This window comes from Schistocerca serialis, chromosome 7 (assembly GCF_023864345.2).
Source record: "Schistocerca serialis cubense isolate TAMUIC-IGC-003099 chromosome 7, iqSchSeri2.2, whole genome shotgun sequence".
NCBI lineage: Eukaryota > Metazoa > Arthropoda > Insecta > Orthoptera > Acrididae > Schistocerca > Schistocerca serialis.
This window is the reverse complement of record NC_064644.1, coordinates 585,946,189-587,099,621: the sequence shown is the minus strand read 5'-3', so window position 1 is coordinate 587,099,621 and position 1,153,433 is coordinate 585,946,189. Positions and strand designations below refer to the sequence as shown.

General features: G+C 43.4%; 1 protein-coding gene, 1 non-coding gene and 1 pseudogene across 4 annotated transcripts; 1 reads left to right on the top strand and 2 right to left on the bottom strand.

Annotated features, from left to right (window-relative positions):
• Nucleotides 1–233,822: 233,822 nt before the first annotated feature.
• Nucleotides 233,823–817,134, bottom strand: LOC126412042 (phospholipid-transporting ATPase ID). Of its 3 annotated transcripts, none has more exons than XM_050081421.1 (23): nucleotides 817,066–817,134; nucleotides 578,431–578,489; nucleotides 437,305–437,517; nucleotides 426,319–426,524; nucleotides 422,348–422,503; nucleotides 422,022–422,196; nucleotides 419,367–419,578; nucleotides 407,785–407,947; nucleotides 400,693–400,785; nucleotides 366,430–366,592; nucleotides 353,955–354,064; nucleotides 337,339–337,530; nucleotides 335,351–335,522; nucleotides 333,847–333,951; nucleotides 324,356–324,632; nucleotides 291,950–292,104; nucleotides 283,239–283,367; nucleotides 278,706–278,929; nucleotides 271,029–271,254; nucleotides 264,669–264,772; nucleotides 264,124–264,255; nucleotides 254,985–255,133; nucleotides 233,823–237,238 (listed from the first exon to the last, which is right to left on the bottom strand). In XM_050081421.1, the coding sequence occupies exons 1-23, from the start codon at nucleotides 817,079–817,081 to the stop codon at nucleotides 237,010–237,012; spliced, it is 3,660 nt and encodes a 1,219-aa protein (XP_049937378.1). In that variant the 5' UTR covers nucleotides 817,082–817,134; the 3' UTR covers nucleotides 233,823–237,009. The 3 variants fall into 3 exon arrangements, with proteins under 3 accessions (XP_049937378.1, XP_049937375.1, XP_049937376.1); XM_050081418.1 differs by lacking the exon at nucleotides 817,066–817,134 and adding an exon at nucleotides 778,684–780,220; XM_050081419.1 differs by lacking the exon at nucleotides 817,066–817,134 and adding an exon at nucleotides 778,684–780,219 and having other exon boundaries at nucleotides 324,371–324,632.
• On the bottom strand, nucleotides 293,335–293,416 carry Trnae-cuc (transfer RNA glutamic acid (anticodon CUC)). The gene has a single exon. It is a non-coding gene; the product is annotated as a tRNA-Glu (tRNA).
• Nucleotides 695,792–695,909, top strand: LOC126413425 (5S ribosomal RNA; annotated as a pseudogene).
• Nucleotides 817,135–1,153,433: the final 336,299 nt, after the last annotated feature.

Below are 1,153,433 nucleotides of genomic sequence, written 5' to 3'. Positions count from 1 at the left end.
CAGCTGTTGTACAGACGTTCCCCTGAGGGTCAAGCTGCAGGTTTCGGATGCACCAGTGACAATTTACTGTATCTCTCAAACCCTCGTAATGACAATTGAACAAAGAAATTGCGACGCGATTCAATTCTACAGTCCTTAACGACTTGTCTCCAAGTGACTAACGTGGCTACGGCTATTGTTCAGATGTCCCTCTGAGAGTCAGGTTTCAGGTTTCCGATGCACCAGTGACAATTTACTGTATCCCTCAAACCCCCTAATGGCAATGGAACAAAGAATGTTCGTCGCGATTCAAATCTACAGTCCCTAGGCTACTTGTCTCCAAGTGACTAACGTGGCTACAGCTGTTGTACAGACGTTCCCCTGAGAGTCAGGCTCCTGGTTTCCGATGCACCATTGACAATTTACTGTATCCCTCAAACCCCCTAATGGCAATGGAACAAACAATGTTCGTCGCGACTCAAATCTACAGTCCCTAGGCGACTTGTCTCCTAGTGACTAACGTGGCTACATCTATTTTTTTTATTTTTTTATTTATTTATTATTCCGTGGGACCACATTTAGGAGAAGTCTCCATGGTCATGGAACGAGTCAATACATGAATTTATAGCACGATTGTAGAAACAGATAAAATGAAATATAAGACACATATTCAGGCGACAAGTCGTTAATTTAAATAAAGAAAATCAAGAATGTAACACTGGAATTTGCTTAATTTTTTACCTCTTCCAGGAGCTCCTCGACAGAATAGAAGGAGTGAGCCATGAGGAAACTCTTCAGTTTAGACTTAAAAGTGTTTGGGCTACTGCTAAGATTTTTGAGTTCTTGTGGTAGCTTATTGAAAATGGATGCAGCAGAATACTGCACTCCTTTCTGCACAAGAGTCAAGGAAGTGCATTCCACATGCAGATTTGATTTCTGCCTAGTATTAACTGAGTGAATGCTGCTAACTCTTGGGAATAAGCTAATATTGCTAACATCAAACGACATTAAAGAAAATATATACTGTGGGGGCAATGTCAGAATTCCCAGACTACTGAATAGGGTTCGACAAGAGGTTCTCGAACTTACACCATATATAGCTCCAACAGCCCGTTTTTGAGCCAAAAATACCCTTTTTGAATAAGAAGAATTACCCCAAAAAATAATACCATATGACATAAGCGTATGAAAATATGCGAAGTTTACTACTTTTCGTGTTGAAATGTCACTTATTTCAGATACTGTTCTAATGGTAAATAAAGCGGCATTTAGTTTCTGAACAAGATCCTGATCATGGCCTTTCCACAACAGCTTACTATCTATCCGTACGCCTAGGAACTTGAACTGTTCCGTCTCGCTTATAACATGCCCATTCAGTCTGACTAAAATGTCAGTTCTTGTTGAATTGTGGGTTAGAAACTGTAAAAACTGAGTCTTACTGTGATTCAGCATTAAATTATTTTCCACAAGCCGCGAACTTATATCATGAACTACATTATTTGATAATGTTTCAATATTACACACAAGATTCTTCACTACCAAGGTGGTGTCATCAGCAAACAGAAATATTTTTGAATCACCTGTAATACTAGAAGGCATATCATTTACATAAATAAGAAACAGCAGTGGCCCCGGCACTGACCCTTGGGGAACGCCCCATTTAACAGTGCCCCATTGGGACTGAACATCATTACCACTCTCAATATTGCGGAGGATTACCTTCTGCTTTCTGTTCTTAAAGTAGAAGGCGAACCAATTGTAAGCTACTCCCTTTACTCCATAATGTTCCAACTTCTGCAGTAATATTTTGTGGTCAACACAGTCAAAAGCCTTCGTTAAATCAAAGAAAACACCTAACGTTCGCAACCTTTTATTTAATCCGTCCAAAACCTCACAGAGAAAAGAGACTATAGCATTTTCAGTTGTTAAGCCATTTCTAAAACCAAACTGTACATTTGACAGCAAATTATGTGAATTTAAATGCTGCAGCAACCTTGTATATACAACCCTCTCGATAACTTTAGCAAACACCGATGGCATAGAAATAGGTCTATAATTGTCAACATTATCCCTGTCTCCCTTTTTATAAAGTGGCTTCACTACCGAGTACTTTAATCGGACAGGAAACCGACCACTCCTAAAGGAAAAGCTACAGATATGGCTAAGTACTGAGCTAACATACGTGGAACAATACTTCAGTATTCTGCTAGATACCCCGTCCATGAGAGTTCTTGGTCTTTAGTGATTTAATTATTAACTCAATCTCCCTCTTGTCAGTATCATGGAGGAGCATTTCAGGTAACAGTGTCGGAAGACTTTTTTCTGAGAGCTAGTCCCAGTTCGGACTAGGTTTCTATTTAGTTCACCTGCTATATATTCAGAAAGTGATTATTAAGTACCGTACATATTTGCGACTTATCAGTAACTCGGACATCCCCACTACGCACTACTATTGTTCAGACGTTCCCCTGAGAGTCAGGCTGCAGGTTTCGGATGCACCAGTGACAATTTACTGTATCCCTCAAACCCCCTAATGGCAATGGAACAAAGAATGTCCTTCGCGATTCAAATCTACAGTCCCTGTACGACTTGTCTCCAAGTGACTAACGTGGCTACGGCTATTGTACAGACGTCCCCCAGAGAGTCAGGCTGCAGGTTTCCGATGCACCAGTGACAATTTACTGTATCCCTCAAACCCCTAATGGCAATGGAACAAAGAAAGTTCGTCGCGATTCAATTCTACAGTCCCTAGGCGACTTGTCTCCAAGTGACTAACGTGGCTATGGCTATTGTACAGACGTTCCCCTGAGAGTCAGGTTGCAGGTTTCCAGTGCACCAGTGACAATTTACAGTATCCCGCAAATCCTCGTAATGACAGTGGAACAAAGAAATCGCGTCGTGATTCATTTCTTCATCCCCTAACGACTTGTCTCCTAGTGACTAACGTGGCTACGGCTATTGTACAGACGTTCCCCTGAGAGTAAGGCTGCAGTTTTCCGATGAACCAGTGACTATTTACTGTATCCCTCAAATCCTCGTAATGACAGTGGAACAAAGAAATTGCGTCGTGATTCATATCTACAGTCCCTAACGACTTGTCTCCTAGTGACTAACGTGGCTACGGCTACTGTACAGACGTTCCCCTGACAGTCAGGCTGCAGGTTTCGGATGCACCAGTGACAATTTACTGTATCCCTCAAACCCTCTAATGGCAATGGAACAAAGAAAGTTCGTCGCGATTCAAATCTACAGTCCCTAGGCGACTTGTCTCCAAGTGACTATAGTGGCTATGGCTATTGTACAGACGTTCCCCTGAAAGTCATGCTGCAGGTTTCCGATGCACCAGTGACAATATACTGTATCCCTCAAACCCCCTAATGGCAATGGAACAAAGAATGTTCGTCGCGATTCAAATCTACAGTCCCTAGGCGACTTGTCTCCAAGTGACTAACGTGGCTACGGCTATTGTACAGACGTTCCCCTGAGAGTCAGGCTGCAGGTTTCCGATGCACCAGTGACAATTTACTGTATCCCTCAAACCCTCTAATGGCAATAGAACACAGAAAGTTCGTCGCGATTCAAATCTACAGTCCCTAGGCGACTTGTCTCCAAGTGACTAACGTGCCTACGGCTATTGTACAGACGTTCCCCTGAGAGTCAGGCTGCAGGTTTCCGATCCACCAGTGACAATTTACTGTATCCCTCAAACCCCCTAATGGCAATGGAACAAAGAATGTTCGTCGCAATTCAAATCTACAGTCCCTAGGCGACTTGTCTCCAAGTGACTAACGTGGCTACGGCTACTGTACAGACGTTCCCCTGAGAGTCAGGCTGCAGGTTTCGGATGCACCAGTGACAATTTACTGTATCCCTCAAACCCTCTAATGGCAATAGAACACAGAAAGTTCGTCGCGATTCAAATCTACAATCCCTAGGCGACTTGTCTCCTAGTGACTAACGTGGCTACGGCTATTGTACAGACATTCCCCTGAGAGTCAGGCTGCAGGTTTCCGATGCACCAGTGACAATTTACAGTATCCCTCAAATCCTCGTAATGACAGTGGAACAAAGAAATTGCGTCGTGATTCATTTCTACAGTCCCTAACGACTTGTCTCCTAGTGACTAACGTGGCTACGGCTATTGTACAGACGTTCCCCTGAGAGTCAGGCTGCAGGTTTCCGATGCACCAGTGACAATTTACAGTATCCCTCAAATCCTCGTAATGACAGTGGAACAAAGAAATTGCGTCGTGATTCATTTCTACAGTCCCTAACGACTTGTCTCCTAGTGACTAACGTGGCTACGGCTATTGTACAGACGTCCCCCGGAGACTCAGGCTGCAGGTTTCCGATGCATCAGTGACAATTTACAGTATCCCTCAAATCCTCATAATGACAGTGGAACAGAGCAATTGCGACGTGATTCATTTCTACAGTCCCTAACGACTTGTCTCCTAGTGACTAACGTGGCTACGGCTATTGTACAGACATTCCCCTGAGAGTCAGGCTGCAGGTTTCCGATGCACCAGTGACAATTTACTGTATCCCTTACACCCTCTAATGGCAGTAGAACACAGAAAGTTCGTCAAGATTCAAATCTACAGTCCCTAGGCGACTTGTCTCCAAGTGACTAACGTGGCTACGGCTATTGTACAGACGTTCCCCTGAGAGTCAGGCTGCAGGTTTCCGATGCACCAACGGCAATTTACAGTATCCCTCAAATCCTCGTAATGACAGTTGAACAAAGAAATTGCGTCGTCATTCATTTCTACAGTCCCTAACGACTTGTCTCCTAGTGACTAACGTAGCTACGGCTATTGTACAGACGTTCCTCTGAGAGTTAGGCTGCAGGTTTCCGATGCACCAGTGACAATTTACAGTATCCCTCAAATCCTCGTACTGACAGTGGAACAAAGAAATTGCGTCGTGATTCATTTCTACAGTCCCTAGGCGACTTGTCTCCTAGTGACTAACGTGGCTACGGCTATTGTACAGACGTTCCCCTGAGAGTCAGGCTGCAGGTTTCAGATGCACCAGTGACAATTTACAGTATCCCTCAAATCCTCGTAATGACAGTGGAACAAAGAAATTGCGTCGTGATTCATTTCTACAGTCCCTAACGACTTGTCTCCTAGTGACTAACGTGGCTACGGCTATTGCACAGACGTTCCCCTGAGAGTCAGGCTGCAGGTTTCCGATGCACCAGTGACAATTTACAGTATCCCTCAAATCCTCGTAATGACAGTGGAACAAAGAAATTGCGTCGTGATTCATTTCTACAGTCCCTAACGACTTGTCTCCTAGTGACTAACGTGGCTACGTCTATTGTACAGACGTTCCCCTGAGAGTCAGGCTGCAGTTTTCCGATGCACCAGTGACAATTTACTGTATTCCTCAAACCCTCTAATGGCAATAGAACACAGAAAGTTCGTCGCGATTCAAATCTACAGTCCCTAGGCGACTTATCTCCAAGTGACTAACGTGGCTACGGCTATTGTACAGACGTTCCCCTGAGAGTGAGGCTGCAGGTTTCCGATGCACCAGTGACAATTTACAGTATCCCTCAAATCCTCCTAATGACATTGGAACAAAGAAATTGCATCGTGATTCATTTCTACAGTCCCTAACGACTTGTCTCCTAGTGACTAACGTGGCTACGGCTATTGTACAGACGTTCCCCTGAGAGTCAGGCTGCAGGTTTCGGATGCACCAGTGACAATTTACTGTATCCCTCAAAGCCTCTAATGGCAATAGAACACAGAAAGTTCGTCGCGATTCAAATCTACAGTCCCTAAGCGACTTGTCACCATGTGACTAACGTGGCTACGGCTGTTCTACAGACGTTCCCCTGAGAGTCAGGCTGCAGGTTTCCTATGCACCAGTGACAATTTACTGTATCCCTCAAACCCTCTAATGGCAATTGAACACAGAAAGTTCGTCGCGATTCAAATCTACAGTCCGTAGGCGACATGTCTCCTAGTGACTAGGCTATTGTACAAACGTTCCCCTGAGAGTCAGGCTGCAGGTTTCCGATGCACCAGTGACAATTTACAGTATCCCTCAAATCCTCGTAATGACAGTGGAACAAAGAAATTGCGTCGTCATTCATTTCTACAGTCCCTAACGACTTGTCTCCTAGAGACTAACGTAGCTACGGCTATTGTACAGACTTTCCTCTGAGAGTCAGGCTGCAGGTTTCCGATGCACCAGTGACAATTTACAGTATCCCTCAAATCCTCGTAATGACAGTGGAACAAAGAAATTGCGTCGTGATTCATTTCTACAGACCCTAACGACTTGTCTCCTAGTGACTAGCGTGGCTACGGCTATTGTACAGACTATCCCCTGAGAGTCAGGCTGCAGGTTTCCGACGCACCAGTGACAGTTTACAGTATCCCTCAAATCCCCGTAATGACAGTGGAACTAAGAAATTGCGTCGTGATTCATTTCTACAGTCCCTAACGACTTGTTTCCTAGTGACTAACGTGGCTACGGCTATTGTACAGACATTACCCTGAGAGTCAGGCTGCAGGTTTCCGATGCACCAGTGACAATTTACAGTATCCCTCAAATCCTCGTAATGACAGTGGAACAAAGAAATTGCGTCGTCATTCATTTCTACAGTCCCTAACGACTTGTCTCCTAGCGACTAACGTAGCTACGGCTATTGTACAGACGTTCCTCTGAGAGTCAAGCTGCAGGTTTCGGATGCACCAGTGACAATTTACTGTATCTCTCAAACCCTCTAATGGCAATTGAACACAGAAAGTTCGTCGCGATTCAAATCTACAGACCGTAGGCGACTTGTCTCCTAGTGACTAGGCTATTGTACAGACGTTCCCCTGAGAGTCAGGCTGCAGGTTTCCGATGCACCAGTGACAATTTACAGTATCCCTCACATCCTCGTAATGACAGTGGAACAAAGAAATTGATTCGTGATTCATTTCTACAGCCCCTAACGACTTGTCTCCTAGTGACTAACGTGGCTACGGCTATTGTACAGACGTTCCCCTGAGAGTCAGGCTGCAGGTTTCCGATGCACCAGTGACAATTTACAGTATCCCTCAAATCCTCGTAATGACAGTGGAACAAAGAAATTGCGTCGTAATTCATTTCTACAGTCCCTAACGACTTGTCTCCTAGTGACTAACGTGGCTATGGCTATTGTTCAGACGTTCCCCTGAGAGTCAGGCTACAGGTTTGCGATGCACCAGTGACAGTTTACAGTATCCCTCAATTCCCCGTACTGACAGTGGAACTAAGAAATTGCGTCGTGATTCGTTTCTACAGTCCCTAACGACTTGTCTCCTAGTCACTAACGTGGCTACGGCTATTGTACAGACGTTCCCCTGAGAGTCAGGCTGCAGTTTTCCGATGCACCAGTGACTATTTACTGTATCCCTCAAATCCTCGTAATGACAGTGGAACAAAGAAATTGCGTCGTGATTCATTTCTACAGTCCCTAACGACTTGTCTCCAAGTGACTAACGTCGCTACGGCTATTGTACAGACGTTCCCCTGAGAGTCAGGCTGCAGGTTTCGGATGCACCAGTGACAATTTACTGTATTCCTCAAACCCTCTAATGGCAATAGAACACAGAAAGTTCGTCGCGATTCAAATCTACAGTCCCTAGGCGACTTATCTCCAAGTGACTAACGTGGCTACGGCTATTGTACAGACGTTCCCCTGAGAGTGAGGCTGCAGGTTTCCGATGCACCAGTGACAATTTACAGTATCCCTCAAATCCTCCTAATGACATTGGAACAAAGAAATTGCATCGTGATTCATTTCTACAGTCCCTAACGACTTGTCTCCTAGTGACTAACGTGGCTACGGCTATTGTAAAGACGTTCCCCTGAGAGTCAGGCTGCAGGTTTCGGATGCACCAGTGACAATTTACTGTATCCCTCAAACCCTCTAATGGCAATAGAACACAGAAAGTTCGTCGCGATTCAAATCCACAGTCCCTAAGCGACTTGTCACCATGTGACTAACGTGGCTACGGCTGTTCTACAGACGTTCCCCTGAGAGTCAGGCTGCAGGTTTCCTATGCACCAGTGACAATTTACAGTATCCCTCAAATCCTCGTAATAACATTGGAACAAAGAAATTCCGTCGTGATTCATTTCTACAGTCCCTAACGACTTGTCTCCTAGTGACTAACGTGGCTATGGCTGTTGTACAGACGTTCCCCTGAGAGTCAGACTGCAGGTTTCGGATGCACCAGTGACAATTTACAGTATCCCTCAAATCCTCGTAATGGCATTGGAACAAAGAAATTGCGTCGTGATTCATTTCTACAGTCACTAACGACTTGTCTCCTAGTGACTAACGTGGCTACGGCTATTGTACAGATGTTCCCCTCAGAGTCGGGCTGCAGGTTTCCGATGCACCAGTGACAATTTACAGTATCCCTCAAATCCTCGTAATGACAGTGGAACAAAGAAATTGCGTCGTGATTCATTTCTACAGTCCCTAACGACTTGTCTCCAAGTGACTAACGTCGCTACGGCTATTGTACAGACGTTCCCCTGAGAGTCAGGCTGCAGGTTTCGGATGCACCAGTGACAATTTACTGTATTCCTCAAACCCTCTAATGGCAATAGAACACAGAAAGTTCGTCGCGATTCAAATCTACAGTCCCTAGGCGACTTATCTCCAAGTGACTAACGTGGCTACGGCTATTGTACAGACGTTCCCCTGAGAGTGAGGCTGCAGGTTTCCGATGCACCAGTGACAATTTACAGTATCCTTCAAATCCTCCTAATGACATTGGAACAAAGAAATTGCATCGTGATTCATTTCTACAGTCCCTAACGACTTGTCTCCTAGTGACTAACGTGGCTACGGCTATTGTAAAGACGTTCCCCTGAGAGTCAGGCTGCAGGTTTCGGATGCACCAGTGACTATTTACTGTATCCCTCAAACCCTCTAATGGCAATAGAACACAGAAAGTTCGTCGCGATTCAAATCTACAGTCCCTAAGCGACTTGTCACCATGTGACTAACGTGGCTACGGCTGTTCTACAGACGTTCCCCTGAGAGTCAGGCTGCAGGTTTCCTATGCACCAGTGACAATTTACAGTATCCCTCAAATCCTCGTAATAACATTGGAACAAAGAAATTCCGTCGTGATTCATTTCTACAGTCCCTAACGACTTGTCTCCTAGTGACTAACGTGGCTATGGCTGTTGTACAGACGTTCCCCTGAGAGTCAGACTGCAGGTTTCGGATGCACCAGTGACAATTTACAGTATCCCTCAAATCCTCGTAATGGCATTGGAACAAAGAAATTGCGTCTTGATTCATTTCTACAGTCACTAACGACTTGTCTCCTAGTGACTAACGTGGCTACGGCTATTGTACAGATGTTCCCCTCAGAGTCGGGCTGCAGGTTTCCGATGCACCAGTGACAATTTACAGTATCCCTCAAATCCTCGTAATGACAGTGGAACAAAGAAATTACGTCGCGATTCATTTCTACAGTCCCTAACGACTTGTCTCCTAGTGACTAACGTGGCTACGGCTATTGTACAGACGTTCCCCTGAGAGTCAGGCTGCAGTTTTCCGATGCACCAGTGACTATTTACTGTATCCCTCAAATCCTCGTAATGACAGTGGAACAAAGAAATTGCGTCGTCATTCATTTCAACAGTCCCTAACGACTTGTCTCCTAGTGACTAACGTGGCTACGGCTAATGTACAGACGTTCCCCTGAGAGTCTGGCTGCAGGTTTCCGATGCACCAGTGACAATTTACACTATCCCTCAAATCCTCGTAATGGCAGTGGAACAAAGAAATTGCGTCGTGATTCATTTCTACAGTCCCTAACGACTTGTCTCCTAGTGACTAACGTGGCTACGGCTATTGTACAGACGTTCCCCTGAGAGTCAGGCTGCAGGTTTCCTATGCACCAGTGACAAATACAGTATCCCTTAAATCCTCGTAATGACATTGGAACAAAGAAATTCCGTCGTGATTCATTTCTACAGTCCCTAACGACTTGTCTCCTAGTGACTAACGTGGCTATGGCTCTTGTACAGACGTTCCCCTGAGAGTCAGGCTGCAGGTTTCCGATGCACCAGTGACAAATAACTGTATCCCTCAAACCCCCTAATGGCAATGCAACAAAGAATGTTCGTCGCGATTCAAATCTACAGACCCTAGGCGACTTGTCTCCAAGTGACTAACGTGGCTACGGCTATTGTACAGACGTTCCCCTGAGAGTCAGGCTGCAGTTTTCCGATGCACCAGTGACTATTTACTGTATCCCTCAAATCCTCGTAATGACAGTGGAACAAAGAAATTGCGTCGCGATTCATTTCTACAGTCCCTAACGACTTGTCTCCTAGTGACTAACATGGCTACGGCTATTGTACAGACGTTCCCCTGATTCATTTCTACAGTCCCTAACGACTTGTCTCCTAGTGACTAACGTGGCTACGGCTATTGTACAGACGTTCCCCTGAGGGTCAGGCTGCAGTTTTCCGATGCACCAGTGACTATTTACTGTATCCCTCAAATACTCGTAATGACAGTGGAACAAAGAAATTGCGTCGTGATTCATTTCTACAGTCCCTAACGACTTGTCTCCTAGTGACTAACGTGGCTACGGCTAATGTACAGACGTTCCCCTGAGAGTCAGGCTGCAGGTTTCCGATGCACCAGTGACAATTTACAGTATCCCTCAAATCCTCGTAATGGCAGTGGAACAAAGAAATTGCGTCGTGATTCATTTCTACAGTCCCTAACGACTTGTCTCCTAGTGACTAACGTGGCTACGGCTATTGTACAGACGTTCCCCTGAGAGTCAGGCTGCAGGTTTCCTATGCACCAGTGACAAATACAGTATCCCTCAAATCCTCGTAATGACATTGGAACAAAGAAATTCCGTCGTGATTCATTTCTACAGTCCCTAACGACTTGTCTCCTAGTGACTAACGTGGCTATGGCTCTTGTACAGACGTTCCCCTGAGAGTCAGGCTGCAGGTTTTCGATGCACCAGTGACAATTTACTGTATCCCTCAAACCCCCTAATGGCAATGCAACAAAGAATGTTCGTCGCGATTCAAATCTACAGACCCTAGGCGACTTGTCTCCAAGTGACTAACGTGGCTACGGCTATTGTACAGACGTTCCCCTGAGAGTCAGGCTGCAGTTTTTCGATGCACCAGTGACTATTTACTGTATCCCTCAAATCCTCGTAATGACAGTGGAACAAAGAAATTGCGTCGCGATTCATTTCTACAGTCCCTAACGACTTGTCTCCTAGTGACTAACATGGCTACGGCTATTGTACAGACGTTCCCCTGATTCATTTCTACAGTCCCTAACGACTTGTCTCCTAGTGACTAACGTGGCTACAGCTGTTGTACAGACGTTCCCCTGAGAGTCAGGCTGCAGGTTTCCGATGCACCAGTGACATGTTACTGTATCCTTCAAACCCTCTAATGGCAATAGAACACAGAAAGTTCGTCGCGATTGAAATCTACAGTCCCTATACGACTTGTCTCCAAGTGACTAACGTGGCTAAGGCCATTGTACAGACGTTCCCCTGAGAGTCAGGCTGCTGGTTTCCTATGCACCAGTGACAATTTACTGTATCCCTCAAACCCTCTAATGGCAATAGAACACAGAAAGTTCGTCGCGGTTCAATCTACAGTCCCTAGGCGACTTGTCTCAAAGTGACTAACGTGGCTACGGCTATTGTAAAGACGTTCCCCTGAGAGTCAGGCTGCAGTTTTCCGATGCACCAGTGACTATTTACTGTATCCCTCCAATCCTCGTAATGACAGTGGAACAAAGAAATTGCGTCGTGATTCATTTCTACAGTCCCTAACGACTTGTCTCCTAGTGACTAACGTGGCTACGGCTATTGTACCGACGTTCCCCAGAGAGTCAGGCTGCAGGTTTCCGATGCACCAGTGACAATTTACTGTATCCCTCAAACCCTCTAATGGCAGTAGAACACAGAAAGTTCGTCGCGATTCAAGTCTGCAGTCCCTAGGCGACTTGTCTCCAAGTGACTACCGTGGCTACGGCTATTGTACAGACCTTCCCCTGAGAGTCAGGCTGCAGGATTCCGATGCACCAGTGACAATTTACAGTATCCCTCAAATCCTCGTAATGACAGTGGAACAAAGAAATTGCGTCGTCATTCATTTCTACTGTCCCTAACGACTTCTCTCCTTGAGACTAACGTAGCTACGGCTATTGTACAGACTTTCCTCTGAGAGTCAGGCTGCAGGTTTCCGATGCACCAGTGACAATTTACAGTCTCCCTCAAATCCTCGTAATGACAGTGGAACAAAGAAATTGCGTCGTTATTCATTTCTACAGTCCCTAACGACTTGTCTCCTAGTGACTAACGTGGCTACGGCTATTGTACAGACTATCCCCTGAGAGTCAGGCTGCAGGTTTCTGACGCACCAGTGACAGTTTACAGTATCCCTCAAATCCCCGTAATGACAGTGGAACTAAGGAATTGCGTCGTGATTCATTTCTACAGTCCCTAACGACTTGTCTCCTAGTGACTAACGTGGCTACGTCTATTGTACAGACGTTCCCCTGAGAGTCAGGCTGCAGTTTTCCGATGCACCAGTGACTATTTACTGTATCCCTCAAATCCTCATAATGACAGTGGAACAAAGAAATTGCGTCGTGATTCATTTCTACAGTCCCTAACGACTTGTCCCCTAGTGACTAACGTGGCTACGACTACTGTACAGACGCTCCCCTGAGAGTCAGGCTGCAGGTTTCGGATGCACCAGTGACAATTTACTGTATCCCTCAAACCCTCTAATGGCAATTGAACACAGAAAGTTCGTCGCGATTCAAATCTACAGTCCGTAGGCGACTTGTCTCCTAGTGACTAGGCTATTGTACAGACGTTCCCCTGAGAGTCAGGCTGCAGGTTTCCGATGCACCAGAGACAATTTACAGTATCCCTCACATCCTCGTAATGACAGTGGAACAAAGAAATTGCGTCGTGATTCATTTCTACAGTCCCTAACGACTTGTCTCCTAATGACTAACGTGGCTACGCTATTGTACAGTCGTTCCCCTGAGAGTCAGGCTGTAGGTTTCCGATGCACCAGTGACAATTTACTGTATCCCTCAAACCCCCTAATGGCAATGGAACAAAGAATGTTCGTCGCGATTCAAATCTACAGTCCCTAGGCGACTTATCTCCAAGTGACTAACGTGGCTACGGCTATTGTACAGACGTTCCCCTGAGAGTCAGGCTGCAGGTTTCCGATGCACCAGTGACAATTTACTGTATCATTCAAACCCTCTAATGGCAATAGAACACAGAAAGTTCGTCGCGATTCAAATCTGCAGTCCCTAGGCGACTTGTCTCCAAGTGACTAACGTGCCTACGGCTATTGTACAGACGTTCCCCTGAGAGTCAGGCTGCAGGTTTCCGATGCACCAGTGACAATTTACTGTATCCCTCAAACCCCCTAATGGCAATGGAACAAAGAATGTTCGTCGCGATTCAAATCTACAGTCCCTAGGCGACTTGTCTCCAAGTGACTAACGTGGCTACGGCTATTGCACAGACGTTAACCTGAGAGTCAGGTTGCAGGTTTCCGATGCACCAGTGACAATTTACAGTATCCCGCAAATCCTCGTAATGACAGTGGAACAAAGAAATCGCGTCGTGATTCATTTCTTCAGTTCCTAACGACTTGTCTCCTAGTGACTAACGTGGCTACGGCTATTGTACAGACGTTCCCCTGAGAGTCAGGCTGCAGTTTTCCGATGAACCAGTGACTATTTACTATTACCCTCAAATCCTCGTAATGACAGTGGAACAAAGAAATTGCGTCGTGATTCATTTCTACAGTCCCTAATGACTTGTCTCCTAGTGACTAACGTGGCTACGGCTACTGTACAGACGTTCCCCTGAGACTCAGGCTGCAGGTTTCGGATGCACCAGTGACAATTTACTGTATCCCTCAAACCCTCTAATGGCAATAGAACACAGAAAGTTCGTCGCGATTCAAATCTACAATCCCTAGGCGACTTGTCTCCTAGTGACTAACGTGGCTACGGCTATTGTACAGACATTCCCCTCAGAGTCAGGCTGCAGGTTTCCGATGCACCAGTGACAATTTACAGTATCCCTCAAATCCTCATAATGACAGTGGAACAAAGAAATTGCGTCGTGATTCATTTCTACAGTCCCTAACGACTTGTCTCCTAGTGACTAACGTGGCTACGGCTATTGTACAGACGTTCCCCTGAGAGTCAGGCTGCAGGTTTCCGATGCACCAGTGACAATTTACAGTATCCCTCAAATCCTCGTAATGACAGTGGAACAAAGAAATTGCGTCGTGATTCATTTCTACAGTCCCTAACGACTTGTCTCCTAGTGACTAACGTGGCTACGGCTATTGTACAGACGTCCCCCGGAGGCTCAGGCTGCAAGTTTCCGATGCATCAGTGACAATTTACAGTATCCCTCAAATACTCGTAATGACAGTGGAACAAAGCAATTGCGACGTGATTCATTTCTACAGTCCCTAACGACTTGTCTCCTAGTGACTAACGTGGCTACGGCTATTGTACAGACATTCCCCTGAGAGTCAGGCTGCAGGTTTCCGATGCACCAGTGACAATTTACTGTATCCTTTAAACCCTCTAATGGCAGTAGAACACAGAAAGTTTGTCAAGATTCAAATCTACAGTCCCTAGGCGACTTGTCTCCAAGTGACTAACGTGGCTACGGCTATTGTACAGACGTTCCCCTGAGAGTCAGGCTGCAGGTTTCCGATGCACCAGTGACAATTTACAGTATCCCTCAAATCCTCGTAATGACAGTGCAACAAAGAAATTGCGTCGTCATTCATTTCTACAGTCCCTAACGACTTGTCTCCTAGTGACTAACGTAGCTACGGCTATTGTACAGACGTTCCTCTGAGAGTCAGGCTGCAGGTTTCCGATGCACCAGTGACAATTTACAGTATCCCTCAAATCCTCGTAATGACAGTGGAACGAAGAAATTGCGTCGTGATTCATTTCTACAATCCCTAACGACTTGTCTCCTAGTGACTAACGTGGCTACGGCTATTTATTTATTTTTATTTATTTATTTATTTATTGTTCCGTGGGACCACATTTAGGAGAAGTCTCCATGGTCATGGAACGAGTCAATACATGAAATTATAACACGATTGTAGAAACAGATAAAATGAAATATAAGAAACATATTCAGGCGACAAGTCGTTAGTTTAAATAAAGAAAATCAAAAATGTACACTGGAATTTGCTTAATTATGTATCTCTTCCAGGAGCTCCTCGACAGAATAGAAGGAGTGAACCATGAGGAAACTCTTCAGTTTAGACTTAAAAGTGTTTGGGCTACTGCTAAGATTTTTGAGTTCTTGTGGTAGCTTATTGAAAATGGATGCAGCAGAATACTGCACTCCTTTCTGCACAAGAGTCAAGGAAGTGCATTCCACATGCAGATTTGATTTCTGCCGAGTATTAACTGAGTGAAAGCTGCTAACTCTTGGGAATAAGCTAATATTGCTAACAACAAACGACATTAAAGAAAATACATACTGTGAGGGCAATGTCAAAATTCCCAGACTATTGAATAGGGGTCGACAAGAGGTTTTCGAACTTACACCATACATAGCTCGAACAGCCCGTTTTTGAGCCAAAAATACCCTTTTTGAATCAGAAGAATTACCCCAAAAAATAATACCATATGACATAAGCGTATGAAAATATGCGAAGTATACTACTTTTCGTGTTGAAATGTCACTTATTTCAGATACTGTTCTAATGGTAAATAAAGCGGCATTTAGTTTCTGAACAAGATCCTGAACATGGGCTTTCCACAACAGCTTACTATCTATCTGTACGCCTAGGAACTTGAACTGTTCCGTCTCGCTTATAACATGCCCATCCTGTCTGATTAAAATGTCAGTTCTTGTTGAATTGTGGGTTAGAAACTGTAAAAACTGAGTCTTACTGTGATTTAGCATCAAATTATTTTCCACAAGCCACGAACTTATATCATGAACTACATTATTTGATAATGTTTCAATATTACACACAAGATCCTTCACTACCAAGGTGGTGTCATCAGCAAACAGAAATATTTTTGAATCACCTGTAATACTAGAAGGCATATCATTTACATAAATAAGGAACAGCAGTGGCCCCAGCACCGACCCTTGGGGAACGCCCCATTTAACAGTGCCCCATTGGGACTGAACATCATTACCACTCTCAATATTGCGGAGGATTACCTTCTGCTTTCTGTTCTTAAAGTAGGAGGCGAACCAATTGTAAGCTACTCCCCTTACTCCATAATGTTCCAACTTCTGCAGTAATATTTTGTGGTCAACACAGTCAAAAGCCTTCGTTAAATCAAAGAAAACACCTAACGTTCGCAACCTTTTATTTAATCCGTCCAAAACCTCACAGAGAAAAGAGAATATAGCATTTTCAGTTGTTAAACCGTTTCTAAAACCAAACTGTACATTTGACAGCAAATTATGTGAATTTAAATGCTGCAGTAACCTTGTATATACAACCCTCTCAATAACTTTAGCAAACACTGATGGCATAGAAATAGGTCTATAATTGTCAACATTATCCCTGTCTCCCTTTTTATAAAGTGGCTTCACTACCGAGTACTTTAATCGGTCAGGAAACCGACCACTCCTAAAGGAAAAGTTACAGATATGGCTAAGTACTGAGCTAACATACGTGGAACAATACTTCAGTATTCTGCTAGATACCCCGTCATATCCATGAGAGTTCTTGGTCTTTAGTGATTTAATTATTAACTCAATCTCCCTCTTGTCGGTATCATGGAGGAGCATTTCAGGTAACAGTCTCGGAACACTTTTTTCTAAGAGCGCTATATGATTCCCTGTTGGGACTAGGTTTCTATTTAGTTCACCTGCTATATTCAGAAAGTGATTATTAAGTACTGTACATATATGCGACTTATCAGTAACACGGACATCCCCACTACGCACTGATTCTATATTCTCGACCTGTCTCTGCAGACCAGCCACTTCCTTTACGACTGACCATATGGTTTTAATTTTATCCTGAGACTTAGCTATTCTATCTGCATACCACATACTTTTTGCCTTCCTAATAACTTTTTTAAGCACCTTACAATACTGTTTGTAATGGGCTGCTGCATTTAGATTTTGACTGATTCTAACGTTTTGATATAATTGCCACTTTGTTCTACAGGATATTCTTATCCCTTTAGTCAGCCACCCAGGCTGCCTGTTTGTGCTAGTACCCTGTTTTGAACGTTCTAACGGAAAGCAACTTTCAAAGAGCACGAGAAAAGTCTTGAGGAAAGCATTATATTTATCGTCTACTGTATCAGCACTATAAACATCTTGCCACTCTTGTTCCTTGATAAGGTTTACAAAAGTCTGTACAGCAACTGGATCAGCTTTCCTAAAACGTTGGTAACTATATTTAACATGTGTTGCAGCACAAAAAACTTTTAGACTTAAAATTTGTGCATCATGATCTGAAAGGCCATTCACCTTTTTGCTAACAGAATGCCCTTCTAATAATGACGAATGAACAAAAATATTGTCTATGGTTGTTCTACTGTTCCCTTGCACTCTCGTTGGAAAGAATACGGTTTGCATAAGATTATATGAATTAAGGTGGTCTACCAGCATCCTTTTCCTTGCACAATCACTTATACAATTAATATTGAAGTCGCCACATATAACTAACTTTTTGTATTTCCTATAAAGTGAACCAAGAACCTCCTCTAGCTTTAGCAAAAATGTTGTGAAATCAGAGTCTGGGGATCTATAAATAACAACAGTAACAAGTTTAGCTCCACTAAATTTAACCACACCTGCACAACATTCAAACACCTTTTCAGTGCAGTACTTTGAAACATCAATTGACTCATATGGGATACCGTTTTTCACATACATGGCTACTCCCCCACACCGCAAAGAGCTCCTAGAAAAGCTGCCAGCCAACCTGTATCCTGGTAAAGGAAGCCTCTGAATTATCTCCTTATTTAAGAAGTGTTCAGATATACCAATAATTTCAGAGTCAACATCTATAAGCAGTTCACTAACTTTATCTCTAATACCTTGTATATTTTGATGAAATATACTAATTCCCTCATTAATCGGATACCCAAGCTTTGTAGAGAGTGGTTTCTTTGTTAGAGAGACTTCCCTTAAGCAGGAATACCTATCAGCTGACTTCAATCTAAAAAAGGTACAGCTCTAACACCCACAACTACCGGAATTTTCCCATGAGTGATCCCACCACCCCCACCTATGCTGTCACCTATAAGTTTTGCCAACCTCCCCTTCCCATACCTGTTGAGGTGCAGGCCATGTCTAGTGAAACCCGTCCTACTGATAGACTCCACCGACACCACTGAAATGTGACTCATGCCTTCCGTCATCAGCGCACCCCCAAGTCTCATGTTATTACGCCTGACGGCTGTATTAAGATGAGGCCGATCGTGACGCTGAAACAGTTCCACGAAATGCACATTCGTGTTGCCAGTCTGAGTGGCTATCTTTTCCAGGTCACCATCTATGTCATACTCCCCATCCCTATCAATACTATTACCAGCCCCACCCACAATCACTACCTGATCCTCTTTAGTAAAATCCCTACATAACCCCCCTATGTTAAAAGTCACCTGAGCCAATCCTGCATTAGGCTTCACAATGCTGGTGACCTGGTACTCACTCCCCAAAACTTCCTGCAACTGCTGGCCTACACCTCTACCATGAGAACTACCTAACAGCAGAACCTTCTTCTTTCTCTTAGACTTTGCAACTGTCCTAGCCACCGTAACTGCTGAGGTCTGCTGCATACTTCCTACATCTACAGCTACTAGAGATTCCTCTCCACTAGACTCTGACAGTTGGTCATATCTATTACAAACACCAATAGTAAAACTATCTGAAAATCTCCTTATCCTAGCAGATCTCTTGCCAACAGCCAGCTCCCATTCCCCAACCCCCTTCTCCCTCCTCATCCTATCTAGCTCCTCCTGTGCGTTTTTCAACTGCACCTGAAGGGCACAGATCTTACGCTCCTGCTCCTCTATCAACTTACTCTTGCTACATAGCCTGCAGTTCCAGGAGAGGATCTCACCAGAATGCCCACTGGCTTCCCCACTGCATTCCCCCCAGTGAAAATACTTCGAACAAGTCTCACACCGCAATCCACTACTCACGAACCTACGGCAAAGCCCACACTTCTCACTCATGGTAAAATTTTACAATTATTGAAACAAGAAAACAACTTTACCTAAGTTCCGCTACTACAATAAGAAGATGTTAAAAACTGACTACAATAATGACAAACTTGCTCTACAAGGGAAGTAACTACTATTATTGACAGTATTAATCAACAACAAATGAGAATATAACAAAATACTAACACAGAAAGAAAATCAAACGTCTAATGACAGTAACGAAACTGAAAGCAGTTCGCAAAAATTTCTTCTGAAGTTATTTCACCGGAAAACACCAAGAACACCGGTTGAAGACTACTAAAGTTCCTAAATAAACTACTATACACAAACAATTAATTAGTACTTAGCTTTCGATGCGCCGCTACAGCTGCAACTGGTCAGCGCGGAATGTAAACACGGGTAAGAGGTCAAGTTGCTCGATACGAAACACTCACAAATATCAGGCCACAACACAAGAAATGCAGAGGTGAATGAAGAAACCACTAATAAGTCACTTATATAGTAAATATTATCACAAAAACAGTTAAAATATATATCTGAAACCTAAAAATAGATGAAAACTTAGAGAGCGATCTCACACGCAGTCACGCGCTTATGACGTCACACCAAAGACGTTCCCCTGAGAGTCAGGCTGCAGGTTTCCGATGCACCAGTGACAGTTTACAGTATCCCTCAAATCCCCGTAATGACAGTGGAACAAAGAAATTGCGTCGTGATTCATTTCTACAGTCCCTAACGACTTGTCTCCTAGTGACTAACGTGGCTACGGCTATTGTACAGACGTCCCCCGGAGACTCAGGCTGCAGGTTTCCGATGCACCAGTGACAATTTACAGTATCCCTCAAATCCTCGCAATGACAGTGGAACAAAGAAATTGCGTCGTGATTCATTTCTACAGTCCCTAACAACTTGTCTCCTAGTGACTAACGTAGCTACGGCTATTGTACAGACGTCCCCCGGAGACTCAGGCTGCAGGTTTCCGATGCACCAGTGACAGTTTACAGTATCCCTCAAATCCTCGTAATGACAGTGGAACAAAGAAATTGCGACGTGATTCATTTCTACAGTCCCTAACGACTTGTCTCCTAGTGACTAACGTGGCTACGGCTATTGTACAGACATTCCCCTGAGAGTCAGGCTGCAGGTTTCCGATGCACCAGTGACAATTTACTGTATCCCTTAAACCGTCTAATGGCAGTAGAACACAGAAAGTTCGTCAAGATTCAAATCTACAGTCCCTAGGCGACTTGTCTCCAAGTGACTAACGTGGCTACGGCTAATGTACAGACGTTCCCCTGAGAGTCAGGCTGCATGTTTCCGATGCACCAGTGACAATTTACAGTATCCCTCAAATCCTCGTAATGACAGTGGAATAAAGAAATTGCGTCGTCATTCATTTCTACAGTCCCTAACGACTTGTCTCCTAGTGACTAACGTAGCTACGGCTATTGTACAGACGTTCCTCTGAGAGTCAGGCTGCAGGTTTCCGATGCACCAGTGACAGTTTACAGTATCCCTCAAATCCTCGTAATGACAGTGGAACAAAGAAACTGCGTCGTGATTTATTTCTACAGTCCCTAGGCGACTTGTCTCCTAGTGACTAACGTGGCTACGGCTATTGTACAGACGTTCCCCTGAGAGTCAGTCTGCAGGTTTCAGATGCACCAGTGACAATTTACAGTATCCCTCAAATCCTCGTAATGACAGTGGAACAAAGAAATTGCGTCGTGATTCATTACTACAGTCCCTAACGACTTGTCTCCTAGTGACTAACGTGGCTACGGCTATTGTACAGACGTTCCCCTGAGAGTCAGGCTGCAGGTTTCCGATGCACCAGTGACAATTTACAGTATCCCTCAAATCCTCGTAATGACAGTGGAACAAAGAAATTGCGTCGTGATTCATTTCTACAGTTCCTAACGACTTGTCTCCTAGTGACTAACGTGGCTACGTCTATTGTACAAACGTTCCCCTGAGAGTCAGGCTGCAGTTTTCCGATGCACCAGTGACAATTTACTGTATTCCTCAACCCCTCTAATGGCAATAGAACACAGAAAGTTCGTCGCGATTCAAATCTACAATCCCTAGGCGACTTGTCTCCTAGTGACTAACGTGGCTACGGCTATTGTACAGACATTCCCCTGAGAGTCAGGCTGCAGGTTTCGGATGCACCAGTCACAATTTACTGTATCCCTCAAACCCTCTAATGGCAATAGAACACAGAAAGTTCGTCGCGATTCAAATCTACAATCCCTAGGCGACTTGTCTCCTAGTGACTAACGTGGCTACGGCTATTGTACAGACATTCCCCTCAGAGTCAGGCTGCAGGTTTCCGATGCACCAGTGACAATTTACAGTATCCCTCAAATCCTCATTATGACAGTGGAACAAAGAAATTGCGTCGTGATTCATTTCTACAGTCCCTAACGACTTGTCTCCTAGTGACTAACGTGGCTACGGCTATTGTACAGACGTTCCCCTGAGAGTCAGGCTGCAGGTTTCCGATGCACCAGTGACAATGTACAGTATCCCTCAAATCCTCGTAATGACAGTGGAACAAAGAAATTGCGTCGTGATTCATTTCTACAGTCCCTAACGACTTGTCTCCTAGTGACTAACGTGGCTACGGCTATTGTACAGACGTCCCCCGGAGACTCAGGCTGCAAGTTTCCGATGCATCAGTGACAATTTACAGTATCCCTCAAATACTCGAAATGACAGTGGAACAAAGCAATTGCGACGTGATTCATTTCTACAGTCCCTAACGACTTGTCTCCTAGTGACTAACGTGGCTACGGCTATTCTACAGACATTCCCCTGAGAGTCAGGCTGCAGGTTTCCGATGCACCAGTGACAATTTACTGTATCCTTTAAACCCTCTAATGGCAGTAGAACACAGAAAGTTTGTCAAGATTCAAATCTACAGTCCCTAGGCGACTTGTCTCCAAGTGACTAACGTGGCTACGGCTATTGTACAGACGTTCCCCTGAGAGTCAGGCTGCAGGTTTCCGATGCACCAGTGACAATTTACAGTATCCCTCAAATCCTCGTAATGACAGTGGAACAAAGAAATTGCGTCGTCATTCATTTCTACAGTCCCTAACGACTTGTCTCCTAGTGACTAACGTAACTACGGCTATTGTACAGACGTTCCTCTGAGAGTCAGGCTGCAGGTTTCCGATGCACCAGTGACAATTTACAGTATCCCTCAAATCCTCGTAATGACAGTGGAACAAAGAAATTGCGTCGTGATTCATTTCTACAGTCCCTAACGACTTGTCTCCTAGTGACTAACGTGGCTACGGCTATTGTACAGACGTTCCCCTGAGAGTGAGTCTGCAGTTTTCCGATGCACCAGTGACTATTTACTGTATCCCTCAAATCCTCGTAATGACAGTGGAACAAAGATATTGCGTCGTGATTCATTTCTACATTCCCTAACGACTTGTCTCCTAGTGACTAACGTGGCTACGGCTGTTCTACAGACGTTCCCCTGAGAGTCAGGCTGCAGGTTTCCGATGCACCAGTGACAATTTACAGTATCCCTCAAATCCTCGTAATGACAGTGGAATAAAGAAATTGCGTCGTCATTCATTTCTACAGTCCCTAACGACTTGTCTCCTAGTGACTAACGTAGCTACGGCTATTGTACAGACGTTCCTCTGAGAGTCAGGCTGCAGGTTTCCGATGCACCAGTGACAGTTTACAGTATCCCTCAAATCCTCGTAATGACAGTGGAACAAAGAAACTGCGTCGTGGTTCATTTCTACAGTCCCTAGGCGACTTGTCTCCTAGTGACTAACGTGGCTACGGCTATTGTACAGACGTTCCCCTGAGAGTCAGGCTGCAGGTTTCCGATGCACCAGTGACAATTTACAGTATCCCTCAAATCCTCGTAATGACAGTGGAGCAAAGAAATTGCGTCGTGATTCATTTCTACAGTCCCTAACGACTTGTCTTCTAGTGACTAACGTGGCTACGGCTATTGTACAGACGTTCCCCTGAGAGTCAGGCTGCAGGTTTCCGATGCACCAGTCACAATTTACTGTATCCCTCAAACCCTCTAATGGCAATAGAACACAGGGAGTTCGTCGCGATTCAAATCTACAGTCCCTAAGCGACTTGTCACCATGTGACTAACGTGGCTACGGCTGTTCTACAGACGTTCCCCTCAGAGTCAGGCTGCAGGTTTCCTATGCACCAGTGACAATTTACTGTATCCCTCAAACCCTCTAATGGCAATTGAACACAGAAAGTTCGTCGCGATTCAAATCTACAGTCCGTAGGCGACTTGTCTCCTAGTGACTAGGCTATTGTACAAACGTTCCCCTGAGAGTCAGGCTGTAGGTTTCCGATGCACCAGTGACAATTTACAGTATCCCTCAAATCCTCGTAATGACAGTGCAACAAAGAAATTGCGTCGTAATTCATTTCTACAGTCCCTAACGACTTGTCTCCTAGTGACTAACGTGGCTACGGCTATTGTACAGACGTTCCCCTGAGAGTCAGGCTGCAGGTTTGCGATGCACCAGTGACAGTTTACAGTATCCCTCAATTCCCCGTACTGACAGTGGAACTAAGAAATTGCGTCGTGATTCGTTTCTACAGTCCCTAACGACTTGTCTCCTAGTGACTAACGTGGCTACGGCTATTGTACGGACGTTCCCCTGAGAGTCAGTCTGCAGTTTTCCGATGCATCAGTGACTATTTACTGTATCCCTCAAATCCTCGTAATGACAGTGAAACAAAGAAATTGCGTCGTGATTCATTTCTACAGTGCCTAACGACTTGTCTCCAAGTGACTAACGTCGCTACGGCTATTGTACAGACGTTCCCCTGAGAGTCAGGCTGCAGGTTTCGGATGCACCAGTGACAATTTAATGTATTCCTCAAACCCTCTAATGGCAATAGAACACAGAAAGTTCGTCGCGATTCAAATCTACAGTCCCTAGGCGACTTATCTCCAAGTGACTAACGTGGCTACGGCTATTGTACAGACGTTCCCTTGAGAGTGAGGCTGCAGGTTTCCGATGCACCAGTGACAATTTACAGTATCCCTCAAATCCTCCTAATGACATTGGAACAAAGAAATTGCATCGTGATTCATTTCTACAGTCCCTAACGACTTGTCTCCTAGTGCCTAACGTGGCTACGGCTATTGTACAGACGTTCCCCTGAGAGTCAGGCTGCAGGTTTCGGATGCACCAGTGACAATTTACTGTATCCCTCAAACCCTCTAATGGCAATAGAACACAGAATGTTCGTCGCGATTCAAATCTACAGACCCTAAGCGACTTGTCTCCTAGTGACTAACGTGGCTACGGCTATTGTACAGACGTTCCCCTGAGAGTCAGGCTACAGGTTTCCTATGCACCAGTGACAAATACAGTATCCCTCAAATCCTCGTAATGACATTGGAACAAAGAAATTCAGTCGTGATTCATTTCTACAGTCCCTAACGACTTGTCTCCTAGTGACTAACGTGGCTATGGCTCTTGTACAGACGTTCCCCTGAGAGTCAGGCTGCAGGTTTCCGATGCACCAGTGACAATTTACTGTATCCCTCAAACCCCCTAATGGCAATGCAACAAAGAATGTTCGTCGCGATTCAAATCTACAGACCCTAGGCGACTTGTCTCCAAGTGACTCACGTGGCTACGGCTATTGTACAGACGTTCCCCTGAGAGTCAGGCTGTAGGTTTCCGATGCACCAGTGACAATTTACAGTATCCCTCAAATCCTCGTAATGACAGTGCAACAAAGAAATTGCGTCGTAATTCATTTCTACAGTCCCTAACGACTTGTCTCCTAGTGACTAACGTGGCTACGGCTATTGTACAGACGTTCCCCTGAGAGTCAGGCTGCAGTTTTCCGATGCACCAGTGACTATTTACTGTATCCCTCAAATCCTCGTAATGACAGTGGAACAAAGAAATTGCGTCGCGATTCATTTCTACAGTCCCTAACGACTTGTCTCCTAGTGACTAACATGGCTACGGCTATTATACAGACGTTCCCCTGATTCATTTCTACAGTCCCTAACGACTTGTCTCCTACTGACTAACGTGGCTACGGCTCTTGTACAGACGTTCCCCTGAGAGTCAGGCTGCTGGTTTCCTATGCACCAGTGACAATTTACTGTATCCCTCAAACCCTCTAATGGCAATAGAACACAGAAAGTTCGTCGCGGTTCAATCTACAGTCCCTAGGCGACTTGTCTCAAAGTGACTAATGTGGCTACGGCTATTGTACAGACGTTCCCCTGAGAGTCAGGCTGCAGTTTTCCGATGCACCAGTGACTATTTACTGTATCCCTCAAATCCTCGTAATGACAGTGGAACAAAGAAATTGCGTCGTGATTCATTTCTACAATCTCTAACGACTTGTCTCCTAGTGACTAACGTGGCTACGGCTATTGTACAGACGTTCCCCAGAGAGTCAGGCTGCAGGTTTCCGATGCACCAGTGACAATTTACAGTATCCCTCAAATCCTCGTAATGACAGTGGAACAAAGAAATTGCGACGTGATTCATTTCTACAGTCCCTAACGACTTGTCTCCTAGTGACTAACGTGGCTACGGCTATTGTACAAACGTTCCCCTGAGAGTCAGGCTGCAGGTTTCCGATGCACCAGTGACAATTTACTGTATCCCTCAAACCCTCTAATGGCAGTAGAACACAGAAAGTTCGTCGCGATTCAAATCTGCAGTCCCTAGGCGACTTGTCTCCAAGTGACTAGCGTGGCTACGGCTATTGTACAGACCTTCCCCTGAGAGTCAGGCTGCAGGTTTCCGATGCACCAGTGACAATTTACAGTATCCCTCAAATCCTCGTAATGACAGTGGAACAAAGAAATTGCGTCGTCATTCATTTCTACAGTTCCTAACGACTTGTCTCCTAGAGATTAACGTAGCTACGGCTATTGTACAGACTTTCCTCTGAGAGTCAGGCTGCAGGTTTCCGATGCACCAGTGACAATTTACAGTATCCCTCAAATCCTCGTAATGACAGTAGAACAAAGATATTGCGTCGTGATTCATTTCTACAGTCCCTAACGACTTGTCTCCTAGTGACTAACGTGGCTACGGCTATTGTACAGACTATCCCCTGAGAGTCAGGCTGCAGGTTTCCGACGCACCAGTGACAGTTTACAGTATCCCTCAAATCCTAATAATGACAGTGGAACTAAGAAATTGCGTCGTGATTCATTTCTACAGTCCCTAACGACTTGTCTCCTAGTGACTAATGTGGCTACGTCTATTGTACAGACGTTCCCCTGAGAGTCAGGCTGCAGTTTTCCGATGCACCAGTGACTATTTACTGTATCCCTCAAATCCTCGTAATGACAGTGGAACAAAGAAATTGCGTCGTGATTCATTTCTACAGTCCCTAACGACTTGTCTCCTAGTGACTAACGTGGCTACGACTACTGTACAGACGCTCCCCTGAGAGTCAGGCTGCAAGTTTCGGATGCACCAGTGACAATTTACTGTATCCCTCAAACCCTCTAATGGCAATTGAACACAGAAAGTTCGTCGCGATTCAAATCTACAGTCCGTAGGCGACTTGTCTCCTAGTGACTAGGCTATTGTACAGACGTTCCCCTGAGAGTCAGGCTGCAGGTTACCGATGCACCAGTGACAATTTACAGTATCCCTCACATCCTCGTAATGACATTGGAACAAAGAAATTGCGTCGTGATTCATTTCTACAGTCCCTAACGACTTGTCTCCTAGTGACTTACGTGGCTACGGCTATTGTACAGACGTTCCCCTGAGAGTCAGGCTGCAGGTTTCCGATGCACCAGTAACAATTTACAGTATCTCTCAAATCCTCGTAATGACAGTGGAACAAAGAAATTGCGTCGTGATTCATTTCTACAGTCCCTAACGACTTGTCTCCTAGTGACTAACGTGGCTACGGCTATTGTACAGACGTTCCCCTGAGAGTCAGGCTGCAGGTTTCCGATGCACCAGTGACAATTTACAGTATCCCTCAAATCCTCGTAATGACAGTGGAACAAAGAAATTGCGTCGTGATTCATTTCTACAGTCCCTAACGACTTTTCTCCTAGTGAGTAACGTGGCTACGGCTATTGTACAGACGTTCCCCTGAGAGTCAGGCTGCAGTTTTCCGATGCACCAGTGACTATTTACTGTATCCCTCACATCCTCGTAATGACAGTGGAACAAAGAAATTGCGTCGTGATTCATTTCTACAGTCCCTAACGACTTGTCTCATAGTGACTAACGTGGCTACGACTACTGTACAGACGCTCCCCTGAGAGTCAGGCTGCAAGTTTCGGATGCACCAGTGACAATTTACTGTATCCCTCAAACCCTCTAATGGCAATTGAACACAGAAAGTTCGTCGCGATTCAAATCTACAGTCCGTAGGCGACTTGTCTCCTAGTGACTAGGCTATTGTACAGACGTTCCCCTGAGAGTCAGGCTGCAGGTTTCCGATGCACCAGTGACAATTTACAGTATCCCTCAAATCCTCGTAATGACATTGGAACAAAGAAATTGCGTCGTGATTCATTTCTACAGTCCCTAACGACTTGTCTCCTAGTGACTAACGTGGCTACGGCTATTGTACAGACGTTCCCCTGAGAGTCAGGCTGCAGGTTTCCGATGCACCAGTGACAATTTACAGTATCCCTCAAATCCTCGTAATGACAGTGGAACAAAGAAATTGCGTCGTGATTCATTTCCACAGTCCCTAACGACTTGTCTCCTAGTGACTAACATGGCTACGGCTATTGTACAGACGTTCCCCTGAGAGTCAGGCTGCAGGTTTCCGATGCACCAGTGACAATTTACAGTATCCCTCAAATCCTCGTAATGACAGTGGAACAAAGAAATTGCGTCGTGATTCATTTCTACAGTCCCTAACGACTTGTCTCCTAGTGACTAACGTGGCTACGGCTATTGTACAGACGTTCCCCTGAGAGTCAGGCTGCAGGTTTCCGATGCACCAGTGACAATTTACAGTATCCCTCAAATCCTCGTAATGACAGTGGAACAAAGAAATTGCGTCGTCATTCATTTCTACAGTCCCTAACGACTTGTCTCCTAGTGACTAACGTGGCTACGGCTATTGTAAAGACGTTCCCCTGAGAGTCAGGCTGCAGGTTTCCGATGCACCAGTGACAATTTACAGTATCCCTCAAATCCTCGTAATGACAGTGGAACAAAGAAATTGCGTCGTGATTCATTTCTACAGTCCCTAACGAGTTGTCTCCTAGTGACTAACGTGGCTACGGCTATTGTACAGACGTTCCCCTGAGAGTCAGGCTGCAGGTTTCCGATGCACCAGTGACAATTTACAGTATCCCTCAAATCCTCGTAATGACAGTGGAACAAAGAAATTGCGTCGTGATTCATTTCTACAGTCCCTAACGACTTGTCTCCTAGTGACTTACGTGGCTACGGCTATTGTACAGACGTTCCCCTGAGAGTCAGGCTGCAGGTTTGCGATGCACCAGTGACAGTTTACAGTATCCCTCAATTCCCCGTAATGACAGTGGAACTAAGAAATTGCGTCGTGATTCATTTCTACAGGCGCTAACGACTTGTCTCCTAGTGACTAACGTGGCTACGGCTATTGTACGGACGTTCCCCTGAGAGTGAGTCTGCAGTTTTCCGATGCAACAGTGACTATTTACTGTATCCCTCAAATCCTCGTAATGACAGTGGAACATAGAAATTGCGTCGTGATTCATTTCTACATTCCCTAACGACTTGTCTCCTAGTGACTAACGTGGCTACGGCTGTTCTACAGACGTTCCCCTGAGAGTCAGGCTGCAGGTTTCCGATGCACCAGTGACAATTTACAGTATCCCTCAAATCCTCGTAATGACATTGGAACAAAGAAATTGCGTCGTGATTCATTTCTACAGTCCCTAACGACTTGTCTCCTAGTGACTAACGTGGCTACGGCTATTGTACAGACGTTCCCCTGAGAGTCAGACTGCAGGTTTCGGATGCACCAGTCACAATTTACAGTATCCCTCAAATCCTCGTAATGGCATTGGAACAAAGAAATTGCGTCGTGATTCATTTCTACTGTCACTTACGACTTGTCTCCTAGTGACTAACGTGGCTACGGCTATGGTACAGATGTTCCCCTCACAGTCGGGCTGCAGGTTTCCGATGCACCAGTGACAATTTACAGTATCCCTCAAATCCTCGTAATGACAGTGGAACAAAGAAATTACGTCGCGATTCATTTCTACAGTCCCTAACGACTTGTCTCCTAGTGACTAACGTGGCTACGGCTATTGTACAGACGTTCCCCTGAGAGTCAGGCTGCAGGTTTCCTATGCACCAGTGACAAATACCGTATCCCTCAAATCCTCGTAATGACATTGGAACAAAGAAATTCCGTCGTGATTCATTTCTACAGTCCCTAACGACTTGTCTCCTAGAGACTAACGTGGCTATGGCTCTTGTACAGACGTTCCCCTGAGAGTCAGGCTGCTGGTTTCCGATGCACCAGTGACAATTGACAGTATCCCTCAAATCCTCGTAATGACAGTGGAACAAAGAAATTGCGTCGTGATTCATTTCTACAGTCCCTAACGACTTGTCTCCTAGTGACTAACGTGGCTACGGCTATTGTACAGACGTTCCCCTGAGAGTCAGGCTGCAGTTTTCCGATGCACCAGTGACAATTTACAGTATCCCTCAAATCCTCGTAATGACATTGGAACAAAGAAATTGCGTCGTGATTCATTTCTACAGTCCCTAACGACTTGTCTCCTAGTGACTAACGTGGCTACGGCTATTGTACAGACGTTCCCCTGAGAGTCAGACTGCAGGTTTCGGATGCACCAGTCACAATTTACAGTATCCCTCAAATCCTCGTAATGGCATTGGAACAAAGAAATTGCGTCGTGATTCATTTCTACTGTCACTAACGACTTGTCTCCTAGTGACTTATGTGGCTACGGCTATTGTACAGACGTTCCCCTGAGAGTCAGGCTGCAGGTTTCCGATGCACCAGTGACAATTTACAGTATCCCTCAAATCCTCGTAATGACAGTGGAACAAAGAAATTGCGTCGTGATTCATTTCTACAGTCCCTAACGACTTGTCTCCTAGTGACTAACGTGGCTACGGCTATTGTACAGACGTTCCCCTGAGAGTCAGGCTGCAGGTTTCCGATGCACCAGTGACAATTTACAGTATCCCTCAAATCCTCGTAATGGCATTGGAACAAAGAAATTGCGTCGTGATTCATTTCTACTGTCACTAACGACTTGTCTCCTAGTGACTAACGTGGCTACGGCTATGGTACAGATGTTCCCCTCACAGTCGGGCTGCAGGTTTCCGATGCACCAGTGACAATTTACAGTATCCCTCAAATCCTCGTAATGACAGTGGAACAAAGAAATTACGTCGCGATTCATTTCTACAGTCCCTAACGACTTGTCTCCTAGTGACTAACGTGGCTACGGCTATTGTACAGACATTCCCCTGAGAGTCAGGCTGCAGGTTTCCTATGCACCAGTGACAAATACCGTATCCCTCAAATCCTCGTAATGACATTGGAACAAAGAAATTCCGTCGTGATTCATTTCTACAGTCCCTAACGACTTGTCTCCTAGAGACTAACGTGGCTATGGCTCTTGTACAGACGTTCCCCTGAGAGTCAGGCTGCAGGTTTCCGATGCACCAGTGACAATTTACAGTATCCCTCAAATCCTCGTAATGACAGTGGAACAAAGAAATTGCGTCGTGATTCATTTCTACAGTCCCTAACGACTTGTCTCCTAGTGACTAACGTGGCTACGGCTATTGTACAGACGTTCCCCTGAGAGTCAGGCTGCAGTTTTCCGATGCACCAGTGACAATTTATAGTATCCCTCAAATCCTCGTAATGACATTGGAACAAAGAAATTGCGTCGTGATTCATTTCTACAGTCCCTAACGACTTGTCTCCTAGTGACTAACGTGGCTACGGCTATTGTACAGACGTTCCCCTGAGAGTCAGACTGCAGGTTTCGGATGCACCAGTCACAATTTACAGTATCCCTCAAATCCTCGTAATGGCATTGGAACAAAGAAATTGCGTCGTGATTCATTTCTACTGTCACTAACGACTTGTCTCCTAGTGACTAACGTGGCTACGGCTATGGTACAGATGTTCCCCTCACAGTCGGGCTGCAGGTTTCCGATGCACCAGTGACAATTTACAGTATCCCTCAAATCCTCGTAATGACAGTGGAACAAAGAAATTACGTCGCGATTCATTTCTACAGTCCCTAACGACTTGTCTCCTAGTGACTAACGTGGCTACGGCTATTGTACAGACGTTCCCCTGAGAGTCAGGCTGCAGGTTTCCGATGCACCAGTGACAAATACCGTATCCCTCAAATCTTCGTAATGACATTGGAACAAAGAAATTCCGTCGTGATTCATTTCTACAGTCCCTAACGACTTGTCTCCTAGAGACTAACGTGGCTATGGCTCTTGTACAGACGTTCCCCTGAGAGTCAGGCTGCAGGTTTCCGATGCACCAGTGACAATTTACAGTATCCCTCAAATCCTCGTAATGACAGTGGAACAAAGAAATTGCGTCGTGATTCATTTCTACAGTCCCTAACGACTTGTCTCCTAGTGACTAACGTGGCTACGGCTATTGTACAGACGTTCCCCTGAGAGTCAGGCTGCAGTTTTCCGATGCACCAGTGACTATTTACTGTATCCCTCAAATCCTCGTAATGACAGTGGAACAAAGAAATTGCGTCGTGATTCATTTCTACAGTCCCTAACGAGTTGTCTCCTAGTGACTAACGTGGCTACGACTACTGTACAGACGCTCCCCTGAGAGTCAGGCTGCAAGTTTCGGATGCACCAGTGACAATTTACTGTATCCCTCAAACCCTCTAATGGCAATTGAACACAGAAAGTTCGTCGCGATTCAAATCTACAGTCCGTAGGCGACTTGTCTCCTAGTGACTAGGCTATTGTACAGACGTTCCCCTGAGAGTCAGGCTGCAGGTTTCCGATGCACCAGTGACAATTCACAGTATCCCTCACATCCTCGTAATGACATTGGAACAATGAAATTGCGTCGTGATTCATTTCTACAGTCCCTAACGACTTGTCTCCTAGTGACTTACGTGGCTACGGCTATTGTACAGACGTTCCCCTGAGAGTCAGGCTGCAGGTTTCCGATGCACCAGTGACAATTTACAGTATCCTTCAAATCCTCGTAATGACAGTGGAACAAAGAAATTGCGTCGTGATTCATTTCTACAGTCCCTAACGACTTGTCTCCTAGTGACTAACGTGGCTACGGCTATTGTACAGACGTTCCCCTGAGAGTCAGGCTGCAGGTTTCCGATGCACCAGTGACAATTTACTGTATCCCTCAAATCCTCGTAATGACAGTGGAACAAAGAAATTGCGTCGTGATTCATTTCTACAGTCCCTAACGACTTTTCTCCTAGTGAGTAACGTGGCTACGGCTATTGTACAGACGTTCCCCTGAGAGTCAGGCTGCAGTTTTCCGATGCACCAGTGACTATTTACTGTATCCCTCAAATCCTCGTAATGACAGTGGAACAAAGAAATTGCGTCGTGATTCATTTCTACAGTCCCTAACGACTTGTCTCCTAGTGACTAACGTGGCTACGACTACTGTACAGACGCTCCCCTGAGAGTCAGGCTGCAAGTTTCGGATGCACCAGTGACAATTTACTGTATCCCTCAAACCCTCTAATGGCAATTGAACACAGAAAGTTCGTCGCGATTCAAATCTACAGTCCGTAGGCGACTTGTCTCCTAGTGACTAGGCTATTGTACAGACGTTCCCCTGAGAGTCAGGCTGCAGGTTTCCGATGCACCAGTGACAATTTACAGTATCCCTCACATCCTCGTAATGACATTGGAACAAAGAAATTGCATCGTGATTCATTTCTACAGTCCCTAACGACTTGTCTCCTAGTGACTAACGTGGCTACGGCTATTGTACAGACGTTCCTCTGAGAGTCAGGCTGCAGGTTTCCGATGCACCAGTGACAATTTACAGTATCCCTCAAATCCTCGTAATGACAGTGGAACAAAGAAATTGCGTCGTGATTCATTTCTACAGTCCCTAACGACTTGTCTCCTAGTGACTAACGTGGCTACGGCTATTGTACAGACGTTCCCCTGAGAGTCAGGCTGCAGGTTTCCGATGCACCAGTGACAATTTACAGTATCCCTCAAATCCTCGTAATGACAGTGGAACAAAGAAATTGCGTCGTGATTCATTTCTACAGGCCCTAACGACTTGTCTCCTAGTGACTAACGTGGCTACGGCTATTGTACGGACGTTCCCCTGAGAGTGAGTCTGCAGTTTTCCGATGCACCAGTGACTATTTACTGTATCCCTCAAATCCTCGTAATGACAGTGGAACAAAGAAATTGCGTCGTGATTCATTTCTACATTCCCTAACGACTTGTCTCCTAGTGACTAACGTGGCTACGGCTGTTCTACAGACGTTCCACTGAGAGTCAGGCTGCAGGTTTCCGATGCACCAGTGACTATTTACAGTATCCCTCAAATCCTCGTAATGACAGTGGAACAAAGAAATTGCGTCGTGATTCATTTCTACAGTCCCTAACGACTTGTCTCCTAGTGACTTACGTGGCTACGGCTATTGTACAGACGTTCCCCTGAGAGTCAGGCTGCAGGTTTGCGATGCACCAGTGACAGTTTACAGTATCCCTCAATTCCCCGTAATGACAGTGGAACTAAGAAATTGCGTCGTGATTCATTTCTACAGGCCCGAACGACTTGTCTCCTAGTGACTAACGTGGCTACGGCTATTGTACGGACGTTCCCCTGAGAGTGAGTCTGCAGTTTTCCGATGCACCAGTGACTATTTACTGTATCCCTCAAATCCTCGTAATGACAGTGGAACAAAGAAATTGCGTCGTGATTCATTTCTACATTCCCTAACGACTTGTCTCCTAGTGACTAACGTGGCTACGGCTGTTCTACAGACGTTCCCCTGAGAGTCAGGCTGCAGGTTTCCGATGCACCAGTGACAATTTACAGTATCCCTCAAATCCTCGTAATGACATTGGAACAAAGAAATTGCGTCGTGATTCATTTCTACAGTCCCTAACGACATGTCTCCTAGTGACTAACGTGGCTACGGCTATTGTACAGACGTTCCCCTGAGAGTCAGACTGCAGGTTTCGGATGCACCAGTCACAATTTAAAGTATCCCTCAAATCCTCGTAATGGCATTGGAACAAAGAAATTGCGTCGTGATTCATTTCTACAGTCCCTAACGACTTGTCTCCTAGTGACTAACGTGGCTACGGCTATTGTACAGACGTTCCCCTGAGAGTCAGGCTGCAGGTTTCCGATGCACCAGTGACAATTTACAGTATCCCTCAAATCCTCGTAATGACAGTGGAACAAAGAAATTGCGTCGTGATTCATTTCTACAGTCCCTAACGACTTGTCTCCTAGTGACTAACGTGGCTACGGCTATTGTAAAGACGTTCCCCTGAGAGTCAGGCTGCAGGTTTCCGATGCACCAGTGACAATTTACAGTATCCCTCAAATCCTCGTAATGACAGTGGAACAAAGAAATTGCGTCGTGATTCATTTCTACAGTCCCTAACGAGTTGTCTCCTAGTGACTAACGTGGCTACGGCTATTGTACAGACGTTCCCCTGAGAGTCAGGCTGCAGGTTTCCGATGCACCAGTGACAATTTACAGTATCCCTCAAATCCTCGTAATGACAGTGGAACAAAGAAATTGCGTCGTGATTCATTTCTACAGGCCCTAACGACTTGTCTCCTAGTGACTAACGTGGCTACGGCTATTGTACGGACGTTCCCCTGAGAGTGAGTCTGCAGTTTTCCGATGCACCAGTGACTATTTACTGTATCCCTCAAATCCTCGTAATGACAGTGGAATAAAGAAATTGCGTCGTGATTCATTTCTACATTCCCTAACGACTTGTCTCCTAGTGACTAACGTGGCTACGGCTGTTCTACAGACGTTCCCCTGAGAGTCAGGCTGCAGGTTTCCGATCCACCAGTGACTATTTACAGTATCCCTCAAATCCTCGTAATGACATTGGAACAAAGAAATTGCGTCGTGATTCATTTCTACAGTCCCTAACGACTTGTCTCCTAGTGACTAACGTGGCTACGGCTATTGTACAGACGTTCCCCTGAGAGTCAGACTGCAGGTTTCGGATGCACCAGTGACAATTTACAGTATCCCTCAAATCCTCGTAATGGCATTGGAACAAAGAAATTGCGTCGTGATTCATTTCTACTGTCACTAACGACTTGTCTCCTAGTGACTAACGTGGCTACGGCTATTGTACAGACGTTCCCCTGAGAGTCAGGCTGCAGGTTTCCGATGCACCAGTGACAATTTACAGTATCCCTCAAATCCTCGTAATGACAGTGGAACAAAGAAATTACGTCGCGATTCATTTCTACAGTCCCTAACGACTTGTCTCCTAGTGACTAACGTGGCTACGGCTATTGTACAGACGTTCCCCTGAGAGTCAGGCTGCAGGTTTCCTATGCACCAGTGACAAATACCGTATCCCTCAAATCCTCGTAATGACATTGGAACAAAGAAATTCCGTCGTGATTCATTTCTACAGTCCCTAACGACTTGTCTCCTAGAGACTAACGTGGCTATGGCTGTTGTACAGACGTTCCCCTGAGAGTCAGGCTGCAGGTTTCCGATGCACCAGTGACAATTTACTGTATATCTCAAACCCCCTAATGGCAATAGAACACATAAAGTTCGTCGCGATTCAAATCTACAGTCCCTAGGCGACTTGTCTCCAAGTGACTAACGTGGCTGCGGCTATTGTACAGACGTTTCCCTGAGAGTCAGGCTGCAGGTTTCCGATGCACCAGCGACAATTTACTGTATCCCTCAAACCCTCTAATGGCAATAGAACACAGAAAGTTCGTCGCGATTCAAATCTACAGTCCCTAGGCGACTTGTCTCCTAGTGACTAACGTGGCTACGGCTGTTGTACAGACGTTCCCCTGGGAGTCAGGCTGCAGGTTTCCTATGCACCAGTGACAATTTACAGTATCCCTCAAATCCTCGTAATGACATTGGAACAAAGATATTCCGTCGTGATTCATTTCTACAGTCCCTAACGACTTGTCTCCTAGTGACTAACGTGGCTACGGCTATTGTACAGACGTACCCCTGAGAGTCAGGCTGCAGTTTTCCGATGCACCAGTGACTATTTACTGTATCCCTCAAATCCTCGTAATGACAGTGGAACAAAGAAATTGCGTCGTGATTCATTTCTACAGTCCCTAACGACTTGTCTCCTAGTGACTAACGTGGCTACGGCTATTGTACTTACGTTCCCCTGAGAGTCAGGCTGCAGGTTTCCGATGCACCAGTGACAATTTACAGTATCCCTCAAATCCTCGTAATGACAGTGGAACAAAGAAATTGCGTCGTGATTCATTTCTACAGTCCCTAACGACTTGTCTCCTAGTGACTAACGTGGCTACGGCTATTATACAGACGTTCCCCTGAGAGTCAGGCTGCAGTTTTCCGATGCACCAGTGACTATTAACTGTATCCCTCAGATCCTCGTAATAACAGTGGAACAAAGAAATTGCGTTGTGATTCATTTCTACAGTCCCTAACGACTTGTCTCCTAGTGACTAACGTGGCTACGACTATTGTACAGACGTTCCCCTGAGAGTCAGGCTGCAGGTTTCCGATGCACCAGTGACAATTTACTGTATCCCTCAAACCCTCGTAATGACAGTGGAACAAAGAAATTGCGTCGTGATTCATTTCTACAGTCCCTAACGACTTGTCTCCTAGTGACTAATGTAGCTACGGCTATTGTACAGACGTTCCCCTGAGAGTCAGGCTGCAGGTTTCCGATGCCCCAGTGACAGTTTACAGTATCCCTCAAATCCTCGTAATGACAGTGGAACAAAGATATTGCGTCGTGATTCATTTCTACAGTCCCTAACGACTTGTCTCCTAGTGACTAACGTGGCTACGGCTATTGTACAGACGTTCCCCTGAGAGTCAGGCTGCAGTTTTCCGATGCACCAGTGACTATTTACTGTATCCCTCAAATCCTCGTAATGACAGTGGAACAAAGAAATTGCGTCGTGATTCATTTCTACAGTCCCTAACGACTTGTCTCCTAGTGACTAACGTGGCTACGGCTATTGTACAGACGTTCCCCTGAGACTCAGGCTGCAGGTTTCCGATGCACCAGTGACAATTTACAGTATCCCTCAAATCCTCGTAATGACAGTGGAACAAAGAAATTGCGTCGTGATTCATTTCTACAGTCCCTAACGACTTGTCTCCTAGTGACTAACGTGGTTACGGCTATTGTACAGACGTTCCCCTGACAGTCAGGCTGCAGTTTTCCGATGCACCAGTCACTATTTACTGTATCCCTCAGATCCTCGTAATGACAGTGGAACAAAGAAATTGCGTTGTGATTCATTTCTACAGTCCCTAACGACTTGTCTCCTAGTGACTAACGTGGCTACGACTATTGTACAGACGTTCCCCTGAGAGTCAGGCTGCAGGTTTCCGATGCACCAGTGACAATTTACTGTATCCCTCAAACCATCTAATGGCAATAGAACACATAAAGTTCGTCGCGAATCAAATCTTCAGTCCCTAGGCAACTTGTCTCCAAGTGACTAACGTGGCTACGGCTATTGTACAGACGTTCCCCTGAGTGTCAGGCTGCAGGTTTCCGATGCACCAGTGACAATTTACAGTATCCCTCAAATCCTCGTAATGACTGTGGAACAAAGAAATTGCGTCGTGATTCATTTCTACAGTCCCTAACGACTTGTCTCCTAGTGACCAATGTGGCTACGGCTATTGTAGAGACGTTCCCCTGAGAGTCAGGCTGCAGGTTTCCGATGCACCAGTGACAATTTACTGTATCCCTCAAACCCTCTAATGGCAATAGAACACATAAAGTTATCCCGATTCAAATCTACAGTCCCTAGGCGACTTGTCTCCAAGTGACTAACGTGGCTACGGCTATTGTACAGACGTTCCCCTGAGAGTCAGGCTGCAGGTTTCCGATGCACCAGTGACAATTTACAGTAGCCCTCAAATCCTCGTAATGACAGTGGAACAAAGAAATTGCGTCGTGATTCATTTCTACAGTCCCTAACGACTTGTCTCCTAGTGACTAACGTGGCTACGGCTATTGTACAGACGTTCCCCTGAGAGTCAGGCTGCAGGTTTCCGATGCACCAGTGACAATTTACAGTATCCCTCAAACCCTCGTAATGACAGTGGAACAAAGAAATTGCGTCGTGATTCATTCCTACAGTCCCTAACGACCTGTCTCCTAGTGACTAATGTGGCTACGGCTATTGTACAGACGTTCCCCTGAGAGTCAGGCTGCAGGTTTCCGAAGCACCAGTGACAATTTACAGTATCCATCAAACCCTCGTAATGACAGTGGATCAAAGAAATTGCGTCGTGATTCATTTCTACAGTCCCTAACGACTTGTCTCCTAGTGACTAATGTGGCTACGGCTATTGTACAGACGTTCGCCTGAGAGTCAGGCTGCAGGCTTCCGATGCACCAGTGACAATTTACTGTATCCCTCAAACCCTCTAATGGCAATAGAACACATAAAGTTCGTCGCGATTCAAATCTACAGTCCCTAGGCGACTTGTCTCCAAGTGACTAACGTGGCTACGGCTATTGTACAGACGTTCCCCTGAGAGTCAGGCTGCAGGTTTCCGATGCACCAGTGACAATTTACAGTAGCCCTCAAATCCTCGTAATGACAGTGGAACAAAGAAATTGCGTCGTGATTCATTTCTACAGTCCCTAACGACTTGTCTCCTAGTGACTAACGTGGCTACGACTATTGCACAGACGTTCCCCTGAGAGTCAGGCTGCAGGTTTCCGATGCACCAGTGACAATTTACTGTATCCCTCAAACCCTCGTAATGACAGTGGAACAAAGAAATTGCGTCGTGATTCATTTCTACAGTCCCTAACGACTTGTCTCCTAGTGACTAATGTGGCTACGGCTATTGTACAGACGTTCCCCTGAGAGTCAGGCTGCAGGTTTCCGATGCACCAGTGACAATTGACAGTATCCCTCAAATCCACGTAATGACAGTGGAACAAAGAAATTGCGTCGTGATTCATTTCTACAGTCCCTAACGACTTGTCTCCTAGTGACTAACGTGGCTACGGCTATTGTACAGACGTTCCCCTGAGAGTCAGGCTGCAGTTTTCCGATGCACCAGTGACTATTTACTGTATCCCTCAAATCCTCGTAATGACAGTGGAACAAAGAAATTGCGTCGTGATTCATTTCTACAGTCCCTAATGACTTGTCTCCTAGCGACTAACGTGGCTCCGGCTATTGTACTTACGTTCCCCTGAGAGTCAGGCTGCAGGTTTCCGATGCACCAGTGACAATTTACAGTATCCCTCAAATCCTCGTAATGACAGTGGAACAAAGAAATTGCGTCGTGATTCATTTCTACAGTCCCTAACGACTTGTCTCCTAGTGACTAACGTGGCTACGGCTATTGTACAGACGTTCCCCTGAGAGTCAGGCTGCGGTTTTCCGATGCACCTGTGACTATTTACTGTATCCCTCAGATCCTCGTAATGACAGTGGAACAAAGAAATTGCGTTGTAATTCATTTCTACAGTCCCTAACGACTTGTCTCCTAGTGACTAACGTGGCTACGTCTATTGTACAGACGTTCCCCTGAGAGTCAGGCTGCAGGTTTCCGATGCACCAGTGACAATTTAACGTATCCCTCAAACCCTCTAATGGCAATAGAACACATAAAGTTCGTCGCGATTCAAATCTACAGTCCCTAGGCGACTTGTCTCCAAGTGACTAACGTGGCTACGGCTATTGTACAGACGTTCCCCTGAGAGTCAGGCTGCAGGTTTCCGATGCACCAGTGACAATTTACAGTATCCCTCAAATCCTCGTAATGACAGTGGAACAAAGAAATTGCGTCGTGATTCATTTCTACAGTCACTAACAACTTGTCTCCTAGTGACTAATGTGGCTACTGCTATTGTACAGACTATCCCCTGAGAGTCAGGCTGCAGGTTTCCGATGCACCAGTGACAATTTACTGTATCCCTCAAACCCTCTAATGGCAATAGAACACATAAAGTTCGTCGCGATTCAAATCTACAGTCCCTAGGCGACTTGTCTCCAAGTGACTAACGTGGCTACGGCTATTGTACAGACGTTCCCCTGAGAGTCAGGCTGCAGTTTTCCGATGCACCAGTGACTATTTACTGTATCCCTCAAATCCTCGTAATGACAGTGGAACAAAGAAATTGCGTCGTGATTCATTTCTACAGTCCCTAACGACATGTCTCCTAGTGACTATTGTGGCTACGGCTATTGTACAGACGTTCCCCTGAGAGTCAGGCTGCAGGTTTCCGATGCACCAGTGACAATTTACTGTATCCTTCAAACCCTCTAATGGCAATAGAACACATAAAGTTCGTCGCGATTCAAATCTACAGTCCCTAGGCGACTTGTCTCCAAGTGACTAACGTGGCTACGGCTATTGTACAGACGTTCCCCTGAGAGTCAGGCTGCAGGTTTCCGATGCACCAGTGACAATTTACAGTAGCTCTCAAATCCTCGTAATGACAGTGGAACAAAGAAATTGCGTCGTGATTCATTTCCACAGTCCCTAACGGCTTGTCTCCTAGTGACTAACGTGGCTACGGCTATTGTACAGACGTTCTCCTGAGAGTCAGCCTGCAGTTTTCCGATGCACCAGTGACTATTTACTGTATCCCTCAAATCCTCGTAATGACAGTGGAACAAAGAAATTGCGTCGTGATTCATTTCTACAGTCCCTAACGACTTGTCTCCTAGTGACTAATGTGGCTACGGCTATTGTACAGACGTTCCCCTGAGAGTCAGGCTGCAGGTTTCCGATGCACCAGTGACAATTTACTGTATTTCTCAAACCCTCTAATGGCAATACAACACATAAAGTTCGTCGCGATTCAAATCTACAGTCCCTAGGCGACTTGTCTCCAAGTGACTAACGTGGCTACTGCTATTGTACAGACGTTCCCCTGAGAGTCAGGCTGCAGGTTTCCGATGCACCAGTGACAATTTACAGTATCCCTCAAATCCTCGTAATGACAGTGGAACAAAGAAATTGCGTCGTGATTCATTTCCACAGTCCCTAACGACTTGTCTCCTAGTGACTAACGTGGCTACGACTATTGTACAGACGTTCCCCTGAGAGTCAGGCTGCAGGTTTCCGATGCACCAGTGACAATTTATTGTATCCCTCAAACCCTCTAATGGCAATAGAACACATAAAGTACGTCGTGATTCAAATCTACAGTCCCTAGGCGACTTGTCTCCAAGTGACTAACGTGGCTACGGCTATTGTACAGTCGTTCCCCTGAGAGTCAGGCTGCAGGTTTCCGATGCACCAGTGACAATTTACAATAGCCCTCAAATCCTCGTAATGACAGTGGAACAAAGAAATTGCGTCGTGATTCATTTCCACAGTCCCTAACGACTTGTCTCCTAGTGACTAACGTGGCTACGGCTATTGTACAGACGTTCTCCTGAGAGTCAGCCTGCAGTTTTCCGATGCACCAGTGACTATTTACTGTATCCCTCAAATCTTCGTAATGACAGTGGAACAAAGAAATTGCGTCGTGATTCATTTCTACAGTCCCTAACGACTTGTCTCCTAGTGACTAACGTGGCTACGGCTATTGTACAGACGTTCCCCTGAGAGTCAGGCTGCAGGTTTCCGATGCACCAGTGACAATTTACAGTATCCCTCAAATCCTCGTAATGACAGTGGAACAAAGAAATTGCGTCGTGATTCATTTCTACAGTCCCTAACGCATTGTCTCCTACTGACTAACGTTGCTAAGGCTATTGTACAGACGTTCCCCTGAGAGTCAGGCTGCAGGTTTCCGATGCACCAGTGACAATTTACTGTATCCCTCAAACCCTCTAATGGCAATAGAACACAGAAAGTTCGTCGCGATTCAAATCTACAGTCCCTAGAAGACTTGTCTCCAAGTGACTAACGTGGCTACGGCTATTGTACAGACGTTCCCCCGAGAGTCAGGCTGCAGGTTTCCGATGCACCAGTGACAATTTACAGTATCCCTCAAATCCTCGTAATGACAGTGGAACAAAGAAATTCCGTCGTGATTCATTTCTACAGTCCCTAACGCATTGTCTCCTACTGACTAACGTTGCTACGGCTATTGTACAGACGTTCCCCTGAGAGTCAGGCTGCAGGTTTCCGATGCTCCACTGACAATTTACTGTATCCCTCAAACCCGCTAATGGCAATAGAACACAGAAAGTTCGTCGCGATTCAAATCTACAGTCCCTAGGCGACTTGTCTCCAAGTGACTAACGTGGCTACGGCTATTGTACAGACGTTCCCCTGAGACTCAGGCTGCAGGTTTCCGATGCACCAGTGACAATTTACAGTAGCCCTCAAATCCTCGTATTGACAGTGGAACAAAGAAATTGCGTCGTGATTCATTTCCACAGTCCCTAACGACTTGTCTCCTAGTGACTAACGTGGCTACGGCTATTGTACAGACGTTCTCCTGAGAGTCAGCCTGCAGTTTTCCGATGCACCAGTGACTATTTACTGTATCCCTCAAATCCTCGTAATGACAGTGGAACAACGAAATTGCGTCGTGATTCATTGCTACAGTCCCTAACGACTTGTCTCCTATTGGCTAACGTGGCTACGGCTATTGTACAGACGTACCCCTGAGAGTCAGGCTGCAGGTTTCCGATACACCAGTGACAATTTAGTGTATCCCTCAGACCCTCTAATGGCAATAGAACACAGAAAGTTCGTCGCCATTCAAATCTACAGTCCCTAGGCGACTTGTCTCCAAGTGACTAACGTGGCTAGGGCTATTGTACAGACGTTCTTCTGAGAGTCAGGCTGCAGGTTTCCGATGCACCAGTGACAATTTACAGTATCCCTCAAATCCTCGTAATGACAGTGGAACAAAGAAATTGCGTCGTGATTCATTTCTACAGTCCCTAACGACTTGTCTCCTTGTGACTAACGTGGCTACGGCTATTGTACAGACGTTCCCCTGAGAGTCAGGCTGCAGGTTTCCGATGCACCAGTGACAATTTACTGTATCCCTCAATCCCTCTAATGGCAATAGAACACAGAAAGTCCGTCGCAATTCAAATCTACAGTCCCTAGGCGACTTGTCTCCAAGTGACTAACGTAGCTACGGCTATTGTACAGACGTTCCCCTGAGAGTCAGGCTGCAGGTTTCCGATGCACCAGTGACAATTTACAATAACCCTCAAATCCTCGTAATGACAGTGGAACAAAGAAATTGCGTCGTGATTCATTTCCACAGTCCCTAACGACTTGTCTCCTAGTGACTAACGTGGCTACGGCTATTGTACAGACGTTCCCCTGAGAGTCAGGCTGCAGGTTTCCGATGCACCAGTGACAATTTACAGTATCCCTCAAATCCTCGTAATGACAGTGGAACAAAGAAATTGCGTCGTGATTCATTTCTACAGTCCCTAACGACTTGTCTCCTAGTGACTTACGTGGCTACGGCTATTGTACAGACGTTCCCCTGAGAGTGAGTCTGCAGTTTTCCGATGCACCAGTGACTATTTACTGTATCCCTCAAATCCTCGTAATGACAGTGGAACAAAGAAATTGCGTCGTGATTCATTTCTACATTCCCTAACGACTTGTCTCCTAGTGACTAACGTGGCTACGGCTGTTCTACAGACGTTCCCCTGAGAGTCAGGCTGCAGGTTTCGGATGCACCAGTGACAATTTACAGTATCCCTCAAATCCTCGTAATGGCATTGGAACAAAGAAATTGCGTCGTGATTCATTTCTACTGTCACTAACGACTTGTCTCCTAGTGACTAACGTGGCTACGGCTATTGTACAGACGTTCCCCTGAGAGTCAGGCTGCAGGTTTCCTATGCACCAGTGACAAATACCGTATCCCTCAAATCCTCGTAATGACATTGGAACAAAGAAATTCCGTCGTGATTCATTTCTACAGTCCCTAACGACTTGTCTCCTAGAGACTAACGTGGCTATGGCTCTTGTACAGACGTTCCCCTGAGAGTCAGGCTGCAGGTTTCCGATGCACCAGTGACAATTTACTGTATCCCTCAAACCCCCTAATGGCAATAGAACACATAAAGTTCGTCGCGATTCAAATCTACAGTCCCTAGGCGACTTGTCTCCAAGTGACTAATGTGGCTACGGCTATTGTACAGACGTTCCCCTGAGAGTCAGGCTGCAGGTTTCCGATGCACCAGTGACAATTAACTGTATACCTCAAACCCTCTAATGGCAATAGAACACAAAAAGTTCGTCGCGATTCAAATCTACAGTCCCTAGGCGACTTGTCTCCTAGTGACTAACGTGGCTACGGCTGTTGTACAGACGTTCCCCTGAGAGTCAGGCTGCAGGTTTCCTATGCACCAGTGACAATTTACAGTATCCCTCAAATCCTCGTAATGACATTGGAACAAAGAAATTCCGTCGTGATTCATTTCTACAGTCCCTAACGACTTGTCTCCTAGTGACTAACGTGGCTACGGCTATTGTACAGATGTTCCCCTGAGAGTCAGACTGCAGGTTTCGGATACACCATTGACAATTTACAGTATCCCTCAAATCCTCGTAATGGCATTGGAACAAAGAAATTGCGTCGTGATTCATTTCCACAGTCCCTAACGACTTGTCTCCTAGTGACTAACGTGGCTACGGCTGTTGTACAGACGTTCCCCTGAGAGTCAGGCTGCAGGTTTCCTATGCACCAGTGACAATTTACAGTATCCCTCAAATCCTCGTAATGACATTGGAACAAAGAAATTCCGTCGTGATTCATTTCTACAGTCCCTAACGACTTGTCTCCTAGTGACTAACGTGGCTACGGCTATTGTACAGATGTTCCCCTGAGAGTCAGACTGCAGGTTTCGGATACACCATTGACAATTTACAGTATCCCTCAAATCCTCGTAATGACAGTGGAACAAAGAAATTACGTCGCGATTCATTTCTACAGTCCCTATCGACTTGTCTCCTAGTGACTAACGTGGCTACGGCTATTGTACAGACGTTCCCCTGAGAGTCAGGCTGCAGGTTTCCTATGCACCAGTGACAAATACCGTATCCCTCAAATCCTCGTAATGACATTGGAACAAAGAAATTCCGTCGTGATTCATTTCTACAGTCCTTAACGACTTGTCTCCTAGAGACTAACGTGGCTATGGCTGTTGTACAGACGTTCCCCTGAGAGTCAGGCTGCAGGTTTCCGATGCACCAGTGACAATTTACTGTATCCCTCAAACCCCCTAATGGCAATAGAACACATAAAGTTCGTCGCGATTCAAATCTACAGTCCCTAGGCGACTTGTCTCCAAGTGACTAACGTGGCTGCGGCTATTGTACAGACGTTTCCCTGAGAGTCAGGCTGCAGGTTTCCGATGCACCAGCGACAATTTACTGTATCCCTCAAACCCTCTAATGGCAATAGAACACAGAAAGTTCGTCGCGATTCAAATCTACAGTCCCTAGGCGACTTGTCTCCTAGTGACTAACGTGGCTACGGCTGTTGTACAGACGTTCCCCTGAGAGTCAGGCTGCAGGTTTCCTATGCACCAGTGACAATTTACAGTATCCCTCAAATCCTCGTAATGACATTGGAACAAAGAAATTCCGTCGTGATTCATTTGTACAGTCCCTAACGACTTGTCTCCTAGTGACTAACGTGGCTACGGCTATTGTACAGGCGTACCCCTGAGAGTCAGGCTGCAGTTTTCCGATGCACCAGTGACTATTTACTGTATCCCTCAAATCCTCGTAATGACAGTGGAACAAAGAAATTGCGTCGTGATTCATTTCTACAGTCCCTAACGACTTGTCTCCTAGTGACTAACGTGGCTACGGCTATTGTACTTACGTTCCCCTGAGAGTCAGGCTGCAGGTTTCCGATGCACCAGTGACAATTTACAGTATCCCTCAAATCCTCGTAATGACAGTGGAACAAAGAAATTGCGTCGTGATTCATTTCTACAGTCCCTAACGACTTGTCTCCTAGTGACTAACGTGGCTACGGCTATTATACAGACGTTCCCCTGAGAGTCAGGCTGCAGTTTTCCGATGCACCAGTGACTATTAACTGTATCCCTCAGATCCTCGTAATGACAGTGGAACAAAGAAATTGCGTTGTGATTCATTTCTACAGTCCCTAACGACTTGTCTCCTAGTGACTAACGTGGCTACGACTATTGTACAGACGTTCCCCTGAGAGTCAGGCTGCAGGTTTCCGATGCACCAGTGACAATTTACTGTACCCCTCAAACCATCTAATGGCAATAGAACACATAAAGTTCGTCGCGATTCAAATCTACAGTCCCTAGGCGACTTGTCTCCAAGTGACTAACGTGGCTACGGCTATTGTACAGACGTTCCCCTGAGAGTCAGGCTGCAGGTTTCCTATGCACCAGTGACAAATACCGTATCCCTCAAATCCTCGTAATGACATTGGAACAAAGAAATTCCGTCGTGATTCATTTCTACAGTCCCTAACGACTTGTCTCCTAGAGACTAACGTGGCTATGGCTCTTGTACAGACGTTCCCCTGAGAGTCAGGCTGCAGGTTTCCGATGCACCAGTGACAATTTACTGTATCCCTCAAACCCCCTAATGGCAATAGAACACATAAAGTTCGTCGCGATTCAAATCTACAGTCCCTAGGCGACTTGTCTCCAAGTGACTAATGTGGCTACGGCTATTGTACAGACGTTCCCCTGAGAGTCAGGCTGCAGGTTTCCGATGCACCAGTGACAATTAACTGTATACCTCAAACCCTCTAATGGCAATAGAACACAAAAAGTTCGTCGCGATTCAAATCTACAGTCCCTAGGCGACTTGTCTCCTAGTGACTAACGTGGCTACGGCTGTTGTACAGACGTTCCCCTGAGAGTCAGGCTGCAGGTTTGCTATGCACCAGTGACAATTTACAGTATCCCTCAAATCCTCGTAATGACATTGGAACAAAGAAATTCCGTCGTGATTCATTTCTACAGTCCCTAACGACTTGTCTCCTAGTGACTAACGTGGCTACGGCTATTGTACAGATGTTCCCCTGAGAGTCAGACTGCAGGTTTCGGATACACCATTGACAATTTACAGTATCCCTCAAATCCTCGTAATGGCATTGGAACAAAGAAATTGCGTCGTGATTCATTTCTACAGTCACTAACGACTTGTCTCCTAGTGACTAACGTGGCTACGGCTATGGTACAGATGTTCCCCTCACAATCGGGCTGCAGCTTTCCGATGCACCAGTGACAATTTACAGTATCCCTCAAATCCTCGTAATGACAGTGGAACAAAGAAATTACGTCGCGATTCATTTCTACAGTCCCTAACGACTTGTCTCCTAGTGACTAACGTGGCTACCGCTATTGTACAGACGTTCCCCTGAGAGTCAGGCTGCAGGTTTCCTATGCACCAGTGACAAATACCGTATCCCTCAAATCCTCGTAATGACATTGGAACAAAGAAATTCCGTCGTGATTCATTTCTACAGTCCCTAACGACTTGTCTCCTAGAGACTAACGTGGCTATGGCTGTTGTACAGACGTTCCCCTGAGAGTCAGGCTGCAGGTTTCCGATGCACCAGTGACAATTTACTGTATCCCTCAAACCCCCTAATGGCAATAGAACACATAAAGTTCGTCGCGATTCAAATCTACAGTCCCTAGGCGACTTGTCTCCAAGTGACTAACGTGGCTGCGGCTATTGTACAGACGTTTCCCTGAGAGTCAGGCTGCAGGTTTCCGATGCACCAGCGACAATTTACTGTATCCCTCAAACCCTCTAATGGCAATAGAACACAGAAAGTTCGTCGCGATTCAAATCTACAGTCCCTAGGCGACTTGTCTCCTAGTGACTAACGTGGCTACGGCTGTTGTACAGACGTTCCCCTGAGAGTCAGGCTGCAGGTTTCCTATGCACCAGTGACAATTTACAGTATCCCTCAAATCCTCGTAATGACATTGGAACAAAGAAATTCCGTCGTGATTCATTTCTACAGTCCCTAACGACTTGTCTCCTAGTGACTAACGTGGCTACGGCTATTGTACAGGCGTACCCCTGAGAGTCAGGCTGCAGTTTTCCGATGCACCAGTGACTATTTACTGTATCCCTCAAATCCTCGTAATGACAGTGGAACAAAGAAATTGCGTCGTGATTCATTTCTACAGTCCCTAACGACTTGTCTCCTAGTGACTAACGTGGCTACGGCTATTGTACTTACGTTCCCCTGAGAGTCAGGCTGCAGGTTTCCGATGCACCAGTGACAATTTACAGTATCCCTCAAATCCTCGTAATGACAGTGGAACAAAGAAATTGCGTCGTGATTCATTTCTGCAGTCCCTAACGACTTGTCTCCTAGTGACTAACGTGGCTACGGCTATTATACAGACGTTCCCCTGAGAGTCAGGCTGCAGTTTTCCGATGCACCAGTGACTATTAACTGTATCCCTCAGATCCTCGTAATGACAGTGGAACAAAGAAATTGCGTTGTGATTCATTTCTACAGTCCCTAACGACTTGTCTCCTAGTGACTAACGTGGCTACGACTATTGTACAGACGTTCCCCTGAGAGTCAGGCTGCAGGTTTCCGATGCACCAGTGACAATTTACTGTATCCCTCAAACCATCTAATGGCAATAGAACACATAAAGTTCGTCGCGATTCAAATCTACAGTCCCTAGGCGACTTGTCTCCAAGTGACTAACGTGGCTACGGCTATTGTACATACGTTCCCCTGAGAGTCAGGCTGCGGGTTTCCGATGCACCAGTGACAATTTACAGTATCCCTCAAATCCTCGTAATGACTGTGGAACAAAGAAATTGCGTCGTGATTCTTTTCTACAGTCCCTAACGACTTGTCTCCTAGTGACCAATGTGGCTACGGCTATTGTACAGACGTTCCCCTGAGAGTCAGGCTGCAGGTTTCCGATGCACCAGTGACAATTTACTGTATCCCTCAAACCCTCTAATGGCAATAGAACACATAAAGTTATCCCGATTCAAATCTACAGTCCCTAGGCGACTTGTCTCCAAGTGACTAACGTGGCTACGGCTATTGTACAGACGTTCCCCTGAGAGTCAGGCTGCAGGTTTCCGATGCACCAGTGACAATTTACAGTAGCCCTCAAATCCTCGTAATGACAGTGGAACAAAGAAATTGCGTCGTGATTCATTTCTACAGTCCCTAACGACTTGTCTCCTAGTGACTGATGTGGCTACGGCTATTGTAGAGACGTCCCCCGAGAGTCAGGCTGCAGGTTTCCGATGCACCAGTGACAATTTACAGTATCCCTCAAACCCTCGTAATGACAGTGGAACAAAGAAATTGCGTCGTGATTCATTCCTACAGTCCCTAACGACTTGTCTCCTAGTGACTAATGTGGCTACGGCTAATGTACAGACGTTCCCCTGAGAGTCAGGCTGCAGGTTTCCGAAGCACCAGTGACAATTTACAGTATCCATCAAACCCTCGTAATGACAGTGGATCAAAGAAATTGCGTCGTGATTCATTTCTACAGTCCCTAACGACTTGTCTCCTAGTGCCTAATGTGGCTACGGCTATTGTACAGACGTTCGCCTGAGAGTCAGGCTGCAGGTTTCCGATGCACCAGTGACAATTTACTGTATCCCTCAAACCCTCTAATGGCAATAGAACACATAAAGTTCGTCGCGATTCAAATCTACAGTCCCTAGGCGACTTGTCTCCAAGTGACTAACGTGGCTACGGCTATTGTACAGACGTTCCCCTGAGAGTCAGGCTGCAGGTTTCCGATGCACCAGTGACAATTTACAGTAGCCCTCAAATCCTCGTAATGACAGTGGAACAAAGAAATTGCGTCGTGATTCATTTCTACAGTCCCTAACGACTTGTCTCCTAGTGACTAACGTGGCTACGACTATTGCACAGACGTTCCCCTGAGAGTCAGGCTGCAGGTTTCCGATGCACCAGTGACAATTTACTGTATCCCTCAAACCCTCGTAATGACAGTGGAGCAAAGAAATTGCGTCGTGATTCATTTCTACAGTCCCTAACGACTTGTCTCCTAGTGACTAATGTGGCTACGGCTATTGTACAGACGTTCCCCTGAGAGTCAGGCTGCAGGTTTCCGATGCACCAGTGACAATTGACAGTATCCCTCAAATCCTCGTAATGACAGTGGAACAAAGAAATTGCGTCGTGATTCATTTCTACAGTCCCTAACGACTTGTCTCCTAGTGACTAACGTGGCTACGGCTATTGTACAGACGTTCCCCTGAGAGTCAGGCTGCAGTTTTCCGATGCACCAGTGACTATTTACTGTATCCCTCAAATCCTCGTAATGACAGTGGAACAAAGAAATTGCATCGTGATTCATTTCTACAGTCCCTAATGACTTGTCTCCTAGTGACTAACGTGGCTACGGCTATTGTACTTACGTTCCCCTGAGAGTCAGGCTGCAGGTTTCCGATGCACCAGTGACAATTTACAGTATCCCTCAAATCCTCGTAATGACAGTGGAACAAAGAAATTGCGTCGTGATTCATTTCTACAGTCCCTAAAGACTTGTCTCCTAGTGACTAACGTGGCTACGGCTATTGTACAGACGTTCCCCTGAGAGTCAGGCTGCGGTTTTCCGATGCACCAGTGACTATTTACTGTATCCCTCAGATCCTCGTAATGACAGTGGAACAAAGAAATTGCGTTGTAATTCATTTCTACAGTCCCTAACGACTTGTCTCCTAGTGACTAACGTGGCTACGACTATTGTACAGACGTTCCCCTGAGAGTCAGGCTGCAGGTTTCCGATGCACCAGTGACAATTTAACGTATCCCTCAAACCCTCTAATGGCAATAGAACACATAAAGTTGGTCGCGATTCAAATCTACAGTCCCTAGGCGACTTGTCTCCAAGTGACTAACGTGGCTACGGCTATTGTACAGACGTTCCCCTGAGAGTCAGGCTGCAGGTTTCCGATGCACCAGTGACAATTTACAGTATCCCTCAAATCCTCGTAATGACAGTGGAACAAAGAAATTGCGTCGTGATTCATTTCTACAGTCCCTAACGACTTGTCTCCTAGTGACTAATGTGGCTACGGCTATTGTACAGACTATCCCCTGAGAGTCAGGCTGCAGGTTTCCGATGCACCAGTGACAATTTACTGTATCCCTCAAACCCTCTAATGGCAATAGAACACATAAAGTTCGTCGCGATTCAAATCTACAGTCCCTAGGCGACTTGTCTCCAAGTGACTAACGTGGCTACGGCTATTGTACAGACGTTCCCCTGAGAGTCAGGCTGCAGTTTTCCGATGCACCAGTGACTATTTACTGTATCCCTCAAATCCTCGTAATGACAGTGGAACAAAGAAATTGCGTCGTGATTCATTTCTACAGTCCCTAACGACTTGTCTCCTAGTGACTAATGTGGCTACGGCTATTGTACAGACGTTCCCCTGAGAGTCAGGCTGCAGGTTTCCGATGCACCAGTGACAATTTACAGTATCCCTCAAATCCTCGTAATGACAGTGGAACAAAGAAATTGCGTCGTGATTCATTTCCACAGTCCCTAACGACTTGTCTCCTAGTGACTAACGTGGCTACGACTATTGTACAGACGTTCGCCTGAGAGTCAGGCTGCAGGTTTCCGATGCACCAGTGACAATTTATTGTATCCCTCAAACCCTCTAATGGCAATAGAACACATAAAGTTCGTCGTGATTCAAATCTACAGTCCCTAGGCGACTTGTCTCCAAGTGACTAACGTGGCTACGGCTATTGTACAGACGTTCCCCTGAGAGTCAGGCTGCAGGTTTCCGATGCACCAGTGTCAATTTACAGTAGCCCTCAAATCCTCGTAATGACAGTGGAACAAAGAAATTGCGTCGTGATTCATTTCTACAGTCCCTAACGACTTGTCTCCTAGTGACTGATGTGGCTACGGCTATTGTAGAGACGTCCCCCGAGAGTCAGGCTGCAGGTTTCCGATGCACCAGTGACAATTTACAGTATCCCTCAAACCCTCGTAATGACAGTGGAACAAAGAAATTGCGTCGTGATTCATTCCTACAGTCCCTAACGACTTGTCTCCTAGTGACTAATGTGGCTACGGCTAATGTACAGACGTTCCCCTGAGAGTCAGGCTGCAGGTTTCCGAAGCACCAGTGACAATTTACAGTATCCATCAAACCCTCGTAATGACAGTGGATCAAAGAAATTGCGTCGTGATTCATTTCTACAGTCCCTAACGACTTGTCTCCTAGTGCCTAATGTGGCTACGGCTATTGTACAGACGTTCGCCTGAGAGTCAGGCTGCAGGTTTCCGATGCACCAGTGACAATTTACTGTATCCCTCAAACCCTCTAATGGCAATAGAACACATAAAGTTCGTCGCGATTCAAATCTACAGTCCCTAGGCGACTTGTCTCCAAGTGACTAACGTGGCTACGGCTATTGTACAGACGTTCCCCTGAGAGTCAGGCTGCAGGTTTCCGATGCACCAGTGACAATTTACAGTAGCCCTCAAATCCTCGTAATGACAGTGGAACAAAGAAATTGCGTCGTGATTCATTTCTACAGTCCCTAACGACTTGTCTCCTAGTGACTAACGTGGCTACGACTATTGCACAGACGTTCCCCTGAGAGTCAGGCTGCAGGTTTCCGATGCACCAGTGACAATTTACTGTATCCCTCAAACCCTCGTAATGACAGTGGAGCAAAGAAATTGCGTCGTGATTCATTTCTACAGTCCCTAACGACTTGTCTCCTAGTGACTAATGTGGCTACGGCTATTGTACAGACGTTCCCCTGAGAGTCAGGCTGCAGGTTTCCGATGCACCAGTGACAATTGACAGTATCCCTCAAATCCTCGTAATGACAGTGGAACAAAGAAATTGCGTCGTGATTCATTTCTACAGTCCCTAACGACTTGTCTCCTAGTGACTAACGTGGCTACGGCTATTGTACAGACGTTCCCCTGAGAGTCAGGCTGCAGTTTTCCGATGCACCAGTGACTATTTACTGTATCCCTCAAATCCTCGTAATGACAGTGGAACAAAGAAATTGCATCGTGATTCATTTCTACAGTCCCTAATGACTTGTCTCCTAGTGACTAACGTGGCTACGGCTATTGTACTTACGTTCCCCTGAGAGTCAGGCTGCAGGTTTCCGATGCACCAGTGACAATTTACAGTATCCCTCAAATCCTCGTAATGACAGTGGAACAAAGAAATTGCGTCGTGATTCATTTCTACAGTCCCTAAAGACTTGTCTCCTAGTGACTAACGTGGCTACGGCTATTGTACAGACGTTCCCCTGAGAGTCAGGCTGCGGTTTTCCGATGCACCAGTGACTATTTACTGTATCCCTCAGATCCTCGTAATGACAGTGGAACAAAGAAATTGCGTTGTAATTCATTTCTACAGTCCCTAACGACTTGTCTCCTAGTGACTAACGTGGCTATGACTATTGTACAGACGTTTCCCTGAGAGTCAGGCTGCAGGTTTCCGATGCACCAGTGACAATTTAACGTATCCCTCAAACCCTCTAATGGCAATAGAACACATAAAGTTCGTCGCGATTCAAATCTACAGTCCCTAGGCGACTTGTCTCCAAGTGACTAACGTGGCTACGGCTATTGTACAGACGTTCCCCTGAGAGTCAGGCTGCAGGTTTCCGATGCACCAGTGACAATTTACAGTATCCCTCAAATCCTCGTAATGACAGTGGAACAAAGAAATTGCGTCGTGATTCATTTCTACAGTCCCTAACGACTTGTCTCCTAGTGACTAATGTGGCTACGGCTATTGTACAGACTATCCCCTGAGAGTCAGGCTGCAGGTTTCCGATGCACCAGTGACAATTTACTGTATCCCTCAAACCCTCTAATGGCAATAGAACACATAAAGTTCGTCGCGATTCAAATCTACAGTCCCTAGGCGACTTGTCTCCAAGTGACTAACGTGGCTACGGCTATTGTACAGACGTTCCCCTGAGAGTCAGGCTGCAGTTTTCCGATGCACCAGTGACTATTTACTGTATCCCTCAAATCCTCGTAATGACAGTGGAACAAAGAAATTGCGTCGTGATTCATTTCTACAGTCCCTAACGACATGTCTCCTAGTGACTAATGTGGCTACGGCTATTGGTCAGACGTTCCCCTGAGAGTCAGGCTGCAGGTTTCCGATGCACCAGTGACAATTTACTGTATCCTTCAAACCCTCTAATGGCAATAGAACACATAAAGTTCGTCGCGATTCAAATCTACAGTCCCTAGGCGACTTGTCTCCAAGTGACTAACGTGGCTACGGCTATTGTACAGACGTTCCCCTGAGAGTCAGGCTGCAGGTTTCCGATGCACCAGTGACAATTTTCAGTAGCTCTCAAATCCTCGTAATGACAGTGGAACAAAGAAATTGCGTCGTGATTCATTTCCACAGTCCCTAACGGCTTGTCTCCTAGTGACTAACGTGGCTACGGCTATTGTACAGACGTTCTCCTGAGAGTCAGCCTGCAGTTTTCCGATGCACCAGTGACTATTTACTGTATCCCTCAAATCCTCGTAATGACAGTGGAACAAAGAAATTGCGTCGTGATTCATTTCTACAGTCCCTAAGGACTTGTCTCCTAGTGACTAATGTGGCTACGGCTATTGTACAGACGTTCCCCTGAGAGTCAGGCTGCAGGTTTCCGATGCACCAGTGACAATTTACAGTATCCCTCAAATCCTCGTAATGACAGTGGAACAAAGAAATTGCGTCGTGATTCATTTCCACAGTCCCTAACGACTTGTCTCCTAGTGACTAACGTGGCTACGACTATTGTACAGACGTTCCCCTGAGAGTCAGGCTGCAGGTTTCCGATGCACCAGTGACAATTTATTGTATCCCTCAAACCCTCTAATGGCAATAGAACACATAAAGTTCGTCGTGATTCAAATCTACAGTCCCTAGGCGACTTGTCTCCAAGTGACTAACGTGGCTACGGCTATTGTACAGTCGTTCCCCTGAGAGTCAGGCTGCAGGTTTCCGATGCACCAGTGACAATTTACAATAGCCCTCAAATCCTCGTAATGACAGTGGAACAAAGAAATTGCGTCGTGATTCATTTCCACAGTCCCTAACGACTTGTCTCCTAGTGACTAACGTGGCTACGGCTATTGTACAGACGTTCTCCTGAGAGTCAGCCTGCAGTTTTCCGATGCACCAGTGACTACTTACTGTATCCCTCAAATCCTCGTAATGACAGTGGAACAAAGAAATTGCGTCGTGATTCATTTCTACAGTCCCTAACGACTTGTCTCCTAGTGACTAACGTGGCTACGGCTATTGTACAGACGTTCCCCTGAGAGTCAGGCTGCAGGTTTCCGATGCACCAGTGACAATTTACAGTATCCCTCAAATCCTCGTAATGACAGTGGAACAAAGAAATTGCGTCGTGATTCATTTCTACAGTCCCTAACGCATTGTCTCCTACTGACTAACGTTGCTAAGGCTATTGTACAGACGTTCCCCTGAGAGTCAGGCTGCAGGTTTCCGATGCACCAGTGACAATTTACAGTATCCCTCAAACCCTCTAATGGCAATAGAACACAGAAAGTTCGTCGCGATTCAAATCTACAGTCCCTAGAAGACTTGTCTCCAAGTGACTAACGTTCCTACGGCTATTGTACAGACGTTCCCCTGAGAGTCAGGCTGCAGGTTTCCGATGCACCAGTGACAATTTACGGTATCCCTCAAATCCTCGTAATGACAGTGGAACAAAGAAATTGCGTCGTGATTCATTTCTACAGTCCCTAACGCATTGTCTCCTACTGACTAACGTTGCTACGGCTATTGTACAGACGTTCCCCTGAGAGTCAGGCTGCAGGTTTCCGATGCACCACTGACAATTTACTGTATCCCTCAAACCCGCTAATGGCAATAGAACACAGAAAGTTCGTCGCGATTCAAATCTACAGTCCCTAGGCGACTTGTCTCCAAGTGACTAACGTGGCTACGGCTATTGTACAGACGTTCCCCTGAGACTCAGGCTGCAGGTTTCCGATGCACCAGTGACAATTTACAGTAGCCCTCAAATCCTCGTATAGACAGTGGAACAAAGAAATTGCGTCGTGATTCATTTCCACAGTCCCTAACGACTTGTCTCCTAGTGACTAACGTAGCTACGGCTATTGTACAGACGTTCTCCTGAGAGTCAGCCTGCAGTTTTCCGATGCACCAGTGACTATTTACTGTATCCCTCAAATCCTCGTAATGACAGTGGAACAACGAAATTGCGGTGTGATTCATTCCTACAGTCCCTAACGACTTGTCTCCTATTGACTAACGTGGCTACGGCTATTGTACAGACGTACCCCTGAGAGTCAGGCTGCAGGTTTCCGATACACCAGTGACAATTTAGTGTATCCCTCAGACCCTCTAATGGCAATAGAACACAGAAAGTTCGTCGCGATTCAAATCTGCAGTCCCTAGGCGACTTGTCTCCAAGTGACTAACGTGGCTAGGGCTATTATACAGACGTTCTTCTGAGAGTCAGGCTGCAGGTTTCCGATGCACCAGTGACAATTTACAGTATCCCTCAAATCCTCGTAATGACAGTGGAACAAAGAAATTGGGTCGTGATTCATTTCTATAGTCCCTAACGACTTGTCTCCTTGTGACTAACGTGGCTACGGCTATTGTACAGACGTTCCCCTGAGAGTCAGGCTGCAGGTTTCCGATGCACCAGTGACAATTTACTGTATCCCTCAATCCCTCTAATGGCAATAGAACACAGAAAGTCCGTCGCAATTCAAATCTACAGTCCCTAGGCGACTTGACTCCAAGTGACTAACGTAGCTACGGCTATTGTACAGACGTTCCGCTGAGAGTCAGGCTGCAGGTTTCCGATGCACCAGTGACAATTTACAATAGCCCTCAAATCCTCGTAATGACAGTGGAACAAAGAAATTGCGTCGTGATTCATTTCCACAGTCCCTAACGACTTGTCTCCTAGTGACTAACGTGGCTACGGCTATTGTACAGACGTTCTCCTGAGAGTCAGCCTGCAGTTTTCCGATACACCAGTGACTATTTACTGTATCCCTCAAATCCTCGTAATGACAGTGGAACAAAGAAATTGCGTCGTGATTCATTTCTACAGTCCCTAACGACTTGTCTCCTATTGACTAACGTGGCTACGGCTATTGTACAGACGTTCCCCTGAGAGTCACGCTGCAGGTTTCCGATACACCAGTGACAATTTAGTGTATCCCTCAGACCCTCTAATGGCAATAGAACACAGAAAGTTCGTCGCGATTCAAATCTACAGTCCCTAGGCGACTTGTCTCCAAGTGACTAACGTGGCTACGGCTATTGTACAGACGTTCTCCTGAGAGTCAGGCTGCAGGTTTCCGATGCACCAGTGATAATTTACAGTATCCCTCAAATCCTCGTAATGACAGTGGAACAAAGAAATTGCGTCGTGATTCATTTCTACAGTCCCTAACGACTTGTCTTCTAGTGACTAATGTGGCTACGGCTATTGTACAGACGTTCCCATGAGAGTCAGGCTGCAGTTTTCCGATGCACCAGTGACCATTTACTGTATCCCTCAAATCCTCGTAATGACAGTGGAACAAAGAAATTGCGTCGTGATTCATTTCTACAGTCCCTAACGACTTGTCTCCTAGTGACTAACGTGGCTACGGCTATTGTACAGACGTTCCCCTGAGAGTCAGGCTGCAAGGTTTCCGATGCACCAGTGACAATTTACAGTATCCCTCAAATCCTCGTAATGACAGTGGAACAAAGAAATTGCGTCGTGATTCATTTCTACAGTCCCTAACGCATTGTCTCCTACTGACTAACGTTGCTACGGCTATTGTACAGACGTTCCCCTGAGAGTCAGGCTGCAGGTTTCCGATGCACCAGTGACAATTTACTGTATCCCTCAAACCCTCTAATGGCAATAGAGCACAGAAAGTTCGTCGCGATTCAAATCTACAGTCCCTAGGCGACTTGTCTCCAAGTGACTAACGTGGCTACGGCTATTGTACAGACGTTCCCCTGAGAGTCAGGCTGCAGGTTTCCAATGCACCAGTGACAATTTACAGTATCCCTCAAATCCTCGTAATGACAGTGGAACAAAGAAATTGCGTCGTGATTCATTTCTACAGTCCCTAACGCATTGTCTCCTACTGACTAACGTTGCTACGGCTATTGTACAGACGTTCCCTTGAGAGTCAGGCTGCAGGTTTCCGATGCACCACTGACAATTTACTGTATCCCTCAAACCCTCTAATGGCAATAGAACACAGAAAGTTCGTCGCGATTCAGATCCACAGCCCCTAGGCGACTTGTCTCCAAATGACTAACGTGGCTACGGCTATTGTACAGACGATCCCCTGAGACTCAGGCTGCAGGTATCCGATGCACCAGTGACAATTTACAGTAGCCCTCAGATCCTCGTAATGACAGTGGAACAAAGAAATTGCGTCGTGATTCATTTCCACAGTCCCTAACGACTTGTCTCCTAGTGACTAACGTGGCTACGGCTATTGTACAGACGTTCTCCTGAGAGTCAGCATGCAGTTTTCCGATGCCCCAGTGACTATTTACTGTATCCCTCAAATCCTCGTAATGACAGTGGAACAAAGAAATTGCGTCGTGATTCATTGCTACAGTCCCTAACGTCTTGTCTCCTATTGACTAACGTGGCTACGGCTATTGTACAGACGTACCCCTGAGAGTCAGGCTGCAGGTTTCCGATACACCAGTGACAATTTAGTGTATCTCTCAGACCCTCTAATGGCAATAGAACACAGAAAGTTCGTCGCGATTCAAATCTACAGTCCCTAGGCGACTTGTCTCCAAGTGACTAACGTGGCTACGGCTATTGTACAGACGTTCTTCTGAGAGTCAGGATGCAGGTTTCCGATGCACCAGTGACAATTTACAGTATCCCTCAAATCCTCGTAATGACAGTGGAACAAAGAAATTGCGTTGTGATTCATTTCTACAGTCCCTAACGACTTGTCTCCTAGTGACTAACGTGGCTACGGCTATTGTACTGACGTTCCCCTGAGATTCAGGCTGCAGGTTTCCGATGCACCAGTGACAATTTACTGTATCCCTCAAACCCTCTAATGGCAATAGAACACAGAAAGTTCGTCGCGATTCAAATCTACAGTCCCTAGGCGACTTGTCTCCAAGTGATTAACGTGGCTACGGCTATTGTACAGACGTTCCCCTGAGAGTCAGGCTGCAGGTTTCCGATGCACCAGTGACAATTTGCAGTATCCCTCAAATCCTCGTAATGACAGTGGAACAAAGAAATTGCGTCGTGATTCATTTCTACAGTCCCTAACGCATTGTCTCCTACTGACTATGGTTGCTACGGCTATTGTACAGACGTTCCCCTGAGAGTCAGGCTGCAGGTTTCCGATGCACCAGTGACAATTTACTGTATCCCTCAAACCCTCTAATGGCAATAGAACACAGAAAGTTCGTCGCGATTCAAATCTACAGTCCCTAGGCGTCTTGTCTCCAAGTCACTAACGTGGCTACGGCTATTGTACAGACGTTCCCCTGAGAGTCAGGCTGCAGGTTTCCGATGAACCAGTGACAATTTACTGTATCCCTCAAACCCCCTAATGGCAATGGAACAAAGAATGTTCGTCGCGATTCAAATCTACAGTCCCTAGGCGACTTGTCTCCAAGTGACTAACGTGGCTACGGCTATTGTACAGACGTTCCCCTGAGAGTCAGGCTGCAGTTTTCCGATGCACCAGTGACTATTTACTGTATCCCTCAAACCCTCTAATAGCAATAGAACACAGAAAGTTCGTCGCGATTCAAATCTACAGTCCCTAGGCACCTTGTCTCCAAGTGACTAACGTGGCTACGGCTATTGTACAGACGTTCCCCTGAGAGTCAGGCTGCAGTTTTCCGATGCACCAGTGACAATTTCCTGTATCCCTCAAACCCTCTAAAGGCAATAGAACACAGAAAGTTCGTCGCGATTCAAATCTACAGTCCCTAGACGACTTGTCTCCAAGTGACTAACGTAGCTACGGCTATTGTACAGACGTTCCCCTGAGAGTCAGGCTGCAGGTTTCCGATGCACCAGTGACAATTTACAGTATCCCTCAAATCCTCGTAATGACAGTGGAACAAAGAAATTGCGTCGTGATTCATTTCTACAGTCCCTAACGACTTGTCTTCTAGTGACTAATGTGGCTACGGCTATTGTACAGACGTTCCCCTGAGAGTCAGGCTGCAGTTTTCCGATGCACCAGTGACTATTTACTGTATCCCTCAAATCCTCGTAATGACAGTGGAACAAAGAAATTGCGTCGTGATTCATTTCTACAGTCCCTAACGACTTGTCTCCTAGTGACTAACGTGGCTACGGCTATTGTACTGACGTTCCCCTGAGAGTCAGGCTGCAGGTTTCCGATGCACCAGTGACAATTTACTGTATCCCTCAAACCCTCTAATGGCAATAGAACACAGAAAGTTCGTCGCGATTCAAATCTACAGTCCCTAGGCGACTTGTCTCCAAGTGACTAACGTAGCTACGGCTATTGTACAGACGTTCCCCTGAGAGTCAGGCTGCAGGTTTCCGATGCACCAGTGACAATTTACTGTATCCCTCAAACCCTCTAATGGCAATAGAACACAGAAAGTCCGTCGCAATTCAAATCTACAGTCCCTAGGCGACTTGTCTCCAAGTGACTAACGTAGCTACGGCTATTGTACAGACGTTCCCCTGAGAGTCAGGCTGCAGGTTTCGGATGCACCAGTGACTATTTACTGTATCCCTCAAACCCTCTAATGGCAATAGAACTCAGAAAGTTCGTCGCGATTCAAATCTACAGTCCCTAGGCGACTTGTCTCCAAGTGAGTAACGTGGCTACGGCTATTGTACAGACGTTCCCCTGAGAGTCAGGCTGCAGGTTTCTGATGCACCAGTGACAATTTACTGTATCCCTCAAACCCCCTAATGGCAATGGAACAAAGAATGTTCGTCGCGATTCAAATCTACAGTCCCTAGGCGACTTGTCTCCAAGTGACTAACGTGGCTACGGCTATTGTACAGACGTTCCCCTGAGAGTCAGATTGCAGGTTTCGGATGCACCAGTGACAATTTACTGTATCCCTCAAACCCCCTAATGGCAATGGAACAAAGAATGTTCGTCGCGATTCAAATCTACAGTCCCTAGGCGACTTGTCTCCAAGTGACTAACGTGGCTACGGCTATTGTACAGACGTTCCCCTGAGAGTCAGGCTGCAGGTTTGGGATGCACCAGTGACAATTTACTGTATCTCTCAAACCCTCTAATGGCAATAGAACACAGAAAGTTCGTCGCGATTCAAATCTACAGTCCCTAGGCGACTTGTCTCCAAGTGACTAACGTGGCTATGACTATTGTACAGACGTTCCCCTGAGAGTCAGGCTGCAGGTTTTCGATGCACCAGTGACAATTTACTGTATCCCTCAAACCCTCTAATGGCAATAGAACACAGAAAGTCCGTCGCAATTCAAATCTACAGTCCCTAGGCGACTTGTCTCCAAGTGACTAACGTAGCTACGGCTATTGTACAGACGTTCCCCTGAGAGTCAGGCTGCAGGTTTCCGATGCACCAGTGACAATTTACTGTGTCCCTCAAACCCTCTAATGGCAATAGAACACAGAAAGTTCGTCGCGATTCAAATCTACAGTCCCTAGGTGACTTGTCTCCAAGTGACTAACGTGGCTACGGCTATTGTACAGACGTTCCCCTGAGAGTCAGGCTGCAGGTTTCGGATGCACCAGTGACAATTTACTGTATCCCTCAAGCCGGCCGAAGTGGCCGTGCGGTTAAAGGCGCTGCAGTCTGGAACCGCAAGACCGCTACGGTCGCAGGTTCGAATCCTGCCTCGGGCATGGATGTTTGTGATGTCCTTAGGTTAGTTAGGTTTAACTAGTTCTAAGTTCTAGGGGACTGATGACGTCAGCAGTTCAGTCCCATAGTGCTCCGAGCCATTTTGTATCTTCAAACCCCCTAATGGCAATGGAACAAAGAATGTTCGTCGCGATTCAAATCTACAGTCCCTAGGCGACTTGTCTCCAAGTGACTAACGTGGCTAAGGCTATTGTACAGACGTTCCCCTGAGAGTCAGGCTGCAGTTTTCCGATGCACCAGTGACTATTTACTGTATCCCTCAAATCCTCGTAATGACAGTGGAACAAAGAAATTGCGTCGTGATTAATTTCTACAGTCCCTAACGACTTGTCTCCTAGTGACTAACGTGGCTATGGCTATTGTACTGACGTTCCCCTGAGAGTCAGGCTGCAGGTTTCCGATGCACCAGTGACAATTTACAGTATCCCTCAAACCCCCTAATGGCAATGGAACAAAGAATGTTCGTCGCGATTCAAATCTACAGTCCCTAGGCGACTTGTCTCCAAGTGACTAACGTGGCTATGGCTATTGTACTGACGTTCCCCTGAGAGTCAGGCTGCAGGTTTCCGATGCACCAGTGACAATTTCAGTATCCCTCAAATCCTCGTAATGACAGTGGAACAAAGAAATTGCGTCGTGATTCATTTCTACAGTCCCTAACGACTTCTCTCCAAGTGACTAACGTGGCTACAGCTGTTGTACAGACGTTCCCCTGAGGGTCGGCCTGCAGGTTTCGGATGCATCAGTGACAATTTACTATATCCCTCAAACCTTCGTAATGACAGTGGAACAAAGAAATTGCGTCGTGATTCATTTCTACAGTCCCTAACGACTTGTCTCCTAGTGACTAACGTGGCTTCGGCTATTGTACAGACGTTCGCCTGAGAGTCAGGTTGCAGGTTTCCGATGCACCAGTGACAATTTACTGTAACCCTCAAACCCTCGTATTGACAATGGAACAAAGAAATTGCGTCGCGATTCAAATCTACAGTCTCTAACGACTTGTCTAAAAGTGACTAACGTGGCTGTGACTATTGTAGAGACGCTCCTCTGAGAGTCAGGGTGCAGGTTTCCTATTCACCAGTGACAGTGTACTGTATCCATCAAACCCGTTTGTAGACGATGTAAATCAGAAATTGCGTAACGATTTAATTCTACAGTCCCTATGCGACATCCCTCCAAGTGTCTAACATGGTTACGGGCATTGTACGGACGTTACCTTGTGAGCCAGTCTTCATGTTTCCGATACACCAGTGACAGTTTACGGTATCCCTCAAACCCTTGAGTTGATGATGGAAAATAGAAATTGTGTCTGTTTCAGTTCTACAGTCCCTAGTCGTTCCTTCTCCAAGTGACTAACGTAGCTACAGGCATTGTATAAGATGATCCAATGAGCGTCAGACTGCATGTTTCCGATAGACCAGTGACAGTTTATTGTATCCCTGGAATCTTTTCGTTGACGATGGAAAACACAAAATGCCTCGCGATTCATGCTACAATCCCTAAGCGACTTCTCTCCAAGTGAATAACATGGCTACAGGGATTGCACAGAAGTTCACTTTTGAGCCAGGCTGCAGGTTATCGATCCACCAGTGACATTTTACTGTAACCCTCAAACCCTCATAATGACAATGGAACCAAGAAATTGTGTCTTGATTCAATTCAACAGTATCTAGTTGACTTCCCTCCAAGTGACTAATGTGGCTACGGGATTTGTATAGACGTTCCCCTGAGAGACAGGCAGCATGTTTCCGATCCACCAATGAGAGTTTACTGTATCCCTCAAACCTGTGTGTTGACGATAGAAAACAGAAGTGCCGTCGTGTGGACAATGGAACACTAAAATTGCGTCTCGATTCAATACAACAGTCTCCAGCTGACTTGTCTGCAAGCGACTAACTTGGCTGTAGGCATTGTACAGACGTTCCCCTTAGAGTCAGGCTGAATGTTTCCGATGCACCTCTTACAGTTTACTGTATCCCTCAAACTCTCGTATTGATGAAGGAACACACAAAATGCGTCGTTATTCAATGCAAGAGTCTCCAGCTGACTTGTCTCCAAGCGACTACCAAGGCTATGTGCATTGTACAGACGGCCCTCTGAGAGTCAGGTTGTGTGTTTCCGATGCACCTGTTACTGTTTACTGTATCCCTCAAACCATTGTATTGACGATGGAACACACAAATTGCGTCACGATTCAATACTACACTCTCCAGCTGATTTGTTTCCAAGCGGCTAACATGCCTACGGGCATTGTACAGACGTTACCCTTGAAGTCAGGCTGCATGTTTCCGATGCATCTGTCAGAGTTTACTCTAACCCTCACACTCTCGTATTGACAATGGAACACTCAAATTGCGTCGCGATTCAATACTACAGTCTCCAGCTGACTTGTCTCCAAGAGACCAACGTGGCTACAGGCATTGTGCAAAGGCTCCCCTGGGAGTCAATCTCCATGTTTCCGATGCACCGGTGACAGTTTATTGTATCCGTCATACCCTCGTGTTGACGATGAAACACACAATGTAGGCCGAAATTCAATAAAACCATCTCCAGCTGACTTGTTCCCTAGGCAACTTCTCTCCAAGTGACTAAGTGGCTACGGGCATTGTACAGACGTTCCCCTGACTTGTTCTCCAAGTGACTAAAATGGCTACAGGCATCATACAGACGTTCCCCTCAGAGTCAGGCTGCATGTCTCCGATGCATCTGTTACAGTTTACTGTATCCTTCAAACCCTAGTATTGAAGATGGAACACAGAAATTGCTTCGCGATTCAATATAAGTTGTAAGTAGGCTGTTTAGGTTTTTATATTGGTAACGCCACGAAGCGCTCTGTATGAAAATCACTGGCTGTGCTGTGTGCAGTCAAATCAGAGAAACACAGCAACAGTTAGACACAGTGGAACAAAATTAGAGACAAACACAGCAAAAGCTTCAAACGTTAGACACAATGGAACAAAATCAGAGACAAACACAGCAAAAGCTTCAAAAGTTAGACACAATGGAACAAAATCTTTGGAAGTTAGACATAATGGAACAAAATCTTCAAAAGTTAGACACCACACTTGAACAAACACGTGAAGATTTAACTACTGAGTTACATAACATTGAATCGAAATGTCAAAAAGTCTGTAAATTACGTGAAAACACAAATTTGTGAGCATTTTCAACCTATTTTTTCGCGGCATGAAAATGCATTATAGAATCGCGAAGCAGCCATAAGAGAACTGCAAACCATTGTTAATGAAAATCATGTGAACTTGTGGGCTAAAATTGACTCAGTTGCATCTACCGATTCGGTTACGCTACTTGCAAAAACTCAGGAAAACTTAAAGGACACAGTAGATACTCTGAAAATTGGTTCAGAAAGACACATGGAGAAAATTAGTTCATTATCAGAGAAAGTAGTCGAACTTTCGGATCAGCTAAATAATTTATCTACGAAGGTAGATGATAATCTGAATGACGCAAGACCGGTAGTCTTTAATGACACAGAAGAGTACGAACAAATTAGGAAATTCAAACAAAATCAGAATCAAATTAATACGTAACAGCAAAGAGAAATCCGGGAAGTACAAGATCAGTTGGCACAAGTAATACAAGAATTATATATTTCAGAGGACACTCGCGCTCCAACATGGGAAGAGGGACTTAGAAATACGGAAAAGCCTCAAAATAATAACACAGGGCATTTCGGAAATCATGAAAGAAATTGGCAAGGTACACCGAATTTTGAGATGGAACCGCCGAAACGAAGTAACAATGACCGATATGCGACTTGCCGATATGATGATTTTGACTATAAGCTGTTTATTACTACACGTAAATTCAAAACATTTAAGAATTCTGGCAACGACATTCATCCACAAGCGTGGCTTGATCAATTCTCTCATTGTTTTTCTCCCAACTGGTCATTAGAGCACAGATTAGAATTTATGTGTGGCTCCTTAGAGAATGAACCAGCTGTAAGAATGCGATCGGTCATTCACGATTGTCACAGTGAAGGAGAATTTTATCATGCTTTCCTCTTAGCTTATTGGTCTCAAGCTACACAAGACCGAGTAAAACATAGCATCATAATGATGAAACATTTCGAACAGTCGGAATTTTCTAGTCTTGTCAAATATTTCGAAGACATGTTACATAAGAATCAGTATTTGTCAAACCCTTACAGCCCCTCACAACTCATCCGCATTTGCTTAATCAAATTGCCTGAACATTTACGACACATTATTTTGGCAGGACGTTGCAAAGACGACATTGAAGCTTTTCAGGGACTGTTACAAGAATTGGAAATTGACACTGACAATCGCGGAACGCGAAAACAGGAGCAGAAATACAATCTATGCTTGACGAGGGCATTATTGAGCCTGCAGTAAGCTGATACAACAATCCATTACACGTTGTTGAGAAGAAAAATGGATCGATCAGGCTTGTCTTAGATTCGAGACAAATCAATACTATCATCATTCCTGAAACAGACAGGCCGCAAACGTTGGAAGAACTTCTTCAAAATTTTAATGGTGTAAAAGTGTTGTCTTCTATTGATCTCAGATCCAGCTTTTATCAGATCGAACTTCATCCAGAATGCAGAAAATACACAGCTTTTCTTTGTTTCGGCGTTTGTTATCAATTTCGGAAACTTCCTTTTGACTTGAAAATTTCTTCGGCAGCTTTCATTCGCGGGCTAAATTCCATATTACCTGATTTCTTAAAACGTCACATCACCTTATATGTGGCTGATATTCTAATAGCAGAAGCCTCATGGGAACAACGTAATCGCATCCTCAACAGTTTGTTACGTATTTTTGCAGAATCTGGAATTACAGTTAACTTGGGAAAGTCTGAATTGGGTAAGTCAAAGGTGAGGTTTTTGGGACATATTATTTCTTCTGAAGGCATTCAGCCAGATCCTCAAAAGTTAGAAGCAATCAGAGCCATTCCAGTTCCATCCACAAAAAAACAAGTCCGCAGTTTTCTAGGTCTCGTAAATTTTTACCATCGTTTAGAGTGAACGTGAAGGACACACACCAAGCCCCTCCTCTACCCTTGTGAATGGAATTGTAGAACGCCAGCCAAAGCGGCTACAACCAAGTGTGTAAAAATGAAATTGTCATGATTTGTGAAATTTTCTTTCAGGTTTAGAAAAGACTGCTGAGATATAATTATCCGTTTATGTATCTTGAATAACTGTGTTATTTTCTTTGAATTTGTGTATGTAAAAATATTTACAGACAATTTAATGGATTTAAAATTTTCATAATTTTACATATTTTTATGTGTTTGTCTGTCTAAGGCAATATGTATGCCAAAATGTTTCATTAATTTTGCTTAATTTTGAGTGATAATGTTGCTTAAGAGGCAGTGAACATGCCAGCAATTTAAATAATTGAAGTAGGTAATAAGTTTTCTTTCAATATTTCTATATGTTTACATTTCAATTTTAATTTTCATAGGGAGTTAAGCTGTACTCTTGCTTCGCTTTTTGTAATTATTTTTTTTTCATTTACATTTTAAAAAAATAAGTAGAGGGTGATGTTGGGAAGCAGCCTACTCACGCCTTATAAAATTCACATTAGTCTTTCCATTGTGTGCCAGCCAGTCCGCTGTAACTAGCTCTGACGTCATAAATATTGCGCAATACTTTAAAATGAAGTAAATAACCTGAAACGTTTCTAGCATGTCAGGAGTAATACAAAATCAATATGTGTTGGATATCAATTCAAGGATTAGGGAGATGAGAAATTTGTGGCACAACTTGACTAGAAGAAGGGATCGGTTGGTAGGACATGTTCTGAGACATCAAGGGATCATCAATATAGTGTTGGAGGGCAGTGTGGAGGGTAAAAATCGTAGAGGGAGACCAAGAGATGAATACACCAAGCAGATTCAGAAGGATGTAGGTTGCAGTAGGTACTGGGAGATGAAGAAGCTTGCACAGGATAGAGTAGCATGGAGAGCTGCATTAAAACAGTCTCAGGACTGAAGACCACAACAACAACAACAACTTTAACCATTTTCGAAATTTGGACGTTCTTCTGTAAAAATCACTGGCGCAACATAAAAGAGCTAGAAAGTTAAAAATTTATGTTTAGATTTCTTTTGCATAATAATTTAGTAAAAACAGTATTCTGGATCTCACAAATTAAAATTTTAGTTGAAATTCATGATTTTTTGGTTTTTGTCTTAGAAATTAAGAAAGCAAGATAGATTAAGTAGGCGAATAAATAAAGCTAGGATGTTTAAATTTAAGTAGAAGGGAGATCCGCTATAATCATAAAAATGTGAGAAGTTTCAACAGAATAACTATAAAACTATAGCTATAGCGTATCTCCAAAGAGCAAGTTCAGAGCTCATCTACAGTGTGTAGTGTAATTAAATTAATTCTCTCGCCCAAAATATTTGACTTAGCCACGTCAGACTTTTATTATGATTACTTACTTGTGTGCTGATTGCACAATTAAATTGAAAGCTTCATCGGCCATCAGCAAAGGAAGCAATGATTTATTCGATAACTTAAAGTGGTGCATTACTAGCCCAGCGGCTATTCGGGAGAGCAGATTTGATCAGGCGTTCCCTTAGCCATCCGCATCGCAGCTTTATATGTAAGAACGCTGCGCGAGAGAAGGAAGGCCCCAGTTCTCTCCAGACGCTGATAAGCGCACCACCTGTGCCAGGAGTCGCGTCGCGTCGGTATCACTGTTATAAACAGCCTCGGATGCAGTAATAAGTTACTCCGGATACGCATAACCATGAAATCGTTTTCGAGTGAAGTGTTAATTTTGGGATGACGTTAATGATCTATCTTTAGTTTGCGTATGTAGTATTTTCACGTGCCGCCGCAGGACGGACGTTCTACCATTATTAGCGTGGCGTTTGATGAACATTATCATCAAATTATGGCGAGCATTCACTTAAACATTTAATTTGAACAGTTATAGTTGCATCAGCGCATTAGACTCTGAACTGCTCTGGTAGTTGGATTGTGTGGATTCTTTTTGGTCTGTGACTTTCAGAATATAGTGAATATTTTAGAGAGAATGGTTTTTGATTATGAATCCCAGACAATCTCCTATTTCCTCAGAGCTATAAGCTGTAGCTATAAATGTATTTCTCAGATAAAGTGGATACTAGGAATTCTAATTACAGGCTTCATGTTTTGCTAATCACTTTCTGGTTGCCAGTATTGTAGTTAGAGAGCCAGTGTTGAGAATGGCAAACAGCAGCATTAAATAAATAATAGGAACATTTAACAATTATTCCACCCGCCGCCCCACAACTGGAATAAATATTATTTGGAACTGGGATGAACAAGCACAGTTGGAATTCAATTCTTTGAAAGAATCGCTACTTAACGCGCCAATACTAGCTCATCCAGATCTGTCACAAGATTTCTGCCTTAGCACGGATTCTTCTAAAGTCGGTCTTGGTGCCCATTTATTTCAAGAAGCCATAGAAAATGACACTACTGTTCAGAAAACCATTGCTTTTGCTAGCCGAGTGCTAACAAAATCTGAAAAAAGTTATTCCGTTACCGAATTAGAAGCTTTAGCCATCGTTTGGGCATTTAACAAATTCCGTTTCTCTCTTTCTGGCAAGCACGTAAAAGTATACAGTGATCATCGTGCATTACAATTTCTTATGTCTTCAAAATTAAATCATGACAGGTTAAAACGTTGGGCATTGTTTCTGCAAGAATTCCACTTCACAATAGTCTACATTCCCGGCAAGGAGAACATTGTTGCGGACGCACTGTCACGCGCACCGGCTGGGCTTGAGAAAAGTAACACAGAAGGCAACCTCGAGAAAAATTTCAGTATTCTTTACATTCAGAAAGTCGCCTTTGAAAACTTCATCACCACATCTTTAAAGGACATTGCTCATGAACAAGATAAAGATCCGATTTGGAAAGACATCAAAAGTAAATGGCATGAAAAGACGCACACTCAGATTCGGCGTTATTATCTGGTTAGAAACGACATACTCTTCAATCGCTGCACTGTTGATGACAAGCTATGGGTACTTTGTATTCCAGACGATTTTGTTAACAAGCTCATTTGGTACATTCATTTCAGCTACGCACATTTTGGTCCACGAAAATGTTATCATCTTCTTCGGACGACTTGTTATTTTAACAATATGGAAAAGAGAATTCGAAGAGTCTTGCCTATTTGTAAACTTTGTCAAAAGGCTAAACTATCTACTGTCTCACATTTTGCTCCGTTGTTTCCTATCATTCCTTCTAAATTAAAAGAAATTGCTGCTGTTGATCTCTTGGGACCCCTTGCCAGAACATCAAATGGATTTTCGTACGTTCTAGTCGCTGTTGAACTTACTTCAAAATTTGTTTCTTTCACTCCGTTACGTAAAGCCAGTGGATGGTCTGTATCCAACGCCTTTGCTAAAAATTTCTTACGTGAAGTTGGACACGTTAGTAAAGTCATTTCAGATAACGGACCGCAATTCAGATCTGGTGTTTGGTCACGCATGCTTCGGAACCGTAAAATCAAACTTGTTTCTATTTCATTGTACTCACCACATTGTAACCCATCTGAACGGATTATGAAAGAAATCAATAAGTTTTGCAGACTTTATTGTCACAGAAAGCATCAGCATTGGGACAGATATTTACACTTATTTCAAAACGTGCTGAATGAAATGCCTCATGACTCCACTGCTTTACCACCTATTCTTGTACTGAAGAATGAAGAACCTCCAAACAGAATCAGAGAGCTTGTACCTTTTCCAAATGCACGTAAACTTCAACACAAAGACATAATTAATTGATTTGGCTATTAAAAATATAAAATCTGCAGCAGACAAAAGGAGAAAACTACACGGTAAAGCAAATACAAAGAAATTATATATTAGTGAGAAAGTTCTCATTAAAGCTCATTCATTGTCACATAAGAAGAAACACTTGAGTCACACCACATGATAATTGCGTTGAAGTTGAAACTCTGCGTACTAGTAAGAGTAAAGGATTGCACCACATTTCACATGTAAAACCGTTTATTGAGAGATAATCTGTTTTTTTAACTTAGTCTTTGCTATAAAATTTTTCACTTTACATTACTAGTATGCTTTGTCAGACTTATCATCTGTTAACATGCAACAAAGTTTGAAGTTAAACATCCAGTCAAGAACCAAGAGAACTTATTTAAACAGAAATTATGAATGCATTGTTATAGTGAACAGAGGACACAGTGTTATTGTGTGTGTACATTCTTGCTTGTTAGTTGCACGATTACGTAATGACTATAAGCCTTACATACTTAGAACACATACTGGTACTGCTAATGAGATTTTAATGCAACATTTTGGTTTACTTGAAAATACATTCTTTATTTGAAGTACTTTCTGTGAGATTAAAGATGACTTAGTATTTGGTTTCTTTGACAGCTACACGATTATATCACGACGCTACTAATGTGTGAGACAATTTACATTGTTGCTTTTGCGGTGTATCTGTTTTATATCTGTACAGTTTTTATGTATTATTCTGGAAAGTAAAACATGTTTTAGTAGTAACTTTTGTGGTATAGCTACAATGAGACAGCCTTTTCTGTAGCACAACAATACGTTACAGTACAGTACTTTCTTCATCACGACAATAAGCATAATAACTACGGTCTATACGCAAAGCATTTCACTTTTGTTTATGATGAGGTGAGTACATTGACTTCAGCAGAACTTTGATTACAGAGGACGATAACTACGACACTTCCACAAGATTGTCTTACAGCAAGACGCACATTTAGCGCTACAGGACACGCATTTGAGTGATTAATTTTGTACTTAAAACATTCATTTTTAAAGATTATTGAATTACAAAGAAAGTTTTCTGTGATACATTTCATTCCATTGCTGTAATCTGTAACACCTGAGGGTATAATTACATTAATCCTCAGGGTGGTACACGCTTACTTTGTGTACCATGTGTTTGGAAAGCACAAGGAGCCCTAGCTAATATGGTATATGCTTATACAACTTTACACATCGGCACCATATTTCTCTAACACAGAATTACACAGCTATCTGATTATTTAACAGAGAAACAAACTTTTTTTTTTGTTACATCAGTGACACATGTTTACGCAATTACACAGTTGGATAACTTCACACTTATGAAATTGTATTTTGTCTTGAACTGTTTGTGGTGTCACCGCCAGACACCACACTTGCTAGGTGGTAGCTTTTAAATCGGCCGCGGTCCGCTAGTATACGACGGACCCGCGTGTCGCCACTATCAGTGATTGCAGACCGAGCGCCACCACACGGCAGGTCTAGAGAGACTTACTAGCACTCGCCCCAGTTGTACAGCCGACTTTGCTAGGAAAGGTTCACTGAGAATTACGCTCTCATTTGCCGAGATGATAGTTAGCATAGCCTTCAGCTAAGTCATTTGCTACGACCTAGCAAGGCGCCAATTATCCTTTGCTATGTATCTAAAGAAGCATGTACAGTAACAAGACCAATGTCACCAATTGTGGATTAAAGTTAAGTATTCCAGCAGCTACGTACTTTTCTTTATAGCATTCATTACGTATCCTGTTCCAGACCTCACGCCAGCCCGCGTGAGTTTAAGCGCGTGCCTTTCGGCTACCCGTCACTGTGGATTGGCTGTCTTGCCAGTCCACAACACTGTTCATATTTTTTTCAGGAACCATTGTGATACTATGAGAGCTTTGAATGATATATTTGGTATGGGATCACGATTTTTAAAGTATGATTGAGGTAGATGACACTATTGAAATGAGCAGAGAATTTTTTTATGTTTTGAAATTATTGCAGAAAGCTACGACGTTTTTGAGATTTGGCTGAGTTTTTATGACGTTATTATTACGATGACAATGTGTATTATGCTGTTGAGGTATGTTTATGATCAATAAGCCGATGCTATATGAGGAATTTGATTATGCTACCTATTTATTACGATGAAATATTGAAGAAGTGTCGATGAATATGTATATGTGTAATAAGGTAAGGAATAATGAGTAGTGGTTAGGGACTCTGACTTATCAAAAAGGATGTTGTAAACCAAGAATCGTACTTTAATAGTTATGAAATGTGTGTAAATGCGCGAATGTATCACAATGCCGACGAATATTTTTTGGACACTGTTATATTTATAGGATTTTGTTTCTACAGATTTGCAACGCAAATTCTCGACCTGTGAGACTGTCACTGTAGTGCAAACTGGTGTCATAAATATTTCGGTAAGAAAGTTAAGTGACCACCTTCACGTAATGCGTCGTGGGCACCCAGTTGCGCAACAGTCGCCTGGAAAAAAGCCATTAGTGTGTGCCTATCAGAGTTACAGGTGGAGAAAAAAGGAGGCCATTACCCTTGCTATTGACATTTCTTTGTAGAAAGCATCGCAAATACGACACACTGTGGAGCACTTAATTTAGGATATTTACTAAAATGCCTAATGAAATGATGAGAAACATTTTATTTCTGTTGTCTTTCTAGTTGAGGGATTACTCATTTTGTTTAATATCTAGTTTCTAGCTGCACTGCAGCATTGGTTAGAATAAAATTTAATGGATGTACTAATATAGATATTTTATGCCTACAGATCCAGTAAATAATAATTTTAGGACCCACTTAAAAAAAACCGAAGGACCACAAAAAGACATTTCCCTTCACAGGAATTGCATAAATAATTTTTTTAATGACTTGGTAACTTACTTGCAGAGTAAGTTTTTGTATTGCATCACTCTAGTGTTAAGATGTGACATAGGTATTAGACATGGCCATCTTTACTGTATATTTTTTCTGCTGGAGCCTTGTCATGATTAGATATAAGTTATTGCATTTGCTGCTGCTGCTTGCCAGGCATAGTGCTATTAAATTTCACTTTGTATTACTCTGTTAAGCCAGTTTTACTACTGATTTATTTTTCTTATTTGCTGCACATTGCCTTATATTAGTTGTAATGTTGCATTTGCTTTGCTAATTTAGATATATACTGCTGCTTGCTTTGCCAATTTCCATTTTTTTGTCATTGCTGTTTGTGTTAATTGTTTTGTGCTGCTGCATTGCCTCGTCCCTTAGTTTAGCATCTGAGCTCAGTAGATTTAAGTTAGCATAAGATGTGGTAGGCTATATAAGAGAACGAGTTGTGATGAATTGGAAGAAATGCTTTGAGAAGCTATAAGAAAATGGTTTGGTCAAAAACTTATTTTGAAAGAGGATATGAACAAAAAAGTAGGGTTTAGAGACAACAGGTTTAGGAAGGATTTTCTTGGAAATAAATGATGAGGTAAGATAATGGAAAATAAATAATGAGGTAAGAAATATGTGAACACATAAATACAGAAAGCATGCTTGGATTGGATTTTTTTGGTGGAAACAAATGTTGAAATAAGACGAAAGATCTATGGAATGAAGTTTTGAGTTGGACTGCAGTACCAAATGTTACACTGAAAACAAACCCTGCCCTTTCCTCTTGTGCTATTCTGCTATGTGTTTGTGTACCCTTGTGTATTTGTGTTTTTCCTGTCTTTATGTGTTTAGCTGATGAGAGTAATGTTGTAGAATTTTTCTAATACTATGTTATTTACTTTGTAAAGATGTTTAGACATTATTAATTCTGTTCTGTTTCAATGCTCATGTGTGAAATTAATGTTTCGAAAACTATTCTCATTATTTTATGTATTTCCTTATGTCATAATTCCTGTAACACTGATGTATATGTTATTTCTATTCTTTTGTAAAGCCTGTATTACTACAAATGTTATCTATATTGTTATGTTTTTTAATGATGTATTTTGTACCTTTGTTATCGTATTCTCATGTTATAAAATTGTAATTGACACCAGTTCATCAAATTAAGTAGCTTGTGAGCATTCATTTCACTGCACATATTTCTGTTGGTCATAGTATATGCACAATATGTGAAAAAAAGTGGACTGTTAGTGTTTGGACGTGTGTTAATAATTCAGCAAGGGACTGGTTAATAGCATTGCTGGTTCTAAGGACAATTACAAAAACTTTGTGAGTGCAAAAGTGGTGGTTTATGGACTTGCTATATTCTCCGCAAGACTCTTCGATGGTGATTGTGCATCTGCACAGTCGCAACAGACGGCTGCTGGCCGTCTCTACAAGGACTACAGTGGGTCTGAATCTTTGATGGCCCACCAGTACCATTATTTCTACAAGGACTGCACTGGGTCTGCACCTCTGGTGGCCCACCAATACCATAATCTCTACCAGGACTACAGTGGGTCTACTCTGTGATGACCGACCTACCAATATTCTTCAAAACTTCGACTGACTCTGCTGTGGGTTTGCTCTGTTGTGGCCCATTACCTGTCTGCATGTCAAGAGTCAGCACTGTCTTTCCATTGGAAGGACAACACTACTTCTTCAAGACTGCATGGAAATCCACTATTCCGTGTGCATTTTCTTTTACTGCTCAGACTTTGAGAAAAAAAAACACTGTAATTAATACTATGATGAACTATCAGGACTGTCTTTATGGACTGTTAGAAAATTTTAGCTTTTGACCAACATTGTATTGATAAGGGTGTGCATTTGATTTCTTTGTTATTGTAATTATGAAAAATTTTTTCAAATCTGTATTGGCCACTGCCCAAAACAATTTGTACATTTTTTGTGGGGAGCATGGGGGCTATGTAAGTAGGCTGTTTAGGTTTTTATATTCGTAACGCCACGTAGCGCTCTGTATGAAAATCACTGGCTGTGCTGTGTGCAGTCTGTGGCTGGTTTGCATTGTTGTTCGCCATTGCAGTGTTGGGTAGCTGGACATTAACAGTGCATGGCGCTACGCAGTTGGAGGTGAGCCGCCAGCAGTGGTGGATGTGAGAAGAGAGGTGGTGGAATTTTGAGAGCAGATGATCTGGACGTGTGTCCATCAGAAACAGTACATTTGTAATAATGTATGTCATGAACTACCATATATATATTATAACTTTTGAACACTATTAAGGTAAATACATTGTTTGTTCTCTAACAAAATCTTTCATTTGCTAACTATGCCTATCAGTAGTTAGTGCCTTCAGTAGTTCGAATCTTTTATTTAGCTGGCAATAGTGGCGCTCGCTGTATTGCAGTAGCTCGAGTAATTAAGATTTTTGTGAGGTAAGTGATTTGTTAAATGTATAGGTTAATGCAGTCAGGCCCATTCTCTTGTAGGGGTTATTGAAAATCAGATTGCGTTGCGCTAAAAAAATATTGTGTATCAGTTTAAGCACAGTCTGTTGTGGCGTAGCAAAACAGCCACGCCACGGAAGTAGCCGAAAAGCACGCGTTTAGATCACGCAGGCAAGAGATAGGTCTGTAACAGGATACGTAATGAATCCTATAAAGAAAAGTACGTAGCTTCTGGAATACTTAACTTTAATCCATCCTTGGTACATCGCTATTGACGATATAAGTGAGACTCCATAGATACATGCAATGTTACTAATGGCACCTCGCTAGGTCGTAGCCATTGACTTAGCTGAAGGCTATTCTAACTATCTGCTCTGCAAATGAGCAAGGCTTCGTCAGTGTGCATCGTAGCTACGTCGTCCGTACAACTGGGGCGAGTGCTAGTCCATATCTCGAGACCTGCCTTGTGGTGGCGCTCGGTCTGCGATCCCTTACAGTGGCGACACGCGGGTCCGACATGTACTAATGGACCGCGGCCGATTTAAAGCTACCACCTAGCAAGTGTGGTGTCTGGTGGTAACACCACATTCCTCCCCCGCAAATCGGCGAACGGTCATGTTATAAGGCTTCCGCCCGCCGTGGGGAGGACCCCATGTTGACGTATGCGATGAGGTGGGGAGCCTAACAACAGGCGAGGCTGTGCCACCCGCACCCGGCCATTCGGTCCGAGGGGAGCTAGGAAACGCCTGAAAACCTAGTCCAGGGTGCACGTCAACATGCGGTGTATGCGCCCGTAAAGAGACAGGAGGGGCCGAAGGGTCGACCTCCATTGCGTCGGGGTAGCCGACGCGCGAAGACGCCATGTGGTCCGGAGCGGGCAATAGTTCCATGGCGGAGGACGGCTGGTCACGGGAAGCGATCGGCGGCGCGGGACCCAGGGAGGCGCTGGGCCGCTGCAGCGAAGCGTCGAATGCGGGCGGCGCCGGCGGGAGAACAGGCGGCGGCGGCGGCGGCTGCGGCGGCGCGTCGCCATGGGGCAAAATGGAAGGCATCGTCGGTAACACCTGGGGATGAGGCGAGCCAGTAGATGGGTCCCCAGGGCGCTGACCGGACGGCACCGTCGCTGAAAGCAGACGGGGAGCGGCAGAACCCGTGCGACGACAGAGGCGCAGCTGATTGAGATGCCGACGCACCTCACCAGAGGCCCCCAAAACCAAATACAACGCGCGGCCGAGGCAGCGAAGAATGCGCCCTGCGAGCCAACGCCGTGAACCTCGATAGTTGCGATAGAATACAACGTCGCCTGGAGCAAAAGCAGAAGTCTGCCACTGCACAGGAACCTGATGCGGCGGATGCAGCAAAGACATCAAGGTTCGATGAGGACGACCATGGAGCAACTCAGCCGGCGAGCGACCATCTCGGGGCTGAGAGCGATACGATGACAAAAAGAGCAACAACGCGTCCTCCTGAGAATGCGACTCTTTCAACTTCAACATCTGTGACTTGAAAGTCCGGACCAATCGTTCAGCGGCACCGTTTGACTGAGGCGAAAATGGCGCGGATGTCAGATGTTGAATACCATTGGCCTGGCAGAATGACTGAAATTCTGCGGACCTGAATTGTGGGCCATTGTCGGAAACAATAGTCTGCGGAAGACCTTCAATGCAAAAGATAGCAGACAACGCTTGGATGGTGGCAGTTGACGTCGTGGAAGACATCCGGACAACAAAAGAAAAATTACTGAAGGTATCTATCAGAACCAACCATCGAGCATTCCAGAATGGACCAGCAAAATCGATGTGCAAGCGTTGCCAAGGGGAAGTGGCTTTTGGCCATGCAAAGACTTTCCGCAGCGGTGCGGATTGTTGTTCGGCACACGCCATGCATGAAGAACACATATTCGTAATCGCAGCATCGATTCCGAACCAAGTACAGTGCTGACGAGCAAGTTGTTTCGTTCGCACAATACCCCAATGTCCTTGGTGAAGAAGCCGTAAAACAGAGGACTGTAATGAACGTGGGACCACGACTCTGGACTGATCATTATCAGAACGCAACAACAAAACACCACGTCGAACAAAAAGTCTCTCCTTGTGAGCAAAAATTCGGCGAACCAACGGATCCTCGATCCGAGACTTTGACAAAGGCCATTGCGTAGCAACAAAACGCAAAACGGTAGCAAGGACAGGGTCAGCAGCTGTGGCTGTAGCTACACGACGAAAATCAATCGGAAACGATTCGACTGCTTCATCGGTTTCCGAATCAATGAACATGCAAGCAAGTTCGGAAGAATCGAATGCTCTATCCTCAGCAACAGGCAAACGGGACAACGCATCGGCGTTTCCGTGCTTAGCAGTGGACCGATACAAGGTATCGTAGCGGTACTGCGATAGGAAAATAGACCAGCGAATGAATTTCCGCGCTGTACGCGGAGGTACAGGCTTGTTCGGATGAAAAAGCGATGTCAAAGGTTTGTGGTCTGTGATGATGGTAAAGTGACGACCATACAAGAAATCATGGAACTGAGTAACACCAAACACGAGAGCCAAAGCTTCTTTCTCTATCTGTGAATAATTTCTTTGTGCAGACGAGAGCAATTTGGACGCAAAGGCAATAGGGCGATCATGCGACCCACCTCTGTGCGCAAGCACAGCACCGATCCCGAAATCCGATGCATCTACCATCAACAAAAGGGGTTTCTGGGGATCGAATGGCGTAGGCAAGTATTTGAAAGCAACGCCGATTTCAACTGGCGAAAAGCCTGTACGGCGTAAGCGATGAAGCGGAGCTGAAATGGAAGAGGCATTGCGCACATTCACTCACACCTTGTGATTCTAAATCATGTAATGTTCTTGTGACCTCATCACGCAATGCGTGGGGAACATTGCGCGCTCGGAAAAATTTCGGTTGCGCGTTTACTTTCAGTTCCAAATATGCTTCATAGTTCTTAGCGCAACCAAGGCCCGGTGCAAAAATGTCTGCAAATTCTTCACATAGCCGAGAAACACTGGCGGAAGGCACAGTCTGATTCACTGATAGGACCTGAGTTACTATAGACATGTTAAACAACTGAAATAAATCTAAACCAAACAAATTCACTGCAGAAGAAGAACGAAGAACGTAAAATGACACAAGTTTTGATTGTCCCTTATATGTTGCAAGAAGGCTGCACTGTCCTAACACAGGGATATTCTGACCTGAATAACTGTTTAACTTAACATTTGCGGCACGCAACGGAGGTTTGCCCAGTTGTTTGTACGTGTCGTGATTGATCAATGAAACAGCAGCTCCGGTATCGAGCTGGAATGCTATCACGTGGCCATGAATGTCCAAATCGACAAAAAGTTTATTGTCCTGCTGACGACAAGAGCGACTGTCTCGTGCAAGTTGAACTGACACTGGTACAGAAGCACTTGCGACTTGACACGATTTCCTGCGACGTCGACGCACAGTATTTGTGGGACGAACACAGCCACTGTTAGAGACAGTGGCACTGGACGAAGTGGAATTAACTACATGAATGTCCATGGGTGAAGGTCCACGAGCCTGAGTGTCCTTGGTTCGATTCCGGCGCGAAGCAAAGGGCCTGGAATGATTAAGAGTGTCTGATCTGAGCTTTTTCTGGCAAACACTTTGAACATGTCCTTTTTTATTACAGTAAAAACAAAAAGCTTGGCGTGATGGGCAATTGTCACGCGAATGTCTAGTTGCACACTGCATTTGCATGCTTGCGCGGCACACGTGGAGAGCTAGGCAGCAGCTGCGCGAACGAGCGCGAGGGCTGTTTACCGGTCCGTGCAGCGCGCCCGGCGGGCCGGTTAATGTTACACACGGCTGGCGAAGTTGCAAATGATTCCTGAGCAAAGTCAAGCGTCTCTTGTCTATCCAATATGTCTATCACTTGTTGAAGGGAGGGATTAACTAGTTTCAAAATCTGTTCCCGTATGCGAACATCAGAAACGTTCTGTATCTGAATAAGGGAGTCCACATTCACACTCAAAAGCACAATCCCTTGTAAGGCCTTGCAATGTTGCAACCCACTCCCTATTAGTTTGACCGGCCGTACGTTTTGTACGAAAGAAAGTATACCTTTTTGCAACGACATTGACTGTTTCTTTGAAATAGGCGTCCAATGCCGACAAAATTTCTTCGTAGGACAGAGTTGCTACATCGCGTCGGGGAAACAATTTCACTATCACACGGTAGGTGGACACACCGACACAGGATAATAAGTGAGGCTGCCGCTCATTACCTTGAATTCTGTAGGCGGCGAGATGAAATCCACTGGCGTGACCACTCCGTCCACGTTTCCACGTCTGCGTGAAAATTACGGAATAGGGGTGCAACTGCATGTTGTGGCTGCGGTAGCGATGAAGCGGCGGCGGCCGCATCGTTTTGCAGTGCACGTTGACCCTGGACGAGCTGTCCAAGGGCATCCAATAACGCCTGCGTCTGCTGATTCTGCAAGCGATAAAATTCGGACAGTACATCCGGCGAAGCCATGACACAAGTAAATGTAAGCAAGTAGAAAGAACAAGACCCTTTTTTGACTCTTCGCCAACTGTTGTGGCGTAGCAAGACAGCCACGCCACGGAGGTAGCCGAAAGGCACGCGTTTAGATCACGCAGGCAAAAGATAGGTCTGTAACAGGATACGTAATGAACGCTATAAAGAAAATACGTAGCTTCTGGAATACTTAACTTTAATCCATCCTTGGTACATCGCTATTGACGATATGAGTGAGACTCCATAGATACATGCAATGTTACTAAGGGCGCCTCGCTAGGTCGTAGCCATTGACTTAGCTGAAGGCTATTCTAACTATCTGCTCTGCAAATGAGCGAGGCTTCGTCAGTGTGCATCGCTAGCTACGTCGTCCGTACAACTGGGGCGAGTGCTAGTCCGTATCTCGAGACCTGCCTTGTGGTGGCGCTCGGTCTGCGATCCCTTACAGTGGCGACACGCGGGTCCGACATGTACTAATGGACCGCGGCCGATTTAAAGCTACCACCTAGCAAGTGTGGTGTCTGGCGGTGACACCACACAGTCATGTATAATTTTCCTGAGGGGACGTTGCAAAGCCTCCAGCTGACTTGTCTCCAAGCGACTAACGTGGCTGTGGGTGTAATATAGACGTTCTCCTGAGAGTCAGGCTGCATGCTCCCGATTCACATGTTACAGTTTAGTCTATCCCGCAAACCATGGTACTGACGATGTAACACACAAATTAACCCGCGATTCTATACAACAGTCACCAGCTGACTAGTCTCCAAGCGACTAACGTGCACCTGTTACAGTTTTTCGGTATCCCACCAACCTTCGTACTGACGATGTAAGACACAAGTTGCGTCGCGATGCCATACAACCATCTCCAGCTGACTTGCCTCCAAGCGACAAACGTGGCTTTTGGCATTGTACAGACATTCACATGAGAGTCAGACTGCATGATTCCGATGCACCTGTTACAGTTTACTGTATCCCTCAAACCCTCGTATTGACGATCCAACACACAACTTGCGTCGCGATTCAACACTACAGTTGCCAGCTGTCATGTCTCCAAGCAACTAACGTGCCTGAGGGCATTGTCCAGACGTTCCCCTGAGAGTAAGTCAGCATGTTTACGATGCACCTGTTACAGTTTACTGTATCCCTCACACACCCCTATTGACGATGGAACACATAAATTGCGTCGCGATTGAACACAGCAGTCTCCAGTTGATTTTTCCCCAAGCGACAAACGTGGCTACGGGCATTGTACAGACGTTCCCCTGAGAGTCAGACTTCATGTTTAAGATGGATTTGTTACAGTTTACTGTATCCCTCAAACCCTGGTATTGACGTGGGAACACACAAATTGCGTTGCGATTCAATACAACAGTCAAGAGCCGACTTCTCTCCAAGAGCCTAACATGGCTACGTGCATTGTACAGACGTTCCCCTGAGAGTCAGCCTGCATGTTTCCGATGCACCTGTTATTGTTTACTGTATACTCCAAACCCTCGTATTGACGATGGAACACACAAATTGCGTCGCGATTCAATACAACAGTGTGCAGCTGATTTGTCTCCAAGCGACTAACGTGGCTATGGGCATTGTACAGACGTTCCCCTGAGGGTCTGGCTGCATGTTTCCGATGGACCTGTTACAGTTTACTGTATTCCTCAAAACCTCGTATTGACGATGGAACACACAAATTGCGCCGCGATTCTATAGAACAGTCTCCAGCTGACTCGTCTCCAAGCAACTAACGTGGCTGTGGGCGTTGTACAGACGTTCCCCTGAGAGTCAGGCTGCATGTTTCCGATACACCTGTTACAGTTTATCGCACCCTCAAACCCTCCTATTGGAGATGGAATACTCAAATTCCGTCGAGATTCAATACAACAGACTCGAGCTGATTCGTCTCCAAGGCACTAACGTGGCTGTGGGCATTGTACAGAAGTTCCCCTGAGAGTCAGGCTGCATGTATCCCATGCACCTGCTACAGTTTACTATATCCTTGAAAACCTCGTATTGACGATGGAACACACAAATTGCGTCGCGATTCAATACAACAGTCTTCAGCTGACTTGCCACCAAGTGACTAACATGCCTGTAGGCATTGTACAGACGTTCTCCTGAGAGTCAGGCTGCATGTTTCCGAGGCACCTGTTACAGTTTACTGCACCCTCGAACCCTCCTATTGTAGATGGAAAACACAAATTCCGTCGCGATTCAAAACAACAATCTCCAACTGACTTGTCTCCTAGCGAACAATGTGGCAACAGTCATTGTACAAAGGTTCCCTGGGAGTCAGGCTGCATGTTTCCGATGCACCAGTGACAGTTTACTGTACCGCACAAACCCTCATACTGACGATGGTGGGGGGTGCCTGGGTGGAGAAGAATTTGTACCTCTTTAATTCAGACGATTCTTGCATGAGAGCGAGACATGCACTTGGCCCCCTTCCTTATCTACCAGCTAATTAATTATGCGCACAACGGTAACGAAAGGAAATGATGGTGGACCCTGCAAGTTGGTGAAATAAGGAGTGCACACTCGTAATAAGTTAATAAAAACTGTAATCTACTCAAAAAAAGAGAACTTTATCATAATAAACAACATGGAAGTAGGATTCTGTCTGTATCTACTAAATGATATGTGGATTAAATATTACAATGAGATTTATTATGCATCAGAACATAAAGGCACATGATTGTCGACATACACAGTAGGTTGAAGGATAGGGTAAACTGGAATACTATGAGAATAAGTGTTGGCTCAAGAACAATAGATTGACGATAGTGACTGGTGGTCCTAATGAAACAAATATTAATCTCCCGCCTATATAGCAGTATCGCAGTTAGTAGTGAGAGCTCAAATGGTTTCACATGGAGAAACAAGCAAGGTGGACTTGTAACAAAGCGAACGCGCGTGCTGCTGAGGGACTGAGTATAAAATTGATAAGGTCCTACAATGCCGGAGCCGCAAAACTGGCCAAACTGGCTGGAGCGGACGAGCGGCACTGCTCAAAGGCAGGGCAGAGGGGTGCGGAAGTTTACAACCGACCATTACGAGTCGGCATGCGAAAGCGCCCCCTGGGGGAGACGCGCCACCGGAGCAGATAGGCACCCATTGCGCGGGCAACACAGGCAGGGCTTCGAGGGACGGCGCCTCGTTGGCGCTGGACGTTACGCCGACGCCACTATGTCGAGATGAGCTGGGACGCCTAAGGGAGCATTCCCACGAATCTTAACGTTTTCTGGGGCTTTCTAAGAAACGCGGTTAAGCTGGTGCAATGACCTTTTCCCGCGCGAGGGCGAACAGAGAGACACGATTGGTGGTTTCAATTTTGAACGGAGTTTCAGTTTATTCCAGAACATTCTAGGCTCAGTAAGGAGCAGAATGTTTTAATTGGCTGGAAGAAGCCAGGAAATAATAGTGGGAGCGAACTGTGCTGGTCTGGAGCCACGGAATTGGCCAGCTCGAAAAATACCGTGAGGGTGCTGATGTTTGCAGAGGGAAGCTTTTGGGGCTGTTATCGAGAGAAGCGTCTTAGCTCCTGTAGCGAGCGGACGTCGTGCTTTCGGCTTTGCTGTAGGAGAGTAAATTATTTTCAATGTGCTGTGCAGAACTTTGAATAAGTCTGCCAGCTGCAACTGAAACTAGTATTCAGTTAGGGGTACTGCCATGTTTTACTGTCAGTGACAGGCTGATTCCGCTAATTAATGTCACACAGGAAGCAGACAGGAGCAGAGCAATTTCCTTGAGCTACACTTTATTAAAGACGTTACTGGATTCCGCCTTTGGGCTGGTGAGGCCCCTCTTAACGAGTGCGAGACGATTGGAAAGGAAGCAAAATTAGCTTTTGAATAGGAGTTTACGAACAGGAGGCCTGTTCGCGAAAATAAATTCATTTTGTTGCAATTGAGGCTGCTCGACGACGCAGACGCCATCGGCAGCTTGCTGACCTGTCCACGACGCTGCATTTGGTAACGTGATGCTCAGCTTCGGCATTTAATCCGATATTGCGCACGCCTGTGATTACCAGAGCTCAGTTTTCCAGCCACGCTATTACTCAAAATTTGGGAATTGAAGTAAGTTTGTCTGACGTATTTTATGCCGTCTGACAAGGTGAGAGAGTAGAAAATAACAAGTACAGATGCGTTATCCGACCTTAAGAGTTAGTTCTGGAATTTAAGGGTCATTGCCATTACTAGCTTCATGTTATCAATTATAAAGGTATGTCTTTGTTCACTTTGATGTTAGGAAGATTATTGTTAAATAAATGTGTTCAATGCTATCCTTGTTTGTTTAGTAGTGATCAGTTCCCTGAACACTATTTAATTATTAAATATTAATCAAAATTAGTAAAGGAGCAGTTTGAATTACCAGGTTGGGTCTCATAACAGGCCTTCAGCCAGGGCCAGTGACCCGATACAGTAGGCAAAGTGAACAAGTAAAAGCATTCTTGTTAAAACCCCGACATTTGACTGACCTGCCTAGGGTCCCTAATCAGCATTTTACTGAAAGAAACCCCTTCCACGTGGCTGACCCTGCCTAGGATGTGTAGACAGCTGTAATCTTCTGATCAGTAATCACGGCGGCAGTTATTTGTGCGCGGTAAATTCTTTATATTTGTGTTTGTGTATTTATGCTCTGTATTTGTTTCATTGTTTCTATGTATTGCTGGCGCGTCGTTAATTTGTTGTTGTTGGGATTACTGTGTAAGTAGGCTGTTTAGGTTTTTTTATTGGTAACGCCACGTAGCGCTCTGTATGAAAATCATTGGCTGTGCTGTGTGCAGTCTGTGGCTGGTTTGCATTGTTGTTGGCCATTGTAGTTCTGGGCAGCTGGTTGTTAACAGCGCGTAGCGTTGCGCAGTTGGAGGTGAGCCGCCAGCAGTGGTGGATGTGGGGAGAGAAATGGCGGAGTTTTGAGAGCGGATGATCTGGACGTGTGTCCATCAGAGACAGTAAATTTGTAAGACTGGATGTCATGAACTGCTATACATATTATGACTTTTGAACACTACTAAGGTAAATACATTGTTTGTTCTCTATCAGAATCTTTCATTTGCTAACTATGCCTATCAGTAGTTAGTGCCTTCAGTAGTTTAAATTATTTAGCTGGCAGTAGTGGCGCTTGTTGTATTGCAGTAGTTCGAGTAAAGAAGATTTTTGTGAGTAAGTGATTTGTGAAAGGTATAGGTTAATGTTAGTCAGGGCCGGCCAGGGTGGCCGAGCGGTTCTAGGCGCTACAGTCTGGAAGCGCACAACCACTACGGTCGCAGGTTCGAATCCTGCCTCGGGCATGGATGTGTGTGATGTCCTTAGGTTAGTTAGGTTTAAGTAGTTCTAAGTTCTAGGGGACTGATGACCTCAGAAGTTAAGTCCCTTAGTGCTCAGAGCCATTTGAACCATTTGTTAGTCAGGGCCATTTTTTTTGTAGGGATTACTGAAAGTCAGATTGCGTTACGCTCAAAATATTGTGTCTCACTTTAGTGAATGTCTAAGTACGTTCAGTTTTGCTCAGTTGTTTGAAAAGCAAATAATGTAAGAGGTTTATCAGCACAGTAATTCATTAATTTTTCTAAGGGGACGTTACAACTGTGTTGTTTCGTGTTCTCTGTTTTGTCACAGATTGAATAAATATTTTGGATTAGGGAAATAATGAGAGTAATTGGTTAGGAATAGGATCCGCAGAGATCGGGAAGATTTGTGGGATTTGTTGGGTAACCTGTTTGTGAATATTGTAGAGATATTGGGGGTTAATGATTATAACGTGTATTTTGTGTGTAAAGTTTTGTTAGTGTATAACGTTAGTGGGTAACGAAACATAGATGATTACGAGGGCTAAGGCGCGCTTAATAGAGACAGTTCAGGGCGCAACAGGGGTTGACAGAATGGCAGTCATGAGAGGAAGCAGCGACAGCGTACACGAATTAGCGGCAGCGGAATTCGAAAGAGAAAACAGCTATTTTCGGGAACGAACAGAGCGCATGGCGTCACCGGACAACATGGAGCATGATGCAGGGATTGGTGGGCCATTGGCGAGTTCAAGAGGTGCAATCAGGCCCATTGAACTGGTGGTACTCACGCGCGAGTTCGGCAGTGTGTCACCGCGGGGGCAAACGTCGCCCACCAGAAGCATGAATGGGTTACGTACAGGAGGATCGGAACTGAATAGTCCGACACTGTCGTGCCGAGCAGGGTTTGGACCTTACTCGACAGGAGACGAAAGAATGAGCAGGGGATCACCTGCAAGTCATGACAGTAGTTATCATGCGGAAAGGGGAGACTTGGCGGTAGACGGTTCAGGTGCCGCTGGATTCTTGGAGCGTGTGATGCAGAAGATAGACGCTAGTACGAAAGTGATGCAGGAAAGAATTGAAACGTGTAGAAAAGAGAGGCAAGCTAGTCTGGAAAGAATCAGCGAAGAAACACAGAGCAGCACACACGAGTGTAGAAAGGAAACCCGGGCGCAGCTTGCCATCACAAAGCGTGAAACATGCGGTGTGAAGGATGAAGTAAAAGCGTTGCGCGAGAAGTTAGAGCGACAGATAGCCGAAGCGAAAAGAACCGCCAATGAGGCGAAATTAATTGCGCGGAGAGCCAAGAGAATAGCGAGAGAAACGAAGGAGCTCAAAGAGAACACGACCAAGGTCGGCAAAACTCTTATAAATAAGCTGCAGACACGAATGAAAAAGATTGAAGAAACCGTGTCGAGCAGGAAGGAGGAAGCCGGAGAGGTACCACTGATGGCAGAATTTGCCGAATTTAAACGACAAATCGAGAGCAGGGTAGAGGCACTGTCAGTCGACAGAACTTCTACAAATACAGGACAAACTGGAGCCGATATTCAGACGGTATCCAAGGAAGACGTAACCTCGGAAGTACGGCAACGGGACACAGTATCTGTCACAGGAGTCGTGAACCGACGTGATAATGAAGCACGCATGCTGGAAACCAGACCGTTACAACATCAGGGCAGCTATGAACCGCGAGTCACACGTACGGAGGTACCGCGTGTAATAAGTGATTTGCCGGAGGCGGAGCTCAGTAGCAGAACAACTGGCGCAAGCAACTGCTACCCGCTTAGGCGATCCACCTCGCACTTGCAAGAGCCACAGGATATCGAGGAGGCGCACACGGAGGTAGTTTATGAAAACATCGAAACGCCACCGCAGAAAGATGAAACTAGGTAGTTTGATTATAAACACTTTCTGTCGGTACGCAAGTTCCAGCAGTATAAGAATGATAATAATACGTTACATCCAAAAACGTTCATTGGACAGTTTGATCTAACGTTACCACCACAGTGTCCGTTAATGTACAAACTTGACTTTGTGTGTGCGCACTTGGAAGATGCATCAGCGGAAAGTATGCGTAGTGTTGCTAAAGGTTGCAGAACATAGCAAGAGTTCCGCGACACATTTACTCTTATGAGCAGATACTGGTCAAAGGAGACCCAAAACAGTATTAAACAGGAAATCCTTACGACACGCGACTTCGAGAGCTCAGGTTTCCGAAGTGTTGCGAAATTTTTTGAGAACATGCTGAAAAAGAATCAGTATCTGGACGAACCGTGCAGCCCTGGGGAGATTATACGCGTATGCTATATGAAGTTGCCACTTACATATCAGCAGACGCTAGCTGGCAGATGCGGAAATGACGTAGAAGCATTTAAGGGCATTCTTAGGGAACTGAAGTTTGCCTATAAAAAGTAGCAGGTGCGTGAGAAGAAGAAGCAAAGGGAACCGCATGAGGAAGGCCAAGACGCGAATATAGAGAGAAACAGAAACCAGATGAGGAATAACTATGCCGGTAACGGTAACAATAGGGGAAACAACCCACAGTGACGCGATAATAGAAGACAAAATTTTCCGCCACAGGAACGTAGGTGGAACCAGGGTAATAATAACTGGAACCCAGCCAATCAAAATGGAAGGGACCAACCAGTGCAGAACTGGAGAGCGAGTGAAGACCGCAACCAGAACCTGTACAAATAATCGAAATACGTCCGGCGAACCCTGGCCGTACGTAAACTGCCCAAAACAGACAAGAATGACTAGGGCGGCACACTCGGCAGCGGAAGAACGCGGCCGGGAACAAAGTAGTGTATAATTAGATTAGATTTTTGTGATTTGTTGGCGATGTTTATTTGTATTAGTATAGGCAGTGTTTTATTTGTGTTTTGTGATTATTTGTTTTATGTTGTGTGTATTTATTTCGCTATTTTTCATGTGCTTGTCTTATTTTGGTATGGATTGTGTCTATATTATGTGTTTGATGTTAAATTTTGTTGTATGGGGACCACTGGGTCGCTTAGTATAGAAAATTTGCTTCAGCTATGACACAAACAATATTTAGAAGTATTAGATTAATTATAGAAGGGGTTATCTTATGTAGATAACTTCCTATACAAAATTTTATGGCAAGGCTATTGGACAGGAGAACTTTCAGGACAAAATCTGGATCTATGGTGGATGGATTTGGGGTGTGTTGAGCGTGTTGTGATGTGGTAGGTGGATATTGCGTCCCACCGAATGTGTTGCGTTTCTTGAGACGATTGCAGGGTGTGATGTCCGACGCGGTAGTGTTCAGGACCCACCCGTTGCGTTATTAGCGTATGGCGATTGTGGGTGTTTCGGGTGATAATTATGAAGTGGTCTGTCCGACGCAGTAGTGTTCGAGACGCACCTGTTATCTCAATTGTGTTGCTAGTGTGAGTACGGTGATCAAAACGATTATCCGGTGGCCAGTCAATCGAAATTAGGCGATAGGTACGCACCAAACATGGATAATTCGTAATGGGAACGATGAGGATGTTCTGTGAAAAGGCGAGTTTTGAGCCGTCATAGAAAGACGTAAATCAGGTGGCTGGTCGCACGCAATAGCGTGATCGACAGAGCTTATTGATGATTTGGGCCGTAGGAGTGTTGTAGAGACGTATTAGCGACGCTAGCTGAGTCTGGGCTTAACTATTTGAGTTAAGCAGAGACGCTAAAACAACACGCCAGTCAGTTTAAATTTAAAGGAAGATAATGAAGGTCACCACAAAAGATAGATGCTCTCAAGTCCAGCCATGAACCTTGACCACTATCACTGATTTTTATTTGTTGTAACGTGTAAAACTAACTCTTGTTTTGTTCAACAGATAAGCATGACGTTGTATTGAGCCTACCGTTACAGACAGAAGCAGGCTAGGAGCGGAAGACCAATGCCATAACCAGTCAAACAAGCACAACATCAAAGGGGTATCGGAGAAATTCGGAGTTACAGTAACCTACAATAATGTGCAACAAATGTTTTTAATTGTTCACAGATAATAGCAGCAACTGAGCGACGCCAGGGAAAGGAGTTTACTATAAAAGGTCACGGCATGTAGTAGTAGCATGTTGACGTCAACTGTAGAAAGTAGAAATGGAGAAATTAGTAGTTAGAGACCAAGTGGTGATGGGATGACTAAATTAATAAACGTTTATTTTATCCACAGGAAAAGGCCATCATGATTGTTTTTATAATTTTGTTTTGAAAATTTTGTTTAAGAAATGTATTTCTGTAAAATAATTGTAATGTATTGATGACGTAAGAGGAAGTGGCTTAGGCAATAAGTAATCATGTATAAAATATCGTATCCTTAGTGAGTGCATTTGCACTTTGTGGCGGTGACTGGCCAGCTGATGACGAGCGGGACAGCAGACGAGAACCACAAGGGAACTTCGTCCAGATAAGCATGTTTGCTGCTACTGTTGCCACTGGCGGATCGTGGACGCTTCATTTTTGCACGTTTAATTACGAAGACGTGACAAGTACTGGACGAACGAAGTATACGAGCAGTGTGAGAGTGAGGTGCACCGTGCACTGATTTGTATAGGTCCTGCCTAGCGCGTGTATGTAGGCGCGGGGGTGTGACATAGAGAGAGATGACGTTATCTCTCTCTCTCGCACCGCGCCACGCCACTTGACACGCACCACGTGGTGGATACACTGGGTGCGACCTTGTTGTTGTTGAATAACGGTGCTTTGGAATGGTGGCGGTGTTATGAAAATATTTACGAAAGGCTATGCGTAGCGCGTATTTGTAGGCCGGGGGGGGGGGGGGGGAGGGGTTGTCTCAGACGTCATGGCCGCCATAATGGATAACGGTACTTTTGAATGGTACCGGCATTGGAATGGTACTGGCTTTGTTCCAATACTGAGGCGTTCCCCTGCGAGACAAGCTGCAAGTTTCCAATGCACCAGTGATAGTTTACTGTAACCCTCAGTCCCTCTAATTGACGATGGGACACACAAATTGCGTCTCGATTCAATACTACAGTCTCCAGCCGACTTCTTTCCAAGCAACAAATGCGGCTACGGGCATCCTACAGACGTTCCCCTGGGAGACAAGCTGCATGTTTCTGATTCACCAGTGATAGTTTACTGTAACCCTAATATTGAGGATGGGACACACAAATTGCGTCGCGATTCGATATTACAGTCTACAATCAACTTCTGGTGAGTCAAGCTGCCTGTTTCCGATGCACCAGCGACAGCATTCTGTATCCTTCCACCCTTGTGATGACGATGTAATACACAAATTGCGTCTCGATTCAGTACTATTTTCTCCACACTATTTCTACCCAAGCGCCTCACATGGCTACGGTCTCCGTATCTACGTTCTCCTAGGAGTCAAAATGCTAGTTTCCGATGCACCACTAACAGTTTACTGTAACTGTCGCACCCTTGTATTGACGATGGAATACACAAATTGCGTCGCAATCCAATCCTACCACTCCAGCCGACTTCTCTCAAAGTAACTAACGGTGCTTCGGCCACGGAATGGACGTTCTTCTGAGATTCAGTTCCTTGTTTCAGATGCACCAACATCAGTTTACAGTAGCACTTGCATCCTCTTGTTGACGATGTAACACAGTAATTGCGTCGCGATTCAATTCTACAGTCTCCAGTCGACTTCTCTAAAAGCCACAAACGTGGCTACGATCCTTATATGGACGTTCTCCTGGGAGTCAAGTTGCTTGTTTAGGATGCACCACTCACACTTTACATTAACACTCGCACCCACGTATTGACGATGGAACACACTAACTGCGTCGCGACTGAATACTACAGTCTACAGACCACTTCCCTCCAAGCGACCTAACGCGGCTACAGTCACCATATGAACGTTCTTCGGGAAGTTTAGTTGATTGTTTCCGTAACCCTCGCACCTACACATTGACAATGGAACACACAAATTGCGTCACGTTTCAGTACCACAGTCTCCAGCTGACAACTCTGTAAGCGACTATCGCGGCAATGGACAGCTTATGAACGTTCTCCTGTAACTCAAATTGCTTATTTCCGGTGCGCTACTGACAGTTTACTATAACCCTCGTACCCACACATACACTAGGGACCACACAAACTGCGTAGCTATTCAATACTACAAGCTCCAGCCCAATTCTCTCCAAAAGGCTTACACAGCTATGGTCACCATATGCATGGTCTCCTGGGTGTCAAGTTACTTGTTTCTGATGCACCATTGAAAGTTTACTGTACCCCTCGCAGCCTCGAATTTATGATGAAGCACAAAAATTGCGTCGCAGTTCAATACTAGTCTCTAGTCACACGAACGATGGAACACACAAATTGCGTCTCGATTCAATACTAGTCTCCAGCAAGCGTCTCTCGAAGGGACTCACTTGGCTACGGTCACACTATGGACGTTCGTCTGGGAGTCTACATGATTGTTTCCGATGCACCACCGCCAGTTTCTGTAACCCTCGCAGCCTCGTACTGACTATAGTATACACAAATTGCGTCTCGATTCAATACTAGTCTCCAGCCAAATTCTCACGAAGGGACTCACCTGGCTATGGTCTTCTGATGGACGTTCTTCTGGGAACCTAGTTGAATGTTTCCGATACACCACTGCCACTTTCTGTAACCCTCGCACCATTACATTGACGATGGAACCCACAAATTGCGTCGCGATTCAAAATTACAGTCTGCAGCCGAATTCTCTCCAAGCGACAAACGCAGCTATGGTCACCGTATGGACAGTCTCCTCGGTGTCAAGTTGCTTGTTTCCAGTGCACCACTCACAGTTTACTGCACACCTCGCAGCCTCATATTAATGATGGAGCACACAAATTGTGTCGCGTTTCAATAGTAGTCTCCAGCTGATTTCTCTCCAAGGACTAACTTGGCTACGGTCACTTCATTGACGTTGTTCAGGGAGTCTAGTTGATTGTTTCCGATGCACTACTACCAGTTTCGGTAACCCTCGAAGCCTCACATTGACGATGGAACACACAAATTGCGTCACGATTCAGTACTACACTCTCCAGCCGAATTCTCTCCAAGCATCTAACGCAGTTATGATCACCATATGGAAGGTCTACCCCCATGAACCATGGACCTTGCCGTTGGTGGGGAGGCTTGCGTGCCTCAGCGATACAGATGGCCATACTGTAGGTGCAACCACAACGGAGGGGCATCTGTTCAGAGGCCAGACAAACGTGTGGTTCCTGAAGAGGGGCAGCAGCATTTTCAGTAGTTGCAGGGGCAACAGTCTGGATGATTGACTGATCTGGCCTTGCAACACTAACCAAAATGGCCTTGCTGTGCTGGTACTGCGAACGGCTGAAAGCAAGGGGAAACTACAGCCATAATTTTTCCCGAGGGCATGCAGCTTTACTGTATGTTTAAATGATGATGGCGTCCTCTTGGGTAAAATATTCCGGAGCTAAAATAGTCCCCCATACGGATCTCCGGGCGGGGACTACTCAAGAGGACGTCGTTATCAGGAGAAAGAAAACTGGCATTCTACGGATCGGAGGGTGGAATGTCAGATCCCTTAATCGGGCAGGTAGGTTAGAACATTTAAAAAGGCAAATGGATAGGTTGAAGTTAGATATAGTGGGAATTACTGATGTTCGGTGGCAGTAGGAACAAGACTTTTGGTCAGGTGAATACAGGGTTATAAATACAAAATCAAATAGGGGTAATGCAGGAGTGGGTTTAATAATGAATAAAAAAATAGGAGTGCGGATAAGCTACTACCAACAACATAGTGAACGCATTATTGTGGCCAAGATAGACACGAAGCCCATGCCTACTACAGTAGTACAAGTTTATATGCCAACTAGCTCTGCAGATGATGAAGAAATTGATGAAATGTATGATGAGATAAAAGAAATTATTCAGGTAGTGAAGGGAGACGATAATTTAATAGTCATGAGTGACTGGAATTCGAGAGTAGGAAAAGGGAGAGAAGGAAACATAGTGGGGGAATATGGATTGGGGGAGAGAAATGAAAGAGGAAGCCGTCTGATAGAATTTTGCACAGAGCACAACTTAATCATAGCTAACACTTGGTTCAAGAATCATAAAAGAAGGTTGTATACATGGAAGAATCCTGGAAATACTAGAAGGTATCAGATCGATTATATAATGGTAAGACAGAGATTTAGGAACCAGATTTTAAATTGTAAGACATTTCCAGGGGCAGATGTGGACTCTGACCGCAATCGATTGGTTATGAACTGTAGATTAAAACTGAAGAAACTGCAAAAAGGTGGGAATTTAAAGAGATGGGACCTGGATAAACTGAATAAACCAAAGGTTGTACAGAGTTTCAGGGAGAGCATAAGGGAACAATTGACAGGAATGGGGAAAGAAATACAGTAGAAGAAGAATGGTTAGCTCTGAGGGATGAAGTAGTGAAGGCAGCAGAGGATCAAGTAGGTAAAAAGACGAGGGCTAGTAGAAATCCTTGGGTAACAGAAGAAATATTGAATCTAATTGATGAAAAGAGAAAATATAAAAACGCAGTAAATGAAGCAGGCAAAAGGGAATACAAACGTCTCAAAAATGAGATCGACAGGAAGTACAAAATGGCTAAGCAGGGATGGCTAGAGGACAAATGTAAGAATGTAGAGGCTTATCTCACTAGGGGTAAGATAGATACTGCCTACAGGAAAATTAAAGAGACCTTCGGAGAAAAGAAAGCCACTTGTATGAATATCAAGAGCTCAGATGGAAACCCAGTTCTAAGCAAAGAAGGGAAAGCAGAAAGGTGGAAGGAGTATATAGAGGGTCTATACAAGGGCGATGTACTTGAGGACAATATTATGAAAATGGAAGAGGATGTAGATGAAGATGAAATGGGAGATACGATACTGCGTGAAGAGTTTGACAGAGCACTGAAAGGCCTGAGTCGAAACAAGGCCCCGGGAGTAGACAACATTCCATTGGAACTATGACGGCCTTGGGAGAGCCAGTCCTGACAAAACTCTACCATCTTGTGAGCAAGATGTATGAAACAGGCTAAATACCCTCAGACTTCAAGAAGAATATAATAATTCCAATCCCAAAGAAAGCAGGCATTAACATGTGAAAATTACCGAACTGTCAGTTTAATAAGCCACAGCTGCAAAATACTAACGTGAATTCTTTACAGACGAATGGAAAAGCTGACAGAAGCCGACCTCGGCGAAGATCAGTTTGGATTCCGCAGAAATGTTGGAACACGTGAGCCAATACTGCCCCTACGACTTATCTTAGAAAATAGATTAAGGAAAGGCAAACCTACATTTCTAGCATTTGTAGACTTAGAGAAAGCTTTTCAAATTCTAAAGGTAACAGGGGTAAAATACAGGGAGCGAAAGGCTATTTACAATTTGTACAGAAACAAGATGGCAGTTATACGAGTCAAGGGGCATGAAAGGGAAGCAGCGGTTGGGAAGGGAGTGAGACAGGGTTGTAGCCTGTCCCCGATGTTATTCAATCTGTATATTCAGCAAGCTGTAAATGAAACAAAAGAAAAATTCGGAGTAGGTATTAAAGTACATGGAGAAGAAATAAAAACGTTGAGGTTCGCCGATGACATTGTAATTCTGTCAGAGACAGCAAAGGACTTGGAAGAGCAGTTGAACGGAATGGATAGTGTCTTGAAAGGAGGGTATAAGATGAACATCAACAAAAGCAAAACGAGGACAATGGAATGTAGTCGAATTAAGTCGGATGATGCTGAGGGAATTAGATTAGAAAATGAGACACTTAAAGTAGTAAAGGAGTTTTGCTATTTTGGGGAGCAAAATAACTAATGATGGTCGAAGTAGAGAGGATATAAAATGTAGACTGGCAATGGCAAGGAAAGCGTTTCTGAAGAGGAGAAATTTGTTAACATTGAGTATAGATTTAAGTGTCAGGAAGTCGTTTCTGAAAGTATTTGTATGGAGTGTAGCCATGTATGGAAGTGAAACATGGACGATAAATAGTTTGGACGAGAAGAGAATAGATGCTTTCGAAATGTGGTGCTACAGGAGAATGCTGAAGATTAGATGGGTAGATCACATAACTAATGAGGAGGTATTGAACAGAGTTGGGGAGAAAAGGAGTTTGTGGCACAACTTGACAAGAAGAAGGGACCGGTTGGTAGGACATGTTCTGAGGCATCAGGGGATCACCAATTTAGTATTGGAGGGCAGCGTGGAGGGTAAAAATTGTAGAGGGAGACGAAGAGATGAATACACTAAGCAGATTCAGAAGGATGTAGGTTGCAGTAAGTACTGGGAGATGAAGAAGCTTGCACAGGATAGAGTAGCATGGAGAGCTGCATCAAACCAGTCTCAGGACTGAAGACAACAACAACAACAAAAACAACAACATGGACGGTCTCCTGGGTGTCAAGTTTCTTGTTTCTGATGCACCACTGCGAGTTTCTGTAACCTTCGATGCCTCGTTTTGACGATGGAACACTCAAAGTGCGTCTCGATTCAATACTGGTCTCCAGCCAAATTCACTCTAAGGGCTCACTTGGCTACGGTCAACTTATAGACGTTCTTGTGGGAGTCTACTAGATTGTTTCCGATGCACCAATGCCAGTTTCTGTAATCCTCGCAGCAGCGTATTGACGATTGAACACCCAAATTTTGTCGCGATTCAATACTAGTCTCCAGTCAAATTCTCTCGAAGGAACTTACGTGGCTACGGTCACCTTATGGACATTCTTCTAGGAACCTAGTTGTATGTTTCTGATGCACCACTACCACTTTATGTTGCACTCGCACAGTCACATTGACGATGGAACACACAAATTCGGTCGTTATTCATTACTCTTCTCCAGCCAACGTCTCTCGAAGGAACTCACTTGGTCAGTGTCACATTATGGACGTTCTCCTGGGAGTCTCCTTGATTGTTTCCGTTACATCACTGCCAGTTTCTGTAACCCTAGCGGCCTCGTATTGATGACGGAACACACAAATTGCGTTGCGATTCAGTACTAATCTCCAACCGAATTCTCTCAAAGGAACTCATGTGGCTACGGTTACTTTATGGACGTTCTTCTGGGATTCTACTTGATTGTTTCCGATGCACCACTGCTAGATTCTGTAATTCTTGCTGACTCGTACTGACAATGGAACGCACAAATTGCGTCGCGATTCAAAACTAGTGTCCCTCTAAATTCTCTCGGAGGGACTCACGCGCCTATGGTCACATTATGGACGTTCTTCTCAGGGTCTACTTGATTGTTTGTGATGCAACACTGTCAGTTTCTGTAACCGGACAGCCTCGTGTTGATAATGGAACACACAAATTTCATCACGATGCAATACTAGTCTCCAGCCATATTCTCTCGAAGGGACTCAGGTGGTTACATACACTTTATGGACTTTCTCCTTGAGACTACTTGATTGTTTCCGATTCGATGCACCAGTTTCTATAACCCTCGCCTCCTCCTATTGACGATGGAATACTCAAATTGCGTCGCTATTCAATACTGATCTCCAGCCAAATTCACTCTAAGGGACTCACTTGGCTATGGTCAACTTAGAGACGCTCTTCTGGGAGTCTACTTGATTGTTTCCGATGCACTACTGCCAGTTTCTGTAATTCTCGCAGCAGCGTATTGACGATTGAACACCCAAATTTTGTTGCGATTCAATGCTAGTCTCCAAATTCTCTCGAATGGACTTACCTGGCTACGGTCACCTTATGGACATTCTTCTAGGAACCTAGTTGTATGTTTCTGATGCACCACTACCACTTTCTGTTGCACTCGCACAGTCACATTGACGATGGAACACACAAATACGGTCTCAATTCATTACTAGTCTCCAGCCAACATCTCTCGAAGGAACTCACTTGGTCAGTGTCACATTATGGACGTTCTCCCGGGAGTCTCCTTGATTGTTTGTGATACACCACTGCCAGTTTCTGTAACCGTCGCATCCTCGTATTGATAACGGAACACACAAATTGCGTTGCGTTTCAGTACTAGTCTCCAACCAAATTCTCTCAAAGGGACTCACGTGGCTACTGTCACTCTACGGACGTTCTTCTGGGATTCGACTTGATTGTTTCCGATGCACCACTGCTAGATTCTGTAACCCTTGCCGACTCGTACTGACAATGGAACAGACAAATTGCGTCGCGATTCAAAAAGAGTGTCCCTCTAAATTCTCTCGGAGGGACTCACGCGCCTATGGTCACCTTATGGACGTTCTTCTCAGGGTCTACTTGATTGCTTGTGATGCAACACTGTCAGTTTGTGTAAGCCGGACAGCCTCGTGTTGATGATGGAACACACAAATTTCATCACGATGCAATACTAGTCTCCAGCCATATTCTCTCGAAGGGACTCAGGTGGTTACATACACTTTATGGACTTTCTCCTTGAGACTACTTGATTGTTTCCGATGTGATGCACCACTACCAGTTTCTGTAAACCTCGCCTCCTCGTTTTGACGATGGGACACACAAATTGCGTCTCTATTCAATAGTGATCTCCAGCCAAATTCACTCTAAGGGACTCACTTGGCTATGGTCAACTTAGAGACGCTCTTCTGGGAGTCTACTTGATTGTTTCCGATGCACTACTGCCAGTTTCTGTAATCCTCGCAGCAGCGTATTGACGATTGAACACCCAAATTTTGTTGCGATTCAATGCTAGTCTCCAGTCAAATTCTCTCGAATGGACTTACCTGGCTACGGTCACCTTATGGACATTCTTCTAGGAACCTAGTTGTATGTTTCTGATGCACCACTACCACTTTCTGTTGCACTCGCACAGTCACATTGACGATGGAACACACAAATACGGTCTCAATTCATTACTAGTCTCCAGCCAACGTCTCTCGAAGGAACTCACTTGGTCAGTGTCACATTATGGACGTTCTCCTGGGAGTCTCCTTGATTGTTTGTGATACACCACTGCCAGTTTCTGTAACCCTCGCATCCTCGTAGTGATGACGGAATACACAAATTGCGTTGCGATTCAGTACTAGTCTCCAACCAAATTCTCTCAAAGGGACTCACGTGGCTACTGTCACTCTACGGACGTTCTTCTGGGATTCGACTTGATTGTTTCCGATGCACCACTGCTAGATTCTGTAACCCTTGCCGACTCGTACTGACAATGGAACACACAAATTGCGTCGCGATTCAAAACTAGTGTCCCTCTAAATTCTCTCGGAGTGACTCACGTGACTATGGTCACCTTATGGACGTTGTTCTCGGGGTCTACTTGATTGTTTGTGATGCAACACTGTCAGTTTCTGTAAGCCGGACAGCCTCGTGTTGATGATGGAACACACAAATTTCATCACAATTCTATACTAGTCTCCAGCGGAATTCTCTCCAAGGGACTAACGTGGCTATGGTCACATCATGGACGTTTTTCTGGGAGTCTAGTTGATTGTTTTCGATGCACCACTTACTGTTTAGTTTACTGTAGCCCTCGCGCCGTCGTATTGACGGTGGAACACATAAATTACTTCGTGATTCAGTACTTCAGCCTCATCCCTCCTGAATCAGCCTCTATATACAGAAAATTTGAATTTTTTTCTGAGACAATGACTACGTTCTTCCAGAAATACATTAAGATACGCTGGCTGACGAAAAGAAAAAGAAAATTAAGTTCTAAGAAGGAGCAGAGGAAATGAATTGCTTCACGGTTTGAGAGTTGAGCCGCGCTGGCTCGCGTCAGTCAGTCGATCGCTAGGTCACGGCAGGAGGGCACGATTTTCGGTGGTTCTCCTCGCGAGGAGCTTTGACTGGCACAAATGATAGGAGTTAGAATTTGTGGGCCGAATTGGAAGGAACAGTTGCGGGGCACTACCGTATACTACACGTTAAGGACGCCGTTTTATAGAAATAGCTGGTTGGCTCTAAGCAGCCATCTTGTAGTGCGACATGGTCGCTCGCATGCAGGACACCCAAGCTTTCCGCCCGAAGCTGCTGCTTGTCACTGGTCTGTCGTGTATCCAGACGTCACTGGCTGTCGCTCGCTTCTGTCGCTCACGTAGGACACTGCCTAAGCTGTTTCATTTTTGTCTGAAAACTAATTTTCCACTTAAATCATTAAAATCTTAAAAACTGCGTTTTGAAATTGTTATTTCTGCTGGCATATAATTAAATAAAGTGGATCAGTTTTGTGGTGTGCATACTGTAAGACCTTCAGTACACACACCATCAGATTATTTGACTTGTCGCTCTAACGAAGTAGGCGAGTGTCAGCAATATGTCTCGTGGTCTTATCGTGGCGTATTTATCTTCTGCCGTTAGATCAGACGATAGAAATGCCACTTGTACGCTTAGAGTAGCAGATTGACGGTGACCAACTTTAAACAGAACTTGATTAATTTTCACACACATGTATTAAAATAATAAAAAACATAGACATTACGTAACTTGATTCTGAATGCTGTTTACAATTGACAATCTGAAGTTCCTTTGGTCTTGGTACATTAATCTTATTCTCACATATCTCAGATTCTTGACAAAGTGTCTATACATTTCTCTTCATGGCTATGTACAGGAATATGGCAATCTTATTAGGCGCAGACTGAAACTTGACTATAGACTAATGCAGACTGACTAATGGGAGGTCTGTACACTCGTTATAATACCTCGCGCCTTCAGGTATCACTGCGCGAGTGTGATCTGCGAGGAGGAATGGTTCTACATTAGCAGCAATCTCATTGGCTGCGTTATATATTAATACGCGGATCGGCGGAAGCAGAATTTGGTTCGTCTCTAAGACAGCGCCATCTCGTAGTGCGGAGACGGACGAGCGCTGCGCCTGCGCTGTTGTGCTTAGTGGGCCGCACTCTAGTGGGAAAGTTGTGTACGCGCTGACTACGCGGAACTATGTACACAACAAGTTTCATTGTCTTTGTGACTGTGCAGATCATATCCTCAATCTCAGTATACACAGACCATGAGAATACTTGGCTTTTCCTCTCTGTGGCGTTGAACAAATAGAGATTGTTGGAATTGGAACTACTAATATTTTGAAACGTCTCGCTGCCAAAATTGGTAGTGAAACGATGCTCTGCACATTATACCCGACTATACAGTGGTCGTTTCTTAAACCTGTTTTTATGATAAACGATTTACAGCAATAAGTGTCACTTGTACACGACGTCTTATGACCTTGTGTGCCTGGCCTAACACATCAGTAGTCAGATCGGTGACGAATGCATTTAAGTCCCCACGACCAATATGTAGCTGGGAATCTCAGCAGCAAAATTACCTACAACTGTCATCGAACACAAGGTGTTTAGCAATAAATTTAACCACATTTTGAACGCCGCTGTGTCAGAAGTTCTGTTATGGAAAATTTCTGCTATGTTTAGCAGCAGTGATTTGGAACGCTGCTCTTGGGACCTAATCTATCCTCTAAGGAACGGTTCTGACATAAATTATCTGCTACTTACCTAATAAAAGACTTATTGAAAGTGTCTACTATTTTAGAGTGACCTTTAGTCAGTTCATTATTAACCTTAATGCTCCCCGTTATCTTTATCCATTTTCCTCGCCTCAGTTTTATTCTGTTCCAAATAGTTCTGATCGTATTACTGAAAAATTGTTCATATTTTTTTATATTTTTGAAAATATATGTAGTGCCAACACTTCGGACTCCTATTTCGGTGGCTGGTGGTTCAGACCACCTTCGGGTCATCCAGACCTCACGCGTATCATCGTTCCCGCCATTCTCAGCGTCGCAAGTTGTACCAGCTTCGCCTTGACTCTGCGGACGGCCGTCTGGCGTTCTGGTGTAGGTGGTTGAGCTAACAGTTCCCGGAGAGCCGTAAAGTAAAACTCAGTGGTCGTGCGCTGCCACTGAGAACCCTCCTTCCCGTAACCTATTAACGTCCTCCGTAAAGCTGGCTTCGCGCACTCGATCCACCACTGCAGGACAGAACCGTAAGAAACTAGTAAGAGATACGGACTGCGCGCCGAAGTCGGCAGTCGGCGTTAAGAGCTCTTCCTGTCTTGTTCGATGGTAGCCATGCTCTCGGTTACGAGTAGTTTGTGACATGAGTGTTTTATTATTGATCTAATAGGAATAAAAATGATATTACGGCATTCTGAATGTTAATTTCGAGTAGATACCCCAAAGATGATCGACAGCAATTTCAGATAATTAGCTTCCACCGACAGAGACATCCAATGCGCCAATGAAGAATCTACACGGGACGACATTTACGAGAGCTGCACCACGCACAGGTAGGAGGAAATCCGACGACACGAACCACCAAGGCGGATCAAGGAAAGTCCGACTTACACTCGCAAATTCGTATTACTGAAAAATTATTCATATTTTTTTATATTTTTGAAAATATATGTAGTGCCAACACTTTGGACTCCTATTTCGGTGGCTGGTGGTTCAGACCACCTTCGGGTCATCCAGACCTAGCTTTGGCGTAATTTTCCTAAATCGCTTAAGGTGATTTATTTCTGTTTCTGCTTTGCTTTTACTTATTTTTTTAACCTTTCATTCCCTTCTGCACCACGGGGACCTTTCCGTGGGAGCCGCGGGCCTTCGACCCGGTTGCCCAGCCTAACTGGGCCCCTGATTTGAACCTACTTATTATAGTCAGGCCTTGGCCTCCCTCTACAACTTTAACTCCAACATTTTCTTCTATTACCAAACCCATGATTCCTTGATTACATAAAATGTGGCATTAGACAATCCGAGGAAGGTGGTGCCTAAACGAATTGTTGTTTTGCACATGTCAGCTGCAGCATTCAAAATTCGTTAATAAAGTCAGCAGATGATGGTTGAAGAGACCGCTACAGCAAAAATCTACTTATACCAGTATTGCCGGCCCCTGGTTTGATCACAACTGAGGTAGAATCTTTCCACACGTCGGTCATAGGCCTGAAGATGGCGTAGTAAAACGCTGAAACTTGTTGCCAAATAAAATAAGGTTGGAAATTAGACGCCTGAATGGGCTTTAATTTGGCATTCTTATACTGATGAAGATCTAAATGTATTAGGCAAGTTGGAGATGGGTGATAGCCCGAGACATGTCCATGCAAAAATAAATCCATGAAAAAAGTGGCTGGTTGTTATATTTCTTCAGTCAAGTCTAGAAAGAAAATTATTTATTATTTTTTGCTTAGCTATATTACTAAACGGCTGTTGTCTCCCATTTCCAGTTGCGTAGGATAACGGTTTCCAGAGGCAACAGAAATTTGATTTTCAGTGCGTCATGTAATTAAACTGGGGGGAAAATGGTCCTGTCGGAACACAGAAAAGGCGAATATGTTCATCTTTAAAAGACACTGACATAAAAGTGGGGAACTTCCTACTTCATTCCGCTTTCCTCACCAAAACTTTTGTGGACTGTGCGGCTGGTCCCGGCGGAGGTTCGAGTCCTCCCTCGGGCGTGGTTGTGTGTGTTTGTCCTTAGGATAATTTAGGTTAAGTAGTGTGTAAGCTTAGGGACTGATGACCTTAGCAGTTAAGTCCCATAAGATTTCACACACATGTGAACATTTTGAACCAAAACTTTTGGCATTCGAAAAAAAAAATCACACTCTTTTAACACAGAACAAACCAAATACTTCCACCTAGTCTCTCTCCCTAGTGAAGCCTCCATACTCAACCTCTCCCTCTCGCTGCCACTGTTCATATATGTCTCCCTCTCCCGTTGATTTACAGTTTACCGCACTGCCAGAGTCTCCTTGCCAACTGCATTGCCTCCTTTTGTCTTTCATCCTCACTGCCACTGTCTCCACCATAGCTCGGAGCTCAAAAATTCCCGGTCGTCCAACTTATTTTGCCCCTATACCAGCGTGTTTAAAATTTCGATCCAAAATGCGCCCTCCCTATAACCTACGCGTTAAAGTTCGCCCACCCAAGCTTTTGTAAGGTCTGCAGTCATCTGTATTTTTCATTTGCATTGTCTTCTCTCTCTTTTGCTCCCATTGCTTCTATCCCCATCCACCATCTTGCTCTTTTACTACCGGTACCATTGTTTCTCACTGACCATCACTATCCGCTCTCTCTTCTGCTCCTGCTCTTATTGTCTTCACTCACTTCGCCTCATCTTTAAGTGCCACTTTCTCTCTCCTGTCATCACTGTCTACTGGTCTACTCTCTCTTTCTCTCCCACAGGCTCTGCGTCCTCTCTCTTCCGCCGCCGCTGTCTCTCTGCTACTCTCTTTCAGTACAAGAAAGCGGGAACATTTTCGCATTCCAAAATTTTGGGCGAGGAAGGCAGAATGAGGATTGAGGGAGCTGGTTTCCTACTTTCCTGTCAGTCTTTCGAAGAGCAACATATTCGTCTTTTTTGTTCTCCGACAGGAGCATTTTTCCTCAGTTTCTCATCGTTTCCCTGCTACAGCAGGGTGTGTGCTGCTTATATGAAACGAATTCAGTAGGTCAGTGAAGTTTTTCCAGTTTATTTATTAAGACCCTCCTTAGCACATTTTTGTCACTTTGGCACAATCTTGCGTATAGAGTGTATATTAGAGAAACCGCGCGGCATGAAGTTTTGTGGGTGAGAAAACGCTATGCTCCTATAGAACTTGCCATATGTTCTCTACGCCGGTTAAAACTACATGAACACATCGATGGACATCTCCATAATTCGTACTTTTGGTATGGAAAAATCATGTTTTTTTTGGATGTGTCTCTCTGACGGATTTTTCGAAAACGGAAAAATGGCGTTTCTAGGTGAATGTGTAAAGAATGTACGGTTGCAATTTGCGGCCCACAGTGCAAAATTGTTTCTACTGAATTTTATTGATGAAAGGAGAAAATACAAAAATGCAGTAAGTGAAGCAGGCAAAAAGGAATACAAACATTTCAAAAATGAGATCGACAGGAAGTGCAAAATGGCTAAGCAGGGATGGCTAGAGGACAAATGTAAGGATGTAGAGGCTTATCTAATGAGGGGTAAGATAGATACTGTCCACAGGAAAATTAAAGAGACCTTTGGAGAAAAGAGAACCACTTGAATGAATATCAAGAGCTCAGATGGAAACCCAGTTCTAAGCAAAGAAGGGAAAGCAGAAAGGTGGTAGGAGTATACAGAGGGTCTATACAGGGGCGATGTTCTTGAGGACAATATTGTGGAAATGGAAGAAGAGGTAGATGAAGATGGAATTGGAGATACTGCGCGAAGAGTTTGACAGAGCACTGAAAGACCTGAGTCGAAACAAGGCCCTGGGAGTGGACAACATTCCATTAGAACAACTGACGGCCTTGGGAGAGCCAGGCCTAACAAAACTCTACCATCTGGTGAGCAAGATGTATGAGACAGGCGACATTCCCTCATACTTCAAGAAGAATATTCCTTACATTTTCGCTGAGTAAAACTCAGTAAAACTTAAGTATCAGGTATGGCGTTTTAATTTATCACTTCTTTACTACTAACTGTAATGACAACACACATTGTAAACAGTATCCAAATATACCGCAGAATGTACGTGCGAAATAATATCGTTGTATCACACATAGACCAGGAGATATGACGTCATAAACGTGGGAGTTGAATTCTGCAAGGGATCAGGTGGGGGGGGGGGGGGGGGGGAGAGAGAGTTTGCCGTTCTATGAACGAGGTATTTGTTTTCAGTCATTTGGATTTATAGCATAAGGGTGGTTCCAAGCTATATGTCAAAATTGTAACGGGAAGTAGAGGGGACCGAAACAAACACATGTCGTATGGGAATGTGTGTGCGGTAATTCCGCCTTGACCCGGTAGAGAGCGCTGATGGCGCCGTATAAAAGCGCTTCGCTAGCTGGATTCGCGGATCTCGAGCAGCATGCATCGGTTCACCAATACAGAGCTGGCGGACATGCATTTCATGTATGGGGCTGCTCAAGGAAATGGGTTAGCTGCTCGAAGGATGTACAGGGAGCGATTCCCGGATAGGAACCAGCCGGATCGCCGAACATTAGAGCGTCTTCATCGAGAGTTACACGCGAGTGGATCGTTTTATCCTTCCAGGCGTGGAACTGGCAGTGGAAGATATCGCAGAACCCCTACAGTGGAAGAAAGCATACTAAATACCGTAAAGGATAATACATCGACAATTCCGAGGGCTGTAGGACGTGAGCTGCATGTGAGCCATCAAAGTGTTTTGAACACTTTACATGAAGACGGAAGGCATCCGTAACATTACCATTTATAGCGAGGCCAAGCAATGACCCCTAGCGCCGGCCGAAGTGGCCGTGCGGTTAAAGGCGCTGCAGTCTGGGACCGCAAGACCGCTACGGTAGCAGGTTCGAATCCTGCCTCGGGCATGGATGTTTGTGATGTCCTTAGGTTAGTTAGGTTTAACTAGTTCTAAGTTCTAGGGGACTAATGACCTCAGCAGTTGAGTCCCATAGTGCTCAGAGCCATTTGAACCATTTTTTGACCCCTAGCGATCATCTTCCAGTCTCAACTTTGCTCCTTAGTACCTACAGCAGACTGCAGCCTATGAAACCTTCCCTGCAGATGTTTTCTTTACTGATGAGGCGACCTCTACGCTGTCGGGTACGTTGAACATCCATAATTCTCACCTGTGGGCTCATGGTAAGCTACGTGGCACAATAGCACACACCTACCGAGAAAGATTTTCCATTAATGTTTGGGCGGGCATTGTGCACAGTAACAAAGTAGGGTCGTACATTCCACCTAATCGTTTAACTGGCCACATATACATCTTCCTACAGGAGGTCTTACTTTAAATTCTGGTCGATGTTCCTCTAGTTGTCTGCAGACGAATGTCCTTCCAGCACGATGGTGCCCCAGCTCACTTCAGTCGAAACGTCAGGAATTACCAGTACGTTGTCTACGGCCAGCAGTGGGTAGGACCGGACGGTCTAGTTCCGCGGCCACCGCGTTCTCCCGATTTAACCTACATGGAGTTTGTCTTGTGGGGTCACATGAAAAGTCTAGTGCACAGGATCCTGTCACATCTGAAGAAAATCTAGTTCCCCACGTGTCTGTTGCTGCTGGACATGTGGCCGTCATGCCTGACGTTTCTTCTAATGTACGCCAATCCTTGCTCCGTCGCTGTGAATCGTGTATTGATGTTGGTGGCCGCTCTTCCTAGTACCTCGTGCAAACTATTAATACACTACTGGCCATTAAAATTGCTACACCACGAAGATGACGTGCTACAGACGCGAAATTTAACCGATAGGAAGAAATGCTGTGATATGCAAATGATTAGCTTTTCAGAGCATTCACACAAGAATGGCGCCGGTGAAGACACCTACAACGTGTTGACATGAGGAAAGTTTCCAACCGATTTCTCATACACAAATAGCAGTTGATCGGCGTTGCCTGGTGAAACGTTGTTGTGATGCCTCGTGTAAGGAGAATAAATTCGTACCATCACGTTTCCGACTTTGATAAAGGTCGGATTGTAGCCTATCGCGATTGCGGTTTATCGTATCGCGACATTACTGCTCGCATTGGTCGAGATCCAATGGCTGTTAGCAGAATATGGAATCGGTGGGTTCAGGAGAGTAATACGGAACGCCGTGCTGGTTCCCAACGGCCTCGTATCACTAGCAGTCGAGATGACAGGCATCTTATCCGCATGGCTGTAACGGATCGTGCAGCCACGTCTCGATCCCTGAGTCAACAGATGGGGACGTTTGCAAGACAACAACCACCTGCACGAACAGTTCGACGACGTTTGCAGCAGCATGGACTATCTTCAGCTCGGAGACCGTGGCTGCGGTTACCCTTGACGCTGCATCACAGACAGGAACGCCTGCGATAGTGTACTCGACAACGAACCTGGGTGCACGAATGGCAAAACGTTATTTTTTCGGATGAATCCAGGTTCTGTTTACAGCATCATGATGGTCGCATCCGTGTTTGGCGACATCGCGGTGAACGCACATTGGAAGCGTGTATTGGTCATCGCCATACTGGCGTATCACCCGGCGTGATGGTATGGGGTGCCATTGGTTACACATCTCTGTCACTTCTTGTTCGCATTGACGGCGCTTTGAACAGTGGACGTTACATTTCAGATGTGTTACGACCCGTGGCTCTACCCTTCATTCGATCCCTGCGAAACCCTACATTTCAGCAGGATAATGCACGACCGCATGTTGCAGGTCCTGTACGGGCCTTTCTGGATACAGAAAATGTTCGACTGCTGCCCTGGCCAGCACATTCTCCACATCTCTCCCCAACTGAAAACGTCTGGTCAATGTTGGCCGAACAACTGGCTCGTCACAATACGCCAGTCACTACTCTTGATGAACTGTGGTATCGTGTCGAAGCTGCGTGGGCAGCTGTACCTGTACACGCTATCAAAGCTCTGTTTGACTCAATGCCCAGGCGTCTCAAGGCCGTTATTACGGCCAGAGGTGGTTGTTCTGGGTACTGATTTCTCAGGGTCTATGCACTCAAATTGCTTGAAAATGTAATCACATGTCAGTTCTAGCACAATATATTTGTCCAATGAATACCCGTTTATCATCTGCATTTCTTCTTGGTGTAGAAATTTTAATGGCCAGTAGAGTAATTTTCTGACGTCATTTGCCTCTACATGCCTTTTCGCTTTCCAGTTGTAACGTATCGAGTCAATACGCAATAGCATTTTATTGCAGTAAGCTACTTTGCAGTACGGCTCGTAGCTTTGGAGCCGTTGGCGGTGATAGAAACAGCCTCTTGTATCTTAGCGTGACTCATTCGCACCTGTCGCTAGCCTAGCCGTGGGAAGCGGTACCTGTGTCAATTCGAGCGACGGAACATTCAAGCCCCATAAGAATCTAAATAAACGATATTAAATATTATTCAATTTACTTAAAAGTCAATATACTGCCCTTTGTTATTAAGAAGAAGATTGTGTAAAATTTCAGCTTCCTATCTGTCATACTTTCAGAGTTAGAGAAAATTAAATAAAACACCCCAAACCGACACTTGTAAGATTAAAGGCATTTAGGATTCATCATAACTGTTTGTCTTTTAGTATCATTTGGAATCATTACTGAAGCAAAATATTAGGTCAATGTGTTTGAATTTTCATAATTAAAAACGTTAACTATTTTTCATTTTCGTAATATAAAATTCAGAAAAGATCAATATTTATTTAATGTGTTGTTATGTGAGTAAATGAGAATGAGTGAGTGTGTATGTGGGACATACGGACAAAATCAATATTATCTCATGTTAAACATTACATAACTATGTCATGGGAAAGTGTTAAGCAAGTTGCAATGAAAAATGTAATTTCCCCACCGTCCTGATGACATATGTCCAAGGGTACTTGCTTTTGTAAGAAGGCAGCCAGAATAGCAATTTACAGAGTAATAGTTTTCTAAAGTTATTTCAAGATTAGTTTTCTTTTCGTTTGGTTTTGTTAAACATTTTATTAATATTTGCTTGATGAAGTGACGTAAATGCATCTGTGAATGTTGATTGACATAAGACAGTTTTAGCACGAAAAAGAAGTCGAAGGATTATTTTGATTGGCGGGTCATTTTGAACAACCAATCAGAGTTAAGCATTTCCCGCGCGTTGCAAGTAGTTATAGGCCCTGGAAGGAACGGCAGTGAGTGAGTCACTAGTCAGCTGTCGGACGTGCAGGTCATGTTGGACTCTTCCGTCTTTATTATGTGTAAAAAGAAGAAATATTTGGCTTCTCGCGTCCAGATTGTGTGGCCATAATAGCAGTTGTATTTACAGACAGATTTGTGAAGTTTGGCAGTATTTGGATTGTTTTGTTGGAAAGAGAACCGCGCGTGAACTTCCGGCCTTCCGTGGCATGTTTCATATTCGTCTATGGAATATTTGCCGAGCAATTTCTTTGTTAGATATCCACTGAAAACGGACCGAATGTGAAAGTCGTATATTGTAGCAGAGTAATGACTGTAAATCGCGTGATAATTCGGGTCAGACTTAAGTACATTTCTGGATGCCTTGTGTGTGTACTGGGTTGTCTAACCTGTGAGCTGATGACAGTGATATTATTCGTTAATTAAATACAGGCTGATGGCAAGTTTTATTTTGAACCTGAAGAAATAAAAGAAATTGTTGCAGGATTTTGACATTTTTCTAAGGAGATGAAGCAATCGCCCTCCACCCGAAAACTGTTATAAGACATTACAGGATAGTTTGCTACCAGATTTTACGCGGACTTTGCAAACGTAAGTATTGACGGTGTTTTTTTTTTTTTTTTTTTTTCAACGCTGCTTTTAACACAGTCTGAACAGTATCTACGTACGCAGAGAAACGGGCTGGTGGTCAGACAGCGTACTGAGGTAGGTGGAACAACTTTTGTAGTGCACGGTACGACGAGAGACAGTGAACAAACTTTACGCACAAATTGCAAACCCGCCCCACTGCACAGTAATTCATAGCGCTGGATAAGCTAGTGCTATAATCTGCTTATTTAGGTCCCCTCTACCCGCCTTTACCTTTCTGGCATATCGTTTAGGCCCACCCTGTATATCTAAATCCACATACACCGAAATATAATTATTTGGTTAACTACAAATGTTTTATCAATTTTTTCTTTTGTAAAACGTTTAAAGTGCCTGCAGTAATTAATGTAACGTATTTGGCTAAAAGGCAAAAGCAAATTTCATTTGCCAAAAATTAGCTGTACTTATTATTACCTACACGATAAGTTCAAATGGCTCTGAGCACTATGGGACTCAACTGCTGTGGTCATAAGTCCCCTAGAACTTAAGAACTACTTAAACCTAACTAACCTAACGACATCACACACATCCATGCCCGAGGCAGGATTCGAACCTGCGACCGTAGCGGTCGTGCGGTTCCAGACTGCAGCGCCTTTAAGCGCTCGGCCACTCCGGCCGGCCTACACGATAAGTCACAGGAGCATTTTTAACTTAAAAATATAGTTTTTCGTTCCGAAGCTGGAGAGTTTCTCCTTGCGCTCGAGCGTAACCGTGAAACACGACAAAAGTTGGTCACGATACGAAGGAATATGTGGAAAGGTCACCTTTCTAGTAGAAGCCGAGGAAGTGAAACTTATTTGAGAGTTGGGTTTAAACAGTTCACCCTTCGACGTGCCCATAACGTGAAACAATAGTTCTTTATCTGTTTCTGTGTTTGTGACAGTGTCATGCGCCTCTTAGATAACACCTGTGTTAGATACGGTATCATCTTCCTCTCGCATGCAGACGTTTCGGCTCTTAAGAGATCATGCAGTCACTTGCCATCAGGTAAAATCTTCAAAGTTCGTTATGAGGAAAAAAATTCATGCACAACATCCAACAGACCTTCATGAGCTCTTCAAAATAGCTCGTCGAATTAGGAAGGAACTGACATTTGACACTGCGGACTGCCCATGATGACGTACCAGCAATGTGCACAGAACCTGCCACACATGGTCTGCTGCGACGTGAAGAAGCTGATCCACTGTCTCGGCGACCGATCTCCGTCGTCATTTCTCTGTAACAACAAAATGGTTGTGTTGGGAGAGTCTTAGATCGCTAGCTCAGATTTCCGACACTGACGACGTCACTTTTTCGCCGTGTTGCGATGAATATCTATATTTCCTCAAACTGTCCTCAGACTTCTTTGGTACAACTCCCGCCCCTAGGGGCTATTACTCTCTTCTATTACACCGTCGACCAACTGTTGATTAATAAACTCTTCTAAAATTGGCTACAGAGACCGTGGTATTCTGTACAGCCTCCGGTGCACCGGCGTTTCGTTTCTTGTGAGAATGCTGTTGAGGCACGGGTGTTGTACACAACGGCTCACATGGCAAAAACAAATCCTGAAACTCTAACAACGGCTCTTACATCTGTGACCTCGCTGTTCGTTACAAATGCTTCACTTTTCCACGAACGCAGTCTTAGCAGCGTCCTGTGCTCTCTTATAGTCTACACCTTCTGTGCAGTAATCTTCCATTTCAGTAATTTCTAACACGAGAGCGATGTTCTCTTTAACAACTTAACCTCTACGGCGCCAAAATTTTCCACATTGAAAGGTTCTACCTTACCTCCGTCCCTTTGCTGTACGTGTACGATACTGAACAATACGCTGCACCTAATAAATCGCTATCTTCCAGCGGTTCCATTACACACAGCACATCTACTGATACGTCAGGCTCCTTCCCGGTGCCACTCGATACAAAGGCATATAAAATAAGCCTTAATGTTACAGCTCGCGGTTCAACTAGATTGCCTTGTTCAACAGACGCTCTTCGCGATGGATCAACATTTCAACGTTGGCGATAGCTTCCCCTAGCTGGAATGTTTTTCCGCTAAGCCCCATCACACGCCGTTGACTGTCTGTTATGGCATGATTCTGATACACAAACTCCTAGGATCATGCACTAGTCCTCGCTTACATGAGACACCATATCCACACATTGCCTAAATTTGGTTGCCTCCAATTGCAGATTTAACATTATCGGTCCTAGAGGTCGTGTATCACTATCCCCTACCCCACACTGCTTATAACGTGATGGTTCCACTGCCTCTTACCCATTAACTCTCTCGAAGCTACCGTCAACTGCGTCCAACAACTCTTTACTACCTGTTACATCTTCTGTGGCACACCCCACCTCTGATTTCGTTTTCACTGCATTTACTTTTATTGGGAACGACTTTCGGAGGGTCTGGGGTTCCCTATTACATTTAACGGGTGCTTATTACTACCCAGACCATCGTTACTATCATTCCTGTTATATTTTTGCTATGGTATACCATCCCTACTGCTATTCCCTCCAAACCGTTGATATTTCGTACTTCCCTATTATTACATGGCAGGCGGCATTGCCTCTGCACATGCAACGTACGTCCACAATTAGAACATCTTCTATTTGCTGTCAATACACTTCGATGATCTCTATCTCTGTAAGTCTCCTAAAAATAAAACGATAATCTAACTGCTGCACGGGGATATGCAGGTGCACTTGTGCGCGGTCATGGGTGTCTTGTCACGGTTCGCGCGGCTTCCCCCGTCGGAGGTTCAAGTCCTCCCTCGGGCATGGATGTGTGTTGTCCTTAGCGTAAGTTAGGTTAAGATAGATTAATTAGTGTGTAAGCCTAGGGACCGATGACATCAGCAGTTTGGACCCATAGTACTTACCACAAATTTCCAAAAAAAAATATCCTAGACCTCTCTGATGCCAAAAAAATGGTTCAAATGGCTCTGAGCACTATGGGACTTAGCATCTGAGGTCATCAGTCCCCTAGAACTTAGAACTACTTAAACCTAACTAACCTAAGGACATCAAACACAACCATGCCTGAGGCAGGATTCGAACCCGCGACTGTGGCGGTCGCGTGATTCCAGACTGAAGCCCCTAGAACCGCTCGGCCACCTCGGCTGGCGTCTGATGCCAAACCCCTCGTGAAAACATTGAGTACTCTTTGTTCGGTTTCCTGTAGTAACACCTTGTAACCTCCTCCTCACTTATCGACCTAAATGACAGTGAAAAATTAAACCGCGTGCACCTAATGGAAATTTGGGAAAAGCAATCGTCACCGAAGTTAATCTGTCGGTAAAAAGGGAGGAAAGGGTTACATCTAAATGAAAGGAAAAATGCAAATGAAACTGGTGGAAATTAATTTTGAAAAGGGGTAAAGTTAACAAAGAAGGTAAATGTGCGATCGTCACGTTAACAATTAATTGGCGTTAAGCCGGCCGCGGTGGTCTAGCGGTTCTAGGCGCTCAGTCCGGAACCGCGCGACTGCTACGGTCGCAGGTTCGAATCCTGCCTCGTGCATGGATGTGTGTGATGTCCTTAGGTTAGTTAGGTTTAAGTAGTTCTAAGTTCTAGGAGACTGATGACCACAGATGTTAAGTCCCACAGTGCTCAGAGCCATTTGAACCATTTTAACTGGCGTTAATTAGATATTTGAGATTTGGGGAAAATTACGGTCGCCAGTTCTATGGACAACTACTATAATAACTGAAAAAGAAAGGTTATTGCGCATATAATTAGCACTAAAAGCGTGGCAACTGAAAGTTTGTCAGAAGTAATAAATTTCGCTACACTCTGACTTAATTTAGCAAAAGAATTAATAAAACCGAAAAATTGAAAGTTAATTTAGTGACTGAAATTAATAGTGAGATTTGTTTCTAAAGCACTACGAAATTCAGTAAAATAAGGTTAGTCTTGGGCTACCTCAACAATCATTTCAAAAGCTAATTGAATCTACGCAATTTAGAAATAAGAGATTTAACTTTGAACTTGAATTAAATGATTCTGGATAATTAACAATAGTAACATTTAGTACGTACCAAGCTGAGCTGCAGTCACAGGTAAGCTAAAATATGCTAACAAAACTCGCACTCTTAATTTATGCTTGTGTAATCTAAATATTGTAGCCAGCTACGAATGCCTTAACTGAACTTTGAAATTAAAGCAGTGAAATGGAATGATATTATTTTAATGCTGGCGTCTGAATTTCAACGACACTCGGGTTCATTTCGGAAAAGGAAGGGACCCTGCTTGGTAATGCAATTGGGACAATGAGCAAGAAACGTTCATGCTAAGTTGCTGTAATTTTGTGATGCAACAATTTTAAAAGTTGAGGTCTGCCATACAGTTCTAAAACTTTACGTGCTTCCAGTCTTCCTTGTTGGTTGATTGAAGGCTTGAAGCCGTCGATCGAGGAGGTGGCGACAGTCACTCATTGTCGGCCGTCGCTGTTGCAGAAGCTGGATGTTGGTGCGCCTTCTTCTCGACACGGTCTCCAGCCGAAACGGGCTCTTGATGTGTGCCAGCTAACGCTTCACGTCCGCGACACCATGTCAGAAACTAACATAGCAAGTCGAGCTCAATTACATGCTGCCAAACCCCGAAAGCGCGGCAACTCGCGGGAGCGTCACTCAACACACCTGCTCCACCGATCTACTCCAACCAGGCTCTCTCTGCCCGCGCTCCATGCACCAGAGTTAACCCTACCCAAGATCCTAAACACTTTGGTTCTCCACACGACCTATCGATGTAATCGTTCGATAGCATAGTTTTCCCTAGGCAAGACCCAGCGTAAAAATGCAAATAATATTTACGAAACAAACCAATTATACATCGACCTAAATGCATATCCAAATAGTAAAACAGTTACAATATATAAAGACACAGAAATGTCATATCTTCAAGTAACAAAATAAGGAAAAAATTTATAGTACAATAGATGGAAATAGGAGGATATGCATTTCCGGCGTCACAACTTTATTTACCTTCTCACTACCTTTGAACTCATTCATGTAGGTTAAGTTTTCCAATTCTATCCGCAGAATCCTCCGTGGGTTCGTTAGGCTTCTTAGAAATACCATTCATTTTTTCACGGAAGAACCGTGCTCTGTTTTATGTCCTGTATCTCCGTACCAATCCCAACTTGAGTTGCTCAAAATTTCTGCTGTGTCGAGCGCCTCCGTGCAACGTACGAATGACTTCACTTCCCCTGATAGGCGCAGTCTTGCTATCTGTACAACTGTTTGTCTGCTCAACCTCCTATGTCAGCAGATACACGAGATCCTCTAAAATGATAACACATCCTCAGACGACGTCCCAGAAAAGGCAGACACAACATCTGTATCTACCCCCACCCCCACCTCTGTGTTTTCAACAATCCTTATTCTTCACCGTTCTCTGCTATTTTATTATTCACAGACTTATTCTCTGTCTTCAGCTGCGCTAACTGATTAATTTACGGTTGAATAATCTGCTCTCCACTGACAAATTGTGTCTCTGATTTCGCCATTGCATCATTGTTACTCATTCTTACAACTGAGAAATAACAACTCGAAATAATACGAACAGCACTCTTGTCAGCTAGTAACATTACCCTGCTCATTTCCTCTGTCTAATCATGAGGCACCTGTACTCCCTATACTGCCTAAACATATGACCAAAACAGCGACACGACTGCCACAGCCTCGGCACAAGAGGCAGAACGCCAAAGTAATTTACAGTGCGCGCTTCGCACAGACTCTAGCCATTCGTGCCTGGAGTTACATTTCAACTGAGAGATATCCACTGACTCTTCTGGCCTCACAAAAGTAACTCTACAGTTATTGCAACCCTTATCTCTTGATCCCATGATCGTCACCACACACTGTTGTTGTTGTTGTTGTTGTTGTGGTCTTCAGTCCTGAGACTGATTTGATGCAGCTCTGCATGCTACTCTATCCTGTGCAAGCTTCTTCATCTCCCAGTACCTAGTGCAGCCCACATCCTACTCAATCTGCTTAGTGTATTCATCTCTTGGTCTCCCTCTACGATTTTTACCCTCCACGCTGCCCTCCAGTACTAAATTGGTGATCCCTTGATGCCTCAGAACATGTCCTACCAACCGATCCCGTCTTCTAGTCAAGTTGTGCCACAAACTCCTCTTCTCCCCAATCCTATTCAATACCTCCTCATTAGTTATGTGATCCACCCACCTTATCTTCAGCATTCTTCTGTAGCACCACATTTCGAAAGCTTCTATTCTCTTCTTGTCCAAACTATTTATCGTCCATGTTTCACTTCCATACATGGCTACACTCCACACAAATACTTTCAGAAATGACTTCCTAACACTTAAATCCATACTCGATGTTAACAAATTTCTCTTCTTCAGAAACGCTTTCCTTGCCATTGTCAGTCTACATTTTATATCATCTCTACTTCGACCATCATCAGTTATTTTGCTCCCCAAATAGCAAAACTCCTTTACTACTTTAAGTGTCTCATTTCATAATCTAATTCCCTCAGCATCATCCGACTTAATTCGACTACATTCCATTGTCCTCGTTTTGCTTTTGTTGATGTTCATCTTATACCCTCCTTTCAAGACACTGTCCATTCCGTTCAACTGCTCTTCCAAGTCCTTTGCTGTTTCTGACAGAATTACAATGTCATCGGCGAATCTCAACGTTTTTATTTCTTCTGCATGGATTTTAGAACCTACTCCGAACTTTTCTTTTGTTTCCTTTACTGCTTGCGCAATTTACAGATTGAATAGCATCGGGGAGAGGCTACAACCCTGTCTCACTCCCTTCCCAGCCGCTGCTTCCCTTTCATGCCCCTCGACTCTTATAACTGCCATCTGGTTTCTGTACAAATTGTAAATAGCCTTTTGCTCCCTGTATTTTACGCCTGCCACCTTCAGAATTTGGAAGAGAGTGTTCCAGTCAACATTGTCAAAAGCTTTCTCTAAGTCTACAAATGCAAGAAACGTAGGTTCACCACACACTAAGTCTGCTGATATTTTTAAAAACGTCGAGAATCCGATATGTCGATATTTAAAGAATATTTTTATCGGTCCAGGGTCAATCAATCAACATCGATATATCCATGAAAAAATATCGACATACCAGCCTATAAAAATACTAGCTGCGCATAGTAAATATACAGACGGTTTTAGAGCTCTATATTTAAATATTGATTTGTTATTAGACACTGAATACATTAACAAGCTAGCAGCCTGCTAATCCTCCTTAGAGCAAGAACTGAAAGGAAAATGATGCACATTAACGGTTAGTGATAACTACTCCGCTGACGATGGTAACTGCATGTAAGTGGCGCAGTACAAGATGTCCGATGGGTCCGTCGTTCGCTTTCGTCACATATCGGATTTGTCCCGAACACTTCATGTCGACTTCCCCGAGTTTTCATTTCTGCAAAGGCCAGCAACCTAGCAGGCGTAGTGTCAAAACTGCGTGGTGAAGTTAAGCATTGCAGTTTCTGTTGGTAGCGGCGAGAGCCGATTACGTCAGCTTTTCCCCTCACACGTCTCCATCCAGCGCAAAGACCAATATTATAAATTAGATTTTTTTCATCGTTTTCAGCAGCCGTTTCTTAAAAATGCGATGTGAAGAAATAAAAAAACTGTCTTTTAACGCAATTGGTGTGCAATTTCTTCACATCGTATATCTTGTTATTCCATTCACATCGCCTCCCCCCCTCCCCAGTGCAATTGGACTACTTCTTTTGCGTCATCTATATCTATACTTGCTTCACAAAGACAAAGAGAAACACTGGACGTGATGAAAGCTCAAAATGTAGTAAGATTCCTTCACACAGTGGAAGTAAAATTATGTTTTACTACAATTTGAGAAAAACAATTTGAAATATTTGCCAAAAATTGCGAAAAAATATAATATAAAATGAAAATATCGGCACTCGATATTTAAATTTCGATATCGATGGTCCTCAGCTCGTGGTCTAGGAGCTAGCGTTGCTGTCTCTGGATCACGGAATCCCGGGTTCGATTTCCGGCTGGGTTGGGGACTTTCTCTGCCAAGGACTGGGTGTTTGTGTTGTCTTCGTCATTTCATGATCATCATCATCGTTCGTGACAGTGGCTAGATTGGATTGTGTAAAAACTGGACTGAGTAAAAATTGAGACTTTGTACGGGCACTGATGGCGGCGCAGTTGAGCACCCCACAAACCCAACATCATCAGCATCATCTAAATGGTGGGCTCCATGTGGTTCCCAAGTTGTGCAGCGACCGTAAACCACAAATTACCAAATAAGCAGCAACCAGTCGCAAAATCATATTTTCTTTATTTACTTTTTCAAATCGATTTCAACTGATTAACAGCCATCATCGGTGCTTTCAACGAATATGTGCACTGAGAAGTAACACTGTCTTAAGCAGAGGTCAAGCATAACATATGTTTGACCATGAATAGTAACATAGTCTTAAGCAGAGGTCAAACATAACATATGTTTGACCATGAATAGTAACATAGTCTTAAGCAGAGGTCAAGCATAACATATGTTTGACCATGAATAGTAACATAGTCTTAAGCAGAGGTCAAACATAACATATGTTTGACCATGAATAGTAACATAGTCTTAAGCAGAGGTCAAGCATAACATATGTTTGACCATGAATAGTAACATAGTCTTAAGCAGAGGTCAAGCATAACATATGTTTGACCATGAATAGTAACATAGTCTTAAGCAGAGGTCAAACATAACATATGTTTGACCATGAATAGTAACATAGTCTTAAGCAGAGGTCAAGCATAACATATGTTTGACGTCTGCTTAAGACAGTGTTACTTCTCAGTGCACATATTCGTTGAAAGCACCGATGATGGCTGTTAATCAGTTGAAATGGATTTGCAAAAGTAAATAAAGAAAACATGATTTTGCGACTGGTTGCTGCTTATTTGGCAATAATACCATCATCACCATCATCGTCGTTCACGTCAGTATCGATATATAGCGACAAGTAACATCGCTGATGTCTACCGTCATTTCATGGACAAAATATCGACGTACCGTCCCATCGATGCCTTGTCAGCAGCCCTACCACACACCCTTCGCCGTTCACTGCGGCGACGTCATCTCTCTGACATCCTTGACGTCACTGATGAGTGCCAGAAGATGTGACGAGTTGGTGGCGCCTAGCAGATACAGTGATGACCAATAAACAATACTTTCTTAGCTTCAGATATACTTTACGTTGTTGGCGACGCGAGGCAGACATACCAGTCTACAGCGACCCAGTCTGGCGACGCTCACAGGTGGCGGCTTCCACCCTGGCGAGAAGGCACAGCGTCAGCGCCCTGCGATACTGAAGTCAGCCGTAGGGAGGACATCCAATGGCCTAACAGTGGGCCACGGCTTCGACGTCAGCGGCGCTCTGTGTTGTAGTGCCACAACGTTCTGCAGTCGCGGACGCCTGCTCTAAGGCGGCTGAGATCCGGCAGTATCTATCGCGTAGGTAAAAGAAGACTGCAGTGTGAGGGACACGACCAGCCGCCCACTGACAGGAGTCAGATGGCAGGTCAGCGGCACTGTGAAACAAGCAACCGCCACACACTCCGTATAGCGAGTTAGCGTTTCCTGTCTATAATTACATTTAAATTGAGGGATATCCTCTAGCTCTTATGGCCTCAAAACTCTACATTTATCACGACCCTTACCTCCTGAGTGGTAGAAGCCGACCTTGGGGAAGATCAGTTTGGATTCCGTAGAAATGTTGGAACACGTGAGGCAATACTCACGCTACAACTTATCTTAGTAAATAGATTAAGGAAAGGCAAACCTACGTTTCTACCATTTGTAGACTTAGAGAAAGCTTTTGACAACGTTGACTACAATACTCTCTTTCAAATTCTGAAGGTGGCAGGGGTAAAATACAGGGACCGAATGGCTATTTACAATTTGTACAGAAACCAGATGGCAGTTATAAGAGTCGAGGGGCATGAGAGGGAAGCAGTGGTTTGGAATTGAGTGAGACAGGGTTGTAGCCTATCCCCGATGTTATTCAATCTATATATTGAGCAAGGAGTAAAGGAAACAAAGAAAAATTCGGAGTAGAAATTAAAATCCATGGAGAAGAAATAAAAACTTTGAGGTTCGCCGATGACATTGTATTTCTGTCAGAGACAGCAAAGGACCTGGAAGAGCAGCTGAACGGAATGGACAGTGTCTTGAAAGGAGGATATAAGATGAGCATCAACAGAAGCAAAACGAGGATAATGGAGTGTAGTCGAATTAAATCGGATGATGCTGCGGGAATTAGATTAGGAAATGAGAGGCTGAAAGTAGCAAAGGAGTTTTGCTATCTGGGGAGCAAAATAACTGATGATGGTCGAAGTAGAGAGGATATAAAATGTAGACTGACAATGGCAAGGAAAGCGTTTCTGAAGAAGAGAAATTTGTTTACATCGAGTATAGATTTAAGTGTCAGGAAGTCGTTTCTGAAATTATTTGTGTGGAGTGTAGCCATGCATGGAAGTGAAACGTGGACGACAAATAGTTTAGACAAGAAGAGAATAGAAGCTTTCGAAGTGTGGTGCTACAGAAGAATGCTGAAGATTAGATGGGTAGATCACATAACTTATGAGGAGGTATTGAATAGAATTGGAGAGAAGAGAACTTTGTGGCACAACTTGACTAGAAGAAGGGATCGGTTGGTAGGACATATTCCGAGGCATCAAGGGATTACCAATTTAGTATTGGAGGGCAGCACGGAGGGTAAAAATCATAGAGGGAGACCAAGAGATGAATACACTAAACAGATTCAGGAGGATGTAGGTTGCAGTAGGTACTGGGAGATGAAGAAGTTTGCACAGGATAGAGTGGCATGGAGAGCTGCATCAAACCAGTCTCTGGACTGAATACCACAACAACAACAACAACAACTTCTTGATCCAGTCCCGCAAGGCGATTCAGCGTAGGAGCTGGCTGGCCCGACTCGGTCTCCAACCCGTGGCTGCTCGGTCGTCTCGCCGTCTGGCGTGGCCCCAGTCTCGTAATGCTGCTGGAGGACTACGAATGCCTCTGCCTCAAAATCCACTACTGTTTATATGGACTCGGTGTGCAGCTGTTACACTAAAACCCCACACCCAGTCCCGTAGCTCGTAACAAAACTCTTACGCTGGTGTGCTGACACCGCCCTACCCACTCCGGCTATTACCGCTGACCGGTGCAGTTTTCCCACTGAGTGTGGCCACTCCATCTCGCAGACCTTTTGGTCCACGTTGTTGTGACCCATACGTCGCCACACTGTGCTCACCGACCAGTGGTTGCTTCTGCATTATTTCGCGGCGGCTTCCTCCAAGTTCTGTTAAAAGTAAATAGTGACACTACAACAACAACAAATCGGGAAACTTCAAGTACAGTCCGGAGGTGACAGCTCCTTTCTGCCATTCTGTCACACCTTCGGGTCAGAGATGTAACTACAGTCACGAATTCCCCGAGCAGTTTCCTAAATTCTATTCACCCAGTTCTCAGGTCAACATAACATCGCCCTTACGTCATCCATCAGAGCACGTTCTTGCGAGATGTAACGTGTCCTGCCAGTTAAGATATTTCAACATTTCTCTTACGCTCGCTAACCATTCACACAATCCTGTGACCGTGTGCACTGCCTTTGTCCTATTCAGACAACCTTTTCTTACTGAATGTAGAACGAAGTATTTTAAATTTTTTAAAAGACGTCATCTTTCCACTGTTGATTGTATCGAAAAATAAATCATTACAGTAAACGATCGAAGATGATGTCCTGCTTTTCCAGCAGCTGTAGATTCTTTTAGATACATCAGGAGGGCTGTACTTACGTAAGGGTAGATAGATATCAGCTCTGTTAAGTCTTGCTATGCTGTATTGTTTTCTTAATTATGCAGTGATTATTTACTGCACGTCTTGAGTCGGAAACTATGTATACCGACGTGACGCAGTTCGCAACAATACAAGATCCCCTGCTGCAGCCCATTCCGTTGCTTGGCATCAGTTTGAATCGCGACAGCAGCGAGTAACACGAATGTTTCCGTCCTCAGTCATCAAAATAAGGAAAACGTGAAATGTATGAAGAGCACGCCGCAACGATAGCAATCAGAAGGTAAGCCGTCTACAAGCATCTGATTTCTGCCAATCCGTTGCAACAAAAACACAGGCGTACAGTCGATTGCACATTACTGCAGACGCTCAACATAAATTAGCGCAGGCGTATATGTGTAATGAATATGCAGATTTTGAGTCAACTGAAGAATGGGATACAACCCGTCGGCTTCGACCAGTGACGTCTTAGTTTACTCATAGATATTAATGTCTTTATTTTCGAGTCATAGATATTTCCGTTATCTTCTGTGGATAAGCGCCATCATTTAAATTTAAAAAAATGAATGTATTATTGAAAGAAAGAGCTAGACATTGTGTAACATTTTTGTCGTTCGTATTCATTTAAATCATTTGTTCTTTCCAATTCACTCGGTACTTATTTCCGTTCTTAGTGAGTTTAAATATCCCGTATTGCAGTTAACCTATACAGACCAACTAAAGTTCGTGATATAATTTATATATATGTCAACTAATTAATTCCGTGTTACTTATTTTTTGCAGGAGTATCCCGTTTTCAGGTCAGCTATATAGGTCAGCTGAAGAATAGGATATTAGGACTCAAACCAGCGATACACTTTATATTAATTCGCAATATTAATGGACGTGATAAATTTCTATCATCTGTTTTCTCTGCCCTGCATTCCTTTGTTTCTGAACACTCGTCTTTGCTGTTACGTCTGTGTAATACATCATATCTGGTCAATTCTGACGTCATTGGTCAAAGCCGACGTGTTGTATCCCACTCTTCAGTAGTGCCCAGATTTTCGACAAGGAAATTTTATTATGGGTAATTTGATACTGCAAACCAGTCATACAGAATGGTTATCATGGCCTGTCTGAAGCAGTCTATCTTCGAAAAACCTGAATTTTGAAAACCTTGTAATTATACGAAATTCAGAATGCTACACGTTACTCGTTCTACTATGAAGTTTCCCTGCCAAGTATAGTTCTGTGTTAGCTCGTAAAAAGACTTTTCGACTAGATGAGTGTATCACTATCATGGATTACCTCGAAGAAAAAAAAAATGGTTCAAATGGCTCTGAGCACTATGGGACTTAACATCTGAGGTCATCAGTCCCCTGGAACTTAGAACTACTTAAACCTAACTAACCTAAGGACATCACACACATCCATGCCCGAGGCAGGATTCGAACTTGCGACCGTAGCGGTCACGCGGTTCCAGACTGAAGCGCCTAGAGCCGCACGGCCACACTGGCCGGCTTACCTCGAAAAAAACGGTCTACTGACACACAGTGAAGATGGGTTTAGAAAACATCGTTCCTGTGAAACACAACTGGCTCTTTATCCACATGAAGTGTTGAGTGCTTTTGACAAGGGATTTCAGATCGATTCCATATTTCTGGATTTCCGGAAGGCTTTTGACACTGTACCACACAAGCGGCTCGTAGTGAAATTGCGTGCTTATGGAATATCGTCTCAGTTAAGTGACTGGATTTGTGATTTCCTGTCAGGGAGGTCACAGTTCGTAGAAACTGACGGAAAGTCCTCGAGTAAAACAGAAGTGATTTCTGGCGTTCCCCAAGGTAGTGTTATAGGCCCTTTGCTGTTCCTTCTCTATATAAACGATTTGAGGGACAATCTGAGCAGCCAACGTATTTTTATAAAACTGTCTAACCCATTGTAGATGGATTTCATGCATTAAGCTCTATTTCTCTCAAAAAATAATTTGCCTTTTAAATTAAAGATGGCTTGAAAAGTCTGGCTGTTAACGAAATGAAATGTGATTTGAAACTGATGCTTCTGCCCACAAATAATTAAATCTATCGTCTTTGTACCACTGCAGTCTCTGTACTCACTGACCGTACAGTGTGCAAATATGTTGTTGGTTTCTCGTCTCCCTAGTGCTGATCGCTAGAGGTTGCTGGAACTTGCTATAACAGGGGGTGGACAAAAACATGGAAAAAAAACAGAAATACAACACATTACCATGCATAATACAGTTCAGGAAACCTCTTGGCTTTCAAAACGGGTTCCAGTCGTCTCAAAATAAATACGAGTCCTGTATAGTTTTCAGGGACTCTAATTCTTCCTGCAAAGTAATGGAAAGTGGTGGTAACATTGATGGAGGTGGATAGCGATCACGCACCCTTCTCTGCAAAGTAGATCACACAGAGTCAATAATATTGAGATCTGGGACTGTGATGGCCAGGGGAAATGCAACAATTAATGCGCATGAAATCAATCCCGGGTAGATCGGGCTGTGTGAACATGGACCCTGTCATGGAACACGGCATCATTAGGGAGCAAACATTGTACCATGGGCTGGATGTGAACAGCCAAAATGGTTACATGTCCCTAGGCAGTAATGCGACCTTGGAGAGTAGCCATGGGGCTCATGGAATACCACGATACGGCAGCCCAAATCATTCCGGAACCCCGTCATGTTTCACTCTTGGGACGTAAATTCGGCGGGAATCTTAGCAAATGAAATTCTTCCATTTGTCGTGTCCTGACACAGGTGGGAGAGGGAAAAAGGGTTTGCTGATCAGTCTGCGCTCCGGAGCGGTACAGAGCAGAAGGCAGAAGGACAATTCACAGTGAAGGCAATTAATTGTTTTCTTCTATCTGAGCCAACACTGGTACAGGCATTTACTAGAAATTCCGGTGGTGAGACTCGGTAGGGAACTCGTTGTAGAGACTCTAGGACAAACAGGGTTTCGAAATAGTTGCTTATTCCAGACGGGACTAACTAATACACTGGAGGCTAGTTCCAGGGTTAGAAAAAGCATAAATAATGCTGTTACAACAGAAGCCAGTGCAGAAGTCCCAGGAGTGGATCCTAGCCACAGTAGCAAACACTAGCAGCATCTTAAGGCAACAATTTAGCTGCAAAGCAAAAAATAATGAACGTGACACTGTTCACTGAGGCACTCCAAGTGAGAGAGAGCAGACTGGAGCTGGACCGAGGCTGAAGTCGACGGACGCGGATTCGGCACCCAGATCGTCTGACTGAGATCTCTGCCAAAATGCGGAATCTAGGGGATTTAAAGAGTCGTGTGGGGGCACTGTTTTTTCCACTTAAAGCCATCCAGCCAATCCCGTAGGTCTCTTGCAGGTGCCTGCCAATCATGGTTTAGTTAGGTCCCCTCTACTGCTCCTAAGGCGTGGATGTTAAGTCCGTATTTGGTATCAACATTGTTCAGCTGAAAGCTAAGCGTAACTGCTCTGCCAAATAAGGCTTGCAACATTATTGTTATACCTCATTTAGCCCCGCCCCTCGAGCTCCCCGGAGTAGGGACTGCTGGGTCAACAGTTTTTGGCGTTTTCGCCCTCTTTCTAACCCTTTTGAGTCTACTGACGTTGCTGTTCTCAGGGCTGGTATCAAGCTTGCCTTATACACTAGTACGTGCCTGTTGGTTACAAAGTTCTACGGTGGCAACCTACTATACAGCGTCTAGACGACATATGAAGTTAAATGTTAATTCCTTGAAAAGTAACTAATGCCCTGGGACCGTGTCTGGGGGCGTCTGCATTTTAGCAAGGCTCTCCCTTTGCTGTTTACTTCATATAACAATATCTCTCATAGTTTCGTCTGCCCTCAGCATCTTCTCTGCTTCCGCGCCTTGGAACGCCTGTCCCGCTTTCTCACAGCTTCAAGATAACACTACAGTAGCAACGAATAATCAATATATTACACATTGCACCACAGACCAGATTTGTATGACATCGACACCACGTTCTTCTGTTACGGGCATTTACATCACTGATGAGCGGTTTTGGAATTCTAGCTCGCTCTGCAATTAGCATGCATTTTATCGTAGTGTGTCCAAATTTCGTCCAACCCCCGTTTTTTGATTCCCATCGCTGACAACTCTGGGAATCACACAAAACTGCGTAAAATAGACGTGATACGGTAGGCATTATTACTTAGTGCTGTGCCTCATCTCAACGGTAAGAGATTTGTAACAGTAAATATAATTTTACATGATCTCTTAAGCCGTTGTGTGCTTTGTCTGGTACATCAAATAGTCCCATCGATGATGTGTTCATTATGGGCCTCACACACGAGAAATATATCGCTGGCAATATCGGGAGCAATTTCGCTTGCCTTTGGCCGCTCTCATACGATTTACCAACCAATTTCAACCACCACATCGAAAGCCACTACACCAGCAAATTCCGTCATGTTATGTAGAACCGGCACTTCATCTGCGTTAAGTCAACCAATATTAGGACGGAAAAAATTAACAGGAATCTCTTGAGGAATCGATTTTACTAACTTTTCGAATTCGCCCCTCCATTTTAACTTTCCTTATTCTTTTCTTCCTCTGTTTGCTTCGGGCTGCAGAAGGTCCGTTGTTCCCCCGCCCTCTCACCCTCTGTAATTCGTGTCGAGCCGCGCAGGGTGCCCGATCGGTCTGAGGCACCTTGTCACGGTTCGTGCGGCTCCCCCCGTCGGAGGTTCGAGTCCATCCTCGGGCATGTGTGTGTATGTTGTCCTTAGCGTAAGTTAGGTAAGTTAGATTAAGAAGTGTGTAAGCCTAGGGACCGATGACCTTAGCAGTTTGATCCCGTAGAACTTACCTCAAATTTCCAATTCGTGTCGACTTATCTTATTACGCCGATTTCATACAACCGACTGTTACGTACACATCATTTCATCGCCATGACTTAAGTCAGCGATGGAGACTCACATGACGGCCACGTGGGACTACGAGTTCCACACCAGCTACAGCGTTTCAAAGCGACCAGTGCTCTCTTTTAAGGGGATGACTAATGTTTTGTTTGGTGTTCTAAAATCTAAATTAACAGTTGGTTTTACTAGCCGCGACTTTTTTCATTTTTCATTCTTTACCCATTAAGGCGTAGTTGGTTACTGTGCAATTTGTCCCATTTCAGCCAAATCTCAGCAAGATGGCAGTGGAGCAAAGGGACTTTCAGTCGGATATATTTGAAATTTCCAGTTCTGGCATTCAGCGAGGGAAGTGTTCCGGAAAACTTGTTCAGATCCGGGAAATTTGAACTATTTTCAATATCAAACTAAAAAATATGTGAAAGTTCATGTGATGTTCGTGTGCTGGAAAATGAATGAGAGTTGCTTCTCATGAGCAGCCACTCACCACCCGCCCTTTGTACGGCTCAGTGACTCAGCAGAGAGATGGCAGCCTGGAAGGCAATGGCTCATTGTGTCGCGCTGTTGTCCCTGCAGCTATTTGTTACGATACATAGACAGTTGATAGACACGCGTTTCATACACATTGCTCATTCATCACCCTGTACCCACTGAAATGTGCATTGTTCGGTTCAGAATCATCTACTGTCTCCCTAATTTTGATCCTAAACGTCTGAGAACGTGTCACAACTGTAAAGAAATGTAGAAGTTAGAGGAGTCGCGATGAGTGTTACGGAGGAAAGAGAATATTACTTTATGCTACTTCATACAAACATTTAGTAAATGAACGAAAACTCTCGCCAGTAAATAAAAAACTGGAACTTCCCTGAGCATCCGTGTGTATGCGTCTGTCTGTGGCGTGTGCGTCATACGATGCCACAGTTGATCGCTGATTGGGATTGACAGATACAGATGGTCACTTTTTCTGCCAGCAACCTCATCGATCAAGTCATAGGTCCGAGACGTATCAACAGAATAGTAGTAAAAGTAGAGAATGTGATTGTTTTTCGGAACAAAAGTCTCTTCCGCACTGTGATAACTGTCGATGACTTGCAGTTCAGGCTGTAGAAGAATGGTTATCGTTATGTAATGAGGGCGTTAACTTCAAAGGAACTTGGTACTGGACTATCCAACAGCTCATACCACATACCCCGCGGTTTCTTCATTCTTGTCTCAAGCAGGACATCTAACACATTAAGCGCAGGCCAACAAAGCGAAACATCGCAAACAGTTAACACCCTCTCCAAATTACGATTCCTGTACAGAGGAAGAGAATCCTGCGTTTTTTATTGCAGCGTATAAAATATAAAGAAAACAAAAGAAGCAAACACTATACGAAGAACTCAATATTGCTCAGTATTTCTCACACCAAATACTTATAATTTTGGCCGAGTGGTTCTAGGCGCTACAGTCTGGAACCGCGCGACCGCTACGGTCGCAGGTTCGAATCCTGCCTCAGGCATGGATGTGTGTCATGTCCTTAGGTTAGTTAGGTTTAAGTAGTTTTAAGTTCTAGGGGAGTGATGACCTCAGAAGTTAAGTCCCATAGTGCTCAGAGCCATTTGAACCTTTTGGACTTATAATTTGAAATCTCCTGGCAAATCAAAACTGTATGCTGGACCCGGATCAAACACAGAACTTCCCCTTTTGTAGGCAATATTTTTACCCACAGAGCTATTAAGTTAATTTAAATTATAAAACATGGTTTAAATGGGTACAATTTTACAATCAAAAAGTTAGGATTTCAGAGTGCGGCAATGAGTTGGCAGTTGACGCGCCGCTTACGCATACGTTTGTATGGTGACTGGCACTGGGATCTGTGTTTTAATGTGGAATTTTTACTTTTATTGACAGGTAATGTATACACAGTCTTCTTGCTAGCCGTTATTCCGTATGTTCACGTCTAATAGTGAGTGTGGAAAAACGTTCCTTTTCGTTGCAAGAAGTACACTGCTGGCCATTAAAATTGCTACACCACGAAGATGACGTGCTACAGACGCGAAATTTAACCGACAGGAAGAAGATGCTGTGATATACAAATGATTAGCTTGCCAGAGCATTCACACAAGGTTGCCGTCGGTGGCAGCACCTACAACGTGCTGACATGAGGAAAGTTTCCCACCGGCGTACCATCACGTTCCCGACTTTGATAAAGGTCGGATTGTAGCCTATCGCGATTGTGGTTTATCGTATCGTGACACTGCTGCGCGCGTTGGTCGAGATCCAATGACTGTTAGCAGATGGAATCGATGGGTTCAGGAGGGTAATACGGAACGCCGAGCTGGATCCTAACGGCCTCGTATCACTAGCAGTCGAGATGACAGGCATCTTATCCGCGTGGCTGTAACGGATCGTGCAGCCACGTCTCGATCCCTGAGTCGACAGATAGGGACGTTTGCAACACCACAACCATCCGCACGAACAGTTCGACGACGTTTGCAGCAGCATGGACTATCAGCTCGGAGACCATGGCTGCGGTTACCCTTGACGCTGCATCACAGACAGGAGCGCCTGCGATGGTGTACTCAACGACGAACCTGGGTGCACGAATGGCGAAACGTCAATTTTTCGGATGAATCCAGGTTCTGTTTACAGCATTATGATGGTCGCATACGTGTTTGGCGACAACGCGGTGAACGCACATTGGAAGCGTTTGTCATCGCCATACTGGCGTATCACCCGGCGTGATGGTATGGGGTGCAATTGGTTACACGTCTCGGTCACCTCTTGTTCGTATTGACGGCACTTTGAACAGTGGACGTTACACCTCATATGTGTTACGAACCGTGGCTCTACCCTTCATTCGATCACTGCGAAACCCTACATTTCAACAGGATAATGCACGACCGCATGTTGAAGGTCCCGTACGGGCCTTTCTGGATACAGAAAATGTTCGACTGCTGCCCTGGCTAGCACATTCTCCAGATCTCTCAACTGAAAACGTCTGGTCATTGGTGCCCGAGCAGCTGGGTCGTCACAATACGCCAGTCACTACTCTTGATGAACTGTGGTATCGTGTTGAAGCTGTGTGTACCTGTACACGCCATCCAAGCTCTGTTTGACTCAATGCTCAGGCGTATCAAGGCCGTTATTATGGCCAGAGATGGTTGTTCTGGGTACTGATTTCTCAGGATCTATGCACCCAAACTGAGTGAAAATGTAATCACATGTCAGTTCTGGTATAATATATTTGTCCAATGAATACCCGTTTATCATCTGCATTTCTTCTTGGTGTAGCAATTTTAATGGCCAGTAGTGTTAATTATTTGGGTCTCATAATTAGTAAGGATGGTGTGAAAACTGATCTGTGATTGATATAGGCGGTGAGAGATTTTTCCAGTACCGGAAATGAACAAGGATACAGTCTTTTTTTGATCTCACAAAGTTCATGAGAGGATTTGTACTTATAGCATGGCCACTTACACAGTATAAATTATGTGTCCTTTGGAAGTCAGATCTGGAAGCTGAAGAGATGTGGAGAGATTGAAAAGAGTCCCTAACCGCTCTTTCCACCAACCTGTCGTCTTCTAAAGTTGTGTCCCCAGCGCAGAAGACAGCTTGTCGGTCGTGTGATCTTGTTCGGCGGAGGCTGCTATGCTGTCATCTCAAGTCTGTGATTGTGCATTTTATGGGATGCAACTTTCCCAGGTTAGTCTCTGTATCTACAGAGGGCAAGATCTGTAGTACTGACAATGATGGTAGTCGACACTTCTCATTAATGTATCCTGTTTGGTTATTATTAAAAATTAACACTGCCTTTTACAACACTCGACATAGCTTTCTTAATTCTACGGTAACTTTTCCATCCGACTTCTGATTAGAGTACGACATGTGCGTCCCTCCAGAACTCCCGAAACAGAGTTACGCGTCTGGCTCTGAAGAACACCCGAAACAGAGCGAAGTACCTCGTCTCCCAGGGGCGCCAAAGCGCCCCTAAGGTGTCCGAAGCACTTCGGTTGCAATATCGTTATTCTTACGTTTCTCAAAACCAGTGAAATTTAATGAACAAAAACGATAGGCTCGTAGGGTAACCATGAGAGATTGTCATACTAAAAACGGTGTTAAATACAATAAGAAGTAAATAAATAATTAACAAGAGAAGTTAGGCGTTTTGGCGCCTAACACCAGAATGTGCCGACCAATCAGAAGGAAGTTCAGTACAATTGGCAGACTCTCCCACGGGTCTGGTACATACTGTACCATCGGTCACTTGTACCTCACCCCACTTCTGTACCATATGCTGCTTCAGGTCTATCAAGCTGCATCAAGAGGGGCTTCTAGCAAAATAAAATACTGGCGGCCACAGCCAGGAATACCACAACAGTTATTAAGGAAAGGTATCTAGCTTGTGTTGTCTGAAGAGTGTCCGTCGAGTCCAATGGTAGTGTTCCCAAATTTTCATAACGAGTTTATATTATCATGGCATGCATCAAACTATGCTCTCGGGTGTATTCTGAGGCAGGAGATCGATTAGAGGAACACCCTATTACTTCTATGTCAAGACACTTCATGCTTCATGGAGCGGAGCGAATTTATTCTATGATAGAGAGAGAGATGCTTAGTCTGATGTAGGGAGTAACATGCTTCGGTGTTACCTGATCGGGAAGAGGTGTAAAGTAATGATGGACCATGCTACTTTGAAGTGGTTACCAGGACTGCAGGACCTATCTAGTAAACAGCCAAGTCGGGCATTAAATTTAAGTGAATTTGAGTATGAAGTAATCCATAAACCAGGAAGTAGCATGGAAATGCAGATGCGCTAAGCAGGAAGATAGCAGTGTTCAAAAAAATGTTTGTCAAATCTTATGGGACTTAACTGCTAAGGTTATCAGTCCCTAGGCTTACACATTACTTAACCTAAATTATCCTAAGGACAAACACACACACCCATGCCCGAGGGAGGACTCGAACCTCCGCCGTGACCAGCCGCACAGTCTATGACTGCAGCGCCTAAGACCGCTCGGCTAATCCCGGGCGGCGAAGATAGCAGTGGTCCAAGCATTAGGTCAAGACCTTGCTGAGTGGCAAGTAGTACAGAACGTCGACAGAGAATATAAGCAGCATAGCCAGCAATAGCATTTTAGCGGGTATTCTGCAGAGAGACGAAATTAAGGAGCAAGTGTGGTTGTACCAGCAAAGCTGCGAGAAGAAGTATGAGGAAAAATGCATGATCACGTTTTATCTGACCAAGGAGGGTGCAGAATGACGATTCGGAGGGTGGTGGAGAAGTACTGGGGGAGAGTTTGAAAAAATGAGGTCAATCAGCATGTCAGGAATTGTGTGCAGTATGTACAGCGTAAAGATTTCAGTCGGAAACAAGTGCTACTGCATAGGTTGCCAGAAGCAATGGAACCTTTTAATTTTATTGCGGTGGGTGTGTTAGGAGTGTTCAATCGATTGCCAGCAGGAAATCGTTTTGTGTTAACGATCATAGATAATTTTTCTCGTTGTTTCGAGATGATGCTGATGTTTGATGTGGGACCAGCAGGTAGTCACCGCCAAGCAAGAATTGCTGAATACATGGATACTGAAGTTTGGAGTGCCAGTAACAATAACAGCTGATCAAGGAAGGAACAACATGTCAAACCTGATAAAGGAATTGCGTCTGTTGTCGTAGGTGAAGATATTAGGGATCATTCAACTTCATCTTCTGTCAAACAGAAGGACGGAGTGAGTTCATCGGCGACCAGGGAAGTGCTTAGTTGTAACGTGAACCTCCACCATGCAGAGTGATACACACATTTATCTTTTTTGGTGACGACGTATAATTCAAAAGTACTCGCTAGCACAGAGTTGTCGCCATTCGATATGATTAAGCAGAAAGGGAGCAGGAATGGAGAGTCAGTACGGGAATTTGCATGAACAATGAGAGAGGTTTGTAAGAAGAGCATTGTAAAGGCAAGAGGAGGTACTGAAACTTAAGGGGTTTCACCTCAGTAGTGCTGTCAAGCCTGTGTACTCCAAAAGGAAAGACAAAGAAGTCTGTGACACGGTACCAGGGTCCGTGCTAAGTGATTGAAATGACGTCACCTGTGAATGTGAAGCTGCAGTTGCTGACGAGGTCAACAGTTGTACATGTCTGGCGTCTGCGACCGTTCAAAGGTGCGCCAGAAGCAATCTTGTTATTGTTATTTGTGGAACGAAAGAAGAAAACGAGAAAGGAGCGGAAGAATGAGCAACAGGAGAAGAAGGTCCACATACCTCGTACGTTGTATGTATTGAAGTCAAGGAAGTAGTTAATAAGTGGTTATGTTTGTAATGATTCTTGCTCAATTTTTGTTATTTTGTTCGTCTGTGTTATAGACTGTTAGAATAGTTATGGGTAGGGTTACATGTACCGAGTGATCAAAAAGTCAGTATAAATTTGAAAACTGAATAAATCACGGAATAATGTAGATAGAGAGGTACAAATTGACACACATGCTTGGAATGACACGGGGTTTTATTAGAACCAAAAAAATACAAAAGTTCAAAAAATGTCCGACAGATGGCGCTTCATCTGATCAGAATAGCAGTAATTAGCATAACAAAGTAAGACAAAGCAAAGATGAAGTTCTTTACAGGAAATGCTCAATATGTCCACCATCATTCCTCAACAATAGCTGTAGTCGAGGAATAATGTTGTGAACAGCACTGTAAAGCATGTCCGGAGCTATGGTGAGGCATTGGCGTCGGATGTTGTCTTTCAGCATCCCTAGAGATTTCGGTCGATCACGATACAATTGCGACTTCAGGTAACCCCAAAGCCAATAATCGCACGGACTGAGGTCTGGGGACCTGGGAGGCCAAGCATGACGAAAGTGGCGGCTCAGCACACGATCATCACCAAACGACGCTCGCGAGAGATCTTTGAAGCGTCTAGCAGTACTTTGTTGTTGTTTTTTCTTTTTTTGTTCTAATAAAACCCCATCTCATTCCAAGCATGTGTGTCAATTTTTACCTCTCTATCTACATTATTCCGTGGTTTATTAAGTTTTCAAATTTATACTGACGTTTTGATCACCCGGTATATGTTAGGGTAGGAATTATATGTAGCAATTGCATGAAGGATGCTGGTCGGAAACAGCAGGCTCCTGAGGGGAGGAGAGGTTATGAGGGTCCGCGTCCTCAGGTTTCTGGTCGGTGGACGCGAGGAAGGAAGGATATTGCTGTTATGGCGCTGCACCTCTTCACCTGGGATGGAGTAGGGGAACTGCTGAATCACCGTGTTGATGAAGGAGTTTTGTTTTCCAGGCAGCAGGCTGTGATAATACTTAGCCACAAACGGAAATTAAGCTTAGTCTTCAATGTATGGGAGCTAAGGAATGAAATAAGGAGGCTGGGGGAAGTTCAAAAATGGTTCAAATGGCTCTGAGCACTATGGTACTTAACATCTTAGGTCACCAGTCCCCTAGAACTTAGAACTAGTTAAACCTAACTAACCTAAGGACATCACACACATCCATGCCCGAGGCAGGATTCGAACCTGCGACCGTAGCAGTCGCGCGGTTCCGGACTGCGCGCCTAGAACCGCGAGACGACCGCGGCCGGCTGCTGGGGGAAGTGTTTACAGAGGTCCAGAGCCAGAGCGGGAAGGTTACTATATGTCCTATTCGCGAGATTCAGATATTTCTGGAGCAAGGAAAAGGGTCGTCCATGCCAAAAGCAGGTGATACCACCGAAACCATACTTATAGCGAGCAGGACTACATTGACTGTATCCAGTGTATTACAAAATAGTAATGAATGAGAATTCTATGAGTAAGGGGCCACACATTTAGAATTACGAGGCAGTGGTTTGTTGATAAACTATGTGTGACATCACAGGGCTAACTTTTCATTTACCAGCTACAATAATGGGAGTTACTCTGTTAAAAGTGACACAATTGCAGCTGTATTGGCCAGACCGTCCTTTGTGATATTTCCTAAGAAAAACCTTACAATGTTTTAACAATACCTGGCAACCAGCCCTTGCCCATGCGCTAAGCAGATGACAACTGCGCAGAAGGGACGGATCACTGTGGAGCAGCTAATGCACCACATGGAACAGTATCAGGAAGACGGATGTGACCTAAAGTGTCGCAATTCCTAGCGCCACGGTGACTCTGATTTTGTTCTGCATAGCTTTCATTTATCTGAGACGACGAGCCGCACAGAAATGTGATCTGTGAGAGCTACAGGTTCCGGTAGACTGGATCCCAAGAGCAAAAGATGGAGAGTGAATTTGTGGAGTGAAGAAGATAGGAGGCATCCATAAAATTTATTTTAAGACGGTAAAAGTGTGTAGCTTGGTATAAAGATGGAAGTGATCACAGTGGGGGACCAGTCATAAGCAAGATCTGAGGGACCGGGTCTTCACCGTGGAAGGGGGTAGTGTAGTGTGACTATCTAGTTTTGCAGAACCCAGAGTAATTTGGAATACACCTCAGGGAAATACTGCAGTGGCAACTTCTGGTCGGTAAGTGCAGTGCGGCGACATGTGGGACGCACACACGTACGCAAAAGGATTGCGAGGTGGGCTAGCCGTACTCATTGGAAATCTGCACCGCGCAGCAGTAATAGCCAGGATGGTGTCACCATACCATGGTAAGTGTCTTGCTATGAGCTATGTAATTGAGTGCAGGGTTTTAGCTTATCAAGTGCACTCCGGGGCCACGCCAGATGATGAGACGATTGGGCATTGTCAGCTGAGGTCACGGGTTTGAGACAGCGTCGGGCTAGCCACCTCCTGTGCCGATCTCGTTCCGGGATATGGTCCCACAGCACTGCTGACCTGCTGTCCTTGACTACGCCCGTCCGACTCCGTCCAGGGGCCAACGGGTCGTGTCCCATGCACGGCAGTCTCTCTTCGCCGTCATTGCCGGACCTGAGCAGCCTAAGTGCAGGCGTCTGACACGGCGGAGCACCTTCACAGCACAACACGGAGCACCGCTGACGTCAAAGCCGTGGCCCACAGCCAGGCCATCGGTCGTCGCTCTGTTTGATGTGTGAACCGCGAGGCGCTGACACTGTTCCTTCTCACCACGGTAGAAACCGACGCCTGTGAGCCTTCGCCAGCCTGGGTCGCTGTAGTGGGGCGTATCTGCTCCACGTTGCTTATGACGTAATGTGTATCTGAAGCTAACAAAGTATTGTTTCTCCGTCATCAGTGTATCTACTGGGGCCGCACTGGCCCGTCACCGCCACCACTCACCCTACCGAGTGCCGCAGGCCTCATCAGTGTATGAACAGGGCCGGTCCAAAGTGTCCACAGTAAATCGTGTACCACTCACAGCTATGTAACACAGAGTAAGAGTAGTGGTCGTAAGAGGATTCTAACTGACAGCGACTAGTGACAGCCAGCCGGGGTGGCCGAGCGGTTCTAGGCGCTACAGTCTGGAACCGCGAGACCGCTACGGTCACAGGTTCGAATCCTGCCTCGGGCATGGATGTGTGTGATGTCCTTAGGTTTGTTAGGTTTAAGGGGCTCCGGAACGCCCTATACTTGCAATGTTAAAATAACGCTTATAAATTACATCTTTCCTCACAAAGTATTTGAGGTAGGAAGTTGAACTTTTTACAGATTATTTATTGGAATATGGGCTACAACTTAACACAAGGATTTTACAAAATTTTAGTTCAGTTATTAAAGATGATTTTTTTTTCAATTGTAATGAAAATTCACAACATTTTTTTGCAATTTTTTATTTATATATTCAAAAATGTACAGTTTTTTGGAAAAAGGCTGTGTTAAATTATGCAGAAGGTACTGTGTAACATTTACTGAAAGTTTGAAACAAATATGTTTGGAAGATCCTTAGAGAACATGTAATTAGTATGAGAAAATAAAAGTTTTGGGAATCGAGCGACAAAGATTGGATTAACTTTTTAGTGCATTCCAGGTCCATAGGATGGATTATCTTCATCCTCTGCAAACTCCTCCTCCAGCTTCCTCTTGTTCCTCCTCCTGTTTACTCTTGCTTGTATTTCTAGACTCTTTACAGCCCTGTCTGCAGCCCGAAGGCGTTCCTTGTCTAAAGCAAGCATCGCTCGTTGTTGTGTTCGTAGATTTTGCTACCATTTTCTTCAGTTGCAGTTACTGCAACACTGTTCCAAAAGGTGGTCATGTATGAACACTTATCACATTTCAGTTGTATTTCACTAGCAAGTCCTACGTGCTTTATTATGGAGAGTTCCAGACCAACTTCACTACAATGAATACATCTTACACAGTTTGAAAAAATTCCTTTGAGAACCGACATATCAAATATTTCATTCACATCCGATTCGCCCATAAAACATTCATAGTTTTCACTCATTGAACCAAGCTTCTTCTGTGAAGTATTTTCTTTCCCACTTTGACTGATATGGGCAGGTGTACTTGAGAGGTTAGGTTCACGCACTTGGTTATCGTCTTTATTGTTTACTGTAATAACACTTACCTTTGGCTTTCCAACATTTCTCCTTTTCTTAAAAGCCTTCAGAGGATTTCTAATAACTTTACTTTTACTCATTATTATACTTCAACAAAACAGAGACTCAAGAAACAGAATTAATTACGAATATTTTCGAGATAACGACAGAGTAAATAAACATGAAACAATCGACAATCACACCAGCGATATATATTGAACCATCACAGGTTAGCCACAACACATACTTTATCTCACATCACTAAAATGTACCTGATGAACACGGACGTTAATAATAACACCATTTGACAGCAGTTTAACAGCGCCACAGTGGGTCACGCCCATGTAGAACACATTTCAAAAAAAATTTAAAAATAGTTGTAGTCTTCGGAATTGAATAAATTATATATCTATTAAAAGGTAATAGTCTGCAGATTCAGAAAACGCCAAAAAGTAAAAATTGAACTTTTCATGATTTTGAGCCTTTCCGGAGCCCCTTAAGTAGTTCTAAGTTCTAGGGGACTGATGTCCTCAGAAGTTAAGTCCCATTGTGCTCAGAGCCATTTGAACCATTTTTTGACTAGTGACAGATACCACAGGATATCAATAATGGCCGGCCGTTGTGGCCGAGCGGTTCTAGGCGATTCACTCTGGAACCGCGCGCCCGCTATGGTCGCAGGTTCGAATACTGCCTCGGGCATGGATGTGTGATGTCCTTAGGTTAGTTAGCTTTAAGTAATTCTAAGTTCAAGGGGACTAATGACCTCAGATGTTAAGTCCCATATTGCTCAGAGCCATTTGAACCATTTTTTTGTCAGTAATGAATGGCTTCAAACACAACAGGAGCTGCTGCTATCAGTGAATGCAGGTTTATCTCAACTAGTTTCCGAGTGAACATTGCGAAGGGAACAGCGTCCAATGGAAATTTGAAGTCAAGTACCTTGCAGAAGGCCGTTTCCCACAGCACATAACGGTGCACACCTCCAACGAGCCAAGCAACACAGAAGCTGGACAGTGACTGACTCGAGAGGTGTGTGGTCCAACGAGTCGCTAGCTTCTCCTTTACCTGCTGATGCAAGGTGTCGAGTGCACCGTCGTCCCAATGAGGCGCTTAGCCTGTAGTCTGAGAAGGATGTGGTTCAGGCTGGTCATGGTTTTTGTACTACGACTTTTTTCTTCTCATTCATGTTACTGCGGACCTTAGACCGGTTATTAATTTCAACATTCTTCGTGATCTAGTATTCCTCTTTGTTCTACATATTCATGATGTATGCAGTGGGCACTCCCATCGTACCCGCCTCGACAGCTCAGTGGTCAGAGCGGTGGAATGCTGTGAAAAGGGTCCCGGGTTCGATTACCGGCTGGGTCGGAGATTGTCTCCGCTCAGGGACTGGGTTTTGCGTTGTCTTCATCATCATCTCATCCCCATCGACGCGCAAGTAGCCGAAGTGGCGTCAACTAAAAACATTTGCACTAGGCGATCGGTCTCCCCGACGGGAGGTCCTCGCCACACGACATTAATTAACTCCTATCATTCAAGATGACAGCAGCTGTGTTCGCAGGGTTGCAAACGCACGTTCCTCGTTTGACGCCTGCTGAGGTGCACCACAGCGCCTCAACCGGATCGCTAAAGGAACCGACCTTAATCCCATAGAAAATGTCTGGGACAATTTCGAACAGCGGGTGGAAAATATCGATTGACGTCCATGTAATCTGATAACGCTGTGGGATATAATCGTCAACAGTAAGTTCAGCTGAATAGGACATTCCTGAAAAAAATGGGCTTTTTCCTCACGGAACTGAAGCCATTATTCGCAGTTGATGGAATTTAGGGGTGACAAAGTTTCCCCAACCCTCATCGGGCCAAAATCTTTATATTGAACATCAATGTATATAGCAGTACTGCATGTTTAATTTTATTCTGGAAAAAGTTGGTCGTAATCGGCAGTAGTAGTAAATCCTCGGTATGGTTGACTGTTGTCATTCATTTATTAGCGTTTTGTGTATTACGAGACTTCAGTTACCCAAATTCATTTTATCGTTCGTTACCTCTTTCAGACACAGTTGTCATTTCTTGAGTTTAATTTCCAGCATTGCACGGATGATGTTATCCATCCTCGCAGCCCGTTATGAGGATACTTTCCCCTCTCTTTGACAGAGTCGAAGAAAATCTTTCTTATGGGATTTCTCATAAAAACATCCAAGACAAAGAAGTTTTAGGTAGCACAGTTTATTGATCTGAACTGCATGGTACTCACAGGAACGGAGCTATAAAGAGGCGTACAAACAAAAATTCCTCACATGAAGTTGACAGTCCACTTACTTCACTTTCCAACGTGCACGGAACTGATGAGAACTAAATGTCATTGACATCAACAGCATATGCTATGTGATTCATTTTTATCTTGAGCACTCCAAATACATTTGTCCAGAAGTTAAATAAAAATTATCATACAAATGTTGTTTAGCTACCGGGGGGGGGGGGGGGGACATTAACCAGTATGACAGCCTTTCTTGTAACTACTCGTTACAAATATATGAAGAGCAGTACCATACGTGTTTTTGTAAATAGGAACATACAATTTTTGTTCGGTAATCGCTTTCTCTTTTTAAGATCTATTCGGAAAAATATCACTGTGTGACATTCGTGTCAATATTATGTTATTAACACAACACAACATTTTCTTTGACTGTCCTGTAGTAGCACACAGGGCAGTTACCCGGGTTGACGTAACTCGTTCACTTGCTGGAGTTCACAGTAAACAAACGCAAACACACTGAAAATGGATATAGATTATTCAATAAACCGTCTTCAGCTGAAGGTTTGTGTGGGTACAGAGTGCACCAACGTCGAAATGGTAGAATTCCTGTTCACCTGTGGAGAAGGTAAGTCACCAGAACACTATCTGCAGTAATGTTCCCTCATTTAGAGTAGGGGTTTATTCAGTATGGTACTATGTACTTTTAAACGAAATGTGGTGTACAGTGAAGTGAAGGTATACACACAGTGTACATTAATTCAAGTTTTAATTCGTTGACTAAATCTTCAGGTATACATAAGACCAAACAGTCGCTGTGGGGATGTGTACATCGAAAGAGAATATTGTTACGTACTAAATTGTGATGTCTGATTGTAGAATCGGTCTTGTCATGCCAAAGATGCTTCATATTTTTCCAGATTCTGTCCTTATCCTGTTCTTTGTAAATGTCTTCAAGAGATGAAGAAATAAAGTTTTCAAATGGTGCTTGCTGTATGTACGAAATACTGTAATTAGCATTGGCAAAATTGTGTCGCAATGTCTTGTTGTCTGGAAGTAAGAGAACGGAACAAAGTATCAGCTACCACGTTATGAAAATCGGGAATATGATTGCAGTAAAGTCAAATTCATATAAATATGACTTCCATCTTCCAAGACGGTCGTGAGAAAATTTTCCGCAAAACAGAAATTCTATAGCATAGTGGTCAGTATAAACAGTGGTATGCCGTCCACACAAAAAGTGTCTAAATTTAATAGAGGTCCTAACGACAAATAAGGCTTCCAACTCTGTAATCGGATAGTCGAGTTCAGTAGCGGACAGAAAGCGACTCTCGAATGCAATGGTTTTAATAACAATGATGCCACTTCTTCTCTCTAGGAAAATATATACGCCGAGGGCTGTTTTGGAACTATCAGTGGCGATCGAAAAGTTCTTAGTGGCATCAGGGTGTGATGGTACCGGTGCCACAGCATGCTCTCGATCCATTATATCCCATTATACCAACTAAATTACGTCACATGACCGCCTTGGATATCTATGGACCAATTCCCAGAAGCAAAAGAGGATTTTCTTACATTTTCTTAGCAGTAGAACTAACTTCTAAATTCGTAACATTCATGTTGTTGTTGTTGTGGTCTTCAGTCCTGAGACTGGTTTGATGCAGCTCTCCATGCTACTCTATCCTGTGCAAGCTTTTTCATCTCCCAGTGCCTACTGCAACCTACATCCTTCTGAATCTGCTTAGTGTATTCATCTCTTGGTCTCCCTCTACGATTTTTACCCTCCACGCTGCCCTCCAATACTAAATTGGTGATCCCTTGATGCCTCAGAACATGTCCTACCAATCGATCCCTTCTTCTGGTCAAGTTGTGCCACAAACTTCTCTTCTCCCCAATCCTATTCAATACTTCCTCATTAGTTATGTGATCTACCCATCTAATCTTCAGCATTCTTCTGTAGCACCACATTTCGAAAGCTTCTATTCTCTTCTTGTCCAAACTATTTATCGTCCATGTTTCACTTCCATACATGGCTACACTCCATACGAATACTTTCAGAAATGACTTCCTGACACTTAAATCTATACTGGATGTTAACAAATTTCTCTTCTTCAGAAACGCTTTCTTTGCCATTGCCAGCCTACATTTTATATCCTCTCTACTTCGACCATCATCAGTTATTTTGCTCCCCAAATAGCAAAACTCCTTTACTACTTTAAGTGCCTCATTTCCTAATCTAATTCCCTCAGCATCACCCGACTTAATTAGACTACATTCCATTATCCTTGTTTTGCTTTTGTTGATGTTCATCTTATATCCTCCTTTCAAGACACTGTCCATTCCATTCAACTGCTCTTCCAAGTCCTTTGCTGTCTCTGACAGAATTACAATGTCATCGGCGAACCTCAAAGTTTTTATTTTTTCTCCATGAATTTTAATACCTACTCCGAATTTTTCTTTTGTTTCCTTTACTGCTTGCTCAATATACAGATTGAACAACATCGGGGAGAGGCTACAACCCTGTCTTACTCCCTTCCCAACCACTGCTTCCCTTTCATGTCCCTCGACTCTTATAACTGCCATCTGGTTTCTGTACAAATTGTAAATAGCCTTTCGCTCCCTGTATTTTACCCCTGACACCTTTAGAATTTGAAAGAGAGTATTCCAATCAACATTGTCAAAAGCTTTCTCTAAGTCTACAAATGCTAGAAACGTAGGTTTGCCTTTCCTTAATCTTTCTTCTAAGATAAGTCGTAAGGTCAGTATTGCCTCACGTGTTCCAGTGTTTCTACGGAATCCAAACTGATCTTCCCCGAGGTTGGCTTCTACTAGTTTTTCCATTCGTCTGTAAAGAATTCGTGTTAGTATTTTGCAGCTGTGACTTATTAAGCTGATAGTTCGGTAATTTTCACATCTGTCAACACCTGCTTTCTTTGGGATTGGAATTATTATATTCTTCTTGAAGTCTGAGGGTATTTCGCCTGTTTCATACGTCTTGCTCACCAGATGGTAGAGTTTTGTCAGGACTGGCTCTCCCACGGCCGTCAGTAGTTCCAATGGAATATTGTCTACTCCGGGGGCCTTGTTTCGACTCAGGTCTTTCAGTGCTCTGTCAAACTCTTCACGCAGTATCATATCTCCCATTTCATCTTCATCTACATCCTCTTCCATTTCCATAATATCGTCCTCAAGTACATCGCCCTTGTATAGACCCCCTATATACTCCTTCCACCTTTCTGCTTTCCCTTCTTTGCTTAGAACTGGGTTTCCATCTGAGATCTTGATATTCATACAAGTCGTTCTCTTATCTCCAAAGGTCTCTTTAATTTTCCTGTAGGCGGTATCTATCTTACCCCTAGTGAGATAGGCCTCTACATCCTTACATTTGTCCTCTAGCCATCCCTGCTTAGCCATTTTGCACTTCCTGTCGATCTCATTTTTGAGACGTTTGTATTCCTTTTTGCCTGTTTCTCTTACTGCATTTTTATATTTTCTCCTTTCATCAATTAAATTCAATATTTCTTCTGTTACCCAAGGATTTCTACTAGCCCTCGTCTTTTTACCTACTTGATCCTCTGCTGCCTTCACTACTTCATCCCTCAAAGCTACCCATTCTTCTTCTACTGTATTTATTTCCCCCATTCCTGTCAATTGCTCTCTTATGCTCTCCCTGAATCTCTGTACAACCTCTGGTTCTTTTAGTTTATCCAGGTCCCATCTCCTTAAATTCCCACCTTTTTGCAGTTTCTTCAGTTTTAATCTACAGTTCATAACCAATAGATTGCGGTCAGAGTCCACATCTGCCCCTGGAAATGTCTTACAATTTAAAACCTGGTTCCTAAATCTCTGTCTTACCATTATATAATCTATCTGATACCTTTTAGTATCTCCAGGGTTCTTCCATGTATACAACCTTCTTTCATGATTCTTAAACCAAGTGTTAGTTATGATTATGTTGTGCTCTATGCAAAATTCGACTAGGCGGCTACCTCTTTCATTTCTGTCCCCCAATCCATATTCACCTACTATGTTTCCTTCTCTCCCTTTTCCTACACTCGAATTCCAGTCACCCATGACTATTAAATTTTCGTCTCCCTTCACAATCTGAATAATTTCTTTTATTTCATCATATATTTCTTCAATTTCTTCGTCATCTGCGGAGCTAGTTGGCATATAAACTTGTACTACTGTAGTAGGCGTGGGCTTCGTATCTATCTTGGCCACAATAATGCGTTCACTATGCTGTTTGTAGTAGCTTACCCGCATTCCTATTTTCCTATTCATTATTAAACCTACTCCTGCATTACCCCTATTTGATTTTGTGTTTATAACCCTGTAGTCACCTGACCAGAAGTCTTGTTCCTCCTGCCACCGAACTTCACTAATTCCCACTATATCTAACTTCAACCTATCCATTTCCCTTTTTAAATTTTCTAACCTACCTGCCCGATTAAGGGATCTGACATTCCACGCTCCGATCCGTAGAACGCCAGTTTTCTTTCTCCTGATAACGACATCCTCTTGAGTAGTCCCCGCCCGGAGATCCGAATGGGGGACTATTTTACCTCCGGAATATTTTACCCAAGAGGACGCCATCATCATGTAATCATACAGTAAAGCTGCATGCCCTCGGGAAAAATTACGGCTGTAGTTTCCCCTTGCTTTCAGCCGTTCGCAGTACCAGCACAGCAAGGCCGTTTTGGTTATTGTTACAAGGCCAGATCAGTCAATCATCCAGACTGTTGCCCTTGCAACTACTGAAAAGGCTGCTGCCCCTCTTCAGGAACCACACGTTTGTCTGGCCTCTCAACAGATACCCCTCCGTTGTGGTTGCACCTACGGTACGGCTATCTGTATCGCTGAGGCACGCAAGCCTCCCCACCAAAGGCAAGGTCCATGGTTCATTCATACCGTACAGTAAAGCTACAGCCAAAACTGTTTCAGCAGCTTTTACAAAACATTTCTTACCGATTATGGCCGCGTACAAAAAGTTATTTCTGATACTGGACCACAATTCGGATCAGCTATATGGACATGTACTCTGAAAGCTAGGAAGATTGCACCTATATACATGTCCAGTTACCATGCTCCATCAAACCCATCTGACGCATTATGAAAGGAACTGGTAAGCTTTGTCGTCTATACTGTCCTAAGGATACCGACTGGGATAAATACGTCTAAACGTTTCAAGAAATTATTAACTCCATTCCAAATGATTTTACATTGTTGCCTCCGTACATGGTACTAAAGAACTTTGAACCGCGGCACAAAATTAAGGAATTAGTAGCATTTCCTGCTTCACGACGACTACGTCACCATGAAGTCATCGACATTGCTGTCAACAAAATTAAGCGTGCAGCTGAAGGAAGAAAGAAACAACAGAGACAGTTCAGTCATCTCCGCGAATTTAAAATCGGTCAAAAAGTGTTAGCATGTACTCATAATCTTTCCAACAAACCCAAAAATAGGTGCAACAAGTTAGAGTTGCTGTGAAGTAGTCCGTACAGAATAAGACATATTCCGCATCCAAATGTTGTTCACGTTGAAACTTTGCGTACGAAAACGCCACGAGGGAACCATCATATCAGTAATGTAAAACATTTTATTGAATGAAACCATTTTTCTCCTGACTGACACGATATTTGATACTACACTGTCACAGCGTGACTTGACAATTCCTTTTGCATTTTTCTCTAGTTTTAGCACTTTTATTTCCGCTTTCTACTATTTATTTGTTATTTGTCTTGTAACTCGGTACCATTGCAGGCACTATTATGTTTTTACAGATAACCACCTTTTAGCTAGAGACAGGATTTCACATGTTTACTGTATATTATGATTACTATTAACTCATCATGCTCATTCACTGTTTCAGAACAAGCTGTTACCATGTAAAGTAAAATAAAAACAAGTAAACACATACACATTTTGAAGCATCTAGGACATGCAGCACGTTAATGCGGAAAATAAATGAAACAAGAGCAACAAAGGTCATCCTTCGTCATATACGAATTTTTTTTTCTTGCATGTTTTACAGGAAACAACAAAGTATGAACTTGAGGGTAACATCTGTATACTACAAACTCATTTATATGCTGTCACTAATCAGTTCTTTTTCAGCGTACAACATGAGTATTAGGTTTTACGTAACGAGTATTACGTTATATTTTATACTCTTGATATTGCTACACTATGCTTTGTGTAACAATGCCTATGATTAGTCATAACTATGGAAATGAGCGCTATAAATGGACATTTGATCTCACAAATTAGTGCACGTAAGTACTACATTTCTTAACAAATTTGTAAATACTGAGGATGTAATAATTCCCATGTACTTTGTAAAGAGCGAGTTGCTCATACTATTGTATTTTTCTTAGTTATTAGGCTGCATTTTAAAGTTTCATAGTGCACATGAGCGCTATCATACCTGACTATTTATACATTCATAATTCCTAACCACAGATGTTAGATGGTTAAAGAAAATGCTTCAAAATTAACCGTGATACTTGTATGTTATTCAAAGAGCCAGATGCTCACAAAGATTTGTATTTCTTTATTAATTATTTCTTTTATGTTACATTCCCGAACTTTTATCAGCCTTTGCTTATGTAACATTAAGAATCTGTTGTGTTATTATGGCCAATTGCCATAACGACCTTGCCAAATTCCTCAAAAGGAGGCAGCAGGGTTATGAAAGGTGTATACACAGGGTAAATTAATCCAAGTTTTCTAAGAAAATAGTATACTGAACCAGAGATGGTCAAATGTGGTGTCGATTGTGTAGTAGTGTTGCTGCTCAACAGCGATCGCTGATTCAAGGCGTTATGGGTAATGTGTTAGAGTAACTTTATATCGAGTGATGTAGAGGAGTCTAGAGTGTAAAAACGTTTTGTATCTGATGTGTGCTGGATATATACTTATTCGCTATGGGCAGTAATGATTTTTTATTTGCAAGAAACTATGATATTTGTTAACTGTTGTTTTGTTACGAATGCAATGCGCATATTCATAAGTGATGATTGAGACAATGTATAGCACTCACATCCAACGATTTTGTCAAGATAATTGTTAATGTACGCACAGCAAAAAAGGTTTGCATCACCCCGTTTGCCAGAACTCCTGAAGATAGACGCTGACTGTGGATATTATATCACAGACACAGTCGCTTTGACTGTTCAGAGATGTCACTAACCCGCCCAAAGATGTACACAACCATGGATGAGCAGCGGCTGTTAGGCGGAGGGGGTCCGCAGCCGATCATTTCCAGTTATTCCACCAGCTACATGGTTCGTGTTGTTTGTAGATCAACCATGTCTAGACGATCAATAGCTCCGCATTGTTACTTGGTGCCAGGAGGGGCTCTCAGCAAGGCGTCTCAAAGTGAACCAAAGCGATATTGTTCGGACGTGGAGGAAATACAGAGTGATGGGAACTGTCGATGACATGCTTCGCTCATGCGCCCAACTGCATTGTATGACCGCTACTACGGATTATGGCTCGGAGGAACCCGCACAGCAACGCCACCAAGATGCATAATGTTTTTTGTGTAACCACAGGGCGTCGTGTTACGACTCAAACTGTGTGCAATAGGTTAGCATGATGCGCAATTTCACTCCCAACGCCTATGGTGAGGTCCATCTTTGCAACCACGACATCATGCAGCGCGGTACAGATGGGTCCAACAACATGCCGAATGGACCGCTCAGGATTGGCATCTTTCTCTTCACTGATGAGTGTCGCATATGCCTTCAGCCATACAAGCATCGGAGACGTGTTTGGAGGCAACCCAGTCAGGCTGAACGCCTTAGACACATTGTCCAGCGAATGCAGCAAGGTTGAGGTTCCCTGCTGTTTCGGGGTGGCATTATGTGGGGCCGACATACGCCGCTGGTGGTAATGGAAGGCGCCGTAACGGTTGTACGATACGTGAATTCCATCCTCCGACCGATAGTGAAACCGTATTTGCAGCATATTGGCAAGGCACTCGTCTTCATGGGCGACAATTCGCGCCCCCATCGTTCACATCTTGTGAATGAGTGGCCAGCATGTTTTCCAGGCTTGAACCCTATCGAACATGCCTGGGATAGATTGAAAAGGGCTGTTTATGGACGACGTGACCCACCAACCACTCTGAGGGATCTACTCCGAATCGCCGTTGAGGAGTGGGACAATCTGGACCAACAGTGCCTTGATGAACTTGTAGATAGTATGCCAAGACGAATACAGGCATGCATCAATGCAAGAGGACGTGCTACTGGGTATTAGAGGTACCTGTGTGTACAGCGAACTGGACCACCACCTCTGAAGGTCTGGAAGTATGGTGGTACGACATGCGATCTGTGGTTTTCATGAGAAATAAAAAAAGCGGAAATGATGTTTATGCTGATCCCTATTCCAATTTTCTGTACAGGTTCCGGAACTCTCGAAACTGAGGTGATGCAAAACTTTTTTTGATGTGTGTATAATATGTTTACTGAGTGTGTTAATTGTGAGCATTATCAATTTTCAAAGAGTCAAAATACAAGTTTTAAAGCTAGTGCCATATTGTTACTTGCCCCAAGTCAATGCCGGTTCCCAGATCCATGTCATATTTGATTAACTATTTTTCTCAGGAAGTTATTTTCTCACTCATATTTGATTTAATTAAAATTTATGCTAAGCAACAGCCTTACACAACAGCTGTTTGATAACTATGCGATTTAAAGTTCTAACAGAGAGCAGTGCAAAGAGCATTACCATTGGACAGATAAAGGTAAGAAAATTTATTATTTCAGGGGTAGCATTCATTAAGCACATTGACCATTATTTTCAAATTGATCAAGTTTTGTTTTATTACCAGGGCCAATTTAAAATCTACAGTGTCGCATCAGATACAGTTTTTGTGTTGCGTAAATTCATACGGTTTTGGTTTGGTTTAAAGTTATTGACAATTTACATTTTCGCAGCAAAATTAAATTTACATTCTCGCAGTCAGAAAAGTTCAGTACAGGGCAAAGCGCAAAAGCGACGAGGTAAAATCCACGCTCACATGCCATTCCCATTCTAACACTTGTGTTTCAGACTACTGTCAGTTACGTGATTTGAAGTGTATTTCAAACATACATGTTTCAAAGTAAGTCCTCGATTAACGACATTATCATTACTTTTGCTTTATAGTGGTTGAAGTTAGGCGTAGTGCTACTCAGACCGTGGAACCCTACAGAGAGCAGTATCCTAACAGGAACCCAACACCGCGAAAGACGTTCTCTCGTCTTGTTGTGACACTTAAGGAAACGGCAAGTTTCAACTCAAGGCAACGCAATCATTCTAGAACTCGCACAGACAAAGCAGCCGAAGTTACTGTTCTCGCTTCTGTTGCAGTGAATCCGCATGTGAGCACACGCTAGCCTGAACAGGAGGTTAGCATTCCTAAAACCAATGCACATCGCATACTAACACACCACCAGTTCCATCCTTGTAGTATTGTCTTAGACACTGTACTTACACAAACGTTTCACTGAGGACGGTCGACTGAATGACCAGTGTGCATATTCCATGGGTTTCCATTTGTTTACTGTTAACTGCAGAAAGTGCTACAGTTAAGTTACCTGATCTGCGTGCTAGAACAGGACAGTCAGTCGAGTATTGTGTTGCGTCATTGACGTGAAACGTAAACTGTGATACTTTTTTGAACAGGTCTTCAGAAGAAAAAATAGATTACCGAATAAAAAATATAGGATGCTATTTATAAAAAAAAAAAATACTGCTGTTCATGTCTTAATAATTAACAAAGGCAGTCGCGCTGGTTGACGCCTCCTGGTAGCTAAACAACACTGACATACATTTTTTATTTTGATTCTGAAAAAAAAGTTATTTGGATGGTCAAGATAAATTGGTGGACACCTTGCATTTACAAACCTCACCGGGAACCGTCCACCGTGCCCTAGTACTGGGCGTGGAGTTCGTGCTTCGACTACATCTGTAACACTCGTTGATTCGTAGAATCCGGTGAGTGACTTAACCTTGGATGTGGAGGAGCAAAACAACTAAAGTCCACGAGTGAAAAGCTGTATCGTCACCAGCGCAGCGCTTCGGTTGCGATCGGGGCAAAGTTACAGGGGGCGAGGATTCGCATCTCCCCGTCTGCTCGTGACGCAAGCGACAGGTCAAATGGTGCCAAACGCGTCTGCGGCCGCTGAATTGGAGCGGTTGACTCGGCGCTGGCAGCGTCGGCAGGAAACACGTAGTTTGTACTGAATGGCGCACTTCTTGAATAGCGAGAATTATGTTACAACACCATGCAAACAAATGTAGTATATTATCTTTAATTAACGTTATCAGTCAATGGCTCTCCCAGCTAGCTAATTAGTTCACGATGCAACACGAGGCCGGTATCTATCAAACCCGCGCGCGGTATCCATCTACGGAACAGGAAACAAAAAAGCTGATCAGAATTCCACGCTCGCACGAGTGAATCCACAAGTGCATTCATTATTGTACGCTCCCTGTAATGTCTCCCGTCCGTCGGCCGTCGTAATTTAATATATTATTTGTTGGTAATGTTGATTGTTGCCGACTTACGTGGTGAGCCCTAATCGAAATGATATTTCATTCAATTCTGATTTACAATTAAATGCTTTTGTGAAGTTCTCTTTTTTAACAATATTAATGTTCAATGGAATTAGACTCGCAGAATCTTAAAACATGAGCATATAAGTTGAACAATGGAATAAACTTTTCATATTAATTTCCTCGGCTAGTCAGTTCACTTTAAAGCAAAAAAAATCTTTAGTTATTAATTACAATTGTGGCCCACACAAGTGCGAGAGTATTTTTTCTTACCTCCTTTAACCACTGCATTGTAGTCGGAGTCCTGGCTCTGGCTCTCGGCTGTTGTACTGAAAACCCCTAAGAATCTTAAAGCTACGTATTTTCTGCAACATCGGGCGGCTGTGGAGAAAAATGTATATTATGTTAATAGCGGGCGAGTTTTTCGCTTCTGCTAATTTTTATAAGTTAATATCGCCACGTAATGGCGTCGTTGGCTGCATCGGCCTCTGCGATTGTTGGACTGTAAATTGCTCGAATGCAGGTTAATTCAAGGAAGGCGGACATGAAATCGGGATCACCTCTTACAAATTAAAAGTGCACAATAATATTAAATCAATATATTACTTGCTTAATTAGTACAAATATGCTTACATTTGCCAGCACTCGCAAGATGTCCGTCTACACGCAACCAAGACAAGAGAAGAAGTGAAAACGACTAAAAAAATTAACAAAAGAGCGTACCTTGTCGTCTCTTCAGATCATTTTGTTATATTTCTTTGCCCTCGAAACTTACGCAGAAAAATTATTATAATACAGATACATGAGAAAAATGTATATTATTCAATTTTTAAATGTCTCTTCTTTATAAATACTGTTTTTTAAGTCTTTTCTTATTATTTCTCTGGGGACGCTATAACTGGAATAATAATTTTTCCGATTACTGTGGGTTACTAACTTCCGGCACCGAAAACCAGCAACACGTTCAAACAATTCCTGCGCGCCAGACGTCCCACGACTCGATTCGTTCTCTGGGGACGGGTGCATGTGCCGAACGACTGCCGGGTATCGTGGCTACGAGTCAACTCCCCAGATTGTGGCCCCATCGGTTTTCCATGCGTGACTGTGCTTTCGGTTGTGTCAGCTGTATTGTTGATTGTTTTCGACTATCGGCGCTTTGAACTATTGTCCTATTTCATCTTGGTGGAGATTTCTGTGGCAGTAGCAGTTAATCAGACGGGGTTGGTGCATTGGCTGTTTACGGTATATGTTTTCCAATTTTGTAGTTTGAGTTTGGAATCTTTCAGAGAGTACTTACATTGCTACTGTTCTTATTTCATAGGTGCAGTTGTGGTAGCTGCTTTAACCTTGTCTCGTGGGTCAAACACACGCTGTTGGCCCTCTACAAACTCATTAGGATATGTATATAATCTTCACACAGCTCCTCCTCACGGTGGTTTTGTTAAACTCATTCCGAGCCTCAAAGTTTGTCATTTGTGAATTTCAAACTTCAGAGCACGTACTGGTCTCTGCTGAGATCTGCCAAACCTCAAACATGAAACATGGTGTTGGTTTATTGGAAGTCACTCGTTTCAGCCAACTAAATGGAAACGTAACGATGTGCAAAAAGGTATAAACTCAGCTGGGAGACACCTATGGCGTCGTGATTACGCACCGGGTGCGTGGTGCAGTATTTGAAACGACTGAGAAACATCTTTCTCGTCTCGAGTTTAATACGGGAGCGTTGTCTTTTCTGTCCTCTGGCTAGCGTTCGAGAATAGACACCAGGACAGCCTGGCTATAGGGTTAGGTGGGTCAGTCTCAGGGAGCACGCGAGTGGAGAAAGACGTGCTTAGTGCGCTCGCGTGTTATAAATAGCACTGATTTTAACTGTGTTGTATTTCAACTTTGTAGAAAGATTTATATTCTCACAAAACTAGACAAAAAAGCAGTAGGGTCATATCTCAACGAGGAACTTGAAATTTTTAGCTCAAGACAGGTGCATGTAGAGGAACTAAGGCTCAAGATTAAAGGAGTATACGTCACTCCGCACTGGATGGATGTGCAGCCCATAGAACAGTCCATGGCAGGACGGACCCTCCGTGGTATACAGTCACTGTAAATGAACTTCTAAATAAACAGAGAATACTGCGCAGTATGTGTAAAATGGAGATAGGGCTACAGTGAGAGAGATGCTAAATGAAACGCAATTGCCAGTCAAGAGAGTAACCCGAGAAACCCTCAGTGACTACCGTAGCAGAATATTACCGAACGATCATTTACAAGCACCAAGCCGGCCGGTGTGGACGTGCGGTTCTAGGCGCTTCAGTCTAGAACCGCGTGACCGCTACGATCGCAGGTTCGAATCCTGCCTCGGGCATGGATGTGTGTGTGGTCCTTAGGTTAGTTAGTTTTAAGTAGTTCTAAGTTCTAGGGGACTGATGACCATAGATGTTAAGTCCCATAGTGCTCAGAGCCATTTGAACCACTTGAAGAAGCACCAAAGAAATTGTATGTAATGGCAGTTAGTGAGGCCAAATTTAGTGTCCAGTCAGGAGAGACAGGAACCGAAATCGAGGGTAACAAAGCAGATATGACTAACTCTGTCTTCAAATTAGATGGTAACACCCGAAAATATTGCCCCAATTTACACTACTGGCCATCAAAATTGCTACACCAAGAAAAAATGCAGATGATAAACGGGTATTCATTGGACAAATATATTATACTAGAACTGACATGTGATTACATTTTCACGCAATTTGTGTGCATAGATCCTGAGAAATCAGTACCCAGAACAACCACCTATGGCCGTAATAACGGCCTTGATACGCCTGGGCATTGAGTCAAACAGAGCTTGGATGGCGTGTACAGGTACAGCTACCCATGCAGCTTCTACACGATACCACAGTTCATCAAGAGTAGTGACTGGCGTATTGTGACGAGCCAGTTGCTCGGCCACCATTGACCAGACGATTTCAATTGGTGAGAGATCTGAAGTATGTGCTGGGCAGGGCAGCAGTCGAAAATTTTCTGTATCCAGAAAGACCCGTAAAGGACCTGCAACATGCGGTCGTGCATTATTCTGCTGAAATGTAGGGTTTCGCAGGGATCGAATGAAGGGTAGAGCCACGGGCCATAACACATCTGAAATGTAACGTCACTATTCAAAGTGCCGTCAATGCGAACAAGAGGTGACCGAGACGTGCAACCAATGGCACCCCAAACCATCACGCCGGATGATACGCTAGTATGACGATAACGAATACACGCTTCCAATGTGCGTTCACCGCGAAGTCGCCAAACACGGATGCGACCATCATGATGCTGTAAACAGAACCTGGATTCATCCGAAAAAATGACGTTTTGCCATTCGTGCACCCAGGTTCGTCGTTGAGTGCACCATCGCAGGCGCTCCTGTCTGTGATACAGCGTCAAGGCTAACCGCAGCCATGGTCTTCGAGCTGATAGTTCATGCTGCTGCAAACGTCGTCGAACTGTTCGTGGAAATGGTTGTTGTCTTGCAAACGTCCCCATCTGTTGACTCAGGGATCGAGACGTGGCTGCACGATCCGTTACAGCCATGCAGATAAGATGCCTGTCATCTCGACTGCTAGTGATACGAGGCCGTTGAGATCCAGCACGGCGTTCCGTATTACCCTCCTGAACCCTTCGATTCCATATTCTGCTAACATTAGATCTCGACCAACGCGAGCAGCAATTTCGTGATAGGATAAACCGCAACCGAGACAGGCTACAATCCGTCCTTTATGAAATTCGGAACGCATTTCTCCTCCCTACACGAGGCATCGCAAAAACGTTTCACCAGGCAACGCCGGTCAACTGTTGTTTGTTTATGAGAAATCGGTTAGAAACTTTCCTTATGTCAGCACGTTGTAGGTGTCGTCACCGGCGCCAACCTTGTGTGAATGCTCTGAAAAGCTAATCATTTGCATATCACAGCATCTTCTTCCTGTCGGTTAAATTTCGCGTCCGTAGCACGTCATCTTCGTGGTGTAGCAATTTTAATGGCCAGTAGTGTAATTCTCGTGCTCAAAGAAAGATGAGTGAAATAGATATTGGTGTCAGTGCCCTTGAGAAACAGCTGAAACGTTAAAACTGAACAGAGTTCCAGGGCCCGACGCAATCTCTGTCAGATTATCTACCGAATTTGTGGCTGTGTTAGCCTATCTTTTAACTGTATTGTACCGTAGGACCCTCTAACAAAAAAACCGCCTCCATTAGTCGGAAGGAAGCACAGGTCACATCCGTCTACAGGAAGGGTAGCATAGGAGAGCCACAAAAATGCCGTCCAATATCTTTGAGTACTTTTGTTGCAGGCTCTTAGAAAATATTATGAGCTCAAACGTAATGAGATATCTCGAACAGAATGGCCTCCTTCATGCCAACCAGCATGAATTCCGAAAAGAAATCGTTCAAATGGCTCTGAGACTATGGCACTTACTTATGAGGTCATCAGTCCCCTAGAACTTAGAACTACTTAAACCTAACCAACCTAAGGACATCACACACAGCCATGCCCGAGGCAGGATTCGAACCTGCGACTGTAGCGGTCGTGTGGTTCCAGACTGTAGCGCCTAGAACCGCTCGGCCACTCCAGCCGGCTTCCAAAAATATAGATCGTGTTTTACTCAACTTGCACTTTTTTCATATGACATTCTGAAAGCCGTGGCTCAAGGCAGTCAGGTAGATGCAGTATTTCTCGATTTGCAGAAGCATTTGACTGTGTTCTACATCTATACTTATTATCAAAAGTACGCTAGTATGCGGTATCAAGGGAACTTTGTGACTGGATTGAGGACTTTTTGGTAGGGTGGACGCAGCAAGTTATGTTGAATGGAGAGACATCGACAGGCGTAGAAGTAATCTCGAATATGTCCCAGGGAAGTGTGTTGGGATCGTTGCTGTTCATATTGTATATTAATGAGCCTATAGACAACATTAGTAGTAACCTCAGACTTTTCGCAGATGATACAGTTATCCATAATGAGGTATCATCAGAAAAAAGATGCACAAATATTCAGACTATTTTGGTAAGATTTCAAATGGTTGTAAAGATTGACCTCTTGATTTAAATGTTCAGAAATGTAAAATTGTCCACTGTACAAAACTGCTGTCGTATAGCTCTACTATCAGTGAGTCACAGTTGTAATCAGTAGTAGTAGTTGTTGTTGTTGTGGTCTTCAGTCCTGAGACTGGTTTAATGCCGCTCTCCATGCTAATCTATCCTGTGCAAGCTCCTTCGTCTCCCAGTACCTACTGCAACCTACATCCTTCTGATTCTGCTTAGTGTATTCATCTCTTGGTCTCCCTCTACGATTTTTACCCTCCATGCTGCCCTCCAATGCTACATTAGTGATCCTTTGATGCCTCAGAACATGTCCTACCAACCGATCCCTTCTTCTAGTCAAGTTGTGCCACAAACTTCTCTTCTCCCCAATCCTATTCAATACCTCCTCATTAGTTACGTGATCTACCCACCTAATCTTCAACATTCTTCTTGAGTGTAACTTTTTGTAGGTATATGAAATTGGATGACGACACCGTCTCAGTCGTAGGTAAAGCAGATGACATAGCGGGTCATTGTTTGAGTGCTAGACAACTGCAGTAAGTCTACAAAAAAGACTGCGTACAATGCACTTGTCGGTACCAAACAGGAGTAGCAGAGGATAATGACAAGGTTCAAAGAAGGGCAGCATGAATTGTCACTCGTGGTAGAGTGTCGCGGAGATGCTGGAAGAACTGAACTAGTATTCGCGTGAATAGACACCGTGTGGTGTCGTCAGAAGAACGAGGCACCATGACAGAGTTGATATCTGACGACGGGACCACAAGTAGGCGCAGTCGCCGTCAGTCGCAGCGACGAATGAAAGACGTCAGCGTAAACACGCCGTCAGGAGTTCCCATAGGCCGCCGATGCTGGAGGCTGGCTTACGTCGCAGCGGTGTGCAGATCAGTCCGCTCTCCAGTCATCGCCGAAGATGAAAGCATCGTCCCACTACAGAGCCAGCAGCCAGAGAGGTTTAATACAGATATGTAGCGAAGTTTATAGTCAATTCCACATTGAGAGAAGAGACTGTTATTCTGTACTGTAACAAGGTAACAAGTGATATTTTAGTTTTCAGCGACGGCAGCAAATATACGTAAACGGTCCTGTGGATAGGGATTATTTCAAAGTAGGTACTTCATCTCGTTAAAATTATAATAAAGTGATTTAATATTCTATATTTGTTGTATTATCCATTCGGGCTCCTCCAGTGGTGCACAAATTCTCCTTCCAGCCGCCCAACCCCTATGTCCGCCGCAAACATTAAAGCAACAGAAACACAAGAGTACATGTGTACTGAAGCACAGTGGTTTAACAGGGCCTGGCAACCTTCACGGGACCCGTTCAGCCTGCTGCACCTAAGGCCGGTATTACACTATCAAATTTCTTTGTCAAATATCTTTGTCAAAAATCTTTTTCAAAGGTATTTGATGGTGTAATAGTGAACTTTGTCAAATGTCGTCCAATATTTGATCAAATCTTGGGCCTCGCTGTAGATTTGATCAAAGAAGTCGCTTGTCTTCTATTCACTGCAATGTGACAAGTTACCACATGGAGCGCTACCATCGCTGCAGCGTTCTGTCGTCTGTAGTGTTTTTATAAACATTGCCGGTAAATACAATTGGTGTGTGCCGACAACTACAAAATTAATAGAGATGTATGAAGCTGATGAGGCGCTTTACAACGTGAGGTACCCAGAATACAAAAATTGAGAAGATTGGAGACATGACCTGACCTGACCTAACCTAACCTAACCTAACCTAACCTAACCCTCTCCTGTAGTAACGAATCGGAGTTTTACAGTGAGCCTGTCTTCTGCAGATATAGTGGTTCGTAAGTGAATATTGTGCTTTGTGATATGAGGATACACTTCACTGAGCTCATACAGAAATGTATGCTCATCCATTCTTAAGTAATTGATGTACGACTTGACGTCCTCCACTATAAGCTCACGTAACAAGTTTTGTTGAATGTTTTTATCGTGTTGTCGTAAAACCCATGGCTTCACCCGGGTATGTTTCCTTTTTTCCCCCACTTCTCTTCCGCATGTGCACACAGTGCAGTTGTGGTACATGCAACTGCTGCGGCTAATAACAAGTCATTGTTGTCAGCCATCTTGAACTTTGACGAAAAATATGATGACAGTGTAATATCCCTTCTAGCGCTATGTCAAAGATCTTTGTCAAATATATTTGACGAATATTTGATCACATCTTTGATCAAATCTTTGACAAAGAAATTTGATAGTGTAATACTGGCCTAACCAACAGGTTCCGCTGTCAATCCAACGTGACTACAGAGCAGCCAGGTATATGTTTGCGTAGGTAGTTTCACTGCAGGTCATTTATCGCAACGGTGGGAGCAGCAAAATGAACAAGCCAAACTTGAAGGAGATTGAGAAGAATTTAAGAATTGGGACATTTCTACCAGTCACGAAACAGAGCCCACGGCCAGCAGGGGAAAAGTTTTCGTTGTTTATGAGGCAGCTACAGGTAAATCGGTAGGTATCTCCAGGGCAAACTGCGTAAAAAGTTACTACACAGTCATTCGAGAACGTCGAATATGTTGTGGCAGGTTTGTAAATGTGACCACCAGTTTCGTCACTACATGAACATTTTGAAACAGAACAAAGACTTAGAGACTGCATACTTTCTCGAAATATATGCTAAGGACGTGACGCAATTTAGTAGAATATATGCTTTCTAAATTTAGAGCAAACATTGATTGAAATAGGAAAAATATGTGGCTCAGTGGATATTAAAAACCACATACCCATGGTATGTAACGTAGTGCGAAGAAAGCATAGCATGAAATAAAAGCTTCTTTTTTTCGTAAATGTACTTTTTAGATTAATATAATATGAAAGACGAACTTCGTGTCTGCTAGAACATATGTGGGGAATTTAGAATTAGCTGTTCGGGCACTAAGACCAAATTCAGCGAACGCGCAATACACAGCCTGGAAAAAGAACTTAAAAGTGGTTTAACTAGGCCATATTTGCCTGAAACAGACTAAGGTTACAGAAGCTAGACTTCCAAAACTTCTTTAGTTGCTGTTGCACTATAATAGACACTTTCAGGTTGTTGTTGTTGCGGTCTTCAGTCCTGAGACTGGTTTGATGCAGCTCTCCATGCTACTCTATCCTGTGCAAGCTTCTTCATCTCCCAGTACTTACTGCAACCTACATCCTTCTGAATCTGCTTAGTGTATTCATCTCTTGGTCTCCCTCTACAATTTTTACCCTCCACGCTGCCCTCCAATACTAAATTGGTGATCCCTTGATGCCTCAGAACATGTCCTACCAACCGATCCCTTCTTCTGGTCAAGTTGTGCCACAAACTCCTCTTCTCCGCAGTTCTATTCAATACTTCCTCATTAGTTATGTGATCTACCCATCTGATCTTCAGCATTCTTCTGTAGCACCACATTTCGAAAGCTTCTATTCTCTTCTTGTCCAAACTATTTATCGTCCATGTTTCACTTCCACACATGGCTACACTCCATACAAATACTTTCAGAAACGACTTCCTGACACTTAAAGCTATACTCGATGTTAACAATATTCTCTTCTTCAGAAACGCTTTCCTTGCCATTGCCAGTCTATATTTTATTTTTATATCCTCTCTACTTCGACTGTCATCAGTTATTTTGCTCCCCAAATAGCAAAACTCCTTTACTACTTGAAGTGTCTCATTTCCTAATCTAATTCCCTCAGCATCACCCGACTTAATTCGACTACATTCCATTATCCTCGTTTTGCTTTTGTTGATATTCTTCTTATACCCTCCTTTCAAGACACTGTCCATTCCGTTCAACTGCTCTTCCAAGTCCTACGTTGTCTCTGACAGAATTACAATGTCATCGGCGAACCTCAAAGTTTTTATTTCTTCTCCATGGATTTTAATACCTACTCCGAATTTTTCTTTTGTTTCCTTTACTGCTTGCTCAATATACAGATTGAATAGCATCGGGGAGAGGTTACAACCCTGTCTCACTCCCTTCCCAACCACTGCTTCCCTTTCATGTCCCTCGACTCTTATAACTGCCATCTGGTTTCTGTACAAATTGTAAATAGCCTTTCGCTCCCTGTATTTTACCCCTGCCACCTTCAGAATTTGAAAGAGAGTATTCCACTCAACATTGTCAAAAGCTTTCTCTAAGTCTATAAATGCTAGAAACGTAGGTTTGCCTTTCCTTAATCTTTCTTCTAAGATAAGTCGTAGGGTCAGTATTGCCTCACGAGTTACAACATTTCTACGGAATCCAAACTGGTCTTCCCCGAGGTCGGCTTCTACCAGTTTTTCCATTCGTCTGTAAAGAATTCGCGTTAGTATTTTGCAGCTGTGACTTATTAAACTGATTGTTCGGTAATTTTCACATCTGTCAACACATGCTTTCAGGTTATCAGATGAAAAGGATCTCGATTTTCAAATATGGTTGTTCTTTGTACAGAAAACATGTATCAGAGTTGACCTGATGATGATTCGAAATGAGAGTAGTCAGTACTCCTCGAAAGAGGGAGAAGTTGCAGAGAAAACCGTTAATGTCGAATTAAATAAATAAACCCGAAATACGCCGAAAGGAAAAAAAGGATAAATAAAATCCACAATATTCTAGTCTACAGAGACACAAAATGGATACATATTTGTTTGAGTCTCTCCTTGTGATAGCCGGCCGGTGTGGCCGAGCGGTTCTAGGCGCGTCAGTCTGGTAACCGCGCGACCGCTACGGTCGCAGGTTCGAATCCTGCCTCGGGCATGGATGTGTGTGATGTCCTTAGGTTAGGTTGGTTTAAGTAGTTCAAAGTTCTAGGGGACTGGTCACCTCAGTCGTTAAATCCCATAGTGCTCAGAGCCATTTTCTTCTTCTGCTCATAACACTACGATGAAAGCGTACAGAATAAATAGCCTCGAAGCGTACCACAGCTGGCAAGCAGGCAAGCAAGACTCCACCAGCCTGCTTGGTTGGGCGTAGTCTGGCTTGGATGGGAGTAAAGGAGCCTGCCCATTTTGCTCTCAAAGTGCGGCAGTTTGCGTAACTGGCTAGCACGCGAGCACGGACAGCTTAAAAGCGCAATGTCTATACCTCAGGCGTCTTCCAGAAGTAAATCTTAAGATCCGTAGTACTGCCGACAGGCGTTGTTTCTTCCTGCACAACACGCCCGTACTGTCAGTGAAAACCTACAAACAAAGCTTCTAGGGAAAACTTTAAATGATGGATATAGGAATATAGAATCGCCAAGACGAGAGGCAATCAAGTAATCATCTTTCTCACACTCCGTACTTGAGTGGAATGGGAAGAAGCCCTGGTAACGGGTACAATGGGACGTACTTTCTGCCGTGTACTTCACATTAGTTTGCAGAGTACATATATAGATGTAGATATTGGATTTTTTAAGGGCAGTTAGAACGGCAAATTTTTTTTAACATTTTCGGATTTTCATATTGTTGTGTTGGCAGAAGAGCCAACACCGTGTTACTAGTGAAGGCCGAAATGCACCCGTTTTAGCTCACGCAGGCCGGCGTGAGGTGGGAAGAACTATACTGACGTGAGGTCTGGAACATGACAAGGAATTAGAATTCAGAAAGCGGACGTAATTAGTTTGATACTTAACTTCAATCCATTAATGATGAACGTCGCTCTTGACGGTACATGATTCACAATATTATCTGTTCAGAATACATTCATAGTAACTGAATATGGCGCCTTGCTAGGTCGTAGCAAATGACGTAGCTGAAGGCTATGCTAAACTGTCGTCTCTGCAAATGAGAGCGTATGTAGACAGTGAACCATCGCTAGCAAAGTCGGCTGTACAACTGGGGCGAGTGCCAGGGAGTCTCTCTAGACTAGACCTGCCGTGTGGCGGCTCTCGGTCTGCAATCACTGATAGTGGCGACACGCGGGTCCGACGTATACTAACGGACCGCGGCCGATTTAAAGGATTCCACCTAGCAAGTGTGGTGTCTGGCGGTGACACCACACATATCATATTTTCTGAATAAAATTATATATATATATATATATATATATATATATATCATCACTTTTAAACTCACATGGGAAGTATTTTATCTTATTTTTTTAAAAATATAATATACACTGGTTGAAAATGTTAAAATTTTTATGTGCATAACTTCAAGAACTTATTAAATTCGTAAATTTTTATGTAGAAGGCTGTGGATTTGCGTGTTACAAAGGTTAACAGTGTTGGTCATATCCAGAAGAGTATGGGCAACAGGTTGAGGAAGTTGAAAGAAAGTTTGAGAGACAAGAAACTTCCTGATGGAAAACCATAAGAGGCAGGCTGACAGACAAAATGAAACCTGAACTACAGCAGTATTATGGGATGGCCATTAGAAATGAAGAGGATTTGTTGCAAATGAAGCAGGCAGTATTCTTCCACACACTGTCAACTAATGAAAAACCTTTGCCCTCCTGGACCTGATGCATGGTGCAATTACCACAGTGCCCGGTACTCAAACCGTTCATACAGCCATAAACATTCCATCCCAGCAGCAGTCATGGATATCACAAAACCTATTTACAGAGACCTGGCAAATCATGAATTACTGAAGAGGGGTCTGCATGGTGAGACTCAAAATCCCAGTGAGTCGTTCAATGATCTTAAATGGACTCGCTTACCAAAAAATGTTTTTGTTGGAATGAAGACACTAAAGTTGGGGTCAGTGATGATGTTATTGCTTTTAATGATGGCAACATTGGTAGGGTGAAAGTGCTACAGCATATGGGAATTAATGCTGGAGCATTTTAGGATAGACTTGATCGTGACCGTTATGAATAACAATAGCAAAGACGAATTGCTGTAACCAGTGAAATGTTCCTACTCTCGAACCGCACGTAATTCAAAGTTGTTCAGGCTTTCGTGATCACTTGTTGACGTGTCACCTGTTGGCTTGTGTTTCAGGTTCTTTGGCTGACGTTTGTTTGACGGTGTTTCTGACGTTTCGCCACCACGAGTGACTCACATTGTCAAAGCTTCACCCTCTATTGCTAGTAGCGGACTGGAGTCCAGCTCGCGGCCAATGATAATACGTACCTTTCAGGCCAACATCTGGAGGGTTCTTCCCTGGCCATTGCCGCTGTGATTCTCCCGTTGCTACGAGGAACTCTCGTTCGCTGCAGGACGAGAATCCAGGATCTGTTCACCCTTTCCCGTCAAATCTGTTGCCATGCTTGGGGGTATTTCTATGGCTTCCCTCAACAAGCGGGCGAGCTAGCTCTTTTCCACAGCGAGAACTTCCGTGTCAGCGAATTTTATTATGTTTTCGGTCTCACACAATGCATTCTCTACTTGTCACAACCTGTAGTATCATTCATGTTCGGTGACCAAGATGCTGATGGATCATCCCAACACAGACATTTCCATACGCACAAGTTATGTGGTATATTCTTGACATTTTAAGGGAATCCCTTTTACCGTTTTCCGATTTTGAAACACTCTTTGACCGCCTTGGTCTGTTTGTAGACAGTCCTTTCACCGTATCTCGGCAATATGCAGCCGATTCTGTCTGTCGCCCTGGTGATGTATGGCAGAAAGGCAGTATCCTACAGTTCTTATTCCGACGTGTCAATTCGTCGAGTATGATATTTCGTGACACTTCTTATGCGACAGGGGGGGGGGGGCATCCGTTGCTCTCCAGAACGCTTTCCAGGTGTTGAATCTCGCGTCTGAGGTGCTGCGGCTCACCTACTCGTCTTGTGAGCGTTTCGTGCGCGTTAATCATCCATCTTTTCTGCCTCAGGTGATGACTTCACAGATGTCAAGGTATGGATCCATGATTCTGAACCTATTAGATCCGACGATGCACCGAAAGCATGGCGCAGATCCGATATTACGGGTTACATGGACTACAAACCCAAACCGGTTGTGTCGTCTCTCTCGGCAGATATACAGTGGAACAGAAACATTACCACCTAGGCTGTATGGATTACCAAAACATCGATGAAGATGGTGCACCACTAAGACCAACGGTGATCACACTGGTGTATAAACTAGCAAAACACTTGCTGTCTCTGCTTCAGCCACACAGACTGATACAGACATAAAGGACTCAGGACATTTCACTGACAAGGGAACATCCCCATCGCACCCCCCTCAGATTTAGTTATAAGTTGGCACAGTGGATAGGCCTTGAAAAACTGAACACAGATCGATCGAGAAAACAGGAAGAAGTTGTGTGGAACTATGAAAAAATAAGCAAAATATACAAACTGGGTCGTCCACGTCTAATATAGGCACTATTAAGGGCAGTATGACACTAGGAGCGCTGTGGTCCCGTGGTTAGTGTAAACAGCTGCAGCATGAGAGATCTTCAGTTCAAATCTTCCCTCGACCGAAAATTTTAACTTTTTATTTTCATTTTAGGTGAAAAACTCTTATGTTTTCATCACTTTTTTTGGAGTGATTATTACATCCACAAGAAAACCTAAATCGGGCAAGGTAGAAGAATCTTTTCACCCATTCGCCAAGTGTACTAGTTAGGTGGGTCGACAACATATTCCTGTCATGTGACGCACATGCTGTCACCAGTGTCGTATACAAAATATCAGACGTGTTTTCCTGTGGAGGAATCGGTTGACCTATGACCTTGCGATCAAATGTTTTCGGTTCGGTTTTCGCCAGCATAAAATTTGCTATGGACGTAGAAAAGGACCAATAGCTACCGTTTCTATATGTTCTGGTTACGTGGAATGGTGAGAACCTGGTAACACAGCACGTACCGAAACCTGACAAACGTTGACGGATGCCAACACAAACCGTCAAATCATCACCTGAGCCAGAAAAAGAGCAATGATTAACACACTCGTAAAGCGCACAAGACGAATATGCGACCATGTTTTCGTCAACTAATCACACGGTTTTGCGGTGCGGCCGCAAAACACAGACACTAAACTTATTACAGTGAACAGAGACGTCAATGAACGAACGGACAGATCATAACTTTGCGAAAATAAAGAAAGCAAAACTTTCTGTCGAGAACAGATTTGAACCAAGGACCTCTCGTTCCGCAGCTGTCCACGCTAACCACGGGACCACGGCGCTCCTCGCCTAACATTACCCTTAATATTGCCTATGTTACGCATGGACGACCCAGTTTGTATATTTTGCTTATTTTTTCATAGTTCCACACAACTTCTTCCTGTTTTCTCGATTGATCTGTGTTCAGTTTTTCAAGGCCTATCCACTGTGCCAACTTATAACTAAATCTGAGGGGGGTGTGATGGGGATGTTCCCTTGTGAGTAGCTTGGACCAAACAACATTTGGCCAGCTTTGATGTTGATTCTATGTTTACTGAACTATCACTCACTGATTCTCTGGAGCCATTGGTTCCATTTTCCCTCATAACTCTTTCACGGATGACTTACCTTGAGCTATTTCATGTGGAATGTCGATTTCTATGAACAGCTGGAAGGCATTGCCGTGGGTGTCCACTTAGTACAGTGGCGGCCAATTTCTTCATGGAGCATTTTGAAACAAAGGCATTATACTTGCGATCTTGGAAACCAAAGGCGTGATACAGGCACACCGACGACACCTTTGTCATGTGGAGCCACGATGAGGAACTGCTCGGTTACTTCCTAAGACATCTGAACAATCTTTACGCCAACATAAAATTTGCTATGGACGTAGAAAAGGACCAATAGCTACCGTTTCTATATGTTCTGGTTACGTGGAATGGTGAGAACCTGGTAACACAGCACGTACCGAAACCTGACAAACGTTGACGGATGCCAACACAAACCGTCAAATCATCACCTGAGCCAGAAAAAGAGCAATGATTAACACACTCGTAAAGCGCACAAGACGAATATGCGACCAAGCAACACCTCGAGCGCGGGACGCAACACCTGGAAAGCGTTCTGAAGAACAATGGGTACTTCACCAATTGCATAAGAGGTGTCACGAAATATAACGCTCAGTGAAGTGACATGTCCGAATAACAAATATAGGCTATGGTCTTTCCGAAAAACATCCAAAGGGTGACGGACAGAATCGGCTGCATATTGCCCAAAGAACTGTCTACTAACCGATCAGAAGGACCAAAGAGTGTCTCAAATTGGAAAAGGACAAAAGAGGCCCACTTAAGGGGAGTCGTACCGCCCTATGTCGACAATGTTAAATTTGCTATATAAATGCCCCATTTTCCCAGGAACTGTTGAGTATATAAATGTGGTGTTTTTATCACTCCTCCTCCCATGTGTTCTGACTGTATTGCTCTACAATCACTTTAAAATAACAACTGGAAAAAGTTATTTTTTTCCCTAAACATATAATTTTTTGGTGTAAATTTTCACAATTTTAATTTCTTGGATTTTAACTATTACAGCAAATACTACTAAAGTAAAGCTACAACATCATTGTACTATCTATGTAATGTGGTAAATAATAGACTGATGTTGATTCAGAAGTTTCTGAGAAAAAGGGGCTTTTATACTGGAAAATGTCATGTTGAGAAACTTGCGTTTAAAGAAAAAATTTTAATATACAGCCAACTGACACATAAAAAATATGTTAGAATCCTCCTGGATGGTAGCCCTCATCTCCTCCTACATCTTCCTCATCCAGTGCCGCCCTCCTTCTCTTGGATCTGGCTTCTTTTGACATATTGTTTGTTGCAATCTCTGCCTCCATGATTCGCAGTTGGTCCAAATCCATCACACTTTTAGTGGTGTTGTAACCTTTATGAATGGCAAGATATTCCAAAACCTGTAGTCTTCCAGAACAGCCATCATTAAAAGTAAGAACAACATCCAAAACACCAAGTTCAAAGACTGATCTTCCAACAAACACATTTTTTGGTATCCTTAACCATACAACATTTTTAAATGATTCATTCGCATTTTGTGTTTTGCCCTTGAGGCATTTATTCAACAGCTCTGGTTGGGAAAGATCCTGAAACACAGGTTTCATGGCAAGCATAACAGCATTTGGTATAGCAATTTTGTGCGAGAAAGTGTCTACTTTACCTTCCTCTTTTGCCTTCAAGTATTTACACCATTCAGTGGAACACAGGTTGTGTATTGGTTCAGCATCTGTAGACAGCTTGTAAAAATAAATTGCCCAGACAGCTCTCTTCATACCGTCTAAATTATCTCCGTTACTTCTAATACCCATACCATAATACAGGGTGATTCAAAAAAAATACCACAAATTTAAAAATGTGTATTTAATGAAAGAAACATAATATAACCTTCTGTTATACATAATTACAAAGAGTATTTAAAAAGGTTTTTTTTCACTCAAAAACAAGTTCAGAGATGTTCAATATGGCCCCCTCCAGACACTTGAGCAATATCAACCCGATACTCCAACTCGTTCCACACTCTCTGTAGCATATCAGGTATAACAGTTTGGATAGCTGCTGTTATTTCTCGTTTCAAATCATCAGTGGTGGCTGGGAGAGGTGGCCGAAACACCATATCCTTAACATACCCCCATAAGAAAAAATCGCAGGGGGTAAGATCAGGGCTTCTTGGAGGCCAGTGATGAAGTGCTCTGTCACGGGCTGCCTGGCGGCCGATCCATCGCCTCGGGTAGTTGACGTTCAGACGATAACCTTTTTCGTAGGACTCTCCATACAGTTGATTGTGGAATTTGCAGCTCTCTGCTAGCTCTGCGAGTCGATTTTCCTGGGCTGCGAACAAATGCTTGCTGGATGCGTGCTACATTTTCATCACTCGTTCTCGGCCGTCCAGAACTTTTCCCTTTGCACAAACACTCATTCTCTGTAAACCGTTTATACCAAAGTTTAATACACCACCTATCAGGAGGTTTAACACCATACTTCGTTCGAAATGCACGCTGAACAACTGTCGTCGATTCACTTCTGCCGTACTCAATAACACAAAAAGCTTTCTGTTGAGCGGTCGCCATCTTAGCATCAACTGACGCTGACGCCTAGTCAACAGCGCCTCAAGCGAACAAATATACAACTAAATGAAACTTTATAGCTCCCTTAATTCGCCGACAGATAGTGCTTAGCTCTGCCTTTTGTCGTTGCAGAGTTTTAAATTCCTAAAGTTGTGGTATTCTTTTTGAATCATCCTGTATTGTGTAATCTGATCAGTTTGTTTATCACTCAGTCGACGTCTTATACTTAGATCATCAGATATCTTGGTACATCCCAACTGCTGTTTGAGTCTCTGTAGTCTCGTGCCCATCCTCTTTTGCACATGATTAATGCACTCTATTTTTGTAACTGACAAATCACCACAGGGTTTACTCTCCACCACTGCTTTATACGATCGTGAGTCTCCATCCCCAAGAAAAATGTAGCAAATAGCACGGTCATACTTGGAGCGTTGGAACATTTTCACTGCAGAAGCAACCTCCATCCCTCCACTGGCTCCTTCATAGTTTCTCTGACAATTCATTTCACGCTTAGTTTGCTTTTCAGTACTCTTGCCTGCTCACCTACAACCCTGACAGTACATGGTCAACACATCAACATCCAACACTTCCCATTGTCGATGCTGATAACAGATGCACATGAATTCTTTGACTTAAAACCTCTTTTTTGCCAGGATCTGTCGAATGATATTGCTATGTCAGAACACCCATTTTCTACTACAGCCTGCTCTGCTGCTGTAGTCATTGACTCCACAGCACACGCCTTGACACTACTTCTTACTATGGAGTTGTATTTGATAGATTTTGTAGGGGGGCTAGGGAGGTTCAGCAAGCCACAAACAACTTTACCAGCGTAATGGCCTTTTCCTGTGCATCTAAGTCCATGAAAGTATCTTAGATTAGCGTCAAAAAGTCCATTCTTTACACTTACTTCTGAAGTCTTGAAAGTCTTTTCGCTTTCACAGTTCAAACATTATTTGTAAAGTGCACACCACACCATTGCGTTGAGATAGATTTTCAGAAATTTCAATTTCCCCTCCATGTACACGACAACACATTGTTTCACACAAAGCTGAAATAAGTATATGGAGATTAATAATGATATTGCAGTTTGTTTCACTGTCTGAAGCTGCTTTGTATTTTACATCATTACCCAACAGTTTTTTTTATTGGAAGCACTCGGAGGAGTAGAAGGACTGTCACTATTTACAACCAAATTATCACGCCCTTCGGCGCTAACCACTCTTTTTACTGCTGCTATATTTGTTCTGTAGTATCTGTTTCCCTTGTTTCGTATTTTTTAAACACTCCTTTTGGTTTAGTCATGACGAAAACTATCACAGGAAACACAGAAACCAAAACTCAGCTAGTGGATAACTGTTGTTGTCAAACACAAACAAATGTACAGTTCAAAGAGTTTACTGCGGAGAACCACCAGTGTAGGCAACTTATGACGGTCAGTTCTCTACAAAACAAAAGGAGCCACAGCCTTCTAGACTATATAGTTCCAGAGAAAAATGCCAATACGCGAAATGATGGAAAACAAAATTCTCGGAAATGTCATTGAATGATTATTTTCAAATATTTATTTAAAACAGTAAATAATGGAATACTTCAATAAAACCAACACCAAATTAAGCATAAACATCCATATCTTCATGATTTGCATAAAAGTAAAAATGTCAAATGTTGTCATTTTGGGCGGTACGACTCCCCTTAAAATATCGGGAATATACTGCATACCCTGTACATATGGAAAAGTTTGTGTCGGGATGACTGGATGAGCCATAAACGCTGGGATCACCGAGCATAACGGTATTGCAGGTTGCAGAAATGGACCGTGGCTGTGCACGCTCTGTGTGAGGCTAACAGCATAATAAAATTGCTGGCAAACGAAAGTTCTCGCTGTGGAGAAGAGTTATCAAGCCCACTTTTTCAGGGAAGCCATAGAAATCCACAAACATGACAATAATTCCAACAAGCCAACAAGAAAGAGGAAAGCCCCAAGGTGAAAAGAACTTGGACTCCCATGCTGCAGCAGACGACTGTTTCAGATGGGAAGGTGAGGTCGACGGTGGTAATCATCAGGAAAAAGCCCTCCGACTTTGGACTGACGGGTAAATGTAATCTGCGACCGCAATCTCGGCTCCAGTCCGCCACCAGCAATGGCAGGTGAAGCTTCAGCAGTATCTGCCACTCGTGACGGCGTAACATCAGAAAAATCCTCAAACAAATGTCAGCCGAAGAACCCTAAATGGAAGCCAAGAGACAATTTATCTGCACGCAAATCCATTTTTTTGTATTTTGAATTATACTAACACTGGCAAGTAATTAGATGAAGTTTGTCGGAGCAAAAAACATTTCGTTAAAAAATTGATGCTTAAGTTATTGAACTTGTTCAACTGGAGTCGTACATCACTGTTGACCAATTTAACATACTATTTTCGTACACTGCACACAGTATTGAGGTGACTCTGTGGTGTCACCGCCAGACACCACACTTGCTAGGTGGTAGCTTAAATCGGCCGCGGTCCATTTAGTACATGTCGGACCCGCGTGTCGCCACTGTGTGATCGCAGACCTAGCGCCACCACAAGGCAGGTCTCGAGAGACGATATAGGACTCGCCCCAGTTGTACGAGGAGATTGCTAGCGACCATACGGACGAAGCCTTCCTCTCATTTGCCGAGAGCCAGTTAGAATAGCCTTCTGCTAAGTCCATGGCTACGACCTAGCAAGGCGCCATTAGCCTTACCTACTTTGAGAGTTATAGTATAAATGTCTCAAGAAGAATGCTGTAGTCATCAACTAATAAAGTTAAGTATAAAGCAGTTACGTACTTTTCTTGCTACCATTCAATAGTTATCCTGTTCCAGAATTGACGCCCGTCGGCGTGTGTGTGTACGCGTGCCTTCCTTTCTTTCGGCTACCCGTCACTGTGGACTGGCTGCCTTGTCAGTCCACTTCAGACTCTCTTGGAAATATTTTGTGTTGTTATGACATACCGAATGACTTTCCCACAACTAATGTTGTTTTTCAGCATTCATTATTTATATGTAGCTTCTTCATAACAAAATTTTTCATTAATGTATCTGAATCGAACTCATCGAAATCTCAGCTGCAAGCTGTCACTTTCAAAATTTGCAGCTGCATTCCCCTATGTTTACAGCTGCTGTTGCTTATAAACTGAAGAGCCAAAGAAACTGGTACACCTGCCTAATGCCGTGTAGGGCCCCCGCGAGCACGCAGAAGTGCCGCAACACTACGTGCCATGCACTCCACTAATATCTGAAGTAGTGCTGGAGGGAATTGACACCATGAATCCTGCAGGGCTGTCCATAAATCTGTAAGAGTACGAGGGGGTGGAGATCTCTTCTGAACAGCACGTTACAAGGCATCCCACATATGCTCAATAATGTTCATGTCAGGGAGTTTGGTGGTCAGCGGAAGTGTTTAAAATCAGAAGAGTGTTGCTGGAGCCACTCTGTAGCGATTCTGCACGCGTGGGATTTCGCACTGTCCTGCTAGAATTGCCCGAGTCCGTCGGAATGCACGATGGACATGAATGAACGCAGGTGTTCAGACAGGATGCTTACGTATGCGTCACCAGTCAGAGTATCAGGAGACCCATGTCACTCCAACTGCAAACGTCCCACACCATTACAGAGCCACCACCATCTTGAACAGTCCCCTCCTGACAGCAGGTTCCATGATTCATAAGGCTGTCTCCAGAACCGTAAACATTCATCTCCGCTCGATACAATTTGAAACGAGAATCGACCGACCAGGCAGAGTGTTTCCTGTCATCAACAGTCCAATGTCGGTGTTGACGGGCCCAGGTGAGGCGTATGGCTTTATGTCGTACAGTCATCAAGGGTACACGAGTGGGCCTTGGGCTCCGAAGACCCATATCCATGATGTTTCATTGAATGGTTCGCATGCTGACACTTGTTGATGGCCCAGCATTGAAACCTGCTGCAGTTTGCGAAACCATTGTACTTCTGTCACGTTGAACGATGCTCTTCAGTCGTTGTTGGTCCCGTTCTTGCAGGATCTTTTTCCGACCGCACCGATTTCGGAGATTTGACGTTTACCGAATTCCTGATATGCACGGTACACTCTTGAAATTGTCGTACGGGAGGATCCCCACTTCATCGCTTCCTCGGAGATGGTGTGTCCCACCGCTCGTGCGCCGACTATAACACCACGTTCAAACTCACTTGAACCTTGATAACCTGCCATTATAGCAGCTGTAAGCGATCTGACACTTGTCTTATATAGGTGTTGCCGACCGCAGCGCCGTATTCTGCTTGTTTACATATCTCTGTATTTGAATACACATGCCTATTCCAGTTTCTTTGACGCTTCAGTGTATAACATACCGACAATTTGAGGTATTTTAGGATTTACATTATCTGTAGATTTCAGTGAAAAAAGATTAATATAAATAATTTCACTTGTGACAGAAAGGTTAGCACATAACAAAGACATCTTTTTAATAAATTGTTTTGTAAAATACAGGGCCTTTGAATGCTAAATGTAACCTAATGAGTCTTTTTAACAATTAATATTATTGGATTGGTGCATAAGTTCATAGAATGTTCCCATAAGTCTACTATACACAAGAGATATTTCTAACAGAGATTTTAGTCATCAATAATATATTCTTCTTCACTATTTACAACAGACTGCTAACGCTGGGGTAACTTTTCTATTAATCAACTGTAGAAATCACGTGGTTTTGAGGAAAAGAACTCATCAAGCCTTTTTTGGAATGCATTTTTATCCACAAAGGAAATTTCTTGAAAGCTGTTCGATAGAGAGCGGAAGAGATGAAAATCTAATGGTACAAGATCACGTGAATAAGTTGGGTGCAGAATGACTCCCCAACTCAGCTCCTGTATAGTGTGGGTCTTTATCATCTAGCAGAATGTGGGTGGGCGTTGTAATATCCACGCCTATATTTTAGTCAAAATAATATTCACAGCAGCGTTGTATGTCTAATGTGACTGAACTTTGACCGTATTCTCGTGATACTGATAAAAGCGACTGCATCGTTAATAAAATAAAAAAAATTATTGTCAATTACATAATTTAATATTTTGTAAAAAATTATATCGCAGACAATACATATGTAAAACGATAATAAAAATCTCAACCTTTTGTTATCTATAATTTTTGTAGAAAAATCCTTCTTGTTGTTCGAACTCTTGTACTGATAGGATGTGATTGATGTCTCGTAACACTGAGTTCAGTATAAAACTGTACTGAAGTATTGTTATGTTGCTATCTCATATTTGGAAATAGAGTTTATGTGTTGTTGAAATGAATCTTCGATGTTTGGAGTTTTATTTCATCGTAATTCTCGTCCTATATAAATGTTAAGTTTTCTGCTAAGCTATCAAAGAGCGTAGCCATTAGCGCTATTGATCTGCAGCGTAGTTTATTGGTATTTAGTGAATATTAATGTATCATGAAACATTAAGAAATATTTTAGAATATTAATACATACAGAGAAGGTGAGAAAAGATTGAATATATATTAAATATTACGAATAAAATACAGCCTGGGGCAGAATAGGTAAGTGATTGTAAGTGATCGTAGCGAAATATTACAGCGGCAGTTTTAAACTGATTCTCTGTACAGACTTAAATGTTGTTGGTTATAATTGCAATAATAATTGTGTACTAGTGGCCGAGGACCCACTCTGAGCAGATAAATTCCGGTTAGACTGTGAACATATCGAACTTCTATGAATGCAAACAGCATCTTACGTGATATAAATTCTTGTCTGCTGATGTATGAAGCCTGGTAATTTCGTAACAACTTTTATGAAATATTTCGACAGGAAAATACATTACTGTTGTGTACGTGTGGTATTGTGTGACAAAACTGTTCGTTTTGCTTAAAGAAACGTGCTGCCATCTCGAGATAACAGTAGCGTTAATTTTGATAAATGATCTGCAACTAGAGAAGAGTCTTTTAAAAAACAGCACTGAAATTATTAAAAATCAGTACTCTTGTTTAGTTCAGATTACTCATCATACATTTAGCTTGTTTGTAGGTTATAAATGATTACATTTGTGAATGAACTTAGTGACATTTACACTGCTTCAGAGACAACATTACTACACGTTCCCAGGTGGAGATTTCTTCAACAAAATAACGTTCAATAGCGGAGAAAAGCTGTGATTAAATAGAATAAATAAAATCTCAAGTTAACATTTTCCCAGGTGGAGATTTCTTCAACAAAATAACGTTCAATAGCGGAGAAAAGCTGTGATTAAATAGAATAAATAAAATCTCAAGTTAACATTAATCATAAGTAACTAATTTTATTGTAATCTTGCTGAACTTGTACAACACAATACACGCACAAGTACAGCACACGTCATTGTTCTTGGATTGCATCTGCAAGGCGTCTGTCTCAGTTGTTGACAGTAAATGTCTGCAGCGATGGTTATAGTGATGGGGAGCTCGTGAATGAGTCGTTCAAATGAACGCTTCACTTCCGTGAAGTGTGAACTAACCACTCAATTTCAATGAACTGGTACTTCAAACTCTTCACAGATAGCACACTCCACACTTTTTTCTAGTTCACTCATTCTCTTCCCCTCTCCCTCTCTCACTACATCGGCGCTACGTCACTCATCCTCCCTTCACTTCAGTCCTCCCTCCGCTGCCTGTCGGCGAATCGCGCGGGGTTTGTGGGGAACGATAGGTTTACGATGGGTTGTGGATGTGAGGGGGCGAGGGGGAGGCAGCGTCAGCTGCTACGTGCAGTGCTGACATCATAACCCGTGACTATTTGTGCAGTTATACTTCGCGTCTACGGGTAGCCTACCGTTGGCAGCGCTTGCAGACAAATGAATATTAAAGATATAAACAAAGGGGCTGGCTGTGTGAGCACGTACAGCCAACATGAAAATAAAAGGTTTGTTAATAACACTGAAGGAGGGATTTTACCTGAAATCGTACCAATGACTACCGGTGACAGTTTACGTTTTGAATCTGGAGGGTTATTATTCTCAACAAAAATAAAATCTACAGGAAAACTTCTGAATAATTACTTAACGTAGGTATATAGACTGTGACAGTGGTAAACATACTCATTCTATTTTTGATTAAATTTTACAAGGAACATAAAATTGGACTGCATTTCGTTGGTAGCCCTATTTTTCAGTTCATGAATACAACAAATAATATTTCATTTGGCAGATAAAGACTTTTTTGGACGCTTCATGAGAAAATTTCGAGCAAGATTAAATGTAATACCTTCTTTATATGTGACAGGCTTCTCTGTTTATCTTTCTTTTGTCCCCTTCGACCATGCTCTATTTAAGTTAACTCAGACGCTGTAAGAGCGTAAAACGTTGCGTGCACGTTACTGCATACTTCGGCCATCTGTTGGTAAAATTATGAAGTATTAAGAAGCTTCACTGTACGAGCGAGGCGAAGCGAGCGTAGCAGCGGCTGAGCGGCGAACTGGGCAACTTCGACAGGCTTCCGTACTTCACGAATAAACTACTTCATTTGAACGCTTCACGGCAAAGAGTGAAATGAATGAAGTAGTTCACTGGAATGAACGAGTTCGACCCATCTCTAGATGGTTAGACACCGCGCAGGATACAACAGCCAATGCGCATGCGCAGTGATCAGTTTTCATCAAAAATGCTGGGCGAGTTCATTCGTTTGGAAGGGGAGGCCGACGTTGCTCACTTTAGGCCGGTCGACTATGCATTGCGATAACAGAATCGAGGCGCATGCCCTGCAATCTTTCTCAAGCGATTTTACAGAAACTGTTCGGAAAAGAAATGTCATTTTTGCGCTACTTATGCTTTTATTTGTCGGTTTCATGATGCTGTGCCCATTATTCGTTAATGGTCATAGTTATTGTGATATTTCCATTTGAGTAAGACACTGCGCGGAATTCGAAAAGTTGGTAATGAAAACTAGGGGTCGCTATGATTTTGTGTTTGCTGCATATTACATAATATTTTGGTGCATACGAAATTGAATTTCTCCTTGGACTTGGGTTGAGGTTTCTGTCAACAGTCTCGAGAAAAGTGATCAGATGTTGCACACTAATTTGCGGTCGCGCATGCCAGCAACAAAGCCAGAATGAAATATCCGCAACATTCCTCGTATTTAACAAGCTGTTTCAGATACTGAAATGAGATTTCGGCAAGTGATAGCACACAAAAAGGAGAATATTTTGCATATGGTTATGACGCAAAACTTCATTATCTATCATGTTATTCCACTAACTACAGACTTTTTCGATGAAAAAATGGGTTGCTTAAGGGCCATCGATAGCTGGTGAAACGAGAAATACCGTGGGTTATGGAACAGCGTAAGTGAAGACATTAAACGATTATTCTTATACTGAGAATATGCTTTTTCTCATCAGCTATTGACCTTATTTTCCCTCAGATCCTCACTTAATAAATTTAATAAACCGCAGTTTAGAGTTTGATTGCAATTGTTTTGTACAACATGTTAGTGAGATGACATCGTGTAAACTCCGCTGTGTTATGGCAAAAGAAGCAAATTGTAATATGGCAATAAGAAAAATGTGGCTTTTACTCGAAATTCTGCACACATGACACTTCTCTAAGAGCTACAAATTGTTAAACATCCAGACTAAACTAAGTCGTTGCCCCTGTTGCTTTTTCAGCGGAATTCTTTCGAGATATTAACCAAATCAGAGGTGACAGCAGATTTTTTCGAATGGTCACCATGCAAGTGTGGATGTGGAAAGGCTGCACTTAATATTTACAAAAAATATGAGAGTAGGCTTCAGTTTAGAACAGCAATTCCCCTCCGGCTCAGCATTTCCCCTACAGTGCCTGCCCGTAACCCCCATCACTAACGAGCAAGCAGAAATGCGTGTGTCACCTGCTGATTTTTGTGGTTTTGGCTTAGAACATAAGGTACATGTGGGAGCAAGTTGCTCTGGCATATGGTGTTTTGGTGTGTGTTAATGAGCGTTTTGACATCGATAAGGTTGGCTTCCTCTGACGTCACAAGAGACAAAAGAAGATAGTCTTGTTTTAGTGAGTTGCAAATGAATCGTTGCCTAAGTAACACGCCTATTCATGTCTTATAAAATTACATAATAAAGAAGTTATGAGTTCTTATTTGTGCGTTCTAGTATGATAAAAAAAATTATTATTACTATTAAATATATTTCAATTCTTTCAATTTAGATCGGTATTTCATACTAGAATGTCGTGTTCCCAGTTTGGCACAGCTTTGCCACAGGAGACACGAAAGCGGTCGAAGACGTCCGTCTTCTGGTCGGCTCCTGATCGTTGTCAGAAGGAGGCTAGTTTTTGATTACGCAAAGACTTCTATTACTTGGAAAAGAACAACCCGGATTTCTTTACGTAATCAGTATGATTTTTAAATTACCTAAGGGACCTTTAACAATGAACAGTAAGAAAAAATGCATTTGCAAATGAAATCATTCATAAATGGGGCTGCTATGAGTTGTATAGAAGATAAGGGGCGGCCTTCTGTACACGACCAGGATGCCGCAGTATTCTCTGCTGTAGTAAAAGCTGTTTGACATTCATAAAAATAATATGGCATGGAGATAAAAAAAGTATAAAGAAAAAAAAAACAGAATAAGAAGTCTGGTAAACACTAAATATATTCAAACAATTCTCACTAGCAAATTAGGGCTTATTTATAAACAATACAACTTACATAATTACTTTTCTAACAGTATGGTGCGATCAGATTTCAGCCTGTCCTGTGCTGTTTCCCATGTTCGCGTTTTTTGTCACAAATTACAGTCACTTTTCTCCTTCGTTGAAGACAATTCTTGCACTGTTCAACACCTCCGATAACAATAGCTTGCCGAGTTACAGTTTCGAACATAAATTACTTGAATGTTATTAATTAATAATGTTGTCTGCGCGCTGGCAAGACCGCTCACTTTTTTAGCTTAAAGTCGACCTTCTTCACGCTTTCACACCACAAGCAGAAGTACATTAAAATCTGAAGATCTACAAACGTTTTCTACCGTCATCTTTTATTTAGATCGAAGCGGAACGACAGTTCAGCTTCTGTTAAAATGTTTCTTTGACTGCGCAATCGATGTATTAGCGTCCGCGCTAGATGCGCATCTTTACAGTTACGTAAATTATACAAAACAAATGTCTTTCAAAGAATACTCAAAGCTTTCGTAGTACGGAAATACCAATAATATTACAGCGTGTTTACCTTAGTAGCCGGCCGTTGTGGCCGAGCGGTTCTAGGCGCGTCAGTCTGGAACCCGACAGCTACGGTCGCAGGTTCGAATCCTGCCTCGGGCATGGATGTGTGTGATGTCCTTAGGTCGGTTAGGTTTAAGTAGTTCTAAGTTCTAGGGGACTGATGACCTCAGATGTTAAGTCCCATAGCGCTCAGAGCCCTTTGAACCATTTTTTTACCTTAGTAAACACCAATAAGTGGTGACCCCGACGTGATCGGCGAGGAAACAAAAAAAAAACCTGCAACGTAATTATCGGCGAATTGTTCAACGCGGAATATGCTGGAATTCGTCGCAGACGGTGTTTAATAAAAATACTCAGAATGCCGACAGGAAGTGGACTTGACGAGGGCAATCCTGTGAGTACTCTGGAAATCAATAAGGTAAGCAAAAAGCTTCCTCCCTTTTGGTTAGAAAAGCCCGATATTTTGTTTTGCTAAGCCGAAGCTCAGTTTACAGTCGCTGCTATAGCAACAGAAGCAACTAAGTTCACTTGCTGGCCCAGCTTGAAACGAAATATGTCGGAAACATCTGGGATCTGGTAACCCGTGATGAAAATAATAAATATTCGCTGGCAAAAGAACGACTCTTAACAATTTTCAAGGAAAGTGAAGAGCGAAAAATAAAAAATAAAAAACTGAAAGAACTGGGCGTTATGAAACCTAGCCACTTATTACGAAAAATGCGAAACTATGCTGGGACCAACTTGTCAGAAAACGCTTTAAAAACATTGTGGCTCGATATACTTCCTAGTAGTAGTCGAAGTATATTAGTGATATCGGAAGAAACGACGGACAAAATCGTGCAGATGGCCAATCGTATAGTGGAGATGCAATATGCTGAGGATCTTCCAAATTACCTCAGCCCAATCAGTTCCCTCCTCATCCTTATCAGTCCAAGATCTTCTTGTAGAAATTAAAGACTTAGAAAATGAAGTTTAGACGCTCCGAGAATCAAGTAGATGCAGATCGCGCAACAGAGGTAGAAACAGAACACAGTTCAAAACAAATGGTAAATATTGTTATTATCTCATCAAATTTGGCTCACGGTGTGAACCTGAAAGGTGTGTACCGCCTTGCCAATGGAGAAATAAGGAAAACAAGGAAGGGTAGAGCCAAAAGCGGCTGAGTGTTCTTCCCCAGTTCCTACAGTAAGCCGCCAATATCAATTATTTGTTAAAGACAGAACTTGTGGACGATCTTATCTGGTAGATAGCGCTGCAGATTTGTCTGTTATAACTGTGTCAAAAACTAAAAAACTTGAACCCTCTGACTTTAGTCTCTATGCCGAAAATTGTTCTGAAATAAAAACTTACGGGTCAAAGCTGTTAACCATTGATTTAGGTCTTAAACGTAAGTCTGAATGGCCATTTATAGTAGCAAATGTATCAAAAGGAATATTGGGCGGGGATTTTCTACATCATTTTGTTTTACTCGTAGATCTGAAAAACAAAAAGCTGATAGATAACACTACTAAGTTAAAAATATCCGCAGAGGTAACCACTGTGAATGCTAACGATTCAGTAAGCTCACTCATGCTTTTATGTCAGTATTCAAAGCTGTTAGAGAAATTTCCTGGGCTAACAAAACCATCTATAGTACCAAAGGTGTTAAATCATAAAATACAGCATTATATCACTACTCCTAGTGGGCCATCGGTGTATAGTAAATCTCGTAGGTTGGACCCACATAAATTGCAAATAGCTAAGAAATAATTTCAGTTTTTGTTGAATAATGGTATTATACGTCCCTCACAATTACAATGGGCCAGTCCACTGTACCTTGTTATGAAGTCAAATGGTCAGTGGCGAGTTTGTGGCGATTATCGTCGTCTTAGTGATAGGAGTCTCCCTGACCGGTATCCAGTCCCTCGAGTAGATGACGTAAATTTTATGCCCCAGAATAAGAAGATATTCTCCAAGATTGACCTAGTAAAAGCGTATTACCCAATTCCGTTAGCTGAAGAAGACAAACCAAAGTCAGCGGTTATTACTCCTTTTGATCTGTATGAATTTAATTATATGCCCTTCGGACTTCGAAATGCACCTAGCACATTTCAGAGGCTTATACACGAAGTTGAGAGAGAGCAGGATTTCTGCTTTCCATATCTGAATGATATTTTAATAGCATCAGAATCTCCAGAACAACATATTGAGCATCTAAATTTACTCTTTAAACCATTGAATCAGTATGGTCTGGTAATAAATGTTGGAATACCCGTATATGGAGTGCAAGAAGTAACATTCTTATGACAATTAATCACACCTGCAGGAACGAAGCCGGATCGAGAAAAATAGTCTGCGCTGATGAACTACAAGCGACCTGAAACTGTTCGCGAACTTCGAAAAATTTTAGGAATCATCAGTTTTTATCGTAGGCATTTAGAACATGTTGCAGAAAACCAAGCCTTGATGAATGATTACCTAAAAGGAACAACTAAAAATGACCGAAGACATATTGACTGGGCAGAAGAAGCAATTGCTCAGCTGCAAAAATGTAAAAAAGATCTCGCGAATGCAACGCTTTTAACATTTCCGGGTATGCACAGCCAACTGGCATTATTTGTGGATGCATCAGGTTTTGCAGCTGGTGCTGTGTTGCAACAGTGGCGAAATGAACAATGGAAACCTATTGGATTCTTTTCAAAAAAAGTTCGCGATGGCACAGAAGAAGTATTCCACATATGACAGAGAACTACTTAGTATATATATGGCTGTCAAGAATTACAAGTATCTGTTAGAAGATAGAGACTTTGTTATTTATACTGATCGTACTCCTCTAACATATGAATTCAAGCAGAAGAATGAGGAAGCAAAGTCAACCCAATTACGTTATCTCCAATACATTTCACAGTTTACAACAGATTTGCGACATATTTCTGGTAAAGCAAATGTTGTGGCTGATAGCTTTTCAAGGTTTGAAGAATTGGTTCCAATTAATTTTTAAGAGATAGCCCATGCACAAGAAAAGGACGAAGAGCTTCATCAACTGCGATCTGGCAGTAATACTTCGCTTGAATTAAAATACTATTTGACTCAGACAGGAAAGCAGTTGTGGTGTGATGTCTCGACACAGAGTATTCGACCTTATATTCCTGAACAATTCCGTTATGCTATTTTTCAACATTATCATAATTTGGCTCATCCAGGTATCAAGACAACTGTAAAAATCCTTTCTTTCAGCAGTGCTAGTCCTGCAGGAGAGTTTCTGTAAAGTTTGGAAGGTAGGAGACGAGGTACTGGCGGAAGTAAAGCTGTGAGGACGGGGCGTGAGTCGTGCTTGGGTAGCTCAGTTGGTAGACCACTTGCCATTAAAGGCAAAGGTCCCGAGTTCGAGTCTCGGTCCGGCATACAGTTTTAATCTGCCAGGAAGTTTCCATTATAAAAATGATTACATCAAAATGTGTCTGGATGAATACGAAAAAGGATATTGTAAATTGGTCACGAGCATGTAATGCTTGTAAAAAAAAAAGGCATCACGACATGTTCATTCACCAATAGAACACTTTTCCGACACTCATTAACGTTTTAAAGTAATTCATCTGGATTTGACAGGGCCAGTGCCTCCTTCTGATGAATATACGTATTGCTTAACATGTGTAAGTAGGCTGTTTAGGTTTTTATGTTGGTAACGCCATGTAGCGCTCTATATGAAAATCACTGACTGTACTGTGTGCAGTCTGTGGCTGGTTTGCATTGTTGGAATAGTCGCTATTGTAGTGTTGGGCAGTTGGCTGTTAACAGCGCGTAGCGTTGCAGTTGGAGGTGAGCCGCCAGCAGTGGTGGATGTGGGGAGAGAGATGGCGGAGTTTTGAGAGCGGATGATCTGGACGTGTGTCCATCAGAGACAGTAAATTTGTAAGACTGGATGTCATGAACTGATATATATATATATATATATATATATATATATATATATATATATATTTGAACACTATTAAGGTAAATACATTGTTTGTTCTTTATCAAAATCTTTCATTTGTTAACTATGCCTATCTGTAGTTAGTGCCTTCAGTAGTTAGAATCTTTTACTTAGCTGGCAGTATTGGCGCTCACTGTATTGCAGTAGTTCAAATAACGAAGATTTTTGTGAGGTAAGTGATTCATGAAAGCTATAGGTTATTGTTAGTCAGGGCCATTCTTTTATAGGGATTGTTGAAAGTCAGATTGCGTTGCGGTAAAAATATCGTGTGTAAGTTTAGTGTTGATCAGAATAAGCAGAGAGAGAAATGTCTGAGTACGTTCAGTTCTGCTCAGCTGTTTGAAAATCAAATAATGTTAGAGGTTTATCAGCACAGTCATTCATAAATTTTTCAAATGGGACATTTCACATGCATTGATAGAGTTACGACTTGGACATACAACCAGAAGCTGTAGCTCAAGCTTTCTTTAATTGTTGGATTACTAGATTTGGCACACGTTATCAAATAATAACCGATCGCGAAAGACAATTCCATTATGAGCTATTTCAAGCACTATCAAAAATATGTGGTTGTAATCAGACTCAAACTACTGCATATCATCCTCAATCCAATGGAAAAATAGAAAGATTTCATTGCACGCTTAAAGCAGCAATCCGTTCACACTCAACTACGAAATGGGCTCAAACAATACCTGTAATCCTTCTTCGTTGCTCAATCAGAGAAAACACGAATGCTGCGATAGCAGAAATGGTTTATGGTTCACACATCAGGACACCTGATGATTTTTTTCAAGGACATGGAACAAAAAGGGATTGAGACTTACCCCAATTTGTTTCACAACTAAAACAATATATGAACCGGCTGAAACCTGTGCAAATAGCTCACAAAGTAAAACAGGCACCATTTATATACAAGTACCTCAGCACGTCAACACACATATTTGTAAGGATTGACAGAGTCAAAAAGTCGTTAGAACCTCCATATGTAGGCCCATACGAAGTCTTGGAAGTAACACCAAAATTTTTTGGACTCAAAATGAAAAACCAAGTAAAAAACATTCCCATCGACCGATTGAAACCTGCATATTTGCTAAACGAACACGTTAAATTGCCGGAAGATACTCCAGTTTCACCACCACCCCAGGACAAACAACCTGAAGATAAAAAAACCACGAACATCAAAATCGGGTCGCGTAATTCGATTTCCCGCAAGACTAGTGGAAGTGGTACAGTGAATTGCGACCGTCTTACTGAGAAGGGGCTGATGTGGGAGCAGGTTGCTCTGCCTTATGGTGTTGTGGTGTGTGTTAGTAACCGTTTTGACATCGATAAGGTTTGCTTCAGAAATATATGCGCCGTGACGTCACAAGAGACAAAAGAAGATTGTCTTGTTTTAGAGAGTTGTAAATGTATTGTAATAAGCCGTTCATGTCTTATAAAATTATATAGTAAAGAAGTTATGAGTTCTTATTTGTGTGTGTTTACCATAGTTAGACACCACCAGTATACCCATACACCCTACTTTTGAACCTCCCCCATCGCATGCAAATGGTGCACGATGGTGGAATGATCACAGCCCATCCATATTTGTCGGTTCTCGAGTACAGTGAGTGGATTATTACGGATTAATGTGCTTAAATGACTGTCATCAAACCCCAAAGGTCTTCCTGAACATAGAGAGTCATTAATGTCAAAACGATCCACCTTGAACCTAGAAAACGATTCCTGACCGCGCTCTGACCGTTGGCATTATTCCTATGCAAGGCGCAAATGTTTGTAGCCGCCTCCATTGCTGTTATCCCTTTACTGAACTGAAATACAAGAATATGTCGGAAATGTTCCGATTCCTCCACTTGTCATTCTAGTGTCCACTGCTCCACTCACTATCTCTAAATAACAAAATGACGATATGCAAACTCAAATACCAACAGTGAACTACAAATAAAAAGTGACAGTCGCTAAATAAAGGTCCCGGCGGAGGTTCGGGTCCTCCCTCGGGCATGGGTGTGTGTTTGTCCTTAGGATAATTTAGGTTAAGTAGTGTGTAAGCTTTGTAAGCTTAGGGACTGATGACCTTAATAATTAAGTCCCATAAGATTTCACACACATTTCATTTCATTCTCGCTAAATAAACCCATAGCAACCGGAATACCTACATGCAAAATAAAAACGCTACGAACTTACGCACCAACCTAATACAACATGGAAATTTTGATTGCAATTAAATAAATATTTCATTTGCTTGCAAACATGGTAGTTCCTTTTATCGTGCCTAATTAATCCATATAAAATATACTATCCCATCTTATATTGAAAACTAGTCATTAAGATATGAGTACTTCTTGAACAACAATGTTTGAACAGAATTGTATTTAAGTATTTTCTATATTGCCTCATATGTCATTAATCAATAATTAAGAAGTTGAAAATAAAGACATGACCAAATATATATGTAACAATGAAATAATACTACAGTGTATCATGTCCTTTATTAATCAGATTTATTATAGACTATAGTAACTGAATATCCATCCTTTACACCACACCAGTCTTATTTATTGTATTGTACTGTCCACATCTCGTTTCAAAGGTTTATAACCTCCATTCTCAGCCAAATTTATGAGGCGCAGATGTACTGTGAGGAATACTTGTAGTTTCAAATGAATAGTTTTTGTATTAACGTATTAACGTTCCATTCCTCATTACCATAAACAAACACTGGTAATACTCATTGTCTTTTCTTGGTGCTTCAGAAGCTTAGGTTTGAAACTCATATTTGATTTTGCAAAAAGCACTCCAGGCCTATTTTCCTCTCCTCCTTTTTTATCTTCAGCTGTGCGAATTACAAAGACTGGAGACCTGTATCTATGACTTAATTATTAGATTGTACTGTTTTTTTTCCAGTGATCTGGCTGTACATTAATTTAATGTTAATGTGAGTGATTTTCAAGCCTACTTTCAAACCTTCTCTGTTCCAGTTCTGCATTCCTTGTCAAATTGTATCTGCACTCGAGGCGAATAGATGAATACTTGGCACATTACAGAGAGCCTCTCCCACGGCACACTGCCTTATCGAAGGCACCTTCAGGGTTTGTGTGCTTCGATGAAGTGGTGCCGGTGGTAGTGTAGCTAATGGCAGCGTCACCAAGGCCGAAGTGGTCTTGACTGAGGAACCAGACAAAGTGTGTCCCACAACTCAGGGCGTGGTGAAGACAGCTTCCCTTAGGGAGACGACCTCGACAGAAAATCAGGCAGGTCGCGATCTAGAGGTAGCAGCCCCATCATGTGACTCAACCTGCACATCGCTCCTAACACAGCCAGAGGGTTATAAAATTACTGGCAAACTCACAAACAGCCTCGAATACAACACTGGATCAATTGGTGACTACAGCAAGATCTTCAAGGACAAACGATGATGATGTTTGGTTTGTGGGGCGCTCAACTGCGCGGTCACCAGCGCCTGTACGAAGTCCCAATTTCTTACACAGTGTGTTATAATAAAAAATATAATAACAGTACATTATGAATGGAAAGAAAATTAATTTAAATTATATTACAACTTCATTATTAGAAATGTTGTGCTTGTACGATTTTTGGCTAATCGGACTTCCTCTCTTACATTTCAATTGTAGATGCAGGCAGCAGACTTCAAGGAAACCAGTGCGTGTCCTTACTTGGTTCCACTTCACTTCAATAAAGAAAACTTAATACTGATATCAAAACTTCTCTTATTTCAAACCATATATGATACAAAACACTCGTAGCCCGTCATACTCCGAGCCGTACTTGTTAACAGAAACTTCTACATACGAGAGAGTCAGAAATAAAATCATGTACAAGGGAAAAAATGAATGAAGGTTTTTATTTTTTGTTTGTCTGAGCCTTACCGATCGTTCATAATTAACGTCTTTGCCAACGCATATGGTCGATCGGTGTTTCATTTTTTGTTTTTAATAAATTCATTTGCCGATAGGCGTCGATGCTCTTTATTCGTCGGCTTCTCTCTTATTTAATGGAATGGGTATGCCAGCTTATCCAACGTATGTTAGAATTCTACAAGAAATTAAAAGATTATGTACATAATATGATAGTTCAATTTATATTTGAATTTACCGCGCTGACAATAATGTACAGTTTGATTCGGTGTGACATCGTCTCGTCAATTCTAAACATTGTGTCGTTAAGGTTATTCCGCTGTGCAGCGTCGCTATCATTTGCCACACCTGCGACACTCATCTCTGACCCACTTCAACTTTCTGCAGCAGTCATGCATGGCGCCTGAACTTCAGTTGTTCGATCGCGCAATTCTACGCCATCTTGGCTGATACCGTTTTCGCTATTTCTCTCAACAATTGACATATATTTTTCTGCCATGATGCATGAATATGCAAAAATAAAAATTTCACAAAAATGTTAAAATTTCATATGCTAATTACTACACGTGATAATTGTAATTTACGTGATGTCAAAGCCTGTTTTATGTCTATTATGATAAGCAAAGTATTGGTCGCAATTCTTTATGTTTTACACATCACGCGTATCACAGTAAAAAATTCCTGTAAATTTTCCACCATAAAATTCAAGGAAGGGAATAATGAGGGAAAGGTTTCTATGTACACCAAAAGAGGCGCTACCAAGCGTAACCATGCAAGCGACTTGAGTAGCCATCCTACCTTTGCTGCGCCGAACAAAACTGCTTACTATGGAAAATTTTACGTAACTTGTGTCCAATTCTTATTCCTTTCCAAAATTTTCTCCTCAATTTTTGCTTTACTTTCTCCACGTTGTGGTTCATGCAAACAGAAAATACCGACAATTAGTTTTATGACTAATAACAATTTCTTGCTACGAGGGTCACTCCAAAAGAAATGCACACTATTTTTTAAAAAATCCATCTTTTATTCTACATATTTGAAAGTTCTACAGTGTGTAGATACATCCTTTAGGAACAATATTTTCATTTCTCCACATGATTTCCATCCCTCTCAACTGCCTTACGCCATCTTGGAACCAGCGCCTGTATACCTGCAGGGTAAAATACTGGACCAACCTGTTGGAGCCACTGCTTGGCAGCGTGTATAAGAAAGTCGTCATCTTCAAACCTTGTTCCACATAGTGAGTCTTTCAGTTTCCCAAAGAGATGATAGTCACATGGAGCCAGGTCAGGACTGTAAGGCGTGTGTTTCAGAGTTGTCCATCCGAGTTTTGTGATCTCTTCCGTGGTTTTCTGACTGAAATGTGGCAGTGCATTGTCGTGCAACAGCAAAACATTCTGCTTTTGCCGATGTGTTCGAACACGACTCAGTCGAGCTTGAAGTTTCTTCAGTGTCGTCACATACGCATCAGAATTTATAGTGGTTCCACTTGGCATGATGTCCACAAGCAAGAGTCCTTCGGTATCGAAAAACACCGTAGCCATAACTTTTCCAGTAGAGGGTGTGGTTTTGATTTCTTTTTTTTTTTTTTCTTGGGTGAATTTGCATGATGCCACTCCATTGATTGCCTCTTCGTCTCTGGCGAAAAATGATGGAGCCATGTTTCATCACTTCTCACAATTTTTCCAAGAAATTCATCTCTACCATTCTTGTACTGTTCCAAAAGTTCGCTACATACCATTTTTCTTGTTTCTTTGTGAGCCACTGTCAACATCCTGGGAACCCATCTGGCACAAACCTTTTTTAACGCCAACACTTTCAGTATTCTGCAACCACTTCCTTCCCCTAGCCCAACGTAGCGTGGTAATTCGTTCACTGTGATGCGTCTGTCAGCAGTCACCAATTCGTTAACTCTGTGCACATTGTCTGGAGTGTGTGCAGTACGAGGCCTGCCGCTGCGAGGACAATCCTCAATATTGCCGTGCCCGCTTTCATCACGTAACCTGCTCGCCCACCGACTAACTGTTCTGCGATCGACAGCAGCATCTCCGTACATCTTTTTACACCTCTTGTGGATGTTTCGAACTGTCTCGTTTTCACAGCACAGGAATTCTATGACAGCACGTTGTTTCTGACGAACGTCAAGTGTAGCAGCCATCTTGAAGACATGCTGTGACGGCGCCACTCGATGGAACAGGTTGAACTAAGTTTGAAAACAAGCGGGAAGGTTGTATCTACACACTGTATAATTTTCACACATGCGGAATGAAAACTGTATTTTTACAAAAATAGTGTGCATTTCTTTTGGAGTGTCCCTCGTATAACAATAGTTAACAAACCCTACTCACTGGCGGTGCCCTGAAGTCATGGCACTCAGGTCGCCAGTTGTGTTATAATAAAAAAATAATAATAATACATATATGAATGGAAATAAAAATTAATTTAAAGTATATTACAACTGCCTTATTACAAATGTTGTGCTTGTACGATTTTTAGCTAAAAGTTTAACAAATTTTAACTTCACAATATCCTGGGGGTCTTTAACCATTTACCTACACAACAGTCCATTTTTTTTTTTACACAGTTCAGTCTGTCCACTGTCACCAACGATGACGATGGTGATGATGATGGAATCATGAGTACAACACAAACACCCAGTCCCCGGGCAGAGAAAATCCCCATTCCGGTCGGGAATCGACGCCGGGACCCCATGATGCAGAGGTAGTGTGGTGTGCGTACTGTAAGACCTTCGGTACACACACCATCAGATTATCTGACTTGTCGCTCTAGCGAAGTAGGCGAGTGTCAGCAATATGTCTCGTGGTCTTATCGTGGCGTGTTTATCTTCTGCCGTTTGGTCAGACGATAGAAATGCCACTTGCACGCTTAGAGTAGCAGATTGACGGTGGCCAACTTTAAACAGAACTTGATTAATTTTCACACACATTTATTAAAATAATAACAAGCATAAAAATAACTTAACTTGGTTCTGGATGCTATTTACAAATGACAATCTGAAGTTCCTTTGGTCTTGGTATGTTAATCTTATTCTCACATATCCCTGATACTTTACAAAGTGTCTATACATTTCTCTTCATGGCTATGTACAGGAATATGATAATCTTATTAGGCGCAGACTGAAACTTGACTATAGACTGGTACAGACTAATGTAGACCGGTACAGACAGGTGCAGATAAATGCAGACTAACTAATCGGAGGTCTGTACACTCGTTATAATACCTCGAGCGTTCAGGTATCACTGCGCGAGTGTGATCCGCGAGGAGAAAAGATTCTACGTTAGCAGCAATCTCATTGGCTGCGTGACATATTAATACGCGGATCGGCGGAAGCAGAATTTTCGTCCGTTTCTGAGACAGCACCATCTCGTAGTGCGGAGACGGACGAGCGCTGCGCCTGCGCTGTTGTGCTTAGCGGGGCGCGCTCTAGTGGGAAAGTTGTGTACGCGCTGACTACGCGGAACTATGTACACAACAGGTAGCAACGCTAGCCAGTAGACCACGAAGGACAAAAAAATGGTTCAAATGGCTCTGAGCACTATGGGACTCAACTGCTGTGGTCATCAGTCCCCTAGAACTTAGAACTACTTAAACCTAACTAACCTAAAGACATCACACACATCCATGCCCGAGGCAGGATTCGAACCTGCGACCGTAGCAGTCGCATGGTCCCGGACTGCGCGCCTAGAACCGCGAGACCACCGCGGCCGGCTCCCACGAAGGACAAACGATTTCCCATTACTGATTATACAGGGTGACTTTCTCCACCGAGTACAAACTCCAGGGATTGATCTATGAGAGGATATCGAACAAAAAAGGTCTAATGAACTTATGTCCGGAAATGCATGGTTTCCATGTTAGATATCATTTTTTCAATCACACTTTGTTACAGAGACTGCGGTCTAATACGCGCTGTACCATGCAGCCACAGTTACAGTATGTTTTGAAAATGGTTTCCATGTGTCTCAACGCATGTGTGCACGCGCCGTTGCATGTTCTGTCTCACACGTTCACATTGATCAGACTGCATCCGAAGAGTGTCAAAGATAGCACGAATAAGCCGCTCCAGTTTCTCGACATCTGGTATGGGCTCTGCATACACAGTACTTTTGAGATATCCCCACAACCAGAAATCACACTGGTTGAGATCCGGTGAACGAGCAGGCCATGTAATTGGATCCCCTCGTCCAATCCATCAGCCAGAGAAGACACGATTGAGATGCGTCCGGATGTTAACGGCGAAGTGGGCTGGAGCACGATCATGTAGCAGCCACATAACCCTTCGAATCATCAATGGCACTTCTTCCAGGAGGGTGGGCAAAGTCACGCTCAAGAAATGCCAACAGTTCCGGCCTATTTGGTGATGTGGAAGGAAGACTGGTTCCAAAATACGCTCACCAATTATCCCAGCACACACCTTCCAGCTACACCGATTCTGATGATTCGCTGTCACCATTCCACGGGGGATCTGCGTACTATCCCACAGATGACTGTTATGATAGCTGAAGATACCACTCCGAGTAAAGGTGGTCTCATCTATGAACAGGATGGATGACACAAATCTCGGAATCGTGGTCCCTGGTGAAGAAACCAGTTACCAAGTTACCAGAGATAATCTACCGTCAGTAATGATCAGATTAATTTGGTAAACCGTCTTTCACATTCACTAGATGACAGTGGATTTGTCTTGGTAGCTGTCAACTAACGTCTTGGGCTCGTGCTTCCCCAAAACTAGTGTAACGAAAAATGTTCCACTGCTTAGACATTTTCAGACCAGTTTACTTTTGACGCCCAGATACCCAACTTTTCTGCAAACCACATGGCCCAATTTTTCGCTATGTACAGTAACCCAATTGTATTTTTTTTAACAAAATTTGTTCTTTTGCTCAAAAATCTGGCCACTGTTTATCACCTTTTCTGACGTCCTCAATAGAAGAAGATAAAGTGACGCTGGATGAAGCGTGTAAAGGTGACTCTGTTTGAACTTTTTCCCCTGGCAGCGTCGGGCATTTTTCAGCTTCTTCGTCTAGTTTTTTCTAATGTTCCTTCAGAAATAACTAGTTATTTTATCCATTGTACATGGCGAGCAAAAATTTTTTCACACTGATTTTAGAACGTTACTCGAGAGAACTAAGTAGGCTCTAAGCAGAACGGAACAGTGAAAGGCGAATCGAATCAAATAAACTGATTGAAAAGATATAAGGCAGTTGGCAGTGGTGTAGCACGTGCAGAGTGGTGGGCCAGGCTTGGCGGGGGAAGATGGGTATGTCTGGATAGAGTACAGTCTAATCTCACACCAAATAGGCATATTTTTACGTTGTTTCAGCCACAGCAAAAGTTCTATTGTACCACATCTCAAACTCTGCAATTCTGATATATATAATTTATTATTTTCGATTATTCCCAATTAAGAGAGCGTTTGAACTTGAATTCCTTTATGATGATTGTTTATGTTTTTTCTGAGCCCAAATTTTCTTCATGTGTTCACTGTGTTGTTTCTTTCGCTCCACTGTCCATTTGCATCCTGGTCTCTTCTGTGTTGTGGTGTCAAATTTATGTTTTTTGATGATGTTCCTGAATTCAGTTCTATTTTCAGCATAGTTTACTGTTATGTGTGCTTGTCTGAGGTCCTCTTCAACTTCTTTTATCCATTTTGTTTTTCCCCCGCCTGAGTTGCTGACTTTAAGAATTCGCTTTGAAATTCTGTTTTCATTCATCCTGTGGATATGTCCGTAGAACTGCATTCTTCTTTTCCTTATTGTATCCGTAATCTTGTCTGTGTATTTATATAATTCTGATGTTGGACTCTTCTTCCAGATTCCTTGCTCTTGTACCGGGCCAAAAATTTTCCTGAGAATTTTCCTTTCTTGTTTCTCTCTTTCTTTGATTTTAGTTTGCCCACCTATTTGTATTGTTTCAGATGATTACAGCGCCTCCGGAAGTACGACAGAGTTGCAGTGCCTCAATTTTGCGTTAATGGATATGGACTTTTTGTTATAATAGTTCCACGTGAGTTTATATGCTTTCTGTAGTTTTTTTATTCTTTCCTCATTGGCCTTTAGGTTGATCCCTGATGGCTGGATGATTTCTCCCAGGTACTTAAAATGTGGTACTTGTACGATTTTCCCATGGGTTGTCACAATAGGCAATTTGTCTTGTGGCACTCTTTCTATGTACTGGGTTTTCTCATATGAGATTTGCAGGCCAGTTCTTTGTGCAATTTCGTGTAACTTCTCTATGGCGTTAGTGGCTTCTTTTCTACTATTTGTGAGGATTGCAAGGTCATCCGCAAAAGCTAAACACTTCACATTGAATCTATTATCTTTTCTAATGCCAATTTGGATTCCTTTGACTTCTTTTTCCCATGTCCTGATAATTTTTTCAAAAATTATATTAAAGAGTAATGGTGAAAGTCCGTCGCTCTGTCGCACTCCAGTTTGGATTTCAAATGGTTCCGAGATAACCCCCATAAATTTAACCTTGGAGACTGTGTCAGTTAATGTTTCCCGAATGATTGCTGTTGTCTTTCTGTCAATGCTGAATTCTTCCAGCGTCTTGCAGAGCGCTACTCTGTCTATTGAGACGTAGGCCTTTTTAAAATCTACAAAAGTGACCACTGTGTTTCGGGTGTTTCTCATCTGGAGAATCATTTTCAGATTCCAGATCTGCTCTATGCATGATCGTCCCTTGCGAAAACCAGCCTGGTATTCTCCTATTTGTGGGTCAGCTTGTTCTTCTAATCTATTCATGAGAACTTTTGATAGGATTTTATATGTGACCGGTACAAGTGAGATACCCCTGTAATTATTTGGTTCAGTTTTGTCCCCTTTTTTGTGGAGTGGATGGATGAGTGCGCATTTCCATTCCGAAGGGATCTGTTCTGTTTCCCAAATGTTTAATATGATTTTGTGAATTTTTCCTGTTAATCTTTCATCATTTAGTTTCCATAGTTCTGCAATAATTCCATCGTCTCCTGGGGCTCTATTATTTTTCAGTGTCTTGATAATTTCTACTATTTCTTTGATGGTTGGCGGTTTAGCGTCAGGATTTGGTGTAGACGCCTCGTAGTGAATATCCTCTGTAGGTCTTTCGCAGTTGAGAAGTTTGTTGAAATAGTCTGCGAGGATTTGGCAGTTATTCTTCGTGTTAGTTTCTAGTGAACCATCCGGTTTCTTGAAACAAAGATTGGGTGGCTGGTATCCTGCAATATGTTCTTTAAACGTCTTATAAAAATTCCTGGTGTTGTTCTTCTTAAAATCTTGTTCATCTCATCTAGTCGCCGTTTGTCATAATTTCTTTTTTCCCTCCAAATAGTTTTCGATGTTTGTTTTCGGATTACTAGAAATTGTTGCCATTTTTCTGATGTTTTGTGACTATTGAAGTTTTTCCAGGTATTGGTCCTTTCTTTTATTGCTTGGTCACGTATTATATTCCACCACCTGTGTTTTCTCCTTCTCGGGGGTTGACCCAATTTCATTGTGGATTTGAGGACATCCACAAGTTCTGTCCAGTTTGTGGTGTTCGTCTGACTAATTTCCTGTAATATGTTTTCCTTGTTGAGTTTTATGTATTCAGGGTCTGGTCTCAGCACTTTGTTTAGTTTTGGCTTTTTTCTATTGGGTTGTAATCTGGTCTTTATCTGTAGAAGATGGTGGTCTGAGTCAAAAAATCATCTTCTCGTTTTCACATTCAGAATTTCTGCTGTGTTACTCTTGGAGATGGCCACATGGTCCATCTGGAATTCACCCAACATTGTGTTGGGCGACTTCCAAGTATACAGTTTCTTGTTGGGTTTTTTGAATTGTGTTGACATAATTACGAGGCCAAAATTTTCGCAAAAGCTTATCAATCTTTCCCCATTCTTGTTAGTTCTCTTGTGAGCTGTATGGATTCCAGTGATTTTCCTGTATTTTTTCTCTTTACCTAATTGTGCGTTAAAGTCGCCTGACAAGATTATTACATGGTGTTTGGCAATTTTGTTTGTCGTCTCTTCAAGGTCATTCCAGAAGTCATCCACTTTATGGCAGTTCTTCTTGTTATAGGTATTTGTGGGTGCGTGTGCGTTGATCGTGGTATATGCTTTGTTGGCCGATTTGACGGAGAGCGTTGATATGCGTTCTGAGGCAGACTGGAAGTCAATGACAGAGTCGCTGATAGATTTGTGGACTGCAAATACTGTGCCAAACAGTTTGAGTCCTTTCTCGTTAGTGTTAACTGCTGGTTTCCCTTTGTAGATCCTGTAGTTGTCTGTATCAAAATGGTTTTCGTCCGTAAATCGTGTTTCCTGGATTGCAAGAATTTTGATCTGGAACTTTTGCAGCACGTCTGTAAGTAGTTTGATCTTGCCCAGTTTGAAAAGAGTATTAGTATTAAGTGTACCGATGAAGTGTCTTTGTTTTGTGTGTAATAATTTGGACGTCGTCTGGTTCTCAACCTTGGGCGTAACATGATGCTCCTGGTCCCCCGGAATCCGATGACCAGGTAAAGCCAGCCTTGCGACTGGTGCCCGGGGTAGTGGATTCATTCCTTGTGTTATCATCATGTTCGGTTTTCAAGTTGAAAACTAACTTGGTGGTGGTCCTTCCGAGGAAACATCACGAGGAATACGACTTGATTGTTGAGATCAAGAAGGCTGCTGCAGCCGCACCATCTAGGCGAACGGACGCTGACCCCTAACCCCTGGATACCAGGCAGACGTTAGTGGATTTCGGTTGATAGTTTTGGTCCACCCCGGGTATTTTATTTCCCCGGTACCCTCCATATCTGGAGAGCATTCCCCCATCCGCCACCTGGGGAGGCGCTCGATGAGAGACTATCAACTCCAAAAGGGGATATATATATATATATATATATATATATATATATATATATATATATATATATACATATATATATGTGTGGGGGGGGGGATGTAAGGATACGGGGTACTTCTGTATACTGTCAGAAGTCAAGAATTCCACTGAACAGTTGCAACGATGCACAGTGGCGGATTTACACACGGGCCAGCTAGGCGCAGGACTAGGGGGGGCACGTTAAGGGGGGCGGCATTTTTTGCTCTGTACTCATTTTCACCTTTTGCGTTTTAAAAGAACTGCGCTTACAAACGACAAAATTTTTTAATATTGATAAACAAATTGCTAGTTTAAATAAGCCATAAGAATGAAATTCGACAATACAAGCTTGGAAATATACATAGTTTACTTGGTGACTGAATGGAAATTTACCACTGGGTTTCCGTCTGGTATTATCTTCAATGGAAAAACTGGTAGAAGCCGACCTCGGGGAAGATCAGTTTGGATTCCGTAGAAATGTTGGAACACTGACCCTTCCACTTACCTTAGAAGCTAAATTAAGGAAAGGCAAACCTACGTTTCTAGCATTTGTAGACTTAGAAAAAGTTTTTGACAATGTTGACTGGAATACTCTCTTTCAAATTCTAAAGGTGGCAGGGGTAAAATACAGGGAGCGAAAGGCTATTTACAATTTGTACAGAAACAAGATGGCAGTTATAAGAGTCGAGGGGCATGAAAGGGAAGCAGTGGTTGGGAAGGGAGCGAGACAGGGTTGTAGCCTCTCCCCGATGTTATTCAATCTGTATATTGAGCAAGCAGTAAAGGAAACAAAAGAAAAATTCGGACTCGGAATTAAAATCCATGGAGAAGAAATAAAAACTTCCAGGTTCGCCGATGACATTGTATTTCTGTCAGGGACAGCAAAGGACCTGGAAGAGTAGCTGAACGGAATGGACAGTGTCGTGAAAGGAGGGTATAAGATGAGCATCAACAGAAGCAAAATGAGGATAATGGAATGTAGTCGAATTAAATCGGGTGATGCTGCGGGAATTAGATTAGGAAATGAGAGGCTTAAAGTGGTAAATGAGTTTTGCTATCTGGGGAGCAAAATAACTGATAATGGTCTAAGTAGAAAGGATATAAAATGTAGACTGGCAACGGAAAGGAAAGCGTTTCTGAAGAAGAGACATTTGTTAACATCGAGTATAGATTTAAGTGTCAGGAAGTCGTTTCTGAAAGTATTTGTGTGGAGTGTAGCCATGTATGGAAGTGAAACGCAGACGATAAATAGTTTAGACAAGAAGAGAATAGAAGCTTTCGAAATGTGGTGCTACAGAAGAATGTTGAAGATTAGATGGCTAGATCACATAAATAATGAGGAGGTATTGAATAGAATTAGAGAGAAGAGAACTTTGTGGCACAATTTGACTAGAAGAAGGGATCGGTTGGTCGGGCATATTCTGAGGCATCAAGGGATCACCAATTTAGTATTGGAGGGCAGTGTGGAGGGTAAAAATCGTAGAGGGAGACCAAGAGATGAATACACTAAACAGATTCAGAAGGTTGTAGGTTGCAGTAGGTACTGGGAGACGAAGAAGCTTTCACAGGATAGAGTAGCATGTAGAGCTGCATCAAACCAGTCTCTGGACTGAAGACCACAACAACAACATCATCTTCATGACTGTTCAAATATTTTGAAGTAAGCTGTAAGGACAGCAGTCTACAATGCAATGGTTGAAACGTTATTATTCCGTGAAAGTTGTCGGCTTCTACTTAATCCTACCATATTTCCCCCATGAAAATGCCGGGACCCCTGAAAAGCTGTGATAAACTAATCAGCAGTTTCTTCAACACTGTAACATGTGTAGACCTCAGTACGTAAAACCCGACTCTACTTACATTTCTTATAAAAACTACGGGGAAGTATCAAGTCAGCCCTCCATTACTGTAATTGATGTGAAAGCTCTGTGATCTTCAGTATCTGAGCTTTGATTTAATGAGACCAGTTTAACAAAACATGTTGATCCTGGGAATGTTTTACATGTTGAAACACATGTTTATACGAAAAGAACATAAGCAGAATATCTAATAATGTGTGAAATACACTTCGCAACAACTTAAAAATTTTATTTATTTATTTACATAGTTACTTTTTTTGCAAAAAAAGAAGAAGAAACAATCTTTCGTTTGTCTCATTTATTGTGCGGCAGCCTGCACGATATCAAAGTTCCCACGCTCTGCAATCGAATAGTACGTGGCATTGCAAATTTTGTATTAAACTTTTTAACTAAGCTTTTTTTCTTCGAAGAAAGATTATTTTTATTTTATGTTGGAACAAATGGTGCATTTACGTGTAGACATAACAGCAGCGTCCACACAAATGACAACACACCACATCAACTGCCAACAAGACTAATTAAACCTTGTAGTCTGTCTTCCCTGGGCACAGAAACCGCTAAAACGTTGTAAGAATAAGTGGGATAAGAGTCGATCCAGACAGCTCACTGCAAGAAATTGCAAAAATTATTTGCTTTTGAAATTAGAAAGTGTGTCAAGAATATTCAGAACATATTTGCGTCCCAGCTAAAATCCAGTGATACGGGAAACAGAGGCCAAAAAAGGGACTGTCCAGTTTTCTTTACGAGACGACTTCCAGCCAGCAGGTGTGCTGCTACTGTTCACTGACAACAGAGAAACAGGCGGCAATGAAATTAAATTATTCGGCATTGTTCTTCTTTCATAGAACAGCTATGTCGAGTAATCCGAGTTAGTCAGTTCTTCACTCCATGTTTAAAGAAAAAATCTTTGTGCTCGTGTGCCGTGTTTAAAGTAAAAAGCTTCGTGCTCGTGTGCGGTGTAGTACGATTGGAACTGGATACAGTCTTTCTTTCCTTCCTTCCTTTTACAAATTTTTTTCTTTTGTTTTGACTGTTGGTTGGCAATTTTGTAAGTGCCTTAAATGAGTAACAGTGAAAACAGCAAACGTGAAAAATTAAGTGAGGCTGCATTTCGGAAATTAGCGAAGGAAAGGCGAGAACGAGAAGTCAATGTTCTAAAAACGCTTGGCTGAGTAGACAAATTTTTCGCAAAAAAATGTTCCTGGTTCGACTTCGAGTTCCAGTAGTACGGATGATATTTTTGGCACTGCTGCTGTTGTAAAAGAAGTAAATACAGACGAAACAAAAGTTAAAAATGAAAAGCAAATTGTTCCTGATTTCGAGCTTCACGAAAAACTGTGTCGAGTCAGACATTACAAAAAGAAATAACCTCGTTAGTGATGATCCTGCTGAATGGTGAATCAACAATCGACATGTTCTTACAACGTGGCATTAATCAAAATTGTAATGGTGATTTTTCTAATTCAAGAAGATCAATAGGCGATAAAACCAGATATTTGAACAAAAATGTATTTTACCGTAAACTTTTAAATTATGAATCAACTTTGCGTGATTTTCTAGTATACTCCTGTAGCACCGGTGCTGTTTTTTGTGCACCATGTAAATTGTTCGGAGGTAAGGCCGTGATTTGCTACTAGTTGTATTGCAGATTGGAAAAATATTTCTGATATTTTATCTCATCATGGGAATTAACTTGAATACAACAATTCTGAGTTATCTCTCTCAACAAGAAAAAAGTCACTTGGAACAACAGATAACCATTTCGAGTCATATGTTGAGACAGAAAAAATGTACTGGCGCAGTGTGTTGAAAAGGGTGTTTGCTGTAGTGAAGAAGCTAACAAGTCGTGGACTTCCCCTACGTGGACACGTTGAAAGCTTCCATTCCTTACATAATGGCCAATTTATGATGTCTCTTGAACTTATAGCCGAGTTTGATCCTTTTCTCACAGAGCACATTGAATGACATGGAAATCCAGAGCAGGGACATACAAGTTATATTTCTTCAACCATCTGTGATGAAATAATAGAGCTTTTTTCTGAGTGTTAAAAGAAAAGAAAAAATTCCTTGACGTCTCTATTTATGTGCTGCTCCATGACTCTGCTGTCAATATCTTTATTCTTGGCTTGTGTGTAGCTTCTGTGTGTTTTTTTCTTACAGTAAATGTGTTTTGTTTTTTCGTATCCAGGGTGTAATTACAAAGCTAATAAAATGTTTTCTTGCCTTTAAATAATATTTTTCATCAGGTTATGGGCCCAGTACACGTGTAAAGGCAAACAACACAGTTTAATTAAAACAATATTTGAAATGAGCGTATGTCTGTAAAGAAACATGACTGCTAGCGGCGATTATAAGGTCAGCATTGATAAGCTTGAAGGACCTGACGACTGGGCCAAATGGAAATGGCATATTTCTATGGTGCTACGTGCATATGGACTAGAAGATATTATTAACGGTACACGTGAACGTGTAGAGTTGCCGCAAGATGCGACAAGTGAACAAAAAGAAGCGTATGTGGAATGGCTCAAGGACGACGCAAAGGCAGCAAGTCTTATAGCAAGTGCGCTAAGTAAACCTGTTGCAGAACTCGTCTTAACGTGCAAGAATGCTAAAGAAATCTGGGACAACTTACGCGCCCGATTTGAACGTAGCAGTACTCAGCGTTTGAATATGTTGATTGAAACATTTTTCCGTGTTAAACGTGATGAATCGGAAGATATTAGTGCACATGTGGCCAAACTGCAAAAGTTATTTGTGGACCTGAACGATGAATTATCAAAACATGAAGAAAATACGCTATCTGAAAGAATCGTAAATGGTCGAATTTTGTCTACACTGGGAAAAGACTACGACAATTTTAAGGATCTCTGGGATACGATACCGACAGAAAAGCAAAGCTTGAATTTATTGATTGAAAAACTCTGTACTATTGAACTGCGTGAACAAGACGTTAATGGAAGTGCAGCTTTTGTCGTTTCTAAAACAAGAAAACGGCAAACAAGTAATCAGCAAGTAAAGATGACGAAGTCACAATTAAAACATAAGTTTCCGTGTAATAAATGCAAACAATTAGGTCACTGGGCAGCAGAGTGTCCACAGAACACTCGTGACAGCAATAAAAGAAAAGAGAAGAAGCGAGACAGTGAACACGCTGCATTTACTTCATACGCTATGGGTGTGTGTACCAGTAATCACAGTGACCCAAATAAATGGTATTGCGACAGTGGCGCTACAAATCATATCACTCCCAACAAACAGTATTTTGTTTCGTATAGTGAATTTGATGTTCCTAAAGTAATTTCATTGGGAAAACAAGATGTGAAAATGTGTGCGTACGGTCAAGGAACAGTTTACATCCAAATCCGACGAAACAATAAATGGTACAATGCTAGAATGGACAATGTTTTATACGTCCCTGATGCAAGTGCTAATCTGTTCTCTGTGAGAGCCATTGCCTGCAGAGGCTACAGTACTAATTTTAGATATAATAATGTCTGTGTTCGAAAACAAGTCAGTGGCAATATTGTTATGACAGGTTATGTGAAAAATGGACTTTATGTGTTGAACATGCGTGTTGTTAGAAATGCAAAAATGAATCGTATGAGCTTGATGACTTCATCCGAAACATTGCAAGTGTACCATGAAAGGTTTGGTCATCAGAATAAACAACATGTGAAGAATATTTTAAAAGGAATGAACATTAATGTGGAAGATGCCAAGAGTGAATTTTGTGACGGCTGTGCGGTTGGAAAGATGCATAGGCTGTCATTCAAAACACGAACAATACGCGCTACCAGTACTGGTGAATTAATCCACGCGGATGTAAATGGACCAATGAGCACGAAATCTTTTGGAGGCAAGCATTATTATGTATGTTTCAAAGACGATTTTAGTAAATTTCGTCGAATTTTCTTTTTAAGACACAAAAGTGAAGTGTGTACTGTGCTTAAGCAGTTTTTAAATGAAGCACGAACTAATGGACATGTTGTCAAACAATTTAGATGTGATGGTGGCAAAGAATTTAACAATAAGAATGTCAGTGAACTGCTTGCAGACAGGGGAATAGAGCTACTGATTCCTCCTCCTTACACTCCTGAACAAAATGGTGTGGCTGAACGGGAAAATAGAACCATTGTTGAAGCTGCCCGGTCAATGCTAAATCCGAGTAAATTACCTAAAGGGTTGTGGGCAGAGGCATGTAACACAGCAGTCTACCTAATAAATCGTACTGGAAAATCTTCAGTTGAAAATAAAACCCCTTATGAACTATGGTTTAATCGACCAGTAGGACGACTTGATCATCTCAGAATTTTTGGTACAGGCTGCTATGTTCACGTTAACAAACAATTCCGTTCCAAGTTTGATGATAAGGCAGTGTTTGGATGACTTGTTGGATATGTTAATGACAAAGAAGGGTTCAGAGTTTGGATTCCATCTAAAAGAAAAGTGGTGTTGAGTCACGATGTAAAATTTAAGCCAGAAATTGTTTGTGATTTACATAGTGATCATGTTGAATTTGAAGTCCCTCGGGAAGAATTTAATGATCCGAATTCATCTAAAGATGACCAATGTAAATCTCCTAGGCTGTACACTTCTGGAGGAAGCCAAACTCAAGAAAAAATTGGCACTCTCGATTCTAGAGAAAGTCAAGAGTCGAGTGAATCTGAAGAAAATAAAGAATTAACAGAATTTCTAAAAGCAGAAGCTGCTGAATCTTCTAACGAAGAGAAACAGAAGAATAAAAGACAACGAAGAAAACCAACCTGGATGGAAAGTGGTGAATTTTGTATGGCAACAAAAGTTCATGCACTTGGATACAAAGATCCAAACTGTTTTTCAGAAATATTGCAGTCAAACGAGAAGGAAGAATGGATGCAAGCTATTAGTGAAGAACTTCAATCACTTAAGGAAAACAATACCTGGGTGCTGGTTGACCGTCCGAAGAATGCCAAAGTATTGCAAAACCGCTGGGTTCTACGGCGAAAGGTCGCAGTCAATGGAGGTACTCGCTTTAAAGCCAGATTGGTTGCAAAAGGCTGTATTCAGAAAGCAGGAATTGATTATGACGACGCCTTTAGCCCTGTGGCACGTTATGACACCATACGAACTCTGTTGGCTGTAGCTGCTTCAAAGAAAATGCTGCTAAAACAATTCGATGTAAAGACAGCTTTTTTGAATGGAATACTTGAAGATGAAGTATATATGGAACAACCAGAAGGTTTCGAAGATGGTACAGGCCGAGTATGTTTCTTAAAAAAAGGTCTTTATGGGTTGAAGCAAGCGCCACGTTGCTGGAACAAACGTTTTGTTGAGTTCATGAAGAAAGCTGGTTTTTCAGTGATGCAGACCCATGCCTATTTTATCGTAGACAAAATGGAAATAGCCTTTATGTGGCAATCTACGTTGATGATGGCCTGATTGTCGGCAGTAACAAGAAAGAAATTGCTGTTTTTATGGATGTTTTGCAACATGAATTCGAAATAACAACTGGCAGTCTTGACAATTTTCTTGGCATAAAAATAAAGCAATATGAAGATGGAGCAATAATGATAAGTCAAGAGAAATACGCAGAAGAAATTCTGCAAAGATTTCGAATGGCAGAATGCAATACAATCGCAACTCCTATTGGACGTGAGGACAATAATCAAAACGAAGAAGTTTCGTCATCTGTACCCTACCGTGAAGCAATTGGTTGTCTCATGTACCTTTCAACAGTAACTCTTCCAGACATCACTTTTGCAGTCAATAAAGCTGCTCGAGCTATGGAGAAACCAACCACTGAAGACTGGAATAGAGTAAAGCGCATTTTCCGGTATTTGAAAGGGACCTTAAATTTTGGAATTGTATATAATAAAAAAGAAGATTTAAAGATTTACGCTGATGCAGATTTCGCAGGTGATAACCGGACAAGGCGCTCAACAACTGGAATTCTTGCAAAGTACTCAGGTGGTGCAGTGTCATGGACAAGTCAGTTGCAGAAAGTAGTGGCCACATCCACAACCGAGGCGGAAATAATTGCAGCTAGTGAAGGAGCAAAAGAGTTAGTTTGGTTACGTCGTCTGCTATCAGAATTAGTGGAAATGTCAGGGCAGCCTCCAGTTCTTTACATTGACAATGCTAGTGCATTGAAGTTGGCAAAAAATCCAGAATATCATCGACGTTCTAAACATATAGAGGTCCGACATTTCTATGTTCGTGATAGATATCTGAACGGTGAGATTTTCTTGGAACACATTGATGGACACAATCAGTTGGCAGATATTTTGACGAAACCTCTTGAACGAGTTCGATTTAATTTTCTATGTTCAGAAATTGGCATGCAAGAGACAAAGCAATAATTTCATGATTTTTTCTTTTGGAGGAAGTGTTAAAAGAAAAGAAAAAATTCCTTGACGTCTCTATTTATGTGCTGCTCCATGACTCTGCTGTCAATATCTTTATTCTTGGCTTGTGTGTAACTTCTGTGTGTTTTTTTCTTACAGTAAATGTGTTTTGTTTTTTTCGTATCCAGGGTGTAATTACAAAGCTAATAAAATGTTTTCTTGCCTTTAAATAATATTTTTCATCACTGAGCAAATAAAAAGAATTATCATAAGTGAAATAAAACAGGCCAAATATTTCTCTATAATAGTAGATTCTACCGCGGACATTTCAGATATTGATCAATTATCTTTCATATTAAGATATGTGAACGAGAATGGTGAACCTGTTAAACGTTTCTTTCTGTTTTTACCAAACATGGGACGCAAGTCCGAAAACTTAGCTGAGGCCTTACTAAAAGTCGTGTCTACAAATTCCATTGATATAACTGACTGTAGAGGCCAGTCATATGACAACGCAAGCTGCCTTGTGCAGCATATTGTTTGAATTTTGCCGGCACTAGTGCTGCAATCTGTTGTCGGGAAGCATGTTCATTTTTCAATGTAGTGCAAAGCCTTTATAATTTTTTCTCTGCTTCTACACAGCGCTGGTATAAACTTCTTTCTTTCATGAAACCAGGAAACAAAATGGTAAAAGGTTTATCAAAAACACGTTGATCAGCAAGTGAGGAAGCGTATGTAAGTCTATATGAAAACTAGGAGGGCGTTATCAATACCCTCACACATACTGCCAATAATACGTTTGAAAAACCACTTGTGCGAAATGAGGCTTCAGCTTTATTGAATCAACTGAGGAGACTAGAAATAGTATTCCTGATGACGGTATGGAATGACATACTCCAGAGATGTAATAGTGTGAATCTGAAATTGCAAATGTAAATATTGATGTTAAAATAGTCCATGAATTATATGAATCACTTGTAGGATTTATTGCATCTATTCGTGGCATGTTCGACTGCTATGAAAATAAATCCAAGGAGATTGTGGCTGATATAAACTATGATTGTACCTATAAAAGATCACAAAAACGCAAACTTCAAAAGTCAGGAGGAAGAAAAGCTATAGAATACTGCTGGACTCCACTGTTTTCAGTAACCTTATGAATGGTTCACCTGACGATATTACTGAACATGCAGCAAAACTCGAAGCGTCATATGACACAGATTTAGAGCCTTCCTTCCCTAGTGAATGTGTACATTTCGCGGAACTTTTGAACTCTTCTGAGATTAGTGATACAAGAGTCGAAATGAGCAAATTTTTACGAATAGAGAGGTTACAGTCCATGTTTTCGAATGTTGACATTGCTCTTCGAATATTTCTATGTATGGCAATTACAAATTGTTCAGCAGAACGCTCGTTTTCGGCTCTTAAAAGACTTAAATCGTAGCTACGTTCTACGTTGTCTGAGGAGAGATTGAGCGCCTTGTCCACTCTTCACATCGAAGCCGACCTCCTAACTGATAACCGTCTGAACTATGAAGATACGATCAACGAGTTTTCTGCCGTCAAAGCCAAACGCAAACTTTGCTGACTAGTGAGTTTGTTTATTTATTCATATTAGTTTTAAGAACTGAAGATTATAATGTGATTTTTATAACAACTTAGAGCACATTCATTGGATTTACAAACTACGTATTACCTGTTTGTTTTACAAATCGCGGAACTAAACCTTGTTTACGTGCAAACGTGACTCAAGGCGGCCGACAATACTAAACAATACCCGAGTGACCCAGGCCGCTCTGCGCTGTACACTCAAGTCATACTGATGCTGTAGTATATTAGAACTGATGCGTAGTTCTGGCGTCTGCTGAAATGTATAGCTATCGCGGAAATATACGTTATCGGAGTGTTCGCTCAGATGAAAAAGTGTTAATAAATAACGTAGTTCAGTTCTGTCGATAAATACGTAAAAGCTTTGTTAATACCGTTAGAAAGAGCTGTGCTGAGAGCAATAGCTGCAGTACAAAACTGTTCAGCCCTTACATGGATTAAAGGTATTGTGTACACTTATTATGCAGCATCTAGCTACACAGACCCTAATGCTTTACACGTTAACTATTAGATTAAAAAACAAATTTGATTTTTCCACACTAGTCTGTAAAATTATGTAATAGGAAATTCAGTTCTGTGTTTGTTTGTCTTTATTTAGTCATAAGTTCGTGCACCGAAATCTCTATTTCATTTTCATTTCTTATGCTTTCCTGTAGATTCACGTATCAATACCGAATGTGTTTTTTTTTCTGCTACACATTCAAGTTATTAGATCGTAAAACGACAGTTAAATTTTAATTTTGAACGCATCTCTGTAAAAGTACGTATTAATTTCTAACATATGACACGCTTGCTTCAATTTTTAGATCGTAACACAACATTTTTATTTTCATTTTTAACGACTTCGTGTAAAAGAACATATTAAAAGCGAATGTATAGTGGAAAGTACCCATAAGTGCACCCCCATTTTGTTTTTATTTAGTTTAAATATTTAATGTTGAAATTTACGCTGTATGAGCACTCTATATATACTTCATTTAGTTGTTAACTTGTTTAAGTGAAATTTTAAGTCTGAAATAATTTTCTTACTCTAAAAAAATTACAAAAAAGCTAACATTTTTTCTTTTTGAAAAATTGGTGCCCAATTCAGACCCCCTTCTAAAATATTTTAAATAGCAATGAAAATGAGTCACAGTGAAATACAACACAATTAAGGTTAGAAGTGTTGCTTTAATGAAACCAAGAACGTATTTTGAAGTAGAAAAAATTACAAAATGAAACAAAAATCGAACAATTTATGAATATGAAACTTCCTGGCAGATTAAAACTGTGTGCCCGACCGAGACTCGAACTCGGGACCTTTGCCTTTCGCGGGCAAGTGCTCTAGCAAGGTTCGCAGGAGAGCTTCTGTAAAGTTTGGAAAGTAGGAGACGAGGTACTGGCAGAAGTAAAGCTGTGAGTACCAGGCGTGAGTCGTGCTTCAGTAGCTCAGATGGTAGAGCACTTGCCCGCGAAAGGCAAAGGTCCCGAGTTCGAGTCTCGGTCGGACACACAGTTTTAATCTGCCAGGAAGTTTCATATCAGCGCACACTCCGCTGCAGAGTGAAAATCTCATTCTGGAATTTATGAATACATTGCCTTTAGCGGCAGAAGTCGCAAATGTAATTCTTTTTCAGCCTCTGCACACTCTGTATGTGCCCACAAGCTACACATGAGGCACCTGACCCACAACTCTCCTTTTGTGTCCTCTGAAAACTTCCCAGAAAAGAAGATGCACTCAGTGTCTTCATCTTCTTGGGCAAGCGTAGCTCCTGGAACGACTTCTAATTTAAACGTTCCACTAGTGATGCTGGCATGTTCATCTTCATTGCTGTATTTATCGTCTTCTTCCTTGAAATGAAGTCGCTTTTTTACTGGTGCTTTTCCTTTTCCTGAAGACCTGACTGATGCGGAACCGTGACCGCAACCACGTCTGCCCTTTTGTCCTTGACCACGTCTCTCTTGCTTTGTAGCTTCTTTTTCTTCTTTAGCTTTCTGAGTTTCAAACAGTTGTGTTTTGTAGGACGAGGACGTGATCACAGTAGAACTACAACCTTTTCGTCCCCTAGTAGAGGTCCGCTTTTTGATATGCGGTACCGGAAATAAGTCGAATGGACTTTTTTTTTGGTAGACGAGCTAAATTCTGGTAATGCACCACATAGTGGCGGAGTTAACCCCTGATCTGCCAAAGATGTTGATGGCTTGTTTGGACTGAATGGCTATGGCTGAGCTGCTGAAGATGTCGATGGCTTGTTTAGATTGAATGGCTCTGCCTGGTTTGCCAAACATGTTGATGGGTTGTCTGATATCAACGGTTGTCTCTTAGCGGTTTCATAAAAAGAGGTTGTTTGCTTTTTATTTGCTTTGTCAATGTATTCTGCATCTGAGAAAAGTGTCTTGTTCAAGGGATATATCCCTGTAACTTTAAAACCATTGATAGCAATTCGAGCAGTTTGACATAACCTTCGCCAAGTAGCTCCATGATGTCGTGAGCACAGAGAGCCCATTGATTTTTGTCTCAGCCACAGCCTGACTTCTTCACTGTAGTAGACTTTCAAAGGGCTCATAAACGTCCTATCCAATGGCTGCTATTTATACGAGCTATGAGGACGCAATGACACTATGCTAACATGGTTTGCTCTCGCCAGATCAATTAAGTCAATGTTCTGTGTACCAGTATGGCTAAAGTGCCCATCCAAGATCAGTAGCACAGGCTTTTGCTTTGTAGGATTAGTGTTTCAATGATGTGCTGGAACCGTTGAGTGAATAGATTGGTTTGGATGCAACCAGAAGGATGCACTGCAAATATTGTGCCTGGCGGTGCCCCTTTCTTCAATCGGTCATTCATATTTTTGCGCGGAAAAATTACCAGAGGAGGTAGGCCTACAAATGAACCAACAGCATTCATACGCTAGATTATAGTTATATAAGAGTTCCTCTTTCTGCTGATGTTACAGCTGTTTTTTCCCCTTAAGGCCGATTACTTTTGCAACTTTGGACTGTACAACACTGATCCCGATTTCGTCCACAGTATAGATTTTGTCTGGGGTGAACTTTCCTTTATCGCAAACTTCCTCTTGAAGTTTGTAGACCTTCTGTGTATTTTCTTTGGTGAAACCAAAGGCCCTGCTGTGAGACGTACCAGTAGGTTTTCTTTCTGATAATTTAGGGTGATGACGTTTTAAAAAAGTCTAACCCACTTTCTTCCAGCGATGTCATTATTGAAAGGATGTTCAAGGCCATTGTTTTCTGCCAACTGGACAACCATTCTCCTCACGTCACTACGAGTAACCCAAAAAACACAAAGCCTCCATTGCAAGACAATAATTGACAAGCTCATCTTCAAAGGTACTGCCTAAAACTCTACGTCTGCAGCTTTTAACATTCGCTGCTTCCTCTTGAGTGCCGTATTTCATTTTAGATAATCTCATTAGTGTAGTTTTCGGAACATTATACTGCTTACTTGCTTTTTTTCAGCCCATCTTTTTACTTCTAATAGCACCTATAGCCTCTTTCATTTTGGCTGCACTCCACCCCTTCTGTTTCGTTTCCACCATTTTATTCCCTTGGATTCTGGAACAGAAATCCAAAAGAATACCGGTACATTAAAAACCAAGGGGGTCCGATTTGGGAACCAGAAGGGGGGTTCGATTTGAGGCACCTGTACTATCAGATGTATAATTAAAATACCTTTTTAGATAAACATGACCTCCCATCCTCCCCATTAAAGAATGGGTACAGATATTCTTACTCACCTTCCAGTATCCTAATGAAAAGTATCAATAAGTAGCACTGTCTCTAAACTTTGATTTCACGAAAAACACGTGTTCGTGTTGTCATCGGAGCAAGCGGCAGCTTGAGCAGATGATGTGAGCGCTCCACTGCATAGTGGCACAAGCCTAAATTAATGTTTAGAGGGATTTCCACCAGAATTCAGCACAATGCAGAGTCTGGAGCCCTAAGGGTCCGCTTTGGGGCCAATGTCCGGATTTAGATACTTTCCTCTTACAAAAATCCGTTCTCTCCTACACGTTCTGCAGAATTTTTAAGCGATAAAAGAAAATTTATTTTCCTTGTGTTCGTTTCTGTTGTCTTTCGACAGAAGACTGTGTTAACACAGTGCAGTTATAAGTTTGTTTCATCCGATGCCGTACACCAAGTACAGTTCAGGAACCATATTACATTTTGATTGAGAGCGACTAGACCGCTGACGCGTCCTTTAGAACAACGAATAGCAGAGTACGGAAACAGCTTACAGCACTCCCACCCAAAGCAGCAATTGTGAAGTGATCGGATAATAGTTATTATTTACAACATGTTTTCTTTTTATCTGGGAGGGGGGGGGGGGGGGTGGTCATATAATATGGTGTGCCGAGGGGCGCAAAATTTTTAAATCCGCCACTGATGATGCACCATCAAATGAGGCAACGAGGTCAGGATTGGATCGAAACACGATAGTTCCTTTCTGCCATCCTGGCACACCTCCACATTGATCCATCTTACTGTGTTGATTTGACAGAATGCACTGGCACTTACACACCACGTCACTGCCATGACAGGTCGGCAGTGGGCAAGGGTACCCATGCCCGCCCCCCCCCCCCCCCCCCCCCCCCCCGCCGTTAGCTCTCAGGGAAAGGAGAAAATATAGTGTATTCAGATGTTTTTCTTCCATGAGAACGATTTATTACTGGGTTTTTAACAGGGTCGTACGTGAAAATTTTTTGTGGCTTCTTACAGGTCACTATTCGTCTTCCAAAATATTAAAAATACACCATAACCCCAGGTTTATACACTGCTGTATAGGTGCTTTTGGCGGTGGATGATCACATGATCATCTGGTAGTAGCTCTACACTATGTCCAGAGCACCAAAGTGGCCAATCTGCTCTTTTAAGGTGGTAAATAATATTTTCTCCAGTGGGGCAATATAAGTATATAAGAACATTTAGTAGCAGATATTAGCTAGGCTATGTTTCTATGCAGGCTCTCGATTACATCGGAGATCATGAAGATGATATGTGACAGTAACAGCACATTTACTCTGTTAGTCTATAATAAGCAATATAAGCACAGTTCCAAGAGCAGACATATTTGCATAGAAAATGTGAGGATTAAGAAATGATCTACAGAGTTCATTTACATGGCCTACAATCTTTAATTTTGTTATATTTTTCTGGATTCCTTATCATCAATTTTAACTGGGAATGCTTAGGCCGAGTGCCATTTGGATGTCGGGTGACTGTTCTGTTTCAATGGCCTATTGTTACATAAGCTATATTTTTCATGTGAAGAGGTGATTACAACATAGCAAAACTGGTCACTTATAATCTTGGAATCCACTAGTTAAAGCAATTTCTGAAAGTTTTTATAGACGCTTTTAACAAAATTTCGAAAGAACATTTTTTATTAGGATTAAGAGGCTGAAATAGCAGCAGTTCTTTCCACAATGAAATGTGAATGAACAACATTATGTTCAAATGCAGCATGATTAGTATCAGACTGATACATTTGTTGCCTCCACACAAGATGAGAAAGCAGAATATTATCAGTGCCTTGTGTACACAATCTTAAAAGGATTAAAGTGGTATATCATTCTGTATGAGATTAACTCTATGGGTTCAAAGCCCTGAAGATTATTCAGACAAATGCAAATTTCTGAAGACCAAAGACTTTTCTGGAAAAGCGAATTCATGAAATCAAACTATTGGTGATATTCATGAGAAAACATGAATAACAAATCTATAAGAACAAAAGCTACTAGCTCTTCTACAGTTAACGGGCTTTTTAATGGTGCCAATATGTCACCTGTTTACAATTCAAACTCTATCTCTAATGGTAATCAAGTCATAACTACTTGGTATTGAGTGTGGCTATGCCAGATATAAATAAACAGATGGAAACATCCCAACAGCAGATTGGCAGGCAACAAAAATTCTGCAGTAACTTTCAGACATTTGCTCCATAATACTTAAGATGTCTATTGTGGCAGAGCTCTTTAATGCCAGGCACATGAAATTATGTGTATTCTGCAGCTCTGTTATGATGTAGCATTTCCAATCAAACTTATGTCATCATCATCATACACATGCAAAATGTCTAGTAATAAAGAGCTAATATCAGGAATACAAACTTCTTGCAGAAATATAAGATTGCACTATGCTTGTATAAAATTAATGACATCAAATTATTGCATAAAAAATTCTGAACTAAGTTATCCATAAAGCTAATAAAATGTACTATTTTCAGTTTAAAGTCACTTTAAGGAATAAATTAAAATTGGTGTGGCAATGTTTCAGTGAGACAGTTGATACAAAAGGCAAAACATAGATTAAGAATGGAGATAGTTTTCCCTCTTGCCCCAAATAATTGCGAACTAAACTTTAATCTGTTCTACTGCACCCACTCAGTGTGCAGATATGGTGGCACTTCCAAGAGCAGTGTCTTCCTCCAGTCATACCCAGTGATATTTGAAGTATTATATCACAGAAACCAAACAAACATCCCAGTGGTTTTGATGGTGAACCTGATTACCTCCTAGAACAAAACTGCCGTCATGTGTCTGATCCCTGCCATCTGCAAAAGTGATGCGTGGTTGACAAGATAAAGGCCTTTGTGAGATTAAGGAATAAGCATGCTGTATGTTTTCTTTGACTGATTGCACTAGATTTCATTAAAAATGAATACAGGGACCCATTTATTGATCACCCTTTCCAAAACTGACTGATGCAGACTCCCGAAACAACTGCTTTCCAGGAAATTGATAGTATGGTCATACGTTGCATCCCTGAGAAAATTTTGGTGTGCTTGAAAGAATAAAGATGGGCCTCTAGTTACTGATATTAATCCTCTCATTTTAATGTTATCCATTTTTTGTACTTGAGGTAACAGTTGTACTTCATCAGTAATAATTATTTGCTATATTATATTTAGTGAAAATGATTCATTTCAACTGCTTGTTTCATAAGACAATGTATCTTTTATTTTATTTAATGAATGCCACAAACTGAAAGTCAACAACCTAATGGTGAGAGCATTGTCTCTTGAAATTAGTAGTTGAATTGTCTCATGTACTGCTAAAGTGATTGAATGCAAATAATTATTACTGAATCCACATCCTTTTTAAACAAAGGAAAAACTTTTGTGGCTTTGATAATTTGGGGAAGTGACTACAGTAGTACAAAATTAGAGGAAAGTATGAATGGTTGATTTGCGTCTTTTGGACACAGCCTAAAAAGGGGTAATCATCTTAAAAAAATGGTAAAAGTGTTGTGTCTAAGGAGCAGGTAGTAAGACAAGGCATTCCAAAGGTTTCATGCATCTGTTTATGATATGCCCTAAAATAACAAAAGAAAATTCACATCAACTCAAAACTACGAATGCTGATATAAACTCCAGGATGGTAAATTGGTTAAATATAAACAAGTCACTACTCAAAAGACAATAATCTATACATACGTTTTGCCTCATTACGAGAGGCCATGTCAGTAATAGGTTATGTCAATAATCGAAAACTTCTTTAGTGTGTGGAGACAGAAAGCTCTACAGTGGTAAATAGATAAACAGAAGTTATTAAGCAGACTGAGCCAGTGGTCGTCAACCTTCTTTGCCCAAGAGCCAAAACTGCCACTGAGGAGTGGCACCTCGGGCCACACTTGTGCCAATCTTGTTAGCAATTGGTAACCCACATACATCACTATGCTATGAGCTTCCAACATACTAGCTGTAGGAATAGCGTGGTAAGTTGGCTGCCAGCCCCCAAATACTGACTGTTAAAATTCGGCACCATTTGGAACGCTGTGTGTCGACTGCTCTCTGTTTCAGATTGCTGCCACCTTTAGTGACCTCCAAGTGGTGACACTGCAGTGCTTGTATCATATCTGCGAGTGGATGATAATTTCATAATAACAAAAATTGTACTTAGATTCAACAAAAATTGTACTTAGATTCAAATGCTTTTTGCAGTATGAGACACAATCGCAAATGTTTACTAAACGTTTTGAATGTCACTTTTCTTCTACTCAATCCTCTATATTGCTACAGCCTTAGTTTAACTCTATATCCGTTGCTACAGACAAGTACCACATTTTAAGATGATCATCTCTGTAAAGCACATTCAAGAATTCTTGTTACTTCTGTGTCAAAATTTATGCTACAGCAGCTGATCGGTAAGAGTTGCACACACCCACGAGTTGTCAGTGCTGAGAAGACAAATGATAAAACGTTCCCCCTCTCACATCCTCTAAACCCACAGTGGCTGTGCAACATCCCTCTTTGGCCCTTTGGCAGCTAGTTTTACTTAGCTCACATCCGAATTTACCAACATTTTACAATCGCATCTTAAAAAATATTACTGTCCTGTATGATGAGATAAAAGAAATTATTCGGGTGGTGAAGGGAGACGAAAATTTAATAGTCATGGGTGACTGGAATTCAAGAGTAGGAAAAGGGAGAGAAGGAAACATAGTGGGGGAATATGGGTTGGGGGAGAGAAATGATAGAGGAAGCCGTCTGGTAGAATTTTGCACAGAGCATACCTTAATCATAGCTAACACTTGGTTCAAGAATCATAAAAGAAGGTTGTATACATGGAAGAATCCTGGAGATACTATGAGGTATCAGATAGATTATATAATGGTAAGACAGAGATTTAGGAACCAGGTTTTAAATTGTAAGACATTTCCAGGGGCAGATGTCGACTCTGACCACAATCTATTGGTTATGAGCTGTAGATTAAAACTGAAGAAACTGCAAAAAGGTGGGAATTTAAGGAGATGGGACCTGGATAAACTGACTAAACCAGAGGTTGTACAGAGTTTCAGGGAGAGCATAAGGGAACAATTGACAGGAATGGGGGAAAAAAATACAGTAGAAGAAGAATGGGTAGCTCTGAGGGATGAAGTAGTGAAAGCAGCAGAGGATCAAGTAGGTAAAAAGACAAGGGCTAGAAGAAATCCTTGGGTAACAGAAGAAATATTGAATTTAGTTGATGAAAGGAGAAAATATAAAAATGCAGTAAATGAAGCAGGCAAAAGGGAATACAAACATCTCAAAAATGAGATCAACAGGAAGTGAAAATGGCTAAGCAGGGATGGCTAGAGGACAAATGCAAGGATGTAGAGGGTTATCTCACTAGGGGTAAGATAGATACTGCCTACAGTAAAATTAAAGAGACCTTTGGAGAAAAGAGAGCCACTTGTATGAATATCAAGAGCTCAGATGGAAACCCAGTTCTAAGCAAAGCAGGGAAAGCAGAAAGGTGGAAGGAGTATGTATAGGGTCTATACAAGGGCGATGTACTTGAGGACAATATTATGGAAATAGAAGAGGATGTTGATGAAGATGAAATGGGAGAGATGATACTGTGTGAAGAGTTTGACAGAGCACTGAACGACCTGAGTTGAAACAAGACCCCGGGATTTGACAACATTCCATTAGAACTACTGACAGCCTTGGGAGAGCCAGTCCTGGCAAAGCTCTACCATCTGGTGAGAAAGATGTATGAGACAGGCGAAATACCCTCAGACTTCAAGAAGAATATAATAATTACAATCCCAAAAAAAGCAGGTGTTGACAGATGTGAAAATTACCGAACTATCAGTTTAATAAGTCACAGCTGCAAAATACTAACGCGAATTCTTTACAGACAAATGGAAAAACTGGTAGAAGCCGACCTCGGCGAAGATCAGTTTGGATTCCTCAGAAATGTTGGAACACGTGAGGGAATACTGACCCTACGACTTATCTTACAAAATAGATTAAGGAAAGGCAAACCTACATTTCTAGCATTTGTAGACTTAGAGAAAGCTTTTGACAATGTTGACTGGAATACTCTCTTTCAAATTCTAAAGGTGGCAGGGGTAAAAATACAGGGAGCAAAAGGCTATTTACAATTTGTACAGAAACCAGATGGCAGCTATAAGAGTCGAGGGGCATGAAAGGGAAGCAGCGGTTGGGAAGGGAGTGAGACAGGGTTGTAGCGTGTCCCCGATGTTATTCAATCTGTATATTGAGCAAGCAGCAAAGGAAACAAAAGAAAATTCGGAGTAGGTATTGAAGTCCATAGAGAAGAAATAAAAACGTTGAGGTTCGCCGATGACATTGTAGTCAGAGACAGCAAAGGACTTGGAAGAGCAGTTGAACGGAATGGACAGTGTCTTGAAAAGAGGATATAAGATGAAAATCAACAAAAGCAAAACAAGGATAATGGAATGTAGTCAAATTAAGTTGGGTGCTGCTGAGGGAATTAGATTAGGAAATGAGACACTTAAAGTAGTAAAGGAGTTTTGCTATTTGGGGAGCAATATAACTGATGATGGTCGAAGTAGAGAGGATATGAAATGTAGACTGGCAATGGCAAGGAAAGCGTTTCTGAAGAAGAGAAATTTGTTAACATCCAGTATTGATTTAAGTATCAGTAAGTCGTTTCTGAAAGTATTTGTGTGGAGTGTAGCCATGTATGGAAGTGAAACATGGACAATAAATAGTTTGGACAAGAAGAGAATAGAAGCTTTCGAAATGTGGTGCTACAGAAGAATGCTGAAGATTAGATGGGTAGATCACATAACTAATGAGGAGGTATTGAATAAAATTGGGGAGAAGAGAAGTTTGTGGCACAACTTGACAAGAAGAAGGGACCGGTTGGCAGGACATGTTCTGAGGCATCAAGGGATCACAAATTTAGCATTGGAGGGCAGCGTGGAGGGTAAAAATCGTAGAGGGAGACCAAGAGATGAATACAATAAGCAGATTCAGAAGGATATAGGTTGCAGTAAGTACTGGGAGATGAAGAAGGTTGCACAGGATAGAGTAGCATGGAGAGCTGCATCAAACCAGTCTCAGGACTGAAGACGACAACAACAGCAATTGTCTTGTAAATATCTTTGTTACTGAGCAGAAATTCTTAACATTAGGTGACATGTTTAGATTTAGCTGTTAGTTGCAATGTGTGTGTGTGTGTGTGTGTGTGTGTGTGATACAAGAACACTAAAATGTGCCTACTTTGCACTTGTATATCACATACTGAATTCCATTTTGGCACATCTTTCATAAAAAAGTATTTATTATACAGAAGCTGGTAATTAAGTAAACCAAGGACATAGCCATAGGCCAAATGGGGAAAAGGGGGGTGGGGTGGGGTGGGGGGGGGGGGGGTTGACCAGGGGTCCATAGCTGCCTATCACCTTAATGAAATTACATGTGACCTAGGTAATGTGTAAAAAAATTGGAAGGTATATGCGACAATATATAGTGTCTCAGGGTGCTGCTGCAGTGTATATGGAACATAGCATAACTTCATTGCAGGATATATAAGCACAAACATGTAGGCAAGGGATTAGTCATGGCATTTGTGTCTTTCCAAAATGCGTGCAGTAAATGTGGAAATGTGGACAGTAGTGACATTATTACCAAATGTGTTCAAACACAACCCATGTACTGTTATTCTATTCTTGGCTGCTGAACAAAACATACTGGTAGACATCCATCAGAGAATGACGAATGCGTGTGGAGCAGCAGGTCTGTTGAAAAGCACCATTGTGGAATGGTGCGATCAGAGGTGCTGTTGATTCATGATAACACACACCCCATATCACAATTGGCATAACAAAGAAGTTATGCCGACTTGAGTGGGAGACACTCGAGCACCTATCCTATAGCCCTGACCTCTCCTCGCGCAATTATCACGACTTCAATCCTTAAAACAGGTCTCAAAGGGTCGACGATTCCTGTCGGATGAGGATTTGCAGCAGGCAGTTACAGAGTTCTTCACACAGCAGAGTTTTACCAAAAGGGTATCTTCAACTTGGTGCATCACTGGGTTGATTGCCTCAATATCCGTGGCAATTTCACCTGAGTGCATACCGATCCCAGACTGTACGGCCATTGGACAGAAACTTTTTGATCGCCCCTTACATTTTGATTTTCAATCATACGATGAAAAAGAGATAAGCACTATCAACAGGCAGCAAAGCCATCAATAGACTTAAACTATTGTTATATCGATAGCCCTACCAGCTTTCGCTTAAGCCTGCTTTAACCAAGACCAACTACTATACATTGTTGGCCTTACCAGTTCAGTTTTTGTTTTGTTAATCAGTTCATTTCTTACTTGCAGATTAATTTAACTTATGTGCTACCATCTGTGATTTGCACGCTGTGTGCTGTGTCCATATTTGCTGATTATGGGTAAGTTTGTAACAAGAAATAAGAAAAATGTGTTTGATTTGTCCACTAGCGTCCTGATAAGTTAAAATTATGTATTCACTACTACAATAGTCTAATTACCCAACTGTAACAGTTTAATGTTGTCACTGGAATTGTTATTTGCAGACTGGTAGAAATTACAGGTTAAAATATTTCAGTATTTCCCAAAGCAGCAATCTGGTAAACATCATTGCATTTATACTCTTATTTATATGCGCATACACATGTTCACTCATACTGTGCTTCAAAACCATTATCCACTACCAGATGCAGTAAGTTATCTTTCGATTTGTCTTAGTTTTGTAAACTCATATTCACAATGTGCCACTTTGTAATATACTGCTGGCCGGCATGGCCAAGCAGTTCTAGGTGCTTCAGTCCGGAACTGCGCAACTGCTATGGTCGCAGGTTCAAATCCTGCCTCGGGCATGGATGTGTGTGATGTCCTTAGATTCGTTAGGTTTAAGTAGGTCTAAGTTCTAGGGGACTGATGACCTCAGATGTTAAGTCCCATAGTGCTCAGAGCCATTTGAACCATTTGATTTGTAACATACTGTTGTTATCTTACCAGAACCAGAATAAATCTAAATCTGGCAAAAGAAAGAAAACTGATATAGACAGTTAATTGAAGATGAACCCCCAGGACTCAAAATGCCTCGTGCATGGACATAAAATCACAATCGTGCCTGAAGACAGTTATTCTTTACTTCACGAAAGAAATATTAATTGCTCATTTGGGTATTCCTTAATATGTCTTATCAAACAATGGAAAATGCAGGCTGGAATGTAACAGTATTATGAAAAGGAGAGTTGCTACTCACCATAACACCAGAGTCCCACTAATCCAAACCCCGATAATCCAAACATCCGGTTAATCCGAACACGAAAAATGTTAGTCTAAGTATGGAAAACTGTGCAGTAAACAGCTATACATAACGCAATTTTAATTTACACTGTACAGTAAACATATATTAGAAACATTATATTAGAAACATATATTAGAAACATTGGCAAGAAAACATTAGGTTTAAACAATGTATAACGATGAAAGAAAAGCTGTCAAACTCACTAAAATACAGTGGACATTTTATCCCTACTTTTTAGATGACAAAAACTCTGTCTTTTTTCTTTTTGGCATAATGAAGACAGTCTGTTATATGACGCATAGTTCCACCATCATCTCAAAAAACATCAAATCAGCAAGTGTAGCAGTGTGCTGATGATGATGAGCGTTTGGCGTCATTGGCCGGGAGGCCCCTCGCGGGGCAGGTCCGGCCGCCATATCGCAGGTCTTATTACATTCGGCGCCACATTGGGCGACCTGCACGCCGGATGGGGATGAAATGATGATGAACACAACACAACACCCAGTCCCTGAGCGGAGAAAATCTCCGACCCAGCCGGGAATCGAACCCGGGCCCAGAGGACGGCAATCCGTCACGCTGACCACTCAGCTACTGGGGCGGACAGCAGTGTGCTGTTGCTCCATATAACATAGCACGAGGTCAAGGGCTTCTGTTGTGTCACTGTGTGGCACCAGCTCTCCTTTGTCGCTTTCAGGCTCATTGTCACTTCCATCACAGCTGTCCACTTCTTCCTGATCTTGAGTCACATCAGCAACTAAATCAGCGTCAGTAAGGTTCTCCACACATGCCCCATCTGCTCCCATCCACTCATTTACGCCTCCTTCACTAGCTGCTTCAAATCCAGGGATTGTCTGTATCATTTGTAGTAAATTTTCCTCTTCATTTTCGATTAGGTTGTCCTGAAATTCAGGAGGTGTCCACAGTTTTTTCCACAATTTTCTCAGAGTAAACATGCCGCAGTGGCCCAACAAACAACATCCTTTACATTGGTCTTTTTTATTTTGTCCACTAAAAGAATGCTATCATCTTGGATCAGCATTCTTAAAATTTGTTTTCCATAAATCAGTTTTAATGTTTGTAGTACACCCTAATCCATCTGCTGTAGAAGTGGTGAAACATTCGGCAGCAAAAACTTCGTCACAATTTCTCCATCACATAATTCCTCAGTGCTGGGGTGATATGGCGCATTATCAATCAAAAGGATTGCATGGGGAGGCAAATGATTTTCCTTAGAAAAGAACAGCTTACCATTCATCCACGCTTTTTTCTGGTTGTGATAATATACAGGCAGCAACTTCATGTTGCGGTTTTTAAAAGCTCTGGGCCCCACAGATTTGCCAATCAGCATTAAAGGCAGCTTGTAATTACCAGCAGCATTGCTGCACACTAATAAAGTCACACGATCTTTGCACATTTTAAAACAAGTAGCATGGTCTTCTGCTTTTGATGCCAGGCTTTTTGTTGGCAATGCCCTAAAATTAAGGCCTGTCTTGTCAGCATTATAAATTTATTGGGGAGAATACTTTCCCTCTATTATCATTTTTTCAAACTCACCCAAGTATTTTTTCACTGCATCATGGTTAGAAAAAAGCTTCTCTCCAGTTATTGTTAGCTGACGGATTCCATGTCATTTTTTGAATCTATCCAACCAACCTGTATTCACACTAAAAGATTCATCACTATTCATTAACTTGTTCAGGTAAACAGCCTTCTGAACCATTGCTCCACTCAAAGGAATTCCCCTTTCTCTTTCCTGCATAAACCAAAGGAAAAGAGCTTCATCCACTTTATCGTTCTGGGACTGTTTGAAAGACTGCCGAATTAGGAGTGTTTCTCCCGAAGAGGCTGCACAGGACTGTTCAAGCTTCACTCAGTTCTTCTTCCAATCACAAATGGTTGCTTTTCCAACACCTAGTGCCTTTGCCAGTTTAGATACATTCTCACCATTGTCTATCCATTTCAAACCATTCAGTTTTTCTTCGAGAGTTAACGTTGTATGTTTCTGTTTACTCATGACGAAAATATGTATGTCACTACACCTGAACGAATACAATACAACTGTTACGCATGTCAGCGATCAATAACTAACATAATCAAGCATTTTGCGAGCCAACTGGCAGTGCACTGACCTCGGACAGTACAAAAGTCTCAACAGTGCACAACAGCAAGGGCAGGGAGTGAGAGTGAGCCATTGTCCCACACTTGTTACCATGGTGTATCTACTTCTCTACTTAGTGCCTATCTGCAACTCAGCATCTCTGCTATATGGTAAGTAGCAGCTATCCTTTTCACATTATTAATATGTTTTATACTTGTTTAAAGAAAGCTTTTCCTGCATGATTTTAAAGACCAAATACTATTTGTATGAATGCCTCCTGAAAACAAATTGTGTAACATAAAATAAGTAGATAAATAAGTTTTCAAAATAGAACGAAAAACATGAGGCTTCCTAAGGTTCTCTTTAACAAATTTGACCCCTCGATGATCAACCATGAAATCCAAGTTTTCTCACATCCTGCCTAACTGTATAGTACTTGCAGTGAATCCTGATGCAGTTTGGAATTCCTGTGTGATGGTCTGGATAGATGTCTGCCTATTACACATTACAACCCTCTTCAATTGTCAGTGGTCTCTGTCAGTCAACAGACGAGATCGGCCTGTATGCTTTTGTGCTGTACATGTCCCTTCTCGTTTCCACTTCACTATCACATCAGAAAGAGTGGACCTAGGGGTGTTTAGGAGTGTGGAAATCTCAAACACAAGTGACCCCAATTGCCTGACCACGTTTGAAGTCCATAAGTTCTGCAAAGTGCTTCATTCTACTCGCTAGCAATGTTTAATGACAACTGAGGTCACTGACGTGGAATACCAGGCAGTAGATGCCCCTAATATGAAAAATGTATGTTTTTGGGGGTGTCCAGATACTTTTAATCACATAGTGTATATATAATGGTTTTTTAATCTTTATCTTATTTATTGGTTTTATGTGATATGTTTATATGTAGTGTAAGTGAGGTGACATCAACTTTCCTCATAATTGTTTAAATTTAGCTGGCACAGCATTAATCATAATTGTGGCAGGTTATTGTTAATACAGTATAGGCCTACACATTTTCTATGATATATCTTTTTTTCGTGTACATCTTGACTTGCTTCACAACGTCGAGGGTTCTCGTTCTTGATGGGGTCTATGGAAGTTAGTGAATGAACATGTAACTGCTGGGTTTTTATTATAACTTATTTACAAATGTAACAACCTAGCAGAATTAGTACACATGTATTTTGTTTTGTTTCAGGGTGCAAAAACAACTGGGGTCATACGTATCTAGAACACGAAGACAGAGAGGAGTTAAAAAACAACTAAACATCAATCCCAATTACCATAAGAGCAGACAACTAAAAGCAGGGTCATAGAGGAAGGGCTACAAAAGACACCATACAGAAACAGAGTTTGAAAACTAAAAATTAAATGGCCTCTGCCATATTGCTTTGACGGATAAAAAGTAAAACACAGTCGACAGTCCACGCATCATTTTCTAAAATGGCCGATAACTTAGATGGCAAACCCAAGTGGGAACGTAAAGGTTAAAAAGTGGACTCCTTAACATCCCTAGGTCCATTCTTTTTGATGTGATAGTGAAGTGGAAACGAAAAGGACACATACAGCACAAAAGCATACAGGCCAATCTCGTCTGTTGACTGACAGTTAAAACTTGGGTGGGGGTGGGGGGTGGGGGGGGTGGGGCGGGGGGGAGTGCCACTTATCAAATGATGGTGGCTAAAACGGCAGTGCCCAGTACGTAACCTAGTTAAAATGTTCTCGCAGGAGGAGGGCCGAGAGGAGGTCGTCCAAGCTCCTGGGAGAGGCTTAATAATCCTGATCGTACTCCCATGAAGGGATGACCAATGGCCATGCCAAAGGGACACCACCTGCTGACAGACAGCAACACAGGGAATACAGGAACTAGTGGGCTTAGGTACGAGGACTGCAGCCTTGACAGCAGCGTCAGCAGCTTCCTTTCCTGGCAGACCGATATGACCAAGAACCCACATAAAATTCACGGTGGCTCCACCAAGAGTGAGCAAGTGATAGTTCTCCTGGACCCGTTGCACTAAGGGATGGGTGGTGCACAGTGCACATAGACTTTGAAGGGTACTGAGAGAGTCTGAGCAGATGACACAATTGAAAAGTCTGTGTCACCGGATGTACTCAGTAGCCTGTTACAAGGTGAAGAGCTCGGTTGTAAATACTGAGCAGTGTGCCGGAAGCCGATATCGAAAGACATAGGTGCCTATGAAGAAGGTACACCCGACACTGTGGTCAGTCCGAGAACCATCAGTATACACAAAGGTATTATTGTGAAATTCCATGCGAAGGTCGTGAAACTGAATGCAGTAGAGCGAGTCTGGGGTAGTATCCTTAGGAAGCGAATGAAGGCCACTACACGACGCCAAGGTGATGAAGGGCTCACACCCACTGGGAAAGGCGCAGGTAGTGTGAAGTTAAGCTGCCGGTGCAAGTGCCGAAAGCGGACTCCCAGAGTTAACAGAGAAGAGGTATGCCCCCCATACTGGCGATCAAAGGAATTGTCGAAGAAGGAGGCATTGGATGGGTGGCAGCACATGGCCAACAAACGGCATGCATACCTGCTGAGGAGAAAGTCACAGCTGTAGGACAGTGGTGGTTCAGCAGCTTCAGCTAGTGTAAAAGACACCAGTGGCCAAACGGATGCCACGATGGTGGATAGTGTTGAGACAGTATAAGAGGTATCGATGTGCAAACACATAAACAAAGCACCCATAGTCTAGTTTCGAATGGACAACGGACCGTTACAAACGGAGGAGGGTGGTTCAATTGCCAACCCAGGAAGTACCATTGAGGACACATAGGACATTTAGGGACTGCATACAGCAGGCTGCCAGGTAAGACACATGGAAGGACCAAGAGAATTTCATATCGAGCATGAGCCCCAGGAATTTCGTAGTTTCAACAAATGGAAGGGCAACAGGCTCAAGACGTAAAAATGGTGAAGAAACCGTATGCACTGCCGGAAATTCATACAGACAGTTTTGTCAGTGGAAAAGTGAAAGCCATCGTCGATGCTCCAGGAGTAAAGATGGTCAAGACATCGCTGAAGACACTGCTCAGTGAGACAGGTCCATGGAGAACTGCTATAGATGGCAGAATTGTCAACAAAAAGGGGGCCAGAGATGCCTGGCAGGAGACAGGCCTTTATAGCGTTAATGGCAATAGCAAAGAGGGCGACAGTCGGGATGAAACTGTGAGGCACACCATTTTGCTGAATAAAGGTGTATGACAAGGTAGAACCAACACACACCTTGAAAACTCGTTTTAAAAATTCCCGAAGGAAACAGGGCAGGCGGCCATGGAAGCCCCACGTGTAAAGAGTACAGAGGATACCAGTTCTCCATAAGTGTCGTAGGCCATCTCCAAAACAAAATACATGGCCACAGTCTGGGTTTTCCACAGAAAACCATTCATGACATGGGCGGACAAAGTAACTAGATGTTCAACTGTAGAACGGCGTGCTCGAAATCCTCTTTGTGCAGTGGTTAGTAAATTGTGAGACTCGAGCCACCATACCAGCTGAGTATGAATCATACATTCCATCACTTTGCAAACTCAGCTGGTGAGAGAGACAGGGTGATAGCTAGAAGGAAGGTTTTTCTCCTTACCAGGCTTAGGTATGGGTACGACAGTGGTTTCAGACCAACGTCTGGAAAATGTGCCCTCTGCCCAGATGCAGTTGTACGTATTAAGCAGAAAGTGCTTGCCTGCAAGAGAAAGGTGCAGCAACATCTGAATGTGGACAGCGTCTGGCCCTGGGGTGGAGGAGTGGGATGAACTGAGAGCATGATCTAGCTCCCTCATAATAAAGGCAGCATTGCAGCACTCAAGATTCTGAGAAGAGAAGGGTATTGCCCGAGCCTCCTCTGTTTGTTTCTGATGGAGGAAGGCAGGGTGATAATGGGAAGAGCTCGAAATTTCTGCAAAATGGCGGCCAAAGGCGTTGGAGCCAGTAACAGCATACACAATAACATTGTTTGCTACTGTCGGGCTGGAAATTGGCGAATGGATCTTGGTCCCAGGGAGCCATCGGGAGTTGGCCCACACAACAGAGGAAGGGGTGGAACTGTTAAAAGAACTAGTGAATGAAATCCAGCTAGCTTTTTTGCTATCCCAAAGAATGCATCTGTTTATAATGAATGCAGTTTGCTACCATAGGATGACAGTAAAAAACACGGAGAGCACGTCTTCATGTGCGAGCTGCATTGCAGCATGCCTCAGTCCACTAAGTCCACTAATGGAATGGGACACAGCATGGTAAAGAGGAAGTGTGCGGAATGGAATGTTCTGCTGCAGTAAGGTTTAATGTTTGTGAGATATTCCATCTGGTAATCACAACTGGGGAAATCTTGTTGTTCGAAGGTCGCCAGGGAAGAGTAAAACCACCAGTCATTCTTAGCAAGCTGCCATTTGAGAGTGCACACAGGTGGGGTAGGAGTCAGGAAATGGATAGCACATGGGAAATGGTCGCTTGAGTAGGCCTCAGAAAGAACGGACGACTCAAGACAACAGGCAAGCTGGGCGGTCCAGAAGGATAGGTCTAAATGGGAATAGGTGTGTGAGGAGTTGGAAAGGAATGTTGCTCCAGTGTTAAGGCAGAAGAGGTTGAGCTGATTAAGAAGATCAGTCAAGAGGGCACCTCTCTGACAGGTTCTGGGAGAACCCCAAAGGGGATGATGTACATTAAAGTCACCAAGTAGCAGAGATGGGGGAGGTAGCTGTGCATTAAGCTGAAGGAAGTCTGCATGGTGACATTGAATGATGGACGGACATAAACGATACAGAGGGAGAAGGTGAACTACAACAGTTTGAAGGTGGGTAGTTAAGGAGATGGGTTGACTGTGAACGTCATCCCATATAAGCAGCATGACACCCGCCATGAGGCAGAATGCCGACATAAGGGAGAAGGTCAAAATGAACTGGGAAGAAATGTGAAAGCTCAAAGCGGTCATGAGGAGGCAATTTTGTTTCCTGAAGGCAGAGTACAAGGGGATGCTGCGATGCTAAAAGCAGTTGTAAATCCTCTTTGTGGGACTGAAGGTTGCGAACATTCCGTTGGAGGAGGAGAGTAATGATGAGGAGGAGATGAAGGGGTGTCACCTTAGCAGCTGCCGAGTGACAGCCTGCGAAGACTCGCTGCTACAAGGCACAAAAGCAGGAGGATCCTGCTCCACGAGGTCCACAGAAGCATCGGCTTGCTTGTGCTTTCAGCCTGTGGTGCCCAGCACTAAAAAACGGTTGGCAGTGTACACCAGCAACACGGAGGCTGGCTGGGCTAAGGTATCACACGGCAACACCGTTGAAGAGGATCTTCGAGTCAGTGAAGGAGAAGACCTTTTGCCTTTGGCGGACTTCATCAAGCCTTTCTGATAAGTAGAGGAACACTCAGGTGTTGTTTGGCTGGAGGGACACAGGACATCTTCATGGGAGTACTTCTGTTCTCTCCAGCCTACTGGTTGTGTAGCTGGTGGCTTCACCCTTTGAGCCAAGAGTTTGATGGCTTGTTGCATGGCTGGATGGGGGGATGGCGATGCTACCTTGACATTGGACAATTTCACAACTTCAGAAATGAATCTGAGGTCACATCTGCCTGGCTATGTCCTTCACAGAGCGAGGGGTAACAAGAACCAAACTATAGGTGCCAGACAGGAGAATGCAGGGTTAGCCGCTTGGCTGGGTGTTGACAAGACGTTCTTGGGTGTTTGAAATGATGAGACTGGTAGAAGCGTATTGGCTTCGGAATGCACGGTCAGACTGTGATAATTTCATAGCGTACTTCGATCTTGGACTGAAGCACCAATCTATCAAAGGTGAGAAAAAGAGTGCGGGTGGGCCCTAAGGAGGAATCTACCTTTTTTATCACCCAATGGATGGCAATGACACCCTGATCAGAGAGGTAAGATTAGATTTCGGCCTCGGTCAGACCGTCAAGAAGCCTAGTGTATATAATACCACGAGAAGAATTCAGAGTTGTCTAGGCCTCAGCACAAACAGGGTAGCTGTGGAAAAGCGAGGCAGCAAGCAGTAGTTGTGCTTGAGAATCAGAAGTAGTCTCCAATCTTCAGCACATGAGACCACGAGGAACCGTGATGCAGGTGCAAGGGTCTTTGAATCATTAGCTTCATTCCATTTATGTTTTGTAGATATTAATTATGAATATGATTGGCTCATTGCAAAAAAAATCGCCCACAGTTTTCAGTATCTCCAATGGCGTGCTCCTTCCAACTGGGGGCCCCCTTCACAGAGGGGTGCACACGCCTTAGGTAATTGTTTACACCTCAGGTCACACCTTCTGAACACCTTGACAGAGGGACTAATCAGCAATTTAGGAATGTAGGAGCTCAGGCAATCATCCCTTCCTGGGCCCAGCCTGTACCCTACCTGTCGACCTGGGTCTGAAAAATATGCATTAACCTGTCACCTGCTGTGTGTCAGACGCGTGGGCCAGCCTGGAGTGCACAGGGAGGAAGAAGAAAAAGAGGAGCCTGAAATGCCAAAGTGGAGGAACAAGAGGAGAAGGGAAACAAATAAAGGAAAAGGGAATGAAAAACAGTGGTGACCGTTCTTATATTGGTGACAGACAATGCAGAACATTCCTAACAACACCCTAGACACGTTCCCCAAGGGAGAGGAAAAAGAATAGCAAGAGGATAGACACACAGCACGGAAGGGAAAAGACGCTGCAAAGAGTGGCGAGCCCTCTGATGGTGGGGGGCGGGGGGGGGGGGGGGGGTTACAAATGAATATGTGTGTGTGTGTGTGTGTGTGTGTGTGTGTGTGTGTGTGTGTGTCACATTGTAACTGTCTATCACTCGACAGATCCATGTAAAAAACATAAGTTAATAGTGCATAAATAAAAAAGTGCATACGTTTATAACTTGAATGTATACAACTCTCCTGTGACTTGTCCCTTATCTATGTGTAAGGACATAATGCAAGATTTCTAGATGAATAAAAATAAAACCATGCAGCTAATTTAGTATGTAAATTGAAGGCAGAGGTGGTGTGGGGGAGGGGGTAAGGGAGAGGGGGAGGGGGGGTGGAGGATAGGAAAGGAAAGGAAAGGATAGGAAAGGAAAGGAAAGGAAAGGAAAAGAAAGGAAAGGATGGGTCTGATAGCATCAGCTGCATCGGGTCTTTATATGGAATTTGCGGTGAAGACAGAAAAAGTGTGCTGGACTGGGACTTGAAACCAAGGTCTTCTGCCCCCTAGGCAGTTATGTTAACCAATGCACCATCCAGATCCAATATTAATTGCAGATGTACAGACTATCTCAGTGCACTCCTCAGCTGACCCACATTTCCACGTAATGCCACTTATCCACAGCTCCCGTCAGTGTCCTCCATGCTCGCTAATTCTAGATTCCCACTGGAGGTCAACTGTAATTGTGCATCTGCTCTAATGGTGGTGGATTCATGATCCATGCAAGTGTATCAGTTGTGTGAATGCACGATGTCTGTTCTTTCAGATATCCAAAAGAGCAGACACTGTGCATTCACACAACTGATACACCTCCATGGGTCATGAATCCACCACCCTCAATGCAGATGCACAACTACAGTTGACCTCCATTGGGAATCTAGAATTAGCGAGCATGGAGGACACAAGCAGTGATTCTGGATAAGTGGTGGTGCTAGATGGGAATGTGGATCAGTCGAGGAGCATGCTGAAATAGTCTGTGCTTTTGCGATTAACATTGTGTCCACGTGGTGCCGAGACTAATGTAACTGCCTAGTAGGCGGGAGATCCCAGATTCCAGTCTAATCCGGAGCACATTTACACTTGTCGCCACTGATTCCACATAAAGTCCTGATGTAGCCAATATCATCAAATCCTTCCCTTCCCTTTCTTTTCTCCCCCCCTTCTTCAATTTAAATAATACGTATCACAGTTATGGATTCAGCACGGTGTATGTTCTTTTGGTCATGTCCAAAAGAACAGACATCAAGTATTCATGTAGTAGTAGTAGTAGTAGTAGTAGTACTTATACTTTCACTTGTCCACGGATCATATTTTGTAACAACATGCAAACATCAATAGTGAATTGCATAAATTTGCATGAGATATAGAAACTGTGTTTAGATTCAGGGAGCTGTATTTATAAATGAAAACTCAAAAGCATCAACTTTTAATAAGCACACGTTCTTCTGAGATTGTAAACAAATCCCAAAATCTATACATATAGTTAAAAATCACTGAAATTCCATGTTCCCTGGAAATAATCAGTCATCATTTTCAATAGCAAAACGCCACTAACTGCCACATGTATTAGTTGTTATAAGTGGATTCAAGAGCTGTGCATACATGGTGAGGCCCTATAGTCTTACAGAAGAGTGATAAAACCTAAAAGAGAGAATTTCTGAATACCTGAGCTATTTCTGTATGTATTGATATGACAATGGGCACTGGGATCAACATTGTTCACACATTACGAATTTAGAAGCTGTAGTGGATGAACTAAAGAAACTAAAACAACCTATATTTCCTGTGCATTAGGTGCTGCCATAATAAAGGTTATTATTTTAATTTGGGAAGGTAAATTGCACAAAACGTAACAAGAAACACTTAGTATCCATTTATGGCATCCACACTTTAACAGCTGACAAGGGTTTTCAGCTTTTCATATTTGCAAACTGTCCAAGTGAGGCTTTTAGAATCAACCATCAGCAGCAAATTGACACATGCTATGTCAGATATAGGAAGTTAGTTAAGATTCACCCATCAAGCTTTGCATCTTTCTGTCTAACAAATCATAACTTTGGAAGTAATAAACTGTGAGTCAGCTGTGAATTCACCCTCCACACAAGAGACAGTATGTTTTAACATGAAATGTGCTCTACTATCACTCAAGTAGTGATAACAGCCTTGATTCATAATACATGCGCCCATCAACCAATAGCTCTTGAAGTTATGACAGAAGAAACAACATTAGCATATCAACAAGAGGAACTGAAGATCTTACTATTCTTATACTTCATCGAATTGTTCACTATTGGAAGATCATAGCTATTGCACTACAATTTACGGTACGGCCTTCATTCACATAAAATCAGCATTAAGCTCACACTTTCCATGAACAGTACGGGTGTAGCTACTATTACTGTTCTACTAACCATGCAGTACTGTGATACCCATTTTGTGTGTGTGATAATGATGATGATTTTTTGTTTGTGCATCATCAGCGCCACGTACAATGTCCCAGTCTTTACACAGTCGAATTGTAGCCACATTCACGAATGACGATGATGATGATGACGATGATGATGATGATGATGATGATGATGATGGGGACAAGACAAACACCCAGTCCCTGGGCAGAGAAAATCCCCAACCCAGCCGGGAATCGAACCCGGGGCCCCGTGATCAAGGGACAGCAACACTAGCCACTGGACCATGAGCTGCGGACCCATTTTACGTGTAACACTTTGACTGCTGACTGGAGTCATGTTATTAGCACATGCAAGCAATGCTTCTTTAAAATCGGCAGTCCATAGAGTTAATTGGTCTCCTTGGGTGTTACCCTGTTTCTCTTGCCTGTTGCAACAGTTTTGCCTGTTGCAACAGTTTTTGAAACATAATATGAGTTGGATGTCTCCTAAATGGGTGTATGGGCTAACACATAGGGTGATTATAAAGTTTTCATTACCACACTGAAAAAATAAAGTTTGTTTGTATGTACTTAACTGCAGTCCTGGCAGTGGTATACTTTGAAATTCCTGTCCACAGCACTGTAGCACAACACTACAGGATCTAAATCAGAATGACACAGCTCGCTGATAAAGTAGATTATCGTGCAGTTTTTCGTTTTCTGCATTAGAAAGACAAACAATGGTATACCGATCTGTGCCAAACTGGTGCAAGAATATAGCTGCAATGCAACAGCCTAGGACATAGTGGTTAGGTGGGACAGATGCATCCAAAGTGGTCAGATATATCCGAATAGTGAAGAATGAAATGCTCTACCACCTTTATGTATAGAACTGGGAATTGCAAGAGTAGTAATGACTCCGGCATTTCATAATCGAGGCAACAGCAGAAAAATTTGAGGGGATAGCAGAAAAAGTGAAAATCACATGCAGATCAATTTCAAATATCTTAACAACATTTTTAACATGACGAAAGTCTGCACACACTTGGTTCTGCAACTATGCATACTGATTCAGAAAGCACACTGAACTGTGACAAAAGTTGGAGTACTGCAGCTCACAGGTCAGTCCAAATAACTTCTTTAAGCAACCAATCATTGTGGACAAGTACTAGGTGGATTACTAAGACCCCAAAACAAAGGAGCAAAGTCATCAGTGGAAATATGTGGATTCACCACTGCCAAAGCAACTGTGAAGAAGAAAAGTCTCAGGTAGTGCCGAATGAGATGTGTGTGTGTTTCATGGCAGTGCCCCATAACATTCCGCAAAGGATGGTGCTTCTGTGGGCTATTGAATTTTGCCCCCTCCCGCAACCCAATTGGCTCCTGACGATTATGTCTTCACTCCTTGGGAACCATTACATGGCAGGCATTTCCAGAATGACAATGAGCTGATTTTAAACATGGGAGGTTCCTTAAACAGTTAAAACTTAGACTTCTACAACTAAGGTCTTTGCCAATTCGTCTATCACTGGGAAAAAATGTCACACACTGAAGAGTGAATATGTAGAGAAGGATTAATACCATCACCAAATTTAACAGTCACAATTTGACTATTAAAACATCATTACTAGTACAGTACAACCTTCGCCTTCCCTAGAGTTACCATTTGATAGTCTGTGCACCCTATTATGTCAGCAATTCCAAATGTAACAAATTAATTTATTACAACAAACAAATGATGATTTACGGAATATTTTATTTCATTGGGATACTTATTTCCAAGTACATTTTGCATTGTAGCCTTGAAAACAGTCATTTCTGAACCAGCAGGATCCATTATCTCAAATTAATTCATTTGCCCTTTCCAATCAGTGCTGAAAGTCAGTATCACCACTATGGAAATCTACATCGATACTCTGCAAGTCACCATATGGTGTGTGGCAGAGGGTACCCTGTACCACTACTCGTCATTTCCTTTCCCGTTCCACTCGCAAATAGAGCAAGGGAAAAAAGGACACACTGTATGCCTTCGTATGAGCCCTAATTTCTCATATCTTTTCACGGTCCTTAAGCGCAGTGTATGTTGGCAGCAGTAGAATCGTTTGGCAATCGGCTTCAAATGCTGGTTCTCTAAATTTTCTCAATAGTGTTTTACAAAAAGAACATTATCTTCTCTCCAGGGATTCCCATTCGAGTTCCCAAAGCATCTCTATAACACTTATTCAAATCCACTGGTAACAAATCCTGCAGCCCACCTCTGAATTGCTTCGATGTCTTCCTTCAGTCCGACCTGGTACGGATCCCAAACACTCGAGCAGTACTCAAGAATAGGTTGCACAAGTGCCCTATATGCAATCTCCTTTATAGGTGAACCACTCTTTCCTAAATTTCTACCAATAAACCGAAGTAGACCATTCGCTTTCTCTACGACAGCTGTCACATGCTCATTCCACCTTGTGTGTCTCTACATTATTATGCCCACATATTTAAACGACTTGACTGTGTCAAGCAGGACAATAGTAATACTGTACCTGAACATTACATGTTTGATCTTCTCACCCTGTATACTGTCCACATGTTAATTAAACTATTACTTACACAGGTACGAATGCTGCTTAAGACGACACAGAATGAAGAAGTATCAGTGTGTATCATTGTGGTTCATTGAGATTCCTGTGGTTAGACGGTACCCAATAACTGTTGATTTTTCCATTTACCTCACATGGTACTGTGCTGGTGTTTGCCACACATCTTCACTTTATGGTGTGGCAAATTTTAGCAACAATTAACTTCCTAAACTGAAACAGAATCCTACAACACAACGCTGTTTGAAACTAAGAATTCCATTAACTGTACCCAATATGACACACGTGCATATTTCAAATAACACAATCAACTTTATGCTTCTTTTAAGTTTCCTGACAATCTTCAATGAAACACTGTTGAAATATCCAAAGATGGTCAATCTTTTCCAACCGTGATTTCTTCTGGGTGCTCCCTCTAATTTATGGATGCAGACTGAAGCGCTCACCAAATCTGTGTTTATAGTATTTATTCTGATGAAAAATGTCCTGTAAATGACTAATCTCATATTGTAAGGTTTTCAAATTTGAAGTGGCACTACATAGTTGGTTAGGACCACTATTACGTTATTTTCTATGAAACTAAAAGAAGCCTTGGTCAGTAGATATGCCTACTGGGAAAATTGGAAAAATTAATGAGCACCTAAGGGGAACTGATCAAGAGACATTCTCAATAAAACTGAAAATTTTAAACCATAATGGAAAAAGGATTCAAACACACTTCATGAGGGGAAGTGTCAAAAATAGTATAACGGACAGTGAAATGAAAATAAGACAGATGGAAAAATGTAAGTAAACTGTTTATTATTTCATAAGTAATCACCTTAACTGTTAAAACATTTATCCCACTGTCAGGCAAGGTAGTCGATGTCTCCATGGAAAAATATTTGTGGTTGTCTACAGAACCATGATGGTACCCCGGCATGTACCTCTTCATCCAAAGTGAATTGATGGCCACAAATGTCTTTCTTCAGGGCTCCAAAAATATGGAAATTTTATGGAGAGAGATTGGGACTGCATGGAGCATGTGTGAGGGCTGCCAAGCAAAACATGTGCAGTATAGTCTACACAATTTTGGCAATATGTGGGCCCACTCACATCCTCCATACAGTCCCAATCTCTCCCCATGCAATTTCCATATTGTGGCAGTTGATTTGCTCTTAATTAAGAGGTACACACATTGGTACAATCACAGTTCTGTAGGCAACCACCAACTTTTTACAGTGAAGGTATTGACCGCCTTATCTCACAGTGTGATAAATGTACAAGCAGTTAAGGCAATTACTTTTGAAATGATAAACAGTTTACTTATTTACAAAAAATCTTTCCTCTCTCTCCTCTGAAAATCAGAATACCTGGATCCATAAACATGAGATACAACTGAGCTTTCCTACAGAGTTCTCACCCTGCTCACATTTGAAAAGGACCTATCTACTTTTGGTTGAAGCTCTTCAAAGAAATGAGGATTTAACAATAGGTAAAATAAGGGAAAGGCAAGACTTCTGCTGTGGCCACAGGCGGGTGCATTTGGGAGTGGTTGTTTTGTGTGTGTGTGTGTGTGTGTGTGTGTGTGTGTGTGTGTGTGTGTGTACTTTTGCTAGGAAAAACAACTACACTTTGACAGCTAATGTGAAAGCCGTTTTCTTACATGTTTCTGTGCCCAATCCATCGATCTGCTATGGGTGGTTGGTTACCTTTCCCTTAAGTACTGCTCATCCAGGAATCTCCATTATTGTTATGATCTAACAAAAAAGTGGAAAAGACTGAAGTAACCGCAACTGCTCAGAGATTAAGAGTAGTAGTCTCCCATGAGAGCAAGACGGTTAGCTTTCTACTTCATCGGCAACTCAATTCAGCTGTCAGTGACCAAGAAAATGGGTACATACAAGTAATACCTTTAGTAGCTATATAATTCAAAGAGAATGATCTGTAAAACAACCTACTACACTACACAACCTGAACTCATAACTTTCCAGTTGGAAAATTTCTCTGCATTTGCTCATTTCTCATCTCCAATTGTCCTTAACTTCTGTCAATGCCCCTGTTGCCGTTTTCTTCCTTATTGATTCTCACATCTGGTTTCTTCATCATTTTCATACTCTTATATGACTGCTCTCTGCCCTCCCCCTTTCCTGGTGTTTTCTTCACTACTTGCTTGTTTTTCTTTTATATCAGTCTGTCCAGCCTTATATCTGAATAGCTGACACACCCTTCTGCTTTTCTTCAATTTCTCAGAACTACTAAAGCCTCTTGACCCACCCCCAAGATGGCGAAGAGAGAGAAACTTTCAATTCCCTCAGATATTACGGCTATGCAATTCATTACCAATCCTTTTGAATTTCTATTTAGTTGGCTCCTTTGTCACACATCTGTACCAGACCAACAAAACTGATATGAGTGGCAGTAAATACTGTGAATAAGCATGTGAGCATACTGTCAAGTTGTACCTCAGAATTTATGGACTTTTAATCAAAACTGCCTACTGAGCCAATGAAGCTGTACAAGTATGCTGCAACTATTGTTGGGATACTTTAAAGAGTGGAAGTCAGGACTGAGGGATAAAAGTGCTATACATGAATGTGTGTATGAATTGCATGGTACAACTGTTCTCATTAAGTGAGAATGGAATTCCAAGGGTCAAGAAACACTTATATTACATCAAATTGTGCTCAACCAATATTAGTTTCACATGCGATGATGAAAATGTGTGTAAATTGTCAGTGAAAAACGAGTGAAGCAGACGGTAATCTTGTAGAATTTGGCTATCATGTTAAATGAGTTATGTTGCATTAATTACTAAATAACTATAAACTGTGCAATTGGATATTTGTGACATTATTGTGAACAAAAGTAACTGCTGCCAATGGCTCATTGTGATTGCTTCTGTAGTCAGTTATTTGCAGCAATGATGACATTTAATAAACAGCAGCAGCAACTATCTAGCTGAATTATTGTAGGAAAGGAAAGTATGCAACAGTAAGATGCACAGTCTTCTAGAAGTTGATTAACCAGGTTCCATTACACAGCATGTGGTCCTGCGCGTTTACCTGTCATGTTTTCAAGGTGCTAGTGCCATAGTGTCATTTGTTGTCAAAAACAGTACCAGCAACACTATTTCAGGTTTTTATGTCGCATATCACTCAAATGACATAACTTCCAAATCGGGGCATAAGAGTTGTACAATGCGAATGAAGACATATCAAATTCCACCACATTTTACTGTTAACATAAAAATTATAGTAACTGTTTATTTTACAGCACAGAATGGGCAAAACAACTTTAAGCACCACTTGGACATACATTCACATACATTACTGATAGAGTGTCTCTCTGTGCCATCTTTAGATTTTTACAATGCTGCTACTATTTTTTTTTTTTTCATTTTTTACACATTACATACAAGAATATATCAACTAAGTACATTTATCTGATACATCCAATACTGATGAAAAAACAACAATAATGTATCACACGCAGCCTTCAATGATAGTCGCACTTTCATTTCACAATATAGTATTTAAAACAAAAATAGTTTTTCTCGTAATAACAAGAGATGGCAGTTTAATGTGCACTTAAATTGTGTTTCAGTACTGTTGTGAACATAATACTAACTAGAGATTGGAGTACAAAAATCATTAAACTATTTTTTTATAAAACTTATAAATAGCTTTGTGATTTTTGTTGACATTTTTATAAATTATTAAATTCACATTCTTAGAAAATAAATTTATTCTGTAGCTTATTTTCAATCACATCAACAACATTTTTATACAGCAGATGACAAATTCAACATTCAGACACATCATTTATCACTATGCCATATAAATCTTCCACAAATCAATAAGGCATTTTTTAGAAAATCATATTCATATCACAAATACATCAAATGATGATTCAAAATTAAATGAATGAAATATGACCAAAAATATAGTTTTCACCAATTCTCATTTATAGCCTCATATTTACTTGTTTCAGAGATATGGCTATCAAAAGAAGTTTAATTTGATAAAAAAAAAGCTCAGACAGAGAATACTTTGAAGTGATGACAAAACATGTACTCAAGAAAAACTTTTAAGAAATATGAGGAAGTATGTATGTGGACAGACAACAATTATATACAGCTAACCAGAATTTTATTTTGGAATCTTTTCATATGAAACTAGAACTTTAATCTAACACTGTTCTGGATGCTAATAGAAACTCTGCAATTTGTGTCACACAAAAGCCACACAAGCAAAATGCTTGCATCTCAGTCATCTTCATTACATTAGCTGACTTGTGTATCTTTAAGAAATAGAGGTTTAGGAAGAAATTAGGGTGAGAGTGGGTTGAGATGCATTATGATTTGAATAATCTTTGTAACATTAATGTAACTGAGTCTAGTCCAAGTAATGAGGACAGCACTTTGCATAGATCTTATATTGGGAGATAATGGATTCTAATATACAAAGCACTGCTAACATGAAGCTTCAGTCTTTGGTTTCAATAGTTTTACGAGTTTGTTACTCAGTTAAGAAATCATTTTACAGAATCAGCTTGCATTAGGCAACACTGCAGCATACTAATATATCCATTGTGTTTAGTTATGGTCCCCAACAGAGCACCCAAACCCATGCCAGCCACAGCATTATAAATCTTTCTTACATAATATGACAAAAATCTGTATACCCATTACATACTTTTTGCAACAACCACAAATTATCTACCACATCTCCCACACTCCCGTATATAGTTAAGTAAATTACAGGAATGGCCATAGCCCTTTAGACAGCAAAATATTTGAGAGGTGACTTACGAGCCTGACAACATTAATAGTTCTCCTTAAATTTTTTTCTTCTACAAAAATATTTGTTTCACTTACAGCATATCTCTTACTTAAAAGAGAAAGACAAGGTTATATGTTTGAAAACAAAGATTGTCTCTCATATTTTCCATTGTATGGTCTCTCACATTCACTCCAACATAAAGGCAAACGAATTATTATATTGTAACTCTGATTTAATTTTATTAAGACAGCAGTTATATAATGCCCAGCATATTGTCTCTTCAGAATAGCTGAACACACAGCCAATGATGTAGGACTAAAAACATTATATATACATTTATTAATTTTTTTCAGGACACACTTCAAAATTAAAACTGTGTGCAAGTTTCTGAACTCACAAGGAAGGGGGGAAACAAAATTACCTACATTTTCTGCAAGACTCATCTGAACAGTGACTGTGGTGCATAAGTGGTATGAAATAACCAAAGTCTACACCTTCTTCATTGAAGTTTTCAGCACGATTTGTGATAATGCACTCATTAACATGTAAGTATACAACATCTCATCTTATTGTACCACACTGTGTTTTGTGCATAAAAGTATTTGTAGAGCTACAGACAGATTTGTAGCAACACTTAAAGAAACAACTGAATTATTTTGAGAGTATGTACCTCAGCATTATTACACAACTCCCATCATAATCAAATGGCAAATAAATAAAAAAATAAGAAATGCAGCAGAAATATTTACAATACCCTTCCACAAAAGTGGCAAAAACATACATTAATACTGTTTACAAAGTGAAAGCCAACAAGCATCATAGATATACATATAATTATATACATATTTTATAAAAGTTATGACGTCACTTAAGAGGTCTCTCCAATACATTAAGCTGTGCAGCGAAAAAAAAAAAAACACAGTTCCAACATGAGACTGAACCCAGCACCACACTACTTCCAGCAGCTTTCAGTAGTGACTCATGAGGCAGTCAATAAAATTATCATCTTAAAAAAATGATACATTTTTAAAAAAATAAAGAGGGAGGATTATTTTCTTTGGTCACTTCACATCCAGCACATACCCCTGCTAGAACATCAGCAGAATAGCAGTATGACACTTTCATTTGTCAAGAACAAAAGAATCCTCCTCTCTGAGATCTCTTTTATTTCTAATTTTTTTTAAAAGCAAAAATTTTTTGTGGAAGATTGACACATTTTACATTTTATGGATCCAGTATGGCTAAAACATTTAATAGGAATTTTTACTACTGGTATAGACACAGACAATCATGTGTCTTACAGGGGATAGTTTACAATAATTTTAATAGCTCCTGTTCATCAAATACTGTAGTATAAAATTAGACAATATAAATTTATTTTAGTATAGCTCCTCACAATTTCAAAATAAACGTCAGTTCCTACTTAGCGTCCTCTTTCCAACCAACGCCAGTTGTTTAATATCCACTCACAAACTACACAACACGGACGAGATTGTTCAACTGACTGGAATGAATTGGAGACTGACAATCTGGCACAATTTAGAGGTAGTGAAATGCACTTAACAACAGAGGCAGCATATGGGAACTGCCAACAAAATCTGAGGCACTGTAACACTGCAATCACAAATGTGGTTGCATGTCCACAGAATTTGACGGTCCTCCCAACGAATGGTTGCTGAAGGATGGAAAGAAGAATTCTCCATTGGGCCTCGGTAACTTGCGCATTATCTTGCCTGATGTTATGAGACGTCCAAAACCCTCCTGGTGAGCAAAAGCATAGCCTGAGCGAATGGAACGACGCGTTCTTCGAGCAGATGGTGTCCGTAAAACATCTTGTGACTGTCGTGACCTGGAAATTCAGAAGTTCAATATGAATTATGGGTGAACTGCATGCAGCTTGTGGATTACATGACGTATTATTATTATTATTATTATTATTATTATTCTGCACAATGACAAATGGGTATTTTGGAGTAAAATATTTCTATAAGCCTTACTTGCAAATCAGGCACCTACACGACTGCCTGCTCAAAATTATTACTCAGTATTAATGTATATTGATACAACACTAAGATCGACAAATTTAATTAAAGATGATAGCTGAACACAATATCCTTCTCATATGAGTACACATAACAGCTCATGAAGGAAAGTAAACAGATTCGTTCGCAGTTTGTATCTCAAAAAATTAACAGCAATTTCTGGAACCCATATATGGCATGGAAAGAGATGGAACAGGTAGCTACTGCACGATGAGCAGTCTGGTGTGCATTTTGTCCACTGAGTTCTATACCATGTTCAATGTGTAAAACTAGGTGCAAGATCAATGTGGCATAGGGGCGAAGGAGGGTGATTGACCTCACTGATACTAAAGGTCTCTCTGTGATGAAGTGGTGGATTTCACAGGACTACTGTGGGCTCTGTTCATTGGGTTCAATGGCAGTTGCAGAAATTGTTGCCAGGATTCAGCATTACAGCTGAAAGATGATTATAACAGATCAGTGTTGTCAGCATACGTCCCAACTTGGTGAGGTTTACAGTTTACTGATGGTGAATGGCAGAGTTCAAGTGTGAATACAGCAAGAGTGGGAGAGAAAATCAGCTGCCTCTTTCTCAAATGGATCATTCATGGCATTCACCTCACTAGATTTATGGACAGTGGAGCAAACCAAAACCTGTATGGCTCAGTGGAGACGTGAGCACCCGTCTTTACAAATGAGTCACTGCCTGAAACCCCTGCATCCTACTGGCCATCAGTCTTTTCAGTTACAATGGGCAAAGGGACATAAACAGTGGATAACAGATGTCCAATATGTGTTATATGGGCTAGAAAAATATTGCTCCAGCTTGTATAGGAATTACATGTTATGTTCATCATAAATTACAGGAAGCATTCTGGAACTATTGATGAGTAGGTGTTATTCAATGTCTAGACCACTCTGTCGCATTCTGGGGATGTTTTAACTACAGTACATAAAAATGGGTCCTATGGGTAAGGTAACAGGTGCGTTAAGATTAACAGCAACAATGAACTGCGACACAAAATGTTTTGTTATTTTAAATGTTACCACCCTTGCCTTTCAGTAATACTAATCCCTCATTCTTTAGATTAAACTGTTTGTTTATAAAAAGTTCACCATCCCAACTACAAACCTGGACACATCCACGAAGTTGGAACAGAGACCCCATAGAATTCATAACCTCAGTTACGCTACTTCACTTCTTGATTAGATGATTTTTCAATCAACTGCACAATTCTGAAGACTTGTTACCCTCCTGCACATATAATTTTTCAATGTGTATTTCCATAAAATTGTTTAATGGCATATTACTAGCCTCAGGTCATCCAAATTGTATCTTAACTGGCTTTGACTTTTTAGAAACTCATTACTAATGATTGTAATATGATGCACAGTAACTCATCAAAAGGATGCATACAGCACTTTTTATCAAAGTGCTGGTCAATTATATGCAGGAACACTGCAATTTGTACAGTGATTTATCTGAAGTTCATGGAAATGGTTCTATTAATAGTGATCTTCCAGCTACAACTATCTCTCACCTTTCACATACATTAATCTTACAATTACTTTCATTTACATAGGCATAAATGAGTAACTGTTATAGGTGTAAAATCTAAACAGATCAGGAAGTTAGCACCCTGTATTCCATTTATTTAATTTGTTATATTTGTCCAGGGATTACTGAAATAAAATTTATCAATGAAAATGACAGATTTAGATGCAATATAAATTGTCAAAGGGTTCAGTACACAGGCTGGAACAAAATATTAATGATATATCATCTATGGGTATGAAAATGGTAGTCAGGAACACTGCTTCAGTACCTCAGGTAACTGGCTAACATGGAAGACTGACAATGGCAATAACTGTCAAAACACACTCCACTTCACAAGGTTCATTGCGAAAATTAACTCTGGAACAAGTAACTAGTTAAACTAAACTCAAACTCCTGAGTAGAAACCAGCAGATTACCATTTTGGTCAATGTAGTTTGTATAAAAAATTGATAAATAAATCTTCAAAATCAGATTAATGTAAAAGGCCTGGGAAAAATACGCATACACCATGCAAAGAATGAAATTTACTGTCTACTTTCATTTGTGCCTTTCAGTGGCAGTGAGGAAGACCTACATTTACTCTGAACTGCATAAAGACCAGTACAATATGATGGTCAATAGTGTATCATATCATACCATACCATACCATACCATACTATACTTTAAAAAGTAAATTAACACACAGAGTACAGTGGAGTTTGGCCTATGGGCCTGATGACACCACTGAAGAATTTTTAAGATTTGTAGACAAATTGGACTTAGCATGGGAAAGAACCATACCATACAATAAAAATTGTCTTCGTTTATAGAAAAGATGAAAGAAGTGAAGAATGGATACGAGTATCTGTAGCAGCCAGTTGTACGACTCCAGATATTATTCTTCTGCTAAAAGGCACCTCCAGAGGCATGCCAAGTGTGCACTGTGACACAGACCTGATCGCCCAAAACATCCACACAATTCTTGACAGTGATCCAACCTTGCTGTCTGATGTTGGTCTACCGCACTAGCATGTTACAGTTACCCACATAATTACAGCATATCCACTACAATTCAGCTTGGCACGAGAAGGTACTAATAACATACACTATGACAGAAAAGAATTACAGAGACTGGCTGCAAGTGGGCATTGATTTAAATCAATCGGGAAGGTTGAAAATGTATGCCAGACTGTGATTCAAACCTGGATCTCTTGCTCACTAGGCAGATGTGCTGCCAACTGCACCATTACTCAAAAGTCATGAGAATTAAGGGGTAAGGAGCACTATCTTCACAGTTGAGGAACTGGGTCTGACTCGAGGCTGCTAGGGTAATCCACGCAGTTGCAGTGACAACTGTGTATATATGGTGCAGGGGTCAGCACATATACCTAGTAAGCACAAATCTTTAAACTTCCCCATTGATTCAAATCAATGCCCACTTGCAGCCAATGTTTGTAATTCCTTTGTGTCTTAGTTTATAGTGGCTGCTGGGCCAATATGATGTCTGTTCTTTCGGATATGTCCATTCCTTTATATTTTACGTAGAACAAACACATACTTTCCCTGTCGTAAATGGATTATCTGACCATGACGCACAGCTGATTAACTTACAAAACCCAACAGGGTGTACACTTCAGAAACCATTAAGTAAAAGTGTGAGGGTGCTCAATCCGGTATCTATAGATCACTTCAGAGGAAATTTAGAAAATGCAAACTGTGAAGATGTATATAATGAGCCAAATCCTGATGATAAATGCAGCATATTTCTTGACAAATTTATATCCCTTTTTGAACATTGTTTTCCAAAGAAAATTACTAAATGTAGCACCACAAACTTTTAAAAGAAACCTTGGATTCTACAGGTATTAAAATGTCTTCAGAAAGAAAAAGGAAACTGTATCAGACAGCAAAAACTAGTAAAGATCCAGAAGTAGTTTTACACTATAAAAATTATTGTAACATACTGAGAAAAGTTGTAAGGAAATTAAGAAATATGTATGTTAGAGAAGAAATTAATAACTCCAGCAATAAAATAAAATCAGTATGGAATGTCGTTACAAGGGAGACAGGAAAAGTAACCACTGGGTTAGGTAGTATTACTGTTAAAGAGAATGAGACTATCTTAACTAACAGTACACAGATAACCAATGTATTTAACAATCACTTCTTAAGTGTAGGAGAAAAAATTGGTGAGAATAGTTCAAAAGAAAAAACCAGGCAGTACATGGAAGAGTCAGTTTTGAAAAATTTTAGTCAGATTAAGTTTCATCTAACAACCTCTTGTGAAATAAGGAACATCATTAAATCTTTGAAAAATAAATGTTCTGTTGGAGTAGATGACATCTCTAACAAGTTATTAAAACAGTGTGGAGCAATTACAACTGATGTTCTGAGTCACATATGTAATGCATCACTGACTAAGGGTATTTTTCCAGACAGGTTAAAATATGCCATTGTCAGGCCTCTCTTCAAAAAGGGGGAAACCACAGATGTCAATAATTACCGGCTAGTATCCTTGCTTACAGCATTTTCAAAAATCTTTGAGAAAGTAATGTACTCAAGAGTGGTTAGCCTTCTCAACAGTAATGGGATACTTAGTAAATCACAGTTCGGATTTCAGAAATGCTGTTCCACTGAGACAGCAATATACAATTTCCCTGTCCACATAATAGAGCCTTTAAATAGTAAAATGTCACCAGTAGGAATATTCTGTGACTTATCTAAAGCATCTGATTGTGTGAACCATGACATTATGTTAGAGAAATTACAATTCTATGGTATAAATGGAACAGCATATCAGTGGTTTAAGTCATATCTACAGAACAGGAAGCAAAAAGTCGCTTTATATGCTTCAAACGATTCAAAGGAGTTTGCCACTTCATCTAACTGGGGTGAAATTACATTATGTGTTCCACAAGGTTCAATCATGGGTCCCCTCCTGTTCTTCATATATGTGAATGACCTCCCTTCTTATGTGAAACAAGATGCTAAACTGACACTGTTCGCTGATGATACAAGCATAATTATTAATCCAGTAAAAGAAAGTCCAATAGAAAATGATACAAATAAGGTATTTGGAAAAGTTATTAATTGGTTTTCTGCGAATGGGCTTGCTCTGAACTCTGAAAAAACACAGTACATCCAATTTTCTGCTGCAAAAAGTATAATTCCTTCAATAAACATAACACATCAAAAGAAGTCAATAGCCAGGGTAGAGCATACTAAGTTTTTGAGTGTACATATAGATGAGAATCTTAATTGGAAAATTCATATTTTGGATCTCCTAAAGCGACTAGGTTCAGCAACTTTTGCAATCAGAATAATTGTCAATTTTGAGGATGCAGAAATTAGTAAGCTAACATACTTTGCATACTTCCACTCTCTGATGTCAAATGGAATAATATTCTGGGGCAACTCAACACTTAGGTAAAAGGTATTCACCGCTCAAAAGAAAGTAGTTAGAATAATGTGAGGGGTTCATAGCCGCACAATCTTGTAGTCATCTGTTTAAATGGTTAGGAATTCTTACAACTGCTTCACAGTACATTTACTCAGTAATGAAATTTTTTCTCAACAACATGGACCAGTTTAAAATCAACAGCGACATTCATGATTACAATACCAGAAAAAAGAAAGACCTATCTTTGGCATAGAAAGGGGTAAAATATGCTGCTATAAAACTTTTTGATAAATTAAAAGATGAAATAAAATGTCTGACAGACAGCAGTAATAGTTTCAAAAAAAAATTGAAATTATACCTCCTTGACAACTCCTTCTATACCATAAATGAATTCTTGAATATGAGTAAATAAATCTGGAGATATAATATATGCATTTTGTGCCATTTAAGGGAATGGGATGGATAATAGAAATATTTAGGTATAACACTATAATGAAAAAAGAAAAAGAAACTTCTTTCCTGTGCACATTTCTTGAGCATTTGACACGTTCCACATCATAATGGTTTTTTCGTCCTATTGATCAATGGAACACGTAACTAACTAACTAACTCACTAACTTAATTCTTAGTGACTGTTGGCTCAAAATGGTGTCTGTTCTTTCGGATTTGTAGAAAATAATCACTTCTGTTGGAAAAAGAATGAGTGATAAATCCTCAGACAGCTTTCAGCTGGATAGCAGTCAATTATTTGCAAGTGTTAATGCACTCTCTCTCGATTTCATCTTTCAAATGACTTTAAAATTGCAGCTGTTCAAGACAAATAGTAATTCTATCCCCCCCCATGAACCCTGGACCTTGCCGTTGGTGGGGAGGCTTGCGTGCCTCAGCGATACAGATAGCCGTACCGTAGGTGCAACCACACGGAGGGGTATCTGTTGAGAGGCCAGACAAACGTGTGGTTCCTGAAGAGGGGCAGCAGCCTTTTCAGTAGTTGCAAGGGCAACAGTCTGGATGATTGACTGATCTGGCCTTGTAACAATAACCAAAACAGCCTTGCTGTGCTGGTACTGCGAACGGCTGAAAGCAAGGGGAAACTACAGCCGTAATTTTTCCCGAGGGCATGCAGCTTTACTGTATGATTACATGATGATGGCGTCCTCTTGGGTAAAATATTCCGGAGGTAAAATAGTCCCCCATTCGGATCTCCGGGCGGGGACTACTCAAGAGGATGTCGTTATCAGGAGAAAGAAAACTGGCGTTCTACGGATCGGAGCGTGGAATGTCAGATCCCTTAATCGGGCAGGTAGGTTAGAAAATTTAAAAAGGGAAATGGATAGGTTAAAGTTAGATATAGTGGGAATTAGTGAAGTTCGGTGGCAGGAGGAACAAGACTTCTGGTCAGGTGACTACAGGGTTATAAACACAAAATCAAATAGGGGTAATGCAGGAGTAGGTTTAATAATGAATAGGAAAATAGGAATGCGGGTAAGCTACTACAAACAGCATAGTGAACGCATTATTGTGGCCAAGATAGATACGAAGCCCACGCCTACTACAGTAGTACAAGTTTATATGCCAACTAGCTCTGCAGATGACGAAGAAATTGAAGAAATGTATGATGAAATAAAAGAAATTATTCAGATTGTGAAGGGAGACGAAAATTTAATAGTCATGGGTGACTGGAATTCGAGTGTAGGAAAAGGGAGAGAAGGAAACGTAGTAGGTGAATATGGATTGGGGGACAGAAATGAAAGAGGAAGCCGCCTGGTCGAATTTTGCACAGAGCACAACATAATCATAACTAACACTTGGTTTAAGAATCATGAAAGAAGGTTGTATACATGGAAGAACCCTGGAGATACTAAAAGGTATCAGATAGATTATATAATGGTAAGACAGAGATTTAGGAACCAGGTTTTAAATTGTAAGACATTTCCAGGGGCAGATGTGGACTCTGACCACAATCTATTGGTTATGACCTGTAGATTAAAACTGAAGAAACTGCAAAAAGGTGGGAATTTAAGGAGATGGGACCTGGATAAACTAAAAGAACCAGAGGTTGTACAGAGATTCAGGGAGAGCATAAGGGAGCAATTGACAGGAATGGGGGAAATAAATACAGTAGAAGAAGAATGGGTAGCTTTGAGGGATGAAGTAGTGAAGGCAGCAGAGGATCAAGTAGGTAAAAAGACTAGGGCTAGTAGAAATCCTTGGGTAACAGAAGAAATATTGAATTTAATTGATGAAAGGAGAAAATATAAAAATGCAGTAAGTGAAACAGGCAAAAAGGAATACAAACGTCTCAAAAATGAGATCGACAGGAAGTGCAAAATGGCTAAGCAGGGATGGCTAGAGGACAAATGTAAGGATGTAGAGGCCTATCTCACTAGGGGTAAGATAGATACCGCCTACAGGAAAATTAAAGAGACCTTTGGAGATAAGAGAACGACTTGTATGAAAATCAAGAGCTCAGATGGAAACCCAGTTCTAAGCAAAGAAGGGAAAGCAGAAAGGTGGAAGGAGTATATAGAGGGTCTATACAAGGGCGATGTACTTGAGGACAATATTATGGAAATGGAAGAGGATGTAGATGAAGATGAAATGGGAGATATGATACTGCGTGAAGAGTTTGACAGAGCACTGAAAGACCTGAGTCGAAACAAGGCCCCCGGAGTAGACAATATTCCATTGGAACTACTGACGGCCGTGGGAGAGCCAGTCCTGACAAAACTCTACCATCTGGTGAGCAAGATGTATGAAACAGGCGAAATACCCTCAGACTTCAAGAAGAATGTAATAATTCCAATCCCAAAGAAAGCAGGTGTTGACAGATGTGAAAATTACCGAACTATCAGCTTAATAAGTCACAGCTGCAAAATACTAACACGAATTCTTTACAGACGAATGGAAAAACTAGTAGAAGCCAACCTCGGGGAAGATCAGTTTGGATTCCGTAGAAACACTGGAACACGTGAGGCAATACTGACCTTACGACTTATCTTAGAAGAAAGATTAAGGAAAGGCAAACCTACGTTTCTAGCATTTGTAGACTTAGAGAAAGCTTTTGACAATGTTGACTGGAATACTCTCTTTCAAATTCTAAAGGTGGCAGGGGTAAAATACAGGGAGCGAAAGGCTATTTACAATTTGTACAGAAACCAGATGGCAGTTATAAGAGTCGAGGGACATGAAAGGGAAGCAGTGGTTGGGAAGGGAGTAAGACAGGGTTGTAGCCTCTCCCCGATGTTGTTCAATCTGTATATTGAGCAAGCAGTAAAGGAAACAAAAGAAAAATTCGGAGTAGGTATTAAAATTCATGGAGAAGAAATAAAAACTTTGAGGTTCGCCGATGACATTGTAATTCTGTCAGAGACAGCAAAGGACTTGGAAGAGCAGTTGAATGGAATGGACAGTGTCTTGAAAGGAGGATATAAGATGAACATCAACAAAAGCAAAACAAGGATAATGGAATGTAGTCTAATTAAGTCGGGTGATGCTGAGGGAATTAGATTAGGAAATGAGGCACTTAAAGTAGTAAAGGAGTTTTGCTATTTGGGGAGCAAAATAACTAATGATGGTCGAAGTAGAGAGGATATAAAATGTAGGCTGGCAATGGCAAGGAAAGTGTTTCTGAAGAAGAGAAATTTGTTAACATCCAGTATTGATTTAAGTGTCAGGAAGTCATTTCTGAAAGTATTCGTATGGAGTGTAGCCATGTATGGAAGTGATACATGGACGATAAATAGTTTGGACAAGAAGAGAATAGAAGCTTTCGAAATGTGGTGCTACAGAAGAATGCTGAAGATTAGATGGGTAGATCACATAACTAATGAGGAAGTATTGAATAGGATTGGGGAGAAGAGAAGTTTGTGGCACAACTTGACCAGAAGAAGGGATCGGTTGGTAGGACATGTTCTGAGGCATCAAGGGATCACCAATTTAGTATTGGAGGGCAGCGTGGAGGGTAAAAATCGTAGAGGGAGACCAAGAGATGAATACACTAAGCAGATTCAGAAGGATGTAGGTTGCAGTAGGTACTGGGAGATGAAAAAGCTTGCACAGGATAGAGTAGCATGGAGAGCTGCATCAAACCAGTCTCACGACTGAAGACCACAACAACAACAACAACAACATCTCCTCTTCATTACAGTAATGAATCTTAGTCATGCCTTAAATAATAAAAAATGAATAAGTTATGTCTGCGAGGATCTCTGCAGAATAATTTCACGAAAAGATTGATGATTTGACAGAGACATCAAGTTTGTCTGCACACATATTCATTCAAGAGAAAAGTGAGTTGTTGGCAATTCAGAGAATGGGCAGCTACAAGATTCCACTGTGAAGGGAAAAAAATCATGATGGCATGTTTAAATGTCCCAGAGTTTCTCTTGATGAGGAAATTGACAACAGACACTATACTCATAGGTTCCACATTGTTGCTATTGGTCTTTTAACAAAAAAGCATCATCAAAGTATAAACAGAGCATCACTCTCAATCACCTCTTAATTTCGACCTGTGGGTAATAAACATTCCCTTGCAACACTTTTTTTTTAATATTTCAGCTAAATTCTGTCTCAGTGCCTCACTTAGCTTGGACCATTGCCTTCAATCATATTTTTTTGCAACTTTTGTTCCAGATTTAACATATATCAACACGTGTTGGTTACAGTAATTCGCAATGTGCCTAATAATATGGTCTCTCTTTACACAGATGCTCCAGCTGATAGTTGTTTCCATACATCCTGTTCAAACTATCTGACTATGATGTCGTACATTCCAACATTTTCTCAGTGAGCAAATAACTAAACACTTTCTGTTTAGATGAATGGTTTGTGTTAACATTCAATACAGTTAATCAGTTTCAGTTTGATGGTAAAATGGTTTTCATTGTCTATCAGCAAATGTTATTTGCTTGAGAGGTAAGTTTAGCTTTGTTTAATTTAGCTATGTGTGTGATGAATCATTTGTACAATATGCAGAATTGATGTGGAATCAGTTTACAGGCTGTGAATCTTCAAGCATTCACAGTGTATTACTTGACCCATAAAAATGTGGTAATTCAATTATAACCAAACCGTCTAGCACTAATATTTTGGAAATTGGTGGTAAGTTCCTATGTGACCAAACTGCTGAGGTCATCGGTCCTTAGGCTTACACACTACTTAATTCAACTTAAACTACGTTACGCGATAACACACACACACACACACACACACACACACACACACACACACACACACACACACACACACACACACACACACACACCTGATGGAGGATTCGAACCTCTGACGTGGGGAGCCGTGTGAACCATGGCAAAATGCCTCAGACTGCGCATCTACCCTGCATGGCCCTGCACTAGTATTTCAGCAGTAAACCAACCAGCAATCTTCCCAGCAAGCTGTAAAGATTGGCGGTAAAGCACTCCTGTACATGTTACGTACCAGTAGGATGAGCCAACTGTGCATGTGTTCACAAAAAATTTGTGACAATATCCTTCACAGAAGGCATCATGGTGGCATACATCTACCCGCCTGCGTGGTTTTTCTTCCACTATGATTTTCTGTTTATGCTTATGCAGTTGGCCTGCCCTACCATTATACAGGAGCATTTTACTATCTGACTTTAGAGCTCACTCCAAAGCTGGCTCAATGGTTTATGGCCAAAACATTAGCAGAAGACAGTTTTGTTACAGCTGAGATCCCACAATTTTATGGACCAGTTTACACACTGTTAAATGCAACTTATTTTAAACAAAGCTGCTTCCCAGCCAATTACAGATAACAGAAGAAAAAATTAATTCCTTTATATATCAGGCTGCATTTTTTTTGTTCTTCTGTGGAATACAAGGAGCTGCCCAGAAGAAACTTATTACCCTCTGGCATGTTTTAACAGTATTTGAATTAAAAAAAAAAAATAAAATAAAATAAAAAAGAAATAAAGAAAGAAAGATTGCATTAATTGCTCATTCTATGCTGAAGGCTTGAGTACCAGATCAGGTTACCCTTAGCACTATCATCCACATTTGTGGTCCATTTTCTTTTGATGAGACCCAGTCCAGAGGCTGATTATTTGTCTATATTTAATCTCACTCAAAAGCTCATTCCAAGACCACCACTCACGTGTAAGTAACATCAAACCATTTCCTGGCAGAAAAAAAAAGCTTCCATTATACTATTCTCAGGATGTTTGTGGCTCTCGCATTGCAAAGAGCACTGAAACTGCCTGCTGATATTCCTTCATTTTACAAAGTAGTGTGTTGAAGTATTATGGAACAGAATATCACTGTTTGATTAATATTAGAGGTCATTTACGAGGGGTGTTTTTAAGTAAGTACAGTTTTGAAATTAAAAGACGTGCTAAGATATCTCAATAATTTTATTTTACATGAAAGCCTGTACCTTAATCTACTTTTCTACATAATTTCAGTCAAAACTGAGGCACTTGTCATAACGTTGTACCAGGTTTTTAATACCCTCCTCATAGAAGTATGCCACTTGATTTGTTAACCACTGCACCACCACTGTTTTGACTTTGTCATCGTCTTGAAAACGCTGACTGCCCAGGTGTTTCTTCAAGTGCAGGAATAGATGGTAGTCACTGGGTGCAAGATCGGGGCTGTACAGAGGATGATCTAGAGTTTCCCATCGAAAAGATATGACGAGATCTTTGGTCTGATTCCCCACATGCGGACAGGCATTGTCTTGCAGCAAAACGATGCCCTTGATCAACTTGCCACGTCTTTAGTTCTGAATTGAACAGTGCAAATTGTGCACTGTCTTACACTAAGTTACTGCATTGATTGTCTCATTATGAGGCAGAAATTTCACAAGCAATACTCCTTTTCTGTCCCAAAAAAACTGTGCACACGATTTTCTGGGCAGAAATTGTTTGCTGAAACTTCACTTTTCTGGGCGAATCTGAATGCCGCCATTCCATGGACTGTTGCTTTGATGCTGGTGTGACGTAGGCCACCCATGTTTCATTGCCCGTAACAATTTGGCAAGAAATCATCACCATCATTGTGGTACCGCTCGATGAAAGTCAATGCACTGTCTAAACATTTGGTTTTGTGCACATCCGTCAACATTTTTGGTACCCAACATGCACACAATTTTCGGTAATTCAAGTGCTTGGTCACAATGCCATACAAAACACTAAGAGAAAAATTAGGAAAGTCATCCCGCAAGGAGGAAATCATAAAGTGTCTGTTTTCTCTCATGTTGTAATCCACTTCCTGCACCAAACTTTCATTTACGACCGAAGGACTTCCACTCCATTGTTCATCATGCACATTTGTGTGGCCATCCATCTTTAAGTGCTCTCACCCACTTTCTTAGCATTCCATCACTCACAATGTTTTCTCCATAAACTGCACAGATCTCACAATGAATATCGATCGCCTTTAGGCCTTTAGCAGTAAGAAATCTTATAACAGCTCAGACTTCACAGTCAGTGGGCCTCACGGTTATCGGAGGCATCTTAAACACTCAGTACACAACGTAAACAAGGAAGAATCAGACTGTAATGGCATCAGTGTGTCGACAACAGATGTAAGTACCCAGTGTGCATACGCAGAATGCCGACCACAGCGCTGCAGCTGTGGTGTGGCAAAACTGCACTTACTTAAAAAACACGCCTCACATATCAAACAAGAGTAGAAGAGGATCCAATCGCAATCGCAAAAATCCAATTGCGAAAGCCCTGGCAAAACCAGGATGATCTGTTATTTACAGGATACAACTGATGAACATACCCAACATGTTTTGCTTCCACTTACTTAAATGTGGACTAGATCAGTTTACCAAACGAAAGTACTGGCATGTTGACACACACACACACACACACACACACACACACACACACACACACACACACACACACACACAAAAGTTTGGTAAGTTACATCATTTTTGTTTGTAGATATATTTTTCCCACGTGGAAAAATATATATATATATAATCTCTCAAAAAACAAAGATGATGTGACTTACCAAACGAAAGTGCTGGCAGGTCGAAAGACACACAAACAAACACAAACACACACACAAAATTCAAGCTTTCGCAACAAACTGTTGCCTCATCAGGAAAGAGGGAAGGAGAGGGAAAGATTAAAGGATGTGGGTTTTAAGGGAGAGGGAAAGGAGTCATTCCAATCCCGGGAGCGGAAAGACTTACCTTAGAGGGAAAAAAGGACAGGTATACACTCGCACACACACACATAATCCATCCACACATATACAGACACAAGCAGACATATTTAAAGACAAAGAGTTTGGGCAGAGATGTCAGTCAAGGCGGAAGTGCAGAGGCAAAGATGTTGTTGAATGACAGGTGAAGTATGAGTGGCGGCAACTTGAAATTAGCGGAGATTGAGGCCTGGTGGGTAACGGGAAGAGAGGATATATTGAAGTGCAAGTTCCCATCTTCGGAGTTCAGATAGGTTGGTGTTGGTGGGAAGTATCCAGATAACCTGGACGGTGTAACACTGTGCCAAGATGTGCTGGCCGTGCACCAAGGCATGTTTAGCCACAGGGTGATCGTCATTACCAACAAACACTGTCTGCCTGTGTCCATTCATGCGAATGGACAGCTTGTTGCTGGTCATTCCCACATAGAACACATCCCAGTGTAGGCAGGTCAGTTGGTAAATCACATGGGTGCTTTCACACGTGGCTCTGCCTTTGATAGTGTACACCTTCCGAGTTACAGGACTGGAGTAGGTGGTGGTGGGAGGGTGCATGGGACAGGTTTTACACCGGGGGCGGTTACAAGGATAGGAGCCAGAGGGTAGGGAAGGTGGTTTGGGGATTTCATAGGGATGAACTAACAGGTTACGAAGGTTAAGTGGACGGCGGAAAGACACTCTTGGTGGAGTGGGGATGATTTCATGAAGGATGGATCTCATTTCAGGGCAGGATTTGAGGAAGTCGTATCCCTGCTGGAGAGCCACATTCAGAGTCTGGTCCAGTCCCGGAAAGTATCCTGTCACAAGTGGGGCACTTTTGAGGTTCTTCTGTGGGAGGTTCTGAGTTTGAGAGGATGAGGAAGTGGCTCTGGTTATTTGCTTCTGTACCAGGTCGGGAGGGTAGTTACGGGATGCGATTTTTCAGGTTGTTGGTGTAATGGTTCAGGGATTCTGGACTGGAGCAGATTCATTTGCCACAAAGACCTAGGCTGTAGGGAAGGGACCGTTTGATGTGGAATGGGTGGCAGCTGTCATAATGCAGGTACTGTTGCTTGTTGGTGGGTTTGATGTGGACGGACGTGTGAAGCTGGCCATTGGACAGATGGAGGTCAATGTCAAGGAAAGTGGCGTGGGATTTGGAGTAGGACCAGGTGAATCTGATGGAACCAAAGTAGTTGAGGTTGGAGAGGAAATTCTGGAGTTCTTCTTCACTGTGAGTCCAGATCATGAAGGTGTCATCTATAAATCTGTACCAAACTTTGGGTTGGCAGGCATGGGTAACCAAGAAGGCTTCCTCTAGGCGACCCATGAATAGGTTGGCATACGAGGGGGCCATCCTGGTACCCATGGCTGTTCCCTTTAATTGTTGGTATGTCTGGCCTTCAAAAGTGAAGAAGTTGTGGGTCAGGATGAAGCTGGCTAAGGTAATGAGGAAAGAGGTTTTAGGTAGGGTGGCAGGTGATCGGCGTGAAAGGAAATGCTCCATCGCAGCGAGGCCCTGGACGTGCAGAATATTTGTGTATAAGGAAGTGGCATCGATGGTTACAAGGGTGGTTTCCGGGGGTAACAGATTGGGTAAGGATTCCAGGCGTTCGAGAAAGTGGTTGGTGTCTTTGATGAAGGATGGGAGACTGCATGTAATGGGTTGAAGGTGTTGATCTACGTAGGCAGAGATACGTTCGGTGGGGGCTTGGTAACCAGCTACAATGGGGCGGCCGGGATGACTGGGTTTGCGAGTTTTAGGAAGAAGGTAGAAGGTAGGGGTGCGGGGTGTCGGTGGGGTCAGGAGGTTGATGGAGTCAGGTGAAAGGTTTTGCAGGGGGCCTAAGGTTCTGAGGATTCCTTGAAGCTTGTAACCATCGATGCCACTTCCTTATACACAAATATTCCGCACGTCCAGGGCCTCGCTGCGATGGAGCATTTCCTTTCACGCCGATCACCTGCCACCCTACCTAAAACCTCTTTCCTCATTACCTTAGCCAGCTTCATCCTGACCCACAACTTCTTCACTTTTGAAAGCCAGACATACCAAGAATTAAAGGGAACAGCCATGGGTACCAGGATGGCCCCCTCGTATGCCAACCTATTCATGGGTCGCCTAGAGGAAGCCTTCTTGGTTACCCATGCCTGCCAACCCAAAGTTTGGTACAGATTTATTGATGACTTCTTCATGATCTGGACTCACAGTGAAGAAGAACTCCAGAATTTCCTCTCCAACCTCAACTCCTTTGGTTCCATCAGATTCACCTGGTCCTACTCCAAATCCCACGCCACTTTCCTTGACATTGACCTCCATCTGTCCAATGGCCAGCTTCACACGTCCGTCCACATCAAACCCACCAACAAGCAACAGTACCTGCATTATGACAGCTGCCACCCATTCCACATCAAACGGTCCCTTCCCTACAGCCTAGGTCTTCGTGGCAAATGAATCTGCTCCAGTCCAGAATCCCTGAACCATTACACCAACAACCTGACAACAGCTTTCGCATCCCGTAACTACCCTCCCGACCTGGTACAGAAGCAAATAACCAGAGCCACTTCCTCATCCCCTCAAACCCAGAACCTCCTACAGAAGAACCACAAAAGTGCCCCACTTGTGACAGGATACTTTCCGGGACTGGACCAGACTCTGAATGTGGCTCTCCAGCAGGGATACGACTTCCTCAAATCCTGCCCTGAAATGAGATCCATCCTTCATGAAATCATCCCCACTCCACCAAGAGTGTCTTTCCGCCGTCCACTTAACCTTCGTAACCTGTTTGTTCATCCCTATGAAATCCCCAAACCACCTTCCCTACCCTCTGGCTCCTATCCTTGTAACCGCTCCCGGTGTAAAACCTGTCCCACGCACCCTCCCACCACCACCTACTCCAGTCCTGTAACCCGGAAGGTGTACACGATCAAAGGCAGAGCCACGTGTGAAAGCACCCACGTGATTTACCAACTGACCTGCCTACACTGGGATGCGTTCTATGTGGGAATGACCAGCAACAAACTGTCCATTCGCATGAATGGACACAGGCAGACAGTGTTTGTTGGTAATGACGATCACCCTGTGGCTAAACATGCCTTGGTGCATGGCCAGCACATCTTGGCACAGTGTTACACCGTCCGCGTTATCTGGATACTTCCCACCAACACCAACCTATCCGAACTCCGGAGATAGAAACTTGCTCTTCAATATATCCTCTCTTCCCGTTACCCACCAGGCCTCAATCTCCACTAATTTCAAGTTGCCGCCACTCATACCTCACCTGTCATTCAACAACATCTTTGCCTCTGCACTTCCGCCTCGACTGACATCTCTGCCCAAACTCCAAACTCTTTGCCTTTTTTTTGGTAAGTATCATCATCTTTGTTATATATAAAGTATTCTATTATTTAGTAGTTGAACTGATAGATAAAGCAAATTCTCAATTATGTGCAGGCCTGTTACTGCATGGACAACTGAAAATGACAGATAATTAAAAATATACATGTTTTAATGAGAAACTACTAATTGCTGTATTTACAAAACATCCTACATGTCATATGTGAAAGCTCGCTGGATTGCTTGCACATTACGTGCCAGAAACAATGGACTGGAAATCATTGCACTTCAGCTCTGAGGGAAAAGTCCATGCCCGCATAAAGACAGAAAATTGGCCCTGAATATGTTAAGAGGGTAGATTCCTCACTTTTATGTTGTGATGAAATTAGAAACAATGGAAAAATATTTCAGAGATGTCCAGCAGTGGGACTGGGTCCTGCATCATCTGCCGGAAGCAGAATATTCTCACCAAATTATAACTGAATACCCTCTGTGTGTGTGTGTGTGTGTGTGTGTGTGTGTGTGTGTGTGTGTGTGTGTGTGTGTGTTTCCGTATCTCCTCCTAAACCACAGGAGCAATTTCAACCAAACTTGGTACACATGTCCCCTACTGTCAGGCAACAATCACTGTGGAGGCAAGACCAACCCACCACCATAGTTCGGGAGACATGATGCCACAAACAATTAGATGCATGATAAACTGCCATATCATGCATGATGTTTCAGTGTATTACTTCTGTGCTACTAACTGTATCCACAATAAATTTCGTAGGCAGTATCGATATATACCACTAAATGCACCTACAAAAGTACCATATTTCATGGTACCACACATAGATCAGGAGATATGACATATTAAACACTGAGATAAGTACAAAATGCCACATCATGCATGATGTTTTAGTACATATATTATTTACCGCTGAGGCACTCCTACAATCAGGCCAACTTAAGGAAACCCCTAACATCTGGCAAAACTTTTGACAGTTTCCTACTATGAAGTGCAAACAACTGTAGGTGGAAACGAAAACTGCCTATAGAGCTATGAAGAGACGTTGCCATGGAGACATCTACAAAATCACATTGTAGATACGCGAAACAGCTGTGCCTAGCTTGTAAAAAGTGCAAGAACTAACCTTAGCTGTGCAAGGCGTTGCTTCAAGCGTACCCTGTCAGAGAGAGTTGGACGGACGTTCACAAAGTAGAACCTCCAGGCCAGCACAGGAACCATTAATACAGTTACTGTCAGCACCGTAGTGAACCAGAATGTCGCTTCACTCATTGCCTGCAGCAAGGAACAGTTACTTGTAGATTACTACCTCTAAATGTTGAAACAATGTTAATACTAAATGAGAAAGTGCATTATGTACAGAAATAAAAACTCTTTGATTTTTAAAAATTTTCCATTAAGCAAAATAACATAAGAATCAGTGCAGCTAAGCTAGAAGAAAAGCTATACAAGGAAGGTGGTACATTATTAATACAAGAACAGTGTGTATTACTTGGCTACAATATTTCTCCTCAGGTTTTCCTATTTCGTTTGAAGCTGTACCTTCTGGTTTTGTACATATTTGTCTTTAAGCACAAGTAACAGTTGTATGGAAAGACAAGAATTAACTTTTAATATACATACTAGAAATTCAAAGCACAAAGTCCTCTGTATATGTCTTGAACAAGAAATAAATAATTGTCTGATTGTAAGGTGTCATTACGTCTGGTCAGTTCTTACCTTCAGGAAGCACAATACTAAGTACAACCAATAAACATCACCTATTACTTCCTTCCTCAGGGAGGCAAGCGGGAGAGATTGGTGAAAGGTTACTACGGAAGGGCAGGTAACTCAAGATCGTGGAATGAGTAACCTACCTTGGAGGATGAAGGTCTCTCCTCCCTTTTGCTTACAAAGAAAGCTAACTTTTAATCCTCATCTAAAAATAATGTTATACAATTAATTTTTTGCCATTTTGTCAAAAATTGACATTCTGACACTGTGGCAGTGCACAAAATACAAGTTACTTCTAGCAAGGAAGATAACAGCAACCACTCACTGTCATTAATGCTATATATTTACACAAATCACACAGTTACCAGTTTGACAGATTCAACTTCAGACAGCTGTTCATATTTACACACATCAAAAAATGTTTTGCAACACCTCGGTTCCCAGAACTCCTGAAGATAGACATTGACTGTGGATATTGTATCACAGACACGATCCCTTTGACTGTTCAGAGACGTAACTAAACCTGCCCCCAAAACCTGTAAACAACCATGCATAAGCAGCACTTATTAGATGGAGGGGGTCTGACAGCTGAACAGCTCCAGTCATTCCACCAGGAAGGAGGTACAGGAATGGTTCTCGACCAGGGAAGTATCCAGGCATATCAGAGCGAACCAAACCGATGTTATTCGGACATGCAAAGAGATACAGAGAGACAGGTACTGTCAATGACATACTTCGCTCAGGCCGCCCGATGGTTACTACTGCAGTGGATGACCGCTACCTACGGATTATGGCTCGGAAGAACTCTGACAGCAACGCATCATGTTGAATAATGCTTTTTGTGCAGCCACAGGACGTCATGTTATGACTCAAACTGTGCGCAATAGGCTGCATGATGCACAACTTCACTCCCGACGTCCATGGCAACGTTCATCTTTGCAACCTCGGCACCATGTAGCGTGGTACAGATGGGCGCAACAACAAGCCGAATGTACCACTCAGGATTGGCATCACGTTCTCTTCACTGATGAGTGTCGCATATGCCTTCACCCAGACAATCATTGGAGACGTGTTTGGAGGCAACCCTGTCAAGCTGAACGCCTTAAACACACTATCCAGCGAGGGCAGCAAGGTGGAGGTTCCCTGCTGTTTTGGGGAGGCATTATGTGGGGCTGACGTACGTCACTGGTGGACATGGAAGGCGCCGTAATGGCTGTACAATACGTGAATGTCATCCTCCGACCAATAGTGCAACCATATCGGCAGCATATTGGCGAGGCATTCATCTTCATAGATGTCAATTCGTGCCCCCATTGTGCACATCTTGTGAATGACTTCCTTCAGGAAAATGACATTGCTTGACTAGAGTGAACCCAATCGAACATGCCTGGGATAGATTGAAAAGGGCTGTTTGTGGATGACGTGACCCACCAACAACTCTGAGGGATCTAAGCCAAATCGCCCTCTGAAGGTCTCACTGTATGGTGGTACAACAAGCAATGTGTGGTTTTCATGAGTAATAAAAAGAGTGGAAATGTTGTTTACCTTGATCTCTATCCCAATTTTCTGTACAGATTCCGGAACTCTCGGAACTGAGGTGATGCAAAACTTTTTTTTTATGTCTATAGATTCCACTTGTTTCTGTTTACATTAATTGTACACTGTTTTTTCCTCCTTAATGGCAAAAGTTCCTTGGAATGGTGGTGCCGTCATATTTCCCACATATCATTATGTTGCACTGATAACTGATTGGGCAAAAAAAATTATAAAACTTTTTCGATGTATAAATATGCAATGTGTTTTATATACTTTTTACCATTACATGAACACAGGCTGCCAACAATGCAACATAATGATGCAGGAATTTCTATGCCACCACAACTACCATCACCACAACCTCAAGGAACTTTCGCCGCAAGTGGTGGTGGTGGCGGGACAGACAACAACAAATGTAATTTAAATGTGAACAGCTGTTTAAAGACAAACCTATCTGCTCAAAATTGGTAATGGCACTATTTGTTTAAATAAATAATGCCATTAACAGTGGCTGGTTGTTGGTTTCTTCTCTGCAAGAATCAACTATTAACTATTTCTTTCTTTTTTCCTAGGTACACGACTGCAATCCTGGTATGCACTGAAATCCTGAGCCCACAATATACAGGAGCCCATTGATAAAATGGAGTGTAGTAGATAAATCACTAGGTCCGGATGGAATTCCAGTCGATTTTACAAAGAGTATTCTACAGCATTGGTTCCTTTCCTAGCTTGCAGTTATCATGCAACTCTCGTCCAGCACAAAATCCCAACTGGAAAAAGGCACAGTTGACTCCAAGATATAAGAAGGGTAAAAGATCGGACCTGCAAAATTACAGACCAATATCCCTAACTTTTGTTTGCTGCAGAATCCTTGAACAAATTCTCAGTTCGAATATAATAAATTTTCTTGAGGCTGAAATGCTTATAACCATGAATCAGCATGGTTTTAGGAAGCATCGCTTGTGCGAAACTCAGCTTGCCCTTTTCCTACTTGATATACTCTGAACTATGGATGAAAGGCAACAGCCTTAGCCAATATTTCTAGATTTCCAGAAAGCATTTGACATGGCACCCCACTGCAGGCTGTTAACGAACGTACAAAGAATAAGTTAACAGATGTGTGTGTGGGTCAGAGACTTCTTAAATAATAGAACCCAGTATGTTGTTCTTGACAGTGAGCATTCATCAGGGACAAGGGTATCAACAGGAGTATCCCAGGGAAGTGTGATAGGACTGCATTTGTTCTCTATGTACTTAAATGATTTGGTGGACAGAGTGGGTAGCAATCTGCAGTTGTTTGCTGATGATGCCATGGTGTCAGTAAGGTGTTGAAGATGAGTGACTGTAGGAAGATACAAGATGCTTTAGACAAAACTTCCAGTTGGTATGATGAATGGCAGCTAGCCCTAAATGTGTAAAAAATTTAAGTTAATGCGGATGAGTAGGAAGAACAAACTTGTGAGGTTCGGATACAGTGTTGCTAATGTCCTGCCTGACACAGTGAAGTAGTTTCAGTATCTGGGAATAATGTTGCAAAGTGATATGAGATGGAACAAGCATGTGATAACTGTGGTGGGTAAGGCTAATGGTCGACTCTGGTTTATTGGGATAATTTTAGGAAAGAGTACCTGTAAAGTAAACCACATATAGGATGCTGAATAATGCTCGAGTATTTGGAATCCCTACAAGTTCAGATTGAAGGAAGACATCAAAGCAATCCAGAGGCAGGCTGCTAGATCTGTTATCAGTAGGTTCGAACAACATATAAGCATTATAGATATGCTTCGGGAACTCAAATGGGAATCCCTCGAGGGAAGGCGACGGATATGAGAAATTAGGGCTCACCTAGAGGCATATACAGAGTCATTTTTCCTTTGCTCTGTCTGCAAGTGGAACTGGAAAAGAAATGACTAGTAGTGGCACAGGGCACCCTCCTACCATGCACCACATGTGACTTGCAGAGTATCTATGTAGATGTAGAAGTAGATGTAGATGCATTGTGCATTAACACATTTTCTGCATTTGAAGGGGTACAACACAGCAGCAATCCATGCTGTGATGGTGGAAGTGTACAACAACAATGCACCATCATATATCAAGTGTCAATTGCAAAGAATGAATAGTCAGTTTATCTCTCCCTGAAGAAATGTGAGACCTAGCACTCAAAGACCAGCATATCGCAGTCGAGGCAATAGTGGAAGAAATGAAAATCAGTTGGAGATCAGTTTTCAATAAGTTTCATAATATTTTGAAACTACAATGGTTACCACTCACTGGGTTCTGCAACTGCTCACACCCATTCAACTCATTCAACACGACTGTTGAATTGAGGTAACGTTGCAACTGCATGACGCCAATTAAGATTACTTCTTTAATCACTGTGGATGAGTGGTGTGTGGTATTACTATGAACCCGAGACAAAGGAGTAAAATAAGCAATGGAACTGTGGATATCTGATCACAAAAAAAAAAAGTGTACCAACAGATTACGCTCATAAGGGACAAAACATCACAGGAGTGTACTGCAAAAATCTCCTGGCGAGGTTATGGGAAGCTGTCCTGACAAACTGTCATGGCAAACTGACTGAGGGCATGTTTTTACTCTACAACAATCCCCCAGCTTATCGTGCACAGGACACTGGCTGCTTCTTTGGGTTATCAAACTCCTAAATTCTCCTGACATGATATCCAGTCACCCCTTCCTGTTTCCTCAAGTAGAAAAACCATTGTGTGTTGGGCATTTCCAGAATGACAAACAGGTGATTTTTGGGGTAAAAGGTTTCCTGAATAGCCAAAATTCAGAGTTCTGCAACTAAGGCTCAGCCAAGTCATACATTGTTGGGGAAAAAATTTAACATTGTAGGCTGGAATATGTAGACAAGGATTGATACCATCAGCACATTTCATTGGATGCAACTTTATAGTTCCAACGTCATAATTAATGCTTTATGAATACTCCTTGTATCTATCAGCAGTACTTTAATTTCGCCTCCAGAAGGTGAACACTGGCCAGGCATCTTGTCTCCATATAATTTCATCACTCTCAAGTTAGTTTTCCTTCTGAAGAAAAAAAATGTAGACTCAGTGGAGTCTGCATTTTATTTGACACATTAGACTTTAAGGCTGGAATCAGTCACAGCACACAGAAACGTAACACTACGAGAAAGACTACCGTGCTGTAAGAATGCTTAGAAGTAAATTTTAGTATCACACTAATATCATCACTGAACTCTGTTCTAGAAATGCACACTAATCTCGCTGAAGTTACAGTGAAGCTCCTATTAAATAAATTTATTCTAAGTTATTTTGTTTCGTTTCATTCTTGTATATTTTCTGGTTATTTCCAGAATCAGAAGTCTTAAAAAAAAGTTTGCAATACACAGTGTAAATGATAACTGTTTACAATGAATCACAGTGATGTAGGTAAAGCTGAGGGTAACAATTTTATACAGGGCACTTATGGTCCATCAAGTCAGTAAAGTAGCTCAAACTGCTCTACAAAAACTACCTAATTGACGGCACAAATGCTTCACCTGAGACTTTCATATTCTCTCACTCTCTACGTAAAAACTATTTGTACTAGAGAAAACATGAATAGGACCTTTTTTACAGGTAATTTAATTTTGTACTGGGATATGTTTCCACAAGAGTCTGCTGTTTTCGAGTTATTCAAGAAAAGCATATGAAAGTTTGCCACACTTATACGTAATGTTGAGTACAATCAAATGAAAACAATCAATTCAGTTGCTTGTTGGAAAACTACTGACTCATTTGGTTGTAGCATTACATATTGGTTGAATTATTCATTCATCCATTTGAGTGAAACCAGTCTGTGGGAGCAACCGAATGAAAACAGTCGATGCAATATGTTGGTGTTTTGCATACTGATGGTTCTTCATTCTCTCTTTTCAAGTGAAACTGGTCTTTAGTTTTATGTCAGTTGAAGCATGTATTCATTCATTCATTCATTCATTCAACTGAGACCACTGTTCAGTGGTTTAGTTGACTGAATTATCCAGCTATTATTGTGAAGAAACCAGTCTGTAGTGCTTTCATTAGATGAATTACAGCAGTGGTGTACAATACAAACTAGGGATACATACACCCCCCAGACGTAAGCTGCAACCCTAGGTATATGTGAAGACAACTCAGTGGTTATGCCGAAGTTAAAATAAGCAATAACTCATTTAATTGTGTATTCAAAGACTAATTCTCCTTTTCACCATTTGAAACTGATACATAAACTGTTGTGCATTAAACTTTCCCAGGTGCAATTAAAAACATCACATAACTAATAAAGCTTCGCTGCGAGTACAAAGTTGAGCTAGAATACATGAAGAGGAAAGGGTACACGCCAGATTTTTTGCAACTGTTTGGATTCCGTTTTACTGAAAAGATGCAATGATGTCCATTAGTTAAATCTACCTATCGAGCTAGCCCTTGAACATCCCGCACACCCCATGTCAGCATCTTGCCAGGGCCAGGCTTACAGCTGGCATGAGGACGTGGCACAGTGGACAGTCGCCACAAGTGTAAGTCCCGGCAGTGTCACACTGCATTCGCACCAGCCACCACTCCACCTCCTCGCGACAGCTGCAATCGTGACCCTGGCAGCAGCAGGAGGAGTAGGAGGTGGCTATGGTGGCAGCACTACATGCCTGCCCCAATGACCATCGACCCCCACGGAAAAGGGTAAGTGAAATCGATCAAATGCAGAGACGGAGCAAAAACATTCAGATAACAACCGCAGTCGACCCAGATTTGTGTGAGTCAGCTGTCTTGCATTGAATGGCACTCCTGAAACCCAGTGAGTAAGTGAAAACATTCATATACCTGACATGGCTGCAGAGACTAGTTTCATTCGGTTGTTCCATTCAACTGAAAAAACCAACTGAAGAAAAAACGAATCCACTGACTAGTTGGTTGTTGGAAACAGTCAGTTGTCCCAACATTATTCATACCCAGCCCTTCCCTCCCTTCCCCCACCTCCACCACTCACGATTTTTAGTATATTTTTCATGGAACTCCCTCCTACCACTGTACAAAAATTTGAGGTTACATGAATTATTCACATATTTGACCTCCTCTGGCCTTCACTGACTGGGCTTAATTACATCACTTCCTTAGTCATGCACTTACAAACTGTAAAATTTATGTTCGTGTAAATTTTACCCCACAAATTTATGAATGTTGAAGTGTAAAGTTAACAATTAAATTGTTTTATTTGCCTGCCTTTCTGAGTATAAATTAATGCACTTTGCATTGAATTGTCAACACAATTTGTCATTTTCAAGTGATCTGGTGGAGACTGACAAAGACTTACTCCATTTAACAATGTACAGCAAGCTGCAGCATGTTGTGAGCATGTGTCAAAATTAAGTTGACAGACAGACCACACTTTCTAGCAACAGCGCACTCACTGGTGGAACCATGGAACTTAGCTGTCCTCAGAATTACCACTTACTGCTGCCATTGGTACACACTGTCATCTTTGATTAAAACAAATGGGAACAGAGAAAGCTGGATGCCTGCCTATCTTGGATGTCTTGGTTAGATGAAAGAATGATTTCTCTCTGGGGCTTTCAGTTTATCGTAAGCCTATTCATACAGATTCGTATTTGCAAGCATCAAATTATCGAACATTTTATCACCATCTTGAAAAAAGAAGTTAAGCTACATAAGTTTCCAGGTACATGGCTGCAGTACTAGAACACTACAAAATTCCTGTGACACAGTACCAGAGCATGCTGCAACATGAGCGAAAGCACAACAGCACAGCCCATTGACGAAGTGGAGCGTCATGCAGTTTTTCCCCCCTTTGTAGCGTCAGAAATGTTGGAGCTGTGTGAATCCAACCCACATAGTGAGAGAAGTTGCCAGGATTCGCCTTACATAGCTAAAACATTTCCATTGCTGTTGAAAACTAATCATCACATGATCTACTATGTCGACAGGCCTGTGCTATTTCATTTTGGCTCAGTTATCAAAAAGTGAAGATACGGTAGTGTAAGGATTCCAATGTGTACCAGTAGTGCAGAAGTGTACCTGCAAACGAACAAAAAATTAGTTATATAACTTTATGCATGTCAGGTGATAATTAAAACTTTATGACTACCTCTGTTACAGTTTATGCTCTTTCTCGATTCATAGTCTACAGTCCCTAGCAGTGCTAGCTCTCATCACAATGATTAAAAGATTCTTTTTCGTTTTTTGCATCAATTTTGTTGGGGCAGTATTCAAATCAAAGTTATGTAAGCTTCTACAGCTGCTGGAATGTTCTCCAAGGTGACTGGCACATCTGATGAAGATGTGTATGCAGCAGGCATAAGCTGGCCTCATTCATTTTAGAACGCATATTTACATCCGTATCTACACTCTGCAGACTGCTATGAAGTGCATGACAGAGGGTACTTTCCACTGTACCACATATTAACGTTTCTTTCCACTCTATGTGCTTATGGAGGATGGGAAGAGTGACTGCTTATGTGTGTCTATACATGGTGTTATTTGTCTAATATGGCCTTCACTCCACAGTGTAGGACTGAAACAGCAGTATCTTCTTAATATGTAAAAGTTGAATCATCACTACTTACCTCAAGCTGGCAGCACAGGAGAAAGGAGACTTCTATTACGCTAGGGTATGCTTCCTTATGGGGGCAAGGCAAAAAATTCTGTCTAACATAAAGATTGCTACAGTGTGACATGTTGCACATGTGGTTCAACTGCTCACTGGATAAGTCTCAGATTAAAAACCAAATGGTCAAGGTTGCAAACCAAGTCAGATTGTTTTTCTCCAAATTTATTTGTACATAAGGAGACTAGGACAAAAAAATAAGTCCATTTTTCATCCAAATAACAGTCTTTCTTTGCCACACCAAGAGCTCCTCACTTTGCTCTTGCACTGTTATTACACAGTCAATGTGAATGACCACTGAATATTTTTTATTCGTTTCTTAATAACTCTCATGAAAAATTATTTTTACTGGCTAAGCACAATTACTGAGAATTATACTGTACCATAGTGAGAGATCCAACGTAGCTCCCACCAATGACGTAATTGTAAAAGTATTGTAAAATGAAGTACCACACCAGGGATCCCCACACCATGATGTGGTTGAACACTGTCCAGTAAGCAGTATCTAAGGCAATCTGAAAAGGAAAGGGAGCACACAGTCACACTTTTTAAGGAACCATCAATGAGCTGAATTTAAAATCCCAGGACTACAGCCACGAAAAAAAGTAATAAAATTAATGAGCTATAGAAATCTGAATTACTGGAGGCTGCACAAGTGTCCTAGGTTGTTGGAGCTCCAATTCTGCTGTAATGACACAGTAATATGTATTCCAACAATGAAAAGTCCAGACTGGAATAACAACTACCCTATTCATGATATTGTTGTAATACATGTTATATGTCCACCACTCATCATTAAGTAATTCACATTTAAGTAGTATTCCATTATCTTCTTAAATGTAAATAGCTTTGAAAATTACCTTCACTATCCAATAAATGTGTATAAATCGATTTTGAAAGATAAACTATTATATTACTCTCAACTCACCTGTGCTGTGACTACAATAACAAGGTCTGTGGCAACAACACTCCCAAGGAGCATGTGATCTGACAGTACATAACCATTTGGTGAAACACCATCTTTGTATGTACCTGAAACAAAGCACAAAATCAAGTTCAGCACTGAAACTGACTTCTTATAAGAAAATGACACTTTCTTCCACGTTTGATCAAGCATTCTTCTCATATGAACGTAACCATTTTTCTTACAGGTTTGATCAATGGATTAAACTGTTAATTCGTAACAAGGAGCACACACTCAACTCACTATAATTTTAACAGAGAGAATTAATGAACTTGAACTTGTTGACTGAAGTCTAACTAAAAAAGCTATACCTGCACACCTGATTCCAATGATAAAAAGGAACAAAGTCAATCTTATCTCAAATTGCATGGTCTCCTAGTTTCGCTCAGGTTATCATAAATTTAAGATATTTCAGATTTAGTCAAATATTGCGAAACATTCTATTAAAACGGAAGTACATACCATGTATGAACCAGTCAGCATGGTAGCACATTTACAACTTCTCCCTAAAATTTTAAGGAACAAGTTTCACATTTCACAGAATCATAAAATCCACACCATGTTTGTCTCATAAAGATTTAAAACAGAGACACCAAACAGAGTGAGTGCTTGATGTACCTAGATCTTGTGGACACGATCAAAGAAAACAACAGAGCAACCATGGGAGACCCCCTGTTAAGACCCATCTGTGTTGTTGTTGTTGTTGTTTGCTGCTGCTGCTGCTAGGTGAAAGTACCTGGCACATTAGGTGAGCAGCAACATTCAGTTCTCTGTTTCCAACTTTTTTGGTTTGTAGCTGAGCTGTAATTTTCTTTCTATTCTTTGCACCAACTTCCCTAGTTGTCTTATCAGGGTTTGAGCACTGGTTTCATTGTGGACTGCTTGGACTTATACCAAATTCTAGCTATGGCTTCCTACACCTTTATGGAAGGGTGGGGGAGGGAGTGGAGTCAGCAGGAATTAAAAACCAGTACAAAAGCTATGCAAAAACATGAATACATGGAGGAGAATAGTGGAAGACAACATCATAAAAAAAGTCTAATAGCTACTTATCTATGAGCAGACAGAGAGATTGCTTAAGTTGTTTGGAAAATCAATCAATCAAAGTGAGCGCAGCTTAAGCTGCCCCTGTTGTTAAACTACACACCACTCTAGTTTTGACAATCTCCTTTATTACACTGTCCTAGAAATTCATCACCTGCATCATGATGCTAGCTGGAAAAACATTGTAAAAACAACGTTTGCAGCCCCACCAATTCCTTGTCAAAATGTGGCTCTTGAGTGACATATATTATAGTTAATTTTGATACGGTTTCTCTCTTCACTGCAATCCAAGTATAAAAGTCACAATGGAAATAGAACAAGATGGTTTCTAGGGGACAGTGTCTACATGAGGCCCACCCATATCAACCACTTATCTTCAGGCCATGAGTCATCCACACCCATCACAGAGAAGCTCCATACTTAGCACACTGGTCCACTGAACATGTACGCTCTCTGACGAGTGCCCTGCGAATGAACATAAGACTTCTGACAGAAGTTTTTAAAACTAATGTGTACTCAAAATATTATATTGAACATGTCCTACAATGCAAACTGACACTGCCAACAAAAGGAGATGATACCAATGAACAAACTGCAATAATCTTATGGTACCTTTTCCAGGAAGATAATGAAAATACTTTGAAAATATGGTTCAAATTTATATATCATTTATTCAAACAAAACTAAAAATTCTACTGTGTTATGTGAAAGATAATGTAGGACTCCAAGAACTAGGAAAATACCACAAACTGTGTGAACGTGGTAGATCGTACATTGAAAAAAATATAAGAACTTTTGAACAAAGACATTAAGCACAAAAGGGTTAGTTCCACCTTGAGCAACCAACTATATTAGTTGTCGCTAAACACTGCCTGACCTGTGTGGATAACATGAAATCTGAAAATACCAACATTGTTGTGCAGTTGACAAATTTGTGGGACCATTTAACAAAATACGCAATTGACCTTTGAGTGGCCTGTAATTTAATCAACAAGAATAAGGTGTAATATAATCAACAAGAATAAGGCTGTGGCTTAAGCAAAACATGGTATCTAGCACACAATGTGCTTCAATCAGATAAGGAAACATTTCAATGTTCTCTTGCCATCTGTTTTGAGTTTCTGTGAGTCTGTTTTATTGTTTAATCATGCCATCAAACATTCCCAAGGGCAGTGTTTGGTTTGCATAAAAAAAGTGAGCAACAAAATCAACTCTTGATGCCTGATGAGAACAACTTGGGCTGTTGTTCAAATATTGTGGAAAGGGCAAATAACCTGACTGCAAGTCCAAAAAACTTTTTTAAGTCATGAGTTCTGCTGAAGAAGGATCACACTCAACTTCTTGTTTATGTGCATATCCAAGGTTCAACAACTCCTCTAGAAACTGTCTTTGCTCATCTCATTGTTTATTATTAATGATGTGTGTATGAAAATGTATGGAGCCATGAAAAGGCAGGCAGAATATCAATAAACTGCTTGGCTACCAGACAGAAATCACCACCTCAAAGGTGACATTCAACTCCACTGGCACAATACTATTAGATAGGCTTTGAACATCATGGAGCACCTCAGAGTTAGATTTGTTCCAAACATTCACAGTGAGGAGACCCTCAATGATGTATAACTTGTCATAAAACAACAATATATAATACGTATTTAAAAAGGAGGGGGATGTGCTACTGACCTTTCCACATATCCTAACTGAAATGGTCCTCATTCAAACTCCCACGGCTTGGCACCTCTTCTGCTTGGTGAGTAATGATCTGCTCTCATACATGTATTTTATCTCATACATGCATTTAACCTGGATTTTCCTTGTGTGTTTACTAATGTAAAGAAAAAACACTATACCAGAATAGAGGCCACCATCTTCCAACACAAATATGTTCTGAACTAGCTGAGTACTTGGGTACCGTATTTACTCGAATCTAAGCCGCACTCAAATCTAAGCCGCACCTGAAAAATGAGATTCGAAATAAAGGAAAAAAAAAAATTTCCCGACTAAGCCGCACCTGAAATTTGAGACTCGAAATTCAAGGGGAGAGAAAAGTTTTTGGCCGCACCTCCAAATCGAAACAAAGTTGGTCCATTGTAATATAGACACAATTTAGGTTGAGTGAATGACGATACAGCTACAGTAGTTTGGTTCGAGTCGTAAGCTAAGCAGTTAAGCTTTACCAGGTAGCCATTGCTATGCGTCAGGCGCTCCGTCCGTATTTATATGGGTACCCTTCCTTTTTCACATGCTTCGTCTGGTTTGAATCGATTGCTTATTTTGCTTTGATCTGATAAGTGCCTTTTCTTTATTATAGGTGTTTACGTCACTCTAAGATGAAAATGCATTACTGTACTGTGTCATGCATTGTTTGTCGCATTCTGATAGTGCATGTTTACAGCCTGTCGCCACTCGCGGCACGGCTTGCTTTTGTGCGCGCTACCGCCGCTTACAATTTTAAAAAAGAGAGAGGAATCGTCTCATTAGCGAAACAATGGCAAGAGACTGCTATTTGTTGTTACTTACACTGCTGCTTTCTTTGATAATGATCAACAAGAACCAAATAATAGACTGCATATGATAGAACATGGTCTGAACAAGAGTTAGGTGAAAATTTTTTTCTGTTTGAAAATCTCTGCGGCCGCTTCTTTAGTACATCAAATTCTGCACAGAAATTAGAGTCATCTTACATTTAAAAATCTAGTCAGTTGCAGTGTTTCATTTCTAACTGTATCACTATTAGGCATCAGAATAATACGAATATAAACATGACACGATACGTATATTCTTCCGCATTTGCTGTTGTGTCACTCTTGTTTCGTAGTTTATTAGGCAGACAGGATTTAAACGAGATAGCAGCAAACACGAAAGAATACATGGCAAAATGTTTATATTCGTATTAGTCTTATGGTGAAGAGAATACTACATGTGATTCACATTTCATCAGGTTCCTATTAGCAACAATCTCTTCTCACAGGCAGAAAAAATTTAGAACGTAGAGTTGGCCATATTGACAAACATCCCAAACAGTCTTGCCAGTCAGATTTTTGTAGTATATTGAAATTCTGCTACATTCCAAGATGAACAATACGGAATTTGTATTTACTTCATTGGATAATGAATGAAAATGCAGTGGTCGAAACTCGGGGCGGAGAAAAAAAGCTTGTCTTCCACTTTCTTTTTAAAATTTATTTACTGACGCAGAGGTTTCGGTGCCAGTATTTATCTTCGTGCCTATAAAGCATGCTTGTGTAGTGCTACATGTATTCGACGGCAGAAGTTAGGTGTGGCGGCACCTGCCAACATTTTTCAGAACTTCCACTTGCTTTGCACTCGATTCTAAGCCGCAGGTGGTTTTTTGGATTACAAAATCCGGAAAAAAAGTGCGGCTTAGATTCAAGTAAATATGGTATATATTTATTACAGTTCTATTGGTCCACTTCCTCCTTTCCCCCTGTCTATCTCCTCCTCCCTATTCTCTGTACCCATCTCCTCTGCCCCCTCCCCACCCACTCTGTCATCTCCTCCTGACCCTCTCTCCATCCATCTACTACCCCCTTCCTCTCTTTGTCTATCTGCTCTATCCATCTCCTTGCATCCCTCTGTGTCCTATCTCCTCCTCTTTCCTTCCTCTGTCCATCTCCTCCTCCTCCTCCTCCCCCCCCCCCCCCCCAACCAACAGGACGTTTCTGGTTCTTAACCCCCCTCCCCCCCAACACAAACACAAACACAAACACAAACCACAAACACAAACACAAACCACAAACACAAACACAAACACAAACACACACACACACACACACACACACACACTACTTCTTTCTTTCCAGTCAGTAACATGTGTACCAAGTTTGGTTGAAACTGGTCCAGTGGTTTAAGAGGGAGACGTGGAGCATACGTATATACACTCATTTTTATAATATGTACGAATTAATGTGATGAATTAATGTAGATACGTAAATACTCTTGGATGTGATGCAGTAAGACAGCTTATAGTTCACTGTCAAGTACTGGTTATAATTACTTCACTTTCTTACTTCTTTCTTAAGTAATGAGTAATAATACATCTCAGCTCTTGCCGGAGAAATAGCTTAGCATTCACCCAAATTACTGTACAGAAATCAGAAATATCTAGAGAGTGAGAGAGAGAGAGAGAGAGAGAAGGAGGAAGGGGAGGAGGAGAAGAGGAAGAAAATTCTCTGAATAGTCAAAATACCAAATTTCAGTTATTTAAAGGAGGGGTTGTCCATCAAAAACACTATTTATAAAATGCACCAAATTCACAATTTTGTAGATACGGCAATGAAATTTTGTACCATGCTTTACTTGAAATTAACATATTTACTGCATTGCATTATGTATATTTAACTTTTTTCATGGAATTAAAAATTTTATTTTCACAAATAATATATGTGACTAATAATTCTAGCCTTTGTAGAGTCTGAGAAAAAGGAACATCAACATTAAAAAACATAATTTTCAGGAAATGCTGTTTAAAGTTCAACCTAATGTTTTCTCTTATGTCACCTCTTCAGAAGGCCCCAGACTTGTACTCAGAGTCCTCTTTTCCTTCAAGGCTTTTCTTCTGGTTCGTTGTTTTCTCCCTTCTTCCTTTACATACTGTTCAACTAACTTTTCAGTTGCAGAGAGGTGTTGTAAATCTATTTCTTTCAAGATGTCTGGAGTGAAATTTCCTACCTTAACGCCCATTCTCCCTAATACCACCAGGCTCCCTACATTCCCATCTTAAAATACAAGAACAGCATTGTAAGTTGCAATTCTGACAAACTTTGCGCTCAAAATTTTCTTTCAGGGCATCGTTTCAATGTAAGTGAATTCAGAGACTCATCTGGATTCTGCGTTTTGCTGTGAATACAGTTTTTAAAAGTTCAGGATCATCCAGAGACATGCAAGTGAGCTTGGCAACATCCAGGATACAACTGGAAGTCTCTCCTTGTGAATGTAATTAATAAAATTGTTGTTCAATGAGATAGTATTGAAATGTTGCTTTAAAAAGTGGGCACGGCAGTAATGTTGCCTCAAACGTTTCATTATTTTCCAGGCACTTCAGATGTGATTTCATCACTGAAATTTTGGGAACCAGTTGTTCACGTGTTCTACCAATAAATAAAACATAAATTTAAAATTGACATTCTAGGTCAATTACTTGCTTCAAAAAGACCTGCCACCCACTCACTACCTTGATACACATAATTTATATTTAAAGCAACATGCAATAATAATTTGTTTCATAATCAAAGCATCACATTTGGACATACAACTTACCATATGGGATAAGAAACAGAACACATGATGTAAATATTCCATGTAATGCACTCCGAAAGAATTCCATCTTATTGAAGAGCAGGTTTGTATGTCCAGGAGTGTACAGTTTTGGGTACAATATGCTGTTACGATCATTGACATCCTGGTCAAAGATCCCCAGCGCCAGCACTGGTAGCGAAGTGTAGAAAAGGTTATAAACTGAGATGAACATAGGGTCGAAAACAGTCTGTAAAAGCACAAATCTCTATTAACAGTAATCTTCTAATGGCAGGTACCATTCAACAACAACTTATAAAAAATACAAAAATGATTAGGGATACCCTTAAGTAAGCTGAAATAAGTCATTTAACTTTAAACAATAAAAATTTTATCTCCTTTAAAATAATTTACTTCTACTTTACCACATTCCTGCCACATAATTCACTATGGTTGGCAGGTAGCATTAAATGTCAAAGTGACAAGTTATACATGTTCTACACATATGATAGAAGAAACAGCTTCAAAAAATGGATCAGAGATATGAAGGCAGTGGGTAATGTAACTATCCCCCTTTCTATTATTTAAAATTTCTCTTCCATCATTGATTTCTCTAGTTTTCAAATCTCACCTGCTAATAATGCTTCAACACTAATTTTCCTCACAGCCTATCCACATTCTCTTGTGTGGAACAGTCTTTTTTTGACTTGTACACTCAAATTTCTGAAAGCTTTGTTTTAATGCACTTCTTGTTTGTGGCCAATGACTGGACCTCTCTACTAAAAACTAGCAACTTATGTACCATTTGCACATCTCCCTTGCTTGTAGTAAATGTATAATGAACTTAAGAGTGAGTAGTGGCTCAGTGTAAATAATGATATAGTGTTGCAGCTGTCAACAGATACAGAGGCAAGCTTCATCTCATTTTTATTTAATATACTATCAAAATTAGTAGCATCATTCAGTGCCAACTGGTCCATCTTCCCCATCTCAGATTAGGTTGAAATTAACACTCACCAACATAGTTCCACAACTTTTTAATCCTGGTATGCAATATCTGAGTCACTGAATTTGTTCAGGATGTCTTAAGTGATAGTCCAAATTTTCTGTAATTTCTGAAAAAAGATTATACAGTAGTTGTGAGCAGTCTCCCTGAGAAACTTGCTGCATCAACTCCCTGGTAAGTGTAATAACCAGCTTACAAATTGAAAGATTCAAGATTGACAAGTCTCGTTACTGTGGCCACTCAAAGTTGAGAACAAATTTGTCAGACTCAGTATTTACTGAAGGTTGGTCATTATGCTTCCCTAAAGAAAAAGCTTTGGGAAGGCCTCCTTGAGTAATTATGTAAAGTTCTTCCTAACCAGGAAAATCACAAACATCTATGCATTACACTCACTCAGTTTCACAGACATTTTAAGATAAAATGGTTCTAAAAAATTTTGTTCTGAATTTCACTCCTTTCTTTGAAATTCCTATATTCCTATAAGAGATGGGGAGGTACTCACAGAGAGACTAGGGATATGTGGAAAATACTGAGGAGGAGTAGGAGGAGGAGGAGGAGGAGGAGGAGAAGAAGAAGAAGAAGAAGAAGAAGGGACAAGATGACAGGACTTGCATTAATGAATGTATACAACAAATAACTGAACACATTGTGTGCAAGTGCTACTCTGAGATGGAGAGGTTGGCTTCAGAGAGGAACTCTTACTGGGTCACTCAAACCTGTCAGAAGACAGATAAAAAACAAAGAGGAGGGGGTAAGGGGTCAGGAGGAGGTGGGGGTGGGATTAGAAAGGAAAGTTACCAAGCGTTTTCAAAGAAATAGCCCCAGGGAGAGGGGGGGGGGGGGGGGGGGGAGATCGTACCTCCTGATTTTTTATCTTTAATAACCAGAAGTGAGTTGATATTTTCCACCAATCTCCAACACTAGTAAAACATGCCATGAAAAATGCACTCTGACAACTCAGACTTATGCCACCACCATCTAATGGTAACCCAGCACTATCAGTGCAGGTAAAACCGGCTCCTCCCTAAGCATATCATCCTAAAGAAGAACAGATACCATGCCTGTCTGCCTCCACTGTGGCTGCTCTGGACACATTGCATGCTTCTACAGAGAAAATAAATGAGTGTTTGAAAAGTATTACACAGCAAGACATCAATCATCACAACAGTCCCATTCACGCCAGTCAAATGCAGACAATTACTGTCTACCTGTGGGATGAAGCCCATCCCAGTAGTCCAGACACGGTTATTCCCAAACACGTTGTAGCTGTTCCCTGTATACAGGTATGAGCTGCTCACCTAGCTGCCAAATTCAAGGAAACTAAGCAAGGCAACCCTCTATGGAGGCTAGGCTGCCACAGATGAAAATCCTCCATGGACAACAGTCACTAAGACGTCAGGAAATCTCGCTGATGTCATTATTAACAGTCAACCTGTCCAGGCACTAGTCATCTCAATGGCTACCTTTTCTGTCATACTGAATGCTTACCATTGACAACTAAAGAAAGTGACTGTACTGAAAGTTGCTAATGGGAAACGCATCTATCCAACAGGAACACGTGTAGCAAGGATAACTATCAGTGACAGAACCAAACCCTTTGAATTTGTCATCTTAGCAGAACGTGATCAGCAATGTCATTCTCAGATGTGATTTCTTTTGCAGACACTACAAAGAATCTTAGACTGCAGGAGATCAGATCTCCAGACTTACAAAGCTACTTCAACAAGCAAACATAACAAAAATTGCCCTGCGTGTTGTCTTCCACTGGAGACATTGCTATCCCACTGTCACCAGCGAGACGAGTTCCAGTCATCAATTGAAGTGTTCAGTTAAACTGTAAAGCTTTTGTTGATTGAAGAAAGCTACTTGGGCTCACAAAGGAAATCTACACGCCAGCAGTAATCATAAACATTGTAGCTAGTCAAGGAGAACTTTGGATCAGTAAATGTCATGAGCAGTCACAACTCCTCCCTAAAGATATGTGCATAGGGCTTGCTGAACTAGTGCACGAAGTGCAGTTTAGTGTGACCAAAAAAGAAGAGACAATGCACAAGAGGAAGCTACTATCGAACTGCCAATAGCGTCTGGCCTGACAGAGCAACAACAATGGCGAGTGTCAGCAGTTCAGTACCAATTTTTGGATGTTTTCAATTCCAGAGTGGAGGAAATAAATATCAAGCACTCCATGGTAAAATATCATATCAACACTGAGGATCATCCACCAATTAACCAGCACTCATGTAAGGTGTTGCTGGAAGAATAATGGATAACCCAGCAGGAAGTGAAGAAAATACTGCAAGCTGACATCATTGAAACTTTCAGAACGTCCTTGGTCCCCTCCTATGATCTGTGTGAAGGAGGATGGCAAATGTTTCTGCATCGACTACTGACAACTGACCAAAATCATGAAAAAGGTTGTCGATTCATTACTGCGTACTGGTGACACCCTCCTCCACTTGAAACAGGGAAAGTATTTCTCAACTATGGAAATTCAGACAGGCTACAGGTAAACTGAAACTGATGAGGCTGACAGGGAAAAGGTTGCCTTTGAACACCAGCAGGGCTTCCTGAATTTGACATTATGCCCCCTTGAACATTCTAGCCACCTTCAACACATTAGTTAGATGACATATGTTTGCTATCTGGATGACATTGTTGTTTTTTGAAGACATCTTAGGAACAGAGTAACATTCAACATGCTTAACGACTGTGTTTAAGTGTATTCAAGCTGCAGGTCTCAACGTGAACCTGAAACAAGTGCCTCTTCATCACCAAAGAAATAAAAATCATCGAGCCCCTTGTGAATGACGAAGTATGACTCAATCTAGAGAAAATAAAAGCAGTCCGTCACAGATTTCCTGATTCCTTGGTGCACTGGTGATAAGAGATATTTCATCAGAATATGCTCGTGCTACCAGCTACTCATATAGGACTTGTGTACCAAGGCACAACCCTTGCAAGAACTATTACAGGAAGATGCAAAATTTTCCTCAAATGAGAGGCAAGAAAGATCTTTCTTTCTTTCTCCCTGACTAAGTGCTATCATCATCTCCAGTTCTAATACTGAGTCACAATAATGCCAAAACAGAACTTCACACCAATGCTAGTGTGCAAGTTAGGTGCAACTGCAGTACCAATTTCAGGAAGTGCTGAAAAGGAGGGAGCTTATGTTTCATGATTATTCTTGAAGTCCGAGATGATCTACTCTACAGCTGAGAAAGAGTGCCTTGCAGTTGTTTGGACTGTCAACAAGTACCAGCCACATTCATTTGGCAAATCTTTGTGCTGATCCACCATTCTTTTTGCTGACTGAGTAACCTGAAAGATTTGTCTGGTTGACTGGTGAGACACATTCGATGTAGCTCCAAATAACTAAGTAAGATGTGCCACTTGCTTTCACATCAACAAGAACATTTATTTACATCAAAGTCAAAAAGAACATTTATGAAGATGTATTTCTACTTAACGCACAGCCCTATCCTCCTAACCCTGGACAACCTCCAACAGTATAAGAAAGATCCTTTATCATTTAGCTACAATATAGCAGGTCAGCAACTGGAAGCAGTTAATTCCATAAATTATCTGGGAATAAGCATTAGGAGTGATATAAAATGGAATGATCATTTAAAGTTGATCATCAGTAAAGCAGATGCCAGACTGAGATTCATTGGAGGAATCCTAAGGAAATGCAATCCGAAAACAAAGGAAGTAGGTTACAGTACACTTGTCTGCCCACTGCTTGAATATTGCTCACCAGTGTGGGATCCGTACCAGATAGGGTTGATAGAAGAGATAGAGAAGATCCAATGGAGAGCAGCACGCTTCGTTACAGGATCATTTAGTAATCGCGAAAGCATTACGGAGATGATAGATAAACTCCAGTGGAAGACTCTGCAGGAGAGACACTCAGCAGCTCGGTACAGGCTTTTGTTGAAGTTTCGAGAACATACCTTCACCGAGGAGTCAAGCAGTATATTGCTCCCTCCTACGTATATCTCGTGAAGAGACAATGAGAATAAAATCAGAGAGATTACAGCCCACATAGAGGTATACCGACAATCTTTCTTTAACCGAACAATACGAGACTGGAATAGAAGGGAGAACCGATAGAGGTACTCAAAGTACCCTCCGCCACACCCCATCAGGTGGCTTGCGGAGTATGGATGTAGATGTAGATATAAACAGTTTGACTGACCTGGTAATCTTTATCCAAATGTGGGACCACTCTTAGGGAATGACGATGTTGCCAATTCCAATTTCTAGCTTCTAATTCTAGTGACAGTCTGAACTTTATGAAAACTCCTCAGTAGTAGTAAATAGTTTATACTAGATCTTTAATTCTTCTACTAAATCAGCTGACTTTGAGGACTCGCTACCTCTTATTAAAGTAGTAAGTCTCCCCCCTTCAAGGAAGTATGCTGGCATGGACACACTGTCATCGGTCAGGGAGATGTGTCTCAAACTGAGTGTGGCTACAGTGCTTACAAGAACAGTTTGAAGTTTCTGCTCATTCAGACTGCTTCACTCATGTACTTTATTAAGGCATCATTTTACTGAACCAACTATTTTTTCTCAAAAGTTTCCCCACCAAACTGCAAACGGGGCGATGGACTTCTACATGATTCTCCTTCGGGCAACATACTGATGTGCTCAATAGGATGGAAGGATTGTCCATAGTTCCAACATTTCTCAGTTAGCTGCCTGAAAGGTCTTAGCATTGTAACTGTAAATTTTATGCAGGATACCTCACTTTGAATGGCTAACAATAATTTATCTGCCATGGCAGCAGTAACAAGCTAAAGGTGGATAGCTCTGTTTACAAAGCTTCCAGTTTTAGAGAATAAAGGTCCTGCGAAATCAATTCCAGGGACTTTGAGGGATTTGAGTGGTATCACCCCGTCCGTACGAAGTGAGGCCTCTTATTTCTTAACCTGCAATGCAATGAGCTATTTTGCTTGTAGACAGTGATGGAAGGCACATGTTATATAACACAAGAGACATGTAAAATCCAAAACAATGGTCTAAGTTCAAGATGTTCAATTCGAAGGGGAGATTATATATATAATTACACCAAACTGATAACAATCCCTGTAGTGTTTCTGTAGAGACTCCTCACAAAAAGATAATCAGGATATTATACCCAATGAAGGATGATCAACTTGACCATCCTTTGCTGGCCAATGTCCCCACTCAGATGGTGATGTGCATGTTTGAATTTCAGTAACACTTTTACAAATAAATGCTTCAAGGTGTTGGGTTCCGATTGTACCCATGGTGGGTCTACAGAGCAGTCAGTCGAAAGTGTTGCTTCGACGAAGCCACAGTTGGTAACATTGCAGTAAATATGCTGCAGCTTGAAATTTGAGATGTGGTATTGCCACTCTCTTGAATTTGCTAAATAGTTTTTATTGCACATCAGGTGCATATAAGTACAGCACACTACCAATTATTTGGTATAGTATGGAGGAGAAGATGCATGAATAATCAAGAAATTTTCAAACATGTATTCTTAGCTTAAACGTTTACAAAGTTCTGTGCATAGCTGTCATAGGCTTGTTTATTTCTTAAAATGGTCTGCAATGTTTCTCCGTTCCTGAGAGGAGGTGACGTTTTTTCCGCACAGCATTTTGAATTTTTCTTGCAGCAATAATGTCACTATACTGAAACACCCTCTGGCTCATATAATCTAGAAGGGAATCAACAGACTGCAATGCAGTATGACAACTGACTAGGTCACTGACTTTATCCCCACTTTCACATTCACTGTCCTCTTCCTTGTTTTGTTGTGAAGTAGCAGTCACAATTTAGGCATCACTCATGTGAGGGGTTGATATCCTTCAAACTTCAGCTACTCATTCAAGTTTTACCAGCCAAAATGGTTAGCACACTAGACTTGCATTCGGGAGGACGACAGTTCAAACCCACATCTGGCCATCCAAATTTAGGTTTTATACAATTTCCCTAGATCGCTTCAGGCAACAAATTCTGGGATGGTTCATGTGAAAGGGTACTTCCTTTCCCATCCTTCCCTAATCCAATGGGACCGATGACCTCGCTGTTTGGTATTCACCATTAAGTGAGCTTGCCCCATCATCTGTGAAGAGCAGCCTGGGTATTTGTTCCTTGTTTCTCTAGCAAAGATATATGCAATGAATACTGTGTGAGCATAGCATCCTTCCATAATCATACAGCTTGATCATTTTCTTTTCATAAAAGAACGCTATTTCAGTTCACAACAGGCATTACGTCCCACAGCTTGTCATCAAATTCCTCACAAACTACAACTTTGTGTTCTGAATTAATATCATGAGCATAGAGATGAAAGGAGGAAGTCACTGCACATTTAAGAGATCCTTCTGAACTACTTCAAGTCTTCCCTGTATATTTCATTCAGAGATATCAGTTGGTTACTATTCTGATTCTGTCCTTAATTTCTTTTTTATTTTCCAATTGTACCATGTATAAAAAATACAGAGATTCAAAACAGTGCTTCTGTGTTAGGATTATCTTTTCAACTTAAATGAATAAATTAATAAATAACACAAACACAGTATTTCTTCACACAGTCTAGTGGTATGACAGATAATCAATGTAACCATAGCACGGAAACTGCAATGTTTCTAAAGTATATGAGCAGTATATATTGGGGGGAGGGGGATATATATATATATATATATATATCATAATTTTCTTACCTGTGCACTAAATCCACAGAAGAAGGCGAACCAAAAATGGCACAATGTGAATGCAAAGTTCTTATAAAAAAAGTATCGAAGAAACTTGCACATGCGGTAATAGGACCATCGGCCATGAACTAGTAACAGTCGCTCAAGGAACCTGAACTGTGCTATGGAGTAGTCCGACGCCAACACAGCCTGCATTCCTTCTTGGCCACTTATGCCAACACCAATGTGTGCAGCTACAAGAAAATATTTGTACAATTACGTCTATGAAACATTCATTCTGACAAGTGAAAATTTCAGTTATAAAGCTAATAAAATAAGTAATAAATTTGATTTAAAACTTGAAATGCTTTATTTTTCCTACGAAATAATATGTTAGTCCCCATGCAATAATGCTTTAACCACTAGGATGCAGAATCAAACACTGAAAGTCCTGGACAGAACAACAACAAATTTGAAATAGTAGATCGCTACTTACCACATAAGAGGAGGTGCTGAGTCCTGAAAGCTGAAATATTTCTAGTATTCTTTTTCATTGTGCTTGTTCATGGTTCAATGCCTCCTCTTAAAGGACGCAGAGTGTCACATTACTAAATCCAGGAAGAGTACAAAACCAAGCATCATCTTCAGAATGGGGAATAACCACTATATATGTACCAAAGAACAGATACTGGGCACACTCATGTTCTTGTTATACACTAATGATCTGCCATCATACATCCAAGAAGCAGAAAGAGTTATCTTTCTGATGATGCAAGTATTATAATCAAGCCTAACAGAGACAGTTCTACATATAAAAAAGTAAATAAAACTTTCCAGAAAGTTAATATTGGGATCTCTGCAAATGGAAGGTCACTGAAAAAACAAGTTCAATTCTTCACTGCTAAAGAAATAATTGGTAAGAGTAAATAACTAAATGAACCAGATTACTGTAAACTTATTCGAGTTTGTAACCTACTCTTCCTGTTTTCATTCACAGATGCTTTATGAAATTATAATGTGGGTAACTCACTCCTGAAGACTCTAGAACCACTGGCAAACAGCTTTTAAACAGTTGGGTGTACTGACAATAGCTTCACAGTAAATTCATTTTCTTACTGGGTTTGTTGTTAACAATCAGTCATGGTTTGAAAAAACCAGTTACGTTTATAGATACAGTGTGTAAATGATATAAGCTGCCAAAATGATACAGACAGTACATCTCAGTCTGCTTTACAAAAAGGTCTAGTGAAACGTCATATCACAGTCTGTATTTCTTTATTTCTAAAAGACAGATACTTGTAGGACTGATAGTAGACACATCTCTGTTTACATTGTCAGTTGCAGCACACGATGTTGCTTGCATATTACTGACATCAACGTGGCGGTCTGAGAAAGTAACAGACGAACCAGAACAATGTAAACATTGGACGTGCACAACGACACGGTGCGGCAGCTATGTATTTCAATGTAAACGGTCACTGGGTTGTCAAGAACATGTAATTCATTTTACATAAACAATGAATTAAGTACAACCAGACTTTTCTCTTTTAAAACATTACCATAAAGGAGGTCATGGCAGTTAAAATAAAATGTGTACTTTACTGTGTGTTAATTACAATCAACTGCTTCCTCTTTTTACAACAGTACTACAACAAAAATTAAATTCAGATTATTTTCCTTTTCTACAACAGTATGATAACAAAAATGAAACCTAAATTACTTTGTTTCCTGTTACACCAATACTACAATAAGTGTTAAAAATGCCCAACATTTGATTCAATACATGCTTCATTATGGCAAACCTAGTTTTGTCACACTCATTCATACACCGAATATTTGCCTTTACGGTACTGGCAACATCGAAAATCCTCTGCCCAATTTCATCCACATTATTTATTTGCTGAGAAGAAATAAGTTCCTTCATATGGCCTGAAATGTAAAAATCTAGTGGATTTAAACCAGCACTGTGTGCTGGCCATCAACATGGACCAAAATGTCCTATCCATTATCCTGGAAATTGTCTGTTGAAAAATCATCGAACTCTGTGAGCAATGGGGGGGTGGAGCGCCATCTTGGAGGAATCATGTGTTATGATGTACAGCTGCAAGAATATTTTCTAATAAAGACAGTAGCAATGTTTCCTCTACAAAAAAGGTTCGGTAATTGTTACCAGTCAATTGTGCAGATAAAACGTAAGGCCCAATACTGTTATCATCGATTGTACCTGCCCATACACTTATGAAAGAGTGATGCTGAAAATATGTTGCTACTACTTAGCACAGATTCTGTACACGCTTGGTATGTGCGAGTGTGTGTGAGGGGGTGGGGCCACATGCGCACAGCCGTGCACGTTTTCTACTTTAGTAAGAGACCTCTTTGCTGAACTCTCTAATGTATAGCTGTCCTTTTGTTGTGCCCTTCAGCAACTCAATGGCTCCTCTACATGGTGTTTATTCCGTTCTGGAGTTTCTATTTTTCCCACAGAAAGGAGTGAGGTGTTTATAGCGAAAGGTTGTAATTATGATCTGTTGAACGTGCAAACAACTAAACTAAAACTAATCATGTTGTGCTTGTACAGTGCCAGCCTAATCGTACTAATGATCAGAAGTGCGTTTTTGAAGTTAATGGAGGTTGACCAGAATATAAAAGCTTGTTTGACAATAAAGAACATGTCGAAGAATTCATTCATTAATTCCTTCCACAAATTGAGTCATGGCTGGGAGGTCTCAAGGCTTTAGAACAAGTCGCATACATTACTGCAGAGATGCAAAATCAGAAAATTAGATTCATATCTGACTACAAGTTTCACCATCGCTGCAAGTGACACAGGACATGTAATACTGTATAAATTATTGTATATACAATCGACACAGCAAGCAACAAATTTATACTATGACCTGTCTCTTGTAGCACCATCAATAACATGCTTTATCTGTCAAACTTTTGCATTTAATATTTGAAAATATATATATTGAACTACTTTCATAAAGAGCATAAGGTATTAAAAGTGACAAGCAACAATGCCAATTACATTTAGACTTTTATATTCAGTAAGATAATGGAGGCATTTTGACACCAAAATAAAAACCAGAGTCACTGAAACAGGAATAGGACCAACACACAAATATTAAAACTGTTCACTTCACAGTTTTTTTAATACATGTTCCTACACATGTTAAGAAAAAGGAGAAAGATACAAGGGATAGTTATTGTATATACACAAATAATCTGCACCATTGAAGAATCTGTGCACCTAATTTTAAGGGAGGGCAGTGGTGGCATCAGGAAGGGCACTTGGGCACCTGGCCACCAACTGTCACTAACATTGCCCTAACCCATATAACAATGCCAGCCCCACAGAGAAATGGGAAAAAAGAATCAGCGGAGAACGAGGAGGTGGTCTATCGGCATTGTCACTATCAAATGACATACTTTTGCAAGTGTGTGATAATCAGAAGCTAGGACTATGGCTTAATCTTCTTCAAGTAGCAATTTCATAATGCTGAATTCCTTCTTTTATCATCTTCTATTTTAGTTCCTCCATCATTAGTGTGGGTAGGCCAGATAACCAATACAAAGGTACTGAACTGAACTGAGGAAAAAGAATTTACAGATCAACTTTACTAAAAGAAGCGATCGGTTGATAGGATATGTCCTGCAGCTTCAAGGCATCATCAATTTGGTAGGGGGAGGGGGGGAGGGAGGGAGAGGGGGGAGAGGGAGAGGGGGGAGAGGGAGAGGGGGGAGAGGGAGAGGGGGGAGAGGGAGAGGGGGGAGAGGGAGAGGGGGGAGAGGGAGAGGGTGGAGAGGGAGAGGGGGGAGGGGGAGAGGGGGGAGGGGGAGAGGGAGAGGGTGGAGAGGGAGAGGGGGGAGGGGGAGAGGGGGGAGAGGGAGAGGGGGGAGAGGGAGAGGGGGGAGAGGGAGAGGGGGGAGAGGGAGAGGGGGAGAGGGGGAGGGGAGAGAGGGGGAGGGGGAGAGGGGGAGGGGAGAGAGGGGGAGGGGGAGAGGGGGAGGGGGAGAGGGGGAGGGGGAGGGGGAGAGGGGGAGAGAGAGAGAGAGATATTGGCCTTGTTCACCACCAAAAGATCTAGGATATTACCACTTCAGGCAGATAGACTCGCTGCCCCAGATAACATAATAAAATAAAATAAATATGTTTCCTTAATGACTGGACTTCCCAGTCAACAACAACTACCGCAGATTACTGTGGGACATTCAAAAACTTAAAACTGTGATAACGGGGAGAGGGAGTATTAACAGTTCAATAAATCCATACAATAATTTATGGTGTCTTAGAATACAGTGTCTACACATACAAGGGGCGATCAAAAACCTTCCATTTGAGGGCGCTGCTGTAGCATTTATGCAATGTATTACAACTTCAACCAGCAGGACACAGGTCTCTTCAACATGGCGCATATGTGTGATGATCACATCAATTCTCACTGTGATTTTGCCAGATGGGAATACTGATTCTGAACTACACAGTCTTTAAAAGAAACGTTTAGATCGCCCCTTACAGTAACATCTCCTTAGAAATCTTCATAAGAATTGTATTTTTACCTTTTATCATAGATACATCATTGGCACCATCACCAATAGCGAGAGTCACGGCACTTTTGCTTTTCTTTATTAACTCTACCACCATTGCCTTTTGGAGTGGAGTCACTCGACAACAGATGACAGATTTACCTACAAGAAACAAGAAGTAATGACAAACTTAATTGTTTATCAGTTAAAACTGTGCAAATAAAGGTAATCATTCATAATATGCTCTGGTATAAAAATGTCTTTAATAGTAAACCTGAAGCCAATCACAAATTATGCATATAATATTATTCTAAAATAGTACAGGGTGTCCCACATAAAACCAGTACATCTCACATACTGGTCAATCATCTCTAGTTGAATTGCTCGTGAAGTGGCAAAATTTTATTAAAAGTTAGCTACATTGCATTTTATCAGAAATCTGAGTGCAGCTGCGTGTTCGTGCATTAGTTGTTGTGAGAAGCTCATACTGTTGTTACAGAAATGGGGCAGTCTGCTTTAGAACAGTGAATTGATATTGTGAAGTATTACATAAAGGCAGGTTCCATAGGAGTGTAAAGAAATGTTTCAAGCAAAGCATCCTGGTAGGAAACTGCACACGACCAGTACTATTCAAGACCTCTACAAGTAATTGAGGGCTGCAGGATCCATTCAGAACATGCAGAGGAATAGACAAACGGCAGTGAGGTCCCCTGAAACTACAGATAGAATTGCCACGGACATTACTGGCTGTTAACATCAATATTACTAATGTTTACTTGGACTCCTTTTATTTTATAAGGCAACTCTCATATTCTGCACATAGAGCCTCTCCACTCGTAGAAGTTAGGTGTTTGGTGCGCATTGTCCAGCATGTGCATTATTGGTTCCATATTTTTAAATTACACCTTAAACAGTGTCACATAACTACATATCTTTGGCTATTTATATGCACAATTAACATATGCAGAGAAGCCATATGCAGTATTCCAACAAGAGAGGCCAACAGCTCACACATCCAACCGAAGTACGGCCCTCACCACCAACATCTTCTCTGAAGCCAAACTTTCCAGTAGAGGCCTCTTTTTCCAAAGCCCGAGACTTAACATCATGTGATTTTCCCTTATGGGGCACACTAAAAATCAAATTATATGCTGACAATATTCACATAATAGACAATCTTAAACATAACAGAATTACAGATCGTTGATGGTAACGTCGTCTCACAAAGTCAGCGATACCTGGATGCCCATGGCCACCACTTCCAGCTTCTTTCATAAACAGTAACTACATTTTTTTAATGTTACTACTGTCTAGTCTTTTGAGTTAGTTCATTGTTACTTAATCTTGGGCATGTGGCATACCAGTTTTATTTTGGACACCCTGCATATAAGGTGCAGTCGAATGGGAAAAAAGTAAGTGAACTGCTAATTATTTCAATAGTAATCATCATAACTGTTAACAGATTTATCCATCTGCAAGATAAGACAGTCAGCTATCTATTTGTTAGATAAGACAGTCAATGCATTAATGAAAAAATGTTTGCAGTTGCCTACAGAAGCACGATTGTACCCAGGTGTGCAGCTCTTCATTCAGAGCAAATTGATGTCCACAAAGGACTTTCTTCAGTTCTCCAAAAATATGGAAATCGCATGGAGAGAGATCGGGACTGTAGGGAGGACGTGTAAGGACTTCCCAGCAAACCTTCTGCAGCATAATCCAAACATCCAGGAATGTTGACAGAAGACGGCATTCTGTCTCAGGATAATGCCCGCACACATGTTGTCCAGGTTTTTGCAAATACACTACAGAAGCTTTGCTGGGCAGCTCTTACATATCCTCCATACAGTCCCAATCTCTCTCCATGCGATTTCCATATTTTTGGAGCCCTGAAGAAAGACATTCATGGCTGAGAATTTGCTTCAGATGAAGAGGTGCACACCTGGTAACAATCATGGTTCTGTAGCCAACCACAGGTATTTTTCCGTAAAGGCACTGATCGTCTTGCATGTTAATTGGATAAATGCATTAACAGTTATGGTGATTACTTTTTAAATAATAAACAGTTACCTAATTTTTTCCATCTGCTTCATTTTTATTTGACTGTCCCTTATATTATCAAGCCCAAACTCTTTCGGAAAAAATAATCCTTGTCCTTCAGATCTGCGTATCTCTTTCACAAACCTAACAGCATCTTCCTTTTATGCCCGTACCTTAACTTTTTCTTGCATTTATTCATTCTGTAAGACACAGTTATCAAAAGTGTCATATTCACTAAGTCAAGATGATAAAAGTCAATGTAAATTGAACTATAAGCAAAAGTCTATTGTAGGTTCTGCATTCTCGGAATAACTTTTTCTATTATCAGCTCATTACAAAAGACAATCAGTTCTTCCTGAACAGACTTAGAACCACACAAAGTCTAACTTTAGGCACAAGATTTAGTTACAGTACACATGCAAGAAAAACCAATCTCATACTACAGTCAAGTGAGACAGTTGAAAATGAGCTATGTATCTATCATACATACTGTTTTCAGCAGATTCTACAATTAATAAGAGTTATAGCTAAGTATTTTTACCTATGCTTTCTATTGTTATTTTCACCATCATGCACACTATTAGAATATTTTTATGGAAAACATTAATTGTTGTACACGTTTATTATTTAAATGCACGAAAATTATTCCATTATCAGTTTTCTAAATCAGTATCACTCAGAAGCACAACTGATTCTTTTGCATTAGCTGTCTCAAGGTATTTTGTGGTTTTAGTTCCTTTAAATTGTCTAGGCTGTTCCACCTGCTTTCTGTTTAAAATCTTTTATTTCAACTAGTACTTCAGTATATTAAGTCTTGATCACTATCAATCACCTGAGTAACTCTCTGTGGTCCTTAAATTCTTTAATGAATCTCAGGTGTACCAAAATAGACAACTGATATCTTCTTTGCTCCCCTGGTGCCTTGACGTATACTTTTTTTTCAGGAGGCTTGCAAAATGTGTATTCCCAACAAACAAACAAAAAAACACAAGCTATGCACACTGCACAGAAACTTTATTTAAATTTGTAAAAAAATTCCCGGAGAATGATTTTCATGAAATAACAATTGTTTCACAAACAAACACATTACTGGTTCATTTCACAGATAAAAAACTGCTGAACACAGCTAAGTATTTATTATGAAAATTGTTAATGCTGTGTTTTCAAATGTATCCCATTTTCTTTCAATTAGGAACTGACAAAAAATAGATCATCGTGAGATAGTTGCACACAACAGGCAAGCAAATATAGTACACAAAAAGTAAGTCTTACGCTGGACAGAAGTGGCAACAGCTTAATAGTAATAACATGAGCCTTCTCAGTGTGGAGTACAGTAAATATTGTCACTACACAGTTGTTAATTAGAAAGCTCACCACAAATTATTTCCTGGAACACATACCTACCACAAACACATACCTACCACAACAGACAACAAAATCAGTATTTTCTCTCTCTCTCTCTCTCTCTCTCTCTCTCTCTCTCTCTCTCTCTCTCTCACACACACACACACACACACACACACACACACACACACACACACACACAATTACTTGTAGTTGGCTCTGTAGGCAGTGAATCAAGTACAAGTTTACAACTGTTCTGTATTCATATTATGTGCACACAGAGCAGGTTTCAACATTCTGGGCATGAAAATGGAAATAGCAGTGGGATACATTAGACGTCACATGCAGTTCGCCAAACAGTTATCATCTAAATCTTAAAACTGTTGCAGTCATTTTTGTAAATAATGAAAGATAGGATTTGATGATGGAAGACATGAGTTCTATGGGCCTTTGTATTCAGTTTGTACATCTGAAATGGAAGAATGTACTGAACAATACACTGCACAAAGTTCCAGGATGGTGGACAACCCGCATGAAGTAAATCAGTGGACTCTATTTATTACCCTACATGAAAGTCGATGCAATCTTGGCCATCCTTTGCAATATGTGTACAGTGATTGTTAGGAGCATGTGGTTTTTATAGACAGCTCTTGCAAGAAATCACCACTTTCCTTTGGTTTTCTATCTCGACATTCTTCACTGATGAATTAACCTCTGACTGGGATGGCCGTGTCACCTACGTATCATCATCTGCAAGCTGCAGAAAATACTGTACACAAGAATATTTTACATCTACATCTACTCTGCAAACCACCGTGAGGTCCATGGCAGAGGGCACATCCCATTGTACCTGTTATTAGGGTTTCCTCCCTTTCCATTCATGTATGAAGTGTGGGAAGAATGACTGATTGAATGCCTCTGTGCATGCAGTAATTATTCTAATCTTATCCTCAGAATCCTTATGTGAGCAATATGTAGGGGATAGTAGCATATTTCTCGAGTAATCATTTAAAGCCAGTTCTTGAAACTTTGTTAATAGACTTTCTCAGGATAGTTATATCTATCTTAAAGAGTCTTCCAGTTCAGTTCCTTCAGCATCTCCGTAACACTCCCCTATTTGTGCTGCCCTTCTCTGTATACATTCAATATCCCCATTAGTCCTGGTTAGTACTATCTGGTACGGCTCCCACACACTTCAGAAATACTCTAGAACCAGTGGCACATGTGATTTGTAAGCAATCTACTAATAAACTGAAGTCGACCACCTGCTTTACCCCAACTGAACCTATGTGACCATTCCATTTCGCATCAGTACAAATTGTATTTGTATGAATCAGCTGATTCCAACAGTGACTCACTGACATTAGTCATAGAATACTTTGTTTTTTGTTTTGTGAAGTGCACAAATTTACATTCTGAACATTTAAAGCAAGTTGCCAATTTTTCATCACTTTGAAATCTTATCATGATCTGACAGCTTCTTTCAGATAGTACTTCATTACAGATAACTGCATCTTCTGATATTTCTATTAATATTGTCTGCAAGATCATTAATATACAACATGAACAGCAAGGGTCCCAACACACTTCCCTGGGACACACCCAAAGTTACTTCTACATCTGATGATGACACTATCAGAGATAACATGCTGCTTCCTCCCCCAAAAAGTACTCAATCCAGTCATAAATTTCACCTGATACTCCACATGATCATACTTTTGACAATAAGTGTAGATGTGGTACTGAGTCAAATGCTTTTTGCATGTCAAGGAATAGAGCATCTCCCTGGCTTCCTTCATCCAAAGCTTTCACTACGTTGTGTCATGTTTAGTGACAATATTTGGGCAGGTATTACACTTAACAGCAAAAATGCATTTGTTACTCTTGTACAGCAAATTGCATTTTGGGTACAAGAGCATAACACAGAAGGCACAGTAGAGATCAAACCTACTTGTCTCATTACTAACAATTGTGGTTGTAAACAAACCTTTCAATTTTTAATTTCAAAATAAATTACTAAAATATGAGGCCGATAGTAAATTTTGAATAAAAGCATGATGAAGAGAAACACTTAGCTAGCAAAATGTACACTCTTTATGTGAGTATTAAGCAAACAACTTTCTCTCTCCAATGTGGTAGAGAGGGTGAGTGGCAAATGGCGAAGGTGGAAAGTTGAAGATAAGAGTTCTGGAGTCCCCATGTAAAGTGATACAAGCTGGAGAGAGGATACTGTATAGTTTCTCTGCCTGGATGCCCACTAGAGAGCACAAGGCCACCGTTCAGTCACAAAAAATTCCACCTTTTACATTTTGTTGATGCATTTGGGAAGCAATGTATTGCTGGGACTGGAGCAAATGGCATCTCTAAGAAGCAGATTTAGGACAAGTAATGAAATATAGGCAACTACATATAGAAAGGAATGTGAAGTAAACAAAATCTGAAGGATGCAAGATAAGCCCCTACCAGTGCACCAGGTAGGGAGAACAAAGCTCTTGGTGCGAGTTGCTGTTCCACCGTTGCCACGGAAGCTGCTCCATCTTCAGGTGATGTGAAAGCAAAACGCAGCTGGAGCCTGTTGCAGCTGCTGACTTCACTGCTAATGGGTGAATAATTGCTTTTGCACTCTAATTCCCTAGGCATCATGCTTTACATAGCTGCTCGATTGCTGAATGGCTATAACAAAATACCTTAAATTGCATGCCTAGGTAGGTGCTGAATAATGTATATTTAATTTTTTATTGCAAAGAAATTTTCCCTGAATCTGCCAGTCAATGAAAACACTGAAGAAGACCTGTGTACTACGTACTGGTAACTGACAGCCCATAGTCCACTGTGACAATCTATATACTAGGACACCATAATTACAAGTCCTAAAAAGGAGATTGCAAGAACTTTACTTCTAGGGCATGTAATTCATATCAAAAAATTGAGCACTTACATAGTATATCAACTCAATGGTATTTCTCTTCTCTTTGTACTATCACCATTCACTGCCTGTACCTACTGAGAACTATGGCAGTGATCGCAATTTTCTGCTGGTGCCCGGTACTTCCAGAAGATCAAGCTCAAAGCAGCAGTTGTGTGCAGTACGGGTAATATTGCAGCTCCCCATACTTTTCAGTATTACAGCATTAGTCTTACAGGCATGCAAAGCTCACCTTAGATACCTGCAATTTGACAAGTGTGTTGCAGATGTAACATGATCAATGTTTGGTTCTCTGCAAGCACTCTTCCCTATTACTGTTCGCCAAAATATGGAAAATATCATCCCCCCGAAGATACAGACATTGAGAAGGAACTGTTGCACAGCCTAGCAAATTGCCATATTGATATCTCCTTCACTACTGTTTGTGAGGCATACGAAAAGCCTTCATATACTGAACCAGTTTTTAATACAAGACATGTTCAGAAACTTATGTAGTAGATTTTTATATATCTTTAGAAAAATGTACATGGAAAAAATTATGGGTAAGTGTTGATACACTTGTTGACTATTTTTCCACATCACCACCATCCTGTACTATGCATGTGATGAGCTGTGGCACAAGCTTCTTTGCGCCCTCCTTGAAGAATTCTCCTGCCAGCTCCTTCTCCCATTTCAGAACCTTTCTGCATCTGCCTATCTGGTGACAGTTTAATTCCAGTAATGCATGCCTTCAGGGAGAAGAAAAGATGATAATCTGGAGGCACCAAAGTCAGGGGGATACAGGGGCAGCACATGCTATAAAGTTCCTACCAGCTAACGATGTTATTGTATTCAGCGGGGCAGTGTTGAGTGTGTGCTCTGAGACGGTAAACGAGTCACAGCTGTCAGACAGCTTCTGTGCCAGCCACCAGGGGTTCTATGTTTTGTAATACATTTTTACATTCTCTTATATTTTTTATTCTTTAGCATATGTATTTTTATATGATTTTGTATGTTCCATGCTTTTACGTTCTGTGATTATGTCTGTCAATCTGGGATACAGTGTCGGCGACCATTTTTGACTCGATCCTTCCTTAGTTATATGCATATTCAGAACGTTTCACCTGCTAGTTAACTTTTCGATTCAGACTTGACTTGGGGAGTAACTGCTTGTCCAATCTGTTCAGCAGATGCAGTTACCATAATAAAACAATTTTGTTCTATTGAAACCACCAGACCCAGTTTTGTTCGTGCGAAGCAAACACTCAAATACAGGCATTCTGTTCATAGCACCTTTACTACAAATCATTCTAATTAGCAAAAAAAATTCAGTAGGTGTTATTCCTTCCGCAAGCTGGTAGCCGATTGCCACACATGGCTTTCTTAGTGGGATTTCTTACTGGCATCTTTCATGCACCTCGACACTATAAATGAATTTATGTACTACAGTGTTCCTGAAATACTTGCTTTGGTTAGGAACTCACCCATTACCACTCAGTGCTGCCAACCGTCAAATAAACAAAAAGCCACAGCCCATTATGAACACAGTAACTCACTTTCTGAACATGCTTCATACACATTCATGTTCCAATACATACATGTAACCCACAACATTATTCAGGAACTGAATGGAATATTCAAAGTTGGGGGACAGAAAAGGGAAGAAGAGTGAGGAAGGGAATGGGGGTAAGATCCACATATGCTTGTACTACATCACACGCTGACATGAAGATCGTTTCAAATAAGTACTGTAAAGTTATCAGCATTAATTCCAACATATTTTTCTATAATAAAGACTCAATTTTAGACCCACAGCCCACTTCTGGAAGAAAGCTGAAATTAACTTACATGTACCTTTTCTTATTGATAACACTTTTCTGGAATTCCTCACTACCATTTTAATTCACCTTGTACAATAAGAAAATACAGTGATGTAATAGCATCAAAATACAGCTAAGATAGAGAACAAATAATTGATAATACTAATAACATGATAAAATAGCAGTAGCAAATTATAAGCGAATTCTCATACATTACTATTCTTTATGCAGACAGCACAGTCATACAAAATTTGACTGTGACTAATTTATTCTCTAACACTGGTACTCACTGATTACAGCTAATGGCAGAAATGTTGCCAATTCATTTGTCTGCTTTTTGAGTATGGCATTACCTCCACTGCAGTGTATGGTACATTTTATTTTTTATATTCTTATGACTCATTCTGATGGAATTCACATAATACAGTTTTGTGTTTGTTCAGATTTCTAAATTGTTCATTATCCTCCTGCCCTAAAGCAACACTTACCTCCGAAACACAAATAATTCACTGAATCACTCATACTTTCATCACCGGACTATTAATTCAGTGACTGATGTGCCAATGAGTGACCTAACGGTTTCATTAATGCAAAAATCAAATTTTAAGTCAAAATTTTTAGTATAACAAAATACTTACAAGCACTTGCTACTTCTAAGAACAGTGCCTCCATTTGTGGATGCAGAGCATGTACCAATGAGTGGCCATTGATGACAAGTGCAAACGAACTAGTTGGGTCCATCTCGTCATTACTGAGACCACCCGCACTTGTCCCTCGCTGGTATTCCGATTCACTATTGGAATGCATAAAATTTAAAATTTAGTATGACAAATTGCTAGAGCCATAATTCAAATCAGAATATAATCTATTCTACAAGTACTAAATGGAACAATTCCCTTTATATGTAAGTGTGGAAATTTTTGGCCATACTACATCAACACTTTTCCTGCATTCCAAACAAAGAAGTAGGGACGCAGAAGCATGGAGGAGGGGGGGGGGGGGGGGGCAGGAAGATGACAATGAATTATCATATTGGAGTGGTTTGAAAGATCCTTATCAATAGGGAAAACTGGTGATGTTTTCAAGTGGCAGAATATCAGGGTAGCAAAAATAAGAGGCTGAGGTCAAAGCTCAGTCACAACAGTTTAAGCTTAGCAAACTAAAAATGTCACGAAGACAATCTTACAGCTGAAATACATTTTATTTTTGCATTCCAAACGAAAATCTTGATGGTCTGCTTTACATGGAACAAGTACAGATGGGATGCTTACCAACCTGCACTGTTGACAGCCTACCAACAAAACGTACTACATGCGATAACAAAAACAGACTGCCAGTTACATGATGCTACCGACTGGAGATCACCAGGCTCTGCTGGTATGTGATCAGCAGGCGAACTCATTATGTTGATTCCAGGCTCTGACACTGAGAAGCACTCAAGTCTTGGCAGAGAATGGTGTGACTGCAGCTCTGCTCAGGTTAGCACTGATCTCCTGTATCCCTGAATCCCTAGGACCCTAGCTGACTAGCAGAGGCCCTACTAATGGTGCAAGTTTCTAAGACATTCATATTCTGGCCCATATCAAAGAAAATTGGGAGTTACAGACTGTGGGAGCTCCAGGCAAAGACTTTAGGCCATGGGGCTCATTTTTTGCATGGACCTTGGAAATTCAACTGCTTCAACTACTTTTTTGAGCCTGTAAAATGAGGAACTCAATGGACGCACGAAGGTTAGTGGAATTATGCAATATCAAAATGGGGTATAGAATGTTTAGCAAAAATGTTATGAAAATCAAAATTAAAATCAGGTCAGTATGTAAAATTAGGAAAAGGCAACCACTCAGCCATAGGAGGTGGTGGTGGTTAGTGTTTAACGTCCCGTCGCCAACGAGGTCATTAGAGACGGAGCGCAAGCTCGGGTTAGGGAAGGATTGGGAAGGAAATCGGCCGTGCCCTTTCAAAGGAACCAACCCGGCATTTGCCTGAAACGATTTAGGGAAATCACGGAAAACCTAAATCAGGATGGCTGGAGACGGGATTGAACCGTCGTCCTCCCGAATGAGAGTCCAGTGTGCTAACCACTGCACCACCTCGCTCGGTCAGCCATAGGAGATCAACACTTTGAGTATAGGACCACATAACAGGAAACAACATTCACACTAGCTTTCGAGCACTACCTCTTTTTCCAGAAAAAGTACACACACACACACACACACACACACACACACACACACACACACACACACACACACACACACACTGCAAACTCATGTGCCCACAGCTTGACTTTACTACAGGTGAACAGAGCATGGTGCAATCTCACACACAGATATATTGTGAACAAGAAGATTAAACACAATGTTACAGACATAGAAAGAATCTCTGACAACAGCCTAACTGTTTTAAAAATCAATAAAAGATACGGCACAGGAATCATTAAAGCCCATACTGACAGAATGTAAAAAAAAACCTCTATGAGAATCTACAGAAACTGATAAACGACAGCAATTTCCTCTACAAGTTGTCAATTGGGAATTTTAATGTGAAAATAATGCTTCTTCAGTAAGAACTCTTTTCAGTATGACAGCAAAAATTGACAAATGTCACATGTTAGTCAAATTTGGTGATGATAACATTTTGTCTTTAACATATTCTTCTGGAAGATACCAAACAGCAATTAGATTTGGCAAGAATGCAATGGAATTAAAAATGAAATTTACTTAATTTCGGCAAATAATAAATCAATGGTATAGGATGTGATAGTCATACTCCAGTTTTTAACTAAATATGTATGCAAAACTGGATACCACCCACGTCAAAAGGTAGGAAGCCAGAAATGCAGATTATAAGAATTTATTTAAAAATGGAAATACCTGATTAAATTATCATCACAAACAAAGAGAACAAAAGAAAAGAAACTCTCACATGTAACAAAGTCACTACAAAAGTGAAGGTGCAGATTCTGAGCAAACAATAAGGGGATCAAAATAACACATGCAAATATTTCTTAAAGAGGACATGAGAACATATAATTAAATCTCAGCGAGAAAAACAATGGGAAACAACAGTAACATGAAGAAAACAGAAGAGAAAAAACATTTGTTGGGTAGTCATCCCACATGATCAGTTAAAATGGTTGGTGTCTCAATATTTAAGAATAAATGGTTACATTGGGAAACAGGAAAGAATACATGTTAATAAAACATATCTGAACAACCTTCATTTTGCAGACATTATACTGGTTGGCCCTTATGCAGATGAGATTCCACGATGACTGGAAGAACTTAACACAGCAAGGTTGAAAGGAGACCTATAAATCGGTTACCATTAGACTAAAGTCATCCATAACCTATCTACTGATATGCAAATGGCACAAGCTAACAAAAAGGTGATAGAACCAGTTGACAATTTTTAGTAATTAAGGAAGCTGACGACAATGACTAAATGAACAGTAAGAAATAAACAGAAAAATAAATATGGCCCTTAGATAGGGTTTTCACAACCAATCTTCCAATGTTCCTGAGAAAGTGCGTATCACTCTTCACTTGTGGCAGCAAGACATGTGAAAAGTATCCAAAACAGGGGAGTTACTCTGTAAGCAATGGAGAAATGAAGGCCGAGAATAGTTGGGAGAGACGGGAAAACAAACAAACTTACCAGAGAACACATTGGAGTTGAAGACGCATTACAACTGTAATGAAAATGAATTGAAGATGGGCAAGACACAGAGCCCAACAAATTGATGGTAAATGAACCGAAGATGGTCTTTGCTAGATTTCAAGAGACAGGGAAAGATCAAGGATACAATCTAATGGAAGCTGGATAAGTGAGTTTACAGGACAAGGAAGACCAACTTCAATGCATACAAATGGAAAGCATTATGCACAGAAACTTCTGGAGGAGATCTTTATCCAGAATTGGTGGCAAGACAATGTGGTGGCAAGAAGTGATAGATATAAAATACACAGTAGTGTAATGACATACAAAAAAAATCCTTGAAAAGCCACTCTCTAACTAAAAAGTTACAGGCACCCAAGTGATTTGGAGGTAAAGTACATTGATCTCTTACAATATCTGTCCCCTACATCGAAGTTAATGATACAAAGATAAAATAAGAAATTTTTTAAAAAGTTGTATCGGCTGATAATCCACCTTTGCAATAGTTCAGGTTACAACCATCTGATCTGATTTTCCAAACTATTAAATACAAATAAATATCTACAGCTACACAAAATTCTTTTTGTATTATAAGAAACCAATTATAACAGCCGATCACCCTAGCAATCTGATTCAAGCAATTACAAGAAGAAAATATAAAATTTTGAAGTATAAGCTTAACCCAACATCAGTACATTCAAAAAACACATCTCAGTCCAGTCTAATTTATTTCAGACCCTCATTCATTCATTCATGTAAGTGAAGATCTTTGCCTTAAGGCAAAATAAAAAATCAGATGTGCAACCACAGCAAGCAATCACATGTTCTGTTTGTTATCTAAGTATGAAGAGTACCTTTTTTTTTTAATAAACTGTGCTATCATGAAGTTAGGAAATTTACTTACTAAATGGCAACAGACATAGGCATACATAGAAAGTGGCACAAAAGCCAGCTTTCAAGACTACGGGTTCTTGAAAACAGAAATGTAAAGGTATTGGTTCAAAGAATAAAAAATATTCAGGAATTAAGTGAGAAAATGCCAGACACCACATATGAAGGACAGTTTAACAGATCCTCAGTCTGTCTTGCACCTATCCTCCTCTGTCCACTATCTGGAAGACTTTTGTTACTGAATTCTTGAATAAACTTCATTCCCTCAATCTTTTTCTTCCTTCAAATGGATGGAGGAACATTTTGTTCCAAAACTTACTTGTCAGTGCTTCTGATACCTTTTTGTGTGCATCTACTGCCAGTCAGTAAGCAGAAGTTTATATCTTTAATGAGAACAAATTTGTCTGCCTTAACATGTCCTATCACATGTAAAAAATTTCCACACAAACTTAAAGTAATTCATACCATATTACATTCAATTTACAGAAGGAAAAGATATATAATATATATTTTTCACCTGACAGGAAATAATGAAATTATGTTACCTGAAAATAGTTAGTGTAGCTGTATGGGTTTCTCTAATGAACATTAAGATGAATGCAACATCTACTCGTCTGAAATATTGCAGCAGATTAAAAGTCACATTAAATAGTAAACATTCTCAAATTTTGTGAATTATGAGGTTCCTTCATATTGTTCTGTTTCTGCAGTATCTCTGAATCTAGAGTAATCTTGATAAATTTACATGCCCCCTTGCTTTTCCTGTGGTCAATCAAACCTCTTGATTCCTAAAACATGAGAGCCATTCACTTTTCCATCAGTGACTGCTAATAAGCTGCTGGTTTCCAAGCTGTTAGATGTTTTTACTATTTTTGTTCTCTAGCTATATGTTACTTCGTCAAAAACTGATCCCACAATGACATTACAATTAAAAAAGAAGGAAGTATAAGAAAACTGCTAGAGTTCACAACCATATCAACAACACACAACCTCTAGTGTGACATTATTTGTTTAAAATAATGTTGAAATTTTGAAAAACAGGAGAAAGCAGTGAACACTGATGAGCTGAAAAATGTATATTCACTGGAGGCAAGATGAGATCACAATGTAGGCAGCAGGTACCATTAAAAATAGGCACTGAGCACAATAAGAGATTACAGATATGGCGCTGTGCAACAGGTTGGTGTTTGGACATAACTAAAATGGCAACAGATCCATTGTTATCTCGTATTAGGAGGAGGAAGGTGAAGTCACAAAGGAAATTGTAGAACACTACTGGTTTGCCTCCTTTGTTTGAAAACTATCTCTCTTTTCTCTCTTCGTAGACTGACAGGAGAAATAATTTAATAACCACACTGACGTTTGCAACTGCTTAGCAACTTGTCTACCCTGATGTTACTTGTTTTAGGAATAGGGACTGTAGTTATTTTATTTCTGTGACCAGATGTCATTTCTACCATCACATTATTATTATTATTATTATTATTATTATTACACTGCACTTGAGAGTGTATTGTGTGTGTGTTTTGTTTCCCAGGTTTAGAAGTAGAATGGAATTTAGGATTAAGCTGGTCCTTTGCCAGTGGGATATGCCTCCCCAATTAAAAATGCCCACTCGAGCTGACTAGGTCATGGGAATGTAAATGATAATCAGATGACTGACTGGATCCAATAAATGTCTGGCTCATATCAGTATTTTTCAAAGTTAGCATGCTTCATGTTGAGTTATATTAAGCAGGATTGTAAGGCCTTCTTTCCACACAGTACACTTATGTAGCCCATTTTTGGGTGTATTACTCTCAAATCTTACACTAGAAAAGACTGAACATCAAAACCGACCATTATATTCTGTCAGGTTACTCTGCAGCACACATTTAACAAATTCATATAAAACAAAAGATTTGGAAAAGTAAAAATATGCAAAATCATTTGGGCAGGGGAAGAAAAGGGGAAGGGAGGGCAGCGAGAATATGCACACCAGCAATTTCCATCAGCTGTGCAGGATACTTAATTCACAAATCTGCTCATCATCATTCTTTTTAATATTCCAACAATTCCGTAACTTTCTTTTAAGTTGTGTGTTGCTGAATAGTTGAGAATTAATTTTAAAGTTAAAAAGAATTTTAAGTTAAACAAGAAGAAAACTTTGAAGATTTATTTTAAAAAGCTCAGAAGCATCTACATATTGCACTTATGGAACATGTTACACACTACACTACACATCAGAAAGCAAGCACAAGTCCAGTCCAGTAACCACGACAGAGAGATCAGGCTCAAGATGACATTTCACAATCAGAGAAACACGAAATAGACAGAAACTCACAGTTCCTTACATGTCAATGTTTACATACATTGTGTTCAGCACCCATTTGTGCATTGTTAGTGCATTTCATCTGCAGATGAACTAAAAGAAAAAACAGATTATGTAATAGTGTATAACATTAAGACAGGCAAGAAACTCAAAGCATGCTAGTTTTATCAAACTGTGCAGATATGCTCTAATAAAACCTCCTCCCCCATTGTCGGCTACAGTGATTTATACAAAACTGCAGAAATAAAGGTACAAGTTGAATGATTCATAATTACTCTTCCAAAAGACACAGTAAAATACTTACATGATCTGTCAATTACCGATATCAAACATGCTCTATCTGTTATAAAATGAACTTAAGTTTATATCAATTGTCAGACAACAGTTACAATACTGCAAGCTGCTGAAACTAAATACTCCTTCCTCAGAAAACAAAATATCATGAAACCAAAATGTCCCTTGAGAGTGATTTGCACATATCCTCTTTTTTATCGCACATCCCCATAAACTTGTCAGGAAGATTCTTCAACTTAAAACAGCTGTGAAATGTATTAGGTGTCACAACCAGTTCAGCAATCATTAGAAATTTTCACGTAGCACAAATGTAAGTGCTGAGTGAAATATATTGATTTTTCAGTACACAAACAAAAAGGAAAGTTATAATTTCATGTTTCAGCAGATTTCACAGAATGGTTGGCGAAATAGAATATCTTCACATTACTTTACCAAACACCATACTTCACATAAGGCAAGTGATATAATTTTCACATGCTTTCATTCTAGAATGATGATATAAAATACATACCCAGAGATTTTTTTTTTTTTTTACAAATATTAATTTGAATAAATAACTGATTGAAACAATAATCAGAGTCTACAATAAATTTAAACTCTTTCTCGTTTTTACGTTGTGCACACTGCATTCATCAAAAATTATTTAGATTCACTATCTGTTGCTTCTGAGAAATCTCTCCAGGACAAAGTACACTTTCCTGACTAATGATGCCTCAATTATCCAACACGAATAAAATCAGAGATATACAGCAAGCATGGCAATATTATCCAGAGACCACTGTCTATAGTCAGGTATGATCAATTCCCAAATTTGTAATTACCGATTATATACTACCAAACAACTGTATGAAATGCAGTGGATCCCATTTCGAAAATAAAACACTCTTCAATCTCTTCTGCTGTGAGTTGTATGATCAACTCATGTTAACCTCAATGTTAACTGTGTGTAATTATCCCACCAGCCTAGTTCAAATGTAGATTTCCAGGCCATTACATCTAAACTTGGTATTGCTGATCCAACTTCTGAGAACCGTAGTACTACACTGGTCTTAAATGTATTGATCAGCTACTGTGACAGAACTATAACTTCCTCAAATCATGCCCTGAAATGAGGTCCATTCTGTTGGATATATTGCCCCCCCCCCCCCCCCAACCAGAATAGCTTTTAGTCACTCTCCCCATCTTCACAATATCCTCGTCAGACCCCTTCCTCCCTCTGCAACCATTTCTCTACCCTACGACTCAACCTGTGACTGTTGTCATTGTAAGACTATCCCGATGCACCCCACCTTAAAGTTCTTAGGTTTCCATATCTTGTCTGGTGCAGATAACAAAAATTTGTCTTTTCTTCTCATCCTGTCCACTGCGCCTGTCCTGATCTGCAGATCTGTGAGACTTTTCTGTAACTCTTCCCATTTTTTAACCTCACCAGTCCTTTTCCTTCATCCCTCTGCCTTCCGGTTCTATTTTTCTGCCAGAAGAAGAAGCCACTGATTCCAAAAGCTCAATCTTTTATGTTTTTTCTCCTGCAGCCAATTTTTGAGTAGATTTTTTATCTATTCACATCATGTATCCATATAATTTCTGGTTTTACTCAACTCATTACACACACAAACACACACACACACACACACACACACACACACACTAAATCACACATACGTGTGTCCCTATAGATGACATATTGGCAGCTCCACACATTAACGTCATAATTCAAAACTGTCAGCAAAAGAAGTTTAAAAGTATAAATCCAAATTTACTTCAATTTTTTTGAAACTTCACAGATAAACAGATACAGATGAAGGGAATTAAACATCCCATTCTAGAACACACTACCAGTTTCAAAAATATACTTTGGGGCCTTAACAATGTTTATCTCCAAAAAACATTGTAACATAACTTACGATTCTTTTCACTGGTGAAAGATTTCCTTTGACAACTTATGGTATTCTGAAGATTGGTATTGCTGCTGAAGTTCCGGTGCTACAGATATGATTTTTATACAGGGGAAAAACAGCATAGTAACAATTCTAGTGAACATTATAACTAATGATGTTAATACTTAGGAGCCATCACTAAGTAAAATGTCAAAATTTGAAAATTTCCCCTCTTGTGGTTGTGGCTACGGCTTTGTATGTATGTATTTATGTATGTACATACAAGGTTGGTGGAAATAAGGCTTAATAAAACTGCATAAAAAATTATAAATCATCCTATACTTGGATGAACTTCATATTTCTTGCTTCTATATTATTATTATTATTATTATTATTATTATTATTATTATTATTATTATTATTATCTTATTGTTATAAAATAATCTGTAAGTCTTTATATGATTCTGTTATATTTCAAAATATTTTCTTTTGAAAAGAATAATGCATAATTTTAATACCTGATGACAGAATATGTATTACACATATGAGGAAGAAAAAGCCCAATTTTGTCTACAAGAACTAACTGGCACACGAAAGCAGCAGTAGTTCATTCTGAAATTAGTGTCCCGCATTCAGAAGCAAACAAAAACAGGTGCTACAAAATAAGGAAAATGTCAAACATAAAAGCTATCAAAACAACAGAATATAAAACAATAGGAACGTGAAGACTATAAACTAAACTGCGACATATAAGAAGACCAATCAAAACTTGTATCTAGGAAAGATCCTGCAACTGAAATTGAGAAATCATGATTTATAAAAGTGCAATAAAGCACACATATTCAATCAAAAATTAAAACAAAAAACTTTTTCCAACTAAAAAGAAACAAGAAAAGCAAAACTTATTTTTTAAGCAATAAAGCTAATTTTATCAAATGGAAAGTACCAACTTTTTATTACAGTATCACAATTTAAAATTCACTGTAAATACAGATTTACATCCCAGCTATAGGGATGAATAACATGAATCCCAAGGCTTTAATTTAGATTACTTATAGTGTCACCAACACAGTGCATTGAAGTCCTTCAAGAGAGTTCCCTACGAAAAGCTAACTGAACTACTACAGAAAGTATGATGCATTGCAGGCTGCCACACATTGGTATTTATGTGTTACTAAATACACGAAAAGACCAACTGATGGCACTACATCTGGCCAGTTAACTGAGTGTAAATTCCCACAATGTATCATTGCTGTTCCACACACAAGTAAAAACACAAGAAAACTGTTTGTAAAACATATCATAAAAAGAAGTTTACACTGGACTTAGTACAGGTCATTCTCATAATAACAGATACAGAAGATGTTCTGTTACTTGTGATACAAACAAGAAGATTGCACATTATTGTGTAAGCTGAAAACATCTCTCACTGGCACATATGGGCACAGGTGTATTTTTTTAAGAGAAACAAAGACATTGGCTGCAATTGGGCATTGATATAAATTTAACAGTGACAAGTGAAAAATTATGCTGGACTGGAACTTAAACCCATGTTTCCCACTTGATGCAAGTGGACATGTCTGACGGAACAGACACCACACATATACATAGTAATATCTATGAGCACAGGAAGCACACGGTAATTTAGCGCGGATAAACACTGCATCAAAAATCTCGAGTAGCATTTGCATAAATGTTCGCGCACGCGCGTGTGTGTGTGATGCCTAATTCAGAAGAAGACCTTTTGACCGAAAGCTTACATGTTTAGCAGGTTTTTTTTGTTGGGCCTGTCTGTGTCTCAACATTTCCACTATATGGCGAATAGCAATTCATCCTTTTCACAATACTGTCATTATTCCATCCTGGATTTTCCATGGTTTGTTTTAATCTGACACTGATATCAACATGATAGCACACTGGTGCCTATTCACTGCCCAATAGCTCTCAAGTACAGAGATACCAGTCTCATGCAACTGTGTTTCATGAGCTTTTCAGCACAGCTTGTAAAGTTATTTCCAGACTTCTAATTATAAACCATTGCAGACCACATGATGAACTCACTTTCCGTGTGCCCAGAAAACCAGGACATGACCCAACAACTGGTGTGGATAACTGAACTATCCTGAAGTTTGATCTATCAAAATTCATAATATCAACCCCTCCCCCGCCTGCCACTCCCAAATTGGTTGTTGTTTCTGTGACATGCTTTATGCTCATGCAGTACCCCTCTTATAGAGCACAAGAAACTCATCTTTCAGATCAAAATGGATTCTGTACACAACTGTCTTGTGAAAATTGGTCACTCGCCATTCAAGAGATTCAGAGTGAAGTAAATGAGAGCACCCAAGATTATGCCATATTCTGCTTACGGAAGGCATTCGATACAGTTCCACGCTGTTGCCTTGTGAGCAAATTATGAGCTGACAAATATCAGAGCACCTTTGCAAATGGATTCAGGACTTTTTAGCAAATTGAACTCAACATGTCATTCTTAATGGGGTGAAAACATTAGTATACACAATATATGTCAATAACTAGCAAGCAAACCTGGCAATGCTTCACAACTGCTAAATATGTATGGGAATCAGATGTTTGTCCTAATCTCCATCTCCACCCTCTCTCTCTCTCTCTCTCTCTCTCTCTCTCTCTCTCTCTCTCTCTCTCTCTCTCTCTCCCCCCCCCTCCCCCAATCTCCTCCCAGCCCCTCTTTTGCCCATCTTCTCCTCCCCCCCCCTTCTCTGTGCATCACCTCCTGCTCCCCCTCTCAGTCATTTTCCTCTTCTCCCTCTCCTTGTCCATCTCCTATCTCCTCCCTCCCCTTCTCCATGTTTGTCCCCCCCCCCCCCTGCCCACTTCCTCTTCCTCCCCCTCCCTCTGACGTTTGAGCCTTGTTTACTGTTGTTGCAAAATAAACCTTGATTGGAAATTTGAAGTCACTTAAAATGAATGGGTAAATCTGTTAGGATCATTGGTATACGGGGCATGAGAGAGACCTACCCAGGTGCTGGATCTGTACAGATAGTAACTTCAGTGACAATACTTTGCACGGTTTTAATCTACGAATGTGTATGATCACAAATTTTCGGAAGTTTGATTTTCTGCAGCAGTATTCTAATAATAAGCAAATAAGCCATCAACACAACCTTCCTATTTTACTGAAACCGACTGTGTGGAATAAAATGAAACAGCACATTGTTGTGCAAGGGTTGAAACTTAAATAGTGGCAACTATTTATTCACAACCGATACAAAAGAGTTACATGTTTGCACCTTCGAAGTAGTCACCAGTGTTGTGTAGAACCTGATGCCAGTGATGTGGAAGGTGTAGTATACTGTTAGCAGGGCCTGTTCTGTTGATGGCGCGAATGGAGCTGTCTATTGCATGTCAAATCTCTGGAACAGTTCTGAAGCGAATGCCACGAAGTGGTTCCTTCATCTTTGGAATCAAATAAAAGTCACAAGGACTTAAGTCTGGGGAGTATGGTGGGTGGTACAGTACTCCCCAGTCCCACCGACCCAACAGAGCAGCCACAGCTTGCGCTGTATGCACCCGCACATTTTCATGCAAATGATGGGTGGTTTACGCAGAAAGTGTCACCGCTTCTTTTGCAAAGCTGGTTGCAGGTGATGCTCCAAAAATGAACAGTAATATTGTGCAATGATGGAATGCCACGGAGGAACGTAATGCGTTAGGATAACACCGTCACAGTCGTACATGAGAATAACCATACTGGGGCTCTGATGCACTTTAGACTTTCGCGGCGACCCACAGTGACACGATTCGTAGGATTGACACTCCAATTTTGGCTCGTACGATGTGGCCCATCTCTCATCCAGTGTTACGATATGGTGTAAGAAAGCCTATCCTTTGCACTCATAGCGCTTCACGTGTGTGCGAGCAGCATCGTAACGCATCCATTTCTGCATTTCTGTCAAGTCACGCAGAACCCATCGTGATGCAATTTTTCCCATGCCCAGGGGTTCCTTCAGGATGCGAAGCACAGTCATAAATGCTACTCCGGTTTCATGGGCGAGCTCACGAACGGTATGGCGTCGATCACTGTCCACTAACGCGCCAACAGCATGCACTTCTTCAGGGACACTAGGATGACCTGCCTGATGCATGTCTGCCACAGTTTGCTGATCTTCGTTGAAGGCTTTTACCCAATGTGCCACTGTTCTGTACAGCAATGCCGATTCCCCACACACGTCTTGAAGACCTTGATGACACTGTCGCACGATAGTGTCATCAAGGTCTTCAAGAGGTGTGCGGGGAATCAGCATTGCTGTACAGAACAGCGGCACATTGGGTAAAAGCCTACAACGAAGGTCAGCAAACTGTGTGTATGACCTCTGGCACATTCAATCTTGATCCAACTCCGCTGTTCCTGTTTTGAAAATGCAGTGACACCATTACATTAAACCGCTCACTCACAAGTGACTGTATTTCCCTCGATTGTGCGTACGCCGGTGACGTGGGACGGGTGAGTCCATTTGCTCGGAGGTAAGGTAGGTATGTCAATAACGTGTGCTATCAGCAACAATAGCAAATTCCAATGCGTAGTGTCCCAACAGCAGTGTTGCCACTATTTAAGTTCAAACCTACGTATATACAAAGTTTATATCTAAAAACAAAGATGATGTGACTTACCAAATGAAAGTGCTGGCAGGTCGACAGACACACAAATAAACACAAACATACACACAAAATTCAAGCTTTCGCAACAAACTGTTGCCTCATCAGGAAAGAGGGAAGGAGAGGGAAAGACGGAAGGATGTGGGTTTTAAGGGAGAGGGTAAGGAGTCATTCCAATCCCGGGAGCGGAAAGACTTACCTTAGGGGGGGAAAAAAGGACGGGTATACACTCGCGCACACACACACATATCCATCCACACATATACCCACTATTCATGGGTCGCCTAGAGGAAGCCTTCTTGGTTACCCAGGCCTGCCAACCCAAAGTTTGGTACAGATTTATTGATGACATCTTCATGATCTGGACTCACAGTGAAGAAGAACTCCAGAATTTCCTCTCCTACCTCAACTCCTTTGGTTCCATGAGATTCACCTGGTCCTACTCCAAATCCCATGCCACTTTCCTTGATGTTGACCTCCACCTGTCCAATGGCCAACTTCACACGTCCGTCCACATCAAACCCACCAACAAGCAACAGTACCTGCATTATGACAGCTGCCACCCATTCCACATCAAACGGTCCCTTCCCTACAGCCTAGGTCTTCGTGGCAAACGAATCTGCTCCAGTCCGGAATCCCTGAAGCATTACACCAACAACCTGACAACAGCTTTCACATCCCGCAACTACCCTGCCGACCTGGTACAGAAGCAAATAACCAGAGCCACTTCCTCATCCTCTCAAACCCAGAACCTCCCACACAAGAACCACAAAAGTGCCCCACTTGTGACAGTATACTTTCCGGGACTGGATCAGATTCTGAATGTGGCTCTCCAGCAGGGATACAACTTCCTCAAATCCTGCCCTGAAATGAGATCCATCCTTCATGAAATCCTCCCCACTCCACCAAGAGTGTCTTTCCGCCGTCCACCGAACCTTCGTAACCTCTTAGTTCATCCCTATGAAATCCCCAAGCCACCTTCCCTACCCTCTGGCTCCTACCCTTGTAACCGCCCCCGGTGTAAAACCTGTCCCATGCACCCTCCCACCACCACCTACTCCAGTCCTGTAACCCGGAAGGTGTACACGATCAAAGGCAGAGCCACGTGTGAAAGCACCCACGTGATCTACCAACTGACCTGCCTACACTGTGACGCATTCTATGTGGGAATGACCAGCAACAAACTGTCCATTCGCATGAATGGACACAGGCAGACAGTGTTTGTTGGTAATGAGGATCACCCTGTGGCTAAACATGCCTTGGAGCACGGCCAGCACATCTTGGCACAGTGTTACACCATCCGGGTTATCTGGATACTTCCCACCAACACCAACCTATCCGAACTCCGGAGATGGGAACTTGCTCTTCAATATATCCTCTCTTCCCGTTATCCACCAGGCCTCAATCTCCGCTAATTTCAAGTTGCCGCCACTCGTACCTCACCTGTCATTCAACAACATCTTTGCCTCTGCACTTCTGCCTCGACTGATATCTCTGCTCAAACTCTCTGTCTTTAAATATGTCTGCTTGTGTTTGTATATGTGTGGATAGATATTTGTGTGTGTGCGAGTGTATACCCGTCCTTTTTCCCCCCCTAAGGTAAGTCTTTCCGCTCCCGGGATTGGAATAACTCCTTACCCTCTCCCTTAAAACACACATCCTTTCGTCTTTCCCTCTCCTTCCCTCTTTCCTGATGAGGCAACAGTTTGTTGCGAAAGCTTGAATTTTGTGTGTATGTTTGTGTTTGTTTGTGTGTCTGTCGACCTGCCAGCACTTTCATTTGGTAAGTCACATCATCTTTGTTTTTAGATATATTTTTCCTACGTGGAATGTTTCCCTTTATTATAACCATATATACAAAGTTTGTTTGAAATTATACGTAATTAGAAAGAATATAGAAGAAACAATTTGTATAGTGGTTTAAATGTCTTTATGTCATAGCTAAAATTGACTGTGAGAAACAAAACTAAACCACACATTTTCACAGCACAGCATTTTTCTTTCTTGCAGTCAGTTTTAACAGAAACCTGTACATTACTGTTTAGAGGGGGAAAAAAAACTTATATCCGTCTCAATGTTTATTACAGTATTGTGCCAAAGTTTGAAATAAATTGCTGATGAACTTTTAGGGATGTCTGCTAACAATGTTTCTCTTATTTTATGAAATGTGCAGCCGATGTCTGTCCAACATTTATTATAGTAACATGTAAAAATCTAAACTAAATTGGTCAAGAATCTTTTCAAGATTTTTTGTAACAATATTTAAGTATGAATTGTCTTTATTCAGTATTAAAGATAATTATTTGCGGGACATGTTACAAGCTCTTTGGGGCTGCTTACAGGCACTGTTTTTATATTCAGAAATGTTGGAACCTAGGAAAATTTCAGTGGAATGCCAGAAGACCTGCGGAGAACTAATGCTTGGTGCAGGGATTGTCTGTTTATGCTCAACAGAAACAAATATAGCACAATTCATGTTAAAAGGCAGAAGGTCCCTTATTGTTTTTGTTATACAATGGGCAACGAATGATAGTAACCTATATAGTTCAGACACTATAACGTGGCAGTCAACTCTGAGAGTAAACAAATGAGAACTTAGACTGTTTTAGGGCAAACGAAGGTTAGAAGAAGACAGACCACCTCCCTGTCACAAATCTTGCTGCCTACCCTCATGTTATGTAGAACATGCAGAAAATCTTCAATTTTCATGGTCACAGTTTGATTTTTTTTCCCCGAGGTGTTAATTAAAACTTTATGACTACTCTTTGTACGTATTGCAACGTTCATATGAAGAGGGTTTCAAGCCTTACCTCACAGAATAAACCTTAATGTGGAAACAAATGTCCAGCTACGCAGAGTGTGATCAGTTTTCGCAGTATGTTCTTGATCAAACTAGGGCTTTATAAGTAACACACACACTGCCTGACAAAAAAAGTGAAGTAGCCAGATGACATAGCAGCTGCCAATGTAACTTCATTCAAGTACGCACTGTCAGTGGGCATGTAAATGATTAGAGTTGCAATTCTCTGCGAGAGGTAGAACAGCTAACAGAATGCATTAGTGTTGTTTGTGTTTTTTATGGTTACCAGCATTGGTAGGGTATACAAGGGGCATGAACAGCATCAGATGTTGAGTGATCACTGAAGGACATGGGATCCACATACTTGTGCGAATAGCAATATCAGCATCTGAGAGACTTTGAAAATGGCCTCATTGCGGGTCTCCATTTGACCAGCTGGTTGAATTTTGCAGTTTCCAGATTTGAGAGATATTCGGAGATGGCAGAGGCCTGATGCTAGACTGCTTGGGAACCTGAGGGCAGACATACTTGTCATTAAGGATCCAATCTACCATGTCTGACTATCACAAGGTAGATTCACCACACTGAGTGCCAAGTGCATCATAACCCCTTCAACACCTGTGTCTGCCATCTGAGAATAAGTAATGTACTCCCTACAACATTCTGCATCGTGTCACACTATTATTGGAGACTATCAGCAGCAGCACTGAGGGATTAGCATTCTATGTGTACGCTACCATTAACAATACAGCACAAAGGGTACATTTGGGTTGGTGCTGTAACAAGGAAACATGGACTGTTGATGAATGGTGTTGCACTGTGTTCAGTGATGACCAGCAGTGCAACACTACCACAGATGACCACCGTCATCATGTACGGTAGCAACCAACTCCAATGCTTGGAGAGGCACAGCAGCGTTACTCCTAGTGTCATGTTTTGGGAAACAATCAGGTATGACTTCAGGTCACAGCTGGTAGTGACTGAGGGAACTCTGATGGTACAATAACCTTAGGCCCTCATGTGTAACCTCTCTTACGAGAATGTGAAGGTTCCTTTTTGAAACAGGACAATTCTTGTCTACACAAGGCACATGTTTCTACGCACTGCCTGCATGGTGTTTGAGCTACTCCTGTGACCAGAAAGATTCGTATATCTGTTCCAATAGAAAGTGTGGGATCAGCTTGGATCTCAACTCTGACCCAGTGACGATATCAAGGATCAACTACAACTATTTTGTGAGCCTGTTTGCTGCAGGAGTGGATACAGCAGCCTTATGACACCCTTCTCAACTGAATCAGTGCATGCATCCAAGCTATGTCATACTGATAAGTGGGCTCATACCACCAAGTTCTTTCTAAATGTGAATCGATTTTATAATCAGTGAAATAACATCACACAGCTTCTCAATCTGTGATGTTTCATGCTGTTTCCTCCTCCCCATCTGGGTGTTTCCACAGAGCGGCTAAAAGTGGGCAGTCCAGCAAGATGTGGATGACACTCGTATGTGAGCCACGGTGACACCGATGCGGGTCCTCGCGACAGAGGAGACAGCCATGTGTTAGCCACGTATGGCCAATGCGGAGCTGGCAGAGAACCACATAGTCCCTGCGAGAGGCCGTATGGAGGTCTTCCACACATTCATAGTCTCTTCAAGGGCAGCAGTTTGCTGTGCGTACTGCGATTATGCCATTCCATCTCCCACAGCCGAAAAACCTTGCAGCCTTAATAATGATCGCAGGTCAGTTGTGGGGATGCCGATCTGCAGAAGCGGTTTCCGTGTAGCCTGCACGGACAGCCTGTCGGCAAGTTCATTTCCTGGGATTCCGACCTGGCCTGGGGTCCACACAAACACCACAGAATGGCAGGACTGTTCCAGGGCATAAATGGACTGCTGAATAGACACTACCAGAGGGTGACGAGGGTAGCACTGTTTGATAGCTTCTAGGCTGCTCAATGAGTCAGTACACAGGAGAAATGACTCGTCAGTGCGTGAGTGGGTGTACTCAAGAGCACAAGATATGGCTGCCAGCTCTGCAGTGAAAACACTGAAGCAAACTGCCAAGGAATGCTGTTCAAAAAGTCCCCCATGAACACCCGTGAAGCCTATGTGACCATCAGCCATTGAGCCATCAGCGTAAACCACTTCAGATCCCTGGAACACATCAAGAATCGAGAGGAATTGACAGCGGAGAGCGGCGGGGTTAACGGAGTCCTTAGGGCCATGCAAAAGGTCCAGACGAAGCTGTGGCTGAGGTGTACACCACAGAGGCATACGTGAATGTGCCGCCAGTAGAGGTGGTAAAGGGAAGGACTCCAGTTTGGAGAGAAGGGACTGCACACAAACCGCAATTGTTAGCCCCGATCAGGGCCGCCGATGTGGGAGATGGACTGCCACGGGTGGGTAAAGCAGACGCAGACGGTTATTCGGATGCACAGGGAAACTATGAGTGTGTGCTGTGTAACTGGCGAACAGTCGCACACGTCTGATCTGTAGTTGAGGGACACCAGCCTCCACCAGTATGCTGGTCACCAGATTCATCCTAAAAGCTCCTGTCGCCAATTGAACCCCACACTGGTGCAGAGGGTCGAGTAAATGCAATGCTGAAGGCACCGCGGAACCATAAACAACACTCGCATAATCAATTTGGGATTGGACAAGGGCTCTGTAGAGCTGCAGCAGCGTGCAGCGATCTGTACCCCAATTGATGTTGCTCAGGCAATGGAGGGCATTGAGGTGCTGCCAGCACTTCTGCTTAAGCTGACGAAGATGAGGGAGCCAAGTCAATCGAGTGTCGAAAACCAGTCCTATGAATTTTTGTGTCTCCACTACAGAGAGTGGATCATCATTAAGGTAAAGTGTGGGTTCGGGATGAACCGTACGACGCCGACAAAAGTGCATGACACACGACTTTGGGGCTGAAAACTGGAAGCTGTGGGCTAGAGCCCATGATTGCACCTTGTGGATGGCTCCCTGGAGGTGCTGCTCAGCAACAACAGTATTGGAGCAGCAGTACGAAATGCAGAGGTTGTCTGCACACAGAGAAAGTGAGACGGAGAGCCCAACAGCCACTGCTAGACCGTTAATGGCCACTAAAAGGGACACACACTCAATACAGAGCCCTGCGGGACTCCATTCTCCTGGATATGGATGGAACTATGGGAGTAACCAATTTGGACATGGAAAGTACGGAGCGACAGGAAGTTTTGGATAAAAATCGGGAGTGGTCCCCAGATACCTCACTCACACAAAGTGGCAAGGATATAATGTCACCAAGTCATGTTGTATGCTCTACATAAGTAAAAAAAGACCGCAATCAGATGTTGCCATCTCGAAAAGGCTATTCGGACTCGATGGAGACCCTGGCAGAAGCCACCCTGACATGGAGCCATCAAGCCGCGTGACTCCAGGACCCGACCCAACCCAACTGCCGACATACCACACGTTCCAACAACTTACAAAGAACGTCGGGGAGGCTGATGGGCTGATAGCTATCCACATCAAGTGGATTTTTACCGGGTTTGAGCACTGGAATGATGGTGCTCTCCCGCCATTGTGATGGAAAGACTGATTACGAATGGCAATCTATAGTTCGTCCTTTTAAGGTCCATTTGGTGCCCCTTGACCATTCTATGTAGTATATGAAGCTCTATTGGGATATCATGGAGCAGCTGGCCAGCATCCTTTATGTGTGAGCTACTGCTGATTGAGTACAATTGTTTCCGTGATAGAAATTTGTGTTCATTGTATCACTCCCGGACGCCATCACACCAGATCTGGTTGAAGATGACGAGAAGATGTCACTTGTAGTCAGATGAGAGACGTTTTATCATCTGGCTGTGGATGTGATCAGGTCCAGGAGCTGTGTCAGGGCAATGTGCAAGGGCACTGAGGAGCTCCCACTCTGTAAATGGGGCGCTATAGGATTCACTGAACCGTGTAGTGAATGAGAGGGCGTTCCGTTCTAGCCACGTTTGAGTGTGTGAAAGGCTGGGGGGGGGGGGGGGGGGGGGGTGAAAGGCTGGGGGGAGTGGCGGTAATTGTCCGACGCAGGGGCTCAAGCAATGTGCTCAGCAATCATGTTTGTGTCTGTACATAACTCGCCATTTATGGTAACACTGGGGACAGCTGTTGGGTGGGGCCTGGTACCAGAAAAGACGTTTGATCTTTGCCCAAACTTGGGAAGGTGAAGTGTGGCACCCCCAATGGTGGAGACGTACCTCTCCCAACACTCTTCCTTCCATTGTTTGATAAGGTAGCGAGCATGGGCATGGAGCCATTTAAAGGCTATGAGGTGCTCCAGGGAAGGGTGCCACTTATGCTGCTGCAGAGCTTGACGATGCTCCTTAATTGTTTCAGCAATTTCCGGCGACCACCTACGGACTGCATTACGCCTTGGGCACCCTAAAGAGAGAGGGATCGCATTTTCTGCAGCATAAACAACTGTGCTAGTCACTTGCTCAACCATCACATCAATTTTACCTTGTGGGGGAGATTCAGCGGTGACAGCAGAAGTGAAAGTTCCCCAGTCCGCCTTGTTCAAAGCCCATCTGGACACACGTGTGTGTGCCTGACGTTGGGGCAGTGACAGGAAGATGGGGAAGTGGTCACTACCACACAGGTCGTCATGTGCTCTCCAGTGGATAGATGGGAGAAGTCCTGGGCTGCAAATTGATAAATCAATGGGCGAGTAACTACCATGAGTCACATTGAAATGTGTGGCAGCCCCAGTATTTAAGAGGCAGAGGTCCAATTGCGTCAGTAAAGTTTCGACATCTCAGCCTCGGCCAGTAAGCATGGTACCACCCAACAAGGGGTTATGGGCATTAAAATCTCTCAGAAGTAGGAAAGGTTTAGGGAGTTGATCAATCAGTGCAGCTAATACATTCAGGGGTACTACACCATCTGGGGGAAGATACACATTGCAGACAGTTATTCCGTGTGTCGTCCTTATTCTGATAGCCATAGCTTCAAGAGGGGTTTGAAGGGGCACGTGTTCACTACAGACCAAGTTTAGGACATAAACGCAAACTTCACCTGACACACTATTATAGTTGCTACGGTTCCTGTAATATCCCTTATAGCCATGGAGGGCAGGGGTCCGCATTGCTGGGAACCAGGTTTCCTTGAGGGCAATGCAGATAGCAGGTGTAAAACTTAACAGCTGCCACAGCTCAGCCAGACGGTGGAAAAAACCACCGCAATTCCACTGGAGGATCACACCGTGAGACTGGGAAGGCATGAAACATTCAATGAGGCAGTTTACACCTCACAGTCACCTGCTGCCACCGATTTACTGCTTGAGCAGTCTATATCCATTGTGTCTGAGGGTCAGGTGAGATCTAGGGCATCAGCGGACGCCAAAATCTCCACCCCGTCCTCAGCCACAGAGCTTGTAGGTAACGGTGGTGTGGGTGCCACTGGAATTTCCTTAGTCTTGGGGGTTTTCTTTTTGGATTTCTCTCGCTGCTCCTTGGGTTTCCCTGGCTGGGAGGACTTCCCTGGGTCAGTCTCTGGGACTGAGGATGAACGTGAAGCCGTATGACCAGCTGCTTTTGGGCTCTTCAGCCACTGGCGGGTGTCTTCTTTCCCACTAGAAGAAACCTGGGAAGTGAGTGACCCAAAGGACCCCTTCCTAGCGAGAGAAGCTGAAGAAGACTTACGCTTCTCCAACTTAGAAGTGGGGACGGATTTCCCCGATGGTTGGGGGGTGTTGCTCCTGAAGTAGGTGGTGTAGGAGCAACAGGGAAGGAAATGCCCCCCACCATCAAAGGTGCAGCTGTAGTCCTCCAGCTCTGAGAGGTGACCTGGGTTGGTGGAGCTGATGGTGCCACAACTGTTGTTGCAGCAGCGTACGATGATGTCATACGCACAGGGTGCCAGCGTTCAAATTTTCTCTTAGCCTCAGTGTAGGTCAGTCTGTCCAGAGTCTTGTACTCCATTATTTTCCTTTCTTTCTGGAGAATCCTGCAGTCAGGCGAGCAAGGCTCTCCACAGTTGACATAGATGGGAGGCGGGGCAATTGAGTATTGGGATGTGATGGGTACCCACAAACTCGGCATGTGACGCTGGAAGTACAACAGGAAGACATATGGCCGAACTCCCAGCACTTAAAGCACCGCATCGGGGGAGGGATATAGGGCTTTACATCACACCAGTAGACCATCACCTTGACCTTCTCGGGCAATTTATCACCCTCAGAGGCCAAGATGAAGGCACCGGTGGCAACCTGATTATCCTTCAAACCCCGGTGGACACGCCGGACGAAATGTACACCTCGCTGCTCTAAATTGGCACGCAGCTCATCTTCGGACTGCAAAAGGACGGGTGGTAGGGACAGAGGGACAGAGCATCGACTGACATTATACTGAGTGCACAATCCAAAATTTACCTCGAGCAATTAAACAGAGAACCAACTCATGGAGATAACATTTTGGACCTACTGATAACAAACAGGCCCGAACTTTTCGACTCTGTAAGTGCAGAACAGGGAATCAGTGATCATAAGGCCGTTGCAGCATCCCTGAATATGGAAGTTAATAGGAATATAAAAAAAAGGGAGGAAGGTTTATCTGTTTAGCAAGAGTAATAGAAGGCAGATTTCAGACTACCTAACAGATCAAAACGAAAATTTCTGTTCCGACACTGACAATGTTGAGTGTTTATGGAAAAAGTTCAAGGCAATCGTAAAATGCGTTTTAGAAAGGTACGTGCCGAGTAAAACTGTGAGGGATGAGAAAAACCCACTGTGGTTCAACAACAAAGTTAGGAAACTACTGCGAAAGCAAGGAGAGCTTCACTCCAAGTTTAAACGCAGCCAAAACCTCTCAGACAAACAGAAGCTAAACGAAGTCCAAGTTAGCGTAAGGAGGGCTATGCATGAAGCGTTCAGTGAATTCGAAAGGAAAATTCTATGTACCGACTTGACAGAAAATCCTAGGAAGTTCTGGTCTTACGTTAAATCAGTAAGTGGCTCGAAATAGCATATCCAGACACTCCGGGGTGATGATGGCATTGAAACAGAGGATGACACGCGTAAAGCTGAAATACTAAACACCTTTTTCAAAAGCTGTTTCACAGAGGAAGACTGCACGGCAGTTCCTTCTCTAAATCCTCGCACAAACGAAAAAATGGCTGACATCGAAATAAGTGTCCAAGGAATAGAAAAGCAACTGGAATCACTCAACAGAGAAAAGCCCACTGGAACTGATGGGATACCAATTCGATTCTACGCTGAGTACGCAAAAGAACTTGCCCCCCTTCTAACAGCCGTGTACCGCAAATTTCTAGAGGAACGGAAGGTTCCAAATGATTGGAAAAGAGCACAGGTAGTCCCAGTCTTCAAGAAGGGTCGTCGAGCAGATGCGCAAAACTATAGACCTATATCTCTGACGTCGATCTGTTGTAGAATTTTAGAACATGTTTTTTGCTCGAGTATCATGTCATTTTAGGAAACCCAGAATCTACTCTGTAGGAATCAACATGGATTCCGGAAACAGCGATCGTGTGAGACCCAAATTGCTTTATTTGCTCATGAGACCCAGAAAATATTAGATACAGGCTCCCACGTAGATGCTATTTTCCTTGACTTCCAGAAGGCATTTGATACAGTTCCGCACTGTCGCCTGATAAACAAAGTAAGAGCCTACGGAATATCAGACAAGCTGTGTGGCTGGATTGAAGAGTTTTTAGCAAACAGATCACAACATGTTGTTATCAATGGAGAGACATCTACAGACATTAAGGTAACCTCTGGCGTGCCACAGGGGAGTGCTATGGGACCATTGCTATTCACAATATATATAAATGACCTAGTAGATAGTGTCGGAAGTTCCATGCAGCTTTTCGCGGATGATGCTGTAGTATACAGAGAAGTTGCAGCATTAGAAAATTGTAGCGAAATGCAGGAAGATCTGCAGCAGATAGGCACTTGGTGCAGGGAGTGGCAATTGACCCTTTAACATAGACAAATGTAATGTATTGCGAATACATAGAAAGAAGGATCCTTTATTGTATGATTATATGATAGCGGAACAAACACTGGTAGCAGTTACTTCTGTAAAATATCTGGGAGTATGCGTGCGGAACGATTTGAAGTGGAATGATCACATAAAATTAATTTTTGGTAAGGTGGGTACCAGGTTGAGATTCATTGGGAGAGTCCTTAGAAAATGTAGTCCATCAACAAAGGAGGTGGCTTACAAAACACTCGTTCGACCTATACTTGAGTATTGCTCATCAGTGTGGGATCCGTACCAGATCGGGTTGACGGAGGAGATTGAGAAGATCCAAAGAAGAGCGGCGCATTTCGTTACAGGGTTATTTGGTAAGCGCGATAGCGTTACGGAGATGTTTAGCAAACTCAAGTAGCAGACTCTGCAAGAGAGGCGCTCTGCATCGCGGCGTAGCTTGCTCACCGGGTTTCGAGAGGGTGCGTTTCTGGATGAGATATTGAATATATTGCTTCGCCCTACTTAAACCTCCGGAGGAGATCATGAATGTAAAATTAGAGAGATTCGAGCGCGCACGGAGGCTTTCAGACAGTCGTTCTTCCCGCGAACCATACGCGACTGGAACAGAAAAGGGAGGTAATGACAGTGGCACGTAAAGTGCCCTCTGCCACACACCGTTGGGTGGCTTGCGGAGTATAAATGTAGATGTAGATGCAGAACGAGGTCTCTATGAAATAAGATACCTTGGAACATGGTGTGGCCATGGAGAAGAACAATTCGGGGTCGTACTTCTGTGCATTGAATTGAGCTTGTGATCGCTTATGAGACTGCTGGTGTTTCACCACCAGCAAGAGATGATGGCCTACGCTTCATCACATGTCATCCACCCTGATGCCACCCACTCTGACCAGTGGCCCTCCCCATGGATGCCACCCAGCCACAGTAAAGGTCACCTGGCAGGATGGCCTCTGCCAGGAGTCCTGATGCCCCAGGGGGGTGGTCATCTACCCCTTGGCGTATGTGGGGAGTTAACGGCGCAGGCATCAGCAGAGCGATCCCTGTGTGGTCAGGGAGCTACAGCCAACAGGGTACATGGCAGCTCCACCACAATGGACTGGCTACCGTGCTGGGTATCAGTGCAAAGAAGTCCACGGTCATCGTCGACGCAGAAACCGACACTGCATAGTGCATGCACGATAAAGCACCCAGGAAGGTGTTCTCGCCCAAGAGATGGAGAATGGGCAGGACTGCAATGGGACGATGAGAAAGTGGGCTAAAGATCTCAATACACGATAGACACGATGCACCTTGTAAGGTGCCCTTCCCCAATTGTCTCGCTCTTCGGGAAAATTTTGAAGAATGGAGGTCAAACCCTAAAGGGGACTGTCACATAAAGGCTGGAACGACAGGCAGGAATACCTCAGACCTATTCTAACCCCCTGACCCGCAGAGGGAGGGTCTCACACAGAGCGTGCTCTGCCATGACTGAATTCTCAGCCTGAAATATCGTTTGTGTTCTGTGATTTTGGTGTTGATTGATCATCCAGTCATTTCAACATGAACTTTTCTGCATGTGCATGGTATGCGGTATATTCCCCACATTGCAAGTGGGTCCCTTATTTCCTTTCTCGATCTGAGCACACTTTGATCATCTCTGGCAATTTGTAAATAGTCTTTACGCCGTGTCTGCACAACATACTACCAATTCTGTCCACACCTGAGATTTCTTTTTCTTATGTGTCACTTTGCCGAGTGTCTGACTCTGTTATACTTCTAATATAACTTGCAGAGTACCCATTGCTCCTCAGAACACTTTCCAGGTGTTGCATTTCGTGTCTCAGGTGCTGCGGCTCTCATATTTGTCTTGCTCATGTTGTTAGCATATTAATCATGCCTATATTCTGGCTCGTGTGATGGTTTTATAGTTTGTGCAGTTATCTGTCCATGTGCGTCAGTTTTCGATACACAGTGTGTCCCAGGTTTTCACCATCCCTTGTGACCAACACATCTACAGGGGTAGTTTTTTGTCTTTTTATATTTCCATGGTAAATTTTATGTCGGCATGGAGGCTGTTGAAATTTCTTAGGAAGTCTTCAAGCTGTACCTCACCATGGCTCCAAACAACAAAGGTACCATTGACATATCTGCACCACACCTTAGGCTTATGAACGCCGAGTCCAGTGCATGTGCTTCAAAATGTTCCATGAAGAAGTTGGCTACCCCTGGTGACACCTTCCAGCTGTTTGTAGAAGTTGCTGTTCCATGTGAAATAGCTTGTGGTGAGACAGGCATGGAAGAGCTTTGTGATGTCTCGTGGGAAAATGGAACTGATGTGCTCCATAGTGTCACTGAGTGGCACTTCAGTAAACAAACAACAACACAGCTGACCAGGATGTTGTTTGAGGCAAGTTTTAGTTTCTTCAGCTTCTCAAATGTCCTAAGTCCTTTACGAATGTGTAAGTCTTCCTTGCATGCGGCTGGAGCAGAGAGGCAAAGTGTTTTGCCAGTTTATTTGTCGGTGAGCCAGGAACGCTAACACTTGGTCTTAGTGGAACATTACGCTTATGGAACTTAGGTATTCCCTACAGCCAAGGTGGTAGGGCTTATGTGTTGCACAGGTTCCTCTGTACGTCTGCCAACTGAGGAGACATGATGCAAAGACTATTTACAAATTAACAAAGAAGGCCAAAGAGGGTCTGTGATTGGCAAAAGAGAAAATGGACCCACTTGTAATGTTGGGAATACACCACGTATCGTGCACATGTGGAAAAGTTTGTGTTGGAATGACTAAACAATCAATCAACACCAGGATCACAGAATATATGGAAGTTCTGGCTGTAGAGAAGAGCTATCATACCTGCTTGTTCAGAGAAGCTACAGAAATACACAAACATGAGAAAAGCTTCAACAATAAAGAAGAAAGCCTCAAGGTAAATGGCTCCTGGCTTCTTGTGCTACAGCGAACAACTGTTGCAGGTAGCAAGAGGAGAACCACGCTGGAAATAACTGCGGAGAAGCCAGGTACATACAATCTGTGGCTGTGAGCTCTGCTCCAGTCCATCACTAGCCATGGAAGGTGAAACTTTGACAGTGCCAGCCACTCGTGGTGACGAAACATCAGAAAAATCATCATATGAACATCAGCCAAAGAACCTGAGACAGAAGACAACAGACAGTTTGTCAAAAACTTGCCAAGAAAACAATTTTTTGTATTATGGCACCACAGGGAGAAGATTTGCAGACTGTACTGATGTCTTGATCAACAATGGAAGAAGAATGCGTGACTGATGTCCTCTTGCCTTTCTGTTGCGGTGCCGGGATGAAGGTGCTGCACCGTAGTTCTTTAAATGTAAGCTTGTTTGCCACCACCCAAGCACTTCATATCTGTGACAGAAATGAATGCATTTTTCTTCACGAGTGAATTCATGCAACACAGAGATACTTGGCAAGAACAGATGAGGAACTTTTGGATATTTTCTAATAACTAAGTGGCGGAATGCTTCGAGACACCTGGGAAAAGATCAACAGTATCACTCACAAAAGCATGCAGGATGGATTTGAGCACTGCACTGAGTGACAGAAGAAAAAGTTCGCAAGATTCCGGATGCAGACTGTAACGGAAATTCCCGATGTGTCATGCACAGTGGTCAACCTCACAGACTGACTATTGACTGAACAGGAAAAGTCTGTCATTCAAAAAGGAGGGAATTTAGTTATCATCCCCAGAACTATACCTATGGAGGACATCATTACTAATACTGAAGTGGTCATTTGGAGCCTTCCTTGTGGAAAAACTGAAGAAATATGCACTGAAACAGCGGGATACTGTGCAGAGCAAAATCACAAGCTTGCAACCTGAAGAAAGAAGAAGTACAAGCTATTACGAATCTTAATGTACATTAGTACAGTCCACTGATAAAGGAAATGCGACTGTCATAATGAGATTATGATCAGAAAATCATGGACCTATTAGATTCAATGACATACCAAAACCTAAGTGCTGATCCAACGCAGTGTACCACATGGAATATGAATCAGCTAGGCAAGGCATCTTTTCTGCAGGTGAACATACAGAGGAACCTGCACAACACACAAGCCCTACCACCTTGGCTGTATGGATGACCTAAGATCCATAAGAATAATGTTCCACTAAGACCAAGTGTTAGCACTCCTGGCTCACCGACACACAAACTGACAGAACACTAAGCTCTGTGCTCCAGCTGCATAAGGGACATTCATAAAGGACTCGGGACATTTTGTTGGGAAGCTGAAGAAACTAAAACTTGCACCAAATGACATCCTGCTCAGCTCTGATGATGTTTCTTCGTTTACTGAAGTGCCACTCAATGACATTCTGGAGCACATCGGTTCCATTTTCCCCGTAAGACATCACAAAGCTCTTTCATGCCTGTCTCACCACGAACTATTTTACATGGAGTGGCAACTTCCACAAACAGATAGAAGGCATCACCATAGGTAGTCCTCCTAGTCCAGTGGTGGGCAACTTTTTTTATGGAACATTCTGAAGCACAGGCACTTTACTTGGCACCTCATAAGCCTAAGATGTGATACACGATACATCGATGGTACCTTCATTGTGTGGAGTCATGGTGAGGAACAGCTCGGAGACTTCTTAAGACACTTGAACAGCCTCCATGGCAACATAAAATTCATCATTGAAGTAGAAAAGGACAAAAACCTACCCTTTCTAGATGTGCTGGTCACAAGGGATGGTGAAAACCCGGGACACACCAAGTATCAAAAACTGACAAATATTGAAATACCTGCACAAACTATCAAACCATCACCTGATCCAGAGAAGAGGCACGCAAAGTAACACTTGAGAAAAAGGAATGTCAGGTACGGCATTTTTGCCATACATTCTCAGAGTGATGGACAGAATCGGCCATATATTGCGCAAACATGGAATAAAGACTATTTACAAACCAACGAAGATGATCAGAGAGTGTCTTAGATCGGCAAATGAGAAAAGGACCCCACTTGCAATGTCGGGAATATACTGCATACCATGCACAAACAGAAAAGTTATGTTTTAATGGCATGCCAGGTATATATAGTCTGCAGTGGAATGTGAATGGATAATCAATCAATGCTGCCAGGATCAAAGAATACAAGCAACACTGCAAGTTGGGGCAGATGGAGAAATCAGCTGTCGCAGAGCACAAACTGTGCGAGACCACCCACATAGTAAAGTTTACTGACATGGGAGTTCTGGCTGTAGAGAAGTGTTATCACACCTGCTTGTTCAGAGAAGCTATAGAAATAAACATGAGAACAGCTTCAACAAGAAAAAGAAAGCCTCAAGGTAAATGGATCCTGGCTTGCCATGTTTCAGTGAATGACCATGACCGTTGCAGGTAGCAAGAGGAGAACCACACTGGAAATGACCGCAGAGAAGCCTGTGGACATTGGCATGCCAGGTATATATAGTCTGCAGTGGAATGTGAAACTCTGACAATGCCAGCCACTTTTGCTGGTGAAACGTCACAAAAATCATCAGACGAACGTCGACCGAACAACCCGAGAAAGAAGCCAACAGGCAATTTGTCAGTTTTTATGTTATCTATTATCTGTATACATCTTCATAGTTGAGGTTGCTATTGCATGCCTATGAAGTCTAGCTACACACTGATGTAAGCCAGTTCTAATCCCAATGGTGAAAAATTTTCACTTCCAGTATCTGGACAGCAAGGGGTTGAGAGGTGGTTACATAAAGTTCCCAATCAACAGTCTTTGTGCAAGGTCGTGGATTAAATTCTAAACTTCTCCACAGTGCCTCATGAAATGTGAGTATGTGGCACTGATAGTGAATCACCCATCAGATGAGGTCATTTAGCTCGGCGGCCACCTTTGAGATATTTGAGAGGAGCAGGATATGTGCCGGCACTTGATTTCACCCTCTCCCTTACCTTAATCCAAAACGACATAAACCCAACACTACACTATACAAGCACTTATCAGTCACACATTCAAGACAGACACACACGACACTTCACTTCACAACAAGTCACAAGAAGGCAACGGTAAAACACTATGACCTTGTCTAGTATGGTGATGTACGATTCCCACATCTGCTCCCTATACTCAGTCCCCGAGTATGAGGCTAGTCTGACTGATTATCTGTGTATTATTCATGGGTCTAGTCTGATTGTTTATCTGTTATTATTCAAACTATTTATTTTATTATGTCTGCAAAGAAGTCCATCTATAAATTAATTTCTACTACAGAAAAATCCCAGTATATCAGCTGTTAACTGCTATATATGAGGTCTGTTCAAAAATATGCTACATTTTTATAAACAACACTTTTATTTTACTTGCTAATGTTTACTGCTTCAAGGTACCGCAATACTCTAATCACAGTTGTCATTAATATTACTGGTGGTGTCTAAACAGCACCTTTTCTGCACTCATATTAACTCTGGAAACAACAAAGTCACAAGTAGTAGAGTGATTAGAGGACAGCCATCTGATTTCTGGTAAAAAATTTGCAAACTATGAAATCTAAGTGGTGGAGGCATGTTGTCACTGTCAAGGAACAAGGAGCTGTTATGCAACAACTGTAGTCTTCTTTTACATATTTTCTCACACAACCTTTTCAAAATGTTTGCACGGTAATGATGGTCAACTGACTGACTTTGAGATAGAGCTTCATAAGGCACAATTCCATTGCATTCTAGTCTGATGTGTAGTTTCAATACAGGCACAACAGTTTGCTGATGTAGCTACAAAAATCTGAAGATGATCCAGGAAGATCGAAATTAGTCATATCATACAAAAATGTGCAAATGGGACTGAAAAATCATGATATTTTGAAACTGTTCTAAATATCACTACAGTTGCCGATTTCTCTCATGATGAATACGTCAGCTTCAGTAAATTCTGTTGAGTGAGGAAAGATAATCCACACTATCATGATCACCACATACAAGACAACTTTACTTTTTCAGTAAAGCATATTTAAATATATCTGCAGAAACTATATTAGGGCCACGATACACAACTGGATGCAGAATAAATCCTTCAAAATGTTACTAAACTTCATTAAAATATACTGTTGCACAAGGCTCAACATTAAATGAACATTTAAATTTTAATTTTATTTCTGGTTAGCTGTTATTTCTCATTGGACATATACCACACAGGTTCCAAAATTATAATGAAAGTAAATGCTAACCTATCCTGTTTTCCTGCAACACAGAATTAATGGCCAGTTAAAGGTGAACAAGTTACTTCAATGAAATAGGGCAATACCAAAAATGTCATTAAAGTATTACTGATAATAGTCATTACGGAATGACAAAGACGAAGTAAGAAGTTACTCACTGAAAATGGCTTATCAAAGCAGTGCTATGAACCAAATGACAGGAAGGAAGGAAGATTAGGATTTAACACGCTGTCAACATTGATGTCATTATAGATAGAGCATAAGCTCTAAATGCTGCAAGGCTGGAGAAGGGAATCGGCCAAGCCCTTTCATAGGAACCACTCCAGCATTTGCCCTGAGAGATTTACGGAATTGTGGAAAACCAAAATATGGGTGACCACATGTGGATCTGAACCACTGTCATCCTTAATGCAAGTCCAATGTGCTAACCACAGTGTCACATTGTTCCCTGAAAGACCACAAATCTCTAGCTTTTCAATACGACCGTTTCTCTCTCATGGGCAAAAGCCATAAACAAAAAAAAAAAGACCGCAAACAGCACAGAGACAGCAAGACAAAGTTTGTAGTGATTATGAAGTCCCACTATGGAAGTGATAGACAGGGTTAAGCCTCTCAGTACAGATGCCCACTGATTTGCTCATGATGAAGAATCTACAAATTCAAACGTAACGAAACCTCTGTTTTTTCACTTATCCCTAATTCTACAATTGATCGAAGTGCAGGACTCAGTAAATAAGTACTCTAATATCATTCTCTTCCTTTTTTTCATTCTGTAATTTGTTATTTTGCTGAATATCCTTGCAAAGTGAAATGAATAAAAACACAACACACTCAACAGTGATCAAAACATAAATGAATATCCCCCTCCCCTTATCATTTTAAAGTTTGTCATGAAACTCTTGTTACCTCTTGATGATTATCTTCGCCCTTCACTGCAAATATCAAAATAATGTTTATGAATAGCTTTTTCTCATTCTCATGGCAATATTTCTAACTTGCTCAGTTCTGTTCCTCATATATTGCCAGTTCCACTGAATGTCACACAGCTAATTTTCTTATGCAAAGGAAGAACTGTAACACTGTAACTAGCTACTAAGATATAGTGTGCTGTTAATTTACTATTCTGCTCATAACATGCTTTTTGCAACATGAGTTAACATGCTGAAACTATTAAGACAAATTTTCCTGAAACTAACAAACAAAACATGCATAGGAAGAGAGATATAATCCAGCTTGTGCAGTTAAATTGCCATTAAAAAGCAGATAACAAGAAGCAGTGCTGATATACACTGATACGGACACAGTTTCCACGAGATCTCACAAACAGACACTAATTCGGCAGCCATATGCACAGTCAAGCAGTGACATGATTTCTGAACGTCGAATCAACTTTTCCGAGTTCCATCGAGGCCTAGTCTCTCTGTCGTCAATTACGCTAACCTGTGACGGTCCCACCTGAAAGTGACCACGCTGACTGCACTATCAGGTTGACGATGACGATTGCCTAACGCCAATGTTTGATTCTGCAGCTGCACCCCATCTGGTGCATGATGGTTGCTGTTATCACCAGCTATAAGGTTGGTACTGCTTTGCACAGTATCTTTGAATTTCAAAAGCTGTGTCTCCACTTCATCATAGATATGGGCATCCACAATGAAGGTATCTGCCATCTCATCTGTCAATAACTGACACGAGTAGCCGATGTTTATTGCAGTCTCTGTAAATGAAAAATAAATCATTCAGATGTATACACTTAACTCTTAATCATAACAGAGAGAACTACACAGTTCATTTGCTCAACCAACTTTGTGCATGTCATAAATGAAGAAACATTAAAAATGAAGTTATTAAAATAAATAAATGTCGCCCATTCAGTGACAGAATTTCTAAAAGAACAATAATCTCATTACAATATGTACAATGCTTTATGACATGATCTGCTTACAAGAAAGGGTGGGAGGAAGGAAGGCAGAAAGATCAGGGTGTAATTTCCCATGCACGACGAGATTATCAGAGATGGAATGTAAGCTCAGAATGGAGAAGGGAATCAAATGTGCCCTTTCAAACAGACCACCACAGCATTTGCCTTAAGCGATTTAGGGAAATTATGTAAGACCTAGATCAGGATCACCAGACAGGGTTTGAACTATCGCCCTCCAGAATACAAGTATGCCACCTTTGCCAGTAGGCAGGAGGGAGAGAGGGAGTTTAATGTATCATAACATGAAGGCTGCTAGTGAAAGAACACCCTCTTAGTTCGTTAAAGGTGATGTCTTGTTGTAGGAACAACCCAGCATTTATCTGAAGTGATTTATATAAATAACAGAAAACTTTGCTCAGGAACTTTGCTTTATCCAAATACTGGTCCAGCGATTTAAGTACAACATCTTACTCTGTTTCTACTTCAGGTGATATTGTACAATGTCTGTTCAAAAGATAAATGACTTTTTAATAACATTTGACATACAACATTTTAATTCTTGTTTCCATCAAAGTACTCCTCTTAATTCCCTCCTCTATCCATGCACATACAGTCATGGAAGGTTCTTTGGATCCTTCCGTGCATATTACTTCTGATAAATGTCATCACTAGTGGCAAAACAGTGATCTTTCAGCACAGATTTCTATTTTGGAAGCAAGAGAAAGTCACATGGAATGAGGTGCAATGAGCCAGGTGGCTCAGAAAGGAAAGGCATCTATCTTTTTTATACAGAACACAAGAAATGATTAAGTTCAATCAGCAGGCAGAAAAAGAATCAAGAGTAGTCTTGTTGCAACTGCAGTCTCTTTTATCCAATTTTCTCACATCATGTTTTGAAAGTGAACCGACTAAGAAACAAGTCTCTTCTTTAAGTTCTCTAAGAGTTTAATGACATTGCACTGGATCATGAATTTTTATGATTGTGAATGTTACCAGTTGAAGTCTAGGGCCTTCTTGATCAAGGGTCACCTTCAACTGATTGACAACTACTTTTTAATTGGGTGAATCCTTCATTTTAAATGGGTGAATCATTCACAACACTATGCTCAATCCAGGGCATTACCTCCTAAAGCTTCTTAGAAAACATCAAAAGTTGTCACAAATGTTGCACCAAGTTTCTGTATTTTCATCTTTATACAAATGGTTGTAGGACCTGGGCTGATCAGTACAGACTATCAAATCAAAACATCTAGATGATTGTAGGAATGCTGGCCTCTATTTTGACTCGGCCAGAGCTGGCCGTCTTCCTGCACATTGGGAATGGGGCCTGAAGATGTCATAATATATTGCCAAAATTGGTTGCTCAATAAACTAACAATCTGGATATTTAGACAGCTGAAAGGTGTTTTGATTTGACTTTCTGAAATGTTGCACCAGTTCCCATGAAATTGATTGGAGACTCCATGTTGTCTTGTGCACTACGACCAGATAACAGGTATACTTGAAAAACGAGACAGCATTGGTCGTATATTTTTTACTATTGGAAAATCGATTTTCTGTCACTGAGTGACCACCTTCAGTGCTATATTGTATAACTTAAATTGGGATGCACTGTTGTCACTAAGCTTACGGCAATCACATAGACTCTATGTCTATGTCTATGTGATTGCCGTAAGCTTAGTGACAACAGTGCATCCCAATTTAAGTTATACAATATAGCACTGCAGATGGTCATTCAGTGACAGAAAATCGATTTTGCAATAGTAAAAAATATACGACCAATGCTGTCTCGTTTTTCAAGTTCCCATGAAAATTTCACATGTAAATCAGACACTGCTAAAACCTCTAAGAACACTGTACCACATATCACTCAAATAAAAATTTTGTGGGTACTACATGTGGTATCAGCTAGGTAAAACACTGCTGTTGCTTTGCGAGCCGAGATGGATAGTGTTGTCATTTGCTTTGCTGTTTCATGTTGTGCAAAAAATGTTCAATTACCTTTTCAATCAACTTTGCAAATAATGTGTGTCACTGCCAACAACTGATCCACAGCTTTGAAGAGGAAATGACATTCATTCCAATTATGAGTAGCAACTCATCTCAGGGTGGTGTGATTTACACATAACTGTTAAATTTGTACTGGAAGATCCATGATGGACACATATGTATCCCAGTGATGACTAATATTACAGTGAGCAGAAATGGCTTGTTGTCCAAACTAAGATTCATTATCAGTCAGACAACAAATCTCATTCCAAACTTAATAATAAAACTTCTTAAAATGCTAAATTGACCTACCCAATTTATGTGATAATCTAAACACTTAAAATTAACTGCACGAGTCAGACATCCAGTAATTTCAATAAAATCTCTTCCCAAACAACCAAACATTAAAAAACACACTCGTTCTTAGGTCAGATTAAAATGTTATCCGACAATGGCCCTGTTTTCAAAAAGTGTACTGTAAATAAATGTATCTTCTAATAGCATTGTAAAATGAGGCTGTGGCACATATGTAAGCAAATCAAAAGAATTTAATATAATTGTAACTACAACTTGACAAAAACCATTGACACATCTGTTGAGTACCAACTGTGGCTTGTTCTTGCTCACTACGTCATCCTTCTTTCCAATGACACAGCTTCTAAGCTAGCAGTGTTGTAATGACATGCAGTGGATTGCATATTCTCACTCCACATTCAGTATATAGGACTTCTTTCCACTGAACATGTGACTGAGAATACTACTTATTACAAGGCCACAAGTTTTTAATGTCTTGTTGGAGATGATACCAACTTCAAATGAAGTTTTTTTTTTTTTTCAATTTTGTTTTTGAAAGTTGTTACAATATTCCTTATTTTGAATGAGAAACTGTGAAACATTTCAGTTCACTATTTTCTCTGTATTGCTTCTTCAGTACACTATACTCTACAGGATACTTTCTCTTCTGAACTTCTTGGCCAATTTTCTAACCTATTTTTTAAAAATTAGTTATTAAAAATATCTGCTTCACATGAACTTCTAGTCTCTCTAACAGAAATAGTTCCATCTACGACTGTTTCTTTCCCTGCTTCTCTCTTAACAACATTCCATAATTATTTGATTTTGTCACATTTGTCGCTTACTGACATAATTTTTACAACTTTTCCTAAAACACTACAGTTCAACAAGTACAGCAGACTGTGCCTGCACAATGTATGCGACATTATGTGCTATGTGGTCAGACTTAATGTTAAGCCGATGCAAAAGGAAGGGATAGATTACTGTAAATTTTTGGCTTTATTAAGTGCTTTCTTTGATGAAGAATCTGTGTAGGCATCTTATTATTTGAGTGTATTTTGCTTGAGATGTTAATTTAGATGTTATAATGTGCATTTATTTGAACTGTATCTGGTGCATAGTAATTTTGGGAATTTGTTTCTTCTCTGACGATGTGGGGTCATGGGTTGTTGTTGTTTTTTTCTTTTTTTTTTCCTTCTGTGTCAGATAAATGCAGGGTAACTAAGTATAGCTCCAAGTATTTTCTGATTGTAGATTTAGAAGAAAGATTAGGAGTGGGTGTAGCTCACAGTCGACACATGGTGTGGCATTAAAAAAGTTATGTGGCCAAAACTGTCACACAAGCATGTGAGATAGAGTTGATTCCAGGGGGACCAGTGTGGAAGGAAGCCAATGGGACATCCTCGCAATAAGACCCCATTTCCAGAAGACAGTACCTCACTGGGTATTAACTGAGTTGCTGTCATTATCACTTGATATTGATATGAGGAGGGGTCTTCAAAGCTACAAACAGTGGGATACTGCTGGATGGGTCAAAGTGCAATATGCTGGGGTTGACCTTTTGGCTTCTAGCAACAACAACTGGGGCTATGGCTCTGAACCTGACATATCCACTTCTGCAAGCATCCATCAATCCCCTCGAAATACTGCCATCTAGGAACCAGACATGCCTGAACAATCCATTGGATTCCAACATACTCTTTCTCTCACAAGCTTACAGCCACATACAAGTGGTGCATCTGTAAGTGTTCAGACATACTCAGCAGTACCACAACAGGAACCAGCACAGGAATCTCATCTCTGGGTACCATCTCGATCCTGTACTTCACTTGCGTAACCTATGTCTATCAACGGTGAAGAACCATCTGCTCTTCCAAACTTCCAGCCCATTACATACAGACCCAGTAAGCAACCCCTAAGATCTGAACAGTGTACCACTTCCTATACAACTTGTGACAGAATGAGCAAGGAAGAAAAGAAAGCCAATATGGAAATTGTAAATAAGAGTGTAAAACAGTGCAAACAGTACTATGTCATTTTAAGCAATTCATACATATAGCAGCAGCCAGTAATTTCGGGGACCAAATCTTCCTTCCTGGCTTCACTACCCGTGGCGAAGCGGGCAAGCTAGCTACCTGAGTGCCTCAGTGCTGTCTTGGTCTCCTAAGTGATTGAAGGTGGGCCTCTGTTGCATAAAGTTGGGCAGTGCCTCTCTGAATACTCCCCACTCAGACCCCAGCAGTACCTTTTCTTCAACTGTTGCCAATGTCGAGAAATATTCCACATTAGCCATCAGTCCACTGTGGGCCAGCTCTGTCTATGTCTAGCCGCATTGCCCACTAACTGGTGGTCTGTGAGCCACTGCTAGATCTGACTATTTCAGGACTCGAGCCAGCGCCACCAAAATGGGACCACTTCCAGGGTGACTTTGTCCACTCTCTGGACATCTCCACGAGAACCTGGGTACCAGGCCTGTACACCAGTGTGCCACAAGCCTGAATGAGTGCCAGAGCTGCTGGCTGCCTAGAGCACGTGTCTGCTGCCTGCTGACATCAGTCTCATGTTTGCAACATCACCAGCTGCTGCTACTTTGCTGAAGCAGCTCTCTTGCCCAGCATCCACATGCTACTGCAGCCAAACGTGCTGCCGTACATCACAGTACGCTAGCAGCTGCTGCCTGGGTGTCTTGTACACAGCACTGAGTCACCACTATCAGTGACTGTACAAGCGTCTTATTGAATAAATGATGATACTACACTCCTGGAAATGGAAAAAAGAACACATTGACACCGGTGTGTCAGACCCACCATACTTGCTCCGGACACTGCGAGAGGGCTGTACAAGCAATGATCACACGCACGGCACAGCGGACACACCTGGAACCGCGGTGTTGGCCGTCGAATGGCGCTAGCTGCGCAGCATTTGTGCACCGCCGCCGTCAGTGTCAGCCAGTTTGCCGTGGCATACGGAGCTCCATCGCAGTCTTTAACACTGGTAGCATGCCGTGACAGCGTGGACGTGAACCGTATGTGCAGTTGACGGACTTTGAGCGAGGGCGTATAGTGGGCATGCGGGAGGCCGGGTGGACGTACCGCCGAATTGCTCAACACGTGGGGCGTGAGGTCTCCACAGTACATCGATGTTGTCGCCAGTGGTCGGCGGAAGGTGCACGTGCCCGTCGACCTGGGACCGGACCGCAGCGACGCACGGATGCACGCCAAGACCGTAGGATCCTACGCAGTGCCGTAGGGGACCGCACCGCCACTTCCCAGCAAATTAGGGACACTGTTGCTCCTGGGGTATCGGCGAGGACCATTCGCAACCGTCTCCATGAAGCTGGGCTACGGTCCCGCACACTGTTAGCCCGTCTTCCGCTCACGCCCCAACATCGTGCAGCCCGCCTCCAGTGGTGTCGCGACAGGCGTGAATGGAGGGACGAATGGAGACGTGTCGTCTTCAGCGATGAGAGTCGCTTCTGCCTTGGTGCCAATGATGGTCGTATGCGTGTTTGGCGCCGTGCAGGTGAGCGCCACAATCAGGACTGCATACGACCGAGGCACACAGGGCCAACACCCAGCATCATGGTGTGGGGAGCGATCTCCTACACTGGCCGTACACCACTGGTGATCATCGAGGGGACACTGAATAGTGCACGGTACATCCAAACCGTCATCGAACCCATCGTTCTACCATTCCTAGACCGGCAAGGGAACTTGCTGTTCCAACAGGACAATGCACGTCCGCATGTATCCCGCGCCACCCAACGTGCTCTAGAAGGTGTAAGTCAACTACCCTGGCCAGCAAGATCTCCGGATCTGTCCCCCATTGAGCATGCTTGGGACTGGATGAAGCGTCGTCTCACGCGGTCTGCACGTCCAGCACGAACGCTGGTCCAACTGAGGCGCCAGGTGGAAATGGCATGGCAAGCCGTTCCACAGGACTACATCCAGCATCTCTACGATCGTCTCCATGGGAGAATAGCAGCCTGCATTGCTGCGAAAGGTGGATATACACTGTACTAGTGCCGACATTGTGCATGCTCTGTTGCCTGTGTCTATGTGCCTGTGGTTCTGTCAGTGTGATCATGTGATGTATCTGACCCCAGGAATGTGTCAATAAAGTTTTCCCTTCCTGGGACAACGAATTCACGGTGTTCTTATTTCAATTTCCAGGAGTGTATTAACTGAACCCTTCTGATTCTGTGACCACTGGGGAGCTGGTAATATGCAACCCATAAACCTGCACACGTCAACCAGAGATGACCATCTTGGCATAAATGGTGCCCACCCCTTGACCCCATTGTAATATGCAAATAATTTATAAGCACTTAGTTTCAAGATTCTCTTTCCCAGTGGTTATATGAGGCTCAGGCAGACAAATAACCAATTTCTTGCCAATTACTAAGATTTTCAAAATGAACTAAAATCTCAGGTCACTTACTTTATTTTTAACACTCCCACTTTTTTTATGACATTTAACCTAAAACAGTTCCGTCACCTGATCCCAGCCATCAGAGGGATTTGTCTTTATGTGCTGGTGTACCTCTTATCCTTTTTTCTAACAGATCTGCTAACATGTCTTTAAACCAAAGGTCTGAATGTGGCACTTATGCACACGCAGAATGCTTATTGTATCTAATTCTGTGAAAGTCTAGTACATACCAATGCAGTTGCTTTGGATCCTGTGGGTTGTTGAATTTGACTTCATTCATGCTCACTGAAGTGTGTCATCCTCAAATGGCCAACCCATGTAATTGCCTGCTGCAGGATCATAGTATGTAAATATAAGTGGGGAGGGGTGGGCGGGAGAGGGAAGATTCTAAAGAATATGTCCCTAGTGTGAAAGGCACTGTTTGGGACAGCTTTTCGTTAGTGACTTTTTATGATGGAAATCATGTTGATTATGCGTGCAGTTGTTTTGTCCTAGCATAGGACAAAGGGGGGAAAGTGAGGATTACAGGTCAGTCTGCAATTTCGACGACATTCGAAGAAATTTCAAAAAGACAAACTTCCAGTGATGGCAGGTTGAGTGCTTGGATCAGTGACAAGCACACTTACAGGGTAATATTGAGAGGCGCAGATTTTGGAACTCTGTAGGGTACGTGCACGTGACTCTAGGGACTCAGTGTCTGAATAAACTTATTTATTTCCTTCAGAGAAACTGCTACATTGCAAGCTAATTCTAAGCACTAGAAAAGCAAATGAAGTGAATGGCTGCACAACAGATGTCAGTATTGAGTCCCTGGGGGCGAGAGCTAACAGAAGTAGCAATCACTAGTTGCACTGTAAAATATTGGAGTTTACCAGAAGCTGGTGACAAGTGACACACCGTGGGCACCTAACAATCTGAGTGAGAACTCCCTCGAATACGAAAATCCAGGGTTTTTAAAAGGATTGTGGCTGTGCCCTGTTTCTCTCTCTGCGGTGGTGGTGGTTTTGGGGAAGGAGACCAGACAGCGAGGTCATCGGTCTCATCGGATTAGGGAAGGACGGGGAAGGAAATCGGCCGTGCCCTTTGAGAGGAACCATCCAGGCATTTGCCTGGAGCGACTTAGGGAAATCACGGAAAACCTAAATCAGGAAGGCCGGACGCGGGATTGAACCGTCGGCCTCCCGAATGCGAGTCCAGTGTCTAACCACTGCGCCACCTCGCTCGGTTCTCTCTCTGTAGTCAGCAGCAAACCCAGCAGTATTTTACAGGCATCAGCCAATATGATGTGCAACTCTTCACCTCCAGAGTTATCCTGGTTGACCACATTCAGATGGCTTCCCTTCCCCTACTCTGTAGTCAGAGATGTTCCTGGCTTTTACACTAAAACTCCAAATTTGATAGCACCATAACCTGGCTGGAAGCTTAATGTCACTGCTTTTCCTGCTGTGGCTAGCAACAACAGTCTCTGACATCACTTCATCCAACCCTGAGGTCTCTCATGAGTTGGGACCACTGTTTGCGCAGTTCTACTCATTACTGTTTGCCTCTGGTAACCTAAGCTAACACTTCTGCTAGCTCTCTGCATTGTGACTTCCTACCTTGGAGTCTCCTTGCTGGCTTTCAGCAGCCTTAAGCTTAACAATCTACAAGTCAAAAAGCAGTCAGTACATGACACTGTGACAGGTGCTCTGCTTCTATCTCATTCAGCTCCACTACAATGGATTTGAAGGAAGAGGTCTGCAGAAATTAAGTTCAAATTTGCTAATGAAATATTCAGCTATCTGCTCTTGCTTGTGACAATTTGCCAGGGAATTCTACCGCCCACCACCATCCCAATCTACTGCTGTTTTGTATATTGTAGAATAGTTGGTGAAGTACTCAATTAAAGTTGTCACTTTGATTGACTAACACTATACAAACTTCTGTCAGGTGATTGAGTGCAATACCATTAGGAATATGTCTGTAGTAAGTGGAAGAAAAAATTAATAAATATTACAGTTTAATTTTCTGCCAATAGAGGAGGCAAGAGAGAAAGAGCAGAAGCTCGGTTTAGACAAGCATAAAGAAAGCCATTTCCTGCGTCCTTTCCAGAAGGATCAATCCTACTGTTTCCCTTGAGTGACTTGGAGAAACCCTGGAAAACCTAACTCAGAATGGTTATAAAGCAGTTTGAACCTTCTCCTTCCAAATACAAATCCATTGCCTTAACTACTGTGTCATCTATCTCATTAACGCATTTGTAAAATCCAGTTCTGTTACAATTACAATAATATAAAATCTGCAACTGATATATTACCTTGTTTATCACCTGTCAACACCCAAATCTTTATACCAGCCAGTCCCAAATTGGCAATAGTTTGTGGAACTCCATCTTGAAGTTTGTCTTCAATAGCTGTCGCTCCTGTAGACATCAAAACCAGAAATTGTTGTATTACCAAATTGGGGATTACTTCCACATCTGAATTGCCATCAAAGTTTTACAGACAGAGGCATTAAAAATGTCTAACAAGGGAACCTCCCCATCGCACCCCTCTCAGATTTAGTTATAAGTTGGCACAGTGGATAGGCCTTGAAAAACGGAACACAGATCAATCGAGAAAACAGGAAGAAGTTGTGTGGAACTATGAAAAAAATAAGCAAAATATACAAACTGAGTAGTCCATGCGCAAGACAGGCAACATCAAGGGAAATGCGAGTTCAGGAGTGCCGTGGTCCCGTGGTTAGCGTGAGCAGCTGTGGATCGAGAGGTCCTCGGTTCAAGTCTTCCCTCGAGTGAAAAGTTTAATTTTTTATTTTCAGACAATTATTATCTGTCTGTCCATAATGTTTTCATCACTTTTTTGGGAGTGATTATCACATCCACAAGAAAACCTAAATCGAGCAAGGTAGAAGAATCTTTTTACCTATTCGCCAAGTGCACAAGTTAGGTGGATAGACAACATATTCCTGTCATGTGACGTATAGAATATATCAGCCGTGGTTTCCTGTGGAGGAATCGGTTGACCTATGACCTTACGATCAAATGTTTTCAGTTCCCATTGGAGAGGCACGTCCTTTTGTCTACTAATTGCACGGTTTTGCGGTGCGGTCGCAAAACACAGACACTAAACTTATTACAGTGAACAGAGACATCAATAAACGAACGGACAGATCATAACTCTGCGAAAATAAAGTAAACAAAATTTTCACTCGAAGGAAGACTTGAACCAAGGACCTCTCGTTCCGCAGCTGCTCACACTAACCACGGGACCACGGTGCTCGTGAGCTTAAACTGTCCTTGATGTTGCTTATCTTGTACATGGACTACTCAGTTTGTATATTTTGCTTATTTTTTTCATAGTTCCACACAACTTCTTCCTGTTTTCTCGATTGATCTGTGTTCCGTTTTTCAAGGCCTATCCACTGTGCCCACTTATGACTAAATCTGAGGAGGGTGCAATGGGGAAGTTCCCTTGTAAGCAAAAAAAATAAAAAACAGGAAGGGAATCTCACCTGCAGAAGACTGAAGGGTGGCACCTAGACACACCTGATAATTTAACACCCCCCCCCCCCACCCCCCCACCCCTCTCTCTCTCTCTCTCTCTCTCTCTCTCTCTCTCTCTCTCGAGCAGTATAGGTAACACAGCTACACAGACTAAACCAGACCAGTACCCTCCCTAAATTTGTTATATGTCTATTCATTGAATGTAAGTGGTTCCCTTTCCTCATTTTTGTTTCTTATTTCTGTCAAAGAGTTTGCATTATCATGAGATACATACGCTATCTTTCAAATACAAAACAGCTCCGAGACCAATATTTACCTAATAAAGTCATGTCTTTCTCAATTTCTTCATAAATTGCATCTAATTTTTCATCCCGATTATCCATAGACACAGCTGCTTCCTGGTGACGTTGTTTCCAATTGTTGAAAAACACCTCATCCAGGTCACGAATAGCAAGGCACAAAGTACGCAGGCCCTCTCCTGCAAATTTCTGAAAGTGGTATTCTACATTATTACAAGGTTTTCACTTTAAAATGAAGTGTTACAGTGGCTAATGTATATAACATCCACAGAAAGTGAATTAATTAATTAATTAAATAGTCAATCCAATTCTTCAGATACTACACTCACCATAGTCCAATGCTGAACACTTCATACTGACACTAATATCAACCCACTTTTTTTACGCTCACTGCAGTTCTCATGTAGATATAGCATGCAAAAATAATTTATATGAAATTTCACTGAACCTCTTTTATACAAAGCCCCATTAATTGAAGCATGTAATTACATTGCAGAAATCCCTTACAAACAAAAATAATATTACTACAGGCATCTGATGAGCATAAAGAGCTTTCAGCATTGGAGATAAGTAACATTATTGACTTGGTACACATATGTACCGTGTATTTGTAAAAATTTCCATGGGGTCTTGCCGATGCAGGTGTTGATTTTAGCATTTGACTATGCCTATTTAGGGAAGCTGTTTTATATTTGTTCTGAAGAAGGCATGGTTACCCACACTGAAACCTAGGTAAACACCAGGTAGTTTGTGCAATCGAGGTGGATTTTTCATAATTATTTAATGAGCATCAACATTATCCTACACAGAATAATGAGCCACAATTGATAATTATATGATGTCAGAAACCACATATTAAATGACATAACACAGACCAGTTTCGTCCCGTCAGTAACTGGCCAGTCTGATTTATCTCGTTTTGGAATATTACCATCATATGGACATGTTGGAATGTGCTACAGCCTCACAAGTGCATGCAGGAAGTCACATGTATGTACCATTATAAATGAGGGAATCTCTGTTTTGATTCAGTGTCACAACTTAAAAGATGTACACACACAATTAATGGAAGTGTCATGCCAGTCATAAGAATATGAACGACAGCAGCACTATTTTTCCCAACTCAGGAAAATACTTCACAGCCAATTGTGCGTAACAGTAAACTGTCTCAGAATTGCATACTGTTTATATCAATCTTCCTCATTCATAATGACAATTACTACTGGACTGAAATCTCAGTGTGATAGAGACAGAAAAAATGTTCTTTTTGCCAAGAAGCACACGCAGCACAAACAGTAAAAGGGGTGATACAAACATGAGATATCAAAACCAATGCATCATAACCACTGCAAATTTGCATTTGACAGGCAGTAATAACTGTACAAAGTCATCCAAAATAAACAATTTATCACTCCTAACAACTGTGTTTATCTTATTATTAATCATGTCTTGTAACATGACAACCTCCTAACAATTACTGAATGACTTTTTGTCTGACGCAATTTCTTCATCCTTCTTGCAGGCCTGAAGTGTGCGCGCCATTCGTTTCACATCTCTTATCATTTCTTGCTACTTAATGGTGTTATTGGAAGTATATAAATGTTAATGTGATTGTGTTATAAAACATACACAAATTGGTGACAATCTGTCTTATCAAATGCTACATGTCTATGAAATAATTCCATTTCTGTACAGAAGGCAATAAACTTCTATATATTTTCCTAACTTGTATAGGCACCAAAAACAAAAATTTTAAATTTTTCATTTTTTTCTGTAATGAGTATATTTCTGTAACAACAGAAACCAAAAACTTTAAACATAAAAAGTGAAATATGAATTAAGAGTGCACTAAAACAATTTTATTGTTGCTATGAGTGTGAAAACAAATAGGAGTTACAATCATCATCTCATTTAAAAACCTTTGTCTTATTAACAATCAAACCTACGGGAAATGATTCAATGCATTGGAAACTGGTTAACAGAGAGTAGTATTGTAACAACTTACGTTTAAATGTTCTTGCGTTTTTGTTTTTATATCGATGTCACCATCTTTTAATCGCTCATAGATCACATTGTCAGCTCCTTTGCAGTACAGCCTTAATTGTCCATTTTTTCTAAGTATTACTGACATCCGTTTACGAACATTATTAAAATCCAGAATGCACAGGAGCTCATAGACTTCACTCTTACCATTCACCTAGAAAATTAAACAAGATTTATCTGCTACAGTTACTCCAGTTAATCAAACAATGGAAAATCCAGTTACTCAGAGAAAAATATTCTAGTTTTTTCACTAGAGTAATTCACTACACATGACACTGACAATAACACACACTTTAAAATTAAAGAAAATAAGTTGGAGGAATAGCATTCCGGATACCAGAATGTCTAAACAACAAGAATTTTCACATTAAAATAAATGCCCAGAGAAGCCATCAGGAACTGGGCATATTGTTTAAGTTGGAAGAAATCTTCCTGGTGTGTTGAAATATACCGAAGTCAGACCTCTGTTCAAGAAAGTGTATTCCGTTTGTGTATGAAGCTGCAATGGGATAGCCTCCTCTAGCATTACTTTTCCTCAACAGTAATTGTTGATACAAGTATTACTTTTCGAATTTTGGAGAGGTCAGTATTATCTCAGTTTCTTTTCTGTAAACTTTCATATAATTTTAGAGAAAGTATGTTATATTTCAAGCTAAAATTAATGAAAAGGAATTACCTTATAAAATATTTTAGTTTCGATGTTATAATCGATAAGTACTAGTTCTGAATGTACAGTTAAAATTATTTTTTTCAGGAACATTTGAAATTGCAAATTACTCATACACTCAAAATTTCTGTAATTAATTACACAATCCTGTACTGTTCACTATGTTTATTTCTGGATTCGTTTATGAAATAATAATCGAAATTAATAATGGAACAGAAACTAGTAGAAATCCATTTGTTAAGAAAAATTGTAAGCCCTTTGGAACATCGTTATTTCTGCAGAGTGTGAGAGTCTTAAGCATGCCTCTGATGTGATCAGGTGTATTTTTGTGCAAACAGTGTAATTGCAGCTTCATTAATGTGAAAAATCAAAAGACTGTATGATGTACTAAAATATATTTATATAAAAACAAAAACTCTGCAACAACACTCCTGAAATTTATTTTGTTCAATCCAACCGTGGGGACCTAATGTGCTGATTTGAATTTTCAGCTTCAAGAATCAGACCCCTAGACAAGAAGAACTGGAGCCAACTCAACATGACAAGCTGAGTAAACTAGAAAGTTTACTGTAATCTTCACTCAACTCAGATCTTCATATGAGACTTTGCTTATTGCTCAATGTGGACAATACATGGAAGTAGCAAGGAGGGGGGAGATTACAAAGTGGAGGAAAATTGACAACTTAAATGCCTCTGGATGTTCTGTATTAACTTTTTTAAGTAGGCTTTCTCAGGATAGTATGCATCTATCTTCAAGTGTCTCCTAGTTTAGATTTTTCGACATTTCCAGGTCTCTCTTCACGGGGCCGACATACTTGGAACCATTCATGCTGCCCTTCTTTGAGTATGATCAATATTCTCTGTTGGTCCTATTTGTATTGGTCCCACATATTTGAGCAGTATTCTAGGATGGGTCACATGAGTGTTTAGTAGCACTCCATAGTCTTATTGCATTTCTCAGATCCTACAAATGAACCTGCTTTACTTATGGAGCAGCCAACGTGATCATTCAACTTCATATTCCCACAAATTGTTACACCTAAGCTTTTGTCTAACTTGCCTGAGTCCAACTGTGATTTGTGAATATTCAAGTTATAGGATACTATGTTTCTGCATTTTGTGAAGTTCACAATTTTACATTTGTGGAGAATTAGACCAAACTGTCAATATTTTCCCTTTGAAATTCAAGCAAGAGCTTTTTTCAATGACTCAAAGATAACATGTTGCATCCTCTCTACCGAGAAGATACTCAATTGAGTAGCAAATTTCATTTGATATCCCTCACATGACCATAGTTTCATTAGTAAGTGTTGGTGTGGTATTCAGTCAAACGCTTTTTTAAAGTCAAGGAATACTGCATCTATATAATTGCCTTTCTGCATTGTTTCAGGATGATATGGGAGGAGGGCAAGTGTTGGGTTTCCCCATGAGTGATGTTTATGGAATCTATGCTGGTTGGCCTGGAGGTGGCAGTCATTTCATGTGCCAATAATTTTTTCGATCACTTCTGCAAATTCTTGTAGAGACTGGTGTGACCTGTGCTTTCTTCCAATTACTGGGTACAGTCTGTCTGACAGTGGGATCTGTGATATATTTTCATCTCACTGCTATAGTTCAAACAGAATAATAACTTTATATCAAAGAACGATATACATAAAAGATGAATATCTAACACTATTTTTGCTATCAGCTGCAAAATACTAACACGAATTCTTTACAGACGAATGGAAAAACTAGTAGAAGCCAACCTCGGGGAAGATCAGTTTGGATTCCATAGAAACACTGGAACACGTGAGGCAATCCTGACCTTACGACTTATCTTAGAAGAAAGATTAAGGAAAGGCAAACCCACGTTTCTAGCATTTTTAGACTTAGAGAAAGCTTTCCACAATGTTGACTGGAATACTCTCTTTCAAATTCTAAAGGTGGCAGGGGTAAAATACAGGGAGCGAAAGGCTATTTACAATTTGTACAGAAACCAGATGGCAGTTATAAGAGTCGAGGGACATGAAAGGGAAGCAGTGGTTGGGAAGGGAGTAAGACAGGGTTGTAGCCTCTCCCCGATGTTGTTCAATCTGTATATTGAGCAAGCAGTAAAGGAAACAAAAGAAAAATTCGGAGTAGGTATTAAAATTCATGGAGAAGAAATAAAAACTTTGAGGTTCGCCGATGACATTGTAATTCTGTCAGAGACAGCAAAGGACTTGCAAAAGCAGTTGAATGGAATGGACAGTGTCTTGAAAGGAGGATATAAGATGAACATCAACAAAAGCAAAACAAGGATAATGGAATGTAGTCTAATTAAGTCAGGTGATGCTGAGGGAATTAGATTAGGAAATGAGGCACTTAAAGTAGTAAAGGAGTTTTGCTATTTGGGGAGTAAAATAACTGATGATGGTCGAAGTAGAGAGGATATAAAATGTAGGCTGGCAATGGCAAGGAAAGCGTTTCTGAAGAAGAGAAATTTGTTAACATCCAGTATAGATTTAAGTGTCAGGAAGTCATTTCTGAAAGTATTCGTATGGAGTGTAGCCATGTATGGAAGTGAAACATGGACGATAAATAGTTTGGACAAGAAGAGAATAGAAGCTTTCAAAATGTGGTGCTACAGAAGAATGCTGAAGATTAGATGGGTAGATCACATAACTAATGAGGAAGAAATATATAATTTTTCCCACGTGGAATGTTTCCTTCCATTATATTGAACTAATGAGGAAGTATTGAATAGGATTGGGGAGAAGAGAAGTTTGTGGCACAACTTGACTAGAAGAAGGGATCGGTTGGTAGGACATGTTCTGAGACATCAAGGGATCACCAATTTAGTATTGGAGAGCAGCGTGGAGGGTAAAAATCGTAGAGGGAGACCAAGAGATGAATACACTAAGCAGATTCAGAAGGATGTAGGTTGCAGTAGGTACTGGGAGATGAAAAAGCTTGCACAGGATAGAGTAGCATGGAGAGCTGCATCAAACCAGTCTCAGGACTGAAGACCACAACAACAACAACATTTTTGCTATATCTGCTAGGTAAACATTCAAATAAAAACGTTCCACAATGATAAGACCCTGACATGATCCACAATGCGTTCAAAAGCACATATTCTGAAAAAGGTCAGTTTTATTAATTACCGAACATTAATGTGTGACTATAGTCGAATTTCCTGAAAATTCTTCATACTGCGTTGGAACAATGAAAAAAAATATTGTTTGTCTTAATAAGGATAGTTTCTTCCTATAGTGATTTGCCTGCATCCTTCTGAATCTGCTTAGTGCATTCATCTCTTGAGCTCCCTGTACGATTTTTACCCTCCACGCTGCCCTCCAATGCTAAATTTGTGATCCCTTGATGCCTCAGAACATGTCCTACCAACTGGTCACTACTACTTGTCAAGTTGTGCCACAAACTCTTCTCCCCAATTCTATTCACTACCTCCTCATTAGTTATGTGATCTACCCATCTAATCTTCAGCATTCTTCTCTAGCACCACATTCTGAAAGCTTCTATTCTCTTCTTGCCCAAACTGGTACTGCATTGGTATGTTTATGTGCGATAGGGCAGGCTGCAAGGTCAATTCACAAAAATCTGGCATCTGTCCACCACTTCTCTTGCTGAATATGGCCATGGACTTAGGTAGAGCAGAAATCTGTTATTTGACTCATCAAAGCAACAAGCTACTGGATAACTGAGGGAAGTAGCACATGTTTCTACCAATAATTTCTGGATCCCAGTAATTGGACACCCTAGTTCCAAAGGCCCATGTGCAAATTTGTGGGATCTCTGGTAAAGACAGGTCTAAGTAACAGGGGCGGGGAGGGGGGAGGGGGATGTTTGAGCTTCACCTTAAGCTACGTATATAAACAGGGGAGAGGGGGGGGGGTGGGGGGGGGATGTTTGAGCTTCACCTTAAGCTACGTATATAAACAGTCTCTGGACAGGATTTTCTTATCACGAGAGATTTGCCTTCGCATTTTTAAGTCAAGCTGGTCACAGAGACTGCACGCCCGATTCATGAAGGACAGCCAAATGGCACCCCTACAAAAACCAAAGACACAATGTACAATAGCACGTCTACTACCAGTTATTTCAGTGTCACTCTCACAAGTTACACAGGAAACTACTGCATGTAAATAAAATTGCATCTTAACTGAGTTCCAAAAATAAAATATTTGATAATTTAATCAAACAGGAGGTACTCACACAGGAAGCTTCCCCACACAATTGCTGTTGTTGTGGTCTTCAGTTCTGAGACTGGTTTGATGCAGCTCTCCATCCTACTCTATCCTGTGCAAGTTGCTTGATCTCCCAGTAACTACTGCAACCTACATCCTTCTGAATCTGCTTGGTGTATTCATCTCTTGGTCGCCCCCTCTACGATTTTTACCCTCCACGCTGCCCTCCAATACTAAATTTGTGATCCCTTGATGTCTCAGAACATGTCCTACCAACTGATCCCTTCTTCTAGTCAAGTTGTGCCACAAACTCTTCTCCCCAATCCTATTCAACACCTCCTCATCAGTTATGTGATCTACACATCTAGTCTTCAGCATTCTTCTGTAGCACCACATTTCAAAAGCTTCTATTCTCTTCTTGTCTAAACTATTTATCGTCCATGTTTCACTTTCATACATGGCTACACTCCATACAAATACTTTCAGAAACGACTTCCTGACACTTAAATCTATACTCGATGCTAACAAATTTCTCTTCTTCAGAAACGCTTTCCTTGCAATTACCAGACTACATTTTATATCCTCTCTACTTCGACCATCATCAGGTATTTTGCTCCCCAAAAAGCAAAACTCATCTACTACTTTCAGTGTCTCATTACCTAATCTAATTCCCTCAGCATCACCCAACTTAATTCGACTACATTCCATTATCCTTGTTTTGCTTTTGTTGATGTTCATCTTATATCCTCCTTTCAAGACACTATCCATTCCATTCAACTGCTCTTCCAAGTCCTTTGCTGTCTCTGACAGAATTACAATGTCATCGGTGAACCTTAAAGTTTTTATTTCTTCTCCACGGATTTTAATACCTACTCTGAATTTTTCTTTTGTTTCCTTCACTGCTTGCTCAATATACAGATTGAACAACATCAGGGAGAGGCTACAACCCTGTCTCACTCCCTTCCCAACCAGTGCTTCCCTTTTGTGTGCCTTGACTCTTATAACTGTCATCTGGTTTCTGTACAAATTGTAAATAGCCTTTCGCTTCCTGTATTTTACCCCTGCCACCTTCAGAATTTGAAAGAGAGTATTCCAGTCAACATTGTCAAAAGCTTTCTCGAAGTCTACAAATGCTAGAAATGTAGGTTTGCCTTTCCTTAATCTAGCTTCTAAGTCGTAGGGTCAGTATTGCCGCACGTGTTCCAATATTTCTACGGAATCCAAACTGATCTTCCCCAAGGTCAGCTTCTACCAGTTTTTCCATTCGTCTGTAAAGAATTCGCGTAAGTATTTTGCAGCCGTGACTTATTAAACTGATAGGTCAGTAATTTTCACATCTGTCAACACCTGCTTTCTTTGGGATTGGAATTATTATATTCTTCTTGAAGTCTGAGGGTATTTCGCCTGTCTCATATATCTTGCCCACCAGACGGTAGAGTTTTGTCAGGACTGGCTCTCCCAAGGCCGTCAGTAGTTCTAATGGAATGTTGTCTACTCCCGGGTTTCAACTCAGGTCTTTCAGTGCTCTATCAAACTCTTCAAGCAGTATCATTTCTCCAATTTCATCTTCATCTGCATCCTCTTCCATTTCCATAATATTGTCCTCAAGCACATCACGCTTGTGCAAACCCTCTGTATACTCCTCCCTCCTTTCTGCTTACCCTTCTTTGCTTAGAACTGGGTTTCCAACTGAGCTCTTGATATTCATACAAGTGGTTCCTTTTTCTCCAAAGGTCTCTCTAATTTTCCTGTAGGCAGTATCTATCTTACCCCTAGTGATATATGCCTCTACATTTGTCCTCTAGCCATGTGTGCTTAGCCATTTTGCACTTCCTGTCGATTTCATTTTTGAGACGTTTGTGTTCCTTTTTGCCTACTTGATTTACTGATTTTTTTATATTTTCTCCTTTCATCAAATAGATTCAATATCTCTTCTGTTACCCAAGGATTTCTAGTAGCCCTCGTCTTTTTACCTACTTTATCCTCTGCTGCCTTCACTATTTCATCCCTCAAAGCTAACCATTCTTCTTCTACTGTATTTCTTTCCCCCATTCGTGTCAGTTGTTCCCTCATACTCTCCCTGAAACTCTGTACAACCTCTGGTCTAGTCAGTTTATCCATGTCCCATCTCCTTAAATTTCCACCCAACCCCCCCCCCCCTTTTTTTTCTTATTCTGACACACCTCTGGTACTATATAGTACAAACAGCCAGGTTTACAGCTGCTGTGAAAGTTTGCATATTTGCTTTAAAATCTTCCTTTTATAGTAGGTAATCTCTAATTGAACAGGGGACATACTCTCACAAAATTTGGTGAAAGAGACTGGTAGCCTCCAGCTGTATCTACACACCGTGTAAATGATATGGTGAAGGGTACAGAGGAAAATTTTTTGTCTATTGATAATTTTATGATTTACAGATCTTCCTACAGTTTCAAAACTGCAACTTCTCAATTATAACTATTATTTCCAAGAGTGGAGGAATGGCAAGAAATGTTTTTACATTTTCTACAGAAAAAAACAGTATTTGCCCATTTTAGCCATGTCTGTAGTAACCTTACTGTAACACTTGGTTTTTTTTTTTTAATAACGTCACTCTCCACATTAATGGTTCAGTGAGGTTCCTGTGCCTTATATTTAATGAAAGGCTGAAACAGGCATCAGAGCTGTCAAACCTTAAGGTAAGAATACTACTAGAAACTCCGACATTTTAATGGTCTTCAACAGTTAGATCAGAAATGCAGACAGATCCAGCCAACAAAAGTTTATGTCTCATCCAAAAATGATTGTGGGGCATCATTTAAGGTCGATTTACTTTGGCGATCAATTGTTACAGGGTACCATGGTAGCATCTTGTCAAACGATGGTGTGCTCACACAGTACATAGAATATCATCATGATGTATCACAATGAAAAGCACTGAAAGGGGACAGCAGGGTACAGAGAGACCATATAACTCACAAAAATTCAGGATCGGGAACTAACATTGGCAATAGTTGAATTTATTAAAGTCCAAAGCAGAATTCATAATTTATATTCTAGACAAATGTCATCTGCTAAATTCCACACAATGCTGGGAAAAGATAGAAAAGGTTTTGCACAGAAATTTTAATGTTCTCCATTTAGCTACCTTTTTCAGCTTTAGGAAGGAAACATTGACAAAGATGAGATTCTTGGAATTTGTTTATGGGAGGTCAAACTAATAGTTGAACACGACACATGCCAATCGAGATTCTTCTGATGCAGGTTTGCTTAGTTTCTATTCAAAGAGAATTAGATTACTCCAAGAACAGTTTAAAGAAAATTCTGCTCAACAGTTTGTCAGTTAGCATAGCAATTTCTAATAGGGAAGGACACTGATGATACTGAGTAAGTGTCCTGTCAGATGCTGTCATAGGCAGCTGTCCCGTATAAGAAAGCACATGTGTAAATCTTCATCTTCCTCAAATTTCTTTTTATTACCATTTTTTTTATTTGAGTTGCTATTCCATGAAACTGTCCACAACAGTCTTCCAGGTCCCAAAACAGATTTTTTTTTTTTTTTAAACGAAAATACTAGTTCACGATTCATTTTTTGGGGAAAGAAGTGGAGAGGGGGGTGGGAAGGATTCTAATTTGGTAATATCTCAGTATCTCAGTTGTAGAGTCACAGGTTGTTATGTGGCTTGGTTGAGCACTTTATATAGTATATTTTCTTTTTAATGTTTGAGAATGTATATGCAGGACAGAGAACCTGTATTTTGGTCAATCCTTCACCTCGAAAGGTTGTTTGTCAACAGAAAATTCACTGAGCTGTTTACTGCCAAGATTCCGACAACTGCCACAGTATCTGCAGTTGCAAGCCACAATGATACGTAGGTACCAGTCGTGATAATCAGTGCTGCAGTCGCTGACACTTATTTGAGTACACAAAGTCCATGTGAAGGCACATCTTTATTTCTCTGCTGATGGGTACTTAGGTTACCTCTCAGTCCCTAGACAGCCATTCCTGTTCCAGGCTAACAGCAACCTACATTTTGGATCATCACATCTGCACTGCTGTAGTTCCTCGCGCCTTTGCCAGGATCATCAGCCGCTGGACATTCATCAGCCACTCCTACACTTTGAGCTGCGTCTCGACAGCCCAGGAGCTCACGGCTTCATGATACAGTGCCACCAATCATCCACGGTTTCTCCCAGCTCATCACCACTTCTGACAATCATTGTGCCACTGTGGGCACCAGCTACACATCATCAAGCTGTGCTTTTCAGCTGTACTCAAGCATGGATCGTCATTCTCTGATGCTGCGAAGTGTTTAGTTGCAGGTTAATAAAACAAACAAGTAGAGTTGTATTTCAACAGGTGAATTCAACCTCTACCAGTTGCACCACTCAGCTAAGGATATACCACTGGCGATGAGGCCGACTCTCCCAGGTGTGAAACTCTTGGATCATGTGGATTTTCAATATGTGGCCTGTTCACAATTCACAAACTCAAGCACCTGGTAAAGGTTTGCTGACTGCAGCTCCAGCTCTCATTTGCCTCTAGCTGCCAATCTCCTGCACATGTAGTCCCGATGCTGCCACAGCCAGCCCTCTTCCCGAGCGTGGCACTGCCCAGACACAACAGGGATGATGAGGCTGCTGCTTCATATATGTTTCAGTGATGTGTCTTTCTTCATTTCTGCTGGAGCTTGATTTCATTCTTTCTCAATTCTTCTTGTGTTTTCCCAACAAACGCATTTTTGTTTATGTGCCAGTTCAGCTTCATGTTATTGTGTTGAGACAGTTTGCATTCGAATCTACCTCAGTGCGAGTGACCAATTGTGTATAGGACATGGACTGTTCCATTTTGGGTTACATATATGTGTTCATTTGTGTGGTTGTCTCACTTTCAATAGGAGTTCATTTTGCAGTTACTGTATACATTTCTCCGTAGAAGAAAGTAATGGGCAATGTTCTCTCTTCAGCACAGTTCAGACACTCCATTTGTGCAGATTCTAATGGTAATACCCTTGCACGATGTTGTTGGTCTGTATTGTTTCCAGTAGTTCCAAGGTGTATTTTTCCTCTTTCTGTGTACCACGTCTGATCAATTGCAGGAGCTGTCATTGCCTAAGGCACTTCCATTCCAGTGTCAGGCAATTCTGGGCCTGCTGCAGAATCTCTCTCTGCTTACTCAGGATCTACAGTCACTCTCACAGTGTCCGAGTGGGCTCGATAAGGACCAGCTTCCAGACAGAGTGCTCAGGAGTTTATGTACAACAAGCTGGTCCAGCTTCTGTCGAGTCTGTTGCATTGTTATCATACTGTGCAGCATTCTGTTTATTGTTCAGAATTCTCTGGCATCCCAGCCCTTGCGCATAACAATACTGGAAACAGTTCAGTCGTCACCAGCCTGATTACTGCTGCCCCTCCAGTCGCCTCGGGCCCTATCACAGCCTGCCCTCACCACCATTGCCTCTGCGGCCGGCCCAAACATCTCCGCTGGCACCACCGTGGCCGTCTGTGCAGCCACTTCTGCAGTTACCACTAGCCTTGTCACAGTCGGCCCTCTCAGCACCACCCCTAGCCACTGTTGTCCTCCCTGCTGGTATCGCCAATCCCACCGTGCAATCCAATCCTGTCATGCATTCTTCCAGGCCTTGGGCTGACACTTCGTGGAAACTCTTGGCCAGCTCTACCTCTGCTATATTTTCTTTTCACTGTTTAAAATGTATATGCAGGGCTGGTTTGTTGCACTTCACCATCACATGCACAGAGGTACGCCCCTGCTTTACCTCGGAAGGGGGGCCCGAGGGGAGGGGGACGGGGGGGGGGGGGAGGGGGGAGGGGGGGGAGGTTGTTTGTCAATAGTAGATTAAATGGACTGTTTACCCCAAAGACTCTGGCAGCCACCACAGAGCCAGGGGTGCAAGCCATGCTGTTATGTGGCATTCAGGTCGCAGTAATCAGCATTGCAGTCGCAGGCACCTACTTGTGTCCTTGCCATAATATGTCCATGTGTTGCTGCACCTGTATTCCTCCACTAACTGGTACTTAGGTCGCCAATCAGTCCCTAAGCAGTGCATTCTGCCCTGGGCTCCAGGCTGAATGATAGCCATCACGAGTGTATACTTCAAACCACTATGCCAGCCACTTCTCCTATCCACAAGATGGCGCCATCTTGTGCCTTCACTGGCATCGTCAGCCACTGGACGTCAGTCAACTACTCCCACAAACAGACCTGTGTCTTGATAGCCCACGAGCCCACAGCCTCGTGGTATAGTGCTCCTGATTATCCATGGCTCCTCCCATCTCATCACCACTTCCAATGATCACAGATCTTGCCACAGTGGGCACCTGCTACACATCATCAAAATGGGCTTCTCAGTTGTGGACTGTGATCCTATGAAGCTGTACTGAGTTTATGTTTTTGTACATCCATCCTTTTAGCAGGACGTCTCTGGGACAACGGCCATTTACTATCGTGACAAAAAATAAAAACACCTACAGCCGTCCTTATGATTTGATTTTATTTTGTCACTACCAGTTTTGATGCTTCACTGCATCATCTTCAGGCTGTTTTGATGCGGTACAGGTTGATACGATCCCCACCCATCACCGATCAGTTGCCAGCACTACTGGATTCGCAGATAATGTTGATGGTTGGAGTGCTGACACATTATCTGCGAATCCAGTAATGCTGGTAACTGATGGGTTATGCATGGGGATCGTATCAACCTGTACAGCATGAAAACAGCCTGAAGATGATGCAATGAAGCGTCGAAACTGGTAGCGACAAAATAAAATAATATTTTTTGTCACGGTACTGAGTTTAGTTCAAAATTAATAAACTAACAGTTTTTACTGCAACGGGTGAATTTAGTCCTTCCCAGTCACACTACTCATCACAGTGGGCACCTGCTACACATCATCAAAATGGGCTTCTCAGTTGTGCTCAACCTTACAAAATTGAACATTTTTTAAAATGGTCATAAAATACAGCATAACACTTTATGAAACTGGATAATAATTTTAGTTAATCTTATACTCAGCAACTAATTTCTTTCTCATGTTTTGGTGATTAGTTATGAAGTGTCAAGGTATGATGTGTTTGTATAGGAACATTACAAACAGCAGGAAAAAAATGTTTAAAAACAAAAATTCCACCTCCAGTTCAATGTCTCTTTCTTAAAATAAGAGTAACACAATATGATATTTATAGTTACAAATAATTATTGACTCTTTATTCTGCTTAATAACCATGTTAAACTGATTGATGCACATCAATTACTGATAGTATAATACAGGATCAGGTCTATTCTGTGTCTCTTCATCCATTTGCATTTAGCATTCCTTGACCAAAAGACCTTGGCCTCATTTTAGAGATGTTACTAAAGTAATATTACCCAGTAGGAATGTAGAACGTATATAGATAGAAACTGATGTACATTATGAGCTGCGTGATAACAGGTGTATCGAATATAAAAAGGCTAACATACATCTTTGTGATTGCACACAGAAATCAGTGATAAAAAATAAAGTAAATAAGAATATTCATTGGTTGGCCTGTTGGATTGCCAAGTCATAAGAGCACATGTCAGATGAATTCACTATTAAGTGCGTGGCAGACAGTTCATTAAACCACCTTTTAGCTATTTCTCTACTGTTCCACTTTCAAACAATACATGCAAATCTTTTTGTGTGAGCTCTGTTTTCTCTTATTTTATTACAATACTCAGGACCATCTCTTTCTATGTAAGGGGCACCAAAAAGATATTTTCTGGAAAGATCTTGCAACAACAACAAAAAAAAGTCTTTGTTCTAATAAATATCATCCCAACTCATTTATCATGTCTGTGACACTCTCTCCCTCCTATTTCACAATAGTACAAAAAACTGCCTTCTTTGAACTGTTTCAACAGCCTCCGTCTGTCCCATCTAATGCAGACCCCATATCACACAGCAGTACTCCAGAAGAGGATGGACATGCGTAGTGTAAGCAATCTCTTTAGTAGACCTCTTGCACCTTCTCCATGCTCTGCCAGTAAAATGCAGTCTTTAGTTCACTTCCTCCACAATATTAACCATGTGATCATTCCAGTTTCAATTATTCATAATTGTAATCCATAAGTATTTAGTTGAATTCACAGTCTTCATATTTGTATGATTTATCAAAATGTTTCCAATGTGATTATGGATGCACAATGGGAATTCACAAACTTTGGATGAGGATTGAGGAAGAATTGGATCTAGATCCATGGGACATTCTATTAAAGAACTCATTAGGGGATTCAATATTCCAAAATCCACAGTGTCAAAGAGTGTGCTGAGAATGCCAAATTTTTGGCATTACCTCTCACCACAGGTAATGCAGTTCCTGATGGCCTTCACATAACAACAGAGAGCAGTGACGCGTGTGTTGAGTTGTAAATGCTTACAGACAAGCAAAAACACATGAAATAACTGCAGAAATCAATGTGAGATGTACGACAAATGTATCAGTTAGGGCAGTACGGTGTTAATGGGCTACGGCGGCGTATGACTGACTTAAGTGCCTTTGCTGACAGTGGATCATTTCCTGCAGTGCCTCTCCTAGGCTTGTAACCATATCGGTTGGACCCTAGATGATTGGTAAACTGTGGCCTGGTCACAGGTGTCCCAGTTTCAGTTGGTAAGAGCTGATGGTAGGGTTTGAGTATGATGCAGAACCCACAAAGCCATGGACCCAGGTTGCCAACAAGGCACTGTGCAAGCCGGTGCTGGCCCCACAATGGTGTGGGCTGTGTCTACATGGAATGGACTGGGTCCTGTGGTCCAAATGAACCAATAATTGACTGGAAAATATTGTGTTTGGCTAGTTGGAGACCATTTGTAGCCATTCATGGGCTTCACGTTGCCAAACTGCATTGGAATTATTATGGATGGCGATGTGCCATGTCAGAACATTCTGGATAATTTGAGTGAATGATTTGGCCACCCAGATCCCCGACATGGATCCCATCGAACTTCTATGTGACACAATTGAGAGGACAGTTGATACACAAAATACTGCACTGGCAACACTTTCACAATTATGAATGACTACAGAGGCAGCATGGCTCAATATTTCTGCAAGAGACTTCCAACAACTTGTTGAGTCCATGCCGCACATAGTTGCTGCACTATGCCTGTAAAAAGGAGATACCTCCTGGCTTGTCACCTCAGTGTATTTAGGGTCAAACTGCCACATTTCACACCATACAGACATCTTGTCTAAATCATTTTGCAACTTGTTTTGATCATCTGGTGACTTTATTAGATGGTAAATAAAAGCACTGTCTGCAAACAATTTAAGAAGGCCTCTTGGATTGTCTCCTAAAGTATTTATATGGATTAGGAGCAGCAGAGGGCTCTTAATACTTCCTTGTGCAATGCCAGATATCATTTCTGTTTCACTCTTCAACTTTCCATCAATTACAATGAACTGTGACCTTTCTGACAGGTAATCAGGAGTCCAGTCTCACATTTGAGACAATACTCTCTCACTCTCTCTCTCTCTCTAGATCCTTTGTAAAAAGTTTTGCTGTACTTATCTCTGGTTTCAACTGCTTACATTATCTTTCACTATTGAGCTTCAGTGCTTTCTATTAGCACTTAGCACTTGGTGCTCTGGTTTTTCTCCCAACACAGCTACAATTTACAATACCACCTCTTGCTATGTCTGTTCTCGTCCTGCATTTCCGCTGCACCCTTTTGCACTGATGCCCTTCCTGTAATTGCCTGAGACACTGTAACCTAAAAAACAGCACAGTCCCCCCCTCCACAGCCCCTGCTACCAGTGTGTATGTAAGTATTATTTTTGTGTTTGTCAACACTAGCCTTTCCCTTTTAAATTTAACCATCTCTCTTTTCTGTATGAAATAAAATCTAAAAGATCCACAAAGACATTCTGAACTCATAAGAAATGTGTGATTATTATACTATTCTACAGGACAGGTTTTCATCTTTATAAGAGGAAAGATAATAATCATAATTCTAATATTAACAACAACATTCTGTTTCCACTAACAATGAACTTCTATAAGTAACACAGGACATCAGCACTCAAATTCAAATTTTCAGCTTTTACTCCACTGTATTGTGTGCAGTGCTCACATTTATTCCAATCTCTTCAAGAAATCTTCAAAACTCATAACTGATCCAATTCCACAAAAAGAAAATAGCAACATTACAGCATCAACTAAACATAAAAAATTATATTATACATTACAGAATCATAGACAGCTAAAATGGAACTATATGAGGTATAGTTGGTGGAGCATACAAGAAATCAAAGAAGAATTTCAAGCCTCAAAAAGCTGATTTCCAAACAAACAATACTAAAACAACAAGATGTACATCAGAATTATCCAGCATCTTGTCAGCAATTCATTCTCACTCTTATTTCCAAATCTCCAGCATTACTTTATTGATACTTAAACTTAATCTTTCTTTGGCAAGACTTGTTCTCTCTCTCTCTCTCTCTCTCTCTCTCTCTCTCTCTCTCTCTCTCTCTCTCTCTTCCCCCCCCCCCCCCCCCCCCACACACACACACACACACACACACACACAGCTAAACGGGTTGAATCTAAACATATCATCCAAAACTCACGTGATGCAGTTCAAAACCAAACAGTCAAAATGTGAGCAGATTAAGATTGTAAACCAAGGTATAGAAGAAGTTGACTCAATCAAATTCTTAGGTTTAAATGTAGATATAAAAATCTGAGCTGGCAGGCACACATTGAATACCTGGCAAACAAACTGAGCAGCTTTGCATTTGCAATGCAAATATTATCAACTGCAACTGACATGGACACACGAAAAGTAGCATATACAAGCTACTTCAAATCCATTATCAAGTACGGTATTGTTTTTTGGGGTAACTCAACATACATAGTGTGGATACTAAAAAAAATTAAAAAAATAAATAAAAAAATTAAAAAAAAAATAAAAAAAATAAAAATGAAATATGGGCACTGCAAATCACAAAAAACCATTTCGGCCATTATTTAGGAAACTTAAAATATTAACTCTGCCATCCTTATACATATATGAGATTATTATATTTTTGTACACCAGACATGAATTATTTGAGGGAAACCATTTTGTCCATTCTCATGATACCAGAAACAAAGAAAATTTTATGCTCCCCATCCTCCACCTCAGACTGTACACCCAGGGACCTCAATACATGGGAATGAAAATTTGCAATAAATTAAAAGGGAACAAGCTGATGCAGATGAATTTAGGTTCACTTAAAAGAAAGCTATATGAGGTACTGACACTGAAGTGTTATTACTCAGGGATGAATTCATGCGGGACAAACTGGAAATTTGAGATGGGTACAATGTGTTACACGTTCCAAGAAATACCCTTATAGTGTTGTTATTTATTATAGTTCTATTATTTATTAATGTAAAAATCATTATAATTGTTTTATAAATTTTTGACACGTCTCCTGTATGCAAACCAAACGGATTGCAAATGTACGTCACGAGATGAATAAAACGCAATTCACAACACACACAACACGTCTGATTGGCATTATGTATTTACAAGTACCATTTTAGATCTTCTATATTTGTATTGATATTAATGCAAAGCTCATATTCGTAGTATTAAAATTTAGTAACATAACCAAGACTTTTTCAGTGTTTCGGAAAAAACAAAGTGACAGACTAATACTAATACATTTACTAAGGTTTGAACTCCACAGTTCCAAAAATACCTGACAAAAAAAATTAAAATGAATATATTTACCTCAATTGTAATGCTGTTTGGACTTCTCTCTCTGAAGACAAAACCAAAATTTCTAGCAGCAGATACGAGTGCTGCTTCATCTGGAGACTGGGCTTGGTACTCTAATCTCCCTGCAAATAAATAAGCAAACAACTTAATTCTAATTTTCTGTTGCCTATGTAGGACAGTGTCCACAGATCCCAACTTTTACTTGCCTTTGGCAACTGGTAAGATGTGTAGGCTGCAGTTCAGAATCACAGAAGATAGTAACATGGGTTAAAGGGCACACATTACAAATTAAAATCAACAAAATGTACACAAGGAAGGCGGTGGAGGAGAGGACAAAATAAACAAAGCAATTACTAGATTCCTAAGAAATTTTGCCCTTTTCTCTATGCCTCCATCATAGAGTCATAATTATTTGTTCCAAAGGAATAATTAACTTGTGGAAGCTATAAAATTAAAAAAGACAAAATTGCTTCACAATACTTACCTCCAGAACGTGAAATTTTAAGTACCATCAACAGACAGATGTAAAAATAGCTTAGCTTTGAGAACTCTCCTTTCCTTCCTCTGGGAGGAGACATTGGTATGATGGGATAAATTAGCAATAGGGGTCAAGTCACTCAGACAGCTGGATAAGATGAATTGACGTGTTGCGAGTACATGAGGAAACTAAGGTGATAGAAGGACATACAGAAAAGAAGATAGATAAACAGGAAAGAAATGAGAATCAAATTTATACTGCCAGTGAGAATTAGGAGGAAAGCAGAACAAGAAATGGAGAAAAATGAAACAGGAAGGTTAGGGTAGGGGAGAAGAGGGAGGGAGGAACGTAGAACCAATTCAAAAAGAGAGAAAACAACTGAGTTGATAAATGAATTAATTGGAGTGCATGTTAACAGAGTTTAAGTCCACAAGAGAGACAGGATGTGAGGATATGTTGGAGAAAAATGTGACATCTCTGAAGTTCAAAAACAGCTAGTACCAGATGAGAGGATCCAGAGTTCATGTTGGGCAGCAAGCACTCAGGTCCCTCGACTCACGCTATAGAGCATGCTCAGCAACTGAGTACTTAGCATTCCAAATATGGGCAGTAGTTTTATGCCCATTCAGTGACTCTCAAGTGAATACGAAAGGCAGAGAAACATCTGAAACTAAATATGTTGTTTACAAAGTAACATTCATTCACTGCATGGAATTTTACATAGGAATCATCAACATTAACTGGCTGAGTGCTTGAACAGATATAGAAGAACTGCCTACCTTCAGAACACTCAAGACTTAGTTCTGCTCATGTTGCACAACATGACTCGAGGGACATGGGTGCCTGTTACTTAATACAGACTATTTAAATCTTCCCACCCAATATTAGTTTCCCTGAACCCCAGTGATGGCAACTCATATGCCAACGTATCTTCACATCTCACCACTCCATTGATACGTACCTATCCTTTATTTATTTTCTCTATTATCTTGTAATTCTCTCTCTCTCTCTCTCTCTCTCTCTCTCTCTCTCTCTCTCTCTCTCTCTCTCTCTCTCTCTCTCCTACCATCTCTGGACTGAAACTGACTCAGAGCTTACCAAAGTACTATCTTTGATCTTCTTCCATCTCTGAAACCCCACACTTCATTTTTGTCTCCCTTCATATAGAGTGTAGACATGTCCCTCTCATCAACGGGTGCGAGTAAGCTGCTGCTCTTTTCTAATCTCTGCAAACCTAATCCTCTTTCCTCCCTGATGAAGGAACCAACATTTCTTAAAGGTAGGGCAGTTTTCCTGCTGTTACAGTTATGTTTATTCGAAAGACATTCTAAAAATTTTTAGAAGAACTAAACTTATACATTTTGAATATTTTTGAACACTATGATCCTATATTAAATCAACTATAGAACAAACAGCTGTACCCAATCACTTACTGAAATATTTACTTGTTTCTGTTACTAGTTTACTATTCTTCAACTTCACAGGAAGTATCCAGAATACTTACATTACAGTTATTAAAGCATTGTGACGGGCACTCGATATTGTTTCATAATGTTAAAAGATGTAACATATTTAATATAGTACTTTACATGGCTTTTTTTTTTTTTTTTGCATATCACGTTGAAAGCAGAATTTATGTACTTAAAAATAACTGATAACCTTCACATTAGTATGAGGAAAACAGATATTAAATTTCCACATGTCAGTCCTCAACGGCAAGATAGAGACAGAAGTTTAAGCTACTGCAGCATCCCCACAAATTTTATAATGATCGGCTAGTAATAGCTTTCTCCACAAGACCTGTAGCACAAAAATGCCACCATGCCCAAAGCTTTGTTTAAAAATACTGGTTCTTTAATGCTAATTATGAATTCAATTCTTTACCCTTCACAACTCTTCCCTCTTACAAAAACACTGCCTTAGTCTCTGTATTACTTCTACTTCCACGAGTATAGTGGACAATCGCTGAAATGACTCTTCTGCAAATCACTATATCTGAATTGTCAATGTCATGAGGTGTAACTCTCTGTGATACAGATATTCTGTGCAAAGAAAGTAAATTGGGTCGATGTTCAAACTTTGCATTATAATCGTTTCCCAACATTTTTGGTGCTGAAACCCAGGAGGCAGCACACAGGTGGGAACTTTCAGAATCACGAGGATGTCAATAACAAGTAAAGTGAGTGCACACTGATTCCAAACGACTACACAGTGACTCCACGGCGGGATATCTTTGCACGTAATGTGAAATGTGCACCTCCAGCTAAGTCAGTCACACATTGTGGTCTTCCGTTTACCTGTATTCACTACCAAAACATGCTACATTACTGCCTGCATGCTTGTAATTGAAGTAATAATTGAGTAGAATGTAGGAGGATAATTTGTTGTTACGAAACATAGTCGACCCCTAGTGAGAAGGTCAACACAGAATCTTGCAGAGTACTACCATACATCATGGCCACGAATACTGAAACAGTAGACTGTCTCTCCAAGCTAAAACTTAGATGAGGAATGCATTGTTCCAATGTTGCTCGCTTCAACAGACAAATTCATTTCATGACTTAAAGCATAGAAATGAGGTGGAAAATGTTTGTATCTTATATTTTTTTAAGGAGCATCAGTCAGAAATTTGATGATTTTTAATTTACTACTGCTTCAGATACTTCATAAACAGGTGCACCAACTGATATTAAAAGGGCTCCTGTTCACCAGTTAGTGTGTATTTTGTGAGATACTGAAAAACAGTTATTTTTATAGTGGCATCAATGAATGATTCCTGCCCTTTTAAAAAAGAAGAATCATGAGTTTTGACTCGCGCTCCCTTGGAAATGAAACTTTGGTGGCAGCACAAACTGATGCTGCAAATTTGCAATGCTTTCTAATCACACCACTAGATGGTGTCATTGGCAGTGTTGACAAACAATATGCTGCAACTGTGGGGATTTGATTGTTGTCCTTGTTTTCCATACCATTAAATGTGCATTGTATTATATGTTGCCTTTAGCATCTACCGATTATTTTACCATACAATGTGTGCTTCCAAAAGTGACAATAATATTGGAGAGTAAGGCTATAATTCGAAAAAAGTGAAAGAAAGTTAATCAACCAGAATGTAATAAAGCCAATAAAATAAAATCTGCAATGATGTGAGGTGAAACATATGTGAATCACAGAGGGGAAAGTATTCCAGCAAAAAAGCCTGGATTCACTTGCAAATAAGTAGCTACTTTTTTATTGTCTTAACAAATGAATAATATGAGGATTGCCCAGAAAGTAATGCATCACATTTCTTTCTTTAACAATTCTTTATTGAACATAATGAGAACTACACACACGAAAGAATGGTGATTTATCTACATGTGATCTCCATCCCATTCTATGGTCTTCCTCCAGCACAAAACAAGGGCATGTATGGTTTCTCGGTACCAATCCCTGTCCCGGTGGTGGAGCCAGGGCTTCACTACGTGAATTACTTCCTCATCGTCCTCAAAATGTCTTCCAATAATGGCATCCTTTAATGGCCCAAACAAGTGGAAGTCAGAAGGGGCTAGCTCAGGTGTGTCAGCCGTGGATGGTCTCCTCTACTGCTGCAAATCATGGAGCTCTGCCCAACTGCCTTCCAATGACCTCACCCTCTGTGCCCAGCAAATAACTGTACTTCTGTCAACAGCAGATGCTCCATAGACTTTGTAGAAGTGTTTGTGAATGTTCCCCACACTTTCTTTCTCTGCATTGAGAAATTCAATGACGGCACATTGCTTGTAATGTACATCACCTACAGATGCCATTTTGAAACTGTCCTGCAGCTACGCTATCAGTCAGAAGTGACAGAAACTTGGCGGGCTCACTCAGGACACTTCATATAATACATACGTTGCATTTTGCATTCATAGCATTGTTTTTGGCTGAGCAAAAAAATGTGGTGCGTTACTTTCTGGGCAACCCTCATATTATGCCACCTATATCCTAGCCATAACTTCTAACGTTTCTACAATCTTATTTTGTAACCGCATCACATGATACCAATATTGTTTGATGAATGTTTGCTCACTGAAAAGCACACTGTGTACAGAGAATGTGAATGATTTAATGTTTCTTTGTTATCGGCATGTGTCGTTTATTTTTGTGTGTACTATGTTTTTATTTAGATGACATGGATGTTCAATGTACAACAAATTTTTTAAGTTCCACTCTTCTGCACTGGGTCTGCTATTGTAAATTCAGACCATTTTTAACCAGTAGTGTTTAGTCCAACAAATCTCAGTAATATTGTGTTACAGGAGTATTCTACACAACAAAGCACTTCCAGATAATGAAAATCTGTTACATTGCTAGCAGAAAACCTGAAGACAAGAGAGGAAGGCATATTTCCCACAGCCTACTAACAGCGGTGGATGATTTGCTGCAAGATAATATATCACCCTTTCTGTGGAAAGAATCCCGTTATGTAGGTAGGTCAACAAGATACTGCTGAAGTGCCAACCTCAGCATCAAGTGATTTCCCTAAATCACTCCAGGCAAATGCCGGGATGGTTCCTCTGAAAGGGCACGGCCGACTTCCTTCCCAATCCTTCCCTAATCCGATGAGACCGATGACCACGCTGTCTGGTCTCCTTCCCCAAACCAACCAACCAACCAACCAATCAGCATCAAGGTGATATGGAAATTATTCCTTGAAAAACACCCTCGAGAAAATGTAAATTATAATTTTTACTGGACATCTTCCAGGGACAATTTTAATTATAAATTTGAGAGGCCAAAGATAGACTTGTTGCATATGTGAGAAGCTAAATGTAAGTCTCCGCGATTAAATGATACAGCAAGGGCAGAGCTGTGATTGAGCTGGTTCTTCATAAGCAGAGGAGCAGAAAATTTTACATTCCTATTCAACATGAGAAATCTGAAGCAGAGATATTAGAAGACAAAATTCTTTCTTTGTCTGACAATTTTGTGCAGAAAGTCTTCCTACCAAAACTTCTAGTGTAAGATGCATTTTACTTAAGGCAACTTACTGTTAATGTATTTTGCATACACAATGTAAAGACTGACAAAAGCACAATGTAAGTCTACCATGAAGGTAAAGGAAAGGAAAGTCCTAATGAAGTGTCCTCATAAGGTTACATAAGGGATATACCACAAGAATACATCGAACATCTCTGGGAGATTCAACAAAATTCAACAATACTTTCCAGTGAGGGAGCACAGTTTTCTGCCTGAGATAGAGGTTTTGGCATTATAAAAAAGAACCAAGGACAGACTGTTACTGTGCACAATGTACAGAGGTGGTTCTTACAAGTCTTATTAAAGAGACTGGTACTACTGAGATATTAGACTTAAAGTCATGGTGGTCACTGTGTAACAGAACGACCAGAATTTCTGAAGAAACTAAGAGTGGGAGACAAGGAAAGGTAACTTACCAGCACTTTTTCACATTTTAATTTTGATGGTACCAGATCAGGTTGTGTTAGAGCTTCTACAATGATCAAAGGACTTATTAGTCACACTTTTCTTCTGGAACTCCTTCATGGTCCACTGACTGCGCTAAATAAACTAGGTTACTCATCAGAAAAGGTTCAGAGTACGTTCAGTAAAATAAAAGACTTGGAAAAATTGCAATGTTATCTGCCTGAAGAACACAATTTTCTATGAAGAAATTCCGAAGCTGTATGTCACAAACAACAACCAAGACAAAGAGTAAATGGACTATGAAATATCAAATTTTGTTGTAGAATTGTGCATAACAATTATAAAATGTGGTACTGTAAATTTTATATTGTTTGGTTTAATGGTAACGATAACATGTATAAGTAGTATATAATTTCTGATTTTTTTTAAGGCATCAATTTCCAACTTTTAACAAAATTACTTTACTTTAATATTACACTAGCTATCCAATCTTTCATCAAACAATCACATTTGCATCATATTAAATAAAGGAATAATGAAATATGCCAATAAGTAGTTATTTTAGGATTTAAACAGATTTTTTTATTTCCCACAAATATGTGTTAGTTGATTCAAGCCTATTTACAAAACATATGATTTGTTTGTAGTCATCTGCAGGAGACTTAAGTTATTTGATGACCTTGGATTACATTATTCAAGACTTACTTGCAGGAGTAGAGTATGAAGGTGGTGCTTCAGCACTAGAGCGGTACACAAACTTGATGAAAAGAGCAATCCTAAAAGCAAAACACAATATTGAGGAAAGAATTTCTGACATCACGGCTGTCAGGATGACTTTGGGGTTTTCTATGTAGTCATGTAACAGAGTTCGATTACCACGGATTAAGCTAGGACCAGTCTCTAGTAACATTGAGCATTAGGCTCACTTCTGGGAACAATCTGAATCTTCCACTGACGTAGACCCAAACTTGTCAATTGTCAATATACACAAGTTTCTTAGAGCCTATCTTGAACAGGAATTCAAGAGTTTGGTAGAAGCAACTGCTGTCACTGCAGTTTCCTTCGAGTGATGGTGACAAAGGCCGAATTATTGAGACGCATTTTATCTGGAAGCCATTCTGCATCTATCATCTGATTCCCCAGAGCTTACAACTTAGCATTTATTGGATGTAAAACGCACATCCAGGCTGTACAGATGCTAGTGGAGAAAGTAGAACCTAATAGTAGAGTGTTAGTTCCTAAAATATTTTGTGCTTTCCCAGAGGACATAATTATGTCGGTGCTGGATAATCTATACCAAAAGAGTACTATTGTCAGAAGGAAACATTCTGAAACTAATGTAAGTCTTGTCAGAACATGTAGATGGGTGCTGACAACACAAAGTATTCAAGGGGAAGCTCTTACATTAACTAGCATTGTACCGCCTACAGTAGCCTTCAGTGTTTGCTCTAAGCCAGGACAAAAGTACATAAGTCAGTACAGAAGGCACTACTCTCCTGTGTGTCCTGTAAGCACCGTGCTCATTGGGCTCAAGATTGTGAGACAGTAAAGAATGTTCATGATCACCTCAAGATTTTGAGATCGAATAATAGATGGTTTCTTTGCCTTAACACTTTCAGCACTATGCCCATACATCATGCAGGCATTCACATTTCGGCCATGCAGATGTCGTCTGCATCTTGTATGGGTGCAGCCTTTCCATTCGCTGAAACTTGTTTTCCCCACATGCTACACGACTGCAAGCTATAGGATAGAAATAATAGATAGCCTGCTAGATCCAGCAGGAGTTGATCTACAAGTGTGCATTTACTGAGCATGTTGTAGGAATATCAGAAGACATTCGCGATCAGAACTGTCATCAGGAGCAGAAAGGGCCTACCAACAAGCTAGCTCTCTCTATTTTCAAAAAGAGGTATAACATGAACAATAAAGCTAAACATTACTATAATCTAACGTGAACAAGACTGGTGAAGACTGTGTTGGCCAGCTAACCGGCTACTACCCATTTGCAAGAAAAGCAATGAATTGGTGGAAAACACTTTTCTTTCACATTTCCCTAATGTCTACTGTGAATAGTTTTATTTTGCACAAGGATGTCACCAAGCAAAATATATCTTGTGGAATTTATAAAAAAAAATGTTAGCATGGACTAGGTAGCTGCAGCTGACAAAGGAAAGAAAGAAACTAACAAGTAGGTCAGGAAAGAAAGCAGACGGTGGTACGAAGACCACAGTGTTCAACTTCACATACCCACAAACACCCAACTATTAGGTTCTACATTCTCCCCTAGCATCTGTACAGCCTGGATATGCTTTTTGCATCCAATAAATGTTAAGTTGTAAGCTCTGGGGAATCGGATGATAGATGCAGGATGGCTTCCAGATAATCAAGATGTGCCTCAATAATTCGGCCTTTGTCACCATCACTCAAAGGAAGCTGCAGTTACAGCAGTTCCTTCTACCGTTTGAAGAAATAAATTATGTGTAAATTACATGTAATCATTTTTTTGTCATAAAATATGAAATACATATACCAGTGCTGATGTGAAGATATGCAAGCTTATTCCCTAATCGGTAACGTATGGGGTTTAAAATGACGCCCAATATGTGCCGCTAAGATGCTTCACTGTTGTGTAATTATTCTTTAAATTTATCGAAAATTGTCAGTTCACCTACACAACTGAAGACAAGGGATAAGAGTGTAGAATGTGTTAACCAAGACCATACAGCAAAAGACTGATGGAAGAAAGGAAAAGCATTTTGCCTCTTTTGCAAATAACTGTAATCGTAAGTCAGTTTGCACAAATTTGGAACATTCTACTGTATCAGTTCCTCTTGTTGAACACAGTTCCGTCAGCAATGCGAACAATGAGCATGTAAGACACACATCTTTAGACAGCCCACACATATGCAATAGAGCCCACTGGAGGAGTAAAAAGACTCTCACACTGCTTTCTATACCATGGCAGCAAGTCTAGTTTTATCAGAACATCACTGATCGATAAGTTAAAACTATAATTCACTGCACAACCCATCCACTGAAAATCAATTCATTTGAGTCTTCATTCACTACAACACACTCTCGACATCTGGTCTGACTGGCATTGAGAAGTGCATGGAGCCGTGCTGATTTAAGGTTACTGCATTTGAGAGTTTTCATTCCATTTTAAGACACCTGCAGGTACCTAAAGAATTCAAAATGAAACACATTACTAATCTGCAAATGGTTGACCTAGCAGAAGGATACAATGATCTTTCCATCGAGTTACTAATCAGAGCAGATCATTAGTGGAGAACTGTTAAGGACACAGCACCAATATATGTCTCTCAATCACTGGCCTTACTGCCTTTGAAATACGGATGGATTCTTGGTGCAAACTGCTTAAGAATTTCTGCAGACTGAAGTGTCATTAACCTCATCACCCTGCTGTGTAATCAAGCATCTGACAGTGCAGTCATGATTTTTGGGATTTATAGGCAGTAGGGATATGTGACGATCAAGATCTTGCAAAGAGTATAAAAGATTCAGAATGTTGAGGAATTTCACACTTCCTACTCTGTCAAGGATCAACAAAGAGTAGTTTATCTTCCACAAACATTGGGAGTCATTCTTCCAAATATTCTCAGTAATGGTGAATAATTTTCACTTATGTTGCAGAGACATCTGGATAAAAATGATGCCCTTCGTGTCATGTACGAGATTCAGGTGTCGAAACGACATCCAAAACGAACAAGTTGAACTAGCCCCACCCCAGAATTTGACCAACTCCTTTCATTTGCCTCATTGAATAGTAAGGAGGGAAAAACATGGAAGCACAAAACAGCGAATCGTATTCAACGCACCTTCACATGAAAAGGGCTCTCCTTCACTTAATGATGTATTAGAAAATAGACCTAACCTGCTTTTCGAAGTAAACGCAGTGCTCATTGCTCTTGCTCTATCAAATGTGACATTTTGCCACTGTCACAGATATTACCCGAGCATTTTTACAGTTAGTCCTCCACCCAGATGACAAAGAGCTGGCCATATTCTTCTGGTAAAGTGACAATAAACATGGCATACATGAAACATATGGCAACTGAAGGACAGCTATGTATTAATTTAAAAGACTTCCCTTTTGGCTGAAATGTAGTCTGTTCTTATGTTCAGTTGCTCTGAGAGACGGCAAATATGTATGCATCACAATTTCCTACCACAAGTTCCTTGTTAGACCACAATACTTGCATGCAAACATTTTCAGGAGGTGCTGCAGATGAAAATGGACTGATAACTCTTATTACAAACTGACCATACTCATGAATCAAATTAAACTGTGGGCAACAAACTCCCAGCAGTTATTTGCAATTTTAAATCTGAAGGACGACAGATCACAAAAACTTCATACGTGTTGGGAGTTTACTCGAACACAGCAGACAATAAGTTCTGTATGGGCCAACACCAAGTTATTGGCAAAATACCTCTGACTGTGGCCATCAAAATGAGCTTACTACAAGCAACCACTAGTTGCTATGACCCTCTGGGCTTAGTAACACTATAACCATAATATTAAAGATATCAACTCTTGCCTCAGCATCTTGCCGTTTGTTGGCATACTTGGATTTCAATGGCTTACTTCAATCTCAGAACTTCCAAAACTATCACATATTTACGTAAAAAGATGGGTATAAGATTCCAGGACCGCAGTCACTGATTCAGAGAGAGCATACAACGTAGTCTTGTATATTAGGACAACTGCTAGTAGTAAGTCCCCTGTTCAATTAAGGTGTAGTAAAAGTAGACAACACCCATAAAAAGGATTATGTTGCCACAACTGGAACTATACACAGTATTGATAGGAACATGACTTCTACATTACTACTGCAAGGCAATTCTTTGGATTGACTCCATGGTAACACACTTGCATGGATAAACGGTAATCCTAGAACATAGAAAACCTTTGCATGTAACAAGGTAATGAAAAGTCAAAAGTACACCTCGCCATTCCAGTGGTAGCATTGCCCAGGTAAAGATAATCCTGTGGATCATCTATCTAGTTGAATCACAACTCAGACTCCAGGTACAACAGACATATGGTGACACGGCCCACCATAGCTATTGCAAAGGTACTGTCTCTGTCCAAATGAGTATCTTGCACCAGCGAAAGATAATTCATTGAAGTCTCCCGTGTAAAATAGCACACAGTGTCACCAGTCAAGAAACAGAAGTTACACTGCCAGTCAACCAGATGACACTTTATTTTGCAGGACTGCTATACACCAAAGTAAGAAATACCAGTGCTAAAAGGTATGTTGCACTATTTACTTCCACTGTGATTGGAGCCATCCACTCAGAGGTAGTCCACAGTGTATCACAAAAATGTACTGGTCGACACTGCATTCCACGCACCATCTATGGCAACAATGCGCAAATATTCTATGTAGCCATGAAAGAAATATTGCATCTGTGGTCGACAATATCTGCTGATAAGACTCACAAACACTTCATTCAACAAGGCGTAACTTGTAAATTTATATCTCCGCATGTGGCTTGATGGGGAGGGTTCTGGGAAAGAATGGTCAACTCAAAGAAAAGGTATCTCAGGAGAGTATTCAGACACAACTATAAACCAAGAAGGGCTACATACTGTGCTTATAAATACTGAAGCTGCCCTGAACTCAAGACCCATTTTCAGTATTGAGGATGTAGTACTAACTCCAGCGCATTTGCTTGAGGGGGAGAGACTTATGTCACTGTCAACCAGATCTGAGCCACTGATGACAGCAGACTTGACAAGAGAATTCAAACTCCATCAGAAAACAGCAGAATATTTCTGGGAGTGCTGGGGTAAGGAGCACCTCAAGCTCTTGTGAAACATTCATTATGGTAAATGCCTGAATGGAGTAGCAGTGAGAATCCAAATTGGTGACGTTCTACTTCTACAAGTAAGAGTTGTTTCACAACATCTGTGGAAGAGGGCAAGAGTACAGGAACTGAAAGAAGGCAAAGACAGAATCCAGTGCACAACCGTCCTTGTGACTGCTGATGGGACGTACATCACTAGACCTGTTCAGTAGCTGGTGATACCTCTGGAGGTAGAACAGCATGGGGAGGATGTGGAGAACCGCAGAAACAACACACTCACAATGCATTCTATCTGCGAATTGTCGGTGACATGTTATGTAATCTCTTTGTGATACAGATGCTCTGTGCAAATAAAGTTAATTGTGTCTGACATTCAAACTTCACATTCTACTTGTTCCCCAATGTGTAATGGACAGTCTTCTCAACACAGTCAAAAATAAATGTTACTACTGGATCATGGAATATAAATATACAAATAAGGCCATCACTACTAGATGAAAAGCTAAAACACAATTAAATAAAATGATCAACTAATAATGCAATAAGACAATCCATAAGCACTTGAAAATGAGGAATAACTTCATAATAATGAGTGTCACATTTGCCTACATCAACCTACTCTTCAGGTAGCTCATTGATATTTACTGCATCAGTTTCTTTCTTGCTAAAATTTAGGTTTATAAAAGTATCTTAACTTAATACATTGCTTCACCTAAGATTTTGTATAAGGTTAACCATGTTGCTAAGTAAGAAATTACTCACCATTTCTTTCTTCGGGCATTACAGTGTGACAAAGAGCTAGCAAACGAAAAAAGTTGTGTGCATTCTGGTCCCCTTGTCTGACAGCATCCAAGAGGCTGCCATCATAAAACTTAAATTCTGGTTCATAGTCAGGATTTGCAGAAAAGTCCACTGTTGGTGTGCTCTGTATTATGAGTGGGAAGGAAAAGTATTAATTTCTACGGTGTGAAAGGCTTCTAAATAGAATGACAGGCAAAACACAAGTGGTCAATTAAACACATATCTCAAGATTTACTGCATATGAGAAAATTTAAGAATGAATTGTCTGAAGTATATACTACTTTTGTGAAGTTAGCATGTGATTACAAGAATACAAATGTAACATATATGCAAGCCTATTTCTAAGAGATGTCACACACTGGTGATGTGTAATTCTGGAAGTATAGTGGAAGGTCAAATGTGAGACATAAATTACATGCATTCCTGATGTTTTACAAAGAGCAATACATTACAAACTGCCTATTACTGTCAGTTTGCTGAAAGTAGTATGCAACACACAAAAAAGGTCAAGTGCTAAACTCAATAACATACAATTACAACTTTTCAGTGCATTTATTATGCCCTCTTATTTCACAATGAAATCAGTTTTTGCTGTCACTTGAGATATACCCTCAAACCAAACTGTATCTAAGAAGACAGAAGTGACAAACAATTACATAGCAACTAGCCAAAGAGTTATTTCTGAGCTCTTGAACATCTGATGAGCTTTTGCAGTTAAGTCTGGTGTGTGTGTGTGTGTGTGTGTGTGTGTGTGTGTGTGTGTGTGTGTGTGTGCGAGCGAGACATGTACAGCAGCTAAACTTCATACTACAAATGGAAAGGTCTGCAGTTCAATCTTAGTCAGTCCTACAATACTGTTTCTATTATTTATCGCTTCTTTCACCTCTGGCAATCATTAAAATAATTAAAATATGCCATGTTGCAAAATCTTTCAGAGTTAGTTTTAAACAATACATAACCATCTATGCAGGTCAATTCGAAAGTTGGAGTGCAAGGCAATACCATGCCACCTCCAATAGGATCATGCCTAGTACAGCATTGTAGTGGTTAACCCAATCTTCAGATTAAAGATGGCTTTGCACATGCACCACTAGTCTGTTGTTTAATTTCTGATTCTCTTCTCAATTTCCCTTTCACATAACAGAAGTGAGTATCCCCCAACATTACCACACACATCAGATTTTCACAATAATACACGCACAACAGAAAAATTGTGGTTATCACCAATGAAAGGGGCTTAACAAAATGCTAGTGTTGCAAGGCTTATATGTTGAGTGAAATGAGGAGCTTGTGAGTAATTTAGACATGCACTTGTTCCCTTATATGCATGTATGTCATAACAAACCTGTGAACAGGTGCAGTGTGAATATTCCAATTTTATCATTCAATGTAATTGGAAAAGTGACACTTTACAAGGGCAAGCAATGGACTTGCGAGGGAAGATGTGTGTATGCTACTTTGTGATCCCATAAATTTGTTTAAAATAAATTTCTGAATGATTATGAATATTAACTTAGTGCATTGTAACTCAAGAGTCATTTATGACAGATGGAATATGAACTTATGCTGTTGTATTCCACAAGTCTTAGAATAAATTCATTTCATTAAGAAATATTTTATAATAAAAAATCTTTTGTCCAAATTGTGTTAAAATTATCATTGCAAGAAATTATGACACTGAAAGTGAATATTTGTCTGAGCAAATGAAATTATTGACAGGCAATAGATGTGCAAGTAAATGTATCAGTAAGAACTTTAATTTTACATTTTACTACTTTAAAATGCCAGACATTCACCATGATACTAGCAGTTCCAGTTTCTTTAGTAAACAATCATTTATAAGTGAATTTTACAGCCACAATTACTGCCTGGTTTCAAACTTTCTTATAAAACCAAAACAGAACTAAAAAAAGTAACCTGACTTTTGTCCAAACTATTTATGAATTATCAGACATTAATCAAAATTGTTGTCGTAGTTTTCAGGCTACCTGTGCAATTTCTCATATTAAATGAGAATTAGAGCTGGAAACACAACAACATCAAAGCAAGCCACCTGCATTACACAATGTGATTATAAGAAACTGGGTACATTACAAACATTTATATTCATAAGAAACTAGCACAATAAATTAAAATATTCTTCATTACTTTTATTACAAAATCAGATAACAAATCAAAATGAAAGAAAATCTATAGTGTAGAACATTGTGGTGCTGTGTTCCACATAGTGTATAGTTTCCCATAATAATGATAAAGTTGTAATAAAACTGGGTGATTTTTATCCAAAATTTTGTAAAATGGTTTCTAGAATAAAAAAGAAGCCCCGCTAAACAAAGTTACATATACTACTGTGAATAAAATATCACGGAATTGTAAAATACTATGTCCTTATCAGTATTCACAAATAAATATTTCCAAATTGTTGCCTTGATCTAAAAAGCAGAGTTGTCATGTAATGATATTTTAATTGTATACACAAAGTCATTGACTAAATACAAAATTATCAACACTGAGTTTTTGTTGAGATGGGAAATTGGGAGCTGATGGTAGCTATAACGTACATTAAGTATAATGGACACCCAAAATACCAAAGAAGCTGCAGATTTGGTGAATGAGGTGCAAGTGCTTGATGGTGCTATGCATATGATCAGTGTACTGATAAAGGCTCAGTCATTATTGCCAGAACAGACTATCTTGACTTGCGCAAACACACTTACGCAGCAAACCAAAGTCTTGCTTAGCAATAGAAGATTGCAGGACAACATTAATGACAATGTGGAAGGAAAACCCGAGCCTCAGGAAGATGAAGGACAGGATATGAGGGGAGGGAGTTTATGAAGGTGGAAGATATCCCTGGGTAATTAATACAATGTGACCGGGGCACATAGCATTGAACACATTTCTTATCATCATAAAGATGGTAGATACAAAATATTTATCATATGACATTTGGGAAATTATGATACTAACTGGGAGTCAAAGCGCTGCTTGGAAATTGTTAGCTGCTCATCCAATGACAATATACATTTACGTGGTTCAGATAATCTAACTCGTGTAACCTGTGCTGATAATCAATGGCTTTAACGTAGTCTCCGAAGAGACAGATATACATTAAAACATTTAAGAACTGAGAAATAAACAGATCGTCATGAAGATGAGGGACCAAATATACAGAAAACACACTACACAGATAACCCTTAACACTGTGTGTGTGTGTGTGTGTGTGTGTGTGTGTGTGTGTGTTTTTTCAGATGTGGGTGTGTGTGCACACAATTGCACCAAATCATAAGAAATGTCACTGAATATGGCAAAGCACCATTAGGATGCAGCTGCAACTGTCCGACATCTCTTTTTATGAATGGGGAGGGGACAATACATAACATTTTGGTATATTCCCTATACCATCACTTCATGGACAGGAGGGCAGTATGCAATTCAGCTCCACATATTCATTACACGAATGACATGGAAGTACACTTCACCACTCATTATGATAATTGTTCCAATCTCATCGCCGTCATTGTCGTCGTCATCATCATCATCCCTTTTACAGATTATGCCAATTTCTCCTTTCTGCCCCATCTTTCTACCAAATGTTTGCCAACCGACTAGCAAAGGTACTGTTGTTTGCATACTCTTCTGCATATGCTGTCTGCTCCTGCACTGTTCTGTAATGAGCAAGGCAGAGCAATGGTGAAGACATGGTGCCACATTTGAGAGGACAGTGGTTTAAGTTCCCTCATCCAGTGATCCATGTTTATACTTTCCAAAGTTTATTCCATTAACTTAAGGCATATGCCGTGATGGTTCCTCTTAAGAAGACATACCCATTTCCTTCCTCATTGCCGGCCGTGGTGGTCTAGCGGTTCAGGTGCTCAGTCCGGAACCGCGCGACTGCTACGGTCGCCGGTTCAAATCCTGCCTCGGGCATGGATGTGCGTGATGTCCTTAGGTTAGTTAGGTTTAAGTAGTTCTAAGTTCTAGGGGACTGATGACCACAGATGTTAAGTCCCATAGTGCTCAGAGCCATTTGAACCATTTGAACCTTCCTCATCCTTTGCCAATCCAAGCTTGTGCTCCATTTCTCATGGCCTCATTGTTGACAGTTTGTTAAATCTTAGTCTTCTTTATGATTTGGTAGGTATGGATGTTCAATTTAAACTGCAAACAGCATGAACAAATTATTTTGTCATTTTTAGTCCAATAATTGTTTCAGCAGGAAATATCATTGCCCTCCATGTTTTCTAGTAGCCTCAGTTGTTACTCACGCTGAGTTGCTGCCACTTTGGTAAAAATGCCATGTTTGGAAGTACTACATCAATCTGAACACAGTTCTCCAATTGTGAATGTCTTCACACCAACCACGTGCAAAATACTTCCCATTTTTGAAGTACAGATCAACAACATAAATTCCGCAGTGCAGCAATTGTTCAGAATGAAGCCAGACTTCTGTGTAATTACATACCGCTTGCATCATATTATCCATTTCAAAAATAAGTGACAACCTTGGGACACTGTTATTAGTAAATGAAGATCTCCACAAAATTATGGCCCCGAAAATAAATTTGCAGTGAAATGTAAGAACTGTAAGCAAGTTATTACCATTATAATAGCTCATACTTCATAATAAATGTAAAGTAATTATCCCTTAATAGATGAAGAGTGGTCTGGGTGGAAGAAATACAACCTGCTATAGGCTATACAAACTGCCCTCCTTTGTACCATGAGATGGTTTGTTGAAGGTCCTTAATATCCAGTTTTTTTTCACATGTTCCCACTACGCCCATTAGTCCAGGAAGTCCAACTGCTCAAAATGGAAGCATCATCTAATTATTTTGGTCAATACAATGTGCCGTGCTGACACTAAACAACTAATAACACTGTAAATAAATTCTCATTAAAATGTTCATATTATGTCTAAATTTCAGTGTGCAAACATAGTGCTACTTTCTACACACAGGCTTCTAGTGTACTGCACACTATACAATGATGTGCACAGAACTTTAGAAGTGCGTGCACACACACAGTAACTGCACAAACCACTGAAAACTTACTGGGAGCTGCAATCAAGAAAGAAGAGGTGAAAAAAAGAACAGACAAGGATTAGATTCTAGACTACAGAAAATCTAATTTACATGTAGCATTTAATACCATAATATAAAATACATCTGAAATTCATTTATGGCATGACAGGCACCAACTAAGACTACATTTACTCCTCGTACTGCAAAAAAAAAAAATGCTTATTTACATATTACATAACAGTAACTGTACTTTCTAGTGCAAGCTCTAAGTTAATTATCAGCATTTAAAGCCAAATATGAAGGCTACTAACTGTATTTAGAGAGATGAAAGCACCTACTAGCCAGTTCTTCGACTAACATAAAAATTTTTCCAGATTTATTTTCTCTAGATTGCTGGGCTTAGGGTATGTTCTACCAATAGGTCACCTCTTTCTACATGGATCTTCTACATATTGTTACTTACGTAATCCATGTGTCACTTCTACATTTCACACTACGGTCAGGTTGCGCCAGTAGGATAACAAAATCATCTTTATTGCCCACACTGCTTGTGTCCGACACAAAATTTTCCAGTATAATATTAATATGATTAATTTTTGTACATTTAATTTTATACAACTTTCAAATATGTATTTTGCTAGTTTTCTTCATTTTTCTACTTATTTTCACTTTTATAGCTACTTTCTCCCACTGTATACTTCTCATGTCTCTTCTGGTCTGCTAATTTTAAGTGTGTTCACTCATTTGCCCTTTGCCACCACTACTCCCCTTCACCTCACACTACATAAACAGTTGTTCTGCAAGCAGAAGATATGTCACATTTTATTACAATACATTTTGCTGTAGTCCTTACCACAGCCCCAGGTGCTTTTCATCTATCTTGCTACAGGTTTCTCAAATTAACACAATTTTTAAAAGTATCCAAAATGTTCTTGGCATAGTTAAATGACTCTTCATATATTAGCTGCTAGAAATTCACCTGAAAGTTATATAGCAGTAAAGCTTTAATCAATATTTCAACATCAGATGTGCTGTAATTTTATCCTTTGCATTCCAAAACATACCAGTATACGAAATACAGCTAGCAATAAGTTGAGTGCTTATATGACATGTTTTCTTCAAGGTGAACTTCCAAGTTCAGTCAACTACAATGTAATACCAAATTAAAAATAACAAATCCCATTTGCTTCACAATCTAATAAGAAAATGTTGTACTGAAAGCACACAAACACATTTAAAAATGAATTTTTCTTCTCAGGTATCACATAGTTGACTGACAGCAGAAAAGAAAAATCTACATCTATTTGACGGTGTGCTGAGTGATTTTTCTTTTTTTTTTTTAACCATATGATAAAACAGCTGACTGCACAACTGTATCTGAAGAACTGTAGTTTCTGGATCAGTATGTGATTAAACAAAATTGGCTTCTCCACATAAATTTATCTTTTAACTTATACTAGTTAGTGTGATATATATATAATGTTAAGACAGGACTAATATTTTGCTACTAGTGCTCTGTCTATAATTACATATTCCAGCTTAGCTGTAATAAGCAAAAGCAACCAGAGGGAATGGAGTGGAGTTTGGAGGTAGGAAAAACAAAATGAAAGAATTAAGTTTGAAGAACATTATGAAATAGTTTCTATGAATATTACCAAACAGGTAATGGGAAAATGGAAAACAGAAGATTCAAGATCAGTGGGACATGCAAGGAACTTCTAAAACTCAGCAGAATCTAGAATGCATTACAGTACCTCAGTAGAGTTTCATGCAACCTGATTAACTGTGAGTGCTAAGCTTTTTGTAGGCAAAAATCAGCAATTATGAAGCAGTCCTAAGAAGTTGTGCAGTTTTATCCCTACCAAATTCTTTACGTAGTCAGTGTTCATGGGCTACTGTTAACATACACTTGCTTTTGCACATGTTTCTGTCTTCCCTCGATTATTTTTTGTTAATAGTAACAGTCCCACGCAGTAATGGTTGATAGTTTTGTGTCAACAAACAATCAGAAAATTAATCATGTTCAGTCAATAGTTACTTTTCCTGCAAGTGTGCAATCCAAATCTTTGCAGCATTCATTGGCTGAAGCAAACTTTGTGCCATGATTGACTAGCCATGAATCACTTGATCTCACAAAACATTGTGTGACAGATGTAAGTGATTTCTAATTAAAAAATAAAAATTGTGTGTGTTAAAGCTTAATGATGTCCAGAATATGGACAATATTTATGTGGAAGTGGAACTGATTAAATCATTTTGAGACACATTCCGTGTATGTGCATAAAATTTCTCTGACTATTCTGCTTTCATGATCACATGTTAAACTGAAACTAAGACAAACATAATGGAATGCTGCTTCTGCTGCATCTCATGTTCTGTGCTCTATATTCCACAAAATAATGAATGTTCCTCATGCATCACAATTCAATTTATTTTTTCTAAGCACAACAAGTAAGTATCCCAGGTGATAAATGACAAAAACAGACTTGCTAGTACATCAAACACAGACTTAGCAGTACATCAATAGATACTACAAACTTGCATCTCATTTTAACAAATATAAACTGTACATTTAGTACAGATAACAAATAAGATGAGGACTAAGGTTGACATTAAAGGTTTCACATTGATGTTAATGGTGGTGATGTTCTTGTTTTTGCTGACGTTTTCAGTCCAAAGAATTTACTGCTGTCAGTCATGATTCTGTTTGTGTAATTTATCTTGCATACGTTTCGGGTAGTAATTCATGTTGCAGCTTACCAACAAATAGCATCACATTCACGTCACAAATAATGATGGGTTTGAAGCAGCTTTCCAAACTATCCCATGAAAACCCATCTCTGCACAGCTGTTGTAACCCATATCCAACTGAATCATTTTACTCTACTTAAGCTTTTACCCTCATTTACAATAATAACTATTCAACCATGCCTTAGGACATGTCCTATCCACTTATTCCTGCTTTATTTCTTCCTCGATTTGATTCATCATTTATACAATCTATCCATCTAATCTCCAGCATTCTTCTGCAGTACCACACTTCCAAAACTTTTATCTTCTTCTTGTCCGTAGTGTTTATCATCCACATTTCACTTCTGTACAAGACCAAACACCAGACAAATGCATCCAGAAAAAGACTTCCCAAAATTAAATTTATATTACAATGGCAAAAGAGATAGTCTTTGCCCCACCCCTCTTTCTTTCTTCTTCTTCTTCTTCTTCTTCTTCTTCTTCTAGCCAAATTACACCTGCAAATGCGAAGTCAATATATCCATTCCCACCCTTGGACCTTTCTCGGTTCATGCCAGCCTTAACTGCCGGTAGTTCCGCCACATGGCGCAGCTGTCAGTTGTCAAAAATGGCAAATGCACTCCACACGTCCACGGTGTTAGAGCAACCAAGTGTGATTCACTTTCCACGGAGCAAGGAATGAACACACAGAGATCTACAGGGAAGTGCAACCCATCTCTGGGGAAAACTGTCAACCCACATCTGGGGAAAACTCTCTCTCTTCGACAATTGTGAGGTTGTGGTGTTGAGAGTTCAGCAAAGGCCATGAAGTCTTGCACGACAATGAGCAGTTGGGGAGGACACACTCGTCACTGACAACATTTCCCACATGGGTGCAATGGTGAAAGCAGATCAGCCTGTGCACATCACGGCCATATCCTGGAAGACTGGCATATTGTAGGGGAGTGCTTACATTGTTCAGGGTACTTAGGGTACCAGAAGGCACCATGTTGGTGGGTGCCTAAGCAGTTGGATGACATTCTGAAAGACAAGCAAATGATGTCTTCATTGAATCATCCAGAATGATACTCCGAGGAGGGTGAAGCTTTCCTGGAGAGCATTGTTACTGACAATGAAACATGGATACTGCATTTCATGCCAGAATCCAAACAGCAGAGCATGGTGTGGAAACATTTGCGTTGATCTTGACAATCTTCTTGGATAGCCAGGGACTGCTCTAGCTGGATTTCATGCCACAAAATGTTACCATCAATGGCGACAGTTATTGTTCTGCACAGTCATGTCCAAGAGCTGCCATCAGGCAGAGGCATCATTGGATTCTCAATGTGGACATCCCGATTCTGCTCCACGTCAATGCACAACCACATGTGGCAATCAGAACTGCCGAAAAGTGCTGAGCATTTCACTGGGAGATTCTGGACCACCCACCATACAGTCAAAACATTGCCCCTAACGATTTCCACATTTTCGGGATGCTGAAGAAGTCCCTGGCAGGACAGTGATTCACAAGTAATGACGACGCCAAGACAGCAGCTCAACAGTTGTTCCGTAGTCAGCCGGATGAATTCTACTGCACAGGCATCTCAAATTTAGTGCTGCAATGGGACATATATGTGAACTGGTGTCTCTAATAGACCTAGATGCAAGACCTGTCCCATACATCCTTCCATCACCACCTACTCCAGTCTGGTCACAAATATCACCCATACCATCCAAGGCAAGGCTACCTGTGAAAACAGTCATGTAATCTACAAGCTAAGCTGCAACCACTGTGTTGCATTCTATGTGGGCATGACAACCAACAGGATGTCTGTCTGCATGGATAGCCACCGACAAACTGTAGCCAAGAAACAAGTCGATGACCCTGATGTCTAGCACGCTGCCCAACACGACATCCTTCATTTCAATTACTGCTTCACAGCCTGTGCCATGTGGATGCTTCCCACCAACATAAGTGTATGGTACGTAGAGTAGCATGTATATTTATAATTTCCTGTACGTACCTTACTTTGGCTAGTAAAAAATAGGAGCAAAAAATTATCTGACTTTTCCTCGTATAACAAATTTATCTTTTTCAGATAAACTTTTCTTGTTATAGCCAGTCCGTATTTTATATATTCTATAATTCTACCTGATTTAGTTAGTTTGATGCCCAAGAAGCACAGCTTCTCAACTACCTTCAGTTTCCCATTTACTAAACCCTCAGCACCATCTTATTTAATCTGACTCATGCTCCATTCTCCTTGTTTTCATTCGTTTACATTCATCTTATAAATTCTCCTCAGATAACTATTCATTCCATTCAACTCCTCTCCCAAGTATAGTAGTGCTTCTGAAGGAACTGCAACGCCACAGCCAAACATAAATGTTTCTAACTCTTCTCCTTAATCTTAAACTCCTTTTCCAAGAAAATGGATATTCAGACACTAAGAATATTTTTTTTTAATTACTAGGTTCTTCTCCCAAATATAGCATGTAAATAAAAAATGTTAATATCAACATGTAAAGTTGTGTAGCAGACCATGACACAAACCTTTATATCAGAATTTCTTGGGCACTGTTAAACCTATACTAGTGATGGGAGAAACTACACGATAATGACCATGCCAGTCATTTTAAGTTTTACATGATGGTTGTATTATTAATCATTTCTTTCTTTCATAGGAAGTCAGGCTGCGGAAGCAACAAGTCAAACCAGTCTATTATTTCTCTGCTAGTTGAAATATATGTTCGTTTTTTCAAGTGAAATTACTCTTTAGTGTTTTAGTTGACTGAGCTGTCTGTTTATTCTTCTGAATAAAAGCTTGAATCATTCCACCACCTATTATTCTGCACCTTTTAAATTACTATTTATTTTCCCCTCCATCTTCATCTAAACTCACTTATACAAATCACGTACAAGTGATGTGCACCTAAATCTGCGAAAATGCTATTAATACAATGCTTTATGTAACTTTATTATTCAAACAGTGATTTTCAATATGATAATTATAGTGATGTATTTAATTTTGCTTGAAACCATGTACGTAGAGCTACCGATAATAGTAATTATTAAAACAGCATGAAGTATGAAAATCAGTGCAAGCTAACCAGCAGTTCAGAAAGAATTGCCACCACTTATTAGAAAGCCCTCGTTTCATTCTTTCCAGCAACTTGTTCCAATTTTACAAAGACTAACGAGCTTAAAAGCTACCTGCAATCAAAGATGGTCACACTCTAATTTAATTTTGCCATTTGAGTCACTGTACATGGTAAAATTTAATTCTAAAGATCACAAAATATCATTATACCAATCTTTATGTACCACCACATCCCAAAAATCTTCAGTCAGCATCAAGTTCAGACACTGTTAACATTTTTCAATGACAGTGATTAAGACATACGTAAAATTTGCACAGGCTGCAATCCCTGTGCTAACATCTCTGCATCACTCACTTATTAATCAGCGTGTATCATTTCTCTTTGTGAATGTCTTTGGAAAAAAAAAAAAAAAAAAAAATCACCCTACGAGTATCTTTCATTCCATTTGTGAAAAAGAAAGTTACTCACCATATAGCGGAGATGCTGAGTCACAGATAGGCACAACAAAAAGACTGTCACAATATGAGCTTTCGGCCATCAAAGTCTTTCTTGCAAATAGCACTCTCTCTCTCTCTCTCTCTCTCTCTCTCTCTCTCTCTCTCTCTCTCACTCACTCACTCACTCTCACAATCTCTCTCTCTCTCACACACACACACACACACACACACACACACACACACACACACACACACACACACACACACACACTGACTGACTGACTGACTGACTGCAGCCTCTGGCAGCTGAAGCCACACTGCGAGCAACAGTGGCAGTGCATGATGTGGGTGGCGACTGGGTGGGGTAAAGTGGAGGCTGGGGGCGGGGATGGGGAGGGATAGCAGGGTAGGGGTGGGGGACAGTGACTTGCTGCTGGGGAGCACAGTAGGATGAGGTGGAGAGATGCTAGGGCAGCTAGGTGCAGTCGGGAGGTTAGACGGACGGCAGAGGAGAGGTGGGGGGAAAGGGTTGCAGGAAAGGAGAGAAGTAAAAAGACTGGGTGCGTTGGTGGAATGAGGGCTGTGTAGTGCTGGAACGGGAGCAGGGAAGGGGCTGGATGGGTGAGATAAATGACTAACGAAGGTTGAGGCCAGGAGGGTTACAGCAACGTAGGATATATTGCAGGGAGAGTTCCCACCTGCACAATTCATAAAAGCTGGTGTGGGTGGGAAGGATCCATATGGCACAGGCTGTGAAGCAGTCATTGAAATGAAGGATCTAATGTTGGGCAGCGTGTTCAGCAACAGGGTGGTCCACTTGTTTCTTCGCTACGGTTTTTCGGTGGCCATCCATGCAGACCGACAGCTTGTTGGTTATCATTCCACATAGAATGGTCTGTGAAGGCCTCAGACAGTAATTAGCCTCCCAACCTTGTACAGAAACAAATCTCCCATGCCTTATCTTTCTAGTCTCCCACAACCTCTCAAAGTCTCACTGTCTGGCCTTGCAGGACCATTCCACTCTTAACTCACTACCACCCAGGACTGGAGCAACTGAATTACATTCTCCACCAGGGTTTCAAGTACCTCTCGCCGTGCCCTGAGATGAGAAATTTTCCTGTCCACTATCCTTCTCACCACTCCCACAATGGTGGTGGACCTCCGTCCACCAAACCTACACAATATACTCATCCAAACCTACACAATATACTCATCCATCCCTACACAACCCCGCTCCCAACCCCTTACCTCATGGCCCATATCCCTCTAATAGACCTAGTCTAATAGACCTGTCCCATACATCCTTCCATCACCACCTACTCCAGTCTGGTCACAAATATCACCCATCCCATCAAAGGTAAGGCCACCTGTGAAACCAGTCATGTAATCTACAAGCTAAGCTACAACCACTGTGTTGCATTCTATGTGGACATGACAACCAACAGGCTGTCTGCATGGATAGCCACCGACAAACTGTAGCCAAGAAACAAGTCAACCACCCTGTTGTCGAGCACGCTGCCCAATACGACATCCTTCATTTCAATGACTGCTTCACAGCCAGTGCCATGTGGATCCTTCCCACCAACACCAGCTTTTCTGAATTGTGCAGGAGGGAAGTCTCCCTGCAATATATCCTGGCCTCAACCTTCGTTAGTCATTTTTCTCATCCATCGAGCCCCTTCCCTGTTCCCATTCCAGTACTATGCAGCCCTCATTCCACCAACGCACCCAGTCTTTTCGCTTCTCTCCTTTTCTGTAACCCCCTTCCCCCACCTCTCCCCTGCTCACTGTCTAGCCTCCCAACAGCACCTAGCTGACCTAGCTGCCCTACCTTCTCTCCACCTCGTCCTCCCATGCTCCCCAGCAGCAAAGCAGCAATTCACTGGCCCCCCCCTTTACCCTGCTATCTCCCCCCTCCGCGCCCCAGCCTCCACCTTACCCCCACCCAGCTGCCACTCCCATCATGCACTGACGCTGTTATTGACAGTGTGGCTTCAGCTGCTAGAACTGAAGTCATGTTTGTGTCAGTTTGTTTGTGTGTGTGTGTGTGTGTGTGTGTGTGTGTGTGTGTGTGTGTGTGTGTGTGTTTTTGTGTGTGTGTGTGTGTGTGTGTGTGTGTGTGTGTTCTATTAGCAACAAAGGCTTTGATGGCCAAAAGCTTATACTGTGACAGTCTTTTTGTTGTGCCTATCTGCAACTCAGCAACCACTACATGCGAGTAGCAACTTTCCCTTTTCATAATATTGTTACATTCCATCTTGGATTTTCCATTGTTTGATTTCATTCCATTTGTTTTTTCATGTCAACAACATGGGGATCTTGGAGTTTCTATCTGTGATCATAGTGTTTACCATGTTCAATGACAGGGTAATCAAAAATTATGCACTATGTGGATGTGCCTGTAAGTATTTTGCCATTCTCATGCTCATTTGCAGATTATTGCAAGTGTCTGCCTACAATTAACATGTTAGGTGAGTTCTGAGACTCGTCATTGTTTTGCTGTAAGTTTCAATAAATGGGAAAATGAGCCAAATTAACTAGATATTGTGTTGAATACATTATTGGAGAATTTCCCACAAAACTAAAATTTCTGAATACGACAAACTTCTGACAAAAACCTTTTGAGTGCAAATAAGAAATCACTACAGGTAAGGCAGGATTCAAGTGGTACACAACCAGTGTACACGTACCTGAGAGGGTAGCCCTACCGCAAGGGACAGGCGAAGATGTTAAAGTTAAAAATAAACATGACACCAGGTAGTTACTATTCAACTGATGGTGTTCCGAGTGCTGCCGTGTGGGATGAGCACATCACAGGACACAATCATTGTAGGCATATTTATTAATCTGAAGACTAGCAGAGTATGCTAGAAAAAAAGAAACTGTTCCAGTTTCCCGCCATCAGGTGAAAATATAGCACTGTACACAGTCTGAATATGAAATATTTCCTGTTTTGATGTCACTATGTTTCCTGCTGCTTCGCAACACATATTGATTTCTTTTGTGAAGTGACAGTTGATGCACAGCATTAAGAAGGTTGAAGTTTAACTACAATGTAGGAAAAGATGAGATTGCTACTCACTGTAAAGATAACACACGAAGTTGCAAACTGGCACAATTAAAAGACACTTACACATAAGCTTTCAGCTACAGCCTTCATCAGAAGACGAGGAACACACACCATTCATTGCTGTAACTATAGCCAACCATGCATCACAAGCCTGGTCAACAGTTCAAAAGATTCTGCAGTGCATTTTACACTGGTATCCCCACAAGATTCAGAGAGTGAAATAAGTGAAGCCCTAAGATAGGCTATACCTCCCAACAGCGTTGATGGCCTCTCGTCAGACGATGCGCAGTAGACGGCTGCGCAGTAGACGGCTGCGCAGCTGGCCAATGAGCGCTCATTCGATTTCTGCACCTCGTGCTGTCTGAAGCTCTGTCATATTTCAGAGTTCTACAGCGTTTTACGTGCGGAACAGTGCAGTTGGCCAATTTCTGTTGTACACAGGGTCTTCTCTGAGTTTTGTCATAATGGCTGAAACACCTAAACGTCGTCAAGTGTTTCACAAACAGGCAAGAGACCTTATTTTTAGAGTGTACTCTTTTTTCAAGCATGAGGCAGTTTCAGGCGAGCTGATCTGCGAGGTTGCCAAGGTGCAGGCGTGCACTGCAGTGGCCTGTGGCGATATTGGTGTACGAACTGTCAGGCGAGTTATACAGGAGGCAAAGCTGTCAGAGCAGGCAGATGGCAATGTGGTGTTTCGGTCTCCAGGGAAGAAACATAGCGTTCCAAAGAGGTTAACAGGAATCGACAATTTGATCAAAATGTGTTACGTCGCAAGGCTTTCGAATTTTATGAAAGAGGCGAGTTCCCCCACAGCAGCAAAATTGTGCACTGTTATGCACAAAGCTACTGGTTTTGATGGAAGTGCAAGATCAATGCAAAGAATGTTGAAGAACATCAGATTTAAATATGTAAAGTCCAATGATGGGCACAAATTTTTAATGGAGTGTAATGATATTGCTGCTGCTAGGATTATGTTTCTAAGAAAAATGCATGACATCAGATCAAAAGGAACATCAACTGTCTATTACTTGGATGAGACTTGAGTGAATCAAAACCATACTAGAAATTTTATTTGGCAAACAACAGATGGACAAGGCGATTTGAAAGTTCCAGTGGGAAAAGGAGGGCGTCTTGTAATATGTCACGCTGGTTCTGCTGCTACCGGGTTTGTGCCTGAAAGTAAACTTATTTTCAAATCAAAATCAAAAACCACATCTGACTACCATACCGAAATGAATGGAGAAACATTTTGAGAATGGTTTCAGTATCAGCTGTTGCCTTATTTGCATCCAGACTCCGTCATTGTTATGGACAATCCAAGCTATCACTGCGTCGTTCTCAACAGGCCTCCCACTACAAGCCCAAGGAAAAGTGATATTGTTTCTTGGTTGTGAAATAATAATGTAACGCACAGTGAAACACAAACACAAGCAGAGCTTTTGGAACTGGCGAAGATGTCAAAGACCAGCGTTAAAAACTACGAAATTGACTCCATAGCTAAGCAACATGGACACAGAGCGATACGAGTACCTCCTTATCAGTGCCATTATAACCCCATTGAACTGGTGTGGGCACTGGTGAAGAAATATGTAGCAGACAAATATACTACATTTAAAATAGCTGACACTGAAAGACTCACCCATGAAGCAATAGAGAAAATCGCCATTGCTGATTGGGAAGCTTGCGTGCGTCACACTGACAAACTGCAAGAAGAAGATTACCAGAAAGAAGTTGTCAGAGACGAAATAATGGATTCGTTAGTTGTCAGTCTAGCTCTCACATCCAGTGACTCCAGTTCCGGAGGCAGCGACAATGAAAGGTCCAAGTAAAAAGATATGTGAATGGAATGTAAACTTACTCTGTAATTATCATGAACATTTACTTTCTTCTCAACCCGTCTGTGCGGTAGAAAGTAGTTCAAGTGGAATATCTATTCTGTAATGACAATTTTATTTTACTTCATTTTCTTCTTTAAATTAAACGCCTTTTCATGCTGCAATCTGTTTTATTAATTCAGACACATTTAGAATTTTATTTTAAGGCATTATCTGTGGATATCATCTGAAATAGTACACTGTGGCTATATGCCATCACTGTAGGTTTAAGAACAGTTCACGCCCTTATTTTTTCATAAATAAATTATTACTTATGATTATATGCAAAAATATGGGCGTGAACTGTTCTTAAACCTACAGTGATGGCATATAGCCACAGTGTACTATTTCAGATGATATCCACAGATAATGCCTTAAAATAAAATGTGGAATGCATCTGGATTAATAAGAGATTGCAGCTAGAAAAAGGCGTTTACTTCAAAAAACAATTATTTATACACTAGCTGCGGTAATGGTCATTCAAACAAATTTGTATATTTCACTTCTCTCTCTATTCTGTCTACGATATAACATAGATTAAAATGCTGTTTGCCCTGGGGACTGGGGTGGGTATTTTAGATTTGATTCTTTCGTCTTTTTATTTATAAAGCAAGAGGAACAGAAGGCGTAATCTTTCTGTAATGTGCAATTTATTATAGAATCCATTCTGCAGTGAGAGAGTATGTATCACTATTTCGTAATGTAATTATGACTGGGAAAGATTGAACAGACATTCCATTCTGTTATGTGTATGTTACAGTTATTAGGTACATTTAATAAATTTATCACAGAATGGGGAGTAGAGAGCCACGAACCTGACAGTAGTGAGATAGGTGAAACATTGGCTAAAGCATCTGTCCGTAGTATAGCTGCCGTCAATTCACCCAGCGCCGAGTTGGCAACGCAGCACTCCTTGGAAGCTGTGCGGCGACGGGCCATTAACGCTGTCGTGGACTATACAATGCTGTGACTGTCTTTCATTTGCTGGCACACATGGAAATTGATGATATGGCCGAGGAATATTCCTTTGATGGACAAGGCATGTTTTACTCCACATGGTGCCAGGAATGCACAGATCTGTCGTATGTATGGTTCTACTGTATCACATGTTGTCCAAAACATCCACAGCAATCAGCTTATGTGACTGTGTGGTGATGCTTCACAAGCTCCTTCACACTCAGTCCGTTTTTCTTTGAAGACATTACATCTCATGGGCCTGTCAGTTGTACAATGACATCTGCACGTTACAATGACCTTGTGAAACATGAGACCCCAGCTTTGCAACAACACAGTTGTGTCCCAACTACTATTTTCATGCAAGATGGGGTAACTACACATGTTGCTTGCCATGCAACTTCAAGATGTGTGGCCTTCCAAGTCAACTGACCTAAACCCATGTGATTCTAGTTGTGGGGATATATGAAAGATTGTGTCTATCAGGTATAAGCTGAAGGACAGCATATGATGAGAAATCATTCTGATCACACAGGACATGCTGTGAGCAACCGTTGACCATGCTACGTTATGGATGCAGAACATCGATGAGTCGGGAGACCATAATGAACACACATTGTAACTTGGGACCCTATCCTAACAAAAGTGGCAGAAACACTATTAGAAAGTGTCTGAGCATTCCTCTCCTTTTCCTGCACTACTTCATATTCTGACTGCTTACAGCACCATAGTTTCACCTAGTGGGAGAACGTATCTTTTTCAGCATCCTCCGCGAGTGTACCAATTACTGAACATACTTACAACATTCCAGCAACTTACAATGTATACAGCCCACACAGCAGCACTTTGAAGATCATCAATTTAATTATCACCACCTAGTACATAGTCATTTAATTATGTAATCAACAGACTAACTCTTCTGTTCATTATTTAAAATTGATTAATACGAAGATGTTCCACTGCAAAGCAATGCTCCGAACTTTTTTTTTATTTTTTTGTGAAAACACTTAAGTTTTTTAAATAGAACAAATGTTATTAACATTCTATATCTTTATTCTTCATATCATCATATTTGCAGCCCTCTACAGTTACAGTGAGGCAATACTGACCTTACGACTTATCTTATAAGAAAGATTAAGGAAAGGCAAACCTACGTTTCTAGCATTAGTAGACTTAGAGAAAGCTTTTGACAATGTTGACTGGAATACTCTCTTTCAAATTCTACAGGTGGCAGGGGTAAAATACATGGAGCAAAAGGCTATTTACAATTTGTACAGAAACCAGATGGCAGTCATAAGAGTCGAGGGACATGAAAGGGAAGCAGTGGTTGGGAAGGGAGTGAGACAGGGTTGTAGCCTCTCCCCGATGCTATTCAATCTGTATACTGAGCAAGCAGTAAAGAAAACAAAAGAAAAGTTCGGAGTAGGCATTAAAATCCGTGGAGAAGAAATAAAAACTTTGAGGTTTGCCAATGACATTGTAATTCTGTCAGAGACAGCAAAGGACTTGCAAGAGCAGTTGAACGGAATGGACAGTGTCTTGAAAAGAGGATATAAGATGAACATCAACAAAAGCAAAATGAGGATAATGGAATGCAGTCACATTAAGTAGTGCGATGCTGAGGGAATTAGATTAGAAAATTAGACTAGAAAATGAGACACTTAAAGTATTAAAGGAGTTTCGCTATTTGGGGAGCAAAATAACTGATGACAGTCGAAGTAGAGAGGATATAAAAATAAAATGTAGACTGGCAATGGCAAGGAAAGCGTTTCTGAAGAAGAGAATATTGTTAACATCGAGTATAGATTTAACTGTGAGGAAGTCGTTTCTGAAAGTATTTGTGTGGAGTGTAGCCATGTATGGAAGTGAAACATGGACGATAAATAGTTTGGACAGGAAGAGAATAGAAGCTTTCGAAATGTGGTGCTACAGAAGAATGCTGAAGATTAGATGAGTAGATCACATAACTAACGAGGAGGTGTTGAATAGAATTGGGGAGAAGAGTTTGTGGCACAACTTGACTAGGAGAAGGGATCAGTTGGTACGACATGTTCTGAGGCATCAAGGAATCACCAATTTAGTATTGGAGGGCAGCGTGGAGGGTAAAAATCGTACAGTGAGACCAAGAAATGAATACACTAAACAGATTCAGATGGATGTGGGTTGCAGTAGGTACTGGGAGATGAAGAAGCTTGCGCATGATAGGGTAGCATGGAGAGCTGCATCAAACCAGTTTCAGGACTGAAGACCAGAACACAACAGTTACAGAGCTCCGAATTGCAGTAAGTGGTGTGTATAGGTGGACAAGGGAGAAACAATTCCTGGATTTTTCCTGGATTTCCTGATTAAAAGTACACCTTTTCCTGGGTGAAGATATACTTTTTCTGTGTTAAGCAATAGTACATTTTCCTTGGAACTGTAAAACCTATCAATCCTTTGAATGGTTAATGTTTTATACACTGGTGTAGAACTCCCTGGCGCTTTAGATAACAAAACCCACAAAAAAAGGCATTTTTGAAAGAACATTGATGTACAACAACACGTACGCTGCACATTTTCTTGTTACAACATGCTGCATATTTTTGTATTATCAAAGTATATATTCGAATTCCACCAAACACAGCACATTAGTTTCTGAAGCAATGAATTCGAAATTGCAATGCGCTTTTGCAAGCCAATCACAGCTGATGTCAGGTGATCTTGCCAGCTGATGATAGCAGATATTCAGAGCATAAGACACATGGTGTAGCCAGCCAATAGCAACGCGACTGTTATGCAGCGTGAACACATGAATAGGAAAAGTTAATGGTTTAAATTAATATACATAGTGTGGCTATGAGAAAAGCTAAGCTTTAACATGTAATCTTGGTCTTTTTTTGTATGTGTAACACTTTAAGATACATCAATCAAATTTGCCAGTAAAATTTCAAATAATGACATAAATGTCTGGTCTTCTGGGTCCAAAATTCTTCGAAGTCACTTGCCCTCGAAGTGTTAAGTATTAAATGAGAATCAAACGCTCTGTGATTTAAGAAATCAATTAGCACATTCTCACATATAATTCTTTTGCGTAATCTGAAATTTATTTTGAAAGTAACGCTTTTCAAACCACCATTGTCAATAACTTACTGCAACCTGTTAGAATTTGTTTCAACAGTTGTCAGAGTGTGCCAGAAGAGAGGCATTACTGCGCTTGCACAGCTATGATGATGTAGCAAGCCCCTATGTTCATAAGTATATAGTATTAAGAGATCTTCCAAACACCATAAATGAAACAGGACATCAGAGGATACTCCAAGAGCATTGGAAATTCGTAAGCCATACTAAATGTATAATTTGGCTTAAAGTGCACATTCATGTATCTAGATTCACAAAGCAATAGGCCTCACCAGATATTAAACTTTTCAGTGTGGTTTTCAGAATGCAAATTTTCTTGGGGTACCAGTACTTTATTATCTAATGTTTGGTGCTTTATTATAGCACAATGCCATACATGCCAGAAGATGAAAATGTGCACTTGAAATTCAGCAAACAGTTGTAACTAGCCACTAGCGTGGAATGAGACAATTTGTATCGAATAAATTGACTGCATCTGTGGAATACATTAATAAAAGCCAAATTTCTTTACCAAATCGACAAAAATAACTTCATTGTTCTGCAATGTGATTGATGCTTCACTGCCAAAAGCACATAAATAAAATAAAACTGACGCTAATAATATATTTTAGCCTTTCGTAATTATGTGAATGTATTTTAATTCACTGATAGGTCTTGGCCACAGAAATCCATTTTCTTTTCATTTGTCATGAGAACTATAAACAAGAGGAAACAGAAAAATCACTAAACGTAAACATGTATCACATGGAGACTAGTCCCCTCCCCACTATAACTCTGACTGCTTTGCACTTGCTCGAATCTGGCGGCTTTAAGTAGCCGGATGGTACTGCTCTATGAGCAACTGAACTGCACATGCCCATGAGCCCACTGCTGATTTCCCAATTGTCCCGGGGCATATGCACCCTGAGTAATATGGCAGTAAATATGTCGTTGCATGAGAAACCGTGAGCTGTAACAAAGTTTCGAATTGGAGAGTTCGTCCACAGTTGGAGTACTCCCCCTCCTTCAGCATGACAGTGCCATACCACAAATGAGCCCTGCGACATCTTCAGCAATCTGACACCTTGGGTTCACTACCATCATACAGTCCTGACATGACACCACTTGATTTTCACCTGTTTCCAAAATTTGAACACCTTTGAAGACTTCACTTTGACAGTGATGAAATACTGCAAGCAAAGGTGAGCTTGTGGGTCCATCAAGAAAGTCATATGTTCTACAGAGAAGGTATCAACAAACTGGTCTCTCATTGGGAGAAATGTGTTCATCACAAGGATAATAAGTTGACAAGTAAGTATAAAGACGTGAAGAATGAAGATGTAGGATGTCAATAAAGTTTGTTTCATTTAAAGGGTTTTCACAGAAAAAATTCTGAGGCATTACTTTCCAGCCTGCCCTTGTACATTTCTGTGGATTAAGTGGTTCCAGATGCAATTAGTAAGTAACTGATTAAACTGATGTATCACTTCGCAATGAAGCTGAGCAAAAAAGTTCCATTATGGGAATATGAACAAGAAAGGAAACTTTCCAAATTTCAGCAACTATTTGCATTCCATTTTACTGAAAAATGTGATCATGTCCATTAATTAAAAACACTTTACAGCTTATATGGCCTTTTATGTGTGTGGCAGATGAATACACTGTGCAGAAAATTATGTTACTGGTTAAGTACGTACAAATCGTACTTCTGCACGCAAAGCCGTTTACACTTTGAAGCTTTTGAAAATTAGGAGGTGTAGTATTTCACAGGCACAAATAAGTACTTTTTTTCACATCTATATATTGGTACTTCAGTTTCACAGTTAAGCTAACACTGTAAAGTCTGATGCCACATTCTTCGCACCCCTCTGGACAGTTTGAAGCAGCATGTTACTTGTTGCGCTGACACCCCAAGGCAGCAGATGCTGTGGAGAGGAGGAGCATATCGTCTGCTGGCTACAGCTGCCCATTACCAGCAGGCACTCACTACTTCCTGCACTTGGGAGCTCTCCTGACAAACCAGGAGGCTGGCTATGCTCCGTTCTGTCACATAGGTATGAAAATTGCCAGAGGAGGAGTGGGAAAGGTTTGGGTGGTGGGTGTTGGGTAGGTGGAAGGGTTGTTAATGTAAGCAGGAACCTTCCGCTCATGTGAAGCAGCTCTCAGCACATTTGTTGGCATTCACAGCCCATACAATATCCAGTAATGGTCTGTCAAGAGTTCATGAATGTGAAACATACAAAACCAATAACTCTACAAATATATTCTTTACTCGCACCATGTTCAAATAAGATTCATTATTTGTCTCTAAAAATGTTGGCAACCCTCGTCAGCATTCTTGCATAGCTGTACAGGCTGAAAAAGTATGTAACAGAATCAGTCAGATCCAGAGAGTGAGTGAAAAACATTTGTATAGTTGGTGCAGACACAGAGGCTAGTTTAATTCAACTGAACAAACAAACAGTAGACTGGCTTATCAGTTGTTAAAACTAGTCACTTAGTTCAAATAAAATAACCAATTTAATATTACAAGAGCCCACAAATTAACACCAGTTTAGTATATACTGTTAGCTAATGGAAGTTAGTGTCATTTTTATGTTTGTCACTGTCACAAACAGAAACATGGACATGAACATCTCTCCTTTATGTCTGTCCCAAATTTTGTTCAAAAGATTCAGAATCTTTTGAAAGACATTAATTCTTTTTATTTTAACAGCGCTTCATGTCTTGTTAAAACAGCATTCTAATAATTCAGAGAAAAATAAATGCAGACGCAATACTATCAACTGCCTTGATAGCTTCACAGCAGTATTGTCATCCACAAAGTAAATAACTTGGCTGTCTACAAGCAACACTAAAAGATACACACACTCAGAATGGCAGTGTTGCAAATAAACCATATAAATTATATTGAAGGCTATTTCAAATTCAGAAAAAGCATTTAAAACAGCCTAGAAATTAAAAATGCTGCCAAATGAACAGGGACAGAACATTAGCATCAGTCCATTATCACAATTTTCAGCATCGCGGAATTATCTTGTCACATCACTCAACACACCAAGCAACCTACAAGGTTATTCATACTGGAGTGTGGCCTACATTTGGCCTTGTCGTGCCAGGATCAGAAATACCCCTCCGATATATGACCACGGATTTAGAGGAGCTCGAAGGACGCACGAAACGAGTCCAATCTTTGATCGCCGTGCGGTATGTAGCAGTAACCTGTGCCTACAAATCAGGGACACAACAAGACACATACATGCACAAAATGGGATGACTCAGGAAGTGCTGTGGGGAGACAAATAGTGGAACAGTCACACACACCTCAAAACAAAATGTGATGACTTTTTCAGTGTTTTTATACCATTTGCTGTCTCTATAAAAGAAGAGAGTGCTGTTCAATTATGTCTCAAGAGTTCTTGTAATAGGATTCTGTTCTGGATTCTGAAGGCACTGAATATTCTATTAAATGGATCAATATTATGGAACACTTTTAGCCTTCTCCAACTCCTGTACAAAATAGGCCCCAATAGCAAAGGTCGTTGACTGCCACTATTGTGGCCCATGTCTCACTTACCCATTCTCTGTCCTCTACGCTTCATTTTCCCTTTCTTTCTTCTCACTGTATACCACATTAAATTTGAAGGATCTCTTCCCTCTCCTAACATTACATTCCATTCTGTTAGCTGCTATTACACTCAGATCGGTCTAGACAAAATCATATGACTTGCGTAACTTTTTGTCAAACAGTTTTCCAATTAACATTCCAAAAAGACTGACACTTAACTTATAACTCATTCACACATTGTAACCCAGAAAAAAACCTGATTTTTCAATAGATTTTAGTTTTTAAGTGCCATTTTGTTAAATTAAGATACTACACAGGTTGCCAATGCGGAAAAAATAATGCGCCATCTACATCTATAACCAATGGTGATTGATATCAACAATGTGTGCCAACTCCTTTCACACTATACTCACAGACACACACCACTCCCTTGGCCACAGCACTCGGGGACCCAGCAGTTAAATCCTGATTCTCCAAAACATTTCAAGCACAAGATTTTCTGCAGTCCTGAGTTACCACCTCAGATCTCTTTGTGCAAATCAAGTGGTGTAACCTCATTAAATATAATCACCGTAACTACAGAGTAATTTAAAAGATTTTATTCTGTAGTTGTAATGAATTTTTCAACCAGAAACATGCGGTTCATTAAAGTGCGAGTCTTGAGTGATGTGTGATTACAGAAATTACTTCCTTTACTGGCAAACATATGTATTTAAAACAACAGACTTTTTTTAAGATTTAGTATCCACTGTTCATTCTATTTGTCTCCACACTGCTTATTGATACAGAAATGCATTACTGACTTCAAGTGCAAAAATGACACATACACACAAATACTGGATGCATAAACAAATGCAAGTGAGTAACAGGGGATATCAGGCAATAATTCATGCTATTAGATAACTAATTAAGGCATATATCATGTATTTTTGAAATTGATCTGAAGAGCATATAACTAATAGACCAAGTTCTTTATTTATTAAACTCATTAATGTTCTTCAGAGTCCATTTCATGTTGTTTTTTGCTGTGTGGATGTGTTCAGAAAAATGAATGTTCAACTTCAAGAATTCACAAAATTGTTTGCAAGCTGGATGAGACTTTTGCATTTGTCACTTTCCAGTGAAGAAAACATGGTCAGTTGAGAAACTGCTATTAGTTCGGTCAGTTGAGAAACTGCTATTAGTTCAGAGAGAGAATACATTTCAGTAAAGCAGTTATCAACAGAAGATTGTGTTAAGTACCACTTGTTTTAACAGGCAAAGTCCCATTGGAGGAAGTATTTTCATATTTTGCTTTGACTTGTAAACCAACTCACTCAGCATATTTAATGTGAAATACAAAACATGCTGTGATTCAGTATGTTTCACATTCAGAAAATTTTTCCAGAGGTTAAAGTCACATTAGCAAAAATTCAAGGCTCCATCAGGAACCAAACGCTGAATTCGGTTCCAAGTACATACATTAAAAATTGAAGTAATAGGATTCAAAAGTTATGTTGTGTGCTTTGCTCAAGAAGAGCTACTTCTCATTGTCACCTTTTCTACAGCATAATGAGACATCCCTTTATATACACTGTACATGTCACAATATCACTTCCTCTTGTATACTATTGGAGCAATAACTAAAAATTTAATGTTGTTGCAAAATTTTCTGCTTAACCATTCACCAGCTGTGTATCATCTGAACGTATACATAAATATGTGTTGGTGAAAAAAAAATTTCTTAAAGGTGGTAGGATTAATCAGAATCCATATTAATAAATACTTCCCTCACTCTTTGGTGAAACAGTTTCATATTTGAGAAAGAAGAAACTCAATTTTGACTGCTGTGTTGTATTTCTGTTGCTTGCTAGTTTTTCGCTTACACATGCATCATCAGATACAGCCACCAAATGGCCTTGTAAGCCAAAAACTGTCAGGAATAATAATTAATAGAAAATAACATTCTATGCAGTAACAGTACTACAAGTTGTGAAATTCATGTGGGATTTTGATGAGTAAGGTATCATCAAATCAACAACTATGTATATGTCAAAATAATCTCTCATCCACATGTCCACACAGATACTATGCATGAATAAAACAGGTGCAATGTCGAAAGATATTTGCTCACTTTGCACGTTTCCGTATCTTATGTGTTCATTACATTTTTGTCATTTAAATCAAATCCTAAATTTATGAATTTTTTCTTTATTTCCACAATGAAACTAAGAAATAATTACTTACACTGACTAAACAACAGTGCATATCCAATAACACTTGCATAAAAAAGAGAAGAGTTCACTACAATCATTACAAGCAAGAATGAGGGAATATGTGAAGAGACTCTTCTGTTCCTCATTATTCTCTGTCACTTGCAGTTAAGCATGAAAATTCATCACATTAAGACATTTCCAAAAACACAAAGCTTGGCAGAAGATGGTTAAAAAGAAATAGCAATGAAGTGGACATAGCTGAATAAAAACTAACTTTGAATTTCACTCTGTAGAAGGCTTCAATTGATCATTTGTTACGATTGCAAATAGTATTAAATGTAGAAATGAGAGAATAAACAAAACTGTCTAGGTATGGTACATATATGGTGTGAAGTCAAAGCCATGATTTATGCCTTTTTGTGTGGTGCTGTGCTTGCATGCACCAGACAGCTAGAACTTACTGACTCAGAGGTTTGTCGGTATAAGAATACACTATTAAAACCAACTATAAACTATGAGTTCATCAGTATATTTAAGTAACTCCAGAACTGTATTCTTCATATTCATCCTGAAACTTCCCATCTGCTACTACTTTCATCTGATACAATTCTAACAAGCTCCTAAGTATTTTAACAGTCACTTTTGCTAATATTTTGCAGTAAGGTCGCACAGTAGAAGCTATCACTTGCCACCCAAAAACACACATAGAAAATGTTGCATAGAAACCACGAGCTCACAGATGCTATATTCTAAACAGTCAAGAGCAGCAGGTAAAAACTGCAACAAGAAGTGCATTACACTTCGCTACGACTTAAGTATAGTAGTTCATTTTCTTCCAGTATTATCCCGCTTCATTGGGTGTGCACTTGATAGCTCTGCTCTCATCAAGCATCTCACACTTGTTTCTGTGGTTATATTCCCTTTTTAATAAAAGTATGTCTATATTTTTTTAAGAGTATCAGTTATTGTCATACTTTCTCTCATTGTTTTCAGTATATTCTAAGAAAGGTTTTTGCCTGAAAGCAGCTACAAAAAAAAATCCCAGTATCATTTGACTAAGCAAATAATTATCAGTTACTACAAAGATACACACATTTTTAAACTGAACTAAAAAGAACAAAAATTTCTCCAAGCTCCATACAGACTTCTGACACCATGCAGATAGACCTGGAAATTTGTGACTATGGATCTTTAATAGCTATCAAAATACTTTGAATACTTACAACAAGCAACGTGGGGTGCATGCAACAGATATTACTTATGAAGTGAACTATTCATGTATCACTTCTGTATTGCATGCTCTACACACTGTTCATTATAAATCTTGCACAAGTATTTTCACTGTTATTAAAAATTCACAATTACAAATTTTCAGAACAACTTTTATAGGTTTAGGAATTTGTATGGAGTTAGGAGAAATTGTTTCATACTTTTTAGTTCAGTTTGAAACTTGTTATGTTAAAAACTGATATTTACTTAATTATTTTTTCTGCTTTTCAGTCTTGTGTGTGTGTGGACTTTTTTAATCAATTTCAAATATTTTTATGAGCTTACCACAGAAACTTGTGGTATATTTTGGATTTATTTCAGCTTCTCTTCACCTGAGTCAACCTATCTATTGCTGCTTCTTATGCATTTCTTGCAAATAGAAAGTAAAAATTAGAGAGATTCAAGTTCACACATAAGACTACCAGTAACCATTCTTTTTGTGAAAAAAAAGAGGGGGGGGGGGAGGGGAGGAACAACAGTGGTACACAAACTACCAGCCACACACTGCTCAAGAAAGCAAGTTAATATTGGTCTGTCATCCAGTTCTGAGCCACGTTCAAAGTTTCTAGTCTCCACCAGTGGAAAAGGAAGCACATGCAAAATTTCCCAATTTAGCCTTGGAAATGGATTGGATCAAAACAAAGACAACAGGTACAAAGAAGAACAATGAGAATTGCAACATGGAATATAAAATGAATTTCCATTAAGAAACATGAAGTCTTTAAAGAAATAAAATGAAGGGAAAGGGCATGGTACAGAAGAGAGAGATAATTACACACACATTTGTAGTGGTGTACCAAAAGAACAACAAGTCCAAGTGAAGTTGTCAGTGCCATAAAAAACAACTTGAAACAGCTAATCAGCTGGGAATACATCAGAAACAGAATTCTGCAAATACATATGAAGCTAAAGGATCACTTTGTCACGATTATCATATTCACCAAATGACGAAAGAAGCCTTATTCCACACCCAGTTGACAAAATTCCTTGAAAATATAGGGAATCGCAAGGAAAAAGTTTTACTATAAGACAAACACAAGAACAGGTTGGAAAGCCAACAATGATATAGTGGTGCAACATAATGAAAACCCAATAAAATAGTAATGGTGAAAGTTTGATAGAATTCTGTCTGCAAAATGACCAAAGAATTCAAAATATCTGTTTCAAACACAAGGATGTCCATAAGTGTAACTGGATGAAAACCAAGCATTAACCTTAAATCCATTATAGACTTTCTCACAATCAAGTGAACAATAAAGCTAGTAGTACAAGATATGGAGGCTATGAGAGAGAGTGCTGATCACAGATTGTATCAGATCACTTTTTGCTAATATTTACGAAGTCTTAGCCATAATACCACCCCCGTTTTGTACCAGCTAAGGCTAGCGGAAAAACTTGCCGCTGTTGAAGAAATTTCTACAGATAAGATGTATGAAATGATTAAAGAAGCAATTCATAAGCCAGCTATGAAGCACTGGGAAACAAAGAAATCCAAGAGATATGGAAAATTTGAGGAGTGGTGGAATGACACAGTGCCAGAACAAGTAGAAAATAAGAAAGCTTATAATAAATGGTGAAACCAGAAAGCATACAGTGGTTGGTGGGAATACAGAAATACAAAAAAGGATACACAGAAAACAGTGATTAAGACTAAGTATGAAGCTTGGCAGAAAACCACCAAAGAGAGAGGAAAAAATAATGGAGGACACATGAGCAAATAAAACCTGGGAGGTAAAAATAAAGCACACATCAACCTAATTATTATGCAAGAATGGGTACAACACCACTAAGAATTACTGAGAACAGGGCAAAACACACACACACACACACACACACACACACACACACACACACACACACACACACACACACACAAATGAGGTTATACATATGCAAGCTTTTGGAGCCAGTGGCTCCTCCTACTGGGAGAAGGGTGGAAGGCAAAAGGAGACACATGAAGCAAAAGCACTGGAGAGGTTCAGGAAAAGAGGTAGATTTTGGGAAAGCCACCAAGAACTGTGAGTCAGGAGAGACTTAACTGACGGGATGAGAAGCACAGACTGATTGTTGGGGACTGCACCGGACAGAAATATCATCCGGTGCAGTCCCCAACAGTCTTTCCTTCTCATCCCGTCTGGTAAGTCTCCCAAAACTGACAGTTCTGTGGGACTTTTCCTGAAATCTACCCCTTTTCCTAAACCTCTCCAGTCCTTTTCCTTCACTCCTCTTCCTTCCCCTTCAATCTTTCTGCTGGAAGAAGGAGCCACTGCCTCCTAAAGCTTGCATATTAACCTCAATTTTTGTGTGTGGGTGGGTGTTCTCCTGCCGCTGCTTGGTGAACAGATTTTTATATCTACCCAAGTCAATTATATAGTCAAAAAATGATTATTTTCATTGTTATAACTGAGAAAAGAGTACCATTCACTGGGAACCCAATGGAAACTGTAATTAATAATGATAATATCCCACATACAACTCCTGAAGAGGTTCAACATGTCACCAATGCCACAAAAAATGAAAGAGCATAGGTCCTGGAGTAATTTACATAGAACTGATTAAAGCAACACCATTGAAACTTTGAGAAATTGGCAGTGGTCTTTGACCAAAAAAATTTTAGAGGTAACAAATTTCCAAAGGAGTGAAAAAAGGCTATGATCATGTACATATTTGAGGAGGAAATAGGGCGAGATTGTGCCAACTATTGTTTGATTTTAGTGTGATGCCATCCACGACGACAGTCTACGGTCGTATCCCAAGAGAAGAGGACAGAAAAAGATAGAACTGAATCTGAAGAACAAAATGGATTCAGATCTGGTCACACCAGTACTGATAAGAGTCATTGTCTTCAAAAAGTCTCATTGGGGAAAGGACAGCTTACCATCCACCCACCTTGTCTTTATACACCTCCAAGAAGTTTATGACACAATTTTACAAAATAAGTTTAGACATGTCCTATTGATAATGGAGTGCCCTCAAGCTGCATGACAACTGTCAGATTGTACTACAAAGACTGTACGGCAATGGTAAAAGTGAGACATCAGCATTTCAAGAGTCTGATGTGACAAAGGGCCTACACCAGGGATGCACACTCACCCCCTACACTGTTTAAATTCTACTCGGAGGAGGTGTTGAAATCTTGGAAAAGGAAATGTAGAAAATTTGGTATTCCCTTAGAAAATGCGATCTAGTTCACCTTATTTTTTGCTGACAACCAAGTGATAGTAGATGGGGACGAGGAAGGTAATAACCACATGCTTTGCAAATTAAAAGAATAATATGAAAAATGGGGACATATTATATCTGAAACAGGATATATGAAGGCAGGAGAAAATACTGTTAATGATATGCAAGTGCATGCCGATTTTGTTAAAGGGTATCATAACATTAAATACTTCGGAGTGACACAGTAATCAAAAACAGAAGTATGAATGATATAATAAATAAAACCCCCCATGAACCATGGACCTCGTCGTTGGTGGGGAGGCTTGCGTGCCTCAACAATACAGATAGCCGTAACGTAGGTGCAACCACAATTGAGGGGTATCTGTTGAGAGGCCAGACAAACATGTGGTTCCTGAATAGGGGCAGCAGCCTTTTCAGCAGTTGCAGGGGCAACAGTCTGGATGATTGACAGATCTGGCCTTCTAACACTGACCAAAACGGCCTTGCTGTTGTGGTACTGCGATCGGCTGGAAGCAAGGGGAAACTACAGCCGTAATTTTTCCTGAGGGCATGCAGCTTTACTGTATGATTAAATGATAATTGCATCCTATTGGGTAAAATATTCCAGAGGTAAAATAGTCCCCCATTCGGATCTCCGAGCAGGGACTACTCAAGAGGACGTCATTATCAGGAGAAAGAAACTGGCAGGTAGGTTAGAAAATTTTAAAAGGGAAATGGATAGGTTAAAGTTAAATATAGTGGGAATTTGTGAAGTTCAGTGGCAGGAGGAACACGACTTCTGGTCAGGTGAATACAGGGTTATAAATACAAAATCAAATAGGGGTAATGCAGGAATAGGTTTAATAACAAATAAAAAAAATAGGAGTGTGGGTAAGCATAGTGAACGCATTATTGTGGCCAAGATAGACATGAAGCCCATGCCAACTACAGTAGTACAAGTTTATATGCCAATTAGCTCTGCAGATGATGAAGAAATTGATGAAATGTATGATGAGATAAAAGAAATTATTCAGGTAGTGAAGAGAGAAGAAAATTTAATAGTCATGGGTGACTGGAATTCAACAGTAGGAAAAGGAAGAGAAGGAAACATAGTAGGAGAATACGGATTAGGGCTAAGAAATTAAAGAGGAAGCAGCCTGGTAGAATTTTGCACAGAGCATAACTTAATCATAGCTAACACTTGGTTCAAGAATCATGAAAGAAGGTTGTATACCTGGAAGAATCCTGGAGATACTAAAAGGTATCAGATAGATTATATAACGGTAAGACAGAGATTTAGGAACCAGGTTTTAAATTGTAAGACACTTCCAGGGGCAGATGTGGACTCTGACCACAATCTATTGGTTATGAACTGTAGATTAAAACTGAAGAAACTGCAAAAAGGTGGAAATTTAAGGAGATGAGACCTGGATAAACTGACTAAACCAGAGGTTGTACAGAGTTTCAGGGAGAGCATTAGGGAACAATTGACAGGAATGGGGGAAAGAAATACAGTAGAAGAAGAATGGGTAGCTTTGAGGGATGAAATAGTGAAGGCAGCAGAGGATCAAGTAGGTAAAAAGACGAGGGCTAGTAGAAATCCTTGGGTACCAGAAGAGATACTGAATTTAATTGATAAAAGGAGAAAATACAAAAATGCAGTAAATGAAGCAGGCAAAAAGGAATACAAATGTCTCAAAAATGAGATCGACAGGAAGTGCAAAATGGCTAAGCAGGGATGGCTAGAGGATAAATGTTAGGAGGTAGAGGCTTATCTCACGAGGGGTAAGATAGATACTGCCTACAGGAAAATTAAAGAGACCTTTGAAAAGAAGAGAACCACTTGCATGAATATCAAGAGCTCAGATGGAAACCCAGTTCTAAGCAAAGAAGGAAAAGCAGAAAGGTGGAAGGAGTATGTATAGGGTCTACACAGGGGCGATGTTCTTGAGGACAATATTATGGAAATGGAAGAGTATGTAGATGAAGATGAAATGGGAGATATGATACTGCGTGAAGAGTTTGACAGAGCACTGTCTTGAGAGGAGGGTATAAGATAAACATCAACAAAAGCAAAACGAGGATAATGGAATGTAGTCGAATTAAGTCGGGTGATGCTGAGGGAATTATATTAGGAAATGAGACACTTAAAATAGTAAAGGAGTTTTGTTATTTGGGGAACAAAATAACTGACGATGGTCGAAGTAGAGAGGGTATAAAATGTTGACTGGCAATGGCAAGGAAAGCATTTCTGAAGAAGAGAATTTGTTAACATCGAGTATAGATTTAAGTGTCAGGAAGTTGTTTCTGAAAGTATTTGTATGGAGTGTAGCCATGTACAGAAGTGAAACATGGATGATAAATAGTTTGAACAAGAAGAGAATAGAAGCTTTCGAAATATGGTGCTACAGAAGAATGCTGAAGATTAGATGGGTAGATCACATAACTAATGAGGTTGTATTGAATAGCATTGGAGAGAAGAGGAGTTAGTGGCACAACTTGACTAGAAGAAGGGATCGTTGCTAGGGCATGTTCTGAGGCATCAAGGGATCACCAATTTAGTACTGGAGAGCAGTGTGGAGGGTAAAAATCGTAGAGGGAGACCAAGAGATGAATACACTAAGCAGATTCAAAAGGATGTAGGCTGCAGTAGGTACTGGGAGATGAACAAGCTTGCATAGGATAAGAGTAGCATGGACAGCTGCATCGAACCAGTCTCAGGACTGAAGACAACAACAACAACAACAACAACAACAACAACAACAACAACAACAAGAAACAAAACTGGCCATGGCAAGCGACTCATAAAACAAATAAATGGCATCCTTTGGATTAACAATGTAACGCAAAACAGAACATATCATCTGTCATTTCATTATTGAAATTATCACATGTGGTGCAGCGTTGTGGGAACTATCTCAGAGACAGATTGACTGACTGCCAAGATGGATTTTTGGAGACAGAGTTACGGATTTTCCGCCCTTACTCATGTTAGATATTACAGAATCAGGGAGATCATGGATGTCAATAGCACAGTTCTAGGGCCTACTCGGGTATGGACACACATGCAGACACAAGATGGCTAGAAAGCATGGCAGACCTTCAAGGTGCTGGAAAGATGTCACACAAGCAAGTGCAGTGAGAAGCCTTAAGAAAGAAGACTGGAACACCTGAAAATGTTGGAATCTGGGATGCGAGAGGTGGTGCGAGTCTTAGAAAACTTTGTGATGTATACAAACAACTTCCTCAAACTGAAAGTAGGCACCGGAAAAAATGAAATAAAAGAAACTCAATATCATTATGATACTGTGGCCAATGACACATTTTCCTTATTCCTCACTCTCCACAAAAAATTTTCACTTTAAGCTTATGGTAAATGGACTTAACAAAATGATTCACTCTTCAAATACTACCCCTCTGTATTTTTTCTTCCTCATCATTTTAACTCTGATATTTCATTTCTCACTAACTCCAGTTGAAAGCTGCCAGAACCAATGCATATTGGCTACATTTTCATCTACTGACATATTTAACACAATACTATTCTAATTCTGTGTTTACATCAGTAACTAATGTACGTGTTAACCAAATGATAAGCATTCCCAAATGTTTAAGCAGGCATTTATAATCAAATAATTCTCATACTGACAAACTGTCTGAACCAGCAAGTTATCACTACCTAAATCCTACATAAGGTGAGATGCTGAATAAGATCACAAATAAATGTCTTTCCATGCACTTACCTCAGTGATTTCTATAAGTTCATTAGTTTGTTCATCAAATATGTCCCCATAACATTTTCCAGCAATTGTACATTTGTTAAACGTCATTATATTCTGAAACAGAATTATTAAATTAAGAATTCTCTCTCTCTCTCTCTCTCTCTCTCTCTCTCTCTCTCTCTCTCTCTCTCTCTCTCTCACACACACACACACACACACACACACACACACACACACACACACACAGGAATGAAAAAGAGATGGGATAGAGTACACTTCTAAAATCTGTTTCTTATAAGCAAAATAATAACTCTCATAGATCCCCAACTCAAAACAGAATATTATTGTTACATAAATAATACAAAATCATTTTTGTATCATTACATAGTTAAAATTACAGTATCATTTATTCTAAGATATAAACAGTGAACAAAAAAGAGAAAAGACAAATATACACTTGCATCTATGACCACACTTCAATCAGCTACAGGTGTGAATAGCTGTCTCTTTCCTTTCCTTTGTTCTCAGATATGTCAAATAGGTATCACTGTTACAGTTAGCACATTATCAAAAAATTTTATCTGGTTAAATTAACCGAATCTGATATGTCTATTGTCCTTCAGGCAAAATTAGTACACATGTAATCTGAACTATAACACTCCAAGGAGGAAAGAGATGGGGTTCTGGGGAAAAGTGGCCAAGAATCAGTGGACAGGCAAATATTTTTTTGTCAAACTCAAAACAAAGTTAACCAATAGATACTGCTCACTACTGGGATTAGAGGGGGGAAAACCTTATACAAATATATATGGATGTACGCTGCCCCAGAACAATACTGGGAATCTTACAAATAAGTTGGGAGAAAAAAAGAATGAGAGCAGCAAGGGGGTGGAGGTGGGGGGAGTTAGTTTCAGCCAGTTAACAGACAACTTGGAAGGAACATTAAGGATTTTAGCAGAGCATCACTTGTGACATTTGAGGCAGCTGAAAACAGCCTGGATAAAAACATAAATCACAGCAGTGTGTGGGTTTTGTGGAGGTCCTGTGGTGCCACGACCAACCACAACTTCGAGTAAACTTGGAGCTGGGTGGACTCTTCGGCACGGCTGCAAGATCTCATATTGTTGCTGTTCCAGCAGATGCTATTGAGGATTGGGCTGTACTTGTCCTGGTCTACACTTGAATAGAGAGGTAAAGACAAGATAGCTAATCTCCTAGAACAAAGTCTAAAGCAAGCCACCAACAAACACAGGTGCACACGTGTGTACGTAAATAGTTGAGCCGAAACATTGTAAACATCTGTTTTGTAGCAAGTTTGTCCACCTCTGGAACCCAACACAGCCGTGATTCCCCATCATGTAGGTTTGAAAAGACCTCAGTAGGTTTCCGGAGGTACATGGCACCAAATGTCTAAGCATACGACTCGCAGTTCCCAAAATTACATGCTGGTGATTTGTGGGCCAGAGATGGCATCCAGTAGTGTCCCGAATGTATTCCCTTGGGTTCAGATTATGCAAGTTTGGTGGTCAGGGTACAAGTTCACTGTTATGTTCTTCAAAGTTGATTTCTGTGTGAATGCACCCGTGTTAGTGGAAATTTTATTAATATAATGTTACACGGCTTAGAAGAATTATTTGTTATTATCATATTATATTATATTATATATTATATTATATTATATATTATATTATATTATATTATATATTATAATATATTATATATTATATATTATATTATATTATATTATATTATATTATATTATATTATATTATATTATATTATATTATTATTTCTTTCTTGTCTCAGACGTTATGTCTGGTTAAAAATGGAAGGTGACGCAGACCTTGATCAAGCGTGACTTCCTTTTAACTGTACGGTATATGTTACATTGCATTTACGAACTTTCAGGTAATTGAACAAGTGTCAATAATTACAGATTTCTGTAGTTGTATATATAAGTTTGGATGTAGCTGTATTGCATTGATGTACTGGTGGATATTGTGTGGTATGACTTCTGTAGTTGATAGTATAATTGGTATAATGTCAACTTTATCCTGATGCCACATGTCCTTGACTTCCTCAGCCAGTTGGATGTATTTTTCAATTTTTTCTCCTGTTTTCTTTTGTATATTTGTTGTATTGGGTATGGATATTTCAATTAGTTGTGTTAATTTCTTCTTTTTATTGGTGAGTATGATGTCAGGTTTGTTATGTGGTGTTGTTTTATCTGTTATAATGGTTCTGTTCCAGTATAATTTGTATTCATCGTTCTCTAGTACATTTTGTGGTGCATACTTGTATGTGGGAACATGTTGTTTTATAAGTTTATGTTGTAAGGCAAGCTGTTGATGCATTATTTTTGCTACATTGTCATGTCTTCTGGGGTATTCTATATTTGCTAGTATTGTACATCCGCTTGTGATGTGATCTACTGTTTCTATTTGTTGTTTGCAAAGTCTGCATTTATCTGTTGTGGTATTGGGATCTTAAATAATATGCTTGCTGTAATATCTGGTGTTTATTGTTTGATCCTGTGTTAGATGATACGGGTGCTTGCCATGTAGTGTTTTCTTTTTCCAATTTACTTTCTTCATATCTGTTGATGTTATGTGATCTAAAGGGTTGTAGAAGTGGTTATGAAATTGCAGTGGTGTAGCCGATGTATTTATATGAGTGATTGCTTTGTGTATTTTGCTAGTTTCTGCTCATTCTATAAAGAATTTTCTTAAATTGTCTACCTGTCCATAATGTAGGTTTTTTATGTCGATAAATCCCCTTCCTCCTTCCTTTCTGCTTAATGTGAAGCTTTCTGTTGCTGAATGTATGTGATGTATTCTATATGTGTGGCATTGTGATCGTGTAAGTGTATTGAGTGCTTCTAGGTCTGTGTTACTCTATTTCACTATTCCAAATGAATAGGTCAATATTGGTATAGCATAAGTATTTATAGCTTTTGTCTTGTTTCTTGCTGTCAATTCTGTTTTCAGTATTTTTGTTAGTCTTTGTCTATATTTTTCTTTTAGTTCTTCTTTAATATTTGTATTATCTATTCCCATTTTTTGTCTATCCCAGATATTTATAGGCATCTGTTTTTTCCATCGCTTCTATGCAGTCGCTGTGGTTATCCAATATGTAATCTTCTTGTTTACTGTGTTTTCCGTTGATTATGCTATTTTTCTTACATTTGTCTGTTCCAAAAGCCACATTTATATCATTGCTGAATACTTCTGTTATCTTTAGTAATTGGTTGAGTTGTTGATTTGTTGCTGCCAGTAGTTTTAGATCATCCATGTATAGCAGATGTGTGATTTTGTGTGAGTATGTTCCAGTAATATTGTATCCATAATTTGTATTATTTAGCATGTTGGATAGTGGGTTGAGAGCAAGGCAGAACCAGAAAGGACTTAATGAGTCTCCTTGGTATATTCCACGCTTAATCTGTATTGGCTGTGATGTGATATTATTTGAATTTGTTTGGATATTAAGTGTGGTTTTCCAATTTTTCATTACTATGTTTAGGAACTGTATCAATTTAGGATCTACTTTGTATATTTCCAATATTTGTAGTAACCATGAGTGGGGTACACTATCAAAAGCTTTTTGGTAATCAATGTATGCGTAGTGTAGCGACCTTTGTTTAGTTTTAGCTTGATATGTCACCTCTGCGTCAGTTGCTCTTTACATCCTCGTGCTCCTTTGCAACAGACTTTTTGTTCTTCATTTATAATTTTGTTCTGTGTTGTATGTGTCATTAATTTCTGTGTAATGACTGAAGTTAATATTTTGTATATTGTTGGTAGGCATGTTATGGGGTGATATTTAGCTGGGTTTGCTGTGTCTGCTTGATCTTTAGGTTTCAGATAAGTTATTCCACGTGTAAGTGTATCAGGGAATGTGTATGGATCTGCAATGTAACTGTTAAATAATTTAGTTAGATGTGAATGTGTTGAGGTGAATTTCTTTAGCCAGAAATTTGCTATTTTATCTTTTCCAGGGGCTTTCCAATTGTGAGTAGAATTAATTGCTTGGATGACTTCATGTTGCAAAATTATCACTTCAGGCATTTGTGGTGTCATCCTGTATGTATCTGTTTCTGCTTGTATCCACCGTGCATGCCTGTTATGTTGTACCGGGTTTGACCATATGTTGCTCCAGAAGTGTTCTATGACTGTTATGTTTGGTGGGTTGTCTATTTTAATGTGTGTGTTATCTATTGTCTGGTAAAATTTCTTTTGGTTTGTGTTGAATGTTTGGTTTTGTTTCCTCCTATTTTCACTTTTTTTGTATTTTCTAAGTCGTTTGGCCAATGCTTGTAATTTCTGCTTCTTTTCATCTAATTGCTCTATCGCTTCTTGTTGTTAGATTTTACCTAACCTTTTTCATTTTTTGTCTGATATTTCATTTCTTATAAATTGTGTTAGCTGTCCAATGTCTTTTCTCAGTTTTTCTATTCTGATCTGTAGCCTGTGTTTCCATGCTGGTTTTGTGGGTTTCTTCTGTGTGTTGGTTGGTTCTGATCTCTGCCTAGTGTGTATATTTAGTGTAGTGAGTGCTCCTATATAAACCAGTAGTTGTAACTCTTCCATAGTTGTATTTTCATTTATTTTTCATTTATTTTGTTGTATATGGTTGTGTTGCTAGTTGTTATTGTTGTTTCGACTTGTGGGTTATTTGGCAGTCTATGCAAGAATGGTCTAATGTCTGTATTTGTGTCTTTGTATTCTATATATGTCAGCTGAAATTTCTCTTCTATATCTAACATGTGTGTCACTTCGTGTTCTATTTGTGCTTGTTCTGGTGGCTGTCTTTAAGATTTCGTTTTCCTCTGACTGTTTAATTGATGCGTGTTGTTCTTTGTTTGTTTGCTCTGGAATGTTTGAGTCCATTACCGTATTTTCTTCTTCTTCTGATTGCACATTATTTTGTTCCAGTATTTGTTGTACTTGTTGTTTGATGTTTTCTAATTCTGACTGGGGTATCCTGTTATTTTTGATTATTACACGGATCTGATCAGCTAGTCGTTGTTCTGTTAAAAATTTTAATTCTGGGTATCTGGTAATAAATGTTGTGTATGCTTGAGATCTGTTTCCAGTTGTGTTGGTTCCTAGGTTTGTTGCTTGGTAATAACAGAACATGAGGTGTCGATTAACTTCATCTGACCATCTCATCTTCTGTCTTTGTTTTCCTTCTAGGGTGGTTGCTGAAAGCATATCCTGCAAAACACCTCTATTTGGATTTGAATCATTTTCCAGTTGGCTAGCAGTGTCGTTACCATTGTGGGCGGGCATAGGGTTCAAGCGTCATCCCCGACCATGACGGCGCTTGTCCGAGGCTTCTTTAGTTCTGTCCTGAACCAACTAATCACACTAAAAGGGGTGTTAGCCCTATTAGTGGTTTGTTCTTTTCGTCGCCTTTTACGACTGGCAGAACATACTGGAGGCCTATTCCTTTCCCGGGCCTCCACGGGAATAACAATAATTATAATTATAATAATAATATTATTATTATAAAATTATATAATTAAATAATAATAGTAATAATATTGTTATTATTATTATTAATTATATTACATGCTTGGTAAAGAAGCCCACTCCTATGTGCTGGCTCTCAGGCTCCTCAATTGGCATCTAATTCTTAAAGCAACTAGCAACTGGCCAGCCAGTTAAATTTATGTGCTCCTACTATAATTTTGTATTCTTGAGCCACATTTTGGGTGAGCTGGACCCTTTGTGATACTGCCACCATTTTCTGTTATTATCCATTATTCTGCATATTTCTGCTGCCTCAGTGAGCACAAATTAATTTAAGGATTTCGACTTGCTATTTCTGGCTGTTCAATGGCACGAACTGCTAATTTTTAAAAACTGATTATCAATAATTTAATTTTAGTTTTAAAAAATTTTAATTTGTTTGTTGGCATAAGACATTTTACCTGATTTATTAATCTGATACCAGAAAAACGTTTTAAGTCAATATTTAGGTTGTAAGAACCCGTTAGTGACATGTATTTGCTACTCCATTAAGATGCTTCTTCTAAGCCTTATTGTAAGTAGCTGCGGATGGTGGTTCCTTTTGGTTAAAGCAACAAAAGTTAATCTTTGCTAGTACCGTCATGAAGATGTTTTCAGTCTCTAACTTGTAACCAGCCATAGCCGGCAAATACTGACTTAAATACTTTTTTGAGGTGCCCCACTTACTGTGAACTTTTAATTGGCTGTTGGCTGTAAATATTTTTTTAAAAAATTATCATTTATTTATTTGCCAGAACGCCTTTATCATTCTTAAAATTTTGGAATTCTATGTTGTTTTTTATATACTGTCATGAGGCTTTTCCATTGTTATTAAGCTTGTATTTGTCTGTGGTGCTAAACGAACAGTAACCAACTGTCTTTCTACATTTGCTTGTCAGTGGAGAACTGTAACACATATTTATTTATTTGCCTTACAAGGCACTTTCTCCAGAACCATAAGAGCTTGCAAATTAAGTGTTCACTGTTTGTTTATTTAGTGACTCTTAATGTTAATAAATTATTGTTAAGATTCTATATGCTTTTATTTGCTCAGCACATTGCCACTCCCCAAGAGACACTACACCTTGCATTCTAGTATTTCCGTCAGAGTCCATTAGAATGTGAATGCCAAAAGGTAGCATATCTTTCCGACATCATCTTTAATATATTTTTTCCTTTTTTCATTCAGGGAAATAACATTACTTAAAATTTCAATTTCCCTGCATCACTTGCGCATGTAATAATGGCACAGTGTTTTTGAGGCCACGGGCACAAAATATATGAATGAAATCTTAATGCCAATATAATTTTAATTATTTTATAGTGCCTGTATGTCGATGACCTTTCTGTTATTTCTATAAATTTAAGGAAACAACTGTTGCAGTTCTTGCTGGTGGCAGTGGTGGTAGTGTTTAGCATGCACAGGAATAGGATCAGAAATGAGATGAGTCATATTCTGCATATTGTAGAATATACAAAATAGGTTGAAGAATGGCTGATTCCAATCGTCACTCATAGTTCCACAATGTATTCACTGTGCAGTGAATTGTTAAATGAATGTTCACTTTCTTGGATTACTACCAATAACCGGCATAAAACTTACCTGAGTAAGGGTTCCCGTTTTATCCGAGAAGATATATTCAATCTGTCCCAGTTCTTCATTTAGAGTGGTTGTACGAGCTTTTGCTGATGTATTTGTTTTCTCATAATGCATTTTTTCATCCCAATTTATTAAAAAACTCTGGGCAAATCTTATCACTTCCACACTACAAAAGAATTTGTTATGTTAAAAGCAATTGTGGATTTCGATAAAAATACAGTACTTAAAGTTTTATATGTAATGAGTATTATGTAGTGTTAACAAAAATTTCAAAAAACATTAATACACATTACTCAGCATTCACTAATCCACACACAGCACTGTATAAAAACTTTCATGAAGGAGAGCCTTCAGGTATGTTGAATGAATGTGTGTGTCTTGAAGGAGAGGGATTAAAGGGGTACACAGGGGCAGAGGGTGATGGATTAAAGGGGTCCACAGGGGCAGAGGGTGATGGATTAAAGGGGTCCACAGGGGCAGAGGGTGATGGATTAAAGGGGTCCACAGGGGCAGAGGGTGATGGATTAAAGGGGTCCACAGGGGCAGAAGGTGATGGATTAAAGGGGTCCACAGGTGCAGAGGGTGTTTTTTTTTTTTTTTTTTTTTTTTTTAGGGCGCAAAACTGCTATGGTCATTAGCGCCCGGTCCGTGACTTAGGAAACAGTAAAAACCCGAAAATGGAAACCAGCAGCAATGGGAAGGAAACTCAAAAAACTGGAGAAACTAAAAGCAGAAGGAAGGCTTAAAAATCCACTACAGAAAGGGGTTGGTTGTCCCCAAAAAAAGCTTCAAATGACTGACGTCATTTCACTGGCACTAATAAACTCGAGAACACGATCGGCCGAGCGCGTGTCATCTGCTAAAATTGACGATATATCTGGCAACAGCTGTAGACGGGCGCGTAACGGAGTAAAATGGGGGCACTCAATTAAAAGGTGTCTTACCGTCCAAAGCTGAGAGCAGTGGGGAGAGAGTGGGGGAGGATCGCCGCTTAAAAGATGTCGATGGCTAAAACGACAGTGCCCTATCTGGGGTCAAGTTAAAATTACCTCCTCCCGACGACGCGTTCGGGAGGAAGAGGTCCAAGCACAAGGAAGAGCTTCCACGTCCCGCAATTTATTATGGGGAAGTGTCGACCAATGTGCGTGCCATAAAAGAACAACACGACAACATAAAACGCTCCGTAGATCGGCGAAGGGAATCGATTGAATAGCTGGCCGAAGAAGAGAGACTGCAGCCTTGGCCGCCATATCGGCCGCCTCATTTCCACGTATACCAATGTGTCCCGGGAGCCAGAGGAACGCCACCGAGACGTCCCCCAGGTGGAGCAAGCGCAGACAGTCCTGAATCCCGTGGGCCAGAGGGTGGACAGGGTAAAGAGCTTGGAGACTGAAGAGAGAGCTGAGAGAATCTGAGCAGATAACATACTGTATCCGCTGATGGCGGCAGATGTAGTGGACAGCCTGGAGAACAACGTATAGCTCCGCAGTATACATCGAACACTGGTCAGGAAGCCGAAATTGATTTGGGGTGTCGCCAACAATATAGGCACTCCCTACACCTAACGATGTTTTTGAGCCATCAGTGTAAATAAATGTGGCTTCTGTCATTTGTGCACATAGAGCAGAAAATGCCCGACGATAAACAAGTGAAGGGGTACCATCCTTGGGAAACTGACAAAGGTCACGGAGCAGGCAGATCCGGGGATGGAGCCAAGGCGGTGCTGTACCCCAAGTTGTCAAGAAGGTTTTAGGAAAACGGAAGGAAAGAGAATGGATCAGTTGACGGAAGCGGACTCCCGGTGGTAGTAGGGAGGAGGGGCGGCCTGCATACCCTACATCAAAGGAGGCGTCGAAAAAAATGTCATGGGCTGGATTAGCAGGCATGGAAGACAGATGGCTAGCACAACGACTCATAAGGACTGCTTGCCGATTGGACAGCGGAGGTTCAGCAGTCTCAGCAGAAAGGCTTTCCACAGGGCTGGTGTAAAAAGCTCCAGACACTAAACGTAATCCACGGTGGTGGATAGAGTCGGGACGACGAAGAATAGATGGCCGAGCAGAGGAGTAAACTATGCTTCCATACTCCAATTCTGAGCGCACTAAGGCGCGATAGAGGCGGAGAAGAACCACTCGGTCCGCTCCCCAGGAGGTACCATTCAGGACACGGAGGGTGTTGAGGGATTGCAGACAGCGAGCCGAAAGATAGGAAACGTGGGAGGACCAGCACAGTTTTCTGTCAAACATAAGACCCAAGAATTTAGCGACGTCTGAAAACAGAATGTTGACAGGACCTAGATGTAAGGAGGGCGGAAGAAACTCCTTATGTCGCCAACAATTAACACAAACGGTCTTACTGGGAGAAAAAACTGAAGCCGGTTTCGATGCTCCACGAGTGGAGGCGATCGAGACATCCTTGAAGACGTCGTTCAAGAAGGCTGGTCCGTTGAGAGCTGTAGTAGATTGCAAAATCGTCCACAAAGAGGGAGCCCGAGACATCAGGAAGGAGACAATCCATAATTGGATTTATGGCAATGGCAAACAGTACAACACTCAGCACGGAGCCCTGGGGTACCCCGTTTTCTTGGGAGAAAGTACGGGAGAGAGTAGTGTTCACCCGCACTCTAAATGTGCGCTCTGCCATAAATTCGCGAAGAAAAAGGGGCAGCTGACCTCGAAAGCCCCAAGAGAACAGTGTGCGGAGGATGCCAGTCCTCCAACAGGTATCGTATGCTCTCTCCAGATCAAAAAATATTGCTACTGTTTGGCATTTCCGGAGAAAATTGTTCATGATATAAGTGGAGAGAGAAACAAGATGGTCAACTGCAGAACGATGCTTTCGGAATCCGCATTGGGCAGGTGTTAAAAGACTTTGGGACTCCAGCCACCAAGCTAAACGGCAATTCACCACATGCTCCAAAACCTTACATACACTACTCGTGAGAGAAATGGGGTGATAGCTAGAGGGGAGATGTTTGTCCTTTCCAGGTTTCGGAACAGGAACAACAATAGCTTCCCGCCATCCTCTGGGAAAAGTACTGTCAGTCCAAATTAGATTATAAAGGCGAAGGGGGTAACGCAGACTATGGGTTGGTAAATGCAGCAACATTTGGACGTGGATACCATCCAGTCCTGGGGCAGAGGAGCGAGAAGAAGAGAGTGCATGTTGGAGTTCCCGCATGGAGAAAACAGTATTGTAGCTATCGCGATTTTGAGAGGAGAAAGCAAGAGGTCGCACTTCCGCTGCACGTTTCTTCGGGAGAAATGCTGGCAGTTAATTTGAAGAGCTCGAAATCTCAGCAAAGTGCTGACCCAATGAGTTAGAATTTGCGACGGGGTCCATTGATGTATCATGCGCGACAGTGAGCCCAGAGACCGGGGAGAAACTAGGCGTGCCTGATAACCGTCGAAGCCGACTCCAAACTTCCGAGGAGGGAGTGAAGGTGTTAAATGAGCTAATAAAGAATTTCCAGCTTGCCTTCTTGCTATCGTGGATGACGCGACGGCATTGCGCACGGAACTGCTTGTAGCGGATACAGTTGGCCAAAGTAGGATGGTGGCGGAAAACGCGAAGAGCACGTCGCCGTTCACGTATTGCGTCACGGCACGCCTCATTCCACCAAGGAACTGGGGGGCGCCGGGGCAATTCGGAGGTGCGTGGTATTGAATGTTCCGCAGCTGTAAGAATAACGTCGGTAAGATGTGTGACCTCATCGTCGACGCTGGGAAAGTGACGGTCATCAAATGTCGCTAGAGACGAAAAAAGTGCCCAATCGACTTGGGCAAACTTCCAGCGTCGCGGGCACATATATGGCAGTTGAGGCTGCAGTCTAAGGACACATGGAAAGTGGTCAGTCGAGTGTGTACCGTCAAGGGCGAACCATTCGAAGCGCCGAGCTAGCGGAACAGTACCGACCGAAAGATCCAAGTGAGAGAAATTTGTCGTGAAGGCAGACAAAAATGTAGGGACCCCAGTGTTGAGGCAAACTAGATCCGCTTCGTGGAAGACATCTAGCAATAGTGAGCCACGTGGACAAGGATGTGGAGATACCCAAAGTGGTGGGCATTGAAGTCCCCAACCAGCAAATAGGGGGGTGGAAGCTCACCAAGAAGATGAAGGAGATCAGCTCGTGCCATTAGTGTGGACGATGGAATGTATACAGCACAAAGAGAAAAGGTATATCCAGAAAGGGAAAGACGGACAGCGACAGCTTGGAAGGAAGTGTTTAAGTGGATTGGGTGATAATGGAGAGTATTATGGAGAAGAATCATGAGTCCTCCATGGGCTGGAGTGCCTTCAACAGAAGGGAGATCAAATCGGACGGACTGAAAATGGGGGAGAACAAAGCGGTCATGGGGACGCAGCTTAGTTTCCTGAAGACAGAAGATGACCGGCGAGTAGGAACATAAGAGGATCGACAATTCAACCCGATTGGCTCGAATGCCGTGGATATTCCAGTGCATAATGGACATAGGGTGAACAGAAAATGGAGGAATGTGATCAAGGTTGCTGTCAACTCATCGACTGCTCAGAGCTTGCGACCGACAGCATGGAATGGCATTCAGCCGAAGGCAGAAGATCCTGATCCATAGGTTGTTCTGGAGCAGCTCCTGCCACCAGCGATCGGCTGGTTGATCGGCCGCCAGCAGTGCGCCTCGGCGACACAGAAGACGGCCGAGGGCGATTTCCGCCAGACGGTACTTCAAATGGTTCAAATGGCTCTGAGCACTATGGGACTTAACAGCTGTGGTCATCAGTCCCCTAGAACTTAGAACTACTTAAACCTAACTAACCTAAGGACATCACACACATCCATGCCCGAAGCAGGATTCGAACCTGCGACCGTAGCAGTCGCGCGGTTCCGGACTGCGCGCCTAGAACACACCTTGGCGGAGAAGGAGATGAACTGGGTTTCTTAGTAGCCTTCTTGGAAATATGATGTTAAGAAGGAGGTGGAACCGATGGTTGTGAAGTTGGGGTACGTAAAAAATCTTCACAAGTATGCTCTCTTTTCGAAATCTTGGTGTCTGACTTTTGGGCTCAAGATTTAGCAGAACCCGATGAAGGGTGAGCCATAGAGTGGGCAGGCAAAAGTGGTGAGGTTGAATGGGCGATCTTTGCGCTGGCCGATCTGACGACCGTGGTACTAAATGTGAGGTCGCAAGTCTGCGTGGCCGCCTCCTTTGTTGGCCGAGGAGAAGCAAGGACAGTGCTGTATTTTCCTTTCTGAACATGGTGGGCTGTCGACTGGCGAATAATTTTCGAGCAGCAAAGGCCGACACCTTTTCCTTCACTCTGATTTCCTGGATGAGCTTTTCGTCTTTAAAAACGAGGCAATATCGAGAGGAAGCAGCGTGGTCACCCATACAGTTGATACAGCGCGGGGATGGAGGTGGACGAGCACCCTCATTGGCATCCTTGTCACACAACACATTTGGCCGGATTGGAACAGGACTGGCTGGTGTGATTGAACCGCTGACACCGATAGCAACGCGTAGGGTTTGGGACGTAAGGGCGAACGGAAATTACCTCACAGCCTGCTTTGATTTTCGATGGGAGTTGAACTTCATCAAATGTCAAGAAGACAGTGCGGGACAGGGCGGAGATAAGGGGCGAGGGTGGGGGTGGCGGCGGAGATAAGGGGCGAGGGTGGGGGTGGGGGCGGAGATAAGGGGAGAGGGTGGGGGTGGGGGCGGAGATAAGGGGAGAGGGTGGGGGTGGGGGGCGGAGATAAGGGGAGAGGGTGGGGGTGGGGGCGGAGATAAGGGGAGAGGGTGGGGGTGGGGGGCGGAGATAAGGGGAGAGGGTGGGGGTGGGGGCGGAGATAAGGGGAGAGGGTGGGGGTGGGGGCGGAGATAAGGGGAGAGGGTGGGGGTGGGGGTGGGGGCGGAGATAAGGGGAGAGTGTGGGGGTGGGGTGGAGAAAAGGGGAGAGGGTGAGGGTGGAGAAAAGGAGAGAGGGTGGAGGTGGGATGGAGAAAACGGGAGAGGGTGGGGGTGGAAAAAATGGGAGAGGGTGGGGGTGGCAGGTGGGGGTGGAGAAAACGGGAGAGGGTGGGGGTGGAGAAAACGGGAGAGGGTGGGGGTGGAGAAAACGGGAGAGGGTGGGGGTGGAGAAAACGGGAGAGGGTGGGGGTGGAGAAAACGGGAGAGGGTGGGGGTGGAAAAAATGGGAGAGGGTGGGGGTGGCAGGTGGGGGTGGAGAAAAGGGGAGAGGGTGGGGGTGGCAGGTGGGGGTGGAGAAAAGGGGAGAGGGTGGGGGTGGTGGTGGTGGTGGAGAAAAGGGGAGAGGGTGGGGGTGGTGGTGGTGGTGGAGAAAAGGGGAGAGGGTGGGGGTGGTGGTGGTGGTGGAGAAAAGGGGAGAGGGTGGGTGTGGTGGTGGAGAAAAGGGGAGAGGGTGGGGGTGGGGGGTGGAGAAAAGGGGAGAGGGTGGGGGTGGGGGGGTGGAGAAAAGGGGAGAGGGTGGGGGTGGGGGGTGGAGAAAAGGGGAGGGTGAGGGGTGGAGAAAAGGGGAGGGGGTGGGGGTGGAGAAAAGGGGAGGGGGTGGGGGTGGAGAAAAGGGGAGGGTGGGGGTGGAGAAAAGGGGAGATGATGGGGGTGGAGAAAAGGGGAGGGTGAGGGGTGGAGAAAAGGGGAGGGGGTGGGGGTGGAGAAAAGGGGAGAGGGTGGGGGGTGGAGAAAAGGGGAGAGGGTGGGGGTGGAGAAAAGGGGAGAGGGTGGGGGGTGGAGAAAAGGGGAGAGGGTGGGGGGTGGAGAAAAGGGGAGAGGGTGGGGGGTGGAGAAAAGGGGAGAGGGTGGGGGGTGGAGAAAAGGGGAGAGGGTGGGGGGTGGAGAAAAGGGGAGAGGGTGGGGGGTGGAGAAAAGGGGAGAGGGTGGGGGTGGAGAAAAGGGTAGACAGTGGGGGGTGGAGAAATGGGGAGAGGGTGGGGGGTGGAGAAAAGGGTAGACAGTGGGGGGTGGAGAAAAGGGTAGACAGTGGGGGGTGGAGAAAAGGGTAGACAGTGGGGGGTGGAGAAAAGGGGAGAGGGTGGGGGGTGGAGAAAAGGGTAGACAGTGGGGGGTGGAGAAAAGGGGAGAGGGTGGGGGTGGAGAAAAGGGGAGAGGATGGGGGGATGGAGAAAAGGGGGGTGGATGGATAGAGAGGTTGGTATGGGTGCATGACGGCAAGTTCTTCAGGGCCCGCTCAAAAACAGATCGAGATCTGTGTTTAGATTCTCAGCAATTGGCCAACACTGGAACCTATGCAGAGCTGCACACCTGGTCCTAATTGCAGAGCGGCATTCGGCACACCACCCAGGGATGGGTTGACTCTTCTGGTGGCCCATGGACTGTGGAATGGATGTTGCAGCGGCGAGGCGGACCATTTTGGTAATATGATCCACCCGTGCCTCGACATGCACAATGTTCGAACTGTCCAGTTGGCTCTACTGAGCACCCATTGCAGCAGTTTCCATTTGGAGCCCATGCCATCTGGCAGGTGAAACCAGATCGGGAAGTGATCACTGCTGTGCAAGAGCTGGACAGCAAAGTGAGAGGTCAATGGCACAGAACGATCCAGTTGCTGTGCAGAAGTGACTGCTCTGTCCCACATTTTGCAAGTATGCACATGATGATAGGAGAAGCCTCTCAATTGCTCTACCCCTGGGACAGGTAACTGCAGAGCCTCAAAGCACATTCTGGGCATTAAAATCATCACAGCTGATGAATGGCTGGGGAAGGTGAGTAATAAGGTCAGTGAGCGCCTCTTCATTAACTGCATCATGTGGGGGCAAGTAAAGGGGACATACAGTCAATGGATAATACATGTTCACAGACACATCAACAGCTTATTAAAGTCGTCATAAGTGAGAGAGGCGAGGAGTGGTTATCCATCCTGACGAAAATACCTACGCCTTCTCTAGCTCCCTCTCCATGCAGGTCACCCTTTTTGCGGAGTGTATAGCCTCGTAGCTCAGGGGAGTACGATTGATGGAAACAAATCTCCTGGAGACACAGACACAGTGGTCTACCCTGAGAGAACCCCTGCAAGTTATACTGAAGTACGGGAGCCATCTATGACAGGGGTAGCACCTTCATCCTATCTTTTTGACAGGGTGGGGAGACTGTAGCAGGTGGAGGGGCAGTCGTGGGGTGAGATGATTGCCCCACACATCCATCATACTCATCCAGCTCTGGGGAAGAGTCAGATGAAGCATCACATAAAATGACATTTACATGGTCAGACAGTTTATCACATGATTTGACCTGCTGTTGCTGCTTTATAGGAGCTTTTGCAGTGTGGTGGGCTATGGTGGTTGCCAACGTGGGAGTGGTAATGGCCATATGGGGCTTCTGAACAGTCTCAGGTGTTGGAGGCACCAGGGGCTGGCCCAAGTGGGCAACTGTACCTTTGTCTGCTATTTGAGTAGGGGCTACAGGCTCTGAAACACTTGCTGCCTTGCAAGTGCACTGACATCTGCAGGTGTTAGTGCCAACACTCGCCACCTCCGTCTGTGTAGAGGCAACCACTTTTGGAGTAGGCCTCTGAACCATTGACACAAAAGCTGTAGCAAATGTGGGAGGCTGCATCGACTTACACCTCTTTTTGGCCTCATCGTGGGGGACACACTTGGTGGTTTTCATTTCCTGCACATTGCATTCCTCTAAAAAGATTCGACAGTCCCTACTCCAAACAGGGTGGTTTCCAGAGCAATTGAAACATTTGGCTGGAGACTAGCAACCAACTAGTGGCCTTACCACTGTTGCCCCAAGTCACTTCGTCTTTATACCCTAAGGTGGTATGGCCAAAACACTGACAATTACAACAGCGCATTGGGGTCAGGAAATAAGGCTTCACACTAAGGCGAAGGAAGCCAGCCTTAACACGCTCAAAAAGTTTTGTGCTACTGAAGATCAGAATAAAGGAGTCGGATTTGATAAGATTATCATCAAGCCTCTTCACGATATGTTTCACGTCAACTATACCTTCCGCAGCCCACTCGCGTTGCAGTTCCTCCTTGGGAATGTTGACTAGATCCCGGTATGTCAACACCTTTGCTATAATTCGAGGTGCGGTGCAGTTCAGTGTCTACGGCATATTACCCAAGGCATTTAGCAGTTTCGAGGTTAGCTGCCTGCTGGGAATTCGAAGTTTCCACTATCAAGGTCCCATTGCGCAAGCACCTCACCAATTTTAAGGCGCCACAGATTCCCTCCAAAGCCTTTTGTATATAGAAGGGCAACACCTTCTCGAAACTACTCTCCTTCCATTTCACTATGAGAAACACATTCTGAGGACCTGAATGCATTCTGTTGTTAAAGACTGGACTTGTCAAAGAAGCGACGGAGTCAGGGGCCTGACTATGCAAGCCCTCTTGATAGATTTTGGGTGTTGGAACCTTCCGGTGGCCCACCCTTTCCACTGGGAGGAGGAAAAAGAGGGTTTCGGAGGATCCATTTCGGTCCCACGAGCAGCTAGGGAAGTAAGGATCCACTCAGAAAGAGCCCTGCATGCCTGAGTAAGGCATATACAACTGAGATGCGGCAGGTTCCCCAGAGGTTGCCCGCTAACAACTGGTCCCCCTCAACAGCCATGCATCTCATCAGCATGCAGCATATCTATCTCTATCTCTATCTCTCTCTCTCTCTCTCTCTCTCTCTCTTTTTTTTTTTTTTAAATACAGACATTTGTTCCATCCTCACGATCTGTGTGGTCAAGCCAAGTTTCCCATTTCCTCAGACACACAACATTCCACTGCTGTGCAGCACAGCGATCGCTGAAGCATGCCCAGAACTTATGGTGAGGGCACTGGCAGCGCGTACCAGCCCCAGCTCAGAAAACCTGGGGTCGCCAAGACTGTACCCAGCATATGAATGCTGTGACCTTTGGGGCAGAAGGAAAGAGGAGAGGGAGGAGGAAAGGGAAGGGATGCAATCTGGGAGAGCATAAGTAAGAAGATGGACAGCCAAGGAGAAGAATGATGAAGAATGAGAAAAAGGGGGAGAGGGGGCAGCGACAGAGAGGAGGGGGGAGCGAGTGAGAGGAGGGGGGAGCGACAGAGAGGAGGGGGGAGCGACAGAGAGGAGGGGGGAGCGACAGAGAGGAGGGGGGAGCGACAGAGAGGAGGGGGGAGCGACAGAGAGGAGGGGGGAGCGACAGAGAGGAGGGGGGAGCGACAGAGAGGAGGGGGGAGCGACAGAGAGGAGGGGGGAGCGACAGAGAGGAGGGGGGAGCGACAGAGAGGAGGGGGGAGCGACAGAGAGGAGGGGGGAGCGACAGAGAGGAGGGGGGAGCGACAGAGAGGAGGGGGGAGCGACAGAGAGGAGGGGGGAGCGACAGAGAGGAGGGGGGAGCGACAGAGAGGAGGGGGGAGCGACAGAGAGGAGGGGGGAGCGACAGAGAAGAGGGGGGAGCGACAGAGAAGAGGGGGGAGCGACAGAGAGGAGGGGGGAGCGACAGAGAGGAGGGGGGAGCGAGGGGGAGAGGGGGGAGAGGTGGGGGAGAGGGGGGGAGAGGGGGGAGGGGGGAACGAGAGAGAGGGGGGGAGCGAGAGAGAGGGGGGAGAGCGAGAGGGGGGGAGCGAGAGAGAGGGGGGAGAGCGAGAGAGAGGGGGGAGAGCGAGAGAGAGGGGGGAGAGCGAGAGAGGGGGGGGAGAGCGAGAGAGAGGGGGGAGAGCGAGAGAGAGGGGGGGAGAGCGAGAGAGAGGGGGGAGAGCGAGAGAGAGGGGGGGAGAGCGAGAGAGAGAGGGGAGCGAGAGAGAGGGGGGAGCGAGAGAGAGGGGGGAGCGAGAGAGAGGGGGGAGCGAGAGAGAGGGGGAGCGAGAGAGAGGGGGGAGCGAGAGAGAGGGGGGAGCGAGAGAGAGGGGGGAGCGAGAGAGGGGGGGAGCGAGAGAGGGGGGGAGCGAGAGAGAGGGGGGAGCGAGAGAGGGGGGAGCGAGAGAGAGGGGGAGCGAGAGAGGGGGGAGCGAGAGAGGGGGGAGCGAGAGAGAGGGGGAGCGAGAGAGAGGGGGAGCGAGAGAGAGGGTGAGCGAGAGAGAGGGGGAGCGAGAGAGAGGGGGAGCGAGAGAGAGGAGGGAGGGGTAGGGTGGGAGGGAGGGAGGGGGCGATAGTGGGGAGGGGGAGAGAGGGGGAGGGGAGAGAGGAGAGGAGAGAGGGGAGTGAGAGATGGGGAGAGGGGTTGGAGAGGGGGATTGGGGGTGAGGGGGAGGGGGGTGTGAGGGGGAGAGAGGGAGGGAGAGAGAGAGTGGGGGGGAAGGGTGGAGAGAGAGAGGAAAAGGGTGAAAGAGAAGAGAGAGAGAGAGAGAGAGAGAGAGAGAGAGAGAGAGAGAGAGAGAGAGAGAATGGGGGAGAAGAAAATGCTGAGGGAAGGAAAAGGTGATGGGGCAATTGAGGGGGGAGGGGGGGGGGAAGGAGTGAAGAAGAGGTAGAATTGTTTTCTAGAACTGGAGATGCATTATTGTACTAGACCAGACCAAAATTATGGTTTTAAACTATAAATTTACACTGGTAGAATATCAATCTTATTCATATTACTCTAAAAATAAATTAAATTCATTACAGTGTTCTCTCCACTGAACATACATATTACCAGAATTATTACAAACATACCTGACATACAAAGAAATAGGCACGACGGTGTTGAGCACAATGGCATACGAGAAAAACACCAGTAGTGCAATAACAGTAGCACCCTCTAGAGGCTCAGAAGGAACCAGTTGGTCCCAAGGCAGGTATACTTGGAAATAACGACCTACCATTGTCTCCCAAATGCCACAAGCAATCATACAAAAGAGGCACATGGACAGTAGAAAAAATACAATCTGCAAAATAAAACATACAAAACATTAAGTGAGATTTCACAAATATTAATATTACAGCAGATGTTAGCATGTTTCTCTGTAATGAAGTATGTCTGTATAAAACAATGGAAACTGCACATAGGAATGGCAACACTGCAGAAAAAGAGAGATTGCTACTATCCGTAAAAAATACATTTCTATTTGTGACATGCACAATGTTGGTCTTTTAATTGAGACTTTCTGCAACTTCGCATGTCTTATGGTAAGTACCAATCTGTCTTTTCTTACCTAAGTCTTTAGTCTCATCTCAGTGATAGGTTTTGAGCTGGAATCAAACAAGCAAAATATCTGTGATATGGAAACCATATGTTTTCTAGATGCAAAGAAGTTATGAGAGGTGTGAGTATAATGCAGGTGGGATGCAAAGAGCAAACTGCAGAGTGATTTTGTTTCCCTATAAAATTTATTATTTTAGTGATGCAAAGCTATATCCTCTCCTGAAGTTGATTCTTCCATTAATATTTTAACTTCTGTGAAACAACTGAAAATCATGGTTTCTGGATTCCTGTGTTTCCATGACTATGATATTTTCTTCAGAAATTTTATGGACGCTATTCAGTAAAGCAGCTAATACTTCCACTGTAGTCCAACAGTGCAAGATTACATTTAACTGTCAGACTTTTTGTTACACTACGTGATCAAAAGTGTCCGGACACCCGCAGAAACATACATTTTTCATATTAGGTGCATTTTGCTGCCACCTTCTGCCAGGTACTCCATATCAGCGACCTCAATAGTCATTAGACATCACGAGAGAGCAGAAGGGGGCGCTCCACGGAATTCAAGGACTTCGAACGTGATCAGGGGATTGGGTGTCATTTGTATCATACATCTGTAAGAGATTTCCACACTCCTAAACATTCCTAGGTCCACTGTTTCAGATGTGATAGTGAAGTGGAAACGTGAAGGGACACATACGCACAAAAGCGTACAGGCCGACCTTGTTTGTTGACTGACAGAGATCACCGACAGTTGAAGAGGGTTGTAATGTTTAACAGGCAGACATCCATCCAGACCATCACACAGGAATTTCAAACTGCATCAGCATCCACTGCAAGTACTATGACAGATAGGCGGGAGGTGAGAAAACTTGGATTTCATGGTCGAGAGGCTGCTCATTGGCACCTCTTCTGGCGTAAGGAGCATAAACATGGGACAATTTAACAGTGGAAAAACGTTGTGTGGAGTGACGAGTCACGGAACATAATGTGGCGATCCGATGGCAGAGTGTGAATATGGCAAATGCCCGGTGAACGTCATCTGCCAGCATGTGTAGTGCCAACAATAAAATTCAGATGCAGTGGTGTTACGGTATGGTCGTGTTTTTCATGGAGGGGGCTTGCACCCCTTGGTGTTTTGCGTGGCACTATCACATCACAGGCCTTCAGTAACGTTTGAAGCATCTTCTTGCTTCCCATTGTTGAAGAGCAATTTTGGGACGGCAATTGCATCTTTTAACACGATTGAGCACCTGTTCATAATGCAAGGCCTGTGGCGGAGTGGTTACACGACAACATCCCTGTAATGGACTGCCCTACACAGAGTACTGACCTGAATCCTATAGAACACCTTTGGGATGTTTTGGAATGCCTACTTCATGCCAGGACTCACTGACCGTCATCGATACCTCTCATCAGTGCAGCACTCCATGAAGAATGGGCTCCCTTTCCACAAGAAACCTTCCAGCACCTGATTGAACGCATACCTGCGAGAGTGGAAGCTGTCATCAAAGCTAAGGGTGAGCCAAAACCATAAATTCCAGCATTATCGATGGAAGGCACCACAAACTTTTAAGTCATTTTCAGTCAGGTGTCCAGATACTTTTGACCACATAGTGTATTATTCATAGTTACAGTGATGATGTAGAATTAAATAAGCAACAGCATCTAACTGAAATAATTTGCATTGGAAGATACTTACACTAGATGATTCATATTAGATTCACATACAATGCTGATCCAAAAGATTATCACTATATGAAAATAGATGTTAAAGGTCGAAGGAGACTATGCATGCGTAGGAACAAGCAGAGAACAATTTAAATACTTATTAGTTTATGACTTCAATGCTTTGTAAAATTTCCTTTCCCTAATAACACAGAAAAAAAGAATATTCAGCCCTACTGTTTTGGTACCCTTCTAAAGTGATTACCTGTTATGTATTCATTCAAAGTGTACAGTGTTGTGTCCAAATTCCAGAATCATACAAAACACATGTATCAAAAACCAGAAAAATGTGTTTTATAATGAAGCACTTTATATTTCAATAAAGCGACAGACTGTATTGGATTGTTTATGTATTCTGACCAGTACAATGCAACAGTGGTGAGAAACAAGTAGCATCCTGCCATAATTCAATTAATCAACTTCCTGAAAGTTCTACAAATTAAAAAAGTTTTACTTACCCCAATAATAATGAAATTCAATAACCTATCAATGCTTGTGCGTTTGAATTTGGTTTTTCCAGAATTCATCATCAACTTTGTGTCTTTACCAGCAAATATAACAACTCCATAGCACCACTGTGTATTCCTGAGAACACATCCTCTCAAGACAACTTTGTCATTATCAAGAGGATACCTGAAACACACACAACGTAAATTAGCTTTAGATTAAATGAGACTACTCACCTATAAATTTTAAAAAAACTTTCCTACAACACACGCACACACTAATGCACATTTAATTTATTTTATTTTTGTTGTTGATGTTTGTATGCTACATACAATACCTTTTGCCTTTCCATGAAAGTGTTCCTTCAAATTTGTTAAGCAAATTATTCGGTGTTTCACAAACAATTTCCCCATCAAAGGCTCCAATCAATGCATCATCCTGACCCATTTCTGCTGTTTCTGGCAGACACTGCCTGCATTTTAAATTTGTCTCCCTGAAAATATAATTCAATTAATGCACCAAAGACATAAACGAAAAAAAGTTCTTACATTCACTTTACTCTTTACTACAGCTCTTCTACTGAATATGACTGCTGAGCGCGCTTCACCTCTTTTACGAAAAAAAAATGGGGAGGGCTCTCTGAAAAGCTCCTCAGGCGCTACTTTGGACATTATAAGGTTGTAAGACAGTTGTCTGATGTTACTTATGAAGTTGAAGATTTCAACCTGAACACAAGACGACGAAAGATCTGAGATATGGTCCACGTCCTTAGAATGAAGCCCTATAAGGATCCTGCAACTCAGGGTAAATTCGAAGCTCCAGTGACAGGCAACAAGCGGAAAGGTGACGAAGAGTGTAGTGGAAAAAGAAGTTCTAGGAAGATCACCACCAAGGCAAGAATCAGTCATCGGGAGTCTGAGTATGCGGGACCGATGACGCATTCCCGGACTAGAAGGATGTAACATCGAGACGCTGTTCTCTTAAGGAGGGAGCAATGTCGCAGAAGAAGCCGAGTAGCACCTAAACTGTTGCATGGAATGTCATGAGTTCAAAACTCACATGGACTGTACAATTTTAATTTCTATATTCGGTTCGAGTACATTCTAGAAGTATCCACAAATGTCAGCAATCATTCTACTGGAATGGTCAGTAGCGGTATATATACTGTATGTGTTCTGGCCGGAGGCAGTTCGCTCCGCGCTCTCGTAAGTGCGAATACTGAATAAACCTTCATGAAGTGAAGTTAGTGTCCGTCATTCATCTAATTACACCTTCTTCTATGTGACAATAGGAATTTCATCTGGTGCATCTGGATTAACATGAAACTAGAACGGTAAAAAAAGGAAAGAAAGAAAGAAAGAGAGGAAGACAGATTACTCACATACAGAGGAAGCTAACTCATTAAACATTCATTCTCTTGTGCTTCAGAGACTGTGGCAACAAATTTTAACAGATTCAGCACCTGACATAAGGGACAGTTTTTGAGCGTATGTATCATATCAATAGACAAACCCGTACTCCTACTAATATCGTTACTGGAACACCCAAGCCCAAAAGCTTTTACATTCTGATACCTAGGAGGGTGTGCTGAAAACTAATGCCTCTGAATTTCTTATGTGGAAATTCTTAAAGCTATTTGAATAAAACAAACCTTATTAACATTCTGCATCTTTATTCTTCAAGTCTACACGTTTACTTTTCAACATAATCACCCTATCACCAAACACATTTCTCCCAATGAGAGACCAGTTTGTCGATATCATCACTGGACAATGTCTGACTTTGTTGACACAGCCACAACCTCACTTCTGTTTGCAACACTTCATCACTATCAATGTGAACTCCTCGAAGGTTTTTCTTTAAGTTTGGGAAACAGATCAAAATACGATGGTGCGAAGTTAGGGCTGTATGGAGGATGATCGATGACAGTGAACCGAATGTGTCACATTGCTTAATACGTTGCAGCCCTGTGTGTGGTCTGGCATTGTCATGCTGAAGTAGAGGGAGCTCCACATGTGGACGAATTCTTTGAACTCGAGTCGATTACAGCATGCTCTTTCTCACTCATCGACATGGTAAAATTACACATTACCATGTTACATCCTACAATTTGGAGCCCTCTAGAGGCAGAGCGGTAAAAATATGTTGACGTGAAGGATAAAGACATAGACATGAAGGATGAAGATGTAGAACGTTATAATGGTTGCTTAATTTAAAAAATTTGGAGGCATGCAGAGACTGGCCTGCAAACCGTGTGTCTCTCAGTGGTTACTGGATTACTTTTCTTAGGTTGTGTGCCCACTGACAACATTTCTTACAACAGTATACTCATGAGAATGACATCCATGTCAATTTGTGTGCTTGAAAATGAGTCAAAGCTCATAAGTAGCCAGTAACGTACTTATTCTAACCTAACAGTGTGGTGACAATTATATCATACCTCGAAACACGAGCCTACATTTACGTCATTTGCATATTTACAAAAAGCTTTCTATGTTGGTTGGAATACGCTCATTAATGTTATGAAGTTAGCAGCAAGTCTTTAAGAGGGGGGGGGGGGGGGGGGGGGGGGGGGGGGGGAGGGAGGGAGAGTTAGTCTTTGCTAAGCTTTTGATACATTATAATAGCCATATATGGCACCTAAAAAAACTTTCTACAATTAAAGTGCTCATCACATCAGGAAATTTACTTGTGAATGAGATGATAAAGAAATTGTGACCTTACATTCAGATGTTACATCAGTTGATATTGGACTCAAGAATCAATACCCCCACTGATGCTGTCAGTTTCAACAATAAGCAAGTTCCAGTATCCATTCAAAAAATGTGCCTGCCACCTGCCACCTTATAAAGGAGAACTGTTAGCCACAGAAACAGCTCTAAGATACAGTATGACAATCCAAGCTGACCATACCGTAATAACAACAGAGTCCCTCTACACGTCAAAAAACACTATTATCAATTGGTAATGGTAAAACGAGCTTCTATTGGGCGTATCAAACAGCTGATGTACCAAAAGCACAATGATACACTGGAAAGTGTGATACGAAGCATAACTCCACTGGGAAAGGGAACAAGAGAGAATTCATAATGATGAGATTTAATTGTGCCTGCTTTCAACACAACCTCAATAGAATTTACAGCATCTCATACCACTAACATCTAGGGGACATTCACGGCATCAACGATATCCACTTTGCCTGATCTAATAACAGAAAGAATCAGACTGGCTATTTACGGAGCTGGCTGAAATGAAACAATAGGTTACCTCCAATGTGTCAATAGTCTTGAGAACAGTGAATATAAATATTTATAAATTGTTCATGGAATTCCTGAGAACATGACAATTTGAGGAAAGGCAGCCACTATATGTCTGAACTGGTTGTATTTATGTGCTCACAGGCAAATGAAATAAAGTGAAATATAAAACAAATTACAAGTTCAGTTTTCTTCTTCTTTTTCTCCAGGCAGGGGGGGGGGGGGCGGGGGGGGGGGGGGGAGGGGTGGAGACAGGACTGACTGACTGACTGGAGACTGGGAGGCAGGAGGGCATCAAAATACGTAGAGCAACCCCTGTGGTGGAGTATTCCCAAGGGGTAAATATGTCTCAGTAATAATAAATAGCTACAAAATATGGAGAAAGGAAAACATCACTTCATGTGAAATGTATTCAAATACTTATTTTTCAAATTTGAATCATAAACACTTCACTGTTTTGTACATTTACATGTCTTGTGAGAAGTTATTAAATGTTAAATTAAATAAAGGGGAGTAGTCAATCACCTTGTATATTCGAAGGCACCATTTGCTCATAACAAGTAATTTCACATGTACTGATAGTTCTTTGTATCTCCTAGATACATGGTTTTGTCTTACTGTATTTATGTTCATTTCTTTGTATTTATAAACACGTAACAACCCAAAATCTGCTTCTTCCACCGACACCTTCAAAAGTTTTTTTTTATATTTTTATTTTATATATATATTTTTTTACCATTTCTGCACCCATGGGGACCACTTTACTTCTGATCTGTGGAAGGGACATTAACATATTTATTTTTTGTGAATATGTATTATTTATTTTTTATGACCTGTCCTACATGCTTGAGGCACTCCTCACTATGAATGTATGGAACAAAAAGTACATCTAAAATATTATAATCTAATCCCCATGTATTTTGTAATTTCTACACACACCAAATTTTTTAAAATGACAAAGTTTGGGTGGCAATAGATCTAATGCAAACTTGTGTAATATTATCAATTAATGTGGTTTAGTAAATGCAAGAGTAAAGGTGAGTAATAGTACCCATCCAGCTCGGCAGTCTCGATGAAGCAGAGCCCGTTCGGCTCACTGGTGGTGAGCAGCAGCACGTCTGCAGCCACGAACTGGTCATTCTCCATGCGGATGACGTCGCCCACTTGCACTTGTGCCCAGCGCTCCTCCACCAACTTGCCCTCACGCAGTGCCTTTGAACGCCGCTTGTTCACCTGCCAGTCGCTCATGTGCCGTTGCTGCACTCCCAAACAACACAACATAAGTCAGCACTTGGTAACAGAAGGAATCACATAAGGTGGACAAAGTGAAAAGTTGCCAAAGCTACAGCCATTCACAATTGGATGGTGGCAAAGACCATAGGATTGCCATTTTTTATATGACAGAGTTTGAGAGTTTGTTGGATGTGTGTCATGCCACAAGAAAAATTTTATACGAGGTACAGAAAAAACATTATATCTCAGAGGCTCCAGGATGTTACCGATTCCCACAATGTGTGTGGCCCTGTGCTCAAACCACAACGTCCCAAAAAGCCGCACATGTTAAATGAAAAATAAAGTGTGAGAAAGTTTGGATGGTGCCACATTAATTGACTGCTGACAGAAACAAAATGTAAAAAGAAATCTCTCAGTAACATTTGGAACAATTTAAACAGACTCAACCTGATTTAGAGTGCCAATTTATTAATGTTGATGAGAAGAGGGTCCATCACTTCCCTCCACAAGCCAAACAGAAATCAAAGCTGGTGGCCCTATGTTTTCTGTGATGCAAAAAGGAGTCCTCCAATTCACTTTCTATCAAAGGTCGAAACAAAAACTGGTTAATACTTCTAAACCACCTAGTTGATAAAAACTGAACTAAGGATCTGGACTGAGAAAGAAAGAAACATCTTTCATCCAGAGAATGTAGCCAAGCGATTCTGTGTGCCATCTCAAGACACAAAAAGGAAACTGTGTGTGCTGCTTGCATAGGAAATCCTGTTGAATTGCCACCTGCAGCAGGGTCAGGTAACCATCAATGGAATAATATTTTTTTGAAACCCAACTGGAAGTGATTAACAAGCTTTCTTTATTCGGGAACAGAGACAAGTCAGTGGTTCACCATTTGATATTTTCCTCCCTATACAGCCCATGAACGCCAGATTACTATTTATTTGGGCAAGTATCATCCTTCTCTGGTTTTAAAAAAGGGACTGAGGTGCTCTCCTTTCCCATGTTGTGGAATTACCCCATCTCTCAGATTCAGCTGAATGCTACAAGGAAGACTACTGTGAGATTCTACCCAAACAGTGTGAGTAGTTTCATGGGAGAAATGGCACTTACTGGGAACAGAATAGTTACTCCCAGGGTGGAAACAACGTGGTCGGTATCCTAAAACTCTCTCTTCAAAGGGAAAAGGGAAGCCAGTTTGAAACAATGGCCGGAGGAAGATGGTCCCTGCACAGGGCATCCGTAATCTTTAGGGTCAAAGTTATACAGATATTAGAATATCCTAAACTGAGAAGCTACTTGAAATTAACGGTCAGAAACAAATATTTTATTTTTTGTAGTGTAAACATTTTCTATCTTATAACAATTCAGCAAGTTATGACATGTTCGTCGATTAAAACAGCAATAAAGGAAGTGTGGAATGAATTTCTTTTATTTCTACTAATGATCACAAAACTTTTGGTCCTTAGACTACCAGTTTCAGTCAGCAGTGACAGATCTGAAGGTGGTCGCTGTTGACTGAACCCGGTAGTCTAAGGACCAAAAGCTTTGTGATATTTGGCAGAAATAAAACAAATTCATAATAATTTAGGCACACAGCAATTGTTCAAAATATTGGCTGCATGTCTCAATCCAGGCATTACTGACTATACAATCCATGGACAGAGATGAACGTTGGGCTCAAACACACGTGGCCCCAGAGCTTGCACATACTGTACACAATAGGGGTGTAACCGATACTATTAGTAATCTCTACACCAAGCTGTTCTAGAGCAACCGGCATAGACAGGCACACACGGGCAGGAGTGACCAAAAGGCTGATGTACGGGCAGTCAGGCAGGAGCCTATGTGACAGTTCTGCACCAGCTGAGTGCACACGGGCAGGATTTGCCACATGGTTAGCCTATGCGCACAATGTGTGTAACAACATCACCTGGTGGGTAGCCTATGATGTCTGTGGCTAGCACTGAGAGAGCTGACGGCAGCCCAGCAGTACCCGGAACCTAGTGGCAGCATTTGTTTTGTGCGCTATACACTGTACTGTTAGAAGTATGAATCACCAGAGAATTCATCAACCGACCACGGCATAACAGCCCGGATAATTATAATGGACATGATATTTCCGGCCGTGAAAGTTTACATTTTAGTGTTAGAAGTATGTAATTTACGTGCAAGTTCACTGGTGTGTGGTGACGGATGAACCTTCTCGCACACAATCCAACACAAAACCTCAAATTCCACTGTGGTAACACTCCAATGTCAAGGATTCTGAATAGCTATCTGTGGCTTAACATGACCCATTACCCCTACGAATATTCCAGATTTATGTAAGGTTTTACCCACTACGATGTACTGCTACTGATTAGGATGGTATCTATTCTGAAACCCATCTTTGGTACATTCATCCAGTTTTACAGGTACACCAACCTCCAGCACCATTAAATACATATGTATTTACAAGTGCATCTAGCAACTAATACACTACATTTTCAATAGTCTTTTTTTTTTTTTGCCCATCCCTCTTCTGACTAGTATAATGCAGGCTGCCATGACCCCTGTTGTACCTCTCTCACAGGATAGCACTTGTACCCAACATCTTTGATTATTTGTTGGATATATTTGTCTCTCTCTTCCCTTCCAGTTTTTGCCCTCTACAGCTCACTCCAGCACCACTGAAGTTATCAGCTTATGTCTTAACTGGTTTTGTGTTTCTTATACTTAATATTATGTCACACAAAAGAGAAAGTTATTAGCTAATAGACAATAAGGAGTGCAAATTTTCTGGAAAGTTCTTATACTCCCAGTTACAAATGATCCCACCCAACATTAATTGAGCAGAATGTCAAACCAGCTGACTGGGAGCAGGAAAGGAGTATACGAGTTTGAATTCCACAGAGTGAAATACAGTGACATATGACAGAAGAATGCTGTGTGAAGAGGTGTGGCACTGCACTTTGGCACACTTAAGATAAAAAAACATGTATTACATTTCCTCAAACATATATGTTTTATATATCAAACTATTCAGAAAGATGTGCACTACAAAATGAACATATTTTTGAAAAATCAAGTTTTTGAAAAAAAATTTTTGTCCTACCTCAAACGCTCAAGGGGGACGGTTTTTGCCCTAGTTCAGGAATATTGTAGACCTGGGGCTACAGTTCTTTCACTTACAATGTAGTCCACAATTTTGCTATGTATATCACCAATCTAATTTCTAATACTCCTCACTACTACCGTCTTTCTTTGATTTACTCTCAGTCAGTATCCTATTCTTATTAGACTCTTCATTCCATTCAACAGGTCCTGTAGGCCTAATTCTTCTTCACCTTCACTGAGGATAGTCCAATGTCATTAGCAAATCTTATCACTGGTGACTTACACTCTGAATTTTTAGCACACTTCCAAACCCTTCTTTCATTTCTTTAATTGCTTCTTCGAGGTATAGGTTGAACAACAGTGCAGAAACAAAGGGAGTAAGACAGGAATGCAGTCTATGTCAAGAACTACTTCTTGGTCTTCCATTCTTATTGTCCCCTTTTTGTTTCTTGTGTATATTGTATATTACCATCCTCATCTATAGAACTCTAAGCATCATACAACATTTTATGTTGTCGAAGGCTTATTGCTGGTTGATGAATCCGATAAAGTGGTCAAGTGGTCTTTATTTTCATTAAAGTCTTGCTTCCATTGTCAAGTGCAACATCAGAACTGCCTCTCTGGTGTTTTTCCATTTCCTAAAGCCAAATTTATCATCTAACAGATCCTCATTTTCCTTTCCATTCATCAGCATATTATTGTTGTCAGTAAATCGATGCCTTAGCTATTAAGCCACCTGTCCCATACACCTTGCATTTATCCACCCTTGCTGTCTTTGTAATTTCCTACAATGATATACAGACTGTAGTATGTGGCAAACTCCACTATGGAATCATCAAAGATAACTGTGTATAGATTTTCAAGGTAGTGTCACCAATGTCTGTGCAGCAGGTAGTTGCTTGCAATGAAATAAAACCAATTCTCAAACACAGTCCTCACATAAATTGTTCATTCAAGACGACAGGCCACCAGAAGTATTAATTTCCAACCCATGATCTCAAAATACTCTCTTTTACAATCCTCTACAGGGAATATAATGTTGATCCTAAACCCCTGGGCGCCTTATTAGCAAACTGACAACGAATATTGAACCATGGTGAGTCATCTATGTGCTAAGCCCTTTCCTGGCAAGGGCAAAGGAGATAGATCTATTGATTTTTTTCAATATTTCTCATGACATTCACATGATCCTACATAACACAAGGCTGTTCCTGTGTAATTTCTGTGTAAGTCAGTGGCCAGACACTTTGGGAAGCTTTTTCAGTAAGTATTGATTTATTGTCAAGAAAAACTGTAAGCAACTGAAAATTAAATTAAATATCATTTTACAATAAACAACTGAATATATACTGTTACAGATGAAGAATTCTTACGGACTACAGTAAAAAACAAATAGTACAGTGTTCTTAGCATGCAAATACACATTGCCTGTTACAGCATAATGCATTGTTCTGGTGAAACCTATGTTTCACATACATATCAGTAAACACCCAAGTTCACAATAAGAAACTGTAAGAAGGAATGACTTTCACAGAGAACTACACAGCAATGTCCTAAATCATAAAACATGTTACACCTACCTAAAGTGATCTTCAACAGACTGTTCACCGAAATAAAAACATGAAAACATTACATTTGTTAAAAAAGAGTTTAATAGCATGCTATTATCAAATAATAAACTTCCACAGCAGTATAGAAAATATTGACACTGACATAGGTCTCCCAATTTTTCTATAATGTTTGTCACGTGATGTAAACGTCTTACGCATAAAGAGTATTTCCACCACTTCTTCTTCTTCTTCTTCTTCTTCTTCTTTGTTTAGTTTGTTTCAGTGTAACTAGGTAACTAACAAGCTGTCAAAATGAGCCTAATGAGGAGCAATAATATACCGAGGGTGTGAATACGCAAAATCCTAATTGTGTTGGTTTTTAGCGTTCTAGACTTTAATTGGTAAAAACGGAATCCTTATAGGATCATTTTGTTGTCCGTCTGTCTGTCTGTCTACCTGTCTGTTTGTCTGTCTGTCTGTCTGTCTGTCTACCCGATGGTTAAAAACCCTTTTCTCTCCAGAATGAGTGAATGTATCAAGTTGAAAATTACGACACACATTAAGATCTACAGTCCCCGGTGGTCTAATAAAAATAAGGTTCTATGTCAATGCAGTTAAAAAGACAAGGCCATTTATGTCAAATATTTTGATACTCATAACCTCATTCGTCAAAATGTATAGGGTATGTGCTGTTGACATATAACCCTGAAATACGGCAAGAAGTGAGGTTACACAGTACCAGTACAACTAAAGGAGAAACATCCGAAGATTGTCAACATGTAACTGTAACAAACGAAAAATAACTTTTTTGTCATTTGTTATCCTACTGCCTGTCTGTCCTGTAAAGACTCCCCTTTCCCAGGAATGGGTAAACATATATCTTGCTTATATCGATATCATTAACAGGCGGAAACTTTTGAGGTTCTCAACTCTCGATATACATAATTAAGTTTGTACCAAACCCTAAGTACACGAGTTCTATTTGCACTTATGCGGATTTTATTAGTATGGAGGAGTACAGTCTTCATAATTTGTGCTCTGTTTTAAGGAAAGGCAGTTTTTCACGCATCTTGATATTTACGACATCGTATCCCTGAACTGTGTGGCATATAACGATACTATTTTGCATGAACCCTCAGTGTTCTATGCGGACACTGCCTACAAAATGTGTTGCAAATAGACTTAGTAGTAAAGAAGTAATAAATCAAACTGTCATGCCTCATGTTTAAATGTTACTGCACGAACAAAGAAAATCTAGCTTTCATTATTTTATGGGGTGTGACTGTGAGAAAAAGTTTCGAATAGGTTACATTATGTGCAAAGTTTGTTGGAAGATACTAAGTGCTCTCATTCTGAAACACTGGAGGAATGGTATGCACTGATGAGCCAAAACATTATGACCACCTCTTCTTTGTCCATCTTTAGAATGAAATACGTCACTGATTCTGCATATCAAGGATCCGACAGTTTGTTGGTAGGTTTGTGGAGGTATGTGGCATTAGCTGTCAACACACAGGTCAAGTAATTCTCGTAAATAATGGGCTGCCGGTTTGCATACTTGGTGACGGCGCCCGATAGCTACCCAGATGGATTCCACAGGAATCAGGAGAGTTTGGTAGCCGACCCAACAACGTGAGTTCACTATAAGGCTTCTCAAAGCACTGTCGCATGGTTCTGGCTCCAAGATATGGACAGTTACTGCTGAAAGATGACATCACTATCGGAGAAGACATCAAGCACGAAGAGATGCAGGTGGCACAGAGCGGGCAGCGTGTCTTCGGTAACTACCACTGGTGCCATGCAAGTGCAGAAGAATGTCTCCCATAACATAACACTACTCTCACCAGCCTGCGTCCATGGCGCCGCACGTTTCAAGCCAATGTTCACCTCGATCACGGCGTTTTGGAGACGACCATCGACCTAGTGTATCAAAAATGTGATTCACCCGCAAAGCTGACGTGTTTCCATTGATTGGAGGTCAAATCCCGATGGTCCCGTGCCCACTGAAATTGGATTAAAATGTGATCACGTAGGGGTGGTCTGCTGTGGAGTTCAACACTGTACTTTGAACAGTGTGCTCCGAAACACTTGTGCGAGTATCAGCTTTGAGTTCTTTCAACAGAGATGCCACACATCACCATCTGTCCTACTTTACAGTACATACAAGACCCCGAACCCCATGCTATGTGAAGAGTCGTGGACGTCCAACCATTTAGCGCCTAGTGGTAGCTTCACTGTCGTCCTACCTCTTTCCGTAGGTCCGCTGTTCCCGAGTTCCTGAAGCGTTTCTGTAACACACGCGTGATGATAAAACCTACCAGTAACAAATCTAGCAGCCCGCCTCTGAATTGCTTGTATGTCCGTCCCAAACGCTCGAGCAGTACTCAAGAATAGATCATATTAGAGTTTTATAAGCGGTCTCCTTTACAGATGAACCACATCTTCCCAAAATTCTACCAAGGAACCAAAGACGACTATCTGCCTTCCCCAAAACTGCCATTACATGCTTGTCCCACATCATATCGCTCTGCAATGTTACTCCCAAATATTTAATCGACATTACTGTGTCAAGGGCTAAACTACTAATGGAGTATTCAAACATTACAGCATTCTTTTTCCTATTCATCTGCATTAATTTACATTTATCTATATTTAGAGTCAGCTGCCACTCTTTACACCAATTCTTTTCGTGAATCACTACTGAGTAAATTTAGAGAACCAGCATTTGAGGATGACTGCAGTACAATTTTACTGCCGCCAAGCTTTTGACAATGTTGACTGGAATACTCTCTTTCAAATTCTGAAGGTGGCAAGGGTAAAATACATGGAGCGAAAGGCTATTTTCAATTTGTACAGAAACCAGATGGCAGTTATAAGAGTCGAGGGACATGAAAGGGAAGCAGTGGTTGGGAAGGGAGTGAGACAGGGTTGTAGCCTCTCCCTGATGCTATTCAATCTGTATAATGAGCAAGCAGTAAATAAAAGAAAAATTCGGAGTAGGTATTAAAATCAAAGGAGAAGAAATAAAACCTTTGAGGTTCGCCGATGACATTGTAATTCTGTCAGAGAAAGCAAAGAACTTGGAAGAGCAGTTGAACGGAATGGACAGTGTCTTGAAAGGAGGGTAATAGAAGATGAACATCAACAAAAGTAAAACGAGGATAACGGAATGTAGTCGAATTAAGTCGAGTGATGCTGAGGGAATTAGATTAGGAAATGAGACACTTAAAGTAGTAAAGGAGTTTTGCTATTTGGGGAGCAAAATGACTGATGATGGTCGAAGTAGAGAGGATATAAAATGTAGACTGGCAATGGCAAGGAAAGCGTTTCTGAAGAAGACAAATTTGTTAACATCGAGTATTGATTTAAGTGTCAGGAAGTCGTTTCTGAAAGTATTTGTATGGAGTGTAGCCATGTATGGAAGTGAAACGTGGACGATAAATAGTTTGGACAAGAAGAGAATAGAAGCTTTCGAAATGTGGCGCTACAGAAGAATGTCCAAGATTAGATGGGTAGATCACATAACTAATGAGGAGGTATTGAATAGAATTGGGGAGAAGAGGTGTTTGTGGCACAACTTGACTAGAAGAAGGGATCGGTTGGTAGGTCATATTCTGAGGCATCAAGGAATTACCAATTTAGTATTGGAGGGCAGCATGGAGGGTAAAAATCGTAGAGGGAGACCAAGAGATGAATACACCAAGCAGATTCAGAAGGATGTAGGTTGCAGTAAGTACTGGGAGATGAAGAAGCTTGCACAGGATAGAGTAGCATGGAGAGCTGCATCAAACCAGTCTCAGGACTGAAGACCACAACAACTTAGATTTCGTGGAAAGGCCACAAAGATAAGAGAGATTAGCGCTCGTACAGAGGCATATAGGCAGTCATTTTTCCCTCGTTCTGTTTGTGAGTGGAACAGGGAGAGAAGATGCTAGTTGTGGTACGAGGTACCCTCCGCCACGCACCGTATGGTGGATTGCTGAGTATGTATATAGATGTAGATGTAGATACTGATGACAGTAGCAGGTGAACAGTCGACCAGCTTCGTCGTTTGCGAGATATTCGTTCATGGGTTCTGAGTAATACCGCAATAACCAAAGTCCCTTATATCAATGCAGCCCACGTCTTCGCTAAGGCGTTCCCCCGTCCGCTTACGTACTTTAGCTACCGCGTCACGTGCCCCCAACGCAATCGCGTCATCCAACGTCGCGGCAGGCAGTTGTCATAAAGTTTTGGGTGTTCTGCTCACGACGAGTTACGCTTTCTCAAAACATACAACAGGTTTCTCCAATACTCGTCTTACTGTATTACAAAGTTACATAACAGTATCAATGAGCGGATTATGACAACATTTTGTTGTTGTTGTTATTGCTGTCTTCAGTCCTCAGACTGGTTTGATGCAGCTCTCCATGCTACTCTATCCTGTGCAAGCTTCTTCATCTCCCAGTACTTACTGCAACCTACATCCTTCTGAATCTGTTAGTGTATTCATCTCTTGGTCTCCCTCTACGATTTTTACCCTCCACGCTGAACTCCAATGCTAAATTTGTGATCCCTTGATGCCTGAGAACATGTCCTACCAACCGGTCCCTTCTTCTTGTCAATTTGTGCCACAAACTCCTCTTCTCCCCAATTCTGTTCAATACCTCCTCATCAGTTATGTGATCTACCCATCTAATCTTCAGCATTCTTCTGTAACACCACATTTCGAAAGCTTCTATTCTCTTCTTGTCCAAACTATTTATCGTCCATGTTTCACTTCCATACATGGCTACACTCCATACAAATACCCTCAGAAACGACTTCTTGACGCTTAACTCTATACTCGATGTTAACAAATTTGTCTTCTTCAGAAACGCTTTCCATGCCATTGCCAGTCTACATTTTATATCCTCTCTACTTCGACCATCATCAGTTATTTTGCTCCCCAAATAGCAGAACTCCTTTACTACTTTAAGTGTCTCATTTCCTAATCTAATTCCCGCAGCATCACCCGACTTAATTCGACTCCATTCCATTATCCCCGTTTTGCTTTTGTTGATATACATATTATACCCTCCTTTCAAGACACTGTCCATTCCGTTCAACTGCTCTTCCAAGTCCTTTGCTGTCTCTGACAGTATTACAATGCCATCAGCAAACCTCAAAGTTTTTATTTCTTGTCCATGGAGTTTAATACCTACTCCGAATTTTTCTTTTGTTTCCTTTACTGCGTGCTCAATATACAGATTGAATAACATCGGGGACGGGCTACAACCCTCTCTCACTCCCTTCCCAACCACTGCTTCCCTTTCATGTCCCTCGACTCTTATAACTGACATCTGGTTTCTGTACAAATTGTAAATAGCCTTTCGCTCCCTGTATTTTACCCCTGCCACCTTCAGAATTTGAAAGAGAGTGTTCCAGTCAATATTGTCGAAAGCTTTCTCTAAGTCTACAAATGCTAGAAACGTAGGTTTGCCTTTCCTTAATCTATTTTCTAAGATAAGTCGTAGGGTCAGTATTGCCTCACGTGTTGCAACATTTCTGCGGAATCCAAACTGATCTTCCCCGAGGTCAGCTTGCCTGTGTCATACATCTTGCTCACCAGATGGTAGAGTTTTGTCAGGACTGGCTCTCCCAAGGCCGTCAGTAGTTCTAATGGAATGTTGTCCACTCCCGGGGCCTTGTTTCGACTCAGGTCTTTCAGTGCTCTGTCAAACTCTTCGCGCAGTATCTCCAATTTCATCTTCATCTACCTCCTCTTCCATTTCCACAATATTGTCCTCAAGAACATCGCTCCTGTATAGACCCTCTGTATACTCCTTCCACCTTTCTGCTTTCCCTTCTTTGCTTAGAACTGGGTTTCCATCTGAGCTCTTGATATTCATACAAGTAGTTCTCTTTTCTCCAAAGGTCTCTTTAATTTTCCTGTAGGGAGTATCTATCTTACCCCCTTACATTCGTCCTCTATCCATCCCTGCTTAACCATTTTGCACTTCCTATCGATAAATTTTTAAAATCGATCAATAAATATAAGACTTACGGGAAAGCTTTTTTTTTTTGCCCTGGATGTTGTTAAATATGCAACCTGTGACTGGGACTGGGTGAGTGTTTTAACCGTAGCTCGCCTCTACTGCTACATGCTACCCTGTGTGCCTCTCCATGCTGCGAGCACTCACATAATCGTCGTAGGCGTCCTTGATGGCGGTGAGGGCGAGCACGCCGAGCAGCGGCACCGCCGTCGTGATGGGCGTCAGCGACGAGATGGCGGGGATCATCTGCAGCACGAGCAGGCACAGGAAGTAGAAGTTGGCGAGTCGCTGGAACTGCTCGAACAGGTTCAGCGGCAGGAACGTCAGCACGCTGTACTTGGACGTCTTGATGTAGTTGTTCTGCAACACAAATACACCCTCGGTTAACCTCCCTCGGGATCGGAGACTCGGAGGCCAAAAGTTTAATCCTGGAACCCACGCCGGTTTTATAGATCCTGAAAAAGCTTTCGATCGAGCAGATCGGAATAAATTGTGCGTAATAATGAATGGTTCCCATTACTGTTCTACATCCACATCTACATTTATACTCCGCAAGCCACCCAACGGTGTGTGGCGGAGGGCACTTAACGTGCCACTGTCATTATCTCCCTTTTCTGTTCCAGTCGCGTATGGTTCGCGGGAAGAACGAATGTCGGAAAGCCTCCGTGCGCGCTCGAATCTCTCTAATTTTACATTCGTGATCTCCTCGGGAGGTATAAGTTGGGGGAAGCAATATATTCGATACCTCATCCAGAAAAGCACCCTCTCGAAACCTGGACAGCAAGCTTCACCGCGATGCAGAGCGCCTCTCTTGCAGAATCTGCCACTTGAGTTTGTTAAACATCTCCGTAACACTATCACGGTTACCAAATAACCCTGTAACGAAACGCGCCGCTCTTCTTTGGATCTTCTCAATCTCCTCCGTCAACCCGACCTGGTACGGATCCCACACTGATGAGCAATACTCAAGTATAGGTCGAACGAGTGTTTTGTAAGCCACCTCCTTTGTTGATGGACTAAATTTTCTAAGGACTCTCCCAATGAATCTCAACCTGGTACCCGCCTTACCAACAATTAATTTTATGTGATCATTCCACTTCAAATCGTTCCGACACGCATACTCCCAGATATTTTACAGAAGTAACTGCTACCAGTGTTTGCTCTGCTAACATATAATCATACAATAAAGGATCCTTCTTTCTATCTGTTGACTAAGTCGTTAAAATTGGAAACCAGTTAATTATACAAGAATTAAACAAACATAATGACCAAACTGCACTGTTAAGTGGGGCGTTCCCCAAGGGTCGGTGCTGGGGCCGCTGCTGTTTCTTATTTATATAAATGATATGCCTTCTAGTATTACAGGTCATTCAAAAATATTTCTGTTTGCTGATGACACCAGCTTGGTAGTGAAGGATCTTGTGTGTAATATTGAAACATTATCAAATAATGTAGTTCAAGAAATAAGTTCGTGGCTTGTGGAAAATAATAATTTGATGCTGAATCACAGTAAGACCCAGTTCTTACAGTTTCTAACTCACAATTCAACAAGAACTGATATTTTGATCAGACAGAATGGGCATATTATAAGCGAGACGGAACAGTTCAAGTTCCTAGGCGTTCGAATAGACAGTAAGCTGTTGTGGAAAGCCCACGTCCAGGATCTTGTTCAGAAACTAAATGCTGCTTTATATACCACTAGAACAGTATCTGAAATAAGTGACACTTCAACACGAAACGTAGTCTACTTCGCATATTTTCATACGCTTATGTCATATGGTATTATTTTTTGGGGTAATTCTTCTGATTCAAAAAGGGTATTTTTGTCTCAAAAACGGGCTGTTCGAGCTATATGTGGTGTAAGTTCGAGAACCTCTTGTCGACCCATATTCAATAGTCTGGGAATTCTGACATTGCCCTCACAGTATATATTTTCTTTAATGTCGCTTGATGTTAGCAATATTAGCCTAATTCCCAAGAGTTAGCAGCTTTCACTCAGTTAATACTAGGCAGAAACCAAATCTGCATGTAGAATGCATTTCCTTGAATCTTGTGCAGAAAGGAGTGCAGTATTCTGCTGCATACATTTTCAATAAGCTACCACAAGAACTCAAAAATCTTAGCAGTAGCCCAACTCTTTTAAGTCTAAACTGAAGAGTTTCCTCATGGCTCATTACTCCTATTCTGTCGAGGAGCTCCTGGAAGAGCTAAAAAATTAAGCAAATTCCAGTGTTACATAGCTGATTTTCTTTATTTAAACTTAAGACGTATCGCCTGAATATGTTTTTTATATTTTATTTTATCTGTTTCTACTATCGTGTTATAATTCCATGTATTGATTCGTTCCATGACCATGGAGACTTCTCCTTAATTTGGTCCCACGGAACAGTAAATAAAAAAATAAAAAATAAGTAATAATACAAGATGTACGACCTGATTTCACAACTCGTTTTTTATTGATAAAAACATTCTACAAACATGGAATCGATTGCAAAATACTCACAAAATCTTTTAAGTTTTAGCTATGCTATTACAAATGCCCTGTGAGTCCACCAGCAACAGCACGAACACCATGTAGACGAACGGCTAAATTCGTGATAAACTTTATAGAATGTATCTGGTTTTACGTAAGTTATAGAGGCTGTTATTCTGTTCTTCACTTCTGCATCACGAGGTAAAGGGAAAACGAACATGATTTTCTTTACATATCCCCACAAAAGAAAAAAATCTCATTGGATGATGTCTGATGATCTTGGAGACCAAGAACGTAGGGCAGTGTCTCGGGGTCCCGTGAGCCCATTCCAGCGGTGAGGCACTGTGTTACTGAGAAACTGACGTATGTTGAAACTTCCTGGCAGATTAAAACTGTGTGCCGGACCGAGACTCGAACTCGGGACCTTTGCCTTTCGCGGGCAAGTGCTCTACCAACTGAGCTACCCAAGCACGACTCACGCCCCGTCCTCACATCTTTACTTCCGCCAGTACTTCGTCTCCTACCTTCCAAACTTTACAGAAGCTCTTCTGCGAACCTTGCAGAACTAGCACTCCTGGAAGAAAGGATATTGCGGAGGCATGGCTTAGCCACAGCCTGGGGGATGTTTCCAGAATGAGATTTTCACTCTGCAGCGGAGTCCCGAGTTCGTGTCTCGGTCCGGCACACAGTTTTAATCTGCCAGGGAGTTGCGTATCAGCGCACACTCCGCTGCAGAGTGAAAATCTCATCCTGACGTATGTTGTTGTGCTAGTGTATCGAGACCCATCCTGTTGGAAAATGAAGTCATCGGTGTCCTTCTGAAGTTGTGGAAAAGCCAATTCTCCAGCATTTGAAGATCATTCCAGCCCCTGTCTTCCTAAAAAAAAAAAGAAAAAGAAGAAGGAACCGACTTTTTCACGAGAAACGTTCACTTTAGCTGCGTCTCTTCTGTGCTCAGCAATGTACGCGGCGAACAAAACAGATTACACGAATCTACTGAACTTTCTGAAAGAAAGGAAGGTAGAGCATTTCATGTACAGAACTGTATTGGAAAAAACGGGAGGGATAGATGCTCGAAACCCTAACGACACAGTACTCACCGCACTAGGCTGCGAATGCGTTAGCGGAAATCGAATGAGTGAGTTCGGCACGGTTAGACTTTCGCTCAACTACGCGTTTGCGCTGGCAGACACGGTCAAATCACACGACCTGCTGAAGATGAAGTTATTTCATATGGTCGTAATTACAGAGATATAAAAACGCCGCGCACCCCCCAAAAATGGCACTACAGCCAGCGCTTTGCGCACGCGGGTATTCGATACGGTCTTCCTCCCTGCTGCCGCATATGCGCTGGCCACGTAACAGTGCAAACCCCTCAAACAGCACCACGCAAATACGCCAAATGTGGTGGGGCCCATCAGGCCAACTACAGGGGTGTGTTGCCAACAAGGAGGCTCTGAGGCATAAAATAGCAAAACACGCCAAACCTATCGCCGTCACAACTCCCAGTAAGGAGTGGAATATCCTTTGAAGGAGTGACAGCTGGCACCCCCAGCAACGCGCGGCAGGCAGAGGAACCTCACAGCAGCGCACCTACACAGCAAACTCCCCCAGCAACACACACACACACACACACACACACACACACACACACACACACACACACAGAGAGAGCCAAGTCAGACAACAACAAACACCACATCGGTCACACCACAAGACACAAACAAGACGGCCCTGCCCCCCCCGAGACCACAGATTGCAGCCCACAACAGGTCACAGAAAATACACTCACACAGGGACAGTCACAGCCACAGCCACAGAGAAGGTGGAGGAAGAGAAACAACCGGAACAAAGGGAATACGACGACACTACAACAATAACAGAGACAATAAGACACCAACACGCAGCTACACAACACAGACACCAACCTAACCACCCGCAGCATACATCCACTCCCTGCAGAAAGCACATAGGCGCCCACAACCCCACAAACAGCTGACTCACAAGCCAGACCAAAAAGGACGCCAACACAACTACCAGCGGCTGCCAACACCGCCGATAACCCACAGGACGACATTCCCAACATTGACCGCCCCCGGTAGCTGAGTGGTCAGCACGACAGAATGTTAAACCTAAGGGCCCAGGTTCAATTCCCGATTGAGTCGGAGATTTTCTCCGCTCAGGGACTGGGTGTTGTGTTGTCCTAATCATCATCATTTCATCCCCATCGACACGCAAGTCGCCGAAGTGGCGTCAGATCGAAAGACTTGCACCTAGCGAACGGTCTACCCGACGGGAGGCCCTAGCGACACGACTCCCAACATCAACACAATATTTCAAAGAATGATGGAAACATTATTCCTCGGACTCACGGCCAACGAGACAGTCATGAAGATTACGGTGAATGCCACACAATTCTTCGCATAGTTCATGTTTACACCAATTCATGGGTAACACCACCAGCCCTGTAACGCAAACGTCAACAATAACTCACAGATCCTGTTGTGGAATGCCAACGGCATCTTATTGAAATGAACCGAATTGGTTCGTTCATGGAGCGAAGGAGAGTATCAATCGCTCTTGCGAACGAGACACTGCTTACGACTCACATTCTGGAAACATCCCATAGGCTGTGGCTAAGCCATGTCTCCGCAATGTCCTTTCTTTCAGGAGTGCTAGTTCTGCAAGGTTCGCAGGAGAGCTTCTGTAAAGTTTGGAAGGTAGGAGACGAGGTACTGGCAGAAGTCAAGCTGTGAGGACGGGGCGTGAGTCGTGCTTGGGTAGCTCATTTGGTAGAGCACTTGCCCGCGAAAGGCAAAGGTCCCGAGTTCGAGTCTCGGTCCGGCACACAGTTTTAATCTGCCAGGAAGTTTCATCCCAGGTTACTGCGTCTACGGTATCGACCGAGCGGACGGCAGGAACAGGAGCGGCACAGATATCACCACACACAAAGACAGAGAACACAGGAACATCGAACTCCCTGCACTTGAGAGACTAGATGTTGCGGCCGTCAGGGTCAAGTTCAACGGAGCTAACACCGCACTGTTATCGGTATCGCTTTATAACCCACCTAAGAACACAGTAACATGCGATATCTGCACGGTTAGCAGCATAGCAACGCGGATAATCGCCGCTGGAGATTTAAACGCACAACACCCCGACTGTCATTCACGAATACGTGCCTCCAACGGCAAGAAACTATACGAACATGCACTAGGCCGAAACTACATTATACTAGGGCCGGACGTGCCAAAATATGTGCCCGCACAGACCCGACTCAAGCCTGACGTGTTAGACACAGCGTTGAAAAACGATCTAGACTCAGACCACAAGCCTGTGATACTTCCACACGGAAGAAACACTGCAGGACACGGAACCACACAGTATATTGAACTACCTGTAGAAGAGCGCAAACTCGACCCTGTTCAAGGAGATGCTTGATAGTAGTATTCCGAGACTTAAAAATTATCAACACACAACAAATTGATGAGACGATGGGGATTCTTACTGTTGCTCTCCAAGACGCCATTCCACATACACCACAAGAACATTCGACGTGGTGGCCGTGCGGTTCTAGGCGCTGCAGTCCGGAGCCGCGTTGCTGCTACGGTCGCAGGTTCGAATCCTGCCTCGGGCATGGGTATGTGTGATGTCCTTAGGTTAGTTAGGTTTAAGTAGTTCTAAGTTCTAGGGGACTGATGACCACAGCAGTTGAGTCCCATAGGGCTCATAGCCATTTGAACCATTTGAACATTCGACGGCCCTGCCCAGGAAATCGTGGGTCTTATCTCAATGAAGAATTGACGATGTATCAGGCGTCCGTTCTATAAACTGCACCTTAAGAGACTCCAGGTACTAATACGGGAGAAAATACAAACATTTAGAAACGAACAGTGGGGGCAGAAACTCTCAGGGCTAGATGCCACACGTCCTGGCGTGTGAAATCTAGCCAGACGCTTCACCAGGGAGAAACACTACATTCCTACTCTACAAGGCCCGGTAGGCCCTGCATATTCTGCGAAGGAGAAGGCAGAGCTTATGGCCATTAACAGTTACAGCGTTTTTCATGCCGAATCTGATTCCTTCAGACCCAGTATTCACACTTGAAACGAACCTGGAGGTTGCATGGCTTGTAGCTCAGTCCACGCGCAACGAGTTCAGACGCTCGCTAGAAAAGCCCCTGATTCCGATGGCATTAAAAACCGTGTCCCCCAGGAGTTCAGGGATATAGCCACAGAATACCTTACACACATATCGAATACCTTCTTAACACCACCAACACTTCCCTGACTTTAGGAAGGCGGCCAAGGTCCTGATATTTAGGAAGACAGGAAAAGACCACTACCTCCCAAAAAATTACCGACCCATCAGTCTGCTGTACTCGCTCAGCAAGATTTTCCAGAAGGTAATACTAACAAGCATCACTAGGCACTGCATCGCCAATTTGGCTTTCGAAATCACCACTCACCAACACCGCGTAGTTGAACATGTAACACACAGCTAAAACACGAAAAAAGCCACAGGGTCTGTGTTCCTCGACATCGAAAACGCTTTCGACCGTCTCTGGCATCACAGCCTCATGTGCAAACTCATCTGTCACCAACAGATGAGTCCGCAGCTCGTGGTCGTGCGGTAGACTTCTCGCTTCCCGCGCCCGGGTTCGCTTCCCGGCGGGGTCAGGGATTTTCTCTGCCTCGTGATGACTGGGTGTTGTGTGATGTCCTTAGGTTAGTCAGGTTTAAGTAGTTCTAAGTTCTAGGGGACTGATGACCTCAGATGTTAAGTCCCATAGTGATCAGAGCCATTTTTGAACCAACAGATGTTTCAATACCAACTTGCAAGGCAAACAATCGACAACACGGTATTCAAGCTGGAGTATCCCAGGAAAGCATACTGGGACCCATCTTGGGCAACCTTTACATTAGCGATCTCCCAGCAACACAAAAAACGACGTTGACCATCTACGCGAATGAGACAGCCATCCTTACGCAATACCGGAAACCGCCAAACAAAAATTGACGACTACATACAGTATTCAGAACTGCTGAGCCTTTGTTCCAACCATGGTGTATTAACGTAAACGTCAACAAGTGCGCAGCAGTTGTGTCCACACGTTGACTGAAACTACTGTGCGAACATCAACACTTTAAACAGGTAACACCAAAGGTTGCGACGCTACGTGTTTTCTTTGATTTAACGAAGGCTTTTGATTGTGTTGACCACAAAATATTACTGCAGAAGTTGGACCATTATGGAGTAAGGGGAGTAGCTTACTTTAAGAATAAAAAGCAGAAGGTAATTCTCCGCAATATTGAGAGTGGTAGTGATGTTCAGTCCCAATGGGGCACTGTTAAGTGGGGCATTCCCCAAGGGTCGGTGCTGGGGCCACTGCTGTTTCTTATTTATATAAATGATATGACTTCTAGTATTACAGGTGATTCAAAAATATTTCTGTTTGCTGATGACACCAGCTTGGTAGTGAAGGATCTTGTGTGTAATACTGAAACATTATCAAATAATGTAGTTCAAGAAATAAGTTCGTGGCTTGTGGAAAATAATTTGATGCTAAATCACAGTAAGACTCAGTTCTTACAGTTTCTAACTCACAATTCAACAAGAACCGATATTTTGATCAGACAGAATGAGCATATTATAAGCGAGACGGAACAGTTCAAGTTCCTAGGCGTTCGGATAGATAGTAAGCTGTTGTGGAAAGCCCACGTCCAGGATCTTGTTCAGAAACTAAATGCTGCTTTATATACCATTAGAACAATATCTGAAATAAGTGACAGTTCAACACGAAACGTAGTCTACTTCGCATATTCTCATACGCTTATGTCATATGGTATTATTTTTTGGGGTAATTCTTCTGATTCAAAAAGGATATTTTTGGCTCAAAAACGGGCTGTTCGAGCTATATATGGTGTAAGTTCGAGAACCTCTTGTCGACTCCTATTCAGTAGTCTGGGAATTCTGACATTGCCCTCACAGTATATATTTTCTTTAATGTCGTTTGATGTTAGCAATATTAGCTTATTCCCAAGAGTTAGCAGCTTTCACTCAGTTAATACTATGCAGAAAGCAAATCTGCATTCTGACATTGCCCTCACAGTATATATTTTCTTTAATGTCGTTTCATGTTAGCAATATTAGCTTATTCCCAAGAGTTAGCAGCTTTCACTCAGTTAATACTATGCAGAAATCAAATCTGCATGTGGAATGCACCTCCTTGACTATTGTGTAGAAAGGAGTGCACTATTCTGCTGCATCCATTTTCAATAACCTACCACAAGAACTCAAAAATCTCAGCAGCAGCCCAAACGCTTTTAAGTCCAAACTGAAGAGTTTCCTCATGGCTCACTACTATTCTGTCGACGAGCTGCTGGAAGAGCTGGAAAATTAAGCAAATTCCAGTGTTACATTGTTGATTTTCTTTATTTTAAACTTACGAATTGTCGGTTCCTACTATCGTGTTATAATTTCATGTATTGACTCGTTCCATGACCATGGAGACTTCTCCCTAATTTGGTCCCACGAAACAATAAATAAATAAATAAATAAATAAATAAATAAATAAATAAATAGAACATGCACGCCTGATACTTTTCCACGAGAGAGTTAAGATACCTTACCTCGGTGTCTGGCTGGTCAGGAAACTTCCACGGAGGAACCACACAGAATACGTTGCCAACAGAGCACACGTGAGGCTCAAACATCTCTACCCAACGCTCCATAGGGAAAGCACACCAAACAATAGGGCATCGAGGTCCTCTGATGACGTACGCAGCTCCTGTCGGAGGATATGCAGCTCTTACACGCCTACAGGTCGAACAGAAAAAAGTGCTATGTATCATTAGCAACGCTCCACGCTACACTAGCACCGCGGCTCTTCACAATGAACACCGCCTTGAAACACTCAAGGAAGTTTCCAGAATGATATTTTCACTCTGCAGCGGAGTGTGCGCTGAAGGTTCGCAGGAGAGCTTCCGTAAAGCTTGGAAGGTAGGAGACGAGATACTGGCAGAAGTCAAGCTGTGAGGACCGGGCGTGACTCGTGCTTCGGTAGCTCAGATGGTAGAGCACTTGCCCGCGAAAGGCAAAGGTCCCGAGTTCGAGGCTCGGTCGGGTACACAGTTTTAATCTGCCAGGAAGTTTCACTCATGGAAGTATTCAAAAAACTCGCCACCCGACGATACTGGAACTCGAGACACTAACAATGGAACTCTGCGGAACTACGATCACAACCGTAAGTGGAAGCATAAGCGGCCAAAGAGGCTGCTAGCTAGGGCATAACCACCTACGGCGAGCTAACACACACTCAGAGGCGACATCGACATCAGCGATCCCCTGCACATCAGCCGTACTGACTGGATACGCCAGCTGCTCACAGCCGACCGACAGGAAACAGCAGGGAAGGAGATAAACCCTCACACTAACGCACAAACAAACCGCCAACACTACCATACACTCTGCCCTTCAAATCGCTACCCTTCGTTAAATTTTCGATCCAATCTGTCTACACACGAGCGCGTATTAATGGTTAATCATAACCAGACGTACGCTAACATAGCAGTACCCACATCCTGCGAAGATCTCACTCAGTGAGAACTAACCACTATGCAGAGATGGCAGTAGATCTGTTGTGTTGACCATCATGCCGGTGTGGGCATGGAGGAGCTCTACCCTGTACAAAAATGTGATCGAACATTATGAATTACCTCGAAGAATTCGATCTATTGACACACAGCCAACATGGGTTTAGAAAACATTGTTCCTGTGAAACACATCTAGCTCTTTATTCACATGAAGTGTTGAGTGCTATTGACAACGGATTTCAGATCGATATCGTATTTTTGGATTTCCGGAAGGCTTTTGACACTGTACCACAAAACCGGCTCGTAGTGAAATTGCGTGCTTATGAAATATCGTTTCAGTTATGTGACTGGATTTGTGATTTCCTGTCAGAGAGGTCACAGTTCGTAGTAATTGACGGAAAGTCATCGAGTAAAACAGAAGTGATTTCTGGCGTTCACCAAGGTAGTGTTAGAGGCCCTTTGCTGTTCCTTATCTATATAAGCGATTTGGGAGACAATCTGAGCAGCCGTCTTCGGTTGTTTGCAGATGACGTTGTCGTTTATCGACTAATAGAATCATCAGAAGATCAAAACAAACTGCAAAACGATTTAGAAGAAATATCGGAATGGTGCAAAAAGTGGCAGTTGACCCTAAATAACGAAAAGTGTGAGGTCATCCACATGAGTGCTAAAAGGAACTCAAACTGCTGTTACACGATAAATCAGTATTATCTAAAAGCCGTAAATTCAACTAAATACTTAGGTATTACAATTACGAACTACTTAAACTGGAAGGAACACACAGAAAATGTTGTGGCAAAGGCTAACCAAAGACTGCGTTTTATTGGCAGGACACTTAGAAAATGTAATAGACCTACTAAGGAGACTGCCTACACTACGCTTGTCCGTTCTCTTTCAGAATACTGCTGCGCGGTGTGGGATCCTTACCAGAAAGGACTTACGGAGTACATCGAAAAAGTTCAAAGAAAGGCAGCAAGTTTTGTATTATCGCGAAATATGGGTGAGAGTGTCACAAAAAGGATACAGGATTTGGGCTGGAAATCATTAAAAGAAGGCTTTTTCGTTGTGACGGAATCTTCTAACGAAATTCCAATCACCAACTTTTCATCCGAATGCGAAAATATTTTGTTGGCACCGACCTACATAGGGACGAACGATCAATACGATAAAATAAGGGAAACCAGAGCTCGTACGGAAAGATATAGGTGTTCATTCTTTCCGCGCGCTATACGAGATTGGAGTAATAGAGAATTGTGAAGGTGGTTCGATGAACCCTCTGCCAGGCACCTAAATGTGACCATGTAGATGTAAAGCCTGCCTCTGCGCATACGTCTCCGTGCCAATATCTGGTAGAAAGTTAACGATGTGAACTAGCAATCTCCAGATAAAAACACTCACCTGAAAATGAGTGAATGGTTATCAGCCGAAATATCGTGCCAAGAGTCAGTCTCCTTGAATGAATTTTCATTCTGCAGCGAGCGTGCGCTGACTTGAAACTTCCTGGCAGATTAAGACTGTGTTTCAAATCAGCGCAATACGCTTCACGGTGAAAAGTCATTCTGTAAACAATTCCCCAGGCCGTGGCTGAGCCACGCTTCAGCAATATGCTTTCCTCTAGGTGTTCTAATCTCCCAAAGAATGCGGGATAACTTCAGTGAAGTCTGAAAGGTAGGAGATGAGGTACTGACGGAAGGAGGACTGTGATGGCGAGACGTAAGTCGTGTTTGGATACTCAATCTATACAGCACTTCCGTGCGAAAGACAAAGGTCCCAGATACTTGTCACTGTCCGCCACACGGTTTTGATCTGCTAGGAAGTGGCAACCCACCCTGTAATATGCAGACGCGAGAAATTGACCTTAAGCAGATCAAACAAGAGGAAATCACAAACCGCCGAGATGAGACATTTTTAATATCTTCGGTAGGCTGTATACTCTAAGGTAAAAACGTGTAATGATACGCTGAAGAAACTGAACATTTTCAATACAAGTAACAAAATACTGTAAAGCAAGCTAATACAGTTGTTTAAACAAACGTTGAAAATTACAGCCACATCCTATACATTCACAGACAATTATCGGCGGCTCATCTTGAACAGATGTCATCTTTAGTGACTTGTGCCGGCCGGAGTGGCCGTGCGGTTCTAGGCGCTACAGTCTGGAGCCGAGCGACCGCTCCGGTCGCAGGTTCGAATCCTGCCTCGGGCATGGATGTGTGTAATGTCCTTAGGTTAGTTAGGTTTAATTATTTCTAAGTTCTAGGCGACTGATGACCTCAGAAGTTAATTCGCATAGTGCTCAGAGCCATTTGAACCATTTTAGTGACTTGTTGGTTGACAAAATTTACGATAAGACGAGATGGAGAACAACAAATACAACGCTGACAAGGCGTTGAAAGGCAACGGAACAAAAAAATCCTAAAATAATGGTGCCACATATTCTGAAATGGGACTGAGTAGTTGGGTCTCCTTACAAAGAGGCTAACGATATTCAGATAGCGGAAATGAGATTTCCAAGAAAAGCGACAGACTGCTCTAGGTTGGATACTATAAGTTCAAAATGGTTCAAATGGCTCTGAGCACTATGGGACTTAACATCTGAGTTCCTCAGCCCCCTAGAACTTAAAACTACTTAAATCTAACTAAGCACACACATCCACGCCCGAGGCAGGATTTGAACCTGCGACCGTAGCAGTCGCGCGGTTCCGGACTGAAGCACCTAGAACCGCTCAGTCACAGTGGCCGGCGATTCTATAAGTAATATGAGATAGGAACATAATAAAACATTATGAAAACTGGAACGAAACAGAGTGGAATGAGATAAAATTGAAATCTCATACTAACAGAGTGAACAAGAGAAGATTTTGAAACGGAACGAGTCACCTGTGGTGTGATACGTGTACGACCCTAAATTGATAAATCGATAGCGAAGGGTGATCGACAGCAGAGAATGGAAGACGGCAGTCGATGAACCTTTCGGCTTGAGACAGTAGATATGACTGTAATAGCAGTTATTAATAGAAATGTCTGCAGCCGCAGGTGCAGTTACATTTTTTTTCTGGTGGCTTGTTGTCGATAAACAGTTAATTGGAGAAAAATACTTGCGAAGTGAATGAAACTGAATGGACGAGTGCAGTAATGAACGGTTCCAATTCAGTGTAGGAAACAGTAATCAGGTTAAGTAAGTGGACAGTTAACGCACGTCTGATGAGAAAAACAGAGGAATTTTCAGTGTCTTACATTCGGCAGAAAATACTGCAGTACAGTTCATAACCGTTGTCTTTCCCTCAGCTGTCAGAGTTCTGCTTGAACTGAAGCGTAATAATCAAGACACTATTTTAAATCTAATTTTTAAGAAGAGTTGCAGCAGGTTATCCTATAATTTTCCTGCACCTAAACTCCATTGAAGTCTGGAGGACTTACGTTTAATGAGGACAGTCCTGCTCATTAACGCTCGTGTCATCTCCAGATGCTTATGAGCACAAAACTATAATTATTAATGTTCTTGGCGGTGCGGATAACAGGATTCAAATAAATAGCATTTCAGGTGTGCATGCTGATCGTTACTACGAGGGTTCGGGGTTGTTTTGGGGGAAGAGACCAAACAGCGAGGTCATCGGTCTCATCGGATTAGGGAAGGATGGGGAAGGAAATCGGCCGTGCCCGTCAAAGGAACCATCCCGGCATTTGCCTGAAGCGATTTAGGGAAATCACAGAAAACCTAAATCAGGATGGCCGGACGCGGGATTGAACCGTCGTCCTCCCGAATGCGAGTGCAGTGTGCTAACCACTGCGCCACCTCCCTCGGTTTACTACGAGGGTTGGAACTTTAATAGTGGCAGCTACTTATTTACAGCTCGTGCAAAATAGATACGTATTTCAAATTTTTACCGGTCTTCATCGTAGTCACCAGCATTGTGTACAACCCGTTGCCAGCGATGTTGAAGTCGTAGGGTACTCCTAGCAGTTCCAGTTGTGTTGACAGTTTGAGCGGCGCCGTCTGTTGGCCGATGAATTTGTAGCAGTTCTGAAACGAATGCCGTGAAATCGAGTTGAACTCACGAGGGCTTAAGCCAGGGGAGTGCAGTAGGTGGTATAGCACTTAGCAGCCCCAACAGTCAGAAAAATCAGTAACAGCTTGCACTGTACGTGCTTGAGCATTGTCCTACAAAATTATGGTCAGGTCCTGCAGAAAGTGTCATCACTTCTGTCTCTAAGCTGCTCGTAGGCTGTGATCCAAAAGTGAACAGCATGTACACGAACAAAAGAATAACAGTAACTAGTAACTTTTTTGTATACGATTGTTCGTTTTTGTGCTGCAATTATGGCTGTTTATTATTGCGTAGACTTGTGAATCAAAGGCTGTATGATTACATCACGGAGAGTAAGATTTTGTCAATAAATATCTACCAGATATCGGCAATGGGGTTGGGAGCGGTTAGTATCGCGAAGTTCAACTGAACTGTGTACCAATTTGCAACTTCCTCTGCTAATATGAGATTAAAAGCCTACATACAGAATTCGGAGTTTACAATTCTGTGAATAAGCGCTTCATAGGTTTAGTGTTAGGACGCCGCAATAGATATTTACCTTAGACACATTTGACGTAAAAAAAAGATGACCACCACCTTCACCATCGCTGCACTGGCAGCTTGGAAGGTCGGTGTTGCACACGTGTTCGCTTTAGTAATCTTGCGAAATGAACTCAGCAAAAGCAGCAACAAGTGGGCCCACACTACAGGGCGATCAACACAAGAGCACGTATCGAGAAGTCGCAAACTCACACGGCCGCTTGACTGGCAAGCACTATGGCACCCCACGATCAGACGGGTGAAAATCATCCACGGTTGTCAGTTTACCTTCTCGATAACTCCCCCCCCCCCTCTCACTCTCTCTCTCTCTCTCTCTCTCTCTCTCTCTCTCTCTCTCTCTCTCTCTCTCTCTCTATCGCTGACGAAATTTACTAAATATAGTAGCAGCTTTTGAAAGGATGTCAGCATATTTACTAGCTGTACGCCGACGGTAAAAAAAAAGCACTTTCCTTTTCTTGTCTTTTTTGTCGTTACATGCTTCGTTGTGTGGCGCGACGTCATAGTGGCGCAGTGGGTCGAGTCTGTAGACTGGGTATTCAATATCTTGCGACGCTCTCTTGTGTTGGATGTATATGTCCTGAAGCATGTTTTGTTAGGTAGGTAATATAGTCAGTCATTTAACGTTGAGAGTTGAGTGTGTCAGTTTGTTATTTCAAAAGTTCGTGCCGGTTTGCTTGTGACGTACTTTGATTTTGTGTATTGTGGCTGATGTACGAGGGCTATTCAGACAGTATGGACTGTTTCCGTCTGACGCCGCTAGGCGCGCGCCGATCACGTATAGACACGGGTTCACGGGTAGATGCCGTGTTTCTTGACTTCCGCAAGGCGTTCGATACAGTTCCCCACAGTCGTTTAATGAACAAAGTAAGAGCATATGGACTATCAGACCAATTGTGTGATTGGATTGAGGAGTTCCTAGATAACAGGACGCAGCATGTCATTCTCAATGGAGAGAAGTCTTCCGAAGTAAGAGTGATTTCAGGTGTGCCGCAGGGGAGTGTCATAGGACCGTTGCTATTCACAATATACATAAATGACCTTGTGGATGACATCGGAAGTTCACTGAGGCTTTTTGCAGATGATGCTGTGGCGTATCGAGACGTTGTAACAATGGAAAATTGTACTGAAATGCAGGAGGATCTGCAGCGAATTGACGCATGGTGCAGGGAATGGCAATTGAATCTCAATGTAGACAAGTGTAATGTGCTGCGAATACACAGAAAGATAGATCCTTTATCATTTAGCTACAAAATAGCAGGTCAGCAACTGGAAGCAGTTAATACCATAAATTATCTGGGAGTACGCATTAGGAGTGATTTAAAATGGAATGATCATATAAAGTTGATCGCCGGTAAATAAGATGCCAGACTGAGATTCATTGGAAGAATCCTAAGGAAATGCAATCCGAAAACAAAGGAAGTAGGTTACAGTACGCTTGTTCGCCCACTGCTTGAATACTGCTCAGCAGTGTGGGATCCGTACCAGATAGGGTTGATAGAAGATATAGAGAAGATCCAACGGAGAGCAGCGCGCTTCGTTACAGGATCATTTAGTAATCGCGAAAGCGTTACGGAGATGATAGATAAACTCCAGTGGAAGACTCTGCAGGAGAGACGCTCAGTAGCTCGGTACGGGCTTTTGTCAAAGTTTCGAGAACATACCTTCACCGAAGAGTCAAGCAGTATATTGCTCCCTCCTACGTATATCTCGCGAAGAGACCATGAGGATAAAATCAGAGAGATTAGAGCCCACACAGAGGCATACCGACAATCCTTCTTTCCACGAACAATACGAGACTGGAATAGCAGGGAGAACCGATAGAGGTACTCAAGGTACCCTCCGCCACACACCGTCAGTGGCTTGCGGAGTATGGATGTGGATGTAGATGTAGATGTAGATATTTTGGTATGTGCGTGCTCGGGAGCTCAGTCGGCATCCATCCGTGATAGCGGGAACGTCTTTGCGTGTCTGGTTTTTTCGATGTTCGAAACTGAAATGTGCGCTGCAATCGAAAATCCCGCCAGTTGTGAGACGCAGTTTATGATATGGTTTTTCTCGGCAAAAAACATAAAACCTATAGAAATTTATCGTGAACTGTGCGAAGTGTACGGAAACAACCGTAATGAGTGAATGTTCCGTCCAGAAATGGTGCATTCAGTTTAAAAATGGCCGAGCCAACGTTCATGATGAAGAGAGGAGTGGACGCCCAAGCATTGTGAATGACAATCTTGTCGCTAGAGTTAATGAAATGATTCGTGAAAACCGTCGCTTCACAATAACGGAGCTTTCGCTTTCTTTTCCACAAGTTTCACGGCCTTTCTTGTTTGAAATTGTCACTCAAAAGTTAGCCTACCCCAAATTTTGTGCATGATGGGTGTTCAAAATGCTTACAGAGTTCCATAAAGAAGAGCTAATGGGGGCAACGTTGACATTTCTGGGAGCCTACCACAAACATGCTGATTCATTACTGGACCGAATCGCAACCGGTGACGAGACAGGTGAAACACGTCCATTGCGAGACAAAATTTCAGTTCATAGAGTAAGGGACACAAGGTCCCCCTAAAAGCCAAAAAAATGTATGCAAACCTCGTCAGCAAGGAATTTGATGGCGACAGTGTTTTGAGATAGGCAAGGTGTGCTGCTTATTGATTTTCTCGAACGTGGAGCAACCATAAATTCTGCCCGGTACTGACAAACTTTACACAGTCTTAGAAGAGCAGCTCAAATCAAACGCCGAGGAGAGCTGACGTCCAATATTTTGTTTTTGCACGACAATGCCCGACCTCACACGGCAAACTGCACTAAAGAACTCCTTAATTCATTAAAATGGGCAATTTTCCCTCATCCGTCCTACAGCCCCGATCTTGCATCAAGCGACTTTCACTTGTTTCCCAAGATGAAGAACTGGCTTGCAACGCAGCGCTTTGATGACGTCGCGGAACTCCAGGCCGGCGTGACTCGCTGGCTGAAGTTTCAGGCGGCAGAATTTTACGACGAAGGTCTTTCAAAGCTTGTCCACTGCTATGATAATTGCCTCAATGTGTTTGGTGACTGTGGAAAAGTAGTATGTCAGTCGCTCTTTCAGATGTATATAATAAAGTGTTTTTCTTGTACTTAGCTTTTTAAATGCCAAAACGTTGCCTACTTTCAGAATAGCTCTTGTATTCGCGTTTTTGGTTGGATTGTGGATGATAGATACCGTGGATATTGGTTTATCAACGTTGGTTACGTTACGTTTGTGATACTTACCAATGAAGAGGTACTGACAAGAGTACAGGAAACTAAATCTCTGTTGAGGCACATCCAAACAAGAAGAGAGAACCTCTTAGAACACATTTTACGACAACAGCATCACTGGAACAATGAGGGAAGGAATCGCCACAGACGACCAAGTCTTACATGCAGCAGATTATGTGTGACGTGGGATGCTCTACATATGTGGAAATGAAGAGGAAGGCAGATAGAATTGGAGAATGGCGTACTGCTGCAAAACTAAACAGAGAAGAGAGAGAGGCTGAGGAAAGGTTTGGATAACTGATGTGACGATTTGAGTGCCTCCCTCCCCCTGTGGGGTTCGTTTTAGCTGCCGAATAGGTCATCTGAAATTTGCGGTATTGGGTTCTCGAATTGTATATTTGTTTCTCAGTAACGAGCGCTTAATTTCAGCTATATAAATCAAGTGAAATTTACGATACCCATGGTTTACGTTTTTTGCATTTCTTGGTTGTGGGGAATGTTGGAAATTTTGTGTTCTTGATTTTTGGGTTAGTATCTGTTTTTGAATGGTGTCGTTATTCTTACTGCCGTACATTTAGTTTGTACCTACCCAAAACTACTACTTCCCAAAATTATTCCGTTTGTTCAATTCTACAAGGGTGATTTGATAAGTCCGGTAAAGTTCCACGTAAGAATGGAACATTTCTGTTGCGCCTTCATGGTTGGTAAGCTTGATTACTCCAAGGATCGTGTAAAGAATTTCAACAATGTATGTAGAATGTACAGTTCATTGTTGACAGCCAACTGGTCAATGTGTCGACTGTGACTGAAAATGGAGAAACCGAGTTTCGTGCTGTTATTAAAAATTTTCATTTGAAGGATTGGATAGCCGCCAAGACAAAACATAACTGGATGAAGATTTATTTTGGATTTATGAACTGTGAATGTGGTCGGACAAGCACTGAAGACGAAGTGCACTCCGGCCGTTCAATTGAGGTCACCACAACGAAAACCATTGACTAAATCCATGATATGGTAATAAAAGACTGCCGAATAAAAGTTTGTGAGATTGCTGAGACTGTAGGCATCTCAAGTGAGCGAGTGCACAGTCTCCTGCACGAAGGATTGGCTTGGAAGTAACTGTATGAGAGGTGGGTGCTGTGATTGTTCACAATCGACCAAAATCGCATCCGGCACTACATTTCCACACAATGTCTGGCGATATTTAATCGCAATCCTCAAGATCTTTTGCGCTGGTCCGGACTGTTGAGAAACCAGGATCCAGAGTCAAAATGGTAGTCAAAACAATGAGCAAAGGCTGGTGAAAGCGCACTGAAGAAGGCGAAGACTATTTCGTCAGCTGGTTAAGGTGATGGGCACTGTCTCTGGGGATTTTTCAAGGAATAATCTTCATAGATTACCGGGGAAAAGGTAGAACAGTAACTGGACCTTATTATGCTTCAGTGTTGGATCATTTTACACTTGCATTAGCTGGAAAAAGACCAAGGTTTGGACGCAAAAATGTGTTCTTTCACCAGGATATTGCACAATCCCATACATCAGCAGCAATAACAATGGCATGAATTGGGCTTTCAATTGGTTCCTCTTCCACCTTATTCACCCGACTTAGCCATAAGTGACTTCATACAGTTCTCTACATTGAAACTTTGGATTGCTGGGAAGACAGGCAGTGATAGTTTCAATCAACGAGTGTTTTGCAGGGTTTGACGACCTATTTTTCCGATGGAATGAAAAAACCGGAAGAGACAATGCATATCCCTCAAAGGAGAAATGTCGAGACATAAGGTGCGTTGTGTACGAAACGTTTTTCCTTGTGAACAACCTTTTTTCCTTGCTTTTCTACTAGACTCATCAAACCTCTGTCATATTGTTGGGGTTAAGTATTTCGTGTGTTATTTAGGTTTGTTCTTATTTTATTTTATTTTATCACAATAGTCGTTTTTACCTATATAGATGACCGTAAACAAAATATTTTGGCTTCTGGAAAAGGTGGTGACAGTAATTTCGTGGAAAGATCTCGCGGCAATGAAAAGTCATTGATTTTATGATTGCCACACCAACTCGCTTATCGTATCCATGATATACACGCCTGTATTTCGTGATGACACAAAACGAGCTCCATATCTTCAAACGTCTTCAATGTCCTCCGTGAATCCTATCGGCAAGGACTCCATGCCGCACATCGGTACTCCAGGGACGACGGACAAGCATAGTGTAGGCAGTCTCATTAGTAGGCCTGTTGCACCTGGCAAGTGTTCTGACAGTAAAGCAGGCGTTCTGTTGAAACCACGGGCTTTAAATTTGTGTCACTTGTCGTTTAGCTGAAATTTAATTTTTTTTGTTAAGTGCTCATGTGGAGGACGTCACACTTTCGATTGTTTAGAGTCAGTTACCATAAATAAAAACTACAGCGACCTCTCATTTTATTGGTAGGGGATAAATGGCGAGACCGGTCAAAATGTTTTACTTCCGTGTTCATGGGAATAGTGGCTATAGTAGCGTCGTGCACCGTCAGATCCAGGAAATCGCATTTTGAAGTCACATTCTTCATTTCTTTTCCAGTTTCATCCTCCATCACCAGCACCACTAAGTAAAAAGTAAGTTATCTAACGACGCTATATGAGAATGGAAAGGCTAATTTGATGGAGATATTCAAACACCCTTTTTTATTCGTTGGACAGACGTCGTGAATATTATCTACCACGATCGAGATTGGTTGCAACGAAGATGCGGTACGCTGAACTGAAACGGCGGTACAGACATATAACCTAACCTTCTTATGTGTTTGGAGCTGAGTCGGAACACGCACATTTGGTCTGTCACCCGACGTATGGTGTGTTAATTTACCTTTAATTTAATTAAAATGGTTCAAATGGCTCTGAGCACTATGGGACTTAACATCTGAGGTCATCAGTCCCCTAGGACTTTGAACTACTTAAACCTAACTAACCTAAGGACATCACACACATCCATACCCGAGGCAGGATTCGAACCTGCGACCGTAGCGGTCGCGCGGCTCCAGACTGTAGCGCCTAGAACCGCTCGGCTACCCCGGCCGGCTAATGCAATTATTTCGCCGTTATGTGGAGGTCCTCCAAAGCAGTATCTCCGTAGAACCGTGCGTAGCTCTGGCAAGACGAAACTCTTCGTCTTTGCAGCTGTTACTCGTGGAAGGAAAAACGATGTGTACTCTAATCACGAAATGACTTCAAAATTCCATCATTGACTACCTTGTATTTGTTTAAATATGTGCACAGATCACAATTACTACGTAACTTGGAGCAGACAGAACATAAACTGAATAGAACATCCGCCTTGAAACACTACAGAAGAAGAAGAAGAAGAAGAAGAAGAAGAACTACTACTACTACTACTACTACTACTACTACTACTATTATAATTATGGCACTTCATCGTGGCACTTTGAGGGGGGAGGGGGGGGGGGGGAGGGGAGCTATGGCTGCATAACGTACCACTACACGTCTGGCAACCTCAACGAGCATTCGCGCCTCAGGCGTCACCAAATGCTTTGTGTACTCAGTTTTTCTTTAGGTTGCCTGATGTTTTCTCGAAATGACTGAAGAGACTAATCCTGGTCCATCACAGTGTTCGAGGTCGGGTGTCACAACGTCCTGCACACGGGTGTAAATTACCAGCGCTGCGACAGGGAGGCGGGGCTTACTAGTGACCCCCTTACAGATGTAAGTCCCGCGGAAACACGTAACGAGAATGAATTCCCGAAACACGCCAACAAAGAATAAGTGCGATAACTTCGCTCTTTTGAATCTAAACGAAACAGCTGCAGATCGCCATCAGCATAATTTCTGATAGAAATAATCAAGTCGGGAAATATTTAAGCGTAGCGTTACTGTGATTACTCCAGATCCGCGGTGACAAATCTGGTGTAACGGCGCGCTGCCGACTGGTGACAGTGCAGCTGCTTAGACAAGTCCAGGCCGATCCCGACCTCGGCGCGACTAAGTCGCCTGAATGGGTCGACAAGCAGGAAGGCCAACATACAGGAACGCTGCCTCCCGAACAGATTATCTTCCAACTTTAATCCACCTCCGGCCCCGTTATAAGCTACTGCAAGATACAGTCAACTATGTTTTCGCTAACAGTAAAAAAATAAATAATCTTAGAACCATTTGAAAAACCGAAGATGGCTTATACACTACACCACTGTTGCTATGTAACATTAAACTGCTTTCGACAGACAGTACTGTTAAGATATTGAAACCTGTGTCGTCTTCTTCCCGTTAATGACAATGAAGCGAAACATTTAATTATTTGCGTTAAATATACAATGACTAATTGCAGAAGCATCGTCAAACGTATTATTACATGAACGGACTCTCTTATTATTAGGCTGCTCTCAAACACCGATGATCAACCGCTTTTCATTTTATCATCGAGATATTAATATCAACATGTAGTCCCGGGGGTAGAGTGAACTCAGCACGTTCCAGTACAAACTAGCGCAGTAATCACTAGTAGTCGCTGATTTGTAAATAAAATACGCCTACATACAGTGTATTTGCATTTAGGCATCCATTCACGAAGAAATTTGGATGTTGCGACGCTCCTGCTCTATCTGAACATAAACTTCGAGACAAAGAGTACATGCGTCACTAGCGTAGTCTTCTTCTTCTTCAGTCTGGAGACTGATTTGATGCGGCTATCCACGCCAGTCTAACCTCTGCAGTAATCTTCACCTCAGCGTAACTATTGCATTCTACAGAGATTTCAACCTGCTCAGTGTAGTCACGCCTCGATCTCCCGCTTCTATAATTTTTACCTCTACACTTTCCGCCATTACCAAAACTGGCGATTTCTTGATGTCTCCTGTATGGTATCAATCGATCCTTTCTTTCAGTCGAGTTGTGCTATGAGATTCTTTTTTCCCCCAATTCGATTCAGCACCTCATTAGTTACCTCATCTCCCCAACTAATCTTTACTATTCTTCTGTAGCATCACGTTTCAAAAGCTTCTATTCTCTTCTTGTCAGCCCATGTTTCATTTTTGTACAAGCTTACATTCCCGATAAATACCATCAAAAAAGACTTCTCGACATTTATATTCGACGAGTCAGCATTTTACATTCTTTCTACTTGGGATCTCATCGATTATTCTGTTGCACAAACAGCACAACTCACTCATCTACTAATATTAGTGTATCATTTCCTGATCTTATTCCTCAGCATTGACTACATTCCATTTACCTTGCTTTACTTTTGTTGCTGTCCATCTTATAAGTTTATCTATTGATTGAATAACATGCGGGATACGTTATAAGCCAGTCTCATCCCCTTTGTGGCCACTACTTCCCATTCATTGCTTTCGACTCTTGTAACTGCAGTCTGGTTTCTGTATCTGTTGTAAACAGCTATTCGCCCCTTTATTTTATCACTGTAACTTCAGAACTTCGAAGAGTGTAGTTCAGTAAGCATAGTCAAAGTCTTTGTCTAGATCTGCGTATGCTGTTAATGTAGGTTTGCCTTTTTTCATCTTCGGCGAGAACTCTTAGGGTTATTATTGCCTCGTGAATTTTTACGTTTCTCCGGAACCCAAACTGATATTACCCGTGGTTCGTTGCCATCAGTTTTCTCCATTCCTCTTTAAGTAATTCGCGCCAATATTTTACAATCATTACTTCATTACCTGGCAGATCACTAATATTGACCTGTCAGCACCTGCTGCCTTTGGAATCGACACGATGTAAATTGTTTATTTCAATGAAAAACTAAATTCTCCTTTTTGACCAATAATTCCTCATCTGTAGTACCCGGGTCAGGATATATTAGCATCTATACAAATTTCACCCTGTATTACCTTCGTTTTCTCGTGATTTGACGCTGAGATTTACAGTTCTAGTTAACTATATTTCTCTATACGTAATAACATGAGACAGAACAATCTGACGGGAGTTGCTCAACATCCGGACTGTGTCATGCCACGGGTTCTGAACAGAGCGTTTCTGCAGTACTGCCCACTACATTATACACACTTTGTAGTAAATGTGAAGGAAGCGAAATCAAAGTTTCTGAGAGGCTGTGGTGCCCACCAGGAACAAAATGATCGATGTACTGCCGCGCCTGGCTTTGGACGAAGTACAGACATATCAACGCATGAAGATTAAAATGACCGTGCACTACGTCGTCAATGCTACGCACAATTAAGCACGGCATGTTATTTTTGAATGACGAAAAATGGTTCAAATGGCTCTGAGCACTATGGGACTTAACATCTGAGGTCCCCTAGAACTTAGAACTACTTAAACCTAACTAACCTAAGGACATCACACACACCCATGCCCGAGGCAGGATTCGAACCTGCGGCCGTAGCGGTCGCGTGGTTCCAGACTGTGGCGCCTAGAGCCGCTCGGCCACTCCGGCCTGCTTTGAATGACGAGATGAGGATGATGCATCATCATCTCTTACAGAGGCATTTGAAAATGGGGCATGCTCAAAAACAGTAGTTCTGAATAAAGTGCAGTTTTAAAATACTGGCGGGCTGTATGGAATAATGCCTTTCTTTGTAATTCAAATTTACTTTAAAAATGAGAAACTTGAGGAATATGCATATATGCAGACAGAAGCGACGACTGAAAATTTGTACAAAGGCCCGGATTCGATGCCGGGTTTCCTGCTCACTTGGCAGGTGTGCTAACCACTGCGCCAGCCTGGAACAGCGGCCTTCTACAACTGCATGGAGTACCCTACCATGCCTCCCTCCTCAAACCAAATGCCCATTCACGCTTCAGCCAGCGTTTTTTCGCAGTACTGATCTTAATTATCATCACAAAACTCTGATGACCAACTGACTTTGTCAATTACCCCTTCATATATTGACGCTTACCCACAATCATACGGATGATAAGTGGTATAGTCGCGTTCTACTGGCTCGTGTGCCACACCGAATGTACAAACTATGTGATACCGTATCAAAATTTTCGACTAGTATTATTGTTCAAAACTTGTTAAGCTAATTTTCTAAAAGTAGGCCTACATTGTCACACTTCTTTTTCGACTTACGTAGATTCACCAACCCCGCTCTCTCAAATATCTTATCGCGTTACTATTAAAAACATCAAAGATGAAATCAATAATAATTCTCTATGAAAGTCAATCGATGAAACACGACTGCGCTGAAGTTCACGGCAAGTATTGTAATATGATCAGTAAACAAACACTAACTGTCTGCGCTGAATCTCTTAAAATTTGGAAATTTGTGGTAAGTTCGCCCGAGGACGGGTGGAAGCAGCCCGAACCGTGACAAGACGCGTCAGAATGTGCGGCTATCTCTCGCGGCGGATCTGTTAAACTGTTTAAGACCACCAATTAGCTCTACAGTATCATCATTTTTTAGTCATCTCATTATTTAACTATGACCGGTACTCAGTACGATTGCTTGTTGCTCTCAAAATTAATTTGAAACAAGACACATCCGAGTTAACATGTACATGTACTACATCGCGTGGCGGGCACTATTCGCCTAGATTCCGAAAATGTTCAAATGTGTATGAAATCTTATGGGACTTAACTGCTAAGGTCATCAGTCCCTAAGCTTACACGCTACTTAATCTAAATTATCCTAAGGACAAACACATACACCCATGCCCGAGGGAGGACTCGAACCTCCACCAGGACCAGCCGCACAGTCAATGACTGCAGCGCCTCAGACCGCTCGGCTAATTCCGCGCGGCTCCTAGATTCCGAGCCTGACGGTAAAGTGGTTTTCTCTGTTGGGATAGTGCTTTGAACGTTTGTTTTCTGTTTGGTGTGTTAAGAAACACCAACATTTAACATTCCGCAACCGTCTCAATGGTAAGCCACATGACAGTGTGCAATAATTTACTGTAGTGACACTGGGAAACTCTTAATATATTACACTTTCAACCTGTACCTTGATTTCAAACTTGTCAAGATATCTCAAGATCGAATTTCTCAAGTCGACGTTAATCAAGCCAATATCAGTTGCATTTTCACAGTTGTGAATAAGATCCTTGACTCTGTGTGTTTACCTCTGGTTCGCTTGCTCGCCTGGGGAATTCTTATTTGAGGCATAGCAGTGACCTGTTGAGTTTTTAAGAGGAGATTTGATATTTATGCATCTGACAAATTATATGGAATACTTTACTATGGAGATGAAGATTGATTCATAAACATATGTTATTAATTCTTCTACTGAGGAATAAGATTTTTGGAGGAATTTTTCAATGTAGCGAATACATGCGCAAGAATGAATTTTTTTTTTTTTTTGTCAGAATTATTAATTGAAGGAAATCGTCCCCCATAGCTAATAACATTCACATCTATTGTCAATCTCATCTCTTACTCTCCATTACGTCAGCAATAATGCAACGGGCTGGAATGTCTAATTTTTGACTTTCTTGAAAGTGAAACCCTCCTCCATCATTCTTTGTAAGGTTTTAAATATTCTGTCGTCTGTGCATTGCCAAGTGAAGCCACAGATTCATTCTGACAAGCAAAAGAAAAAAAATTATTTTTTCCTTTACCTGCTGATTTCTGCTTGCTTTCGAGATCGTCAGTATACCAGACACAAAACAACATGTTGAGCATAAGATAAATTACTTTTATTTCAGAGCAGATATTACTTTGCATTCTTATGAGGAAACAGTTTGTATTCAGTATTATCAAGGCATTGTGGTAAGTTAGCAGATTAATGTACAGTGAACAGTGTAGGTTATCTCAAACAATTATTTCTTCTTCTGAGTAGAGCACTATTTTATTTTGTGCACATTTCAAGTTACAAATTCCATAGTTGTCACACAACTTTCATAATGACATCAGTTCAAATGGTTCAAATAGCTCTGAGCACTATGGGACTTAACATCTATGGTCATCAGTCCCCTAATGACATCAGTATTGAGTTTCAGTTATATAGTTTTCACTTCGTACACTGTTAGTTACTTTGGTATTTATTTAGCTTTCATTATTTAAAATTCAGTATTTCACTAAGTTTTAAGTTTTATTTCACCACACAGTTCACACGCACTACACAGGGTCAACCAACAGCCAGTTTTTGGTCAGTAATTGAATAAGATATCCAAAGCACACGTTACACGAGAAGAAAGTTTTTGAAAAAGGAATATTCACCATTTTCATTAATACATAAATTTTTATACAAAGCTTATACATGGGATGGCGAAATTTTCCCTGTTTGTCGTGGACAAACTGCTAGAATGATTACGTTTCAGCCTACAATAAACATGTAAAGACCTTTCACACGGAATTTTGTCCTAGGATTGAAGATTTTTTGCCTATGGAAATATCACAGTGGATTATGAAACCTTACAGCGATACTGAAGAAATGGACGTCATATTCCGAGAAGAAGTCATTGGAATAAGCTCAAAAGAAAAACTTAAGATGCAGTTTAGCCACAAATACCAGCAATTCTGGCTTCAAAGAGACGAACATGTTATTTAAACCGTATTATGGAGTATTCAGTGTAGATGCCTATCTTTTTTAAATCATCTGTCGGGAATACATTGCAAGTTGACTTAGTTGTAAAAAGTCAACAGACGAAAGACAGGGGTCTACCGAAAACAGAAAAATAACTGACACGTTGTCTACGAGACAAAAAAGTATGAGGATCACTGGGCTAGAGTAAAGCTATGTTCAAGTGTGAGAACGTTTTCCTAATACTTGCGTATCTTTTATCTAAGGCGGAACGTGGGTACCAGCCCGGTACTCAGCTAGCTGAATGTGGGAAACCGCCTAAAATCCAAATCCATGCTGGCCGTTTCACCGGCCCTCTTCGATAATCCGGGCGGTGGATTCGATCCAGGATATACCCACTTCCCCGTATTCCGGAAGCTTTAACGTGATCGTCCATCTGGGCTGGTAGGAGCAAGCTACACTTACTGAAACAAAAGAAATTATGAAAACTGGAGAAACAAAAACATTCGTGAGACGACGAACGATACGTCGCTACTGTAATCTAAAAGCCCCGCCATTTGGGTGAGAACTCGTGTAAGTGGAAATCTAGCACCTCAGCACACTCCCGGCGTTCTACTGCAGAGAGTTGTTGCCCTGGATACATCAGCGTTTCTCGCGCCACTGCAGCTATCGCATCTTGGACTAGGTATCTATTTGCGAGACACGTAGTCAGCTCTACGTGTCCGGAATACGATCACTTGGCAGCAGCCCAACCAGCCTTCTCAGCGGTCAGAACCGATCAACTGGGGACCGGGTCGATGTTGCCTTGCGCCGAACCACGTCTAAATCACACTAAAGCCGCTGCATCAAAGAATGTGTACATGACAGGTGAGGTTTGTTTAGTGAGCATTAGGCGGTGTTATAAGGCATGATTCTGTGCTTAGCGTTGCCTCTGCTATTGCTAGAGACATCATCTGATGCTATAATGACTTTTTTGGCTGCTCTTAAAAATACGAGGATTGTCCGGAAAATACGTATAAAAGTTGAATAATGCCTTTATGTTACAAGTTGCAGTCACAAGCCAGGTGGGACCACTGCTGTAATCAATCCCATCAACGCTCAGTTCGAGTCAGAGCACTCTGCTTGAAGGTGGGAGTCTGCGGCAGCTTGTTGACAGTTACCCTTTTTCACCTGCCGTCGGCATGGAGCTCTCTCTGATCGAGGAACAGTGCGTCAACATCAAGTTTCTTGCAAAGCTAGGCAAGAATGGCCGTGAGATTCTTGAGTGTTTCAAACAGGTTTACGGAGACAATTCTCTGAAGGAACCAATCGTAAACAAGTGGTTAAAAAGGTTCCGGGATGGCAGAGAAGAAGTGAACGATGACCCTCGCCCAGGACGCCCGTCGACATCGAGTTCCGATGCAAATGTTGAACGAATTCGGGATTGTGTTCTTAAAGACCGTAGACTGACAGTCAGAATGATTGATGACGATCTGTCAATCCCCAAAACAATCGGTCACGAAATCCTGACACAAAAACTTGAAATGAAGAAATTGTGTGCGAAAATCGTACCGAAGCTCTTGACGCCAGAACAGAAAGCAAAGAGGGTTGAGTGCTGTGAGGATTGGTTGGAAGCAGAGGAACGAGGGGACTTTCTCAACCGAGTCATCACTGGAGACGAGTCCTGGTTTTACGAATTCGATGTGCAGCTCAAATCTCAAAGCAAGGAATGGAAACTAGCCGGAGTACCGGGAACAAAAAAGTCGCGAAAATCAAGGTCAAATGTGAAGACAAAGTAGATTGTTTTCTTTGATTCTAGAGGCATTGTTTACAAGGAATTTGTCCCTCCCGGCCAGAGAGTGAACGGAAATCTTTATGTTGAAGTTCTGACACGTCTCAGAGCTCGTGTGGCCCGAGTTCGACCGGAGTTGGCAAAAGGGGACAGGTGGATCCTTCATCACGACAATGCGCCCGCTCACACGTCGCTCGTTGTGAGCGAGTTTTTGGCCCGAAGCTCAATCACCGTGACAGACCACCCGCCTTATTCACCCGATTTAGCCCCGTGTGACTTCTTCATGTTCCCGAAATGCAAAATGGTGCTTCGGTGGCGGCACTTGGGAGATGTGGAAGCCATCAAGGCGAAAACGACAAGGCAACTGAACAACATCACAACTGAATACTTTCAGCAATGTTATCAACAGTGGAAACGGCGTTGGCAGAAGTGTATCGCGCCTCAAGGCGAGTACTTTGAAGGAGACCATATTGTAATACCTGAATAATTGTAAAATAAAGTTATCATTCAACTTTTATACGTATTTTCCGGACAAACCTCGTAGAGTAAGCTCACCACACCGAACGACACTATCTACACCTTAACCGCGTAACGGTCGGGCAGTGATGTCACCCGACTGCTACCACAGATCGCGGAATATCGCCGTCGTTATGTGGGGGCATGTACAGCAGGCCGTTGCGCGGCTACGTACACTGTCCAGTCATATTAACGTGACCACGTGTCAAAAGCCTAAATAACCACCTTTGGTAGTGCGGGAAGAGAGTCAGCGAGGTTCTGGAAGGTACCGACAGGTACATGGAGCCCTACCAACTGCAGTGCCGTGGCTACCGCTAGGCTTCTCGGTTGAGGACGCACAGTGCGAACAGCTCGATCGAGGTGGTGCCACAGATTCTGGACTGAGTTTAAATCCGGGGAATCTGATGGCCAGGAGAGTACGGTAAACTCATCCTGCTGCTCTTCAAACCATGCGCGTACTGCAGCTGTGTGACACGTTGCATTGTCTTGCTGGTAGATGGCACTGTGTCAAGGAAAAACAAACGCCATGTGAAAGTGCACATAGTCCCTAGGATACATACATACTTCTGTTGATCCATTAAGCCTTCCAGAATGACGAGATCTTCCAGAAATGCCACGAAAATATTTCCCGTCTGTCCAACGGAGCATAAAACGTGATTCGTCTGAGGAGGACACCCGCCGCTCCTCAGTGGACGACGAATTGCGGTTTTTACATGCGAATTCCAGCCTTCGTCGCCGATGGACTGCAGTCAACATGGGTGCATGAACCCGACACCTGCTGCATGGGCCCATACGCAGCAACGTCCGCTCAACGGTTCTCGGACAGACACTTTTGATAGGCCATTTGTCCATATGGGCAGCCTGTCGCCCAACAGTTGCACGTCTAGAAGACACCGAGACGTAGGTACTGCTGCCAAATTGGAGAGCTTCTTTAAAAAAAATAATTTACGCCCATTTATTATGTTGTCAAATTTATTTGAAAGAGATCTTTGACCAAAACCTTTGACAGTTTACTAGAGAGGTTTTATCAAAGATTTCTTTGAGTGAAGATCTCTGTTCAAAGCTGGAGCATCGGCCGAGCTTTGATGAAAGTTCGACATATTACATACTTGACTCGCGAGAGATGCTTCTAATTTGTATACAGACTGTAATGGTACTTGAATTACGTAATCATTACGGCACCTCACCTCAACCTCTCGATACCAGCAATATTCTACTGTGTTTCTGTGAAGTAGATGACATATTTCTGAGACAACATTCAGATTTGATTTCATTAATGTAGAGGTGCTTTGATACATCGATATGTTTATATTGCAATGATATTATTCTTATGTGAATTCTTTCTTTTGTCACTATGAACTTTGACGTACTTGAAACTCTGATTTTTGGGCGTGTAAGCGGTTATTGGAGAGTCAAGTCTTGGTCGTCACGTTGAAAAGACGCAAATTATGGTCGGTTTATGAAATGTGAACTTTAACAGTGAGGAAGATATTTTCAAGTATGTTTTACATTGTGAAGTGATGTTTTGTGAGTTACGTGATATTGCAACAAAAATAATAAAAAAGAAGTGTAACTTAAATTCGGAGTGCTGATTACTATTTTACATCATCATTGTCCTAACTTGCAAAAGTTTAATCTTCAAGAATGGTTTATAAAACACATCTATAAAACTTTTGAATATCGCAGAATAACACCTAGACCTCTTTGCATCCGAGCTTGGAATCACCACCACCTATATTTTCGACGATTGAGCCATGAGTTGACAACGAGACCAGCGTGGGAAACACGAAAAGATGAGTGCCTAGTTTATTCATTATTACATGAAATGACTATTAACTGTGCTCTAATGACACCTGCCACATAATGTAACTTTGATGTTGCCCGAAAATGCAATATTTAGCAGCGTAAGCAACACTACAATCATAATTAAATTTTACCTTTGCTGTGGTAGGGTTGTTAGAAGACTTTAAAGTTTACTTTGCGTGTGGCTAGTGGCTATACCACACCATTGATAATTTCCAAGTATGAAGGCATTCTGCATAACACCAAACATACTGCTTATAAAAACTCAAATAAGAGGTCAGAATGCCATAAATAACTGCAGCCATCAGCTGTATTAGAAGTGTCGGCACTGCGAATGACGCGAGGAAGAACTTAAATGGACTAAGGTGTCTATATGACGTGAAAATAAGACAGTCGACAATAAATTGTATGTAAGTGAAATGTGTCTTTGTTACTCCAAATAACGTAACCTAACCTACATAGAGACCAATGTAAGTGATTTTTATATTGGTTCACGTGTTTCTGGTACAATACGTGATACGGTACGTTGTGTAATTCACGTATTATATTGCAAGCTCTCACAGCTTTCTACATCTACATTTATACTCCGCAAGCCACCCAACGGTATGTGGCGGAGGGCACTTTACGTGCCACTCATTACCTCCGTTTCCTGTTCCAGTCCCGTATGGTTCGCGGGAAGAACGACTGCCGGAAAGCCTCCGTGCGCGCTCGAATGTCTCTAATTTTACATTCCTCGGGAGGTATAAGTAGGGGGAAGCAATATATTCGGTACCTCATCCAGAAACGCACCCTCTCGAAATCTGGACAGCAAGCTACATCGTGATGCAGAGCGCCTCTCTTGCAGAGTCTGCCACTAGAGTTTGCTAAACATCTCCATAACGCTATCTCGCTGACCAAATAACCCTGTGACGAAACGCGCCGCTCTTCTTTGGATCTTTTCTATCTCCTCTGTCAACCCGACCTGGTACGGATCCCACACTGATGAGCAATACTCAGGTATAGGTCGAACGAGTGTTTTGTAAGCCACCTCCTTTGTTGATGGACTACATTTTCTAACGACTCTCCCAATGAATCTCAACCTGACATCTGCCTTACCAACAATTAATTTTATATGATCATTCCACTTCAAATCGTTCCGCACGCATACTCCCAGATATTTTACAGAAGTAACTGCTACCAGTGTTTGTTCCGCTATCATATAATCATACAATAAAGAATCCTTCTTTCTGTGTATTCGCAATACATTACATTTGTCTATGTTAAGGGTCAGTTGCCACTCCCTGCACCAAGTGCCTATCCGCTGCAGATCTTCCTGCATTTCGCTGCAATTTTCTAATGCTGCAACTTCTCTGTATATTACAGCATCATCCGCGAAAAGCCGCATGGAACTTCCGACACTATCTACTAGGTCATTTATATACACTCCTGGAAATGGAAAAAAGAACACATTGACACCGGTGTGTCAGACCCACCATACTTGCTCCGGACACTGCGAGAGGGCTGTACAAGCAATGATCACACGCACGGCACAGCGGACACACCAGGAACCGCGGTCTTGGCCGTCGAATGGCGCTAGCTGCGCAGCATTTGTGCACCGCCGCCGTCAGTGTCAGCCAGTTTGCCGTGGCATACGGAGCTCCATCGCAGTCTTTAACACTGGTAGCATGCCGCGACAGCGTGGACGTGAACCGTATGTGCAGTTGACGGACTTTGAGCGAGGGCGTATAGTGGGCATGCGGGAGGCCGGGTGGACGTACCGCCGAATTGCTCAACACGTGGGGCGTGAGGTCTCCACAGTACATCGATGTTGTCGCCAGTGGTCGGCGGAAGGTGCACGTGCCCGTCGACCTGGGACCGGACCGCAGCGACGCACGGATGCACGCCAAGACCGTAGGATCCTACGCAGTGCCGTAGGGGACCGCACCGCCACTTCCCAGCAAATTAGGGACACTGTTGCTCATGGGGTATCGGCGAGGACCATTCGCAACCGTCTCCATGAAGCTGGGCTACGGTCCCGCACACCGTTAGGCCGTCTTCCGCTCACGCCCCAACATCTTGCAGCCCGCCTCCAGTGGTGTCGCGACAGGCGTGAATGGAGGGACGAATGGAGACGTGTCGTCTTCAGCGATGAGAGTCGCTTCTGCCTTGGTGCCAATGATGGTCGTATGCGTGTTTGGCGCCGTGCAGGTGAGCGCCACAATCAGGACTGCATACGACCGAGGCACACAGGGCCAACACCCGGCATCATGGTGTGGGGAGCGATCTCCTACACTGGCCGTACACCACTGGTGATCGTCGAGGGGACACTGAATAGTGCACGGTAAATCCAAACCGTCATCGAACCCATCGTTCTACCATTCCTACACCGGCAAGGGAACTTGCTGTTCCAACAGGACAATGCACGTCCGCATGTATCCCGTGCCACCCAACGTGCTCTAGAAGGCGTAAGTCAACTACCCTGGCCAGCAAGATCTCCGGATCTGTCCCCCATTGAGCATGTTTGGGACTGGATGAAGCGTCGTCTCATGCGGTCTGCACGTCCAGCACGAACGCTGGTCCAACTGAGGCGCCAGGTGGAAATGGCATGGCAAGCAGTTCCACAGGACTACATCCAGCATCTCTACGATCGTCTCCATGGGAGAATAGCAGCCTGCATTGCTGCGAAAGGTGGATATACATTGTACTAGTGCCGACATTGTGCATGCTCTGTTGCCTGTGTCTATGTGCCTGTGGTTCTGTCAGTGTGATCATGTGATGTATCTGACCCCAGGAATGTGTCAATAAAGTTTCCCCTTCCTGGGACAATGAATTCACGGTGTTCTTATTTCAATTTCCCGCAGTGTATATTGTAAAAAGCAATGGTCCCTTAACACTCCCCTGTGGCACGCCACAGGTTACTTTAACGTCTGTAGACGTCTCTGTTCCTAAAAATTTTAACGTAACCATGAAGCGATCTTTAGCAGAAATCTCATTTCTTAAATGAGTGCATTATTTATAAATATAAGGGGCTACTGTCATCAGGGCAAACTGTTTGTTGGCCCATTCTCAAATTATTTTCGTAGCCCTTTATGTCCTCGCAACGTGTCTCACGAAGCAGAGACTCATGTGAACGCTTCGCACAGCTTCTGTCGCTATCCATAGTTTCACCCACAATCGTTTCAGTTTCTCTTTCACTTTAAGCAATGCGCCCACAGCTAACATTAAATTAAATGCTGCTGCACAGACCATTAACTGTTCAGTATCCATTCTGCAACAAGAACGACGAAAAATCTGACGATAGTGTATAACAGCCCCAGTGAAGTAGTGTGGTCGAAAACGTTTGACAAAACCTTTGCTCGAATAACTCTCCGTGAAAATTCAGATGATGAAGAGTCAATAATTACAATATGTTGAACATCATCCCAAAATACGTAAGTAGTATAATAGGCTATTATTTCCGTCAGTCTTCCAAGGGAAATCATAAAACAAATAAAAACATTTACGAACTTAGTGGTTTGCGTGCAGTAGGGGATGATACTGGGTATTGAAGACGCTGTGATTTAGTTTACTGACGTGACTTCACTTTTCAGGGGGTTACTACACTCCTGGAAATGGAAAAAAGAACACATTGACACCGGTGTGTCAGACCCACCATACTTGCTCCGGACACTGCGAGAGGGCTGTACAAGCAATGATCACACGCACGGCACAGCGGACACACCAGGAACCGCGGTGTTGGCCGTCGAATGGCGCTAGCTGCGCAGCATTTGTGCACCGCCGCCGTCAGTGTCAGCCAGTTTGCCGTGGCATACGGAGCTCCATCGCAGTCTTTAACACTGGTAGCATGCCGCGACAGCGTGGACGTGAACCGTATGTGCAGTTGACGGACTTTGAGCGAGGGCGTATAGTGGGCATGCGGGAGGCCGGGTGGACGTACCGCCGAATTGCTCAACACGTGGGGCGTGAGGTCTCCACAGTACATCGATGTTGTCGCCAGTGGTCGGCGGAAGGTGCACGTGCCCGTCGACCTGGAACCGGACCGCAGCGACGCACGGATGCACGCCAAGACCGTAGGATCCTACGCAGTGCCGTAGGGGACCGCACCGCCACTTCCCAGCAAATTAGGGACACTGTTGCTCCTGGGGTATCGGCGAGGACCATTCGCAACCGTCTCCATGAAGCTGGGCTACGGTCCCGCACACCGTTAGGCCATCTTCCGCTCACGCCCCAACATCGTGCAGCCCGCCTCCAGTGGTGTCGCGACAGGCGTGAATGGAGGGACGAATGGAGACGTGTCGTCTTCAGCGATGAGAGTCGCTTCTGCCTTGCTGCCAATGATGGTCGTATGCGTGTTTGGCGCCATGCAGGTGAGCGCCACAATCAGGACTGCATACGACCGAGGCACACAGGGCCAACACCCGGCATCATGGTGTGGGGAGCGATCTCCTACACTGGCCGTACACCACTGGTGATCGTCGAGGGGACACTGAATAGTGCACGGTACATGCAAACCGTCATCGAACCCATCGTTCTACCATTCCTAGACCGGCTAGGGAACTTGCTGTTCCAACAGGACAATGCACGTCCGCATGTATCCCGTGCCACCCAACGTGCTCTAGAAGGTGTAAGTCAACTATCCTGGCCAGCAAGATCTCCGGATCTGTCCCCCATTGAGCATGTTTGGGACTGGATGAAGCGTCATCTCACGCGGTCTGCACGTCCAGCACGAACGCTGGTCCAACTGAGGCGCCAGGTGGAAATGGCATGGCAAGCCGTTCCACAGGACTACATTCAGCATCTCTACGATCGTGTCCATGGGAGAATAGCAGCCTGCAGTGCTGCGAAAGGTGGATATACACTGTACTAGTGCTGACATTGTGCATGCTCTGTTGCCTGTGTCTATGTGCCTGTGGTTCTGTCAGTGTGATCATGTGATGTATCTGACCCCAGGAATGTGTCAATAAAGTTTCCCCTTCCTGGGACAATGAATTCACGGTGTTCTTATTTCAATTTCCAGGAGTGTATATAGCTTCGATTACATTAAGTATTTTTTTGCGCTTTGCCGTATTTCATTGTCCGTTTATTGTTTCGATGTGTGAATTTTATTTTTTATATTTTCGTTTATTCTGATTGAAGGTGCTATTGAGCTAGTTTCCAATCCGTGATTTGAAAGAAATATTTTGAATTGTCATATGAGACTAATTTATCGTCAGCTGGCTATAGAAATGTTGGCTAACTGGAAATCAACAGATGCGCAGCATTCCGTTACAGCTCGTTCCAGACATAGCTCGTTCCAGACATGCATCACTGACGCCACAGTATAGTAGTAGGAGGGGGGGGGGGGGGGGGGAGTGGAGACATGACGTGACACGACCGTCAGCTGGACATCATCTGCGTTTCCTGCAGACGCTCATCTGCTGCGGTACGGATAATAGGGGCATTATAGTGTCGGAATGAAATGGCGCGCTAACTGGAAGCTTACTGTAAATTGGGAAAACTTTGCTAAAAAAAACAATGAACGACAGATTTGTAACTTGGCAATGTTCCACGGGGAAACTTAATAAAAATGGGACAACTTCTCCAATCTAGATTTTAACCTCTTCCTTACATGTTTCGCACTTTTTTCTAATCGAGTATTTTTGGGTCTCTTTACAGTTAGTTAAAATGTCAAGGCTCACTAGAACCGAACTGGGAGCACACAGGTGTCAATTTTTGCTTTGAAGAGGACCGTAATTGAAAAATATGTGAACGTAATGAGTTGAATGAAGCATGGGCCATGATATTACATAGTTACAATGAAGAGACGAAAGTGATGGGATAGCGATATGCACATATAAGCAGTTGGCGGTAGTGTCGGAAAGGGCAGTGCATTAGCGGAGCTGACATTTGCACTCAGCTGAATCATGAAAAAAAGTTTCCGACGTGATTACTTCTAAACACTGCAAATGAGGCGTGAGTTACAAAGTGATAAACTGCCCTCGTTTGAATTTATCATCATACTTAAGTAGTGGTAAATACCGTTTCGACACCATGTATATCGGTCATGACTCGCCCATAAAATAGCTATCCAGGGCACCCGACTTGAAGCTGTTCGATTTTTTTTGTGTGGAGACATTTAAAAGGTTCGGTGTATTCCAGCACTGTTGACAGTGGTTGATAGTTGTCAATCTATTCACATAACACTAATGAGAGTTTACAAAGTGTGGGCCGTCGATGGTCAGACATGTTAAAGCCTGCCTTTTTATGAACGATGGCACGTAGAACACGTGTTGTAATGTGTTTGTCCTGAAGAGCATGCAGATCCTCGGGGGTCACTGTTATGAGGCGTTCATGTACTCAGTCGTATCGGAGAAACCACTGGTTTCCGGACCTACATTTATTACCATTAGTGGCTTATGTCACTGCCATCTGTTCGCCCTATACTTGTTAACACCCTGTATACGCCAAGGTCTATGCAATGCTAACCACTTATTACTAGTGTACATTGTGTTCAGCTTAGAGTCTCCAATGATGAGGAATGTTTTCCAGAGTGTTTGGATCTCCGCAAACTTTGGTGTTTTATCAGCCTTTATATCGCCCCCTAGCAATGAGTCGTCTATAACTGAAGCTCATGGCTTTCTTGATGCCACGGCAGCGGCATTCGCTGTAGTTGTATAGCACCTAGCCGGGAGACGTCGGTTACCGCAGTGCTATCGACCACAAGGCTGAGATGTATGTTTCCTGCTCCTCCCCCGCAGTCGGTGACTTCCGGCTCGCTGTCTTCGTGTAAAGTGATGGGAGGAGGGGGGAGGGAGGTCCAGATATTCACAAATGCAGATGTTAGTGCAACGGAAAAAATCGAATAGATACCGAAATTTAGTTTAATATACAGACGTGTTCAAATTGTTAGACTAAAAACTTTTTTTTCAAAACTTTACATGTATTACACATTTACATCCACATACAGATTATATTTGTAAATTCAATACTTCGTATGCATGCCTTTGTTCTTAATCAGAATTTTATCCTGTTTGGCATAGTTTTTATTAAATTTTCGTATGACATTTTAATATCTTTGAATGGTACCAGCTTTCCTCTAGTTTCTCCACGAGATCTTGTTTCTCCACGAGATCTTGTTTGGTGGTTATCGTAAATCTCCTTATCCTCTGTTTCACAATAGCCCATAAATTTTCATTTGGGTTCATATCAGGGCTATTCCCTGGCCAAGGCAACACTTTCAGTTGCTCTTCTTCCAAGTACTTGAAAACACTTTTGGTTTTGTGGCAAGCTGCCCCATCATGCATAAAAATGGTATCTTTGTTAGGAAACCACTCATTTATTTGGGGAAAGGTCCTTTTCAAGGATTTCTTTATATTGTTTTCGCCTCATTGACCCGTCAACAATGTGTAACCTGCTAGGACGTTTCGTGGAAATCACACTCCAGACCATAATGGAAGTTGGGTGCTTCACACATTGCTGCACAGATTCAGGTTTGAACTGTTCTCCAGGTCTGCGACGAATATACTGGCTGCTTTCTTCGATCACAAAGAACACACAAGTCATCACTGAAACATACCGGAAGCATGTGTACAAAATTGCAAATTAGAAAAGTAGGAACAGTAGCATAGGAGAGCTCAATAGTACCAAAATTCAAATGTGCATTTCTTCAGTATCAATAAAACATCACAATTTCAAGCAAAAACTCCTAAGCTTGCCAAGCTTGCAGAACTAGCCCATGTAGTAGTATTTATATGGCGATCCTGGTGCTTTTTGTTTATACTGGATATTCTAACGCATTTTGTTCACACCACCTTTGTACGTATGACTTCATCACCAACACATGACAAGTCCTGCCTCCTCCCTCTCCACAGTCTCCCATCCCTTCCATCTTCCTTTCCCTCCCCTCCCTCCCCCTCCCCCCACACACCCCTCCTCCTCTTCTTCAGCCAGTCAGAGTGTAGTATTAAAATGGAGTAGTCAGTCAGTATGTAGTTTCCTAAATAAACAAATAGGGTAAACGGAGACATACGGTAAACGGAGACATACGGTAAACGGAGAAAAAGCCAAGCTGGCAGAACTAACCCATTGTCGTTTGTAGCCCCTCCCCACCCATTCCATTTACAGCCGATCTCAATGTAATATTTTAGGAGCCATTAAAATGAAACAGTCAGTCAGAATCCAAGATGATGGAACTAGCCCAGTGGGGGAAAATTGAAGGTGATGGAACTAGGCCAGTTCTGGTTTGTAACCTTCTCCTGTCTTCCGATCAGTGCGTAGCATTTTAGCTGATATTGCAATGATCCACAAGGTTTTCGCAGAGCACTCATCTTAGCTGTGCACAAAAATATCCGAACGACCAGAATTATTTATCAAAAAATTATGTTTGCTGCATTTCCGCACTTAAATCATCAAAACACATTTCAGAAAAACGTAACTTCCACCTTCAAATGATTAAAGTGGTACTAAAGGATAAGACAACTATGTTTTCAGTTAAAAAAATGGTTTGTGGAGTCTCTTGCCAATCCAACCTGTAAGTTTTGTTGTAATCTATACAGCATTTGCTATGAATTATTAGTGAGAATATAAAATATTCTTTTCACAAACAGTTAAAACCAACATTTGCAAATACAGTGTAATTAATGGATTAGTAATGCATAGTTGCTGAAGATGAGTTTTACTTTAAATGTTATTCCAAAAAACTTCAAAACATGAAATAAAATCAACTGCTGCATTTTGCTGCTGTTGCTTGTCATTGCCAACAGATGATTGCACTTGTAAACGCACTTAATTCGAGTAATGTACCACAGTGTAAGACACGCCGTCAAGGTTCACAATGGTAATTCGACATGTGAAAAACCGATGTCGTAAAACTAATCTCAGCAGGTATATAACTACAGTAAATACTTGTTGAGTAAAATGCTAGGCAAGCACACAAACAGGTATTCTGCATCAATTGAAGAATGTAACTGATTAGTTCTACTCTTGGTGTAAGCTACAATTCACTCTCAAATTACATCTAAGTTGTTCTGTGATGCTTGTGTTACAATGCTATCTCTTCATTTAAAATACGAAAAGGGTGTTGCCGTTTCAATCTGAGGGAACGTTGTGTAAAAAAAAAAAAAAAAAAAAAAAATGTTACCGTTTGAATAAGCGATGGGTGATGAGTCACTAGCCTAATAGAACCTTAAAGTCTCTACAGTACGCCTACCTATCTTCAGAGATTTAAGATGGAACGACCACCTGAAGCCAGCGGTGGGTAACGCAGATGGCAAACTGATTTGTTGGGATATTCCTGAGGAAGCGTGCATCACGCGCGAAACAGGTCCCTTAACTTCTCGTATTTCTTAAGCATGAGCTGCAGCGCTAGCTTGTTCAGGGAAGCCATATAAATCCACAAACATGACGATAGCTTCAACTAGAAAGAAAGCCTCAAGGTAAACGTATCCTGGCCTCCCGTGCAACCGTTGCTGGTAGCAAGAGGAACAACAAGGGAAGAGCTGTATGAGGTGCATACGATCCCCGGCCACGAGCTCGTTTTCATGTCGCCACCAGCAACGTAGGGTGAACCTTTGACAATGCCAGCCACTCATGCTGGCTAAACGTCAGGAAAATCGTCAGTCAAATGTCGGCCGAAGAACCCGAGACAGAAACCAAGAGGGAGTACGTCTACGGAAAGTAAGTCATTGTGGGCCACGCAAAATATTTTCCGTGTAGCGTCTCCCAGCTGAGTTTATTTAGCATTTCCGCGACACACTCGCGTTCTCTTGTGCAGTTTCTCCGTCTCTACTGCCTGGTTTCTTCATATCTGCTATTACTACAAGGTAAAGAAGCCAGTGGTCAAGTTTGACGAGTGTTTTGAGCCACCTGTTTAATAAACAAGTTCCACTTTCCTAGGATACACCGAGTGAATCTGTCTAGCATTTGGGTTTCTGTTAAAGGATTTATGTTGGGTCCCATCTCAGAAGGGGAGGGCACGACGTGCGATCAGAGATTTACTTCGAACTTTGTACACCTTTAGTAAGCAATTAAAAGAACATAATGTACAAGTAGTAACCTGCTCTATTCTGACAGTTCCGAGAAAATCGCAAGAGAAGTTTTACGCGTCTATAATGTACCGAATGTGCCTAAACTATATGCTAAGTGTTAGGGCTCATGGTGGTCAAGTGGTTAGCTGAGCTCCGTAAGACAAAATTAAGTTGTAATATATATTTTTTCATCACTAGTGATATTACTTAATTTATGACATTTGAGAGGTAATACAATTAAAAAAACCAAGTGTATTTGCATGAAGTTTTAGTGAATTTCGTATTATTTGACTACTTACTATTTTTAATTAAATTTAATTATTAGTACAAAATACACAGCATATCCATCCCTTTATACTTGTGACTCCAACCTTACAAATTTTATGGATTATGAGTGGAAAAGAAAACAAATTAACCCAGGGAGTAAAATCTCTGGACCTCAGGTCGCAAGCAGGTATTTCGGATTCTGGGGAGCCTGCACTTTCTGCTCTTGTTGTATCGAAAGAACGTGAAAAACTAAAAATTCAAGAAGAAATATAGTATAAGAAAACTGAACATTAACTCACTGATCAAAACAGGCAAACATAAAAAACTGACTCAGGCACTTGAACACCATAATCTCAAAATTCTGGCAGTACAAGAAACTCGCTATACTGATGAAAATTCTCCTGAAACGAGCAATTACAGATTTCATAAAGGAAAACCAACAGAGTATATCTTTGGAAAATGCTCTCTATTAGGTACAGCTTGTATTCTTAGAAGAAATATAACGAGGTCCGTAACAAACTTAAGCTCTACGTCCAACATGCTCTGAAAATTGACGATCAAATGTAAAAACAAAATGTATATGCTAGTAAATGGTCATGCTCGAGCAAATATTGACAATAAAAAAAATCCGAACGAAGTACAGACTTTCTGGGAAGAACTAGAAGACACGATTCAGAAAATTCCGAAGGAAAATACCATCCTTCTGCTCAGCGATTTTGACGCACAGCTCGGCAAGGAGAAGAAATACAAAAACATCATTGGTGAATACCCAGCGCATAAGAGGACAAACAACAATGGAATAACACTTGTGGAACTCTGGCAAATGTCGGCCGCTGTGGCCGAATGGTTCTAGGCGCTTCAGTCCTGAACTGCGCTGCTGCTACGGTCGCTGGTTCGAATCCTGCCTAGGGCATGGTTGTGTGTGATGTCCTTAGGTTAGTTAGGTTTAAGTAGTTCCAAGTTCTAAGGGACTGATGACCTCAGATGTTAAGTCCCATACTGCTTAGAGCCATTTGAACTATTTTGAACTTTGCCAAATCTTCAGCCTGAAAATTATGACTACACACTTCAAGAAACAGCCCAAGAAGATGAAGACTTGGAAAACGCCAAATCAACTCCTTGTAGTGTTCCAAATTGACCACATAGCCATTTCTAGAAAATAATTTAAGACAATTCAAAATATTAAGGTACAGAAAGGAGCCAAAATAGATACGGATCACTATCTTGTTAAGTCTAAAATTAAATTCATCCCAAATTCAGGAAGAAATAAAAGTAAACCTACGAGAAAGCATTTTGAAACCGGGAATATTGAGACAGGTGCTCAAAATTATTTCAAATCAAAATTGCAAGGTGAGACATGGGACGAAATGAAATCTCAAATAATGAAAGCTGCAGAAGAATCATTTCCATTCAAAACGAAAAAAAATGTCTGGTGGAATGAAAAGTGCAATGAAGCTTTGGAAAACTGACAAAAGATATGGCCAAAATTTAAATCGAATCCGACACAAAACAACCTGGAAAGGTTAAGAGAAGGTAGAAAAATAGTCTCCTACACAATCAGAAACGAAAAGAGACTGTACGAAAGACTATCCCTTCAAGAAATACAGATTTACTTCACTCAAAACAAATCCAGAGACTATTACCGATCTTTCAAAAAACACCTGAAAGGTTACGAATCACCTAGTTTAAATTTTCGTGACAAATCAGGGAAATTAGGTACAAATAACCAAGAAAACTGCAACATTTTAGCATACCATTTCGAAGACCTTCTCAACTGTAAACCGGAATTCACAACCCAGAAGAAATCCCTGTAGAATCACATCCTCCAACTCTAAATGAAGCCCAGCAAGCTATAAAATCCCTCAAGAACAGCAAGTCTTCTGGTGAAGATGGAATCACAGCTGAACTTTTGAAACTAGGTGAGTAAAAAGTAGCGCTACACCTCGGTACAATTATTGAGGAAATTTGGAGAACCGAGAAGATCCCAGAAGATTGGAGGACGGCACTTATACATCCACTTCACAAAAAGGGTGACAGATCAGATGTGAACAATTACAGGGGGATTTCCCTTCTATCCGTTCCATACAAGGCCCTTTCCAAGATATTACTAAATAGGATTGAACCAGTTCTCGAGGCACAGATAGGAGAATACCAAGGTGAATTTAGAAAAGGGAGGAGCTGTTTGGAGCAAACTATTAACCTTAAAAACATAATTAGAACACGTGCTGGTCAACCACATGTTACGACGTTTATTGATTTTTAGAAAAGCCTATGACTCCATAGACAGAGAAAGCCTCATTAGAACTCTGGAGGATTTTGGAATTGACAGAAAAACTAGAGAGATAGTAAAGCAAACATGGACATATACCAAGTCAAATTTCGAGGCAAGATTTCTGAACCTTTTAAAATCCAAACGAGTTTGAGAGGGAATGGACTCCCCCCAATTCTGTTCAACATCACTTTGGAATAGATTATTAGGGAGACATTTGAGGATATTTTTGTGCACAGCTAAGATGAGTGCTCAGCGAAAACCTTGTGAATTCATTGCAATATCAGCTAAAATGCTACGCACTGATTCGAAGATAGGAGAAGGGTTACAAACCAGAACTGGCCTAGTTCCATCACCTTCAATTTTTCCCCCACTGGGCTAGTTCCATCATCTTGGATTCTGACTGTTTCATTTTAATGACTCCTAAAGTATTACATTGTGATCGGTTGTAAATGGAATGGGTGGGGAGGGGCTACAAACGACAATGGGTTAGTTCTGCCAGCTTGGCTTTGTCTCCGTTTACTTTATGTCTCCGTTTACTTTATGTCTCCGTTTACTTTATGTCTCCGTTTACTTTATGTCTCCGTTTACTTTATGTCTCCGTTTACTTTATGTCTCCGTTTACTTTATGTCTCCGTTTACTTTATGTCTCCGTTTACTTTATGTCTCCGTTTACTTTATGTCTCCGTTTATTTATTTGTTTATTTACTGAAACTACATACTGACTGACTACCTCATTTTAATACTACACTGAGACTGGCTGAAGAGGAGGAAGAGGGGTGAATGGGGGAAGGGGGAGGAAGGGGAGGGAAAGGACAAAAAGCACCAGGATCGCCATATAAATACTACTACATGGGCTAGTTCTGCAAGCTTGGCTTTTTGTGCACTTACTCCGTGTCCACACTTACTCCGTGTCCACACTTACTCCGTGTCCACACTTACTCCGTTTCGGAGAAACATTCTGGGGTCACTTTTTGCCGAAATCCCATCACCTCTTTGATGATCTTCACTTCCAGGTGGCAGAGTACGGTCTGAGGATGACCAGAGTCAAGACAGAGCTGGCAAGATCTGCAACATTCACGATCGACGACGACATCGCCTGGAGGATTACAAAGTAGTTTTTGCGGCGCAGCCCGAGCATCCCACAGTGCAAATGGCATGTGACGTTATCTGTGAGCCAGATGCCAAGGCCAGCGTCCTACCGACACATTCAGTTAATTTCACGCCGATTAACTACAACACCGAAGATCATATCCGCCTGGTGGCCGACCGGCTCTCGGTGCTCGTGGCAGACAGGGACGACGACGACGACGACGTACGTAATCAACGCCATCGTAGAGATGGTGGTCCTACAGCAGGTCGGCACCTGCAGCCCAGAAAACAGGAGGATGCGACCGGGTCAACAACGCCGTGCTGAAGCAAGTGCTGCCGAATACAGTGCGCAGTCAGACGGCACTCTTCAACAGCATCCTCCGAACCTGCCGCTACCTACCTCCGTAGAAACGCGCGGGAGTGGTAGCCATACCAGATACAGGCAGAAACACTAGGCTGGCGAAGGACCACCGGCGCATTAACTTACTGAACCCCTCCCCCCCCCCCCCCTCTCTCTCTCTCTCTCTCTCTCTCTCTCTCTCTCTCTCTCTCTCTCTCTCTCTCTCTCTCTAACCTAAGGGAGGCTCTGCGCCGAAGGAACAAAGAAGCTGCCATCTGATCTACAGCCAGTGCGTATCATGGAAGGCTCCAACCCTTGGCCTCGTACTGGCAAATACCTCGCCGTTACCATGGACCGACGCCTGACGTGGAAGCTTGCATATCCGAGAGCGAAGGGGTAAAGCAGTGGCAACACTGCGCTTCCTGCACCCTTTACTGAGCCCCAAAACAACCTGCAACACCTTCGGCAGAAGATCAGTAGGATATCTGCCGAAACGGAGATTCTACTTACCCCAAGAAGAATTCGTCAGCGTTATTCGTAGGGAAAGAGTGTATCCGAGAGAAATAATTTATATTCACATGTCACCAATAAAATCTTTTTCTCCCAAACCGACATCAATCAGGTAATTTTTGAACAACGATTCCATTCCAAAAGAACTGACATTCTGTGAGGAACACCATTTAGAACTGTCGTCTGAATCTGGTCTTAAGTCAACAATATTCCGAGTCATAAATGCTGTCTTGAAACTGTCGCTTTAGACAGACTCGGCAACTGGTGATGTGCTCTTTTACGAAGCAAACGTGTATGCACGATCGCCGTCTGTTATACAATGAGGCGACAAAAGTCATGGGATAGCGATATGGGCATACACAGATAGCGCTAGTGTCGCGTACACAAGGTATAGAAGGGCACGACATTGGCGGAGCTGTCATTTTTAATCACGTGATTCAGGTGAAAAGGCGTCGTACGCGATTATGGCCCACGATGCGAATTAACAGATTTTGAATGCTGAATAGTAGTTGGAGCTAGACGCACGAGACATTCTATTTGAGAAATCGTTACGGAATTCAATATTCCGAGAACCACAATGTCAGGAGTGTGCCGAGAATATGAAATTTGAGGCATCACCTCTCATCTGGCATGTCAGATATTCTGAGCGTGCGTCTGAGCGTAGACCAATGACATGGCACAACGCCACCTACATGACACGAACGCCGTCTCCCTTCAGTACAGAGTTACGAGGCGCCATACTGGCATTCATTTCAAGCCTATATGTATATATGCCGTTTCTGGGCACCAGCAAATTGAGAATCACTGGAAAACCCGTTGTTAGTTGTGTGATTCGTTCCAATAAAATAATGAGGAACATCATATTCGTGGCAAAAGAATTATTGTAACTTGCGCATTATGAGAGTAGGCTATTTGAAGGCAGCGACACACTGAAGATCCACCCAAAACGCATTGTTCTTGGTACAGTTTGTTATAGTTAAATTTTAATTAGTAACATAATTATCTACGATTAACGTTTTCAGTAAGGGGTAACATAATATGATTAAGTACAAGGAGCATGATGATGGTTTAGCGTAATGAGTAGCGTCTCTGTCCGATAATGAGTTTTTGTTGAGGCGGTAGTTCGAGTCTTAACACTTCCAAATTTTTTCGTAACATTCGCGTTTTTATTGGGTTCTGATACTTTATTATTAGTTTAATGTAAGTATATGCTATAATACTTTATGTTATGTAAATAAAGTTAACCTTTTTTTTGAGGGGTGACTTTGTTCGATTGGCTTTATCTACAGGACAGCTTGCGCTACTTGTATAAAGATATTATGCTCCGTTTTCTTTTACGCTTCGTAATTCACATGTTGCAAAGACTCTGCTACTGGGTAGGAACAGCGATCAAGTAAGACTGACCAAGGGGTTTTACTAAAATGTGGGAATGATGAAATAATGTTTATCTTACGCGGAGAAGTATTCCAAATTTGAACCGCACTGTTTGTAATGGAACTTTTATAAGCCTGCGTCCTTACTGACTGGACATGGTACTTTCCTTTTCGTGGACGATGGAGGAAATGTGCGTTTTAATAGAGCTAACGTGGTAATTTTACGCGCGCCCATTGAGTAAACAGTGTGATTTACGAACTAGAAACATCCCTCAAACTGCCGCTGGAATGCGTTGCGATCGCGTATACCACGTTGGGGCCCACGTACCGTATGCACAAGTAGCATCGTTGCTGAGCGTTCAGCAGCACGTTGAACTTGGCACGCTCAACGTTAACGTTCGGCAGCACGGACCGTGTGCCGACGGCTTTAGAGTTGTCATTCCTAAGATACAAGCAACACTGCGTGAAATAACCGAGGAAATCAATGTGGGGACGTACTACGAACGTAGACGTTAGGACAGTGCGGCGAAATTTGACATTAATGGGCTATGGCAGCAGGCGACCGATGCGAGTGCCTTTGCTGACAGCACGACATCGCCTGCAGCGCCTCTCCTGGCCTTGTAATCATGTCGGTTGGATCCTAGACGAAAACCGTGGCCCGGTCAGGTGAGTCCTGATTTCAGTTGGCAAGAGCTGACGGTAGGGTTCGAGCGTAGCATAGACGCCACGAGGCCATGGACCCAAGCCGTCAACAAGGCACTGTGCAAGCTGGTGGTGGCTCCGTAACGGTATGGGCCGTGTTTACGTAGAATGGACGGCGTCTTCTGGTCCTACTGAACAGATCATTAAACGGAAATGTTATGTTCGGCTACATGGAGACCATTTTCAGCCATTCATGGGCTTCATGTTCCCAAACATGTCACCGGGCCTCAATTGGTCGCGATTGATTTGAAGAACATTCTGGACAATTCGAACTAATGATTTGGCCCCCAGATCGCCAGACATGAAACCCACGAACATTTATCGGACGTAATGGAGAGCTCAATTCGTGCACAAAATTCTACACTCCTGGAAATGGAAAAAAGAACACATTGACACCGGTGTGTCAGACCCACCATACTTGCTCCGGACACTGCGAGAGGGCTGTACAAGCAATGATCACACGCACGGCACAGCGGACACACCAGGAACCGCGGTGTTGGCCGTCGAATGGCGCTAGCTGCGCAGCATTTGTGCACCGCCGCCGTCAGTGTCAGCCAGTTTGCCGTGGCATACGGAGCTCCATCGCAGTCTTTAACACTGGTAGCATGCCGCGACAGCGTGGACGTGAACCGTATGTGCAGTTGACGGACTTTGAGCGAGGGCGTATAGTGGGCATGCGGGAGGCCGGGTGGACGTACCGCCGAATTGCTCAACACGTGGGGCGTGAGGTCTCCACAGTACATCGATGTTGTCGCCAGTGGTCGGCGGAAGGTGCACGTGCCCGTCGACCTGGGACCGGACCGCAGCGACGCACGGATGCACGCCAAGACCGTAGGATCCTACGCAGTGCCGTAGGGGACCGCACCGCCACTTCCCAGCAAATTAGGGACACTGTTGCTCCTGGGGTATCGGCGAGGACCATTCGCAACCGTCTCCATGAAGCTGGGCTACGGTCCCGCACACCGTTAGGCCGTCTTCCGCTCACGCCCCAACATCGTGCAGCCCGCCTCCAGTGGTGTCGCGACAGGCGTGAATGGAGGGACGAATGGAGACGTGTCGTCTTCAGCGATGAGAGTCGCTTCTGCCTTGGTGCCAATGATGGTCGTATGCGTGTTTGGCGCCGTGCAGGTGAGCGCCACAATCAGGACTGCATACGACCGAGGCACACAGGGCCAACACCCGGCATCATGGTGTGGGGAGCGATCTCCTACACTGGCCGTACACCACTGGTGATCGTCGAGGGGACACTGAATAGTGCACGGTACATCCAAACCGTCATCGAACCCATCGTTCAACCATTCCTAGACCGGCAAGCGAACTTGCTGTTCCAACAGGACAATGCACGTCCGCATGTATCCCGTGCCACCCAACGTGCTCTAGAAGGTGTAAGTCAACTACCCTGGCCAGCAAGATCTCCGGATCTGTCCCCCATTGAGCATGTTTGGGACTGGATGAAGCGTCGTCTCACGCGGTCTGCACGTCCAGCACGAACGCTGGTCCAACTGAGGCGCCAGGTGGAAATGGCATGGCAAGCCGTTCCACAGGACTACATCCAGCATCTCTACGATCGTCTCCATGGGAGAATAGCAGCCTGCATTGCTGCGAGAGGTGGATATACACTGTACTAGTGCCGACATTGTGCATGCTCTGTTGCCTGTGTCTATGTGCCTGTGGTTCTGTCAGTGTGATCATGTGATGTATCTGACCCCAGGAATGTGTCAATAAAGTTTCCCCTTCCTGGGACAATGAATTCACGGTGTTCTTATTTCAATTTCCAGGAGTGTACATCGGCAACACTTTCGCAATTATGGACGGCTATAGAGACAGCAGTGCTCAATATTTCTGCATGCGACTGCCAAAAACTTGTTGAGTCCATGCCATGTCGAGTTACTGCACTAAGCCGGGCACAAGGTGGTCCGACACGGTTTTAGAAAGTATTTCGTGACTTGTCACCGGAGTGTAGATTATTTATTTATTTATTTATTTATTTATTTATTTATTTTTAAATTTTAAGTTAGCAAGAGATAGCCACGTTGGCTTGCAAGCAAGTAATATTTTCCTTGAAACTTCCTGGCAGATTAAAACTGTGTGCCGGACTGAGACTCGAACTCGGGACCTTTGCCTTTCGCGGGCAAGTGCTCCACCAACTGAGCTACGCAAGCACGACTCACGCCCCGTCCTCACAGCTCTACTTCTGCCAGTACCTCGTCTCCTACATTCCAGGAGAGCTTCTGTAAAGTTTGGAAGGTAGGAGACGAGGTACTGGCAGAAGTAAACCTGTGAGGACGGGGCGTGAGTCGTGCTTGGGTAGCTCAGTTGGTAGAGCAATTGCCCACGAAAGGCAAAGGTCCCGAGTTCGAGTCTCGGTCCGGCACACAGTTTTAATCTGCCAGGAAGTTTCATATCAGCGCACACTCTCCTGCAGAGTGAAAATCTCAATATTTTCCTTGTTCTTTACAAAAACTAACTTAGATAAATTAACAGTAGTCCTTAAATTAATGAGGTTATCTCCAACAAACCAGTCATTTTCCAACGGTAAACCGCTGGAGTACGCAACTGAGCAAAAAGCTAATTACGTGTAACTATTTTGTAAGTGGACAATCCTGAGTTTCCGGAGTTTACCAGATATATTCGAACAAATGCCTAAAAATGATTCGGAAATCGTCAGGAATAATAAAGTGATTCACGCACATTTGTTCACAGCGCAGGTGCCACAGAAATGACCAATCCGACGATGAGCTTTATCAAGCCTTCTATTCTCGTCAATGCTGTCATATCGGGTTGCTTCCTCATTTAACATATCACGATCATTTGCAGATCCGTTCTCGTTTTCATTCTCTCTCTGCGCGGTATGTCTCCGAAGTGACAGCCTCCGAAAAACTAAGTCCGCAGGAAGTGACAAGTTAATCGAAACCAAACGCTGAAGAGAGAGAATGCATCCAGAACAGAAATGAACGTCTATTGCTGCAATCATTTTGTCAGCGTGGACCAAGACGAGCCAACAACATCGCAGCCCCTTCCACACTCAACCGTCAATTACTTTGTTAATTTTAACGGGGTATGCACAAAAAACGAAAGTAAGATGGAGAACCTCCCGCGAGAATGTGCACCTCCGACGTTTAAAAACACGGCAAGCAATGCCAACATAACCATGCCTGCGCCAAGTCCCAGACTCCAAATGAAAAAAGGATAAAAGTGTATAAAAAGGAGAGCAGCGACAAATTAAAAAAATATATTTGAACCAGTTAACTGAATAAAATCGCAGCCTTTTCAATGAAAGCGAAGTAGATTTTATCCGACGGGATTCGAAAGAACAATCTTCGGCATGCCATTCAAGTACATAAAATGTTAGCCTATGACGATGTTTTGAATGAGTGATATTGTAAAGAACTTAGTATATCAAAAGAAATTCTGAAATTTTCTTTTGTCCATTACCCGCAGATTAGGGTCCGCCAGAGTGAATGGCCGGAGGGTGCGATACTACACCGCCGTATACGATGTTTCTAGAAAATCGACCCCCACGCCTGGGAATCTCTCCTTGTTAGCTGGACAAGGCGGGATGAACTGACGCCCAACGAAAGCGCAGCGTGTCGGCACACACGCCTTCAAATCTCAACGAAACATATGATTTGTCCAGCTTCAAATTTAAATGAAATTCAAATAATTATTTTATTGAAAGAAACTAAAAATTATTTAACTGAAAGTGGAATTAAATGATTATTTTAACTGAAAATGAAATTAAATAATTATTTTAATTCAAACCGTTACGGATGCCTCACAGGAAGTGGCTAGGAATGATGTGTTCCAGTTCCAGTGTAATACTGGTGCAACGGCTTTGTGTTCAGTGCATTTCTTTCTAAACATCATATGCTCGGGTTCATGACGACAAAATCAAGGTTGCTGACGCTCATGAGACAGCGAGAGTGAACTGTCCCGTTTGGAGTGTCCGTAAGGAAAGCATTGCCAAAAATTATTCTCTCCAGACACCAGTCGGTGCATTTAAACGTCACAAACAGCTTTAATACGCATGAAATCACGGGATCCGCTTCGCTCGAAGACCGAATGAGCTGTAACGGTACCTTGGAGCGCCATGAAGCGCGATGACCGTCGTGTTGTCTCCATAATGGAGTCTCCCACCGGGTCAAAGCGGTCAACAGTGATGCGGGCGTAAAGTGAACGGCGGAACACGGCTCTGATGGCCGACACGCCTACTACTCTGCATCTGATGTTATGCCACCCACACAGACAGCATGCACATCCAGACAGCGACAGCTCAAGGCACGTATTTCAGCGCTTGGGATCCGAAGTCGAACTGCCTTCTAAATAATCTGCTCATAAAAACTAACGCGTCGCTTGTACTTCTGCGAATCCGAGTGGGTTTCGATTAACGGGGAATACGGAACTAAAAAATGAGCCTTATGAAACTAAAACAAGAATCTGAAATAACAACAACAAAAATTGCGAAAATAAAAGAGGTGCTCATATCTGTACTTACACTGATGAGCCAAAATGTGATGACTACCCGCTTAATAGCATTACAGTCCCATTTAGAAAGTAATACAGCGGCGTTTCTGCGTGGCATGGATTCGTCAAGTCTACGGTAGGTTACCGAGGTATGTGGCACTAGAAGGTACGCACAAAGCATGCAAATTCCGTAAAATGCGGATCAGTGGTTTGTGGGCGCTGAGCTGGTGCCTGGCAGCGTCCAGACGTATTCCATCGGGTGTGTATCTGGGGAAGTCGGTGGCCAACACATCATCGTGAGTACACTACAATGCTCCTCAAACTACTGTAGCTCGACTCAGACCTTGTGTCTCGGACAGCTAGTCCGCTAGAAGACAACCGTCCACATCAGGGAAGACCTCAGTCATGAAGGGATGTAGATGATCTGCGACAACGCTCACTTACTACACAACTGGGACAGAGTCTTGAGGTACAAGCACAGGTCCATAATGGCCCAGGTGAATGTTCCCCACAGTGTAACACTGTCCTCAACTAAAGTGCGCGTCATTCATGACGGCGGCCGAGTTTGGGTTCGTTCTGCGCATCTGACGTCACAAAACAGTGTCAGCCAGTGAACAGAGAACGACGTTGCCAAAGCTCGACTGCAGTGCAGAACACGGACGAGTGTCTTCAGTTTTAGAAACTGCAGTCATAAATAAAGTAAATGAACAAAAGCAGTATCTTGATAGCAGACTTTCTTTTATAGAAAGTTCGGAAGAAGCATTCTTTATACCAATTGCTTCAAATTCTATTAATTAAATAAACCAAACAAGTAATAAGCCTCCTAATTCAGACGATAGCAAGGAAAGGTGTTTGTATCATTCTCACTAACCGCTTTTTCGCAATAAAGAACAGCGCTATTTGTTTATTTCCTGTTGTACTTCGACGAAACGTGTGTAATTCATAGTCATACCAACAGTGTTTGTCGGTATTTTGCGTGACATTTTAAAATCGTCCTAGAGTCATACTGAATGACGAGCTTCGTTAGCTTAACGGTTAAAGTGTATGGCTGCTAGGCGAAAGGTTCCGAGTTCAAACCTTATAAGGCGCTCAATATTTTCTTTATTTAGAAACAATATCGAAGTGTCTTACTTCATGAATTTTATTCGTTTGAATGTAATTTTTTTTAAATTTCTAGTGGAAACTATACGCTATGGACTTTTAGCTCTGCAAACTCTTAAAAATTTCGTGCAATGATTCACTACATTTAATGCTGCACAATAACTGTGTTGAACATCGAAACAAAATTAACTCATTTATGCAGGGAAGGTATCAGTCAAGAAGATGTGTAAAAACCAAATTTTTGGGCCAAATAGTTTTTGTGAAATCGAATGATAAAGTGTGTCAAAGCAGTCGAAACACCATGTGTCTGCTCAGGCGAGCAGTGCAATGATGACAAAATGGCGCACATCGTGGAATGCGGAGAGCACGTCTCTGTAGCAGCGAAAGGGTTAATGCGGCCGTGATGGCTTTACTTCATAAACTGCGTGCTCCCCCCCTAAACGTAAGATTGCGAACTATACTACGGCGCTGCTTCTCTTGGCGCGTACAACTGGCAACGCAGCGATCTCCCGCGTCTGGGCGGGCATGCGCGAGCCGCCAAGATAAAAGAATTGAACAATAGCTGCATCTGAGCAGCAGTGTATGTTGGGAGCAGCCTTTCGCCCTGGTCATAGTGTGTCCGAGCGCGATCATCGGCCAGGACCAACAAAAACAGCGATTCAGGCGCCGAGTGACCACTGATTCACGGTCAAATCTCGACGATCCCGTGCCCACTGATGAAATAATTGACAATGTCGTTGGCTCAACGTGTAAACACGAAGAGGTCGTTTGCTGCGCAGTCTCATGCTCAACAATGTGCGCTGAACATTGTGATCCACAAGACTTGTGCCCGCACCCGCACTGTACACTTCGTCAGATCTACTTGCCCTGCTTTACAGAGTGGACAAGCCTCCAGTCTCCATGTTCTGTAATGAGGCGTAGACACACAATTTCTTGTGAATCGGAACGGAACACACATTTGAGAAGGCAGAGTCGTCAGGTGCCCTAGTTGGCCTGATGGAGGGTGCAAAGCTCTGCAGTAAAAAATCGAGCACTGTTCTAGAAGCCGGTATCTAGTATGTTTGTTGCCAATGACAAAGGCGCATCCGACATCACGGTCGGTCTTACAGCCATCAATGTAAACGAAGATGCTGTCTCCAAGTCGCGTTCAGAGTTCGAGAAAGTTACAGCGATAGGTCAAATCTAGAACAGGGTCCTTAGTAGGCGAACTAAGTCCAAGATGAACGAGGACCTCTGCACGAAGCCAGGCTGTGAAGGGCTCTCACCCATCGGTATCGTGGGAGGAAACGTAAGATTAAGGTTCCGAAACAATATACGAAAGCGAACTAGTAAACTTCGGGTAGAGTCCTCAGCTGTCCACTTGCCATTATCTTGTTGTGTGCGGTGTCCAGACACGTTTCCTTAAGCAAAATACACTGATGCGCCAGATAAACCGGTATAAGCATGCGTATTCAAATGAAGACATATGTAAACAGACCGAATAACGGCGCTGCGGTCGGCAACGCCTATACAGGGTGTTACAAAAAGGTAAGGCCAACTTTCAGGAAACATTCCTCACACACAAAGAAAGGAAAGATGTTATGTGGACACGTGTCCGGAAACGCTTACTTTCCATGTTAGAGCTCATTTTATTACTTCTAGCAAATCACATTAATCACGGAATGGAAACACACAGCAACAGAACGTACCAGCGTGACTTCAAACACTTTGTTACAGGAAATGTTCAAAATGTCCTCCGTTAGCGAGGATACATGCATCCACCCTCCGTCGCATGGAATCCCTGATGCGCTGATGCAGCCCTGGAGAATGGCGTATTGTTTCACAGCCGTCCACAATACGAGCACGAAGAGTCTCTACATTTGGTACCGGGGTTGCGTAGACAAGAGCTTTCAAATGCTCCCATAAACGAAAGTCAAGAGGGTTGAGGTCAGGAGAGCGTGGAGGCCATGGAATTGGTCCGCCTCTACCAATCCATCGGTCACCGAATCTGTTGTTGAGAAGCGTACGAACACTTCGACTGAAATGTGCAGGAGCTCCATCGTGCATGAACAACATGTTGTGTCGTAATTGTAAAGGCACATGTTCTAGCAGCACAGGTAGAGTATCCCGTATGAAATCATGATAACGTAAGTGGAAGAACATGGGGCCCAATCAAGACATCACCAACAATGTGCTTGATGCTAGTATTGTAGAGCAATGAGTCGCATGTCAACACAAGCACCGAAGTCAACATTACCTTCCTTCAATTGGGCCAACTGGCGGTGAATCGAGGAAGTACAGTATATACTGACGAATCTAAAATGAGCGCTAACATGGAAATTAAGCGTTTCCGGACACATGTCCACATAACATCTTTTCTTTATTTGTGTGTGAGGAATGTTTCCTGAAAGTTTGGCCGTACCTTTTTGTAATACCCTGTATAAGACAAGTATCCGGTGTATTCGCTAGATCGGTTACTGCTGCTACAATGACAGGTTGTCGAGATTTAGGTGACTCTGAACGTGGTGTTATAGTCGGTGCACGAGCGACGGGAGACAGCATCTCCGAGGTGGCGATGAAGTGCGGATTTTCCCGTACGACCGTTTCACCAGTGTACCACGAATATCACAAATCCTGTAAAACATCAAATCTCCGACATCGCTGCGGCAGGAAAAAGTTCCTGCAAGAACGGGGCCAATGACGACTGAAGACATTCGTTCAACGTGACAGAAGCGCAAACCTTCCGCAAATTGATGCAGATTTCAATGCTGGGCCATCAACAAGTGTCAGCGTGCGAACCATTGAACGAAACATCACCGATATAGGCTTTCGGAGCCTAAGGCCCACTCGTGTATCCTTGATGACTGCACGACACAAGGCTTGACGCCTCAACTGGGCCTGTCGATACCGACACTGGACTCTTGACGACTGGAAACGTTTTGTCTGGTCGGACGAGTCTCGTTTCAAATTGTACAGAGCGGATCGACGTGTACAGGTATGGTGACAACCTCATGAATCCATGGACCCTTCATGTCAATAGGGGTCTGTTCAAGCTGGTGGAGACCCTGTAATGGTGTGCAGCGTGTGTAGCTGGAGTGATATGCGTCCCCTGATAGTCTAGATGCGACAGGTGACACGTATATAAGCATCCTGTCTGAACACCATCCATTGATGTCCATTGTGCATTCCGACGTACTTTGAATATTCCAGCAGACCAATGTGACACCTCACACGTCCAGAATTGCTACAGAGTGGCTCCAGGAATATTCTTCTGAGTGTAAACACTCCCGCTGGCCACCAATCTGCCCAGACATGAACATTATTGAGCATAATTGGGATGCTTTGCAACGTGCTGTTCAGAAGAGATCTCCACCCCCTCGTACAGTTTCTTTGGCTCTTCAGTGTATGCTATCACTCATGTGCCTGCAAATTTCCAAACGTTGCCCTTTCTGTGGGAGCGCTGTGTGAAGCCCAAAAAATTTTCAGCGTTTCTAACAAACAAGTGTGAACGTGGAAGTGGGCGTACTCGTTTCCAGTTTCCATATACACGTATCTCATTGGCAGATACGTTTTCAACTTTGTGGTGGAGGCTAGTGAACGGACTTCCAGATCGCTAATTGAAGGAAGGCTACCAAAACTAAGAGAGTCATTCTGATTCGAACTTCCACTTGGAGATTCTATTCTGGACTTGACGCTCGTACGTGTTTTTTCTTGGCTGCCGTCTTCGGGCAAGTCTCTGAAGTTTCCAGGATTTACTCGCATCCGTGACCAGTGATGAGACTCCACGATTCGCAGTCACATCACATCACATCGGCTCAGCCCAGCAACAATTAGGAGCGGCCGCAATTCGGCGCATCGGCGCATCGCGACTTGTCCGCAGTCACAGTAAGACAGAATATGCAAAACGCACTCCCGACTTGAGAAATAGCGGTATAGTGGATAAAGAGGAGATCAGTCCTAGTTTCTGTTTTCAGAGTTCATAACTTGATCTACACGCTTCACGCACTGGTATGCACGCACATTTTGCTGGAATCAAATTCTTGCTTCAAAGGGGAACTTTTCCGTAACCACTCATGTTTTGTTTCGTTGTCGAGTTAAGTCGCTCGAGATCACCCGCTTGTTGATGTTTAATTCTGATTCTTCTCTTATTCATCGACCTATTGTGTGATCTGCTCGAATTCATACTCTTTTTGTGTAATTTTATAATTTTGGAATCACGGTTGAAAGTGTAATTCGTGTCCTTTTTGTGTCTCGTTCCATCTCAACCGTAAAGTCCCGCATGATGCTGGCGGCGACCCTAATAACCTGTATTTATCACTGTTCTATTTTAATTACGTAAATTCATTCTCAAATTGTTTTATAACCTAGACGTTCATGCGTCCTGAGTAATTTCTGCTCATTGCTTCAATAAATATTATTTTACCAGATCAAACTATCGTCCAGCAGCCATTAAAGCAAATTATTCAACTGAAATGCACAAGTCCTCCAACCATGAGCAATAGGCGATCCCCCTGATGCGTCAGGAACTTGTTGAATAAGATTTCGATGTGTGAGGCAGCTGACTTTTCAAATATCCTTTTAACTTCATAGCGGTTATTATTTCTATGATCTGGGGTAATAGATTCAGCATCAGTGTAATCTTCATATCTACGGAGCACCTGATGAGGAACAGGCCGTGTTCACAGCAAACCCGGCTTCTAGCAATATGTACAAGGTATTTAATTTTGAGACGTGCTGGAAGTCACAAATCTAACTTTGGTTTCACAATACTTCGACGACGTGGAATTCGGACGGTGTATTTTGGTGTTTGAAGATAGGAAAAGCTACACACACTTTTAAGGTTCTCATATGTTTTCTGCTATTGTAAATAATTCATCTTTATCGTACTGAGACAAAGATGAACGAGCGCACTGCATGAGCAGTCAGAGAGATCCTTAGTCTTAGCTGTGGCTGACTAGTCAGTTACTGGTCAGTCAGTGGTGGAGCGCTGGGGCATTTTTACTTTTCGTATAGCAGCGACTGGTTGAGTTTTTCAGAAAATGAGATCTATTTTCTGTGAATCTGGGAGAAGCTATGTGGAATACATGAAAACTCATTTATAACGCTTTCTCGTTCTTTATACTGACGGAGAAAATTTTGGAGGAATATGGAAGCTATGCGCAAGAATGAAATATTTGTCAGAAGTGTTGATGAAGGAAATCTTTACCGCTAAGGTAATTATAACTTTCATGATTAGTGTGAATTTGATCTCTGTTTCTCACTAAGTGACGAATAACTCAACTGGTTGAAATGTTCCTAATGTCGTTTTAGTGAGAGAATTTTGTAATTGTCAAAAGTCTTCTTACTTGCGTAGTCTTTTTGTCAATAATCAGAGTTTGATTTCTCACGAATGATTTTCTTTAAAGTTACCCACGTGCACGATTCACTGTGAATTTGTGAAGATTTTGTCGTGTGTGCATTGCACCTTATGCCACACGAAGCCATTGATTATTCCTAACAAAATAATTAATAAATATTAGAGTAGTTTATTTTCGTTCAGTGCCTGCATCTGCTGATTTGTACTAGCTTTCGAGAACATCAGTACATCAGACACAAAAACAGCATGTTGAACAAGAAGTAAGTCACTTCCATTTCGGCGGAAATCTCACCTTGCATTCTTGAGCAAGCAGTATGTAGTCAGGATTGTTGGATAGCAGATTAATTTTCAGTGAACAGTACCGGTAATTTCAAACAGTTATTTTCTTCCGAGTACAGCAGTAATTTATTTTTGTGAATATTCCAAATAAAACACTGCACTTCAAATCACGTAACGTCCATAATGTACTTGGATAATGAGTTTTAGTTATACAGTTCTCATTGAGGAATTGGTTTATTTTAGCATTTAATAACATTTATTTTTATTTCAAATTTTGCATTTAACGAAATTTAAAGTTTTATTTCACGTCGCCGTTAATATGAGCAACACGATCAACAGTTAGTTTTGCTTAACAATTGAATACGATACTTGAAGTGCATGTTACATGAGGAGAAAGTTTATGAAATCAATATATTCTGCTTTCTCACATACAGAAAATTTGTTACAAAAGCTTAACACAGTATGTTGATGAAACACACAGATTTCGAGCATATGGGAAATAATTCTATTGGCAACTATATTAATTTTGAATCTGGTATCCCGGACCGAAGAGTTCGAAAGCTCGCCAGAACACACGGAGATAGACGACAGTCAGCAGGCGGCGCTGCCGTCGCCGCCTCAGCACCACGAGCGGGCCACGCCCCACGCGGCTAGCTGCGCAGGCGCCCGGACCGTCGCCGTACGGCCACTATGCCGCCTCTTGGTGCGAACTCTGTAGCTGTCCCCCGTCTTACCGGCAAACTTGAACCTACACCAAGACAGACAGAAACACACCGCTCTCCACTAGCGACGCTGTACCGCGAACTTCCAAAAAGCAACACGGACCTCAGTCGTGTTCCAGCTGCACTCTCGTACTGTTCAATCTACTCACAAGGGCAACTCCCCGTCACATCCCCCCCCCCCCCCCCCCCCAACGAGATTTAGTGCTAAAATGGGGCAGTGGACAGCCCGTCAAAAACTGAACACAGATCATGCACGAAAACAGGAAATTGTACCGAACTGTGAAAAAACAAACATCGGCGTCGCTGTTATGTGGTCACGGTGTTGGCCTGCCAAGCGGGAGATCCGTGTTCAAATCGCTTTCGTACCCCACTATTTTCCCTCAAAATTATGAACTGTCCATCCGGTCATTGGCGTAGCTGATCGCTATATTCAGATTTGTGTTTTTGTCGTGTTGTAACATCCGTTTGCAAGATCGAAGTGTATGTAAGTGATCTCCAGACGTACGTATCTCCTACTTGTTCTACACACGTACTCCACTTCATGACTCTTGCCTCCCGATTTGCCTCCCTTTTGCTGTAACACAGTTCACACGCATTTCTTTTCATGTCTGAACCAGATTTATGCAGTATCTCGCCTGCTCTCGTTTTATCATATTTACTTGCGACGGTAATACACTACTGGCCATTAAAATTGCTACTGGCCCTTAAAATTGCTACACCACGAAGATGACGTGCTACAGACGTCAAATTTAACCGACAGGAAGAAGATGCTGTGGCATGCAAATGATTAGCTTTTCAGAGCATTCACACAAGGTTGGCGCCGGTGGCGACACCTACAACGGGCTGACATGAGGAGAGTTTCCAACCGATCTCTCATACACAAACAGCAGTTGACCGGCGTTGACTGGTGAAACGTTGTTGTGATGCCTCGTGTAAGGAGAGAAACGCGTACCATCACGTTTCCGACTTTGATAAAGGTCGGATTGTAACCTATCGCGATTGCGGTTTATCGTATCGCGACATTGCTGCTCGCGTTCGTCCAGATCCAATGACTGTTGGCAGAATGTGGAATCTGTGGTTTCAGGAGGGTAATACGGAACGCCGTGCTGGATACCAACGGCCTCGTATCACTAGCAGTCGAGACGACAGGCATCTTATCCGCATGGCTGTAACGGATCGTGCAGCCACGTCTCGATCCCTGAGTCGACATATGGGGATAACAACCATCTGCACGAACAGTTCGACGACGTTCGCAGCAGCATGGACTATCAGCTCAGAGACAGTGGCTGCGGTTACCCTTGACGCTGCATCACAGGCAGGAGCGCCTGCGATGGTATACTCAACGAGGAACCTGGGTGCACGAATGGCAAAACGTCAATTTTTTTCGGATCAATCCAGGTTCTGTTGACAGCATCATGATGGTAGCATCCGGGTTTGGCGACATCACGGTGAATGCACTTTGGAAGCGTGTATTCGTCATCGCCATACTGGCGTATCAGCCGGCGTGATTGTATGGGGTGCAATTGGTTACACGCCTCTGTCAGCTCTTGTTCGCACTGACGGCACTTTGAACAATGGACGTTACATTTGAGATGTGTTACGACCCGTGACTCTACCCTTCATTAGATCCCTGTGAAACCCTACATTTCAGCAGGATAATGCACGACCGCATGTTGCAGGTCCTGTACGGGCCTTTCTGGATACAGAAACTGTTCGACTGCTGCCCTGGCCAGCACATTCTCCAGATCTCTCACCAACTGAAAACGTCTTGTCAATGGTGGACGAGCAACTGGCTCGTCACAATACGCCAGTCACTACTCATGATGAACTGTGGTATCGCGTTGAAGCTGCATGGCCAGCTGTACCTGTACACACCATCCAAGCTCTGACTCAATGCTCAGGCGCATCAAAGCCGTTATTACGGCCAGAGGTAGTTGTTCTGGGTACTGATTTCTCAGGATCTATGCACCCAAATTGCGTGAAAATGTAATCACATGTCAGTTCTATTATAATATATTCGTCCAATGAATACCCGTTTATCATCTGCATTTCTTCTTGGTGTAGCAGTTTTAATATCCAGTAGTGTAAATTCTTATCACCTGGCTCACGTCCTATAACCACTCTACAGTATGACAATTGCCAAGACTACAGATAGAGAAGAGACACGTCAACAATCGGGTGGTAAGTTTAAATTTTGTGAAAGAAATATGTATGGGGTACGAGGCGGTTTCGAACGTGGATCTCGCGCTCTACGGTCAAACACCGTGACCACGAAACCACGACTCAACGGCTGTCCAGCTTCGCCCAATGTTGCTTATGTTGAGCCTGGACCGTTCACTGTTTCTATTTAGCTTCCTTTTTCACGGTTCAGTACACCTCCTTCCTGTTTTCCGAGGGCTATCCACCGGGCCCTTTTACTACTAAACCTCACAGGGGAGTTTCCCTTGTCAGCACTGCTTGGTTCCTGATATCGCTTTAGATTTGGTTCACTCTCCAGGGTTGTCAACCTTTGCTGTTTGTCCATTATCGGTGCTGTCCTGTGCTTTTCGGCGACTCACAGCGCACACCCTCGGCGGGTCTGCAAAGGTCTCCTGGTTGTGTCCGACTGAAAAATAGTAATCTGAAGTGGACTGCTAGCGCCTAAGCCAGGGATACCCCGATTTTATTGAGTGCCTGTTTCAACGGCATCGCTGTTTGTATACACAACGGAGAAAATCGGTTACCTAGATTTTAGGACCATTTCTGAAAGTGATCGGAGGGGAAAAAAAATTCTTCGACATACTGTTCTTCAATTGAGGCGCACCTACAGACACACATGAAATTAACGAGTTGCCGTCATATTGTATCATGTATCTGATCCAGTTCTGGTGATGAAGAAACAGAACGCCGTCCGAACTAAAATGTATTCCTGTTTACTTGCATGTGTGGATAAACACGCATTAATGACGATTGACATCCATCCGATATCAATTAGACATAAGTTAGCTGAATGCGATTATCTTGGAATCAGCTGTGTCAGGTATAGATGGTACATCTACAACTAACAGCTGATGCCACGATATTTGCATTCGACGAATTTATTTCGAAATAAAATAGTTATTTATCAGCGTTTCTATTTATGGGCCGCCCATTACGTCACACAATGCGTGCAGAGTTTCTGAACACCTTACAACATTCCCTACCGCTCAGGAATTACTTCGACCTAAATATAAGACTGTTCTCGCTTATGGCTGCTAATATACCCCACTACGACCAAACTGAGCTGATAGACCTACAGTGTGAACGACCTATTTATTCAAATCAGAAATTTACGTGACTAGAAAATATTAATTCAACAGCAATATCCTCGACCGTGCAGAAAAAGTTACGAAAGCTATTTCAATGTGTAATTCAGCTTATGTACACAAATAAGTTTTTCGCTCATGACATTTATGTTAGGATTTAAAAGATCTTAACTCCAGGCATTTAGTTTAATAACGAACGTTTTCTTGGAACGTGTCGTATTACACCACTGGCCATTAAAATTGCTACACCAAGAAGAAATGCAGATGATAAACGGGTATTCATTAGACAAATATATTATACTAGAACTAACGTGTGATTACATTTTCACGCAGTTTGGGTGCATAGATCCTGAGAATTCGCCACCCAAAATTACCACCTCTGGCCGTAATAATGGCCTTGATACGCCTGGGCATTGAGTCTAATAGAGCTTGGATGGTGTGTACAGGTACAGCTGCCCACGCAGCATCAACACGATACCACAGTTCATCAAGAGTAGTGACTGGCGTATTGTGACGAGCCAGTCTGCTCGGCCACCATTAACCGGACGTTTTCAATCGGTAAGACAGCTGGAGAATGTGCTGGACAGGGCAGCAGTCTAACATTTTCTGTATCCAGAAACGCCCGCACAAGACCTGCAACATGCGGTCGTGCATTATCCTGCTGAAATGTAGGGTTTCGCAGGGATCGAATGAAGGGTAGAGCCACGGGTCGCAACACAACTGAAATGTAACGTCCACTGTTCAAAGTGCCGTCAATGCGAACAAGAGGTGACCGAGACGTGTAACCAATGGCACCCCATATCATCACGCCGGGTGATACGCCAGTATGGCGATGACGAATACACGCTTCCAATGTGCGTTCACCGCGATGTCGCCAAACACGGATGCGATCATCATATTGCTGTCAACAGAACCCAGGTTCGTCGTTGAGTACACCATCGCAGACGCTCCTGTCTGTGATGCAGCGTCAAGGGTAACCGCAGCCATGGTCTCCGAGCTGATAGTCCATGTTGCTGCAAACGACGTCTAACTGTTCGTGCAGATGGTTGTTGTCTTGCAAGCGTCCCCATCTGTTGACTCAGGGATCGAGATGTGGCTAAAGGATCAGTTACAGCCATGCGGATAAGATGCCTGTCATCTCGACTGCTAGTGATACGAGGCCGTTGGTATCCAGCACGGCGTTCCGCATTACCCTCCTGAACATACCGATTCCGTATTCTGTTAACAGTCATTGGATCTCAACCAACGCGAGCAGCAATGTCGCGATACGATAAACCGCAATCGCGATAGGCTACAATCCGACCTTTATCAAAGTTGGAAACGTCATGGTACGCATTTCTCCTCCTTACACGAGGCATCACAACAACGTTTCACCAGGCAACGCCGGTCAAATGCTGTTTGTGTATGAGAAATCGGTTGGAAACTTTCCCCATATCAGCACGTCGTAGGTGTCGCCACCGGCGCCAGCCTTGTGTGAATTCTCTGAAAAGCTAAGCATTTGCATATCACAGCATCTTCTTCTTGTCGGTTAAATTTCGCGTCTGTAGCACGTCATTTTCGTGGTGTAGCAATTTTAACGGCCAGTAGTGTATAAAATCCAAATTTTTAAACTTTGGATCTTCGTTTGAGGTTTTTTGTTCTTGTTTTAGGGCGCAAAAACAGTTAGGGAAGACAAAAGAGGAGTTATAACGACTACAAGTCAATGCCAACCGACGGAAGATCTGTAAACATGAACGAAGGACCAGTGGTGATGCCAAAATGACACCACCTGCTGACAGAGGGCAACACAGAGATCACCGGAGGGAACGTAAGGACTTGCGAGCTGAGGTACGAGGACTGCAGCCTTGGCAGCAGCGTTAGCGGCCTCGTTTCCCGTCCACCGACGTGACCAGGGACCCACGTACACATCACAGTGGCCCCATCGAGAGTGAGTAAGTGACAGCTTTCCTGGACCCGTTGCATTAATGGATGGGCTGTGTGCAGCACAAAGAGGCTCTTGAGGGCCCCGAGAGAGTCTGAGCATATGACGCAATTAAAAATCCTGTCAATTGAAAGAAAACAGCCCTCGGTCACCATTTTTAACAAATTAACCGGGTTTCAACACTACTAGGAGTGTCCTCCTCAAAATTTAAATCAAAGAATGGTCAATAACATGGTCACATAATTATGACCAAAGAAACCTGTGTCACAGTATGTATTGCGTGGCCAGATACAGTGCGGATAGCTCCGCTGTAAATACTGAGCAGTGTTCCGGAAGTCGATACAGAAAAACGTAGGCGCCAATGACAGACACACACCCAACACCACGACTGGTCCGAGAGCCATCAGTGTACACAAAGGTATTATCGCGAATTTCCATGCGTTGGTCGTTAAAGTAAAGGCGATACAGGGAGGCTGGACTAATGTCCTTGGGAAGCAAATTAAGGCCAAGGTGAATACGGGCCGCTGCACTAAGCCAAGGTGGTGAAGGATTTACACCCGTCGGGGAAGTGGCAGGTAGCGTAAAGTTAAGCTGCCGGAGCAAAAGCCGAAAGCGAACTCCAGGAGGTTACAGAGAAGAAGCACGCGCCCCATGCTGGCGATCAAAGGAGTCATCGATGACGGAGACATAGGATGGGTGACCATTCATGGCAGACAAACGGCATGCATACCTGCTGAGGAGGAAGACACGGTGTTAGGACAGAGGTGGTTCGGCAGATTTTGCATGCACTCTCAAACGGGCTAGTGTAAAAGACGCCAGTGCCCAAACGGATGCCACGATGGTGGATAGTATTCAGACGACGGTAACAGGGACTGACGTGCAGATGCATAAACGAAACACCCATAGTTTAGTTTCGAACGGACAAGGGCCCGTATAATCGGAGGAGGTTGGTTCGATCTGCACCCCAGGAAGTACCATTGAAGACACACAGTACATTGAGGGGCCGCATATAGCGGGCTGGCAGGTTACACGTGAAAGGACCAAGAGATTTTCCTATCGAGCATGAGCCCCAGGAATTTCGTAGTTTCAACAAACGGAAGAGCAACAGGTCCGAGATGTAAGGACGGTGGAGAACGCCAATTGCACCGCCAGAAATTCATACAAACGGTTTTGCCAGTGGAGAAACCAAAGCCACTGTGGATACCCCATGAGTAAACGCGATCGAGACACCTCTGAAGACGCCACTCAATGAGACAAGTCCGTGGAGAATTGCATCTGATGGCAGAATCGTCAACGAAAAGGAAGCCTCAGATGCCCTGGATAAAGGTGTCCGACAAGGCAGAACCCGCACGCACGATGAAAACTCCGTCTTTTAAAAATTCCTGAAGGAAACGGAGCAGGCGGCCATGGAGGCCCCACTTTTAGACAGTACAGAGGATACCAGCCCTCCAGCTTTCTCCAAATTGACAAACACGGCAAATTTCCGGGATTTCCGCAGAAAACCATTCATGACATAGGTGGACAAAGTGACGAGATGGTCAGCAGCAGAATAGCGCGCTCGAAATCCACACTGTGCAGTAGTTAGTAAGACTCGAGCCACCACACCAACACCAGCTGGTTCCATCACCCTGCAAACACAGCTGATGAGAGAAATGGGGCGGTAGCTAGAAGGAAGGTGTTTGTCTTTACAAGGCTTAGGTATGGGTATGACAGTGGCTTCAAGCCAGTGTTTGGGAAATGTGCCCTCTGACCAGATGGGGTTCCACGTATGAAGCAGAAAGTGATTGCCCACAATAGAAAGGTGCTGAAACATCTGTATGTGAACAGCGTCTGGTCCTGGGACAGTGGATTGGGATGAAGTGAGAGCATGATCCAGCACCCTCATAGTAAAGGGAGCATTGTAGCACTCATGATTCTGAGAAGAGAAGGGTACCACCCGAGCCGCCTCTGCTCGTTCCGAAGGAAGAAGGCAGGGTGACAGTGGGAGGAACTCTGAAACTCCGCAAAATGGGGGCCCAATGTTTTTGAGACAGCAACAGGATCCACTGTGACATCATCTGCTACTGTCAGGCTGAAAATTGGGGAACAGATCTTGGTCCCAGAGAACCGTCGGAGGTTGGCCCACACGACTGAAGAGGAAGTGGAACTGTTAAAAGAACATGTGAATGAAATCCAGCTAGCTTTTTTGCTATCCCGAAGAACGGGGCAACACTGTGCACGCATCTGTTCATAATGAATGCAGTTTGCCATGGTAGGATGATGGTTAAAAACGCAGAGAGCACGCATCCACATGCGAATTAAGTCGCAGCACGCCTCAGTCAATCAAGGGATCGGGACACAGCATGATAAAGAGGAAGTGTGTGGAATGGAATGTTCTGCAGCGGCAAGGATAAAGTTTGTAAGATATTCCACCTGATCATCACAACTGGGGATATATTGTTCGTCGAATGTCCCCATGGAGGAGTGAAACCTCCAGTCGACCTTAGTAAGCTGCTATTTGAGTGTGCACACAGGCGGGGTAGGACTCAGCAAACGGATAGCACACGGGAAATGGTCGCTCGAGTATGTGTCAGAGAGAACAAACCACTAGAGACGATAGGCAAGCTGGGCAGTGCAGGATGGGTCCAAATGGGAATAGGGGTGCGAGGAATCTGAAAGGAACATGGTGTTCCTTTGTTAAGGCAGAAGAGGTTAAGTTGATTAAGAAGGTCAGTCAAGAGGGCACATCTCTGACAGGTTCTGGGACAACCCCAATGGGGATAGAGCATTTTAAAGTCACCGAGAAGCAGAAAGGGGTGAGGTAGCTACCCAATAAGTTGGAAGAAGTCTGCCCTGGTGACATCGAATGGTGGAGGGATATAAATGGTACAAAGGGAAAAAGTCATGTGAGGAATGAAAAGGCGAACAGCAACAGCTTGAAGGCAGAGAGTCAGGGACATGGGTTGACTATGAACGTTATCCCGTGTGAGCAGCATTACTCCCCTATGAGATGGAATGCCGACCTCGGAAGGGAGAGGGGGGGGGGAGAGGGGGGAGCTCAAAATGGACCCAAAAGAAACGCGAAAGATCAAAGCGATCGTGTGGGCGCAATTTTGTTTCTTGAAAGCAGAAAACAAGTGGACGCTGCGTTTCTAAAAGCAGCCATAAATCCTCTTTGTGGGATCGAAGGCCGCGAACCTTCCATTGGAGGAGAGTCATGATAAGGAAAAAACGAAGAGGTGTCACCTCGGCGGCTGCAGAGTGCAACCCTGCGAAGACTCGCTGCTACAGGGCACAGAGGCAGGAGAATCCTGCTCCACGAGGTCCACAGAAGCGCCAGCTTCCTTCCGCTGTCGGCCTGAGGAGTCCAGCGCAGAAAAACGGTTGGTATTGTGCACAGGCGACACGGAGGCTGGCCAGGCGAGGGTATCATGTGGCGACACCACTGAAGAGGATCTTCGAGTCGGTGATGGAGAAGACCGATCGCCCCTGACTACTTCGAGCCTTTCCGGGCAGCAGAGCAAGACTCAGGTGTTGGTTGGCTGAAGGGATGTAGAAAGTCCTTACAGAAGTATTCCTTCTGCCCTTTCCGGGTTGCCAATTGTGCAGCTGGTGACTTCGCCCCGTGAGGCGAGAGTTTGATGGCTTGTTGTACAGCTGAACGAGGAGACAGCAATGCTACCATGACACTGGGCGATTTCACAACCTCAGAACTGAATTTAAGGTCGCATGTCTGCGTGGCCGTGTCCTTCATGGAGCGATATGTAGCAAGAGCAGTACTGTAAGTGGCAGATGGTAGAACGCACGGTTTGCGACTAACCAGTAACTTGCGAGCGACCAGGTAAGGTACTTTTTCCTTTACCCGGATCTCCTGGACAGCCCACCCATCGAGATAAATGGGACAATCTCGAGAGAAGGCAGCATGATCGCCATTGCAGTTGATGTAATGGGGAGGAGGAGGCAGACAATACAATAACCAGAGGTTACAAATTTGGCTGGGTGTCGGCAAGACACTGGTAGCAGGACATTACGTTCGGAATGTATGGGCCAACTGTGGTAAATTCATAGCCTGCTTTGATCGTGGACAGAAGCAGCCCTCTATCTAAGGTGAGAAAAAAGAGTGCGTATGGCCACTACGGAGGCATCTAACTTTTTCACCACCCGGTGGACGCCAATGACACTCACAGAAGTACGTTTGAACTTCAGCCTCAGACAGACTGTCGTGCAGCCTAGTGTAAATAAAACCACAAAAGGAATTCAGAGTTCTATGACCTCCAAAAGCAAAGTGCCATTGCGTATACGAGTGCAGGATTTCACAGGGCCGGCAACTGCAGCAACATTTCTAAATTAGAAACGGATTTACCATTGCAAAGGACGGACCGTCTTCAGTATGTGAAACCACGAGGGGCCGTGGTGCAGCTGGGAGGGTCTTTCAATCGGGAGCTTCATTCCGTTTACGTTTGGTAGATGTGGACGGCAAAGATGATGATCGGCTCATTGCGAGAAAATCCCAATGACTACCGGTATCTCCGACGGAGGTCTCCTTCCACCTGGGGGCCAGGCTCACCAGCCATAGGTGATTATTCACACCTCAGGTCATACCTCCCGAACACGTGACAGAGGGATCAATCGGCAATTTGGGAAGGTAGCAGCTCAGGCAATCAGCACTCCCAAGGCCTGGCCTATACAATTGGGGTACGTGTGAACCATATCTGTCGACCTTGGGCTGGGAATTACGCGTTGCCCAGTCGCCTGTTACGAGTCAGACGCCTTAGCGGAGGAACGAGAGAAGGTGAAAGAATAAAGGAAAAAGGAACGAAAAACAGTGGTGAGACCGTTCTTCCGTCAGCTACGGACAATGCGGAACTTTCCCAAATACACCCTAGACATGTTCCCCAAGGGAGGGGAAAAGGAAAAGCGAAAGGATGGACATGCAGCACGGAATGAAAAAGACGCTGCAAAGGCTGAGGGCTCCATGGTAGCCAAGCACGAACCAGCCAAAAAGCGGCGAGCCCCCTGGGGGGTTCGTTTGAAATGGTTGTATGTGAAGTGTTACTCTAATAAATACGACGTGTTTTTCTGCCTGCACTATTATTATCGTTTTATGAACTTATTCAGTTAAGAGAGAAATTTATTGCATTAACGGAAGGACAGAATGTTGAAAATAATCGTATAATGAAGGTTGTTATGAAAATAGGTTGCAATATTTGCCTCCTAGAAGGACTCGAATCATGTCTCCTGACAACACATTTGCTGCAGTCCTCGTAAGGGACGTTTCTCAAAGCGAACTCACCAAACGTGGGGAAAAGTGCTCTCCAGAATATAAAAATTCCAATCCAAAAGAAAGCACGTGTTGACAGAGGTGAAAATTACCGAACTATCAGTTTAATAAGTCACAGCTGCAAAATACTAACGCGAATTCTTTACAGACGAGTGAAAAAACTGGTAGAAGCCGACCTCGGGGAAGATCAGTTTGGATTCCGTAGAAATGTTGGAACACGTAAGGCAATACTGACCCTACGATTTATCTTAGAAAATATATTAAGGAAAGGCAAACCTACGTTTCTAGAATTTGTAGACTTAGAGAAGGCTTTTGACAATGTTCACTGGAATACTCTCTTTCAAATTCTAAAGGTGGCAGGGGTAAAATACAGGGAGCGAAAGGCTATTTACAATTTGTACAGAAACCTGATGGCAGTTATAAGAGTCGAGGGGCATGAAAGGGAAGCAGTGGTTGGGAAGGGAGTGAGACAGGGTTGTAGCCTCTCCCCGATGTTATTCAATCTGTATATTGAGCAAGCAGTAAAGGAAACAAAAGAAAAATTCGGAGTAGGTATTAAAATCCATGGAGAAGAAATAAAAACTTTGAGGTTCGCTGATAACATTGTAATTCTGCCAGAGACAGCAAAGGACCTGGAAGAGCAGTTGAACGGAATGGACAGTGTCTTGGAAGGAGGATATGAGATGATCAACAACAAAAGCAAAACGAGGATAATGGAATGTAGTCGAATTAAGTCGGGTGATGCTGAGGGAATTAGATTAGGAAATGAGACACTTAAAGTAGTAAAGGAGTTTTGCTGTTTGGGGAGCAAAATAACCGATGATGGTCGAAGTAGAGAGGATATAAAACGTAGACTGGCAATGGCAAGGAAACCGTTTCTGAAGAAGAGAAATTTGTTAACATCGAGTATGGATTTAAGTGTCAGGAAGTCATTTCTGAAAGTATTTGTACGGAGTGTAGCTACGTATGGAAGTGAAACATGGACGATAAATAGTTTGGACAAGAAGAGAGTAGAAGCTTTCGAAATGTGGTGCTACAGAAGAATGCTGAAAATTAGATGGGTAGATCACATAACTAATGAGGAGGTATTGAATAAAATTGGGGAGAAGAGGAGTTTGTGGCACAACTTGACTAGAAGAAGGGATCGGTTGGTAGGACATGTTCTGAGGCATCAAGGGATCACCAATTTAGTAATGGAGGGGAGCGTGGAGGGTAAAAATCGTAGAGGGAGACCAAGAGATGAATACATTAAACAGATTCGGAAGGATGTAGGTTGCAGTAGGAACTTGGAGATCAAGAAGCTTGCACAGGATAGAGTAGCATGGAGAGCTGCATCAAACCAGGCTCAGGACTGAAGACGACAACAACAACGTCACTGCAACCGCAGCGTTTTCTACTGACAGGTGTCTGCTATCTTTCAACGTCAAACATGTTAAGCATATTTAATAATTTGCCTTCGCATTCCTTTGGAATGCATTTTACTTTCTCAAAGCCGGCAGGTGTGGCAGTGCGGTTCTAGGCGCTTCAGTCTGGAACCGCGTGACCGCTACGGTCGCAGGTTCGAATCCTGCCTCGGGCATAGATGCGTGTGATGTCCTTAGGTTAGTTAGGTTTAAGTAGTTCTAAGTTCTAGGGGACTGATGCTCATAGATGTTAAGTCCCATAGTGCTCAGAGCCATTTTACTTTCTGAAATGAGAAAAAGCGCCTCTCCTCGTCAACGTTTACTGCAACCGTTGTGACTTTTAACATTATACAAAAACTGCTTCTGTTTCACTGTGTGTATTAAACTATATATTTGCTCGGATATCCTTATGCTAGCCAAATTGTTCTGTCTATAGCGTGAACTGTTCGAAATGGCGACGGAATTAGCCAGTGACACAGATCACAATCCTACAATTCTGTTTGTACATTTTCCGTGGCGCCTTCACAAAAACGAATAAGTCATTCCTGAACGGAGAGCGCTCTTACTTCTATAACAGTTAATATTTCAGAATACCCTTCTATTTACCTACTAAGGGTAGTATTTCAGAAAACTTAAAGGTGAATAAAAAATATTTGGAGAAAGCAAATTAATGGCAATCTGCCAGCTTAACCCTGCACATCTCTAACCCCTACACTACATTTAACAGATGTTATTGCAGTATTTATCTTATCTCACAATGCCGTAAAAGCTGTAATCGCAAATACGTCAATAACTGACATTTATTTATATCAGCTTGTAAGCAAACAGCAGGTTTCTGATAAATCTTCAATGAGCCAGTGCTGTGAAAGAGCCTTCTTTCACAGAACGCCAGTTACATAATGATGTGACAAAAGTCGTGGGATAGTGATACGCACATATACACTACTGGTCATTAAAATTGCTACACCACGGAGATGACGTGCTACAGACGCAAAATTTAACCGACAGAAAGAATATGCCATGATTAGTTTTTATAGCATTCACACAAGGTAGGCGCCGGTGCCGACACCTACAACGTCCTGACATGAGGAAAGTTTCCAACCGATTTCTCATACACAAACAGCAGTTGACCGGCGTTGCCTGGTGAAACGTTGTTGTGATGCCTCGTGTAAGGAGGAGAAATGCGTACCACTGCGTTTCCGACTTTGATAAAGGTCGGATTGTCGCCTATCGCGATTGCTGTTTATCGTATCGCGACATTGCTGCTCGCGTTGGTCGAGATCCAATGACTGTTAGCAGAATATGGAATCGGTGGGTTCAGGAGGGTAATACGGAATGCCGTGCTCGATCCCAACGGCCTCTTATCACTAGCAGTCGAGATGACAGGCATCTTATCCGCATGGATGTAACTGATCGTGCAGCCACGTCTCGATCCCTGAGTTAACTGATGGGGACGTTTGCAAGACAACAATCATCTGCACTAACAGTTCAAATGGTTCAAATGGCTCTGAGCACTATGGGACTCAACTGCTGTGGTCGTAAGTCCCCTAGAACTTAGAACTACTTAAACCTAACTAACCTAAGGACAGCACACAACACCCAGCCATCACGAGGCAGAGAAAATCCCTGACCCCGCCGGGAATCGAACCCGGGAACCCGGGCGTGGGAAGCGAGAACGCTACCGCACGACCACGAGATGCGGGCTACGAACAGTTCGACGACGTTTGCAGCAGCACGGACTATCAGCTCGGAGACCGTGGCTGCGGTTATCCTTGACGCTGCATCAGAGACAGGAGCGCCTGCGATGGTGTACTCGACGACGAACCTGGGTGCACGAATGGCAAAACGTCATTTTTTCGGATGAATCGAGGTTCTGTTTACAGCATCACGATGGTTGCATCCGTGTTTGGCGACATCGCGGTGAACGCACATTGGAAGCATGTATTCGTGATCACCATACTGACGTATCACCCAGCGTGATGGTATGGGGTGCCATTGGTTACACGTCTCGGTCACCTCTTGTTCGCATTGACGGCACTTTGAAAAGTGGAAGTTACATTTCGGATGTGTTACGACCCGTGGCTCTACCCTTCATTCGATCCCCGCGAAACCCTACATTTCAGCAGAATAATGCACGACCGCATGTTGCAGGTCCTGTACGGGCCTTTCTGGATACAAGAAATGTTCAACTGCTGCCCGGGCCAGCACATTCTCCAGATCTCTCACCAATTGAAAACGTCTGTTCAATGGTGGCCGAGCAACTGGCTCGTCACAATACGCCAGTCACTGCTCTTGTTAAACTGTGATATCGTGTTGAAGGTGCATTGACAGCTGTACCTGTACATGCAATCCAAGCTCTGTTGGACTCAATGCCCATGCGTGTCAAGGCCGTTACTATGGCCAGAGGTGGTTGTTCTGGGTACTGATTTCTCAGGATCTATGCAACCAAATTGAATGAAAATGTAATCACATGTCCGTTCTAGTATAATATATTTGTCCAATGAATACCCGTTTATCATGTGCATTTCTTCTTGGTGTAGCAATTTTAATGGCCAGTAGTGTAATACGTGTGGCGGTGGTATAGCGTACACAAGATATAAAATGGCAGTGCACTGGCGGAACTGTCATTTTTGCTCAGATGATTCATGTGAAAAGGTTTCTGATGTGTTTATGGACGCACGACGGGAATTAAACTGTGAACGCTGAACGGCAGTTGGAACTAAGCGCATGTGACGTTCCATTTCCGAAATCGTTGGGAATTCCGTACTCAGAGATTTTTAGTGTAAAGAGTGTGACGTGTAAACCAAACTTCAAGCAAAGCAGTGGCCGACAGCCTTCACTTGACCACCGAGATGAGCGGCGTTTGCACACAGTCGTCAGTGTTAACAGACAAGCAGCATTGCGTGAAATAATCGTAGATATCTATGTGGTACTTTCGACGAACGTATCAGTTTGGACAGTGAATCGAAATTTGGCGTTGAAGGGCTATGGCAGCAGACGACCGACGCGAGTGTCATTTCTAACGGTACGATGTCGCCTGCAGTACCTTTCCTGGGTTCGTGGCCGTATCTGTTGGACCCTAGAGTACTGAAAAGACGTGGCCTGTTCAAATGAGTCCTCATTTCAATTGGTAAGAAGGGCTGATGGTAAGGTTCGAGTGTGCCGCAGAGCCCACGAAGCAATGGAGCCAACTTGTCGATAGTGAACTGTGCAAGCTGGTGGTGGCACCATACTGGTATGGGCTGTGTTTATACGGAATGTAGTGGAAATTGGTATGTTCGGCTACTTTTTTTTTTTGTGGTTTTTAGGGCGCAAAACTTCTATGGTCATTAGCGCCCAGCCCGTGACGTAGAAAACAGGAAACAAACGAAATTTAAAATCAGCAGCAATGGGAACAAAGTCATAAAATTTGAGAAACTAAAGGCAGAAGGAATGCTTAAAAATCCACTATAGAAAGGGGTTGGTTGTCCTCAAAAAAGCTTCAAATGACTGACGTCATTTCACTGTCACTAATAAACTGTAGAACGCGGTCAGCTGAGCGCGTGTCATCTGCTAAAATCGACGATAGATCAGGCGATAGCTGTAGACGGGAGCGTAACGGATTAAAATAGGGGCATTCAATTAAAAGGTGTCTGACCGTCCACAGCTGAGAGCAGTGGGGACAGAGTGGGGGAGGATCACCGCTTAAAAGATGTCGATGACTAAAAAGACAGTGCCCTATCCGGAGTCGAGCTAAAATTACCTCCTCCCGACGACGCGTTCGGGAGGAAGAGGTCCAAGCGCAAGGAAGGGCTTTCACTTCCCGCAATTTATTATGGGGAAGTGTTGACCAATGCGCATGCCATAAATGAGCAACTTGGCGACATAAACCGCTCCGTAGATCGGTAAACGGAAGAGACTGAATAGCTGGCCGAGGAAGAGAGACTGCAGCCTTGGCCGCTATATCGGCCGCCTCATTTCCACAGATACCAGCGTGTCCCGGGAGCCAGAGGAACGCCACTGAGACGCCCCCCAGGTGGAGCAAGCGCAGACAGTCCTGAATCCGGTGGACCAGAGGGTGCACAGGGTAAAGAGCTTGGAGACTTAGGAGAGAGCTGAGAGAATCTGAGCAGATTACGTACTGTATCCGCTGATGGCGGCGGATGTAGTGGACAGCCTGGAGAACAGCGTAAAGCTCCGCAGTATAAACCGAACACTGGTCGGGAAGCCGAAAGTGATTTGGGGTGTCGCCAACAATATAGGCACTCCTTACACCTAACGATGTTTTCGAGCCATCGGTGTAAATAAATGTGGCTTCCGTCATTTGTGCACATAAAGCAGCAAATGCCCGACGGTAAACAAGTGTAGGGGTACCATCCTTGGGAAATTGACATAGGTCTCGGAGCAAGTCGATCCGGGGACGGAGCCAAGGCGGTGCTGTACCCCAAGTTGTCAAGAAGGTTTTAGGAAAGCGGAAGGAAAGAGAATGGAGCAGTTGACGGAAGCGGACTCCCGGGGGTAGTAGGGAGGAGGAGCGGCCTGCATACCCGACATCAAAGGAGGCGTCGAAAAAAAAGGTCATGGGCTGGATTAGCAGGCATGGAAGACAGATGGCAAGCATAACGACTCAGAAGGACTGCCGGCCGATTGGACAGCGGAGGTTCAGCAGTCTCAGCAGAAAGGCTTTCCACAGGGCTGGTGTAAAAAGCACCAGACACTAAACGTAATCCACGGTGGTGGATAGAGTCGAGACGACGAAGAATAGATGGCCGAGCAGAGGAGTAAACTATGCTTCCATACTCCAATTCCGAGCGCACTAAGGCGCGATAGAGGCGGAGAAGGACCACTCGGTCCGCTCCCCAAGAGGTACCATTCAGGACACGGAGGGTGTTAAGGGAACGCAGACAGCGAGCCGAAAGATAGGAAACGTGGGAGGACCAGCACAGTTTTCTGTCAAACATAAGACCCAAGAATTTAGCGACGTCCGAAAACGGAAGGTTGACAGGTCCTAGATGTAAGGAGGCTGGAAGAAACTCCTTACGTCGCCAAAAATTAACACAAACGGTCTTACTGGGAGAAAAACGGAAGCCGGTTTCGGTGCTCCAAGAGTAGAGGCGATCGAGACATCCTTGAAGACGTCGTTCAAGAAGGCTGGTCCGTTGAGAGCTGTAGTAGATATCAAAATCGTCCACAAAGAGGGAGCCCGAGACATCAGGAAGGAGACAATCCATAATTGGATTTATGGCAATAGCAAACAGTACAACACTTAGCAAGGAGCCCTGGGGTACCCCGTTTTCTTGGGAGAAAGTACGGGAGAGAGTAGTGTTCACCCGCACCCTAAATGTGCGCTCTGCCATAAATTCGCGAAGAAAAAGGGGCAGCCGGCCTCGAAAGCCCCAAGAGAACAGTGTGCGGAGGATGCCTGTCCTCCAGCAGGTATCGTATGCTCTCTCCAGATCAAAAAATATTGCTACCGTTTGGCGTTTCCGGAGAAAATTGTTCATGATATAAGTGGAGAGAGCAACAAGATGGTCAACGGCAGAACGATGCTTTCGGAATCCGCATTGGGCTGGTGTTAAAAGACTGCGGGATTCCAGCCACCAAGCTAAACGGTGATTCACCATACGCTCCAAAACCTTACAGACACTACTCGTGAGAGAAATGGGGCGATAGCTAGAGGGGAGATGTTTGTCCTTTCCAGGTTTCGGAACGGGAACGACAATAGCTTCCCGTCATCGCCTTGGGAAAGGTACTCTCGGTCCAAATTCGATTATAAAGGCGAAGGAGGTAACGCAGGCTATGGGTTGATAAATGCAGCAACATTTGGACATGGATACCATCCGGTCCTGGGGCGGAGGAGCGAGAAGAAGAGAGTGCATGTTGGAGTTCGCGCATGGAGAAAACAGTATTGTAGCTTTCGCGATTTTGAGAGGAGAAAGCAAGATGTCGCACTTCCGCTGCACGTTTCTTCGGGAGAAACGCTGGCGGGCAATTTGAAGAGCTCGAAATCTCAGCAAAGTGCTGACCCAATGAGATAGAAATTGCGACGGGGTCCACTAAGGTATCATGCGCGACAGTGAGCCCAGAGACCGGGGAGAAACTAGGCGCGCCTGAGAACCGTCGAAGCCGACTCCAAACTTCCGAGGAGGGAGAGAAGGTGTTAAATGAGCTAATAAAGAATTTCCAGCTTGCCTTCTTGCTATCGCGGATGACGCGACGGCATCGCGCACGGAGCTGCTTATATCGGATACAGTTGGCCAAAGTTGGATGGTGACGGAAGATGCGAAGAGCACATTGCCGCTCACGTATTGCGTCACGGCATGCCTCGTTCCACCAAGGAACTGGGGGGCGCCGGGGCAATTCGGAGGTGCGTGGTATTGAACGTTCCGCAGCTGTGAGAATAACGTCGGTAAAATGTTTGACCTCATCGTCGACGCTGGGAAAGCGACGGTCATCGAATGTCGCTAGAGACGAAAAAAGTGTCCAATCGGCTTGGGCAAACTTCCAGCGTCGCGAGCGCATATATGGCAGTTGAGGCTGCAGTCGAAGAACACATGGAAAGTGGTCACTCGAGTGTGTATCATCAAGGGCGAACCATTCGAAGCGCCGAGCTATAGGAACAGTACCGACCGCAAGGTCCAAATGAGATAAATTTGCCGTGGAGGCAGACAAAAATGTGGGGACCCCAGTGTTGAGGCAGACTAGATCCGCTTGGTGGAAGACGTCTAGCAATAGTGAGCCACGTGGACAAGGATGTGGAGATACCCAAAGCGGGTGGTGGGCATTGAAGTCCCCAACCAGCAAATAGGGGGGTGGAAGCTGATCAAGAAGATGAAGGAGATCAGCTCGTGCCATTGGTGTAGACGATGGAATGTATACCGTACAAAGAGAGAACGTGTATCCAGAAAGGGAAAGACGGACGGCGACAGCTTGGAAGGAAGTGTTTAAGGGGATTGGGTGATAATGGAGAGTATCATGGAGCAGAATCATGAGTCCTCCATGGGCTGGAGTGCCTTCAACAGAGGGGAGGTCATATCGGACGGACTGAAAATGAGGGAGAACAAAGCGGTCATGGAGACGCAGCTTTGTTTCCTGAAGACAGAAGATGACCGGCGAGTAGGATCGTAAGAGGATCGACAATTCATCCCGATTGGCGCGAATGCCGCGGATATTCCAGTGGATAATGGACATAGGGTGAACAGAAAATGGAGGAACGTGACCAAGGGTGCTGTCAACTCAACGACTGCTCAGAGCTTGCGACCGACAGCATGGAATGGCATTCAGTCGAAGGCAGAAGATCCTGATCCATAGGTTGGTCAGGAGCAGCTCCTGCCACCAACGATCGGCCAGTTGACCGGCCACCAGCAGTGCGCCTCGGCGACACAGAAGACGGCCGAGGGCGATTTCCGCCAGGTGGTGCTGTAGATGGGACACGCCTTGGCGGAGAAGGAGAGGAACTGTGTTTCTTCGTAGCCTTCTTGGAGGTATGATGTTTAGATGAAGGAGAAACCGATGGTTGTGAAGTTGCAGTACGTAAAAACTCTTCACGAGAATGCTCTTTTTTCGAAGACTTGGCGTCTGACTTTTGGGCTCGAGATTTAGCAGAACCCGACGAAGGGTGAGCCATAGAGTGGGCAGGCGAAAGTGGTGAGGTTGAACGGGCGATCTTTGCGCTGGCCGATCTGACGACCGTGGTACTAAATGTGAGGTCGCAAGTCTGCGTGGCCGCCTCCTTTGTTGGCCGAGGAGAAGCAAGGACAGTGCTGTATTTTCCTTTCTGAGGCACGGTGGGCTGTCGACTGGCGAGTAACTTTCGAGCAGCAAAGGTCGACACCTTTTCCTTCACTCTTATTTCCTGGATGAGCTTTTCGTCCTTAAAAACGGGGCAATCTCGAGAGGAAGCAGCGTGGTCACCCATACAGTTGATGCAGCGAGGAGATGGAGGTGGACAAGCACCCTCATGGGCATCCTTGCCACACGTAACACATTTGGCCGGATTGGAACAGGACTGGCTGGTGTGATTGAACCGCTGACATCGATAGCAACGCGTAGGGTTTGGGACATAAGGGCGAACGGAAATTATCTCATAGCCTGCTTTGATTTTTGATGGGAGTTGAACTTTGTCAAATGTCAAGAAGACAGTGCGGGTTGGAATGATGTTCGAGTCAACCCTTTTCATAACCCGATGAACAGCCGTGACGCCCTGGTCAGACAAGTAGTGCTGAATTTCTTCGTCAGACAATCCATCGAGGGAGCGTGTATAAACGACTCCACGCGAGGAATTTAAGGTACGGTGCGGTTCCACCCGGACAGGGAAGGTGTGGAGCAGAGAAGTACGCAGCAATTTTTGGGCCTGGAGGGCACTGTGTGTTTCTAACAACAGGGTGCCATTCCGTAATCTGGAACAAGACTTTACAGGACCCGCAATTGCGTCGACACCTTTCTGAATAATGAAAGGGTTGACCGTGGAAAAGTCGTGACCTTCGTCAGACCGAGAAACAACAAGGAACTGTGGCAACGATGGAAGAACCGTCTGTAGCTGAGACTCAGTGAACTTTCGTTTGTGAGCAGACATAGTGGAAGGTAAGAAACAGTTTCGAGCGTCCGTCTCCGGACGTAGGCACAAACCATACTCCCAGAGGGGGAGAAAGGGAAGGAAAGAGCCAGAGGTGAGGGGGGGGGGGGGCGAAGATGGGGGACGGGGAGGGATGCGGAAAGGGAAGGGAAGGTATGCAGCCCGGAAAGGAAGGAGGGCCACATTAGCTCGGGTCCCGTGCTCGCTACGCACGTGTCCACAAAAGAGTTGTGGACCCCCTGGGGGGGTTCGGCTACTTTGTGACCTCTGCAGCCATTCATGGACCTCAACACGATAGAATTTTTGTGGATTACAATTAGCCATCCCAGCGTGTCACAATTTTTCGCGATTCGTTTGAAGAACATTTTGGACAATCCGAGCAAATGATTTGGACAGGCAGATCGCCATACTTTTATCTCGTGAAACAATATGGGACGTAATCGAGATGTCAGTTCGTGCGCAAAATCCTGCATTGGTAACATTTTCGCAAATTCGGTAGCAACAGAGACAGCATGGCTCAATGTTTCTGTAGGGGGCTTCAACGACTTTGTCTGTCCATGCCAGTTGCTGCACTACTCCGGGTAAACTTCTGTCACTTCAGTGTAATACGCGAAGCGACAAATAGGAAAAGCCTTCATCCGCTGGTGTGTCTTACTGCACTGTGCATTTCATTTGATGATATGCAGCTTATAGAAACTACAAGAATGTCACAATTAAGCCCGCCCGGTTAGCCGCGCGGTTAACGCTCTGCTTTCCGGGCGAACTGGAGTCGAGGCCCGGTGTGCCGGCCAGTCTTTGGATGGTTTTCAAGGCGGTTTTCCATCTGCCTCGGCGAGTGTGGGCTGGTTCCTCTTATTCCGTCTCGGTTACACTATGTCAGCGATCGCTGCGCAAACACACTATCCACGTACGCGTAGACCATAATTACACTTACATTACATTATATTTGGGGTACACTCGTCTCTTGTGAAATGTTCTTGCGGGGGGGGGGGGGGGGTCTACTGGGTGCCGAAGCGCACCATAACCCTGGGTTCGGTGTGTGGCGGCGGTGGGGTGAGTGGACTGCTGTAGCCTGTTGTGGGGTTGTGAACCACTGAGGGCTACGGCGGGGCGGGGACGAAGCCTCTCCGTCGTTTTCTAGGTCCCCAGTTCCATACAATACAATGTCGTAATTAGGTATCTGACATAAGCTCATTTTTGTTCAATGCTGTAAGTTGTTTCAGAGGGACACGAGTTCTCCCTCTAAATCGTCTGGCAATTTCTGAAAAGCTGTTTTGTAGAATACCACAGGGAACACCCAGGGTCCAGTTTCAAGGCCAGCTATGGCAGGTGGAAACAGGAGTCCGATGCAGAAAGAAGCGTGTAGTTTATCCAAAGAAGACTAAACGCCACCAGTAATTCAGAGGCCGTGGGCAGAAATATCGACAATTCTTCACTACGAAACATTAAGGTCAGAGGTAGTGTATTTCTCCTAAGCCTTTTGAAGAGAAAGAAAGGACTGGATTTTGAGACAGGCCCTACTTTTAAAAAGGCAGAGTGCAGCAAGAAATGTTGCACATGGTACTATGAGTGCTGCGTCGGACGGTAGGGTTTTATTTTTTTTACACCGGGTAGTTTCGGACATTTACCCATTACTGGTGGTGCTTGTATTACAAAACACTGGTTTTTTATAGGATAATTAGTAGTGCCTTATGACTTTCGTATTTTAAATTATTGCAATATGATATGCATTCTATATATTGCTTTTAGCTTATGCCAAAGACGATGTTCCGTGAAAATGTTTCAAATGGCTCTGAGCGCTATGCGACGTAACTACTGAGGTCATCAGTCGCCTAGAACTTAGAACTACTTAAACCTAACTAACCTAAGGACACCACACACATCCATGCCCGAGGCAGGATTCGAACCTGCGATCGGAGCGGTCGCTCGGCTCCAGACCGTAGCGCCTAGAACCGCACGGCCACTCCAGCCGGCGATGTTCCGTAAAATTCAGGGGCGGCCGGATCAGGCACAGTGACACGACACAAAAGAAAACTCATAACTCAAATTGTCCTACTTTTCTTTTCATACTGTTCATAAGGCATGCTATGTTACACAAGCCGAGCCAGACATGTCATGTGATAAACGTCCCACGCGGTTAGCGTCTGCACTTAAGGTGACTACGAGTTCATCTGATAACGAAAAGCACACAGTCTAGTGGTGGCGACGCTAACCACACTTTCTGAGGTTGTGTATTTGGCAACAGCTGAAAAAACTGCTCCGACACGTCGCCAACCTTCCACCGGCACTGACACCAAATGACCCGACATTGTGTTCGTCGCGCAAAGCTTTTCCGGCACAGAAAGCATTAGTTCGGATTCCACGGCCGTCCAGCAATCCGAATAATAATCGTAATACTCAGAAACGCCAGGCGATGACTAGTGTTATAAAGAGGCACGACACATGTCTATGGAACACTAGGAAGTCGTTTCAGGCAGCGGGAAGTTATGCATACCGTTGCCGTCGAAGCGTACACAGTTGTTGAGCGTTTGGTGAGCGACGTCAATCTCCCTGTGTAACTTGCATAGGTGTTAGTTGAAGCCCCAACGTCAGACTATTTTCAGCGTACTGTTTCAGTACCACCTGTTAACCAGCCTTCCGGCTGTAGCAGTCTTACGAACAGCAAAATGTTCAAATGTGTGTGAAATCTTATGGTACTTAACTGCTAAGGTCATCAGTCCCTAAAGCTTACACACTACTTAACCTAAATTATCCTAAGGACAACACACACACCCATTTCCGAGGGACGACTCGAACCTCCGCCGGCACCAGTCCGAACGGCAGCAAATACCTTTAGATACATCGAAATGTTCGATGCGTACGAATTTTATATTAAAAAATTCGTTACGTGATTCCTGTGTAGGCATTCGTCGCACTAATTATTGTTGAACCATGGGAGTTGTATTATACAGCTGAAAGCAATGTACAAGTAGTCACAAAGTTTTAATCACTACTTCGGAAAAGTCAAGTTACGTTCAGCAAGTTCGGTGGTGGTGGTGGTAGTCCTCTTTTAATTACCCTTTAATGCGAGATATTTTTCCTAACTATGGACGACTTGGGTGGGAGATGATTGTAAAAGTCTGCAATTTAGCCCGTGAGGAAACGTTCCACGACGGAAGTCAACTTTTTAAGTCATTCCGGAAATGCCGGTCTGTAATAGTTCCTTCACGTGAAGAAACGGGACGAAGTCACTGGGCGCTATTTCAGAAAAATACAGAGGGTTAGACTAAATCTGATACCCCAACAGAACCAGCATGGATAGCTGGAGCGTTTTCATGGAGCAAAAACATCCCTCCTGAAAGCCTCCCGAACCGCACCAGGAGATGGATGTATGTACATACACATTCCGCACACGCACTGTTAGTCATTTCCTTTCCTGTTCCACTCGCAAACACAACGAGGGAAAATGACTGTCCATATGTCTCTATACGAGACCTAATTTTTCGTATCTTATCTTCGTGGTCCTTAAGCAAGATGTATGTTCGCGGCAGTAGGATCGTTCTGCAGTCAACTTCAAATATCGGTTCCCTAAATGTTTCAATAGAGTTCCTCAAAAAAAAAATGTCGCCTTCCCTCCAGGGATTCCCATTTCAGTTCCCGAAACATATCAGCGTAACTCGTATGTTGTTCGAGTCTACCCATAACTTGTGTTCCTAATGAAATTTTTAAACTCCGTCCGAACAGGTCTCGGAAGGCCCAACGGTACCGACCGTCCGCCGCATCATCCTCAGCCCACAGGCGTCACTGGATGCGGGTGTGGAGGTGCATGGGGTCAGCACACTGCTCTACAGGCCGTATGTCAGTTTACGAGACCGGAGCCGCTACTTCTTAATCAAGTAGCTCCTTAGTTTGCCTCACAAGGGCTGAGTGCACCCCGCTTGCCGACAGCTCTCAGCATACCGGATGGTTACCCACCCAAGTGCTAGCCCAGGCCGACAGTGCTTAATGCGATCTGACGGGAACCGGTGCTACCACTGCGGCAAGGCCGTTGGCTTCTAATGAAATTAGCAAAATTTTTATCAAATCTTCACGATTTTAGCTATTGTGTTCAAGTCGTTTCCTACGCGCCTAACTGTCGAGAACACTTTCAATGCTGGCCTTTGTACTACAATTTCAAAATAAAGTAAGCAAAATTATTTTTGTGCCTATTTAATATATTGAAGAAGGGAGTAGTTCCTTTCAAAAGTAGTTAATACTACCGCATATAAACTACCAAGAAATTGTTAAAATATGTTTGTCGTCGGAACGTTCATAAAAATTAGGTAACTTCTTGAAATTTGTGGTAAGATCTTACGGTACCAAACTGCTGAGATCATCGGTCCCTACGCTTACACACCATTTAAGCTAACTTAAACCTACTTACGCTAAGGACAACACACAACCCGTGTCCGAGGGAGAACTCGAACCTCTAATGGGGGGGTGGGGGGGGGGGGGGGGGGAGCCGAGCGAACTGTGCAAGGCGCCTCAGACGCCGCGGCTAACTTTTTGAACTGCTTTATAAAACCCGCATATAAAAGAACTAGTCTATAATGAACTAATAGTATAAGAATGTTTTCTGGCACAGTACTCTGAAAATGAACTACAATCGGCGCAAAGCATCAAAAAGAACGTGCCAAGCACACGGGTATTCTCTTTAGCATTTACTTCTGCAGTTATGGTGACATTCTCCGCACAGTAATATCATGGCAAACATTTTCTCATTTGTAAATACCATGTTGAGTGCCTAGAACGGATGTTCAGGAAAATTAATGTCACGATGACAACAGTTACACCAATTACAGTGTACAGTACCAATACGTCCTTCCACACTTCATAGTGAGCCGTTCCCACACAAAGCGGCGATTGCGGCCTATTCCTGTACACAACTGCAGAGGCGCGGGGTTGACATGGGCGGTGTAACAGGGCAGCGTACACCGGGCCATACTATTCCATAGTCTGTATATAGCTAGAACACGCACGACGGACACCGTTATATACGTACCACTGTTTGTGGCAGGAATCCATATTATTACTTTCGGCCCTCATGATAATAGCGAAAGTAAGAATACTTAAGTCAGTCACATCGCGATTATGAGCAACGTGTGGGAAGTGCAATAGCGTAGCGTTTCGTTCTTTTCACGTGTCAACCCCGCGTTCTAATTTCTCGGGATGTAACTGACGTATTGCGATGCAACCAACGCCATTATTTTTATGATTTCTCATGTTATTGATTGCATATGGAATAACATATGCATGGAATAAAATGTAGACTGGCAATGCCAAGGAAAGCGTTGCTGAAGAAGAGAAATTTGTTAACATCGAGTATAGATTTAAGTGTCTGGAAGTCGTTTCTGAAAGTATTCGTATGGAGTGTAGCCATGTATGGAAGTGAAACATGGACGAAAATCGTTTAGACAAGAAGAGAATAGAAGCTTTCGAAATGTGGTGCTACAGAAGAATGCTGTAAATTAGATGGGTAGATCACATAACTAATGAGGAGGTATTGAATAGGATTGGGGAGGAGTTTGTGGCACACCTTGACTAGAAGAAGGGATCGGTTGGTAGGTCATATTCTGAGGCATCAAGGGATCACCAATTTAGTATTGGAGGGCAGCGTGGAGGGTAAAAATCGTAGAGGGAGACCAAGAGATGAATACACCAAGCAGATTCAGAAAGATGTAGGTTACAGTAAGTACTGGGAGATGATGAAGCTTGCACAGGATAGAGTAGCATGGAGAGCTGCATCAAACCAGTCTCAGGACTGAAAACCACAACAACAACAACATGGAATAACACGGAGTGTCCATAAATACGAGGGCTGTTCAATAAACAATGATTTTTTTTGACAACATACCTTTGCTCATCCTCATAATTTTGATGGTCCTTCTCAAAGTAGTCTCCCATGAATGCTATGCACTTGTCCCAGCGTCTCCGCCAGTCTTCAAATACATGCTGGAAACTATTTTTTGAGAGGTCTTTCAGAATAGCCTCTGCAGCGTTCACCACTGCTTCTGATGATTGATAATGCCTCCCACGAAGGCGTTTCTTCATGTTAGGGAATAGAAAAAAGTCACATGTGATAAATCCGGACTATATGGAGGGTGAGGCCGCGCATTATCGTGGTGCAGCATCCAGCCTGCTTCACGGAAATGTGGTTGGGTTGTTGGATGTTGGGTTGTTTTTGGGGAAGGAGACCAGACAGCAAGGCCATCGGTCTCATCGGATTAGGGAAGGATGGAGAAGGAAGTCGGCCGTGCCCTTTCAGAGGAACCATCCCGGCATTTTCCTGGAGTGATTTAGGGAAATCACGGAAAACCTAAATCAGGATGGCCGGACGCGGGATTGAACCGTTGTCCTCCCAAATGCGAGGACAGTGTCTAACCACTGCGCCACCTCGCTCGGTCAGGAAATGTGGTATTTTGCGTCTAATATGGACTTGCAATGTTCTCAGGGCATCCCTGTAGTATTGTCCAGTTACTGATGTGAATATCAAAGAATGAGATGACCATAACTTCCCAGCAGAAGCAACCACTTTTGCTTTTTTAGGGGTTGGTGATGAAGATTTCCACTCTGTGCTTTTCTGTTTGCTCTCAGGACCAAAATGATGTAGCCAAGTTTCATCAGCAGTGATTACATTTGAAAGAAACTCCGGATCTTCCTCTAACATCAACTTAACTGCATGCAGACCTGCACGCGAATGTCCTTTTGTTCGGGAATCAACAGTCTTGGTACCCATAGCACACAAGCACGTGTCATGTGTAATTTTTCTGCCACCAACGTGTGGGTGGCACCCAAGGAAATGTTCAGTATTTCAGAAAGTGATACTAAGATAATCTGTCGATTCTCTGTCACAATGACAGCAGCAGTGTTATGTTTTCTTCCGTAAGAGCAGTAACTGGAGCATCGGGTCCACCGTTCTTTGAAATTGTCTCCCCTCCTTAAACATTTTAAACCACCTTCGAGCTGTGCTGTAGGGAAGAACAGGCTCTCCATAGGCTCCTGTAACATTGTATAGGCCTCAGCTGAAGATTTGTTGAGACGAAAGCAGAATTTCAAGCCGCATATTGTACCTCGCGCGTTACCTCCATTGCAGCGGTAGACGATACTGAACATGTCTGACCTTGACTGCCTCTCACAGGCGGGAACCAGGAGTCCCCACAATGAAACTACTACGACGTGTTTGTTGTACATTAATCTAACAGAATATCATAAGATTAAATTTTAGAGCGAGAAATTATGACCAAAAACAATTGTGGTCATCCTTTGTAGAAGAGCCCTCGTATATATTTGTACACGGTTTAGAATGTGTCATAGTTCTTACTTTCGTGAGCCTCTGCCGTACATTCACACTTCTGAAAGCCGTTTGTCAATATATATTGTGGTTCCAGAGATATTAGCAGTGAAAAGTTTATGTGGGACACACCGTATAGGAGCGAGGACGGCTGTAGTACTTTCAGTGCGTTTGTACCATACGTTTTGAACCCCTGTGAGACTGCGAATGCATGAAGGCACTAATTGTCCGTGACAGGCTGAGAATTTGGGAAAATGGGAAGCGTGCCGGAAGAGGAGGAGGAAAATAGTATTTAACGTCCCGTCGACCGAAGTGGTTCAGGCAACCGTTCTACCGAAGCGGAGTGGCTATGTATGGGATGCCTATGCATGAGGACAATGATTTTCAGTTGTGTGTCAAGATTTTGGACCATCGACACACAAAAAGTTACGATAATATATTTTTCGTTCAATCTCAACTCAAATTTTCGTGAGTGTTCTTTGATACTCCTTGAACCAATTTTCCCATCCACCATTCTTTTTTTTTTTTTTTTTTTTGCAAAAACCAAAAACGTACAGCAATTATCACAGCAGCAGTGTCTTGATCGCCCAACATCTCGTACGCAATATTCTTGCACAATATTACTGTGCAGTCTAGGGAAAACTTCAATAATATTATAAAATAATATTATAAAATCCAAATATGTGCGCTGCAGGAAACCAGATTTACAGATGAAGATTTAATGGATTATGAAGGATACAGGATATTTAAAGGAAAGAAAGGCTGGAACCCATGTGGAAGAGGCCTTCCCCACCTTGGAACAGGCTTCATCGTAAAATCTAACTGGGTAAACTCAATAACCGACTTCCAGTCACCTAATGAACGCTTGTCTTTTCTCACATTCCGCGCACTAAATAAAACCTATACAATTATTAATTGTCACGCACCCATCAACAATGACAATAAGAAAAACCCTCAGAAAGTAGATACATATTGGGAATCTCTAGACCACGAACTTTCTAAAATCCCAACATCAAATGTGAAAATACTGTTTGGGGACTTCAATGCACAAATAGGCCAAGAAAAAAAATACAAAAAAAAAACAGTAGGAAACTACCCGGCTCACAAAAGGACAAACAGAAATGGAGAAAGATTAATAGAACTATGCTAGGGTCATAACTTAAAATTAATGTCTACAAATTTCAAAAAACCTCCTAAGAAATAGAAAACATGGAAATCACCAAACACAAGTATTGGAGAGTTCCAGATAGATCACATAGCCATCACACACTATAATCAAAAAGAAATAATGAATGTGAGAGTTCGGAAAGGGGCAAACATTGTAACTGACCACCACTTATCGACAATCAAATTAAATTTCATACCACAAAGAAAGAAACAAATACAAAACAGGAAAACTCAAAAGATAGACGCAAACATCTTGAAAGAGAAAAGAGAAGAATTCTGTCAAAACATAGTTATATGTTCGGATAAATGGGAAGATATAAAAGAAGGAATGATAAGATCTGCTCAAGAAGTCGCAAAAATGAAAAAGAGAAAGAAACACGAATGGTAGGATGAGATATGTGAGGAAGCAATAGAACAAAGGATGAAGGCATGGAAGAAATGGCACTCAACCAAAAGTGATAAGGACTACATGGAGTTCAAACAGCAAAGATCTTCTACAACAAAACTCATTAGATCAGTAAAAAGACTATTTGAAAAGAACCAACTTACACAAATGGATAAAGATTTTAAGAGAAACAATAACAGATCCTTTTACAGCACATTCAGACAGAAACTACAAAAATATGTAGCACCAAATCTGTGTTTTAAAGATACCAGTGGAAAACTGGCAATGAATAATGAAGAAAATTGTGAAATATTAGCAAAATATTTTGAACAACTCCTCAACTGTCAGGAACCTATTGAAAAATTACCAGCCAACACCCCAAACACAGTAAACAATAATTCTGAACCCCCATGCCTCATAGAAATCAGAGAAATCATTAAAAACCTTAAGAACAATAAAGCACCAGGGGAAGACATGATAATTGCAGAAATGTGGAAAAGTGTGGATAATACAACTCAAGAAAAACTACTGGGAATAATCGATGAGATTTGGAGAACGGAACGTATACCGGAAGAATGGAAAACTGCATTAATCCACCCCATCTTCAAGAAAGGGGATAAAACCGATGCAAATAACTACAGATGGATATCTTTACTTCCGGTAACGTATAAAATTCTATCTAAGGCCCTACAAAACAGATTGGAGAAACAACTTGATCAAGAAATTGGTGAATACCAAGCAGGCTTTAGGAAGGGAAGATCTTGTGTGGAGCAAATTTTAAACTTGAAGTTAATTATTAAATATAGACGATTAAGAGGAAAAGACATCTTTATCACGTTTGTTGACTTCAAGAAGGCGTACGACTCCGTTGACAGGACAACCTTGGTAAACATCCTTAGTGAGTTTGGAGCAGACAAGAAAACAGTCGCAATCGTCAAAGAAACACTTACGGATACCTATGCAAAAGTAAAGTTCCGTAGTGAGGTATCCAGACCATTCAAAATCAGAACAGGATTAAGACAAGGAGATGGGTTGTCACCTACCCTATTCAACTGTGTGTTAGAAAAAGTTATTAGAGAGTGGAGGAAGAAAACGACTGAAGAAGGAATACAAAAAATCAGATTAGGAAGAATAAAGGATGGATTAGAAGTAGATTGCCTCGCTTTTGCTGATGACTTAGCGATTCTGGCAGGAAGTTTGGAAGAAGCAGTCAAACAGATCAATATTCTGAATGAAACAGCAGAAAAAGCAGGACTGAAAATCTCCTTTGAAAGGACAGAGTACCTAACCAATGTAAAAGAGGCACCGAACAATATGATTACAAAGTATGGCCAGATAAAGAAGGTTTCTAATTTCAAATATTTAGGGGAAATCATCCAGCCCACTGCTTTAGATAAAGAAGGAAATAAAACAAGAACAAGAAAAATGGAAATGGCATTCCAGCTAACAAAGAATGTTTACAACAAGAAGTCAGTATCAATTAACGCAAAAATGAGGCACTACAACACTGTCATTAAGCCAGAGTGTCTGTATGCATCTGAATGTTTAGCAATGAACACTAACAAGGAAATGGAAGCTATAGCAAAAAAGGAGCGAAAAATCATTAGAAGAGTACTTGGGCCGAGGTTTGAGAATGGGACTTGGAAGCTTAGAAGTAATAGAGAAGTGTATGACAAAATTGAGAAAGTGGGAGATACTATGAGGAAGAGAAGAGTAAGCTTTTACGCCCATTTGAAAAGAATGAATGATGAAAGGCTGACAAAGAAAATATTCATGTTTTTTGACAAGAACCCCAGAACCCAAATTACCTGGTTCAAAGAAGTCAAAGCAGACTTAGAGGAGATGGGTATAGGAGAAGATGATATAACCAACAGAGACTTAATGAGAGACAAAATTCAACATTTTGAAGGATTTGAAGTGAAGAAGAGAAGAACTGGAGGAACAGTGTGGACAGAAGACCGAAGGGAGCAGCACAGAGAGAGGATGAAGACATATTGGCAGAAGAGAAAAGAGGAGGAGCGCAATAGGAGAAATGTACATTGAAAAATAGTTGTTTAACGCGGTCCCTAGACGGCCAAAATCGGAATAAAAAAAAAATTATTGACCGTCTAGTGAGCACTTTACCCAAAGCTAACTCATAACAATCACTCCCATTCACGTAAACGGGGTGGATGACGTCACTGGCGAAACAATCCGTTGTGGGTTCCAACACTAAGTATTTAGCAATGTAATAACTAGCGACACAAATATGACGTTATTTTGTCACACAAGAAAGTTCGACCGCAGAGCGATTAGCCGTTTTCATCTCAAAATTAATTACGTCACAATTTTTTTGAGTAGATCATTAATACTGTTTGACTGGCCTTCGTTCAGTTTTCGTACGGACAGTAATCAAACACATTCCACAGGAGTGGAATGTAAACAGGGGGAGAGACTGTGACGAAAAACGAGTCCGGTGGTTTGCAGCTGGCATGCGATCCCGGAACAGGAGCAACTGGCGACAGGAATACTCGTAGGCGCGAAGCAACAAGCAGCCGTGTCTGCTATCTGTGTGCAAACAAGCGACAGGCGGCGTCGCGCGCAGTCAAGTGCTCTCGCGTCGAGGGGACAGCTGAGAGAGAGAGAGAGAGAGAGAGAGAGAGAGAGAGAGAACAATCGTTAGCGCGCCGCGACCACCTCCGCGCAGCCCGGAAATACGCATTTGACTCTGACTGCGGCATTAATACCTCCTCCCCAGACTCTTTCGTCGCAAAGTGGAGTACTTCACTGACGATGGGCTGAAAAGGTATTTGGAAAGAAAACAGACGCAAGGCACACAAGCTCTTGGTACAACATTTCGGCTGTTTACTTGTTACACTACCACCTCCGAAGCCACCTGGTTAGCTTTCGGTGCGGAAAGACCCGGGTTCGATTCCCAGTACAACCACAGTTTTTTTTCTTAAGTAGGGATGTTTGGAAGGGGGTCCTTTCAGCCTCTTGACTCCAAAATAGGATGTGCTCGAATAAAGAAATGGAAGCATGCCACGATTCGTATACAGGCACTAACGGCCGGAAGGAATGGCCAATGCTGACCCCATGTCCCACGACCAAAGATCGCTCCTCATACTGCTACGCAGCAGCAAGTCAGTCGAACAGGCTTATGGTAGTGTTTTACGTTACGTTGTATCAAAATAGCTTCCAAAGTTGGTCTCAAAGAGTCTTAACCGACTCCCTCCTATTCCTTCACCGGCCGCTGTGGCCTAGCGGTTCTAGGCGCTTCAGTCCGGAACCGCGCTGCTGCTACGGTCGCAAGTTCGAATCCTGCTTCGGGTATGGATGTGTGTGATGTCATTAGGTCAGTTAGGTTTACGTAGTTCTAAATCTAGGGGACTGATGACCTGAGATGTCAAGTCCCATAGTGCCCAGAGCCATTTGAACCTATGCCTTGTCGTTGCAGCAAAATCTGAGATGATCGTCGGGGACCAAAGCTGTATACACTTCGGTTCAGAAGTAAGCTGTCTGCAAATTATGAATGTCACTATGTCGCGGGGCAGATACCGTATTGAAGCACCGGGGATTTTGTACACGCGTTTTATGGGCATCCTAACAAATTGCCTTCTATATCTGAAACGAGCTTGATTTAAGACTTTGAAGAGATCAACGCATAGAGATATCGTTGGATTGTGACAATAGCCACTACTATTTTTCAGATTTTGCACTCCACTCGAGCGTATGGCCGTGTAATTGATTTAATAAAGTATTAACTGAGAAACCCGGTATTGCGCGGGTATTTATTTATTCCCGTCTTCTATTATAGTCCGTGAGACGAGTGATTGGTACTGACAGTTCCGGCGGGCAGACGGCGCTGTTGCCGAACGTGGCTCACAGCACGCGGCGCCCTGTCTGCTACACGCGTTCTCTAGCAGCAGAAATAAAAGCGAGACAAAATACAAGTCGTATTGATACGCGTGAATTTATTTAAAGTTGATGCTTGAAATATATTAACTCGAAAACTGATAAGAGCTATTTAGTACAAGTATCTAAGATGCTGAAACATAATAAAGTTATTTGTTAAACTTCACAAGTGAAACGAAAACTATTTTCGCAAGTTGTTGAACATTAACAGTTTTGGTTTCCATTGTTAAGTATGAGCATTATTAATTTGTTCTACTACAAGCTACAGAATAATTGGTCAGTGTATTAAGAGTTATAATCTGAAGAAAGTACTCACAATATGATGATCTGGTTGTAGATCGATAGCAAACTCGCTCCTTACATTCCTGAATACGTTGTAGTTACTGTAATGGAAAAACACCACTCACATCACTGTCAGAATCTGATTTGACATTGTCTTCCTCAGCACTACTCGAACTATCACTGCTCTCTCCCAGATGTATAATTAAATTTTCGATGCATTCTTCCACAACCCCTTCGGTTTTGGCCGCCTCTCTGGTGGCACTTGCAGTGCTGTTTACAATTTTAGCCCACGTCTCGCTTGTCACTTTATTGATAGCTGCTGGAAGGAGAGTTTCCACTTCAGAGATCGTGAATTTTTTATTGTTTGCAGCAATGTAATTTTTAACCGGCGCCCACACTCCTTCAATTGCATTGAAGTGACAGTGGTATGGAGGAAGCCGAACGATTTCATGCCCGTGCCTTTTAGCAATCTCGTCAATTACATATGTTGGAAATTGGGGTTTCTTTTGTGCCACAATTTCGAGCAGTTCCGCCTTCCTTAAATCTTCTCTGAAATCTACTTTTCGCCGTTTCAACCACTAAATGATATCGTCTTTTTTTGTTGCCAAGGTTGGTGTCTTATCGTGAACAACGGAATGATAAGGCGCATTGTCCATAACAATCACTGATGGACTTGTCAGATTCGTCATAAGCGATGTCTCGAACCATTCTTGAAATACTACACTGTTCATTTCTTCATGGTAATCTCCCGTCTTTTTTGACCGAAACATTTTGAAGCAGTTTGGCACAAAACCTTCCGATGTTCCTGCATGTAAGACAATAATACGCCCTCCTTTGCCAACAGGCACTGCCATTGTCCCCTCGGGCGTTCCATCATTCCAGCCTCTACGTAAAGAATGGCTGGCACTGACCCAAGTTTCATCTAACCACACTATACCTTCGAATTCCACACCCATGATCCTGCGCAGAAATCTGCACCGCCATGCAACTACATCTGTCCTTTCCATTAATATTTTGCGTCCGTTAAACAGTGAATAGCTGAAGCCTATGTCTTTCAACACTGTACGCAATGAAAATTTGCTCCCTTCACCTGCTTATTTCTCGGTCGCTTCTTTCCTGGTGTGTGTGCAGCTTTGTTGTGCTACTCTCCTCACAATCTACACTATACTGTTCTTTCCCTATCTTTACAACAGTGTTCTTACTTATTTTCAGTGCTGCTGCAGTTCTCTTCACAACCTGAACAGCAGGAATTAAGAGCCCACCTTTTCACAACCTGAACAGCAGGAATTAAGAGCCCACCTTTGTCCTTTTCTTTCTCAAGGTAATCCCTCACAGAGCACACAAATTCACGGGCCTGGGTGTGTAGCACACTTTTCTTCCTCCGTTTCACTTCTTGTGTTGGGCTGGTACTACCCGCCGCACTAGACATTGTTTGCAACGAAACATAAACAAAGAAACACAAACAACAACAAAAACGAAATAAACTGCGAATTCAACTTCAGACAAACGACGAACGCGAGACACTGTTAAGTCTCATAAGCGCGCGCGACCGGGTCAGGCCGTCATTGGCTGCCTGCCTGCGGTCGCTAGGCAACGGAAAGACGCTACCGAGCTGTCAATACCAAAGACTCGTCTCCCAGACTATAGTCAGCCTGCTCCGACCTTCTCTCTCTGTCCATTTCCTCCCCCTCCTATCTGTGCCAATCTCCGCCTTTCCGCTCGTTGTCTGCCCGTCTCCTCTCTTCACGTTATCACACTCTCACCAATAGGAGGGTGGTGGTTCTTACCCTAGATTACTTCTTTCCAGACTGTAACTAAAATGTATACCAAATTTGATTAGCCTTAGCTTTTACACGTGCTTTTGCTCGCATGCGCGTATGTCAAATATATTTCAGATCATGTTTAACATATTTTACGCTTATTTGTACACATATTTCACCTTTATGTCTAGCGAATTCAGCCCTGCAGATTCATTTTCACGCAGCTTAATACACCTCCTGAACTATGTGTCGTACAATGATATATTTTTTGCAGGTACTTTCAGCGACAAACGTGGATGCTGTCTGGGAAATGTACTGCGAATAGAGTTACTAGCAGAGAAGTAATATTTAAACGTCTTGCACTAGGCTCTAGTTTTTCACGCATTAAGTATTTATGACGTATTTCCTGAACTAAGTTTCGTACAATGATATAATTTTTGGGGCCCATTCTGTGTCATGTGTGAATACTGTCTGCACAATGTGTCACACACACAGTTATTAGTAAAGAGGTAATAAATTAAAACGTCATACTTGATGTGGCGGTTTTACGGTTATTTTCGCGTCGCCGGCTACACTGCTTTCTCACCACCACCACCACCACCACCACCACCACCACCACCACCACTTTGACGGGTGGGTGCTTAACCCCGCACTGATTCTTTCCAGACAGTAAATGACGTGTTTACCAAGTTTGATTGAAATCGGTCCAGTGGGATTGCAGGAGATGTCTAACATACATACACACATACATACATATGTACATCAATTTATATAATTTGAATGGATTTGGATGCTGCGGTGGTACTGGAAAATGTCCTAGTCCGCCAAAGTGAAAGTGCCCCGAAAAAACATCGGGTTTGGAGCTTTTGCATGTAACAAATTAGCGATTTGTCACTCTTCTAAATATTTAGGGACGAAATCGTTTTGATTTTACTGTCCGCAACAATCTAAATTAATCCCTAGGGAAACTAAAATATTAATTGAACAATATCTACGACTTCAGAAGAACTTAAAACTAAGAAACAAAGTATGGAGACGTGTGTTCTACGATACATGAAAGTCATTTACCTGTAAAACTCAGCATTTATGTGCAATCAATGTCCGAAAATTAACGAATTTTAGACTATAGAAGCACAAGTAGTTCAATAGACAATTGTGGCTAAGATTCACGAGAGACATAAATGAGGTGCTACTTGGCAAACAAACACCTTTTGTTTGAAACAATATATGTTAACACAAAGTACTTGCGAGATATAACCATAATTTTAATTATCATGTCGAAAAAATCATTTTGCGGCCATGAAACTGCAAATCCACCCTTCAAAGCGACGCATTTTTTTTTTTTTTTTTCCAACGATGGAGAAGCTTGCGAAGACCTTGGTTGCATTTTGTATAATTCTCTATTCTGAAAATACTATCCGGCGTAAACCCAGTTTTCTCAAAACATGATTCCGTAACTCATTACGTGAATGAAAACATGCAAACTTCTTTCTTCCTTTTCAACTCATATATAGCATTAGCGACATACAAGCTACATCAAACTGTACCTACAAATACTGTATCATGGAAGAACATTTGAGGATGGCGCTTACGTTTTGTTTCGAGCGAACGAACATCTTGAAACATTATATTTCATTACTGAAGCGTTTGTAATTGTGCAAGTGCATATGCGAGGCAGATAAGCGTCGACTAATCAAATAGGAAAAAGTGATTACGAAGATCGGGCTAAGATAAAGTGCCACTTGAAAAATAATTAGGAAAACTGAATACGAGCAAGATTAAAATGTATGTTGAATAGCCTGCTCACAAGCGATCGCTCTGTAGTATCATCATCATCATTATCATTATCTGCACAGTAGCATGCGAGAAATATTTTACTATCTAGAGCTCAAAAGTGACTATCAAATGCCCACCTGTGATTAGAAGGTATTACGTTTGTCTATTAACATCATGAGACACGGAACCAATCTACCTGAAAAAGCAAGCGACCATACAACACCTAAGCTGCTAAACCTGTAAGGATCTGACGTCAAACAAATGCTCAACTCCTGGTATTACCAATTTTATACCACTTAGTGATGCGGAATACCGATTACAGGAAAATTCGTATCTTGTCGACGCACTATCAAGGGATTTCGAGAACATTTCAGCCCCCCCTCCCCCCCCGAATCCTTTTTTTTCCTTCCATGAAGACATTCATCCACGACGTCGTCTTTTCACGTATCACACTTAGACCTGTTTCCGGCATGAACACACACACGTCTTTAAGACCAGAGCCAAATACTGGGCGTCAGTCAGTGAAACAGAAGTGCAACGTTTACAGTGAATATTTCATTTATTCTTTACTTATTACAAAGTGATTGTTTCAGTGATACTGCTGTAAGTGTTCAAGTTTGCTGTTTAAGAGCTGTTAGGTCATCATATTCTGATAATTTTTATTTACTTTATATAAAGTTTTTCGCTCCTATAGAGGCCTTCAAGCCGACATAGGTACATTTCATTTCAAGGTTGTTTAGGCGCACGGTAGAGATTAAGTTGGCGACACTGCCACAAGTAAGTTTTACTATTTTGAAAGACGCACGTCTCCAAATCCTGCGTTTCACGTGCGATCTGTTTCGTAATTCCGTAGATAATTTCCACTGGATTTTATGAATGATTTGTATTTCGAACTTATTCTCACATTTCCTATTTGATATAAAAAAGTTTCATTGTCCACCTGCCCTACTGTGCGGTGGCACGATTGTCTCTCCTCTCCTCCCCCCCCCCACCCTCCCCCACCCCCACCCCCCACCCAACAAAACGAATGGTCACACGCTGTAATGAAATGCGAATGTAGTGAGTTTAATGCCGCACGTACTTAAAGAGATAATCTTGTTAAACGACATCCCATCTTCGGCTCACGAATTAAGAAGGAAGTGGGATCCAAGTTTCTCGTGACAACTCCCTTGTCTAAAATGTTTTCGATTTTCTGGCGGCGTCAAATTAGATTTCCGCTGTTCGGCGTTATGAAAATCGCTTTAGAAACTCTCAAGTGTTCGTTGACATAAACAAGCGAATATGATTTGCACCAACAAATTTGATGGTCGTCATGGATTTAGTCTCTCTGCTTACAATACTCACTGTGGAAGATACGCTGGACTTTACCGGTGCATACCTTCTCTCTCGAGATCATAAATTTGTTTCGTCACACTTTAACGAATTCTAGGAAAATAGGTAGGGTCCTGGTTAGACAAGGCATTAGAACAAAGCACACAGGGAAAAAACCGTTATTCATCCCCCAAGGAAAAAATCACGCTCACACCGTGTAACACCGCCTCCAGAACATCAACTTGGCTTTCGGACAACATCAGCGATGGTTTGTTACACTCTTTACATTACATCATGATTAATGAAGCATGTTTTCATCTTTTCGGTAATGTGAATTCACAGAACACAGGGTACTGTAAAACGGAAAACCCTAACATTGTGTGTCAGCAACTGCTTTGATGGAGAAAATCGGCTTTTGGTGCGGTGTAACTGGGACGCGCATCATTGCGCCGGTGTTTTATGACCCTATCCTCAACAGAGTTGCATATATGGAAAGGTTTGATACATTTTGTGCTCAGCTCAATGAATATAAAAGACAGCACTGCTTCTTCCAACATGCTGATGCAATATGCCACACGTCTAAGGTATCCCTGAAAACGGGTCCGTGCTGCATTCTCTAAGGAATGAACTGTCAGCAAAAGTTTGTGGCCACCACATTCGCCGGAGCTAACGACATGTGATTTTGTTTCCTGAGCGGTACTTGAAGAGGAAGGTCTACCAAACAAATCTACACACAGTACAGGAACTGAAAGACAACAGCCGCGAAGTATCGATATCGAGAATATCGCGGTGTGCCCATCGCATTTTAGTGTATTTTTAAACATTTATTTAACAGAGTGGCGACTTGTCTGGAAAACCTGGAAAATCGGAAATTTTCAGGGAATTGGGATTTACTGAGAAAGTCTTACTCAGACAGCGTTTCTTAATCTTTTCCGTAAGTCGAATCCTTATTAATGTCCACTTTTATCGAGAAACCCCTTATTTTAGTGAAGCCTGTCATTGTCAATGAGGAGGCGGCGGTCTTAATGTGGTTTATTTACTAAATCCTTTGTACGACTTAAGAAAATTTGTAATGCCTTGACCATAATTTTCCTGTCACAAAGTACGATAACTAGTTTCGGTCGCTTCTGCAGCCGTCATCAGATCGTTCAAAATGTGAAAAAGCGGTAGGCATGCAAGTACATACATTCGCAAATACCGAGACGACAACATACGTAGTTTAAAAACATCACAGTAAGCAAGCCGGGTTGTAGACAGTAATCTCGCAGAATGGCGGTAGTACAGGAAAATGTCGAGTTGCATGAGTAGAAGTTGCATCAAAGGCTCATTATTTGCAGTAGTACAGAAGGTACTATCTTTAGTACAGTATATCCAATGGTTCCAAAAATTGACAACTGTTCCGTAACACGTACTGTTCTCACGATAATACTTCAATACTCTTGCAAATAATGAGCCTTTGATGCCACTTTTACTCAGGATCTCGACATTTTCCTATATTACCGCCATCCTGCGAGATTACGGTCTACCACCTGGCTATCTCACTGTGATGTTTTAAAACTACGTACTGTTATTGTCTTTGTATTTACAAATGTGATTGCGAGACTACAGCTAATAATGCTTTCCACTGCATATTCACCGCTTTTCCACATTTTGAACGATCTGAGGATGGTTGCAGATAGCAACCGAAACTAGTTACCGTACTTTGTGATACGAAAATGGCGGTATCCGCATTTAAAATGTTTTTTTTTTACTTTATAAATTTTTAATAAACCCTTGATTTGTTTCTATAATATAATTTTAAAGTAAGTGTGTTAATTGATTTTCTGCAAGGAGTGGCAGTTATTTCAATTACCATTTATTTGCTTCAAAAAGTAAATTTAAGTTAGCACCCTAAAGAGGGCAGGAACATTAATTCTATGACTGGTGCTGATTCTTAACCTTCCAGACATACTTAATATTTGGATTTCTGGATGAAAAGTTGAATGCTCTAGACAGGTTCGGCATCAAGTATGTTGCACTATTGACTCCTGTCGACACAAACAGATTTTTTTTTTTTTTTTCACATATAGGATGAGGCAATCAAACAGGAAGATTTAACGACCGTCTCGCTGCGTGATGGTGGAGGGATGTTATAGTGGAAGGGTTTTACCTTGGCTGTGCAGACTGGTCGATGTCCCAGCAGCCGTGGAGCGTTGGTCAGATCCACTAAGTGTGTTGCTATAAAGGCATTTTACAAAAACTTACACAGTTTTGCTGGGGTGCAACGCGGTTACCGCGTCGAAAGTTTAATTTACTCCCACAAACTTCTGTGGCATCTACCAATGCTATCAGCGTCTGGGTGAGAAACTTTGAAGCTACCAAGAACCAGTGATGACATAAACAAGCGAATTCACTAATAAAAAAGTCCCAGTAAGTGCGAGCAAGACTAGCGCATTGGCGGTTTTGTACAAACTTAATTACGCAAACAGAAAGTTCATCCAGCCCAGAAATCGAGAATTTCCACGATTTTTGCCTGTTATCGATACTGGCAAGATATAAAAATACGAGGGTAGGCTGAAAAGAAATAAACACGTGCCTATCTATGGAAGACGATGTAAATGACCTGGAGAAACGCGCCAGGTGGAATACATATGCGCAGTTTGAAAGCGTTGCGTTTATCCAGTGTATTTTGAGTAGCGGAACTACGGAGACGTGTTATAGTGCTGTGTCAACGCGAATTTTAGCGTTCTATTATCGAAATTTTAACTGCTGAAAAAGTGACTTGTGAGATTCATCGTCGTGTAAAGGCTGTTTATTGTAACGATGCTGTTGGTAGGGCTACCGTAAATGTGTGGGTAGTAAAGCTTCGTGGCTCCGAGCGTGGAAAAGCCATAATTATTGATGAAATACGCAGCGGACGTTCGATCACTGCCATATACGATAAACATCGCGAACTCGCCCACGCTTTGATTCAAAAAGACCGACGAATCAGTCAAATGCATATCGCAAACCGTATTGCAGTATCCAAGGAACGTGTCGGCTTCATTACGGAACGATTAGGATTCCGTAAAATCTGTGCACGATGGGTACCACACCAGCTTACAGACGAGAACAAACACTGTCGATTGAAATGCAGCGAGTAACTTTCTCAACGCCACCGTCATGAAGGAGACTTCCTTTTGAATGTTGTCGGGGGACGAGTTATGGGTCTCGGAAGAGAAAAGACGCAGCGCCGAATATCGAAATCCGTCTTCTCCTTAGGCGAAAGTTCAAAACAACCAACAAAATTCCTTTGCAGCCGGGCGCCAACAATCTTTGCAACGTGACATCGCTTGCCCACACACCTCGCGCGCAACTGAAGCAGGTCTGCGAAATGTGAAGTTTGTACCGATATCACACCCTCCTTATTACTGTACCGATGTTGCAGCGTTCTACTTTAATTTTTGCTTCTACTCAAGAGAGACCTCAAGGGTTATCGTCCCACTTCGGACGGTGAGCTGAAGGCAGCTGTGTGAAGTTCTGGATTGGAGAAAAGTCGGAAGAATTTTTCAGTATTGGAACGAAAGAACATGGTACTCGTTCGGAAAAATGTCTTTAATCTTAACGGTGACTATGTTGAAAAATAAACATTATTTTCAGACTTAAGAATTTTACTTAAATGCGATTGTTCTACAAGCATGCTTTTCAGCATAGCCTCCTACGTGACATAAATGGCGGGATCTTGTCATTGTATTGACGTAGAAGCTTAACTATTTACACCGTCAAGGAACCATCGACTTTAGTGTGTGGCATAAATTTCATTTCAACTTTATACCTCCACTCGTTCGTGAGAGAAAGGCGTGTTAAAGAGACGGACAGACAGTTGGTTGGATAGCAAGAGATAAAACACCTTTCCGTGTGACATACTTACGAATTAACAGTTTTCGGATTTTTAGGATTCAGTGCCTGAAGCGGCACCCTTGTAGGATGACTTCGTTGTCCGTCTGTCTGTCTGTCTGTCCGACTGTTAATAACCCTTTTTTTCACAAACGGGTACATGTTTCACGTTCAAATTTATGTCACATGTTATGGCTTATTGTCCCTTGGAGATGTAAAAATTTTAAGCTTGTAAGAGCCTTCAGTCAAAAGATACAGCCGTTTGTCACATCTTTTGATACCCGAAAACTCACTCATCAAACCCTGTAGGGTGCTTCCCGTTGAATTGGAATCATGAAATTTGGCAAGAAACAAGATTTCGCAGAACAGATAAAAAATGTGGAACTTGTTAAATTGAAATTCTATCTAATAAAAAATATCTTTTGTCATTTGAACGTACATTGCATTCATTATCCCTCAAAAGCATTGGAAATCAACATTATTGCTGTTTTATTAAATCTTCTTTCTCTACGTATATAAATTGAAGAAGTCCCGTGCTCCCTTCTTTTTGTGTGTCCGGGCCAGTCTGAGGAACTACTGTACAGATTTTGATACGCTCTTTGAAGTACTGGGACCAAAATCTTGCCGGTATCGATAGCGATAATAGGCGAAATTGTAGAGATTTTAGATTCCCAGGGAGGATGAACTAATATATATATTTTCAGAAGGGATGTGACAGGAGTAAACATTCGAAACAAAGAGAGTCAAGTAAAATGAACTCTAAAACGCATACCGTAAGAGCTACGAGCAATTCTTGATTGATACTGTGAAACAAATCTCGTGTACTGCAACCAATCTCTTTGCGTTCCATATTTTGGGAACTAGTAGTATGGAGGAAAAGAAGAAAAACGTGTGTAGTACACAAGTGCTCTAAAATGCATACCTTCAGAGCTATGAGCGTTTGTTCACCTTCACAACTTTGAAACAACTCTTGTGATGAGCAAGTGCTCATAACTTTTAAGGTATGCATTTTAAAGCACATGTTTGCTGGTCACTTTTTTTGTTTCGGTCCATACTGCCACTTCTCAAAATATGGAAATCAAAGAGATTTGTTTCACAGTATCGAAGATGAAGAATTGCTCATAGTTCTTAAGGTATGCGTTTCAGAACGCATGTTTACTTGAGTTTTTTGTTTCGAATGATCATACCTCTCATACCCCTGAATATTGAGCATTCCTCGTGCAACACCCTGGATTTGTACGGAATCCTCGGTCAACGATTCTTACCCAGACGTGGCCAATTTTATCCTTTAGTTGTGCTCTAAAACCTTGCTTCTTGCCAAATTTCATTAATTTAGGTGAACGCGAAGTAAGTTGTAGGTGTTTCTGATTAGCCAGTTCATAAAATATCGATAGACCGATATATCGATGTATTTCCGTCGAAATACTGATATATGTCGACAATATTTTAGAGATATATTTATATCAAAACGGCAATACCGCGAGCCGATATTTTTATTTTATGTTTTATTCATTTTTTTGGAAAATGTTTGAAGTTCTTTTGAAATTCTAGAAGGACATAATCGTACTTTTACTGTGTGAAGGTGTCTTAAAACTTTTTGTGCTTTCTGACGTCCAATCTTTCTCTGACTGTGTGAAGAAAGTGTCTGTGAAACAAAAGGAGTTCGATTGCACTGAGGGCTGGCGGTGTGAATCGAATAACGAGATTTCCAATGTGAAGAAGAAACAGAACGCCAGTTGCATTAAAAAACAATTTTTAACGCAACTAGTTTGCTATTTCTTCACATCGACGTTCTTCAAAAACAGTTGCTGAAAATGACGAACAAAAATCTAAATGATAGAGATTGGTCGTTGCGCAGGGTGGAGACGCGTGAGGGGAAACGCTGACGTAATCGGCGCTCGGCACTACCAACACAAACTGCAACGTTTAACTTCAGCACGCAATTTTGACACAACTGCCACAGAATGTCAAATTAAACAAATTTAAGACGTCTAGTTTCCAAACTTCTTTTATTCAGCTGCCAGTTTCAGCGTTTTACTATACTGTCTTCAGGCTCCTGACCGACGTGTAGGAAGACTCTATATAGCTTCAGAGCGGCACAGGGACCAGCAGTAATGGTATTGGTTGAAGTGATCGCTATAGCAAAAATCTATCTGCCGACTAATCAACGCTGAAGCTGGTAGGCAAATAAAACAAGTTTGAAAACTAGACGGCTGAAAGGTGTTTAGTTTGACATCCTGTATTGAACAGCCGAGTCCGGCAACCGACTCTAAAAACATGGACATACTGGAGACTACAACTGATAGGTCGCTGGCGTTTGCAGAAATTATAAAAGAAGGAAGTGGACACAAAGTGTTGCGGACAAATCCAATATGTGACGAATCCGAACGACGGACCCGTCTGACACCTTTTATTGTGCCACTTGCATTCAGTTACCACTGCTAGCAAAGTGGTTATCGCCAAACGTGAACGTGCATAGTTTTGCTTTTAGTTCTTGCTCTAAGGGGGATAAGCAAGCTGCTAGCTTGTTGTGCAGACAATCTAATAATAAATCAATACTTAAATATACAGCTCTAAAACCGGCAGCATATTTACAACGTGCTGCCGATATTTTTATAGGCAGGTACGTTGATACTTTTTCCGCCTACATAGATTTTTTCCATTTATCGAGAGCCTATAATGTCATTTTAAAAAATATCGATATATCGGATTCCCGATACTTTTAAAAATCTCAACAGTCCTATTTCTGACTGTCAGCCTCCCGTAACCGCTGCACACCCGACACACGACATTGCTTCAAATTAAGAAATAAATGGTTCAAATGGCTCTGAGCACTATGGGACTTAACATCTATGGTCATCAGTCCCCTAGAACTTAGAACTACTTAAACCTAACTAACCTAAGGACATCACACAACACCCAGTCATCACGAGGCAGAGAAAATCCCTGTCCCCGCCGGGAATCGAAGCCGGGAACCCGGGCGTGGGAAGCGACAACGCTACCGCACGACGACGAGCTGCGGACTCAAATTAAGACTTCAATATCTGCTGGCAACAACTTACATGTGCTTGTTGGGCCAATTTACGTGTAGACCTCTCTGGGCTTTGAATAATTCTTCGGCGAATGTCTGCTGTAACTTCTGGTGTGCGAACTTGAGGAATTCTTTGTCGTTTTCCGGATACCTGATAGCGAAAATTTCTCGAGTTTCCTTAATCCTACCAGTTTTCACGTAAGCTTCTACAATTTCAATTCTTTCTTCTACAGAAGACGACATTTTACACACCGCAAAGAGAAACGTCTATGAAATAAACTGAAATGATGACAGAAGAATGGTAACGATCTACACTACTGGCCATTAAAATTGTTACACCAAGAAGAGATGCTGATGATAAACCGGAATTCATTGGACAAATATATTATACTAGAACTGACATATGATTACCCAGAACAACCACCTCTGGCAGTAATAACAACCTCGAGACGCCTGGGCATTGAGTCAAACAGAGCTTGGATGGCGTGTACAGCTACAGCTGGCCATGCAGCTTCAACACGATAGCACAGTTTAACAAGAGCAGTGACTGGCGTATTGTGACGAGCCAGTTGCTAGGCCACCATTGACCAGACGTTTTCAGTTGTTGAGAGACCTGGAGAATGTGCTGGCCAGGGCAGCAGTCGAACATTTTCTGTATCCAGAAAGGCCCGTGCAGGACCTGCAACATGCAGTCGTGCATTATCCTGCTGATATGTAGGGTTCGCAGGGATCGAATGAAGGGTAGAGACACGGGTCGTATCACATCCGAAATGTAACGTCCACTTTTCAAAGTGCCGTCAATGCGAACAAGAGGTGACCGAGACGTGTAACCAATGGCACCCCATACCATCACGCCGGGTGATACGCCAGTATGGCGATGACGAACACACGCTTGCAATGTGCGTTCACCGCGATGTCGCTAAACACGGATGCGACCATCATGATGCTGCAAACAGAACCTGGATTCATCCGAAAAAATGACGTTTTGCCATTCGTGCACTCAGGTTCGTCGTTGAGTACCCCATCGCAGGCGCTCCTCTGATGCAGCGTCAAGGATAACCGCAGCCACGGTCTCCGAGCTGATAGTCCGTGCTGCTGCAAACGTCGTCGAACTGTTCGTAGCCCGCATCTCGTGGTCGTGCGGTAGCGTTCTCGCTTCCCACGCCCGGGTTCCCGGGTTCGATTCCCGGCGGGGTCAGGGATTTTCTCTGCCTCGTGATGGCTGGGTGTTGTGTGCTGTCCTTAGGTTAGTTAGGTTTAAGTAGTTCTAAGTTCTAGGGGACTTACGACCACAGCAGTTGAGTCCCATAGTGCTCAGAGCCATTTGAACCATTTGAACTGTTAGTGCAGATGATTGTTGTCTTGCAAACGTCCCCATCAGTTAACTCAGGGATCGAGACGTGGCTGCACGATCAGTTACATCCATGCGGATAAGATGCCTGTCATCTCGACTGCTAGTGATACGAGGCCGTTGGGATCGAGCACGGCGTTCCGTATTACCCTCCTGAACCCACCGATTCCATATTCTGCTGACAGTCATTGGATCTCGACCAACGCGAGCAGCAATGTCGCGATACGATAAAACGCAATCGCGATAGGCCACAATCCGACCTTTATCAAAGTGGGAAACGTGAAGGTACGCATCTCCTCCTTACACGAGGCATCACAACAGCGTTTCACCAGGCAACGCCGGTCAACTGCTGTTTGTGTATGAGAAATCGGTTGGAAACTTTCCTCATGTCAGCACGTTGTAGGTGTCGCCACCGCCGCCAACCTTGTGTGAATGCTCTACAAAGCTCACAGCATCTCCTTCCTGTTGGTTAAATTTCGCGTCTGTAGCACGTCATCTTCGTGGTGTAGCAATTTTAATGCCCAGTAGTATATTATTGCACAAAACTGTCCACTGTTGTAGGTTTACTCTATTTTATAAGATGAAATATCGTATTCGCATTGAAAGAGGAGGCGGCCTCATTTTAAGTGCGCCATTCTGTGTTTAGGTGTTGGTATCGATTGCAGCTATCGTGTAGAATGTGGCATTGGACCGTCCTGTGCCCTCCGCAGCCGCCCAGGAGTGGCTGCGGAGCCCCGGAGGGCGCGCCTCGGCCCTTCCGCGGCTGCAGCTGGGCGTGGTCGGCAGGGCGCAGGGCCACGGCCCACGGCTGCCGGGTTGTGGCAGGCGGCAGCAGGCAGCGGCGCCGATCAATAGCGGCGAGCAGGCGGCCGGCGCCCGGGGCAGACATCCCATACTCCGCCGCCGGCGCCGCTGCCGGCGCCGCTGCTCTTTCTGCCGCTGCAGACAGCGCCTCGCCGCCCGGTACCGCGTGCCACCAATTACTTCCTCTTCCGAGAGTGCGTGGAGTGAAGTACGAATGGATCCTCAAATGCCTCAGGAGCGCACTGTAATTAGGCAAGCGCGGGATTAGCCGAGCGGTCCGGAGCGCTGCAGGCCTGGACTGTGCGCTGGTCCCGGCGGAAGTTCATCTACATCTACATTTATACTCCGCAAGGCACCCAACGGTGTGTGGCGGAGAGCACTTTACGGGCCTCTGTCATTACCTCCCTTTTCTGTTCCAGTCGCGTATGGTTCGCGGGAAGAACGACTGTCGGAAAGCCTCCGTGCGCGCTCGAATCTCTCTAATTTTACATTCGTGATCTCCTCGGGAGGTATAAGTTGGGGGAAGCAATATATTCGATACCTCACCCAGAAACGCACCATCTCGAAACCTGGACAGCAAGCTACACCGCGATGCACAGCGCCTCTCTTGCAGAGTCTGCCACTTGAGTTTGCTGAACATCTCCGTAACGCTATCGCGCTTACCAAATAACCCTGTAACGAAACGCGCCGCTCTTCTTTGGATCTTCTCAATCTCCTCCGTCAACCCGACCTGGTACGGATCCCACACTGATGAGCAATACTCAAGTATAGGTCGAACGAGTGTTTTGTAAGCCATCTCCTTTGTTGATGGACTACATTTTCTAACGACTCTCCCAATGAATCTCAACCTGACATCTGCCTTACCAACAATTAATTTTATATGATCATTCCACTTCAAATCGTTTCGTACGCATACTGCCAGATATTTTACAGAAGTAACAGCTACCAGTGTTTGTTCCGCTATCATATAATCATACAATAAAGGATTCTTCTTTATATGTATTCGCAATACATTACATTTGTCTATGTTAAGGGTCAGTTGCCACTCCCTGCACCAAGTGCCTATCTGCTGCAGATCTTCCTGCATTTCGCTACAATTTTCTAATGCTGCAACTTCTCTGTATACTACAGCATCATCCGCGAAAAGCCGCATGGAACTTCCGACACTATCTACTAGGTCATTTATATATATTGTGAAAAGCAATGGTCCCATAACATTCCCCTGCGGCGCGCCAGAGATTACTTTAACGTCTGTAGACGTCTCTCCATTGATAACAACATGCTGTGTTCTGTTTGCTAAAAACTCTTCAATCCAGCCACACAGCTGGTCTGATATTCCGTAGGCTCTTACTTTATCAGGCGACAGTGCGGAACTGTATCGAACGCCTTCCGGAAGTCAAGGAAAATAGCACCTACCTGGGAGCCTGTATCTAATATTTCCTGGGTCTCATGAGCAAATAAAGCGAGTTGGGTCTCACACGATCGCTGTTTCTGGAATCCATGTTGATTCCTACAGAGTAGATTCTGTGTTTCCAAAAACGACATGATACGCGAGCAAAAAACATGTTCTAAAATTCTACAACAGATCGACATCAGAGATATAGGTCTATAGTTTTGCGTGTCTGCTCGACGACCCTTCTTGAAGACTGGGACTACCTGTGCTCTTTTCCAATCATTTGGAACCTTCCGTTCCTCTAGAGACTTGCGGTACACGGCTGTTAGAAGGTGGGCAAGTTCTTTCGAGTCCTCCCTCGGGCATGGGTGTGTGTGTGTTTGTTCTTAGGATAGTTTAGGTTAAGTAGTGTGTACGCTTAGGGACTGATGACCTTAGCAGTAAAGTCCCATCGATTTCACACACATTTGAAAATTTTATAATTAGACAAATATTGTCCTCGATCGCTACGATACGTCACTGAAAAGCTTTTTGTGCGGCAGCTCAACTGTGCAAGTCCATTTTGAAAAATCAAGAAACCATGAAACGTCCCATTAGATAAATTTATGAATGACTGTGCTGATAAACCTCTTACATTATTTTCTTTTCAAACAGCTGAGCAAAACTGAACGTACTCAGACTTTACTCTCTTTACTTATTCTGATCAACACTAACCTGACACACAATATTTTTAGCGAACCGCAATCTGACTTTCAATAATCCCTACAAAAGAATGGCCCTGACTAACAATAACCTAGTAAGTATGGGCCGTGAGTACTGAAGCCGCGCATGACGAGCGCAGGTGCGGTATTCGGACACTATGAGATCTTTACGTTCCAGCATTATAACTTTATTCGAAACAAAAGAAATCCAAAAAATATTCAAGTGTTATATTAAGGTAGATGTCCAGTAAATAACAGTATGAACGTTTTTTGCAGAACTTTTAACAGTTGCTGGCCGGAGTGGCCGAGCGGTTCTAGGCGCTACAGTCTGGCACCGCGCGACTGCTACAGTCGCGGGTAAAAATCCTGCCTCTGGCATGGGTGTGTGTGATGTCCTTAAGTTAGTTAGGTTTAAGTAGTTCTAAGTTCTAGGAGACTGATGACGGATGTTAAGTCCCATAGTGCTCAGACCCATTTGAACCATTTTTTAACAGTTATGAAGTAATACCACCTAAATGAAACACTTTTCGATTTTCATGTTACTTTAATATTCCGACAGCTGGCAGTGTAGCACTTTTTTGACCGTTGTCGCCAAGTTGTATACTCTTTGAGTTGGAAGGCAGTGTTTGTTCACATGCGCGTTGGACTGTCCAGGCGGTACAATGCCACGCAAAACTACTACTAGTTTTGATACAACACAATTTATGAATTTCATAACGCGAAAGGTAATCATATAGAAGAAATGCAGCCATGCTCAAGATGAGTAAGGGTATTGTGGCAGGTATTGTCAGACGATTCAAAAACGAGGACCGCACAGACTCTGTACCTCGATACAGCCAACCAGAGAAGTTGTATGTACATGACAAGAGGAATGTAATACGAAAAAATAAAGAATGATCCTATGCTCAGTGCACCGATATCAGCAAGTCAGCTTCCAAACGAGTCTGTAACTATGGTATATCCTCAAACGATTTGCAGAGCGCCTAGGAAGAAACCATATGTGAATGAACACAAGAGAGCTTATTAAGAAATAAAAAAATTGGTGAAACAATGTTATTTTTACCGAAACAAGTAAATTTAAAATTTTTGCGATGGATGAACGAAGGAGGATGCAGCGAAAGAAGAATTAAGAATTTAAAGTCACAATTGTTAAGCCCACTATAAAGCATGGAGATGTTCTTGTCTGGGGCTGTATAACCACATTTGGACTGGGCGAATTAGTCCTGATCGTCAGTATTATGGATAAATATGTCTATCTGAACGTATTCAAAAACAAATGCTGTAAAAAAGGGGATATCAAACACTTTCAAATTTTACCAGGACAATGACCCGAAACATAACGCTCGCATTGTGCAAGAATATATGTTGTACTATTACACGAAAGTATTACACCTCGATTACCAACTTCCAACTCCACCGAGAATTTGTGAGAGAGCTAGAGCGACGTAATAACAAAACAATATCCTCCACCGAAAGTCTGAAGCGTCGATAAAAGAAGAACGGGGTGGTCTATGGAACAACACAATGGCTACCCAACAACATATTGAAACATATTTATAACAAAACTTTGATTTGAAATAGTTAGTCCTGAAGAGTGTATGAACATTAAAGTAACGTGAAAGTAGAATAGAGTTTTATTTCAATCGTATTATTATAGAACTTGCGTAATTTAGTTAATAGAGTTTATGCAGTTATATGCAAGACATGTAACTTAATGTATTACTTGTTTAGGTTTTTTGTTAGTTTGGTTAAGGATAAAGTTATGATGCTACAAAGTAAAAGTCTGTTGTTGTTGTTGTCTTCAGTCCTGAGGCTGGTCTGATGCAGCTCTCCATGCTACTCTATCCCGTGCAAGCGTCTTGATCTCCCAGTACCTATCGCTGCCTACATCCTTCTGAATCTGTTTCGTGTATTCATCTCTTGGTCTCCCTCTACGATTTTTACCCTCCACGTTGCCCTCCAGTACTAAATTGGTGATCCCTTGATGCCTCAGAACATGCCCTACCAACCGATCCCTTCTTCTTGTCAAGTTGTGCCAACTCCTCTTCTCCCCAATTCTATTCAATACCTCCGCATTAGTTATGTGATCTAATCTTCAACATTCTTCTGTTGCACCACATTTCGAAAGCTTCTATTCTCTTCTCGTCCAAACTATTTATCGTCCATGTTTCACTTCCATACATGGCGACACTCTATACATATACCCTCAGAAACGACTTCCTGACACTTAAATCTATACTCGATGTTAACAAATTTCTCTTCTTCAGAAACGCTTTCCTTGCCATTGCCAGTCACATTTTATATCCTCTCTACTTTGACCATCATCAGTTATTTTGCTCCCAAATAGCAAAACTCCTTTACTACTTTAAGTGTCTCATTTCCTAATCTAATTCCCTCAGCATCACCCGATTTAATTCGACTACATTCCATTATCCTCGTTTTGCTTTTGTTGATATTCATCTTATACCCTCCTTTCAAGACACTGTCCATTCCGTTCAACTGCTCTTCCAAGTCCTTTGCTGTCTCTGACAGAATTACAATGTCATCGGCGAACCGCAAAGTTTTTATTTCTTCTCCATACCTCCATACCTACTCCGAATTTTTCTTTTGTTTCGTTTACTGCTTGCTCAATATACAGATTAAATAACATCGGGGATGGGTTACAACCCTGTCTCTCTCCTTTCCCAACCACTGCTTCTCTTTCATGTCCCTCGACTCTCATAACTGCCATCTGGTTTCTGTACAAACTGTAAATAGCCTTTCGCTCCCTGTATTTTACCCCTGCCACCTTTAGAATTTTAAAGAGAGTATTCCAGTCAATATTGTCAAAAGCTTTCTCTAAGTCTACAAATGCTAGATACGTAAGTTTGCTTTTCCTTAATCTTTTTTCTAAGATAAGTCGTAAGGTCAGTGTTGTCTCACGTGTTCAAATTTTTCTACGGAATCCAAATTGATCATCCCCGAGGTCGGCTTCTACCAGTTTTTTCCATTCGTCTGTAAAGAATTCGCGTTAGTATTTTGCAGCTGTAACTTATTAAACTGATAGTTCGGTAATTTTCACATCTGTCAGCACCTGCTTTCTTTGGGATTGGAATTATTATATTCTTCTTGAAGTCAGAGTATTTCGCCTGTCTCATACATCTTGCTCACCAGATGGTAGATTTTTGTCAGGGCTGGCTCTCCCAAGGCTACCAGTACTTATAATGGAATGTTGTCTACTCCCGGGGCCTTGTTTCGACTCAGGTCTCTCAGTACTCTGTCGAACTCTTCACGCAGTATCGTATCTCCCATTTAATCTTCATCTACATCCTATTCCATTTCTGGTAAACATTTTGGAAATCAGTGATCAATTAATTGTTATATTTTGACTAAAGTTCAGTCTTGATCACGTCATGTAAGTTTTGATGATACAGGTAACCGCTTTCGGTTCTTTCTACAAAACCATCATCAGACCCATGGCTCCCTTAGGATGGTAGGCGGAGCTCTCCTCGCTACCGAAAGCGGTTACCTGTATCATCAAAACATACATGACGTGATCAAGACTGAACTTTAGTCAAAATATAACTATTCCATTTCCATAATATTGTCCTCAAGTACATCGTCCTTGTATAGACCCTCTATATACTCCTTCCACCTTTCTGCTTTCCCTTCTTTGCTTAGAGCTGGGTTTCCATCTGAGCTCTTGATATTCATAGTGTCCAAATATTACGAATATTAACGTTACTCATTGTACATTGACCCGACGGGCAGGAATTTTTATGCGAGATTCCAGGACAGCTCTGACAATGCATTTGATAGATTAACGACCACGAATTTCAGCAGGTTAGCGATAACTTAATTGTCTCTCACACTGCAGAGAAAGATCGGATACTCGATGTTCTGGAAGAAACTTAAATCTTAACAAGTCTCATTCCCATACTCTCGACACAATTAATGAACGAACAGACCTACATCACAACAGTATTTTAGTTAATTATGAATTTATGACATCATTCAGGCAGAATAATGCTTCCATATAATGTTTTATTTTTCGTGTTTTTTAATTGTACAGGTCATCTTCCCCCTTTATTGTAGTGATGGTTTCGTCTCCTTTCTGTTGTTACTTCCCGCTTTTCCACTTCAAACAATTCACCAGTCTCATGTCTGTTTCGTACCGTGCCTGCGCTTGCGTCTTGTGCGGCTTCAGTACTCATGGCTAAAATTGACTATTACATAGTTTTCCTGTTTGTATTCCCGATCGCGCAGCACGGGGGAGCGGTTGTTATAGAATTTTTTAAGTAATATGTAATCTCCCCTCCCCCAATGCTTATTGTATTTTACACTTTTCATTATTTCGGTAAATTTTGGTGTCCGAGCGTGATGTGCGTTTTTTCGAATTTTAGGTACCTTTCATTCTCTTTGACACAGCACCTAGGTTCCATGACGAATTTTGCGTGAGGATGACCCCACACGATTAAGTGACTTCATTTGTAAGTAACGTGCGGTTCTGTCTTTTAATTTGTTTTAATTTAGGAATTTTAGCCATGTGGTTCCTTAACTGATATTTCAGACTTGAGAATCCCCTGCCATTCGCGTGTGTAACACAATACTTTTATTATTACAGTTTACATCCGATGACGGAACTACATATATTCCAAAACCGGCCGCGTGCCCACTAAAAGGTTGTGGATCAAGTAAGTATTCTGCGGTTTCTTCATTTTTGACAAAATATACCTCTAAAGACGGTTCTTGAAACTTCATGAGTACGCTTTCGCGAGGTAAGGGCATCTATCTTTAAGCGTCTGGCTGTTCAGTCTCTGCGGCATCTCCGTGATGTTCTCCCGTGACTCAAACGAACCTGTACCCTCTCGTGTTGCCTTGTACACGATCAGGATCCCTTTTTGGTCCTATCTGATATGAGTGCCACACACTTCTGCAATATTCTAACATACGACGCACAAGTCATTTGTAAGCATCATCCTTCGCAGACTCATTGTATTTCCCCAATATCCCGCTAGTGGAATGCGTTTTCCCAGCTGCACTTGGCCCTACGTGATCATTCCATTCCATTGCCTGCACATTGCTACAGGCAGGTATTTGTACCTGCTGAACGATTCAATAGACGCACTGGTATTATTAACTAAGGTATTTCCACTTCTGTAAATTTAAAGTGGTTACCAATCTTAAGAAAACTTTGTAATCTTATCAAGATCTTACTAACATCAGACCCAACGCTTTCTTCGAAGGAAATACGATTGCAACGTTGCTTTTTCTACTAATAATAATTTGAAAAAAAACTTCCTTCATAACTTACATTCTATGCGTTCCCCTTTAGAAAATTCTGGTGTCTACAAAATTGTCTGCGATACTTGCTCCTCTTACTGTATAGGACAAACAGGACCTGCCTTCACTACCAGACAAAGAACACTTGCTAAGAAAAAAATGGCACTAGCCCCCAAAATTCATCTTCTGCCGACCATCTTCTAATTACAGGTCATTCACCTAACGCCATCTGCGATAGCAACATTTTGCACACCGAAAAGAAAGGACGTAAACTAGATATTCTAGAAGAATTAGAGATTTTCATGCATTTTGCTCGAAATGACAGCCTCATCCTTAACGAACAGCTACAGCTACGTAACAATTTTTTTTTCAACGGTATAAAGCCTTTTTTACTCGATATCCGGGTCTCCTTGCGCAGGTTCCCGAAATGTTCTTTTCCTTCTAAGGTAGTCCTCTGTTTTTCAATTATCAAATGTTTCTTGGCTGCATTTCACGTCAATGTTGCTTTCTACAAGTTGTCATTCAGTCCTGTCTACATGTTCATAATAATGTTTTCATGTTTTATCTTACTGTTTTTTAAGCTTCGATGTAGACAAAATGTTATGTTGTATGCTGCTATCAAACAAACATTGCTCTCTATTATGTACCAAATACTGTTTATTTCTGCCTATATTTCAGTGTGAAGTAACGTAATTGTATCTACGGCTACTAGATGGGGCGCTCGTTGCAGTACCATGTTCTCCTGGCCGCATTTGTGAACGCGGGCATCTCAATCCGTTTTGCATCCTGCACCACGCAAATAACGAGCAGCCCTTAGTGGCTCGCCATCACAGTTTTCTTTATCTTAAATATCTTTGTGACTAATGCCTTTTGGGATATTTATTATTTTATAAATGACTTATAAGTACTGCCAGTCTTTTACGATGATTCCGTACTTATAACCTATCATACGTTTTTAGTCATAATTCTGTTACCATGTTATAGGATACAGACCATTCTTTGATTTAAATTCTGAGGAAGACACTCTTAGCAGTGTTGAAACCAGGTTAATTTGTTAAAAATAGTGACACAGGGCTGTTTTTCTTTCAGTTATATCAGTGCACCTTTTTTCAGACAGTACTTCGTCACAGATGACTATCATCTGCAAAATACAGGGTTATTACAAATGATTGAAGCGATTTCACAGCTCTACAATAACTTTTTTATTTGAGATATTTTCAAAATGCTTTGCACACACATACAAAAACTCAAAAAGTTTTTTTAGGCATTCACAAATGTTCGATATGTGCCCCTTTAGTGATTCGACAGACATCAAGCCGATAATCAAGTTCCTCCCACACTCGGCGCAGCATGTCCCCATCAATGAGTTCGAAAGCATCGTTGATGCGAGCTCGCAGTTCTGGCACGTTTCTTGGTAGAGGAGGTTTAAACACTGAATCTTTCACATAACCCCACAGAAAGAAATCGCATGGGGTTAAGTCGGGAGAGCGTGGAGGCCATGACATGAATTGCTGATCATGATCTCCACCACGACCGATCCATCGGTTTTCCAATCTCCTGTTTAAGAAATGCCGAACATCATGATGGAAGTGCGGTGGAGCACCATCCTGTTGAAAGATGAAGTCGGCGCTGTCGGTCTCCAGTTGTGGCATGAGCCAATTTTCCAGAATGTCCAGATACACGTGTCCTGTAATGTTTTTTTTCGCAGAAGAAAAAGGGGCCGTAAACTTTAAACCGTGAGATTGCACAAAACACGTTAACTTTTGATGAATTGCGAATTTGTTGCACGAATACGTGAGGATTATCTACCGCCAAGATTCGCACATTGTGTCTGTTCACTTCACCATTAAGAAAAAATGTTGCTTCATCACTGAAAACAAGTTCCGCACTGAACGCATCCTCTTCCATGAGCTGTTGCAACCGCGCCGAAAATTCAAAGCGTTTGACTTTGTCATCGGGTGTCAGGGCTTGTAGCAATTGTAAACGGTAAGGCTTCTGCTTTAGCCTTTTCCGTAAGATTTTCCAAACCGTCGGCTGTGGTACGTTTATTTCCCTGCTTGCTTTATTCGTCGACTTCCGCGGGCTACGCGTGAAACTTGCCCGCACGCGTTCAACCGTTTCTTCGCTCACTGCAGGCCGACCCGTTGATTTTCCCTTACAGAGGCATCCAGAAGCTTTAAACTGCGCATACCATCGCCGAATGGAGTTAGCAGTTGGTGGATCTTAGTTGAACTTCGTCCTGAAGTGTCGTTGCACTGTTATGACTGATGTGAGTGCATTTCAAGCACTACATACGCTTTCTCGACTCCTGTCGCCATTTTGTCTCACTGCGCTCTCGAGCGCTCTGGCGGCAGAAACCTGAAGTGCGGCTTCAGCCGAACAAAACTTTATGAGTTTTTCTACGTATCTGTAGTGTGTCGTGACCATATGTCAATGAATGGAGCTACAGTGAATTTATGAAATCGCTTCAATCATTTGTAATAGCCCTGTATATGTTGACTACCAATACAGTCTGCTATGTTACTACACTGAGATGATGAAAGTCATGGGATAGTGATATGCACGGTAGTATCGCGTGCACAAGGTATAAAAGGGTAATGCATTGGCACAGCTATCTTTTCCACTCAGGTGATTCACATAGAAACGTTTCCGACATGCTTATGACCGCACGACAGAAATTAACAGACTTTCGACGCGGAATCTTAGTTGGAGCTAGACCCATGGGCATTTCGTTTCGGAAATCGTTAGAGAAATCAATATTCCGAGATCCACAGCGTGAAGAGTGTCCGAGAGCACCAAATTTCAAGCATCACCTCTCGCCACGTACAATGTTGCGGCCGACGGTCTTCACTTAACGAACGGCATTTGGGCAGTGTTGTCAGTGCTAACAGACAAGCAACACCTCGCGAAATAACTGCGGAAATCAATGTGGGACGTACGACGAACGTGTCCGCTAAAACTGTACGGCGAAACCTGGCGTTAATAGGATATGGCAGCCGACGACTGACGCGAGTGCCACTGCTAACACCACGACATCGCCTGCAGCGCCTCTCTTGGGTTCCTGACCATATTGGTTGGATACTAGACGACAGGAAAACCTAGGCCTGGTCAGATTATATGAATGCGTGGTGTCTCTTCTTTCGGACATGTTTGAAAGAACAGACACCACAAGGAATCCGCTGCTTTGATACTGTGACAATTTATATTTAAATTGGAAAGGAAAGGAACGGACTTTTTGTGCATCTACATCATGGATACTCTGCAAATCACACGTAAGTGCCAGACAGAGGGTTCATCGAACCACCCTCACAACAATTCTCTGTTATTCCACTTTCGAACAGCGAGTGGAAAAAAAGAACACCTATATCTTTCCGTACGAGCTCTGATTTCCCTTATTTTATCATGGTGATCGTTTCTCCCTATGCATTAGGAGGAGAAAGTCGATGTTTGGAATTCCGGGAGAAGATTCCGCCGCAACGGCTTTTTTTAATGATGTCCATCCCAAATACAGTACCATGTCCGTGACACTCCCCTATTCCGCGATAATACAAAACCTGCTGCTCTTCTTCGAACTTTTTCGATTTACTCCGTTAATCCTATCTGGCAAGGATCCCACACCGCGCAACAGTACTCCAAAAGAGGACGGGCAAGCATAGTGTAGGCAATCTCTTTAGTAGATCTGTTACATTTTCTAAGTGTCCTGCCAATAAAACGCAGTCTTTGGTTTGCCTTCCCCACAACGTTTTCTGTGTCTTCTTTCCAATTTAAATTGTACGTAACTATAATTTCTAGGTATTTAGTTGAATTTACGGCCTTCAGTTTAGACTAATTTATCGTGTAAAAAAAAGCGAAGTTTAACGGATTCCTTTTAGCACTCATGTGGATGGCCCCACACTTTCAGTTATTTAGGGTCAATTGCCGATTTTCGCATCATTCACATATCTTTTCTAAATCGTTTTGCAATTTATTTTGATTATCTGATGAGTTTACTAGACGATAAACGACAGCATCATCTGCAAAGAAAACCTAAGACGGCTGCTCAGATTGTCTGCTAAATCGTTCATATGGATAAGGAACAGCAAAGGGTCTAGAACACTACATTGATGAACGCCAGAATCATTTCTGTCAGTTACCAAGAAATGTGACCTTTCTGACAGGAAATCACGAAGCCAGCCACATAGCTGAGACGATATTCCGTAAGCATGTAATTCCACTACAAGCCGCTTGTGTACATTGTCAAAAGCTCTTTGGGAATCTAGGAATACGGAATCAATCTGAAATCCCTTGTCAATAGCATCCAACAATTCGTGTGTGTATAAAGCTAATAGTGCTTCACAGCAACGATGTTTTCTAAATCCGTGTTGACTGTTTGTCATTAGACCGTTGTTCTCTTCGACGTAATTCATAATGTTCTAACACAACATATGTTCTAAAATCCCGCTGCATATCGACGTTATGGGCCTGTAATTTGGGGGATTACTCCTATTACCTTTCTTTAATACTGATATAACCCGTGCAACTTTCCAATTTTTGAATACGGATCTATCGTCGAGCGAACGGTTGTGTATGATTGTGAGTATGGAGCTATTGCATCAACATAATCTGAAAGGAACCAAATTGGTACACTGTCTGGAGAAGACGACTTGCTTTTATTACGTGAGTGAAGTTTCTTCACTATTCCGAGGATATTACTCATGTTGGCAGCTGCTCTTGATTCGAATTCTGCAATATTTACTTCGTCGTCTTTGGTGAAGGAATTTCGAAAGGCTGTGATTAAACTCTGCTTTCGCAGCACTGTCGTCGATAGTATTTCGATTGCTATCGCACAGAGAAAGCATTGACTGTATCTTGTCGCTAGCACACTTTATATACGACCAGAATCTCTTTGGATTTTCTGCCAGGTTTCGAGACAAAGTTTCGCTGTGGAAATTAGAAGCATCTCGCATTGATGTCCGCGCTAAACTACTATCTTGCGGGAGAGATCGCCAATCTTGGAGATTTTGCATCCGCACAGAAGGTTACTTCGTTGCCCTTACAGGCGAATTCGTTACATGTATGAGTGGTGTGTGTTCTTTCGGGTATTTTCGCTTTTGTCAGGACTATTAAAGCTAACCACTACTAGCAAACACAAGGCAGAAAAAGTTCAATTTCAGCGTTAAAAGCAAACTGTAATTTCTCGCTATCATTAGTTACCTGAAACTATCGTTTCAGTGGCTACACGAACTGCCGCGTTATCAACCGATGACCAGTCCTCGTTGGCACTTGGTTGCAGATTATAGGCGACACGGACAGATTCCAAAAGAAAACAATGATAGGAAGTAAGAGCAAGTAAGGAAGTCAATACAATAATGAAAATGACGTGGCAAAGAATTAGAAATAAAACAATACATTCAAACAAATGGGCTCAATAAAATTGATGATCAAATTCTTTTGATTAGATTTATAAACAACAATTGCGACACTTGTCGAGATTCGATCGTACGACATTCAACACGGCAGGTTCATACGCTAACCATTGCGCTGTAGTACGACAAAATGGTTCAAATGGCTCTGAGCACTATGGGACTTAACAGCTGTGGTCATCAGTCCCCTAGAACTTAGAACTACTTAAACCTAACTAACCTAAGGACATCACACACAACCATGCCCGAGGCAGGATTCGAACCTGCGACCGTAGCAGTCGCACGGTTCCAGACTGCGCGCCTAGAACCGCGAGACCACCGCGGCCGGCTGTAGTACGACACTGTGATAATTTGTTGTATTTTTGACTGTGATCGCCTAGTCGCAACTATGAATTGCAGCCTTCAAAAACTCTGTTTCGCGCAATGTCGTGCGGAGCTTATGCAATGTAAGCCGACCTGTTGTATGATAACCAAATCTGTGGCGCTGAACACGTCTTGTGCCGAAGTATCCAGTACTTTTTAGTTATAGCTCTGCATGAAACGTGTGTATTTCCATTAGCATTATTATGTGAGAGTGTTGGTTTTGGTGTGCTTATCATGTATGATGAAATACGAAATAAAGTGCCAGGCCCACTATTCGAGATCCAAACATATCGAGAAAAAATCCAGGACAAGGAATAGGACGTGAATTGACCGACAGTTGCAGCAGTTTGGCAATGGCGAATGGCTTGGGTGTGACGTTGAGCGCTCTGATTGGAGGAACCCAGCTCCAATGCGTGAAGTGTCAACTACCAAGTAATTTTAATCAGACTATAGCGATCAGGAAATCCCAGCTTCGAGTCCCAGTCTGGCACACATTTTCACACGTCGCCACTGATTCCGCATGCAACTGAAAATAGTTTCCTCCTTTTCCCTCTGCTTTCAGTTTACATCATAGCGGCTTACAAGGTTGTGAAGAGGGTTGAACTGCAGCGCTCTTACCGCTCGGTGACCGCCTACACCCTACAGCGAAACCCCCACCACAATGGTTGTTCCCTCCCCTACCACGCCACCTGCGCAGGTGCGGGCCAAGTTATATTGCGCGCAGTCACTAGTGCTATGGGCTATGGAAACTACAAAATGTACAGTGTGAGTAGAAGCACTCTAGTTCACTCATTGATTCATCTATTCATTCAGGCACCCCCAGCGCCATTACGATGGCGCGCGAGCGCTCACACACGCGCGGTTCATTGAGTCGCCGCCCCGGAAATGTCGCGTGCAAGGCAGGCCCCGCCTGTTGGCACGAACAGACCCCGCTGGTATTTCACGCGCGGATTCTACAGCAAGCTGTCACAGCCAGGTTACGAGGCCAGGGCTCTGAGGTATCGCCGGTTGCCAGTGGGCACGCGAGTTCATTGCGGGGAGCCCCCTCTCGGCCGACATCAACCCAGCAGTTCGTGTGGACGTAAATACGTGAACAAGGAACGGGAGTAGATAAAGGTAAATGTCGTCAACGTGAAGCGGTTCCCCGATGCGTTTCTTAGGTAAGTGCTTGCTTAGTTGTGGCCTTTGGGTGCTGGTGGATGTAACTGCAGCAGATTAGAAAAGAAGTACCGACTACACTTCGTTCATTATACGAACACACCAGATGTAAACAAACACAAACGCGATAGTTGGTTAGCAGCCGCAGCTCTCGTACACTGTTGCTGTTCCGCTCTTGCAAATAAGTCCAACTTACTTATTAGATATCTCGTAATTATACCGCTGTATATAAAACTTAAGAAATTCTAATGTATTAACTGCCTTCAACGTTTCCCTTAATCTTACTTTAGCTACATAATTTTTATTCTAAAAGTTGTGAGCAGTCACAGTCTCTGTAAGCGCTGCTTGTGCTCTGGTTGTCTCGCTATTCATACGTTGCGTGAAAATGGATGACCCTGATAGTGCGCTTCGTACTGAAACACACACGCGGAACACCGTTAATGGCGAGAAACAAGTTTTTCTGGTTGGTCCCGGCGGAGGTTCGAGTCCTCCATCGGGCATGGGTGGTGTGTGTGTGTGTGTGTGTGTGTGTGTGTGTGTGTGTGTGTGTGTGTGTCCTTAGGATAATTTAGGTTAAGTTGCGTGTAAGCTTAGGGACTGATGACCTTAGCAGTTAAGTCCCATAAGATTTCACACACATTTGAACTTTTTTTTAACAAGTTGTTCTGAATATTTTTCACATTACAGAGAAAAATCAGTTTTGACGTTCTTTCGAGGAACAGTATGTACTACAGATATGGGAAGATACTTTAATTATATTCGTGGCGTAATCAGTAGCGTCTTAGATTGATAATGAGCGTCGGTTCGTAACCCGTTGAGGTCTACAATTTTTTTTTGTTCGGTTTGAATACCCACATCATTTAAGTATGAAATTTATCAACTATGTGGTAATTAACTCATAGCGAGCCATTATTTTTTCAAGAAAAATGCACGTCTTGTAGTTTCTAGTTATATTATCAGACGTAAAATTCTGGTCTTCATTGCAAACACACATTCTTAACTGTCGGTATTTTATAAAAAACTGTTAAAGATTTTGAAGTTAAGAAACCTTTACACAATTAAATGTTTTGATAAAAATGAAAAATCAAATACTCTTTGTTTGAATATCTCCATTGTTTTTAGGACAGAACGATAAGCGTCGTAGAAACCTGGAAAACTGTTTTCAATGCGTGGAGTGTTGTACAAATTCTGCATTTTTACAATTGTCACCGTAACAGTGACGCTTTCCCCGCGAACAGATCTTCACCAAGAGCAGTAATCGCAATGATTTGCGAATGAGTACGTTGTTATATTTGTCGTCGTTGTCAGGTCTAAGACTGATCTGACGCAGCTCTCCGTATTAGTCCACCCTGCGCAAGCTTCTTCATCTCCAAATAACTTCTGCATCCTACATCCATCTCAAGATACTATATTCAGCCCTTGGTTTCCCTCTACAATTTTTACCTCCTTCGCTTCCCTACATTACCAGACTGGCAATTTCTTGATGTCTCATCATACGCCGTATGAACCAATACCTTCTTTTCGTCAATTCAGTAGCTTATCATCTATTCGATCTACTAATTTTCTGGTTTCTTAAGTAGCACGACACAACAAAAATTTCTGTTCACTCTTGCTTATCGTCCACCTCTCACTACCGTGGAAGAATACACTCCAGAAAAGACTTCGGAACACTTAAATTTATATTAGTGGTTAGCAGGAGGATGAGTTAGTGTTTAACGTCCTGTCGCAATGAGGTCATTAGAGACGAAGCCCAAGCTCGGATTAGGGAAGGATAGGGAAGTGAATCGGCCATGCCTTTTCAAAGAAGCATCCCGGCAATTGCGTGAAGCGATATAGGGATATCACGGGAAACCTAAATCAGGATGGCCGGGCGCGGGTTTGAACCACCGGCCTTCCGAATGTGTGTCCAGTGTGTAGTGGTTAACAAATTATTCTTTTTCAGAATTGCTTTTCTTATTGACAGTCTGCTACTTCGGGCATGTACTGTACTGCCCAAATAACGAAACTCGTCTCCTACTTTTACTGCCTCATTTCCTAATTTGATTAGGTTTCACTCAGCATAGCTTGATTTATTTCGACATTATATTACCCTTGTTTCAGTTTATGTTTATCCTATGATCTCTTTTCAAGGCACTATCTATTCCGCGTAACTGTTCTTCCAAGCCCTTTAGAAGTCTCTTGACATAATTACGTCGTCGGCAACTTCCAAGTTTTTATTTCTTCTCCATAAACCTTAAATCCCATCCCAACTCTCTTCATTGTTTCCTTTACTGCTTGCTCTACGTTGCAGATTTAATAGCATTTGAAGTGGTTGTCCATTCAACATTTTCAAAATACTTTTTTTAACCACATATACTTCTTACGACTGGTTACAGAAGCAAAACTGAGTATATACTATATGGGTGAATATTACGACTGTGTTCGCGTCTACCACGCCAGTCAACCTTGGTATCAGCGGTGTGTGTGTGTGTGTGTGTGTGTGTGTGTGTGTGTGTGTGTGTGTGTGTGTGTGTGTGTGTGTGAGAGAGAGAGAGAGAGAGAGAGAGAGAGAGAGAGAGAGAGAGAGAGCGCCGGTCGCCGGTCGCCCTTGTCCATTAATCACGATCACGAACTAAATTTAGGTTGCTCTCTTTTATATCAGTTAACATGGTCGGAGTGTTAGAAACCCAAATGCTGGTTCGAACACCTCATGGTGTTACTAGGTATGGTTGTGTACTGGATTTTTTTTTTTTTGGCGCAAAACTGCTATGGTCATTAGCGCCCGGTCCGTGACTTAGGAAACAGTAAAAAACCGAAAATGGAAACCAGCAGCAATGGGAACGAAAGTCACAAAATTGTAGAAACTAAAAGCAGAAGGAAGGCTTAAAAATCCACTACAGAAAGGGGTTGGTTGTCCCCCCCCCCCCCCCCCCCAAAAAAAGCTTCAAATGACTGACGTCATTTCACTGGCACTAATAAATTCGAGAACACGATCGGCTGAGCGCGTGTCATCTGCTAAAATCGACGATATATCAGGCGATAGCTGTAGACGGGAGCGTAACGGATTAAAATAGGGGCACTCAATTAAAAGGTGTCTTACCGTCCACAGCTGAGAGCAGTGGGGACAGAGTGGGGGAGGATCGCCGCTTAAAAGATGTCGATGGCTAAAAAGACAGTGCCCTATCCCAAGTTTAGTTAAAATTATCTCCTCCCGACGAAGCGTTCGGGAGGAAGAGGTCCAAGCACAAGGAAGAGCGTTGACGTCCCGCAATTTATTATGGGGAAGTGTCGACCAATGCGCGTGCCATAAACGAACAACTCTGCGACATAAAACGCTCCGTAGATCGGTGAAGAGAATCGACTGAACAGCTGGCCGAGGAAGACAGACTGCAGCCTTGGCCACTATATCAGCCGCCTCATTCCCACAGATACCAACGTGTCCCGGGAGCCAGAGGAACGCCACCGAGACGTCCCCCAGGTGGAGCAAGCGCAGACAGTCCTGAATCCGGTGGACCAGAGGGTGCACAGGGTAAAGGGCTTGGAGACTGAGGAGAGAGCTGAGAGAATCTGAGCAAATAACGTACTGTATCCGCTGATGGCGGCGGATGTAGTGGACAGCCTGAAGAACAGCGTAAAGCTCCGCAGTATAAACCGAACACTGGTCGGGAAGCCGAAAGTGATTTGGGGTGTCGCCAACAATATAGGCACTCCCTACACCCAACGATGTTTTCGAGCCGTCGGTGTAAATAAATGTGGCTTCCTTCATTTGTGCACATAGAGCAGCAAATGCCCGACGATAAACAAGTGAAGGGGTACCATCCTTGGGAAATCGACAAAGGTCACGGAGCAGGAAGATCCGGGGACGGAGCCAAGGCGGTGCGGTACCCCAAGTTGTCAAGAAGGTTTTAGGAAAGCGGAAGGAAAGAGAATGGAGCAGTTGACGGAAGCGGACTCCCGGTGGTGGTAGGGAGAAGGGGCGGCCTGCATACCCTACATCAAAGGAGGCGTCGAAAAAAATGTCATGGGCTGGATTAGCAGGCATGGAAGACAGATGGCTAGCATAACGACTCAGAAGGACTGCTCGCCGATTGGACAGTGGAGGTTCAGCAGTCTCAGCATAAAGGCTTTCCACAGGGCTGGTGTAAAAAGCTCCAGACACTAAACGTAATCCACGGTGGTGGATAGAGTCGAGACGCCGAAGAATACACGGCCAAGCAGAGGAGTAGACTATGCTTCCATAGTCCAACTTCGAGCGCACGAAGGCGCGATAGAGGCGGAGAAGGACCACTCGGTCCGCTCCCCAGGAGGTACCATTCAGGACACGGAGGGTGTTGAGGGATCGCAGACAGCGGGCCGAAAGATAGGAAACGTGGGAGGACCAGCACAGTTTTCTGTCAAACATAAGACCCAAGAACTTAGCGAAGTCTGAAAACGGAAGGTTGACAGGACCTAGATGTAAGGAGGGCGGAAGAAACTCCTTACATCGGCAAAAAATAACACAAACGGTCTTACTGGGAGAAAAACGGAAGACGGTTTCGATGCTCCAAGAGTGGAGGCGATCGAGACATCCTTGAAGACGTCGTTCAAGAAGGCTGGTCCGTTGAGAGCTGTAGTAGATATCAAAATCGTCCACAAAGAGGGTGCCCGAGACATCAGGAAGGAGACAAGCTATAATTGGATTTATGGCAATAGCAAACAGTACAACACTTAGCACGGAGCCCTGGGGTACCCCGTTTTCTTGGGAGAAAGTACGGGAGAGAGTAGTGTTCACCCGCACCCTAAAAGTGCGCTCTGCCATAAATTCGCGAAAAAAAGGGGTAGCCGACCTCGGAAGCCCCAAGAGAACAGTGTGCGGAGGATGCCTGTCCTCCAACAGGTATCGTATGCTCTCTCCAGATCAAAAAATATTGCTACTGTTTGGCGTTTCCGAAGAAAATTGTTCATGATATAAGTGGAGAGAGCAACAAGATGGTCAACTGCGGAACGATGCTTTCGGAATCCGCATTGGGCAGGTGTTAAAAGACTGCGTGATTCCAGCCACCAAGCTAAACGGTAATTCACCATACGCTCCAAAACCTTACAGACACTACTCGTGAGAGAAATGGGGCGGTAGCTAGAGGGGAGATGTTTGTCCTTTCCAGGTTTCGGAACAGGAACGACGATAGCTTCCCGCCATCGTCTCGGAAAAGTACTGTCGGTCCAAATTCGATTATAAAGGCGAAGGAGGTAACGCAGACTATGAGTTGATAAATGCAGCAACATTTAGACGTGGATACCATCCGGTCCTGGGGCGGAGGAGCGAGAAGAAGAGAGTGCATGTTGGAGTTCCCGCATGGAGAAAACAGTATTGTAGCTTTCGCGATTTTGAGAGGAGAAAGCAAGAGGTCGCACTTCCGCTGCACGTTTCTTTGGGAGAAACGCTGGCGGGTAATTTGAAGAGCTCGAAATCTCAGCAAAGTGCTGAACCAATGAGTTAGAAATTGCGACGGGATCCACTAATGTATCATGCACGACAGTGAGCCCAGAGACTGGGGAGAAACTAGGCGCGCCTGAGAACCGTCGAAGCAGACTCCAAACTTCCGAGGAGGTAGTGAAGGTGTTAAATGAGCTAGTAAAGAATTTCCAGCTTGCCTTCTTGCTATCGCGGATGACGCGACGGCATCGCGCACGGAACTGCTTATAGCGGATACAGTTGGCCAAAGTAGAATGGTGGCGGAAAACGCGGAGAGCACGTCGCCGCTCACGTATTGCGTCACGGCATGCCTCGTTCCACCAAGGAACTGGGGGGCGCCGGGGCAATTCGGAGGTGCGTGGTATTGAACGTTCCGCAGCTGTAAGAATAAAGTCGGTAATATTTATGACCTCTTCGTCGACGCTGGGAAAGTGACGGTCATCGAATGTCGCTAGAGACGAAAAAAGTGTCCAATCGGCTTGGGCAAACTTCCAGCGTCGCGGGCTCATATATGGCAGTTGAGGCTGCAGTCTAAGGACACATCGACAATGGTCACTCGAGTGTGTATCATCAAGGGCGAACCATTCGAAGCGCCGAGCTATAGGAACAGTACCGACCGCAAGGTCCAAATGAGATAAATTTGTCATGGAGGCAGACAAAAATGTAGGGACCCCAATGTTGAGGCAAACTAGATCCGCTTGGTGGAAGACGTCTAGCAATAGTGAGCCACGTGGACAAGGATGTGGAGATCCCCAAACCGGGTGGTGGGCATTGAAGTCCCCAAACAGCAAATAGGGGGGTGGAAGCTGACCAAGAAGATGAAGGAGATCAGCTCGTGCCATTGGTGTGGACGATGGAATGTATACAGTACAAAGAGAGAACGTGTATCCAGAAAGGGAAAGACGGACGGCAACAGCTTGGAAGGAAGTGTTTAAGGGGATTGGGTGATAATGGAGAGTATCATGGAGCAGAATCATGAGTCCTCCATGGGCTGGAGTGCCTTCAACACAGGGGAGATCATATCAGACGGACTGAAAATGGGGGAGAACAAAGTGGTCATGGGGATGCAGCTTTGTTTCCTGAAGACAGAAGATGACCGGCGAGTAGGATCGTAAGAGGATCGACAATTCATCCCGATTGGCTCGAATGCCGCGGATATTCCAGTGGATAATGGACATAGGGAAAACAGAAAATGGACGAATGTGACCAAGGTTGCTGTCAACTCAACGTCTGCTCAGAGCTTGCGACCGACAGCATGGAATGGCATTCAGCCGAAGGCAGAAGATCCTGATCCATACGTTGTTCAGGAGCAGCTCCTGCCACCAGCGATCGGCCGGTTGATCAGCCGCCAGCAGTGCGCCTCGGCGACACAGAAGACGGCCGAGGGCGATTTCCGCCAGGTGGTGCTGTAGATGAGACACGCCTTGGCGGAGAAGGAGATGAACTGGGTTTCTTTGTAGCCTTCTTGGAAGTATGATGTTTAGATGAAGGAGGAACCGATGGTTGTGAAGTTGGGGTATGTAAAAAAACTTCACGAGTATGCTCTTTTTTCGAAGTCTTGGCGTCTGACTTTTGGGCTCGAGATTTAGCAGAACCCGACGAAGGGTGAGCCATAGAGTGGGCAGGCGAAAGTGGTGAGGCTGAACGGGCGATCTTTGCGCTGGCCGATCTGACGACCGTGGTACTAAAGGTGAGGTCGCAAGTCTGCGTGGCCACCTCCTTCGTTGGCCGAGGAGAAGCAAGGACAGTGCTGTATTTTCCTATGGCGAATAATTTTCGAGCAGCAAAGGTCGACACCTTTTCCTTCACTCTGATTTCCTGGATGAGCTTTTCGTCCTTAAAAACGGGGCAATCTCGAGAGGAAGCAGCGTGGTCACCCATACAGTTCCATGCAGCGAGGAGATGGAGGTGGACAAGCACCCTAATGGGCATCCTTGCCACATGTAACACATTTGCCCGGATTGGAAGAGGACTGGCTGGTGTGATTGAACTGCTGACACCGATAGCAACGCGTAGGGTTTGGGACGTAAGGGCGAACGGAAATTATCTCATAGCCTGCTTTGATTTTCGATGGGAGTTGAACTTCGTCAAATGTCAAGAAGACAGTGCGGGTTGGAATGATGTTCATGTCAACCCTTTTCATAACTCTATGAACAGCCGTTACACCCTGGTCAGACAGGTAGTGCTGAATTTCGTCGTCAGACAATCCATCGAGGGAGCGTGCATAAACGACTCCACGCGAGGAATTTTAAGTGCGGTGCGCTTCAACCCGGAGAGGGAAGGTGTGGAGCAGTGAAGTACGCAGCAATTTTTGTGCCTGGAGGGCACTGTGTGTTTCTAACAACAGGGTGCCATTCCGTAATCTGGAACAAGACTTTACAGGACCTGCAATTGCGTCGACACCTTTCTGAACAATGAAAGGGTTGACCGTGGAGAAGTCGTAACCTTCATCAGACCGAGAAACAACAAGGAACTGTGGCAACGATGGAAGAACTGTCTGTGGCTGAGACTCAGTGAACTTACGCTTGTGAGCAGACATAGTGGAAGGTGAGGAAACCTTTGCGGAACAGTCCCCCATGATTACCAGCGTCTCCGATGGCGCGCTCCTCCCTTGTGGGGGCCCTCTCTGAGGGCACTCCTGCCTTAGGTGATTGTTCACACCTCAGGTCACACCTCCCGACAAACGGACGGAGGGGCCAATCGGCACTTTCGGAAGGTATCAGCTCGGGTAATCACCCCTCCCTGGGCCTGGCCGTTACCAGGGGGTACGTACGTGTCCTACCTGTCTACCCGGGGCGGGGAATTATGCGTTACCCCGTCACCGGCTACGCACAAAAATGCGTGGGTCGCCTTCAGACACGCACAGGGAGGAAGAAAGAGAAAGGGGAAAGCAAAGAAAGGGAAAGGAAAGAGGAGAGGTCTCAAACGCCGCAGCGGAGAAAAGGGTAAGGAAAAGAGAAGGACAAAGGAAGGACGAAGACATACAAGCAGAGAAGGCGAAGAATGCAGTACATTTACGAGCGTCCGTCTCCGGACGTAGGCACAAACCATACTCACAGAGGGGGAGAAAAGGAAGGAAAGAGCCAGAGGTGAGGGGAGGAGGGGGCGAAGATGGGGGAGAGGGAAGGATGCGGAAAAGGAAGGTATGCAGCCCGGTAAGGAAGGAGGGCCACATTAGCTCGGGGTCCCGTGCTCGCTACGCACGTATCCACAAAAGAGTTGTGGACCCCCTGGGGGGTACTGGATGTTTGTATGCAGTTGCCTTCCACCCTTGAACTGACTTAATCAGCTAATTAAAGGGTCGGGCGGGGGGGGGGGGAGGGGGGAGGAGGGCTTTATACCGTCCAAGATGGGCTGGGAAACATGGTGATTTAGGAATGTTTAATAGAAAAGACCAAAAACTTGGGAGGGTGGGAGGGTCGGACCCCAGACCTTTGAACCTATGGCCGCATAGGTACTCAGACTTGAAAGAGAGGGGGGGGCGAATGCCTGAGAATTAACGGCGAGCGGGGAGGGGGGAGGGGGAGATATCACAATAACGAGCTTTCTTTCCTCTCAGCTGTAGTATACTAGCCGATAGTAGTAACTTAGCCGCAGTTTTTAAACATTGATAATTTATATGGAATAATACCCGTACAATCAATATTTTTTAATATTAAGTATTTTAAAATTTTTGATTTATAAAACTAAGTTTCAAAGCTAAGTTAAAACCACAGGATTTTGCTATTCTGAAATTCCCTGAGATTTTCCTGATTTTACTAGCTAAAATTTAATTCTCCAAGAATTTCAGGTTTTCGAGAAGAATCGTCATCCTACGTAGTTTCTCATGTAAACACGGAGTCAAGGCTCATACAACTTAATCGACAAAGTTTGGGAAATACAGTTAGAAATATTTCTTCCTTATCCTGGTATTTCGGATCTCCGGATGCTCTATAGAACTATTTTCTAAGATTACAATGTCAGAAGATTGCAGGAAGGCCTGCGGAAGTTAAGACTATTCGTGCACAGACTGGTAATGGGCCTAAATGCAACGTAGTGCGTATGAAGTGGGAACCGATCCATTACTGTTGGATTATATTACTGAAAATAAATCACTGGGAACAGGAACAACCGTGCGAAGCGAGTTAGTGTGACATGACAAAGCGAAACGCATTACAGGAACTGCAGATACCAGCGTATGATTAATTGCAACAATCGGGGTTCAAGTCACCCACCAAAGAAATGGCTTACATATGTCTCGTTCGACTTGTTCTTGAGCTTTACTTGTCTATCCAGGACCCTTACCACATAAGCATAATAGAACAGAATGAGAAGATCAAAGATGGGCGGCACGTTTCGTCGTGGGATTGTTTAGCGTTACAGAGGCGCTCCAGAAACTCCTTGGTAGACGCGTAGTACAAAACCGTCGGCATGTCGAGAGCATAAGTTACAAGAAAAATCGGGCAACTATCTTCCCTACATGTGTCTTGCGAAATAAGACAACATAATCAGAGAAATTAGAGCGCATAATGTTGTTCGTATGTACCATTCACATAGAGACAGACCCTTAAAAGGATTGACAACGCTAAGTTTGGTATTGAATGTTTTGGTGTACCCAGATGCCAATAAATAAAACTGCGAAGAAGAAGAAAGGCCATCAGCGGTAGCGGAGCCGATGTAAGAGTGTGCGGGCACAGATATATGCGGACAGCAAGGTTTGCCGGAGATTTGTGGACACCACCTCTGTTAATATTTTGTTAAATGTAACCGTCGAAAAAATAAGAAAATGCATAAGTGAATAGTTAAGAAAAAACTACGACATGATCCACGTTAATATGTTGGCTGAAATACGATATCTCTTGCAACTTATGAAAAATTATTAATGATGTCAAAGGACAGAACAGAAGAAGGAAACATTGTAATTTGAGAGGAAACTGCAGATGGAAAAAAGTTAGGAGTAATGGAAATTTGTGCCGATAGGAAAGTCATTTGAGTGAAGTTGTGATGTTAGCAGACGCCTGAAGTATAACTGTCAAGAACACCAGGAAAGCAATTCTATCTGTCATGTAATTTTTGTTTAATTATTATTTCTCACGGTATAAATATCAATGGTACTGTAGAGTATTATGCAAATATAAACAAATAGTGATAAAAGTCTTAAATATATATAGATTTAGATCTTGATAAGCACGAAGTATTGTTACAGTTGGATGTCCAGGTCCCTTAACCATTTGCGACATTTTCGTGAGACTGACATGCATTTTGCAGACTACCAATCATTGTATTATTCAACGCAGAAGCAATTTTCCGCAGCAGCAATGTAGGATACTGGTGTTATTTAAATCGACAAGATAAAATAGTGTTTTAATATCACTGAAACTGAAAGCATTGTTCCAGAAAATCATTTACAAACCACATTGCGAATTGCACACACTTGTGCTAGCCATGAATTTCGCACGGAAACACTATTACAAATTGTTTTGTTTTAAATGCGTATTACAGAGATATGTATAGATGCACATACCACTATTTCTGGAATATTCTTAGGCCAAAGAATGGTTTCTGTTTGTTTATGAACTACAGAACAAAGACTATTGTTCGAACAATTAAACACCACCATGTCGTGCCCTTGATGCGGATACAAAGTAAGTAGAGGGATCTGTGCTTCGAGCAGCGCGACGTTACTCAGCTCTTTCGAGGCGGGGAAGACGGGGTGGGTGAGAGAACAGCCACCTATTTGAACCATGAAAATCCCTCCGTGAACCGGTTACGCCTGCAAATCTCTTCGCAGCGGAGCTCCACGCGATCCTGACGGCACTGGAGCAGATGCATCGAGTTCGGGGCGATCGATTTCTTCTCTGCTCCGATTCTCTTAGTGCCTTACAATCGCTGCAGAACCTGTACCCGACTGAAGAGATGGTCCAGCTGATACATAGCCAACTGTACTTGCTCCAACAGCGGGGTCAAGAGGTATCCTTCTGCTGGGTGCCTGGTCATGTCGGCATCTGGGGCAATGAACAGGCTGATCGGGCTGCCAAGGAGGCCTGCAGAGAGCAGGATGTGGTCCAGTGTCCTATCCCCTTGCAGTCAGTCATCGCTGCACTCCACAGGAAGTGCATGGAGTTGTGGGAGGACGAATGGCTGGCGGTGACGGCCAATAAACTGCGGTCGGTAAAGTCAACCACTCGGCCGTGGCGCTCCTCCTGCCGGCTGCTCAGGCGGGAAGAGGTGGCCCTCACACGTCTTCGGATCGGGCACTGTCCTCTGACGCATAGCTATTTATTACGGCGGGAGGATCCTCCGTTTTGTGATGCTTGTGGTGTGCACATCTCTGTCCGGCACATTTTAACAGACTGCATTTTATACCGTGATGCAAGGGCAGAAGCACAAGTTGATGGGGATCTGCCTTGTGTTTTAGCTAATGATGAGACGTGTGTGTCTAGGGGTTTTTAAGTTTTGTGATGTGTCTGGACTCTGGCCTAAACTTTTAGGCTGGAGGTTTTAGTGTATTGCAGAGTGGCTGACACCTCCCTTTTTTTCCTTGCAGTCAGCCGGCCACTTCCATCTGCTACATTGTTTTAGCCCCCTCTCTCGTTTTCTTCCTGCGTTGTCCATGTTTTACTGCTGACGCCCACGCTTCGGTGTGGGTGAGCACATCTTTTCCGATGATTGTTTCCCGTGTTTTATGTTCCGTTTTATGTAAATATTCTGAGGTTTTTTGACACCCGTCTCACTATGATACTGAACGGGCGCTGAAGACCTTGTTGTCGTGCGCCCACAAAACCCCTCTACTACTACTACTACTACTACTACTACTGCAAATCTCCGGTGTCCGCTATCTTTGTGTCCGGACACTAGCGGAGCTACATGATTGAAAACATAATTTGTCCATAGTACTCCCAGCAAAAAATATTTTGGAAAGATCTTTAAAGCGCGGCAACATGTACACTGCAGACTTTTGTAATACCAAAGCATTAATACTAATTCACCAAATACAGAACGGTATTTTCCTAACACAGACTACCAAAATATAAGTGCGATGCCCGTGCTACAATACGTAAATAGAGACCGTAGTAGCGCTCCGAGTGGCCTGGCAGTGAACTTCGGATTCGGGAAAATATGCGCACTAACAGGTATTCTTGCTTTGCGAAATACGACTACTAGATGTTATTTTTCATCAAGAAAGACTAATCTTTCACATACAATACTGGTCTTCAATCATTTTTGCTGTTTTTTCTCCGAGCGTATGATTATTCAGGATCCTAAAAGCACAGCTTATATTGCAGCAGCTTAATATTTCTGACAACCACAATCGCAAATTTCACTGGTGTGCATCGAACATTTCATTTCATGGGTTACCTGGCTAAATACGTGTTCCGTCGAGCACTTCGACTTTTCCACAGAAGAGATTACACGTGAAATTGCTGAAGAACTCACCCTGCACTTCATTTTGAACGATAACTCCACTTTTTTCATCGTTATTGCGTAATTTGTAATCTATGAAAGAACTAAAATATGAAAAACTAATCTTGGCGAATGGTCTTTTTTAGCGTGTGTTGCCCTTTAAGATATATCAAACTCGAATTTGCCAGTACAATTCGAAAGAGTGGCATAAATGGCTGTTCTTCTGGGTCTGAAATTTTTCTACGTTGCTGGTCTTCAAAGTGTTAAGTTTTGAAAGAGTCAAATGCTCCACGATTTAGGAAATTCATCGCACATTCTCACAAACATAATTCGTCGTGCACTGAAACACATCTATCGTTTAGGTTGAGCATCCACAGAAGTTTTAGTTTTTCCGTCGTAGCTGCCCGGATAAAAATTAGGACGGAGTTGGACAGCCAGCTTCCCTTCTGCTGACCATCATTGTCTTTCGCGACCACTTTTTCGAGTCTCTGTGCCGTCATTACCTGTGTGTTCCGGCTGCCCAGTATCTGCCACTGTCACACAGTGCTATGAAACAGTTGTCTGAGTGGGATCATTTTTAAATATGATTTTTATAATCATACTTCATCACTATTCAAAGGAAAATAACTACATTACAGTCTTCAATAAATTTTAACCCATTTTCTTTTGACACGAATGCCCTTTCAAAAAAAGAAAAAAAAAATCACAAATTGGGGAGCTACTTGAGTGAGAAGTAGCGGTTCTGGTCCCGTAAACTGACACACGGCCAGAAGAGCGGTGTGCTGACACATGCCCCCCTATATCTGCATCCAGTGACGCCTATGGGTTGAGGATGACACGGCGGCCGGTCGGCATCGTTGGGCCTTCCAGGGCCTGCTCGGGAGCAGTTTAGTTTTTTAGTCATCACTCTTCCTGATAAATAGATGCTTTGTTATTATAAAATGGAATGCCAATGAGGTCCTGGACAAGAGGAATCTTCCAGACTTCCTAGATTCTTATACACCAGACTTCGCTTTTGTAACGGAAACCTATGTGCTTGCTAACAAAACATTTAAATTAATAAACTACAATACTTAGAGGAACGAAAGGTATAGTCTGCTTGGCGGTGGGAATGCCATTCATATTAAAAATAAACTGTACAGATACAGCTCTCCACAACTTTTAATAGAATACAAACTACGACTGTCCGAAATCGTATAACAATGAAAGTATTTAGCACCAGCCTACAATCGCCCGACCATACCAAAGATTCTGTCTTAAGACCTGCATTCTCTGACCAACAGGAGTCATCAAGTGTTAACTGGTAGGAGGGAAATCCCAAATATCGCCAGTGAACCGCAGGGCAACTAACAGCTGTGGTAGAACGTTTCATGGATTCCTCGATGCAAATTGAAATATAACAGCATAATCTGTACACCAGTCAGTCTACTACCACTATGATTCCGGACACTGGCTGACACACTACATACATTCCTACGAAAAAAAGTGGCATGGTAAATAACAAAATAATCAATGGTGCAGCAGTCCAGTACGTCTGGCAACTGACGGAGGCTTACTTCGCTAACTAGGAAACAGAATAACATTAACGTACAAAAACTGGACCAGATTTAATCCGATGGCATAGAACAGTACGCCTTAGACATGCTGAGTCGATATGCACACCACGCGGAGATACTAATTTACTGTCGATGAGAAAATGGGCAGTGCGATAGCGCCGACCGATGTGTAATAGAACGTGTTTGCAAAACGGTGAAGTTGGAACTGCAGGAGGCAACACACGATGACGAGAGGAACGGGGTCCGAAAATTTACCCCGAAGAAGATGAAGCAAAGGGTTCACACAGTCAGTTTCACTAATGATTTGCATAAATGTGCTACGAGAGAGCAATTTCTGTGGTACTATGAAGAAGTAAAGAGAGAGAAACTGCACGTCGATGTTAGCAAATTCAAATGGTTAGTGGTTTATTTCCACCAGACATGGACCCACATACAACATGCTCCGCATAACTGCCCGCAAAGTAACTATCTTTCAAGAGTATTGTCCAAGTATAGACCTTACCGTTCCACTGTCGGATAGCACTAAAGCCCCCACATACGAGAGACGCGGATATAACATGCAGTCGGTCGTTCACACACGAGTAATTTCAACCAGTATTTCGAATGCCACTGCGTGTCTTTCAGCCCTGTTATGGAAAATCAACTATGTTTAGTAGTAGTGACAGTTAATACCGACGCCGACTAATACTGTACTTTCAAAAAATTAAAAAAAAACTGCAATTGAAAATTATTAAACATGTCTTCAACTTTTTTAAATGACAACGTTTGACATCGACTGTACTATTTATTACAATTTCCACCATTGTAATTTCGAACGTCTTAACCACCTGAAACTGTCGAAACAGCAACCTGAGAAATTATAACTGCAATTTGGGAAATTGTAATAAATAGTGTGGATGTTTAATTTAAAAATTAAACGAGACTGTAATCCCATAGCAAATAAAACTGTTTCGAAACGTTTTTTGGGAACTGTTAGTTACTTTCCAGAACACCTTACATTTTTCACAGACGCCAACGTGGTTGTGTACATGTTTCTACACACATCAAACAAAGTATTTCATCATCTCGGTTCCTAGAGTTCCGAAACCTGTACAGAAAATTGGAAGAGAGATCAACATGATCACAATTTCCGCCCTTTTTATTGCTCATGAAAACCACACATTGCTTGCTGTACCACCATGTCCGAATGACATCGCTTTGGTTCACTCCGAGACGCTTGGACACTTCCCTTGTTGAGAGCCCTTCCTGGCACAAAGTAAAAATGCAGACGAGATCGTACCGTTGTATTGACGGCCTAGGCATAGTTGAACTACAGACAACACGAGCCGTGTACCTCCTTCCTGGTGGAATGACGAACTGATCGACTGTCGGACGCCCTCCGTCTAATAGGCGCTGCTCATGCATGGTTGTTTACATCTTTGGGCGGGTTTAGTCACATCTCTGAACAGTCAAAGGGACTGCCTCTGTGATATCATACAACATCCTCAGTCAACGTCTGTCATCAAAGGTTCTGGGAACTGGGATTATGCAAAACTTTTTTTGATGTGTGTAGTTTCATTTCGCAAACAGATCTTCGAGCTCTGAATTCCTTTTCAATTTATTAATCTTTCAGTTCAATTACAGACATTTAAAAATGGCTTTGCAATCTCGATGAGTATATAGAAATATAAACAGTTACTGATGCTTTCCATAGATCTCGTAAATTGTTTGATGGGGAGTTAAAATATATGACATGAGGTACTTGACTTACGACTGTAGCATAGGTATGCCCTCAACATTTACTTTAAAATTCTCCGTTAATATTACCTCATTCCGTTTAGAAGTTACAAACCGTAATACTGCGTTTCGTTTCACCAAATCACCAGCGAAATCCAGTGTATCGTGACTACTATTATGAACTTTCCACGAATTTCTACTTCCATAGTACAAGCTTCAAAATGCTGCCCACTGCAAAAAATGAGGGTCAATGCTTTCAAATTCGTACTCCTTAATGTAAGTCGCAACTCCGCCTTCCACTTCACTTTTCAGAGTGGTTCACGCTCTCTGAATAATTTTAAGAAATTAAAGCGAGTCACCAGAGTCTTAGTCACTACAGTTAAATCTGGTGATCGAACATAAAAGTGGTTACCAATGGGAATGGATATACGGCCCATTTAAGTAATTCACATCAGTCGTATACAAAAACGCCAATGTTTACAGTTTTATTCTCTACAGGAAAAATCAAAAAGTGTAAGTACACAGGTTATGGCAATAGCCTATCCGAAGTATTTTCCACTGTTGTAAGACAAATCATGAAAACGGTAGCACTCTTTAAGATCTTCCCAAGTGGATCTCCTGCTCCCAGCCTCAGCTCGATGGGATCTGGATGGAAAGAACCAATCTTTTTACAAAAGTCCTCTCTTAATTCTCTGGGTAGGGAGTGAAAGGTATTAACCAACAAGGAATGAGCATAACTCGTCGAAGGACATATGGAGTGCCTTAAAGAGACAGCTGGGTCATTCCATGTCAAATCAACCAATTGCACTACATGATTTGAACCATGACCTCTCAGATTTGGATGAATTTTTTTTCAGGTAATGTACCCACTAACACTAGTTTAAATTTGAGATTTAAAATTTTTCTGATCTTTGGTTTTTGAGTTTCAAGGGTTTAAAAATAAAAAACCTCTGTTTTTGATCAATCGATGATTGTTTTAAAATGCTTTAGCTCAAAAACTATACAACCTAGAGAGCTCAAACTTGCACCATTGTTTTCCCTCTAATAATTCCCTTCAATTTGATACGTAACATGACTATGCTACCTATATCTGAAAATTTCAAACTATTCCAAAAGAAACATTTTTTGGAATTTCCAAAATTCGTACTCTCGGATTTCTTTATAAAAAATATATGTGTTGTCCAGTTTAACTGCCTACTTGCACGCAAAATTTCAAGATGGGATCTCAATGGCTTCTTGTATAAAATAATATTTTACTTCAGCAATACACACTAGTGAGGTGAAAAGCAGACGATTTCTGGGCTATGAATACTAAGGAAGGCCTAGGTAATTCTAACAAACTTAAATTATTATGTTAGCCTTTTTATGCAACATTACCCTCTTATTGTTTGTTAATTCATTAAATGATATAGTGTTGTTTTAATTTAATGTTCATGATTCTTTTAACTATGCATCATGAGGAAGTGAACACATTTTAATTGGTAATATACATGCTACAAGTTAAAATCAGGAATAAAGCCACTCACTTTCATCTTTAGTTGTAAATGGTAGAGATTATCTTTTTCTTGGTTTTCCAGTGTTATTTGTAATCATTTACAACAAGTTCCTTATATTAGAATAAGTAATTTCACTTGGGAAAAATATTAACTTGTTGATATCTGCATGGATAGAACTGTATTTCTAATACCAATTGGTATTTACGAAGTTAATACACATGGTATTTATACAACTTAGTGTTTAGTGAGGGTAGGTGTAACATAATTTAAACGTGCTTCTTTTACGATATTTTAATGTATTTTTCCAAAGCAAGAGAAGACAACTTCATTTCTTTAGCACTTAAAGTGTTGTTTCTCCCCGTAGCTGTTGTTGGATTCACTGTTTGTAAAAGAGTATTTCCTGTTACATCTAATATATCTCTTGACTGTGGATAGTAAAAAGACTGGGCTGGACCCTTTGGGTGTAAAAAATTTATTCAATACATGTCATTGTATTTTTCTTCAATGCATCCAAGCCACCAAGAGTCGTCATACGCTACTGTCACAAAACTAGCAGTAATATTTTCCATATATGACTGTGTTATTTGGTTCAGTGTTGTCACATATTCAAGAGACTCATCCAGACTAAAATGTTAACGCTTGACAATAATTTGACACTCTGTGCAGGGGTTATATGAGTGAAACTTTTGTGTTCCCACAATAGCTTTTGAGTCACTAAACCGAGGAAGTAAGTATCCTTTGGTCAGTTCATAGTCCTCTGTTGTGCAATATTCAAAGTCAATGTTTTTTATGTTTTCCATGGCAAATACATAAAGTGATTTGGGTGCTAAGATTTGTTGGTTATATGGCCTTTGTAAGCTGGCTTTAGCAGTTAGCCGCTTAACAGTTCCGCCAAGGCCATCGCATGCGCCCTTGCCATGGGATGTTGCAAAGAACTCCTACTCTGCCTCAACTTCAAAATCAGTTTTATGCTAACACAAATTAAGGAAGTTTTTCTTATTTTTATATTGTGCAGCGCTGCCATCAGTAAAGTAAGTAATCTTTTTAAGTGCAAAAGGCAAGTTTTCCTTTATGATTTCTAGCAGTTTTTTCTGGAATACATAGAAAGCGACTGCACATTATGTTTCAGGCAATCTGATATGAAGACATACTGCAGATGTTTTAGTTTTTCCTCCCATTTATAATATATGATTAAAGGATGCAGTGTAGCTTCCCCGTTACATCGAGGTGGCCGTAAGTGAGGTAGTGGCCAAAAGAAGAGCCTTGACCCTATATGAAAATCACACGTTTTTTTATAATAAAAAGTGAATGTCGTATAAAATTGTAAGATTCTTAAGTTATTATTTTTTATATATTTTATTCTCGCATTAAAATATTATTTAATGAATTAACAAACAATAAGCCGGTAATGTTGCATAAAAAGGCTAACATAATAATTTAAGTTTGTTAGAATTACATAAACCTACCTTAGTATTGATAGTGTAGAAATCGTCTTTTCCCCTCACTAGTGTGTATTGCGGTAGTAAAATATTATTTTATACAAGAACCCATGGAGATCCCATCTTGAAATTTTGCATGCATGTAGTCAGTTAGACTGGACAACACATACAATTTTTATAGAGAAATCCGAGGGTACGTATTTTGGAAATTTCAAAAATGTGTTTTTGGAATAGTTTAAAATTTTCAGATATAGGTAGCATAGTCATGTTACATATCAAATTGAAGGGAATTTATAGACGAAAACAATGGTGCAAGTTTGAGATCTCTAGGTTGTATAGTTTTTGAGCTACAGCATTTTAAAACAATCATAGATTGATCAAAAACGGATGTTTTTTTGATTTTTAAACCCTTGAAACTCAAAAACCAAAGGTCAGAAAAATATGAAATTTCAAATTTAAACTAGTCTTAGTGGGTACATTACCTGAAAAAAAAATTCATCCGAATCTGAGATATCAAGGTTCTGACTGTTAGTTGATTTGAGATGGAATGACCCAGCTACATAAATAAATAGATGCTCGTGACAAAGGTACAAATAACTAATTAGAGCGTTCAGCAAAGTTGCAAACTGATGTGAATTGATCTTAAACATACTTTTTTCATTCCTAGTGTGAGGCACCATATTCCACAAAAATCAGCATATAACCTCTGTGTGTGTATTCTCGAGAAAAATTTAAAATCACCAACTACAATATCTGTGTTTAACATAAGGAGATGACTCACCGCGTAGCTGAACTGGGCATTGTACTCCCGGTCGTTGGCGCGGATGCGTCGCTCAGTCTCTGAAAACACAAACAAAACCGCCATCAGGCACGAAACATTCTGTGACAGCGCCAAACATCTAACATAGCACACTCCAACACCACCAACTTCTCCGAAATTAGTCATTTGTGTACTCACCAACAACGACGGGCTGGGAAATGCATTTCTTTAAAATCGGTGTTTTACGGAGCAGTCGTTGTAAACCTATGTACATTTATCATAATTTCTCAACCCACATGACACCTAAAAAGCTTCACCGTCTGTAGCCCAAAATATTTAGACTATATAGTTGAGAACCAAAGATAAATTTAAATAACGCGGCAAATTTCCGATAAAGTCCGGTTGTCTGCTACAACAACCGGAGAAAAGGTCCATTGCTGCAAAGACATTCACCACGAAGATGTTGCACTCCATAAGCAGAGTCGTGACATGATTTGTCAATTAAATCGAGTCACATTGCGAGTACTTTTCTGCATGATCAACATGGAGGTAAAAAAAAAGAAGGCAGATGACGCTATAGACTTCCGCTAGAAGTTGTTTTGAAGCCAGAGTGGGCGGGGCCTGCCACCATCTTAAACAGCCTAAAACATTAGCGCACTACTGTTTACGATTGATCTTGTTCATTGTATCTGTTGCGCGCACGCACCAAATGTTAAGTACAAAAAATTACAAGGCTTGCATGAATAACATAACGGCAGGAAGGCAATTTCGAACGTTTTTCCGTTCTTGAATGCGTATTTGGTTTAGTAATACGACAGATCTGGCATCATTAAGGTAACTTAATTTTTTTTTTGGTTGAAGTATTTCCAATGAGCAAGAAGAGATAAAAGTGGTGTGAAAAGCGCGCTTTCGTAATCCATTTAATTCCACTTTTGGTGCATTCGTATCGATATCAAATGAAGCTGGAAATCGGAAACCAATGTTTGTTTATTTACCGGTACTGCTTCCTGTTCGTTACATTTTCAGCTTTCAACTCGTATGGACAACATTTTTAATGTTCACGTCTGCAAAAAACTTACCTCCGTGTTCTTTCCAGCCCATAAACGTGCGCAATGAGGAAAGAGGCAAGGTATGTTATCGATCTTGTACATGTCAACAATGAATGTCAAAGAAAAAGAACTTCACGGAGGTATATCTCCATACAGAATAGAGTTCTGTTTTATTAGAGTGTCAGTCCATTAGTTTTATTGTAGTTTACAGTTCCTCAATTTGAAATCTTACGTATGACCCGTCTTTCTGTGTGATATCAATAATAGTAATGCCTGTTCCACCATTGTGCAATACTATAAATGTGATCTCGCGAATGGTCTCAAACCCTTAGACCCCGTACAATGAGTATTCTGCTTTAAAATCTAAGTCACTTTTTGAGTAAAAATGGTTCAAATGGCAGAGCACTATCGGACTTAACATCTATGGTCATCAGTCCCCTAGAACTTAGAACTACTTAAACCCAACGAACCTAAGGACAGCACACAACACCCCGTCACACTTTTTGAGTAATGATAGCCTAACCTGTGTAACATATAGGCTTACGTTTCCAACAACAGCCTATTTGCATCTTTTCCCGGAATATTTCTCGCCAGTAACTGTCAGTTTTTCTGAAATAACCAAACTCATCACAATTGGAATGTGATCATCTGGTTCACTTTACATTTGACTTTCATTTTAGGATTTTCAACGTGTCTACGCCTATATCAAGCTTCGTGATATACGAATAGTTATAGTTTCATGTTCCATGTAGCATTTGCACAAGTAGCAATGATGTGAAACGAGTAATTTTGTATTAACATATTTTTTGTGTAAACATGCCGCTATGATAATCGTTTATTAGTTTTTATTTTGTTTTTTAAATTAAATACCTATACATGTTAGTAATTCCTATCCATCACTAGTTACACATTACAATATTAGATAGTCTTCTGGGAAATAGGAGCTGTCAAAGTGAAACTGGGTAAGTGATTAACACTTTTTATTGCAGGATTGTGAACCCTTGTTTGCGCTGCAGAAGACTTTAATGGGGCGTAATGAATGTGTTTTTCTTCTGGTATTGTAATTATGTACATTATTATTTCTGTTGAAGTGCAGCGGATTATTCACAAAAAAATTCTTGAGGTAATATCTATACTGTGAGGCTGATAGATTGCTACTCTCACGCCGAGCGGCAGTCAGGCACAACGGAAAGTGTTCACATAACCTTTCGGCCCAAGTCGACTTCTGAAAGGAACCAAAGCATACACACACACACACACACACACACACACACACACACACACACACACACCACTGTTTTAGCCACAATATTTTTAAAGAGGGAGGAAACGTGAACAAAGAATAATTGTAGGCGGGAGGAATTTGGGGCACGAGATGCCGCATGAACAATCAGCGCGGTCATCTACCTGTGTGTTGTGCGGGGACGAGACTTTCCCTATGTGGCTCGGATGTCAGGGCAGATTTCGATGGGCTCGATTACTTCACCCGTAAATGACGCAAGCTGGCATTTCTGATGAAACAACTACGACTCCCAAAATCAAACCACGAGATGCTAATTAGTAAACAACTACAAATATCGATAGCTACCCCCACCGGTCGAAACTGAACAGGGACACGTCAGAGTGACATCACGAGGAAGTATGAGCGCGGTGAATCTTTTTTTTTTGTCATCAGTCTACTGACTGGTTTGATGCGACCCGCCACGAATTCCTTTCCTGTGCTAACCTCTTCATCTCAGAGAAGCACTTGCAACCTACGTCCTCAATTATTTGCTTGACGTATTCCAATCTCTGTCTTCCTCTACAGTTTTTGCCCTCTACAGCTCCCTCTAGTACCATGGAAGTCATTCTCTCATGTCTTAGCAGATGTCCTATCATCCTGTCCCTTCTCCTTATCAGTGTTTTCCACATATTCCTTTCCTCTCCGATTCTGCGTAGAACCTCCTCATTCCCTACCTAATCAGTCCACCTAATTTTCAACATTCGTCTATAGCAACACATCTAAAATGAATCGATTCTCTTCTGTTTCGGTTTTCCCACAGTCCATGTTTCACTACCATACAATACTGTACTCCAGACGTACATCCTCAGAAGAAATTTCTTCCTCAAATTAAGGCCGGTATTTGATATTAGTAGACTTCTCTTGCCCAGAAATGCCTTTTTTGCCATAGCGAGTCTGCTTTTGATGTCCTCCTTGCTCCGTCCGTCATTGGTTATTTTACTGCCTAGGTAGCAGAATTCCTTAACTTCATTGACTTCGTGACCATCAATCCTGATATGTTAAGTTTCTCGCTGTTCTCATTTCTACTACTTCTCATTACCTTCGTCTTTCTCCGATTTACTCTCGAACCATACTGTGTACTCATTAGACTGTTCATTCCGTTCAGCAGATCATTTAATTCTTCTTCATTTTCACTCAGGATAGCAATGTCATCAGCGAATCGTATAATTGATATCCTTTCACCTTGTATTTTAATTCCATTCCTGAACGTTTCTTTTATTTCCATCATTGCTTCCTCGATGAACAGATTGAAGAGTAGGGGCGAAAGGCTACAGCCTTGTCTTACACTCTTCTTAATACGAGCACTTCGTTCTTGATCGTCCACTCTTATTATTCCCTCTTGGTTGTTGTACATATTGTATATAACCCGTCTCTCCCTATAGCTTACCCCTACTTTTTTCAGAATCTCTAACAGCTTGCACCATTTTATATTGTCGAACGCTTTTTCCAGGTCGACAAATCCTATGAAAGTGTCTTGATTTTTCTTTAGCGTTGCTTCCATTATTAGCCGTAACGTCAGAATTGCCCCTCTCGTCCCTTTACTTTTCCTAAAGCCAAACTGATCGTCACCTAGCGCATTCTCAATTTTCTTTTCCATTCTTCTGTATATTATTCTTGTAAGCAGCTTCGATGCATGAGCTGTTAAGCTGATTGTGCGATAATTCTCGCACTTGTCAGCTCTTGCCGTCTTCGGAATTGTGTGGATGATGCTTTTCCGAAAGTCAGATGGTATATCGCCAGACTCATATATTCTACACATCAACATGAATAGTCGTTTTGTTGCCACTTCCCCCAATGACTTTAGAAATTCTGATGGAATGTTATCTATCCCTTCTGCCTTATTTGACCGTAAGTCCTCCAAAGCTCTTTTAAATTCCGATTCTAATACTGGATCCCCTATCTCTTCTAAATCGACTCGTGTTTCTTCTTCTATCACATCAGACAAATCTTCACCCTCATAGAGGCTTTCAATGTATTCTTTCCACCTATCTGCTCTCTCCTCTGCATTTAACAGTGGAATTCCCGTTGCACTCTTAATGTTACCACCGTTGCTTTTAATGTCACCAAAGGTTGTTTTGACTTTCCTGTATGCTGAGTCTGTCCTTCCGACAATCATATCTTTTTCGATGTCTTCACATTTTTCCTGCAGCCTTTTCGTCTTAGCTTCCCTGCGCTTCCTATTTATTTCATTCCTCAGCGACTTGCATTTCTGTATTCCTGATTTTCCCGGAACATGTTTGTACTTCCTCCTTTCTTCAATCAACTGAAGTATTTCTTCTGTTACCCATGGTTTCTTCGCAGCTACCTTCTTTGTACCTATGTTTTCCTTCCCAACTTCTGTGATGGCCCTTTTTAGAGATGACCATTCCTCTTCAACTGTACTGCCTACTGCGCTATTCCTTATTGCTGTATCTATAGCGTTAGAGAACTTCAAACGTATCTCGTCATTCCTTAGTACTTCCGTATCCCACTTCTTTGCGTATTGATTCTTCCTGATTAATATCTTGAACTTCAGCCTACTCTTCCTCTTCATCACTACTATATTGTGATCTGAACCATAGAGGTATAAATACGGTGAACCTACGCCGGCTGGTGTGGCCGTGCTGTTCTAGGCGCTTCAGTTTGGAACCTTGCAACCGCTACGGTCGCAAGTTCGAATTCTGCCTCGTACATGGATGTGTGTGATGTCCTTAGGTTAGTTAGGTTTCAGCAATTCTAACTTCTAGGGGTCTGATGACCTTAGATGTTACGTCCCATAGTGCTCAGAACCATTTGAACTTAATGCTTTGGGTCATGTAAGATGGCGGACATAGGCTTCATGTCTGTGAAGTAATGACAATTCCCTTCTTTTACGTCCATGATGATCACAACACGCTATTGTATTTACTTTTTATGATTAAGTAATTACTGCTCCTTAGAGATTTTTAGTGTTGTTGTAACTATTAGTACAAAATGCCTGAAGTAGTTTGAAGAGAAACGTTTCGCGGAAAGAGACGGAGACACTGCTAAATATGTAAAAGAAAATGTGTGTTGTTAGATTTCGGCTCGGTGATTTAGTGGTACTACATATGATACATATAGCTACTTTGTATCACGCAAATAATTTCAACTATTATAAGCTGGCTGGCTATTCCTTCACTGCATCACCTGAGCTGAGGGTCAGCCACAGTTTAACACACAGTCCTGACGCTCCCGGTCATTTTTGTTATAAACTGTGACAACAGATTTCTTCAGAAACTAATTACGGTGAATGAATAACTCTGCTTTTACTATACGACGCCCAGTTTGTATCTAGTGTCACACTATAAATGATTCACGTGATTTGAAGACCTTTTCCATAAAGGCACTGCTGTATGGAACCACCATCTTTGTGACAATTCTGCAAATCAATACATAAATTCATCATTTAGATTTGCAGCTCCTTGTTTTACCATGTTTGCAGTTAAAATTGTTGGATGCTAGGTCCGCCAATTATGCAAAACACCGTTTTTCCAAGTTTCCAAACATGTTTCAGCACCTCTGTGCCATCATCAGTGAGTTTGTTTTATTTAATCTGTAATGTGAACATTTTTACTAAATGATTACAAAATTATGTGGATATTTAGTTCAAACAACAATTTGTTTATTTTTGTTAGTACCGTCACACTCAGCTTGCATGGTTTTTCAGGACCACTTGTGTATTATTTATTACAGGTCGCTTGTCATCTACAACCAAACATCGTTTGGCTGCAGGTGACAAACTGTCTGTAATAAATAATACACAAGTGGTCCTGAAAAACCATGCAAAAAATGTTCAAAGTGTGTGAAATCTTATATGAGACTTAACTGCTAAGATCATCAGTCCCTGAGCTTACACACTTCTTAACCCAAATTATCCTAAGGACAAACATGCACACACCCACGCCCGAGGGAGGATTCGAACCTCCGTCGGGACCAGCCTTGTAAGGTGTCAGGCAAATCCAACACCTTCCATGAAAACCCTGACATGATAAGCAAATCGAGTAGTATGTCACATAGCTCCGAATAAATCGTGACATTAAATTAACCAAAGTAATACGAGTAACGAGTGAGCAAATGGAATACCACAGACTAACACAAGAATGCCTAAATGGAGGGGAGAAACGAGAACAGAAGCCGAGAGCAGAACCGTGTTAAGCTAGAAGGCCCTACGATAAGGGACGGACACCCACGTTGCCAGCTAACCGCTAGGACCACCCCCAGACCATGTTAAGAGAGAGAGCCCTCCAGAAGAACAGTATATATCTTACAATAATACTAAAAGGGCCACTCGAGCTGCAAGTTTTAGCGTGAGACCTTTTAGCGTCTCTGTTACGTTGCAAACTTTAAAAACATTGCCCCACCACGACAAGTACAACGTTTCTCATTGGATAGACAGAATTTTTGTAGGCAGAGCTTAAGGTTAACATTGAGACACTGATTGGTCAGATAAAAACACAGCCAGATAGTTTTTTTTAAACCAACTTCGGTAAATTGTAGTAAGGAGAAGTTAGAAGAGAGTTAGTTCCCAGACGGCGAGCTGCATGGAGCTGCGCCGGCCGCCGCCCCCTGACCAACACCGACAAGGTAATGAACGCACGCGATGTCGCATTTTTGAGCGCATAAGGCTTCACTCAGAACTGTAGAAGTCTCATCTGTTACACCCCCTTTTTATGTAATACTAGTGTCGATCGTCAATTGAAGCTCATGGTATTCACATTTGCTACGTAAGTTAAAATCTGAAACGCGATGATTTTTCTGTTACATAATTATTGATAAGCCACATCAGCCACTGTAATTTACGACAAGTTAGATAAGTAATTAAAGATAATTGAGGGTCACTGTAGACCATTTTGAGAGTTTTCTCTTTTGTGAAACTTAATTTAAACCTAGATTATAGATGTGATATGGCATAGGTCATCCTTCGATCCATTGTAGAACTTGGAAACCCATTCAGGGAATATTCGTTCACATTTTTGTTGAACGCAGTTGTTTTTATCATCCTGTATTAAAACATTTCCTTTTATCAATAGTGCAATTTATAAACAATGTTCTGTGAGTAGAATAAAATTTCCAATAGTAAACTTCACTGCTTTTTCGACGTTATTTTACCAGCTAACTAAAAATAGGAAAGCCTTGAACCCCTTCCACTAAATTTAGTTAGTATTAAGATTCTTTTACAGGGAGTGCAGTGGAGCTGACGCTAAAATCATTAAGTATTTGATTATATCATCGCTAGTCTCACTGAACTCTTCTGAACTCTACATGTCATGTGTGGTCTGGCGTCTCCTACCAGCAACAGGTCCCAGTTTCAAACTAGTCAATTCCCTAAAAAACACGCTCAAAGCGTCGCGCGAAAGTTGTAGGGAGACACGACTTAGAACAACAGACACCACGCAGAATGTTAGGGCCTCACAGTCCATGACTGCAGCGCCTTAGACCGCTCGAAAAACCATGCAAAACGACTGTGAAAGTACTAACAAAAATAAACGAATAGTTGTTTGAACTAAATATCCGCATAATTTTGTAATCATTTAGTAAAAATGTTCAGATTACAGATTACATAAAAGAGAATCACACTGATGACGGCACAGAGGTGATGAAACATGTTAGGGAACTTGGAAAAAACGGCGTTTTGCACAACTGGCGGGCCTTACATCCAACAATAATAAATGAATTATTGATATGAACGGAATGCCGAAAATAGTGAACCATTCATACTACGACATCTGACACCAAACACGGGGCAGAGATGCCGAACTATTCGGTAAAAAACTGAACACCTGGCCATAACAAAATCATTCTTTTTATTTTTTAACTCTATTTCTTGAACTGCTCTTCCAAGTTTGGTCATTTCATTTTCATCAGATTTTTTTTAAGTCTTCTGCTCTTTTTGATGGACCATTCTTCGCAGCAAGTATTATTTATTTTGTGAAGTCCACATTTAGTTGTTTCTCACAATTAAGTAAACACGTAACGATTGTATTGCAATTTAAACACTTCTTCTTGTAACAATTGTAGCTTCTAAGTTTTAGTTGAAAACTTCTGTGTTAACAGAAAAGCCTCTTTCAACTGCAGGATTTCCATGAAACATGCGTAACAGTTACTGTTTCAAGACTCGAACTCGGGACCTTTGCCTTTCGCGGGCAAGTGCTCTACCAACTGAGCTACCGAAGCACGACTCACCCCCGGTACTCACAGCTTTACTTCTGCCAGTACCTCGTCTCCTACCTTCCAAACTTTACAGAAGCTCTCCTGCGAACCTTGCAGAACTAGCACTCCTGAAAGAAAGGATACTGCGGAGACATGGCTTAGCCACAGCCTGGGGGATGTTTCCAGAATGAGATTTTCACTCTGCAGCGGAGTGTGCGCTGATATGAAACTTCCTGGCAGATTAAAACTGTGTGCCCGACCGAGACTCGAACTCGGGACCTTTGCCTTTCGCGGGCAAGTGCTCTACCAACTGAGCTACCGAAGCACGACTCACCCCCGGTACTCACAGCTTTACTTCTGCCAGTACCTCGTCTCCTACCTTCCAAACTTTACAGAAGCTCTCCTGCGAACCTTGCAGAACTAGCACTCCTGAAAGAAAGGATACTGCGGAGACATGGCTTAGCCACAGCCTGGGGGATGTTTCCAGAATGAGATTTTCACTCTGCAGCGGAGTGTGCGCTGATATGAAACTTCCTGGCAGATTAAAACTGTGTGCCCGACCGAGACTCGAACTCGGGACCTTTGCCTTTCGCGGGCAAGTGCTCTACCAACTGAGCTACCGAAGCACGACTCACCCCCGGTACTCACAGCTTTACTTCTGCCAGTACCTCGTCTCCTACCTTCCAAACTTTACAGAAGCTCTCCTGCGAACCTTGCAGAACTAGCACTCCTGAAAGAAAGGATACTGCGGAGACATGGCTTAGCCACAGCCTGGGGGATGTTTCCAGAATGAGATTTTCACTCTGCAGCGGAGTGTGCGCTGATATGAAACTTCCTGGCAGATTAAAACTGTGTGCCCGACCGAGACTCGAACTCGGGACCTTTGCCTTTCGCGGGCAAGTGCTCTACCAACTGAGCTACCGAAGCACGACTCACCCCCGGTACTCACAGCTTTACTTCTGCCAGTACCTCGTCTCCTACCTTCCAAACTTTACAGAAGCTCTCCTGCGAACCTTGCAGAACTAGCACTCCTGAAAGAAAGGATACTGCGGAGACATGGCTTAGCCACAGCCTGGGGGATGTTTCCAGAATGAGATTTTCACTCTGCAGCGGAGTGTGCGCTGATATGAAACTTCCTGGCAGATTAAAACTGTGTGCCCGACCGAGACTCGAACTCGGGACCTTTGTCTTTCGCGGGCAAGTGCTCTACCAACTGAGCTACCGAAGCACGACTCACCCCCGGTACTCACAGCTTTACTTCTGCCAGTACCTCGTCTCCTACCTTCCAAACTTTACAGAAGCTCTCCTGCGAACCTTGCAGAACTAGCACTCCTGAAAGAAAGGATATTGCGGAGACATGGCTTAGCCACAGCCTGGGGGATGTTTCCAGAATGAGATTTTCACTCTGCAGCGGAGTGTGCGCTGATATGAAACTTCCTGGCAGATTAAAACTGTGTGCCCGACCGAGACTCGAACTCGGGACCTTTGCCTTTCGCGGGCAAGTGCTCTACCAACTGAGCTACCGAAGCACGACTCACCCCCGGTACTCACAGCTTTACTTCTGCCAGTACCTCGTCTCCTACCTTCCAAACTTTACAGAAGCTCTCCTGCGAACCTTGCAGAACTAGCACTCCTGAAAGAAAGGATACTGCGGAGACATGGCTTAGCCACAGCCTGGGGGATGTTTCCAGAATGAGATTTTTTTCACTCTGCAGCGGAGTGTGCGCTGATATGAAACTTCCTGGCAGATTAAAACTGTGTGCCCGACCGAGACTCGAACTCGGGACCTTTGCCTTTCGCGGGCAAGTGCTCTACCAACTGAGCTACCGAAGCACGACTCACCCCCGGTACTCACAGCTTTACTTCTGCCAGTACCTCGTCTCCTACCTTCCAAACTTTACAGAAGCTCTCCTGCGAACCTTGCAGAACTAGCACTCCTGAAAGAAAGGATACTGCGGAGACATGGCTTAGCCACATCCTGGGGGATGTTTCCAGAATGAGATTTTTTTCACTCTGCAGCGGAGTGTGCGCTGATATGAAACTTCCTGGCAGATTAAAACTGTGTGCCCGACCGAGACTCGAACTCGGGACCTTTGCCTTTCGCGGGCAAGTGCTCTACCAACTGAGCTACCGAAGCACGACTCACCCCCGGTACTCACAGCTTTACTTCTGCCAGTACCTCGTCTCCTACCTTCGTTGTTGTGACGTTGGTCTGCGGTTATGATCTTGAGACCACGGCTCAATTTTCACAATGGGTTGGGGAAAGTTTTCGACTAATCGTAAAATCCGTGGTTAGTGCCGCAACTGCTGTTTTGCGGAAATCGCAAAAAATTTCCAGAAAGCGTTCCTATTTGATATCCTTATTCTTTTATAGCCTAAACAAATGAAAACAGTTAATCTACAAATATTTTTAGAGTAAGGTTACTGTTAAACATTTAACAACAACAAAAATTGCTGATGGAACAAAACAAGAACAGGGCTATGTGCCAACTCTCCAACATAAAAACCGGGCTAAGTCTGTAAATAAAGAGGTGCGGGAAGGATGATGATGATGATGATAATTTTACTATTATAAACATCTGGAAAATACTGTTTACAGTTTTTCTATAATAACTATATTATAATCAAAAGTCAGTTAGGCCTACAGAAGTGCTGTGTCAGCAAACAAAATAGTTAAAGGAGTGGTAGAATATACATGATCACGCTTCATCTCTTCTCTAGCTTTTTCAGCGCGTCTATGATGAAATTCTACTGAAGTACAATGTACAGCTCTATAGGTTGAGTCATTCAACATTTTAATTTTAAGCAGATAACATGTGTTACAGGTATCTTTCCTTGGGCGGTGAAATCTCAGTTTGGGAAAGTGTTCTTTCAATACTTTTTTGTAGTGCAAATATCTAATGTTTGTGTTTGCATAAAGCGTAAAAAAAGCCTCATACATTCTGCCATAATTTAAATCTTGGCTTTGAAATAGTAGGGAGCTTTTAGCCCTTGTGTAATGGCTTTCGTCCTTGGGGAAACTTTTGATGTGTTCAACAATGCGTTTTTCATCAGCAGCTGTATATTTCCTTCCTTTATTTTTATTTCCACTACGTTCAATGTAGGTAACATCCCCACTCTTTTTTTGCTCTTACCAAGGTTTCCACTCTTCGCCTGGTAATTTTATGAACACTAGCCTGTCTGCGACTCTCCTCAAGTTCTTCGTAAGAACCATGACGCCTTCTTGTAACATTGCATGCACTTACGTTTACCATCAAATAAGAGTTTTGCTTAACATTATCACCTAGTTCGTAGAACTGATTGAATATGTTTAATTTGTGTTCCGACGCAATGTGTCTACACTGATAGCGGCACCGGCATGAAACCCACGACAAACAAACACGGGAATTAGAGGCAGTAAATAATTTGTGACTGCCACGAATAACCTGTTTGTTTGCTACTCTGCACAGTTAGTAGGTCTACTATGGTCCAGAAACCAAGTCAAACATAACCTAACGTGGTCTGCATAATCTAAACATAGGTTAGCTTAAAACGCCACAGAAATATCATAATCAACCGAGGTTCTTCAAAAATGCGTTAGTGCTAAGGCGTTAGTTATCATATACACTTACCTCATCAGGTGGAGGTTGTTGTAGAGGTACAGTAACTTTCTCATTATTCTCACATGGTTTCCCCTCGGCTCTTAGCTTCTTATTTATTTGGGAAACACTACCTTCACCCCTTTTCAGACTTCTTCTTGTTTCATGCATCACATAAACCACAATAACAAACACAACAGACAGGACTAATCACTGCAACTTGAACACAACTCGAACCTCAAACTAAAAACAACAGCACGGGCACATAGCCTGGATTTTGTTTCTGAACAGGTGGCACTTAGCACCTGGAGCATTCTGGTTGCAACGTTTCAAACCACTTCCACACTGATTACTAGATAGCCCCGTTTTTATTGACGAACTTTAGGCACATAGATCATATTTTGACAATAAAACGAAATTTTTATTTTTGGCACTTGCATCGAATTTTATAATTAGTCGACAGTTCTCCAAGACCACAAAAAGCTAGTCAGGTCAAATGTCAAAGCCATGCTGATAGTTTTCTTAGGCTTTGAAGGATCAATTCATCACGAATTCCTGCCACAGGGACAAACTGTTAATCGATGGTACTATTGGGACGTGTTGCGACGTCTGCGAGAAAATGTGAGAGCGGCCTGGAACGTGGCCAGACAGTTCATGGCTCTTGCATCACAACACACCCGCACATTCATGCCCGTTGGAGCGTGAGTACTGCACAAAAAAATCACTCTGCTGCCTCATCCTCTGTACTCTGCAGAGCTGGCAACTGCACACTTTTTTTAATTTCCAAAGGTGGAAACCCCGTTGAAAGGACGAAGGTTTGCAACGATGGACAAGATAAAAGCAAACGGCGCTTAGCAAGATCCAACAAGAGGCGTACCAAGACTGCTCCCGGAAGTGGAAACAGTTGGGTGCCGTGTATCAATTGTGGGGGAGAGTATTTCGAAGGAGACCATCCACAGTAAATACACTCCTGGAAATGGAAAAAAGAACACATTGACACCGGTGTGTCAGACCCACCATACTTGCTCCGGACACTGCGAGAGGGCTGTACAAGCAATGATCACACGCACGGCACAGCGGACACACCAGGAACCGTGGTGTTGGCCGTCGAATGGCGCTAGCTGCGCAGCATTTGTGCACCGCCGCCGTCAGTGTCAGCCAGTTTGCCGTGGCATACGGAGCTCCATCGCAGTCTTTAACACTGGTAGCATGCCGCGACAGCGTGGACGTGAGCCGTATGTGCAGTTGACGGACTTTGAGCGAGGGCGTATAGTGGGCATGCGGGAGGCCGGGTGGACGTACCGCCGAATTGCTCAACACGTGGGGCGTGAGGTCTCCACAGTACATCGATGTTGTCGCCAGTGGTCGGCGGAAGGTGCACGTGCCCGTCGACCTGGGACCGGACCGCAGCGACGCACGGATGCACGCCAAGACCGTAGGATCCTACGCAGTGCCGTAGGGGACCGCACCGCCACTTCCCAGCAAATTAGGGACACTGTTGCTCCTGGGGTATCGGCGAGGACCATTCGCAACCGTCTCCATGAAGCTGGGCTACGGTCCCGCACACCGTTAGGCCGTCTTCCGCTCACGCCCCAACATCGTGCAGCCCGCCTCCAGTGGTGTCGCGACAGGCGTGAATGGAGGGACGAATGGAGACGTGTCGTCTTCAGCGATGAGAGTCGCTTCTGCCTTGGTGCCAATGATGGTCGTATGCGTGTTTGGCGCCGTGCAGGTGAGCGCCACAATCAGGACTGCATACGACCGAGGCACACAGGGCCAACACCCGGCATCATGGTGTGGGGAGCGATCTCCTACACTGGCCGTACACCACTGGTGATCGTCGAGGGGACACTGAATAGTGCACGGTACATCCAAACCGTCATCGAACCCATCGTTCTACCGTTCCTAGACCGGCAAGGGAACTTGCTGTTCCAACAGGACAATGCACGTCCGCATGTATCCCGTGCCACCCAACGTGCTCTAGAAGGTGTAAGTCAACTACCCTGGCCAGCAAGATCTCCGGATCTGTCCCCCATTGAGCATGTTTGGGACTGGATGAAGCGTCGTCTCACGCGGTCTGCACGTCCAGCACGAACGCTGGTCCAACTGAGGCGCCAGGTGGAAATGGCATGGCAAGCCGTTCCACAGGACTACATCCAGCATCTCTACGATCGTCTCCATGGGAGAATAGCAGCCTGCATTGCTGCGAAAGGTGGATATACACTGTACTAGTGCCGACATTGTGCATGCTCTGTTGCCTGTGTCTATGTGCCTGTGGTTCTGTCAGTGTGATCATGTGATGTATCTGACCCCAGGAATGTGTCAATAAAGTTTCCCCTTCCTGGGACAATGAATTCACGGTGTTCTTATTTCAATTTCCAGGAGTGTATAAGGTAAGCGTAGAAAATTTTTGTGGACAAAGTTCAGGAATTTTAACAGACGCCGTAACAAATAACATTGCGAGACCGTCCACCTACATTTGCTTTGAAGGGGCGGTTTTAGTGGCCAATCGCCGGTGCCTACAACTTCAACGCTCTGTAGCGTCGTTGCATGACGTTCCTCGATTTGTTTCCAACCCACCATCTACAACAAATCGAAGTTCGTCTCAACTTTTCTGGGTAACGCTATATACTCGGCAAACTACTATACTTGCGGTACCACTACCCCTTCCCTCCGTTCCCGTTCCCTGTACGTGAAAAGGATATTTGTCGCTCAATTAACGTATGAAGTTCTCAATTACTCTGATTTTCACGTGATGGTCATTACGTTAGACGTACGTGGGAAGAAATAATACGTCGCCCGAAACTTTTTTTGGAACAAACTCTTTTGGAATTCCAATGGTAAACCTTTCTGTGATTCACAAAGCCTCTCTTGTTGCGCTTGCCACTGCAGTTTGCGGAGGATCTCCGCAACAATCTCGCGCCGACTAAAAATGTGCCGCTCTTTGTTGCTTTTTCTACAGGGTGACAAAATAAAACCGCCCCTCAAAATATTTTGAGACTGACAAGGAATTGGCTCTTGTTAATGAACATGAGAACTGCCCGTCAAAGAAACCGCTGGAAACACATGCGCTATCGGTTGCTGTAACTTGTCTGCGCATGCTCATCTCTCTGATGCTCTGTCCCGAGTTCTTCGTTGCGTCTTCAGATGAGGCCTGGTTCAGTCAGGGTATGTGGGTTCATATAACATAAACCATTATGCACCCGAAAATTCCCCATCAGTACTTCGAAGAGCCGTTGAATAGTATCAGGACTGGCAAAAATAGAAATGGCATCGTTGGCCGGGAGACCCCAACCGGGTAAGCGACTTGCGCGCCGGTGATGATGAAATGACAACACAACACCCAGTCCCCCGAGTGGAGAAAATCTCCAACCAGCCTTTCATGGGAGGAGAGCACGTTACCACCCAGCTAAGCAGGCGGGCATCAGGACTGGTGCCTCGGGCATGGATGTGTGTGATGTCCTTAGGTTAGTTAGGTTTAAGTATTTCCCAGTTCTAGCGGACTGATGACCTCAGATGTTAAGTCCCATAGTACTCAGAGCCATTTGAACCATTTTTTGAACTTGAATGCATGAGCTGTTAAGCTGATTGTGCGATAATTTTCGCACGTCTTGGCTCTTGCAATCTTGGGAACTGTGTGGATGATTTTTTTTTCCTAAAGTCTCATACATTCCACACACCAACGTGAATAATTGTTTTGTAGCCAATCCCCCAGACTTCAGAATTCCCGATGGAGTGTTATGCATCCCTTCTGTCTTCAGAATTAGATTTTCACTCTGCAGCGTATTGTGCGTTGATATGAAACTTCCTGGCAGATTAAAACTGTGTGCCCGACCGAGACTCGAACTCGGGACCTTTGCCTTTCGCGGGCAAGTGCTCTACCATCTGAGCTACCGAAGCACGACTCACGCCCGGTCCTCACAGCTTTACTTCTGCCAGTATCTCGTCTCCTACCTTCCAAATTTTACAGAAGCTCTCCTGCGAACCTTGCAGAACTAGCACTCCTGAAAGAAAGGATAATGCGGAGACGGCTTAGCCACAGCCTGGGGGATGTTTCCAGAATGAGATTTTCACTCTGCAGCGGAGTGTGCGCTGATATGAAACTTCCTGGCAGAGTGAAAATCTCATTCTGGAAACATCCCCCAGGCTGTGGCTAAGCCATGTCTCCGCAGTATCCTTTCTTTCAGGAGTGCTAGTTCTGCAATGTTCGCAGAAGAGCTTCTGTAAAGTTTGGAAGGTAGGAGACGAGATACTGGCAGAAGTAAAGCTGTGAGTACCCGGCGTGAGTCGTGCTTCGGTAGCTCAGATGGTAGAGCACTTGCTCGCGAAAGGCAAAGGTCCCGAGTTCGAGTCTCGGTCGGGCACACAGTTTTAATCTGCCAGCAAGTTTCCTTTTGTCTTGTTTGATTTTAAATCTTCCAAACTTATAAATTCTGTTTCTAATACAGGATCCTCTATCTCTTCCCTATCGACTCCTCTATCTCCTACCAGACCATCAGTAAGTCCCCCCCCCCCCCCTCCACCCCTCATGCAGGCCCTGACTGTGCTGTTTCCACCTGTCCGCTGGAATTCCCATTTCACTCTGAATGTTACCACCAATCCTTTTAATTTCACCGAAGATTGTTTCGACTTTTCTAATGCTGGATCAGTCCTTCCGACAGTCAATTCCTTTTCGGTTTCTTCATATTTTTCATTTAGCCATTTCATCTTAGCTTCCTTGCACTTCCTATTTAATGCATCCCTATGTGGTTTGAATTCTGCATTCCTGAGTTTCCCTGAACATTTTTGTACTTCCTTCTTTTGTCGATCAACTAAAGCATTTCTTCTGTCACCCATGGTTTCTTCATAGTTACTTTCCTTGTACCTACGTTTTTCTCTCCAACTTCTGTGATGCCCTTTTTAGAGATGTCCGTTCCACTTCCACATGAATAGCCTATTGCGCTATTCATTATTGCAGTTCCTACGGCTTCAGAGAAGTTCAAGCATATCTCTTCATACCTTAGTACTTCCGCATTCCACTTCTTTGCGCATTGTCTCTTCCTGGCTAGTCTCTTAAACTTCAGCATATTCTTCATCATTACCTCACTACGTTAAGATCCTATAATCCAGCTGTACGAAGTACTCTGGGAACGTCGAGAATGAGACGGGCCACGCAGAGAGACAGACATCATACATCACTGCAGAAATAAATGAACGAAGGAGGTAAAGAAAACAACCATTTGCGTATTTTTCATCTATTTTATATGGCGCGAGGAAGGCTAAGATACTAATTTTCCATCAGCACATAGTCAGTAATAATGAATAATGGTGGTGGTGGTGATGGGGATTTCCCTTGCGGACGGGACAACGTGGTAGAGGAGATGTAGTTGTACAGCTGAAGCCCTTATATAAACGCGGCCTCTCGCAGAACTTCTGAAGTTCTAAACTACAACTAGCGAGTCCACGAACGACCGCATTTGCAGGTTGTGCCAGGGCGACCAATAATTCAAGTCAACCGTTTATTATTAAACTCCCAGTGGGTTATACGACTACGTTAAAATTGCAACAGAAGGGGGCGATTATTTCCGCCTGACTGCCAAACCCGTTCTTCTTTTCGATATCTTATCAGATGTGAGGGAGATTATCAATACTTCTCTTTCACTCTATTACTTGTGCAGGGCATCAGAAGTTAGTTCACTAAAGATAATCCATTTTCTGAACATTGGAAATACGTATATATTTCGTCTCAAGTTTAATGTAAATTCGATACGTTAGCTCCATTTTATACACTGCCACGTAAGACATAACGTGCACCAAAAGCAAACTCATAGCGACCTGTATTTTCATATTGCATACTATTCGAATTTTGAGCAGTAGCTTATTTAATGTCGAAAAATTTCAGTAACTATGATCATTAACGAAATGCTAGGCAGTTCATCGTGAATCTGACGAATAAGGCTATGAGATGTGAGAGAATCAATGGTTTTCACCGAGGAGTTTCCTTATAAATCGTTCTATAAAACATTCACCAGCTTAAACTGTATTTCTTTTGTAGATAAACCGGTATTACAAGTCCTCCAACTGTACGAAACACGCGCGACGACGTCCACGTCAAAAACAAGATTGATCCGTTTATAAAATTTACATTTCCTTTAAGCTATTGTGCAACATGCACCATCATTTCTGCTTTTCTAGTTGGTCTTTTTATCACATTCCTATCTTCACCTTATTTGTGGAGAACATCATTCCTTGTCTTACCAAGACATTTATTCTGTAGCAACATATTTTAAATGTCCATGATTCACTTCCACAGAATGCTGTGTCGTTAATGTAATTTCCGCTGCTACTCCAAAACACTTTAGTGTATCTCTGTTTACTCTCAATGCATATCGTTTACGCAGGAAACTTCATTCCGTTCAACATAATCCATTCAACAGATCCTGTGATTCTTCCTCAGTATGGGTGAATGTGTCATCAGCGAATCGTATCACTGATATATTTTCACTCTTAATTTTAAATCCCACTTGCAACACGAAGTTGAGTAACTTCTGGAAATACAGGTCCACTTTCTATATACATTATTTAAATGAACTCATTTCCGCTTTGGGTTCTAACTGTTTTCATTTATCTATTAACAATTTCGGTTTTTGTGTCACTGTAAAGCATCTCGAAAGATATAATACACTGTTCCAAGGAAAACATAGGAGAACAACAGTATGTACGATGAATTTGCGGTCTTAAACTTAACATATTTGCAAGATTCTGTATCATATTACGGACAACAAAATTGGAAAATAGTCGGCACGCCAATGTACTGGTTGTCCAGGGGAGAACAATATTTATTCAAATGGAATTACGAACGGTGCAATGAATTAATACTTACGACTCTTGAAAGAAGTACGAAAAAATGTATAGAACAAACACTTGTCATTCGACGTAGCTGTACTTAAAAACAGTATCGATTTATTATGTATATCATTCTTTGTTCTGCGTTAAAAATATTTGTAACCGTGAAATAATCAAATGATTTTGAGTAATTACTTACTCTGGTCCTAATGTTAGATAAGAATAGATGTGAGAGACATTGTAAGTGTACTTACGTTGCAACTTTGTTAAATATGTGTTTATCTGTCTTAAAACCTTTATTTATGTATCTTTAGCATCCCTACATGTTAGGAAATTAATGACATTTTTTCAGAGTACTAGAACGCGCAATACAGCGCGAGCCTATGAATGATTGTTGTCGGCCATTTGCGCGGCCGCCACGTCTTATTTGAATATTGCCAATATAAAAGGGCACAGAGCCTCGGCAGTAATTACAAAGTTTGCGTTTTAATTATGTGATTTAACTTCACTGTCATTTTAATTTATCTCCAAAGATTAATAGTAGTTTTCATTAGATTCTTGTGGTTGCAGCATCTTTTATCTCACAGAAATTAACTTCCTTCGAAATGATCAGTGATAAATATGCCACACAATAGTATTTCTCTATGCGAACCAAAGACCTTGTAAAAAATAACTAGACTCACTGATGGCGCTGCAGTCGCGGGATAATTTGAACCTTCGGCTGGACGCCATTATAGTGGTTGTAATCTGATGTGTTGTGTAGTACTCTTGAAGACCCTGATTCAACGTTGTATATTTGTTGGGACGTACATACAGTATTTGTTACTCGTAATTCTACTGTCTGTACGTTCCAATCAAAAGAAGTACAATGGTGAAGAGTCGTGCAGCGATTAATTGTACAAATAAATTCGAGAAAGGAACGAATATTACACTTCACAGGTAAGTGAATATTTTAAGTTGTTTTGTATGTCAGTGCACTTGCTTAATAAATGTTTTTGTAACACGGTATTAGTATAATGTCTGTGCATCTATTTGCAGGTTTCCTTTCTCAAAACCATAGCTGTTACAAAAATGGTTACACGCTGTCAGGAGGCAACATTTCCGACCGACAGAATACCATTTTATATGTTCTGATCATTCTGAAGAAAGTTGGCTGATCTGTAGTGTTTTCATGGTCTAGGTTAGGTTGAAACTTGATAATTTGGTTGTGAGTTGCCAAAGCACTATGCCATATATAACGCACTTCTCGTCATAAAATCTAAAGCAGAAAATATCTATTAATATAGTGGGCAAATCTTCGATTATTTTGATGCATTTTGCGTACATCTATCGTAAATGAACTACGAAAAATGCTAGGGGTCCAGTACGTAACTTTTAGCTACGGCAGATTCCATGCAGTACGTAAGATAAATTCATTAACAGTGACTAGTTGCTGTTTGTTCATAAATTAAAAAGTGTATTGTAGTAACATATTTAAATGAGGCATTATGTTTGTGACCTAACTCAAGGGAAGGCATTTTATAACCAAAAGCGATGTATAAATATTCGAACTCCGCGCGTCAGTTTACCACTCTAATGGCCGCCGCCCAGCTATTCAATTTGTCCGCTCTTCACAGTCGACCACTCGTGCGGTTGTGGGGGCCTGATGCGAACCCATGACATTTGAGCAGTATTAGTTTCAATGAAATCGCAGTGCAAAAAGAATCTGGGATGTTTTGCAAACAGACGAGCTAATACGGTAGTTCACACCGCTTTTTGTGTATTTCATATCGCTGCCATTAAACCTACCAATAATATTTCCATAAAAAAGATTATGTAATTTGCCCGTGATAAGTTTTACTGTCACTTTAGTGTGTGTTGCGTCATTTTATGTGTAACTATACGTATGTGCGCCTACAAATCATACAGTTAAATAAACTGCACATGTACGAACAATTAAAGCACACCACTGGAACGGAACGGAACACAACGTACACATTAAAAAACAACAAACCACCCACAAAAGAAAACCATTTACTTAATCAGGAATGTATACAATGAAATGTGGTGATGTGGAGTTTCTACGTGAAACGAGGGGGGTAGGTGTATTTGCACCAGATTCAGAAAGCGCACAAACATCTGCGCAACACCAGCACCACTGAGGAATTTTTGAAGGTACTGCATGGAGTGGAGGAGCGTATACTGAAGGAAATTCATATTTACAATGCCTTCAAGAGCAACCGAAAGATATACTCAACGAACAAATCGAGTTTAGAAATAAGAGTTTTAGATTTCTAGAAGTACACACTTCTGGTTGTGTAACCTCTGTTGTGATGTACATGGTCCACTCAAGACTGCGCTGTATAAAATGTAGTATCATTATCGATACGGTAGTACTGACTGGTTACTGTCGTAGGTACATAAGTCTTTAGCCCCAGGCTGACTGAATTAAACACGTACATAAGTAAGACAAATGTACACGTCATGTTACTTGTGTCACTGACAACAGTTGTCAGTTACTATCAAGGGTTACATAGCATAAGAATGAAGTCAGTTTACTTTAAACCCATCCCTGTGCTGTAATATGACATCGAATCTTTTAAGCATGTGAATGTCAACAGGCTGCAGATTTACTGTACATAGCTACGGTGCCTGCCACTTGGGAACAATTTCCGGACACTAGGACGGCGCATGCAAGAGTTGTTTTTCTCTGAACGACGGGCGGGAAATCTCTCCCACCCGTTACTCACCGGCAGGAGATATTTTCCAACTGACAGCATAACCGTGCCCGAAACATAACGCGAAATCGTGGTTCGTAGAAATGTTCAAATTTGTGTGAAATCTTATGGGACTTAACTGCTAAGGTCATCAGTACCTAAGCCTACACACTACTTAACCTAAATTATCCTTATGACAAACACACATACACCCATGCCCGAGGGAGGACTCGAACCTCCGCCAGGACCAGCCGCACAGTCCATGACCGCAGCGCCCCAGACCGCTCGGCTAATCCCGCGCGGCGTGGTTTGTAGAACTACATGCAATAAGCACTGTGGTCAATCTGTATTAATAAATGAAAAGAAAAGAATAAGAAAGGCTATTTCTGAAGGGAGACCTAGGTCTTGAGTTAAGAATAATAAATTATTATTGTTCTGCGACAAGGTGGTGTGGGATTTGGCAATCACCTATTTGGCTCAGTTCAAAATCGAACAGGTGCTGTTGCAGTAGGGGTGCTAGCTTGCTAAAAGGCATGGAACAGTATATAAGGGCAGTCAAATAAAAAGGAAACACGTGGTAAAAAAAGTAAGTAAACTGTTTCAAAAGTAATCGTCGTAACGGGTAATACACTTACCCCATTGAGAGACAAGACGGCCAATGCCCTCATGGAAAAATTTTCGCCGTCGCCAAAGGAACCAAGACTGTACCCAGGACTTTTACCTCTTCGACTAAAGAAAATCGACGACCATGAATGTCTTTCTTAAGGTTTAAAAAAGAGAGCGCGAGAGAGAGTGAGAGAGAGAGAGAGAGAGAGGGGGGAGAGGGGGCGGGGAGATCGAAGGCGGAAAGACCGGGACGGTGTGGAAGAAGTGCAATGAGATGGAACCGCCCACATGATGCGAATGTGCAAAGGAAGCCCTTAGACATCCTCCAATAGTCGTGATCTCTCCCTAAACGATTTTCAGAGCGCTGAAGAGAGACATTAGTCGCTGTCGTTTTGCTTCGGACGAAGAGTTGCACGCCTATGTACAATCATGGTTCCGCAGGCAATCGCAAACATTTTTCACGAAGGCACTGACCGTCCTGTCTCAATGTGAGGTAAGGGCGAAAACTTTTGAAATAATTAACAGTTCACTTACTTTGTTACCATATGCTTCGTTTCCATCTGACTGTCCCTTATATAAAATGATCAAAAGTACCCAGACACCCCCACAAACATGTTTTTCATATTAGGTGCATTGCACTGCCACCTACTAACAGGTGCTCCATATCAGCGACCTCAGGTGTCATTAGACATCGTGAGGGAGCAGAACGGTATAGTGATTGGGTGTCACCTTTGTCATACGTCTGTAAGCGAGATTTCCACACTCCTAAGCGTCCACAGGCCTACTGTTTCCCCGATGTGACAGTGAAGTGGAAATCTGAAGGGACACGTACAGCACAAAAGCGTACAAGCCGACCTCGTCTGTTGACTGACAGAGACCGCCGATAGTTGAATAAGGTCGTAATGTGTAATAGGCAGACATCTATCCAGAAAATCACACAGGAATTCCAGCCTGCATCGGGATCCACTGCAAGTACTATGACAGTTAGACGGGAGGTGAGAAAACTTGGATTTCATGGCCAAGCGGCTGCTCACAAGCCACACATCACGCCGGTAAATGCCGAACAACGCTTCGATTTTTTGTAAGGAGCGTAAACTTCGGACGACTGAACAGTGGAAAAACGTTACAGCCACCATAACAACACATTAGTACAGGTCCAGATTCAATGTTCCGACTTACGAGTTAAAAATCACCTGAATTTTCTTTCATTCTTGTCTAGGTGATGAAGCGCTCTGCGACCGTATTTCTCTATAGTTAATTTGTGTATATTGTTTCCCAACAGCATCAGTTGCCTTGTAACAATGCTAGCAAGCTGGACAGTGTACGAGGGCAATAAAGGAACGCAGAATGTTACAGCCACTTAGGGAAAGCCAGTAACGCCACATTGTAATCTGTTTTTCTGGGTATGTCGTGTTGTATGAATGTAGGTGCTCTTTGAGCCGAAATTGCAACAGCACGGCCGACAGGCCGTTGTGGCCGTGCGGTTCTAGGCGCTTCAGTCTGGAACCGCGTGACCGCTACGGTCGCAGGTTCGAATCCCGCCTCGGGCATGGAAGTGTGTGATGTCCTTAGGTTAGTTAGGTTTAAGTAGTTCTAATTTCTAGGGGACTGAGCCATTTGAACCATTTTTTTTTTTTGCAACAGCACAATAAAAAGTTACAGGTAAGAGGAAAATGACGTCATTTAAAAAGCAATTTCATTGTTACCAACGCCATCTTTATGCAAAACAATTTTTTTATCTTTACTACAATATTTAGTCATAAGATTATGTCACTACACTCTTTTTTAAAATTATCCAATGGCCTTTCGTCACACAAAAAGTACTAAGGCAAACCTGTAAAAAGATAAGTGAGTCCATGGGCCAAGCAGACAGCCAACAGATGGGCTACTGAACAAAAGGAAGCTTAATTTGGTGTATTAATATTTATAGTGTATTAAATTTTGAATGGTCTCGGTGCCTTGGTGCCTAATTTGCGCAGTTAGAGAGAGAGAGAGAGAGAGAGAGAGAGAGACTACTGGTAGTGGCATCAAGACAAGGAGCAAATTGAATTGTGCAGCCGCGGAGGCAGCAGCGCCGCTTATCGATTGTCCGCAGGCGGCAGCGTTGTGTGCTGTGCGGCCCAGCACGCATTATGAAGCCTGATGGAGCGAGCTCCGCCTCAGGGCAGCGACCCCAGCGCCCTGCGTAACACTGCCAAGTCCTGCAATTACTCGACATTAAATGCCTTTCGTATCGCGACTGTCAAAATGTTTCACAACTCAACGATCCAAATTCATCCTTACGAAACAGTTCACATAACTGGACGGGACTACGGCTGGTTCACTACAAAGCGGTTAAGTATTTCTCTGACACTCGTCTCATGGCGAACCAAAAAAAATTAGTAGACGCGTATATATTTTTATTTAGCTATCGATTTCCGAATTTCACAGGTAACTTTCGGGGAATTAAGTGGCATGTAAAGTTAGCAGTCTCGGAAATTGCACGTAATTACAGAGATTACAAGCTGCATTTTATAGTAGTTAGTTGTTGGCTGAAGGCCTGTCCAGGGGGTGAGCCTCCCAGTAACCTTTCAGGCAGGTACGTGGCGCACATTCAGAGTCCAGCAGTAGCGATGACGTTTATCGCTGGAACAACGTGTTTCAGTTTTATCTTTTTTTCACACCAATTTAACCTGATTGTTAAAACCAATCAAAATAACCGTTTTCTGAAATAAACGATTTCCGGTTTTTTATTGCTATTATACTACAATAAAATTAGAAATCTAACAAAGATTAAACATTTTGAGTCTTCCAGTTTCGAGATACGCAGAATCAAAATACTAAATAGACAAATAAAAGAAAACTTATTCAGTATACCGTTCGCTGCTTTTCTCTAAAAGTGATAAATGGTTGAACACTACAGAAAATCACTAGTATCCTCCTACTGATTGTAATTTTTTGAAACTCTGCTCAAAAATCATGATGTAATCGGAGAACATACCAACATTCGGGCATTATATATAGTCATTGTCAAGGGTGAAAACTGAGGTTGAAGGACACCGTTTCTCGTGTTAATTTGTCTTTTTTCAAGGGCTACAAGCATATTATACAGACACAGGCAACAACTCACCTACTTTCTGTTTTTATTGCATACTATGAATGAATTTTTGTTCGTTTTTAATTTATTACTGTTACCATAATTCCTTTCTTCTTATTATTTCATAGAAATGACAGATAAATCTATAATCTTTTAAGCAAATGAAGCACTGTACTTCATTTCTGTTATCACTTCGTAAAAATATTTCCAAACTAGGGTTTGTGCCATTCTGCCATGCAACAGATGTCTGGTGACGACAATGAGAGACTACCGTATTGCCCATGTGGAGACAAGTATTGCGCAATGCACGTATCCGCTTATCTTAAGCCATGACACACGGCAACGGGGACATTACCGTTTTATCAATGCTGTACCAATTCGTACGTCATGTCGCTCGTTTCCGTCGGCACTGATACTGAAACAGCACGGATCGCTTTTTCTGTTTTCTATAAAAAGCAATACTTCAAAACCATGAGAATTTTACGAATAAAAATTCCTCCTTTTGTAAAAAGGTTTATTTCAACACGAACAATATGGCACTGCCGCTATGGCTAATCGATGTTTCGGGATTCTTTACTCGTACATTAGTAAAAAATGAAAAACCTCTTATAATAGAGAGCCAAAAAATATCGAAAAATACCGGTTATTTAGAACTAAAACACCGATATTCGTTTTAATCGGTCGGTTTTTCCCACCCTAGGCAGCACCTCCTGTCAACAACTCATCCGACACGGTTCGTGAACGATAAAACACAGTGAGTAAGAGGAAGACTCGCCATTACGTCAAAAATAAATCTAAAATTAATAATAATATAAAACGAGTAACTTTCACAAACGCCAGGAAAAAATAACGAAGAACACACCAGTCTCCTCATTTACACGCTGGTATAGGCACAATCAACAGACTTTAATGTACATTTCGGTTTTGTATTATGTTCTTTTCAACCTCTACTTGGAAAAGATGATTGACTAATGCTCATTAGTTGACAAAGGCGTAGAAACTGGAGGAGGAAGAAGAGTAGGGTGTCTGAGGTTTGCTGATGACATGCTCCTTCTAGCCACAGGGGAAAAAGAATTACAGGATTTGGTGGACACCATTGAAACTAACGGAAAAAATATGGAATGAAAATTAACACAAATAAAACTAAAGTATTGGCACCACGAGAAAATAAGGAAAAACAATTATGCTGAATGGAGAAATACTAGAACAGGTGCAGAATTTTAAGTATCTTTGAAGCAGGATAGACACCGACTGGAAGTGCACCACAGAAATTAAAACATGGGTAGCAATGGCAAAAGAGGCGTTTTATAAGAAAAGGAGAATTTTCTGCAGCGGTCTGGACAGAGAACTCAGGAAGAGCCTCATAAAATGTCTTGTATGGAGTGTTCTTCTATATGGCGCTGAAACATGGACTAGGAGGAAGAAAGACAGAGAAAGACTGGAGGCTTTTGAGATCTGGACCTGGCGGAGGATGGAAAGACTAAGTTGGATGGACAGAGTAAAAAATGAAGAGGTATTGAGAAGAGTGGGAGAGAAAAGACAGTTACTAGATGTAATAAAGAGAAGAAAAAGAAATTGGATTGGGGATATATTAAGAAAGAATGACGGACCGATCAAAACTTTTTTTTTTGCTTTGTTTTGGTTTTGAGGGCGCAAAACTGCTATGGTCATTAGCGCCCGGTCCGTGACTTAGGAAACAGTAAAAACCGAAAATGGAAACCAGCAGCAGTGGGAACGAAACTCAAAAAACTGGAGAAACTAAAAGCAGAAGGAAGGCTTAAAAATCCACTACAGAAAGGGGTTGGTTGTCCCCCCCCCCAAAAAAAAAAAAAAAAAAAGCTTCGAATGACTGACGTCATTTCACTGGCACTAATAAACTCGAGAACGCGATCGGCCGAGCGCGTGTCATCTGCTAAAATTGACGATATTATCAGGCGACAGCTGTAGACGGGCGCGTAACGGAGTAAAATGGGGGCACTCAAGTAAAAGGTGTCTTACCGTCCAAAGCTGAGAGCAGTGGGGACAGAGTGGGGGAGGATCGCCGCTTAAAAGATGTCGATGGCTAAAAAGACAGTGCCCTATCCGGAGTCTAGTTAAAATTACCTCCTCCCGACGACGCGTTCGGGAGGAAGAGGTCCAAGCACAAGGAAGAGCTTTCACGTCCCGCAATGTGCGTGCCATAAAAGAACAACACGACGACATAAAACGCTCCGTAGATCGGCGACGGGAATCGATTGAATAGCTGACCGAAGAAGAGAGACTGCAGCCTTGGCCGCAATATCGGCCGCCTCATTTCCACAGATACCAACGTGTCCCGGGAGCCAGAGAAACGCCACCGAGACGCCCCCCAGGTGGAGCAAGCGCAGACAGTCCTGAATCCGGTGGACCAGAGGGTGCACAGGGTAAAGAGCTTAGAGACTGAGGAGAGAGCTGAGAGAATCTCAGCAGATAACATACTGTGTCCGCTGATGGCGGCGGATGTAGTGGACAGCCTGGAGAACAGCGTAAAGCTCCGCAGTATAAACCGAACACTAGTCGGGAAGCCGAAATTGATTTACGGTGTCGCCAACAATATAGGCACTCCCTACACCTAACGATGTTTTCGAGCCATCAGTGTAAATAAATGTGACTTCCTTCATTTGTGCACATAGAGCAGAAAATGCCCGACGATAAACAAGGGAAGGGGTACCATCCTTGGGAAATTGACAAAGGTCACGGAGCAGGCAGATCCGGGGACGGAGCCAAGGCGGTGCTGTACCCCAAGTTGTCAAGAAGGTTTTAGGAAAGCGGAAGGAAAGAGAATGGAGCAGTTGACGGAAGCGGACTCCCGGTGGTAGTAGGGAGGAGGGGCGGCCTGCATACCCTACATAAAAGGAGGCGTCGAGAAAAATGTCATGGGCTGGATTAGCAGGCATGGAAGACAGATGACTAGCATAACGACTCAGAAGGACTGCTCGCCGATTGGACAGTGGAGGTTCAGCAGTCTCAGCAGAAAGGCTTTCCACAGGGCTGGTGTAAAAAGCTCCAGACACTAAACGTAATCAACGGTGGTGGATAGAGTCGAGACGACGAAGAATAGATGGCCGAGCAGAGTAGTAAACTATGCTTCCATACTCCAATTCCGAGCGCACTAAGGCGCGATAGAGGCGGAGAAGGACCACTCGGTCCGCTCCCCAGGAGGTACCACTCAGGACACGGAGGGTGTTGAGGGATCGCAGACAGCGAGCCGAAAGATAGGAAACGTGGGAGGACCAGCACAGTTTTCTGTCAAACATAAGACCCAAGAATTTAGCGACGTCCGAAAACGGAAGGTTGACAGGTCCTAGATGTAAGGAGGCTGGAAGAAACTCCTTACGTCGCCAAAAATTAACACAAACGGTCTTACTGGGAGAAAAACGGAAGCCGGTTTCGGTGCTCCAAGAATAGAGGCGATCGAGACATCCTTGAAGACGTCGTTCAAGAAGGCTGGTCCGTTGAGAGCTGTAGTAGATATCAAAATCGTCCACAAAGAGGGAGCCCGAGACATCAGGAAGGAGACAATCCATAATTGGATTTATGGCAATAGCAAACAGTACAACACTTAGCACGGAGCCCTGGGGTACCCCGTTTTCTTGGGAGAAAGTACGGGAGAGAGTAGTGTTCACCCGCACTCTAAATGTGCGCTCTGCCATAAATTCGCGAAGAAAAAGGGGCTGCCGACCTCGAAAGCCCCAAGAGAACAGTGTGCGGAGGATGCCTGTCCTCCAACAGGTATCGTATGCTCTCTTCAGATCAAAAAATATTGCTACTGTTTGGCGTTTCCGGAGAAAATTGTTCATGATAGAAGTGGAGAGAGAAACAAGACGGTCAACTGCAGAACGATGCTTTCGGAAACCGCATTGGGCAGGTGTTAAAAGACTGCGGGACTCCAGCCACCAAGCTAAACGGCAATTCACCATACACTCCAAAACCTTACATACATTACTCGTGAGAGAAATGGGGCGATAGCTAGAGGGGAGATGTTTGTCCTTTCCAGGTTTCGGAACAGGAACGACGATAGCTTCCCGCCATCGTCTGGGAAAAGTACTGTCGGTCCAAATTCGATTATAAAGGCGAAGGAGGTAACGCAGACTATGGGTTGATAAATGCAGCAACATTTGGATGTGGATACCATCCGGTCCTCGGGCGGAGGAGCGAGAAGAGAGTGCATGTTGGAGTTCCCGCAGGGAGAAAACAGTATTATAGCTTTCGCAATTTTGAGAGAAGAAAGCAAGAGGTTGCACTTCCGCTGCACGTTTCTTCGGGAGAAACGCTGGCGGGTAATTTGAAGAGCTCGAAATCTCAGCAAAGTGTTTACCCAAGGAGTTAGAAATTGCGACGGGGTCCACTAACGTATCACGCGCGACAGTGAGCCCAGAGACCGGGGAGAAACTAGGCGCGCCTGAGAACCGTCGAAGCCGACTCCAAACTTCCGAGGAGGGAGTGAAGGTGTTAAATGAGCTAATAAAGAATTTCCAGCTTGCCTTCTTGCTATCGCGGATGACCCGACGGCATCGCGCACGGAACTGCTTATAGTGGATACAGTTGGCCAAAGTAGGATGGTGGCGGAAAACGCGAAGAGCACGTCGCCGCTCACGTATTGCGTCACGGCATGCCTCGTTCCACCAAGGAACTGGGGGGCGCCGAGGCAATTCGGAGGTGCGTGGTATTGAACGTTCCGCAGCTGTAAGAATAACGTCGGTAATATTTATGACCTCTTCGTCGACGCTGGGAAAGTGACGGTCATCGGATGTCGCTAGAGACGAAAAAAGTGTCCAATCGGCTTGGGCAAACTTCCAGCGTCGCGGGAGCATATAGGGCAGTGGAGGCTGCAGTCTAAGGACACAGAGAAAGTGATCACTCGAGTGTGTATCATCAAGGGCGAACCATTCGAAGCGCCGAGCTAGCGGAACAGTACCGACCGAAAGGTCCAAATGTGAGAAATTTGTCGTGGAGGGAGACAAAAATGTAGGGACCCCAGTGTTGAGGCAAACTAGATCCGCTTGGTGGAAGACGTCTAGCAATAGTGAGCCACGTGGACAAGGATGTGGAGATCCCCAAAGCGGGTGGTGGGCATTGAAGTCCCCAAACAGCAAATAGGGGGGGGGGGGGGGGGTGGAAGCTGACCAAGAAGATAAAGGAGATCAGTTCGTGCCATTGGTGTGGACGATGGAATGTATACAGTACAAAGAGAGAACGTGTATCCAGAAAGGGAAAGACAGACGGTGACAGCTTGGAAGGAAGTGTTTAAGGGGATTGGGTAATAATGGAGAGTATCATGGAGCAGAATCATGAGTCCTCCATGGGCTGGAGTGCCTTCAACAGAGGGGAGGTCATATCGGACGGACTGAAAATGAGGGAGAACAAAGCGGTCATGGGGACGCAGCTTTGTTTCCTGAAGACAGAAGATGACCGGCGAGTAGGATCTTAAGAGGATCGACAATTCCTCCCGATTGGCGCGAATGCCACGGATATTCCAGTGGATAATGGACATAGGGTGAACAGAAAATGGAGGAACGCGACCAAGGGTGCTGTCAACTCAACGACTGCTCAGAGCTTGCGACCGACAGCATGGAATGGCATTCAGTCGAAGGCAGAAGATCCTGATCCATAGGTTGGTCAGGAGCAGCTCCTGCCACCAACGATCGGCCAGTTGACCGGCCACCAGCAGTGCGCCTCGGCGACACAGAAGATGGCCGAGGGCGATTTCCGCCAGGTGGTGCTGTAGATGGGACACGCCTTGGCGGAGAAGGAGAGGAACTGTGTTTCTTCGTAGCCTTCTTGGAGGTATGTTTAGATGAAGGAGGAACCGATGGTTGTGAAGTTGCAGTACATAAAAACTCTTCACGAGAATGCTCTTTTTTCGAAGACTTGGCGTCTGACTTTTGGGCTCGAGATTTAGCAGAACCCGACGAAGGGTGAGCCATAGAGTGGGCAGGCGAAGGTGGTGAGGTTGAACGGGCGATCTTTGCGCTGGCCGATCTGACGACCGTGGTACTAAATGTGAGGTCGCAAGTCTGCGTGGCCGCCTCCTTTGTTGGCCGAGGAGAAGCAAGGACAGCGCTGTATTTTCCTTTCTGAGGCACGGTGGGCTGTCGACTGGCGAGTAACTTTCGAGCAGCAAAGGTCGACACCCTTTCCTTCACTCTTATTTCCTGGATCAGCTTTTCGTCCTTGAAAACGGGGCAATCTCGAGAGGAAGCAGCGTGGTCACCCATACAGTTGATGCAGCGAGGGGATGGAGGTGGACAAGCACCTTCATGGGCATCCCTGCCACACGTAACACATTTGGCCGGATTGGAACAGGACTGGCTGGTGTGATTGAACCGCTGACATCGATAGCAACGCGTAGGGTTTGGGACATAAGGGCGAACGGAAATTATCTCATAGCCTGCTTTGATTTTTGATGGGAGTTGAACTTTGTCAAATGTCAAGAAGACAGTGCGGGTTGGAATGATGTTCGAGTCAACCCTTTTCATAACCCGATGAACAGCCGTGACGCCCTGGTCAGACAGATAGTGCTGAATTTCTTCGTCAGACAATCCATCGAGGGAGCGTGTATAAACGACTCCACGCGAGGAATTTAAGGTACGGTGCGGTTCCACCCGGACAGGGAAGGTGTGGAGCAGAGAAGTACGCAGCAATTTTTGAGCCTGGAGGGCACTGTGTGTTTCTAACAACAGGGTGCCATTCCGTAATCTGGAACAAGACTTTACAGGACCCGCAATTGCGTCGACACCTTTCTGAATAATGAAAGGGTTGACCGTGGAAAAGTCGTGACCTTCGTCAGACCGAGAAACAACAAGGAACTGTGGCAACGATGGAAGAACCGTCTGTAGCTGAGACTCAGTGAACTTACGTTTGTGAGCAGACATAGTGGAAGGTGAGGAAACCATTGCGGAACAATCCCCCATGATTACCGGCATCTCCGATGGCGCGCTCCTCCCTTGTGGGGGCCCTCTCTGAGGGCACTCCCACCTTAGATGATTGTTCACATGTCAGGTCACACCTCCCGACAAACGGACGGAGGGACCAATCGGCACTTTCGGAAGGTATCAGCTCGGGTAATCACCCCTCCCTGGGCCTAGCCGTTACCAGGGGGTACGTACGTGTCCTACCTGTCTACCCGGGGCGGGGAATTACGCGTTACCCCGTCACGGGCTACGCACGAAAATGCGTGAGTCGGCCTTCAGACACGCACAGGGGGGAAGAAAGAGAAAGGGAAAAACAAAGAAAGGGAAAGGAAAGAAGAGAGGTCTCAAACGCCGCAGTGGAGAAAAGGATAAAGAGAAGAGGTAAGGAAAAGAGAAGGACAAAGGAAGGATGAAGACATACAAGCAGAGAAGGCGAAGAATGCGTTACAATTACGAGCGTCCGTCTCTGGACATAGGCACAAACCATACTCCCAGAGGGGGAGAAAGGGAAGGAAAGAGCCAGAGGTGAGGGGAGGGGGGGGGGGGCGAAGATGGGGGTTAGTGAAGGATGCGGAAAAGGAAGGTATGCAGCCCGGAAAGGAAGGAGGGCCACATTAGCTCGGGGTCCCATGCTCGCTACGCACGTATCCACAAAAGGGTTGTGGACTCCCTGGGGGGCTGATCAAAACAGTTTTAGAAAGTTATGTAGAAGGGAAAAGGAAGCAAGGAAGGAAGAGATTCCAGATACTGGATGACATGATAGATGGTACAACATACAGCAGACTTAAGAAGGAAGCAATGGATCGCAAAAAATGGAGAGGCAAAGGACCTGCTAATATAGCAGATAACTGATGATGATGATGATGATTATGTTAATAACGTCGAGGTCTTGACAGTTTGTTATTATCATAGCACCTAAATCAACTGCGTGACACATTAACTTGTCAAATTATTTGATCAATCAATCCTTTTCAAATGGTACGTTTATCTGAATTGGTTGAACGTCTTGCTAAAGCGATGCATTACAAGGAGACTGCGCGCCTACTCGTCATCACTGATTTGGTCAAAATTTATGGCAGATGCAGCTGCTGGCCAGATACGAAAGTGGCAGAAGCGGAAGCTGCAGATGGACAAACGTTTCGAAGCGAGGCATGAGCAATTTATGTTAGTTATTTTCATATCTGGCCAACCTCTGCATCTGCCGAAAATTTGGACCAAGCCTGTGACGACCAGCAGGCGCTGTCCCTTGTTAGTGCATTGCTTTAGCCTGACGTACAAGGGGAACTGCAATTAAGATAAATGTAGCATTTCGAAAGGACTGATCCAATTCCACTGTACATCACCGGCTAACCTCTCCTCACCACCATTGGCGAAATGACGCATTACGCGTAGTTTGCTGGACGAGAGAGCCTTTTATGAATGCAAACAAAGTTTGTATTTCTACGGAAACTTTTAAACAACCACGCAATTGCAATAATGCGGCGTTTGTATAAGATCCCGCTAACATTACTGGTCCCACTCTTTTTTACGATCAATGTCAGCTCAGCAAGCGTGAATCATCAGCCGAAAATAACAGAAGTATCTAATTTTATACACGAATTTGTGTACGCCTTACAATCCATTCCTGCAAGTTTATTTTCTATCACAAATTTTCTTTTCCCTTCCCCTCTCATGCTTTTTGATTTTATGAAAATAATAAACACAACATGACATGCATACATCATAATTTTGATGACGAGTAGACGCAGAGCCTGTGTATATATACATCGTTTCGCCTTCTAACGGGCACGTGGAACCATTACTTGCTTTCTTTTTCTTCTTATCTTCCCAAAACTTTCATCATTTCATTTCGAGCCTGTATTCTTTCCTGCGCCCATGCTTTTTCAGGTTCCAAATTACTTCGTGTTGGGTTCTTGGGTATGAGTTGTGTGTTTTAATCTTCTGCCTTCATTGTAATCCGTGTAGTTGCCAGTGGGTCAACAACGATTTATGTGAGGTCACTTTAGGTATTTTTGATTATAGGGTTCCGGTGATGAGATGGAAGATTTTCTTGATCAGCCGAGAGTCGTCCATTTGTGCTATATAAACGTACAATTTCATACCACTTTTCCTTGCAAGTGAGGTGAACAGATCAGTCAGCGAATACAGTTGTCCTGAACAGAGCGCATCAAGATACCATCTTGAATTTTGGGCCCAAATATTTTTCTCATTATTTGTCGTTCTATTTTCTCGATGTGTCTGACATTGATAATTAACGATGACGTCTCTGTTGCGTGGAATGCATCTGTAAGGAGGACAGTGTGGCAGTGACAGTTTGGCTCTTACGGACAGCAATTTCTTGTTGTACACATTTCAGGTAATTGTGTAGGCTTTACGCAATTTTTCTGCACGAGTTTTGTTTTCCTGCAATTTCACCTATGTTTAGCCTGTGTAACGATGCCGTACTTAGTTGAAAGTGATGCCACTTTTCGGCCCTTTTGAGTCGATGTATGGAGTTTTTTCGCAAGATATTTGGGCTCCGGTCTTGATGGCAGTCTCCTTAAGTTTCTGTATGGCGTGGTTGGCTTCCTCGGGAGTCCTGATAATTATTGCCAGGTCGTCGGCAAAAGCAGTGCACCTACTGATGATTCGTTTATCTTTTGTCCATGTACTTATTCTGGCATTATATTCTCCCTAGTTTTGACGATATTATCGAGTACTAAGTTGAACAGGAGTGGGTGAAGTCCATCACCTTATCCTATCCCCCTTATAATCTGGAAAGATTCGGAGATTTCCCCCCCGCCATGAATTTCCTTTTGAGAATAAGGATATGTTCTATCAACATGGTTGTTTAGTTACACACACACTGCGTTAACAAAGTATATTAAACAGGCTGAGACTTTTTTGAGGTGAAATTACAGATCAGTCTGCACATGATCGGCCCGGTCAGAAGCCTGCCTGGTATTCACATATCATAGCCTACGTTCTGTCTGTTACTCGCTCCAGCCTAGTAAGCAGCACATGTAAGGAAACACTGTAGCCAACTGCTAGAAGTTGAGTATCTCGGCAATTGTTTGGACCTTCCTTATCGCCCTTTTAGTGTAATGGCTAGACTTCACTTCCGATCTTTAGCATTTCTACTCTTATACCACCTTCCCCCATTGCTTTGTTGTTTGTGAGATGCAAAATCATGTTTTGTATTTCCGCATGTGTAAGTGGAAGAGAGTTTTGACGTGATGCAGTTAAATGAAATTGGTTGGCATTTGTGTAGTTTTGCTGCAGGATTTCACAGTTTGTATTCGTCCTAAAACGTGTATTCGTCGAAAACGAAGACTGCATGGCTTGTTGTTCATTAGTTCTTTCCTAAATATTACGTGAAAATTTCGTATGTGGTTCTTTTTGAAATCATTGTCGGTTTCCTCTAATCTTTCGAGGTGGTATACCTCTTTAATACGTGCAATTGTTTTAGGTGCTTTCCTCCACATTTCTAAGAAATTATGCCAGTTATCTAGAGTTTCGTGGCTATACCGTGTCTTCAAGGATGTAGGTTGCAGTAGGTACTGGGAGATGAGGAAGCTTGCACAGGACAGAGAAGCATGGAGACCTGCATCAAACCAGTCTCTGGACTGAAGACAACAACAACAACAACAACAACAACAACAACAACAACAACAACCACCACCACCACCACCACCACCACCACCGTGTCTTCCATGCTCGGATACGAGATTGAAGGGCTCTATCGCAGTCTGATGTCGGCCATTTGTGTTTCCCTTTCCGTGGTGGTTTAGCAAGTTTTCTTGCTGATTGTTGGATGGCTTCAAGGAGTGAGTTCCATATATGTATTTTCATCTGTAGTGATTTTGCAAAGTTCTCTGCCTGTTCTTTTCAATTGACACTTTCGGTACCTCTTTGTTGAATACGAAACGGATTTTCTTTACTGCAATTAGAGAGTTTGTTATATTAAAGCATTTTATTGCCATTACTAAAATCTTACGCATCTTTTTTTTGTGGTTTTAGGGCGCACAACTTCAATGGTCATTAGCGCCCTGATTACGTTAAGAATGCACCGCGAGGCACAAGTTTAAAACAACAACTAAAAGGGAAAACACGATAAAAGACAGACAGGCATAGGATTAAAAAACAGCATCATCAAATGTCCTTAGAGAGGTTTGTCAAATTGATAAAACGAAGAACACGAGCAGCTGCTCGTGGGTCATCCGCTAAAATGGCATCTGAAATACATGGCAGGTTAAGATCTAGACGCAGTGTGTTAAAATCCGGACAGGACATTAAAATGTGGCGGACCGTCAGCAATTGCCCACACGGGCAGAACGGCGCCGGCGCAGCCGTCAGCAGATGGCGATGGCTGAACCGGCAGTGTCCAATGCGTAACCGGGCCAAAACGACCTCCTCCCGCCGAGAAGGGCGGGAGGAGGACGTCCAAGCCACGGGAAGAGGTTTCAAGGCCCGAAGCTTGTTGTCTGTAAGTGCAGCCCAATCGGCATGCCACAGCGATAAAATGCGCCGACAAATGACCCTGCTACAATCTGATGAAGGGACACAACAAGAAGCTGTCCGAGGCTGGAGGACCGCAGCCTTGGCCGCGGCATCTGCAGCTTCGTTCCCAGGGATACCGACATGGCCAGGGACCCACATAAAGCTAACCGGAGAACCGACGTCCACCAGCTGCTGAAGAGAGCGTTGGATCCGGTGCACGAAAGGGTGATCCGGATACGGATCACTGAGGCTCTGGATGGCGCTCAGGGAATCGGAGCAGATGACATAAGCAGAATGTCGGTGGCGGCAGATGTAAAGAACAGCCTGGTAGAGGGCAAAGAGCTCAGCTGTGAAGACCGAACAATGGCCATGGAGCCGGTATTTGAAACTTTGTGCCCCGACAATAAAGAAACACCCGACCCCGTCATTGGTCTTTGAGCTATCTGTATAAATGAAGGTCATATTGATGAACTTTGAACGAAGTTCAACAAAACGGGAGTGGTAGACCGAACCGGGGGTAACCTCTTTTGGGAGCGAGCTGAGGTCAAGGTGAACGCGGACCTGAGCCTGGAGCCAAGGTGGCGTGTGGCTCTCGCCCACTCGAAAGGTTGCAGGGAGTGAAAAATTAAGGTGTTGAAGGAGGCGACGAAAGCGAACTCCAGGGGGTAGCAGGGCAGAGACATACAACCCGTATTGGCCGTCGAGAGAGTCGTCAAAAAAGGAACGATAAGACGGGTGGTCGGGCATTGACAGTAGCCGACAGGCATACCGACAAAGCAGTATATCGAGCCGGTAGGTGTGTGGCAATTCGCCAGCGTCAGCATGAAGACTCTCTACGGGACTAGTATAAAACGCTCCGATCGCAAGTCGTAAACCGCGATGTTGTATGGAGTTGAGGCGGCGTAAGATGGATGGCCATGCAGAGGAGTATACGAAGCTCCTATAATCCAGCTTGGAGCGGACGATCGACCGATATAGACGAAGCAGGACGGTTCGATCCGCTCCCCACGACATACCACTGAGAACACGGAGGACATTTAAAGAACGGGTACAACGGGCAGCCAAATATGACACATGTGGAGACCAGCTAAGTTTCCTGTCAAATGTAAGACCTAAAAATATTGTTGTCTCCACGATTGGGAGAGCAACGGGACCGAGTCGTAAGGACGGTGGGAGAAACGCTTTGTAGCGCCAGAAGTTAATACAGACCGTCTTCTCGGCAGAAAAACGGAAGCCATTGGCGACACTCCAAGAGTAAAGACGGTCAAGAGAACGCTGAAGACAGCGCTCCAGGACACATGTACACTGCGCGCTGCAATAGATGGTAAAATCGTCCACGAAAAGGGATCCTGATACATCAGCTGGGAGGCAATCCATTATTGGATTGATCGCGATGGCGAAGAGAGCGACGCTCAAAACTGAGCCCTGTGGCACCACATTCTCCTGGCGAAAGGTGTCTGACAGGACAGAACCCACACGTACCCTGAACTGTCGATCCATTAAAAAAGAACGAATAAAAAGAGGGAGGCGACCGCGAAGGCCCCATGTATGCATGGTGCGGAGAATGCCCGCCCTCCAACAGGTGTTGTAAGCCTTCTCCAAATCAAAGAACACAGCCGCGGTCGGGCGCTTCCGCAAGAAGTTATTCATAATGAAGGTCGACAAGGTAACCAGATGGTCAACAGCAGAGCGGCGCCTACGAAATCCACATTGTACATTGGTAAGTAGGCGTCGAGACTCGAGCAGCCAAACCAATCGAGAGTTAACCATTCGCTCCATCACTTTACAGACACAGCTGGTAAGCGAGATGGGTCGATAACTGGAAGGCAAGTGCTTGTCCTTCCCCGGCTTAGGAATCGGGACAACAATAGACTCGCGCCAGCATGCGGGAACATGTCCCTCAATCCAGATGCGATTGTAAGTACGAAGAAGAAAACCTTTACCCGCAGGAGAAAGGTTCTTCAGCATCTGAATATGAATAGAATCAGGCCCTGGAGCGGAGGACCGTGATCGGCCAAGTGCGTTTTCGAGTTCCCGCATGGTGAATGGGGCATTATAACTTTCACGATTCGAGGAGCGGAAGTTAGGTGGCCTAGCCTCCTCTGCCTGTTTGCGGGGGAGGAAGGCAGGGTGGTAATGAGCGGATCTCGAAACCTCTGCGAAAAAGCGGCCGAAGGCATTGGAGACATCCTCCGGGGCCACAAGGACGTCATTCGCGACCGTCAAGCCAGAAACTGGTGAGTGGACCTTAGTGCCAGATAGCCGGCGCAGGCCACCCCAGACAACAGGAGGAGGAGTAAAACTGTTGAAGGTGCTTGTGAAAGCAGCCCAGCTGGCTTTCTTGCTTTCTTTAATAATACGACGACACTGAGCACGTAATCGTTTCTAATTGATACAATTCGCCACTGTAGGGTGGCGTTTAAAGGTGCGTAAAGCACGTCGACGAGTACGTAAAGCGTCTCTACATGCTGCAGTCCACCAGGGGACCGGTACGCGACGTGGAGAAGAAGTAGGGTGAGGGATGGAATATTCAGCAGCAGCGAGAATGACTTCCGTGAGGTGTGCGACCTGACGATCGCAGCTTGTGAAGGTTTGATCCTGAAAGGTCGCCCTGGAAGAGAAGAGCCCCCAGTCTGCCTTGGAGATGGTCCAACTAGAGGAGCACGGAGAGGGGGTATGCTGCAGGAGATGGATAACACACGGGAAGTGGTCACTCGAATATGTATCAGAAAGTGCATACCACTCAAACCGGCGTGCAAGTTGGGGAGTACAGATAGAGAGGTCTAAATGGGAATAGGTGTGAGATGTGTCCGAAAGAAAAGTAGGGGCGCCAGTATTGAGGCAGACAAGATTGAGCTGGTTGAAAAGGTCTGCTAACAGGGAGCCCCTCGGGCAGGATGCTGGAGAGCCCCAAAGGGGATGGTGGGCATTGAAGTCTCCAGTTAACAAAAATGGTGCAGGTAGCTGAGCAATAAGTTGCATCATGTCTGCCCTGGTAACGGCAGATGACGATGGAGCGTAAACGGTACAAATGGAAAATGTAAAAGTGGGAAGAGTAATGCGGATGGCAACTGCCTGCAGGCCGGTGTGCAACGTGATGGGATCGTTGTAAACATCATCCCGGACCAGCAACATAACCCCTCCATGAGCTGGGATACCTACCACAGGGGGTAGGTCAAAACGCACAGAGATGTAGTGTGCCAAGGCAATTTGATCGCATGGGCGTAGCTTCGTTTCCTGGAGGGCTACGACGAGCGGACGGTGCAAGCGGAGCAGCAACTTCAAGTCCTCTCGGTTGGAGCGAATGCTGCGAATATTCCAGTGAATAAGTGCCATCGTAAGAAGAAAAGGAAGATGAAAGAAGGGGTCACCTCGAAGGCCGCTGAGGGCCTGGCTTCGAGCGAGCACTGCCGCCGCTATCAGTAGCCGGACAGTCATCGTCCATTGGGTCTATAGGTTCATCGGCCATCTTGGGAAGATGGCCGGGAGGGGGAGCTTCCTCCGCCGGTGAACGGCCAGATGTTCGGCTACCAGCGGTGCGGCCAGGCGAAACGGATGACGGCCTGGGGCGGCAACCGCTGGGTGGCGCAGGAGAAGAAATGCGCCGTGGCGGAGAAGGAGAACTGTGCTTCCTATGAGCCTTCTTGGAAGGACGTTTGGTGGAAGTACCGGTCGAAGGCTGGGAGGTCGAGGTACGTAGTAGGAAGTCTGCACGGGACGGTTCCTTCTTGAAGGCCCGTGAATCTGACTTCTGGGTCTTCGTCTTGGCAGAAGCTGATGAAGGTGCTTGGGTCTGAGGGGTGACGGGAGGAAGAGGAGACGTCGACCGGGCGATCTTAGTACTGGCCGAACGGACGACCGTGGTGCTGAAGGTCAGATCGCATGTCTGGGTTGCCACCTCCCTGGTAGTCCGAGGAGAGGCGAGGACAGTACTGTATTTCCCCGCTGGGAGCAGCGTGGGCTTCCTACTAGCCAATAGCTTGCGAGCAGCCGAGGTGGACACTTTCTCTTTGACCCGAATTTCTTGGATACAGCGTTCTTCCTTATAGACAGGACAGTCGCGGGAGGATGCGGCATGGTCACCCTGACAGTTCACACAACGAGGAGACGGAGGTGGACAGTCACCCTCATGGGCATCCCTGCCACAAGTGACACATTTAGCCGCATTGGAACAAGACTGTAGAGTGTGATTGAAACGCTGACACTGGTAGCAGCGCGTAGGTGTCGGGACATAGGGGCGAACAGAAATAACCTCGTAGCCCGCCTTGATGCGCGATGGCAGCTTAACACTATCGAAGGTCAAGAAAAGTGTCCGGGTCGGTACAAGGTCATTGTTGACCTTTTTCATGACCCTATGGACAGCCGTCACGCCCTGCTCAGCGAGGAATGATTGAATCTCCTCGTCAGTCAATCCGTCGAGGGAGCTAGTATAGACCACACCACGAGACGAATTCAAAGTTCGGTGAGCCTCCACCCGCACAGGGAACGTGTACAGGAGTGTGGCCCGAAGCAGTTTTTGTGCCTGAAAGGCGCTCTCAGTTTCTAGTAATAAGGTACCGTTACGCAACCTGGTACAAGATTTAACAGATCCGGCTATGGCATCTACACCCTTCTGGATAACGAAAGGGTTGATAGAGGAAAAATCCTTTCCGTCCTCAGATCGAGAAACGACGAGGAACTGTGGGGCAGGCGGTAGTACTTTTGTCACTGGTGGCTGGTCACGTTTCCGTTTTTGGGCAGAAGTCGAGACAGATGGAGTGAAATCCATTGCGGAGGAATCCCCCACGATTGCCAGCGTCTCCGATGGCGCGCTCCTTCCTTGTGGGGACCCTCTCAGAGGGCACTCCCGCCTTAGGTGAATGTTTACACCTCAGGTCACACCTCCCGAGAAACAGACGGAGGGACCAATCGGCATGGTCAGAAGGTATCAGCTCAGGCAGTCACCCCTCCCTGGGTCTGGCCTTTACCAGGGGGTACGTGCGTGCCTTACATGTCTACCCAGGGCGGGGAATTACGCGTTACCCCGTCACCGGCTACGCGTGCGAACGCGTGGGTCGGCCTTCAGGCACACACAGGGAGGGAGGAAAAAGAGGAAGAAGAAGAGAGAGAGGGAGAGAGAGGACAGATGTCTCAAACGCCGAGGCGGAGACCAGAGAAGGCAAGGAGAAGAAGGTAATGAGAAGGCAAGGGAAAGACGGCAAGGGAAAGACGGCAAGGGAAAGAAGGCAAGGGAAAGAAGGCAAGGGAAAGAAGGCAAGGGAAAGAAGGCAAGGGAAAGAAGGCAAGGGAAAGAAGACAAGGGAAAGAAGACAAGGGAAAGAAGACAAGGGAAAGAAGACAAGGGAAAGAAGACAAGGGAAAGAAGACAAGGGAAAGAAGACAAGGGAAAGAAGACAAGGGAAAGAAGACAAGGGAAAGAATAAGGAAGACAGTGAGGTGGAAAAGAGCAAAGAAAGGAACCAACCAAAGGAAGGAAGAAACGAGAAGTGAAAAAGCAAAATGACCGCAAATAGAGGTCGTGGAACCGTCCGTCTCCGGACGTAGGCGCTAACGACCCCCGTGAGGGGGTGGGACTCCTTTTAGTCGCCTCTTACGACAGGCAGGAATACCTCGGGCCTATTCTAATCCCCGGACCCGCAGGGGGGCTTACGCATCTGTGGCACATTGACAGTATAGCAGCTGGAAAGTTACATCGCTGAGTGCGGGGGCGCCTAGACAATAGCAAACGTATCCCGCCTCCACCCCCTCCCCTCCACCGAAGCGAACCTTGCATGATCATACACTAAATTACACAGTGTCTCTGAAATTCCTTTCGTGTCAAACTGGATACTAAAAATGGAGTCATAACGTAAATAATACATCTGTTTAGGGTCTTTTGCTTTTAGAAGGGTCTCACTGTGTTGATCTAAACGCAAGATATTTTCACTTCCTCTTGTCTTACGGTATTATCTACTGGGGTAGACCAACTCAAGTAAATAGTGTTCAGCGCAAGCGAGCAGTGCGAATATTGCATACAAGACAAGAAAATAGTAACAAGTAGACTGTCAGTTTACGTCTCAGATCAGATCAGCGTATTCACTTGAGAAGATATTCGACTAATACCTATCGGGTATTGTCATCAATTCGAACGAAAATTAAAAAGTTAACCTCATTAGCCGCTCTCTCACAAAATCATCCGAATATTTAGACCCAAAGATGAAAATTCCTATTAGATACATGGCAAATACCTGTGTTGATTGTAAAGCTGGATGACAAGCAATAGCGTATTATAACCAGACCTCTTGTTTTTACGACTATGCAGTGTCCCAGAAGGCGTAGTCAATATTCAGGGATATGACAAGAACGATCATGTGAAGCAGAAAAATCTAGTAAACAAGGGCGCTAAAACCCATACCTTAAAAGCTATGAGCACTATTTCATCTTCAGTACCGTAAGGAACATCTCTTCTACTGCAAGCTATTTGGAAGCAGTGATACATTAACGCGTAGTTATCTAGTTATTAATATTTGCTTTTCATATTTTGGGAGGAGGTAGTACACACAAGAAAAGTCTAGTTAACATGGGTTCTAAAATGCACATCATAAGATCTGTTAGGGCTTGTTAGTAGAAGAGACGAGTTTCACAGTAGCGAAGGTGAACAAGGGCTCGTAGGTCTTCATGCATGCACTTTAGAGCCCGTGTTTACTCTATTTCTTTTCTTGTTTTGCGTTTCACAGTCTCGAAGGTGAAGAAGGGCTTATAGATCTTAATGTGTGGATTTCTGTGCCCATGTTTAACAGACTTTTGCTTCGTATTATTGTTCCTGTCATAAGCCTGAATATTGACCATTTCTCCTGAGACACCATGTATGTCCATATTTAATTTGCGAGTAACTGTATCCTAATATTAATATTGACATTAACCTACCACTAGAAAGTAAACAGCAGCTATTTAATGTGTCCACGGAAACAGTAACATTCTTTCAAAGCAACGAATATTCTTGGAAGTTATTAGGTTACATTTAGCTGGCGTAATCTAAAATAGTAGTAAGGAGTATACTGTTTATCCCCAACACTTCAGTCCTTAACCAAACTGACGATTTGTTGAGGACTCAGTACTTTCATATCAACCGGTATCTTCTAGTCAAGTTTTACCCATCTTTCCTCCATAATTCCATTCATTACATCCTCATCCTAGTCATTCGAGCTACCATCCAAACAAAAACCTCGAAAAAGATTTTCTACCTCCACAAAGTCATTTTAGATGTTAACAAATCCCACTTTTAAAGAAACTGTTTTCATCCTATTGCCAGCCAGGATTTTAATACACACTACGTCGGCCATTGTCAGCTTTTTGTTGCGCTAAAAGCAAAACTAATTTACTACTTTCAGCGCCTAATTTCCTAATTTAATTCCCTCAGAATCGCCTGACATTTGACTACATTTCATCACACTTGTTTTACTTTTGTTGATGTTCATCTCACCACCTCTCTTAAAGTCACTATTCATTCCCTTAAACTGCTCTTCCACGTTATTTGCTGTCGCATAGAATTACAATGTCAACAGCAAATCTCAACGTTTTAATTTCCTATCCTTGAACTTTCATTCAGTCCCCAGATTTCTTCTTGGCATCACTGAGTACTCAGATTGAATAACATGTTGGATAAACTACAACGCTGACTCACCCCACTGTAAATCACTGCTTCCCTTTCGTGTCTTTCGATTCGTACAACAGCAGTAGGATTTCTACATAGGTTTTAGGTATACTTGGGCTTCGTGCATTTTATCCCTGACAGGGATAAGGAGTTTATTCCGGTCAACAGAATCGACACAGTAGAAAAATCTTCGGTCTAATTTCTAACATGATGTCGGAAACGCTAACTCGCAACTGGAGACAGTTAAGCATTACTAAACCAGGGTGATGACTTATGTATGAAGATCTCTCTCTCTCTCTCTCTCTCTCTCTCTCTCTCTCTCTCTCTCTCTCTCTCTCTGTCTGTCTGTGAGAGAGAGAGAGAGAAAGAGAGAGAGAGAGAGAGAGAGAAACTGCTCCCCTCCCACAACATCGATCGCTGCCACTTATAGCGCCTCAAGTTGCACACGCACCATCTCTGCTCCCCAACACCTTCACTATCCTAATTCAGTGGTTCACTGTGAAGGGACTAGCTGTCCAGTTCGCGACAAACGTTAGCCTTGTTCAGAATAACAAAGCACGCTGCACGTATCAGCGATCGAGGAACGTACATTGCGACAATACAACGCTTGAAGTGCCACTGGTAAATTACCCTGTATAAATGTTTTTCTCCTGACTCGTTGGTGTGAATATTCTCACCCCACACTCCATGGTTAACTTAAAAATACATAACACATTCGGCAGATTTATTCATTGCTATTCCGAAAGAGTACATACTGACACGCTTTCCTTCGTTATGCTGGGAACTACCTTTTTTCGATTAAAGGTAAAATGCACTTTCTCACATATCTTTACGAACTGATGACATTTTAAATTTTTGAAGTCGGTGCATAGGAATTATGTCTAGTGTCAGCTCCGGAACACCCTTCACAGACTTCTTCAAACCACTTCGTACTTTATAACTACTTTGTTCCTTGTTCAAAAAATTTTCCCAATGTAAGATAGGCATCCTGAATCCCGCTCCTTCGGAATCGGAGTCTATTGGTTTGAAGCAGTAGGGCACTACAGCTATGCCTTGTACCAACCACCCTAAATGTGGTTGTACCTGATGCTTATATTTAAAGCGTAGCTACTCACAGAGGTCCAGTGTGAGCTCTGATTATAGTACGCCAGCTGAAATTTGTGGATATTCTAATGCGTAAATGCAGAACCGATTTACCCCCAGGTGCAGTTCTGGCGCTGTATTGCAATAAAGACGTACAGAAATGTTTCCATACATAATGGATCAGAAACTGGACCTGGGTAAAAATGATAAGTGAGAAATACATAACGTTGATTTTATTATTACCCACCACTTACACAATTTGTTCGATATGATCACTAGAGACGACGAGATACTGTCAGCGTCAGATTTGTATCTGAAGGCCGAAACTGCAATTAATTTTTTCCAATGTAAATCTGTACAACATTAATGCATTAGAATGTCTACGAATTGCGATCGACGTTCCAGCGAGTCGAAACGTTAAGGGCCAATCGCGGTTCTCTCTCTCGAGCGCCACGTGCTCCCTGTGTTGGCCGTTTTATTTTTTAAGTACATTCTTCACTCCGGCGACGCTGCCCACGCCACTGGGTAGTCAGCAAGCTATTCCGCCCCAGAACGCGTGACAGATCGCACCCGTTCCACCACTCAGTCAAGCACAGACACAGACACAGACGCACGAAACAATTTCTTCAACAATGGCTACTACAGGACGACTGTACATAGTGTTTTTGAGTCACTAATATTTGTAATGGGCAGCCACAATAACGCATTCGGGGCATTTTTGCGATACTGGTTATTTTTTACAGTCTTATCTGCACTATGATTGGCTACTGGTTAACTGACCAAGCAGATGCCATACTTGCTGTCAACGTTCTGGAGAGCAATGTACGGTATTTGATGATCTTGGCGTTACAATTCACATCCAACAGGCAAATTCAAAAGTGGCACGCCAGTGCATAAAACCACTGCTGTTACCAATAACGGGCACGAATATAGGCCGGTATTACACTATCAAATTTCTTTGTCAAAGATATTTGATGGTGAAATAGGGAACTTTGTCAAATGTCGACCAATATTTGATCAAATCTAGGGCCTCGCTGTAGATTTGATCAAAGAAGTCGCCTGTCTTCTGTTCACTGCAATGTGACATCTTACCACATGGAGCGCTAGCATCGCTGCAGCGTTCTGTCGTCTGTAGTGTTTTTATAAACATTGCCGGTAAATACAATTGGTGTGTGCCGACAACTACAAAATTAATAGAGATGTATGAAGCTGATTAGGTGCTTTACAACGCGATGCACCCTGAATACAAAAATAGATTAAGAAGATTGGAGACCTGACCTGACCTAATCTAATCTAACATACCCTAACCCTCTCCTGTAGCAAGGAATCGAAGTGTTACAGTGAGCCTGTCTTCTGCAGATGTAGCAATCCTTAAGTGAATATTGTGCTTTGTGATATGAGGATACACTTACAGAAATGTATGCTCATCCATTCTTAAGTAATTGATGTACGACTTGACGTCCTCCATTATAAGCTCTCGTGACAAGTTTTGTTGAATGCTTTTATCGTGCCGTCGTAAAACCCACGGCTTCACCCAGGTATGTTTCCTTTTTTTCCCCGGCTTCTCTTCCGCATGTGCACACAGTGCAATTGTGGTACATGCAACTGCTGTTGCTTGTTGCCAGCCATCTTGAACTTTGACGAAAAATATGACAGTGTAATACCCCTTCTAGCGCTACGTCGAAGATCTTTGTCAAATATATTTGACGGAATATTTGATCACATCTTTGATCAAAATTTTGACAAAGAAATTTGATAGTGTAATACCGGCCATACGTATGTAACATAAATGTCGCCTACTGTCCTAAAGCTTGCAAAGTATTTCAATGACTAAATTGAGTAAAATCATTAGGTCGTAATATGATTGCTGGGTAATTAAATCGTAGAACTGACTACCGAACTACTTCCAGAATTTTCCAAAATGTCACGTTACAGCCCACTTACCGTCGTCTTAAATAAAATTTATCGCTGAAAGAAGTAATTACAGACACTCAAAATGGTCCCTGTGTTCCAGCACAAACAATTAATAAGCTACAAGCAGACATAAAGCACGAAACAGTCTGTCGGAATGAATTAACATATGGTTGACCTCAGTTTCATCAAGTTGGTTGTGGCCGATTCGTTTGTTTACGTAGAGCTATAAATCGACTGCCAACTGAATTTCTTGGCTCCGCTGACTTAGTGGTTAATTCTACGCGGGACAAATCGGCTCAGATCCGTATATTCTTTTACTGTTACTGCCACGTAACGGAAGTAGGAATAAATACTGGACTCTTGTAATTTCCACGGAACTAGGAATACCGTACGGTCAAGTACCGCACTTCGGTAAATAGATGTCGTGCAGTTACTTAAATTACTGACAAATGCAAATGATTGGTTGCTGTAAAAAACGAACATTTAGCACATTTACAAATTACTAACGGTTACAAGCTCTCCTACAGATTCCGAACTAGAAAACCGAGTAATCAAGACTATATAATATTCCTTTTTCCTTTCAAAATTAATTCCATGCATTGAGCTTTCGTCACATAATGATCACCAGTATCTCTCAGCTGCAGCACTGATAAAAATTTCCTTGGTTGCATGTAAGTGATTTTGTGAAACAAGCGACGAACTATATATTCTGCGCATACAGCAAACATGTAGTGGGACTTTCAGATGATGAGGACCGTGACGCTATTACGTGTTTACTAAATAGTTGGGATGTTAGAAGTCCACTGTTAATGCGTGGGTCCACTTTTCTGTCAGTCTCAGGTACTAACGTAATTACATTTGCTGCCCTGTTACCAACACTCCTTCTTATCACTTACTAAGTACTCTATACGTACTCTCAGAAATTTGTTTTTTTTGTCAGTTTTTCCGCTAACGTAATATTACACAGACTGTATGATATTTACACAAATGCCAATAAACAAAAAATTATATGCACGATATAGTGGTCGCCCCATATTAACAAAAGAGCTATTGAGCTGTAACAATCAGCTTTTTAATAATCTGCGATAAAATTAGCAATAATGTCTTCAAAATTCTAACAATAGCTTTTACAATACTCAATAGCGTACTTCTAAAAGTAAGTCTGATAAGATATGAACGTGCGCCATGTCTCTAAGCGTGAGATGTAAATTAAATGCATAAATAAATAAAATGTGCTTACAGTTTAGTTGACACTAACAAATAAAATCCTTGCATATTTACCTTCGACACAAGGAAGATTCTTCCAGTCTATGTTTGAGTCACCGCCTCCCCGAATGCACACGTACCACATTTCCAGAGTATTCATGGCAAACTGATAATATTTATTAATAATACTTCAACTAAAAATCAAGCTAGCTGACCCCCTTCGACTTTCAAAGTTCAGTTCTTGTTGATGCAAAACTTATTTCTTGAACCGGGTTTCATCGAACGATTCGGTAAACATAACAGTTCAAATTTCCCGATAGAAACTTAGTATTTCCACACAACATCTATACCACAGCGACTGTCCACTATTAGTAATTGCACAGCCAGACTCGTCGTTTGACTATCCACGTTGTGCGCATGCGCGGTTCAGCTAGTTCTGGAACAACGCCGCTATGCATCCAACTGCGACACTGCACCTCAGTCGACGCCACTCATTGCGGTCTGTGATGATGTGCCAACAGCTGAAAGTTAACTGCCGTGAAATACTAAGCTTTCGCTGCAGCAACAGTAGTTGCTGGCGGTGTCCTCTACGATGAAGTGCAAATACGGTGCGAGCTACGTAGCATGCCGCTTTCACATGAGCACGTTAATCGGTCATGTTGGAGAAAAAATGTACACAGAATGTGGCTGAAATTAAATGGTTACATTAATAAAACCCTGTCTCGGTTTGAAAGAATTACATGGTTACAGCTAATAAAGCTCCATCTCGATTGTTTAAGAAAAATTAAAGAGAGAACGCACAACGAGTTACTCGACTGTTTGCTTATTATCGTGCATACTGCTGAGTCCACCTTGCCTGTTATTGAAAAGGACCCGCTTCCCTTGGTGCTTTTCTTCTAGTTGTTAACTGAATTGGAGCAAAATGTGCAGTTAATCATCTCATTTGTACCGCATCTTACTTCTACAAAATATATTCTTATAAATTAGAATTGGTGTTTCACTTTCAGGTTCAGGTGCAAAGGTGAATAAGTTTATGGTTGTCTAAGACACGAACACGGTACATGCAAAAATGGCGAGTCTTTTAAATTCACTCCGCAACATTGGAATGCTGCTGTTTTGATACGTAGTTATACTGCACGCTATTCTTACTGGAAATTGCAGCCTTTTAAAGCTGAATGGTAAGTTAGCTGCAATGAGTGGAGTTCGTGGTATGAGTATTGACTTGCCATTTTCTTTCAAGTTTAATATTTTCATATTTATGGTGGTGGTAGAAGTTTTTTGGCGAGGGATAACGGCAGCATTGCTTCATCGCTGTATCAATGGATTTAATCATTGTTTCTCCCCCTGGCATTATATTCTGAATTCGCTGATTTATTGTTTAAAATGCCGTTTTTTGTTTATGAAATTGTTCTCTCACTCCACCATTCCTTGTTTACGTAGTTTCTCTCTGAGCGGATACGCTTTTGCGACGAGTCGTTCCTCAATCTTCAGTACGTAGCACAATACATCAGTCGATCAGTGCGGTACGTGTCATTTCCGAGTTGTATTCTAGAACATTCATTGAATATTATTACAATTTTCAGAACATGAAAGAACAATTTCGAATTTTTTCCTTGAAAAAATACGTTAATGCGAACGAGACGAGCGCCAAGTGACGGCTACAATGTGATGGCGATCACTTCAATCACTTTCCACAACAGCTGCAGCCACTATTGTGCACAACGGGAGAACCAAGGGAATCACCAGACAGAAAAACCATCGATTAGCTGTGATGTTTCGTGACAGACTAGTCAGTTAATTCGCTCACTCGTCGTGTTCCGTAGGTTCCATCAGCTAGGAGAGTGTTCAGGGATATACAACGAGAGTCAAGGCAACATAAATGCAAGAGAAGCGACTATGGAAAATTTAATTTATACATTTTATTGTTAATAATCAACTATTTAATACTATTTGTGCTTACTCCAGCTCAACGTAACCTAGTAACAAGCAGGAAAACCTCTACTTTGGAGGAAAAGAATTGTTCCGTCGTCAGTTACATTACATATTTGCTGTTTGTCTTTTTCTCGTAACTTAATGCTTAAATGACAATAATGGTACCTTTCAAAGAAAATAGTTAGCTCTATCGAAAGAACAGAGTCGCGTTTACAGTGCTACTGCTCGTCATGCAGCTCACAAGACATTTCAGTCCTTGAATATAGACAGCAAGCGAGTTGTAGGTGTGGATCGAATATTTCTAAAATTAACTGCTGGGTAACACTTGTGCAACAGATCGTCTTTAGAGCGGTGCAGCCCTGTTGGGGCTTCCGCGCACGGGGGATTTTTATAAAGTGGAGTGCGCTCACGAAAGATGAGTCACTAAACTATTTTTGAAATCCAAGCGTCATTTGCCGATACGGATTTTAAAGAGAAGGTCATTACTTGCGAACTCATGAGACTAAAAGAAAATGTCGTAAAAAGAAATAGTGGGTTCAAATGGCTGTGAGCATTAAGGGACTTAACATCTGAGGTCATCAGTCCCCTAGAACTTAGAACTACTTAAACCTAACCAGCCTAAGGACATCACACACATCCATGCCCGAGGCAGAATTCGAACCTGCGACCGTAGCAGTCGCGCGGCTCCGGACTGAAGCGCCTAGAACCGCTTGGCCACCGTGGCCGGCAGAAATAGTGGGTACATTCACGTTTGGAGTCACTGGCTAATAAGTGAGGTTTTCCAGAATGTTTCATAAAACTCGACAATATCCAGGTGCTGAACACAGCAGTCAAGTGCGAACCACCAAAAAAGAGGAATCCGCTGGTAATCCTCTACGATGTGCCAGTAGCTCTAACAGAATCAGACATCTATGAAACACTATACAATCAGAATTTTGATGATATGCAATGGGAGACATTCAGACAAGACTTCAAATTACGTTTCAAAACAGGGCCCCGGGACCGTGGCGTTGTACATCACGTCGCCGAGGTCTCTGGAAAGATGTGGCGCAAAATCACCACTATGGGGAGAATCTATTTAGGTTTTCACGCTATAAACGTACGGGACTACCTAGTAGTTCCCAGATGGCACAACTGTGGCGATCTAGACCACATACACAAACACTGTGAAAGACGGCCGGCCTGCTCCAGGTGTGGGGCCGAAGATCACACGAGGAAAAACTGCAACAACCGGGATTTGTATACCCTGTACAAAGAGAGGGAAAAAATCATGTAACACCACTGGCAGAAACTGACCTACCCACAGGATGCTCGAGCAGAGACTTATAGCTCGAATTGACTATGGCTGAGTCCCCAAATGGGAACAAGAAGCCCAAAAGGAAGTCTCCAAGCAAGAGGTTGAGGGATGCAATAAGGGCCAATTAATTCAGAGAATTTATACAAAAGATCACCAGGCCACAACACTTCATCATCATGAAAGACGCCTGTATTCAAACCGATCCTTGCGAAGAGAATGATGCACCCTCCCCTCCGAATCGGGGACAAAGGTCGTCTAAAGATCAAGAACGACCACTTGGGCATCATGTGGTAGGGAAGTTATCAATGCGGGAAGAGTTAGTGCAAGTGAACACAATAAACAGCACTAGTATACCGATAAATAGTGGTACACCAACAAGTCCACACACTACACGAGAGCCGGGTATAGATCCTGCTAGGATCTACCCAACCTGGAGCACGCATTACAGCTGTCTAGGCTGGAAGAGCCGGCCACCCTCACAACAGCCTTGAGGCACGTGGTGCGTGTCGGCCACGAATACGGTAGAGACATCACCTTTCCAGTGATGGAGGCTGTAGACAGAATACAGCTCAAGACAATGAATCTCCCCACAGATTTCGGAGCCCTGCGAGACCTGGTCAAAAAAGTGTTTGAAAGGCGAAATGAAAAATTCGACCTTAATGAGTTATACAACCAATCTGTCATCACAAACGGCAGAATAGCTCACGACTGGCGCAAAAACTGGCCAGAGTCTCACATACATACATACTTTCCACGTGAGCCAGTTAAGAGTGGGACAGATAAACACTCATAATAGCAGACTGGTCCTGCAGGAACTCCGAAAAGTGGTGGAGGAGAAGAGTCTGGACGTACTCTGCATACAGGAGCCGTACTCCCTGGCTGGCCGGATCCCATTCACTGCAGTTAATTGGCAACAAATCTATAGCGGAGAGGAACCAAAAGCCGCGGTTATGATAATAAATAAAGCATTAAGAGCCACCACATTAGCACAATTTTCGGATGACCACTGCAACGTCGTGGAGCTTCACTCACCCACTGGATTATTATACCTAGTCAATATGTACTTCCAGTACGGAAGACAAATTGAAGAATTTTTGGAGAAGCTTGTCCAAATAGCCACGGCGTTGCGGGGAAAGAAAATTCTCGTGACCGCGGACATCAATGCAAAATCCCCCCTTTGGTTCAGTGGCACCCAGGATGAAAGAGGAGAAAAAGCTGTCGACACGATCATGGCATTACAACTCATAGTCGCTAACAAACAAGGAAACCCTCCCACCTACACCGGAGGGGGGGGACATGGCACAAACATTGATGTGACCTTGGTCACACCAAATCTCACAACAAAATTATCCAACTGGACAATCTGGGATCAGATCACTACCAGTGATCATAACATGATAACATTTACCATAGGAGACAGCGAGTGCCACTGGGACATGGGGTGGGAAACGCAGTTCAATTACAATAAAACTGACTGGGACCGTCTGGCGAGGGAGTGTGACACTCCTGCGTTGCTGGAGGGTGATGTCGACGTGGAGGAGTACACCAAAGATCTTACAAATGCGATAATCAGGGCAGTATAGGCAGCTGTACCAACCAGGAGGAGGGCCGTCGCGGCTTCCCCTTCACCATGGTCAGCCGAACTGGGGCAAATGCGCCAAGCAGTACGGAGGGCGAGGAGGTATTACCAGCGGTGTGTCGTCTGGCATGAAAAGCAGCGATGGCAGCAGATATACAGAGAAGCCAAAGAACAGTTCCAACAGGAACTCAAGGCTGTCAGGATGAGAAGCTGGGAGAAATATGTGCAAAGCCAATTGGCTACGGACCCCTGGGGACTTCCCTACAAAATAGTCAGAGAAAAAATAAAATCACCTATGGTGTTATCTACCGTCAGGGATGGGGACCGGATGACGGGAACCTGGCAGGAAACTGCGGAGGCCCTACTCCGTGCCCTGTTACCTGACGATAGAGAAGAAGATGACTCGGAAGAACAGCAAAGAATAAGACTAGAGAACCAGTGGGTCTATGAAAACAACCGCGTGGTTTACCCCTTCTCTGAAGAAGAGGTAAGCTCTCAAATAAAAGACCTCAAAAAGGGAAAGGCTCCCGGCCCAGATGGCATTATTGCGGAGGTGATACAATACCTCGCCCCCCAGCTGGTAGCACCTCTCACTCAGCTATACAATGAATGTCTACGGCTTCAGACATTCCCCTCAATTTGGAAAAAGGCAAATGTTGTCATAATCAGAAAAGGCCCAGACAAAGATCCCAAGGAAGCAAAGTCTTATAGACCTATATGTCTACTGGACTTGCTGGGCAAGCTCTTTGAGAGGTTGCTGGCAGACAGGTTGGCTGCACACCGGGTCCTGTGCGGGATGAGTGACAGACAGTTCGGTTTTCGGACGGGGCGATCCGCGTCTGACGCAATCGCCCTGGCTGCGGATGTCTGTGGCTCTGCCCCGCACAAGTACATAGTTGGCATCATGGTGGACATCAGTGGCGCCTTTGACAACCTGTGGTGGCCTTCGCTCTTCTCCTGCTTGCGGGAGAAGGAGTGCCCAGGGCCGCTATATGGCTGTCTGAGGAGCTATTGTGAAGACAGGGAGGTTTGGCTATCGGCCCCTAGTGGAAAAGTTAGTAAGAAAATCACCAAGGGGTGTCCTCAGGGATCCGTCCTGGGGCCACTCTTTTGGGACATAAATATGGAACCACTCTTGGAAGAACTCAAGAGAAGTGAAGATGTACTAGAGGTCATAGCCTACGCAGATGATCTCCTTCTGCTGGTTGGCGGCCATAGTCGCGAAGAATTGGAGCCAAAGGTAGAAAGAGCCATCACAATACTGACAACATGGTGTCATAAAACTAAGATGTCAATAGCACCCAATAAGTCTACCTACTTGCTGCTTAAGGGTCAACTTATAAGAAACCCTACCGTCAGAATAAATGGCCTACCAATCCTCAGGCGTAGAGAAGCTCGGTACCTTGGTGTCATCATCGACGAGAGGTGGAACTACGCATCGCATATAGACACAGTAACACAACGATCACTCACAGTACTACACAACTTAATTGGAAGAGGGCACAAAAGATTCCACCTCCCACCTGATCTCATTAAACTGTATCACAACAGCATCCTCACATCCATAGTAGGCTACGGGTCAGCGGTCTGGGCACACAGGCTCACGAGGGTCATGCCTGCCGTGGCCGTCAGAAGAGTGCAGCGGAATATGCTCCTACGGTCAGTAGGCGCATACAGAACAACTCCAGGAGGGGCACTCTCAGTACTGATGGGGTTATGTCCATTGGACATAAAAATTAGGGAACAGGCCACCTGGTACTGGGTCAAGAAAAATAGAAGGGAGAAGATAGAAGAAATTATGGGGGTATATGTAGGGGATAAGCCAAGCATTAAAAGAAGGGGAATGGAATTGTGGCAGGAACTCTGGGACAGTGAGGAAACTGGTCGAAGAACGCATGAGCTGTTTCCAAGCATAAAGGAACGCCTTGAACTGACCTATATCAAACCATCAAGGGGACTGCTGCACTTTCTTACTGGCCACGGACCCTACCCGACATATCTCTGTCGGTTTGGGAAAAGGGCAGCATCAGCGTGTGACTGTGGAGCAGTGCTGGGCACTCCAGACCATGTGGTGTATGAGTGTCCCCTCTTCGACGATGTAGCACACCAACTCAGGGAACAACTACCGAACAACGACACGTACCACCTGCTCAGGCAAGAAGACACCTTCGACATTCTGAACAAATTAACTAATGACATCTCAACTAAAGTCCTCAAAGAATATCTCCGTAATAATGATTAATTAAACACCAGATTTGTCGCGTACGCCCGCCCCCCTGTTCCGCCGGGACATGGAATAGGCCAGTCGCTTCACGGCTGGAATCCGCCAGGTCTACGGAATAGGTTGGGGGGCAGTACATTACTACCGGATTTGACAAGCACCGATCATGACATTAGAATTAAGTTAGTTATAAGATCAACAATTAGGATAAGAGAAACAGTATAAAACTGCAGCGACCAGGTTTCTGGCCAGCCCAGTGTCAGGGGCACTCCCACTGGGATTAGCTCAGTGGGAACGGCCAATAAAATAGGTTTGTATCATAATCTGACACATATGTAACGCTGCAGGTAGAATAGTTAGAATAGTTATAACAAGTAACCATTTGACATTAGCATTTTAAAAATAGATGGATAAAATTAAAGTACAATAGTAAAACAACAGAATAGCAAAGTAGTAGCATAATACTCTCATAGTGGTGATGTATCGTAAAAATCCTGTAGTGTTAAACATAACATTAGCTGCAGATAGAAAATTAGAAATAGTTAATAATAGGACCTACTAATGTATTAGGTAGTAGGTTATTCTGTATAATAATAATAATGATGAATAAAGAATTTTTTTAAAAAAAAAAAAAAATATCCAGGTACTGGTAATATTTCAGTGTTTTCGACTGAATGTTGGAAGTTATGACGAATTACTTCTAATTTTACCTACATTAACATACAGAAATACAGACATGAGGATGTCTGTCCCGGCTCTTCAGAAGTTCTCCCACACGCACTTGAAAATATTATTCGGCTGATTTCTTCCTAATCTTTAATTTTCATAATTACGTCCGAATAATGCCACAAATTTTTGTAGAAAATGCTAGTCTTTTTTTCCTCTTCTGTAAGAATATCGTTATCGACATCGTTTTCGTTCACAGTCAAGTTGTGTGAAGAAACTGACGCCACTGTTTCGCGTCGCTGTGTCGACAGTCGGAAAGCAAACGGGGAGCCGAGAATGCACGGTGACAATTTTGTCACCCGTGCGCGCGCGGCCTTCAAAACCTAGCGGAGCAGTGACACATTGTCACTGGCTTGTTCCGAACTCAGCGGGGCAGCAGACAGATGCATCACTTGAGCTGCCACGCCGTAACACACACGCATCTACGTATGTGTGCACAGACTTGACAAAACAGACAGAACAGTCACGGTGACAAAAATCCTCCTTGCGCGCTAGCCCGTACTTTCAATGACACGTTGACACTCATGTAAGTGACGTAATCGATTTGTTGTATTACCGATCTTTACATCTTTGCGACAAATCGATGCAGCTAATTTGTTTCTTTATAATATTTTCTGTTCATAATTGAGCACTTCGTCTTGTGGCTGTTAGCATTAAACATGTAAGACCGACGGCAAGCACATAGTATCCCTATCGCTGGAAATGCTTCCTCCACCGAAGACAAAGAGAAAAGAAACAATGTGTATTCACCTGGGATATCTTTAGCGGCGGGAAGTACCAGAGTTAACTGCTCTCTCTCGACCGATACGAATCATTTCCTCCGAGTCGCGCAGGTGCGCGTTGCAGAATGTCAACTGCCTTTTTCCGTAACATAATTAGGATGCAGACACTGCCGAAGAAATGGTCGTGAGCGATTCGATCTCAGGACAGAAGATTCACAAACGAAGTTTTTAACTACTATGAAGAATACAACAAAAATACCTCACTGTTGTGTTGCACAAAGGTTAACGGATGGACATTACAATGAACTGTAAGTGATTACAGCAAGAACATACAGCGTCAGAGCGATACAGCGATAAGAATTACAAAGGATGTAAAAGACAGTTCAAAAAATTATTTTTTACGTTCTTTATATGACTCTCCTCGGTCATACGGACAGTATCTAAGCGATAATCCGTCTCATGGCACACATTCTGAAGGATATGTCAAGTCATCGACACGAGTTCGTTAGAAACTCCTTACGGCAAAGGAGGCATATACGAGATCTAGGTGACCACGAGCAGAAGACAGCGCTGTCATGTATAGTACGACTGATCAAACGGTTTCGAATATGGCGATTCAAAAAGTCAGCATCTTCACATCAAAATGGAGGGGGGGGGGGGGAATGGTCTATTTTACTGAAAGATGTAATCCGCGGAAACTGTATAAGGCTGTGGCTTCTTCAACCATTACACAAGCGTCTGCAGGTAAACGTTTGTCAAACACGTATGCGTGGCTAGCCGGTACTTTTCCCTTCGCACAAACATCCTGTTTGCACAAACCGCCGATGCCGTCTGCGAATGTTGTTGACAGGAGGGGGTGCTAGATTGCATCGCGGACGAAATTTTAACAGTTATAGTCGTTTGTGATCTCTGGTTCCATTCTGAACTGCCTGTACATTAACACGTTGACACAAGACGTCTCCTAGTGAGAACAGTTACAAATTCTTAAAGCAAATAAGCCTAAGCCTTTGGGACAATCTTCGGCATTGTTCTGTAACATCATGGTTCAACAGCTTCTTGTCTGAGCAAATTATCGTCCGCGTTCCACTTACGTACAAATATCTTCCATACAAATACCTTCAGAAAAGACTTCCTAACATCAATTATAACAATGCGAAATGGACACGGGTGTTATCTTGCGCACCTCTACAGAATCAAAATTTTAATCTCTCCATACTACAATGATCATCCCTCAGAAGCAGCAGATCTAAATCACCTACTGTTCGGCTGTTCCAGCACGCCACTCAACACACCAAACCAAACTCCAAACGGCAGTTGTCAAACTGGGTGTTCCCCCACCCACAAAAGTGAGCAGCCTTGCCCGACTACCCAAAATTTATGTCCACACCGCAATATACTTTCAAGAGACGGATATTCGTCTCCGAATTCCAAGCTGTGAAGACATCGAGCCACAGTAAAGACAGTACTTTGACTCCACAGTTGCACACCAGGTGTCACTTATTTTGCACAAAATATGTTAAACTACATTGAATACAAATATGAGCTGCTTGTGGTGTCACCGCCAGACACCACACTTGCTAGGTGGTAGCTTTAAATCGGCCGCGGTCCATTAGCACATGTCGGACCCGCGTGTCGCCACTGTCAGTGATCGCAGACCGAGCGCCACCACACGGCAGGTCTAGAGAGACTTACTAGCACTCGCCCCCGTTGTACGGACGACTTAGCTAGCGATGCAACACTGACGAAGCCTCGCTCATTTGCAGAGCAGATAGTTAGAATAGCCTTCAGCTAAGTCAATGGCTACGACCTAGCAAGGCGCCATAGCAATTGATAGTTATCGTATGAAGCATGTCTCATCAAGAACGATACCTCACGCCATCCTGCGTGAGCTTATAGCGTGCATTTCAGCCTTCCGTAGCTATATAACACTGCTAATAATAGAAACGCAAGAAAAGCGTATGGGCACGTTCTACGTAAATCTCTGCACACGCAGTTCTTGGAAAGGCGATTTCTGCACCATAAACACTACTAGCTTCCCAGTTTACAGACAGACCATATCTCCCCAGCGTCTCCTGTCTAGTTCTCGAATGTAAGCACACAAAATAACTTCACTGAGCTTGTGTTTACACGCTGCGGCAATTTTCAGTGCACACTGAGGTGACAAAAGTCACGGGACACCTCCCAATTTCGTGTCGGACCTCTTTTGGCCCGACTTAGTGCAGCAGCTCGAGGTGGCACGGACTCAAAACAACGTTCCAAGTCCCCTGCAGAAATACTGAGCCGTCCGTAATTCCGAAAGTGTTGCCAGTGCAGGATTTTGTGCATAAACTGACCTCTCGAGTATGTCCCATAAATGTGCGATGGGAATCACGTCGGGCGATGCGGGTGGCCGTATCATTCGCGCGAACTTTCCAGCATGTTCTTCCAACCATTCGCGAACCATTTCGTCCTCCCGTATGCGAGTCTAGTGTGCTAACCACTGCGCCACCTCTCTCGGTTTAGTGATGATTTGGACATCCATATCGTTATATTCCATAGACCCCATGAATAATCTGAATGTCGCACTACTGACAAGAATTATGTGCATTTTGGCTGATCAAGGCTATCCCATGGTACAATGTTTATTCTTCAATGGTGATGCCGTTTTCCGTGACCAAAGGGTCCCAGTTCACACAGCTCGCATCGTCCAGGACTGGTTTTGTGAGCACGAGGATAAACTGTCGCATCTCCCCTGGCCAGGAGCCACCACATCTCAACATCACTGGGCCTTTGTCGTCTACTATGGAACGAAAACTGTCTGTTGGTACCCATCTCCATCATCGTTACCTCTAGATGCCACTATTTTGCAGGGAGAATTATATAAGACTCCAATGAGAACCGTACAGGACCTGTATTTATCCATTCAGAGACGACTGTAAGCTGTTTTGAATGCCACCGGGTTTTTCTACAGCGTATTAGGCACGGTAATGTGCTGTGCTTTCGGTGCTTCCATATTTCTGTCCGCCCCCTGAGTATACAGGGTGTTCGGAAATTCCCGTTACAAACTTCTAGAACTTGTAGAGGGAAGCGATTAGACAACATTTTGAATTGGAGACCATGTCTGGAGGTTGGAAAACGTGTCTGCTAGGTAGGTAGGTATGCAACAGGGTGGTCATGGTGGGGGGGGGGGGTGATTATGTCGGATTGAGCGATCATACCTTTCTGAACTGGTGCGAGCTTCCTTCACATGTCTGTGAGTGTTAGAGCAACATGGTTGTGTACACGTTTGTAGAATACATCGACACGATCCTTCTGTATGGCGAAGCTCAGGGTAATGGAAGAAATGCTCGTCGCCTTTTATCCAGACCGTTATCCGCAACGTCCGACCCATTCGCCACAGTTACGCAACGGCTTCCAGAAAGCGGTACCTTCACCGTCAGTATACGTGACTTGTGTTACTCCAAGGAAACGCCGCTCTCCTGTATTGGAAGAGTGTTTGTGGTTGAAATGGCTCTGAGCACTATGGGACTTAACTTCTGAGGTCATCAGTCTCCTAGAACTTAGAACTACTTAAACCTACCTAACCTAAGGACATCACACACATCCATGCCCGAGGCAGGATTCGAACCTGCGACCGTAGCGGTCGCGCGGTTCCAGACTGTAGCGCCTAGAACCGCTCGGCCACTCCGGCCGGCGAGTGTTTGTGAAAACTGATTAAGTTTACTTTTTGTTTACAAGTGATGCACTGGGTCACGCCTAACAAATTACTTGTGAAAGTGGTCGCGTTATCAATATCTTTTCAAATAGTTTTTTCCGGACGTGTTCAAAATATTATCTACTGACTTCCCCCTACAAGTTTGTAACGAGAATTTCAAAACACTCTGTAGACAGTTACTGACTTCAATACTTGTGTTAAGCATTTAACGTAAGTTTACATCTCTTAATCAGTTAATTATGACACCTTTATGGCTTGCGCGCAACGGGTTACGCTGCCTCGGTCAATAATTATTCGAAATACTGAAAATAAAATTTGTGTTATCCCTGGAAGCAGTTAGAAGGCAACTTGCAACTAGTATCGGGTGACTGTTTCAGCTATTAAGTAATACAGATTTCCAATAATAAACCCCATACAACTGCTCGGAGTCTTTCGCGGCGGCCTGACTGAATGAAATGTTTTCGGTTTTCAAGCCGCGTCAGTTCCAATAAAACTCTCGAGCTTTCGATGTCTCCGAACGGCGGTCACCCATCCAAGTGCTAGCCAAGGCTGACAATGCTTAACTTTGGCGATCTGATGGGCAATGTTAACACAACAAATGAATATTTAATTGTTCATGTATTAAATAATATATAGTTGCCTAAATATCTAACGAACTAAGCGCCAAATAAATGCAATAAAAAAAATAATTTTCCGAAACGGTTGGTATTTTATATCTGCGGTTTCCCCTTCTTCGTGGCGCGAAGTCGACTGCCACAAAGAAAACGTCAACGGCCCCGCCTCCCCCGCCTCTCTGCCTCCAATGGTAAATTTATATTATGTCAGACAATAAACCGCAGCTTATTGTTTTCATTCGCGGAGTGCTCGCTTCTGAGGATGCGCCCCGTCCCTTCACTGGCCTCTGCCAATCAGAGCGCTGTTTCCTCGCCAGACGCTGATACAGGGTCACACACGGGAGGCCGACGGTTTTGAACTGCGTAGTACTGAGGGCGCGGTGGTGGGAGGTGGCCGTGGTGGGGATAGTTCTGATCCACACAAGACGCCATTTCATTTACTCAGTCACTACGGAGCAGTGGGACTTGCAACGCCGAGTCTATGACAGTTTCGTGAAAAGCGGTGAGTCTATTATTGCTACGCAGCAATTGTTTCGTTCGCGGTTTAATGTCGGTTGACATGGAGCTGTTCCGAGCCGTAACACAATCCTCAGATGGGTGGAAAGTTTTTATTTCTTCTCCATGGATTTTAATGCCTACTCCGAACTTTTCTTTTGTTTCGTTTACTGCTTGCTCAATATACAGATTGAATAGCATCGGGGAGAGGCTACAACCCTGTCTCTCTCCCTTCCCAACCACTGCTTCCCTTTCATGTTCCTCTACTCTTACAACTGCCATCTGGTTTCTGTAGAAACTGTAAATAGCCTTTCGCTCCATGTATTGCCACCTCATTTACGTCATTATATTGACGAAAATATTCCATTACACCAGCATCATAAATCAAAAGCCCATCTCGTTTCTCAAATATATTCTGAGAGTTGCATCTTCTTCCATCTATACTTTACACCAACAGAACAGTACAACATTTCAGTCAACACTCAGATCGTCTAGTCTATCGCCCAACAGAACAACGACAGCTCTCGACATCCTCTGAACTAGTGCGGCCAGTGGAGGTGGCGGAATAATTATCTTTGGCGCAATCTCTGGCGCTGTGACTCAGTGTAGCCTCCTTTCAAGTTGGCTGAGTGTTATTTGATATCTGCCGTGTGTCACCCTGTACAACTGGCACACGTGGCGCGCAGGGCACACTTGACCCGACGTATGTGAGGCTTCCCTTGCCGCCTTCTTTCCGCGTCAGCCTATCTGTCCGGTCTCAGTCCAAGCACCGACCACTGCACGCTTAGTACGTGACGGGCTAGGCGGCCGGTTGCAGTTCACTCCTAGCCACGCAAAGGGTCTCCTCTTTACACGCCCACGCACTAACGAGTAACGAGTACAGGTAAAACACGACCTTGGGATGCCCCTTCCCTACTGCGCTTGCGCAGCCGAATGGGAACCGAAGCACTTGCGCAAAATGTACTGCGGACGTGCGCGCTGCCGTGTGCGCGCGCTGCTCCATATTCGAGCAGTATCTACATCCATAGTCTGCAAATCGCTGTTACGTGCATGGCAGACGCTACTTCCCAGTGTACCAGTTATCAGGGCTTTCTCACGTTCCATTCACAAATGAACGCGGAAACGGTGACTGCTTACACAAGATTGATGCATAAGTTCGGAGCGTTTTTGCTTTGCACATCGGTATTCCGGTTGCTATGGGTTTATCTAACGATTGTCATTTTTTTATATGTATTTGTAGTTACGTGTTGCTACGAGGGTGAGTCAAATGAAAACCTAAAATTTGTAATAACAAATCGAAATTTCGCGCCGTTATCCTGTAAGTTGGTAAGCGTGCTACAAACCGTGCAGAATGGCCTGTAGGTGGCAGCATAGTGCAGATGCACACATACCGTCGCAGTGTCAGTATAAAGACGACCGCCCCACTTGCGACTTGCACCAGGGAAGAACAGCGTTCTGTTATTCGGTTTTTGCGTAGTGAAGGTGCGAAACCTATTGAAATTCATCGACGAATGAAGGTTCACTACGGTGATGCATGTTTGTCACAGCAGCAAATCTACGAGTCGAGTAGGAAGTTCGCAAATGGTGTGACTTCAGTGGCAGATGCTCCTCGTCCAGGTCAGGCACAACGAGTTGTGGCTCGACAGAACATTGCAGCAGTTGAAGCCACAGTGAAGGAAAACCGCCGAGTGACACTGAATGACATAGCAGCATGTTTACAGATTAGCCATGGGTCAGCACACCACGTTGTGCATGATGTGCTCCAGTTCCACAAAGTGTCTGCAAGATGGGTGCCACGGCAGCTGACTCCTGAAATGAGAGAACGACGTGTTGATGCTTGTGAAGAGCTTCTTCGGCGCTTTGAACGAGAAGCTGATGGCTTCCTTGCAAGAATCGTTACTGTGGACGAAACCTGGGTTCACTTCCACCAATCGTAAACGAAGAGAGCGAGCAAGGAATGGCGCCATTCCTCATCACCAAAACCAAAGAAGTTTCTAACAGAACCATCAGCAGGGAAGGTTATGCTGACTCTCTTTTGGCACGAAAGAGGCGTCATTTTGGAGCATTACATGCCTAGAGGGACCACTGTCACCAGTGTATCATGCACAGATCTAAAAAATCATCTGCGGCTTACAATCAAATCAAAGCGACGCGGATTGCTGTCAGCAGGTGTCCTTTTGCAACATGACACTGCCCTACACTGCCCGTACAACAGTTGCAACAATCACAGACCTATATTTCGAGTGTCTTCCTCATCCACCATACTTGCCAGACCTTGCCCCAAGTCAAAAAATGGTTCAAATGGGTCTGAGCACTATGGGACTTTACTTCTGAGGTCATCAGTCCCCTAGAACTTAGAACTACTTAAACCTAACTAACCTAAGGACATCAAACACATCCATGCCCGAGGCAGGATTCGAACCTGCGACGGTAGCGGTCGTACGGTTCCAGACTGTAGCGCCTAGAACCGCTCGGCCACTCTGGCCGGCGCCCCAAGTCACATTCAGTAGTACAGAGATCACTGAGATTACGTATACGTGTACCGAGATGAAAATAGATCATTTATCGGTTGAGTGTTGATACTGCTGTTGTTATTACTGTTGCTGAAACGATGATGTGAGTTGTGTGTTAACTGTTTTACATTAAAAAATCTCAAGATAAAAAAAGTGATTTCCATATGTTTGGACCACTCAAAGACGCAATGGGAGGAAAGAGGTTCCGTTCTGATGAAGAGGTACGCCACGCGGTGCACGAGTAGTTTGGCGTACTACAAAATTTTTTTTTTTTAAAGGAATTTTTGTAAGCGCTTGAGGACTTTCATTGAGGATGTGGGAAATTATGCTGAAAAGTGATACAGCTTTGTACCACTTAACAACAAGTAGTATTTTAAAAAATATTTAAGGTTTTTATTTGACTCACCCTCGTATTTGAGTTTACATAGTGTCATTTTGTCATTCGGAGATAGTGAGTGGAGCAATGGGCGCTAGAAAGTGGAGTGCCAAGTGCAGAAATCGGAACATTTCCGACATGTTCTTCTGTACGTGTTCGGTAGAGGGGTGACAGCAGCGGAGGCAATCAGAAGCATTAGCGCCCCGTGTGGGGATAACGCAACTGGAAAGAGCGCGGCAAGAAAAAAGTTCCCTCTTTTTAACGAAGACCTTCGGGGTTCGATGGAGAGCGTTGAAACGCATTAATCCACAGTGATCCACGTTAGTGAACTGGAGAACTGGCAAATGTGATGAAATATGATCCACAACTGTGCGACATTTGCGTGGAATGAGGAAGGTTCAAAAATCGGGTGTATTGGTGCCGCAGGCTCTAAGGCAAAAATCACAAAAATCAGCAGGTGTGCCTGCGTTCTCGTCGTTAACTGGCTCATGAACAACACCGACCATTCCCATCCTGTATCGTTACTGGTGACAAGAAATGGCGTCTTTATGCTAACATACGGAAAAGAACGGGATGGTTGAGCCCAAACAAAGAAGCAACTCCCCGTACGAAGACCTGCGCGCATCCACAAAAGATAATTACAATAAAATTATGATGCATGCAAGGCCAAAGGAACAGGCACTGTGGCAATTACAGCCTTTATGAAATATGTTAAATGTATTCGCAATTGCGAAATTGGACTACCATCAGCTGTAGAACAGAACGACGACAGTGAAAATTTGTGCCGGACCGGGACCCGAACCCAGATTTCCCGTTATCGCGAACGGTCGCCTTAGCTTTTTGTTCGTTGTTGATCGTTGTGTTTGGTCGTTGCGAACGTCACATGACATCTGGTCAGGTTCGTATGTTGATCCTTCCATTCAGTTTTTTTATTATAGAGGCCAACCAGCCCTCTGACCGAACACGCTGAGCTACCGTGCCGGCAGCATTTGGCTATCCGTTCACGACTAAAGGGGCAGACTCGAAATTCCATACGTCGTCAGTCATGTGTTTAAACATGGTTGACGACATATCGAAGTTTGCGTTAACCCGTACATGATTGACGACATATGGAAGTTCGGGTCTGCATGGACAACCGCCAAATGCTAACGCGACCGTTCGGGATAAGCGAGAAATCTAGGATCGAGTCCTGGTCCGACACAAATTTTCATTGCCGCCATTCCATCCTACAGCTAATGGTAGTCCAATTTCGCAACTGAGAAAACACTTAATGTACGGTTATTATAAATATCGGCCAGCTACACTGCCGTTTCAATGATCTTTTTAAAAATCAGTCACGATGATCCCATTTCGGCATGTTGTTGTTGTGGTCTTCAGTCCTGAGACTGGTTTGATGCAGCTCTCCATGCCACTCTATCCTGTGCAAGCTGCTTCATCTCCTAGTACTTACTGCAACCTACATCCTTCCGAATCTGCTTAGTTTATACATCTCTTGGTCCCCCTCTACGATTTTTACCCTCCACGCTCCCCTCCAATACTAAATTGGTGACCCCTTCATGCCTCAGAACATGTCCTACCAAACGATCCCTTCTTCTAGTCAGGTTGTGCCACAAACTCCTCTTCTCCCCAATTCTATTCAATACCTCCTCATTAGTTATGTGATCTACCCATCTAGTCTTCAGCATTCTTCTGTAGCACCACATTTCGAAAGCTTCTACTCTCTTCTTGTCCAAACTATTTATCGTCCATGTTTCACTTCCATAAATGGCTACACTCCATACAAATACTTTCAGAAACGACTCCCTGACACTTAAATCTATACTCGATGTTAACAAATTTCTCTTCTTCAGAAACGCTTTCCTTGCCATTGCCAGTCTACATTTTATATCCTCTCTACTTCGACCATCATCAGTTATTTTGCTCCCAAAATAGCAAAACTCCTTTACTACTTTAAGTGTCTCATTCCCTAATCTAATTCCCTCAGTATCACCCGAGTTAACTCGACTACATTCCATTATCCTCGTTTTGCTTTTGTTGATGTTCATCTTGTATCCTCCTTTCAAGACCCTGTCCATTCCGTTCAACTGCTCTTCCAAGTCCTTTGGCATATGGCATATATAAAAAAAAATTCAGTGTAGAACATAAGATTACATTATGCATTTGGTGGAACAGCGACGACGTGGTGTGCTACGAATTACTTCCCCGGGGTGTTACCATCACTGCCGACGTTTATTGTCAACCGTGACGTCCTGCAGAAGCAGTCTAAGAACAATGACCAGGAAGGCTGCCTTTAGCGATGCTACTTTACGTTAACGCCCGCCCACATTCTACTGGACTGACAAAAAACACTCTACAGGATTTGGTTTGGGAAGTCATTCCGCACCCACCTTATTCACCTGATCTAGCGCCATCAGATTTTCACTTTCTCCGCTTTCTATCGAACAATCTTCGAGGATCTTGCTTTCCGCTTGAAACTAGCTCGACAAGTTCTTCGCCTAAAACGTTATCCCAGCGTTGTCAAACTGTCGTAAATAGTGAAGGAGAATATATTACTGATGACTGAAGCCTATGTTGTGTTTATTAAACTCGAAAAACGCTAAAAACTTATCTACCAACCTAACAGTTTGCGTCTGTTGCATCAAAAGAATCTGTGTCCATTCCTGTTGGCTTTATTTGTGTACGTTCATTACCTCATGTTAGTCCTATTTGATACGGCTCCCACACACTTGAGCAGTACTGATTTTACTTAATTCACCGTCGTTTATGTTTTGTAGTGACGACCGATAAATGCCGTGTGTGTATCACCTGATCAAACAAGCTTTCGTTAAGAATTTGTTCGCTAACCGCGAGACCGTTACGCAGATGGTCAAGGTGACAAAGTGGCAGACGCTACAAGACAGGCGCTTTGTATCTTGGAAACGTTTACTGTTACCATCACAATTCTGCGATTGTAGGTTCCAGGAAGAGAGGGGCAACAAACGCGCACCGTACAAATAATTAGTTACTCCAGATATTCTGTGGCGTTGCATCTAGCGTTGCCAGTGACGTAGATTCTCGAGGAAGACACTCTACAAGTTTCTTCGGATGTAGCGTATCCAACTGAGGTCACGTATCCATGATTAGATCCCGTTAAGATATCAAATTGCGAGGATGTTGGTTGCTACAGTGTACTTAATATCCCAAATAGACCCACTAACAGACCCCGTTGTAGTTAGTTACGTAGAACATTTGAACGATTCTTTTATCGAAATGATATGGAACGAGTCAATTTACAGGGTATGAATACACGTTCAGTGCAAATATTAGTATACATATTTTTTAGTACTACTCAAGTAACTACACATGAAAACCAGTTTTCATTATTACTGTGATTATAACACTGGGCACCAGCTATAAACAGAAATTTGTCCACGGAATAGAAAGAGTTATCTAGGAGAAATCAAGTTAGCAACAGCTCCGATAGCACATTTGCTGACCACCTTGTAGCCAACAATCACCATCCAGCCACAACAGAATACTAAAAGCCAGCCACAGCCTATACAGCAAACTGACCATTGAGGAAAACTTCCATATACAGAAGACAATACCAGAAGGAAAACAGGTCTTAAACGAATACACTACACTCTGCAAGGGCACACTATGTGACACATTAAAGGAAATTTACAAATAAAAACATCACAAACAGATAAAGTCTACACACAGACACACACACACACACACACACACACACACACACACACACAAAGATAAAATCCAAACATAATTCAAAGTTGGCGCCGAACTCTCTGCTGAACAAATGAACTGGGCTGGGACAAAATGGTTGAAATGGCTCTGAGCACTATGGGACTTAACATCTGTGGTCATCAGTCCCCTAGAACTTACAACTACTTAGACCTAACTAACCTAAGGACATCACACACATCCATGCCCCAGGCAGGATTCGAACCTCCGACCGTAGCGGTCGCGCGGTTCCAGACTGTAGCGCCTAGAACCGCTCGGCCACCTCGGCCGGCGGCCTGGGACACACAACAAAGCCGGCCGAGGTGGCCGAGCGGTTCTAGGCGCTACAGTCTGGAACCGCGCGACCGCTACGGTCGCAGGTTCGAATCCTGCATGGGGCATGGATGTGTGTGATGTCCTTAGGTTAGTTAGGTTTAAATAGTTTTAAGTTCTAGGGGACTGATGATCTCAGAAGTAAGTCCCATAGTGCTCAGAGCCATTTTTGAACACACAACAAACCACAATCACACTGTGTTTTGGTGGGATGAAAAGTGTTTTTACTACGTTATTTGTGGAAAATACTTGTTATAGTTACGTGTGCATCACAACACCTCAGCATGAAGCGGGGAATGGAAATGCTTATACACGATAAGTAAAAACGAATATAGCCGGGAAAACATCGCCACAAACTATATTACATTCTAGAAGATAGGTTAACTCCCAGCAAAAACTTTCTCATCAACATCGTTTGGTTGCAGATGACAAGCTACCTGTAGTAATTAACACACAAGAGATCCAGATAAATCATGCACACCAAATGGAAAGATATTTACAAAAAGAAACGATTTGTTGTTTGAACTAAAGGTGCACATAATTTTATAATCACTTAACAAAAATGTTCACACTGCACAATAAATAGAAACGAAAACCCACTGATGATGGCACAGTGGTGCCGAAACATGTTTGGGTACTGAGAAAAAACGGTGTCTTGCATAACTGGCGGACCTTACATCCAACATTTTAACTTAGATTTGAAACTTGCTTTGTTACCTGTCAGATATTCTTTATCACTGGGCAAATTGTCAAAAATTTTTGGATGCTGCATACTGAACTCTTTTCTGGGCCACTGATTGCTTGACCTCCATTCCCTCAAGTGTTGTAGGCATGGACATCATTACTCTTCTCAAACTGAGATGGGACTATTTATAGTGAATTTCATTAACAAATTTATCTACTGTCACGGTACTTTTAAAGTTCTCGATCCATTGAAGACGTTCACACACGACGACTGCAGGTGCACACCGCATATTAACTTACTGCCAGCTTTTGTCCGATCAATACTTTCCTTTCTAAGTGATGAATTATCCTAAAAAACTGTTCCATAAGACATTATTGAGCGGAAATATGCAAAATATGCTAGGAGGTTGATTCGTTTGTTTGCAGTACTAGCAATTATACGAAGAACAAAATCATCTGAACTAAACTGTTTGAAAGGTTCAGTAATATGCTTCTTCAAGTCTTCATCAATACGTACACACAAAAATTTGGAGCATTCTGTCCTATTTACTGACACCTGTTCATGTGCTTCATCAATTGGTGTTATGACACTACTTCTAGTACAGAACTGAAACGAGCGAGAACCACTTAATAATTCTTTGAGAAATATCATCAGCTGTCTCTTTTGTTGCTTTCTCTCTAATATGATTTATTAAAACACTAGTATCGTTTGTGAAAAGTGCTAATTCTGCTTGATGAATGTCAAGTGGAAGGTCATTCACATACATAAGAAATAGGAGTGGACCCAAAAGTGAATCCTGTGGATTCCGTTTGTGATTTCTCCCCAGTCGCTAGAATTTTCTACATTTCCAACACTGCTTGAATTATTCATTACAACGTTTTGCATTCTGTTCATTACGTATGGATTAAACCAGTTGTGTTTAAAGCCATAAATTCCAGAAAACTTAAGTTTTTCTTAGATGTAAGACTTGTAATATTCAGATTGGTTCAGTTGGCGCGTCAGTCAAGATACCTGAGTAGTCGTCGAGAAATGAACGTATGCATGCAGCCCCGTTAACGCGGCTTTGGTCGTCTTGGAAGATGGTGTGTGCACAGCATATTCACCATGAAGATGTAGAAGAAAGGGCAACACCTGTCAGAGAGGGTGTCGAAATAAATAAGCTGGTTCATGTTTCCAATAACATGAATGACTGAGCGCAAGTTATGGTATTATAAACATTCCAAAACATCACATAACGAACTTCTCGCTGACAATAAACCAGCCAAACCTACGAATTTTATGGCGACGTATTACTTTATTCAATTAATTTGAACGAGAGACATACAAAATGTTTTGTTTATAATCATCCGTCTTTTCATTGGTTCGATGCGACTCGCGACGAATTCGTCTCTTGTGCCAACATATTCATCTCTGAGTAGCACTTGCAGCCTACGTCCTCAATTATTTGCTGGATGTATTCCATTATCTGACTTCCTATACAGCTTTTAACTTCTGCGTCTGTGTCTACTAGCCGGCCGCGGTGGCCGTGCGGTTCTAGGCGCTCCAGTCCGGAGCCGCGCTGCTGCTACGGTCGCAGGTTCGAATCCTGCCTCGGGCATGGGTGTGTGTGATGTCCTTAGGTTAGTTAGGTTTAAGTAGTTCTAAGTTCTAGGGGACTGATGACCACAGCAGTTGAGTCCCATAGTGCTCAGAGCCATTTTTTTTGTCTCTACTATCCAGGAAGTTATTCCCTTACGACTCAACAAATGCCCTATCATCCTGTGCCGTCTTTTTGTGACTGTTTCCCAAACGTTCCTTTCTTCTTTGATTCTGCGGAGAACTTCGTCATTCCTTAACACTCCACCTCTTTTTTAACGCTTCGAGTCTCTTCTTTTCCAGTTTCCCACAGCCCACGCTTCACTGCCAACAATGTTGTGCTCCAAATGGACATTCTCACAAATTTCTTCCTTAGTTTAAGGCCAATATTGATAGTGGTAGACTTATACAGGCCAGCAATGTTCCCTTTGCCTGCGCTGATCTGCCTTATATGTCATCCTCGGCCGGACGAAGTGGCCGTGCGGTTAAAGGCGCTCAGTCTGGAACCGCAAGACCGCTACGGTCGCAGGTTCGAATCCTGCCTCGGGCATGGATGTTTGTGATGTCCTTAGGTTAGTTAGGTTTATCTAGTTGTAAGTTCTAGGGGACTAATGACCTCAGCAGTTGAGTCCCATAGTGCTCAGAGCCATTTCTTTTTTTTTTTTTTTTGTCATCCTCGCTTCGTCAGTCACGGGTTATTTTGGTCCAAAGGTAGCAGACTTCCTTAGCTTCGTCCACTTCGTGGTCCCCATTTTGATAAGTTTATCACTAATTCACTTCTAGCATCCTCATTATTGTCACCTTTTCTTCTGTTTACCCTCAATGCATATTTTTACTTACCAGACTGTTCACTCCATACAACACGTCCTGTAATCTTCTTCACTTTCATTAGGAATAGGAATGTCACAAGTGAATCTTATAAATGATATCCTTTCCGGCTGAATTTCAATGCCACTTATGAACTTTCTTTTTTCTTCAGTCACTGCTTCTTCGATGTATCGATTTGAACATAAAGGGGAAAGTCTACAATCCTGTTTTACACGTTTGTAAATTCGAGCACTTCGCTCTTGATGTCCCGTTCTTATTGTTCCCATTTGATTCTTGCACCTATTGTACACTGAAGTGCCAAAGACGTTGATATAGGTACGCGTATAGAACCGCACGGCCACCGCGGCCGGCTAGTAGACACAGACGCAGAAGTTAAAAGCTGTATAGGAAGTCAGATAATGGAATACATCCAGCAAATAATTGAGGACAGAATACGGCGCTGCGGTCTGCAACGCCTATATGAGACAACAAGTGTCCGGCGCAGTTGTTACACTGGTTACTCTGCTACAATGGCAGGTTATCAAGATTTAAGTGACTCTGAAGTGGTGTTATAGTCGGCGCACGAGCGACGGTTCAAAATGGTTCAAATGCGACTTAACTTCTGAGGTCATCAGTCGCCTAGAACTTAGAACTAATTAAACCTAACTAACCTAAGGACATCACACACATCCATGCCCGAGGCAGGATTCGAACCTGCGACCGTAGCGGTCGCTCGGCTCCAGACTGTAGCGCCTAGAACCGCACGGCCACAACCGGCCGGCACGAGCGACGGGACACAGCGTCTCCGAGGTAGCGATGAAATGGGGATTTTCACGTACGACCATTTCACGAGTGTAGTGTGAATATCAGGAATCCGGTAAAATATGAAATCTCCGACATCGCTGCGGCCGGAAAAAGATCCTGCAAGAACGGGACTAACGACGGGAACGTGACAGTGGTGCAACCCTGCTGCAAATTGCTGCAGATTTTTAGTGCTGGACCATCAATAAGTGTCAGCCTGCGAACCATTGAATGAAGCATCATCGATATCAGCTTTCGGAGTAGAAGGCCCACTCGTGTGCCCTTGAAGACAGAACGACACAAAGTTTTATGCCGCGCCTGGTACCGTCAACACCGACATTGGACTGTTGATGACTGGAAACATGTTGCCTGGCCGGACGAGTCTCGTTTCAAATTGTATCGAGCGGACAGACGTGTACGGGTATGGAGACAACCTCATGAATCCATGGACCCTGCATGTCAGCAGGAGACTGTTCAAGCTGATGGAGGCTCTGTAATGGTGTGGGGTGATGATGATGATGGTGTTTAGTTTGTGGGTCGCTCAACTGCGCAGTCATCAGCGCCCGTACAAAGTCCCAATTTTTACACGGTCCAATTTTTTTTCGCAATCAAATGTAGCCACTGTCACAAATACTTATGATGATGATGATGATGAAATGATGAGGACAACACAAACACCCAGCCCCCGGGCAGAGAAAATCCCCTATCCGGCCGGGAACCGAAACCGGGACCCCATGATCCAGAGGCAGCAACGCTTGCAAACCACGAGCCGCCGAGAATGGTGTGTGGCGTGAGCAGTTGGAGTAGGATGGGTCCCCTGATACGTCTAGGTATGACTCTGACACGTGACACGTACGTGAGCACCCTGTCTGATCACTTGTATCCATTCATGTCCATTGTGCATCCCGGCGGACTTGGGAACTTCTAGAAGATCAACGCTACACCCTGCAAGTCCAGGATTGCTACAGAGTGACTCTAGGAACACTCTTCTCAAATTAAACACTTCTGCTGGCCATCAAACTCCCCAGACGTAAACATTATTGAGCATATGTCGGATGCATTGCAACGTGCTGTTCAGAAGAGATCTCCGTCCCTTCGTCCTCTTATGGATTTTTGGACAGCCCTGTAGGAGTCATGACGTCAATTCGCTCCAGCCCTGCTTCAGTCGCCGCCCGGAGTGGCCAATGAGGTAAGCTTTGTCTCTAGTTCCTTGCTCCTGTTTTCGTCATACGGATCTCATGCCTAGCACCTTATCATTGTCTCGTTCAACCAATCCTCTATGAAATGTATTTTCTTATTTCAACTGCCGGCCGATGTGGCCGAGCGGTTCTAGGCGCTTCAGTCTGGAACCGCGCGACCGCTACAGTCGAACCCTGCCTCGGGCATGGATGTGTGTGATGTCCTTAGGCTAGTTAGGTTTAAGTAGTTCTAAGTTCTAGGGGACTGATGACCTCAGAAGTTAAGTCTCATAGTGCTGAGAGCCATTTGAATCAACTGCTTCAGTCATTAGTCGAATCCATGCCACGTCGCGTTGCGGCACTTGTGTGTGCTCGCGGGGGCGCTACACGATATTAGGCAGCCCTACCAGTTTCTTTGGCTCTTCAGTGTATATAACCGTGTTTCCCTAAAGCTTACTCCTATTCTTCTCAGAATTCCAAACATCTGTAGAACGTATCTTTGAAAAGGTAGGCGTAAAAAACTGCGAATAAAGGAAAGTACTCCGCAAGTTGGCATTGGACTCACGTTATTGAGTAACCTGAATCAAAACAACAAATGCCTAGTACGACTTACACGAACGCCAGCTATGTGACTGCCGGCGGGCTTTCCGCCTCGAGCTCACGTAAGAGCGCTCCATTCGGGAGCCGTGGTCTGTCAGCTGGTATCGTGCCCTACAGAACCAGGTGTTGCCCCAGGCTGTTACGCGCGAGCAGCCGAGAGCGGCACAGTTTGTGCGGAGGCGGCGGCCCGGGTCCGGCGATCGATGCCGGGAGCGCCAGCGTCCCGGATATTGCCGACGCGGGCTGCTAATAGAAATCTGCCGGCCATCTCCAGCATCCAGCATCTGGCGCCTGACGAGCCAATTACTGGCCGGGCGCCGGGAAATGGACGACGCCAAGGCTGGAAAACTCATTTCCCGACCCTCGCCCCGTGCACTCGGCTAACTCAGTTTCTGCCTCCCAGTGAGTAATACAGTCCTTTTTCTTATGACATTTGCACGCTTTTCTCAGCAGGACTGTAAAAGAGACCACTAAACTAAGAATCATATACTGTGTCTTTTTAAGAAAAAAAAATCTCTCGTAGGCCTGTTGCGAACCGCCGGCCGTAGTGGCCGAGCGGTTCTAGGCGCTTCAGTCCGCAACCACGCGGCTTCTACGGTCGCAGGTTCGAATCTTGCCTCCGGCATGGATGTGTGTGATGTCCTTAGGTTAGTTAGGTTTAACTAGTTCTAAGTTCTAGGGGACTGGTGACCTCAGAAGTTAAGTCCCATAGTGCTCAGAGTCATTTGAACCATTTAGTTGCAAACCGGAGCGAACACAGGTGAACGAGCATCATCGAACAACAAATCTCTGTGGTGCAACCGGTTGCGTTGTGTTCGTTTTCCATTCGCTTGTGTTTGCCCGTGTTCCGATGGCTGTCGACATTCTAGCTCAGTGGTCGTCAAACTGCAGCATCCGGCCTCAATCAAGTAATCGTGCGACCCGCGATCATCACCAGAAATGTTCAAATGTGTGTGAAATCTTATGGGACTTAACTGCTAAGGTCATCAGTCCCTACGCTTACACACTACTTAACCTAAATCATCCTAAGGACAAACACACACACCCAGGCCCGAGAGAGGACTCGAACCTCCGCCGGGACCAGCCGCACAGTCCATGATTGCAGCGCCCTAGACCTCTCGGCTAATCCCGTACGGCGATCATCATCACACGACGCCCTGACATCCCTATGTTTGCAGATCACGTGGTGTATTAATTTACGCTGATTTTGCTTGGGAATCACATTCCACATGTCTGAAATTTAAACCGGACACAAAAACTATTCTTTTAAAAAAAATAATCTAAAAACAGCATAAAACCAATAAGAACCAACTATAATTATGAAAATTTAATTTACAAAATGTTACATCGTTATGCTTACACAATTTAAAAAGAGCCATTGAAGGCAACTATCTACTCTCACATTGCTTCATTTTATTAATACTGTTTTTTTAACTTTTCTTGCAATATAAGACACACAGTTAACTACACTTCCAGGAAAAAAGGTAACTTTATGCGGAATCTTAATTATTGTGTAGTAAAATTTAGTTTAAATGCAGAAATTTATAAATCTTCGCTGATGTCTCGTGTCTTTTCTCTCCTGAATTATTTCTTAATTTTGACCAAATAAACCTGTAGGTGGAGAACATTCTCTCAATGGATGCAGTGCTGGCAGGGCGAGAAATGAAGCACAAATAAAATAGTTGTAAGAACGCGTTAGTGTTTTGAATTAATTAATGATAGGAATCTGAGATGAAGTACTTAATCGTCAATATGAAAAAATCCCAAAAAACCAATAAAACCTATAAAAATCCAGTTTTACCCACTGGTATTTTTTTAATACTCGGGTTTTTCTTAACTCTGCACGGGACACACACAATGTAAACAAAAAGCAAAGTACTTATGTAATTTATACAACAACAAACTCTGATACATGGTAACATATTTCCTAACCTAAATAAGAACTGCATGTATAATTAAGGGGGGGGGGGAGGGGGGAGGATGTCACAATTGTGATAAACATGTTTGGGTACTGAAACAAAACAATAATGGTGTACTTCGAAAAAGGAGGACCCTCTTAATTCATTGTTATAAGTACATTTACTGTTATCAATCACTTAATCATCTAGTCACACAAACATCACAACACTGTTCACTGTTGAAAGGAGTCTACTGGTGCACATTTGTTTGTGGAACCCGAATATCATTTTATAAACGATGTTTGTCTTTGACAGGCTTTACATCGCTCACTGTGTAAGATCGCAGACCCAGTGATGCTGCTTCTGGTCGGAGATTATTATAGTGTTGTAGTAAGAGAGCTCTGGGCGCACAGACTGTGAACCAAAGACGACGGATTAGGCAGTTTTTGCGGTGTGATGTGTGAATCCACCAAGTGTTAGATTAATTTAGGTATGTCAATATTGTTGAACTTGGAAGCAGACGTCTTCATACAAGCGAGGTAAAGATGTTAAATAATTCTGATTTTTGTTTTTTCCAGCGCGTTGGTATATATGAGTTGGCTGATAATTTGTATTGTTGAGTAACCCCAGAATGTGCGTAAACTATTTTGATAAAAAGACTAGATACATATTTCATTTTTGTAATGCTTCTAAGATTTGTTAACAGAGCTGTATGTAATTTGATGATTTGCATTTATACTAGTTTAATGAGGTTAGATAATACTTCCTGTATAAATCATTGCCTGTGGATCAATTAGTAATTATGATGTATTTTTCTGACCAACTTCAATTGTCACATGTTTTTTGGAAAGCCAAACTTAGCTTGCAATATAATTTTGCCAAAAAAAAAAACTCGGTGTTAGTAATTCACCATATCCAGTACCGCCTCCCTGTCCATGTCATATATTTTTAAAGAAGTTGGATTTTCTTAAATGTTCTCGTTTATCAGCCAAACTAATTTCATGTCCATTTCAAGTATTATGGCCAGCATTGCAAACTGCTGAGCCTGTAGCTACCATTTATATATATATTTTTTTATGAGACACCAGAATATATCGCGTTCCGCCATTGCTGCTTCTAGAGGTAAGACAAAGTAATTTATTTCTTATGTGTACAGGAATCAAAGTTATCAGTTTTGAACAGGGCCAGATGATTCAGTGCCTAAGGGGCTGGCTGTATTCTGCAGTGACCATATTTCTTTATTGGTATTGGAAGTTGCATTGCCCAATCAATTTGTATAAAGTTTTGCTAACAATAACACAGAGTAAGCATACCACTTGCAGTTACAACACGCTACACGATAATTCGAGTTCAGTATCCATTCCACAGTTCACACATTCATTCAACGTAATCGTAAAGATAATATTATAAGAAAAGAACGTTACACTGTTACGCAGCCGTCTGAAACAAAACAAGCGACACTACGTGCTCCGAATTGTGGCGACGTTTCACGACCAGTGATTGGGACCGGAGGCCACCTTACAACGCCCTTACTATAGCTCGTCTATTGTGGACTCATACTAATTTATATAGGTTACCAATTAATAATAAAATCAATACATATTCAGCCCTAAGTGTCACCCCACAATGTATGTCAATATTGGCTCTTCAGCAAAACCGTTTGAAGACCACTGTTCTACCTAATCATTAAGAGAAGTTCGCGTCCTCTCCACTTCGGACCTAGCAGTACGCAAAACTTTCGTCTGCTTCATTGTTGATATGAGTTGCACGAGCATTGGAGTTGTCTGAAGAGATGTAATGTTGATCAAAGAAGAACAGAGGTATCACGAGCACTTATGGGATACGAGCGACCACAATACAACTGCCGAAGGGAAGAAAGTGGTTCAAATGGCTCTGAGCACTATGGAACTTAACTTCTGAGGCCATCAGTCCCCTAGAACTTAGAACTACTTAAACCTAACTAACCTAAGGACATCACACACATCCAAGCCCGAGGCAGGATTCTAACCTGCAACCTAGCGGTCGCGCGGTTCCAGACTGTAGCGCCTAGAACTGCTCGGCCACCTCGGCCGGCCCGAAGGGAAACAAATATGATTGTGGAAAATTGCCGAATCGCTCACAGGTCCTGCAGAGAACGTGAGAAAGACGATAAATTCATTAGAAGCTTGCGTGGGGAACGAACGCGGTGACTATGAGCAAACTTTGTAATTATTTTTATTAAAATGGAAAAGCACAAATATTTTCTTGAAGGTAAAGAACTGCGAATATTGATCTGTACTGACGGTAACAAAATTGCGACACCAAAAAATAATTAATGTAGAGTAATGAAATTTCGGGATGCATTTGTATGCATAACCCTTGTAAATGATTAACATTGCAAGATCACAGTTTAATGAAAGTGCCAAATAAGCCACTGCAAATGCTGGTACATTAATAACAAGTGTAACTGCCAATATGTTGAATGCAACCGTGCAAAAGTGCGTGCATTGTGTTGTACAGTTGCCGGATCTCAAATGGTTCAAATGGCTCTGAGCACTATGGGACTTAACTTCTGAGGTCATCAGTCCTCTAGAACTTAGAACTACTGGTGTCACCGCCAGACACCACACTTGCTAGGTGGTAGCCTTTAAATCCGCCGCGGTCCGTTAGTATACGTCGGACCCGCGTGTCGCCACTATCAGTGATTGCAGACCGTGCCCCGCCACACGGCATGTCTAGTCTGGAGAGACTCCCTTGCACTCGCCCCAGTTGTACAGCCGACTTTGCTAGCGACGGTTCACTGTCTAGAGACGATCTCAATTGCAGAGACGACAGTTTAGCATAGCCTTCAGCTACGACATTTGCTACGACCTAGCAAGGCGCCATGTTCAGTTACTATAATCTGAACAGATAAAATTGTGAATCATGTACCGTCAAGAGCGACGTTCATCATTAATGGATTAAAGTTAAGTATCAAACTAATTTAGTCCGCTTTCTCAATTCTCATCCCTTGTCATGTTCCAGACCTCACGTCAGTATAGTTCTCCCTTCTCACGCCAGCCTTCGTGAGCTAAAAGGCGTGAATTTCGGTCTCCTCTAGTAACACGGTGTTGGCTCTTCTGCCAATACAACAGACATCACACACATCCATGCCCGTGGCAGGATTCGAACCTGCGACCGTAGCGGTCGCGCGGTTCCAGACTGTAGCGCCTAGAACCGCTCGGCCACTCCGGATCTCTGTTTGTGGGCTGGAGTTCCATGCCTGTTGCACTCGGTCGGCCAATAGAGGGACGGTTAATGCTGTTTGTGGATGACGCTGGAGTTGTTGTCCGATTTTATCCCGTACGTGCTCCACTCGAGGCAGATCTGGTGAACGAGCAGGCCAAGGCAACATGTCGACAAATATGTAGAGCATGTTAGGTTACAGCAGCGGTATGTGGGGGAGCGTTATCGTGTTAGAAAACACCCTCTGGAATGCTATCCAAGAACGGCAGCACAACACGTCGAATCAGCAGGTGGACGTACAAATTTGGTCAGGGTGCATGCGACAACCATGAAAGCGCTCTTGCTGTCATACAAAATCGCACCACAGATCATAACTCCAGGTGTGGGTCCAGTATATCACACAGACAGGTTGCTTGCAGGCCCTCAACTTGTCTCTTTCTAACCGACACGTGGCCACCTCTGGCACAGAGGCAGAACCTGCTTTTATCAGAAAACACAACAGACCTCTACTCTGCTCTCGCTTGACACCATTGAAGTCGCAAATGGTGGTGCTTTGGAGTCAGTGGAACGCACGCTACAGGGCGTCTGGCTCGGAGCTGTCCGTGAAGTAACTGATTGTTAACCGTTGAGTCGCTGTGGTGCCAACTGCTGCTCAAATTGCTGCTGTCTTCCTTCTCGGTATAGCCACATGGCGGTCCAGAGCTCGGTCTTCTTGCGACCGTATATTCTCGTGAACATCGCTGCCAGCAATCACGCACGAGTACAGTGGCTACATTTCTGTCAAGTCTTTCTACAATATCACAGAAGGAACATCCAGCTTCTCGTTGCCCTACGACACTGCCTCGTTCAAACTAAGTGAGGTGCTGCAAATGGCGTATTTTGCGCCTTAAAGGTATTCTCCCGTAACATCAACTTACCACGACCAATCTCAAAGGTAACTAAAGCTCACGACCGTTACAAGGTGTATTTAAAGCAAATCGGATTTGCATCCTTATCGCGGCGCTACTAGCGTTACTCTTATGCGACTGGCGCGAAATCTGAATAGACATCATCTTTCAAATTTAGGAACATCCTATCAACTTTCGTTTATGTCGCACAACTCCTTCTTCGTGTTTCGATTGTTTTTCCGTTATTGTATTATGCTGACAAAAATTAAAAATATAAGGAAGACTCATCATTCGCGTTGCTTACATTCACGGTAGTTCCAATTACTTGGCTGGTGTGTCACTGTTACATATTTTTCGTGAAAAATAAAAATCGTTCACTGGGACAAAAAACCATATAGCACATTTTATCAACTAGGCTATGTCGCAGGTTGTATGTATAAAGGGGCAGTTTAATGAAAACGAGACCGATGGAGAAAAAGTAAGTAAACTGCTTATTATTTAAGAGGTAATCGCTATAGCTGTTACTACATTTATCCCTCTGTGAAGCCGGCCGGAGTGGCCGTGCGGTTCTAGGCGCTACAGTCTGGAACCGAGCGACCGCTACGGTCGCAGGTTCGAATCCTGTGGATGTGTGTGATGTCCTTAAGTTAGTTAGGTTTAATTAATTCTAAGTTCAAGGCGACTGATGACTTTAGAAGTTAAGTCGCATAGTGCTAAGAGCCATTTGAACCAGCCCACTGTGAAACAAGACAAACAAGACGGTCAGTGCATTCACGAAAAAATGTTTGCGGTTGGCTGCGGAAGCATGAACGTATCCAAAGATGCACCTCTTCGTCCGGAGCAAATCGACTGTCTCTCTTCAGGACCCCAAAAGTTTTGGAAATCGCATGAGGAGAGATCGGGGCTGTGTGGAGGATGTATAAGGCCTTCCCAGCGAAACTTCTGCAGCGTGGTTGAAACAACCTCGCCGACGTGTGGGTGGGCCCACATCCTTACATACCCTCCAGACAGTCCCGATCTCTTCGCATGCGATTTTCGTATTTCTAGAGGCCTGACGGACGATTTGCTTCGAATGAAAAGTTGTACGCCGGAGCGCATTTACGATTTCGTAGATAACCACAAACATTTTTCCATTAACGAATTGATCGTCTTGTCTCGGAGTGGGATAAATGTGATAAAAGTTATGGTGATTACTTTTGAGCCGCGCGGGATTAGCCGAGCGGTCAGGGGCGCTGCAGTCATGGACTCTGCGGCTGGTCCCGGCGGAAGTTCGAGTCCTCCCTCGGGCATGGGTGTGTGTGTTTGTCCTTAGGATAATTTAGTTTCAGTAGTGTGTAAGCTTAGGGACTGATGACCTTAGCAGTTAAGTCCCATAAGATTTCACACACATTTGAATATTTTGATTACTTTTGAAACAATCAAAAATTTATTTACTTCTTTTTCTATCTGTCTCGTTTTCGTTTATCTGCACCTTATATATTTCACATTTCAATAATCATATTTTACTGACAGTTTCTTTCTTACACGTACATTATTAGTCTTTCAAGTATTCTGCACATGTCACTGCAGACAATACATCTGAGATGTAGTCGTTATTGAGATGCGAAACAATCAGCACAGTTAAGTAAATGTTTGAGTTGCTAATAAATAAAATAATGACCTCTCTTTAGGTCATGTTGGTAGTCGGTTATTAGTGGTCCGCTACTAAATTTTCTCCTAAAATCTAATAAGAATCCAGCGAAGAGCGCTGACCATCATACGTTCCAAGTTTTCGAGCAATGCTACGGAAATCTGGAACAGCAATTCAGTGTTAAGAATGTTGTGACTTGGCAAGACAGCCAAGCCACTATGAGAGGAAGCCGAAAGACACGCGTTTAAGCTCACGCAGGCTGGCGTGAGGTCTGGAACAGTTAAAGGAATAGAGACCAGCAAAAAAGGTACGTAGCTTCTGGAATACTTAACTTTAATCCATAATTGGTGAACATCGGTCTGACGGTACATGCATCACAAGATAAATGGCAAATGATAATGGCGCCTTGCTAGGTCGTAGCAAATGACGTAGCTGAAGGCTATGCTAACTATCGTCTCGGCAAATGAGAGCGTAATTTGTCAGTGAACCATCGCTAGCAAAGTCGGCTGTACAACTGGGGCGAGTGCTAGGAAGTCTCTCTAGACCTGCCGTGTGGCGGCGCTCGGTCTGCAATCACTGATAGTGGCGACACGCGGGTCCGACGTATACTACCGGACCGCGGCGGATTTAAAGGCTACCACCTAGCAAGTGTGGTGTCTGGCGGCGACACCACAAAGAACACTACCTACACCTAAAATTTTCATTTCCTGCACCATTTTGCTAAGTTTGCCAAAAGCTGTGCCCTTTTGCACTGTGGTCCTAACTATACAATGTTGTATCATGCATGTCGATTATTAGCGCCAAGAAACATTAAGGCAGCCTCCATATGCTATTTTCGTTATCTCCAGCTCTTTTCTGTTCCCTTTAGTTTCAACTCTTGTTCACAGATACAAGCTGAAGGTAGTGAACACTGGCGAACTGACTGCGGATGCGTACTTTCCCTGGTACACTAAAAGAAAAATAAAGGATAGGCGCCAGTAAGAAATTATCCGAACAGGACGGTAAACGGCAGATGTACATGTACAGACAAACAAATGTTACAATTTCAGAAATACTAAATGGTTTATTCAAGAGAAAGTACTTCACAAATTGAGCAAGTTCAAATGGTTCAAATGGCTCTGAGCACTATGGGACTTAACAGCTATGGTCATCAGTCCTCTAGAACTTAGAACTACTTAAACCTAACTAACCTAAGGACAGCACACAACACCCAGTCATCGCGAGGCAGAGAAAATTGAGCAAGTCAATAACGCGTTGATACACCTCTGCACCTTACGCAAGCAGTTATTCGGCTGGTATAACACCCTAATTACAGAAACCCTAATAAACAACCATTTGTTGTAAAAGAAGTAGGAAAATTAGTCATCCTGACAGTGACGAAAGCTACTGGCGACAAAATTTACACTTGTGCTAATTTGATCAATAGGAATGTCATGCGAATAATAATATTTCTCATGAAATAAAGACTGAATGAAAGAATATGATAGGATACGCAACAAAAACATCACATAAAGAATTGCAAAACAATTGATATCGAAGGTTAAAGCCCAGATGGTAAATTGGCCAAATATAACATTTACCATAGAAGAGAGTCGTAACACCATCGAAAAGTTCGATGTGACTACAATGTAACTCGGAAATGGATATGTAAGCTTCAGTTGCTATCTAGTCGCTCTGTAGTACTACTGCGATAGTAGCAGCAATGTAAGCGCTACTAGAGTGTTTTAAGCTAATCGGAAGTTTGAAAGTTTTGCGGTACAGACTGAAGTATTATTCAGAAGTCATACTAAAGCAAAGTCATCTTTACCGTTAGCAAGATAACGGGATATGGAGATTCGCGACGAAATTAAATAGTGTGAGATTTATGATGGGACTTAGCCTTCATGATACTGAATAAGCACGAACATTCAAGGTCACTGGAAAAGAAAGATCGCCGACGGAAAAACAATTATTAGTCTCCAGTAGGTAACAGACAAACGCCAGCTCGAAGAACGTACAACTGCGCCGAGTTGTCGTCAACGACAGAATTACTGATGCAAACGGAAGCAATTCCCCGAGTGAGAAATCGGTGTGCATGCTCAGCGTAGGGACAATTAATTACAAGGAACAATAAAATTGGATTCAAACTTTTAAGTCTTCGTGTCGCCTACATAACTGAATAGACATTATCATGTGCATTAGTGAAAACTGAGTATTAGAATATTATGAAGTGAATTCATGGTTATTTAACAGTGAACAGTCATCGATTTGTCCCAAGATTACGACGCATTCTGAACATTGCTTAAGTATATGTTATCTCTGGAATTACGTCGTGTAGTAATTGAACACGCGACGTAGCAACGTCTTGACGACGGAATAAGAATTTATCAACTTAACGTCCTCGCAATTCCATAATGTGGCCACGACTTGGGTGATGAATTGAAGAGTCAGTACTTTATATTATTAATATTCGGCACCCATTATCTAACTGGGCATAATAAAAAGAAGAACTACAGTTAGCCAATTCGCGCAAGCTGAAAAGTCTGTCGCGGACTCAAAACAAAGGGAGTCATCGCGTCATCGAGTGGTGTAATTGCCGCGTTTATCAGTGAAGAAGCAAGAGCGGCTTGACACATCCTGACGCGCTGCTCTATCGAAATATTGACATTAATCACAAAAGACAGTATCTGAAATATGACCAAACCACTCGAGGAGTTTGTGTTTTACTAGTTCGGTGGCGTTGTCGTGAGCGACGGACGCCGTTCCACGTCATACCGACTGGGAGAACCACCACCACCGAGTCGTGTCAACTCCAAGGAGACGCAGACGCCACACTGGGCATTGATTGATAGTTATTGGATGCCCTCCTGAGGGATACCTTGGCGAATTCTGTCCAACTGGCGCGTTAGATCCTCAAAATCCCTAACTGCTTGGAGGGCTCTGTCCACAGTGCTCAAAACGTTCTGCAGCGACCTTGCTGGCCGAGGTAGGTTTTGGCTAGCACGAAGACGAGCACTAGAAAAGTCTCGTCGTGTGCGGGCGGGCATTATCTTGCTGAAGTGTAAGCCCAGGATGGCTTGCCAGGAAGGGCGTGGAATACCGCCCACGTGCCGCTGTGGTGTATAGCTACCGCGGATGACAACCAAAGGAGTCCTGCTATAAATAGAAATGCCCACCCTAGAGCGTCACGCCTGCTTGTCCGGGCGATGGCCAGGTTTGTAGGCTGGCGCCTGTCATTGAGGCTCCTCACAGAAGACATCTCCACTACAGTCAATGAGATTCCAGCCCCAAGATGTGTTTGGAGGCGCCTCCGGCAGCGGTGGTTTACCAACCTGGCTGTCGCCCGCCACACGCGATAAAATGTTGCACTGCACAGAGTGCCGCGCATAAAAATGGCCCCTGCGCTGAAAGGAATATGAATGAAGAAAATCTACATCATCGCTTTCGTACATTTTTATTGTGCAGTTTCATTATTAACTATGTAATTAACAGTTTAAGTAACAGATTTACTTTTATTAGTTTAATAAGCGTATTTTAGAAACGAATTTAAAGTCTGTGTTCAAAATGTTCGCCGCCAACATCCAAGCAAAGTTGTGCACGTCGAAGCACGTTAAGGAAAACACTTTTCAGTACTCTTTGAGGAATGTTCGAGATTTCTTCACGTATGTTGTTTCTTTTTAATGTGCCAAGTGTTGTGGGATTGTTGCGGTAGACTAGCCTTTAGAAATCCTCAGAGGTAAAAGTCACATGGTGACAAGTCCGAATAGCGGGGTAGCCACAAGCCCTTACTAATGGTCCTCTCTTCAGTAAAATCAGTACTTATACGAGCTAAGGACAAATACGACGTATGAGAAGTTGCCCCATCTTGCTGCAAATATGCACAATATTTTTCGTTTGGAGTTAACAGAGCCGAAAATTCATTGTAGAGTTGCAAGTAAACATGTGTGTTGACAGTTTCGTTGAAGAACAATCGCCCGATAATTCTGTTACCGGATGCAGCACATCATACACCAATTTTTAAATCGCGTAACGGCTATTGCAGAATGCCATGGGGATTCTCTGTAGCCCAGTGTCTTGTGAATTAACGTAACCCGACAAATGAAACCAAGCTTGATCCGTCGAAAAAAGGTGGAACGGATCAAGATGTGCCCCAGCGACATTTTCCAGTTACAATAATGTGTACGCTTACCCTTGTCCGCTTCTTTTATTTGCTGAACAACACTCACACGGTAAGGTTTCCCTTTGAAGCCATGACCTGCGAGATATTCCACACTATTGTGATAATCGTCGTGTTGACTTGAAGGGACTTCTTTCAACGTGTGCCGTCATGTTTGCCACAACTTCAGGTGTACGTACAGTCGGTGCCGTATTTCCCTTTGAATTAACAACACTGCCTGTCGAACGCCACTTTCTCACTACGTCCTGAATCGTTGATTTTGCAGGAATATTATTTCAGGAAACTTGTCATGAAACTTGGATTCAGAACGCACATATTCTTCAACAATGAACACACGTTCTTTTGTGGAGTAAGGCATGACAGTGAAGTACACGGTTTATAACGACTACTTTCCGTATGAACTACTCACACGCTACTGCTGTTGGAAGATGGCAAAGAAACTGACAAGCTAGTAATGCTACTCACGCGCGTTCGCAGTCCGGTTCGGGCCGGTTCTATGTACGCCACTCTGCAGTTCATCATTTCGTTGCCAGTCGACATGGAGCGAAAGTTGAAGTTCCGATGCAGTAAAATGGTTCTGAAGAGACAGGACCTGGCTTGGTTACAAGCTGCAGTTGCAGTGCAGGAAAATCTATTGACAGTAATTTAGTATATTACTTCGTCAGCAGTAATGGAAAACGCGAAGGGCAGCATTCTCGAATTTACGTCTGAAAAATTGTGTAGAGGAAGGTACAAATTTTGTAAGTCGTTGTCATCACTTAGCACGGAAAGAATTGCAGTGCGACGTGTAAACATGTTTGTACGATAAATAACTCGCTTAATATTAATAAAGAGTATCTCGTGTACTTACCTGTCATGTTATTTTCCAGCGGTCTGCAGCGTGTAAAATCCCCTTTATCTAACCCACGTACTTCATTCCAGGTTTCCTATCTTTATTTTGTTCGTTTATTTTTTTTTTCAAAAAAAAAAAAAAAGCGGCTCTCTGCCTACCGTCTGAAGTAAGGTCCCCCACTTGGTTCTGCGTAGAGCGAGTAGCGGCGATTCGCCTGTCAAGTTAATGCGAGACAAAGAAAGAAGATTTGCGCGTCTCGTCTAAAACGATGCAAAAGGTTCAACGTAAGATACATCAATTTCTTGTCCAGCATGGAGAACATGATGGTGCCGGTTCCACAGCTGTAGCCATTACTTGGAAACAAACAGTACCAGATGCACTCTTAGTTTCGATCACCATGGCGGATTTCGGCCACCAAGGCCTTTTTTCAGTGGTTATCTGAACAGTACTGAAAAACAAGGTATACGAAAAAGAATGTAACAACGAATATCGTCAAAACAAACGCAGTAAAATAAATAACGTTGTATAACAAGTCGTCAGCAAACATCATTAGAACAACATAATAAACTGAATAAAGCTGTTTAGCTGCTCCTTTACCAACCAAAAAACTAACATATGTAATGTGAACTTACGAATCTATCGTTGTGGAAGTGTGCGGGCAGAATGGTGTGACAAGAGAAGAGGCAGAGCTTAAATAAGTAAGGAAGGCAGGAAAGGTGTAGGGCAAGAAAAACTGCGATTTTTATAAAAAAAAATTTCCTGGGGATTTTCCGAATGTCTTCGGTTTGTTGTAAAGCAAATGATCCTAGCGCCGTCACTTACTGTTATGCAGTATGTGTGACTAACTCGCTGTAAACAACAGGCCACACTCAGCACTTCGGGCCTCACGTCGTGTAAACATCCTGTTTGTGTACAGAGATGCATTTCCTGTCCTGCTTGTTTGCCATCGCTGGTTTTCGCAGCACTGCGCTGTTTTCGTCTTAGATTCTCTCAGTGTCGACTGTTGACCGTACATTTTTCGTATCACAACTTTGTACGAGGCTTTCTATTTCGTGTCTGTGTGATTTTTTCTGTGCGGTGAATATGTATATTATTATTATTATTATTATTATTATTATTATTATCTGCTTCCTCTGTCCACCTCCTCTGCCCTCCGCAGCTTCTCCCTAAAATCAGCCCATTCTCTATTTATGTTCTGCGTCTTCACTGGCACCCCCATTCAACAGGCCTCGTGCACATGCAGCCCGGCCACCTGCCTTATAACTAAAAACAACGAGCAACACACATTAGGTTCTTCAACTAAAGGAAGGCTTTCACGGACGCGGTACAAACGAATATAACGCGCAAGATCCCTGACGCCCACCACCGTTTGCTCCTTGAGGAGAAATTTATAAAAACTTTTGAGATTGCTAATACAAAAATTTATAGCAAGTTGCATAGGCGATTGGCCTGCCAACAACGACTGTGTACTCCCTCGACGAGGATATTATGCTGTTTTGATGTTCAAAAAATGGTTGAAATGGCTCTCAGCACTATGGGACTTAACTGCTGAGGTCATCAGTCCCCTAGAGCTACTTAAACCTAACTAAGGACATCACACACATCCATGCCCGAGGCAGGATTCGAACCTGCGACCGTAGCGGTCTCGCGGTTCCAGACTGAAGCGCCTAGAACCTCTCGGCCACATCGGCCGGCTTGATGTTTAAAGACAAGTTGTTGTACACCATTATGAATTTTAGAATGCCTGTTTTGACGATGTTTCTTGTTATTTTCTTTTCCGTATAACTTATTCCTTTGTATCTTGACTTCCAATATTGCTCAGATAATCGCAGGAAAATCCCCTTGGTGATCGAAAATTAAACTGCAGATGGTGCTGTTATATGGGTCTAAGTAAAGTGAATTGTTTGACACGTTACACGTTACTGACATTCCAGTGTGAATGATGATACTATATGCCCACTCCACGAAGATAGCTGGCGCGGTGGATGATGGGGCCAGCTCAATCGACAAAAGGCGAAGTCACTTGACTGGAGCTGAGAGCTTCCCCAACATAGCGGAATTATTAAGCACAGTTTTCCGAAATTCCTTTACCAAAGAAGACGAAGTGAGTATTCAAGAACCCGAATCAGGAGCTACTGCCAACATAAAACACTTAGAAGTAGATATCCTTGGTGTAGCGAAGAGCTGAAATATCGCAACAAAGGCAAGGCCTCCGGTCCAGATAGCATACCAATAAGGTTCCTTCAGGATATGCTCATACAGTAGTCCCATATTTAGCAATCATATACACTGAACACTCGAACAAACTGGCACACCTGCCTAATATTGTGTAGGGCCTCCGCGAGCACGCAGAAGTGCCGCAACACGACGTGGCATGGACCCGACTAGTGCTGGAAGGAACTGACACCATGAATCCTGCACGGCTGTCCATAAATCAGTACGAGGGGGAGGAGATCACTTCTGAACAGCACGTTGCAAGGCATCACAGATATGCTCGAAAATGATCATGTCTGGGGAGTTTGGTGGCCAGCGGAAGTGTTTAAATTCACAAGAGTGTTTCTGGAACCGCTGTGTAGAAATTCTGGACTTGTGGGGTGTCGCATTGTCCTCCTGGAATTGCCAAGTCCGTCGGAATGCACAATGGACATGAATGGATGCAGGTGATCAGACAGGATGCTTACGTACGTGTCACCTGTCCGGGTCGTCTCCAGACGTATCAGGAGTCCCGTATCACTCCGACTGCACATGGCCCACACCATTACAGAGCCTCCTCCACCAGATTGAACAGTCCCCTGCTGACATGCAGGGTCCATGGATTCATGAGGTTGTCTCCATACCCGTACACGTCCGTCCGCTCGATAGAATTTGAAATGACACTCGTCCGACCACGTAACATCTTTCCAGTCATCAACAGTCCAATGCCGGTGTTAACGGGCCAGACCAGGCTTAAAGCTTCGTGTCGTGCAGTCATCAAGGGTACACGAGTGGGCCTTCGGCTCCGACAGCCTATATCGGTGATGTTTCGTTCAATGGTTCGCACGCTTACACTTGTTGATGGCCCAGCATTGAAATCTGCAGCAATCTGTGGAAGGGCTGCACTTCTGTCACGTTCAACAATTTTCTTCAGCCGTCGTAAGTCCATTTCTTGCAGGATCTTTTTCCAGCTATAGCGATGTCGGAGATTTGATGTTTTACCGGATTCCTGATATTCACGGCACACTCGTGAAATGGTCGTACGGGATAATCCCCACTTCATCACTACCTTGGAGATGCAGTGTCCCATCGCTCCTGTGCGACTATAACACCACGTTAAAACTCACTTAAATCTTGATAACCTGCCATTGTAGCAGCAGTAACAGATGTAACAACTGCGCCAGACACTTGTTGTCTTATAGAGGCGTTGCCGACCGCCGCGCCGTATTCTGCCTGTTTACATAACACTGTATTTGAATACGCTTGCCTGTACCAGTTTCTTTGACGCTTGTCGGAAGATCCGTACCCAAAGACTGGAAAGTTGCAGAAGTCACACCAGCACCCACGAAAGGAAATTGAAGTAATCCGCTGAGTTACAGAGCCATTTCAGTAATGTCGATTTGCAATATGATTTTGGAAAACATACTGTGTTCGAACATTATGAACGATATCGAAGATAATTATTTAGTGACAAATAGTCATCGCTGATTCAGAAAATATTATTGTTGTGAAACACAACCAGCTCTTTATTCTCACGAGGCTATAAATGCTATTGACAGAAACGTCAAATAGTTTCCACCCTTCTAGATTTCCGGTACGCTTTTGACACCGATCCTCAAAGAAGACTTCTAATCAAATTGCGTGCGTATGGACTATCGCTTCAGTTGTGCGACTGGATTCGTGATTTCCTGTCAGAAACGAAACATTACGTAGTAATCGACGAAAAATGATGGGGTACAACAGAAGTGATATCCGGCGTTCCCCAAGGAAGCGTTACGGGCCCTCTGTTGTTCCTAATCTATATAGACGATTTAGAAGACAACCTGAGCAGCAGTCTTCGCTTGTTTACTGATGATGCTGTCTTTCACCGTCTAGTAAAGTCATCAGACGATCAAAACCATTGGCAAAATGACTTAGACACGATATGTCAATGGTGCTGAAAGAATAAGGAAAAGTGTAAGGTCATCCATATGAGTGCAAAAAGAAATCCGTTAAATTTCGATTACACGATAAATCATATATGTTTAAAGGTTGACAAGTCGAATAAAAATCTACGAATTACAATTACGAACAATTTGAATTGGAAAAATCACATATATAATGTTGTGAGGATGGGGAATGAAAGATTACGTTTTATTGGCAGAACACTTTGATGATGCAACAGTTTTACTAAAGAGACTGCCTGCACTACGCTTGCCCGTCCTCTTTCGGACTACTTTTGGGATCCTTACCAGGTAGGATTAAGAGAGTACATCGTGAAAGTTCAAAGAGGGGCACCTCGTTTTGTATTATTACGAAATAGGGAGAAAATGTTATGGACATGATAAGCCAGTTGGGATGGCAATCATTAAAACGAAGGCGAGACCTTTTTTTACGAAATTTCGAATCACCAACTTTCTTCTCTGAATGTGAAAATATTTTATCGTCGCCAATCTACATAGCGAGAAATCATCATCAAAATAAAATAGGAGAAATTAGAGCCCGTACGGAGAGATTTAAGTGTTCATTCATCCCGCGCGCTGTTCGAGAGTGGAACGGTAGAGAAATAATCTGACGGTGGTTCGAAGAATCCTCTGCTGGACACTTAAAAGTGAATTGCAGAGAAGTCATGTAGATACAGAAGTAGATAGCCCGGCTGTGACGTTGGGAGACAGCAGTAAAGTTAAGCATGTCGTCTGCTTTTGTATGCGAAAGCAAGTGTGTGTGCGCATCATACTACCTCGTATCAGAGATTAAGTGGCTGGCACCTCATCACAATCTATTCGCAAGGTCTTACTTATCTGGTATCCCAGCTGTGCCCATCCTTAAAACAAAACATTAGGAAACTTCTCTGTTGTTGCCGTCCGCTCCTGGAGCGGGGTGCCCTGCACTTCGCTCGAAATTCAGTGCCCCGTCGCTTTCAAATAGGACACTTCCTTCTGTCACCGTCACAACGTTTCCCCAAAAACTATCGTACATGGCCAGATTTCCAGCTGCAAACGCTCCCATGTTCTCCCATTAATGCTTCTTTCTGTTTACAGCGACGTCACTTTCTTATCGCCTGTCTTTATTTATTATGTTTTTTCTCACGGTCCTTTTTCTTTCCATTCTCTCATGTGTACTGCTGTTACAGCTCATAGTTTCAACCTACCTAACCGAAATTTCTCTGTATTGTTGGACCGCATGTAGCCACAAGCGAATGTAGACTGTATTTTTTCTGCACTACAGCAGTTTCTAAATGTTCGATTGTATATTAGATGTAACTTAAAACATTGTTGTTAATGACTGTTACGCGCAATATGTAGAATACTTAGTTAGATGACAGACATGGCCTGTTGGCCATAATCTTACCACATTAAATCTCTATATAAAAGCTTATGTGTGTACGTACTGACAGACTTCACTCATTCACTGCAACCCACTGCTGGTTGTGGTGGCAGATAGCCGTTGGTCTCATGCTGTTAGCAGGGAAGTTTGGTCGCGGTGAGTGGCAGTGGGTGAGTGTGGCGAGCAAATATACGCGAAATACGGTGCAATCTCTTAGGAATAACTATATAGTCAATGACTTGCGAACTTTATAGTACAAGTGAAAATGCGTTGGTTGTTTCATTCGTTCGACGTAATACGATGCTTGCGCGGTTTAGTCATTCAGACTTCGGTGACGACGTGTGATATCAAATAAATCAGTTTTTAATCTCTCAGCGCATTTTCGTCACTTACACTTTACCGACGATCAACAGAGACACAAAGAAAAAATCCAGATAGACACAAAGATAAAAATACTCATAACCAACAAATGAATAGTCGGTCGGTACACTATAGTGATTTCAGATAAACATTTCGCTAACTCTTAGTGAGTATAATCCTTTTCATAATTTAGCGCGTTTCCGTAAATCACTTCACCTGTTCTTTTCCTGCATTATTCTTCATACATACAATCCTTATCGAACTTCTGTTAGCTGCTGTAGCTGATTTAATACTACTCATTACGTAATTTTGTTTGCAGACAACATGCCGAACAGTAAAACTATTTTGACACACTCTTCTCTGTGAATTGACAACAAAGAAAACTTGCACGAAAAAACGAAAAGGAAGGCGAATACTATTATGTTACAACGATATTACTAAACTAGAATTGGCCCCTTGGTGTTACCTGCGGTTAAGCACGTCTGAGTAACGTAATGTTAACGTCAGTATGGATGGAACAGGATGATTGTTGTGAGTCCATCAACCAATATGTAAAGTTCAAAAGGCACAGAGAATACAGCTTTTCCTAAGTGAACTAAGTGTTCCATATGGCGCATTATATTGAGATATCCGTCAACCATAATTACGCACTTCCACCCACCACAGTATGGACGAAACACTTTGACGACTCTATCGCCATTATATTGTATCGTGAATGAAACAATAAAAACATTTTCACATGTACGGTAAATTTCGTAGGTCATATAGTCTATTATTTACATGGTGACAATTACTGAACTATATGATATAAAGTCGTCATAACTTGTGAACGGTTTGCGTTAGGACGTCCACACTGCATGGTTGGACGCGGGGCATGATGGGAAATGGTATGCGCGTGCACACGCGCTTTGTTGTCGTCGGCCCACTTTCATTCGGATCGGTTCGTCAATAAGTGAAATTGGCGAATTTGGGGGACTGACTATCCGCACTTCGCGATCGAGAAGTCTCTTCACCCTCAACAGGTGAGTGGGCGGTGTGCAATGTCCAGTCACGGAATAATCGATGCGATATTCCTATTAGTGAAGTTCGGTGGCAGGAGGAACAAGACTTTTGGTCAGGTGAATACAGGGATATAAATACAAAATCAAATAGGAGTAATGCAGGAGTAGGTTTAATAATGAATAAAAAAAATAGGAGTGCGGGTAAGCTACTACAAACAGCATAGTGAACGCATTATTGTGGCCAAGATAGACACGAAGCGCATACCTACTACAGTAGTACAAGTTTAAGGAGATGGGACCTGGATAAACTGACTAAACCAGAGGTTGTACAGAGTTTCAGGGAGAGAATAGGGGAACAATTGACAGGAATGGGAGAAAGAAATACAATAGAAGAAGAATGGGTAGCTCTGAGAGATGAAGTAGTGAAGGCGGCAGAGGATCAAGTAGGTAAGAAGACAAGGGCTAGTACAAATCCTTGGGTAACAGAAGAAATATTGAAATTAATTGATGAGAGGAGAAAGTATAAAAACGCAGTAAATGAACCAGGCAAAAAGGAATACAAACGTCTCAAAAATGAGATTGACAGGAAGTGCAAAATGGCTAAGCAGGGATGGCTAGAGGACAAATGTAAGGATGTAGAGGCTTATCTCACTAGGGGTAAGATAGATACTGCCTACAGGAAAATTAATGAGACCTTTGGAGAAAGGAGAATCACTTGCATGAATATCAAGAGCTTTGATGGAAACCCAGTTCTAAGCAAAGAAGGGAAAGCTGAAAGGTGGAAGGAGTATATAGAGGGTCTATACAAGGGCGATGTACTTAAGGGCAATATTATGGAAATGGAAGAGGATGTAGATGAAGATGAAATGGGAGATACGATACTGCGTGAAGAGTTTGACAGAGCACAGATAGACCTAAGTCGAAACAAGGCCCCGGGAGTAGACAACATTCCATTAGAACTACTGACGGCCTTGGGAGAGCCAATCCTGTCAAAGCTCTACCATCTGGTGAGCAAGATGTATGAGACAGGCGAAATACTCTCAGACTTCAAGAAGAATATAATAATTCCAATCACAAAGAAAGCAGGTGTTGACAGATGTGAAAATTACCGAACTATCAGTTTCATAAGTCACAGCTGCAAAACACTAACGCGAATTCTTTACAGACGAATGGAAAAACTGGTAGAAGCCGGCCTCGTGGAAGGTCAGTTTGGATTCCGTAGAAATGTTGGAACACGTGAGGCAATACTGACCTTACGACTTATCTTAGAAAATAGATTAAGGAAAGGCAAACCCACGTTTCTAGCATTTTTAGACTTAGAGAAAGCTTTCCACAATGTTGACTGGAATACTCTCTTTCAAATTCTAAAGATGGCAGGGGTAAAATACAGAGAGCGAAAGGCTATTTACAATTCATACAGAAACCAGATGGCAGTTATAAGAGTCGAGGGGCATGAAAGGGAAGCAGCGGTTGGGAATGGAGTGAGACAGGGTTGTAGCCTGTCCCCGATGTTATTCAATCTGTATATTGAGCAAGCAGTAAAGGAAACAAAAGAAAAATTCGGAGAGGTATTAAAATCCACGGAGAAGAAATAAAAATGTTGAGGTTCGCTGATGACATTGTAATTCTGTCAGGGACAGCAAAGGACCTGGAAGAGCAGTTCAACGGAATGGATAGTGTCTTGAAAGGAGGATATAAGATGAACATCAACAAAAGCAAAACGAGAATAATGGAATGTAGTCGAATTAAGTCTGGTGATGCTGAGGGAATCAGATTATAAATGAGACACTTAAAGTAGTAAAGGAGTTTTGCTATTTGGGGAGCAAAATAACTGATGATGGTCGAAGTAGAGAGGATATAAAATGTAGACTGGCAATGGCAAGGAAAGTGTTTCTGAAGAAGAGAAATTTGTTAACATCGAGTATAGATTTAAGTGTCAGGAAGTCGTTTCTGGAAGTATTTGTATGGAGTGTAGCCATGTATGGAAGTGAAACATGGACGATAAATAGTTTGGACAAAAAGAGAATGGAAGCTTTCGAAATGTGGTGCTACAGAAGAATGCTCAAGATTAGATGGGTAGATCACATAACTAATGAGGAGGTACTGAATAGAATTGGGGAGAAGAGGAGTTTGTGCAGAACTTGACAAGAATAAGGGACCGGTTGGTAGGACATGTTCTGAGGCATGAGAGAATCACAAATTTAGCATTGGAGGGCAGCGTGGAGGGTAAAAATCGTAGAGGGAGACCAAGAGATGAATACATTAAGCAGATTCAGAAGGATGTGGGTTGCAGTAAGTACTTGGAGATTAAGAAGCTTGCACAGGTTGGAGTAGCATGGAGAGCTGCATCAAACCAGTCTCAGGACTGAAGACAACAACAACAACAACAACAACAGCGTTCCTTGATAACACGGTGACTACCGAACGGTAATCCAAAGTGACCCTGATTTCGACAAGATGTGGTGCACGCAAGACGGAGACGGAATTCGACCCCATGGAAGCAGGAGAGTGTTTGATGTCCTGGAGGAGCACTTTGGAAACGGGATTCTGCTTCTGGGGAACGCAAAGGCCACTGGCATGGACCTCGACTAGCCGCCATACTCTCCGGATCTGAACACTTGCGACTCCTTTTTGTGGACCTGTATTAAAGGCAAGGTGTACAGCAATAACCCCAAAGCCATTGCTGAGCTGAAAACAGCCATTCTGGAGGTCATCTTATAGCATGGATGTTCCCACACTTCAACGGGTCATGCAGAATTTCGCTATTCGTTTGAACCACATCGTCGTCAATGATGGCAGGAATATCGAACATGTCGTAAACTAAATCCGAATATCTGTAGTGACGTTTACATGTGGAATAAAGTTTTATGTACGCCGTAGTTTGTAACTAATTTACGTTTTTTTCATATAGTTCAATAACTATCACCCTGTACCTTTACGTAAGAGTGTTTTTTGCTCCATATTTCGCGGATTTTTGCCCACCACACTCACCGACTGCCAAGCACCGCGACCAAACTACCTTACTAACAGGATAACTGCATCCATAACATCCTTAATGATGTATACTTCTGTACGCCTCTCATATCTAGAATGGTACTCATCCCTTCTCCCGGCCGGCCGGTGTGGGCGAGCGGTTCTAGGCGCTTCAGTCTGGAACCGCGTGACCGCTACGGTCGCAGGTTCGAATCCTGCCTCGGGTATGGATGTTAGGTTAGTTAGGTTTAAGTAGTTCTAGGGGACTGATGACCTCAGATGTTAAGTGCCATAGTGCTCAGAGCCATTTGAGCCATTTCTTCTCCCATGTCATATATCCTGACCAGTGCAACGGCGCGTTTCTCATCTAATAAATAAATATAACTCAGCACAGCGATGACAACACAGAATGACGAATACGCCAATGTATACAGTAATGCGTGTTGGTAGCGAGCGGAAACAAGTAAATATCGGCCGAAAGTCGTATATCCTCTAGCGACTTCTCTTGATTCTGCTATTCCCATTAACCATTGCGCCAAGCGTATTCTTGCATTCCGCAATTAGCATATTACCAGTAAACCACTGATTCTTTAAAGAATCCAACTCCCATGCAGAAAACAGCTTCAAACGTCTGATAGCGTTACGAGTGAGCTGATGTGTTAAATCTCTGCCTTTAAGCCTGCAAACGAGAAAAAGTCTAGAAAAGGTTCGAAATTTCGCTTAAAATTTGTTGGAAATCGCCAAGTGCTCGAAATATAAAACACTGAACGAATATAGTGTCGACAATTAGCGCTCAATTTTTAGCAAAAGCTAGTTTTTCACGCTTTTCAATGTTAATAACGTCGTTTCTGTTGAACTATGAGTCGTACAGTGACATAATTTTGCAGGTACATTCAAAATAGTGTTTGCAAACAGTGTTGCGAATAAAGTATAACGAAGTAATAATTTTAAACGCCATGGGTGAGCAACGCAAATGTAGTAAGCGATATCCTTCGTTCATTTGAACACTTTCTGGAGGTGTCAGCGAGAAAAATTTTCGAAACGTTGGAAATTACGTGTAAAGTTTGCTGGAAGCCACCAAGTGCTCTCATCAATACTGGAGGAATAAAGTCTGGGTAATTTGCGCGTCCTGAAGAGCCCTGCCTGAAGGCATATTATACTATGTTCCTAATTTGTATACTAAATTTAGTGAGTTAATCTTTTGACAGAATGTTATACTTCTTAACTGCGTAGATTCTGACACCGTTCAGTTTTTTTAAATTCGGTCAGTAACTACGCGAAATACTGAAAAACAAAATTTTACTCCCTCTGGAACCGTTAGGCAGGTAGCCTACGACTTACAGTAGAGCGTCGATTATCCGAAGTAATTGGGGGACATGGGTGTTCGGAAAACTGGTTTGTTCGGATAATCAAATTGCACATGTTTATTTGCCAAAAAGAAGTACTGTACAGTAAATTTATTCATAAAAAGAGGCATCTCTTTTAGTATTACAAAGTAACATACAAAGGCAACTTCAGTTGGAATATATAGTATGTGGCACAGTTTATTAAACAAAAATATATGCATATTACATACGCATTTTGCATGAACAATACACACAGTATACAAAATTAACGTTTAAAAAAAATCCTTTATTTTGGTCTGTCTCGGCAAGCCTACACGCTTACGAGCAGCTAAGTCATGTACTTTTTTCATTACAGATATCTGAAACTGGTCACTTTCATCTTGGGCTTTAAACCATCGCAAGACAGTATCTAAACAAGTGAACGCCTCAGAAGCTGTTGGTATACTTTCATCTTCACTTTCTGGAGCACTGATTGATGAGACGCTGGCGGCGTCATCTTTATCAGTGACGACGTTTACAATCTCGCTGTCCTGCATGATTTGGTGTCCTGGATCTGCATCATCGATATTCATCCATTCATGAACGTCTTCTTCATCAGATTCGTGGCAATCTATTGCTTGGTTTGGGAGTGAGGGGGATGATGGACGGTAGGGTGGGAGAGTAACAAGTGCGAGCGAGTACACAGTTCGGTTAAGCGGTCGTTCGGCTGACCGACTTTCGGATAATCGACGCTCTAATGTATATCGTGTTCTGGCACAATCGTTAGTATACTGTGCAACAGAATTAAAGGATCACTTTTTCGAAACCCCGTAACTGTCTCCCATTGCGACGCATGAGTTTGAAATTTAGTTCAAATGGGCGTGCAAACTTCCTCTGTAATGGTGCGAAAGTGTGACGCCCTGCGACTTCACCCTCGGGCTCGACGACTGTTCAAACGGCAAGGTGTCGACGTATACCAGAAAGAGGCACAGCCCAGAAGTTCATGCGACGTCTAAAGTGGATTAATGACATCACACTCGCACCACATTTCATCACAATTCTGCTTAATGCCTCCGCGGGCGTGTCACATGATGGGAACGTCATCACACTCCATCTTACTCTCATTTCACTCCTCCTATTGATGCGTCTGCGATGGAAGTCAGAACCGCAACCACCACGACTAAAATGCTGCGGTTTTTTTTGTGAATGGTGGAGGAAAACATTTCACAAACACCACAGCTCAGAATCGAGACGAATAGGCCTCAGGGGGTTGCACAATGGAGGTCTCTGTAAGCACCCCTTGCTTTGGTACGTTGATCCCCACACACTTCGCAGTCGAAAAAGTTCTTGACAATCTTTGATATTGCTGACATCTCGATGACGCTTCACGAGTACAATCTGACAAATAAGGGGTAAACACAGCCTGGGAGGCATATAGATGCCATCAGTGTGATGGAAAGCCCTGTGGGGTAACCTGGCCATCGGCAGGCAGGAATGGAACGAGAGAATCAACAGGGAGAGGTAACTGTTGCAAAGGTCACTGGGTTGCAGCTAGTGACATCGTGGGGCTGCAACCACACTGAATGTTTGTCGGACCCCTTTGGTTTCACAAGCTGCGACAGCGTCGCGAAAAAACACAGTGACCCGTATATGTAATAAGTTTCCTTTAATTTACGTCTATGGTCACAATCTTTTCTGTTTAACAGATTACCGGTTTCGATCTTTAATAACCATTATGGCTGCAGTACATTAGGACTTTGTTTTTATGAAACAGATCTCATGATGGTCATTAAAGACCGAAACCGGTAATCTGTTAAACAGAAAAGATTGTGACCATAGACATAATTAAAGGAAAGTTAGGACCCCTTCAGAGTGAAGTGCGACCGCAATATTTGTTCTAGTGTACACGGTGGAACTACTAGCGAGTGTTCGAAACCAGTCGACGAAATTTGAACGTGATCTGAAGCAGCAAAGGGTTCTTACGTATTTTCAGTGCTCCTGTTTCACACCCTCCTGTGGCGTGATCACGAGGGATGCTAAATTGAGTCATGCGACAATAAAACGGAAAAGGCTTGCTCTTAGGCCCCCACAGTTCGACGATAGCCACGGTGGCAACCGCCCACATTTTTTGAGATTCTTCATAATGTGCCTCTAGAGAGAAAAACGCTCGAAGTGGCTCGAGGCGCCTGTAGGTTGGCAACTACCTGTCACAAATGTTATGCCAGCTGCCTTCCTGGAGCTGCCTACCACCACTACGAAGTTTTTCTCTGTAAAGGCACATTTTTAAAATTCTCAATACGGCTGACGCGGGCCTCATGTGGTCCATGTGAGATTTCTTCAACCATCTGAACTGCATGCTGGGAAGCTTGGCCAACTCGTTCGCGCATGCGCAGAACGATGCCGGCGGGCGAGCCGAAGTGCCGGCGGTCTATGGGGAAGCGTTGGTAAAGCCTGCCTTACACGATTCAGAGGCAGGCGGTGCACAGTTTCTCCCCCCTCTGGTTAACTGACAACTGTGACGCCAGGATGTGTGTCCGTGCACAAAGGTAAAACGAAATAAATTTGCCAAATTATGAAAAACGGCGGACCTCACACAACAGGGTAGACTCTGGGAAAGAGCTATACAGAGTGAAAAGTATTTAAACCGACAAACTCTGAGAGCTTGCAGGGGACATCAAAACAAATATTTTTCACTAATGTCTTTTTGTCCTATGATGATTACTTAAAACGGTGGAGGCCGTATTACGCTCTTCAGTTCTTAGAGGCCGTATTACGCTCTTCAGTTGTAGGCAACTGCTGTCCACCAGTGAAGTAGTGCATTGTCTCTGTTTACTAATGGAGCGATACACCTGGAGTGAGTACACTGATATGGTTGGTGCGTACTAAGTAGCGCACCACAACGGACGAACTCCACAGCGGGTGTATCAAAAATAATACCCTAATCGCCGTTTCCCGCATCATACAGCCTTTGCTGCTGTGTACCAACGTCTGCGAGAGACCGTGTTATTTAGCAGATTACCTGGACAGGGACGCCATCGTACGGTAAGAACGGTGCAATTTGAGTAAGCTGTCTTGCAGCATGTGGAGCGGGACCCTTCAATCAGCACTCGTGCAATTCCACGTAACATGGGGGACGAATCAGACGAATGTAAGAACAGTCCTGCGAGATCATTTGTTTCATCCATTTAACTTACAGCGTGTCCACAGCCTGGAACCAGTTGATTATCCACCCAGAGCACAGTCCTCGCAGTGGTACCTGGAACAGTGTGAAATGCATCCTACTTTTCCATCATCTGTGTTGTTTACCGATGAAGCAACGTTCGGGCGTGATGGAGTCTTCAGTATGCACAATTCGCATGTTTTGAGTGAGGATAACCCACATGCCACAGTTACTAGCGCTCACCAAGAGCGGTTATTCGTTAATGTGTTGGTCGGTGTTGTTGGGGACTGTTTAATTGGGCCGTATCTGCAACCTAGGCCATTAAATGGCAGGCACTATTACAATTTTCTCGCCAGAGCATTGCCAGAATTGCTGGAAGACGTCCCGCTCCCTACAAGACAACGCATGTGGTTCCAACATGACGGGGCGCCGGCACTTTTCAGTCGCCGTGTCCGTCGATTCCTGGACCGACGGTTCCCAGGAACGTGGATTGGCAGAAGTGGTCCTGTACCATCGCCTGCTCGATCCCCTCTGGACTTTTTTTGTGTGGGGAGAGATGCGCAACCTTGTTTCGCAACCCCTGTTGCATCAGAAGGGGATCTGGTTGCCCGGATAGTAGCAGCAGCAGGAACAGTTCAAGATACTCATGGGGTTTTTGCCTGTGTCAGACAGAACATGATCCGACGGTACAACCTTTGTTTAAGTGTCAATGGAGGCATTTTTGAAAATATACTGTAATTGAAATTGGGTTGTGTTAATGTGTTGTCTCTTGGTGATAAGAAAATGTAAAACTGTTTGTTGGTTTAATTAATTGGCCGCCAGAGAAATCTTTCTCTACAGGGCAGTGTGCGATTTGCAGGGGGGGATGGGGAGGATTTCCCCCCCTCTGCATCAGACCATCCCCTCCTCTGGTTTTAGTTTATGCATCCCAACCTGAACACTGAAAGTTTATTATTAATACTATTAATATGTTTGCTTATTAATTTTAAAAAAGTGTTATGTTGTAGGTAAGCATTTCAAAACATTTAGAACTAAACGACAAGACGACGCACGCCACATTTCCGTAGCATGCCACAATGTTGGAAGACGTCGCCCCAGCGTAAACGAGGCTTTAGAGCCAGGTCTGTATTGTATGGTGGATGTGATGCGTTGCGTACGAAACTAAAACCTGCAATCAGATCCAAACGTCGTGGAAAACTGTGAAGAGATGTCATCCTGCAGCAAGATAACGCTCCCCCACATTCTGCCAAACGGACAGCCGACGCAATAAAGGAGTTGAGATTCGAGGTTCTGGAACATCCACCGTACAGTCCAGACCTGGCTACAAGCAATTTTCACATGTTTGGACCCTTAATGGAAGCACTACAGGGAAGAAGATTTGAAAGTGATGAAGACGTCATTGCTGCGGTGCAAAATTGGTTTCAGATGCAACCGAAAAACGTATTTTCTGATGAAATAAAAAAACTCGTAAAACGTCGGGAAAACTGCATTGAAGTCCAGGGAGGTTACGTAGAAAAATAACGCATGTTTCAGTTTTCTATCATCAGAATAAGTACAGCTTTTTACAAATGTGGATTTGCTTTTTGAATTCCCCTCGTATACCTGTATGTAGATGATTTTGTAAATAAGCTTTACCTATAATGTGCTTTTAAAGATATAACAAGGGATTGTTTTTCTGATAGTGCATGCGCGTCAGTGGTGAGTTTCGGTATTAACATCTATTTATAAATAACTGTTTAACCACGCCACGGTCCAAGCTAGTAACATATATAATTATACTAACCCCCTAGGACATCACCCCCACTGGTAAAAGCACAAATCGCACACTGCTACAGGGTTAAATACTCCTCATAGGAAAAAATGACATTAGGGAAAAATATTTGTTTTGATGTAGCCCAAAACCTCCCAGAGTTTGTCGGTTCAAATACTTTTCACACTGTGGTCGTCCAGCGTGCCGTGCAGTGGAACACAAAGGGGAGGAAACAGTTCTGGAACGCTACGAATGTTGCACCACACAGTGTGTGACTGGTTTACGGGACGCAGTGTATGACCGCTGCAATACGACATTGATTTGCAGCGTGCGCCACATTGTGTCCCGATATCTGAACCGCTGCTGCTGCTGACTGACTGACTGTGTGCCGCATTATACTTTTGTTTACTCGTGCCACACGTCCGCTGCAGGTTGCGCGGGACGGGCGGCTGGCGGCTGACAGATAAGGCGCAGAGCCGTGCGTAACCTGGAACAAGAACTGCACGGCCGGCGAGCGCACGAGGGGAGGGGGGCGGGCAGCGTACGGCGTAATGAAAGCGGCAGATAAACCGGCGCGCTTTGTCCGCTGCCACAATGGCCGATCTGCTGCAGCGGGGGCACGGCGCAGCGAAGCCGCGGCGAACGCCCGCCCGACGCTGCGCACTTGTCCTCATTACAGCGGCGCACTCCACCCAACAACGGAGCGCCTCTGCTGGCTCACCCCCTTCCAGGAAACAGTCCAAGTATGTAATTTAGAATACCATAAAAATCGGTAACTACTACCATATCATCAGACACGTCGATGCAGCCACCTTCCTGTCCCTTACTGAGCCGTGGTAAAAATTGCTGTTTTGAAGAGCGCATAGTGTGAAGCAGTTGCCCTCCGTTTCTGGCGGTGGCGCCGCTGTGGCAATCGTAGCTCTGGTGTCTCCCTTTGGTGGGGAAGGGGAAAGGCTCTCTGTTCACGCGCATTTAAGGGGCGCTATGAGCTCGCCAGTCGCTCAGTCTGGGTCTGTCTCTCGTCCGCATTTGTTAGACAGTTTGTCTGTCGTTCGGAGTGCTAGTACGTCTGTCATTCGGATCAACCTTTAAAGCCGCCAAAATGAGAGTCTTTCCACTCCGCCAGTAAGAGAACTCAGCGAGTGGTCGCCCGGTCGGGGCTTATTTCCTGCATCTGAGTCTGCGCGTTAGGCCGCCAGTCAGCTCGAGTTTGTTCAGGTAATGGTCATTGGCGGTTGGATCGATCGGTTGGTCGGTCGCGCACTGAGACACAAGATGACTTGTCCGTCTTGAGCGTCGGCGCATGTGAGGTCGCCACGCGAGTCCAGTGGGCCGAGGCGTATAGCGAGGGGTAGTGACTTCGCGGTCTACACGAGAGCAACAGGAGTCAACCCACGACATCAGTCTGGCCGGTGCGAGCTGCGACGCCGTGAGACGGGAGATCGGCGCGCCTTCCTGCGTCCGTTGAAGCGGCTGGCAGCGGACGGTGGACGGTTCGGGAGAGCGATTTGGGGGTGCTGCACCAGGTCTTCTCCAGAAACCGCAGTTTATTAGAAGTTAAGTGATCGGTGATGTCTTGCTTGATTTACTCTTGTTAAATTCGACTTGTTTCCTTGGTGAGGTCACCAGCCGTTTTGCTTTCGGGTCGTCCGACCATTCTTCTCCGTTTGCCCACCCGCAGGAAGGTGGCTGTTTATAAATTGGGTAGTCCGTTTTTCCCTTGTGGAGTACGGGCGGGTTAGTGCAACCTGCGGTTCGGGTTGTTCGGTAATCTCCCTATCAATCTACCGCTGTTTCTGTCATGTTTGTCGGATTTGGTGTGTTAACGAATTTATTGGTTCGAGTGTAACGGCCTAATACCTCAAATATGTTTTGATCTTTGGAAACTTTGATATTATTGCCTTTGATCTTGAGAGGCGGTATCTGTGTACTGTAGAGCATCTTAACTATTGTTTGGCCAACTTTGTAGAATTTTATATAAGATTGCATTTCATGGGCTTTTATTTAAATGATCATTTTAGTATATAAAGTTGCCACCGTTTCACCGTAAGACTTTTCTTAGAAGTTAAAATCAAGTTGCACCTTCGGTGGCAAGGTTAATATTTTAATTGTTAGTGTTTTGTACCATTTCCATCCCTCCTACAGGGGGTGCATAGTTTGTACGCTTGTGAGACTTGTTAAAACTCTTAGTTGAAAGTAATATGGTGTGTTGCAGATTTGCACCAGTGTAGTCTTTCAGAGACTGTTGTGAGCGGTCGTAATTACGGCCGTGTCAAAAGGGAGCGGCAAGGTTCTCCGCCCGAAAGCTCGTACAGTCAAAACTTGTTTCTTTCTGCCTCTGAATGAATTGTATCTTTGATATTTAGAGGGTGCTTTCTGATTATAATTTTAAATTGTTTCTTTTAAAAAATGCTTTTAGGCACTATTAAAGTGAATAAAATTCCCATTTGTTAAAAGAAATTTGGTTATGATTTCATCAGTTATTCCCTGGCAACTACTTCCATGCTTACATAGTGTGATTAAATGTGTTAATGTTCTTGATGAATCGCTAGTAAATAAAATAAATTTTTAAGAATATTCTTTGAAAATAAATCACGGTTCACTTACCATTTTGATGTGGCTGCTTTAGTTCATTCCACTGCTAAGACTGTGATATGTTTTTGAATACTTCTCGGGTATTCGGCGGGGTGGCGTTGTCCACGAGGCGCCGAATAAACGAGAACTATTCGAAATCTTCCTACACGGGCAAAATCTAAAATCACAAACTGTGTAACGCTGATATTCAGGATCTCACTCTTCATATTTTCCCCAGGATTGTTCCTTCCAATGTATCTTTTTATGAAACTGTGTTGACGAACTGGGCATGGAATTACTTTTCTACTTTGCATCATGTGAATCGATATCATGTTCCCTATCATTTTCTTTACTATTTGCTCATAATATATCCTTTCAGTCCGGGATGTTTCTGTAGCTCTTCTCCACATCAAACTGCTGCTAATTTTTCTTTTCTTGATTCCCCATGGTCCACCCTTCACAACCATAGACAAAAACGAATTTCTTTCTTGTTTCTGTACTGAAGTAGTTGTTTGTTAATAAATTTCTCTTATTTCTGAGTGCTTGTTTAGTTATTTTAATTCGTCTTTTAATATCAATTTGATTGCTTTAATTTGTCAACTGTTATTGTACTTTCCAAGCAGCAAAATTCATTTACTTGGAGTCACATTTTATTTCCTATTTTAACGTATGCGCCTAGAACCGCTCGGCCACGCGGCCGGCATAAAATGAACATAATTAGGGTTTTGCATCTAAAACCATAATGCTTTTATTTGTTTAACGTCAACTGTTTAACACACTAACTCAGCTGTCATACGTTACAAACTATTTTATACGTGGAAGTTTGATTATTTGAAGGCTCGTATGGTGGATGGGGTTACTGGTGTCTGTTTCAAGGGGATCGCTCTTGAATTCAGTTTATTTCCGTAAGTTAAGGTGTCCGCGAGAATATTACAGGGTCGTTTCTTTTCATATACAGTGAATAACTTATAACTTACAGCCTATTTATTTCCTGAACCATTCAAAGTACTGAAACAAGATTTTTAGCATATGAAAGAACGCAGAGGGGCGCGCAGTTATGTTGCACTTGAAAGCTTTTGAAAAAACGAGAACTTGACGTTAACATTTTTCGCAAAAATGCCCGAGCAATGAAGTAAAATTGAAAGGCAAGGCGACGAAATTCGGTTATTGCGGCGTAAACACCGCTGATTGGGTGTCTCATACCAAACGCCGCCGTTTAACGTTGGTCAAGCCCTTCACGCGTTCAATAATTTCCACAAAAGCTGATCGTACGGTCATTTTGCGAAACTCCTTCTGATATGTTGGAACTTAGCACACAGTTCCAATTACGACAGTCGTAGGTGCCCCCGTATGTATGCGCTATATTGTAGGGCCAAGAGGAGACAGGTTTATTCTTAGCAGCGTGGACCTACATTCTTGCTGCATATAGCGACGGAGCCAGACATAACAGCCACACCAAGCGCACGTTCGTCAGTAAGAGCAGTTTCCAGTCACCAGGTCTTTTAATTTTAGCTCATTTCTCGGATGGTGAGCCGGCCGAGGTGGCCGTGCGGTTCTAGGCGGTACAGTCTGGAACCGCGCGACAGCTACGGTTGCAGGTTCGAATCCCGCCTCGGGCATGGATGTGTGTGACGTCCTTAGGGTAGTTAGGTTTAAGTAGTTCTAAGTTCTAGGGGACTGATGACCTCAGAAGTTAAGTCCCATAGTGGTCAGAGCCATTTGAACCATTTTTCGGATGGTGAAAAATCAGTGTCAAAGCCAATAACAGTTACAGCAAGTGCATCATTCCATTTCAAGAAACTGGACAGGCGTGCGAAGAACTAGCGCACTGAACGTTCCGTACAAACTTAATTTTTCCATTCCGGGAATCGAAATTTTGCCTGGCATGCTCCCCGATACTGGCAAGACATCGGGCCCATGGACTGCAAGACTTCCCAGAATGTCGGACAACAAATGACAAAAAGAAAATTTTATCTGTGGTACAATTATAAATTAACAATTTTACTGATTCTTTCATTTATTTGTACTACCAAACCTTTCTTCTTGCCAAATATCATGATTCTACACCAAGGGGAAGCTTTTAATGACTCAGTTTGCGAGAATGAAAGAATATGACATAGGCCGTATCTTTTGACTGCATTGACCCAGATGCTTCGCCTTAATATGTCATATAAATTTCAACTTGATACGTGTGCCCTTTCGTGAGAAAAGGATTTTGAACAGTCTGACAGACAGATCGACGACAAACTGAACCTATAAGGGTTCTGTTTTTACCGATTCAGGTTCGGAACCGTACAAAAGGAAAAATACACTACTCACCATTAAAATTGCTACACCAAGAAGAAATGCGGATGATAAACGGGTATTCATTGGCCAAATATATTATACTAGAACTGACATATGATTACATTTTCACGCAATTTTGGCGAATAGCTCCTGAGAAATCAGTACCCAGAACAACCACCTCTGGCCGTAATAACGACCTTGATACGCCTGGGCATTGAGTGAAACAGAGCTTGGATGGCGTGTACAGGTACAGCTGCCCGTGGAGCTTCAACACGACACCACAGTTCATCAAGAGTAGTGACTGGCGTATTGTGACGAGGCAGTTGCTCGGCCACCATTGACCAGACGTCTTCAATTGGTGAGAGATCTGGAGAATGTGCTGGCCGGGGCAGCAATCGAACACCTTGTGTATCCAGAAAGGCCCATACAGGACCTGCAACATGCGGTCGTGCATTATCCTGCTGAAATGTAGAGTTTCGCAGGGATCGAATCAAGGTTGGAGCCACGGGTCGTAAAACAGCTGAAATGTAACGTCCACTGTTCAAAGTGCCGTCAATGCGAACAAGAGGTGACCGAGACGTGTTACCAATGGCACCCCATACCATCACACCTGGTGATACGCCAGTATGGCGATGACGAATACACGCTTCCAATGTGCGTTCACCGCGATGTCGCCAAACACGGATGAGACCATCATCATGCTGTAAACAGAACATGGATTCATCCGAAAAAATGACGTTTTGCCATTCGTGCACCTAGGTTCGTCTTTGAGTACACCATCGCAAGCGCTCCTGTCTGTGATGCAGCGTCAAGGGTAACCGCAGCCACGGTCTCCGAGCTGATAATCCATGCTGCTGCAAACGTCGTCGAACTGTTCGTGCAGATGGTTGTTGTCTTGCAAACGTACCCATCTGTTGACTCAGGGATGGAGACGTGGCTGCACGATCCGCTACAGCCATGCGGATAAGATGCCTGTCATCTCGACTGCTAGTGATAGGAGGCCGTTGGGATCCAGCACAGCGTTCTGTATTCCCCCCTAAACCCACCGATTCCATATTCTGCTAACAGTCATTGGATCTCGACCAACGCGAGCAGCAACGAGCGATACGATAAACCGCAATCGCGATAGGTTACAAACCGACCTTTTGTCAAAGTCAGAAACGTGATGGTACGCATTTCTCCTCCTCACACGAGGCATCACAACAACGTTTCACCAGGCAACGCCGGTGAACTGCTGTTTGTGTATGACAAACGGGTTGGAAACTTTCCTCATGTCAGCACGTTGTAGGTGTCGGCACCCACGCCAACCTTGTGTGAATGGTCTGAAAAGCTAATCATTTGCATATACACACCATCTTCTTCCTGTCGGTTAAATTTCGCGTCTGTAGCACGTCATGTTCGTGGTGTAGCAATTTTAATGACCAGTAGTGTACTTCTTATAGCGTCTCAGCCAACCCTTGAACACGCAGTGTAGGGCATTCTTCGGCAGGTCGTTGAGAGTCGCCTCACTTTTCTCCAGCAATCTTCAGAGTTCTCAAATCGAATGCCCCGTAGCTTTATGCCTTTGATGATGGGAATAAAAAAATCACAGGGTGCAAGATTGGGACTATAAGGCAGATGCGGAACATGTGTAATGTTGAACTGGACCAGAAACTGCATGAACTGATTTGCGACATGAGGCTGCACATTGTCACAATGAAGTCGCCATCGAGTCAGAGGAAGTTCTGGTTGTTTCGTTGCAAAATGTTTCTACAGTTTAGCCAATACTGACGTGTAGTATGTTGCTGTAACAGTAGTGTGAAAGGCAACTGCATTCTCGTGTGAGTAAATCATTCAATGAAAGTCAAAAAATGTGATCATCATCACTTTCCCTGCCGGTGGAACAACTTCCACTTGTTTTGTTGTGATAGAACCTGGCGTTTTCCACACTCTGCTGGCTTGCTTTCCTTCACGATCATCAGAAACGCATTCCCACCATCAACAATGAGACACTGCACTTCATTGTTACGTAAGCAGAATGCAAAGAGCGTTAACTACCAACCTACCGATAATAAAGCGCTGTCACATAGGAGCTACACGAAAGAATCAGTCGCAGTCTTTGTTGATCAGCCCTCGTATAATCCAATCTCTCTCTCTCTCTCCCTGGAGGCACCACCTTATCGTAGCACTGTCCGTGCGGGTGGGAGAGTTTGCGTGTTCCTGTGAAGCTGAGAGCTATACCGGTGGTAGCGTAGCTACTGGCAGGTTCAACCTAGCCGGTCAGATCTCAGCAGAGGAGCCAGACGAAGTGTGCCTCACAACGACCTACCGTCCTTTCCTCCCTTTCCCTTCCAGTCCCTCCCCTTTCCTTCTTCCCTTCTGTCAGTCTCTTCATCGGTGTAGGAGGCGGGTAATATCGATGGGTAAACACTCACGGCTTCTGTACCGACGAAGCAAGGCACCTGTGATGTGCCTTAAGGGCGTATGTCAGAATACTTCCAGTGGCATATGGCCATTCACTGCATCCCCTGCCTCTTGCCAGTCGTATCGGCCCTACGATCCACTGCCAATCAGAGGCGGAGGACGAGAGAGTGGATCTGCATCTGCGCAACTGCTTGTCCACTTTAAATACCTTCACGCGCAGATGACTCCGGCAAAGTTTCAATGGACTATGAGCTTTGAAAGTCCTGCGGCGATGGAGTACTGATGGTGAGGCAAGGGTTTGGTGTACCTGAACCTTAGATGGTGCTCTACACGTTAGGTGGTCAGACGGTGATGGTCGTTCTGGTACTCGTGAGAGACGGGAGGACTGGTTCGGCAGCTCGTCAGACGACAAAGCAGCCCCATTTAGGATCGCTCTGCTTTCCCTAATCCAGGGAGGGGCCTAGAAAAGGTGGCCTAAACATAGCCCGTCTCAACCCAGCACAAGTGGCAAACCGCGGTCACTTGTTTACCAACATATGCGGTCAAAAAAATAATAAAATACACAGTTACCTTAAATATCTAATGATTGGAGCCTGGAACGTCCGTACTTTACAGGATAACGACCATAATCAGTGCCCAGAGAGAAAGACAGGACTTATCGCAAGGGAATTGGCTAGATATAACATCGACATTACCGCCATAAGTGAAACACATCTTAGTGACTCTGGACAGTTATGTGAACCGCTCGGAGGTTATACCTATTACTGGAGTGGAAAATCATCCACTGAAAGGGCGGAAAGTGGGGTAGGCTTTGCCATACGCAATAAATTGGCATGTTTACTAACAGAACTCCCAAAAGGTATCAGTGACAAAATAATAACACTCAGACTTCACCTGGCATCCAAGAAATATCTTCACTTGATCAATGTATACGCACCTACATTGCCATCTCCAGATGAAGAGAAGAACAAGTTCTACCAAGACCTCCGACATGTCCTTGGGGATATTCCTTCTGCAGATAAACTTCTGTTACTTGGTGATTTTAATGCTCGTATTGGGAATGATTTCAGTGCTTGGAATGGAGTCCTCGGTCGCCATGGGATTGGAAAATGCAACTCGAATGGTTTGGATCTTCTAACTCTATGTGCCGAGTTTGAACTCTGTCTGACAAATACATATTTTCGTCTGCCTGAAAAATATTAAACGACATGGATGCATCCGCGATCTAAACACTGGCACCTTCTGGATTATGTGATAGTACGGAAAAAAGATCTTGGTGACGTACTGGTCACACGTGCAATGAGAGGCGCTCAGGGATGGACAGACCATCTACTCGTGAGGTCCAAATTAAAGATAACTTTGAAGGCACCACGCCGAGCTTCACACAAAATACCAACAAAATTGTCCTGCAAAATCTTGGCCAATGATCAGACTATGAGAGCAAAACTGGATGAAAAATTTGGTGTCGATGGCCTTTTGATATCTGAATCTGCCCCTGTAGATGAACAGTGGAGTGCATATGCTAGCAGACTGCGTGGCTGTGCTTCAGAAGTCTTGGGAAAGCCTCAGAAGAAGCACCAGGACTGGCTTGACGACTCAGATCCAGAGATCAGAAAGCTAATTAATGATTTCAGAACATCTCTTCGCACCTCTGATGATAACAAGCGTAGAGCAGCGCATTACAATCTGAAAGTGAAGGTACGTGCTCTCAAAGACAGTTGGTGGGCAAATAAAGCAAATGAAATACTGTTATATGCCGACACACACCAAACGGGCAGATTCTTTGAGTCCCCGAAAACTATCTTTTGTCCAAGAGTTGGGAAGATAGCACCAGTCTATAACAAAGATAAAAGTTGTCGGCTGACGCAACAGAGTGACATCCTGTCTCGGTGGGCGGAACATTTTAATGACGTTCTTAATCTCGACCATCAGACAACCGATATTCCATACATAGAAGCACTTGAAGACCTGCCAGTTGAGGAACAACTTGCGGATGCCCCTTCCTACGATGAATTCATGTCAGCACTGGCTAAGCTGAAAAATGACAAAACAGCAGGATTAGATAACTTGCCATCAGAGCTATATAAATATGGGGGGCCAAACATCAAGAAACCATTGTTTGCTCTGATCTTAAGGATTTGGGAGTATGAAATGATTCCACAAGACTGGAAAGATGCCTGTATTTCCGAGATCTATAAAGGCAAGGGTGACATACCAGACTGCAGCTCCCACAGGGGCATTTCTCTTCTCTCAGCAGCGGAAAAAGTCCTTGCCCACATAATTAACACCCGGTTAACACACTTTGCAGAAAAACTGCTACCAGAGACCCAGTGTGGCTTTCGCCCAAACAGAGGCACAGTGGATGCCATATTTTTTGTCAAACAAATGCAAGAGAAAAGCTTAGAGCAACATCGGCCTCTGTTTATGTGCTTTGTAGACCCGGAAAAAGCTTTTGATCGTGTCCCACGGGAAGCTCTCTGGATCATACTAAAGAAAACTGGGTGCCCTGACAAAATTGTCAGTTTGATTCGGCAGTTTCATGAAAACATGATGGCAAAAATCCGCCATGAGGACAAGCTCTCAGAACAGTTTCCCGTGACATGTGGTGTAAAACAAGGCTGTGTTCTGGCTCCCACACTCTTCTCACTTTACTTCGCAGCTGTTATGAGAGACGCGACCAAAGCCTGTAGTAATCAAATTAGTCTCGACACAAGGACAGACAAAAGTGTCTTCAACATCTCTCGCCTCAGAACAAAAAGTCGCGTAACCAAACTATCCATCTTAGAGATTCTCTACGCGGATGATGTATGCATGATGGCTAATTCTTGCGAAACTCTTCAGACTTACATAAATCTGCTAAATGCCTCCTGCAGAAGATTTGGCTTAGCCATTAGCATCACTAAGACGCAAGTTCTCAAACAGCCACTTAGAGGTCTTAATGCAGATGACTCCAGTATTGAGATAAATAACAAACCCCTGCAAAATGTGTCAAATTTCAAATACCTGGGAAGCCAAATTAGAAGTGACAACAGCCTGACAACGGAAATCGCAGCGCGTATAGCCAGCGCAGCCTCAGCCTTCGGTAAGCTAAGTGACCGAGTATGGAAATCACATGATCTCAAACTACAAACAAAAATTGCAGTCTACAAAGCAGTAGTATTATCCACCTTACTCTATGCCTCGGAAACCTGGTGCTGTTACAAAGCTGACATTAAGAAGCTAGATAAATTTCATCTTCGATGTCTGAGATCAATTCTGCGCATCAAATGGGAAGACCGTGTCCCAAACACGGAGATTTTGCGCCGCGTGAAACTGGCTGGTATTGACGTGAAACTGGCTGGTATTGAAGCTTTAATAATGAAACATCAACTGAGATGGAGTGGTCACATAGTACGCATCGATGACAGTAGGCTACCTAAAGCGGTGTTCTACTCGCAGCTCTCGTGCGGGATGAGGAGGAAAGGTGGTCAACACCTGCGATATAAAGACACCATTAAACGCCACCTTGCAGCCCGTGGCATTCCAAGCAACCGGTTGGGAGGAGCTAGCATTGCGCCGATCGGAGTGGCGATCAACTGTACATAAGAGCATCGAACAATTCGAGCAAAAGCGTCTAATGAACCTGGATGCTAAAAGAGAGCTCCGAAAATCTCAGCTCAAGCCTGTCTACACGTATACTTACAACTCTGCTGGTCAACTTCACTGTGCTTCATGCAACAGGATATTCAAAGCGAAATTCGGATTCGCGAGCCACATCCGAGCCTACCACAACAAGGACACAGAAGACTGACGGAGTCGCTGTCGCCGGACACGGCGAGGAGGACATCATCATCATCAATCCAATCTCAGTTCGACTAGATGTCCATTTGGGTTAAAACTATTGTTCCTGTCTCGACATCGTAGATCTGTGTATGAATTTTGCACCCTACATACCCCTAATCACGTTTTCGATGCCTCCCTTTCACGTGCGTTGCTTGAAAATGCCTTCTTAGTTAGAAAGTGCCCATTAGTAACTCAAAAGTTTTGCAGAAGGTATGCAGGTTTGGTCGAAAGAATTATAGTATATTTATATAGGTAAGAGCTAACTTCGTCTTTTGCAAGACCTCCATTTACACTATGAGATCAAAAGTATCCGGACACCCCCAGAAACATACGTTTTTCATATTAGGTGCACTGTGGTGCCACCTACACTCCATATCAGCGGCATCGTGAGACAGCAGAATGGGGCTCTCCGCCGAACTTACGGACTTCGAACGTGGTCAGGTGATTGGGTGTCACTTGTGTCATACGTCTGTATGCAAGATTTTCACACACATAAACATCCCTAGGCCCACTGTTTACGATGTGATGTGAAATGGAAATGTGAAGGGACACGTACAGCACAAAAGCGTACAGGCCAATCTCGTCTGTTGACTGAAAGAAACCGCCGACAGCTGAAGATGCCGTAATGTGTAATAGGCAGACATCTATCCAGACCGTCACACGAATTCCAAACTGCATCAGGATCCACTGCAAGTACTATGAGAGTTAGGCGGGAGGTGAGAAAACTTGGATTTCATAAGCCACACATCACGCCGGTAAATACCAAACGACGCCTCGCATTGTGTAAGAAGGACATTGGACGATTGAACAGTGGAAAAACGTTGTGTGGAGTATACAATGAGGCGGTCCGATGGCAGGGTGCGAGTATGGCGAATGCCCTGTGAATATTACCTGCCAGCGTGTGTAGCGATACCAGTAAAATTCGTAGACGGTGGTGTTATGGTGTGGTCGTGTTTTTCATGCAGGAGCTTGCACCCCTTGTTGTTTTGCGTGGAAACAACACAGCACAGGCCGTCATTGGTGTTTTAAGCACCTTCTTGCTTCCCACTGTTGAAGAGCAATTCGGGGATGGCGACTGCATCTTTCAACACGATCGAGCACCTGTTCATGATGCACGGCCTGTGGCTGTGTGGTTACACGACAATAACATCCCTCCTGGATGGACTGGCCTGCGCAGAGTCCTGACCTTTGGGATGTTTTGGAACGCTGACCTCATGCCAGGCCTCACCGACAGACGTCGAAGACCACTCCTCAGTGCAGCACTTCATGAAGAATGGGCTGCCATTCCCCAAGAAACCTTCCAGCACCTGACTGAACGTATTCCTGCGAGAGTGGAAGCTGTCAGCAAGTGTAGGCCAACACCATATTGATTTCCAGCTTTACCGAAGGAGGGCGCCACGAACTTGTAAGTCATTTTCAGCCAGGTGTCCGGATATTTTTGACCACATAGTGTATATGGACAACGTTTCTCGTTGTCTCTGATTTTTTCTTCTTGCTTGCTATCACTGCTACGTCAAAGCAATGCTGGTTGATGTCGAATACGTAGGTTTCGCAGCTAAATGTCAAGCAGCTGTCACACATAGCCTTCACGAGTTAAATTATATTAGATGGCTGATATTGGCCGATTTCCGAAAATCCATATGGAACGTCGAGCTGTTTGTCGACTACCTTGCGCATTGTGTTAATCCCAGATAAAAGCACTCACGAAAAGGTCACGCGACGTGTTATCAGCTGCTACTTGCGAGTGGCAGGAAACTCTACGATATCTCGTAAATTTGTCATCTAGATATGACTAGGTACGACTAAGAACTCTTACATAAGTTATCAGTAAACACTTCCGGCCTAGACTGCCGTCGTCGATCTGTAGAATTTCTTCTCCCTGACGTTTCGTTCTCAACTACGGAGAACATCTTCCGAGGTGAGTCGACGTCAGGGAGACGAAATTCTACAGATCGACCACGGCAATTTAGCCCGGAAGCGTTTACTGATGAAGACGCCGGCCGTGAAAGCCTACATGGGATGATTCTTACATAATTTAATTACATATACGAACTCGTTTGAGAATTTCAGTGCGAATTTAATAATGCCACAAAACGTTATTTTTTAAAAAAATTTTAGGACGTTGTTCTCATGGATGCTGGTTCCCAGCAAGTACCGGAAAATTTCTATCGTAAATAGTAGCAGGATATTGTCTGCCGTTAGTCTGCCTTTGTTTACTATACTACACATAGTGTGTTACTGTGAAAGTGTCAGAAACTATAATAATCACAGTCCAATACTACCCAATTCGATTTTATACGTCTGACGGTTAATTACCATGTACTTATGAGACTACTATTCTGGGCACTGTATTTCGGATTTGCCATTTCGTTGAACATCGAAGAGTCAGCCATTTTAAGGAGGTAAACACTATTTGAAGTTAAATCTATCAGTAGTGCTGTTGTATCCGCCTGGCAGCCGATTCCTCTACACTCCAGGTGGCTGTGCGGGCAGCTTGCCAACCACGAGGGCATGTACAAACGGCTCTCGTCAAAACAGAGGCAGCGTGCCCGTGTCAGCAAGAGAGCGCAGTCGGCACGGCTCTCTTTTGCTACAACAGGCCACGTGCCCTCGCAGGGCCACGCACATACCCATTCGCGCCCGCTCCATGCCGGCAGAACAGGCCCAGTTCATAGTGGTCTTTACGAGCAGGACGTCAGCCGGCAGGCGCCAGCACCACCGTCACCGTAACGTCCCAGGTCTTCACCGGCTGAGGGTGTTGCACTGAAATTTTTCTTCCAAGGGGTGTGGCGCCACTTCATGGATTGCTGTTTTGTTTCCAATTGGAAGTGATGGACCAGTGTTTCATCGCCTGTGACGATGTTCGAAGAAAAATTGTAACGACCAGCCTCGTAATGTGCAAGTAATTCCTCACAGATGGCCCTACGTTGCTCTTTATGGTCTTCTGGTAGGCAGCGGGGAGCCCAGCGGGGAAACACCTTTGAGTACCCAAACTGGTGGACGAGTGTGACAGCACTACCAACAGAGACGTCCAGCTGTGCAGCGAGGTGTCTGATTGTGAGCCGCCGACTAACCCAAATGAGAGTGTCCGCACGTTCCATCATTGCAGCAGGCACAGCTGTGTGCGGCGGTCCGACTTGCCGGACCTTGTTGAAATGATGACAGAAGCCTCGCCTAACGACTCAGCATGCTTTTGTTCACTGTCAGGTCTCTATAGACATTCTGCAAGCGGTTATGAATATCTGGGCAATGGCTCTGCCGCAGTGGATACACCGGTTCCCCTCAGATCACCGAAGTTAAGCGCTGTCGGGCGTGGCCGGCACTTGGATGGGTGACCACCCAGGCCGCCATGCGCTGTTGCCATTTTTCGGGGTGCACTCAGCCTCGTGATGCCAACTGAGGAGGTTTTACAAAGCTGTTTCACAGAGGAAGACCACACTGCCGTTCCTTCTCTAAATCCTCGCACAAACGAAAAAATGGCTGACATCGAAATAAGTGTCCAAGGAATAGAAAAGCACAGGTAGTCCCAGTCTTCAAGAAGGGTCGACGAGCAGATGCGCAAAACTAATAGGTCTATATCTCTACCGTCGATCTGTTGTACAATTTTAGAAAATGTTTTTTGCTCGCGTATCATGTCATTTCTGGAAACCCAGAATCTACTTCGTAGGAATCAACATGAATTCCGGCAACAGCGATCGTGTGAGACCCAACTCGCTTTATTTGTTCATGAGACCCAGAAAATATTAGATACAGGCTCCCAGGTAGATGCCATTTTCCTTGACTTCCGGAAGGCGTTCGATACAGTTCCGCACTGTCGCCTGATATACAATGTAAGAGCCTACGGAATATCAGACCAGCTGTGTGGCTGGATTGAAGAGTTTTTAGCAAACAGAACACAGCATGTTGTTCTCAATGGAGAGACGTCTACAGACATTAAAGTAACCTCTGACGTGCCACAAGGGAAGTGTTATGGGACCATTGCTTTTCACAATATATATAAATGACCTAGTAGATAGTGTCGGAAGTTCCATGCAGCTTTTCGCGGATGATGCTGTAGTATACAGAGAAGTTGCAGCATTAGAAAATTGTAGCGAAATGCAGGAAGATCTGCAGCGGATAGGCACTTGGTGCAGGGAGTGGCAACTGACCCTTAACATAGACAAATGTAATGTACTGCGAATACATAGAAACAAGGATCCTTTATTGTATGATTATATGATAGCGGAACAAACACTAGTAGCAGTTACTTCTGTAAAATATCTGGGAGTATGCGTGCGGAACGATTGGAAGTGGAATGATCATATAAAATCGATTTTTGGGAAGGCGGGTGCCAGGTTGAGATTCATTGGGAGAGTCCTTAGGAAATGAAGTCCATCAACAAAGGAGGTGGCTTACAAAACACTCGTTCGACCTATACTCATCAGTGTGGTATCCGTACCAGGTCGGGCCGACGGAGGAGATAAAGAAGATCCAAAGACGAGCGGCGCGTTTCGTCACAGGGTTATTTGGTAAGCGTGATAGCGTTACGGAGATGTTTAGCAAACACAAGTGGCAGACTCTGCAAGAGAGGCGCTCTGCATCGCGGTGAAGCTTGCTGTCCAGGTTTCGAGAGGGTGCGTTTCTGGATGAGGTATCGAATATATTGCTTCCCCCTACTTATACCGAGGAGGTCACGAATGTAAAATTAGAGAGATTCGAGCGCGCACGGACACTTTCCGGCAGTCTTTCTTCCTGCGAACCATATGTGACTGGAACAGGAAAGGGAGGCAATGACAGTGGCACGTAAAGTGTCCTCCGCCACACACCGTTGGGTGGCTTGCGGAGTATAAATGTAAATGTAGATGTAGGAGCTACTCGACCGAATAGTAGCGGCTCCGGTCAAAGAAAACCATCATAACGACCGGGAGAGCGGTGTGCTGACCACACGCCCGTCCTATCCGCATTCTCAGCTGAGGTCGGATGGTCCCGATGGGCCACTTGTGGCCTGATGACGGAGTGCTTGTTATGGATATCTGCGATGCTTCGGTTTTCCGCGAAAAGAAACTCAATGACAGGCTAACAATAAGTAAAGCGCCGCCACCTATAGGAACTTAATGAAACTATAGTGGCTGAAGACAGAATATTCCACGACGTCTCACAACAAATTCCGCATTTTCGCGACCGAGGAAAAAATGTATTCCATTACTTACTGAACGCCCCTCTTAGATTGAGGTAACATTGACGCATCTTTGAATGATGCTCGAAATCGAACACAGAAAATGGAGTGGCGATTACCAACTGAAATTTTTTAAGCGTACTAGACAGTGTTTGTCTGGTGAATTTCGAGTACATTCAAAGGTACGTCATTTTTTTCTGATCTGTTTTACTTCTTAATTTCAGCCAAATTATTTCACAAAACATTTGAGCGCTTATTTTTCAGTTTTTTTTATTTTCATATTTTGTTCGAAAACCATGAGTTATATTAATCCATCGGCATTCTTTTATAAAGAATTTATAAAGCACTCCGTCATCAGGCCACGAGTGGCCTACCGGGACCATCCGACCGCCGTGTCATCCTCAGTGGAGGATGCGGATAGGAGGGGCGTGGGGTCAGCACACCGCTCTCCCGGTCGTTATGATGGTATTCTTGACCGAAGCTGCTACTAGTCGGTCGAGTAGCTCCTCAATTGGCATCACGAGGCTGAGTGCACCCCGAAAAATGGCAACAGCGCATGGCGGCCTGGATGGTCACCTATCCAAGTGCCGACAACGCCCGACAGCGCTTAACTTCGGTGATCTCACAGGAACCGGTGTAGCCACTGCGGCAAGGCCGTTGCCCCAGTTAAGAATTTATAGCTCACAAGAATTCGTGCTGCTAAATTTAGTTTCAATTCAATAAAATAATTTGTCCACTTTCCACTCTTCGTTTGGCTATGAAATTTCGGACAAAATTCCGTTGTGCGATTTCTGAGGGGTTCCTGTTTTCGCTCTGCTCAAAGCAATAAATGATGGAATGAAAAAAATTAGGTCAGCATGCAAAAGTACAATGGACTGTATCTGTTACTTTCATTTGGTTGCCCCTAGACTGATTTCAACAAGAAGAATGAATGATGACGCGGAACTGCAACCGAATGAGTCGGTTATTTTCATTCGGTTGTTCCCATCACTAGTGTATGTCTGTGTGAGTGTGCGTGACGAATTAGTCGGAGGCAGCGGCAGCGGAAAATCGACAGAACGCGTTTTCATGGCTGCGCGACACGTTTGGCTCGCCCCAGCAGCCACGGATCTGACCAAGCCCCCTCGCTTAGGTGTCTCCACCTGTTCGTCCCTTCTCTTCTAACGTGCAGTGTAGCAGAGTCGACCGGAAACCTGACCCCCGCGCCGCAGCAGCTGCAGTTCAAGGGTGGGGGACGGGGGGGCGGGGGGGGGGGGGGGCGGGACGTGATGTCGCCGTCAGCGGATGACGCGCGTGCCGCCGACCTGTTGAGCGCTGCCCGCTGGACCTGTTGATCGCACGGAGGCTGGTCGCAGGGGCGGGCGACCACGGTGCGCTGTCCGGGAGGCCCCTGGTTCGAGACCCGCCAACGCCGCGGCAGGACATCATTAGCGTTTTAAAGTGTTGCACTCTCATCATACCCATGAAACATTCCAGAGCGGAACGGTGAACAAACTCTGCTTCAAAGGAACTGTGGTGTCACCGCCAGATACCACACTTGCTAGATGGTAGCCTTTAAATCAGCAGCGGTCCGTTAGTATACGTCGGGCCCGCGTGTCGCCACTATCAGTGATTGCAGAACGAGCGCGGCCACACGGCAGGTCTAGTCTAGAGAGACTCCCTAGCACTCGTCCCAGTTGTACAGCCGACTTTGCTAGCGATGGTTCACTGTCTACATACGCTCTCATTTGCAGAGACGACAGTTTAGCACAGCCTTCAGCTACGTCATTTGCTACGACCTAGCAAGGCGCCATATTCAGTTACTATGAATGTATTCTGAACAGATAATATTGTGAATCACGTATCGTCAAGAGCGACGTTCATCATTAATGGATTAAAGTTAAGTATCAAACTAATTACGTCCGCTTTCTGAATTCTCATTCCTTGTCAAGTCCCAGACCTCACGTCAGTATGATTCTTCCCTCCTCAAGCCAGCCTGCGTGAGCTAAAACGCGTGCATTTCGGCCTCCACTAGTAACACGGTGTTGGCTCTTCTGCCAACCCAACAGGAACCGTCCCGGCATTCGCCTTAAAGCGATTTAGGGGAAAATCAGGGGAAACCTAAATCTGGGTGGTTGTTCGGGGATCTGTACCGCCTTCTTCCCGAATACGAGGTCAGTGTCTTAACCGCTTTATGCGATAAGTTCCTTCACCACCTTTCCCCTACTGGAATTGCACTGAAGCGCCAAAGAAACTGGTATAGGCATGCATATTCAAATACAGAGATACGTAAACAGTCGAAAACGGTGCTGCGATCGCAACACCTATACAGGGTGGTCCATTGATTGTGAATGGGCCAAATATCTCACGAAATAAACGTCAAACGAAAAAACTCCAAAGAACGAGACTTGTCTAGCTGGAAGGGAGAAACCAGATGGCGCTATGGTTGGCCCGCTAGATGGCGCTGCCATAGGTCAAACCGGTATGAACTGCCTTTTTTTTTAATACGAACCCCAATTTTTATTACATATTCGTGTAGTACGTAAAGAAATATGAATGTTTTAGTTGGGCCAGTTTTTTCGAATTTGTGATAGATGCCGCGGTAATAGTCACAAACATATGGCTCACAATTTTAGACGAACAGTTGGTAACAGGTTGGGTTTTTAAATTAAAATACAGAACGTAGGTACGTTTGAACATTTTGTTTCGGTTGTTCCAATGTGATACAAATACCTTTGTGAACTTATCATTTCTGAGAACGCATGCGCCGACCAGAGTGGCCGTGCGGTTCTAGGCGCTACAGTCTGGACCCGAGCGACCGCTACGGTCGCAGGTTCGAATCCTGCCTCGGGCATGGATGTGTGTGATGTCCTTAGGTTAGTTAGGTTTAATTAGTTCTAAGTTCTAGGCGACTGATGACCTCAGAAGTTAAGTCGCATAGTGTTCAGAGCCATTTGAACCATTTTTTGAGAACGCATGCTGTTGCAGCATTAATACAATAAATGCTCAAAATGATGTCCGTCAACCTCAATGCATTTGGCAATACGTGTAACGATATTCCTCTCAACAGCGAGTAGTTCGCCTTCCGTAATGTTCGCACATGCATTGACAATGAGCTGATGCATGTTGTCAGGCGTTGTCGGTGGATCACGCTAGCAAATATCCTTCAACTTTCCCCACAGAAAGAAATTCGGGGACGTCAGATCCGGTGAACCTGCGGGCCATGGTATTGTGCATCCACGTTGTCATGAAATATGCTATTCAATATTCCTTCAACCGCACGCGAGCTATGGGCCGGACATCCATCATGTTGGAAGTACATCGCCATTCTGTCATGCAGTGAAACATCTTGTAGTAACATCGGTAGAACATTACGTAGGAAATCAGCATACATTGCACCATTTAGATTGCCATCGATAAAATGGGGGCCAATTATCCTTCCTCCCACAATGCCGCACCATACATTAACTCGCCAAGGTCGCTGATGTTCCACTTGTCGCAGCCATCGTGGATTTTCCGTTGCCCAATAGTGCATATTATGCCGGTTTATGTTACCGCTGTTGGTGAATGACGATTCGTCGCTAAATAGAACGCGTGCAAAAAATCTGTCATCGTCCCGTAATTTCTCTTGTGCCCAGTGGCAGAACTGTACACGACGTTCAAAGTCGTCGCCATGCAATTCGTGGTGCATAGAAATATGGTACGAGTGCAATCGATGTTGATGTAGCATTCTCAACACCAAGGTTTTTGAGATTCCCAATTCTCGCGCAATTTGTCTGCTACTGATGTGCGGATTAGCCGCGACAGCAGCTAAAACACCTACTTGGGCATCATCATTTCTTGCAGGTCGTGGTTGACGTTTCACATGTGGCTAAACACTTCCTGTTTCCTTAAATAACGTAACTGTCCGGCGGACGGTCCGGACACTTGGACGATGTCATCCAGGATACCGAGCAGCATACATAGCACACGCCCGTTGGGTATTTTGATCGCAATAGCCATGCATCAACACGATATCGACTTTTTCCGCAGTTGGTAAACGGTCAATTTTAACACGTTTAATGTATCACGAAGCAAATACCGTCCGCACTGGCGGAATGTTACGTGATACCATGTACTTTTACGTTTGTGACTATTATAGCGCCATCTATCACAAAGCGAAAAAAAGGTCCAACTAAAACATTCATATTTCTTTACGGACTACACGAATATGTATAAAAAATGGGGGTTCCTATCAAAAAAACGCAGCTGATATCCGTTTGACCTATGGCAGCGCCATCTAGCGTGCCAACCATAGCGCCATCTGGTTTCCCCCTTCAAGCCAAACGAGTTTCGTTCTTTGTAGTTTTTTCGTTTGATGCTTATTTCGTGAGATATTTGGCCCGGTCACTATCAATGGACTACCCTGTATAAGACAACGAATGCCTGATGCATTTGTTAGATCGGTTACTGCTGCTACAGTGGTAGGGTATCAAGATGTAAACTAGTTTGAACGTGGTGTTATAGTCGCCGCACGAGCGATGGTATACAGCATCTCCGAGGTAGCGATGGTGTGGGGACCATTTCACGAGTGTACCGTGAATATCAGGAATTCGGTAAAACATCAGATCTCCGACATCGCTGCGGCCGGAAAAAGATCGTGCAAGAAAGGGACTAACGACGACTGAAGAACATCGTTCAACGTGACAGAAGTGCAACCCTTCCGCAAATTGCTGCAGATTTCAATGCTGGGCCATCAACAAGTGTCAGCGTGCGAAACATTCAACAAATCGTAATTGGTATGGGCTTTCGGAGCCGAAGGATCATTCGTGTGCTCTTGATGACTGAACGACACATAGCTTTAAGCCTCAACTGCGCCTGTCAACACCGACATTAAACTGTTGATGACAGGGAACATGTTGCTTGATCGGACGAGTATCGTTTCAAATTGTTGCGAGGGGATGAATATGGGTATGGAGACAACCTCGTGAATCCACGAAACCCTGCATGTCAGCAGCGAATTGTTCAAGCTGGTGAAGGCTTTGTAATCGTGCAGGGCGTGTGCGGTTGGAGTGATATGGGAATACTGATACGTCTAGATACGACTCTGACAGGTGACACGCACGTAAGCATCCATTCATGTTCATTGTGCATTCCGACGGACTTGGGCAATTCCAGGAGGACAATGCGACACCCCACACATTCAGAATTGCTATAGAGTGGCTCCATGAGCACTCTTCTGAGTTTAAACACTTACGCTGGCCATCAAACTCCCCATACATGAGCATTATTAACCATTTATGGGATGCCTTGCAACGTGCTGTTCAGAAGAGATCTCCACACCCTCGAACTCTTACGGATTTGTGGACTGCCCTGCAGGATTCGTGGTATCCAGCACTACTTCAGACACAGTCGAATCCATACCGCGTCTTGTTGCGCCACTTACAAGATATTAGACAGGTGTACCAGTTTCTTTGGCTCTTCAGTGTATGACGTTGTCGTTGACGGCGCGTCAAACACTAATAATTATCTTGCGCCACGTAGGGAATGACGCACATCTGTTGGCTACTCTTGAGAAGTCCCATACCCAGAGGATGCAGATGCAAAGATAAATCCGCTCGTGGCGAAGAGTTCTCGGGCTTCCAGCCGGGTGGCGATGTCTTCAAACTGCGACGTTTCGACGAGTGACATACTCATCATCTTCTGGCGAAGTGCCGAGACTTTGCGGATGCCGGTCCCTTTATACCTGCGGTGTGCCCCCCACCACCTGGCCGCGGGAGGCTGGGTCCAGCGGAGCCGGCGGGCGGGGTGGAGGGGGAAGCGGGTGCGCCGTTCGTGTCTCCCTCAGAGCATTCTGATCGCGTCTCGTGAGCTGGACGGTTCTTGTTGCGCTCCTGGCGTATTGCGGCTAATGCTGGATTCCAGGCCGCGCTCAGTTGATAGCCTTCGTCCCTGTTCACAAGATTCTCGTGGACCCGCACACAGACCTGTACCTCCATGCAACCAGCTGCCACCATCCGGCGCAACGCCAGTCAGTACTGACCACCTTGGTACATAGGGCGCACGTCATTTGTGACAAAGAAAGCCTCTCAGACGAATTACACCACCTAAGAGAGGTATTTCGGAAAAACGAATACAGTGAAACACAGATTGGTAGGGCCTTCAAGAGGAGGCAGGCTGACAAATTTCAGGAAGAAGAAGAGGAAGTTAACAAGAGACTCGCCTTTCTTCCATATTTGGGGCCCACATCAGCCAAAATCGGGAGGCTATTAAGAAAATCTAACATAAATACCGTCTTCCGACCACCGCCGAAGACGAAAGAGCTGCTGGGTTCAGCTAAAGACCCACTCAAACTAAACACACCTGGTATATACAGCATTGCCTGCGAATGTGGTGTGCAGTACATTGGTCAAACGCAGCGCTGCATCTCTAAAAGGTGCGAGGAACACATGAGGCATGTTCGACTTGGACAGATAGAGAAATCTGCTATAGCTGAACATAGCATCAAAGAAAACCACACCTTTGATTTCGAAAACACCAGGGTGCTGTGCCGAGCCGGGAGCTATTGGGATAGCGTCATTAAAGAATCAATAGAAATACGGGTCCACCAGAATCTTGTGAACAGGGACGAAGGCTATCAACTGAGCGCGGCCTGGAATCCAGCGTTAGCCGCAATACGCCAGGAACGCAACAAGAACCGTCCAGCTCACGAGACGCGATCAGAATGCTCTGAGGGAGACACGAACGGCGCACCCGCTTCCCCCTCCACCCCGCCCGCCGGCTCCGCTGGACCCAGCCTCCCGCGGCCAGGTGGTGGGGGGCACACCGCAGGTATAAAGGGACCGGCATCCGCAAAGTCTCGGCACTTCGCCAGAAGACGATGAGTATGTCACTCGAAACGTCGCAGTTTGAAGACATCGCCACCCGGCTGGAAGCCCGAGAACTCTTCGCCAGCTGTATACGCCGGGAAAGCATACATTCACAAATCCGCTCGTGTTCCTCTCTTCCGCATACGAGAAGACGTGCTGTTAGTTAACTAAACTGCTGCTCGTAAGTCCCAGGTGAAAGACTTGGTGAAAAGTACTGACACGTTTACATTTTTTCAAGCCACTGGTTCGGAGTTGCTCATCAAAATATCAAAATAACTTATAGAATATTTATGACAATGGCAGTGACTGCAGCCTCTAGTGAACACAATTGCAGCAAATTAAAAATGATAGAAAAGTACTTAAGGTAGAGCATGGGTGAAAGCAGGTGTGAAATTAAGCTATCTTGCCGACAGAATATCGACACAGTTAATGACTTCGACTAAAGTGAAATGATCAATGAGATTGTTTCGCTCAAAGTAATGAAATGCAAAGTAAAATTATAATAAAGCACACTTCCTGAAAAGGGATATTTTCTCAACTCTCTGTTATACGGTGTAAAATAATAACCGCTATCAGTCACAACAGAAGGTGATTTTGTTTAACACACGACCGGTTTCGGGCTTGTGCCCATCTTTAGGTGGTTTACATTCATAAATATGTTTCCATACTTATTGTTGGAGATCAGTGTGTAAATCAATAATAAATAATGTGATGATAAGTAAATAGACACAAATGAATCATTTCAAAGTGATTAAGCGACATGTGTTGTAAAATGTTATGGTACGTACATGTAGTTGGTATATCCATATCATTTTCACATTACATTTATCACCATTTTTTTAGAAAATATTTCGTTTATTACATAGTAAATGTATATTAGTCACTACGCAGTTATTGTTGTCTCCATATTATGTATTTGATAAAGTAGTGGCATTTCAGATGTTAGTAACTTGATAAACACGTGCACTCACAATAACCATTTATTTACGTTGGATTATAGAAGTTATGGTCACAGAGCTTAAGTCAAAGAAGTGCAGAGATATTACACATACGTGCTATGTTTCACGTCTGAACGTTCTCAGTTGTGATTTCCTGTCAGAAAGGTCACAGTTCGTAGTAACTGAGGTAATACCTGGCGTTCCCTAAGGAACTGTTATAAGCCGTCTGCTGTTCCCTATCTACATATACGATTTAGGAGACAATCTGATCAGAGCTCTTAGATTGATTGTAGATGATGCTATCATTTACCGTCTCGTAAAGTCATCAGATGATCAAACCCAACTGCAAAATGATACAGCCAACATATCAGTATGATAGGAAAGTGGCATTTGACTTTAAACAATGAAAATTGTGAAGTCATCCACATGAGTACGAACGGGAATCTGCAAAATTTCGGTCACGTGATAAATCACACACATCTAAAAGGCAGTAAATTCAACTAAATAATTTAGGGATTAGAATTACTAACCAGCTCAACTGGAACGACTACAGATAATATTACACAAGAAGCTAACCAAAGAGTGCGATTTATTGGCAGAATACGTTTAAAATGCAACAGGTCTACTAAAGAGACTGCTTGGACTACGCTCGTCCGCCCTGTTCTGGAGTATCGATTGAAAAGCCCCCTTAGAAAAATTAGTGAATTACTGTGCTGGTAAACCCCTTACGTTATTTGATTTTCAAACAGCTGAGCAGAACTGAACGTACTCCGACATTTCGCTCTTTACCTATTCTGATCAACACTAAACTGACACACAATATTTTCAGCGCAACGCAATCTGACTTTCAATAATCCCTACAAAAGAATGGCCCTGACTAACATTAAACTATACCTTTCATAAATCACTTACCTCACAAAAATCTTCGTTACTCGAACTACTGCAATACAGCGAGCGCCACTACTGCCAGCTAAATAAAAGATTCAAACTACTGAAGGCACTAACTACTGATAGGCATAGTTAGCAAATGAAAGATTTTGATAGAGAACAAACAATGTATTTACCTTAATAGTGTTCAAAGGTCATAATATATATATCAGTTCATGACATCCAGTCTTACAAATTTACTGTCTCTGATGGACACACGTCCAGATCATCCGCTCTCAAAACTCCGCAATCTCTCTCCACACATGCACCACTGCTGGAGGCTCACCTCCAACTGCGCAACGCTATGCGCTGTTAACAGCCAACTGCCCAACACCACAATAGCCAACAACAATGCAAACCAGCCACAGACTGCACACAGCACAGCTAGTGATTTTCATACAGAGCGCTACGTGGCGTTACTAACATCAAAACCTAAACAGCCTACTTACAGCCGGCCGCGGTGGTCTAGCGGTACTGGCGCTGCAGTCCGGAACCGCGGGACTGCTACGGTCACAGGTTCGAATCCTGCCTCGGGCATGGGTGTGTGTGATGTCCTTAGGTTAGTTAGGTTTAAGTAGTTCTAAGTTCTAGGGGACTTATGACCTAAGATGTTGAGTCCCATAGTGCTCAGAGCCAGCCTACTTACACGGTGTGCGGTGTGGGATCCGCGTCAGGTAGGATTGACGGAGGACATCGAGAAAGTTCAAAGCACGGCAGCTCGTTTTGTACTGTCGACAAATATGAGAGAGAGAGCCGCGAATATGATACGTGAACTGGAGTGGCAATCTTTCAACCAAAGGCGTTGCGGCAGGGGGTGTCGTGGGGTTTCTTACCGTGGGGTTTCCTACGAGCAGTGGCGCACGAAACCTGTCGGAGGCCCGGGCTGGCAAAATAAACAGAGGCTCCACTTGCTGCCCCCTCCCACCCTCCTCACCACGCAGGAGTTCTCCGAGAGTTTCAAACGCAAACGAAAGGAAGTCACACATTGCTTATTATCTTCATTTTGTGTCGTGATAGTTTACAAGGTGTAACGTTATTTTACGTAACACTGAATGTGACTGCTCTCGTAATCTCGTTGCTATTAACCATTACATGATTTCTGTTGTTCGAATCTATTGTTTATGTTTCGCAACTAAGTCGGCGTAGAGCGAGCAGGGTGTATAAAAATGGATTCCTATTTCCCAAACTAAGAGGAAGGTCACAGTCTACATAAAACTTCGTTCAGTGCATGGTGGAGGGTACTTTACTTACGGATTGCAACAAAAGCCACAGTGTTGCTCGGATCTTGATGAAATTTTGTTCATTTGATCTTCAAAACAAGGGGAACCTCGCTGTCTACGTGAAATTTCATACGGTGTATGGCGGAGGGTGCCTTACAACAGAATTACACATCGTTTGACTGATCAGCTTGGGAGTTGGCTCATCTATGAATGTTTTCGTGGTGAAGGCATTTACACAAGCCAGCGTATGCTGGGTGGCGGAGGGTTGTCCTACCTTTAAATAAATTCAACATCGTTTCGTCAATGAGCATGAAAGTTGGCAAATATACGAGGGCTATCCACAAAGTACATTACGTTTTGGAATTAAAAATAAAGTATTGGAAATTTTTTTTATTATATACAGATGAAAGCTGCACTTAAATACTACTTTTCTACATAGTTGCCATTTAAATTAAGGCACTTATCGTAGCGATGGACGAGCTTGGGAATTCCTTCGTCGTAAAATTCGGCCGCCTGCGCCTTCAACCACGTGGTTACCTCTTCTTGAAGCTGTGCGCCGTCATCAAAGCGCTGCATAGCCAATCACTTCTTCATTGTTGGCAATAAGTGGAATTCGCTCGGTGCCAGGTCGGGACTGTACGGCGGATGAGGAAACAACTCCCAATTAAAAGATTCGAGAACTTCACGAGTGGCATTTGCCGTGTGGGCCCGGGCGTTGTCGTGAATCAGCAAGATCTTTGAGCCCAACTTTCCCCTGCGCTTGTTTTGTATTGCTCTTCTGAGGTTGTGCAGAGTTTGGCAAATACCTTTGAGAGTTTATTGTAGTGCCTCTTTCCAGGAGATCCACAAAAATCACACCTTTTTTGCCCCAAAAGAGGTAACCACGTGGTTGAAGGCGCAGGCGCCCGAATTTTACGACGAAGGAATTTCCAAGCTCGTCCATCGCTACGATAAGTTCCTTAATTTAAATGGCAACTATGTAGAAAAGTAGCATTTAAGTGTGGCTTTCATCTGTATATAATAAAAAAATTTCCAGTACTTTATTTATTTTTAATTCCAAAACGTAATGTACTTTGTGGATAGCCCTCTTACGTATTTTTTCATAGATAGGGAAAGAGGAGATGGCATGACGGAGGCGGAGGAGGAGATACACGGAGAGAGGAAAACGTGATGGGGGCGGGGAGGGGAGAGGAGGTGCATCCAGAGAAGTGAGGGAAGCAGATTAAAAGAAAGAGGGGGCAGCAGGTAAACAGAGAAAGGGGGAAAGTGGTGAATGACTATTGGAACACTGTAATTAGTTGTGTTACTGTGAATTTGATGACAAGCAGTGGGGGAGGCTCAGATCGCAAACACCTCGTTAGGGAACCGGTCGCTCGGGACAGCTTCGCTACCTGCTGCACCCTTGGAGGAAACCCCACGGTAGGAAACCCCACGTAGCCCGGCAGGGTCTGCTCATGAAATTCCAGGCAGCAACTTTCTCCTCCGAATGAGAAAGTATTACGTTGGCGCCCACCTACATATGGAGAAACAATGATCATAGTAAAATGAGAGCTCGCACGGAGAGATTTATGTATTCGTTTTCCTCGCGCGCTGTTCTATAATGGAACTGCAGAAAAACAGCTTTAAGGCGGTTCAAAGAACGCACTGCCAGCCTGTAAACTGTCAATTACAGAGTAATCATGTAGATGTAGATGCTTCTCCGACAAGAAAGTTTAAATAAGTAAACACGAACTCAAGTGTGTGTGAAATCTTATGGAACCTAACTGCTAAGGTCATGAGTCCCTAAGCTTACACACTACTTAACCTAAATTATCCTAAGGACAAACACACACACCCATGCCCGAGGGAGGATTCGAACCTCCGCCGGGACCAGCCGCACAGTCCATGACTGCAGCGCCTGAGACCGCTCGGCTAATCCCGCGCGGCAAACACGAACTCAGTTTCAGGAGGCATTCAACTGAGTATTCAACGCAATCGATAGTTTTTTCACTGTGTTCCGAATCCCATGACGGCACTGTTCACATTATGGCACGTGATACGTTTGGGTGTCGCACGGTAGTTCAGTGGTAAAGTGCTAGACTGCAAATCCGAAGCTCCTGAGTTCGAACCCCGGTCAATCGTACGATTTTATCTGCAGTTTTTAATTTCTTCCACCTGTGGGATGCCTATTAATGTGAAAAACGGCTGCACCGTGGTTCGGTAACCGCCTTAAATGGTTGGGTAATTCAGTTTAAAGGTCGGAGAAAGACGACGACATACCACCTATAACAGGACATTGCCTAGGGAAGCACCTACGGTTTGACGACAGGCTTACGTCTTCACATGTTCTGGTACAATGGGACGTTCGATTTCTGCCCTGAGCACTCTCGCTTCCGGCTGGTGCTGGTGCTGGCACACTGCCCAGGCTGTTGTCGGGGCAACAGCACTCACGTCTGCCTACCTGTTGCTGTGCGGGCATCCGCCGCACTTGGCATGAAATCTGGTTAGCGGCTTCAGCGCCGTCACCTACTCGTCACCAGCCGTCTGAAAAAGCTGCGAACAGTTGCGCCGGTAGAAGCCCGACCAGCGACTATGGTCAACACCGACTCAAAGGAAGACCTCGCCGCTTGTTGGTGACGTCACGTCAGCTAGGCACGGCGAACGCCAGGTCTGTTGCAGGCTGAAACGCCTGGGCGTGCTTATCACTATAAATCTCTTATTTTTTGGACAAAATGTTTGGTATCGTTTTGGATTCTGCAGTTTTATTTAGATGAAAGATTTTCTTACTATCGTAAAGCTACATAGTTCTGTATTACTGAATCCTGTCGAAACAAACGTAGATCAATATGAGAAGATGCTTTGCCCCATTGCAACTATATTTACTTGATCCATTTTGCTATCGAAACTTACCCCAACCCCCTTACAATTAACTCGTTTCTTTTATTTATTTATTTTCGTTTGACATCGTCACTGGAAATGTGAACTAATTTACATGTGTAAATGTCCAACTGTTGCCAGTCATTACATTACAGTCGTTTTCAACGAAAGGAATTCTAAACAGGAAACAAAATTAGCTTCATACATAGAAAACACTGCTGCGCTTAAACTTTTTTAAACATGCACATTAGAAAAATTAAATATTCCCCTCTTGCAACTGAAAGGAGAAACTTTATAAGATAAAAAAAAATTTATTTGATAAAACAAGTATCTCTCTTTTGCATCTTCTCCTGTCCCCCACCCCCTCCCCCAACGTGTACAATTGCAAGATATTTCATTAACATTCAGTGCTCCTCACCCCGTAGTCAACCGAGATACCAAAAGAAGAGCACCAATATGTCCACAGTTTCTTGTAAAAGCAACCCAGTACAAACGTAACTTCCTCAGATTTATAAATAAGGTAAAGAAGGACATATTCTCTTGGCGCTGGACCATGAAGTTGTTTTTGTATGTCAACCCTTAAAACAGGTGGAAATTTAAGTTCAGGACTACACTGTTTGTTAAGAACTGTAATGAACTGCACAATTAATTGATTGCAGAAATCTCTCAGAGCAATGTGTGTTGGTCAACTACCGCCAGTAGTTCCACATTTTCCTGTGTCAGAGAGGGAGACACCACCATTATGAGTATGCCTGCAACAGACCTGGCGTTCGCCGTGCCTAGCTGACGTGACGTCACCAACAAGCGCCGAGGCCTTCCTTTGAGTCGGTGTTGCTATGGCTCGCACCCTCCCCCCCCCCCCCCCCCCACACACACATAACATGCCCCAACACACACACACACACACACACACACACACACACACACACAGAGAGAGAGAGAGAGAGAGAGTGCTGCGGACAGAAGGGTGGGTTCAGGACGGAGGGGGTGGGGGATTACGGCTTCTTACTTTATCCCCTCCTCAAAAAATACTGGTTCTCTAATATGTGAGAAACCCTTGGGGAACGGATAGGAGACTTAAAAAGAAGCAAAAATGTTCAGGTATGCTTACTGTAATTTTTTTATTTTCTTATGTAGACACTTGTTTTGTTGTTACATGTTTGCTTCGTTGTTGTCCTTTTGTTTCTAAATTTCGAGTTGATTTCTGGAGGTATTTTTTTTTCTTTTCTACATCTAAGGGAGTGAGACAGGGTTGTAGCCTCTCCACGATGTTATTCAATCTTTATATTGAGCAAGCAGTAAAGGAAACAAAAGAAAAATTCGGAGTAGGTATTAAAATCCATGGAGAAGAAATAAAAACTTTGAGGTTCGCCGATGACATTGTAATTCTGTCAGAGACAGCAAAGGACTTGGAAGAGCAGTTGAACGGAATGGACAGTGTCTTGAAAGGAGGGTATAAGATGAACATCAACAAAAGCAAAACGAGGGTAATGGAATGTAGTCGAATTAAGTCGGGTGATGCTGAGGGAATTAGATTAGGAAATGAGACACTTAAAGTCGTAAAGGAGTTTTCCTATTTGGGGAGCAAAATAACTGATGATGGTCGAAGTAGAGAGGATATAAAATGTAGACTGGCAATGGCAAGCAAAGCGTTTCTGAAGAAGAGAAATTTGTTAACATCGAGTATAGATTTAAGTGTCAGGAAGTTGTTTCTGAAAGTATTTGAATGGAGTGTAGCCATGTATGGAAGTGAAACATGGACGATGGATAGTTTGGACAAGAAGAGAATAGAAGCTTTCCAAATGTGGTGCTACAGAAGAATGCTGAAGATTAGATGGGTAGATCACATAACTAATGGGGCGGTATTGAACAGAATAGGGGGGAAGAGGAGTTTGTGGCACAACTTGACCAGAAGAAGGGATCGGTTGTTAGGGCATGTTCTGAGGCATCAAGGGATCACAAATTTAGCATTGGAGAGCAGCCATCAAGGGATCACAAATTTAGCATTGGAGAGCAGCGTGGAGGGTAAAAATCGTAGAGGGAGACCAAGAGATGAATACTCTAAGCAGATTCAGAAGGATGTAGGTTGCAGTAAGTAATGGGAGATGAAGAAGCTAGCACAGGATAGAGTAGCATGGAGAGCTGCATCGTAGCATGGAGAGCTGCATCAAACCAGTCTCAGGACTGAAGACCACAACAACAACAACAACAACAACATCTACATCTACGTGGATACTCTGCAAATCACATTTAAGTGCCTGGCAGAGGGTTCATCGAACCACCTTCACAATTCTCTGCTTTTCCAATCTCGTATAGCGCTTTTTTCTTGTCTTGTCTTGTCTTCTCAAGGCTAAAATACTCAGAATCTCTACGATCTGCTCTAACAAAAGGTTCTAAACACATCATGGATTGTCTTGCTCGCTTCCATATTCCAGGATTCTGCTGTATCCGCCGAAATCCCTCTTGAAAACGCTGGCGAAGAATGTCAGCATTCGCGATAGTCTAGAACACTCTATGCCCTTTAAAGCCCCCCCCCCCCCCCGCCCCTCGGCCTCTCTCCCAAAATTAAACTCAAATGGACTGAGATCGGCAGGCTTAGATGTTGATACCCCACGACCAGTCCATTTATTTGGGAAACGCAGAGTTAAAACTTGTTGCACGTGGCGCCACGCCCCATCGTGCATGAACCACGTACTCTGAAGTCTAGTGGAAAGTCCTCCACTCCAGTCAGAAGAATGACAGGTCCAATTACTCTGTTTCTAATTATGCTAACGCATACATTAATGCTAAACTGCTGTTGACGTCTTGCTTCCAAAACTACAAATGGTTTCTTATTCGTCTGAGTACGAGTGTTGGAAGAAGTCGTACTCCATTTCTGGTATACTTTGCCTCATCGGTGAATACCGTAGTAGGCAGAAAATGGTGATCCTGAGCAGACATCTCCAGTAAGAAAACACAAAAAGCTTTTCTGAGATGAAAATCTGTTCGGATAAGACCTTACACTGTCTGAAGATGGTTTCTATAAAGGAGCTGCCCTCGTAACACTTTCCGCGCTGTCACAGGACTCGCATCCTCAGTTCTTTTATTTCTCTGGTACTGTCCTCAATACGAGTATGATGAAGTACTCGATCTCCTAAATCAGGTGTTTTAGCCCTATTTCGTCTCCCACTGTGGAACGACCTTTTCTCAAAAGAGCGTGTCTGCACAAGACGACCATGTATTCTTTGAACGGTCATATTGTTCAGTAAATGTCTATTAGAAAATGTTTCAGCATACGAACGTCTGGCTTCAGACTCATTGCAATTTGTAAGTCCATACGTGAGATGCACGTCCGCCATGTGACGATAAGAGTACTTTTTAGCCAGAAACGTACAGGACACAATAGTCCGATAAGAATGCGACAGAAGGGCAGAGCAATCGTCACGCCCGGGACTTGTAGCACATTCAACGTGTCGGTATCCAGCTGCGGTCGCTAAAGCAGGGTAGTTCGGTGATGGCCTTCTCGAAAATAGCCGGTTCAATTCCTGTTGGGGGAAGAATATCCAGCACACACTACACACCACTCCAGTAAGAACTGTAGCATCAGCTCCCAAAACTGATTGTGTTCTCAATACCAAAAGGATTTTTTTATTTACTAGTACCGTGACAAGTACGACAAGCTTAAAAAGGCTTTCAATTAACACTTCAGATTCTGTAATTGTAGCACAGCGAGCGGTATAAAATGCTGAAAATCAATTAAAAGCAATCCCGACGCCGTTTTCAGATTCTTTCACTTGTTAGCAACCGGTTTTGAGCCTTATCTCAGACCATCTTCAGTCTTTTCACCGCAATTTGGCTGATGCCGGCGGCAGAGGGAGCGAGATCCGTAGAAGAAAGACTTGCACCAGGCCATTGAGACACACGAACTTATTATACACTTTTGTTATATTTTTCATATTTAATGTCCAGCTAGCATCATGTTTGCAGAAATTTCAGAACCTAAGTATAAGTACAGATGTGTACATGACATACATATCAATTATGCTGTAATTACGATATGCATGTGTGGTCTGTTGAGTGTCAGCATGGATACTTCATTCTTCACGCTCTGGTGATACAGCTTTAACAGGGATAATTCTAATAGTTTTCCCCATTACACCGGCGGGGGTGGCCGAGCGGTTCTAGGCGCTACAGTCTGGAACCGCGCAACTGCTACGGTCGCAGGTTCGAATCCTGCCTCGGGCATGGATGTGTGTGATGTCCTTAGGTTAGTTAGGTTTAAGTAGTTCTAAGTTCTAGGGGACTGATAACCACAGCAGGAGTCCCATAGTGCTCAGAGCCATTTGAACCATTTGAAAGGGACGAGAGAGGCAATTCTGACGTTACGGCTAATAATGGAAGCAAGGCTAAAGAAAAATCAAGACACTTTCATAGGATTTGTCGACCTGGAAAAAGCGTTCGACAATATAAAATGGCCAAGCTGTTCGAGATTCTGAAAAAAGTAGGGGTAAGCTATACGGAGAGACGGGTCATATACAATATGTACAACAACCAAGAGGGAATAATAAGAGTGGACGATCAAGAACGAAGTGCTCGTATTAAGAAGGGTGTAAGACAAGGCTGTAGCCTTTCGCCCCTACTCTTCGATCTGTACATCGAGGAAGCAATGATGGAAATAAAAGAAAGGTTCAGGTGTGGAATTAAAATACAAGGTGAAAGGATATCAATGATACGATTCGCTGATGACATTGCTATCCTGAGTGAAAGTGAAGAAGAATTAAATGATCTGCTGAACGGAATGAACAGTCTAATGAGTACGCAGTATGGTTTGAGAGTAAATCGGAGAAAGACGAAGGTAATGAGAAGTAATAGAAATGAGAACAGTGAGAAACTTAACATCAGGATTGATGGTCACGAAGTGAATGAAGTTAAGGAATTCTGCTACCTAGGCAGTAAAATAACCAATGACGGACGGAGCAAAGAGGACATCAAAAGCAGCCTCGCTATGGCAAAAAAGGCATTTCTGGACAAGAGAAGTCTACTAATATCAAATACCGGCCTTAATTTGAGGAAGAAATTTCTGAGGATGTACGTCTGGAATACAGCATTGTATGGTAGTGAAATATGCACTGTGAGAAAACCGGAACAGAAGAAAATCGAAGCATTAGAGATGTGCTGCTATAGACGAATGTTGAAACATAGGTGGACTGATAAGGTAAGGAATGAGGAGGTTCTACGCAGAATCGGAGAGGAGAGGAATATGTGGAAAACACTGATAAGGAGAAGGGACAGGATGATAGGACATCTGCTAAGACATGAGGGAATGACTTCCATGGTACTAGAGGGAGCTGTAGAGGGCAAAAACTGTAGAGGAAGACAGGGATTGGAATACGTCAAGCAAATAATTGAGGACGTAGGTTGCAAGTGCTACTCTGATATGAAGAGGTTAGCACAGGAAAGGAATTCGTGGCGGGCCGGATCAAACCAGTCAGTAAACTGATGACAGACATTCACGGACGTCGCGTTCCCAATCAACCATGTTCAGTCCACGCCACATCGGTTTGCTGCTCGACGCTGGCCAAACACGACATCAGGAAGAACAGCATGACTTTCGTTACCTCAGCGTTTTGTAGTCGAGATATGCATGTGTAGTCTGTTTGCCGCCAAGCAGAGATATTCTGAATTCTTCACGCTTTGGTGACACACCTGTAACGGGATATTGCTAATTATTTCCCCCACTACTTCGAACAAATACTTCGTTAGAGTGAAAGTCCCTTTCCAAAAATACACTACTGGCCATTAAAACTGCTACACCACGAAGGTGACGTGCTACAGACGCGAAATTTAACCGACAGGAAGAAGATGCTGTGATACGCAAATGATTAGCTTTTCAGAGCATTCACACAAGATTGGCGCCGGTGGCGACACCTACAACCTGCTGACATGAGGAAAGTTTCCAACCGATCTCTCATACACAAACAGCAGTTGACCGGCGTTGCCTGGTGAAACGTTGTTGTGATGCCTCGTGTAAGGAGGAGAAATGCGTACCATCACGTTTCCGACTTTGATAAAGGCCGGATTGTAGCCTATCGCGATTACGGTTTATCGTATCGCGACATTGTTGCTCGCGTTGGTCGGGATCCAATGACTGTTAGCATAGTATGGAATCGCTGGGTTCAGGAGGGTAATACGGAACGCCGTGCTGGACCCCAACGGCCTATTATCACTAGCAGTCGAGATGACATGCAACTTATCCGTATGGCTGTAACAGATCGTGCAGCCACGTCTCGATCCGTGAGTCAACAGATGGGGACGTTTGCAAGACAACCATCTGCACTAACAGTTCGACGACGTTTGCAGCAGCATGGACTATGTGCTCGGAGACCATGGCTGCGGTTGCCCTTGACGCTGCATCACAGACAGGAGCGCCTGCGATGGTGTACTTAACGACGAACCTGGGCAAAACGTCATTTTTTCGGATGAATACAGGTTTTGTTTACAGCATCATGATGGTCGCATCCGTGTTTGGCGACATCGCGGTGAACGCACATTGGAAGGATGTATTCGTCATCGCCATACTAGCGTATCACCCGGCGTGATGGTATGGGGTGCCATTGGTTACACGTCTCGGTCACCTCTTGTTCGCATTTACGGCACTTTGAACAGTGGACGTTACATTTCAGATATGTTGCGACCCGTGGCTCTACCCTTCATTCGATCCCTGCGAAACCCTACATTTCAGCAGGATAATGCACGACCGCATGTTGCAGGTCCTGTACGGGCCTGTCTGGATACAGAAAATGTTCGACTGCTGCCCTGGCCAGCACATTCTCCAGATCTCTCACCAATTGAAAACGTCTGGTCAATGGTGGCCGAGCAACCGGCTCATCACAATACGCTAGTCACTACTCTTGATGAACTGTGGTATCGTGTTGACGCTGCATGGGCAGCTGTACCTGTACATGCCATCCAAGCTCTGTTTAACTCAATGCCCAGGCGTATCAAGGCCGTTATTACGGTCAGAGGTGGTTGTTCTGGGTACTGATTTCTCAGGATCTATGCAGCCAAATTGCGAGAAAATGTAATCACATGTCAGTTCTAGTATAATATATTCTGGATTTCTTCTTGGTGTAGCAATTTTAATGGCCAGTAGTGTATAAAACACTTACTACACAATATATATATGATGTACTGTGATTCTGTCTTGATAATAAATGAGCAGTTATGAAAGATGTGCAATATAATACCTTGCAGGTGGAAATGTGAGGTCTGGTTTCTCATTTAAACCTTGCTGCCACAGCAGCCAATAGGGGTAGGAGTCGGTGGGTAGTGAGGACCACACGACGTTCCTCTTGTTTGCGAGAAAACAGAGAAAGCACGCAGTGCTAGGAATAAAGTGCACGTTTCATTCCGCCGTTTGGTAGAACTTGTAGCTGTGAAGTATGCGTCACACGTAAAGCGGTGTAATTTTCAGCATCGGTTTATACTTTTAAAGGTAAGAAGTAACATTATCATAGTAGTAATAATATTTAAGTATTCTACAGTTGATTGGGTCGTAATAAGGAAACTCACGCAAGCCGGTTTCTGTTTCCGCTTGGATTTAATTAGCAGTATCAGTCGGGTAATATGGGCCACATTAAAGTCGAGTGGTATGGGCCACACAACTAAGTTTTGTTTTGCTTTTAAGGCACGACGCCCAGCTTGCAGCTTGCCGGTGAGGATCGAGGAAAGCGTTGCAAGAGTGTAATGAAGCAACAGGTTTCTATTGAAACCTTTGAAGAAAATTTCGAAGAAATGTTTGCAGCGTACATGAGGGATTTTAACTCCCGGTTAATGCCACTAACTAGAAAAACTGAGTTTCAAAAGTAAAGTTAAAACTTCTTCAAAATCTTCAAATGTGTGTGAAATCTTATGCGACTTAACAGCTAAGGTCATCAGTCCCTAAGCTTACACACTAGTTAACCTAAGTTATCCTAAGGACAAACACACACACCCATACCCGAGGGAGGACTCGAACCTCCGCCGGGACTAGCCGCACAGTAAACTTACAACTGGCTGAGATTTAACATAGTAAAGAAATTATACGTAATGATTTCTATCAAAACTTTATGAAGAGGCATCCAAAACTGTCTTACAAAATCTCAGTCCACAAGTTTAACGCTACCATAATGTATAAGTTTGTTTTCATAATGTGGGGCCACAGTCATAATACATTTCTTTAAAGTCAGTACCGCTATTTGACTATTTTTTATTTGCAGTGTTACATTTACACGATCACGATTTCGGCTTCAAAGTGCGATTATCAAATGATTTAAGTGTTATACAGTGCTTAAGATGGGATACTGTCGTACTCTAGATGGTATACTCCGTGATAAAACAAAGGAGTAGGCTTAAATACGACCGTATACCATCTTAGGCTCTGTATAACACTTAAAATACTTGATAATGGCACTTTGAAGCCGAAATCATGATCGTGTAAATGTAACACTGCAAATAAAAAACAGTCTAATGGCGGTACTGACTTTAAAGAAAAAACGTATAAGGTTTTTTAACCAAAAGTTTTTCATTATCTTACGCTTTTGATAATAAACAGATTAATTTTGTTTCTGAACCACAAAAACACCTTAAATCTATATTCTCTTGTATGGTCCGTCCATACTACCCGACGCTTTTCTTAACATTTCGAATTGTGAGTCTTGCAAATTCTTTTCTTGCTGTGTGTTGTTTTGGTGATAAATCTTTGTTTCACCATTTACACCAAGAGAAATGTTCACGTAAAGGTTTTATGCTGTGATACCTCATTTCAAAGCAACAACAGCAATTTTGATACCAAATTTGTCTTTGTGGTCCATAAGCAGTCGCCGTTCCCATATACAATTTGTTTTCGCAAATTTCTTTAAATTGCTGCGAGATATACGTCAGAAGTTTTGTCTCTGTTCCACAGTTTATAATTTTCCTTGCAAAAACGATATTTTACGACCTAACATTGGTTACCCTTCCCTGCTTCTGAAGATTCGAGACGATCAGTTGAAAGCTACAGACACTTATGCCAAGCCTTAACTACCTGAGCTTGCTGTTGTAATAGAAACTACGAAATTTATCGCAATCGCTGTTAATAAATATTACAATGGCAAAACTAAAGTTTGATCTGATCATAAAATATAATTTTTTCGAAACAGTATGTTTCCATCTTTTGATACAATTCTAGACGTTCGTTCTGAAGCTTGTGCCTTACCACTTTCTTTAATAATAAAAAAATGCTAAACACACTGCAGTGGTCCACGTGTAAACAACACCGCGGTATCAACAACGTGGCCCCTGCCGGCAAGTTGGCCATACTTTCCTTACACGGAGCTGGATAGGCGATGAAACTGCGAGCGCATCCGCGTGGGCAGGCCTCAGACGAGCATATGGGAAGTTTCCCGTGTTGAGGTGTGTGGCCCCTACCCACCTCTAAGTACTTGCTGAGGTCTTTACATTAGAACAAAAATGTCCACAGGTTCACCTCTACAAGTCGCTTGGGTGAGCTAATTTCAGTAATTTGTTGCAAGTACTTGCACAAGTGTTTCCACTAGCGTCACGTCGTGAAATGTGTAACTGGAAGTTTGCAGTGTCGTGCTGGAAAACCACATCGGCCGCCACAATTGTTGCATTATTATTAAGGAAGAAAAATCGTGACGAAACCAGAAAAGAGAAAAAGAAACATTTGGGCGAATAAACAGATACAGAGTCGAACATATTTCAGTTACCAAGAAGCAATACTGAGTGAACTAAAGCAGAGGACTTCAGTCAGATTTAACGCTCTCCTAGAATGACACATGCACGTTTCGAAGATTTTTCGTCTGTTATGCAATAAAATATTCGAAAAAAGGATACAAAAATGCGGCAAGCTATATCACCAAGAGATCGCCTTTAATTACTCTTTGATTTTTACAAACATGACTTATTACTTTTATCACAAATGCTGCAGATGCGATGCATTTAAGTTCACGCTAACATTATAACGGACATCTCTACTGCAATTTTACTTCCCCTTATGGTGAAATAAAGTAATCGGTAAATTCATTTCGTTACGGCTGCCAGTGGTCATCTTTTAAAACCAAAGTAATATTGCCACAAAGAAAATATTTTCAATAGTGACTGTGAAAATGACGTCGGTTGCGTTGAAGATATACGAGGAATGACAAAAAAGAAGCGAAACAACGCGAATTACTAAAGAGCTGATTGACGATGGGCGTATTTAGATGTTTTCTGACGCATGACCAACACAAACCTAGAAATTCGAGAAAGCAAACTGCAGTACTAACTTCCTGTCTGCCACCAAGTTTCTGCCCACGGTTCTTTCCAAGCGTTTGTGTTTTCTCGCCTTAGGATGTAGTCAGGTACTTCGAATTTGGAGATAAGCGAGTATTTATCAGCGTGGGTTATCACCAAGCTATTCTTACATCGGATCAACGCCCATTCAACCACGGCTATGTAAATATCACAGGTCATAGTAGTGTGCAATGAAGGTAAACAGGTGCAGCCACCTACTTTACTGTTCAGGAAGTTGCCCAGTTCATACCACTGCTGCCACCTACATTTCTACTCACTCAGGCTTGGATTTCTATATCTACATTTCCCCTCTCCTCCCAATGTTGTTCCTCTGGGAGTCTCGTATGAAAAATAATATTGTAGGCAGTGTTGTTTACACACGGCTGGTGCGATTTTGAGAGTGACAGTTTAAAAAAAAAATGGTTCCAATGGTTCTGAGCACTATGGGACTTAACATCTGAGGCCATCAGTCCCCTAGAACTTAGAACTACTTAAACCTAACTAAGGACACCACACATATCCATGCCCGAGGCAGGATTCGAACCTGCGACCGTAGCGGTCGCGCGGTTCCAACCTGAAGCGCCGAGAACCGCTCGGCCACCAAGGCCGGCGACAGTTTCCACCTAGGGTGAAACATCTCAAAATTATTTATGGATGTGCTGTTTTTATTTCTTATTATACGCATTAGTTACTCGCACTGAAGTTATTGTAAAATCCGTACTTAATTTTAATCAATTTGTGTCTTTGTAAAGCACAGTTTAATGTGGGTATTCTTCAGCAGGGAAGCAATTTTATGTTATTATTTTCATCATGGCAGCGACAACAGCAACCGTTACGAAATTGTCTCGAATGAAAAACAGCCCACAGTTGCACTAAACTCTGTTGACCATGGTTTCTGCTATAATAATATAGCCTTCTTCAGAAGTCATACACACTAATAAATGAAAAATGTTATAACAGAGGTAGTGGCGGAAGATATATGTTGCCATATGTTATTTTACTTATGTTCGAAACAGGCTTTTCATCAAATAGTTCTTTTTTCACTTTTGAAATAATTTTCGTTAAAAACTATCTCTTGCAGGATAACGCCAGCAGAAAAAAATATCACGTCCTCGTGCAATCTTCTCAGTGTGTCACGAAACCAAAGCAAACAAGAAAATAAAGATTAAAAACACACGAAAGCACAAAATCCATTTCTATAATAGAATTGACCTCGGAGTCGGCCAAGATGTTAACTTCCGATTCTAGCAGACGCTGCCCAGTCGCACGTTCCGCGCATGCGCACTGTACAGTATATTCGGAAATTTAGAACTCGGCACAATCTATACATCACTGACGTCACAGACACACTCGTCGCGTGGCTCGCTGCTGATTCACACGCAGGCACGAAACGCACGCACATCGAGTAGTCGATTTTGACCAGAAAGTCGCTCGTGTAAAAGGAACTTACGCTGTATAATAATAGAGAAAAATACTATGTACCAGAAACAGCCAAGGGTCGACCCCCGGTAATTTCGTAACTCAAAATTTTCTCCGTCATACTTAACGTGCAGTGACACGTTGTCGCGTTAGAAGTATTGATGAAGGACCTTCTGAGCGCATTCTGTTAATCTGTCGTGAAAATTCTTGAATGACTTTGTTTAGAAACCGATATAATTTGAAATGGTTTGGGCTTCACGTTATTATTTGTTCTTGCTGTTGCTGTCGTTTTCAGTCCAAAGACTAGTTTCATGTAGCTTTCCGCGCTACTCTATCCTGTGCATGCCTCTTCATCTATGCATAGCTACTACAACCTACATCCATTTGTATGCCTACTAGCTACGCAGATGGGGAAGAGACTGAAAGAAAGTATGATGAGATAAAAGAAAATAATTGATCAGTTAAGGGAGATGAAAATATAATAGTGATGGGGCACTGAAATACGATATTAGGTAAAGCACGAGTACGAAAAACAGTAGGAAAACGTAAAGTGCGGGCAGAGTCATGAAAAGGGGATGCCCATCTCGTAGAATTCAGCAGCAAGCAGCATTTAATCATTGCTAATACGTGGTTTACCAATCATGGAACCAAGGTGTACACGTGGAAGACATCTGGAAGCACGGGAAGATTTCTAACAAATTACATAATTGAAACCCTGAGATCCCGAAATCAGATTTTAAACTGCAAAATATTTCCAGTGCAGATGTGAGTAGTACGACTATAGGCGTTCCAGACCAATCTCCGTTGCGTATACAGGGCGTTTCCGTAAGAACGTGTGCAAAAATGTGAGAGGGCATAGGGAATGCCCCCCTGAACGATTTGAAGTAGGGAACCTGGGGTCGGAGACATGCGTACAAGTTCACGCGCACTGTGCTATTTATTTATATGTACACTACTGGCCATTAAAATTGCTACACCACGAAGATATCGTGCTACAGACGCGAAATTTAACCGACAGTAACAAGATGCTCTGATATGCAAATGATTAGCTTTTCAGAGCATTCACACAAGGTTGGCGCCGGTGGCGACACCTACAACGTGCTGACATGACGAAACTTTCCAAACGATTTCTCATACGCAAACAGTTGACCAGCGTTGCCTGGTGAAACGTTGCTATGATGCCTCGTGTAAGGCGAAATGCGTACCACCACGTTTCCGACTTTGATAAAGGTCGGATTGTAGCCTATTGCGATTGCGGTTTATCGTAACGCGACATTGCTGCTAGCGTTGGTCGAGATCACATGACTGTTCGCAGAATATGGAATCGGTGGGTTCAGGAGGGTAATACGGAACGCCGTGCTGGATCCCAACGGCCTCGTATCACTAGCAGTCGAGATGACAGGCATCTTATCCGCATGGCTGTAACAGATCGTGCAGTCATGTCTCGATCCCTGAGTCAACAGATGGGGACGTTAGCAAGACAACAACCATCTGCACGAACAGTTCGACGACGTTTGTAGCAGCATGGACTATCAGCTCGGAGACCATGGCTGCAGTTACCCTTGACGCTGCATCACAGACAGGAGCGCCTGCGATGGTGTACTCAACGACGAACCTGGGTGCACGAATGGCAAAAAGTCATTTTTTCGGATGAATCTAGGTTCTGTTTACAGCATCATGATGGTCGCATCCGTGTTTGGCGACATCGCGGTGAACGCACATTGGAAGCGTGTATTCGTCATCGCCATACTGGCGTATCACCCGGCGTGATGGTATGGGGTGCCACTGGTTACACGTCTTGGTCACCTCTTATTCGCACTGACGGCACTTTGAACAGTGGACGTTACATTTCAGATGTGTTACGACTCGTGGGGCTCTACCCTCCATTCGATCCCTACCAAACCCTACATTTCAGCAGGATAATGCACGAGCGCATGTTGCGGGTCCTCTACGGGCCTTTCTGGATTCAAAAAATGTTCGACTGCTGACCTGGCCAGCACATTCTCCAGATCTCTGACCAATTGAATACGTCTGGTCAATGGTGGCCGAGTAACTGGCTCGTCACAATACGCCAGTCACTACTCTTGATGAACTGTGGTATCGTGTGGAAGCTGCATGGACAACTGTACCTGTACACGAAAACCAAGCTATGTTTGACTCAGTGCCCAGGCGTATCAAGGCCGTTATTATGGTGAGAGGTGGTTGTTCTGGGTAACGATTTCTCAGTATCTATGCACCCAAATTGCGTGAAGATATAATCACATGTTAATTCTAGTATAATATATTTTCCAATGGATACCCGTTTATCATCTGCATTTCGTCTTGGTGTAGCAATTTTAATGGCCAGTAGTGTACGTTATCGAACGTCCAGAGCAACATCCTGCAGTAGTACCGGTGGTTCCTGTTCCAAAAACGTTCGATATTTGCGTCCATTCAACCTGCCATCGATGAAATATGGACCACTGAGTTTGTTCCACATGTTGCCACACCGTATGTTAACCGACAACGGACGTCGATGTGGTGCACAGTTGCTAGTGCGGCTATTTCACTAACTTCTCCTGTAACACGTTTGCCGGTCTGTACGGTGCCTTCAGGTATTAACGCGTTCACAAACTTGTAAAAGAATGAACGAGAGCGACATTCCTCTGGAAAACGCTTGGCATACAAGGCAACAGCAGCCTCAACATTTCTCCTACATTCTCTGTAAATCAGGATCATTTCAGCTTTTTCTTCTGTGGTTGCAACATTCATCGTCCACTTGCACGTCTGCTCTCCCAATGATAGACAGGTGTTCAGGTAAGTACTTTAATGTTTAGAGTCGCTACCTGTTCTACGTCTGCACGACACGTGAGCTGCGGTCGCAGTCTACTGCCTGTTATGATACGTCGTAGTTCGCTACTCGGCCACGGAGGCGCGTCGAGTAGTCCCCTGTTTGATATGTCGGAGGAATACAGGGTGAAAAGTATTTAAACCGACAAACTCAGGCAGGTTGTAGGGGGCATCAAAACAAATATTTTTCCCTAATGCCATTTTTTCGTTTGTGGATTATTTAAACCGGTGGAGGCCGTATTACGCTCTTCAGTTGTAGGCAACTGGTGTCCACCAGTGTAGTAGTGCATTGTCTCTGTTTAGTAATGGAGTGATACACCTGGAGTGAGTACACTGATATGGTTGGTGTGTACTATGTAGAGCACCACAACGGACGAGCTGCACAGCGGGTTTATCAACAACAATACCCTAATCGCCGTATCCCGCATCATGCGACCTTTGCTGCTGTGTACCAACGTCTGCGAGAGACCGGGTCATTTAGCAGATTACCTGGACAGGGACGCCGTCGCACGGTAAGAACGCTGCAATTTGAGGAAGCTGTCTTGCAGCATGTGGAGCGGAATCCTTCAATCAGCACTCATGTAATTGCACGTAACATGGGGACGAATCAGACGAATGTAAGAACAGTCCTTCGAGAGCAATTGTTACTTCCATTTCACTTACAGCGTGTCCACAACCTGCAACCAGTTGATTATCCACCCAGAGCATTGCCAGAATTGCTGGAAGACGTCCCACTCCCTACAAGACAACGCATGTGGTTCCAACATGACGGGGCGCCGGCACATTTCAGTCGTCATGTGAGTCGATTCCCAGACCGAGTTTTCCCAGAAACGTAGATTGGCAGAGGTGGTCCTGTACTATGGCCTGCTCGATCCGCAGATATGTCCCCTCTGGACTTTTTTGTGTGGGGAGAGATTCGCATCGTTGTTTACGAAACTTCTGTTGCATCAGAAGAGGATCTGGTTGCCCGGATAGTAGCAGCAGCAGCAGCAAAAATTCAGGACACTCCTGAGGTTTTTGCCCGTGTCAGAAAGAACATGATCCGACGGTGTAATCTATGTTTACGTGTCAATGGAGGCATTTTTGGAAATCTACTGTAATTGAAATTGGGATGTGTTAATGTGTTGTCTTTTCGTCATAAAAAAATGTAAGAGTGTTTATTGGTTTAATTAATTTGCCGCCACAGAAATCTTCCTCTACCGGTTTAAATACTCCTCATAGGAAAAAAATGACATTTGGGAAAAACATTTGTTTCTTGTCCCCTACAAACTCCCAGAGTTTGTCGGCTTAAATACTTTTCACCCTGTATAACGTTGCGAATGGGGTTTCCAATTATAAGTTATGAAATACTGGTCTGTCCTCGCTGCATGGAAATGGCGTCCCACGTCACATTGGATATTCAAGGGCCACTGAGTAGCATGCCGTACATTACGATTGTGTACCCATTTACATTCTTCCGATTACAGTGCAATCTGTGTCGAAACGAAGAAAATGCTTCAGACAAAACGTATGTAGATTTTGCCGTAGAATCGTAATCTGCAATAAAAACGAGAGTTCCCATTGAAGGTTTCAAAGTTGACCCCCGCCACCGAGCACCGGGTGGGGTGAGGTCGCGAATCGAGTGTGGTATCGCTGGATGACCCCCTCCGAGACAAACAAACTGGGATTATAACTTTTTTTGATCCGATGTGTGGTTTTCGAGATATTTCAATGTCTTCGGTTAAAATGATCACCCTGTACATCAGGAATATTCCAATCATTTGCATTTTCATAGATTTCACGAAAGCATACGATTCTATTGACCGAAAATTCTTGTTTAACATCTTATAAGAACAGGGACTCTATCCAAAAACAGTTCGACTAATCAAACTGACGGCAGTTGGCACAACAGCGAACGTTAAATTCGTGAGTGAAATGACTGATCCCTTCTTGATCAAAACTGGCCAAGGCGACAGATTATCCCCACTATTGTTCAACCTAATCCTAGACAAAGAAAGGAGTGAATGGGAAAAGGAAATAAAAATCTAAGGACACTGCAAACCAACACGACTAGAACAATACCAGGACGAGACAGAGAGCCGGCCGTTGTCGCCGAGCGGTTCTAGGTGCTTCAGTCTGGGACCGCGTGAACGCTACCGCCGCAGGTTCGAATCCTGCGACGGGCATGGATGTGTGTGATGTTCTTAGGTTAGTTAGGTTTAAGTAGTTCTAAGTTCTAGGGCTGATGACCTCAGATGTTAAGTCCCATAGTGCTCAGAGCCATTTGAACGAGATAGAGACCTTAAATCTAGTTTTCGAAGACGACCCGGCCATTGTCTTACGTGGTCTCCTACACATATTTTTTTCCATACTGTACTTGTTCATTGAGAATAATGAGAATCCGCCGACAATCAATGAGCTACCAGCGTTACATGAGTATGTGCCAAGCAAGATCGTAAGAGATGGAAAATAGCCACCGTGGTACAACAAACGAGTTAGAAAACTGCTGCAGAAGCAAAGGGAACTTCACAGCAAATATAAACATAGCCAAAGCCTTGCAGACAAACAAAAATTACGAGAAGCGAAATGTAGTGTGAGGAGGGCTATGCGAGAGGCGTTCAATCAATTCGAAAGTAATGTTCTATGTACTGACTTGGCAGAAAATCATAAGAAATTTTGGTCTCATGTCAAAGTGGTAAGTGGATCAAAACAAAATGTCGAGACACTCTGTGACCAAAATGGTACTGAAACAGAGGATGACAAACTAAAGGCCGAAATACTAAATGTCTTTTTCCAAAGCTGTTTCACAGAGGAAGACTGCACTGTAGTTCCTTCTCTAAATTGTCACACAGATGACAAAATGGTAGATATCGAAATAGACGACAGAGAGATAGAGAATTAAAATTGCTCAAAAGGGGAAAGGCCGCTGGACCTGATGGGATACCAGTTCGATTTTACACAGAGTACGCGAAGGAACTACCCCCTTCTTGCAGCGGTGTACCGTAGATCTCTAGAAAAGCGTAGCGTTCCAAAGGATTGGAAAAGGGCACAGGTCATCCCCGTTTTCAAGAAGGGACGTCGAACAGATGTGCAGAACTATATACCTAGATCTCTAACGACGATCAGTTGTAGAATTTTGGAACACGTATTATGTTCGAGTATAGTAACTTTTCTGGAGACTAGAAATCTACTCTGTAGGAATCAGCATGGGTTTCGAAAAAGACGATCGTGTGAAACCCAGCTCGCGCTATTCGTCCACCAGACTCAGAGGGCCACAGACACGGGTTCCCAGGTAGATGCCGTGTTTCTTGACTTCCGCAGGGCGTTCGATACAGTTCCCCACAGTCGTTTAATGAACCAAGTAAGAGCATGTGGATTATCAGACCATGGTGATTGGATTGAAAAGTTCCTAGATAACAGAACGCAGCATGTCATTCTCAATGGAGAGAAGTTTTCCGGAGTAAGAATGATTTCAGGTGTGCCGCAGGGGAGTGTCGTAGGACCGTTGCTATTCACAATATACATAAATGACCTTGTGGATAACATCGGAAGTTCACTGAGGCTTTTTGCGAATGATGCTGTGGTATATCGAGAGGTTGTAACAATGGAAAATTGTACTGAAATGCAGGAGGATCTGCAGCGAATTGACGCATGGTGCAGGGAATGGCAATTGAATCTCAATGTAGACAAGTGTAATGTGCTGCGAATACATAGAAAGAAAGATCCTTTATCATTTAGCTACAATATAGCAGGTCAGCAACTGGAAGCAGTTAATTCCATAAATTATCTGGGAGTACACATTAGGAGTGATTTAAAATGGTATGACCACATAAAATTAATCGTCGGTAAAGGAGATGCCAGACTGAGATTCATTGGAAGAATCCTAAGGAAATGCAGTCCGGAAACAAAGGAAGTAGGTTCGCCCACTGCTTGAATACTGCTCGCCGGTGTGGGATCCGTACCAGACAGGGTTGATAGAGAAGATCCAACGGAGAGCAGCGCGCTTCGGTACAGGATCATTTAGTAATCGCGAAAGCGTTACGGAGATGATAGATAAACTCCAGTAGAATACTCTGCAGGAGAGACGCTCAGTAGCTCGATACGGGCTTTTGTTGAAGTTTCGAGAACATACCTTCACCGAGGAGTCTTGCAGTATATTGCTCCCTCCTACGTATATCTAGCGAAGTGACCATGAGCATAAAATCAGAGAGATTAGAGCCCACATAGAGCCATACCGATAATCCTTCTTTCCACGAACAATGCGAGAATGGAGTAGAAGGGAGAACCGATAGAGGTACTCAAGGTACCCTCCGCCACACACCGTCAGGTGGCTTGCGGAGTATGGATGTAGATGTAGATGTATGCAGGCAAGCCGGTTGTGCAAGTGTGTCTTTCACTCCACAGGGCCGGGCCGTTCGTGACCTTATTCGTCTAGGCCATCTTATCGTCGACAGACGGTGTGCGTCCGGGGAAATAACCGAGTGGACCCAAATGTCCGGGGTTTTCGAAGTCTTTGTCCGGGGTCAGCAGTTCGAGTGATGGGGCAGTCCGAGTTTTTCCTCCTCCGTGCGTATCAGCAGAGCCGCGTTCCTAGCAGCTCTTGTTGACTTCTGTGCTCCCAGACGGCAGAAGTGTCAGCAGACAGATAACGAAGAGACCAACCGCCGTGTCGGTCACAATTGCGACAATATGCTGCACTGTATTTCACAGGCTTACATCACTTGGCGATTTGCGTAGCTGGGGTGGTTATCATCAGCTACGTAAGAAAGTCGTTCCCCAAGAGATGTGTCACGAAACTTTGTCTGAAATTAGGCATGACGCAGGGCTGACTCGCGTACACAAACAAATGATTAGCGTAATCACGCACACAGGAGCAGGCGTCAGCACCACCGCGTGCCAAGAAATGTTCACCAGAGGCCTGAAGATCACCGCGCGCATCGTCTACTTTAAACTTAAACGTAGTTGCACGTTCCGGCGCGATGAGATCACCAGAGAGCACAACTAAGTGCAGGGTGAACACACACAAAAATTTATTTCTACGGCACAATGTTAGATACCGCTTTGCTATTTGTTGCAAATCGTAGCTTCACTCAAGGTTTTTTTTATGGATATACTTCTAAATGTCTATGTGGTATTTCACAAACAATAGCGTACCTCATTTAGTTTCTGTGGTTACCCTCTTGCCCGCACTTTCGCAACATCTGATTTCTTTTCACTCTCTCTCTCTCTCTCTCTCTCTCTCTCTCTCTCGTTACAGGAGCGCTGCAGTCACAATCGCGTCCATGCAGGAGGAAAGCCAGTGTGTTTTGTCGTTTGATGAAACACGGTCGCCTATTAAAGCTAAGCGAAAGTCCCGAAGTGCCCACCTGCCAGACGAGAAGAACATCAGAGGCTGGTATGAAATTTTTAAAGAGACTGTCGCTGTTGACGATAAGGCAAGAAGTACAACAATATCAGAAATTGAGTCCGCCTTGATGCAAAACACCTTGTTATTCGTTTATTTCTTTATTTTCCCAAACTAGTTTCGGCGACATATATAACCATCATCAGTGGGTTTTTTAATCTATTCTTCGAGCAGATAGTTAGAGAATCAACTCGTGAAGCTAACGTTTTAGACCTCATAGCAACAAATAGACCGGAACTTTTCGACTCCGTGAATGTAGAAGAGGGTATCAGTGATCATAAGTCAGTGGTTGCATCAATGACTACAAGTGTAATAAGAAATGCCAAGAAAGGAAGGAAAATATATTTGCTTAACAAGAGTGATAGGGCACAAATCGCAGAATATCTGAGTGACCACCATCAAACGTTCATTTCTGAGGAAGAGGATGTGGAACAAAAATGGAAAAAATTCAGAAACATCGTCCAGTACGCCTTAGATAAGTTCGTACCGACTAAGGTCCAAAGCGAGGGGAAAGATCCACCGTGGTATAACAATCATGTACGAAAGGTACTACGGAAACAAAGAAAGCTTCATCATAGGTTTAAGAGTAGTCGAATCATAGCTGATAAGGAAAAGCTGAACGAAGCGAAAAAGAGCGTAAAGAGAGCAATGAGAGAAGCATTCAACGAATTCGAACATAAAACATTGGCAAACAATCTAAACAAGAACCCTAAAAAGTTTTGGTCATATGTAAAATCGGTAAGCGGATCTAAATCCCCTATTCAGTCACTCGTTGACCACGATGGCACCGAAACAGAGGACGACCGAAGAAAGGCAGAAATACTGAATTCAGTGTTCCGAAACTGTTTCACTGCGGAAAATCGTAACACGGTCCCTGACTTCAGCCGTCGCACGGACGCCAAAATGGAAAATATTGAAATAAACGATATCGGAATTGAAAAACAACTGCTATCACTTAGTAGCGGAAAAGCATCCGGACCAGACGAGATACCCTTAAGATTCTACAGTGATTATGCTAAAGAACTTGCCCCCTTTCTATCAGCAATTTATCGTAGATCGCTGGAAGAACGTAAAGTACCTAGCGACTGGAAGAAAGCGCAGGTCGTTCCCATTTTCAAGAAGGGTCATAAATCAGATGCGAATAATTATAGGCCTATTTCGCTTACGTCAATCTGTTGTAGAATAATGGAACATGTTTTGTGTTCTCGTATTATGACGTTCTTAGATAATACAAATCTCCTTCATCATAACCAACATGGATTCCGCAAACAGAGATCATGTGAAACTCAGCTCGCCCTATTTGCCCAAGAAATTCACAGTGCCGTAGACACTGGCGAGCAGATTGATGCCGTATTCCTGGACTTCAGGAAGGCATTTGATACGGTTCCGCACTTACGTTTAGTGAAAAAAATACGAGCTTACGGAATATCGGACCAGGTTTGTGATTGGATTCAGGATTTCCTAGAAGAAAGAACACAACATGTCATTCTTAACGGTTCAAAATCTGCAGATGTAGAGGTAATTTCGGGAGTACCGCAGGGAAGCGTGATAGGACCTTTATTGTTTACAATATACATAAATGACTTAGTTGACAACATCGGTAGCTCCGTGAGGCTATTTGCGGATGACACGGTTGTCTACAAGAAAGTAGCAACATCAGAAGACTCGTACGTACTCCAGGAGGACCTGCAGAGGATTAATGCATGGTGCGACAGCTGGCAGCTTTCCCTAAACGTAGATAAATGTAATATAATGCGCATACATAGGGGCAGAAATCCATTCCAGTACGATTATGCCATAGGTGGTAAATCATTGAAAGCGGTAACGACCGTAAAATACTTAGGAGTTACTATCCGGAGCGATCTGAAGTGGAATGATCACATAAAACAAATAGTGGGAAAAGCAGGCGCCAGGTTGAGATTCATAGGAAGAATTCTAAGAAAATGTGACTCATCGACGAAAGAAGTAGCTTACAAAACGCTTGTTCGTCCGATTCTTGAGTATTGCTCATCAGTATGGGACCCTTACCAGGTTGGATTAATAGAAGAGATAGACATGATCCAGCGAAAAGCAGCGCGATTCGTCATGGGGACATTTAGTCAGCGCGAGAGCGTTACGGAGATGCTGAACAAGCTCCAGTGGCGGACACTTCAAGAAAGGCGTTACGCAATACGGAGAGGTTTATTATCGAAATTACGAGAGAGCACATTCCGGGAAGAGATGGGCAACATATTACTACCGCCCACATATATCTCGCGTAATGATCACAACGAAAAGATTCGAGAAATTAGAGCAAATACGGAGACTTACAAGCAGTCGTTCTTCCCACGCACAATTCGTGAATGGAACAGGGAAGGGGGGATCAGATAGTGGTACAATAAGTACCCTCCGCCACACACCGTAAGGTGGCTCGCGGAGTATAGATGTAGATGTAGATGTAGAAGACATGCAGAAAATACCATGGTTATACAAACCGAGTGGCACATTATTACCTTTTTACTATTCATTTTTTTGAAACATAGTTTTCTATGAATACTTTCATACTATCTTATTTCTTGTATGTTCCAGCATGTTTTCGGATTTATTTCCTGTGCGCTTTTTTTTGTTGCCGTTTTTACTCAGCGACCATCATGTCATCTGCATCAAGGCGGACTCAATTTCTGGTATTTTTTGTTTTTCTACGCAAACCCGGACCAAATAGAAGAGTTCCAAGATAAAATTATTAAGGCGAGAAGTGGTGCGGACGACACCGGGCGCTGACCATTTCAGCACTGTGCGCAGAAACCTACGCTCCGTGTTTCCAGAAAAAAATGATCAAATGTGTGTGAAATCTTATGGGACTTAACTGCTAAGGTCATCAGTCCCTAAGCTTACACACTACTTAACATAAATTATCCTAAGGACAAACACACAAACCCATGCCCGAGGTAGGACTCGAACCTCCGCCGGGACCAGCCGCACAGTCCATGACTGCAGAGCCTAAGACCGCTCTGCTGATCCCGCGCGGCTTCCAGAAAAACAGGCATACCTCAGAATAGAACTATTGATACTTTTGAAAATATCTGTACTCCGATATATCGATATTTAATATGTCTATACATGACGAAAAAAATATCGACGTACTGGCCTATCAAATATCGGCTGCACATTGTAAATAGACGGCCGGGGTGGCCGAGCGGTTCTAGGCGCTACAGACTGGAACCACGCGACCGCTACAGTCGCAGGTTCGAATCCTGCCTCGGGCATGGGTGTGTGTGATGTCCTTAGGTTAGTTTAAGTAGTTCTAAGTTCTAGGGGACTGATAACCTCAGAAGTTAAGTCCCATAGTGCTCAGAGCCATTTGAACCAACATTGTAAATATTGTGTGGCTTTTATTATTAGATATCCTGTATATAAACAAGCTAGCAGCCTGCCTATCCCGCTTAGAGCAAGAACTGAAAGGCAAACGACGCACGTTCACGCTTGGCGATAACCACTTCGCTAACAATGGTAACCGTATCTAAGTGACACAATAAAAGGCGTGCAAGGTGAGCAATGAGTCCGTCGTACGGTTTCCTAACATGTCGGATTTCTCCGGAACAGTTCATGTCGACTTCCCTGTTTTCTTTTTCTTTTATTTCTGCCAACGCCAGCTGTAGCAGTTCTAGAGTCAAAATTGCGTGGAGAAGTTAAATGTTGCAGTTTCTAGTGGTACCACCTAGCGCTGATAAGTCAGCACTTCCTATCACACGTCTTCACCCATCGCGAACACCAGTCTTGTCATTTAGATTTTTGTTCATCAACTGTTATGGTATTTCTTCACATCGGAAATCCTGCTATTCCATTCACATCGCCATCACACACTGCAATCGGACTACTTCTTTGTGCCACCTATTCTTGCTTCACACAGTCAAAGAGAGACACTGGACGTGCCGAAGGCTCAAAAAGTAATGAGACTCATTCACACAGTGAAAGCAAAATTATGTTCTACTACAATTTCAAAAGAACAATTTCAAATATTTACCGAAAACTGAGAAAAAATTATGATATAAAATAAAAATATTGGCATTCGGTATTGCCGTTCTACGACAATTTCAAAAGAACAATTTCAAATATTTACCGAAAATTGAGAAAAAATTATGATATAAAATAAGAATATTGGCATTCGGTATTGCCGTTTCGATGTCGATATATCTGTAAAAAATATCGCCGAATTACACTCCTGGAAATTGAAATAAGAACACCGTGAATTCCTTGTCCCAGGAAGGGGAAACTTTATTGACACATTCCTGGGGTCAGATACATCACATGATCACACTGACAGAACCACAGGCACATAGGCACAGGCAACAGAGCATGCACAATGTCGGCACTAGAACAGTGTATATCCACCTTTCGCAGCAATGCAGGCTGCTATTCTCCCATGGAGACGATCGTAGAGATGCTGGATGTAGTCCTGTGGAACGGCTTGCCATGCCATTTCCACCTGGCGCCTCAGTTGGACCAGCGTTCGTGCTGGACGTGCAGACCGCGTGAGACGACGCTTCATCCAGTCCCAAACATGCTCAATGGAGGACAGATCCGGAGATCTTGCTGGCCAGGGTAGTTGACTTACACCTTCTACACTTCTTGGGTGGCACGGAATACATGCGTGTATTGTCCTCTTGGAACAGCAAGTTCCCTTGCCGGTCTAGGAATGGTAGAACGATGGGTTCGATGACGGTTTGGATGTACCGTGCACTATTCAGTGTCCCCTCGACGATCACCAGTGGTGTACGGCCAGTGTAGGAGATCGCTCCCCACACCATGATGCCGGGTGTTGGCCCTGTGTGCCTTGGTCGTATGCAGTCCTGATTGTGGCGCTCACCTGCACGGCGCCAAACACGCATACGACCATCATTGGCACCAAGGCAGAAGCGACTCTCATCGCTGAAGACGACACGTCTCCATTCGTCCCTCCATTCACGCCTGTCGCGACACCACTGGAGGCGGGCTGCACGATGTTGGGGCGTGAGCGGAAGACGGCCTAACGGTGTGCGGGGCCGTAGCCCAGCTTCATGGAGACGGTTGCAAATGGTCCTCGCCGATACCCCAGGAGCAACAGTGTCCCTAATTTGCTGGGAAGTGGCGGTGCGGTCCCCTACGGCACTGCGTAGGATCCTACGGTCTTGGCGTGCATCCGTGCGTCGCTGCGGTCCGGTCCCAGGTCGACGGGCACGTGCACCTTCCGCCGACCACTGGCGACAACATCGATGTACTGTGGAGACCTCACGCCCCACGTGTTGAGCAATTCGGCGGTACGTCCTCCCGGCCTCCCGCATGCCCACTATACGCCCTCGCTCAAAATTCGTCAACTGCACATACGGTTCACGTCCACGCTGTCGCGGCATGCTACCAGTGTTAAAGACTGCGATGGAGGTCCGTATGCCACGGCAAACTGGCTGACACTGACGGCGGCGGTGCACAAATGCTGCGCAGCTAGCGCCATTCGACGGCCAACACCGCGGTTCCTGGTGTGTCCGCTGTGCCGTGGGTATGATCATTGCTTGTACAGCCCTCTCGCAGTGTCCGGAGCAAGTATGGTGGGTCTGACACACCGGTGTCAATGTGTTCTTTTTTCCATTTCCAGGAGTGTATATCGATATTTTTGGGAGTATATATATATATATATATATATAAACAGCCCTACCTCAGATCACTGTGGTGAAGACTTTACACAAACAGCTGGATTTCCATGCATATAAAGGGCAACTCCTCCAAGCTTTGCAGCTGTATGATAGATCCAGACGTGCTGAATCTGTTAGCAACGTGCTGGAACGAATCGGTGCAGACAATGGCTATCTTAATAACGGCTGTTTCTCCGATGACATGACTTACCGCGTATCTGGGAAAGTAAACAAGTATAATGTCCGATCTGGAGGTTCAAGAGCCCACATGTCGTGGAACAGCACACAAGGGACAGCCCTAAAGTGAATGTCTGGTGCGGCTCAAAGCACACCATAATTATTGGTGGTAAGGAACTATGGGAGCAAACTGCTAAGGTCATCGGTCGCTACTACTTAATCTAACTTAAGCTACCTTACGCTAAGGACAACACACACACCCATTCCCGAGGGGGACTCGAACCTCCGACGGGGGGGAGCCGCACGAGCCGTGACAGGAGACCCAGACGGCGCGGACATAATTATTGGACCGTTCTTTTTCGCTGAGCCTGTCAGTACGGTAACAGTTTCACTGGAGGTGTTGGAACTTTGTTTTGCACCTCAGTTAGGATAGATGGATCGGTAGAGACGGTCCAACATCACCGCCACCGCGTTCACCAGACGTAAACCCGGATGACTTTTTCTGGCGTTGCATTAACGATAAAGTGTTCACTTCAGCAGTTCGCGATCCCGAAACACTTGGGGCAGGAGCAGAAGATACTGTAGAGGTGCTGACGGAGGATATGACAGCGAAGATAGGGTGAAAAGCTGAGTATCGCCTACACGCTACACAGGCTGTACAGCATAGTTCCTTGGAAATAATTTTTTGTAATAAGGGAAACACTTTCTGTTCTCACACTTCCTGGCGTACATGAAAGATAACTTCAAAGATTACACTGGTGACCAAAATACAAAATCAAATTAAAAAACTGTGTACACATTACTTTTTTCGTAGAGGAAAATTGACAGTGTGTCAGCTTCACATGCAGAAACTTCTTGGCTCATACCCCAGTTTTCTTTTAATTTTTTTAAATTTTTTCCCTTCTAACTTTTAAGGGGGTATGACATGGATTTACGTTCAGGAAATCGAATTTTGAAAAATATTTTTTTTTAGTCTAACAGTAATCTATGTTGAGTATAAAATTTACCTTGATAAGAACATTACAAATGCCTTTAAAATATTTAAGAGTCTAAATCTGCATTTTTCAACCACGCCCACCTTTCTCAGACATTCGAGACGTGGTGGTGGGGACTCTTTATTTCAAATCTACAATAGGTAGTAAAGCATAAAATACTGGAACAGAAAAGTTGGAACGTATTGGCCACACCCAAAGAGGCTTGGTGGTAGGTTTCATCGCCTGCTAAGCAGCGTGCGATTTGTGCTTTTACCAGTGGGGGTGATGTCCTAGGGGGTTAGTATAATTATATATGTTACTAGCTTGGACCGTGGCGTTACCCATGATTAAACAGTTATTTATAAATAGATAAATAAATGCCGAAACTCACTATTCACGCGCATGCACTATCAGAAAATCCATCCCTTGTTATATCTTTAAAAGTACATTATGGGTAAAGCTTATTTACAAAATCATCTACATATAGGTATACGAGGGGAATTCAAAAAGCAAAGGTACATTTGTGAAAAGCTGTACTTATTCTGATGATAGAAAACTGAAACATGCTTTATTTTTCTACGTAACATCCCTCGACTTCAATGCAGTTTTCCCGACGTTTTACGAGTTTTTTTATTTCATCAGAAAATACGTTTTTCGGTTGCATCTGAAACCAATTTTGCACCGCAGCAATGACGTCTTCATCACTTTCAAATCTTCTTCCCTGTAGTGCTTCCATTAAGGGTCCAAACATGTGAAAATCGCTTGTAGCCAGGTCTGGACTGTACGGTGGATGTTCCAGCACCTCGAATCTCAACTCCTTTATTGTGTCGGCTGTCCGTTTGGCAGAATGTGGGGGAGCGTTATCTTGCTGCAGGATGACATCTCTTCACAGTTTTCCACGACGTTTGGATCTGATTGCAGGTCTTAGTTTCGTACGCAACGCATCACATCCACCATACAATACAGACCTGGCTCTAAAGCCTCGTTTACGCTGGGGCGACGTCTTCCAACATTGTGGCATGCTACGGAAATGTGGCGTGCGTCGTCTTGTCGTTTAGTTCTAAATGTTTTGAAATGCTTACCTACAACATAACACTTTTTTAAAATTAATAAGCAAACATATTAATAGTATTAATAATAAACTTTCACTGTTCGGCTCTACAAATTTAAATTATACGTAAAGTTTTACTCCAGTGCGTGGGAAATAAACATCCCAGGTTGGGATGCTTAAACTAAAACCAGAGGAAGGGATGGTCTTCACAAACTATTCATCATCCAAACACCAACGCATAATCTGTGCCCGAAAAACGGCTGGTTTAAGTAAAACTCAAGAAAAGAAACATATTCACAAAAGCACAATCACGACCAGAACCTGTTATGAATGCAATTTAGCCCACTTTTCAGGTTACTTGCAAACTCTGATTTACTGGAGAAGTGTTCATAGGAAATGGAAACCTAAATAATATAATTTCGATTAGATGTTCAAAAAGTACATTCTGTGGATTTTATATGCTAAATAGGTTATTTCATAAAATTTCGGGAGAACTACCGGATATCTGCAACCTTGTGCCACGATATTTCGGCACAGAGTTCTCTGGCCATCTTCAGGAGAAAACGCACTGAGCTCACGCATTTAAGATTCCGCCGGCTTATGCGTGGTGCATCCAGTTGACGTTGCGTACAGGTGTCTATGAAGCAGTTTTGTATTTCACCGAGGAAAATACTGGCAGAATTGAAGGGCAGAAGAGAGCTGATGTAAATCCAGGTGTGTTTTCTGCAAAACTGTTTTACACCGTCGATCAGAGCGGTATCAACAAAGATGACAGAGGACTGCCTGATCTACAGACAGAGGCCAGACAGATGACAAGAGAAACCTGGAGGACCAGGAGTGTCAGTATGGACGTTTTTGAAGTATATATAAACCTGTTACAAATATGAATGTATGAGCTAAATCCTCAAACTGTAGTCTCTCGATTTTACATTTTTTAAATTATTAGAAGCCTTTTATCAAGAAGTATATCAGCTAATGCTATGACAATTTCAGAAACTAAAAAAGACAGTATCCTTTAATTAAATTCTGGTTTACAGGAAAGCATGTTAACAAAAAGTACTTAATTTTCATTTGTAAATAACAAAATTTTAAAAATAAATTAATTATTTTCAACTTCATGGCAAAACTAGAGTTACAGTTACGGCCTTTCATAAAAAGGGCTACTAAAAATTAAGCATCCCCCTCTTAAAGGACGACATTTTTCGCTAATGGCTGTACAATTTTTTATTACGTTATTGCAATTTAGGCGTTACGCCACTGCCATGCATTTTCGGTGGCGTGCCACAGCACAGATATAAGTAACGATACCATTGCAGGCTTGTACCCCACTTTATAGCTATGGAGGCAGCTGCTATCGTCACTAACATAACTGTGGCTGCGCAAATAAGTAGCTGTGGCACCATAGCTGTATTTTAACCTTCTCGTGGCGTTACGGCATCTGTAGGACCTCGCTAGCCTCTTCATGGATTGCATTTTGCTCTTCTCCTCCCACAATCTCCTCATCATTTCTCTGTTTCTTTCCCGCTCCTCTTCTATCTTCTGTATTCTCTTCTTCTGTCTGCTCCACTGTATCCTCCTTTCTGTCGTCGATCTGTGGTACGTTGGTCGGTGTGCACTTGGTTCCAATCTCTCCAAAGTTCAACAACCCATTTGGCTCCTGTCTTTCCTGTTGTCTTCCCTGTTGCTTCCCACACTCTTTTCCTCACTGTATCCATCTATCTACCTATCCATCTATCCGACCTCGGGGAAGATCAGTTTGGATTCCGTAGAAATATTGGAACACGTGCAGCAATACCGACCCTAAGACTTATCTTAGAAGAAAGATTAAGCAAAGGCAAACCTATCTTTCTAGCATTTGTAGACTTTGAGAAAGCTTTTGACGATGTTGACTGGAATACACTCTTTCAAATTCTGAAGATGGCAGGAGTAAAATACAGGGAGCGAAAGGCTATTTACAATTTGTACAGAAACCAGATGGCAGTTATAAGAGTCGAGGGACATGAAAGGGAAGCAATGGTTGGGAAGGGAGTGAGACAGGGTTGTAGCCTCTCCCCGATGTTATTCAATCTGTATATTGAGCAAGTAGTAAAGGAAACAAAAGAAAAATTCAGAGTAGGTATTAAAATCCATGGAGAAGAAATAAAAACTTTGAGGCTCGCCGATGACACTGTAATTCTGTCAGAGACAGCAAAGGACTTGGAAGAGCAGTTGAACGGAATGGACAGTGTCTTGAAAGGAGGGTATAAGATGAACATCAACAAAAGCAAAACGAGGATAATGGAATGTAGTCGAATTAAGTCGGGCGATGCTGAGGGCATTAGATTAGAAAATGAGACACTTAAAGTAGTAAAGGAGTTTTTCTATTTGGGGAGGAAAATAACTGATAATGGTCGAAGTAGAGAGGATATAAAATGTAGACTGGCAATGGCAAGGAAAGCGTTTCTGAAGAAGAGAAATTTGTTAACATCGAGTATAGATTTAAAATGTCAGGAAGTCGTTTCTGAAAGTATTTGTATGGAGTGTAGCCATGTATGGAAGTGAAACATGGACGATAAATAGTTTGGACAAGAAGAGAATAGAAGCTTTCGAAATGTGGTGCTACAGTAGAATGCTGAGGATTAGATGGGTAGATCACATAACTAATGAGGAGGTACTGAATAGAATTGGGGAGGAGTTTGTGGTACAACTTGACCAGAAGAAGGGCTCGGTTGGTAGGACATGTTCTGATGCATCAAGGGATCACCAATTTAGTATTGGGGGGCAGCGTGGAGGGAAAAAATCGTAGAGGGAGACCAAGAGATGAATACACTAAGCAGATTCAGAAGGATGTAGGCTGCAGTAGGTACTGGGAGATGAAGAAGCTTGTACAGGATAGAGTAGCATGGAGAGCTGCATCACACCAGTCTCAGGACTGAAGACCATAACAACAACATCCATATCCATCATTATCAGTAAACTCTTCCGGGCTAAGTTGCCGTGGTCGATCTGTAGAACTTCTTCTCCCTGACGTTTCGTTCTCAACTACGGAGAACATCTTCCGAGGTGAGTCGACGACTGGCTGCTAGGAGCTGGGGCCGCCGCTTATATAGAGATCGTAGGGGGCGCCACCACACGTCACGTGGCGTCGATGTGCAGCTATCTCTGGCTATCGTCTGTTCTCTCGATTGCAGGCAATCGATTGTCACGTGATTCATGCAACGTCGACCGCCATATCTTATCCAATTTTAATCCTTCTTCTTTACGATTAAAATTGTATTGATGTTTGTGGATTTCAATTGCCTCTCTATACATACGTGTATAATAGTGCGACGTCCTCGCTAGCACGCTTGTTTCACCAAATTTTATGTCGTGATCTCCATCCTTAAAAACATGTTCCGCTACTGCCGATTTGTCGATATGTCCAAAGTGACAGTTTCTTTTGTGCTCCGTCAACCGTGTATTCATGCTTCTTTTTGTAGTTCCTATGTAAACCCTGCCGCAACTACACGGAATTTTATATATCCCTGGGGTGGCTAGGGGGTGACGAGCATCTTTTGTTGATCTTAGGCATTCACTAATTTTCCTAGTAGGTCTAAAAATGGTCTCTACCTGAAACTTGGCTAGTACTTTTCCAGTGCGATCCGTGATATTATGGATGAACGGAAGAAATACTTTTCCAGCTGATGGTTGTTGCTGTCTCCTATTTTTAGGCATTTTTCTATTTGGGTGAAGTGCTCGATTAATCTCGTTTTTCGTATAACCATTTTTCGCAAAGGCCATTCGTAAATGATTTAGTTCTTCTTGTAAGTAGCCTGGTTCACAAATATTATTGGCCCTATCCACTAGTGTTTTTATGACCCCCCTCTTTTACCTAGGGTGGTGGTTTGAGTTCTTATGGAGGTAGCGATCAGTATGTGTACCTTTCCTGTAGACCTTATGGCCTAAGGTCCCATCCGCCCGTTTGATAACTGATACATCCAAGAAGTTAAGTTGTCCATTCTTCTCCTTCTCCATAGTAAATTTAATCTTTGGGTTGATGCTATTTAAGTGTACCAGAAAATCATTCAAGTCTTCTTCCTCATGATTCCATATTACAAAGGTATCATCCACATACCGATACCACTTCGAGGGGCTTTTTTTGGCCGACTGCAGTGCTTGATGTTCAAAATATTCCATAAATAAATTCGCAATTGCGGGACTTAGGGGGCTTCCCATGGCTACCCCATCGATCTGTTCATAAAATTCACCATTGTACTGAAAATAGGTTGAGGATAGACAGTGTTGGAACAAGGCTACTATATCAGTAGGGAACATATTGGCTATATGGGAGAGAGCTTCATCAACTGGAACCATCGTGAACAAAGACACTATATCAAAACTGACAAGTATGTCATTAGGACCGACAGTAATTTCCCTCAATTTCTCAATGAAGTGTAGAGAGTTTTTAATATGACTCTCAGTTTTGCCTATGTGAGGTTGTAACAAAGAGGCAAGGTGTCTGGCTAGTTCTTGGGTAGGAGCTCCAATTGCGCTGACTATTGGTCTCAAAGGAACATCAGGTTTATGTATCTTTGGTAATCCATATATGGCCAACTGCTAAATCTTCATTTGCTTATTAGCAATACTATGCAGTTTTGTCATTGGAACAAAGTGGACAGTTTAACATTTAGATCTATGGAGACTAGTGCAGAAGTGTCGTCCAATAGGCAGAAGGAGAAGTTTGATCGTCTACAAGAGGGTCGACAGGAAACACCGATTCCAAACAATTCCCAAACGGTTATTAATTTATCGTAAAAAGAAGTGTCTAAGGAAGAACTTTCTGTTCTGTCCAAAGGAGGGAATTTTGCAATAACTCCATCCAAGATTCCTGTGGAGGGCATTATTGCTAATATAGAGGCAGGAATTCGTCAGTTACCATCATATTCTGCTGATGAAATTAGAATGGAAACCTCCAGGATATTACGCAAAGCTAAGCCACCCAGCAGCAATCTGTCTCAAGGGGAAAGGAAGGCATTGCGGGAGATCAATGCAGACAAGAATGTTATTATAGTTGCCGCTGACAACGGAAATGTTACTGTTTTAATGAATACTGAGGATTATCACAAGAAGATCAGTGATCTTCTGGAACCCAGCACATACAAGAAGTTGAAAAAGGATACCACAACGAATGTGCTGAATGCCACCAATCGTCTGATAAAACAGTCTTCAATTCCTCCAGAAGTTAAAAAGTATCTTTGTAAAACAGAGGCTTATCCTCCGAGGTTATATGGATTACCAAAGATACATAAACCTGATGTTCCTTTGAGGCCAATAGTCAGCGCAATTGGAGCTCCTACCCAAGAACTAGCCAGACACCTTGCCTCTTTGTTACAACCTCACATAGGCAAAACTGAGAGTCATATTAAAAACTCTCTACACTTCATTGAGAAATTGAGGGAAATTACTGTCGGTCCTAATGACATACTTGTCAGTTTTGATATAGTGTCTTTGTTCACGATGGTTCCAGTTGATGAAGCTCTCTCCCATATAGCCAATATGTTCCCTACTGATATAGTAGCCTTGTTCCAACACTGTCTATCCTCAACCTATTTTCAGTACAATGGTGAATTTTATGAACAGATCGATGGGGTAGCCATGGGAAGCCCCCTAAGTCCCGCAATTGCGAATTTATTCATGGAATATTTTGAACATCAAGCACTGCAGTCGGCCAAAAAAAGCCCCTCGAAGTGGTATCGGTATGTGGATGATACCTTTGTAATATGGAATCATGAGGAAGAAGACTTGAATGATTTTCTGGTACACTTAAATAGCATCAACCCAAAGATTAAATTTACTATGGAGAAGGAGAAGAATGGACAACTTAACTTCTTGGATGTATCAGTTATCAAACGGGCGGATGGGACCTTAGGCCATAAGGTCTACAGGAAAGGTACACATACTGATCGCTACCTCCATAAGAACTCAAACCACCACCCTAGGCAAAAGAGGGGGGTCATAAAAACACTAGTGGATAGGGCCAATAATATTTGTGAACCAGGCTACTTACAAGAAGAACTAAATCATTTACGAATGGCCTTTGCGAAAAATGGTTATACGAAAAACGAGATTAATCGAGCACTTCACCCAAATAGAAAAATGCCTAAAAATAGGAGACAGCAACAACCATCAGCTGGAAAAGTATTTCTTCCGTTCATCCATAATATCACGGATCGCACTGGAAAAGTACTAGCCAAGTTTCAGGTAGAGACCATTTTTAGACCTACTAAGAAAATTAGTGAATGCCTAAGATCAACAAAAGATGCTCGTCACCCCCTAGCCACCCCAGGGGTATATGAAATTCCGTGTAGTTGCGGCAGGGTTTACATAGGAACTTCAAAAAGAAGCATGAATACACGGTTGACGGAGCACAAAAGAAACTGTCGCTTGGGACATATCGACAAATCGGCAGTAGCGGAACATGTTTTTAAGGATGGAGATCACGACATAAAATTTGGTGAAACAAGCGTGCTAGCGAGGACGTCGCACTATTATACACGTATGTATAGAGAGGCAATTGAAATCCACAAACATCAATACAATTTTAATCGTAAAGAAGAAGGATTAAAATTGGATAAGATATGGCGGTCGACGTTGCATGAATCACGTGACAATCGATTGCCTGCAATCGAGAGAACAGACGATAGCCAGAGATAGCTGCACATCGACGCCACGTGACGTGTGGTGACGCCCCCTACGATCTCTATATAAGCGGCGGCCCCAGCTCCTAGCAGCCAGTCGTCGACTCACCTCGGAAGATGTTGTGTCTAGACAAGACAGCCTAGACACAATGAGAGGAAGCCGAAAGGCACGCGCTAAGCCAAAGCAGGGTGCGTGAGGACTGAAACAGGATACGTAATGAATGCTATAAAGAAAAGTACGTAGCTTCTGGAATACTTAACTTTAATCCATCCTTTTGGTACATCTGGAGATTGTGGCGATACAAGTGAGACTCTTTAGATACATGCAATGTTACTAATGGCGCCTTGCTAGGTCGTAGCCATTGACTGAGCTGAAGGCTATTCTAACTATCTGCTCGGCAAAGGAGCGAGGCTTCGTCAGTTTAGTCGCTAGCTACGTCGTCCGTACAACTGGGGCGAGTGCTATCTCGTATCTCGAGACCTGCCTTGTGGTGGCGCTCGGTCTGCGATCCCTGACAGTGGCGACACGCGGGTCCGACATGTACTAATGGACCGCGGCCGATTTAAAGCTACCACCTAGCAAGTGTGGTGTCTGGCGGTGACACCACAGAAGATGTTCTCCGTAGTTGAGGACGAAACGTCAGGGAGAAGAAGTTCTACAGATCGACCACGGCAACTTAGCCCGGAAGGGTTTACTGATAAAGACGCCGGCCGTGAAAGCCTACATGGAATGATCCATATCCATCGTTTTACAAATCCGGCAACCATTTGCCCTTTTCAATCTGATTTCTCATGATGATGTTATCACGATCCGGTAGGCACAGTTCTTCCCTAGCTCTTCGCCTCCATCTCGTCTAGGTCTTGTATTTTTTCATTATTATTCCCTCCTATTTATCTGGTTATTCTGCCCCATTTCTTCCTAATGCTATCGTCTCAGCCACATATACACAGCTGGAAGAAAATGTGTAACACCTTCAAGGACTGTGTTCAGTGGCGGCAGGGCATAATACCCGTACACACTGAGGTGGTGCAAAGTTACTGATCCACTTGTCACGGTCATCGGCGGTCAGATGGAGCTTAAAGGACTGTCTGTGCACCCTCTGTTTTGACCCTGTAGGGAGTAACTGTGCGGAGGTTAGAAGTGAACAATGTCTGCAACATTCATTCTAGGTTACAATCATGCCACCAACGAGTATGTACTCCTGTTGAACAGCTTCAGCCATTTGAACGGGGTCATACTGTGGGCCTGTGGGAAGCTGTAAGGATGTGTCGACGTACTGCGGCGCATGTTGGACAAAGTGTATCGCTCGTGTGTCGCTGTTTGCAACAGTGGTCCGTGGAACATTCCCACACCTGTAAAATAGGTTTTGGACGTCCGCGGAGTACAGACGGATGACACGGTGGATGCATTGTGCGAGCAGCTGTGGCCGACAGAACATCATCGAGGGACGAAATCAGGGAAATTTTGTACCGGAGCCGTATGTTTGCAGCATTGCTAACAAGGGAGAATCCTGGTCGTAACCCCTTGAGGTTAAGTGGTAAGAGGGCTCAGTGGACAGCCCGTCGAAACCTGAACGCAGATTAAGCAAGAAAACATGAAGAAGGTATACTGAACTGTGAAAGAAAAGCAAAACAGAAAGAGTGAACTGGCGAAGACAAGAAGTGCAGCACAGAGCAGCCCAAAACGGAGTCGCGGTTAAGTGGTCACGGTGTTGGAGGGCCAAGCGGGCGAGACATAATCAAACCTCCCTCGTGCTAATTCTTCTTCTTCTTTTTTCGCTGTACTGAAATTTGTGTCTGTGACGTGGTGTAACGCCCGTTTGCAACAGCGAGGTGTAAGGAAGTTCTTCACAACCACAACTGATTCTGCACAACTACTCTACTAGCAGCCGAAAGGAAGTGGCTTTCGAATGGGAAGCGCAAACCTTTGATGACACAGCGATAAGTCAACCGAATCTCCCCCACCGGACAACATGTCTCGTCTGTCATACACGGCGTTAGTGACAGTACGTGCGTCATATGACAGGAATCTCATACCGACGCACTTAATTTGTAGGCCTGGTGAGTGAGTGAGATATGCCCCCTTGCCCGATTTAGGTGCTCCTGTGAATGTAAATGTGATCACTTTCAAGGAACTGATGAAAACATAACAGTTTGGCACATAAGCTGCAACAAATGATCGCAACAGTTTCACAATCACACATTTCTCTGTGTTCTGTCAAAACACATGTTTTTAACGAGTTTGAAGTTCCGTTCCGTTTTGGCACTCTTGACCCTTCAATTCCTTTGTTGTAACATAGTTCACACCCATCTATTTCTTGTTTCATTTATGTGAGTCGTCTATGTGGTATCTCGCCTGCTCTCACTATTCATCACGTTTACTTGGGACGTTAACATATGCTTACCATATGACTCATGTTCTACGAGGTGTGATTCGTACGTTTTAAGAATGGATCCGCTACTGCTTACTGGTTTGGCAGGGAGGCACACGGAGGGTGGGGAGTGAGTCATCGCCTTGTCCTTGAACGCTCTCTGAGAGGAAACCGCGTTTCCTTTATTCAGTTCGTTGTGGCAGCTGGTTGAGTGCGGGTCTGTTAGGGCTTGTTGCCCGATTCTGTCTGTGTGAAAATGGGCGTAAAAACGGAGCAACAAGTTTCTGTGAAATTTTGTTTTAAAAGTGGGAAATCAGCTTCTGAGACTTACGAACTACTAAAATATTCTATGACACAGTTAAATGTTTTTGTCTGGTTCAACAGATTTACAAATGGCCGCAAATCACTTAGCCGGCCGAAGTGGCCGTGCGGTTAAAGGCGCTGCAGTCTGGAACCGCAAGACGGCTATGGTCGCAGGTTCGAATCCTGCCTCGAGCATGGATGTTTGTGATGTCCTTAGGTTAGTTAGGTTTAACTAGTTCTAAGTTCTAGGGGACTAATGACCTCAGCAGTTGAGTCCCATAGTGCTCAGAGCCATTTGAACCATTTTTTTGAGCAAATCACTTGAAGACGAACCATGGTCCAGCCGACCTTCCACCTCAAAAACGAATGAAAATGTTGTGAAAGTTCACGACATAGTGCACTCTGGTCGTAGACTTACAATTAGGGAGATGGCTGATGAACTTAAATTAAGTTTCTATGCAGTTCAGTCAATTTTAACTGAAGATCTAAACATGCGTCGAGTGTCCGCAAAATTCATTCCAGAAGTGTTGTCAAGTGACTAGAGACAATACCGACTCGAAGTGTGCCAAGAACTAATTAATCGGACTAAAAATGACCCACATTTGTTAAATAGGGTAATTACGGGTGAAGAATCGTCGGTATATGGATATGACCCTGAAACCAAAGTGCAGTCTTCGCAGTGGAAGACTCCAGGTTCACGACGATCGAAAAAAGCGAGGCAAAGTCGGTCGAAGGTGAAGACAATGTTGGTGATTTTTTTAGATTCTACCGGTATTGTGCATCATGAATTTACCCCTGGAGGACAGGCAATTAACATTCCGTTCAACTGCTCTTCCAAGTACTTTGCTGTCTCTGACAGAATTACAATGTCATCGGCGAACCTCAAAGTTTTAATTTCTTCTCCATGGATTTTAATGCCTACTCCGAACTTTTCTTTTGTTTCCTTTACTGCTTGCTCAATTTACAGATTGAATAGCATCGGGGAGAGGCTACATCCCTGTCTCACTCTCTTCCCAACCACTGCTTCCCTTTCATGTCCCTCGACTCTTATAACTGCCATCTGGTTTCTGTACAAATTGTAAATAGCCTTCCGCTCCCTGTATTTTACCCCTCCCACCTTCAGAATTTGAAAGAGAGTATTCCAGTCAACATTGTCAAAAGCTCTCTCTGTCTACAAATGCTAGAAACGTAGGTTTGCCTTTCCTTAATCTTTCTTCTAAGATAAGTCGTAAGGTCAGTATTGCCTCACGTGTTCCAACATTTCTACGGATTCCAAACAGATCTTCCCCGAGGTCGGCTTCTACCAGTTTTTCCATTCGTCTGTAAAGAATTTGCGTTAGTATTTTGCAGCTGTGACTTATTAAACTGATAGTTCGGCAATTAACCGACAGGAAGAAGATGCTGTGGTATGCGAATGATTAGCTTTTCAGAGCATTCACACGAGGCTGGCGCCGGTGGCGACACCTACAACGTGCTGACATGAGGAAAGTTTCCAACCGATTTCTCATTCACAAACAGCAGTTGACCGGCGTTACCTTGTGAAACGTTGTTGTGATGCCTCATGTAAGGAGAAGAAATGCGTACCATCACGTTTCCGACTTTGATAAAGGTCGGATTGTAGCCTATCGCGATTTCGGTTTATCGTATCGCGACATTGCTGCTCGTGTTCGTCGAGATCCAATGACTGTCAGCAGAATATGGAATCGGTGGGTTCGGGAGGGTAATATAGAACGCCGTGCTGGATCCCAACGGCCTCGTTTCACTAGCAGTCGAGATGACAGGCATCTTATCCGCATGCCTGTAACGGATCGTGCAGCCACGTCTCGATCCCTGAGTCAACAGATGGGGACGTTTGCAAGACAACAACCATCTGCACGAACAGTTCGACGACGTTTGCAGGAGCTTGGACTATCAGCTCGGATACCGTGGCTGCGGTTACCCTTGACGCTGCATCACAGACAGGAGCAAATAAACAATTTTTTTCAGCCTTCAGTTGCAAGGTAATTTTACTCGTTTACCTAGGTTTCGATTCCAGTAATGGAATCTTCCTCAGAACCTAGGTAAACGAGTAAAATTACCTTGCAACTGAAGGCTGAAAAAATTGTTTATTTGCTGTACATTTCACAGTTGCTGACACGCTGCAATATGTTAAAGATTTGTATATACAGACAGGAGTGCCTGCGATGGGGTACTCAACGACGAACCTGGGTGCGCGAATGCCAAAACGTCGTTTTTTCGGACCAATCCAGGTACTGTTTAGAGCATCATGATGGTCGCAACCGTGTTTGGCGACATCGCGGTGAACACACCTTGGAAGCGTGTATTCGTCATCGCCATACAGGCGTATCACCGGGCGTGATGGTATGGGGTGCCATTGGTTACATGTCTCGGTAATCTCTTGTTCGCATTGACGGCACTTTGAACAGTGGACGTTACATTTCAGATGTGTTACGAGCCGTGGCTCCACCCTTCATTCGATCACTGCGAAACCCTACATTTCAGCAGCATAATGCACGACCGCATGTTGCAGGTCCTGTACGGGCCTTTCTGGATACACGAGCACATTCTCTAGATCTCTCACCAATTGAAAATGTCTGGCTCGTCACAATACGCCAGTCACTACTCTTGATGAACTGTGGCATCGTTGAACCTGCATGGGCAGCTGTACCTGTACACGCCATCCAAGCTCTGTTTGGCTCAATGCCCAGGCGTATCAAGGCCGTTATTACGGCCAAAGGTGGTTGTTCTGGGTACTGATATCTCAGGATCTATGCACCCAAATTGCGTGAAAATATAATCACATGTCAGTTCTAGTATAATATATTTGTTCAATGAATACCCGTTTATCATCTGCATTTCTTCTTAGTGTAGCAATTTTAATGGCCAGTAGTGTATTTCAACGTGAAATTATTGTTATTTTAAAAAAAGTAGCAATCTTTCTCAAATGTTATAGGTAAAAAAAACTACAAGAGAGTTGACAAACGAAAACTGTAAAATCTACGACCTGTTTTAAAATAGGGGCTACCAGGTCTATAAATTTACCAATAAATAAATAAATAAATATACATAAGACTGACGACCTTTTGCAGTCTTCCGCTGCACGCAATAAGGTCACTTGCGGCGGCAGTAGTAGATGAAAGTGTAGAGGAGCGTTCAAGTAAAATATGAGTAACCTTTGGTGCAGAGCTAGAATTGGGATAGTGTAAGGGCAGCAGAACTGCGGGCTGCGTCGTTAGTGACTGTCGGCAAACAGCGTTAGACACGCGGGTACAGACGGACGCGCCGCGTCGCTATCGACCAGAGGGCAGGCTTCGGGTTACGCCCACTGCCGCTAGCCGGCCCTGTTTATCGACCATGCCGCCGTCGCCGGAGAGAGCGCTCCCACGTGGCCAAAGTCGGCAGACAGCTCAGACGGCTGACTCACTCAGCAGTTGCGCCATTCCGTCACCTCTCGTCTCGCAAACGCCACTTCTCCCACGCAAAACCCAACACTTACGTCTCCTCTCTCGTTCTCCGCTGACTGCGCGAGTTAAACCCTTACCTGCACGACAGTACGGTAGCGCGCGCACTTCTTTCAGTCGAGCGTCCGCTTACTGCCACGGTACGTTCGTAACGCAGAGACTTTCTGAGGGCATACGACGCCCAGGGCGCAGCCACAACGTCAGTACACAAAACGTCTGAGGCCCGAATTTAATTAATTTGATGATTCCAACTACAGATTCGAGATGCCTGCAAAATACTAACGCGTATTCTTTACAGACGAATGGAAAAACTGGTAGAAGCCGACATCGGGGAAGATCAGTTTGGATTCCGTAGAAATGTTGGAACACGTGCGGCAATACTGACCTTACGACTTACCTTAGAAGAAAGATTAAGCAAAGACAAACCTACGTTTCTAGCATTTGTAGACTTAGAGAAAGCTTTTAGCTTTTGACAATGTACACTAGAATACTCTCTTTCAAATTCTAAAGGTGGCAGGGGTAAAATACAGAGAGCGAAAGCTATTTACAATTTGTACAGAAACCAAATGGCAGTTATAAGAGTCGAGGGACATGAAAGGGAAGCAGTGGTTGGGAAGGGAGTGAGACAGCGTTGTAGCCTCTCCCCGATGTTATTCAATCTGTATATTGAACAAGCAGTAAAGGAAACAAAAGAAAAATTCGGAGTAGGTATTAAAATCCGTGGAGAAGACATAAAAACTTTGAGGTTCGGCGATGACATTGTAATTATGTCAGAGACAGAAAAGGACTTGGAAGAGCAGTTGAACGGAATGGACAGTTGTCTTGAAAGGAGGATATAAGATGAACATCAACAAAAGTAAAACGAGGATAATGGAATGTAGTCGAATTAAGTCGGGTGATGCTGAGGGAATTAGATTAGGAAATGAGACGCTTAAAGTAGTAAATAAGTTGTGCTATTTGGGGAGGAAAATAACTGATGATGGTCGAAGTAGAGAGGATATAAAATGTAGACTGGCAATGGCAAGGAAAGCATTTCTGAAGAAGAGAAATTTGTTAACCTCGAGTATAGATTTAAGTGTCAGGAAGTCATTTCTGAAAGTATTTGTATGGAGTGTAGCCATGTATGGAAGTGAAACATGGACGATAAATAGTTCGGACAAAATGAGAATAGAAGCTTTCGAAATGTGGTGCTATAGAAGAATGCTGAAAATTAGATGGGTAGATCACATAACTAATGAGCAGGTATTGAATAGGACTGGGGAGAAGAGGAGTTTGTGGGACAACTTGACTAGAAGAAGGGACCGGTTGGTAGGACATGTTCTGAGGCATCAAGGGATCACAAATTTAGCATTGCAGGGCAGCGTGGAAGGTAAAAATTGTAGAGGGAGACCAACAGATCAATACACTAAGCAGATTCAGAAGGATGTAGGTTGCAGTAGGTACTGGGAGATGAAGCAGCTTGCACAGGATAGAGTAGCATGGAGAGCTGCATCAAACCAATCTCAGGACTGAAGACCACAACAACAACAAAATTTCAACCTCATTGATGATGACCTGAGAGCGGAGTCGTAAAAGTAAATCGGGTATTTTATGCAACTGGAGTAATTTCCCCCAGCAAACGAGTGCCATAGAATGATTGCTTACATGGCGGACAATACAGAGGGGCAGAGTAATTTTCACTTTCTCCATTTGGTTAATGTAGAAAATGCTCAAAATGGCGAATTACCTCAACAGTTCCAGGCCGCTGCGTTTGAATGAAAGGTGAAGGTACGCAGTGGCGTAGGCACACCAGTTTTCCCTCGTTCGGAGAATTCGAGCCCAAACAGGTGTCCCACCCTAAGAGGCAAAGAGATCGAGCCGGACTCCGTGGCGCGGCTACACCAGCGGTTCGTTCCCTCATGTTGGTTCCTGAGACTTACTTGTGAACTGCGGACATACGCTGACTGCGGTGCAGCGCCCGAGTTCTCGTAAAGCGGCGAGAGCCACGGTCCAGCCCATTCGGTTGCAGATGACGGACGTCTTCACTTCGTGGACAGTAGTGTTGCAGAAGTTCAAAATGGTTCAAATGGCTCTGAGCATCCTCTGGTCATCAGTCCTACTGAAACCTAACTAACCTAAGGACATCACACACATCCATGCCCGGGGCAGGATTCGAACCTGCGACCGTAGCGGTCACGCGGTTCCAGACTGAAGCGCCTAGAACCGCACGGCCACACCGGCCGGCTGTTGCAGAAGTCACCGCCATATTGTTACCGAAGTTTCCTCTCTCATCACCGTGGGGGTGGTGGTGTAATAGCGCCGTAGCGTTCGAAAGCTCGCAGCACTCGCGTTGGCTGCTACCGAGCAATTACACCGGCTGCACAGCGAGTACCCAGTGTCGTGACGTCACAAATCCCAATGAGGTAAGCTTTGTCTTTAGGTCCTTGCTCCTGTTTCGTTATACGGATCTCATACCTAGCACCTTATTGTCTCGTTCAACCAATCCTCTCTGAGAGACTGGATGTCATCTCGTTTCACTTCAGTATGTTCCACTTTCTTATTTCAACTTCCTGTCATGCCAATGGTCTTGCCGCAGTGGTAACGCCGGCTCCCGTCAGGTCACCAAAGTTAAACGCTGTCGGGCTGGGCCATCACTTGGATGGGTGGCCATCCGGTCTGCCGAGCGCTGTTGGCAAGCGGGGTGCACTCAGCCCTTGTGAGACAAACTGAGAAGCTACTTGACTGAGAAGTAGCGGCTCCGGTCTCGGAAACTGACAAAAGGCCAGGTGATGGGTGTGCTGACCACATGACCCTCCGTATCCGTATCCAGTGACACCTATGGGCTGAGGATGACACGGCGTCCGGTCGGTACCGTTCTTTGGCCTTCGTGCCCTGTTCAGTTTAGTTTAACTGCCTGTCACAGCAAGCTGCCTTTGAGCCAAGAACTCAGATTTGTGAGAGCATGTTATAAAACTTGTGACTGGGCTGCCTCACATGCATGTGCAAAATATATATGCCTATTTTCATCTATTTACTGCCTATCATATTTCTTAACTTTTCCACTGGCCCTTTGTCATTAAACGAAGGTATCAATTAGGCGGTGAAATACTAGCAGACGCGTTTACGGTCCAGGGACCGCACATCATCAGCAGATGAGTGTAACTTCCTGTCTAGAGGGAAAGGCGGCAGGCAGAACTATACCACACCGTATCAGTCACCCAGAGATAGCTGATATCAGTGAGATGGATGTGCCTGAAGAGAAGCGACAAGATGATTGATACTCAGTTGACAGGCAATTGGTAAGTTTTAGACGCAAATCACCACGGTTTTCCAAGTTCAATCTGTTCCACTGTTTAGTGAAAACTCGCGTGGCTAAAACCAGCTTCAACTATGTATGAAGTTGGGAATGCAAGTAAGAAAGGTTCTGCTTCTGCTCTGAGCTTGGTGTGTTTAGTGGCAACATTGTCATTGCTCCAAAATTCACTGAGTTTTTTAAATTTTTAAATAAAGCTTTAGCTTCGATATCTACGCTATGTCAATCAGTTCACCTTCTAAACCAGGTTCGCCGCCTTCATTATCTATTTTCACATCAAATGGAGTAGCAAAACATTCGGGAACATACAGAGTCTCCAAGACTTCCAAACGCGCTGCTTTAAAGTTTTCTCTTAATTTACCAAGATGTTTAATGTATAACTCTAAATCACGGTCGGAAATCTTTTCATTTTCTTTTAGTAATCCCAAGTTAAAATCTGATCGTGCCAGTGAAGATTTAAATAGCTCCATTTTTACTTGAAAAGCCATTATGACTATTCGAGCTTGACCAAATGTAACGTTTTCTTCCTTGGAAACACTCTTGTACTTCGTTAAATTTCGATTCGTTTTAATACGTCACAAAATGATAGATCCACATTCCTACTTAGGTTGAGTCGTACACGCCAACAAGCCCCTGCAAACCATCAACTTTTGACAAGCATCTTACCTCAATGTGCAAAAGTAATTGCTTTAAAGTTTCACCATTTTCTTCACATAGCCTCGCAAACTGATTTTTAATATGAAAAACACAATACCGTTCCTGCACAATAAACCAGCAGCAGTAAGTGACACAAGTTACTACCTCGTTAAATATAAAGACCTCCCTATTCTTTCTCAGGGTGCAATGTGGCCTCCTTTTGCTGGCAATAGATATTTAATGTTGGAAGGAACTCTAATAATATCTAAATTTCATCTATTCAGTACCATTTGATAGGAAAAAGGTAATAAAAACGTACCTACCTTTAATCGTTTTCGATATATGACGACATTTTTATTGGAATATTCAATTTTTTCCTAGACAGTTAAATTGATCGTCTTTGGTATTAATCAACCCCCTTTCGACCCTCGTGTATTGATCGATCTCTGGAGAACTCTAAGACCCCTAGCGGTAGGCGGAAGGGATCTCTTTTGTAGACTGATTGCATTTCTCTATTGTTCTACTAATAAACCGCAGTCTGCCAGCTGCTTTACATATGATTTGGACTATGTGATAGTTCCACCTCATATCCCTACAAAGTGTCATATCCAGGTGTTTTTAGGAGTACACCGACTTCAGCTGTGACGTGTTGATATTGTAATCAAAGGACACTACGATTATTTTCGTTTTGCGAAATGCATTTTTCAACTTTTAAAACAAGTTGCTAATCTTTGCACCACTTTGGAATCTTATCGTGATCTGACTGAATATTTTCGCAGCTTTTTTCAGGCGGTGCTTCGTTATAGACAACAGCAACAGCATTATCGGCGAAAAATCTGAGTTTCTTTTTCAATATTGCCTGCAAGGTCATTAATATACAATGTGAATAGCATGGGTTCAACACACTTTCCTACACCTAAAGTTACCTCTACATCTGTGTATGACTCTCCACAGATCATTATTCGCTGCGTTCTCCCTACCGGGAAATTCTAAATCCACCCCACATGATCGCACTCTGGATAATAAGCGTAGTTGTGCTACTGTGTCAAATGCTCTTCAGAAGTCGAGAAATTCTACAGCACCCTGACTGCCTTCATCCCTTGCTTTCGCGACGCCATTTGAGGAAAGTAAGAGTTGGGTTTCACGTGACCGATGTTTTCGAAATCCAAATGGTTTAAATGGCTCTGAGCACTATGGGACTTAACATCTGAGGTCATCAGTCCCCTAGAACTTAGAACTAATTAAACTAACTAACCTAATGACATCACACACATCCATGCCCGAGGCAGGATTCGAACCTGCGACCGTAGCGGTCGCGCAGTTCCAGACTGAAGCGCCTAGAACCGCTCAGCCACACAGGCCGGCTTTCGGAATCCATGCTAATTCATATGGAGGAGGTCAATCTGTTCAGGGTAGCTCACTATGTTTGAACTCAGCATGTGTTCTGAGATTCTACAACAATTGGATGTCATGGTCACTGTACGGTAATTATGTGGGTCAGTTCTGCTGCCGTTCTTGTAGACGGATGTGACCTGTGCTTTTCTTCCAATTCCTGGCCACGGTTTAGATACAGAGTAGTTAAAAGAGGGACTGACTTAGCCACAAATTCGGTACATAATTTGATAGGAATTCTCTCGGGTCCTGGAGCTCTGTCCAATTTTAGTGATTTCAGCTGTTTCTGAAAACCACTGATATTATTATCTGTATGGTTCATCTTTGCAGTGACACGAGAATGAAAGCAGAAATATCATGAAGCCAACTCAGGAAAACGCAGTAGCTTTCTGTTTGCTGAAGGTCTGTCTCGGGCAGTCCAACATTTTTTTGCAACACGCTACTCGACGTGAACCAATGCGATGTGAGCTTCCTTTTCATCACACGCCGAACTAAATGACCGTGATGAAATTGGAATTCCGAAATAAGCTGCAATAGGGCACTGAAATAAATTGAATAACGACAAGTGAAAATTTGTTTCGGACCGGGCTCGAACCCGGATGCCCTCTTTACGCGAGCGGTCGCCATAGCAGCTTCGGCTATCCGCGCACTTTTCACGTCCAGCCCAAATTCCCAACTTGTCGCACACCACATACGTGACGTCCCCTGTCCATTACCCTTACTGCTCGCAACCGCACGCTGATCGCCGCAAGACGTCGGACGTAGAGTGCATCTCCACTGAATGATCATTAGTGGCCGTCACGTCAAGGTGCATATAGGCTTCTCTTATCTTACATGTGTGGTGTCTGTTCTTAAACTCACCACACTACAATGTAATGATTTAAAGCTCTAGTCCGTTGCTGGTTTTTATCTTAGAACGTGCGAGCTATGAAGGTACGCCGTTTCAAACCACCGGCGCACTAAAGATATATAAATAACACTTATTCTGGGGTACGATTTGTTGTAATAGAATGTCCGGAAACGGTATGTCGGTGGTTACAAGTACCACAACATCTCTTAAATGCAAATAGATAGACTGGAATTTATACCACTTCAAATATTTAACTCAAACAATGTCTGACTTCACCGAAAAAAATGGCTCAGAGCACTATGGGACTTAACTTCTGAGCCGGCCGGAGTGGCCGCGTGGTTCTAGGCGCTACAGTCTGGAACCAGGAGACCGCTACGGTCGCGGGTTGGAATCCTGCCTCCGGCATGGATTGTGTGATGTCCTTAGGTTAGTTATGTTTAAGTAGTTCTAAGTTCTAGCGGACTGATGACCTGAGAAGTTGAGTCCCATAGTGCTCAGAGCCATTTGAACCCATTTGAACTTAACTTCTGAGGTCATCAGTCCCCTAGAACTTAGAACTACTTAAACCTAACTAACCTAAGGACATCACACATATCCATGCCCGAGGCAGGATTCGAACCTCCGACCGTAGCGGTCGCGCGGTTCCAGACTGTAGCGCCTAGAACCGCTCGGTCACCCCGACCGGCGACTTCACCGAAGTTAAGCGCAGCCCGACTGGGCTAGCACTAGGACGGGTGACTATCCGGTCTGCCGAGCGCTGCTGGCAAGCGGGGTGCACTCAGCCCTTCTGCGGCACTCTGAGGAGCTACTTGATTGAGAAGTATAGGCTCCGGTTTCGTAACCTGCCATACGGCCGGGAGAGCGGTGTGCTGACCACATGCCCCTCCGCATCCAGTGACCCTGTGGCTGAGGGCGACACGGCGGCCGATCGGTACCATTAGGCCTTCATGGCCTGTTCGGACGCAGTTTAGTTTAGTGTCTGACTGCATCATCACTGATTACGTACAAGAGAATTTACGATGAAAACGTCTACGCCACTGGTGGCCGTTTAGATCGTTGTGTGACTTAAAAGCAAGGCTGCAACGCATTGATTCACGTTGTGTAACACGTTGCAAAATGATTTCGTCGTGGATTATACTGTATTTCACTTCCGGGGACCTTCTGAATGGTGAAATTCCTAAGTTATGGTATCACAGATCCCGTCCCAAAAACCTGTCAAGCTGTTGCTCTGTTTTCAGTCTGAAGACTGGTTTCATGCAGCTCTTCACGTTAGACTAGCCTGTGACAGTTTCTCCATGTCTGTAAAAGTACATACATTTGAACGTGCTTACTGTATTGAAGTCTTCATCTCCCTATACTGTTTCTACCCTCCATATTATTTTTCATTATCAAATTAATTTTCTGATGCCTCACGATATATCCTATCAAGCAATTACTTCATTTACACAGATTGTGGCATAAAGTTCGTTTCCCCCACTTCGATTCAGTACATCCTCATTAGTAATCCGATCTACTCATTTTCAGTATTCTTCTGCAGCACCACTTTTCAAAAGCAACGAATTGTCCTGACTCGTTTGAGAATGCTGTTCACTTGATAGATATGTAGCTAGTAGAACAATTCACGATGTGATCGGTCCTCCGTGGTATACGGTCACTGTAAAGGAACTTCTGAAGAAACAGCGACTACTGAATAATAGATGTAAAACAAAACATAGGGCTATAGAAAGGGAGACGCTGAATGAAACGCCTTTGGCTGTCAACAGCGCAATGCGTGAAGCCGTCAATGACTACCGTGGCAGAATATTATCGAATCGTCTCTCACAAAACCTTAAGAAAATATGGCCATTTATATAGGATGTTAGCGGTGTCAAAGTTAAGGTCCGGGCACTTACATCTACATCGATACTCTGCAAATCACATTTAAGTGCCTGGCAGAGGGTTCATCGAACCACCTTCACAATTCTCTATTATTCCAATCTCGTATAGCGTGCGGAAAGAACGAACACCTATATCTTTCAGTACGAGCTCTAATTTCCCTTATTTTATCATGGTGGTCGTTTCTCCTTATGTAGGTCGGGGTCAACAAAATATTTATGCATTCGGAGGAGAAAGCTGGTTCTCAATTGATGTCCATCCCAAATCCTGCATCATTTCAGTGAGACTCTCTCCCCTATTTCGCGATAATACAAAACGTGCTTCTCTTCTTTAAACTTTTTTGATCAACTCCGTCAATGCTATCTGGTAAGGATTCCACACCGCGCAGCAGTATTCTAAAAGAGGACAGACAAACGTAGTGTAGACAACATTCTCTATGTGTTACTTCCAATTTAAGTTGTTCGTAATTGTAATTTCTTGGTACTGAGTCGAATTTACGGCCTTTAGATTTGACAGATCTATCGTGTAACCGAATTTTAGCGGATTCCTTTTAGCACTCTTGTGGTTGACCTCACACTTTTTGTTATTAAGGTCGATTGCCGATTTTCGCAGCATACATATATCTTTTGTAAACCGTTTCGCAATTTGTTTTGATCTTCTGATGACTTTACTAGTCGATAAACGACAGCGTCATCTGCCAACAACCTAAGACGGCTACTCAGATCGTCTCCCAAATCATTTATATAGATAAGGAACAGGAAAGGGCCTTTAACACTACACTGGAAAACGCCAGAAATAAGTTCTGTTTTACTCGATGACTTTTCGACAGTTACTACGAACTGTGACCTGTATGACAGGAAATCACGAAACCAGTAACATAACTGAGACGACATTCCATAAGCACGCTATTTCACGACAAGCCGCTTGTGTGGTACAGTGTCAAAAGCCTTCCGGAAATGCGGAAATAAAGAATCAATTTGAAATTCCTAGTCAGTAATACTCAACACTTCGTGCGAGTAAAGAGCTAGTTGTGTTTCACAAGAACTATGTTTTCTACATTCGTGTTGACTGTATGTCAATAGACCGTTTTCTTCGCGGTACATCACAATGTTCGAACACAAAATATGTTCCAAAATCCTGATGCATATCGAGTTACAGACGAGACACGGACTGAAACTGAAGGTGGCAAAGCAAAGTCAGGAGCTTTGAAGTTCCGAAGTGTTTCGTTACGAATGAAAACCCAGGTGCATTGCCCCACTTTAATTCTCGTGTCAGTGCACGATGGTGTTAAAGTGGATTACTGCACCCGGCGAGAGTGGCGTGCGTGAGTAGTTCACAGGCGAAGGAAGTTGTCCATCAGACGATGATTGCCAGGGCCTTCGACGAGCTCAGCCCAGAGGTCGTTGTTGCTGCGGCGGCTGCAAGTGCTGCCAAATCACTCCCAGGCTTCTTTACTTGAGCGGCTGTTGCAGCGCAGGACAGCATCCAACTTTCCCCAGCCTCGCTCCTTTCTGTTTCGGGCTGTTGATCGTACAATTGAGGTGGGTAATCAGCTCAGATTTGGTCGCAGTTGCGGTAATGTGGATCACGCTCTATACTACACTGAAGCGCCAAAGAAACTGGTATGGGCATGCGTATTCAAATACAGAGATATGTAAACAGTCAGCATACGGCGCTGCGGTCCCCAACGCCTATAAAAGACAAGTGTCTGGCGAAGTTGTTAGACCGGTTACTGCTGCTACAACGGCAGGTCATCAAGTATTAAGTGAGTTTTAACGTGACGTTCTAATCGGCGCACGAGCGATGGGACACAGTATCTCCGATTTAGTGGGGATTTTCTCGTACGACCATTTCACTAGTGTACCGTGAATATCAGGAACCCGGTAAAACACCAAATCTCCGACATCGCTGCGGCCGGAAAAAGATCCTGCAAGAACGGGACTAACGACGACTGAAGAGAATCGTTCAAAGTGACAGAACTGCAACCCTTCAGCAAATTGCTGCAGATTTCAATGCTAGGCCTTCAACAAGTGTCAGCGTGCGAACCATTCAACGAAACATCATCGATATGGGCTTTTGGAGCCGAAGACCCAATCGTGTATCCTCGATGACTGCACGACACAAAGCTTTACGCCTCGCCTGGGCCCTTCAACACCGACAATGGACTGTTGATGACTCGAAATCTGTTGCCTGGTCGGTCGAGTCTCGTTCCAAATTGTATCGAGCGGATGGACGTGTACGGGTATGGAGACAACCTCATGAATCCATGGACCCTGCATGTCACCAGGGGACTGTTCTAGCTCAAGTTCAAGCTCTGTAACGGTGTGGGACGTGTGCAGTCGGTGTGATATGGGATTCATGATACGTCTCGATACTACTCTGACAGGTGACACGTACGTAAGCATCCTCTCTGATCACTTGCATGTCCATTGTGCATTCACACGGACTTCGGCAATTCCAGCAGGACAATGTGAGACCCCACACGTCCAGAATTATTGCAGAGTGGTTACAGGAACAAACTTCTGAGTTTAAATACTTCGGCTGGCCACCAAACACCCCAGACATGAGCATTATTGACCACATTTGGGATGCCTTGCAAAGTGCTGTTCAGAAGAAATCTCCACCCCCTTGTACTCTTAGGGATTTATGGACAGCCCTCCAGTATTCATGGTGTCAATTCCCTCCATTACTACTTGAGACATTAGTCGAGTCCATGCCACGTCTTCTTGCGGCACTTCTGCGTCTTCGCGGGGTCCATACACGAGGCTCTTCAGTGTATATTGCACCAATTCGTGAAGAGAGAGAGAGAGAGAGAGAGAGAGAGAGAGAGAGAGAGAGAGAGAGAGAGAGAGAGAGAGAGGGAGAGAGGGGAAATGCTTGCTATCTCCTGCACGCCACATTCTTGAATATTGCATCCAACTTGGATCTCATTTGCCCTCTACTTTTCTCGACGGCAGTAAATGTATTCAACGTCTTATAAAGTTATCTACAGTTTCTCATCTGACCGCAGCTGTTTAGGGATAACAAAGAAACTTTTTTATAAAATTTTTCCATCAATCGTTTGACTGGTTTTACGCCCCCCCCCCCCCCCCCACGACTTCCCCTCCTGTGACAACCTCTTCATCTCACAGTAGCGCTTACACCCAGAATCTTCAATTATTTGTTGGGTAAATTTATGCATTACGAGATATCTTATAATCCTCTCCCTTATTTTGGTCAGTGCTCTTTGTATGCTCCTGTCTTCGCCTCGTCATTCCTCATCGGTCCACCTAATTTTCGACATCCTTCTACGGAACCACACTCAAACGCTTTGATTCCATTCTTCTCCGGTTTTCCCGCAATCCATGTTTCACTACCGTACAATGCTGTGCTCATAACGTACATTCTCAGAAATTTATTACTCAGATTGAGGCCTTATGTTTGGTACTGCTAGACTACCCTTGGCCAGGAAGCTTTGTTTACTTGTGCTAGCCTGCTTGTTATGCCCTCCTTGCTTTCTCCATGATATTGTGCTTCCGAGGTAACAGAAGTCCTCCACTTTATCTACGACGTGGTCCCCAATTTTCTTGTTTAGCTTAAAGCTAATCTCATTTCTACTACTTTTTATTACTTCGCCTGTCTTTCGTACACTACCAGTTCATATTCTATGCTCATTAGGCTGTTCATTCAGTTCAACAGGTTCCGTAACTTATGTACAGGTAGGGGAGAAAGATTGCATTCTATTTTTGTGAGAGTGTCAAGTAAGTATTTTACGCAGTGAAATAGAGAATGCGATTCAACCTCTGAAGAATTTTAAAGCCCCTGGTGTAGACGGTATATCTGGAGAAATGAACAAGGAAATGGGACAGGAAGGTATTGATGTGCTGCATTAATTGTGTGAAACAATATGGGAAACTGGGGAGTGGCCGGATGACTGGTCAAAGTCTCTCTTCATCAACTTACACAAGAAAGTGTCCATCAGGAACCGCTCCAACTACCGAACTATTGCCCTCATATCTCACGCAAGCAAAATTTTGCTCTACATCGTGAACCAATGTTTGAAGCCGTACATCCAGCCTCACATATCCACAGAGCAAGCAGGTTTTGTTGAAGGGAAAGGAACTCGTGAACAGATCCTCCAGACAAATAATAGAAAAATCGCGAGAGTTGTGTGTTCCTGTTTTCATCTGCTTCCTTGCCTATAGAAAAGCCTTGGACTGTGTTGTCTGGGAAAAGTTGAGGCAGTTGCTTGCAGAGTTCGGTGTCCCACCCGACAGCACTGATCAAAAGTCTATACAATAATGACTTCGCAGTTGTAAAGACACGTCCGAGTCCTTCAGAGTATCAAAAGGTGCGAGACAGGCTTGTGTCCTGTCCCCACAAATGTACAACATCTGTGCAGAACATGTCATTAGGAAAGCTCTTGATGGTTGCACCAAAGGCATGTCAACTGGTCGGAGAACTATCAACAACCTCCGTTTTGCTGATGACACTGTGCTTTTAGCCAACAGCGAAGATGAACTTGCTGAGCTACTAACGAGAATAAAGGACACTAGTCTAGCACATGGATTAGACTCAGTAAATCTAAACGCATGATAATTGATCGAGAAGAACAGATCCAACTCACAGGTCGATTAAAGGAACTGGAAGTCGTGCATTCCTTCATCTATCTTGGGTCAACCATCTGCAGCACGGGAAGTTGGGAAGATGAGATAAAAAGATGGATCACGCAACGGCGAGTCGCCATGAAGCAGCTCACCAAGATCTGGCACAGCAGAACAATAAAAAATAGCACAAAGATCCGGCTAGTTGAAACACTCGTGTTTTCTGTCTTCTTTTATGATTGCGAAACATGGACACTCAAGGCCAGAGACAAACAGCGCACTGATGCGTTTGATCTTTGGTGCTGGCGTAGGAAGCTACGCATAAAATGGACCGAAATAAGAACAAATGTGTCCATTATTGAACAACCCGATATCTCCAGACGCCTTTCTTTTCGAGTCACCGAAAAAATTCTCCAGTTCTTTGGCCATATTGTGAGAAAAGATGGAGAAAATCTAGAGAAAATAATCTTGTAAGGAAAGATCGTGGGCACGAGACCAAACGCGAGAGCAGCGATCAGATGGATGGATCAAAGTGAGATTTCCGGTCTACCTCTTCAGCAGGCACTAAGGGAAGCTGGCACCGTCCAGGACGTACACGCTTGGTTCATGGGGTCACGACGATCAGCAATGAGCACAGCGACTTACGATGATGATGACGGTGATGATGATGATGATGATGATACTGCATTCAGTGCTGAATCAGATATTTCTGTAAGTTATTTACCCTTTTCACAGTGAAAAATTACTTTTGTATACTAATTTATAAGCATCATGTATATGAAATGTTTTCATACAACTATAACAACTTATTTACATCAGTAATTAGTATAGTCTTCAGCTTTTGGGGAAGAGGGAGGAGGGGAGGGGTGTTGGACTCTTCACCGTCATGCATCTTGCCCCCTGAATTCGCATGTGGGTTGAAGAAACAGAGCCGGCCGCTGTGGCCGAGCGGTTCTAGGCGCTTCAGTCCGGATCCGCGCGACCGTTACGGTCGAATGTTCAAATCCTGCCTCGGGCATGGATGTGTGTGATGCTAGATTTAACTAGTGCTAAGTTCTAGGGGACTGATGACCTCAGATGTTAAGTCCCATAGTGCTCAGAGCCATTTGAACCATTTGAAGAAACAGAACGATCCATGGATCTGTGTTACTTGGAAGCTGTTATTGTAATATCCCATTATTTTCTTTTTTACCTACGTCCAACGTTATAATAGAAACTCCAAGACGCAGCGATAGCGTAACACTAAAACAGTGTCATTTATTATGTATTGGGTGTATTTGTGTCTTCAAACCAAGCGTTTTCCTCCGAAAATTCAATTTGATTCACAACATCATTACGTCCTGGGATGAAGCCGACACTCGGTCTCGGTAAAAAGTCGATCTACTGTCGAAACGGCGTAAGAAGCTACCTGACAGCTCGCAGCACCGTTGCCAGCTTTCACGGGGGAGCGTACACGGCTGCAGGCAGAAACAACAGCTGGCTACAGGCTGGTCCATTGATCGTGACCGGCCCAAATAAGTCACGAAATAAGCGTCACACGAAAAAACTACAAATAACGAAACTCGTCTAGCTTGAAGGAGGAAACCAGATGGCGCTATGGTTGGCCCGCTAGATGGCGCTGCCATAGGTCAAACGGATATCAACTGCGTTTCTAAAATAGGAACTCCCATTTTTTATTACATATTTGTATGGTACTTAAAGAAACATGAATATTTTAGATGGACCGCTTTTTTCGCTTTGCGATAAATAGCGCTGTAGTAGTCACAAACGTATGGCTCACAATTTTAGGCGAACAGTTGGTAACAGGTAGGTTTTTTAAATTAAAATACAGAACGTAGGTACGTTTGAACATTTTATTTCGGTTGTTCCAATGTGATACATGTACCTTTGTGAACTTATCATTTGTGACAACGCATGCTGTTACAGCGTGATTACCTGTAAATACCACACTAATGCAATAAATGCTGAAATGATGTTCGTCAACCTCAGTGCAATTGGCAATACGTGTAACGACATTCCTCTCAACAGCGAGTAGTTCGCCTTCCGTAATGTTCGCACATGCATTGACAATGCGCTGACGCATGTTGTCTGGCGTTGTCGGTGGATCACGATGGCAAATATCCTTCAACTTTCCCCACAGAAAGAAATCCGGGGACATCAGATCCGGTGAACGTGCGGACCACGGTATTGTGCTTCGACAACCAATCCACATTTCATGAAATATGCTATTCAATGCTGCTTCAACCGCAGGCGAGCTATGTGCCGGACATCTATCATGTTGGAAGTACATCGCCATTCTGTCATTCAGTGAAACATCTTGTAGTAACATCGGTAGAACATTACGTAGGAAATCAGCATACATAGCACCATTTAGATTGCCATCGATAAAATGTGGGCCAATTATCCTTCCTCCCATAATGCCGCACCACACATTAACCCGCCAAAGTCGCTGATGTTCCACTTGTCCCAGCCATAGTAGATTTTCCGTTGCCCAATAGTGCATAATATGCCGGTTTAAGTTACCGCTGTTGGTGAATGACGCTTCGTCGCTAAATAGAACGCGTTCAAAAAATCCGTCGTCGTCCCGCAATTTCTCTTGTGCCCAGTGGCAGAACTGCACACGACGTTCAAAGTCGTCGCCCAGCAATTCCTGGTGCATAGAAATATGGTACGAGTGCAATCGATGTTGATGTAGCATTCTCAACACCGACGTTTTTGAGATTCCCGATTCTCGCGCAATTTGTCTGCTACTGATGTGCGGATCAGCCGCAACAGCAGCTAAAACACCTACTTGGGTATCATCATTTCTTGCAGGTCGTGGTTGACGTTTCACCTGTGGCTGAACACTTCCTGTTTCCTTAAATAACGTAACTATCCGGCGAACGGTCCGGACACTTGGATGACGTCGTCCAGGATACCGAGCAGCATACATAGCACACGCCCTTTGGGCATTTTTATCACAATAGCCATACATCAACACGATACCGACCTTTTCCGCAATTGGTAAACGGTCCATATTAACACTGCTAATGTATCACGAAGCAAATACCGTCCGCACTGGCGAAATGTTACGTGACACCACGTACTTATACGTTTGTGACTTTTACAGTGCCATCTATCACAAAAGCGAAAAAAGTGGTCCAACTAAAACATTCATATTTCTTTACGTATTAAACGAATATCTAATAAAAAATGGGGGTTCCTATTTAAAAAAAAAACGCAGTTGATATCAGTTTGACTTTTCGCAGCGCCATCTAGCGGGCCGATGGCCATCTGGTTTCCCCCTAGAAGCTAAACGAGTTTGATTCTTTGTAGTTTTTTTGTTTGATGCTTATTTCGTGAGATATTTGGGCCGGTCACTATCAATGGACCACCCTGTATATGGCCGTGACAACACTGAAGCGTTGCCATACAGACGTTTACAAAGTCGTGTTATGTGATTGGCTGAGGTAGGCGCGTCCAGCGCAACACATCTGTCAGGGATCAACTGAGGCCGACTTAACTATGATATCATTCTAGTATAAAATTCTTGATGTTTCTCCGTAGACCGAAACCGAAACATCGTTGCGTCACTGGCTATTCAAATCAACTGTTCTGCCACTATAACTTCCCATGAGTGCTCGCGACAGACGTAATCAACATACGCATAGAGCGGGGACGGTCCCGCGTAAAATTCTACCTACAAGTAAACAGGCGTTTATCATGCAACGCATAATACTACCATTTTTCAAAGTGATATACAGGGTGTCCCATTTATCTTGACCACCCTAAATAACTGTTTGTCCAGATGCAAATTACAAAATGTTTCAAGCAAATGTTCTTTAGCCGTCAGGGGGACATCAATCAGCATGGTTGCCTTCGTTGTAGCTTTGTTTTTTTACAAAGATATGAACAGCGGTGTGACTTTTTTAAATGGCACCCAGTATTTTTTATAGTGTAATTCATTTCCTCTCCTAAAGACCTATCCAAAAATGTATCACAGTGTACCACTCACAACATTGACGTTGACGTTTCCAGCCCTTAGTGCAAGTATTCGGGGTAATGGAACACATCCACGTGCTGGCGTTGACAGAGGACAAATGTAAACATAAGAAGAATGCACATCCGTCATTCCGTCAACCATCGTCAGTTAAAGAGTTGTGTGAGTAGAATGTACACCAACGAAGAGAAGGCAGAAATGCTACTCATCTATGGTTAATGTAAGTTAGCAAAACAGTAATTGCAACTCTGTTTTCTTATGTACGGGTACATTTAGTACAGTAGTTTAGTCGTTTTAAATACTGCTGTACAGAGTAGGTATACAGTAAAGACTGTCCTTACTGCAGACTGCATCGACATAACGTTTCTTTTATTGTTGTTGTAGAAGGTAGACGAAATACTACGCAGGCAGCAGAACTGTACAGCTGTACACGGAGCCATAGCCTGGCAAGAACCCGCCTTCCCGACGGATGTTTTCTGGTCTTGTTGCGACGCTTCAGGAAACGGAAAGTTTCAACCCACGACAACGCAATCGCCGTAGCACTCGCACAGTCGAAGCTGTCGAAGTTACTGTTCCGCTTCCGTTGCTATGAATCCACATGTGCGCACACAACAGCTTGAACACGAGATTGGCATTCCTAAAACCAGTGTACATCGTATTCTTATACGTCACCGGTTCTACCCTTACCATGTACACCTACATCAAGAACTGCATGGGAATGATTTCCAGAATCGTGTACGCCCGCGTCTCGTGGTCGTGCGGTAGCGTTCTCGCTTCCCACGCCCGGGTTCCCGGGTTCGATTCCCAGAGGGGTCAGGGATTTTCTCTGCCTCGTGATGGCTGGGCGTTGTGTGCTGTCCTTAGGTTAGTTAGGTTTAAGTAGTTCTAAGTTCTAGGGGACTGATGACCATAGATGTTAAGTCCCATAGTGCTCAGAGCCATTTGAACCATTTTGAATCGTGTACAGTTCTATGAATGGGCACGGCAGCAAATCCTCGCCAACCCGAACTTCTTCTCCAGTGTTCTATTTGTCGATGAATGTTCCTTCTCAAACAAAGGACAGGTAAATACAAGGAACTTGCATTATTCGTCCAGCGACAATCCACGATGGCTTAGACAGGTGGAACATCAGCGTCAATGGAGAGTAAACGTCTGGTGTAGGATGCTTGGTACTATAATTATTGGCCGTTATTTCATCAGTGGTAGTCTAAACGACACGGCGTATGCCAACTTCCTCAGACGAATTCTTCCTCCTCTTCTGGATGAAGTGCCGCTAAGAACCAGAATGCTTATGTGGTATCAACACGATGGATGTCCAGCACATAATGCCTTGCGTGCACGTCGCGTTCTGGACCGAAGCTATCCTGCCAGGTGGATTGGTCGAGGAGGAACACTTACTTGGCCTGCTGGGTCTCCTGATTTAAATCCTCTGGACTTTTCTTTGGGGATGCATTAAACACGTCTATCGTGGTATTCCAACAACTCCAGAGGACATGCAGGAATGTATCGTGCTTGCTTGTAATTCTCTTCAGCAGGCAACACTGGAAGCAGTAAATTTCATTCAACGAGTGCACCAGTGTGTCGGTGTCCAGGGTCACCACTTCGAGCACCTTTGAATGTTCTACTCCTGGGCAACGGTACAGGAGAGTCAAAGTCAATTTTGTGTTATGTTTTTACTTGGTTTTCATTTGTTTTCTGACAACGCCAGCAAGTGGTCGAGTTTGTGATACCGGATCAAAGTCAATGTTGTGTTATGTAATTAGTAACGTTGTGTTTCAGTGAATGGTACACTGTGATACATTTTTGAATAGGTCTTTAGGAGAGGAAATGAATTACCGAATAAAAAATACTTGGTGCCATTTAAAAAAGTCATAACGCTGTTCATATCTTTATAAAAAACAAAGCTACAACGAAGGCAATCACGTTGATGGATGTCCCCCTGACGGCTAAAGAACATTTGCTTGAAACACTGTGTAATTTGCATCTGGACAAACAGTTATTTAGGGTGGTCAAGATAAATGGGATGTAATTAGCTATACTGTGGTTGGGAACGGCAACTAACTGATTTAATGCGGGACATGAAAGCTTTTCTTAAAATTAATTTTATTATCGCTAACAATGTTCGTCCTTTTTAAAGTGAAAATGAAGTATGGGCTGTGACACTGACAAACAATGTAAGCTGCCTATGGTTAATGACAATTACTTATTAGCATACTCTAAGAATTTATAACATTCGCAGCTCTGCCATATTGTATGTTTTTACTCTTCTACGCCGGCCGGAGTGGCCGAGCGGTTCTAGGCGCTACAGTCTGGAGCCGCGCGACTGCTACGGTCGCAGGTTCGAATCCTGCCTCGGGCATGGATGTGTGTGTTGTCCTTAAGTTAGTTAGGTTGAAGTAGTTCTAAGTTCTAGGGGACTGATGACCTCAAGAGTTAAGTCCCATAATGCTCAGGGTCATTTGAACCATTTTTTACTCTACTACGTCTCTGAGGATTGTGATTTCTAACAAAGATCCAACTACTAGTCAGTGATAGGTACTTTTATACTGCATTACATACAGGGTGCTTCAAAATGAATATGCCTGTTTTAAGGCTTTGTAGCACATATTACATTCACCTTACAATTATAAATAATACACCAAATAAAAGATAAACACAAACAGTTTTTCTTACAATTATTCAGTGTGAACACTGATCACACATCGAGTCGATAGGAGAGTTGTTCCGAAACCTTTGTTCAATGTGTCAGGAGTAACTGTTGCAATAACACTTTCGGACAGATCAACTGGTATCGGAGGCAGATACACGTGATGGCGTCAGATCGTGTGTGAAAGTAGAGGTCATACATAGAAAGCTGTGTCAACCGGCCCCTTGCTCCCAATCCACCGGTCGGATACAACGTCGTTTAACCAGTCGCGTACTGAGTTATGCCAGAGAGGCGGCGCACCATCTTGCTCCCACATAAAGATGTGTTGTTCACCTTCTTCCCATTGAGGCACGGGCCATAGCTTTAGCACATCGAGATAAGAAACATCAGTTACAGTTGATTTCCCGAAAAAGAAAGGCCCATAAGATTTCCGCGGGGATATTACTTGGGGCTAAGCATGAAAGACTCGCACTCGTTGAAGAGTTAAAGACGTTTTTCAGTCACTCTTTGTCATTCCACACTCTTCCCATTGCGCACAGGTATACAATCAAAACTGTTTTAGTTGCTCTTTCATTTGGTGTATTATTTGCCAGAATCACAACTCAAAGATGGTAAAGAAAAGAAAATTTTGTCTAATTATGGACAAAATCCTGAAACTAGTTGGGGATAAAAAGAAGAAACTGTCCAGAAACAAGTAAAGGAACCTAGTAGTATCCTGAATTTGTGACATCGTTTAAACGTTTTTGGATAGTAGTGCGAAGCAATATGAAATCGAAGGAATTCGTGAAATCAGTGGGACGTTAGCTTATAGGATGATTTAGGTTTGTCGGTAGCATTCCGGGGAAGTGCTCTGCATTTGTAAAGACGCTACTGCCCCTCTCCTAGGGCACCTTCAGTGCTTGGAGTCGTAATCCAATATTCCTGACAGGTGACGTCGGCATAAATCAGGGAGACGCAGCTATATACAGGGCGTTTGATAACTCTCTATTTTTAAACACTTATTAGTTATTTATTTACGGGCCAATTTTCTTAAAACTACTTTTGATAGGAACAGCACTCCTTGGAATTGTGTATAACATCATTTTTTTCTTTTGTTTCAGTTGGAAAATGGTGTCTGTGTTGACTGTTGAAGAATAAGCCAAAATAGACGCTCGTTATAAGGCCAGGGGATTTGTGATGCGAGTAAAAAGATGGCATCCAAACAACACTGGATGCAAAAACAGTTAAAAACTGCCATTACAAATTACTAACAACAGGGAGTGTCGCCGATGCAAGATCAGGAAGACAACCAACTTCAAAACACCCAAAAATGTTGACAGAGTCCGTGAAATGTGCACGGGGTGCCCTAGGAAATCACTGCGTCAAGGATCTCGTGAAAGTGGTCTTTCACGTTACTCAGTTGCAACGATTCTTAGGAAAGATTTCACTTTCACGCCGTGGAAGCCACGTTACGTGGAGAAACCGTTTCTGATGACTGTGACAAAAGAATAGATGGTTCAAATGGCTCTTAGCACTATGGGACTTAACTTTTCAGGTCATCAGTCCACTAGAACTTAGAACTACTTAAACCTAACAAACCTAAGGACATCACACGCATACATGCCCGAGGCAGGATTCGAACTTGCGACCGGAACGGTCGCGCGGTTCCAGACTGTAGCGCCTAGAACCGCTCGGCCAATCCGGCCGGCCAAAAGAACCGAGTTTGCAGAAATTTTCTTAGGTTGGAATGATGATTGACTTGAACTTTTTCAGAACATTCCATGTACTGATGAAGCGTTTTCCACACTGGAAGATTTGTAAACAGGTGTAAATGCCATTACTGGGAAGCCGAAAATTCACACGAATGTGTTGAAAAAGCACAGGTACGTCTGGAGGTGACAGTGTGTGTTGTATCACGTCATCCGCGAAAAAAATAAATAGTGAAAGATTCCTGGAAATGCTGCAAGATCGTGTATGACCAGTAACTTCACAGTGGAACAACCCACAGCTCCACTTCATGCAGGACGAAGAACCGGCACATTTTGCAAATAATGTCCGCGAATGGTTGCTTGATCATTTCTCAGGTGGTTGGATTCGCAGACGTAATGGATATGAGTGTCCTGCCATCAGCCCTGATTTAACACATTGCGATTTGTTTTTCTCTGGAGGTGCGATAAAGAGCAGGTTTACCGAAAAACCCACGGAACTTGGATGAACTGGAAGCCGTAATATCTGATGCATTAGCCAAAGATCCACCTAATATGTTGCAAGGAGCAGTATCGCACGTACCAGTCTGTTTAAAAAAATGCGTAGAGAATGATGAAGCTTACATGGAGGTTTAAAATGATGTCAAACAGAACGTCAAGGAGTACAGTTTATATCAAAAGTAGCCTAAGAAAATTGATTCATAAATAAAGAAATTATAACTGCTCAAAAAGATAGAGTGACTTATGAGACACCCTGCAAGAACGTGACAGAACGATGTAGCCAGTACGCAAGTGTAACAGTTACGCGCCGTTAGCATTGAACGGGAAAATTCAGCCTCTATGAAAGTGTAAAACTCGGAGAACTTCAACTGAAACCTGATGGAAACATGTAGGGAATAAGTATAATGAGCTTTCAACAGTGCTGCTCCCTCCATCTTAGTACATTTCTCATACGCATCTTGAGAATAAGAGAGATAATGGCACTTTCGTAAGCGTACAGCCTTTTTATCTTCACCCCATTTGTGAATGGAATAGAGCTGGGAGTGGTTAATACTGGTACAAGGTACAGTGACATCTGGAGTAGATATGATTTTTTCCGTGTATTTGCCCTACTACATCAGAGCAACAGCCAATGTCAATTGTCATGCAATTATGACTTTTATCAATCATAATCACACCATTTTTCACACTGCTGTAAACTATTTCGATAGGAATGTCATCTTCAGATTGCTGATCTCGCTGCATTCGAGTCCGTATGGCTCCTGAAAGGAATAGTACGCTACTGGCCATTAAAATTGCTGCACCAAGAACAAATGCAGATGATAAACGGGTATTCATTGGACAAATATATTATACTAGAACTGACATGTGATTACATTTTCACGCAATTTGGGTGCACAGATCCTGAGAAATCAGTATCCAGAACAACCACCTCAGGCCGTAATAACGGCCTTGATATGCCGGCATTGAGTCAGACGGATGGCGTGTACAGGTACAGCTGCCCATGCAGCTTCAACACGATACCACAGTTCATCAAGAGTAGTGACTGTCGTATTGTGACGAGCCAGTTGCTTGGCCACCATTGACCAGACGTTTTCAATTGGTGACATATCTCGAGAATGTACTGGCCAGTGCAGCAGTCGAACATTTTCTATATCCAGAAAGGCCCGCACATGACCTTCAACATGCGGTCGTGTATTATCCTGCTGAAATGTAGGGTTTCGCAGGGATCGAATCAAGGGTAGAGCCACAGGTCGTAAGACAACTGAAATGTAACGTCCCCTGTTGAAAGTGCCGTCAATGCGAACAAGTGGTGACCGAGACTTGTAACCAATGGCACACCATACCATCACGCCGACTGATACGCAAGTATGCCGATGACGAATACACGCTTCCTGTGGTGTCACCGCCAGACACCGCACTTGCTAGGTGGTGGTCTTTAAATCGGCCGCGTGTCGCCACTATCAGTGATTGCAGACCGAGCGCCGCCACACGGCAGGTCTAGTCTAGAGAGAATCCCTAGAGTCGCCCCAGTTGTACAACCGAATTTGCTAGCGATGGTTCACTGACAAAATACGCTCTCATTTGCCGAGACGATAGTTAGCATAGCCTTCAGCTACGTCATTTGCTACGACCTAGCAAGGCGCCATTACCAGTTACTATTGATACTGAATTATGTACCGTCAAGAGCGACGTTCAACATTAATGGATTAAAGTTAAGTATTCCAGCAGCTACGTCCGTTTTTTCTAAATTCTAATTTCCTTGTCCTGTTCCAGACCTCACGCCAGCCTGCGTGAGCTAAAACGCGTGCCTTTCGGCTTCCTCTAGTAACACGGTGTTGGCTCTCCTGCCAACCCACAACACTTCCAATGTGCTGTAACCTCCCCACCGTAATTTAAAAGAAAAAAAAAAGACAATACTTAATAGAAATGGGAGCCAAGTGTAACCTCCCCACAAAAATTTTAAAAGAAATGACAATATTATTTAGGAATGCTAATGGACATTGCTCTATGCGTAACCTGCCCACAATGAAATGTACTGACAATGGCAACAAAAATGTGAAATTCGCAATCTGACTCAAATATAAATTCTTCACAAAAAAATTAAAGTCCATTCAGTGATAAGAAAATTCAATTAAACCGAAATATCGGTCTTTGGCCCTGTGTAAAACAATCAGAATTAAAGTCTTACCTCAGAATAACTGGATGTCAAATTTCTGCTCTTATTTCTGCGCACGGCTTGGAGGAACTGCATTGCAAATAATAATCTTCCTTTTTTCTGTGAATTTACTGAAATTTTTCTTCAAAAAAAGTGGAATGAAATGGGAAGTGCAACGAAATCTTTAGTTCAATAAAAAAAATAAAATTTTTTGAAAAAATGCTTTTGAAATAAAAATTATTATTGGGGCGTTTGTAGGAAATTAATTACAATAAATAAATTTTTTACATTATCTAATGATTATATTAATTAACAGTATACCTCATTCAGCATCTTGACCAGTGTTGCCGACCGCCTACATCACACAACCGCACTGGGCTGCTACTACTGACCGACCGCTCTGCATGACGACTATTAGCGTACTGCTCTGCAACTAGACAGAGCTACAGACTCGCAACGACTACTGACAGACTCGCAACGACTGACTGACAGAGTACTGCTCTGCATAGCGACAACTAGACAGAGCTACAGACTCGCAACGACTACTGACAGACTGAGAACCGCTCGCAACACTCGCGCGGTCAAGCGCATACTCTCTGGTCACAGATGCTACAATGCCTCGCCATCGCTGCTATGTTACATACGTGTTTCAGTGCGTTCACCGCGATGTCGCCAAATACGGATGCGACCATCGTGATGCTGTAAACAGAAACTGGCTTCATCCGAAAAAAATGACGTTTTGCCATTAGTGCACCCAGGTTCGTCGTTGAGTACACCATCGCAGGCGCTCCTATCTGTGATGCAGCGTCAAGGGCAACAGCAGCCATGCTCTCCGAGCTGATAGTCCATGCTGCTGCAAACGTCGGCGAACTGTTCGTGCAGATGATTGTTGTCTTGCAAATGTCCCCATGTGTTGACTCACGGATCGAGACATGGCTGCACGATCCGTTACAGTCATCTCGACTGCTAGTGATACGAGGCCGTTGGGATCCAGCACGGCGTTCCGTATTACCCTCCCGAACCCACCGATTCTGTAATCTGCTAACAGCCATTGGATCTCGACCAACGCGAGCAGCAATGTCGCGATACGATAAACCGTAATCGCGATAGCCTACAATCCGACCTTTATCAAAGTCGGAAACGTGATGGTGCGCATTTCTCCTCCTTACACGAGGCATCACAACAACGTTTCACCATGCAACGCCGGTCAACTGCTGTTTGTGTACGAGAAATCGGCTGGAAACTTTCCTCATGTCAGCGCGTTGTAGGTGTCGCCACTGGCGCCAACCTTCTGTGAATGCTCTGAAAAGCTAATCATTTTCATATCACATCATCTTCTTCCTGTCGGTTAAATTTCGCGTCTGTAGCACGTCATCTTCGTGGTGTAGCAATTTTAATTGCCAGTAGTCTACGTGACAGTAATACGCCTTAGGTTAACGGGTTTATGAGACACCGGGGCAGATAAGGCTATTCAAAACGGAAATTTCTATTGAAAAGGGCTATACTAGCGGAAAACGTAGTGTGGTGGTGATTCATGCAAAGAGGCGTTGGTTTTGCACAGATTTTCTACCGTTGATTCTTCCCGTACAGCTACCTTGAATGCAGTAGTAATGGTCGAGGAGGAGGAGGAGGAGGAGGAGAGAACGAATACACCATGCGCGACGCAACGCGTGGAAGGTTGTGGCGCAGAGGTAATAGCAGTCTGTTCACGTTAGGTGGTCGCAAAGCCATGTGGGTGGGTGGGTGAGAGAGAGAGAGAGAGAGAGAGAGAGAGCGCAGTAATCGAACTTCCTGACTATGCCTGGACCTCGCCGTTCGTGCGAATTGCTGTTCATCAATTGGTCTATCGAGGCAGGACTCGTGATTCATCCTCCTTCTTCCGTCTGCCAATAAGCCCAACTTTCAACAGTCCATCAGTGTGTAGAAACGTTGTGGCACAACTGTACAGCGCACATGTCGACGCAAAGTAAAAGATACATTCTGGAAACAAATCGTATATAGACTGGTCTCCCGCAGTTTTCTGTCAACCTTAGGAACGTGTGGTTTTTTAAATATGCCCTTACTATCTGTCTGTTTCGTTACTCGCTGGCAGAATTACAGAAAAAATATCTATACACAATATCAAGAGACACTTTCCAGATGATTGTACAACTATTACCTATTTAACCACAAATATGTTTTCGGCTTCTTTGGAAGTCGAGTGAGAAGTCATCGTCCCAACTTCAGACATTATGACGAGTGACTCGCAGAGATACAAGTCATCCGAATACAGAGATTTTACAAAGGAAAATATTACGCTCTTTTAATTATATTTTGTTTTATTAAGAAAATTGTTACATTTAAAACGTAGACGCATAACTGAAACTTATTTCAGCAGAGAGGAAAAAGCAAATTTTGTTTGGTCCTTTAAAGTGACATCCTGTCATTTGTTTTTGTTTTTGACACTGTCCCATCATTATTGTTATTCACTTTTTAAATGTATCTATTTCAATTATAAAACTAAAAAAAAAATTAAAAATTGCAAACACTCTCATGCCAGTACCACACGTCGGACATTCAGGAGGGATAAATAGCTTCTAAGCCGACAAATAGATAGATAGATATATAGATAAATTATAAGAAAGCGGGTAGTCTTCGGGGATGGCGATCACTGAATGAGGATGATAACATGTAACGGATGTGACTGCAACAAACAAGCTGGCTAATCAGAGTCCTAACCGAAGTAAAAATATAACATTAGAAGGAAATGAAAAATGTGTGCCTGCGATATGCTTTCACCATGCTCGTCACGGTATTTCGGACAATTTGCTCTTCTTCACGAAAAAGTAATGAAAAATGAGATAGTATCACTCTCTTACAACAAACATAAAAACTTTGTTTGAACGAAAAGACATAAGCCTAGTTTCAATACTTTAGCCACGAATTTTTTTTTTTCCAAATGGGGTTAACAAACACAAATAAAAATAATCTTAAAGCAGAAGCGAGAGTCATCGAGAAATGTAGAAGTAATTTGAGGTGTGCCCCAGGGAATAATGTTAGGACCCTTGCCGTTCAACATGTGTGTTGCTGACCTTACAGACAAAATAATAGTAACCACAGATTTTTCACAGAGGGTGCAGTTATCTATAGTGAAATCTGAAAAAAAGCTGTTTAATTATTCAGTCAGATCTTGATATGGTATCAAAGTGGTGTAAAAATAGCCACTTGCTTTAAATGTTCAGAAAAGTAAAATTTCGTACCTCACAAAACGAAAAGCATGGTACCACAGGACTATAACATCAATGGGTCACAATTGGAATAGGTCAACTTTGGTGTAACAGTTTGTACGGATATGACATTGAACGATTACATAGGTTCAGTTGTATGTAAAGCAAGTGGCAGAATTCGGTTAACTAGTAGAACACTACAGAAACGCAATCAACCTACAAAGGAGATAGCTTGCAAAACACTCGCGTGACCCGGCCTAGAATGTCTTTGAAGTGTGCGGTATAGGACAGCGGATACTGAACGTGTACGGAGCAGGGCAAGACTGAAGCCAGATGCAAAGTATTCTGGTAACTTTCAACAAGAAACAGCTATATGAGATGAATCTAGGAATATACTACGACCCCCTACGTATCGCTCGCGTGTTGACCGTGAGGATTATATTAGGCTAATTAGATAACAAGCTCGCACAGAGGCGTTTAAGCAACCATTCTTCCCGCGCTCCGCTGATGAATGGAACGGGAAGAAGCCCTAATAACTGTGGGAAGTACTCTCTGCCATGCACTTCACAGCTGTTGTACGGATGTATACGTAGATGGGTATAAGTTTCTACTGTTAATCTGAGGGAATTGTGGAATAACACCGTCTTGCCCAAAGAAAAGCGAGTTTAGTAGCGTGAAAGGGAGAGGTACTGGCTGACGAAAGTAGAGACGTGGGTCTTGGTGAAAGCAACATGTCGGTAAGAGCGTAGCCTATGTACGATCGCGTCTGGGTCCGGTACACAGTTCTGGTCTGTCTGGGAGGTTCGCAGCGGCGTACGCGATGGCAGCACTAGAACATGTGACTCACCGACGGGGACGAAGCCTCGCAGGTACTCCGGGGGCGTGCTGCGGCGGTGCCTGCCCCCGCGCCACACCAGTTTGCCCAGCACGGTGAGCAGGCTCTCGCGGAGACCGCGCTCCCGCTGCCGCGCCTCCGCCTCCGCCGCCTCCGACGTCTCGGAGCCGCCCCCGCTCCGCCTCCGGCTGCGCCGTCCGCCGCAGCCTTTCCGCCTCCGCCGTCTCCGTCGGCGCCGCCTGCGGCCGCCTTCGTGATCCTCCTGGTCATCCGTATCGTCCGTGTCAGTCGTCGTTGCCGTCGGCGCGGCGGCGGCCGCCCCCGCCCCCGTGATCACCGTCGTCACCGCCGCCGCCGCCCCCACAGCCGCGGGGGCGGACGACGCGCGGCGCTCCGACACCTGGGCCGGGGGCGGCGCAGCCTCGAACACTTCCAGCTCCACGGCGTCGTCCAGATCCATCTGGTCCGCCGGAATCGATACGGCACAATAGGACTAGTATAGACACTCTACAACTGATGAAGGAAACCAAAAACACCACACACACGCGTGTGAACCGTTCGCGCGCTCGGCTCTCACACCCACGCACACGGCAGAGCTCAGGGAGGTGGCACTCCCTGGGCCACTACATGTCTGTCGGCCGCTCCGCTCTCGCTACGCACACGAGTAACGGCGACTCGCCATACGCGGGCACTTATCACACACTGACTGCAAACGGCGCTCGCGTAGGGCCCGTTAGTTATGCGGGTGGCCGCGCGCCACACGTGGCGCTGCGTGTCACTCGAATGACCGGCTCACACATGGATGCACTACGCGACGTCGCGAAACTCTGATTCGCGTCAGAAGTCACGCAGGATCGCACGCTCTCATCCCATCCCTCGTTCGGGCCTCCTTCGAACAAGCTCGGCGCTACATCGTACACTTTTATCTAACGACAGTTGTATAATGAATAACGACAGACTTAAGCAGTGGGGCAGGCGATACGGGCGCCGCTCCGCGGGACGCTACTACAACGCGAAACAATTGACGCGTGGGAGCAGCGCCAGCTACAGCACGATCGATAAAGCGAAGGAACCGCACAGTTCTCGTTTTCTTCAGAGAGATCAAATACGCACATTAACCGTAACAAATGCGAGAGAGGATAGCACGCCTATAGTATTCGCCAGTTGCCATGCGTTTACGCTTTACGCTGCAACCTCTGAATTGTAAACCGTGGCAGCCAGCTAGTACGTCTACCCTCGCATTCAGTAGTTCCGCCGTCGGCCACTTCCCAGGCGCAGCGCTGCTGTGGCCGCTATGTGGCAGCACACTCTAACGTTCGATGCTGTCGCAAATAGCAGCCGCTTAATTTGAAAAGCAGCCAGGCGGAATATCTCCGTAAATTTACAACAATGCACTAATTTCGTATCGCTGCCATAACGCACAAACAAAATTTCAACTCACCTTCTAATGACACACCTATACACAAAGCACTTTCTCGACAAAATCTTTGGGAAGAAAAAGTAGTCAAAGGTTTCACCCACGCAATACCAGGGGGGCGGGGCGGTGCGGTGCGGTGCCCACCCTGTGACAATACCGTAACCTAGTCAGGCACTTTATGGATTAAAATTTAAATGAAAAAGTACTTTATATTTTAAAATTTTAATAAAAAAGTATACATTGGTTTCATCTTTTCTTATTCCAGATTCGGTAACTATTTTAAATTTTTCAGTAAAACTTAGCCCATTAAGAAGTATATCGTGAATCAAAATTAACGAAATTTGTAAATTTTTAAATTTTTTCTTATGAATATAAAGTACCCCTCCACTCAGTGTAAACATTACGGAAAATGTTTTGTTGTTGCTAATATTGTGCTAAAAGATATTGTCAGGTTCTGTACCTTACTTATACATCGGTATCTTTTTAGAAAGCATGTTGTTAATAAAAGTTACATACATTTAGCAAAATTTGTTTTTTTATGTTTTTTTGATGATGGGCACAATGTATCCACCCCCCCCATTCCCACCCCCTTGCTATTACGCTTATGGAAAATGTCTTGGTATTGCTAGGGTTAGTCCCTGTACGTATGACGACGATGACATACCACTATTACGTTCCTTTGCAACTGTTTTGTCTTTAGCTTCATGCAACAATCTCTCATATTAGTATATTTTCTCTTTTGCGTACAGCTGCTGGAGGCTCATTATGTTTACTGCGGTGAGAAAAGTTTACTAATGCCAGGGGTTGTTTGAAGTTTTTGACATGTGCTTCATATTACGTGCCACTATGACCCACATTTAATGTTGCCGAACATGTATAGTTCATAATACGTGTACATTCATATACGCCGTTTCGGCTTGAAAGTGACCCCACAATCTAAACTGCAATTGTGGTGATTATAAATAAAATTGGCACTCAGAGCCGAAAGTGCGGTCCTTCGAAAAATTTGCGAAACTGTTAACAAGTACTTGTGTCTGTGAAAACAATGATTTCGCTCTTAGCATAAAAAAGTACTCACTGCTGCTAGTAACCACTTTTATTTATTTATCTTGATCTCGTCGCTCTTAAAGGCATTACTTGCCATTCTAATTACTACGTTATGCCATCTTACATGTAATGTGACTTTTCGCACCTGAGCTGTTGCCATCGTTCTAGTAATTTCAATATAACGCAAATACTCATTAATCTATTGTTATGGAAGTTTCTTACTTTTCAGTTATTGGGAAATATAAAAACAACACATTTAAAAAATTTCTGTGACATTTTATAGTGTAGTTACGACCGAAATGGAGGTTTCTCTGAACCACTTAAACCAAATTCAGTGATGTTTCCTTTAGAAAGCCACGTCCGCTTACCTATCCCACAAGTCGACACACGTGTTCCATCTCAAATGACTTGTCGTTCACGGGATATGAAATTCAAATTGTCTTTACGTTGTATGCAAACGGTGGTGAGCAAATACAAATTTCACAGCATAGTGTCACTCGATATGCATATCTACCCACCACCAATTTGGCAATAACGATTATATTTTAAGCAAGTTCTCCGTGATGTTTTCAGCACGCGACTGCCAGAGTTAGGAGCAATACTAAAGAATCGATCACAGTGAAAAGCAGATCACACAAGATTTTTGTAAGCTGTTCCTTTGTTGTGAATAGCATGGGTCCAGTATTCTTCCAGTGAGTGTCGGCCTGGCATCTGCTTCGACTAGTTTTATGTGGTCATTCGAATTTAGGCCGCAACGTGTGTATACTCTCAGATATTGTACGGCTCTTAGTGTTTCAGTGATTTACCGTAAAGGCGTAGTTGATCAATAATAAGTCTTTCTGTCAACATATGCGCTACGCGATACACTTAAATATAAAATGGTAGGGGTGTGTGTTGTTCCTACGAACATATGATGTTTCTTGGTCGGTGTTGCAATCTACAGGGTGAAAAAAAGTATTTAAAACGACAAACTCTGGGAGGTTGTAGGGGACATTAAAACAAATATTTTTCCCTAATGTCATTTTTTCCTATGAGGAGTATTTAAACCGGTAGAGGAAGATTTCTCTGGCGGCAAATTAATTAAACCAACAAACACTTTTCCATTTTCTTATGACCAAGAGACAACACATTAACACAACCCAATTTCAGTTACAGTATATTTTCAAAAATGCCTCCATTGACACTTAAAGGTTATACCGTTGGATCATGTTCTGTCTGACACAGGCAAAAACCCCTATGCCTGCTGCTGCTACTTTCCGGGCAACCAGATCCCCTTCTGATGCAACAGGGGTTGCGAAACAAGGTTGCGCATCTCTTCCCACACAAAAAAGTCCAGAGGGGATCGAGCAGGCGACCACCTCTGCCAATCCACGTTCCTGGGAACCGTCGGTCCAGGAATCGACGCACACGACGACTGAAATGTGCCTGCGCCCCGTCATGCGTTGTCTTTTAGGGAGCGGGACGTCTTCCAGCAATTCTGGCAATGCTCTGGCGAGAAAATTGTGCCTGCCATTTAATGGCCTAGGTTGCAGATACGGTACAATTAAACAGTCCCCAACAACACCGAGCCACACATTAACGAAGAACCGCTCTTGATGAGCGCTAGTAACTGTGGCATGTGGGTTATCCTCACTCCAAACATGCGAATTGTGCATGTTGAAGACTCCATCACGCCCGAACGTTGCTTAATCGGTAAACAACAAAGAGGATGGTTCAAATGGTTCAAATGGCTCTGAGCACTAAGTGACTTAACTGCTGAGGTCATCAGTCCCCTAGAACTTAGAACTACTTAAACCTAACTAACCTAAGGACATCACACATATCCATGCCCGAGGCAGGATTCGAACCTGCGACCGTAGTGGTTGCGCGGTTCCAGACTATAGCGTCTAGAACGGCTCGGCCACTCCGGCCGGCCAACAAAGAGGATGGAAATGTAGGATGCATTTCACACTGTTCCAGGTACCACTGCGAGAACTGTACTCTGGGTGGATAATCCACTGAATCCACGTTGCGGACACGCTGTAAGTGAAATGGACGTAACAATTGCTTCTTCAATAAAATTCTTCAGGGTATCAGACCGCATTGTCATAATTTTAAAATGCGCCAACGTTTCGGCCAGCGTTGCAGCTAGCCTTCATCAGGGCCTTACGTTAACTGCTAAATGAACACACTTGGATTCCTTAAATAGCTGCACGAGAAAACCGTGTCGTTACTTGATTGGCTGTACTAGGAGGAGGAGGAGGGGTGAAAGGTATGCTTTATTGGTGTGTCCTTTATTATCTGTTATTGGCTGAAATAGCTGTTTTCTATTGGTCTTTATATTAATCCACCCCATTGGAGGAGACGGACGAATAGCGAACAGGTGATGGCTGTGACGTCACACTGTTTCCATGCTGTCCAGAAGCCGGCTGCGGCGTGCCATTGCTTTGTGTGCTCGCGACCACTACTGTGGCTCTCCGCCTGTCCGCATGGGCCGCCTCGGCTCTGCCGCCGCTCCGTAGCCCTGCTATTGCAGGCAGCCAAGACCTCGGAAGCTTGTACCCGTCCTCTCTATTCATGTTGGCGGGTCTTTTGGCTATTTCTATCGCCTCTCTAATCTTTCTTTTGAAAGTGAGAAGCTGTTTCGCCAGGACGCGGGCTTCTTGAAAAAATATTGGTTTCCCGCACTCGTCTCGGTGTTCCGCCACTGCTGACTTAGTGTGTTGTTTCAGGCGGATATATCTTTCATGTTCCGAGAGCCTAATGCTGATCGGACGTCCCGTCTCACCTATGTAAACTAATCCACACGCACAACCAATTTCATACACGCCAGCTGTGTGTAGTTTGTCAACTGCATCCTTGGTAGAACCGAGCATGTCTGATATTTTGTTTCTGCTTCGGAAAATTGGTCTGATGTCGGCTTTTCGTAGTATTTTGCCAATACGTTCTGTGACCCCTTGTACATATGGTAACACAGCAATGCTCTGTGCCTCCTTCTCCTCTTCCCTATTAGTCTTCTCCCTTGTCGACATGGTGCTGTCTATCATCTGCTTCCCATAGCCATTAGTTCCGAAGATGGACCTGAGGTGTTCAAGTTCTGTCTTCAGATGTTCTTCGTCGCTTATCCTGTACGCTCTCTTCGTTAGCGTGTGCAGGGCGGACTTCTTCTGCGTGGGGTGATGGTGGGAGGAGGCGTGAAGGTACCTGTCCGTATTGGTTGGTTTCCTGTACACTTTGTGGCCAAGTTTGCCATCAGGTTTTCGATAAACTTCCACGTCGAGAAAAGGCAGCACCCCATCCTTCTCTGTTTCCATTGTAAACTGGATTTTTCTATGCTGTTGGTTAAGGTGCTTGTGGAAGTTCTGTAACTCCTCTTCTCCGTGCGGCCAGATGACGAAAGTATCATCGACATAGCGAAGCCAACAATTTGGACGTAATGGTGCGGACTGACGACCACCTATTTCAGGTGGAGAGGTCAATTTTATGAACAAACTGACGGTGTAGCTATGGGCTCACCCCTATCGCCTATCGCAGCAGAAATTTTCATGGAGGCATTTGAGGAAACAGGCCTCCAGTCCGTACCATTACGTCCAAATTGTTGGCTTCGCTATGTCGATGATACTTTCGTCATCTGGCCCCACGGAGAAGAGGAGTTACAGAACTTCCACAAGCACCTTAACCAACAGCATAGAAAAATCCAGTTTACAATGGAAACAGAGAAGAATGGGGTGCTGCCTTTTCTCAACGTGGAAGTTTATCGAAAACCTGATGGCAAACTTGGCCACAAAGTGTACAGGAAACCAACCAATACGGACAGGTACCTTCACGCCTCCTCCCACCATCACCCCACGCAGAAGAAGTCCGCCCTGCACACGCTAACGAAGAGAGCGTACAGGATAAGCGACGAAGAACATCTGAAGACAGAACTTGAACACCTCAGGTCCATCTTCGGAACTAATGGCTATGGGAAGCAGATGATAGACAGCACCATGTCGACAAGGGAGAAGACTAATAGGGAAGAGGAGAAGGAGGCACAGAGCATTGCTGTGTTACCATATGTACAAGGGGTCACCGAACGTATTGGCAAAATACTACGAAAAGCCGACATCAGACCAATTTTCCGAAGCAGAAACAAAATATCAGACATGCTCGGTTCTACCAAGGATGCAGTTGACAAACTACACACAGCTGGCGTGTATGAAATTGGTTGTGCGTGTGGATTAGTTTACATAGGTGAGACGGGACGTCCGATCAGCATTAGGCTCTCGGAACATGAAAGATATATCCGCCTGAAACAACACACTAAGTCAGCAGTGGCGGAACACCGAGACGAGTGCGGGAAACCAATATTTTTTCAAGAAGCCCGCGTCCTGGCGAAACAGCTTCTCACTTTCAAAAGAAAGATTAGAGAGGCGATAGAAATAGCCAAAAGACCCGCCAACATGAATAGAGAGGACGGGTACAAGCTTCCGAGGTCTTGGCTGCCTGCAATAGCAGGGCTACGGAGCGGCGGCAGAGCCGAGGCGGCCCATGCGGACAGGCGGAGAGCCACAGTAGTGGTCGCGAGCACACAAAGCAATGGCACGCCGCAGCCGGCTTCTGGACAGCATGGAAACAGTGTGACGTCACAGCCATCACCTGTTCGCTATTCGTCCGTCTCCTCCAATGGGGTGGATTAATATAAAGACCAATAGAAAACAGCTATTTCAGCCAATAACAGATAATAAAGGACACACCAATAAAGCATACCTTTCACCCCTCCTCCTCCTCCTAGTACAGCCAATCAAGTAACGACACGGTTTTCTCGTGCAGCTATTTAAGGAATCCAAGTGTGTTCATTTAGCAGTTAACGTAAGGCCCTGATGAAGGCTAGCTGCAACGCTGGCCGAAACGTTGGCGCATTTTAAAATTATGACGATGCGGTCTGATACCCTGAAGAATTTTATTGAAGAAGACAACGGCCGCGGAAGCCTACGCTTACATGTAACAATTGCTCTTACAGGACTGTTCTTACATTCGTCTGATTCGTCCCCATGTTACGTGCAATTGCACGAGTGCTGCTTGAAGGATCCCGCTCCACATGCTGCAAGACAGTTTCCTCAAATTGCACCGTTCTTACCGTACGATGGCGTCCCTGTCCAGGTAATCTGCTAAATAACTGCTGGCCGCGGTGGCCGAGCGGTTCTAGGCGCTCAGTCCGCAACCGCGCGACTGCTACGGTCGCAGGTTCGAATCCTGCCTCGGGCATGGATGTAGTGATGTCCTTAGGTTAGTTAGGTTTAAGTAGTTCTAAGTTCTAGGGGACTGATGACCACAGATGTTAAGTCCCATAGTGCTCAGAGCCATTTGAACCATTTTTTTTCTGCTAAATAACACGGTCTCTCGCAGACGTTGGTACATAGCAGCAAAGGCTGTATGATGCGGGATACGGCGATTAGGATATTGTTGTTGATAAACGCGCTGTGCAGCTCGTCCGTTGTGGTGCGCTGCGTAGTACGCACCAACCATATCAGTGAACCCACTCCAGGTGTATCGCTCCATTAGTAAACAGAGACAATGCACTACTACACTGGTGGACAGCAGTTGCCTACAACTGAAGAGCGTAATACGGCCTCTAACAACTGAAGAGCGTAATACGGCCTCCAACGGTTTAAATAATCCTCAAAGGAAAAAATTACATTAGGGAAAAATATTTGTTTTGATGTCCCTTACAACCTGCCACAGTTTGTCGGTTTAAATAGTTTTCACCCCGTAGAGACCGATTTCGGAATCACAAGAAGGGTTGCGGTCTAGACAGCCTACTGCCATAAGCAGTTTCTTGCATTTTCTACTGTTTCTGTTGTTGTGAGACATGACGTTGTTTTTGTGCAGTATTTATAAATGATTTGAGTTCTTCATATTCTCTACGAAGGAGTTACGCAAACTGGGTATTTATACATTTATCGAAGGAAAATGTAAACTGTTAAATCTTGGCGGCGTATGGACGAATGTGTGACGCTGCAGCGCAATTTCACCGCACAGCTGGCAAGGATACACTATGTGGTCAAAAGTATCCGGACACCTGGCTGAAAATACTTACAAGTTCGTGGCGCCCTCCACCGGTAATGTTGGAATTCAATATGGTGTTCGCCCACCCTTAGCCTTGACGACAACTTCCACTCTCGCAAGGATACGTTCAATCAGGCGCTGGAAGGCTTCTTGGGCAATGGCAGCCCATTCTTCACGGAGTGCTGCACTGAGGAGAGGTATCGGTGTCGGTCGGTGAGGCCTGGCACGAAGTCGGCGTTCCAAAACATCCCAAAGGTGTTCTATACGATTCAGTTGAGGACTCTGTGCAGGGCAGTCCATTATTATCGTGTAACCACTCTGCCACAGGTCGTGCATTATGAACAGCTGCTCGATGGTGTTGAGAAATGCAATCGCCATCTCCGAATTGCTCTTCAACAGTGAGAAGCAAGAAGATGCTTAAAACATCAATGTAGGCTTGTGCTGTGATAGCGCTACGTAAAACAACAAGGGGTGCAAGCGCCCTCCATGAAAACACGACCACACCATAACACCACTGTTGGTACTACACTCGCTGGCAGGTGGCGTTCACCAGGCATTCGCCATACCCACAGCGTTCCATCGGACCGCATCATTGTATTCGTGTGATTCGTCACTCCACAGAACGTTTTTCCACTGTTCAGTCGTCCAATGTTTTGGCTGCTTACGCCAAGCGAGGCGTCGTTTGTCGTTTACCGGAGTATAATAATAATGTCGTGTGGCTAGGGCCTCCTGTCGGGCCGGCCAGAGTGGCCGAGCGGTTCTAGGCGCTACAGTCTGGAACCGCGTGACCGCTACGGTCGCACGTTCGAATCCTGCCTCGGGCATGGGTGTGTGTGATGTCCTTAGGTTAGTTAGGTTTAATTAGTTCTAAGTTCTGGGGAACTGATGACCTCAGAAGTTAAGTCCCAGTGCTCAGAGCCATTTTGAACCTCCCGTCGGGTAGACCGTTCGCCGGGTGCAAGTCTTTCGATTTTACGTGACGTCGGCGACTTGTGCGTCGATGGGGATGAAATGATGATGATTAGGAAAACACAACACCCGGTCCTGAGCGGAGAAAATCTCCGACCCAGCCGGGAATCAAACCCGAGCCCGTAGGATTGACATGTTGTCGCACTGACCACTCAGCTACCGGGGACGGACGTTTACCGGAGTGATGCATGGCTTATGAGCAGCCGCTGGACCATGTAATCAAAGTTTTCTGACCTCCCGCCTAACTGTCATAGTAGTTGCAGTGGATCGATGCATTCTGAGTGATGGTCTGGATAAATGTCTAATAAATGTCTACCTGTTACACATTACGACCCTCTTCAACTGTCCGCGGTCTCTGACAATTAACAGAAGAGGTCGGCCTCTGCGCTCTCGTGTTGTCTGTGTCTCTTCACGTTTCCACTTCACTATCACATCGGATGCAGTGGGCTTAGGGATGTTTAGGAGTGTAGAAATCTCGCGTACAGACGTATGACACAAGTGTCACTCAATCACCTGACCATGTTCGAAGTCCGTGAGTTCCGCGGAGCGCTCCATTCCGCTCTCTGACGATGTCTAATGACTACTGAGGTCGCCGACATGGAGTACCTGGCAATAGGTGGCAGCACAATGCACTTAATATGAAAAACGTATGTCTTTGGTGGTGTCCGGATACTTTTGATCACATAGTGCAGTAAGCAGGAGGTATGTCGATACCAGGGCATAAGGACTTTGCGAATTTCATTCCGTGTACTCAATAGGACAGTAACTATGCCTTGCAGGCAGGAGCGGTAACAATATACGAAGATGTCAGCATTTGAGAGGACGTGTAACTGAGCTCAAAGAGGCCGCGAATAGCTCGACATCTAAACAGAAACGATGCCACTATTCGGCGGTGTTGTCAGGAAAGGGTGAACCATGGCCGAACGCAGAGTCAAGAAGGAAGGGGTCTACCTAGAGAGACGACGGACTAGAAGGCCGACAGTAGCCAGAGAGACATTCAGAGTCCCAGATTCATCGTTATCATCGATCCGATGTGTAACCGGTGCTTTAATGACCACAAGGACTTGTGCCGACTACCCCCGTAAACCAATAAGCCCGTTTGCAATCGTGTCGAGTGCATTCGGCTTGTAACCTCATTAACTGGAGTACAGTCCCGCTTCGAAAAGAGGCCGATGACCAGGGAAGACGTGTGTGGAGACGCCCCAAACAGCGGTGGGACACCAAAGCGACTGTCGGCCGCTGTACACACCCACGGAGTCGTGGTCTGTAGTGCGATTTCATTTCATAGCAGGACCGCTTTGGCTATCTTCCGCGCCACCCTTTCAGTACAGCGATGCGTTGACGATATTCTACGCCCCGTTTTGTTGCCCTTTCTGAGAGACCACACTGGACTTTCATTTCAGCAAGATAATGCCCGTCCGCACGCGGCGAGAGTATCTACCGCTTGTCTTCGTGCTTCGCTTCCCAAACCCTACGTCCACCAGCAAGGTCGCCGGATCTCTCCCCAACTGAGAATGTCTGGAGCATTATGGGCGGTGCTCTCCAACCAGCTCAGGATTTTGACGACGTGACAGCTAGTTGGACAGTGTTTGGTACGATATCCCTCAGGACGACATCAAAAACTTTGTCAATCAGTGCAACGCCGAATGACCAACGCTTTACTGACTTCCTTAATTTGTGAAGCTTTTGATTTGAATAAATAATCCAGTTTTTTCTGAAACTGTAATCATTTGACTGTACATGTACATCACATTTGCGGATTTCCGTCCCGTTGGTATAATTCCATCGTGGTGCATCGTTGTTTTTGTCTCAGAGTGTATAATTTATTGAAGATATTTGGGAGATACTGATAATCCTTCACGTACAGAATTGTATGATGCGTAAATTGCTACAATTTTTTTAAACAATTAGTTACGTAACGTGTGAACTGTTCAGCCATACTTCGTGGGTGGAGCAACGTCTTACACCTCGTAAGAGGAGAAGGGATTCTACCACGGAACACGTGATATTTGCAAATGAACAGAGTTTCTTTAAAGGTTTGGCAATGGAAGTGGTCTTGAAAATATAAACGTGTGCTAAATTCAAATATCTTCTGTTTGAACCTGCATTCAACTTGTAACTGGTTTTTATAACACTTCGACTTCATCTGATTTCACTTACGAGTTATTGGTATGTAGCAGAGTATTTAATTAACAGAGAAATTATTAAGTACAGTACTGTCAAGATTTTCACGAATTCTACATTTTTAAATATTAATACGAGGGTAATCCCAAAAGTAAGGTCTCCTATCTTTTTATAAGGACAGAACTCTGTGTGGCAGTTGGTGAACTGTTATGAAGAGTGCTTCACGCGCTGTTTGTAAACATGCGCACGTCATGCTGAGGCGCTCAGTCTTGGCTCCGCAGCCGTTGAGAATGGAGCTCCCGTTGAATGTTACCGCCAACTGCGAATTGCGCGCAGTTATTCGGTTTTTGAACGCAAAGGGCACTGCGCCGATTGAAATCCATCGCCAATTGACGGAAGTGTATGGTGAGTCGTACATGGATGTCAAAAATGTTCGTAAGTGGTGTAGAGAGTTTGCACCTGGTCGGACCGAAATTCACGACGAACAAAGGAGCGGGAGACCGTCAATTTTTGAGGAGACAGTGTAGAAGGTTGAGCAAATCATGTGTGAAGACCGGCGGATCACCCTGGGTGATCTCTGCACGTTGGTTCCTGAGGTCTCCCGAAGCACCGCTCACAGAATTTTAACGGAAACATTGAACTACCGAAAGGTGTGCGCGAGATGGGTGCCACGCATGCTGAGTACAACATGCGGCAACGAGTTGATGATTACCGCGCATTTCTTCACCGCCTTGCAGCCGAACAGGACAACTTTCTGGACTCAATTGTCACTGGTGACGAAACCTAGGCATACCACTTTACACCTGAGACCAAGCAACACTCACGCCAGTTCATAACTTTCTGAACAGCACGGCGGCGAGCTGGTATGAAATTGGCACACAAAAAGTGCCACAGCGTCTACAAAAATGCATCGACAGAAACGGTGATTATGTCGAAAAGTAGCTAAATGTTCAAGCTGTAAACTGATGTAAACCATTCTAGAAATAAACGGGTCTATGTATTTACAAAAAAATAGGAGACCTTACTTTTGGGATTACCCTCGTAGAATTTACTGTCTCAGGTACATGTACTTTTTAATATTTTTTCGCATTTGGAAGAAAACCAGATGTTTCCGGAATGCTTTTTACAATTTCCGAAAAAGACAGCAGCACACAAAATGCCGATGATATCATTTAAATATGTAATAAGAAATATATTTAACTTGAATTACAGGGCTGGCTAGAGGCGAAAGCTGAAAGGTTTATCGACATACAGGAGTCTCCCATACCGGGCACATTACGTTATTGTGTATGGTTATGCCCAACCACGACATGGTTAACCACATTCAGAGCGAATAGCTGAGTATTCCGGAAGTTGGGGAGATGTTGCGGCCGAAGCAGGTGCTTCAAAGAAGGTACAGAACTGCAAGTACGATAGGAACGACCCGAACCAATTACGTCTCTCTGTTCACACAACGACGCAGCAGGTAAGGTGTCAGTTTTCTTGGTTCACTTTCATTACTTGGAAACGGTTTGACTCGCAGAACTTGTAGTGGTTCTATCGTGTTGCATAAATGTATTTGCTTTGTTTTAATGAACTTTCTATGTTATTTCCTTTTCCTTTGCTTCAGCTGTTACCAAAACGAACCATATCATTATCATTAGTTTTAAATAACTTTAGTACTCCATATGGGTGCATTTGATCACACATATTTATGAAGTTACAAGTGTAGGGCATTGAAACATTTTACAGGTATTTAAATATTTTTTCTTTCAGTTACATGCAAACACAAAAAGATAGCCCCCAAAATCTAATTTCACAACTAGAAATTTTCGAAACAAATATGAAAGCTGGTAAAGATCATGCCTGGGGAAATTTTGCCTATACCTCAGGTTACAGTTGAGTCTGAAATTTACCTCCGATAAGGAGGTAAAAATTTGTACCATGCCATAGACTTGAACCTGGAGCTCACGTTTACAAGGCAGACACACTAGTAACTACACCAACGTAGCATTGCGGCTATTACAGCTACACGGACTAGTCCAATGCCCCCCTAACGCAAACTTCAACTCACACCTTCAGTCCATTTTTCCGTTCTGAAATCGTCAGTACTGCCGAGGCTCCACGACATTAGAATAGCACCACAGCTTTGTACGGAATGAGGAAATCCTGCCTGTACCTCAGATGTAAGTAATCTATTGATAGCCGTGGAACGGATTATAAAGTTATGTTGTGTTCACATAGTCTGATTGTTGAGTGCTCTGAAACCAGTGTTGAATGCTCTCCATTACCCTGACTGTATTACAGAAAAGACATTTACAAAACACAACAGGACATTACCACTACAAGAATGTTGAAGTGAACATCGTGGATGACGTTCAATGTAAACTGCATGACTGGGTCCACGCCAGGGTAGGAAGAAACGTCTCAAAACATCACAGAACCACCTCCGGACTGAACTACAACCAACGGATGTGAAAAACCAACCCTTTAAATCCGATAACGGTATTTTAGTTCTGAATACCCGGTATTTTTCAGTATTTGTTTGGCATCCGTTATAACAAGTGTTTTTTTTTTATTTTTCACTAATACGCGAGACATCAATTTTTAGAAAAAAAGGCGTAATTTTTACTCGTAAAACTTGTATTGGTTTGAAATATTGTGTTACTATAAAATGGCAATCAATACTATTTTCATAACGATGCCGACAGAAATGAGTAGCAAACACATGGGATAAGAATTGGTACTGCATTGTTGAGACAATAATGTCATTGTTGGCGTGTGTCATGGGTTAAGGCACGAGTGTAGCTGCAGTGGGAAAGACCTGCCTCTATCTGGTCTATACGATAGGTTCTCGCTGCCATCTCCAGACATCTATTGTATTGCGGACTGGCACCGACCCTTGTCTGGAAATATAGCAGTGAAATACAGCGCTTCATTTCCCTTAAAAGATTAAAGAGATATCTGTCATTTATACGAAATAATAAAGGAGAAAGGAAATTTGGCAACAGTAATAAATTAAAAACTTAACAATTCATTCATGGCATACAATAAAAATACGAGGGCGAATCAAATGAAAACCTTAAATATTTTTTAAATATTATTTATTGTGAGGGAGTGGTACAAAGCAGTATCACTTTTCAACATAATCTCCCCCATGCTCTATGCAAGTCTTCCAGCTCTTACAAAGTGCATTAATTCCTTTAGAAAAAAATTCTTTTGCTAGTCCGTGCAACCACTCATGCACCGCGTGGCGTATGTCTTCATCATAATCGAACTTCTTTCCTCCCATTGCGTCTTTAGGTGGTCCAGACATACGGAAATCACTTGGGGCAAGGTCTGGTGAGTATGGTGAATGAGGAAGACACTCAAAATGCAGGTCTGCGATTGTTGCAACTGTTGAACGGGCAGTGTGCGGCCTTGCATTGTCATGTTGCAAAAGGACACCTGCTGACAGCAATCCGCGTCGCTTTGATTTGATTGCAGGCCGCAGATGATTTTTTAGGAGCTCTGTATATGATGCACTGGTGACGGTGGTCCCTCTAGGCATGTAATGCTCCAAAATGACGTCTTTTTCGTACCATAAGAGAGTCAGCATAACCTTCCCTGCTGATGGTTCTGTTCGAAATTTCTTTGGTTTTGGTGATGAGGAATAGCGCCATTCCTTGCTCGCTCTCTTCGTTTACGGTTGGTGGAAGTGAACCTAGGTTTCGTCCCCAGTAACGATTCTTGCAAGTCAGCCATCACCTTCTCGTTCAAAGCGCCGAAGAAGCTCTTCACAAGCACCAACACGTCGTTCTCTCATTTCAGGAGTCAGCTGCCGTGGCACCCATCTTGCAGACACTTTGTGGAACTGGAGCACATCATGCACAATGTTGTGTGCTGACCCATGACTAATCTGTAAACATGCTGCTATGTCATTCAGTGTCACTCGGCGGTTTTCCTTCACTGTGGCTTCAACTGCTGCAATGTTCTGTCGAGCCACAACTCGTTGTGCCTGACCTGGACGAGGAGCATCTGCCACTGAAGTCACACCATTTGCGAACTTCCTACTCGACTCGTAGACTTGCTGCTGTGACAAACATGCATCACCGTACTGAACCTTCATTCGTCGATCAATTTCTGTAGGTTTCACACCTTCACTACGCAAAAACCGAATAACAGAACGCTGTTCTTCCCTGGTGCAAGTCGCAAGTGGGGCAGCCATCTTCAAACTAGACTTGGCCACTGTTTCTATGTTTCGATACAGTGTATCGATACGTGGAACTGTTTCAGTGTTTCGGAACGGCTGTGGTTCACTGTTTCGAAACAGTGGTGTTTCATTCCGCCCCTGTCTCGGATATCCGGCCCAGATTCGATCTCGAGCCAGACACAGAAACTGTATCGTTGTTTCAAAATAAAGCTGTTTCAGTCAACCTGTGCTTGGAACGGACTGATTGTATCGAAACAGTGATGTTTCATTCCGCTCTGTGTCGGACGAGATTCGGGCTCGGCACAGGTACTGAAACACAACATACCACTTCGTGAAACACTTTCAAGAGTGTCGAAATCGTTTTGACAAGCAATAGCATGAAGCTTAAGATATCCGAAAATAAAGCTTCGTTTCTAGATGACTGTCCTATTCCGAAATGGCGTAATATTTGCTTTATAACATTAACCAAACAATTAAACAACGCATACTATTCATATTCAAAATAATAAATATGTGAAAATCATTCAGTTAAATTACACTTTTTTTTATAACATACATTTCTCTGTTCAAGTACAGTAATCATATTAAGAAACGCAAGTAAGCCTAGAACATTTTGAATTAAAAAAAGGCGTAGAGTGACAGTTATTATACATATACATAAATTTAATGTAGGTATAATTGCAAGCAATCTGTTTGACATATCACTGATAGTGTAATGGTGAATGGGAAGGGCTGGGAAGCATGGTGAATTTATAGTTACAGTTCGAAACACCTTGAAAGACAAAAATTTTTCTGTTATATTTTGTTATTTATTCGAATTATTTGGCATTATTTGTGAGTCTATAGTCACTGTGCCTATTATCCACAATGATTCCCTTTGTGTGCATGGAAATTAGCAGGATGGGTATATTAACCATACTAACGGAATGTGGGAATCCCAGTAGCATATCCGTTGTTTCTGCAGTTTGCTCCCACCTCCAGTTCCGCTCGTTGTGGTTCTTCTGTCTTCAGCTATGGCGGTCCTCAGCCAATTGAAATGTATGAAAGTCACACGACACGAAAGCAGCGCATTTGCTTCAGGAAATACGAAACTGCCAAGACGCCTAAGTGATAGTTTCATACTTTCTGCGATATGATTAGCGTTCTCGCACCTCATTTATGTTTATATGGACATACTTATACAGTAGACATTCAAGATGATAAAATGTGTAGGTTTATTAAATTAGAAACCACAAACTGTTTCACTGTTTCGAAACAGCGTATCGAAACATTACATTGTACTGTTTCATTTGTTTCGAAACAGTTACGTGTTTCAGTTTGCCCATCTCTACTTCATACTGATACTGCGACGGTATGTGTGCATCTGCATTATGCTGCCACCTACAGGCCATTCTGCACGCTGTTTGTAGCACGCTCACCAACTTACAGAATTTCGATTTGTTATTACAAATTGAAGAGCACCTGAACGAAATGGACAGTGTCTTGAAAGGAGGATATAAGATGAACACCAACAAAAGCAAAACGAGGATAATGGAATGTAGTCGAATTAATCGGGAACTAGATTAGGAAATGAGACGCTTAAATTAGTAAATGAGTTTTGCTATTTGGGGAGCAAAATAACTGATAATGGTCGAAGTAGAGAGGATATAAAAGGTAGACTGGCAATGGCAAGGAAAGTGTTTCTGAAGAAGAGAAATTTGTTGACATCGATTATAGATTTAAGTGTCAGGAAGTCGTTTCTGAAAGTATTTGTATGGAGTGTAGCCATGTATGGAACGTGGACGATAAATAGTTTAGACAAGAAGAGAATAGAAGCTTTCGAAATGTTGTGCTACAGAAGAATGCTGAAGATTAGATGGGTAGATCACATAACTAATGAGGAGGTATTGAATAGAATTGGGGTGAAGAGAAATTTGTGGCACAACTTGACTAGAAGAAGGGATCGCTTGGTAGGACATATTTTGAGGCATCAAGTATTGGAGGGCAGCTTGGGGGGTAAAAATCGTAGAGGGAGACCAAGAGATGAATACACTAAACAGATTCAGAAGGATGTAGGTTGCAGTAGGTACTGGGAGATGAAAAAGCTTGCCCAGGATAGAGTAGCATGCAGAGCTGCATCAAACCAGTCTCTGGACTGAAGACCACAACAACATTACAAATTTAAGCTTTTCATTTGACTCACCCTCGTAGAAACTAGCAGCTCCACTGTGTGTGTCTATATAACATGCCTTTATCTGCTTGTAGCCCATGGAAACGGACAAATACACACGGGCAGTTTTTTTCAACCTCAGTTTTCAGGCTTCAGCACTGAATATTCGTAATGCCCAAATAATGGTATAACCCCCGATTACAACATGATGTTTGAGCAGAGTTTTAAAATATTAGAACAACGGGAGAATGCTGGCAATTTTTGTAGTATTCAACCATTTATCACTTTTTGCTGAAAGGCAGCAAACGCTTTTGTTTTTGCCTGTTTAATTTAATGTTTGGCTCTAGGTATCTCCATAACTGAGGGAGTAAAATTTTTTTTCAATCTTTGATAGATTTCTACGTCTATTGCAGGAAATAACAGCAATAAGAAACCGAAAATCGGTTATTTCAGAAACCAGTTGTATTGAGCGGTTATAACAGCCGGGTTAAACTGGCGTGGAAGAAAACTGATATAACCGAAAACCAGTTGCTTCGGTCATAACAGCCATCCCTGTAGACCCTCTACATATCGTGAGTAGAACACGCCTCTGCGCCGTTTGTGCATCCCACGGCTTGCAACATTTAAATGAGACAAAACCGCGACCGGTCACATCACACCACACGCCTCCAGTCATTTACTGTCCAGTTTCTGTATCGTTTGGCGTACTAACGACGTGCAGGTTTATGTGCCGCAGCGGGCAACGAACGGTCTTCTCCGACGTACCCAAGTTCATATGTCCATTCCATGCACTTCCCTTCGCAAAGGCCGGCCGGAGTGGCCGAGCGGTTAAAGGCGCTACAGTCTGGAACCGCACGACCGCTACGGTCGCAGGTTCGAATCCTGCCTCGGGCATGGATGTGTGTGATGTCCTTAGGTTAGTTAGGTTTAAGTAGTTCTAAGTTCTAGGGGACTTATGACCACAGCAGTTGAGTCCCATAGTGCTCAGAGCCATTTGAACCATTTGAAACTTCGCAAAGTTCGCGCAGGAAACTGGCTGAAAATGGACCTGCCTTCCCCGACAGCAGCAATTCCCCTCTGGTTTGAAACCATTCGTCATGGACATGGCGTGACATTCGTCCCTTGTCGTTGTGGGTTAGGACCGTTTTTACGACCACTGTTCTCACGCTGTTTTACATGGCTGCGTGTGGTAAGCCGTTCCTTCTAGACCAGTGGTTCCCAACAGGTGGTCCACGGACCCCCAGGGGTCCGCGAACTATGCCAGAGAGGTCCGCAAGATGCTATTAGAATAAAAAAGTAAATTAAATATATTTCTTATGATAACAGATTTTTGTTTTTGGCCGCTTCCTGCATGAGCTGAGCTCTAGCGAACGCTAACTTATGCGTCTAGTGTCTTCCCAGAGCCAACTGACACCAGCACACTCTAGCGCAAAACTAGAATTGGATAGAGGCAAATAGTTCTGCTGTATGCCGTTAGACTGCGCGCGCTGCCTCTTTGCAGCTGACAACTGACAGTCACTTTAACAGAAACTCGCATTTCAGACGACAATCGGCCATTGTTAATTTATTGCCAGTGCTTTTACAGACCGTGATGTTTACATATTCAATATTCTGTATTAAAACAGTAGTGTTTGTGAAGCGTTGTTTTTCGCGGAAGCTACAGTCCGCGTTATTAAAAAACAACCGTTCGTTAAAAGTGGTTCGTTAAAACGAGAAAGGCCTACAGATGAAGAGAAAGATAATGCATCTGATGTTCAAGCAAGTAAGTCACTCAGTGTTAATTTTTCACTGTCATTTTCAGTGCATACTCAATTTTTATTTATTGATATTTTTTAAAGGAGTCTGTTATACTAAACACCCAGATTTGAAGACAATAATAAAAAATTTAACGATAACAATGACGGCTAAATTGAAAAGTTTTAAGCTCAATATTTTTCAATAATGAATATGTCAATGTTTTTTCTAAGTAGCAAAAATAGAAAACGTATTAAAAGACTCTTAATTTGGCTCTTTTAGGTACTTGATACTGTGATATGACAAGGTATCAATCATGCTCGATAAGGGGGTCCTCGAGAAAATTTTGTTAGGAACCCCTGTTCTAGACATGCCCACGTTGATACACCTACAAAAGAGGCGTCCTCGTCCACGGCGTGCTCATATGCATGTGCGAACAAGACAGGACATCGCTGCCATTCTGTTTTCACGTCGACTCATCTTACTGCGATTATTCTGTTCAACGCATATCCACCAGTCACTGCTGTGACTTCAGGCAGTGGCTAAGGCCCACGTGAGCTTCTGGTCACAGTTCTACACCATCCAGAGAGCTCCAAAGCGACCAGTCTGCTCCTCGAAGAAGGCGAGAAACAATTTTTATCTGCCAGGAAATTTCATCATCTCGTCTTCTTCCCGATATGAATACCGGATCATTCTGCTGCTTACAGCACGGTGCGACAATCACACAGCCTGCAACACACAAGGAGCACACGGCACGTGGTCAGAGGAACTTTCATTTCCGCACAAATGTTCATAAGACCTATTTTCCTCCATTTTCAGTCTGGAATCCATCCCTGAAGTTTGTCGGCTTTCTTAATGTCCACCCTGTATAATAGTCCGGCAGCCAGCTGGCATTTTTGGTGACCAAAAGTAAGAAAGGTCTTACTATTTGCTGTAGTTTATTTAGCATTGCTAGTAAAGGATGCTAATCTCAGCTTACGCATTTGCAGTGAACTTAGTCGCAGCGGCCTCCCACACACGCATAACAGTGATAAAAAGACCGACATGAAGAAAGCTGAGACTTTTTTGATATGCATATTGAGCCGTGGTAAAAATTGCTGTTTTGAAGACCACGCTGCAGCGCGCAGTGTGAAGTAGTCGCCCTCCATTTCTGGTGGTGGCGCCGTTGTGGCAATCGTAGCTTCGGTGTCTCCCTCTGATGGGAAAGGTGGAAGGTTGCCTGTTCACGTGCATTTAATGGGCGCTATGAGCTCGCCAGTGGCGTCAGTCTGGGTCAGTCTCTCGTCCCCAGCTTGCTAGTCTGTTTCTCGTCCGCATTTGTTAGGCAGTTTGTCTGTCGTCCGGAGTGCTAGTATGTCTGTCGTTCGGATCAACCTTTAAAGCCGGCAAAATGAGTGTCTTTCCACTCCGCCAGTAAGAGAAGTCAGTGAGTGGTGGCCCGGTCGGGGCTTAGTTCCTGCATCTGAGCCTGCGCGTTAGGCCGCCAGTCTGCTCGAGTTTGCTCAGGCAATGGTCATTGACGGTTGGATCAATCGGTTGGTCGGTCGCGCACTGAGACACGAGATGACTTGTCCGTCTTGAGCGTCGGCGCACGTGAGGTCACCACGTTAGTCCAGTGGGCCGCGGCGTATAGCGAGGGGCAGTGGCTTCGCGGTCGACACGAGAGCAACAGGAGCCAACCCACGACATCAGTTTGGCCGGTGCGAGCTGCGACGCCGTGAGACGGGAGATCGGCGCGCCTTCCTGCGTTCGCTGAAGCGGCTGGCAGCGGACGGGTCGGGAGAGCGTTTTGGGGGTGCTGCGCCAAGTCTTCTCGAGAAATCGCAGTTTATTAGAAGTTACGTGATTGGTGATATGTTGTTTGATTTACTCTTGTTAAATTCTACTTGTTTTCTTGGTGAGGTCACCCAGCCGTTTTGCTTTGGGGTCCTCCCACCATTCTTCTGCGTTTGCCCACCCGCGGGACGGTGGTTGTTTGTAAATTGGGTGGTCCGTTTTTCCCTTGTGGAGTAGGGGTGGATTAGAGTAACCTGTGGTTCGGGTTGTTCGGTAATCTCCCTATCAATCTACCGTACGTTAGTAGCTGCTTGTGTCATCTTTGTCGGATTTGGTGTGTTAACGAATTTATTGCTTGGAATGTAACGGCCCAATACCTGAAATATGTTTTGATCTCTGGAAACTTTGATATTATTGCCTATGAACTTGAGAGGCGGTATCTGTGTACTGTAGAGCATCTTAATTATTGTTTGGCCAACCTTGTAGAATTTTATACAAGATTGCATTTCATGGGCTTTCATTTAAATGATCATTTTACTGTTTAAAGTTGCCACCCTTTCACCAAAAGACTTTTCTTAGGAGTTAAAATCAATTGCACCTTCGGTGGCAAGGTTAATATTTTAATTGTTGGTGTTTGGTACCATTTCCATCCCTCCTATGGGGGATGCATAGTTGTGTGCTTGTGTAAATTGTTAAAACTCTTAGTTTAAAGTTATCTGGTGTGTTGCAGATTTGCACGAGTGTAGTCTTTCAGAGGCTGTTGTGAGCGGTCATAACTACGGCCGTGCCCAAAGGGAGCGGCAAGGTTCTCTGCCTGAAAGCTCATACAGTCAAAATTTGTTTCTTTCTGCCTCTGAATAAATTGTAACTTTGATATTTAGAGAGTGCTTTCTGATTATAATTTTAAATCTGTTTCTTTTAAAAAATGCTTTTGGCACTATTAAAGTGAATAAAATTCCCATTTGTTAAAAGGAATTTGGGTTATGATTTCATCAGTTACTCCCTGGCAACTACTTCCATGCTTACACAGTGTGATTGAATGTGTTAATGTTCTTGATGAATCGCCAGTAAATAAAAAAAATCTTAATTATATTCTTTGAAAATAAATAACGGTTCAGATACTATGTTGAACAACAATGGAAAAAAAGTAGTCAGCTGACTTTGTTGTGTGGTATTACACGTCGGCTTCACGGGTAAACATGCGAAAAATATGCACTGCGTAAAAGAAAGCTGAAATTTGGTTGAGCGATAGTTAACTATAAAAGCTTAATGAAAAGATTGGTTCGGCTAGTTTTTCGCGGTTGAAAATCGCTCAGCTGATGACTGAAGGATACGGCGCATCGCCATGCACGCGGGCGCGTGTTATTTTTCACTGCATCAGCCGAGCACTTTTCCAGAGGTGCAACACGAGGAGGCTGAGATTAGTGTTTAACGTCCTGTTGACAACAAGGTCATCAGAGACGGTGCACAAGATCGGATTAGGGGAGGATGGGGAACGGTTGTGCCCTTTCAAAGGGAAGGGATTTAGGAAAGTACTTTTCCACTGCGAAAAATTCAGCGAACAATCTTTTTCGTGTAACTATTATAGCTAACTATTTTTTGTTACAAAGTTTCAGCTTTCTTGGTTTCCGATGTCTATTAATTTTAATTAATAAGACATGTACGTCTGCGTGGGCGGATGTGTTGCATCCATATCACAGAATCAGCTGTTTCTCTCTCCGGCTATATTATAGTATTGATTATGTTCAACTACGTAATGAGATTTAATACATTTATTAAAAAACAATTTATTTGCAAATACATACGAGGAAAGAAAGACATAATTTAATATTCCGCATCATCGACCGCAAACGGCTGATCGCTTTCGTGATCGCTGCAACCTATTTAGATCATCTGTTCCTCACCATCTGTCACAGATGACAATAGTAATGTGTTAGTTCATAAAAAATAAACGTTTTTATTCTTTTAATGTATAATAATTCGAGAACATAATTTTTAAATAAGTTAGACTGTTATTTATAAAGGGCGTTTACGTTGTAATGCAACATTTTTAAATGTTCTTAAATTTTGTTTTTAAATTAAACAAAATAATGAAAAAATTACACTTAAAGAAGGATTTTGGACTCTCCCTTTCCGGCGCCAAGGCAGTTGTTCGCGTCGCTGTTACTTTGTTACCATTTTATCAACGTCCACAAATGCTATGTAGTTGAATTCCTCATCGAAGTCTCTTTCCAGTGCCATAAAAAAAACAACTACTGGCCATTAAAATTGCTAAACCACGAAGATGACATGCTACAGACGCGAAATTTAACCGACAGGAAGAAGATGCTGCGATATGCAAATGATTAGCTTTTCAGAGCATTCACACAAGGCTGGCGCCGGTGGCGACACCTACAACGTGCTGACATGAGGAAAGTTTCCAACCGATTTCTCATTCACAAACAGCAGTTGATCGGCGTTGCCTTGTGAAACGTTGTTGTGATGCCTCATGTAAGGAGAAGAAGTGCGTACCATCACGTTTCCGACTTTGATAAAGGTCGGATTGTAGCCTATTGCGATTGCGGTTCATCTTATCGCGACACTGCTGCTCGCGTTGGTCGAGATCCAATGACTGTTAGCAGAATATGGAATCGGTGGGTTCAGGAGGGTAATACAGAACGCCGTGCTGGAGCCCAACGGCCTCGAATCACTAGCAGTCGAGATGACAGGCATCTTATCCGCATGGCCGTAACGGATCGTGTAGCCACGTCTCGATCCCTGAGTCAACAGATGGGGACGTTTGCAAGACAACAACCATCTGCACGAACAGTTCGACGACGTTTGCAGCAGCATGGACTATCAGCTCGGAGAGCATGGCTGCTGTTGCCCTTGACGCTGCATCACAGATAGGAGCGCCTGCGATGGTGTACTCAACGACGAACCTGGGTGCACGAATGGCAAAACGTCATTTTTTCGGATGAATCGTGGTTCTGTTTACAGTATCATGATGGTCGCATACGTGTTTGGCGACATCGTGGTGAACGGACATTGGAAGCGTGTATTCGTCATCGCCGTACTGGCGTATCACCCGGCGTGATGGTATGGGGTACCCGTTGTGGTTGGCAGGAGAGCCAACACCGTGTTACTAGAGGAGGCCGAAAGGCATGCGTTTTAGCTCACGCAGGCTGGCGTGAGGTCTGGAACAGGACAAGGAAATTAGAATGTAGAAAAACGGACGTAGCCGGTGGAATACTTAACTTTAATCCGTTAATGATGAACGTCGGTCTTGACGGTTGAAACACGTATGTAACGCAGCAGCGATGGCGAGGCATTGTAGCATCTGTGACCAGAGAGTTTGCGCTTGACCGCGCGAGTGTTGCGAGTCAGTAGTCAGTCGTTGCGAGTCTGTCAGTTCAGTCGTTGCGAGTCTGTAGCTCTGTCTAGTTGAGAGCAGTACTCAGTCTGTAGTCGTCATGTAGAGCGGTCGGTCAGTAGTAGCAGCCCAGTGCGGTTGTGTGATGTAGGCGGTCGGCAACACTGGTCAAGATGAGGAATAAGGTATACTGTTAATTAATATAATCATTAGATAATGAAAAATTTTATTTATTGTAATTATTCTCCAACAAGTCTCCCAATAATAATTTTTTTTATTTCAAAAGCATTTTCTCAAAAATTTAATTTTTTATTGAACTCAAGATTTCGTTGCACTTCCCATTTCATTCCACTTCTTTTGAAGAAAAATTCCACTAAAATCACAAAAAAAAAGAGAATATTATTATTTGCAATGCAGTTCCTCCAAGCGGTGCGCAACAACAAGAGCAGATATGTGACATCCATTTATTCTGAGGTAAGACTTTAATTCTGATTGTTTTACACAGGGCCAAAGACCGATATTTCGGTTTAATTAAATTTTCTTATCACTGAATGGACTTTAATTTTTCATCAGGAATTTATATTTGAGTCAGATTGCGAATTTCACATTTTTGTTGCCATTGTCAGTACATTTCATTGTGGGCAGGTTACGCATAGAGCCATGTCCATCAGCATTTCTAATTAGTATCGTCCTTTTTTTTCTTTTAAAATTTTTGTAGGGAGGTTACACTTGGCTCCCATTTCTATTAAGTATTGCTTTATTTTCTTTAAAAATTACGGTGGGGAGGTTACACTTGGCGACACCCAGTCCAGGATCGAATTTCGTTGAGAGTCTTTTGAAAAACAGTCACATATCTGCTCTTATTTGCTTAGACATAATTAGGATTTGGCGCAACGCTTTTATTAACTTGTGACTTTCTTTCTACAGGTCAACGGCAACTCGTTGCTCTGTTGTATTTGTGTGTTGCTTTTGCATTGTGCTCATTTGTTTTGTGAATAATTGTGACTATTGCAAAAATGCCGCGAAAGACTGTGAATAGTGTATCGCGAGGTATTATGAACGAAATTACCGACTTAAACAGCGTGACCGATAGTAATTGTGACAATCCTGCGTTCACTAACAATCAGTGCATTCCAACCACTAGTGATGACTTTTACCCTCATAATGAACAAACGAACTCAATTGTCTCGTCTGTTAATTTGACGACAATTGATGACGCAGAACGCTATATTGTAATGAGCGCTGCCCAGCCTAACACACCCGGTTTGAAAAATTCTCGTGACGAACAGACAAATTTGTCTAATGAAAGTGGTCAGTGTACCGAAAATACGACGGACTCGAGTGAGAAACGTTTTTGTAAATTACAGAATGACCAAATGGTCACGCAAAACAAGACAATTTCAGATACACCATCAAACAGTACTGAGAATAAAGTAGGTAATGTTACTTTGGATCAATTTAGGGCAATAATGCTACAGTTTAGGAACGAACTTATTGAAGATTTCAAACAGCAGAAGGAAATGATGATTAATTATTTCAAACAACTAAATGAAAGTGTCGACAACCATTACAAACAACCTAGCGAAACAATTAATGAAAGTTTCAAACTGACGAACGAAAAACAAGACAACCTTAACGAACGGAGCAGACAAGTTAGTGAAGAGAATACAGCTATTACCGTGCAATGCCAGGACGTTAAAGAACAATTACGTGAGGATACTGAGGCTTGTGCTAAAAACAGTAATAAAGAAGTTGGCACTGTTGCACAAGAATTAAATAGCACACGTGTAGGCACAACAGAATCACATAAAGACAACATTAATGCAGTCACTGAACAATGTTCAGCAAACGCAACACTGATACACGAAATTAATGCAGTCAATAAACGATGCCCTAAAAACGAAGTACAGATTCGCGACGAAATTAATTTAGAGTCAGTGGAAGTTTCACACACTCCGAATACGGAAGCTGGCGAGAAATTTGCACGACAGATCAACCAAATCGACAAAAGTGTTACAGTAACAGAGTTGAAAACTATTTCAGTCACCAATACGTCACAGAATCCGCCACGTTGCGAGCATTTGTCTGACTCACGCAGCGTGTATAATGTGAACAATTTACAGCAACTACGCGACTTAAAATCCGAAAAGCCACGCGACTTAAAATCTGAAAAGCTACGCAACTTGAAATCCGAAATCACACAGACAAACAGACTTTCACACAAACCTGAACGTATTATCAAACTAAGTGACGAGAACGTAGATTTCGAGCAATTTGCATTTGTAAGAAAATCTAAGGAATTTAATAATGACAGCGTACAGGCACACGCTTTGCACTGTATACGACAATTTATCTTTGTACATTCACCGCTATTGCCTGTAATGCAGAAGCTAGCTTTGAACCAGAGGCGACAATTTGCTATTGTATTTTCATCAGCATTGCCCGTAATAAGGAAACTTGAATTAACATGGATACAACTATTTACTTTTGGAATTTTTCCGCTATTGCTTGCAACGCAAAAGCTAAAATTTATTTGCAGTGCGTAAAGGACCTCAGGGGATTCATTACGCTTTAATGAATATGTGCCGTAGCGAGCATAGGGCCCCGAGCTGTAGTAGTGCTGTTTCATCTTTAGTTTTCTGCACTGCTGCCTTCTCTTCTACTATCCTTTATATCTATCAAAACTGCTCTTTAACTATTGCTCTATGTAGAATTAAGAAACGTTGTAAAGAAAACCCGATGTGACAAATTTTTACCGAATGTGACAATTTTCAGTAGGCACTCCCGTAATGACAATTACCGCCGTAATTTTAATTACAGATAAAATCGTAATCATCAGTATGTGTAAAATTAGCAGCAACAGCGAATGCATTTTAGTAACAATAGACGTTTCACCACAACAACATCAAGTCAGTCGCTTGGCATACGTAACCAACAATGCAGTCTACAAGGTCAACCAGACTTTTATGTTTCGCCGCGTGCATGTATAGTCCCAGCTCCAACAAATGGTAACGCATGGCAGCAAAGAAATAACTACGTACAGACAACACTCTATTTCAACTCGTATCGCAATACACCGTATAGGAATGACTATCACGACAGACGTAAAAATAATGAGCACAATTCTCGGCGTACATTTAATAACAGTCGATCTTATGAGCAGCAACAACATCAGCAACAACAAATAATCATGAATGAAACAGACAATAGGTGTCATCCATAGCGTAACACGTCAGTAAGAAATAACAGAGCAGTTCAAATAGTGGATATGTCACAGCATCCTCCCGTAAATAATAGCACGTACGACAGAATTTAACCAGATACAGCACAGATTGCATAATACAGTAACGCAAACATTACTTTTGACACGCAGAATTTTGCTCACGAGAATGTTATTTGAAACATGCTCTGTTGAATGCACCACTTTTATCGCACACAGATCTTACTAGAAATTTTTCCATTGCCACCGACAGTTCCAACACCGCCTTAGGCGTACATATTTTCCAGGAAATTGAAGAAGATGGTTCAATAGTAATTAAAAACATCGCATTTGCAAGTCGCATTTTGTCACCTGCTGAACGAAATTACTCCGTTACAGAACTTGAAACATTATGTGTTGTATGGGCTTTTACGAGATTTAGGCACTTTCTTTATGGCAGACATACCACCGTCTACACAGACCACAGAGCAATACAATTTTTGCTTTCAGCTAAATTTACTCACGATAGATTAAGCAGATGGAAACTGTATTTACAGGAATTTAATTTTACGATTGTTCACATTCCCGGTATACAAAATGTTATAGCAGACGCACTATCGCGTTCTCTCAGCAACAATCAGCAAGACGTAGCAACCAACTTCTGCAAAACAAATTTCAGTGTCATGTACATTCAGCAAGTTGCATTTGAAAACTTTATTTCATCGTCATTACAGGACATAGCAAAGGAGCAAAATAAAGACAATGTGTGGAAAGAAATTAAACAGCTTTGGCAAGATAGGAAAAATGTTACGATTAGGAACCACTACACAGTGCGCAATGACATTCTGTTTCGCCGCTCTCATCCTGACAGCAACAATTGGTTATTATGCATTCCTGACGAACTGGTTAACAAATTAATTTGGTACACTCATTTAAGTTACGCACATTACGGAGCACGAAAATGTTTTCTTATACTGAGACAGAACTGTTATTTTACTAACATGGAAAAACGTATACGACGAGTTTTAGCGTCTTGTAAAATTTGCCAGAAAGCTAAATCAGACACCACTTCACATATTCCTCCATTATATCCCATTATACCTGTTAAATTAAGACACATGGCCGCAGTAGATATTTTTGGTCCGATTCCCAGAACTAACAGAGGTTTTTGCTACATTTTTGTCGCTGTTGAGCTCACTTCAAAATTTGTTAATTTCACTCCGTTACGCAAAGCTACTGCTAAAACTGTTTCGAAAGCATTTGTAAAACATTTTCTATCTCAGGTAGGGCATGTAATGAAAGTAATTTCTGACAATGGATCTCAATTTCGTAGTAGCGTATGGACACGCATGTTACGAGCTAGAAACATTTCTCCGATCTATATATCCAAGTACCACGCTTCTTCGAACCCCTGTGAAAGATTAATGAAGGAAATTGGTAAACTGTGTAGAATATACTGCCACAAAAGACATATTGATTGGGATACACACATACTGTCATTCCAAGATGTAATTAATTCCATTCCAAATGAATCCACTATGCTATCTCCGTCTGTTATACTGAAAAACGTTGAACCACCGAACAAAATTAAAGAATTAATAGAATTTCCCAAAAGTCGTCGCCTACGCCACCACGAAATAATTGACATTGCGCTGAACAACATCAAACGTGCCGCAGAGCGCCGGAGAAGACAGCAAAAACAGGTTTGTACACGCCGCGTCTTTCACGTTGGACAGAAGATACTAGTACGTACACACTATTTATCCAGCAAATTAAAAGGTAAGTGCAGTAAATTTGAACTTCTATACGCAGGTCCATATCGGATTCGCAGTATCCCTCACCCCAATGTTGTACACGTCGAAACTTTGAGAACCAGAAAATCGAAAGGCAATCACCATATCTCAAACATTAAACCGTTTATTGAGTGAAACCACTGTATGATTCAACACACTATGATGCCATTTACTAATGCAATTAATTCACCTGACTAATTACTGATGATTATCGTATTTTTTCTTGGCAAGTGCCCGGCAAGGTAAGGTTAGCAGGTCGCTTTTCTTGTCGTTACACATCAGACCGTGCACATTTTCTACTTTTTTGTGTATATGATTGTACTCCAGTTTTGTTTGTATGGACTATGAAATAGTTAAGATATAACACACACCAGTCGACTTTGACATTTTTTTTTTTTTGCCTTATGACATCTCAACATCGTGACTGTTTCACATTTTTTTTGCTGCTGCATTGTATTATTCTGTGTACATTTTTGCATCTGAACACTGTCAACGTCTTTAACATATTACGTTTTCTGTCATGTTATGCTGTATGATTAATTATGTCACCATAAACCAGTCATTATCTAGTGGGTATATGATTTAAATGCAGGACATTAATCTTTGTTCATCAATTTCAGAAAGGAATGATGATTCTAAGAAATAAATTTAACATAAATGGGAATTTCACCTACGGAATAAACGAAAGGAGATGCAATAACTTTATGAGGAAGAGTAAAGGGATCAGGATTAACAAGCATTAACAAGACTATACTATACTCATCACAGAATAGCAGTCTTAACTAATTTTTTCTTTCAGAATACAAGGTGATTGATGCAGGCTGTCAGAGAGAACTACACATCTTAGTTTTAGTGATGAAATATGCTAGTGATAAGGAATAGTTGTGTGATAAGTAATGAAGTGATTTTTTGCAGATGATAATGAATACTGATGAATAATGATGAAGGATATGATGTTATGAATAATGAAGTTTTTCTTTACAGGTGATGATAATAGTGAAGTTATGATGATATGGATAATGAAGTTTTTTCTTTACAGATGAGGATAATGTTGAAGTTATGTATTTATGCTACGTAGTTATTTAAGTATTTGTTGCAGTTTGCTTTGACAGCAGGTGTTACATTGCATAGTAGGATGACTGAAAGTTTTGGAAAGGACAGCTATGGAATACATTTTTATACACACTTCACTGCCTGTTAATTCGAAGTTCACTTCTTTTCAGCATAGTGTGCGTTTCTTCTTTCAGGTCAATAATCCGTTTTTGTAATTTTTCCAGGAGAAGTTTTTTTTCATGATACTTACTAAACCTGTTACTTATTATACCTGTTCTAGTACTTGCATTTTTATTTATTTTGTACCCATTTTTGTTTATCATTTATAAATGTGATCACATATACTGCCTTGTTACATAACCTTGCTACAGCTGACTCATGACGAATGACGTTACTATCCTCATTTGCAGCAATAGGTCAAAAGCAAATAGTGTTATGTTTCAGCAATTAATTATCGATCCCAACGCAATGCATTGCTACCAAAAAAATGTATTACCAGTCCCACATAATGTCACTAGTTTATGTTAATTCTGAATAATACTGATCAACTCTGAATAGCATGTCACTTGATTAATGACCTCTTAATGAGACTATATTCAAAATGATGCTTTGTCACTAGCTAATAACTGCCACTGTTTATTGTAATGATACCACTTATAATGCCTGTGATTATTAATGATTTGACTGTAATTAACTGATTTTTAATAATGACTTCGTAATAACCTGAATAATACTGAATGATGATTCTATTCAATACTTGCGGGCCACTGAGTGCCAATAATTGTCACTTGAAGAATTGTGATTAATTATGCCATTGATTAGCTCTTGTTTCCAATGTTGATACTTTGTAACCAGAAAAGAATGTGACTGTTTAATAATGCTTTGTAATTAATTAAGGCTAATAATTCTTACTATATTGAGATGACAAATGATTAATTAACTGTAATTAGACAAATGATTAATTAATAACAAATGATTAATTAACTGTAATTAGGAAAAGGCTAATGATTATTGGAATGACAAATGATTAATTAACTGTAATTAGGAGAAGGTTAATGATTCTTAATTATACTCTGTAACTGAGAAGAATGCGATTATTTCATAATGCTTTGTAACCAGGAAAAGAAGGCTACTGATTCTATGTACAACAATTAATGAACATTTTTCTGTAATACTACATACTTGGTACAGAAATGTTCGATAACTGGGCTATGAATGCCACAAACTACTAATTAAGTCTGTAATTGTCAATATTATGTGACTTGATGTCCTTCACCTCATAAGCTGACTACCCTGAATTACTGCAATGTCCATTTGTCCTGTTTATCCTAGTGATCATGGAGCACTATATTTGGTTTTTGCACTAATTCTACGTTGGTGTGCCTTGTAAGAGCGTGGTGTTGACACGACATGCTGTCCACCACCGTGAGCGATGAAGACGTTATTATGGTCGAACTGTTTGGTGTACGTAATGTACTGCCAAAATGAAAACATGGAACATTACTACGACAGTTCAGTGTCTTGGCTACACTGATAAATTCTGATGGGAAAAGAACTTCAAGTTGTGTCACTTGGTGTTGTACTTCTGTGGAAAGATATGGACTTTCAGAGCAGCTGTGTGCAATCTAAAGTGCTACAACCATGATGCAATCCTTCCCTTTCCTATCCTGATTCTTGTCACATAAAAAAAAAAAAAAAAAAAAAAATTTTTTTGGTAACATCATTTATGTTCATAGGTTATACATTTTTCGATTCGCTGAACTCCAATGCGAGTACACTTATGTCACTTGTCAACATAATATTTTTGCCAGTCTGTTCATTTGTTCTGAATATGCTAAAGAATTTTCAGTGCCTGTGCACTTTGTTATCTGTCAAATAATTTGTATCTACTTTTCTGATTTGCTACTATGTTTTGTACTCACATTTTGTCTTTGTCTGATATATTTTGTACTTAGTGCGTGTGCACAACATTTACTTTATGTACTACATCTAATTATTCTTGCCAGTCTGTTTATTTGTTCTGCATATGCTAAAGAATTTTTTTTCAGTGCCTGTGCACTTTATTATCTGTCAAATAATTTGTATATACATTTTTCTGATTTGCTACTATGTTTTGTACTCACATTTTGTCTTTGTCTGATATATTTTGTACTTAGTGCGTGTGCACAACATTTAAATATTCTGTAAGTTGTAGGATTTTGTTAATTAAAGAAAAATTTTGCCGCGATTGGCAAGTCCAAATGACTCACCATCGCTGCCAAATTTTTGCCCCCCCCAGTGGAGGGTTATGAAACACGTATGTAACGCAGCAGCGATGGCGAGGCATTGTAGCATCTGTGACCAGAGAGTTTGCGCTTGACCGCGCGAGTGTTGCGAGTCAGTAGTCAGTCGTTGCGAGTCTGTCAGTTCAGTCGTTGCGAGTCTGTAGCTCTGTCTAGTTGAGAGCAGTACTCAGTCTGTAGTCGTCATGTAGAGCGGTCGGTCAGTAGTAGCAGCCCAGTGCGGTTGTGTGATGTAGGCGGTCGGCAACACTGGTCAAGATGAGGAATAAGGTATACTGTTAATTAATATAATCATTAGATAATGAAAAATTTTATTTATTGTAATTATTCTCCAACAAGTCTCCCAATAATAATTTTTTTTATTTCAAAAGCATTTTCTCAAAAATTTAATTTTTTATTGAACTCAAGATTTCGTTGCACTTCCCATTTCATTCCACTTCTTTTGAAGAAAAATTCCACTAAAATCACAAAAAAAAGAGAATATTATTATTTGCAATGCAGTTCCTCCAAGCGGTGCGCAACAACAAGAGCAGATATGTGACATCCATTTATTCTGAGGTAAGACTTTAATTCTGATTGTTTTACACAGGGCCAAAGACCGATATTTCGGTTTAATTAAATTTTCTTATCACTGAATGGACTTTAATTTTTCATCAGGAATTTATATTTGAGTCAGATTGCGAATTTCACATTTTTGTTGCCATTGTCAGTACATTTCATTGTGGGCAGGTTACGCATAGAGCCATGTCCATCAGCATTTCTAATTAGTATCGTCCTTTTTTTTCTTTTAAAATTTTTGTAGGGAGGTTACACTTGGCTCCCATTTCTATTAAGTATTGCTTTATTTTCTTTAAAAATTACGGTGGGGAGGTTACACGGTACATGATTGACAATAGCAATAGTAACTGGTAATGGCGCCTTGCTAGGTCGTAGCAAATGACGTAGCTGAAGGCTATGCTAAACTTTCGTCTCGGCAAATGAGAACGTAAGTAAGCAGTGAACAATCGCTAGCAAAGTCGGCTGGGGCGAGTGCTAGGAAGTCTCTATAGACCTGCCGTGTGGCGGCGCTCGGTCTGCAATCACTGATAGTGGCGACACGCGGGTCCGACGTATACTAACGGACCGCGGCCGATTTAAAGGCTACCACCTAGCAAGTGTGGTGTCTGGTAGTGACACCACAGTACCATTGGTTACACGTCTCGGTCACCTCTTGTTCGCATTGACGGCACTTTGAACAGAGTGCGTTACATTTCAGATGTCTTACAGCCCGTGGATCTACCCTTCATTCGATCCCTGCGAAACCCTACATTTCAGCAGGATAATGCACGACCACATGTTGCACGTCCTGTACGGGCCTTTCTGGGTACAGAAAATGTTCGACTGCTGCCCTGGCCAGCACGTTCTCCAGATCTCTCATCAATTGAAAATATCTGGTCAATGGTGCCCGAGCAACTGGCTAGTCACAATACACCAATCACTACTCTTGATGAACTGTGGTACCGTGTTGAAGCTGCATAGGCAGCTATTCCTGTACACGCCATCCAAGCTCTGTTTGACTCAATGCCCAGGCGTATCAAGGCTGTTATTATGGACAGAGGTAGTTGTTCTGGGTACTGATGTCTCAGGATCTGTGCACCCAAACTGGGTGAAAATGTAATCACATGTCAGTTCTAGTTTAATATATTTGTTCAATGAATACCCGTTTATCATCTGCATTTCTTCTTGGTGTTGCAATTTTAATGGCCAGTAGTGTACTTCCATAAAAAAAAAGAGGAATGGCAGTGGCATAATTTGCCAGCTACAGCCCCATTTCTGCTGCTGCCTCTAACCTCCTGAACGGCGCAGGTGAACAGACCGGGAACTGGGGCTCGAGTGGCACTGTTCATCAAGATTTGGCGTTGCAACTGGAGGGGTTAGTCTGGTGACTCAGAACTAGACCCAAATACTGGACTGCTAGTGCAGGTCAGACACTCTGTACTCCCTGTCGTCTTTCAGTATCTGTCTTCCAACTACCTACACGACAACTGACACAGGGCTCTACTGCAGATCTTTCGTTGTGGTTACCTGCTGCAGACCGGTTAAATTGCTATTTGTTGTGTTTTTACACAATGTGTCTGCACAATCTGTTAGGTTGGTGCGTAAGTTCGTAGCGTTTTTGTTTTGTATGTTGGTATTGCAGTCGCTGTGGGTTTGTTTAGCGATGGTCATTTTCTATTTGTAGTTCACTGTTGCTATTTGAGGTTACATATTGCCATTTTGCCATCTGGAGACAGTAAGTGGAGCTGTGGACGCTAGTATATGAAATGGCTAGTGGCGAAATCGGAATATTATTCTTCTGTTTGAGATCAATAGAGGGGTGACATCAGTGGACGTGGCCAGAAACTTTGCGACGTGTACGGGGATAACGCCAGTGGGCAGAGCACGGCAAGAAAATGGTTTGCTCGTTTTAAGGAGGATCGTTTTGACATTAGTGATTTTTCACGTTCCGGAAGAACTCCCGAGTTTGATGAAGATGGTCTAAACGTATTGATGCACGGCGATTCCACGTCAGTGTAGTCGAGAAATGGCAAATTCGACGAACTGTGATCATTTCACCATCGTGCGACATTTGCATGCGATGGGGAAGCTTTAAAATCAAGTGTGTGGGTACCGCATGACCTAAGCCAAAATCACAGTAATCAGTGAGTGACCATACGTGCATCTCTGCTTGCTCGTCACCAATGGCCTCGTGAACAACACCTAAAATCCTGTATCGTTAGTGGTAACGAGAAATGGTGTCTTTATGCTAAAATAAAGAAAAGAAAGGAGTGGTTGAGCCCAAACAAAGCAGCTACTCCCCGTACAAAGACACCCGCGCCTCCACAAAAGATAATGTTATGCACCCGGTGGAACGGCGACGCTGTGGTGTGCTACGAATTGCTTCCCCGTGGTGCAGCCCTCACTGCTGACATTTGCTGTCAACAACTGAGGCTTCTTGAAGACGCAGTCCAAGAACAACGACCAGGAAGACTGCGTGAAGTGATACTGTTCCATGATAACGCCCGTCCGCATTCTGCTACTACAAAAGAATTGGGTTGGGAAGTGGTTTCGCACCCACCTTATTCTCCTGATCTTGCGCTCTCAGATTTTCACCTTTTCCGCTCTCTATAGAACAATCGTCAAGGAACTTCCTTTCCAGATGAAACTGCGCTCTGGCTCGACGAGTTCTTCACGTCAAAACCACGTGATTTCTGCAGCCTCGAAATGAAAAGCTAGCCCATTGTTGGCAGACTGCTGTAAACAGTGAAGGCGAATATACAGGGTGACGTAAATAAAAGTGGGCTGGACGAATGGACACGATTGGATCTGAATTATGCATATAACCATTCCCTGTGACACGCACACCACGACATATGCCCGCCCCGTGATCCACACCGGTTCAGCCGACCGAGCGGTTCTAGGCGCTACAATCTGGAACCGCGCGACCGCTACGGTTGCAGGTTCGAATCCTGCCTCGGGCAAGGATGTGTGTGATGTCCTTAGGTTAGTTATATTTAATTAGTTCTGTTCTGGGGGACTGATGACCTCAGAAGTTAAGTCCCGTACTGCTCAGAGCCATTTGAACCGCCAATGCATGATCAGGAGGTTAGGGTTTGGTGTACAGTGTCTGCACGCCCCATTATTGGTCCCATCTTCTTTCATCAGGCGCTGACTTCGGCGTATTACATTGCCAACATTTTGAAACCATTTGTGTCGGCATTAACTTAGGAGAAAAAGACGTACAGTTAATGCCAACAGGACGGAACAGCTGCCATTGCAGCTGGCCAAACCTTGGAGTACATTTACCAATCTTCAGGCCTGACAGTTGTTGGCAGAGGTCAGTCTGGTGGCGGCCCTAGCTGGCCACCAAGGTCACCTGATCTGTCAGTCGGCGATTACTTTGCGTGGGGAAAACCCTCAAGTCTAAAATGTATCGCAACTACCCTCGTAGCCTTCAAGGACTGCAGCAGAATATTTCAGATGAGACTGCAGCAATTCCAGCAGTCCAATTTAGATCCGCCTTTCGCAACTTGCTGTCCGGCGTCCAAAAGTGCCAAGACATGAATGACTTTCAGCATCTGCGATAGTCAGGTTAGTAGTGCATTCCCTTTCCTCTGCTGTGTTTCTTTGTACCCTGTAACTTTGTTCTCAGGGCCACTTTTATTTCCACCACCCTGTATAACCGAGCGAAGTGGCGCAGTGGTTAGCACACTGGACTCGCATTCAGGAAGACGACGGTTCAATCCCGCGTCCGGCCATCCTGATTTAGGTTTTCCGTGATTTCCCTAAATCGCTTCAGGAAAATGCCGGAATGGTTCCTTTGAAACGGAACGGCCGACTTCCTTCCCCGCCCTTCCCTAATCCAATCAGACCGATGATGACCTCAGTGTTTGGTCTCTTTCGCCAAATAACCCAACTCCCCACCCTGTATTACTGATGACTAAAGTCTCTGTTACGCGTATCTGTTGTGTTTATTAAACTTACGGAAAAGCGCTAAGAACTTATGCAGCAGTTCAATATATTACTGAATAGGTATTGCGAGACCTAGTACCAGTTGCAGGTTGCCTATCTAGCGACTTCTGGGCTACAAAAATTTGATTTTCAGTATTTCGCTTAATTACTGACCGAATTTAAAAATTTAAAATGCTGTCATGATCTTCTGATTCAGAGATGTACTCTTATGTTAAAAGTTTAAGGAAATAAGACAAGTTATTATAGTTAGTGACTGCATATTTCTAGAGGCAGCTTAATTGACTGCGAGCATATGCTCGGACTCTGCTCATAAAGTATTTGAGGATAAAAGCACTCAGCGTCTTTCAACATTTTACACTGACAGTATCATAGTAATTGACGTTACCTGCTGCGCTACAGTTTTTACTTCTTTTTTTGTTTTATGAGAACTTTTATTGGCAGTGTGGGGTTGGATTTGGTTTCCTCTGGTTGATCCTTTCTTACGCAACTCTTTCTTTTCTAGTACTGTTGTGAGATGCTGTACTAACCTGTTAATATGATTGTTCGCAAATTTGCTAGCTGGAGTGTTTACGGTATGCAAGACATGAGTCTGTGGATACGCTGCCCCTCGCCCCACTGCGCTGTGACCGTCACGACGGAGCCCCCACCGCTCTAGGCGTCCCCTCTACTGAGCCATCTGCTGAGGTACAGGCCAAGTAATTTTGTGTCCACTGTACGAGCACTCCCGGCGATTTCAGCGCGAATGCACAGTCAGTGAAAACAGGGATGCTTATTGTGGAACCTTTTTAGTTAGCACTATTGTTTACTCACCTCGGGGGGCGGCCATTTCTGCGACGGCGGCGGCGGTGGCGGCGGCTCACAGCCTGCCATGCGCCCAGCCTGCAACACACCAAACAACAATCAACAACGTGCACCGCTTGCAGGGGTGTGGATTCAGCAGCTGGGCGTGGAACTGACTACTGTGTACAGCGTACGCAGCGATTTTTTGTTTTTACAATTTACACTGCCGGGAAGAAAAATACTTCACCCTTTTAGAGGTTTCCAATTCACTTAATATATATTGTAACAGTGTATATATAGTACATGAAATGACTACATTTATAAATCAGTATCACCAACGGCGACATTATCCTACTGGAACAACACACCACATTTCTGTTGCAAGAACGACAAGTACTTAAGGCTTGTTAGCGTTCCTCCAAAAACACGAGAGGTGAACGGGAACTGTGAATGCCGGTCATTTGCCACGCCGGACATTTGCCACACTTGCCCCTTCGCCAGGTAGCGATCCCTCAGGTAAGGAACCCCCTCTCTCGTACTTCTTCTGTCCGCTTTCAAACCGCCGTCTCCACATCTTACTCGATACAACCAGTACCTAAGGGACCTTCTTCTTCGATATCTTGGCGAAATACAGAGCTTCTTTTCCGAAATCGAAATATTTATAACTTTTGGGAAACGAAACCAATACCGACTATTATGTCAGTATGTAATTAGTTCCGCCAAGTATAAATATAGATCCATCTCTCTGTACGATAGCTTCCTTTCACGCTTACTAATTGCGATAGAAACAGTCCATCCCCATGGGAGCAACAAGAAAGGAACGATGTAAAGAGATGTGACTGTACGATAATCATTTCTTTTTGATCGCTGCATTTGTGCCTACTTTAATTACTACAAACGCATGCCCAAAAGACAATAAGGAAAGAAGAAATGGGTATGTGAACGTTTGAAAAGAAGAACGACATACTCCATATTAATTTACTCTCCAAAATCCAATATCCCTTGCGGCGAAACATTAGTTAGTAAAGTGTAGCGGGAAACACAGGCGGCCATTTCTCAAGGGTTGGCCATAGCGACAGTAACTGGAGGGTGGCAGAGGAAAGATCATCGAACTGACGTAGGAATACGAGAAACTCGGTATGCTGTCGCGGATCATCATTGAGCTGTGGTCCCATGGACCCCGACCAGCTTTGGCTGCTGCGGTCGCCATTCCTGGAGTGAAACATGCAGAAACTGAGGGCACAGAAGACCACACCAGCCACGGCGAGGTAAGTTGACAGATGGAGGACGTTAACCCAGCTGTGCATGATTGTCAGTATTCTGGACTGCACTCTCTGTGTTCCGAAGGTAAACCCAACCTCCAGGACAGGGCGCAAGAGCGGAAAAAAGCAAAGAAATTACCGGAGGAGGCCTTACGCATTCTTTTATAGTGAAACGTAGGAAGGATGGCGGTCGTTTAGAAACGGCATTGTTATTAGCTTTTTTAATTTATTTCGCCATTTAATTCGTTAATATTTTTCTACATTTATTTAGTTATATGAGTTACGGAAATAGCTCAAACATTGAATTTAAGGCACATCAAAACATGGACCCTGGACGGTTGGCTCCAGAGAACCAGATGGTTACCATAACCTGGATAGTGACAGTTAACATTCAACATAAGGTCAGCTTTTGATTATAAGTACAAAGATACGGTGTGTTACAGGATGTAGGGTAGAGACTGTGCTGTACTAACCTATGCCACGATAACAGTATGCTTTTGTTGTTGTTGTGGTCTTCAGTCCTGAGACTGGTTTGATGCAGCTCTCCATGCTACTCTATCCTGTGCAAGCTTCTTCACCTCCCAGTACGTACTGCAGCCTACATCCTTCTGAATCTGCTTAGTGTATTCATCTCTTGGTCTCCATCTACGATTTTTACCCTCCACGCTGCCCTCCAATACTAATCCCTTGATGCCTCAGATTGTGTCCTACCAACCGATCCCCTCTTCTAGTCAAGTTGTGCCACAAACTCCTCTTCTCCCCAATCCTATTCAACATCTCTTCATTAGTTATGTGATCTACCCATCTAATCTTCAGCATTCTTCTGTAGCACCACATTTCAAAAGCTTCTATTCTCTTCTTGTCGAAACTATTTATCGTCCATGTTTCACTTCCATACATGGCTACACTCCACACAAATACTTACAAAAATGACTTCCTTACACTTAAATCTATACTCGATGTTAACAAATTTCTCTTCTTCAGAAACGCTTTCCTTGCGATTGCCAGTCTACATTTTATATCCCCTCACTTCGACCATCATCAGTTATTTTGCTCCCCAAATAGCAAAACTCCTTTACTACTTTAAGCGTCTCATTTCCTAATCTAATTCCCTCAACATCACCCGATTTAATTCGACTACATTCCATTATCCTTGTTTTGCTTGTGTTGATGTTCATCTTATATCCTCCTTTCAAGACACTGTCCATTCCGTTCAACTGCTCTTCCAAGTCCTTTGCTGTCTCTGACAGAATTACAATGTCATCGGCGAACCTCAGCGTTTTTCTTTCTTCTCCATGGACTTTAATACCTACTCCGAATTTTTCTTCTGTTTCCTTTACTCCTTGCTCAATATACAGATTGAATAACATAGGGGAGAGGCTACAACCCTGCCTCACTCCCTTCCCAACCACTGCTTCCCTTTCATGTCCCTTGACTCCTATAACTGCCATCTGCTTTCTGTATTTTACCCGTGCCACCTTCAGAATTTGAAAGAGAGTATTCCAGTCAACATTGTCAAAAGCTTTCTCTAAGTCTTCAAATGCTAGAAACGTAGGTTTGCCTTTCCTTAATCTTTCTTCTAAGATAAGTCATAGGGTCAGTATTGCCTCACGTGTTCCAGTATTTCTACGGAATCCAAACTGATCTTCCCCGAGGTCGTCTTCTGCCAGTTTTTCCATTCGTCTGTAAAGAATTCGCATTTCTCCTCCTTACACGAGGCATCACAACAACGTTTCACCAGCCAACGCCGGTCAACTGCTGTTTGTGTATGAGAAATCGGTTGGAAACTTTCCCCATGTCAGCACGTTGTAGGTGTCGCCACCGGTGCCAACCTTGGGTGAGTGCTCTGAAAAGCTAATGATTTGCATATGACAGCATGTTCTTCCTGTCGGTTAAATTTCGCGTCTGTAGCACGACATCTTGGTGGGTAGCAGTTTTAATGGCCAGTAGTGTACTAAGCAGGTGGTCATGGTCCATCACGCAAGTGTCCCCGTGCTGGGCGACGCCTCGGGCTGTGGCCCGCGCGCTGGCCTCGCTGCGTTAAGAGGGGCGCGCCGCGGCGGGCTGGGGATCGATGCCCGGCCCGGCGGCCGGCGCCAGGCTGGCGCGACGCGTCACACGCCGCCCCAGCCGCCCACGCTCCGGCGGTCCACGGGCGTGTCGCTACGCCGCAGACGCCCAGCGCCGCCGCGATTAACGAACGCCCCACGGCCTAACGATCGGCTATACCCGCTGCGCAATTTCTGCCCGCTTCCACTAATTACTCTTCTCCAGTTGCTCACAGTTCGACCCCCAACCTACAGCGAAACGCAGCTGACGACTGTGGTGTTTACCAAGTCGCAGTTTCTGTGTCCTCTCGAAGTCAGCTGACTATGTGGACCACAGAATCATCCCAAATAAAACGAGGTTTTATGGAATTGATCGATAGCAAACTAATGGGTAATGTGATGTCTAACCAAAAGAATTCAGGTAGTTGTACATACACTACTGGCCATTAAAATTGCTACACCACGAAGATGACGTGCTACAGACGCGAAATTTAACCGACAGGAAGAACATGCTGTCATATGCAAATCATTAGCTTTTCAGAGCACTCACCCAAGGTTGGCACCGGTGGCGACACCTACAACGTGCTGACATGAGGAAAGTTTCCAACCGATTTCTCATACACAAACAGCAGTTGACCGGCGTTGGCTGGTGAAACGTTGTTGTGGTGCCTCGTGTAAGGAGGAGAAATGCGTACCATCACGTTTCCGACTTTGATAAAGGTCGGATTCTAGCCTGTTGCGATTGCGGTTTATCCTATCGCGACATTTCTGCTCGCGTTGGTCTAGATGCAATGACTGTTAGCAGAATATGGAATCGGTGGGTTCAGGAGGGTAATACGGAACGCCGTGCTGGATTCCAACGGCCTCGTATCACTAGCTGTCGAGATGACAGGCATCTTATCCGCATGGCTGTAACGGATCGTTTAGCCACGTCTCGATCCCCGAGTCAACAGATGGGGACGTTTGCAAGACAACAACCATCTGCACGGACGACGTTTGCAGCAGCATGGACTATCAGCTCGGGAACCATCGCTGCGGTTACCCTTGACGCTGCATCACACACAGGAGCGCCTGCGATGGTGTACGCAACGACGAACCTGGGTACACGAATGGCAGAACGTCATTTTTTCGAATGAATCCAGGTTCTGTTTACAGCATCATGATGGTCGCATCCGTGTTTGGCGACATCGCGGTGAACGCACATTGGAAACGTGTATTCGTCATCTCCATATTGGCGTATCACCCGGCGTGATGGTATGGGGTGCCATTGGATACACGTCTCGGTCACCTCTTGTTAGCATTGACGGCACTTTGAACAGTGGACGTTACATTTCAGATGTGTTACGACCGTGGCTCTACCCTTCATTAGATCCCTGCGAAACCCTGCATTTCAGCAGGATAATGCACGACCGCGTGTTGCAGGTCCTGTACGGGTCTTTCTGGATACGGAAAATGTTCGACTGCTGCCCTGGCCAACACATTCTCCAGATCTCTCACCAACTGAATACGTCTGGTCAATGGTGGCCGAGCAACTGGCTCGTCACAATACGCCAGTCACTACTCTTGATGAACTGTGGCATCATGTTGAAGCTGCATGGGCAGCTGTACCTGTACACGCCATCAAAGCTCTGTTTGACTCAATGTCCAGGCGTATCAAGGCCGTTATTACGGCCAGAGGTGGTTGTTCTAGGTACTGATTTCTCAGGGTCTATGCACCCAAATTGCGTGAAAATGTAATGACATGTCAGTTGTAGTATAATATATTTGTCCAATGAATACCCGTTTATCACCTGCATTTGTTCTTGGTGTAGCAATTTTAATGGCCAATAGTGTCGTAGTTAAATTATTGCACTCAGGGAAGATTCCTCTAATTGGAGAGAAATCACATATGGATTTCACAATGGCTCAATTTTGGGGTCACATTATTGTTCCTCATACATTGTTCCGTCTAACACACAACAAGCACCATAAGTGAATCGGGGGAAGATACTAATTGGCGTCTGATGCCTATTTGCTCGTGTTACTTCACTGTCTCAAGAGATCGGAGGACCCAGCGTCCACCGGTTCCGTAAGTCTTGAGGTCCAAGCGATAGGTGCAGTTGTAACGGATATTTTTAGTCTTTGACGGCAAAAAACCTGTAGTTTGTAGCCATTTTTACCATTTCTAACCACGAGTTTATAATGTTCTCTGTGTCTTGAAGTATGTGTGCATCCAATTATTTCTCGTTAGCTAACATACTGGAACACATTTCCATATCCATCTCAACCCGATACATGGGAGAGACGCCATGTTTCCTTTGTGGTAACATGGACACCCGTAATAACTTTTTTGTGCCTTTACTTAGTTGCAGACGATGCCTAGAAATTACGGAGAGGTATCTTATTGGAACCAATGTTCTTGTTGGACCTGGCAACTCGGAACCCAACACACATAATGAATCTGTAAGCGCAGAAATTGCATGTAGAACAAGCTACCTCACTTGAAAAGATTCTACCGATATTAGTTTTAGAAACACCACAGAAAAGGAGAAAGAAAACTGCCTCGGTTCTGACAGAGCAGGAAACCCTACAAAGTTTGAAAGAGCGCAGCAGAAAAGGAGTGACGCGGAAAAAAAGCATCCAACCATCAAACGAGAAAGAAAAGTAAAATCGACTGCTAAAGGCAATGACTGTTTGTGTGTAATAGGCACTATGAAAAAAAAAAGGGACCGTAAGTGGATTGGATTCAGTGCATGCACTGTAAGAAGACACTTCATTAAACATGCACAAATGAAGCAGATATGCGTAACGGCTCTGCTGTAAAACAGTAGGTATAACAGTAAAACAGTCGGTAATTGCAAAACAAAATTTCATTTTGTATTACTTGTGGCGACACGAAAGGTATGATTTTATGATATTCATCGGTTTTTAGTTTCAAGAAACCTTGCCAAACATGAGTGATCATTTTCGATTAGAAAACCTCAAAATTTCCACCATAATTTCATGTCGAAGCAAAAAGTATGGCATCTTCGACCGTCGTGTTACAGTTCCTTTGCGGATGATACTATTACAGGGTGTCCCACATAAAACCGGCACGTTTCTCGTACCGATTAATTATCTTTAGTCGAACTGTTGTTGAAGCCGCAACATTGTCTCGTAACTAGCACTGGTAGAGCACTTGCCCGGGAAAGGCAAAGGTCCCGAGTTCGAGTCTCGGTCCGGCACACAGTTTTAATCTGCCAGGAAGTTTCATATCAGCGCACACTCCGCTGCAGAGTGAAAATCTCATTGTGGAAACTGTGCGTTCGTGCGTCAGTTGTGTTTATTTGAGTTCGTCTACAGCTACATTTACATTTACAAGATTATGCTGCAAATCACTCTTAAGTGCCTGGCAGAGGATTCATGGAACCACCTTTAAGCTACTTCTCTGCCGTTCTACTCCCTAACAGCATGCAGGAAAAACGAATAATTAAATCCTTCCGTGCGAGCTCTGATTGCTCTTATTTTCTTATTTTATTACGATGACCATTTCTCCCTGTTTAGGTGTGTACCAACGTTCCAACAAAACAGTTTTACACTCTCACGAGAAAATTGGTGATTGGAGTTTCATGAGAAAGACCTGCCGCAGCGAAAACCGCCCTTATTCTAATGACTGCCACCCGAATTCGTGTATCTTATCCGTGTCACTCTCTCACTTATTTCGCGACAATACGAAACGAGCTGCTCTTGTTTGAACTTTTTCGATGTTCTCCGCCAATCTGTAATGCGCCAAAATTTGTATTACGTTTAATCGGCGTTACTAGTAGGTGTCGCCACATCTTATTATCAAAATTTGCTGTTATGAAAAGAAATGAGGGTGTAATGAGATGTTTGAAAACTGCTCTTACACGTATCTTCGTAAAATTTTGTAGAGATTGTCGCCTGAGAAAATCTGGGAAGCAGAGTCCGGTTAAGTCTGCGACTTTAGTACTCACGGACGACTGCCGAGTAGCAGCTTGAGGCAAAGATAACGTCTAAGGCGCAGCTGGCCACTGCGAAACCAGCTATTGTTAAAAGGGAGAATTAGCGTGCTACATTTGTTCATGGTAAGTGGTTCTTGGTTTTTCCCATGAGAAATTCAGCCAGTCGTTGCTGGTTGGTAGCCGGGCTGAGATCTATACGGATCGGTGTTAGACTCTGGCGTTTTTGAGTCAAACGGTACGGTAGTTTAGGAGAATTCCGTGCGTTTGTTATCGGCTTGTTTGAAAGCTATTTACGCCGATCTGTGATAATTTGTGGGCCGAAAAGCGTCAAGTGATTCATTCGTGTGGGAACACAGAATAGGTGGCAGAAGTGGCTACGGTATATTGTAGTTTATGATTGGTTTCTCGTGGATGGTGATTTTATGCCAAAACAGTTACTGAACGAAGTGTAGCTCGAAAGTTATTCATTTGTAGGCGATCCGCATCTCGGTTAGAGTGGAGATCTTCCGTTTTGTTATGGGAGATAAGCAACGTTACTACGTGAAGTCTTTACATGGATTTGAAGGTGGAGAAAGCACCCACTAAGGATACAGTGTCCCTGCGTTGGTGTATTAGTTGATTTGAAGGTGGAAGCAAGAACTTAGGAAATGGGACTTCGCGATATTGTGTTAGGGATTATTTTGTAACTCCAGCGTGAGCGTTGATGTATTTTACTTAAGGTTTGGAAATCTACATAGATACACAGACTGTGTTATCTTCGTCGTCCTACTGTTATATATGATATAACGAGAACCAATGTAAGTTAGTAGATTTGCACGAGCGGTCTCGAATTTAGTAGCTTTATCTATAAAACCCTAAACGGCAAAGCAAGAACCATTGCCATTGAGGACACGCTAATTGTGTCTCCTATTGTGTGAGTGCTGTGTCTAAATGATTTCAATAGTAGTGGGTCCGCGGAAAGTCAACGCCTGATGTGGGATTAGTTTCGTGTCTATTTTAAGGTTCAAGCAGTTTAAAACTGGCGGTGACATCCAGGTTTATAATTTAAATTTTTTTCAGCTTAGAGGGGTTTGTTTGATTGGCCAGCACTCGTAAAATCAGAGCTGACTTGTACCTGCACATTAAAGAAAACAGACAATAAAGGCGGAACAGTTTCTGTTTCAAAAATAAAAATAGTGTCCCGGTTCTCATTTGCCCATATTTAATATTCTAGGATATTTTTAAAGAAAAGTTCAGTTTTACAGCAAACGAATAATTTACAGATATTGTAAGATGGTAAAAGCAAGTCAAAGATTCAATAAAGAAAGGTGTGCAAAGTTATAAGAAGCAAAGATATTTGTTCCCAAAGAGATAGCAATATTAGTTAAGATATGTTAATTTCCAAAGACCGAAATTATTTCATATTTCTTAAGTTAAAAAGGAGAGAAATTATCTCCAGAACTTAATTTAAAGGGAAAGATGATTAATTCTTGAAAGAAAGATAAGTTGCTTATGCAGAGAGGGTGAAAATTTAAAACGAATTAATACGTTGGTATTCACGTTACGCAACGATATTGTTGTAGCGTGGTTGCTACGTGCAGAAGTTATCTCTGATTCATATCGCCAATTAATCAAGCGAGTAAATTATACCTCTGAAAGTGCCACGTAAAATAAATATTGTTTAAAGTGCAGACAAGTAAGCTGCAGTTAGATGGTTCTACGCAATTTGGTTGTGGTTTTGAATTGAAAAAAACATTTATACGGTATTATAGAGCACGACAGCTCGCATTTTCTTTTTATAAAATAGTTGAGCATTTCTGTTACTCCGTTGATTAGCGAAGTGCATTGTCGTGTAATAGAGTTACACGCTGGAAGATTTAATTAGTGGCTGTGAGTGATGAGGTCAAGTATCTGATTTGCTATCCAACGTATACTATAGTGCATAGCATTTTCCATTGAAGCTGGGATCGTCTTTGGTGGTAGTCATAGAGTAAATATCTCTGGAGTGAGCAGTACAGATTTTGTGTTGTCAACATACATTGCCGGCCTGGTCACGTGTTCTCGGGACGTCGTGTGTTTGTCCGTATAGCGCCCTGTATATTTATAATGTCACTAAATCCCTAGTACAGACGGATTCTTTTCGTACGTGTCGTGGATTATTTATATATGTTGCGCAGACATTTTAACACTATCCATTTGATACCGGGAATAAACTAGCTACGTAACTTTTAAGGGCAAGTGATATTACATCCTGCTTCTTTGCGATAGATGTCACAGTTCAGCTGCACTCGATTTCTGGTAGTTTTCGGTATGATACGGCACTTTATAGTATTAAAGAGCCTGACGTACATTTTTGCAGTGATAGTCTTGCAAAACGACTTGACAGTACGCTAGTACTTTTAAGTGTCCGAAAAACACCGAACTTGCCACACATTAGCTATTATATCCCTGCTAATTCGTCCTTTTTTCTGCTATTTCTGAGTTATTTTGCGACCTAAAGCACAATTTTTCTTACTGGTGACACTTCGAAGTATTTATTTAACGCATTTTACGTACTTGCTCCCAGTTTATTAAATAAATAGTAGACTGAGTAATCTATATACATAATCGACAAGTTACTGATTAATGCACGGAGGATAGTAATTGCTGAAACAACTAACCATTCCCTTTCCTGTTCCACTAGCAAATTTACGAGAGGAAGCGATTGTTTGTAAGCTTTTGTACGAGCCGTAATATCTATTATATAGTCATAAAATCGTAGAAAAATAGGTCTACAGAATCAAGCCTTAATTATAATGCGTCTCGAAATTTTTAAACATATACAGTGTCTCTTACTAATATGATAACTATAATTAGAGCTACATGGTATGTACCCATGAAAAGTTACTACCCCTCCTTTCACATATTTTTCTTTGCATCCGTAGCAACAACAGTAATTCACCATCGCTATTACACTATCAACAAACGGTGAAACACAACAAAAACTCTTGATATTATAAACTTAAAACGCTGCAGAAAGCACACGCGCACAGCGAAGTCCCGAAAACACGTGACAATCCCGGTTTAACGTTGGCAACGTGTGCAGAACGCAATGCTCACTCCAGAGATATTTACTTTATGGTGGTAGTTATTCGCAGCAACCTCGTAGATCTTCTGATATCAGATGCAATATTAGTATCATTGTTATCATATTCCAGTAGCTACCACTAGTCCGTCAAACACAACAGTATCTTTGGCGATTCTGTAGCGCACATCTCCGTAGTGGTACGTAGTTCGGGCTGCACCGAGAGAATTTCAACATGCAAGTAAATGTCTCTCGCTATGATCTGGACAGACGGTATTTCCAATACAGAAGTTTATGCCTGCTGGTTATCTTAGGCATAGCCATTACCCGTGAAATAGAGTGGTGTACGTCCACAATACCGCTAAAATAGCAAATTTTTGTGTTGTGCTTCTTGAGTACAACTGAGTGAAACTAAGGTGTTGATTCGTGCTGTGCGACGTTGCTCTCCCCTTACGTGTCATTGTGCCTCTATAGCGTCTAATCGCTGTTTCTACGAGGGTGGTCGTGCCTGTATGGCTGCGCAGTGCAAGTCCTATCTGACGCGGTTCCCACACTGCACACTAATTCTCCGGAGGAGGGCGGACAAGCGTAATATAGGCAGTCTCTTTAGTAGACCTGTTATCGCAGTCTTTGGTTTGCTTTCCCCATAATATTATCTATGTGATCGTTTCACTTTAAGTTATTCATAATTGTGATGCCTAATTATTTAGATCTCTTTATAGTCTTTAGATTTGTGTGATTTATCGTGCAACTGAAATTTAGCAGATACTTTTTAGCGCTAATGGGGATGACTCCACACTCTTCATGAGAGTCAGTCGCCACTTTTTGCATCATACAGATGCAGGGTGACAATTACATATGAAATAAAATCGTCTTAACTTCTGAACGGTTTATGTTAGAACGTTCAAACTGCACGGTTGGTCGCGGGGCTTGATGGGAATTAGTATGCACATGCATGGTTTGGTTTAGCGACGAAGCCCACCTTCATTTGGATGGGTTCGTCAGTAAGCAAAATTGGCGCATTTAGGGGACTGAGAACCCGCATTTCGCGATCGAGAAGTCTCTTCACGCTCAGCGGGCGACTGTGTGGTGTGCAGTGTCCAGTCACGGAATAGTCAGTGCGATATTCCCTGATGGCACGGTGACGACCGAACGGTACATGAAGGTTTTGGAAGATGATTTCATCCCCATTATACAAAGTGACCCTGATTTCGACAAGATGTGCTTCATACAAGACGGAGCTCGACGCCATCGAAGCAGGAGAGTGATGTCCTGGATGAGTACTCTGGGGACCACATTCTGGCTCTGGGGTACCCAGAGGCCACTGGCATGGGCCCCGATTGGCCGCCTCATTCTCCAGATTCGAACACATGCGACTCCTTTTTGGGGGGCTATATTAAAGAGACAGCAGTAACCTCAGTGTTATTGCTGAGCTGAAAACAGCATCGATGTTCCGAAACTTCAGTGGGTCATGCGGAATTTCGCTATTCGTCTGCGCCACATCAGCGCCAATGATGGCAGGCATATCGTAATGTCATAACCTAAATCCGAATATCTGTAGTGACGTTTACATGTTGAATAAAGTGTGTGCACGCCGTAGTTTATAAGTAACTTAGGTTTTTTTAATATAGTTCAATAATTGTAACTTGTCTAACTTATTTTGCAATTAGTTTTGATCATCTGCATCGTCAGCTGCAAACAATGTAAGAGAGCTGCTCAGATTCTCTCCTGAATCGTTTATGTAAATCAGGTACGGGAGAGGACCTATAACACTTCCTTGGGGAACGCTAGATATTACTTCTGTTTTACTCGATGACTCTCCGTCCACTGTTAAGAACTGTTACCTTTCTGACAAGAAATCACGAATCCAGTCTCACAACTGCGACGATACTCCATAGGCACCTAATTTAATCAGAAGTCGCGTTTCAATAATATCATATGGAGCTTGAGGTAAACTTGTCTTTAAGAAAAGAAATCTTCATTGCTCAAAAACGTTATTCTAATGTCAAAAAGGTGGTGGGTAGGAATCACTAACACACATCTGTATATTTAATAATAATAATAATAATAACAATAACAAAAACAAAATACACTTATAATGTAGCTATATTTACAAATTAATTTGCAATGTGAATTTACAATGACTCGTTTCACACCATTGCGACTTAACGTGCAAATGGTTGATGGAACATGAAATTACTACTAGCTCAAGTTCATAAAGACAGATTCTGCATACAGAAATGTCAAAGCAATCGCCTGTGAAATTAAAAGCAACGGCGACAACATTAAGATGCAAAGGGAATGTCGCTGTTTCGTACAGACGAGAAAGCTGATGAGTGAAATAAGTACAATGAAGGATTTTACGAGGCACATGATTCAGGAAGAAATGGGAGTTGATATGGAAGACATGAAGGACCCAGATTAGAGTCAGAGTTCAACAGAGCCTTGGAAGCCTAACAATCAAATAATGCGCAAGGGACAGATAACATTTCTTCGGAATTTCTGAAATCGTTGGGGAAAGTGGCAACCAAGCTACTATTCAAGTTGGTAGGTAGACTCTATGAGTTTTCTAGAGACATACCATTACACATTCCGAAAAAAATCATCCACTAAATCCCGAATATGCTAAGGGCAGCTAAGTGCGGGAACTATTGCACAATCAGCTCAGCGGCTCATGAATCTAAGTGCTGACAAGAGTAATATACTCGTACACCGCTTTCGGAAAGATGAGGGCACCAGAGAGGAAGTTCTGACGTTGCCATCGATAATACGAGCAATAGTAGAAATATCAAGACACTTTCATTGAAATTGTCGACCTGCAAAAAGCTATCGACAGAGTAAAATTTTCGAAATTCTGAGAAAAACACTAATAATCTATTAGGAAGGACAGATAATATACAGTATGCCCAAGAACCAAGCCGGAAAGATAAGAATAGAGAACCAAGAACGAAGTGCTCAGATTAAAAACATGTAAGATAGGGATGCAGTCTTTCGCTCCCTGTGCTCAAATCTATATATCGTCGAGCAGTGGCGAAAGTAAAACAATGTTCAAGAATGGGATTAAGTTCAGGGTGAAAGCACATCAATTATAACACTCACTTATGGTACTGCTATCCCCAGCGAAAGTAAAAAAGAATTATAGGACTTGCTAAATGGAATGTGCGTACACTTGGTGCAGAGTGTGGATTCAGATTGATGTTCTTGTTGTTGTGGTCATCTGTCCAAAGACATGTTTGATGCAGCTCTCCATGTTGTTGTTGTTGTTGTTGTGGTCTTCTGTTCGAAGACAGGTTTGATGTAGTTCTCCATGCTACTCTATCCTGTGCAAGCCTCTTCATCGCCGAGTAACTACTGCAACCTACATCCCTATGAATATGCTTACTGTATTCATCTCTTGGCCTCCCTCTACTAATTTTACTCCTCAGCTTCCCTCCAGTACTAAATTGATGATCCCATGATGTCTCAGAATGTGGCCTACCAACCGATTCCTTGTTTTAGTCAGGTTGTGCAGCAAATTTCTTTTCTCTACAATTCTATTCAGTATCTCCTTATTAGTTACGTGATCTTCCTAACAAATCTTCAGCATTCTTCTGTAGCGCCACATTTGAAAGCTTTTATTCTCTTCTTGTCTAAACTGTTTATTGACCATGTTTCACTTCCATACAGGACTACACTCGATACAAATACTTGCAGAACAGACTTCCTGGCGCTTTAATCTACACTCGATGTTAACAAATGTCTCTTCAATGAATAACACCAGAAATGATATTAGCGATAAACATAACATCAAAATTAGAGATCACGAAGTAGATGAATAAAAGGACTCCTACTACCTTCGAAGCAAAAAGACACATGACGGACGAAGTATGGAATACCTAGAAAACAGACTAGCACAGGCAAAATGGGCACTGCTGGGCAACGTAAGTCTGCTAGTATCAAATTCAAGCCTTAATCGGAGGGAGAAATTTCTGAGAACGTGCGTTTGGTGCACAACATTGTATGGTAGTGACACATGGACTGTGGGAAAACCGGAAATACGGGGAACTGAATCAGCTGAGATGTGGTGCTACAGAAGAATATTGAGAATTAGGTGGAAGGTAAGGTAATAAATGAGAAATGTATATACAAAATCGGTGAGAATTCCCCATCCTGTGGAAAACATTGACAAGAAGTAGGGTCAGGATGATAAAATATGTTTTAAGACACCATCAAATAATTTCCATGATACCAGAGACAGCTGTGGGGAATAAATACTGTAGGAGGAAAACAGATATTGGAATACATCCAGTAAATAACTGAGGATGTAGGAAAGGAATTAGCTTCACTCATCTTCAGATGGTCGTCGGTATGAGATAGGGTAGGCAAGTGACCGGCTTCGTTTTATTGGGAGAATGTCAGGAAAAAGTGATTCACTTGTAAAGAAGACCATATAGGACGCTGGTGCGACCTATTCTTGAGTACTGCTCGAGTGTTTGGGATCCGTACCAGGTCGGATTGAAGGAAGACATCGAAGCAATTCAGAGGCCGGCTGTTAGATTTATTACCGGTAGTTTCGAACAACACGTAAGTATTACGGAGATGCTTCGGGAACTCAAATGGGAATCCCTGGTGGCAGGCCACGTTCTTTTCGGGAAACATTATTGACAAAATTTAGAGAACCGGCATTTGAAACTGACTGTCGAGCGATTCTACTGCTGCAAAAATAAACTGCGCCTAAGGACCACGAAGATAAGACACGATAAATTAGAGCTCATACGGAGGCGTATAATCAATCGTTTTTCCCTCTCTCTATTTGCGGGTGGAACAGGAGGGGAAACGACAAGTAGAAGTATTGGTACGGAGTACCCTCCGCTAGGCACTGTACGGTGGCTTGCCGAGTATCTGTATAGATGATGATGCAGACGAGAGATCTGTTTCGGAAATTCCACCGCTACTTCGGGTCTTCTACATTACTAACATTTTGGATGGAGAAGTAAAAATACACCGTCTCTCTCGATAACGTTCTGCCTTACAGAAAGATGCAACACGTAAGTAATCTTTGTTATTCCAAGGTGTCACGTCAGAAAAGTGGAACTTAAATCGCTGTTGATGGTGATGATGTAAAAGTGCTCCAAAAACGAGTAGCCAGGCTTTGTTGAAGATGGAGTCTTTGTCTACCAAAGATTATTAGCAAATTGAGGCACGTGAGCGGGGAGCTTCTGAGAGGACGAGAGGCGAGTGATTACAAATACAGGCGTATACAGCTGTTCGATGCATACATCACACAACTCAAGCAAGCGCCCATTTGCACTTTCCTAATTGGAGCCGTTCGTTAGGCGGGCCTCAAGAGCGTTTCATTTGCATGCAAATCAGCAGGCGGCGAACAATTTACGGTGCAACAGCGCCCCAGCAACTGCTGCTGCATACGGCTCCAAGTTTAATAAGAGTTCTCACTCCAGCGACACCACGGGTATTAGGGCGAGGAGAAAATATCTCGTCCTGGCGCGTCAATGACGTTGATATCCATGAAACAGTCTTCGTCCTTTTCATATAGGTGCATATTGTGCAATAACGTAAGTCAAGTGCCAACTTGTTCGTCTAATATTTTAGGTTATACTGCTTCTTAAACGGAAAAGGAAAAGGCAACTTAGGTGATGATGATACTTTGTGATTTGCGACGCGCAACTGGTCTATCTTCAGCGCCGATACTGGATACGAACATACTCATCTCCTGGTCTGAATATTATATGTTTTCACAGTCGGTAAATCCACGAATCGTCTGGAGACTTCCCTTATGACACTCTGACACGTAAAACATGAAATTGCTGCCGGCTGCTGTGGCCGAGCGCTCTATTCTCTTCAGTCCCGATCCGCGCTGCTGCTACGGTCGCAGGTTCGAATCCTGCCTCGGGCATGGATGTGTGTGATAGGTTAGTTAGGTTTAAGAAGATTTAAGTCTAGGGGACTGATGACGTCAGACGTTAAGTCCCATAGTGCTTAGAGCCATTTTTTGCAGCATGAAACTGTTGTTTCCACGTTGTTTCACTCGCACTAGCATCTTCGTAATTGACGAAAACTTTACCCATGATGACTAGAGATGCTACATAATGAAACAAGAGTTAGCTGAATAAAAAAAATTAAAACAGCCTGCAGTATTTGAACGATGAACTACTTAATAAAAAGGCGGGGGCCGAATCAGGTCTCGGAACGCAATGATTTCCTCTTTCTAACCCATTAGGTACGAGGCCCGGCAGTACATGAAACTTTAAAATGCGTGTTAAACTGTTGTTGATGTCAGCTAGGATGGTACATTCGTCTCCAGCAAAGTTGAGGGTTGCCCTGATGTCGACATATTAAACACGTTTAGTTAAAATACGTTGTACCGAAAGTGGTATTTCACGAGCTTCACGTATTGGTCGATCTTCCCGGCGGAGGAGGTAATTACTAGTCAGTGGACAGTCTCCTACTACTATTTTATGTCGTCGTCGAGACTGTAGAGTCCTGTACCAGGGGAAGCAAGGAGAGGATGTCGTTTAGCGGCCGGTATCCTCTTTCTACAACACAAGTGCACTGTTGTATTAAGAGGGTTGTTTATTGACAAGAACAAGAAAGCTACTTATCTTTAAGTTGGTCCATGTGTTGTGGTACAAGCTCTTCCGTAACAGTCTACGTTAGCCTCACTGCTGGTGAAGTACAAATCCCGCTATAAAAGCTACACTGATCGCTACGTGCTGACGGAATTCTGACTGTGACTCGGCTGACTGCCTGTGACTGACTGGGCCTGCGACGGATTGGGACTGACTGGGCCTCTGGACCGCGGCGGCGATCTAAACACTGGCGGTCGAGAGGGCGTTGGCGGTCCGTTGCTTGTGAGTCTGTCTCTGGCCTCTCTCCTGGTAGGCGTATTGGATTCAGTGCTTATTATCGATCTTCTTGCAACCTCTTTGCCGACTGGTGTGCTGGCGATAGCTTACGCCAGCACGTATTAACTTGGGGAGCATCACTTGCTTCCATTAGAAGACGTATAATCCTTCTGAAGTTAAGGGCTCAGTGCTGCAAGGATACTACAATGGAGTGTAAAACTTATCGATGAAAGTAACTTTCGCTTGACCTGTCACTGCCAAACAACATAGTTCTGTACAAATAAATCCATAAAAACTCCTGAAAATTTTTCTGAGTTTTCCAGAAAATGAGAAGATGCATAAAATGTGGTTGCACTGTACCGGCAAGTTGCACCACGTCGACGCGCAAGTTGACTGACTTCATTAAAAAGTTGTTGTAGTGTGAAGTTAACATTAACTTACCTCCGAGATACGCTCTCCCACTGTTACACCGAAGGACAGCGTCATTCAACGAAATCACACGCCTAGTGAAAATTGTCGTTTTATCCAGCTGTACTTCAATTATTCGGGAGCCCAGTAGTTAGAGCTCAAACGGTTCAAATGGCTCTAAGCACTATGGGACTTAACATCTGAGGTCATCAGTCCCCCAGACTTAGAACTACTTAAACCTAACTAAGCTAAGGACATCACACACACCCATACCCGAATCAGGACTCGAACCTGCGACCGTAGCAGCAGCGCGGTTCCGGACTGAAGCGCCTAGAACCGCTCGGTCACAACGGCCGGCAATCCGAAACAATTTTTTTCATAGGAAGATAGCCTATTATGAATCGCCATCTAAATTCCGGCTGATACGATTGACGCAACTATTGAGCTACAAAATAATTAACTGTTTATCCGACGAACCACCTATCATTTACCGAATCTTCTGGTATCTGTAGCACTCGTTTAAGCTGTCTCAACATAGAACCTAAACGGTAGATCATGTGGTCTGGAGATTAACTGTACCAGCCGCCGAAAACACGTCTTGACGGCATTAGAATTCGGGTGCAGTGAGCAGAGCTCTTGCTGTGAAAACCGTACAAGACGCTGGTTTTTGCAGATTACGGTCGGCCTGCGTAGAGGGCTCTACTCTGCACAGCCAACCTGACTGCGCTCGTGTGCACTGTTTTGAGCAGCCTGCTTTGTTCCGTTATAGGTTGCATAGGTTGCCAGACACTGCATTCTTCTAAGAACGCTTTCTCCGGCGCTTCTCTAGTACATTCATGCACGAAAGACCGTTCAAACTTTTGCACAACCGAGTCCCATGCACAAAAAAAAAAAAAAAAAAAACAACGCCGTATTTGTGAATATTACTAACTTGGGTATTGATTGCCAACGGCCTTGCTGCAGTGGTAACGCCGGTTGCCGGTTCCCGTCAGATCACCGAAGTTAAGCGCTGTCCGGCTCGGCTAGCATCAGGATGGGTGACCACTCGGTTTGCCAAGCGCTGTTGGCAAGCGGCGTGCACTCAACCCTTGTGAGGCAAACTGGAGAGTTTCTTGACTGAGAAGCAGCGGCTCCAGCCTCGTAAACTCACATGCGGCCTGGAGAGCGGTGTGCTGACCACATGCCCCTCCATATTCGCATCCAATGACGCCTGTGGGCCGACGATGATCCGGAGGTCGCTCGGTACCATTGGGTCTTCATGGCCTGTTCGGGCGGGGTTTATTTTTGGTTTTTCTGAGGTGATTGCAGTTGCGAACTGAAAAATTGTGGACGGTACTTCTCTAGTGGGGCATCATCTATATTACCTAAGCGATTATCCTGGAACCCGGTACCAGTTGCAGGGTCGGCCGGGGTGGCCGAGCGGTTCTAGGCGCTACAGTCTGGAACCGCGCGACCGCTACGGTCGCAGGTTCGAATCCTGCCTCGGGCATGGATGTGTGTGATGTCCTTAGGTTAGTTAGGTTTAAGTAGTTCTAGGGGACTGATGACCTCGGAAGTTAAGTCCCATAGTGCTCAGAACCATTTGAACCATTTGACCCTTTCAGGGATAACACAGCCTTGATTTTCAATATTTCGCGGAATTATTCACCGAACTTTAAAACGCCGTTTTAAACAACTCGATAAAAGGTGCAATCTTATGTCAAAAGTTTAACACAATAAGACAAGTAGTACATTCAGATTCTGTATCTCTGTATCCAGTAGTCGAGAATGAGATCACTTAGCGCCTTTCAACAAACTTTAAGCATGATTTCAAATCTTTACGAAACATTTTCTCGCTGACACCACCCACGTAAAGCTGTAGAGAGAAAACTTCAGCGCTCACTTTAGTTCCGCTGTCTATGCAGTGAAACTTCAGTATCAGACATGATGTTTTAATTTTTACTTCTTTATCACCAGCTCTTTCGCAGCACAGTTTGTATGCAGTATTCACCAATGCCACTGAATCTACGTGCAAAATTGTATCATTGTACGACATGTGGTTCCTACGCTATGACCTCATAGACATTTAGATGCGTGAAAAACCAGCTTCAGCATCAGGCATCACCTTTCAATTTATTATTGCTTTTCTGCCGAGTCTATTCGCAACACAATTTGCAGGCAGTATTCACATAAGCCACAGAATGTATATGCAAAATTATATCATTTTACTACACGTGTTCAGGAAATATGAAGTCATGAACATTGAGATGTGTGAAAAACTTGTTTTTGATTTAAATGGAGTGCAAATTACCCTACTACATTCATACAGCGTCTCATAATGAGAGCACGTAACGACCTCGAACAAACCTTACGCATAATTTTAAACATTTTCTAACGTTTTTTTCACTTACATGCTTAACGTCAAATATTTAACATCTTAGCCCATTTGCAATGTAATGGGACGTTTGAAGCTGTTTTGTCCATGGGAGCTCGAGTTTTTAAAAGGATCGGGAATGTAGTGGTTTCTGCCTGTTTGGCATGTCCCGTTCATGATTTTTTGTATATAGACTGAAGCGGCGGGTGAAAACTAGTACCAAGGCCGGGAATCGAACCCGGGCCTCCTGCTTACCAGTCAGATTCGTTAGCCACTTAGCCGCCTTACACACGAACAGAGCTGCTGAGGCTCTGCATCTTCTGGAATAGCACCTCAGCATCGATTGTGGCCTAGTGGCTGACGCTCCTGCCTAGTAAGAAGGTGACCTTGTGTTGGATTTCCATCGTTGGTACAAATTTTCACCTGCCGATCAGCCTATATTCACAAAACCTTATGAGTATGAGACCATTAAAGTCTCTGACGTCATGTCATTTCACTTCCATATTTCGTTTACCCTTGCAACACACGTAAAATCGCGAGTCAGATTATACTCAAAATTAATTCATTTACTAATATCATTGCTGCTCGCAAAAGCTTGTTAATTTGTAATTAACCTAATTCTAATGTGGCAACACCAGTTCGCTATCCCTGCAAAGAGAGTCATCACACAGTTAATGTTGGCTCGGAAACTTTTCGCAAGTGCATCTCACAAATGTGCTGAAATAAAATGGCAAGGCGGCCGGAACCAGTTATTACATTGTAAACTTCGCTAAGTGGGGTTCTCACGAAAAGTTTCCCTTTAGCACAGTCCTTGTATTCTACACTGGAGATTCCTCAGAAAAGCTGACAATCTTTCTTTGTCGTGTGTTATTTATTCATATATACTGCTGGCCACCGTAAATGCAACACCAAGAAAGACAAGAGGTAGCACAACAAAATTTATTTTGTAGATAACATGTTGACCAAGTATCAAATGATTACGTTTACAGACGTCTGTGACATGTGGTTCCTGCCAGAATCAGTAGCCAGAGTAGCCGCCATTGTTGGAGATCACCGCTGCCACACGTCTCGGCATTGAGTCAAAGAGACGTTGGATGTGTTCCTGGGGTACAGCAGCCCAAGCAGCTTCCACACGTTGCCAAAGATCATCTGGTGTGGCAGCTGGGGATGTAATCTGAGTCACTCGTTGAGCAACCATGGACCACATGTTTTCTATCGGCGAAAGATCCGGAGAGCGAGCCGGCCAGGGAAGCAATTCAATCTGGTTATTGACGAAGAACCTTTGGACAATGCGTGCCACGTGTGGTCGCGCATTATCCTATTGAAATATGGCTGTGGCCGAGCCCTGAAGGTAAGGAAGGACAACTGGCTCCAGCACCTCGGATATGTAGCGCCGGCTATTTAAAGTGCCGGCAATGCGTACTAGAGGCATGCGAGAGTAATATCCAATACCGCCCCATACCATAATGCCCGGTGCAAGACCAGTGTGGCGGTGCATAATGCAGCTGTTCAGCATCCTCTCTCCACGGTGTCTCCACACTCGAATCCGACCATCGTGGTGCTGCAGACAGAAGCGTGCCTCGTCAGTAAAGACAATGTCATTCCATTCTGCCGTCCACATCCGTCTGTCATCACACCATTGGCGACGGAGACGTCTGTGGTTCTGCGTCAATGGTAGACGAAGCAATGGACGTCTTGCGGACAGACCACTCTGCAGTAAACGGCGTCGAATGGTACGCGCAGACACTGGATGATGCGTTACAGACGCAATGTGCTGTGCTATGGTTCGGGATGTCACTGAGCGATCCGTCACTGCCATGCGCACAATTTGCCTATCAGCACGTGCAGTGGTGCACCGAGGTGAATGCGATCGACCACGTCGGTCCGTCGTACCCTCCTGCATCCAACGGTCACATATCCGCATTACAGTTGTTTGGTTTCGTCCAACACGACTAGCGATTTCTCTGTATGATAATCCACAATCTCGGTAAGCCACTATCCTTCCTCTGTCGAACTCGGATACTTGATCAAACGACGTTCGCTGTTGTCTACGAGGCGTAACTGATCGTCTTGTGAAACAACCACAAGGTAAACACACGTGCCGAACGTACACTCGTCGAAATCGCCAAGCGTTAAATGGCGCTATGAGGTGGCGCCACAGGCGCGCGTGATGTGCGTCTGCGCTGAAATTCTAATCAGTTGCATATCTCATTGCTGCAAACCCATGGTGTAAATTTCACTTGATTCGGATGCTTCCTTCAGGGCGTTGCATTTACGGTGGCCAGCAGTGTACTATCTCACAATTTTTTCTTCAGTTTCTTTTGTTTATAAACTTATGAATATTCTGTAAAGTAGGTACTGACTCGTTCCATGAACAAGAAGCATTAGCTCACATACTCCCACGGCAGCTGATGAGTAAAATACACGGCAGTTGATGAGTAAACAAATGTAAAACAATAGATAGTTCGAAGAAAGTTGTTAGTTGGCCTGCTGCACACTCCACTGTTCGCGTCTTCATTCACGCCCAGTTCCTGCGACGCAAAGTGCCTGTTCCTTTTCTATTTACGTCTGCTTTCTTTTTCTGTTGCTCACAGCTGCTGCTGACGCCCATTGAACGGGTGACCTCCCGCTAAATAGCTGCGACAGTTCCACTGTGGTCGTCCTGTGTGGCAGGCGTCAGCTGATCTCCGCCACTTGACGGACCCTCTTGTGGTGCGATCGCGCTTCTCAAAGGCCACTAACGCCGCGACGCTTAGCTTGTTGAGCGCTGTGGCCGGAGTCGAGAGGACCACAATGGCCCCCCAGTACACTGGGCGCGTTCTCCACCGCTGAGCATCGCCTGTCATCTGCGTTCTGCTCCTCGCACTACGTCACAACGCAACCAAATAACGCTCTGGAGATTCCAACAATGTCTAGGTGGCAACTCTGAATCGTTACATAGCGGGGGTTTAAGGAATTCGTAGAACACTTGCTGACGCGAATGGATAATGTATTACTCGAGAAAGCGAACCGTAGACCCGTAGAGAACTAACTTCATCACGCGCTAGGTACAGGCACATTCCAGCTTAGAGTGATTCGCACTGCCACTCGTAGATATGCCAAGGGGACCGCGCCCACTTATCATCACATATGCAGGATCTTACTAGCAATGAAAACCAAAGAAGTGGGAGCGCCAGATGGCCAACAGTTTAGAAGAAAATAGTATTTCCGGCGCAGATCGGGCGAACCAGTAGCCATACACAGGGTGTTTTTCAATTCACGTTACACGCTTCTAGAGGTTGTAGTAGATCAGGTGTTACACAAGAGCCCGTGTCCGGAAACGTCATCCAACGACGCTGCAGAGCGTCAAAGTTATAGACGCCAGCGCCGGCCTGGGTGGCCGAGCGGTTCTATGCGCTACAGTCTGGAACCGCGCGACCGCTACGGTCGCAGCTTCGAATCCTGCCTCGGGCATGGATGTGTGTGATGTCCTTAGGTTAGTTAGGTTTAAGAAGTTCTAAGTTCTAGGGGACTGATGACCTTAGAAGTTCCATAGTGCTCAGAGTCATTTGAACCATATAGACGCCAGCGCCTGCAAATGTATATATCTACAGTGTGATTCTCTGATGATGTTAAAAACTTTTTAGAATGGTGGAGAAGACTAGAAATGTACCATTTTGAGGTAAGGGCCCTGTACTGGAAACGAAAAAGTCGAAATTTATAAGCGAAACCCGTTCTGACGCCTCTGACAGTGAGATACACGTATTGGAGGTGTTGTTGCTGTGATTGTAAGGTAGGAAACTGCCAGAGGTGGTCAAATGGACGAAAAGAAGGGAAATAAGTCCAATAAACATGGGCTCCAAGCCGCATATCTGAGGACCTCTGAGCAATCGTTCATCTTCGATACTGCGAACCACATCTTCCCCACTAAAGAAGTGTGCACAGTTCTTAAGGTATACAGTTTAGAGTCGATGTTTACTTGACATATTTTCCTTGTCTTGGTCCGGGATAGCCAAAGAAACTGGTACACCTGCCTTTCTTCCAGGAGTGCTGGTTCTGCAAGGCTCGCAGAAGAGCTTCTGTGAAGTTTGGAAGGTAGGAGACGAGGTACTGGCGGAAATAAAGCTGTGAGGACGGGTCGTGAGTCGTGATTGGTTAGCTCAGTTTGTAGAGTACTTCCCCCGAAAGGCAAAGGTCCCGATTACGAGTCTCGGTCCGGCACACAGTTTTAATCTGCCACGAAGTTTCATATCAGCTCACACTCCGCTGCAGAGTGAAAATTTCATTCTAGCTCAAATGTGTCTGGGATCTATTTTCAGCTATACGGAAATCTTTACTCAGATAATGTAATGTTATGAAACTGTCCACCATCTAATCTGCTTCACAAGAGTTGAAGCCTCACACTGTTTTGTGAATCGTACTCTGCTGATTTTTATCAACTTCTTTACACCTGAAACTCCTCTCACTTGGCGTTTAGTCATAATCATGAATGAATAATATTAAGAAAGCATTTTGGTATTAGGAAATTTTAGGAAATTTCCATTGTATCTAACATAGGCTCAAACTTTTGAGGGGGGGGGGGGAAGAGCACGAGCCCCTGCCTTCCCCCCCCCCCCCCCCCTGACCTGTGCGCTGGTCTGGCAATTTTCATGCCTGGCCAAGCCGCACCCATACCATAAATTTGGGCGAAATCTTTGGTGACCAGTAGGGGCGTTCCCCTTGCCAGAGCAGGGGTGGAAAGCTAGTGCGGAAATCGGCTTTTCAGGTAGGCACTACACACAGCTCAGGCAGAACATTGCGACCGCCTACCTAATAGCCATTATGTCTACCTTTGGCAGGGATAACAGCGGCGACGCGTCGTGGCATACAAGCAGTGAGGCCTCGGTAGGTCGCTGGAAGAAATTGGCACCGCATCTGCAAACACAAGTCACCCAGTTCCCGTAAATTCCGGGGAGGGGGCGTGAGCTGTGACGCCATGTTCAATCACACATCCCAGACGTATTCGATCGGGTTCGGATGTGGCGAGTTGGGCGGGGGCAGTACATCGTTTGGAACTCGCCGCTGTGTCCCTCGAACCACTCCATCACATCCCTGGGCTTGTGTCTTGGCGCATTATCTTGTTGAAAAATGCCACTGCCGTCGGGACACATGGTCGTCATGAAGGGGTGTACGTGGTCTGCAACCAGTGTGCGACACTCCTTGGCCGTGGTGGTGCCTTCCACGAACTCTGCTGGACCCAGGCATGCCCACGTGAATGTTTCCCAGAGCATAATGGAGCCGCCGTCAGCTTGTCTAGGCATCAAGGAACTGACGGATTCGCGCCCTCACATCGGCACGATGAAGAAGGTATCGGGATTCGTCAGACCACGCAACGCTCTTCCACTGCGCCAACGTCCAGTGGCTGTGGCCGCGTTCCCATTACAGTCGTAGTTGCCGAAGTCGTGATGTTAACATTGGCACATGCATCGGTCATCGGCTGCGGAGGCCCAACGTTAGGAGGATTCGGTGCACTGCCTGTTCAGTCACACTTGTACTCTGCCCAGTATTAAAACTTCGCGCGAAGTTCAATGCGAGACGCTATAACAGTCTCCATAACGAAGCTTTGTTTCGAAACCTGGCAGAAAATCCAAAGGGATTCTGGTCGTATGTGAAGTATGTTAGCGGCAAGAAAGAATCAATGCCTTCTCTGCGCGATAACAATGGAAATACTATCGAAGACGGTGCTGCCAAAGCAGATTTACTAAACACAGCCTTCCGAAATGCCTTCACAAAAGAAGACGAAGTAAATATTCCAGAATTCGAATCGAGAACAGCTGCCAACATGAGTAACGTAGAAGTAAATATCCTCGGAGTGTTGAAGCAACTTAAATCACTTCATAAAACCAAATGTTCTGGTCGAGACTGTATACCAATTTCGGAGTATGCTGATGCATTAGCTCTATACTTATCAATCATATACAACTGTTCGCTCGACGAAAGATCTGTACCCAAAGACTGGAAAGTTACACAGGTCACACCAATATTCAAGAAAGGTAGTAGGAGTAATCCACTAAATTAGAGACCCATATCGTTAACATCGATATGCAGCAGGATTTTGGAACATATATTGTGTTCGAACATAATGAATTACGTCGAAGAAAACGGTCTATTGACACACAGTCAACATGGGTTTAGAAAACATCGTTCCTGAGAAACACAACTAGCTCTTTAACACTAGCTCAAGTGCTGAGTGCTATTGACAAGGGATTTCAGATCGATTCCGTATTTCTGGATTTCCGGAAGGCTTTTGACACTGTACCACACAAGCGGCTCGTAGTAAAATTGCGTGCTTATGGAATATCGTCTCAGTTATGTGACTGGATTTGTGGTTTCCTGTCAGAAAGGTCACAGTTCGTAGTAATAGACGGAAAGTCATCGAGTAAAACAGAAGTGATTTATGGCGTTCCCCAAGGTAGTGTTATAGGCCCTTTGCTGTTCCTTATCTATGTAAACGATTTGGGAGACAATCTGAGCAGCCGTCTTAGGTTGTTTGCAGATGACGCTGTCGTTTATCGACTAATAAAGTCATCAGAAGATCAAAACATACTGCAAAACGATTTAGAAAGTGGCAGTTGGCCCTAAATAAAGAGAAGTCTGAGGTCATCCACATGAGTGCTAAAAGGAACTCGTTAAACTTCGGTTACACGATAAATGAGTCTAATCAAATGGTTCAAATGGCTCTGAGCACTATGGGACTCAACATCTTAGGTCATAAGTCCCCTAGAACTTAGAACTACTTAAACCTAACTAACCTAAGGACATCACACACACCCATGCCCGAGGCAGGATTCGAACCTGCGACCGTAGCAGTCCCGCGGTTCCGGACTGCAGCGCCAGAACCGCTAGACCACCGCGGCCGGCTGAGTCTAATCAAAAAGCCGTAAATTCAACTAAATATCTAGGTATTACAATTACGAACAACTTAAATTGGAAGGAACACACAGAAAATGTTGTGGGGATAGCTAACCAAAGGCTGTGTTTTATTGGCAGGAGACTTACAAAATGTAACAGGCCTACTAAGGAGAGTGCCTACATTACGCTTGTCCATCCTCTTTTAGAATACTGCTGCGTGGTGTGGGATCCTTACCAGATAGGGCTGACGGAGTACATCGAAAAAGTTCAAAGAAGGGCAGCACGTTTTGTATTATCGCGAAATATGGGAGAGAGTGTCACAGAAATGATACTGGATTTGGGCTGGAAATCATTAAAAGAAAGGCGTTTTTCGTTGCGACGGAATCTTCTCACGAAATTCCAATCACCAACTTTCTCCTCCGCATGCGAAAATACTTTGTTGACATCGACCTACATCGAAGGAACGATCATCAAGACAAAATAAGGGAAATCAGAGCTCGTAGGAAAGAGATAGGTGTTCATTCTTTCCGCACGCTATACGAGATTGGAATAATAGAGAATTGTGAAGGTGGTTCGATGAATCCTCTGCCAGGCACTTAAATGTGATTTGCAGAGTATCCATGTAGAGGCAGATGAAAATGTGATGTCTGTTCCGCCAGAGTCCGCCGCCTGTCCTGTTCTACCAGTCCGCCCTGCCCACGATGCCCGACATCTGTAATGAGGCGTGGCCGCCCAGCCTCACGACGGCTTCGTTTCACCACACACTGAGCGCAGCACTCTTGCCACTCCCGGCAAGCCGTGCAGTTCCCGAAATGCTCGTAGCGAGCATCCGGGCCATCTCGATCTGCCCTCGGTCAGACTCAGATAGATCGCGCGTCTTCCCCATTCGAGCAGTCATTCCTCGCCAGGTGATGTTGCTATTGCCTGGACGGTTTTATGAGGTGCATTCAAGTTCTAAGGCCGATTTTTTTTTTCTCCGGACTGGAAAGAGATGGAAACATGCGCATTGTTTTAAAATGAAGCCGCGTTCATTGTCAATACGTCCCAGAGATGGCAGCACCGTACGGCAGATGGAATGTTACCGCCAGCGGCCAGAATGAGAACTGTTTTAAATACTTAAAATGGCGACGTTTTCCTTACTTGAACAGCGTGCAATCATTCGTTTTCTAAATTTGCGTGGTGTGAAACCAATTGAAATTCATCGACAGTTGAAGGAGACATGTGGTGATGGAGTTATGGATGTGTCAAAAGTGCGTTCGTGGGTGCGACAGTTTAATGAAGGCAGAACATCGTGTGACAACAGACCGAAACCACCTTGGGCTCGCACAAGCCGGTCTGACGACATGATCGAGAAAGTGGAGAGAATTGTTTTGGGAAATCGCCGAATGACTGTTGAACAGATCGCCTCCAGAGTTGGCATTTCTGTGGGTTCTGTGCACACAATCCTGCATGACGACCTGAAAATGCGAAAAGTGTCATCCAGGTGGGTGCTACGAATGCTGACGGACGATCACATGGCTGCCCGTGTGGCATGTTGCCAAGCAATGTTGACGTGCAACGACAGCATGAATGGGACTTTCTTTTCGTCGGTTGTGACAATGGATGAGACGTGGATGCCATTTTTCAATCCAGAAACAAAGCGCCAGTCAGCTCAATGGAAGCACACAGATTCACCGCCACCAACAAAATTTTGGGTAACCGCCAGTGCTGAAAAAATGATGGTGGCCATGTTCTGGGAGAGCGAAGGCGTAATCCTTACCCATCGCGTTCCAAAGGGCACTACGGTAACAGGTGCATCCTACGAAAATGTTTTGAAGAACAAATTCCTTCCTGCACTGCAACAAAAACGCCCGGGAAGGGCTGCGCGTGTGCTGTTTCACCGAGACAACGCCCCCGCACATCGAGCTAACGTTACGCAACAGTTTCCTCGTGATAACAACTTTGAAGTGATTCCTCATGCTCCCTACTCACCTGACCTGGCTCCTAGTAACTTTTGGCTTTTTCTAACAATGAAAGACACTCTCCGTGGCCGCACATTCACCACCCGTGGTGCTATTGCCTCAGCGATTTTCCCGTGGTCAAAAGAGACTCCTAAAGAAGCCTTCGCCGCTGCCATGGAATCATGACGTCAGCGTTGTGAAAAATGTGTTCCTCCGCAGGGCGATTACGTCGAGAAGTAACGCCAGTTACATCGATTTCGGGTGAGTAGTTAATTAGAAAAAATATCGGAGGCCTTAGAACTTGAATGCACCTCGTACATGGACAGTAGGGCTGTGGCCACAATGTTCTGGCTGATCAGTGTAAATTGCTGTTAACATCATTAAATTTACTAACGTTTTGTAGCATAAACAAGAGACTGCGCTTAATGAAGGGTGACGGAACGTGCAAGCAAAATGATGGAGTCCAGTAACTCGACGGTGTATGAAGTACGACAGGAGGGAGACAATTATGGGCAGAGTGTGACGCAAATTTGTATTGCAAAGAATAAGAATAAGAAGAAGAAGAACATGGAGCAAAGTGCATACAGTAAATACCTTATTGATGATAAGGATAAATGTGTGATTAGGAAGCAATTTGCGCGGCGCAATGAGCAGTACAAGGAAAGAGAGGTTGTGCAAAATAACGTGGCACCGGCGCAGAAACGCATTCTGGGCGAGTGCAGACCTCTGTTCGGAAGGGGCGACCGCTGTAGTTGCCTGTCACTTGATGACACACGCACTTCGAGTGTTCTCGTTGCTGCCTCTTTACTACAAGTCACTACAATGGCACCACAGTCTTCGCACACCATAGGTGCAAAGAAAATTCTGCAAAATGAGGCCGCGTGGTTATGTGCGACTCCAGTGTCAGAAGAAGCAAGCGAGGTAAACGAGGCGTTTTTAAAGGGCACGCTTGTGAGGGTCGCAGGAATAGCCGGTTATTCCAGTCACAAAACAAGGAGAAAATGATGAAAGGCTGCAATTACTTCCCAAGGTTTCAGTACTTCATGAAAGATGCGGAAGAAAGAGGCTGTACTGGGTACAAGTGCAGATGTTTCTGCTGGTGACGGCAAACGGTGTATTGAACGTTACGTCAGTATTTACTTCATTTGCAGACTAAAATTGTAGGTATTAGGAGTAGTATATTTTTAGGTTGGTCAGCATCTCCAACTGGCGAACGGAACTCATCAATACCTTTTTTTCCTGGGGAACAGGTCAGTTGTTGAAGTTTGGACATTGTAATCTGCCCCACCTGCCATCTTCCAACCGTTGTCCACATTAAACAATGCCCAGTCCAAGTAATTAATAAGCAAAGCCTTTTATGAAAAATTGAAAGGAGTGAAGATTACAATAAACTTTCAGGTTTACTTAGCTTCTCGTGTTGAGATGGCTCCAGTTCTTCTTGTCTAGGGGTCTGATTCTTGAAGCTGAAAACCTAACATCGCGTCTTCACGGTTGGTTTGAACTAAATAAATTGGAAGATTGTTGCAGAATTTTTTACGTAAATATATTTTCCACTGATTTTGTCATGTTTTAGTATATCATACATTATTTTTATTTTTCACATTCACAAAGCCGAAATTACGTTCTTTGCACCTATACAAAAATACGTCCGATTACATCAGAGGCAAGCTTACAACTCTTAAACTTTGCGGAAATAACAATATTCCAAAGGGTTTACAAATTTTCTTAACAAATGAATTCCTACCAGTTCTCGTTACATTATTATTTCACAAATGAATCCAGAAATAAACATAGTAAACAGTTCAGGATTGCGTAATTAATAATAGAGATATTAAGTGTGTCAGTAATTCGTAACTTCAAATGTTTCTGAAAAAAATAATTTAACTGTACATTCAGAACTAGTACTTATCGATTACAACATCGAAACTAAAATATTTTATAAAGTATGAAAGTTTTTAGAAAAGCAACCGAGATAATACTGATCTGTCCAAAAAGTACTGGTATCTACAACTACTATTCAGGAAAATTAATGCTAGTGGAGGAGTTCCCGTTACAACGTGTGGACACAAATGGGTCGTCCATACTGACAGGCGTAGGCCGCTCAGAGGCGCAACTGTGACCGTTAAGGAAACATCAGGTCGTAAAGTTTGTGAGGTGTTTGTGGGAAGATCGGTCGACGCAGTCAAAAATAAACCAGCACACTGCCATGTGGTCCGCCCCCGGTAACTCAGTGGGCAGCGCGACAGAACGTCAATCCTTAAGGGCCCAGGTTTGATTCCCGGCTGGGTCGGAGATTTTCTCCGCTCAGGGACTGTGTGTTGTGTTGTCCTAATCATCATCATTTCATCCCCATCGACGCGCAAGTCGCCGAAGTGGCGTCAAATCGAAATGCTTGCACCCGGCGAACGGTCTACCCGACGGGACGCCCTAGTCACACCACATTACATTTTACTGACGCCTGTACACATTAAGGTACCACATATTAAAATATCTACACTTATACCTGTTACATCCTGTTTGTACCCCTTTCGCCAGTATTGATGAACTGTTTGTTAGCAAACTGACATAATTTCTACATTGCATTATATACTACTGGCCATTAAAATTGCTACACCAAGAAGAAATGCAGATGATAAACCGGTATAAATTGGAAAAATATATTATATTAGAACTGACATATGATTACATTTTCACGCAGTTTGGGTCCATAGATCCTGAGAAATCAGTACCCAGAACGACCACCTCTGGCCGTAATAACGGCCTTGATACGCCTGGGCATTGAGTCAAACAAGCTTGGATGGCATGTACAGGTACAGCAGCCCATGCAGCTTCAAAACGATACCACAGCTCATCAGGAGTAGTGACTGGCGTATTGTGACGAGCCAGTTGCTCGGCCACCATTGACCAGACGTTTTCAATTGGTGAGAGAGCTGTAGAATGTGCTGGCCAGGGCAGCAGTCGAACATTTTCTGTGTTCTGAAAGGCCCGTACAGGACCTGCAACATGCGGTCGTGCATTATTCTGCTGAAATGTAGGGTTTCGCAGTTATCGAATGAAGGGTAGAGCCACGGGTCGTAACACATCTGAAATGTAAAAAATGTAACGTCCAGTCTTCAGAGTGCCGTCAGTGCGAACAAGAGGCGACTGAGACGTGTAACCAGTGGCACCCCATACCATCACGCCGGGTGATAACAGCAGTATGGCGATGACGAATACACGCTTCCAATGTGCGTTCGCCGTGATGTCGCCAAACACGGATGCGACCATCATGATGCTATAAGCAGAACCTGGATTCATCCGAAAAAGTGACCTTTTGCCATTCATGCACCCAGGTTCGTCGTTGAGTACACCATCGCAGACGCTCCTGTCTGTGATGCAGTGTCAAGGGTAACCGCAGCCATGGTCTCCGAGCTGATAGTCCATGCTGCTGCAAACGTCGTCGAACTGTTCGTGCAGATGGTTGTTGTCTTGCAAACGTCCCCATCTGCTGACTCAGGGATCGAGACGTGGCTGCACGATCCGTTACAGCCACGCGGATAAGATGCCTGTCATCTCGACTGGTAGTGATACCAGGCCGTTGGGATCCAGCACGGCGTTCCGTATTACCCTCCTGAACATACCGATTCCGTATTCTGTTAACAGTCATTGGATCTCAACCAACGCGAGCAGCAATGTCGCGATACGATAAACCGCAATCGCGAGGGGCTACAAGCCGACCTTTATCAAAGTCGGTAACGTGATGGTACGTATTTCTCCTCCTTACACGAGGCATCACATCAATGTTTCACCAGGCAACGCCCGTCAACTGCTGTTTGTGTATGAGAAATCGGTTGGGAACTTTCCTCGTGTCAGCACGTTGTAGGTGTCGCCACCGGCGCCAACCTCGTGTGAATTCTCTGGAAAGCTAATCATTTACATATCACAGCATCTTCTTCCTGTCGGTTAAATTTGGTGTCTGTAGCACGTCATCTTCGTGGTTTAGCATTTTTAATGGCCAGTAGTGTAGTTGTTGTGTTTCAGGAATCTTTGTTTCAGTGAATGAGCCGCTAGTCCTCTGAAATGTATGGTGGAAACTTTTCAACTTATTTCGGACGTTATGCATAATTTATGGTTGTGTTTTGCCCTGTGACGATTCTGTGTAGTTGCTGCGTGCGAGGAAGCCCCCTCTAAACGGCAACTATGTCGTTGGTGGAGGCTTCTCTTCCTGCCACATGCAGGGTGTTTCAGAAGTGATGATCAATATTCAGCGATATGACAGCAATGATCATTAAAAAAATGGCTCTGAGCACTATGGGACTTTACTTCTGAGGTAATCAGTCCCCTAGAACTTAGAACTACTTAAACCTAACTAACCTAAGGACATCACACACATCCATGCCCGAAGCAGGATTCGAACCTGCGACCGCAGCGGTCGCGCGGTTCCAGACTGTAGCGCCTAGAACCGCTCGGCCACTTCTGCCGTCTGATCTTTCAAAACAAAAATGTCAAGTAAACATGGGCTCTAAAACGCATATCTTAAGAGCTGTTAGCAATTCTTTGATTTCCATATTATGGGAACTGGTAGTATGGACAGAAACAAGAAAAAAAGGTCGAGTAGACATGTGTTCTAAAATGAATACCTTAAGAGCTATGAACGCTTGTTCCACTTTGCTGTTTTGAAACGCAGTTCTTCTAATGAACACGTGCTCATAACTTTTAAGGTATGCATTTTAGAGCACATATCTACTGGACATATTTTTCTTGTTTTGGTCCATACTGCCACTTCCCGCAATATGGAAATCAAAGAGCTTGCAGTAGAAGAGATTTGTTTCATAGTATCGAAGATCAAGAATTGCTCATGGCTCTTAGGTATGCGTTTTAGAGCCCATGTTTAGTTGAGTTGTTTTGTTTCGAATGATCATTCCTATCATATCCCTGGATATTGACCATCACTTCTGCAACACCTTGTATACATACATGCTTGAAACGAAGTGCGTTTGGTAACGACAAAAGTTTATTCGTACGAAACGTGGACGGATACACATTACCCTGTGAATAAATGTAAAAAATATATGCAAGGAATGCGTTCAAACAGAAACGTAGTCAGAAATCAATTGTGTTCAGCAGGACACTGGGGTAGAGGCGCGTAGCGTGTACACCGCTCCAGTCTATTGAAGTGTATGCTGTTACTGACTTTCGACTTTGTCTAGTAGCAGCACTGGAAAAGGCTAAAGGACAAATTGAGCAAGGACCAAGTTGATAATTGAATAGCAGGAAGGACAACACCATGTTGCTTAGACATCAAAGCCGGGAACACTAAGTGAAAGAATTCTACAGTTTTGGAAGCAAGATTACACAGGGCGTTTGGAGCGAGGAAGATATCGTAAGTCGCAGAGCGGCTTTCTTCAAGAAGACGGATCTGCTGATATCGGATGTAGAATTGAGGGAGAACTGATGACTTACTGGATGGGCGGCATGAAATTCGACACAACGGAAGTCATTAGAACAGAAAATATGTCATCACATATATGGCTAGAAGCAAACCTACGTAACCGAAACACTGATGCTATTCAGACATGGTATATAATAAAAGGAGGGAAGTAGAACAATCACGTATTTGCAACAATGTTACACATAAAGACTTGAAAGAGATCGGTAATCGTTTTACCTAAGTACGTGTTGTAAAGTCATTATCACAGTATTATATTACTCCAATAAGAAGTGTTTCGGTCACCGAGCTCTGATATTTCATGTGAACGGTTTAGTGCTGAAAATTTTGCAATTACAGTAAAGAGACAGAGGCGTGTCTTATGGAAATAAAATATTTCGGCAATTCTTTCACTCATTAATTCACAGTGTTCCGTAATCCAGTCAAGAAAAGAACCTTCGGGGATGCGGCTCGAATTAAGGTTTACATTAACGCAAGCCAAGCAAATTAGAGAAACTTCATCTGTATCGCGTATTAGCATTAAAACTCATTTACAGTGTTACAGTAATAGTATGGCATGAAAAAGTCAAGAAAAGCTCATGAACCACAAGACATCGTTTGTTTACGACAGATCCAACGACTTCAATAAACTGCAGTAACAATGATCACCCCCTCCGTAGAGATCACCCGCCTCACCGGTTAATAGCACCATGCAGAGAGGCATATACAACGTCATCCATACGACACACCATGCACGAATAGCATGGGGAGAACACAAATGCATGGCATCAATGATAAGTATGCTTCCCCTTAATAACGAATTGCACATTGAAGACGTAATAACGAATCGCATATTGAAGACGAACGGGAAATTAAAGCGAGAACTCGCGCCAGCTAGTAGTTCTCGTGCTTGACACTAGAGACCCACACCGACGCTGGCGTCAGCTCTGCCCCCTGGCCACTGAAGCTGAAACTACCAATGCGAAGCGCAAGTTTTATGTTTCCTAGGAAACGGCAGCCGCGACAGCGGGAAACATGCCTAGTGTAGTCGCTTCCTGGAATGATATAAGTACCGAGTAACAGTGCACTGCGTCGCAATTCTTACTCAAATTCTCGGAAGCCGCCGTGTGTCTGCGCTGAGCTCGTTAGTGCAGACGTATTTTCGAACTTTGTGACACGATTCGTACTCAACAGTTTCCTCTGTGTTGAGTTATTTCGTTCCTGAGTAGGCTGAACTCTCTTGGCGAGGCATTCAATTCGTTTCTCTTCCATTCCTGTTCTTTTCACAACATTGTACCAAAATGTGCCGTGAAAACTATTAGTAGTAAGTAAGCAATAAATTAAAAAGCCATGCCTGATGTGGCAGTTTTACTGTGTGAACAGCAAAAATGTAGTAAGTGATCAATTTCTCTCTTTTCTTCATTTTGTGGGGGTTGTCAGCGGGAAAAAGTTCCGTAAAGATTTGAAATTATGTGTAACGTTTGTTGCAACTCACTCATTGCTTTCACTCTCAAATAATGGATGGATAAAGTCTGTGAGCTCACACACATCCCCGCCCCTTTCATAAGTAGATTGTTTTTACTCCTACAGCGATTCTCTCCAGACATTACATGACGCTTATATCAAGTTTGGTTGAAATCGGTCCAGTGGTTTAGAAGATATGGAACATACACACAGGTATACATACATATATACGTACATATAGTTTTATAATATGTATGAATTTTGAAGTATAGTTCTCATCAACTTTAGTTGTGATGGATACAGAAAAAAATGGTCATGATAAACACCACAGAAAAAAATGAGTGCTTCATCTGTAAGGTCTTCTGCTCAGAGGGTAGATAATACAACCCCATTCCCTCCCACCACCATCAAAAACATTTCCGCCTAACTAAATTTTAGAATGAAAAAGGAAGTTCTTTGAGCACTTTTATTTTTAATATTATGAAAGACAAATGATATTTAGCTTTCTTAGATGGTTTATTAAACTACAAACTAATGAGTCATTGAGACGAATGGTACTGCTTATTTTTAACACCATTTTTTACAGAAAGGTCAACCAATAGTCAGTCCATCATGAGTGCTACTTACAAATCCTTCCAGAAAAGAAAGCTAACTATCACCACATTCACGGCACACACTTGCAAAACGTGCTTCCCCCACGCCATCAGCAACACTTGCATCACGTTTAAAAACAACCAAGTTCAAATGTGTGCCATATACTTAGTTTGTAAATCATTTGATTGTTGGACTCCTTACTTCTGACCTGGCATAAATTAAAGACTTCTGGCTGACTATGCTTCGTATACGACCACTGATACTAATAACACTAGTCAACAGCCATTTTGCATCTGGGATGTGATACATCAACTAGTATGTATTTTGGTGTGTAGAATCCGAATATATCATTCAAAATGTTCTAGCACTACCATTTTTAAGTTTTTAAAGGTTTTTTATTTTTCGTACTCAGTATTTAGCTTTTTGCTGATCTTCTGTTTTGATGTTTAGTTCTTTGTTTTTGATTTGCAGAGGAGAGCTAGAAGATCTACAAATCGTCAGTAAATGGTTGATATGGTAATCCAGTGGTGTGAAAGAGATTCTGAGTAAGTGTTTCCCGTGAAAGATAATGAAAACTTCCTGTGTTTAAAACTTACACTAAGAAAATGGTAACTAGTAAATCTTGTTGCTGTCTAAACCACAACTTTTGTTATGTGTGTGGGAAATTCACTCCAAAAGTCTAAAGAAAACCAATCACTGATTTGGTTAAGAAGGCATATGAGGTGTGACTTTGAAGTAATGAGACTGATTTTCTTTGCAAGATGTGTCAACCCTGCAGGCTTGCGTAGGCACAATATCTTTGACCTTGGTCTATAAGCTGCTTCTAGTCCAAGCGGCACATCGATGCAACTGCTCAGCCGTGAGTTGTGCTGTAATAAGTTAAGACGTGTTTGTGTTTCTCGTCACGGAAATAGAACCGCATAATATTACGCAACGGTATGCCATTTCTTTTTGCGTTAAATTGGGTGAAAACGCAACCACAACTTACGGTAAGCTTCAAAAGGCTTTTGGAGAGGAGGTTATGTCAAGAGCTCAAGTTTTTCGTTGGCATAAAATATTTAGTGAAGGCAGAACGAATGTTGCAGATGAAGACCGCAGTGGATGATCCATCGACCTCACGGACGGATGTCAACTTGGCCAGGGTGCATGAACTCGTACGATCTGATCGACGATTATCCGTGAAAATGATTACAGGAGAACTGAACATCAATCGAGAAACGGTTCGTCTAATAATAACTGAAGATCTTGGTATGAGAAAGATTTGTGCAAAAATGGCCCCCAAAAATCTCACACGACAACAGCGAGAAACACGGAAAAATGTGGCAGCCGATCTGTTAGAGCAAACGGAAATCAATCCAGAATTGCTGAGCCGTGTTATCACTGGTGATGAAAGTTGGTTTTTTCAGTACGATCCAGAGACAAAACGCCAAAGATCGCATGTCAAAGTCAAAAGTGAAGTGCATGCTTGTATGCTTCTTTGATTCCATGGAAATTGTTCATAAAGGGTGGTTGCGTCATGGACAAACAGTTAACTAATATTACTACAAAGAAATTTTAGAAAGACTTCGTAAAAGAGTTCTTCGTGTTCGTGCCAACATTGCTGGCAATTGGATTCTGCATCACGATAATGCGCCATCCCATACTGCTCTGTCAGTACAGCAATTTTTAATCTCAAAACACATTTCAGTACTACCACAGCCACCTTATTCACCAGATATCTCTCTGTGCGACTTTTTTCTATTTCCAAGAGTCGAAACGGCGGTCAAGGGACACCATTTTCAAACAACACAAGAGGTACAAAAACCTGTGACGAGGGTCTTGGAGGATATTACAGAAGATGAGTTCCAGAAATGTTACCATCAATGGCAGAAGCGCTGGAAAAAGTGTGTGCAATCAGAAGAGAACTACTTTGTAGGAGACAACACTAAACTTGACTTACTTTATTGTCGCACCTCGTATGAATTGTATTTCGATTGTCCTGTTGGTGATCAAGATAAAACTTTTGCACCTCATATTGCCTGCATAACTTGTACTACAATATTAACCGAGTGGTTGAAAGGAAAACGCCGAGCCATGTCATTCGCTTTTCCAATGGTGTGGTGTGAGCCTAAAGACCATTATTCAGACTGTTACTTCTGTCTTACAAATACTTCGGGACATTCAAGCAAAACTAGACATAAAATTAAGTATCTAAATGTATCTTCAGTGCATTTTCCTGTGTCCATGATGAGGGGTTGCCTGTTCTTGTCTGTAACTTGAAACCCACGGAACCAGATTCCATGTCAAGTGAATCAGAAAGTATTGAACATATACAAGAGTATTGCCCTCAATATCATGAAACTACGCCTCAGCTCTTTTGATTAAAGAGCTCTTCGCCTCAGCTCTCTAATCAAAAGGAATTGAACAATTTGCTTCCCGATCTAAAACTTTCGAAAAACCAAGATCAACTCGTGGGGTCGAGACTGCAACAACGGAACTTTCTAGCTCCAGGGACAAAAATTCCCTGTTTCAGATCAAGAGGTGCTTCCTTCGCTCCATATGTATTTTCATATGCAGAATTCAATTTGTGTATGTAGAGATGTCAATGGTCTGATGATGGAGACAAGTTGTAAGTAGGCTGTTTAGGTTTTTATGTTGGTAACGCCACGTAGCGCTTTATATGAAAATCACTGACTGTGCTGTGTGAAGTCTGTGGCTGGTGGTCTGCATTGTTGGAATTTGCTATTGTAGCGTTGCGCAGTTGGAGGTGAGCCGCCAGCAGTGGTGGATGTGGGGAGCGAGATGGCGGAATTTTGAGAGCGGACGATCTGGATGTGTGTCCATCAGAAAGAGTAAATTTGTAATATTGGATATCATGGATTGATATATATATATTATGACTTTTGAACACTATTAAGGTAAATACATTGCTTGTTCTCTATCAAAATCTTTCATTTGCTAACTATGACTATCAGTAGTTAGTGCCTTCAGTAGTTTGAATCTTTTATTTAGCTGGCAGTAGTGGCGCTCGTTGTATTGCAGTAGTTCGAGTAACGAAGATTTTTGTGAGGTAAGTGATTTGTGAAACGTACAGATTAATGTTAGTCAGGGCCATTCTTTTGTAAGGATTATTGAAAGTCAGATTGCGTTGCGCTAAAAATATTGTGTGTCAGTTTAGTGTTGATCAGAATAGGTAAAGAGCGAAATGTGTGAGTACGTTCAGTTCTGCTCAGCTGTTTGAAAATCAAATAATGTAAGAGGTTTATCAGCACAGTAATTCATTAATTTTTCTAAGGGGACGTTTCAAAGTGTACAACATAATCCACAGGAGTGGCGATTATTTATTGACTCCAGTAAAACCAGCTTGAAAGTAGCACTACTGCATAATGGCAATGCATTTCCATCGTTACCTTTGGCTTACGCAGTACACACGAAAGAAACTTATGAAACCATGACTTGCTGCTAGAGGCAATCAAATATAAGGATCATGAATTGCAGCTTTGCTGTGATTTAAAAGTTGTTGCACTCCTTACAGGTTTACAGTTTGGATTCACGAAATACTGCTGCTTTTTGTGCCTTTGGGACAGCCGTGACACCAAGAACCACTATACAGTCAAGGAATGGCCTGTAAGAAGTCATATGTTCCTGGAAACTTAAATGTGAACAATACCCCATTGGTTGGGCTCGATAAAATCATTTTGCCTCCCCATCATATCAAGCTGGGCCTTGTAAAAGCTCTGCATAAAGAACGTGAGGTCTTCAATCACTTAAAAGAAACGTTTCCCAAATTAAGTGAGGCAAAGCTGAAAGAGAGTATATTTGTTGGACCACAAATAAGAAAATTGCCGAAAGATCCAACCTTTGATACCAAACTGACAGATATCCGATTAGCTGCTTGGTCTTCTTTTAAAGCAATTGTGAAGGGCTGTTTGGGTAACAGAAAAGATAAAAACTATGTTATCATCGTGAGTCATCTGTTGGAGATCTATAAGAACATCGGGTGTAGGATGTCGCTTAAAATTCACTTTTTACAATCTCACCTTGATTTCTTCCCGGAAAATTTGGGAGCCGTAATCGATGAGCATGGAGAACGCTTTCACCAAGACATTCTCACCGTGGAACACCATTACCAAGGCCATTGGAACCATTCGATGATGGGTGACTACTCCTGGGGTCTTGTTAGGGAGAGTGATGAAACGGCAAACAAAAGAAGAGCTCCGTCGTCGCATTTTTCAAAAACCAATGGCGATTAAAGGCGAAAATATCTTCTGAACTTGTAAGACGTGTATATTTCTATTGTGACGTGTATATTTCTATTGTCTATTGTCAAACCACAATTTATGAAAGATGTTTATATTTTATTAATAGGATTTAGTAGGAATAATTAATATTTGTCATGTTGGAAATAATTGTGGTAGCAGGGAATGTCTGCACCGAAGTATTGTTGGCAGGAGAGACCGCACATTGGTATAATTTTAAAAAGGGCGGGAGACACCGCGTATGGATACATTTTAAGAAAAGAGCGGGAAAGACCGCGCATTGGTACATTTTGTAATGGTAGCAGGGATTGTCTGCACCAGAAAGCATTGTTGGCGGGAGAGACCGCACTTTAACGTTCGTAGGAAGTCAGTAGTAAGCGAGATGTGAAGCGAGTCGGTAGCAGGTCTGAAGCGAGAGGTTGAGAGGAACGGTGTGCCTGCCAGCCACCAGCTATGATTTACAAGAGATTATAAACGGATGTACAGAGACATCAGCTAACTATTATCATAAGAGGAACTAATATTGCTGAATTATTTTTTTTGAGAAACTCAAAAATACTGAAGGTATGTTTGCGCAATGCTAGTTGTAAGATTATTGTAAAAAGTAAGTCCCATTTGAACGTTTGTAAAATCATTTCATTCAGAGTATAATTAATTTTTGCCAGCAATATTGCATTACTGATTATAATCCATCCCAGAAACCATCAACGTAAAACTCTGCAAAATTTTATTGTTGTCAAGAAAAAGTTTAACTATGAATTACGTAACTTCAGTCAAATTAATTACAGAATAACGTCAGCTTTGCTATTAAAGAATAACGTCAGCTTTGGTAATAAATACAGCCACTTATTATGACAGCCCACCAGCAACTAATAAAGTATAGTAAAACAGAGTAAGTATATTCATGTCGCAGCTCGATGAAGAAGTCAGATGGCGATCCAGTAACAGTAAAAAAGTTAAGGAACTATTTTGGGTTATTGCAGGTAACGACTGAGGGCCACGACGACGACACATTCTATGTTTCGTCTAAATAATCAGAAAATCACTTTTAATAAGCAGCAATTAAATTTGTATGCGAAGATTGAGAAAGAGAATAAATATCAAAGGGAAGATTTCATTTGTTATTATTAAGCAAGAGATAAAAATCCTAAGGGAAGGTTTGTTGCGTAACAAAAGAGATATAGAGGAGACGGGAAGGTTTCAAACTAATTTAGACCTTTTATTGGCATGATGCACATGTATGCAAACAAAATAGTATTGAATGTGTCTTTCTGTTTGACTTTGTGTCAATTTCCGCTGTTACCATTTTTTATTTTGCTGAGTATCTAGGAAATGTGACGTCATAGAGAAAAACTGATTTTACCAGCGTATTCAGCACCCCAAAATTAGGTAACTCCACCCATAGACAAACCAGATGCAGAAATAAGTTTAAATTTGTTAAATAGTGTAATAACGGCAATACAGCAGCCGTTACATAGCTACCGTGTTGGTGTGTAGTGAGTTTCTAATTTACTGCGGGATCCATTAGTCGACCACGGTATTATCGCACCTGGAATGAGGGCGCTTCAGTCGGCTTGCTGCGAGCTTTTATAGCGATATTTCACGAGGACACGCTGAACCTCTTCATATTACACGCACCACTGTCCTGAAAGTGTTCACAGTGCGATGCGTTTAACTTCGTCACCACTGTAGTTGTTTACTGTGACGTCCAAGTGCAATAATATCGTGGTAGGGTAGTAACGACAACTAATAGAAAGAATTTTCATGAGATATTTACACTACTCGCCATTAAAATTGCTACACCACGAAGATGTGCTACAGACGCGAAATTTAACCGACAGGAAGAAGATGCTGTGATATGCAAATGATTAGCTTTTCAGAGAATTCACACAAGGTTGGCACCGGTGGGGACACCTACAACGTGCTGACATGAGGAAAGTTTCCAACCGATTTCTCATACACAAACAGCGGAGAAATGCGTACCATCACGTTTCCGACTTTGATAACGGTCGGATTGTAGCCTATCGCGATCGCGGTTTATCGTAATGTGACATTGCTGCTCGCGTTGGTCGAGATCCAATGACTGTTAGCAGAATATGGAATCAGTGGATTCAGGAGGGTAATACGGAACGCCGTGCTGGATCCCAACGGCCTCATATCACTGGCAGTCGAGATGACAGGCATCTTATCCGCATGGCTGTAACGGATCGTGCAGCGACGTCTCGATCCCTGAGTCAACAGATGGGGACGTTTGCAAGACAACAACCATCTGCACGAACAGTTCGACGACGTTTGCAGCAGCATGGACTATCCGCTCGGAGGCCATGGCTGCGGTTACCCTTGACGCTGCATCACAGACAGGAGCGTCTGCGATGATGTACTCGACGACGAACCTGGGTGCAAGAATGGCAAAACGTCATTTTTTCGGATGAATCCGGGTTCTGTTTACAGCATCATGATGGTGGCATCCGTGTTTGGCGACATCGCGGTGAACGCTCATTGGAAGCGTGTATTCGTCATCGCCATACTGGCGTATCACCCGGGATGGTGGTATGGGGTGCCATTGGTTACACGTCTCGGTCACCTCTTGTTCGCATTGACGGCACTTTGAACAGTGGACGTTACGTTTCAGATGTGTTACGACCCGTGGCTCTACCTGTCATTCAATCGCTGCGAAACCCTACATTTCAGCAGAATAATGCACGACCGCATGTTGCAGGTCCTGTACGGGCCTTTCTGGATACAGAAAATGTTCGACTGCTGCCCTGGGCAGCACATTCTCCAGGTCTCTCACCAATTGAAAACCTCTGGTCAATGGTGGCCGAGCAACTGGCTCGTCGCAATACGCCAGTCACTACTCTTGATGAACTGTGGTATCGTGTTGAAGCTGCATGGGCAGCTGTACCTGTACACGCCATCCGAGCTCTGTTTGACTCAATGCCCAGGCGTATCAAGGCCGTTATTACGGCCAGAGGTGATTATTCTGTGTACTGATTTCTCAGGATCTATGCACCGAAATTGCGTGAAAATGTACTCACATGTCAGTTCTAGTATAATGTATTTGTGCAACGAATACCCGTTTATCATCTGCATTTCTTCTTGGTGTAGCAATTTTAATGGCCAGTAGTGTAGGTATATGCAATGTATATGCCTCCGTTGTACTGTCATATATGCATGGGGCAAAGTATGTAAGTATTTAGTTGATGGACAAGTTGTAACCTCTACCACATTGTCACGCCTTAATGCAAGTATTTAAAAAATAATTGTTGGTAACTTACGTGATCACTATTACAGTTTTACAAAATAATCTTAATAGTAGTGATCTTTGAAAAATAATTTAGTTTCGAGACGGAAACAGAATCAAAACCTTTTGTTCTTACCCCTTAGAAAATTTCACTTTACCCCTTATGAGATAATTACCGCTGGATTGGGATCCACTGGTCTATGACATAAACCATCAATGAAAATTACTTCTCCCCTTGCGAATTTCTGTCGTCAGTCATTGGATAAAAAGAAAAAAAGGTCACGCGCTTTGTCTGGCTTTCGTCGTAGCGCTACTCCACTGGTTTGTCGTTTTTTTCAGGCAACTTACACTCGATGGCCTACTTTTCAGAGATGTTGAGAGTTTCTTCAAGCAGTTTGTCGTATGATCCATTTCATGCAAGCTGTTTCTCACAGCAACCGAGCGATGTTTGCGGTGGTTTGACACTGGACCGTAATTCGACAGGACAGCGAATCAAATGCTCGTCCGTCCATCCAGAGGGACGTTTTTCCATGACTTCCCCTCAAACCGCTTGATGTAAACACCGGGACGGTTCGTTTGGAAGGGATACGACCGATATCCTTACCCATCCTTCCACTACGAGAGCTTGCACCCCCATCACTAAAGCTCATGTCGTCGACGGAACGCTAAAAACCCTGTCCTTACATCTTCTTTATGACAGCGTCATCGCTAAATAGTCATATGCACTTACAACGTCCATACTCTCAGACTGCAAGGCCTTAGTGCTGTATTAATTCTTTCTAGTGGTTTAACGGTAAATTGAATCTGATGGGGGAGAGACATTGTGTTTTAAAGATCTATTTTTCCACTTTGTTTCTTAATCGAACGAATTATTTTTGTCAGAGCCTTAAGAATATGAATAAAGCTCTCTTTAAGAGTGCGGAAATGGTACCTTATCTTCCAGTACAACTCCCAGTGTTTAGTGTCTTCAGCATTACCTTGGAAATACCAATAAAGTTAGTTTTTGAACCCTAGCAAAAAAAATTGTAGATATTCCATCTATTTCGAAATACAGAGCTGTTTCCTATTTAGTCTTTTAACCTCTACAGCGCCTTTAAGAACTAAACCTAAATGGTGACTTGATTCTTTTTTGCATATCAATATCTCATGACAGAATCTCTGTCGCAACCTTTGCATCTATAGATTCAATTAACTCATGTTCGTACGCTAATGCACACTGACATTTGACCTGGTATAGGAGGTAAATTATTCGCATACCTTTACGTCAGAATGATTTCCAAAACAATCTTTCATCGTTTCAGCACAGCTAAATATTTTTCTGGGCTGTTCGATTTCACTAATTTTTCCACATTTTCTCTCTTTTTTTCTTTCTTTCATGTGGCACCCTATCCTTGCAGGCACCGCCGAGACTGCCCCAGCCTAATTCTGCCGCTAATGTTATCGCTGGGTAGTTTACTTAATTTGGGGTGTTCTCTTCCGCATGTCGTCTTAGAGTAAACAACGCATTGCGACATGATGCAGTTTCAACAATACAAGCATTCCTGCAGCGCCCGCGCCGTTGCTTAGCATCAGTCTGAGACGAAGCGAAAGCGGGCGACGTGTATGTGTCTGTAGCGAGTTCGCAAATGTCATGAAAACCGTGAAGTGCAATTAAGAAAACGGAACGTCAGTGGCACTGAGAAGATAAATCATCAGCAAACATCCATGGCCCCCGAAATAAGGGCGTCAAATCGATTGCGCCTTTCTTCCTACGCATAACGTAAGTTGTCACAGGCATAAGTCTTTAATGAATATGGAGATCGGTAATTTCCAAGAATGATTGCCTATCGAAGTTGGTGGGCTCCAAACGATACATCTTGAAGTTGCGATAGTAAATCGATTATGGAAGTCTCGTTGCGCGCGTTATGATAAATTATTTGTGATCGTCATTTTTACCAGTTTTGCGTTGTTTCTTCAGTTCGAGTACATTACATCCCCGCCGTAATTGTTTGTGATTCCATTGGGAAATTGACACAGTTTCTCCACATAGCGAGTGTAATGTGTGATGCTTCTCAAGTTTCTTCTGCGGATTGCCTCACATGGAAAACTCTAATTCCATGCATATCCGCCATAGACAAATGTTGGACGTTTTGCCGGAAATATGGACTTCTGCCGAACGACGAAAGGAGGGACTGTGTTGGCTGTGGTGCTGCGAAGTCTGTAAAACTTCGTAAGAGGAGTGTGGACACTGAGATTCCGTTGCAATTTCATTGCGGACTTTGCGGAAAGCGAACCAGCATCAGGAAAACTACGTCGTTCGAGTCCTCCAAAATATCGATTCAGACGAGCGTAATTCTTGTGTCGTGCTGGATTCGAGATTACACGTTGGAAGCCACAGCATCAGAAACTGAGTTATCGGCAAATACCGTGTGTGACTACTTTGGGTTTTGCCGAGAAGTGTGCTACGTGATAGTGACAAATGACAGTGTGCCAATTGGTGGGCCGAAAAATGTAGTAGAAGTAGACGAGTCTCATATTGCTAGACGAAGGAATCAGAGAGGACGACCTTCTAAACGTGAAGTAGATCATATTTGGGTTTTTGGTGGGGTACAAAGGGAGTCACGCAAGTGTTTCATTGTGAGGGAATTGTCCCGAGGCAAGGTGACTTTAGTGGGTCTCATAAAACATTTCATACTGCCTGGAACAATAATAGTCATCACAGATGGGTTTCAGTCGTACCAGACTCTCAAAGCCGAAGGGTTCGAGCACGAATTCGTGAATCACTCTATGGAGTTTGTCTCTTCAGATGACGCCAGTGTACATACCCAGAACATAGAACGGCTGTGGAAGTCTGTCAAGTCTACCATAAAAAGAGAAGGGTGTCCAGGGCAGAGGGACGAACTGTATTTGTTCCAAAACCTATACTTTCACAACTTGCGTTAGCAAGGGAAAGTCGACGCATGCGACACTCTGCCGATATTCCTGCGCGATGTCGGCAGAGTTTACCCTGGGTACGGGAAAAAAGGAATTGTCCCTTCAGGTAATGCATCACGCGGACTGTCACAAGACGATAACACCGACAACGAGTAAGCCAAGTCGTCTCCTTTCAGTTTACAAGTGCTTCTCTAACGCTTCTCTTTTGGCGTTGCTGTAGTGACAACTTGAAACATACTCGTAACGCGCGTCACGAGACTTCCATAATCGATTTACTTTTGCAACTTCGATATGTATCGTTTGGAGCCCTCCAACTTAAATAGGCAATCATTCTCGGAAATTACCTGGAGATCTTTGACACTGTAGTTACATTCAGGGTAATCTGATTTTGCAGACCAGTCATCCAGACTGTTTATAAAGGTTTCCCTGGGGCACTTTGTACTGGAGAAGTGTCAATTTTATAAAACTTGTAATTCCATGAAAATCGGAGTAATAGAGATTATACAGTCTCCTGTAAACTTGTCATGACAAACAATCTCTGTGTTCGCTTGAGTAGTCGATTGGGACACCACACGTTTTCCATGCTCATTCATAAGACATATTACATTTTCATAAGACTTTCTAACAATTATAGATGGATATTGTCATAAAATTAATTTATCTTACAAGTAACAGGTGTCATAAACGGAATGGAATGCGATTTAAAACTGTTGTTTTTGCTTACGCGTAATTAAATTCGCCTTAGTGCCAGTGCAGTTCGTATCCTAGCTCCCAGTATAGTGCGACCACATTTACTTGGCTTATCATCCCCCTAGCAGGTCTTCTGAATCAGCAGAGGTCGCTTAATTTCGAACCGCTAATATCGTGAAACTTCTCGCTGATGATCAAATGGTACTGTAGGCACTATGCCTGACCCTATATTCGCCATTGTTTAACGCTGTGTCTCATTTCTGTGACATGTGATTTGTAGCATGAACTGTTGTGCCGTTGTGTACCGCCTGATCTTAAACAACAAGTATTAATCATTCACTCTAAGAAGACTCTTTGAACAGTGACTGACGGGAGTAACAGTTTCAATGGAAGCTTAAAGACTCTCTTTGACTCCTGACTGATATTCGTTTATTTGAATGCGCTGCAGCTGATAGCAGTTGAACCCTTTCACTTTTTATAGTGTTTTACAACTGCCGGATCTGCGCGGTGTCTGTTCTTTCGAAGGAACAGACACCAATCATTCAAGTAATTGATAAGCCTGGCTGGGCAATGCATCCACTTTCTTCAGTGTGAATGCACAGAAACATCCGAACTCCTATGGGAATCTCTAAGTAGCGAACGGGAGTGTGATGGACATAGACTGCGGACAGGCGGCGCTCGATGAGAGTGTGGATCGGCCGTCAGGCGTGCCGAGATAGTCCGGCCACCTGCCTAATAAGCAAGAGATCCCGTGATCGAACCCCGGTCCGTACATATTTTCGCTCGTCGCTGCTGTTTCCGCTTAATGTCCCGGTGCAGCTGATAGCAGTCATCCTGCTTCAGTTTACATATATGGAGTTTATTTGTCTCCACCAATCTAATCTTTTAATATAATGTGCAAAGATTATCTGCATTGAACGAATCAATAAATTTAAATCATTTCAAATTAAATTAGATGTAACAATTTTGTGTTCTTTAATTCCATGTGCTACGTCTCCTTTCACGAACGAGAACATAGACGCACTGAACACATCGTCGTGTGGCAACAAAAGTTGACTAAATGATTCGCAGTTATTTGCGCCACAATGGAATCCAAAATCATCTTTGATCGACTTTACTAACTTTTACATCTTTTGCTTTCCGTCTTAATTGTTGCTTGTTTCCTTTTTCTCGTTACTTCCTATCGATTGCCGGAGCCCCCTCCATTTTGTTGCCCCAGGTTACGCCCTTGGTTCTGAGACTTGTGTGGGCACGCGTTGTCGTGTTGGAGAAAGACATCTTTTTCTTGTCAGATCTAACACGTCGAAAACGGCTTCTGAGTCTGTCTAGAGTCTCCCCATGTATGTCTCTGAATTACTGGTTGACGCTTTCGACGACACATCCAAGAGAATGACACCGTCACGGTCTAAGGAACACACGCGGTGGACTGTTGTCCAGCGGCATTGCGCTTCTTCACGATAACGCTTGCCAGCACTCGATTGCCTTGACGAAGCAACTGCTTCGGCAGTTTAAGTTTTTGAACGTCCGCCTTGTAGCCCAGACTTGGCCCCGAGTGATTACCATCTACACTCGGTGATCAAAAGTATCCGGACACCTGACTGAAAATAACTTACAAGTTCGTAGCACCCTCCATCGGCAATGCTGGAACCCAGTATGGTGCAGGCCCACCCTTAGCCTTGATGACAGCTTCCACTCTCGCAAGGATACGTTCAGTCAGGTGCCGGAAGGCTTCTTGGGGAATGACAGCCCATTCTTCACGGAGTGCTGCATTGAGGAGAGGTATCGATGTCTGTCGGTGAGGTCTGGCACGAAGTCGGCATTGCAAAACATCCCAAAGGTGTTGAATAGGATTCAGGTCAGGACTCTGTGCAGGGCAGTCCATTACAGGGATGTTATTGTCATGTAACCACTCCGCCACAGGCAGTGCATTATGAACAAGTGCTCGATTGTGTTGAAAGATACAATCACCATCCCGGAATTGCTCTTCAACACTGGGAAGCAAGAAATGCTTAAAACATCAATGTAGGTCTGTGCTGTGATAGTGCCACGCAAAACAAGGGGTCCGAGCCCCCTCCATGAAAAACACGACCACACCATAAAACCACCGCCTCCGAATTTTACTATTGGCACTACATACGCTGGCAGATGACGTTCACCGGGCATTCGCCGTACCCACGCCCTCCCATCGGATCTCCACATTGTGTACGATGACTCGTCACTCCACACAACGTATTTCCAGTGTTCAATCGTCCAAAGTTTACGCTCCTTCCACCATGCGAGGCGTCATTTGGGATTTACCGGCGTGATGTATGGCTTATGAGCAGCCGCTCGGCCATGAAATCCAAGTTTTCTCACCTCCCGCCTGACTGTCATAGTGCTTGCAGTGGGTCCTGATGCAGTTTGGAATTCCTGTGTGATGGTCTGGATAGATGTCTGCCTATTACACATTACAACGCTCTTCAACTGTCAGTCATCAGACGAGGTCGGCCTGTACGTTTTTGTGCTGTACCTGTCGCTTCACGTTTCCACTTCACTATCACATCGGAAACAGTGGACCGAGGGATGTTTATGAGTGTGGAAATCTCGCGTACAGACGTATGAAACAAGTGACACGCAATCACCACGTTCGAAGTCCGTAGGTTCCGCGGAGCGCCCCATTCTGCTCTCTCACGATGCCTTATGACTACTGAGGCCGCAGCCCTTGGCTCAAAGTGATGTGTATGAAATCGGATGAAAGCACTGTCGAAAAGTATTTCTTGGTCAGTCAGGCATAGCTGTGGCAATTAGGTTATCTAAACTTGAGAGAAGATGGAGATTAAAAAAGAAAGTTTCAACCTTTCTCGAATAATTTTTGACAGAAAACTATATGACGTAGATTGTGAAGTTCTGCACTCTGTTAAGAAAATCAAAGAGATGACTCTACAGTAAGAACACTCAAAAAACAAACATATGATACAGAATACCAGCTTGTGGTAGGTATTAAATAACAAGACTCAATTTCCTTTTTCTCCTCTGTCAAATTAAGTCTTTGTTGTACAAATACTGGATTACAGTTGTAAATTCAACTTTAGTTTTCGTCTATTGCTAAACGTATCTCCACATAAAAATATTTACGCTTCCGTTTTTAGCTACACATATTTATTTCTTCACGACATGAAAGATGTAAGGCTCTCCTATGAAAAGACTACACATGCCATCACTTTTGTATCTTTCGTATAAGTAATATCTGTCTGAATCACAGGTCTTTTGCATCTGTGTTTACGACATATAGTTCTCACCTGACGATGGCATAAGAAGCCGACAGCCGCTTCTTAACCAAATAAGTATAATTTTGCAGAATGCTAACGAGTTCTTCCTACTTAATTTTGGTATCATGTCCTCCCAAGCACCGACGGAAAATTCAGTTAATATTTGTGCGATTGTATGTTATGATTGTATATAAACTTACTATTGAGATTAAGATTGTTAGTTGTGTCTTTTTAACAGAATGTAAAGCACGCCATAGCATGAAGATGGCGGACTATAAAGCAAATAAATAATAAGAATAAAATTTTGAGATGGTTCCACCGAAGAGACTGCAATCGGTCTCCCCCCCCCCCTCCCCCCAATTCTTATCTAACTGACTTAGCGCTTTTTCAGGTATGACCTGGCCGTCTTCCCCCCCCCCCCTCCCTCCCTTGCCCCCCCCCCCCTTCTCCTGCCTTTCCCACCACGCGGCGATGGGCATTCCGTTTGCCCTTGCTGCAACTTGTCGGCAGCAGACGCGGAGTGCAAGTCACCAGACGGTGAGCTGCAGACGTACCGCCACTTTATTCGTTTAGCAGCTCATCCATCCCACTCCAGGCCAGACGTCAGTCGAGCCAATGACACTCTGTTCATGCCTGCTGCGCTCCCCCAGCGGTTGGCAGCCGTGGGAACGTAAGCAGAGGGCGCAACTTACAAGGCAATCCCCCGTCCCCGTCACACACCCCTTAGGTTTAGTGGTAAAATGGCCCAGCATGGAAACAGGAAGGAGATGCACTGAACTGTGAAAAAAGAAGCAAAATAGAAACAGTGAACGGTCCAAATTTAACAAGTGCAACACTGAGTTGGGTGTAAAAGTCTTGGCGTTGTAGTTAAGTGGTCACGTTGTTGGGCTGCAAAGTGGACGAGCCAGGTTCAGAACCCCCTCGTGCCATTGTTTTTTTCACAACTTTATGAACTGTCCGTCCGGTCACTGAAATGTTTCTTCCCTTTCTGTAGTCTTGCTAGTTGTCGTACTATACATTGGTTGTAGTATGTAAGTCATGCGGTAAGAATACGTTACCGTCGGAAGTAAATGCGATTAACAGTCAGAGCAGGCGAGATATTGCATAGACGTCTCACAGAAATGAAAACAACAGATAAACGGTCGTAATCATTGTTACAACAAAGGAATTCAAGAGTGAAAACTTCCAACGCGGAACGCAACTTTAAAAACATATTTTGGCAGAGCACAGAGAAACTAAGCGATTGTGGAACTGTTGCCTTCATTTGTTGCAACTTATATGACAAGCTATTATGTTTTCATCATTTACTTGGGACTGATGACATTGACATTCATACGAACACCTAAATCGGGCAAGGAGGCATATCTCACTGACTCACCAGGCGTAAAAATTAGGTCCTACCGTATGATACACGTACTGTCACTAATGCCGTGTATGACACACTAGCCGGCGGTTCTAGGCGCTTCAGTCTGGAACCGCGCGACCGCTACTGTCGCAGGTTCTAATCCTGCCTTGGGCATCGATGTGTGTGATGTCCTTAGGTTAGTTAGGTTTAAGTAGTTCTAAGTTCTAGGGGACTGATGACCTCAGATGGTAAGTCTCATAGCGCTCAGAGCCATTTGAACCATGACACACTAGACGTGTTTTCCGGTGGAGGATTCGACTGACTTGTCGCCTTGCCATAAAAGGTTTGCGGTTCCCTTACGAAAGTCACTTCCTTTGTGTTGCAAACAGAGTAGTAGTGCAGAATCAGCTTTCATTATAGGTTCCTTCCTTACACCTCGCTATTGCAAACGGACGTTACACCACAACACAGACACAAACTTGAAAATGGCTAACATTGGGGAAAAAATTAATAAAAAGAAAGTAAGGCACGAAGGAGCTTTCACCACGACTCGCACGCTTAGCCGTCCGTCGCCATTACCCTTCGGCCACGACGCTGTCCCGCCCTTTCCTCCCTCCCTCAGTGTTGCAGTTCTCCAGCTTGGATCGTTCACTGATTCTATTTTGCTTTTTTCCCCACAGTTCAGTACACGTTCTTCCTGTTTTCATGCTTGATCTCTGTTCAGTTTTTGGCGGACTATCCACTGGGTCCTTTTACCACTAAATCTGAGGGGAGGGGTGTGTGTGTGTGGGGGGGGGGGGAGGCGATGCAAATTTCACTTGTTAGATCGCCAGCATCTGAACAGGAGAACGAGTCTCTCTTTATCAGTGTTATTGAAATAGCTTCTTTAACATCGCTGAGAATAGAATATTTAATTTCATGTCCAGGTGATCTGACTGAAGAGTTCCCAACAAACATAACACAGCAGTCGTTTGTAACGGAGGAAAATCTTCATATGTAAAAGTATCTTCGGGCGTATCCCGAGTGTCTATAATAGGGTCATTACTGTTTACAATATCTCGTATAAATAGAATTCTGGATAATGTCGGAACTCCCGCGAGTGGTGATACCGTATGGCACAAAAAGTATCGATACTGTATTCATGAATAGTTTCGTAAGCAAAGTAACGTACTCGCAAAAACGTCGAGAGAAAAGCATCGATACCCTGAGCTACCGAAACGTATGTCTGATACAAAGGTTCAAGTAAATATTCTCTATCTGCTCTACTCCATCTCTGTTTTTAAAATCTGTCGACAAGTATTGGAATCTTAATAATGGGAACTATTCATTTGCAACTAATACAAAATAGATAGAGATTTCATAGTTTTACTGTCCTTTACTGTTGTCATGAGCATTGTTTACAACCCGATGCCAGCGATGTGGAAGTCGTAGGACACCATTAGCAAAGTTGTGGTGTCACCGCCAGACACCACACTTGCTAGGTGGTAGCTTAAATCGGCCGCGGTCCATTTAGTACATGTCGGACCCGCGTGTCGCCACTGTGTAATCGCAGACCTAGCGCCACCACCAAGGCAGGTCTCGTGATACGAGAGAGCACTCGCCCCAGTTGTACGAGAACCTAGCTACCGACCAGATGTACGAAGCCTTTTCTCTCTCATTAGCCGAGAGACAGAATAGCCATCAGCTAAGTTAATGGCTACGAACTAGCAAGGCGCCATTAGCCATACAGTGATTGTAATTAAAGTCTCCTGTGTATCGTCAAGATCGATGTACCACAATGATATTAAAGATAAGTATTAATACAGCTACGTACTTTTCTTAATAACATTAATTACGTAGCCTGTTCCAGTACTTCACGCCCGTCTGCGTTAGTCTAGCGTGCATTTTCAGCCATCTCAACTTCACGGTGTCGGCCCAGCTACCGACACAACAAAAGTAAGTTATGTTGATAATTTGAAAGGAGCGATCTTTTGGCCTACGAATCACTGTAACAGTTCTAAAGCGAATACTGTGAATGCTTCCTTCAATTTAGGAATCAATGTGAAGTCACGAAGGCTTAAGTCCGGGAAAAGTGTCGCCGCTTCTTTCTATAAGCTGGTCGCCGGCTGTGTTTCAAAACCGAACAGCTTACTGAAAGAAGCTGCGATGCTTTCTGCAGAACCCGTCCATTATTTTGTAGAGCAATGTTTGGCGCATAAGGCCTAAGTAGTCACTTATTTGTGCGATCGATGCGGCTGGGAAGTCCTGTACCACACACCACACTCACCTGAATTAAGCCCTTATGGCTTCATATTGATTCCTAAATTGAAGGAATCACCTGATGGCATTCGCTTCACAACTGATAAAGGGATTCGTCTGGCAACAGAAGGTTCCACTCCAACTATCAAGACAACTGACGCTGCTAAGGGGACACTACGACTTCCACATCGCTGGTGATTACATTGACGACAGTAAACTTTGAAATATTAATCTATTTTGTATAAGATGTAAATAAATAGTTGCCGGCCGCGGTGGCTTCGCGGTTCTAGGCGCGCAGTCCGGAACCGCGCGACCGCTACGGTCGCAGGTTCGAATCCTGCCTCGGGCATGGATGTGTATCATGTCCTTAGGTTAGTTAGGTTTAAGTAGTTCTAAGTTCTAGGGGACTGATGACCACAGCTGTTGAGTCCCATAGTGCTCAGAGCCATTTGAACCATTTGAAATAAATGGTTGCTACTATTAAAGTTGCAATCCTCATATAGTGCCCCGCGGTGTAGCTGCGCGGTCTGGCGCCTTGCCAGGGTTCACGCGGCTCCCCCCGACGGAGGTTCGAGTCCTCCCTCTGGCGTGGGTGTGTGTGTGTTGTCCTTAACGCTAAGTTAGGTTAAGTTAGATTAAGTAGTGTGTAAGCCTAGGGACCGATCACCTCAGCAGTTTGGTCCCATAGGAACCTACCACCACCTCATATAGTAACAGAGACAGTCAATTTTCACAAGTTTTTAGATAGAATAACACAGATATAGTTGTCATCAAGCTGGAGGTTGGTTTGAACACCACAGTATTCTTCTAGACGTGCTACTTTTGGATGTGGTATGCCGTTGCGTCCCTACGACCTTTGAAGTGTATTGTTCGAAAGTTGTAGTGAAACTTAAAAGTTTAACGCGGGCTCCAAACCATGCCGTAAAACCTGAATTTTCACGAAAACAAATATAACCAGAGGTGAAACAAGTTCAAAATGGTTCAAATGGCTATAAGCACTATGGGACTTAACATCTGAGGTCATCAGTCCCCTGCACTTAGAACTACTTAAACATAACTAACCTAAGCACATCACACACATCCATGCCTGAGGCAGGATTCGAACCTGCGACCGTAGCTGCAGCGCGGTTCCGGACTGAAGCGTCTAGAACCGCTCGGTCACAGCGGCCGTCGTGAAACAAGTGACAAGTCACAGACAGGAATGACTGGAGATCGAACCCATGACCATCGGATTTGTACTGTGACACTTTACCACTGAGTCACCGAGAAAAACAATTCAAACGCCATATCAAGTAATATTTCTATTTTCTTAACAGATAACAATTAAAATAATTGGTACTTGAAATACTAAATTACAGTACAGATCATCAGAAAAACATCTGAATACTAGCCCACAAGTACCTAGGACCCTGCCGAGGTGCGGTGGCTGGCTGGTGAGTCTCAGTGACACGGATGGCCGTACGGAAGGTGCAACTACAACTGTGTTTCCTTTAATATGCGGCGACATTATGTATAATTCTTTGAAATATTTTATACGACTTCATGATGTGTAGAGTTCATAACTGGAACTGTTATACAGGGTGTCCCAGAAATGTTCCGTCAAACTTCAAGGGAGTGCAGAGAGGGTCTTGAGTAACAAATCGAGGATAGGAACCCATGTCCTGGCACTCCACGACGCTGCAGAGTGTCGAAGATGTTGTTACCGGGCATCTGTCCGGTGGAGCATAAAACTGACTCATCTGAAAAGGCCCCTTGTCGCCGTTCAGTGGATGTATTGGCGTGCAAATTCCAGCCCTCGTCGCCGATGAACGCCAGTCAGCATGGATGTAGGAAGCAGTTGCCTGCTGCAGAGGCCCAAATGCAGCGATGTTCGCGGAACCATCGCTGAGGAGACATTGTTGGTAGCCCGTTGGTTGATACGGGTGGTCAATTGCACCATTGCCTCTGATCTGGATTTGGACAGCGCTATTTTGCTAGGCACGTCATACTTTAAGCACAGCAGCGCGCGAACAGGCTACAAACTCAGCCGGTTCGAAAATAGTTTCACCCTTGGCCCGAAAGCCAATGATCATGCCGGTTTGGACGTCAGATAAATCGCTCCTTCTCCGCGTTACGACAACGACCGCTCTGTCCCCCATGTCCGCCGACTCCTCTGCCCCCCTCGTACCCCGACTCCTGACGCGCTTTATGTACCCTCCACAGCTTGTGCTGACCCCAGTCGTCGGTGTGTGGTACTCGCACGATAACGTCCAACATCGGCGGTGGTCACGATAATGTGACTGTACAGTGTATTTTGATCTTGCACTTCAAGAAGGTTAAACGTGAACATAATAAGGCATTCTTGGGCTGTCTTTACGATTTGCCTGTAGGGAAAGACTTGGATTATCCATGAGAATAATATATGTCTTTGTGATGTGGTAAGACTAGCATACCTAACTGCGTTATTAACATTCATTAACATATTGAATAATTACCCTCTGTTCGCATATGTAATTTATGTGGCATGGAGATTATTGTCTGTTCATGGTAAGCAGTCATAGCACCTGCAGATCCGGTGACGATTTAAATTGATTTACTACGTTCAGTGGTTCAAATGGCTCTGAGCACTATGGGACTTCTGAGGTCATCAGTCCCCTAGACTTAGAACTACTTAAACCTAACTAACCTAAGGACATCACACACACCCATGCCCGAGGCAGGATTCGAACCTCCGACCGTAGCGGTTGCGCTGTTCCAGACTGTAGATCCTAGAACCGCTCGGCCACATCGGCCGGGGATTTACTACGTATGAGTGAAAATTACTCACGCCAACCATTAGCTGCACAACTGAGCTCGCATCGCATGGCGCGGAGGTTTATGCCAGCCACGAAGAAAGACAAAAGCTTCTATGAAAAGTACCTATAACTCATAACTCAAATTTCAATAAAATTCATTCTTTCATTGCACAAGGCAGAGAAATACTTCAGAAGTGGCGACTCTGACGGGACTTTTGTTTGCAAAATGTTAGGTTCTTATCAGTTTTGGGTATAGACCTAAATAGTCATGAAAAGTTGAAATGCAAGAAGCGTATTACTAACCTTCTCAAACAAGTTCAGCTACTTTTGTTCTTGCTATAATTGCTAGTCTTGGAAACAAACTTATCAACCTACTGAAATATTTTGCATGTTTTTCACTCAATTATGTCTCCCGGTATAATTTTCTTGGGAAATTCGTGACTTAGAAAGAAAGTATTGATCACACAAAAGCGAGCAGTAAGAGTAATCTGTAGCGTTCACCCACAGACGTCATGCAAGTACCTCTTCGAGCAGCAAGGCATTTTAACTGCGCCATCACAATACATATATTGGCTAATCAAATTCGTCATAAATAATCCACCACAAATTGAGAATAATAGTGGTATCCATACCTACGACCTAGAGCAGGGGCGGGCAGGAATCCTGCACATGTGCGGTGCACTTGCACGTGTGCAGTTAACAGGTGTTGCGCGTGCACACAGGGGCAAGCTGGCCACCCGCTTCTCTCCCATCCCCACCATACCTTCTGTCCGCTGCTTCCTCTGTAATGCGTTTTGTTTCCTAGCTTGGTTTATTGAGTGAATGAATAAGGTTAGTAGGAGTGCTTGAAAGAAATCATGGTTTGAAAGAGTACCTATTACCTACGATACGTTTTATTTAATTATCACAGGTGGAGTTTACAATACGTTTAATATCTGGAACGAAATTTCTACATACAGACAAACACAAACAGTTACGTAAATTTTCATCACTGATGTTTGCTCTTAACCGAGACTTATTAATTCACCAAATGGTTTTCCAGTTCTCGCTATATTAAGCGCAGTCTTATAACTTGCACATACCGCTGGGCTATTATTGTTGTCGTCCTGAAAACTTGAAAACAGTGCTCCATAAAATGTTAAATCAGTTAGACGAGAGACATGACGAGAGAAAGTCGCAGATCTCTCGTGACAACAGAAACTACGACAAATTCAAATGGCTCTGAGCACTATGGGATTTAACTGCTGTGGTCATCAGTCCCCTAGAACTTAGAACTACTTAAATCTAACTAACCTAAGGACATCACACACATCAATGCCCGACGCAGGATTCGAACCTGCGACCATAGCGGTCGTGCGGTTCCAGACTGTAGCGCCTAGTACCGCTCGGCCACTCCGGCCGGCCAACTACGACAGATTCAGCTGGTATCGTCAGATCGCTCTTCTTAAGCTCAGTCAATTCCCCATCCGCTCAGAATCCGACAATAAATTGTACTCGTCCTTGTGAAATTTATTATAATGGCCTTCAATACTAAACTTCCGTTGACCAGCGAGAATACTGTCACATATTAAACATTTCGAATTTTCACGTTTTTGCACAAAGAAAAAATGATTCTCCCATTACTTTTTAAAAGATAGCAAATCTCCACTTCTCCGTTTCTTGAAATACAACGTTCACTACATAGTGCTCGCTTCGCATCAACGTCCGCAGCTTAGCCTGGCACTACACTGCCGCAACCTGCCGGCTGTCACCACAGCCTCGGTCGACGCCTGCACGCGAGCAGTACACGTGCAGCGCTGTGCGCTCATGAGCCGCGTGCAACGTTTGCCCGTTCCTGACCTAGAGAGAAAAATGACCTTTATTGCCCATTGTTAAGGTTGTCAGTGGCGCCGAAAGGAGTTCAATATATGCGTGCACTTCCTCTTCAGGCCACAAGTGGCCCATCGGGACCATGCGACCGCCGTGTCATCCTCAGCTGAGGATGCGGGTAGGAGGGGCGCGTGGTCAGCACACCGCTATCCCGGTCGTTGTGGTGGTTTTCTTTGACCGGAGCCGCTACTATTCGGTCAAGTAGCTCCTCGATTGGCATCACGAAGCTGGGTGCGCATGGTGGCGCAGATGGTCACCCATTCAAGTGCCGGCCACGCCCGACAGCGCTTAACTTCGGTGATCTGACGGGAACCGTTGCTAAAGGAGTTCAATATACAGCAACATAATTTGATCATTTGCCCAGTAACATAAAATGTCTGACAGGTGGCGAATCCATTTTTAAATCTGATTTTAAATCATTTCTCCTGGACAACTGCTTCTAGTCCATTGATGAATTTTTAAATAAAAACTGGTAGCTAGCAAAAAAAAAAAAACGGCAGTCGCTGAATAGAACTAAAAGTAATAATGTGTTCATTAATGTTAACACTAATCATGTATACATATCCTCTAAACTGACTCGTTCCACATCATCTCGATAAAAGAATCGTTCAAACTGTAGATGGATCACGTAAGTAACTAAAACTAAATGTAAATTCTAAATTCGTTATCAGTGTTTCATATTCAGACGGACCCGTTTCACGACAAAGTGTCATCAATATTAACGAAACGGAAGGATGGAAGGAGTAAGATTAGAGTTAGCCCATCCGGTTGGCCGTGCGGTCTAACGCACAGCTTTCCGGGCAGGAAGAAGAGCCTGGTCCCCGGCACGAATCCGCCTGGCGGATTTGTGTCGAGGTCCGGTGAACCGGCCAGTCTGTGGATGGTTTTTAGGTGGTTTTCCATCTGCCTTTGCGAATGCGGGCTGGTTCCCCTTATTCCGCCTCAGTTACACTATGTCGGCGATTGCTGTGCAGACAAGTTCTCCACGTACGTGTACACCACCATTACTCTACCACATAAACATAGGGGTTATTACACTCGTCTGGTGTGAGACTTTCCCTCGGGGGGGGGGGGGGGGGGGTCCACCGGGGGCCGAACCGCACAGTAACCCTGGGTTCGGTGTGGGGCGGCGGAGTGGTGAAGTGGATTGCGGTAGTCGTCGTGGGGTTGTGGACCACTGCGGCTGCGGTGGGGACGGAGCCTCTCCGTCGTTTCTAGGTCCCCGGTTAACATACTGTTGTGTACGTAGTTCCGCATAGTAAGCGCGTACACAACTTTCCCACTAGAGCGCGCCCCGCTAAGCACAACAGCACAGCAGATGCAGCGCTCGTCCGTCTCTACACTACGAGATGGCGCTGCCTTAGAGATGGACCAAATTCTGCTTCCACCGATCCGCGTATTAATATGTAATGCAGCCAATGAGATTGCTGCTAACGTAGAACCTTTTCTCCTTGCGATCACACTCACGCAGTGATACATGAATGTGTGAGGTATTATAACGAGTGTACAGACCTCCGATTATTCAGTCTGCCTTTGTCTGCAGCAGTCTGTACCAGTCTGCATTAGTCTGTACCAGTCTATAGTCAAGTTTCAGTCTGCACCTAATAAGATTACCATATTCCAGTACATAGCCATGAAGATAAATGAATAGACACTTTGTGAAGTATCAGAGATACGTGAGAATAAGATTAACGTACCAAGACCAAAGGAACTTCAGATTGTCAATTGTAAACAGCATCCAGAATCAAGTTACTTAATGTCTATGCTTTTTATTATTTTAATAAATGTGTGTGAAAATTAATCAAGTTCTGTTTAAAGTTGGTCACCGTCATTCTGCTACTCTAAGCGTGCAAGTGGCATTTCTATTGTCTGACCTAACGGCAGAAAATAAACACGCCACAATAAGACCACGAGACATATTGCTGACACTCGCCTACTTCGTAAGAGCGACAAGTCAAATAATCTGATGGTGTGTGTACCGAAGGTCTTACAGTACGCGCACCACACATACATACAATACAATACAATACAAGATTAGAGTTTAGACACTTGTGGACAGTGCAGTCGCTAGAGACGAAGGACAAGCTCATTACCAGAGGATGGGGAAAAATGGCTCTGAGCACTATGGGACTTAACATCTGAGGTCATCCGTCCCCTAGAACTTAGAACTACGTAAACCTAACTAACCTAAAGACATCGCACATATCCATGCCCGAGGCAGGATTCGAACCTGCGACCGTAGCAGTCGCGCGGTTCCGGACTGAAGCGCCTAGAACCGCTCGGCCACCCAGGCCGGCAGGATGGGGAAAGAAATTGAGAATGTCCTAATATAATGGAACCATCCCGGCATTCTCCTAGTGCAATTTAGGTAAATCATAGAAAACCTAATTATGGGTGGTTGGACGGGGATTTGAACCGTCGTCCCCCTGAGTGCGAGTCCAGTGTGCTACCTCGCTCAGTATTCCGAAATGTAATGACGAATGCTGAAATTCGGCCATTTGTGGTTACCGTCATAGCGTGACCGGATGATCCAAACTCGTCCCGTAGCGTGCCAAGGAAGTCTTGTGCAAGTTAACTCGCCGTATGAGGGCCGTGGGGGCCTCAATTTTACATGACGCGGGTGGGTCCCGTGGCTTTACACGTGACCTGGGTCAGGGGATCCTTCCCTGCAACAGGTGGCTGGACCGACTGCAGCTGACTCACCCTGCGCCCAGCAACACCAGGAGGCGGGGGAGTTAGTGTTCCGGACGCCTGGTCGAAGACGTGTTCTTCTTGGGTGGAAGCGCATTTCTTCTCTTGTGAACGCATAGTACAACTACTCACATATCATGATATCAGTACCGAGACTGTGATGCAACTGTCGTCAAAATGTGTGATTTATTTAATTTAAAAACACAGCATGTTTTGGCGAGACTTACCAAGTTCCATAAACAAGGAAAATAAAAGCCATTAGTTCGCATTGTTTCACATATTAACATGTTGGCAATGGAGACCTGTCTGCATTGTCCGTGTGGTATGGAGCAGTACTCGCTAGTAAGCATCTCATACAGCTTGAATGTATTGCATTCTTCAGAAAGAAGGTTGGTTGCTCTCCAGCTTAGAGTACATAGAAATATTTTGCACCTTTACAGATGAACGAGTCAACGAATTAAATGAAAAGACAGAAGTGTCTAGCGGGGGTTTATGGGCTCACTTCAGTTATTTTCCTATCAAAAACAGCCACCAGACTAAATCTCCTTTAGTAGGAGTGCACCGTAATGTATGTAACTAGTACATTTTGGAAAGTAGATCAAGAGTTGATCATGAGGATTCGACTGCTCTTCGAAGAGTTACTTATGTGGGAATACTATGTCCTTTCAAACTTTTAAAAGTTCCTGGCAGATTATAACTGTGTGCCGGACCGAGACTCGAACTCGGGACCTTTGCCTTTCGCGGGCAAGTGCTCTACCAACTGAGCTACCCCAGCACGACACACGCCCTGTCCTCACAGCTTTAATTCCGCCAGTACCTCGTCTCCTACCTTCCAAACTTCACAGAATCTCTCCTGCGAAAGCTGTGGGGACGGGGCGTGAGTCGTGTTTGGGTAGCTCAGTTAGTAGAGCACTTGGCCGCGAAAGGCAAAGGCCCCGAGTTCGAGTCTCGGTCCGGCACACAGTTTTAATCTGCCAGGAAGTTTCATATCAGCGCACACTCCGCTATAGAGTGGAAATTTCATTCTAGTTTCAAATTGTTTTCGAGGTTTTGCTATGGCACTGAAAAAACAGACGTTCAAAGATGTTTGAGTCGACAGCTGTATCGTTGACGGCACTAATGCATACCCGGGACGATACTAAAATCTTTAGTTCGTGGTTCACAGTGGATTTTCATCAGTACACAGAGGTCCGTGGGAGTGTTAAGCGTCACCACGCTACACATAATGGAGAGTATTTTATGTTTGACGAGGCATATTCACTGCTTACTTATTTTTGACTGTGCCTAAAGGTACGTAATACTACATGGGCACTGTAGGCGAAGCTCCTTTATCAGTATGCTAGCATGTGAAATAATGCGAAGTGTTTTTCTGGTTTATAGAGCTTGATACTGGGATCATGCTTAATACTGGGACCACGCCTTTCCGAAACAAATTGTGTTTTTAAATTTAATAAATCACATTTTGACAAACGGTGCGTCATAATTTCCGTAATGACGCAATTTTTCGCCGTAGTCTCCCGATCACGAACAGCCGTCGATGATGACGATGATGATGATTGGTTTGTGGGGCGCTCAACTGCGCGGTCATCAGCGCCCGAAGGAACAGCCGTCGCAAAAATGTTTTCAACTATAGACTGATATCAGGCTGTTACAGAATTTTAGCACCAGTTTTATGCTCGAGTATTCTGACCTTTCTGAAACCGACAATCTCCTTTGTAGGAATCAACATGGATACAGCAAATGATCGTGTATAGCACAGCTCGCTCTGTTCGTCTACAAGACCCAGAAGGCATTAAACACGGGCGCCCCGGTTGATACCGTATTGCTTCACTTCCGGAAGGCGTTAGCACCAGTTCCATATTGTTGCCTACTGGACAAAACATCAATGTGCGGAATATCACACCAGTTGTGTGGTTGGACTGCAGAGTTCCTAACAAACATGTCATTCTTGATGGAGAGTAATCTGCAGACTTAAAAGTAACCTGGGCTGTACCCCAAGGGCGTGGTATAAGACACTAGTGGGATACATCATTAAATTCTCTGAGGCTTTTCACGGATGATGGTGTTGTATGCAGACGAGTCGCAACGCTAGGAAATTGTAACGAAATGCTCGAAGACCTGCACAGGATCGACGCTTGGTGCATTTACTGCCAGTTGACCCTCGCCATAGACAAATGGAACGTATTGCGATTATTAGGCAGAAAGGCGCGTTATTGTGTGATGACACGATTGCAGAAGAAGCAGTTACATCCATGAAATGTACAAGAGTATGCGTACCAAGCGATTTAAGGTGGAACGGTCACATAAAACGTAAGGCAGATGCCACACTGAGATCATTAGAACATCAACAGGCAGCGCAGTTCACCCACGAAGCTAGTAGCTTACAAAACCCTCGCGCAACCGATGCTTACGTACTCCTTGTTAGCCTGTGATCCGTATAACTGATAGATGGAATAAGGAAGATTCAAAGAAGAGCAGGCAGTCCCCCATAGGTTCGTTTAAAAAGCGCGAAAACGTCACGGAGTTGCTCACAGAAGTCGAGTGGCAGACGCAACAAGAGAGATACTGAACATCACTGTGCAATTTATTGTTAAAATGACGAGAGCGTACGTTCTTTCTACACATCAACATTATAAGGTGTTCTGCCTATTGGCTGGTCCCTGATACCACTGCTGCCTGAGGTCTGGTTCTACTCCAGGGCCGTTGCTTTGTAATCCGTATCTTCCCTCTTTTCGCTTCATGCACCATCTTTATTCTTCCCTGCCTATTTTCCGTCATGCCACACTGCACTTTTGATAGCTGATGTTAAAAATCCATTTCCTCGTAGTATATGTCCCACACAGTCTGCTTACCATTTCTTAACGACGTTTAAGATATTTCTCTGTTCCTTTAACTTTTCCATTACTTCACCGTCTTCGCTTGCATCAGCAATTTTATTTTATGCTCTCCCTCAAACTCACATATCGAATGCTTCAGTTCTGTCCTTTCTCTCCTCTTCGATATTTAGATTTCACAGCTGTGCAGAAAAACACGCAACACAACTCGAAGCACTTATCCAATCTAATATATTGAAAAATCCGCCTCAGTTGCGAAAATTTTCTGGTCTTTACCTAGGTTTCGGCTAGAATAATCTAGCCTCCTTCAGAAGCATAAAACTACCATAACATTCCAGAGTAAGGAACAGTCAACATTAAAAATTAAAACCTATAGTATCGTGGTACCAGGTCGAATTAAAACTACTTAACTGAAGTCCAGCCCCGGCGTAACTTCACCACGCGGTGGGTTGGCAGCGGCAACTACGTTTGCACTGACCGTTGCTGTGGTAGTGCCACGCAAAACGACAAGGGGTGCAAGCCCATTCCATCAAAAATACGAGACCACACCACAATACCACCGCCTCCGAATTTTACTGTTGGCACTACACACGCTGGCGGACGACGTTCACCGGGCATTCTCCTTACCCACACCCTGCCATCGGATCGTCACATTGTGTACCGTGATTCGTCACTCCAGAAAACGTTTTTCCATTGTTCAGTCATCCAACGCTTACGCTCCTTACATCAAGCGAGGCGTCTTTCGGCATTTACCGGCGTGATGTGTGCCTTATGAGCAGCCGCTCGACCACGAAATGGTTCAACTGAGGTCATTAGTCCCCTAGAACTTAGAACTAGTTAAACCTAACTAACCTAAGGACATCACAAACATCCATGCCCGAGGCAGGATTCGAACCTGCGACCGTAGCGGTCTTGCGGTTCCAGACTGCAGCGCCTTTAACCGCACGGCCACTTCGGCCGGCTGACCACGAAATCCTTACACGGCTTCGAATAGGACACTGTCCGTTGACACATGGTTTTCTGTTACGTCGTGAGGAGCCACCGACGTGTCAGACATGTGGGACACAGCTGTCGATACGACATATTTTAACTGAGTGTGTTTTATATGCGGTTTTGAGGGAAGATTTAAGTTTCCCACCAGACCTACCCTCTATTTTAACTAATAATGAGGCGAGTGTGGCTAGAGTTTTACGTTTTTGTATGATGTCTGGACTTCTTCCCAAAATATTGGGATTGAGATCTTAATGTGCTGTAAAGTGTTTTGGTCACCCATTATTTGTAAGCTGTCACCCAGCCACAGTTAATTATTTTTACCTGTTTTGTACTGGTATTTTATTTTTAGTTTTATCTACCTGTTTTCATGTGCTGTGTCCAATCTTGAAATTTGAGCATTTACAATTCTCGCAAAGATCGGCTCTGAATTGATCCTTTTTTATCAGATCTTGGCTGCACTCGTCAACATTTATTTTGGGAACGGGAGCTGATAACCTCGTTGTTGTGCGCCCTAAAACACTAATCATCATCATCATCTGTGCGAGCCTCTTCGTCTCCGGATAACTACTGCAACCTACATCTTGCTGAATCTGCTTACTGTATTCATCTCTTGTTCTCCTCCTACGATGTTTACCTTGCACACGTCCCTCCGATACTAAATTGGTGATCCCTTGATGCCTCAGAATGTGTCTTATCAATCGATCCCTTCTTTTAACCAAGCTGTGCCACAAATTTGTCTCTCCAGTTCTATGCAGTACTTCCTAATTAGTTACGTGATCTACCCATCTAATCTTCAGCATTCTTCTGCAGCACCACTTTTCAGATCTTCTATTCTCTTCTTATCGAAATTGTTTATCGTCCATGTTTCACTTCCATACATGGCTACAGTCCCTACAAATAGTTTCAGAAAAGAGTTCGTGACGCTTAAACCTACATTCGATGTTAACAAATTTCTTTTATTCAGGAACGCTTTCCTTGCCATTGACAGTCTACATTTCTCTCTACTTCGACCATCATCAGTCATTTTGATGTTAAAATAGCAAAACTCGTCTACTACTTTAAGTGTCTCGTTTCCTAATCTGATTCCCTTAGCATCATCTGATTTATTCCACTGCATTCCATTATCCTTGTTTTGCTTTTGTTGGTGTTTATCTTGTATCTTCCTTTCAGGACACTGTCCATTCCGTCCAACTGCTTTTCCATGTCCTTTTCTGTCTCTAACGGAATTACAATGTCATCGGGAAACCTCAAAGTTTTTACTTTTTCTCTCTGAACTTTAATTCCTACTCTAAATACTTCTTTGGTTTCCTTTACTGCTTGTTCAATGTGCATACTGAATAACATCAGGGATAGGCTACAAGCCTGTTTCTTTCCAACCACTACTTCCCTTCCATGTCCCACAACTCCTATAACTGCTGTCTGGTTTCTGTACAAGTTGAGCTAAATGTGACATACTTCAAGAAATAGACTCCTTTCTTGCCTAACTAGGGCCTTTATGGACGCACCCGTGGTCTATAGGTTGCCGGTACGGTGGCTCAGCGTGTTCCGTCAGAGGGCTAACTGCCCTGTGTAATAAGAAACCGAGTGACTGGATCAACGACGAATCTGAACAGGTGACATGCGATGCCCCGAACACATGCAACGACCAGTAACAAAGAAAATGAGATACACAAAAAGAAAAGGTCCTCGGCCCCGGGTTCGAACCCTGCCGCCGCTTAAATTGTGAATAAAAATCATCAACAGTGGCAACCGAAGATTTCCGGCACAAGAAGTCACCAACGGCCTTGTCAAAGAGGGCGGAGGAACAGATACGGTTCAGGGCACTTTCTTGCCCTTGAAGTGGGAAAATTCCTCTAAAGGCGGAAGAATTAGCAATGATCAACGGCAAGAAGATGCAGAAGGCATTGGAAGCCACTGCATTACAGACGCACAATGTGGTTCTACCAGTCGGGGGGTGGAATGTCAGAAGGCTGAACGGGGTAGGGAAGCTAGAAAATCTGAAAAGCGGCATACTAAGGCTCAGTCTAGATATAGTGGGGGATCAGCGAAGTGCAATGGAGTAAGTAGGCTGTTTATGTTTTCTTATTGCCAACGTTACGTAGCGCTCTGTATGAAAATCACTGGCTGTGCTGTGTGCAGTCTGTGGCTAGTTTGCATTGTTGTCTGCCATTGTAGTGTTGGGCAGCTGGATGCGAACAGCGCGTAGCGTTGCGCAGTTGGAGGTGAGCCGCCAGCAGTGGTGGATGTGGGGAGAGAAATGGCGGAGTTTTAAAATTTGTCATGAACTGCTATCTATATTATGACTATTAAGGTAAATACATTGTTAGTTCTCTATTAAAATCTTTCATTTGCTAACTGTGCCTATCAGTAGTTAGTGCCTTCCGTAGTTTGAATCTTTTATTTAGCTGGCAGTAGTGGCGCTCGCTGTATTGCAGTAGTTCGAGTAACGAAGATTTTGTGAGGTAAGTGATTTGTGAAACGTATAGGTTAATGTTAGTCAGGGCCATTCTTTTGTATGGATTTTTGAAAGTCAGATTGCGTTGCGCTAAAAATATTGTGTGTCAGTTTAAGCACAGTCATGCATAATTTTTCAAAGGGGAAGTTTCAAACGGCAAGAAGATGCAGAAGGCATTGGAAGCCACTGCGTTACAGACGCACAATGTGGTTCTACCAGTCGGGGGGTGGAATGTCAGAAGGCTGAACGGGGTAGGGAACCTAGAAAATCTGAAAAGCGGCATACTAAGGCTCAGTCTAGATATAGTGGGGGATCAGCGAAGTGCAATGGAAAGAAGGCACAGATATCTGGTTGGTTGATATCAACAGCGGCAGCAAATGGTGTAACGGCAGTAGGATTCGTTATGAATAGGAAGGTGGGGCAAAAAGTGAGTTTTTGTCAATAGTTCAGTGACAGTGTGGTTCCCGTCAGAATAGACAGTAAATCAACGCCGATAACGATAGTGCAGGTATACGTGCCGACGTTGTATTTCGAAGATGAAGAGAAAGTGTTCAGAACGTAAAAGGAGATGAAAATCTATAGTCATGGGCGATTGGAATACGGATGTAGGGGAAGGAGTAAAAGAAGTGGCTACGGGAGAATATGGGCTTGGTTCCAAGAACGAGAAAGGAGAAAAATTAACTGAGTTCTGCAATAAATTTCAGGCAGTAATTGCGACAGGAATCACAAGAGAAGAAAGTTTACTTGGAAAGAGCCGGGAGACACGGAAAGATTTCAGTTAGATTACATCATGGTCAGACAGACTTTCCGAAATCAGATATTGGATTGTAAAGCGTAGCCACAAGCAGATATAGACTCAGATCAGAATATAGTAGTGATGAAGAGTGGGCTGAAGCTTAAGAGACTAGTCAGGAAGAATCAATGCACAAAGAAGTGGGATACGGAAGTAGTAAGGAGTGAAGAGGTACGGTTGAAGTTCTCTGAGGCTACAAATGAAGGAATAGCTTAGTAGGTGGTACAGCTGAAGATGAATGGGCATCTCTGAAAAGGGCAATCACAGAAGTTGGAAAGAAATGCATAGGTACAAAGAAGGTGACTGCGAAGAAACAATGCGTAACAGAAGAAATACTTCAGTTAATCGATGAAAGAAGGCAGTACAAAAATGATCATGGAAATTCAGAAATACAAGTCACTTAGCCATGAAATAAACAGGAACTGCAGACAAGCTAAGGCCAAATGGCTGCATGAAAAAGTGAAGAAATCGAAAACGAAATGATTGTTGGAAGGAGAGACTCAGCATATATATATATATATATATATATATATATATATATATATATATATATATATATATCCGATGAAACTAAAAGCAAGGGCGGTAACATTAAGAGTGCAATGGGAATACTATTATTAAATGCAGCGGATAGGTGGAAATAACACACTGAAGACTTCTATGAGGGAGAGGATTAGTCTGATGACGTGGTAGAAGAAGAAACAGGACTCGATATAGAAGAGATAGGAGATCCAGTACGAGAATCAGAATTTAGAAGAGCTCTGGAATACTTAAAATCAAGTAAGTCGCAAGGTATAGATAACATTCCATCAGAATTGCTACAATCATTGGGGAAAGTCGCAACAAAACGACTATCCACGTTGGTGTGTAGAATGTGTGAGTCTAGCGATATACCATGTACTTTCTCTCGACCACACGATTCCGAAGATTGAAAGAGCCGACGAGTGCGACAATTATCGCACAATCAGCTTAACAGCTCACGCATCCAAGTTGCTGACAACAATAGTACATAGAAGAACAGAAAATAGAACTGAAGATGTCTTAGATGATAATCAGTTTGGCTTTAGGAAAGGTGAAGGCAACAGACAGGCAATTCTGACGTTGTGGAAATTGGAAATTTGTGGTAAGACCTATGGGACCAAACTGCTGAGGTCATCGGTCCCTAGGCTTACACACTACTTAATCTGACTTAAACTAACCTACGCTAAGGACAACACACACACCCATGCCCGAGGGAGGACTCGAACCTCCGACGGGGGGAGCCGCACGGACCCTGACAAGGCACGGCGACATTGCGGTTGATAATGGAAGCAGGAGTAAAGGAAAATCAAGACACGTTCATTGCATTTGTCGATCTAGAAAAAGCAAGATGTTCGAAATTGTGAGAAAAATAGGGTAGGTAGGCTGCAGAGAAAGACGGTTAATGTACAATACTGAAACTAAGTCTTTAATTATTTTTGTTTTAAACCCTGACCTACAAAATTTTCCCTGACAAAGACAACTCAGACTTCACCTATTCATTTATTACCCACAATATACAAGCCCAACGCAATACGTTGACAACATGGCTTCCAATAATTAACACAAAAGAATGGCCCCGAATTGCAAAAAATCCTGACAATAATACAAATCCAAAAAATATGAAAGTAAATAAATATGAAACTACCTCCAACTCTGTTAATTGCCTAAACTCATTTCAGTCACGAATCCCGATAGTGGAAACCCCATTCTTTTGGGTAGCAAAAGAAAGATTTTATTGAAGAACGAACAATGTATTTAGAAAATTTTACCTTATTCTTGTGACATCCAGTTCCAAAAATTATATAGTTGTCAATAATTCCACTATTCACATATCAACCATACATCCATTATCATACCTTTACTTGAATCTTTTCTTATAAGAAATTTCACCTCACTTTACATCGTGTGTCCTACCAACACAGTGTCTCCACTAAGAAGAAACATGTCAGTACACTTCTCTATCCATCCTTAACTGCTAGTCAATCCAACCACAGAATCTCTTCCCGATGACGCAGAGAGCTGATAGCGATATTAACACAGTCTTTAGCGCTTGCAACATACAGACAGGCTACTTACAATATGTAAAAGAGCCAATAGGGAATAATAAGAGTGGAACACCAAAACGAAGTGCTCGGATTCAAAAGGGTGGAAGACAAGAATGTAAGTCAGTCATCAGTACTGTTGATTCTGTGCATCGAGGAAGCAATGATGGAACTAAAAGAAAGGTTCAAGAGCGGAATTAAAATTCAAGGGGAAAGGATATCAGTGATAAGATTCGCTTATGATATTGCTATCCTCAATGAACGTGAAGAAGAATTACAGGGTCTGCTGAATGGAATAAACAGTCTAATGAGTACATAATATGAATTGAGAGTAAATGCAAGAAAGACGAAAGCAATGAGAAGTAGCAGACATCAGAACAGAGAGAAACTTAACATCGTGATTGGTGATCACTAAGTTGATGAAGTTAAGGGGGGTAGGACGTCAAACGGACCGACTTGGAGCAGGAGAGGCACCACAGGACATTTTAATTTCCACTGTCTATACTCTTACAAAAAAATTCATAAAACTTTGTCAGCATGACCAGGAAGGATTCAGAATTCACACTCATAGCAGTGGAAGTTAGAAAACATAACGAAATAATTTTTTTTACGTGTGAAGTTTCATCATTTTTTTCACTTACTAATGACAGTATTTGTTGCTTTAGGTACACTTTTCTTCATAAGTAAGAGAGATACTTCGATGAATTGTGCACAGCATACAAACCATACTTAAAGGTGTATGAAACTCGAGAATTTTCGAAATCTATTAAAAACTGTGGAAAAATTGATGTAATTAATTATAAAATTTGTGTTTTTCCTAAACATGAAGTTTAAAATATAACAGTTCATTCGTTTTTTCATAAATTAAATAAATTCTATAGTTTCATACACTTATAAGAATGGTATGCATGCTGTGCAAAATTCATCGAAGAATCTCTCTAACTTATGAAGAAAAGTGTACCTATAGCAACAAATGCAATTAGTAAGTGAAGAAATGATGAAATTTCACACGTAAAAAAATTGTATTTTGTTATGTTTTAGAACTTCCACTGCAATGAGGGTGAATCCCGAATCCTTCAAGGTGATGCTGACAAAGTTTTATGAATTTATTTGTAAAAGTATAGACACTGGAAATTAAAATGTCCTGTGATGCCTCTCCTGCTCCAAGTCGGCCCGTTTGACGTTCTACCCCCCCCCCCCCCCCCCTTTAAGGAACTCTGCTACCTAGGCAGCATAATAACCCATGACGAACGGAGGAAGAAGGACATAAAAAGCACACTAGCAATGGCAAAAAGGATATTCCTGGCCAAGAGAAGTCTACTAGTATCAAACTTAGACCTTAATTTGAAGAAGAAATTTATAATAATTTACGTTTGGAGCAGCACATTGTACCGTAGTGAAACAGGGACTGTGGGAAAACGGGAAAAGAAGAGGCTTGAAAGTGGATCGTTAGTTGATTCGGGGGGAGGGGACCAAACAGCGAGGTCATCAACCCCATCGAATTCAAAGGAACCATCCCGGCATTTGCCTGAACCGATTTTAGGGAAAGCACGGAAAACCTAAATCGAGATGGCCGGACGCGGGTTGGAACGGTCGACCTCCCGAATGCGAGTCCAGTGTGCTAACTGCTGCGCCACGTCGTTCGGTAAGAGTCTCGAAGCATTTGAGATGTGGTGCTAGGGAAGGATGTTGAAAATTAAGTGGATTAATAGGGCAAGGAATGAGGAGGTTCTCCGCAGAATTGGTGAGGAAAGGAGTATATGGAAAACACTGACAAGGATAAGGTACAGGATGGTAGGAAATCAGTTAAGACGCGACGGAATACCTTCCATGGTACTAGGGGGAGCTGTAGGGGGGCAAAAACTTTAGAGGAAGACAGAGATTGGAATACATCTATCAAATGATTGAAGGCGTAATTTGCAAGTGCTATTCCGAGATGAAGAGGTTGGCACAGGATAGAAATTCGAGGCGGCCCGCAAAAAACCATTCAGAAGACTGATGGCGGCTATCGGCAGGGGATCTCAAGTTGATTCCGTATTTCTAGATTTCCGGAAAGCTTTTGACACCGTTGCTCACAAGCGACTTCTAATCAAGCTGCGGGCCTATGGGGTATCGTCTCAGTTGTGCGACTGGATTCGTGATTTCCTGCCAGGCAGGTCGCAGTTCGTAGTAATAGACGGCAAATCATCGAGTAAAACTGAAGTGATATCAGGTGTTCCCCAGGGAAGCGTCCTGGGACCTCTACTGTTCCTGATCTATATAAATGACCTGGGTGAGAATCTGAGCAGTTCTCTTAGGTTGTTCGCTCGCAGATGATGCTGTAATTTACCGTCTAGTAAGGTCATACGAAGACCAGTATCAGTTGCAAAACGATTTAGAAAAGATTGCTGTACGGTGTGGCAGGTGGCAGTTGACGCTAAATAACGAAAAGTGTGAGGTGATCCACATGAATTCCAAAAGAAATCCGTTGGAATTCGATTACTCGATAAAAAGTAGAATTCTCAAGGCTGTCAATTCGACTAAGTACCTGGGTGTTAAAATTACGAACAACTTCAGTTGGAAAGACCACATAGATAATATTGTGGGGAAGGCGGGCCAAAGGATGCGTTTCATTGGCAGGACACTTAGAAGATGCAACAAGTCCACTAAAGAGACAGCTTACACTACACTCGTTCGTCCTCTGTTAGAATATTGCTGCGCGGTGTGGGATCCTTACCAGGTGGGATTGACGGAGGACATCGAAAGGGTGCAAAAAAGGGCAGCTCGTTTTGTATTATCACGTAATAGGGGAGAGAGTGTGGCAGATATGATACGCGAGTTGGGATGGAAGCCATTAAAGCAAAGACGTTTTTCGTCGCGGCGAGATCTATTTACGAAATTTCAGTCACCAACTTTCTCTTCCGAATGCGAAAATATTTTCTTGAGCCCAACCTACATAGGTAGGAATGATCATCAAAATAAAAAAAAGAGAAATCAGAGCTCGAACAGAAAGGTTTAGGTGTTCGTTTTTCCCGCGCGCTGTTCGGGAGTGGAATGGTAGAGAGATAGTATGATTGTGGTTCGATGAACCCTCTGCCAAGCACTTAAATGTGAATTGCAGAGTAATCATGTAGATGTAGAATAATGTTTCGCGGTATTAACGTGACGTTGTTGCGCCTGTTTACTTTGCCGTAGACAGCAGCATCAGGCGCTAATGATCGGCCTGCAGTCAGTGACAGAGGTCGGCTTCAGTCTGCAGTGTGTCTCACGGTAGGGAACGCCTTACCTCGGGGCGCTCCGGCGCTGAAGGCAGCAGTAAGAAGAAGTCGAGCGTCGCCTGCCGACGTAGTCCCAGCTCTGCTCGCGCGGCGCACATCAAAGTCGAGGAACGGCGTACACAGCGGCAGCACAGACATAGCAGCAGCAGCAGCTAGCGAGGTGGAGCGGCGCGGGCGAACGCAAGGCGGCGGTTCGCGGACTTGTCGTCTCATTTTATCTCCGACTCGGTGTGCCAACGGATCGCGGGGCTTAGCCAGTTACTCAGCCGGTCACAGCCAGACCTGGGAGGCAGCCGTATCAGGTGCCTCGGCCGCCGTTGCTTTGCCTTGACTCACAACCGGAGGCCACGACGTTTGGAACGCGGATTTACTGCAAACTTCGTACACTCGTAGTACTCCATGAGGACAACAAAATGTGTAAGCAGTGGCGCGTACTTCTCAAGCGTTACTGAGAAAATCGCAAGATAATTTCGGTCGTCAAATATATATATATATATATATATATATATATATATATATATATGTCTGCGTGGCCATTTTAACCACGAAGCGGCTGCAGCCGAGTGGTGCCGGCACGGTAGCTCAGCGTGTTCGGTCAGAACCTAAAGCCGTCGGCACACGGACCGTGCATCCGAACGCTGAGCGTTGAGCGTGCCGACTTTCTGACGTCATAGCGTGGAATAGCACGTTTGGGAGTCTTTCCGAACGTGCAGAGCAATGTCTGGCATGTCAGATATTCTGAGCGTGCGTCTGAGCGTTGACCAATGAGGTGGCACAACGCCACCTACGTCACATGCACGCCGTCTCCCTTCAGTACAGAGTTGTGAGGCGCCATATTGGCGTTCATCTCAAGCCTAAAAGTATATATGCCGTTTCTGAGCACCAGCAAATTGAGAATCAGTGGAAAACCCACTGTTAGTTGTGTGATTCGTTCCAATAAAATAATGAGAAACATCATATTCGTGGCAAAAGAATTAATGTAACTTGCGCATTATGAGAGTAGGCTATTTGAAGGCAGCGACACACTGAAGATCCACCCAAAACGCATTGTTCTTGGTGCAATTTGTTATAATTAAATTTTAATTAGTATCATAATTATCTACTATTAACGTTTTTAGCATGGGGTAAGACATAATGATTAAGCAAAAGAGCTGGTTTGATCGTTTAGCGTGATCTGTAGCGTCGCTGTTTTGTAATGAATTTTCTTTGGGGCGGTGGTTCGCGTCGTAACACTCCCATATTTTTTCCCTAACATTCGCGTTTTTATTATGTTCTGATACTTATATTAAACTAATAATAAAGTATATGCTATAATATTTGATGTTATGTAAATACAAGTTCACCTTTTTTTGAGGGGTGACTGTTCGATTGGCTTAATCTACAGGACAGCTTCCGCTACTTGTATAAAGATATTTTGCCCCTTTTTTTCTTTTACGCTTCGTAATTCACATGTTGCAAAGATTCTGCTACTGGGTAGGAACACTGATCAAGTAAGACTGACCTTCGGGTTTTACTAAAATGTGGGAATGATGAAATAATATTTATCTTATGCGGAGAAGTATTACAAATTTGTACCGCACTATTAGTAGTGGAACTTTTATTAGCCTGTGTCCTCATTGATTGGACATGGTACTTTCCTTTTCGTGGACGATGGAGGAAATGTGCGTTTCAATGGAGCTAACGTGGGAATTTTACGCGCGCCCAATGAGTAAACAGTGTGATTTACGAACTAGAAACATCCCTCAACTGCCGCTGGAGTGCGCTGCGATCGCGTATACCACGTTGGGGCCCACGTGCCGTATGCACAAGTGGTATCGTTCCTGAGCGTTCAGCAGCACGTTGAACTTGGCACGCTCAACGTTAACGTTCGACTGCACGATCCGTGTGCCGACGGCTTTAGCTACCCTTTATAATAAAAAAAACTGCGTGAACGGGTCATCGAACTTCCGCCCTGAACAAATTCAGCGAACAATGTAGAACAATTTTTTTTTTTTTTTTAGTGGTTGGCGTTCAAGCCACTGGATCGCTGGATCGAGTTCCGTTCGTCAGGGTTTTTTTATCTTTATTTTGAACACAGTAAGTTTCTTTATTATTTATATTACAATAGATACAATGGTGAAAATACGTGTAATCGGATGAACTTTTATTAAATTTACAATGTTTTTACTATCAGAAATAATGTAATATTCATAACTATCGGCTAGTAAACGACCAAACGCATAAAGTGATACTGAAAATGTGTGCTTGTCCGTGATTTGAGAAATCCCGAATACCTGGAAGGAGTCCGAGACGACTTGTTACCTCCTTAAGTTCTGACAGGCACAGACGGCTTTCGAAAGATGTACAATTAATCGTCGCTTTCGAAATTACGAGTACAAGTTGCAGGATGGTATTTTTCGTAAAAACATGGAAAACATAAAGTTAAACGGCACCAGCTGCATTGAATAAATGCTAAGTTTCCGCACACGCAACGTCATTTGACGTTTTTAGTGGAAAAACAAACCTCGTTAACATTTTCAAAAACCTCTCTTTCAGATGATAGTTTGGAAGGAAACCATGCATAACGCAGTGTTTCCTTAAGAACCAGTGCTGATAATTGGTTATGCAGTATCAAGTGTATTTTAATAGCGTCTTCCGAGTAGCAATTTCTCGTTCTCTTTCGATTAAATACGAACAGTTTTGAAGACACGGACAAGAATACAGTTTCAGTATCACTTTATACGCTTGGTCGTTTACTAGTCGATAGTTACGAATGTTATGTTATTTCTAATACTAAAAATTAGTAGACTGCCAAATAACATTGTAAATTTAATAAAAGTTCATCCGATTACACGTATTTTTCCCATTATGTCAATTGTAATATAAATAGTAAAGAAAATGACTGTGTTGAAAATAAAAAAAACTGACGAACGGAACTCGATCCAGCAATCCAGCGGCTTGAACACCAACCACTTTTATCAAAAAAAAAATAAAAAAAGATTATCCTATGTTGTTCGTTTGATTTGTTCAGGGTGGACGTCCGATGACACTCGTTCAGTTTGTTCGTTCTTCCGTTCGCTCAGTATTCTTTATTAGAAAGGGAAGCTAACGCTCTGACCGAACACGCTGAGCTACCATGCCGACACCACGCGGCTGCACCCGCTTCATGGTTAAAAAATGGCCATGCACAAATATATATTTGACGACCGAAATTATTTTGCGATTTTCTCAGTAACGCTTGAGAAGTACGCGCCACTGCTTCCACATTTTGTTGTCCACATGGAGTACTACGAGTGTACGAAGTTTACAGTAAATCCGTGTTCTAAACGTCGTGGCATCCCCTGTCGAACGTAGTGATCTTTAAAAATATAAGCAAGCGCGTAATCGATCTCTGTGCGACTGAAAACATTTTGTTCCTTTTAAATTCAACTTAACAGACACTTTCGCCTTCAACATAAAATTCCTTGAAACTATCCGTCTTGTGCGTTCCAATCACCCGCCCTCTGTACCCCATCCCCCTCTTCCCAGAATTCAAGGTTTAGAAGTGCGATTAAAATTCAGCGTGAAAGTATAAATCACTGAGTCACACTTGTAATTAGTCAACTCATTCAAAAACCCTGATGTAACAATGAAATGGAATCATTACATAGCCTCAGTCATACACTGGTGTCCAAAATTAAAGCCATAAACGGAAATTTGTAAGGCTCCGTTTATTTTGCCGCAATATAGTATACGCAATGAAGTAGAAACAATGTAAAGAATACAGAAAGTAAACAACTGCAACGTGCATAAAGGCAGACAAAAAAGTACTTCGTTTTTTCCAACTCAACGGTTTTGCACACACGTCCTGACAACTGGTTAATATGCTCAGAAAGGAGTATGACCACATCTGGCAGCAATACAGGTATGACAGCGGCAGGGTATGCTGTGAATGATGTTATCAACCTCATGTTGAGGCAATAACGCCAGTTCCTCCTGCAGACCTGCTCGCAAGTCTTGGAGAGCGCTTGGTGGAAGCTGACGTAATGGAACCCGTCTCCCTAGTGCGTCCTAGAGTATCATCCTAGACATTATGCGATTCAAATCGGGAGAGCGAGCACGCCACCCCATGGGTGTAATATCTTCCGTTTCCAAGAAAATATGTCACCTGTGCTGTACGAGGTCTATCAGTACCACTTCTCAACAACAGCACATGAGGTCCCAAGATCTCGTCACGATACCTGGTAGCAGTTAAACCTTGCCGATTCACCCGCACAATTTTGTGAAGAGGTGTTCGTTAACATAATTTTTCCCTGCACCAGTAGGGATCCTCCTCGATATGGATCTCTTTCCACGGTGTTTGGGTCCAGAAATCGAGTTCCACGTTCCCTCCAGATGCGAATCCGTCGAAAATCACTCTCTAGACCAAATCGGGATCCATCTGTGCAAAGAACATTGGCCCACTGTTCGGTCGTCCAGGTGGCATGCTGAAGATTCACATATTCTAGACGTTCCCTTCTGTGAAGAAGCGTCTCCGACAGCAAGGCTTCTGTACACCGCTTGCCTTGACACAACACGTCCGGTGTATGCTGCGCGGTCAGATGCCAGTTGCCATGCAGTAGTAAGGCGGTACTGACGTGCCCTTACAACCAAATAACGGTCCTCTCTTCCTGATGTCACAAATGGTCTCGGCCCTGCCCTGGTCTTCGGAATACGGTTCCGTCTCTATAAACTGTCGCCACACCCGAGAAACAACAGAACGAATGAGATTAAGCCATCGGGCCACATCAGCTAGCGACTGTCCTGCTTCTATTCTTCCTATGGCCCTTCACCACAGAGAGTCTGGAAGGCGCCTTCTCTGCGCCATACTGCACCGTTTTGTGACTGAGTGCACACCAACTGTGGGTGACGAACTACTCTGCAAGTACTACCCCGTCTTATATGGATTCCCTGACGTCATCGTTGGCGTAGTTGTTCGTCGACTGGAATTCCACCATCCACGCACAACACGATCGTACGGACATCTGTTGACAGTTTGTACGATTATGTAGAGAATCAGTTACAGAACGCGGAAATTGGGGTTTGTTGCTTTAATTTTAGACACCAGTGTAGATAAAGCAGGTGGCAGACTTTGGTTCGCTGCTAGGATAACCGGAAACCAGTCGACACAGGAGATACAAAATTGTAATGCGACCCATGCTAGAATAGATCTTGAGTAAGTGTGATTGACAGGGCATCTTGAACGTATAGAGAGAAAAGCAGCACGAATAGGGGCGGGTCATTTTGACCCATGACAGGGCATCTCGGAAGTTCTGACGAACCTATACTGGCAGACGCTCGAAAATGTTCAGCGAAAGCCTGTTTTCAAGCTTTCAAGAACGAATGTATCTAGGAACATACTACACCGCGTAGGAAGCAAGAAGACGAAACTACACTACTGGCCATTAAAACTGATACACCAAGAAGAAATGCAGATGATAAACGGGTATTCATTGGAGAAATATATTATACTAGAACTGACATGTGATTACGTTTACACGCAATTTGGGTGCATAAATTCCGAGAAATCAGTACCCAGAACAACTACCTCTAGCCATAATAACGGCCTTGATACGCCTGGGCATTGACTCAAACAGAGCTTGGATGGCGTGTACAGGTACAGCCGCCCATGCAGCTTCAACACGATACCACAGTTCATCAACAGTAGTGACTGGCGTTTGTGACGAGCCGGTTGCTCGGCCACCATTGATCAGACATTTTCAACTGCAGGAAGATCTGGAGAACATGCTGGCCAGGGCAGCAGTCGAACATTTTCTGTATCCAGAAAGGCCCGTACAGGACCTGGAACATGCGGTCGTGCATTATCCTAGTGAAATGTAGGGATCAAATGAAGGGCAGAGCCACGGGTCGTAACACATCTGAAATGTAACGTCCACTGTTGAAAGTGCCGTCAATGCGAACAAGAGGTGACCGAGACGTGTAACCAATGGCACCCCGTACCATCAAGCCGGGTGATACGCCAGTATGGCGATGACGAATACACGCTTGCAATGTGCGTTCACCGCGATGTGGCCAAACACGGATGCGACCATCATGATGCTGTAAACATAATCTGGATTGATGCGAAGAAATGACGTTTTGCCATTCGTGCAACCAGGTTCGTCATCGAGTACACCATCGCAGGCGCTCCTGTCTGTGATGCAGCGTCAAGGGTAACCGCGCCCACGGTCTCCGAGCTGATAGTCCATGCTGCTGCTAACGTCGTCGAACTGTTCGTGCAGATGGTTGTTGTCTTGCAAACGTCCCCATCTGTTGACTCAGTGATCGAGACGTGGTTGCACGATCCGTTAGAGCCATGCGGATAAGATGCCTGTCATCTCGACTGCTAGTGTTACGAGGCCTTTGGGATCCAGCATAGCGTTCCGTATTACCCTACTGAACCCACCGATTCCATATTCTGCTAACAGTCATTGCATCTCGACCAACGCGAGCAACAATGTCGCGATACGATAAACCGCAATCGCGATAGGCTACAATCCGACCTTTATCAAAGTCGAAAACGTGATGGTATGCATTTCTCCTCCTTACACAAGGCATCACAACAACGTTTCACGATGCAACGCCGGTCAACTGCTGTTTGTGTATGAGAAATCGGATGGAAACTTTCCTCAGGTCAGCACGTTGTAGGTGTCGCCACCGGCGCCAACCTTATGTGAATGCTCTGAAAAGCTAATCATTTGCATATCACAGTATCGTCTTCCTGTCAGTTAAATTTCGCGTCTGTAGCACGTCATCTTCGTGGTGTAGCAATTTTAATGGGCAGTAGAGTAGATTGCTTTGCGCTTGCACACACGCATTTATACAGTCATTGCTATGGCGAAGGGAAAGAGTGCAAGCCTTGCAACACCAGCGTGCAAAACTTAAGAACCAAACTAACTTTCGCATGATCTCTCACTGACAAGAGAAATCGCTGAAAGTAACTGGGACCATATTTACAAGGAACTGCTGCAGTATAGGGCACAAGACATGACATGACACGACATTTTTTGTTGAATGACAGTAGTTACACTGAAGTCCCCGCAGTTTATGAATGTCCCCTTTTTTAAGGTGAGGTACGGTTGTTAACAGGTTGTGCGATCACCATGGGCGGTAACGCACGCTCTGCAACGTCTCACCGTGACGGTTCCCGCGGTTCACGGTTCCTCCCCCAGCGCGGCTGACACCTGCCCGACGGTCTCTGGTTCAGGCAGACGTGCTGCAATGCGGCTCCGAAACGCATTCCACACGTTCGCACGTGCTCGGTGAGGGTTCGGGGGAACGGGTAGCCCAGTCCACTCGCCGAATACCCTGTCTACATCTACACCTACGTGATTACTCTGCTATTCACGATAAAGTGCCTCACAGAGGATTCAATGAACCACCTTCAAGCTGTCTCTCTACCGTTTCACTCTCGAACGGCACGGAGGAAAAACGAGCACTTAAATTTTTATGTGAGAGCCCTGATTTCTCTTATTTTATTGTGGGTGCCAACATAATATTTTCGCAGTCGGAGGAGAAAACTGGTTATTTCATGAGGAGCTTCGCCGGCCGGAGTGTCCGTGCGGTTCTAGGCGCTACAGTCTGGAACCGAGCGACCGCTACGGTCGCAGGTTCGAATCCTGCCTCGGGCACGGATGTGTGTGATGTCCTTAGGTTAGTTAGGTTTAATTAGTTCTAAGTTCTAGGCGACTGATGACGTCAGAAGTTAAGTCGCATAGTGCTCAGAGCCATTTGAACCATTTGAGAAGATCCGGTCGTAACGAAAACCGCCTTTTTTTTAATGATTGCCGCTCCTATTCACGTATCATTTCTGTTACACTATCTCTATCTTCACGATAACACAAAATGAACTGCCCTTGCTTCAAGTTTTTCGATGTCACACGTCAGTCCCACCTGATGCGGATCCCACACCGCACAGCAATACTCCAGAATAGGGCGGACAAGCGTGGTGTAAGCAATCTCTTTAGTAGAGCTGTTGCACCTTCTAAGTGTTCTGCCAATGAATCGCAGTCTTTGGTTTTCTCTACCCACAACATTATCAATGTGATCGTGTCAATTTAGGTTATTTGTAACTGTAATCCCTAAGTATTTAGCTGAATTTACAGCCTTCAGATTTGTGTGACTAATCGTGTAATCGAAATTTAGCATATTTCTTTTACTATTCACGTGAATAACTTCACACTTTTTTTTATTCTGATTCAGTCGCCACTTTTTGCATCATACAGATATCTAAATCATTTTGCAGTTGTCTGATGACTTTACAAGACGGTATATCACAGCATCATCTGCAAACAAAGTAAGAGGGCTACTATGATTGTCTCTTACGTCGTTAGTATAGACCGGGAACAATAGAGGGCCTACAACACTTCCTTGGGGAACGCCGGATATTAATTCTGTTTTATTCCATGAGTTTGCGTCTATTACTACGAACTGTGATCTTTCTGACGGGAAATCACGAATCCAGTCGCACAACTGAGGCGATATTCCATTGGCACGCAGTTTGGTTAGAAGACGTTCCGCCGGATGCGCTGCCTGCTGCCGTCGCGCATTGTTGTCCATAAAAGCGAAGTCTGAGCCGAACGCACCCCTGATTAGACGCACATGGGAAACGAGTATAGTATCGCAATAACGTTGATCGGTGAATGTACCGTGGTCAAAGATTTAGGGGTCAGTACACACGTCAAACGTTATGCCTACCCACACCATAGCTCCCAGAGTACCAAAACGATCATGCTGGACAATGCTGGACGTAACTTCATATGCCGAGATGGGGGAACAAGTAATACAACCAGGAACATTCTTATGGTGTGGCGAGACATAAAGTTCGTTGCGTGTACTGACCTCCAAGTCTTTGAACACGGAACACACTGGTCGACGTCATTGCCACACTGTACTCGTTCGCCTTGTGCGTCTACTCAGCGGTGCATTCGATGCTGACTTCATTATTAGGGATTTTTCTTTTTCCGTCATGTGTCTAGGGCCTGCCGTCGGGCAGACCGTTCGCCGGGTGCAAGTCTTTCGATTTGACGCCACTTCGGCGACTTGCTCGTTGATGGGGATGAAATGAAGATGATTAGGACAACACAACATCCAGTCCCTGAGCGGAGAAAATCTCCGATCCAGCCGGGAATCGAACCCGGGCCCTTAGGATTGACGTTCTGTCGCGCTGACCACTCAGCTACGGATATTTTTATGGATGACAATCCGGGACTGTTTCGAACAGCGCAGGTGGAACATCTCTTGGAGCCAGAGGATATTCGGCGAATGGACTGGACTGCCCATTCCCTCGACTCAAACCCCATCGGGCACGTGTGACATGTGTTGGGGACGATGTATTGCGGCACGTGTACATGCAACATAGAATATACAGCTGTAGTGGACCACGGTGGTCGAGGAATGGAATGCCTCACATCAAGAACTCACTACGAACCTTGTGGACGCCACGTCAGTACGTTGCAAAGCTTGCATTGCTGTTCTTGGTCATCGAACAGCCGAGTAAGAACTATGTCCCTCCTGCTCCTTGTAATTACGAACTTCCAGCATGCTGGAGTAATTTGGGACAGCACCTTATGTTAATCAATAGAACGAAAAACCAGTCCAAGTTGCAAATATATTAATTTTTCATTCGATGACTGGTTTCGGGTCGAGACCCATTTTCACTGCATACAAATAATACATTTTTTGACATCTTTGGAAACGCCATTTCCCACTTTTTTATGTTGATTTGAAAATGGGTCTCGGCCCGAAACTAGTCATCGAATGAAAAACGAAATATGCAACTTGGACTGGTTTTTCGTTCTATTCGTTGTAGTTATTGTATTTTAATAAAAGTGTTATTTCTGCTCCTCTTATTGCGTATTTCTTTCAGTTACCTTCTGCACTATACAGTAGTATCATTCTGTGTACAGCTTCATTTTCATCGATCTATGTTATTGGCACAGTCAACGGCCTCGCCGCAGTGGTAACATCGGTTCCCGTCACATCACCGAAGCTAAGCGCTGTCGGGCGGGGCTAGCAGTCGGATTGGTGACCATGCGGTCTGCCGAGTGCTGTTGGCAAGCGGGGTGCACTCTGCCCTTGTGAGGCAAACTGAGGAGCTACTTGACTGAGAAGTAGCCGCTCCGGTCTCGGAAACTGACATACGGCTGGGAGAGCGGTGTGCTGACCACTCGTCCCTCCCTATCCGCATCCAGTGACGCCTGTCCGCTGAGGATGACACGGCGGCCGGTAGGTACCATTGGGCCTTCATGACTTGTTCGGGAGGGGTTTAGTTTTTTGTATGTTATTGCCACTGTCACATCATGCCAAAATTACTTTCGTCTTTAGATTTTTCACACCAGTGTACATGGTAGAACGGCAAGCACGCTGTGCCATCCAATTTACAGTGGTTGGTTAGGTTAGGTTAGGTTAGGTTATCCGGATATACCTGTGAATGTAGACTTACGTTATTGTGCAGATGTAACAATACAACGAAAACAAAATGTTATTTATTCAATATCGTCTCCTTCCCAGACCGAGATGTTTTAGCAGTCTTGTAATTATAGAAAGATGCTTTCAGTAGATGAGTGGATGCCTTGCTTCTGTCTTGCAAACAAAAGGGCACTAAAGTGAGACTTCACTGTGCGCTTACAGTTCTGACGTCATCTCGCAGGAACGCTCCTGTTTACAGAAATAATGGCTAGCGGAGAAGAAGGCAGCCAAAGCGACGCTACAGGTGGGACAAGGAAAGACGCGCCGTTTCTGAAACTCGACAGAAGCGCCTCAGCTCTGTTCGGCGTCTTTGTGCGCAGCGCGTTTCGCATACGGCCGCCCGCAGCTGCTTGCCGTTAAAAGCGTCCGCCCGCAAATGCTCTACCGCAGAGACGCGTCACGTAGCGGCTCAGCTGTGCGGCGCAAATGCTGTAAGGATGCGCTGATGCGCCATTTTCCTCTCTCGTTTGGCAGAAATAATGCCGCACTACACAATTCTTACGGCCTTGGTCCGGAGACTATTTGGTCAGGAGACTACGAAGGATAAAATAACATTGTAATGAGAATAAGGCTTCGCAGTATTTATAAAAAACCGTTGTGCTTGATCAGGACCTTAACCCGGAACCTCGGCTTACGAAGCATTTCCCGAAACGTAGAATACTGAACCTTCGAACATTGACTGGATTTGCTTTCGACAACGACAAGACATTGCCGGCGGGATGCACAGTGTGGCGTCGATAGTTACGATGCCACAACATAGATGCACGCCCTCGTAAGTTGGCACTACGAGAGAAGACTGACTACGCAGACCACAGCGCCCTCTGGTCGACACTGTGTAGCTCAGCGAGTGCCGTCTTGGCTCAAATGGCTCTGAGCACTACGGGACTTAACATCTGAGGTCATCAGTCCCCTAGAACTTAGAACTACTTAAACCTAACTAACCTAAGGACATCACACACATCTAGGCCCGAGGGAGCATTCGAACCTGCGACCGTAGCGGTCGCGCGGTTCCACACTGAAGCGCCTAGAACCTCTCGGCCAAAGCGGCCGGCGTGCCGTCTTGATTTCTGCGCATTTCATCAAGAGCAGATGGTCTGGAAAGATCGCTTCGTCTACCGAGTGGGTTAATTTGCTATTGAGACTTTGATCCGGCATGGACTACGGCTTCACACCTATGTGCTCATCCTAGCCAAGTTATGTACGCCTTTATTATTTAGTTGTGTTTTTTTACTGTAGTAAAAAAAGGGTTAGGCCGCGCGGGATTAGCCGAGTGGTCGCGGGCGCTGCAGTCATGGACTGTGCGGCTGGTCCTGGCGGAGGTTCGAGTCCTCCCTCGGGGATGGGTGTGTGTGTTTGTCCTTAGGATAATTTAGCAGTTAAGTCCCATAAGATTTCACACAGATTTGAAATTTTGAAAAAATGTGTTAGTTACATGCAGTACCTCTCCAGCTCCTACTCGCTTCCTTCACTCTCGGTCTGTATTACAGAAGCAGTTCACAGGAGCAGACCCACGCGCCGTCTATCCAGGCGGGATACAAAACACACTCGTTTGTCTCGGTCCGGTTAACTCTTGTTGCAGTGCCGGGTCGAAATGAGTGTGTCTATTCCGAATTCCGCCAGCTGCGAGATGAGGAGCGTAATCCGGTAAGTACTTGTAAAGGGAGACGCGCCGTTATGCATTTTTAACGAAATCGAAACTGTTTACAGAGCGGGTATGATGAATCGCACTAACGTGTACAAGTGGAATGGAATAGTGGATGTAACGCTTGCAGAACGAATTTTCATGATGGACAAAGGAGCGGGTGTGCCGGCCGGAGTGGCCGAGCGGTTCTAGGCGCTGCAGTCTGGAACCGCGAGACCGCTACGGTCGCAGGTTCGAATCCTGCCTCGGGCATGGATGTGTGTGATGTCCTTAGTTTAGTTAGGTTTAAGTTAGGTTCGAATCCTGCCTCGGGCATGAATGTGTGTGATGCCCTTAGTTTAGTTAGGTTCAAGTTAGTTCTAAGTTCTAGGGGACTGATGACCTCAGCAGTTAAGTCCCATAGTGCTCAGAGCCATTTGAACCATTTTTTGAAGCGGGTGTCCCTCAATCGTGGCTGACGACATGGTCAACAAGTTCGAAGAAATGATTTTTGGCGGTCGTCGATTGACCTCAACGACTGGATAGGTTGTTTCCAGAAATGTCCAGATCTCGTCTGCAGGAAATCAGTACTGAATAGGTTTTCGAAAATTCTGTGCGCCGGCCGAAGTGGCCGTGCTGTTCTAGGCGCTGCAGTCTGGAACCGCGAGACCGCTACGGTCGCAGGTTCGAATCCTGTCTCGGGCATGGATGTGTGTGATGTCCTTAGATTATTTAGGTTTAACTAGTTCTAAGTTCTAGGGGGCTAATGACCTCAGAAGTTGAGTCCCATAGTGTTCAGAGCCATTATTTGAAAATTCGGTGCGAGTTGGGTAGCAAAACAGCACGCATGACGGTTGTATAGCATTATTGACCGCGAGAAGGCATTTAGGGTTGTTCGGCCGCCTGGTGCGAGTCTTTTCTATTTGACGCCACTTGGGCGACTTGCGGGTCGATGATGGTGGAATGGTGATGATGAGAACACACAGACCCCGAGTGAACGAAATCCGATCCGGTCCGGAATCGAACCCGGGACCCCCACGATCTATAGTCTACAGAGGTGAACAACGTACGGCCCGCGGGGCCAGATGCAGCCCGTTACGTTTCTCAGCGCCGTTCGCGGGAGAATCTGAAGAATAATGAGTTCCACACCCTTTTTGATATAATTCTATCATTTTTTCAGATGAATCTATTACGACAGTAAATCTGGATATCATTTTAAAATTATTTGACTTGTTAGCAGTCTCTCCGAAAGTTACGTTAAAACAGACTTGTGCTATGAAACTTGCTAGTGATGGGAATGATTGCGACAAAGTGACAGGTCTGGGCTTGGCTCCAGCGGCGCTATCAGTAAACTTAACTGACGAACGTTCAGAACACATAAACTCCATCGTCAAACAGGACTCCATACTTTGAAAAACTTGTAGCTGACGTGAGATTCAATGTTTCACATTATAGCTTTGTTTCAGTTTAGTATCTTTTTATACTATTTTCGTAAGTAAGAGTTTGTCGTTCTAGTACGCTACTAAAGCAGTAAATACTCACTGTCATTGAATGAGTCTTTTAATAAAAATGCTTTGTAAATAATTTATTTATTCAAGATTTCCAAAATAAATTTTGTGCAGTTTCATCAGGTTTAATTTTTTTTTTTTGTTGCTCCATACGTTACGTAGCCTATATCTATACAGCACGTCAGGTATTTCTGTGTCACGGTTCAACGAAAACACATAATAAAATAATAATTAATAATTCGAATAATGTGTAATTTTTAGTAATTTTAAAGACTGCGTTCCACATAATTGAACAAGATGCCTACTGTGGCCTGCACTTTAGACTGTAGTCTTGGGTTGGCCCCTGACTACTTCTGAGTTGTGCAGTCCTGATCTAGAGAACGGTCACCCCGAGCTGAGGACGGCGCCTCGCAGATGAACACACAAAGCCAACAGCATCGCATACACACGGAAGAGCGCTTCTGACTCGAAGGTGGACAATTCCTTGACCCCAGAATGACTGGCGACGAAACGTCAGGGACCACTACAACCCTGAGACATGGCTACCCTTGTCATCATCAGCGAAAAAATTCAAATCTCTTATTTCGGCCTGAACAATCGTGGTCTGCATCTTTTGGGACGTAAGACGATTTTCCTTATCGAATTTTTGCCCTCGGTGGATACAATTAATGCTGCCCGGTACGGGAAACCTTAAAATTTCGGATCAAAAGTAACGAATGTGAACGAAGGGAGTCTCCTCGTTGTATGATAATTCACGCCTCACACACCCAAAGCCACAAAGACACTCTTACAAGGGGAGGCCGCCAATTGTGAAATTCAGATTCGATTCATACTGCGCATAATAAAAGCTCATGGTCAGAGGTGTAATGTGGCAAAGCACTAAGATGCACTTCTCAGCCGTTGTCGAGAAAATCGACAGTTAAAAGAAACCGTTACAGTAAAATACTCTCTACGATTAATAATTTTCTGTAGCGTCTTGGCGCAACGGTAAGCGCTCGGGTTCGTAACGTGAAGGTCGCCGGATCGAATCTCGCGCCGTGCAACTTTTTTTAAATTTGTTTTTTGTAGTTCAAATTTATATACCGTACGTACAAAAGAAAGAATTTCACTTTCTGATCGACTCTTGGGGTGGGCAAACGAACCCGGCGTTATACAATGAGATGTTCCAGGACGATAAGAAGTTACCAACGTGCACTATAAAAGTCATTCCTCCAAAGTGCACTTCTCTCGTCCAACCGTGTGACGTGTATTTTTACCGACAGGTGAAAAATTTGATGAAGCGCCTTCAAAATTGTGCTTTTTTAATCGAGCGAAACCGTGACATCAACTCCAGAGACAATTGTATAAAAATCCAATCCATCGTCCACCACCAATTGTCTTCTCCGATTTTTGCCGATATGATACGATACGCGTAGTATGCATCAAACCTGACGAACGATAGAACAATTTTTCAGAATTTCAATCAAGTGTGTTTCCCAACAGATAATTTAAAAAACAATTGTTCTTGTAAGAACGCATCGTTTATCAGATGTGGTCGATGTCGTGCCGTTTTCTGCTTTCCATGTTTCTGTGATAACTGTCACTCTGGTTCGTGCGGTACTCCAGCTACTTCTGGTCACTAATTGTTCATGATGTGCGAGTGTATACAGAACTTTTCAATATATTGTATCCACTTGAATATTATTTGTGATATTGTGTTTTATTTCATGTATTATTTTCCCGCGACAAACGACTTTCAACAATTTGTTATATGCATAATTGTTGCAACTTATTGCCGGGAATTATATATATATATATATATATATATATATATATATATATATATATATATATATATATACAGGGTGATTCAAAAATGCATGTAAATATTTTAAGGGTGTATTTGTGAGGTAAATATAAGACAAAAATGTTCTATAAATGTTTTTCCATAAACGTTTAATTCCAGAGTTATCGTTAAATACGAAAGTCATGTCCGTATCAAAACGACGGCAGTGCAAGCAGCAGGATGCCATATTCTGGTACGTAATTCACATACGTATCTCCCAACAGTTGATTCGAAACTGCATGAATAGTGTTTGTTTTTGTTTGCACGTGATGTTTACTCCTACTGTACGGAAGATGGCGCTGATGTTGTTGGTAACGGAAAAGTACGTCCTGTCGTTCATTCATCGTCGGAAGGCTAAAGGTTTCGTGCACATGATGTACTCAAACAGTGAGTATGCTGATATGCACCTTGTGTATGGTGCAGCAGATGGAAATGCACTTGCAGCAAGACGAAGGTACAGTGAGCTGTTTCCAGGAAGACGGTTACCAAGTCATCAGACGTTTGTATCTGTGGACAGACGTATGCGGGAGTATGGCATTCGTCCTGGGCCACATTCAGGTCGACCACTTGAGCATGCAGTGAACGTCGAGGAACATGTTTTGGACCTGGTAGACCAAGATCCATCTATCAGTACGAGACAAATTAGTGCAGCTGTACGACTTCCACAATCTACTGTATGGCGGCTGCTTCGGAGACAACAGTTGCATCCATTTCACCTGCAAAAAGTGCACGAATTGACACCTGAAGACTATCCTCGCCGTCAGCAATTCTGCCAGTGGTTACAAGAGCGTCATTTGAATGATCCAATGTTCATTCGGCGGATATTATTCACAGATGAGGCCATGTTTACTCGTGCGGGTGTAATCAATTCGCATAATATGCACCAGTGGGCTGTCGAGAATCCTGGCGCGAGAATTCTGCGTGGATATCAACATCAATTCTCCATAAACATTTGGTGTGGTATTGTGGGGAATTACTTACTCGGACCTCATGTTCTGCCTCCAAGGCTGAATGGGCACGCGTACTGCGAATTTTTGGAGGGAGAATTGCCTGGATTGTTACAGGATGTCCCTCTTGCAACACGAGCCACCATGTGGTTTATGCACGATGGTGCTCCCGCCCATTACAGCGTACCTCAATTCTGCGTATCCACATCGATGGATAGGTCGCGGAGGACCAATTGCTTGGCCAGCCAGATCACCTGACCTGAACCCTTTAGACTTTTATTTATGGGGCCGACTAAAGACATTGGTGTATTCTTCTGCAGTACCGAACAGAGAAGTGCTACAACAAAGAACTGAAGGTGGTTGTGAAATTATTCGTGGAGAGTTGAACGGACTGTGTAATGTGCAGAGATCATTGATGCGACGAGCACGGGTCTGTCTGCAAGTTCAGGGACAGCATTTTGAACATGCATTGCATTAAGATTTGTGCAAATACAGTACAGTACAGTACAGTCTGTAAAATGCTTCAATTTTCCTTAGTTATTGTGCATTGCTGTAGTTCAATCAACAGGACCTAAATTAATACAGTGTTCGCGAGGAATTGTTTCAGTTTGTTACGTCACGTTTATTTATCAGTTTGCGTTGTTAGTCCAAATGCACAGTAATTAAACTGTGAACTCTGGGAATTAAATACCTTACGTTGTATTGAATGTATTATCCTGTTTTGTTCATAACTCTGTAATAAGCCAAGTATGGAAAAAATTGTATAGAACATTTTTGTCTTATATTTACCTCACAAATACACCCTTGAAATATTTACATGCATTTTTGAATCACCCTGTATATATATATATATATATATATATATATATATATATATATGTGTGTGTGTGTGTGTGTGTGTGTGTGTACATTTGAATTACACAAAACAAATAATAAAAAAAAGTTGCATGGCGCGAGATTCGATCCGGCGACCTTCGAGTTACGAACGCGAGCGCTTACCGCTGCGCCACGACGCTGTAGAAAATTATTAATCGTAGAGACTATTACATCTCAACGGTTTCTTTTAACTGTCGATTTTCTCGACAACGGCTGAGAAGTGCATCTTGGTGCTTTGCCACATTACACCTCTGGCCATGAGCTTTTATTATGCGCAGTATGAATCGAATCTGAATTTCACAATTGGCGGCCTCCCCTTGTTAGATTCATTCGGTTGCGACATCAACAATCACTTCGCTCACAGCCCTGATCTTGCTCCTTCAGATTCATCTTTTCAGCTCTGTGAAGTTGTTTCTGGGTGGAAAATTTTTTTCTGCAGACGATGACTTCCACAGTACCTTCAAACAATGGCCAAAGAGGTGGCGGGAGACATTCTTGACGAAGGTATCAGACAGTTCGTAAGTCGATCCATAGAGTGCACAGACAACGAAGTAACACACTGAAGTTGTTAGAACGGTTACTCCCGCTACCATGGTAGGTTATCAAGATTTAAGTGAGTTTGAACGTGGTGTTATAGCCGGCGCACGAACGATGGGACACAGCACCTCCGAGGTAGCGATGAAGTGGGGATTTTCCCGTACGACCCATTTCACGAGTGTACCGTCATTATCAGGAATCCGATAAAACATCAAATCTCCGACATCGCTGCGGCCGGTAAAAGATTCTGCAAGAATGGGACCAACGACAACTGAAGAGAATCCTTCAACGTGACAGAAGCGCAACTCTTCCGCAAACTGCTGCAGATTTCAGTGCTGGGCCATCAACAAGTGTCAGCGTGAGAACCATTCAACGAAACACTATCGATATGGGCTTTCAGACCCGAAGGTCCACTCGTGTACCGTTGATGACTGCACGACACAAAGCTTTACGCCTCGCCTGGGCCCGTCAACAGCTCGAAATACGCAGCTTGGTCGGACGAGTCTCGTTTTAAATTGTATCGTGCGGATGGACGTGCATGGGTATGGAGCCAACCTCGTGAATCCATGGACTCTGCAAGACAGCAGGGGACTTTTCAAGCTGATGGAGGCTCTATAATGGTGTGGGGCGTGTGTAGTTGCAGTGATATGGGACCCCTGATACGTCTAGATACGACTCTTGACAGGTGACACGTACGGAGGCATCCTGTACGATCACCTGCATCCTTTCATGTCCATTGTGCATTCCGGCAGCCTCGGGCAATTCCAGCAGGATAATAAGACCACCCACACGTCTAGAATTGCTACAGAGTGGCTCCACGAACACTCTTCTGAGTTTAAACACGCGCTGGCCACTAAACTCCCCAGATATGAACATTATTGAGCATATTTCGGATGCCTTGCAACGTGCTGTTCAGAAGAGATCTCCAATTTCTCGTTCTCTAACGGATTAATGGACAACCCTGCAGAATTCATGATGGCAGTTCCCACCAGCACTAATTCAGCCCTTAGTCGAGTCCATGCCACGTCTTGTTGCGGCAGTTCTGCGTGCTCGCGGGAGCCCTACATCATATAAGGCAGGTGTAGCAGTTTTTTTGGCTCTTCAGTCTACTTAATTGCTTTTTTAAAGTATTTTGATCTAACAAGAGTGATGTAAATCTGTGAATTTTTAAATTTGTAGTAAATATTTTGCCTTTTCGATTAAAACAACTGAGTGGCCTACTCTTAACTTCAGACATGCTTCGTTATGGCAAAGTGGCCAGCGAATGGGCAAAAAGCAGCACACATCAACACACAACTCTCAAGACAAGTTTCGAGGATTCAATCAGTCTGTGAAGCATATGCATTTGACTTCTGAGAACGCACCGTGCGGTAAACCAAAGTGGAATGGTTGCATGAAAAATGTGATGAAATTGAGAAATAAATGGCTGTCGGAAGAACTGTTAAAGCATAAGGAAAAGTCAAAACAACAAATTAAAAGCAAGGACGTCAGCATTTTTCCACCGTTAAGGATACGGTGCAGATAGGAGGAAAGAGTGCACTGAAGGCCTCTGCGAGGTGAGACTTGTCTGATAAAGTGAATGAGGAAGAAATGATTGTCAGTGTGGAAAGCACAGGAGATTCGCTGTTAGAGTCATTGTGTAACAGAGAGTTGGTAGACTTGCCATCAAATAAAGCAGGTGGTACACATAATATTCCTTTGGAATTTCTGACGCCACTGACGGGAGTGGTAACCTAGTGACTATTCAAGTTGGTGTGTAGAATCTTTGAGTCTGGGGACATACCATCAGACTTACGAAATCCAGAAGATAGCAAGAGTAGATACCTGCGCGAGCTACCACAGAAGTTAGCTTAACGATTCAAGCGCACAAGTTGCTTTAAGGATGATATGCGGAAGGACGGAGAAGAAAATCGAGGATCTGTTAGACGGCGACCCAGTGATCACATTAGGTTTCGAAAAAGTAAGGCCACCAGAGAGACAGTACTGAAGTTGCAACTGATAATGAAAAAATGCTTAAGAAAGGAATTTGTCGGCCTGGAAAAAGCGTTCGCCAGTGTAAAATGGTGCATATGTTCGAAATTCTGAGCTATAGGGAAAAGCAGATAATACCATTCTAAGGCAACAAAAATAAAAAACGAGGTACCACAAAGCAATTATCCGAACTGGTAGGAAAGTGGTACATGATGTGTACAATTACAAACAAACAAATGATTACAGTTTAGAAAAATTGGATGATTTATTCAAGAGAAAGAGTTTTACAAACTGGGTGGTAAATAACGCGTTGCTCCACCTGTAGCCCTTATACAAGCGGTTATTCGACATGGCGTTGATTGATGGATGTCCTCCTGAGGGATTTCATGCCAAATTCTCTCGAATTGGCGCGTCTTGCCAATAACGCTCCAAACGTTCTCAATTGGGGAGAGATCCGGCGACCTTTCTGATCAAGGTAGGGTTTGGCAAGCACTAAGACACAGCAGTAGAACCCTTGCTGTATGCGGACGGGCATTATCTTGCTGGAATGTAAGCTCAAGATGGCTTGCCATAAAGGACAATAAAACGGAGCTTTGTCCGCATCTCGTGGTCGTGCGGTAGCATTCTCGCTTCCCACGCCCGGGTTCCCGGGTTCGATTCCCGGCGGGGTCAGGGATTTTCTCTGCCTTGTGATGACTGGGTGTTGTGTGATGTCCTTAGGTTAGTTAGGTTTAAGTAGTTCTAAGTTATAGGGGACTGATGACCATAGATGTTAAGTCCCATAGTGCTCAGAGCCGTTTGAACCAAAACGGAGCTTAGAATATCGTCAGCCTATTGATGTGTTGCAAGAGTGCCGCGCATAACAATAAAAGAGTTCCCGATATGAAAGGAAATAGTACCCCAGACCATCACTCCTGGTTCTCGGGCCATATGGTGGGCGACAGCCAGGCTGGTATCCCACCGCTGTCTGGGGTGTCTCCAGACAGGTCGTCGATGGTCACCGGGGCTCAGCTCGAACTGGGACTCACCACTGAAGACAATTCTACTCCTGTCAGTGAGATCCCAGGCTGGAGACGCCCCAGACAATAGTGGGAAACTAACCTCACTGTTGCCCACCATATGGCCCGCCGTTTGTTGCCCTTCATGGTGATCCATCCTGAGCTTACATCTCAGCGAGAGTTTCTAGTGCTTGGGTACGTGCTACCGAATTCAGAAAGGTCACCAGATCTCTCACCAATCGAGAACATTTGGAGGGTTATGGGCAGCGCCCTCCAGCCAGCTCGGATTTCAGACGATCTGGCGCGCTAGTCGGACAGAATTTGGCGCGATAGCCCTCAGAAGGGCACCCAACAACTCTATCAACTAATGTTAAGCCGAATAACAGCTTGCATAAGGACCAGAGGTGGACCAACGCATCATTGACTTGGTCAATTTGTGAAGATCTTCCTCTTGAATAAATCGTCCAATATTTTTGAAGTTGTAATATTTTCTTTGTCTGTACATGTACATGACATCTATAGATTTTCGTCCTATTTGGATAGTTCCTTCGTGGTGCGTCGTTTTTTGCCTTAGAGTGTACAATATGCACAAGAGCCAAGAAGTAACAATACGAATGGATGACCAGAAACGAAGTGTTCGGATTAAATGGGTATAAAACGAGGATGTAGTTTTTCTACCCTGCTATTCAACCTGCACCTCGAAGAATCAATGACGAAAATAAAAGAAACGTCCAATAGTGGGATAAAAAGCCGACGTCGAGGGTAATATTCGCTGATGATACTGATGTTCTCATTGAAAGTGAAGAAGAATTACAGGACGAGCTGAACGAAATGAACAATCTAATAAATACAAAATATGAATTGAGTGTAAACCAAAGGAGGATGAAAGTAGTGATGAATAGCAGAAGCCGGCCGCGCTGGCAGAGCGGTTCTAGGTGCTGTAGTCCGGAACCGCGCGACTGCTACGGTCGCAGGTTCGAATCCTGGCTTGGGCATGGATGTGTGTGCTGTCCTTAGTTAGGTCTAAGTAGTTCTAAGTTCTAGGGGACTGATGACGTCAGATGTTAAGTCCCATAGTGCTCAGAGCCATTTCACCCATTTTGAGTAACAAAAATGGTTCAAATGGCTCTGAGCACTATGGGACTTAACATCTATGGTCATCAGTCCCCTAGAACTTAGAACTACGTAAACTTAACTAACCTAAGGACAGCACACAACACTCAGTCATCACGAGGCAGAGAAAATTCCTGACCCCGCCGGGAATCGAACCCGGGAACCCGGGCGCGGGAAGCGAGAACGCTACCGCACGAGCACGAGCTGCGGACTTTGAGTAACAGAAGTGTGAGATTAGCTGTCAGCTTAGCATCAAAACTAGGGACAAAGAAGTAGGCGAAGTGACGGGTTCTGTTATCGTAGAATGAAAATAACACATAACGAACGAAGCAAAGATGAGTTAGAAAGCAGGATAGTACAGCAAACGGGGTATACCTGGCTAAAAGAAGTGCACCAGTATCAAGCGTACACCTGAACTGGCGGAAACAATTTCTGAGAACGCCGGTTTGAAGTACAGAATTGTATGGCAGTGAGCCAAGCATCTGCGAAAACCGGAACAAATGAAAATCGAAGCATTAGCGATGTGATGCTACAGAAGAACGTTAGAATTAGATGGACTGATGAGGTAAGGCTTGAGGAGATTCTCTGCAGCAGCGGCTAAGAAAGGGACATGTAGAAAGCACTGACCAGAAGAAGGGACGGGACTGTAGGACATGTGTTGAAACATCAGGGAACGACCTCGACAGTACTTGAGGGATCTGTAGACGGTAAAAACTGTAGGGGAAGACAGATCAGAATAAATCCAACAAATAATTGAGGCCTCGGGTGCAAGTGCTACTCCGAGATGAAGATGCTGGCATACGAGAGGAATCGTGGCGGCCTGTATTGAACCTGTCAAAGGTCGGATGAGTTTAAAAATGTGTTGTTGTTGTTGTGGTCTTCAGTCCTGAGACTGGTTTGATGCAGCTCTCCATGAAATATGTATCACTGTATAAAACATTACTCTAAGCGAAGAGCCGGCCGCGGTGGCCGTGCGGTTCTAGGCGTTACAGTCCGGAACCGCGAGACTGCTACTGTCGCAGGTTCGAATCCTGCCTCGGGCATGGATGTGTGTGGTGTCCTTAGGTTAGTTAGGTTTAAGTAGTTCTAAGATCTAGGGGACTGATGACCTAAGATGTTAAGTCCCATAGTGCTCAGAGCCATTCTTTTTCTAAGCGAAGATGGGTTTGGTGCAACAGTAGCAGTGGAGCAGCGCTGAAACAAATGTCAGCTCGCCTGTCGTAACAGTTGTTTACGCGCGTAATCCAACTCCTAGATAATGAATAGTGCGGGAAGTGCGCAGCACGTCAACACCGCTCTGCGCCGCGGGCTAGTCGCTGGAAATGTCGCTCGCAGCGGTCGCGCTGTCGGCGTTACGCAACGTGTAATTAGCCACGTTCACTCGGGCTGCTACCGGTACTAACGCGGCATCAGGTAGACGTAAACCTCAGTGTGCAGTTCAGTTGAAGAGGGATGGACGTCTCTAAAAACAGCAATCACAGCAAAGAAATACATAGCTACAAAGAAGGTAATTCCGAAGAAACCGTAGGTAACAGAAGAAATGCGACCGATGCGAGAAGGAAGTACAAGAATGTTCATGGAAATTCAAGAATACAAGTAACTTAGAAATGAAATAAATAGTAAGTACGGGAAAGCTAAGGCAAAATGGCTGCATGAAAAATATGAAGAAATCGAAGAAGAAACGACTGTCAGTAAGACTGACGCAGCATAAAGGAAAGTCAAGATAACCTTCGGTAAAATTAAAAGCAAGGCTGGTAACATTAAGAGCGCAATGGGGGACTCCACTGTTATATGCCGAGGAGAGAGCGGATAGGTGGAGAGAGTACGCTGAGTACCTCTGTGAGCGGGAGGTGACGTGACTGAAGAAGAAACACGAGTCGATATAGAAGAGATATGGCACCCAGAATTAGAATCACAATTTGAGAGAGTTTTGGAAAACTTAAGATCGAATAAAGGAGAATGCATAGATAACATTCCATCGGAATTTCTAGAATCATTTGGCGGAAGCAGCAACTAAACGATTATTCATGTTGTTGTGTAGAATGTATGAGACTGGCGATAAAACATCTGACTTTCGGAAAAACATCATCCACACAATACACAAGATTGCAAGAGCTGACAAGTGCGAGAACTATCGCACAGTCAGCTTAACAGTTCATGCGTCCAAGTTGCTGACAAGAGTAATACACAGAAGAAAGAAAAAAAATTAAGGATGTGTTAGATGACGATCAGTTTGGTTTTAGGAAAGGTAAAGGCACCACAGAAGCAACTGACGTTGCGGTTGATAATGGAAACAGGAATAAGAAAAAATCGACACGTACTTAAGATTTGTCGACCGGAAAAAAGAGTTCGACAATGTCAACTGGTGCAAGGTGTTCGAAATACTGAGAAAAATACGGGTACAAGGGAATTCTGCTACCTCGACAGCAAAATAACCCATGACGGACGGAGCAGGAAGGATCTAAGAAACAGACTTAGCACATTAAAGAATATTAGAAGTTAGGTGGTCTGATAAGATAAAAAATAAGGAGGTTCTTCGCAGAGTCGGTCATAAAGCAGTATATGGAAGACACCGACAAGAATAAGGGACAGGATGGTAGTACATCTGGAAAGACATCAGGGAATACTTCCCATGCCACTAGAGGGAGCTAAATGTAAATGTCGTGTGACTAGGACCTCCCGTCGTGTAGACCGTTCGCCGGGTGCAAGTCTTTCGATTTGACGCCACTTTAGCGACTTGCGCGTCGATGGGGATGAAATGATGATGATTAGGACAACACAACACCCAGTCCCTGAGTAGAGAAAATCTTCGACCCAGTCGAGACTCGAACCCGGGCCCTTAGGATTGACATTCTCTCGCGCTGACGACTCAGCTGCGGGGGGGAGCTGCAGAGGGTAAAAACTGTAGACTAAGAAAGAGACTGGAATACATCCAGCAAGAGGTTGGCACAGGAGAGGAATTCGTGGCGGGCCGCACCAAAAGTGCCAAAAGACTGATGACTAAAAAAACAAAGCTATCAACTTCACTATTCAGTTGCAGGAATTTTTGCCGATGGTTGCTGTTTCAATAAGATGGTGCACCACCACATTGGGGATTATTTCTTCGCCAGTTCTAGGATGAAATTTTTCGGACAGACATATAGCAAGAGATGCTCCAACATCATGACTCCATGGCCGCCATTCACGAGACATAACCCTTCTTGACATCTCTGTGGGCTTACGTCATGGACAAAGTATCGAATTCACCAGTTCCTGATATGCAGACTCTTGTGTCACGAGTACGAGTTGCTATAGAGGAGTGACGAAAGAGATGTTGGTAAAGGCGTCTAGACAAACTACACTAAACTAAATATCGCCAATCTTCCGGCAGCAAGCGGGCCACATGTGGTAGAGTATCTATAAAAAAACCTTTATGAGTTAAGCTAGCTGTTGCAACAAACCACGTAGTTGCTTCTTGCACGCTTCCTCAGAAATAATATTTTCAGTCAATGACTTTACGCTCAGCCCGTACTACCAGAAGTCCCACTGATTTCCCATTGGTCTCTGCTCGGCTTATGAATTTTTCGTTACCGCATCACGTGCCCGCAACGCAGTTGGGAATGGTCGTAATGGGGCCCTCACACACATTGTGTTCATTGCGCAGTACTGAGTATTCTGTGAGATTCTAGACCGACTGTGAGCGTTACTGACGGTTTGCGCAGTATACTGAAGGAGATTGCAGTGCCTTAAAATATTGGCGGTAGCTGAATCTATTGCGCTGTGTATATCCTGTACAATACACGACAGTTCTTGCCGAGAGCCGGCCGGTGTGGGCGTGCGGTTCTACGCACTTCAGTCTGGAACCGCGTGACCGCTACGGTCGCAGGTACGAATCCTGCCTCGGGCATAGATGTGTGTGACGTCCTTAGGTTAGTTAGGTTTAAGTAGATCTAAGTTCTAGGGGACTGGTGACCTCAGATGTTAAGTCCCATAGTGCTCAGAGCCATTTTTTTCTTGCCGAGACTTCGTGGTTTGCTCAATGCAAACAACTTTTTTGTTTGTTTGTGGGAAGTTGAAATCAGCTTTACCGGTTTCTCGCGGTCCGACTGTGTTGGTGGATGGTAAAACTGTTCCATGCGCAGGCCGATGTGGCCGTGCGGTTCTAGGCGCTTCAGTCTGGAAACGCGTGACCGCTACGGTCGCAGTTTCGAATCCTGCCTCGGGCATGGATGTATGTGATGTCCTTAGGTTGGTTAGGTTTAAGTAGTTCTAAGTTCTAGGGACTAATGACCACGGATGTTAAGTCCCATAGTGCTCAGAGCAATTTTTTTTGTTCCATGTGACAGTAATGGTATTCCAAGTACATCACTGGGGTGAGGTATGACGGTGGGACTTGAAGTCCCAGACCACCCCCCGAAGGTGGAAGTTCAGGTTACAGGCAAGAAGTAACATAACGACGACCAACATTAGGTACCAACATTGGTGGTTTACGATGGTCGACACCCATCGAGTAGTCAAGTCAGTACTAATGCTGCACGAGTGGCCATAAGAAGGCTATCGTTAGCCGTGGTCGGAATCGGAGTCCTCGAGGATGGTGAGAGGAATAGGGAGTCGGTGCCAGTGCCATGATGTCGTGGTGGCAACGATTTGTAAACCAGCGGCCGTGTAGCGTAGAACTTCTACTTTGGCATAGATACGCCTTGCCTTCTCTCGCATGGACGTCTTGAGAGTGGCTATGTCCATTTCCTCGTGGAGGGTAATTACCCTCGTCAGAGGAGGGGCATGTAGGCTCCATCGAAGCACCTTATTGTGCAAGCGCTGGAGGGTCTGCATCAGCGAGGCACTAATTGTAGCCGATGCAGCGAAGCCATAGGCGGGGGAAGGGTGGACAACCATCTGGTACAGCCGGAGCTTGGTGTCGAGGTTTAGTTCCCTGCTGGTGAATATTTGGTACAACGCTTTTATCAGCTTGAGTCCTTTTTGGGTTACATGTTCTGCATGGCGATGGAATAGCAGTTTTTTATCCATCCGGAAACCCAGGTATTTGGTATCAGGGGACCATGGGACCTGAAGCCTGCAATAGTGATGTTATGACGGAGGATGAGGTGCCGTTTCGCGAAGTAGACAGCCGTGGTTTTGACGGCATTGTGGGCAATCTTGTTGGAATGACACCATGTGACTGTCGCGTCCACTTGCCTCTGGAGGCGAGCAATGAGCTGGTCTGTGTCGCGGCCGGTGCTATAGAGCGCCATATCATTGGTGAATTGCGCCATGCGGCAGTGTGGGAGGACTGGCGTATCGTTAACATATATGTTAAAAAGGATGGGAGACAAAACAGAGCCTTGTGGGGTACCCATCGACATGTGACGTAAGCTGGAGCGTCGACCTTGCTGAGTAACCAAGAAAGTCCTAGCGTGGAGGAAATTATCCACGATCTTCACATAGATGTCGGGGATGGTCGTTTGTGTCAGCATTTTGCACACAAGGCAAACAATTAATATAGCGACGCCATATCAATATGAATGCGTCAGGAAAGACAGATGAGAGTAATCGTCAATTGTGGTGCATTAAAGGGAGAGTGTGATTACATATTTAATACTTCTTCAGTAATTAGCTGTAGGAACATTCGACAAAAGCGTTTTAAGTGTATGGAAATCACAAATGGTTCAAATGGCTCTGAGCACTATGGGACTTAACTGCTGAGGTCATCAGTCCCCTAGTACTTAGAACTACTTAAACCTAACTAACCCAAGGACAACACACACATCCATGCCGGAGGCAGGATTCGAATCTACGACCGTAGCAACAGCGCGGTTTCCGACTGAAGGGCCTATAATCGCTCGGTCACAGCGGCCGGCAAGAAAAAACTGTGTTTAATAAAGAACTAGTAAAAATCCTCCTGTTTACCGGCTGACATAACTAGAATTACGGGAAGAGAAACCGCAAAGTAAACTCAGTTTCACTGCACAAACAGGGGGCTGAGAACACATTTGTTTTTTCTCCTTGTGTAAATCAATCAATCAATCAATCAATGAGCCAGAACAATATCTGAGTCCGCATCTTGTGGTCTAGTGGCTAGCGTTGCTGCCTCTGGATTACGGGCTCCCGGGTTCGATTCCAGGCCTGGTTGGGGATTTTCTCCGCCCGAGGACTTGGTATTTGTGTTGTCCTCATCATTTCTTCATCATTCGTGAAAAGTGGTGAGATTGGACTGTGTAAATATTGGGACTTTGTACGGGCGCTGATAACCACGCAGTTTTAGCGTCCCAAAAACCAAACATCATCATCATCAAACAATATCTGATACTGCAGTCAGCGTCGGCTAGTCGGGAGTATATTTACTGGAACGTTTCAGTTCCTGCCGTCGCACACTGTCTGCCGTGTCAGTTTCCGCTGCTAATGATGACGCCCCTTTACACAAATGTTGCACCTCAGATCCCCTCTCAGCTTTACCCTTGCTGCCCACTTAGGCGTCTCTTTTAGTGCACAACAGGAGTCGGCGGAGTCGCGAGGACTGTCTGAACTCAATGCCCCCACCCTGCTGCTGCAGGCTGGACCGAACCAAAGTCAGATCTGTATCTCTGCATGACAGCGCATAGGATGACACAAGAATGCTGACTACAGAAACCGAAGCGTTCGATCACAGGCGTGCTTGCAAACGAGGAAGATTTCAGTAGCTGCGCACTGCACTGCTGTCACGGTGTATTAACAAAGGTATTTCGAGAACAAGGGTGGTGTTGGGTTGCCTCACACGTTCGCTGGTTTTGTTCAGCTTTCCACCTATTGCGCCTGCAAACCCTGCACCCGCCGTGCCCCCCCCCAGGGTAGCACAGTTGCCTAACCGCCCCTACCTCGTAGAGGTGGACAACCTGACGCGCCATTGGATGTGTCAGAGCGTGTTTGAGCCAGGTACTGGATGGAGCAGGGTGAGGGTGTGGTTACAAGCTATGGAAAGCGGAAAAGAACATTTCCGACATCTTTTGCTGTTTTACTATCGTATGGGGAAAACCGCCTAAGAATGCTGGCAGAAGATTTGTGCTGTATACAGAGGCGACGCGGTAGCGGCCGTGGTTTCTCGTCAAGGTCTTCAACGCGAAAAATTCCACGATTCCTACAGAATGAATTCACACTTCCCACTTTTTTGGGGCAATTGGTATCAGCTACTCTGACGAGGCAGGACACAAATTTTCGACTTGCTGTTACTCCGTCTGACAAACTACTCGCTGCAATAAAGTAAATTGTTGAAAGTGTGTGAATGACGTTAGAAATGCTGCCATGAAACTTTTTTTTGTATGACGAACTAGAATCGTACCTTATTGAATGTGATGCATGTAAAAATAACGTGTAAAAATAACGGTTACAAATTAATTACCCTAGGGTAGTATTTCTACAACTGTTCCATTCCGCAGAGTGGTACTGTTTATGATTCAGCTTGAGAAGCATTCAGAACAAATGCTGGATTTGAAGTGCGGTCAGTCAACATTGGTGTAGCAGTGGGTTGTGAACTCTGTGTAGACGTAGACAACGTGTTTGAAAAAAACGTGAAGAAGCCCATGATAATAAGGAAAATGGAGACTTGTCCTTCCAGGCTTTGACCTGCTCTTTCAGAAACAACAAGAATTTAGCTTTCGGATCTCTTTTACAACAGTCACACAGTTTCCTGAAATCAAGGAGGATAGACTGAAAAAAAATCTACGTGTTCAAAGGAACACAGCATCTCAGTTCTCAACAACAGAGGCTCCGTCACACCATATCGAAAAAAACATCTAGTCAGCATCATCAACTGATTACTCCCGGTGTCTTCGTTTCGGTACTGTTTTCATTTCCAGCTTAGGCTTGTATTGGCAGCATACGAAAATTAGGAACATGAGGCAATTCTAGATTCCACATAAGAGACCATAGCAGGCAGTAACAGCCTCGTGTTTGGTGTGTAGCTGCCAATCTTGTAGTGGACAACCTACAATATGTCTCATGCAGTTTCTTGACAAATGTCAGTTTCGATATGTTAGCTATGTTTCGTAACAACAATGTATGACCTAAAACCCACCAAATGTAAATTGGGTAGCGACTACATTCTTCACTGTAAACTTTTCAGACTACGCCCGGTGGTTTATTTATTGAAACAAGTGTTCAGTTCATAGTGCTGTGGAATCTGGGAAAAAACCGCAAATTGGCATTCATAAGAAGAAGAACAACACCAAAAATGCAGCAGGAGCGTAATATGTAAGAAATTGTCCACGCAACCTGCCACTGATGATGCCTTGCAGAAAATAAAGGCGAAACGCGTATGGCACTAAAATTGTGTTTTATTCAGTTGCTGTCAGACGATCCTTAAGTAAAAATTATCAATATACCGTAGTATCATAATACCTTTGGGAAATAGTGTAAAGCCGGCCGGAGTGGCCAAGCGATTCCAGGCGCTACAGTCTGAAACCGCACGACCGCTACGGTCGCAGGTTCGAATCCTGCCTCGGGCATGGATGTGTGTGATGTCCTTAGGTTAGTTAGGTTTAAGTAGTTCTAAGTTCTAGGTGACTGATGACCTCAGAAGTTAAGTCCCGTAGTGCTCAGAGCCATTTGAACCATTTGAAACAGTGTCTTGATTTTCCTTTAGCTTTGCTTCCATTATTAGCCGTAACGTCAGAATTGCCTCTCTCGTCCCTTTACTTTTCCTAAAGCCAAACTGATCGTCACCTAGCGCATTCTCAATTTTCTTTTCCATTCTTCTGTATATTATTCTTGTAAGCAGCTTCGATGCATGAGCTGTTAAGCTGATTGTGCGATAATTCTCGCACCTGTCAGCTCTTGCCCTCTTGGAAATTGTGTGTATGATGCTTTTCCGAAAGTCAGATGGTATATCGCCAGACTCATATATTCTACACACCAACGTGAATAGTCGTTTTGTTGCCACTTCCCCCAATGATTTTAGAAATTCTGATGGAATGTTATCTATCCCTTCTGCCTTATTTGACCGTAAGTCCTCGAAAGCTCTTTTAAATTCCGATTCTAATACTGGATCCCCTATCTCTTCTAAATCGACTCCTGTTTCTTCTTCTATCACATCAGACAAATCTTCACCCTGATAGAGGCTTTCAATGTATTCTTTCCACCTATCTGCTCTCTTCTCTGCATTTAACAGTGGAATTCCCGTTGCACTCTTAATGTTACCAACGTTGCTTTTAATGTCACCAAAGGTTGTTTTGACTTTCCTGTATGCTGAGTCTGTCCTTCCGACAATCATATCTTTTTCGATGTCTTCACATTTTTCCTGCAGCCATTTCGTCTTAGCTTCCCTGCACTTCCTTTTTATTTCATTCCTCAGCGACTTGTATTTCTGTATTCCTGATTTTCCCAGAACATGTTTGTACTTCCTCCTTTCATCAATCTAGCAGCAGTGGACACCAAAAGAACCTGAGTAAGATCCCAGCAGAGGGGCCGAAACGTCGAACATTTTAGAAGAAACATGACGCGGCCTAAAATAGCCCAGAAGATTTTAACTTCAGTGACAATGGCCACGAAAGCCTGCAGACTTACATAAACTCGGTCTCACTGCACGCAACAGGGTGCTGAGAACACATTTGTTTTTTCTCCTTGTGTAAATCAATCAATCAATCAATGAATGAGCCAGAACAATATCTGAGTCTGTATGTTGTGGTCTAGTGGCTAGCATTTCTGCCCCTGGATCACGGGCTCCCAGGTTCGATTCCCGGCCTGGTTGGGGATTTTCTCCGCCCGAGGACTGGGTATTTGTGTTGTCCTCATCATTTCTTCATCATTCGTGAAAAGTGGTAAGATTGGACTGTGTAAATATTGGGACTTTGTACGGGCGCTGATAACCACGCAGTTTTAGCGTCCCAAAAACCAAACATCATCATCATCAAACAATATCTGATACTGCAGTCAGCGTCGGCTAGTCGGGAGTATATTTACTGGAACTGCTGCAGGCTGGACCGAGCCAAAGTCAGATCTATATCTGCATGACAGCGCATAGGATGACACAAGAATGTTGACTACAGAAACCGAAGCGTTCGATCACAGGCGTGCTTGCAAACGTGGAAGATTTCAGTAGCTGCGCACTTCACTGCTGTCATGGCGCACCAACAAAGGTATTTCGAGAACAAGGGAGGGGGGGTTGCCTCACACGTTCGATGGTTTTGTTGGGCTTTCCACCTATTGCGCCTGCAAACCCTGCACCCGCCGTGCCCCCCAGGGTAGCACAGTTGCCTAACCGCCCCTACGACGTCAGAGCGTGTTTGAGCCAGGTACTGGATGGAGCAGCGTGAGGGTGTGGTTACAAGCTATGGAAAGCGGAAAAGAACATTTCCGACATCTTTTGCTGTTCTACTATCGCATGGGGAAAACCGCCTAAGAATGCTGGCAGAAGATTTGTGCTGTATACAGACGCGACGCGGTAGTGGCCGTGGTTTCTCGTCAAGGCCTTCAACGCGAAAAATTCCACGATTCCTACAGAGTGAGTCCAGACAGTTTACACTTTTTTGGGGCAATTGGTATCAGCTACTCTGACGAAGCAGGACACAAATTTTCTACTTGCTGTTCCTCCGTCTGACAAACTACTCGCTGCAATAAAATAAGTTGTTGAAAGTGTGTGAATGACGATAAAAATGCCATCATGAAACTTTTTTTTCTAAGACGAACTAGAATCGTACCTTATTGAATGCGGTGCGGGTAAAAATAACGGTTACAAGTAAAAAAAAACCGTAGCGGTCGCGCGGCTCCAGACTGTAGCGCCTAGAACAGCTCGGCCACTCCCGCCGGCGGGAAATCACACAGCAACTGCTCATTCTCTTGACAAGATCGGATTATTTATTACACCATTTGAAGAATGCAATTCAAAAACTTACACCAGAAAACTGGCAAAGAGCAGTGAGAAATACAGGAAGCACGGAAAAATTAAGGTTACAACAGTGTGCCGAAGACCTGATAATATCAACGAACGGTGACGCCGATAATTTCACTGACCCTGAATCAATCGGTGTTTTCTCATTCTCTGATTAGGTTATAGTGTACTGTAATAAACCTTTTACTTCCGTTACATCTTGTGTTTGCGAATTTATTTCGACTGATTTTCTTCCCTGTTGTGAGACTAAGGAATACTGTACAGCCAACTCCCATCACCTGCTCATAGTAATTTAGACTGTATTTTAAACATATTTCATCTTGCGTAGACGGCAAGATGTTATTTCTGTGTGTGTAGTAGGTTTCGATAATGCGGTCATATGAAGGAAACTTTTCCGGACGCGAAAATTTCTCCTATTTCAATAACGAACCTAATACCGGCCCTAAATATAAATGCGAAAAGATGTTTGACGTGCTTAGAGATATTACTGAGAGTGATACTACATGCAAATTTCAGAATTTTTACATTATTTTTGTGCGACATAGAACCTTTAAAGTTCATACTTGTTACAAGTTAAATATTGACACAACTACATAAAAATGTCATTTTCAGAAGCTCGTACGGGATGTTCGGAAATTCCCGTTACAGAAGTCCAGACGTTTTAGAGGGAAATGAATATAAAGTATAATGAACAGGAATCCATGTGCGGAAACGTCATCCAACGATACTACAGAAGGCAAAGTTTCAGGCGCCGTCTCCTGTAAATATATGTATATACAGGGTGATTCTGTGCTGATGTTACAAACTTTCAGGGATGATGGAGAACGATAAATGTATCAATTTGAGGCAAGGGTCCCTGTACCGAAAACGAACGAGTCGAAACATATAAGCGAAAACCGTTCTGATACCTCTGACATATACTGACTGTTGTTAAGATTGCAGAGTAGGCAACTTTCAGATGTGATAGTATGGACCAAGACAAGAAAAAGTATCTAGTAACCATGGGATCTAAAATGCATACTTAAGAGCTGCGAGCAGCTATTCAATACAGATGTGTTTCACACTAGCGAAGATGCACAACAGGTTATGGCTGATGAGGTATGCATTTTAGAGCCCACATTTTACTAGACGTTCTTTCTTGTATTGGCCCATACTATCACCTCTGAAAGTGGGACACCACACATTCCCAGCAACAACTGTACCGGTAGATGTATTCCACTGTCAAAGACTTTTGTGGAAGATACAGGCTTTAAAATGATTATCTATCGCCACGGAGTGCGACGCGCTGTGGCAGTTGCCTACAGACAAGACCTCAACTTTGGACCTTAAATTTCAGGTGGCAAGTGAAGTGATGAAAGTCATGGGATACCTGCTAATATCGTATCGGACCTGTGTAGTGCAGTAACTCCACGTGGCATGGACTCAACAAGTCGTTGGAAGTCACCTGCAGAAATATTGAGCTATGCTGTCTCTATAACCGTACATAACTGCAAAAGTGTTGTCGGTGCGGAACTTTTTCCACGAACTGGCCTCTCGATTATATCTCCTAAATGTTGTGATTCATGTCGAGCAACGTGGATGGCCAAATAATTCGCTCGAACTCTCCATAATGTTCTTCAAACCAATCGCGAACAACTGAGCCCCGGAGACATTTGGGAACATGAAATCCATGCACGGCTGCAAATGGTCTCCAGGTAGCCGAACATTACCACTTGCAGTCAATGATCGGTTCAGTTAGACCACAGGAGCCGGTCAGTTAAAATGTAAACACGGCCAACACCGTTATGGAGCCGCCACCAGCTTGCACAGTGCATTATTGGCTTTGTGAGGTGTGCGCCCCCCACGAACCCTCCTGTCATCTCTGACCGACTGAAATCGGAACTCATTTGAGAAGGTCGCAGTTATCCACTCGTCTGGGGTACAATCGATATGGTCATGAGCTGCAGCGCCCATGTGTTGTGTAACGTCTCCTGGCAAAACACATATTATATGTGGTAAAAAAGGAGAAAAGAATAATTGAACTGGATGATTGTAATTGCGTGGACAACGATTGTGTGAACTTTATGTAATAAAGAGAAACCATTATGTGCCATGTTCTATACATGTGTAGAATTACGTAACGATTTTTTTTTAAAGATAATATCTGTGTCGGCGAGTAGTGAAACCGCCACAGACGATACTTGTTAAATATCAAACAAAGATGAGAATATGTCACAACGAGTATAAATAGTGTGACCGAGCATTAATTTCTCTGTCGTCTTCTTCGAGTTACGTGAGTAGGAAGAGCCTGTGACGCTATATTGTATGCTTGTGTAACATTCTTTTGTCAAGATTGAGAGAAGGACGCCATTAGGTACTGATTTGTAAAGGTGTGTAATAATTTAATCTGTCTAAAATGTTTTGAATAGAGTTACTTAGTGAAAACTTGCATTATGATTTGTAATAAGCTTGCCTGGAATTTTATCCCATCCTTTTAAGACATTTTCAGCTATTTAAATATTATCCGTGGTGCAGAGCTGCGCTACGAACGAACGAGCCGCTGCCGCGGCGCATTCAAACTGCATTAAATGAAACCAATCATACCGCAAAGAAGCGGACAGGTAATAGTGAACTAAAATTATTTCTTTCAGCTTTCGGAATTGCAGGGCAGAGCAGCAGATTTTATGATGTGTTTTACAGGTGGACGCGGTCTGCGGATGATATATTATTAACAGTGCAAAAAGATAATTTACCTTCATAACATAAAAAAATCTCGCCGTGCGTAGTTCTGGTCTGGCAAACATTATAGTAAAAACATCTTTTTCTCTGATAATAGTCTCATGTTCTCGTGTTAGTCGTGGTAATTATTGGCGTTTTACTGTTAACAAAAATCCACTGCCAAATTTTGATGTTGAACCAACGTTGCGTACTGTAACATCAGTACTGATAACGAAATAATTTTCAGTAACCTTCTCAATAACTGTAAAGTAAGGAAGATATGTTGCACTTTATAGCGAGTTACAGTAACGAAACAATGTTCCTTTAATAGAAAGCCAGATCCAGAATAATAAGAACATAATATATTTTGTTTCGTTGAAAATTAATGATCCAAAGAAGGTCACAGCACAGCATCCCTAAAAAGAATTTCAGGGCTGTTTTCGTAGCAACATATTTTATCTCATATATTAGTTGTTACGCGAGCAATAACAAAGTAAAGAGAGCCGGCGAAAGTTGTCAGCAAAGGCACCCGCACCGGTCGTCTGCTGCCATAGCCCATTAACGCCTAATTTCGCCGCACGTTCGTCGAAAGTCCCGCATTGATTTCGGCGGTTATTTCGCACAGCGTTGCTTGTCTGTTAGCACTGACAACTTTACGCAAACGCCGCTGCTCTCGGTCGTTAAGTGAAGGCCGTCGACCACTGCGTTGTCCGTGGTCAGAGGTAATGCCTGAAATTCGGTATTATCGGCACACTCTTGACACTATGGATGTCGGAATATTTAATTCTCTAACGGTATCCGAAATGGAATGTCCCCATGCGTCTAGCTCCAACTGCCATTTCGCGTTCAGGGTCCGTTAATTTTCATCTTGCGGCCATAATCACGTCGGGAACCTTTTCAAATGCATCAACTGAGTACAAATGAGAGCTCCGCCAGTGCACTGCCCTTTTATACCTTGCGCACACGACACTGTGCTGTCTGCATATTTGCTTATCGCTGTCGCATGACTTTTGTCACCTCAGTGTAAATCAGACTTGAGTGCAACAGTGACCTATGATCAGCAGTTAGTTGCAGTGGGCAAGCACTGTGGTAGGGGCGTTTGCTTCCTGCTACCTCTGCCTTGTGTGCCAAAATTGTATGGTGAATACAAACATTCATATAATTACATAAAACTGAAGAGATGATCAGCAACGTGGGACGAAAGCAATAGTCGGTAATAACCTCAGAAAGTGGCAGCCATTTACTTAATGGCGATAGCTGTAAGCAAACTTTGAGCAAGTATATTCCCCGTGTGCCAGGAGCAGTAGTACTTGGTCAGCGGTGATTGCCTCGCTGCCTATCGACACTCCCATCGGCAATTATTGTTCGATTATCTGACTCGTGTTGCGCTTCCTGAAGTTTTTGTCGGAAAAACTCTGACACTACTCGGCCCGTCAATACTGTCAAGACCGTCTGCGTGCGCCTTGCATTATTTAGGCATCCAGTCCGTAACAGTTTTTTTTGTTTTCCATTTCTCGCAGCAATGGCGGTGCTTTACGGCGGCGCGGAGACAAACGACAATCGACAAACGACAATCTGCCACGACGCATTTCGACGGTTTTACATCATTAACTGTGTAAAAGAACTCTCAAAACATTATTTTGCGCTTTGTAATGGAAACTAATCAGGGTTCGGATTTCACCTTTAACATCAGATTCCCCTACAGACGGTTAGTCAGCGTCCCACACAATCTTGGGGTTCAAGACAGCTTCACCTCTCTAAAAGGAAAGATCACAGAAGTACAGTGATTGTCAAAAAAATGTTCAAATGTGTGTGAAATCTTATGGGACTTAACTGCTAAGGTCATCAGTCCCTAAGCTTACACACTACTTAACCTAAATTATCCTAAGGACAAACACACACACTCATGCCCGAGGGAGGACTCGAACCTCCGCCGGGACCAGCCGACAGTGATTGTCAGTAGCACCCATATCAAGAGCCGCTGGCACATATGACGATCCAGATAGACAGTTTTTCTCACTAAAATACACTAGCGCTGGAAGCCTAAGGAGGAAACTAACTGTAATGTGATGTGTCACTGACAAATAGACAGCTCGATGAAATTTGAACTATCTGTAGAAAGAACTGCTAAAGTATAGTATAATATAGTATAGTATAGAAGGTAACTGAAAGAGATACACAATGAGACGAACAGAAATGACACTCTTGTTCAAAGACAATAATTATAGCGAAGTCAGCGCGATTCGTGACGGACCCCAGTACATTGCAAAAGATGGTACATGCTTCTTAATAGAGTGTGTGATCACCACGGACTTCAGTGTAGGTTATGCAACATGCTCTCATGCTGGCTGTAATGTTGAGAAGGAGTGTTGTGCCCGGGTTCCCGGGTTCGATTCCCGGCGGGGTCAGGGATTTTCTCTGCCTCGTGATGGCTGGGTGTTGTGTGCTGTCCTTAGGTTCGTTAGGTTTAAGTAGTTCTAAGTTCTAGGGGACTTATGACCACAGCAGTTGAGTCCCATAGTGCTCAGAGCCATTTGAACCAAGGAGTGTTGTGGTAAGGCGTTGCTTTCGTCCACCAATGCCCTTGACAAGTGTCGAATGGTCTTTGGTGCATGTGGGCTTGGTACAATACGTCTCCGCAAGGTATGCCACACGTTTTCGATGCATGCCCTTGGAACGTTACACCTGCCCACCTGTGACACCTGGACCCCAAAAACGATCATATTCGACATTCCAGAATGAGATTTTCACTCTGCAGCGGAGTGTGCGCTGATATGAAACTTCCTGGCAGATTAAAACTGTGTGCCAGACCGAGACTCGAACTCGGGACCTTTGCCTTTCGCGGGCAAGTGCTCTACCAACTGAGCTACCCAAGCACGACTCAGGAGACTAGGTACTGGCAGAAGTAAAGCTGTGAGGACAGGACGTGAGTCGTGCTTGGGTAACTCAGTTGGTAGAGCACTTGCCCGCGAAAGGCAAAGGTCCCGAGTTCGAGTCTCGGTCCGGCACACAGTTTTAATCTGCCAGGAAGTTTCATATTCGACATTGTTCGCGTGTGCAGTGTCTGTGGTTCGGAACGCTCTCCATGCGCGTGAAACAGTGCCGTGAGCAATACCAAATTCCTGGGCCTCGTGTTGCCGGGCCAGCCACATTTGTCGGTGTAGACACGCTGACACCATGCCATGTGATATCAAAAAAAGGTTCAAATGGCTCTGAGCACTATGAGACTTAACTGCTGAGGTCATCAGTCCCCTAGAACTTAGAACTACTTAAACCTAACTAACCTAAGGACATCACACACATCCAGGCCCGAGGCAGGATTCGAACCTGCGACCGTAGCGGTCGCGCGGTTCCAGACTGTAGCGCCTAGAACCGCTCGGCCACGCATGGCCGGCCATGTGATATCCAGCTCCCTGTGCACCACAAGCAGACCTGTGGCAATATGCTTCCGCACTTTCGTTCGTTTACCTCGTCTCTTAACTTTTAAAGGACAGTGTATTAATAGCAAATATAAAGCTAGGAAAATATGAACTTCCAACTGTTGGTGAGTGATGAGAGAAAGGCGACAAGTGGGAAAATCCTTTTACTGATAATGTTGAAAAAAATCTATTTCATTCTAAGAACATCCGAGCTGCTACCCAGCTTCGTGTTCTACGGACTGCAGTAGCCTAGAAACATGTCAGTGTGGTAGAGGCACAGGAGAATGGTCTCAGGGGCATGGCGTCCATGACTTGCGGTTCTTTCCAAAAATGCAAGACGATGTTGTAACAGTCAGTCACTGTATTGTATTCAGTCCGCACTGACGTGTTGCGTTAGGCCTATCCAGTTATCATTGGTATTTTAGACAGTGGAAGTTTAATTTTACGAGGCGCAGTGGCTGTAATATGATTTTTGTTCTCGGGAGCTCGTTGTTTCATTTTAAAAAAACCGACGTGAGAGTCGTTTTATTTATTTTTATTCATTTTTTACATTGCTGTGTGAGGCGGAGAGAATTGTTTGCTCTTTGTTTTGTCATTTGTTATTTTTTGGTTTTGTTGTGGCGGAACACAACTGATGGCGGCCAGATGCGCATTTTTCGGGTCCAGTTATGATTTTTATACTAGTTACTCAAATCGTCTAGGGGATTTTTGTATTAGGACCACTTTAACAGTGGTTCATCGGAGACTGACTATAATAATTTTAATTTTCACTGAACTTTAGCGTCTGGGGTCTGACAACATTGTTTAACATTTCAGTAAATTCAAATCTCGATTTTTTTAGTGAGGGTGCCAAGACACACACACACACACACACACACACACACACACACACACACACACACACACACACATTAGTAAGAATACCTATCAACACTGCCTTGCCACTTGTGATCATAATTAGCCGTGAGTCAGCCAGACGAAGATACCTGCTTGGGTTTCATGTGACAACCAAAGGGGTTGATTTATTAATATAATCACATGGGTAAAGCTGAACGACATGTGGTTAAATTCAAGTGTGATACATTGTTTAGAAAGTAGAAATACGTCATGAAACATTAAATAAGGGTACGGAATGTAGTCCAGTTAAATTAGGTGATGCTGGTGGTACTAGGTTAGGAAAACAGATAATAAAAGTAGTAGATCGCTGTTTGAGAACATGAAAACCATGAATGGATGTGAATGGTCTGCAAGTCGCCCCACTGCCGTAACTGATACGTTCGTCGTACGTCCCATATTGATTTGAGCTGTTATTTGCTTGTCTGTTAGCACTGACAGCTGCACGCAAACGCCGCTGCTCTCGGTCGTTAAATGAAGGCCGTCGGTCACTGTGATGTGTGTGGTGAGAGGCAATACTTGAAGTTGGTATTCCTGGCACACTCTTAACACAGTAGGTGTCGGAGTATTGAACTCGTTAACGATTTTCGAAATGAAATATCCAATGCGTCTAGGTCCAACTACCATTCCGCACTGAAAGTCTGTTAATTGCTTTCGTTCTGCCGTAATCACGTCGGAAACGTTTTCACATGAATTACCTGAGTAGGACAAACGACAGCTCCGCCAATGCATTGCCCTTTTATACCTTTTGTAGGCGATACCGCTACCATCTGTATACTTGCATGTCGCTATCCCACGGCTTCTTGTCATCTCAGTGTTGTTGTAGCTAGACGCTTGCACAGAATAGGCTAGAGTGCAGAGGTCCATCAAACCAGTCTTCGGACTGAAGATCACAATAACAAGTGCAGGAATAATTTTCTAGTATAGGAAGCCATGGAAATTAGATCTTTTTATTTGTTAGCCATTGAAGTTTTCTAGTGTGATTTAGCTATGTAAATGCTTTCACTACATAATTATAACTCATTGTTAGAGAGGTTCCTTTATCTGCAGTGACTGAGAGCCACATCGAGAACTGTGGTTCGACGTCAGCCGCACAGTTCATGGCAAGAAGACATTGCTACAGCAGATTGCCAGGGACCGATAGGCACAACGATTCGTTCGTTCGATTAGCGGTCTCTAGAATGGACGTTCTGTTCCATTCATTTACTGTCAGTTTCTTGTCGTGAAATTACTGTTTACTCACGAGACCACTTCGAGTGTCTGTAAGTACAAGGTGGGGCAAATAAGAGTGGCCCGGAGCACAGAGTTGTAGGGACAAACAAACACAGCAGCGGAAAGGAAATACAGAGGTAACCTATAGCACACGTTGAAAGTGACCACCATTCACCTCTTGGCACTTTTGGACCCTGCTCGGCAAGTTGCCGAAGGGAGATCCAAGCTGGACTGCTGGGATTGCTGCAATCTCATCCGAAATGTTCTACTGATGTCCTTGAAGACCACGAGGGTTGTTGCGATACACCTTACACTTGAGACCTCCCCACACAAAGTTATCGCACACTGACAGATCAGTAGGCGTGGGTGGCCGGCTAGGGCAGCGACCGGACTTACCTCTGCTAACAACGCTGTCAGGCGTGAAGATTGTGTAAATGTACTCCAAGGTTCGACCGGCTGTATGGGCAGTTCCCTCCATCCTACTGGAAGTAAGTGTGGGTCTTTTCCTCCTCCGTTAACGCCGCCACTCCTCCGGGCCGCTTTTGTGTGGCCCACCCTGTATATCTGAAGAAATTTCCTTTTAATACACAACCTGTAGAAGCAGTACTTTCAGTGTGTGGTGCAAGACAGAATTTCTGGGCATTTCTTATCTTCAGGAGGCACAACCCCCAGTATTGCACATAGAAACAGCGTAAAAATAGATTACAGCATACCCGGATTTTGGAAAGGAAATTAGATCAAAGGAAAACTGAAAACATCCCATAGTGGATACACCGGTTCCCGTCAGATCACCGAAGTTAAGAGCTGTTGGGCGTGGTTGGGGCTCGGATGGGTGACCGTCCGGGCCGCCGTGCACTGTTGCCATTTTTCGGGGAGCACTCAGCCTCGGGATGCCAACTGAGGAGCTACTCGACCGAATAGTAGCGGCTCCGGTCAACTAAAACCATCATAACGATCGGGAAAGGGTGTGCTGACCCCGCGCCCAACCTATCCACGTCCTCATCTGAGGATGACACTACGGTCGGATGGTCCAGATGGGCCACTTGTGGCCTGAAGACGGAGTGCTTTATCTCGTTGCCCCAATTTATACAAATTATGCGAATATTTTCGTTGAGGGGTTGAAAATGTTCGTTTCATGGCAACTAACAATGTTTACTGTAAAGCTGTAAGACAGGTAATTATGTACTATCAATAGGATTCAGTATTTACTTAAGTAAAAAATATTTTCTCTAAGAAAACAGTGTAATCAAGTACACATTAAGGTACTAATAGCAGACAAACAGCAGCTCTACCAGGTGTATCTCCTAGGACTCGTCAGACGCTTTTTCTCTGATGTTTCGGCAGACATTTGCAGTTTTGTTTTTGCACTGTATAGCTGGAGTCGGCGTAAACAATTACTGCACGTCAATGTCGCTTTGTTTCCCATTACAAACAAAATCACTTTTAAATCGGAATTTTCTGTCCCAGTTCGATAGAGCGCTACAAAATTAGTCTGGTCCGATATTCGTTGTATCTACATGTGTTAACTAGGACAGTAAAACAAGAAGAAGCAACAATCCACCAGCCAGTCGGTAGCGCTGCACGCTAGGCCGTAGCAGTCAGCATGGGGTAGGCCAGTGCCGTCGATGTTTGAGCACTGATTATTCTTAGAGTTTCACTGTTCCTGTTAATACATAGCGATAAAACAAATATCGCACTAGACGAAACTGGGGCCTCTCTTGAGGGTATTTTTATTCTGTCGACGCAACTACAAAAATGCGTAATTTTTTTCACCACACACGTTTCGCTTTACTGAGGTAAACCATCATCAGTGGTCTGTAATTAAATTGTTTACATTTTAATTTATTTTAAGATAAGAAACAGTTCGATTACAGACCACTGATGAAGCTTTACCTCAATAAAGCGAAACGCGTCTGGTGAAAAAAATTACGCATTTTTGTAGTTGCAACGACAGAACTTAAATATCCTTAAGAATTCTAAAGCAATCACAGACAATATGGCCACAAAAATGAAAAATGGGACCTCTATCTAATGGGCACGTAAAACTCTGTTTTACAAGTCATTGTGTTTGTCACTGGAAACAAACAGACGCTTTCGATCGACACTGGGAGTCGCATAAATGACGTTGTGAGTAAAACTGATAAAGCAGTAGCTCTTTTCAAAGTAGCAGATTTCTTTCTTACTTATTTATTAAGTAAACTATAGATGGCTTAAGCGTGAAAAGCATTATAGTGGCACTTCATTGTTAATGTGCACGCTATACATACACCGAAGCGCCGAAGAAACCGGTATAGGCGTGCGTATTCAAGTACAGGCAGAATACGGCGCTGCGGTCGGCAACGCCTGTATAAGACAACAAGTGTCTGGCGCAATTGCTAGATCGGTTACTGCTGCTACAATGGCAGGTTATCAAGATTTATATGAGTTTGAACGTGGTGTTATAGTGGGCGCACGACCAATAGGACACTGCATCTCCGAGGTAACCATGAAGCGGGGATTTTCCCGTACCATCGTTTCACGAGTCTACCGTGAGTATCAGGAACCCACTAAAATATTATATCTCCGGCATCCCTGCGGCCGGAAGAAGATCCTGCAAGAACGGGACCAACGACGACTGGGGAGAATCGTTCAACGTGACAGAAGTGCGACCCTTCCGCAAATTCCTCTAGATTTCAATGCTGGGCCATCAACAAGTATCAGCGTGCGAACCATTCAACGAAACATAATCGATCTGGGCTTTTAGAGTCGAACGTCCACTCGTGTACCCTTGATGACTGCACGACACAAAGCTTTACGCCTTGCCTGGGCCTGTCAACACCGACATTGGACTATTGATGACTAGGATTATATCAAGCGGATGGACGCGTACGGGCATGGAGACAACCTCATGAATCCGTGGACCCTGCACGTTAGCAGGAAACTGTTCAAGCTGGTGGAGGCTCTGTAATGGTGTGGGGCGTGTGCAGTTGGAGCGATATGGGACCCATGATACGTCTAGACACGACTCTGACACGTGACACGTACTAAGCATCCTGTCTGATCACCTGTATCCACTGTGCATTCCGACGAACTTGGACATTTTCAGCAGGACAATGCGACACTCCACACTTGCAGAATTGCTGGAGAAAGGATTCAGGAACACTCTTCTGAGTTTAAACACTTCCGCTGGCCTCCAAACTCTCCAGGCATGAACATTATTAATCATATCTGGGATTTCTTGCAACGTGCTGTTCAGAAGAGATCTCCATCCCCTCGTACTCTTACGGATTTACGGACAGCTCTGCAGTAATCATGGTGTCAACTTCCTCCAGCACTACTTCAGTGTGTTAGCAGCGGGGGCCCTACACGATATTCGGCAGATGTACCAGTTTCTTTTGCTCTTCAGTGAGCAAACATTGCTACGCAATATAGGATCATCATTACTGTGTTTCGTCGCACGAATATATTGAAACCTAGAAGTCTACAGGATTAAAGAAACATGTATTCAGATACAAAGAGGAAGTTAAGTCTTTCTGGGGACCAACGAAGTGTTCAACTTCGCCTGCTGTACCGGTGTCGGACGTCGGTGTCAACTCTGTTAGTTTTTTGGTTTGCTGTTACACTAGGATTGTCATATGGAAATTTGATTTTGAGGCTGGAGAGATTCCTGCTTTTCACACTCACAAGGGAACCTCCCCATCGCACCCCCCTCAGATTTAGTTACAAGTTGGCACAGTGGATAGGCCTTGAAAAACTGAACACAGATCAATCGAGAAAATAGGAAGAAGTTGTGTGGAACTATGAAAAAAATAAGCAAAATATACAAACTAGGTAGTCCATGCGCAAGATAGGCAACATCAAGGATGGTGTGAGCTCAGGAGCGCCGTGGTCCCGTGGTTAGCGTGAGCAGCTGCGCAACGAGAGGTCCTTGGTTCAAGTCTTCCCTCGAGTGAAAAGTTTACTTTCTTTATTTTCGCAAAGTTATGATCTGTCCGTTCGTTCATTGACGTCTCTGTTCACTGTAATACGTTTAGTGTCTGTGTTTTGAGACCGCACCGCAAAACCGTGCGATTAGTAGACGAAAGGACGTGCCTCTCCAATGGGAACCGAAAACATTTGATCGCAAGGTCATAGGTCAACCGATTCCTCCACAGGAAAACACGTTTGATATATTCTATACGACACTGGTGACGGCATGTGCGTCACATGGCAGGAATATGTTGTCGACCCACCTAACTTGTACACTTGGCGAATGGGTAAAAAGATTCTTCTACCTTGCCCGATTTAGGTTTTCTTGTGGATGTGATAATCACTCCCAAAAAAATTAAATTTTTCACTCGAGGGAAGACTTGAACCAAGGACCTCCCGTTCCGCAGCTGCTGACGCTAACCACGGGACCACGACGCTAATGAGCTCATAATATCTTTGATGTTGCCTATCTTGCACATGGACTACTCAGTTTGTATATTTTGGTTATTTTTTCATAGTTCCACACAACTTCTTCCTGTTTTCTCGATTGATCTGTGTTCAGTTTTTCAAGGCCTATCCACTGTGCCAACTTATAACTAAATCTGAGGGGGGTGCGACGGGGAGGTTCCCTTGTCAGATTCCGCGCTCCACAGTCAAGGACAGCTAGCTACTACCAGGTGGGAAACTACTTTTTTACGCCCGGCTGCCAGGAGAAGCGGAAACTTCGTAGGCTAGTGGTAGGAAGGCAGATGGCGAGACAAGTGTCTTGTGGTCTTTATCGAGCTGTGGGGGAGGTCAACAGCGGCTGCGTTCCAGAGGAGAGCGCGTTGCGCCCGCGTGACCGCGGCGGTCTCTGGTCAGCCATAAATCATTCACGTCGGCCCGCGCGCTTTGTGCCTCATCCGAAAAGCCGAGCCACTAACTAAATCCATAGAGCCATCACGGCCCGAGGGCATTAATTACCTGTTTTCTTCTTTCCCCGGGCAACAGCCGGAGCTTTCAAATTAGCTTTTGATGAAAATGTCAATAGAGTGCGCACCTGCGGAAGGGCACAGCGCAACTGAGCACGAAACCGCGGCGTCACGAAGTGCTGACACGTGAGAGGGTCCTCAGCCCTTTTGACGCGAGCGACTTTCTTGTCTCAATCGACTGCGGCACGAAATCCACTGCAGCGCCCCTGCCGGTTTGTCCCCGTACTGAGTCCCGCTGCCGCGAGTGGTCGTTTCCGATTCCAGGGCAAGGCCGAAACTGTGTTACGTTCTGCAGTCTGGCACATGAACAGTCAAGGTGGGGTTACGAGGGACCATCCTTTTTTACGAAAAAGTCGTAATATAGTAACAGAATGCGGAAACAAGAATGATAATAGAGTGTACTAATCCATAGTGGATGTTCTTGACAAAAGTCGTATTGTAAGTTTATAACACCGATAATGCAGGATGTCTACATCTACATCTACATGATTACTCTGCAATTCACATTTAAGTGCTTGGCAGAGGGTTCATCGAACCACAATCATACTATCTCTCTACCATTCCACTCCCGAACAGCGCGCGAGAAAAACCAACACCTAAACCTTTCTGATCGAGCTCTGATTTCTCTTATTTTATTTTGATGATCATTCCTACCAATGTAGGTTGGGCTCAACAAAATATTTTCGCATTCGGAAGAGAAAGTTGGTGACTGAAATTTTGTAAATAGATCTCGCCGCGACGAAAAACGTCTTTGCTTTAATGACTTCCATCCCAACTCGCGTATCATATCTGCCACACTCTCTCCCCAATTACGTGATAATACAAAACGAGCTGCCCTTTTTTGCACCCTTTCGACGTCCTCCGTCAATCCCACCTGGTAAGGATCCCACACCGCGCAGCAATATTCTAACAGAGGACGAACGAGTGTAGTGTAAGCTGTCTCTTTAGTGGACTTGTTGCATCTTCTAAGTGTGCTGCCAATGAAACGCAACCTTTGGCTCGCCTTCCCCGCGGTATTATCTATGTGGTCTTTCCAACTGAAGTTGTTCGTAATTTTAACACCCAGGTACTTAGTTGAATTGACAGCCTTGAGAATTGTACTATTTATCGAGTAATCGAATTCCAACGGATTTCTTTTGGAACTCGTGGACCACGTCACACTTTTCGCTATTTAGCGTTAACTGCCACCTGCCACACCATACAGCAATCTTTTCTAAATCGCTTTGCAACTGATACTGGTCTTCGGATGACCTTACTAGACGGTAAATTACAGCATCATCTGCGAACAACCTAATAGAACTGCTCAGATTGTCACCCAGGTCATTTCTATAGGTCAGGAGCAGCAGAGGTCCCAGGACGCTTCCCTGGGGAACACCTGATATCACTTCAATTGTACTCGATGATTTGCCATCTATTAGTACGAACTGCGACCTTCCTGACAGGAAGGCATGGCACCTGCTACCGATATATAATTTTTTTTAAATTGTATGTAAGTATTTGTAATTTAAATGCTTTCATTTAATAAGTAAGGACATTGCTCCACTGTATTGTGTACATTTAGGTAGAAGTCTGTTGACGTATCATTGTATTTATCTGTGTTTTACTGTGAAACTTATAAGCTCAGGGAAAAGGCCAAAGGAATTATTTGCATCGACTAGCAACGATAGTAGCAGTGCTTGTGCGTTGTAAAATCTTTGGGTAGGCAGTTGTTGAGTGGAGCGCGCGGAGTTAAGAGGGAGACGGGTTCCGCTCTCGCAGTACAGAGTACGCATGATGTACGCGCGCCGGCCAGATGTCTGGAACAGGAGTAGGGAGAGTGGACTGGCGGAAGAGGCTGTATTAATTACGATCGCCCCTTCCTGTAATTAGCCGTGGCTCCACAATATGCTACCGTCTTCAATAACAGCAGCAGTTCCAGCGACATAGTTCCGTCGTCGGTTCCGCGTTTCGTCGTATGCACAGCACTAAAGTAACACTGTTCATTGGTAGAAAGTATAAACGGCTAACCCAGCAGCTCAACTGAATGTGATTTGATTGATAAGATTTATTTAAATAATAATCAGTTAAACTCAGGGCGATTGTGTTCTCATTGCCCCCAGACATTGTTACCAAGCAGGATCTTTGTCCCTTTTTTTCCTAATATGCTAATTGAGTGTCATAAGAAACAAATTGAATAAGTACAACCAGTTTATTAATGAATAATTTCTCTTTTAAGAATTTTAGCCTCAGTCTACTTTCAATTAACTGTCGTACAACAGAGGCTTCAGTGTATGACTGAAGTAAAGCAATTTCATTTTTCAAGTTTGAGAATCAATCACTGGAAAAAATCGAAATCTAAAGAAATGCACAAATTAAGATTGCGGCAGTTTTATTTATTTTACATAAAGCTTGGAACACATGGTTATTTGGTTTGGTACATATTCTAGTATTTAATTCTGTTCAAGTCAGTAAGAAAGGCTCAGTTGTTCAGACAGTAATATGAAATCCAATTTGCAAAATAAGTAACGACAAAGTAAAAAGTGCTTGTTTTCTTTCTAAATTTCTTTGATGACGTTATGTTGAGGTCACTGAAAGTAATTGTTCACGTAACGAAGTTCAGTACTAACATACAGTTTAATTACATATTTTCAAATCATTACTCGATTGCATTTTTCAAAATTTAATGCCAAACATAACGTAAGAGTACTTCTCAGTTTTCTTTATCATTACATACTCACTTGAAATTGGTGTAAAAAAAACAAAAAAAGAAAAAAGCGTGGCAGTCTTTAGTTGCCATTTCAGTGTTTAATAATATGTTTTTCTTTACCATCATCTTGTACAGGATTTTGGATGTAAATTGCCAGAGTAGGCTGGCGACCCTTTATTACTTCCTTTTCGTTCATTAGTGTAACTTTTGGGTTCATGATCAGTGGTACCCCTTTCTGTCCAGTGTTGTTCGTTAGTGAAAGCACAAAATAACTTTCATTTTCCAAATTATAGCCCTGTTCGGTTTTTTATTTTTAGTAGCCTTTCCATCAGAAGGCTCAGTTGTACACTTTCCTCCTACTTATCGGCATCACTTCTTCGGGAAAGATAGCCTTATACAATTAGAAAAAATCCATTAGGCACACACGCGATCCACGGTCATATTTTATATCGCAAGCAGGATAGGCAGATTAGTAAGAGGGAGGTTACAAGTTCTCGACGCTAATGAGAACTGAAAGAATAGGAAAACTGTATGAGAAAATACGTGCTTACAAACACACAAAACAATATACAGAAGGCAGAAAGTAGCGCCTTTTTAACATGTTTTTATAGGTCGCTTTCTTGTCTGTGTATTGGGCACAATACTTTGTAAAGGTTTTAATCTAATTTTACGATGAACTAGAGACCTGAAATTTTAAACATAGCCCGCATCTCGTGGTCGTGCGGTAGCGTTCTCGCTTCCCCCGCCCGGGTTCCGGGGTTCGATTCCCGGCGGGGTCAGGGATTTTCTCTGTCTCGTGATGGCTGGGTGTTGTGTGCTGTCCTTAGGTTAGTTAGGTTTAGGTAGTTCTAAGTTCTAGGGGACTGATGACCATAGATGTTAAGTCCCATAGTGCTCAGAGCCATTTGAACCATTTTTTTTTAAACATAACTCAGAACTGGATTACAGTGCAGTAGTGATGGGTTAAGAACCACCCGCTTGCAACAGGGGAGGGGGCGGGAGTTAAAACGGGCTGACAAAGAAGAGTTTGTGACACTTGTACTGAGTGACACCTGCAAGGAGTTGGAATGTTCTGACATTTTCGCGAGGCCCGAGACGCTTCTGGTAGTAGTACCTCGGAACAGGCTGCTTCAGAAGTAGGATACACCGGCCTCTCGGTCGCTACGAGTTACATACTGCTGGGAAAGTCCGCTTTGTGTTCTAAGAAACCTATCCGGAAGGGAAGCCTTGATTCATTTACAACAGGCATCAGTATTTCGTGGACGATACCAACAAAGAAGATCTAACATATTGGCGCTGTTTAAACTGTAGAAAATGTAAGTGCTAAGGAAGGCTATCCACTAAAAATACCATACTTTTAGGTGAAGATAGTCATCTTTGTATTCCAGATGAAACAGCAAGTGAAGTGCGGAAACATTTTGTAAGTAACATTTTGTAAGTACATTTTGTAATGAACAGGAACAACGATTTCATCAATTTGCGCTGAAGAAGTAGGGCAGAGGTTCAATCGAGGCTACGAGTTACTAACATCGTTGCCGTCACGTAGAAGTGCGAAACAATCTTTATATCGTATTAGGTGACCTACAAAAGATCCGATCGATGCTGGAGGAGTATTCTATCAAGAAAATAATTTGCTGATGAACGATGGCAGCAAAATCTCACTTGCAGATGTCAACAGACTAAGGAATGACATAATGTTGGTGTTTGTCAGAAAAAAGGGAAAAACCGTGTTTATTGCGCTGTGTATAATTCTTTGTGAACCGAACGTTCAAGAATTCGAGCGAGCAGTTTGGACAGTGCTTTATACTTCGCGCGGATATCAGAAGTACTTGGGAGGAAGCTGTCTACGCGTAGCTGCCGAACAAAAAGCGAGAAACATATGACCTTTTTTAAAGCTATCAAATATTGCGTATCTCATAACGGATTTCGAAATTATTGTCTTCCGATCAGCAACAAGTTTGTTTCCTGGAACACAGACTGCGAGCTACAATTATCATTTTAATCAGCGTTTGTGGAAACAACTTCAATGCTGCCTATAAGGAAAGTGAAGAGACTCTCTGTCACATAAGAATGTTCAGCACATCTTCCTCTGGATATGTTGGATGATGGTTGGTTGGCTGTGTATTCAGGAGGGTACGGCTGAAAACCAAAAGGTTCAAGACTTCTACGACTATTTTGTGGACCAGTGGCTCGGTAGCGAGCATATGCCAAGAAATATGTGGAACTGCAGTGGAAGGTGCCATAAACTAACAATCTCCGAAGGATGGAACCGAAGAATAAACACGTTACTATTAAAAGTTCTTAAAAAAAAGTGTGAAATCTTATGGGACTTAACTGGTAAGGTCATCAGTCCCTAAGCTGACACACTACTTAAATTATCCTATGGACAAACACACACAACCATGCCCGAGGGAGGACTCGAATCTCCGCTGGGACCGGCCGCACAGTCTATGACTGCAGTGCCTCAGACAGATCGGCCAATCCCGCGCAAAAGTTCTTCCAAATGGTTATTCTTTAGTAAAAAAATCTTCACGATGACACAGAGTATCACGCTCGCCAGTTTGACCGAGTGACTTTAAATATCGATAGGGAAAGAACAAAAAAAAAAAAAAAAACTTAGGAATTAAAACTGCTCTTGAAAATACTCAAAATTGACGGAAAAGCAAAATCGTTTCTAACTTGTGTGGCCTACGCACAGGAATTAGTGATGAAGAAAATGTCATGATCATTGGAAATTATGTAGACACTGATAAGGACTTAGTACTCATTATACTAATTGGCAATCTTGTAAACCGCGCGACTGCTACGGTCGCAGGTTGGAACCCTGCCCCGGGCATGGCTGTGTGTGATGTCCTAGGTTAGTTAGGTTTAAGTTGTTCTAAGTTCTAGGGGACTGATGACCACAGCTGTTAAGTCCCATAGTGCTCAGAGCCATTTGAACCATTTTTGAATCTTGTAAATAAATTTAATAGGGGACGAGAAGAGATGAACTCTTCGTAGCGTTCCCTGGAAACGGCACAAAGTCGACTACATGTTTCTTGAAATATGGGAAATACATTATTTATCCATGTTGGGTGTTTGACCGGTTGATATAATGAGAGACCCCGGAAGCAACAGTTTTGTTTCTTTCATCAAATATTGAAACTAAATCGTAGTGACACGTGCCATAGTGTAGAGCACACTGTGCTACAGCGCTATACACAAAACTAATTCTTAGGGTGCCTGTACTCGCCTGTTGCTACCTCAGGAGCCCCAGGCTCCGTGCAAAAGTCCCTCCGCGCAGGTGTCACTCCGTGCAAGTGTTCAGCACTGACAAAGAAGGCTACAGTCGAGACGGCGTAAGAAGACCCTGACAACCGGCGCCGCTGTTTCCGGAATTATCTGCTGTAGAAAGGGTCTGCGACAACTTTTAGATACGGGTGCATCTCAATAACGCCCGAAGCAATTTCCACCAAACTAGACGACGTATTACTTGCAACCCGGAAAAAAATTATTGTGACCCTAACACCCCCTCCGCACATTTATGCCTGAGGTTGGGGTGGTTAGACCTGATATAAAAGCATATCTGAGGTAGCCTGGAGCAACGTCAACGAAATATGGTATGCACATGACGCATTTCAATATATTTTCTATCTGATCTGTCTGTTTATCTCTTCGGCAAAAATTCTGAAACTGATTTTAAACTAACGTCCATTGAGCTACAGGGTGTTTCAAAAATGACCGGTATATTTGAAACGGCAATAAAAACTAAACGAGCAGCGATAGAAATACACCGTTTGTTGCAATATGCTTCGGACAACAGTACATTTTCAGGCGGACAAACTTTCGAAATTACAGTAGTTACAATTTTCAACAACAGATGGCGCTGCAAGTGATGTGAAAGATATAGAAGACAACGCAGTCTGTAGGTGCGCCATTCTTTACGTCGTCTTTCTGCTGTAAGCGTGTGCTGTTCACAACGTGCAAGTGTGCTGTAGACAACATGGTTTATTCCTTAGAACAGAGGATTTTTCTGGTGTTGGAATTCCACCGCCTAGAACACAGTGTTGTTGCAACAAGACGAAGTTTTCAACGGAGGTTTAATGTAACCAAAGGACCGAAAAGCGATACAATAAAGGATCTGTTTGAAAAATTTCAACGGACTGGGAACGTGACGGATGAACGTGCTGGAAAGGTAGGGCGACCGCGTTCGGCAACCACAGAGGGCAACGCGCAGCTAGTGCAGCAGGTGATCCAACAGCGGCCTCGGGTTTCCGTTCGCCGTGTTGCAGCTGCGGTCCAAATGACGCCAACGTCCACGTATCGTCTCATGCGCCAGAGTTTACACCTCTATCCATACAAAATTCAAACGCGGCAACCCCTCAGCGCCGCTATCATTGCTGCACGAGAGACATTCGCTAACGATATAGTGCACAGGATTGATGACGGCGATATGCATGTGGGCAGCATTTGGTTTACTGACGAAGCTTATTTTTACCTGGACGGCTTCGTCAATAAACAGAACTGGCGCATATGGGGAACCGAAAAGCCCCATGTTGCAGTCCCATCGTCCCTGCATCCTCAAAAAGTACTGGTCTGGCCCGCCATTTCTTCCAAAGGAATCATTGGCCCATTTTTCAGATCCGAAACGATTACTGCATCACGCTATCTGGACATTCTTCGTGAATTTGTGGCGGTACAAACTGCCTTAGACGACACTGCGAACACCTCGTGGTTTATGCAAGATGGTGCCCGGCCACATCGCACGGCCGACGTCTTTAATTTCCTGAATGAATATTTCGATGATCGTGTGATTGCTTTGGGCTATCCGAAACATACAGGAGGCGGCGTGGATTGGCCTCCCTATTCGCCAGACATGAACCCCTGTGACTTCTTTCTGTGGGGACACTTGAAAGACCAGGTGTACCGCCAGAATCCAGAAACAATTGAACAGCTGAAGCAGTACATCTCATCTGCATGTGAAGCCATTCCGCCAGACACGTTGTCAAAGTTTTCGGGTAATTTCATTCAGAGACTACGCCATATTATTGCTACGCATGGTGGATATGTGGAAAATATCGTAGTATAGAGTTTCCCAGACCGCAGCGCCATCTGTTGTTGAAAATTGTAACTACTGTAATTTCGAAAGTTTGTCTGCCTAAAATGTACTGTTGTCCCAAGCATATTGCAACAAACGGTGTATTTCTATCGCTGCTCGTTTAGTTTTTATTGCCGTTTCAAATATACCGGTCATTTTTGAAACACCCTGTATATTGTAACTTTCCGATAAGCTACAAACTAGAAACATTCAGCCTAACTCAAAAGTGGATGACAAGGCAGTATTAACTCGGTTTGTTATTTGGTGTGCGGCGGAGAACACTTTATTACCCACTGTCGTTCCAGATGAGCTACAGAGTTGAAACTTTCAATATGGTTCAGAACTGGATGACAGTCCAATATTAAATCGCTTTCTTATGTGATGTGTAGCAGAGGGTACTCTGTGCAGTACTGGACTTTCCTCCTTTCCATCTTCCAGTTGTAAATGGTTCGTGGGAAGATCGGTTGCCGGGAAAGCTCCGCGTCAGGTCGAATTTCTCATACACGTAATAAATCAGAAATTTACCACATGTCAGTTTTAATCGGATCAAGATGTTTGAAATCCATCGAAAAATTTCACTCACGACTAAAAAGGAAATAATTATTTAAATAAAAATAAATTTTTAATATAGCACGTTCTGTATCGGACTAAAAAGTATATAATCATTTCTCACAGCCTCACATAGATATCTAACCCCTTACATACAGGGTGGTCCATCGATCGTGACCGAGCCAAATATCTCACGAAATAAGCGTCAAACGAAAAAACTACAAAGAACGAAACCAGATGGCGCTATGGTTGGCCCGCTAGATGGCGCTGCCATACGTCAAACGGATAACAACTGCGTTTTTTAAAATAGGAACCCCCATTTTTAGTACATATTCGTGTAGTACGTAAAGAAATATGAATGTTTTAGTTGGACCACTTTTTTCGCTTTTGTGATAGATGGCACTGTAAAAGTCACAAACGTATAAGTACGTGGTATCACGTAACATTGCGCTAGTGCGGACGGTATTTGCTTCGTGGTACATTACCTGTGTTAAAATGGACCGTTTACCAATTGCGGAAAAGGTCGATATCGTGTCGATGTATGGCTATTGTGATCAAAATGCCCAACGGGCATGTGCTATGTATGCTGCTCGGTATCCTGGACTACATCATCCAATTGTCCGAACCGTTCTCCGGATAGTTACGTTATTTAAGGAAACAGGAAGTGTTCAGCCACATGTGAAACGTCAACCACGACCTACAAAAATGATGATGCCCAAGTAGGTGTTTTAGCTGCTGTCGCGGCTAATCCGCACATCAGTAGCAGACAAACTGCGCGAGAATCGCGAATCCAAAAACGTCGGTGTTGAGAATGCTACATCAACATCGATTGCACCCGTGCGATATTTCTATGCACCAGGAATTGCATGGCGACGACTTTGAACGTCGTGTACAGTTCTGCCACTGGGCACAAGAGAAACTACGGGACGATGACAGATTTTTTGCACGCGTTCTACTTAGCGACGAAGCGTCATTCACCAACAGCGGTAACGTAAACCGGCATAATATCCACTATTGGGCAACGGAAAATCCACGATGGCTACGACAAGTGGAACATCAGCGACCTTGGCGGGTTAATGTATGGTGCGGCATTATGGGAGGATGGATAACTGGCCCCCATTTTATCGATGGCAATCTAAATGGTGCTATGTATGCTGATTTCCTACGTAATGTTCTACCGATGTTACTACAAGATGTTTCACTGCATGACAGAATGGCGGTGTACTTCCAACATGATGGATGTCCGGCGTTGAAGCGGTATTGAATAGCATATTTCATGACAGGTGGATTGGTCGTCGAAGCACCATACAATGGCTCGCACGTTCACCGGATCTGACGTCCCCGGATTTCTTTCTGTGGGGTAAGTTGAAGGATATTTGCTATCGTGATCCACCGACAACGCCTGATAACATGCGTCAGCGCATTGTCAATGCATGTGCGAACATTACGGAAGGCGAATTACTCGCTGTTGAGAGGAATGTCGTTACACGTATTGCCAAATGTATTGAGGTTGACGGACATCATTTTGAGCATTTATTGCATTAATTGTGGTATTTACGGGTAATCAAGCTGTAACAGCTTGCGTTCTCAGAAATAATAAGTTCACAAAGGTGCATGTATCACATTGGAACAACCGAAATTAAATGTTCAAACGTATCTTCGTTCTGTATTTTAATTTAAAAAACCTACCTGTTACCAATTGTTCGTCTAAAATTGTGAGCCATATGTTTGTTACTATTTACAGAGCCATCTATCACAAAGCGAAGAAAGTGGTCCAAGTAAAACATTAATATTTCTTTACGTACTACACGAATATGTAATAAAAATGGGTGTTCCTAATTTAAAAAACGCAGTTGATATCCGTTTGACCTATGGCAGCGCCATCTAGCGGGCCAACCATAGCGCCATCTGGTTTCCCCCTTCAAGTTAGACGAGTTTTCGTTCTTTGTAGTTTTTTCGTTTGACGCTTATTTCGTGAGATATTTGGCCCGGTCACTATCAGTGGACCACTCTGTATGCTGTATGTGCTGTGGGCGGAGGCAGTTCGCTCCGCGCTCTTGTGTGTGCAAGTGCTTAAGTGAAGTTAGTGTTCGTCATTCATCTAATTACACCTTCTTCTACGTGACAATATAGACTGACAGATATTTGTAATTGCGTTATTCATATTCTGTCTTGTTGGATGAATCGATGTAAGCGCCTCTAGGTAGTAGTACGGAGACTTCTTATTATTTCTGCAAATACTGAAGCGCAAGCACGACGTATCGCTCTTTCAACACGTCTGGATTTTCCGGTTCCGTTTCGTAAACACTGGCTTTGATATAACCCCATAAGAAAAAATCCAAGGGCGTTAAATCAGGCGATCCCGCTGGCCATCGAATGCAACCACCACGACCTATCCGCAGTTCGGGATGCACACTGTTGACATCTACCCCAGTACAATAATGGGATGGTGCACCATCGTGCTGAAACCAGTGCCTCTCAGAAAATTGAAGTGGTGCGGCTTCTAGGAAATGCCTAAGATTCACCACATTCTGTAGGAACTGTAAATACAGTCGACGAGTTAGTCTGGGAGCCAAATACACTGGTCTCCCAGAATGCATCATCATACGTTAACACCCCAGAGCGCTTTGCATGTAATGCGGCCGTAACCAGTGAGCATTTGCAGGAGCCCAGCAATGTAGATTGTGCCTATCGACAGTGGTCATTTGCGAAATAGCATTCATCTCTCCTTAAAATTTCGCTGGTGAAATCCGGATTTGCGGCTACTTTTTTTGCGAGGCGTGTGCAGAAGGATACCCTATTTTGGATGTCGTTTCCTTATACACTATATGATGAAAAGTATCCGGACACCCCCAAAAACTTACATTTTTCATACTAGGTGCATTGTGCTGCCATCTACTGCCAGGTACTCCAAATCAGCGACCTCAGTAGTCATTAGACATCGTGAAAGAGCAGAATGGGGAACTCCGCGGGAGAGACGAACTTCGAACGTGGTCAGGTGATTGGGTGTCACTTATGTCATACGTCTGTACGCGAGATTTTCGCACTCCTAAACATCCCTAGGTTCACTGTCTCCGATGTGATAGTGAAGTGGAGACGTGAAGGGACACGTACAGTACAAAACCATACAGGCCGACTTCGTCTGTTGATTGACAGAGATCGCCACGGTTGAAGAGGCTCGTAATGTGTAATAGGCAGACATCTATCCACACCATCATTCAAGAATTCCAGACTGCATCAAAATTCCCTCCAAGTACTACGACAGTTAGGCGGGAGGTGATAAAACTTGGATTTCATGGTCGAGCGGCTGCTGATAAGCCACACATCACGCCGGTGAATGCCAAACGACGCCTCGCTTGGCGTAAGGAGAGTAAACATTGGACGATTGAACAGTGGGAAACCGTTGTGTGCATTGACGAATCACCGTACACAATGTGGCGATCCGATGGCAGGGTGTGGGTATGGCGAATGGCAGGTGAACCTCATCTGCCAGCGTGTGTAGTGCCAACAGTAAAATTCGGAGGCCGTGGTGTTATGGTGTGGTCGTGTTTTTCATGGAAGGGACCTCTTTTGTTTTGCGTGGCACTATCACAGCACAGGCCTACATTGATGTTTTAAGCACCTTCTTGCTTCCCACTGTTGAAGAGCAATTCGGCGGTGGCGATTGCATCTTTCAACACGATCGAGCGCCTGTTCATAATGCACGGCCTGTGGCGGTGTGGTTACACGACAGTAACATTCCTGTAATGGACGGGCCTGCACAGAGTCCTGACCCGATTCCTATAGGACACCTTTGGGATGTTTTGGAACGCTGACTCCCTGTCAGGCCTCACCGACCGACATCGATACCTCTCCTCAGTGCAGCACTACGTGAAGATTGGGCTGCCATTCCCAAAGTCACTTTCCACCACCTAATGGGACGTATGCCTCCATGTGTGGAAGCTGTCATCAAGACTAAGGGTTGGCCAACATCATATTGAATTCCAGCGTTACTGATGGAGGGCGCCGCGAAATTGTAAGTCATTTTCAGCCGGGTGTTCGGAAAGTTTTGATCACATAGTGTAATTGTTCGTTTAGGTGCAGCTTAAAGTGACGCAGTTTTCGTGCCTCCAGAACCCTTTGTACCGAAGACTTCGATATCCGCAAGCCCGCTGCAGCTGTTCTTTACCCCAATTACGACGAGAAGTACGTATTACTGGGCGAGATCGAATTACTTTAATGATATTAATAATAATGACCATTTTACTATTATTATAGGTACAAATAATACTGCAACCTTAATGTAATAGTACAATAACGCTTTCGTTTATAGTACATCGTACATACTCGTTGATATCATTTAAGCTGTACGTACCGTTCGTGGGATGTGCTCTAAAATACTCAGTAACGTTCATGGCAACACCGGGAGCATCGCGGATTGGTCTTTCCACGACACGTTGTACCTACAAATCTCCCTCGGTACTTAAACTCATCTCTGTACCTCTAAAACCACGAGCAGAAGGTAGACGCCACGTTGGAAAACGTTGTGAATGCAGCCTTCGGGCCTCAGCTGCATCGCGGAACTTCTCCCCGTAGATCAGTGTCATATCGGTGTAGTGTTCGCTGAAATACATTGCAGTTGTTACCTGCCGGAATGTAAGACCTGGCTCGAACTGCAAACAGACGACCACGCGACCTTATCAGAGCGGAACGAGGAGGAAAACGCGTGCAGATGGGGGCACAGCTCCGTGGAAGTCGGCTTGTACCTGCACTTCCAGTCTGGATAGCAGTTGCGAGGCAACCCTTCTTGCACCAACTAATGTGGGAAACAAAACTACAGAGGACGGCTTGCACGGGCCTCCTGTTACGTATGTATACATTGCATACATGTTCCACATCTCCTCCTAAACCACTGGACCGATTTCAACCAATCTTAATATACATATCATTTCAGGCCTGGAGAGACTCACATTGGTGGTAAGAACCATTCACCTATGAAATGGGTGGGTCGGGGGGGGTGAAAGAGCACTGTAGTCCACGACGCGAAAATGCCCATACTTTACGCATACAGTAATTAAGAATGAGGGCACTTAAAAATTTGCAACAAACTTTACACATAACTTCGAGCCTTTAAGAAAGTCTTTATTGCTGACGACACCCACAAAATGATCAGAGGAGAAAGCTTTACCGCCTACTACATTTCCGCTGTTCAAGACGTGAAACTGCCTCACGAAGCATAACATTTTACACTACTGGCCATTAAAATTGCTGCACCACGAAGATGACGTGCTACAGACGTGAAATTTAACCGACAGGAAAAAGATGCTGTGATATGCAAATGATTAGCTTTTCAGAGCACTCACACAGGGTTGGCGCCGGTGGCGACACCTACAACGTGCTGACATGAGGGAAGTTTCCAACCGATTTCTCATACACAAACAGCAGTTGACCGGCGTTGCCTGGTGAAACGCTGTTGTGATGTCTCGTGTAAGGAGGAGAAATGCGTACCATCAAGCTTCCGACTTTGATAAAGGTCGGATTGTAGCCTATCGCGATTGCGGTTTATCGTATCGCGACATTGCTGCTCGCATTGGTAGAGATCCAATGACTGTTAGCAGAATATGGAATCGGTGGTTTTCAGTAGGGTAATACGGAACGCCGTGTTGGATCCCAACGGCATAGTATCACTAGCAGTCGAGATGACAGGCATCTCATCCGCATGGCTGTAACGGATCGTGCAGCCACGTCCCGATCCCTGAGTCATCAGATGGGGACGTTTGCAAGACAACAACCATCTGCACGAACAGTTCGACGACGTTTGCAGCAGCATGGACTATTAGCTCGCAGATCATGGCTGCGGTTATCCTTGACGCTGCATCACAGACAGGAACGCCTGCGATGGTGTACTTAACGACGAACCTGGGTGCACGAATGGCAAAACGTCATTTTTCCAGGCGAATCCAGGTTATGTTTACAGCATCATGATGGTCGCATCCCTGTTTGGCGACATCGCGGTGAACGCACGTTGGAAGCGTGTATTCGTCATCGCCATACTGGCGTATCACCCGGCGTGATGGTATGGGATGCCATTGGTTACACGTCTCGGTTACTTCTTGTTCGCATTGACGGCACTTTGAACAGTGGACGTTACATTTCAGATGTGTTACAACCCGTGGCTCTACCCTTCATTCGATCCCCGCGAAACCCTACATTTCAGCAGGATAATGCACGACCGCATGTTTCAGGTCCTGTACGGGCCTTTCTGGTTACAGAAAATGTTCGACTGCTGCCCTGGCCAGCACATTCTCCAGATCTCTCACCAATTGAAGACATCTGGTCAATGGTGGCCGAGCAACTGGCTCGTCACAATACGCCAGTCACTACTCTTGATGAACTGTGGTATCGTGTTGAAGCTGCATGGGCAGCTGTACCTGTACGCGCCATCCAGCTATTCGTCCCTGCAGTTTGTCGGTTTTGCTGATGTGAACGCCTCTTCCATAACAGCTGTATCATAGCATTGCACGCATATGTTCCTGGTTTGACCAGTCAGTACTCAGGCATGCTATCGCACCTCGACGGGCTCCCCAATCACCTGGTCTTAAACCCATAGAAAACGACTATTATTGTTTCGAAATGGTGGTGAAACGTAGCACTGAACATCCCAGCAATTTCTTATCAATACAGGATTTAGTCATCAATAAGTACCTTCACGTGGATGTGGCATACCTGAAGAAACTTGTCAACTCCCTTGCTCATCGAATGGAGGCGGTCTCGCACGATATTTGCATGATGTATGCTGGGGCAGGGGGGGGAGGGGGGGGGGGATGACGACAAAAATTTTGTCCGTTGTGCTCAGTAATTGTGTTGTTTACGTTGGGAAATGTCCCGAAACGTGAACGTCCCCGTTAAGACGTCGCAGATCTCGTCTCGCTCCACGTGTCGTGTGAGGATGGATGCAACCTGTCTACACGAACGGTTTCTGGCACAACGACCTGTGTGGACAGCTCTGCGTGTTGTCATCGGCAGTGTCTGGTGTCTGTTGGATGTGTAATCAACGGTGACCACCGCCTGTCGGGGGAGGTGTGACAGATGGCCGGCGCGACGGTGGCGGTAAATCACAGCCACGCGACGTGCCGCAGTATTGGCGCCCCTCAGCGCCGCAGACAAATGAAACTCGTGGCGTCGCGGCCCGTACTTGCCTCTGTTGTCCACTGCGACAGCCCACCGAAGCTGGCAGTGACTCTCGCGTCCTACGATTATATGCGACTCAACTGGCGAAGGACGAAAACCAAATTTCGAAAACCGATTTTCGATGACGTGCTTGCACGTCAGTCCTGAATCCATATTTCTAGCACGATCAAATATCTTCGTAACATTTTTAATAAAGTGAGAAGACGATTACGTTACGTATTTCAGTGAGCTCATAAGAGAGAGGAAGAGATCAGGAATGCAGTGGCAACTTTGGGAGAAATCCACAAGACTAGCGCCCGAGAGGAACCTCCCCCTGTCCTACGCCATACTCCCCATTCCTTCCCCCTTCCCTTCCCTTCTCTTAAGCCATGCCCTTTTCTTGGAAACAGGCCAAACAGAGAGGTTCTGTGCCAGCACACACATTTAAATCATAGAAGTCATAAAAACTGTACAGATTAGCGGAATTTAAAATTGTTGTTTCTGCTGACGTGTAATTAAATGAGATAGATCAATTTTATCGTCCTTGTGCCACTGCGTCCCCAAGAACTTAGAACTATTTAAACCTAACTAACCTAAGGACATCACACACATCCATGCCCGAGGCAGGATTCGAACCTGCGACCGCAGCGGTCGCGCGGTTCCAAACTGTAGCGCCTAGAACCGCTCGGCCACCCCGGCCGGCCACCCACAGATATTTGACTTCTCGTCTCCCAGGTACTGGATCGGTAGAGATCGCTCGATTCTGATAATGCAGTGATTCATATCGCAGCCAACTTTGGTGATCAAACGATACTGTGCACAATAGATTGGGTGGTTGATTTGGGGGAGGGGACCGAACAGCGAGGTTATCGGTCCCGTCGGATTACGGAAGGATGGGGAAGGAAGTCGGCCGCGTCCTTTCAAAGGAACCATCCCGGCGTTTGCCCGAAGCGATTTAGGGAAATCACGGAAAACCTAAATCAGGATGGCCGGACGTAGGTTTGAACCATCGTCCTCACGAATGAGAGTCCAGTGCGCTAACCACTGCGCCACCTTGCTTAATGTTGTGATTCATTTGGTGATAAGTAATTTATAGCAGTAAGTGTCTGTTACGACCTTGTGTTCCTCGTCTGATACATATAGCAGTCCCATCGACAATAAGATCATTTAAGGGTTCACGTCGCTGTACCGCTGGGAATCTCGGTAACAACATTGCCCATGGTCGGTCGCCCTCAACGATGGCGCCACACACGATCTATTTACTAATGTACTTAAACCAGTATTTTGAATGCCAGTGTATTTGGCAAAAAAGTTATGGAAAATTTACTGCTATATGCAGCAGCAGTCTTTTGTACAAGTCTCTTTGGAACTGTAATCTATCCGTTAAGGAAGTGTTCAAACCTAAATTATCTGCTACTTATATAAAGAAAAAATTAATAATGAAACAAGAAAAACTTATTGAACCTGTCTACATTTTTCGGACTCCCTTTAATCAGTTCATTCTCCGCCCTTTCAAGAATTTTCCTCATTACCCTGGTTGCTTTTTCCTGTCTCATTTCTACATTTACACCTACATATGCACTCTGCAAGCGACATCACGGTGTATGGCGGAGGGTACTTCGTCTGCCGCAGTCACTCCCCCCCCCCCCCCCCCCCCTCTTTTCCTGTTCGGGGGGAGAACGATTGCTGGTAACCCTTTTTCTGACCTCGTATCTCTGTAACTTTTACCTCCATGGTGTTTCTGCTGGGTATACGTAGGAGGAGGCAACATATTGCTTGAGTCTTGTAGAACGTACGCTCTCGGAACGTTAACAACAAAGCATACCAAGGCGCAGAGCGCATGTCTTCCAGCGTCTGCCACAGAAGTTTGCAGAGGATCTCGTTACGCTTTCGCACTTACTAAATGTACCTACAACCAAATTCGTTCCTCTTTTTTGGATGTTATGTATTTCCTCTACCACGTCTATATGACAAGGGTCACAGACTAACGAACAATATTTAACTATTGGTGTAATGAACTTCCTATGAACTACTTCCTTTGTTGATGTACTACATTTCCAATCAATCTGAGTCTGACATCTGCCTAACCTGCGATTAGTTTTATGTGTCATTCCACTTTAAATAGCTCCGTACGCACGCTCCTAGATATTTTATGGAAGTAACTGCTGCCAATGATTGTTCCGCAATCCTGTAATTATACAATAAATGGTCTTTCTGTCCATGTGAAGGCAGTACGTCACACCTGTTTATGTTGAGAGTCAACTACCACCCCCGTGCACCGAGAGTGGATCATCTGCAGGTCTTCCTACATTTCGCTACAATATTCTAGCGTTGTATTTTCTCTGTTACAACACCATCATTCGCAAGCGTTGTGGAACTTAACGACGTTATCTACTTTGTCATTTATATATACCGTGAAAAGAAAGCCCTAAGTTACCTTTACGTCCTAAGACTTCTCTCCGTTCACAATGACATGCTGTGTTCTGTTTGCTAGAAGCACTTCAGTCTAGTGACACAACTGGCTTGATATTTCGTACGCTCGTATTTTGTTCAGTGGTGGCAGTGCGGAACTATATCGAACACCATCCGGAAGTCATGGGACACGGAATCTACTTGGGGGCCGATGTCCACTGCTTTTCTGGGTCTCGTGTACGAACAGAGTGAGCTGAGTTTCACACGATGTTTACTATGTTCCAAATAGTTATCTTGTAACTGAAGAGCTTTTTTTCTTTCAGGATGGGACGTGGTTTAGAAATTAGGTTTTTCTCAAGATTTCACCAATCACATTTATTTTAAAGCGCATTAGAAACCAAAATCTACGTAAGACAGTCAACATTCTACATAAAACGATAATATTCGCTGTTAATAAGATTAACCACAAACATTTAATTATGACGAATGTTATCCTGTTTATTTGAATTAGAATTTGAGATCACTGCATCGTACTGTGAGAGCAAGGAAGGAAACATGGGGTTTCACGATGAAAATAATTGAATACGGACTCAAACTTTCTGTCACTCACGCAAAATAGATTTAACAAGAGAGAAACTGCCACACCACCGTATCTGCTGAAAGCTACTGCAGACTGGGCAGAAAAGCAAGTGTTGACAATGAACAGGTACCAAAACCGCGAAAATTCTTTAAATTAAAAAAAAAATTAATTGTGGTGTCACCGCCAGACACCACACTTGCTAGGTGGTAGCCCTTAAATCGGCCGCGGTCCGTTAGTATACGTCGGACCCGCGTGTCGCCACTATCAGTGATAGCAGACCGAGCGCCGCCACACGGCAGGTCTAGAGAGACTTCCTAGCACTCGCCCCAGTTGTACAGCCGACTTTGCTAGCGATGGTTCACTGACAAAATACGCTCTCATTTGCCGAGACGATAGTTAGCATAGCCTTCAGCTACGTCATTTGCTACGACCTAGCAAGGCGCCATTACAGTTACTATTGATGCTGTAAAACATGTACCGTCAAGAGCGATGTTCACCAATTATGGATTAAAGTTAAGTATTCCAGCAGCTACGTACGCTTTTTGATAGTCTCATTTTCTTGACCTGTTCCAGACCTCACGCCAGCCTGCGTGAGCTAAAACGCGTGCCTTTCGGCTTCCTCTCATAGTGGGTTGGCTGTCTTGCCAATCCACAACATTAATAAAATGCCACTAGTTCTGCACCAAACACAGAGAGCGGTTGGCTACAGAAAGAATCAGGCAAGATAATCACGAAAAGATATGAAATTAGAAATCAGAAGAACAGATAAAATTTAGCTACAAAGACAAGCATTTATTTTATGAAGAAAATTTAGCACGATTGCATACTGAACATGAATATGCACCTCAAGATGATCTAGTGAACACGTGGTAGAAAACTGATGAACACGCAAAGTACAAAACCAGATTATTTAGCCACAAACACAACAGCTTAATGAAAAATCATACGCACGTAATGTGCGAACACGAAAACAAAAGACATCGATCCTACCACAGTGTCACATGACAACTTGGGTGAAACAAAGACACGGTTAAAATTCAGAAATTTAGAATTCAAATGCCGCGTTAACCGCTGAGAGACCCCTTTAATTTACCTAAAACGTTGAGCATGAAATAATCTGATAAAATATCTAATTACGCATGGTTCCTTTGTCTTACCACCCCGCGTCGTAGCCATACCATTTATAGACAAAGTCTTCCTCATATAAAATCTGAAACACTCCCGCAAATGAAAAATGTTGTCAAAACGAATAAAGAAAATTTTCTCCCAAAATTCCAAGCCTTCTCGCTGTTATCATTTCTGCTACTACTTACTATTTTCGTCTTTCTTCGATTTACTGTCAATCCATATTCTGTGCTCATTAAGCTGTTTATTCCATTCAGCAGATCCTCTAATTGTTATTCACTTTCACTGAGGATAGCAATGTCATTAGGGAATCTTATCATTGATATCTTTTTGTGCTGCACTCTTGAACCTTTCTTTTATTTCCATCATTGCTCTTCGGCGTATAGATTGAACATTATGGGGGAAAGACTACACCCTTGTCTTTTAGCCGTTCTAATCCGAGTACTTCGTTCTTGGTCTTCTACTCTTAGTATTTACTGTTGGCTCTTGAACATGTTGTTGAGTATTACCCGTCTCTCCCTATACTTTACCCCTGCTTTCCTCAGAATTTCAAACATCTTGCACCATTTTACACTGGCGTACTCTTTTTCCAGGTCAACAAACCCTTGAAGGGGTCTTGATTTTCCTTCACTCTTGCTTCCATTACCAAGCGCAAAGTCAGAACTGTCTCTCTCATACCTTTCCTAATGCCAAACTGACCGTCTTCTGACACATCCTCAATTTTCTTTTCCACTCTTCTGTCTATTATTATTGTTAGTAACTCGGATTCATGAACTGTTAAGCTGATTGTGCGATAATTCTCGTACTTGGAAAACCTTCCAATCTTCGGAACTGTGTGGATGATATTTTTCCGAAAGTCTGATGGTCATACATTTTACACACCAACGTGAAGAGTCGTTTTTCTGCCACTTCCTCCAATGATTTTAGAAATTCTGATGGAATGTTTTGTATCTCTTCTGCCTTATTTGATCTTAAGCCTTCCACAGCTCTTTTAAATTTTGATTGAAATACTGGCTCTCCTGTTTCCTCTGTATCGACTCCTTTTTCTTCTTCTATCTCTTGAGACACGTCTTCCCTTCACTGAGGCTTTCAATGTAATCCATCCCGCTCTCTCCTCTATATTTAACAGTGGGATTCCCAGTGGAATCTTAATGTTATTACCCTTGCTTTTAATTTTAGCGAAGCTTGTTTCGGCGTTTCTATGTGCTACATCAGTTCTTCCGACAACATTTATTTTTCGATTTCTCCACACTTTTCTTGCAGCCGTTTCGCCTTAGCTACCCTGCACTTGCTGTTTACTTAATTTCTAAGAGGGTCGTATTTCCGTATACCTGAATTTCCCTGAACATTACCGCGCGACCGCTACGGTCGCAGGTTCGAATCCTACCTCGGGCATGGATGTGTGTGATGTCCTTAGGTTAGTTAGGTTTAATTAGTTCTAGGCGACTGATGACCTCAGAAGTTAAGTCACATAGTGCTCAGAGCCATTTTTTTCTGTTACCTATATTTTCTTCACAGTTACCTTATTTGTACGAATGTTTTTCTTTCCAACTTCTGTGATTGCCCTTCTTAAAGATATCCATTCCTCTTCCACTAGGCTGCCTACTGAACCATTTCTTATCGCAGCATCTATAGCGTCAGAAATCTTGAAGTGTATCTCCTCATTCCTTACTACTTCCATATCCTACATTTTTGCATATTGATTCTTCCTGACTAACCTCTTAAACTTCAGGGTACTCTTCATCACTGCTAAATTTTTATCTGAGTCTATATCTGCTCCTGGGTACGCCTTACAATCGAGTATCTGATTTCGGAATCTCTGTCGGACCATGATATAATCTAACTGAAATCTTCCAGTATCTGCGAGCCTTCTCCAAGTACACCATGCTCTTGTGATTCTTGAACGGAGTATTCGGTATTGGTAGCCGAAATTTAGTACAGAACTCAATCATTGTTTCTCCTCTCTCATTCCTAGTACCAAGCCCGTATTCTCCTGTAACCCTTTCTTCTACTCCTTCCCCTACAACCGCATTCCAGTTCCCCATGACTATTAGATTTTCATCTCCCTTTACATACTGCATTACCCATTCAATATCCTCATACACTTTCTCTGTCTCTTGATCTTCAGCTTCCTGACCTCTCGTTGTCAGTCTTAGTTTGCTGTTGATTCTGATGAGAACAACCCTATCACTGAACTATTCGCTGTGTCACACTCTCTGCCCTACCTTCCTATTCATAACGAATCCTACTCCCGTTAAACACCGTATTCTGCTGCTGTTGATATTACCCTACACTCCTACGACCAAATATCCTTGTCTTTTTTTCTATTTCGCTTCACTGACCCCCACTTAACTTAGATTGAGCCTTTGTATTTTCCTTTTCAGATTTTATAGGTTCCCTGCCACATTAGCCTTTGTTGGTTATCCAATCTTTTTCTCACCTCCCGCTTGGCAGTCCCCTCCAGAGGATCCAAATGGGGGACTATTCCGAAATCTTTTGTCAATGGAAAGATCATCATAACATTTTTTCAGTTACAGTCCACATTTCCTGTGGGAACGCATCACGTGTCTTTAACGCAGTGGTTTCCATTGCCTTCTGCATCCTCATGTCGTTGATCAGTGCTGATTCTTCCGCTTTTAGGGGCAGTTTCCCAGCCCAAGCGCAAGACGGTGCCCTGAACCTCTGCCCGACCCTCCGCCCTCTTTGACAAGGCCGTTGGCAGAATGAGGGTGGCTTCTTATACCGGAATTCTTCGGCCGCCAACGCCGATTATTATTCAAAATTTAATCGGTGGCGAGGTTCTAACCCAGTCCGAGGAAGTTCTGATTACTAATCAAAGATGCTACCCCTAGATCATGCTTATAGAAAGCTAGAGGCATCGAAAACCTTGAAACAGCACAACTACGTGGCGCAAACATATGAAATGGATCTGATGTATCCCTTTCACTATTCATGTAGCTGGTGGTTCAGATCGCCATCCGGCCATCAATGGGTTTGTCGTAAATTTTTGAAATCGCTTATGGCGATTGATTTCGTTAATTTTTCTGTAATGTTTCTACGCTTGTTTCTTTCCCTCCTTTGGGCGGCAGGTGCCATGGGACATTGCCCTGGCTGCTCCAGGCTAGCTACGCCTAGGACTTGATTTTTTTTTAAAATATCGTGTATTCGATATATTGATATTTAAAATGAAACCCTCAAATGTCCTAGATATGTCGAAATATGTATCTATATGTCAATACGACGACGGAAAAAAATCGACATACCTGTCTATAAAAATAACGACTGCACATATAAATATTGCCGGTTTTAGAGCTGTATATACGCACACTGATTTATTATTAGGTATTCTGTACGTCGACAAGCTAGTAACCTGCCTATCCCTCTTAGGGAAAGAGTTGAAAAAGGAAACGATGCGCGTTCATGCTTGGCGACAACCACTTTGCTAACAATGGCAACTGCATCTAAGTGGCATAATGAAGGGTGTCTGAAGAGTCCGGCGTTCGGTTTCGTGACATATCAGACTTGCACGGATCGCTTCATGTCGACTTCCTTGTTGTTGTTTTTTTTCATGTTTTGCCAAAGCCAGCGGATAGCAGTTGTATCGTCAAAATTGCGTGGTGAAGCTAAACGTTGCAGTTTCTGTTGACAGCACCGAGCGCCGATTATTTCTGCATTTCGCCTCGGACGTCTCTGCCCACTGCAAAGGCCTATCTTGTCATTTAGGTTTTTGTTCATGATTTTCAGCAACTATTATTGAAGAATGACAATGTGAAGAAATAGCACACTAGTAGCAATAAAAATTGTTTTTTAACATGATTGATGTGCTATTTCTTCACATCAGAAATGTTGTTATTCATTTCACACCACCATCCCCGAATGCAATCGGACTTCTTCTTTGTGCCACCTATACTTGCTTCACACAGTCAAACAGAAAGACTGGACGTGAAAAAGCTCAAAAAGTGTAAGACTACTTCACACAGTAAAAAAAAAAAAAATGCTCTACAACAATTTCAAAAGATCGGTTTCAAATATTTACCGAAAATCACTAGGGAAATATAATATACACTACTGGCCATTAAAATTGCTAGACCACGAAGATGACGTGCTACAGACGCGAAATTTAACCGACAGGAAGAAGATGCTGTCATATGCAAATGATTAGCTTCAGAGCATCCACACAAGGTTGGCGCCGGTGGCGACACCTACAACGTGCTGACATGAGGAAAGTTTCCAACCGATTTCTCATACACAAACAGCAGTTGACCGGCGTTACCTGGTGAAACGTTGTTGTGATGCTTCGTGTAAGGACGAGAAATGGGTACCATCACGTTTCCGACTTTGATAAAGGTCGGATTGTAGCCTATCGCGATTGCGGTTTATCGTATCGCGACATTGCTGCTCGCGTTGGTCGAGATCCAATGACTGTTAACAGGAATCGGTGGGTTCAGGAGGGTAATACGATACGCCGTGCTGGATCCCAACGGCCTCGTATCACTAGCATGACAGGGATCTTATCCGGATGGCTGTAACGGATCGTGCAGCCACGTCTCGATCCCTGAGCCAACGTTTGCGAGACAACAACCATCTGCACCAACAGTTCGACGACGTTTGCAGCAGCATGGAGTATCAGCTCTGAGACCATGGCTGCGGTTGCCTTTGACGCTGCATCACAGACAGGAGCGGCTGCGATGGTGTACTTGACGACGAACCTGGGTGCACGAATAGCAAAACGTCATTTTTTCGGATGAATCCAGGTTCTGTTTACAGCATCATGATGGTCGCATCCGTGTTTGGCGACATCGCGGTGAACGCACATTGGAAGCGTGTACTCGTCATCGCCATACTGGCATATCACCCGGCGTGATGGTATGGGGTGCCATTGGTTACAGGTCTCGGTCACCTCTCGTTCGCATTGACGACACTTTGAACAGTGGACGTTACATTTCAGATGTGTTACGACCCGTGGCTCTACCCTTCATTCGATTCCTGCGAAACCCTACATTTCAGCAGGATAATGCGCCACCTCATGTTGCAGGTCCTGTACGGGCCTTTCTGGGTATAGAAAATGTTCGACTGCTGCCCTGGCCAGCACGTTCTCCAGATCTCTCACCAATTCAAAACGCCTGGTCAATGGTGGCCGGACAACTGGCTCGTCACAATACGCCAGTCACTACCCTTGATGAACTGTGGTATCGTGTTGAAGCTGCATGGGCAGGTGTACCTGTACACGCCATCCAAGCTCAATGCCCAGGCGTATCAAGGCCGTTATTACGGCCAGAGGTGGTTTTTCTGGGTACTGATTTCTCAGGATCTATGCACCCAAATTGCGTGAAAATGTAATCACATGTCAGTTCTAGTATAATATATTTGTCCAATGAATACCCGTTTATCATCTGCATTTTTTCTTGGTGTAGTAATTTTAATGGGCAGTAGTGTAAAATAACAATATCGGCTCTCGATATTGACATTCCGATATCGTAATTTCGATATGTAGCGGTAACTGGTATCGCCGCGCTGTATCGATCTTGTTTAGAAGAAATATCGATGTAACGGTATTTCGTCAACAGCCGTACGCACGCCCCCGGTCGCGCAGCGCATCAGCTCGCGTTGCGTCACGGCAGATCCCGCAGCAGCGTCTGCCGGCCTTGTGAGTCACGGCCGCACCAGCCGCCACGCCATCGGCTGCCGTGACTCACCGGTTCGGCTCGGTACTCCTGCACTGCGCCCACGCGCCGGCCCGCTGCCGCCCAGGGCCGCCTCGTCTTCAGCCGCCTTTACGCCGGCCACGTTTTATGGCAACATTTGGCAGCAGCAGCGTTGCTGCAGTGTGGCTGCAATATACGGCAGTTTTGCTGTGTGGCAGGGCAGTGTTTCACATATAGCAAATTGTCCGCGGTAGTTTCCGAGGCGTTGCCGTTGTTGTCCAACAAGGGTGCAGAATACGCGGTGAGGCTATAAATTAGCGGGCCTGACGCCTGCGCAAAAGATGATCGACCGATAACCGTGAAGCGTACAATTAATTTAAACGAATTTTTCCTTTCAAATATTGCCGGGGAGTTTCACTACTGTGTATCACTTGATTGCCGTGAATGAACGATCTTTTCAGGTTTTTTCAGCCTTCCAAAGACGTGTACAATATCAATTTCTGTGTCTGTGTAGGTAAACAGTTTGTTTCGTCGTAACAAAGAAAATATTTCGTCCAACGATTCCATTCTCTTCCCTTGCGTTTGCCCATATCAAAAAAAGTCAAGTAATCATTATAAATAGCAAATAATAATTTACTTTATTTTTTTTTTAAATAATGAATACCCTCAGTTCCACCGTTTTCCTAGAATTTACCTAGGTTTCAGTCGGTATAACCCAACGTTCTTCAGAATAACAGTGTCTATCGTTTGTCCATAGTGGACATCGTCAAGCTAAAACTACAAATCCATAAACTGTCAGACTGTAAAACTTATCTGGAACTGCCTCGGCCCCACTTCGCGACCGCGATGCGGCAGCCACGAGTGCTGTACTGGAACTGACCGTAGCGTCATGAGGCCCGCCTAGGCGGACACAATACCTTGCGCCTGCGTATAAACTGTATGATGGTTACCTGTTAGGACAGGACGTGAACTTTAGTGTGTTGACTGAAGCGATGTTCGCCAAGTCACACTTTAGCTTAGAGCACAATTGACCTATGTCGGTCAATAGTTTTTAAGTGTGTTGACTGGAGCGATGTTCGCCAAGTCACACTTTAGCTCTAAGCATATTTCCGCTGTCATTCCCTAAGTTCAATCGCAGTGGTCTCCAGGCCCGAATTATGATGGTAGTGTTCCACACACAGTTTTTACAGTATGTGTGTGGATCACCTCCATGAAGGCAAATTGAGTAGCCCATTGCCGCCACGTTATCCCCTACTATAGTGTTTTCTGCAACTCATAACCGTAACTTCGCCAAGAAGCTCAATCAGGCAAGTGCATCAGTTTTTGACTTGCTTCTAATTTCAGGCCAAATATATTAATCTTGAATAATGACCATCTAATTTATATAGCCCATATTTCCGGATGTTAAAGATTAGATATAGACTTGTTCATAAGTTCAATCATGACCATTTGTGTGCTAAGTCAATAGGATGTTCATGCGTTGTAACCATAGCTAAGCAAGTGCTTAACAAATACGTCTTAAAAAATCTCTAGACCTAGTTGTAATAATGTCGATCTTGGCTTTACGTTATCCTTCCCACTCCCAAGTTTTTTTAGGTGATTAAACTTCATGCTTATGCACAAAAATTTTCCTAGATAGGCCATACCTTGTAAGTACATGACGTCTTCCTCATATCATGACCAATGAATACTTCATAAATGTTAAGACAGTCGATCTAAGTACGTTATGTACAGGTTGACATATATGCCCTTTTCCTCAGCTATACCTTTTATTTAACTTTCCTAGTAAATGCAAGGCCAGGGGTTAAGTTCACGTCTTGTCCCAACTAGTAACTACCATACAGTTCATGGGTAGGCCTAGGGGGGTCTCATGACGCTACGGTCAATTCCAGTACAGCACTCGTGGCTGCCGCATAGCGGTCGCGAAGTGGGACCGAGGCAGTGCCAGATAAGTTTTACAGTCTGACGATAATTTATGGATTTGTAGTTTTAGCTTGACGATGTCCGCTACGGACAAACGATAGATACTGTTATTCTGAAGAAGGTTGGGTTATCCTGACTGAAACCTAGGTAAATTCTAGGTAAACGGTGCAACTGAGGCTGTTCATTATTAAAATTAAAATTAAAATTAATATTTATACAGTTGCTAACAGGGCCGCGAAATATTTAACAGCAAATAAGATCAGTTTTTAATAACAGTTCCAAATTTCGTTCCTGGGACGATACTAGGAACTGCACGGGGGACGAACATCTCTATATTTATTGCACTGGCCGCTGCTGCAATATAGTCCAAACCCTTGGCTGCAAGGATTACACAACAGAGGCTACAGCACACTTCTTTGCTTACACTAGGAACTTCACGCTCTTAATTGCACTGCTACACTAACTTACCTTACCATAAAAAAATTAATTCCTTCGTACACGAAAGTTACACGTGCTGCACTCTCCCAACAATACGATGGACAAAAGTCACTCATGTTCGCGCAGCTAAACATTTGTTACCAACTGTGAAAACCGAAAAGCCCCAAAGGGACGATATTTTCTTTTACTAAACGAAGTGTATGACAAAGACTGTTTGTCACGTACGCCAGTTGTTTATGTGTTTCCAAGATGGCCAAGAAGACGCTGAAGATGACTCACGCTCGGAAGGCCATTCAACATCAAAAACGGGTGAGAACATCGAAAAAGCAGGTAATCTGATTTGATCTGACGGTCGTTTGAGTATTCGATCAATTTCTGAACTGTAGGAATTGACAAAGAATGCGTAAGGCATTTTACTTGAATAATTTAACATGAGAAAAATGTGTGCGAAACTGGCGCCGAAAGTTTCGCGATCGATCAAAAGGGAGCTCGTGAAAATGTTTGTACTGACACCTTGAATACCGACGAAAATGATCCTAATTTCCTGGAAAGAGTGATAACATGTACGGAATCACGGTGTTTCACTTATGACCCAGAAACTAAGCGCCAGTCCACACATTGGAAGGGTCCAACTCAACCGAGAGCGAAAAAATCTCGAATGAGCAAACCGACGTTCAAAGCGACGATGATTGTTTTTTTCAATATTCATGGAACTGTGTACCTACACTGTGTTCCTGGAGGTCAAACTATTAATAAATGTTACTACCTTGAGGTTCTTGCTGAACTCCGTGAGAAAATAAGAAGAAACGACTCGAGTTTCGGAAGAACAAGTCATGGGTTCTGCATCAAGACAACGCGCCGGCTCTGTACTGTAGCATTGACTGTTAATGGTTTCTACCGAAGTACAGTGTTAGACCATCCACCTTATTCGCCTGACCTAGCGCCATGTGACTTTTATCTATTCCGCTGGGTCAAATCTGCGTTAAAAGGAACAAGATTTCAGTCCGATGAAGCAATGAAGGAAAAATGCGGTACGTATTATCAAGGAACTCACAGAGGAAGAGTTGCAGCACTGTTTCCCTAACGTAAAATTCCCATGGAACGTTGTAAGGCAGAGAATGGTACTGTGTTGAGGATTGCAATAACTAAATATGTACTTTTTGAGAGAAAATGTTTTATAGTAATACTCCCGTTATTTTATAGCCATACCATTGGAGAGCAATGTCTGTCTCTTTCCTTGCCTGTAAACACTTCCCCATCGCTCTCATCTTTCTTTCATCTTCTCTCACCGACAGCGCTCCAGTCACATGTTTGAGCGAAAACAGTAGCGCTTCGCTTTTGATCGAATGTTTGCCCTCGTACATGTAACCACCTGTTTTGTTAGTCGTTTGTTGTAAGCAGCAGTGGAGAAGTGGACAAACGAGAAAACTGTGAATTTCGAGACTGCGATACGTCTACGACCAGAATTATGGGAAGTAGAAAGTTATCTATACAAATATCGCACCCTGAAGCTCATGAATTCGAAATAACAATTGATTTTGTTGTGAGCTCCATTACGTGTGTTTTCCGTGTAGGCTTTTTTCCGAAGGTCGTCAAAGAAGAGCGCAATGGGCGACCTTCCTTCATCAATGATCACCTGGTTGAGATAGTGCGGCAGGCCATCCTGGATAACCATCGCTTCACGATTACGGAGTTCAGCAGCCGTTTTCCGCAGATATCGCGACCCTTGTTGCACGAAATTCTCACTAAGCACCCTCCTGTTCAGGAAATTGTGTGCCAGGTGGGCGCCGAAAAACCTGACACCCGAGCAGAAAACGAAACGCTCTGGAGCAGCACTGACATTTCTGCAGCGGTACCAAGATGACGGGGACGATTTTCTCGACAGAACCGTCACGGCCGATGTCACTTACCGCTGAAACCGAGCACCAGTCTATGCATTGGTGTCACAGTGGATATCCAGTCAAGACGAAATTCAAACAAACTCTGGCTCTGAACACTATGGGACTTAACATCTGGGGTCATCAGTCCCCCAAACAAACTGTGTCGGTGTAGAAAGTGTTCTGGGACATGGCGGGCATCCTGCTACTGACTTCCTGCCCAGAGGTGGAACGGTGAACGCTGAGCACCGCTGTGAAGCAAGGCGGAAACTATTACATGCCTTTCAGAACAAGAGGCATGCTTAGTGCAGGTGTTGCGCTACTCCGTGACAACGCTTGTCCACATACGGCTCGGCGCACAGCCACTGCTTTGCAGAAGTTCGGCTGCAAGCTGTTTGATCATCCAGCACACAGTCCTGATCTTGCTCCCAGAAATTTCCATCTTTTTTTGCACCTCAAGAAATTCCTGTCCTCCAACCAGCGTTTCGACAACGACGAAGAGCCGAAGACGGCTGTCACACGCTGGTTCCACGATACAGGAACACAAAAGTTGATAGATACCACAGTATTTTGGTGATGAAGTCGAAAAACAGCTCAAACATTCCAGCACCTATTGCCAATAAAGTTTTTCATGTGAGTATGTTATCTTTCTTTTAAAAAAAGAGGGAATCTTACTTTCTGGATGCGTCTCGTACATTAAACTTCTGTACGAATTAGTAGTAGGTAAAAATAGAAGTGCCCACCAGCTGGGTTGTAATTGATACACACACACTCATATCTGTATCGCTTTTAGCAATTCTCATACAAGTTACTTGCACGAGATATTCGAAATCGTGTTTGGATATTGTTGTAAAATTCTGGAAAAAGATATGTAACCATAATCGGTTCCCAAGTTAAATTTTCTGAAGCATTCTTCTTTTCTGAAAAAGAACATATCTGGACATCCCGATTTATCTTGTTCCTTGTAACTCTATCACTTGTGTGATGTAAAGCTGTAAAACTGCATTCACTTGCACTAACTCGCGTTCTTCCTTTTGTGGGTATAGTATAAAGACTTCTGCCTCGGAAATTTGTCGCCACAAACACTGCTGGGCAACAGTGACCCTTATGTTGTCATTAGAATTCATATGGCCGCACTGTCGGATATATTACCGGCAATATGCAATTTTTGTTGCCTGTTTAAACGTACCTTTAGACAGTAGACGAGACCGCGATAATGATTCACGGTATTCGAAACATGAGCTGACTGGTGGCGACCTCCATTAGCAGACGACTTCTCAATACTGATCCATTTAAATTTATCGTAACTGTAGTACTTTTAGTAAAGGTTTTTTTTAAATGGATCCGTCCCGTTAGGTGAGTGGTCAGTGCGCCTTGCAGCGGGCCTGATTCGGTTCCCGACCGGGTCGTAGATTTTCTCCACTCGGGGACTCTGTGTTGTGCTGCCCTCACCTTCATTTCATCATAATCGACACGCAAGTCGCCCACTGTAGTGTTAGCTGGAAAGACCTGGAACTCAGCAGCCGAACTTCGTCAGGTGGATATAGCTACCATTTCATTCCACTTTTTTTTTTAAATTTGGTCATTAGTGCTGTGTCTGGACACATAGTCCACCAGCGTAACAGGCCAGTGCAGCGGGTAGCCGAAGTGCGGATTTGTAGGCGCCACGGCATCGTAAACCGCAGACTAGCAATTCTGGAGGACAACAGCAACAGCAGTTTTTGCCGTGGGCGACCGTTTCGCCAACAGGCGGCGTCCACGTCGCCAATAGGAGGTGGAGCAATCGCAGCACTACTTGCGTCGGTGACGTCACGTGGCTGCAACTCGAGCCCTAAGAGAAAGACAGGCAGCGGCACGTACGTCACAGCACCTGACGCTACAGGTCAGCCGTCTCCGGTGGGGAGCGAATAACTATTTGAGACGAGTTTAATAGCTCTTGACTGCGCATTTAAACGCATGCAAGCTCTCGATAGCGCACGACGAAGTTAAGCCCTTTAGTGGTACCTTTTCAATTACGTATTGATTTCACGAAATGTGGTGGACAGGCCGACTAGTGTGACGTCACAAGTCGTTGAGAGGCTCGTGTTTCTCGTGGGTCCCGGCTACAAGCAGACCGTACCGTACCGTACCCATCCGTCGACACTATTTAGGATGCCGCAAGGCCACAGCAAGGCCAACTAAAGCGAACGCGCCATCTTGGACACCATCTCCTTCAGCGCATTTTACAAGCTGCCAGCCGCCAACAACGAGCCACGTTCACCATCCTTTGGCTCTGAGAACTGAGGCACCAGGACTTGGTATCCCCCGGTTCTTGCACATTTTCGTGATTGTGATTTCCGGACTGCCGTCCAAACTGTGGTTTGTCTCAACATAGACTTTGTACTGTTAGACTCATGGTGATGGTGAACCACTACGAACGTCTGCTCTAGACTTTTGATTATCGAGATATCAGACAGTTTTCCAGTGTTAGCTGAACCAGGAAGTCTTCTCTTGCTCCTGTGACTATAACTGCAACCCTTTTGGTTTTATGATAAGTATCTCTTTTACGTTATGCCAAATAAAGTGCTCTATGTCTGTTTGGGAACATGTTCTTACTTAGTGCTCCCTTGTCAAGTCTCCATTTGGACAGGGTTTGGCTGCACAGAAACACGTGTGCAAGGAAGTAATATTTCGTTTCAAAGGAAAAAGTTCTTCAAAAAATTTTAAAAAATGCGAACATGTTTTTTCGAGGTTAAGTCAGTGAATTTACATGCTAAAACTAAGGAATGATATCGTTACGAAACAGATTCGAATGGTCTTCTATTTGTGTATCTACATTTGTCTAAATATTACAGTTTGAATTATACTGGACGTTAAATATCCATCCTGCAAAATTAAGTTGGTCTTCAGATCTAAAACACCATGAATGACGAAGATTTGGAGAAGATACAAAATGGTACAACAAGATACAATAAGCTACAAGAATTTTCTTTATAATCAACTTTTTTATAATACACTATGCTTCTTATCGTGATATTGTTACGGCCTCTGTGTTGGATTAAGGAAAAAGTCATAAAATATAAACGCTTATTTTCTCTGTAGAAACTGGACATTTTTTGTAACAGTGTAATGAAACGTTTCACATGTATTGTCGAGGAATGGTTGGAAAACTAAATACTTTCCGCCAAACAGATATTTTGTCTCCCACTCCTATCGAAGCAGCGAATTAAATGCCTTGCAGTGCAAAAAGACAGAAATTCACTGAAAGAACTGTATTTGTTTTATTTGTAAAAAGAGGGAAGTGTCAATACAATATTTCAGACTGTCTGTTCCCGTTTTCACCCGGACAAATGGAAAGACAATACTCATCACATTATTATTTGGAGTTTCAGAGATTTCAGTGCTGGGCCATCAACAAGTGTCAGCGTGAGAACCATTCAACGAAACATCACTGATATGTGCTTTCGGAGCCGAAGGCCCACGTGTGTACTCTCGATGACTGCACGACACAAAGCTTCACTGCAGTACCGACATTGGACTGTTGATGACTGGAAACGTATTACCTGGTCGGACAAGTCTCGTTTCAAATTGTATCGTGTACAGGCATGGAGACATCCTCATGAATCCATGGACCCTGCATCTCAGTAGGGGACTTTTCAAGCTGGTGGAGGCTCTGTAATGTTATGGGGTGTGTGCAGTTGGAGTGATACGGGGCACTTGATGTGTCTAGATACCACTCTGACAGGTGACATGTACGTAAGCATCCTGTCTGATCACCTGCATCCGTTCATGTCCATTGTGCATTCCGACGGACTTGGGCGATTCCAGCAGGACAATGCGACACTCCATACGTCCAGAATTGCTACAGAGTGGCTCCAGGAACACTCTTCTGAGTTTAAATACTTCCGCTGGACACCAAACTCCCCAGATATGAACATTATTGAGCATATCTGGGATGCCTTGCAATATTGTATTTAGAAGAGATCTCCGTGTCCCCCCCCCCCCCCCCCCCGTACTCTTACGTATCTATGGACAGCTCTGCAGGATTCATGGTGTCAGTTCCCTCCAGCACTACTTTAGAGTTTAGTCAAGTCCATACTACGTCGTGTTGCGGCACTTCAACGTTCTCGCGTGGGCCCTAAACGATATTAGGCCAGTATCAGTTTCTTTTCCTTTTCAGTGCACATGAGAGGCATACTGAAAAGTAAAGCGTATCAGAATAGCAACTCTTGGAAATGTCAGAGTAGAAGCAATATTTAAAAACAAAAGATATTTTTGTATAATACTGATAACAAATTATATGTAAAAAAACAACAGTAAGTAATACAAAACAACAATTTTTTTGATCAATGCATATTAGGTCACACTGTATGTAACAACTTACCCCACCCTCTGTAACGACATGCCCAGTTGTAGAGTAAATTGTTACAACATGCATCACTGAAATTAATGTCAAGTCAGTGATATTCCAGATAGCAGAGCATAAGGGAAAAAATATGAGGTGAATCTATCATAATGGTGCTACATTATACGGTATTTCAGATCAAAATGGTTCTAAAACTGTCTTGTACAAACATTATCGAAAAAATTTGTAACGACTAGCTCTGTTCTTCTCTACAATGTTTGTCTGAAAGATTGGTTGGTTGGTTTGTTGGGGGAAGGAGACCAGACAGCGAGGTCATTGGTCTCATCAGATTAGGGAAGGACGAGGAAGGAAGTCGGCCGTGCCCTTTGAAAGGAACCATCCCGGCATTTGCCTGGAGCGATTTAGGGAAATCACGGAAAACCTAAATCAGGATGGCCGGACGCGGGATTGAACCGTCGTCCTCCCGAATGCGAGTCCAGTGTCTAACCACTGCGCCACCTCGCTCGGTGTCTGAAAGAGGGCAAGAAAGTGTAGTGATCAAAATGCACTGAAGTGCCAAAGAAACTAGTACACTTGTTTAATATCATGTAGGGCCCCTATGTTTAAACTCAGAAGAGTGTTCCTGGAGTCTCTCTAAAAAATGGTTCAAATGGCTCTGAGAACTATGGGACTTAACTTCTGTGGTCATCAGTCCCCTAGAACTTAGAACTACTTAAACCTAACTAACCTAAGGACATCAAACACATCCATGCCCGAGGCAGGATTCGAACCTGCGACCGTAGCAGTCGCGCGGTTCCGGACTGAGCGCCTTAACCGCGAGACCACCGCGGCCGGCTGGAGTCACTCTGTAGCAATTCTGGACGTGGGGGGGGGGGGGGGGGGGGGAGGGGGGCGGTGTTGCATTCTCCTGCTCGAATAGCCCAAGTCCGTCAGAATGCACAATGGACATGAATGGACGCAAGTGATCACTTGTCAGAGTCGTATCTAGACGTATCAGTGGTCCCATATCACTCCAACTGCACACGCCTCACAGCATTACACAGCCTGCTGACATGCAGGGCCTTTGGATTCACGAGGTTGTCTCCATATCCGTACACGTCCATCCGCTCGATACAATTTGAGACGAGACTCATCTGATCAGACAACATGTTTCCAGTCATCGACAGTCCAACGTCGGTGCTGACGGGCCCAGGTGAGGCGTAAAGCTTCGTGTCGTGCAGTCATCAAGGGTATACGAGTGGGCCTCCGGTTCCAAAAGCTCATATCGATGATGTTTCGTCGAATGATTCGCACGCTGACACTTGCTGATGACCCAGCATTGAAATCTACAGCAATTTGCGGAAGGGTTGCACTTCTGTCACGTTGAACGATTCTCTTCAGTTGCCCTTGGTCCCGTTCTTGCAGGATCTTTTCCTGGCCGCAGTGACGTCGGAAATTTGATGTCTTACCGGATTCCTGATATTCACGGTACACTCGTGAAATGGTCGTACGGGAAAATACCCACTTCATCGTTACTTCGGAGATGCTGTGTCCCATCGTTCGTGCGCCGACTATAACACCACGTTCAAACTCACTTACATCTTGATAACTTGCCGTTGTAGCAGCAGCAACCGATATACAACTGCGCCAGACACTTGTTGTCTCGTATAGGTGTTGCAGACCGCAGCGCCGTATTCTGACTGTTTACGTATCTATATAGTTGGATACTGATGCCTAGACCAGTTTCTTTGGCGCTTCAGCGTATGAAGATGACGATGAAATAGTCTATTCGTTAAGCACGTGCTGGAATTGTCGTGTACGCAGTTCTCATTGCACGTACTGTATTACGACACTTGTGCGACTTGGCTCCCGCTACGAGAACGCTCTAGTCGCCTCACTCTTGTACTCGAGCCACGAGTTTTTGCTGCTGCGCCACTCCAGAGCAGCGGGCAAGGCCAAGGCCGTGGCAAAACTTGCGAGTCCAGTGCGCGTGCTGACCGCCTCCACTCGATGCAGCAGCGTGCCTTCAGCGTTCTGTGCCGCTTGTGTCTCACTGAATTCGACAACTTCGTTCCAGTTGTCCCCTCCCACTCGCGTAACCACCTGCCGACATCTTCGGTTTGCGTAACTGAATTTTCTTCGATATTTCTCACCTGATCCAAATTATTGCAATTTATATTCCTGAAAAATGCCGTTGTCTATTTATAGTTTCAAGTGAGATCACAATGAAATCAAGAAGCTGGTACGCCAGTTACACAGAATTGTTAAGAAACTACAGAGGAAACTGTACAAAAGTTATGGAGGGATTTACCCTCCTTCGTCCTTATGTAGCACACACACTACACGAAACTTTTGATTTTTTCTAACTCAGAGAATAAACTAAACATACTGTAATCTATACTTTGCAGTACGAATTTTCTCTGTATCACTTGTTTCCATTTCTGAATGCTTCCATTATCTGGCAGCATCTTCTTGAAGAACGTTGTGTATCGTAGTGTTAGTTAACAGAGCTTCGAGAAATAAACATACGGACCCTCCCGCCGGAGGTTCGAGTCCTCCCTTGGGCATGGCTCTGTGTGTTGTTCTTAGCGTAAGTTAGTTTAAGTAGTGTGTAAGTCTAGGGACCGATGACCTCAGCAGTTTGGTCCTACAGGAATTCACACACATTTGAACATTTTTGAATAAACACACGAGGGGCGTTCAGTAAGTAGTGCTACTTTTTTCTTGAAAGGAGGATGGTTTTATTCAGGATTCCAAAAATCATTCCCCACTCTTTGTGCTACAAATCCATATTTTTCAAGATAATCTCCGTCCAATGCGATGGTTCCACTGTACTGGTCGACGTCGAAGCCAGCGTCTTGCTGCATCAAAAACCTCCCCATCAGCCAAGTAGTGCTTCCCGCGAAGTGCATCCTTCGTAGGGCAAAATAGATGGTTGTGGGATGGCGAGGAACGCTGCGGGCACACACCTTGGAGTACCCCAACAAGTGGACGAGTCGGTCAGCACTACCAACAGAGACGTGCAGTTGAGAACCGAGGTGTCTCATTGCGATCCGTCGATCAGCTCGAACGAGAGTGTCCGTACGCTCCAGCATTGCAGTAGTCATAGATGTGTGAGGACGGCTGGAACGCGGGAGACCAGACAGTCTGAATCTGCATTTGATGATCGAAGGGACTGTGTTGTTGAAAAGAAGTCTACGGATACCAGTGACTGCATGCTGGCCCCCTATTAGGACTGTACAAGAAGTGAGATTCTTCCAAGACGTCGGTCAGGAAGTCTGAAGATTGCGTAGCGTAATGCTGAAACTGGTAGCAAAATAAGATGAAACTGCAAATATGGACGGCTGAAGGTGTTTTGATTTGGCATTTTTATTTGGAGATCGGACAGGTTAGCGCGACCTTGTTGCGATGATGACAGACGCTACGCCTAACTACTCGTCGTGCTTTTGTTCACTGCCACGTCTCCGTAGACGCTCTGCAAGCGCCTGTGAGTATCTGCGATGCTCTCGTTTTCCGCCAAAAGAAACTCAATGACAGCTCTTTCCTTGGAACGCATCTTCGTTTCAGGCGCCATTTTGAAGGCTCCGTATAGCGCAACCACCTATCGGAACTTCATGAAACTACAGGGGCTGAAGCGGGTACATGCCACGACATCCCACAATAAATTCCGCATTTTTTCAACCGAAATCGGCCGAGAAAAAAAAAATGCGTTGCATTACTTATTGAACGTCCCTAGTAATTTCTATATGTTCTAAGTAATTATGAAAGAATATGTTTAGAATACGGTAACACGCTGATATACCTTCCTCTAGACCATAAGTGATTTTTTATTTCACCATAACAATACAGCGACACACTTGTTTTTCGATGTAGCAGTTTTGTCTACGTTCGGAACAACCGATACTTTCAGATTAAAAAGACAGAATGTAAGAGAAAGAAGAGGATGAATGTGATGATATAGATGACGCAGCGCCCCAGAACACTAAAGCCTGCGCCACCACCGACGGCAAACGACGTTCCGTACCATGTGTCTGCCTCAGATGATGAATCAAACCCAGAAGAGTTGCTTCAGATGTAAGTTTTTCACATTTTCTCTGGGAAGTAAATGCAAAATGTATCTCTGCTTAATACAAAAATATAACTATTCTTTGCAATTAAAAAATTATCAGAATTATGAAAAATTTACTGACGGGACTTTCACATACACTATATGATCAAAAGCATCCGGACACATGGCTGAAAATAACTTACAAAAATGGTGCAAATGACTCTGAGCACTATGGGACTTAACATCTGAGGTCATCAGTCCCCTAGAACTTAGAACTTCTTAAACCTAACTAACCTAAGGACATCACACACATCCATGCACGAGGCAGGATTCGAACCTCCGACCGTAGCGGTCGCGCGGTTCCAGACTGAAGCGCCTAGGACCGCTCGGCCACACCGGCCGGCAATGACTTACAAATTCACGACGCCCTCCATGCGTAATGCCGGAATTCAATATGGTGCTGGCCCACCCTTAGCCTTGCTGACAGCTTCCACTCTCGCAGGCGTACGTTCAGTCAGGTGCTGGAAGGTTTCTTGAGGAATGGCAGCCCATTGTTCACGGAGTGCTGCACTGAGGAGAGGTATCGATGTCGGTTGGTGAGGCCTGGCACGAAGTCAGCGTTCCAAAACATGCCAAAGGTGTCCTATAGGATTCAGGTCAGAACTCTGGGCAGGCCAGTGCATTACAGGGATGTTATTCTTGAGTAACCACTCGGCCAAAGGCCTTCCATTATGAACAGGTGCTCCATCGTGTTGGAAGATGCAATCGCTGTTCAACAGTGAGGAGCAAAAAGGTGCTGAAAAAACATCAGTGTAGGCTTGTGCTGTGATAGCGCCACGCAAAACAACAAGGGGTGCAAGCCCCCTCCATGAAGAAAACAACCACACTATAACACCACCGCCTTCGAATTTTACTGTTGGCACTACACACGCTGGCAGATGACGTTCACCTGCCATCGGATCGCTACATTGTGTACCGTGACTCGTCACTCCACACGTTTTTCCACTGTTCAATCATCCAATGTCTTCGCTCCTTACATCAAGCGAGCCGTCGTTTGGCATTTACCGGCGTGATGTGTGGCTTATGAGCAGCCGCTCGACTATGAAATCCAAGATTTTTCACCTCCTGCATAACTGTCATAGTACTTTCAGTGGAACCTAATGCAGTTTGGAGTTCCTATGTGATGGCCTGGATGGATGCCTGCCTATTACGCATTACGACCCTCTTCAACGCAATCACCTGACCACGTTCGAAGTCCGTGAGTTCGGCGGAGCACCCCATTCTGCTCTCTTACGACGTCTAATGTCTACTGAGGTCACTGATATGGAGAACCTGGCAGTTGGTGGCGCCACAATGCACCCCATATGAAAAACGCATGTTTTTGGAGGTGTCCGGATACTTCTGATCACATAGTGTGTAGGTAATAATTAACGTTTTGTGGTACTTTATAGTACATAAATATATTTCGCATTTAATGTGTCAGTTAATAAATAAAACCGAGCATTGCAAACACTGGAAAAATTCTAATATTAGGATCAAAAACGTTTATTTCAGTGTTGATGAAGAATATACGCTGCATGTCCTAAATTTTTGATGAATCAAGCCAGTTTTCTTAATTTAGTATTTTAATTCTACTTTTTCCAAGAAAAACAGATTGCCCGCCAATATAAACGTTTCGTTCATAAAATCTGAGCACAGGAGTACGAAGGTTAACACAAAAGTTTCGTAACCATTCCAGCAATTAAGCAAAATTCGCGAGTTCTTAAAATCGCAGTGGTACGGAGGTAACAGCATACAAGCAGAGACTAGGTAACACTGATCTTTTGCACTACGTGCTCCAGCATTTTCTGTTACAACCACCAAACTCTGCTGCATCGCGCCAGCGCTGAGTGAGTAGAGTTCCTGCATCGACAACAGGCTCTGGAAATAGCTTGTCAACTGGAAGTGGCGTCTGAGAGACATCTCCAATTGATCCTGTCCGAGACGCACGTTACCAGTCTCAGACAGGGGCAGAAAAAATGCACGCGGAAAAGAACGAGCAGAAGGAACAAGCGGGCTGGCGCAAAGAGAAACTTCTAAGCAAACCCCTCCATTTGTTATACGATGGCAGCGGACTTAAGACTGAATGCGAAATAGAAAGATTTCTTGCGAACAGAACCTTTTTAGAGCAATACAATCTTGGCATAGATGATACGCGAGCTGTAAGAACGTGTTCTGTCGCTAAGTTCGTTGTTTCCGTTCCTTCGGACGTTGAAAATGTTAAGAAATTATCAACATTACAGTGGAACTTCGTTTATTCGGACTAAGTGGGACCTGTGGTCATCCGGATTGTCTAAAACTCGGATAACCTGGAAATTCATAAAGAAATTATAAAGATTTTGGTTAAATGCCACAAAAACGCACGTTATACAGGAGGCAGTATAGGTCAAAACTAGATATAGGGAAATCTGTCCTCTTATTCCCATCTGTCTGCTCCGTAGAAGTAGAAACTACAGGCAGTGCTGCATGTGGTTAGCACACCCATTGACACAGGCTTCAGCCCTTCTTTCAGATATACCTTTCTCTATTCGAATTGCGTCATGTCCACTTATAAAGCGCTCCTGTAACTTCTCCACAGTGTGGATGGGTTAAGATTACACCAGTTGCTTTAAATACCCCTATAATCGGAAATCCAACGTATTTTGGCCCGGCGAACGATGAGGCATTGCTACCGGAACTTCTCGAGCAACACACGACCCTCCAAACGTTGCGGTCAGGTGCTGTCGTTCGATCAGTAGCAAATTGCGTGGTGCTCCACGATGACTGCCTACTACAAGGGTAACGTTCTCCAATGGCGCCGTTAATTCATTGCACAGAAATTGGCGGTACACTACACCAGTTAATCTTTTTGGTAAAGTCTATAGCCTTATGAGGCTGTCACCCACAATTCCTGTCTATACATTGGACACAGAGAGAGATTGATGTCTCACCTCATCACCGCTCGAAGAGTTGCATCTGCCCATGTGTGTGTGTATTGTAATAATTTACTAAATTTACTATGCCGTCTCTCAGGACTGCCGACACCACAGAATACTACAAATTACTCGTCCCTAGTAAGGCGCGCCATATCTCAATATGATTTCAGCAATACTACCTCTAGTACGAATACGTGGCACTTTCATTGTAAAAACATCCTGGATATTTAAACTTTCCATAGTGATGGAACGTAGAAACGGAGTCGTGTGATGAAATTAGGAATAAATTTGCCTATGACTACAAAACGCGATCTTCAATTTCTTTTCATTGTGTCATTTTCGATTTCGGGGCTACCAACGCCATCCGCAGATGCTCAAAAAGGTACGGCCAAACTTTCAGGAAACATTCCTCACACACAAAGAAAGAAAATATGTTATGTGGACATGTGTCCGGAAACGCTTAATTTCCATGTTAGAGCTCATTTTATTACTTCTCTTCAAATCACATTAATCATGGAATGGAAACACACAGCAACAGAACATACCAGCGTGACTTCAAACACTTTGTTACAGGAAATGTTCAAAATGTCCTCCTTTAGCGATGATACATGCATCCACCCTCCGTCGCATGGAATCCCTGATGCGCTGATGCAGCCCTGGAGGATGGCGTATTGTATCACAGGCGTCCACAATACGAGCACGAAGAGTCTCTACATTTGGTACTGGGGTTGCGTAGACAAGAGCTTTCAGATGCCTCCATAAATGAAAGTCAAGAGGGTTGAGGTCAGGAGAGCGTAGAGGCCATGGAATTGGTCCGCCTCTACCAATCCATCGGTCACCGAATCTGTTGTTGAGAAGCGTACGAACACTTCGACTGAAATGTGCAGGAGCTCCATCGTGCATGAACCACATGTTGTGTCGTACTTGTAAAGGCGCATGTTCTAGCAGCACAGGTAGAGTATCCCGAATGAAATCATGATAACGTGCTCCATTGAGCGTAGGTGGAAGAACATGGGGCCCAATCAAGACATCACCAACAATGCCTGCCCAAACGTTCACAGAAAATCTGTGTTGATGACGTGATTGCACAATTGCGTGCGGATTCTCGTCAGCCCACACATGTTGATTGTGAAAATTTACAATTTGATCACTTTGGAATGAAGCCTCATCCGCAAAGAGAACATTTGCACTGAAATGAGGATTGACACATTGCTGGATGAACCATTCGCAGAAGTGTACCCGTGGAGGCCAATCAGCTGCTGATAGTGCCTCCACACGTTGTACGTGGTACGCAAACAACTGGTTCTTCCGTAGCACTCTCCATACAGTGACGTGGTCAACGTTACCTTGTACAGCAGCAACTTCTCTGACGCTGACATTAGGGTTGTCGTCAACTGCACGAAGAATTGCCTCGTCCATTGTAGGTGTCCTCGTCGTTCTAGGGCTTCCCCAGTCGCGAGTCATAGGCTGGAATGTTCCGTGCTCCCTAAGATGCCAAGCAATTGCTTCGAACGTCTTCCTGTCGGGACGCCTTCGTTCTGGAAATATGTCTCGATACAAACGTACCGCGCCACGGCTATTGCCTCGTGCTAATCCATACATCAAATGGGCGTCTGCCAACTCCGCATTTGTAAACATTGCACTGACTGCAAAACCACGTTCGTGATGAACACTACCCTGTTGATGCTACGTACTGATGTGCTTGATGCTAGTACTGTAGAGCAATGAGTCGCATGTCAACACAAGCACCGAAGTCAACATCACCTTCTTTCAATTGGGCCAACTGGCGATGAATCGAGGAAGTACAGTACATACTGAAAGTAAAGTACATACTGACGAAACTAAAATGAGCTCTAACATGGAAATTAAGCGTTTCCGGACACATGTCCACATAACATCTTTTCTTTATTTGTGTGTGAGGAATGTTTCCTGAAAGTTAGGCCGTACCTTTTTGTAACACGCTGTATACATCCAATCGATATTGACTAGGTGCATACATTTTGACCAAATATTGAAAAAAAAAGTGAGTTTTATGCCCTGAAGAATTTATATTCAGCCAAACTGGTATGTTGTTTACGTACAGCACGATAATCAATAGTTGGCAGAAGCAGTTTCCGCCTGGAATTCCAAATAAATCATTATTTTGTCCTGCAGTGTTGTAGCCTGTGTATTTGTCTTCAGACTGAGCGCCAACTACGTCAGCTAATCCGCCATTACAATCGTCATTATCTGCGGACGAACCAATGATGATGATAATGTCGTCATAAGAAATCATAGTGCGGCTGGCGTCATTGACATTTCGCAGCCTGCCAATTACGTCCTTACCGCTTATGTCTGTGCATCATGGAATCTTTGCAAATGATTCAACGAAATCGTTTTTCAGCAAGCTAGGACGTGTACTGCAGACACATGGATTGAGACCAGTGTTCCGGCCCGCCCCCCAAGATACGAGATATCTTGCGCACTGTTAAAGATGACATAGCGCTTCGTGTAGTATGGTGGTGCACCGAGCAAAAGAGACATATTAAGCAAAGGGAGCTCGACATGTCGCCCATAGCTGAGCATTGCCTCGAAAAGAGACACAAAATACAGTTTCAGAACATGAGAGTCTTGGCTCATGCGTCAACATAACGAGATTCCGTTAGAAAAGAGGCGGTCGAGATTAGAATGAACAGCAACAATTTTAACGGAGACCAGGGCTGCACACTGAGTAGGGCGTGGGGGCGGGCTCTGGACGTCAAAAGGAAGCAATGACGATTATAGGGGGAGGGGGGGTGGGGACGGAGCTGCCCAACTTGCCTTCCGCGCAAGCGTCTTTTCGGCCCTTTCTGGTTGGTACCAGCTGCCGTAATGGTACGTTTATAAGCGGGAATAGTGCCAGCACAGGCGATGATATGCTCAAACCTGCCCCGCCTGTTCACCTCCTCCAAGTTGCTGATGACACCACCTTCCTGGCGCCTTATCCTACCCTTCAACGGTCCCAACATACCCTTCAAACCCACCTCGACCAGTTCACCGCCTAGTGCAACCAGTGGCTCCTTCGCATCAACCCTTCCAAGACCCAGGCAATCATCGTACGTCGTACCACCCGCTCCTTCCGGCTGCACGATTTTTACTTCACCAATTGCGGTCGTCCTATCCACCTCACTCCTGTCCTGAAATACCTTGGCCTCACCCTTGACTGTCACCTCACCTGGAATCCCCATCTCCTTACGATCCAACAGAAAGCCCACAACAGACTTTGCTTACCGAAACTCATGTCCGGCCGTACATGGGGACTGCATCCTTCCACCGTCCTTCACGTCTACAAATCCTCGATCCGCCAGCGTCGCTTGGATTTCCGTCCATCCCAGATTCTATAAAGCTCTCCAAATCCTAGAACGCCATGCACTCCACCTTACCTTCCGAGGCACTAAATGCAGTATATAAGTTTTCCTGTTAAGCAGCAAAAAACTGACGAAAGCTGAAGTAGAGAGGATTTTAAATTCCGACTGGCAATAGCAAGAAAAACTTTCTGTAAAAGAGAAATTTCTTAACATCGAATGTAATTAAAGCGTAAGAAATTTTTTTCTGCTGGTAGTTGCCTGGCTTGTAGTCTTGTACTGAAGCAAAAATGTGGACGAGGAGAGAACATAAGTGTGGTATCATACAGAGACTACGTTGCCACGCCAAAGTCGCTGCAAGCCGCAGTGACGTATGGCAGGCGCTCCCGAAGGCCTCGCTTCCCCCTCACCAGGGCAGCGCCCTCGCACTGAGGTCAGTATAGTGCTGAGCTAGCGAGAGCTTTCCCCAGTTTGTGACCTCATCTCAAGGAGTCGACATCACAGTATATGACCAAAGGTACTGCAAGGCAATAGTTTGTTGATTAGTGCATCAAGTGTTGCTTTGCTAATTTCTGACACTTGCAAAATTGTCCAGCACGCCTGGGACAAAGAAAAGCGTCAAAGTTAAGTAAATCTATAATTCATTTATGTAATAAAGTGGACTAATATTTCATGTGTTCTAGTTGAATGTGCCGCCTCACTAAGCAATCAAAGAACCGATAGTTGTGGCTAGACGAAAGTAGTTTCGCCTGGTCACAAAAAGAATCTTTCGAAATGTGCGTTAGAAACGCAGCTGGCTCTTTATTCGCACGAAGTAATGGCCACTACCGATAGGGGATCTCAAGTTGATTCCGTATTTCTAGATTTCCGCAAATCTTTTGACACCGTTCCTCACAAGCGACTTCTAATCAAGCTACGGACCTATGGGTTAGCGTCTCAGTTGTGCGACTGGATTCGTGATTTCCTGTCACGAAGATCGCAGTTCGTACTAATAGACGGCAAATCATCGAGTAAAATTGAACTGATATCAGGTGTTCCCCAGGGAAGCGTCCTGGGACCTCTGCTGTTCCTGATCTATATAAATGACCTGGGTGACAATCTGAGAAGTTCTCTTAGGTTGTTCGCAGACGATGCTGTAATTTACCGTATAGTAAGGTCATCCGAAGACCAGTATCAGTTGCAAAGCGATTTAGAAAAGATTGCTGTATGGTGTAGCAGATGGCAGTTGACGCTAAATAACGATAAGTGTGAGGTGATCCACATGAGTTCCAAAAGAAATCCGTTGGAATTCGATTACTCGATAAAAAGTAGAATTCTCAAGGCTGTCAATTCGACTAAGTACCTGGGTGTTAAAATTACGAACAACTTCAGATGGAAAGACCACATAGATAATATTGTGGGGAAGGCGAGCCAAAGGTTGCGTTTCATTGGCAGGACACTTAGAAGATGCAACAAGTCCATTAAAGAGACAGCTTACACTACACTCGTTCGTCCTCTGTTAGAATATTGCTGCGCGGTATGGGATCCTTACCAGGTGGGTTTGACGGAGGACATCGAAAGGGTGCAAAAAAGGGCAGCTCGTTTAGTATTATCACGTAATAGGGGAGAGAGTGTGGCAGATATGATACGCGAGTTGGGATGGAAGTCATTAAAGCAAAGACGTTTTTCGTCGCGGCGAGATCTATTTACGAAATTTCACTCACCATCTTTCTCTTCCGAATGCGAAAATATTTTGTTGAGCCCAACCTACATAGGTAGGAATGATCATCAAAATAAATAAGAGAAATCAGAGCTCGAACAGAAAGGTTTAGGTGTTCGTTTTTCCCGCGCGCTGTTCGGGAGTGGAATGGTAGAGAGATAGTATGATTGTGGTCGATGAACCCTCTGCCAAGCACTTAAATGTGAATTGCAGAGTAATCATGTAGATGTAGATGTAGATGTAGAAAGATGCTATATTGTAATTTCACCACAGTTACCTATCATATTTCGTAATATGAAGCGCGACTAAATTTATATCTTTGATAATTACGATACTAGGAGCAGAAATTACTGTAGTTTCATCCGCAAAGCGAAGCTGATGCCGATGTCTATTTAATCAGTATAGATATGACAAGAGACTATACAACCTTTAATGAGGAATGTCGAATTTAGAGTCACCGTTTCTTAATTTTATGGAAATATTTGAGGCGAACAGCTTATGTCAGTCACCCTGTGTAGCTGTATCGTTTATCGAGTAATACATATATGGGTAAGAGGCGATGTTTGTCCTCAGTGATCTGTAGAAGCAATTCTACTAACCTCTGAATTACACGATAACACAAAAATGAAACAGAAAAATATATAATACATAGTTGGTTCAAATGGCTCTGAGCACTATGGGACTTAACTTCTGTGGTCATCAGTCCCCTAGAACTTAGAACTACTTAAACCTAACTAACCTAAGGACATCACACACATCCATGCCCGAGGCAGGATTCGAACCGGCGACCGTAGCAGTCGCGCGGTTCCGGACTGAGCGCCTTAACCGCGAGACCACCGCGGCCGGCTAATACGTAGTGCTATAGTTATTTCCACTACGGTTTGTAGGACGCACTGAATATCGCGAAAGAGATTTACAGTGGTTAGATAAAAAGAGAAAGAGCCTTCGAAGAGTCTTATTTATATAGAAGTTCTTACTGACAAAACATGTTGTACCACATCATATCGTCCCGGCTGCAATGCGATTAAAGACATTGTTTCACGTAATCTCCAAAAAAAAGTATGTTATCGCACAGCCGTGTACAGGAGTGACATTTGCCTCATAAAGCCTTATTTATTCGACCTATAGCGAAGCTTTCAAGCCCCCTCTTGGTTTACTTACCTCTCCCGAATTCCGTTTGTGTTCTGTTACGTTCAATGTCAGTAGGCTTTTTCTCGATATTTCTAGCCGATGCAGACATCAGGAAACTGACCTGAAACGAAAGAGAAATATTTCTGTAAGAATTAACCTCGAAATTTTTATAGTTCCTTATCAGTATTGGTTGCAATATTTTTAGCAGGTGTCGACTAGCAGATAATTGTCAAGTAAATAGTGTAGACCCTAAAAGAGAATGTGGTAAAGTAAAACTGCCCTCGACTCAAAGGTTGGTTTGAAAACAGCAAAGCCTGTCAAGGGCAGATCCTGTTAAGAGGTGGTGTGCTCCGGCCTTACGAATACCGGGGTGCTCCCTCTGAAAGCGAACTGCGGATTTTCTTTTCTCTCCTTTCCCAATTCGAGCTTGTGCTGCGTCTTTAATGACGTTGTCGTCGATGGGACGTTTAACCGTAATTTTTCTTCCTTCCTTTCCTCTATCCTTTACCCTCAGTCTTTCTCCGATTTTTGAACTGACTTATCCAGCCAGTTGGGGTGGGGGCTATTGTTTAACGTAGATTTCCAACCACGGTGCAACTCGGCATTTTTCACATCTACGCCAAAGGCGAAAAAGCACGTTTCACATCTGGTGCTTACCCACTTTCTTTTTCCATTCAATCTTCATTTTTTCTTGTCTTTCATAGCATTCCGTTCTCTTTTGGCAGTACTTTAAATTTGATTACCTTTTCCTTTGCCTACAGAGACCCATATTTGAATGGTTTCCATAACTAACAGCGTCACCTCTCATTTATGTGCGAGGAATGGTTCGCAACAATTTATTTTGATTTTCGTCCTCTGGATGATGTTCTGAGAACATTAACTGACTAGAAAAAGCGTGCAAAACACAGAGCCAGAATCTTATTTACCTTCGGTTACTTATTATTTGCTTCGAGCATTTCAATTGATAACACTCCAAGCATGTACTTTGTTACATGGCGACTAAAATTATTTCAAGTATTTACGTCACATCAAACTATAATCACTACGTCTAATACAGCGAAGGATAATTGTAAATGGCGGAGTTCTTTCAACGACTCAGTTACTTTACTTTGTTGTTGTCTCCGTCTTCGTAAAGTGGGAGACAAGTGAACGCTGAGAGAGTAAATCAAATCTCTGCTCTACATATCGTGTATGATAATAGATATGAGTATTGCTGCACTGGTGGTGCAAAACAATACTGAGATACATCACATCATACAAGATAAGATTAATTTTTAGACGATTAGTAACTGTTGAAACTATTGCCTTAAGGTTACAAATAAGCTTTCGGCATTACGTAAAAAAGTGAATTATCAAACACGTCTGAAACAGAAGGCGCTTTTGTTGGCTGTTTTGACATAAAGGGCCGGCTGGGGTGGCCGAGCGGTTGTAGGTGCTTCAGTCTGGCACCGCGCGACCGCTACGGTCAAAGGTTCGAATCCTGCCTCGAGCATGGATGTCTGTGATGTCCTTAGGTTAGTTAGGTTTAAGTAGTTCTAAGTTCTAGGGGACTGATGACCTCAGCTGTTAAGTCCCATAGTGCTCAGAGCCATTTGAACCATTTTTTGACATAAAGGAAGTGTAACAAATGGTCCAAATGGCTCTGAGCACTATGGGACTTAACGTCTGAGGTCATCAGTCCCCTAGAACTTAGAACTACTTAAACCCAGCTAACCTAAGGACATCACACACATCCATGCCCGAGGCAGGATTCGAACCTGCGACCAAAGTGGTTACGCGGTTCCAGACTGAAGTGCTTAGAACCGCTCGGCCACACCGTCCGGCAAAGGAAGTATAACCAAAAGACCACAATGGCACTGCAGGCCACACAGAGATTTTCGTAATCACTATGGTGAGTTATATTTTTAAATGGAACAATGTCCATTGGCATTAACAAAATGAAACCAGAATAAATTATTGTTGTTTCTGTTCTTTGCTGTGTGAACTACAAGAATGGCAAAAGCAGTCAGATCTTATCAGCGGAAGCGTCCCACGTTGTTCTCTTAGTAAGGGGGTGCTATGTACGTCGTCAAACGGGGTAAATATTTTGCGCGTGGAGGCCCGCTTGTCTCCTGTAACAAAGTGAGCGAAAGAACTGCTTCAGCTTCGAGTATATACAAAAACACTGTAGTGTAGACTGGCAAGGAAATACACTCCTGGAAATTGAAATAAGAACACCGTGAATTCATTGTTCCAGGAAGGGGAAACTTTATTGACACATTCCTGGGGTCAAATACATCACATGATCACACTGACAGAACCACAGGCACATAGACACAGGCAACAGAGCATGCACAATGTCGGCACTAGTACAGTGTATATCCACCTTTCGCAGCAATGCAGGCTGCTATTCTCCCATGGAGACGATCGTAGAGATGCTGGATGTAGTCCTGTGGAACGGCTTGCCATGCCATTTCCACCTGGCGCCTCAGTTGGACCAGCGTTCGTGCTGGACGTGCAGACCGCGTGAGACGACGCTTCATCCAGTCCCAAACATGCTCAATGGGGGACAGATCCGGAGATCTTGTTGGCCAGGGTAGTTGACTTACACCTTCTAGAGCACGTTGGGTGGCACGGGATACATGCGGACGTGCATTGTCCTGTTGGAACAGCAAGTTCCCTTGCCGGTCTAGGAATGGTAGAACGATGGGTTCGATGACGGTTTGGATGTACCGTGCACTATTCAGTGTCCCCTCGACGATCACCAGTGGTGTACGGCCAGTGTAGGAGATCGCTCCCCACACCATGATGCCGGGTGTTGGCCCTGTGTGCCTCGGTCGTATGCAGTCCTGATTGTGGCGCTCACCTGCACGGCGCCAAACACGCATACGACCATCATTGGCACCAAGGCAGAAGCGACTCTCATCGCTGAAGACGACACGTCTCCATTCGTCCCTCCATTCACGCCTGTCGCGACACCACTGGAGGCGGGCTGCACGATGTTGGGGCGTGAGCGGAAGACGGCCTAACGGTGTGCGGGACCGTAGCCCAGCTTCATGGAGACGGTTGCGAATGGTCCTTGCCGATACCCCAGGAGCAACAGTGTCCCTAATTTGCTGGGAAGTGGCGGTGCGGTCCCCTACGGCACTGCGTAGGATCCTACGGTCTTGGTGTGCATCCGTGCGTCGCTGCGGTCCGGTCCCAGGTCGACGGGCACGTGCACCTTCCGCCGACCACTGGCGACAACATCGATGTACTGTGGAGACCTCACGCCCCACGTGTTGAGCAATTCGGTGGTACGTCCACCCGGCCTCCCGCATGCCCACTATACGCCCTCGCTCAAAGTCTGTCAACTGCACATACGGTTCACGTCCACGCTGTCGCGGCATGCTACCACTGTTAAAGACTGCGATGGAGCTCCGTATGCCACGGCAAACTGGCTGACACTGACGGCGGCGGTGCACAAATGCTGCGCAGCTTGCGCCATTCGACGGCCAACACCGCGGTTCCTGGTGTGTCCGCTGTGCCGTGCGTGTGATCATTGCTTGTACAGCCCTCTCGCAGTGTCCGGAGCAAGTATGGTGGGTCTGACACACCGGTGTCAATGTGTTCTTTTTTCCATTTCCAGGAGTGTATTAGAACACGAACAAGAAGCTAGAAAATGATCGAAGCTGGAAACTGTGCGGAAGAAACAATCTAGAGATAAGGGGACTGTCAACATAGATCCATCAACATAGATCCATTTGCTGAGGATACAATACGTCGTAATGTTTATGATTATATTACGGAAAGGAACATCCGACACTCAGAAAATTATCACCCTGAAGGAGGAACTGCTTTTTTCCCCACTTGCATTTACAGTTCTGCACAACGTGGGCTCTCACAATGGACATAACCTGTAGATGGAGAGAGAAGATATAACTGCGTGGGTAACCAGAAAGTATGGTGAATAGGTTACTTATAAATGTAGACTTGGCTACCAGACTATCCTTTGGGATCTCCTGGTAATTCAAACATGCAACGAAGTGACCAAACGAACGATTCCTTTGGGAACCATCCGACTAGAAGATTGGGACCATCAGTCCGGATCTGCCAGCTAAATATTGAGGGAATTAGTCGATCCAAATCTGAATATCTTTCAAAGTTTCTATTGGACAATAGCATCGATGTGGTACTCCTTCAGGAAACACATGCCGACTCGCAGGAAGACTTACAAAGAAGAGGAGGTATTCAAGGCTTCCAACAAATAGGCGCAACATATCATCACGCCTATGGCACCGCCACGTATGCCCGATCCGATACTGAACATGCACATCTGCTGTCCACAAGCACAGAAAACAACATCCATGTTGTTGATATAAAAGTAGACAACATAAGACTTATAAATGTCTAAAAACCACCAAACCAAATCTGGCCAAGTATTGTACTAGCCGTACATGAACACCCAACGATATATGCCGGTGATTTTAATAGCCATAATGAAATGTGGCGATACACCCAAAATAATGAACATGGAGAAGCGCTGGTGGAATGGGCCGGCGAGAACAATCTACATCTTATATTCGATGCCAAGGAGAGGGGCACATTCCACTCGGCCGCCTGGCGCAGGGACTACAGTCCGGACCTCTGCTTTGTAACTACCGATAATGAGGGAAAACCAGTGCCTATACATAGAAGGGTTGCCACAGATTTCCCACACAGCCAGCATAGGCCTGTTATTTTAGACATCGGTGTCACTATACCCCTGATACGGTCCTTCCCTCGACCCAGATGGAATTTCCAAAAAGCTGACTGGGAGAAGTATTCAGCGGACCTTGATAAATGCATCCGGTTTATACCGTCACTACCTAAATGCTACGATCGTTTCAGGAAAGCTATAATTACCACAGCTAAAAAACACATCCCTAGGGGGTTTCGAAAAGAATACATCCCAGGATGGGATGCAAAATGCCATCAGCTATATGAGGATTTTACTAGTAGTGGTGACCAAGAAATAGCTGATGACCTCCTCCACAATCTAGATTCCTCAAGAAGACAACGATGGACTGAAGCAACTGAAAGAATGAATTTCACTCAATCAAGAAGGAAGGCATGGAGTTTGTTACGTAAACTCGGAGAAACGACAAGACCAGCCCAGAAAAATCCAACCATAACACCAGAGAAAATTGCAAATAACATTGTCGAAATGTCAAGAGCTCCGAGAGACAAACCACATACCAGGATGATTAAGCGCGAACTCAGAACACTAAAAAAGAATACTCCAAATATATCAGAGCTTTCCAGACTATTCACTGAGGATGATGTCATTACTGCCCTCAAGGATATGAAACCGGGCAAAGCCCCAGGTTTTGACAACATACATCCAGAATTTCTAACCTACGCTGGAAAGAACGTAGTCAAATGGCTGGCAAATTTCTTTTCGAACATTTTGACTACAAACCATCTCCCTAGAGAATTCAAAAAGGCAATAATAATAGCTTTGCTGAAACCAGGGAAACCAGCAGACCAACCGCTAAGCTACAGACCAATAGCACTTCTTAGCTGTACATACAAACTTCTCGAACGACTTGTCCATAATCGAATTAGCGGCATTATTATGGAGAACTTACCTATAGAACAGGCAGGCTTCAGACCTGGCCGTAGTTGCTGTGACCAAGTTCTGGCATTAACATCCTACATAGAGGCTGGCTTTCAACAGAAATTGAAAACAAGTGCTGTATTTCTAGACTTAACATCTGCATATGATACTGTTTGGAGAGATGGAATAATTTACAAACTCTTAAGAGTGATTCCTTGCCAGATTCTAACATCCTTAATACATAATATGCTGAGTAACAGAACCTTCCAGGTCACCCTAAACGGAAAGACAAGGAAAACAAAACTTATTAACAACGGGCTTCCGCAAGGCTCCGTATTGGCCACTCTTCTGTTTAACCTCTATATAGCAGATCTCCCAAACACAAAGTCAAGAAAATTTTGCTATGCGGATGACATAGCACTGGCTACCAGAGGCAAGTATCTCTTCAATACAGAGGAAGTCCTTAATAATGACGTTGAAATACTATACAATTATTTCAAGAAATGGAGACTCAAGCCAAACCCTAACAAAACTGAAGTATCTACATTCCATCTTAATAACAAAATGGCAAATGAAATTATTAACATAAAACTCGGAAACACCAACCTCAAACATAATAAGTTTCCAAAGTACTTAGGTATAACATTGGATCGCACTCTTTCTTACCGAAAACATCTGGAGAACACCACTGCAAAAATTGGAACACGGAATAACATCATCCAAAAACTTAGCGGTACTACTTGGGGAGCTGACGCAAAAACACTACGCACCTCATCTATCGCCTTAGTGTTCTCTGTGGCTGAGTACTGCGCTCCAGTCTGGATTAATAGCTGTCACACCAAACTTATTGACAGGCAATTAAATAACACAATAAGGTTGATTTCTGGAACTATTAAATCAACGCCCACGTACTGGTTACCGGTGCTATGTAATATCATGCCCCCGGACCTGCGTAGAAAAGCGGCCCTACTGCACGAATTCAGAAAGATTGAGACAAAACCAGAACTACCAATTAAAGAAGAATTCTCACAACTGCGACACACTCGATTGAAATCAAGAAAGCCACCCATACGCACAGCTGAGCAGCTTCAAAATAATAACTATGACCACATGAAACAATGGAGACTAGATTGGAACCAAAAGACAAATGACCAACTACAGACCTGGTTTGAGAGCTATAACTGCAACATCTCTGGAATGGAACTAACACGGAAAACATGGTCCGCATTAAATCGAATACGTGCTGGACATGGCAGGTGTGCGGATTCACTACACAAATGGGGAAGAGCGATGTCACCAGAATGCGACTGCGGTGCCCCTAGACAGACGATCCAACACATCCATGGTGAATGCTCCTTGCGAGCATATGCAGGGAACTGGTCCGACTTCCTGGAGGCATCCCCATCGGCGCTAGAATTGATATCAAACCTCGATATAACCTTTTAACTGACCAATATAAACATAAATAATATTTATGATTGTTATAAGATTTTAATGTCTAACACTTCATGTATTAATGTTGCATGTATAGCCATACGCTAAATAAATAAATAAATAAATGTAGAGATCTGTTTCTCGTAATGACACCAAACGGAGGACCGCTTATTTAATGAATTCTCCATTTGTGTGGCTATATACTGTCCGTCTTTGCTTTGTGATTACTGAAAATATTTCAATCTGTCTATCTAACAATTAAAAAATACATATTTTGTCAGCAAATTTCCTGTTATGAGCGAAAATCGGACATAAAATACCACAGGAAAAACCATCTATTGTAAGAACTCTCTTAGAGCTAAAAAAAGCCAAATTTGAAAGATGTTTTCATTACAGACCGCTGATGATGTTTTATATCAATACAATGAAACGCATTTGCTGACAAAATACGCATTTTCTTGTAATTGCAAAGACGGATTAAAACTCATTCGATGCTTATTTCTTGGCGTGCGAGCGGAGCGTTATGTGTTACACCTAACTGAAATTATAGTGTGTTAGAAATATTTCACAGAATTCGCGTTTTGTGATTTAGTGTCAGTTGCCAATTTTCGCACCATACAGATATCTTTTCTAAATGGTTTTGCAATTTGTTCTGATTTTCTGATGACTTTACTAGTCGATAAACGACAGCGTCATCTGCAAACAACCTAAGACGGCTGCTCAGATTGTCTCCGAAATCCTCTATATAGATAAGGAGCAGCAAAGGGCCTATACCACTACCTTGGGGAACGCCAGAAATCACTTCTGTTTTACTCGATGACTTTCCGTCAGTTACTACAAACTGTAACCTCTCTGACAGGAAATCACACATCCAGTCACATAACTGAGATGATATTCCGTAAGCACGCAATTTCACTACAAGCCGCTTGTGTGGTACAGTGTCAAAAACCTTCCGGAAATTTAGAAATACGGGATCATTCTGAAATCCCTATATAGCACTCAACACTTCATGAGAGTAAAGAGGTAGTTGTGTTTCACAAGAACGATGTATTCTAAATGCGTCTTGACTGTGTGTCAATAGATCGTTTTCAAAAATGGTTCAAATGGCTCTGAGCACTATGGGACTCAACTGCTGAGGTCATTAGTCCCCTAGAACTTAGAACTAGTTAAACCTAACTAACCTAAGGACATCACAAACATCCATGCCCGAAGCAGGATTCGAACCTGCGACCGTAGCGGTCTTGCGGTTCCAGACTGCAGCGCCTTTAACCGCACGGCCACTTCGGCCGGCAGATCGTTTTCCTTCGAGGTAATTCATAATGTCCGAACACAATATACGTTCAAAGATCCTGCTGCATATCGACATTAATATTATTGGACTGTGATCTAGTGGATTACTCCTAGTACCTTTCTTGAATATTGGTGTGACATGTGCAACATTCCAGTGTTTGGGTACGGATGTTTCGTCGAGCGAAAGGTTGTATATGATTGTTAAGTTTGGAGCTATTGCATCAGCATACTCTGAAAGGAACCCAATTGGTTTACAGTCTGGACCAGAAGACTTGGTTTTATTAAGTGATTTATGTTGCTACACTACAGTGAAATGAATACTCCTACTTTCATACGGGCGTTGATATACATCAACGGGGACAGTTGAAAATGTGTGCCCCGACCGGGACTCGAACCCGGGGTCTCCTGCTTACATGGCAGACGCTCTATACATATTTTTGTTTTGTTTTTAATCTAATTTTGTTCGCTTTCGTTCGTTGCATCTGCTCGGGGCGGACGTCGTAAGACAGCCATTTAAGTTCGTTGTTGATCGATTAACTCAGTTTTTTTTTTTTTTTATTACAGAGGGCTGCTAACCCTCTGAACGAGCACGCTGAGCTACCGTGCCGGCGTAGCCATCTGAGCCACCGAGGACACAGCGGATAGTGCGACTGCAGGGACTTGTCTCTGGCACGACTCCCGTCAGACCCACATTCCCAACTTATTGTCCCGCACTATATTCATAACGACCCTGCCCATTATACTCATTACTCGCGGCTTTTTGCCGATTCCCGTAAGAGTTCGGGCACTGTTTGTGCATCCGCACAGAAGAAGATGGTCAAACGGCCGGTCAGCCTTAACCATATATGAAGACAGTATCTTTTTTTTTTCGGAAATGTCCGGAAGAACAGATACAATCTTCATATACATATATATATATACTTACAGGAACAACGGCAAAAGTGAAATTCATGAGCGAAGTATCAGAACCCTTCGAAATCAAATCTGGAGTCCGACAGGGGGACGGACTATCCCCAATCCTTTTCAATATTGTTCTAGAAAAGATAATCAGGGAATGGGAACCTCACGTAAAGGGTATCCAAATTGGTATCAAGAAAGAGAACCGAATTAAAGTCAAGTGCCTTGCTTTCGCTGACGATATTGCAATTATCACCAATAACAGAACAGAAGCGATTCACGCAGTGGAAAAACTACATGAAATTTCACAAAAAACCGGACTACAGATATCTTATGAAAAAACCCAATATATGGAAAGACAGCCAGAAAATAAATCCCCTTTAATAACAAAATATGGTAAAATTGCACAAGTCTGCCATTTTAAATACCTCGGTGAAACTATATAGTCCTCAGGATTAAACCGAATTGCCAATGAACAAAGAATCACCAAGCTCCAGAAGGCCTACAAGCTAACATGGACGCATTACAACAAGAAGTGCATTTCGACAGACGCAAAATTAAGTCACTATACAACAGTGATTCTTCGAGAAGCAATCTATGCAGCTGAAACAATGGTGATTGATGGTCATTCAAAAATTAAGGAAACAGAAAAGCAGGAAAGAAAAATTCTCAGGAAGATTTACGGTCCAATCAACAAAAATGGCATTTGGATGAAGAGACCACAAAACGAACTCTATAGAAAGATCAACATAGTAACAGATGAAATCAGAAAGCGCCGAGCCAAATTTTATACACACATCTACAGGATGGAAGACTCCAGAACAGCAAAGAAATTATTCAATATTATAACAAGGAGTAAATGTGGCACAGAATGGGTGAAAGAAGTCCAGAGGGATCTACAGCAGATCAACATAAAAAATCTCGAAGATCGCACCGAGTGCCGGCATAAAATCACAAGTGTGAAGACTGGAGAAAGAACATCGCGTCAGCCTGGTAAAAAATGGACAGAGGAACGGAAGAAGGAGCATTCTGAGAGGATAAGGAGGTTTTGGGAAGCAAAGAAGAAAAACATCCGAAGATGAAATTATGAATTCAAGTTCAATCGGTCTCCTAAAGGGGAACAATCGTTATAATAAAATAATATACTCTGAGGATATCTGCTTCTACGCTACTCATGTTAGCAGCTGATCTCGATTCGAATTGTGGATTATTTACTTCGTCTTCTTTTGTGAAGGCATTTCGGAAAGTGTGTTTAGTAACTCTGCTTTGGCAGCACTGTTTTCGATAGTATCTGCATTGCTATCGCGCAGAGAAGACATTGGTTCTGCCTTGACGCTAGCACACTTCACAATATTAATATTAATAACAAAGAGTTTCTCGCTTGTTGGGAATTCAGTAACGTGTTTATGAAATGTGGTTTCGTAAATCGTCGTAAGAATTTCTGAGTGTTAACAAAACTGAAATGAAACACAGTCCATTTATCCCAGATCCCGTTTCCCATCTTCCGGGTAGGTTCCGTGCAAGATATGGAACTTCGTTATGCGTCTCCACGTGCTTGCTTCCGAAGTGACAATCCCATGGTAATTTCGGTAACAGTTATAGAGAGGTCACGTCGCCAAAATGAGCAAGAAACAGTACAGTAACGAAATGTGCGACGCGTCACGCGCGCGCACACGCACACACACACACACACACACACACACACACACACACACACACACACACAGACTGGCGCTCAGTCTTGTGGTCGGCCGCTTCCTTACCGTGCAGTGTCGTCCTCGGGATCGATGGCACGCGCGTGGGTGGGCAGGCACGCGCTAGCAGGAAGTCGGCAGTCGTAGCGCGGAGCCATCGATACCCCGTGACGCCACCGCAGACCCCGAGACCTCCTTTCGCAAACCGGTTGCTTTGGACGAGCCGCTAACCGGACGCTAAAGGCAGCGCACGAGCGCGACAAGGCCAGAGCGAGCGAGCGAAGCAAAGTGCCATTTCGCACCGCCCCTGCGAGCAGTAATGCGAGAACTGCACCGACGTTCCCTGGCCTCTTTGTCGCGCTCAACTAACACAGCGAGCTATACAGGACACTGATCAGATAAACAACACCCTGTAGGTCTCGTGAAGCACTGAGCAAGCTTCAGCAAAGCTGAGAGAAAAATAGCTGTGTACACACAATGAGTGGCAGTTATTCTACAGAAATCGGATTGCAGTTCTAAGACTCGAAGGACATGAAACAGAGGCGGTGGATGAGAACTGAGTGAGGCAGGGTTGTAGCTAATCCCCCATGTTACTCAGTCTCTACACTGAGCAAGTAATAACTGAAACCTTGTAAGAGGTCCATGACTAAGGAATTTATTGCTAGCGCACTCGAGCAGATGTAATTTCGATGGATTGCTCACGCGCTGCCTGCGATATGTAAGCTATAAGAGAATCTCAGACCAGAGGGCGGTGTTGGCTGCGGTAGGAACTGTGTGGCAGTAGTAGTGGTAGTAGCGAGCTGTCGTGTGTATCGGGTTGGCTGGGCTGGTTGTGGGGAGCGATGGCGGTGCCTCAGCGATGTAGTGTAAGGTAAAAGCAGCCTCGCACATATGTACTATTGTTATATCAAGTCCCATGTAAATGTTTCTAAAAAATATCTTAATAATAATCTTTCTATATAAAAACTTACCTTTTGATAATCATTCATCTCAATTTAAAGAATTTACTAACTTCTCCAATCCATGTCATCCCGATTATTGTAAAGAAAAATCAGTTGTTTCTTTTTATACATGACAAATCTATCGGCCAGCATTGCACTGGGCTGCGCCAGAAAAATTTCCTATAGGAGCAGATATACATATATGAGTTATCCGGCGACTTCATTGAGGTAAGAATTTTCAATTTATTCAGTATCATCTTTCAGCGCCATGACGCAGCACTGCTGACGTCGAAATTTATCAGTTCAGATTCACAGTCAGTTAATTATTGAACGGTTATATATGAGACACATTTTTTATTAGGAGGTTAGTCACATTTTTATTATTGGTAGGTTACGGAATTTATCTGTTGGCAGGTTATGCTAAATGTGAATGCTATATAATTATTTTTTATTGGGAGGTTACGCTAAATGTCAATGCTATATACGTATTTTTTCTGTTGGGAGGATAGAACTTTAAAGAATTTTTGAGAAGGTATTAAAATTCAGAGAAAAGAAACAATTATGGTGTATCAATGGCATACTAAAGGCCAATTCACAATGGCCGTCACGTCACCTCCAAACACTCCACAATGCATTTGAAATGGTGGCATTCACACTGCCCATCACGTCGCGTCAAGATCTCACGGGAAGAGAGTTTTGACGGCGTCGTCGTCTGCTAACATCGGAAGATAACCTATTTTCACCGCATTCACTCATCTTACAGCAGTGGATTTCTTAACCTTTAATTTGTTACTGTCTGGCAAACTCCGTGTGGTGTCACCGCCAGACACCACACTTGCTAGGTGGTAGCCTTTAAATCGGCCGTGGTCCGTAAGTATACGTCGGACCCGCGTGTCGCCACTGTCAGTGATTGCAGACCGAGCGCCGCCACACGGCAGGTCTAGTCTAGAGAGACTCCCTAGCACTCGCCCCAGTTGTACAACCGACTTTGCTAGCGATGGTTCACTATCTATATACGCTCTCATTTGCAGTGACGACAGTTTAGCATAGCCTTCAGCTACGTCATTTGCTACGACCTAGCAAGGCGCCATATTCTTCAAGAATGTATACTGAACAGATAATATTGTGAATCATGTACCGTCAAGAGCGACGTTCATCATTAATGGATTAAAGTTAAGTATCAAACTAACTACGTCCGCTTTCTGAATTCTAATTCCTTGTCATGTTCCAGACCTCACGTCAGTATAGTTCTTCCCTCCTGCGTGAGCTAAAACGCGTGCATTTCGGCCTTCAATCGTAACACGGTGCTGGCTCTTCTGCCAACACAACACTACGCAATGCCAGAGAATTCATTTTGCCTCTTTTCTATTAGAAACAAAAACAAAAAATGAACTCTGTTTGTAATGAAATATCGAAAAAATTTCCTTTCCGGGTATTTGTGAAAACACGATAGAAATTATGAAACAGTTTCACAAAGAAATATTTATAACATACAAAAGTATAAGTATAGTATCAAAATTAAGAAACGTGGTTATATGAGTGCATGGTGTCTGTCCTTTCTGACATTTCCGAAAGAACAGACACTACGTATTTATGTGAGTCTCCACGATGGGCTACGAATCCATCGTTTTCAGTACGAATACGCAATCACGTTCGATGTCCTACGGGAATCGAAGTGTAGCGAGCACGGGAGAAATGTATGGCGATTGCGGACAGGTGGCGCTAAGCGGGAATGTGGGTAGGCCGAGGGCGTGCCGATATAGTCCGGGCAGCTGCGGTGGACACTGTGTGTGGGTGGCGCATTGGATAACGCAGCCGCCTACTGAGCAGGAAGTTCCGGGTGCGCGTACGGGCCCCGGTCCGGCTGCTGATTCCGCATGAAGTTCCGATGCAGCTGACACCGTGTGTTCCTTCCCTTTCCTTTCATTTCTCCCCCTCCGCCTTCAATTTACACAATAAGAAACATCATTCCGGACAGTTCCTGTACGCTAGACGCAGCAGCTTCGCGATCTTGTAACCATCTCCACGGCGGCAACGCCTCTTCGTAGCTCTGTTGATGGCCGCTGTTTTCGCCTACAGCCCCGTCTTCGCTTCGCAGTTGGCTTAGAAATGGTTCAAATGGCTCTGAGCACTATGGGACTTAACATCTGTGGTCAGCAGTCCCCTAGAACTTAGAACTACTTAAACCTTATTAACCTAAGGACATCACACACAACCATGCCCGAGGCAGGTTTCGAATCTGCGACCGTAACGGTCGCGCTGTTTCAGACTGAAGCGCCTATAACCGCACGGCCACACCGGCCGGCGCTTCGCAGTTGAAAGGTGTCAAAAGCACTGCCAGGTGTCACGGATTTCCTTACTCTGACTCAACTGTACTAGTGTCCAAGTACTAAAGAATGAATGTATTAAAAACTTCGTGCATGAGGCGGTAATCTTTCATGCACCTCAGTGTTTATGACTGTTGAACGATGAGTTGTACATTCAGAGGCATATGTGCATACTGTTTGCGAAATATGCTGCTAAGGAGGTACAGCGGCATTTATGGATATTGTCCGCAAAATAGGTTGAGGGCAGATTTAGTAGAAAAGAAGTAATAAATTTAAACGTCATGCACAATGCGGCAGCTTTTCACACAGCTCAGTGTTTATGACGTCATATCTCCTGAACTTTGTGTGATACCGAGATACACGTTGGTACATGCATTTAGTGACATATCTGGATACTGTCCGCGATATTTATTGTGAATACACTTAGTACCAGTCCGTTCCACAAGAAACTATAAGAAATAAAAGACTCTGTTATAAATATATGTTACACGAAAATACATGTTATTACTAATTGCACAATTACCTAATAGTTAAACCAATCGCCGCCATTATCGGTTATATCTTGGCATTTTAGCCCTCTCTCCGGTAAATCATCCACTTTTCGAACCTCTAAATGTTGTTTGACCCACTTCGCAACGAATGTCTTTGACATTCTAAGATTATTACCAGCAATGTTATATGAAAGTTTTGGTCTCTTTGGGAGATTTACAAGGAACACTGCCTCGTGACGCTTCACATATTTTGCACTCATTTTGAACTGCAGTCGACAAAACAAAACATTCAACTCTCACACTGTGAATCTGCCGGCCGAAGTGGCCGTGCGGTTAAAGGCGCTGCAGTCTGGAACCGCAAGACCGCTACGGTCGCAGGTTCGAATCCTGCCTCGGGCATGGATGTTTGTGATGTCCTTAGGTTAGTTAGAACTAGTTCTAAGTTCTAGGGGACTAATGACCTCAGCAGTTGAGTCCCATAGTGCTCAGAGCCATTTGAACCATTTTTGAACTGTGAATCTATACACTGCGCAAAAGCTCATTGATTGCAGATCCGAGACCACTAACAGAGATGTAGCAGCGGACGTTACATTTAAAATTATGGCGTACACTTTCTTGTGGAACTGACTGTAATAATTTTAAACGGTATGCATGATGCGGCAATCTTTCACACATCTCATTGCTCATGAAGCAATGTCTCCTGAACTGTATAAGGTAGCTGGTTCTCATTCCCACAATGATTGTTGCCTGCCAGTAAAGAGGATACATGTACCAAGTTTGGTTGAAATTGCTCCAGTGGCTGAGGAGGGGATCTGGAACACATACATACATACACACTCACTCACACACACACATACACACACACACACACACACACTCACACACACACACACACATTTTATAATATATATGGATTGTGATTTGTTCTCGTGGGAAATTTCAAATATTCCATGGCGATTCGGATTATTTTTTTTTTTTCATTGAATGTTCTTCTATAAGTGAAGTCAAATACCTGAAAACTAAAAATTATTTAGGTTTTACAATAACAGAACGAAGCTGATTCCGACAATACACATAAATAAGAAGATAAGTTGATGAAGGGATTTTCATTTAACAACGCTTTAGGTGAAAAGGTCAGCGCTAATGAAGGGCAAAAATGCAGATGTTTTTGAAGTTATCAGTTACATAAAAAGAGATCATAATGGATGAGGCACACCGGCTCTGTTTATCCTCTTATAAAATTGTTTGATGTGTTTGTATGTTATGTTTCCGCTAGCAAATAAACGTCGATGTTTTGAAATGTTGTTTCGCTCCACCACACAAAAGTGATTAAGAACACACGTTACGGAGTTCGCTTTGGACATTAATAAATTTCATCGTCGTTAGTTTTTCAATTCTGATACTATAATCCGACTTTTTGCAAGGATGATAACTTATGACTTCACTTTCACTGATCGGTCCTGGCTTAGAGAGTTGACGTGACGTGACGGACAATGTGAATAGACACTGACGTGACGGACAATGTGAATTGGCCAGACACGTCATGGACTTAGAAGAGAATTGAACGGAATGGACAGTATACGAAAAGAGTTACAAGATGAACATCAACAAGAGTAATGGAGTGTAGTCGTACTCAGACCGACGCTCCGGAGTTTCGAACACTCAATTCAACAAAACCTGACGTTTTAACTTCACAGGATGGGCATATGATTAGCGAAGCAGAACAGTTCAAATTTCTAGGTGTTGAGATAGACAGTAAACTGTCGCAGAAAGCCCATTTTCAGGATCTTGTTCAAAGACTTACTGCTGCCGTTTCTAATATAAGAACGGTATCTGAGGTAAGTGATAGTTCGACACGAGAAGTAGACTACTTTGCTTATTTTCATTCGCTTATGTCGTATGGTGTTATGTTTTGGGGTAACTCTTCCCATTCTCAAAGCGTATTTTTTGTTCAGAAACGGGTGGTTTGGGCAATAAGTGGTGTGAGTTTGCGAACCTATTGTCAACCTTGTTCATTAGCCTGGGTATTTTGACATTGGCCTCTCAATATCTACATTCTTTACTGTCGTGTCTTGTTAACAATATCAGCTTATGCGCAAGAATAAGCAGCTTTCACTTAGTTAATACTAGGCAGGAATCGAATCTGCATTTGGACCGCATTCTCTTAACTCTTGAGCAGAAAGGTGTGCAGTATACTGCTGCATCCATTTTCAATAAGTTGCCACAAGAATTCAAATATCTTAGCAGTAATCGACGCGCTTTCAAATCTAAACTGAAAACTTTTCTCATGGGTCACTCCTTCTATTCTGTCGACGGTTTCCTTGAAAAATTAAGCTGATTTCTATGTTATATTGTTGTTGCGTTTACATAAACTTATGATTTGTCGTTTTTTCGTATTCATAAACATTTTATTTTATCTGTTATTACTGTTCTGTTGTAATTTCATACACTATCACCTTCCATGACCTTGGAGATTTGCTCCTCGATTTGGTCCTAGTGAACTAGACGTGCAAAATAATAAAAAAGAGCACTTCCTGGAGCATCAAGGGTAGTTAATATGGTGATGGTGGGGTGTGTGAAGGCAAAAAAAAAAAAAAAACAAAAAAAAATGTAGAGGAAGAGTAAGTCTTGAACACAGGAAGCAGGTTCAAATGGATGTGGAATTGAAGAGTTTTGCACAAATTAGAGTACCGTTGTCTTTCTACGACCACTGCACTGTGTTCCCAGACTGTTACGGTGATATTACAGTTTAGCGCGTACTCATAACAACGGTGCAGTTCGCACTTTTCACGTTAGCCAGCATTACCACTGACAGGTAAAAATTGTGGGTGCGACCAGAGATCGACCTCGGGACATTTAGCACTTTACCACAGAATGTGAGCGACAGCTGTTTGCTACATACATACTACTGCTATAAGGTACTAGTTTACTGAAACTACAAAGGTATTATTAGTCCACTACGTACCACCATCGCAGAAGGTATTAGCTTCACCTGTGTGAAGAAACTCAAGATATTATGATGTGGCCTTAGGAAGAGAGGCATTCCATACAGTAATGAAAATGACTATGCAGTCGAAACCGACTACATTCTGCAATATTTACGATACCATTGTTTGTTATGAAGCTAATTCGTTGCTGCTTTCTTCCTAACGTGGCATTGTCCGCCCATAGGAGAGATCGTCGGCCGCGTTAGGTTCAAATGGCTCTGAGCTACAACGTTGAACTACTTAAACCTAACTAACCTAAGAACATCACACACATCCATGCCCGAGGCAAGATTCGAGCCTGCGACCGTAGCGGTCGCGCGCTTCCAGACTGAAGCGCCTAGAGCCGCTCTGTCACAGCGGCCGGCTCGGTCGCGTTTGCACTGTTACAAACAACAACAGTATTATTCATTCCCCTGATCATCGTGTAAGCGAATGGGGTTAATGTTCCGTCTGTACATGCTTACAATCGGAGTAGTAAATTTTTTAGTTTTTATTCATTCCATGACTTGTTTCGGACCGAGACCCATTTTCAGATCATCCTACAGGGCAGAAAACCAAATTTTCACTCATGCGTAATACAGTTATTACCGAATTCTTAAGGATATGCCTGGATACAGAACATTTTAAACTTACACAACAAAGTCGAAGTCCGAAGATGTCAAAAATGTGCAATGAACATTTGCAGTGCATACAGATAACTGGCAGTTCACTCCTTCCGCCGTCGTTAAGGGCAATGGGGCGCCCTATCAAGATATAGGAAACCTTTTTATTTATTAAAATGTTCTCCTACCATCAAAAATACAACAATTCATACAATAACCTGACAAGTGCACCACAATACAATTAATACTTTTTAAAATATTCCCCAAAAAGAGTCAAATACTTAAAATCAAAGAGTCAAATACTTGAAATCGCTGACCAGTAATACACAGCAGCGCCACATACGGCGCATATTACAAAGATGTATGCCTCGTTAGCACGAAAAACCATTAAATTTGAAACTGTTCAAGCCAACAATAAAATTATTACTTTTTATTGCTGCTTACTTTTAATGATTTTATGTATTCGTAAGTTTAAAACGATATGTTCTGTACCTTTGGCATCTGCTTAGGAATTCGGTAATGACTGTATAACGCATGAGTGGAAATTTGGTTTAGTGCCCTGTAGGATGATTTGCAAATGGGTCTCGGCTCGAAACTAGTCATCCAATGGGTAAAAGTAAAAAATTTGCAACTTGGACTGGTTTTTCATTCTACTGATTAACAGAAGTCGTTGACCGAAGCTACTCCAGCATGCTGGAAGTTCGTAAGCTTTCATTTACTCCAGGGACAGTACTGTAACAGTTATCGTCAGTGTTCGTCATCTGTCCGTCTCTGTGGAACACTGACTCTCAGTGAAGGTTCCTGGTAGACTACACTAACACACACCCACATCAAATATCACTACGGAGAATACGACGCACCGGTTGTCCAAACGAGTGATATATTTAATTTAAAAATACGACGTGATTCGGGAAGCCACAATCGCACCATCGACTTCTTAAACGTATCAAGCATAAGGCATACTTCTGAATATCTTTTTAATTTTTGACTGTGCCCAATGACATAATACTTCTAAGAACTTGATAATGGCGTCACGACCGGCCGAAGTGGCCGAGCGGTTCTAGGCGCTACAGTCTGGAACCGCGCGGTCGCAGGTTCGAATCCTGCCTCGGGCATGGATGTTTGTGATGTCCTTAGGTTAGCTAGGTTTAAGTAGTTCTAAGTTCTAGGGGACTGATGGCCTCAGAAGTTAAGTCCCATATTGCTCAGAGCCATTTGAACCATGGCGTCGCGTGTTCCCGAAACACGTTGTGCGTCATAATCTCCGTACGGATATCCGGACACAGTTGTTCTATGGTTTTACAACAGATACATCAAATATTGTTAATTACTTAATAATACAGAAAGTAAAACATTCTCCAACATAGGCGGTGAACAAATCGTCCAGGCGAAAAGGTTATGACTGTTCTTCTAGTTCCTTCCTTTCTCTGTTAGTTACAGCTCAGTCGCAGACTTCTAAACTGAAACGTATGACGTATTGTGCTTCCATACACTTGCTCTCTTTCGGCGTAGTAACTTTTGTCCGTGTGTCACAGACTGTTGTATATTAGGAATAGAATTTAATTGTTTTGTGAAGGCAGGATTAGCAACAAATACTGTCTAATTAACGGCCGTCTTAACCGAACGTGTGTGAGCTGATGCAGCTCTGAATGAAACACCGTATCAAGCGAGCTGGATCTCCAAGTTCATTTTTACGTTTCGTAACGTGCACTGCATTACAGGCAGCCAATCTTTGCTCGAGGCAGGCATTTTATCAACACCGGACTGGATGTTGCTATCATATTTTTAAATAGGGAAGCACTTGTATTTAAGAACGTCATCTGCGAAAAGCCTATGATCTGCATCTAATACGAGCCGATAAGTCGTTAATATATACTACATACACAGTAGTAAGCCAACCACAGATCCCAGGACACATCCAATAGTAGGCGTTTGGCTGTAGGTGGCTCTTCGTCCAGAACAGATTTGTGTTCTATCAATCACGAAGACCACAGTGTAGCCCGACGCTTATATGCTTGTATTTTCTTTAGTCATAGGTGAGACAATGAATTGAAAGCTTTCTGAGTCCCTATAAATACAATGTGGAGTACCAACGAAGAAAAGAGGGTACTCACTCCATTTAATAAACACCTTAAGCAGTCTAACCAAAAGTATAAATGGAAAGATATAAAGATATAAATGGAAGTAGTGGAGCACCTTTCATCACTAACGGAGTTCACAAAGGGTAAAGCATTTTACCCAAGCTTTGTGATAGACGATGTACTGTGTGAATGGAAAACTAAGTTTCGCGCAGGTATTAGAATAGACGATGAGGCTACACTCAATTCCGTTTTCTATTCAGATGACGTCACAATTTTAAGAAAGTAAGAGAATGGCCTGCAAAACGGAATTTTCCCATGTCACAAACAAAACAAAAACAACAGGTTTTATAGGGTGTGTTGCGCTACCACATCTAAACTGAAAAAAAAATGGCTCTGAGCACTATGGGACTTAACATCTATGGTCATCAGTCCCCTAGAACTTAGAACTACTTAAACCTAACTAACCTAAGGACAGCACACAACACCCAGTCATCACGAGGCACAGAAAATCCCTGACCCCGCCGGGAATCGAACCCGGGAACTCGGGCGTGGGAAGCGAGAACGCTACCGCACGACCACGAGCTGCGGACTATCTAAACTGACTGCAACAGTTTTCGTGTTCAAGGCGGGTTCACTGGAAAGAGCTTGCCCCACTTAGCGGGTGAGATAAATATTGATAGCCCATCGAGGTCTCACGTTATTAATTCTACCCAGTATCAGGCCGTGGGAAGACATGGACTATGGCCCCGCTTGCAGGAAGCGACTGATTTGAATGGATACTGAGGGAAGCTAGTAGGAATAGTAACATAAATAAAGGATTTAGAACTTGACACAAGGAGATATAATCTGAAATCAACACAGAACAATGTACTATTAACCAATGGCAGCCTGTGCTTTCGTAGACACATTCACAGAATGTTATATAGAGATAGCATTCACCTACAGGAAAATACATTGAACTGAGAGCACTTCGAAGTGAGAATTCTGAACGGTAAGAAGTAATTTTCGGCAACAGAGAGGGGGTGAGGGACGGTGGCAGAGTTCGGTGAACTTTACCACGTGTTTGCTGCTGCTGCTCTCCCGTAATACCGCCAAATACTCGCGATTGCCAAACGACCGAAACGGCGACCGAAAAACCCAGCACTGTTATACTGTGCACAAAGTCACGAACCGCTAAGCTTTACCGTCGCATCACAGAACGCACCTATGGACAATAGGCGGTCGCGGGTGAGACGGCAGCTAGTGGACCTTCCAAGACGACGTTCCAGAATGGGCTGGAGCGCCGATGCTCGCTGGTTTTGTTGGTTCACCAGCACCTCACACTACTGTGTGTACGGCTGCAAAAAGTAGTTCTGGTAACAACTTGCTGCGTGATAAAGCAACTAGCCGTCGCCCACTGGGCCATAGACCTGCCTCTTCCTTTACGCTTCAGAAGTTTCCTAACCTGGAGCAACGTCGGACGTTGCAACGGCGGGATGTTCTGAGTTCGTGCGCGCCTCAAGACGAAGAAGGCACTCAGCTTAAAACTTAGTCTTTTTATCGGCAGCCGTCATTTTGAGTAATTTATTACTTCCTCTCAAAATGAAGGGGGCAACGGCCTTGCCGCAGTGGATGCACCGGTTCCCGTGAGATCACCGAAGTGAAGCGCTGTCGGGCGTGGTCGGCATTCGGATGGGTGATCATGCAGGTCGCCATGCGCTGTTGCCATTTTTCGGGGTGCACTCAGCCTCGTGATGCCAATTGAGGAGCTACTCGACCAAATAGTAGCGGCTTCGGTCAAGAATATCATCATAACGACCGGGAGAGGGTGCTGACCCCACGCCCCTCCACTGAGGATGACAAGGCGGTCGGATGGTCCCGGTAGGCCACTCGTGGCCTGAAGACGGAGTGCTCTCAAAATCAAGGCAACCGAGATTCCGGTTCCTCTGTGCGTAGGAAATTATTATTACAAGGTTTCTTTCGTTTCTGTAATTATTTACACTGAAGAGCCACAGAAATTGGTACACCTGCCTAATATCGTGTAGGACACCGTGAGCACGCACAAGTGTCGCAACACAACGGGGCATTGACTCGACTAATGTCTGTAGTAGTGCTGGACAGAAATGACACCATGAATTCTGCAGGGCTCTCCACACATCAGTAATGGTACGAAGGGGTGGAGATCTCTTGAACAGCACGTTGCAAGGCAGTTTGGTGGCCAAAGGAAGTGTTTTAACTCAGAAGAGTGTTCCTGTAGCCATTCTGTAGCAATTGTGAACGTGTGGGGTGTCGCATTGTCCTGCTGGAATTGCCCAAGTCCGTCGGAATGCAGAATAGACATGAATGGATGCAGATTATCAGACAGGATGCTTACGTTCATGTCACCTGTCAGAGTCGTAGTTAGACGTATCAGTGATCCCATATCACTCCAACTGCACACGTCCCACACCATTACAGAGATTCCATCAGCTTGAACAGTCCCCTGCTTGCATGCAGGATCCACGGATTCATGAGGTTTCCACAGGAGAACACCTCCATCCACTCTATACAATTTGAAAGGAGATTCGTCCGACCAGGCAACATGTTTCCAGTCGTCAACAGTCCAACGTGGGTGTTGACGGGCGCAGGCGAGGCGTAAAGCTTTGTGTCATGCAGTCATTAAGGGTACACCAGTGGGCCTTCGGCTCTGAAAGCCCATATCGATGATGTTTCGTTGAATGATTCGCACGCTGAAACTTGTTGACAGCCCACCACGGGGAAATCTGCAGAAATTTGCGGAAGGGTTGCACCTCTGTCACGTTGAACGGTTCTCTTCAGTCGTCGTTGGTCCCGTCCGTGCAGGTTGTTTTTCCGGCAGCAGCGATGTCGGAGATTTTATGTCTTACCAGATCTCTGATATTCGCGGTACACTCGTGAAGTGGTCGTACGGGAAAATCCCCACTTCATCGCTACCTTGGAGATGCTGTGTCCCATCGCTCGTGCGCCGACTATAACACCACGTTCCAACTCACTTAAATCTTGATAACCTGCCATTGTAGTAGTAATAACCCATCTAACAACTGCGTCACACACCTGTTGTCTCATTTAGGCGTTGCCGACCGCACCGCCGTATTCTGCCTGTTTACATATCTCTGTATTTGGATACGTATGCTTATACCAGTTTCTTTGGCGCTTCAGTGCAGATACTTTCATTCGTGGTTGAGTCTTTAGATACTTGGAAATAAAACTGGTATACAAATTATGTACACAGCAGCGACTGCTTCCTCTTCAAAAGGTCCCAAATCTGTCATCCGACTTCATATGCATTAATTACTCTCGACTCATCCTTTGTTTGCGGCCTCACGCGGCCGCCCACGCGCTCGTTGCAGCACGTGGCGTTCTTGGGATGTTTCGTAACACGATGCGAGACAGGGTCCCACGAGAAAAGCAATAGCCGTGAACAATACGTTGATCAGGTCATTCGCTTTAATTACTCGGGACTTGATATCACAATCGACTATAATAAAGTTGTAGGCGAGAAAGTAGCTTTTTCTATCTCTAAGATGTATGTCCACATTTTGTAAAAAACTCACAAAATTTTTTTATCAAACTAAGATTTATTTTTGGAAGAAGGAGCATTTCTTAAACTGTTTTTCTGCATGGTTGTCACCACTGTCCAGGCATTTGTCATGGTGGGGGGACGATTTTTCTATGCCTTCTTCGCGGAGGTGTGCTGTCAGTGAAGACTGTTTATTGAGTCATCATTGTTGTGAAAATACCTTCCTCTGGGTAGTCAGAAGATGCGACCTCAGAGTTGTATGACAGGTGATCCATCTGCTCCTCACAATTGTTGAACAAGGATTTGAGTGATACCAGCAGAATGGGGACATGCATTGTCGTGAATCTTGACGCCTTCCTAAGAGACAATCTCAACTCATTCCAAATTAATAATATAAGTGTAGACCAGATGTGGCTTAAATTCAAAGAAATAGTATCGGCAGCAGCTGAGAAATTTATACCAAATAAATTAACAAACGATGGAGCTGATCCTCCTTTGTACACAAAACGGGTTAGAATACTGGTGCAGAATCAACGAAACAAACATGCCAAATTTAAACAGACGCAAAATCCCCAAGATTGGCGATCTTTTACAGAAGCTCGAAATTTAGCACGGACTTCAATGCCAGACGCTTGTAACAGTTTCCACAATGAAACTTTGTCTCGAAACCTGGAAGAAAATCCAAAGAGATTCTGGTGGTATGTGTAGTATATTAGCTGCAAGAAACAATCAATGCCCTCTCTGCGCGATAGCAATGGAGATACTACCGAAGACAGTGCTGCCAAAGCAGAATTACTGAACACACCCTTCCCAGATGCCTTCACAAAAGAAGATGAAGTAAATATTCCAGAATTCGAATCGAGAACAGCTGCCAACATGAGTAACGTAGAAGTAAATATCATCGGAGTAGTGAAGCAACTTAAATCACTTAATAAAAGCAAGTCTTCTGGTCCAGACTGTACGTATACCAATTAGGTTCCTTTCGGTGTATGCTGATGCATTAGCTCCATACTTAACAATCATATACAACCGTTCGCTCGACGAAAGATCCGTACCCAAAGACTGGAAAGTTGCACAGATCACACCAATATTCAAGAAAGGTAGTAGGAGTAATCCACTAAATTACAGGCCCATATAATTAACGCTGTTATGCAGCAGGATTTTAGAACAAAACATAATGAATTACCTCGAAGAAAATGGTCCGTTGACACACAGTCAACATGGGTTTAGAACACATCGTTCCTGTGAAACACAACTAGCTCTTTATTCACATGAAGTGCTGAGTGCTATTGACAAGGGATTTCAGATCGATTCCGTATTTCTGGATTTCCGGAAGGCTTTTGACACTGTACCACACAAGCGGCTCGTAGTGAAATTGCGTGCTTACGGAATATCATCTCAGTTATGTGACTGGATCTGTGATTTCCTGTCAGAGAGGTCACAATTCGTTGTAATTGACGGAAAGTCATTGAGTAAAACAGAAGTGATTTTTTGCGTTCCGCAAGGTAGTGTTATAGGCCCTTTGCTGTTCCTCATCTATATAAACGATTTGGGAGACAGTCTGAGCAGCCGTCTTAGGTTGTTTGCAGATGACGCTGCTGTTTATCGACTACTAAAGTCATCAGAAGATCAAAACAAACTGCAAAACGATTTAGAAGAAATATCGGAATGGTGCTAAAAGTGGCAGTTGACCTTAAATAACTCATCCACATGAGTGCTAAAAGGAACGCGTTAAACTTCGGTTACAAGATAAAGCAGTCTAATCTAAAAGCCGTAAATTCAACTAAATACCTAGGTATTACAATTATGAACAATTTAAATTGGAAGGAACACAAAGGAAATGTTGTTGGGAAGGCTAACCAAAGACTGCGTTTTATTGGCAGGACACTTAGAAATTGTAACAGACCTACTAAGGAGACTGCCTACACTACGCTTGTCCGTCCACTTTTAGAATACTGTGGGATCCTTAACAGATAGGACTGACTGAGAACATTGAATAAGTTCAAAGAAAGGCAGCACGTGTTGTATTATCGCGAAATATGGGAGAGAGTGTTACAGAAATGATACAGGATTTGAGGTGGACATCATTAAAAGAAAGGCGTTTTTCGTTGCGATGGAATCTTCTCACGAAATTCCCATCACCAACTTTCTCCTCCGAATGCGAAAATATTTTCTTGACACTGACTTACATAGGGAGGAATGATCACCAAGATAAAATAAGGGAAGTCAGAGCTCATACGGAAAGATATAGGTGTTCATTCTTCCTGCGCGCTATAAGAGACTGGAATAATAGAGAATTGTGAAGGTGGTTCGATGAACCCTCTGCCAGGCACTTAAATGTGATTTGCAGAGTATCCATGTAGATGTAGATGTAGATGAGAACATATGTGGAACAATAAGAAGATACGGTTTGAGAACGTTTTTCCACGCCATTTGAAGTTCCGGTCCCTACTCCCTCCCTCACACATTAGTTGTCGTTCCTTAGGGACTTAGTAAGAACTTTTAAAATAAACCTGAACATAGTGGTCGTGGATATAGGTTATTTTTGCTACTAATTGTGATGAGCTCCGTGTACAAGTCTGCACTAGGGCGCCCCTCTTACCTTGTCGCCCCAAGTACCCTCCTGTGTCACTTGGGTGTCGTGGGGTTTGCTACCGTGGGGTTCCCTACGAGCAGTGGCGCGCTGAACCTGTCAGAGGCCCGGTCCGGCTAAACAAATTGAGGCTCCCCTTGCTGCCCCCTCCCACCCACCTCACTACACAGGAGTCTCCGAGAGCTTCAAACGCAAACGGAAGGAAATCCCACATTGCTTATCATCTTCATTTTGTGTCGTGATAATTTACAAGGTATAACGATATTTTGAGTAACACTGAAAGTGACTGCTCTCGTAATCTCGTTGCTATTATTCAATAGCTATGTTGCCCATTATACGACAGAAATCATTACATGATTTCTGTTGTTAAAATCTATTATTTATGTTTCGCAACTAAGTCGGCATAGAGGGAGCGGGGTGTATAAAAATGAATCACTATTTCCCAAAACAAGAGGAAGGTCACTATCTACATAAAACTTCGTTCAGTGCATGGTGGAGGGTACTTTACTTCCGGATTTCAACAAAAACCGCAGTGTTGCTCCGATCTTGATGAAATTTTGTACATTTGATCTTCAAAACAAGGGGAACCACAGCGTCTACGTGAAATTTCATACGCTGTATGGCGGAGGGTACCTTAAACAGAATTACACACCATTTGACTGATCAGCTTGGGAGTTAGCTCATGTATGTATGTTTTCCTGGTGAAGGCATTTATACAAGCCAAAGTATGCTGGATGGCGGAGGGTTGGCCTACCTTTAAATAGATTCAACATCGTTTCGTCAATCAGCATGAAAGTTGGCAGATACACGTATTTCTTCATAGACAGGGAAAGAGGATATGGCATGACGGAGGCGGAGGAGGAGATAACAGAGAGAGGAGAACGTGATGGGGGCGGGGAGGGGGGAGGAGGTGCATCCAGAGAAGTGAGAGAAGCAGATTAAACGAGGGAGGGAGCAGCAGGTAAACAGAGAAAGGGGGAAGGTGGTGAATGACTAATGGAACACTGTAATAAATACATAAATTAGGGGTGTTATTGTGAATTTGATGTACTTTTAGAAAAAGCGGAGAAGGAGGTGGACAGAGACGGGAAGATGGATGGAGAAGGAGAGGAGGATGGAGAGGAGGAGGAAGTGTTGTGAAAGAGGGGGGCAGATGGAGGAGATGGAAAGAGAGACGGATGGGCGGAAGGAGGAGGTGGATAGAGAGACGAGATAGGACTAAATGAAAAAGAGAGATGAGGGAAGAGCGGATGAACTGACATAAAACTGGGATTAATAAATATCGGGGCAACGCCGGGTTTACTGTTAGTAATTAGATAAAAATTTACGCGACAATGGGCGTGTTCATCTGAAAGAAATTACAGAATATTTTCCTATGGTTAGATGCGGCGTATAAAGTCTCGATAACTAGAATGTTGTTCTTGATGTCTACAGATGATAAAAATCGTTGTTTAATATAGATGACTCCACCAAAGTTCATCTATTTGGAATTTCATCTTTATAAAATGAACTGCATAATGATCACCTGAAAAATGCTCCTGTTGGAGCACAATAAAGGCAAATATGATCGTGTTTAAAAGACTCTGACAGAAAAGTGGGCAACCAGCTGTCCGAGTCCTCATTCCGCCTTCTTCACCAAAAATTCTGGAAGCTTCACAGGACGAGTGAGCATGTTATGTAAGAAATTTACCAAGTAAAATTTCAGTTTTGTTGAGTTAAAAATTCAATAAATAACAGATTTTGTATTAGAACTTGAGAAATACCGTTAAAAGCGTACTTTTGTGAATGAGATCCACCAAATACAAATAATTAGTTTCGTATGACATATATGACGAAACTCCGGAATCGGCAAGTTAACTTTGCGAAATTATTGATACTGGTAAAATGTGCGCTGTATTTACACATACCGTTTTGAAACAACAATATTTTTAAGGTCCAGAGCAAGTCCCAGAATTTTGCCTGGCAGCAAGTCAAATAATACAGGAAATATCTTAGTTGCCTCTTCTGTACTTACGATGTCGACATGGATTGTGTACAATTGTCAATTGTTTGAACTGTTTCGAACAGCTATCAAATGTCCCATCCATAAGCACAGTTCCATTGTCACAAAGGATTTTCTCTGCTTCTTCACAAGCAAGTACTGGAAGCCTCTTGCCTGGAACAGAGCCATCATCAGTCTTCAAAAAACTATTACCTTCCGTTAATTTCAAAAGGTCTTCGCCAAGGTGAATTTCCGAACTAGAGCCAGGGTTCTGGGTTGTCCCAATAGTTCCTCTTCTCGCTTTACACAATTGAGTCTTGGAGCTGTCATAATTCGGAATATATGCCACGAATTCTAATCCTTTCTCTTTCAAATCTTGAAATTCCTACTTAAAAATTTGGGATACATGCACTGTCTTTTCTTCACGAACTCTTTTTCTGCAATTATGTAGTCTTTTCTTTATCTCCACATCTGTTTTGTCGGGTGGACAAGAATGTTGCTGTTGAGCAACGATTTCACCATTTGTAATTTTTAAACGGCCTTTGCGCCTACTCCGTTGACAATTGACGCACATCCAGTTCGTATATTCTTCATTTTTCCTATAAATACGGTAGCGATGACCATCCTTGATAAGACGCGGCCTCCATTTCGTTGTTGTTATCACTTCCATCGTGTACACTGCATAGAACAGAAGTCGTATAAGAAAACGCACGGAACGAAAGCTATCGACGACGACACTGCCTGAGAAACGGTGACAACATCCGCACTGAGGGTGAGCGACTGGGGTGGACAAGCAGTGGGGGAGGCTCAGATCGCAAACACCTCGTTAGGGAACCGGTCGCTCGGGACAGCTTCGCTACCTGCTGCACCCTTGGAGGAAACCACACGGTAGGAAACCCCACGTAGCCGTCATGGCTGTCCGCAAATTACCTTACAGAACTTGGTCGTGGGTCATTGATAAACGCCGGCCGCCTTGGCCGAGCGGTTCTAGGCGCTTCACTCCGGAACCGAGCTGCTGCTACGGTCTCAGGTTCGAATCCTGCCTCCGGCATGGATGCGTATGATGTCCTTAGGTTAGTTTCGTTTAAGTAGTTCTAAGTTCTAGGGGACTGACGAAAAATGGCTCTGATCGCTGTGGGACTTAACATCTGAGGTCATCAGTCCCCTAGAACTTAGAACTACTTAAACCTAACTAACCTAAGGACATCACACATATCCATGCCCGAGGGAGGATTCGAACCTGCGACCGTAGCAGTCGCGCGGTTCCGGACTGAAGCGCCTAGAACCGCTCGGCCACCGCAGCCGGCGGGACAGATGACCTCAGATGTTAAGTCCCATAGTGCTCAGAGGCATTTGAACCATTTTTTCAGTGACAAACAACGATATGAAAGTAAGATCCAAGCAGCTGAAATGAGATTTCTTTAGTGCTGCGAAAGGCTGTACCTGGATTAACAGATTAAGAAAGAGCGACATTAGTAAAGAATTAAACATATTTAGCGTGTGAAACAAAACTGAAGGCACCAGAAGAAAATGGAGTCAACATTTCGACAGAATGAACAGTGGTACACTATCTTACAATGTCAGAAATTATAATCCGCTAGGCTACATTTTTGGAAGGCCAAGGAAGGGTTGAGCACCGTAACACGCAAACTCCTAGAAGCGCAGAAGAAGAAGAAGAAATTCAATGCACTCGTTCTGTTGCGTTATTTGAATGGTTTGGTTTGAATCTGACTGCCCAATTTACAGAGACTGCTGACTAGAAACGAGAAGTGGATACAATCTAACCGCCATAATATTCGATATTTTCATCATCATTATCACTATCAGTTATTTAACATATATGTTCGTGTAAGCTTTTCCATGCGTTACAGCCTTTACTTACACGCACCAATGTTGCTGCTGCATGTCTAACAACGTCGGCTACCCTTCTTCCTTCAGGTCGTTGTCCCGGTCGGTTCAAGCAAAGAAGTTGCTTGCTCCGTCTACATGACATTTCACCTCGTTACGTTTCCTGCCGACCTCCATTCCTAAGAGTTTGTAGTCCTGTTCTTCCCAGTAATTCCCAAGATGAATTTCTTTTGTTATTGACCAATCCTCAATTTTTAAACAGTTTTTCTTAAAAAATTTATGCCTACCACCAATAAATAAAATACAAAGTGGAAACATATCGTTTAGTTTTTAATGCTCTGTTTACTACGAAGGCCAGTGTTCTTCAGAATGTTGCTTGCTATCCATTTAGTGATTGTGTCCGGTTGCTCTACATACAGAAACTAATTGCCCATTTGTACAATATTGTTTTCTTGTTTTAGTCTTTCTATAATCGATATTCTCGCCTGTTTTGAAACCTGCTGTATTGATTGAAACAATAAAATTAAGCAGTGATTATACTTTCAGTGACATGCTTCGGAGTATGTATGTCCATCATCAGATGGTTTTACGTTAATTAATGAACGTGTACGACTTTGGGGTAAGCTGCGCTATTTTCTGAAAGCTGGAGAAAATAAAAAATCCTATTTTATTGCGGCATTCAAAGTTTACTGGATATATGAACAGCGATACCGTAATTTAAAAAACCTACCTATTACCAGCTGTTCGTCTAAAATTGTGAGCCATATGTTTGTGACTAGTACAGCGCCATCTATCACAAAGCGAAAAAAGTGGTCCAACTAAAACATTCACACTTCTTTACGTACTACACAAATATGTAATAAAAATGGGGGTTCCTATTTTTAAAAGAAAAACGGAGTTGATATCCGTTTGACCTATGGCAGCGCCATCTAGCGGGCCAACCATAGCGCCATCTGGTTTCCCCCTTCAAGCTCGACAAGTTATGTTCTTTGTAGTTTTTTCGTTTGACGCTTTTTTCGTGAGACATTTGGCCCGGTCACGAGCAGTGCACCACCCTGTATATAGAGGGATCGTGTCAACGTTTTCCGCATCAACTACAGCCTGAAGATGGCGCATTGAAGCGCCGAAACTGGTTGAAACAGAATAAATAAAATCCAAAGGACGGCTGTAGGTGTTTTATTTTCTCACAATACTAAACGGCCCTCGTCCCAGAGAGCTCCTCCCGAATTATGAACTTCGCCATGACATCTATCCTTCCTTTCAACTGTAACCTGGCCTTGTTCCCCCCCCCCCCCCCCTCCTCCTCGGTCCCCTTTCTCCTCTCCCCTCCTTCTCCCAGAGCGGATTTTCCTCCTTCCCCGCCCCCCTCCCAGAGACCCTGCACCCCATACTTGCCTCTTTCCTTCCCACATCCCTCCCTACCTGGCCCTCTTCAGCGCGCCCCCCACCCATCTCCCCCCTCTCTTCCCCCTCCCTCCCTCCCTCCCTTCTTCCGGTCTCCCTCATCTCCTTGCGCCTGGCAGATCCTCGGTTTTGATCATCGTCAGTGTGCCACATCAGTGTTGTGTTTAGTGCTGTTTCTCCTGTGCGTCAAGAGATGTGATTTTAATTGTGTACTGCCTTAAGGTTCGCTGTCGGTGTTTGTTATGTGCTACGCGATCCGTCGATACTTTTTATGCTCCGGTCATACTGCGCCTTGTGTTCTTTTAATTGTCGCAGTGTGTAGCTTTTTGTGTGCGCTACTTTCTTACCGTTTTTTTATCTCCATTTTACAGTCGCCCCTTTTTGTGTCTATTACCTTCCATGATGTTCCCCTTTTTTATATATATGTTCACCATATTCTCTCCTTTGTATATTTTTCACTGTCTTCTATTGTTTGTTCTATGTCTTTCGTCTGAAGAGCAGCGCATATGCTGCTGCCAGACCGGACCGATGAAAAAAAAACAGAAAAAAAACAAAGAGAGAGAGAGAGAGAGAGAGAGAGAGAGAGAGTTCCTGCAAAAGGATGGACGCACAGAAACGTAATGTTATTTGGTTTAAACGGTTTATGGACACCGCTGAAGACCTAAACTGCCTGAACGGGTTGTGTGCCGCGGTCACCCGGGCCCTAGGCTGCGCGCCGGTGTTTCCGCTGTCGGCGCCACCACGCCGCGTCGCCTCAGCGCAGCGGCCCTGCCGGCTCTGCTCCGGAGCCCGCCGCTTCCCACGGACTGCATCCATCAGCAGTCAGAGCAGAGCAGCGCAGGGCAGCGGCGGCTGACCTGTTGCTCTGCACTCTGCTGCGTGGCCGCACCGGCCGCCACGCCTGCCGACCGCCTTACCTCGCTCACGAGGCTGTAAACGCTTTCCAAACCACCCACACACACTGGCCATACCAACGAAACTTAAAGAGTACGAAACACTTCAGGCCGGAAATCAAGTCACAAACTTCGGAAATTAATGCGTGGGCAAATTTACACGCCAATGTACAATCGGGTCGTAAAAGTCATGGCATACCTCCTAATAACGTGGCCCTTAGCACCATGGGACTTAAACCTGAAATAAGTTCTGCAGAAATTTTTACGAAGTCTCAGACGGTGTTCAGGAAAGATAGATTAGGCAGAATTGGTGGTGGAGTGTTTGTGTCTGTCAGTAGTGGTTTATCTTGTAGTGAAGTCGAAGTAGATACTCCGTGCGAATTGGTATGGGTGGAGGTTATACTTAACAGCCGAACTAAGTTAATAATTGGTTCCTTCTACCGACTCCCAGACTCCGATGATATAGTTGCTGAACAGTTCAGAGAAAATTTGAGTCTCGTAACAAATAAATATCCCACTCATACGGTTATAGTTGGTGGGGACTTCAACCTTCCCTCGATATGTTGGCAAAAACACTTGTTCAAAACCTGTGGTAGAAAGAAAACGTCTTCCGAGATTGTCCTAAATGCTTTCTCCGAAAATTATTTCGAGCAGTTAGTCCACGAACCCACGCGAATTGTAAATGGTTGCGAAAACACACTTGACCTCTTACCCACAAACAATCCAGAGCTAATAGAGAGCAGCATGACTGATACAGGGATTAGTGATCACAAGGTCGTTGTAGCTAGGCTCAATACCGTTTCTTCCAAATCCACCAGAAACAAACGCAAAATAATTTTATTTAAAAAAGCGTATAAAGTGCCACTAGAAGCCTTCCTAAGAGACAATCTCCATTCCTTCCGAACTGACTATGCAAATGTAGACGAGATGTGGCTCAAATTCAAAGATATAGTAGCAACAACAATTGAGAGATTCATACCTCATAAATTGGTAAGAGATGGAACTGATCCCCCATGGTACACAAACAGGTCCAAACGCTGTTGCAGAGGCAACGGAAAAAGCATGCGAAGTTCATAAGAACGCGAAATCTCGAAGATTGGCTAAAATTTACAGACGCGCGAAATTTGACACGGACTTCAATGCGAGCTGCCTTTAATAGGTTCCACAACGAAATATTGTCTCGAAATTTGGTAGAAAATCCGAAGAAATTCTGATCGTATGTAAAGTACACAAGCGGCAAGACGCAGTCAATACCTTCGTGCGCAGTGCCGATGGTACTGTTACTGACGACTGTGCCGCTAAAGCGGAGTTATTGAACGCAGTTTTCCGAAATTCCTTCACCAGGGAAGACGAATGGAATATTCCAGAATTTGAAACACGAACAGCTGCTAGCATGAGTTTCTTAGAAGTAGATACGTTAGGGATGCGAAACAACTCAAATCGCTTGATACGGGCAAGTCTTCAGATCCATATTGTATACCGATTAGGTTCCTTTCAGATTACGCTGATACAATAGCTCCCTACTTAGCAGTCATATACAACCGCTCGCTCACCGATAGATCCGTACCTACAGATTGGAAAATTGCGCAGGTCGCACCAGTGTTTAAGAAGGGTAGTAGGAGTAAACCATCGAACTACAGACCTATATCATTGACGTCGGTTTGCAGTAGGGTTTTGGAGCATATACTGTATTCAAACATTATAAATCTTCGCCGACAGTTTGTATCGACGAATCGCACGCTCATATTGACGTTTGTGCCGCCTCAAGCGGTGAGCATCTGTAACATAAGTTAAAACTGGAAAAGATGCTGTATCCACTGATGTGTGCCTGTTTTCTCCATGTTTTATAGTTTCTGGGTAGCCATCTTCTGTCAATAAAGACGTAATTATGAATAACCCTGCATGTCCCGCCCCTCTCAGCGTTAGAAAATGAAACGTCGAGAAATATTTTTTTTCATATTGTTACTTTTGGTAGCGACATTAATTAAAATAACCATACGCTGTTGTCTTTCACTCCGAAAAACGAAACTGTTAGTGAAAGAACAGAAGTGGTGACGCCTTGAAATCTGTGAAACGTACGTCCAGACTATCTCCTCTCTATGCTGTCATGACGTCTCGCAGCTAGAGTCGGAACCAGCGCGCCGTTAAATGAAGTGCTGTGCGCAGGAGAACTTAACGAGACGTTTTGCACCGCTAATTATCAAGGCAAGCACATTAGAGGGCCCATAACAATTCTCGCCACTGCTACATCTTTAAAAAACAGCCTCAATCTGACCCAAGAGGCAGAGTTAATATCAGTCACCAATATCGATTATAAATGTCCTACAGAAATCTAAGTGCTTTCAGAAATATTTCGAGATCCGGCCAGAGGAACTGGAAACGTATCAGGCCAACGGTCAGCACACCGCCTACAAATGCTTCCTTGCAACTTTTTTTTTTTTTTTTTTATCATCAGTCTTCTGATTGGTTTGATGCGGCCCGCCACGAATTTCTCTCCTGTGCCAACTTCTTCATCTCAGAGCAGCAGTTGCAGCCTACGTCCTCAATTATTTGCTGCATGTATTCCAATCTCTGTCTTCCTCTTGCAGTTTTTGCCCTCTACAGCTCCCTCTAGTACCATGGAAGTCATTCCCTGATGTCTTATCTTCCGGTCCCTTCTCCTTGTCAGTGTTTTTACATACAGTCTTTTCCTATCCGATTCTGCGCAGAACCTCCTCATCAGGCCACCTAATTTTCAACACTCGTCTGTAGCACCAAATCTCAAACTTTACTGAGACAAAACTGGTTCACAGTTCAAACCTAAACACGCACGAGCCTTCCATGAAAAAAAAAACCGCAATTCATTAATCTTAATTAAAGCTTGCCATGTGTGTCTCTTCAGTTCAACACTTGTTCCAGTCAGCTAACTGCTGCACAATCTTCCACGAAGCATGTACCAATCAAACATGGGGGGACACGCCAATCTGCAACTCATTGTCTGTGGGCCTTTGTCCAGCTTCAACGCGGGGTCGGCCCCTGGGACAGAATGAGTGTACCCAAGCTGTCTGCATGTAGTGTAAGCCAGGGAATAGTGCGAACGAATTCAAATGTCTGCGAGTAGTGTAACTGAGGCGGAATGTGGGGACCAGCCCGGTATTCACCAAGCGGGATGTGGAAAACCGCCTAAAAACCAAATCCAGGGTGGCCAGCATAGCGGCCCTCGTCGTTAAGCCGCCAGGCGGATTCCATCTGGGGCCGGCGCATTAGAGCTCACAGATATCCTGGTGGGTCACTCACCAACTGCAACTCTCGTCCACAAAATTGGAAGCGACTAATTAGGTTTCCACGTTAGCGCGCGAAAACACAAGTGTAAACTGTTGTGATCTTTCTATATTCGGGGAAAAAATTGTGCATCACTATGAATCGCTGACTTTCGTCATCAAAAATGGTTCAAATGGCTCTGAGCACTATGGGACTTAACATTTATGGTCATCAGTCCCCTAGAACTTAGAACTACTTAAACCTAACTAACCTAAGGACAGCACACAACACCCCGTCATCACGAGGCAGAGAAAATCCCTGACCCCGCCGGGATTCGTCATCAAAAGCCAGTGTTTTTGATCTCACTTGTTTGCTTCGGGCCGCCACCACTTTCTAGTGGCATTCCCACCCAGAGGCCTTAGTTATTTGTTCGATCTGTTCCAATCTCTTTCTTCCCCTACACTTTTCACTCTCTACAGTTCACTGAAATACCAAGGAAGATAGTACCTGATGTCTTAACGCCTGTCCTGTAATCCTGTCTCTTCATTTAACAGTGTTTTCAACATATTCCTCTCCTCGCCCATTGAGCGGAAAACCTTGTCATTTCTTGTGCCATCAATCCCTCTAATTTTCAGCATACTTCTATAGCACCACATCTTAAACGCTTTGATTCTCATCTTTTACGGTTTTCTACGGTCCACGGTTCGCTCCCACACAAGACTGTGCTCCATTCATACATGCTCATAAATTTCCTTCTCAAATTAAGAGCAATGTTTGACATTAATAAATTTTTTTGGTAAGGAACTCCCTCCTTGCATGTGCTAGTCTACTTTTTATGTACTGCTTGTTTCGTTCGTTGTACCTTATTTTGTTTCCTTCACTTCGTCTACTTCTTGGTCGCCAATTTTAACGTTAAGTTTATCGCTAATCTCGTCTCTGCTACGTCTCATTAATTTCGTCGTTCTTAGAACTCAGTCCGTGTTAGCTTAGTCAGTAAAGACCAAAACAGATCGGATAAAGGGAAAATTTGTGTAGTCGCAAATTTTTGTACAGTGGGTACGGGGGAGGGGGGCGGGGCGGGAGGGAGACACCAATTAAAAAAGCACTAAAAATCCTGACCGGTGGGGTGTGAGCGTGGGGTGGGGAGGCCTTTAAAGTCACTTTTTTATCTTTCTTTTCAAAACTCGAAAATCGCGGTTCCTAGCGGAAATGTTTCCTAGTATAAAATTAACTATATTAAATTTCCGACAGCGAAGATTGTATAATTTTTTTCTCTAAGACTACTAGTCAAAGGGTTGCAGAGGATTGAAAAATAGTAGCTACTTGAAAGTAATTAAAAATTAATGTTCGTTGTTAAATGATATGTGTTAAGAACAAGTATTAAGTGCGTGTACCTTATCTAAATACAGCAGAACAGTGTAAAGGGATAAATTCTATTCTGGTGGTGTGACGGGCTGAAGGGGAGGAGTGGAGGAGGGTGGACATATAATGGAATGTGTGCCACCGGATTGTGGTAATATACCTCCCTCCTTCGTAGGTCTGTAAACTTAAATTGAACAGGGAGCAGGCGAGTCCGCGCCCTCTAACCTACTAAGTCACAAGAAGCAACTGCAAGGTGTTTCACGAAGTTAGTCACCATTCCTCACAAGCGATTTTAATCAGATTTCGTGCCTATGGAGTACTGATTCAGTTCTGCAAATGGATCCGTGATCTACTGACAAAAAGTTCACATTTCGTAAAACCTGACGGGAAGTCATCGAATAAAACAGAAGTGATATCTAGGGTACCCCAAGGCAATTTTATAGGCGCTCTGCTGTTCGTGATTTATATAAAAGATTTAGGAGACCATGTGAGCGGCTCTCTCAGATTTGTTGTAGATGACGCTGTCGTTTACCGTCTAGTAGAGAAGACCAATACGAATTAGAAGAATATGTACATAAGACATTTGCATGGAGAATAAAGTGGCAATTGATCCTGAACAATAAAAAATGCGAGATCCTTCATATGAGCACTAAAGAAAATCCGTTAATCGGTTTTACGGTAAATCACAAAAATTTAGAAGTTGTCAATATCTAGGGACAAGAATTACGAACAACTTAAATTAGCACCATCACATAGAAATAACTGCGATTTTATGGTAGAAAACTTAGAATATGTGACAGATCTATTAAAGAGACTGCTTACACTACGCTTGTCCGTCGTCCTCTCGAGTACTGCTGCGCAGTATGAAACCCTTACCAGATAGGATTGATGGAGGACATCTACAAAGTTCAAAGAAGAAAAAAATATATTCTAAATTTGTGGTAAGATCTTATGGGACTAAACTGCTTAGGTCATCGGTCCCTAAGCTTACAGACTACTTAATCTGACTTAAACTAACTTACGCTATGGACAACACACACACCCATGCCCGAGGTAGGACTCGAACCTCCGACGGGGGGAGCCGCGCGGACCGTGACAAGGCACCTCAGACCGCGCAGCTAACCCGCGCGGCTTCAAAGAAGAGCAGCTCGTTATGTATTATCTTGAACAGGGATATGACACACGAGTTGGGATGGAAATCATTAGAACAAATGTGTTCTTCGTTGCGGCGAGATCTTTTCATCAAATTTCAGTCACCAACCTTCTCTTTCGAATGCGAAAATGTTTTGTTGGCTCCTACGTTCATTGAGAGACACGACCATCGTAATAAAGTAATGTCAGAGCTCATATGGACAGATTTAGGTGTTTAATTTCCCAGAAGTAGAGAGATAAACCTCTGCAAAGCAATTAAGTATGGAATTCTGTGTAGTATACAGATGTAGACGCAAAAGAACAAAGCGAAATTGGCGAGGTTTTCATTGAAGGCAATAAATTATTTCTCTGGATATTTGAGTGTGGTGTTCTATGTCACTCTTACCCTATTGAATTTGAATTGTATTTCGTTTCGTTGTTGTGGAAATTATGGGCGGAATCTTCCAGGAGCTGGTTTGATTGCTGCCAGTATACACGCTCCACTCCAGTGGTCCCACCTCGGAATTTTTCTGAACGTGACTGGACTGCTACAAGGCTTTCTGTTTGTGAGAAGTTTAACCGCGACTTGCAGGTCAAAGCTAGACTGGCGACAGTCATTTAGACTGACTGTATAGCGTAGCAGTGCAGAAAAGCAAGCCGGATCCGCCAATAATAGCTGCAGAGCAGTAGTTCGCGTGACTTTTCTTGCGCGCCCCTCACGCTAATACAGCCCCTTTTACAAGACCGACTTTCGTCTCTTTACTCGAGACAAGGGATTCTACTGCAGTGCCCCAAGCGTTTTATTGTGAGTCTCGTGTCTGTCGAGTGGTCATTTTCGTTTACATGGCGGTGCAAAAAATGTCTGTGCTAGGAGAGCTGTCTGATGTGCAGTTAGGCACCTGAACAGCGAAAGTGAGGTTGTGAGGGACCATACTTTTTACGAAAAATTCGAAATATAGTAACAAAATTAATGACCAAAGCAAAGTTCTTAGTGGATGTTCTTGTCGAAGATGTGGTAAATTTTCTATATTCCTGATAATGGAAAGAATAGGAGAAGTGTCGTCCAAAAATTTCAATATACCGGGTGATCACAAAGTCAGTATAAATTTGAAAACTTAATAAACCACGGAATAATGTAGATAGAGAGGTAAAAATTGACACACATGCTTGGTATGACATGGGGTTTTATTAGAACAAAAAAAAAAAAAAAAAAAAAAACACCCCATATTGCTAGACGCGTGGAAGATCTCTTGCGCGCGTCGTTTGGTGATGATCGTGTGCTCAACCGCCACTTTCGACATGCTTGGCCTCCTCAGTCCGTGCGATTATTGGCTTTGGGGTTACCTGAAGTCGCAAGTGTATCGTGATCGACCGACATCTCTAGGGATGCTGAAAGACAACATCCGACGCCAATGCCTCACCATAACTCCAGACATGCTTTACAGTGCTGTTCACAACATTATTCCTCGACTACAGCTACTGTTCAGGAATGATGGTGGACATATTGAGCATTTCCTATAAAGAACATCATCTTTGCTTTGTCTTACTTTTTTATGCTAATTATTGCTATTCTGATCAGGTGAAGCTCCATCTGTCGGACATTTTTTGAACTTTTGTATTTTTTGATCACCCGCCATACAGCACGGACTTGGCTCTCTCTGATTTTCATCTCTGCTCACATGGACCGCTGGCTATGAAGACAACGTCTTGGCACGGAGAACAAGCTGCAGATCAGCGTAGAAAATTGGCAGAAAACAAAGGTGGCTGCCTTCTACGACGAGAATCTTGGAAAGTTGGTACAACGTTACGACAAATGTCTCAGTTGGACCGGCGACTTTATAGAGAAGTGGCTGGAAGTTGTAGCTAAATGTCGCAAATAAATTATTTTTGATTTTCACTGTGGTTTCCATTTCGCAACCGATCGGACCTTATCTTCTGACTAGCCCTCGTATTACGACTGGGTCGTTCCTGAAAACTGTAGCTGAATGTATGGCGGAAGGAAAGAAGCACAAGGGGGCAGGATAGCCAGCCATGACAGTTTAAGGCACATGGCCAATAATGTGGCATGCTGCAGTTGTGCTGAAATGGAGAGGGCAGAAGTGAAGGGCCGCATGAATCCAAAGTTACGGCTCATGACCGCAACAGTAGCAGTTGCTACAAAAGCATTCAATAAATTATTTCATTCGTTGTTCGTAAGTTTTATCATCGAACAACCATACGTGTAGCCTTTTTTTCTTTTAAAGTCCTCAATCTTCTGACTGATACGTTGCGGCCCGCCATGAATGGTCTTCTACAGCCTCTTCATCGCAGAGTAGCCCCGCATCCCACGTCGCCAATGATTCGTTGTATGTCTTTTAATCTCACCCTCTACGGCTCCCTCTGCTAGCAGGAAAAATTATTCCCTGATGTCTTAACGCTTATTATCATCCTGTCCCTTCATCTTGTCACTGTTTTTTTTTTCCCTGCAGTCCATGATTCACTACCATAGAATGCTGTGCCTCAGAAGTACATTTTCAGAAATTTCTTCCTCATACTGATGCAGACGTCTCACACTGAGATACTTATCTTTGCCAGAAATTCCTTCTTTGGCTGTGCTTATCTGCTTTTTATATCCTCGTTGCTTCGTATGTCGCGTGTTATTTTGCTTCCAAGATAGAACAATTCCTTAACTTCGTCTACTCGTGGTCGCCAATTTTGATAGTAAGTTTATCGCTTATCTCATTTCCGCTACCCCTCATCACGTGCGTATTTCTCATGTTTATTCTCAATCCATTCCATCATAGACTGCCGTTTCACCCAACACAATCTCAATTTTTCTTCACGCTCACCGAGAAGAGCAATTTCGGCAGCGAAGCTTATCGTTGACAACCCTTCACCTTGAATTTTAATCGTCTGGAACCGTTCTTTTATTTCCGTCATCGGTTCTTTGACGTATAGATTGAGCATTAGGGACGGAAGACTACATTCCTGGCGTACACTCTTTTTAATCCGATCATTTCCTTCTTAGTCTTCCAGTTTTATTATTCCCTTCTGATTTTTGTTTCTGCTTTCTTTCCCTATAGCTCACTCCAATTTTTTACGGAGTTTCAAAAATCTTGCACCATTTTACTGTCCCGAACACTTCTCAGGTCGCGAAATCCGATGAAGGTGCTGATTTTTCTGTAGTCTTGCTTCCGCCATCAGCCGCGACGTCACGGCTGCCTCTCTCGCGGCCTTACGTTTCCAAAAGCCAAACTGATCGTCATTTGACAGATTCTACATTTTCTTTTCCATAGCGGCATTGAAACTGTCGCTCCCAGCATCTTTTTTTCGTCTCCAACCTTATTTCATAATTATGTTTTTGGCATATTTTAAAGTCATTTCACAACGTTCTTTGGCTGTACCGCATGGCAAGTGCCCAATGCCACGATAAAAATATAAATGAACCATTATTTTTAGTGTTTGGGGCTATTTATGAAATGTGGTCATTACACCGAAGACGAAGTTAGCAGCAGGTAGAGGAAATTAACGGCACGTGTGAAAAAGGGGCTGCGGCTGGTCCCGGCGGAGGTTCAAGTCCTCCCTCGGGCATGGGTGTGTGTGTTTGTCCTTAGGATAATTTAGGTTCAGTAGTGTGTAAGCTTAGAAACTGATGACCTTAGCAGTTAAGTCCCATAAGATTTCACACACATTTGAACATTTTTCTTTTGAAAAAGGGGCTCCATTAGCTGTATTTTAAACTGCGGAAATTAGAGGAGTAAAAATTTTGCCTACCCGCTCCAACATTACTATCCGACTGTTAAGAATAATAAAAGTCATTAACTGACACTAGCAAAAATTATAATTGTAATATGCAGGCGACTCAGTTGGGGGAGTAAGCCAATACTTATCACCAAGAGTCCAAATTTCATTGCGAGACGTTAGAAATTAATTTATTTTAAATACTTCGCTGCCAATGATGGGTAAGGAGATCCAGCGTAGACGTTAATTAATAACACAACAACTTTTTGCACATGATCTTACTTTTATACATTCCGGAAGCACCAGTTATATTCACATTTTAGTATGGTGACCGTTTTTCGTTTGGCTTCAAATCAAATTTAATTTATGTTATGTTATGTTAACCGGGGACCTACAAACGATGGAAAGGCTCCGTCCCCGCCGCAGCCGCAGTGGTCCACAACCCCACGACGACTACCGCAGTCCACTTCAGCCCTCCGCCGCCCCACACCGAACCCAGGGTTACCCTGCGGTTCGGCCCCCGGTGGACCCCCCAGGGAACGTCTCACCACAGACAAGTGTAACCCCTGTGTTTGCGTGGTAGAGTGATGGTGCTGTACGCGTACGTGGAGAACTTGTTTGCGCAGCAATCGCCGACATAATGTAGCTGAGGCGGAATAAGGGGAACCAGCCCGCATTCGCCGAGGCAGATGAAAAACCGCCTAAAAACCATCCACAGACTGGCCGGTTCACCGGACCTCGACACACATCCGCCGGGCGGATTCGTGCCGGGGACCAGGCGCTCCTTCCCGCCCGGAAAGCAGTGCCTTAGACCGCACTGCCACAAATTTAATTTACAAACATAAAACTTGAACTCATACTGCAGCCGGTTGACAGTGACACCGGCAGATACAGTCTTCGATGTATAAATAAAGTGGCAACAACGCAATTTTATAAATTCATTATTTACATATTTACGTTAATGGATGTATAATGAAAAACAGCGAGTTTACAAACATTCAGGTATAACACTAGACTTCGAAAAAGGCGGAAAATTTTTGGCATAAACTAAATTGTTACACATGTTGCCATCATGAGTGAAATTTTACATAGTATGATCTGTGTAATGACTTACTTCCGTCCATAAAAATTTTTTCATGTGCTACCATTCTGAAAAGATCTTGTTTACGAGTTGCACATTTTACTTCACTTGGTTCCTTATTACATTATGGAGTACACACTGATCGAAAAAAGTTGCAGCACCAAGAATGAGTTGCGCAACATGAATGAAAGTTGGTAGCCGTGTTCCTACATCTGGCAGATGATGTCTATTCAAATTTCGCGCCAGTTGCATTAGAGTGGCGCTAGTAGTGCCACTGTGAGGATGCATAACACGTTTGCTTTAATAAGACGCTGTAACGGTAGTGAGCGTCAGATACCTTTGAGAATGGACGCGGTGAATCGATGTTAGTCAAGAATGACTTTAAGGCAACAAAGACGTCATTATCACCACCTCAGTGAGTTTGAACGAGGTCGTGTAATAGGGGTGCCAGAAGCTGGATGTTCTGTGGTGTCACCGCCAGACACCACACTTGCTAGGTGGTAGCCTTTAAATCGGCCGCGGTCCGTTAGTATACGTCGGACCCGCGTGTCGCCACTATCAGTGATTGCAGACCGAGCGCCGCCACACGGCAGGTCTAGAGAGTCTTCCTAGCACTCGCCCCAGTTAGACAGCCGACTTTGCTAGCGATGCTACACTGACAAATACGCTCTCATTTGCCGAGACGATAGTTAGCATAGCCTTCAGCTACGTCATTTGCTACGACCTAGCAAGGCGCCATTACCAGTTTATATTGAGATTGTTATTAATGTATCAACAAGAGCGATGTTCTCCAATTATGGATTAAAGTTAAGTATTACATCAACTACGTACTTTATTTGCTACTATTAATTCCCTTAACTGTTCCAGACCTCATGCCAGTCGGCGTGAGCTAAACGCGTGCCTTTCGGCTACCTCCGAGTGGCTTGGCTGTCTTGCCAAGTAACTACATGTTCCTTCTGCGATACTGCAGAAAGACTTGGCAGGAATGTAGCCACTGTACGTGACTGCTGGCAGCTGTGGTCACTGGAATATACAGTCACTAGAAGACAATCGGCTATGTGGCGCTACCGAGATGGAAGACCAACGTGTTCGGCAAATGGTTCTCGCGTCACCGTACTGCACCTGCAGCAGCAATCTCAGCAGCAGTTGGCACCACAGTCACAGTGACACAACGAGCTGTTACATATCGCTGCCTGAAACTGGTAGTGTAACACCTAGACACCGTAACAGAAGAGGGGAAAAACAATGTTCTTGCTGCTGTTGCACTCGACCCGCACGTTAGCTCCCGCGCAATCGCAGGAGGATGTGGCATGAGTGACGGAAGTGTCCTCCAACAACATAGGTTACATCCCTCCGCATGGAAACGATTATGAGAATCGTATTAACTTCTGGACGTGGGCATTAAGGCCAATCATGGCCAGGTAAACTGCCGAAAGATGCGCTGCTGTCTGTTGACAACCCCGTTGGTTTCGCCGGTTGCAACGTCAGCACATAATGCCTATTTTGTGTTATGTAATTAATAACGTTGTGTTTCAGTGAATGGTACACTGCGATACATTTTAGAATAGGTCTTTAGGAGAGGAAATGAATTACCGAATACAAAATACAGGGTAATATTTAAAAAAGTCATACCAGTGTTCATATCTTTGTAAAAAACGAAGTCAATCATACTGGTTGATGTACCCCTGACGGATAAAGAACATTTGCTTGAAACATTGTGTAATTTTCACCTGGACAAACAGTTAGTGCTGAAATGGGAAGTGCTATTGAGGTGCAGTTTTCAGAGAATGGGTTGGTACGCCGGGCCTAATATTTTTAGCCGACACACAGATTGTAATAATGCTTAGAAGCTGTATTTTTTGTGCAAACATACACTCTTTTAAATGGAACAATGTCTATTCACATTAACAGACTAGAAGTAGCGTAAATTAAAATGTCAGAAGTGCTTGTTGCAGGACTGCTGTGCGAGTCGTTTACCAGATATCGTATTATGAAACACTTGTACAGTACCTGTGGTAGCACACACTAAAGAACACCGCAAGTACATACACTAGCTATGTGGATTCTGACCAATAACGAGAGAACTAACCATCACAGGACTGTAAATGTGTAGTGTGAGATAGTGAACCATCAACCCATGGGCCCTTTGTTCATAGACGGAACACTGAACGCGCACTAATATCACTGCCTACCACGGATGCTAGAAAACGTTCCTCTGTAAGCTAGGAGGCACCTCTTGTACCAACATGATGGCTGTCCAGCCCCTACAGCACGAAATACTCCAGCACGTTTTCACGAATTGCTCGCAAATCGTTGGACTGAACGCAGAGGACTTGTAAGTTGGCAGCTCGTTCTCCGGATTTGGCGACCGTAGACTTTTTTTCTGTGGAGAAAGTTGAAAGATGCTGTCTACAAGGCCATACCAGCTACACCAGATGCTATGAAACGACGTATTACTGCAGCTACCTCGGACATCCCCGCTGAAATACTTGCTCGTGTACAGCAGTCGTCCCATACGAGACTGGAAGAGTGTACTGTCTGCCGGTGGTCATTTTGAACACAACCTGTGATGGTTAGTTCTCTCGTTATTGGTCAGAATCCACATAGTGTATGCACTTGCGGTGTTCTTTAGTGTGTGCTACCACAGGTACTGTACAAGTGTTTCATAATACGATATCTGGTAAACGACTCGCACACCAGTCTTGCAACAAGCACTACTGACATTCTAATTTACGATACTTTGTCCACCAAAATTCTTGTATATCAAACTTGCGTCCTCAGCATCCTTTTGTATGCATCGGAAACATGGACTACCTGCGCCAAACAAGAACGTCGCCTTAATGCTTTCCACATGCGGTGCCTGAGATCCATCCTCGGAGTAACGTGGAAGGACCGAGTGACCAACGAAGCAGTGCAACAGTATTTCAGCTATCTTGAAGCAGAGACGACTCCTCTGGCTGGGACACGTCCACCGTATTACCACGTGAGGTGATGCTTGGAGAGATCTCTATAGCCAAAAGACTTGTAGGATGTCCTGTATTGAGGTTGAAGGACTCCTGTAAACGAGATGTGGAGAGCTTTGGAATCGACACAAACAGATGGGAGGCACGGGCCAGCATGAGACCATAGTGGCGTGATGATATATCCTCTGGAATGTCGAAGCATGATGAAGGCTTGTCAGACAGATTAAGGCAGAAAAAGCTTCGCAGTGCTACCACTGCTCCTGCCTCAGCAGCCAGAGACACTTGTGACAATTGCGGCAAGAGATGCCGTGCTGCCATTGGCTTGACAAGTCATATGAAAAAATGCAACCCATTAACACACAGACACTGCAACAATCATCTACCAAGATGTCGTGGCCAATATATATATAGTCTGTTAATGTGAATAGACATTGTTCCATTTAAAAGAGTGTATGTTTGCACAAAAAATACAGCTTCTAAGTATTATTACAGTCTGTGTGTTGGCTAAAAATATTAGGCCCGGCGTACCAACCCATTTTCCTTGTATTTATCTGTGTTTGAGAAGGAAAATTCATCGGTAAATAGAGCATTGGAGAAGAAGTTCGGGTTGGCGAGGATTTGTTGCTGTGCCGACTGACAGAACTGTACACGAGTCTGGGAATCATCCCCATGCAATTCTTGGTGTAGGTGCACATGGTAAGGATGGAACCGGTGACGTGTAAGAATACGATATACACTGCTTGTAGGAATGCCAACCTTCTGTTCAATCTGTCGTGTGCTCACATGTGGATTCATAGCAACGGCAGCAGAACAGTAACTTCAACAGCTTCGCCTGTGCGAATGATACAATTGTTTCGTCGTGGGTTGAAACTTCCCGTCGCACCAAGACGAGAAAACATCCATTGGGAAGGTGGGTTCTTGTCAGGATATCGCTCTCTGTTTAGTTCCGCTGACTGCGTAGCATTTCGTCTACCTTCAACAACAACTATAAAAGAAACGTTTGTCGATACGGTCTGTAGGAAGGACAGCCTTTATTGCGTGCCTACTCTACACAACAGTATTTAAAAGGACTAAGCTACTGTACTTAATTTTCCCCTTACATAAGAAAACAGTTAGCAATTACTGTTCTGTCACATTCCCCATAGATGAGTAGCATTTCTACCTTCTCTTCGTTGGTGTACTTCCTACTCACACAACTCTTCAACTGACGATGGTTGACGGAATGACGGGTGTGCATTCTTCTTATGTTTACGTTTGTGCTCTGTCAACGTCAGCACGTGGACATGTTCCATTACCCCGAATACTTGCACTAAGCGCTGGGAGCGTCAACGTCAATGTTGTGTTATTTAATTAATAACGTTGTGTTTCAGTGAATGGTACACTGTGATACTTTTTGGATAGGTCTTTAGGAGAGGAAATGAATTACCGAATAAAAAATACAGGGCGCCATTTTTAAAAGAGTCATACCGATGTTCATATGTTTGCTAAAACAAAGCTACAACGAAGGCAATCGTACTGATTGATGTCCCCCTGACGGCTAAAGAACATTTGCTTGAAACATTTTGTAATTTGTATCTGGACGAACATTCATTTTTGGTGGTCAAGAAAAATTCGCGCACTCGCACTTCACAGAGCGATTCCCCACATACTGGCAATTCAAAAATATCTTTGACAAAAATTTCGCGCTGCGCTTATTTCGGGCAGTAAATTGCCGTTAAGGATTGCAACACTGCCACCACGTGTACGGTGACTCCCTCTGTCCACAAATACAAGCAGCGCTGCACGCTCGGTGCAGTGGGTAGCGTTTTGGGTTAGAATGCGGGAGATTTGTTTTTATTTGGTAAAGGCAGTCTGCGTCGTACGGTGTGTGGCGTCTTAATCGTCGTACAGCGCTTACAGTGGGTCTTCTACAAAACATTTGCAGTTATGTACTACGATCACAAAGGTTGAAGTACATCGTTTTTTTTCAAAAAATGGTTCAAATGGCTCTAAGCACTATGGGACTTAACATCTGAGGTCATCAATCCCCTAGAACTTAGAACTACTTAAACCTAACTAACCTAAGGACATCACACACATCCATGCCCGAAGCAGGATTCGAACCTGCGACCGCAGCAGCAGCGTGCTTCCGGACTGAAGAGCCTGCAACCGCTCGGCCACCATCGTTTTTTAAAGAAGCCTTTTGGTGGACGCGAGCTGTTTCGCACCACTACAGCTGCTAGATTCCAAGCCTGTTTTCTGTGTACCGTCCCCCAAATGTGCTATCGAAATTATTTGCAAAGTACATTATCAGCTCTACTGGTGACGTAAGACCCTAACTAACAAGGGGAGGCCGCCAATTGTGAAATTCAGATTCGATTCATACTGCGCATAATAAAAGCTCATGGCCAGAGGTGTAATGTGGCAAAGCACCAAGATGCACTTCTCAGCCGTTGTCGAGAAAATCGACAGTTAAAAGAAACCGTTGCGGTGAAATACTCTCTACGATTAACAATTCTCTACAGCGTCGTGGCGCAGCGGTAAGCGCTCGGGTTCGTAATCCGAAGGTCGCCGGATCGAATCTCGCGCTATGCAACCTTTTTTTTTTTAGTATTTGTTTTTTATAATATATATACATACATATATATATATATATAATTCCCGGCAATCAGTTGCAACAATTATGCATATAATAAGTTGTTGAAAGTCGTTTGTCGTGGAAAAACTGGCGACTTCGAACATCATTATGTTTTCCGCAAACAAAGTTGTATTTGACAAATGTTATTAATTGTCTTCATAATGTTAACCACGTATAGTTAACGGAAGACGTAGAAACGATATTCCGAAACGAATACGTATAGCGTAAGTCAGACGTTCGAATTAGAATAGAGACCCCACGAACACAAATTTGCTGTGGCAGGTATGAAATATAAACTCCGTTACTCGCTCGTTACACTTGAATGACAGATGTTGAATGGGCCGAAACGAGCCGCCGCATAACAGCGTAGTTGCCTGCTAACTTCGAAAGAAGGTAGATGCGGTCCCTAGCGCAACTTATAACATTGTCGAAAATCAGTGCGGACGGGAGAGCTTTGGTACACCCTGTTAAAAAAAACGGAAAAATGGAGACGGTACAATTGGAGAGCGATCCGCCTTCACCAACATGCATAAGCAATTCATCAATACTTTATATATATATATATATATATATATATATATATATATATATATATATATATTTGAATTACAAAAAACTAATAATAAAAAAAATTTCATGGCGCGAGATTCTTTTTTTTTTTTTGTAACCATATATATTTATTTAAATATTTTAACAACGATATATTAAAAAAAAAGACATTTTATTCTATTAATCTATTATTCTAGTGATGGTTAATATTATTGTCATTTTATATGTTTTCGTTTTTATATTTTCCTTTTTCGTTTTCCTCTTATTGTTTGTTCCTTAAACCCTTTTACATGGCCATTTGTCGTCTTTTTTTTTTTTTTTTTTTGAGGGGGGTAGACATTGCAGGACAGGCATAACAGTTTATATTTGGCATCGTTGCATTGATTTGAGTTTATGTTTCTGTATGTGATGCACTTGTGATGACACAGGCACATTGTGTATTCTGGTTTGATCTCTTCCTCTAGTTACACTGTTTAGTGGGACAGTATGAAGGAACGTCACCATGATAGGTGGAACAGAAGTGGAAGAAACTTTTTTTTTTTACATATACTACAGAATATACCTAATTGAAGAAGAGAGAAAATTTTGTCATATTACATAAGAGAAGCAGAAAGGATAGTGTGAGTAATCAATAGAATTTTATAGGCACAAAGTAAAGGAAATCAAAATATCTAATAATAATGAGTAGTTGGCACTTTCCACTAGGGAGCACTTTGTGTCACTGATTCCACTAGGAAGAAACACTTTATACTACTATACTTCACTATTTGATGCGAGAAGAGAAAGCTCTTTATCTTTTGTGTTGCACTTGTTCACTATCACTGCACACGTTATTCTTGTGGTGAGTGCGGTGAGGTGGCTGGTGGCGGTGCTGGGGGTCACAGGCTGGGGAGGACTCTGGCGATTGCTGTCTGCAGTGGAATCTGCAGGAAGTTTTTGAAGTTCTCGTGGTATCGCCTGTGCTGCTGGGCCGTCTTGTTCTCCTCCCAGAGGTCCATCAGGAAGGCCAGCCGGTCGGTCTGCCTCCGCGCTACGATGGCGTATGCCGTCATGGCGAGGATCCAGAGAGTCGCCAGTCGCTTGGGTCGTGGAAATGGGTTGCTTCCACTGTGATGCTTCCCGGCGCCGTTCTGTTGATGTGGGCCACCATCTGCTGGCACGCTTCCCAGATGTTGATGGCATTCCCGCACGTGAATCGGTGCTCGAGGGTGTCGGTCATGCCACATACGTCACACTTGTCACTTGCGACGAGTTTTATCTCCGCCAGTCTTTGGTTGGTTGGTACCGTTCTGTTAATTATTTTGTACCATGTCTCCTTCGCATGTTTAGGTAACACGTTTTCAGAGACGTTCCCCCATATTTGTTTCCAATTGTATTGCGGGAGTTTTTGTTCAATTTTGTTTTTTTCCGGCTTCCCCCTGAGGGCCCAGTATATTCTCTTGGCTGTTCTGTGGCTGGGGTTCGCCACGGTGTCCAGAACGTAACTTTTGTTGGCGTAGTGCAGCCTGACGTGTCGCATTCTGCAGGGAATGTGTCTCGTGTCGACCGGCGCTTCTTGTGATGCGGGCTTGTATCTTCCAATTATCTTGGCTGTGACGCTGTCAGGGTTTTTGTCCTGGATGGCGAGCGTTCGTTTCAGTAGAAGGGCTGCATATTTGGTCTTTATATCAACTAGACCTAGTCCCCCTTCTTTTGTTGGCAGCGAGCACGTTGCTTGCGCCACTTTGAATATATTTCGACGCCACAACAGGTAGTACACTGCGCTCGTTAGTGCTCGCGCAATTTCTGTCGGGATGCTTAAGATTTGCGCCAGGTACCAAGCTTTCGACAGGATCGTCGTGTTTATCAGTTCTGTTTTCTGGTGGATTGTTAGCTTCCGGTTCGCGTGCTGTCTGGAGAGACCTCTTATGGTGTGTAGCACGTCCCTCCAGTTGTATGCGGCCATTCTAAGTGGACAAGACTGTATATATATTCCAAGAACTTTATGGCTTTCTGCTATTTTATACCATTGGCTGTCTGGTTTGAGTCGTTGATTCCCTATCGGCAGTAGCACTGTTTTTCTGGGGTTGGTTTGGGCGCCTGACGCTTTTTGGAATGTATTCATGATGGTTTCTACTCTCCCAATATCTTCCTGGTCTTCAATAAAGATGCCTAGGTCGTCAGCGTAGGCTATACATGCTACTACTTTGCCTCCTACGGAGAAGCCTCTGATGTCGTTTGTGAGTTTCCGCAGGAGTGGGTCCAGTGCTATAGCGAATAGAGCCATTGACAATGGACAGCCTTGCCTCACGGATCTGTCCAGTTTTATCAGTTTTGTTTCCCAACTATTGATTATTACTGTCGATCTTGCAGTACTTAGTATCTTATGGATGATTGCGATGAATTTTTGCCCAAACCCGAGTCTATTTAGTGTCTCTACGAGATATTTGTGGTCGATCCTGTCGAAGGCTTTGTTGAAGTCCACCGAAATTATGGCACCTGCGCTTCTGGTGGTGGCTGCCTGTGCTATTATGTCCCTGTAGGTGCATGTGGCGTCAAATATATTTTTCCCTGGTACCGCACATGTTTGCCACGGACTGATGACTTTCCTCATCGCCGATTTCAGGTTGTTTGCGATGCATTTCGCTATTATTTTATAGTCGGCGTTGAGGAGCGTAATCGGACGAAACTCTTCAATGCGGCGGGCGGCTCTCTTCTTAGGGATGAGTGTTATGGTCCCTTCGGTCAGCCCAGGTGGAATTTCCGCCCCATCGAGTATCTCGTTCACCATTTCCGTGAATTGCTCTCCTAGCACGTCCCAATATGCGAGGTAGAACTCGAGCGGGATGCCGTCGGCGCCGGGTGCTCTTCCTCTTGCGCTGGTCCTCATCGTTTCTTTGATGTCATCCACGTCGACATTTTCTGTCAGCAACGCCCTGTCTGCGTCTGTGAGCACGCTCCTCGTCTGCTGGAGGATTTCAGCAGTTGCCGCGTCGTCTGTCGCTTCTCGACGGAACATGTCTCGGAAATAGTCCTCGATGTGTTTTGTTAACTCCGTTTTCGTCGTGAGCGTCTTCCCTTGCTTGTCCTGAAGCTCATTTACGCACTTTCCTGCGCCTCTCTCCCTTTCCCTATTTAGGTGGTGCATGGTGAGTGGCTCTTCATCCACATCGCCATATGTTTTACTTCTTGTGAGGACGCCTCTTATTTGCTGTTTCTTTCTTTGAAGGAGTTTTGCCTTGATTCTCCTCACTCGCGGCAGGTATTGCTGGTCGTCTGCTGGTGCGTCGAGTGCGTCTTTCAGGCACTGCTGGTAGAACTCGGCCGTGGTTCGCCTCCAGAAAGACTTTTCCGCGCTGTATCTTATCAACAGGCTGCGCATTGTCGGCTTCGCTCGTGCCAGCCACCACTCGGTCGTGCTGCTGTAGCGTGCGCGCTGTGCCAGGCATTCTTGCCACATTTCCACTATTTGCTTGCGCAGTTCCGCGTCCTGCAGGTGTTCCGTATTTAGCTTCCACGTGCTTCTTTTGCTGACGTTCTTTCCTTTTTGGAGATGCAGGCTGCATTCGTAGCTGCAGTGGTCCGAAAAGATGACAGGATATACTTCGACGTGCGCAACATTTTTAGTTGCTGCTCTGCTGATATATATACGGTCCAGTCTGCTTTTACCATTTTTGTGGTGGTATGTAAATTCAGTGTGTGTTGGATGGAGAAGGCGCCACGAATCTTCTATTTTCAGTCGTCGGATCAGTTCTTGCAGTTCTGGGCACATGTTTGCTACAGGTATTTGGTCTTCAGCTGCGGCGACACAGTTAAAATCTCCTCCAATGATGATGTTGTTATTGTTCTGCATCAGCAGTTCGGCTACTTCTTCATTATAGAAGGTGCTTCTTGCTCGCTTGTTGTCTGTGCCAGAAGGTGCGTATATGTTGATAAAGAGCGTCTTTTCTATGCTTAGCGCTATCCCTCGGCCGCTTGACAACATTTTAGTCCCGCCAAAGTCGATCCCGTTCCGTACCATTATGCCGTACCGCATTGGGATTCTGGGTCTATATTTGTGATTGCTGCATATCCTGGTATCTGGTTTATTTTAGTAGTAACCACTTCTTGCAATAGTGCAACGTCTGTTCTTCTATGGCGTAGGAAGTCTGCGAGGGCTCGAATTTTTAAAGATGTGCTCATTCTATTTATGTTAACTGTGACAACTTTATAGATTGTATTTGCCTGCCTGCTCATTTAGTTTATCAGTCGGTGCTGTAGTCTGTGTCCATGCGGACATCTCTCTGGCTGTTTTCTCTTCGGTCCTGTGACGAGATTCGATCCGGCGACCTTCGGATTACGAACCCGAGCGCTTACCGCTGCGCCACGACGCTGTAGAGAATTGTTAATCTGTAGAGAGTATTGCACCGCAACGGTTTCTTTTAACTGTCGATTTTCTCGACAACGGCTGAGAAGTGCATCTTGGTGCTTTGCCACATTACACCTCTGGCCATGAGCTTTTATTATGCACAGTATGAATCGAATCTGAATTTCACAATTGGCGGCCTCCCCTTGTAAGTGTAATGGACGAGAACGTGGCAAGAATAATAACTGGTACTAATCCATGGCACAGTTGGGGGAGGGTACATACAAAACAAGTTTGGAATATTGTAGACGTAGTGCTGCGAAACAATTCGCGTCCACGACATGCAAAAGGTTTCTTTAAACGCTGACCAATGAAAACGATTGTACTTTCATTTCTGTGTTCGTAGTACGTAAATTCAAATGTTTTGTAGAAGACCCACTATAATCTTTGTATGACGATTAAGACGGCACATAGCGTACCACGCAGATTAATTTAGCAAATAAAAACAAAGATACCTCGATCCAGGATCAAACCCTCGACCTCCTGCATGCTAACCCAAAATGCTATCCACTGAACCAAGTGTCCAGCGTTGCTTCTATACTCTAACGAAGGTAGTTACCGTAGATATGATTGCAGGGTTGCCAGATTTCCAGTCCGCAGCTCGTGGTCGTGCGGTAGCGTTCTCGCTTCACACGCCCGGGTTGCCGGGTTCGATTCCCGGCGGGGTCAGGGATTTTCTCTGCCTCGTGATGACTGGGTGTTGTGTGATGTCCTTAGGTTAGTTAGGTTTAAGTAGTTCTAAGTTCTAGGCGACTGATGACCATAGATGTTAAGTCCCATAGTGCTCAGAGCCATTTGAACCAACCAGAATGCCAGTCTTTAGCGTCCATTTACTGGCCGAAGTTTGCGCAGGAAAAATTTTTGTAAAAGATATTTTTCTATTGCTTGAATGTGAGTAATAGCACCGGCAGGTCCGGGGGGGGGGGGGGGGGGGGAGTCGAATTTTTACTGAAGCGCCAAAGAAACTGTTATGGACATGCGTAGTCGAATACAGAGAGATGTTAACATTCACAAGACAGCGTTGCATTCGGCAACGCCTATACAAGACAACAAGTGTCTGGCGCAGTTGTTAGACCGGCTAATGTTGCTACAATGGCAGTTTATCAGCATTTAAGTGAGTTGAAGTGGTGCTATAGTCAGCGCACAAGCGATGGGGCACAGCAGCGATGAAGTGGGTATTTTCTCGTACGACCATTTCACGAGTGTACCGTCAATATCACGAATCTGGTAAAACATCAAATCTCGGACATCGTTGCGGCCGGAAAAAGATTCTGCAAGAATGGGACCAACGACGACTGAAGAGAACCGTTCAACGTGATGGACGAGCAACCGTTCCGCAAATTGCTGCAGATTTCAATGCTGGGTCATCAGCAAGTGTCAGCGTGCGAATCATTCGACGAAACATCATCGATATGGGCTTTCGGAGCCGAAGGCGCATTCGTGTTCCCTTAATCACTGCATAACGCAAAGCTTTATGCCTCACCTGGGCCCGTCAACGTTGCTGACATTGGACTGTTGATGACTGGAAACATGTTGCCTGGTGGTCGCACGAGTCTCCTCTCAAATTGTATCGAGCGAATGGACTTGTACGGGTACGGCGACAACCTCGTGAATCCATGGACCCTACATGTTAGCAGTGGAGTGTTCAAGCTGCTGGAGGCTCTGTAATGGTGTGAGGCGTGTGCAGTTGGTGTGACATGGGACCCCTGATACGTCTAGATACGAATCTGACAGGTGACACGTACGTGAGCATCGTGTCTGATCACCTGCATCCATTCATGCACACTGCGCATTCGGACAGACTTGGGCAACACGGCAGGATACCCCACACGTCCAGAATCGCTAGAGAGTGGCTCAAAGAACACTCTTCTGAGTTTAAAGACTTCCGCTGGCCACCAAACTCCCTAGACATTAACATTATTGAGCATCTCTGGGATACCTTGCATCGTGCTGTACACAAGAGATCACCACCCGCTAGTCTCTTACGGATTTATGGAGAGCCCTGCAGGATGCATGGTGTCAGTTCCCTCCAGCACTACTTCGGGCATTAGTCGAGTCCAAGCCACATCTTGGTGCGGCACTTCTGCGCGCTCGCGAGGCCCCTACACCATATTAGGCAGGTGTAGCAGTTTCTTTGGCTCCTCCTTGTATGTATCATTTGATGTTTGTAGTAGTTACGAGGATAATGGAATGTAGTCGAATGAAGTCGGGTGATGCTAAGGGAATTAGATTAGGAAATGAGACACTTAAAGTAGTAAAGGAGTTTTGGTATTTGGCGAGCAAAATAATTAATGATGGTCGAAGTAGAGAGGATATAAAATGTAGACTGGAAATAGCAAGGAGAGCGTTTCTGAAGAAGAGAAATTTGTTAACATCGAGAATAGATTTAACTGTCTGGAAGTCGTTTCTGAAAGTATTTGTATGGAGTGTAGCCAAGTATGGAAGTGAAACGTGGACGATAAATAGTTTAGACAAGAAGAGAATAGAAGCTTTCGAAATGTGGTGCTACAGAAGAATGCTGAAGATTAGATGGGTAGATCACATATCTAATGAGGAGGTTTCCGGAATGAGATTTCCACTCTGTAGCGGAGTGTGCGCTGATACGAAACTTCCTGGCAGATTAAAACTGTGTGCCCGACCGAGACTCGAACTCAGGACCTTTGCCTTTCGCGGGCAAGTGCTCACCCATCTGAGCTACCGAAGCACGACTCACGGCCGGTACTCACAGCTTTACTTCTGCCAGTATCTCGTCTCCTACCTCCCAATGAGGAGGTGTTGAATAGGATTGGGGAGAAGAGAAGTTTGTGGCACAACTTGACCAGAAGAAGGGATCGGTTGGTAGGACATGCTCTGAGGCATCAAGGGATCACCAATTTAGTATTGGAGGGCATCGTGGAGGGTAAAAATCGTATGGGGAGACCAAGAGATGAATACACTAAGCAGATTCAGAAGGATGTAGGTTGCAGTAGGTACTGGGAGATGAAGAAGCTTGCACAGGATAGAGTAGCATGGAGAGCTGAATCAAACCAGTCTCAGGACTTAAGACCACAACAACAAGACTATGTGCAAGCTAGACCACGCCCACCTTCCTCGGTATTTAGGCCGCTCACCGACGCCCGACTCGTCAGTCGGCAGGACTCAGCGGGACCAGCCATACCTCTCAAGATGTCCAACGTAGTATTGGACGAAACGTTAGGAATAGAGGAATTCCATAGACCACGGCCATATAACCCGGAAGAATTATCAACAACAGTACCATCCGGTCGTGAAAGCCTTCATTGTATGATTAGTTGGGCGTCTGTGCTTGCCGCCGCGCGATGTCTCAGTTTTAGAGTCCAGGAGGGCAGATCACAGCCAGTGGCGAGGGCTCGTGCTGCCGGAGTGTGGGCGACGCGGCGCGGCGCAGCCCGCAATCAGGGGCCGGCCGCCTATCCGGCTGGCTGCCCGGCTGCGGCTGCGGCTGCCACTGCATTAGCAGATTGGCCCGGCAGCGGGCCACGCCCTTCGCCATAGTGCGGCGCCACTTGCTGCCCAGCAGAGCTGTGGCCGCACGTCTCGGGCGGCAGCGGCGCTCCACAGCGACACTCTCTGCTGCTCTCGAGATGTCAACAGTTTAGTTGCGGCACGATCCGTGATGACGGTTCAAAAGATGCAAGAACATTTTTCGGTGGTAGGAAATGTGAGCCGTGTATCGACTCGTGCTACACCTTGTATTTAGATTACATTGGTTTTCCTTTTCTTCACCTGACATGTTGGTTTGATATGTTGTCTGTCATTAAGTGGTCGCTTCCAGAATGAGATTTTCACTCTGCAGCGGACTGTGCGCTGATATGAAACTTCCTGGCAGATTAAAACTGTGTGCCGCACCGAGACACGAACTCGGGACTTCGCTGCAGAGTGAAAATCTCATTCTCTAAACATCCCCCAGGCTGTGGCTAAGCCATGTCTCCGCAATATCCTTTCTTTCAGGAGTGCTAGTTATGCAAGGTTCCCAGAAGAGCTTCTGTTAAGTTTGGAAGGTAGGAGAAGAGGTACTGGCTGAAGTAAAACTGTGAGGACGGGGCGTGAGTCGTGCTTGGGTAGCTCAGTTGGTAGAGCACTCGCCCGCGAAAGGCAAAGGTCCCGAGCTCGAGTCTCGGTCCGGCACACAGTTTCAATCTGCCAGGAAGTTTCATATCAGCGCACACTCCGCTGCAGAGTGAAAATCTCATTCTACAAATATCCCCCAGGCTGCGGCTAAGCCATGTCTCCGCAATATCCTTCCTTTCAGGAGTGCTAGTTCTGCAAGGTTCGCAGAAGACCTTCTGTTAAGTTTGGAAGGTAGGAGACGAGATACTGGCAGAAGTAAAGCTGTGAGGACGGGGCGTGAGTCGTGCTTCGGTAGCTCAGTTGGTAAAGCACTTGCGCGCGAAGGCATTGGTCCCGAGTTCGAGTCTCGGTCCGGCACACAGTTTTAATCTGCCAGGAAGTTTCAAGTAGCTGCTTGGTTGTCTTTTCCCTCTGCTATCGATATCTGCGTTTTTGCTTCCGGGAAACTGCTATGGAGGAAGTGAGATCTTTTACCGGTTGTTACCTCGTGTGGTGGCGTGAAAGTAGGGGATTGCGCGCAGAGAGTGTGGTGGACACGGGAGGGCAGTGTGGCTCTCCGGCGCGAAGCAGGCGTGGTCGGTTGTACCGAGTCGCCACGTGATGTATGTCGGTTGTGTGCAACGAGCGGGTCGAGTTGACGGAAGAGCTCCCCGTGTGTTGGTTGTATAGCCGGCCGCGGTGGTCTAGCGGTTCTAGGCGCTCAGTCCGGAACCGCGCGACTGCTACGGTCGCAGGTTCGAAACCATTATTAAGGTAAATACATTGTTTGTTCTCTATCAAAATCTTTCATTTGCTAACTATGCCTATCAGTAGTTAGTGCCTTCAGTTGTTAGAATCTTTTATTTAGCTGGCAGTATTGGCACTCGCTTTATTGCAGTAGTTCGAGTAACGAAGATTTTTGTGAGGTAAGTGATTCATGAAAGGTATAGGTTATTGTTAGTCAGGGCCATTCTTTTGCAAGGATTATTGAAAGTCAGATTGCGTTGCGCTAAAAATATTGTGTGTCAGTTTAGTGTTGATCAGAAAGAGAGAAATATCTGAGTATGTTCATTTCTGCTCAGCTGTTTGAAAATCAAATACAGTAGGAGGTTTTTCAGCACAGTAATTAATTAATTTTGCTAAGGGGATGTTTCACCATATGTGCATATATGCTTGCTCATCATCAATTGGCTTGTGAACAACACCGACCATTCCTATCCTGTATCGTTGCTGGTGACGAGAAACAATGTGTCTGTGAGTTGACATCAAACAAAGCAGCAACCACCCGTACAAAGACCTCCACACATCCACAGAAGATAATGTTATGCCTCTAGTGGAACGGTGACGGGGTGGGGGGTACTACGAATTTCTTCCCCGTGGTGTGGCGATCACTGCTGGTGACATTTATTGTCAACAGCTGAGACTTCTTGCAGACACAATCCAAGAACAGCGACCAGGAAGACTGCGTGGAGTGATGCTGCTCCACGATAACGTCCGCCCGCATTCTGCTAGACTGACAAAAAACTCTATACAGGAGTAGCCATTCAGCATTCACCGTATTCACCTGGTCTTGTGCCCCAGGTCTCCACCTTTTCCGCTCTCTGTCGAACAACCTTCTCTCCGGATGAAAATGCGCTCCGAAGATGGCTCGACGAGTTCTTTGCCTCAGAACCACGTGATTTCTGCAGTTGCGGAATCGGAAAGTTACCCCAGCGTTGGCAGACTATTGTAAATAGTGAAGGACAATATATTGCTGGTGACTAAAGTCTCTGTTAAGTGTATCTGTCGTGTCTGTTAAACTTACGGAAAAACGCTATGAACTTGTGCACCAACCCAACAGCTAGCTGGGCTCGAAACCTGACTCAGGGTACACGCACTTGGCAAGATTCTGCCGTCTGCCCAGCACGACATGGGCAACGCTTTTGTGGTGATACTCTGCAGTGAAATTCTGCACTAGCTTTGTGTAGAGTGACTATGTTCGCATCGCGCATACGCTGCAGTGCAGCACCGTCAGCGCAACATTTCAGTTAAAGGTTGTAGAGCAGTGGGACAGGCGGAGTCACTCTGATAAGTTGTGTGCTGGTGTTGCCTTTACCATTGCGTTTTCGCATTTAAGCAGCCGCCCAACAGCGCTATGTAGCTCCTCCATAGTAGACACGCATGTGGTATCACATACTGATTACACCACACTGGCGACCCACAGTTGGTAACGGAATTGCAAGTTTCTGCCTGATGGCGACAACGTTGGTGCGGGATTTGGCGGACCCAATGGTGCACACCCGCTGAGCCACACCTCCACACTGCGAGCGCCCTGGTACAGGACGGCGGGCGGCAGCCGCTCACTCCACTTGCAGCCAGAGCCTCATTACTGCGACGCCATCGTCCTAGTTGCTATAGTACTCCCTACAGTCTGATTCTTGCTTCATAATTTGATTCATAATTTGTAATGAGTATTTGAGTATTTGTGTGCTTGGAGAGGATCCGCCCTGTTGGCCGTGCGGTCTGACGCACAGCTTTTCGGGCGGGAAGGAGCGCCTGGTCCCCGGCACGAATCCGCCCGGCGGATTTGTGGCGAGGTCCGGTGAGCCGGCCAGTCTGTGGATGGTTTTTAGGCGGTTTTCCATCTGCCTCGGCGAATGCGGTCTGGTTCCCGTTATTCCGCCTCTGTTACACTATGTCGGCGATTGATGAGCAAACAAGTTCTCCACATACGCGTACACCACCATTACTCTACCATGCAAACATAGGGGTTACACTGGTCTGGTGTGAGACGTTCCCTGGGGGGTCCACCGGGGGCCGAACCGCACAGTAACCCTGGTTTCGGGGTGGGGTGGCGGAGGGGTGAAGTGGACTGCGGTAGTCGTCCTGGGGCTGTGGACCACTGCGGCTGCGGCGGGTACGGAGCCTTTCCGTCGTTTCTAGGTCCCCGGTTAACATACAATACAATACAATGCTTGGAGAAAGTAAGTCTTCTGTTTACCGTGTTAAGTTATTCACTAATCATTTCTGCTCCTCTCCGTCTTCCCTACGACGGCAGTTGCCGCACCGCCCTGCAGCCCCCCTCTTCTTACCATTGTGTACGAAGGCGTACACGACACGTGGCATATTGGCAACAGAGAAATTTGACCTGTTGCTTTTGGAGTGATGGTGATCTGACGTAAGAGAAGGCTGCACGCATCGTTGCGGTTGTCGATTACAATCTGTGATGACTGTTCCATCAATCTCCTTAACTGGGACAGTCTTCTTCGGGATTGATCCAGTAGTCGTTTAGATACCCGAGTATACGCCACTAATTTACACGAGCATTGACACACTTGCGTATAGTCCTGCAAGGTTTTTACCGGTATGCATTAATAAAATTACGGACAGTGCAATGAGCTGCAGCATTTGCTTTGCTTAGATTTCGGTGGATAGGACTGTAAGCGTTTGACGTTTCAGTTGACGGCTGCCTGACACATAGAATCGAGCAGAGGTTTCAAAAAGTCGGTATTCTCGAGGAACCATTCCTGGGATTTCACTGTCAATTTACTAAATACAGTGCCAGTGTGACGTAAGAAGTGACTTGATCTTCTACCAGTCTTCAGCAACGGGTGCTCCTACGCCGCTCATTTCCTGGTTCAGTAAAGATGGCGTAGTTCGTTGGTGGAGTGGAAGTAGAGGAACATTTTGACACACACCGTGTTTACGGTTACTACAAGCCACACCACAAGTTGGGAAACGGGGCCAAATTTCCAGTAGTTTACTGTCGAGTTGAGATTTTCACAAATGTTTTATTCGTATCTTACAGAAACTAGCAGTACGACAATAAACAGCCTTTTAAACAAGCCGCTAACGGCAATCAAGTAATTTATACCAATACAACAATTTAAAAATAAAAATTTAAAAAAACACTCAGAAGCTAGCAGTACGGCAATAAACTACCTTTTAAAACACGCCGCTAACGCCAATCAAAGTAATTTATAGCAATACAACAATTTAAAAAAATTTAAAGAACATTAGTCAACAGGCTACTAAAGTAAATACAGAAATTTGTTAATAAAGTACGGTGAGGTAGTGAAGCTACCAACACCGCCATTAAAAAAAATTAAACAGGTCTCAGCAAACACACGATTAATGGCAATAAAAGGAAGTTACAAACTTGGAGGAATTTAAAAAACTTTTAAACAAAAGTGTCCTGGAATATCATTAGAACATAACAGATATGACGGACCGATGTAAGGCGGCCGCAAATCACCCACTCAGGGATGGTCAGGCTAGACAGAATACTGACCAATTTAAATACGCCCGTAAACACAATTGCCACTCTCAGGCTGGTCACTGCACCGACTTTTTGCCAGCGAAAACTTGTTATAAGATGGCTTAACTTGCTGACAGAATTAGAGCTAACCTCGTGCAAGGAAACAACACACCACACAGTCCTGAATGAGCGACCACATGATCAACCAACAAGAAGCATGAATTTACTCATAACCCACGACACAATAGCGAAACAATTAAACTGCCAAAACCACACCTCCCATCGGACAGTAACGAGAGGAGGAGGAAAGATCACTGTCTTCAATTACACCGGTGCCAGGGACAGGAAACCCGGTCGCCGGAGGCCACAGGCCAGAAGAGACGCTGCTTACGCAAACTTATTACTTAATGATTAAACCTTCCACGAACTTAACTTGCAATTATGCTCGAACAGGCAGTACACGACCTCCGATGGCAAGGATCCACACATCCGACCGCGCACGCGTCGCCAGCGTACCCAACTCGCCACGGTCACGCGACAACACGCTCTGTCACCGGAGTTCACGTCTTCTCTGCAACGTTGACGGGTGGTGACCGTTCCTTCATGTTAGGAGTCTCCTTTTAAACTCCAGTGTCGAAACGGAGGATTTAAAGAAGCTTGCTAACGTCCCACCAAGGCGAAATGAACAGCAACTACTCGTGGGGCGTTTCTGTATACAACCAACAAAAAAATGGTTCAAATGGCTCTGAGCACTATGGGACTTAACATCTGTGGTCATCAGTCCCCTAGAACTTAGAACTACTTAAACCTAACTAACCTAAGGACATCACACACATCCATGCCCGAGGCAGGATTCGAACCTGCGACCGTAGCCTAGAGCTGCTCGGCCACACCGGCCGGCTCCTTAATAATAATGTTCAAAAGTCATCATATATATATATATATATATATATATATATATATATATATATATGTATATCAAATCATGATATCCAGTATTACATATTTACTCTTTCTGATGGACACACGTTCAGATCGTCCGCTCTCAAAATTCTGCCATCTCTCTCCCCACATCCAACACTGCTGGCGGCTCACCTCCAACTGTGTAACGCTACGCGCTGTTCACATCCAACTGCCCAACACTACAATAGCAAATATTTCAACAATGCAAAACAACCACAGACTGCACGCAGCACAGTTAGTGATTTTCATACAGAGCGCTACGTGGCGTTACCAACATAAAAACCTATACAGCCTGTTTACAATGGCCATCCGTTGATTTTTGTAATTTTGGTTTAGAGCATGTAGTACCCATACACCGCATTTTTAACCTTTTCTATTGCATGCAAATGACGCACGATGGTGGAATGATCACAGTTCACCACATGTGGCAGTTCTAGAGTTCACTGACCTGGATTATTGGGGGTTAACATGTTTAAACGATTCCCATCAAGCCCCGTAGGTCTTCCTGTACGTGGGAAGTCACTAATGTCGAAACGATTCTCCTTAAGCGAGAAAACCATTTTCTTGCTGTGCTCTGTCCAAAGGCGTTATCCCCATACACGTCGCAAATGTGTGTGGCTCCCTCTGCTGCTGTCACCCCTCTACTGAACTCAGACAGAGGAACATGTCGGAAATGCTCCGATTCTCGACTTGCCACTCCATGTACTAAGATCCACAGCTCGACTATCTCCAAAAGATAAAATGACAATATGTAAACTCAAATAGCAACAGTGAACTACAAATAAAAAATGACAATCGATATATACCCTTAGCAACCGGAATACCAGCATGCAAAACAAAAAACAACGAACTTATGAACCGGCCTAATGCTACTGGTGTGATATTCACATCCTGGCAAGTGCGGCAGCACTGTCTCAAGCATTGCTCTCATCGACGTAATCAAGGCATTCGATACAGTCAGCAAGTAGGGACCGTGTACTTCACAAGTGAAGATAGGATGTCCTCAAAAACTCCTGAGGATGATCAGCGCTTTTCACGACGATGTGGATGGTGCTTTGCCATCTGGCGGAAACACATCTCATCCGTTTGGTGTGCAAAGGGGAGACCGTAAAGGCTGTGTCTGGCCCTCACCGTGTTTGGTATAATCTTCTCCCTATTTCTCAAAGTGGCTTTCGGCGAAGCAAACCAGGGCTAACGAACAACTTTACAACTCGCTGCTCAGATGCAAGCGCTATCGTGAGAACTTATTTGTGAGTAACCTTTTAGTCACTGACGATGCAGTATTCTTAGCAAAAACTCAAGATGATCTTCAAAGACTTACGGACAAATTTGCTACTGCGTGCTAGCTCTTCTCAATATTTGTGAATGCGAAGTCGACCGTATTTATGCGCAAGGGCACACAGATATGCTAAACTGCAGTGCCTGTGTCGTTCTAACGTACTTTTTAAAAGTCTTTCAGACACGTATGCACTGCACGGTAGGCACTGCAACGATCGACACCCGTATGAAATACGAGAACCGTATTCGCATTAGCGTATATGGCCAAAGTTTTGCTGCAGTATGCGCTGGTGACAATGAAAATTTCTGCCCGGCCGGGCCGGCCGTGATGGCCCAGCGGTTCTAGGCGCTACAGTCTGGAAACGAGCGACCGCTGCGGTCGCAGGTTCGAATCCTGCCTCGAGCATGGATGTGTGTGATGTCCTTAGGTTGGTTAGGTTTAAGTAGTTCTAAGTTCTAGGGGACTGATGACCACAGAAGTTAAGTCCCATAGTGCTCAGAGCCATTTGAACCATTTTTTTGTGCCCGGCCGGGACCTGAACCAACCCTGCACCCGCATCTTGCGCTTCATGCGGGAAGTCACCCAGGCCGCCTCAATCACCCGAGCCCGCTGCCAGGACCGACCCAAACTTCCACATCTTAGTGTTCCCGTCTACATCCTATACTTGTACATACGAACTGTGAGTGCCGTACAAGAAGAGACGTATGATTAAAGTCGAAGCCCAGTTATTAGGCACGAAACAGTAAATTGAGATCTGCAGGAGACTGCAAAGTACATTAGAACAACACAGCCCCTGCAATTTAGTATTTCATGCCCAATAACTGGGCTTCGACTTTAATCATACGTCTCTTCGTGTGAGGCACTCACAGTTCGTATGTGCAAGTATAGGATGTAGACGAGAACAGTGAGATCTGGAAGTTTGGGTCGGTCTGGGGAGTGTGCTCGGGTTTCCGAAGCGACCGCTCGCTCCAGCACGAAGATCCGGGTTAGAGTCCCAGCCACGCACAAATTTTCATTACCATCAGTGCCTACTGCAGCCAAAGGTTACCAATATTCGCATATGCGAATATGAGTCGCGTATAGATAATATGCAGTTCTGCCTGCCACAACATTGGCTACTTCATTTTCTTAAATGCTGTCAATAAATTCCGCTAACTCGGCCCCCTAGTGTCAGAAGATCTCTCTCTGGACGATGAAATAATCGCGAGAATTGACAAAGAGGCGAATACTTTGGAGAAGCTCCGGACAATAATAAGAGACAACGACCACCTTACGGTGGCCACAAAAATGCTCGTCTTATCAAGCGTGTATACAGAGCACTCTCTTGCTTGGTGCCGTGATTTGCACAACATATGCTAAACAACAACGTAAGCTTAACAACTTTCAGCTGCGTTGCTTACGAAATATTCTAGGCGTAACACGGAGGGTTCGTGTGGCGAATGGCACGGCCCTGAATACTCTGGTATCACCGCCACTCTCAAGAAATTCCTGCGGTTGCCAGGGCAGTTACTTCGCATGGACCATTCCCGTCTCCCCCGACGCACACTACACACAAAGGGACCTTACGGTCTCGGATATTCAGTTCGGAATGAGATTTTGGAACTTAGAGTACACCTCAAGGGTGTCCACCCTCAAAAGTTATAACGCGCAAGGCACAAGACTCCGAGATAAAGAGCTCTGAAGGTCTACGAGCAGCTCATATATTTATCAATTTATTCACTCTGGTAGCATAGCGAAATGGCTGTGCGTGTAGCGGCATTGCTTGCCACGCCAGCGATCCACGTTCAATTCTGACTTCGGTTAGCTTCTTATTTTGTTTCTAAACCGTTTTTAAAATTGAAACAACTTTTAAATGAAGTTAATGACCTAACATATTATCTTAGAAGTCTGGGAAGATAACGACAGGGCTCTGCACTGACATTCTGAACCTTTGTTTAAAGTCTTATGAGGGAAGAAAACTGTTTGTCTTGGGGAGGACAAGTCAAGTCCGACTTATATGGCGAAATCTTTCAGAATGAGAGAAATCACCGAAATGTACAATGAAAATTATTTCTCAAAAATGTACTCCTCTGACGATTTCTATTTTCATAGACAGGTCGCATTGGTTTCCGGTGGGTCTTGGCGCCAGGGACTGGATACTTGGACTTTTTAACGTGTGCCGTGAAACCTTTCAAATCCCGAAACTGTGGAGGAGTCGAAAGTGGTGGCTCTCCTTAAACCCGGGAAGGACTCAGAGTCTCCGAAATCGACCCATAACCCTTCTCTGCCACCTGTTTAAGCTTTATGAAACATTGATCCTCAACAGAATAGAGAAGATCGTTGACTCGAAGCTAATTCCACACCAAGCAGGTTTCAACCCTGGAAAGTCCTGTACCAGTCAAATTCTGGCATTGACGAAACATATCGAGGATGGGTTTGAGAATAAACTAATCACCGGGCTGGCACTTGTCGACCTAAGTTCCGCCTATGATACAGTAGATCACCGGACACTACTGCATAAAACCTACGAGACCCTGAAAGACTACCACCTAGTCAGGATAATCGAATCCCTTCTCCAAAATAGACAGTTCTTCGTAATGCTTGAGGGAAAAAAAAAGGTCGATGGCGGAATCAGAAAAATGGGCTCGTCCAAGGGAGTGTGTTGGCGCCAATCCTATTCAACATATATACAAATGACCGACCAACTCCAGACAAAACCAAAACTTTTGTATATGCAGACGACCTGACAATAACAGGTCAAGGCAACAGGTTTGAAACCATCGAGGAGAAACTAGAAACCGCCCTTTCCACAATGTCAACCAACTACAAAAAGAATTCTCTAAAACCCAATCCCTCCAAAACTCAAGTGAGTGCATTCCATCTGAACTCGAGGCAGGCAAAGTACAGGCTCAATGTTACCTGGGATGGGGCATTACTGGAACACACAGATACTCCCACCTACCTTGACGTCCTGCTGGACAGAACATTGACATACAAATATCATTGCGAAAAAACACGCAAAAAAGTAGAAGCACGAAATTCCATAATAAGAAAGCTGTCCAACAGCAAATGGGGTGCCAAACCTACCGTGGTCAGAACTTCAGCCCAAGCTTTGTGCTTCTCAACTGCCGAATATGCCTGCCCGGCATAGTGCAGATCCGCCCACGCAAAAAAGGTAGATATTAGCTTGAATGAAACATGCAGGATAGTGACAGGCTGCACAAAACCAACCCCCATAGAAAATCTTTACAGGGCCGCAGGTTTCACAAACCCTGACTCATGTAGGAAAGCCCATGAACATACCGAGAAGCTAAAACAAAGCTTTGATGCCCGTCACTCAGTATATGGCCTAGAGTATGGCCCCAGCAGACTCAAATCCTGACGCCGTTTTCTAAGTTGCGCCTTAGATGAGCCCCCCATCTACTATCCACTAAGAGAGGACCCACCAAGCGGCGTTTCTGGTGATTGGAAAACCTGGAGAATGCTTAATTGCAGCAAAACTGGGGTGGCTCCTGTGACATCTAATCTGATCAAATAGGGTTTGTTGGACGAAAATGACGACAAATGCGACTGCGGCACTCGACAGGACGTGGAACATCTCCTACAATGCCCTGCCTGCCCGCACAGGTGCACCCTCGACGATCTATGGCTGGCTAAAGAAGAAGGATTGGACATTGCCCACTACTGGGCAAACAAATTGTAGTTTCCGGACACGAAAAAGTAAGGAAGTAAAGTAAGTACAGACAGGTAAAAAATCTATTAAAGCTTATACAAATCTGCACCTGTAGGATTGAAAATAATAAAGAAACAATTCCCGTGAGGACTGTATAAAAATACGATCAATAGTGTACCATCAAATTTAACCAACAATTTTTAATTAAATGATCGGTATGCTTGCTACGCTTACAGGATTTTTGATGAAAGAGACGTTTTCATGAATGTTAACAGAGTATATTCTCCAACAGTTCTTTTAAAAACAGATTGTTCGTGTAAACTAACGTCCTTCATAAATTGTGCAAGATGTCAAAATATTTTTTGGTTTCAAGATTTTTACTATAATTGTCACACTGGTGCTTGTATGTAACATACGAAACTGACAAATAAAAGCGGTATAGTAAAAATTTTTTCATAAATAAAACCCTATCCGAGATTTAGTTACAGTTGTAGTTAACCCTAGAAACACCAAGCACGGGCAAAAATTGCCCGTACATTTTTATTTTTTAAAAACGTCATGGCAAATATCCTTCAATGTTTTTGGGTCTTTTTATATTTGTCTGTTACCTTATAACACACGATGCTGTACGTTTCTATGGTTAAATTTTTATAATTGCAAGTACAAAATAGGAATTTTACGCCCAAGGGCACATTTGGCCCGGGGTTGGTACTCCACGCGACCATAATTCTTATTATCTTCCCTACAACCACCAAGCATGGGCAAAATTTACTCGTACGTTTTTCTTTCTTTTATTCAGTTGGCAACCTCGAACATGAGTTTTACAGTGGTTTGTTGAGCGTCTAATTGTTGAGTTTCCCTTTTATTGTTGATTTTAGACTTGCCATTATTACTATTAGCAGTTTATCACAGCAGAGCGGCGCCTTCATTGTAAAGTAGACTTTGTAAGATGAGTTATAGAGGCTTGAACGACGCAGAAGTTCTTGCAGAACTGTTACTCGACGACGAATTATCAGATTTAAGTGATTTTGAGTCAGATCATACAGAAGTAGAAAAAGATTCCAGTGAAGAAGCGGAGGACAACGAAGAAGAAACGAACCATGCAGGTAACGCTCCAATTATATATGTTACAAGTTCTGGCAGAGTGTATCTTGCTGAAGCTCCGAGAAATAGTAAAAGGGATTTTGGTAACATAGTCCGTGAACGTCAAGGAATAACCATTGCTGCGAAAGTAACAAGCATATGTGAATTATTTAAAAAAAATTTCACTCCTGAATTAGTGCAGAAAATAATTGACCATACAAATGAAGAAGCTGAAAGAGGAAACGTATCTCTCATTAGCGATTCTGAAATATATGCATTGATGGGAATTTTAATTATAATGGGAGTGTACCGGGACACCAATATTTCTTTATCTGATTTATGGTCAAATTTATTGGGAAGAGCGATTTATAGAGGAGCTATGGGAAAGACAAGAGCATATCAGCTATTGAAAATTCTTCGCTTTGATGATAAAGGCACGAGGTCAGAAACACATGTACGTCACAAATTTCCGCCACTGCGCGAAGTATTTGAAGTATTGAATGGAATATTCCCACGGTACTTCAGAAGTGGACCTGACAATACAATTGATGAAATGTTGTGTCTTTTCAGAGGTCGTTGTCCTTTCAAAGTTTTCCTCAAAGACAAATGCGGAAAATATGGAATATTAGTCAGAATGCTTTGTAGTGCAACTGAACGATACATAATAAAAATGGAAGTGTACACTTCTGTGGAGTTGGCGGACATTCTCTATCAGGACTACAAACTTACATTGGCTGGGACACTCAGCTCAAACAGAAAACATGTACCATAGAAACTTAAGACGACTGCAGACCGAGAGCTGTATTCCTCCAGATTCGCATTCACAGACCCATCTTCTAAGAAACCGTCAGTAACAGTTGTCTCTTACATCACAAAGGAAAAACCAAAGAAAAATTTGTTGATATTGTCTACACAACATCGTAATGCAGGAGTAGAAGTTGATACACCAAAAAAGAAGACACACATAAACCTGTACTATAAATCCACCAAGGGAGGAGTGGATGCCGTAGATCAAACGGTTAGGACACACTCTACAAAAAGGGGTACGAGAAGATGGCCACTGTCAATGTTCTACAGCCTACTTGGTATAGCTGCAGCTAACTCCTACACACTGTTCAAGATGAATGCGCCTAAATGGAATGAAGGGAAACCAAACGCCGGAAAACTGTATCTCCATGAATTAGGCCACGAACTTTTGTAACCATACGTAGAAGAGCGAGCCATGGATTTGAAAGGAAAATGCAGTCGACGAAGGGGCTACCCGCGGTCCTACAGAGGCCGTAACGCAAGAAGAAGAAGAAGAAGAAGAAGGGACTCCAGTTGCCTATTATTTGCGCGACGGCAGAGATCCTAGGAAAGAAACTACAGGTAAACAGAATTGTTGCAAGTGAAGAACCAACTAAGAAAGCAAGGTGCTACTTATGCTTGAAGAATGCAAGTAACCAGAGAGCAAGAGACAACATCACAAAAACCAAATTAACATGTGGAAGCTATGGGCGCCATCTGTGTAAGACTCATTCAGAATCAATCATTTTGTGTGCAGGAGGTAAATGTCATCTGCAAGTGAAACTATTCTCTCCAAGTGAAACTATTCTCTCCAAGTGAAAAGTGTTTACGGAGAGTTTTCGATGTACAGTAACATGTATTTTAGCAAGTGTTTTCATTTCTATTTTTGAAACCTCCTCTCAATGACAAAGCTGTATTATTCAGTTAATAGATCAAAGAGTGCATAGAAACTTTAGACAACCTTTTTATTCAGTTACAAACCTTCTTATCTAATTTACACAAGCTTTCATTGATCAAGATTTGACCATTCTTGGTTGTTATATTCACCCTATGAGTGTTAAACAAAATAAAGCTTTCAATTATGTTGTCACTATTTCCTGTTAAACTAATATCTCAATGGAAACAGAATTACATAAAATAAATACATATTACAACAAATTACAAGATTTACAACTTATTGTAACACGGGCAAAATTTGCCCTTGGTTGGTGCTCCGTGTAAGCTAAAATACCTTGGTGTTTCTAGGGTTCAAAATGGTTCAAATGGCTCTGAGCACTATGGGACTTAACATCTATGGTCATCAGTCCCCTAGAACTTAGAACTACTTAAACCTAACTAACCTAAAGACATCACACAACACCCAGCCATCACGAGGCAGAGAAAATCCCTGACCCCGCCGGGAATCGAACCCGGGAACCCGGGCGTGGGAAGCGAGAACGCTACCGCACGACCACGAGATGCGGGCGGTGTTTCTAGGGTTAAAGCATTAAATTACCTCCATTAAAAATGCATTTGAAATTATTCAGTTTTTTAAACAGAAAATATTAATTGTAGTTTACATTTTATGTTAATTAGCTGCAACAATTACTTCATGATGATGATCATGGTGAGGTCCCATACTCCGAGGAGCGTAGGGGACGATGCGGGACACCCGCACCGCCGTACTAGGCAAGGTCCTAGCGGAGGTGGTTTCCCATTGCCTTCCTCCGACCGTAATGGGGATGAATGACGATGATGATGAAGACGAGACAACGAGTCATCTCGAGGCAGAGAAAAATCCCTGACCCCACCGGGAATCGAACGCGGGACCTCGTGCGCGGGAAGCGAGAACACTATCGCAAGACCACGAGCTGCGGATAGTTACTTCTTATTTGGAATGAAATTCTTTATTATTTAATTGATAATATTTTAGATAATTAACTTTATTTGAAAGTTTTTATAACTGGATAGTGCGGTTAGCACCTCATCACCCTTGAGGTACACTAGTCGCCTGCGAAGCCTCACGCCGAACTGAATTTCCGTGACCGGAAGGTCCTCTTGCTAGTCAAACAGCGCTTACCGAGACACCGCCAGGAATACTTGCAGTTTGGATTTAAGGCTGCGTCAAGCGTAACATTCAAATGGTTCAAATGGCTCTGAGCACTATGGGACTCAACTGCTGTGGTCATAAGTCCCCTAGAACTTAGAACTACTTAAACCTAACTAACCTAAGGACAGCACACAACACCCAGCCATCACGAGGTAGAGAAAATCCCTGACCCCGCCGGGAATCGAACCCGGGAACCCGGGCGTGGGAAGCGAGAACGCTACCGCACGACCACGAGATGCGGGCTAAGCGTAACATTAACGCATTTAAGACTAACTGCTACCTCGCCGAAGACCGCAGGAGATGGAGGAAACTTATCAAGGACGGTAGCAAGTTCCTCGACGGCGCCAGGGCAAACAACTTATGTTAAGTGAGCTGGTAGACAAGCACCTGAGACGAAGCCTTCTTTCGGGTGATGTACACGACCGTGCCTGTGGGTGTCAAGTCGGTTGTCGCATCAGACTCCAGACTCACCAGCGAAAGTGCTAGCGCTGTGCTACTTGAATTTTCCATTAGGAACTACAGATCAATGAGAGGACGACGTGAGCGTAAACCGGAGTCTATAGCAAACAGGAAGTGATAAAGATTGCCAAAAGCAAGTGAACTTTAATACATCCTGTAAGCAGGGCATTTCATTTTGATTTTTGTAAGTTATCGATATGTTTGTCAGGGAGAGCAAGTTATGTGAGTGTTAAATTATCTCTTCGCAGTCTGATATATTCTTAGTTGAAGCGTGACAATCGATGGACGTATTTATTTATTAGTTCTGTGTCGACTTGTGATTCTATCAGTTAGGTGAAAGGACAGCAAGGACGATCATGATGTCTGTACCGAAAGGCGAAAGGAATATAAATTTTGATAATGCTATTTTTGGAAAAGAAGAAGTTTTAAGTAAGACTGCGTCACTGCGCACCTAATTTGTAGAAATGATTATTGCCAGTTGGTTGACTTTGTTCACTTGCTCAGAGCGGAGAGATAAACACCTCACTTCCATGGATCATGCGTGAACATATTAACTGATTAAGCAGATTGGGTTTTTACGGAAATTATCTGGTAACACTTACCCTTTTCAAATCAGACCAATGTTACGTGTGAAGATCACGCGAAGTTTTACTCTGTCGTTTTGAATTCATACTTCATTCTAAAACCGTTGTCTTGGATTATCATTTCATGGGAATGATTACTCTCCCCACCCCACTGTTTATCGTTACGCATTACCATATTGCACTATGTGGTAAGCAACAATTTGAATATTTATTTAGAAATAAAAATCTAGCTGCCTGTTTGCTGTTGTGCTTTCGAGAAATCGGCAACAATGTTGTCAAGACGCTAGATAAATGGAACTTTTTATTAGGGCCAGATAATTGTTTTACTTCAGTTGCACGTTTCATATAAAGACAATTTATACTCAGTTCATTTACAGTTCAATTCAAATTAGGTTCTCTTCAGCAAAGGTTAGCATACGAGTTTGTCAGATAATAGTTTGTAAGTCATAATTTTGGTAATACGTACATTTTTAAAGAACTGGAGGTAAATTTGAGCTAAATTCCATTCAGAAACAAAATACAGGATGAATCACTAACTATTGCCACCAAGAATACGTCCGATAGCATGATAGGAGCTGAAAAGTTTGTGGGACAAAAGTTGCATAAAAGAAGACGCTTCAGAGCTATGAAGGTTAACTTTGTTTTTTTTAAATGGGATGCTATAATCTGATAGCGGCTACCGAGACAAATCCAGTGGTGTCAAACAGTAAGGTCTTTGAAGGTCAAAGTTCACAAAGGTGGCATGAACGTCCATTTACAGAAGGTGTTCGAAGTGATGACCATTGGTATCAATGCAGTGCTGCAATCTTCTTAGCATGCATTGACTGGTATTCCTTACCGAAGGCCATGCTCTGACAGTTCTCTGTCGCATATATTCAGGTGTAGTTGGAACGCCTTTTAAACGATGTCTTTTACGAATTCCCACAAGAAAAAATCCAGGGGCGTCATGTCTGGCAAACGAGCCGATCATGACACATTTCCTCCGCGTCCAATCTAACGATCTGGGAATTGTCTCTGCAACTCATTCCTAGCCATCAGCGAAAAATGTGCCGAACACCCATCGTGTTGATACCACATTCTGTTCGGTATTCGGAAAGGTGCATCTTCCAATAACAGACCTAATGTTTCTTACATGAATGTGGCGTACTTCCTACCATTAAAATTTCCTTCGATGAAATAGGGACCTATAGTTCTGTCCTCCAGAATCCTACACCATACATTCACCGACCACGGTGTTTGGTGTACAACTTGCCGCAGCCAACATGGATTTTCAGTTGCCCAATAGTGCATGTTATGCAAAATAACATCTCCATGGTTCGTGAATGTAGCCTCGTCACTAAATAAAATCGAATTAATAAATGTGTCATTCCTCTGAATCTGAAGTTGAGCCCATCGGTAGAATTCAATGCGACGCATACAATCCGTACCAGTTAATTCTTGGTGCAGACTAATATGGAACGGACGATTTTTATGGCGATGCAGAACACGAACAACACTACATAGGCTCGTGCCAGATTCCCTTGCGATTTGACGCGAACTAACACATGGATCTCGAACCACAGTTGGCAAGAGTACCAACTTCCGTTTCCTCATTAGTAACTCTCCTTTGCCGAATATGTTTCCGATGCGTTAATGATCCAGTTGCTCTCAGTTTATCATGTACATATTTAAAGGTAAGACGTGTAGGGTGACTACGTTGAGGAGATCTTTCAGCGTATAAGTCTCTAGCTCTGACTGAATTTCGTTGGCAATCTCCGTAAATGAGAAGCATATCGACTTGTTCTTCGAAGAAAAACATCATTCACATTCGCTTGATTCGACGATACTAGTCTTACCGCTCCTATTAGCGTTGTATAGCGAAACCGTCGAATGGTGTTTACATGTCAATGGCACGTTAGATGGATACGCCGAATTCGGCGAATATTCATTATTTGCACAATATACGAGAGAGAATTGTCAAAGCATGTGCTTTGATAAGTACCGAAGTGATACGGAATACCACTCAATGCATGATAAGAAGATTGCAGCACTGCATTGATACCAATGGTCATCACTTCGAACACCTTCTGTAAATGGACGTTCATGCCACCTGTTTGATCTTCGCTGACCTTCAAAGACCTTACTGTTACAGATCATTGGATTCGTCTCTGTAGCTGCTATCAGAAAATAAGTACCAAACTATAGCATATATCTGACGCGACCCCACCTAGCAACAAAAAACCAGCGTCATATTATGGCCCCCGTTGTCCCATGCAATATTTGTCCCACAAACTTTTCAGCTACTATGATTCTTTCGGAGTTATTCTAAGTGGAAATTGCGGCTCACCCCGTATAGCGGGGAGGTTACAAGCCAACTCGTGTCGTACTATTATTGCAATGTTACGTGCTATAATTTTCTTTTCACGCTGTGCATACAGGAGCGAGTAAGAGACGCGGTTCATGAGCAGAGAAGTCAGATATTACTTTATTCTACATTCCATCAAGTAGTAAAAGTAATATATAACTTTGTTGCTGTAGCTGCAGTGTGGGTTGCTAACGGTAGATTTGAATGTTGAAATATATATCGATGAAAATGATTTGCAGTCCAGACAATCTTCAATATTATGACTATTCAGTAAATGACGAGCCCTGGCCAGTAAGAAAGTCTGTAAATGTTATTCAGCTGGCAACACGCAAAAATATGATCACTTTATGAATGTTCGGACTTAACACAACCACCGCTGGAGCTCCGCAGAGGGGATGCCTGCATCGCATTGACAGCGGCGTAATCGCTCGTTAGCAGCGGCCTCGTACCGGGGTGGCGTAACCGGCGGCGCACGTATTCGAAAGTGCGGTCGACCGGGTATCGGCCGATACCGCATTACGAAATGGACTTTCCTCGCTATTAGTTTCCTACTAAAAACATACACGGAACGAAATTCTTTTAGACATTTTTGTACTGTTAGTACGCAAGGAATAGTGCTGTGGCGTCAGAGAGCGCAAACTGTGGTTCACCCTGTATATTGTACACTACTGGCCGTTAAAATTGCTACACCAAGAAGAAATGCAGATGATAAATGCGTATTCATTGGACAAATATATTATACTAGAACTGACATGTGATTGCATTTTCAAGCAATTTGGGTGCATAGATCCTGAGAAATCAGTACCCAGAAGAACCACCTCTGGCCGTAATAACGGCCTTGATACGCCTGGGCATTGAGTCAGAGCTCGGATGGCGTGTACAGGTACAGAGTTCATCAAGAGTAGTGACTGGCGTATTGTGACGAGCCAGTTGCTCGGCCACCATTGACCAGACGTTTTCAATTGGTGAGAGATTTGGAGAATGTGCTGGCCAGGGCAGCAGTCGAACATTTTCTGTATCCAGAAAGGCCCGTACAGGACCTGCAACATGCGGTCGTGCGTTATCCTGCTGAAATGTAGGGTTTCGGAGAGACCGAATGAAGGGTAGAGCCACGGGTCGTAACACATCTGAAATGTAACGTCCACTGTTCAAAGTGCCGTCAATGCGAACAAGAGGTGACCGACACGTGTAACCAATGGAAGAGGAGGAGGAGATTAGTGTTTAACGTCCCGTCGACAACGAGGTCATTAGAGACGGAGCACAAGCTCGGATTAGGGAAGGATGGGGAAGGAAATCGGCCGTGCCCTTTCAAAGGAACCATCCCGGCATTTGCCTGAAGCGATTTAGGGAAATCACGGAAAACCTACATCAGGATGGCCGGAGACGGGATTGAACCGTCGTCCTCCCGATGTAACCAATGGCACCCCATACCATCACGCCGGGTGATACGCCAGTATGGCGACGACGAATATACGCTTTCAATATGCGTTCATCGCGATGTCGCCAAACACAGATGCGACCGTCATGATGCTGTAAACAGAACCTGGATTCATCCGAAAAAATGACGTTTTGCCATTCGTGCACCCAGGTTCGTCGTTGAGTAAACCATCGCAGGCGCTCCTGTCTGTGATGCAGCGTCAAGGGTAACCGCAGCCATGCTGCTGCAAACGTCGTCGAACTGTTCGTGCAGATGGTTGTTGTCTTGCAATCGTCCCCATCTGTTGACTCAGGGATCGGGACGTGGCTGCACGATCCGTTACAGCCATGCGGATAAGATGCCTGTTATCTCGACTGCTAGTGATACGAGGCCGTTGGGGTCCAGCACGGCGTTCCGTATTACCCTCCTGGACCCACCGATTGCATATTGTGCTAACAGTCATTGGATCTCGAACAACGCGAGCGCCAATGTCGCGATACGATAAACCACAATCGCGATAGGCTACAATCCGACCTCTATCAAAGTCGGAAACGTGATGGTACGCATTTCTCCTCCTCACACGAGGCATCACAACAACGTTTCACCAGTCAACGTCGGTCAACTGCTGTTTGTGTATGAGAAATTGGTTGGAAACTTTCCTGATGTCAGCACGTTGTAGGTGTCGCCACCGGCGCGAACCTTGTGTGAATGCTCTGAAAAACTAATCATTTGCATATCACAGCATCTTCTTCCTGTCGGTTAAATTTCGCGTCTGTAGCACGTCATCTTCGTGGTGTAGCAATTTTAATGGCCAGTAGTGTAAATAGCAACGGCTCTATAACAATCCCTTTGGTTTCTCCGGGAGTTAAGTTTCTCAAATGACGATTTCGTGTCTTTGAAAACTACGTGTTGGGATCTGCTTACTAGCGAAGTCTGAATCTGCTCACGAGATTGGTGCGATGCGCAATGAGTCCTAACGGTATGTTGCTCACCATAACACAGGTGTGCTGACTAAAGTGTCACAAATGAAGCACATTGAGCACACTTGTTGCACATACAGTCTGATTTGCAATCTCATTTGGCGCTACAGTTACTAATACGAATCGATACGTATGACGCAGGTGTTATGCTGAGGTGAACAGCTAGTTGTAAGTTTGTGTGTTTCCCTTGATCATCAGGGTCGACGGCCCGCCGGCCGCGGTGTCACTGCCACGCCACGCCCATCGGCACCCGCGGGCGGGCGGCCTCCGTCCCCCGGCCACGCCCACCGGCACCCCTCGCCACGCCCTGGTGACGCACGCCGATAGCCGCCCCCACCTGGGACCGGCCGCTGCCACTGCCGCTGCCGCAGCCGACGCCGCTCTTCCATTCTCTTAATTTCCCGGCCTCGGCGCTTCTCTCGCTCACTCTTGGCCAACTTTCCACCTGGGACTCCGTGTACGCCACGTTTCACAGAACTCTCCCATTCCATTTTCTTATCAGGGCCACTGGAATTTCCTTCCGGAAAGTGAATCGCGCCACGTCTGTCTTCATTTTCTGCCTGTTTCAGGCTGTCCATTATGCGGTGAGCAGGTCGGGCTACTTTTCAACTGCAACCGTCACCTGCCTCGGGAACAAGCCACCGACAAGAGGAATGCCTCTCAGACTCGCCCAACCGAATCGGCTCATATTTGACAGGTCGCTTGTGTACAACCCAGAATGAGAGACTCTGACATTTTGGGTCACGCCCCTGTACGGGGTACGCTATAGAGAAAGACGGGTGACGCACAATATGCACAAAACCAAGAGGGAACAATAAGAGTGGGAAACCACGTATGAAGTGCTTGTCTTAAAAAGCGTGTAAGACAGGGATGTAGTCTTTCGCCTCTAATGTTCAATCTATACAGCGAGGAAGCAATGTGAAAATAAAAGAAAGGCTCAAGAGTGGGATCAAAAGTCAAGGTGGTGCGATATCAATGACAACATTAGCTCAGGACATTGCTATTCTCAATGAAAGAGAACTACAGGATCTGTCGAATGGGTTCAAATGGCTCTGAGCACTATGGGACTTAGCTTCTGAGGTCATCAGTCCCCTAGAACTTAGAACTATTTAAACGTAACTAACCTAAGGACATCGCACACACCCATGCCGGAGGCAGGATTCGAACCTGTGACGCTAGCGGTCGCGCGGTTCCAGACTGTAGCGTCTAGAACCGCTCGGCCACACTGGCCGGCTCTGTTGAATGGAATGAATAGTCTAATGAGCACACAATATGGAACGAGAGTACATCGAACAAAGACGAGAGTGATGATAAGTAGCAGAAATGAGAACGGCGAGAAACTTAACATCGGGATTGGTGGTCACGGATGAAATTAAGGAATTCTGCAGCTAGGCAGCAAAATAACCCATGATGCATGGAGCAAGGAGGATATAAAAGTCAAACTAGCATAGGCAAAAATGGGCATTCCTGCCCAAGAGAAGTCCGCTAATGTCAAACAAAGGTCTCAATGCACGGAAGAAATTTTTGATAATGTACGTTTGGAGCACAGCCTTTTACGGTAGTGGAACATGGAGTTTGGAAAAACGGGAACGGAAGAGAATTGTAGCATTTGAGATGTGGTGCTCCAAAAGAATGTTGAAAATTAGGTGGACTGATAAGGTAAGGAATGAGGAGGTTCTACGCAGAATCGGAGAGGAAAGGAATAAGTGGAAAACACTGGTAAGACGAAGGAATAGATACGATATCTGTTAAGACATCATGGAATTAGTTCCGTGGTACCAGAGAAAGCTGTAGAGGGCAAAAACTGTAGACGAAGACAGAGATTAGAATGCATCCAGCAAATAATTGAGGACATAGGTTGGAAGTGCTAATCTGAGATGAAAACGTTGGCGCAGGCGAGCAATTCTTGGCGGTCTGCATCAAACCAGTCAGATAAAAACCTGTTTTTGAGGAAACCACTCCTAAAGTTCATGACACGCAATTGACGCAATAGATAATTGAAAACTGAACAATTTTCGTCATCGTATATGGGGTCTGCAAAAACAAATTTTCCTAAAAATCGTGGACAGTTTTATGAACGACGCTTGTGCATCCGTAACTTAAACGTTGTTCATCGAAAGTTCCCCTGCCGTAGTGACCAAGGGATATGGCTGGAGAGCAAAGAGCCTGCGTTCGACTCACAAACGCATTCCGTATCGAAATTGGTAGGAAAAGGTGGTTTAATAAGGTAAGTAAATCAATGAAGAATAATAACAAGATAGGCAAATAAATTTCTGTAACGATTTGTATTACTAAAGATTTAAAGTATTAATCCTGATCCCTCTACAATAGCTTCTTGACTCACTCCGTTACAAGTCGTCGTTTTCTTCGAACAACAGTACGATGCTCTTGTCATATCATTATTGATTTATTGTCCGCTCCGATAGCTGAGTGGTCAGCGTGACGGATTGCCGTCCTACGGGCCTGTGTTCGATTCCCAGCTGGGTCGGGGATTTTCCCCGCTCAGGGTCTGGGTGTTGTGCTGTCTTCATCATAATTTCATCCCCGTCCGGCGCGCAGGTCGCCCAATGTGGTGTCGATTGTACTAAGACCTGCACCAAGGCGGCCGGACCTGCCCCGCAAGGGGCCTCCCGGCCAATGACGCCAAACGCTCATTTCCATTTCCATTATTGATTTATTCACCTTATTAACCATCCTATTCCCGACAACTTAGATATGGGGAAAAAGCAAATGAATGAAACTGCGGAAAGCATTTCGTAATCGCACAAGTTATTTGTTTCCTAGCGAGACGTCCTTGTTCTTTCTTCCCTTCCATTTTTTTCTTAGTTTCCTCTTATTAAGTTCTCTGCGGATGTCAGGTGTCATCTCTCAAATTCCAACGTTGAAGACTTTCCTCATTTTTTTTAAAATTACAGATGGGGTCAATTCCTCTGACCGATCACGTTGAGCTACGGTGGCGGCATTGCATAGTCCTTACGCCACCATCGCTTTCGATGAACAGCGTTTACCTTATGCGTACACAAGCAGCAGTCGTAAAACTGTTTTTCCTCGATGTCTAGGAAAATATGCGTTTGCGAAACCATAAATTGCTGAAAAATGCTAAATTTTCAGTCTATCGATCCTATCAATTTGAATTGATTACGCGTCACGAAAGTCAGGTGTGCTTTTCTCAAAATCAAGGGGGGGGGGAGGGGTATTAAGCCAAAACATCTTGGAGTCTTTCATTTTAAGCCGTAAACAACCGAACTACCGTGTATGAGTTAAATCACTTGGTCGTGTCTCGGGTCTTCCCATAGTCAACAAATCAGGTTCTTGCTTAACTGGAGTGCTGAAGAAAAGTAAGAGACACACACATACAATATTGTCACCAACTGCGACATGGTCGCGTATACAAACAGTGATCCAATACTGTCAAATGTTTTTTATTCCAGTCTTTGATCACAATATGAATTCTTTAGACGATGACCGGTTTCACTCCGTAACAACCATCCTCAGATCTTTTTTACACCGTGTCCTAAAGTGATAAGGCCATAATTTATATGTTTTGACGATGCCATTATGGCCTTACACTTTAGGACATGGTGTAAAAAAGATCTGAGGATGGTTATTACGGAGTGAAACCGGTCATCGTCTAAAGAATTCATATTGTGATCAAAGACTGGAATAAAAAACATTATACAATATTGTTGTGATTGAAAACTTCGTTGCTAGACCTAGGGTATGGTCAAGTACGTATTTCTGTTGATTTACTGTTTGACAGTTTTGAAATAGGAATTGCTCCGAAAATTTTTTCCAATTTTCTGCTAAAATTAAAATGATAGACGCTTCGACATAACAAAAAATGCATAACATACAGGAAGACAAGTAACTGCCATTCAACAGACACACTGAGAACGAAAAGGACACACCCAGGAAGGGAGGAGGAACTTCACCGGTTGAGAAAGTATATAATGTTATCTCAGTGATTACAATATCGAGTTAAATTGTTGAATACTCGGCACTACGAGCCCGCTTATCTGTATGACGTTGATAACCCTCTGACACAGATGCACGCACTCATTCAGTTCTGAAGGATGTCATAGAGCCGTTGTGCCCTCTCCCGAGGCAAACTGGCCCACCACTGTTCTAACTGGTCGTTGATATCCTCGCCACTGGCGCTGCGATAAAGTTGACGTGTGAGCTGATCTCATACGTGTTCTACCAGGGACTTGCTTGCCACGGATGTGCCTCAACTTCACACAGACAGTTCATAGAGGAAGGTGCTGCGTGTGAACAAGTATTGTCTTTCTGAAAAATGGCACCGCGACAGTGTCGCATCACAGGTAAGACACGGGGACGCAGGATGTCCGAGCCGTACACTACCGCTGTGCCGCCAAAGCTTCCCCACTCACTCCCCACACCACGAGGCGAAGAGTGGCCTGCTGTGCCTCCCCAAAACACAGGAAGAACGGGACCTCGAGAGAGGGCAAAACCGCGATTCATCACTGCACAAAATGCATGCGGTTGATCAGCAGTCGACGCTTCCAGGTTACGGCACCGCTTGTTTTGTGGTTTGAACGGCAGCCTTCTCATTGGTTGGTATTCCTCAGTCTGCTAGTCTCTGACCGAATGGTGCAGCATGATATAGTGCGTTGTTGTATGGCAGATGCAAGATGTGCCTGGTGCACGGTAAGCTAGTCTTCCTTGTGCTGTTCGGACATTGTCGAATGGAACCTTGATGATGCGTGTGCCCGTCTTCACATTCATAAGCAGTCCAACAATGAGCTACTGTCACATGCGTCGATATTGCACAGTCCATCCAGCCGACCAAGTGAAGACCCTCAATTAAGGCCCTCCAAACTCTGCTGATAACACTGTCTCAAGCGAGTCCATTTCCTTCGCAGCGATTTCTCAACATCTGACACCATTCACACCCGTTATGTATCCTGTGATACGATGTATCGCTACCACTGCATGGGCGTCACGGCTGAGTGATTTCAAGTTTCCGTCTGACGCCAACAGCAGCCGCGCGGGGTCGTGCGCGCCCGCTGAGCCACGCCTGGGTCGGCTCTGGACTGGGAGCGCCCTCTGCTGCCGTGACACAGGATGGCCGGCGGCAGCGACTCAGCCCACTCCCGCTCGAAGCCACTTCGCTGGGCAGGCGCCGCCTAGCCGCGTCTCCGACTCCATCGTTCGTGCCTTACTACAGCTAGCCTCATACTAGACATTGTGCTAGCTGGATTCTGTTTATCGCTGCGTTAATTCTAATGCGTCTTTGTTTGCTTGGAGAAATACAAGTTAAGTGAATATTCTGTTTACTGTGATTAATATTTCCGCTATTCATTTCTGTTCCTGACCAGCTTTCCTACGATGACAGGTACCACACCACTCTGTAGTCCACCTCTCCTTACCACTGTTACTCACAAGGGAACCTCCCCATCGCCCCCCCCTCAGATTCAGTTGTAAGTTAGCACAGTGGATAGACCTTGAAAAACTGAACACAGATCAATCGAGAAAACAGGAAGAAGTTGTGTGGAACTATGAAAAAGTAAGCAAAATATACAAACTGAGTAGTCCATGAACAACATAGGCAACATTAAGGATACTCTGAGCTTAGGAGCGCCGTGGTCCCGTGGTTAGCGTGAGCAGCTGCGGAAAGAGAGGTCCTTGGTTCAAGTCTTCTCTCGAGTGAGAAGTTTACTTTCTTTATTTTCACAAAGTTATGAAAAAAATGGTTCAAATGGTTCTGAGCACTGTGCGACTTAACTGCTGAGGTCATCAGTCGCCTAGAACTTAGAACTAATTAAACCTAACTAACCTAAGGACATCACACACATCCATGCCCGAGGCAGGATTCGAACCTGCGACCGTAGCGGTCACGCGGTTCCAGACTGAAGCGCCTTTAACCGCACGGCCACACCGGCCGGCCACAAAGTTATGATCTGGGCGTTCGTTCATTGACGTCTCTGTTCACTGTAATAAGTTTAGTGTCTGTGTTTTGCGACCGCACCGCAAAACCGTGCGATTAGTAGACGAAAGGACGTGCCTCTCCAATGGGAACCGAAAACATTTGATCGCAAGGTCATGGGTCAACCGATTCCTCCACAGGAAAACACGGCTGATATATTCTATACGACACTGGTGACGGCATGTGCGTCACATGACAGGAATATATTGACGACCCACCTAACTTGTACACTTGGCGAATGGGTGAAAAGATTCTTCTACCTTGCCCGATTTAGGTTTTCTTGTGGATGTGATAATCACTGCCAAAAAAGTGATTAAAACATAAGAGTTTGTCACATAAACTGCAACAAATGAATGCAACAGTTTCACAGTCGCACAGGTTTCACTGTGCTCTGTCAAAACATATGTTTTTAACGTTTTCAAATTTATCCGTGTGTAGACCGTCAAATCCTGCATATGTCCAAGCAAATCTGAACATGTCCTGGAATTTTGGAGAGAAAAGCTGATTATGTCTGAGTGCCTGAACTTTAATAATTGTCTGAAAATGAAAAATTAAACTTTTTACTCGAGGGAAGCTTTGAACCAAGGACCTCTCGTTCGGCAGCTGCTCACGCTAACCACGGGACCACGGCGCTCCTGAGCTCAGATCATCCTTAATGTTACTGATCTTGCGCATGGACTACTCAGTTTGTATATTTTGCTTATTTTTTTCATAGTTCCACACAACTTCTTCCTGTTTTCTCGATTGATCTGAGTTCAGTTTTTCAAGGCCTATCCACTGTGCCAACTTATAACTAAATCTGAGGGGGGTACGATGGGAAGGTTCCCTTGTTAGTAACAACACTACACACAAACAACACAACTGGACAGTCGCGGTCGTTCTATCTGTCACAGAAAACTGCAGCTCTAATAATTTACATACCCACTAATGATGTATAGTTACGTTGATATCAGGCAATCTCTTCTGGGTGAATCACTTTTTTTTATCAGATGGGGAGAATTTGTTAGTTTTAAGTTACAACTTAAGGATGATACTAAAGTGCATAGTGCAAATTGCTCTATGATACCGAATCTTGGTCTCCATCTCTACATGGGTACGCATTTTTCAGAATTTTGATAACTCGTATATAATGAGGGAATGATAACTTCATTCAGCAGACGGACATTTTATGTAAGCAGTGTCTTACGTGTTGATTTCACTGGTACCATTTTCGTTTGAATGTTTCGCATGTTGGGTGATCCTGTAGTGACATGATGCCTTAGCAAAAAAAAAAAAAAAAAAAAATGGTTAAATGGCTCTGAGCACTATGGGACTTAACATCTCAGGTCACCAGTCCCCTAGAACTTAGAACTACTTAAACCTAACTAACCTAAGGACATCACACACATCCATGCCCGAGGTAGGATTCGAACCTGCGACCATAGTGGTCGCGCGGTTCCAGACTGAAGCGCCTAGAACCGCTCGGCCACCAACGGGCGGCATGCGTTAGCCAAATTTCCATATATGACTCATGTAATACACTGTTTATTTCACTTATCAAATTTAAATGAAAGTTAACCATACGTTTCATACAATTTACAGAAAAGTAATCTTTTTCTTGAAATTTTCTTTCTATAATTTTGTCTTTTCGGAAACTTGTGGACTACTCGGACTATACAAGTCTGGACAGCTCGGTATTTTTCTGTATTGGACGTATTCTTTTGTATATAAAAGGGTCTATTAAACCGCACGTAGACTGAACCTAGACAGTACTTTCCGGACCGTATCTTCTCACTCTGAATGCCAATGTGTCGTCTGGGAGTACAGTAGTAACTTTATCTATCAAAATGTAAACGAAAACTGTTTACAATGTACCACAGTGGTGGAGAAGAAGTCGAGACGAACAATTCGATACAGGCCACTTTCGATCTGTCAAGATGGGGAAACGACCTCAAAATGACCTACAAAAGCTCCTAAGACGCAGCGCATGCGCGCAGCGCCATAGTTTTAATGTCCTCCTGCCTTTTTACGCAATCAGCTTAGTCGATAAGAATTTTGATACTTCTTATAGCATTAACATTGGTAATTGAAACTTTCCCGTGATATTAATGAAAGAAAAACGACTTTTGTAAACGTTGTGTACGAATTTATTACCTTTACAATTCGATCTATGCTTAATCCTCACAAACACAGTAGTTTCCTAGTAAGAAGGCATACAAATAGAACGATTTAATTGTTAATTTTGTGGTGTCGAAATTCACAGTATTTGGAAATAAAATTTACACAAACGTTAGTCTTATATTTTGTAAGATCAAAAAACGAGGGCTTCGTAATATTGAAGTCCGATTTTAGCCCAAATCTCAAGCGGCAGCTTAGGTAGTTTTTGTAGCCGAATTTGTGGTCGTTTCCCGGCTTGATAGACCACAAAGTGTCCTATATCAACTTGTTCGGCTCGACTTCGCTTACACCAGTATGGTGCGCTGTAAATTGTTATAATTCACACACTGCAGATTACTAACCCCGCTGATAACTTTGAATAGGGCGGCCGGTGTGACCGAGCGGTTCTAGGCGCTTCACTCTGGAACCGCGCAACCGCTACGGTCGCAGGTTCGAATCTTGCCTCGGGCATGGATGTGTGTGATGTCCTTAGGTTAGTTAGGTTTAAGTAGTTCTAAGTTCTAGGGGACTGATGACCTCAGATGTTAAGTCTCATAGTGCTCAGAGCCGTTTGAACAATTTTTGATAACACTGAATATCAAGCACTCGTCCGCTGTAACCAAGAATTATACCTTTTCAGTCTGTATTTGCTCGACGTCAATCGCTAGATGTTATTTCGTAGTTACTTGACATATTATCAACCCCTATCCAACACAGCTCCTATTAGTACATAAATAGAACGGAGGGCTGTTTACTTCGCCTCACTGCCGCCGTGGTATTGTGTCTCTTTGGAGGCGCCAGATCAGACAGCCCGCGCGCGTGTGCTAAGTGACGGAGCCCTGGGCGGTCGCTGAACGAGGTCAAGTGCGAAGAAAACGCCTCATTCGGAGAGCGCTGATTAGGCGGCTAATACGTGGAATGGAAAGGGCCTTGAACCGTGACGACCACCTCATCGCTTTTGCAACGCAAGCATTCACTTCTCCAGCGTAACGTCCGGTACTGCACGAGTGATGTCACCATCCGCTCTCTGCATTAGTACGGACAGCTAAATCATTACTGGATCCTTCTGCCGACCACCAGACTCACTTCCTGGTGTAATCGGAAACTTTAGAGAAAACGTTACTTAGCTACTACGTAAGTACCCCAATAATACCATAATCTTGTTAAATGCGTTATCTGAAAACTACTTAGAACAGATAGTTTGGAACCCTACTCGTGATGGAAATGCATTCTCCAGAATGCGAGTTCAGTGTGCTGACTACTGTGCCACCTCGCTCGATGAGGCTTATGGAGTACAGATGCAGATGTACGAGTAGATACACTGTGAGATCAAAAGTATGTAATGCGGAATTGACCACTGGATGACACGGGATGCGTATCCGTCAATATAAAAGGATGGGGGGGGGGGGGGGGGGCGGGTAGTGTGTTGTCAGTAGAGAAGCGTGACAGCCAAGAAGGGTCGGTTAGGACAGCTCAGTGACTACGAACGTGGACTCGAGATCGGATGTCACCTGACAATGAGTAACAAATCCACCAGACATTTCAGCCCTCTAAAACTGCCCAAGTAGGCTGGTGGTCATGCGACTGTGGAGCGGAACCGCGAAGGAATAACTACAGATAAAGCAAGACCGCAAAGACCTCACTTACTGATGGCGAGGAACCGTTGAGAAATGCGGAAGATATTTGTAAAAATCGGATGGGTTCATCGGGAGGAATCGCTCGTGAGTTCCAAAGTTTTACAATGACTGTGCGTAGGGAGGTAAGAAGAGTGGGGTTCACTGGAAGAGCAGGTTCTCATAAGTCACACAGTTCTGTAGATATTGCTAAGCGAAACTTGAGGCGATGTAAAGGGTAACGTCTCTGGGTGGTGGATGACTACAGACGAGTCGATTTGGGCTCATCAACCACAGTATCCGCTGTGCAGTCCGATGGAGGGGTTTGAGTTTGGCTAGCGTCTGTAGAACGTTACCTGGCGTCGTGTGTAGCTCCTCGAGGTACAGAGGAGATGGTGTAACGGTATGGAGATGTTTTTCGTAGTTAGGGTGTGGTCGTCTTATTGACCTTAAGTCTAACTCTGAACCCATTGGAACATCTTTGGGATGAGTTAGAACGCTGACTTCACTCCAGACCAATATTTCATATCACCACATTCTCTGGTTTCGGCTCTTGACGAAGAATGGACTGACATTCCTCCACAGACATTCAGACACTTCATTGAAAGAGTCCCCAGCAGAGCTGAAGCCATCATAAGATCGAAGGGTGGACACACTCCATATTAACGTCCACTGATAGGTGTCCGGGTACTTCTGATCAGACAGTGTAAAGTGTCGAGTCGGGTTTACAATGAGGCGGACGGATTTGTTCTCGTCTCTGGCATTCTCTTCCAGCTGTGGCACTATTTTCGGATGGTCTCCCGTAGTATCAGCTGGAGAGACGTTTCGCCGCTTTCCGGCGTGTTACTGCCAGTGCAGTGCTGGCGTGACATCTGCACGGCTGGAAAGCGTGTCGACGCGACGGGACGACCAACCGGCTCCGAGGACCCAAAGTGGGCACCACCTGTCTCGCGCTATTCACGTCGCTGATGTCGGCGCGGATCTCGTCGCCGCCGCATTCTGCATTCCCCGATGGCTACTGTACGGTGACGGTACCAAAGCGCATTCTTTCAGTTCCACTCCTTTACTCCAGGGATTATTTGTTAAAGACATTGACATAGAGCAAACGTGTTTAATTTCATTCCCTGTTAATAAAAAATGATGCGCCGTCTGTTGAGCCGCCAATAAATCTAGCAGATCGCCTGCATATAACTGTTAGGTACTCCTGTAGGGTGAGCCCGAACACTACTGAGAAAATTTCGCATGGTGCTCTGTGATACTTTATGATTAATTTGGCGTAGCGGTCACGCAGAGTCCGGTGGCTTGTTGCAGAGTAATAATATAATTGACGATGAGGTCCCATACTCCGAGGAGAGTAGGGGACGATGCGGGAGACCCGCAACGCCGTACTACGCAAGGTCCTAGTGGAGGTGGTTTGCCATTGCCTTCCTCCGACCGTAATGGGGATGAATGATGATAATGAAGACGACAAAAGAACACCCAGTCACCTCGAGGCAGGAAAAATCCCTGACCCCGCCGGGAATCGAACCCGGGACCCCGTGCGCGGGAAGCGAGAATGCTACCGCAAGACCACTTACTGCGGACAATAATCTAATTATTTTATTTTATTTTTATTTCTTATTCATTTATTTATTTCTTTATTTGCATGTGGCAGCGACCACCAAAGTAGCAGCTGTTTTATGAGGTGGCCAGCTAGCAGGTAGCAACTTCACAGATTTCTCATAGATCCAAGTAGGGCTAGGCAACAGCTGTGACAAAAATACATGGCCCCACAGATTAATGACAATTTACAATTTTTCTTTTTTTTTTTGCTTTTGTTGTGTTTCGTCTCGCTTGGGCCAACTACGGAACACGTGCCAATTTCTATTCCTTATTCGTTCTTCTTTTCTTCCGGTGCTCTTTCAACTGTTCACTAAGATTTTTCTTCCTGTCTTCTAAGCATTTCGTACCAGTTCTTTTCACTCTCCTAACTTGTCTCAGTACTTTTACCCGAAACACTGCAGGCCAGCAGAATACCTCGTCACAAAAGGTTTTCACATTCTCTTCAGTGAATAGACATTTCTGCAACTTTTTCACGTCTCAATTTTTAACATTGTTTGGTACATGCCATTCTGGGTATGCTTTCACGGTGAGTAATAATGGAATTTGTAACGCAGCGTGTTTTACAGACAACGATAGAATAATTTTTCCCAGAGTTAATCCCTAGCGTATATGATAATTTTTATAAAGGAAATTCATGTATCTGTTGTTTTCAAAAAAATGATGTACGATTTAATCTGGAATCATCACCTATCTTTTGCACCTCGTCCGCTCTCTCGAACGTTCCACTATACAGCTGACGACTGCCCATACTCGTAACTGCTTGTACATGGGAAGTGCTACTGGTGTGCTGTTCTCACAGAATATATTGATAGTCAGGGTCGGTACTGTTGGCCAATTAACAGACTCTGATAATACTTAGAAAATGTACACACTTTTTTAAATAGAACAATACCTATTGACATTAACAAACTAAAAGCACGGTAAATTAGAGTGTCAGTGGTGTTTGTTACATGATTCTAGTGCCAGTCGATTACGAGATATCTTATATCTTAAAAAGATCCCACACTGACATTTGTATAATACCTATGGTAGCACAGACTGAAAAACGTCACAAATGCATACAGTAGTTGCGTGGATTCTGACCGCTACCGAGACAACTCACCATCACGGGTTGTGTTCAAAATGACCACCGACAGCGGCAATACACGTTTCCAGTCTGGTATGGAACGACTGCTGTCTTAATGCCCTTGTACAGAAGTTAGCACGATCTCTAAATCGTTCTCATGCACTTCTTAATGGAGAGAGATGTGATAGTGACAGAACCTCTGTGGACGGAGAATGTGTAGGACACTTCCCTGACTCATACCACTTCCTCGTGCGATTGGGCGGGAACTAACAGGCGGAAAACTGCAACAGCAGCAAGAAAATTAATTTCCACCTCTTCTATGTCACTGGTTTCCTTCCGTTACGTTCTCTAGGTGTCACTCTGCCACTTACACGTAACTAGTTGGAGAGTTCGATAAATAATTGCCGAGAGGGTTCTACATCTACATCTACATCCATACTCCGCAGGCCACCTGACGGTGTGTGGCGGAGGGTACCTTGAGTATCTCTATCGGTTCTCCCTTCTATTCCAGTCTCGTATTGTACCTGGAAAGGATTGTCGGTATGCCTCTGTGTGGGCTCTAATCTGTCTGATTTTATCCTCATGGCCTCTTCGCGAGACATACTTAGGAGGCAGCAACATACGACTTGACTCCCCGGTGAAGGTATGTTCTCGAAACTTCAACAAAAGCCCGTACCGAGCTACTGAGCGTCTCTCTTGCAGAGTCTTCTACTGGAGTTTATCTATCATCTCCGTAACGCTTTCGTGATTACTAAATGATCCTGTAACGAAGCGCGCTGCTCTCCGTTGGATCTTCTCTATCTCTTCTATCAAACCTATCTGCTACGGACTCCACACTGCTGAGCAGTATTCAAGCAGTGGGCGAACAAGCGTACTGTAACCTACTTCCTTTGTTTTCGGATTGCATTTCCTTAGGATTCTTCCAATGAATCTCAGTCTGGCATCTGCTTTACCAACGATGAACTTTATATGATCATTCCATTTTAAATCACTCCTAATGCGTACTCCCAGATAATTTATGGAATTAACTGCTTCCAGTTGCTGACCTGCTATATTGTAGTTAAATGATAAGGGATCTATCTTTCTATGTATTCGCAGCACATTACACTTGTCTACATTGAGATTCAATTGCCATTCCCTGCACCATGCGTCAATTCGCTGCAGATCCTCCTGCATTTCAGTACAATTTTCGATTGTTACAACCTCTCGATATACCACAGCATCATCCGCAAAAGCCTCAGCGAACTTCCGATGTCATCCACAAGGTCATTTATGTATATTGTGAATATCAACGGTCCTACGACACTCCCCTGCGGCACACCTGAAATCACTCTTACTTCGGAAGACTTCTCTCCGTTGAGAATGACATGCTGCGTTCTGTTATCTAGGAACTCTTCAATCCAGTCACATAACTGGTCTGATAGTCCATATGACCTTACTTTGTTCATTAAACGACTGTGGGGAACTGTATCGAACGCGTTGCGGAAGTCAAGAAACACGGGATCTACCTGGGAACCCGTGTCTATGGCCCTCTGAGTCTTGTGGACGAATAGCGCGAGCTGGGTTTCACACGATCGTCTCTTTCGAAACCCATGCTGGTTCCTACACAGTAGATTTCTAGTCTCCAGAAAAGTCATTATACTCGAACATAATACGTGTTCCAAAATTCTACAACTGATATCTATTGGGATGTCTTGCTGCATACACTGAACCAAAACGAACTTCATTCTTCCTGCACTCTCCACATACCTTGAACAGGTCGACTTTTTCTGCATTGGTAAATCCCATCGTCCACTCAGGACCTACTGTCTGGACTCTCACACACTGCCTGAAGACTCCCAATGCACTTAAGAAACCGAAAAGCACGCTGTAAGCAAACATGGAAATATTGTAACTAGAAACTCCGCAGGTTGAACGGTACAAACAAGTACCAGTGTGGTTGCTTTTGAGAACACGATATCTCGTAAACGACTCGCACTGTATCCTGCAACAAACACCAGTGACATTGAAAGGTGGCTACACTGAGCCACTGCGCCAGAGATTGCGCCAAAGAGTACTATTCTGCCGCCTCCACAGTGCCTGTCGAGGTCTCGTAGTAGTCAGTGCGTGTTAAGAACTCGTAGCAGTCAGTACTTGTTAAGAACTCGTAGCAGAGAGTGTTTGTAGGCAGTGCTTGCTGAGATGTGATATTAGAGAGTTCTGGTTGAGATGTGATAGTAACTAGTCGGTGTGGAGATATATTGTAAGGATTAGAGTGATTTTCATCAATATAAATTAAGGTAACAAACTACTTTTCTTTTTTTTTCATTATTTCAGTGTCCTAAATAATGCGTCATTACAGGTTCAGTCAACAAAGCATCTGGCGTGTGTTCTTGTATTAGAGTTTAATTCTGCTTTCCTTACGCAAATATAGTATTTCTAATTTTCTTTTATCACGTCAGTAAAATTGGTATTTAAAAATTCTTGTCTTGTTGAAGAAGAACCGTGCCAGATGTGTGTTGAGTCATACTTCCACATACAGAACAGTTATACTCGTGCTTTGATTTCGTAGGTTTCATAGTTGCTGGGGACTTAATTAATTAATTGTGTTAACGAAAATTTTTCTTTCATTGTTTGTTGTTATTCTATGCAGTCAGATTGCGTAATAATACTAGTCAGGGCCCACCGTTTACGAGAAACAGCGTAATCGGACTTACAAAACTAAAATTATTTGCATTTTATTTAATTAAGCCCCCATGCAACATTCTATTTTTCCCCCTTTTAGTTTGTTAGTCAATACGCATGTGTGCAGAAAAAAAATACTTGCTAAGTATTACTACAATCTGTTTATTGGCTAACCCCAATGCGAGCCCCTGTTTACTAATCCATTCTGCGAATCAATCAATAGCATTTTCCATTTCTGCAGTATTTGCGATACAAGTTTTAAGTGGTTCAGTCTGTATGCGCATTAAACGCCGATTTGGCTGAAAATGGACATGAGTGGCTTGTCAACTAACCGATTCACTTACATCTGCGAACGAAGATATTGTTTTATCAGCGTCACAACCCGCCTTCTGCCAAGCATATTGTAACACAGCATCGTATTTCTGTGCAGAATCTTGATTGTATATTGTTCTGTTTCACTTTGCTTTGACCATTTCACGGAAATCTGACAGCCGCAGCTTGGAAGCTTTGTGGCTCTCCAAGAGAAGAAGGCAGAGTCGGCTGACGTTGCTGACGCCTGTCACGTCAGCGTCGGCGCCTGGGGTCAGCGGTCGGCGCGTCGCTCATTCGCACCCGGAGCCGCCCCGCCGCCGCTCTTAAGTGGCCTCGCGTTCCAGACAGCCAGAGAACCTCCCCTCACCTCGAGTCCCAGAGGAAGAGGTAGCAGGTACACGGGGAGCATTGACAGTGACCGGGCCAAATATCTCACGAAATAAGCGTCGAACGAAAAAACTACAAAGAACGAAACTCGTCTAGCTTGAAGGGGGAAACCACATAGCGCTATGGTTGACCCGCTAGATGGCGCTGCCGTAGATCAAACGGATATCAACTGCGTTTTTTTTTTTTTTTAAATAGGATCCCCCATTTTCTATTACATATTCGTGTATTACGTAAAGAAATATGAATGTTTTAGTTGGACCACTTTTTTCGCTTTGTGATAGATGGCGCTGTAATAGTCACAAACGTATAAGTACGTGGTATCACGTAACATTCCGCCAGTGCGGACGGCACTTGCGCCGTGATACATTACCCGTCTCAAAATGGACCGTTTAGCAATTGCGGAAAAGGCCAAATCCTGTTGATGTGTGGCTATTGTGATCAAAATGCCCAACGGGCGTGTGATATTTATGCTGCTCGGTATCCTGGACAACATCATCCAAGTGCCCGGACCGTTCGCCGGATAGTCACGTTATTTAAGGAAACAGGAAGTGTTCAGCCAAATGTGAAACGTAAAACACGACCTGCAACAAATGATGATGCCCAAGTAGGTCTTTTAGCTGCTGTCGCGGCTAATCCGCACATTAGTAGCACACAAATTGCGCGAGAAACGGGAATCTCAAAAACGTCGGTGTTGAGAATGCTGTATCAAAATCGATTGCACCCGTGCCATATTTCTATGCAACAGGAATTGCAGGGCGACGACTTTGAACCTCGTGTACAGTTCTGCCTCTGGTCACAAGAGATATTGCGGGACGATGACAGATTTTTTGCACGCGTTCTATTTAGCGACGAAGCGTCATTCACCAACACCGGTAACGTAAACCGGCATAATATGCACTATTGGGCAATGGAAAATCCAAGATGGCTGCGACAAGTGGAACGTCAGCGACCTTGGCGGATTAATGTATGGTGCGGCATTATGGGAGGAAGGATAATTGGCCCCCATTTTATCGATGGTAATCTAAATGGTGCAATGTATGCTGATTTCCTACGTAATGTTCTACCGATGTTACTACAAGATGTTTCACTGCATGACAGATTGGCGATGTACTTCCAACATGATGGATGTCCGGCACACAGTTCGCGTAGGGATGAAGGGGTATTGAATAGCATATATCATGACAGGTGGATTGGTCGTCGAAGCACCATACCGTGGCCCGCACGTTCACCGGATCTGACGTACCCGAATTTCTTTCTGTGAGGAAAGTTGAAGGTTATTTGCCATCGTGATCCACCGACAACGCCTGACAACATGCGCCAGCGCATTGTCAATGCATGTGCGAACATTACGGAAGGCGAACTACTCGCTGTTGAGAGGAATGTCGTTACACGTACTGCCAAATGCATTGAGGTTCACGGACATCATTTTGAGTATTTATTCTGGTATTGTGATATTTACAGGTAATTACGCTGTAACAGCATGCGTTCTCAGAAATGATAAATTCACAAAGGTACGTGTATCACATTGGAACAACCGAAATAAAAAGATCAAACGTACCTACGTTCTGTATTTTAATTTAAGAAACCTACCTGTTACCAACTGTTCATCTAAAACTGTGAGCCATATGTTTGTGACTATTACAGCGCCATCTATGATAGAGCGAAAAAAGTGGTCCAACTAAAACACTCATATTTCTTAACCTACTACACGAATAAGTAATAAAAAATGGGTGCTCCTATTTTAAAAAACGCAGTTGGTATCCGTTTGACCTATGGCAGTGCCATCTAGCGGGGTCAACCATATCGCCATCTGGTTTCCCCCTTCAAGCTAGACGAGTTTCGTTCTTTGTAGTTTTTTCGTTTGTTTCTTATTTCGTGATATATATATATAAAGCGCCAAACAAACTGGTATAGGAATGCATATTCAAATACAGAGATATCTAAACAGGCAGAACACGGCTCTGCGGCCGGCAACGCCTATATAACACAACAAGTGTCTGGCGCAGTTGTTCGATCGTTACTGCTGCTACAATGGCAGGTTATCAAGATTTATATGAGTTTGAACGTGGTGTTATAGTGGGCGCACGAGTGATGGGACACAGCATCTCCAAGGTAGCGATGAAGGGATTTTCCCGTACGACCACTTCACGGATGTACCGCGAACATCAAGGATCCGGTAAAACATCTAATCTCCAACATCGCTGCGGCTGGAATACAATCCTGCAAGAACGGGATCAACGACGACTGAAGAGAATTGTTCAGCGTGACAGAACTGCAATCCTTCCGCAAAATGCTGCAGATTTCACTGCTGGGCCATCAACAAGCGTCAGCATCAACGAAACATAATAGATATGGGCTTTCGGGGCCGAAGGCCCACTCGTAGACCCTTGATGACTGCACGAGACAAGGCTTCGCGCCTCGCCTGGGCTCGTCAACACCGTGACTGGACTGTTGATGACTGGGATATATTGTCTGGTAGGACGAGTCTCGTTTCAAATTGTATCGAGCGGATGGACGTGTACCGGTATGGAGACAACCTCGTGAACCCATAGGCCCTGCATGTCAGTAGGGGACTTTTCAAGCTGGTGGAGGCTCTGTAATGGTCTGCTGCGTGTGCAGTTGGAGTGATATGGGACCCCTTATACGTCTAGATACGACTCTTGACAGATGACACGTACGTAAGCATCCTGTCTGATCACCTGCATCCATTTAAGTCTATTGTCCATTTCGACCGACTTGGGCAATTCCAGCAGGACAAAGTGACATCCCACACGTCCAGAATTGCCACAGAGTGGCCCGCTGAACAATGGAAGACGAGCCGGTCGTTGTAGCCGAGTGGTTATAGGCGCTTCAGTCAGGAAACGCGCTGCTGCTACGGTCGCACGTTCGAATCCTGCCTCGGTCATGGATGTGCGTGATGTCCTAAAGTTTAAGTAGTTCTAAGTTCTAGGTGACTGATGACCTCAGATGTTAAGTCCCATAGTGCTCAGAGCCATTTGAACCATTTTGACTGGGATATATTGCCTGGTCGGACGAGTCTCGTTTGAAATTGTATCGAGCAGATGGACGTGTACGGGTATGGAGACAACCTCATGAATCCATGGATCCTGCATCTAAACAGGGGACTATTCAAGCTGGGTAGGCTCTGTAATGGACTGGGGCGGGTGCAGTTTGAGTGATACGGAACCCCTTATACGTCTAGATTCGACTCTTGACGGATGACACGTACGTAAGCATCCTGTCTGATCACCAGCATCCATTCATGTCTATTGTCCATTTCGAGCGACTTGGGCAGTTGCAGCAGGTCAAAGTGACATCCCACACGTGCAGAATTGCTACAGAGTGGCCCGCTGAACAGTGGAAGACGAGCGGGACGCTGTGGCCGAGCGGTTCTAGGCGCTTCAATTGGGAAACGCACTGCCGTTACGGTCGCAGGTTCGAATCCTGCCTCGGGCATGGATGTGCGTGATGGTCTTAGGTTAGTTAGGTTTAAGTAGTTCTGATGACCTCAGATGCTACGTTCCATAGTGCTTAGAGCCATTTGAACCCTTTTTTTATGGAAGTTGTGGGCCACTGTGAGCTGTGACCTTCTGAAATGTACACAAGTGTACACTGCATGCAGGCCCTCGCATCGTTCGCTCGGAAGTGGGTTAGGATGGAGCTGCACTCACTGGCAACAGCAGTTCCTGTCGAGTTCGAAACCCACTATGATTGACAGTATGCGCCACTCGTGTCCAGTCTCTGTAGGATAGGATCCTTTTACGAGGATTGTTCTTACACCGTGTTACACGACGGCGGGTGGTGTACATTTCGTTCTAGACATGCTGCACTGTCTGCTTTAGTTCTAGAACAAATGTGGTCACATTCCCGACGTGGTCGTAGGCACGTCCACAGATTTTAGTGCCTTTCTGCTCTTTAATCACATCTCCACAACGACCCATATATAAGCAGTAACGCCCCTCCCTTCCAACCACGACACGTCTGAGTATTTAAAAATCGAATTTCCATGTACATAAAACTTCAAATGTCTGATGCTTTACAAATGAGCTGATATTTGACATGAAGCAAGTAAAAACATAATTGTAGAAGAGGCAAATCCCTTATTATGTTGACTTTATTTGTCTCAGATTATTCGCCAGCAGACTACTCAAAAAGTTAAAATCTAATATCAGTCTTTATGGTGTCATACTCCTGAACAGTGTCTCGCAGAATGGCATAATTTTGCAGAGACATACAGTGGTATTCTTGGTTACCGCCTGCTAAATGTGGAGTTCTAGTAGTTAAGAAGTAATGAAGTAAAACGTCATGATTGATCAGTATTGGGCAACGTTCTACTTTATTACTTTTTACTGCATTAAGAGCGAAAATGTGATAAGCGATAAACTTTTTTCCTTTTATTATTTGGTGGGGGATTCCAGCGAAAAAAAGTTTCTAAATGAAATGAAATTATGTGTGAGATTTGGTGGAAATAGCTCTCATTCACAAATACTGGATGAATGTTGTCTGGGTAATTTGCGCGCCATCGGTTACTTCGTCTCTAGACACTGACGCAGTTTCTAACCGAAAATACTTGTTGTGTTAAGCTTTAACGTGAGATTATACTTCTTAATTAATAGATTGCAACAACATTTAATTTTTCTTAGATTCGGTCAGTTCTTGGCAGTGGAAGACTTTGCTAGACAGGCAGTGAATGACCACAGCTGTATAGTAATGTAGACAGCGTAGATAGATGTAAAAATGCGATAACATATGACTACGCGATCGCCATCATCACTCACGACCATCGAATGTCTGAAAGTATGACTGTCTGGAACAGTTTAAGCCGTGGCGAAGGCAGCTACAAGTCTCAAATTTTTGTTAAGGTAGTGTACTCCCGGACAAAACCCTCGACTGACCAATTCTTCACCATTGCTTGACTGGAACCCTTACCAATTTGGATTAGCAGAAGGAACAGAAAGATTTCAAAAAGACTTGCACGATGCGTCACTGGATTGATAGTGTCACAGAAACGTTCAAGAAACCCCATTGGGGAAAGTTAGTAGAGATATATAAGTCCGCAGGGTTTGGTGGCCGTTGTCACTGACGATAAAGTCACCTGAGACGTTAGGCCGCGTCACATTGCTCTTGAGACATCTTCGCTGCTCGATCACTCTGCTGGGATCTTCTTCAGCATTCCATTAGTGTCGCTTTTTATTGAGTATTTCGAACAAAAGGCCTTACGCAGTGCGAAACTTCTTGCTGGCTTCGCTATGTGGATGAGACGTTTGTTACACGACCATACAACAGCGAAAAACTACATTAATTCCACGATTTTCTGAACAACATTCAGCAGACGGTCAGCTTCACCACGGATGCGGAGAGTGAGGTCGGCCTCCCGGTTTTAGGGGTGTGTATCTGCAGAAGACCTAACAGTACTCTAAAGGTTCGTATGAGCAGTTGCCAGCGGGCTCGTGCGCATGCGCAGAGCTGAATTCGCGTATGAGCAGTGCCCTCCTCCCGCTTCTGGCTACTTGGAGCGTGGCTGTTTGGTGTATGAGCAGTAGCAGCAAGCAGCCAGAAGCTACCCAGAGAAATTTTCCTGGCGCGCCCAAGCTGCCAGATCCGCGCATGCGCAGAGCAAGCTGAGTTATAGTGGGGGGGTTCCTTCCCCACGTGACACGTGACCGTGTCTTCGTATACAGCTCCCACGTCAAATGAAAACAAAACAGATTTCTGTGGCTGGGAGCCATCAAATGAATTAATATACATTCTCATAACCATGAAAGACCAAAATAAGTTGGTAGTTTGAATTTTCTGATTTTATATTATTTCCACATTATTAGCAATCAACCATTAATGTCTTAATGAAGCTATTTCTGTCCGATTTATAGAGACATTTGCTTCAGTTAATTTTTTTTCCGCTGAGGCAGTTAGTTTAGTTGAAACGAAGTGTTTCATTCCGCGCTGTTGGCTACTTTCAGCCTCGTTTAGTTTAAAGTGCAAATTTTCATCTTCTGGGACGAATGACGTTATACCATAATAAAGAACCAAACATGAGAATACAGTACTGGACCTCCAAGAAAATTAGTATCACGAGAACCACATGAAACGCTGAATATCAGGTACTTCAGAGTCCATCTGGACATAGAAATGTGCAATTAGAGCGGAATGAAGCATTTTAGTATGGTTTATGAAATTCCGATGCTGCTGGAGTAGTCTCTGATGTCCTGTTCCTTTTATGACACTGAAAGATCTCTTAATTCTATATACGTACGAACATACGTAAACATTGACTTGAAGCTAAGTAGGCAAATTTGCTCAACAGCTTTGAACTAAATATTTTGTTTCAAATATAATGACAGCTGTAGCAGAATTTTATAGATCTGCCTTCTGTGAAAGTGTTTTTCGATCACAAGGCACTTGTCTAGTACTACTTCTGGGCCTGAAGTTATTTCTTAATTTGTGTTTACGTCTTAAATTTATAGAATGCCATTCCATGCTAAATTTTAGACTGGCAGCATGCCATGTTTTATCGTTTTAACTCCCCACATGGCTTCATATTTATTGCTAGAATAGAATATAAACTGTCAGTTGTACAGTTTCTTTGCCTCACCATGTTAATTTTTTCACATTTTGAAATAGTCATGAAATTTATTGTCCTTTATTCCTGTGTAAGCTACACAAGAAACTGTCTCTTTTTTTGTTGCAAGTAATTTGTATTCCATCCTAGTAGCTTTTTGCGGTGCTGTGTAGATGTAAACCAGTTGGAAATGCTACATAACAATATTGCAGAGTACGAATTAAAAAAAAAATCTGTCAAAGTCACCCCTTAGCAAAATTTTATGGTACTTCGAGCTGTGGAGTCTAATTTTGAAATGATATTTTGCCAAGAACTGCTTCCTTATTTGCATCCTTTACCTGTGTGGGATATGATAAAACAATTGCTCTAAGTACAATTCAGTATGTCCTGTCAACAACATGCCGCACGGGCCGCACGGCTACACATGGTCACGTGATGCCCCACCAGAAATACGACGAAAAGCGTATGAGCAGAGCAAGCACCAAGCACGGGCTGCCTACGTCATCGTAGCTGCGCATGCGCACTACAGCCTGTTGTCTGGCGCTTCCTGGTAACTGCTCAAACGAGCCTTAAGACACACAGTTTATAGAAAACGTAGCAACGCGACAGGTATCTAGACACTGCTTCGCACCATCAGCCAGCCCAGAACCAAGTTGCTCTCAACGCACGTTCGTCGCGTGCACTCAGCATCAGTGACAGTAAGAGCTGGCGATCACAGCTAGATTTCCTGAGGGAAATTTTGATGGCCCGAACAGAAAATAAAAAAATAAATACTTAAATTTGGATAGTTAAATTCTGACGTATGAAAACTGATAAATCTTAACTCATGAAAAACTGATTAATTTTGACGTAAGCAGCGCTTACCTCGTCATGGTGTCGCCGGATAACGCTGTGTATATAGCTGCTCGTAAATGGCACAGCTTAGTGCAATGCTGGCCTATCTATAAATACTGGATAACATTTGTCTGAGATCTGAATTACGAGAAAAAGCTACTTTACTTGGTGCCACAGCTGCACAGCCGTTCGTCTGATTACTAAAGAGCACATGACTATGATCTGACAAAAATTCTGGAATATTTTAATTTAGATAAATGACTGGATCGGGACTGGCAATGACTTAAGGGGAAATTATACTTTTACAGTTGACTCGTAAAAACAATTATATCCTGAAATTATTTTACGTTATTGATAAAGATCTGCAATCCATTACACAGTAAAACTGAATATATTACAAATCTGGGTCAACTGGTGCTAACAAATTGCAAAAGAAAAGATAGAAACAAGTTCATATTAACATCTCAGACAAGTGACTTAACTACGCGTGTGCCAGCAAAAATAATAAAATTTACCTTACCATAGATGGTTGACTTAATTACACTGTTGATTTTTCATTATATTAACAATTACTCATTTGTTCATCATCATCTCATTCAATAGTATCATTTAGCTCTGCGGCTGATCACAATTATTATTCAGTTCCATATAACAAAATTTTACAATTTGTTCTGCACTGTGACTTTAACAACTACTAACTGTAAACTGCGCTGTACCAGCGACAGACTGTAACTACACTGTTGCAGCGAGCGACTGCAACTGCGGCAGAGACTGCTCTCACCTGCGACTACATTGCAGCTCTCTTTTAACAGGGGCAAAGATATTTTATGTCTCAGGCAGCGCCTGTGAATTGTAGTTCTAGCAAGTGAGCAATGCATCGAGATTAGATTTGCTCCAGCAGGGTGCTGAACCCCTTACAGGACATGATGACCTTTTCATAAATAGAGCCTTCAAATGGTTCAAATGGCTCTGAGCACCATGGGACTTAACATCTGAGGTCATCAGTCCCCTAGAAGTTAGAACTACTTAAACCTAACTAACCTAAGGACAGCACACACATCCATGCCCGAGGCAGGATTCGAACCTGCGACCGTAGCGGTCGCGCGGTTCCAGACTGTAGCGCCTAGAACCGCTCGGCCACCCCGGCCGTCCAATAGGGCCTTCAAACTAAGAGGTAATAATAATAACGCAAACAAGAACAACGATTAATCTACTACACAGACTGAAAGTTTGTCGTTTGTGTTTAGAGTAAGCGAACGCTTAGGCGGAATCTTTCCGAAAAATGATTTAAGGACTACGTTTTTCTGTCAAGATAAAAAGACGTGCCTAAACGCCTCCACACTGCGGAAGTATATGAAGTGACATGTGGTTACGGCAAAGCTTGTATCTGCGAAACTGGAAGGAGCGCCTGAAAGAGCACGGACGCCACACGGGCTTAAGACAAAATGTAAAGTCAGCGGCAGCGGAGCATCAACAGGAATGTGATTTTCAGAATATACACGTGCCAGCCAGAGAAAATTATACGTATATAAGGAAACTCCGTAAAGCAGTCGAAATTTCAAAGAAGGGGTACAATTTCAATAGAGCTGACGGCTACAAGCTTGCGTCTTGATGGCTACCCGATGTTACGGAAATAAACACTCAGTCACTGCGAGCAAGGAACATATACAGTTACCAGGAAACGACAGAGGCGGCGCAACAACAACAATATTTTGGATTCCTCCTCTCTGTCAATATATGCTCTCTTTATTTATCCAATGACACGGTCAACCAATACGGATCCAAACACTAAAGTAGACCGTATAGCAATATGAGGCGGCCTAACAACTCAGATTTTTTCACCAATTACAAGAAGTATTTTGTCCGTCATGAAGAGTGTCATTTTCAAAATTTCGGGTCCACGTCGCGAAGCGAGACAAGAAATACACTACTTCCTCCGACAAATAATTCCTGGAATGACAGCAACGCAGAAATTATATAAATTTACCCCATAGGGAGAGGTGCACACAGTCTTTTGTCGGATGTACCACCCGCGAATGGAACAGGAAGTTAAATGATAGTGCCGCATTATGTAGTCTCCTTACAGTGGCCTTTGGAGTACATATAATCTGCAAATCTGACGATTAGCAAATGGAATTTCTACTCTTTGTGATCGAAAGTATCCGGACACCTGGCTGAAACTGACTTATAAGTTCGTGTCGCCCTCCATCGGTAATGCTGGAATTCAGTATGGTGTTGGCCCACCCTTAGCCTTGATGACAGCTTCCACTCTCACAGGCATACGTTCAGTCAGGTGCTGGAAGGTTTCTTGGGAAATGGCAGCCCATTCTTCACGGAGAGGTATCGATGTCGGTCGGTGAGGCCTGGCACGAAGTAGGCGTTCGAAAACATCCCAAAGGTGTCCTATAGGATTCAGGTCAGGACTCTGTGCAGGCCAGTCCATTACAGGAATGTTATTGTCGTGAACCACTCCGCCACAGGCTCTGCTTTATGAACAGGTGCTCGATCGTGTTGAAAGATGCAATCGCCATCCCCGAATTGCTCTTCGACAGTGGGAAGCAAGAAAGTGCTTAAAACATCAAAGTAGACCTGTGCTGTGATAGTGCCACGCAAAACAACAAGGGGTGCAAGCCCCCTCCATGAAAAACAAGACCACACTACCGCCTTCGACTTTTACTGTTGGCACTACACACACTGGCAGATGACTTTCACCGGGCATTCGCCATACCCACACCGTGCCATCGGATCGCCACATTGTGTACCGTGATTTGTCCTCCACACAACGTTTCTCGACTGTTCAGTCGCCCAATGTTTACGCTCGTTACACCAAGCGAGGCTTATGAGCAGCCGCTCGACCATGAAATCCAAGTTTTCTCACCTCCCGCCTAACTGCCATAGTACTTACAGTGAATCCTGATGCAGTTTGGAATTCCTGTGTTATGGTCTGGATAGATGTCTACCTATTACACATTACGACCAACTGTCGGCGGTCTCTATCAGTCAACAGACGAGGTCGGCCTGTACGCTTTTGTGCTGTACGTGTCCCATCACGTTTCCACTTCACTATCACATCGGAAACAGTGGACTTAGGGATGCTTAGGAGTGTGGAAATTTCGTGTACAGACGTATGACACAAGTGACACCCAATCACCTGACCATGTTCGAAGTCCGTGAGTTGCGCGGAGCGCCTCATTCTGCTCCCTTACGATGTGTAATGACTACTGAGGTCGCTGATATGAAGTACCAGGCAGTAGGTGACAGCACAATGCACCTAATATGAAAAACGTATGTTTTTGGTGGTGTCCTGATACTTTTGATCACTTAGTGTATGTGTATTACCTATACACGTCAAAACCGTACTCGAGAGAACATTGCGAAGGTTACTACATGTACTACATTGCGAAGGTACTTCGAATCGGGTAACTCTCAAAAGACCGTTGCTGCCAGTGGCATGTCGTCACCCTGCCGAACATCACATAAACTGGGCAACAGCACAGCTGAAAGCAGGCGTGTAGCGTGGCTCGCAGATCGCGATTTTGCCTCTTTTAAAATGATGCACTGCATAAACGACGCAATGAGGTCCTTAACGCGCAGTAGGTGGAGGGCGTAGTTCAGACCGGAAGTCGTTCTGTGATGTCGCTAGGATGTTTTCCACGCCATGACATGAGCGCATTCATTCAGGTCGCGGTGAACGTCAAGTAGTATGTTTATTTCAGTATTCTCAATGACCAGTGTTTCACTTTCTTTTACACCTTCATGATGAGCACGATTTGAATACCCTCGCTGCACGCATACGTTCCTGCTTTGTGGAACACCTAGGCATCCTACCGGATCTTGGCTATTCCGCTAAATTACCTGATTTTAACGTCATAAATAATGTCTCAACTATTTGGAGCAGCAAGTGGAAGGTATCAGTTAGCATCCCCATAATTTGGTGACCCTACGGCAACTAATCATTAATAATTAGTGGTTTCAGCTGTTGATGGCCCCATTTAGAATGTGGACGACGGGTCTAATTTACCTGTGGCCCCATGTCAGACGTGGGGTGGGTTCTGAATTGTTTGGGGGTGGTATGGGTTTCCTGGAACTCCAGTTCTAGAGATTTCGCATGCTGGCCGCAGAAATGAGGGACTCTCTCGCATAGACGTAAGCAACATTGGCACAGATCATAGAGGCAGAATCCCGCAAGAGGGGCTTCACGAATAATTTAGCTTCTTTGACCCTGAGGTGTCCCAGTAATTACAATTAGGAACTGCCAGTAAGCCATGGTAATGGTAATGTAGATGGTTAACAAATGTGGTGCCATGGTTTAAGGGTTCTTGGCGTTTCTAATTTTTTATATTATGTTTGATTTCACAAATTATTGAAAATGATAATCTACGAGGGAAATGGAATCCACAGTGAAAATCTAAAATGTTTTATTAACAATATATAGCAACACCTTACAGCTGCTTCCGTACATAGTCGGCCCTCCGACTTTTGACATCTGTCGTAGTGTGGTACCAACTTTCCAGTAGCCTCGTCGTAGAAGGCATCCGCCTGTGATTTCCGTCGACTCCCTGTGCTGGTCTGCTAAAATATTGTCGTCATAGCCGGAGGCCCATGCGAGCGAAGAGATGTATATGAGCCGGCCGGAGTGGCCGTGCGGCTCTGGGCGCTACAGTCTGGAACCGCTACGGTCGCAGGTTCGAATCCTGCCTCGGGCATGGATGTGTGTGATGTCCTTAGGTTGTTGTTGTTGTGGTCTTCAGTCCTGGGACTGGTTTGATGCAGCTCTCCATGCTACTCTATCCTGTGCAAGCTCCTTCATCTCCCAGTACCTACTGCAACCTACATCCTTCTGAATCTGCTTAGTGTATTCATCTCTTCGTCTCCCTCTACGATTTTTACCCTCCACGCTGCCCTCCAATGCTAAATTTGTGATCCCTTGATGCCTCAAAACATGTCCTACCAACCGATCCCTTCTTCTAGTCAAGTTGTGCCACAAACTTCTCTTCTCCCCAATCCTATTCGATACCTCCTCATTAGTTACGTGATCTACCCACCTTATCTTCAGCATTCTTCTGTAGCACCACATTTCGAAAGCTTCTATTCTCTTCTTGTCCAAACTAGTTATCGTCCATGTTTCACTTCCATACATGGCTACACTCCATACAAATACTTTCAGAAACGACTTCCTGACACTTAAATCTATACTCGATGTTAACAAATTTCTCTTCTTCAGAAACGATTTCCTTGCCATTGCCAGTCTACATTTTATATCCTCTCTACTTCGACCATCATCAGTTATTTTGATCCCCAAATAGCAAAACCCCTTTACTACTTTAAGTGTCTCATTTCCTAATCTAATTCCCTCAGCATCACCCGATTTAATTTGACTACATTCCATTATCCTCGTTTTGCTTTTGTTGACGTTCATCTTATATCCTCCTTTCAAGTCACTGTCCATTCCGTTCAACTGCTCTTCCAAGTCCTTTGCTGTTTCTGACAGAATTACAATGTCATCGGCGAACCTCAAAGTTTTTACTTCTTCACCATGAATTTTAATACCTACTCCGAATTTTTCTTTTGTTTCCTTTACTGCTTGCTCAATATACAGATTAAATAACATCGGGGAGAGGCTACAACCCTGTCTCACTCCTTTCCCAACCACTGCTTCCCTTTCATGCCCCTCGACTCTTATAACTGCCATCTGGTTTCTGTACAAATTGTAAATAGCCTTTCGCTCCCTGTATTTTACCCCTACCACCTTCAGAATTTGAAAGAGAGTATTCCAGTTAACATTGTCAAAAGCTTTCTCTACAAATGCTAGAAACGTAGGTTTGCCTTTTCTTAATCTTTCTTCTAAGATAAGTCGTAGGGTTAGAATTGCCTCACGTGTTCCAACATTTCTACAGAATCCAAACTGATCTTCCCAGAGGTCGGCTTCTACCAGTTTTTTCCATTCGTCTTGAAAGAATTCGCGTTAGTACTTTGCAGCTGTGACTTATTAAACTGATAATTCGGTAATTTTCACATCTGTCAACACCTGCTTTCTTTGGGATTGGAATTATTATATTCTTCTTGAAGTCTGAGGGTATTTCGCCTGTCTCATACATCTTGCTCACCAGATGGTAGAGTTTTGTCATGACTGGCTCTCCCAAGGCCATCAGTAGTTCTAATGGAATGTTGTCTACTCCCGGGGCCTTGTTTCGACTCAGGTCTTTCAGTGCTCTGTCAAACTCTTCACGCAGTATCTTATCTCCCATTTCGTCTTCATGTACATCCTCTTCCATTTCCATAAGTTAGATTTAATTAGTTCTAAGTTCTAGGCGACTGATGACCTCAGAAGTTAAGTCGCATAGTGCTCAGAGCCATTTGAACCATTTGAACGGGATGTATATGAGAGAGAAGAAGTCTTGGCTGTAAGGAGGGTGATCAAACACTTGCTATCGAAAACGCTGCAGGCACGTCTAAGTTGGATCAGCAGCGTATGACCGAGAATTGAGACGATGAAGGAAACGCTGAACAGTAATATTACGTGAGCTGTTTGAAAATAGCCCTTCAGAAGCTATTCCATACTTGGGGGGGGGGGGGGGGCACTGTTATAAGAACGAGCATTCATACAACTGATTCACCTCGATGGGTATCTGTCACTGTCACAGTCAACTGACGGGCCCTATCCTTGGCCCGAGATATAGGAGTATAAGCTTAATTAATCTACTCCTCCTCAGCTCTTCTCAGGGTGAAGTTGCTTTTTCCTCTCTTTTTGGTTGGGCCTCTGTCGATCTGAAACAAAGAAAATTAACGGCCAGATGCATCTGGCGGCTTTTTGTTTTTCTACTTCTTTTGATGACTGCCTGGCTGATGTGAAGTATCCACGGGGGTGGGGGTTCTGTTGGATGTACAGGACAGCTTCCTCTGCATGTACCTCCAATCTTCGGAGCTCCAGATCTCCACGACGGACGAGCTCCCTCCCGTTGACCTTTTGGTTCAGAGGTTCGCACCCCCGTGGAAAGGATGGGGTTTGTGGGGTAAGGGAGGGATATTGGCTGCTGTGAACGGGTAGGGAGTGCTGTGATGGGGATAGCTGCCATCCGGCAATGAGTCGACTCAGTTATCGATCGGCAGGGAATCCACAAGCTTCAGTGTAGATGTACATTTATGTTCGATCTCCAGCGCGAACCTAAAATTAGCGTGCTTGGAGAACATGTACGGAGACTGCGGACATGTCGCTCAACATGGGAATGCCAGTCGGCCGGAGGCCGCGCCGAAAAAGTCCAGGCATTGGCGGTAAACGCTGTGTCCGGGTGGCGCAGTGGTTAAACACAACTAACTGCCGAGTAAGCAGGAGGTCCCGGTCTGGAGTCCCGGTCCGACACACAATTTCACTTGTCACCGCTGATTCCTCATAAAGATATCATTTGTTACTCTCCTTTCCTTTCCGCCCCTCTCGACCTTTACTTTATATAAAAGGGGATACTACACTCCTGGAAATGGAAAAAAGAACACATTGACACCGGTGTGTCAGACCCACCATACTTGCTCCGGACACTGCGAGAGGGCTGTACAAGCAATGATCACACACACGGCACAGCGGACACACCAGGAACCGCGGTGTTGGCCGTCGAATGGCGCTAGCTGCGCAGCATTTGTGCACCGCCGCCGTCAGTGTCAGCCAGTTTGCCGTGGCATACGGAGCTCCATCGCAGTCTTTAACACTGGTAGCATGCCGCGACAGCGTGGACGTGAACCGTATGTGCAGTTGACGGACTTTGAGCGAGGGCGTATAGTGAACATGCGGGAGGCCGGGTGGACGTACCGCCGAATTGCTCAACACGTGGGGCGTGAGGTCTCCACAGTACATCGATGTTGTCGCCAGTGGTCGGCGGAAGGTGCACGTGCCCGTCGACCTGGGACTGGACCGCAGCGACGCACGGATGCACGCCAAGACCGTAGGATACTACGCAGTGCCGTAGGGGACCGCACCGCCACTTCCCAGCAAATTAGGGACACTGTTGCTCCTGGGGTATCGGCGAGGACCATTCGCAACCGTCTCCATGAAGCTGGGCTACGGTCCCGCACACCGTTAGGCCGTCTTCCGCTCACGCCCCAACATCGTGCAGCCCGCCTCCAGTGGTGTCGCGACAGGCGTGAATGGAGGGACGAATGGAGACGTGTTGTCTTCAGCGATGAGAGTCGCTTCTGCCTTGGTGCCAATGATGGTCGTATGCGTGTTTGGCGCCGTGCAGGTGAGCGCCACAATCAGGACTGCATACGACCGAGGCACACAGGGCCAACACCCGGCATCATGGTGTGGGGAGCGATCTCCTACACTGGCCGTACACCACTGGTGATCGTCGAGGGGACACTGAATAGTGCACGGTACATCCAAACCGTCATCGAACCCATCGTTCTACCATTCCTAGACCGGCAAGGGAACTTGCTGTTCCAACAGGACAATGCACGTCCGCATGTATCCCGTGCCACCCAACGTGCTCTAGAAGGTGTAAGTCAACTACCCTGGCCAGCAAGATCTCCGGATCTGTCCCCCATTGAGCATGTTTGGGACTGGATGAAGCGTCGTCTCACGCGGTCTGCACGTCCAGCACGAACGCTGGTCCAACTGAGGCGCCAGGTGGAAATGGCATGGCAAGCCGTTCCACAGGACTACATCCAGCATCTCTACGATCGTCTCCATGGGAGAATAGCAGCCTGCATTGCTGCGAAAGGTGGATATACACTGTACTTGTGCCGACATTGTGCATGCTCTGTTGCCTGTGTCTTTGTGCCTGTGGTTCTGTCAGTGTGATCATGTGATGTATCTGACCCCAGGAATGTGTCAATAAAGTTTCCCCTTCCTGGGACAATGAATTCACGGTGTTCTTATTTCAATTTCCAGGAGTGTATTATTGGAGTCATCTTTACTGAAAAGTGCGACGTGACGCGATAGACGGGCATGCCACAAACACTGCACAACACATCTGTGCGAAGATTCATCGGGTTTTCACTGTCACTGTAATTTCTCGACCGATTGGACGTCGGAAAAAAAATAGCAAATCTTGAAACAAATGTGTAATTTCAACTGTATACAGCTGTGTGTACCTATGCAGAAGTACGGTGCGCATTAGGTTCCACGTGGCGGGTGTCCAGAATGTAAGCAATGATAAATAAACGGATACCAGAAAAAACTTGTAGACTACTCTTCCTCCGCGAACTGACATCATTACCTGGGCTAGAGACGGCGTTACGCAGTATTAGCGTGATGTTTCCTGGGGGGGGGGGGGGGAGAGGGTGACAACTTTTTTGCCCGCCGTGTTTAGCAACAGCGGCGCTACAAACGCGGCCCGGCACGTGGCGCGCCGTTCCATCATTAGGCGGCTCGCCTCGGCTGCAGTGTTTTGTTGTCCGAGTCGCCTGTGTAGTGGGTGGGCGTCGCCTTAATGATGCCGGCGTTTAATCGCCGCTTCCAGACAACAGCAGCCAACCCCGGCAGTGTCAACACGCGGCGACAAAAGGCGAAAGGCGTACGCAGCAGCCACGGCCGTACCGTTACGCAAGCGTTAGTTACCTTCTCCAACAGCCTGTTGCATTATGCTTGATCATTTATACAGCTGCTCTTATTAAATCACGTTCGCTTCACAGTTGCCTTCGAGTACACGTCTACCTTTGCGTTGCAGGCAGTGTGCACACAGCAGTGTCTTCCGAATCCTTTGTCAACTCGAGGGATGGCAGCGGGTCGGCCTACATGTTGATAATCGTCTCGCCGACCCAGGCGTGGGAAGCAGTAAGCCCTAATTAACTGCAAGGACTGGGCACGTGTTAGGGGTGGGGGGTGTACTCTTGCGAGAGGTCCGCTCATGTTCCTTGTGATGATTCGCAGCATGACTTGCGTACAGTGCGAGGATTTTGGAACCTGTACTGTGTTCGAACGTTATTAAATACATCCATCTACTTAAGAGACCGCCTATACTGTGCTTATCTGTCCTCTTCTAAAGTCTTGCTGCGCGGTATGCGATTCTTAGCAGTCAGCATTCACGGAGTACATCGAAAAATGTCAAAGAAGGGCAGCTCTCGTTGTATTTTCGGGAAAGAGGGGAGAGAGGTTCACGTATAATAAACTAGTTGGGGTGATAATCATTAAAAGAAAGTCTTTTCTTTATGGGGAGATATTTTCCCGAAATTTCGATCACCAAGTTTCTCCTCCGAATGAGAAAATATTTTGTTAACTCCCACTTACACAGAGAGAAGGACAGTGTTAATAAAATGAGGAAACATCACGCTAATACCGCGATACACCGTCTCTAGCCCAGGTAATGATGTCAGTTCGGGAGGGAAGAGTCTACAAGTTTTTTATGGTATTCATTTATTTAACACTGCTTACATTCTGGAGACCTGCCACGTGGAACCTAATGCGCACCGTACTTCTGCATAGGTACACACAGCTGTATACAATTGAAATTACACATTTGTTTCAAGATTTGCTATTTTTTTCAACGTCCAATCTGTCAAGAATATTGCAAGAATTTAAGTATTCATTAGTCCTGCTTGCTAATGAGAATGGAACGGTCGAGAAATATTCTGTAAGTGGTTCTATGAAGCCTCTGTCAAACACTCAAGTCAGAATTGTAGATAAAATCAAACGAAGTCAGTTTATCACTTTGTAGTAAACGCCACAGTTGCGGTGTCTCGAAATAAAAGTAGCCTTGGAGACTAATAGCGTGGTAACATTCATAAGCTGTACCGAGGAAACTATTGGTTTCCGGTTCCATGTTTGTTAGCATTATTTACTTGTTCATTGTCCTCCACTTTCCGCTTTCGTTTCTACCGATGATAGTCAATGAGCGTGTATATGCCTCGTTGAAGAACTGCTAGTACAACAATGTATGCGATAGAATTTCTGCAGTGTGGAAGGTGGGAGACGAGGTACTGGCGGAAACAGAGCGGTGGGGGCAGGTCCTGAGTGGTATCCGGATAGTTCAGTCGGTAAGGGCATTGCCCGAGGAAGGTAAAGTTCTGGGTTCGAGTCTCGGTCTGACACAGGAAGTCTCAAAACAGCACTGCGAAGCGATAGATTATTTGTGGAGGCGGTATTCAGTGCTGCCCACAAGCAGATGTAGGTTTTACGCGTGTGATAATATGTGCTTTTACTTTTGGACAAGGTTTTTATATCACAGTAATATTTTTTAAATTTTTATAACCTTTATCCTTTGATTGGCTGCCCATGTTAAATCTAACACCACACACTTTTGCTCATTTACCGATGGTTTGTTGTTGTCGAGGTCTTCAGTCCAGAGACTGGTTTGATGCAGCTCTCCATGTTACTCTATCCTGTGCAAGATTCTTCATCTCCCAGTACCTACTGCAACCTACATCCTTCTGAGTATGTTTTAGTGTATTCATCTCTTGGTCTCCCTCTGCGATTTTTACCCTCCACGATGCCCTCCAATACTAAATTGGTGATCCCTTGATGCCTCAGAATATGTCCTACCAACCGATCCCGCTTCTAGTCAAGTTGTGCTCAAATTTCTCTTCTCTCCAATTCTCTTCAATACTTCCTCATTAGTTATGTGATCTACCCATCTAATCTTCAGCATTCTTCTGTAGCACCACATTTTGAAAGCTTCTATTCTCTTCTTGTCTAAACTATTTATCGTCCACGTTTCACTTCCATACATGGCTACAGTCCATACAAATACTTTCAGGAACGACTTCCTGACACTTAAATCTATACTCGATGTTAGCAAATTTCTATTCTTCAGAAATACTTTCCTTGCCATTGCCAATCTACATTTTATAGCATCTCTTCTTCGACCATCATCAGTTATTTTGCTCCCCAAATAGCAAAGCTCTTTTACTACTTTAAGCGTCGCATTTCCTAATCTAATTCCCTGAGCATCACCTGACTTAATTCGACTACATTCCATTATCCTCGTTTTGCTTTTGTTGATGTTCATCTTATATCCTCCCTTCAAGACACTGTCCATTCCGTTCAACTGCTCTTCCAAGTCCTTTGTTGTCTCTGACAGAATTATAATGTAATCGGCGAACCTCAAAGTTTTTATTTCTTCTCCATGGTTTTTAATAGATACTCCGAATTAGTGTTTTGTTTCTTTGACTGTTTTCTCAATATACAGATTGAATAACATTTGGGGGAGGCTACAACCATGTCTCACTCCCTTCCCAACCGCTGCTTCCCTTTCATCCCCCTTGACTCTTATAACTGCCATCTGGTTTCTGTACAAGTTGTAAATAGCCTATCGCTCCCTGTATTTTACCCCTGCCACCTTCAGAATTTGAAAGAGAGTATTGCAGTGAACATTGTCAAAAGCTTTCTTTAAGTCTACAAATGCTAGTAACGTAGGTTTGCCTGTCCTTAATCTATTTTCTAAGATAAGTCGAGGGGTCAGTATTACCTCACGTGTTCCAACATTTCTACGGGATCCAAACTGATCTTCCCCGAGGTCGGCTTCTACCAATTTTTCCATTCGTCTGTAAAGAATTGGTGTTAGTATTTTGCAGCAGTGGCTTATTAAACTAATAGTTCGGTAATGGTAGAAAACGTTTTTAACAGTTTAGTTCTGTGCGACTAACGGCTGTCGTTGCTACGGACAATGGCACTTCACGACATTCGCTGGTGGTTACCACATCTGAAAATGGTGACTGACACTGTTTCGGAGTAGACGTCGCTTCAACAGGAGGCAGACACTCTCGACGACTCGCAGCTTCATTACCTGAAACCTTCCGGTGTGGAATGTAGGCCACACGTGGAACAGACGACTCGCGGCCGGATGCGGCGTGCGGGAGGCGCCAGGCTCTGCCCTGTCGGCCGGCAGAGACGCGGTATCTCTCGCTGCACCTTTCCATTTCGCCGGCCGTGGGAACTGCTGGCTGGCAGTGGCAGGTTGCGCCATCGTGAAAGCTGGCGGAAGCGATAGCCTCTCGCTGCGGCGTGCGGGCGCGTGCAGCGCGAGCCGCCACTGCCCGCCTCGTATACTCATCTACCGGCCCTCAAACAGCGAAACATCGATTTCTTTTGTCAGCCTTTGTCATTCGTGCTGTATAAACGAGCAAAAACTACTTTATTCTTTTCCTTATTCTCCTGTTTTATTTCTTCAGTATTTTGAAGTTTTGAATTGTCTCATAAGTTCGTTCGCTTTCCGTTACAGTGCAATCAAAAAGAAAGCGCCGGCCGGAGTGGCCGAGCGGTTCTAGGCGCTACAGTCTGGAACCGCGCGACCGCTGCGGTCGCAGGTTCGAATCCTGCCTCGGGCATGGATGTTTGTGATGTCCTTAGGTTAGTTAGGTTTAAGTAGTTCTAAGTTCTAGGGGACTGATGACCTCAGAAGTTAAGTCCCATAGTGCTCAGAGCCACTTGAACCATTTGAAAAAGAAAGCATTGAGCTCCAATGCCACAGCCCGCGTTGTCATTGATGGATTGTTGACTACCATGTCATTAAGACGTTCGACGTCCAGATTTGTCTGTTAGGGCCAAACTACCAGCTCGGAATCGACTATACCACTTTTGAGATGCTAGAGCCGTTACTGAATCGTCCCCGTATAAAGCACAAATCTACTGCCGGCATTGTGAGGCGGTTTTCCCCTTGGCATAGTAAAACAGCTAAAGATGTTGATTTCCGTAGCTTGTAACCACACGTTCACGCTGTTATATCAAACGCCAGACCCAAACATGCGCTGACAGGTTGTCCACCTCCACGTCGCAGGGGCGGTTAGGCAACGGTGTTACGCAGGGTTGCATCGCGGGTGGAGGGTTTGCAGGCGCTATAGGTGGAAAGCGCGAGATAAACCAACTAAAGTACGACGCAACCCAGTATTTCATCACTGCTTATTAATATTCATGTTTTTGTATGTCTTATTCGACCTAAAAGGTTCCTTTTTTTCTTTAAGATTTCTAGTTGATACAATGTTTAATTTCGTGTTACGCTTTCACTTGCGCAGAATTACTCTCCTTTCACTGTTACAGGGTGTTTCAAAACTGACCGGTATATTTGAAACGGCAATAAAAACTAAACGAGCAGCGATAGAATTACACCGTTTGTTGCAATATGCTTGGGACAACAGTACGTTTTCAGGCGGACAAACTTTCGAAATTACAGTAGTTACATTTTTCAACAACAGATGGCGCTGCAAGTGATGTGAACGATATAGAAGACAACGCAGTCTGCGGGTGCGCCATTCTGTACGTCGTCTTTCTGCTGTAAGCGTGTGCTGTTCACAACGTGCAAGTGTGCTGTAGACAACATGGTTTATTCCTTAAAACAGAGGATTTTTCTGGTGTTGGAATTCCACCGCCTAGAACACAGTGTTGTTGCAACAAGACGAAGTTTTCAACGGAGGTTTAATGTAACCAAAAGACCGAAAAGCGATACAATAAAGGATCTGTTTCAAAAATTTCAACGGACTGGGAACGTGACAGATGAACGTGTTGGAAAGGTAGGGCGACCGCGTACGGCAACCACAGAGGGCAACGCGCAGCTAGTGCAGCAGGTGATCCAACAGCGGCCTGGGGTTTCCGTTCGCCGTGTTGCAGCTGCGGTCCAAATGACGCCAACGTCCACGTATCGTCTCATGCGCCAGAGTTTACACCTCTATCCATACAAAATTCAGACGTGGCAACCCCTCAGCGCCGCTACCATTGCTGCACGAGAGACATTCGCTAACGATATAGTGCACAGGATTGATGACGGCGATATGCATGTGGGCAGCATTTGGTTTACTGACGAAGCTTATTTTTGCCTGGACGGCTTCGTCAATAAACAGAACTGGCGCATATGGGGAACCGAAAAGCCCCATGTAGCAGTCCCATCGTCCCTGCATCCTCAAAAAGTACTGGTCTGGGCCGCCATTTCTTCCAAAGGAATCATTGGCCCATTTTTCAGATCCGAAACGATTACTGTATCACGCTATCTGGACATTCTTCGTGAATTTGTGGCGGTACAAACTGCCTTAGACGACACTGCGAACACCTCGTGGTTTATGCAAGATGGTGCCCGGCCACATCGCACGGCCGACGTCTTTAATTTCCTGAATGAATATTTCGATGATCGTGTGATTGCTTTGGGCTATCCGAAACATACAGGAGGCGGCGTGGATTGGCCTCCCTATACGCCAGACATGAACCTCTGTGACTTCTTTCTGTGGGGAACCTTGAAAGACCAGGTGTACCGCCAGAATCCAGAAACAATTGAACAGCTGAAGCAGTACATCTCATCTGCATGTGAAGCCATTCCGCCAGACACGTTGTCAAAGGTTTCGGGTAATTTCATTCAGAGACTACGCCATATTATTGCTACGCATGGTGGATATGTGGAAAATATCGTACTATAGAGTTTCCCAGACCGCAGCGCCATCTGTTGTTGAAAATTGTAACTACTGTAATTTCGAAAGTTTGTCTGCTTGAAAATGTACTGTTGTCCCAAGCATATTGCAACAAACGGTGTATTTCTATCGCTGCTCGTTTAGTTTTTATTGCCGTTTCAAATATACCGGTCATTTTTGAAACACCCTGTACATTGTAATGATCCTTTTTACATCTCTTTATATGAACTATTTACCGTAAATCTTTTTTAACGTTTAATAAAGCCCAAAAAACAAATTATTACATATTCTGGCAGATGACCATGTTCCTCAGCAATTTACACATAATATATATAACATTTACAGAACGAATTTAATCTTTGTCAAGAAGAACGACAAATTATCGCGGTGGGGCAGAATATATGCAGTGCGACAGGGATGCAACTTTTCGTCACTCTTGATTATTATTATTTGTATGAATAAAATCATCCAAGTGTGGAAACACATTGCGTATGGACTCATTCAAATCCACAGACAGTGTACCTGACATTTAAGTGCCTGGCTGTCGGTTTACCGAACCACCTTCACAATTCTCTACTATTCCGATCTCGTATAGCGCGCGGAAAGAACAAACACCATACCTTTCCGTACGAGCTGTGAGTTCCTTTATTTGATCATGTGATTGTTTCTCCCTGAGTAGGTCGGTGTCAACAAAACATTTTCGCATTCGGAGGAGAAAGATGGTGAAAGGAATTTCGTGAGAAGATATCGCCTCAACGAAAAACGCCTTTCTTTTACTGATATCCACCTCAAATCCCGTATCATTTCAGTGACACTCTCTCCCCTATTTCGCGATAATACAAAACGTGCTGCCCTTCTTTGAACTTTTTCAATGTACTCCGTCAATCCTATCTGGTAAGGATCCCACACAGCGCAGCAGTATTCTACAAGAGGACGGACAAGCGTAGTGTAGGCAGTCTCCTCAGTAGATCTGTTACATTTTCTAAGTGTCCTGCCAATAAAACGCAGTCTTTGTTAGCCTTCTGCACAACATTTTCTGTGTGTTCCTTCCAATTTAAGGTGTTCGCAATTGTAATTCCTGGGTATTTAGTTGAATTTGCGGCCTTTAGATCTGACTGATTTATAGCGTAACCTAAGTTCAGCGCATTCCTTTTAGCACTCATGTTGGTGACCTCACACTTTTCGTTATTTAGGGTCAATCGCCAATTTTCGCAACGACAAATCTACATGCTTTTCTCTTTGCACACGATTCATTTCTTGTGACGTCTTCAGAGGATCACACCAAGCACTATTGTTATTGATTAGCCGCTATAACTGAATGTAATTACGCAGGCACTCTGTTACTAATCCTAATTCCTCATAAATAGCGACTGCTAAATCGTTAGCTAGCCTCAGACTACTGTACTGCAGGCGCTACACAGAGCTGTCTAGCTGTTGGTTCGCAACTGATTGCTGGAGCGGAACTGTCTGAGTGGCTGCGGCGCGTCGTGTTTTGATGCCTATCGGTTGCACAATTTGCATGTCCGCCAGCACAAGGCGGAAACGAAGTAATCCACCATTGACAGCGTCCCCTGCTGGCTGGCTGCACTATCGGTAGTCTTACACGACGTGCTGGTGGGAATGGCGCAGAAGCAGGAAGAGATCGGTGTTTGTGAGCGACGTCTGGAGGCTGAGAGGCGCCAGGCGAGTGGTGGCGCCTGTCTGGTAGCAGTCTGCACAGTCTGTTTGATATGTACCTCTTGCTTGGTACACAATACAGATTATATCCGAGAAATACAGCATCGACATCAACACTGAAAAAATAAAAACTATGGACTTCTGCAGAAAATACTCAGTACAAAGAAAAATCTATTTGAAAAATTAAATTCTAGGAAAACTGAACACAGTTACATATTTACTTCGTTGACTATCTTTTGTAGAAGAGACTTAGGTGAAGAATCCACCAAGTATAAAAAAACAATGGGAGTTATTAACAGTGTAATGGAAGCTTCCCTGGTCCAGAAGCTTCATAAGACCTTAGCAAGAGATGTGCTATGCTATGCCAGCGATGAATGGGCAATATAAACGCAACAGGTGCGAAGGCAGCCTGTGAAATGAAATTCTTGTGACAAACAACTGGTTACATAAAATGGGATCACTAAAGGAGCCGGCCGGGGTGGCCGAGAGGTTCTAGGAGCTACAGTCTGGAACGTCGCGACCGCTACGGTCGCAGGTTGGAATCCTGCCTCGGGCATGGATGTGTGTGATGTCCTTACGTTAGATAGGTTTAAGTAGTTCTAAGTTCTAGGGGACTGATGACCTCAGATGTTAAGTCCCATAGTGCTCAGAACCATTTGAACCATTACAAAAGGAAACAAGACGCGTTGAAGGAACTTAAAATGGAATCCGTCACACATTATAGCCAAAACTACCAAAACAACTGGAAAGACATCAACAACGAAAGAGCTCTAATAGGATGCCAAAGTCCATGCCACACTACCACCCCAGTGGTGTAAGATCGCTGTGTCGACCAGTAACAGTATGACAGGAGCGCTTCAAGATGATACCGTAACAGGAGAAGAGGGTCAATACTTGGAAAGAAGAAGAAGGTGATGATTGTTGTTAACTCACATGCCCATTGCACGTTGAATCCTCTTTCACTTTTGTCAGTTGATCTCTTTTAATTATTATACTCCTACTAGAACATTTTATGCACGCTTGAGAACTTCGCTGCAGCATATATGCAGCCCAGCGCGACTCTGATGCCGCTATATAAGCACCGACATGTTGGCAAGGGGTAACTGTGCCACTCCCAAGGAATCTTTTTGATAGCCCTTATATATCATTGTTGCAATCTCTTAGGTTTTCTCGACGTCATTGGCTAATGGTGTGCTCCCGGATAATCAGCACAGTTGCTGTTTGCATTTAATGCAGAACATTTCCACTACCAATCCATTTGTCTTCTTCAGGTGCTGCGAATTTTGCTGTGTGTGTACTCGCTACCTGCACTATAACCAGACTGTCAACTACAGTTGGTGACGCGACGCTATTTATAGCGGAGTTCGAATTCGACGCCCAACTACAGCCTTTGATGTTTTGTTTTTCAGAACCCACACTCATATTCCGTGAAACGCAAAATCTTTCAGTGTTTTTCAGCCCTGGTGGATGTGAAAGCTGGTGAGATCTTTATAAGCTGAGTGTTGGATCCCAAGCCTTGTTTAAAATGAAGCTTCTGTCCTTTTTAAGAATCATATTGGAATAAAAACGTCGACAAACGTAATGAACAAGGACGTTGTTTTCATTTTTAAAAAGGCGTGTGGTCCGGCATTCAATTTATTAACATCTCGTCGGCCATCACAGCCATCAGACGTGGAAGCGCTGAGAGAATTTGCTTGGGCTCTGAGAAGCTAAAAGGGCCTCAAAAGATGTAGTGGATACCGTGAGTCGTACTCGGCAATAAGTAGCGCTGCGACACCAAGAGTAGTTCACAGTGTGGTTGCAGACTAGGCAGCGAGATGATATGGGCACACGAAAAACACGACGCAGTTGCATCACCACTGGCATTTGAAACAGAGTCTAGTCGTTTCGGAATGGATTAATACAGGTCCTATATGCAGAATGAGATTTTCACTCTGCAGCGTAGTGTGCGCTGATGTGAAACTTCCTGGCAGATTAAATCTGCGTGCCGGACCGAGACTCAAACTCTGGACCTATGCCTTCCGCGGGCAAGTGCTCTAACAACTGAGCTACCCAAGCACGACTCGCGCCCAGTCCTCACAGCTTTACTTCTGCCAGTATCTCGTCTCCTACCTTCCAAACTTTACAGAAGCTCTCCTGCGAATCTTGCAGAACTAGCACTCCTGGAAGAAAGGATATTGTGGAGGGAGACATGGCTTAGCCACAGCCTTGGGGATGTTTCCAGAATGAGATTTTCAGTCTGCAGCGGAGTGTGCGCTGATATGAAACTTGCTGGCAGATTAAAACTGTGTGTCGGACCGAGACTCGAGCTCGGGACCTTTGGAAGGTAGGAGACGAGGTACTGGCAGAAGTAATGCTGTGAGGACGGGGCGTGAGTCGTGCTTGGGTAGCTCAGTTGGTAGAGCACTTGCCCGCGAAAGGCAAAGGTCCCGAGTTCGAGTCTCGGTCCAGCACTCAGTTCTAAATACCGCGAAATCAGAGAACCCACTCCCCCCCCCCCCCCCCATTTGTTTCACTCTAGGGCCGTGTACTCGACTAGAAGATGGAAACAGTCGAAACAAGACTCATCGGGACAAATTGCTTTCTTCCATTGCTTCGTAGTCCTGTTTTTATGGCTTCGGCACCACGTTTTCTTGTCATGGACACTTGCATCACTAATGAGTGGCTTTGGAATTACCTGCTTATGGAACTCCTTTCGTGTTTTTTGGTGCTGACAGGGTTCGCGAGTGCAACGTTCGGTCTTGTACTGACTTTTACAGCTGTCGTCCTCTTATTTTTCTTCACAGTCCTCTTCAATGACCGCCTGTCACGATCACTGAACACGCACTTTCCTCAGCGTGACTAAGCGGATGAGGTTTTTTCTACTTTTCCTTTAAGCGGTATAAATCTTCGATACGGTACCTCTTGAATCAGCAAACACTTTCGCAACCTTGATTACAGACGCACCTACGTTACGGGCACCATCAGGTTGGATCGCACTGTGCTCAGACATAGTACGAGAAAACTGTTCTGACCACGACTGACACACGCAACGTATTGACGACTGTGGTGTGCGTACTGTAAGACCTTCGGTACACACACCACCAGATTATTTGATTTGTCGCTCTCACGAAGTAGGCGAGTGTCAGCAATATGTCTCGTGGTCTTATCGTGGCGTGTTTATCTTCTGCCGTTAGGTCAAACGATAGAAATGCCACTTGCACGCTTAGAGTAGCAGATTGACGGTGACCAACTTTAAACAGAACTTGATTAAGTTTCACACACATTTATTAAAATAATAAAAATAATAGGCATTACATAACTTGATTCTGGATGCTGTTTACAATTGACAATCTGAAGTTCCATTGATCTTGGTACGTTAATCTTATTCTCACATATCTCTGATACTTGACAAAGTGTCTATGCATTTATCTTCATGGCTATGTACAAGAATACGATAATCTTCTTAGGTGCAGACTGAAACTTGACTATAGACTGGTACAGACTAATGAAGACTGATACAGACTAATGCAGAGAAATACAGACTAACTAATCGGAGGTCTGTACTCTCGTTATAATACCTTGCCCGTTCAGGAGAAAAGGTTCTACGTTAGCAGCAATCTCATTGGCTGCGTGACATATTAATACGCGGATCGGCGGATGCAGAATTTGGTCCGTCTCTAAGACAGCGCCATCTCGTAGTGCGGAGACGGACGAGCGCTGCGCCTGCGCTGTTGTGCTTAGCGGGGCGCGCTCTAGTGGGAAAGTTGTGTACGCGCTGACTACGCGGAACTATGTACACAAGAAGGACATTGTACAGATGCCGTACGTGGTCAGATTCAACAGCTCAGCTTGCACGCTTGGCCAGCAGCATACATTTCTCGCTGTGTTTCCTATACTTTTTACACCGCCTGTAACAGAAAATCAAGCTCGGTTGGTGAAATAGTGGGCATAAAACGGAAACAGCACCTCGGTCAAACACACTGAATCAAACCATCGACGGTATTATTAAAGTTGTAAGCATCTGTGGCTCGTTAAAAATGGATTGGTGGTGTGGGGGGGTGAGGTGACTGGAAGTTATATTCACGGAGTTGGGGCGGCAATGACATACTGTATCCCCCACCCTCTTTTCACCAGAAACGGATCTGGGCCCGCCATCGCACTATGACGCTCCAGAAATGGCAGTAGCTGTCTCATTCTCCGCACTCTTGGTCCACGGCGTCGGTAGTAACTGTGCCGCAGCAGAAGAGATGCTAAAGTGAAGCGAGCAGCCGGCAGCAGCAACAGGTAGCAGCTGCCTGGGTCGGGTGGAGGTGGAGGTGGGGGGACATGTCTTCATCTCGCTCGGTGCACTGCGTCCTGCCAGCCGGCCGCCGCCGCCGCTGCTGCCCTCTACAAGCACGTGGTCAGCGTGATAAGCGATAACGCGCATCTGCCGTCTGCACCGCATCGCATCGCTGACTAGTCGCGTTCCTGTACACTCTACGTCGCATCTTCTGCACACACACGCAATGTCCCTCGTGAATTAATCCATCAAGTGGACACGGCGGATATATCCGTCCGGAGTCTCCTGTGGCTGGTAACTCAAAGAATGACAAGTTTCAGGCCAGCAAATACTATTAGTAAATCCTTCCTCCACAAGATACACTATGTGATCAGAAGTATCCGGACACCCACAAAAACACATATTTTTCATATTAGGGGCATTGTGCTGCCATGTAGTGCCAGGTACTCCATATCAGCGACCTCAGGAGTCATTAGACTTCGTGAGAGAGCAGAATGGGGCGCTCTGCGGAACTCACGGACTTCGAACGAGGTCACGTGATTGGGTGTCACTTGTGTCATACGTCAGTTCGCGAGACTTCCACATTCCTAAACATCCCTAGGTCCACTGTTTCCGATGTGATAGTGAAGTGGTTCAAATGGCTCTGAGCACTATGGGACTTAACTTCTGTGGTCATCAGTCCTCTAGAACTTAGAACTACTTAAACCTAACTAACCTAAGGACATCACACACATCCATGCCCGAGGCAGGATTCGAACTTGCGACCGTAGCAGTCCCGCGGTTCCGGACTGCGCGATAGTGAAGTGGAAGCGTGGGGGAACACGTACAGCTCAAAGGCGTACAGGCCGACCTTGTCTGTTGACTGACAGAGACCGCCGACAGTTGAAGAGGGTCGTAATGTGTAATAGGCAGTCGTCTATCCAGACCATCACACAGGAATTCCAAACTGAATCAGGATTCACTGCAAGTACTCTGACAGTTAGTCGGTAGGTGATAAAACTTGGATTTCATGGTCGAGCGGCTGCTCATAAGCCACACATCACGCCGGTAAATGCCGAACGACGCCTCGCTTGGTGTAAGGAGCGTAAACGTCGGACGACTCAACGGTGGAAAAACGTTTTGTAGAGCGGAGGTGGTGGTGTCCTGGTGTAGTCGTGTTTTTCATGGAGGGGGCTTCCACCTCTTGTTGTTTTGCATGGCGGAATGACAACACCACGACAATAACATCCCTGTAATGGACTGGCCTGCACAGAGCACTGACCTGAATCCTATAGGACTCCTATGGGATGTTTTGGAACACCTACTTCGTGCCAGATGTTACCGAACTACATTGATAGCTCTCCTCAGTGCAGAACTCCGTGAAGAATGGCCTGCCATTCCCCAAGAAACCTTCGGGCACCTGATTGAACGTATGCCTGCGAGAGTGGAAGCTGTCATCAAGGCTAAGGGTGGGCCAACACCTTGATGAATCCAGCCTTACCGGTGGAGAGCGCCACGAACTTGTAAGTCATTTCTAGCCAGGTGTCCGGATACTTTTGTTCACATAGTGTATTATTCCGCACCAGACAGAATGAATTTTATGTAAGCTTTCTGGATATACAATGTGTCCCATTTATCTTAATCATTTTACATAACTTTTCGCCGAAAACAAAAATAAAAAATTTACCAGACAAATATTAGGTAACTACCGGGGGGGGGGGGGGGGGGGGCATTAGTTACCATGACTGCCTTTCTTGTAACTTTTTTGTTTGCAAAGATGTGACCAGAAGTACGTATTTTTTGTAGCCTATATTACTTTTGTTCGGTAGTCAATTTCCTCTCCTCAAGACTTGTCAAAAACGAATCACAGGGTACTATTCACGTAAACATGACATTACTACAAACGTAACATAAAACTGACTTTTAATCTCCTGTGCTACCATACAGAGCAGGTATCCGCTTTAACGTAATTTATCTACGCCCTGGAATTAACAGCAAATAAACAGAAACACGCATTACTGCAGTTACTGTTCGGCTTAAATTCTCCGTAGATGAGTAGCATTATACCTGATCTTCTGTGGTATGCTCTGTACTCACACAAACCTGCAACTGAAGACGTTTTGCTGAATGACCTTTGTACAGTTTGCTTGAGTGGACGAGTTACATTACCCCAGGTTGGTTGGTTGGTTGGTTTTGCGGACGGGGCCAAAAGCGAGGTCACTGGTGACTTCGGATTAGGGAAGAATGGGGAAGGAAATTGGCCGTGCCCTTTCGTGGGAAGAGTCCCGGTATTTGCCTGAAGCGATTTAGGGAAATCGCGGAAAGCCTAAATCCGGATGGAGGCGGGTTTGAACCATCGTCCTCCGAATGCGAGTCCAGTGTGCTAACCAGCGCGCAGTCTCGCTCGGTACATTGCCCCAGGCTAACTGCACTTTAAGCTAGTGCAAAACGGGCAAAGTCAGTTTTACTCTTCGTTTTTAATAACGTCATGTTATGTGAATGGTGCACTGTGATATGTTTTCGAACGAGGGTTGAGGAGAGCAACTGGAGTACCGAAAGAAAATGTAGTGTGCTATTTAAAATGGACGTATGCGGTTCATGTGTTCACAATGAACGAAGTTACAAGAAAGGCATCAGTGGCGGTTGATGCATCCCTTGTAGCTAAACAAAATTTAAATGACATATTTTTTATTTTGCTTTTGGACAAAACGTTATATGGTGTGGTCAAAATAAATAAATGGGACACACTGTCTTTAGATTCCAATATTTATGCTAGTAAAGGCACGTATCATGGCAGTCGTTATTCTGAAGAGAACTTCTTTATTTGTCTTTGAGCTTGGTCATGAGTTTACTGGAAAAGATTTTTGCATTTATTTCAACTGGTGTGCTGTATAATCGCGTTTCCAATGACAGCTACGAGTTGCTTAAATTATCGTGAACTGAATGGTAGTAGCACAGGCCTACGAATCAATGAAATCAATCTGCCATTTTCCACGTCACTGTCGATTTCCCCGGGCAGCTGGAACCACCGATAGCCTGTCTCAGTTGACGACTGTCGAATGGTGCGGGCACAACAGTTTTCACGAGAAACATTATTTAATGCGTAAAATATACAAGTTGACGAAAAGTGACAGAAGTCCGAAGGCCGCTACTTTCGAATTCAAGCCACAGCAGTACCGGCGCGTGGGAACACTGATAGCGCCTGCATTCGCAAGACTGGCGCCACAGCAGGGCAGGGTGACCAACCTGAGCACCGGCAGGCCGAGCTGCCACCTCCGACGAAAGCAAGGGGAACGGTTTGCATTGCCACCCCCCGTCAAGTTGGCTACAGTGGTACTTTTCTACCGGAGATGACACTCTGCTGCGTTGCGCCCGGGGTTACAAAAGCACTGACAGAAGCTCTCTCAGACCCATTCCGTTGGCGCTGTCAGTCACCTTCACTTCGTAACTACCAGAAATACGGTAGTTGCTGCCATTTCGCGATACATGTGTTCATCTCGATCATCTTTCAAGCAACCATGAGCTGGCTCAATTTTAGTGCAGAGTTTTCGCGGTAGAACTCTCGTGGTATCATCGACCGTGATTAAGACGAAAAAAATGCTATTTGCACGGTGAGTAAACAGCCGTCGACGATGTTAAGCCGTAGGCTTTGTCGCGCTGTTCCTGTCTGCGTCTTTGTACACTACTGACCATTAAAATTGCTACACCAAGAGGAAATGCATATGAAAAACGGGTATTCATTGGACAAATATATTATACTAGAACTGACATGTGATTACATTTTCACGAAATTTGGGTCCATAGATCCTGAGAAATCAATACCCAGAACAATCACTTCTGGTCGTAATATCGGCCTTGATACGCCTGGGCATTGAGTCAAACAGAGCTTGGATGGCGTGTACAGGTACAGCTGCCCATGCACCTTCAACACGATACCACAGTTCATCAAGAGTAGTGACTGGCGTATTGTAACGAGCGAGTTGCTCGGTCGCCATTGACCAGACGTTTCCAATTGGTGAGAGATCTGGAGAATGTGCTAGCCAGGGCAGCAGTCGAACATTTTCTGTATCCAGAAAGGCCCGTACAGGACCTGCAACATGCGGTCGTGCATTATCCTGCTGAAATGTAGGGCTTCGCAGAGATCGAATGAGGGGTAGAGCCACGGGTCGTAACACATCTGAAATGTAACGTCCACTGTTCAAAGTGCCGTCAATGCAAACAAGAGGTGACCGAGACGTGTAACCAATGGCACCCCACACCATCACGCCGGGTGATACGCCAGTATGGCGATGACGAATACACGCTTCCAATGTGCGTTCACTGTGATGTCACCAAACACGGATCCGACCATCGTGATGCTGTAAACAGAACCTTGATTCATCCGAAAAAATGACGTTTTGTCATTCGTGCACGCAGGTTCGTCGTTCAGTACACGATCGCAGGCGCTCCTGTCTGTAATGCAGCGTCAAGGGTAACCGCAGCCATCGTCTCCGAGCTGATAGTGCATGCTGCTGCAAACGCCGTCGAACTGTTCGTGCAGATTTGTTGTCTTGGTAACGTCCCCATGTGTTGACTCAGGGATCGAGCCGTGGCTGCACGATCCGTTACAGCCATGCGGATAAGATGCCTGTCATCTCGACTGCTAGTGATACGAGGCCGTTGGGATCCAGCACGGCGTTCCGTATTACCCTCCTGAACCCACCAATTCCATATTGTGCTAACAGTCATTGGATCTCGACCTAAGCGAGCAGCAATGTCGCGATACAATAAACCGCAATCGCGATAGGCTACAATCCGACCTTTATCAAAGTCGGAAACGTAATGTTACGCATTTGTCCTCCTTACACGAGGCATCACAACAACGTTTCGCCAGGAGGCAACCCCGGTCAACTGGTGTTTGTGTATGAGAAATCGGTTGGAAACTTTCCTTATGTCAGCACGTTGTAGGTGTCGCCACCGGCGCCAACCTTGTGTGAATGCTCTGAAAAGCTAATCATTTGCATATCACAGCACCTTCTTCCTGTCGGTTAAATTTCACGTCCGTAGCACGTCATTTTCGTGGTGCAGCAATTTTAATGGCCAGTAGTGTATTACCTGACTCCTCGTTGCTCACTGGTTTTGTTCATGATCCTCAGTTCCCAAGATTCATCTCAGTGGTTGCCGATTATCGCTCTTTCATGACAAGTTATCGTTGTTTCTATATCTGCTCTATGTACTTTTACGTAGTTTGACACGAAGGATGATGGCGGGTCGTCATACAGGCTTTAATTGTGCGCTACTTAAATCCAATTCTTTGTGAACAGAAAATCTGGCATTCATGTGTTTTTATCCATAATATACTTGCTTTAATTACGGTTCTTTGACTGTTATTGCTCTGCAGGTTCCCCGTGTCCCCTTTGTTTGTTAGTCAAGTAATTTATCTCGGCAAAAGAGTTCCCTGCTGACGTCTCCAATGTCCGGGAAACTGAAGATTAGTAATGTGATCGTTGTTATCTGGTTCTAGGGCAAAGGGTGACGGGCAGAATCTCTCATTTACAAAGTTTGGAAGGTAGGAGACGAGATACGGGCAGAAGTGAGGCTGTGAGGACGGGGCGTGAGTCGTGCTTGGGTAGCTCAGGTGGTAGAGCACTTGCCTGCGAAAGGCAGAGGTCCCGAGTTCGAGTCTCAGTCCGGCACACAGTTTTAATCTGCCAGGAAGTTTCATATCAGCGCACACTCCGCTGCAGAGTGAAAATCTCATACTGGATCTCTCATTTACGTTCCTACAAACACGTGCGGAACTGACAATACAGTCGGCCGCTGTGGCCGAGCGGTTCTAGGTGGTTCAGTCCGGAACCCAGTCTCTGCTATGGTCGCAGGTTCGAATCCTGCCTCGGGCTTGGATGTGTCTGATGTGCTTAGGTTAGTTACGTTTAAGTAGTTCTAAGTTCTAGGGGACTGATGATCTCAGATGTTAAGTCCCATAGTGCTTTGAGCCATTTTGGACTGACAATACGAAACCCGCAAATGTACAAACTCGATCTTGGAATTTGTGAAGAGACAGTGAACCTACTCATTATTTTTCTTAGAGGGTGCTGACTCACAGGGTCTTTCTTCATTTTCTGACGTGAGAGGTCTGTATCCACAGTCAAGTGACGACGCAGTAACAGCGAGCGGATGCTCGCTAAGCATCCGCAGGATTATGAGCACTACGACAAAGTCTTGCCAGACAGCTTTTCTGGTAAAAAGGGAAATGCGAGTCCGTCAAAGTAACTGGACAGTATTGGAAGATAAAATGGAAGTACACTCTTAAAAAATAAAATACAATAAAAATAAAAATTAAGAAAACGACGCACCCTGAAGTAATTATCCGAATGGGACGTAAATAGGTAGATGTGACGTACATGTTCAGAAAAACAAATGATTACAATTTCAGATATACTGGATGATTTATTCAAGAGAAAGAGCTCCACAAACTGAGCAGGTCAATAACGCGTCAGTCCATCTCTGCCCCTTATGCAAGCAGGTATTCGCCTTGGCACTGATTTAAGCAGTTGTTGGATCCCCTTTTGAGGGATATGGTAGCAAATTATGTCCTTTGGGCTCGTTAGATCGCCAAACTGCCGTGCTGGTTTGGGGACCCTGTCAATAATGCTTGTAACGTTCTGAGTTTGGTAGAGCCGCAACCTTGTTGGCCGAGGTAGGGTTTGGAAAGCACGAAAACGACCTGTAGGAACACTTAACACTCGCAGTGTGAGGCAGGGGCACGGGGTGGCGGGCTTCTCTTGCTGAAATGTTAAGTCCAGGATGGTTTGCCTTGAACGCCAACAAAACCGGGTGTAGAGTATCGTTGACGCACCGCTGTGTTGTAAGGATGCCGCGGATGACAGTCAACAGTGGCAATCGGCTGTGAAAAGAAACGGCTCCGCAGACCATTACTCCTCGTTGGCGGTCGTCCGGTTGGAACCCCACTGGTGTCTGGGTGGTCTCCAGACACGTCTTCGGTCTGGCATCCCATTTGCAGCAGCAGGTTTGTCTTCAGTGATCAGTACCGCTTCGAAATGAGCCCCAATCACCAGCGATCTCCTGAACAGCGATGGGATAGCAGCCTCACTTTCGCCCACCATACGGCCCCACAACCAGGAATCATGGTCTCGGGCGCCATTTCATTTCACAGCAGGACACCTTTGCTTGTCATCCGCCGCTTCCGTACAGCACAGCGGTACGTCGACGATATTCTACGCTCCGGTTTTTGCCCTTAATGGCAAGCCATCCTGGTCTTACATTTCAGCAAGATAACGTCCTCCCGCACATGGTGACAGGTTCTACTGCTTGTCTTTATGCTTGCCAAACTTTACCTTGGCCAGCAAGACCGTCGGATCCCTGCACAGTTCAGAACGTTTGTAACATTGTGGAGAGGGCCCTCCAACCATCTCGACGATATTAACGCTCCATTTGGACAGAATCTGGCACGACATCTGATGTGGATTGGCAAGAGAGGCAACCCACTATGAGAGGAAGCCGAAAGGCACGCGTTTTAGCTCAAGGAGGCTGGCGTGAGGTCTGGAACAGGTCAAGGAAATTAGACTAGCAAAAAAGGACGTAGCTGTGGAAAACTTTAATCCATAAATGGTGAACATCGCTCTTGACGGTACATGTTTTACAGCATCAATAGTAACTGGTAATGGCGCCTTGCTAGGTCGTAGCAAATGACGTAGCTGAAGGCTATGCTAACTATCGTCTCGGCAAATGAGAGCGTATTTTGTCAGTGAACCATCGCTAGCAAAGTCGGCTGTACAACTGGGGCGAGTGCTAGGAAGTCTCTCTAGACCTGCCGTGTGGCGGCGCTCGGTCTGCAATCACTCATAGTGGCGACACGCGGGTCCGACGTATACTAACGGACCGCGGCCGATTTAAAGGCTACCACCTAGCAAGTGTGGTGTCTGGCGGTGATACCACAACATCCAAGGACATCCAACAGCTCTGTCAAACGATATGAAGCCGAGTAACTGCTTGGATATGGGTCAGAGGTGTGCGCTATTGACTTACTCAATTTGCAAAGCTCTTTCTCTTGAACAAATCATCCAAGTTTTCTGAAATTGTAAATACTTGATTGTCAGTACATGTACGTCACATCTACCGATTTTCATCCTATTCGGATAATTTCTTCGGGGTGGTACCACACAGCCACAACATTGGCTGTTAATGGCAACAGGGGGCGGAACTGGACGTATCCAGTGGTGAGCACAGCATGAGGCCACGGAGCGTGGTTGAGCTGTTTTGTCGGCGAGTAACTCACAACGGCGTTTCAGTGCTAGTCGTATTGATACAAAGCAGAGCAATGGCAACGATAAGCAAAGCAAACATTGCATTATATCTACAAAAACCGTTGCCGAAGTTGACATTTCGTCAGAAAGGAACCCAAGGAATTTCAAAAAGTGAAAAAGAAGTGGTGGATCAAATATTAGCGTTTCTCCAGACGAGTCCCTGGAAAGTATGGTGTCGCATGCGACCACCTGTGAGGACAATGCACATGAGGAGTACAATGATGGCGATACGTGTTTAATAAAAGTGATACTGAAACAGGTGTCGAGCACTGTAGTTCGCCGGCCATTGTGGCCGAGCGGTTCTAGGCGCTTCAGTCTGGAGCCGCGCGACCGCACCGGTCGCAGGTTCGAATCCTGCCTCGGGCATGGATGTGTGTGATGTCCTTAGGTTAGTCAGGTTTAAGTAGTTCTAAGTTCTAGGGGATTGATAACCTCGGAAGTTGTCCCTTAGTGCTCAGAGCCATTTGAACCATTTTGAACCTTGTAGTTCAACATCCTTGTCCCACAGGGAGCAAAAACTCCCGTCTCCAGTGAATCGAGGCAAGGGATAATCATTGTTCAAGTAGCGGGTACTAAACATAGTTACATACATGGAAAATCATCTGCAGATTAGTAAAAAAACAATTATGAACAGAATTCGAATAAGTCTGCAGTAATACGATCGTGTAGTGCATACGAAAAGTTATGGATATTCAAGGGAGGTTGACACACAGTCAACATGGGTTTAGAAAACGTCGTTCCTGCGAAACACAACTAGCTCTTTATTCACATGAAGTGTTGAGTGCTATTAAGAAGGGATTTCAGATCGATTCCGTATTTCCGGATTTCCGGAAGGCTTTTGACACCGTACGGCACAAGCGGCTCGTAGTGAAATTGCGTGCTTATGGAATATCGTCTCAGTTATGTAACTGGATCTGTGATTTCCTGTCAGAGAGGTCACAGTTCGTTGTAATTGACGGAAGGTCATCGAGTAAAACAGAAATCATTTCTGGCGTTCCCGAAGGTACTGTTATAGGCCCTTTGCTGTTCCTTATCTATATAAACGATTTGGGAGACAATTTGAGCAGCCGTCTTCGGTTGTTTGCAGATGACGCTGTAGTTTATCGACTAATAACGTCATCAGAAGATCAAAACAAACTGCAAAACGATTTAGCAGAAATATCGGAATGGTGCGAAAAGTGGCAGTTGACCTTAAATAATGAAAAGTGTGAGGTCATCCACATTAGTGCTAAAAAGAACGCGTTAAACTTCGGTTACACGATAAATCAGTCTTATCTAAACGGCGTAACTTCAACTAAATACCTAGGAATTACAATTACTAACAATTTAAATTGGAAGGAACACGTAGAAAATGTTGTGGGGAAGGCTAACCAAAGACTGCGTTTCATTGGCAGGACACTTTGAAAATGTAACAGACCTACTAAGGAGACTGCCTACACTACGTTTGTTCGTCCTCTTTTAGAATACTGCTGCGCGGTGTGGGATCCTTACCAGATAGGACTGACTGAGTACATCGAAAAAGTTCAAAGAAGGGCAGCACGTTTTGTATTATCGCGAAATATGGGAGAGAGTGTCACAGAAATGATACAGGATTTGGGATGGACACCATTAAAAGAAAGGCGTTTTTCGTTGCGACGGAATCTTCTCACGAAATTCCAATCACCAACTTTCTCCTCCGAATGCGAAAATATTTTGTTGACACCGACTTACATAGGGAGGAACGATCACCATGATAAAATAAGGGGAATCAGAGCTCGTAAGGAAAGATATAGGTGTTCATTCTTTCCCCGCGCTATACGAGATTGGAATAATAGAGAATTGTGAAGATGGTTCGATGAACCCTCTGCCACGCAGTTAAATGTGATTTGCAGAGTATCGATCTAGATGTAGATGTAGATGCATTTGTTGCAAAAACTGATGTTTTCGCGTTTCAAGGATGCTCCTCCACACAAATTACAGGATGTGTACGATAGTGGCCTACTACGCTATGCGCATCAAATTGCGGGCGACACAGTTTGCAGTCATTCCAAGGGAAGCAGTGGATAGTTGCATAACTTCAAACAGCGCTACAGAATGAAACACGTAAGATAACGAAATTTGAAGTTGACGATGCAAAGAAAACTGCAGAATCGGCCCGAAAATTTTCAGATGGAATGAACAAACTTTTCCTATCGTTGAATCAAGAATTTGTTTTGAACTCTGACCAGTCAGATTTTGAAGAGGGAATATATATGAAAGGAATCGTGAAATCAAAGGCACCACGAGAATTGTATCAAGATCAACTAACGTCAATGCCTTAACGCATTCGTATACAATTGTGCCGACTGTTAATCTGGATAGTAAATAGGTTGGAAAGTTATTTATAGTGCTGCCAGAAGTTGGAGATGCTCTGCACTCTTCGATTCTTTCTCGTGTGTGTGTGATCTTACAAGGCTGATAGGGAAATTTTACGTCACAGCAAGCAACAGCGGGAAAATGGTGTAAGAAAAACTACAACTATGGTATGAGTACTGCATCTGGCCAGTAGCTGGTCAAACTAACTTGCTTTTGCTTGATTCCTGAACCGTGTGTAAAAATCGTATTACGCTAGAGAGAACTATCCTTTTTGAAAAGTTTATACCTCCTGGAACTACTGGACAAATTCAGCTTCTGGACGTTTTTTTTCCGTATCTGTGAAATACACAATCGCACTATCTACGGCTACGCCTTAAAGGACAGCCAGTGTCGCGATAAGCTCCACGACGTACAGTTTCGGCTTCGGTCGCATGCCATCATGATCCATCAGTTCTCATGACCCAGTTACAGCTATATGATTCCCTATTTTCTTTACGAGTGGGTAGCTAGCTGAACGTCCTGCACGGTTTTGTACTCCCAAAGGGGATCGCCTTCGATCTTGATGGTGCGAAACTTTGTGATCACCGTAGCGCGCTATTTTTCATTCGGTGTTCATGGAGCATGTCGAAGATATCCGTTTTATGAAGTGTAATACGTACATCTCATAGAAGGTTGCACCTCCCAGACACTCATTCTTTTTCGCCCTCCTGATGCACATGGTGAGGTGATGCTAATATGACACTTTCAAAAGAGCCTTATTAAAATTGAACTCGCGATCTCGCGCTCAAGGAGTTCCTTGTTACAGTGTGCTAATTGGAGTAAAATTACTGAAATGATTTGGATGTAATATAAAAGGTTGAACTCAATGGAATATCTATTAAAAAAAAGGTTCAGAAATGCTGAATCTGCAATGTACTGACTGTTTACAAAATGACTACTTAGAAGAGTGAGTGACGTATTACACTCAGTTATTTTCGTGTTAAGCTCTGTCACGAAATATGATTACAATCACAGTCGTTTTCGGCCACACATTAGCCGTCTTCACAGTCTATACGTCACAAGCGGTATTTGGCGAAGAAAGCGTTCACGAGATGCTCTTTATCGATTCCGTCCCCTTAGAGTTCGTTCCTGTCATGTCGCTGAAGGTATTTCAGCTGGCTTACGCCATCACAATCTTGCAAGCTCGCTGTAAGAATAGCTGGAAGCAATGAATTTGTGAACCGCCACGGGAAGCGCCACCAGTTCGGGCTGGGGCTTCCCCCGACACTTGTCATCGACTGGCCGGCCGCTTGTGTACGGTTTCCGGGCGTCCCTGACCAGGCGTATCGCGTGAATATTTAAAGCGATATGCGTGCCGCCGGCTGATCGGAACTAAATAAAACACTGGGGGCAGAGAAGGGGGACGGGAAATGGGAAGGGGGGAAGGAGGGAGGAGCCGCGGGTATTTCCCGGAAGCAGGCTGTCGTCACCCGCCCCATTCCGCTTCCCCGCACGCAGCCAGTATTACGTCAACTGAGTCTCCCTTACTCCAATCGTCAGAACTCTAGCTGAAAGTCTACAGTAAAATATGTGAAGTGGCAACGGTAGTGATGCAGATCTAGGAAAGCACAAGTAAAGAAGTTCCGTCATTTTTATTTGTTATATACCCATCGCGGAACATAACTGCTTATAAAACAAGCTATTAGTTTCAACCAACGATGACCATCTTCAGACCTAAAACCATACAAACCTAGGTAGCCAGATGTACAAATATATCGATTTTACTCAGATACAGAATCAAAAATCAATTTAAACAACATGAAATCGTTTCCAGACCTGACGAGAAATAGTATAACAAGCACATCGAGTTGTTACATATACACTACTGGCCATTAAAATTGCTACATCACGAAGATGACGTGCTACAGACGCGAAATTTAACTGACAGGAAGAGATGCTGTGATATGCAAATGATTAGCTTTTCAGAGCATTCACACAAGGTTGGCGCCAGTGGCGACACCTACAACGTGCTGACACGAGGAAAGTTTCCAACCGATTTCTCATACACAAACAGCAGTTGACCGGCTTTGCCTGGTGAAACGTTGTTGTGATGCCTCGTGTAAGGAGGAGAAATGCGTACCATCACGTTTCCGACTTTGATAAAGGTCGAATTGTAGCCTATCGCGATTGCGGTTTATCGTATCGCGACATTGCTGCTCGCGTTGGTCGAGATCCAATGACTGTTAGCAGAACATGGAATCGGTGGGTTTAGGAGGGTAAAACGGAACGCCGTGCCGGATCTCAACGGCCTCGTATCACTAGCAGTCGAGATGACAGGCATCTTATCCGCATGGCTGTAAAGGATCGTGCAGCCACGTCTCGATCCCTGAGTCAACAGATGGGGACGTTTGCAAGAGGACAACCATCTGCACGAACAGTTCGACGACGTTTGCAGCAGCATGGACTATCAGCTGGGAGACCATGGCTGCGGTTGACCTTGATGCTGCATCACAGACAGGAGCGCCTGCGATGGTGTACTGAACGACGAACCTGGGTGCACGAATGGCAAAACGTCGTTTTTTCGGATGAATCCAGGTTCTCTTTTCAGCATCATGATGGCCGCAACCGTGTTTAGCGACATCGCGGTGAACGCAAATTGGAAGCGTGAATTCGTCATCGCCTACTGGCATATCACCCGGCGTGATGGTATGGGGTGCCATTGGTTACACGTCTGGGTCACCTCTTGTTCGCATTGACGGCACTTTGAACAGTGGACGTTTCATTTCAGATGTGTTACGACCCGTGGCTCTACCCTTCCTTCGATCCCTGCGAAACCCTACATTTCAGCAGGAAAATGCACGACCGCATGTTGCAGGTCCTGTACGGGCCTTTCTGGATACAGAAAATGTTTTCCTGCTGCCCTGGCCAGCACATTCTCCAGATCTCTCACCAATTGAAAATGTCTGGTCAATGGTGGCCGAGCAACTGGCTCGTCACAATACGTCAGTCACTGCTCTTGTTAAACTGTGATGTGTTGAAACTGCATGGGCAGCTGTACCTGTACACGCCATCCAAGCTCTGTGTGACTCAATGCCCAGGCGTATCAAGGCCGTTATTACGGCCAGAGGTGGTTGTTCTGGGTACTGATTTCTCAGGATCTATGGACCCAAACTGCGTGAAAATGTAATAACATGTCAGTTTTAGTATAACATATTTGTCCAATGAATACCCGTTTATCATCTGCATTTCTCCCTGGTGTAGCAATTTTAATGGCGAGTAGTGTATATCGATGGTATAGTTACAATGGTTGGTCACGCAATCTTCATCACAAAGTAACAAAATTTGTGTAGCATAAGCAAAGCAGGAGAAAGAAAACTGGTGTTCTACGGATCGGAGCGTGGAATGTCAGATCCCTTAATCGGACAGGTAGAATAGAAAATTTAAAAAGGGAAATGGATAGGTTGAAGTTAGATATAGTGGGAATTAGTGAAGTTCGGTGGCAGGAGGAACAGGACTTCTGGTCAGGTGACTACAGGGTTATAAACACAAAGTCAAATAGGGGTAATGCAGGAGTAGGTTTAATAATGAATAGGAAAATAGGAATGCGGGTAAGCTACTACAAACAGTATATTAAACGCATTATTGTGGCCAAGATAGATACGAAGCCCACACCTACTACAGTAGTACAAGTTTATATGCCAACTAGCTCTGCAGATGACGAAGAAATTGAAGAAATGTATGATGAAATAAAAGAAATTATTCAGATTGTGAAGGGAGACGAAAATTTAATAGTCATGGGTGACTGGAATTCGAGTGTAGGAAAAGGGAGAGAAGGAAACATAGTAGGTGAATATGGATTGGGGCTAAGAAATGAAAGAGGAAGCCGCCTGGTAGAATTTTGCACAGAGCACAACATAATCATAACTAACACTTGGTTTAAGAATCATGAAAGAAGGTTGTATACATGGAAGAACCCTGGAGATACTAAAAGGTATCAGATAGATTATATAATGGTAAGACAGAGATTTAGGAACCAGGTTTTAAATTGTAAGACATTTCCAGGGGCAGATGTGGACTCTGACCACAATCTATTGGTTATGACCTGTAGACTAAAACTGAAGAAACTGCAAAAAGGTGGGAATTTAAGGAGATGGGACCTGGATAAACTGAAAGAACCAGAGGTTGTACAGAGTTTCAGGGAGAGCATAAGGGAACAATTGACAGGAATGGGGGAAAGAAATGCAGTAGAAGAAGAATGGGTAGCTTTGAGGGACGAAGTAGCGAAGGCAGCAGAGGATGAAGTAGGTAAAAAGACGAGGGCTAGTAGAAACCCTTGGGTAACAGAAGAAATATTGAATTTAATTGATGAAAGGAGAAAATACAAAAACTCAGTAAATGAAGCAGGCAAAAAGGAATACAAACGCCTCAAAAATGAGATTGACAGGAAGTGCAAAATTGCTAAGCAGGGATGGCTAGAGGACAAATGTAAGGATGTAGAGGCCTATCTCACTAGGGGTAAGATAGATACTGCCTACAGGAAAATTAAAGAGACCTTTGGAGATAAGAGAACGACTTGTATGAATATCAAGAGCTCAGATGGAAACCCAGTTCTAAGCGAAGAAGGGAAAGCAGAAAGGTGGAAGGAGTATATAGAGGGTCTATACAAGGGCGATGTACTTGAGGACAATATTATGGAAATGGAAGAGGATGTAGATGAAGATGAAATGGGAGATATGATACTGCGTGAAGAGTTTGACAGAGCACTGAAAGACCTGAGTCGAAACAAGGCCCCGGGAGTAGACAACATTCCATTGGAACTACTGACGGCCTTGGGAGAGCCAGTCATGACAAAACTCTACCATCTGGTGAGCAAGATGTGTGAAACAGGCGAAATACCCTCAGACTTCAAGAAGAATATAATAATTCCAATCCCAAGGAAAGCAGGTGTTGACAGATGTGAAAATTACCGAACTATTAGTTTAATAAGTCACAGCTGCAAAATACTAACACGAATTCTTTACAGACGAATGGAAAAACTAGTAGAAGCCAACCTCGGGGAAGATCAGTTTGGATTCTGTAGAAACACTGGAACACGTGAGGCAATACTGACCTTACGACTTATCTTAGAAGAAAGATTAAGGAAAGGCAAACCTACGTTTCTAGCATTTGTAGACTTAGAGAAAGCTTTTGACAATGTTGACTGGAATACTCTCTTTCAAATTCTAAAGGTGGCAGGGGTAAAATACAGGGAGCGAAAGGCTATTTACAATTTGTACAGAAACCAGATGGCAGTTATAAGAGTCGAGGGACATGAAAGGGAAGCAGTGGTTAGGAAGGGAGTAAGACAGGTTTGTAGCCTCTCCCCGATGTTGTTCAATCTGTATATTGAGCAAGCAGTAAAGGAAACAAAAGAAAAATTCGGAGTAGGTATTAAAATTCAGGGAGAAGAAATAAAAACTTTGAGGTTCGCCGATGACATTGTAATTCTGTCAGAGACAGCAATGGACTTGGAAGAGGAGTTGAATGGAATGGACAGTGTCTTGAAAGGAGGATATGAGATGAACATCAACAAAAGCAAAACAAGGATAATGGAATGTAGTCTAATTAAGTCGGGTGATGCTGAGGGAATTAGATTAGGAAATGAGACACTTAAAGTAGTAAAGGAGTTTTGCTATTTGGGGAGCAAAATAACTGATGATGGTCGAAGTAGAGAGGATATAAAATGTAGGCTGGCAATGGCAAGGAAAGTGTTTCTGAAGAAGAGAAATTTGTTAACATCGAGTATTGATTTAAGTGTCAGGAAGTCATTTCTGAAAGTATTTGTATGGAGTGTAGCCATGTATGGAAGTGAAACATGGACGATAAATAGTTTGGACAATAAGAGAATAGAAGCTTTTGAAATGTGATGCAACAGAAGAATGCTGAAGATTAGATGGGTAGATCACATAACTAATGAGGAAGTATTGAATAGGATTGGGGAGAAGAGAAGTTTGTGGCACAACTTGACCAGAAGAAGGGATCGGTTGGTAGGACATGTTCTGAGGCATCAAGGGAACACCAATTTAGTATTGGAGGGCAGCGTGGAGGGTAAAAATCGTAGAGGGAGACCAAGAGATGAATACACTAAGCAGATTCAGAAGGATGTAGGTTGCAGTAGGTTCTGGGAGATGAAAAAGCTTGCACAGGATAGAGTAGCATGGAGAGCTGCATCAAACCAGTCTCAGGACTGAAGACCACAACAACAACAACAAAGAAAAACATGTTCACACTCTGAGGAAACATCTCAGACCTTGGCGTGCAGCGGCGAGTGCGTGCGTGCATTCTCTTGCACGTTACGTGTCGCTGCTGCACGTCACTTCACTTGATTTCTGGAGAAATACTCTTTTCCATTAAATGTACAAAATCTTTCAAGATGGAATTGATTCAAGAAGATATAAAAATCTGATAACTGTGTTAGCATGTTTCTATATATAAAACGAAATGTCCTGACTGATTCACTGACTCACCGCCGCGCAGTACAAATGGTTCAAATAGCTCTGAGCGCAATGGGACCTAACGTTTGAGGTCATCAGTCCCCTAGAACTGAGAACTACTTAAACCTAACTAACCTAAGGCCATCACACACATACATGCCCGAGGCAGGATTCGAACCTGCGACCGTAGCCGTGGCGCGGTTCCAGACTGAAGCGCCTAGAACCGCACGGCCACTCCGGCCGGCCGCCCAGTACACACCGCTAAGGATAGAACTTCGTATTTGGAGATAGTGTTGATCTTCTAGTGTAATAACTGTTTAAGAAGCTTTTTTTCGAAATATTTAGCTATTAAGACAATTTTTGACCTAGAACTACGAAAATTGTTATTTGTTTTCTAGGCCAGAAATAAAAAAATATGTTTTTCAGCATTTTTGGAAATTCAACTCTACGACAGTGAGATAGATGGCGCCACTTTTTTAAAAAACATTAATGAAGAACTACTGAAGCATTTTTAAAGCTTCGTCTGTGAAAATGTTTTTGACTTCTCGGTTAGAAATTTAAAAAAATGTGTTTCTGAGTTTGTGGAAATTCAGCCATTAAGGAGAATGAAAAGTTTTATTGTAAGATGGCAAGAACTATGCCCCTTACATGAAGTCATTAAAGATCACCTAACTCACGTTGAGCGAACAGTAGGGCTGAACAAAATGACTGACAAGGCACAATGTATCTTGTGGAGGGTATAGTAAGGACGTATTGGAATAATTAATGTCAGGTGATGGTTTTAAAGTAATTCACACGACATGAAAACTTTGTGGAAACGCGTCGATTTGCTGGAGGCTAGTTTACGTCAGGGATGTATTCGAGTTGACCACCGTGGCTGGCGGGGGAGTGGCGAAGGGAAGCGACAATAGGCAGCTTAGGGCGGCTCAAACTCTTGAGAAAGCGGTAACGGTGCGCAGCCTCCAGCTGCCTTAAGATGAGTGACAGTGAGGGGGTGGTTGACCCGACTCCATGCCGGTCTACCAGGAAACATGGAGAACTTGTACACCTGTTGCTAAATGTCCGTCGTCCCGTTTCCTGTGAAACATACGAGAAAGCCACGCGAAGCTACGGTGGAGCGGTCAACAGAGGTCAAAATATGTGTGTTCGTGACTATAGCAACTTCACGGTGAATTCACAGTCCGCAGAGTCTGAAGCAAATCAGGTGAAGAGCGACAGAATGAAATACGCCGGCTTCCGATGGGAACATAGGAGTAAGGAATTTGAAGTACTCTCCCCTGGGAGTCAGAATTCCGGAAAACTTGGTGTTTGTGCAGACGCTAACCTTGATGGGTGGCCTGGGGGGAGTTAAATAGAAGAAGTTGAGAGGAAGGGAAATTTTGTGGGAATCTGTTCACTTCCCAGAGCAGGCATTGGTCGGCGCTGGGAAGCGACGGACGCATAGTTAACGTGACTTGCGCTGCCATTGGCGTAAGTGATTTTTGGTGGAGGGGAAACTGAGGCGAAGAGCGGACTGGGAGAAGTCTCGGTAGAGGTCTTCTGTTCCCAGCTTGCCTAGAGTGTGGACGTGGCGTTCTTTACTCAGCTTGCCTGAGAAAGAGTGAGCATCTCTGCAGTTTAGGACTTAGCAAATGGAACAATTGAGCTTGGAGATAGAAAGTTTTGGTTCAGCTATGTACTGAGCAAGATAGCTAGGAGTGAATAGATGAGCGCAGCCTTGCAGCACCACGAGGTCGGCCGACGTCCGCACAACGACGCCGCTCCGCCACGCTGTATTCGGTGATATTGTGCCCACTCTGCCCACTGATTAATCTGTTGGATCACGTCGGCAAAGTTTCCACAAGGGTTTCATCGGCCGTGTATTGTAGAATTCTTCTCGCACTTCGCATTACGCCTGGGTCAGTCGATAGGAATTACTTTTGATTTATCGCGCTTTACTCCATGCAAACGCAATTTATTACCACTGTCTGTTAGGAGAGTCATGTAATGTGATGATTGAAGGTCGTGAGTTACAATAAATCTGTTCTAATCGACTGCATCTGTTTTCAATCAAGTAGTTGAAATCCCAAGTCACTTTCTAAATTAATTTTATGTTCACATTTGCATCTGGTGTTCAATAGCTGAATATAACATCAATGTGCACCCCTTTTTAATTAAGAAGGGATCAATTCTGAACCAATTAATGTCAACACAGCCACCGCAGTTCAATCAGGAGTCACAGGGCCATATTCCTTTTTTGCGTTATCCGATATTGCGGCAGTTTTGCACTCTCTGTTGATCTGTTAGTCAATTAGTTGGGGTGAACACACGCCAAAACCAGCTAAGTGACGTGTGGGGTGTTACATTATGAATATATTTAATTATGACAGCAGACTCGCTTTGTGGTCAGAATTACATTTGGAAAAGCCGATGCTTCTACGGCCGCCACTAGGTGAACTAAATGAAAGGAAACTATTTAACAGTTACCACGACAAATACGCTTTGTCAGAATTACACAGAATAAGAAACAGATTTTCAGCACGTAAATTTTTCAGTAGGCGTAATATATGTTTATAAATTTTTTTTTGTAATTACTACGCAAAATAACCATTACTGATGACGAAATAGATAGCACGTTTAAATGCATTAATATCCATGTGAGGTGAGAGAATTCAGTACTGGGTGTAAGACTGGTGCTAATAACTATAGGAGCACATATCCAATCCACATCTTCCTCTATCGAATTCGCTAAAAGAAACTAAACAGGTCGCAACACTTTAATTATGCAAATACTGTCGTGTAGTAGAGGGTTGCTAGCTCTTTTGTAGTGTTTACATTTAGACATGAGCTAGGGGCGTAACAACATAAAAACTCGATTAAAGAAAAAATATTCTGTGTAGGCAATACAGTCTACGCGGGCGAAGCACCGGGCTCTAAGCTAGTTATACAACAAAATATAACGAGGAAGGAGGCTTTATTAAAAAATCCGATAGAAAAATGGATTGCGCGGGCGCAGTATCTGCGATCAATTTTGTACAGTGTTCAATTCTGTTTACTAGCGAGTTGCAGAGCTTTTTGTTTTTTGATACGAATGTAATGTGCAAACACACTTACAGGGTAACAATTATTCATTTATATGAAAAAACGTAAATTAATTACGAACCACGGCGATCAAACACTTTATTCAACGACAGTACAGATATTCAGATTTAGGTTATGACATGTTCGAAATGCCTGCCGTGATAGGCGATGATGTGGCGCACACGAATAGAGACATTCTGCATGACCCGCTCAAGTGTCGGAACATCGATGCTGTCGATGACCTCCTGAATGGCTGTTTTCAGCTCAGCAATGCTTTTGGGGTTAGTAATGTACACCTTGTCTTTAATATAGTCCCACAAAAAGGCGGCGCATCTGTGCAAATCCAGACAATATGGCGACCAATCGAGGTCCGTGGCAGTGGCCTCTGGGTACCCCAGAACCAGAATGCGGTCCCCAAAGTGCTTCTCCAGTACATCAAACACTGTCCTGCTTCGATGGGGTCGAGCTCCGTCTTGCGTGAACCACATCTTGTCGAAGTCAAGGTCACTTTGGATGACGGAGATAAAATCAGCTTCCAAAATCTTCACGTATCGTTCGGCAGTACCCGTGCTATCAAGTAATACCGCACCGATGATTCCGTGACTGGAGGTTGCTCACCACACAGTCACCCACTGAGCGTGGAGAGACTTCGCGATCCCGATGTGCGAATTCTCAGCCCCCAAATGTTTCAATTTTGCCCTTTGACGAACCCCTCCAAATGAAAGAGGGCTCGTCGCTAAACCAAACCGTGCACGCGAATACTAGTTCCCATCCTGCCCTGCAGCCAACCTTGAGATTTGAATGTCCTAACGCAAACCGTTCAGAAGTTATGACTATTTTCTTTCACCACGTTCAGTAACTGTCACCTTGTATCTGCGTTTTTATATCTGTTCGCACCAACTCCTGACGGAAATAATTCGTAAACTTAATGGAAATCACGTGGAATCACGTGCAGCAGCAACGTGTAGCGTCCAAGACTGCAGGCACGTCACGCGTCGCTGCACGGCAGTCTCTTTTGTTTCCCTGAATTGTCAACGTGCACCTCGAGGCTGTCCTTATGCTGCGCAAATTTTGTTACTTTGCAACGAAGCTTGTCGCCAATTATTGTGACTATGCCATCTATAAATGCGTAACTACATGACACGTTCAGTATACTGCACCTGCTCAGGTATCGGAATGTTTCCATGTTGCTTAAACAGATTTTTGATTCTTTATTTGTGTAATTACGATATATGAAGGTGGCAGGGGTAAAATACAGGGAGCGAAAGGCTATTTACAATTTATACAGAAACCAGATGGCAGTTATAAGAGTCGAGCGACATGAAAGGGAAGCAGTGGTTGGGAAGGGAGTGAGACTGGGTTGTAGCATCTCCCCGATGTTGTTCAATCTGTATATTGAGCAAGCAGTGAAGGAAACAAAAGAAAAATTCGGAGTAGGTATTAAAATCCATGGAGAAGAAATAAAAACTTTGAGGTTCGCCGATGACATTGTAATTCTGTCAGAGACAGCAAAGGACTTGGAAGACCAGCTGAACGGAATGGACAGGGTCCCGAAAGGAGGATATAATATGAACATCAACAAAACCAAAACGAGGATAGTGGAATGTAATCGAATTTCATCGGGGGATGCTGCAGGAATTAGATTAGGAAATGAGGCACTTAAATTAGTAAAGGAGTTTTGCTATTTGGGGAGCAAAATAACTGATGATGGTCGAAGTAGAGAGGATGTAAAAGGTAGACTGGCAATGGCAAGGATAGAGTTTTTGAAGAAGAGAAATTTGTTAACATCGAGTATAGATTTAAGTGTCAGGAAGTCGTTTCTGAAAGTATTTGTATGGAGTGTAGCCATGTATGGAAGTGAAACGTGGACGATAAATAGTTTAGACAAAAAAGAATAGAAGCTTTCGAAATGTGGTGCTACAGAAGAATGCTGAAGATTAGATGGGTAGATTACATAACTAATGAGGAGGTATTGAATAGAATTGGAGAGAAGAGAAATTTGTGGTACAACTTGACTAGATGAAGGGATCGGTTGGTAGGACATATTCTGAGGTATCAGGGGATCACCAATTTAGTATTGGAGGGGAGAGTGGAGGGTAAAAATCGTAGAGGGAGACCAAGGGCTAGATACACTAAACAGATTCAGAAGGATGTAGGTTGCTGTAAGTACTGGGAGATGAAGAAGCTTGCACAGGTTAGAGTAGCTTGGAGAGCTGCATCAAACCAGGCTCTGGACTGAAGACCACAACAGCAACAGGATATATTTGTGCGTTATGCTGTCTAGGTAGCATCATTTTCAAGTCTGAAGGTGGTAATCATTCATTGAAACTAATAACCTGATTTATAAACACTTGTGGTCCGTGAATGGAAGTATAATAAAATAAATACACTGACGGAAAATAATCGCAGCAGCAAGAAGGAGTTGTGCGACACAGATGAAAGTTGGTAGGCGTGCTTCTACATCAAAAAAATGGCGTCTGTTCAGATTTCACGCCAGCCGCCTATGAGTGACGCTGGTAGCGCCACTATAAAGATGTAAATCAGGTTTGCTTCAAACAAATGCTGTAACGGTCGTGAGATTAATTTACCTTTGAGATTGGACGTGGAGAGTTAATAATAGTCAAGAATGCCTTTAAGCGACAAAGGGGCAATTATCAACACCGCACTGAGTTTGAACGAGGTTGTGTAACAGGCCTACGAGAAGCTGGATGTTTCTTCTGCGATACTGCAGAAAGACATGGCAGCAAGCAACTCAAATCGCTTGATACGGGCAAGTCTTCAGATCCAGATTGTATACCGATTAGGTTCCTTTCAGATTACGCTGATACAATAGCTCCTTACTTAGCAATCATATACAACCGCTCGCTCACCGATAGGTCTGTACCTACAGATTGGAAAATTGCGCAGGTCGCACCAGTGTTTCAGAAGCGTAGTAGGAGTAATCCATCGAACTACAGACCTATATCATTGACGTCGGTTTGCAGTAGGGTTTTGGAGCATATACTGTATTCAAACATTATGAATCACCTCGAAGGGAACGATCTGTTGATACGTAATCAGCATGGTTTCAGAAAACATCGTTCTTGTGCAACGCAGCTAGCTCTTTATTCGCACGAAGTAATGGCCGCTATCGACAGGGGATCTCAAGTTGATTCCCTATTTCTAGATTTCCGGAAAGCTTTTGACACCGTTCCTCACAAGCGACTTGTAATCAAGCTGCGGGCCTATGGGGTATCGTCTCAGTTGTGATTTCCTGTCAGGAAGATCGCAGTTCGTAGTAATAGACGGCAAATCATCGAGTAAAACTGAAGTGATATCAGGTGTTCCCCTGGGAAGCGTCCTGGGACCTCTGCTGCTCCTGATCTATATAAATGACCTGGGTGACAATCTGAGCAGTTCTCTTAGCTTGTTCGCAGATGATGCTGTAATTTACCGTCTAGTAAGGTCATCCGAAGACCAGTATCAGTTGCAAAGCGATTTAGAAAAGATTGCTGTATGGTGTGGCAGGTGGCAGTTGACGCTAAATAACGAAAAGTGTGACGTGGTCCACACGAGTTTCAAAAGAAATCCGTTGGAATTCGATTTCTCGATAAATAGTACAATTCTCAAGGCTGTCAATTCAAGTAAGTACCTGGGTGTTAAAATTACGAACACCTTCAGTTGGAAAGACCACATAGATAATATTGTGGGGAAGGCGAGCCAAAGGTTGCGTTTCATTGGCAGGACACTTAGAAGATGCAACAAGTCCACTAAAGAGACAGCTTACACTACACTCGTTCGTCCTCTGTTAGAATATCGCTGCGCGGTGTGGGATCCTTAGCAGGTGGGATAGACGGAGGACATCGAAAGGGTACAAAAAAGGGCAGCTCGTTTTGTATTATCACGTAATAGGGGAGAGAGTGTGGCAGATATGATTCGCGGGTTGGGATGGAAGTCATTAAAGCAAAGACTTTTTCGTCGCGGAGAGATCTATTTACGAAATTTCAGTCACCAACTTTCTCTTCCGAATGCGAAAATATTTTGTTGAGCCCAACCTACATAGGTAGGAATGATCATCAAAATAAAATAAGAGAAATCAGAGCTCGAACAGGTAGGTTTAGGTGTTCGTTTTTCCCGCGCGTTGTTCGGGAGTGGAATGGTAGAGAGAGAGTATGATTGTGGTTCGATGAACCCTCTGCCAAGCACTTAAATGTGAATTGCAGAGTAATGGTGTAGATGTAGATGTAGGGTTGTGGAGGCTGTACATGACTGCTGGCAGCGGTGGCCACGAGAAGATACCGCCGCGAGAAGCCCGGGCTCCGGGCGGCCGCTTGGCAGTGCCGATAGGGAAGACCGTGGAGTCCGGCGTATCTGCATCTGCAGCAGCAACTGGTACAGCAGTGACACAACGAACTATTACAGATCGGTTACATCAAGCACAGGTCCGAGTGGACACCCTGTAGCGTGAATTTCACTGACGCCGAACCACCGCAATTTGCGAATTCAGCGGTGTCAGAGCTAATTGAAGGGCAGGGCGGACGTACGTGTTTTCTGGTGAAAGCTGGTTCTGCGTTGGTGCCAGGGACGGCCGTGTGTCGTTCAGAAGGACGCTAGCTGAGGGCCTACAACCAACCTGCCTGCGTGCTAGACACACAGGAGACCGCAGCTCGTGGTCGTGCGGTAGCGTTCTCGCTTCCCGCGCCCGGCTTGCCGGGTTCGATTCCCGGCGGGGTCAGGGATTTTCTCTGCCTCGTGATGACTGGGTGTTGTGTGATGTCCTTAGGTTAGTTAGGTTTAAGTAGTTCTAAGTTCTAAGGGACTGATGACCATAGATGTTAAGTCCCATAGTGCTCAGAGCCATTTTTTGAGACACTCAGGACTTACACGTGTGATGCAGTTTCGAATGACATCAGGAGCACTCTCGCGGTTAATCCACGAACACTGACTACAAATCTGTACATCAATCTGCTGCTGTTCATGAACAGCGTTGCAGACTGTTTTCCAGCAGGTTATGTTGTGTTGGCAGAAGAGCCAACACCGTGTTACTATTGGAGGCCGAAATGCACGCGTTTAGCTCACGCAGGCTGGCGTGAGGTGGGAAGGACTATACTGACGTGAGGTCTGTAACATGACAAGGAATTAGAATTCAGAAAGCGGACGTAATTAGTTTGATACTTAACTTTAATCCATTAATGATGAACGTCGCTCTTGACGGTACATGATTCACAATATTATCTGTTCAGGTTATAGTAATTGTACATGGCGCCTTGCTAGGTCGTAGCAAATGACGTAGCTGAAGGCTATGCTAAAGTATCGTCTCTGCAAATGAGAGCGTAAGTAGTCAGTGAACCATCGCTAGCAAAGTCGGCTGTACACCTGGGGCGAGTTCTAGGGAGTCTCTCTAGAGTAGACCTGCCGTGTGGCGGTGCTCGGTCTGCAATCACTATATATACTAACGGACCGGTTTAAAGGCTACCACCTAGCAAGTGTGGTGTCTGGCGGTGGCACCACAGGGTAACGCTCGCCCACATACTGCTGTTGTAACCCAACATGCTCTACAGAGTTTCTGCATGTTGCCTTGGCCTGCTCGATCACCGGATTTGTCTCCAATCGAGCACACGTGGGGCATTATCGGATGGCAACTCCAGCGTCATCCGCAAACAGCATTAATCATCCCTGCATCGACCGACCAGGTGCAACAGGCATGGTACTCTATTCCACAAACTGACATCCGGTGCCTGCACAAGACGATGCATGTACGTTTGACTGCTTGCATTCAACATTGTGGCGGTTACGCCGTTTATTAATGTACCAGCATTTCACATTTGCGATAGTTCACCTCGCGCTCACATTAGCATAAGATCTCGCAATGCCTATCACTTCTATATGCTACTTAGACAAATCCATTCCTGAAATTACATTTCTGTACATTAATTTTTTTGGTGTTGCGGTTTTTTTGCCGTCGTTGAAAAACTGTACTGTGACTATGTCGCAACTGGTGAATCCATGATTTTTTTAAACTTTTTTTAAAGGAACGAAATTATCCGAGGGACAAAAAGCATGACCACCACCGAGGATGAGCGAAGAGAGTTGGATGCCGGTACTGTGTAGTTGGCCGTATCAATAAATGGTCAAATCCTGGTGGTCGAAGAAATTTTCACCGCCAATGTTTGGTAGAAAATGGGAGAAAACCTGAGGGTGTACAGTTCCTGCTTACTGGAGTTAGTGCCGATATCCTGGATTAAATTAAAATGAATTCTAAATTCTATCTGTAGTGTGTCATGGAGCGAGGGCATGTTACACTGTTGATGGTAATCCATCAATCAGGTGCGGGAGTTAAGCTTCGGTTGGTGCTATTCAGAAGGGGTAGGCTTAGGACTGCTGGTATTTTAAAAAAATATCTGGAATCCGATATATCGATAATTAAATAGATTGTAATTATTGAGCTTTGTTGTATCGATAAAAATTATCGATTTATCCACGGAAAAATACCGACGTACTGGCCAAAGACCAGTTTGGATTCCAGAAAGATAGAGGAACCAGAGAAGCAATATTTGCTCTAAAACTAATAATAGAGAAACGACTAGATAAGAACCTGAAAACATACATAGCTTTCGTAGATGTAGAGAAAGCCTTTGATAATGTTAAATGGGATAAGATGTTTGAGGTACTCAAAAAAGTAGGAATAGACCATAAAGATAGAAAAATGATATGGAACCTGTACAAAAACGAGACAGCAGTTATCCGTGGACGGACAAAACAAGAAGAGGTGCAGATACGGAAAGGTGTCCGACAAGGTTGCGCACTATCCCCTGTTATCTTTAACGTATACATTGAAGAGGAGCTGAAAAAAGTAAGGGAAAATTCACAGACAGGTGTAGTAATTCATGGCCAACGAATAGATATGATAAGATATGCCAATGATATAGCTGTCCTGGCTGAAAGTGAAGAAGATCTTGTAGTCATACTGAATAGAATGGATATAGTTATGGGTGAAGAATATAATATGAGAATTAATAAAGCAAAAACAAAAGTAATGGCATGCGACAAAGAAGATCAAGTGAAAGTCCAAGTTCATGTAGGCAATGAACTGCTTGAACAAGTTGATAAATTTACTTATCTGGGCAGTAATATTACCAGGGATGGAAGGAGCAAGGCAGAAGTGAGAAGTAGAATAGCTCAAGCAAAGGCTGCTTTTAACAAGAAGAAAAACATATTAACATCTAAGAGCATCAGCCTTGAAACCAGGAAAAGATTTTTGAAATCATATGTGCGGAGTGTGGCATGCTATGGGTGTGAAACATGGACTCTCGGGACAGAGGAACAGCAGAAGCTAAATTCTTTTGAAATGTGGTGCTATAGACGCATGCTCAAAATAAAATGGATCGACAAGGTCACAAACGAAGTGGTTCTGGAAAGAGCAGGTGAGAAGAGAAGCTTCTGGAGTTTCATTGTTAAAAGAAGAGTGCAATTTGCAGGCCATCTATTAAGACACAAAGGACTCCTGAACACAATCATAGAGGGATATGTCGAGGGAAAAAGACCAAGAGGAAGACCACGACTGAGGTACATGGATCAAATCGTGAAAGATGTGGGATGTGACACCTATAAAGAAATGAAGAGAAAAGCTGAAAGACGCACAGAATGGACACAAGCTGCCATTGTAGCTGTTGCAAACCAATCCTTGGATTGACCACTACAGAAGAAGACTGGCCAAAAAATATCGGCTGCACATCGTAAATATACTGCCAGTTTTAGAGTTGTATATCGAAGTACTGGTTTATTGCTGGGTATTTTGTACATCAACAAGCTAGCAACCTGCTTATCCCCTTCAGAGCAGGAACTGAAAGGAAAACGATGGACGTTCACGCTTGGCGATAACCTCTTTGGTAACAACGGTAATTGCATGTAAGTGGCTCAGTTCGGTTTCATCATGCATCGGATTTGTCTAGAATACTTCGTTTCGACTTGGCTGTTTTTTCATTTCTGCAAAACGCCAGCGACCTACCTGTACAGTCGAAATTGCGTGGTGAGGTTAAACGTTGTAGTTTCTGTTCGTAGCGCCGAGCGCCGATTATGTTAGAATTTCCCCTCACATGTCCCCGACCACGGTAAGGACCAATCTTGTCACCTAGATTTTCGTTCATCATTTTCAGCAACTGTTTTCGATGAATGTTGATGTGAAGAAATAGCACAGTAACAGCGTTAAAAACTGTTTTTTAACCCGACTGGTGCGCTATTTCTTCACGTCGGATATCTTGTTATTGCTTTCACCCCGGCACCCCACAGTGGAACCGGCCTACTTCTTTGTGCTATCTATACTTGCTTCACACAGTCAAAGAGAAACACAGGAGGTCTCCTGGCCGCTGTGGCCGAGCGGTTCTAGGCGCTACAGTCTGGAACCGCGCGACCGCTACGCTCGCAGTTTCGAATCCTGCCTCGGGCTTGGATGTGTGTGATGTCCTTAGGTTAGTTAGGTTTAAGTAGTTCTAAGTTCTAGGGGACTGATGACCTCAGAAGTTAAGTCCCATAGTGCTCAGAGCCATTTTTAAACAGGAGGTCGTGAAAGCTCGAATAGTAAGACTCCTTCAAACGGTGAAAGTAAAATTGCGTTCTACTACAATTTCAAAAGAACAACAAATATTTATCGAAAACTCGGAAAAAATACAATATTAAATAAAAATAGCCCAACACTGAAATGTGCAGTACTTTGCGGAACGGTTGTACGTCCGTCACGTTGAAAAGTTCTCTTCAATCGTCGTTGGTCCCGTTTGAGCCGTGGGAAAATTTGCTGTTTTGAAGAGCGCGCCGCAGCGCGTAGTGTGAAGCAGTCGTCCTCCGTTTCTGGCGGTGGCGCCGCTGTGGCAGTCGGAGTTTTGGTGTCTCCGTCTGGTGGGAAAGGGGGAAAGGTTGCCTGTTCACGTGCATTTAAGGGCCGCTATGAGCTCAGCAGGGGGTCAGTCTGTCAGCCGGCGAGTCTGGTCAGTTGGTCAGCCGTGTCAGTGTGGGGCAGTCAGGGTCTGTCTGTCGTCCTGAAATATGTTTTTATCTTGCCTATCATCTTGATAGGCGGCATATGTGTAATGTAGATCATGTTTGTACATTTTATATAAGACTGCATATCACAAGTTTTTAATTTAAGTGGTCATTTTAGTATATAAAGTTGCCACCCTTCCACCGTAAGAGTATCTGTTAGGCCGACAGTCTGCTCGAGTTTGTTCAGGCAACGGTCATTGGCGGTTGGATCGATCGGTTGGTCGGTCGCGCACTGAGACACAAGATGACTTGTCCGTCTTGGGCGTCGGCGCACGTGAGGTCACCACGTTAGTCCAGTGGGCCGCGGCGTATAGCGAGGGGTAGTGGCTTCGCGGTCGACACGAGAGTAGCAGGAGTCAACCCACATCAGTCTGGTCGGTGCGAGCTGCGACGCCGTGAGACGGGAGATCGGCGCGCCTTCCTGCGTCCGTTGAAGCGGCTGGCAGCGGACGGTTCGGGAGAGCGATTTGGGGCTGCTGCGCCAGGTCTTCGCCAGACATCGCAGATTATTAGAAGTTAAGCGATTCGTGATATGTTGTTTCATTTACTTGTTAAATTCTACTTGTTTTCCTGGTCAGTTTCTCATCCCCAGCGTGCTCGTCTGTCTCCCGTCCGCATTTGTTAGGCAGTTAGTGTCTGTCTGTCTGTCGGTCTGCCGTACGTTAATAGCTGCCTCTGTCATGTTTGTGTTAACGAATTTATTCCTTAAGATTAAAGGCCGAATTCCTGAAATATGTTTTTATCTTGCCTATCATCTTGAGAGGCGGTATATGTGTAATGTAGATCATGTTTGTACATTTTATATAAGACTGCATATCATGGGTTTTTATTTAAGTGGTCATTTTAGTATATAAAGTTGCCACCCTTCCACCGTAAGAGTTTTCTTTTAAAAACAAGTTGCACTCTCGGTGGCAAGTACTTTTTTTCATGTGAGTGTTTTGTACCATTTTCATCCCTCCTACGGTGTGCATAGCTTATGTGTTTTTGTGAGTTGTTAAAATTTTTAGTAAAGTAATCTGGTGTGTTGCAGATTGCACCAGTGTAATCTTTCAGAGGTTGTTGTGAGCGGTCGTGACTACGGCCGTGTTAAAAGGGAGCGGTAAGCCCGAAAGCTCATACTGTCAACAACAACAAAAAATTGTTAGAGGGTGCTTTCTGATTATAATTTTTAAATCTCTTTTTTTTTAAGAAAGGAGAGGGTTTTTAGGAATAAATTTTCCATTTGCTGAAAGAAATTTGTTTTCATCAGTTCCCCACTGGCAACTACTTCCACGCTCACATAGTGTGATTAAATGTGTTAATGTTCTTGATGAATCGTTCGTAAATAAAGTAAATTCTTTAAGAAAAGGTTTTGAAAGTAAATTCACGGCTCACTATGGAAGACAATAACGGGGTTTCGAAAAAGTGATCCTTCAATTTTGTTGCACAGTGTACCTTATTTCAATTGTTGATCTGAAATGATAAAGGTCACTCAAATTGAACACGATTTATTACTTCTCTAGCTTTACTTGATGGTCCCTATCTCAGTGCAGTATCATTCATATCACTTAAATACATAATTTTTTTTCTCGACTGTTCCGCGTTACGAATATTTCAATTACTTAGTTACTTCACCTTAAATTGTTCATAGTTTCTTCCAATATTTGACGTCTGTACACGGTCGTCTAAGAAATTACACTACTGGTCATTAAAATTGCTACACCAAGAAGAAATGTAGGTGATAAACGGCTATTCATTGGACAGATATATTATACTAGAACTGACATGTGATTACATTTTCACGCAATACCCAGAACAACCACCTCTGGCCGTAATACCGGCCTTGATACGCCTGAGCATTAAGTCAAACAGAGCTTGGATGGCGTGTACAGGTACAGCTGTCCATGCAGCTTCAACACGATACCACAGTTCATCAAGAGTAGTGACTGGCATATTGCGACCAGCCAGTTCCTCGGCCACCATTGACCAGACGTTTTCAATTGGTGAGAGATCTGGAAAATATGCTGGCCAGGGCAGCAGTCGACAATTTCTGTATCCAGAAAGGCCCGTACAGGACCTGCAACATGCGGTCGTGCATTATGCCGCTGAAATGTAGAGTTTCGCAGGGACCGAATGAAGGGTAGAGCCACGGGTCGTCACACATCTCAAATGTAACGTCCACTGTTCAAAGTGCCGTCAATACGAACAAGAGGTGACCCAGACGTGTAACCAATGGCACCCCATACCATCACGCCGGGTGGTACGCCAGTATGGCGATGACGAATAGACGCTTGCAATGAGCGTTCACCGCAATGTCGCTAAACACGGATGCGACCATCATGAAGCTGTAAACAGAACCTGGATTCATCCGAAAAAATGACGTTTTGCGATTCGTGCACCCAGGTTCGTCGCTGAGTACACCATCGCAGGCACTCCTGTCTGTGATGTAGCGTCAAGGGTAACCGCAGCCATGGTCTCCGAGCTGATAGTCCATGCTGCTGCAAACGTCATCGAACTGTTCGTGAAGATGGTTGTTGTCTTGCTAACGTCCCCACCTTTTGACTCAGGGATCGAGACGTGGTTGCACGATCCGTTACAGCCGTGCGGATAAGACGCATGTCATCTCGACTGCTAGTGATACGAGGCCGTTGGGATCCAGCACGGCGTTCCGTATTACCCTCCTGAACCCACCGATTTCATATTCTGCTAACAGTCATTGGATCTCGACCAACGCGAGCAGTAATGTCTCGATACGATAAACCGCAATCGCGGTATGCTACAATCTGACCTTTACCAAAGTCGGAAAAGTGATGGTACGCGTTTCTCCTCCTTACACGAGGCATCACAACGACGTTTCAACAGGCAACAGTGGTCAACTGCTGTTTGTGTATGAGAAATCGATTGGAAACTTTCCTCATGTCAGCACGATGTAGATGTCGTCGCCGGCGCCAACATTGTGTGAAAGCTCTGAAAAGCTAATGGTTTGCATATCACAGCATCTTCTTCCCGTCGGTTAAATTTCGCTTCTGTAGCACGTCATCTTCGTGGTGTAGCAATTTTAATGGCCAGTAGTGTAGTTTGCCATTCGCTTCTAATGACTGCCATTCACATAACAGCCTGTAATCTCCAAACTGCTCAAAACTCACGATTCGTATTTTTGTTTCAAAAAATTACTCTCCGCGAATTTTCTATCACGAACACAACTCCTTAGGACTTTGAGCGTTTTTATACTTGAATTTTAAAGTTTCTGTCAGTGCTTCTGGGCCGCGACCCGTCCGGTACCCGTGAAAGAAAACTAACAAGGTGGGTTGCAGATAATAGCACTTTGGAGACGAAGGGGAAGCGCGGAGGAAGTGCAACAGAGTAGCGACAATCGTTTATAACTATGCGGGTGAAATATAAAAGTAGGCGCGGTCTAGGAGGTCTACTTTCCATTTGTTTAGCGCGAGTTCGCTTGAGCAGTTAAGGGGGGTAGGACGTCAAACGGGCCGACTTGGAGCAGGAGAGTCACCACAGGACATTTTAATGTCTACTGTCTACACTTTTACAAATGAATACATAAAACTTTGTCACCATGACCAGGAAGGATTGAAGACGCACACACATCGCAGTGGAAGTTCAACAATGTAGCAAAATACCTTTTTTTACATGTGAAATTTCATCATTTTTTCACTTATTACTGGCTGCATTTGTTGCTTAGGTACACTTTTCTTCCTAAGTAAGAGAGATTCTTCGATGAATTTTTCATAGCATACAAACAGTAGTTACAGGTGTATGAAAGTCTAGAATTTTCCAAATCTATAAAAAAATTGAGATAATTAACTATAAAACTTGAATTTTGCTAAACATGAAGTTTAAAATGTAACAGTTCATTCATTTTTTCGTAAATTAAATAAGTTCTAGAGTTTCATACACCTGTAACTACGTTTTTCAAGCTGTGCAAAAGTCAAAATGGTTCAAATGGCTCTGAGCACTATGGGACTTAACATCTATGGTCATCAGTCCCCTAGAACTTAGAACTACTTAAACCCAACTAACCGAAGGACAGCACACAACACCCAGTCATCACGAGTCAGAGAAAATCCCTGACCCCGCCGGGAATCGAACCCGGGAACCCGGGCGTGGGAAGCGAGAACGCTACCACACGACCACGAGCTGCGGACTGTGCAAAAGTCATCGAAGACTCTCTCTTACTTAGGAAGAAAAGTGTATCTATAGCAAGAAATGCAGCCAGTAGTAAGTGACACAATGATGAAATTTCCATGTAAAAAAAATGTGTTTTGTTACGTTTTTGAGCTTTCACTGCTATGAGTATGAATCCTGAATCCTTCCTGGTAATGCTGATAAAGTTTTATGAATTTATTTGTAAAAGTATAGACAGTGGAATCTAATATGTCCTGTGGTGCCTCTCCTGCCCCAAGTCGGCCCGTTTGACGTCGTACCCCCCTTAAGGGACCCTTTTTTTTTTTGTTTATCGAAGCTAGTTAGGCGCCCGCATGGCGTGCGTACGCGCCGCCCGTCTTGTAATTGCGGCAGCAGAGCCGAGAACATTACCGGCGGTGACGTCATGCGGGACCCGCCCTAGAACGCAAACAGCGGTCGAGGCCGCTGAGGCGGCGGGCGGAGCCGTTGCTGCGCTGTGCCCCAGGCAGCGCGGCGTGTGTGTACGCTCGCCAGGGCCCCACCGAGGTGCTGGCGGGACAAGACCCCGCCAAGGACGCAGGCAGACAGCAGGCGCAAAAAACTGACCAGCGAAAGGAAATCAAGAAAGAAAGACTGTTACCAACCATCCGGGAGAGGTACGTGGATTCTCCCACCCTGCCGTGTTGCTACCTTCTGCTCACGAGAACGTGCCTTCCCGTCGCCCCCGCGACTGTAAACGCACGCTCTCGTAGCAGTCGGATTTCTACAACGTTGTTTCGACTATAGACTATTGATGATATAGGTCGTGCATGACGGCATTACACTCAAACCAACATCCCGAACAGCTGACTAGTGGTGGCATCCATCTGCAGGTGACTTCTCTAGTACCCTTCAGCTTATTTTTATCTCAACTGCAATATCTTTCTGTTGTGTACATAGTTCCGCGTAGTCAGCGCGTACACAACTTTCCCACTAGAGCGCGCCCCGCTAAGCTCAACAGCGCAGGCGCAGCGCTCGTCCGTCTCCGCACTACGAGATGGCGCTGCCATAGAGACGGACCAAATTCTGCTTCCGCTGATCTGCGAATTAATATGTAACGCAGCCAATGAGATTGCTGCTAACGTAGAACCTTTTCTCCTCGCGGATCACACTCGCGCAGTGATACATGAACGCGCAAGGTATTATAATGAGTGTACAGACCTCCGATTAGTCAGTCTGCATTTGTCTGCACCAGTCTGAACCAGTCTGCATTAGTCTGTAGTCAAGTTTCAGTCTGCATTAGTCAGTAACAGTCTGTACGAGTTCTACGTTTGTCTGTACCAATCTATAGTCAAATTTCAGTCTGCGCCTAATAAGACTACCATATTCCTGTACATAGCCAAGAACATAAATGTATAAATACTTTTGTCAAGTATCAGAGATATATGTGAGATTAAGATTAACGTACAAATACCAAAGGAACTTCACATTGTCAATTGTAAATAGCATCCAGAACCAAGTTAAGTAATTTTTATGCCTGTTATTATTTTAATAAATGTGTGTGAAAATTAATCCAGTTCTGTTTAAAGTTGGTCATTGTCAATCTGCTACTCTAAGCGTGCAAGTGGTATTTCTATCCTCAGACCTAATGGCAGAAGATAAACAAGCCACGATAAGACCACGAGACATATTGCTGACACTCGCCTACTTCGTTAGAGCGACAGGTCAAATAATATGATTATGTGTGTACTGAAGGTCTTACAGTTCATACACCACACTTTCATTACAGCTTTCCATATTACAATGATGAAATGTTGTGCAGTGTCTGATTGCACCAAAACATGTCTGAAAGTAAGAAATACACTGCCGGAAAGAAAACAACGCAACAACGTGAACGACAAAGTCGTTTTATTGGCAATTGAGGTTGTAAGTAGACTGTTTAAGTTTTTATGTTAGCAACGTCAGGCGGCGCTCTGTATGAAAATCACTGACTGTGCTGTGTGCAGTCTGTGGCTGCTTGGCATTGTTGGAATTTTCGCTATTGTATTGTTGGGCAGTTGGTTGTGAACAGTGTGTACTGTTGCGCAGTTGGAGGTGAGCCGCCAGCAGTGGTGGATGTGGGGAGGGAGATGGCAGAATTTTGAGAGCGGATGATATGGACGTGTGTGTACATCAGAGAGAGTAAATTTGTAAGACTGGATGTCATGGACTGATATATATATTATGACCTTCGAACGCTGTTAAGGTAAATACATTGTTTGTTCTCTGTCAAAATGTTTCATTTGCTAAGTATGTCTATCAGTAGTTAGTGCCTTCAGTAGTTAGAATCTTTTATTTAGCTGGCAGTATAGGCGCTCGCTGTATTGCAGTAGTTCGAGTAACGAAGATTTTTGTGAGGTAAGTGATTCACGAAAGGTATAGGTTATTGTTAGTCAGGGCCATTCTTTTGTACGGATTATTGAAAGTCAGATTACGTTGCGCTAAAAATATTGTGTGTCAGTTTAGTGTTGATCAGAATAAGTAAAGATGAGAAATGTCTGAGTACTTTCATTTCTGCTCAGCTGTTTGAAAATCAAATAACGTAAGAGGTTTATCAGCACAGTAATTCATTATATTTTCTAAGGGGATGTTTCAAGGTGACAGGTTGTTTATTATTGTTGGAGTATATGACCAAACGAAACACATATGTCACAGTAAAGTGTTCCCAAACATTCACATCAACAGACAGTGGAGCCCAATCTGACGGCAACGCAGGCGTGTATTCTCGAATGCAAGCGATCGTAAAGGTGCGATAGACTGTCCCGAGCGTCTTGCGCCTTTCGTTGCAATTTCGCAATGGTTTTTGCAGATTCTGGAAAACGCGTAAATTCCCTCTTCAACGTGTCCCTTCCGTGTTCACCTAGTGACAGATCTGGTGATCTTACCGGCCATATCAGTTCTTGTTTACGACGAGGAGCATTGTCGTGCCGAAAAGGCACATCACCTCCATGTCGAAGAAATGGCAGCAGCGCAAGGATAATAGCCTGTGTAAAGTAGCGGGCACTGGTTACTCTGCCCAGCAGAAACACCAAATGCAACCTCGAACTGTAACTGACGCTCCCCCACAGCCAGGAGTGGAGCCCGTGTACTGCGGGCGAAAGCACTCCGGAATAGGCAGCCGGTTCCCAATGGCCCTCGCTGGTACAGCAGGTGCAAAATGTGCCCAGATCTCTTCCCCGGTGATATTCCGAGGGCCACCGCTGATCGCATAATGCGTATGTTGTACGCGGACGTCCAGAACCTGGTCAACGGGGGTGAGCATGTTACACAGACTGTTACTGAAAGCAGAGACAAAACACCGATACACTGATGCCCAACACTTGCAGAAATCAGTCGACGTCTCCATCGAGCTTCCCGCAGGCCAACAAAGCGATCCCGTTCAAATGGCTGAAGTCGTTCAACAGGAGTATGTACTGGTCAGAAGGACACAGTTGTATCCTTAATTGAATGTTGCTAACAGTATTCACCTCTAAACTCAACACTGTTGCTGCCTGCAGAGTGAAACCAGATTGCGCACAGACAGGACTGCAACGTGTCATCGGATTTCCGATGACCGTGATAGGTGACTCACTAACACTACAACCCCTCAGGGTGCACATATTATACCCTGGAGCAAAATGGTTCAAATGGCTCTAAGCACAATGGGACTTAAACATCTGAGGTCATCAGTCCCCTAGACTTAGAACTACTTAAAGCTAACTAACCTAAGGACAGCACACACGTCCATGCCCGAGGCAGGATTCGAACCTGCGACCGTAGCAGCAGCGCGGTTCCGAACTGAAGCGCCTAGAACCGCTCGGGCACAGCGGCCGGCTACCCTGGAGCCACTGAACACAGTCCTAGAAGGTGTTGCATTTTTTTCCGACAGTGTGTTTCGTTCCACAGTATGGGCGTCTGCCTAAATTTATCCATGGGAGAGTGGGTCAACAGATACTCTGAAATTGCCATTTTTTTGCATAAATAAGATGGTCAGTTTCGAGCAACTGTTAAAGCCGTAGTATTGTCTCACTGCACTCAGTCGAGTGAGTCTGTAACTGGTTGAACGAGAGATTTAGCCGAATCACGGTAAATCACTTCTAGAAGAGTATGAGAATTCTGTAATGAATCAAACGCCTTTGCCCCAGGTTCCAGGGAAGGGCAAGCGCCCCATCTTGCCCCCCTGAGCCTCTGCCGCCTCACCCCTCCACTTTGCGGGCACGTAAACTATTACATATGGCGCCGTAGCGTAAAGGTGTTACTCGCGTCTCCAACGTATTCGTTCTTTCAGAGGCAGTTATCTGTTACAAAAAAAAAGTGTTCAAATGTGTGTGGAATCTTATGGGACTTAACTGATAAGGTCATCAGTCCCTAAGCTTACACACTAATTAACCTAAAGTATCCTAAGGACAAACACACACACCCATGCCCGAGGAAGGATTCGTACCTCCGCCGGGATCAGCCGCACAGTCCATGACTGCAGCGCCTCAGACCGCTCGGCTAATCCCGCGCGGCTATCTGTCACATCAAGGCCGTGTTTCATTAACAGCACCGCGATGTCAGGCAGCGGGAATGTATACGTTTCTCAGGTAACAGTTCATTTTATCCATTAGAAACAACTGGTCTAAACCTGCCACTGTAAGAGAACAACAAGAAATCCACAAATAAAAATGATTCAAATGGCTCTGAGCACTATGGGACTTAACATCTGTGGTCATCAGTCCCCTAGAACTTAGAACTACTTAAACCTAACTAACCTAAGGACATCACACACATCCATGCTCGAGGCAGGATTCGAACCTGCAACCGTAGCGGTCACGCGATACCGTAGCGGTCACGCGATTCCAGACTGAAGCGCCTAGAACCGCACGGCCACACCGGCCGGCCACAAATAAAAGCTATTTCCAAATACGCCATTACCTGTAGAGAAAGGTAGAGCAGTAATTACAAATTTCTTCGTATTTGTTAATTACAGTAAAGGCACCAGATAAAGATGCAGCCCACATTGCAAACATCACTCCTAAAAATGCCACAATTCATAAAAATCGCGATTGACAATGGTAATTATTTTCCGAAACGCGTCGTGCAGGTGTTAAATAAAGGGAAATGGTGATTGGCATCAACATCTGAACTACTTTATGTTATAAAATATTTTATAACATACGTACAACAACAAACCATGTTATTTTGTAATAAACGAAAGCGGAAACAGTTAACAGGTGACATCAGACTGCGCTTAATCACATGCATCACGCAAGCGCGACGGACTTCTTACCAACCACACCGACGTAAGGAAGTGTTGCTAACCAGACTGCGAACTGAACACTGCCCACTGACTCACGGTTTCCTTCTCCAGCGGGAAGTCCACCACTATATCAAGTTCGTAGAGTACCACTTTCGGTCCAACATACTTCACCGATGTGCGTTTTATATACTGACATCAGGGCAGCTCTCAGTTTGGCTAGAATCTGTCCAGACAGCGGTGTACCACAGGTTTCGATATTTTGTGAAATATCGGGCCGCATCCCTAAAGTGCTCGCGTTGACAGCTCGTGTCGTCCCCTGAGCAGTCCTGTACTCACGTGTCGTACAAACGTGCAAGTGCTATAGCAAGTGAGGTACTGCAATTTTACCATCAGTAAGGGCGCTGAGGATGTGCAGTTGCAAATTTTACGATCAATTTGGTGTGTAGCAAAGCTTCTACATGTCGTCTCTTTGTTTTTTGTAGCCTGTCTTTCGCACTCTCACTTTTTGAAGTAATACAGGGGTTGCTCAGTCTTCTGCGAGTGTGTGAACTGTTATTTGGACCAAACGCGTTTCGTTTCATTTAAAGCATCTGCAGTGGTCGCAGTAACAACTGTGATTTTGTTTACAAATCGTTTTTAGGAGATACGATCTCGTTTTAAAACTACTTTTTTTACTCGCGGTTTTTGGATCCCACATCGTTTTCATGCGCTCTCGTATACACAGGCGTTCAATTTTGAACACACTGGACCGCAGTGACACATATTTTTCTCACTTGCATGTTCTCATACATCCTTATCAACTCGCGTACTTTGCGAACTTCTGTTTGTTCCGATCGCGCGGAATGCAATCGTTTTTGTTTTTGTAATTGTGGCAGTTTCTCCTATTCCTCTGTGTCCTCCATTCTACTAACCACAAGACGTTACCTCATAAAACAGGCGACATGCCCACTCACACCCATCACAGTATAACAACGAAAGAAGTGGAACACATAGACATAGGCCTACAAAAGACAAGACAACTCAATTCCTTCTCCTTACAGAACCCTACAAACAAACTACAGCTGGTGTTCCTGGGTTCGATTCTGGATGGGGACAGTAAATTTTCCTCATTCCAGTCCTCCCAGAACGGCATCAGGTGTACTCAGTCTTCTATGAAAGCAACACTAGGAATCTTTCCCGTAAGTAAAAGGTTTATTTCAATTTCTTGAACTTTGCCCTCCCTATGGATTTTTCTACCATATGTTGGGAACTACGTAATCTTTCACATCACTTCTTCAGAATTTTGATTGGTAAATAGCTGTATGTTGAACATCCTTGTTTATTTCCTTCTATGCTGTGGATAGGAAGGTGTTGTTTTTCTGTTCTGCGTCAGTCAGATATGGTATTTGTATTTGTCACTTCTGTCATCTCCATTAATGCTTTGTGTGTGTGTGTGTGTGTGTGTGTGTGTGTGTGTGTGTGTAGAGGGTCAAACACTATAGTTATAAACCGAAGCTTAATATTATCTTCCCTGCATAATTCGTCCATTGCGCGTCCCATGATTGGAATGCCTCAAGCACAGCATTACGATCAGAATGCCTACCATAACCATAAGTTATCGGCAAAGTGAGCAAACACCTCTGAGAAGGTGGAGCTTTTGCCTGCCGCATCTGCGAATGCACAACGGCAAATAATAAACATGATTCCCAGTAAAACGTTTCATCAAGTCTTGGTTCTGTGGCAAAGCAAGTATCTGACACCCGTAAGTTGGCCGACGAATCCATTCCGATGTAGTTTACCACTCTACCAGAACAAATGCACTTTAGCTATAATTATTCCACAGGTTTTAAACAAACTTGGTAATGGACCTAAAGAGTGATTGTTGGTAAACCTACATATTACCTTTGATTTCCAGAATTTCTCTATTGCGAGCCGTATACAGACAATTTGCTTCCGGCTACAATTCATACTTGGGATGTCTACCAGAGCCGCATTAGCAACTAACAGGATCCTACTCCCTAAGCACCGCAATAAAGTCCACACTGATGGAAACCACTCTCTCACCATGCATAGCTTGTACTTCTATGTATAAAACATCGTGATGCCTAATTATACGGCAGTAGCTCTATTTTATAATGTGAATGAGGCCTTAGTGATTTTGACTAAAGTTTAAATGGACTGTATTCCATGACGAACAAACCTTGGATATGTATTTAAACATTCGCTATTATCAGACAGTCCGTTAAAACTACTATCTTCTATGGTATATATACACGCCTCCTGATTCTGAAATGTAATTTGCTTACAACGAGTAGCCAGCCAGCAGAGCAATGGAATCTCATTTGTAACACAAAATTCCAGTGACAGGTAGTCTACAACATGAGCATCAGTATAGGTGTTTTGTTACTGTCTCTTGCCATTACAAAATGTGCCGTTAAAAACTATTGTCTTCTGTGGTATATATACACCTCCTAATTTTGAAATGCAGTTTGTTTAAGACGTACAGTCAGTACTTCAGCAGAGTGATGGAAACGGAATTTATTTTTACGGTACTGAACCAGGCAATCAGGCCATTAGAAGAACCAGTTTAACATCAACCAGTCCCAGTTTATATCAATGGTGTATTTGTTTCGTTTAAATAATGGACTATTGTAATATTGTTACGCCATAAGTTTATTTGCTGCGCAGTCTCGTACTTAGAGCAGGTATTTGTAGAAAAAAAAAATCAGCTGAAACTATAGCAAATTACAATGGGAGGCGGAGTGCTTACAGAATGTGCCAAATACTTTGTTGCTAATTGTGTTAATTAAGATACAAAACTTAAAGGTGGCCATATTGAACCATCAATTACTGTTACACTGCCTACCATATTATACAATGTGCGACGATACAGTAATGAGACTGGTTAGAAGACACAACTTCACTCACCATTTTTCGCCAACTGCACTGGCACCACCTCCGCAGTAACTGCCTTGTGCTTGCACGCACTTACTCCACCTATGTTACCATTGTTGTTAGCATTTCTGGAACTTATCTCCAGGTATACCAGCAAAAGCCACTGTACAGTTTTTTGGATGTCCTGCACTACTGCAAAATGGTGTCCTTTTATCAACTATTCTCTTTTGGGACTTACAAAAATCACAAGGAGCCATGTCAGATGAATGAGGAGGTTGTGGTATCACTGTGATGGACTCTGACGCCAAAAACTGCCTAACATACAACGCACTATGGGATGGCGCCTCAATGTGATGCAGGCTGCCGTTACTACCAATGCGTGGACGAAAACAACAGACCCGTTTTCGAAACCTTTCGAGAACTGCTTTACTGTCTGGCCCAGAGGTAACCACCCTCTGTGCACAATACGCATGTAGTCAAAGGAACAAACAAGCATTCATTTCTCCATTGACATCGACATGCGTGCTTCCTTTATTCTTGGCGATTCCTTTGAACATCATTGTGAACTTGACATTGTCTTGGGATCATACCGAAAAAAGACCATCTTTCATCACCAGTGATAACTTGGATCAGTAATTCTGGGTTCCACTGCACTTGCTCCAAAACATCAGCAGCAAAGTCCTTCGTCGAGCTTTCTGTTGCTGTGTGAGATTTCTGTGAATCATTTTGGCACAAAGTTTCCTCATGTCCAGCGTTTCAGTCAATATCAGGTAAACACTTTCCTGATTAACGTTCAGTTTTTTTGCAATCATTTCCACAGTTAATGTTCGGCCAGTTCGCACAAGTTCACTCACCCTGGCTGTGTTGTCACCTGTTCATGCTGTTGACCGTCGCCCACTGCTGTGTTCATCTTCGACGTTGGTTCCGCCTTCAGAAAACATTGTGTGCCAATGAAACACTTGTTCCCTTTATGAAGCCTCGATTCCAGAAGCCTGCTGAAGCTTTCCTGATGCCACTGCGGCATCCCCACCAACTTTTACGCAGAAAGAAATGGCATACCACTGCAAAATGTTTCGAGATTCCATTATCGTGGCGAGGAACAAACACAGGATTTCACTCTTGAAGTTGCTACTCCTACTGAAACATTATAGGCACGGTCTACTTGCGGTTGTGGGGGAGGGGATTAAGGTCACATACTACCTGCCGTAGAAAGCTGCAGTGTTATCACGCTAGCGAGGAAAAAAGTTAGTCTCTTTATTGTCGCTTCTCATAGTATTTCTGCGAATAAGACAGTGAGCCCATTTTAATACAAACACTATCATGTCACGCACTAGCACGTAGGGGTGACGTAGCTTTGGTATGCAACAAGTGTTTATTTGTTTAAATATCATCTTATGATGATTTTTAAGCACTGAAAGTCTGCTAGAGCGTCTTTGGTTCAAATGACTCTGAGCACTGTGGGACTTAAATTCTGAGGTCATCAGTCCCCTAGAACTTAGAACTACTTAACCCTAACTAACCTAAGGACATCACACACATCCATGCCTGAGGTATGATTCGAACTTGCGACCGTAGCGGTCGCGCGGTTGCAGACTGTAGCGCCTAGAACCGCTCGGCCACACAGGCCGGCAGAGCGTCTTTATTGTTAAATAATGCATCGTGGAAGTTGTTTATCATGCAATGTTGGCATAATTTATTGAATAATGCGTACTTACATGTCTTCTTTTTCTTTTTATACTGTTTGAGGGTGGTGGCTGGTCTCGGCTGGCCCTTCATGATGATCCCTCCACTACAGCGCACAGACCTCAAAAGATGTAGTCCATGCAGTTGCTCTGGTAATAAAAGGATGATGAGTAGACAGGGGAGCTTGGTTCTTATTGGTCCACAGGAGAGTGGGAGTGGCTTGTCGAGGGTCCTGGGGGGAGGGGGTGACGGGGTGGGGGAAGATAACTCGCTCAATTGTTTCATGTGCAACTTGACACCGGAAGTGTAATATGATACCCCCTTATCTTATCAGTGACTTTGAAAACTGTCCTCGTTCTCTTCTTGCCCCCTACTCATATTAAATACATAATTGTCAAGGTTTGTGGAACATATTACCTGGTTGGAACAGCACTGTTGTAATCCACTATACTTCACTAATTGTGTAGATAATTTCGCGACATTGACGAAATTGTTGTAGATGAGTATGCACTTTCTTCCTCTTATGTGTGTACACCTGGTAAATAGCAGAATTTGTCAAGAAGGATAGGGCTGAAGTCATTTGAAAAGACGAAGTTAAAAAGTTCGACTACTCAGTCAATAGTCTGCACTATCAAGAATCAATGCGGCTAACAGTATTGCTATTAACGTCGCTGCCGAACAAAATGCTTTTTTGCATCATTTATTTAACACATACAAATACATTGTCATACTGCATGTTTGTAAGTTAACTTACAATGTTACCTGCTACCTTAGAGCAATAAAGATAAAACAACTAAATAACACATATACGGGATATTTAGATACCGTGTTTTTCTCTGTAACTCATAAAACAATAAGTAAAAGGAATATTTATTTATACACGCGAACGTAATACACGTTCGTCTTCCTGCGGAATTACAAACACAGTATATTTAGTTATTTCACAGAGAATTACGGCAACGAGTTGTAATTTTCTGAATGGAACATTTTATTTGTTCCTTAGGGTAGCTGAAGTTCCTTGACCAACTGTGTACAAATCAATTTATATCAAATCTCTACGAATTTTAGTTGGGGAGCTAGAACCGTCGACAGTTTTAGGAGTGGTTGTGACATGTTGTACACAACTGGCTGTGTTCACGTGGATGACAGAATGTTGGTTTAAGTGAGCTCTTAAGTACCTACTTTCCTGAAGGTACAACTCACTGCGTTTTCTAAACTACGTGCGGACGAGACGTATAGCTGCTGGCGTCGGGTACTCGCTGGGTGAGTGTGCCACGTTTATTCCACGTCAGTATCCGTGGCAGACCGAAACTCGTTTGTTTGAGTGTTCCGATCTGCTTTAAATAAGGCAGTGTAAGGATTCATTATACAGTCTATAGAATGTAACTTCAAACAGGGCTTCGAGTGGGAAATGCAACTTTAAATCTCGTCTACAGGCGGTTTAGAATACGCTCTAAGTTGTGCATTCTGGAAAATTGGCACTCATTTGGTTCAAAATGGATCAAACGGCTCTGAGCACTATGGGACTTCACTTCTGAGGTCTTCAGTCCCCAAGAACTTAGAACTACTTAAACCTAACTAACCTAAGGACATCACACACATCCATGCCTGTGGCAGGATTCGAACCTACGACCGTTGCGGTCGCGCGGTTCCAGATTGAAGCGCCTAGAACCGCTCGGCCACACCTGCCGGCGGCACTCGTTTGAACACGTCACATAAAGTAACGTTCTGTCACCTGAATATCCACTTCAACACAGTCCCTTAGGTACAGCATGTAATGGTTCTTTATTTACGTGACTATTATGGAACTCCAACCCCAGTTCTCGATATCAGTAATATCGTACTACTTTTCTGCGAAGTAACAGACATATTTTTGTGACAATATTCACATTTGGTTTTATTAATGTATAGGTACTCCGATGTATCGATATATTACAGTGATATGGTTCTTGTATGTATTCATTTCTGTGAGACTGTCATAATCTTTGACTTACTTGTAACCGTATTGGCGCGAATGCGCACAGAGCAGTCTTTGTTTCACTTTGCAGAAGTTAAGTTGTTATTTCGCTTTGTAAAAGAACAGTCAAGTCTTGTGTTTAGTTAAAGTGGAAATTAAATATATGAAGATTGATACAAAACTGTTTTCTTGATGATGTGACAAATAAGAAGAACTATATTTGAATTTACAAGAAGTTTAATAAAAATGTGGATCGTGAACACCAAGTCAAGAATTATTTCTACCATACCATTGTTCTGATCTGGGATTGTTTGATCATTAAGAATTTCATGAAAAACGCATTTGTTAAGTCTTCAAATATTGCTAAAATACAGATATGGACCTTCTAGCAGTCAAAGTGGAATCACCCTCGAATCAACAAGATGAGCCATAACAACTTCGACTAAATCTACGTGGAAATCCATTCAGGATAAGTGCCAAAATTAATGACTTTTTTACAGTGACTTCGTTATTTCCATTCTGACGATACCATCCACAGTCAATAACTTTGTTGTTGCCCGATAAAGCGAACATATGCTGCGTGAGCAACATTATTAATCTGATTTCTAACCTACTTTGCAAGTGGTGGTATTGTTAGAAGCATGATGCATCTACAATTAAAATACTGAACGTTTCTAGCTCCTTAACTATATAAACATTTCGTCACCAGAAAATGCATCAGAGAACAGCCAATTATGTACAGCATAATTTCGGACTTGTCCGAAAGAACAGATACCATCTTCATACAGTTAAGGCTAACCGGCCATTGACCTTCTTCTTCTGTGCGGATGCACACGCATTGCCCGAACTCTTATGGCACATAGTAGCAGAGAGAAAACTAGTCAAAGATAAAATGTAACTATCGATAATAGTCCGTCATAGATAAAAATCACTTATCGATTTTGTAACGCCACTGTCCATATCTCGCTTAATTTCAAGGCCTCTTCGTTTCTATTAAAATCATGTTTATAAATTCTTTGGGTTCTCAAACAAAGAAATTAATAGAGTTTTAAGACCTAATTACAGCATGCCAAAGGACAAGGATGGTACACAGCAATGGAAGAACACGGTGTCTTTACCTTTCAATAGTAAGGTTACAGATCGAATCGGCAAAATTTTGCTGAAACATAAAGTGAAACCGGTATTCAAACCTACCAGAAAAATAGGACAAGTGCTTTGTTCTGTTAAAGATAGAACGCCACCATTATCATCTAGCGGTGTGTATAAAATTCCGTGTACTTGTGGCAAGGTCTACATTGGTACTACGAAAAGAGGTGTGAATACGAGGGTAAAGGAGCATAAAAGTATTTGCGACTGGGAAAAACAGATAAATCGGCCGCTGCGGAACATGCACTGCAGTCAAGTGACCATGTAGTTAAGTTTTCTCAAACTATAGTTTTAAGTGCTACCACGAACTATTATCCACGACTGTATATGGAGGCTATTGAAATTTATAAACATGAAGATAATTTTAGCAGAAAAGAAGAGGCCTTGAAATTAAGCGAGATACGGACAGTGGCGTTACAGAATCGATAAGTGATTTTTATCTATGACGGACTCTTATCGATAGTAACATTTTATCTTTGACTAGTTTTCTCTCTGCTACTATGTGCAAGCTAGACCACGCCCACCTTCCTCGGTATTTAGGCCGCTCTCCGACGCCCGACTCGTCAGTCGGCAGGACTCAGCAGGACCAGCCATACCTCTGAGGATGTCCAACGTAGTATTGGACGAAACGTTAGGAATAGAGGAATTCCATGGACCACGGCCACATAACCCGAAAGAATTATCAACAACAGTACCATCCGGTCGTGAAAGCCTTCATTGAATGAAAAAGGTAGTGTTGCCACGGCTGAGAACGCCGGTCGCAGTGTGCGATCTTCAAGCGGTGTACCGGCTGTGTCGCGGCTGCTCAACATTCCGTGGTCCACGGTTCATAAAGTGCTGCGGACACTAATTGTGGAAACGTATCTCCAGTGTTTTTCCAGGCTGTCGTGGACGCAGGTGATCGTTACACTGAGCAACGTTTATTGCCTCAAACGTAAAAATGGAACGCAATTAACAAATGTTTCCCTCTCAAGTGGAAATTAAAATATGTCTCTTGCAATAATTTGTTTTACACAACGTTTCATTGTCCTATGGTCACACGTTTTTCGCGGGGGACCACTCAAGTACAGAAAGTTTAATTATAACAACCATGTACATCAGCTACATGAGAGAAAAAGTTGTTATATTTAAAGAAGTACAACTCGTTGCTGTAAACAATTTAAAAACAATTTTGTAGGAAGAGTAATGTTTGTTACCCCGCCCGGTTGGTCGTGCAGTCTAACGCACGGCTTTCCGGGCGGTAAGGAGCGCCTGGTCCCCGGCACGAATCCGTCCGGAAGACTTGTGTCGAGGTCCGGTGAACCGGCTAGTCTGTGGATAGTTTTTAGGCGGTTTTCCATCTGCCTCGGCGAATGCGGGCTGGTTACCCTTATTCCACCTCAGTTACACTATGTCGAAGATTGCTGCGCAAACAAGTTCTCCACGTACGCGTACACCACCATTACTCTACCACGCAAACATAGGGGTTACACTCGTCTGGTGTGAGACGTTCCCTGGGGGTCCACCGGGGGCCGAACATCACAATAACCCTGGGTTCGGTGTGGGGTGGCGGAGGGGTGAAGTGGACTGCGGTAGTCGTCGTGGGGCTGTGGACCACTGCGGCTGCGGCGGGTACGGAGCCTCTCCGTCGTTTCTAGGTCCCCGGTTAACATACAACATACAATACAATGTTTGTTACCTTTACCTTTCTAAATAAATATCCCTTTAACTTATTAATTTGTAAGTTACA

Coding starts and splice junctions, on each gene's coding strand:
- LOC126412042 (XM_050081418.1), bottom strand. CDS start 779,131: ATGGATCTGGACGACGCCGTGGAGCTGGAAGTGTTCGAGGCTGCGCCG. Junction 422,197..422,347: donor CTTTCATGGAAAGGCAAAAG/GTATTGTATGTA, acceptor TGTGTGTTTCAG/GTATCCTCTTGATAATGACA. Junction 283,368..291,949: donor CTTAGAAGTAGCAAGTGCTT/GTAAGTATTTTG, acceptor TGTTTCTTGTAG/GTAAATCTGTCATCTGTTGT.